Source organism: Cricetulus griseus, chromosome 2, assembly GCF_003668045.3.
Source record: "Cricetulus griseus strain 17A/GY chromosome 2, alternate assembly CriGri-PICRH-1.0, whole genome shotgun sequence".
Classification (NCBI taxonomy): domain Eukaryota; kingdom Metazoa; phylum Chordata; class Mammalia; order Rodentia; family Cricetidae; genus Cricetulus; species Cricetulus griseus.
In genome coordinates, this window is record NC_048595.1 from 249899211 (window position 1) to 250986881 (window position 1087671).

The 1087671-nt window shown below is 37.5% G+C and overlaps 2 protein-coding genes and 6 pseudogenes across 3 annotated transcripts; 5 read left to right on the forward strand and 3 right to left on the reverse strand.

The window, feature by feature from the left end:
- The first annotated feature begins 24570 nt into the window (after positions 1 to 24570).
- LOC100762524 lies at positions 24571 to 24952 on the forward strand (annotated as a pseudogene).
- A 23883-nt stretch (positions 24953 to 48835) lies between these two features.
- Nkain2 (sodium/potassium transporting ATPase interacting 2) lies at positions 48836 to 610973 on the reverse strand. Its single transcript, XM_035438754.1, has 7 exons — positions 610965 to 610973; positions 610346 to 610483; positions 529296 to 529376; positions 239584 to 239784; positions 81672 to 81732; positions 49479 to 49560; positions 48836 to 48860 (listed from the first exon to the last, which is right to left on the reverse strand). The coding sequence occupies exons 1-7, from the start codon at positions 610971 to 610973 to the stop codon at positions 48836 to 48838; spliced, it is 597 nt and encodes a 198-aa protein (XP_035294645.1).
- Positions 97641 to 97933, reverse strand: LOC100761941 (protein transport protein Sec61 subunit gamma). The gene has a single exon (XM_027398439.2). The coding sequence runs from the start codon at positions 97907 to 97909 to the stop codon at positions 97715 to 97717; it is 195 nt and encodes a 64-aa protein (XP_027254240.1). The 5' UTR covers positions 97910 to 97933; the 3' UTR covers positions 97641 to 97714.
- On the forward strand, positions 218364 to 219104 carry LOC103161526 (annotated as a pseudogene).
- Positions 314576 to 315762, forward strand: LOC103161523 (annotated as a pseudogene).
- Positions 610974 to 623261: 12288 nt separating the features above from the next.
- On the forward strand, positions 623262 to 624751 carry LOC100763104 (annotated as a pseudogene).
- Positions 624752 to 863668: 238917 nt separating this feature from the next.
- LOC100763396 lies at positions 863669 to 864509 on the reverse strand (annotated as a pseudogene). The gene has a single exon (XR_004767968.1). The product of XR_004767968.1 is annotated as a heterogeneous nuclear ribonucleoproteins C1/C2-like (transcript).
- Positions 864510 to 1027306: 162797 nt separating this feature from the next.
- Positions 1027307 to 1027960, forward strand: LOC113833733 (annotated as a pseudogene).
- The last annotated feature ends 59711 nt before the right edge of the window (positions 1027961 to 1087671 follow it).

Genomic DNA, 1087671 nt, shown 5'->3' on the forward strand with positions numbered 1-1087671 from the left:
TTAATTTAGAAATGGAATTATTTAGTGATCTCCCCCCCCCGCCCCCACTTAAACTATCAGCAAGTCAGGCAGTGGTGGTGCATGCCTTTAATCCAAGAATTTGGAAGGCACAGGCAGGTGGATCTTTGAGTTTGAGGCCAGCCTGGTCTACAGAGTGAGTTGCAGAACAGCTACACAGAGAACCCTGTCTCAAACAAAACAACAACAACAACAACAAAACAACAACAACAACAACAACAAAAACAAAAACAAACAGAACAAACAAACAAAATCAGGAAGACTTTCTGTTTGCAGATTTGTTTACCTGTTTATTTTAGAACTAATGCACCTGAATGTACTTTTATTTCCCCAATCATTGCTTTAGAGTATTTTCTATTTCACATGATTCCCCAACTATCTGCTGAGAGCTGATTTATGGGCACTCTGCAGCGTCAAGGGCTGGCTAATGCCTGCAAAGCTTTGATTAGTGTGTAGGTGGTTCAGTGACAACCACTGTTGTCTACGCCATCATAAGGGGATGATTTTAATTGGCAATGAGAGCTTCAGTGGAAGAGTGGAAGAAGTCCTCCAGGGAACGGCATCACCGAGAGATGCAGGTGGCAAAGGAATAGAAGGTTAACAGATGGTTCTAGCATAAGTGGACAATTTAGTTTCATTTATTTTTGACAATTCCACACACATATGCAGTGGATTGTGATCATAGTCACCCTATTAGCTTCCCAACACCCTCCCATTCTTGCTGACTCCCTTCTTTGAAGTGAATTATATCTGTCCTAGTTTGCGTTCTAGTGCTGTGTTAAACACCACAACCAAAGCAGGAACTGGAGGTAGAAACTGAAACAGAGAGCAGAGAGCATAGCTCAGCTTGATTTCTTTTTATAAATATTTATTTATTTATTATGTATACAGTATTCTGTCTGCATGGATCCTTGCAGGCCAGAAGAAGATCTCATTATGGATGGCTGTGAGCCACCATGTGGTTGCTGGGAATTGAACTCAGGACCTCTGGAAGAGCAGCCAGTGCTCATAACCTCTGAGCCATCTCTCCAGCCCTCAGCTTGCTTTCTTGTGTCCAGGTGTCCAGGGGTGGGTTGGTCCATGGTGGAGTGGACTCTGCTATATCAATCACTAGCCAAAAAATGCCCCATGGACATGTCCACTGGCCAATCTGCAGTTCCTTCTTCCCAGGTGACTCAGTTTGTGTCACATTGACAAAATCCAGTCAGTACATCGTCTTACTTTCATGGCCTCCCCTCAACCCCCGTGAGCGAGTGTGTTTGTGTGTGTGTTAAGGTCTTATGTGGATAGTCACAGCAGCTGTGTGTTCATGACTGCATTAACTATATCACATCTAGAACACAGCCTTTCACAACCACTTTCCCGTCATCCACTGCTTACAACCTTTCTGCCACCAAATCTGCATTGTTTCCTTGGCTTTGAAGAGGGTGATATGGATGTCTCTTAAGACTGAGCACTCAGCATTTCTTAATTCATGTAATGGTCACCTGCTGCAAAAATAAGCATACTGGATCAACTAGCCCACAAGTTTAATCATCAATATTTAGAATTCACTTTGACGACATGCCCATTTAGTAAAGTATCAGTAATACATTCTCCCTAAGGCCTATGACCTCTCTAGCCATGACTTTTGATCAGGTTTACAATATCAGCTATGTATTTCCTCCTGTGGAGCAGGCTTCAGATCCCAAACCCCCTAACATAGTTGGTTACTTCTCAAATAAATGGAGAACTTACTAAAGTAATGAGTTCTAAGCCCTAGCAAAAGGTCTGCATGTTCTAGAAAGTGGGGGGAGGGGTTTAATGTGGGGAGGGGGCCAAGCAAAGTGAAGAAAGCAGGAGCTGAGATTGGAGATAATACTATATAACTAAACATATGTATTTGTATATAAATACATATGTTTATAACATAATTGCATCATTTTCTCCTTCACTTCTGAAAACATATACATGAATAATATTACAGACTGAGCAGGTTGTATTTAGGAGATACATAACTTTTAATAGGAAGGTAAAAGAATACCTCCATCACAAATGTTAAGAATGGACTGCAGGAAGCCAAGTGAGGTAGCATATGGCTTTAATCCCTTCAAGAGGTAGAGAGAGACATATGGATCTCTGTACATTCAAGGCCAGCTTGGTCTACACTGTGACTTCCAGGCAAGCAAGGGCTACATAGTGAGACCCTGTCTCAACACAAAACAAAACAAACAAAAGCTGTAGGGGTAGAAGTTGAATCTGAGGTGAACCATGAGAATAGGAATGAAAGAGGCCTGTATTTCATGGTGAGGGGCTTTGAAGTCAGAGCCCACAGGCTGTGCTAACACACAGGCAGTGGAAGCTAAGAGAACGACAGGGTTTATTCTGTATTTACTGAGTTGATTCATATGTCGCTGCATGAATGTCGTGTGCATTGTGCTAAGATTCTTGACTTAGAGAGATGACAAACTACAGTTACGCTAATGTACTGATGATATGGGACATTTGATTTTTAAAAATGTTTTGAGTGCATCAACAAAAACCCATTTTATTTTTGGGACATATACACATGTATATTTGTATATGAATAAATTGTTGCATTGTTTCAAGAGATTATATTGACCCACATTTTACATAATAATATAAAACACAAAACTAGTGTAAAGTATGACTTTAATTATCCTGTAAAACAGTATTTTTAATAATCTATTTCAGTATCAAAATGCTGGCAAAATCCATTAAATTAGTAGTTCTAAAATATCTTGTTTTCAGGACTCTCTATTTTCTTAAAAGTTATTAAAGACTCTAAAGAGACTTTGTTTGAGTGAGTTATACCTACCAATATTTACTATATCAGAAGTAGAAGCAGATAATTAGAAAAACTTAAGTCATCTAAAAATGACAATTACAAACTATACATTAATATAACTATACTTGATGGAAATATTCCACGGAAAACTTACACTAAAGTAAAAGAGACAGTTTTATGTTTTTGGACATAGAACTCATTTTTATGTTAGTTTCATAACAGCTAGATTCCCATATTTATTTATATTTTCCCAATCTGTGCTAAGTATTGTCATATGAGATTCTATTTTGCTTGAAATACATGAAGAATAAAACATAAACATATGTTGAAAATGCATAAAATATAAGTCCCCAAATTTCTGTATCCCATAGGTTAGTTGTACAGTATCCTATGTGGTGTTTCCTTGTGACCATGTGGCTTAGTGGACCCTTCAGCTTTACAGAAGAGTGTCATACTATACGTGCTCTCTTGGGGGGAAAAATCAAAATTTGGTATTTGAAACATGACCTTCACTGAATGTATATTTTTTTTGCATTATCCTTTGTTAAGTTTGGGCTTTAAATTTAAAAGACATTAAGTTGATACATAGAAAGTGCAGATGTGCTGAGCATTAGTGGCGCATGCCTTGGGAGGCAGAGGCAGGCGGATCTCTGTGAGTTTGAGACCAGCCTGGTCTACAAGAGCTAGTTCTAGAACAGCCTCCAAAGCCACAGAGAAACCCTGTCTCGAAAAACAAAAAAAAAAAAAAAAAAAAAAAGAAAAAAGAAAGAAAAAAAAAAAGAAAGTGCAGATGTTTGTGAGGTACCCTGTAGTGTTCACTATGGGCTTACTGTGTAGAAAGTTCATGTCAAGGTGAAATCATCTCTGTATCTATCTATCCATCAATCTAGATATCTATCTATCATCTACCTATCATTTATCTATCCTCAAACTTTTATTTCTTACTATGAATACAGTCAATATTTTTCTTTAGGCTTTTAAAAATATCCAGTATATTTACCTATAGTCACTACTGTGGTTTGAAAGAGCATGGCCCACATAGGCTCATATTTTGCTTCCATAGTTCCCAGTTAATAACTGTTTGGGAAGGATTAGGAGGTGTGGTCTTGTTGGAGGCAGGATGTCATCTGGGGTGGACTTAAAAGTTTTAAAAGTCCAGGCCAGGCCCAGTCCCTCTTTCCCCTGATGCCTATGGATTATGATATAGCTCTTAGCTACTGCTCCAGCACCTGTCTGCATGCCACTATGCTCCCTGATGATAATGGACTAACCCCCTGAAACTATAAGCAAGTCCCTAATTAAATGCTTTCTTTCTAAGAGTTGCCTTGGTCATGGTGTCTTTTCATAGCAATAAAACAATAGCTAAGACAGTCACCCCCTGTGCACTATTTGGAAACCATGTGTTTTCCTTGTGTTACTATAACTTAAGCATCCATTGGTCAATGTCCCAGTCTTCTTTTCCTTCTACTTCCCCGACAGCTGGTATCCACTATTCTATTCTGTAAGTAGAACCATTGTAGGTCAGGGACAGTCTTCAAATAGAAGATTGGAGGAAAAAAAGAAAGAAAAAAGAAAAGAACAGGAAAAAACGTTTGACCTTTCATCTTAGCATTTCCACAGATTATTTATACCTTGCTATTTCAAGAAATTGTTTATTTAATTAAAATCTACTTACATCATTTATCCCTTCCCACTCCTTCTGCCCTTTCCATGGCAGACTCCACCTCTTCTCAAATGTTAGGCGGCCTCTTCTTTAACCATGACTGTTATATAATCATATAAATGGATCAATGCATAGACAACCTGCTAGTGGGTTAAAGGTTGCCAAGGGATGAGGAACTTAGCAGGTTTTGTGGATATTCTTTTGTTACCCCATCCACGTTCATTGAGTGATTTCTACAACATTGTTTGCACCAAGGAGTCTGAAAGTGTGACAATGACCTGCATGTACTTCTTCTGCCTCAGTCTCCGAAGTAGCTGGATTATACCAGCATGCACCACCCGCCTATTTTGAACTTTGAGTGTCTTTTTTACCTACAAGCAACTTGGAGGACATGCATTAGGGAAAGCTTTTCACCGTTCGATAGAGATTTCCGAATGTTTGCAAACTTAACTTTATAATGCCCCCAAGTCACATTTGTTAGTGTCACCATCTCATTAGAAAAGTCAGTAAGTTACCAGGAAACTATCAAATTGGCAGTGGGGGTTTCATTACAGGTTTTCTAATGTTCCGCTCTTCGCTGGACATCGGAACTTTATCACAGTCCACAATGTGCTCCTGCTCCTGAAATTGTCAAATTCTACAGTCAGTGTAATAAATTTCTAACAGTTCCATCTGTAAAGGATGCAATTCTGCTCACAACTTGATTACACAGTAATTGTAGTCATTATTTGTCTCTTTGCTAGGGCAAACTGCCCTGTAAACATAATTTAAGGAACAAAGGAGGGCTTATTTTGAAGGCACAGTCCTTGCTGTCTGAGAAGGCCTGGTGTGGGGTGCGAAGGCAGCTGGCAGCAGTTAGAGATGGAGGCTGAGCTCATGTAGCTTTTTCCTTTTTATTCAGTCCAGGACCCCAGCCACAGAAGAGCGACACCCACAGTTACATTAGGTCTTTTCACCCTGTCTAACCTAATCTAGAAATTTCCTCGAAGAGGTACCCAGACATTTCTTTACTAGGTGATTTTAGATTCTATTGGGTTGACATATTAATCTTCACAATAGTTCTCCATAAGAAATCTTACTTAACCTTTTAATTTTGTCACAAAGAATATTGAAGAAAGGTTCATTACCGTGAGATTTAATAGCAGAACCACTTTTACCATTTTACCAAGGACATACCTAGAAACCAGCACTTTTAAACAGTGAATAATAGTTATGAAGAATGGCTACCTGTACAGACTGATTGATTGCCTAGGATCTATAATTTTACCCAAAATGCCCTTTGTGACATCAGTGCAGGTTTCATCCTTGTGTGAAAACAAGTGCTATCTTAGCATTATTATGAGAGTAGTTTAACCTAATGATTTCCTGACAACTAACTGGGCTCTGTAGTCTACACTGTGGAACTACAACACTAAATTAGTTTGGCAACTTACTAATAGGTGACAAACTTCAGTTTCACACAGACAATACACTGAAGCAGAAAAATAACACAAAAAGGAAATTAAGGAGAAATGAAAACTTCACTGGACCAGGCTTTGATTTTTATCCCCGTGAACCAAGACCAAGGCTTCTAACAGGATGAGAAGCTATTCATTTTAAACATCCATTTTCAAAACCTACTTCCTTCCAGTTCAGTGGTTCTCACTGTGTGGGTCATGACTCCTTTGGATAAACTTTTCACAGGGGTTTCCTAAGACCATGGGAAAACACAGATGTTACATTATAATTCATAACAGTAGCAAATTTATAGTTACAAAGTAGCAATGAAAATAATTTTATGGTCAGGAGTTACCACAACATGAGGAACTGTATTAAAGGGTCACAGAATTAGGAAGGTTAAGAACCACTTCCTGTTCTACTATGTCTTCAATTTATAGGAAAATCACCCAAAATATTTCCTCAGTAAGCAATTAGCATTTTCTATAAATCAGATAATTATATTCATATCTGTGATTCCAGGTATAATAACATTCAGAGCCTGCTTAAGTCCAGCAGTGGCATAATAATATTATCCATTATTGCTGACATTTTAGACAGTTTAAAGTCTACTTTAAAAATATAGAAAGGAAAGATACCCAGCTGTTATACCTTAAAAGACTTCACCCATTCTTCCCTGTAATAGTCCTCTTTGCAATACAAGAAGTTCCTCAGCTAAGAGTTACATCTACTCACACCAGCAAATCCAATTCAGAGAGGAGAGGGGGCTGGGGTTTGTGGTCTGAGAAGATGAGCCAAGTGTGAAGTAGGAAGGCTGGGCTAAAGGGTTGTGTGTGAGTGTGAAGTTTTTCTTGGCCCAGGATGAAGTGGGTGGGAATAAGGTGGGCACAGGAGGCTTTCCTTATAGTTTTACCTTGTCCTGCAAGGGCAGAGAGCAGGCGTAATTAATAGGAACTAGAGAGACTGGGTATGTGTTTGAAGTGTACTTTGAATTGGGTGAAATGGCATGTGAGTGTGTGTATGTGTGTGTGTAACACAATATTCATATTAACATACAGAATAACTACTCCTGTAGAGGTCTCATCACCTCTTGTCACAAACTGTACCACATGAAATAGTTTTAGCGATTTTTAAAAATTTTTAAAAATATTTTTGTTTTTTGGTAAAGTTTGGTGATAAGAAACCCACTCAATTTATAACTGGCTTTGGGTTGATTTCTTGGCATTATAAACTCTGGTAAATAGGGAAAATACAACCAACAGATTATTTAATGAAGTCATATTTTGAATAAATAAATGTGTTTTTAAAGATTTTATTTATTTATTATGTATACAACATTCTGCTTCCATGTATATCTGCACACCAGAAGAAGGCACCAGATCTCATAACTGATGGTTCTGAGCTACCATGTGATTGCTGGGAATTGAACTCAGGACCTCTGAGCCAGTGCTCTTAACCTCTGAGCCATCTCTCCATCCCTAATGGAGTCATTTTTAAGTTAGCAAGATATCTTCACAATATTTATGTTAAATCAAAATACTCTTTAATTTTTATTATATGGTCTGTTTTTAGTTTGCCATCATCTTTGTGTGTGTGTGTGTGTGTGTGTGTGTGTGTGTGTGTGTGTGTGTGATGAAAAAGACATATTATGTTCAATGGGTTAAACACACAGTATCATTTGACACTGTAGGAGCTAGACTTAAATGCTACTGTTTAATACAGTAGCTACTGGACACCTGCACTTTTGTGAGATTTGCCAGCCATATGTCAGGGGCTCAGTAGTCACTCCTGTGTAGTAGCTGTCACACTGAAGAGAACAGAATACTAGTGTCTTCATAGAAATCATAGAAGTTTTGTTTGGTGGCACTGATGTAGGCCACTCAGTCTTGGAATGTCACTAGTGATGCTCTCAGGATTCTCTGGGAGTGTTATTATGCTGAGTTAGCAGAGAGTTCTCTCCTGTGGAGAAGGCAGGTGCTGTTTGAAAATAGCCTTGGAGGAAATGCTTCCAAACATGTTCAAATCACAGAGAACTGAGTGCAGAGTGAAAAGGAGAGCTGGGGTAAAATGTGAACAAAAAAGTGGGATGTAAGAAAGGATGGTAATCCATTTTTAAACTGGAAACTGAAAATGAGAACTCTCTGCCACAGGCACAGAGACAAGTTAGTGGCAGATAAAGTAGAGGAAGGAGATGCAAATCTAGCCCCTGGTAAGTGTGATCAGGAAAAGGAGATTCAGGGGGACTGAAGAGAAGGAGGAGAGGATTGTGTTAGGGACAGTCTGGCTGCAGAGGCTGAAGACAGCTTGGGAGGGAACAGAGACCATGGTGTTATCTGTTTTCACAGACTGGGTGGCCAGCCATGCCATCATCTGAAAACAGGAAGAGACGTCGGGGCTGATGGAGTTAGGGGTCACTGGGAAAATCAGTCACAATAAATGAGGCTAAAGAAAGGAAATGGAAGGCTTTCCCAGGAAGGAAGAAAATAGCCAGAATCCCTGTTTGAGGAAGGCCTTCAAGAGGATGGATGCCAAAGGAAATACAAAGGAAAGTTTGGTGAAGTGGACACAGGACAGAACAGCACAGCCCTGGAGGATAACTATACAGGAAGACCCCAGGACAAAGGAACAGTGCAGTGAATCCCAGGAAGAAAAAGAAAAAGAAAAAAACCTTTTTGAGATAAGACTAGAAAGCAAATAGACAGCAAAGGCAGAAATACCTGGCCTTTAGGCTGTAATGAACAGATAGAAAATTCTAGAATCATGGCATTTCGTTGAGAGAAGGTTATGTACAGAGGCTCATGGGATAATGACATAAGGAATATAGCTCTATAAGTTAGTCATCAAGAAACTCAAGGCACTTGTGCACTGTCAGTTAAAAACAAACAAACAAACAAAGCTCACAAAGGCACGTTTTTCCTAAGCATGATTTTTCTTTTCTAGCCTCTGTGAAGAATCCAGAAGAAAGGATATTCCTTTCACTTACATTATAGATGTTAAAATATTGCCCAAGATAAGAGATGTGTGTCTTTGGGTATCTTGGGAAGGAGAAGGTGTAAGCTAGGATACTGGTTTTATCTTTGTTGGTTCTTTAAATTCTGCTTTGAGCATTTCTTAGGCTGCATTTCTTAGAGTGAGGTCAGAGTATATTTTCTCTACAATAATAACCAGGTCTCACACATTAAGTTATTTATTTTTATGAAGCCACCAGAAATTTTTTTCTCAAGAGCCTAATTTCTCTAAGAGAATGTAAAGTAATTTCCAAGTTCAGTCATGGACAGAAACAGATGCGAAAGAATTTTCAAAGGTACATGTCCCTGGTCACAAACTTAATTCAGATTTTGTCTCAAATATGTTGAAGCTTATCATGACTGATGCCATCTTATGGCTTAACAATACTTCAAAGGTTTAAGCACGGCTTACAGGTGAAATTGTGGCAGTTACCTTTTTGAGTCTGGCTCACTTTCCTTAACATGATCTCCAGCTCCATCCATTTTCTTGCAAATGATTTGGTTTACTCTCTTTTCTCTATGCCACAACACTTCATTTTTGCTTTTCAAAAAACATTTGTTGGGGCTGGAGAGATGGCTCAGAGGTTAAGAACACTGACTGCTCTTCAGAGGTCCTGAGTTCAATTCCCAGCAACCACATGGTGGCTCACAGCCATCCATTATGAGATCTGGTGCCCTCTTCTGGTGTGCAGATATACATGGAAGCAGAATGTTGTATACATAATAAATAAATAAAAATCTTTAAAAAAATTTGTTAACATTTATTTATACTACATGGTGCATGGTCAGAGGCCAACTGGTGGAAGTTAGTTTTCTTTCAATTACGTGGGTCGCAGGGATCCAACTGGGGCCTTCAGGCTTGGTCACAGATGCCTTGCTGGCTTCACCATTGTCACCTCCCCCCATGACATGATGTATTTCCTTTAAATCTACTATTCTGTTTAATACTTTGTAGTGCATTATAAATCTTTAAGAGTTGTATGTGGTTGGTAAAGAATAGATTAAATTTTCTTTAGAAAAACGTCTCGTTACTTCTTTGAGAGTTTCCTGTAATGTATTTTGATCATATTTATGCCCATCTCTTTAGTAATTTATTTCCCTTCCTTACGTACCCACCCAACTCTATCCCCCAACTGTCTGTCTGTTTGTCTCTTCTCTCTCTTATCTTTCCAGACAAATTTGTGGTGCCTAAATATTCTTGGATGTGTTGTCTTCCACTGGAGTGTGCTCAGCTTACCAGGGTCTACACTCCTAGAGGAAACTTCCCCTTCCTTCCCCAGGAGTTAATAATACTTTCTCAATCTTTCTATTAAAATATATCCAGGAAAGTTACCATTTAATCACACATTCAGAAACATGTCATATGTCATAAAAAGTTTTGTAGAAATTTAGTTCTCTATAAAAATGTCACCTATTATACCACTGTAATTTTTTTCTCTACAGAAAATGTGTATAAACAGTTAATATTTAGTCCATGCCTATATCTTTTGTCACTATTTGTCACTATTTTGTCACTGTCGGTCAGGAAAAGACAGAGGGTAAATGCTGCTTCAGTGCACATATGAGTGAGTACTAACGTGATAGACTATCAGATGGGTTTTCAATATAACCAGGAGGGAGGACATTGATGGGGATGGGGGCACGAGCACATTTGCCCAAGGAAGCCATCACTACCAACTGCATACTGTAAGGACACTCTGGTAGAGATAAGTGGCAAGGAGCCTTTAGACATAAAATTTTCGGATCCTCACCTACTTCTCCAGAGATCTGAATAGTGTTACATGGGCACATTAAATATCCATTAGAGAAAATAAAAATAAATGCTGGAGTGAAAGAAAGAGAATTATGGAAATTGAAAGGCAAATGGCCCGTTTAGTTCTATGTATTTTTCCTGTTCTAGTGTGTGGGAAAATGGCATAATTCCCTTCTGAAACTAGGCAGCTCTGTCTGTCAGCAGATGAGTGCTCAGGATGACGAAGCAAATATCATGAGGGGATGGGAAATGAAGACAAACAGGGAGTTTTTAAGAACAAGTCACTGTGAAGCTGACACAGCCCTAAGCACTTCAGGTAGTGGAATATATTTGAGCAATAATCTAGATTTATGAGTCTAAGAAGCCGTATGAAGCAAAACTGAAACAATCAGGCTAAGAGCAAATCAGAGAAACATGATCAGATTTCTTGAAAATGTTTCCGATAAAATTTTACATGGCACTTTGCTCTTTTCTATTTTGGGTTGTGTGGGGTCTTTTTTCTTTCTTTTTTTTTTTTCTTCTCCGCTGGAAGAACTTTACAGGAAATGATTCTTGCCACTAGTTAAAATGGGGCACATTTACTTGTTCCCCAATGGTGTGACCAGGAAATCCTGTGTAGAAAAAAAACCAGGTCCCTGAAAAGGGAAGAAAAGTATACCCTGCTTATGTTTTCTTAAACTTTTACCCTACTCAACCAAGAGACACATTCTTCATAACATCCCTCTGTCCGCCTCCACCACACACGCGTGCGAGTGCGTGCGCGCGCACGCGCACACACACACACACACACACACACACACACACACACACACACACACACAAGTTTCTTTTTCTTGGGTTTCTTTTGTTACTTGGTAAAAATCTGAGAGTTTCAGGTGTAATTTTCTTGAGATCCTAGATCTTCCTAGGCTCATCAGAAATGGCTGAACTTTCACGACTGGACCAACCATTCCTGTCTTTCAGGTTTCTATCTCCCAGGCAAAGGCTGGGAGCTACAATCAAAGGCAGAAACGATAAAGGCTCTGTGATCTGTCTCCCAGATGACAATGACTGTGCCAGCCAGGAGAGGGACTGTTCTTTCACATTCCATAGTCACTTGAGCAGCTGCAGCTGCTGCCTTAGGGACAACCAGAGCATTGACCTTTCTTTCCACTGTGCTCTCAAGTCTGCAAGGAATGTACAGACTTGCTGCAGTTGCTCTTCAGGGCTCTAGTATTTCATATCTGTCACAGAGCCAGCTCCACTTTGGGCCATACTATCTCAGCAACCCAAGTACTAGGCTCCATGTACTAAATTTTACGTGTGGGTTCACACGTTCTTACCCACAAATTCTATGACCCCCATGTTATAAATAGGGGAAATTCTCAGCATGTCTGATGGAGGACGATGAGTCAGTTCTATAAATGGTAATTTGATGGCACTTCTAGTCTCTAGTAGTGAATTTTCCACTATTCATCGTCTCCCTGTAAAATTAGGTAAGATGGGGGCCATTTGTGGACAGACATTTGGATATGAAGAATTACCAACGTAAAGCAATGGCTCCAGTTTAATTTAGAAGAAAGCACATTAGCAGACTTCAGTGATGGGAGAGCAGTGTCATTTATATTATTTGTCTATTGTGGTTGCTGGGTTTTCAAATGTGACTCACTCTCAGTTTCCCCTGGGTTTTCATAGAAGGCAGAAACAATATCTTCCCAATCGGGTCTCTTAGTCTTTGTCTAGATGTATCCAGAAGTTTGTTGTTCTCACTTAGAAAGAGTGACATCACTTAGAAGAAAGTGGCAGAAATGTACCTTTGTGGGTTAGGGGCAAGGTGAGCTGCTAAGATATCACACCACGGGGAAGCAAAGATAGAGACAGACAGAGAGAATGAACAAGGCAGATAGAACTAGATAAGAATAGGAGAGAGCTGTGATGACCCCAGAGACCTTCCTGAAGGGTGAGCTAAACAACTCCTAGCAACGGTGGGAATGCGCCACACCTGGCAGTGGTGGCTGATGGCACTAAGTAGCAGAAAGGCAGAATGCTACTAATTTACAACAGTGATAACTTGCCATTTAGCACCAGGTTGAAGGGTTTAAAGGCTATATAATTCTTGTTCTTCTGGCTGAGGATCTTGACAACGAAATTCTCTGACCAGTGAATATGGGTTTTTATTATGTAAAAGCTGATGCAGAAGACACCAGTGTTCTAATGATGAGTTTCTATGTCATCTAAGGATGGCGATGCAGGCTTGTGGTTGAAATGTGAGTATTGAGAGCCTTGCTCTTCCTGTGTTTGTGGCACACAGCACAGTGTGTGGCATATAACAGGAACCTTATGCTATTTGCTAAAGGAAAGGGTGGGCAAATAGAACATTTATCTGGTGCTTTCAGGAGGATCTTTTGTTGAAGGAGGATGTTATCTTGAGAAGACAAAGACAAAACTCTAAGTGAACTCTTCTCACCATTTCTTTACTTCTAGTAATGTTTTTCACCTTAATGCACACATAATTCACACCTTACAGGCATACTATCTTAGTTTGCTGTTGATAACATGCTGACCAAAAGCAACTTGAGGGTAAAAGCTCTATGTAGCTTACACTTCTACATCATAGCTCATCATCTAGGAGGAAGGAACTGAAGCAGAGACACAGAGGAACACTGCTTACCAGCTTGTTTCTCGGGGCTTTCTCAAGTTTCCTTTCTTCCACAGTCTAGGACCACCTTCTCAGAGGTGGCAAGGTCTGAAATGGAATGGGTCCCCCCACATCAAACATCAATCAAGAAAATGCTCAAAAACTTGACCACAGGTCAGTGACTCCTAAACTGAGGTTCTCTCTCCCCATGTTACTCTAGTGTGTGCCAAGCCAACAAAACCTGGTAAGTACAGATGAAGATATGATCTTTGTCTCAATTTAACTTCTTTATAGCCAGCAATTCTAGCGGCATTTTAGTCTTCCCGGTCTCTAATATTGGAGAACTCACAACTTTCTCCACTAAATGTTCTGATGCGCCCTTCCCAGCATTCAGAGAATATGAACCCTCTGTGTATTACTGATTTTCAGTTTAGGAATCCTTCAGTTCTAATTCATTAAACATAATTAAGACTCTGTTAATATTGTTATACTGAATTTTAATTTTCTAAGAAAATTATTTTCAAAGATTAGTATTTCTGGTGAGTATAAACAACCATTTGATGATTTGATGGTATTTTATTAAATAAGAATCATTACAACATCCTGAAAGTCTTGTTTTTGAACCACTACATTTATTTTATATGGACATTATTAATAATTTTGCATCATATGCACAGTTATTTTAATTTTCAAGCTTGGGTGTAATGTGCCTTTTTCTGGATTTTGTTTCTCTTACATGGGATATGGATATACTTTCTAATTTTTAAAGAGTTAGTAGTGATCAAAAGAATCAATACAAAAATCACTTAAATTCCTGTATTATTAAGAATATTCTGTTGATAACTGCCCAATATTAGTACTATTTGTTATCAAGATATGGGGTAGGTATTCAGGAGGCTAAAATGAAAAAAAAATACATTGACTTTATTCTTGAATATTCACAGATCTAACACTTAAAGAAACAAAAGAATCAAACTTGATGACCTGAGTTCAATTCTGAAAACCCACGGAAAGATGAAAGAAAAGCAAGAAAGATGAAGAAACAGAACTTAGAAACATAAACACATGTAAAATAACATAAAAACTCACTGTATACTTAATGAAGCATACACAGAATCTGTGTGCTGAAAACCTTCAATAGCTCTTACAAAAGAAATAAAAAAGACCCAGAATGACATACCTGTTTCAGGCCAGAAGTCTGAGCAGAGTGAACATTCTAGCTGTTCTTCAAATTGGTGTGTAGATTAAGTAGAATTTCATTCAAATTCCCAATAACATTAGTTTAAATGTAGACAAATCTATTTCAGAGTTTCTTTTAGCCAGACATGGTGGCACAAGCCTTTAATTCCAGCACTCAGGAGGCAGAGGTAGGTGGATCTCTATGAGTTGGTCTGCCAGTGGGGGCTACATAGGGAATTATTAATTACATGAAGAAAAATAAATCTAAATAAATAAATTTAAAACAAAATTTTAAATGCCTACTATAATACCTAGACTATTGTTTGAGATTGTTTAAGAATTTTATTTTTGATTTGTCATCCCTCCTCCACAAGTCTCTTATTTTATATTTTGAGATACCATCTTTTCTTTTCTTTCCTTTTCTTTTTTCTTCAGATTGTCTTATTTGAATTAGGAACCAGATTGTTTTACATAACCACCCCAGTTCCCTTCTCCCTCCCCTCCTCCCCTACCACCTCCCTAATAAAACCCTACCTATCACATATCCTTTCTACTCCCCTGGATGGTGAGGCCTTCCATAGGGTGTCATAAGAGTCACAAGAGGCCTTTTGGGATAGGGCCTAGGCCCACCCCCGTGTGTCTTGGCTCAGGGAGTATTCCTCTATGTGGAATGGGCTCCCAAAGTCCACACCTATGCTAGGGATAAGTACTGACTATCTTTGAGCAGGGCCGCCGATCTGGAACCGGCAACAGCCCCCCTGCCTATCCTGGCGGGTGGATGGAGACGGAACTGCCATCGGGCCTCGGGAGAGTCCAGGTGTGCCGGATTCGCGGCAGAGTTCAGATCCGGTGAGCAGATCCCTAGGGTCAGATGTCTCTCACCATCTTGTTTTGTAGCACAGACTGGTCTGGACTTCACTACTACGTGATTTCAGTATTAAAGCTTTCTCTTAGAATTGTGGCATGTGCACAATGAACATGTTTACCAATGCATTAAAATTTATCAGATGTTTTGATCCCATTGCAAACAAAATATTTGAACGAATTTCGAATTTCGGTAAAGATTTGAGGGGGCTGTAGAGATGGATCTGTGGTTAAGCACACTTACAGGTTTCTCAAAGGACCTGGGTTTGGTTCCTAGCACCCACATCAGGTGACTTACAGTCTCCTGTGATTCCCGTTGTAGTGTATCCTGATGCCTCCTGAACTCCTCAGGAATCTACACCTATGCTTACATTGCGTGCATAAACTTATGTAAGCACACAGGCATACATATAGAAAGTAAGTTAATCTAAAAAAAAAAAAAAAGAAGAAAAGATTAGAGAAGTGAAGGGTAACTTTTGTGGCTTTTGTGGTCAAATGCATCATTTGTTAATCACCAGCTGTGGGGTTTTGAGATAGTTAAGATGGCTCTCCATGTCTTTATGATTAAAAGGATAACAATGAAGGAGTCTTTTGCAATAGGTTTGAGGGGGGAATGAACTCTGACTTATGACACGCAGTGCCTGGAAATAAAAAAAAAAAAGAAGTCCTAGGGTTCATTAGAATTTGACTTCTTGGTGATCTCATTTTGTAGCAAACTACCGGTTCTATCACTAAGGAAGCTTTCATATGGAAATCTTCCAGTTAATAGGTTCCTGCATGTGCTTGATAGTAAAACAAAAACTTCATTGATGAAGTTCATGCAATACTGGAAATGAAGAAAGCCACTATCCTGTAGCAGCTGTGTTACAGTTACTGTGTAAGGTAGTTGTTATTCACCCTATTGAATCTGCTCAAGCATCCAGAACCACAGTAGCGTTCTTATGGATTCAGGGTGGAGTAAGACAAGTTCTGTTTCAAGCTCCAAAGACAAGCAGAGGCATTTAAGTATAAATTTAAATACCTGGTTGCGAACCATCCTGAATGCACTCGATCTCGTCTCTTTAATACCTGGTTGCCTGTTTTTGCCTTCTTATTGGAGATAATAAAGGTGTAGTGTTGATTGACGAGGGGTTGATTTCTTTCTGTGCTTCAGTTCTTCTTATTGACTGAAGCACTCAAACCCTGAACGTCTATTTTTAGCATTGTAGATGTTACTGTTGGATGTAACTCACGAAATAGTTTGTACCACGTCTGGTAGAACGCTGACAAATTACCAATGTGTCAGCTATGAGGTCTGAACTGATAAAATTATAGACAGAGAAAAACCTTTCTATCTAAGCATAAATAGGAGTTTTAATAGATAAAATAGATATAATTATCAGAAAAATTACAGTCTGGGTTCTATGATAAGTGACTGTTAACCAAAAGAGTTGATCATCTGGATCACCTTGGGCATCAGCCCTAAATCAGCAATAAGGAGGAAGCAAGAAGTATTTTAACAAAAGGAAAATAACTTCATTCTCTACCATCAAGTATTAAATTTCAGCATTAAAATGTTATTATACATAAAGAAATCCTAAAAAATTGCATATCTCTTAGATATCTAAGTGATCATTTAAAACTAGACATGTAATTGAAAAAAGAGCAAACATACTATGTTAATACCATTAAAGGAATTTGTACTGCATTTATTAAAATTGATTACCCTATATTCAAATCCTTGCGTGATGGCTCAAAACTCACTTTTTACTGTGTCTCTGCCTTTAATAGCCTAAACTTCTTTTATTACTGGTTGTAGATGTACCTGTGATGATGTAAGTCATAACAATTGTTTGCATATTTTAGGTAATGATGGCTTAGAGATGCTGTGACCATTTAGTACAAGTCCTCATGTTGTGGTGACCCCCCAACCTTAAAATTATTTACATTGTTGCTTCATAACTAACTTTGCTACAGTTATAAATTGTAAATATCTGTTTTCTGATTGTCTTAGGTGCCCTACAGGTTGAGAACCTCTATACTGCTTTAATTTTGTTACTGTTATGAATCATAATGTAAATCTCTGATATGCAGGATATCTTATATATGACCCTTGTGAAAGGGATGAGACCCACACATTGAGAACAGCTGGTTTAGCAGTGGCACGGTTTAGCAAGTTAAGAATAGAATATGAATTCTTGCCTTAGAGTGCCCTCTTCTGTTTACTACTAGGTAAGAAAAATAATTTAAAAGTGGATTCCTATGATTGGGTTAGAATTTCTATTTCCATATGTGCTTTGTGTATGTGTATGTGTGCGTGTGTGCCTGCGTGTTTGTGTGTGTGTGTGTGTGTGTGTGTGTGTGTGTGTGTGTGTGTGTTGCACACATGTAGGTTCATATGCCCATACATGCCCGTCAGGATAACCAAGTCAAAATAGTGTCTTCTCCTGTCTCCTCTCCATCATATTTCCTTGGGACAGTCTCTTTCCGAACCCAGAGTGTACCAATTGGCTAGACCTGGTGGCCTGCAAACTCCAGGGATCTCTCACTCTCTGCTTCTCAGTTCTGGCATCACAGGACTGGACATCCATGTTGGCTTTTCACATGGGACCTGAGGATCTAAACTCAGGCCCTCATGTTTGCAGAAAAACACCAATTGAGCCGTCTTCCTCACACTGTCTATATTTTTATAATTAAATTTCTGAAATTTGGTGACTATAAACTACTCATTTTAATAGTGATTAAGTAATATAGTTAAAGTGCCATTCATGATTACCAGGAGATATTAATGTGTACTAGAAGTTTCTAAAATGTATGTCTAGAACCAATTTTTTTTTTCCCCTAATCTCAGAGTCTGGTGCAAGCACCTTTAGGAAAGGAGAAAGGTTTGTGAAGTGAAGTGAGAGCCATTCCATAGCCATCATCTCAGAGGCCTCAGTGATGGATGGTTTGACAGATGAAGAAATTGAGGTACCAGGAGTTTAAGCGGATTCATCAAGTTCATGTCACCGGCAGAGCCAGGCATCCAGGCTTTTTTGTCTCCAACTTCTGTCTCCACTTAGATGAAAAATAGTAGAGGGGCAAACAGGAGAGGTACAGAGCAAAGGCTTGTGGTCCACTTATTCAATTGCTTACAACAAATCTGGTTGGGCTGGTAAGTTGTACAGTATGTAGTGTTAAAACAACTTAAATATATCCTAATTTATAATTTCTGAATCTATTTTAAAAATTCACACACACACACATATATGTAGTCTTTATGTAATTTTATTTATATCATTTCTCCCTTCTCTCTTCTCTCTCCAACACCTCCTGTGTCACCCCCTGGTCTCAAATTCATGGCCTCTTTTCTTTTTCTTGTTACAGAAATGAATAAATATATAAGTACAAACTGTGAGTCCATAGGCAAATGATTTTGGTGATGATCACAAAGTATTTTATAAGCAATTGAGGGGCCCATCCCTAGGGAAGAACGATTCTTCCTCTCTCAGTAGACATTAATTGCTTATAACTCTTTATCTAGCGATGGACCTCTGGGAGGTTTCTGTCTTCCATGTTTGCATGCCAGCTGTTGTCAATGCTCAGGTCTTGTTAAGGCAATCATATTGTTCAGATATCAAAGGAGCAGCCTTCATATCATATTCAGAAAACAAAATATCCTGGCAGATGATTTGCTCTGCAGGCTCTTACACAATTTCCGGCTCCTCTCCTGTGATAATTCCTAAGCCTTAGGTGTAGGGATTGGGTTGTAGATGTATCATTTGGTGCTAGGCACCCAACAACAAGCTGTTACTGTCAATTTAGCCGGATGTGACTTTCTGTAATGATCTCTGTATGCTGGAAAACAAGATTCCTTAATAAGGTTGAGAGCTACACTTGTCTTTGAGAATAAGGGTAAGAATTACGAATTTAGTTAGAAATTGTGACAGTTTGGGGAAATGACAATGTGAGGTTCTTCTCCAGGTTCTAGGACTTCAATAGCCATGGTAGTTGGCTAAGTTGGAAGTGCCAGACATCATTTCCCTCCTTTTGAGTGGGCCTTAAGTCCAATTAGTCAGCCATTGGTTACTGTCAAGATATGAGTGTCACTACAGCTCCTTTAAGGATATCTTGTCAGACTGGTCAGAGGCTTCATGGATGGGTAGAACAAGTCCATACTCAGCTTGCATAGCTTCTTCTGATACTATGAAGGCTGATTCTCTGATACTCAGGTAGGAGGCTTCTGGGTCAGATCCAATTCAATTACTCTTAAGTTCTGTATCCAAAGTGTGTGTTATCTTCAGCAGTTTGGACATACCTTCAAATTCTGGGAGGTAACCAAGTACAACAGCATCAGCCTTTATTGTTTTGGGTGTTTCTTGGACTCTCAAGACCAATAATTGAGAAAGAAGTTTCTCATGACTAGTCCTGTAGTTTTGGTTAGATAGTCTATGGCTGTGGGGAGGATTGTGTGTGTGTGTGTGTGTGTGTGTGTGTGTGTGTGTGTGTGTGTGTGTGTGTGTGTGAGAGAGAGAGAGAGAGAGAGAGAGAGAGAGAGAGAGAGAGAGAGAGAGAGAGAGAGAGAGAGAGACAGAGAGACAGAGAGAGAGAGACAGAGAGAGAGACAGAGAGAGAGTGTTATTTATCCTCTCTCCGTTTTCTTCTGCATTTCTCTCTACTGTTACATAAAAGGTCATCTCATCATTATTTGTATGTACTGCATACATGCAGGTTCAGGATACTAGAAGAATGAGTTAAATCTTCTTTTCCATTGTGCTAATGTAATTATTAATAGTGTTATTGAAAGTATCCAGTTGGGATAAGGCATCATATGACCTTGTGTCTTCCGTATTTTATACTTGTGAAAACTAATGCCCAGAGAAGTTAAAGAAGTTGGAAGGTGTGTAAATTAGCAGGTACTCTAACTGAGAGAGAATTTTTCATATCCTTAAAGGTAATACTCTTCCCACCGTATATATGCAACACCTCTGTAATTTCTTCAGGATACTTTTTACAGTATGATTTATTGCTTATCTTGCAGATGTTAAAGGCTAAGTCATCACTACAGTTACACTTTTGCACAGAATTCAGCTTTCAAACTGGACCCAAGTCTTGCTAATGCAACTGCTCACAAATATTATCAGCTACTTAAATGGCTGGCTGCCTTTAGTTGCATCATAGATCAGTCAACTTGCCATGCTCCAGTAGGTCATCTCAAAGCCTTCTGAAGGTACTAAAAAGCTGCTTTGTCTTTATTTAATATCTGTCTGTAAGTCCCTGTCAGATCAAAGTGTTGAACTTGTAGAATACTAATTTTACTGTTACTCATAAAATGATTATTAGTGAACAGAGTATCATTTATATCAAAACTTCCAGTGGTGGGGTCACATACAGAACCTTGATTCTACCCCTAAGACATCTTTGTACAGGGAAAATATTCTATGTGGACATGTTTGGGGAAAGGTCAGGATTAAGTTAAAACCAACATGGCATATGCATAGTAAGCACACAATTTGAGGAAGAAGTTACAAAAAGGCAGCCCAGAGGGTGCACAGAAAGTGCGTGCCTCCAGGATTCTAGCCTCTTTTAAAAGGATGACCACAAGCTCTAAGTAGGGATACAAGATGCTGTGCAAGATAAGGCTCATTAACTTTAATGTGACTTATTAACTTAAAAAATCTCAGCGGCATTTGATTTTTAAAAAGTGATATGATAGAGAGTCTGCCTCTGTTGATTGTGGAGACAAAGTGTGGATGTGTCTGGAGTATGTCAGACCCAAGGTGAAGGGCATATAACCTGGCAATTCTAGTAGTTGGCTGAGTACCTCTCAGGATAGTGCCATGAATTCAGGACTACTTTCAAAATCACTGTGGGTGACTTTTTTAAAAGCAGCTTTCTGGGTTTTGTTCTTTATGTAAAAATTCGAATTATACATTCTTTTCTTCTTTCCTTTGTCCTCAAATAGCAGATATTAATATTAATGTATATACATATATATGTAATAAATTTTCTCACTTTTGTGATTTTTATGTAGCAAGAAAGGCCTTTTTCGGGGGTGGATAATGAGGAAGGAGGAGAAAGAAACATTTCAAAAGCTGGAAAGCGAAAGAGAACTGTGTGTTTGGAAGCACTTTGACAAAGTCAGCTAGCAGAGAACCGTCCAATTTTAGCAAAATCGGCCAGAAGAACTCTATACCATTTTCCTGGCATCTTTTTTCTTATCTTGGCTTATTAATGATAGCCAAAATGCAGAGCAATGCACATCACGACCCTGTCCTTTTCTTTTTCTGTTCATGTACTCTTGTGTCTATTCTTTTAATAGCCCGTAATCAGGTGAATTGTTTATGCTGTGTTAAGTGAAGATGGCTTCATGCTGGAGGCACCCTGTTGTGTTGCCATGGAAATGCCACGATCAGTGATTCGGTATTAGGATTTTTGGCCACACTATTAAAATGAGTATAGAGACAGGGCAGGTTGAAATTTCTTTAGCAGGATTGAAAAGAACCTTTGTTAGACTTATGCCTTGCTTATGAAACCTAAGTGGTTTTTAAAGAATTTAGCATGCATGCATGCTTAGCAAGTGTGTGCATGTGTGTGTGTGTATGTATGTACTCGAACACACACACACACACACACACACACACACACACACACACACACACACACACACTATACTTTCACAAAAACCCAGTCACAAATATGTAAAAGTACCCCAATAAGATATGAGAGGTGGTGTCTATAGTCTTACTGCAATTTGATATGCCATGTTTGGTTGATATCCATGGGAGGCCTGCCCTTTCCTGAAGAGAAGCAGAGGAGGAGGAGTGGGTGGGGATGAGTGGCTGGGGGCACTGAGAGGTGAGGAGGAAGGGAAAACTGAGATCAGGATGTAATATACGAGAAAAAAGCAGGCCTGGGATGCAGTTCAGTTGATTGAGTCCTTCTTTGTGTAATAAGTGCAAAGCCCTGATTGCATCTCCATCACCATCTTAAACAAGGCATGACAGTGCCTTCCTGCTTACTCTCCCAGCTCTAAGGGGGCAGAAGAAGCAGGACAAGAAGTTCAAGGTCATCTTCAGCTAAAGAGGGAATTTGAGGTCAGATTGGATTGCATGAAACCTGTCTTTAAAAACCAGTCAGCCAAAACAAACAAGAGAAGAAGGCAGATATTCCAGCACCACAATGAAAAAGACATCAGGGGCTGGAGAGATGGCTCAGTGGTTGGGAACACTAGCTGCTCTTCCAGAGGTCCTGAATTCAATTTCCAGCAACCACATGATGTCTCACAACCATCTGTAATGAGATCAGGTGCCCTCCTCTGGCATACATGCATACAGAACACTGTATACATAATAAATACATAAATCTTTTTTTTTAAAAAAAAGCAAACCAAAAAGATATCAGAGAGAATCAAAGAATGAGAAAGACCCGATTCAGTGTTGCTCCGGCAGTGAACTCCGGCAGGCTCAAGAAACTGAAAATGACCTCTTGCCATAGCTAGCAACTTGACAGTTGTCTCAGGGCAGCTGCATGGCTCTGCACTATGACAACAACCTTCATAAATGCAGAAAGAGAATCATCTCCAGATCCTCCAGGATTAACACAGACCTGTCAATAGCCTGGTGGGAGCCTGTGGGATCTGGAGAGTTTTAGGATTTCTGACTTACAGAATTCTACCTTATAACCTTTGTTCTTTTTAGCAGTTTACATTAAGCAGTTTGTTGAGACATGAGGAAGAGAGTCACATTTTCTCTTTCCTTACTTTCTTTCCTTGACCTATTGTGTCAACATTGTCCACCTCAGTAGCTGGAAGGTTTCTTGACCCACCAGGCCCACCTCAAATAAACACACAAAGACTTATATTACTTATTAAACTGTTGGTCGATGGCTAGGGCTTCTTATTGGCTAGCTCTGTCTCAATATTTAAGCCATTTCTAGAAATCTATGTATTTCCATGGGTTACTGGAGAATGGCTGGACCTGTTTCTCCTTTTGGCAGCTACAAGGCGTCTCTTCAAAGTCTCTCTGCCTACCTTTCTCAGAATTCCCCTCATCTCCTATCCCACCTATCTTCCTGCCTCTATTGATGAAACAGTGTTTTATTCATCAGCCAATCAGAGAAACATATATACAGGACTTCCCCCATCACACCTCTTTCCTAGCAGCTGTTTTAAATCCTCTTCTTTTTTGACATTAGAGAAGTTGAGAGAATGAAAAGGCTACTTTAGAGTCTTCTTCTAGTCCTGTTTTTCACAGCAGACTAATTTCCCACTGCACGGAAGTTCCAGGATGAGGCCAGAGTGCTTTTAGTGGGTCAGTAAGGGCCAATGGAGCTTTGGAGAATATGACCGGAACCACGTGTGTGTATGGAAATTGGGGCTGGCTCTTTGGCCTGAGAGAGGGTGTGTCTTTCATGCCATGGTCAGAAAGTTGGATTTTATTTCACCTGTTTTAGAATTTAGAAGAAGACAAAGCAAGGAATAGGAAAGCTACATGAAGGTCAAGGGTGGCAAGCTGGTGGTTTGTGACAGAGATGCTGAGAATGATCCAGCATGTGATACATTGAAGGCATATCCCACAGGGATGGCTCTCTCCTTCAGGAAGCTTTTGGCTATAGCTTGTGAGTACTAAAAATTTAATTACTGTGCTTGTGAGAGCTAGAACACAAAAATGTAGGGGGTGGTGGTGGTAGCTCACACCTTTAATTCCAAGCACTTGGAGGCAAAAGCAGGTGGATCTCTGTGAGTTAAAGGCCAGCCTTGTTGACAGATGGAGATCCAGAACAGCCAAAGGGCACAGAGAAACTTTGTCTTGAAAAACCAAAAAAAAAAAAAAAAAAAAGAAAAGAAAACAAGAAAGAAAAGGAAAAAATCTAACCTTTAAGTCCCCCCTATATGCCCAAGGACAGATAACTTTTTGGAATGCTGGGTGCTGTTCAGGTAAGATATTTCACATATTTTCATTGTCCCAACCATACAGGGTGGGCTTGATCAAATGTAGGTAGGAGGTAAGAAGGATGTATATCAGGATATATTTTTGCCCCTGATTGGACAAAGGTGAAAGGTACATAACCTAGTGGGATCTGTCTTTGTAAGTCCTGTCTAATGTAATTCAGTACCTTTCTCTGGGAATTTCAGGTATGGACCTGGCCAATGTTTATCATCCTGGCCAGTTCTTAATAAAGCTTGCTTCAAATTTGTCTCAAAAATTGTGGTAGTGTAGTTCCTTCGGAGACCCGAATTCAGTCGCTGCTTCTCTGTGAGGACTGCTGCCGCCACCACTGACAATGCAGATCTTCGTGAAAACCTTAACTGGTAAGACCATCACCTTAGAGGTCGAGCCCAGTGACACCATTGAGAATGTAAAGGCAAAGATCCAGGACAAGGAGGGCATCACCCCCTGACAAGCAGAGGCTGAACTTTGCTGGCAAGCAGCTGGAAGATGGCCGCACCCTGTCTGACTACAACATCCAGAAGGAGTGCACCCTGCACCTGGTCGTCCGCCTCAGGGGTGGGATGCAGATCTTCATGAAGACCCTGACCGGCAAGACCATCACCCTGGAGGTCGAGCCCAGTAACACCACCAAGAAAGTCAAACAGGAAGATGGACGCACCTTTCTCACTACAGTGTCTAGAAAGAGCATACCTTGTGCTTATTTTTGGGCTTGAGGGGAGGTGTTTTAATTTACCCCATCTTTTAAGCTGTTAACAAGTTTCATTGCACTGTGAATAAAGTTCTTGCATTCCAAAAAAAAAATTGTGGTAGTGGTCTTATTCTCACCTGGTGGGATTAACAGATTCTCATCTTTCCTGGGTAGTCCAAGCAGGCTTTTCAAGCTATTGGTGCTCATCTCTTCATGTTAACTTGGTCTATAAAATGTCACTTCTTGTCACACTCTATGGAGCCACTCAAGTGAGGACATGCTCTCTGTTCTTCTTTCTGATGCTGACCATCAGTGCTTGTCTCCATTCATGTGTGTTCCTTGATTCTCTAGTTCTAAATAGTGAATCTTATTCCCATGATGCTTCCCGGTTCTAAAGCAAAAAAGGCCCATTGAACACAGCTTTAGGGTGATGGTAACTCTACCCAGAGAGCACCAAGAATCAAGTGTTCTTCATATTGCATTAAGTTTTGCAACACATATGGTTGTTAGCTTGGTCTTCTTATGGAACTCGTTTTTCTCTCTCTCTATTAGTTTATTTGTTAATTTATTTATCAATTTATCATTGAATTTAACATCCTGATTGAAGTTTTCTTTTCCTCCTCTTTTCCCATTCCCTCCTCCAGCCTCCTCTCTGACCCCACCCCCCAGTCTCTGTTCAGAAAGGGGCAGGCCTCCGATGGGCTTGAACAAAGTACTGCACATCAAGTTGAGGCAGGACCAAGCTCCTCTGCCTGCATCAAGGCCGGGCAAGGCAACCCAGCATGGTGAATAGGTTTCCAATAGCCAGCTCAAGAACCAGGGACAGGTTCTTGTGGGACTCTCAACAGTGGGTGTGGGGGCGTCTCTGACCCTTTTGCCTGCTCGTGAGACCCTTTCCCCTCTGACTGCATTGCCTCTTCTAGCCTCAATATGAGGGTCTGTGCCTAGTCTTTTTGCATCTTGTTATGCTGGGTTTGGTGGATATCCCTGTGAAGCCTGATTTTTCTGAAGGGAAACAGAGGAGTGGATTTGGAGAGTGAGGGGAGGTGGGGGAAGGAACTGGAAGGAGAGGAGGGAGGGGAAACTATGATCAGAATATATTGTATGAGAGAATAATAATAAAATCGTTTACAAAATGGGCTTAGTATTTTTAACATTGTGGGGATCTTAGGACTTAAAAAAATGAAATAGATTTATGCGTTTCCTAGAAGAAGGAATTCATTCCTCCTGGTATATGCTCTTTCTCTTTGTTTGTCTTTATTCTCCTGCATGCTTTATCCTGAAGAGATCTGCAAAATGCTTTGAGTTATTCTGGAGTCTTGGAAGTCTTGCATTATTAAATGAATGAACAAACTAACATTTGGCCAAAAACACTGCTAAACCTTAGAGGTCTGTGATGAAGACCATGGGAAACAGAATGATGCGTCTTGTAGAGGATAGCTTCAGCAACCACGGGAAGCTTGCTCTTGCTGTATGGAAGACAGGGATGATTTCGTATTGAACTTATTTGAATATAAGACCTCAAGAGGGGTTGGGTACTTACTAGAAATGTACAAAAATGCTACTGTGTATTTATTGGAAATAATTTCTAAACAGAGGAAACTATGAAATATTGAAATGATCAGTAAGCATAGTTGTGCTCAGGATTTGGGGTATTCTTTGAAATAACTTAAACCTGCCTGATGCTCCTTATCTGAGATTATATGTGGAAAGGGTTAGAAACAGATAACTGAGATCATTTTTTTTACAAATAAAATATACAATTGATATTTGACTCTTCGATTAGTTTTAGAGAAAGTAAATATGTAATTAAATCTTTCAGTGATTGTCCTCATACTTCGTCTGAATTTTAATGTGGGCAGTAAAGGAAAAATTATGAGCAAAACTCAGTAGCAAGTGAAATCTCCTCTTTTCCTTGTTTATTATGTTTAGATTCAGCTTGAGCAGTAGTGTTGTAATTGATTATAAGTAAGAATTATCACCTCCAAATCAACTACCCAATATTGTAACTAGAATAATTTTTTTGGGTAAAGATAAATAATTCAAGAAATATTTCTAGGAGCTTTTCAAACATTGCCGCTCTAATCAGCAGGTGGAACTTAATAGCAACTGGATTAATCAGAAACTAATAAGGGAAAAATTGCTTCCTCTGTAGATGAAGAAAAAATATCTCATTTGCATCAGCTCTTTTTAGAGGGAGAAATCACAGTTGGTAATGAATTCCTAGAGGGCATATGTTGGGAGAGATAACACACATGCTTAAGGATCAAAGATGAGTTCATGGCAAAGTGCACCCTGTTGGATGATTTAAGAAGTTTACTGGTGTTCCCTGTCATTTAAGAGGCATGATTCTCACCTTTACCCACACACTCTAACTTTAGTTGTTGTCTAATATTCATTTTAAACAAGGAGCTGTTCAATCAGGTACTATTCACTTGACTTGCACCCCTGACAAACTACTGTTTAATAATGATATGGAAGGAACTTACCCGATATTTCTATGAATTCTTGGAAGGTCACACAGATTCTTTCTTATTGTGTTTGACAAAATGGCTCCTGGTCTCCATGGGCCTAACTGGTTGGTCTGGGGCAGCTGTCTCTGTAGAGACAGGTGATACAAGAGTTAGCAACTTGTTCACTTTCATAAAGACTGAACAGTGAGCATTTATTTACTTGTTCCTAGAAGCATGGATTGGATTAGCCAAGTTTCTCTCTCTCTCCATTTATATATGATATCTATCTATCTATCTATCTATCTATCTATCTATCTATCTATCTATGTTTATCATGAAAAATTAGGTTGTATCTTTGGAGGCTGAGACATCCCACACTGTCTGCCAGTTGGAGACTCAAGAGCACCAGTGGTTTAAGTCTAAAGTTTTATGAAAAAGGAGGCTCATTTCTCAGCTTCCAAAAGGAGAGACTCCATGCCCACTCACATTGGTGGAGACATCTTATTTGTTTTATCTGCCTACTAAATATTCACCTCTTCTGAGGGCATGCATACAGATATTTCCAGAAACAATATTTTTTCCACCTTCCAAAGTATCTCTTAGCTCAGTCATTGAGATACACAAAATGAATCATATCACCTTGTGTGGTGAGAATAGCTCTGTGCCATGTTGCTGCTGCCTTCCAAATACCACTGTAAGCAGATGGGAGTGTAGTTTGCTACTTACAGTTTTATAAAATTAATCTCTCTCGAAGACATATGACAACATGATGGTATTTTCTGAATCTTTTGTCATTTGCAAATAACTGTTTTTTGGAGCTTGCATTTTGCTTTGATAACATTTCTCACCCTCAAGCTTCTGGATATAAGAGGAATATGTGTTTAATGCCACATATGTACAGTTGTTTTATATTGTCATTGGAGTAATAGGAGAAGGTTGTTCAATTCTGGGTTGTTTTTTTTAGGATCCTCAGTGGAAGGAGAAAAACAACTTCTGAAAGTTGTCCTCTGATATTCATAGATGTGTGCATGGCAAACACACACACACACACACACACACACACACACACACACACGAAAACAACTATTTTGAAGACTTCAGAGAAACTCTTATTTTAATCATGGGCTATTTAAGTTTTTAAAAAAGTAAAACCAAGCAAATTTTAATAAAACTTAAAGAAATTAAACATCTACTTTATCTAATGGTGGTAATAAATCTACTGGTTAAATAACTTTAGTGCTTTCAATAGGGCTATCCAGTTAGTCATAAACTAAAGCATGATTTTAAATAGCAGAAACAGCTAAGTGTAGTTTGATTTTTAATTAAACATTTTTCTGGATCCAAGATTTGTCGAGAAAATATTATGGGTTGGACACTTCAATAAGAATGAGGCATTGATTTGGTAGCTTGAGATTCTGATTGAAGACTCTTGTGATAACAGTTACAGAATTCTTTTTTTTTTAATTTCATGAGGCATGAATTCCTAGAAACTTATATGGTGCTATGATTAACTATTTTATTACCAGTTTTTAGTATAAAATCTTAGAACTCCTGGAATGTGGAAAGAAAGAATCTAGGTTGAAAAAAAGTTAAAATTAAATTGCTATTCATTTTGTCATATATACTTTTGAACACCAGATGGCAGTAAGAGCATATGGTGATAAATTTATTATTCACCAAGCAGTAGTGATAATTTTATGAACCTCACAATGAATATTCCTTTGGTACATTTTTTACCGGTGTCAAATTATTTAACTTTCTCTTATTCATGCTACGTTCAAGTAGATAATAATCAACTGTAGAAATTCTCAACTCATAATTAGGTTTAGATGAAGGGCCACTATTGTGGCCGGCAGATATTGCCTTATTTCAGTTTTATCCATCACACAAAGTTACACTCCTCTGAATTTTTTAAGAAGAAATATACTTCCAAATGGAGTAATGCGCAGATCTTGGTCTGTTTGATAGTTAACTCTTCATGAGGCATCACTCAAACTCACCTGGGGAAAACATTTGCATTCTTAACTCATAATTCTTCCTTCAACAAAGATAGGACTAAACTAATGCTAGAAGCAGAGAATAGCAGTGACAAATTGGCCATCCTTCCAAGAAAAACTTAAAATTAGTTACTTCCTAGGATCACTTGAAATGCCCTGAAACCTTTGCAGTGGAAAGATTTTCCTAAACTTGATAATAATATGAACAGTTTGCCGTTGTTAGCAATGTCTCAGGAAGATTATAGAAACCTTCTTTCCTATCAACAGCAGGTTTTGGTCAACTTAGAGGCAATGTTGAGCTAGATTCTTTGTCATGTGGAGACATGCCCAATGTGTGTGACTACTGTGGGATGCCAGGAATGCAATGTCAACATTCAGTTTGTGGTACTTGTAAATTTTTTCTCCAGCATTCATCTGATTTAATTTGATTTAGGTTTGATTTGTTGTTATTTCTTCTCTCCTTCCAAATATGTTTTGATTTCTATTTAAGGTGGGTCTCATTATATACCTCTGGCGTGGAGCTCTCCATGTAGAGGACTAAGCTAGAGAGGCCTACGTCTGTCTCTGCAGTGGGGTATTAAAGGTATGTGTCACCATGTACAACAGATAAGTTTTCTTTAATAAGGCCTAAAAAAATATAAACTTCTACCCACACACGTCTGGATCTACCCATTTCAACTGTTAAGTCTTACTAAGTCTTGTTTCTATTTAACCTTCTGATTTTATCTACATTAAGGCAACTATTTTAAATTCCTATAAAAATAATTGCTCATTTTTATTCCCCACAGTTTTGTTACTGACCACTGTTCTTTTGGCCTGTTTTGAAGCCCCTTGGGTATTGCCTTTCTAGTTTCTACTTGTCTGTGTTTGGCACACCTTCTTCACTATTGTTCGCCTGAAGAAAAAGATCCTGTCTCCCAGAAACCGCCACATTTCCCACAGCCAGACCAAATCAGTTTCTGTCACATCTAGGAAAAAAGTTCCCATTTTTCATGACATGTATCTATATATACTTTGTATTATGCATATTATTAACACATTATTTAGACTATTGGCCTTCCTGGATGATTGATTAAAGGGTCTAAATATTATCCGTGTTTTTGTATCCTTAGTATTATAGATAAAAACTTAATTCATTATACATTATAGGCAATGCATAGTGATGTGAAAAGTAAAAACCTATGAAGACATGGGAATCAGTTGACCTGAGGCCAGAGCCTATGCTTTTCTCTGTCTGTTTTTGAAATGTTAGCATAGAGGCCTCAGGTATTCTCACATTTAAGCACAATATGTAACAATTTGAAAACAACATGATTTCATCTCAATACAAACAATTCCACAAGACCATATCTACTTCTTCCATCCTTTTTTAAAATTCTACATGAGTTGTCAACTATTTAGCCTGTGGGCCAAATCCACCCAGATGCCTACTTACATAAATAACATTTTGTTATCACAAAGATATAGTCATTTGTTTGAATAATGTCAGAAACTGTTTCAAACTACAATGGCAGAGTTGAGTAGTTGTGTTGGAAATGGTACAGAAGCACAATCTAAATCTTGACTTGGCTTTTATATTATATTAAATAAAAAGCAGTTCTGCCATCGTCCCTTGTCTTAACCCTCCCGGATGACTGGAAGGAGACTCCAAGACATTTCTTATAAAATGTAAGCAGAGGATGAAGGAAGCATCAGGCACAAGCTCTGAAGCCACCGTGGATCTGGGGTGGGGCCTGCCGGTAAGGGTTAGCTGTGAGTACCGGCTCCTCATTGTCTCGAAGGAACAATTTCACAGACAGAAGGACAGAAGACGACAGCTCAGCACGATTCTCTCTCTTCGCTTGTTTGGTTTGGAATCCGGGCTAATTTACATTATGAGAATCAAGATATAAACCCTCGAAGCATTCCATGGATTTTGTTAGGCCTTTTGCATGTTCTTTGTCAAATGCGTGTTGGGCTAGCTAAACTTTCAGTGCCCTGGGTGTCATAATAAAGCATGTGGGAACCTTGGTGGATTTCTTGAGGGCAAGGGACAAACATGCCAGGCAGACAGAGCTTAAGTGAGAAGTTTTAATAGAAAGAGAAGGAAAGAGAAAAGAGATAAAGAGAGAGAAGACAGAAGAGAAGAGGTAGACAAGAAAAGTCCTGTCTGCCCCAGGAGAACAGTGGGAAAGAGAGCGAAGAAGGCGGGGCCTTTCTTTTAAAGAGCCAGGGCACATACAACTGCCATGTGCAGGTGGGTGAGAGGTGGGGCCAGGCTTGCTTGGATTACAACACTAGCATAAAAAACCTGCTAGAAACTTATATGTATCTGTAAATGCAATGCAAAGACAGCTGATGTAAGATGAAAGGACAAATTCTGAGACTATTTCCTTTTATACATTAACATAATATAAAAAATTGTCTCTTGTAGACGAAGGTAAAAAATATAAGCAACTTTTTGCGACTTTGTTTATTGTGAGCTCCACAAACCTTAGAAAATGGGCGCAACTTCCTTGAGGTTTCGGTGGTTGCATTTTTACCTTGTTTTGGGCAGTCCTTATCTATGTCCTATTTTTCCTGTTACTCCCCTAAACACGAATCTAACACAAAGGTCAGAGGTTTTTTTTTTTTTTTTTTTTTTTTTTTTTTTTTTTTTTTTTTTTTTTTTTAAACAAAACAAAACTAAACAATCAAACAAACAAAAACCCCTCTATACTCTGCTTCCTGGAGAGCTTTCACTCTTCATGTAATTTCCTTTTGTTGCTGCTTTAGGCTAATGTTGCACCACTTCTCAGCTCTGTTGTACCTCTTACCTCAGTCAACTTCCTTACCTTTCAAGTCTGCAATTTTAATAATCTTGCTTTAGTTTTCATAATTGGCCAAAATGCAGAGAAGAGTGACTCTGGAGTCAGTCCTAACAAGGACATCTGTATTACACCTCTCTCCCAGCAGGGCTCAGAGAACAATGTGGAAAAGCCAACAGAATGATAGTAAGATCCAGAGGTTGAGGGGTGTGTGTGATGAAAATAGTGTCTTTAGTACTTGACAGGGACATTGCACTTATGGTCTCATAGCAACTGTTGCCTGTTCAAGACGAGCGTAAGATCAAGCCGGTCAATACTCCAGCATGGACGAGGAGGGGATCACAAGGCTCCACCACTACCAGAGGAACTTTAGCAGCCGATAGATGATGACAGAGGGATTTTTTTTCTCAGTGTGACTTATGTATGGTAGATGGCCCATTCCCCAGTAGAAAGACCCGTATCGGCAGTACCAATGGGATTCAGTGGGTTACCAAAAGAAGAGGAAGAAGATAGGAGGAGGAGGGAAAGGTGAAATTGGGAAGGGGATGTGGGGGATCTGGGAAGAGTTGGAGGGGAGAGAAGGAGGGGTGCTGTATAAACAGATTGTGTGCATACATAGCTGAAACTGATGAAGAAAAAAAAAAGTAACAAACGCAAAACAAAAAGTCAAGAGAAACATCAGAGATGCTTCCAGGTTCTGGCTATTACAAATAATGTGGCTATGAACACAGTCGATGTCCTTGTGGTATGAATGTGTATCCTTTGGGCATATGCCTAACAATCCACAGCCCCAGAGAAGATAGGGAACAAGAAGGATCCCAAGAGAGACATACATGGACTCCCCAAGAATGGGAAAGGGATGAGATCTCCTGAGTAAATTGGGAGCATGGGGGATGGAGGAAGGTAGGAGAAAGAGAAGGGGAGAAAGGGTGGGGAGAGGAGGACATGAGGGAGCAGGAAGGTCGAGTTGGAGGAAGAAGAGAGAAGAGCAAGGAAAGAGATACCTTAATAGAGGGAGCCCTATGGGCTTAACGAGAAACCTGGCACTAGGGAAATTTCCAGGAATCTACAAGGATGACCCCAACTAAGAATCTAAGGTAATAGTGGAGATATCAATCTCCCCCATAACGAGATTGATGACTACCTTATATGCCATCATAGAGCCTTCATCCAGTAGCTGATGGAAGCAGAAGCAGAGATTCACAGCTAAGCACTGAGCCAAACTCCTGGAATCCAGTAGTAGAGAGGGTGGAGTGATGAGCTGGGGAAACCCACAAAAACAGCTGACCTGAGCAAGTGGGAGCTCACCGACTCCAGACTGACATTGGGGGAACCTGCATAAGACCAAACCAGGTCCCCTGAACATGGGTGTCAGTTGAAGAGCTTGAGCAATCTATGGGGCAACTGTCAGTGGAACTGGTATTTATCCCCAGTGCATGAATGGGCTTTGTGAGTCCATTCCCTATGGAGGGTTACCCTTTCAGCCTAGATACACAGGGAAGGGCCTAGGTTCTGCCCCAAATGATGTGACAGACTTTGATGATCCTTTATGGGACGCCTCCCCCTCCTCGAGGAGTGGATTGGGGGTGCAATGGGGAGATGGTGGGGGAAATGGGAGGGTAGGAGGGAGAGGGAATTGGGATTGGTATCTAAAGTAAGATTGTTTTTAATTTAAATAAAAATTAATTAAAAATCAATATGATGTAGCAATTTGTTAACACCACAACAAGAAATGAACATACTAATTTATATCTAGAATTAAAATTCGAGGTCCATGTTAACTGTTGTGCTTTTTTTCAATTGCCTTATATATAACTCATCAATTAAAGCAAGAATGAACAAAAGTTGTGGCCATATGAGTAATACACAGTGTATATATGAAATTGTTGACTTTTCTGAATAAAATATAAGAAAAACTAAATCAAAACTTTTGTTTTGCTTCTTTTGGGGAGACAGGATTTACTTTTATCATTTATGAAATAGAAACTGCTGATAACTACTTGTTGAGAGTAGGGATGAGGTAATACCATTCCATTTTGTATGAATGTTGGGAAATGGTAAGGGATTTATTTAGTTTTCTTCTAGGCTTCTACTATAAATAGACCCACAGGAATAAATGACTTTTTGTGGTGTTATTCAGTCAAGCCTTTCAGGATGAATGACATTGGTAACAAATACTTAGCAAGGACTGGCTTACTGTGACCATGTTCCCTTGGGTTTTAGCTTAACATTCCTCCATGGGTTTCAATTTTAAATGTTAAACACAACCAACGTGGGGATGATGGGGAAAGGAAGGTGTGAACTTTGCATCACAGGTGACCACAGGGGCAACACAAGCTATGCTTTTATTTTTCCCTGAACAGGCAGGAAGTCATGTTGGTGAGAGATAGACCCACAATGAAGGCAGGCAAGATCTTTTTCTAGAAATTATTCTATGCCCAACACTTTCTATATGATATTGGGTGTTGGGGACACAGAGGTCCCTGTACTCACAGAGAAACACGAAGAGAACCAAGAATGATACTTATGCAGGGTTATCTCCTCCATGGATGCCTACATTCCATCCAGAAAGCAGACAGTGGATTTTGTTAACCACCTGGTGACCTTTCTGGTATCTGCAGTGGCAGACATCACCACCTTTTGCTATAGAGGCAGACCTCACCCAAATCCCCCAAAATGATTATTCCAGGCTCTTTCCTCCCTAGATCATTACTCATCTTTAGGGAAGATGTCACATATACTTTATGATTGCTGACCTCTGTGCTATTGGTCGGAGACCACATTAGATTCTAGCTCTTTTAGCTACAGAACCCATCCTCATGGTCACATGTACTTTGTAAAAGAGTCTCTATGTAGCCACACCTTAAGCTTTATTGTGCACCTGGAATTGGACCAATTGGATTGATTGTTGCCTGGAAGTCTTTCTCCAAATTGAATTGTGTTTTAAATACACCGACAATGAATGTCCTGGCATTAGACTTCCCAAAGTCTGATCCAGGTTGATAAAGTCATTCTGCACTGGATTTTCATTCTTATCACTTCAATTCTTTCATTTCCTTGCCTGGATACCTGCAGGAACCCCCTCAACTGGGATAAGGCTGAGAGTTGGGAGTGGCATGAAGAAAAAGAAGGAAGTTCCCAGAACTGTAGCTTGTGACAAATCACAAGGTTTGAAGTTGGTATCTAACACTTAGATTTGGTGATCATATAGGATATCTTGTGACACATCAAATACTCAGTAGTACTTTATTACATCAAAGAGTGTTGGAAAAGAGAAAAAGAGGAGAAGGGGAATTTGTGGACTCCAGAGTTTCCCATACAACATTATCCAGAAAATATGAAGGACCAAAATGTATAGTCCTATCAATTTTTGTCTTTGTGTATTCCAGTTAGGTAATTTTCAGTTTCGACTTGCATTTTAATGACAAATTTGTTTGTATTTTAATGTATCAGGTATGTGCCATCATCAACTTTAATGATTCCTATTGTACTGTTTTGTTGAGAAGTGATTGTTGCTACTTAAAATGATTTTATATTTATTCTTTGAAAAGTTTATACATGTATACACTGTATATTAATCATATACTTTTACTATTCATTCTTTCCAGTTCTCCTTAGAGCCCCCTACCTCATTTCCCTCCAAACTTCATGTCTTCTGTTTTTTTATTAAATTATTGATATGAACCCTTGAGTCTAGTTAATGCTGCCATAAGCACATGATTGTGGGACCATCCACTGAGATATTCCAGAAGCCAGCATCTCACAGCTCTCCTCATCGGCCAGCTCTTAACATTCTTTCCACATTGTTCCCTGAATCTTGGGTGCTTCACCTGTAGCTGAACTCTCAGTTACTTATACTTGGCACTTTGACCAGTATGAATATCACCACTGTTATCCACTGCAAAAAGTCGCCTTTCTGACCAAAGCTGAGAGCAACACAAACACATGAGTATAAACACAAATAATTATAAGGCAGATTAACAACATAACTGTTTAATATAACAACAGAAGGTCCGCCCCTCCTTCCCCCAGTGTCTATCATCTCCTCAGTCATGAGCATTTGTCCTGGTTTGCAATGTCAGGCATGAAGTGCATCTTTTGGAGCAGGCCTCATATTCAATCAGCAAGTGGTGGTCATCTCCGTAACTGTCATGCCACTATTGCACTAATGGGTATATTTTATTAGGGAGGTTGTTATTGTAGTGTGCTGCACTCAGGTCCAGCCCTGAGTCAGACCATTGTCTTTTCTTTCTCAGCAACCTGAATACATATATATATATATATATATATATATATATATATATATATGTACTTGAGAATTTCTTAGTCAGTTGAAGTTGATCTGTCCATATACTGCATTATTCAAAGTGAGTGGTATCTTCAGCAATATGGTGTCCACCACCTAGTTATGGTGGGTAACCAAGAGCAATATCTTGTGCTGTTTTGGGTGCCTTTGGGGCCTTCCTGACCAATAACTCATAGGGAGGAATCTTGTGCCTGGCACTGAGGTTTTCATTTAATGACCTATGCTTTCTAGGAGTAATGTTGTCTACCTATGCAGGGTACTCTGGTCAAATTACTTTTTGCTGTAGGTTTTATTTTAAAACAACTTACAAACTTGTGGATTTCTTTAAGACTTCTTCATATTTCATTGGCTTTGATTAAATCCTACTTATACTTCAACTCAGATTATTTCCTCCTGTTCTTTCATGTCATTAGTGTACTATGATCCCCTCTGCTTATATATTTTTTTAACCTGGGTTGCAAAATTATATTTTTCTCCATACACTTTCCTTTGAATTAAGCCTTTCCTACTTACTTGTTTCCCCAGAGCACACCCCTTCCTTGTTTGAACCCTTCTTCCTCCCCACATTCTTCCTCTTTATTTTTACATATTGCCTACACTTTACTACCTCTCTCTTTTCATGTAACTGCTGAAAATGTCCTGTTTCCATTACCTGGCTTCCAGATGCATTCCAATTAAACATAGGGAAAAATTGCCAATGCTAGGATCTATATGTGAGAGAGAACACATGGCCTTTGTCTTTCTGGGCCTAGATGAACTCATTAAGCATAGTTTATTTCATATTCCATCTATTAATCTCCACATTTTATTATTTATTTTACAGCTGAGTAATAGTCCACTATATATATGTACCACATTTTTCTTATCTACTCATCAGTTGATGGATATCTATGTTGATTCCAGTTCTAGCTTTTGTGAATAGAGCAACAGTGAACATGGATATGGAGGTAACTCTGTGGTAGGTTATAAAGACCTTTGGGGATGTGCTTGGGGTCATATGGTAGTTCTATGAGAAACTTCTAGACTGATTTCCAAAATGGTTGCATTAGCTTATACTCTCACCAACACTGTATAAAAATGTCCTCCCCCCACACTCATGCCAGCATTCATTTCATCTGTATTCTTGATGTTGGCCATCCTAACTAGGATGGGATAGAATCTTAATTTTAAACTGCATCTCCCTGATGGACAAAGATGTTGAACATTTAGAAAAGTGCTTACATTTGCATTTCTTGGTGAGAGCCCTTTCCCTTTGGTTCCACAGCCATGTTTCAATTGGGTTGTTTGTTTTTTGTCGTGTTTAGGTTTCTGTTATTGTTAGTCTTTGTATATTATAGACACAAATCCTCTATTTGCTCTGTCTGGTATGTAGCTAGTAAAGATTTTATCCAGTTCTTGTGCTCTACCTCTTCATGAGATTGACAGTTTGCTGTAAGAAGCCTTTTCATTTCATGAGATCCCATGTGTCAACTATTGATCATTTATTTATTCTATTTCATAAATACTACAGACATATAGTATTGTCAAAAGAACATATTTTATGCCCTAATGCCCTTTAGGGATGGTTCTTTCTTAATCTTTTAAAAAAGAGCCTTTTGATTTATGTATTTAATAAAACATTAGGTATCTGAGTGTTTTGCCAGTGTAAATGCTTTTGTATGTACATGTGCATGCCTGGTGCCTATGGAGGTAGGCTCCTCTAGGATTGAAGTTGCAGATGACTGTGAGATGCTGTGTAAGTTCCTTTGCAAAAACAGCACCTGTTCTCAACTGTTTAGCCAAGCCTCTAGACCAGTGGTTCTCAGCCTGTGGTTGAGACCTCCTCAGTTGCATATCAGATATTTATAGTATGATTCATAACAGCAACAAATTACAGTTATGAAATAACAACGAAATAATTATACAGTTGGGGTTCACCACAACATGAGGAACTGTATTAAAGGGTTGCAGCAATAGGAAGTTTAGGAACTACTGCTCTTGACCCGTTTCCCAATCTTTGAAAGAATCTTACATCTTTATTTTTAATTGGGCCGAATAGGGTCTGTAGCCATACCTCCTCACAAGATTTAGCAACGAGGTTCTTCTCTTCTGATACTATGTAAGTTAAGCAATGTTAGTTTTGTATGTTTATGTGGTGTACATGTGCGTGTGCGTGTGCGTGTGCGTGTGCGTGTGCGTGTGTGTGTGTGTGTGTGTGTGTGTGTGTGTGTGTGTGTGTGTCTACATATTCATAGGTATGTGGGTGCATGTGTGAGGCCAGAAGTTGATTTTGGGTGATTACTGACTCTCCACTTTATTGAGGCAAGGTCTCTCACTGAACCTATAGCTGGCCAATGCAGTCTGTCCAGCTAGCCAGATTTCCTAAAGGATCTCTTGTCGAAGTCTCACTAGCCCAGGGATGACAAATGGGCCACCAATCCTGATGACTTTTATGTAGCTGCAGGGGATCTGAACTTTGACCTTCATGCTTACACAGAGAGCACTTCAACCACTGGGCCATGTCTCTAGTCCCAAGCTAATACTTACTTTCTAGAATTTGTATATGTTTAATATATATAATATATAATATATTGTGTGCATTGTACAATGGCTAATTCAAGCCACTTATGGTTTGTATGTAGTGAGAATAATTTACCTCTTCTGTCTCAGCAATATCCAAGTACATAACACTGTATACTATTATAGTTAATATTACCATTGCATATTATTATATTAATATTTTCATCATAGCCTACAATACTTGGATGCTGCTATAGTTCTATGTGTTCATTATATCCTACAATTCTTGGATACTAGTACAGTCCCATGATGTCATTATTTCCACTATTTGTATAATTTATTTCTTAAGTTTATCCACCAACTGCAATTTTATTCATACGATATATTTTTGTAATGTATTCCCTCTCCCCAGGTCTTCCCACCTCCATTTTCCTTTGACTAACACTTCATTTTTTGTTCTATTCATATGAGTAAGATTATGTACTATCTGCCTTTCTGTGCCTTGTTCATTTGGCCTAACAATAATGGCTTCCAGATTCATCCACTTTGTTACAAATGACAAAAGTTCATCTTTTTAAAGGCTGAATATTATTCCGTTGTTATAAGTGTTGTAATTTTAAAAAAAGTGGCTCCAGAGAGAAAGACACCATACTACAGAGTTCAAGCAGAGGTTTTTTTTTTTTTTTTAATTTAGGATCGTAAAAAGGGGAAAGGGGAGGGAAGAGACTGGCCTCTAGGGACAGGAGCGGAAGGAGAAAGGAAAGAGAGGAAAAAAGAGAGAGAAAGAGAGAGAAACAGACAGAGAGAGGGAGAGGAAGAGAGAGGGAGATGGGAGGTGGGCAGGGCCCTTTTAAAAGGGACCATAGTGACCAGGCACAGGTGGTGCTCTTAGTGGCAGCAGCTCAGGGTGTATACTGTCAGAGCTCCAAAGGCAAGCAGTACAAATGCCTTAATACTAACAACATATGACCCATTTTCTTTGTGCATTTATCAATTGATGAACATAGGTTGATTCCATATTGTGAATGATGTGATAATGTAGATAATACAGAGATCTCTTCACATATTTGTTTCATTTGCATTGTGTATATACCCAGAAATTAGATTGTTCCATTTTTATTAAAATATTTCCTTAATATCTAACTAATTTAGATTTCCACTAAAAATATGTGGTTCTTTTCTGTCCATCTTTGATAACTCCTATTATCATCATCATTATTATTAATGCTAAGCATTCCAATGCATTTGTGTGTGGTAGACTCTTCACATTAAAAAAAATTATTTTGAAATAGGTTTTCATGTAGCCCAGGCTAGTTTCATTCTTACTGTATATTCAAGGATGACCATAAACTTCAAATCCACCTACTTTTGTTTCCTGAATGCTATGATTATAGTTGTTTATGCTATCTATATCCAGTTCTATATGATATTGGGAATGAAACCCAGAGCCTCATGCATTGTAACTGTCTCTATGAATGAAATTTTTTCATAACCTTTCCTCAATTGGTTCCCTTTACACTGATTAACCATTCATTAAGCCCGTGTCCATTTATTTGTTTGACTTCATTGTGTGAGCATCTTGGTCATACTGATAGAAAAATGACAAGAGCCTCAGGTGTTTTGGTGGCCTCCAGTTTGAAGCTTGGAAGATTTATGTCTGGACAGCTGTGTGCAAAACCTTTTGCACATGGAGATCAGCATATCTCCCCAAAGATATAATGAGTAAAACTAGAAGAATAATGAAGAAAAATGACAGGCGCCTGGAAGGGAATAAACAGGGTATGCCTCTGCTAAGTAACTCCCTGAAGGACTCTTAGGAAAGACTGACTGATTAATTGAATCAATCCATCATGCTTGAAGTGACAGCATCAATTTGTAATCTTTTTTGGGAGCTGTTTTATTCCATTGCTGCTACAGTTTAAATTCACACGAAGGCAGAATGAACAGCCAACAAAATACTTATTTTAATATTAAGGTGCTATATTATTAAGGAAATTTCATTATGGGAAAGATTTACATTAATTTTAATAATGATTTAGACTGAGTATGAGAATCAACATGTGGCTTCCTCTCTGAATTTATGATATAAATTATCATATAAATTTAACATATAAATATCACTTTTCATTGCCCATCCAAACCTTGAGTTCATTAATTCTAATCTTTAATGACTGGAAAATGATATTATTATAACTATATAGAATACAAAGTATGTCTGCTTTTATCTGTTTTAGGATGAACTTTCCTCCATTTTCATTGTTTTCACTTACTGTCACAACTAATGAAGTTTTAGAAGATTTCAGTGATAAATATGATGCTGGCACATATTATCCTGTTCAATTTCTCACTAAATTAAATGTCATGAAATACACAAATGGTTCATAGTCATTAAAATGTCTGTTTCAGTATACTGACTTGTCTTAGATTGGCTGTCACATAGTGATCACGGAGTTTTTCTTTTCATCCTTGGAAGCAGGTAGAAGGCATATATAATAAAGCGAGAAGAGAATCATCCACAGGCCCACAACAAAGACTTGCCTGGGATGAAAATAATGGGAACTTTTTTCCCCCCAGTGTAGGGATCTTGACATCAAAGCTTCCTGAGTATGAGTTTTGAGTTCTGAAACTTTCCAAAGACAAATAAAATGTTTGAGGAAATATTTCCTTGAGGAATTTATGCATTGCCATGAGATGGGAATGCTTAAGTAATCTTAATCTCTTTAATTTACTTATTCATAAGTGTATCTAAATGCTATCTAGAAAACCTGACCATAAAATTGAATACAATTGGTAGGGTAATACAGAAGGACATATCATATATCTATGTTTACATCTGGGTTTGGGTTATCGGTTTTTGAAAGAACTGTAATAGAATGAAATATATTTTAATATCAAAACTACTTCAAACCTAATACAATAGTTTAGAAGCATTTTATGTTTTGACACTGTTTTTGGGACTTCCTTATCATAAGCCATTTGAATTTATGCAATCCTGGGTTGGTTGATAGATCTGTGGTTTGTATATTGGCCAGAGTGCACAGCAGAATTTCCTGTGGAATGGGGCATTATTTACACTTCCAGAGTGAGTATATTATAATGTTGGATACTTTTTAAATACTTAGAAGGGTTTTTTTTTGTCTCTATAATGAATGGATCTGGGTTTCAGAGGTTAATTCTAAATGTAAATTATTTAAAAAGTTTATATTTCCAAATTAAAATGCTGCCACATTTTATTGGATACATACTTCACTGTACCTATGATTACGTTTTAAATACTCACCAAATGTAGCCCCAGTCGTGTTTGTTGTTTAAGAATCTTACAACTTATTTAAGTGAGACTTTCAGAAGGACATTTTCCTTGGGGAATATGTATGTGTCTATATATGGTTGACCTGTTCATTCCATGGCTTTTGCTGCAGTGGAGAATCTATGGGCCTTTGACTTCAGTCGGTGAAGAATTAAAGTCGTCCTCACAGGCTTCGGGGGAACACCCCCTGGGCATTCTGTTCTCATGTGGAACCAGAGCTAAAAAAAGCCACTTGATCACTTTCAAGGTTCTCATCATGTGGCCAAGAAATCAAGCACTGAACATCCGTCTCCAGCTTCTTGGTACATAGTACAATTTCTACGGCTTCCTCTTGCAGTATTGGGATTTGGGTTTGTGGTAGCTGGCATGTGTCTGTGTACAGTGGGAGGAGCATAAATCAGCAGCAGCCCGAGGCTGGATCAGGCCGAGCCAGCTACTGTCTGCCTCTGCTGCAATTAAGGGCAACCAATTACCAGGAGCTAGTCTTTTCCATTTGCCTCTGCTACCCCAAGCCATTTCCATTCAACTCCTGCTGAAGTGAACATTCATATTCTAACATCAACAATAGCTTATGTTATCAAAGGGACAATCGGTAATCTTTAAATTATTTCAATATAAAATAAAATAGTAGAGATAGCTCAGTTGGTAAAGTGTTGCCACATAAGCTTGGGAATTGGGCTGGATCCCAACTTGCTTGCAATCTCAGTGCTGATGAAGCGGAGACAGGTGGATTTCTGGGAATCATTGGCCAGCCAGCCTAGCCCAGCCTAGCCTAATTGGTGAGAGACTCTGACTCATTAAACAAAGTGGATAGTTCCTGAGAACTAATACCTTCCATTGACTTTCACCTCCACATACATGTACACACATGTACACACACCCCTCTCACACAGGCACATATGCACTCACAAGCACACATACAAATATTTTTATAAAATTGAAATTCCCCACCTGTGATTAATAAAGTGATTTAAAAACATTCTCATTTCATTTTAAGAGTATGGGGTTTTGTCTGTCTGTCTGTCTGTCTGTCTGTCTGTGCATCAGTTTTGTGTCTGGTGCCTGTGGAGGCCAGAAGAGGGGCAATGAATCCCCTGGAATTGTAGTTACAATGGTTGTGAGCTGCCATTGAGTGATGGGAGCAGCCAATGTTCTTAATTACTGAGCTATCTTTTTGGACCCAAATCAAATTGTTTTCATCTGTTGCCCTTTAAATGTAAAAGCACGAAGAAAGAAAAAAAACGTTCCTCAGGTGACAGCAAGCCTGTTGTAGGTAGTCTGAAGTGGGAGTCCAGTGTTGGAAGAATGTGAGGGGGTGGTACTCATAGCTGAGCTAGAATGGTCCTGAGACTGGCAGTTCTCTTTCATGGCTTGACCACTCATTGGACTGCAGAGAATACTAGTAGCATCATCATGCAAGTCTACTAGGGTTTCCCTGTCAGTGACATAATCAAACAGACCGTGAGAAGCAGCAGGGACTTTCAGGGATGGCTCAGAAACTTCATTGTTTTTCCATTTATTTTTAAAATGCAAATTACACTAGTAAGTCAAAAAAATCACTCTTGTTAAAAATACATTCAGAATTAACAAATGCAGGAGAGAAAAAAAAAGACAGATCAGGGTTTTTAACTTTTGCTTTCAGAATATTAGGTTTATAACAAAAGCTCAGCCTAGAAAAATAGCATTCTTCACCAGATTTTGAGGAGGATACAGCTGTACAACTTGGATGTTTCCCAGATAGAGTCAACCACACTACTGTGCTTCCTGCTCCTAAAAAGGCCTGCCCTCTGACTACTCTTTAGTAGTCAACAACTGTTTCTGAAATATTTGGTGGCGATGATATTGTGATTTGGTGGAGAGTCGGCTGCAACTTAAAATGAAACATGACGGCTTATTTTATTCCCTCCCTACACATGGATTACAAGGTGGAAACCCATCACAGTAGCAATGCAGTCAAACCTCATTTTAATAGTCACATTAGAATAGCTTCTGGCATGTATATTATTTATATTTTAGGAATAAAAGGACAGTACATTGGTGAATAGTTTTCCTCAAACATTAAACATGCATATCACTATAAAAAACACCATCTGAGGTTTCACTGACATGTTTGCAACTGTTTACTTTATGCATGTAGGTATGAACCAACATAAACAAGCCACTGGGAAAACTCAAGGGTGAGTGTTGAAATCTTTTTGTGCATGTAGTTTATGTTCCAATGGTCATTTTCAGTTCCTTTATCAGTTTTAAATGGGTATGTGGCCATGTTTTACAAACATCTATGCAAAGACATCAACTGGCCTGTCTTATGGAGATCTGAAAATGGGTTAAGATGCACAAAGGGTTATCCCAGTAAACAAAACTGTAAGTACCAAAAGAAAAAAAAAAGTTGCTCCATGCCAATGTCTAACTTCTCAGTCTGAATTTCACTGCACGTCAAGATGATGTGTTAAAGAAAACTTGATTTTAGTGTCTCAAGTGGATCCAAGAAAAACATGACTCATCTGTGTTACTGATAAGCTTGAGCTAATTATGTTTTCCACTAATGAAAATCAAACAGTGCTTGAAAATATAGAACTAAATTTCCTAGGAGTTCAGAATATCCCATAAACACATTGACCTACTATTGTTTCCAAAGGCATCTCATTGCCAACTACGTCAACAGCACAGGTTTTTTTTTTTTCTGCCACAATAATACAGGAGGATTGAAATACACTCTAACACACAACAGATCCCCCAAATACCACAAAGAGATCTCAAAGATTTCACTAAGTCAACTATTGCTCCCCCCACCCACCCCCAAAATAATCTTGTACATCGAAGTTAGAAAAGAAAGTTCACCTACATTGGGTCTTGGATTTGAATTAGATATAAAAGAGTAAACATAGCTAATACATAGTCAGTTGGCCTCTGTCATAGAAATCCACAGCTCTTTCCTGTGTTAGGAAAAGCCATTTGTAGATACTTAGAAAAGCACCTAGAGTGCAAGAAATACAACCAACCAGTCAAGCCATCTCTGCTTTCAGTAGATTAATGAGTTTAGTAGATTAATACATTTCACTTGGTTCCATCTACATTAGAAGACTGTATTTAAGAGATGTGAGGATGACAGCTGTGGTTGCTGTTGGGACTTGTCTCTTTGTGGCCACCGAAGAGGGTCAGTGGTAAAGCATCATGTTCTTACACAGACACGTTGGAGTTTCTGAGAGTTTCCGTCTTGTTCCTTGACATGAGACAGAGTCAAATTGTTCGGAATTAAGAGCAGTGTGTTGGCCTAAAGGAAGTGACTGGGGGGTGTCTGCACTGAGAGTCTCGGGCACACAACTCAGGTGGGTTAAGGCAAGTAAGTACAGTATAGCCTTTAGGGTAAAACAACCTGCCATTTCTCATTTGGTACAAGGTCATCACAGCATGTTCTGTCTGTCTGTTTTTTTTTTTTTTTGTTTTTTTTGCAATTATGTTGCCTAAGTAGCTGTGGTGCTAACAAGATGTATGGTATGGAGTGCAGAAAACGAGGTTCCAAACTTGGGTGCCTTGGTTAACTTGGCACTTCACAGAGCCAACAGGTTGGGCTGCAGAGGAGTAAGTAACAGCCTGCAGAGGGCACCAGCAACATATGTCCTTTCCCACCTTCAAAGGCCTGAGAGAAGGAAGCCTGCTTTAAGGAAATCCAGGATGGGAGTGTCCTGCATATTTATCCATTTCAGCCAGATAGAGGAGGTCCAGTGGAGATGATGATGATGATGATGATGATGATGATGATGATGATGATGATGATGTGTGTGTGTGTGTGTGTGTGTGTGTGTGTGTGTGTGTGTGTGATAGTGACGGTCTCTCTGTGTTAGTGTGTGTGTGTGTGTGTGTGTGTACATGTGTTTTCACACATGTGTTTACGTAGAAACTTCTTGTTTGGTCTGGTAACGTGTGTGTGTTTAGATTCATTTGCTTCTTGCTCTTCACAAAAGGCAGGAGGCCACTGCACAAGTCATTTGAGAAGTCCATGGACTGACAGACAGAAGTCATCTGTGTTATTTTGACCTAAGAGAGAGAAAAGATGCTTGTAATCAAGAGAGAATGCTGGATGCTTATTGCTCCCACCCTTCCTTCTCTAAACACAAGAGCAAACAAAAGAAAAGACTGGTGGAAATAAAGGAAACAGCATCTCAAAATGGGTTTTAAACAATTTTTGTTTGTCTCCCTTTTATATCTCAGTGCCAAGTCACCAATAGAGGTCATTTGTGAACAGATGAAATGAGTATGGACTGCCATAGGCTGCCAAAATGATGCAGTGTTTTTGCTTGCTGTCTAGTACATTGCAGGATATTTGTATTAGGAAGAGGATGCCATTGTGTCCATATGCACCATGGCACATTGGTCAGTTGTGGTTGAAAAACAATTACCTTGTTAGAAAGTTAATGAGATGACATGGGCGTTTCTGAGAGCTATCAATTTATTTTGTGTAAGTATGACAAAATGTAGGGAGAGAGAGAGAGAGAGAGAGAGAGAGAGAGAGAGAGAGAGAGAGAGAGAAACTTTCTTTTATACAGTTGTATAACTGAAGAATTATAAACTAAGAACACTCACACAAAAGAACTACAAATAAAGAGGACAATTTATCCATTGGCAGTGACTGTGAGTCCCTGTTGTCAGTGACTTCATGGCTTTATCCAGGAGCCATGTCACAGATTTGTTGCATGTAACAGAAATCCCTTAGCTAAAACTCTACATTGCTTTTTAGCATTTGCTTTCTTTCAAAAGAACAGCTTCTACTTCCAGTGGCTATATAATATTTCTAGGATGCTTGAACTGGCCCATGATGTTAAATTGCTCTTACTTTACAAGACATATTTATGGTGAGTTGACATGAAAATGTATACTCCAAATGACAAAGACAGAGGAGGTGCTCAGGGCTCAGCCTCTCAGCAGGGATGAGGCTTATAGGTGAATCAAGGTTGAGTTTTCACAGGATCCCACTAGGCAGTGGCTTTCAGAGGACAGTTTTTGAGGGTTGCATAGTTAGAAAGCTCCCCACTCAACACTATAGTGTTAGGTCAAAAGGAGAGAGGGGAGATGGAGAAACGGGGCAGGGCACATGCTTGGAAACATGACAGCCAAATTATCTGAGTGAACCCATGAAATAAAACCAGGGAAGGCACATGGCAGGCTGGATTCACAGTCCATTTAAGAATTTGAAGAGACATCAAACAAGGGTCAGCAAAAGTGCATGGTGCTCTCAGCTGCACCACTAACAAGTTGGGTGAGTCTTGTTTTCCTGTCTCTTGATTCCATTTCCTAATTTATAAAATAAAAACACAGAATTTTGTGATCTGATGTTTTCTAAGGGATGTTTTATGGAAGAGGTGAAGGTGGAATTTTGACTCATAATTTTTCATGTGCCCTGAGTATTCCTAGCATCCTAGACATGCGTCCTATTAAACGATTAGGAAGAAATTCATGAGCAACGGGGCTTAAAAGCTGCCCTATAATTGTGCCATTCACAGGCATTGATGGGGCAAACGGTATCTGATTATGTTTACTTGGCAGGCAAAGTTTTCTATTTAGGAAAATTAGGGAAAGTTTTGTTCTTAGGGAATTTAATTCTTAACAAAGACAATCTTTTTAAAATTCTTGTTTAAAGATTAACATTAGAATTAGAAATGCTTGATTGGAAACAATATGTTTGATTACAATATACTTGTTCAAGAAAGAATGTGGGGAGTGGAAAAACACATGCTGTATTTGGAGAGCACAAATGTTTCAGTTTTCTTGGAAAAAAGTGGCTAAGGGAAGCTACCAGAGCATTTATGCTCCCAACAAATTAAAAGCTTCAGTAGTTTCAACCCCAGTATTGTGTGCTCCTAGCACCGCACAACATTAGTTGCTGATAGCGGTGTGGGTGTGTGTGTGTGCACAAAAGTTACTAAGAGTTGAGGAGAGGATATTTAAATAAAGCATTGTGCCCATCTTGTAAGGCTGTGGTCAGGTGCTCAAGGAATTACTGAGAGTTTTTGGAAAGTAAAGGGAGGGCATTATCGAGGACTTTAAGCATATTAATTTGGCAGCCATGTGTAAGATGGGACAAGTGAAATTGGAAAACTCAGTGGTTGCTCATGGATGCTTGAAGGCAGTGGCTTTGGATGTAAAGGAAGAATGTGTGACCTACTCTTTATAGAGGTAATGCTTTGGATGGCACGTGGTATTGTTTGATTTCTGAACAGATGCAATCGTTTTTACGAGTGGTGCTATTCAAACACTTGCAGAAGACCAAAAGGGACACATAGAAAAAGGCAGGCACAATGCATACATCATTCCCTTTTAAAAGAGAAACTTATGAGGAGTGTCTAAACTCATGAGTAGTAGAAGCACCCCCAAACTCCATTCATTATCCTACATGCTGCAGGTATTAAAAGGTCAATGACTTCATGGTGGAGGACAACGACAACAAACACGTATCTTCAAAGAGAAGTTCACATTTTAAAATGAATTGGAAGCTTACTTTCTATTTTGATCTTCTCTTGCAATTCAGCATATCACTTGATGCTGAGATATAGAATTTGCTATCAGTTGTTATCCAAGGGAATTTGCCTAAACACAGATATAAAAATCAGGCTCTGATTGTCTGTGCTCTGGAGTGCTACAGTTAAGGGTTTGATCAGCTTCAGTTCTAATGTTCCAGTTTCATTTTGACTTTCACATTGCTAAAGTATGGCTCAGAGTTTGTTTTGTTTTGGAATATGTATCTATTTCTAGGGTGAGCTAGCATTGATTATCTAAATGAACACTCAAGACTAATATGGAGGGCTGATAACTACGGTATGAACACAACCAGTATCAACTGGGACTATACTGGGGAAGCAAGAGTAAGTTTCTATAGTTACATGTAATTGCCTATACTGTTAGAGTATTTTAAAAATACACACATTTCAGGTAATTCAAAGAATTGTTATATATTGGAGGCCTTTGAGCCATGCAGGTGATACTTATATAACACTAAAGAAAACTATAAAGATGGCCTTTTTGATGTCTTTTTTATTTTAAAATGAAGAAAATGTTTTAGAATAATTCTAGTTAAAGCAATATTAATAGTAGAAAATGGAAAAATACAACCAAGGGAAAACTGCATGCATTTATTTTGTGCCATGATAGATTTACTTGACTATCTTTTCATACACTAGAAAGATACCTTCCAAATCAAGTACTTACATGTACATTGGTTGTAGTTGTAAGTGAGATGTTTTCTGAGGCCCTTGATATCCATAAGAATCAAAGCCACCTATGAAGTCAACTGAAAAGAGACAATTGCGTTTGTTAGTTCACTTTTCAGAAGATACAGAAATGAATGATCAAGGTCCTCACAAATTACTAACATAAACTTTAAAATAATAAAAACACCTCAACATCACTATGCTTGCCATCCTATCATATGGATTATAATCTAAAACAATAAGAAATTAGATATGAAATGAGATCTAACCATTCACTCAAATGCACTGCATACCCAGATATCAAGTGAAAGACCCAATAAAATACAAAATCACTATGGCAGATGGTATTTTCCAAAACGCTGAAACAACATTGCCTATTCCACATGTGTTTACAAAGTAACATTGTTCCTCTTCCCATCCCATGATTTTGATCTCTATCATTGCCTCTAAAACATTGGTAGAGGCGTTGGGGAAGGTTTGAGTCTTGCAGCAAGGATGTTATGTTATTTTAGAGCTAGGACATTAAAGGTCATTTATTTTCTTTTTTCCTTTGACAGGGTTTCTTTTCATACAGCCACCATACTATGAGGAAGCCGAAGCTAGTTCACACAGAGAAAATGATAGAACCCACATATTTAGCCCATTGTCTAGCTGAGGTCCTAGCCCATAGCTGCTGTTCACTTCCAGACATGAGAGAAAACACCTCTACCTGATTACAGGCCCTAGCTGCTGAGTCAATGCAGTCTTGCAGTATTCCTAGCTCAGTTGGTCTCTGACACCAAAGAATGTGGATAATTCTGTCACTACAACATTCCTATCTAAGTTATGAGTCTTCAGGTTTTTTTTTTTTTTTTTTTTTTTGAGATAGGATTTCTGTGTGTAATCCTGGCTGTCCTAGAACTCCCTCTATAGACCAGACTGACCTGGAAATCAGAAATCTGATTGCTTCTGCCTCCCAAGTGCTGGGATTACAGCATAACAAATGCTTATTTTATAACACTAAACTTTGGTAAAACAAACAAGCAAAGAAGCAATAGTGACAACAAAACGGGAAGGTAGTAGACTTCTGTGAAAAAGCTACACTTCACCCTCTGGTTTGCAGGTACACATACTGAGGCTGTGTCATGACACAGAAGGAAAAAAGAAACTATAAAGGGCCTACAAAGAGATTACAGGAAAAAGAAAGACTGGGAAATAGAAACTAAATTAGAATTCACTCAGAGACCTTTGTTTTTCTTTTTTTTTACTTAAATATTATCACTTTTTAAAAAAATTTTTATTTAATTTTTACAAATTATACTTTCACATGTCAATCCCTTCTCCCTCTCCCCTCCCCCCAATCCCCCATCATCCCCTTCCCCCCTCCACTCCCCATAGAGGGTAGAGCCCTCCACGGGGGCTCCCCAAATTCTACATCATCATCCTGGGCCAGGCCTAGGCCCTCCCCCATGTGTCCCGGATGAGAGCATCCCTTCATGTAGGATGGGCTCTCAAAGAGACCTTTGTTTTTCTAGTAACTTATTCTATTGGCTTATGTTGTCTTCCTTTGGTTCTCTTGCTAATATCCTGGAGTAGTAGAGATATCAAATCCAGCAAAAAGTGAGATAACATTAAGTGTATGAGGTCTATGCAGTTGGAAGTCTTCCTTTCATGAAGGATGTTATTCCTTAGTGTGATATTTGTCTCACAGCAAAACTTATCAAAAGATATCGGCCTCATTAGATTCTCCTTTTTGTCATAGCCACATACAATGCCCCATAGTCCCAATGTTAATACTCCCCATCAGAACTGTACATTAGTTACAAGTGATTAACCTACATTGCTATATCACTATCACCAGAAGATAATAGTTTCTTCTAGGGTTCACTCTTGGTCTTGTTACAGTATATGGGTTTTGACCAACATATATGACATGTATCTACCATTATAGTATAAAAATAGCCCATTGTGTAAAGATGTCCCTGTACTCCATATAATATCCTTATTTCCTAGCTCCTGTGACAACTGATTTCTTTTTGTATATCAATAATTTTACTGTTATACAAAATACCATACAAGTGGAAGCATATATCATTTAGCACATTCTTTTAAATTGTGTGTGTGTGTGTGTGTGTGTGTGTGTGTGTGTGTGTGTGTGTGTGTGTGTGTGTGTGTGTGCATCTGTATGCAATTCTGCACCTCTCTAGAGGTCAGAGGACAGCTTTATGGAGTCAATTCTCTCCTTCCCTTTCTGTGGACTTCCACGATTGCGCTCCTGTCACCAGGCTTGTGTGGCAGTACTTTATTTATTGTGTTGTCCTGCCCCTCTTCATATAGTAGTTTCCTACTGACTTCTTTCATTTCAAGTTTCTTCTATTTATTTTTCAGTTGTGTGTGGAAACTGGTTCACACGTTTGTACATATATGCACATGTGTAAATGGAGTTGGAGTTTTCCTTGGTTGATGTTCCACCTTGGTTTTTCAGTCAGGGTCTCTCAGTTTTGCCTGAAACTTGCTGATTCAGCTAAGCTGCCAGTATTGAACCCATAGGGATCCATCTGACACTTCCTCTCCAGCACTGAGACAGGAGTGGATGCTACCACATTCTATTTGCTTTTTCCCTCTGACTTTTTACATCAGTGCTGGGGAGCAGACTCAGAACTTTATGTTTGCTGGTCAGATACTTCCCTGACTGGGTTATCTCCCCAGACCCTGTTTAATTGGTGTGTGTGTGTCTTCATTTTAGGATTGGGAAACCCTCTCCCTCCAGTTTGAAGCAGACTCTCTTTTCTCAGTAACAGTGGGATGATGTAATGAAACTTAGACAGCACAATGGTTGTAGGCCAGGGGCTCCGGTATTACAATGCATACTCTCCAAATGACAAATTCTAAATTTGAGACAACTTTCAAACCAAATCAAACATTTTATAGAAGAGCAATAAAAACAGAGTGAAGCACTCTGTTTTCATTTTCTAAATTGCTTATATTTCTAGATTACCTAATGCAGACAGTTCCAGGATAAGTAATAATAGACAGCCATATTTAAAGTTTGTGCTTTCCCTGAATGTGGGTGTCAGTGAGGAGGCCTCAGCAATCTATGAGTCCTCTGGTAGTAGATCAGTATTTATCCCTAGCATAGGAATGGACTTTAGGAGCCCACTCCACATAAAGGGTTACTCTCTCAGCCTAGACACATGGGGGTAGGCCTAGGCCCTGCTCCAAAGGCTATGACAGATAGATCCCCCATGGAAGGACTCACATTCCCTGGGGAACAGAAAGAGATGGGATAGGGAGTTAGTGGAAGGCAAGGGAGGCGGGGAGGGAGAGGGAACTGGGATTCACATGTAGAAAAATCTTGTTTCTAATTTAAATAAAACTTAGAAAAAATACAGTTTGTGCTTTAAGAAATTTTTGTTTGAGGAGGAGATTTAGTGTCTAAATTCTCTTTTATACACGTGGACTCTTGCTAACAAGGATATTGCTTAAAGAATTAGTTTTCTGGGATGCATTAACCAGCTTAGACATCATTGATCTGTGGCTCCTTTGAGTAGGATGGTTTCATCCCCAGTGTTAGAGAATGGAGTGTGCTGGAGTTGATCAAGACCAAGGCAGAAGTAAGAAGAAAGGCCTCCAGTGAATTTAAGATCCAGGCTTACTAAGATTGTTGCTGCTGCTTTGATATATTTCATTATTTTCAAGGCTTTAAGATGGATGACAGAGAAAAAGCTACAGGGTAAGCATGAGTCAAAGATTTTGGAATGAACTAAAGGATAGATAACCCAATGAAAACAATAAAATTTCAAGTCCAAAACATAGAATTACATTTGAAAACAGAGATTACCATTTAAGTCAGGGCAATGCAGACCTCAAGACACAGGGAAGGGTCAGAAGGGACTCAAGGTGTGACCTGAGATTGTGCTACAGAGGCAGCCTGAGTAGCCTGGAGTTTGCTCTTCATTACACATGATCAGTATGTTGTGGGGTAGGGTAGATGGAGTTGGAATTGGGAAAGCTAACTCTAAAGTGCTAAAGGAATCAATGCAGTACTTCTAATGGTTGGACTCCCAAAGGTAGACATGGGGCATGGTAGAGATTCCAACATTGGTTGATCTATGAGAGAAGAAAAGGCTTTGTACATAACTAAGATGGACTCTTATCATTTCACACATGAGGAAGCAAACTTAAACTAGAAGTGGAGGGCATGTTTTATACTATTTATTGTTTGAAATACATGTTAAAGATCAACAGTCTAGGAAGTTATGTGCCGTCAATTTCTAGCTAAATTATTCTCATTAAGTGTTTAGAGGATTCTGAGGAACATGTATCAGATGGATCTAGTGGGCCACACAATTAAGTTTACGGTTGTTGCTGTAGTAGGTAAATCTGATTATTCTTTGAAACATGTACAGGTGTCTTTGTGATTCCACGGATAAAGAGAGTGGAGATAAAAAGTTGAATTACTGTGGACTAGCTTAAGTTTGAAAAGGCCAGAGGAACAGGAAGTTTGCTGTGAGATTTTGTCTCTTAGGAATGTCAGGAGTGTTTTCTATAAAGTCTAACCAACATGGCTGCCTAAATAGAACCTGAAAAAGGACAACACCAATAGGTATGCTAACATGGAAGGGCCAAATCACAAGGCCTTATCTCCAGACAAAGTACTACGAGCAACCAAGAAATTCTGAGACTGGGAGAAAGAGTCTTTCTCAGAGGAGAGCACCCTGATGGTTATCCAATACTAAATTGTCAGCCATTTGTATTGGCTGAAAAATATGTATACTGTAACATTATACAAACTGAGCAGGCTGTATTTATGTATTTAGGAATTTGTCTATCTATCTATTTATCTATATATCTACTCATCTGTCATCTCTCTCTCTCTCTCTGTCTCTGTCTCTATAATAACCATTAAAGAAAAAGATGCCAGGAATTTGAAAAAGAATAAGGGGGTTGGGTAGATGAGAGCATTAGGAGAGAGCAAAGAAAAAATGATGTAATTATATTATAACCCCAAAATAAAAACAGTGAAAAATAAGGCTAAAATAGAAAAAATACCTTAACGACACATTTGTCTATTTTAAATTACTTTTACACGATTATTTAAGTGCCCAAGATAACACCATCTTGTCTTGATCTTAGCCTGATCCATTTGGTGCCTGCTCATGTGATTTTCAGCCCTTGAGCTCCTGAACAGTCTCACTGACATTGGCAACACATGTACAGCCCAAATGCACAACCAAAATACATACTTAAGTGTATACCCCAAAGCAATGTTACCAGACTCTCCTGACTTATTCCCGTCAATGATGGCACGATGGTTTTTTCTTTTATAAGTGCTGCTCTCCTAGCTTTAGCACTAATAGTATTTCTATAGTGTTAATCTACTCTAGGTGACTGAATCTAATTTGGCTTTATATGTGTTGTAGTCTGCAACTTTCTCACCTGGACTATAATAATTATATTGAACAAATAGCACATAGAAGTTAATGCACAATCTGAAACTTACGAAATATGTAACCCATCTTTTCCACGTAATTAGGACAGCAGGTAAATGTTTGGGCCATAATTTACTTCTGCATTTTATTATTTTTGTTTTTAGAAAAACAGTACCTTTTATCAATAAGAAGTCTCCTCAGTTCTTGAAAGAAAAAGTAAAACAAATTTGTGAGAATTTCAAACTGCTGAATAGTTGCTCAGACCTTCTCAGTTTTTATCATTTGTCTCTATAATATTACTGTCAGGGGAGCAGTAATAGTTATCTTTAAAAATATAGCCAGATTTTTGCTTGAGGCAATGACCAGCTGAGGATGGCTTTTGAAGCCAGGCATTTTATTTTCTTCCTGTATACACTGGAACCTAATGACTGTTCCTCATTCATTCCTATCTAGTAAATCCCTTAAAGGTTTCCAAATGTGGTCAAATCGACAAAATTACATTTTGTATTAAAGCTAAACTCCTCAGCCTTTTTGTTTCCCTTTTATATTATTTATTAAACAAAATTCTCTAAGTTAACTACCAGTTGTAGATGCCTCTTTTGTTATTGACTTTTCCAGTGTCTTTATTCTGTCCCTTTTAGAAAACTCACTTTCATCTTCTTCCCATTTCCAATCTAATAATCTAGGAAGACTATGGAGTGAAGAGTAACTGACCTGGAAATTATGTTGCTTGTATTTACCAGTGAATTATTAATGAAGTGTCATTGTTTTCTGTCATATATAGAAAGCAATAGGCAACAGTGTTCAAGAGTTCAAGGTTTAGGCCCTGTACTTTGTGTCTGAAAACTTTTCCAGGACACCAAATATGAATCCAAGTAGCCCTTTCTTTCAAGAGTTGTTTCTGTTATCAGTGGTGTTTGATTATAGTGAGGGTTTTCTTTTTTCCCCCATTTATATATTTTTTTATTTCATTTTACATTCCAACTACAGTTCTCCCTCCCACCTCTCCTCCCACCCTCCCTCACCTCTCCCTTAGCCCACCCCTAGTCCACTCCTCCTCATGTGTAAGGGCTCCCATAAGGAGTCAACATAGTCTGGTACAATAGGTTGGGGCAGGGCCTGGCTCCTCCCCCATTCATTAAGACTGAGCATGGCTTCCCACCATAGGGAATAGGCTTCAACAAGCTAGCTCATGTACTGGAATTATATCGTGGTCCTATTGCCTGTGAGCATGGCATCTCACCCTAAGGAATGGGCTCCAACAATTTAGCTCATGTACCAGGTTTGTATAGTGGTCCTACTGTCAGGGTACCCTATAGTGAGGGTTTTCAAAGTGATATGAGATACTTTATAGAAACTCGGTGTATTGTCTATCCTATTTTAATCCTTAATACAAGAATGTGAAAGGCAGACTGTTGCTCGATGTTTCTTTCTGCCGTTCTCATTTCCAAATAAGCACACAGAGACTTATATTAATTATTAAACTGTTGGCCGATGACTAGGTTTTCTTATTGGCTAGCTCTGTCTTAATTATTAACCTACAACTACTAATCTATGTATTTTCACATGGTCTTGGCTTACCAGGGAATGTCTGGATCTGTTATTCCTTTGGAGGCTACATGCCATCTCCTCCTGACTACCTTTCCCAGAATTCTCCTACTCTCCTAGTCCCACCTATCTTCCTGCCTCCATTGGCCAAACTGTTTTTTTTTTCATTAACCAAGAGAAGAACATATATACAGAAGGACATCCCCCATCAGCAGACAGAAAAATTACTGAGGATTGAGGCTGAGTATCTTTTGCTTTATGTCTGGTATCCACTTACAAGCGAGTACATACTACATTTGTCTTTCTGGATTTTTTTTCTAGTTCTGTCCATTTGCCTGTGAATTTTAGGATGTCAATGTTTCTTACTACTGACTCATACTCCATTGTGTAAATATACCACATTTTCTTTATCCATTCTTCAGTTGGGAGGCATCTACATTGTTTCCAAGATCTGGTTATTATGAATAATGTTGCTATGAACATAGTTGACCAAATGTCCTTGTGGTGTGAATGTGCCTCCTTTGGGTATATGCCCAACCATGGTATTGCAGGGTCTTGAGGTAGATTGATCCCTAATTTTTTTAGAAATCACCATACTGATTTCCACAGCAGCTGTACAAGTGTGCATTCCCACCAGCAGTGGAGGAGTGTTCCCCTTTCTCCACATCCTCTCCAGCATAAGCTGTCATTGGTGTTTTTGATCTTAGCCATTCTGATTGGTATAAGATGGAATCTCAGAGTTGTTTTGATTTGCATTTCCCTGATGACTAAGGATGTTGAACATTTCCTTAAGTGTCTTTCCACCGTTTGAGATTTTTCTGTTGAGAATTCTTTGAGATCTGTACCCCATTTTTTTTTAAGTTGGATTATTTGGTAGTTTGATGTTTAGTTTCTTGAGTTCACAGAGAAACTAGAACCCCCTTCCAGAAACAGATGCAGAAATTCACAATTAACCAATGGTCCAAGCTCTTGGAGTACAATTGAAGTGAGGAAGGAGTGATAATATGAACAAATGAGTCAAGAACACGATGGGGAAACCCACAGAATCAGCTGACCTGAGATGACCCAAGGGATCACTGTCTCAGGTCTGAAAAAAGAGGAACCTACATAAGACCAAACTAGACTCCCTTAATATAGGTGACAATGTCACGACTGGGACAATTGAAAGGTTTAGGCATTATGCTGGCCTGACCCTGTTACCTGATGGAACAGGCAGTACCCTGGTCAGCCCAGGGTTCCATGGGAACTAAGTCTGCATGCAGGTGCAGAGGACCACTTTAATCCCTGCCCATTTACACTCTCTCTACACTTCTCTTTCTACACTTTCTACTCTTCTCCCTGCTCTCTCTACTCCTCTCTCTTTACTCTCTCTCTACTCTTCTCTCTGCTTCTGCTCTTCTCTACTCTCTGTCTCTTTATGCTCTCTGCCTCTCTATGGCGACAGGCCATGGTAGTCAGCCATTAACCTTGTTCTTTTTCTCTCTTAGTCTCCCTACTCTGCTGGGCTTATAATAAACCAATTAATATGTCTAATATGTCTCTTAATCTTATGTCTCATCCTGTGTCTCATCTTGCACCCCTTCTTCTTCTTTATTTCTAATTTAAACAAAAATTTAACATTTGGCGCCCAAGTCGGTTTAGGCTCTCTCCATAAGTTCTCTCCCAGCTTGCTAGCGGGATAGGCTTTCTCTGTAACCTCTCCTGCCAGGGGCACGGGAAATTTCGGGGATCCTAAAATCTGAACTCATAACCCACTTAACATCTCGGCTTTTCCTGGCACTTTCTCCTGCCTACAGCAGCCTGAGATGCCAGAACTCTGTACACTTCAACTCGCTGCTTTTCCAACTAACCATCTTTGGAACCCACTCATCTGCTTGTTTGCTACAATCTGGTAAGATATCCCTTGAATTTCCCGAGGGTCAGGATTGGGATCCCTCTCCAGGAGTGGTGCTTTTTTGCTTTTTCAGTTTGGACCCTGGGTCCTTTTCAGTTTTGGGACAGCTGTGTCCCCTTCGGGGCCAGGCCCCTGGCAACTCCCACAGGCTGACGGGCATCCAGAGAGGAGCTTTTTGCCGGTTTTTCCATTTGCCTCACCCAAGGAAATGCATAGAGGAACCTTTCTGGTTGCAGCCAACAGGCAGGTAAACAGACAAAAAAGTGGTTTATGGTCGCCACCATCTTGGCCATGTGGGCTAACCTGGGGGCTGCCATCTTGGCTGCATGACCTACCTGTAGGCATGCCCACCCCTGCGGCCTATGCCAGCAAACCTAGCTGTGTATGATTTCTTCTTTCACTGGTTCTGGTGCTCATGGCTTGTTTACAGAATACTGTGTCTTTCCAGGGCCCTCTGTTTAAGTCTACTCTACCCCTTTAAATCTCCTGTCTGTTTGCTACAATGTACGGATCAGAGATTGCATTCTGGTTCCTCCTTTTACTGTTATCTTGTCCTGCTTATCTCTGAACATGCAATTTAAATTTAAATTTATACTTACCTAATTCTATATGCAACTTAAACTGTTCTAAGTCTCATATTTCTAAATTGCTATGTATCTTTAAATGATGGTAAACATTTAAATTCATAAAGGTCTAATTTAAATATATTAAAATATAAGCTAACTCTATACAACTTAAATTTAACTCATGTATCTTTAAATGATGATCAAAGTTTAAAATCATAAAGGTCTATTTCAAATTAACAAAATATTTATACCACTCAGTTCATCCTGTAAGCCGTTTATAAAGATACAACTTTTATTACAAAAGGGGATTTTTCTCTAACTAAAGGCAAACTTTTGACTGCTGAGATACTAAACAGACAGACAGCCCTCAAATGCTCAGAGATCTAGAGAATATGACATTTAAAATGTTTTGTTAAAAAGCTTTTTATAACAGAGAGATAGGCCAGCTGCTGACTTCACCCCATTTCCTCCAAGAAGACTGATGGGCACTAAAGAAGCTTAATCTCGAGTCAGTGACAACGCTAGTCACTGAGCAACCCTGCCCTTCACCTCAACTACTACAAAGTACTCCAGACCATGGACAAGAGGACAATGGAATCGACTTTCCTTGAGTTGCTTGGGTCAACAGCAGGTGAGCCTTCCTGTAGTCCATAATCCACAGGTCACATGCTATCAGCAAGAAGGCAGGTTTCCTGCATCCTGCTACTATGGATGGAGGACCTTGGGGGTGGCTGTCCATGCATCTTGTTGGCAAGTTCTGTTATTCTTTAATGATTAATTCAGGTAAAATCTTATCCTTCTCAAGAACTCTGATGCTTTTGATGACTGGTAGTCTTGCCATCTTAAAGCAAAACAGATTTCAGGAACAGGTATTTTGGGGTTTATCTATGTGAAGATAGAAAAGCATAAGATATATGAAGGTCTGGGAATGTAGTTACAAAGGTCTGAGGATTGAAAGGTCTAACACAATGGATAAATGCAAGTTATGAAGGTTTGAGAACGGAAGGTATGAAGGTCTGAAAATGGAAGGTCTAAGATGGTAATGTAAGATGTATGAATTAAAATTATGAAGGTCAGAGGATAAAAAGGCTTAAGTGATGATAAAGTGAGTTGAGACATTAAAAAGAATGAAATATGTTCCTGATTTCTCTATTTTTCATGCTTCTCTTCATAGTAAAGTTCTACAATACCACTTTAGGATCAGAACTACAAGGTCAAGATTAAGATGCTTTTCATTGTCCTAAAAAATATCTGTCAATTTTAAAATGGTAATGCTTTCAGCCAAGTTGCTTCTAACATGAATATGCTGCTAATGTGTCTAGTACTTATGTTTCCACAAACTCTAAGGATTCTTGTAAGTTCCAGGGAGCTGAATTGGATCCAAATAAACAGGTCAGATTCACTCCAGTTATTCAATCTTTCCATGGTCCCAGGATTCCCTTCCCTCATGTTGGGACACCTTGAGAACCCCTCCTTCAACTTACAATCTTCCCCTCAAGTGACGGGATCTAAGAAATTTTTTTTTCTAAATTTAACCTTGTCCTCTGCTCTGCCAACATCTTGCCAGGTCTAAGAGGTGCCAGGGAGTTCCATACAGCCTGGACTGCGATGAAACAACCACCTACCCAGGACGAGGCAGCACCCCAACCTTCTCAGGTCCCCCAAAGATGGTCAACGACCTCCACGTCAGCAGGAAACAGTATTGAGAATTCGATGCCCTTATTCCTTAATCTGCCATGTCTAACACCCAACCTTTTTAAAAATAGTAAGTAAAGGTGGTTATGCTGGCTTGCCCCTGCTACCTGATGGAACAGGCAGTACCCTGGTCAGCCCAGGGTTCCCTGGGAACTAAGTCTGCATGAAGGTGCAGAGGACCACTTTAATCACTTTAATCCCTGCCCATTTACACTCTCTCTACACTTCTCTCTCTACACTCTCTACTCTCCTCTCTGCTTCTGCTCTTCTCTTCTCTCTGTCTCTTTATGCTCTCTCTGCCTTTCTATGGTGACTGGCCATGGTGGTCAGCCATTAACCACGTTCCTCTTCTTTCTTAGTCTCCCTAAGCTGCTGGGCCTATAATAAACCAATCAATATGTCTAATATGTCTCTTAGTCTTATGTCTCATCCTACGTCTCATCTTGTATTCCTCTTTTCTTCTTTATCTTTAATTTAAACAAAAATTTAACAACAATATATGAGGCCACTGGCAATGGGTCCAAGATTTAACACTAATGCACAAACTAACTTAATGGAGTCCATTCTATATGGAGAGATACCTTGCTCAGCCTTGACACAGAGGTGTGTGTGTGTGTGTGTGTGGGGTGGAGATGTGTCTTGGTCCTGCCTCAACAAGATGATGGGACAGACTTAGTGGACTTCTAGGGGAGGCCTCACCCTCTCTATGGAGCAGATGGGTGGTGGGGAGAAAGTGGGGGTGGAGGAGAGGAGGGAGGGGGAATGGGGATTGGAATGTAAAAAATAAATTAATAAAAAATGAAATAAAAAGAAAAAATTACTCTAGTCAGAAGCAGAATTAGGAGTGTGAGGAGGGAAAGATGTCATTGGCTGCAAGAGAAATAGACAAAGAGGTAGAAATCAGGCTGTAGTTAGTGTTGGAATGGGAAGGGGTTTCTGTTGCCTAGTGCAACATTGCTGTGTTCCCACAGAACCAACACAAGTGTATCCAGGGAGTTAGTAGCTGAATTTCTTTATAAAATATCATATTTTAATTAAAAGGGATACAGCTGAATAGTAGATGCAGGAAAGGGGAAAGTACAATTTTAAAGCAAGAGCTTAGAGTGATGGATTTCCAACTTCTTATTCAGCTTTGCTTTGCTTCATTGTTTAACTATCACCACCTGACATAGTATGAATCTACTCGTTTCTTTGTGATTGTCTCTACCACTGTAATGTAAGTTGTATGAGATTGACTGTTCTGTGCTTTTTACTACTGTAGCTTGAAAACACACAGCAGTGTTTGGTTTGGGGAAGACACTCAATCCATATTTACTGAATAGATTGTATACACTTTAGGCTACAAAAGAAAATGAGGCAGTTGATCAGAACATGGAAGATGATAGCAAAATTTCAAGTCATAGTTGACTGAATGCTTTTATCTTTTCCTCCACTAGGCCTTGAACAATAATAAAGAGAACATCTTTTAGATACAATCAAAATAAACTTTTTGAATTCTGTCAGGGAGAGGTTGCCTCTTCATCTTCTTTGGCTAAGAGACAGGGAACAAGAAGGATGCCAAGCCATGCATCAGCATGGCACAGGTGAGAGGATCACTTGATACTGGACTCTACCCCAGTGTTTCACATATTGATGACTGGTAGGAAAATCATAATTCTCACTGAACATTCACAGAACCCCAAGGTGAGGCACAGAACTGGACAGATGCACCAAAATAAAAATTGAACTTATTTAACCTTTAGCATTGGGTGGATTTGTGTTTGGTTCATAGAAGACAAATTTTTCAATGGCTTGATTAGGACAAAAAGTATGCAAAAACTATACATAATTAACATACAGAATTCAATGAATATGAACATCACCACAGCCATGCATCTTTCATCATGGTGGAGATGCTAGCACATCCAACAACCTTTGGGGAATATGACTTTTATTTCAAGTTCTGTGGTGCTTTCTTGTGGCCCAAGTTTTCCTATCTGCATATGTATACTGACCTATGGTGGGAGGGACATAGAGGGAGAGGCAATTATTTTAAATTAGAAAAGTACAATATCAATTTAATAACCATGATTTAATGACATAAATAATGGCAGAATTTACAAAATTATCCAGGAAAAGAAAAAAAATGTTCCTTGAATAAATAATCTTTGCTAAAATCTGTTCCCTGTTGTGAGGCTCCATTTTCTTTAAACTAAATCATGAATACTTAGTCCAGCATTTTAAACTGCCTTTCAAAATACATGTTGGTAGTGAGGTATTGTAACAAAAAATTGTCCCTCTGTTATTAATGACAAGGCCACTAATCAACATATTCTCTTCAGGAGACAGAGCTGGAGAGAACCATGAAGGGAAATCTAAAATGGCAGTTTGCCGAAATCAAAGCCTAAATATTTAGGAGAACACATTGAAGGGCATTAAAGACTACGTGTTGGCCTGGAAAACTGTGTCTATCCATTATCTATGTAGGTATGAATTTCAAGGGCACTTACATCCAGATGCACAAAAGGAACTGAGAACACAATTAACCACCACAGGCCAACATGAAAAGAACGGGCCTCTTGGAAATCTGATGCCAGGGGTCTGCTCACTGGATCCGAACTCGGCAGATGGATCCAACACACCCAGACACTGCCAAGGCCTCGGGAACAGTGCCACCTTTATCCATGAGAAGAGGACAGACATCAGAGTATTGGAACTGTTTGCATCTACCAGAAGGGAACCTTGGTCCCCTATCCACCAGGAGAGGAAGAGACTCCTGCTACACGCACCAGAAGAAAGGATGAGAAGAAGACAATGTAAAAGCATATTCAACAACAGAAAACCCAATATGACACTACCGGAGACTAGGAACCATACACCAGCAAGACATGAATGTCACAATACAGATGAAGCAGAAGAGAATGACCTTAAAAATATCTTCATGAAAATGATAGAGGATCTCAAAAGGACATAAGAAAATACCCTAAAGAAATGGAAGAAAAAACAAACCAAAAAATACAAGACATCAACAAATCTCTCAAGGAAACAGTTCAAGACCTAAAAATTGAAATAGAGACAATAAAGAAAGCACAATCTGAGGGAATGCTGAAAATAGAAAAGCTGGGTAAACCATCAGGAACTACAGATGTAATCATAACCAACAGAATACAAGAGATGGAAGAGAGAATCTCAGGAGTTGAAGATACACTAGGAGACACAGACTCATCAACCAAAGAAAATCTTAAGTCCAACAAATCCCTATCACAAAATATCCAGGAAATATGGGATACCGTGAAAAGACCAAACCTAAGACTAATAGGTATAGAAGAAGGTGAAGAAATCCAACTCAAAGGCACAGAAAACATTCAACAAAATCACAGAAGAAAACTTTCCCAGCCTAAAGAAAGACATGCCAATGAAAATACAAGAAGCCTACAGAACACCAAATAGACTGAACCAAAAAAAAGGTCTACTCCCCACATAATAATCAAAACACAAAACATACAGGATAAAGAGAAAATATTAAGAGCAGCAAAGGAAAATGGTCAAGTAACATATAAAGGCAAACCTTTCAGAATTACACCTGACTTTTCCATGGAAACTCTGAAAGCCAGAAGGTCCTGGATAGATATTCTACCTACACTAAGAGACCATGGATGCCAGCCCAGACTACTATACCCAGCAAAGCTTTCAATCAACATAGATGGAGAAAACAAGATTATTACATGACAAAACCAGATTCAAACAATACATATCCACCAATCCAACCCTACAGAAAGTTCTGGAAGGAAAACTGCAACCCAAGGAAGTTAACTACAAACAGAAAAATATAGACAATAGATAATCCCACTTTACCAACAGCCAAAAGGAAAAAGGGATAGAATCCCACACATAATCTCGCCACCATCACAAAATCAAAAACAAACAAGAATGAACAATCAATGGTCATTAATATCCCTCAACATTAATGGTCTTAACTCGCTTATAAAAAGACACAGATTAGCAGAATGGATAAGAAGACAGAATCCATCCTTCGGCTGCATACAAGAAACACACTTCAACTTCAAAGACAGATGGTACCTAAGAATTAAAGGTTGGGAAAAGATTTTCCAATCAAATGGACCCAAGAAACAAGCAGTAGTAGCAATCCTAATATCCAACAAATTGGACTTTAAACTAAAATCAATCAAAAGAGGTGAAGGAGGTCACTTCCTACTCATCACAGGAGAAATCCATCAGGATGAAGTCTCAATTCTGAACATTTACACCCCAAATACAAAGGCATCCATGTTTGTAAAAGAAACATTACCAAACCTCAAATCACACATAAAACCACACACACTTATAGTGGGAGATTTCAACACCCCACTCTCACCACTGGACAGGAACACCAGACAGAAACTTAACAAAGAAACAAAGGAACTAATAGAAGTTATGGCCTAATTGAACTTAATAGATATCTATAGAACATTCCACCCAAATACAAAACAATTTACCTTCTTCTCAGCGCCACATGGAACCTTCTCTAAAATCGACCACACACTTGGAAACATAGCAAAACTCAACAGGTACAAAAAAATTGAAATAACCCCTGTATCTTATCAGACCACCATGCTTTAAAGTTAGAATTCAGCAACAACACGAATTACAGATAACCTACAAACTCATGGAAATTAAGTAACACCCAATTGCACAATTCCTGGGTCGAGGAAGGAATAAAAAAGAAATTAAAGATTTCCTAGAATTCAATGTGAATGTGGACACAACATACCCAAACCTATGGGACACTTTGAAAGCAGTGCTAAGAGGAAAGTTCATAGAGCTAAGTGCCCACATAAAGAAACAGGAGAATAATCACACTAAAGAATTAACAGCACAACTGAAAGCTCTAGAACACAAAGAAGCCAATACATCCCGGAGGAGCAGATGCCAGGAAATAATCAAATTGAAGGCTGAAATCAATAAAATGGAAACTAGGAGAACAATACAAAGAATCAAAATAACGGAGATTTGGTTCTTCGAGAACATCAACAAGATAGACAAACCTTTATCCAAACTTACCAAACAGCAGAGAGTGAAGATGAAAATAAAAAAAATTAGGAATGAAAAGGGGGACATAATAACAGACACAGAGGAAATCCAGAGAATCATCACGTCATACTTCAGAAACCTATATTCCTTAAAATTTGAAAATCTAAAGGCAATGGACAATTTTCTGGACAGATTTCACTTACCAAAATTAAATCAAGACCAGATAAGCAACTTAAATAGACCTATAACCCCTAATGAAATTGAAGCAGTCATCAGAAGTCTCCCAACCAAATAAAGCCCAGGGCCAGATGGCTTCAGTGCAGAATTCTACCAGAAATTCAAGGAACAGCTAACACCAATTCTCCTCAAAGTATTCCACACAATAGAAGCAGAAGGGTCAGTGCCAAACTCTTTTTATGAGGCTTTAATAACCTTGATATCCAAGCCACACAAAGACACAACTGAGAAAGAGAACTACAGACCAATATCCCTCATGAACATCGAAGCAAAAATACTCAACAAAATATTGGCAACGCATCAGAACACAGAGAAATCATCCACCATGATCAAGTTGGCTTCATCCTGGGGATGCAAGGATGGTTCAACATATGAAAATCCATTAATGTAATCCACCATATAAACATACTGAAGAAAAAAAACACATGATCATCTCACTAGATTCGGATAAAACCTTTGACAAAATCCAACACCCCTTCATGATTAAGGTCTTGGAGAAATCATAGATAACAGGAACATACCTCAACATAATAAAAGCAATTTACAGCAAGCCGATAGCCAACATCAAATTAAATGGAGACAAACTCAATGCAATTCCTCTAAAACTGGGGACAAGACAAGGTTGCCAATTTCTCCATACCTCTTCAATATTGTCCTTGAAGTTCTAGCTACAGCAATAAGCCAACAAAAGGAGATCAAGGGAATGCAAATAGGAAAGGAAGAAGTCAAACCCTCACTATTTGCAGATGATATGATAGTCTATATAAATGACCCGAATAACCATACCAGGGAACTCCTACAGCTGGTAAACACCTTCCGCAAAGTGGCTGGATACAAAATTAACTAAAAAAAAAAAAATCTGTAGCCCTACTATATACTGATGACACATTGGTGGAGAAAGAAATCAGAGAAACATTACCCTTTACAATTGCCACAAACAACATAAAATACTTTGGGTAACACTAACCAAAAAAGTGAAAGGCCTGTACCATAAGAATTTTGACTCTCTAAAGAAAGAAATTAAAGAATATACCAGAAATTGGAAAGATCTCCCATGTTCTTGGATAGGTAGGATCAACATAGTAAAAATGGCAATCTCGCCAAAAGCAATCTACAGATTCAATGCAATCCCCACCAAAATCCCAACACAATTCTTCACAGACCTTGAGTGAACAATTCTCAACTTTATATGGAGAAACAAAAGACGCAGGATAGCCAAAACAACACTGTACAATAAAGGAACTTCTGGAGGCATCACCATCCCTGACTTCAAGCTTTATTACAGAGCTATAGTCCTGAAAACAGCTTGGTATTGGCACAAAAATAGACTGGCAGACCAATGGAATAGAGTTGAAAACCCTGATGTTAACTCACACACCTACGAACACCTGATTTTTGACAAACAATCCAAATTTATACTCTGGAACAAAGAGAACATCTTCAACAAATGGTGCTGTCATAACTGGATGAGGACATGTAGAAGACTGGAGATAGATGCAAGCCTATCACCACACACAAAACTTAAGTCAAAATGGACCAAAGACCTCAACATAATCCCAGCCACATTGCACCTATTAGAAGACAAAGTGGGAAATATCCTTGAATTAATTGGTACAGGAGACCACTTCCTGAACTGGTAGCACAGACACTGAGATCAACAATTGATAAATGGGACCTCCTGAAACTGAGAAGCTTCTGTACGGCAAAATACCCAGTCAGCAAGACAAAATGGCAGCCCACAGACTGGGAAAAGATATTCTCCAACCCCACATCTGACAGAGGGCTGATCTCCAAAATATACAAAGAATTCAAGAAGCTAGTCTCCAAAACACCAAACAATCCAATTAAAAAGTGGGATACAGAACTAAATAGACAATGCTCAATAGAGGAATCTAAAATGGCTGAAAGACACATAAGAAACTGTTTAACATCCTTAGCCAGCAGGGAAATGCAGATCAAAAAACTCTGAGATACCATCTTACTCCTGTCAGAATGGCTAAAATAAAAAACACCAATGACAGTTTCTTCTGGAGAGGATGTGGAGAAAGGGGAACACTCCTCTTTTGCTGGTGGGAGTGCCAACTTGTACAACCATTTTGGAAATCAGTATGGCGACTCCTCAAGAAAATGGGAATCAGTCTTCCAAAAGATCCAGCAATTCCACTCTTAGGCATATACCCAAAATAAGCACATTCATACAACAAGGACATCTGTTCAACAATGTTCAACCATAATCATGGTCTCTTCTTTTAAAATTATTGCTACACACACACACACACACACACACACACACACACACACACACACACACTGCTGAGATTTCATGGATGAAGTTTCCCTGTTTTACACAGAAGACACCATCTTGTAGCAGACACACGGTGTCTCTGGCTCTCACAATCCTATTTCTCTTCTGGAGTGTTCCATGAACCGTAAGTGTTAGAGTTGTGTTGTAAATGTATCAATTGGAATTGGATATACTATAGTTGGTTCTCTGCATTTTCACTAGCTGTGGCTTTCTGCAGTTGCTCACATGTGCTGCAAATAGTAGTTTCCTTGATGAAGGGTAAGAGCCACACATATCTGTGGGTATAAAGATAAGTATTTAGAATTCAGTGAGGGACAAAACTTATGTAGGAAACTGACATCCCTCTAGATGTCCCACTAGGATCCATGACCTCACCATGCATGGGTAGTTGCCTACGTTTACCGTACAAAATACGAATTCCCTTCTAGTAAGTAGGCTTTAACTCTGCATAGATGGCTTTTGGTTACCCCTGAGATGTGAACATGACTATTGACACTTTGGTGATGTCTAAATAATTTTAGCTTTGAAGGATTGAGAGTATCAGATTTCTCATCTGTGTAAGACATTAAAAACACACAATGTATAGGTTTCATCTTTATGTTTTAAAGTAAAATATTTATACAATGGTGAGTGATTGGGATTATCCTTTAAATGGATATTTAGACTATTTGCTGACAATCTTAGAATGTTTAGGGCCAGATGAACAGACATCGATAAGGCTCAAAGAAGCAAACTGTAGCTGAATTTACTGGAGTTTTATATGGAATGATATAAACATGGACCTTATCACTATAACCCTGGGTGTGGGGCAGAGACAGGCCTATGGACAGTCTTCTAATAAGGAGAAAAATAGCTCGTGGTCCAGACTGAATGAAGATTTGTCAAAAGGCAACTTGAATAGGACAGTTTTTATATTTTGAATATTTTTAGAAATCATCTTGTCTGTTATCAATAAGGACTAGGGTCATCTGGTACCATCATATTTTACTAATGGTCTGTGCATATTTAGCAAGGGCATAGTAAGAGCATAGATAGTGGGAGCCAAGCATCTTGGATTGGGCAGGAGGTCAAATGGTGGAGGATGAAGTACTCTGCCAAGAAAAGCTTACCACTTCCTTTCAGATTTGGGCAGCACTTCAAGGGTATGATAGAATATTTGCCAGAGTTATTGAGGGTCTGGGGAAGAAGACCAAAGAGTCAAGTTGTGTTTGAATACTTGGCTTAGGGAGCCTGGAAAGATGAGGAGCAGGCACTGTGGAGAGAGTGACACACCAATGTCAGAAGGGTGAAGCACTGTTGAGCAGCAGCTCTCAGCCAGCCAGGAGTGCTGAGCATTTGCAGCCAGGGTTAGTGACTCTCTTCTGTGACGGGCAAGCACTCATGATGAGAAATGGAGAAACGGCACTGTTACTTACTCAGGAATGGATGCTGCAAATCCAGTGTGCTTGTAAGAACCACACTGCCTTTGCCCTCCCTGGAGGGAGAGGATGAGAAAGAAGGTGTAAAGAAAGAGGGACAAGCAGAACAGCCAAGCTCCAGAGCATGAGTGAGGTCAGAGGCAGGAGAATGAGGAGAAAGAGAAGTTATATGAGGCAGAGTGTCTCAGAATGGTGGTCTTAGGCAAACTTTCTCCCATTGTCATGAGGGTGCTCCAAGTGCAGCCTGCCAAGGGAAAAGAATGGAGCAGTCAGGGTGAAGTTGATCAGGCACCTGCATAGGAGCCGAGTAAGTGAAGAAACTAAAGTGTCAGAAAATGATAAATCCAGTTATTTTTGCTACTTTCCGTAAACGTGGAAAAGCACACAGACCATGATGACACGACTAAGCCAACTTATCTTCCATGTGCCTGGGCTTGGTTGCCATTTGGATTGACTGGATCTCGAAGTCTTTGTTTTGTTCACCCTTGTTAGAATTGCTTTCAATTATATATGACATGCCTTTTAGAAAGAAATGGAAGGGAGCAGTTATTGCAAGTTACAGACGAGCTAGTTAGACATGATTTGGCTTATCTTCTCAGCTGACATCCAGGATATATTTAGAATGCACAACTCATTTAAATGCAACAGTTCTAATTAGGATGGTGGGCACATTAATGTATGTATAGTTAGAGAAAGAAAATGTAAATATGCATGCTATAATCACCCATTAGAGAACTATTCCTCGCCTTGTGCCTTGTAATGTTTGTATAATCGTATTAGCTTGCAAGGTCTAGAAAGGAAAATCACAAAACTCCTGAGCCTAAACTGATCATCTTGTTTGGCAGCGCTAACAGTTCCAGCAAAGAGGCTAGCCAGTGGTTACCCAGCATTCTTATTGGTATGTAGTCACATTGAACGTAGTTTAGCTATTTCAGCCTAATTGAAAACATGTAAAATTATCCACATAGGTACTATGGTAGAACTTTGGTCAACGTGAACCTGAAACTTAGGTAAAGTAGTTTTATGCTAAAAAAAGAGACATGTCTATTTTTATTCAATTGTATGTGTCCCTTTGATTTATCCTTATAATTTCAGCTGGAGTATCACTTCTTTGCACTGGTACCCCAGTTGTCCTGGTCTGAATTCTCCTCATGCCTTATTATTAGCCTCTTTTCTTCTGGGAATTGTATGTTGAATGTAGACATCATGAAAGTAAAGTTGGTATCAGTTTGTTTCTTGCTTCATCCCTGGCAATGCGCACAGACTGGCTGATCAAGAAGTAGTAGTTGGAAGAAACTCTCTTGGGTACCTGAGTGAAGTGATGAGGAAATTGTACTTAGAACCACAGATGCAAGCCCTGGTCTCACTTCTGCCTCCCTTGCTTATTCCACTTCTAGAAAGACATCTCCAGTGCCCCTTTCTGCTACTGTATAGCTAGGGAATTAAAGTATGTAATTGCTAATACTGTTCATAGTTCCATGGTTCTGCATAATTCCATATTTCTAGGATTGGTTTGCACACTAATGGGAATGATGAAAACATTAAATGGGTAAATCCAAAATTTAGTTATTTCTAGCTGGATGTTATGATTATGTGTTGATATTAAGCAAATTTACAGGAAGATGATCTCACTGCATCTCTTGGTCTGTCTGTCAGTCAGTCAGTCAGTCAGTCTCTCTCTCTCTCTCTCTCTCTCTCTCTCTCTCTCTCTCTCTCTCTCTCACACACACACACACACACACACACACACACACTCCACATGCAGAGATATAAGCAAACCTGGGTTGACAGTACTAGAAAAAACATGTTTGTACTGAACATGTGAAGATATTTTTTTTTTTTGGTGTCAATAATTCCTCAAAATACAATGCCACAACTATTCATGTGGCTTTACACTGTGTTAGGTATTATAATGATGATTCAAAATGTATTAAAGTTATGTGTATGTCATTTGAAAGTACCACATCATACTATGTAAAGGACTTCAGCATCTACAAATCCATGGAGGACCCTGGAATCTCCCATGGATATAGAAGGATGATTTCTTACAGCATCTGGAACCTGAGGCCTGATGGCTCTCAGAGGGAAAACAGAGGGATGAAGAATGCAGGGCCCAGGAGAGGAGAGTGGGATTGACAGGTTTGGAGCACATTGAAGTCCTGTTCCTATTCTTTTTATCTCAGTGATGCTGGAGTATGGATGTGCACCTGTGCTATTCCTTAGCAGCCCTACTCTTGGGAATTGTTTCAATATCAACTTCATTAGTTACAAAGGCAGCAAGCCACATCCAATTTTCTTTTTGTGTCAGGGTTGTTCATGTATAGACTAGACTTCTTTGTTAGAACCATTTATAATTAATCCTATAAACAAACAAACAAATGCAAATTTCACACTGTCTGCCTCAACCAACCTTGATGGTTTGGAGACTGGGTCACCGCCTATTTTATATACATATAAAATGAATTGAAATTCCAACTACAGACCTAACCTAATTTCTAACTGATAATAGACATGGATTCCCAGAAGTGCTCTAAACCTCTTGATAGTAACATCCTAATTTCCCTTCCTGGTAAACGTCTTAAATAAGATTTTTGTGCCAAAGGAAATTAACCTTTAAATTAATTGTAATTATAAAATGCCATCACTGATTTTTGTCTTCAGCCTAATTACTTTCTATTATTTAAACAAACTGTACCTCCTATGAGGTACAGTTTGTTTTTCACTCCTTACCACACAGTACCAACCTATTGTAGCAGAGGGCACCCACAGCATTCTTGGCTACAGAGGCCTTCTTTAAATGTCACTGGGGACCCAGGGCTTACCTCCAAGCTCACTCGGTGACAAAGGACTCTTTCAGGGCCCACATGCAAGGCATTGCTACTCTGTTGTTTTCATTATACTTATTTGTTAATGGGGCCTCAGAGATCCATTATATCCCCATCCTTCTGTCAAAGAGATGGTTAGAGTTCCTGAGTTTCCCCCTGCTTCTTTCAGCTGTCTGGGTAGATTTCTCCATCATGATCTTGACCTCCTTCGCTCATATATTCCCTCCTCCCTCTCTTCCACTGGATTCTGGGAGCTTAGCCTGGTTCCATGGTGGGATGCCATACTCAGTCTTAATGCTTGGGAGGGGGGCCTGGCCCTGCCCCAACCTATTGTGCCTGACTATGTTGACTCCTCATAGGAACCCTTACCCCTGAGGAGGACTGGGGGTGGGCTGTGGGGAGGTGGGGGAAGTGGGGTGAGAGGGATAACTGTGGTTGGAATGTAAAATGAAATAAAAAATAGAAAGGAATGGGAAAAAAGATAAAAAATGACAAAAAGAGAAGAGGGCTAAGATCATCCTCCTGTTTTTCTCTACCATACCACTTCCAAAACAAAGACCAACTGGATGCAGTGCAGTGGTCTCCAGCCAACATCATTCACGAAAAGACACCTGTCAAGATCATTATCTTCTTAGTACATCTCTGGTCCAGAGAACTTTCCACCAAGCTAGCCCTTTGTCTTGCTGCCATTTGTTCTTCAGTGTTGGGACTAAAGCATCCAAGAAACTTTATTTTATGAACATGTATATAAAATTTTTCTAGTTTTATGCAATTGACTCCAGTTTTTCCTGTGCTTCATTTATGTGAGGTTACAAGCGCAGAGCACTTACCACAGGTGGACTTGGGTCTGAAGCGCTATCCTAATTAGTGTTAACAGTAAAAAACCCATAGTCAGATATTAGGGTGAGAGCTGAAAGATCAGAGAATCAGATGATTCAGGCACCAGAAACTTCTTACCTCTATGAAATCTCAGACCAAAGAGGGGGAGATCCTGTCTCTAGGAATCCTCAGACTAAATGGGTCAAGATCCTGTCTCTACCTGCCTTATATTCCTGTCTCTACCTCCTAGGGCTGGGATTAAAGGTATGCGATCCCAAGTGCCGGGGGTCAAAGGTGTGAGCCACCACTGCTTGGCTCTGTTTCCTTTTTAGACTGGTTCAAATTTATGGAGCCCAGGTTGGCCTTGACCTCTTGATCTTCCTGGTTTGTCCTCCCAAGTGTTGGGATTAAAGGTTTGTGCCGCCTCTGTCTGGCCTCTATGATTAACTAGTGATCTCCAGGCAAGCTTTATTTGTGAGAACACAAATAAAATATATAACAGGGGTCCACCATTTGGAAGGTGCAAAATGATCAAATGGAAGATTTTTTTCTTCAAATGATTTTTTTTTTTTTGCTAATGCCATAACACTTCTCTTTCCATTCATGTGCTCTGGCATTCTTTTCTGTTGAGGCTGCTAAAAACAGTTGCCCCGTTCTTCGCCCGTACTAGTTCATTCACGTTCCTGGCTCCAGAAATACTTTCTGCAGGAACTACTTCCTTTGTATGCCTAGGATAAAAATCTTCTCTGCTTACCTGAATGCTGTTGCCTCTATATTGATTCTTTAAAAGTCTAGGCCTCAACAGAAAATGAATCAATTCTTTCCCCCTCATATTTTTGACTTGGAAAGATTAGATTTACATGAAGACTAATACACTGAGTGTCTGTGTGAATGAGAAGCCATCTAGAATAACAGAGTAGATAATATGAGAAAAGGGAGAAAACAAGAAATGATTGCTGGAGAATCAGCTTCCACTTTTTATTTGAAAAATGCAAATTCAGAAACAGAACTGGTGCGTTTCTCCTAAGTGACCATAGGAGGGAGCAATGCATGAAAAAGAAATGAGACCTGAGCTAGCTAGGCTATGTAAAGAGATGATGCATTGCTGCTGGAGACCATGCTGTGGCTGAAAGGAACTCTCATGTGACTCATAGGTGGCCCGGCATATTCATCTGTCTCACGTGTTGATCACATACTCAATCTTTTATTTTTACGTCTGGCAAAGTCCTCCCTCCTCCCTTTTCCATTTGCTTTGAAAGTGGCAAAGGGCGTTTTATTACACTCAGCATTTCAACTACTTAGAATCAACTGAAGTCTAAGGAGTGAGCCACCACTGCTTGGCTCTGTTTCCTTTTTAGACTGGTTCAAATTTATGGAGCCCAGGTTGGCCTTGACCTCTTGATCTTCCTGGTTTGTCCTCCCAAGTGTTGGGATTAAAGGTTTGTGCCATTTTCCATATATCCGAAAAAATTTTTGTGGAATACCAAATGGTTAATCTCGTATTTCTCAAAAACATACCGAGTCTTCCTCCAGGTGGGGATATGCTCTGTTTTAGGACACAGGGGAATAAGACATGTCTGGTGCCTACAGCACACCAAAACTCTTTTATCCAGAGAGTCAGCTTCAATATTCTGGATTATGGAAGTTCAGTGATTTAATCTTTAGAGATATAAAATTTAGGTGTTGAAATAGAGCAATAGGTAGCATTTTTCTGTTATCATTTCAAAGCTTGAAGAAATCATCACTGGAAAGAAATCTCAGGCAGAATGAAAGGGTATTAGGGGAACTCTGAAGCATCTGTGCCTTGGGAGGCTGGGCGGGGAGGAAGACAACTTCTCTCACTGTGACTCTCACTGTGATTAGGATCTGCAGAGCACAGCTACCTGTTAATGACATTCAAAGTCTGGACGTTTATCCTTTAGTAATATGTGGTGATGCTCAGAGATAAAGAAAAATGGTGAGTTTGGGGTGATTAGAAATTGGCAAATATAGACAAGCTTATTTCACTTGGTAGGCTCATAAGATTGTAATTGTTATAAAAAGATGACCAAATGATAATACATGAACTGTGTATCTTTCATTGCATTGTTTGAGTATGACTCTCTGTAAACAAGACAGATTACCCCCATCCCCCAACTCCACCTGTCAATCAGGCAAACAATACACTGTACTTGTTTCTGAACTGCTTGTTGCCACTTCTGAGGTTATGTTTGAGAAGTGATTTAAAACAACAAGAAATCGAAGGTTACCAAACACAGTGTGTAGTGTGATCTGAAATAACCACATTTGAAACATGGCAGATGACTGGTCATAAGAAAAGAAGCGTGGGAAGGAGGAAAGTAAAGACAGAAAGCAGGACAGTTGATAAGAAGAAAGACCAGAATGAAAGCCAGGAAGTATATGATATGCCAAAATGTTAACTGAAGACCAGGACCAGTTCTGGCCATTTTGATATTCTCACCTCTTACTGTTTTCTTTATCTGTATTTTATGCTCTCTGTGGTAAACCTATATTGATTTATGAGCAAGATTAAGCATCACGTTTTTAGGACAGAATATATCTCCATGTACATCCATTCCCTGCATAGTAAGTGACTGTGCTCAAGGAGTTACCTTCGAGCCTGATGGTCCTGGATAGCTGGAGATATGCCCAACACATACGGAATGTAGTTTGATAAATAGTGTAGGCCAGCAGGCTTTAGAAGAAAAATCAAACAAAAATAATAGAAAATTATTATCCTGAAAGCAGTAAATAATTTCCTGTGGTTTTCTCTTTAAAAAGAAGATTCTATAAATCGATTGTGACTTCTGTCCCTGGGCTACTTGACTTCAGAGAATCCAGGACAGGTTTTTATTCATTTGTGTTTAGTTGGTGGGCATGTGTATATGTCTACCTTCAAATTTAAATAGCTGGAATTCATTTTCCAATATTGCTTTCAGAATGAGTCCCTGAGGTTATTATCTTTAAATGACATTCCACATCTTTTTTCCCAGGTGATTTCAATATTGAATAACATTTGGAAATACATTGCATCTCTATTAGATAAGGTGGTAGCTACAGTCATCCCTCAGTAACCGTGGGGATTCCAGGACCTTCTTGTGAATACAAAAATTCACAAATGCTCAGGTACTCTAGAAAAACTGACATAGAGTTTGTGTATAACCCACACACACAGTGCAGTGTACATGGAGTGATCTCTAGATCATTCGAATACCCAATTCTGTGGAAACGCTCTGAGCAATAAAAATTGCTGTATTAATCTATTTGGTAACTTTTGATGATGTTAGGTACCCTAGAAAAACTGACATAGAGTTTATATATAATACACACTCATCCCACGCAGTGTACACAGAGTCATCTCTAGATCATTTGTAATAGCCAATGCTGTGCAAATTCTCTGTGTGATAAAGGTTGCTGTATTATTCTATTTGGGAACTTTTGATGAGGACAAAAATCTGGACATATTTGGTAGAAATGCACTCCTCCTCCACCTCCCAGATATTTTCTGCCATTGGTTGAATCCTCAAATAAAAGAACAACTCACAGATAGAGAAAATGTGCTTAGAAAAGAAAAAGGTACTTAAAAATGGATGCATTTGCAAGAGACCAACATTTAGTTGTACTTTTGTCTAATGAAAATACTTAAAAAAAAAAAAGCAAACAGCAATGAGAATTGAGAAGTCCTATGTTGAAGGCTTCCCCCCCTCACGGATTAATGATACTTTCTGTAAAGATCTTTTAACAGCAGGTGACACATGGAGATAAATTCTTATCTCTGTCACCAAAGTGGTACAGGTCACAGTTGTGCAGCGGGGAGGGGGGGGTCTGACTAAGCAAGAAAAAAGAGCCATGTGTGAGATAAAAGTCATAAAGACCAGGAATCTCTGACACTTTCGTTTCTTTTACAGAAATTTGTAAACAAGAACAAACACAGGGGAATGGAAGAGACTTGGGACTGCAAGGAAAACTAAGCATGGCCAGAAATAGGAGTGCCCACGGTGGAGGAAGCCTGTTCTCTTAAGCCAGAGTAAACACACCCAAGTGTGTTTCAAGGCTCACTGTGCTCAAATGTACGCCTGGTTTAAGGTAGAACTGTTGAGCTGGAGTTCAAGGTTTTAGTTTTTCCTGGTATGGAACTTCTCATCTAAAAGTAGATGACATCCTATTTGGAGGTGCTGGCTGGGTTTCCTGACTGATGGTAGTGAATGTGTACCCATGCTGGACAGTGTTAGCACCTCAAAGTTCTCATCTGAGGCTAGGTCCACTTTGTCCCGATAAATATACTCATATGTCCAAGAAACATTGTGTGTTCATGTCCACGTGCATATGTGTGTGTACTATCGTGTGTGTTATAGCCTTATTTGTGTCCCCACCCTTCAATTCATGAATAGAAGGCTTAAAATTCAATGTGAAGTTTTTGAGAAGGGCCTTTCAAGAGCTAATTAAAGTTAAATATGGTCACCAGGACAAGACTGCAGTCCAACTGGATTGAAATTTTTAAATAAGAAGAAAGGCATGGAGAAAAGGCCATGTAAGGCTTTTTGAAAAGGTACCACATATAAGGCAAGGAGAGGTCTCAGCACAAAGTGCACGCTAACACCTTGATCTTGGAGGTTCAGCCTTCAGAGCTGGGAGAAAATGAGTTTCTGTTGTTTAAGCTGCCGATGCGGTGGCGAGTTATCATGGTAGCCCTACTGATTCATAGAAAGCAGAAGAGCATCCTTATCATGCTACCTGATGTCATATCCTAGTGTGTACAGCAGGTGGCAGTGGTGTGCTGTGACTTTGTGCAGTCAGCCTCTTTGACAGGTTGTTGCTCTGGTTTAGACTATGGGGTCAAGCACAGAGATATCCAGGTTTAGGGGTTTTCCACTAGAAAGAGATGTTGCATCAATGCATCTGTTGAAGGCTAGCTATGTAGCTCAGTAGGAACAGTGCTCACCTAGCACAACTCATTGCATTGTATAAACATGGCATGGTGGCACACCTACAATCCCAGCACTTGGGAGAAGGAGTCAGGAAGATCAGAGGCTTAAAGTCATCCTTGGCTACATAATAAGTTCCAGCCAACTTATTATGTAAGTTGTTAACTCTCTCTCTGTCTCTCCTGCTCCCTCCCTCCTTTTCTTCCTTCCTCTCCTCACCCCTGTGTTGTGCAGTCTAGCATCCTCTGTTTCTTACTATGTCATGAAGTCTAACTTGTGTCCTTGCTCCTAGCTAGTGGTTCCTTGGAATTTGATGCCTCTTCCTTCTGACTTTGGCTGGGTACACTCGTTGGCTGGATACACTCATGTCTGTGAGCACGGAACTGCTCAATGTCAGGTCAGCCTCCAGCCTACTTTATTCACCCAGCAGTCAGAAGCCTGTCCTCATCTCTACAGTGTATTCTCACCAAGGTACAGAACCTAGACTTGTTCTCTTAGGAATGGAGACTTCACTAATTTGGCAAGCAGATAGCTTCAAACAGACATGACACCAGCCCCAGTGTTGAGCAGCCATCAAACCTCTCTCAAATTCTTCAAGGCTTGCTTTCAGAGGACACTTTTTTGTTTTTTTCATAAAAATTAAGGCTCAAAAATAATTTCCTTTATAATTTTCCAAAGTTGGACAAAAATTTCAACTTTTCTTTACATAAGATTATTAGAAGTTGGATTTCTGGGCAGTGTCTTCAGATAAGCACATGGCAAGAGGCTAAGACAATGATAACATGAGAAATACCAGTCGACATTTTGCTCTGTAAACCCTCCTGATTGTTGCTGGAAATGACCACAGATAAACTTAACTAGAAGTTACCAACTGTCCCTGTATACAAGGAGCCCTGATGGACATCTGTTAGGCTGTCCACTGGGCATGTCAGCATTTAAGCTCAGTGCCAATGGCCTAGGGAAGACAGACAAGGATTTCCTTAAGTTCTCAGACCAACATGAGAAACTTGTTCAGGAAACAGCTTCTTATTCTCTGGAATAATAAAAGCAGGAATGGGGAAGATAACAAAATAGATAAAAGACATTACTTTCATAAGTTTTGGGGTAACGTTTTATTAGATGCTGTGACATAAGATTCACCTGCTAAATGACGTTGGAGACTTCTGATCTCCTTGTATGTACATGATATTCATAAAACTTTTACTTAGGATAGAATTCTCTAAGGCACATCCCTAGAATTTGTATTCTCTAACATGTTAAGATTTTTTATGAAAGGGTTCCGTATACCAATATTTGGGTTTCCATAAATCGAAGTTTTAACATCCATAAAACACCACTAGCTGTTCTTAAGCTTATTCTAAAATACATTTGGAGTTCAGATAGCTCTAAAGCAGGTATTTTACTAGTGACCATGAACTTGGATTTCACAGGGTACCACTTTTTGAAAATTACATTTATTTTATTTACTTGTGTGTAGAGGTTAGAAAACAACTGTGGGTTTTTTCTCTCTTTCAACCATGTGGGTCCTGGGGTCAGGTGATCAGGTTTTTTGTTGGCCTAGGTACATCATTTTTTTGAATGTGTATGATGCTACTATGTACTACATGCATGCAGTGTTGGATGAGGCCAGAAGAGGGAGTCAAATCATTTCGGACTAGAGTTACAAACAGCTGCAGTGTGGGTGCTGGGAATAGAATCCAGGTGCTACATAAGAGCAGCAAGTGCTCTTAACCACTGAGCAGTCTAGTTTGCTCATAGAGCAACTAGTCAATCCTACATCTATCTGCTTACCACGCCTCAGCAGTTACTCAACTGTGGTTCTATCATTAGATTGTGGTTACTTCTGTCTCAAGACTACCCTTTTCATCTCCCCTAGGGAACAGTGTAGGACAAGCTGTGCTCTCCCTAAGGAACCATGAGTATAGAGGACATTTTTCTGTTTCTCTCTTTGATCCATATTGTCAGTTATGCTTACCTAGTATGATGCAAACAAAACACAAATTAGGAAAAGTTGAACATACTTCTTTATTAGACCACTCTTTGAAGTGTCAGTGTATAAAAAAGCATTCCGAATCTTCAGCATCAAATTTGCTTGTCTTTAGTCTTGTAAAATGAGCATTTCAGGAGTCTCTTTTGCAAAGTGTTATTCTTGAAAGATGCTGATCATACGGCCTGTTAGGTTCATACATTTAAAAATCCATCCATCTTTTATCTGCCATGGTCTCTGAACAAGGCTTTTGTGCATATGAGGAGTGCTTACTGAATGTCTTCTCTTAACACCTCAAGTAACCTGTTCACACTCATCCAACTATTCTGTCCCTGCTCTATTTGTTTTAAAAGGCATTTATATGTATTCATTCACTCTTTTTTTTTTCTTTTCAGATTTTTAAATTTGAATTAGAAACAAGATTGTTTTACATGACAATCCCAGTTCCCTTCTCCCTCCCGTCCTCCCCTACCACCCACCCCAACTAAAACCCTACCTGTCACATATCCTTTTTTCTATTCTTCCCCTGACTCAACCTTTCTGCTCCCTCATGACTTCTGCATCCTTCCTTTTCTTCCCTTCTCATTCTTGTAGCTCCCTTCCCCCTCTTCCCGTGCTCTCAATTTGCTCAGGGGATCTTGACCCTTACCCCTTCTCCAGGGGACTATGCATGTCTCTTTTAGGGTCCTCCTTGTTTACTAGCTTTTCTGGCAGTGTGGATTGTAGGCTGGTAATGCTTTACTCTATGTCTAAAATCCACATGTGAGTGTGTACTCATTCACTCTTAACAGACATCTAGGAATCCACCAGACTCCTCCTTTCCCTTTACCACAGTATCCAACCACACCCTGCCCCACTACTCAAAAAGTTTTAGTATGGGTCATGTCATATCATATCATATCATATCATATCAATCATATCATTATCTTATATCAATCATGTCATTTCTTAACACGCTGTGCCATATCATGACATATCAGATCATGTTGTATTGTATACATCATATGTTAACATGTCATGCCAATACAATACCATATCAGATCATGTCTTGGAGTTTTATGTCATGCCATCTCAGACCAGCATACATAGCATTGTCATAGCAATTGATTTCCATTAGGAATTCAATTATTGGCAGAGCTTTAAGCACTATTACAAATTATTAATGAGATTTGTAGTCCTTGATGAAACAGATTGATTAGCAATACACAATAACCGAACTGTAGCAAAGGGATACATCCAAGATAACTGCATTTAGAATTCCCTTCTGTTTCTAATCTCCCATCTGTATTCTCTTCTAGAATTGTTCTAAGAACAGATTTTTGAAATACCTTTCAATGAAAGGGGAAAAGCATGTTTTCAAAATCAGAGCCTCTCTGTTTCTTTAATATGCTGATTCTTTTGTGAAGACTAGCTTAGCATGGTGGGTACCAAAGCCTTATTTCCTGTTCTGCTGGGGTGTGGAGGTGTATTTTCTCATAGCCGGAAAGCTGGGGAGGAAGCACTAAGGAAGCTTTGAATTTGAAAGGCACAGAGAGGAGCTTTAATACTTACAGCTGTCTTCTTCTTCAGTTATACATTTCACAACGTAACAGGCGTAGATGAAGCCCGCCAGCTGAAACAAAAGGGACAAGCTTTAGACATCACACAAAGGCCAGAGAATCTGACCTTTCTGGGGTAGCAGCATTTCAAAGACAAGCAGTTAGGTTTCCACTTGGGCTTCCAACATGGTTTGTCTCTGGATTTTGACTCTATTGTGGATGTTTGGCTCCAGCTGTATCCATCTGCCTAGTAGATAAATATATTGTTTTACTTTTCTCTGACATTTACGTATGTGATTTGCTAATTGCTAGGTAAACATGAAACAATTACTTCAGGTGAAAACACAAGAGAAGAACTATGGCCATTTGTGAACGGGCTCAACACTTACATTTATAGCAGACTTTTCTTGAAGTCAGGACCTAGGTTTCTAAAACTGAATTCTTCTCAACTATAGAAAAATGTCATGAGGAAAAAGACTTCAAGGAGTTTCCATTGTGTGAGGTCTTGGCGCCTTGCAAACAAGAGAAACTCTTATTGAAGCATGAAGCATGTAGCAGGAAGCAGGCCATCCTGACCATCATTACGATGACATGTTACAGAGATGCAAATGAGATGGACAACTGTGAGTAAGAGTGATTGCCAGAACACTCTGAGCTTGGGCTTGCATGTGCCACACTGACTTTTCTGAAAAGTCCCACAGAAAGGTCCCCAAAGTCATCAGAGTCCTTGCTCCCTGAAATGTGAACCTATAAAGAATGTCAACCAAGTTGTTTGGCACTTAAGTCTCAAGATTGAATGGCTTTGTACACTTTTTTTTTTTTTTAAAGATTTTATTTATTTATTATGTATACAGTCTTGTGCCTGCATACCAGCAGAGGGCACCAGATCTCATTCAAGGTGGTTGTGAGCCACCATGTGGTTGCTGGGAATTGAACTCAGGGCCTCTGGAACAACAGTCAGTGCTCTTAACCGCTGAGCCATCTCTCCAGCCCAGCTTTGTACACTTTCATATCAGTAATATATAGTTAAATTCTTAGCTCTGATAGGAGGACATGATATAATTTACTGATAAGTGTGTTTTAGCAGAAGCAATCAAAGTGTGTTCAATTCTATGTTATACAAAACTATTTTCATGATGAGGTTTTATTTTTTAGACACATTAATCCTTGTACCCTGTTTTTTTTTTTTATATATTCCTAATACCCTCCACCATCACTCTTCATTTCTCTTACTGTTTCCCTTTCTCTCTTCAAATAGTCTCCCTTACTTTTGCTCCCCAGACTGACAGCTGGGATACCATCAGGGGACTGATCCAGACCCCAGGAACATGGATTTCATTGAGGAAAACTCAGAAATCTACAGGACCTCATGTAGTAGTTCAGTACTTATCCCTAGCATAGGTGTGGACTTTGGAAGCCCCTTCCAACATAGAGGGATACTCCCTGAGCCAAGACACATGGGGGTGGGCCTAGGCCCTATCCCAAAGGATATGATAGACTCTGATAACACCCTATGGAAGGCTTCACCATCCAGGGGGAGCAGAAAAGATATGTGATAGATAAGGTTTTAGTTAGGGGGTGGTAGGGGAGGATGGGTGGGAGAAGGGAACTGGGGTTGTCATGTAAAACAATCTTGTTCCTAATTCAAATAAAAAAAATCTGAAAGAAAAATAAACAAATAGTCTCCCTTCTGATTTCCTGATCTATATATGTATATATAATGTATTTTCCTATAATTATATATTAATTTTAGACTCTACATAAATAAGAGAAAAATGTGAGATATTTTATCTTTTCCCCTATTTCCCTTTCCATTTCATTGTCAACCTCTTCCTTCTTCCCTCACTATGTCCTTTCTATTTTCATGTCTTACGTATGTTTATACATGTTCATGTAAATATACATTTAAATCTAGATTTTTGCATGATAGAAAATATGCAATAGTTAGCTTTCTCAGTGGCTCTTAAAAAACTTAACTTGTTTATCTCCAGGTCCACCTACTTTCCTGAAAATGGCACGACTTCATTCTTCTTTCTTTCTTTATTTATTTATAAATGTGTTTTATGTATGTATCATATTCTTTGATCCATTGGTCTATGGATGGACATCTAGGCTAACTCCTCATCTTGCCTAGTGTGGATAATTTAGCAATCAACACCCAAGCACAAGTAAAAACTATGTTCTCAGAACCATGGTCATGGTGACATTTCAGCCAGGCATCCGACTAAGTGAGTACTGACCCCTGTGAATGAAAACTTCTGAAAGGAAGCTGCATCGAGATATGAATGAAAATTCCTGAAAGGAATCTCTGTCTGCAGACTGATTGGCTGATTAGGATTTCAGGACTGTGGAGAGATTGGAATGTTGCCAGTCCAGAGGCAAATTACCTTATTCTGGGCTAAGTTCTGGCCCCGAAAAACAGTCATTCATTGCCCCTCCCACTCTGTTCTCTAACATCTTGTGCCAATAGGTAACATTTCAGAATCTATTGGCTGAGCAGGCAACTATCTTCTACCAACCCAAAACCTAAGGATGCCATTAAATGACATCTTGAGTCTATAGAAAAGTTTCCCCCATCTCAGTGGACTTGCCTCTCTGATGTACCACCAGTGGATTTTAAACTTGCCTTGAGTTATGACTCTCTCTATTCTATGAAATCATAAAGCCCCTTTGAAATAGCTTCCACACAGCAAGATGGAATTTGGGGTAACCTAAATCTGTGTTCCCCATGTCATAGTCATTCAAAATAGCTTCAGAATAAACTATCTCTTCTTCCTTTTAAGATGAGGGCTGTAGTTTTTGTTGACAGTTATGGCACCACAATATAGGACCCAGATAATTATTTCACTGGAGGAATCACCTGAATGGAAATGAGTATCTGCATAGACCCATTGAATCCAGGCCATCTGGTATTACTTCCTCAGTGAATTGTGGGTGAGCTTTTTCTGGGGCTCCAAATTCTCTTGATTTGGCCAGTGGTTTATTTTGTTTGTTCTTGGCTGGCTAGGAAGAATCCTACTTTGATAGATTCCCTTTTCATACTCTTTTAAAGGATTTTGTTTTAGGTTATGTAGTTTGTTTCTTTGCTTTGAAAGTATTTTGGTATGGGAATTTTGTTTTGTTTTGTTTGGTCTCTTGAAGATCTCTAAAGACATTTTGGTCAGTATTTTGTTTGCTTTTGAAATTTTGAAGCATTTTTTTGTCTTGGTTTTTATTGTCCTTGAAATGTTTTGATTAATTATCATTTGGCTGTTGTCTCTTGACATCACGCCTCAAATTCACCATTTTGAGTTTTCCCGCTCCTTGGCTCCTTTTATTCTTTAATTATTATTGATATATATATATATATTATATATATATTATATATATATGATACATATATATAAGCACATATATATATATGATAAATACTTATATAAATACAATCTGAAGACCCTATTTCATATTTCTTGTAAATAAATGTTTTTAGGGATGACCACTCTGTTATCCAAACCCATTATAATTTTTCCCCAGATTTTTAAAATTTGAATTAGAAACAAGATTGTTTTACATGACAATCCCAGTTCCCTTCTCCCTCCCGTCCTCCCCTACACCCCCCCCAACTAAAACTCTACCTATCAAACCCATTATTACTTTGATGTCTAAATTTCATTGTTAACTTGACTCACTTGAGAAGAAGCAACCTGAGTAGCAGGGCTGATTCCATTAGATTTCCCTGTGGGCATGTCTTGGGGGGGGTAGTTGGTGTAGGAGAGCCTGCTGTGGGTGGTACCATCTTTGGGCGGGTGGGGATTGGATGTAAATCCATCCTTGGGTAGGTAGGGCTGGGATATATAAGAAAGGTAGCTCAGCATGCACCTGGAAACAAGCCAGTAAGCAGCACTCCTCCATGATTTCTGCTGTTCTTGCTTGAGTACCTGACCAGACTTCCCTCCCTGATGGACCGCTAACCTTGAAGTGTAAGCCAAATACACTCTTTCCTTTCCAAGTTGTTTTTGGTCAGTCCACTTCTCTCAGCAACAGCAAGCACACTAGAACACAATTTTAAAACCAGCAATAGAAATTTAAAAAGTCACCCTTTGATTTGAGCATTTATATGAGAACAATATATTTACCCTTTCTATCTTTCATTTGCCAAGAGCCATGGGAAGACTCTATTCTTTGAATGGTCTATCTCATGCACACATTATCCTTGGCTTTCGGGTCTGGCCTTAGTTAGTGATCTGTATGTTTAAAAGTCCCCTGGGTTCTGCCTGCAACTCTCCACTTTCCTCTCCACATCATGTTGTTATTCTGTGTGGCCAAGCTTTACTGACTTATCCATGGTTTACCTATATTTTAGGCTTTAAGTACTTGTTGAATTATTTGTAAAGCATTTTTTTTTTCTCAACCACAAACTTTCCTTTTGATTCCTACTTATCACTTCATTACTTTGAAATGAAAATCTAGGTAACAAGTATTGACAAATCCTGAGATTCAGGGCCAGTGCGTCTTTAAACTCCTCATTAATGTGTTGCTGCTTGATTCTCCATTATTAAGTGCACTGTCTCAGAATGCAGCTAAGGACCTGCATCCTGCTTATCGGTGAGCTTATAATTGTATTCAGCTGCATTCTCTGATGCTCCTTTGATACAAAAGTAAATCCTGTTGCATTCCATTATAAAAGCCTGCTGATTAAGAGGAGTTTAGCTTTTAAATTGGCCACCTCTAAATACAGATGTGAATGTGCTTTTCCCCAATTCATTAGATTCAGAAACCACTGTCTTCTGGTTTTCCTGTACCTATATGTCTCTAATTTAATTCTAACTTTCCAATAGAAATTTATAAAATTTTCCAGTAGTAGAGAGTATGAGAGTTTCTAACAATCTCCAGTGTCTAATTCTGTGCATTTCTTAAATGCTACCTAAGCCACTACAGAGACTAACCCTGGGTTGCCAGCTGACATTTATGATTGGGTAGATTTCCACTGTGGAAGCTGTGAACATTTAAACAGTACCATTCTACAACAAAGACAGCCAACCGCTGAGATGATCAAAAATGTCTCCATACATTGCCATATATCCCTTTTAAAGGGCAAAATTGCCCTTGGTTAGAGCCACTATTTTAGATACAGTCCTAGCCTTAAGGAATTTGCCATCTTGTAGAATTTGTCCTCTGAAGTAGATTTGAGAAGTAGCAGAGAGGGAAAAACTGTATAGGTGAAAATCAGTACAGTTGCTTTTATGTATTGGTTCATTAATCCCTGCAACCACCCTTGGATCAACTTACACATATTTTTTTGCAGAAGACAAATAATAAAACTTGCTTTTCCACAGTGAGACCTGAAGCGGTAAATTTATGTGTATGTTATAGCAGCCACCCATAGTTTTACTTGTTGAAAGTTTAAGAACCTCATCCTAGAGCAGTAGACATCAAAACCATATAGGCAGATCAAGGTCCAATCAGCAGGGCTCTAGTGTGTATCCAATTGTTCTTGTTCTACATGTTTAGGGAGAAACCCTTGAGAAAGCATGCTTTTTTTGAGGGGTGGGGTGGGGTGGGGCAAGGTCCACACCTCTCCTGAAGTGATGCCCAGCATTTTAGCTTTTAGTTGCATTTCTACTTAGAACCCAGTCCTGTAGACAGCTGTTAGTAGTTTGCAAGAAAACAAAATAGTATATTCCCCTCTACTGTCCCTTAAGTAATTTCCATATTATTCCAACCAAGAGTGCCGATCCTGTACACTCTTCCCTCCTTACCCAACTCAGCCTGGCACCTAAGGCAATCCACTCATTCATTAGGAATAGATTAGATATTAATTACCCTAAGAGATGGCAGGCCATTCCCAGAGTAGATTGTAGCCTGGTATGCTTGCAAGAAATCCCAGAGACAGAGGACGGGTTTGAGAGAGAATATAGTGGGAGAAAGGACAAGCGAGGCAACATTTTCTAAGAAGCACCCAGAAAAGAACTGGGAAATAGTGATTATGTTCAGAGAGGAGGAAAGGGGCCCAGGGCAGAGACATTCTGACCATTTGAAGAGAAGCAATTGGCACGAAGAAGAGGATAGTAGCTCATGTTATTGCTACAGATCTGAGTTATTGTAATTAAAATGAAATGGTTGGGGCTGGCGAAGACAGCTCAGCAGTTAGGAGCACTGACTGCCTTGACAGAGGATACTCTTTAGATTCCCAGAACCCACATGGTGGTGGCTCACAACCATTGGATTGGACACCCTTTTCTGGCCTCCACAGGGACTAGTATGCATGCTGTACACAAATTTACCTGAAGGCAAAATACATAAAATAAGAATAAATAAATCTCAGTCCCATGAAGGCTCCCTGGTTGGCAATTCAGTCTCCATGAGCCCAAATTAGTTGATTCCGTGGGTTTTCTTTTGGTGTCCTTGACCCCACCAACTCCTACAATCCTTCTTCCTCTTCTTGTGCAGGATTTCCCAAGCTCTGCCTAAAGTTTGGCTGTGGGTCTCTGCATCTGCTTCTATCAGTTGCTGGATAAAGCTTCTCTGGTAAAATTTGGGCCGGGTAACAATCTGTGAGTATAGCAGAATATCACTAGGAATCATTTCATTTACTTTTTTTGTTTGATTCTATCCTAGGTCTCGGAGATATCCTGCCTCTGGATCTTGGCCCTCTGGATCTTGGCCCTCAGGGGTGAGCTACCTCTGAGGATGTGAGTCTCCATCTGGGCCAGTCATTGGTTGGTCACTCCCACAATTTCTGTGCCATCTTTACCCCAGCACATCTTATAGTCAGGACAAATAGTAGGTGAAAGTGTTTGGGGATGGGCTGGTGTCCCAGTCCCTCCACTGCAAGTCTTGGTTGCTTATAAGATATATAATCTTTATCCCCTATTGCTATGAGTCTTAGCTAGGGTCACCCTCATAGATTCCTAGGACTTTCCACTGCTCTGGGTTTCTAACTCATCCCAGAGACGATTCAGATTCCAATTATCTCTCCAAGTACTCTCTCCCTCCATCCTTTCCCAACCTGATTCCTGCTATTTTGCATATATTTTATAATTGTATAACTTGGTTTTCTTGTGAGACTCCTAACAGTGAGACCAGCACCTGCCTCTGACTCTGATGCTTGCTTTTGGGACCCATTGCTTCTACCAGATTGCCTCATTCAGCCTTTATAGAGGAGATGTCTAGTCTCACTACAACTTGATATAACATGGCTGGCTGATATCCATGGAAGTCCTGCCTGCTCCATATCTGAAGAGAAACAGAGGAGGAGGATAGGATGGGAGGAAAGGAGAGGTGGGAGGGAGGAATTGAGAGGAGAGGAGGGGGGAGACTTTGGTTGGGATATAAAAACAAAACAAAACAAAAAAGAATAAATAAATCTCAAAAAGTTTTTTTTACTTTGTTCCTTACTTAAATATGGATATACTACTACTACTACTACTACTACTACTACTACTACTACTACTACTAGATTATCGTGGTATTGTGCCAGAAAAAGGAATGGTTACCCAGTTAGGAGAACAAGAATTATCCAAGTTGCTTATTTTTAGCATCTGAAGTCCAGCTAAGTCTAAATCACTTTATTTTCACTCATCTTGTTATTTTCATATACGTAATATTATTTGTTCATTTCTAATTCACCTGGTAAGGTTTTACCAGGCATCTTAACAATATTACTGACAGAGAGGAAATGCTACTTTTTTCTCCAGAACAAAATCAGACTAAAATTCCTTTCCATAGACTAAACTGTGATTGTATGTCCTAGACATTCACTTAAAAGCTAAGAGGTAAAAAGAAAGGGAAACCCTTTGGCAAGTATGTAGAAACATTGAATTTTGATATGCTAACATGTGATAACTTCAGTGTTTAAAACATTACAGTTTGAGCTTCTGTTTCTAGAAAGAGGGATTTGTCAGAATGATTCCTTTTCTCAGCCCTTCTAACTAATGTCAAAACCCTGAGTATCAAATGTGAGGCCAACTTAAGAGTTTAAGAGATAGAGAAAAGTCAGTACTACAAGGGACCTTGTGTCCAAGGTGGGATAAAAGGTTAGTTCTTTCTCTCCCAGTCCCTTCTTCCCTCGTTCCTTTCTTCTCTCCCTTTTTTCCTTTCTTCTTTGTCCCCCAACCCCCTGTGTTTTCTTGGTCTCCTATATCTGAGATTCAGCGTTGAGGAGCTCAGAGTCTAGAAATGAGTTTTAAGGTTCTAGGGAATCTGTTCTCTCTCACCAAAGAACTAGGAAAGAGGAAGGGTAGCAGGAAACAGTTTAATAAATGATGACCCCTTCTTCAGCCAATGGCATGGGAAAAACAAACAGAAACAACTGTATCCTCCTTCCTCAGCCACCAAAGAGCAGGGAACAAAGGCTTCATCCATGGCCAGGTTATGGTGTCCAAGAAGTCAAACAAGGACTGTAGATCTCTATCTAGGAATAAGGAAATCTAGGAATAAGGAAGAGTTCCCTATTCCTCTGTATGAGGATTAGGGAATCTTAATAGCTAGCATCACTCTACAGTAATATAGCACCTAGACCTCCCTGTTGGCATGATGTCAGAAGAAACAGTATGAAGTTATGACTGTTTACCAATGCTTCGCAGCAACGAGAGCCATCTTTATGCTGTAGTGTCTTTGAGAATCACCCAGGAGCAGCAAAGTGTCATCTGACCTATCTCAGACGTGATGTCATCAGTGAGGGGCCAATCACTGCCTCTGAGCCATCACGACAGCCCTTCCTATGTCAATCTTCATGGAGTCTAAATGAGGATACTGGACTTCTGGCCCCACATGACAGAAGTGATCTAGCACTATCCTTCCCCCTGCTAAAACTTTATGGGGTGAATTAACCAAAGCAGAAGCCTTAATTAAAACCCAGAGTCTCATGACATGATATCCTAAATGTCCACACTTCAATTAAACTTCAATTAAAAACATCTCAATCTGAATAAAATGAGAATCAATGGAAGTGATTAGCTGATAAGTATTTTAGGTTAACAACCATTAAATGCTTCAATAATCATTTATAAACAAATGAAATAAAATCAAAAAAGAAAAAAAAAACAGGCAGTTCTCAAAAAATTAGGAGGCCGAATCAACGTGGAAAAACTGGAAATTTAGAAGTAAAAAATAATGCAATTACTAAAATAAGAAAACAGTGGAGAATGGAGGGTCCCAAGGGAAGAAAAGTCTTCAGGTTTGATGACAAGAGGCAGAAAACACGTCTTTGGGCAACAGAGAAGGAGAGGAAAACCGTGAACAGAGAACAGAGTGTCAGGGCTCATGGGATAGTAACCGAGGGGGTAAAGTTCATGCCTTTACAAAAGTAAAGAAGAAGGCAGTGAAAACTTCCTAAATTTGCTTTATAAAATTCTCACAAACCTTCAAATTCAAAAGTGGAGTAAACTCTGAAAAGCATCACTCAAAGCAATTTCACATAACATGAAGTCAAAATTTGGAATAACAAAGACAAAAAATATTTAAAAGCAGGAAGGTACACATTTATGCAGCACCAATCTGAAAACATGGTTTCTTAACAAGCACAGATGCAGTTGTGCTCCAAGTCAACAACTGTACTCTGGAGCATTTCCTTCAGAAAGGAAGAAATGTGTAGATGCCAAAACCATACTCCGCCAACTTTTCCTCACAGTAGTTCAAAGTGAGACACAATCCAGATGTCCTTCAGTACGTGGAGAAATTATATAGCGTGCACACCTGCACCATAAAATGCCACTCAACAACAGCATAGAAAGAACTATTGATTTATGCAGCAACTTGAAGGCATTTCTGTAGAATTGTGCATTTTTTGACCAAAGCTGATTCCAAAATTTGATATTATTTAGATTAAATTTTTTTTACTTTTATTTTTATTTATGTGTACATGCATGTGAGTGCAGTTGCCTTGTTTACAGGGTCCAGAAGATGTCAGATTCCCCCAAACTAGAATTACAGGAGGTTCTGAGCCATCCTAGATGGATACTGGGAATTGAACCCCGGTCCTCTGTCAGAACAGCCAGTGCTCTTAACCACTGAACCAACTCTCAAACTCCACAGACTTTATATTCTTTAGTTCCATGTTTGTGTTTGTTTGCCTGTCTTAAAAAACACATATTGTTAGTATTTGGCCTAGAACTCTAGATCCTTCTGCCTTAGCCACCTGAGTGGTACAATTTTGCCATGCAATGCCATACTTAGATGTTGTTACATGATAAAATTACACAGATCTAGAATGGACTTCTGGTTGCTAGAGGCAAAGTGGTGGGGGTTGGAGGGAACTGAATATGACCATAAAAGGCAACAAACAGGATAATCTCATTGACGGGATTCTTTTTTTTTTTTTCCAACTTTTTTATTTGAATTAGAAACAGGATTGTTTTACATGACAATCCCAGTTCCCTTCTCCCACCCGTCTTCTCCCTCCCCTCCCCCAACTAAAACCTTATCTGTCACATATCTTTTCTGCTCCCCCTGGATGGTGAGGACTTCCATAGGGTGTCATCAGAGTCTATTGTATCCTTTGGGATAGGGCCTAGGCCCACCCCGAGTGTCTTGGCTCAGGGAGTATTCCTCTATATGGAATGGGCTCCCAAAGTCCACTCCTATGCTAGGGATAAATACTGGGCTTCTACAGGAGGTCCCATAGATTTCTGAGGTTTCCTCACAGAAACCCATGTTCCTGGGGTCTGGATCAGTCCCATGCTGGTATTCCAGCTATCAGACTGAGGAGCAAGAGTTCCCGGATGTTCATGTCAGCTGTTTCTGTGTGTTTTACCAGCCTGGTCTGGACCTCTGTGCTCTTCACTGGTCCTTCTCTGCATCTGGGTTCCAGTTCAGATCGGTGATTAGTTATGGGTGTCTGCTTCTACTTCCACCAGCTGCTGGATGAAGGCTATAGGATGGCATATAAGTCAGTCATCAATCTCATAATCAGGGGAAGACATTTAAGGCAGCCTCTCCTCTGTTGCTGAGATAGTTAGCTGGTGTCATCTTTGTAGATCTCCAGAATTTCCCTAGTGCCTGATTTCTCTGTAAACCAAAAATGTCTCCCTTTATTATGATATCTCCATTCTTGTTATCATGTATTCTTCCCCTGACTCAAACTTTCTGCTCCCTCATGTCCTCGGCATCTCTCTTCTTCTCCGCTTCTCATTCTGCTAGCGCCCCCCCCACCCCCCGGCGGGATTCTTGTATCCACATTTGCCACTATCTTTGTCGGGCACTCCGGTGGTCCTGTTATCTCCAAAATTCTGGCATCTCAATTACAACCAAAGCTTTACCTTTGGTTGTAATTTATCCCTGACCTTTCTGCAGGGATTCTGACCCTTCCACAAGGTGCCATGTCACTGCCATTCTCTATGACACTCTCAACCTTCTATATTTCATGCTTTCAAAACCAGTACCACATCAAAGATTCTTAGAACATTACCAAGTTCTGCTTCCAGCTTGATTCAAGGTGCCCTTGAATCAGTTTCTGTGTGCTGACTGTGAAGAAAGAATCTCCTGCTGTTCCAGTGAAGCACAGAGCTCACCTCAGTGGTGTTGAACTCTTACCAAGAACAGCTGATTTTCCAGCCTCAGCTTGACGAACACACATGGATTCTTTGGCAATGTATCACACCATTGGCCACTGGCTTAGTTCTTACTGAAGTCCCTGTTTGCCTCTGAAACACCATGAGCTGAGACTTCCATGTCCGGGATTCAACATTCTCTCCTCCCAAGGATCCACTGTAATGGTCCATTAAACTCTGCCCAAGGCATTCAGTGGACTTTGCAGCCCAGAGCTCCAAAATCCCTACATTTCCTCTTCTAAATAATATGGTGAATTTCATAAAAGTGACAACCCCATTTCCTGTTGCAGAATATTTGTTTACACTGGGTGAAGATGTGTCACTGTGATTGGTTTAATAAAGAGCTAGGCCAATAGCAAGGCAGGAGATATAGGTGGGACTTCTGGGAAAAAGAAAGGAACTCAGGATGTTTCTAGGTGTGAGAGAGGATGCCATAGAGAAACACAAGGAGTCAGACACATAGAATGAGAGAAAGGTAAAAGTCCCATGTTAGAACACAGATTAATAAAAATATGGGCTAATTTAAGGTATAATAGCTAATGGGAAAAGTCTTCCTATCATTTATTTGAGAGCTGGAGGCACAAAGAAAAATACTGCAATGATTTTCTAAGTACCAATTTCTGTTCTAGTTATGTTTCTATTTGTTGTTGTTGTTGCTGTAGTAAAATACCTTGACAAAGATCAGCTTAGGGGAGAAAAGGATTTATCTGGTTTATAATTCTAGGTCCCTCAGTGAGAAGTTAAGACAGAAACTCGAGCAGTCATGTTATCCACGGGGGCTCCCCAAATTCTACAACAACATCCTGGGCCAGGCCTAGGCCCTCCCCCATGTGTCCAGGCTGAGAGTGCATCCCTTCACATGGGATGGGCTCTCAAAGTCCCTTCTTACACCAGGGAAAAATACTGATCCACTACCAGAGGCCCCAAGGGTGCTGAGGCCTCCTCATTGACATCCACTTTCAGGGGTCTGGATCAGTCCCGTGATGGCCTCCCAGACAGCAATCTGGGGTCCATGTGCTCCCCCTTGTTCAGGTCAGCTGTTTCTGTGGGATTCACCAACTTGGTCCTGACCCCATTGATCTTCATTTCTCCCTCTCTGCAACTGGTCTCCAGAGTTCAGTTCAGTGTATAGCTGTCACTCTCCCCCATCTTAACACTATGTGTTCTCTTTTTGGGATAGCCTACCTAGTTTTATAGCTTATACCTACTCTCACACCCCTTATTTGCTATATATAAATATTCAGAGTAAAGATCCACACACTAGGTATATCATGCAATTTTTTTCTTTCTGAGCTTGGGTAGAATTTAATATAATGCTTTCCAGATCCATTCCTTTACACATAAATTTCATTTTTCTTTATAGTTAAGTGACATACATATAGCTATAACTGGTATGTAGTTACACTGTGTCTATACCACACTTTAATTCCATCCACCCATTGATGGACATCTAGGATGATTCCATTTCCTTACCCTTGTGAATAGAGCAACAGTAAACATGGACTTGCAGCTATCTCTATGGTAGGACAGGGTGTTCTCTGAGTAGGTACTCAGGAGTGCTATTTGCAGGTATATAGTAGCTTTCTTTGTAAGCTTTTAGAGATCTCCGCGTTGATGTTCACAATGGCTATACTAGTTTACGTGGAAACATGCTACTGTTGAGGGAAAACCGTAAAGGGGATACAGGATTTCTCATGCTATTTTTAATAACTGCATGTCATCTCACAATAAAATTTTAATAGAAAACAGTATATTTTAGGGTTTAAAAATTTTGTTTAAAAACCCTATGTAGTATGTTTTCTAAAATTATAAATATATTTAAGCAAACTACTGTACTTGCTTTTTAAAATACGAAGACATATTTGATTTAAGGCCTCTAGGCTAATACGGAACTCCACAAGGGTTTCTGATACTGGTATAATATGGAGACAGTATTGAGCTTTCTTTTTTGACTGTGGGTAGTGATGGAGGTGGTGGCAAGCACTACTTTATTATATGCAGTTATCGCATATTCTAAATGAGTTAGTTACATGTTTCAGCCAAATTAGTCCCTTTCTGTTCTGAATTCATAGTTCTCCCGCTTTGAGACTATAACTTTTATAGTGGGAATTAGAAGAGAAGGATGTTATGCACTCACTGAGTATACTGTTACACTGTTGAGGATTTTTACCCATTCTTTCAAAAAGTCATATTCCACTTACATAACCCTAGATTGCTTTAGGAAAGGATTTCTAATGATTATATCAATGCTATAAATAAAGAGCCTTTAATGCGGTATTTCACTGTATGTCATCTTGGCTGTCCATCAGATGATTTTTGTTTCATATTAGTTGATTGGTTGGAGCATTATGTTGCAGATTTTCTTGCTATGAATAATCCAGGTACAGTTATTAGCCTATAGTCATTGATGAAAAATTGCCTTTTGGGGCTATTGTGAGTGTTCACAGCCTCCTGGATCTAAAGAGCTTCTCCATCTATCAAAAAAATCTTAATAATAGCCTTTTGGCATTGTGCTGCATTGTCAAATATGACTGTATTAAACACATTTAAAAAGATTAAATAAAAGTAGTCACACTTGTGAACTTGCATTATCTACTGAGGGGTGAGAAATGGACAGAACCAAATGTTCACACTGCCTTCCTTAACTGATCATGTCTATTACAACTTGTTCTCTGGAGCCTAGTCAATGTCTTCTGTCCAAACTTACTGAAAATATAACCACTTTCAGATGGTTCTTATATACTACTAGTAAAGTTAACAGCATGAATGATGGCTGATAAAATTTAAATGTCATCATGGCTAAAATTTCTCTCAGAGTTGAAATATCAGATTAATTTTTAAAAATTGCACTGAGAGCTAGGTCAGCTACCATACACACCTGCCTTTTGGGAGGTGGGGAACTAAAAGGTCAGTGTGTTGCCAAATGAGTCCTTTTCCAAAGCTATCTATTGAAAATAATTAGACAATGTAAAAATCTACTAACACCACCATACTATTATAATGATAAAGCTGAGTTTACAGTTGTACATTTGAAATCACAGTAAAGTCCCTGATTTGCTTCTGATGGATGACTTGATGTAGAAAGCACAATTTTAAAATGTCATGTGAAGTGTAAGCAGTAAGTAGTGTCATACAGAGTGGGCAAAATCAGCACACAATGAATTTTCTGAGAGGCAAATGGTACAAGTTGGCATAATTTTGTCTCAGAGATAATTGTAAACTTACAGCAAAATTTCTAGGGCAAAAGGTAAGGCATTGACAAAACTTAAATTAGCTCATGTTTGGTATTCTATCATTTATAGACAAAGCTAAACATGGCCAGTGTTTCCACAGAAGTGAGTGTGACATTCTAGTGATGACAATACTAGGGAAAATTGTTCTGGAAAGAGGAGGATAATTTATATTTGAATATTTGATGCCAAAGTAGCTGGCATTAGGTATTGACCTGTGGGGAAAGAAAGTACTAAAACTGTATTAACATTTCTACAGTATTTCAGAAGTAATGTATTAGGAGTTAAGGAGCATGTGATGCACACCTGGACTTCATAGTCCAGAAGCAAACTTCAAGAAATTGTTAGAAGCAGGGCCTGGAAGCACACACTTTTAATCCTAGCACTCAGGAGGCAGAAGCAGGCAGATCTCTGTGAGTTTGAGGCCAGCCTGGTCTACAGAACAAGTTCCAGGACAGCCAGGGCTGTTACACATAGAAATCCAGTCTTGAAAACTTGGCACCCCCCCAAATCAAAGGAAATTGTCAGTGAGATGACATGATAACAGTCACATGATAACCCTGCCTCACACTTAAAGACACAGGCTCTAAAAAGAACAAGACATAGATGAGGTGTAAACTGGAAGGCAGTTTGAACAGGTAAGTTTTAGATGTCTCACCATAAGTCCTGTTTTGACATTTTATAACTTTTGAGGAAGAATAGTGATCTAACAATAAAATGTAATTGTATGAAGAATCCTAACAGATTCCAGGGCTCTGCATTATATGAAGGGAATTTCTGTATCTAGAACAAGGGACAACCCCATTTTCTTCTGGGTTTGTTGGTAGATGCTATTTGTTTAAATAGGTTTAATGGTACTATATTAACATAAATACTTAACAGAATTGTGATGATGATGTGAAGGGGAGTGAGACAGAAATACAGAACTAAGAGCTCATGGTGTCCCCTTAGCAAACATTTGGATGGTGATAAAGGTGATGGTGATGGAATTCCCCATGCAAACTCATGTTTGATTGCTTCTTAAAAAACACATTAAAATCCAGATGATTCCTGTGATCAGTTTAGGTCTTTTAATACAAATAAATCCTCACGGTTACAGTAGTAATTTGGGAATCAGAAATGTAAGATACATTCTGTGCAAATAATTTTTTTTTATTTTGAAATTATTTTAATTTAGAATAGAAAACCTCTTAGGGAGGAGGAAAGGAAAAAGAAACCACAAAGTATACAGGCAACTTTTTACTTCATGAGCTTCTCACACCCTCATTTGTTCACTAGTTCCCATGAAGATAAAGCACTCAGCCACCCACAATAATGTTATTAATAGGGATATGGATCAGTTTCACAAACAAGCCAATGAATCCCATGATAGCAAATCCTATGGCTGTGGCCATGGCAATCTTCTGGAATTCTTTTCTATCGGGTTTGGTGCATCTTTTTACCAGCCGAATTGAGTCCTTGACAAACTGCCGACTGGGCTCAACAAACTGCATTAGCCTGGTCCATGGTTGACAGTTGCCGGATGTCAGCTTGAGAAGTTCTGCAAATAAATTGTTAAACTAGCATTTGTGAAAGGACAGTGTGAACACCTCTTGTCATAATAGGTTAATAAATATCCTGCTCTTTATCTGTATTAAGGGAACTTTAATGAAATGTAGTCAACATGAATGGTGAATAGGCTATTCATTTGATCTTAGGAGCTATCTATTATGCTTGCAGTTGTGTGTGTATGCATGAGGGTAGTAGTCTTTGTACAGACAGAAGTTGTTCCTTCCAGTTTCATTTGAGGACACTAAGTAGGTTAAAACCCCACCCTACCCCCAGCAACTGTGACAGAAATCTAGCTGGAATATATTAGTTGTTGCTTTCTACACTATAAGTTAATGTCCAGTTAGTAGCCCATTTAGAACCAGGAACTGAAATACAGGCTGGAAAATAATGAATATCACCAGACAAGCTACAATCTGACCTCACCCTCTCTGGTCCTGCATGTTTCGGCCTGATCACCAGCCGGAATGCACCTTGGCTTACCCATCACAGGCTGTCTTCACCCTGCCCAGATTCGTGATCTAGACTGGTTGGCAGGATGCAAGAAACTTCTAAAGTTACCCTACTCTAATAAATTTTCACAAAAAGCACTCCTTCTTTTGACAAGATAGTAGTATTGGAAGACACATTAAATGGCAAACTCACAATTATAAAAAAGAAAGTTAGAAGTTAAACAAAATGGAGGTAATTTGTTAATGAAATAAAAATGTCACTAAGACTAGTTCTCCTGCTGTGCTAAGCAACAGAGCTAAAGATAAAAGATGGAGCTTGACATATACCTGCTGGAGAGAAAATGTACCTCAAGATGTTAGAGTAAACATAAATGTGTTCCTAGGGTTTTAAAAATCCAGCTAGCAGAAACTCTCCAACAACTGGTCCCTTTATCGTGACATCTGTTTTTGAATTCAGCTTTGCATGCTAGCTGTAGAAAATACTTGTGCAGCACTCCACGAAGCTGTCTGTGGTAGCAGACCAAATGCTACATTCTATGGCCAAGGGTGATGAGTGGAATGAAGGCAGCAGCAGAGAAAGGCCCAAGGCAATAAGATGTGAGCTGGGGAAGACACACATTTGAATTCCATTTTTCTTTCAGGAAGTAATTTCAAAAGGCACAGAACTGAACTGAAGTGTCATTGAAAAGCCCCATCAACTTTACCCACCTGTAGAGAAAGGAATGACCTGGCTAGGCTGGGTCTCTGTGGAGTCAGACTCTGGCTATGACTAGTGTCTTCACTCATCATTTCTGAGTTCTCTTCCTCTCTTCCTATCTTACACTCTTTCGTTCTTTTCTTTCTGTCTCCCTCCTTTCTCTCTTCTTTGCTGCCAGCCCCTTTTCTCTCACAGCGCTAGAGCGAATCCAGGACCTCACACAGCCTAGGTTCGGCCATTCCAACTCCATTCCTCTATTCATTATGCGTTTTAGATTACTTTTAGAAATTCCAAGATTTATTCAAAAGGGAAAGAAATTGTGTGAAACACCTGCTCACAAAGGAATATCATTAACTAATGATGAAATAGTTACTGTCATTTAGAAATAAAAATGTTAAGAGGAACTGCAACTGTGTTTGTACAATTTCCTTTTATTATTGTTTTGGGTGGAGCTAGAGATTTAACTGAGGGCCTTGTTCGTGCTAGGCAGTCTACTGCTAAGCCATCTTGCAAGCTTTTTTTTTTATTTTGTTTTGTTTTTTAAATTTAAAAATGTCTAGCCCTCTAAACCGACAAATGACATAACATATCCTGGTGATACATGGGAAGTAGGAAAGGATGAAAACTTAAATATATTAAAAGGCTTCATAGTATTCTGACCACATGCTAACATCTTCATATCAGTTTTTCTATACTAAGCCCAACTTCTATCACTATTCATGATTTATGAATTAGAAAACGAAAGCTTAGAAAAATTATCAGAGAGGCAGAAAGGGATTTGAACTCATCTCTACAGATCCAAAACTTGACTAAGTTTTTCAACTGAATGTAACACTGTCAACTCACCCAATGTGTGGCACAGACTCCAAGGAGATAATACCAGGGATGAACTTATAAGAGAAGCAAAAGTTAAGCTCATGTCGCAGTCCCATGTAGAAATTTGAAATACAGAGAATAGAACTGAGTTACGGAGTAGCAGAGCTTTGAAAGCAGCAAGAAACAAAATGGTCCAGGCTTCAGAGAAACCACAGAGTAGCTTAATGCCGCTCAAGGGAAAGCTGGAGGATGTAGAGGGGAGAGGGTTCCTCCTACTCATTTAATTACCATCTCAGATTGCTTTCAGTGGTTCCAACTCATCATGGTTTTATAGTCCTCCTTTGACTTGTTGGTGCATACGCTAGAGTCCATAGCAGCCTTCTCATATTAGAAATGTATTGGTGAGCCACTAATTACCTTCATCTTACAACCGATGAGCAACGCAAGCCTCAGATTATGTGGGTAGTCATAGGAGTGGTTCTAAGAACACAAAATCTATCAGCTGTCTTTCTTGCTTGGAAGAATTGATAGTAAAATATTACAATATTTTTATTCCCAACACTTAAGGCTCATTTTTTCTATATTAAAATCCTGACCATTTTCCCAAGAAACATTTTCATAGTTTTTGAGACATTCATGTTTTTTTTTTCCATATAGTGTTTCTTTACTAAAGTTAGTGCCACATAGTGAGTGAGTTCATGAAGACTGTAATATTATGGGGCCCCTTCTCAGGAAAGCATCTCCTAAACACTAAAAGGCACAGAATGGTACTTTTCATCCTGTGGCTGTACAGCACTCTGTTCATCTACAATTGATTCATTTTCACTGTTATTTATTTGTACATATTCTCACTTTGGGTTATAAGCATTTTTGAGGCTCCAGAAATACTTCTTTAAAAAATTTCTTCTAAATTTGTATTTATTTATTATATAAGTGTGTATGTGTATACACGTGAGTACAAACACACTGTGATGCACATGAGGTGGTCAGATGACAACTTGTAGAGTCAGTTCTTTCCTTCATCATTTGGGTTTCAATTATCAAACTCAGGGTATCAGGTTTGGTATCAGGAACCTTTACACCCCTGAGACAGCTTGAGATCCACGGGTATTTATTCTATCTAAGATCATTCCCTATTGATTTTTCCTTGTCTCTATTCTCTGAAGCCACATACCACCCCACATGCCTACTGTAACTACTGTTCTCATACTAATAACTAGAGGCCAATTTTTCTGGGTCTTGAAATTCATAAAAACAGAACCCCACTGCTTTGTGCTTGGTATCTTTCATCTAAAAAACATTCTATGGGTGATTAACTCAACATATTGATGCCCTTATAACCGAATAGTTTATTTGACATGTGCTTTGTGAATATACATACATCAGTTAACATTTCTTACATAAGAAAATATCGCCAAATCCAGTGACTTGAATTAACAAATCCTTTTTGCTTATTGTTCTGTGTATGAATGACATGACCTGAGTTTAGAGGGCAATTCTTTCAGTGGAACTGGTTGCACCCATGTGGGCTTCTGTAGTTAAATCACTTAGGCAAACTCTTTTGAAGAGAGCTTTTCATGGTTAGGTGAGGTGACAAGGGAAAATGACATGTATTTTATTTCAGCTCAGTTATCCAATCATCAGTTAGAAGAGTCTGGTCTTGTTCACACTTGTGTTGCAGGGGCTGTGCTGTGCAAGTGTCTCTTGTTAGATTATCTGCTATTATGACAATGTCAATGCTGGAGAAGAGCTCAGTCATTGAAGGTACTTCCTACTCTTCTAATGTTAACATTAAATGGGGGCCTTTGCTTTGGAAATATCCCATGATGACTTGTTATTTGTCCATTTGATAAAGGCCATTGTTATGTCTCCAAATTAAGGTTACTATAAATACTGGTACTGTCAACATTTTTTCCAGGTATTTCTGTGAACATGTGTCTTAACTTCTTTTATACAAATATTAGGGACTAGCTCACTCGGTAGCAAATGAGACTTATTTTTAATTTTTTTAAAAATTATTTCCATAGATGAGTGCTCTATTTGCATGTATGGTCAAATAACAGAAGAAGAGGGTACCACACAGTAGGGGGCATCAGATTCCATTATACATGGTTGTGAGCCATCATATGGGAATGGAACTCAGGACTTCTGGAAGGGCAGTCAGTGCTCTTAACGCTGAGCCATCTCTCTAGCCCTAGGCATGAGACTCTCAAAAAAACCCCACCAACTAGTGAGATTTATGGGTCATAAGGCTGGAAGTGTGACAATGGTTTGGGCCTCTTGAAATAATTAGAGGGGTTACCAGCAGTGAGTTCTTCAATAACATAAGCTGCTGTTTTCCAAAGTCAATTTTAGTTTTAGAGTTTTGGTATATTCATTAAATATGCCCTCTCCACACTTCATTTCATTAAAACTTCAGGAAAGCTTTGCTGTCCACATTGTTTCATATGAGCAATACCTAGAAAATTGTCCATTGCCTTTAGATTTTCTAATTTTGAGGAATACAGGTTTTCAAAGTATGACCTGATGATTCTGTGGATTTCCTCAGTGTCTGTTGTTATGTCCTCTTTTCATTTCTGATTTTATTAATTTGCATGTTCACTCTCTGCTGTTTGGTAAGTTTGGATAACAGCTTGTCTATCTTGTTGACTTTTTCAAAGAACCAACTCTCTGTTACACTGATCCTTTGTATTGTTTTCCTAGTTTCTATTTTATTGATTTCAGCTCTCAATTTGATTATTTCCTGGCATCTACTCCTCTGGGTAGCATTGGCTTTTTGTGTTCTGGAGCTTTCAGTTGAGCTGTTAATTCTCTAGTGTGACTATTCTCCAGCTTCTTCATGTGGGCAAGAGCAATACTTAGAAATGTGGGTGTCACCTAGACACACTGGGGAGGGTCTAGGCCCTGCTCCAAATGATATAACAGACGTTAAGATCCCCATGGAAGGCCTCACCCTCCTTGGGGAGCAGAAAGGGCTTGAGATAGGGGTCCCTGCAGGGCAGGGGAGGAGGGGAGGGAGAGGGAACTGAGATTGACATGTAAAAGAAGCTTGTTTCTAATTTAAATAAAAAAGAAATGTGGGGTGTCCTTGGGCAAAGATAAGCTGTGGAAACAGAATTGAGAATTTGGCTGGAAATAGAGTTCAATTCTACTCCTTTCCAAGTCTGTTCTTCCTATAGTATGCTTCATCTCTGTATCTCTGAATTCATCCAGTTGTTCAGGTAAAAAAAAAATTCTAAGAGTCATCTTTTGTTCTTCATCTTATCCAAGGTATTAGGAAGTTTTAATTTTCAAAGTAAACCTGCCCCCAATCTCTCATGAACTCAGTGTCATTTACTAAATCCACCCTGCACTCTTACCTGGCACATCTAGTACCTTAATTTATACCCGCCAATCATTTGCAGTCTGATTTTCACAACACCATTCCATATTTCACAAAGGTAAGCCAGATTACAGATTATAGTCTCCCCACCCTGTTCTCCATCCCTCCAATAATGACTCCCGATTATAGGGACATGTTAGGGTGAAGGGTCTTTCAGGAACTGTTCTTTGGCTTTTACCTATTTCCTTTCTTACTGCTCCCCTCTCAGCCACTATGCTGCAGCCTCACTGTCATCTCCAACACGGCTGGTACCTGAATGTTACAGAGCCTTTTCCCTTCCTTCACCTGGGCTCACAGTGCTCTTCCCTCAGCCACATGGCTCATGCACTTTCTTTATGAATTCACTCTGTAGTTCTGGGAGAGACAACTGGGGTGTTCATTCTTCTCACCCCAGATGCCATCACATTCAGCCTTGAGTCAGCCATCCCCACAAGGAAGAAGGTGGGTTTTAATTTCTTTTTTGTATCTAGTGTGTATTGATCGTCTCAGATTGTTTCTGGCTTTCTTCCCTTTCCATTAAATGTGCAGAGTTTGAGAACTGTGGACTTTATTGGAAACACTGTCTAAAGGACAAGTTTTAAGTACAGGGCTTAGAATGCTTTCTCTTTCCCTCCTAATTTTAAGTCCGGTAAGAGGTATTTACATGTTCTTGCTTTATAAGTATTTGTTGTGTTTCTGAGCGCTAATAGTTTAATATTTTTGTCAAACTAAATTCCATGTGGATCATTGCTTCTTATTTTTTCTCCCTTTAATTGCTAGATCCCTGAAGTTTTCTCATTATACACTTTTCAAAGAGTATCAAGGGAGTACAATATTGATTTGATTCCATTAAAGAAACAGCACAGACAGAGTGAGAGAGGGGGGAAGGAGAGAACAGAAGGATAAGATAATTTGTAGAGATGTGAAAAACAACAGAAAGAAGTGCCCAAGAATGGTCTCCTTATATGTGAATTATTTTATAGCATTGTTATAAAATTGCAGAACAACTCTATAAGATCATATTTTAGTTATTAAACCACCAGGTTAGTGTGCTCAGCAACTTGCTATGCCACTTTCAATTCCAGGAAGGTATGTTTTACATTACATTGTATTTATTATTATGCTACATTAAAATGATACAAACAATCTTTGTATGGGAACAGCATCAGCACTCTTAGGGAGAGAAGGCTGTCTGCAGCCCTCCCCATCCTGTCTTTATAGATGCCATCATTTCAAACTGCTCTTCTGGAAGAGTGAGGCTTGATGACATCCTGTCTCCTTACTTTACCACAATGACTTGGAAACTGTTGAAATCTCATTACTAGATGTCACCTTCGTATACAAGTGTGAATGTGGGTTCTATTAAAGCAGGAGATGGTGAGTGAGAAACAGTGTTGTGCTGATTTCCATGATCTTTTCTGAGGGATGACTGAGTTCTTCTAAAATTAGCCTGCCTACTTGTGTAGATCAATTTTCCAAAATTAGAACTGCGTTTTTAGACTTCCCGTTCTATACTCAAATCTCCCAACTCATGTGACCAGGTGCACACTCCTCAACCCTTTTATCAGGTAGCCTATACCATACTCAAACCTGACAGCTCCCTCCAAAGCAGATAAACCTTCCTCTTCCACTTTGATGAATGCATTCCATCTCAGAGTGCTAGTGAATAAAAGCTGTTCGTATTTCTGTAGTGCCCATTCTGTGTGAGAGGAAGTGTTCATCTGTATAGCCCTTTATTCCTCACAACCACTTCATGAAATAGGTATAATTATGTCCTCCGTAGAGGTGAGAGATCTGGGACAGATGGAAGTTCCAAGGCTTCACAACAGTCATCTGTTAATAAGTAGTGGAGCTGGAGCTCATGCTTGAGTCTGGTTCACTCCACGGCCTAGGCTCTGGACCTCTATCCACCCTGCCAATGGTTTAGGATGTAAAGGCTCTGTGAGTGCAGACACTGTCTGGGGCTCTTCACCCACTGGGCTGACTTCTATGACATGCAGCTGGTTAGGAAAGTAGTTATGAATAAATACACAAAGCATAGCTTCTGAGATTTATTTAATTTATTGAAATTTATATTAGAATGAATAGATTCTCTTACAAATCTGACCATATAATGATATATTTATTTGATAATGTTTTACTACAGGTAAACGTTTCAGTCTTGCATCAAATGTTTAAATTTATTACTGACAATTTAATGGAACACCTAAGACTTGAGCCTAAATTTCATATCTACAGATTAGATGAAATAAATGCTATATAAAATAGTATTCCCTGACAGTAGAAACAGTTTATTGGAACTAATTTAATTGAGGAAAAAAATCCACAACTCTGTGACATAAAATCCACGAATAAAGATCAGTCTCAAGGACTTATAATTTGAGACTTGATATCTAACTTCTGTTGGAGATATAGAAAAGTAGACACCAGAGTTTTATGTTTTGAAATGTAGTATAATAGAAAAATATGCTAAAATTAAGAGGTGTAATAAGAGTGAGACTACATTACAATAGAATAGAGAGAAATAAAATGGTACAGAAGAAGTAAAATATCACATTTGGGAGGTATGAGAACACCCACTCCAGGCCACTGAAGTGAGCTGAATTCAACCACCAATTCGAGTAGAGTAGAAGGAGAGAACTTATTTCCAAGAGTTTTCCTCTGACCTCCACATTTATGATATGCAGGTGTAGACACACACACACACACACACACACACACACACACGCACACACGCACGCACGCACACACATACACACACACCACTGAATAAATATAAAAAGTAGTTTTGTGTTAAATACTTAGGTAAAATTATTAATCCCATGAGTGAAAACTGAAGTCCCTCAAAGGAGATCACAGATGCCTTCCAGCTCAAGACAACTTCACACGAGGGCTCAGAATGGCTTGACCACATCAGTCACTTGGGAAAGTGGTGGGTACAGAGAATTCACTTCTGACTCCATTTTTACCTTTCTTCCTTTCTTCCTTTTCCTTCCTTCCTTCCTTCCTTCCTTCCTTCCTTCCTTCCTTCCTTCCTTCCTTCCTTCCTTCCTTCCTTCCTTCCTTGGTTTTTCGAGACAGGGTTTCTCTGTGTAGCTTTGGAGCCTATCCTGGCACTCGCTCTGGAGACCAGGCTGGCCTCGAACTCACAGAGATCCTCCTGCCTCTGCCTCCCGAGTGCTGGGATTAAAGGCGTGCGCCACCAATGCCCGGCCATTTCTACCTTTCTTAAAGTCTCCAAATGTCTATTTTTATTTCCCTTCACAAACCACTGATGAATCCATATTCAGAAACTCCATTTAGAAGAGATGGAGGGATGGCTCCTTGTGGAAGATAATGGTTCTTAAAGTATTCCAGTCACCCACTATTGACATCGACTGTGTCCCATCCTTGTGTTACATCCTAGGGTAGAAACTGGAAAGGCCAAGGTTGCCAGTGCATAAGATGCTTCTCTTTTGTCCTCTGCAGACTTGGAAACTTTAATTTTAGAAATCTAGCAAATTCATCGACAGTGTCCTTGGTGTTTCATACGTGTGTGCCCAACTTCCCACAAGATGATGCCTCATCACAGCTTTCAGATCTAATTATGGCCTGTCCCTCTAACACCTGTCTGTACAGGCATTAGCTCTGTGGTAGCGAAGGGCTCTGTTTAAAGGGGTGGCAATAACATCATTCCACACTTTAAATCCCAGCCTGGGATGGATCATCTACTCTTCTGCTCTTTTCTTTTTTTCACACTGTAGAATCCAGTGCATGAGGAGGATGCCCTGGATTTTATTTTCAAAATACATCTAGAATCTGACCTGTTGTGATCCCCAGACTCAAGCAGTCATTTCTCTCCCCTGGGAGCTGTAATCCTATAACCTTCGAGTCTATCCCCAACAGTAGCTGCCTGGTCATTTGAAAATGTAGCGAAGGCAATGTCCCTCTTTTTATTGAAACCATCTGTGATCATCTAGTCCAGTGAGAGCCAAGGTCAACATCATTATAGTGGTTTCTAAAAGTATCAGCACGAGTGCCTCCCCCATAGCCTCTCTGACCACATCCTGAACTGTCTCCCTCATTAACACTTCTCTAACACTGGCTTCTTGACTGTCCCCTGAACACACTGGCCCACGTTAGCTTTACAGCTTGCATTTAAATTCTTTCAAGTGTTACCCTCTGAAGAAGGCTTATCTTGATCATCACATTTGAAACCTTACTTCTGTTGGGCATTTGCAGACCTTCTACCCCTTATGCACTTTTGTCCATCGTAATTTAATCTTGTGGCATGGACAAGAAACTTTATTTCACTTTGAAAGGAGTGGATGGGGATTTTCCTGAACCTCCATACTGATTTCCAAAGTGGCTGTACAAGTTTGTTCTTTTACCAGCAGCAGAGGAGTGTTCACCTTTCTCCACATCCACTCCAGCATAGACTGTCATTGGTGTTTTTAATTTTAGCCATTCTGACAGATGAAAGATGATATCTCGGAGTTCCATAAATATGGACTATCTGCAGTCGTCTACATGCCAGCATCCAGTTATGCCAGCACCATTTGTTGATGATGCTTTCTTTTTTCCATTGCATAATTTTAGCTTCTTTGTCAAAAATCAGGTGTTCATATGTGTATGAGTTAATATCAGGGTTTTCAATTCAATTCCATTGGTCTGCCTGTCTATTTTCATGCCAATATCAATTTCAGGACTACAGCTCTATAATAGAGCTTGAAGTTAGGGATGGTGATGCCTCTGGAAGTGCTTGTATTGTATAGGGTTGTTTTGGCTATCCCAGGTCTTTTGTTTTTCCATATAAAGTTGAGAATTTTTCCTTCAAGGTCTGTGAAGAATTGTGTTGGGATTTTGATGGGGATTGCATTGGATCATTAGATTGATTGCTTTTGGCAAGACTGCCATTTTTACTATGTTGATCCTACCTATCAAAGAGCATGGGAGATCTTTCCATTTTCTGATATCTTCTTTAATTTCTTTTTTTAAAATTTTTATTTTAATTAGAAAGAAGACTATTTTAAAATTTTTTATTTTAATTAGAAAGAAGACTATTTTACATGTCAATCCCTGATCCCTCTCCTTCCCCTCCTTCCCTGTCCCCTCCCAACTAACACCCTACCTATCCCATACCCTTTCTTCTCCCCAGGGAGGATGAGATCATCCATAGGGGGTCTTCAAAGTCTGTCATATTCGTTGGGATAGGGCCTAGGCCAATCCCCTGTGTCTAGGCTCAGCGTGTAACCCTCCATGTGGGATGGGCTCCCAAAGTCCATTCCTATGTTAGGGATAAGTATGCTAGGGATCCTATGCTGATCCACTAAAAGGGGCCCCATAGATTTCCAAGGTCACCTCACTGACACCCACATTCAGAGAGTCTGGATCAGTCCCATGCTGGTTTCCCAGGTATCAGTGTGGGGACCAAGAGCTCTGCCTTGTTCAGGTCAGCTGTTGCTGTGGGTTTCACCAGCCTGGTATGGACCCCTATGCTCATCAGTCCTCCTTCTCTGCAACTGGATTTCAGTTCAGTTTAAGGATTAGCTGTGGGTGTCTGCTTCTACTTCCACCAGCTGCTGGGTGAAGGCGCTACGATGGCATATGAATTAGTTATAAATCTCATTATTAGGAGATGGCATTTAAGGTAGCCTCTCCTCTGTTGCTTAGATTATTAGTTGGTATCATCTTTGTAGCTCTCCAGACATGTCCTTAGTGCCTGATTTCTCTTTAAACCTACAATTTCTTACTTTAGTGACTCAAAGTTCTTGCTATACAGGTCTTTCACTTGTTTGGTTATCATTACCCCAGGGTATTTTATGTTGTTTGTGGCTATTGTAAAGAGTGATGTTTCTCTGATTTCTTTTTCAGCCTATTGATCATCTGTATATGGTAGGGCTACAGATTTTTTTGAGTTAATCTTGTATGCTGCCACTTTGCTGAAGGTGTTTATTAGCTGTAGGAGTTCCCTGGTAGAATCTTCAGGTCACTTATATAAATATCATATCATCTGCAAATAGTGGAAGTTTGACTTCTTCTTTTCTAATTTATATCCCATTAATCTTCCTTTGTTGTCTTATGGCTCTAGGTAGAACTTCAAGTACAACATTGAAGAGGTATGGCGAGAGTGGATAGCCTTGTCTTGTTCCGGATTTTAGAGGAATCTTGTTGAGTTTCTCTCCATTTAGTTTAATGTTGGCTGTTGGTATATTGCTGTTGGTATATTGCTTTTATTATGTTTAGGTATGTTCTTGTTATTCCTGATCTCTCCAAGACCTTTGTCATGAAGGGATGTTGGATTTTGCCAAAGCTTTTACAGCATCTACTGAGATGATCATGTGGTTTTTCTTTTTCAGTTTGTTTATATGGTATATTACACTGAAAGATTTTTGATTGTGGTGGATGATTTTTCTCTTGTGTTTTCAGATTCCATTTGCTAGTATTTTATTGAGTATTTTTGCATCAAGGTTCATGAGGGATATTGGTCTGTAGTTCTCTTTCTTAGTTGTGTCATTGTGTGGCTTGGGTACCAAGGTAATTGTAGCCTCATAAAAAGAGTTTGGCCATGGCTCTTCTGTTTCTATTTTATGGAACACTTGGAGAGAATTGGTATTAGCTTTTCTTTGAATTTTTGGTAGAATTCTGCACTGAAACCATCTGGCTCTGGACTTTTTTTGGTAGGGAGATTTTGATGACTGCTACTATTTCATTAGTGCTTATAGTTCTATGTAAATTGCTTATCTGTAGTTGATTTAATTTTGGTAAGTGATATCTATCCAGAAAATTGTCCCTTTCCTTTAAATTTTCAAATTTTGTGGAGTTTATGTTTTCAAAATATTACCTGATGATTCTCTGGAAAATCTCAACTTTGTCTCTCTCCCTTATGTTTCTCCCTCATTTCGAAACTCCCTTTCTCTCCCACCCTTACCTCCCATTAATGGCCAAGCTATTTGAAGGATCTGTTATATATGTGATCTTCACATACTTTTTAATCCCATAATTCTGAGAAACTGTCTTTTTTAAAGTTTTTAAAAAAGATTTTATTTACTTATTATGTGTGCAACATTCTGCTTCCATATATATCTGCACACCAGAAGAGGGCACCAGATTTTATAACGAATGGTTGTGAGCCACCATGTGGTTGCTGGGAATTGAACTCAGGACTTCTGGAAGAGCAGTCAGTGCTCTTAACTTCTGAGCCATCTCTCCAGCTCCGAGAAACTGTCTTATACAATTTTTCTACATTATGTCAGATATCCTATGACTAGTGTGACACCTGATGAATTTCAGGATGTTCAATCCACAGAATATGGTCAGATTTTTTTTTTTTGTATTTGTCTTGCTGTAAGATTCAGTATCATTGAATATTTTCATAGGAACTAGAGTTAATGAAAGTTCTGTTCTCCTCTTACCAGATAGGAATTTCAATATGTTTTGGGCTCTTATTTTTAAGATTATTAAAATTATTTTAAGATTATTTAATCACAATACCAATTCTTACTTTACGTATTTGTGAATTCATTCTAAAACTTACATTCTTTAAAAACTCAGGGTCCTGAAGACATTTTAGTGAGAAGAGTGTTAATGGGGAGAGACAGATGAAAAGAAGTTGCTCCTAGTGGTGGAATTGAAAGCATGTGAAGAACAAGTAGAGAACCACCATTCAAGTGGGAAGAACATCCCCAAATACCTATCTGCAGCTGACATCTCCCTGCAATGCTCCAGACTCTAGTGTTGCAGCTTTGCACTGGGAAGCTACCCTTGGATGAGCTGGGGATACTTAGTGTTTGTTCTCTTTAGCACTGAGTCCTCCTTCCTTCAACACTGCTTTTCTCTCTTGCTCCCGTCACAGACAATAGCATCATTATCTATTCTGCCGCTTTATCCAGAATTGTAGACACAGACGCAGCCTGTATCTATACCTCTACCCTACTAAGTCCAGTTTCTACCTATTTAGGGTCTATAAACTCAGATCTCCTCCAACACCATGGCTACCACTGTAGAGTCCTTACCATGGCTTGCAGTTAGTTTTGAAACAGACTGTCAATTCATTTCCCACAGTGTTGCCGGGGTGATCTTGTCAAAAACACAATCCTATCATTACAGTCCTCTTTTTAGAAATGCACTAAATATTCCTGCAGCCCAAAATTTGAACCCTTTTACTTGGTATATGTGGCATTTTAAAATGTGCCTTCTGCCTGTCATACGACTTTTATTTCCAGGGCTCTGTATATTTTAGTGCATCAGAACCACTTGTAGATGTTCATAAGGGCCATTCTCTCTAACAGTTCCACTGACATCTGAAGCCCCTGCTCCTACTATTGACAGACAAAGAAACCACTGCACTTGCCTAAGGCACTCTTCCATTTCTTGTAAGCATTCTTTCCAGTCTTTGCTGGGCATTCTTACTTAAATGACAATGCTTTCTTTGAAGTTTATGTATTTCAAAATTATTCTATGCATACCGTCGAAAAAAGCAGAAAGAGAAATAGAAATCAGTCAAAATTCTTCTATCTACTTAAATCTCTACCAATATATTCTTCTGCTATTATGAGTCTATCGTCTATCTACCTATCAACCATTGATATTTTATCTATCATTTATTATCTTTCTATCATCTACCATCTTTTTGTCTATCATCTGTAATTTATATATCTACCAATATATGTATCTAACTGACTATTATCTGTCTGATAAAATGTGTTAAAATCTGCATATAGAACACCATTTTGTAGTATATTACATATCTTTTTAAAAAATTTTTCAAGGCAGGGTCTCTCTGTGTAGCTTTGGAGTCGTTCCTGGAACTCACTCCGTAGACCAGGCTGGTCTCAAACTCACAGAGATTCACCTGCCTCTGCCTCCTGAGTGCTGGGATTAAAGGTGTGTGCCACCACTGCCTGGTTGAATATTATGCATCTTATATATGCTTCTTGAATCATTTATTTTTTATAACAAAATATCATAAATATTTTTCCAATGACAAAAGAGAATCTCAATTATTTTTGTAATGGACACACATACCTGCACACACATATATGTCATATCAACTTCATGTATGTGATGTGACTATGTATATATCTGGAGATACAGGATTACAGTATTAATCAGTCTTATAATGACTGAGGTTGTTACTAAAACATATTAGGATATGTTAAAGACATACTAGAAAGTAAACATTGATTCAGTTATTAGATAATCTATTTAGAAAAGCTTACTCACAGTGAGATACTTTTAAAATATTTTTATTATATTTTTTGTTATTTAAAGCAATTTTTAAATTTAAATATATTTTAATCATATTATTCCCCTCCTTCAAGTTCTCCCACCCAACTTTAAGTTCTTTCTCAAAACAAACAAAAATCCAATACAATAACAAAATTTCCCCCCAAATTGTAAACAGATAAAAGCTCACAGACACAAAATAACCCAAAATGAACAACCAAGGCTGGTAGAGTCCATTATATGTTGGTCAGCTACTCCTGAACATGAAGCCTGCTGTGGAGTGGTTGATATACCCAATGTCACTCCATTGGAGAAAACCAATTTTCCCTCTCCCAGCAGGTATAAATGACAGCTCAGTTATTAACCTTTATCCTAGTGGCTATGATTTAATTCATTCATTCATTCACTTTTCAAAAAATATAAAAAATAAAATATAAGATAAAACAAAACCAATCAAAGTTGGACAAGACAAACCAACAGAAGGAAAGGAGCCCAAGAGAAGGCATAAGAATCAGAGATCCACTCATTCGCACATTCAGAATCTCCTAAAAACACTAAACTGGAAGTACTTTTAATAAATTTCACAACTTAAATTTCTGTAAATAACAGCTAATTGTCTTTTAAATGTAGCCTAAATTAGATAAAATACACCACACGTTTAAAAGCTACTTTGAAGGTACAGGTTACATAAAATGCCCATAATAAATGTGTATTTTTTGACGTGAAGCACCTATATGCTTAGACTTATGGAAATTAGGAGAACCTTTCTTTCTTTCCCTTTCTTTCTTTCTTTCTTTCTTTCTTTCTTTCTTTCTTTCTTTTTTTCTTTCAAGAATTTCCAAGTTACTCATGAAGTAAGGATCTGAATCAAAGTCTAGGAAAGCCTGAGAAGTTTTAAAAACAAATACTTGACCCTATCAGCAGCTATGAACTAGTGGTGAGGATAGCCTTTCCTAGAATTTTTATTTTGTTGTTTTCTAAACACTCACTCCTCCTCTTTACCTTTCTCCAGATGTGGCAAAAGGATAACCTATAGACCCGCTGGTATTATTTAGTATTATTTTGTCATAGGGGTAACTCAGGGAATGCTGAGGAAGAGAGTCCTAATGGAAAGGTCAAGCAGAGAGTGAGTGAGCATCATTGGTCTAAAGCAAAGCCCAAATCAGCCCCCTGGAGACCTTGGGAGTCTCATGTGGACTTCAAAAGGCCTATTTAGAAGTAAAATACTGAAGGAGAGAACAGTTACTAGGGGAAGTCTGGCTTTGGTCAATAAAAGAGGAAAATAGCTTTAAGAAATTAAAATGTGGAATTTATACCTCGAAATCTTGATGGATGGCATGCAAAGGCAGTTAAAATAAAAGATGCTTTCTTCTTGAGACGTGTAAGCCAAACCCCTTAACATCTTTCTTCAGGAGGTCAGACTCTTGTGAAAGGGGACAGAGATTTAGTGATTTTGACTATTTTATTCACAGATACACGATAAGGGTTTTGCTAAGCCATTAGTGAAGTTTTACCATCTCCTTTCCTGAAAGACTAAAAAGAGTTTGAGACTGTGAATGAAGAACAAAAAGACAAGCGAAAGGAAATTCCCTAGGGAAAGACTGATACCATGGAGGCTGAGTTCAGCAGAAGGGCTGGAGCTGAATTTATACACAAGCAATGCTGGTATGTATTGCAATATTAGTCATTTTTATCTTTAAAATTTGATGCCTTTGTGTTTGTCAAAGAACATATTTAGCTTCTTCATGTTTTCCTATTAGGCTGTTGAAGCAAATATGTACACTTTTTTCATTCTAATCCCCATTGCTCTGACTGCTCTCTTGGGAGAGAGAGAGCTACTGAAGAGCTGACAGAATCTATCTCTAGGGAGGGCTGCTACCTGTCTTCAACCAAATTGAAGCTATTAAGGAGGATTAACTCATGAATAGCCAGAAGAATGCCCAGCATAAAACTATAAAAATCATTCTTACCTTTCCCCAATTTGTAACTAACATGAAAATGCCCAGAGACCATGTTGCATGGAGGACTTGTGTACAGTCTTCTCCCATGAATCTTTACATTCAGTTTAGGATTAAGGGTTTGATATTAGAGGGTAAATATGCTTCAAAATTTGCAGGCAGGCCCACCAATCAATTGTAATTAATCTAGTAAATGCAAGAGATCCAGATGCAGTTCAATTTCTTCACTGATTAATATGCCTCAATGAGAACCACAGGTAAGATGAACATGGGAACTGTCTTTTGGTGCATTGTTTGCGACAAGAAGCCAATTTTCATCACAGAAAGATGAAAAATGCTGAGCCCCTTTCATAATCTTTCAACCTAGTCTGTATTTCTGCCCCAGATATAAAGAACAGGAGTGGTAATAAATAGGCATTTAAACCAGCAAACAGCCATTTATCAAAAACTATCACTCTTCCCTCTATGGATTATGTGGAGGAATCAGACAGTTGGAAGGACAAAAACATTTAGAGAGTGTGGGAGATCTTTTCTGAAGGCCTGTTTTACTCATCCAGATTGATACCCGACCGCCAATGGCAGCTGTAGCCTTTCTTGTCATTGTGTCTCACTGTGTGCCTCCTTTCCCAGAAACTATAGGAACAGGAGATGAAAACTGGTTTTTTTGTTTTTGTTTTTGGTTTTTTTTTATGTTGCAGATCTAACAAAACCACATGTTGCTCACAGCCCTCCAAATGAATGACTAGTGTTTACAATCCACCTGAATTAAATGAAGCAGTTGATTACAAATGCTAGACACTCAATCTAGAAACTATACCTTAAAGAAAGAGACAACCCATGACTATGGATTGTTCCTTTTGAATAAGAGGGAAAATGTGATGTTATAACCAGAATGAAATATTTTTGAGGGGTGACAAGATTTCAGTGTCTGTGAGTATCTAAAACAGCTTTGTGAATGCAATGCGATAAAATGTCATTTGCATCAATATTTCTATCCCTGGAAGAAACACACCCTTGTAACAGAAGCATAAATTCTGATTTAGTCTATCATGAAATAAGAACATTACTGGTAGGTAAGGAAGGTCACACAGAAAAATTCTAGGTAGGAAAAGCTTAAAGCCTGACTAATTAGACATTATTATATCTAGGAAATATTTGAGAAGGATTAGTATATTTGGTTTCTGGTATCTATTTATAGCTACATAAAATTATTTTGTATGAAGGTCATAATATTGCAGGTTTTGGCTTAAAAATCACTGTAGGAACAAGATAGTGCAATTTCTTACTTCCTTAGCAAGGAGACCCTGTAGCCTTGGCTCTCAAGCAGCAGGGAGATGTTTTGCAGAATGGGCAGCAAATACTACTCAGGAGATAGATTTCTCTTGTGTCTTGCTGCAGAGGAAAGACCATAAAGGCACTCTCAGAAAACCTCATTATATCTCCATCCTCACAGGCTGGTGGTGGAACTCCTACATCCATTCTCTCCTTTTCCATGAGATTAATTCTAGAAGCTTAATAGTCAATTTCACTCTGCTTGTTGAACTCACATTCCATGCATTATCATAGACTATATAGGATAATAGACTTTAAACATCCCCTTTCATCTAAATGATAGACTTTTTTAATCTTAAATGCTTTTGAGATTTTTATTATAGCTGTAGAATGGGAACATAAATATGCTTTTAATTTGTTTTTTATTGTTCATTTATGGGCAAGAATTTAAGTGATTATAATGTTAAGTAAATGAAAACAACTATTACACTCACAAAGTATGAATACATCATTATTTCTGCTAAGAAACCATTATATGCTAGATGTGACCTCATATTCTAAAATACAGTGGTGCTTAGTGAGACTGCCTTCTTGCAGGACTTACACCTAGTGGGAGACTCAAGCAAAATACAAGTGACTAAGAAATGAATATTGGTCCCAGTTATGTTCTGCTGCTGTGATACAACACTGACCAAAATCAACTTGGGGAGGAAAGGGTTTATTGGGCTTACAAGTCCATTACTGAGGGAAGTCAGGGCAGGAACTCAAGCAGAGTCAGATACCATGAAAGCTGCTCACCAGGGCTTGCTCAGTTTATTTTCTTATATAATCCAGGACTACCTGCACAAAGGTAGCCTGACCCACAGTGGACTGTACCCTCCCATTTCAATCACTAATCAAGAAAAGTCACACAGACATACCCACGGGACAATATGATGGGAGCAATTCCTCATTTGAGGGTCACTCTTCCCATATATGTCTATATTTGTGTCCAGTTGGCAAAAAAGTATCCAGTAAATAGCTAAAAGAAATAAACAGGTAAATCCATTATTGATCAACTGTGAGTCAAAAACTCATAGACTTAGTGGCCTCAGGGATCAAAGGAGGAGTTCAGACCCAGCAGAATGTGGGGGAGTGGGCAAAAAACTTGAGGCTACCAAAACTTCTTTGTAAATTGTTCCCAATTCAGGAGTCTTGAATGACCCTGATATGTACACATGTGTATGAGGTTCCAAAGTGTCCAGAGAAAAGACTACAGGAGGAAGTCTAAAGCAGCCAACAGAAGCATTAGACATACTGGTAAGGATATCTGTGAGTTCAAGCTCTGCTTGACAAGCTAAGGGGCTCAGCTTGTGAGCTCTTTGCACTGTCCTAGGGCTGAGTGGTTTTGTTTTTTTGGCGGGGGGAGTGTTTGAGGGGAGGGGTTAGACTATTGGAGGAAATAATCCCAAATTTTCAAAGCATGAATCAAATCCTCCACAATTGTTTTCCTCATATTAAGATTCTGCTGGAATGCGTGTCATTAAGCTGAGGAACTTTCAGTGGCTGATTCAAGGCCACATGCACTTTTGTAGTCACAACAACCTGAGCAACCTGATTTTTTTTTAAGGTGACAGGCTTTCTGATGGTATTTATTTGACCAATGCACAATATATGCTTGAATTTAAACAAAAACATGGCTATAATAAGTATATACAAATGCATCTGTCAATCAAAATATAAGATTAGGGCTGTTGAAATAGCTTAGGTGTTAAGAGCTTTTGCTGCTCAAACCTGATTAGCTAAGTTTGATGCCAGAACCCATGGTAGAAGGAAGAATCAACTCCTGAAAGTTGTCCTGCACATGCACACATGAATATACATGGTAATAACAACAACACATTAAGCCAGGTATGGTGGTGCACAACCGCAACCCCAGGACTTAGAAAGCGGAGGAAGTGGGATCCAGAGTTCAATGCCACAGTGAACTCTATCTAACAAAACATTAATAAAAAACAAAACAGGAAACAGAGCCAGCAAGATGTCTCAGCAGGCAAAGGCACTTGTTACCCCTAGGACCCACATAATGGACAGGGAGAACCACCCCACTTACAAAATAAATGAATGTAAAACAATAACAACAACAAGAACAACCCAGAGATCAGATTTTAAAGAAATATATAAATCCTCCCATGCTCCTGCTTTTGATAGGGTTTTGTAAGGCACCTCAGGCTGGCCTCCAAATTGCAACGCTCCTTCCTCACTGTGATGGGAGCTGGGAGTATAGGCATGGCCACCACACCATCCTTCTAAAAAACAATCCTTGGAGGGAAAAGAGACAGTTTCAAAGCAGGAGAGTTTACACTTCCTTTCTGGTTAGTCAGCTATTTTCCTGACTCAGTAATATCAATTAGTATTGCAAAATGCTATGTGCAAAATGACTTATCCTGTGGAAGGTCCACTCCTTAACAGAATGAAGAAAGGACATGTGTAATAGCTCAGGAAGGCTTCTGAAAAGAATGAAAAGATAGTATAAGCCATCAGAAATTTGTGCAAAATTAAAGGCATATGACATGATGACATCATTTCTCTCCAAATGAACTAAGGATCTAAATAATATCATGCAGTAATTCTCACTGTGGGTGGGGTATGTTGCCTCCAAGGGAACATTTGTCAACATTGACAGACAGTTTTGATTGTCACAATTATAATAGGCAACCTGATTTTTAATTGTGAAGCCTCTTTCAAAAAAGGAGAATTAGCACTCTGAGGATTAGAAAGATGGTCTCTGCAGAAGCAGAAGGCGATAATTCAGGCTCTCTGACAACACTGCAATGGCATTGCTAGTGGGTCTTGGAGAGGAGGCATGGAACACACAAGTGGCAGACAGATTCATTCTAGTAGAGGATGGTCTGTCAGAATGGCCTTGTACCTACCCCCACCACATCTTCTTAGGGTCACACCTAAGTTCCTCTCCTCTTATCTGGAGTCAAGTGTAAAACTCATCTCATCATTCCCAACCAGTTCTATGAGGCACTTTAAACAAGTGACTAGAGCTGGAGTTAGCAGCTGGTTCTTGTGTCAAGCTGGTGCCACAGGTAACAATAAAAATACAATGAAAAGACTTTCTTCCTGGAATTGCCAGTGGCCATACCTGGCCTCAGCTAGGTGATTTCCAGTCTCCTTCATGTCTATCACTTTGATGTCTCCAATTTCCTTCCCAACTCAGCAAGCAGACAGCTTGCATGGGCTTCCCCCACCTCCCTACATTCGTAGGGAAACTACACTAAACCTTGCAGGGGACATGGTTTTCCTCCCTTCTCCCATCCTTTTGTGTCTGGAAACACTTTCTACTCAGGATCCCCAGTAGCCACACCTGGCAAAGACTCAGGCAGGAAAATCACACTGTCCTTCCTGTCCTTTGTTATGGTGTCTCTATTCTCACTCTCAGTGAGTAACAAACTTCTTTACTGCAGGAAAAGAAAAGGCTAAATCTAAAATAAAGAAGGAAAGAAAGAAAGATCCAGGCACAAAACAACCAAGAAATCCGAAACACTGTGAACATACCAAATCTATGAATAATAGGAATAGAGGAAGGAGAAGAAACCCAGGTCAAAGGCACAGAAAATGTTTTCTTTTCTTTTTTAAGATTTTATTTATTTATTAATGTATACAACATTCTGCTTCCATGTATATCTGCACACCAGAAGGGGCCACCAGATCTATTGCAGATGGTTGTGAGCCACCATGTGGTTGCTGGGAATTGAACTCAGGACCTCTGGAAGATCAGTCAGTGCTCTTAACCTCTGAGCCATCTCTCCAGCCCCCCAGAAAATATTTTCAACAAAATTAGAGAAGAAACTTTCCCTAGCCTAAAGAGACATATAGAAGGTTGTGTAGAATAGACTAAAAAATGACACATAAGAATCAAAACATTAAATATACAGAACAAAGAAAGAATATTTAAAGGCAGACCCAATAGAAAAACACCCAACTTTTTGATAGAGACTAAAATTCACAAAAGCCTGGCCAGATGTTCTACAAACTCTAAGGATACAGATCCATCCCAGACTACTATACCCAGCAAAACTATCAATCATAATTGATGGAAAAAGAAAGGCATCTCATAATAAAGGCAAATTTAAACAGTGTCTACTAAAAATCTAGCTTTATTGAAGGAACTAGCAGGACAACTTCATCTGAAGAGGTTGTCCACAATCAAGCAAACACACAGAGCAGGCACTCCCTGGAAATTTGCTGACTACAGGTGGTGGTAGTTTACACTGTTTCTCCTCTCTTCCAACTACACCCCTCTATTCCCAGTATATCAAGCAGATCTTCTCCTACAAATTTCCTCTACCATTCTACCCCTTTGTTTTCAGACATAAACTCCTGGAGGCACTCCCTGGAAACCTGCCCACCCCACTATGACAAGCCATGGAATTAAGTAGGTGATCTTCACCCTCCCATCAGACCATGTGCTATGGCTTCTCCTTCCTCTCTGACCCCATTCCATGGGTGTATGTAGATAATGGGGACAAAACCAGTTTTCCTTTCTCCTGTGGACCTCTCTCCCCTTCTAGCGAATCCTCATTCCATAGTGTCAGCTCTTAGAAACTATTCTACCAAGAACCCCCAGTGGCCACATCTGGAAAGATCTCAGAAGCATTCCCTATTAGGCAACCACAGTCTCCCAAGAACCAGAGAGGCCAACAGAAACTAAGGAACTTACCCCCAAACCACAAGACCAGATATCAGCATCTGGAATTACAGGAGCCTAGATGCTGGCATAAAAACACAATAAAGAATAATCTCCACTAGAGTCCAGAAATAATTGGCATTGAAGACAAGACAGAAGAAATGGATACTTCAGTCAAAGAAAATGTTAAATCTAAAAATATCCAGCTACAAAACATTCAGAAAATTTGGGACACTATGAATAGACCAAATCTGTGATTAATGAGAATACAAGAAGGAGAAGAAACACAGATTAAGGGCACAGAAAATATTTTCAACAAAATCATAGAAGAAAATTTCCCTAGCCTAAAAAAGATGAAAGTACAAGGAGCATACAGAAGACCACATGGATTGGACCAGAAAAGAAATTCCACATGGCACATAATAATCAAAATACTAAATGTACAGAAGAAAGAAATAATATTAAAGCCTACAAGGGAAAAAGACCAAATAACATATAAAGGCAGACTTGTTAGAATTACGCTGGACTTCTCAATGGAGGCACTAGAATAGATGCTCGGATCTATTCTAGCACTCAGATAGATGCTCTACAAACTCTAAGAGACCACAGAAGCCAGCCCAAACTACTTTATCCAGCAAAACTTTCAATCACAATAGATGAAGAAAGAAAAATATTTCAAAATAAGACCAAATTTAACAGTATCTTTCTCAAAATTCAGCTCTATCTACAAAAGGTGCTGGAATGAAAACTTTAATCTGAAGAAGTTAACCACACCCAAGAAAATACAAAGAATAAATAATCTCAGACCCAAAAATTAAAGGAGGGGGAAAAACCCTACATCACCACAATAAAATAATGGGAATCAGCAAACACTTCTCATTGATATTTTTCAATGTCAATTGTCTCAATTCTCCCATAAAAAGTCATAGACTAGCAGACTGGATTTGAAAACAGGATTCATCCTTCTGCTTAATCTAAGAAACATACCTTAACATCAAGAATAGATACCACCTATGGGTAAATGAATGGAAAATTACAGTCCAAGAAAATGGACCCAAGAAGTAATTCAGTGTAGCCATTTTATTATTTGACAAAATAGAGTTCAAACCAAAACTAATTTGAATAGATGGGAAAAGACACTACATACTTATCAAAGGAACTATGCACCAAAAAGATATTGCAATTCTAAACATATATGCACCAAACACAAGGGCATGCCTGTTAACAAAAGAAACACTAATACAGCTAAATCACATACAACCATCAAACCACCACACAGAGATAGTGGGTGGTTTCTGTATCCCACACTCACCAACAGGAAGGTCATCCAGACAATCATTAAATAAGGAAATGCTAGTGTTTAATGACATCGAAAGCCAAAAGTACTTAACAGATATTTACAGAGTATTTCACTCGAACAAAAGATTATACCTTAGTCTCAGCAGCTCATGGGACTTTCCCCAAAACTGACCACATTCTCGGACACTAAGCAAGGCTTAACAGACACAAGAAAAAGGAAATAACACTGCATCCTATCTCACCACCACAAGGTAAGATGCATACCAACAACAACAGAAAGCTTACAAACTCATGAAGGCTGAACAACTCACCAATGAATGAAAAATTCAGGGTTAAGATAAAAATTGAAAAAAGAAATGAAAAACTTAGACTTGAATGAAAATGAAAACACGATATATCCAAACATATGAGACACAATGAAGTTGGTTCTAAGAAGCAAGTTCATAGCAGTAAGTGCTTGCATAAAGAAATTTGAAGAGACCTCCTATTTGTAACTTAACAGCACGTCTGAAAGCTCTGGATCAAAAAGAAGAAATAGTACCCAAAAGTGGTACATGGCAAGAAGTAATCAGGGCTGATATCAACAAAACAAAGAAGCAGATATAAAGAATCAATGAAGCAAATCCCTTAGCCAAATTAGCTAAAAGGTGGAGAGAGACTATCCAAATTAACAAAATTAGAGATAAAAAGCAGATATAACACTGAGAAATCCAAAGAATCATAAGGACATACTTAAAAAGCCTGTACTCCACCAAATTGCAAAATCCAAAAGAAATGGATAATTTTCTTGATATATACCACCTACCAAAGTTAAATCAAGAAGAGAAAAGCAATTCAAACTGACCTATAACCACTAGTGAGTCAGAAGCAGTAATTAAAAGTCTCCCAATCCATTCCCCCAACCCAAGGGCCAAGGGCTAGATGACTTCAATGTAGAGTTAATGCCAAATACCCCTCAAATTATCCCATAAAATAGAAACACAAAGAACATTGCCCAATTCTTTTTTAAGAGGCCATAGTTATTCTGATACCTAAACCACATAAAGACTTAACAAAGAGGTTACAGACTAAATTCTCATATCAACATAGATAAATGGGATACATAGTTAAACTGGGCCACCCTACTAAAAGCAATGTACAAATTTAAAGCAATCCCTATCAGAATCCCAGCACAATTCTTCACAGAAATTGAAAGGAAAATTTCCTGATACATATGAAAAACTAAAACAAAAAACAAAACAAAACAAAACAAAAAAACAGAAAACCCTAGGATAGCCAAAACTACTCTGAATAATAATAATAGTAACAACAACAATAACAACAACAACAAACTGTTAGAGGTATCACTATTCCTCATTATAAGTTGTACTACAAAGCTATAGCAATAAAAGAAAAATGGTATTGGCACAAAACCAGACATGTTGATGAACAGAATCATACTGAAGTCCCAAACATAAGTCCGAAAGGCTATGGACACCTAGTTTTGATAAAGAGGCCAGAATTACAGATTGGAAAAAGGCAGATTTTAAATAAATGCTATTGATGAAACTGGATGACTGCACATAGATGAATCCAAATAGACCCGTACTTATCATCCTGCACAAAACACAACTCCAAATGGATCAAAGACCTCAGCATAAAACCAGATACACTGAATCTGACAGAAATGACAGTGAAGAATAGTTTTGAATCTTAGCACAAGAAAAGACATATTGAGCATAGGAACTAAGACCAGCAATTAAAAAATGAGACCTCATGAAACCGAAAAGCTTTTGTATGGCAAAGGGCACCATCATTTCAACAATACAGCAGACTCTAGAATGGGAAAAGATTTTTTTTATCAACTATCAGCTGATAGAGGGCTAATCTCCAAAGTGTATAATGAACTAAAAAAACTGGACATCAAGAAAACAAATAATGCAATGTAAAAAATTGGAACAGATCTAAACAGAATCCTCAAAAGTGGAAAAAATGCTGAGTGATACTTGAAGAATGGTCAACATCCTTAGTAATCAGGGAATTCAAATCAAAACTACTTTGAGATTTCATTTTATCCTAGTCAGAATGGACAGGACAAATAAAACAGGAACAGCTCATGCTGGTGAGGATGTGGAGTAAGGGAAACACTCCTCCATTGCTGATTGGCATTAAAGCTCATACAGCCTCTATGGAAGTAAGTGTAGCAGTTCCTTAGGAAATCAGTAATTGGTCTACTTCAAGATACCACTCTTCGTGGATACACCTACAGGACACTTCATCCTACAACAGAGACACTTGCTAAACCATGATCATTGCTGCTTTATTCAGAATAGCCAGAAACTGGAAATAACCTAGATTTCCATCAATGAATGAAGAAATAAAGAAAATGTGGTATTTTACACAATGGAGTATTACTTAGCCATTAAAATGGAATTATTAATTTACCAGGTAAATGGATGAAGCTAGAAAAAAGTTATCCTGAGTGAGGTATCCCAGGTGTATAAAGACAAATATAGTGTCTATTTAGCTGTATATTGATGTTAACCGGTAAGTCTTCAATAAGTAAGCTACAATCTATATAACCATAAATGTTCCATATAGTGTAAGGTAATAGGGGAGAGAGATGAATTTCCCTAGGAAGGGGAAATAGAATTGATAATTATGGATGGACTACAGTGAATGCAGGGACGGTCAGAATAAATGGGGAGGTGAAGGTAACGGGGAAAGTGAGGGAATACAAGGAGGGACAGCATTTGAGGAGTTCATATGAAAATCTAATGCAAAAAAAATCTTCCTAAATATATACATGTATGAAGGAGATCCAAATGAAAATGCCATATAACAAAGTAGATGGAACTTCAAATGGATATCTCTCATCAGCAAATAAAGCTTACAGTGCTAGGAATGGGTAATATCTAATTGAGTTGTTGGTCAAAGGGACCCCAATAGGAACCCTTAAAAAGTCAAGCTATTGCCAAGGCTATTGGCTGCTCTCTACGAACTGATGGTAAGGCCCTATTCCTGAAGATGATACCTACTCAACCCATTGAACACAGAGATGTCCAGCCAGTGGCTACCCAGAACCCTCATCCCTATGAACTAGTGTCCATGGCACAGAAAGGTACTTTGCACACTACTAAATGAGAAAGGTAGAACCAACACACCTACAAAACTTTCTGTCTCCAATAGTGATCAATAAACTCAATATATGTATGAACTCATAGGGACTGTGAAAGCATGTACAGTACCCAATGGGGTCCTAGTGCTGAGATGGGAAATTAAACACTAGTTCCCATCCACAACTGAGAAGCTATTCCCAATTAAAAATTGCTTGCAAAGGAAAAAAAATAGTTTCTCCAATGGAGCCTCATTGGGTATACAAACCACACTTCAAGGTGGGCTCCATGTTTAGCAGTAGTTGGCTAACACAAAATTAACTGCAGTGGCATTTTGGAGATTTTACTTTTTGTCTCATATTACTTTGTTGGTGCATTTTTTAGCTTTACTGGTCTTTTGCTTGCATAGTCTAGTTTCGGATTTTGAGTTTTTATTGGTGTATGTATGTCTATGTTTTGTGCTCTTAATGCTTTTTTTTGTACATGTTGTTTTGTCATTGGTTGTCTTTTTTATTTGCCTGTTTTTTTTGTTTTTTTTGTTTTTCTTAAGAGATACAAAGAGATACTCGGAAGTATAGGGAGATGGAGGGAATCTTGGGGGAAATGAGGGAGAAGAAACCATCAGAATATATTTTATAAAAATAATACCATGTTAATAAAAATTAAAAAATCAATTAAAAGCTCAATTACCGTGTTTTCTCTTTAAAGTAAACATAATTTTCCTATTTATATAAAATAAAACAATTCGATAGGGAAAGAAACATCTGAGGTGAACTAGGGCATGAAACATGAAAAACAGCAAATGTATAGATAGCTTACAAAAAATGTAATGTTGTCATAAGTGGGGTAGCCAAATAGGGACAGGTTCATAATAATATAAAGTAGTGAATTTCTGCTGCCATGGGCCCTCAATAGGACCATTTAGGAACCCTTGTCAATGCTGCACTCTACTTCAGTGGGCACAGTGACAGTGGTGCCTCACATTTGCCATGTTTTGAGGAGCTATAATTTAATTTCATGAGATTAAAGAGGACTCTCCAGTTTTGAAAGTCAGCATGGTGGTGTACCATGGGAGGCATCTACAAAGAAATTCACTTATATCCTGGAAAGGCTGGGGAAAAGAGGCATTTATGCTTTTGCATGCTTCCAGTCTCCATAAGGTCTTCCACACTCTTTCAAAAACAGCTTAAGAGGAGTGTAGCTTTATCTCAGTCTGAACCTCTTTGGCAGGAGTAAAAGCTGGAGAAGATAATTTAATTGGCGGGACATAAGAGGATCCAGTATGACTCTATGAATGGCTTCCAAGTCACACAGGCATCTTTCAGGACAGAAGTACTGTGCAGAAGCTTGATAAAACCAGGCATTGAGTGGAGCCAAGAAAGAGCAAAACACATGCTTCCTTCTTGATTGTTGAGTCTGTCTGTAAATGCAGAGAAATCACTAAGGAGTGCTTTGCATTTTGATGGAAAAGCTAGGGGTTTCATTTGATAAAGGCATTGGGATTCCAGCAAGCTATTCACTTCTCTTTGAAAGGATGAGGAGTAAGTCTTTCCAATGCAACATGCGATGCTTGCATTTTCCTATGCACAGGGCATTTGAAAAGAATGTTATATGTTTCAGTGAGATCTGAACATTTATGAAAATAATAACGATCTGAGGTTGCACTTAATGTAGAAGCTTTTGAGAAGCTCAGACATTTCATTTGCCTTTACAAATATGATCTGAGGGTAGGTTAAGTGATAATACATTTAGATTTTATTCCTAGCTAACTTGAATAAAGGATGGGCCAAAAATGTTGCAAGCATTTAGGCATCCTGCTGATAAGTTCATTGAATAGACTGAATTTCACCTTAAAGCAATATAAATCAAGAGAAAAAAATTCCTTTTGCCAGTAGTATTTAGTTGGTAGAATTTTACTTAGTATGCTTTACTTTTCTCTACCTGTTTTCCTTCTGCCTGTTTGGACTCCTGGGTAACTTAAATAAAAGAATCCATTTACAGTCAACTTTCAAGTGATAAGAAGCTGTCTAGGAAGGCTCAGAGGTATTGACTCAAAGAACTATGATAAATACAGAAATAGATGGTTTAGTGGTCAATGTGAAAGCCTAAAACAGGTTTCCTATAGCAAGGAGGAGCAATAGAATGAGACAGCTGCCTAAGCCAGGATGAAATATACAGACTCCTTCTGAAGGGTACCTGTTATTTCTTACCATTTTTAAAAATCACCCACATTTCTTTGTCTCTTACACTGTATGGACTGCTTTTTAGAAAAAGGGTTCTGAGTGCCTGAAACTAAGATAAACCAACATGACAAAACTGATGTGTAGAATTACTGTAATCAAATTATTTTGAAAGCCATAAGACATTATTATTGGTGACGTTTGTAAATATAGTAAATAAGTAGCTTAAGGTTTGATAGCCTTTGCAGCTTGAATTGGTGATGCACATTACAGTTATTCAGTTTTAAAATGGTAATTGTAATATCCTATCAGCATTATTTGCCTGTTCTGTTGTCAGTGCTCTTTTAGAAGGAAATGCTGTATTTCAGTGGGAGGAAATAACAATAATTAAAACAAAAAGACAGAAAGAAGAGCAATATAAAAAATGAACACAACTGAAAGTTGGTTTTTTGACTAGATGAACACAAAATGATAGAACTTTGCATAGATTAAGAATAAAGAGGGAGAATCCACTAAGAAAATCAGGAGTGAAAGAGGTATGCAACAATTGATGACATGGATATACAAGGAATTATGAGGACACTCTGAATAACTACAACAGACAGACTCAAAACACAGAAATTCATGAATTGCTAGCAACACATGACATATGAAAACTGAACCAAGAAGAAATAGGAAATCTGAACAGGTCAATAGTGAGTAAGGAGACTGATTGCTGATGAAGAGTCTCTTGTTAAACTTTATTCAGACATATAGTACACTTTAGTATCTACCTCAAATATTTCAAAATATAAACCACAATGAATTGATCTCCATCATCAGTCTTGAGTGAATATGGTAATTTACTTCCTTCAAGTCTGCGATGACAAATAAATGAAACATGACATTTTTTCTTGAAGGCAAAGATAACTGTGATGTCAAAAGTCTTTACCAAATCATTTACATGAATAAGGGTTTTCTCTTGTATGAGTTTGTCTCTATTTCCTGACTTCAATATGATATAATTAGGCTTTAAAATATTTACAGTGCTAGAGACATGGCTGGGCATTTAAGAAATGCTCATTCCCAGGACCAATGTCCAATTTTTGACAACTTCCTGTAATTCCTGCTACAAGAAGATCCACGAGTCTAATGTTCTTAGGAACCAGCATGCACATTCACATACCCTCTGGTCCTTACATTCCTTCTGTGGCATTTGTTCATCTTCTACTGTGCTTTTACTTAGTGATTGGTATTTTTCTGCTGCAATACACAGAATGGTATCCCCATCATCTAAGTGGTCCATTGTTTATTTAAATATCAGTCAGTGTGTGGTCATATGTTGCACTTAAAGGTGTCTGTGAAAGGGTTGTGGGTGGTTGTTCCAGATTTTTGTCTTTCATATTTTCACAAATTCTCTTGAGATTTTGTTGTTTGTTATTCAGCCTGGCTTGGATGTCTGTAATGATTCAGGGATACATTTGAACTCATAATCCTCATGTGTCTGTCTCCTGAGTACAAGTCCAAGGGTAGATGATGTACTTCCAATGTGTGCTGTTTTGTCAACACAATTTAACAATGGTAATGTTAAAATGCTTAAGAGAAGAGAATATAAGAAATATTAAATACTTCATCTGTGTATTCAAAGCAGTATTTTCATTTATCTGGTAGAAATGCCATAAAGTAGGATAATCAGCAATCAAAACAAAACTAAAACAATGACAAAATATGTCCAGAGCATCGACATTTCATAGCTGAGTTCTACTGAATACTTAAAACTTAATGCCAATCCCTCTAGAAAATGAAAATGATAAATTTCTACTCTGACTTAAGGAGGCCTACATTGCCTTGATATCAAAGCCAGGAAAATACAAATAAGAAAACTATGACCTGATAGCACTAGTGGATATAGACACAAAAGTTATCAGAATAATACTAGCAAAATAAATTTAATAGTACAGCAAAAAGTCATTTACCTTCCCATCTTCATCCCTGTTAATTGATAAATAAATACTGTATACATAATAAACATTACTGGCGACACATAATGCTTTAAAATGTTTTGTGGAATGGCTAAATTAACCTAATGTAGCTTTCAACTTACCTGTGTGTGTGTGTGTGTGTGTGTGTGTGTGTGTGTGTGTGTGTGTGTGTGTGGTAACATTTGGAAATTTTCCTCTCTTTGTAATACCTCCATATACAGTACGGTTTGGCTAACTTTAGACATTGTGTTGTATAATTGGTTTCCTTAGCTGCTTCCTTCACACTAAAATTTTGTAGTCTTTGACCCCATCTCCCCAATTCTCTCCACAACTCCTACCCTGGAAACCATGGATTGACACATTGTTTAGTTTTGTAATGTTCACAGGTGAGATACCATTACTTACCCTGTGTCTCTTTTATTTCATTTAGTGAAAACCATGTAAACTTATCAGAATCTGAGAAATAAACAGTATGAATAGTGTATGGAACCAAGAGTTACTTTCTCACCTGCCTGTTACTGATAAGAAAATTTAAATTCCAGCCTTAGAATAAATTGTAGCCAGTCTTTCTAATCTTAAATCATCTGCATTTCATATTGATGGGGCATGCCTGCTGCTGACAGCCACTCTAGAAGTTAATACACTAACCAGACCAATTCTGATTTTTTCCTAATAATTCCTTTATTTCCACACCATTAAGAACAAGTGAAATTATCGAAACCTAACATTTCTCATTGACTGTATTTGTGAATGACTTATTGTTATGACTATTTTCTCTTGCATGAGTTTGGTTGTGAAGTGAATTGTATTTTTCCCCTCCTAAAATTTTCCCCTTTCTTCTCTCCTAAAGCCTCCCATATACCCTTCCTCCCTTTGCCTTCAAATCCATGGCTTCTGTTTTTATTGCTGCTGCTGCTGCTGCTCTGCTGCTGCTACTGCTACTACTACTACTACTACTACTACTACTACTACTACTACTACTACTACTACTACACACACACTGTAGACAGATTTTCTGTTCCACCTGGTCCTGTTGCCCTTCATCCCCCCAAAAACACACAGAGACTTATATTAATTATAAACTGTTTGGCCAATGGCTTAGGCTTCTTACTGGCTAGCTCTCTCTTAATTATTAACTAAGCCATTTCTATTAAACTATGTATTGTTATGAGGCTGTGGCTTATCCATAATACAATAGGTTACTCCTTTGGCAGATACATGGCACCTCCCTTGTGACCTCTCCCTGAGTCCTCTCCCTAGAATTCTCCTTGTCTCATAGTCCCACCTATACTTCCTGCCTGGCTACTGGATAATCAGTATTTTATTCATCAACCAATAAGAAAAACATATATACAGAAGGACATCCCCCATCAACACACACACACACACACACACACACACACACACACACACACACACACACACACACTTCTAAATATAACCTTTTCAATCTCTATGTTACTTGTATACATGTTTTTGGGCTGACAATTTGGTATTGAATAACCAATTGGTCTGTTCTTCCCTGGGGAAGACTATTTCTCGAACTCTCAGAATTCCATAGTTGCCTGTAATTCTTCCTATAGGGTTGAGGCCTCAAAGGCTTCCTCACCAATGTTGGCATTGTTGTTTTCCATGTCTATTGTTGTTTTCCTTGTTCATCTCATGTTAGGCAGTCATGTTGATGAGACTAATGGGGGTGTACTAGGAGACACAATCTCAAAACAAACTCTCTGATAATTTGCTTCTTACAATCTTTCTACTCCCTCTTCCACAATGGTCTCTGAGTCTTAGGTACCGGAGTGTTTTGCAGATGTATTCATTAGGACTGGGCTCCACAACATTGAATTTTGATTGGTTGTGGTTTTCTGAGTTGGTCACTATGTTTTGCATAAAGTTTCCTTGATGAGCAAAAGGACTACTCTTATCTTTGGGTAAAAGGACAAATGTTTAGATTGTTGTTTGGGATTATGCTGATTTAATAAAGTGGTAGTTGTAGGTCTCCTCCGAGACCCCTAACTTCACTAGCACTGGGTAGTTGGCTAGGTTTTCAGTATCAGGCAAAGATTCTCTGTTGTTAAGCAGGTTTTAAGTACAGTTAGAGATGTTGGTTACCACCAATGTATGTGTGCCACTACAGCACCTTAAGGGTTATCACCCCCATCCTTAAACACTCAAGCCTCAGGTCTTCAGAATTCAGTATATGGACAAATTTAGGGACAGGTCCTTTCAGGATTTTATTAAATTGAAAAGAAGCCTATATTGTTGATTGTCTCAAAATTTTCTTTGTGAATTGAAACAGTTGGTTACTTTTAAATTCAGCCTTACTCCAAATTTTGAGGCTTGGGCAGACAGTACATAAAATCTTCGTCAGAATATAACGGAAATAGTTCCAATCCCTGGGCTTGATGGGCTTCTCATTCTCATCTGAAACATCATGAGTGTAGTCATTATTTTCTTCATTTGTATCAACATTCTTGTCTTACAAGACTACATCAGAATGGTCATTAAGCCCTGTTCCATTCTAGAGTTTTCCTAATCCACATCTTCAAATTTTCAAATTTCCTCTCTCCAACTAGTTTCCAATGCTTAAAAAAGTGACAGGTTTATCACACCAAGGACCCTGCCTCTTGGTACCAGTTTTTCTATTGTAATTACCCTTTGATTTGTGTGACAAACAATCTGACAATGGTAACAAAAATTGCAATTTTCCTTTTGGCTTGTGGTTTCAGAGGTGTTTCAGGCCATCAGAGTAAGGGATGTCAAGGTGGCTCTATGGTAGTAAGAATGTATGGCAGAGTGCCTTGAATGGTGGCTGGACCAGGAAGCAAAGGAGAGTATACTTGAGCCAGAGGTAGTTATGACCTTCAGGATCTGTACCCAGTGAACCAATTCTTCCACAACCTACCAAGGTAGCCACATCAGCTAGGGTCCAGTTTTTAGAATGCATTATTTGAAGAGGAAAATTGTAAAAAAAACAGAGTGGGAGGGACCATAATTGCGTAGGGGGGAATCGGTCAATACAGAAGGAGAAGAATGGGGGAAATAGCCGTAAAGAATCATATTAATTTTAATCTAATATTACATTTAATATATGTAAACACACAAATATAATCTATAAATAGTTTAAATGAAGTTTTCCCACTTGGGCCTACGAGTCACAGACTTCCTAACAAGGATCCCCATTACAGGTATGAGGAAATCTCTTTTGAGTGGCTGGTTAGGGGAGTCCAAACTACTCCCAAAGAAATATAGATTATTACTGTTGCCTCCCAGATGTTGAAGGTAATCTCCTGTTGCTGAAAACACCGTGAACTTAGGACACAGGACCTAGTGGATATGAGCTGGCTTGGACCTGAAAGTCTCCTCCCCGAGTACTAGATTTTATGGTACTGGCAAGACTCCAAGGGAGGGAAGCCACTAACAGTCCTACCCAGCTACGATGTTTATGAACCACAGTAACAACCAGCTCAGCACGATAATCCTAAGGTGGGGGGCAGTGCATGTACATATTGGTGTAAACCATAGTTCTCTAATTTGACGCAAGGTCCACCAAATAGGAGGGCAATCTTGTTTGGTATTAGAAACCTAGGTAACTACCTATAGCTAGTGATGTCATGGATCTTATAGGAAAACCTCTTATTGTTACTTTACTAAAGCCGCATAATTACTAACTGAATTATAAATAATTTTACTTTTACTGTGGTGTACTCTGTGTGTGTGTGTGTGTGTGTGTGTGTGTGTGTGTGTGTGTGTGTGTGTGTGCGCGCGCGCGCGCGCGCGCGAGCGCATGCGATTTCGTGTGTTTATGCATATTTGTGTATGGTGCAATATTAAATAGAATGGGAAGGACAGGATCCATTGATAAAGCCTAATGTGAACAAAAGTCTGAAGGAAGTGAAACTCTGTGTTTCTGAGTAACGGGAGAACAGACCAGAAACAGGTCACTCTAAACCTTGATAGGAATTGGTGGCTTAGAAATATTTTGTCCATAGCATTTTGTCCATAGAATATGAAATTGAACAGTTTTTATGACCTGTTTAATTCAGTAGCTGTTAGCATTCAGGCATCTGTACTGGCCTGCCCTTGGGGTCCTGACAGGATCCACCCCCAGCTGCAGCCACTAAGAGCACCACCTGTGCACATTCACTACATGCCCTTTTAAAAGGGCCCTGCCCACCCCCTTCGCCCTCTGCCTTCTCCTCTTCTGCTGCTCCTGTCCCCAGAGGCCAGTCTCCACTCTCCCCTTTTCTCATTCATTTTTCCACAATAAAAACCCCTCCACCCAAGCTCTGTCACATGGCACCTTTCTCTCTTGATGCCACTTTTTAAATTACAACAGTAGCATTGTGTTAGACTTATATTGATTAGAAACACAATAAGTGAAATTTTAGGATATGATGTTACTGTTATTGTACCAGTTTAATTTACTGAACTGTATTGCCCACAGTAAGTAATTCAGAGAGGAGGCAGTCATATTCTCATTTATACTATTCTATTCCCATGTATACTATTGTCATGTATTTTATTGTCCTTTAGCAAGGCATCTCACAGAGCAACAGTATTTTGTTGTAAGTATTCAATAAATATGATACTAGCACTCATGTTGAAGTATGGGATATTCTTAAACTCATTGAGACTTCCAAATAACATTGAGATTTGAGAACAAGCTTCATAAAAGCGTTTGTATCTATTTAACTTAGGTATTTTATATTCTGAAGATAAAAAGTCACTTTTCATTAATTAGCTCATTCCTGGACAAGCCAACACAAAAATGCATGCCCCAGGATGCCCTCCTCCATAGTAACGATCACCTTCTAATGACTACAGTCTGGCATGTTTTGCTGCTTTGGAAAATGTGAATTGTGTCCTGGAGAAGCGGGCGTCTATCTACAGAAGGCATCTGTCTTTAGGGTGATCTACACTTAGCTCAAAGCTCTTACCACTGTTCTGTCTCCTTGTCACAGATGAGCTGTAATTTCATAAATGAACAGAACTGGCTTGATTTTTGATCATGTGTGGATGAATAAGATACAAAATGCCCAATCTAATTCTTTTACAGGGATCAGACATCTTGAAAATTTGGGAGACATGAAATTTGGGATCCAGTCAACCATAATTCATAGTGCATTGAGAGGAAGACAAAATGAGTTTATGAGATTTGAGAGTATCTACCAAATTTGGTAGTCTTGGGTATGAATATTTATTGTTTAATTCAATAAAATGCATGTGCCAGACATTGTGTTAGATACCATAGTGAGAAACAGACAAGAAAGGAGTCTTTATCCAGTATGTACACCAAAGAGACTAGAAAATTATTTTTTAACATGTTCCTATTTTATCTCCAGTTTACTTGGTGACCAGAAAATGGGATTCTCAATAAATTTCAATTTAATGAATTAAAGGCTCTGATGAGAAATCAAATGAGACAAGGAATTCACTCTGCCAATTAGTTCTATTTGCTGGTGGCATTCTTCAGAACTTTGTTTGCTATATTGAGTTTTATATTAACTGCAGTTATAAACATAAATACAGACTGTGGTCACTGCAAATGACTTTAGGTGCCCATGTCCTCAGCAAACACCTCGGTAACTGCATAAGCACAATTGCATACTAGGGGCATTCTAGTGGTACAGTGGTGTCACAGAAGTGATTGAACAAGAGGTTTGAAAAATTAATCCCTTGAGGAACACACCATAATAAAGTCATGGAAAATAAAGTTGAGAAAGATCAGATTACACTCAGTAATTCACCACTTGAAAAGTAGTGGGAGATTTTCTTTTATAGCCTATTTTTTAATATGTATTTTCCTGTTTGAACGAACTACACAGATAAGGCTTCTAAATCGTCCATTGAGACAAAATGATTAAATAACTCACAAATAGGAAGTGTTTACTGACATATGTCTTGATTTTTTTTATTTAACTTACTCCATTAACCTCAATTATAGCTAGAAGGAAACAATAAGTAATTTAAACTCTTCTGAGTTCAGCTTTGCACCTCATTCCTTTACTCTGTAATAGCCATGTAATTACTTTCTGCTGCTTTCTTTGAGCGGTCTGCTATCTGAGCATCTTGACTCGTGATGTAGATCCTTCCATGCTTTATGCCTGTTGTGGTTCACATATAGACCCTAATCGTGTAATAAACCACCTTTCTCCGGGCTGAACTGGTCATAGGTATATGAGAAGAAATCTCAGTGCAAATGGCACGCATGAAAAGCTAAAGTGACAGAAGTCACATCCTTGTTAGGGCTTTCGTCTCCCTAAATACAATTTTGTGCTAAAGAGATTACTGAATGAGGCTTTGTCTGCAGTACTGTTATTGAAGCACCTGATTTACAATCAGAGTGCTCGGTTTAGTAAAACTGCATCCTTCATTCAGAAAGAGATTTTCTTCAACAGACAAGGTGACACAAAACACTTGCCCTTCTAAAAGAGGATTAGGGACTTTTACATTTTCAAATCCATTTTGGTATAATCACTAACATGAAGCCAGTTTCCAATTTCATATAAGAAAGATCTCTAGGGAGATAGCCAGCTTAATTAACTAAGAAATGACAAGTAAGACAGAATTTTTCACTGATAAAATGTGACTTACTGTTCAGAATGTAACCTCGCCTGACCTCTTCAATTGAAACTCTTCTGTAAAAGTATTTTAAAGTGATGCTTGAACATGGGTGTTAAGAGACAAGAGGTAAAGAAAGGGAGAAGTAACCCAACAGCTGTACTTTTCATTTTGTTGTGTGTGGTCTATAATGGATTAGAACAGTTTTCAGCATGTCAGAAGTAATTTTGCAAGGTAATTTCATAAATGTGTTTTACAATTAGGATCCACTTATTTCATAAGCAGGACATGTTCCTAAGCTTAGGGTGAGCATGCTTAGATATATATGTTCTTTGTTTAACTTGCCTTGCATGGGGTCTGCTGACCTGGGGCTCCTGCTAAGCAATGCTAAAGAGTTATTACATAGATGCTGAAAACTGTTGGACTGTTGATGGCTATCCTTTAAAACTGATAAGACGTTATAACCTCCACACCCAAATACAGATACACACACACACACACACACACACACACACACACACACACACAAATATATCATTTAGATAACCAGAAACTTTGATCACATTTGATATTGAGCATAAATCAAAAAAGGGCATGGAAGGAAGAAAGAAGGAGCGAGAGGGGAAGAAGAAAAACAGGAAGGGAAGAGGAAGGACAGAAGGAAGGAAGGGAGGAAGGAATGAATGAAGGAAGAAAGGAAGGAAAAAAGAAGGTATCTTGGGAGCAGGAAGAAGAAAGGCTCACTTCTCAGTATCTATAATGTGTATTAGGGAATCACAGAATCAAGGATTGGCAAGCACATGAAAAGGAAGAGACATGAAATATTAAGATTTATAAATTATTCCCGGGAATGCCTAAGGCTAATTGCCATGCTCTCCTGAGAGCAATGTTTCAGCTTTCTCCTTTTCATCCTGCCCTTTGTAAGGAGGACAGGGAGGGCATTGCCTGTGTAGCAGACTGTGACTGCCTTTGCCTTTTAATTGAAAGGTGTAAATGGAGGAACAAAACTATACATTTCCTGTAAAATGATAGTCCTACATATACTTATAGGAAAGTTTAACCCATTTCCTTTACTCATAAGAGTTTTAATAATTCAGTTAATTCAATAAAATTAAGTAAATTAAATAAAAATTTTATTTGTTCATTTTGTATGTATGGTTGTTTTTGTCTGCATGGATGACTGTGTACATGCATGTTTGGTGCCCACAAAATGGAGTTAGATCTCCTCCTGATCAGGGGTTCCGGATGGTTGTGAGCTGTGGTGATACATTGTTAATGATTTATTAAAGCTTGCCTGAGGATCAAGAAAGCAAAGTCAGCCACAAGCTATAGAAGCCAGGCACACATCTTTAATTCCAGCAGCCAGAAGCTAGGAGGTGGTGGTACACACCTTTAATCTTTGGTCTCAGGATTAAGAAATAGACAGATTTCTGTGAATTCAAGGCCACCTATATATATAGACAAGAGTGTATCAGCCTTAAAGAGAATTACAGCTCACACGTTTAGTACCAACATTAGGGAAGTATATAAGATGGAAGCAAGGTCAGTATAAGATTCATTCTCCAGCTACACTGAAGAAAAGTTGTTTACAGTTTGAGGTTTGGTGAGAGCTCATGGAGACAGGACCAGCCCATTCAGCCCAAGGTAGAGGTAAGAAGCTAGTGCCCAGCTGCTTTACTTTTCTGATATTCAGCTTGAAGCTTGAACCACAATATCAGTCTCTGGGTCACTTATTTGTTCGTGTTACAGTGAGCCACTATGTGAGTGCTGGGAATTAAACATTGGTCCTGAGTGAGTAGTGCCCTTAGTTGCCTAGGTTCAACCAGCCTACCCATAAGGTTTCTCTCTCTCTCTCTCTCTCTCTCTCTCTCTCTCTCTCTCTCTCACACACACACACACACACACACACACACACACACAGAGGGCTGGAGAGAGAGAGAGAGAGAGAGAGAGAGAGAGAGAGAGAGAGAGAGAGAGAGAGAGAGCCACCCTGGGTGGGGTGATAGTTCAGTTCACTCTGTTGATAGACCTGATAGGTTGCAGGGTGCAAAGTAGAACTATTAAAGGATTAACTCCCTCATTTCTTTCGCAGAAAAATACAAAATTATATTCTGACTGACCAACAGGGCTTTGCCATACTTCTGTGCCTGACCAGCCTTTAAACACACAGGTTCCTCCTGACTCTAGGCCCCAGATCTATCTTTCCTTGGTACATTTACTTTTGAAGACTTATATATGTAAAATGTATGAAATATAAACAGATAACAATAAGTAAATAATGCATAAAATATAATTATCCACTATTTTGGGACTTAAGTCTTTAAAAAAGAAAACTTCTTGACATATTTAAACCATGAAGGTAAACCTTTCTTTAGGATCTGGATCTACCCTGTCACCTATTAAACCTCAAGGAATCCAACATCCTGCTGTTTAGCTTTACTTTGAGTGTGGAAGCCTGACTTCTGTGTTTTGTTTTCTCTTTCTTCTGATTGTAAAATTACCTCATGCCTTAAAGATACCAGAAAGATTGTTTCTCCTTTGCCCCAGGACAATTTGTAAATACAGGTTGCTTGGACACTATTAATTCTCCAAATATTTCTAACTGTGTTCAGTCAGGCTGTTGAAACTCCCCTTAGCTTTTGATGAAAGAGCTTCTGAATATGCAGAATCACCAACTTAGTTTTCTGTTTCCAATCCCAGTATCTTTCTGAAAACTGTCACTCACCCTGAATGCCGACTGTGTATAGAAGACTGCTTGATTGCTTGTTGTAAAGAAATGAAAGATCCAAACCTTTAGGTGCTTGACATGGCTACAGGGTAAGAATATAACACTGAACATCTCCATGTAGTAAGGGTTGGTTAGTGTCCTAGCAGAAGTTGTGAGACATTTATTTTTGTTCTAAAAAAGTATGTCTATGGCAATTTGGTACCATAAAAATGCAAGGCATTTGTGCACCTAACATTCTTTTTTTATGCTATGATTAGAGCTTGGGGAAGCAATTAATGATTCCAAAAAAGGAAAGAAAAAGAAATTAAGATATTCAATAAATTCAAAGAGATAAAAATAGAGAAAATCGGAAAGGGCAGGACCCCCAGTGATTTTATGAGTTTGAAACATGAGGCTAAGACCAAGCTTTCTTTTTTTGAAATTTTATAATTTCCCCCTTTTCTTGTATTTTTACTTAATTTTTAAATATCTTAATAATTTCATACAAGTGTACTCCATTTACGTAATTCCCAACCATACATCTCCAACTTTTTTCCAATGTTTCCCTACCACACCTTCTGAAATCATACCTTCTTTGATGATTGTTTTACACACACACACACACACACACACACACACACACGCACGCAAGCACACAAGTACACGTTCATTTAGTGCTGCTCACAAGTAGATAGATGTATTAAGGACTGACTGCTTGGGAATGGATAATTTACCTGGAAACAGGAAGCTCCTCCCTGGAGAAAACTGATGCTGCTCTTCTGAGGAGCCATTTATTTCCCTATCCATGTGTGCATGTCACATGGTGTTGCCATTATGCAGGGCTTGTTTTGGCAGCCGTTATTGTTCAGATATCATGGGTGCAACTTCCCTGTGATGTCTAGAAGGTATCTTGCAGCAGGTATTCTGAACTCTGTCTCTCTCTCTCTCTCTCTCTCTCTCTCTCTCTCTCTCTCTCTCTTTCTCTAAAATGTTTTATTTTCTTCTCCACTATGTGTATATGTGTATGGCAGTGTGTGGGTTTGTTCACATGCTTGCTGAGGCTCCAGGGGGCCAGAGGCATTGGATCCATGTCATTGAAGTTACAGGTAGCTATTAATGTTTACAAAATGGAGTCAGAGATAGGTTGATAAATGGTAGTTTATTGGGGAAAAGTACTCACGCAAGGGAGTCATTGGCCAGGTTTGCACCTGAGCAGGATGGACCCAGAAAATGCTTCCTAGTCAGCTCAGCCAGGCAAAAGAGAGCCTCGTGGGCACCTCCCTCCTTCTTAAACCCTTGTTACATAACTCTAACCACACCCAAGTGGGCATGGTCAGCAGTACCTCTTAATCATGGTTTCTCCCTATAGGTAGCTATAAGCCTTTTGATGTGGGCACTGAGAGCAGAGCTCAGGTTTTCTTTTCTGTTTTTTTTTTTTTTTTTTTGAATTTTTTTATTTGAATCAGAAACAAGGCTGTTTTACATGTCAATTCCAATTCCCTCTCCCTCCCCTCCTTCCCTGCCCCCTCAACTAACACCCTACCTATCACATACCCTTTCTGCTCCCCAGGGAGGATGAGGCCTTCCATAAGGGGTCTTCCGAGTCTGTGATATCTTTTGGGATAGGGCCTAGCCCCATCCTTTGTGTCTAGGCTGAGGGAGTATCCCTCTATGTGGGATGGGCTCTCAAAGTCCATTCCTATGCTAGGGATAAGTACTGATCTACTACAAGGGGCCCCATAGATTTCCGAGGTCTCTTCACTGACACCCACGTTCATGGGGTCTGGAGCAGTCCCATGCCGGTATCCCAGCTATCGGTCTGGGGACCAAGAGGCAGAGCTCAGGTCTTCGACTAGGAAAGTACAAATGCTTTCACCATCTGAGATATCCCCAGACTGTCTTGTGTTTTATCTTACTTGTTTCTGGCAAGTAATTGACATGGACAGTGAGGTAGGCAAGCATAACGAAAGCTTAGCAATGCCGTATTCTGCTTGATAGAGCTATATACATATCCATATCTAACAGTGCCTTTGGCAACCTAGGCCACCAACTCCATCCAGCTCGCTCCAAACAAGGGAATGCATTACTCATTAGGAAGCTTTAGTAATCAGTTTCCATTCAAACTATTCTGGGAAATATCTTAGTATAGGAGGCAAAAGGCCTATCTAGCTTGAGATAATCTTGGGCATATGATCAGTTAGTGTCTCCTCTGAATGAAGTTTTAGGGGAAAACATTACCATCTTTTACTTATGTGTAATTGAATGTATATATGATTAAAATCAGATGTGACATGTGTAGTAAGGACTTACATAATCCAAGCTAGTCAACCAAAACAAAACACTCATACCCCATTCTTCAGCAGCTTACTCCTCTTCCTGCTGAAGCCTCCAATAATACCTGATGCTCTTGAGTCCTCTAAGTTAAGGAACCCTCTATCTCCATGTAATGGGTAGTTTTACTTCTGAATACAATTCCTTGTTACTTTGCAAACTCTGTGTACTAGAGAAACTGCATGCTATCCTATATGTTGGCCCAAATACTGATAATGGAAGTATCTTCCAAGGGTGAGAAAGCAGCTGTGTCCTTGACTTTGAACTTGTAGGTAGGTGCTAACAGCCCAAAGGCTTATTTTTCCTTTGTTCTCTACTTATTCTCTAATTCACTAATAGACATTTACAGAACACCTCCAAGTACTGAGTGTTAGGGATCCTTAAGGATCTCCCTGTAGTGTGGAGAATACTTGTCTATGAGTTATGCATTATTAATCTTCAACAATAGGTGTCCTGAGGTTCAGAGTTAAAAATAGTAAGAAACTATGGCAGCCAGTAGAAGACAGTGACTTTGCTTGTTGAATCAAAGAATAAAAATGCTCATCTGTTTTTGTCTTTTCTTCATTTTAGTGGTAATTTACTTTCACTATATTTTATTTTATTTAAAAAAATTCTGTTGTGAAGTGGGTGATGAAGACAACTGATGTTAGTTTGACATGCAGTGGGTTAATTTACAGTAGGTAATAAGAACAAGTTGGGTGAAAATGGAAGGAAGGAAGGAAGGAAGGAAGGAAGGAAGGAAGAAAGGAAGGAAGGAAAGAAACCCTGGCTTTGCCTTGGGCTGGAGTTTTCATGTGTTGTGAAACCTTGTGTAAAATATAAGATGTTTCTGAGGAAGTAAATGCCTTGTGCCTCTAAGTCCCCCTTCTTCATTTGTCTTGTTGGCTCTGCTCTTTGGAGAAACTATCATGAGGCAGTAAAACAAAATACAATGAAAGATTTTGCACCTCTTCATCCTGCCAGTTAAATATTTCCATGCAATTCTGAGCAGTTGGAGCAGCACCCTCACTGGCCGAGCTCATTCTGGGGTAAGGGCTAATTCTCCTGGCACTTCTAAAGCTCTGCAATTTGTGTTGCATCTCCTCACGACAAGCTATTCTCTAATAAGGCACAGCTGGGGACATCCGTGCTTCTCTGGACAGTCAGGTTTTCACCTCAGTTATTTGACAGAAGGCTTAATGTATTTCTTAATTATGACTGCAAAGTTATTTCTGGAACAATCTCCAAAATTATAAAAAAGTGTTTCTGATGAACTCACTTTGAAAATGGCTCAATGAAAGGCAACACATACTTGATGGGATTCTATCAAGAGACAATGGCAGTGCAGGAGAGCATCACAGAGGGAGCAAAGGGATAAGGGAAGCCAATAAATGCCTGTGCCTCCAGCTATGTATGGGTCTATGAGAAATAACTGTCCAACATCACCTTCAGATGGTTTTGAAAGCATCCTTATAGACAGATACACAGTAACATTGGTTTATGTTAAGCTAAAATAGTCTGGTAGGCTTAATGTAAATGTGATTAGTCTTCTCACTAATACTCCGGTCTTTGTTTTCTTTGGATGTAGTCCTGTTAAAAATGTATCTGGAATCATATAATTACAGAAGTGAAGGTGACTCTTGGAGATTATCTGGTTCAAAACAAATTATGGATAAGCTAGCTGAGATGCAATGAGATTAAATAGCTCTCACCAGACTATTTATTTTATTCATAGTTGAATCAAGTCTTGCTTTTTAAATGTTTCTTGGCCTTGAAATTAATGAAAATTAAGAGTAAGTGTTTTTGAAAGAAATTTTCTCAATTTAGGGGCTTTTATTTTTTAAAAGAAGTTTAAAAATAAACTTATATCCAATTCTATAACATAGAGATAAGCATTCTTAGTAACTTCTTACTCTATTTAGATACAGATCTTTTTCCCCCCAATACAATCATGATCTTCTTCCATAGACAGTTTGATATCCATTTTATTTGTCAAAAGTTTCTCTGATGTCTTGAATATCTCTACATTTTTTAAAATAAAAACTAATAGTGTATATTTGCTTGATTCAAGAACTGAATATAATTTTGGTAATTGATAAATGTGAAGATAGATTTTTAAACTTTAATCAAGTCTATTGATTTTCTTTTGCCACCTTTTCCTGTTTAAAATAAAAAGAAACTTATTTAGTGTTTTAAGAGTACGTGTGCCTGCATGAGTATATGTGCATTGTATGCATGCAGAAGCCTTAGAGGGAAGAGGGAATCAGAAACCCTGAATTGGAGTTACAGGAAGTTGTGAGTGACCTAATGTGTGTGCTGGGAACTGAAGAGCAGCACACACTTCTATAAGAGCAGTACACACTTCTATCAGAGCAGTACACACTTCTATAAGAGCGTTATACACTCTCAACCACTGGGCATCAATGCTTTCTTTATTTTTGACCATACTATTGTTTTTTTAAATTTAAATAAAAAACAATCTTATTTTAATACTATTCTTTCTTAAGACATTTATAATTATTGTTCAAATATTAAGGAGATTGATTTTCTTTCCCCTTAACCTCATAGTGTGTTAAGATATTTTTATTTTTTGTGGTATTTCAATGTCATCAGTACAAACTTTAGCTCACAACCTGGTCTGTGTTACAGGGTGATATATCCACTATTGCACAGCTGTGAGAGATACCACTGTTGAAACACAGGCATATCATACCCAAATCAGTTGTTTTATATCACATTGCTTCTCTTTAGAGCTAATATGTTTTTAAAAGTTTGCTTTATTCTCAAATATTGACTGACAGCAGAGAATTTTGAAATTTACCTTGTTCAGTACTCTGACAAGAGGCTACTAAGAATCAATGGCGTGTCAGTTGTAGCTTTTCCTCTCCATAGCATTCTCTTTGATACCTGCAACTGTAGATATCTCTCAATGTTTAGTCTTACTATTGACATTAACTTATTAATTATTAAAATTATTTATTTAAGATAAGTGTTGTAGGATTAATGAGCAGGGTTGGGTATATCTCATTATTAGAACATTAGCTTAACATATGCAAAGTCTAGATTTATGTCCTGTTTCCACAAAATAGTAATGAAAAACTAAACAGATATATTATTATTATTATTATTATTATTATTATTATTATTATTATTAGCAGTAACAATAGCAATAGCAGTAGTGTTAAACTGGGAAATATACTAGAAAGAATACTTTTCCACAGGTTTGCGCACTAAAAATTTGTCTGATGTTTGGAATGTCAGTAGTGTGTTAGGGTTTCTATTGCTGCAATGAAATACCATAATGAAAAACAAGTTGGGGAGAAAAGGGTTTATTTGGCTTACACTTTCATACTGTTGTTCATTAATGAGGGAAGTCAGGATACTAAAACAGGGCAGGATCCTGAAGGCAGGAGCTGATGCAGAGGTCATGGAAGGGTTCTGCTTACTGGCTTGCTTCCCCTGGCTTGCTCAGCCTGCTTGCTTACAGATAGGACCACCAGCCCAGGGATGGCACCTCCCACCATTGGCTGGGCCCTCCCTCATTGGTCACTACTGGAGAAAATGTCTATGGCTGGATCTCCTGGGGGCATTTCTTCCACTGAGGCTCCTCCCTCTCTGATGACTCTAGCTTTTGTCAAGTTGCACACAAAATCAGCTGGTACACAAAGAATACACAGAAACACAATTGAGAAATGATGATAGCATGTAAAACACTCGGGCTGTGAATTTCTCTTTGTTTCAGTCTTTGTGATTCTTCTGAGGTGGATATTGATATATAGGGAGTTATTTTAAAAATAATATTCAATGAAGCAATTATAGCATAGGTTAAGCATTGAATTTTTCATTTCATCTTCTTTTTGGAAAAATAAGGTTATTTCAGAATTTATTATATATTTGTGGCTCAAAATATGGCTATTTGGAAAAATTTGTAATATCTGTAAATATCTACATATCTCAAATATTAAATTCATTTTTATATGAAATCTGTCATGTTAGGTAGTGAATCCTGAGCATGAAAATACCACCAGGTGAGATGAAAAAAATTGAATGCCTGTTTGTGTACCTACACTGATACATTCATTCTTAATGCCTTTAACTTTAAATATGTGATAATACCTACATATTCTCTCATTCACGTCCCCAATTTGATATAGTTTTAAATAAATTCCTTTCTTTGGGAAATGTCCTTATCATTTTGTAATAATTGGACATATTTACAATTGCTGCATTGTGCAAGTTTATTTTGCAAAGAAAATGAAATTGAAAACAAAATCAGAAGAGAAACTAAGATCTTCAGCAATTTGGAAATGTCTGATATTCAAGCTGGGTATTTTATGGGCCGATGGGATTGCTATTAATTGTGTGAGACATTTGCCCTTTTACAGGAAAACAGAGTTAGTATGTAGCAAGAGACAATATCTTGATGGTTTGCACTTTTCCATCAATAAGATATTTCTTGGCAAAGACTTTGGTTTAATGCTCCCAAATGGATAGCATCTATCTCTTCAATGCTTACAGAAAAGTGCTGATGGGAAGATGTGCTGGAAACTATTGCTGCTAAAATCTGTGTATTTTACAGTTGTGACCCTTTGTAATTAGTAGAAGGCATTTGCAACTTCATTTAATCAATTGCTAGGGACCTATACAACCCAAATGTACAAAAGAGTGGATGTGATACTTCTTGCTTTCTAAGTGACTGGGGAATTAGTTTTCAATGGCAATCTGTCTGGAACTATCTAATGGTCACTGTGTGGGGCGGGAAAGCAAGATCTCCCTCCAACCCTAATGTGTGAGGGAAATTCAGAAAAAAAAGAATGTTGACTCAATTATTTTTATTTTTAACCGAGTAACAGGAAATGTTTGAAGCTACAAGTTAAAAGTCATTTGGATGAAATAGCAAGGAGGTATTAGCAGAACAAATAAACTAAAAAGTCACATGTAATAGCTTCCATAAATGACTTAGATAATCTAATTATAAAACACTCCTCCAGCACTTCCCCAATAAAAACAAGGCAGAGGATATGAATTTGTCTGTACATGCATGTGAGGTGGTCAGTGTATTGCTGCAGAACCAAATGTATGTTTCTGGTTTATCCTTATGCATCACTCTAATCTGTCTTAATCTTATGAATTATGAATTTAAGTAAATCTTATGTTCAGTTTTTGGGTTCATCTCTTCCAAAGACAGAACAGAAAAATCTATCTGTAGGAGTCAGAAATTTCTATCTGTAACTTGCTTTGTAGTGTAGATTTTTCTAACACTGAATGAAACCCAGCTGATTATAGTTACTTTTACTTCTGCATAGTCTTGAATTTCTTTAAAGTAAATAATATATAGATTAACAAATTTGCATGTATTCTAAGGCAAACTCATCTGCCTTTGGTCTGTTCCAGTAAATTTCATGCATCTTTTGGTCCTGCTTTCCTCTTGCAAAATTGATGACTTGAGAACCTGGAAACTTGAATAGAAAGCATAAAGCTATGAAAGACATACAGTAGCCCCCACTTGGGGAGTTGGGGGCATGAACTTCACAATACATCTAATGCAACCCCTCTTGTTTCAATGCTGCCTCTCCTGGTCACAGAATTCACAAAAGTGGAAAAACAGATGAGTAGATTCAAAATAGGACCTCATGTGCACCAACTTTAATGGGAGGATGATGGAGGAGACTGAGGATTTAGTCTGCTATCCACATAAGATTATAAATTGCTAAATAATTCATCCTTAGTATCTAAACATATTGAGGGCTTCCTATATCCTTTTATCTGTGCAATGGCTTATTGAACCTCACAAAAATCTTCAGAGGCAAAGTCCCATTTGCTCTTCCAGACTAGCACATTGATTTATTGAGCTGTCAGGGAACATGCTGAGGTCACATGGCTCATGAAGGGCAAAGCTCCCACTGCCCCAGGTGATCTGACAACCAAGTCTGTACTTTGAACTACTAGGCTCTGACTCTATGATGTCATGTTGTCCACTTATTGATTACCTATAATGAATGCAGAATAGTATCAGATACAGTAGCAAAAATTGATGATGAGATTGTTGTCCTTTTAGGTGTTAGGACAATGTATCTGAATTTTGAAGGGATTAACTTTTTGTGTCTCATATAAATGATATAATATATATACAAACATATTTAATGTACATATGTATGTATGCATATTTGTATGTTTTTTGAGACATGATTTATCTATCTACGTTCTATGCTCTGTGCTCTCTGTGGACCCATTTCTAGCCTGTAACTCTTGAGTTTTAGGATTGCAAACTGTGTATCATCACACCAAGAAAAGTTCATTCATGTTATGAAAACTCCTCATCTTTTTAATGGACGAATATTTCTATGCTTTGAAATTCTTACTATTATCCAGGAAGCAGAACTGCACACAGGTCCAGGGCTAGGATGCTGCCCTAGGCAATGACAGGACGCAGAGAAATACTAGCCTGGCCCTTGAAGTGTAACTTGCTATTTCTGGAGGAATTGGTATGTTCATGACAGAAACCAAGTCAAGACAGTATGCTTTTATCATAAAGAGTTCTCCAGGGAAACAATTAGTATTTATTATAAGAACTGTCTCACACAATCATAGAGACCAAGAATTCCCTCCATCTATTATCTGCATGGAAAACACATGTTGAAGAATGAAGAAAACCAGTGATGTATTCATCACTGAGTGGAAAGACCTAGAGTTGGGACCAGAGCAGTTGGCCATTCTGACTTACATTCTAGAATTGGAAAGCTGGAGAATCCAGATGTCTGAGATATAAGGGCAGGAGAAGACTGATGTGGCTTTAGAAGCAAGAACTTGTTACTGGCCTTTTTGTTCTGTTTGGGTCTTTATTATCCTGACTGATGCCACTTTTCCTCAAAAGGACCCAATTTTTGTGAGTGCTAATGTGTTCAGGGTACACCCTTATATACATACACAGAAACAAAATGTGCCTACTAGCTATTTGGATATCCTCAACCTCACCAAAACTGAAACATAGCACTCACTATCAGACCACTTAAATGAAAAAAATCAGAGTGGGCAGCACACCAGATCCAGAGAAAGTATCATTGGCTGGTATGACTTGGCATGAAAAGGTAAGAACTGCTGAAGATAACAGCGCAGCATTGACACTGATCCATGTAGAATATAAATACACTCCATTCTTTTGCTGTTGGCTTGCTGGTTTGCTTGATGACATAGGAGAATGAATCTTACTGGGCTTTTGCTCTGTGTTGGTAAAGTTACATTTTCCTATTAGCTGACTCAACTTGCTTCATTACTAAGCATTTATGTTTATAATATGTATTCTAAGGATGATCAAAGTGACATGTTAAAACTCATGTAAATTAGGATAATAAAAAGACCAAAAGCACATATACAGAATAGGCTCTGATGGATTAGTAAAACCAATAGTGTCTTCACAGATTGAAGTCCAAGGACACAATACAGAATCAACATCGCAATAGGCAATGGTGGCCACCTTCAGCTGCTTCTGCCTAAGGTTGAGAGGAAACTCAACTCCTGGATCCTGCTGTCACCTGCTTTTATCAGGGATCAGCACATTCTGTCTCTGAGAAGCCACAGATGTGAAGGTGGATTAGGCAGACACCGTGTAGCACTGTGATTCATGTTCTCTGAGTCATTGTTCTCATAAAGTCCAAGAAAAAATTTCTACTGGTTTTTCTATTAATTCCAAGTGACTATTAACTGAAAAACCTGAATAATTTTTTAAATGTCATGATCGTGAGCAATATCTAAATACTGATAAGTTGTAAGCTCTAGTGTGTAATGTTTACCTCCACCAACCTACTCAGCACCCCTCCTTGGTCATATGGCAGACATCTAAGTTAAGGATGTTCAACAGAGAAGTAATGACTTTCTTCCAACTCCTCCTCACATTGTGTTCATCTTAGTAACTAAGATCAGTAGTCAACTATTCCTCATTACAAGTATCTCTTGCTTTCTCTCTTATGCGTGCTTTTGGAGCACAACCCAAGATATATCAAGAAAGTGAACTTTCAAATTCACCATTTCCCTTGTTCTATTGCTTTGACCTAACGTGTTTTGTTGTTGTTGTTATTATTATTGCTTTGTTTCTCTCAGTTAAATTATTTTAATAGCTACAAAATTGGTCACTCTGTGGAATTCCATTTCTGCCTATGACCAATTTTTATACAATGGTCTAAAATTTTTAAATGTATTCATATTATATAATTATTCAAACACAGGTCTATTTCAGAGCTTTTATCCTTCCACTGATCTTTTCACTGAATTCACCCTTCGCTGTGATCTTTCTCTAACAGTCTTCTTGCAGACACTGGCTGTATTGTAGTTTCTTAGAATGGCAAGATAATGGATGCCTTAGAACTTTCTACTTGCTTTTCCATCAGTGCCAACAAGAACTCTCACTAAGGTATTCTATGAAAAATGTTGTCTCTGCCCTTTCACATCCTCATAAACCTCCCACCATTTTCCTTCTCAGTTTCTATTTACCAATTGCCTCACAGAATCTGTTACTACCCGAATGTGTGTCTATTGTATGTATCTGTGTGTCTGATGTGTGTGTGTGTGTGTGTGTGTGTTTGTGTGTGTGTGTGTTTGTGTGTGTGTGTGTGTTGGTTTAAATGTGAAATGTCCTCTATAGCCATTTGGTCTCCACTAGGAGGCACCATTTTGGAAGGTTCTGGAAGCTTTAGGAGGCAGAGATTGCCTGGATGAATTGGGTTGATGGGAGTAGGCCTTGAGTTTTATAACCTGGTCCCACTTTCTGTCATTTTTCTGCTTTCTAACAGCAGAGCCAATGTGCACAGCCACCACGCTCTTGGGACCATGCCTTCCCCACCCTAATGGACAGCATGACCTTGAACTGGAAGCCAAGGTGAACTCTTCCTCCCTTGGTGCTTCTTGCCAGGCATTTAGTCATTGCAGTTAATGCATCACAAATCTTTCCCATCACCTTCCTGAAGATCACGAGGTGCTGAGTCTCTGTGCTGTCTGTCCTCTGCTGTGTTGTTTAGACCTCAAGCAACACTTGACACTTAGTAAGGACTAAGTATTTGTTGGAATACCTGAGAGATGATAGAAAAGAAAACCGCAGGACAGCCGACCTTTGGTTATTTTACATGAAAATGAATGCGTCATTAGAAGTCCTCACTAGGAAAAAAAAAGCAATAGACTCTAGAAGTGGAAGCACCCACCATTAACTGCCCCTTTAAGCCTTGTATCTCAGAACACAAACTTCAGGAACACAGCCAAGCCCACAAAGCATTTCAACTCCCCTTGCTTTGCTCACACCCAGCACATTCACCTATTCATTTCTGCTGGCTGCAGGGAACTGCTCAGACATCATTCTGTCTTGTCCTGAGATCCACCCATTTGGCTTACAAGGCAGAAGGAAGTCCCAGACTCCTTTAGAACCTTGAAACCTGTTGCTTTGAAAAAGTTTTAGCTCAGTGTCTATTTTTATTTAAATTAGAAACAAGATTGTTTTACATATCAATCCCAGTTCCCTCTCCCTCCCCTCCTCCCCTGTCCCCACCCCTAACCAATACCCTATCTATCCTATACCCTTTCTGCTCCCCAGGGAGGTGAGGCCTTCCATGGGGGGGTATTCAGAGTCTGTCATAGCCTTTGGGATAGGGCCTAGACCCACCCCTCCCTATATGTGTAGGCTCAGGGAGTTTTCCTCTATGTGGAATGGGCTCCCAAAGTCCATTCCTATGCTAGGAATAAGTACTGATCCACTACAAGAGGTCCCATAGATTTCCAAGTTCTCCTCACTGACACCCAGGTTCCTGAGGTCTGGATCAGTCCCATGCTGGTTTCCCAGCTATCAGTCTGGGGACCAAGAGCTCCCCCTTGTTCAGGTCAGCTGTTTCTGTGGGTTTCACCAGCCTAGTCTTCACCCCTTTGGTGTCTATTTTTTTAAGTGATTATTTTTTAATCTCCTTTGTGACTAGGTGAAAATCCTGCAAGCTCGATCCACCTTCAAGATACATGTGCCTCTGCAATTGCTTTCATTCCTTCAACCCAGACAACTATGTACATAACTTCTACCACCATCCGCAAGACACTAAAGGTGTTTTGGGATAACAATAGCCTGGGAAACCCAAGCTAATTCCAACTATACTCATAGTATGGAAGAGCTGCTGGTCTCAAGCTAATTGATTCAGACATATATGTGTATGTGTAGTCAATACTTTATCACTAAATTTAGTTTCCTAATTATGTATGAAGGGTAGAGTGTACCCAGATACATAATACACACCTTTAAATCATCTGTGTGAAATTATACCTGCACAAACCTTGAATGCCACTCTCTGAAGAACATTACTCTTGGGAAGGCACAAATCATTTTGTATAAATGTGTTCATAAGTGTTTTGAGTCATATGAAGCTCATAAAGACAAAGATATGAGACTTTACCAAATTAAATTTGAAGATGTAGTATAGCTAAAAATCATAGGTTTTTTTTTTTTGTTAAAATTCATCGGAGAATAAATTCATTGATTATTATAAAGAAATGCAGTAATTCCTAATCTGAATAATTTGCTCTATGTTATAAGTCATTTTCTCACATAATAATCTTTCAGTTATTATGTCAATGTTGTATTATAGAGACTGTGTTCAATTTTATGTCCCAAAGAAAGTTTGCAATAGATAGAGAACTTTAGGAATTCAGAAGTGATATAATCATTATATGTTGTATATATTTATGAAACTGCTGAAAGAGGAGATTTTTCCTGTGTTGGGGTAAAGTTCATTTGGTAAAGTATGATGGTCTAAGTTCAGTCTTCAGAACCTACAGAGACAAGCCCAGTGTAGTGGCATGAACTTCCCCAGAGCTAGGGAGACAGAGAAAAGAATTTCTGGAGTTGGCTGACCAGCTAGCCTAAATAGTAAAATTGGTGTGCTCCAAGCTAGTGAGAGATCCTGCCTTAGAAGCAATACTTCCAATCAGGTTTCTACTTTTGGTGAGAAAAAGATCATATTTACAAGGCAATGTTATAATTTTGTTTTGTGACATAGGAAAGAGGAACATTAAAATTATCTTTTCTTAAAAGCAATTTTTATTATTCTGTATTATGGTTTGTTATAAACACAAAAGAAGTACAGTCATATTCTCTTGGTTTTATTGGTTGCTTATATGATGAAGCCTTTAACATTGCAGACATTCTGTTGAACAGCAAGTTATTTAAACACTGGGCTCATTGTTCAATATTGTTTCATAAATTTTTATATATTTAAAATGTGATGATAATTGGCCACATACAAATGAACACACACACACACACACACACACACACACACACACACACACACACACACACATATATATATACATATATATGAATGACTGGGGGTCTTGCACAGATTTACCTCAAGTTAGACAACATGCCTCACACCCTTTATTCCTCTTAGACTGAATCTAAATCACATTGAATTTGTTGTTACCAATTCCTTTGAAGAAGTATTTATTACCTCATAAATTTCCAAGGATCGGTATGTTCCCATACATTATTACTTCTTGTGCCTTAACAATGTTGTTAGTTTTTGACCTGAGGGATGACTTATTTAACTCAAATATGGATATACATCCATCCATACACACAGGTATGTATGTATGTATGTATGTATGTATGTATGTATGTATGTATGTACGTATGCATATCTAGCAAACTATATAAAGTTCTAAGTCCCTAAAGTTTATTTTTAACCATGGCAAGATAACATACTATATATAAACACTTTCTAGCTAACCTACATTGGAAGATCCTGTCTGGCAGAGAGGCAACTCTCCTTGGCTGATGGGCATAGACTACTGTAACTGAAAATCTATCATGCTGTTAGACTCACACAATTGGTTTGCTGCTGTTATAAATGTGGGTTATAGGTGAAAATGAGACTTTTTTCTCAGGAGGGCACCTCTTAGTTGCCCTTCCTTATATATTTTCACACAGTTCTAACAATTTCAGAATCTTTGAGAAGAGATAGTTGTGAAAGTGTCCTTCCACCGCTTCCATTGATTCTTACAAGTTGAATGTCTTTGGCTCTTCTCCACCAAGAATGGAAGGTGGCAATTTTGTGGGTGCCTGGAAAATTAGATGTGTATGTTACAGAAACCTTTTCTTTGAATGTTTTGAAATACCCTTTTGTAAAAAGATTTAGTGTGTTTTCAAAGCTTCACCAATCTACTTGTTTGTAAAGTACTTTTAAGCTGAATGGAGTCCCACACGGTTTTACTGTCAATGGAAAAAAATGCTAGCTCTCCTCTGCTTGCCTCTAATCAACTTGCCGCCTCCTCACACACACCACATCACATACGTGTGCTCTTTCTTTTCTTTGGGAACCCATAAAGTCCTGTCTAGTTAATATCACATCCTTTGCTCTCACTCGTGGTCCTGGCTGATGTTTTGTTAACGTGACAGAAGCTAGAGATTTTTGGGAAAAGGATCTTGATTGAGTAAGTGCTTTTATCAGATTGCCTGTGGGCAAGTTCTGTAGGGGCATTTTCATGATTAATGACTGATGTGGGAAGAGCAGCTCACTGTGGGCTGTGCCAGCCTTGCCAAGCTGTCCTGACTTGTATTAGAGCAGGCTGAGCAAGTCATGAGAGAAAGCCAGTAAGCAGCATCCCTCCATGTCTTCTGCTTCAGTTCCTGTTTCCAGGTTCCCACTTTGAGTTTCTGCCTTGACTTCTCTCAGTGATGGGGTACGATGAGAGTTGTAAGCTGTAATCAACTCTTTTCTTCCCAAGTTGCTTTTGGTTATGTTGTTTTATTACTGCAATAAAACACCCTAAGACACCTATAAAAGGTTTCCTATATTTTCCTATGAGCATACCTTCCATGCAGTTATATTTAGTCTTACTGGATTGTTTGGATTTTATGTTTAGATTATATTTATGAAGATCATGAGTTCTTTTTCATATTCTGATGTATCTATGCTATTCCTTGGCAAAACGTGATGCTCTGTTCCTAACTACAGAGTAAACTATGGTGTTTGCCTCTTCCTGTGTCTAAGCCCAGTGACAAGATAAAAGAAAACAAACAAGAGTTTACAATGTGGATGAGAAACCTGCCAGCCTCGCATGAAAGATGGATACAGTTCCAAAAATGTTGCAACTTGGGTAAAAATAAGATGACTTTTGGGGTATGTTAGCAACTCTTTGTGGTCTTCAACAACTCAGTGTGAGTCTCCACCTCTGTTTGTTCCTCTGTAAAATCATGAGCTTGGTTTAGATCCTTTAACATGTTGTGTACAGTTCTGGTGGAATTTTAACAGAAGTCTTATAATCTGCATCTTTTCTATGCCAACAGCCATGGTGGATCCTTCCATAGATATTGTTTCAAAGTCAATGGAAGTCAGAAAAGTTTTAGAGTTGAAAAGCACATGGAATTCTTTGGGTTACCCCAGTTCTGGATGCAAAAATGTTTATGTTTTAATATATAGCCAACAGCTAAAGAATAATACTCCAGATTACAGGGCAATCAGGTTGGGGTCATTCTTGTGAGAGGATGCATATGGTTAATGGCTTCTGCACATTAGGCTGTACTTAGATTGGAAGCTGTTCTGTTTTTGCCAGATGCCACAATAGTAGTGAATTTTTTTTCTTTTACCCTTGGCAGAATGGGTGGCTTCTTGATTTGTAATTTTCAAGATTTCATTCTTAGAAGGAACCAGTACCTGGTTATAAGGTACTACTTTTGTTTTAATAATCTTAGCAATCTTTGAACAAGAAGCCCCATATTTTCACTTTGCTCTGGGCTCTGAAAATTAGGTAATGGGTCTCCCTTAAAGATCAGAGCAAAACTGAGTGGAGATGAGATAACTTAAAAGTAAGAACAAATAATCTCTGAAGGCCATCAGATTAACAGAGAGACCAGGCATTTTGTAGAGTACACATTGCACAGTTAAACATTTGCATAAATGTTAACCAAAATTTGTGGGCAGGGCTAACCTGAATTGTTGATATGCAGTTGAAGAAAACCCTGACAAGAGTCTCCAAATGTGAGCCATTAGGCAGAAAATGCTTAGAAATTAAAACAAATGACAGCATCTTGGTGTCCTAAATCCTAACAAGCTGACAATGGAGTCTAAGCATACCAAATCAAGTCACTGATATGTACAGGTGAACTTCTTCTGTATTTATGCCTAGAACCAAAAGGTACTGAAATGCTTCATGTTGTAGATCTCCTTCTGTGTCTGTCAAGTTGGCCACCCTATGATCTTCCTTTGCTATAATATGGAGTGTAATCCTCACATTTGCATGGTTGTTAAATATATAAGCATATATTCTCTGTATATTCTGTATATATCTGTATTCTCTCTATATATATTTTCTGTATAGTATATTTGTAATCATTTTCACTTTTAATATATCTCTGGAGATTCTATCCTGAATTATGCCTTCTAAAATATGTCCTTACTGTGTTTTAAGAATTTGGCCTAGCTCATTACAAAGGCTTGTGTTCATTTTATTCATGTATCTGGACCATTTTCAACTTGAAAGGGATTTCTTTTTTTTAAATCATAGTAAAATGTTTGTGTAGTTTTCCTACATGAGGGAACAAATAGAAAGTAAATCTCATGAGTTTGTTCCCTCAAAAATTGCAATACTATCCAACAGAGCAATTTTGATCTGATTTTGCCTTCTATAAATTTTATTTGCATGCATTTCAGAATGCTGCATATCAAGTGCATTGAGTTTGCAAAGATTAATATATCTATTTTTCCTAAAGAAGAAACAAACCCAAACCTCTCTCATTCCATTTGTATTTAACACACATATACACATCTGTACATAGGCATTTATTTTTTATATTTTATGTATGTTTGTACTCACATTCTGAGCTTCTCCACAGATAGTGGAGTTTTGAGAGAGTGTGCACATGTCATATTCTTGTTATTTAACACAGTAGGCACACAATAGGAAATATAAATATTTAACAAGTAAAGAACTCATCATTAGCTATGATTGTTTTTAATTTTATCTTTAAAATTTTCTACTTTGTTGCAGCTTACCAGTATTCAAGCATGTCATTTTAAACTAGTTTTGATAGCCCATATGGCCATTCAAGTTTTAATTTCAATAACACCTGTTTAATCTCCCACTAACATTTTCTTGCAAACAAACTTAATGTCAAAATCAGTAATTGTCTATGAAATACTTACCAAAAAATAAGGACATGTGTAGGAGTAGAGTAATGAAGTCCTAGATTTAAAACGTTTAGTTTCATGTGGAGGAAGGGATCACAGTGGAAAGTAATCCACCAATTGGTCCTGTGCTCTACAGTTAATTAGCTTGGGAGCCAGATAGCATCTATATTTAGGGCAAAGTTTTCTGCCACTGGTTTCATGACCTTTTATTGATAAGGAAAGGTATTGTTGAGTGAATCTGGAAAATCCAGAGGAGAATCCAAACATTGGTGTATAATTTAGAATTAAATATTTTGTTTTTGAGAGAAGGTCTCATTCTGTTGCCTGGAAACATTTACGTTTTTATTCTCCAGGCAATGAATGGGCACTGAGGAGTTTTGTTCAGGATGCACACACACAGAGTTTGCACTGGAATGAAAATTGAACATAGCAGATGGTCAGACCTTTAGGAATTTATTACAATAGTCCTGAGTATGAAGTCCATGCAATAAAAAAAGAAAACAGATTCATAGAATCTGACAAACGAATGAAGGCGATAAGCAACCACAAACACGAATATTTTGGAAATGTCACCACAGATTCTGATTTGGAAGAATCAGTCTACAAGACAATTTGAGGAAAATTTGGTTTCAGGGTAGGCCATAGGTCCTCTAAAACTATGTCTTTTAAAAGACAGTTTGAATTCTTCACATCTAGGTCCTTATTGGCATGGTCTTGCTTGGATTTAGTCTTTGTGTTTGTGAGTGAAAAGGAGGTCATTAAGGTGGATGATAATCTACTGTAACTGATAGCCTATAAAGAAGGAAATTTTGACACTGTCAATCAGAGAGAACACATTGGTAACAGGAAAAGAGATTGGAGTTGTGCAGCTACAGGAAAAGCCATACCAATTGTGATGGTTCTTCCAGATTGTCAACTTGACTATCTCTGTAACCAACTAAAACATCTGTGAGGGGTTTTTCTTGACTGAATTGTTTGAGGTGGGACTATCCACCCAAATCTTGATCTTTAAAGGTGGGAAGATCCATCTCAATTCTGGACCACACATTTTGTTGGAAGCCTATACAAAGGACAAGAACTAAGAAGGTTTGGATCTTTGCTTGTGTGCCCTCAGTCATGTTGGTAAGTTTATTCCTTCACTGGCATTAGATCCTACATCTTCAGGATTCTGATGTATACTGAAGATCAATTGAAATACCAGCCTTGTCGACTGAACAACTAACTACTGGATTCTTGGACTTTCCATTGGTAAATACGCCTTGTTGGGCTAGCTGGATCACATCTAGTAAGTCACTGTAACAATTTACACTCGACAGAGAGACACATACAGAGAGAGAGAGAGAGAGAGAGAGAGAGAGAGAGAGAGAGAGAGAGAGAGAGATGGAGATTCATATATATGTGTATATACAATGAGATATAATCTATAGTATATTATTGCATCAGTTATCTTCTCTAGAAAAACCTGACTAATACATATTGTGTTACCAAAAGTGGTTCTAGGGAAACAGAATTGTAAAGATGAATTTGTTAAATATCTGGAGTAGACTACACCCACAACAGTTACTGAAAAATTTTCCGGTAGTATAGAAAAAAACAAAAGCCCATGGTTAGAAATATTTGAAAAGCTTGCTGCATAGACTAAAGAATTTAGTGATTCTTCACATAAAAATTTTGACAATTTTTGGAAAACAAAGTAAATAATAATGCGGCCTGTTTGCTTCTAGCATTTCCGTATAAATCGACAACAGAAAATAATGAATTTAGGACTACAATGAACCAACTTCTAGTTTCTTGGAGTATAGTGACAAAGGTAAAGAATAAGCACAGTGATAAACACCAACTTCTAGCATCTCAGGATACAACTGCCAAGGAGCAAAAATGAACCCAGTGAAACAATTAACCAGCTCCTGGTGTGCATAAAGAGTCTAAAGGTTTCTAAGTGTACCCTGGACTTGAGTCTTTGCTCCAGCAGTCATAGAGCTTAAATTGCTAAAATCAAGCAGAAGCTCTCATTAAAATGTTGGCTGAATTATTGTAAAAATTCAAATCACATCCCCAGAGGGTGTCAGTGGTTAAAGCCAGGGCACCGATTGGTAAGGAATGGAATTCAGTAATGTGGGATGGAAGTGTGTAAGAGGACCCTACTGAGGCTGTTGACTTTGGTCCTTCAGATTATCAGGGGTTTATCTCATCCAAGGAAGTAGTCTCTAAATTCTTAGCAGAGGATGTTTCCCAACTCCTACCATCTGAGAAAATTAATCTCTTATTGTCTGCCAAACCAGCAGTAAATTCCCCTACAGAATGCTAAGTAAGATAATTATGAGGTCCCTCTGGATCCTCTAATAGTCACCTCTAGATCTATAAGCAGATTTAAGACTAAGCAGGCACCTAGAGGAGAGCTAGAAAGTTTAGTTCATGAGGATGCATGCTATACTATTAAAGAGCTTAATGAATTTGCTAATTCATTCAAGCAGTAATATGGAAGATATGTGTGGAAATAGATTTTAAAGATGTGGGATAATGGTGGAAAGAGTATAAAACTAGATTACACTGAGTTTATTGACATGGGCCTACTGATTGGAGATTTTAGGTTTAATAGGGAAGCTTACACAGTTAAGCACAGTGTTAACAGTTCGTTTGATTGATAGAGCCCTGTGTGGTGGTATATGCCTTTAATCCCAGAACTCAGGATGCAGAACCAGGCAGACCTCTGAGTTTGAGGCCAATTTGGTCTACAAAGCAAGTTCCAGGACAGTAAGGGCTGTTACACAGAGAAACCCTATCTGGAAAAAACAAACAACAAAGACAAAGTTTGTTTTATTGATTGGCTTCAGCCTGGAGATACTTGATATTCCTTGGCTTAGGGATGATGAAGGGATTTTATGGCTCAGGGAAATCGCAACTCTAGAGTGGATATGCTATATAAAGCCTAATCCTCTACATGGGAAGGTCCAGAAGACATGCCCTTTACTAATTCCAGAATGGTGAGAGGGGCACCAGCACTTTGAAGAACTTTGTCATTATGCTTTTTTCCTTATGCCAGACCTTACAGTTAGATATGCTGTTCCTTAGTTGGATGAATTGAATGTGATGGGTTTAACTGAGCCCTAGAGTATCATGAGCCAGGTGGCAGCAAAGGCAAGGTGATCATACTTATCATAATGAGCAGCATAGGCAAAGTGATTTATATGGTGGCATGATTCATATGGACCTTTGGTGCTGCCTAATTAGTCACAATGCATCCAGGTGTGAAACAGATAAGATGCCTACCCCATTTTTACACACACACACACACACACACACACACACACACACACACACACACAGAAAAATTCTCAAGTAAATGAAACAAATATTACACTGAATCTTGGCAAAAAGGTTTGGTTTGTGAACAATTTTCCAGACTTGAGGCAGTTTGCAGAACCAGAAGCTCTTGAGTCAAGGGGAAGTCCAATTTCCCTGAAGAAGGACCTTGAAAAATACCTAGGAGTTTTACTATTGTTCTTGTTTTAGTCCTTCCACAGAGGGATCTAAGGCCCTTGGGGGGGGCACTGTACACTGGGCTAAAGGAAACAATCACATTTTTGAAGGTCTACTAGATATTGGTTCTGAATTGATGCTGATTTTGGGAGATGCCAAACAACATAGTGGCCCTACAGTTAAAGTAGGAGTTTCTGGAGGTCAGGTGATTAATGGCATTTTGACTGCCATGAGACTCACAGTGGGTCCTGTGGGTCTCTGAACTTGTTTTGTTTCCAGAATGTGTAATAGGGATAGACAAACCTGAAAATTGGCAGAATTCCCACTTTGCCTCCCTGACCTTTGGAGTGAGGGCTATTATGGTTGTAAAAGCTAAATGGAAACCTTTGGAGTTGCCTCTGTCAGGGGAAAGAATGAATCAAAAACATATATCCCCAGAGGAATTGAAGAAATTAGTGCCGCTATCCAGGACTTGATAGACATCAGATATAACATGAATCCAAGGCATGACCATCCAGCAACCTAGTGGCAGGTTGATTACATTTTCCCATTTCCTTTGTGGAGAAGGTAACACTTTCCTCTTACTAAAATATGTACTTAATTGGTTATGAAATTTTCTTTCCAGCATGGAATGCTTACACTAAAACTACCATTTATTGGCTTATAAAATGCCATATCCATCATCCTGGTATTCCACACAGTATTACTTCTAACCAAGAAACTTGCTTCACAGTCAGAGCCCAACAGTGGGCTCATGCCACCAGGCCACATGACCATTTGCAGAAATGAGGATTATAATTGACATGAGTGACACCTCAAACTCAGAGATCTAAACTCCAAAGCACCGAGGGAATACATTTGTTTTTGTGGTTGTTGTAAGACATCCTAATTTAGGATACTTTAATTTGGTATCCCTAAAACACCAATATTAGTAATATTAAATTTAAGAGTTATTTATGTTCACATCATTAGAGACATTAGGCCATTAGATACAACAATCAGGTAAGGAGGCAAGCTGGGATGAGAAAGAGGGGGGGAGGGGAAGGGAGAGTGGAAGGGAGGGAGGGAGGGAGGGAGGGAGAAGAGGAGAGAGAGAGAGAGAGAGAGAGAGAGAGAGAGAGAGAGAGAGGAGACCGATGGTTCAAACAAGGAGGATGAGTTCCTTGACTTAGAACAAACAGACCCAGAGTCAAAGAATGGCTGATGGTGTTTGGATAAGTATTCACAAGACCTCCTAAAAACTACATCAAAACACTCCTGAATTGCAGAATTTCCTAATTTCTACTGTAAATTCTTTGCTCCTATATAATTTCAAGCTACTTATATGATGTCAATTAACATCAATAAAATTTAGAAATCATGGCTCTCAAAGGGTGGTATGTGGTCATGTTTAGAATGTCTATGTAGGGAATGACTGCATAGCATGAGACAAACATGTGACTAGAAAGACATGACACTGAATTTTCATAGGCAAACTCATAAGAAGAATAAAGTTTAGGCTTTTTGTCACTTATGTGCACTGCATCTACTATTAAAATCATCACCATGGTCCATAGAAATATGAATCTATTTGCTTTCCCTAACACATCATTGCTTTTATTTTATTAATAACAAAACCATTATTTTATTTTACATTTCAGACTGAATTTCATACATCTCAGGCTGGTCTCAAACTCACGATAGCTGAGGATGACTTTGAACTTCTAATAATCTTGCCTTCACTTCTCAAGAACTGGGGTTAGAGGTCTGTGACCTCACTCAGGGTTTATACTGTGCTGGGAATCAAATCTATGGCTTCATGAAGCAAGGTAAGCATAATGCCATTGAGCTAAACCCCAAGTCCAACAAAAGTATTATTTTAAACAAAGAAGCTTTCTGAGGTTATTATTAAGGACTAAAAAAACCTTCCAGAGTTTATTTAATTTCCTCATCAGCAAGTCAGTATAACTACACTGACTTTATATCTGAGGAGTCAGAAAATTAACATGGTATATGTATATGCACATTGGTCTTGATATTTGGCAGCCAATATGCAGAGAAAACTCTCTTAGACTCAAAATCCAGTGCCTGAAGAAGCAGGAGAGGAAACTACAAGTTGGATTGATCAATTCCAAGTGGCACTCTGGTTTCACTGAATATGTGCAGAAAGGAAACTCTTGAGTTACAGATTTTAATACTTTTCAAGGACAGGCAAAAGTTCAGTCTTTCATGTAAATTCCCTGTTTAAAAATCTTGTTCACATATCTGCACACTCTGTGGAAGCCTATGTTAGTGCATCCAGCCTGTGCATCCACCGTGTCTGGGAAGTGACCCAGACATATGCCATCTTGCTCTATCCTTGCACTTCCAAACCTAGCTCAAGTAGTGTATGTTGTACCCCAGACCAGCCTGACACAATTGCATGCTCAATTACCACTGAATTTGAATCACTTCCACCCCTCCAATAAAAAAAATCAATACTGAATATCTGAAGAACTGACCTACCAGTTCTTCAAATCTATTCTGAAATTAGCTAAGTTTGAACAACAGCATAAGGATCAAACTTCCACTCACCTAAGGTAGGCGAAAAATCTCATACCAAACACAAACAACAAAAGAAGTCTATATGCCCAGGTTACATCACTGGAACAAAAAGGGCTAAGAAAATATCTACCTCCTAAACCCACTAGTCTTAAAATTATGTTTTCTAATGAGGATTACTTAGAACAACCCAGGAGACAGAATTTAAAAAACAACCATAAAATAAACATGATTGAGGAATTCAAGTAGTTTAAAGAAGACAGGTTGATGAAGTCATGGTCTTGGAGGTGAACCTATAATTACCACTTTACTAATCCACTAAAATTCCTAACTACATTATTAATATTTGTCTTTACACTCACAGATACGTGTAGTCCTTAACCGTCATGAAACCTTTTCTTTATAACACAAAAAGACCATTTCAAAACACCACCACCACCACCAACACACACACACACACACACACACACACACACACACACACACACACACACACACACAGCAGCAGCAGCAGCAGCAGCAGCAGCAGCAGCAGCAGCAGCAGCAGCAGCAGCAGCAGCAATTCATGAAAAGGAAGCCATGAATTTGAAACAGAGCAAGATGGAATATATGGGAGAATTTAGAAATGACAATACTATAATCTCAAATAAAGAAGAAAAATGGTGGGAACAAACACCACATGAATTTAAAGAGAATAGATATAAATGCCACAATAAAGTGAAAAAGATAATTCATAACTTGAAAACTTAATTCAGCAGAGAGTGACATACAAAATAAAACTCAAGCTGAAATGAAGACAGAATTGTTGCTACATTTTAAACATGCTGAATGTTAGCATGGGTCCACAGATTAGCCAACAGTTTGGTCATGTCATTTAGCCTTTCTCTAGGAAAAAGGATGGAGGAAACTTTGCAGAGATTCTAAAAATGCCAGGAAAAGCCTTCTAAAAATTCTGAGAGAACTTCAGAGTGAAATTCATTAAATACATTTATATGTAAAGTAAATGATCATTTTAAATACAAGATACCATATTCCATAAAATAACTATTATCTGTCCTTTGCGATTTTCCAAATGTGACTCATTTAGTCTGTTTTGAAGTAGGTTGCATCCATTGTTTGCCTTCTATTAATTTTTTGACATCAACATCTCTGATTTGTTTCTAATACCTAATCTTGGAGTGTATGTTCAAGTCTATCAGAAGTAATCTTATGGAAACTTTCCTAGGGTGTTGGTCCCTTTGTGCTGGTTTATGGGATGCTTGGTTTCTGTTGAAGAGAAACCATAGGAAATACTGGTAAGGTCAATCCAGGTCTTATTATGAAAGGCCACAGTAAGGGATGTAGGCTTACTGGACAAAGTGAGATGGTCTTTAGTTGTATGCTGTGGTTTTTGTTTTTCCATAGGCATTTATTATTGGGTGAGTTAAAAAATTTTTTAAAACATCATATTTCGTTATTTTGTGTATTTGCATGCATCATTTGGAGGTTAAAGGACAACTTGCAGGGTTCAACTGTTTCCTCCCACTATATAAATGGGTCCTAGAGATGGAACACAGATCATCAGACTTTGCAACAGGCACTTTTATCTGCTGAACAATCTTGTCAGTCTAAGTGAAAGAGCATTGAATGCTTCCTTTATTTCTAGTATTATAAGATGTCCATGCTTATTTTACATATTGCTTACTGCCATCTTAGTTAGCATCGTCTATCCTTCAAGAAGTCCTAGTAAGTTTTACTGGTAAGTAATACTGGAATAAGTATCTAGCTTCGGTGTGCTCAGTGCTATCAGGACACTATAGACCTAGGATTTCTTTATAGCAGCATAAAAGTGTTATGTGCACACACTAAGCCATACATGTATGCACACACGTATGTTTATTTATGTATGTAGCTTGAAGTACGTATATTGAGTTAAACATGAAGTCATTGTATTGAAGTCTCCACATCCCTCCGATTAGCACATGAGTCATTCTAGCCCTCCTTTCTTGTTTATGTGTGACCTCCCACTGCAACAGTGAGAAACCTGGCTCTTGTCATCACCTGTCCATTTACTTAATTGGTTGATTCTAGTGTATGTGTGAGGCATAATTGTTAACCTGCACCCCTATGAGAAACATCATTATCAACTAGAGTATGGCATTTATGTGCAATTTCTCTTTTCCTTCAATATTAATGACTCAACATGTTCTCAATTTTTTTTTTTTTTTTTTTTTTTTGGTCAGAATCACTTTTGGTCCTCCCTGTCATGGGAGTTGCTTCTTACATTTTCAATTTAGTTAGATTCTCTTGTTATAAATATTATTACAAATTTGCACTGAGGTCAAAACCATTTCTGTTCATTCCTGTCAGTGGAGTTGTTTTGTACATTTTTCAATTCAGTTAGTTTCTCTCGTTATAGATATTACAAATTTTCACTCTCACATTTGGATATGATATTTTGTTCTTATCATGACAAATTTGCTAGATTTAAGACTTGTAGGTACAGGAGCTGGAGAGATGGCTCAGCGTTTAAGAGCATGGACTGCTCTTCCAGAGGTCCTGAATTCAATTCCCAGTAACGACATGATGGCTACAACCATTTATAATGAGATCTGGTGCTCTCTTCTGTCTGATGACCTCTTCTTTCATGCAAGCATACATGCAGGTAGAACACACTGTATATACAGTAAATAAATAATCTCTAAGAAATTCTGGGTCCTGGTGGTGCAATGTTTAATCCCAGCACTTGGGAGGCAAAGGCAGTTGGATCTCTATGAGTTCAAGGGCAGCCTGCTCTGTAGAGTTCCGTGACAGCTAGGGCTACACAGATTAACCCTGTCTCAACAAACAAACAAACAAACAAAAAATCCCAAAACAAAAGCCAAAAAACCAACCCCCCCAAAAAGGTACATACTGTGAAAACAAGTGATAAGAACAGGTACAATGTTAACCTTATGTTTTAAAATCTATTCTAAATAATGTGGTTTAATTTTCTAAATTCATTTACTACTATTATTAGTGATAGTAATAGGTACTATTACCTCCTAATTTGGCACAATGAGACTTTAAGTTCATGAAAAGTTAAAATAGTTTATTTTTCATTCTATCTACACATCAAGAGACTGAAGGATTTGGGAAATAAATATGTGATGTAACAGAAGCCATCCTAGATTAAACTTTACAAACACTAAACACGCACTTGCGTGTGCGTGTGTGCACACATACACATAAATGAAGAGTTGGTAATATAATGCATTTTATAGATCTATACTAATGGAAAGTCAAAACCAAACTGGTTGCTAAGGAAACTAAATTTAATTGAGTAAACATATTAGTGACTTTGGGGAAGTATCTTTGTCAATAATGCATTAAGTCTATAACGTATTGTTTTACCTCTGTTTAATGATACAAGTGTTTTGACTTCAATTTATTTTTGTTATTATAACTATATTATCAAATTTTAGGATGGAAATAATTTAAGGTTCTGTTAAATATTTTACATGTGAATGTATTTCTGTGTGAACAAAATTATTTCTGATGCAACAATTTTCACTGTCATAAAATGCAAATTTTGAAGAGAACAGGAAAATACTGTGAATCCTATTTCATTATATCTATCTCTACTAATTTTCAAGAGAAAACTACATATTGTCTTAGTTCTTTTATCTGTTATTATAATAAAAGGGGCTTATTTTGGATCACAGTTCTAGGTTATATTCACTCATGGCAGTAACAGTAACTGGAAGCACCCCATAATCAGGAAGAAGAGAGTACTGATGAGTACTCTTTTTCAACATGCACAGTCTAGGGTCTCAGACAGAGGATGCTGCCACCCATAGTGGGATGATTTTCCCATCTCAATGAACAAAATCAAGCAAAACCCCACTGACATTCCTGGAGATCATTCTCTGAGATCATTCTAGAGTCAGACAAGTGGTCAATCAACAGTAATTATCACATTAATGTAAAAAATTTCTAGATGATCTAGTAGAGATCAAAATTGAATTTTAACATATTTTCTGTCATCATTTATTGTGTTTTATTTCAGTTTACTTTAGATTGCTTCCATTTCAACTTAAAATTATTACATTGCTGATCTTTGTGGGAAGGGTCAATTTAATAATGGGTGTTCAGTAATTACAGTGAAGTAATTAACAATGTGTGGATCCATGGGGGAGGGAGAGGGAGCTAGGAGAATGAGAAGGGGAGAAGAGGAGGAGTGATGAGGACATAAAGGAGCAGGATGGTTGTGTAGGGGGAAGAATAGAGGAGAGCAAAATAAGAGATACCATCAGAGAGGAAGCCAGTATAGATTTAAAGAGAAATCAGGCACTAGGAAAATGTCCAGAGATCTACAAGAACGATACCAACTAACAATCTAAGTGACAGTGGAGAGGCTACCTTAAATGCCCTCCCCTAATAATGAGATTGATGACTAACTTATATGCCATCCTAGAGCCTTCATCCAGCAGGTGATGGAAGTAGAAGCAGACACCCACAGCTAAACACTGAACTGAACTGGAATCCAGTTGCAGAGAAGAAGGAGTAATGAACAAAGTGGACAAGACCAGGCTGGTGAAACTCACAGAAACAGCTGACCTGTTGGCCCCCAGACTGATCAGTGGGAAACCAGCATGGAACTGATCTAGACCCCATGAATGTGGGTGTCAGTGAGGCCTCAGAAATCTATGGTGCCCCTTGTAGTAGATCAGTACTTGTCCCTACCATAGGAATGGACTTGGGAGCCCATTTCACATAGGAAACTCCTTGAGTCTAGACACAAGGGGGTGAGTCTAGGCCCTATCCCAAAGGATATGACAGACTCTGAAGACCCCTCATGGAAGAACTCACTCTCCCTGGGGAGCAGAAATGGTATGGGATAGGTAGAGTGTTAGTGGGGGGCAGGGGAGGAGGGGAGGGAGAGGGAACTGGGATTGACATGTAAAACAATCTTGTTTCTAATTTAAATAAAAAGAAGTAATAAAAATGTAAAATGATTTAAAAATAAAAAAAGCAACAAAAAATCCAATGTGTGCATCAATTGTTCTTAACTACCAAATATTGCTACATTGGGAGGTGCTGGAAAATAATAAAGAATTTTAGTTTACATCTGAATTCTGAATGTCTGAATGATATGCAAGGACTGGAAAGCAGTAATTTGGCTGGGGACTAGCTGGCACAGCATCTTTCTATTCAAGCTGAGCTAAGCATGGCTTGGCATCCAATCACATGGTCTTGTCATTGTAGTCTACTTCACTATGACTTTTGTGTTATCTATAGCCTCATACCCAACCCAGACAGCATGCAGCAATAGTTACCTTGAATGAAGAAATTCCTCAGGATTTAAACACTAGACCCAGTTGATAAACTATTCATCTGAATTAGAAATTCATGTGAACTCAAAGCTGTGTTCTAACCGGAAGAGTTCTAATAACGATCTCTGAATTCGGAACTAATGATACTCTTATTCTTTCTTGAAACTTTGTCCTCAATTTTACTCCTTTCTCAGAACACAAAGGTGATAGTCAAATACCCCTCATTTTCTGGTACTTACCATGCAGGGAAACTAGAGGGATCAATATGCTGAGAAAACCTTCCATGAATGAGTAAAGGAAGAAAAATGTCATCTTGAAAGTTCTCTACACATTTCCCGATAGACCAAACTAGTCTTTTTGAACTTGATGACAGTGTCAAATAAAATAAGTAACAGTATAAAAGTAAAACCATGCAGGCATTCAGATTACTCTGTATCATATTCCATTCTGCCAACTGTGGCCCTGATGGTATATATGGGCACTGATGGACACGAGCATCTCTCTCATTTGACCTGTCACAAACGTAACTTCTCTCTTGGGCTAGTTCTACTCTGTCTGCAGCTTCAGTTGGTGGATATCTCATGTTCCTGGTATCTCCAGCACACCCCTGTCTCCACTGCAGCTTTGATTTTGCCTTTATAATTTTACACTGTGGCTTCTCTGAGAGTCTTCATAGAGAACCCAGCAAAGTCACATATTGCCTGGCCTCAGTGGCTTTCTGGAACCTTGATGCACGACTCCACACATCCTTACTCTTGCAGTTTTCGAGGATGCAAAAGCATAACCCTGTAGACAAGACTACCTACTTTGGCTGCCAGCTCCAGATGCCGTCTGCCCCCTTCTACAACAGCCGTTGTACCCTTTCCATTAATGGTTGTTTTCCAGGAGACCTCATTCAGTAGTAGTCTCAACTGAACTTTCAAGTGAATTTGCATTTTTACAAAATGGGGTCTTTCATGCTTGGGCCATTAACCTCAGGGAACCTTTCTTATTGTTCCTGTGAGGAGTAAAAAGTGTCTTTTTTGTAGCTGTCTTCTCTGCACCTTCCCTGGTTACAACTTTAAACTCACTCTTGCTCCTTTCCTCATGGACTGTACATTTATGGACTGTATATTTCCTGCTTTTCCTTTTTGTAAATATGAATAAGAACAGTGACACAGTCTGATGGGATACTGTCTTGACACTTTTTCCACCAAACAAATTTAGTGCATTATTTTTCAATTCTTTGTTGAAGTTTGCAAGACACAGGCAGAAAGCACACAGATCATTTGGTAGAATACAACAGGCAATAGCCTCCAGGTTATTTTGAGTAGAGTCCCTCTGAAACCTTTCAAACCAGGTACACACTGTCTGAATTTCTCTTGGCACTCTAGTGTTCCAAACTGTCACCAGGACAGCTCAGGAAGCTCTGCTTACAGCCGTTTAGTCTCTCTAGCCTGCAGCCCCAAATGTTCTTGAAAACCAGATCCAAAGGTCAATGAAGCACAGGCTAGCTTTATCACAGAAACAGCTGTACTCCTCCGCACTAAATCTCAGTATTAGTTACTTATTGTTTCGACAAAATGAAACGTGACTTCAAGAAGGTAGGTTTATTTTGGTTTCATGGTTGGAGGCTACAGGTGGTCACAGAAGGGACAGTGGTTTCAGCTGCGGCAGCAGCAGGAGGAAACAGCTGGTCATTTTGCATCCACAGTTGGGAACGAAGAAAATATTCATGTTGGTGATCAGCTTCCTTTCTCTTTTTTCCTTTTCATTTAGTTCAGAACCACAAACCATGGGAGGATACTACTCATATTTAGAGATATTTTTCCCTCTTCAGTTTCTCTGAACACTCCCAAAAGGTAATCTCCAGATTACTAATTTACAGATTTCCTAAATCCAGTCAAGTCAAAATTGCTAACCGGGTTGGAGTAATAAGGGCAAAGCAGCCTGATACATGAATCTCAGTAAAATAGTGGAAAAAATTCCTGTCTTTAAAAGGGCACCAGAGACAGAAAGGGACATAGAGATGTTTTAGGTGGCAAAGCAGCCACAAGCCAAAGTCCTCAAGAACAGCAGGAGACAAAAGACCAATACCAAATTTCCAGTTTTAAAACTATAACCCAGGAGGAGAGTTTGTACCTCAGTGGGTGTGAGCGATACAAGGTAGTGGACAACTACCTAACATGATATTCATTGAAAAAGGTGCTTATGTTTAAGTCAAAGCTAAAAAGAAAAGAGTCACATACGATACAATTTCATAGCAGTCTCTAGTCAAACTAGGTAGATTTAGTGAGAAAAATGAAACTAAAAAAATCATAGTAATTTTATTTAAAAGAATTCCCTTAACCCAGAGAATGAAGCAATGATTCAAAAGGAACAAACCATTCCAAGGCTGTGGGAAACAGAGCAGGCCATTCACTGGAAACGGTGCAAGATCAAGGTGTGGGGATGTTAAAGGACTGAAGTGGAGTACATGAACTGAGCAGTCCTGATGTATTCCTGCCCTCAGAGCTTGAGTCTTAGTGCAATAAAGAATGCTAAGCACTGAGGGGAATATGCCATATAAATAAAATACAGTGCACATCCTTAATTCTTTATTAATGAACTTCTTCCTTTCTCTATATCACACTGTAACAGTTGTTTAAATTAAAAATAATTCTATCCTATACTCCATTCTAGGAGAGAGCATACATATTCATTTCCCCAACAGTGAAAGCTATAGGAGTACTCTTCCATGTGAGTTGTCCTGTGGGGTACTGAGCTAGAACAAAGGCAAGAAGAAATGAAGAAAGGCAGGGACACACAGTTACCCTTAACAGGAGAAATCACTTTGTTTTACCCTTGGGGAGAAAAACTAAATGATGCATGTCAAATATATTTTATTGAGGACATAATCATATGCAATAACTAATTTTAAAAGTAGTTTTTCTGGGTCATCGTTGCTGCTCAGAGTCATCTGACACAAGCAACCTGCGTACCGGAACGAGTTTGGCGGCGGCAAGTTCCTAACACCAAACACCCAGAGGCAGCCCGGCCTCCATCTGCCCGCCCAGGTAGGCCAGGAGCTGTTTCTGGCTCCTGTTCGTCATCGATGCTCAGAGTCATCTGACACAAGTGACCTGTATGCCTGACGGAGTAAGGCAGCGGGATCCGACACACCGAGGCCCAGTGACAGCTCTGCCTCCAACTGCTGGCTCGGCAGGACCCGGCAAGCCTGAACACTGCTGACACCTGGGGAACAGTAACACCTTCATCCACCAGAAGAGGACCGACATCATAGTATTGGATCTGTTTGCATCTACAAGAAGAGAACCTTGGTCCCATACCCACCAGGAGAACAAGAAACTCTTGCTACACCCACCAGAAGAAAGGATGAGAAGAGGACAAAGTAAAAGCACATCCAACAACAGAAAACCCAATATGACACCACCAGAGACTAGGAACCATACACCAGTAAGACCTGAACATCACGATGCATCTGAAGCAGAAGAGAATGACCTTAAAAGCATCTTCATGAAAATGGTAGAGGACCTCAAAGAAGATATGAGAAAATCCCTTAAATAAATGGAAGAAAAAACTAACCAAAAATTATAAGATATCAACAAATCTCTCAAGGAAACAGTTCAAGACCTAAAAACTGAAATAGAGACAATAAAGAAAGCACAATCTGAGGGATTTCTGGAAATAGAAAATCTGGGTAAAGGATTAGGAACTACAGACTTAAGCATAACCAACAGAATACAAGAGATGCAAGAGAGAATTTCAGGGGTTGAAGACACACTAGTGGAAATAGATTCATCAACCAAAGAAAATCTTATTTATTTATTTATTTATTTATTTATTTATTTATTTATTTATTAGTTCTAGTTAGGGAACAAGCTTGTTTCACATGTAAGTCCCTTCTCCCTCTCCCTCCCCTCACCCCCATCCCTCCTCCCCCACCCCAACCTACCCCCACCCCATCCACCCACCACTCCCCAGGCAGGGTAGGGCCCTCAATGGGGGCTCTGCAAAGTCCACCAAATCTTCCTGTGCTGGTCCTGGGCCCTTCCCCATGTGTCCAGGGCCAGAGTGTAACCCTTCACGTGGGATGGGCTCTCAAAGTCCCTTCTTGCACCAGGGAAAAATACTAATCCACTTCCAGAGGCTCCCTGAAGTGCAGAGGCCTCCTTATTGACATCCATGTTCAGGAGTCTGGATCAGTCCTGTACTGGCCTCTTAGACAGCATCTGGGGTCGATGTGCTCTCCCTTGTTCAGGCCAACTATTCCTGTGGGTTTCTCCAACCTGGTACAGACCCCTTTGCTCTTCATTCCTCCCTCTAACCAAAGAAAATCTTAAGTCCAACAAATCCCTATCACAAAATATCCAGGAAATATGGGATTCTGTGAAAAGACCAAACCTAAGAATAATAGGTATAGAAGAAGGTGAAGAAATCCAACTCAAAGGCACAGAAAACATATTCAACAAAATCATAGAAGAAAACTTTCCCAACCTAAAGAAAGACATACCAATGAAAATACAAGAAGCCTACAGAACACCAAATAGACTGAACCAAAAAAAAGGTCACCTTACCACATAATAATCAAAACACCAAACATACACAACAATGAGAAAATATTAAGAGCAGCAAAGGAAAAAGGTCAAGTAACCTATAAAGGGAAACCTATCAGAATCACACATGACTTTTCCATGGAAACTCTGAAAGTCAGAAGATCCTGTATCGATATTCTACCTACACTAAGAGACCATGGATGCCAGCCCAGACTACTATACCCAGCAAAGATTTCAATCATTATAGATGGAGAAAACAAGATATTCCATGACAAAACCAGATTCAAACAATACATATCCCCCAATCCATCCCTACAGAAAGTACTGGAAGGAAAACTGCAGCCCAGGGAAGTTAACTACAACCAGAAAAACATAGACAATAGATAATCCCAACTTACTAACAGTCAAAAAGATAAAGGGACAGAATCCCACACATAATCTCACCATCATCACCAAATAAAAAACAAACAAGAATGATCAATAATCAATGGTCATTAATCTCCATCAACATTAATGGTCTCAAATCCCCTATAAAAAGACACAGATTATCAGAATGGATAAGAAGACAGAATCCTTCCTTCTGCTGCATACAAGAAACTCACCTCAACCTCAAAGACAGATGGTACCTAAGAATTAAAGGTTGGGGAAAGATCTTCCAATCACATGGACCCAAGAAACAAGCAGGGGTAGCAATCCTAATATCCAATAAATTGGACTTTAAACTAAAATCAGTCAAAAGAGATGAAGAAGGTCATTTCCTACTCATCACAAGAGAAATCCATCAGGATGAAGTCTCAATTCTGAACATTTATGCCCCAAATACAAAGGCATCCACCTTTGTAAAAGAAACTTTACTAAAACTCAAATCACACATAAAACCGCACACAATTATAGTGGGAGATTTCAACACCCCACTCTCGCCACTGGACAGGAACACCAGACAGAAACTTAACAAAGAAACAAAAGAACTAATAGAAGTTATGGCACAATTGGACTTAATTGATATCTATAGAACATTCCACCCAAATACAAAACAATTTACCTTCTTCTCAGCGCCACATGGAACCTTTTCTAAAATCTACCACATACTTGGCAACATAGCAAACCTCAACAAGTACAAAAAAATTGAAATAACCCCCTGTGTCTTATCAGACCACCATGCTTTAAAATTAGAATTCAACAACAACAGGAACTACAGAAAACCTACAAACTCATGGAAATTAAGTAACACCCAATTGCACAATTCATGGCTCCAGGAAGAAATAAAAAAAGAAATTAAAGATATCCTAGAATTCAATGAGAATGCGGACACAACATATCCAAACCTATGGGATACTCTGAAAGCAGTGCTAAGAGGAAAGTTCATAGCGCTAAATGCCCACATGAAGAAACAGGAGAATAATCACACTAGAGAATTAACAGCACAACTGAAAGCTTTAGAAAACAAAGAAGCCAATACACCCCGGAGGAGCAGACGCCAGGAAATAATCAAATTGAGGGCTGAAATCAATAAAATGGAAACTAGGAGAACAATACAAACAATCAATATAAAAAGAGTTGGTTCTTCGAGGAAATCAACAAGATAGACAAACCTTTATCCAAACTTACGAAACAACAGAGTGAACATGCAAATCAATAAAATCAGGAATGAAAAGGGGGACATAACAACAGATACAGAGGACATACAGAGAATCATCAGGTCATACTTTGAAAACCTATATTCCTCAAAATTTGAAAATCTAAAGGAAATGGACAATTTTCTGGACAGATTTCACTTACCAAAATTAAATCAAGAACAGATAAGCAACTTAAATAGACCTATAACCTCTAATGAAATTGAAGCAGTCATTAGAAGTCTCCCAACCAAAAAAAGCCCAGGGCCAGATGGCTTCAGTGCAGAATTCTACCAGAAATTCAAAGTACAGCTAATACCAATTCTCCTCAAAGTATTCCACACAATAGAAGCAGAAGGGTCATTACCAAACTCTTTTTATGAGGCTTCAATAACCTTGATACCCAAGTCACACAAAGACACAACTAAGAAAGAGAACTACAGACCAATATCCCTCATGAACATTGATACAAAAATTCTCAATAAAATATTGGCAAATCGAATCCAAGAACACATCAGAGAAATCATCCATCCCGATCAAGTAGGCTTCATCCCAGGGATGCAAGGATGGTTCAACATACGAAAATCCATCAATGTAATCCACCATATAAACAGACTGAGGAAAAAAATCATAGCAGCACTATTTGTAATATCCTGAAACTGGAAGCAGCCTTGATGCCCCTCAACTGAAGAATGGATAGAGAAAATGTGATACATTTACACAATGGAGTACTACTCAGCAGAAAAAAAAGCAATGGAATCTTGAAATTTGCAAGAAAATGGATAGAACTCGAAAAAAAACCATTCTGAGCAAGGTAACCCAATCACAAAAAGACAAACGTAATATGTACTCACTCATATGTGGACCTGCTTTATGATACATAGTAGTGACCATGCTTTATCAGAGCTGCTTTTAATGATGTTGCTCAGAATGGTTTCCTTCCAGATGATGATTGAGAAGCTAATTTCAAAAAAAAAAATGGTGCCAAGTACCACAAGAGTAACAGAACTGTGCTGTTTCCTGGGATTTTGTTTTTTCTCTCTTTTTTTGTTGTTGTTTTTTAATGGAGTGTGCCTGATGTCTCTACAATTTTGTTCAAATGAGTGCAGAACCTGGAAAAGCTGTTGCTGCTATTGATGAATAACATACTGCTATTACTGATATATATATATATATATATATACATATATATATATATATATATATATATATATGATTTTTGGAAACTTTAGCTGTGCTATCAACTTTGGAAATAGTATCCCAGTTTACCATTGTTCAGAAATTAACAGCCATATTGGTCTAGAAATGTTGAACTTAATTTTTTTCCATTTGTACAGGGGTAATGCAGTGTATTAAATATGTAAGGTCTTATCTACGTGGGTTTGATTACAAAAACTAATAAAATATTCTCTAAATAAAAAAAGGAGTTTTTCTGGACTAAATTGAGAAGCTCAGTTGTTCAGGATAAGATGGGGGTACTATCTCAGGCCATGCTCTGGCTTAGGTCATTAATTGTCTGGGGGGGGTGGTCACAAAAATTATTTATCTTAAGTTTCTGAAAGCCATGTCAGAGACTGGTGTTTAAAACTCATTGGAAGGCAGGCTCCTTGGCTGGAGCGACATGAAGTGGAACAAAAGACAGCCACTATTCCTGGCTGTATTGGTGCTTGCTGGCTCACTGGATTCCACGGTTCAGTGACTCATCTCTGAGCAGAACAAAACTTTATCACAAAGAATTTCATTTCACATTAAACTTGCAGATGAAAAGTAATTTAGTTTATATGCTACAGTGATGCAAATCAAAACCCTTAACATTTTTATTAATTGCTAAAAGAGGGGAGGGTTTCAGAAGCGCAAAAATTCTCTCACCGAGCTACAGAAATAGAACGTCTGAAGACCAGAACTTGAGAGACACCCAGTATTTTGGAAGCCATGGGTCAGCTTTACAAGATTTGGTAAATGTAATTTTGAAGCTGCATAATAAACACCAGCATTCCAGTTTTTAAAAATTATTTTTTCTCCATATTACAGCTGGAATGTGAACTGTCTCCATAGGCTCATATGCTTGAACATCTAGTCTCCAGAAATTGGTGCTGTTTTAGAATATTGTGGAGCCACTAAGAGGTGGCGCCTCACCAGGGAAATGAATCTCTGAGGACCTTGAGGTTTTGTAGTCTGGTACTACTTTCTGTTCGTTCTCTGCTTCCTGGTACCAGAGGCAGTGTGGTCAACCACCTCAATCTTCTGTCATTGAGCCTTCCTCACCTTGGTGGAATGGATCCCCTCTGATGGTAAGATACTATAAGTCCATTTTCCATTAAAGTTGCTTCTTCATCAAGTATTTTGTCAAAGCTATGAGGAAAATAACTAATAGCACCAAGTTTAAAAACTCACACCTGGACATCAGCAACTGTTAACCCATTTTTCACTCACAAGGAAGGCTGATTTGATCCCCCTTGGACTGCCCCTGGATAGGGGATATCCTTCTGTATACTGTGAATATATGTTTCTCTTATTGGTTGATGAATAAAGCTGTTTCAGCCAATGGCCAGACAGGATTTAGCCAGGCAGGAAATCCAAACAGGGATAGAGAAAGGTAGTAGGCAGAGCCAGGGAGATGCCATTTAGTTGCCAAGGAAGCATCACTGGTAAGCCAAGACCATGTGGAGATACATAGATCAATAGAAATGGATTAATAATTAAGCTAGCTAGTAAGAAGCCTGAACAAGAGATTAAACAGTTTATAAGTAATATAAGCCTCTAAATGGCTGTGGGACTGGCAGGGACAGAAACTTGTGTTTACAGCTCCTTTTGCTCTCAGTCATTTTGGAGACAATTTTTAAACTTGGTTTCTGAAGTCTTTTCTCCACAATGAGCAAATTCCTTCCTCAAAAGTTAAGGTCTAAGGCACTAGGAAATAAACAGTGCCTGATGTAACAAATAGCATGGCATACTTAAATAATCATAAAAGAACTCAAATATCAACCCTGATTATTTTTGCTTTGAAGAAAAGACACTTGGAGAAATCAAAATAATTGCCAGCACAGCAATGAATCTTATAGTCTGTATCTGGTACTCATCCACTTACTGAATGAGCATTGTTGTTCATTTGGGGCGGTGATGACACTGGAAGCATACAGGCCACAGGGGCACCTGTTACTATGTGGCTGAAACACTTAGTTATACTTGAAAAACTGCACATCATTCAACATAAGTAACACTTACACAGCCAGACTTCTTTTTTCCTTTTCCACAGCAAGATGGGTTCTTTTACTTACTGAAGAAAGTAACATTGTTATAACATACTAAAAGTTAGATTTATATTTTAGACCATGAAGATGTATATATCATCTAATGATTCTAGTAGTGGAGAGTTTTGAAAAGAAGGCCAAAGACAAGGAGTAAGTTTCTGTACACACAAATATTGTAGTTACAGTGATAAGTTGGAAACAGTGCAAATGTCCTGGGAGAGGTGATTTGGAGAAGTCAACTGTGGTTCCATGGCATACATAGATCTTTTTAAGTTCGTAAGGAGATTTCATGGCCGTGTCTAAAGAAACAAAGAGGCAAGTTCTCATATGCCAGAGAAGTGATGCATTTGGAGGCTCAGGTAGATATGTAGCTTCAGGGTGGTAAAATGAAGTTACTTTTTAATGTTTTATGTCAGGCTTCCATGTATAAAAAAATACAATGATCTGAGATGTACAAATAAGCAGATGCATAAATAAACATTGAGAGTGTGCAGGGCGAGGCTCTGATGTGTTTCTTTTTATCTTCTGGACACACTGTGTGGGGTGAGTGCACTCACTTACTGTCCTAGGAGCTGAGTGCTTTGTTCACACTCTAGTGTGGTACACCATGCCACAGGCAAAGTTCATCTGTGACAACACAGAGAAGCACAATGATGCTGTTACACCTTCACTGATGCACCTCACATCCTATGTGCTCATCTTCAGAGAGTAAACACTCAGTACTAGACTACAGGACAGTGGTTCTCAACCTTCCTAATGCTGTAATCCTTTAAAACAGTTCCTCATGTTGAAGTGACCCCAACCATAAAATTATTTTCATTGCTACTTCATAACTGTTAATTTGCTACTGTTATGAATTGTAATATAAATATTTGATATGCAGGATATCCAATATGTGACCTCTAAGAAAAGAGTCACTTGATTATCCCCCCAAAGGCTTTGTAACCCACAGGTTAAGAACCAGTGATCTACTACAAGATAAGACTGCTGTCTAAAACCTTGATTATAGGTTACTGAAATGCCTCTAGTTTTAATTGTTGTTTAATTGTGTGTCTCCTCATCTGAAATAATTTTCATATAACAGGAACATCCAGGCCACAGTGGTAACTTTCACTATGTGTCTGAAACAGTTAGTCATGCTTACAAAATTACACATAATTGAACATAATCAAAACTTACACATCTAGACTTTTGAAAATTACAGTTTCTATAGCAAACATCTGATCTGCATGTTATCTCTACTACTGGCTGTGCATTTTTTCTTCCTTTGAAGTAATTTCTCTTCTTATCCATACAGTATGGTAGGTTCCATATCTGAAGCCATCCACGAAATCGTCTGAGTTTCTAGTCTTCAGAAGTGTGAACTCAGGCCTCTGGACATTTCTAAAGTGTTTATGAAGTGATCTAGTGAAGTCATGGATCTTGAAAGAGATCCTACAACCACTGCTTTACTAAATCATCACAATTCCTAACTCCATTCTAAATATTTATCCTTGTACCCACAGGTAAGTGTAGGTCTCACTTGCATCTCCTTGCAACAAATGGAGACCAGTACAGAACCCAAACCAGCCAAAATGCAGAGAACAAGTGACCCTGCAGTGCCCAGTTCTGATGGATACATCTAGAACACAACTTCTGCCTCTATATCTCAGGGATCACACTGATTGTAAGAGCGCAAGGAGCAGAAAGTTTTCTGTAAGACTGTAATTTCTAAGACTGTCAGAGAAGTTACATCCATGAAGTTTCACCAACTTGTCTGCCTAAACAAGACCCAGACAATGACATCAATTGATATACTAACACAGAAGGGAGAAATCTCATGGTGCCTCAACCATAAACAAAAAAACTACAAGTAACTAAGGAAGGCTGACCAGGCGAAATAGTCTCCACCAGGGAAGAGCCCTTAAATAGGGAAGAACTCCCAAATTGTAACCAAGTGTTTGGCACTGAAATTATATACACATTAATAGTATTATGCAGATTGAGCAGCTTTCATATTTATATATAGGGCTATGTATAAAACATATATATGCACACACTTATATATGTACACACATATATGTATGTATGTGTGAGCATACATTAAACCAGTTAAAAATAGAGGAAGGGAGGAGATGTAATTATATTTTAATTTAAAACATACAAAATAATGAGAAATTGCCTTTGAAAGACTGTCTAAATAGCAGTTTTAAAGTAAATTGTTGCTTCATACTTACTAGGAACACACACACACACACACACACACACACACACACACACACACACACACACACACACACACACACAGTGGAGAAATGGGGGGGGGCATGGCACACTGTTGGTGAGAATGATAAGCAGCGTAGCTTACCATGTTAGCTAATAGTCCCATGTAGGTGTGTATGCACAGAAGAATTGAAATCAAGATCCTAAAGAGGGGCATTTATAATTGTATTTTTATAGACATTAAAGTCATAACAAAAACTTAGAAGCAACTCAAATGGCTGTCTACAAATGAAAAAGTAAAGAAACTATGGTATTTGCATCAGAAAAGAAGGCTTTTCTTATATGTGCTCATCGTATAAGAATAACCTTGAGGATATTGAGTTAAAGAAATAAGGCGGCCACATAAAGACAACTGCTGTGGGGTCTCATGGCACGCAGAAAGTAGAAGCAGCACTGGAGGAAGGACTGGGAGGGATGGCTGCTTAATGGATTTTTGGTTGTTTCCATTTTAAAGATGAAAAGACTTGAAAACTTGGCTGTACAACAGTGTGAGTGTATTTGACACACCGAACGATACACTTGTAACAGTTAAGGTGGTGAGCTTTATGTCATTTGTATTTTACCAAAATTAACAAAAGCTAGTGTCACTACTCTCACCGTTGTCACACACAAAGTCACTGACATTCATGCCTCTGCTTCCTCCAACACAGGGTGTAAAAAAGAAGTCATGCACGGCAGCAGTTTGAAGAAATAAGGTAAAAAACAATTATCTGGGGGAAAGAACAGTCTTGAAATACCATAAACTGAAGGTGAAGGTTAGATGGAGAGAGAAACATTGATACTGCAAGATGTTGAAATATAATAAAACATAAGTGAAGTTTGTAATTCACAAACAAAACCTGGCATCTACTCTATTCAGTGTTCTTAAACATTCACGGAGGGCTAGATGAAATCCTGAGGGACTCCAACTGCCCCCTTACTAAGATTTGCTAATGAAAATAGGAAGGTCTTGTAGTTCAAACTCTTTAGTTGTCCTTCTTGAATCCCATCAGCCCCGAAGTACAGAGTTTTTCCTAGCCCCACATTAACCTCACACTGCACACCTATTCTCAAGATGAACTATTGACATGATTCCATGAATGAAATGTTGGCTAGTGTTTCCCATGATATTGCTGGGGGTCAAGAATATAAACTTCAATACTGAGATCCAGGTTTCACTATGTCTCTTGCCACATTAAACACTCTCATTTAGAAGTTTATAGATCCTACAGTTCTCACTCACAAATGGACAACCTGGTTCTCCGAGTCCTCAGGGCTGTGCAGAGGCTGGGTCATGTGGCACTGAAGTGTATCTCTGACATTTATTTGTTTGTTTGTTTATGTGTATGTGTTTCAGTGCAGGCACATGTGAAATGGCATGTGCAGGCCAAAGCAAGTGATAGTCCTTGTCTTCTGTCTTAGTTGAGACAGGGTATCTTTTTTTTTTTTCCTTTTTTTTTTCACCATGCACATCCAGGCTAACTGGCCTGCAACCTTCCAGTGACCTTCCTGTCTCTGATTTTATATCCCTGGAGGAACACAGGGATTATACACACATTCTACAATGTCTGGCTCTACATTGATTCTGGAGTTTGAACTCAGTCACTCACTTGTGCACAGCCTGCATTTCATACACTGAGTGATCCTATCTCTTCTCCCTTTAGCACCCATTCTGTAATGTGAATGTCCAGCCTATTTTATGTAGAGAAAATCTAAGTGGGCTCTATGCTTAGAATAGCACTGGAACTTGGAGGGATAGATGGTATTATAAATAAAGCTTTTAAAATTACATGTATCTATTTAGTGTGTGGGTGCTCGTAATAGAGAGAGAGACAGAGAGAGAGAAGAAGAGGGAGAGGGATAGAGACAGATAGAGGAAGAGAAACACACACACACACACACAGAGAGAGAGAGAGAGAGAGAAAGAGAGAGAGAGAGAGAGAGAGAGAGAGAGAGAGAGAGAGAGAGAGAGAGAGCCCATTTGCTATGGTACATGTTTGTGGAGATTAGAGGATAATTTGTTGCAATCAGTTATCTCTGTCTACCATGTGGTCACAGGAATCAAACTCAAATTGTCAGGTTTAGCAGCAAGAACCTTTCCCTACTGAGCCGTATCACCAGCTCAAATGCTATTTTAAGATATCCCATATTTGTACTCAAAGTTTCAAACTGTGCTTGACACATAGCAGAGCAATATTTGAAAAGTATTAATTCAGAGATTCAGGAATCCAAATAAGCTTATTTTTCATGCATTTAAGTAATCTACACTATGCAAATATCTGTCATTTTCATTATATTTTTCTTCACTTAATTTACTGTCATTTAAAATTAATTGGTCTATGTCCCCTCTACTTACCAGAAACAAACAACTATTAAACAAGCACATACAAAAACTGTCAACTCACTTGCAGGATTGTTGGGAGGAGAGGAACTTAATGAGTCCAGTGAACCAGACGAAAGATGAAAATTTCTTGACAGCTTATGCTGATCTCTGTGAATGAAACCTGCCTCGTGCCCCTCCCACTTGTCACTACAGAAGAATTTGACATACACTCTTTGTGTTGCTTTATTACACAGCAATCTTTTCCACTCCAGTTAACATATTTTCTCCATTTGTCATTTCTAATACTTTAACTAAATTTATACCATTTTCTTCCCTTCAGTTTGACTGATACTATGAATCTTGGACACTATCTGGAAAAATGATTCCATCCACCAAAGAAGGAATGCACATCCAATCAACAAAGAATCCTACAAAAACCTGACATTCTTTGTAGGGTTTCATTGGCTGCCCATAAACTGGGCATGAGTGGGAAAACTTCTTTAGTCTCTGCCAGCTGATTAACTTGTAGATGCTAAGATCAACTGACAAATTCAATTATACATTCAAATTATACTTCCAAATTGACTTAATTTTTTTAAAGTGATGAATGATCCTTAAGGGAGAAATTCCATTATAATAGGAACAAGCAGAAATTAATCCTCAGCATTAACATGGTGCCAGTGCACCTGGACTTCCCAATTTCTGTAGAGTCACAGGTTTGGTTTAATGAAGAGAAGTATCTGGTTATAGGCCATCCATGACATTTGCTTTCTAGGAAGGGAAGAAGCTTAGGGTAGGGAGAGAAAAGAATAGCTTTGAGACACAGTGATACTCTTCTGAGACTCCATACTAGTCATGGAGACCATAAACAGAGAACACTGTCAACAAACTCTCTCTCAAGGTACAGGATTTGCTAATTCACTTGCTGGTTGGAGTAATTCAGGGAGAAGCCATCGCTGATTGCACAAGGCATTTCCCACTTAGATTCTTACACAGTTGCATAGCGATAAGTAATGTGTTGCCAAACATCTGCCCCCTCTGGAGACTTAATGTACCGTAGGCAGAAAAGAGAGAGAAATGTTTCTCATGTGTTCTCCTATTAGAGTTTGAACCACAGTCAGCAGCTGAACACGGCAAATCTCAATTTTATGGAATAACTTGGGACCTAGACTGCTACATAAAAATTGATTTTTACACAAAATGGAAATTAGCCATTTTTTTCCTACAAATGCTATTGAAAAAAAAGTCTGTTTGACTGATGATAGATTATAAAGCACACTGACCTTTTTCTTTTTTTCTTTCTATACTGATAAATTAGCAAGACATATAAGCCTCAATAAAAATTACATTTAAGCTCATTATCTAAATCTTTTTTTTTACTAGTAAATCACTTTCATTTGTCAAAACTGTCATGCAAGATTAAATTTTCTCAGTATTAACAGATTTTCTGTTTTGCAGTTTATTACCTTTTATTATTCAAATGTTGCCTCTATTGTTTAATTATTAGTATTGACTCAGGAAAGGAACTGACCCAACTAAATATCTTTAAGATAGTTCTGACACAGGTAAAGGACTTGGAAAATTGAGTTCTCCACTAAGTGGCATCTTTGAGTATTCTGTTAGATTACTGCAGATAAAGAAAGGTTAAACATGTAAAAAAATACATAGCAAGTATGGTGAGACTAGGATTGGATCCTGGACTCCAAAGCCAAAGGTTCATGAACTTCTTCAGTGAGGGAATATTTTTCATAGGAGAATTAAAAGGACAATGAACAAAAATTGACATGTGAGTGAGCACAGCTGTGGTACAGATAATAGAATACAGGTGATGCTCACTCAATTGTTGAACATCCAGTGAATGGATGAACAAAATGAGGCCCAGGCATACGACAACATGTATAGAAAGAATAAGAAATTGACCTTTTGTTCATGTAGCCTACAACATAAAGAAATCATTAAAGTATTAAGCTGAGGAAAGGAGGCTGGGACAAATTACTATGTATTTTAAGATTACACTTTCATGAACTACCCAGCATAGTGATGTCCACAGAGATAGAAGGTATCTGTGTAGTCATCAGGGGTTGAGAGAAGGGACAGATGGGATGAAACTGGTAATAGGCACTGGGCTTCTTTTCCAAGTGGTAAAAATACATCACCCTTAAATTGCTTGATGGCTGTACAACTGTGGATACACTAAAAAACGACCAGTTTGTGCCTTTGAAGAGGATGAGTTTTAAGTATGCAAATTATGCCTTAACAAGATGTTAAAAAAGACAATGTGAAGTGATTCAGTCACTAAATGTCACAGTGATCTTCTGTTTCCCTTCCATTTAAGACAGTGAATAGATGGTCCTCAAATACAAAATCATGTAATTTAGACCTTATGTTCTGGGAAAGCACACCTCTTCGAGAATTCGAATAGAAACCTTTCTCCTCAATTCATTTTCCACATATTCTCTTACTGTAGTTTGAGCCATTGTCACCCGTTGAATACACTAAATCTGAGTTTTAATTTTCCATTCTTGTGTACGTGTGTGTGTGTGTGTGTGTGTGTGTGTGTGTGTGTGTGTGTGTGTGTGTGTGTGTTAACAAATGAACCACGTGCATATGGAATGTAGATGTCAAAAGACAACTTGTGGGAGTTAGCTCTCTCCTTCCACCTTGTGGGGCCCTGGGATCAAACTCCAGTCATGGACCTTGGAGACAAGAGCTTTTTACTTGTTGAGCCATCTCATTCAGTGGCCATAGATACTTGCTTTTAAGTATAATGTGGCAGAAGTCACGCTATTCTTTTGAAGGGAGGGTTTATGGTATTCTATGCTTATCATTACCATAGCTGCTGGCATTATCATTCTGGAATTGTTTTTGAAAAGTTATGATAATCCCTCTTGAGGACTTGTAATAAGTGTTTGAATATGAATTTGAATTTTGAGCTGTGATCAAAGCAGTAATCACATTGAGCTGAGTCTCTGGGGTTCAAAGATCAGTATCTGTCTGGCTTTACCCAAAAGAGGGCTTCAAACTATTTTGAGTAGTAGCTGTGGAATTCAGTAGGTATTTTACATGTTCTCTTTCAGTATCAAAAGATGTCAAAAGGCTCCATGAGGTAATCAGGGTAGCAGTAAGCAGATATTGCAGCTAGGACCATAGGGACTTATGAGCAAAGGTGGCTATCTCAGGCCTTGCCAGGATCACAGTTGCCACAATTGTGCTCCATCCCAGTAAATGTGCCCAAAGAGATGAGGAAGGTGGCTGCAGGACTTAAACATGGGGGAGGGATGGAATTATGAACTGCAACCCTGAAAATCTCTCCACCTAATCAGCTGCCTATTTAAAAGGAGGGTACTAGATGTCATTAAGGCCTCTCCAGCTAGGAAGACCTCACCTACTTGCAGGTCACCCTTGGTCCCCTAGCAAACCTCATATGCTGGAGGTCTGTTTTTTTATGAAGCTCTCATTTCGAAGAGCCTTCCTGTCTTCCCACTCTACCTCCTGACTAAATCTTCTACCCAAATGGTGACATGTATATCAGGTTGTTTAACAGGACTCCTGACCTGTGTGTCTCACACATGTTTCTGACCATAAAGAGTCTATGGACCCTCCCTCACCCCAGTCAGTGCTCAGTGAGGTGGCAGCTGCCTGTACATGGACAGATACAAGTATGGTGTCCTTGTCTTCTGCCCATGGAGAGCCATCTGGTGCAGGTAACTCAGGCAGCTGGACTGCTGAGGTTATCTCAGCACTGTCCAGTGGCCCTGGAGCCTTTCCGACTGATTCCATACCCAACAGGGGCCAGGGATGAAACCAAGGTCCCTAGAAGCTGGAAGTCAAGAAAGGAAGCAGGAAGCACTAAGGTGGCTGAAATGGGCTAATTTCCCACTTTTCCCCCTCCCTGCCCCATTCATTCTCACTCTAAGCTACTGAAATTTTGGTTGTAGTGGGACATGTTGTAAGTGTGGAGGGGCACTAGGACCTAGACATGGTTTTCTAGATGAAGTTGGAAAAGCATAAAAACAGTTTAAAGCCAAGGGGAAAATGTGTCTTTAGAGAAAGTGACACCCATGAAGAGTAATTAACATTTCCTACTATTGCAATTTGTGAAGAAATTCTTCTTAAGTCATCTCAAAAATTCCAATGAGAACTCTGAAAGATTAAAAAAAATCCCATTAACAGAACATAACACTGGTGTATACAAATAGTGAAAAAGTAACATCCCAATTCCTAATGGTTCTTATTTGCATAGACAGTGGCCCTAGAGCTTGCTCTTTTTAAAGCTAGGAATGCTGTTTAAGACATACATTGTAACACACACGCACTAGCTGATAAACTCTTATATATGGTGATACTCCTTCGCTTCATTCATTCATTCATTCGTTCATTCATGGAAGGACCATCACATGCCAGAAGCTGTCCTTGGTATTGAGAATTTAGAGAAGAAAAGCAGGCAAAACTTCCAGCCCCCATGAAGCTGATCCTCTAGTTAGAAAAGGGCAATAAACCAATAAAATTAATAAATATTAATAAAATATTGGCAAAATATATGATATGCTTGATAGCATAGATGCCATAATGAATAATAAAGCAGGCAGTGAGACATGTAACCATATGGACCCATCAAGGGAAGAGAGGACTAGATAGAGGGCAGAGCAGGTGCTGAGCTCAGACACTGAAATGCTGTTCATACCTAAGAGGCGGTCAGAGGGACGATAGGGGCCAGATGATGTTGGAGATGGAGACATTGTACTGATTTTTTTTAACTCAGTGACATATGGCACTAGTAGGCATTTGAAGGGGAAATAGTATGCCATATGTGCTCTAAGAGGGTCATTGCATCACTGTTTATCTGATATGGAGCAAGGATATGTGCCTTGCAGGTATATCTACTACCCTGTGGTCTCAACTGGCATTCTCAAGACTCTGGCCATCTTAAGCATTCCCATGGCATATCTTGGGGCAGAAGTTCCTCACTATTCTCATTTATATAGCCTCCCCTTGATTCCCTGACTGCTTATGTAAAGTGTATATCAGAGCTAAAGGAATCTAAGGTGGAAATCATACTGTTTGTAAACCAGAGCACAACAGATATGGGCAGAACTCAGAATTCTGCTGAAGCCTCATTATAATATAACACATGATCTTAATGTGATCCAGGTATCTGGAGTTTTTAACACCTGCACAATTGCTGCATTTTAGTGTGTTTGTTGCCAGTAGATTTTCAATCTATGGCTTCAAAGCCTACTTCCATGAAAAGAAAGGACAAAAAGCAAATTTATCAACTTGATAAGACAAAGTGAAGGAATAGCCTATCCAAAGGCTCTTACCTACACAATGCTCCCATTCTGGGCTGGGGATATGAGCAGTGTGCCGATTACAGGTGCACCCACTCCTAAACTTTCTTATTTAATATTTAGTAGTAGAGTATTAGCATCAACTGGAATCTAGAGGTTATACTTTCCCTTTGGTTTGTATACACTGATGAAGAAATGAAGAGCAATGACAGCAAGATAAAGGAAAGGACACCAGGTTGCAGCTTCCTGAGGCTCAGTAGAAATGGTAAGGGGTAGGGATAGGACTGTGGTGTAGAAACTTTTAGGAATCCAGGTTGCAGTGTTTGGGTGTGTGCCTCACATAGTGATGGTGCTAGTTGCTTTCAGAATGTTGGGACGTCATGAACACCCTGATGTATAGTACCCTTGTTGGGAAACATGGTGTGGATGTTCCAGCAGATTTTTATTTTCAGCAGCTATAAATTAGGAAAGTAGTATGGGTGATTTAGCTAGAAGGGAAGATTGTCTGTCTTCTATAATATTCCATTTATGAAGTGCTTCAAGGAAGTAATGAGAAGGAGTATATCTTTTCCTGTTTCAGGGAGTGGATGTCATTTATAGTGTTAAGTGTGTGTGTGTGCACGCGCGCGCATGGACATGTGTACATACAGAAGACAGCCTTCGCTGTTGTTCCTGGTTTTAGAGGCAGCGTCTCTCATTTTCTTGGAGCTCACCATATATACCATTCTGGTTGACCCATAAGCCTCAGCAATCTAGCTGTCTCTACCTCCGCAGCAGGGGCATTATAGTGCTGGCCACTAAGTCTGCATTTCCTTTTATTTTTCTTTCCTTTTCCTTCTTTCTCTCTTTCATCCCTCCCTCCTTCCCTCATCTCTCTCCTTCCTTCCTTCCTTCCTTCCTTCCTTCCTTCCTTCCTTCCTTCCTTCCTTCCTTCCTTCTTTCTTTCTTTCTTTCTTTCTTTCTTTCTTTCTTTCTTTCTTTCTTTCTTTGAGTTAGAACTCAGATTGTCTTCCACACAGGGTAAGGACTGTACAGACTGCATTACTACCCTGTCCCTATTGGGTTATTAGACAAATGAATTCTGTTTCTTAGGTGCTCAACACTCCCAATAATTCAATCTTCGAATCCTGGGACAGATGGCAAAAGTACTGTGACACAGGAAATGTTGTCTGCCATCCCCGGGCTTTGCTTCTCCCAGTTCAAATGAGGAACCTCCCATTGCTCAGTCATGCATACCTGCTTCCTACATTGGAGCCTCTGTGTCTTGGATATAGTCTGTCAGGTCCCATCTGCTTCATGAAGTTTTCAGTCTCCAGAGAGTAGGGATCTCCACTCTGAACTCCTGTCAGATGCTAGAGACCCAGAAGGGAATAACCCTTCCAATCTGCCTGAAATTGTTTTTTGTGACATCAAGGCCTGCCTTGGGGAACTACAATATACTGCACTCAGAAGAAAATGAGATTTGTAAGTACACTGTTTTCTTATCTAGGCAGCTTGAGGGACGTTCTTCACCTTCATAGGAAGAGCTGTGAAGGCTTTAAATTTATAGCCATTAATAAGCAGAATCCTGCCAAACACAAATATTGTTTTCTTATACCAGGCAGGTGTAGAGAAAGCCCAAGAATAGACAAAAGGCTTTTCACTAGTGAAAAATGGAATTTAGCCTTCCTTGTCAACTCCAAAGAGAAGTGGATCACAGCAGCTACAATTAATTGCCATTACATTTATTGGAACCTTGAAAATAATTAGCAAGTGTCCTGGCTGATATGACAGATTCATTAATCATTTAATAAATTCCTGCAAATTGATTTATCAATCAAGTAGCTACCTCTGGTTGAATACTCATGGCTGTGCTTATGACTCTATTGCTAGCACTCATGTTTTAAAAGGAAAGCAAGAGGCTTAGCTTTATCCAGTCCCTTCCATTTTAGTGTTTAAATAGATAGGATATTAATATCTGTAAGTTAGAGAACAGAAAGGCTTCACAGGAAGACATCTAGAAGGCAGGGACAACTGTGTTCTAGTCAGATATCCATTCCACAGGGAACAAAATTATAGTGACAAAGGACCAACTAGAGCACAGTCTGAATGAACTCTCTCCTCAGCCCCTGCCAAGAGTTATAACCCTCATGTTTGAGAGCTCTGAGACCATTTTATTGCCTCAGTTCTTTGGTATATTTCTATTTTTGTGGTTTCATCACCAGAAGTTATCATGATATTCCAGATATGAAGCCATTGTTCGTCATTAATAGATTTTTGGATGCAACTTTGTCTTTACTTGGAAGTTTCTGAACATGACTAACTCACCTTGGTCTTCTCCTCAACTAAAAATCTACGAGTGCTCAATTGTACACTCCACTATAGTTCAGAACAGAAGGAAAACATTTCAGGCTTTCTTAGGAAAGAAACATGTTTGACTAGTTTATTGTGGCGATAAAAGAAGGAGTGTGGATTTGAACCTCTTCACTTCTGTTTGATATCTATAACCAGGCACAAAGAGTTTAACCTTACCTGTTCTCAGTTTGCTCGCTAGTGTGGTAAGGATCATAGTGAACTCATGCCACTGGATTACTCTGAAGATGAACAAACTATATAAACTGTTTCTCTGTAACGCTCAACATATAGAGATCATTCCAAGATATACACTACACCGTGATTATTATTTTAAATGCTCATTCTGTCATTCAACACATTGATTTATTTTACTCCCTTTATTCCTTCTATTTATTTATGTAAGGCAAAGGAGAATATACTCTAAGTTCTAAGACTCAGTGCTCATCTACATATTTTGAAATCTGATCTCCCTTCTATTATGCAATGATATTCTGCTTAATAAACAGGACTTCTTAAAATGAAACCAAGTATGGAAAAAGAAAAAATATTTTTTAATCCATTTATTTTATTTTGATTTTGGTTGGGCACTCATGATATCTCAGGTAAAGGATAGACACATAGGAAAACCATGTGCTATTCACCCAGTAGTGCCTTTCTGTTCTTTAACCATTTATATGTATTTAGACTCCCTTTTTTCTGCTTTCCAATAATCCTTATTCTTTGCTCCATCTCCAAATTTGTATTCTATTGATGCTTTACTAAAATCCTGTAATGTATCTAAAGAAGTGCCACTGTGAAAGAAAATGACGAGTATTGGCAAGGCTTTTTTTGGCTGTTCAGGTTTCTCAGACAGGAGATCCACTAAGGCAATTCCCATTGCTAGGTAATCATTCAAATCATCACTAGCCTTTCTGTGTCTGTTCTTAAACATCTTAAGTGCAAATGTGTCACAAGAAAAAAAGCTGAACTGTTATATCCATTTTTAATGAGGTTGGGATTTTTGTGAAATTAAAAATGTGATATATTTATCTCTATGGGAAATGAAAATTACATATCAAAAGAGTATCATAATGCATTTCAGAATGATCCCATGTCTAAGTCTGTTTTGTCATTTTTGTAATGTATATTGATATACAGGAAAATGTGTATATGTAGTAGTACCCAAATGTATTTGTTTCTGCCTGTTAAATATTGCCCAAATAAAACCTCTCTTCTGAAGAGGAATGTTTTAAGCATACCAGTGGGTTTAAGTTACAGCCATGTTCAAGGTCCTTGAGCATTTACATATCTCTAGTGAGTTCCAAGGTTACCACAAATGTCCAGCTTAAATTATGACGACAGGATAGAAGGAATCCTAGCTCCAAACTGTACTAAAACTATTTGACATCTGTCTTAAGATTACATGATAATTTTCATAAATATAAGAAATATTTTATGACAGAATTGGTAATGGCAAAAAAAGCACAGGTTAAAAAATAAAAAAAGCACTACACAATTTCTTTTGGCCCAGGCAGTAAAATAGCTACAGTGCAACCATTAGCACCTGAGTTCATATTCCACACATCCTGTAAAAACCCAGGTGCCACAGTATAAACTTGTAATACTAGTCTTAGGAAAACACAAATAGGATGGTTTCTAGGAACTGCTGGCTATCCAGCTTAGCTGAATGGTTGAGTACTACGCTGAATGAGATGCCCTGTCTTAATAAGCAAGGTGGATGGCAATTAAGAAAGACATTTCTACACCCCCCATCCATAATGAAAAACTAATAACACAAAGAAAAATATACATTGAAAAATGTTTTATAAGTCCATGTATTCCTCATAGTATTGTAAGTGAAATCATCAAATGATGAAGATAGAAAATAAAACATCCTGATCTTTAGCCACCAGATCCATCCTGCCACTGAATCCCCCAGAGGGAGCTGGAGGCAGTACAAAGCAGTCAGCTTCATTGGCCACCATTCCTGTCTTGCTGCTCCTCCCTCTGAGGAAGAGACAGACAGAGAGAGGGAGAGAGAGAGAGAGAGAGAGAGAGAGAGAGAGAGAGAGAGAGAGAGAGAGAGAGAGAGAGAGAGAGGAGACCCACTGGAAGAAGAGATGTGAAGACAACAGTATAAGAACACATCCAACAACAGAAAGACTTATATGACACCACCAGAGTCTAAGGATTCTACACCAGCAAGACATGAACATTGCAACACAGATGAAGCAGAAGAGAGTGACTTTAAAAACACCTTCATGAAAATAATAGAGGCCCTCAAAGAGGATATCAGAAAATCCTTTAAAGAAATGGAAGAAAAAACAAATTAAAAATGCAAGAAATCAATAAATCTCTTAAAGAAACAAGGGAAGCCAAGAAAAAACAATCGAACAGATAAAGGAAACATTTCAAACAGTTCAAGACTTGAAAACTGAAATAGAGACAATAAAGAAAAGACAAACTGATGGATTGTTGGAAATGTAAAAGCTGGGTAAACGATCAGGAACTACAGATGCAAGCACAACCAACAGAATACAAGAGATGGAAGAGAGAATCTCAGGCGCTGAGGATAAACTAGAGGAAATAGATTCATCAGCCAAAGAAAACCTTAAATCCAACAAATCCTTAACACAAAATATCCAGGCTATATGAGTCACCATGAAATAGCCAAACCTAAGAATGATAGGTATAGAAGAAGGCAAAGAAGTCCAGCTCAAAGGCCCAGAAAATATATTCAACAAAATCATAGAAGAAAACTTCCACAACCTGAAGAAGGACAAGAAGCTTACTGAACACCAAACAGACTAGACCAAAAAAAAGTTCCCTCACCATAAAATAATCAAAACACAAAACATACAGAATAAAGAAAGAATATTAAGAGAAGCAAAGGAAAAAGGCCAAGTAACATATAAAGGCAGACCTACCAGAATTACACCTGACATCTCCATGTAAAATCTGAAAGCAAGAGGGTCCTCTGCCTTTTGTTAGTTTGGATAAAGATATGTCTATCTTGTTGATTTTCTCGAAGAATATTCGAGATATTTTCCCAGAATTTTGATATTCAAAATAAAAATCCTTTGCGTAGCTTTGAGCAGCATTTTGTTTCTTTGAACAGTAATGATCTTTTTTACCACTCTGTAAAGACTTTATACAGGACTGGAAATGACCCTTGCCATATGACATTTCCCCATGTCATAAGCAGTCTTTATAGGGACAGTGGCGAGTTAAAGAACTTGCACTGAGAGAAAGGGTATTTGGGACTAAACTAGACTCAGAAGCACTTTTACATAAGATGTATTTCAACAACCAATAAACTGAAGATGAGCAGAGAAAAATCACACATTCACCAAAACCTGTAGAATAAATTGACAAATGCTTATTTTCCTTGTCTGGGAGAGATGGAATTTTGTTGAAAAATGCCAATTTTGAATATATATATATATATATATATATATATATATATATATATATGTAAATGTATGTATGTACGATGTTATTTTTATATATGTATGTATGTATGTACAATGTTATTTTTATATAGTGGATAAAGGGACCAGGAGGCAGAGAAAAGTATCCCAGGCTCTACAGGGCAATACTACATGCTAACTTTGATGGGTGACCAAGTGGTATTGCAAGTATGGGCCAAATATTATTAACTTTGATCACCCTTCCACAAATCTTGAGGTAGACACTGTATTTAGTAGATTGTAATGACGTCTCTCTTCCCACATGTTTTTCTGCACTATTATCTTGCAGTCCCCTCTCCAGGATGAGGTCAGGTTTCTGATCTCCGGGGCTACAAAACCTGGTTCTCGAAATGTTGACACCTTCTGTAGGATCACCAGGAAGACAGTTTTGGGGGTCGCTCCCCAAGTTTAACTTGGCTGCCAGCTTCTAACTCACTTTCCCACTGAGAATTACTGAGCCAATAGTATTCCCCACTTCTCATGAAAAGATGCTACCATGCATGCCTTATCCCAGTGATTCCAGCTGCAGGCTCCGTGGCTATCTGACTGAGCTCTTCAAACCAGAACCATACAGTAGAGCCTTCCTAATCCATCGAAAGGTCAGGAACACTTAATAAGTTGTTGCTTTAAGCTACTGACTTTACAAATGTGTATATAATCTCCACTAACAAGTTTGCCCTCCCATTTTACAGACAGAAGAGAGAAAAAAGTGGTTAAATAATTTGTTCAAGGTACTACAGCTAAAAATACAATTTCTAAGACTGGAAACCAGGTAATTTAACCTTCAACCTCCTTCTTACGCTGTCTCCTACATGCTCCTGCAGCACAACCAGTGTTATTCTTGGCAGATACAACACTATGGACTACATAAATGAGTATGGTGACCTTCTGTGTTAAATCCCCTGCTCCTAAAAGACTCCCCCTCCTTTTCTGTATTGACAATGACATTCCCCCCTCTACTAAATCATTGGCATTGGACAGGGAAATTAAAATGGCAAATCTGATACAGCATTGAAAAATACAGTACATAAATTACGATCACATTAAAATGATTACAGCATAGGAATGACAATCCAAGGTAATGAGAAAAGGACCTCTTTGCTAGAGAGCAAAGCAATTATCTTGCAAGACTGCAAGTTGGCTGCAAATCTAAGATGCGCTGCCAGCCTACTTCTTACGCAGGGCTGGTGTTTCTATGTCGTTGTTATGTTACTTAATGACACCAATTATTCAAAATTAAGCACCGGCTATTTCATGGCCTGGTGTTTTATATTCAAACAGAGCCGATTTCAGTTTTCCTTCAGGGTACCATAGCCTTTCACAGCTCCCTTTCAAGCCTCTCATATTTTTCCAGAAGCCGCACTTTTTTTTAAAAAAAAATGTGAGCACTTTTAGTGGAAATTTCTGACATAAAAATTTAAAAAGGTCAGTTTTATGATGAAGCACAGTAGCTTCAAAATTCTAAATGGCACCCTAGACTCAAGAAGCTAATTGCTTTTTCATCACAGGACTCCCTCAAGTGCCTACACTCTAAACTCCCCTAGATAAAAAGCAGGATGCATCTGACTTTTCTTCAAGATCCCCTGGGACTTCCTGATATGGGTGATGCTGTAATAATAATAAAAAAAAAAACAAAGAAAAAAGGAATCCCTTGGGCAGTACCATTTTGTAAGATGCAGGACTTTTAATGGTAGAACCCCGTGAAACACAAAGTTCTTCCAAAAGCAAGAGTGTTGAGTTCCTTTACTGATTTAATGAACAGCAGAGACAGTACTGACTGCCTTACAGAATACTAAACTTTTGTGACTCTGTTTACAGACATATGTTAGAAAAGTTAGACTAAGCGCCCTAAGTAACAACCAAATGCCTACTAAGCCAGGCTTGTCTGAGGTCTAACAGCCTGTGGTCAGGATGTATTGTATGAGGGAAGAGTCTATTTTCAATTAAAAAGAAAGAGAAAAAGAAACTGGTAATTTTTATCATGTTGGGATGTTTTCATATGACAAAGGCATATGTACTTCTAACTGCAAGGATGAACAAGTGATAGATGCTTCACACTATGAAGCAAATTAGGAATTAAAACCTAGAGTCTGAATATTAGATGGGAAATGATCCACTAGATTAGAAATCTATTGAGTAACTAACCAAGGATTATGCTAGAACACTGTCATCTAATTAATTGAATTGTGTTTTCCAACCCATGAGTTTTTTTGCTCCTTCTCTTTGTGATTCCCACATTTCATCCAGTTATTACTGGAGCTCAAAGAACAACAAACAAACTTCAACAGCTATACAACAAAAGAAGCAAAACTTCTATTCATCTATTTGTATATTTTTGGCTAAATAAAATGCAAACATATATACATACATACGTATATAAATATATTAAATATCCTGGCACATTTGGCTAGCTGTACAAACATAGTCTTTTCTCAGCCGACAAATATTCACGTTAATTTCCTGGATTAAAAAAATCAATTTCATGCTATCAGAAATAGGGTGGAAAATGGCTAGATTAAAGTATGGCTCCCGGCTATATATTTCCAATACTGAAAATAACCATATGGCACTAGAATGTGTACAGGTCACTTGGGAGACTTACTGTAATTATGTCATGATGTGCTTATTGCTAGGAATCCAGCATGCTTTCTTGACCCTCTACCTGTTTTGTTCAGGAGCAGCTGCCGACTTCAAGCTGTTGTCTGTTTCCAACACAGGGACTGAAGGGAGAAACGTTTTCTAGGGAAGTCATGCTGCAGTGCAGGAACAGCAACAAAAAATGGATTCAATGGGGGAACACAAAGTTCATTGGGCAAATGTCTCCTCATCAGCTGGTGCTAATTTACTGCTGTTAGTTCCAGTTGGTAAATAACACTGCCTCTGTCACTGATACAGAGCTGAAAGGGATGGGGCACATAGTTAATGGATGAAGGAACAGAGCACTGCTTTGTAGAGCTCTCGATTTCAGTGGCTTTATTTTAGTGGCCGCAGGAGTGAGCCTCAGTCACTCTTCCCACTCATCGCATGTGCCAGGACAGTACTTGGTGGGTGACATTGCACACACTGGTTGATTACACATTGCTAAAGAAAGTACTCGGCAAAGATTTCCAGACATGCATATCTAGTGGCTTTAGTAAACACCATGTATTAAGTATCAGTATCCCATATAAGACAGATATGTACGTTTAAATGAATGCCTAAAACACTTGGCTATGCAGTGGAATAGCAAGACAGAGTACATGAAAAAGAGATTTACTGGAATTGTTTAAAGTTACTGACTTTTTATGACAATGCTATTTCTAAAAAATTTTGAAACTGGTTGTAATATTTCCATTTTTCTATCACCTGCTTCCTGTGGGGTGTCTTGGGTGCTTTCCCATAGTCCTTAGGAGCAAGTGTACAATTAACAGCCAGTAAGGAAGGGGAGAAAATGTGCCCACATCAGCATTCTGGAACCCAATGCTTTCTCCTGGCAGGGTTCTCCTTTTGTCCTCACCCCAATTGTCAGACTTTTGCTTTCCAAAGCACCTGGCCTTTGTTAACCACCCCCCTCATCACTTATTATCACAGATACCTACATATCCTTCAGTTCTCACCTGGGACTACTTCTGTCTCCTTCCTCCATTGTCTCTCATCTCCCCAGGGAGAGATAAATGGTCAGTGGTTGGGCTTTCTTTCTATAACATGGTTTCTGTCCCCATCTTGAGATACTTGGCTAGCCCGTCTCTTTTCTTTAAACCTAGAATATATTCTGGAGGGATATATATATATATTACATGTATAAAAAGACCTGCACTCAGGACCCTTCCAAGTGGACATTTTGTAGCAGTGTGAATGAGCTAGAAGCTCAGTGTTAAGTGTAAGGCTAGATCAAGACTTAATCTTTGAAAATATCTTGATTTCCTGTGTATAAATGCCTGCCTGCAAGTATGTATGAACACTGTGAGCATGTAACCATGAAGTGTTCACAGAAATTAGGAGAGGGTGTTGGATCCCCTGGAAGTGGAGTTGCTGATGGTTATGAGTTGCCATGTGGGTGCTGGGAACCTAAGTTCTCTGCAAGAGAACAGTGGCTTACAACTGATGAGCTGTTTCTCAACCCCAGCAGATCAAAGTCTCTTAATAGATGCATTGCGATGTGGAGAACTGTGATGAGCTCACATTATGCTAAGTGCTAAAAATTACAGGTTTGGTATTTAATACCATAATGACATCTCCTATATTAGAAATATAGATTCATTGCTTTAAATACAGGAACCTATACTATATAACTGACTTTTTCATAATGATTAGTGCATGTTTCATCACAGTAGTCAACATTGCATTCATTAACTTCTTAGTTTCTTTAAAAGTTGTTAAAATATTTTACTTCTTGTCTAGTTCACATAATTCTATATTTATTTTTGAATTATTATATAGAGGACAGAAACAAATAGTTCCTCTCTGAGAAATCTTTTTCAAAGACTACTTTGACATCTATAAACCCTAAAATAATTTATATAGATATCTGAGAAAAAAGTAGAAAAGTAAATTTTGTTTATTAATTCAAATCTATTTATATTGCTCATGAAAGTAGTTTTAAAAAGCAAGTGATATAAAAGTCTAATGAATTAATACATTACAGCTTAATAATTATCATGGATTTAAATCAGTTATTTCCAAACAAAGGCAAAATGTATTAATATAGCAATGTTATTTTATAGACAAGGTTGTTTTATATTCCTTAAAAGAGATAGGCACATAATTATGCTCAGTTTTATCTAAATATCACATCCCTGAACATGTAAACACAAAAAGTAAGTGCATTTTGCTCTATGGATTGGTTCACACTATATCAGAAAGGAGCGGGAAGAGGTTAGAAAAAGAAATGCTGTGTTTCTTCCCAGCCCATATTTAAGAAAGAAACAATTATAAAGCACATTGCATTTATTTGCATAGGATTGGTTTAAGTCTTCATTTTTTTGCTGTGTTTGTGGGATGTTGTAGCTAGTTAAAGCTTCACTTGGCACCAATGCAGGTAAAAATCTTGGAGTGGAAAAATAAAATACATCAAACTTTTATAATGAAATATTAGATGTACAACTTTTCCAGATCCTTATTTGGTCACAGCTGATTTCCTAGAGAAGTATATATAGAGTAAACTGAGACAATTTAGAAGAAAAGAGAAGAGAGAAATTTAAAGTTTGTGGGAACCAATCGCCACACAACCTGACATTGTGGTTGCAGAGTGGAGACAGCACAGACAGCCACTGACCTCAGTTTGTCTGAACTCCAAGAAAAAAAATACACATCCCAAAATGCCAGAAAATCAATTGTAAAGAATTTGAATTTCATATATTAGTGACAGGGAGCAAAGGCAGGGTTTGAGGAGTGTCATGAGCAAACCTGGTTTTGGCAGCAGTATTTTGTGCTGATTAGAAAAGGAGATAGATGAGAGCAGGGAGGTTAAATGGAAATGGAGTTGAAGTGGTTCAGGAGTGTAGTGATTAGAGCTGAGATTGCCATCTGCTCAATAGAGATGAAAGGGTGGTTTCAAAGGCCTCTTCGGAAAAGTGATATAGGGTATTTGAACACTCTGACCACAGCACACACACACACACACACACACACACACACACACACACAGACACACACACACACACACACAGACACACACACACACACACACACACACAGACACACACACACACACAGACACACACACACACAGACACACACACACACACAGACACACACACACAGACACACACACACATACACACACACACAGACACACACACACACACACAGACACAGACACACACACACACACAGACACACACACACACAGACACACACAGACACACACACACACACACACACACACACACACACACACACACATGCAGAGGAAAAGGCAAACCTAATATCACTTGTGGAATAAATGTTTCCCATATTTCAATTTGGAAAGCATGGAGGGGATGATATTTTAACAGAAATATGAAGTTATGACTTAGTTTATTTTCTTTCCTTTCCTGTCTTCCTTCTCCACACCACCCACCTTCTACTCCTCCGTCCAGAACTTCTTTCTTTCCCAACTTCTGTCCTTCTTTCCTATCATTGTAAACAACTAAATCAGACACAGTGAAAAGTTGGGAGAGCAACTTGGAATGAATGGATGATGGTTTTTTAAATATTTGAATCGGGTATGACCAGCAGAAGGAAGTCACAGCCCAATATGAGCAGAAATATTTAGGAGGAAGATTAACTATAATATCTAGATTGACAGAAAAGAGAGGAAGTGGGCTCAGTATGATTGTGAAGAAAGCTGTCATACTAGTCAGTGTAGGGAGAATCCCCACCTACCTGCAGTGCTGACCACGCCCAACAGCGTGCTACAGGTAGGTGGGGATTCTCCCTACAATTCAGGTATGTGCTGACCTATGATAAGACAGCTGTGGGGTATTAGAGACAGGTTTCAATTTAGCTAAGGCTAGGTGGGAAGAACCCCACAGTAAGGAGCACAGGAAAAACAAACCAAAGCAAATCTTCTTAAGATTTAAAGAAGCCCAAGTCAGAAAATCTGCATGTAGATATGCAAAGCAGTTTCATGATTAAGGAACCACATTGTCTTTAAATGGATGACAATTTAGTGGTGGTTAGAATATAATCAAATGCACAAATCTGGTGAATGTCAAAGCCAAGTCTTGTATCTAGTAATGCTATATTACAAAGCTCATGCTTTCTTTTTCAGCCCATTTATCATTTGTACAGAGGAAGACTCCTAATTTTTTTTTTTAGTTAATCTTGTATCCAGCTACTTGACTAAAGTGTTTATCAGGTGTAGATGTTCCTTGATAGAGTTTTTATTTGGGGGGGGGGCACTTATGTATACAATCCCATCATCTGTGAATAATGATACTCTGACTTTTTCATTTCCAAAGAAATCAGAGAATCAACACCCTTTACAATAACCTCAAATACTATAAAATATCTTGGGGTACCTCTAATCAAGCAGGTAAAAGACCTGTATGACAAGAATGTCAATTTTTTAAAAAAGAAATAGAAGATATCAAGATGGAAAGATCTCCCATGCTCATGAATTGACAGGATTAACAGTAAAATTGGCCATCTTACCACAACAATTGACAGATTCAATACAATCCCCATTAAATTCCCAACACAATTCTTCACAGACCTTGAAAGAACAATACTCAACTTCATATGGAAAAACAACAACAACAAACTCAGGATAGCTAAAACAATCTTGTACAATAAAAGAACTGCTGGAGGCATCACCATCTCTGATTTCAAGCTCTACTATAGAGCTACAGTAATAAAAGCCACATGGTATTGGCATAAAAAAAGAGACAGGTGGATCAATGGAATAAAACTGAAGACTCAGATGTAAATCTACATACCTATGGACACATCACATGAGGGCGCAAAGTCTCATTAAACATCTCCAGTGGATTACGTAGACTTAGTTGGTAGCCCTGAAGACAGAGGTTTCTGCTCTCTCTGGCTACATTAAATGGAGCAGGAATGGATGACCCTTGTCCCGCTAAAGGCAGGTAACTACAGGACTGAATGGCCGGTTTCCACTGATGGCTCTTCTTTTGGCGAAGGTATAGGTTATGTTTCATCTGTCAAGTACTTACCTCTGTTTGTTCCAAAATGTGTTTGGGGAAGAGGATGCTCTGAGAACAGTGTCTCTTCTCTTAGAGAGGTGAAAACTCATCATGGCATATGCTGGCTGCACAGTCAAACATTTCACCGCCCTCAGGGACGCAGGCATGAAGGATGGCTCTGCAGGGGCCACTTCCTCAGCTGATGTGGGTTCACATTGAGATCAGGACTTGACCAAGGCAGAAGTAATCTATTCTAGCTGGATTCTCTGTGCCTGCAGCGGTGGGGGACTCACTAATCTCTCAGACAACTTTAAAAGAACACTATTTCATAGAGTCTTAATTCCTTTATGAGATTTGGCACTGATTTTAAATGAGAACATAACAACCCTAATACTAGAGATCATTGATTTGTACACCCTTTGAAATAAATCAATTGGAAGAACATTGAAGTCTGGCTAATTTCTGCTTACATCTTATCATAAATATGAGCATTTTCTTTCATGATTGAAGTAACTTGAAATGTTGTTTTGCTTACATAGTTCTTTCCAGACATAATACCAAGTTGACATTGAGATATGCTATGGCTGTGAACTCTTACATCTTGGTGAGTTTCTGTAAGGCATTGCTGTGATTGCCTGCATAGGCATTGCTGTGACTTCCTGTATGGGCATTGTTGTTACTTCTTGTATGGGCATTGCTGTGAGTTCCTGTATAGTCATTGCTGTGACTTCCTGTATGGGCATTGCTGTGACCTCCTATATAGTCATTATTGTGAGTTTCTGCATAGGCATTGCTGTGAGTGCCTGCATAGGTACTGCTGTGACTTCCTGTATATGCATTGCTGTGACTTCCTGTATACGAATTGCTGTGACTTCCTGAATAGGCATTGCTCTGACTTCTTGAATAAGAATTGGCTGTGACTTCCTGTATACACATTGGTTTTGAGATCTTGTGTGAGAATTGGTTGTGAGTTTTTATACAGACATTGGCTGTGATTTCCTTTATTGTTATTGGCTGTGTGCTATTACATTGATCTTGGCTATGAATTACTGTGTTGGCATTGGTTATGAGTTGCTGTATAGGTATTGGCTATGAATTCCTGTTGAGGTATTAGCTGTGAGTTCCTGTATTGACATTGGCTGTGAGTTCCCATATAGACTATGGCTGTAAATTCCTGTGTGAGAACTGTCTATGAGTTCTTGTATAGGCATTGGTTGTGAGTTCTTGAAATTGGCATTGGCCTCCATCTTTAAGCTTTATGTCATATCATCCAAATGTCAACATTTCAGTTAATGAAAGATTTTTCATGTTTATGTACCCAGTAAATATTTCAACCCTTTTTTATATATCAGAAATGGTTGAAAGTATTAGTACTGTGACCACTTTCAGGAATATAGTGGCAACATCGTATTTCCAAGAACAGTTTGATGTCTTGTGGCTTACAACCCTGTGGTTGCTCTTGCCTCACGGGATGCTGTTCACCCTATGATTACCACTCTCTGGCTTCCATTTAATGATAAGCTATTTCATGATAGTGTGACCTTGAAATCTATTCACCCTTTCCTCTGAGCGTATCACCAATCATTTTGTATTGATGGGAAAGTCTTGGATTTACACATGTATATAAATGCTTTGGGAACTGGAGATGAATCTCATCCTCTATAAAAAGTAAATGCATCATGTTCCAATCTATTGTCTTTTCTTTATACACACACACACACACACACACACACACACACACACACACACACACACCAATTTTCTCTGCTATTTTTCTCCTTCTGTTCTTTTCCACTGCAGCTCTTCCTGCAGGTTTATTTGCTTCATTTGGGGTCAAAATATCAATTCTGAATATGAATGACCTCTCACAAATTTATTTCTATTTCTGTTTTCCCACCTGTTTATAGGTAAGGATACTGAGAATGCTAGAACTACCAGAAACAAGAACACACTTTCCTGACAAAGAAAGGAAACAAGTGGGTTCTATGTGGTATCCAATTATAGATATTTTCTTATCCTATATATCTCTTTATCTACTTCTTCTTCCCATCTATTGAAACAGAGAAAAAAACCACTGTGCATAGTTTTGAGAAGTCAGCAAAGAAACCAGAATGGCACAATGTTTAAAATTTCTCTGTTTGAATACTTCATAATTCTATAGCAAGCATAAGAAAAGGATATTTAGCTAAAATTGCAATTAAAATATAACATAGTAATCAAACTATTATATTATTGAATAAATTTTAGAAATTTGAACAACATATCTATACTCTGAGCTGTACTTATAAAAACCATAACATTTACTTCAAATGAAGAAGACAGATGGTATAATTTATCTCAAAGATGACACTATTCTTAGGATACACACAAGATGTTAAAACAAATTCTGTTTTGCAGTTGGTCTTAGAAATAAATTTATAAATCAAATTGTAGATTGCATTTTTGCAACATTAATGAAACAGGACATGGAGTTACTATATAATTTGGAAAAATTATAGGATTGGATATTAAGATTGGATTATCACAGAGCCTCAACTATCAAGTAGCTGATGAGTCTGCAAAATGGAGGTTCTCAGAGTTAGCAAAAGACATATGTATATTGATGGGGAATGTCTTTCTGTATATGTTTATCTTATTGATTGTTGGATAAAGTACTGTTTGGCCAATGAGGCAGCAAGTTAGGCGGGACTAGGAGTCAAGAAGGATTCTGGGAAATGTAGTAAAAAGAAGTCTTGTGATACAGGCAGGAAGTGACATAGACTCATATATAAGCAGGGACAAACAGGAAGTTGTCCCTTTTCTCTTCCTCTTCCTCCTCCTCCTGCTTTCTGCTCTGGAGTCGCCATGTGATCCCAGGAACACAGGATACCTTCCACCGGCATCCTCCATAAGATAAGTCTTATGATTATGGTTGATAATTAAGACTGAGCTAGCAGATGAGAAATCCTAGTCTTTGGCCAAGCAGCATTTGTAATTAATATAAGTCTCTGTGTATTATTTGGGGCCCTAATGCGGCAGGTGGAACTTGGCAGATTTCAGGCAGCTTGGCAGAAAGTGCCCATGTGGCAGCTGGGCTCGGGTGGCTTGGCAGAAATACTTACCATAACAGTATACTTCATACATTTTCTCAACCAAAGCCATGAACTAGAACATGGCCACAAACCAGCAGGAAGCAAGAACACCTTGAATACTTTAAATGTACCACCAATTCTATGTTTGTTATTTCTGGCTTAGGCCCTTGGATTTTGACTTAAAAATTAACTAATGGTATCATTTTATAATTCTAATGAGCTCGGTTTTTCTACTCATTAAAAACTAGAATTGCAAAACATGTAGAAATCAGAGGAACAAAAAGGACAAGTTTTCACATGCATCAGCTATAAGCAACAATGACAGAAAGTAATAAATAATCAACTTGTAACAAAAGAAAAGACAAGAATGGAAGTAATACATGTAGGAACACTAAATTTCTTGACTATCATGGCCAGGGAACATAAAAGGAACATCTAACATATTTTCAGAAGGCTGTGAGATTACTGTCACATTTCAAAACGTTTTGCTATACATCTGATAGCATTTATCATGTTGTATGCTATATGCTTAATAGACATGGATTGCAATTTTAAAATTACCATTTTGAAATATTGCATACAATAAATAATAATGTGAAATAATACAAAAATATTTTGTAAGTTTAATTTGAAGAGATACACTAGTATTTGTTTTACAGAATTGGGGACACTTAAAGTCTTACTGTTACCTCCTGAATTTCAAAGAGACAAATGGGAAAACTTGGCTGAATATTCATTTTATATCTGGCTAAAAGTCAGTATATTTGGGGGTTTATTTATTCATCTTTGACACATGATCTCAATATTTTTTACGAAGCTGACTTCAAATTCACTGTCCTGCCTCACTTATTGAATACTGAAAAAACAGCTATGCACCATTATTCCTGGCCTTAAAAGCAATTTGTTAAAGAAGATTGTATATACCTATTTTGCACCATTCAATAAATGACAAAAAATGTATTGCAGTTTTGAAAACAATTCCCATCAAAATCATCATCATAACTCACAAGAGGTTTTTTGTAACCGAACAAACACTGCACATAAACCTGGTAAAATGTAATGAAAGTAAAAAATAAAAATCATATGTGGGATTAGAAAGAAAAGTTCAAGTGCAAGAAACAAGTTAGAGTTTTAATCTTCCACATTTTAACAATTTTTCAGTGAGGGGCTTCACACGATAAGGTATGTGTGTGTTGATCAGAGAGCACCTTGGGAGAAATGGTTCTCTCCTCCCACCATGTGACACTGGGGATTAGACTTAGATTTTCAGGTTTAACAGCAAGTGTCTACCTGCTGAGCAATGCTACCAGCCTACAAGATAGAATTTTAAAACCAAAGCAAAGGATGACTACTAAAGAAGTAGAGAGGAAATTTTCATAGTAGAGAGAAGAATTTTATCTTTGGAAAAAGTAAGATGAAATATGCTGTCTGATAGGAAGGAGTAGGGTGTTTATTGAAAGAGTTTACTGGGGGAAATGGGATTCTAAAAACTAGATTAAATAAACACACGAGAGTAGGCATGAGATAGACAGACAGATAGATTGATAGATAGATAGGTAGGTAGACAGATAGACATGTAAATGGCATCTTTACCAGAAACCATATGTAACCTATGAAATGGGAGCATTGTGTAGGTGGGTTGAACCAGTCACCATAAAAACCAAAGTTGCTTATGTTAGCTACATAAAACATTGTGACTGGATTTGAACCACATGACTGACAGCAGTTAGGGTGATGAAACCTCTAGCTGCTCTTCCAGCATACAACAATGTAGAAGCTTCATTTAAGAGAACTACTGGTGAAAAGAATCTGCAATAACTAATTGGTGCAAGGTAACCACTAGCCATGAAATAAATAGTAGCCACAACAACTTGAGGGTTTTATAGAGTAGCCATCATTTTAAAATATATGTATAATAAGACATTTAATAATTTTAAAGAGAAAAAGAAAAATTACAAGATTCTGAAGGAATATATACATACATACATACATACATACATACATACATACATACATATTGTTTCCAAGCAATAAAAAACAGATGTATAGCCAACTTCTTGTCATGTTAGAAGACCGTGGGAAAACTAATACAAATGCTCAAGAAAAATAACCATCTACCAATAATGTATATCTAGTAAATTATTGTTAAGGGGTAAGGTGATTATGAAGAGATAGAATGGGACACTAACTATAGCATTTCACAAATATTTAAAGCAATAAAAGTAAAAATGAACTGAAACAGTGTTGAAAATAGATAAAATAGATCCCAAATCATGGGATATAAAAATTTAGGGTATCTGGGGGAACATAAACTATTCTAAGTTTGTTATTCAGAGAGTGGCTAATTTTACTATATTAAGAACTTACTACATGAAGAATATAGTTTTCAGGAGGTCCTGCCCCATTCCCCTTCTCTGGGGTACCATGCTTGTCTCTCTTAGGGTCCTCCCAGTTTCCCAGACTTTCTGGTGGTGGGATTGTAGGCTGGCAATCCCCTGCTCCATGTCTAAAATCCATATATGAGTAAGTACTTATCATGTTTGTTTTCTTGTGACTGAGTTACCTCACTCAGGATAGTTTCTTTTAGTGTCATCCATTTGCCTGTAAATTTCAAGATTCCATTGCTTTTTTCCACTGAGTAGTACTCCATTGTGTAAATGTACCACATTTTCTCTATCCACTCTTCAATTGAGGGGCATCTAGGTTGCTTCCAGGTTCTGGCTATTACAAATAATGCTTCTATGAACATAGTTGAACAGATGTCCTTGTATGAATGTGTTTCTTTTGGGTATATGCCTAAGAGTGGAATTGCTGGATCTTGTGGTAGACTGATTTCCATTTTCTGGGGGAATCTCCATACTGATTTCCACAGTGGCTGTACAAGTTGGCACTCCCACCAGCAGTGGAGGAGTGTTCCCCTTTCTCCATATCCTCTCCAGCATAAACTATCATTAGTGTTTTTGATTTTAGCCATTCTGACAGGAGTGAGATGGTACCTCAGAGTTGTTTTGATTTGCATTTCCCTGATGACTAAGGATGTTGAACACTTTCTTATGTGTCTTTCAGCCATTTTATATTCCTCTATTGAGAATTCTCTATTTAGTTCTGTACCCCACTTTTTAACTGAATTATTTGGTGTTTTGGAGACTTATGGGACAGGATCTCCTGAGGATATTGGGAGCATGGGGGTAGGGGAGAGGGAGCTGGGAGAAAGAGAGGGGGAAAAAGAGGGGAGAGGAGGACATAGGGGAGCAGGAAGGTTGAGTTGGGGCAAGAATAGAGGAGATCAGGACGAGAGATACCATAACAGAGGGAGCCATTATAGGTCTGAGGAGAGATCTGGAACCAGGGAGATTTCAAGAGATCTACAAGGATGACACCAACTGGCAATCTAAGCAATAGTGGAGAGGCTACCTTAAATGCCCTTCCCTGATAATGAGATTGATGACTACCTTATATGCCATCCTAAAGCCTTCATGCAGTGGTTGATGGAAGCAGAAGAAGATACCCACAGCTAAACACTGAACTGAACTCCTGGAACACAGTTGCAGAGAAAGAGGAGAGATGAGCAATGGGGTCAAGACCGGCTGGTGAAACCCACAGAAACAGCTGACCTCAACATGGATTCCAGACTGATGGCTTCGAGGCCAGCATGGGACTGATCCAGACCCCCTGAATGTGAGTGTCAGTGAGGAGGCCTCAGCAATCTACGGGGCCTCAAATAGCAGATCAGTATTAATCCCTGGCACACGAGTGGACTTTGGGAGCCCATTTAACATGGAGGGATATTCTCTCAGCCTGGACACATGCGGGAGGGCCTAGGCCTGCCAGGGATGATATGACAGACTTTGGAGATACCCCATGGAGGGCATCAACCTCCCTGGGGAGTGGAGGGGGGATGGGGTGGGGGTTGGGGGGTTGGTGGGGGGCGAGGGAGGAGGGGAGGGAGAGGGAGCTGGGATTGACATGTGAAGCAAGCTTGTTACTAATTTAAAAATAATAATAATAAAAAATGAGAAAAAAGTAGCAAGTTATGGAAGTGGCATCGGTATCCTTCAACAGATGAATCAATAAAGAAAATGTTTATAATGAATTACTATTCAGACATAAAGAATTAAATTATGACAATTGCAGAAAATATTGATGGAAGTAGATATCATTATATTTAGCTAATGATATTAGACTGAGGTAAAACAATGTGTTTTCTTTCACATGCAGAATCTATGTTTAAAGAAGGGGGCATGATCTAAGAGACGAGAGGAAGTTATTTAAAGGAAATGGGAGGGGATCCCAAGAGAAGGTTTTGGAACGTATGTGACATAATAGCTGGAAGGAATACTATTTGCTTGAAGGAAGGGAACCAGACAAGGGTGGAAGAGGAAGTCCAATGGGAGTGAATTAGAATAAACATGGTACATATCAAAATATTATAAAAAATCCAGTATTTCTTATGTTAGCTACAGATTAATAATAAAACCAAAAGACACTACAAAGCCATAGTATATGTAGTAGTCAGGGATAAATACAAGAGTAACCAAGCAGATGTGCAGAACAGAGTTGAGAGACTGGAAATAAACACAGAGTCAATGCTATGACAGGGATGACATAGGTCAGTAAGTGTTGTCTCAAGTAGTTGGGGACAAGTAGTGAATACTTTAGAGAAAAAAATTACTTTTCAAATTATGCCATTCTGAAACATTAACAAGTAAACAACAATGTACTTAAGAACAAATATTGTGGTGTATTTCTGAGTGCCATGAAGAGTAAAGTCTTTTTTGAGCAATACTATAAATGAACATGCCTCAGTAGACAGTTTTTGATGAGTTTGATCACCACACAGTGAAATATCTATGATAAAAGGTGGAAGACAGAGCAAACACACAAAAGAAAGGCTGGAAAATGACCTGCTACAAGTAAGCTTCGTGGATATATTTAAATGTTCTAATTGAATATATTATATAGCTAATCTTGATTGTCAACCTTACCATGTAGAGAAGACTGTAGTTTATTAAATCACACAATTGGGTGTGTCTATAAAACCTTGAATCAAAGAAACATTTTCCTTCCTTAAGTTCTTTACAATAACAACAGAAAAGCCAACCCAGATCACTTTAAAACATCTGTTGAAAAATTGGCTAAATGAATAGTCAGATCAGGTGTATCTTAAATTTCTTTAGTTTTTCTATGAATCACGGAGATGCCTTTCAAACAAGGTAATGATGCAAGCTACTAGTTTGCCAAGAAAACATAAAGCTTAACTAATTGATGTGTTAAAGAGTTCCATTTGCATTTGTCTTCCCTCCATAATTGATCTTTTAGCTTTTAGAGATGTGGGCCAGTCAACAGCAGCATGAGGATATAGGGAAGGGGGAACAAGAAAGATTTCAATAGCAATGAGGTCCATATACCAAGATCTTGTTAAAGACAATGATGGTGATGGCTGGCCCATCGTTCAGGTGAGACTCCAAGAGGAGCCAATGGAACACTGGCATCTGACAGGCTGAAAACTGATCTGTGCCTTTAAATATGGCAGTAATTCTTGGTTGATCATATTCTAAGATCCCTACCTACTGAAAATTAAAGTAGGTAGTCCAGAGAGCTCCACTTGGAGTTTTCCCAAAGCTCCATTTACATCATTTCTTAAAATTTTTTTTTGCTTATTTTAACTCTGTGTGTGTGTGTGTGTGTGTGTGTGTGTGTGTGTGTGTGTGTGTGTGTGTGTGTATGTGTGTGTGTTAAACTGAGCTATTTACACTTGAATGCAGTTGCCTACAGAGGTCAGAAGAGTGTGTGCAATCCTCTGGAAGTGGAGTTATAGGTAATTATGAGCCATCTGGTATGAGTGCGGGGAACTGAATTTGGGTCCTCTTTTAACTGTTATCTCTCCAGGATCTCCATCTATTTTTTGCATAGAATCTTGCTCCTTAATTACAAATTCAGTAAAATCCCATCTAGTCCATCTCCATTCCTTTATGTCTGCCACAGATATCCAGAAATATTTTCTGCCTGGGGCTTCCTGTGGCCACACTATGCTGGGACTCAACCAGTGCCTCTCTGTTCAGCTATCATCATAGGAACTTCTTCTTGATATAGATGAGAACTAACACAGAGACACACAACTGGACAATGAGCAGAGAGTGAGAGAGATTTTGGAACATTCAGTCCTAAGTGGGATGTCTTCATCAAACCCTTCCACTCAGGGCTCAGGAGCTCAGTAGGAAGAGAAGGTAGAAAGATTGTCAGAGCCAGAAGTGATGGATGACTCCAAGGAAACAGTGTCCTCCAGACACAACAAGATTGATGAACATATGAACCACAGAGACTGTGGCAGCATGTTCAGGGCCTGCAGAGTCACATCAGATGGGGTTTCAGGGATTAAAAGGGGAAATGACAGGAGCCGCCACCTCTAAGCTAGAAGCTATGTACAATAGATGCCTGCTTGCAAATAAAAAAAAATTAAGTCTTCCAGGGAGTCTCACTGGGTATATTAACCATACTGCAGGGAAGGACCCATGCCCAGCAGTAGATGGCCAACAAAAAATGAACTCAATGGTAGTTTTGTAAATGTTTTGTTTCCTATTTCTTTATTTGGGCATTTTTCATCTTATTGGTCTTTTGCTTGTATGTTTTGGGTTTCTAATTATCACGGGTTTCATTCATTATCATGAATTTCATTTCATTTTTCTAGCATGTGTTTCTTTTTGTTAGTTTTGTGTTTGTTTCTTAAAGGTTGACAAGAAGGTGGGAGGGGGCTGGGTGTTGGGGAAAGAGGAAAAGCACGATCAGAATATATTGTATGAAGTTTCATTTTTTCAATAATAAACAAATGTCCAAAATTAGAGTAATGAAGAAATTGGTAGAATGAATAAAATAAAAAGATTAAACTAAGAAATACAACAAGTAAAATGAAGTAAAAGACATGATGTTCTAGCAACAGCAGGATGTACAATCTACTGCTTATTAGGGCCCTGCCTCGCTAGAAAAGAATATAAAAGGTTCAGATAAATTTCTGTTGCTAAGTGTAGTCTTAGCAAGCTGGACAGGGATTGAGGCTCTTGTCTTCTGCCCTTGGTAAACACTGTCATCTCCAAGGTAAGACAAACCCTCCAGTGGATTCAGAATTCCCAGTGTCAGTCCTTGGTTTGAAAATCACATGAGTGAACACTAAACATGGAATGTGTCAGATTCTTGTGCCAGAATCAGCTCTGGGTGTCATAAGTGTCCATCTATTTGCAACCCACTCAGACAGAGCACCTTTCAGAGGAGACAAGCCTTAACAAGATCAGCAAACTCCAAACCTGTTATTTGAATAATATTCGGAGTTGTGTTTATTTTGGAAAAAGGCATCAGTTTTCAGTTGCTGACATTACACAGAAAGAAAAAGCCACGTTTCAGCTATCACTGGTGCAACTAAGAGCATTTATCCTGGAGAAAAGAAGCTGTGTAGACAGGCAACAAAAGAAAAGAGAGAACAAAACCTGGTACAGCTGACATTCCATGGCTGATTTCTATTGGCCAGAACAGCTGTTTGTCATCCAGAACTTCAGCGCAAGTCTCATTCTCGGTCTTATTTTAGTAAATGAGCGTTATTTAATGCAAGAGCTTTTGAAATGTGTTTGACAGCCTGAATTTCAATCAGAATTGGTGATAATGATGCACATATCATTACTGCCTTGAAAAACTTCTGAGTGTAAGGAAAAGTAGTTGGCCACAAGCAATGGATGGGAGAATGCTTTGAAAGCATTCTTCCTGAGGGGGGAAGAACACCAATTGGTCACTCAGTATCAAATAGTCAGCTTTGAAAACATACACAGAGTGAGCATGGTGTAGTTAAGAATTCAGGAACACACACACATACACATATATATATTAACAACTATTAAAGAAAAAGAGGACATACATTTGAAAGTGAGCAAGGAGGGATGCATGGGAGAATTTTGATGGAGGAAAGAGAAGGGGAAATGATGTAATTATAATCACAATAATTAGAGTATTTAAAAATAAAACATTCTCCCCTTGCTAGAAACCACATCCTCATTTCCTGCCCCTGCAATATTCTTCTATCAAAATTCATTCTTGTTTGTTCTGAAGACTTTTGTTCATTCTGGGCTCCCGTATTGATTTGGAAATGGTTTTCCCAATGAGTGGTAATAAATTAAACCTTTTCATCGGCTAGCTTATGTTTCCAAATGTGGCCGCTGGCTTATAGTTCCCTAATACAGATATTCACTAAAGCAAATCCATTCCCGGAAGGCAGAAGTGGGTGGCAAGGACTGTGAAGGTCTTCTACCCATCATATCCTTTGGAGAAACACTTGAGGTAGAATGACTAAATGTTAAAAGGAAAACCGAAGGGGAAAATATGCAGCTTCTAAAAGCAAACCTGTTCACCTTCAACTTTTTTGACAGCGAACATGAGTTTTACAGGCCTTGGTTAGACAAACCAAGCCTTAACATCTCTTAAATAATTATTTCTTTTTTTATAAAGAGAAGAAATATTTGAACGTATCTCGGGGAAGCTTGCTTATGCTCCTGATCCTGATCCCTTGTCAACAAGACAGAAATTACGTTAAATGGTTTGTATGGTCTGTTCCAGAATTTTGACTCTTGAAAGTAATATTTTGAATGAGATAACCTAACAGAGCTTCTTCTAGAAATGCAATCAAACAAGGTATTTTAGCTTGCTTTTTTTTTTCTCTCTTTTTATTATTATTAATTCAAGTTAGGGAACAGGCTTGTTTCACATTAATTCCCCTCTCCCTCTCCCTCTCCCTCCCCTTACCCCCATTCCTTCTCCCCCACCTCCAACCTACCCCCCACCCCATCCACCCACCACTCCCCAGGCAGGGTAGGGCCCCCAACCGGGGCTCCACCAAGTCCACCAAATCTTCCTGTGCTGGGCCTGGGTCCCTCCCCATGTGTTCAGAGACAGAGTGCATCCCTTCAAGTGGGATGGGCTCTCGAAGTCCCCCACATACACCAGGGCAAAAAGCCAGTCCACCTCCGGAGGCTCCCAGGAGTGCAGGGGCCTCCCCGATGGCATCCATGATCAGGGGGCTGGATTAGTCCCGTACTGGCCTCCCAAAGAGCGTCTGGGGTCGATATGCTTTCCCTTTTTCAGGCCAACTGTTTATGTGGGTTTCTCCAACCTGGTACAGACCCCTTCGTTCTTCATTCCTCCCTCTCTTCAACTAGGTTCCAGAATTCAGCTCAGTGTATTTCTGTGGATGTCTGTCTCTGTTTCCACCAGCCACTGGATGAGGACTCTAGGATAGCATAGAGAGTAGTCATCACTCTCACTCTAGGGGAGGGGCTTCTAGGCCATCCTCTCCTCCACTGCCCGGACTGTCAGATCGTGTCATCCTTATAGGTCTCTGGAGATCTTTCTAGTTCCAGATCTCTTCTCGGACCTATAGTGGCTCCCTCTGATATGGTATCTCTCATCCTGCTCTCTCTCCTCTATTCTTCCCCCAACTCAATATATCTGCTCCTCCATTTCTTCTCCTCTCCTCTTCTTCTTGTGCTCTTATTGTGGCAGCACCCACTCCCCTACCCTCATGCTCTCAATTAGCTTGGGAGTTTATGCCACTTCCCATTCCTGGGGTCCATTTATCCCTTAGAGTCATTCATGATTTCTAGTTTCTTTGGGGAAGAGGATTATAGGCTGGTAATCCTTTGCTCTATGTCTAAAAATCATATATGAGTGAGTACATACCATGTTTGTCTTTTTGTGATTGGGTTACCTCACTCAGGATGGTTTCTTCTAGTTCCATCCATTTGCCTGCGAATTTCAAGATTCCATTGCATTTTTCTGCTGAGTAGTACTCCATTGTATAAATGTACCACATTTTCTCAATCCATTCTTCAGTTGAGGGGCATCTAGGTTGCTTCCAGGTTCTGGCTATTACAAACAATGCTGCTATGAACATGGTTGAACATATGTCCTTGTTGTATGGACATGCAGTATTTGGGTATATACCCAAGAGAGGAATGGCTGGATCTTGAGGTAGATTGATTCCCATTTTTCTGAGCAACCGCCATACTGATTTCCAAAGTGGTCTTACAAGTTCACACTCCCACCAGCAATGGAGGAGTGTTCCTTCTTCTCCGCAACCTCTCCAGCATAGGTTGTCATTGGTATTTTTGATTTTAGCCATTCTGACAGGTGTGAGGTGGTATCTCAGAGTTGTTTTGAGTTGCATTTCTCTGATGGCCAAGGATTTTGAGCACTTTCTTAAGTGTCTTTCAGCCATTTCAGATTCCTCTGTTGAAAAATCTCTGTTTAGTTCTGCACCCCACTTTTTAATTTCATTGTATGGTGTTTTGGTGGCTAGCTTCTTGAGCTCCTTGTATATTTTGGAAATCAGTCCTCTGTCAGATGTGGGGCTGGTGAAGATCTTTTCCCATTCTGTGGGTGGTCGTTTTGTCTTACTGACTGTGTCCTTTGCCTTACAGAAGCTTCTCAGTTTCAGGAGGTCCCATTTATTGATTGCAGACCTCAGTGTCTGTGCTTCTGGCGTGATGTTCAGGAATCGTTCTCCTGTGCCAATTTGTTCAAGGGTTGTTCCCACTTTCTCTTCTAGAAGATTCAGTGTGGCTGGATTTATGGAGAGATCTCTGATCCATTTGCACTTCAGTTTCGTGCATGGTGACAGGTATGGATCAATCTGCAATTTTCTGCATGTCCGAATCCAATTGTGCCAGCACCATTTGTTGAAGATGCTATCTTTTTTCCATTGTATGGATTTAGCACCTTTGTCAAAAATAAGGTGTTCGTAGGTGCGTGGGTTAATATCTGGGTCTTCAATTCGATTCCATTGGTCTATCTGTCTATTCTTGTGCCAATACCAAGCTGTTTTCAGAACTATGGCTCTATAGTAGAGCTTGAAGTCAGGGATGGTGATGCCTCCAGAAGATCTTTTATTGTAAAGAGTTGTTTTGGCTATCCTGGGTTTTTTATTTTTCCATATAAAGTTGAGTATTGTTCTTTCAATGTCTGTGAAAAACTGTGTTGGGATTTTGATAGGGATTGCGTTGAATCTGTAGATTGCTTTTGGTAGGATTGCCATTTTTACTATGTTAATTCTGCCTATCCAAGAGCATGGGAGATCTTTCCACTTTCTGGTATCTTCTTTAATTTCTTTCTTTAAAGTCTCAAAGTTCTTATTGTACAGGTCTTTCACTTTTTTGGTTAGTGTTACCCCAAGATATTTTATGTTGCTTGTGGATATTGTGAAAGGTGATGTTTCCATGATTTCTTTCTCATTGAGTTTATCATCTGTATACAGTAGGGCTACAGATTTTTTTGAGTTAATTTTGTATCCTGCTACCTTGCTGAAGGTGTTTATCAGCTGTATGAGTTTCCTGGTAGAGTTTTTCGGGTCACTTATGTAGACTATCATGTCATCTGCAAATAGTGAAAGTTTAACTTCGTCCTTTCCAATTTGTATCCCTTTGATCTCCTGTTCTTGTCTTATTGCTCTAGCTAGAACTTCAAGTACAATATTGAAGAGGTATGGAGAGAGTGGACATCCTTGTCTTGTTCCTGATTTTAGAGGAAAAGCTTCGAGTTTCTCTCCATTTAGTTTGATGTTGTTAGCTTGCTTTTTAAGAGTAAGCCCAACTTAGAGTGTATTTAAATTATGCCCCTTTGTTAGTTTGCTTTATTCCTTACTTTGTTTTATTACCAGTAGTAATTAAAGGTAGCTATCTTACTGTATTTATAAGGAAAGAGGCAGTTCTATCTCCACACAACTGAGAAATTCGTTCTAATAAAATTCTATGTATCTTCCTGTAAAAGTGTTAACTAAAAACAAGAAAAATAAATATTTGAAACCATTGGCTGCCCTGTAATTCCTTTGTCTACTTGCATGGGTGATTTTTTTTTGCATGCATGCATTTCCTGTTTGAATTAATGAACATATTTTAGCTTGTTCTTTCAGGGTGAGCCTCTTGACAGTTAAATGCCACTCAGAAGCAAAACTCAAAACTTTGCTACGAAATCTGACATTGATGCTAGTGTATTATGGTGGACCTTAAAGACAGATATAAGAAAAAATCATTCTGAAATGAACAGGTTTGAGTGCTCTTGCTAGAAGGGTCTTGAGCAATTCTGAATGGTTGCATGAATAGCAAGTTCTTTTTAAAATTAATACTAGATATAAATTTTATTTTCTGACTTATTCTGAATTTTGATAGACCAATGTTTAGTATTCTCTGGTCAAGATACCATCAGCTGGAGCAGCATTTGTTTCTTTCTCCTTCTATAAAGCCAGATGAGCAACACTTCTTAGATGGTCTCCAGGAAATTTTAAAGGAGAAACATCTTCTATAATTGGTGAACACCACTTCTCATTTATCATTTAAAGACCCAACTTAGACTGCTATCCAGTTTTGGGTTTTACTTACTTATAAATAAATTATTATGGCAGAATCTTCACTATAGCAAAAGGAACAATCACTATCATCTGATAGAAAAATAAGGTAAATCAAAGAGTAGTTAGATGTTTTTGGTGGCTCGGCAAAATGAATAAGCAATATCATGTGTTCATTGGTACCAAGGAGGCCACTGATTGTTGCTATTTATTAAAACACATTAAAACACTAAGTTTCAGCATCTATTACCTTCAATTTCTTAACCTTTTGGTAAAAATATCAAATATTCACTACTTCTCTTTCTCCACAATAATCCTATCTGCTTCTTTCACTTTTAATAGCAGCAACAAATGATGCCAATGCAACTTAAGAAATGAATACTTTCAATTTATCTTCACTATTTATTCTTACATATGAATCAAGGGAAGGGACATTATTAAGAGTGTAGAATACCAGGTCCCAGGCACTATTTACCCCATGCAGGCAGCTAATTACTCAACAATCTCTGAAACAATCTCCTTTGTTAGAAATCCAGAAAGCAGTTGAAGACTTCTGTGCTGGATCTGAAAGCAGAACTGGCTGCATCAAAACACTAGGAAAATTCACAGTTTTCATTCATCATAGTCTACACCTGAGGTTCATTGAAGTGAGTAGCACAATTGGGGAAAAGCTTCCAGCTCCTGGCTTCTCTGAGAGAAAGAAAGAGAAGACTGAAACTTGGTTGTACTTATTCAGATGTTTTGGTGGACTCCTTAAGAGAATGGCTTCTGTCTTGTCTGTATTTCACTACTGACAGTTGTAGGGGACACCGTAACCACACCTGCTTGGGGCTGGCTACAGGTATTCTACTAAGGTATATCTCATAAACTAAATAGAAACCTCCCAAAGGAAAGGGAAGTGTTTTTGCTTTTATCTTCACAGGAAAACTCATGTCCAGAAGGCAAAGAACACTGCATGGGTAGATACTTAAGAAGAGACGGTAGCTATAACCATCAAACAAAAGGAATATGCCATATGGTTAGCTTTACAGCTGTCTCTCAGAGAACTCTATTTCTCTTTATTTCCTAGTCCCTATTCAATTAAACCAATACTGGCTTTAGAGGTGGATTTGGCTTTTCTCCTCTAAAATCCAAGCACATTGTTTAACTAAACTTCAGAGTTTCTGTATTGTATCAGACAGGAAGCAGCACCAAGCTGAGGTCCACTGAAAACACAAATGATGCTTTGGAACATTCTATACATACCCAACACAGTCCTTCTTCTGCCCCAGGATAGAATTAGAGGGCAAAACACTTAGAACTCCCAGCTTTTCCATGGGGAGAGAAAGAATTTGAGTTTGTATAATAATCAGGTTGGGGAGTGGGTGATTCTCACTGGTTCCCCTGGTGCCTGCTTTGTAGTATCCATGGGAATGGACACACTCTAGGGGCTGCTGGTAATAAAGGAGAGCTGGGCAGTTTGTGACAACTTCAGAGAACCTGTAGTATTATGGACACATCTCAAGGAAACAAGAGAGTAAGGGCTATCATAGAGCAACTGCCCAGTTCCTATCATTAGCAAATATCCAAGCAGAACAACAATGAAGACACCTGCACAGAAAATGTTTAAGGAGGTTCTCTAATTTCTATGTAGCAGGCAATTTGGGGAAGATCTTTCCCTGTACAATGCCAGTTGTTGGTGTTTGGGAAAAGTTTCCATGTTTTTAAATGCATGGGATGAAAGCTACACAAAGAAACAAGATGCCATGGCACATGAACAAAATGTACCTACAGAAACTGATCCTAAGGGCACGACGGCATATGAAGTATCTGACAAATAATTCAAAATAGTCATCATAAATAAACTTAACATCCCAGAAAAGGTATATGTGAGCCAAATGAGAATATTTACAAAGAGATGAAAGTACAAAAAATGAACCAAACAAAGATGGGAACTGAAGAATGCCATAATTGAATTGACAAATTCACTAAAGGGCTTCAACAAATAAGCTGAGTTTGGCATAACAATCACAAACTCAAACAGAAAGTATTTGAAATGATAAAGACAAGGGAACAAAACAATATATTCAGGAGAGCCAGAGACAGCAAAGTGATGTCAGAGAGTTCGGAAGAGTACTAACTGCTCTGAAAGTTCTCATTTAAGACCAACTTTCCTGTCTGCTGCTTTTATCGAGCAGAGAGAGATTTTGCCTAATGGTCTTCTTCTTTTCCTTCTTCCAAAAACTCAACCCCACAGAGTTAAAAACACTGTCAAGAGTTAAATATTGTAAAGCAGAAATATGATTGATCGACATGATTCAGAATCAGAAATAATTTAGCAAAATAATGTGTAAAAGCTATTGCCTGAAGATTCTTGTTAATGCCTTTGAAAGGTGAAGGAGATAGAAGCGGGTTCCACATTAAGCATGGCTGTAGACAGCTTTGGCAGGGAATGATTTCATGCTTGATATTTGTAAGGACCATCACTATGATGATGAAAGTGGAGATAATGGAAGCAGCTTCCCTTCCTGGCTTACTGGCTTGCTATCCTCCATTAGCTAGAGACATGCATCAGTGCAGACTTGTGATTCTTTCATCTAAGTTCTCAGGGTTTTAGAGCAATATCTGTAAGTACTGAGAAAGGCTGTTAATGAGGCACAAAAAGATGGTCATTGGACTGTTCTTCTTCATAATAAGAATCTGGTCACTGGTATAGGCATTAAGAATGGCATCCTAAGGGCTGGAGAGATGGCACAGTGGTTAAGAATGGCATCCTATACACCATGCTTCATAAATATTTAGAACACTTCTCTATCTTTTTTCTGTCTTTTTTTTTTTTTTTTTTTTTTGGTTTTTCAAGACAGGGTTTCTCTGTGGCTTTGGAGGCTGACCTGGAACTAGCTCTTGTAGACCAGGCTGGTCTCAAACTCACAGAGATCCACCTGCCTCTGCCTCCTGAGTGCTGGGATTAAAGGCGTCCACTACCACTGCCTGGCAGTTCTCTATCTTTTTAAACAACAGTGTTTCTTGCTGAGATAAAAACAAAATATTGTGTAGCATTTGATGCCAAGTTTAATGTTAAAGTCAACTGTCCTCTGTGTTTAAATAATTGCAATTTATAAGTACCTGGATTTCCCACAGGTTGACATACAACACACACACACACACACACACACACACACACATCTCTTTATGTTTATATATATTCCAGCTCACCTAGAAAAGCTCAAAATGAAATGGTAACTTTGGTTCCTGGGGCTGGAATCAACAGTCATTAAGAGAACAAGGATATTTTTCTCTCTCTGAGCAACACCACAGTGGTCAAGAGCAAATGCCCAAAGAAAGGGAGCAGAGAGGGAGCCAAGGAGGAAGTGATTTGCTCATTTTCTGAGAAACATTGGTATGATATGAAAGCTCTGAGTATGTCCATTATTCAAAACATTTGAATAACACTAGTCATAAGGACTCAAGGAACCAAAATCACATCTGATGGCCTATGAGGTTATATATTTGAAGTCTGCAGAATGATGACTTTGCATTTAGGAAATTCAAACTAATTACTCACAATGTTGTTGTCAAAACCTGTCTAACTAATTTCCATGGGGTGGATCTTACCAAGACAAAATGCATCCCATTGTCAAAAAGTGGCAGATTGTGATTTAAGCTCATGTTGATGTCAAGACAACAGATGGTTATTTGCTTCACCTGTTCTGTGTTGGTTTCACTCAAAAAATGCAACATAGATATTCTACATGTGGCATCAACAGGTTCAGCCAGTTCTGGAAGAAGAAGAAGAAACTCATGACCCAAGACATGCAGACATGCAGACATGCAGACATGGACTTGAAGGAAGTGGTTAATAAATTGGTTCCAGACAGCACAGGAAAAGACATTGAACACTCTTGCCAGTCCATTTACCTTCTTTATTAGAAAAGTAAAAATGCCAGAGAACTCAAGTTTGAATTGAAAAAACTCATGGAGTTCCATGGTGAAGATGGTAGTTCTGTAAAACTACCAGTGAAAAGACAGGTGCTAAAGTTGAACAAGCTGATGAATACACGAACGATTAGCCTAATAATTTTTTTAAATCCAGATTTTGAATAGTGATAAGAAAGGCCAATTTATGATGGTTAAAAAGGGAGAGAGAGAATGAAGTCATTTTTTAAACTGAGGAAAAAAAAAGTGTGCTTAAAATATTCTGCATCCAGCCTCAAGATTCTAAGTATCAGGCAGTTTAGCTACAGCAGGATTTTAACAGAATGAGCTCCACAGATTTTCTGCCTGGGAAGGAATGGGTTAGTGAAGAAACAGATTGTCAATTAAGCATGAGTTGAAAGTTCAGCTTTCAGAAGATCCTGAACTTATGCCTCACATTTCATGAAACAGATCCTGAAGAACAGAAATAGAGAAGGCTATAGATAAGAAGAAGGACTTATATAAGCCAAGTGCATGAGTTTCTGTACCCATGTCATTGGCTCACATAAATGCCAGATATCATTTTATATCCAGCCTAGATATAGCAGACGTTGGCATTTAAGTATAGATTGCTATGAGACAAAATTGCCCTTGAATGAGAAAGGAAGTTTACTGGTGAGAAAAATGATTTCCCCCAGTTAACAGTTAAAACCCCAATAATAGAAATGTTTTCAAGTAGAGGTCATAGGGTGGGAAAAGGGAAGAGCTATAATGATACCTCAGTTCCCACCTAAAAAGCAAGAAAATCAGCTTTGGTTTAAATTGCAATGTGTGGGTTGTGTACATAGATCGTTCTCCTCCCTCTCATCTAAAATCTCGGGCTTCATGTTAAATGGGACAAATCACATCTTTCGTAGTTCTGCTCTGCTTGGTACAGCTGCTGGCTGCAGGTGGTGCCCTAAAAATATATTGTTTGTTTATTTTGTGTTGTAGCAGTCTCCATAATGGTACCGAAAAGTACAACCACTCTCTTCCCTTTGTGTTGGTGAACCGCGTGATGAAAGACCAAGACCTCTGCCAAACCCAGCATGAAAAGACCCAAATAAGAGGCTCAGGTAGTGCTTGAGGCTCAGCTTCTGATAAGTTCCATTTTCTTTGGAGTCATGAAGCAAAGCTGACAAGCAGGCTATCTGTCATCAGAACCCCTTGACTGGGTCTCAGCGAAGCAAAGCCAAGCTACAAACTGCCTTTGTTGGGAGAAGAATTGAGCTGCTCTGAAGATTAACATCTGCAAACACATGAGGCAGAAATGAAAAAAAAATCAATAATGCATCACAGAAGCAAAATAAAAGCAGACATGAATCCAGGTAATTGTTCACGTAGATTATTTAAATAGAGCTTCTAATGATTTTTTACTTTAATAACTTGAATGATCAAATGGTTTTTCCACTCCTCCAGGCAGAGCACTCAAGGGTAACTCTGCTTACCTCATAGTTGTTGAACACAACCCAACAATTTATATGTAAAACCATCTTACACACTATGTTCAAAATAATGATACATGAGGTTTACATTACCCATTAATACTATTCTAGTCACTTTTCATTAGGTGAGTCTCAAAACAATAAACCTCCCCCAATGTAAGGATTTATATGAGGTAATTGGTACAAATGCAATATTGACAACTAATTTCATGCCAAGCAACTTTTGGCAAGGCATTTCTTGTTATTGAAAAATAAAAAATAAAAGAATCAGTGGGACTCTGATAAAAACAGATTTTTAAATCTAGAGGGTTATTAAGTAAAATGTAAACTAAGAATGATTTTATAAATATACTTTAAAAATCCATTGTCTTCTAGCATCTAAGTCACTAAAGACTTTCTAAAATTTAGTGCATAGAAATACATTTATATTATACATAAGAGGGAATATGTTACCTAAAGAGTAGATTTCTAACCAGATCCCATGTCACTTTTGGAAACTCTGGCTATTGGTTGCACATGTGTTCTATATGCACATGGGATATATATGGTACATCCAACATGACCATGATTTCAAATTTCAGAAAAATAATTTAACCAGGCGGTGGTGGCACACAGGCCTTTAATCCCAACACTGAGTTGGCAGAGGCAGGCAGAGCTCTATGAGTTTGAGGCTAGTCTGTTCTACAGGTCAGGACAGCCAGGGCCACACAGAGAAAGCCATCACAAAAAAAGAAAAGAAAAGAAAAAGAACTTAAATCATAAGGGGAATAGAGTTAGGAATGCAATGTCAATTTGAGAAAGTAGCTTGCAGATGCAGACTACAGACATGTGAGAGGTGGTCAGAACTCAGGCGGAGGTCCCAGCCCTTTCTAGTATCCCATCCATCATGCCCCATAGTCACACACCTCCATGCTCTCCACAGTTGGACTTTACTACCTGAGCGACTCTTGCTGCTGCTTCCTCATCTTGCCTTACTCTCTGTGGAGCAGCAATTATATTGGCCACACTGTAGAAGATCCACACACATGTAGGATGTACTACACACACACACACACACACACACACACACACACACACACACACACACACACATATATATATATATATATATATATATGCTACCTTCCCAAGAACTGTGATTGCAGGCAAAAAGGTTGACTCATCCCTATTGCTCCAGTGATACAAAGCAATGCCCTTAGCAGTCATTGTCTAGAGACTGTGACTGTGACACTGTTTCTAGCTTTAAGCAGGTGAAGAGGAATGTACATTTCCACTCAAATCTTTAGGTTGAATTGACTTGACTTTAAAACACTGCTTGAAAATGGGAGCTTTTTTTTTAGTTTGGAGCAAGGCTCCCAGCAGTTTCGGCCACCATTTTCTAATTTCCTAACAATGAGCTTCATTTGATAACTTTTCCTTTAATATTGTGTTTGTAAGCAACACTAACATGCTTGGGACGTAAGAAACACAGATAAGTGAACCATCGCCATTGAACTTCTCTTTACTGAAGTGTACAATTCCAATTTAAGTCAGCTTTCAAGGTACCATGGGTTACATATTAGCGACGAATCAATAAAAATGGCACCTGCCTAATAGTGTAACTTGAAATTAAAGTACATGTGAATTGTGTGCTTATAGATTTAAAAGATGGAAATCTTCCTATACCCCTGTGATGAAGAAATTGATGAAGTTGTAGAAAAAGCTAGAAGAGGGAGGGTGAATGAGACAAATCGGCAGAAGGCATTGAATAGTAAGAGGAAAAAGGAAAATAAATACTTATAAATGTGCTGAAAATGAACTAACCAAGCTTAAGAGATGGCATTGTTGAGAATCACTGAAAGAGAACAGAGAGATGTATACATTTCAGGACGTAAGAGGAGATAAAGGGGCTGGAAATAACCTTGGAGTTGTGACTCTCTGCACTTCTACCAATGTAGGAAGCAACTGAAGTCCTGAATGAATGCATGTTGTTTGACAGGAGTACAGCCATGTCAAGGACTCCAGTGCCTTACACCTATGGAAAATGGCAAATCCTTCCTCTGGTCAGTGTGTGGATGTTGAAAATATGTGCAGAAAATCTCACCAAAGCTTTCCCTCCACAGTTGTTTACAGCCTGAAGACTGTTTCCCTCCAGAGAGTAACCAAACCTGCCTCTTTGTCCGCTGTGTATAACATCCCCACCTCCTTGTTCCGATGTATGCAGAAGCCCACCTTCCTGTTCAACTCTCTCTATATAATAATTAGCATGGTGAGCTTTGGGGGTGCAGCGGCAGTGGTTCTCCAGACTACCAAGTTCCCGATTTTCTATGCATCTGTCCGTATTTCTGTCCTTTCTTCATTCCCTCACCACCTCATTTAGGTCAATCCCTGAAGTCATGCACAGCTTGCAAAATCAGGACTTGGGAAACCAGATATGACACAGGCCTTAACTCAGACACCCATGTGACAGTTGCGTCCCTGGGTAGAATCCAGTTTTTGTACAGTAAGGAAGATAAGACTGCAAGTTATAAACTCTAAACTTATTAGTGCCCACAGTTGTGAGCCTGACCCAGGCTCATTGCTTGAAATGAATTTAACATGATTGGTGAGGGTAGAGACAAACGCTAGGAGGTAAAAGAGCAGAGTCAGAAAGCCTGCGGCTATAACGATGTGAGAAGAAAAACGGGGTGAAAATGACCAGGCCCAGGAATTGTGTATCTTTCTGAACAGAAGGATGTGTGGGCTGACAACAGTTTAAGTCCTATTTATAAGACTGATAAAAGTGAAAGATACAGACAGACTATCACAGATGGTTCCTTTCCACTGTGTAAACATTATTTAGCTTTAGTGTATTTGCCCATATTTTTGTTCCTCTTCTCTCAAGTATAGATGCCAAACAATAAATTATCTTTCACATTATGGCTGTCAGTACAAATCACGTTTATATCCTTCCTTTGCAAATTCATTCCTCTTATTGAAAAACAGGAACACATCTTACTATGTTTCTCTCCCACTATATTTAGACAATCTGGTGAAGAAGAAAAATGCCATAAAATACTGATGTCTAAGAGTTCTGTATTACACTATTTGATTAGCCCTAGAATGGCATCCTAAATGATATTGTACATTACAAATGAAGATGATAACCTGCAATTCCAGGCCAACAACTTGCAATGATTTACACAAAACGCCATGCTTTGGTTGATATTAATATGATTTTTATTTTGGAGATACTTATAATTCAATACAATTAGTTTAGTTCTGAACCTCTTTTGGTTATAAAGTTAAGTATAAGAAATAGGATCTGAATCTAGTTGATTGTAGGATATGTTGTATACAGTCAACACTTAAACCTCATGTTATTAAGAAAATGTGATTAGTTGTGATTTGTTTCAGTCTATAATCCTTACTACCATCTTAAACATGTGTCTATTTTTATTCTCCGTTTCCAAACATTTTGATAAGTAAGATGAAGAACTTAGAGGGCAAGTGAATTCTTCAAATATTCTACCCAGAAGCAGCTATTGTATACAGCTGGTTACAGCTGATGCAGGGCAAGGCAGGCTAGCGAAGCTGGGGACTGAGTCGTATTGGGTTTCTGAACCCGGGGAGAAGGCAAACATAGTAGGACTTCCTTGTTTTTTGCACATCACTGTGAGTCAGTCTGAAAAGTTTATAGTACCCAAAGGAACTGGACTAAGGAGAAAATAAAGGATGCTGTCTTTATTCATTCTCAAGGCAATTTCTGCGACATTTAGTCGTAATTACAATGTATTTTGTTATGCAATTGGTGGTAAGACTTAAGGATGGGTGGTCTTAGACTGTGACTATTTTACCTTCAATTCCTCAGTTTGCAAGTAGGGAAAACCAGTTAATAATAAACAACAACATCCTCCCACACTTAATTTCTCTCCCCCCCTTAGAAGGCTTTTCCAGTTCTTGCACTGTTTGTCCATGTGTTCACAGACACATTGACACATTGACTAATTTCAAAGAACACACCAGCAATAAGCAAAATGAATGAATGCACCTAATGAAAGGAACCAATTAACACTCACTCAAACCAGTAGTATTTGTTACTATTCAGGGTAACAGATTCACTTGGTGTTCTAAAATTAGTTTGCAGAACTTTTTTGTTATTTTCTGTTTGGAACACATGGCTATTCCAGGGAAAGTGTTCTTATTCCATTCCTATTTTCTTTTATAACTTTGGGGGAACTACCTGTTTATACTCATATTTGTTTCTTTCCCCCTATGTGTTTGGAATATTTGTATGAAGTATAGTGATGCTGAAAAAACAAAAACAAAACAAAAACAACAACAACAAAAAAAAACAAAACAAAAACCCAAATCACATTCATTGGCTGAGTTACCAGTCTTTCCACTGTCTCTACATCTGAGGTCCCAGGAGAACAGAGCAGGAGAAGCACACCTAAATGAGTCCAGCATCTTGCTTTGCCAGTGAACTTGTAGTAGTGGCCACACCCTTTAGGTGTGGTGTCAGGTGTAGACATGACCCCTACATGTAGAGGAGCTGCTGGTGCCGGCTCTCTTGGGTCATAGAGAGCATCTTTTGGAGCAGGAAGGCCACAACTGTTATTTACTCTTATCTGTGTAAGTTCTTCCCCAGTAAAACACCTATTTATCATTTATCTCGGGTCTAGTGAACTCATCTAAATCCCTGCCTTCATCCACCATTGCAGATATGTGTGCTGAGTATACCGACTGTGGGTACAGCTGAGCCTGGCCAAAATTGTACTTTTAACAACTGAGACCTGCTTTCCAGTATATCTAACAACTAAGTCCAGAATTCTGGGGTTACATAACAGCTGCACTCAGTATTACAAGTACTTCTAATAACTGAGCCCTACATTGAAGTGTTTCTAATAACAGAGAGAGAACTGTGGGTATATCTAACAGTCCAGCACAGCACTTACATCAAACAGTAAGGTCTAGCATGACAGCTGCTGGCTCTTGTTGGAGCAGGGAGAAAAGAAGGATGCTTCCAGTGCTGACCATTTTCCCTTGTAAGGGGTCAGGAGTTTTGTCTTAAGAAGGAAACTATTTTTGTTTTATCTTTGACACTGGACTAGAAGTGTGAAGACTCAGTTCTCATTTCCAGATCCATGCCTAATTGCTAGCTACTACTGAAATGTAGTGAATGTGGTACAGATCCAAAGATTAATTGATAACATGCTGTTTCCATCATAGGTCTGACCTGAATGAAAATATTTCTAAAGACTTGGAAAAAATGGTGGAATAATCAATGCTGTAGGACACCATTGTGTTAGACATGCAATTTCCTTGAACAGTGGCCACATAGGTATTATATAGAGAACTCACTTCCCTTATAGAGCTGTGGCGCCATCTTGGTAGAAGGGTACTGACTTTTCTGGCGGGACTTCATGTGTTTCTGGGGGAATTCAGGGCTTTAGACTCACTAGCTGCAAAGAGAAAGGGAAGACAGTGTGTCTAGGCACACTCTGAAGATGACAACCACCCAAGACTAAACTTCAAGTTTGTATAAACAAAGTTATAATAGGTCTTGGAAATGCCTATTTCAGGGCAACACTGATAACTCCTTTAGAGAATTGGTCATTTCTGCTCACACACAGCCCAAAAAGTATCAAATAAAAAATGTACCTTAAACACATGTGTTACAGATTATTACTTGATATTTTTCACCATTAAGTTGAGATAGCAACCTTGTGGTATGGGTTTGTATGCTTGTTGTTATTGCAGTACTATACAATTTTAATCACTATAATATTGTGATATATTTTAAAAACAGGAAGACAACATGTGTAGTTTTGTTTTATAAAGATTATTTTGATTATTCAGGGTAAATTATAGTTTCATATAACCTTTAGAGTTCTTTATTCTGTATTTATAAAAACTGCCGTGGGGTATATGATGTTTAATCTAAATATTTTCTTGGTAATATTGTCTAATTTATCTGGCTGCAAAAGACCTTTGTATATTGGAACAATAAATAATATATTTTTATTTTAAGTGTATCTATTTTGTTGCTATTTTAAATATGTCTGATGTAATTTAATTTTATGTATATTTAAAAATAATGTTGGGAATCAATTTCAGTCATTCAAAAATGCTAGTTCAACCACTGTGATTTGAAACTTACAGTCTTTTATTTAAAAGCACAAGTGTAGAGCTCACCCACAGTAGCCAACCCTCTCAACTTACATTCATCCCTTGAAATTCAGCTGACACTCATGGAATAGACCAAGGTGCACTGGTTCTTCCTCCGTTTCCATCCTCAACCATTCCTCATAACCCATCTCCATTCTTTTGTGACTCTCTACCTTCTGCAGACCTTCTCCTTCCGGGGATCCACAGCCACTACACGTTGTGGGGATTCAGGTAGACTATTCGTGTCTTTCTTCACCTTCTCCATCCTTGTCTTTCTAGGATATCTCTTGTCCTCCTGCCAAGTCACACCTCAACCCCTCTTTCTAGCCCATTTCCATTCCTTTGGGACCTTCTGCCATCTGTGACCAAACTTGAGGAACCCTTAGTTCTACCTCTGCCATGCTACATGTAGTTGAACACTGAATACTACTTATGAGATTTTCAGAGTCTATCCTCTTCCCCTCTTTACTTGCCTATCACCCATCTCTCCCACAGGACTGATGCAGGACTGCTTAGAGTCTGAACCTAGAGTTCTAACCAGAATTTTGCATCTAAGACCAGTCAGAGTATGAACCCTGAAACCTAGAAGGGCTCCAAGAGTGAAAATCAAGCACCACTCTGCTGGTCCACAGCCTGACAGATTGCATGACAGCAGTCACAGAACTGAACAGCCACCTAATAGATGCAAGACCACATGTCCACACCAAGAAACCACAAACCTCATAACTCCAGATGGCCAGACCCCATCCCTAAAACTTGAACATGAACAACTAGGACAATATGCTTTATCCAGAGATCAGCACCCCTACTGTTATTTTTCCTGAGAAAAGCAGTTGAGCTGAAGCACAAGACAAGGATTTCAAAACAACAACTATGAATATGTTCAGGGACCTTAAAGAGGATATGAATATATACTTCAAAAATTCCATGAAAACATAAACAATCAATGAAATAATGAAAACTATTCAAGTTATGAAAATAAAATATAACAGGAAATGGAATTGCTAAAAGAAAAGCCAAACCTGAGTGAAATGCAAAATGAAAAACCCAGAAAGTAAAAAGCAAACAAACAAACAAACAAAAAAACAAAAACTCAAAGGAAAGCTCAAAACAAGTTAAACTAAGTGGAAGAGAGAGTTTCAGGTCTTTAAGTCAAGGTAGAAGAAATGGATGGCTCAGTAAAAAAAAAAAAGTTAAATCTTAAAAAAGCTAGCCTCAAAACATCCAGAATATCTAGGACACTATGAAAAGACCAAACCTATGAATAATAGATAGAGAGGAAGGAGAAGAATCCCAAATAAAATATACATAAATTATTTTTAAGAAAATCATAGAATAAAATTTCCTAAAATCTAAAGAAAGAGAGGACTATGAAGGTGCAAGAACACCAAGTAGACAGGACCAGAAAAGAAATTCCCTGTGACATGTAATAATCAAAATAATTGTACAGAATAAATAAAGAATATTAAAAGCTGCATGGAGAAAAGGCTAAGACACATACAAGAACAGGCTTATTAGACAACCCTTGACTTCTCAGTGGAAACTTTTAAATTCAGAAAAGCCCACAAGATGCTGTACAAGCTCTGAAAAGATTGGAGATGGCAGCCTAGATTACATTACCTAGTAAAAGAATCAGTCACAATCAAAGAAAAAAGAAAAATATTTCATGATTAAAAAATACATAACCAATTTCTATCTATGAACCCTGCTCTATTAGAAGGAAAATTTAGGTAGGAAGATAAAGTTAAATACGCCAAAGAGGAGACATGAATAAACTCCCAGAACAGTTACCCAAAGGAGGTCTAAAACAATAATTAAAAACAATAAACCACAACAAAATAACAGGAATTAATAAAGACTGCCCAACGATAACATGCAATATTACCAGTTACAATTACCACAATGAAAATACATATATTATCAGACTTGATTAGAAAATAGCACTCATCTTTCTGCTGCCTCCAAGAAATACACATAACTATCCCTTGATATTGGACAGACACTATAGATAGGAAAGATACTACTCTAGTGTAAGAGGATGGAAATGGTAGTCCAAACAAATGAAATAAGAAGCAAGCAGGCATAGCTAATTCAATATCTTCAAACAAAAACTAATCAGGAGATATGGAAGACTACATAATCATTAAAGAAAAATCCCACCAGGAGGACATTACAGTTCTAAACACTTATGTATCAAATGCAAGGACAACCAACTTCATGAATGAGATTGCTACATCTAAAATAAAATATTGGCCCAAATCTAGTGATAGTGGGTGACTTCAATACTGCTAATTGATCACCAAATAGGCTATCCAGTCAAAACCTAAAAAGATGAACTCTGGAGTTAAAAATAACATAACCAAATGTAACTAACAGGCATCTGGAGATCATTCCTCTCAAACACACACACACACACACACACACACACACACACACACACACACACACACACACACACACACTTACACTTTATCCTCAGTACCCCATGGAACATTCTCCAAAAATGATAAAATATTAAGACACAGAACAAATTTTAACAAATCTAGGGAAATTGAAATAATATCCTCCATCCAATCTGTCCACCATGGATTAAAGCTGAATATAAACAGTAATAAAAACAGTAGAAAGTATGCAAGCTCTTGGAGCTAAAGAACTTACTATTGAATAATGAATGGATCAAGAAAAATTAAGAAGGAAATTACAACCTTTTAGGAGTTGAATGAAAATGAAACAACATTATAAGACACAATGAATGCACTTCTAAGAGAAAGGTTAATAGCACTACGCACCTACATGGAAATATCACCTGGAGAGAACAGTTAATAACTTAATGCTCTACTTGAGAGCTTTGGAAAGGTAGGAGAAATGATATCCCAAAATACTGGCTAAGAATAAATAATCAAACTTAAGCCTGAAACTAATGAAATAGAAACAACATCAACAAAAACCAATTCAAAGAATAAGTGAAATTAAAAGGTGGTTCTTTGAAAGAAATCTAGAAGATTGACAAATCTTTAACCAAATTAATCAAAAGGAAGAGAGAGGAGACTGAAAGAAACATAATTAGAGATAAAAAGAGAGAAAGTACAAGAGACACCAAGGAAATTCAGATAATCATAAGGATATATTTTATGATACAAAAACCCAAAGGGTGCAATCTTGTCATTACACGCAACTGAGCAGTGACCAACAGCTCTCTAATTGGACTTAAGGCCCACTCAATGTGACAGAAATCACTCCTGGTACCGGCAAGCTAGCCACCTCCCCACTATCAGTGAAGTCATGGACCTTGGAGGAGAACCTACAAGTGACATTTTAGTGAACTAGCATAATCCCTAACTACTTTATAAATACTTGCCCTTATGCTCACAGGTATGTGTAGCTCTTATCACTCATTAAGGAAACGTGTTTTTGCAATAGACAGAGACCATTAGGGAAAACCATAAAAGATCAAAATGCAGAGGGTGTGGATCTCAGTCCCAAATAATGCATCTATAACACCAGGAAGGCTCAGGAATCATTGCAGATACCCAGACACAATTCCATATACCCACAGATACCTGGTTTTTGAAACAGAAGCCAAAAATACACATTGGATGAAAGATAGCATTATCTATAAATGCTGCTGGTCAATCTGAATAGCTAGATATAGAAGAATGTAAATAAATTCATATCTATCATCTCACACAAAACTCAATCCAAATGGACCAAGGACATCAACATAAGACAAGATACCACAGTATCTTGGAAAAGACAGTAGGGGATGCCCTTGAATTCATTGGTACAGGAAAGAACTTCCTGATAGTAAAGGTTGTAAGACTGACAATTAGTGAATAGGACCTCTGATACTTAAAAGCTTCTTCCAGCAAAGGACACCACCATCCTTCTAGCAAGAGATAATCCATAGAATGAAAAAAAATCTTTACCAGTTACACATCAAACAGAGGGTTAGTATGTAGAATATAGAAAGGACTAAACAAACAAACATACAAAAAACCCAGAAGATACAAAACTGAATGTGAAGAATATGTATAACCCATTTAAAAAAGTGGTCTGGAATTCAATAGAGAGTTCTCAAAAATTGAAACGCAAATGGCTGAGAAACATTTAAAAATTTTCAACATCTTTAAACCATCTGCAAAATCAAACTCATTGGAGATTTCAGCTTACCCCAGTTAGAATGCCAAGATTAATAAAACAACAGATGCTTGTGAGAGTGTGGGGCAAGTGGATCACTTACTCATTGCTTGTGGGAGTGAAAACTTGTAAAGCCGCTATGGAAGTATATATGTGCTCCTTTAAAAAGCTGAGATAGATGGACAACAAGATCCCGATAACACCACTCTTGAGCATTTACCCCTAGGACTCTATCTCTTACCACAGAGATATGTGCTTATTCATTGCTGAACATTCATATGAATAAAAGAGAGAAATCAGAAACAGCCTAGATGTTCATCAGCTGATGAATGGGTAATGAAATTGTAGTATATTTACACAAAGGAATATTCTTCAATTGCTAAGAAATTCGTAGGTAAACGGATGAAATTTGAAAAATGATCCTGAGTGAGATAACCCAGACCCCAAAAGAAAAACATTTCATGTTTTTTTTTCTTATAGATGAAAATTAGCTTTTAAGCTTTAGTTAAGGGTGGGTCATTCACAATATCTACAGAGATTAGTTGGTTAGTAAAGGGACTAGGCAGGGGGAAGGGACCTTTCAAGGAAGGGTAAATGGGATGCTGTGTTATAAAGGGATAATGGGTATCATTTATAGTTGTTGGCCAAAGGCGATAACCTAGAATGCCAATCCAAACATTTTAAGCTACTGCCAATTCCATTGGTACCCTCTACAACCTGATGGTTAAGATCCTATTGCTGAAGGAAAGATTGTAAGAACCAGAGGTGTTGGACAGCTCCAAGGGGAGCAGTGTTTTCCAGACCAATTATGCTAATGCAGTTTCAAACCATGATTGACAGCACACACAAGTCCAGCACAAGTTTGTCAGACATAATTCCAGCACAGAAAAAGGAAAATAGGTACAAAGTCCCACCCCCTGACCAAAAAAAAAAAAAAAGATATTTTCAATTTATAGCTGCTGAGAGAGGGAAAATTCAGTTTTCATCAGTAGAATGACTCTAGCTATACCCATCATAGTCAAAGGCAGGCCTCATGCTCAGCAGCAGGTGACTAACACAGAAGGGAGCACAAAATGAGTTCCATGTTTGTTTGGTGGTGTTGGTGTTTTGTTTTGTTTTTGGTGTGTGTGTCCCTTTTTTGTTTTCAATAGAATGGATGTGGCAAATATAGAAGATCTGGAGGAGGAGAAAGAATGTGACCAGAATATATTGTGTGGAAAATGAAAAACAAAGCCCAGGCATTTTTGAAAGCTCATAGGTTCTATATCGCCTTTGGCCAACAACTTACGGTTCTACTTCACTACTTTCACAGAATTTTGTCCTAATGAAATGTATGTAATTATCTGATTTTCATTTGCCCATATCTCATACTGCTTTGCATTGAATTAACATAACTATTCATAATTTCTTTTATACACTATATTAACATGCATATATTTAAATGCGTGTTTTTCTGTTAGTTCACAAGAACTGAATTTTGAAATGTATTTGCATTTGAGTTATAGTCATAGTTACAATTTTATACAACCAATCAAAACAATGCAGTCTATAATAAACATGGATCGAAGTTATTAAGTGAGAATTAAATTTTTATTTGAAATGCATTTGCTTACTAGTGCTAGAACGAGACAGCTCAGCATGATTCATACTTTAGTATATTGTTTACTTGTAAGCACTGAAAAATCTTGTTCTTAAATATGAAAGTAATGAGTACATTTTGTATGATGATGTTACACAATTTATGTGACTTATTCTGAGCTGCATGCCACAATTTACACATTCTCTATCACAAAATCATTTCAAATAACCTGCCAACTGGCAAATCTATTAGGTTTTCCTTCTACTTTAATGAAAGCAAAGAACTGGAAATTGCTCAATTTGCAACAATTTCTGGGAAATGTATCAAAAACATGACAAAGATCTAATGAACAACTATTAATCATACCTCAGAATCTCTTAAAGGCACCAACCCTGATTAAATTAAAATGTTTGTAAAGTGTTGTAAGATTATTGGCTTTATGATGGTGTCTTTCTATATAATACAATTTTTGTTAATTTAAAATGTCATGTGCTCTGTTTTATTCTTATCAAACTATAATACTATAGACATTCTTAGGCTAGTTTATAAAACATGTATAACAAAATTTATAATATAAATGGATAAATAATTTTTCACTCTGAAACACCTCAGACAAATCAAATTTACTTTTTGTATCACTAAATCTGTTTACATAGGTATCATGGCTCACAATTGTAATCTTGGTACTTAGGAGGCTGAGGGAGGTGGATGGCCTGGAGTCTGAGGCCCTCCTGAGCTACAGAGGGAGACTCTGTTTCAAAATGAAATTTGAAAAAAGAGGAAAAAGAAAAAGAAAAAAGGGAAACATCTGTCTTATTTTTCCACTTAAATAAGTACAAAAACTGGATCTCCCCATGACAACCATATGGCTTCTGAATATGGCGATGGCTGAGATGCAGATCATCCCATCTCCCTCGCCGTCACTTTCAAGCCAAACGAGCTCATGACACACTTCATAGCAATGTCCTAGTGGCGTAAACATTAGGACCCACATCTTTGACAATCTAATCCATGCAAATAAGTGTTTCCAGATTAACGGGGACATAAGGAGCAGCACATACAATAACCTCACTCAACTGTGTGTACCACATACATCAGCAAAACACCAGTTCTCACAAAGCACTCCAGCACAAAGTCTAGTAATCTTGGATGAAATGGACCCAAAATTGTAAACTAGGCAAGTCTGAGAACCATAAATGCCAAATACAAATTATTAACCTATAATAATGGGAGTATCTGCGCTTCATTTCTCTGAAAGAGCATGTTTCCTTTATTACTTTTTATTTTACTATAATCTGTTGAATAATGTACACTTTTGACCATGTGACAATTCTTCAAGGCAGCAAAACTGGTTAAAAGCCTTTGTTCACATACATCATTGGTTAACTACAAAGCACAGAGTTTTATGGACAGGGAAGATAGGTGACTGAAGGGGTTAGGACTTCACAATCGCTGTGTTTTAAGCTAAGAGCCATATACCAGTATGAAAGCTTTTCCTAAAGTCTTTACAAATCCCTGATAATTTGTGTAAGGTTTCTAAGCCACCTCCAAAGAGTGTGGGAAGTCCTAGGCTTATTTACATTTTTACCAATATCCTTTGCTAGTCTCCTAAAAGAATATTAATCACACAGCTATGAATTTAGAAGTATGTCGGATGTAAAGGAAATAAAGGAAAACAAAGGCAAGCAATTTTGGTTGGTGAGGTTTATATTAAATTTAGGAATATTGATTCTCTGGATGTGGCTAGAGGAAAAAAAATGCGATTAACTGGCTTTGTTTTCCAACTTCTTGTGAATTCTAGCATAATTTCAATAAATACAGTTATTTAAGCCATTACAACAAATCTTTTCCCTTAAAATAAATTTGTGTATGTTATAATTTTTTTTAGCCACCGTGTTGCTAATATGTACATAATGAACAAGAGGTTCATAGACACCAACTTCTGTCTCCCCGGGAGATAGCTAATCAATCATGGGATTCCTTGCCCAGACAGACAATGGAGTTTTGGACTTCAGGTATCCATTACTCATCAGCCGGTAACAGCGTTCGTGTTGAAGGTTGTTTCTTTCCCTTGCTGCTGGAGCATGACAACTCTCTTTTAACTAACTATGTATGTGAGCAAAGGCTTTCAACCGGTTCTGCTGCCTTGAAGGATTGTCACATGGTCAAAAGTATATATTCATGTGAGCGTGCGTTGTAATCTTTGCATTATCAGTCACACACTGCTTCAGAAATTGTATGAATCTGGTTGTAATATGAAAACACTGTTTCCCAGTCGATTTTCTTCTTGCTCTCCCAACACATAGTTAATGTGTTTTGCAAATGTGGGGAAAAACATTTCATTTTTATTAAAAATGCACACACCTGTATGTCTTTTGAGTGCAACAGAGGCAGAGGAAGCTGGAAGACTGACACCTGGCTCATCATTAGGATTTTCTGCTTGGCTGGAGGCTGTATGATTAGTAGCCCCTCTTCTCAATTACAGGGGTATTAACTTGGCTTCCTTTGAACATAGATGGGAGATATCTATGTGTGTAATGCAAATTTGGGTTTTGTGAATGCTACTTCCAAAATAAGCCAGGAGATGAATGGCAGAAATCACAATGGGGTAACAAGCATTTGGGGGTTCAGGAATCTGTGAAAGAAAGGCTGAGCTATGGCAAAGTAAAAGTCAGAGAGATTTTGAATTAATTAAGAGCAATAACTGGGAGAGCAGCCGTTTATGGAAGCAGATTTGACCCAGACATCCTGCAGGCCGGCTTCAAAGATGGCTGCAAACAAGAGGGAGAGTTTAGCTGACTTTGCAAAAAATGCAGGATGAGAGTAAGAAGCAAAGATTATGCCCCAAGTTGCATACAATATGCTCATACCAGATCTCCAATGTTTTCTGCCTGCACTAGGTTTGTACCATCAAGAATCTATTTCCATTTTTTTGTGTGACATCCTCAAGTAGAGAAATCCATAGCTCTCTTTTTCTAGAAGCCAGCAGGATCATGCATCAGGAATGTTTACTACACTGAACAGAACTGAATATTTGATTATCTGAAGGATGATATGGGTGATTCAGAGGGGGAGGAACAGATATGCAAGACAGCATGTCATCCCTTTATCATTGCAGCAAGAGTGGTCATAATGACCAGAGAAAAATGTGTTCTTAAGGCAGAGAAAATTGTTCCAGACAAGCCCTTAGGTAAAGCAGACACTTTTTAGCCCAAGGCTGGCTAAACAACAGCAAGCCCAAAGGTGAGAGTATATAGAACTTAATTATGTACTTCCTAACTATTCTCACTTATGCCCCAGTCAGCACTGCAAAATAAGCACTGCTATCCTTAAAGGAGGAACAAGTGAAAAGGACAGGTAAGGATGCCACTTCTCCATTCTGGAGGCAATGCAGAGAGGCAGAATGAGAAGACAGTCACATCAGCTCTGAAAGATGCTCTGTCTTCTCTGCACTGTGTGTATTGTGTACTGCGTGTACTCTGTGTATACTGTGCACTGTGTGTACCATGTACAGTGTGTACTCTGTGTATACTGTGCACTGTGTGTACTGTGTGCACTATGCATATATGTACTGGGTACTGTGTGTACTTTGCCCTGTGTGTACTCTGTACTGTGTGTACTGTGTGCACTATGCATTGTGTGTACTTGTGTACTTTGCACTGTGTGCACTATGCATTGTGTGTACTGTGTATACTGTGCACTGTGTGTACTGTGAAGTGTATGCTATGCACTGTGTATACAGTGTACTGTGTATACTGTGTGCATTGTGTGTACTGTGTGCACTATGCACTGTGTGTACTTGTGTAATTTGCACTGTGTGTACTGTGTGTACTTCGCACTGTGTGTTCTCTATATACTGTGCACCATGTGTACTGTGCACTGTGTGTACTTTGCAGTGTGTGTACTTTGCACTGTGTGTACTTTGCACTGTGTATACTGCGTACTGTGTATACTCTGCACTGTGTGTGGCATGCACTGTGTGTACTAAGTATACTGTCCACTGTGTGTACTATGAACTGTGTATGCTGTGCATTGTGTGTGGTGTGCACTGTGTATACTGTGCACTTTGTGTGGTGTGCACTGTGTATGCTGTGCAATGTGTGTGGTGTGCACTGTGTGTACTGTGTATGCTGTGCATTGTGTGTGGTGTGCACTGTGTATGCTGTGTACTGTGCACTCTGTGTATTGTGTATACTGTGCACTGTCTGTACTGTGCACTGTGTATACTCTGTATACTGTGCACTGTGCATGCTGTGCATTGTGTGTGATGTGCACTGTGTGTACTGTGCACTGTGTATGCTGTGTACTGTGCACTGGGTGTGGTGTGCACTGTGTGAACTCTGAACTGTGTATGCTATGTACTGTGTATGCTGTGCACTGTGTATACTGTGCAATATGTATACTGTGCACTGTGTATGCCGTGCACTGTGTGTACTGTGCACTGTGTATGCCGTGCACTGTGTCATTAAAGGTTGGTTTCACTGTGTAATGTATTTTTCTTTGGATAGTATGTCACCCTTAATATATGCATCTATATCCAAATTTATTTATGTAGAAATTCCCAACATGCAAACATCTTACATGGGTTTAATAAAACTGTAGCTTAATCCTGTACACACAACACAAATTCAAATAGCTTTCTCAAAATGATCATATATCTATTCATGCACATACACTATATCTTCATATCGTCTTTGAAACAGTTGCAAGTTTGCCAAATTGTAGGTTCAGTAAAAATGAAGAGATTTTTTTGAGGGTGTATTTTGTTTAAAACCCCTCTCTAATGTGTCTGTGTTTAGATATTTTATGTCTCTTAATTCCAGAAGTATTTTACTTTCCTTATGCAAAGCTACTTTCATAGACTTTGACAAATGAAGTGACCACAAAAGTCATCATAGCCAGCTTACCTCTACTACTCAGTAAACAAAATAAACAGTTTCAAAGTTTGAAACTGTCAAAAAAGACCTTCTTCATTGAAGATGTGTCTTGGGTTGGACAAATGAAAGCGAGAACACTCTATGCTTTTGTTATTCAGAACATTACCTGCTTAACATGGATGAATTTCTACCTAAGCTGGCCTAGTTTGTCTTTAAGGACAGGATCCCTAAAAGCCAGGAGTCCTAAAGATCAATAGGCCTTCATGAATTGTCTTATACAAAACTGACTGAATATATGACAGCTACCAGAGAGACTACTGGATAACCTCTAACATTATGTAACCTAGCTGTATTGTGAGGATGCATGCCCTGGTGCCATTGACATTTCCATGATTAGAACCATAACACCTTCTAAAAAAAAAGAGAGAGAGAGAAGAAACAGCCACTGAAGTCTTGGAAAAAAATCTATGCTTACTCTCAGAAGACGTAGCTATTCCTTTCCTATATTTAGCCTGTATCCCACCTTCACTTTCTTTATTCTGCACTTGTGATCTCAACCTTTAGTGATTCAATAGCTGATTTATAAGCCCCATCTCTGCTCCCACAGTTTCTCAGGTAAAAACCTACCTTCATTGCTCAGACAGCGAAGTGCCTTTAGCATTTGGTTCTATAACTCCAAGAGAGGTAAGAGCTCATCTAATTTGGGCTAAAAAATGATAATACTTCACAGAAGAACACACTTCAGATTTTCTAGACATTGGGCTTCTCTGCAAAGATTTCTAGTTCTTTCTTTGGGACTAGAAGTCAGTGAACTGTAACAATGAGGCCTGACTTCTCATCAGGGCCATGCCAATGTGATCTGCTATGTCTATTTGGATCTCAGGCATGGCATTTCATGACCACTGGGCAGGAGGTGGTTCCATTAGCGTTGTTTATTATATGACAACTAGAGCCTCCAAAAGAAACACAAACTGACTCACAGAAAGTGTTGTTGTTTGGTTTTGTGTTTGATTTTTGAGATGTCGTCTATGGATGTAGTCCAGAGTTGCCTTGAATTAAAAAATCCTGTATCAGCCTCCCAAGTACAGCCACATTCTATAACCCTTGGCTAAGAATAAGTTTTTAAAATTTTCATTACAGAGGTTTATAAAATGTTTAATAACACAATACATTCAAACTATCTTAACTATATATATCACAATATTTTTTTGTTTGCTTTACTCTTTTTGGTTTGTTTTTGAGACAGGGTATCCTTATGTGGCACTGACTGTCCGAGAACTCACTCTGTAGACCAGGCTGGCTTTGAACTCATAGAGATCCAATTGCCTCTGTCTCCTGAGTGCTGGGAATAAATGCATGTGCCACCATGTTCAGCTACAATATCTTATATCCATGGTAAAAAAGCTTTTTTTCCTTAAATCTAGAGACATTGGTACCAGTTTACATGTAATTTATTGTTTTTCATTATTAACTTGTGAGTTAATACAACCCTCAAAGTAATTAGCTGAAGAAAACTGAAAAACAAATTTTATTTGTTGCTAACAAGTTTAAGGTTATGCACATTGATTACAGGTCTACCTGGAATCTAAGATATACATACACATACGTATATAAATATATACGTACATACCTGTGTGTGTGTGTGTGTGTGTGTGTGTGTGTGCGCGCGCGCGTGCGCGCGTATGTGTTTTAGGAGCTCACATAAACACCCGAATTCATGTATAACAAAGTTGCAAACTTTCTAAATTTCACAAAATTACATAGTTAGGTTTTCTAAGTTTCTTCAGGAAAGGCTGTTTTTATTTGTATCTTTGTTCTAATAACACAAATAATTTGTCTGTATATCTTAAGCATTTGTGACAGTATTTTGACATTTGTAATTTCATTACCTCCTGATAAAATGAGGGTTCTTTATTTTCACAACATAAAATATTGGGGTATGAAAGTCTAAGGGTAGACTTGAAAGTATGAATTGTTCTGAAAAAGGAGGGAATATAAAAAGTGTCAGACCTGTGAAACCTGTGAAGAATGAAGATGCCAGGCAAACAGAAGAAATAATTTGTGTTAACAGTTCAGCCAAAAGAAACATCAAGAGAAAAAATACATATTGAAAACTTTCTTCTTAGGTAGAAAGCATGTGAGGTGTGAAAACTGTGCAAGGATCCCTTTTCAATCTTCAGAAAATTCTACCACAATCGAATCTTTATGTCTGGGTGATATCAAAGCCTCTTTGTCAATTGCTGATGAGAAGCAGTATACACAGATTTGAGATGACTTGGTTTAATGAAGCAAATTCCTGTTATAAATGACATTAATTGGAAAAGCCAAAAGCCACACATATTCAACATAGAATCCATGTGCGTTGAGTTTGCCCAGAAATAAACAATTCCAGAAGCGCTAGAGTGGTGAGCTAGCTGTCAACACTTACTGCGAGGATGATCTGGAGGGAACTGTGAGCCACTTCTATGTATTGGTACTCCAGAAAGCACCCTGAGACAGTGATGTATCGATGGTCTTCTGGGGCCCAGTCTGGGGCAGGCGTCACAGATGTCACCATACATCCTGGTCCATTCTCCATCCACCAAGATCGGTGCATTGAAATATTAAATGTCAGGATAAGGTCTGTTTCCTGCAAGAAGGCAATTTGTAAGGATGAGAAAAACTATAAATATTGGTTTATTTGGGATGGACTTATTTGTGTTTTCAGTTTGAAAAAGTAGGTCCCTCCCCATCTCCTCGTGTATGTTATAGGCACTAAAAGAAAAAGTTATTATGTGCATGTAAATAATATTTCTGAAGGTTTGACTGACCATAATACTATCAGTTAAATTACCGCTTTTGGAAAAACACCAATCATTTACATTAACTGTAGTATTGAAGAGTCCATCTGGGGACTTGAAATTCATGAAACCAGCTATTTAAACTATATAATTGGGTGAAATTAGTGTTATCTTAATTCAGATTCACTTCTTTTTCTCCAAACATTTATTTTTCACACATTTTAGGGTTTTTTTTTTTCAAGACAGGGTTTCTCTGTGTAGCTTTGGAGCCTATCCTGGCACTCGCTCTGGAGACCAGGCTGGCCTTGAACTCACAGAGACCCGCCTGCCTCTGCCTCCCAAGTGCTGGGATTAAAGGCATGTGCACCAATGCCCCACTCACATTTTAGTTTTCTATACTGAATTTCAACTTGACTACATTTACCTTAGTGTTGAGGCTAATGGTAGGATTTTCAAAGAACTTTTCATAGTACAATACGCTATTACTTGGTTTTTCCCCTTTCTACTAAAGTTGGTCCTTTCTACATGCAATTGGTTCCAGGACTTTGCAGATATCAAAATTTGAAGAAGCTCGTGTCCTTTATGTTAAAAGACTGCTGGCTGAATAAAATGTATAGTCTTTGGATATGTAGGAGGAAACTGTTTCAGCCAATCATTATCTTCAATCTTGTTAAGTTCTTTTGTGGATTTGTTCATAACATTTCTTAGAAAACATCAGAAAATTCTTACAGGATAGAGATAGTAATCTCACAGCTCTTTACATGAACTGGCCGGTACACAATGTAGTTGGTTGATTATACACAGTGACAAGAGGGTATCGATGGTAAACAAACAGAAAGAAGGTACAGGGAATGAATCAAACACCTTCCATTTCTTAGCAAGTCATGGGGGTGACCAGTGTGGGAACTGTATTACTTCCATGTAGATGGTATGGAACTATGGCACAATAGGAGCAAACCACTCTCACTCCAGAGCCAAGTGCTCATCTCCTAGGCAGAGTCTGTATAGACAATTTTATCCCTGATTTGTGACCTTGAGCCACTGACTCACACTGAAAATCCTAAGGATTAGGTCATAGCTGAAGGACTCAGACTCCAAAAGGAGGAGCCCACTGGAGAAAAGTGTGCTATGGTGTCACTGTCTTCCATGTAGTGATCAGAGAAAGATGGAAGAGGATATCTCCTCTTCCTGAGGTTATGGAGAAAAGCTTTACGAATTCCTTGGCTTTTTGGAGTCCATTCCCTATGGAGAGATTATTATAATTTAAGAAATGTGTCATTCGAGAGAAAAATGTCATACAACAGGGTTCAAACAGAGGGGTTTTATTATTAGGGAAAGGGATCATAAAAAGGGGGAAGGCAAGGGGGAAGACCAGCCTCCAGAGACAGTAGTAGCAGGAAAGAGGAGAAAGAAAAGAGGGGTACAGAGAGGAAAGAGGGGGAGAGAGTGAAAGAGGGGGAACAGGTAGAGAGAAGGAGAGAAAGAGAGAGGGAAGGCTGGGAGGTGGGCAGGGCCCTTTTAAAAGGGAATGTGCACAGGTGGTGCTCTTAGTGGCTGCAGCTGAGTGCATATCCTGTCAGAACCCCAAGGATAGGCCAATACGGATGCCTGAATACTAACAAGGATACCTTGCTCAGCCTAGATACGTGGGGGAGGACCTTGGTCCTGTCTCAAGTGCTGTGACAGACTTTGTTGATTCCCCCTGGGAGGCCTCACCTTCTCTGAGGAGTGGAAGGTAGGGGGTAGAGTGGGAAGAAAATGGGGGAAGCAGGAGGACAGGAGGAAGAGGGAACTGGGATTGGTATGTCAAATAAGATTGTTTTCAAAATAAAAAAAATAAAAAAAAAGATTAAAAAAGAATTCCTTGGAAACTTGGAGACACAGAGCTGGCAACCAACTCAGCCAAAGTCACCTGCTAAGTGGCCCAACAAAAATAAAACAATGATGTTTTTGGGAGGCAAATATATTGCTACAGAAAATGGGAACAAAGTAAAGAACTTTGGGGAAAAATTGTGATCCATCATGAGAGAATTAGCTGTGGCTGTTTCCCATGGCTTTCCAGGAAGAACAGAAGTTCTGTTAGCAGGAGCATAACAGCTGAATCTCTACTGTCTCATATTCCCAGGTTTTGAAGAAAAAAAATAATATGAAGAGGTAGAGCAGGCAAACCAATAGTCACATTCCTCCTGCTGATGTACTTAATGCAAGGTAGTGTCTCTGAAATGCCCAACAATGTACCATGAGCAAGTCAGTTTGATAATCCTCCGAAAGTCTTATTTGTGCCTAAACACCTCCCCTGTACCCTTAACTCTTCTCCTTTGTTATTTATGCCCAGAGGAGTGGAAAAATAACTGTTAATTAGGAAATGCATGGCTGTGAAAGACAGAAGGCCATACCACACAGGCCTTTCCTATGGAGAGGGCGTTAACTTTGAGTGAAACGTGACTATCTTATTACAGTGGCTGGAAAGCCACTTCCATTTTGTTTGGAAACAACTTCTCACTGTGTAGTTCTGGCTGGCCTGGGACTGGTTGTCTACACCAGATGTGGCTTAGAATGTATGGAGATCCATCAGCCTCTTCCTCCAAGTGCTGAGATTAAAGATGTGTACTACCATCCCTGGCCAGCTACTTCCATTTGTAAAAGAGACCATTTAGGGGATGGCAGTGACTTCAGATAGGTCCTTATTTCAAAGGAACAGGAAACCTGTCATGTCTGATCTGGTTGCAACAGAACCAGAATCTGAGCAATGGGTAGGTTTTCAGGGTCAGCTCTATGAGAAAGGAGTAATGTTTTCTGCTTCTTTCTCAGTATTCCTCACTGACCATTTGATTACTTAAGAAAACTAGAGTGTTCACCAGGGATGAGGAGTATGAGGAAAATGGAAATGGCCATGAGAGCAAGCTCAAGATGTGAGGGTAACCAGGTCTCCACAGTCCAGAACTAATACAGTCTGGTCTCTAATAGCTTGGGCTCTTTAATGCAGTTAGCTCAGGATTTCAGTAGTCCACCTTCTCTCATGGAAAATCATTCCCAGAGAGGAGGCTCCATTGGAAAAGATGGTAGACAGGCCTTTACGAAACTGAATGTTGGCTACTTGCATTATTACTCCTCATCTTTTGAGCAAGACTTATTTCTCATATAAAACTAAAGTTAGTAAACAATTATGAATAAGTTTGTCTGTGGTGAGCATTATTTTCAGACAGGAACTAGGGCTCAGAACATGATGCGGAGAATCTATCTCTTTAAGCACGGGGCTGTCAGGACTTCTGCTGTGAAATCTCTTCTCCCTTGGAAACTCTCAGCATACCAGTGCAATTGTTCTCCACAGCTTCCTAAGACGTAGGCAAAGTTTATGTGTAGTAGAGCTCCTATGATCAGCAACATTAACTTATTACTCTATGTTCTAAAAACTGATGGAAAAAGGAGGAGAGGAGGGACTTGCCAGGATCATCATACACCATTAAAACGCAGCTAAAATATAAGAGGCAATGCATACAATAGATGAAGGCATCTAGAAAGCTAAAACACAAATATCTCAGTTCACTCAGTCATCGCTGCCATGTTGGCAATAAGGAAAACAGAACAGGCCCTATCCAGATGAAAGACATTATTCTAGAAATTTTATATCTATATATCTGTCTATCTGTCTATCTATCTATCTATCTATCTATCTATCTATCTATCTATCTATCTATCTATCTATCTATGTGTGTGTGTATGTATGTGTATAAACAGCATGGCTTCAGAAATTGAGAAATTTATTGTCCTGTTGTTCCAGCAGCTCTGTCTGCTATCAAGGTACAGTTAAGATGGTTTCTTCTGATCATCAAGAGACAATATTTGCCCAAGCCTTTGATGACATAATTGTAGTACTTGGCACTCTTTGGCTCCCGAAGTGTAACAGTTATCTCTGCTTTCATTTCTAGAATATCTATCTTATGAGCTGTGTTAAAATACTCCTTCTATACAAGCAATTCATTCATATTTACTTAAAACTTCATGGACTAAAATAATCTTAACTGGTTACACCTATTTACTGTATTTCCAAATAAACTCACATTTGGTGGGACAGAAAATTGAGATTGCAGTATATAAATTTGGAAGGGCACAGTTCAACCTATAATGCTAAAGTCTGATAGCTAAGGATTATCAGAACCAAGCTGCATGGATGACAGGTACTGCATTTCACTTTTTGTTTTTTATATTAAAAATTATACTTCCCATAAAATTAACAACCAAAATAGCATTATTTGTCCATAGTTTCTGCCATTTCCAACTATCTTATTAAAAAACAATCTTATTCATTTGTTTGAAATTGTCTCTTATTTTTTTAAAGATTTTATTTATTTCTTATGTATACAGTCTTCTGCCTGCATGCCAGCAGGAGGCACCAGATCACATTCAAGGTGGTTGTGAGCCACCATGTGGTTGCTGGGAATTGAACTCAGGACCTCTGAAAGAGCAGTCAGTGCTCGTTACCACTGAGCCATCTCTCCAGCCCTGAAATTGTTTCTTAAGGTATTCATTTTCATTTTGTACATATTATGCCACATTTGCATTATTACAATATCATTAAACCAATTATTCACATATTCTTCTAGAAGTTGTGAATGAGACTGCTTAGGTTATGAGCTCCTCTATTTTTGACAATTCTGCATAATTTTCTCTAAAATTTGATTAAATCAATAGTATAAAATTTATGACCATATAAATATTTTTATGGCTGAGCTGAGTTGTGAATTATGAGAGCAATTTCTTTCTTATATAACATTTCTTCCAGGAGTTAATAATTCCTTCCCATCAAAAAACACACTTTATGTTTTTGAAGTAGTTTTAGGTTCAGAGAAAAAAATGAGCCAAAAGTGTACCTTTCCCCTCTCAAATACATAATCTTCCTCCTATGAACATTCTAGGCCAGAATGTTAGATTTGTTGCAGTCTGTGAACCTGCATTGAACATTATTACCATGCAAAGTCCCTGGTTTTCATTGTGTTCACTCTTGATACATAGTCTCTGGCCTTAGAAAACAAGCAGTGACATGAACCTGCTATCCTGGTATCACAGAGAATCATTTCTTTGCCTTGGCATTTCTCTGTGCTTCACAAATCATCCCTGTCACCTTCCTAACTGATAGAAGCTGTTCTGCTTCATTTCTCGAAGATTTCTGTATCATTGCAATCACACTGTATGTGGATTTTTCAGATTGGCTTCTTTCACTTAATAGTACACAATTAAGTTTGTTCTTCTTTCATGACCTAGTAGCTGATGTCTTAATATTAAATAGCACTTTCATTGTCTATGTAAATAGTTATTTTATCTATTTATGCCACTAAACAACTTCTTGGCTGATTTAGAGTTTTGGTAATTATGAATAAAGTTGTTATAAATATTTGTTGTATATAAAAATCCATCAATGTAATTCACCATATAAACAAACTGAAAAAGAAAAATCACAAGATCATCTTACTAGATGCTGAAAAAGCCTTTGACAAAAACCAAGATCCCTTCATGATAAAAGTCCTGGAGAGATCAAGGATAACAGGAACATACCTAAACATTAAAGGCAATATACATCAAGCCAACAGCCAACATCAAACTAAATTGGAGAGAAACTCAATGCAATTCCTCAAAATCAGGAACAAGACAAGGCTGTCCACTCTCTCTATATCTCTTCAATATGGTACTTGAAGTTCAACCTAGAGCAATAAGACAACCAAAGGAGATCAAGGGGATACAAATTGGAAAGGAGGAAGTTAAACTTTCACTATTTGCAGATGATATGATAGTTTACATAAGTGATATGAAAATTCTACCAGGGAACTCTTACAGCTGATAAACACCTTCAGCAAAGTGGCAGGATACAAGATTAACTAAAAAAATGTAGCCCTACTATATACAGAAGATAAACGGACTGAGAAAGAAATTAGAGAAACATCACCCTTTACAATAGCCACAAACAACATAAAATATCTTGGGGGCAACTCTCACCAAACAAGTGAAAGACCTCTATAACAAGCACTTTGAGTCTTTAAAGAAAGAAATAAGAAGATACCAGAAAAAGGAAAGATCCCCCATGGTCTTGGATAGATAGGATCAACACGGTAAAAATGGCAATCTTGCCAAAAGCAATCTACAGATTCAATGCAATCCCCATCAAAGTGTCAGTACAATTCTTAAAAGACTTGAAGGAACAATACTCAACATTATATGAAAAAACAAAAGACCTAGGGTAGACAAAACAACCCTGTAAAATAAAGCTATTTCTGGAGGCATCACCATCCCTGACTTCAAGCTGTATTACAGAGCTATAGTCCTGAAAACAGCTTGGTATTAGCACAAAAGTAGCAGGTAGACCAATGGAATGTAATTGAAAACCCTGATATTAACCCACACACCTACAAACATCTTATTTTTGACAAAGAAGCTATAACTATACATTGGAAAAAAGAAAGCATCTTCAACAAATGGTGCTGGCATAACTGAACGCTGGCATGTAGAAGACTGCAGATAGATCTTTATCTATTACCATGCACAAAACTTAAGTCTAAATGGATCAAAGACCTCAACATAAACCCAGTTACACTGAACCTCTTAGAAGAGAAAGTGGGAAGTGCCTTTGAACAAACTGGTATAGGAAGGAGACTGCTTCCTGAACTAACACCAGTAGCACAGACATTGAGATTGACAATTAATAAATGGGACCCCTGAAACTGAGAAGCTTCTGTAAGGCAAAGGACACAGTCAACAAGACAAAATGGCAGCCCACAATGGGAACAGATATTCACCAACACTATATTTGACAGAGGGCTGACTTCCAAAATATACAAAGAACTCCAGAAGCTAGTCACCAAAACACCAAATAATCCAATTACAAAGTGGGGTACAGAACTAAAGAGAGAATTCTCAGCAGAGGAATCTAAAATGGCTGAAAGACACTTAAGAAAGTTCTCAACATCCTAGCCATTAGAGAAATGCAAATCAAATCAACTTTTAGATACCGTCTTTCTCCTGACAGAATGGCTAAAATAAAAAACAACAACAACAACAACAAAAAACCAGTGACAGTTCATGGTGGAGAGGATGTGGAGAAAGGGAAACACCCCTCTACTGCTGGTGGGATTGCAAACTCACACAGCCACTTTAAAATCAGTATGGTGGTTCCTCAGGAAATGAGAATCAGTATTTATCCCTAGTACATGAATAGAATTTGGGAGCCCACTCCATATAGAGGGATACTCTCTCAGCCTAAACACACAGGGGAGGGCCTAGGTCCTGCTCTAAATGATATAACTGGCTTTAAGATACCCTAATGGAAGGCCTCACCCTCCATGGTGAGCAGAAAAGGGATGGGATAGGGGATTGGTGGGGCCAGGGGAGGAGGGGAGGGAGAGGGAAATGGAATTTTCACCTGAAACAAGCTTTTGTCTAATTTAAATAAAAAATTGCATTTTGCTTTTAACTTCATGTCCCATTTGTTAATTGTTTATATATAGGAAATCAAGTGACTTTAATGTACTTTCTGGCAGGCATTTTTATAGCTTTATAATTTTAGGATTTTTGATCATCCTTATTTTTATAAAAAAGACAATATGTCATCTGTGAACGTGACAGTGTTATTGCTGCCTTCCCACTCTGTGTAGCTTCATTACATATTGATCACAATAACTTTACTAGAAGTTCTAATACAAATGCTCAGAAGTGTGATCTAAAGTTCCCAAGAAGTCGCTATACCCACAAACCTGATTGACTGATTATAACTACAATGATTGCAGAGGGTTGGGAGGCTACAGGTTCATAGCTCAATACAAATTATCTTGGGCTGTCTTTAGTAGCCATCTATTGACCACTCTGTATATTACCCATCATCCTTGTGACTATTAAAGTAAGTCTTTTGGAATGTGCAAGCAGGGTTTCTAGTTTTCACTAACCCAAAAGCTAAGAATTTTATCCAGTGAGTGCCCAGTGATTACAGCAAATATTTGTTTTATTCTTCTTTGCTGTAACTTGTCTACTTGATACATCTAATGTATTTGTAACTGATCTCGATCTATGACTTCTTTTTACTCTGTTACTACAGCAACTTTTAAACTGTTACAGTGTTGGAACATGAATTATGTGGGAATCTAAACCTATAGTACCAGTCAATGGTTACTCATCCCCTTTGAGATTCACATTGTTACATGAATGGGTAGATGAGTATGACTTCTGTTTGGTCATAGAAGGTGAGCTCTTATTTCTCTCTCATGGATAAAATGGTATCATCTGTGGGTATTTTTAGATACACTCTGTCTAGTAGAGTCCCATTCTGTTCCTAATTTGCTTTGTATTTTTTATGAAAATCATGAATGTGTGTTTGGTGCTAAAAAGTTTTTTTTCTGATCTGATAATGTAATTTTGCTTTTTCAGCCTTGTAAATGTGCTTTTGATATATGTTACAAAGTGACATTTAGTTAGGATGGATTGGAGGATAAACATTAATTGGTCATCTGCTGCAGAAAGAACTCTGCCTACTTTAGAAATGTTGCTCAGATTGTAAGAATCAACTTAAGTAGAAAATAGATACAGCAAAGATATAGTTTGTGCAACACATCTCTAGGACTTAGTCCTATCCACCCCCACCCCTGCTTTGTGTGGTATAAAAGGCCAAAGAACTGCACATCGATGCTATGCTAGGGAGACCTAACTTATCTTGCTTCCATGGAAACTACCTCCTAAGCGAAGTTTCCCTGAAATGAATATTGGAAAGGTGTGTTTCATTCTTCAGTCTCCATTCTGATAGCTTTCTCAATAAGCACACTGATATGATGTAGTATGTTAAATCATTTTAAATATTGAATCAGCATTTTACTACTAAGATAATTTACTCTTGATTGTAGTATATAATTCTTTTTATTTATTATTAGAATTGATTTGTTAGTATTTCATTATTGATCTTTGTAGCTATGTTGACATGGTAGAGCTTTCTTGCAATGTCTTTGAATTTAGAATTGAGGTGATGTTAGCTAGCCTTGTAAAATGAAAGAGGAAAGTGTGCTCTCTGATTTTACCTTCTGCAAGAAGTGAAAGCTAATTGGTACACAGTCTTCCTTAAATATCTGGACAAATTCACCACTGATCCCATTTGGGTTTGGTGTTTCTTGTCTTGAAAAACTGTTATTGATTTAATTTTCTTTAATAGATGTAGGACTACTGAAGTTGTTTATCATTTAATGAGTTTATCTTGGCAATTGAATATGTGGATGCAGAATTATCAATAACATTACATTATGGCCTCTCTGTTTTTTGTCTGTAGATGGTTTATAGTAATATTCCTGCTCATTCCAGTTATTAACATTTGTTCTCTCTTGCTCTCTCTCTTATTATTTTATGAACACAGACACATATAACACACACACACACACACATACACACAAACACACACATATGCACACACTATATAGAGGCTTACTGATTATTTTCAAAGAGCCAGCTTTTCATTGTTTTGTTTTTCTCTGTGGATTTCTTATTTTAACATCATTGACTTCTCTTCTAATTAAAAAAATCTTTTCTTCTTATTTTGGAAATAATTGTCTCTTCCTTTACTAATGTGCTAAATAAAGATTAGAGTGTTGATTTGATATCTTTTCTCATAGTATTTGGTGCCATAAATTTCCTTATAAGTAGTAGTTTTCCTTATAATTTTTGTTTTCATTTACTTTAAATATTAAAATTTTGGATATATGTAGTATGTATAATGTATATGTAGTATACACAGTGTTGAATTTTGAATTTTTAACATGTGCGGTTTAATCTACAAATAATTTGAAGTTTTACTGTTTTCTTTCTTTTGATATATATATATATATATATATATATATATATATAACTTAAAAAGTCTGCCTATTGTTTAATAGTTTTTTAAAGCTATTAAATAGAATTATAAAGACTAATTAAAATTATTTTTTCCATGATATCCCATGTAGAATAATTTCATTTATATTCATAAAGATGACTTTAATGACTCCCTCATCTAGATTAATATCTAGAAAGGATACCATTTTGACAGGCTCTGGCCTATCTTCCCCTAGAGGTTTAGCTTTAGAAATTTTACAATTATGATTTTATCCTCACTTCTTTCCAGGTATAAGTTTCCTACTTGCCAGTGGTTGTTTTTAGTGTTTGATAATAAAACTTTTGAAATGTGATTGTCAAGGACAATGGCCCTTCTATTTCATCCTTCATGAGAACATAGTGAGCTGCTATGTATAACTGGTAAGTGACAAACACAGATGGACGGATCTCATTGACTCATCTCCTTTTCTACTATTTTCTAGTACTTTCCCACTTGTTCACTCTATTATTTTTAATCACCTACCCTTTGTCTAAATAGTGTTGAGTTAAATCTGTCTTCCCTGTTATAAAGTGGACATTATTTAGGCATTTATTCAAGAACTGAATAGCCTTCCAGGTCTATTTAACTTAGAGTTGGTATCAGTCAACTGAAGTTTCTTTCCCCTACTGCAGTGGTTCAAATACGATCTATCTTGCCATTTTAAAAATAAGTGTCAAGAGTAATTTCTCTTTAACATTTGTCATGTCTTTTGCTTGTCGGGTTTCTTCTTTCATTATGCAGAGTACATCCTTCATTGCTTCCTTAAGAATAGGTGAATGATTTTAAGTCCAATGTGCTTTATTTGGGTCCTTTTATATTAATTAATATTTTAGCTGGATATACTTCTTGTTTGAAGGTCATTTTTCTCTTAGAATGTATGGGCGTTTCTTCAGTATCTTCCAGTTTTAATCTTCTAGTTAAAAATTCTTATACCAAAAATGAATTCAGGAATCATTTGTTTAATAGCTACAATTTCATTAGAGAACAAAATAAATCCACTAAGGTGAGGAGAATGCTTGGAAAGTTTAAATGGACTTGAGCATGTGCTAATCTGTAATGAACTAACTTGTGAACCTTCCTCTGAACTACAGTTCTTCAGAATTTGACTGATAAACAGCTCTAGAAAAAAATTAAATCACAATGGAAGTATAAGGAGTTTCTGAAAATGACAATGTGGAATGGACTGGACAGTAGCATATTCTGTAGATTGGCTCTGAAATTAAATGGCTAAAGGCTTAGTGCCCAAGTTGGTGCTATCAGAAAGTGGGAGAAATTGAAAAAGTGAATTCTAGTGGGGGTTCTTCTTGTCATTGTGGGCATTCCATGCAGAAACACTGGTCCCTACTTCCTTCTCTTTTGCATCCTGACCATGGTGTATGCAGCTCTACTCCACCACTTGCACCCCACAATGAAAGGTTACTATAGCATAGCTTCACAAGCACTGGAACCCAGTAATTATGGAGCAAAACCTCCAAAACTACAGGTTAAAATAAGCATTTCATTTTTACAAGCTGGTTTCCTAACATATGTGTTGTAATGGAAAGTTAACCCTCTCAAGGCATAAATAAACTTCCATTTATAGTTAATAAATATTTTCAGATATTTTATCAAATCACATATACCAATATAATGATTTTTCTTCCATTAAGCATATGTTTAGAGCATTTCTCCAACAAATAAAGTGCTCATATAATTTTTCCTCCTGAAATTTCTATGTGATCTATTTTCATTTTTTGCCACTTTCATCTGTTTGTCTTGTTAGAAAATATACACACCGAAGCATGATTAGAATGATGTCATGACAGCATTATATGTACTCCCCAAATCTTCCAGTCTTTAGATTGCATTTGTCCGAAGTAATTTTTAAATTAAAATTTATGCAAATTAATTATGCTTACTTTATATTTTAAATATTATATTACTTTCTCTTTTTCCTACAGATAATGAACATCTTTGAGAATCAACATACTTAAGTTTTTATAGTCTTTCTAAGTATTCATGATCCATTCATAATACATGCTATATTTTATATTTTTGAGGTATAATCACATAGAACTATACTTCTAACTTCAGCTTCTGGAGTTATGTAAGGAAGACTTATAGACTTCTTTTCATTTAGTTTTAGAGCCTCTAGTGGGCTTTCAGTTCAGAAGTTCTCCATTTTTTTCTTGGAATTTTTCTTGCATTGTATCTTCTTTTCTCCACTTTCCCCATTACATTAGTATAGGAGCTTCCAATAGTCAGGTATTTTAATTCTGGGACTGATCGCTTATTTTATTTTCTTTTATATTGCTAATAAACTTTCTCTCTCTCTCTCTCTCTCTCTCTCTCTCTCTCTCTCTCTCTCTCTTCATTAGGCATTTTTCTTAAATTCCCAACCAAGTACTAAAGTATTTTTGTAATACTTTGAGTTTCTAATATTTCATTATTTTCTATAGATGTCTTTAGTATTGCCATATTTTGGATGAGTTTAATTCTTTCACAGTTTCTTGACTGTCTTAGTTTTAAAGTTAGATCTTTTATATTGTTTTTATTTATCAAAACTTTATATTTATCAGAACTTATTAAGCAAAAAATTTATTTATCAAAATAAATCAAAATTTATTTTATCAAATAAATACATCACAATTATATAACATTAAAATATGATTAAGTGTCTATCCTATGCCAACTGCAATGTTCCTTCCTTTGTAAGTGATGAATTTGGAGGGGAAGAGATGCAAAACAAATACTTAAGTATATTGAAAACACTTATGCTCTTCCCAGTGCTTCAGTTGGTAGGGGGCAGGGTCAACTCTCCTGGCTGGCAGGTGCCCACACCACCACATCCACATAGTGGTATAACTGACCCTGTAGATGAGGATGGTGGGTGGGGATGTGATCCTGACCCAGGATATTAGTTGGGGGGACCCACCCCACCTCTTATTTGCCATGTGGTGATGAGGGTGAAGGAAAGAGGCCCTCCCCTTTTTGACTTTTGACCCTTGACCCACAAAAGGCTGGAGAACTAGCTTCTGGGGCAAGAGAGTAGAAGAGCTTGTTCACTCCTCACCAGCTGCAGCACTCAGGAGAGTGGCACCTGCACCTTGTCTGGACAAAACAGGCAAGGCCCTGCTGATATAGGTATCAGTTAAGTTGTCTCATCCCCTTGCTGCTTGTTGCATAGGGTGAGCTTGCTGGGGCAGTTTTAGAGATCTTACCCTGGTGATGAAGTGGGCAGCTAACTAACCCAGCTACATAACCCAGGCCCAAAACCAGGGTTATGAGATGGCCCACCCTAAAGTCCACCCCATCTATGATCTTCTGGCTGGAGCCCATGAAAGGGATGGTCCAGCAGATCCAAAATCTACAGGATCTCCATTACACAGAGCATCCTCAGGATGTCCAAGAGGAGTCCCAGTGAGGGTCCAGAGGCCTCAAACCAGACCAATGACTCATTGCAGTGAACACTTGCAAGTAAAGATGTATAGACTAAAAGATACACTGTGTGACTCACCGTGTCACACTGCAGCTTACATGGAGAGATTTTTTTCTTTTCTTTGAAATTTTATTTTATATTTTTTAAGGTGGGGGGAGGGGAGGTTTCAGAGGCAGAGAGAAGATTTGAAGGGATGGGGGAATAAATGGGATCCTGATGAATGGTGTGAAATTCATAAAGAATCAATAAAAAGATAAAAAATACTTTGGCATTTTGCTTGAAATAATGAAGAAAAAAATGTATTCAATAAATAGTATGATTAAAAGTTGTAAATAGAAAAGAAAGTACTACACTATTTTACATAGAATACTAAGAAATCTCTTTCTCTCTTGTTCCCTTCTTTAAAATAAACCGAGTTAGTGCTGTGCATTTGTGCATATGTGCACGAGTGTGGGGCCATTCACAAAGCATAGAAATTCTACCATTCTAAACTCAGAAATGATACTCTTTCCCAAGCAGATATGAACCACGAATAACCCCTCACTATGATATGGGTAGGAGATCCTTTACCTTATCTATACTGGTATTTGGCTGGCTTGATCCTGGCAGGTGTTGTGCAAGTAAGCACAGCTATTGCCATGTCATTAGAGACCATTCCACAGCACTTGCCCTTCCTTTATTCTGCTACTTCTTCCAAGCTACTCCTTGAGCCTAAGTGGTCGCTGGTGAGAGGTGAAATTTAAAGAGTCTCTGTGTGGAAGTTCAGTATTTTCAGTGTTTCAACCACGAATTATAAATTCTTGTCTGTGAAACAGAAAGTCTATAGATCTCTTGGGGATTCTATTTTAGTTACAGTAGCAATTCCTGAATGTAATTTGATTCATGCATAATAAGTGGTTATTTAATTCCTGTGCATTTTGTAAGCTGAGCTCAAAATTATGACTTCTGAAACACTGAACAAGTCTTGATAGCACAACAGAAGGAAGAAAACCACAAAACAAAATTTCATAATCTACATAGATTGCTAGCAAAAAACCAAGCCAAATCAACTCAGAAATTTAACATATGTAAATGTCTAAATCTAAGAAAATCTTTCATAGTTAAATGCTTAGATGAGAGCAGTGACAAAAATGTTTACATTAGTATATTTATTCACCTGTCTTAGTAAGTCTTCAAAAGTTCATATGCAAGGACCCCATTATTGGTCATGTCATTTTTCAAAACAACAAGGGCTGATGTGTTACATAAAAGCTGTTATTAACACAAAAACTTTGTTTCTGACAGGGCCTTTATGTATTCAGGTCAAAGCAAGAAGCTTAATTGCTCAACAAATAATGAGCATTTGATTAAAAAATGTTGACAAGTAAATGAGAAAATGATACCAGTGGCATTTCAGTATTTGAATAGAAAGCTAAACTTTACTTTCCCAGTAAATGGCATTTGAAGAAACATTTGAGTGTTATGATAGTAGGCACTTCAGAACTTATATTACAGGCTGAGATGTGGAGGCTAAGAGTTAAGGTGTACAGGAAAATCGGAGATATTATCTTAAATTTATTGAGTTTTCCTTAATCCTTTACTTCTGAAATAAATAAAAAAACATTATTTTCCTTTTCTGAGTACCCTAGTTAATATCAGAAAGGCAGGAAATGGCATTTTTCTCTTTACTGTAGTCTATGGTTATCATTATGGTTATTAGCACTATTGTTTCCTGAATGTGCAGGCACATGAGCATAATCCCAACACTGAGATCTGCAGCAAGAGGATCATGAGGCAAAGGTCTATCTGAATTACATAGAAAGTTCAAGACAAGACTAAAATACAGTATGATTATGTAACTCAGTAATAGACCTCTGTTCTAGTATGTGTTAGGTCCTTGGTTCAATCCACAGTACTGCAACATAATCCCTCTTATGCTATACCCAAACCACTCTAGGCTACTACAACGTACTGGTAAGACAGTATATCTGACATTACAGCATTTATTTTCTCTTTGTAGGACTATATATAAAGACAAAATACAATGTGAATTATGGATAGTATCAGGACCCATAAAGATGGTTCCACCTCATCTTTGCTCAAGGTCAGAGAGTACAAAACTGTCTTTAGTAAGTCATAAGAACTAAAGGTCTAAGGTGTGGCTACAGTAGATGTTTGTTCTTGGCTTTGGGTGTCTTATCTAAATAACAACAGACTTTGTATGTGGTGTGGCTATTGACACTCAAGGCCAGATAACGAGAAATTGAATCTAAGGTGTGGTTACCAAATCCTTGGAGAATTGAGGAAGAAAGTCTGTCTGTTCTGTATACATACCACATTCCCCTTTTTGGACAAGGTATTTAAGAATGGTGAAGAATAAACATAGTGTGTTCAGTATTCACTGAATTGCCCTCCTGACTCTATCCTGCATCTCTGTCTTTTTCTTAAGCATATTTACCTGCCCTTTCTCAATTCATACTCCCCTTCTCAGGTATGGACTGGGGGCAAGTTGGCTGGTTCCGACTGTAGCCATACAGAGACAGGTTCATAGAGGATAGTCCTTGCATAGAACTTAAAAAAGTATGATGCTTGGGGACATTTTGAGACAGAAGGAATGTCATTGCTTACATAGACCCTCAGCCTGGGGGAAAAGGCATTTTTAAGTAAAACAAGTTGAAATAGTCAAAATTTGAGAGCTATAACAACTTCATTGAAGCTTTATAATTATGACTTGGATTTTTCAAAATGGAACACTATGAAATTGATTTGGGAACGTAAGACGGACCTAGATTGAGGCAGATATAAATGCCAGGTCAAGAAATTGTGGCTTATTGACAGTTTAATCGGCGATAGACTGATTATGAAACTCTGTATTAGACTACCTGTTTGCACTCTTCATCACTGATCTAGAGACACCACATTAACAATTCTGCTCTGAGTCGACTGTGTAGAAGACATGGCAAGACTCATGTAAAGACTGCATTAATTGCTACTGTGAATTAATTGCTACAGATGCTAGATATAATCTGTGGATCATTGCCTCTGATATTTTCAGAACAGAATGGTGACTGAGTCAAATTTCCTTTCTTACCACAAAACATTACTCTGGTGTCAACATTAGGTGGATGTCAAGTAAATACATCAAACCCAAAGGCATAATAGTCCTTGAAATTAAAATGTGTGCATCAAGAATCTTTATACATTTATTTCTTAAGATTGAGATAGTTGGGGAACCCCAAGAAGAATAATGCCTTGTAGGCATTATTGTAGCCAGGATAGTGAAGAAGATTGAATTTCAAAGCAATAATTACATTACTAATGAACATTTACTTTAACATATAAGGTTTAGCATATCTGAAAACATTGCCATTGCCAACAAAGCTGAAATCTACACATGAATAGGAGTTCTAGGAAACCCTAAAACATTCTTACATCTTCCTGCTAGTAAAGTTATGGTTTTAAGTTTAAGACAGGAAGATGCAGATGACAAAATATTGTTTTGAGAGGTTAGACAAACTTTAATTGCTCTTTATTTAACTAATTAAATGAACTCCCGTTCTGTAGGAATGCAACACAAAGCATGAGGAAGTTCATACTACCAAGCATGAATCTGAAAGTATGATTCATTCTATTAGATGATGTATGTAAAAGATGTTGATGGGGCCGGGCAGTGGTGGCGCACACCTTTAATTCCAGCACTCGGGAGGCAGAGGCAGGTGAATCTCTGTGAGTTCGAGACCAGTCTGGACTATAAGAGCTAGTTCCAGGAGAGCTACCAAAGCCCTGTCTCGAAAATCCAAAAAAAAAAAAAAAAGACAAAAAAAGATGTTGATGGGACATTAAATAAACATCTGTTCTACTTTTTTTATTCTTGATTTTTAAACTATGAATAATGCTTGGATTTGCCTCATTTACTTTGACGTGATACCGTAAGCTAGGGATAATTCCAGTTCCTGGTTCCTATCTTTAGTTAGTAGTATGAGGAAAGCCCAAGGATAAAAGGATTCCAAAAACATAATGTTTTACTACAACCAAAAAACCAGGTGTTTGTCCTACTAAAGATTTAATATAAAGTATGTCTTAATATAAACTGTTTAAAGCCCAAAGCCATTAGTTTTTTATTAGTCCTTGTGTGAAAATTTTAATGTTCCAGCAAAGGCCATAATTTTACTTCTTAAAATCTTATCCTCACCACTTTTGTAGACCAGAAAACGTTTTATGTTTTCTAACAGCCAGGCTCCATATTCTATATCAACATTGTTTCCGAACTGTTGTTAATGGAATTGCTCTGTACCGCTTATGAATAACCCAAACAAACCCCTTTGTTTGAATGTATACTTCAGGCGGCCTATTCCAATGAGTTTTTCTTGTCTAGTCTTCCCTTCAAGATCATCTGGTATCACCATGTTATGCCTGGTATTTGTTTATTTAAATCAGTAACAGTGGTAGATGTTATTGGCCAGTTGCATTTTTGCTTTCTTAAAATTAAGGAATACAGACTATGTAGTCACTGGTTATGTGTAACTCTCAGCTGGAGAACACAGTTAAGAGAGCAAAATCAGAGAGACCAGGAGAAAGAAAGGGGATGACTAAGGAAAAAGGAAAGGGAAAAAGAAATAATTCTGTAAAGAAAGTTTAATACCATACTAAAGTTAATTGAACTTCCAGGTTTAATGTCTCAGTTTTTCTGACTTCAGAGTTAGGAAACTCGACTATGAATGGAGTCTGAATTTGGCAGTATGTTTCATCTGTTTCCCACAGTCGTGAACAGATGCCAGTGGCAGCATTTCTGCAGCTGGTTCCAACAATGAAAGACCCACTTCTCTGGGCATTGTGGCTTCGGTGCAGTGAAACCTCTCTAGCAGCTGTCCCTGTGGTTACCTCACTTCAGCATTTATTCCCTCCCCACAGGTATCTTTTCCCATCTTGTGACTGTTCCTTTTCTTCCATAAAAAGCTTTGTAAAGTGATCTACATTCTCTCTAGGGGCTCAGTCAGGCCGAGAACAGGTTAGCTATTTCCAGACTTGTTGCTGCCATTTAAACACTCACCTGATGGCTACCTGATCCCACCATTTTTAAAGTACATTTGTGAGGAGTTTCAATCAGCATGGAGGCACAGAGGGGTTTAAAGATATTGAAGGGTTAGTGACATGTAAGGAACACTGAGCATCTTTTTCAATAGTTCACCATCATTACTGCCAGTCATACCCTTTCTATAAGTGCAGCCAATCTCCAACTGTCGCTGTCATTTTCCCAATGCCAGAAATTCTGATTTGTAGAGAACCTGTGCTTTACTCTGAAGACTTTAACTTGTCAATATGCTTGATTGTGGAGGCTGATCTCATTTGATTCATAGTTCAAAGTACCTGCTTGCTAAATTTGTTATCAGAGCTACTAATGAGGTTTTATGTCCTTCTCAACATTTAGTTCAATGTCTGGTGAGACTTGATTTATAGGGAAATAGCTCCCAATGGCAGGAAGCTGGAGATGAATCAAAAGTTTGTGTTATTGACCATGGACTTCACAGTTATTTTTCCCAGTTATTAAGAAAAGATTCAGCTGGAGACAAAAGGAAGTGATAGTTAACAAGATTTCTCTGTAAAATATATGGAAATCTTTTTCTTTTGAAGGAGAAGAGGGTGCCTTGTAGCTTATTATAAGTTCTTTAACATGTTGCCAAATATGTAGCAATATGTCTTACTGAAAGGAAATACAACAAAATGGCTGTGTTCATTGGCTAGCACATAATACATTTGGTTGTGGAAATTGCTATTCGTATTTAACAGAAGAAGAAAATAAAACTGATAGTCTATATATACCTGTATTGTTACTTTTCTAAAGGAAGAAAAAGATTTCAAAATAATATATTTTCTGATTTTAAGCCTTCCCATTGTGCCTTGCTACATCCCAAGGAAATTCTTTGGCTTGCCTATCAATTATAACCTATCAATCAATCAATACTATATTTGGGTGCTAGCTAAAAATGACTCAGCAAAGTCACATGTTTCAGAGCTTGACAACCTGAGTTTGGTTTCCGGGACCCCCATAGTGGAAGAAGAGAGTCAATTCCCACATGTTGTCTTCTGACTGCCACATATATGCTGTGGCATGAAAACACATGCCATGTATGTCTGTGTGTGTGTGTGTGTGTGTGTGTGTGTGTGTGTGTGTGTGTGTGTATGTGTGTGTGTGTGTGTGTGTATGCATATAATAATAATATAAATATGTAAACACCATATTCAATATCTTAAGGGATTTTAAGAATATAATATATTTTTAAAATAGTGAAGATATGATAGACTCAATTAACTTCAAAAAGTTTCCAAATGCTATTTTAGAAGCATTCCCAGCACAAGGGAAGACCTTGACATGTCCTCTCAGGTGCTATGCCAAGTCTGTTCTGAAATACATTGCACCCTGCATTTGTCATGGTTATATTTGTCATGCATTTGGATGAAGACGCTTTTAGGGATATTTTAGTTGTACTTGATTCTCATGAGAGAATTATTTTTAAGTGGTAAGATTTCTATCTTGATGTGCCTTATCCTGGCTAGTGCGTAGATCAATACTGCTAAGAATTTGTGGGGACACATATAAATAAACCTCTAAGTCTAAATAAAACACCTTCAAGTATATGTATTTATTTCATTTGGATAGCTTCCAAAGAACTCTCTGCATCTTTTTTGTATCATGAGTAGGCCAAGTGGATACTAATGAAAAGATCACAATTCAAAAGGAAATGTTAAGAAGCGTTTAAAAATATTGCTCATCATTAATTTTTAAGTAACATTAAATTCTTAATCTCCTTTAGGAAAATGGGGATACATAGTCCCTTGAGAAGGTTGAGAAGAGACAGGGGTATAAATCGAGGGTAGAGACAGGGAGGTGAAATAAATAATTAAATCATTTTGCTACAGCAATAAATAGATAAAGGTAGGGAAGTAAGTGGTAGACTTGGTAGTTTCTTTGGCACCATACTGACACCACAATAGCATTGATCCCCAACCAAGCTCGTTTTTAAAGGATACACTTTCCCCATTTCCTGTCTTGTTCATTTTGCCTTAACAAAGGTGTTACCATCTTACAATCGTTGTTTTTTTAAATTCATAACATTGACTGCCTTAAGAATATCACAGGAGACTTGAGATGATTTGGAAAAAGGAAGAGTAAAGTAACTCACCACGAAAATGTTTGTTCATAGCTGTAAGCAAGGCAGACACTGAACTATACTTATCATCAAATTGAAAACTATATAAAAATATGGTGGCACCATTTGAACTGTGTATAAAGAATAACATAAGTGACAGAATACTAAGGTGACCATCTAGTTTTCTTTGGAAACATAAGGAATTGTGCGAGAGCTAATCTTCTTGTGCAGGAACTTTACAGTTCTCTGAGCAAACACAGGATTTTCATTAAAACATGGATCCTTGATTTAATGCTATCCTGACTGTGTGCCCAGCTTAGCTGTACAGTCTAAAACAGAGATTATCTGAAAAACTTTGCAACAATTTGGGTTCAATAGTTAAGAGCACTAGCAGGGAGCTTCCTAATTACCTTAAAATATTTAAGATATATCTAAAGTCAGAAGGATCATAGTAATTTTTATAGTTATCTCCAGGGAGTTGTCCAATGAATCAAGCTCCTGAATTTATCTAGATGGCTTTAGAGGTGCCCTAGCACCAGAGGTGTCATGCTGTGGAATAATTTTCTGCTGTTGCCAATGCTCTTCCCACAAAGGTCAGCTAGCCTGATAAAGCTGAAGTTGTATTTAAAAACTACAATGACTTTATGACTTGAAGAGTAAAGACGGACAAAGAAAATTGTATATTACACTGTAATATTTTCTGTGCTCAGTATTCATTACCATTTAAATAGAGAATACTATTAACCATAATATATCAGCTTATCTAATTCACAGCAACTAATCTTGGAAAATATACTAGAATTTATTTTGTCTGTAGATGACTATTTTCTATGCTTAGTAAGTTTAATCCATGGACAATTATTCCAGTTTTATCTAAAAAATGATGTGCAAGGCTTCCTGAGAATCCTTTAGCAATAGTCAATGCTAGGGATATTTTGAGAATCTTTATAGGGCTATTAAATCAGTTAATGGATCCCATTTTAATATTTTTCAGCCCAAATGATCACTAATAGCAGAATCAAGAGCATGATTTGAATTTGCAGGATGGATCCAAAAGAATATGTTAATCTGTTTCCATGATTACATCCAACTACCTGATATAATTAACACAAAATGAGAAAAGGCTGATTTAAGGTTGGCTTACAGTTTTAATTTGGGGGTTCTAGTCAAACATGGTCAAGTGGTTCAGTTTCTTTGGGCTTCTGGTTGCATTGATGATGGTAATGGTGGGATGTATGGTGGAACAAACTCCAAAGTTTGCAGTAGATCCCTTTAAGGGCATGCCACAGTAACATATGGACCACCCATAATGCCTCATTCTTCAACAGCACTCCCTCCCAAGAGCATTAACTTGGAAAACCAAAGCTTTTTAACCTATTGGATTTTGGAGATAATTCAGGATTCAAACTATAGTAGATTTCGACCCAAAGTGCTAGCAATTTAAATTTTACTCTAGTTAAAATATTTAAAAGTTTACTTACTACTTTGGGCTACAGTGACAAGATTTTGAGTAACTTTACATTTCAGAAATTTAGCCATAAAAGAAATGGAATTTATTGGGGATCCTAAGGCTAAATTCAGACCTGACACATATGACTCCTTTCACTCTAAATTGCATTAATTAATTTTCCCTGGTGCTACATTGTCACTTAGCATGGATTGAAGCTTTAATTTTTATTAAGTACATAATTTGATTTCTCCCTAGTTGAGACCATGTTAATCATTCTCTTTAAAGAGAGATGTATGAGCCTGTCTGAAATCACTAAGATTAAGAAAAAAATGAAAGAGTAAAAATATTTCATGTTTGAGAGAATTTGAAAGAGTTCTAGTAATTTATAGCAATCAATTCCCCTGACCCTAAATTATCCAAATAAGTTTGCAGTTCCTTTGCTCTATTTGTCAGTGGGGACTAGGTTAGAGACTGGTAGGAAAAGTAAAGGGCTATGAAAGAGAAGCCTGAACTTATGAATCTGGACACCGTCTTCTACATTGCTTTCTCATTTAGTAACAGAGGATAATGACTGTCTCTTTTCTGGTAATTGAGTTCCAGAGAAGTAAAATGAGAATTGTTACCTTTAATAAGGATAAATTTAGTCTTAGTGTTAAAGCTCTGAAGAATCTTCTATTAATGAGATTTTGGACAATTTATAATAATTAAGCATGCTCATCTAGAGTCCTCTTTGAATATTAGCCCATAGCTTAGAGCCATGTAGCAAAGGATAGCATTGACATACTTTTCTATGATTAGTGCCTAATTCTTGTTCCTGCCTACCTTAATTTGTCCCTTCATTCAAAGCATACTTCCTTCATTCAAAGCATACACACCATCTCAATGCTTACCTTTATATCACATAGAAGTTGTATTTATCTGTGCATGTTTCTAAGCCCCAACATTGGATTATCTATTTTAGTCCATCTATATTCCTAAGACCCCAGGTCACAAATATAATGGTCCAATATAGGTCGTGCCTACCCTTCTGTTATTTGTGTCTTCCCTGTGATGTTTTGTCATGGTTTGCCATGATATGCCGGCCTTATATTCTTTTCTAGTTAACTGCTTTCCATGGTTCAGTACCTAACAGCATAGAGTGTAGAATCTAATGTATTCAGTTACTAATTATTGGCATGAATCCCTGTTGGATATAACAAGTATCTAGTACAGATTCTCAGTGTATATAAATTGTCAATAAAATTCATGTACTTAAGTATTATGGTCATATATGATCATGATGACTTGATTTAACATTTAGTTTTCAGTAAAGTGATGTTTCTGGAAAGTATTTAGATATCCATATCCAAGAGATTTGCACCTACAAATTCATTCAATGCTTGATAAAAAATATCCAAGTAATTAAAAAAAATGAATCTGTACTGAATACATGTATTTTCTTTCTCATTATTTCCTAAACGGTGTGGTGTAAATACCAGTTACTCTGCATTTATATTGAATACTTCTAAACAATCTAGCAATATTTAAAATACATGAGTTTTTAAATCTAGTTTATATGCAAATACTGTGCCATAATTTTTGTGGATTTGAGCATCCTCAGATCTGAAGTCCATGGTGGAGGTTAGGGAGTTGAAGGGTGTCTCAGAGTCAGCTCTCCTTGAATAGCAAGAATTACTCTGTATCTTTCATTTTAAAACCAATGTTAGAAAATCCTTTGTTATTTAAATCATAAACAGAGGTGCTAAAATTAATAAAGAGTAAGTATTCAATTAGATTAATAACCACAAGAAAACACAGTTTTATTTCTCTGTATCATCACGGTATGTATTTTCTTCCTCAATGTAAATGGAAACAGTATTTTTACTGTATGTTTGGGAAAATTTTTCCTCCTTAGGGATCAAAAGATAAAAGGAGAAAATATTGTGTTGGTTCTTTTGGGGGCATAACTTTCTATGAGAAAAAGAATCTAGTTAAATTTGAGGCTAATATTTTCTAATAAAAATAACTTCAGAGCCTTCACGAGACAAAACAAAGCTGCCTATCATTGTCTAAAGAAAGTACCCAAATTTGCTTATGTGAGTTTGAAAGCAGCATTCTTCTGAAAGCAAAATGAAGACTGTTTCCTGTGGCTTTGGACCTCATCCCCTCTAAAACATAATTATATCCCTAGGACATAATTCTTAGTATCAGTAAAGGAGGTATAAAGAATAGCACTTATTTCCCATTCTTTAAGCTTCAAATTGAGAAAGACTTCCTATTTAAATCATCTCAATAGTACAGGATGAAGAAATGTTCCTCCTCTTCCCTCTGCCCACCATTATGACAAGGGGCTTACTTGATAGATAAGATTGGAGATGAAAAGCTCAGACTAGCTGTACTTTTCCTCTTACTAGGTACCAGGTGACCTTGAAATACACACATGCCAAGTGCTAAGCAGAGACACACACTTTATTTCATTTCTAGTTTTATAAAGATATTTAAGCTGTTATCTCTAAACAAATAAAGAACTTACTTGATTGTTTCAACTGTGAATGAAACTGACTGACTGAAGAAGCATGGAACAAAGTCAAAGGAAAGTATTGGGAGGGCTACGTAAAATATGTGGAGGTCAAAGAGAAGCACTGAGAGGGTAGTGTTCAATGGGACCAGCACACCCACTTATGGTTCCTGAGGCATGTAGAATCTGAGATCCCAAATCACAGCTGACTGGATCATGAGTGTCTACTATCTTCTAGACAAATCAATAAAACCAGTTAGATAATATCTTCCTCCCAGGTTAAAATAGTAAATTGATATGTACTGGCTGCCTATTATTAAAAGGTCCATCTTCAAGCTATTAAGTTACTATAAATATGTCTCTGCTTCATAGAACCTGACAAAACCCAAACAATTTCACGTGTTAATCAACATTTAATTTCTCCAACATTGCAGAGGCAACTATTGAAGGATGAATAACAAATAAGACACTGTTAGAGTTGACCTTTGAGATCCATGCTAAATTGGTTCCAGATCTTCTCCATTTGAAAACTGGAGGATGTTTGGATATCTTCTATAATACAATGCAATAATTTCACAGAAGTCAAATACATTCCTCTATGTATTTTAAGTCATCTCTAGAAAAATATCAAATGAAATGTAAAATAATGTCAACCTTTTTAGATTACATTTCTTAGTAAGGGCAAAATATTTCAATCCATGCTCAGTATAGTCAAAACCTTACTTTTTCAAACATTTTTGATCTGTATTTGACTGAATGCACAGGTATGAAACTCATGGATAAAAAGAGCTTAATGGATGGCCTTCAAAGTTTTAATGTCTGATGTATAATCAAAACAAATAATTATACAATAAGAGATGTTTCTTTAACCAGAGAAAGGCTAAGAAAACATTTGAAGTTAAATGATCATAAAAGACTTAACAGGGAGATTGACATTTTATCTAGATCTGAGGAACATTAGACCTAAACAGATTTAAGTAGGAAAATAATTGAGAAGAAAGGTACAAAAGCAAACAAAAAGTTTGGAAAGTAATCAGGAATTGCATGTATATATTAGAGTGCAAATAAATTAATGTGAATGTTAAGATGTAAGTAAATGTGTGTGCATATGTATGCAAATAGGGGTGTATCTATATTCTTCCCAGAACAGTAGCTGTGGGGTGGTGATACCTTGTAATGCATCAAATGGTGAATTTCGGGGCACCAGGACAATTAAGGTTATTAACTTCTTGGTGACCAAGTGGGCATCATTCTTAGTAAAATACCCACTATCTTTCCTCAGAAAGTCAAGTTTACAAATTTAAAAAGGCCATTTGGTTGTCGATTGTGATGTATGGATATGATGCTTTTTCTGATCTTAGTTGTGTTTCTTTAATTTATTTTCTTCCCATTTGAATATGAAAAATATTTTTTATTTTTCCATGAGACAAACACTATAAATTATCTTTATGAAGTTAATAGTCATAGAGATCATTTTCCTCCTTTCAAAGTAAATTTAAATTATAAAAAGTGAGATAAGCAATTCAAGGATTTGAAATTGATTTTTTTTGTTCTGTTTTGGATTTTTTGTTGTTGTTCTTGCTGTTTTTGTTGTTTGAAATTGATTTTTTATGAACCACAGACTTGTATATACCCCTAATATTTGAACAAATTTTTGCTTTTTCTCAAATAAATTAAAACAAAGGACTATCATTTTCCATTCCTGAATTGCAATCTCTAGCATTTCCCATCACTGGTCAATAGCATTACTGACTGAAGAAAGAGGGGTAGCTACTAAGGCGCCTGGCTCTTCTGTGGTGGCTGTGGGTGAAAGGCTATATAAGACACTGACAAGTAGTCCAGCTTCCAGATATTTGTAGTTTAAAAACTTAGATTTTTAAAAAGTAAATATGTTCCAAGGAAAGACATGAAGTATGTTCTCTCTCAGTTTGTAACTCGTTTTTCAAGTTTTTGATAGTGTATTTACTGCTTAAGTGGAATTGGAAATAGCAGCCATGTCATGAAGACAGAGGAGCCAAGTGCAATCAGTAAGGAGTAGTGTGCTCTAGGAAGGACACCTTCTTCCTTCTTGGTGTTTTTGATATGATAATGTTACATCTTAGGGACTTGGCCTGCTTTAACCAAATAGGTATTTTAAAAGCTTGATTAAACAAAGGTAGAGAAGGAAGTTGGAAATCTGAAGAATTTAAACAACACAAAGGAACCACTGTAGATCATTTAAAAGAAGCAGTGAGAGAATACAGTGATATATTTTATTTTTGCTTGTATAACTTGCAACATTTGCTCAAGTGATTTTTTAGATCAAAACATCTAATTTTAACAGGTGCATGTGCTGAGTCAAGAAAAACAGTTGCACTTCACAAATAGAAGCAAACATCTGGACAACAAGTTGCTAAAATTGAAAAGTCCTGTTTTGAAATGTAGTTCTTTTTTCTTGCTTTGAGGAAGGAAATGAAAATTAATCATATTCTGGGAGAAGTTTCAAATTCTTCTTTATATTTGCAATCAAATATGTAAAGTATGCCTATAAGAACTTTTGCAAAGTCATATTTTCCCTTCAGCCATCCTACCATCCACAGTAAGATGATGTTCAAGCATTATTATGACAGCTTCCTTTTTATCTTCACAATTGGTGTCATCTTTAGTCTCCTAAGGGTCTCAAATAACTTGAGAAACTATTATATTTGATGGTATAGAAGCAGATAGAAGAGACATACACTTCTAACCTTGTTGGCTTCATAGATGTCTTCATTCATGGAAAATGCCCTGCTCCATTGTCTCCTCCTTTCTATCTCACTAATTATGTCTATTGATCCTTTACAGGTTTACTTAGTACAAGCAGTTTTTAATATAAGATGTTTATGTCTGACATTCGTTTTCTTTGTCTTATGTATTACAATCTACCTTTAACATGATATTATGTTAACCAGTCACAGAATAAAAATCATTATAAACACAGAGATTTGTAAATGTTTCCCTTTTACAAATGCCATGTGTTAAGTTCAGTCAATCAGAATCTAAGGACTGAAATAACCCAAGAAGACAGTATCTCATTTTGAAAGTGGTGTCAATGAAGACTTATATTAATAAAATCTTAGGAAACTTCCCCAAATACCAGTAATACTGCATCCAGGTACATTTTTGAGCACTGAGAGAGACAGAAAAGACAATCAGAAGAAAAAAATAAAGAAATGGGTAAAAAACTACCAATGGATGTATCTTGTTTATATTCTTCAATTCATTAGACTTTACAATCGATGGACCAAGCTATTTTCTAAGCATTGCTTGAGTTGAGTTCCTATCTTTGAAGTTTTCAGAGTTGCAACATACTTTCATCTTTATCTGCCGCTAATGGTCCGTTCTACTATTTTTATGGTCACCAAAATCTACAACATTAAAGTCTAAGAAACCACACATTTTTCTGTGTTTTTTTCTACTTATGCTTTATTTTTCAATTTAAAAAACTTCCTCTGTGGAACTGATCTGAGTCTTCTGCTGCCACGCCATCCTGTGTGCCTAGGGAGCATGCTAGTTGCATGCTCTCAACTAGAGTTGCTATGTGTCCTCTGCAGATGTGACATCCTCTGAGCTAAACTGTACAAGATCAGTACAGTTTAGAGTACAGATCAGAGTTTAGAAAGACATCCTTGCTCTCCTTTTAGGATCCATATGTGAGAACAGTGGGGTCCAATGTGGCTGCCTTCAATTCTAACTCTCAGGGGACACATAGTCTTAGATTGGAGCCACCTTCAAAGCAGACACTGGTGTGAGTAGAAGAGATGCAAGCCATTAACTACATGTCTTTAAGATTTTCAAATTATGTTTTCTGTATCTCCAAGACTCATTTAGTTAGGAAAGCCAACAAGCTCCATTTGGGACGAGTCACTTAACCACAAGGTGAGCTGCATTTTATATGATGTAAAGCAGTATGACTCCTGAAATGTAGTATATAGTTTATAAATATTGGTTTCATCCGAAGCTAGAATTCTGTCAGTGTATTACCAAAAGAGCAGCTTTTCAGCTTCAGGTGCACGTTCTAATCACCCGTGCAGCTTTGCAAATCTTTGTCTGTCCAGTGGTTCTCCATACCAATTAAATCAGTCTCTGGGAATGAGATTTGTGTCTCAGTCTTCTTAAAGCTCCCTTGGTGATTTCCATGGGCAGACAATGCTGAGAAACTCTGTTTGAAGGCTAACTCACAAACAGGATTTGTAGGAAGGGAGAGAAAATACAACAGGCTTTTACTTTAAACAGCAGCCCTAAGTATTGTCTATTTATTGTGTCAAGGTTTCGAAGTTCACTCCCTCTGTGAAGATAGCTTCTAATCTTGTTTTTGTTCCCTCTGGCTAACTGTTGCTACTTTTCTGTGGCAACAGTTAAGAGAATCTATTCAGCCCCAGTAGGCTGTGCTCATTTATTTTTATTCCATAAGAATTCATCCAAGTTCCGTGCTCATTATTTTATTAGGGACTAATAAATTTAACTTGACCATAGACAACTGCTAAAATGCAGTGTTTCCAAGAGGCAGACTGGCAGACAGTGGCCCCTTTAAGTCCTTTATTAGCTTATGAAAGGTATTAGTATTGCATTAATAGCCAAAGTTAAATTGTGTACAAATTATGAATAGAGTTATTAGGTCAAGAGTGAGATAGCACTGCCTCTATGACCAAAAGAATAGTAATGCCTGAAATTTCTAAAATTCTGAGAGAGTTAAATTAATTTGTTGGAGTCAGAAGAAGGCACTGAGCTCAGCACAAAGCAAACCTCCCAGTAAGCAGATGTGCTCACAGCTCTCATATTCTAGGTTGTATATTCGTAAAATGTGGTAGATAATTTTTTTACCTGTAAACTTCAATTATTGCTGGGGACAAGATTTGCCAATCAAAATTAAAGATAAAAAATTTAACTTTGAAAACGTTAGATTATATTACATGCCTTGCCTGGATGATTTGAAGAAGCTCACTCAGTGAAAATTGATGTCATACTTATTTTAAAAAGAATGCTTCCCAGATCTGAGAAAAACAAACAAAAAATAGAAAACTGTTAGATCATTTAGGCCTCTTGGTGGGTGTTCTGCCTCATGTCAGTCATATCAGAGAAAAAAGACTCTGATATCTGCAAATTTGCATCATGGATCAAGCAGCTTTAAAATTATTATTCACATTATTTAAATACCTCATAGGTACCGGGAAGTGTTTTATTTACTCCCCACAACAAGGCACCAAGAAACTAAGGACCTATACTGTTAAATATAAAGCTGTCCTGCAAGTACATTATAGAAATAGAGTTTAAAATAAGGCCCAGATTCATGGCCATTCCAGGTTCTAAAAGCAAAACTAGTGATCTCAAAGGAGTGGGGATCACCTTTACCCTATAGGTTATTTTTTATCCTAGAATTGTGAAAGATAAGGAATATAGAAAACATGCTAATATGGACTCCTCATGCTAACCAAGTCATTTTGTCACTGAGCTGCTCTGTATCCTATCATCAGTGTGCAAGCACTTGTCTTTGTAATTTTGCATTTTTTCCATCCAAGTGAAGAAGAATTACAAGGTCAAAGAATGGAATAATTTAATAACATCTTTTAAATTCATTTTAACTATCTGTCAAAATGAAATGTTTTAATAATTCACAGTGTCTTGACATAGATATATGAAGTTTAGGAATGTGATACCTTCTTTTAAAGGAAATACAAGAAACTCAGTTCTCAGAATTAGCTATAAACCACTTCTCTACCTATAGTCCCTACATAATCCCACAGGCAACCAAACCATATGAAGAAAAAAAAAGGACCTATTTGTTATAACACTTCCTTTTCTACTTTGACTGGAATGGAGGTAAAATGTGAGGGTGGTAGAGGCTGTGGAACTTTACCAAGTTAAGGAAATGTGTGTGTATGCATGCCTAAGTGTGAGCATATGTGAGTGTGTGTGTGTGTGTGTGTGTGTGTGTGTGTGTGTGTGTGTGTGTGTGTGTGTGTGTGTGTGTGTGTGTGCGCGCGCGCGCGCGCGCATGTCCTGAGTTAAGGTATGTTGCTGGCTCTCAAGTAATGAATCAGCTGAAAATAAGTTTGTATTCTAGCTATATTGTGAATTCTTTTCCTCAGATGTGATGATTAACATATAAACATTCCCAGGAACTTTTAGGAGGCATTGTGAATATTGTAAAATCTTGGATATGGTGTCTGCTTCTTTTTAAAGGTATATTCTTACATTTAATTCATTGAGAGCAAGTTAATGTCTTATTTCAAACACTCCACAGTTTCCACAGAAACAACTGGTCCACAACATGATTAACATATTGACACTGTCATAACATGCTATGGGGTAGGATTGGCTTGTGAATGTGGTATGCAAAAAAAAAAAAAAAACTCTTTTATCTTTGACTCCTTCTAATTAACCGGACTCATGGCAGTCTTTCTGAGAACTGTTTTGTCTACTCAAGCCATCTAGAAACTATAAACTGTCTGATTGCTGACAAGTCTATCATGCTTAACCTACCTATCTTTGTGAAGTGTAGTGTATGTTATTCTTTTTAAGGTTGAGATGTTATTGAAATATTCCGAACTTACTGATTTACTTTGTACTTGGAGAACAACTTTATAAATTAAAAGGTATAGGCAGGAACCACCAAGTACTTAAAAATGTAAATAAGAAAGAAACTTGTAGAGGAATTAGAAATAATTGTTTTGTGTTTCAACAACTCCCTACTTGGGACCTTATCACAACAACCATTAAATAAGAGTTGTTGAGTAAATAGGTTCATAACATTGGTTTCATTGTTGATGTAATATAGCCAGTGTATTCAATATGAGAACTTTCTTCTGTTGAAGGAGCAGAACTGAACACACATAACAGACAACTGATAGAACATGAGCAAGGGTCTTACTATTCTGAAGAGATTTATAGGGAAAGAAGTGCATGAAAAGAATAGCTGTGGATTTGGCATTTAACCTAGTTTGGGAGGGCAGAAATTCATGAAGCAGAAATGAAAAAAAAGGGGGGGAATGTTTTAAATAGTAGCTTTGTTCTAGCTGAAGAGACTTGTTTGTTAGAATTCCATGTATTTCAAATGATACTGATGGGTATGCAAAATAGAAGAGCATATAGGGAATTAATTTGAAACCAGGTCACCAAAGGTCTTTAATCAATGAGTGATCATTCTTTTTCTTTTTCTTTTCTACATTAAAAAAAACCTTTAATCTAGCAATTATGTGTTAAAAAACTTTTTTGTGGGGGGTTTGAGACAGGGTTTCTCTGTGTAGCTTTGGAGCCTATCCTGGCACTAGCTCTGTAGACCAGGCTGGCCTTGAACACAGAGATATGTCTGTCTCTGCCTCAAAAGTGCTAGGATTAAAGGCATGCGCCACCAATACCCTGCTAAAAACGCCATTTTATTTATAATATATATTTTAATTCTCCCAATTCTTAGAAGAGATCTCCTGGGTGGACTGGGGGTTGGTTGGGATAGGAACTTAAGGAATTGGGTTAGGGGATGGATGGAGAAGCAGAGTACTGAAAGAGATGGCTGGAAATGGGTACATTTTGGGGCCAGGTTTCTACATGGCTTTAGTTGTGGATGTGTAGCCTGATGTGTAGGCTATCTCCAATAACTAGGCAAGACTTCAGGTGGAGTGAGTGGGATACCAACCCAGCCATATAACTTTCTACCTACACGTCTAGAAAGGAAGAACATATTATACCCTGTTGTGGCAGATTTCTTTCCCAGCCTGGTCTGCTGCCCTTCTCAGCCCCAAATGAACACACAGACACGATATTAATTATAAAACTGGTGACTGGTGGCTTGGGCTTCTTATTGGCTAGCTCTATCTTAATTATTAACCCATTTCTATTAATCTAAGTGTTTCCATGTGGTCTTATCTTACTGGAGAAGGGTCTGGACCTGTTACTCCTCTGGTGGCCTACCCGGTGACCCTTCTGCCTACGTTTCCCAGAGTTCTCCTCATCTCCTAGTCCCGCCTATTTCCCTGCCTCTGTGGCCACAGTGTTTTATTCATCAACCAATAAGAGAAACATATACATAGAAGGTCTTTTCCCATCAGCACCCAGAGCCATTTGCTTACATAATCATTAGGAAATGGCCTGAGCACATTTGCATATCAGGTCGAATAATGCTACACAATACATACCATCACACTGATGACACCAGGGGTAAGAGACCTAAACAAATGTATGCACAGAAGAAAGAGAGTTATCCAGAAAGCTGACTGCAGAATTAGACCATCCAGCAGCACAAAAGTACCCCACACAGGGGATTTATATGTTAAATGCCTTCAATTGAAACAGTGGAGTCCAACTGGAGCTTTTTTTCTAGGCTAGTAAGCTAGTGCCAAACCAATACTCCTGCAAAGAACAAAGATGTGAAGTAAAAATAGCCCGAAGGTACTGGGTAGTAAGCAAATGCAAGCAGAAAGCGGAGAGGAGCTGACAGTGGCATACTTCATGTAGCAATAAATTCTAATAACAGCCCACAATTTCTGTTGAGAAGAACAAGAACACAGGAGTTCAGAGAAAGCAAGTAAAGAATTCCAGAAATTCTGTTTATAAATCTATTTGAATCTCTGGATGTCTCTAGAACCATGTTTACACAAGGAAGATTCCAAGCATCAGAATAAGATTAATGAATCAAATGAGATCACAGCTACTGCTAAGCAAGAGAGCTTGATGTGCAGTTTGAATGTGACTGGATAATAATGCATAAGAGGGGAAGGAGCACTCTAGAGTAAGATAAGGTCTGATACCTTACAGGTCAAGTCTATAGCAATCGATCAAAACCAGCCTTGGGCTCATTAGAACTGGTGAGCAGAATTTAAAGGTTGAGATCACATCCATTTTGCATTATAGGAGCAAATACACGCTATAAAAATCGAAAAGACCAGATATCTCAGTAGAGAAACAGGAATTACAGGACAAGAGTAAAATGAAAAGAGTATGGAACTAAACATATACAACCATGAAAAATAACTAACTGGACTTTTGTAACAGCAGGACGAAGTTGCCAGAAGGATGAATCATTGTACGTGAAGGGAGAGCAATGAAATACACTCAGCCTGAAGAACAGAAAGAACTAAAACAGAAAAGGCATTAACAAAAGTTCTAGTACCTGCATAATTACCATTTCAAAAAAGTGAGATTGAATCAGATTAAAATATTTGCAGAAATAATGGCTGAAATTTCCCCCAAATCTTGGGAAGGATACAAATTACAAATTCAACTAGCATAACTATGAAGAAGCAGTCTCTAGTGGAGAAGATCTGGAAGTTCTCATATAAACCACTGGAAAGGATGGCAGCAAAAGAGGGGAGAATATTTTAAACTGAGAAGAGGAAAAGAATTTTCAAACTGAACTTGGTATTTGTTGAAAATATACTTAAGAAATAGGGAGAAAATGATGGCATGTCCTGTTTCAAATAGCAAAAGATGTGTTTGAACTTGAAAAAAAATTAAAAAGAAAAAACCAGCAGGAAGAAATCAAGATCAACAAAATAAAAAATACTTGGAAATGCATTAAATTACATATTTCCTCTTAATTTAAAAATATGACTTTAAAACTAAAATGTAAACAGCATGTTTGTGTAGTAACTCCCATTTGTCTGTTGTTCAAACATTAGGCATCCCATTGCCTTTTCACCATATCCCTGTTTTGGATATATTGAAATATTCAGAAGGGTATCCAGGCACCCTGCTGGCATGAACAAGATGTGCTCTTGTTTGGTGACTATGCATTCCTTGATTCTTGGACAGGTCAATCTGATTGACATAATTCTCCAGTTACCTTATTTCCTTTCCTTTCATTGTTGGGGTTCTAAAATGTCAGATAATTCTCCAGACTCTTCCAAGCAGATAATGACAGATAACATCAATAATCATCATCAATGTTGGAAATGGGTTCTGTAATTGCATCTTCCTTGGACTTTCTAGTTCTAACTTTTAATTCATATACCCATGAAGCTTAAAAGTGACCTTAAACATAATCTAACTCAATAGCTTCATTTTATAAGAGAAGAAAGTGATGCTCTGGGGAGTTTTAAGCCATCCAATATATAACTAGTATGTACTGGAACTAAAGCCAGGGTCCATTGCCTTTCAGTCTTCACTATTCTCTCCTGCCTTGGGGGCACAAGAATTCAAAACTAAGATCTCCACATAGATTTATTTTGTAGTTTTTAGACTGGCTACTTTTTTGAATATTTCTGCCATAGAGTAAGATATAAAAAAAAACTGTATTCCTGAAACTAAGACCTTCAATTCCAAAGACAGAATGAGTCAAGTGGAAATTGACCATAAATTATATGATTACATCCAAGTATGTTTCTAGTCTGTTTTTAAACACACAAATTAAACAATCCTTATATAAGCCTTGGGAATGATTCCCAAATCTAAGAAACAAACAGAAATTTAAAAATCTTTGGGAATATCCATTCCTTATTTCTTTGACTCCAATACTAGGAGCCAGTGATGCCTATATGGACTGTGGAATGTTAAGCTTATAAAAAGGCTATCTTCTCAATCATTCTTACATCAAAGTGCTCAAAATCCACCTTATATTTATTTCCAGTTACATTATGAGTCCAGTTTTCCAGTAAGGAGAGAATGGAACTTTGTTTCATCTGCATGTATACATAAGGAAAGAGTTGTGCTTGAGCAATATGAGCCAAGGCACATTATAGTAAGAGTCCAGCAAGACCCAAACTACTCTTAGTTTGCCCATATAGCTCTGGTTATATAAGCTGGCACACACAAATATACATATAGATGGATATAATGTCTCACTTCATCTACAATTCTTGTATTCCCTCCCTCCATTCTCCCCTTCCTTTCCTCCTTTATTGCTTCCTAAATTTCTTTCTTTCTCTTTTTCTACCTCCCCTCTCTTTTCTTTTGTAGATCCAATCCTGGGCCTCTCATATGCTATATAAGCATTCCTTCAGTTAACATTCTAGGGTAAACTTTTAGCCTTTGGATCCTGATGCTCTCATTTTATAAAGAACATGACCAAACTGAGACCAATAGAAACTAAAAACAAACAAACAAACAAACAAAACGCTTTGAAGATGTGCTACTTAGGGATTACTTGAATGAGTTATTTCCAAATTAAAAAAAAACATAAGCCTGAACAAAAGTAGGGTAAATACTGCCTAGTATAAACTTTTCTACCCTAACAGTGTTTTCCACGTTTTTCTGATTTGCTTTCTACTTAACACAATTATGAGTTATTTTTTAGATTAAAGTCAGAGGTTCAATAGCAGAAAGGAAATTTTATCCCTTACTCTTATGCTTCTAAGAATAGCTCACCCTTGCAGATATGGTTATAGTAAGAATTATTCCTAGTCAGCTTTCTCAAATGATAAATATTGTATTATTGCTCAAGTACCATTCTTCAAAAATAAATTGATAAAACCTACTGCATCAGTAAAAATGCCACTTAGATTTATATTTGTTCTTTATTGTAAATGTATGGGGAAACAGGACAAGTAAAGTCATCATCTACTTCCTTATTGAACATGAACCAGACAGGGAAAAGTTGTGTTTGAGAGATAAAGACTCAGAGATCCTATGTACTTCTGAAAATAGTGTCCAACAAAGGAATTACAGTATTGCAAAGGATGTGGTGATGCCATGTTCAGTAGTCAGGGAGTCAGAGCTAACAGAAATACAGTGAGAGAATGTTACATTAGAAAAGACGCCAGCTCACCCTTCCCTGTAACAAAAAGTGACCCAAAGCACAGGAACACAATATTCATTTCAATATGGTCTGAGGATCAACTCACATAAACATCTTAATTTCCTCACCAGATGGGTATATGTGTTAGACTCTAGGGTATCTTATAGATAACACAACAAAATATTGTCTTTCTCTCTGTTTTGAGGAGACCACAGCATACAAGAATAGACAGACAGATATTATCCTCCCGATCCTGCAATGAAGACTGTGATTTCAAAGATCAGTATTGTGTTTATTAAAAGGTAAGATAAAGAGGAAGCATCTCTGGGGTCTTGATTCCACTTTAGTGAGAAATGAAGGTGAGATGTGCAAGGGGGGTGAAGGAAGAAAGGGAAGCCACACCTTCACCATCCTCGCTCACCCTTCCTAGCTCTCTGTGCCAAATTTTCTGCATGACTTTAAATTTCCCATGTATCCTGATTTCTAGAACACTACAATTGACTGGGTTTAAGAAATATTCTATTACACATTTCTAACACTTGGGGGAAACTCTGATTTTTCTTCCTCCCAGATTCTTTCAGACGATCCTCTAAAACCATTCTAGGGTGAGTGATGAAAGGATAAAGTAAAAGTGACTTTAGCCTCAAGGTTTGTAATGATTATTTTGGCTGACATTCTTTCCTTTTCTTTTTCATTCCACTCTCTAAATATGGCAGTAAGAGAATATTTGTGTGTATGTGTGTTTTCTTAGAGCTCCGAGGGACAAAATCCTACCTATTTTTCTTCATCAAATCATTTAAATTGAGGGGGAATATTGGCTAGGTACCTGAGAACATTGTTCTCATCCCAGACAATAACCAAAATTGGAGGTGGCATTCTGGTTTCCTGCCTACTTTCTTCCTGAACAATTCCTATGTTCGTTTACATTGAGGTTTCCAAGCTCTAAAACCACAAGCAAACACTTCTACACCCAGAGGTTCACCAAACAAACCACAACAGATAAGAGAACTGATCTGTAGCCATTGTGCAAGCACTCCAGAGATTGACAAGTCTGCTCGGATACACACTGCCTCACTGAAATGTCACCAGCAATGCCACTCTGTAGTCAGGTGACCGTTGGTTGAGGGATTACAGTCTATGGGCATCTGCCTGTGGCCACCTGTACTGCCTAATTAACATCTTGACCCTCTTGGTCCTTGTGCCTTTCTCCTGAATGAGATCTGAAACTGTCAGTCCTTTAGCTGAATGTGGGCTGCAGAAATAGAATTTGTCCAGCACAGTTAAAAAAGAAAGATTTCACACTGCTTTTCATACAACTTTTCAAAACACAGAAGTTTTCATACAAAAAAAATTGAACCTGTTGTTTCCTTGGAAAGTTGGAGGGTTTGGCATGATGGGATGTTCTGAAGAAAAAAAAATGAATGTTTTAATGCTCTACAGGGAAGGCACACATTCCCTTTCTCTGCTGTCCATATTTATCATCAGTCTCCCACCTGATTTTAACAGTTAGCTGAATCATTTTCCTCTGCGTCTTTCCTCACTTCAGATAGATGCATCTAACCCCTTTCTACATTGATTGCTGTTCATTGCCTTCATTTCATTAGAAAAGTTCAATTTGACCTCTAAAGGAGTTCCTGGACAGTTGGTTGTGCTGGTGACATGTGAGTTGCTGATGAGGTCATGACTAGCCTTTCTTCTAAAGACCAATGGTAGACTAGAGAAACACTGATGAGAGATAGGAGAGAGTTGAAAAACTGAATCATTTGATATGAAAATGTAACTTCATATCTAGTGCTCGCTCTCATTGTTGTTGGGAAAGCATCAGACTACATAGGCCTGGCTGGTGGGGAATTTGCTAGGTAGACCAGGCTGGCCTTCATCTTGCAATGCTCTTCCTGCCTCTCCTTCCTAACTGTGGGACTACAGGTATGTGTCACAATGTCAAGTTATAGCTATAAGTATAATACAGCTTACCTTATGTTAGTGAGAAAAATGTCTCTATATATTTATATATATTAGTGCAGATATATATACACATTCATATTCACATATATGCATATTCATATAAAATGTGTATATAAAAGAATTTGAATTTTGTGATTTAATGGATCAGTAATAAACTGTAACTTCTTTCCTATGATTTTTGTCTTCCATAATTAACAAACATCTTTCTGTGTAATATGCATGTATGCATGTGTATGTATATATGTGAGGACATTTGTACACCACAGTGGGAGTGTGGGGGGTCTGAGAACAATCTCCAGAGTCAGTCCTTGCCTTCTACCCTAGCTGAAACAGGATCATTTGTTGTTTGCCATTATATATGCTAAACTAACTGGTCCAGTACCTTCTGGTGATTTTCCTATTTCTACCTCCCATCCTGCCTGAGGAGCACACTGGGATTACAGAGAAGTTCTCCTATCTTTCCATGCATTCTGAGTATACAAACTTGGGTCTTCATACTTTTGTAGTAAGTGTTTTACCACTGGAGTTCTTACACAGGGGTCCATAACCTTACATAGTATAGCATGCAAACCAACTGCAAATTGATAGCTTAAGAATTTAACAGCCAAGTTTAAGCCAATCACAAACACCGGGTTTTAGCCAGTCATTTGTAGCCAGCTCATCATACCATCGCATTCTCCAATAAGGCAGAAGCTTATCTGTGACCCAACAAGTCATTTCTCTGTTTTGCTTTTGTGTTGAGCCTACGAAAGACCCTGTGTACAGTGTCAGACGGCACACTCAAAACCCCTTCTAGTTCAGAGTGTTGCCCAATCCACAATGTCCTTTGCTCAAATAAGCTTTATAAAATTTAATTTGCCTAAAGGGTTTTTCAATAGCTTATGTCTAAATAATATTTCATCTGTATTTAAAATGAGAACTGTAGTCCAGGGCCTTTAGAGAAATAGGTTAAATTATTCAAAAGTGTGTAAGTTTAACTTGACAGTATATCTTTAAAGCGTTCTAAATTAATTTCTTTATGTACATCTAGTGATGGTTATAAGTTCAGCAAACCAAACCTAGTATTTTCTGATTCATGAATTCACTTCTCTCTGTTAGGAGCTCATTGTAAGGTTGATAAGTGCCTTTTTCATTGCCATTTACTTAGTGACATACAGAAGCACTGATTTCCTATTTGTGTAAGTGGACTGTTGTCCTATTTAGTTATTAGCTGACTTCATTCTGGTTCTTTTTTGAAATATATAACCAAATCATAAATGTGTATTTAAGCCATGTTTTTTGAATAGAATTGGTTGGGGGAGCATATCAGTGCTGAGAATAGCCTCATGAATTTACTAATCTGAGCGTCACCATGGCTGGTGCACAGTGAAGATCAAACCACTGCCCAGTTGCCCTGCAACTTTTCCACTTCACCTAACTCCAAATCTCTTACTAACAAAGCATTTAAAAATGCACAGTCAGAGCCAGGCGTTGGTGGTGCACGCCTTTAATCCCAGCACTCGGGAGGCAGAGGCAGGCGGATCTCTGTGAGTTCGAGGCCAGCCTGGTCTCCAGAGCGAGTGCCAGGATAGGTTCCAAAGCTACATAGAGAAACCCTGTCTCAAAAAACCAAAACAACAACAACAACAACAACAACAACAACAACAAAATGCACAGTCAGTTCCATTACTACCCCCAACTGTTATCATCAACATTTCGTGCTAGAGATGATGGAGCTATGTCTTCTCAAAGAAGAATTCTCTTCCCTTTTGATAACTCAGATGAGTGGATAGATGACGTTGTTGATACATCTGCATTTGCTTAGTACTGTGATACAAAACTCTTCTAATGTTGATTTTTAAAAAAGGGGAAATCTAGTGTTAAAGGCCCTAGCACTCACTAAATTATTACTAACTAAATGGAAAGAGTCCATGGAGGTATGGTTTTGAACACATTCAGTGTTTTCACTTCTGCTTTATCTAATTGTAAGCTTAGTTTTTCTTGAACACAAAGTAATGCTGGCATGAAATTTTTTAAAAGAAGAAAATAAAGAGGATGCAAAAGATCTGCACTCTCCTCAGGGGAGTCAACCCTAGGAGGTTTTTATGTATTTTCTCTGCTCTGAGATGAAGGTATTTCCAAAAGACAGAATATTTATGTGCACAGAGTTGTGTTATACAATGCCATTCAGGGAGAAATTTTAAATTGAGACTGAACAGGAAATTCAAAGATGTTTAAAGGTTAAACAATGAAAATGCCATTAATTTAAACTTCAGCTAATCAGTTTTAAGTTCTTTTTTAAAGCCCACACCCTTATTTTTCTAAACTCTTCATGTATCAAAACGACTCCACTAAGGAGATGATGTTCATATTAGGAAAATAAAATTACTGGAGACACGGAAAGCTTTTCGTCCTGCTGGAGTGACCCCTGCAGGACATGTCTTCTCGTATCTGTAGACCAAATGGGACCACACAAGCACTCTCAATAAACATAGGTATTTATGAAAGGAAGTAATCAGGTAGATGTGAAGATCCCTTCTAAATTTATGAAATTAGAGCTCTTCAAAGTCATCTACCAAGTTCTGATGAGAAACTTTATTTTCTTATCATTGCATATGAGAAAATTCAAGCTGATAGTCAGCTGGGAACACACCCCAGGATATGCTACATAATAGATTTTGAATTCCTGTGTATTCCATCTTCAATTCATTTTGGCATGCTTCATTTTGCTGACAGCCATTATCAATCTTTCCCCCTCTGACTTCTTTTAATTTGGTATTTTAATGGAAAATGTATTTAATTATATTCACTTTAGCGCTTTCTTGTACACAATCTTATATTGTTCTCTGAATCTTATTACATTGACATGCAATAAAAGAAATATTCATTCACTTAATAGTCTTTAGACACTTTTAAGTAGAGCATACCAATATTAAAAGCTCAATAAATGCTTGCTAACTATGAGGCTCCCATTTCTCTGGTTATACCACCTACCTTCTGCAACGAAGAGAGTCAATGTCCCAATAACCCCATACATATAACTTTCTTGGCAGCATTCTAAGTCTTTGTTTCTTTAAAACATTATGTCTCAAAGTCATAGAATTTACAGTGAGCCCAGTTGTGAAAAATGCTTTAGAAGGGTTGGGGAGATGGCTCAGCAGTTAGGAACCCTTGGTACTTTTGCAGAGGAACTGGTTTCAATTCCCAGTGCCCACATGGTGACTCACAATTATTATAGATGGTTCCAGGTGATCCAATGCTTTCTTCTACCCTCCTTAGTCACCAGGTGTGCACACAGTATGCATAAATACATGTAGGCAAACACCCATACATAGAATGAAAATAAGTAAATAAGTAACACTATTAGAAAACCACACTGAATAGGGACTGTTATTCTTATTTATGCCCTAGAGGGTCTTTTCATGTTTAACTCATTCATAAGCTAAGTGTGACAAGTTAAGAAATAGCTGGGTGTTTTCTTTTCCCGTGTTCATTCATTTGACAGATATTAATGGGTGCCTTCTCTGGACACGACATTCTGCTAGCTATTTGGTATACAGTGATGAATCAACAGAGATCTCGGCCTCTAGGCTTACAGTGCTTTGTTATGGGGAATACTGTCAAAGCCAGGTGGCAAGGCCACTGAGCCTGAAGTTGTGAAATCTGTGGCAGGCAGTCTCCTCTCAAGACTGTACACAAAGAATAAAGTTGGACTTTTATTTTCAGCTCATATAAAAAGGTTTGAAAAATCCCATTTAATTGTAACTAGAGGAATGCATTGACAATGTTCAGTTTATGAAAGACCATTTATACTTTTCTGATGGAGATAAAGAGGAAAGTAATCAAACATGGACAGTAAGAAATAGAAAACCTATCTAATCTTATGAAAGGAGGAGGAAGACAAGAACAAAATAGGAGACCGAATTAGGGTGAAAGAGAGAGAAACCAAGACACTGAGACAAATAATGTTTTAAAGTGTAGAAACATTTTCATTAGATTCTACTTCATAGATTGAGTACAGATTAGCACAGAAGTTTGACATCTGTTAAAATAGCCCATGAACCAAGGAATGGGCATTATGCCACATTACTTTAACATTTGTAATTCATTTTAGTGAGTGTCTCTCCAAACAGTATGGCTTTGGTTAAAGCTGCCTGTTCTAGGCCTTGTGCTGGAGTTTGGAGGTCAGACACTAGACATCCGCTAGGAGAAAGGTGAGAAAAACCATTCCCTTCTTTGTTCTGGTCTTGCTCTTGGAAAGAGAGTACCCCATTCCTTGATACTCTGTCCATCTTGGAGCTCTAGTTGTGGCACAGATACTGGCAATAACACAAGTGGCTTAACTCGTCTCCAGAAGGTGACTGAGCCAATGTGACATCAGTTTTGTGACTTTCCAGCTCAAGTCCATCAGCACTGTGAGGCAACCTGGATTGGTCCTTTGGGACCCAGGCAAGAGGAAATAACCACACTCTTGATTTAGGGTGACAACTCTAGTGTGACCACACAATCAAGATTTTCCAAGATATTCTGGTTACTTCTCTAGTCCCACATTTGTGTTCCTTTCATTCTCCAAGGGTGACATATTGGATGATAAAGCAAATTGCCATCCTGTTTAAAGATAGCAGAAGAGAAGAAAAACAGCAATTCTAGTCTCATCAAGGTACAGTAAAATTTGATGCAGCCTGATTGAATGTTCTATAAGTGTGTGCCTTTAACTGTCCTGAGCTGACATATAGATGCCTAATAAGAGTTAGGTTGAGGAAACAATTCTTTACTTTTATTTGCATGAGATCCTGAGAGTTGAGGCAGCTAATTACTCGTTTAATCTTCTTAATACAATTGAAATCATGAACTAAGTGTGTACAATCAAAGCAGGGATATGGGAACATAGTGAATATAAACATTAAGTTGGCTTTCAATAATATCATCTTAAGTGGCAATAGTACTTCGGATGTTAGTTCATTATCCTACAGGAAAGAGGGAAACAAGACATTGTTGAGTTATTAGGGTTTATGGAATAAAAGCTGTGGCTTCAGCATATCCGTTTAGTCACTGTGGTATCCTTTTCATTTGTTTATGGAGCTGAATATCTTAACAAGGTATTTATAGATGTGAAAAAAGTAGCATATATTATACCATGCTGTTACATTCTGGTTGCAAAGCCACTCATCTTCATGTGTATTGTGTATTATGGTTATTGTTTAGTGGATTTTGTCACTAGGTAAGTCTGTTTAATAGGGTCTACTGGTACTTGGAAATTCTTTTCAGTTGTGACTGGCTTTAGACCAAGCCATTAGCAGTAAACAGTTAATATATGATGAAGAGAGGATGCATGTGTTAATGATATTATGGATAATAAAATTCTAGAGACCACAACATGGATGGTGTGTGTAAGGAAACAATGACGGGAAACAAGTACTATAGAGAGTACATTAAAGCAAAGTTGAGCAATCTAGGAGATCAAAAGCAGAGAAAAGAACAAAGGAAGAAATTAAAAGCAGAAAAGGATATAATAATAAAAATAACCCATTATGGTCACTGTCCTTGCCCTTATCCTTGTCATTTCCTCTTTTGTGCCATGTTTTCTCCTTGTTTGTTCCTTCATCTAATTCATATTTATTTAATTTGCAGATAATGCTTCCTAAATATGCCTTTGTTCCAATCCTCCCAAAAGTATTCCAAAATCCTATGCTATATTATCCATAAAACTTATTTCTAAGGGAACCATGTTATCAGTGGGTAGATAAACATTATTATATCTACGGCAAAGAGAAAGCCCCATGGATGAATCCAAACAAAATGCTTTCAATGTAAAACTAAAACATAATATTTTATTGTAAAGAAAACTGCTGTACATGTAAACATTATCAAATAGGATGCTTTTTTTCTCAAATGCAATTAACATGAGGTATAGACCGATAGAAGCCTGACTAAAAATTATAAATAATTGAGGGCACTTCATGACACATTGGAGCCATTCTGCCTTATACATACATTTGCTTGTTCACTCATGATGCATGTCCAAATTATGAATCCTAATCATTTGTCAGGGTGAAGGGTTGAGTACTCCAAAGGGCAGCTCCAGACGGAGCCTTTACTGTAACCTATCACCACAGGCATTTACAATGATCCTAATACCTCAGATTGGGGGTTCAAGTTAGCAATCATGTGTTCATCTCTTTCAATCAGAAAGATTCAAGGCTTGGGAATGAATAGTTACTTGGACATAAGCTACTGCTGTTCTCATTATCTGGACTCTATACTTTGTTCTGTATCAATTTCCATGAGAAGATTGCTAACAATGCCCTTTCACTTCTTGTCTTTCATAGTCTTGTCCATGATAGTTTTGTCAACTAAAGTTCATTGGAATTCCTTCACTTTCCTGATGCCTGATGTCTATATTGCAGTCTACTGTCTATATTATCTGTAGCTTGGAAATGCCCAGTGGCCTTTGAAGTGGCCCACTGGCTTCCATCCTGACCTGCCAATCATGTTCTCCAGTCTAATCTCCACTCTTCAGATACACTGTCTCACCATGGTATCCTTCTTTTGGGGCTGGGCCTTCCCTTTAATTCTGTATCCCTAGAGCTGGCCTTTCTGAATCATATCCTCTAACTAAAGGAAAGAAGCTTGTATGGGGCACTTCTAACTGTATTAAGATAAAAACATTCGTCTCAGATAGACAAGCTGATTATTTTGATAAAAGAAGCTTACTCACTAATCCAGCACTTCAGTAGCAGTTTCCTGCAAGAACTAGGCAGGGAGGTTGTTGATGAACACAGGCATCTGTGTTCAAGTTCAAAAGATCAAAATCGATAGCATTAGAGGGCATTCTTTCCAAAGCATGGCATGGTACGACTCCTATTGGTTTTAATGGAAGTCATGAAGCTAACATGCCACGTAACCTTTTTAAAATGGAAGGATTAGCATTCAAGTGGAGCTGCCTCATAGTGTGTCTATTGACAGAGCATTACACATAGAGCTTGAATTGATCAGAGTAACTTAAATTTCTTGTCTTTCTTCCAGTGTAAACTGAGTAAGTTATTATCCTCCCTTCCCATCTGATAATGACTTGGTCCTCCCAAATAGAACTTGGTGGGGATTTTCAGAACATCTACAGCAGGATGCCAATGCTTTCAAATGTGATTCATATACTAATCATAGTGACATTTGGAATATTTTATGGAGATCACCATTTTTGTCTGATAGTTCTTATTGATTTATGTTTAAAAATATAAAGCGGCCCCATTAAAGTGCATGGTGCCGTTATGCATTTAAAAATTGATCAAAACAGATATTTTCTATTCTCATACCCTAAAATGAATTCTAGCATGAAATCTCTGATTTAAAGAAATATGTGAGTTATAATCTACTGGGGAACTACATGACTTTTTTCATGACAAAATAATCATGTTAATCAAAGTATTATGCAATTATAAAAATCTAGATAGCAAGTTACTTGGGAGAAATTTAACACTTTGGATTATTTTTTGCTGCTATTCATGTATTTCTCAAACATTAAAATAATTTCATAGGCAAGTATCTTATTTTAAAGGAGTAAATATAAACATCGTAAAAACTGAATTACAAACATGAATGAATTTTTGGTAATAAATGTGTTTAGTAGGATTATGGTACAGGTTGTTGCCACATAACACGTTTAATATCATATAAATTATGATTTTAACAAATACAATTTCCTTTTAAAAAACTTAGATTTAATCAGGTTGACTGCCTTTACGTTGGAACAGCACATAAATATGCCATAGCTTCGGATACTTTTATGAGTTCCCTTGAAAAATAGTTGTTTCCACTTGAAAAAGCCACGTGAAGGGATGGTATTTAGAATCTAGCTGGATGTTACCCTTTAAAGACTTCATGCACTTGTGAGTTTCCATAAGCAGTTATGCCTTCCATCTTTCTGTAAGCGGCACCCTTAGCTGTGCTACATTGTGATATCACAAATGCTTTGTTCCCTAAGCGATTATTGGCATGCTCCTCTCCTCACTGTGGCATTGTTCCTTCTCAAACAAGAACTCCTTCTCTTATAACCCTGCATCAAGATAATGATATCCAGGAAACCTTAACCATCATAAGGTTGAAAAGCCATGCTGTGGAATAACCTGATGCTCTGCACCATTTATTAGTCAAAAATCTCAGGCACAGAAAGAACATGATTTGTTTCTCCTTAAACATTGAATTATAGTTCATCATAGCCAAATGATGTCACTAATCTAGGTGATTCAGGGCTGAAATATCAGGATAAGTAGATTTATTTTGTTATTTACAACCATGATTCCTCTGGATTGCACAAGGAAGTTACTTGGTGCATTGTGGACAATTTCGGAATAATTCAATGACATTAAAAGAAGAGCAATGAGGACCTTTTACAAAAAAATGGCATTTAAAATGTTCTCTTTCTATTTTTCACTCACAGAATAAGTAGCCATCATTTTCAGATATTCTCATTTTAAGGGCACTCAGGGTACAGAGTTCAGTGCTGTGCCTGCATACACAGAAATAGAAGGCACTTTCTCCCCAGGAAGTCAGCACCCTGCAGTCTTTTTGAGCTGTAGATTTCTGGCTCAAACAAGATATTAACGAAATAATAACAACTTGCTGCAATTAAGTATTTATCATTGAGAGTGTTCATGTCTAAAGGAGGTATCTGTATCAAACTCTCTCCTCCTCAGGGATCATCATAAAAGAGGGAGTTAAAAGACATTAGAGTCAGGGGTAGTGAGTTACTGCATCGAAACAATGCTTTCCAGACACTTTAAAGGAGTTTTATACATGGATTCATGGTGGCTGTAACTACACACACAAGACCTGCAGAAGAATAAGCCAAGAAAAACCCCATGATGAAAGGGGTCATCAAATCCCACTTCTAGCTGAGGAAGACTAAGTGATTGATGACTGTGGGCATGGGGAGAGATCTTTACTGTACTTCAGGGATAGGAGTCTGAGAGGTTACCTATACTCAAACACTAGGTGCAGCACGAAGTGGAGTTAATGGTTTAACAAAAGCATACATAAAATTTGCAGAAAATTGTGGTGTGAAGATATGGAAGGAACTGGAAGGGAAGGAGTGGTGAAGGGATCCAATCAAAACACATTATATGCATCTTCAAAACCATCAAACAATAAAAAATGGAAACTCATAATCACTGGAGGAATAGTTTTTGTTTTAATAAAGAATGCCATGTTTCACACAGTAATTTGTGAATTACTTGTTTCTTTGTCATTCTTTAACATCTTCTTTTGTTAAATTTTTATTTACTTATGTTTATACTGAAATTTAAAATGTAAAATTAAACTTCTAGGTCAGAAGTGTTTTGGTGAGGGGCTAGGTCCATAATAGTCTGGTAATAAATTCTAAAGCAGAAATCACCAAGTTTTCCAAGACGTGATTCTTTTGGCAAAAGAATCTTTGCATTCTCTGATGAGATATTAGGAGCTATAAAGAACTACAATGGACTAATAGGTTGTATTAGAAGACAGTCCAACTGACACACTGCGGGATAATGCTATTGTACACTGTAAGATTTGTCACTTGTAATGGTTTAATAAAATGGTGGTTGGTCAGTAGCCAGGATGGAAGTATAGGTTGGGCAACCAGACTAGGAGAATTCTGGGAAGAGGAAAGGCAGTGAAGCAGTCTCTAGATAGATGCAGAAGAAGCAGGATGAGGATGCCTTACTGAGAAAGGTACCAAGCCAGGTGGCTACACATAGATAAGAGCTATGAATTAATTTAAGTTTGTTAGTAATAACCCTGAGCAACAGGCCAAACTGTTTATAATTAATATAAGCCTCTGTGTGTTTATTTGGGACTGAACTGCTGAAGGAAGGGGTGGGATAGAAATTTCTGTCTACACTGGTATTCTTTAGTAACCTGTGAATTTGAATATGGGCCAATTGGACATGGTTCTATAAATATTTGATTTACTTTTCCCAAACAAATAGATGAGTGGAAAGAGTTCAAGGAAAGAAATTTAGGTGCTATGGTGATCAGGATCATATGTACATATATCCATAAGAGGAAACCAACTCCAGATAGTCTATATCACACAGCAAGAAGGGTATGTTCCAATCATGATTTCTCTTAGTGATCAGCTGCTGAACTTGGTAATATGGTTTAATCTCAATTGCTTTGGAGCTTAGTTTCCTTGGTGATATTATTATTTGCTTGTCACTTCCCCATGCCCTCCCAAATCAGAAGTTCTCTGTTGATCTTATTCCTACATGGTCTCTCTTCATGCCTCCCCAAGTCAGAGTTTTAATCCTGTTGATGGCAAGTTGGTTGTGAACTTGCCCTGAATAATGAATGACACATGAGGGACGTGATGCTGAAATTCAGAAGAAACCCTATGATCTCTGCCATTACTGCTTTTTCTCTGTATCAGGAGCCCCATGTCCTAATGAGGGGGTAATAGCCACAAAGAGAAAATATGTCAATAAAAATTTCTCTTCTGATGTGTTTTAAATTTCCAGACTGTCCCAATGTTTATACATACCTGAAGGCAAGTAGCTTTCATGGCTTTATGAGTCATAATAAAAAAATCCAAACAAAACACAAAAGAGTTCCTCTTCTTGATCCTTTATGAGAGGAAGTCATTCATAGTTTAAACATTCAACTATAGTCAATGCTTCCAATAGACACTCTGTGTCAGCAAGATTAACAACTTTCTTAGAAATGTAATAATTAAAAAGGATCCAACTGCAGTTGATAAGGCAGACTTATGAACAGAAAAAATACTCTCTGTAGGTAATATTTTATGACATGAACTTCTGCTAAGAACTTCCTTAGGAAGAGGCTAGACAGCTTCAAAGTTAGATGTTTGAAGAAGGGAGAACTAATGACTGTTTGACAGGTTTAAAAGTCATGCTTGACAGCCTGGTTAGAGCTGTTTTAAGAAGACTTAGATGTTCTGCTTTATTGAATGTCACACAGCAGAACAGAATGATCAGCCAAATAACTTCCATTATTTAAAACCATCAAAATTTTCATTTAGAAGCATGGAGTAGTTTTAATCAAATTATGATCCCTAATATTCTTTACAAGTCAAAAGTCCTATAATACGTGAGCTCAAATGATTTGTTCAGGGTTAGAAGTGGCCAGAATTTCAGTTCTGTATTTTCACTCTGAGCTAGAAGTAGTCTGGTACCTGATACCTTGAAATACCAGGGGTGACTGAGAGGTATATTCAATCATATTAAAACTTTTCAAATGTTACCATAATAGATAAATGATAACATCATTGATTGCTACTCCTAACACCTTTCCTTTGCAACAAATGAAATCATACAATTTATTTTTCATATGGGGGCTGTTAAACGGTGAATTTGGCAACCTTGTCTAATTTCCTAGCTGAAATTATTATTCATTTGGGTACAGGAAAAGGAAGTATGTTTGTCAACAACAAGAGAGGATACTTATTTAAATTTGAATCTCATTTTAAAACAGAAATATCTTAGTGTCAGTATAACCAAAAGTTTTCACAGATCCCTTAACTTGTCTAATTAAATTGAGATTCAGTCATTTTCAGCTATATATTTTTAGCCTAACTATGAAGATAAATTCTCTTCATTTTTCAATTTATGGTTTGTGGATGATATGAAAATTCCATGTGTCAACCTGACTAGGCAAAGAGTATTCAAATATTAAATGTTTATAAATGTTATTTCTTGGCATGTCTGAGGACATTTCTGTATGTGATGGGCATTTGAATCAAAATACTGAGCAAGCCACATTGCCTTTCCCATGAAGACTGGACACACTCTGCTGGAACTCACTCTGTGGTAGGACTGTCATAACATCAGGCAATTGTGAGAATCAGTTACTATGCCGGGAGGTGGTGTTGCATGCCTTCAATCCCAGCACTTGGGAGGCAGAGGCAGGTAGATCTCTGTGAGTTTGAGGTCAGCCTGGTCTACAAATTGAGTTCCAGGACAGCCTCCAAAGCCACAGAGAACACTCGGTTACTGTGATAGTAGTATTTCAGTGAGGACAGTGAAGGCTGAGTCTGCGAGTATGTCCAGAGAGGAGTTTTGGAGCCCCCACTGAAATAAATGGTGCTTAAGAGTTCAGGCTTATGATTCTGGGATCAAACAAATGGAGTGGTCCAGGAAAAGCACAAAGAGAAGTATCCAGCCAAGGCATTTGAACGATAGCCCTGGCTTCTGCAGAAGGGAAATTCATACTAAGCAACAGCCAATTTAGTGAGAAGGAGATGCTACAAACTCATGATTTGTAATTTTAGTCATGACCTCAGGAACATCAAACATCTTACATAAGCACAGAGAGCTTTTTCATTCTGTTTTTATTGTAAAGTATTAATGTCTCTTCCAGGATAGACATTTTCCCCCTGCCTGCCACTTCCCTGAGTCCTTTACCATGAGTTACTTGACTCCCCCCCCCCCATTTGGTAGCAGCTCCTCAACTCTGTGTCAGTTCGTTTTCTTTCCTGGGACTGAAAAGGAAGGACCTTTATCCATCTCTAATTTCTTACTCTTTTTTTTTTTTTTTTAAACACAGCATATCCTACTTCCAGAATCCTTGCTAAAGTCAACCTTCTTTCTCTGCACCACTGGAAGTTACCTTACCCATCTTCATACATATTATATAGAGTTTCAGACTCCTGGAGGCAGTGTGAAGGGATTCCCTCCCTTTATTCTCCCTGCTGATTGTATCTTCCTGTCCTTCTCAAATTAATTAAACCAGTGGTTCCTAACATGGGGGTCAGGTCACCTAAGACCATCAGAAAACACAGATAATTACATTATGACTCATAACAGTAGCAAAATTACAGTTGTAGAGTAGCATTGAAAATAATTTTATGGTTGGGGGGTCACCACAACATGAGGAACTGTATGAAAAGGTCAAGGCATTCGGAAGGTTGAGAACCACTGAATGAAAGAGACTGAAATTTTGATCTTCAGATGGCAACAATTAGGATTTGTTAAGAATGATACTGTTAGAAGAAGTAATATCTATAAAAACTAGTTTTGAGGTAAGAAGCAGAAAGAATTGGGTACAAAGACTAAGAAAAGCTGAAAAATCTTGTCATTTCCCTGTTATCATTTTGGTCTTTTGATGGTTAAGCATGAACACAAACAAAATAAACCTTATCTTCTAAAGTAAGGCTACATACATTACGATCAAAAGTGAAGGTAAACAGATTGTTTGGGGGGAGACTAAGCATTTAGAAGTGTTCAGTTAAACTGGAACAAGGGGTTTAGGGGACACAGGGAAGAGGACGTTGAGAAGGAATGACAACAACATTTGAATTCTTTGAAAGGAACTGAATTTTGGACCTACGTGAATAAATAGCTGGCCTGAAATTACAAGTAACCATGTCATTTAGCATTTTTGGAATAGTATTGTATGTCCAGCTCTTGTCTAAGCAATTTATGTAACATACCATGTTTCCATTTCTCTTTGGGGAAAAACTAAAGTAGAGAAACTTCCCTAAATGTACACTGCCATGCGGTTGTGGCCAAAGAAGCAAAATCAACCAGTATATTTTAAGAGTGGCATATGGATGGTATTGTCTGGACCCATGTGTGGGTGAATTTTCATTGCTTCTGTAGTTCCTATCTCAGAATGAATGGAGAATGTGAATTAGGTCTCTTTGAATTCCCCAAATTAGAGGTCTCCAAATAGTATAGCTCATATTAATTCTAGCTTTTATCACAGATAGTGTATGGCCTTTCAACATCTATGTGTTAGGAATCAAAACAATTATACAAAGCTTACGCTATTATTTTAAATAAAAGCCTGTATATACCCAGGGCTGGAGGATTCCTTGAGTCTTGCTTTTTTCAAATGACAAAGTCATGTATTGATATAAACCTCCACTGAAACATTTTCTATTATTCAATGGATACAACTGAAAAATACATGATCATAAAACTAATGATGAAAAATTATGAAAAGAAGCTAGTTTCTACAGCATTTTTGTTGTTACTTTTATTTTTCTTTCCCTAAATGTTAATGAGCCCAATCACCACCAGACTCTAGGATTATCTCCTAGTTCACAGTCAAGGACATTCTCATTAAAGTACCTTGCTTCAACTTCATCAAAATTGAATAAATATACAGTCTTAATTCTCAGGTGTTTTCTGTTTTTTTAAAGGTTATTTTGGTGGAAAGTGTATGCCTTTTTTATCCATCAAAACCTAACCTTAGAGTTACTTGTCATTAGCAAAGTGGGTCATGTGCAGCTCACTAATATTCTAAGGTATAATTTCTTAAGAGATTAAGGTTTTCCCTGAGACCAAGTCTTTGCTCAGTAATTTTCTTGCATCTCTCCTACATTGTTCTCTCAGCAGACAGATTTTTCTGGAAGCTGGCCCTCCCCTGTTGCTCTCCTATGTAGTATGTTTGTCTCATATACAACTATTTGTTGTGATCTTATCTATGCCTCTTGATTAGATGATAAGCTCTCAAGACACTGGAATCACTAGTCCTTTTTTTTTTTATCACTAGAACCTGGCAGAATACCCCGTGTAGAGTATGTGGACCAGCTGCTGAACACAAACTTGTTAAAGGGAAGAGGAAGAATACAAAAAATGCCATTTTTATTTTGGTATCTTGCATGTTACCTGCTGCCTCAACAACACTTGCGTCAAAAACAGCAGCTTTCGGGAATTACTTCGGTGTAAAAGATAGACAAAAAGTTGTACAAGCAGTAATTGGCAGTGGGCACTGGTTAGTGTTGGCACAGAAAAAAAAAAAAAGAGTGAGTAAGCTAATCCCATTGAAAGAATGGGGTGGGGCGGGGAAGAAGACATGTGGCTCTGAAGCTCCAAAGAATGTTCTGGCTTGCAAGTGTGGTTCTCACAGCTTCTCACCACTTCATCTTCTTGCCATTCTTACCTCTTCGAGGAGTTTTTTCTTCCCTTCCCTCCTCACACTCTTCATATGGTTTCTATTGCTGTCTACCACATGAACACCTTTGTCTTCTCAGTTTCTTATTGATACCACACAGCCTAAGTTACAAAGAGTTTACTTACAAGCAGACCTTGGGCTATTTCCATGGCTCTCTTTGTAATGATGGTCTATTCCAGTGTAGGGCATGAAGGATCTTGGAAGCTCTTTGGGAACTTCACCACATCCTACTAGGAAAGTTGGCAAAAATGGCCATGATACATGCTCAGATTTATCAAGTCACTCAAAAATAGAAAAGCAGGCTTTCTGTCTCCCCCATGTTGTTGATATATCTGGAATCCCATTCACATAATGGAAAAAAACAAAGTACCATGTGTGATTTTTATTCTCTGTTTGTATCCCATCAATCCACTTAGGAATACAGAGTCTTTCCAGTTTCCCTTCATGTAATCTTATTGCCAGTTTACAACACTACCCGCTTTTTCTGGAGTATGAAAACTCTGACCAGCTTTGCTATCTGTCTTCCTTGGGATGATGGAAGTCCTACCTCATATCTTTAACATCTATCCTACTTTCTCCATGAAGCCACTGACAGGTTCTGTTTAGAAGAGTCTATGTCAGTACCCACCTCATGAACAAGAATTACCCAAGATTTGGATTTCCCCTCTGACTTAACTTCCCACTCTTTTTTGTGCCCTTGAAAATACAACCTAAGTCCCTTTGCAGACAGGGGGAACTGCACAAGATCCCTCAAGACTATTGGTCTCGATGGCACAGTGAAGGTGCTGTCTGTCCCTACGGCTTCCATATTTCTGCTTGTCACATACCCTGGTTTCTGAGATCCCTGCCTCACTCCCCACAGAGTCGGTGCTGAATGAAGCACAGCAGTGTCATAACTTCATGTTTTCTCGCAGCTGTGAGAAAATGTAGGAATGTGGAATTTTGGTCAGTAGTCCTTTTATAAAATGCATCTCAAAATCCCTAAAGAAGTTAACAGGCTTCCACCCAAAGTCCAAGTTCCCTACACGTCCAGTTCATCGCAACAAGGTCCTGACACAGATGGGAGGCAGAACCCGAGGCAGTTGTCCCAAAACTTCAGCACTGAAGCATGGCCTTAGGGCCTCAGGGAAGAATCTGGATGCTATTATTTAGCATATAATTATTGACTAGTTTGCCATTTCGATTTTCTGACACACAGCATGCAGCAAAGGGCAACAGCAAAATGGAAAAGAAGGTACAGAAGTTTGCACTGTAAGTAAGGGGGGTGAAAATGGAAGATGACAATCTGAAGTAAGAGAGGAGAGAAGGAAAGGAGGGAGGTGGAGGAGGGGGAGGAGAGGGCTACTGCATATTAGCAGCATTACAAAATTACTATTAACATAGTACTGACATGGGGGGATATCATTTTCTAACACCTCTCACTGTAATGTTTTTCAGTTGAGACATGTACATCTTATTAGTTACTCCACTAATTAGCAGTGACCTCTCTGACAATCAAGAAATGTTTAAGTTGTCTTCAAAGACTCTTCTGCTTGTAAATATTAGATAATATTTAGCAAATCCACAATCTTTTCTTTAAGGAAAAGAAGTAAAATTGTTTTGAGCAGTATTGACATTATTGGTCTGTTATCCAGAAAACTCATTTACTGAACACTCAAGCAGCAGCAGATGATTCTAAATAAGACTCCTGCCTCAGTGTGTGTTCTTCCTGAACGAGTGCAAAGAAAACACTCCAAAAGCAACTTGGACTCGGTTAAAGCTCAGGTGTCTTCTGCATGCTCTAGTCAACCACCTTTGTATGCACTTCTCTGGCTCATGAGCTTCTCTTTTGCTCTAAGATGATTATATATTAGGATGTTCTCTTGCTGTATAGATAGACAAATAGAACAAATCATCATAAAGAGGGTATTAATAAGTCTGATATATTGTTACCAGTGACAGAAAAATTCCCCAAAAGGCCACCAAAGTAGATTGTCCCAGTTGTGAAAAATATTTTATATTATAAGAAAAGATAGGAAATATTTTCTGGAGGTTGCACAGACAGACTAAGCCACCGAAATAACATTATTTCAGATAAATGATCAATCCCCCAATGGTCCCCGAGGCTTATTTTAACGGAGCTTTCGGTGGGGGGCACACCAGAAACTCTGTGATGCATGTAATGGAATCAAGAGCTCCATTACAAACCCAAATTGCAAGCACCTCTGCGTGTGTCTGGGCTCACTTTCTTGAGAAGGATATACAGCCCTAAAGTCTCAAATAACCTGCTGTTGCTCATGCAAGTATTAGAACACATAATTGAAGGTGAATTTCATATATTGAGCAGACCTGTCCTATGACTTCAGTTTCGGAACCTGATGTTTCATCTGAAGGGGTAGCCCAAATGTGGAAATTGTCAATCCAAAGGTACCTCTATGTGTCGTGACTAAACTTAAGGTCATTACTATAAAACTACAAATTCAGACCTCAGATTTCTAAAGGCTTTGTTTCTCCCCAAATTCTAGTTACTTGCAAACAATTTTTAAAATAGTAGATTTTCATATATTTTGAAAAAAATCTCTGTGAAATCAAATTGTGGAAAAGAGAGAGATGATGGATGAAGAAACTACAGTACAGGAAATTCATAGTTATGGCTGTTTTGTCACCTTGTCATTTTAATCAGAAGTAATTTGTGGACTATGTGTGGTGATCAGACCTCTAATATCAACATTTAGAAGGTGGAAGCAAGGTGAGGTTAAGAGGTCAAGGCCACCCTAAGCCCTACAGGAGGTCAAGGTCACGCTAAGCCCTACAGAGTTAGTTTCAATCCATCCTTGGGCACATGACAATGTGTCTTAGAAAGAAACAACCAAAGTTGTTTGAATGGATTATCTTTTCATGATGATGTATTCAGTAATATGCATCAAAAATTAAACAAACTTGACTTCCAGCTATTATAAGACCTGTAACTAAAACAAACCAGACAGACTAAGTGTCTGGTAGTCAAGACAATAGTATAGAAGTGTCTACATAGTTACTAGGAGTATGTGTAATCAGTGGAAAATGCTCCTTGAGTGACTTCATGAAGGAAGAAGAGTTTTTAGAAGATGGTGTAATTAGGAAGATTGGCTATATACCACAAAAGGTTTCTGTCTTTCCTCTTCCATCTCTTCCTGATCCCTGTGCCCATTTTTGAAAGACCTGTTAGTTGTGCTTGGCTATGTTCCAAATGGTTTACAGTTCCAAAAAACATGACTGACAATGTGAGTAGAGAACTTCTTTTTCTCCTTCTTTTTTCACAAGGAGACATTTCCCCCAATACCAATGCAGTCTCTTCCCTCCTCCTGCCTCTCTAACGGTGGTAGGGAGATCTTTTGATTGGAGGAATTGGTAGATCACACAAGTCAGGCTCAGCTCCTTTGTCCCTGCATTTTTCTGGTGTCTCATTTCCTGCAGGGAGTCTCAGTGGTGCTGCCAGCTCACCCATGGTTGGGTTGCTCAGTTTGGACACAGACTCTAATTTTAGTCTTTCCCTCATATGAACACTACATTCTTAGGTAGCTGTGTTGGCAGCAATTAAGGAGAGATTTGACATTTTCTTGTATTTTACCCCTTACTCTAAAACATATCCTTTTCCTGGAGTGGGAGAGATAGCTCAGTGGTTAAGAGAGCTTGGTGCTTTTGCACAGGACTCAGGTTTAATTTCAGTTAACAGTATTTATGTGGTGGCTCACAAGCATCTCTAACTCCAGTTCCAGAGCATCTACCCTTCTGTTCTGGTCTCTTTGGGTACCAAGTATGCATGTGGTGCCTAAACATACATGTAAGCTAAAGCTATGCACATTAAAAATAAAGAAATCAATAAAAGCTTTATTCTTTATATGCAAATCATGCTCCAGTAATCATTTTGAAAGGAATAAATCTGTGAACTGTGGCATGCAATACTCAGGTCACCAGGTAGAAGAATTCTGTCACTCCCTACAGTTTCTGTTCTCTTTCTAATCAACAGTTCTTTCTATTCTAGTTGTCGCTGTCCATAGTCTTTATTTCCCACAATCTCACAAAACCAAAAGCATATAAGTGGAATCATATCCTGTTTAAAGCCACTTCCTTCCCAGCATTATATATCAGAGAGTCATTCATTTTGGTACACCCTGCTGCTGTTTTTCATTGTTGGATAATATTTCTTCATAAGAGATGATCACAATTTAATGATTCATCAGTTAATGGGTATTTGGGTAATTTCCAGGTTTTAATGATTATTAATAGAGCTGCTGGTAATATTTATATATAGACTTCTGTGTGACTATAAACTTTTACCCAAAATAAGTAAATACCTTTAAGTATAATGGCTGGGTTATATTGATAGTTGTATATTAAACTTTACTTGAGTACTAAACTGTTTCAAATTACTATACTAATTTATATTCTGATATATGCATCCCATTAACTTTGACTACTTCCTGCTACTTTGCAATATTGCCTTTACTTTTTAATTAAAAAATTCAACCATTTTAATAAGTATGATCTAGTAACTCATGCTTTTAATTTGCATTTCCCTAATGACTAATAATTTTGGGTATTTTTCATAGGATAATTTGATTCGTGTGTATTTTCTTGCATGAGAATCTGATATACTAGTTCATTCATTCTTTTATTTTGGTGTTTTTAAATTCCTTTTGAGATTGGACAAATAATAAATTGTATTGCATTTATTTATGTGCATGTCTGTGTACATGTGTTCCGCAGAGAACAGAAGACAATTGCTAGGAATCAGTTCTCTCTTTACATTGCATGGAGCACAGAGATTGAACTCAGGTCACCAGACTTGGGGGAAAGTGTCCTTCCTCACTGGTGACATCTTTCAGGAGCTGGCTTGCAGAAATCTTGATATAGTCTGCTTGTAGGTACTGTGTCAATGATTTGAAATTATTTCTCTTACATCTCTGATATTTGCTTACTTGTTTTTGGAGAAGTATCAACAGACACTTTTCTGTTGATAAAGTTCATTCAGCCCATTGTGGTTTTTAAGATGCATTTCTTCAGTGTCTGAGTTAAGAAATTGTAGAGAGACTGAAGATGTAACTTGGTCAGCAGGGTGCTTGCTTGGCATGTATGGAGCCCTGGATGCCCTCAACACAACAATAAAAAAAATCTAACAAAATTCTGCCAAAAAGTAATAATATATTGTTTCTTATGCTTTCTTCTAGCAGTTTTTCAATTGTAGTTTTTATACTAAGACTATAATTCATTTTGACTTATTTTTGTACATGAAGAAAGGGTTTGGAATTGGGTGAGTAGGGGGTTGGGGAGGCTCTAGGAGGAGTTGAGGGATGAGAAAAACATGATCAGCATAAAATATTTTTCAATAAAAATAAATACATATTTTTGACACTGTAGAAAATTCAACAAGTGTTAGGTGCAATTAGTTACACCTAACAATGTGCAAATAGTTATAATTTTAAAAATAAGTTTTTGTAGTTTGTTGCATTAAAGTCAATATATTTTAATATATATACATATTTAATATATATACATATTTCATGAAGTCAGACATTGATCACTTGGAAATTGCAACATCACTGCTGCCTTGTGAGATTTCCATGTTTTACATGTTATCAAGAAGCATATTTGTAATATTTCCAAGAATCTAATCTCTAAAACTCCATGTTTGGAAGAGCCCAATAACAGCATGTGGCTGACAGACATTAAGCCAAGGTTCCAAATTTTGCTTGAAAGTTCAAATGTTATCCCTGGCATCCCATTTGAGTTCCTCAAAAGTGACAGCCGTTTTCATTCATTCATATGAAAACATTTGACAATGGTCCAAAACAAACATCCATGGTTTATCTATAGGGTATTTTTTTTCAAGGAAATACCATGTTCTTTGAAAACATAGCTAATTCATTTTACAAGGAAATAGCTCATATTTTTTTCCTTCATAATTCCTTGTGACATAGAAACATCTATTTTTCCTCTCTGCACTGAGACCCCATAGGGTGGCAGATCTGTGCAGGCCCTGTACAAGCTGCCTTTGTCTCTGTGAGTTCATATGTGCATCCATCCTGCCCTGCTGGGTTTAGAGGGCCTTGCCCCATGGTGTCCTCCATCCCTCTGGTTCTTACCTCCCTTTCTGCCTCCTTTTCTGTAAGCCAGTCTTAAGGGAAGACCCTATGCCCAGTAGCAGATGCCAACACAAAATGAACTCAATGGCATCTGTGGAAGTTCTTAATCTCATGGGTTTTCGGCATTTTTAAAAATCTTATAAGTCCTTTGCATATATACTGTAGCTTCTGTTTTTGTGTTTTTATGGGATTCCTGTGTGTATGAACATGTGTGTCTCTGCCTCCATTTGTGTGTCTCAGGCTTTTTCTTTGGCTCTTGTTTGTTTTGTCCTATCCTGGTTTGTTTTTCTTTTATCTTATCTTATTTTATTATTATTCAGATGCCTGTTTCTTTTCTAATTATGCTAATGAGATGCAGAAAGGGTGTGGATCAGGATGGGAGGGGAGGTGAGGAATGTCTCTGAGAAGCTGGAGGAGAAACTATAATCAGAATATATTGTATAAAAAATCTATTTTCCCACCTCCTTCCTCTCCACCCATGTCCCGTGCTCCAACTTTGTTCAGGGGTTCGTGTCTCCCTCCCCTTTTCTCTTGGGGGTCCTCCTTTATCCTATCTCCTCTGGCAGTGTGGATTGTAGACTGGTAATATTTTGCTCTATGCCTAAAAATCATATATGTTTGAGTACATACCATGTTTGTCTTTTTGTGACTGGGTTACCTCACTCAGGATGTTTTCTTCTAGTTCCATCCATTTGCCTGCCAATTTCAAGATTCCATTGTTTCTTTCTGCTGAGTAGTACTCCATTGCGTAAATGTACCACATTTTCTCTATCCATTCTTCAGTTGAGGGACATCTAGGTGGCTTCCAGGTTCTGGCTATTACAAATAATGCTTTGATGAACAGAGTTGAACATATGTCCTTATTGTATGAATGTGTATTCTTTGGATATATGTCCAAGAGAGGAATTGCTGGATTTTGAGGTAGGCTTATTTCCATTTCCTGAGAAACCACCATACTGATTTCCAAAGTGGTTGTACAAGTTTTCACTCCCACCTGCAATGGAGAAGTGTTCCTCTTTCTCCACATCCTCTCCAGCATAGACTGTCACTGGTGTTATTGATTTTAGCCATTCTGATAGGAGCAAGATGGTATCTCAGAGTGGTTTTGAGCTGCATTTCCCTGATGGCTAAGGATGTTGAGCAGTTTATCAAGTATCTTTCAGCCAGTTTTGATTCCTCTGTTGAGAATTCTCTATTTAGTTCTGTACTCTACTTTTTAATTGCATTGCTTGGTGTTTTGGTGGCTAGCTTCTTGAGTTCAATGTATATTTTGGTGATCAGCCCTCTGTCAGATGTGGGGTTGGTGAATAGCTTTTCCCATTCTCTGTGCTGGCATTTTGTCTTGCTGACTGTGTCCTTTCCCTTACAGTAGCTTCTCAGTTTCAGGAGGTCCCATTTATTAATTGTCTATCTCAACATTTGTGCTACTGGTGTTATGTTCAGAAAGTGGTCTTCTGTACCAATTTGTTCAAGGGTACCACCTACCTGCTCTTCTGGGACGTTCAGTGTGGCTGAATTAATATTGAAGTCTTTGATCCATTGGGATTTAAGTTTTGTGCATGGCAATAGATATGTATCTATCTGCAATCTTCTACATGTCCGAATCCATTTGTTGAACATGCTTCCCTTTTTCCATTGTATAAGTTTACCTTCTTTGTCAAAAATCAGGTGTTCATAAGTGTGTGGGTTAATATCAGGGTTTTCAATTCAATTCTATTGGTCCACCTGTCTATTTTTGTGCCAATACCAAGCTGTTTTCAGGACTATGGCTCTATAATAGAGCTTGAAGTCAGGGATGGTGATGCCTCTGGAAGTTCTTTTATTGTACAGGGTCTTTTGTTTTTTCCATATGAAGTTGAGTACTGTTCTTTCAAGATATGTGAAGAATTGTGTTGGGTTTTTGATGGGAATTGCATTGAATCTGTAGATTGCTTTTGGAAGGGAAGAAGGGGAAGGAGGAGGAGAACAAGAGGACTGTGACAGGGGAGGAATAGAGGAGGGCAAGAAAGGAGATGCCTTGATAGAGGGAGACATTACAGGTTTGGAGAAAGGTGGCACAGGGGAAATGTTAGGGGATCCACAGGGATGACCCCAACTAAGAATCTAAGCAGTGGTGGAGAAAATGCCATTGATGCCCTTCCCCTATAATGAGATTGGTGTCTACCTTGGTTACCATTCCTAGAGCCTTCATCCAGAAGCTGTTCGAAGCAGAAACAGGCATCCACAGCTAATCACTGAACCATACTACTGGAATTCAGTTGTGGGGAGGGAGGAGGGATGAGCAAAAGAGACACAATGGGGCTGGAGAGACCTGCAGACACAGTGGACCTGATCTAGTGAGAGCATGGAGGCCCTAGTCATAAAGCTGTGGAAACAGCACTGAACCAAACCAAGCCCTCTGAATGTGGGTGCCAGCTAGGAGGTCAGGGCAGTCTATGGGACCTCTACCAGAGGAGCCAGTCTTCAACCTTAGAGCACCAATGGACTTCTGGAGCCCATTCCCTAAGGAGGGATACTGTTGCAGCCCAGATACAGCAAGGAGGTCCTGGGCCCTCCCCCAAAGGATATGACAGACTTTGAAGGGCCCTGGTGGAGGGCCTCACTGTCCCTGGGGAGGAGTTAGGGGATGGGGTTGGGGTTTAGGTGGAGAACATAGAAGGATGGGAGGGTGAGGGAATGGGGGGGGATGGATATGTAAATATGAGTGGTAATTAAGGAATTTAAATAAAAAAGAAAGAACTCTACTTTCAATAAAAGAAAAATAGAGAAAAGAAAGTTTTCCTATGCATGTGATCTAATTTGTTACATAAAGTATTAGAAGGTTGGGTTATTAAAGATTTGATGTTTAGTAAAATCAATATATTTTGATGTCTAAAGACAGGTTTTCTTTACCCCCTGGTACTCTGGGATTCAAACTTAGGCCTTTCACTGAGTCATATTCCCATCCTGATTAAGGGAAGATACTTCTCTTTTCTGTGAATATGTGTCACTAAAGAACACAAGAACAATTTAATGTACTGTCTTGATTTGGGTTTAGGTGACAGCAGTTTAATCTACCATTGTGTTTACACCTTCAATGCCTATGACAAAACTGTGCCAACGATAAAATATTTCCTAGCATTCTGAGAGAATTTCTCAAAAGAATCATGAGGACAGCTAGTGGTTCACAGAAGACATTTTGAGAAACATTGGATTAAGATATTGAAAAGGGATGAAGAGTGAGAAACCACAATAGCTTCAAAAATAGCAACTGAAGTTGCCTTCCTGGATGTGTGTGTGTGTACACATATATACTAGAGGAAAGAAACTTCCTTAACAGGCATGTGTCACTGGCCCAAGAAACTCCCCAGCAGGTGACAGAAGTGTCTGATGGTGTAAGCTAGAGCTAGCAGAGCCATGATGTTGGACAGAACATACCCTTCTCACAGAAGCAGTGTGCCAAAAAGCCACAGCTCCCAAGTAAAATTGAGAGTGACAGAGCTTAAAAGGCAAACAGCTTGGGAGAGTCTAGACAGTGAGCTTGGCCATGTTGGTGTCTAAACTATATAGCAAGGTTGTCCTGTGGCAGGTGTCATTCTAAGACAGAGGTGATTGGGTCAATTTATTCTTTTCTCAAAGTATGATGATCTGAAATACAGGCATTGAAAAGATGTCATGTTCAGATATCTAAGAAAGTTCTAGTTTAAGGAACAGGATGAAGCATCTCTCTGTCGTAAGGAGATCTGAAGGTCACAGGGGCAGGATGAATTGGGTGTCACCATGTTGCTACAGTTTATAAGTCCAGTTTTATGGAAAGAACATTAATTTTAGAAAAATAACATTGCAGTTTAACTTCAGGCAATTTAAGGACAAATGTATTTTGATTTCTAAACCTTACCTTTATAAACCTTTGGCAGATTTGTGTTCATAGTTTCTGAGGCTTTCATATCTGATGTGACCAGAAGAAATCTTGATTCTTCTGGTCCCAAGATGCATTCATAATAAGTGTATCACCCAGTATGGCTTTTAATGATGACAGAGTGTGTAGCACTGCAAGGACTGGCAGAATGCCAAATGTTGATATGAACTGGGTGTTTGTGTCAGCTGTCCCTCCTTTGTAAGGATGGTGTGGTTCAAGATGCCTGCAGCATGCCTCAAACTACACAGTACTGAGCTCACAGCCACTTCACTGAAGTCCTTCCCAGTTCTTTTGATTGAGTGGGGGACATCCTCCTTTTCGGATAAAGGATTGTCATAGTATGGCTTATCATGTAAATAACTATCATGGTTACTTTTGAATGCGGGGTCATCTTTTAAGTAAATTAAGGTTATTTGAAGATGAATACTATGATAGATGGCTGTAAATGTGAGCTTTCTGGCCTGGGTAGGCCCTGCCCCGTCTTCAGCCCCAAGTGAATACATGGACACTATATCAGCTATGAAGCTGTTGGCTGGTGACTACCATTTCTTATTGGCTAGCTCTGTCTTAATTATTAACCCATTTTTATTAATCTAAGTTTTTACATGTAGTCATATATTACCAGGGTATACCAGACCTGCAACTGCTTTGCCTGCTACATAACTGCTCAGCATCTCCACAGAGAAGAGAGTGATTTCCTGTTTGTCCCTGCTTATATCCTGAGTCTACCCAGCTATGTTACTTCCTGTCTGGCTAATCAGCCAATCCATTTTTTATTCATTAACCAATAAGAGAAACATACATGAAGAAGAACATTCCCCATCAGACAACATAACAACTCAAGCTGCTATTAAGTTACCAGCAAATGGGTAGTGCATACTGTATACATGTATATACTGTACAATAGGATGAATTCCTTCTTGTAATACTCTGAGATTCTTCATAAAATTATATCACACAACTCAGAATAACATGCAACATGAAACTTAAGAATCATTTGGTTTCAGGAATTTTATATGTACTATTTTCACATAATAATTGAACATGAGTAACTAAGACCATGGAAATGAAACTACAGAAGAGTGCCCTATTGTAATTTGGCAAAATCAGCAACTCCAATCATTACAGAAGATAAGCACTGAATTTTATAGATGAGCAAATGCAACCTAAGGGAAGTCAAGAGTCTGAAGATGGAGTTTGCAATCAGAGCCTGCAATGAAAACCAGCTCTGTCAGACTCAAAAGGCTATAGATTTTCTATTTTCATGAGTACTTTAAAACAATACATTTGTTTGCTTGTTTTAGCAGCAGTTTATCAGTAAAATTTTAAGTGGAACACTAAAACTTCTCATATAACATCAACACTCATGAAATCTTAATCTAATGTTTAGAGACTCAGAAGCATTTTCAAAGCACTCCTCATGAAGAAAACAGCACGGTACAGCTGCTTTCCAATGCACAGACATCACCCAATGCCAAATACTTTCTGTCATTTTTTTCTTCTCCTTTCAATTGCCCATGATGCTGGAGATTACCATGCCAAGCCAGGAGCTATTCCAAGTGGTAACCAGGCTAAAGGGACTGCCTGGGGTTAGCTCTACCTTGTACAGCTTCAAATTTATACTGGTGGAAAAGGCCTTGTTACAAGATAAATAAGTCCCTTCCTCTCTGTTATCCAAACTGGAAGACACATGTGGGCTTTTCCCCTTATCTAACTCTGAATAAACATTTACACTGTCAGAAGGATTTCTGTGGAGCATTTCAACTAGAGTGAAATCTAGCCTGTAACCCTTCAATATAGCACACACTGGGCAATCCACACACATAGTTTATAATACCTTATGTTGTGTTCTATAGGCTATGCTAGGCTTTACCTTCATATCTCTAAAGGGTTTCACTAAGTTACTTTGAATTTTCATGGATTCGCAGGTGAAGAACAGATTCAGTACAGGTAGATGAATATAAGCTATTTTGTCTTTTGGAAGAAGAAATATAAGTTACTTTGACCTTTAGGAGATTTACCAACAAAAAATACATTTACAGAATTCTCTCACACCTAAGGCCCAGGGAACATTGCTAAAGAGAAGACAGACAGGCTGTAGGACCCAGAGGATCAGGAAGGTGGCTGTGTGATTTTGTCTCCTAATAATACCAGCAGTTACACCCATTACATTTTAGAAACATGGCTGACCAAACATGGGCTGACCATGGACAGGAATAATAGACATGCTAATGTAGGTGGGGAATACCTAAAAATGCCTTAACCCTACCCAAGGAACTACAAGCAACTAAGACATACTGAGAGCAGGGAAAACAACCTTCTCCAGAAAAGAGCTCACCAATTGGTTATTCAACACTAAATGGTCAACCTGAAAACACACATGTATATAATGTTATACAGACTGAGCAGGCTACATTTAGGAATAAATATGTTTATGCACATATCTATTTGTATGCAATAACAATTAATGAAAGAAGAGGCCATGAATCTAAAAGAGAGACATGTGGAGGTTTATGGGAGGTTTTGGAGCCAGGAAAGGAAAAGAAGAACTTTTGTAATATTAATCTTTAAAAAAAGGTGGAAAGACAAATTAATAATTAGATGGAGGTTCAACCAGAGGCCAGGAATATCAAGAACCACCAAAAAGAATATAAGGAGTCAGTTTAACTCATTCAAAACAGTTACAAAAAAGGAAAAGGTAGGAGAATTCAGGAGAGAAACATTCATGTTTGGATGCACAGTCTACTGGAGATATAACTGAGTCAGAAATCCTGCTGTTCTAGCTCTTGGCTTCCTCTAACCTATAGCAAGTACTGAAGGAAAAATAGGTTGCAGCCAGAATATCCCAAACCACACTCTACTAGACAGAAAGCACAATCAACTAGAATATTTCACATCTGTCTTAGGGTTTTCACTGCTATGAAGAGACACAATGACCACAGCAATTCTTACAAGGAAAGCATTTGAGGGGGATCACTTACAGTTTTAGAGTTCTGGTCCATTATCACCATGCTAGGGACCATGGCAGCAGTTAGACATATATGGTGCTAGAATGATTGCTGAGAGTCCTACATCTTGAAGGCAACAGAAGTCAACTGAGACACTGGCAGTACCTGAGCATAGGAAACCTCAAAGCCCACCACCAAAATGACACACTTCCTACAAAAAAGCCAAACCCACTCCAACCATGCCACATCTCCTAATAGTGCCACTACCTACGAGATTATGGGGACCAATTACATTCAAACTACCATAACATCTGTCCAACTGATGGGGTGAGACAGCTAAACTTTTTAGTCACAGCCTAAAAAACTTGGAACCTTTTAGAGAAATCACTATGAAGTATTAGAAAAATAAGTTTATGTAATTAATTAATATACTTGTCTATAAGTAGTATTTTATAAAGCATCTTTAGACAAGGCTTGCCTTACTTTTCTAGGATGAATGTTATACATTCAAAAATTGTGAAATTATATTGGCTGCCTGCCTTAGTTCCCTTTTGTTACTTCTAGACCCAAATACTCAAAGCTGCTTCGTATATAAAGAAAAACGGGCTTATGTGGTTCACAGTTCTGGTGACTAGAATAATCTGCATGGTGTCGCCACATGATGGAGAAGTGGAAAATGAACTTGAGGAAGGGTTGTACATGACAGACACGTCAGGGAGACAACTGAGACAATGTCGCTGGTGTCTGTGATAAAAAAGTCACTGGTGGTGTTCAGAAAGCAGATCAAATTGGAAATGAGTTTTTAGAGGAGGAGGAAGTAAGGAGTGAGATACTTTCTTTTGAGAGTGCATTGGGAAGAAGGGGAAGTCCGAGTCAGAGCATCTGGGAGCTGTGAAGCCAAGTCTCTGTTCCTCCACATTAAAGACTTCATGTCAGCAGAAAAAGAAAGGGATATGTAAGAAACATATAGCTGAGAGAAAGTTCTGGGGCCACTCTCTGGCTCTGGAAGGCATACTTTCTGAACTTGCATACTGGCTGTGGAAGGTGTACTTTCTTGTTTGCTAGAGATAAACTTTTCATGCTCATTCTAGCTTTGCCCATATTCAAATTCTTCTTTAAAAACAAAAGAACCCAGGCTTATGCTGAAGTTAGGGTTAGAAGGACTAGGCAAAGAGGCATCGCCTCCTCCATAATGGATGATCGTAACATCACTCTCTAGGTCCTAATCTAGTTTTAAAACAAATGGGGACACATAAGAGAGAAAGAAAAACAGCAACAGTAAGTTGGGTAAGAGATACATCTGAACAACAAACTCAGTAAAAAGAAACAATCTCAGTTTAAAAGAAATAGAGTACTATATAGAATCAAAAAGTGCAGAAGACTTAAAGAGTAAACCAACAATCTGTTTATGAACAACTGTTTTTCAATAATACTGAGATTTAATTTTCCTTTTTGTTCCCTTTTGAGTTTACAGGGGAATGTTTTTGAAGGCTACAAGATGCATGATAATGAAGCAGAGCTAACACAGAGGCAGGAATTAAAATAAACTAGCCTCAATTGAAGTAGATAGCAAAGCCAAGAAAGAAAGCCACTATACACACCATTTTTATCTCTGGGATGTTATTTATTTATCTAATGAAGTATGCCGTTTATTGCAACCCAACATGGGTATATTTCTGCTCTTAAATGAATTGATAAATACATATTTTACATATCTTCAGTTTTAAGTTTTATATGGTTATTAATAGGTATACCCACATCAGGCAAAGCTCCTTGAGGTCCTTGTTAGCTTTTAGCTGAGTTAAGAGGATTGCAGAACACACAGGGAGCAGAATCTCTAATCGAGTCAAACAAAACTTTCAATATGTGTCACTGTAAACTTATTTCTTCTATCTCAAGTAAACTAAACCACAGGAAAATATCAGTTTCATTTGCCTGAAGATCTAGCAGGTCTGAAACAACTGGCATATGTTTTTATTAATTTTTAAAATTTGAATTAGAAAGACTATTTTACATGTCAATCCCAGTTCCCTTTCCATCCCTTCCTCCCTTGTATCCCCCCCCCCACTAACACCCTACCTATCCCATACCCTTTCTGCTCCCCAGGGAGGGTGAGGCCTTCCATAGGGGGGGTCTTCAGAGTTGGTCATATCCTTTGGGATAGGGTCTAGGTCCACCCCCTTGTGTCTAGGCTCAGGGATTATCCCTTCATGTGGGATGGGCTCCCAAAGTACATTCCTATGCTAGGGATATGTAACAATCCACTACAAGGGTCCCCGTAAATTTCCAAGGTCTCCTCACTGACACCCACATTCAGGGAGTCTGGATCGGTCCCATGCTGGTTTCCCAGCTATCCATCTGGGGACCAAGAGCTCTCCCTTATTCAGTTCTGCTGTTTCTGTGGGTTTCACCAGCCTGGTCTGGACCCCTTTGCTCATCAGTTCTACTTCTCTGCAAATGGATTCCCGTTAAGTTCAAGGTTTAGCTGTGGGTGTCTGCTTCTACTTCTACCAGCTACTGGATGAAGGCTATAGGATGGCATATAAGTTAGTCATCAATCTCATTATCAGGGGAGGGCATTTAAGGTAGCCTGAACTTTGTTGCTTAAATTTGAGTTGGTGTTATCTTTGTAACTCTCCAGACATTTCCCTAGTGCCTGATTTTAAACCCATAATGTCTTCCTCTATTATGGTATCTCTTGTCTTGCTCTCTTCTGTTCTTCCCCCAACTCAAACTCCTTGCCCCATCATGTCCTCCTTACACTTCCTCTTCTCCCCTTCTCAGTCTTCTAGTTCCGTCTCCCCTCCCCCCATGCTCCCAAATTGCTCAGTAGATCTTGACCCTTTCCCCTTCTCCACGGGACCATGCATGTCTCTCTTAGGGTCCTCCTTGTTTACTAGCTTCTCTGGCATTGTGGATTGTAGGCTGGTAATCCTTTACTCTATGTCTAAAACCCACATACAAGTGAGGACATACCATGTTTGTCTTTTATGACTGGTTTACCTTACTCAGGATGGTTTCTTCTAGTTCCATCGATTTGCCTTCAAATTTCAAGATTCTATTGTCCCCCCTCCCCCGCTGAGTACTCCATTGTGTAAATGTACCATATTTTCTGTGTCCATTCTTCAGTTGAGGGGCATCTAGGTTGCTTCCAGGTTCTGGCTATTACAAAAAATGCTTCAATGAACATTGTTGAACAAATGTCCTTGTTGTATGAATGTGCTTCTTTTGGGTATATGCCTAAAAGTGGAGTTTCTGGATCTTGTGGTAGACTGATTCCCATTTTCCTGAGGAGTCGCCATACTGATTTCCAAAGTGGCTGTACAAGTTGGCACTCCCACCAGCAGTGGAGAAGTGTTCCCTTTTCTCCACATCCTCTCCAGCATAAACTGTCATTAGTGTTTTTGATTTTAGCCATTCTGACAGGTGTAAGATGGTATCTCAGAGTTGTTTTGATTTGCATTTCCCTGATGGCTAAGGATGTTGAGAAACATCACCCTTTACAATTGCCACAAACAACATAAAATACCTTGGGGTAATGCTAACTGAAAAAGTGAAAGACCTGTATCATAAAAATTTTGAATCTTTAAAGAAAGAAATTAAAGTAGATACCAGAAAATGGAAAGATCTTCCATGTTCTTGGATAGGTAGGATCAACATAGTAAAAATGACAATCTTGCGAAAAGCAATCTATAGATTCAATGCAGTCCCCATCAAAATCCCAGCACAATTCTTCACAGACCTTGAAAAAACAATTCTTAACTTTATATGGAAAAACAAAAGATCCAGGATAGCCAAACAACCCTGAACAATACAGGCACTTCCAGAGGCATCACCATCCCTGACTTCAAGCTCTATTATAGAGCCATAGTCCTGAAAACAGCTTGGTATTGGCACAAAAATAGACAGGTAGACCAATGGAATTGAATTGAAAACCCTGATATTAACCTACACACCTATGAACACTTGATTTTTGACAAAGAAGCTAAAAATATATATTGGAAAAAAGAAAGCATCTTCAACAAATGGTGCTGGCATAGCTGTGGCATGTAGAAGACTGCAGATAGATCTATGTCTATCGCCATGCACAAAACTTAAGTCCAAATGCATCAAAGACCTCAACATAAATCCAGCCACACTGAACTTATTAGAAGAGAAAGTAGGAAAGATCCTTGAAGGAATTGGTACAGGAGACTGCTCCCTGAACATAACACCAGTAGCACAGACAGTGAGATCAACAGAAACTGAGAAGCTTCTGTAAGACAAAGGACACAGCCAGACAAAATGACAGCCCACGGATTTGGAAAAGATATTCCCCAACCTCACATCTGACAGAGGGCTGATGTCCAAAATTTACAAATAACTCAAGAAGCTAGTCTCCAAAACACCAAATAATCCAATTAAAAGGTGGGATGCAGAACTAAATAGACAATTCTCAATAGAGGAATCTAAAATGGCTGAAAGACACTTAAGAAAGTGTACAACTAGCATATCTGTACTTCATTGTGTTAAATGAAATGGTGTCTGATGACACAAATGTAGAGGGGAAAAAATCCCTTTTATTCTTCCTACAATGGCAAATTCCTCTTTTTGGTGATAGCATATCCGGCACTCTTTCACAGTATTACGTGAGATTCCAAGAGCCTAAACTTAAAGGAATTCATGTCAATTGTCAGACTTTCCAATGGGACTGGAAAAGTCACTACACCTTTATATGACTGTGACCTGAGCTTTCAGAAAACTCTCACAGGCACCAGATCTTAGGGATTTAAGCCTTAATGCTAAATTTTTCAACAGCAACAGACACTAAAACAGCCCAGAGATAAAATGTGAGATCTACCTAGACACAAGTCAGTTCACTCAGATGTCAGGTACCCTGCACATCGCATTGGCTTATTATCTGGAGAGCTCATGGCCATGTATTTGTTGATTTCTATCCAGAGAGACTAACAGGTGCTCCATAAATGCAGAGGAGTGATCTGCAGGGATTTTTAAGGCACAGGCTATTATTTCACTAGAAAACAGTGTAAGGATTATCTCCAGTTAGGATATATTTTTTGTCATTAAAATTATGCAATGGAATTACACAGGAACCTGTGTGCCAGCTGCTGTGGCTGGCACTGTGAATCTGCCATAATTTAAAAAGGAAGAACATGAAACACCACATTCAAATTATCTTCCTCTCATTAAGTCTTAATGTATAAAGAGAAGAGAGTTAAAATGCATCTAAAACACAAACAGTATTTCAAAAATATTTTTTCCCACTGACCAGATTGCAATTTACAATCCTGCTGTTCCATCACTGCTGTGACACTTCCCTGTGCCACCTAAATGCAAAATTGGCCAGGTTTAGCATAATAGCTGGCTGCATAAAACATGAGATTGCAAATGTCACTGGAAAAAGATGATGAATGGCGGCAAGATATTTATATACATTCCATACATGTGTTGACTAAACCACTTGAAGGAAATCTGTTAAAAACCAATCTTTTCAGTAACAGATTTGGCCTCAGAATGACTTTTTGTACTGCAGGCATCTAGGACCAGAGGGTCTCGTAGGGTGGCATTGTTTACAATGTTTACTGATCCCGTACCCTGCACCACAGCCATTCTCTTTGCACCCTTGCTGCTGTGTACCCTGAAGTGAGATAGTGGCTCACATCAGGGCAGGTAAGGGCACACAGACTTCTGTTTGACCTGACCTGAAATCCTTACTTTACTGTCCTCTCTGGGTCTAGGAGTTGCTGGGTCTGGCTGGATTTCTGATGATGCCTTCATTATCCATCCATGCTGCTGCAGAGTCACAACCAGGATATGGAAGAAGTATCATATTGGCTTTAAATTAGGTACTAAATCTCTGTCTTTCTTCCCCCAAGTTCTTGTCTTAAGCAAAAATAATCATAAAAGTAGATTATTCCATTATCTTCTCTGATATAAAATGTGGTTGGTAATCAAAGTCACTATATTTACTAAAAAAGAAAGGGTGTGTGCGCATGTGTGTAGCTCATGTCTGGGTGCATGTTCCCATAGGTACTTGTATATTGAATTTACCTCTGAAGATCAGAGGTCAGCTGTGCTGTTGTTCCCATGCTTCTTGTATTCAATTAAGTGAAAGAGTTTCCCCTGGTGTGTGCATACTATGTGTATTTTGCCATTACAGACCCAAAGCAATGGGACAAAGTAACTATAAATAGAGATTCACTGAAACCAGGAACCAAAATAAATATTCCCTCCTTTTAAGTTGTTAAATCTTAGTGTTTTTTTTTTTTATAGTGATGGGAAGTTGATGACCACAGACAGAAAAGACTAGCAATATAGAGCCTCTGATATAAGTGCCACCTTGATATCTGTTTGTCACTTGTACAGAACAACTTTTTATGACCACTCAAAACTTGCTAAAAAGCTCCCACCCCTATGTATTCTCAAAACATTATCCATTTCACCTAAGTAACTATGTTTGTGATTGTTTATTGTTTAACCGGGGGCTTTTTTTTTGGTGTATGCTCTGTGATAACAAATGCTGAAATTCAATTAATCATTGGCATATTCAGCCATTCTCTACACTATATCCAAAGCCAGAAGGCAGCCTTCAAAAAGGGAAGACGAGAGTAATGAAAGTAAGCATGGCATAGAAAGAAGAGACTGGAGGAGAAATAACAAGGTTTCATTGGCTAATTTGAAATCTATAAATGTCACCATAAGTCTCAGCTTGTGTCTTTCTGTTCAATCAAAAGCCTTCCATTATGTCTCGATTATATATTTCATGCCTATTGCACTGTAAATACCTGTATTGGGTCAATGGGACTAACACATAAATCATGAGTCAGACATAAACCTGATGCAAAAAAGTAAGAACTATTTCTGGTGTTCAGGTATCTTCATTTCCTGCCCTATACCCCGTCGGCAACATCAAATTCACAGAGAAAGGCTCAAATTTAGACTGCTCTCCTGGAAGAGAAGAGCTTAATGAGTTTTGGAGCACAAAACATAACAGGCTGTCTTTTTTGTTGTTGTTGTTCGCTCTAAACATAATACATACTCTACCATGAGTTACAAGACCATTTGCAGATTTGGGGTAGTTAATAATATTTGCACTCGCATTTTTATAAGTTTAAATAGCAGCACCTTCACTTTTTGTCGGAATGAGCTATGTTGAAAATCCAACAGAATATACCCAAAGTTAACATAGGAAGGTGGGAAGCTAACACAAAGGCCTCATTTTAAACCATTCCCATAGAAACATAATGTAGGGGGCTTCTAGTTTTCTTAAAGTAAATATACCTCACAAATTCTGCTTTGAGTCTGACCACAAATGAAGCAGTCTTACCTCCCTGAAGCAAGCAAACAGTTTAAACCTAGATTACACAGAATCCTGCAAAGAGGTCCCTGGTGGGAGACTGCCAGTGACAATGCACTTCCCCTTCCTTCTCCTGTCAGGCTCTGCATCTTCTGGGGGGATGGTGTTAATTTGTTACAAACTCGGCTATTATAGCTCAAGGGTTTTGTTTTGTTTTCCTTAATCACTCTAGTTACTTGACTAAAACGGGAGCCTTGCTTTACAAACACAATTGGAAAAGTAAGATTACCTGTGGAAAACTCAGTGCCTTTCAGAAGGAGGCTATTAAGGAAAATGCAGCACAGAGCTCTGTGCCTAAACAAAGGCAAACCACACACACACACAGACACACACAGACACACACACACACACACACACACACACACACACACACACACATACACACACACAAGAGAGAGAGAGAGAGAGAGAGAGAGAGAGAGAGAGAGAGAGAGAGAGAGAGAGAGAGAAACTCAACTGGTTTGCACATGAATACAATATTTCCCATGTTAAGATTGCATTTCCACTATGTGTTACTTGATTAATGAAGGCTATAAGCCATTTCTCATAATAGGGACCCTCTCACTATTCACTGTAGAGGATCAATAAGTGAACAAGAAAAGACATCAATATTTGACCCTGTTATTGTGATGGGCAAATCTTCTGAATGCTATTATAATAATGTGCATGTGGCATCAATATTTTAAAGCAGCAGTGACAAGATCTCTATTCTGGATTTCATGAGGCTAATTCCTAATGAATGCAATGGTTTATATAAGCTTTACATCATGTAAAGTGCTTGTGCCCATGCATTCCAGGCTACTTCCCACTTTCTCTTCTATCAGATTCAGTGTACCTGGATTTACGTTGAGATCCACTAGGACTTGAGATCTATTTGCATTCCTCTACATGTTGATAACCAGTTATGCCAGCACCATTTGTTGAAGATGCCTTCTTTTTTCCATTGTACCATTTTGGCTTCTTGTCAAAAATCAGGTGTTCATAGGTGTGTGGATTAGTATCAAGGTCTTTAATTCTATTCCATTGATTCACATATATGTTTTTATGCCAATACCAAGCTGTTTTTATTACTGCAGCTCCATAGTAGAGCTTGAAGTCAGGAATGGTGATGCCTCCGGAATTTCCCTTATTGTACAGGATTGTTTTAGCTATCCTGGGTTTTTTGATTTTCCATATTGGTATGCCAGACTTTGTTGACTCCCCAAGGAAGGCTTTATCTCATCTGAGGCGTAGATGGGGGGTGGGAAGAGTGGAAGGCAGGGGTTGGGAGAAGGGGAGGGAGGGTAACTAGGGTTGGTATGTAAAATGAAAATTAAGGTCGGTGCAAAGGTTGTGGCAGATTCCGAGCCAGCAGCAGCTGAGTTGGGACAGTCTGTATGTGCAAGGGCATGAGCAGGGTTATTGAAGTAAAATCATCCAAAAGAAATCATGGCAGTTCTGTGGTGGAGATGTAAGGAGACGAAGTGTCATGAATCATTTGGGAACCGAGTAAAGAAAAACTCATTCTTCCATATGTGAAGCTGGATCCGCACAGCTATGACTTGGGCATAGAGAATCATGATGCCACCAATGACCAGGTGACCAAAGATGCTGTGCTATAAAGAAGTACAACTCTGGTGTCAAGTGTGCAACCATCACCCCCAATGAGAAGAGGGTTGAGGAGTTCAAGTTGAAAGAAATGCGGAAATCACCAAAAATGACACCATCCGGAACATTCTGGGTGGTACTGTTTTCAGGGAAGCTATTATTTGCAAAACTATCCCCCAACTGGTGACAGGCTGGGTAAAACCCATTGTCATTGGTCGTCATGCTTATGGAGATCAATACTGATTGGTCTGATCAACTGATTTTGTTGTTTTGGGGCCTGGAAAACTAGAGATAACCCACACAACAAAATATGGAACTCAAATGGTGACATACCTGGTGCATAACTTTGAAGAAGGTGGCAGTGTTGCCATGGGCATGCACAACCAGGATAAGTCAATTGAATATTTTGTACACAGTTCCTTCCAAATGGCTCTGTTCAAGGGCTAGCCTTTGTATCTAAGTACCAAAAACACTATTCTGAAGAAGTATGATTCTTCAAAGACATTTTTCAGGAGACCTGTGACAAGCAATGCAAATCCCAGTTTGAAGGTCAGATCTGATATGAGCATAGGCTCATTGATGACATGGTGGCCCAAGCTATGAAATCAGAGGGAGGCTTCATCTGGGTCTGTAAAAACTATGATGGCGATGTGCAATCAGACTCAGGAGCCCAAGGTTATGGTTCCCATTGTCCGGATGGTAAGTCGGTAGAAGCAGAAGCTGCCCATGGCACTGTCACACATTACTACTGCACGTACCAGAAGGAACAGGAGACATCCACCAACCCCAATGCTTCCATTTTTGCCTGGTCCCGAAGATTACCCCACAGAGCAAAGCTTGATAACAATACCGAGCTCAGCTTCTTTGCAAAGGCTCTGGACGAAGTCTGCATTGAGACCATTGAGGCTAGCTTTATGACTAAAGACTTGGCTATTTGCATTAAAGACTTACCCAATGTTCAATGTTCTCCAACTTGAATACGTTTGAGTTCATGGACAAACTTGGAGAAAACTTGAAGGCCAAAATAGCTCATGCCAAACTTTAAGGTCAAACTTGGGTTCAGGAGGACAAGTCTTTGTGGTAACTAAGTCCACAGGTTTAGATTTTTGTTAAAAAAAATAACATTCAAGGATAAAAACAAAAATCATTTTGTAATTTGTTAAGAAGACAAAGTTGAACTTTTCTATATGTTCACAGGCTTTTTCTTTTTCATACAGTTATTGCCACCTTAATGAACATGACAGGGACTTTTTTTAAAAAATGTATTTTATTGTGTAGTAGCACGAATTATGTTAGTACCCACTCACATTAACTGTCACTTTTTTCTTGCTCTAATATAAATGACCAAAATCAGAATTATTCAAAAAGGTGAACAATAGCTACAGTATGGTTCCCTATAAGGGTGAAAAAGAAAGCCACTCACTTCCCTGTTGTCTCTGCGTGTGAGCACTGGGGGCTTTTGTGTGCAAATGTTGCACTGTGTGTGGGAAAGCTGTACAGTGAGCACAACCAGCACAAGTCTTGTGTAAACAAGACTTGAACAATTGAATGTATGTAGCTGAAATTCATGGCAGCCATGCTTGTGAAGAGCATCTCTGTGTCCAATATACTAAGTATATTTTAAGGTCACTGGAGAATTCCACTGACTAAATGCATACTGGAGGTTTGCCCTCTTTGATTTCTTTACTCCTGTGGCCTAGCCTAACTATTACCTACCCCAGATAGCACATTTAATCCATGTGCAATAAGAGAAGCTGTACCTTTTTTTGGATTTCTGCTGGCCTGTTTCATTTCTTTTATATAAATGTGATTTTTTTCAGAAGTTGATATTGAACACTATTCCATTCCAGTCCTTTTACACTGTTAATTAAAAATAAGTACTAATGATAAAAAAGAAAAAGAATTTAAAAATAAATAAAAAGATAGAATAATTCTTTGTGGAGCTGAAGGGATGCATGATTTGAACCAAAAGCAGAATTCTAATCCTCATCATACCAATGGCCAGAAACAAGATCTGAAGAAACTGTGGGGTTGGAACATTCTAGTGTTCCCATATATAAACATACAGTGTGTAACTCAAGGAGTTGTGGTATATGAATTTATACTAATGATATACTCCTCCACTTAAAGAGTTTATATCTAGTAGGAAGCATATACATAGACTAATAGTATCAGGTCTAAGGAGAAAAATTAATGTACAAAATTAAGCACTACATTGATCCTGATATTTTATCTCACTGTAAATCAGTATAAAATAGAAGCAGGAAGAGTTAACTAGAGTACAAATAAATTAAGAGGTTGAGGTTGAAGAAGGAGAAACAGAAACTGATTTTTCAAAAATATGACTGTTCTGTTATTATTGTAACTCACATTTTCACATGGCTTATTCAATAGTACAACAGGAAATAAGAAATGAAGCAAACTAAGTGGGTTTTAGTGGCTTTTCAGCTGTAGAAGCCAAAGGTACCATTTAAACTCTTCAGTAAAGGTCAAACAGAATGTGATTCAACTTGCTTCTGACTTAAGATGTTGGAAAAATACTGAAGGCATGGTCACTTAAACCTTCACTTAACTTAATAAAAAAAGTCCCCCTCTCAGTCCTGTTTTGACAGAAGCAAGGCAGAAGGTGTGGTCTTTATTCCTTTACTGAGAGCATGTTGGTCCATATAGTTTAGAATTTTTTTAGATAGAGTTGTCTTGTTAATACAATTGTAATATCCTAATATATATTTGACTTTTAACTATATTTGCTTTCTATTCAATTGGGATAATGCATTGGCTTTTTGAAAAATGCAAAGATAACAAAGACAACATTAAGAAATACAAAGGAAATGGTTCTTGGTTTGAGGGCTGTACCATGTTTAATCTGTAATTTACAGAAAATACCTAAATCTATAAATATCATATCACTACAAATATATGGTACTCTATCTAATTCTCTCAACTCTAGGAATGTTTAAGACATGCATATCATATGCCAAGCACCAGAGGTGCTTGGTAAACTCATGGAATGGTAAATGGAAGGGGAATTAGGCTACATTCTCTGACTGGCATCCAGAAACATAGTGCTGTCCAATATGTATTAATTTTGCACCAATTGACTGTGTTAGTGCAGCATTGGCGTTGTGGTTGCTATATGATTGAACAAGGTCCTAGGGGAAAAAAAAATAAGGTTGTAGCTAGGAAATGTGCTGTGAGGTTTCACCAAATAATTCATTGTCATATATCTAAGGGACCCCATGTGAGTCAGGACTAGGTTGATCTGACATGGGGACAACAGGGAGTGATAGCCAATGTTCCTGAAGGCAAAGGCATGCTTTGGAATACCATCTGTTAGCATTTGCTAACAATAAGATGCATAGAAAAATCACATCTTGTCCTTGAAGTTTGAGAGCAGCTCACAGACCAGTGTAAAATCTCATGGTCACCTGTCTGCCAGCATGCCTCAAGAAGTTGTGCTTAATGTTTCGAAATCATTTTGGAGAAAGGAAAGAAGAAGAAGAAGAAAAAAAAGAAGTCCTTCTTCTAAGTAAAACTTTGAATTGGAAAAAGTGACAGCAAGCATGAAGTGTTTTTAACCAGAAAAAAGAGAAAGAAATGCTGTTCCTTGGGAGTTTAAAATTATTTCCTTCTTTTGAAGTTTGTGGGGCTTGCAGAGAAGGGTCACATCAGTGTTGGAGAGTAATGCACTTACTTTGCTGGTTTCCAAGTTGATTTAGAATCACTTACCAGACTGTTTGGGTGCATGTCTCCGTGTGGCTGTGAAGGTGTTTTCAGAGAGATTCAACACAGGGAGAAGTTTGTAAACACCATCTCATGGACTGACGACCAATACAGAGTAAAAGCAGCAATACAAGACAGCCAGAAGAGCTGCAGCATTACATCTGACAATGCCAGGAAGTGCTCTTCTCTGACACGTCCTTCTCACTATAATGTACTGAACCCTAGGAAACCGTGAGTCAAGGTGAGTATCTCATTCCTTAAGCTTTTTCTGTGGGGTGTTGGCCACAGTGGTGACAATACTAAAAGACTTGGGTCTTTATCTGGAAAGAAGTTCAGGTCACTTTTTGATCTCAGACAAACATTTGATTGAAACTCCACATTCACCCTTAGAGAGTACAGTAGAAATGTTTGTTGGTTAAAACACTTCAAACTTGGAGAACTGTCCTCCACACCAAGGGTAGAAAGGCTTCAGCATGGCTTCTACAGACCTGATTTAGAGCAACACAGACTCTCCATTTGCTCGACAAAAACAGGGAGTGTGAAATCTCCAGGAAGGAGAATGTGTCTACTCACTGGATAGAGCTATTTGCAACTGATTTATGAGTGGTTTTCTTTCTGAAAGTTCTATTTTCATTGTGGGTGTGTGCCTGTGTGTACCATGTATATACTTGTCAAGTTCAGAAGGTGTTGAATCATCTGAAGCTGGAAGAGTAATAGGGCCTTAGGAGCCACCCAGCATGGGTGCCGAGCACTGAACTCTGGTCATCTGAGTGGGCACCAAACACTCTTAGGTCCTGAGCCATATTCCTAGCCTCTTCTTGTGTTTTGAATACAGTTTTGCAAAGACCATAATCTTAGTCTTGAATTAACCTAAATTGAGTTGATGCTTTTGTCTCTAGCTATACACTAAGACTGAACACTCCTGGTTAATGGTATTAATTACTGGCAGAAAGGGAGGTGCCTTTTCTTACACTTTTTTGTTGTACAAGGGCTAATGTCAAACTTGTACATCATCCGTGCATTAAAAGAATAACAGAGAAATGATAGGCTTCTGATTGAGTAGAATCATACTGCATGAAGTGCCTGTCAGCATATGTTCTACTCCCCAAACCTGTCCTAGAGAAACAGTGTCTAACCAGTATTGTGTATGTGTACATGCACAGATGCATGGAGGCCAGAAGTGGACATCCAGTGTCTTTATCAATCACTCCCACCTTATTTGTTCTTCAAGAATTGGTGTCTTTTTGATCCTGGAGGTTGGCAGTGGGGCAAGACTGGATGGATAGGGTGTCAGCCTCCTGTTGCTGGGGATACAGAGTTGCTGGTACGCCCACTATTTAACATGGGTGCAGACAGTCTGAACTCATACTTTTATTGCTTGTGTGCCAAGTGTTTTACTAACCCAGCCATCTTCCCTGCCTCCTCTTTGCTTTAATGGCTCAACTTTTTCCGGTCAAATTTTTGAGTTGAACTGTCTAGAAATTGATTTAAAGTCTGTGTACAACACTGCCAGTTTGCTTCTTAGAAGTTGTTGCTAAAAAAAAAAAATGAGGCTAATGGTTCAATGATATACCTCACTGGGTTTCCATAAAGATCAAATGATCAATGTTTACAAAAACTCTTGTGTGTTTGGTACATAGATGATTAATACTAGTTCCACCTATAATACCTCCCTGGCCAAAATCATAACAACAAATATGAAAAGTTTTAAACATCTGCCAACTAAAGATTTATTGATGAAATAAAAAATATTTGGCCAAATGAACTTAGATTTTGAAATTTCCCCTTTTCTTGTCATTAAACATTTTTGAAGCACAAAAATGGAGATTTCAATAAACCAGATATTTCTTTCAAATAAAAAAATGCCAGAGGGATGTTTTTGTTTGTGTCTTCCAACCAAATCCAGAGGGAAGAAATTAAATCCTTTTATTTGCCTTCTACAATGTAGGTTTTTTCCTGTGTCTGTTGTTGGTTTAGTTTTGTGTTGTTATTTCTTAGCTTTTTAAAAATTCTTCTGTTGAGACAGGGCCTCATTATGTAGCTTAAGGTGACTCTGACTCATGATCCTTCTGCCTTAGCCCTTGGTGTGCTGACATGACATGTGTTTGCATCTATACCTGGCTCTAAGATGCAGCTTTTATTTGAGCTTTTTGAGAATAAGGAACAACAACAATTAAAAATAAAAGTATATAAACAATTATTCCAAAGCAGCATTTTAAAACTTGTATGAAGATGTCAAGACAGCTTAGTGGGTAAACTGAGTCCAATTGCTGGAACTTACATAAGAGGAGAAAATCCATACTTGCAGGCTGATACACACACACACACACACACACACACACACACACACACACACACACACACACCCACACACACACACACACACACACACACACACACACACACACACACACACACACATACACCACACCACAGAGACACAGACATAGACAGACAGACAGACAGACAGACAGACAGACAGAGAGAGAGGGGAGAAGGAGACATAGATTGTAAAATGTTTTAAATTACTAGTTATGCCTGGACAATACTTACGAATATGTTTAACCACTGAGATGCCCAAACTCTGCTTTGTGGATTAGGGAATGAATTACTAACCCGCTCCCATTTTCAACATGCTAATAGCTCATTCTCAAATCTTTCTTCTGCCTATTTTCCCAAAGAGATGCAAAAGAAAATTCTTTCCTACCTAAATATTTAACCCAGTAGACTGTGTTGGGTGTCTTAGCTTTTTAATACTGAAAAAGTAATCTTTTATAAAAAAGAAATAGGCAGATTAGGTAGTCTCCAATGTCTTTACCACTTCGGAACTTCTATGAATTGTCATAGACTTATCCGTGTATTAAAATCAGCAGTTTGAGTTAGCAAACAACTAGATTAAAAGTGACATGCACTAAAGATCTCTCCACCTCTGCTAACTTTAGGTATCAAGGAGATTCTTGCCTCAGAATCTTTCTGATTTAAGTGCTTGATGTGTATCCAAAATCTGCCAAAATCTGCCAAGTCTGCCAGGCAAGTGTTACACAATCACAGGTTTTGAAATTTTGTTTAGAGGCTGACGTAAACCTAAAAACACTCGAGAGTTGGTTTATAATTTATTTAAAGCAAAGAGGGAGGTGAGAGATCCTGATTTTTCACTAGTATATAATTGCAACTCAAGTTTCTACATATCACGGAGTGTTTCCATTAGAAAGTGTTGCCCTTTTAGAGCTAATGGCTGTGTGTTTAGGCTAGAGACAAGTCCACTGATCACAGGCTGGATCAATCTGTAACTTCCATTCAGTATGCTGTTGTGCAACAGGTCACACTCAGCTTCTAATGACCATCAACTGGAAACCAACTTCATTAACCACTGAGTAATTACTAACGCTCTCATGAATAATGGTCACTGTAATTTTAGAAACAGCCATTTAGCTGAGACATCAAAGGTTACCAAACATTTCTCACAATTTAATGACTCTGACCAGTGAAAAATGAAACCACATCTCCTCAGCAATTTGTTTTCAGATAAGTTAATGGAGTTTCCTACAGAATGGGTTTATTTTTACTTTTGGCTGCATTCATATGACCTTGATTGAGAGGAGGAATTAGTTACAGATGATCAGTTGACAGTAGTGCCATTGATTTTCAAACTTGTCATCCCAGTGTCCTTGTTGAAGCTCATTATGACCTCCACTCAAGATCATCTCTTCCCTGACCAAACTTGGATGGGACATCTTATCGACAAAGCAAGAATGTCAACTTTTCTTGCTTTTTGCTTAACGAAACTACATAGGAAAGGATTCTATTCTCACCTCAAAAAATGCTGTTAAAATATTGGGAGTTGGAAGGAAAGAAGAAAAGAGACAAAGGGGAATGTCAGAGTCCACGTCATTTAAGAGGGGGAGGTGAACTGACAAAGTTAAATGATGAAACTTAGAGAAAATATCACCTTGATGTAAAGGACAAGAATGCTGTACAAATTCCTTGCTCCCATTATAGGTTTAAAGAGAATTCTGACACTACGGAAATGTCCAGAGACCTACAGGGTGACCCCAAATAACAATCTAAGCAATAGTTGAGAGGCTACCTTAAATGCCCTTCTCCAATAAGGAGATTGATGACTACCTTATATGCCTATATGCCATCCTAGTGCCTTCATCCAGTAGGTGATGGAAGTAGAAGCAGACACCCACAGCTAAACACTGAGATGAACTCTGGAATCCAGTTGCAGAGAGGGAGGAGTAATGAGTAAAGGGGTCAAGACCAGGCTGGAGAGACCCATAGAAACAGCTGACCTGAACAAGGGGTTGCTCATGGACCACAGAGTGATAGCTAGGAAACCAGCATAGGACTATTCCAGACCCCCTGAAGGGGGGTCAGTCAGTTTGGAGGTCTGGACAATTTATGCAGCCACTGGTAGTGGAAGCACTTACACAAATAATAGTAAATAACCACCATGGCCTTCCTGCTCCTGCAGATGCAGTCTTTGCCCTTCTGGCCATGGCTCTAGGATGTGGCCATCACCACCAGTTCACTATCAAAGCAAGATGACACTGCAGAGTGCCTAGGTCAGTCCTATGCAGGCTCGCTGGTTGTTGGTGCAGTCTCTGTGCACTCTAGGAGTCCAGGTTCATTGATTCAGTGAGTTTTCTTGTGGTGTCCTTGACTTCTCTGGCTACTACAATCCTTTCTCCCTCTCTTCAGAATTCCCCAAGCTTGGCCTAATGTTTGACTGCAGCACCTCAAAATTTAATCAACTAAATAATCATTTTTTAACTAGAAACAAAATCCAATAATTTTCATATGATGAGAGACTGATAAAGCAAACCTATGTTTTTCTTTTATCCCTGTATCTAATTGTAACGATAAGTCTTTACTCCAAAGCCACCTGAGCCCTGCCACCACATGGGCACTTTCCACCAGGCTGCTCAAATTCTGCCTGCCACCACATTAAGGTCCAAGATAACACACAGAGACATATATTAGGTACAAATGCTGCTTGGCCAATCGACTAGGATTTCATATATGCTAGCTCAATCTTAAGCATCAACCATAAAGACTTATCTTACTGGACACCAGCAGCTGGCGTCTTCTCTTGCCGTGATCACATGGCAGCTCCAGAGCAGAGAGCAGGAAGAAGAGAAAAAGGAACGACTTCCTTCTTGTCCTTGCTTATACATGAGTCTGCCTGCTATGTCACTTCCTGCCTGTATCACAAGTCTTCCTTTTACTATATTTCCCAGATTCCTTCTTGACTCCTAGTCCCACTTATCTTGCTTTCCTATCGGCCAACAGTACTTTGTTCAACAACCAATAAGAAAAACATATACAGAGAATGACATTCCCAAACATCTAATTTAATGGATTTACAACATTATGCTTCAGCATCACAAATACCTTTATCTCCCAGTTCTATTTCTTCCCTAATTGTAGTATCCCAGTAAAAATTCAGTTCCATATCAATAAGATTTGTCTAACTACTCTAGCTAGAGAGACCATCCTGTTTCACAACCAGATGTCAAAAATCCCCAAGTGGCAATCCACCATGCTCAACCTCCCTCTCTTATCTCTGTCGTATTAGCTTCACATCTCCAACCCCATACCACTTAAGCTTCTATTACTTATATAGGAAATCTTAGCTTTCAATGTAAACATATATATATATATATATATTTGTGTGTGTGTGTGTGTGTGTGTGTGTGTGTGTGTGTGTGTGTGTAAACAGTTATATGTGAGCAAGTCTAAATAAAAATCTAGAAAGGAGAACACCAAATTATGATAGTTGACAAATGAAGTTAGGAATTTGTTATACTAAATTATATTACTGTTTTCTGTCATTTCATTTATAATTTTAAACATTTCCTTGCTGGTATATTGAGTTGCCTATATTTTCAAAAACTCACCAGTTTGCAGGCATCTTATACAAAATTAATATTTGTTTCATTCACCAATGATCATTTACAGATGTGACATAATCTGGATTAATCCCTTGGCACAGTCTGTGTTAGAAATGTGGCAATATATTAGCCTTTCTTGCTTCTAAAACAACAAAAAATTTGGCTTAGTAACATGGTCTGTGGTTTAATTTTGAAATTTAATTTCAAATTTGTTACAACAGTAATACTGAATCTACACTAAAACAAAGCTTGTGATTTTGTCTTGATCTCCATGACTTCAAATTTATTGTGTTCATATGGGGGTGGGTAGGGAGAATGACAGCTATTAGTTAAGCTGCTCTAGTGTCATTCAAGGAATTGTGTTAGAACTGGATGATTCCAACTGTATAATGAAGAAAGTGACAAACTCCTATAGATAAACCAAATAGCTCTTCCTGAGACCCATCACTGAGACTGACCTTTGGCCTTCACTTGAATCTTAAAATGAAGAAAAAAAAAACCCCAGCATTTCCAAAATGCTGAAACAGGAAAGATGACAAAATAGTAGAAACCTGGAATTCTATAAGCAGAGTTTAAAACTACCACGTCCCAGGATTACAAAGGTCATTTCTAGAGTTCAGCTATTTTAAGCTGCTATTTTAAGTTTTAGGCTGCTAGCTGAACAAATACAAAGGATCATTGTTTTCACCTGCTCCAGACTTGAAAGTAATTTCTGCACATATTTATAATTATGTGGTCAAGTCTTATTACATTTCTGAAATGTTATAGTAAAACATAATTTAGGGAGTCTGAATGGTTCATATCAATCAATTACTTTGTGAATATTATACAGTCCTGTCAGGAAACAATAGACTGCTTGCTTTGTAATTTACTTGAATTACTTATAACTCAAGGACTTCAGCAAAGGCAAATTTGTAGAAGCCTCATTCAAATACATCTTAGACATTTAATTTCCTCTCATACCATTGGCAAAGAATAACAATTTCTTAGTTCACTTGTCCTTAAAGAAAAAAGTCTTTCTTCCTTTCACAATTAACCAGAAAGAACCATCTATTCCGTGTCCAAAGGGAATAGAACACCAACCCTTCATGCTCATGTATGGTAGTTCTATCGCTTCATGGAGAATCTGCAGTATTCAGGTGTTCTGTGCTGTATAATGACTTGTCCATTGGGAAATAAAAGGGTATCTGAATGTTGAGAAAGGTAACTGCTCAGCATGTCAGCATTGTGTTCTTGAGAACATCCTCCAAGAGGCTTTAGGAGGACACCTCCCATTTGACCACCCAATTTAGAATAGTCTTTTACTTACTATCAATCCCTCCTGCCTTGGTCACTTTTACAACACAAAGCATTACTTGTTCTTTAAGGTCCAATTTAAATATTTGCTCTCTATAAATACGTGTGTTCCTGTGCCAGGAAGCACTTGTATTTTCCCCAAAGACTATCAGATTTGAGATTTCTTTTGATCAAATCATATTGATCTTTGATGATCTTTGTTTTTTATCATTTTTATTTGAATTAGAAACAAGATTAATTTACATGACAACCCCAGTTCCCTTCTCCCTCCCTTCCTCCCCTACCACCCCCCAACTAAAACCCTACTTATCACATATCCTTTCTTCTAATCTTCGCCTGACTTGATGGTCTTTGTAATCTTCCAACAAATATAATAAACAAAGACAAACTTCAGATTTCTAAAGGAAAATTAAAGCAGACATGCACATATACACTTACACACACACACACACACACACACACACACACACACACACACACACGTATAATATTTTTTTGCCAAGGTAAGTCCCCTTGTTTTGTGGGATAATCTTTTTGTACATTGTGAAGATGTGTCTCTGCTAAGGCACCTTCTGATTATTGTAATAAAGAGCTTATTAGGAGAAGATAGGTGGGACTTCCATGAAGAAAGAGCAACTCTGGAAAGGAATCAGGGAGGCAGGGAATTCACCAGAGAGATACAGAGGTAGTTGCAATACAGTATGGAGGAAAGGTAGTGAACCATGTGGCAACATAGCCTAATATATATGGTTAATTTAAGTTATAAGAGCTCGTTGGGAACAAGCCTAAGCTAAGGTCAAGCTTTTCATACTTAATAAGAAGTTTTAATTTCATTATTTGGGAGCTGGCAGTCCAAAGAAAGTCCGACTACATGCAGAGAGTAGGAATGGTGTATATCACTTTCTTTGAAACCTTAAGGACTTAAGTATTTTTTTTTATTGTTTTTGATTAAGGGACCTTTGTGATGGATTTCAATGACTGACACTGTGATAAAAGCAAGCAAGCAAACAAACAAACAAACAAAAAACCCCAACTCTTGCCCCGTAAGTATTTAGCAAGTTTTGTTTGATAGTATCTGTATAGAGCATGCCACTCAACTTATTTTCATGCTTGGTTATAGAGGGACCAAAGTGATGAACTAAGAAAATCACATCAGTATACTTTTATGCTCCTATTCTATCTTTCAATCTTAGTTCTGTTCAAGTCTACATTATTGGTTCAGTGAATAAAAAAAAAAAAAAAACTTGTTGTATGTGTGAGATTTATTGTGTAAGTTGTACAACCTAAAACTGATAGCTGGAAATAGACTAAAAGGAAATAAGCAAGCAAGACATTGCTATTTTTCCTCATTCTTATTCTTTTTTTCTGGGAACAGCTTGTTGAAAATAGAACATTAAAAAAAAAACTGGAAGAAGATATAGCAGTCTTTAAATGTTGCTATTTACTTCTAATGTGTCATTAGAGTATACAGTATCTGTCACTAACGTGAGATGAAATAATGAAATTTCATGGCAGAATTCCTAAAACTAATGTTTGTGTCATTTCATTTTGTAGTTGCATTGTGGGTAAGTGAAAGCCAATTTTACCAATTACAGTGCTATCATTTAGTACCCTGCACACAAACAACTGTATCAGTGTCATCAACTAAAGCAGTTATCATTTGATGGGTGCATGCACACAAAAGTAAAGAACCTGGCACAAAGATAACACAGACTGTAGAGGAGCTTTTAATATACTTATGTGTGCATATGAAGCTCTTACTGGTTTGCTATTTTTGCATTATTTATTTTGAGCTTCTGAAATGTAGAAAACATAAAACTACATAAGTAAGTTAACATTTTGTTGGTCAAATAATAAACATGTAGAAACAAATAAAGAACCACATCCAAAACCTGTACCATAAATTGCTTTAGAATTGACCATCATAAATAGCCAAGATGCTATAATGCTAAGCTGCCAGTGTTCTGTATTTTCCTGGCCTGACTGTATTACTTGTTCTAATAGGCAAACAAATGTATCCTTAGGGAGGAAATACAGAACAGTCTCTAATTCTCTGCCCAACCCCTATCATTTCTAATGAGTGGAAGTTAGTTTTTTTTTTTCATTAATATTTTGGGATTATTTTCAAATCTGTTTAAGTTTCCTTTTAAGGGCAAGTGCCTGGAATAAGAGCTATTTTCTCAACAGGCACCAAGCAATTCTACTTACACACTACTGCCTTAGAGAAAATCATTTGGTTTCAAACCACTTTGGGTAAATCAGTTGAAATCAACATTGAGCACTTTCCCTTTAAGTGAAGTGAGAACACCTTGCAGTTTCCCAGTAGAAGAGTTTTAAGCCACCACCTGGAGATGGATAATTACTGATCACTCCAAGATTTGCTTGATGTACCATTTTTTTAAATGTAAGATACCCAAGCAACTCTTTGCTACCAATTTGTATTTGTCTGTTATAGAGATACATAGGAGAACTCCTGGAATCAGAGAACGTATTAATGTTGGTTCTAGTACATCACTATGTTTAACTCTAACATACTACTGGGTATAAGTATGTTTTAAATTATTAGTAGCTCTTGATAAAATTTAAGGTGATTTCCCCTTTGTCTGTTGAAAAAGCAGGATTCAGTTAATTGAATTAGAGACCCTTTTTTTTCTTCTTTCCATTTTGGTTAAATTTTATTGAGGTGATGAAACCATTCAATGTCTCTAGATTCAAATATAGACTTTTCTGTGTCATTTCTGGTTGCTGTCAATTGCTAAAAAGCTAATTCAAAGAGGCCAAATACAAATCCAATTCCCTAAGACACTCAATTCTATATCACTTTCAAAAGCTTCAAATTTACTGAAAATTTCTGTTGTTTTGCACTTCCCACAGCTGCATCTACCATCAAAGTGACTGTGGGAGCTAGAAAAGTTGTGCAGAGGCTGGACATCCATTGTCTCATAGCGCCTTGTTCTCTATCTTGTAGAAATGCATCCCTGTTGTGTGGCCAGATATTTGGGTGGGAAGTGGGAAAACAGTAAGAAGGCTGAGAGGATGCTATTTATTCAGGATGTTGCTGGCCGACTTCCTGAGCTCTTGGTCAGTCTGTTATGTAAGCTGACTCTATTTTTAAAGGTCCTTAAACCATTTGATTAGTGCCAATAGACATCATCTCACTGTGGGACTCCAATGATCTATTTGCAGTTCTTCTCCATCAAGAACTCTTAACCTCCAGGTGCTTTATTTGACGGGTTCTTACCATGATGCTCAGTTGGTTGTGACTCTTTGGGTGGCCTGCATGTGTTTTTTTGGGGGGGGGATAATTGAATTTTGCTTCAACAAATACTGAGAAAATAGGCTGATGCCAATGCTGTGGTAACTCCTTTCTTTCTTTGGTTGGCACTGTCTGGATTATCCTTCTAGATTTCTAAGCAGGAGTCAAAACCAGCCTAGGTGCCTATTAATTGCAACTTTCATAATGCAGTTTCTTCATGTAGCCTATTTGAAGACCTTTTGTCTTTTGGGAGGGTGCATCCCTCTCTTGAGAAAGTGAGTTCTCATACCTGCCTGTAGTTTTCCTCTAAAATATCCATTCCTTTCTCCCAATTTGCAAAGTATCAGGCCTTTGCTACTTAACAGGGCTACGGTTGCTCACACTTTTTAAAGGAAGTCAACAAAGCCTTGCAGCATTTTAGAATTCAGTATCTTGTGTGTTTTGTCATATCAGTCAAAATTTCTAGTTCAACACCCTATCATGTACTCTTTTTCTATCACAAGTTAGTGGAATGATTTTCTGTTACATATTTTTATCGAACATCAAATTGGTTAAAGTTGATAAAATGCTTTTTGCTTTGGAGTCATATCTAATAAAAGTGAGTATCAGCTTTCTTATTACAATGAAAAGCTCATTAAGCTTGTAGGTAATTAGTATTTAAATAATGTATATAATGAGTTATTTACTAATCTCTGCTTTATGATGTGCTTGCAAAGGTATTAATTACTTGGCTAGGTAATGAAAGGATTAGTTGTATAACAGCATGCAGATTTAAGAAAATGGAGTGCAAATTTTGATTATGCTGACAAAACATCAGGCACATTTATAAATTTTTGAACAGTTGATGTTCATAGTGTATACCATTTAAATTCTATTAGGCTGGTAAACATGGGGAAATATCTAATAAAAAGAAATACTCCTTTGACTTCACAGTGGTGTTTTGATTATTTTTATTATTATTTAATATTCACCAAGCAGCCATGCTGAGCCAAGCTCTAATTTAACGTTTATCAAGTGCTGAGAAGTACTTAGTTAAAGGGACCAATTTAGAACAATTGTGCTGAGAATCTGAGACTACTTAGTCATCAAAATATTTGATGAACACATATTTTTTATTTGCCTCCAATTCTTATATATTAAAAGTTTGACATGATATGGATATTTTCCCTTTGAGATTGGATTTTTACTTACTACATTTTATATTCAAGATAAGAATTTAGATAACAATTGTGTTATATTAATGACCATATATGCACAATAAAAATAACACCAGAAATATGTCATACCACAATGGATTCAAGGCTTGAGGTCCCCCCATCTCCTCTTCTTCTTTCTGAACAATGTTATTTCCCTGAGGATTTCAAGACCAAGTTCCTCTACATAATTTAAACTCACAGTATATGTTTCTTTTTGTTTGTTTGTTTTTTGTTTTTCTGTTTGTTTGGTTTTTTTTTGAGTCAGGTTTCTTTGTGTAGTGCTGGGTGTCCCGGAACTCACTCTGTAGACCAGGGTGGCCTTGACCTCAGAGATCCACCTGCTTCTGCCTCCTGAGTGCTGGAATTAAAGACATGCAACACCACTGCTCAGCCAGTTCACAGTGTTATTTTTATTTTTCTGTGGAGCAGTTGTGAAAGTCTTTGAATAGTATTGTAATCTCTGGCACTTATTGATTGCACAATATACCTATCAAAGTCTGTGTTTTTTTTAGCTGGGGCAAAATACCAGCATCCAAAAATGTGAAAATCTATGTTTGAAAACTGCAATGGTTCACTAAGGGAAAACATTTTTGTTTCATATATTTGCACACCACTGCCCTTTGACACCCTTGAAATCAAAGATAGAACAAGCTATTCTAGATAGTTTAGCTTTAAAAATAGCAGTTGTAAGATCCTATAGCTAACATACATGTCTTGAAGGGATTGATAGAAAACTGACTTGGAAGCTTCTTCCATAAGAACTGCTTCTCTTGTTATTGGTACATGCTAAGTTGCCAAAAGAGAGAAGCAATCTGTAGTCCCACCCACCTATCAATCCTACAAACTACAACAATAATTAGCAGAGGAAGATATTCACAAATGGTGAAATAGTAGCATTTTTTCCTTGGAAACAACCAATAGCTATCCAATTGGACTTTAAGGCCTGCTCAGTAGGAGGGTACATGTGTAGTACTGTAAAACAAGTGAACTACTAGTGGTTGGGGAAGTTATAGTCCATAAAAGAGTGCCTATTACTGCCATTCTCCTAAACCAATAGAATCCTTATCTGTAGTCTAAATATTTTTGGTTAAACCCACAGATAAGTGTAGCTTCCACCCTTCCTCTAAGAAGCTTTGTTTTGCAACAGATGGAGACTATTCCAGAGGTCCACAACAGATTAAAATAAAGAGAATAAGTGACTATGGGCTTCACAACCACAACTTATGCCTGTGCAATGCAACTCCCATATCTAAGACTCAGGAATCATTGTCGGAGAAGAGGCAGAAAGACAGGCCCAGCATGCCTACTTCTAGGTAGAATCTTCTAAAGTTGAAAGGAAAAATGCACTCATGAAAACATGGTAATATGGTTGCCCAAAGAAGACAAGCACAATGACAACACAGTTGACAGACCAATATATAAAGGAGAAATTCCACATAGTCCCATGCCCATGTAAGAGCTGCAATGCTAAATGCTGCTGAGAGAGGAAGAATTGTGTTTTTTTGGTGGGGACGAGTTCCCACATAGGTTGTGCAATCTCATATGGTTAGCTCTGGATATGTCTACATATGTGAAAACCTAAATAGATTTGGTAGGATGCATATAAGTGCATGTAAATGTTAATGTTGTGTATGTGAACATGTGTTGTATATATATATATATATATTATATATATAATATTGTTTTGTGTATATATATTATTTAATTATGATATATACATAACAATTACATAAGAGATCATGAATTTGGGATGATTTTTTGCCAGAAGAAGTGATAGAAAAGTAGTGCTTATGCATGAAGTTCTCAAAAATAAAATAAATATCAGTTGTATTTTATTCAAAACGTGTAGTATGACTGTAGTACAGTATATATTCAAATGACAAAAAGGAAATGGACCTTTAATGATAGATAATAAATATTTTCTGGGGTCTCATTTTCATTTTATCTGAAAGTTACACTGTGACATTTATCTATTTAATTTTGAAATACATAGTTACTAATAGTTAAAACTTCATTTTTTTACAAAAATTCTTAGATCAAAAAGATAAATTGTTGAATATGTAGCGGTATCTTTTCTGCTACTTTCCTTTCAAATGCTCAGTCTTTATAGTTATATCACTAAAATATGTAAGTAATCTCACAAAATAGTTACATTTTATGATATTTAAAGGTAAAGTAAAAAGTGTCATATTGTATGTAAATGAAACGTAGTCATAGACCTGGTCACACATTAGTTAAATCCAGATGAAATTTGAAAGATGTTAACAAAACTCCCCATGGATGTCTCCACAGTGACAGTTGTCCATGTTAGGAAAATAACTTAAATAATTGCTAACTGAGGTCTCTCTAATTCATATCACAGATGAATTGGCACAAAATATTGTTAGATGCTTTACATGCAGAAATGGGTAAGACCTTAATTTCTAAAATACACAAACAACCATGCTTAAATATTGCCTAAGTTTTCTCCAAAGTGTGTGTGTGTGTGTGTGTGTGTGTGTGTGGTGTGTGTGTGTGGTGTGTGTGTGTGTGTGTGTGTGTGTGTGTGTGTCCACGTACATTCATGCTTGTGAAGGCCAGATGCCAACCTTTGACACCATTTCTCAGGTACTACCTACTATGATTTTTGAGACAGGATCTCTCATTGACCTAGAACCCACTGACAAGGCTAGGATGGAAAGCCAGCAAGTCAAAGGAACCCTGTCACCACCTTCCCACTGTTGAGATTAGTTGAGTTCCAAGGATTTAACTCAGGTCCTCATGATTACATGACAAGGTCTTTAGCAACTAAGCTATTTCCAGGTCTTTGTGTCAAACTTTGTAAGACAAGAGTATGTTAAATATGTTTCATTGACAGTATACATATTTTAAAGTTATTGATTGATCAATGAGAATATAAAAGTAGAAATAATTTTTGATCAAGAAATAATTCTTGAAATACTAACAAATACATGGTTTATAAGACACTATCTTAGGTTGCTCCACAATAGTGTTATGGAGAATAGACCTTCATACTGAGTTAGCAGTCATGTAAGCTGAGGCTTAAACAGTTTTTATAAGTGATGTTTTTGCACAACTGTAGATGGCGAGGCCTGTGTTTGATACTTTTGTTCTCAGTCATCTAGTCAGACTTTTTTGTGAAAGTAATTTCCTCTGAAATGAATGACAAATCAAGGATCATATCTTACATTTCCATATTTTGATACATAGCATACTAAGCACTTAATAAAAACTCAAAAGAAATAAATGCACATATTTGTGAGCACTGTCAATCCTTAGAAGAAGAATGCAAATGCAGATGCATAAAAATTATCAGTGGATGACAGGAAGGTAGCAAGATGGCTATATAAACAACCACTGTCATGTTTAATTCAAGGAAACTGTTGCTTTTTAAAAGTCAATTATGAAACTAGCTGATTTAGAAGCATGAGGTTTAAGTTCTTAATTTGATTTTTTTAATTGGCTATATATACTTCAGAACAACTAGAGTTGTGGTCTAGGAGGAAGTTATCTTGTTATGGGGATTATCTGAAGTCTAATTCATAATACTTTTAAGTATTTGCAGAAATTACTTATTTAATTTTTTTTACAGCCCATTATATCCTGCTCTGCTTTCTGGCTACATCTTTAATTTCCTTAGAAATCAAATGTAAAATCCACATCCTTTCTGTTATAGAGGACACTGAGCACATTAAATGCATAAATATTTTAAATCCTTGGTGTTTAAATATCATCTTTGAGACTGACTAGACTGCAGCCCCCAAACCCATAATGGATTTTTTTAATTTTCTGTCTTTCATAACTGTAACATATATTCACTAGAAAATTTGTGTAGAGTGAGCACAAGTAAAGAAGTTCTTGTTGAATTTTCCAAGATATTTATTTTGAGGCAATGAACACATTATGTAGACTTAATTTCAGTTATAAAATATGATCCCATATGGAGAAGTCTAGATTATTAATTTGACTAATTTGCACAGTTGGAAAAGGAAAGTCTTAAAAAATAGATAAGATGTACATATATACATGAAGAAAATGAATGGTTAAATGAAAAATACCAGTGTGTGTGGGGGGGGACAGAATAGAATTAAAACAGAGAGAAACACAATCTGAATATGTTCCACAGGGAAATTTTATTTAACTTAGAGACTATTTTTTCTCTATCTCTATTCTCTCATCACTATACAAGAATAGTAGTGAAACTTCTAATCTCTAAACTCAAATGGAAGGTTTAATATTTCTGACTATGCAAAAACTGAACACAAACACATTCATTCATTCAACGGTTTCCTGAGTGTCTACTACATACCAAATGTGCTACAAAACAAAAATATACAGGTGTAAAGTATAGTCCTTGCCTTACCTTCCATTTCAAAGGAAATAAATGTCATAGAAGAGTCTAACAAAGTACATATATGCCCAATTCAGAGATGTGATATCTTAGAAGCAAAGATGGTTTTCATTTTAAAATGGCAATGATAGGACATTCTTTAGAGCCACTCCCACTGTCATGGAGCTCTTTTCTTCCTTCTCCTTAATAAATCTATGTTCTCTCTGCTTAGAAAAGTAGCAAAAATATGAAATAAAACCAAGAAGAAATTAAATTAGAACAATTGTCTATGAAGATATACAAATATTCCATTCAGCATACCCACTGAATAAAAGAGAATTACTTATGGGTAAAGTTTAGTTTAACTGAGCTGCTGAGAAAAGCAATAAACATAAAGCAAAAGGAATACAACACTGGATGATGTGATCATTAGCATTGCGCTGAAGTGTACTGAAGAGCATCGTTAACTTTTTGAGAATGCATTTTTTGTTTAACTTTAGCTTTTTTTTTTTAAAAGCGTAATTCTTCCCTGAGAAGAACAGAGAAATTGCAAGGAAGCAAAAAGAATAAATAACCAAGAATCTTCCAGATGGATGTGGGATCAGATAGAGAAATGTTTTCTAAGTGTTATGGGGCTGCTGCATGTAAACACAGCACAGTGACCTTTGGTTTATTTCTTTGCCTGACTCTCTTTCTCTTCCTCCTTCTCTCTCTCTCTCTCTCTCTCTCTCTCTCTCTCTCTCTCTCTCTCTCTCTCTCTCTCTCTCTTCATTTGTTTTTTTGAGACAGGGTATCTCTGTGTAACAGTCCTGGCTGTCCTGGAACTCACTTTGTAGACCAGGCTGGCCTTGAACCCACTGAAATCCGACTGCCTCTGCCTCCTGAGTGGTAGGATTAAAGGCATGTGCCACTACCTCCCGGAGACCTTTTGGTTTAAAGCAAGCCACAAAGATATCAGTACTGATGAGAAAAACCAAAACAATAAGCAATGGATCGTGTGTGTGTGTGTGTGTGTGTGTGTGTGTGTGTGTGTGTGTGTGTGTGTGTGTGTGTGTGTGCCCGTGTGAAATCGCTACACTTAAAAAACATGAAAATGTATACGATTCAATATATAAAATATTTATAAACCTGCTAACAGAGTGCCTGGGAAAATCTAAACCTATTGGACAAAAGGAGGTGTAATGTCTACTTTGTGGTTTATGTAGAACACAAAAATTTCAAGACATGAGCTGAACTCTCCAGTAACTTGCTACATTATTTGAAGAATGCAACTTTGCTCTCCTTCAGACTCTAATTCTACAGTTAAGACTCTTCCAGTTTTACTTCTCAGGCATGATGTATAGACAAGCAGAAACAGCAGAGGGCTCACAGAAGTCTACTTGGGTAGAACAGCCGGAGCTCTCTGTCAACAAAGGTAGAAATTACAGGTCTATTTGGCTTTCTACCTTTGTAAACTGTTTACACCACTGGCTTCCTGTTGTCATGGGGTGGCAGCTTCCTTGTGTGATTGGGGCCGGGTTAGCCATATGACTGAAGGTCAAAGGCAGCTTTTTCTCCCACAGGTAAAGATTTAAGTAAACAAATCTCACTCTGGATTGTTGGCTGTGGAACATAATCATGATGCTAATCATATTAACTTTTCTTTTGCATTTATTTTGCCTTTTCTGCCATGTGCATCCTATGAAAGACAGTATTTCATAGATAAAGTAAAGGGAAAAAAATCAAGTCAAATGTCCTGTGAGAAGTAGCAAAGAAGCCAGGCAGAGAATTTGATCAGCTGTGTTTGAGGCCAAGTAGCTCTGAGCCCTTGAAGTACATGAGACAGCCTGCAGCCTTATGATAAATTTTCCTTTTGGGTTAGCTAGCTCATATATTTTTCTGTTAGCATTTGGGAGAATTCTAACTAATCCAGGCAGATTCAAAAGGAACAGGACTGACATGTTTGGAGGGAGTCAGATGTTAACCAAGGGTAAGAGCACCTATGGGGACATCAGATACGGAGCTTGAGTGTCCAGTAGGTTGCATGAGGTCACCAAGGAAACTTAATGTGAGCTCTCAGAGGGGATGCTGGGAGGACATTGATGACTTTGGTTTCTACTTTAGGAGTTTTGCCCAGGGCTGGCCTGCAGAAGGTGCAAACAAATAAATAAATCACACACAGTAAAGACACAGTGGCAAAGAGCTTCAGGGCAGAAAATATTTAGAAGACTCGGCAAAGAGAGCATCCATGTGTTCATTTTTATGTCTTTCTCATTTTGTTTGTTCCTGAGTGCTTCTCAATTCAATGGTCAAAACTGGAGCGTTGGAATTTTTTATTGAGTGTTTTCTAGGTTAGTAACCCTTTTCCATTTGTAAAGCACACATTGCTCTCTGTCACGTCTCTCCCTGCCCAAAGCCGCTCTCTGCCCTGTCCTGACCAGTAGTTCATCAGCAGGTTCTCCTCAGTGCAGCCTCAGCCCATCAGCAAAGTAAAACAATGAGTCATTGCTTCCTCATTCTAGAGCTGCTGCTCTTTGCCTGAGGGAAGAAGGGAGGGAAATGGGAGAGAGTTCACAGTCCCATCTCCCTGACCTTCTCCCTCTCTTCCTTACTAACTCACAGAAAGAAACATAGAGGCTTCTGTCAGTATGGCAGGGTAAGCCCCAGGCATCTCTTAAAAAAAGCATTGAACTTTCATCAGAAGCAAACTTACATGTCAATTATTTCAGGTCACTGGTGTTATCATTGTACTCTTCAGTGTTAAGTAGACACATGGAAGTGACAGGAAGTCTAATGGAGTATTGGTGTTGGAGCATCAAACAGCAAAACACAGCATTTCTTAAGGGCAGCTTGGTGATTTGTGTGGTGTAAGTACAACAGCTTTCTAATTAAAAAAAAAAGTCATTGACTTTATATTTTTATCCCAATAAATGATTCGGATTCTGTGTCAAATAGACACTCCATAGCATATACATCGTGTTTTAAAAGCCAGTGGTATGGTTAAAAAAGAAAACTACTGATTTGGGTACTGAACTAAAGATAAACAAGCAAATTTCAATATAAATCCAGAATTTTATCATGACTCAATTAGTGGACCAACCTAGCTGCCTTTTCTCAGAGGCTCTTGTTAACAGCAGTATGCTGTTGTCCTAGATAAGAATGGATTGGACCTGATCCTCACTCTCATCTTAAAATCAGGCTGAAACAGATAATTAATATCAGTAAAATCTCAGAGTAAATACTGCCATCCCTACGGTAATGCTTTCAAGAGCATTTAGGGCTAGCTGTCAGTATGGGTTTGGAAAGGAAGTGTTTCATGATGGAGTCAGCTCTTAGAGAAGATGTTTGATGGGGCAAATCCAAAGGAACTGTACAAACGACTCATGTTTGATCAAATATGAGCACATTGTCCAAGTCCCAAAGCTTACTTCCTTGGTCAAAGCATTATGGCATCCTGAAACCCAATCCAGGTAACTGTGATTCTCAAGCTCATCTACCAAGTTTTCAAACCACAGGCATTTAATAATTAACATTGATCCCCATAGGACCCTGGAATACTTTCAAATTAACCAGTGTATAGGGAAAAAAAAACAAAGGAAAAGAAAACATGCATGCAACACAGAAGCACTGACAGACGCTCCCTCATTTAAGGGCAATTATGACTTGTGTCATCGAGTGAAATACATGGCTCCCACCCTCACCCCCAATTCATGTCAGAAGCCTAACCCTCAATACTATAGATTTGAAAATAGAGATCTTTGGAAGACCTCTAAGAGGGGAGTTAATAACTTTATAAATGTTAGAATTTCTTTATCCCTTCCATTGAAGATGGCAACCTATATATAAATGAGAGTCTCCTGGCTTCAATTATGCCTTTGCCATAACCTTGGACTTCCCAGCTCCAGAAATGTGAAAAACAAAAACATAATGTTTAAAATACCTAGTCTGTATTTTTCCCAAGCACTCTAGACAGATTGGTACAACCATAAACACTTATGCTGAGCTAAGCACTTCTGTTACTTTCTATTTAGATGCTAGGAAATCCACTTTCTGAGATTCTGGGGTACCTACCAACTGGTGTGCCACAGACTCCTAGGGGCAGAAAGAGACATATCATCCACACCCAACCCCGAAGGATCATCAAGTAATCAACAAGCAGGAGCTTTTCATTTGACATTTTATGGGCTGACCAGACGTACAGTGGAGGAAGAGGCTTTTGACTAGCCTTCTCCCACAGACACACTGCACAGAGCAGTTCTCTCCAGTATAAAGCTAGAATTCAAAGACACCACCTCCCTGCACAATTGAGGGAACATTCACATTAAAACAGGCAAGAAAAGCAAAGGTGCTTACACACTAGCCCCATCCTGAACACATCACCATCTAGCATCGAAGGAGCCCCCAGACCTAAGTATGAAGAGGTAAGGAATTTATTGGCACTCACAGTGTCTGACTGTTGCAGTTCATAATGGCAAGTGTTGGAGGAAGGGGTAGAGAGAGGATGTCTCTTACATCACCAGCTTTGAGGAGTGGTGAGGGTTTTTTGAAGCCGGTTTCCTCAGCATAAAGGACAAAGGGTTTTTTTTTTCAATTATTTTTATTTGAATTAGAAACAAGATTGTTTTACATGTCTATCCCAGTTCCCACTCCCTCCCCTCCCCTACCATCCCCCCCCAAACTAACACCCTACCTATCACATATCGGTTCTGGTTCTGCTCCCCTGGGAGGGTGAGGCCTTCCATAGGGGTCATAAGTGTCTATTGTATCCTTTGGGATAGGGCCTAGGCCCACCCCTGTGTGTCTTGGCTCAGGGAGTATCCCTCTATGTGGATTGGGCTCCCAAGGTCCACACCTATGCTAGGGATAAGTACTGAACTACTACAGGAGGTCCCGTAGATTTCCGAGGTTTCCTCACTGAAACCCATTTTCCTGGGGTCTGGATCAGTCCCATGCTGGTATCTCAGCTATCAGTCTGGGGAGCAAGAGCTCCCAGATGTTCAGTTCAGCTGTTTCTGTGGGTTTCACCAGCCTGGTCTGGACCCCTGACAAAGGGGGTTTTTAAGTTCAGCTGCAATAGTGTAATCAGCAGCCCCACGTCACCGCCTTCCAATACTCTCCAGTATGTTTGGCCATGCGTCTTTTCCTCTTAAAGGTGTTGTTGTTGTTGTTGTAATTATTTGTTTTGTTTTTAACAAAATAAAACATAAGAAGCAAGAACCAGGATAATCAGTAAAGTTGGAAAAAACCAACCACCAGAAGAGAAAGAGTCTCAAGAGAAGGCACAAGAGTCAGAGACATACTGGTTCCCACATTCAGGAGTCCCATAAAAGTACTATAGTATGCATGCAGAGTGTTTGGCCATATGTTTTTTCATTAGCTACTTGTGGTTCTGTTCTCTAACAGTCAAGTTAGCCAACAGCTCTCTGAGCCTGAACTGAAGAGATAACTCTCTGTGCCTCCTTTCTTCCCTTCTAATGATAATACCAGCCCTATAATCTCTCTGTGTGAAGGAATTGGAGGCCTCTGGTAGCAACAAAGAGACAGCTAATTTTCTCCAGGCCTTCTGTACCATCTTGACTCCAAGATAACTGTCTGAAATCCTCATGTTTCTAGGAAAAGAATGTGACCTCATAGTTGGCCAAAGTGGAAGGTAAGTGTTTTCTCCACCTCACTCCCAGTGGGAACTCTAGACTAGAAAGCTCCTCCTATATGTGAGACTTCCTGCTTGATTGGGAGTAATTTGTATCTTCATCCCCAGTAACTGCAGCCCTGCCATCTCTCCATGAGAAGAGATTTGGGGTTTCTGTCAGTGGGTACTCCTTGTACCTCTTCCCTGGCCTGCACTAAATAGGCTTGTATTCTTTCATTGGAAGACATGGGAGTTACCCTGAACTGTCCTTTCTTGTTTGCTCCAATGATAATTCCTCATCAGATGTGTTCTCTTCCTGGAGAGTTTGAGACTTTTATTTCTTGCCCAATGGATGAGCAGATATAACTCACAAAATTTTCCTTGGTTTTCTCCAGCAATAAATCTCAATGTGCAGACTCTCTCTAGTAATAGTTTCTGTGTGTAGGGCCACACTTCTTTCAGCCCTTCACCTGTGGGACATGCTCAGAAAGTGCCCATTCTGCAGCCCTGGAAATCTGTGTCTAAGACCATTGGGATGAAAGAGCTCTTAACTTAGAAACATTTGACATCCATGACCCAGCTTCAAAATAAACAATTAGATTAAAAGTACCCACAAGACCTCCAGGCTTCCATCTTAATGTAGGGAGGAATAAGAGAGGCATAAAATATGGCTGTCTGCTTCTGCTGGGACAGAAGGAATGAGATTACAGTGTTACCACACTAACTTTCCTCTGACATGGCCAGTTCCTGGCTCCTGCCCTCCTTGTCTCACAGCACTAGCATAATGAATCACTGTCTAATTGTAATGTGTGTTGACATGGGTCTCTTTGGATTTGTCCTATTAAGTTTCTATTGATCTTCATGGATCTGAATTTCTATTTGCTTGTCCAGACTTGGGAAGTGTTCTGTTATTGCGGTTTTAAATATTTATCATTAGCTCTTTCACATTTTTTTTAAATCTTATGGCATGTAAGTGGTAAGTGGTTTGATATATAGTAAAGTCCAGGGTATTTTGGGTCAGATGGAGCTATGATTTCAGTACTAAGAATAGATTGGGTTTTTAAAAAATGCTCATTTATTTCATGAAGAGTAATTGTGTACATTTATGAGGGGTGATATGATGTTTGCAATATATATCCACTGTAGAAAGCATCAATCAAATAGATAAAATGTATGTTGCCTTATCAATAAATTTTTGAGTGGTAATAATGCTAACGTTCTTTAATAGCAATTTTGAAACATACTATTTGTCATTATAAATTATAGTCCTGATACAGTGCAATAAATGACAGACACTTCTTTTAATAGTCTAGCTGAAGCGCTCTACCTGTGGATCCTGGGCATTTTCCCCTCTATCATTCTTTTCTCGTCCTCTCCATCAGTGGTTCTCAACCTATGGGTTGGATATCCCGTATATCAGATCTTCATATTACAACTCATAACAGTAGCAAAGTTACAGTGATGAAGTAGCAACAAAATAATTTTATGGTTGGAGGTCACCACAGCATGAAGAGCTGTATTAAAGGATCACAGCATTAGGAAGGGTGAGAACCACTGCTGTAGAGGCTTCTGGTTTCCATTTTTTTGTTTTACTCTCAGTTTCTATTGTAATTACTCTTTAGAGTCCATAAAAATGAAGACATGTAGCACTTGCCTATCTGTTCCCACCTTATTTCATTTAGCATAATATCCTCTGCACCTGTATTATTGGATATGAAGTCACTGCCTTCTACTTAAGGGTCCAGAGTATTCCATGTGTATACTATGCTTTCTCCACACATCTGTGGATAGGCACTTAGAAAACCAGTACCAAAATGGCTTGAGTAACTTTTTATTTATCATTAATTACATGAGACTTAATTAACATATAGAAAAGTTATGTGCATAAAAGTATAATATTCAATTATACACAGCTCTGGGTAATTTCACCTGATCCACTGAGGGACAAAAAGAACAAAAATGGAAAATCCAGTCTTTCATTTGGTCATACAAAGTAAATTTCCACCTGTCCTCAGACTTCAGAGGCCATCCGTCACCTGTCCTCTTGGTGGTTTGGACTTTATTACTGATACTGTTAACTCTATCCTTCCCCCATTCTTAGACACCAGCCTTGAACTCGAAGTTACAAAAATCAGATCCCATTTTTTTCTGGTCTTCAAACTAGGACTGGATCATCTCACTGATACTCATGGGAAGATAACTGAAGGGACACTTTTGGCTTCTGCAATTATGTGTGCCAACTCCCTGATGTTTCTGTTCCTCTCTCTCTCTCTCTCTCTCTCTCTCTCTCTCTCTCTCTCTATCACACAGACACACACACACAGACACACACATACACACACACAAAGAAATGAGTAAAAGAGAGAGACTTCTAAGGACATTAATCCTACTCTTATGGATTATAATCTAATCACAATACTTAATGACCTAATTACCTCCAAATGCTTTATCTTTATGAGTAGATACAGAAATGCCTATCTCTGTAATTATTGTATGTAATTTTTAAATTGTATTATAGTATTTGCAATGATAATGAGAAAGCAGAAGAACTACAAAACTCATACTGTGGAGACCATCTACTCTTCTTGCTTGGTCATTGCTTGGGTAAGAGAGCCATTGTTTCTTCTGAATATCAGTGCAGGTGGTTTAGGCTGTCACTTAGCTTTGAGTATGGGTCCAGTATTGGCAAGTCTTTGTTTTCTTCCCCTCTGAACATAGTAGTTGCTTTTAGACATAGATAGCATCACTATGAAGGCTGAATTGAGTAGAGCTCTAAAGAGAAACTAAATAGAACTCTTGACACCCCAGTGAGACCAAATACAAATCTGTCTTCTACATGCTCAGAAAAAGAAACTGCTCTATACTCTCTAGCCTATTGAGAGGTGGGCAGAAGTGAAAGTGGCCTTATAGAGATGAAGAGAAGTAGTGTTGTGATGGTATTGTTTGGTCCACTGTCAGCTTCACCCTGTGAAATTTAGGATAGGAATTCTTCAGGTCTTTTTCCCCTAGCTCATCTTTCTTTGAGTCAGGTTTCCATTAAGTGTAAATAAACACCAAATTTCAAGGCAGAAGATAATACTAGACATTAACATTGGTGCTAAAAGAAGAGAAGATCTATTTATCCCAAAGAGCCATGTAATTGGTGATTAACATGGTGACCAAATACTTACATTGAATTGAATAAAAATACAGTTTTAAAGTTAAATACATGCCAAACCACATTCTTGATTGAACATAAGGGTTATTTGTTTTTTTAATTTCCTGGACCCTTAAGTTTGGAGAAGCTTTATCACCTATGAAAGGTTTCTATATGAAAACTGTAAAGCTCTGAGACTATAGCATTAGTTTATATTATATCTCTTAATTGTAATGAAATCTTCCTTGTTTCTGATGAGTTTTGCAGCTAGTTACAGCACAGTAAAGACAACTTCATCCATTTACCTCATTAGACGGTAGACATAGTTAAAAGGGTTTCAAAAACAATTCCTTCTTAAGAAATTTTTGTAGATGGAAGCTTCTATCCAGCCAGCTGTTTAGTCCCACATAAACACACAGAGGCTTATTTATATTATAAACTTTTTGGCCAATTGCTCAGGCTTCTTGTTGGCTAGCTCTCTCTTACTTACTAACCCATTTCTGTTAATCTATGTATAATCATGTGTTCTAGGCTTACTGGTGGTGCCTGGAGCCTTTTTCTTTTTGGCTTCTCTCTTGTGACTCACCCTTTGCCTTTGCGTTCTATTGTCCATTGCCTAAGACAGCTTTATTCTTCAACCAATAAAAGCAACACATATTTGCCGCATACAGAAGGACCTCCCACATCATCTTCTGCTTAAAGGTACACTTGTGTTATTAATCCTCTGAAATTATCATATTTTGTACTACTCTAGTTTTAGATGTCCCTGCACTGAGGACTTGATAACAGTTCTCTATATATGGCAATCCCAGCTATTGAGGCTACTGTAGGATTGTAGAATTTACAATGGGCCCAAATAACCCAAGGGTAATTATTTAAAGCATGCCTGTGGATAAATAAATGCAGAACACATTAGTCCAAAATTTAAAACTTCTTGTGAATGTTTACTTAAGGAAATAAAAGACTGCTCAGCAATATTCAACTTATTCTGGAATAAAAACAGACATATGCCTGCAATCTTAAACAAGAGAGCATAAATAAATAATGCTGAGATTGATGACTGTCTTATATGACATCCTATAGCCTTCATCCAATAGCTGGTGAAAGTAGAAGCAGACACCCACACCTAATCACTGAACTGAATTGGAATCCAGTCGCAGAGAATGACGAGTGAAAAGAAAAGGGGTCCGGACCAAGCTGGTAAAACCCACAGAAACAGCTGCCCTCAACATCGGGAAACTCTTGCTCTCCAGACTGATAGCTAGAATACTAGCATGGGACTGATCCAGACCCCAGGAACATAGGTTTTTGTAAGAAAACCTCAGAAATCTACTGGACCTCCTGTAGAAGTTCAATACTTATCCCTAGCATAGGTGTGGACTTTGGGAGCCCATTCCACATAGAGGAATACTCCCTGAGCCAAGACACACGGCGGTGAGCCTAGGGCCTATCCCAAAGGATACAATAGACACCGATGACGCACTATGGAAGGTCTCATCATCCAGGGGGAGCAGAAAGGCTATGCGATAGATGGTGTTTTAGTTGGGTGGTGGTGGTAGGGGAGGACGGGTGGGAGAAGGGAACTGGGATTATTATGTAAATCAATCCTGTTTCTAATTCAAATAAAAAAAGCTGAAAAAGATAAATAGTGCTGAAGAACAATGAAAAAATGTGATTTCTATTGTAGAAACAACTGGATTTCTTTTGATTTTCTTTTCTTGTCAGCTGCTGAGCATAATCTCTTCAAGCAACTCCATCTTTGTTGATGCTCTCAACATCTCTCTGGGTTTCTTTAGTAGCTTCTTCATGGTTGCTGGTCCCCCAGTCTTTATTCCCTTCAAGTGAATCTCTCATTGCCAACAATCTTTCTTACTAGAAGTTAATCATATTACCAAACACATTTTGAGTAAAGTTTAAACTTATTTGCATAAGAGACGAGGCATTTAATCTATTGGCAGGTAAACTCTCCAACTCCAACATTTGCTACCTACTTCTTATGTGTTAGATGCTTACTATATCAAGTTAACTACAGCGATATTTGACAGATTGGGAGATTTTGGGCATATTACTCTTTTCTTCCTAAGCCCTTCCAACTCCTCCACCTATGTAACCTCAACTGACCCTGACTGAGTCATCTTAGGGGTATGTATGACTTTGTGTGGCAATGACCAACCTCTCTTGCAGTTTTAATCCATTTTCTCTTAACAGAGTATCTATGGCCTAGTGATTCATAAAGTGCACATTTAATTGGCTCATGTTAATGGAGGTTGCAAAGTCCAAGAACTTGAGCCAGCCTTTCATGAGGGCTTTCTTTATTGTTACCTAGCCAAACATTATATGACATCATGAGAATGCTAGAGAAAGGTAAGAGAAGGGGGACCTCCCTATCTTATTACTAAGCCTGCAATAATGATCTATCTCATCCATTCATAAAGGAGGTGTATAATGAGAGATGATCCATAGTCTGTAAGGTTAAGGTATCTTTATTCAGATAAACACCAGCCAAATGCAAGCCAGAGCATGCCAGGGACAACAAGGCAGACAGGCCAGAGAGAAGGGCCCCCATGTGCCTTGCAGCCCCTTAAAAACCTATCACGCATCATCCTGACCTCACCTTGACCATGCCCTGACAGGCATGGTCAGGCACACCTTTAGCCAGCCCTTAGGAGGCATGGTTATGGTGTCTCCCTACAGAGGTGACCCATGACTTTATCACCTCTTTAAAGTCCCACCTTTTAATATCATCATGTTGATAATTAAATTTTAATTTGAGGTTTGTGGAGAACTCTCAAATCATAGCTTCTCATATATCCATAGTAAGTTTCAACATCTCTTAAGTGACCCAATACCTATTTGTGGACTTTAATATAGCATTTATCATGTTGTTTACTCATCTGCTTCCCTTATATTGTCACAGATTTATGTATTGTCTATAGTGCATGACTTGTTATATGTGTTCAACTTTATCTAACCTTACACATAAATGAAGTATTTTATCTTAAGTTGTTCACAAAACAGTTGAATGCAAGCTTTTTGACCTCTTTAAAAGAAAGTATGAGATTAAAGTCAGGATCACACTATATTGATGATATGCCTTCAGACATGTTACTGCTTAGAGGCATTCAGAAAAAAAAATGCACCCATGCTTAAAGGTACATAGTTGCAGAACAGTTGCTTGGAATCAGGTTGAGAATAAGATCACAATGGAAAAAGGAGAATAATACTTTTGTTCTGCTATTCTGCAGTGCTGTATGGGATTTTTGCCAACATAAGCACAAATACACAAAATAAAGTTACATTGAAAAAGAAAAGAAACTAAATACTAAGCTGCTACAGTAGCTTATCCTTAATCTACAAAGAACTTTATTGACTACACATTGCATAATTTTGTAAATACAAGGCATTATATTGATTTTCCAGTTTGTTCTAATTACATTACAGTATGGATTGTATAATGGATAGCTGTTGTGTTACATTTGTTTATGCTGTGGAATATTACCCTAACTGTGTAAAAGTGTATTATAATTGTTTTCATTGCATTTGTTAATTATGTAAATATTTGTTACATTTGTTTATGCTGCATTTGTTTAATTTTGTAAAGAAGTGTTGCATTTGTTTGACCTTGACGGCCTAAGGCACCTGATTGGTCCAATAAAGAGCTGGATGGCCAATAGCTAAGCAGAGAAAGGTTAGGCAGAATGGCAGCAAGAGAGAAAATAAGTGTGAAGAAAAATCTAGCTTCAGGAGAGAAAGAGGAGGAGAGAAGGAGGAAGAAAGACAGGGACATGCCTGGGGCCAGAAGGCAGGTAGTCAGTCACCAGCCAGTCAGACACATGAAGCAGTGAAAGTAAGATATACTGAAGGAAAGAAAACTAAAAAATCCCCAAGGCAAAACATAGATGAAAAGAGACACGTTAAGTTATAAGAGCTAGTGGGCAAGCATAAGACTAGGCTAAGCATTCATAACTTATAAGAAGTGTCATGATTTGGGAGCGGGTTGGTGGCCTAAAAGAAAGTCTGCTAGAGATAGCTTAGGGTTTTGGAAGGATTTCTTGTTTTGTAAAGGAAAGTGTAATCCAGTCTGAGTTTCCAGGTCTCTGGCATACACAGAAATTAAATAGCCCAGTAGTTAATTCAAGAATAGCATAACATGCTCAAGCTTCTTCCTGTAATCACTAAGGCTAGAAAAGAAACTACTAAGACCAAGGGCTCAGGAGAACTCAGCAGGTAAGTGAATCCTGTTCAAAGTATGAGAACATGAGAACAAATCTCCAGCACCCACAACAAAGAATACAGGCATAGTCAGGCATGCCTGTAATTCCAGCAATTGGGGGCAGACACAAGCAGATCCTGGGTGCTCATTAATCAGCCAGCCTAGCCCCAAACTATATTTCAGGCTCAGCAAGAGACTCTGTCTTGAAGATATAACTTGGGGATCAGTAGAAGAAGACATCTGATTGTCCCCTCTGCTCTGTATGTTCAGACCAGATGATTGGCTCTTGAAATATATCATTTTGGCTATTGTATTAGTAGCATTCTATTATATATATATATATATATATATATATATATTATATATATATCATACTATCACCAATTTCACTGTCTCAATATACAGGCATGGAAGTAGTACCAGTCCACATATTTGTTTGACTAATATACAGTATGCCTCCTACCAGATATAATCAATATAATCTCATTAGTTGAGATAATCATAACTTCTATTATAGTTTTCTCCTGGTTCCCCAGTTCAAGAATTATGGATTTTTTTGAACACTTTCTTATGTGTCTTTCAGTCATTTTAGCCATCAGAGAAATGCAAATCAAAACAACTCTGAGATACCATCTTACTCCTGTCAGAATGGCAAAAATCAAAAACACCAATGACAGTTCATGTTGGAGAGGATGTGGAGAAAGGGGAACACTTCTCCACTGCTGGTGGGAGTGCCAACTTGTACAGCCACTTTGGAAATCAGTATGGTGACTCCTCAAGAAAATGGGAATCAGTCTACCACAAGATCCAGCAATTCCACTCTTAGGCATATACCCAAAAGAATACATTCCTACAACAAGGACATCTGCTCAACAATGTTCATAGCACTATTTGTAATAGCCAGAATCTGGAAACAGCCTAGATGCCCCTCAACGGAAGAATGGATAGAGAAAATGTGGTACATTTACACAATGGAGTACTACTCAGCGGAAAAAAACAATGGAATCTTGAAATTTGCAGGAAAATGGATGGATCTAGAAGAAACCATTCTGAGCGAGGTAACCCAATCACGAAAAGACAAACATGATATGTACTCACTCATATGTGTATTTTAGACACAGAGTAAGGTTTACCAGCCTACAATCCACACTGCTAAAGAAGCTAATAAACAAGGAAGTCCCTAAGAGAGACATACATGGTCCCCTGGAGAAGGGGAGAGGTCCAAGATCTACTGAGCAAATTGGCATGGGAAGAGGGGGGAGGGAGCTAGGAAAATGAGAAGTGGAGAAGAAGAGGGATGCTGAGGACATGAGGGAGCAGAAAGTATGAGTCAGGGTAAGAATACTCGATAACAAGAATGGAGATATCATAATAGAGGGAGACATTTTTGGTTTACAGAGAAATCAGGCACTAGGGAAATGTCTGGAGATCTACAAAGATGACACCACCTAACTATCTCAGCAACGGAGAAGAGGCTACCTTAAATGCCTTCCCCTGATTATGAGATTGATGACTGACTTGTACACCATCTTATAGCCTTCATCCAGCAGCTGGTGGAAGTAGAAGCAGACACCCATAACTAATCACCGAACTTAACTGGAACCCAGATGCAGAGAAGGACCAGGGAAGAGCACAGAGATCCAGACCAGGCTGGTGAAAAACACAGAAACAGCTGACCTGAACATCCGGGAACTCTTGCTCTCCAGTCTGATAGCTGGAATACCAGCATGGGACTGATTCAGATCCAAGGAACATGGGTTTCTGTGAGGAAACTTCAGAAATCTATGGGACCTCCTGTAGAAGCCCAGTATTTATCCCTAGCATAGGTGTGGACTTTGGGAGCCCATTCCATATAGAGGAATACTCCCTGAGCCATGACACACGGGGGTGGGCCTAGGTCCTATCCCAAAGGATACGAAAGACTCTGATGACACCCTATGGAAGGCCTCACCTTCCAGGGGGAGCAGAAAAAATATGTGACAGATAAGTTTTTAGTTGGGGGGGGTAGGGGAGGACAGGTGGGAGAAGGGAAATAGGATTGTCATGTAAAACAATCCTGTTTCTAATTCAAATAAAAAAGTTGGAGAAAAAAAAAGAATTATGGATTTTTTTAAAATCCTCTTTTCCCTGATTTTGACCGAACAACAACAACAAAAAAACCTTTTTAGGGTCTGCTGTCTTTCTTCTGGAAATATCTCTGGGATTAATCTCTATGTTTCTTTTAGGCCTCTTAATATCCCAGTAATAACTATGTAGAAAGGTTGGAGGTCTTTACATTTCCTGTTTGACAGGAAGACATAGCCTCAGATTCTGCAGTTTTCCAGAACATTTAAAAGTCTGTGAGCTGTATTGAACCTACACACTTGTTTAGTTTAAAGTTTGTCTTTAAACTAAAGGGCTTCTTTTTGCCTCTCATATTAGCTATAACCTGCTTGTGACACTCACGTGGACTTCACTGTTAACTTACCATTGTCCCTTCCTGCTTATTTCACTTGCCTTTTGCATGTCTAACTTCTCTGAATCGCTCTTCCACCACAAGCTCTCATACTAACCTCACTCACATTATGTAATTGGGTCCTGCTCTAACACCTTTGCATACACTATTTCCCCCTTACACAGTACACATTCCAGATATATTACCTTCATGAAAATTTATATTGGGATATCCCCTTTTGGTAACCACTCTCAAGTTAAGATGTTGTAACCTTCATTGGTATTATAATAAAGTAAAAAAAGGAATTTTTTCCTCCATTTATTCCTCCTCTACGATTATACCATGGTAGAGTGTTTTAAATGAACCACTTTTTTTAATCATTAGGACAGAAAATAACATATTTATTCATATTTCTTAAATGCTATGTAAAGGAGTGTCTGTACTGTATAATATTCTTTCCATCACTGTTTTTCTCACTCACTAAATTGTTATGACTCAAATGTTGTTATGGGAAGTAAGCTAAAAGCTTTAAGAATAGTTAATTTCACGTTTTGGCTAGATTTCCAACTTGTCTTCCTTGTTATTGTGTGAAAATAATTAAAGAGCAAGAATTAACCCTGAAAATATTTCTGCCACTAACAACAGGCAACTTTATCAGAGAATACTGCATTTGGGATATATATATATATATATATATATATATATATATATATATATATATATATATATCAGACCTCCTGCTACCTACATGGCATAAAGAGTTCTATGTAATGGAAAATAAATTTTGACTCTGGAGAGAAAGACCTACATACTGTGGATGACACCCAGGTACCAACCTTTTGAATATTTCCTTCCCATTCTCTTTCTGTATCTCTCAAAGCCATTGTCTCACTTTCCTTCAGTGGTTTCCTCGGTTAGAAAAGATGCCCAGAGAGCTAAAAAGCAGCTCTCTTCTTGTCTCAGAAACCAACTGTAGTGCTTAACCTTTGTTCCCATTTTCCCAACTGATGGTTTAGGTGAGTTCACTAGGCAAAGTCTATAGCCTGGTGTTCACTGGTGCCATGGTGTCTACACACAGATGTTATCAGGCATCCATGGATCAAAGGTATTGGAGTTGCGTTAGGGAGGGATGCATTTGTGGAAGCTCCTTGGGCTACAACCTCAGACTAGGGTCTTTTCTCTACATCTTACTCTCACGGAAACCAATGATGATGTCAAAATACCTGAATATTCACTATTATAGGCAAAACTATTTTCATTTACTTAAACAAGAGAACCATTGTAAGTAGAAGGGATGTGTTAAATATTAGTGAGTTCAGTAAACAAGTTCAAATGAAACAAACTGTAACAGTTGTCTGTATGCAACCAACTAGCTATGCCACTTTAGAAATTTATCTTTTTATCCTCTAAATGCACTGTTCCAACAAGGAACTAACTACATGAATTTCTATATTCTTAAGTTTTTTTCTGAGGGTGTTAGTGAAATACTTCATTTGAAATATTGGGGAAACACATTTATAGATGCAGACATGAACAATGTACAAGTGGTGAAATTTATTCATAAATGTATTAATGTGCTATTGCTTTCATGATTTATGTTAAATATAGACTAATCTTCCTTATGTCATACAATATTCAGGTATACTAAATGAATTATGAGTAGTTATTGTGTGTAGAATGGTAAATTTCTCCAAACAAGCAAATGGATAAAATTTATAAAATGTGGAAGTAATAATTTATATTCTCAAATAAACAATAAAGATCTTTAAACATACTCTAACATATAAACAAATATGAGCACTTCTTTTGAAAGACCCCGCCCCTTGGCTCGTTCTCTCTCTCGATGACACTCCCGTACGCGCATGCACCCATATGCCTGGGGGCTGGCTCCCTCCCAAGCAGGTTCACCCAGGCGGAGCGACCCAGGCCCCCCCGCCTGGCGCCGCGCCCCGGGGCTGGGGCCGAGCAACGAGCACCAGGTGGGCTGGCATGAGGGCGAGCACCAGGTGGGCCAGCACGAGAGCGAACACCAAGTGAGCCGGCCTGGGGCCCTGCCCCTGAGCCCCGCCCGATGAGAAACACTCCGTCCCAAGGCCCTAGCCCCCAAGGTCAGCCATCTGGACTCGGAGGGGGGAATGGGGAATTGAGTCTGTTGTACCAGACACCAGACCTTGAGAATATGCTGGTCTGGAATGGCTCTGTGCCTCATTTGAACCATCCAATAGAAATGACTCTGTACTTTACCTCATTTGAATGACTCTGTATTTCACCTCATTTGAATAACTCTGTACTGCGCCTCATTTGAATAACCCTGAGTAGTGCCTCATTTACATTGACCAATGGGAATAGCTCTGTACAATGCCTCATTAGAATTATCCAATAGAATCCCTACTTCTAGCTTGCGCCTTTTTCCCTATATAAGGACCCCTTTCCCTTGGCTCGGCACGCTTAGCCACACAGAAGCTAAGTCGCCCCGGGTACCCGCGTCTCCAATAAAGCCTCTTGCTTTTGCATCCAAGTTCGTGGTCTCGCTGGTTCCTGGGTGCGGGTCTCCTTCTACGAAAGTACCTCTTCCGGGGTCTTTCACTTTTAAAACATTTTATTTATGTAGGAGTAAGAAAATTTCAAATTTGTTTTTCTGGTAACCCAGCCACTGAGTAGGTATAATACTCATTGATTTTGCTTCATCCAGATCAATACCACTTTGTCAAGCTAACTTTCCATTCTTCTGTGCATACCTGAAAATGTAGTAACTGCTGAGAGGAAATAATAAACTCCTTTAACAAAGAGGTCATGTATAGAAGTACAAACAAAGCATGCCACCTCACGCTTATGACAGCATTCTGATTGCTCCACATATCATGCATTGGTTTGTTAACAAATACGAAATTCATCTATTTCTGAAACAAGACTATTGGCTATTGTTTATAATTTTATAGGTTTATAACATTAATATGACTTAGGCAATAATAATGAATGGTCTAAGTTGATAACTTTAGGAACACTCGTATTCTCATTTCCCCTACTGTTCTTTTCTGTCTTTGTTAGCTGACCATTCTTTGTGTAGAAAGAGTTATAATAGTTTCTCTTCTATCTACATGTACTGATGGTTGACCTTTTATGTATGAAAAGACAAAGTTTATGGAAACAGTGTTCCAAGTCACTGTACGTGACATTTTATCACTGCACTGATAAAATGTTTGTTAGATATCACTGTACTCATGCTATCTATTTTATTTCTACTCTAACTTTCTAATATGGTACCCGTTTGTTTGTGATTACTGTGCCATTGGAGAAAGAATGAAAATGACATGTAACACAGAAAATTCCCTGGCAACTGACTCTCAACACGGCTCCTCTGAAAGGCAATGGGGTAGCTAAGAAAGAACATGGGTTCAGAATTAGGAGTAGTATGATATACTGATAATCACCCTCATGTCTCTGAAAATGTGGAATCGTTTATTCCACTCATTTTTCAGAGGCAAGTAAAACACAATTCCTGAAACTTGTTTTATAGTACAGAATTTGGCTATTAATAAATAAGAGGATTGTGCTAATAGACAGCAATGTATGGTTACAGATTAAGTTTTGTTAATCCACAATTATTCTCATGTAACTGACATGCTCTTTCTCTCTAAATACTTCAGCAACAGTGCTTTATCAGCATGTAAATGGAAACATCTCTTTTAAATACTTGGACAAAGTAAAACCATGAATATCAACAATAGAATTATAATAACCCAAAAAGATTATATTGAAGACAAATTCTGAGGGTAGCTTGTACCTTTCTAGGTTTCTATTTTTAATACAAAAAGGACAAACTGCAGGTTGCCAGTTACTTAGGCAAGTGACATTGTAATTTGACCAGAAAATCATAGTGCACAGCTGGAGAACAAACAACTGCAACATTCTGTTGCCTGAAATAGTTTGTATTCACACGCAGACACATCCTTTTCTCCATCCATGCTGTTAAGACATTAGCAAATACATTTTCTCTGCACCTATGAGAAACTGAGTTATGATTCACCCACATAAAAACCAAACATGGTTTTGTGCACTTTTAATCTTGGTGCTGAGATAGAGATAGGACAGAGAAAAAAATGTCTCTGGAGCTTCATGGCCAGCTGGTCTTGCTCAACATGGTGAAGTATAGGTTCAGTAAATGACCCTGTCTTAAAAACAATAAGACAGGGAGTCTGGAAACACCTCACTCTTCCTTCCCGATCCACCGACCAGTCCAATATTAAGGTGAGTGACCATCTGCTCTTGCCCAACTCCTGTACAAAGCCCAATTAACCCCAATCTCTCTGGGCCTGTGCCTGCTTGGAGTAGACCCACCCAGCAAGGGAGGAGCTCCCTGAGTCTGGAAACACCTCACTCTTCTGTCCTGCTCCCTCGACCTGACCCCTACCGAGGCCTAACCCATTTGGAGTGAGGAGAATACCAGGAGAGGCAAGACCATCCAGAGCTTCGGACATTGTAGTCCTGGCCCACACACACACACCACCAGGTCACAAGAGGAAATAGAGAAACCCCTCCTGCACCCACTGGAATAAGATATGGGAAGAAGACAGAATAAGAACTCACTCAACAACAGAAAGACCAATATGACACCACCAGAATCTAGGGACTCTACACCAGCAAGATCTGAAAAGCTGGACACAAAAGATGAAGAAGTGATGGACCTCAAAAATTATCTCAGGAAGATGATAGAAACCTTTAAAGAGGCAACAAGAAAATCCCTTAAAGAAAAGGAAGAAAAAGCAAGCAAAAAATTACATGAAATGGAGGAAAAGACAAACCAAAAAATTCAAGAAATAAACAAATCTCTTAAAGAATCTAATGAAACCCAAGAAAAAACAACCAAACAAGTGAAGGAAACACTCAAAACAGTTCAAGGCATGAAAGCTGAAATAGACACAATAAAGAAAACACAGAATGAGGCGATGCTGGAAATGGAAAGGCTGGATAAACGATCAGGAACTAAAGATGTGAATATAACCAACAGAATTCAAGAGATGGAAAAGAGAATCTCAGCTATTGAAGACTCGCTAGAGGATATACATTCATCAACCAAAGAAAATCTCAAGTCCAACAAATCCCTAACACAAAATATCCAGGAAATATGGGACACCGTAAAAAGACCAAACCTAAGAATAATAGGTGTAGAAGAAGGTGAAGAAACACTGCTCAAAGGTACAGAAAACATATTCCACAAAATCATAGAAGAAAACTTACATAACCTACAGAAGGATATGCCTATGAAAGTACAAGAAGCACAGAACTCCAAACTGACTGGACCACAAAAAGAAGTCCCCCCAACACATAATGATCAAAACACCAAATCTACAGAATAAAGAGAAAATATTAAGAGCAGCAAAGGAAAAAAGCCAAGTAACATATAAGGGCAGACCTATCAGAATTATTCCTGAATTCTCAATGGAAACTCTTAAAGCCAGAAGGTCTTGGATAGATACCCTACAAGCAATAAGGGAGCATGGATGTCAACCCAGACTACTGTACCCAGCAAAACTTTCAATCACTATAGATGGAGAAAACAAGATATTCCATCACAAAACCAGACTTAAACAATATATATCCACAAATCCAGCACCACAGAAAGTTTTAGAAGGAAAACTCCAACCCAATGAAGGTAACTACACTCACAAAAATATAAGCAATAGATAATCCAATTTTACAAAACACGAAAAGAAACAGGAGGGCAAAATCCACACACAATGACACCACCAACAATAAATCCAAAACAAATAAGAACCAACAAACAATGGACATTAATATCCCTCAATGTCAATGGTCTTAACTTACCCATAAAAGATATAGGCTAACAGAATGGATATGAAGACAGAATCCATCCTTCTGCTGTTTACAAGAAACACACCTCAACTTCAAGGACAGGCATAACCTCAGAGTAAAGGGTTGGGAAAAGACTTTCCAATCTAATGGGCCCAAGAAACAAGCTGGTGTAGCAATACTAATATCTAACAAATTAGACTTCAAACTAAAATCAATCAGAAGAGATGATGAAGAAGGGCATTTCATACTCATCACAGGAAAAGTCCATCAAGATGAAGTCTCAATCCTGAACATCTATGCCCCAAATACCAAGGCAGCCAAGATTGTAAAAGAAACAGTGCTAAAGCACAAACCACACATAAAACCACACACACTTAGTAGGAGACTTCAACATCCCCCTTTCATCACTAGAAAGGACCACTAGACAGAAACTTAACAAAGAAACAAAGGATCTGACAGAAGTTATGACCCAACTGGGTTTAACAGATATCTATAGAACATTCCACCCAAACACAAAAGAATATACCTTCTTCTCAGCACCACATGGAACCTTCTCTAAAATTGCCCACATAGTTGGCAGCAAAGCAAACCTCCACAGTTATAAAAGAATTGAAATAAGCCCCTGTATCTTATCAGATCACCATGCTTTAAAGTTAGAATTCAACAGCAATACAAATTGGAAAAAACCCACATATTCGTGGAAATTTAGTAACACCCAATTGCACCATTCCTGGGTTGAGGAAGAAATAAAAAAAGAAATTAAAGACTTCCTAGAATTTAATGAGAATGTAGACACAACATACCCAAACTTATAGGACATTCTGAAAGGAGTGCTAAGAGGAAAGTTCATAGCACTAAGTGCCCACATGAAGAAACTGGAGAAAAGTCACATTAGGGAATTGACAGAACAACTGAAAGCTTTAGAGCAAAAAGAAGCAAACTCACCAAGGAGGAGTAGATGCCAGGAAATAATCAAACTGAGCACTGAAATCAATAAAGTAGAAACTAGGAAAACATTACAAAGAACCAATGAAACAAAAAGTTGGTTCTTTGAGAAGAACAACAAGATAGACAAACCTCTATCCAATCTAACCAAAAGGCAGAGAGAGAGAGCATGCTAATTAATAAAATCAGAAATGAAAATGGGGATATAACAACGGACACTGACGAAATCCAGAGAATCTCCAGGTCATACTTTGAAAACCTATACTCCACAAAATTCGAAAATCTAAAGGAAATGGACAGTTTTCTGGATAGATAACACTTACCAAAATTAAACCAAGAACAGATAAGCAGTTTAAATTGACCCCTAATGAAATAGAAGCAGTCATCAAAAGCCTCCCAACCAAAAAAATCCCGGGGCCAGATGGTTTCACTTTAGAATTCTACCAGAAATTCAAACAAGAGCTAATACTAGTACTCCTCAAACTCTTCCGCACAACAGAAGCAGAAGGGACATTGCCAAACTCTTTTTATGAGGCTACAATCACTTTGATACCAAAGTCACACAAAGATACAACTAAGAAAGAGAATTACAGACCAATATCCCTCATGAACATCAAATCAAAAATACTCAATAAAATATTGGCGAATCGAATCCAAGAACACATCAGAAAAAACATCCAACATGATCAAGTAGGCTTCATCCCAGGCATGCAATGGTGGTTCAACATACGAAAATACATCAATGTAATCCACGATATTAACAAACTGATAATGAAAATCCACATGATCATCTTACTAGATGCTGAAAAATCCTTTGACAAAATCCAACATCCCTTCATGATAAAGATCTTGGAAACAGGAAGAACAGGAACATATCTAGACATGATAAACCCAATATACACCAAACCAATAGCCAACATCAAACTAAATGGAGAGAAACTCAAAGCATTTCCTCTAAAATCAGGAATAAGACAAGGCTGTCCACTCTCCCTATATCTCTTCAATATTGTACTTGAAGTTCTAGCTAGAGCAATAAGACAAGAAAAGGGGATCAAAGTGATACAAATTGGAAAGGAAGAAGTCAAACTTTCACTATTTGCAGATGATATGTTAGTCTACATTAGTGACCCGAAAAACTTTACCAGGGAACTCCTACAGCTGATAAACACCTTCAGCAAGGCAGCAGGATACAAAATTAACTAAAAAAAATCAGTAGCCCTACTATATCCAGATGATAAATCCAAAGAGAAAGAAATCAGGGAAACATCACCCTTCACAATATCCACAAGCAATATAAAATATTTGGGGAACACTAACCAAAAAAGTGAAAGACCTGTACAATAAGAACTTTGAGACTTTAAAGAAAGAAATTAAAGAAGATACCAGAAAATGGAAAGATCTCCCATGTTCTTGGATAGGTAGAATCAATGTAGTAAAAATGGCAATCTTGCCAAAAGAAATCTACAGATTCAACGCAATCCCCATCAAAATCCCAACACAGTTCTTCAGACACATTGAAAGAACAATACTCAACTTTATATGGAAAAATAAAAAACCCAGGATAGCCAAAACAAATCTGTATAATAAAGGATCTTCTGGAGGCATCACCATCCCTGACTTCAAGCTCTATTATACAGCCATAGTTCTGAAAACAGCTTGGTATTGGCACAAAAATAGACAGATAGACCAATGGAATCAAATTGAAAACCCTGATATTGACCCACACACCTAAGAACACCTTATTTTTGACAAAGATGCTAAATCTATACAATGGAAAAAACGATAGCATCTTCAACAAATGGTGCTGGCACAACTGGATTTGGACATGCAGAAGATTGCAGATAGATCCATACCTGTCACCATGCACAAAACTTAAGTGCAAATGGATCAAAGATCTTAACATAAATCCAGCCACACTGAATCTTCTAGACAAGAAAGTAGGAGATACCCTTGAACAAATTGGCACAGAAGACTGCTTCCTGAACATTACACCAGTATCACAGACACTGAGGTCTGCAAATAATAAATGGGATCTCCTGAAACTGAGACCGTCCATAGAATGGGAAAAGATCTTAACCGACCCCACATCTGACAGAGGGCTGATTTCCAAAATATAAAAGGATATCAAGAAGTTAGCCACCAAAACACCAAACAATGAAATTAAAACGTGGGGTGCAGAACTAAACAGAGATTTTTCAACAGAGGAATCTGAAATGGCTGAAAGACACTTAAGAAAGTGCTCAAAATCCTTGGCCATCAGAGAAATGCAACTCATAACAACTCTGAAATACCACCTCACACCTGTCAGAATGACTAATATCAAAAATACCAATGACAGTCTATGCTGGAGAGGATGTAGAGAAAAGGGGAACACTCCTCCATTGCTGGTGGGAGAGTGAACTTGTAAGACCACTCTGGAAATCAGTATGGCGGTTGCTCAGAAAAATGGGAATTAGTCTACCTCAAGATCCAGCCATTCCTCTCTTGGGTATATACCCAAATAGTGCATGTTCATACAACAAGGACATATGTTCAACCATGTTCATAGCAGCATTGTTTGTAATAGCCAGAACCTGGAAACAACCTAGATGCCCCTCAACTGAAGAATGGATAGAGAAAATGTGGTACATTTATACAATGGAGTACTACTCAGCAGAAAAAACAATGGAATCTTGAAATTCACAGGCAAATGGATGGAACTAGAAGAAACCATCCTGAGTGAGGTAACCCAGTCACAAAAAGACAAACACAGTATGTACTCACTCATATATGAATTTTAGACATAGAGCAAAGAATTATCAGCATATATTCCTCTTCACCAAAGAAACTAGGAAACATGAAGGACTCTAAGTGATAAAGGAATGGACCCCAGGAATGGGAAGAGGCAGGAACCCTTGAGTTAATTGGGAGCATGAGGGTAGGGGAGAAGGAGCTGCCAGAATGAGAGCAGGAGAAGAGGAGTGGAGGAGAGGAAATGGAGGAGCAGAAATATTGAGTTGGGGGAAGAATAGAGGAGAGAGAGAGCAGGATGAGAGATACCATATTAGAGGGAGCCATTATAGATCCCAGGAAAGATCTGTCACTAGGGAGATTACCAGAGACCTACAAGGATGACAGGAACTGACAATCCAGGCAATGGATGGAGAGGATAACCTACATGCCCTTCCCCCAAAATGAGATTGATGACTACTTTTTATGCCTTCCTAGAGCCCTCATCCAGTGGCTGATGGAAGCAGAGACATCCACAGATATACACTGAACTGAACTCTGGAACTTAGTTGAAGAGAGGGAGGAATGAAGATCCAAAGGGTCGGTACCAGGTTGGAGAAACCCACAGAAACAGTTGGCCTGAACAAGGGGGAGCACATGGACACCAGACTGATGTCTGGGAGGCCAGTACAGGACTGATCCAGACCCCTGAACATGGATGTCAATGAGGAGGCCTCTGCTTTCTAGGGGGCCTCTGGTAGTAGATTACTATTTTTCCCTGGTGTAAGAAGTGTCTTTGAGAGCCCATCCCATGTGACAGGATTCACTCTTGCCCTGAACACATGGGGAAGGGCCCAGGCCCGGCCCAGGTTGATGTGGTGGACTTTGGGGAGCCCCCATTGAGGGCCCTACCCTGCCTGGGGAGTGGAGGATGGATGGGGTGGGGGGTAGGTCAGGGGTGGGGTAGGAGGGATGGGGGTGAGGGGAGGGAGAGGGAGAAGAGATTGACACGTGAAACAAGCTTGTCCTAATTTGAACTAATAAAAAAATAATAAGACAGAATGATATAGGAAGACACTAGACTTCTGACATATATATATATATATATATATATATATATATATATATATTACACACACACACACACACATACATACGGAGACAAAGACCACACACACACACACACACACACACACACACACACACACACGCAGGGGAAAGAGGGGGGAGAGAGGGAGAGAAAGAGAGAGAAGCATTTCCTTGCAATTATATCAAATGCTGTATTGTGTTTAATGAATAACACATACTGTTGAATAGAATATTCCATGTTAGGTGAGAATGATTTTTCAAAATTTAGATAATATAATTACATCATTTCCCCTTCCATCTTTCCATCCCTCCATATAATGTTCTCTTTCAAATTAATGGCCTGTTTTTTCATTAGTTCCTGTTAGACACATAACTCTACAAATACATCAGTGAATTCTGATGTCAGACCAGAAACTGTCATTTAATGGTTCACAGTAATTCTACATAACAATCCATTATCAACAATAAAAATATCCAAAACTAAGAGTGAGAGGGAAAACAGTGTAGAAGGTCAGGAAGTTCATGTACCTGATGTTATTGGTAATGAGCTAGGTTAACTAAGTGTGTTGTTTTCATTCTTTTTCCTAATTAGAGAACCAAATTTAAGGTATCTCATTGAAAATCGTGAAATGATGTAGAAATAAGAGGATGTAGAGGTGAACACTGTCACATATCTGTATGTTCAAATAATTCATGTCTTTGTGCATAATCATTTTAGTATAGTATATATGCCATATTATTATTTAACCCACAATGCCCAAGCATATTAAAGGAACAACTGAGGCTGACCAAATACTCTGTCTATCAGTGATTTCACACTTAGAAGAATAAAAATCCTACTATCAATTTCGGAAATGAGGATTGCAGTTGTAGAGAAAAGCATTAAACATATGCTCTAAATGTAAATCATTCTAACATAGTATATTCAGCAATATAATAATAATAATGAGCAAAATTACAGAATACATACATATATTTAACTTGTAATATATTTATATTGTAATTGTAATTTAACTTGTAATATATTTATATAATATACTTGTGCTTCCCTGTGTACTATCAGAAAAGAATTAGAAGGTGAAGATTTAAGAAATTTGAAGGGAGTATGTGATCAAAATACATTATATACATGTATGAAATTATCAATAAAAATTAAGAAAACTTAAGAAAAAAACACAATTCTGGTAGAAATTTTCTGTGAATCCTGCTGACACTGGACTTGTTTGTTTGTGTAGCTAGAATACTTTTTATTACTATTTTAATCTCCCTATTTGTTATGGATTTGCTTGGTGTTGTTCAAGAGACCCATAAAACATTGCAGACTATTGCAATTGGCCTTGGTTGCCCCCCACTTCAGAGGTGGAAGCTAAGTCCCTATTGTTGAAGACCCCATGCACTGGAGATTGGGCCCAGAAATGACCTGAATGCCTCCTCCCTGAAGCCCAGCTTTCAATGGTAGCAGGAGACATCACACAAGCTTCTGAAGGAGGGAAACAACTAACACTTCTACCCAGCTATGAAGCCTAGGAAACACATCAATGACCAGCTTGGCATGATAAGCCTAAATGTGGAGTAGCTGTAAATGGAGGTCTTAATTGGCCTAATTAATAAAAACCCAGAGTCAGATATAGAGGAAAATGCTGAGAGATCAGAGAGGAGAAGGAGAAATCCACAGCCACACCTTACCTCCTTAGTGTCTCAGCAGACAAGAGAGCAAGTTCCTGTTTCAACCTGCTTGTATCCTTACATCCCAGCTTTCTCACTTCTATCTGTCTATACAGAACTCCAGACTTCTATGGTTAGCTAGTGGCAAGCTCCATTCTCTGACCTTCAGACAGGCTTTATTTGTACAAGCAAGATATCATCACAAGTAGTGACAAACATAACTTGGTGGTAACCATTATCTCTCTAATTGGATTTAAGACCAGTCTCAACAAGAAGAAAATCAGGCCTGGTACTGGAAAGGTAGTCAAATACCCAGGCCTTGTGCAGTCGGGGAATCTTGGAGGAGAACCTACAAATACCACTCTACTAAAACAGCATAATCATTAAATACATTCTAAATATTTGTACTTATACCCATAGATAACTGTAACTCTTATCCCTCATCAAGGAAACTTCTCTTTGCAACATACAGAGACCATTACAGAGAATTACAATCAAACTGCAGAGTTGTGGAGCCTAGTTCCAATTGATACATCTACAAAACACTCCTGTATCTGAGGCTTGGGGACATTGTAACAGAGGGGGTGGAAAGATTGTAAGAGACAGAGGAAAAGGAAATTTGTTGTGAGTTTGTGTCTCCTAAAAGTATCAGAAACTATACACACAAAGTCTCACCTACATGGCTGATTAATAAGAACAACAACAGACATGCCAAAGTAGACATGAAAAGGCCCAGGAATTCTCAACTCTACGCAAAGAGCTACAGGCAACAAAGGAATGCTGAAAATAAAGAAATAATCTTCTTGACTGAATGCAACAATTGGTTTTCTAATATCAAATATTCATCCCTGAAAACATACATATGATACAAACTGAACATATTACATTTATGAATATGTATGTATAGGATATAATATATGAGTGTAATGACAATTAATGAAATGAGGAGTTCATGAATTTGAAAGAGAGTAAGGAGTGTACAGAAGAGTTTTTCACAAGGAAAGAAAAGGGACATATTTATATGCATATAAATAATCTCAAAAATAGAAATAAAATTTAATCAATTAATTTCAAAAGTTATAAGTAAATTTTGAGGTGAGTTTTGGTGGAGCATTTAGAGAAAAGTTAGAACATGGAACTAAGGCTGAATATGAATACTGCACATAGATACCAAATTTTCAAACAATAAGAGTAAATAATTAGCGAGGAAAAATTTCAAACAAACAGAAATCCAAATAGGGCGCATGTTTCTCATTTGACCTATGTATTTTTCAGTCTCCCTTGTAGAAATCTGGTAGTGATTATGATTATGAGGGTTCATAGATCAAACTGTTTCCATGTGAGGAGCCAATGAAGCAAGTGAGCAAAACTATTGCCCAAGTCTAGAATAGAATTGTGCTTTATGTAGACTTTGCTCTGTTTGAAATGCTTCCATGTGTATCCCTCAGTCATAGCAAACATACCAATATACAAATCAAATAGAAATGTTTTCCTTCCTAGACTTGTTTTTCAAAAATTACTGGAAAAGTGAAGATCATTATTGATAAAAGTTGCAGTTTAAATAAAACAGTCAGTGTTATACACGTGCAAGAATTTCAATAAATAGAAATTAGTATTCTAACAGTAATTCTTAAGAGAATATTATCTTTTATTTATTGGCTTTTGAGTTCCTGACACAAGTTAATTGGAGAAAATTTATCTCAAAATAAATCCAGATGACATTAGAACCTGGCTTGAAGGGACCAGCTCCCCTTTCGGCAGCCATAACAGCCGAACACGTGCTTGCCATAAACTTGCCTTAGTCACTTAGAGGTCAGATGCCTGCCTTGTGACAAGGAACCCATTAGAAGTTAGTTAGTCACTAGAAAGTCAGATGCCTGCCTGGTGACAAGGAACCAATCAGAAGTTAGCTGGTGGCGCTATGCTTTACAACCCTGGGTGTGCTTTACGGACAAGCGCACAGCAATGACGCACAGAGCATAGCAACCACCCTGGGAGGGCCTATGGGCCATAACAATCAGTTGACCAATCAACACAGGCAAGCCCTCCAAGCCTGGAGGCACACCAATCGTGAGCCTGTGCATACCCCTAGACACTCCCCTTATGCTGCCCTACAAGATCGGTACACAGCGGGTTCGAGCTGTCTGTGTTTTTCGAGCCATCCGCCATGGTGGGTGGGTGAAAGACCTGCGCTAACATGGGGTTAGCTCCTTAAATTACAATAAAGCCTCATGCAGTTTTCAGCAAGCTCTCGAATCTGCCTGGTGATTGGGGTGACCGCAGTCATGGCCTGCGACCCCGGATACCTGAGTTTTCCGTGGGTCTAACAGGCTCTCTACAGTGTAACATTTGTATACTACTTTTGGGGGAATTCTAATACCAATGGTTAAATTATTTCCATCAATTCCTGGTCAGATCCCTGACTGCACTTGGACAGCCGTAGCCTTCCTAGTGACTCTCCAGCCACAGTCTTCCAATAATTGTGACTTTACTTGGTTCTTTGCTGTGGCTTCTTTTTCTCTTATTCCTATTTTGTATTCTGTCCATTTTCTTTATTCTGTCTTTACCATTTCTAATTGATTTGGGGTCCACAATGAATTTATTTCCTGATTCTGTCTAACTTGCTTCACAAACCACAGGATTCCTTTACTCACTGTCTGCCCTTGCTTTCCTGTGTACTCTGCCAACCTCATCTCATCAGCTAAGTCTTTGCTGGTTCTATTCTTTTGTTGCTGTTAAAAAAAAAGTCCACTCTCTTTTAGGAATTCTGAAATGCTTGTCAACTAAGTGACATTTTAGAGGTTATCATTTCAGTAAAGAACAAAAATTTCAGGGGGCAAGATACCAAAACTGGGACATAAACACTCTACGACACACTCCATCACCGAGCAACTCTCGTGCTCCATGAACAGTTATCTACAGGGAACATGTTCTAAGGTCAGTTTGCTGTTGTTAGGTGTGAAATCTAGTTCTGTCTTGCAGACTCCTGCAAGTGAATTATCACTATCAAGGTGGCTGGGGTGGGGGAGGGGCCGAGGGAGAAGGACACATATGCATGAAGGAGAAATCCAAGTGTCATTCCCACTGTGCTTTCTTTTATATTTTTCCTTCTAAAACTAGAGCCTGAACTGATTACTATGGTCACGGCCTAAATTTTTATGTGCTTTTATAGGTTGCCATTCATAAAAAATGAGGCCAGCTCAACAAAGCAAGAATAGAAAAGTTCTGCCTGCTTTTAAAGATAGTATAGTAAATGTAATAGCATAATAAAATAAACTATTTCTTAAGAAGTAATTGGATTCCATGACACAATAAAATTTTCTTTAAGACATGAAAACCTCAAAATGTTAAAGAATGCATTCATTACAAAATTAAAATAAAGCTTGTCTTGATATATTTATTCCCCCATTAAAATATTTAACCATATAAAACAAGGTCAATTTAATCCAAGGGGTTAAATTATTTCAAATCAAGTAATAATTGCATCTCCTAGAAATTTTTTGTGCAACAATTCTTTTTGAAATAAGAATTATTGGCATATTATTGTATAGTGTTGCTAGTACTTTTAAACCTAGGGATATATACGAGTTTTCTCTTTTTAATTTTATTTAGAAGAAATAGGGATATATTTACATATCCATCCCCCCCATTCTCTTGCCTTCCCATCCACCCATGTTCCCCACCAACTCCCCCAAACCACCCCCACCTTCTCCCCAGGGAGAGTGAGGCCCTCTACGAGGGACCATCAAAGTCTGGCATATCATTTGGGGGAGGACTCAGGCCCTCTTTCCTGTATCTGGGCTGCAATAGTATCCCTCCATAGGGAATGGGCTCCCAAAGTCCATTTGTGCTCTAGGGATAAACACTGGCTCCACTGTTAGAGGTCCCATAGACTGTCTTGGCCTCCTAGCTGGCATCCACATTCAGGGGGTTTGGTTCTGTCCAATGCTGTTTCCCCAGCTTTATGACTAGGGTCTCCATGCTATCACTAGGTCAGGTCAACTGTTTCTTTGGGTTTCGTCAGCACTGTCTTGGCTCCTTTGCTCATCCCTCCTCCCTCTCCACAACTGGATTCCAGGAGTATGGTTCAGTGCTTAGCTGTGAGTGCCTGTTTCTGCTACTGTATGAAGGCTCTAAGGATAGTAACCAAGTAGACATCAGTCTCATTATAGGGGAAGGGCATCAATGGCATCTTCACCACCACTGCTTGGATTCTTAGTTGGGGTCATGCCTGTGGATCCCCTAATATTTCCCCTGTGCCAGACCTCAAAAAACAAAAACAAAACAAACAAACAAAAACTATGTGGCTGGTGCTGGTGGCACATGCCTTTAATCCCAGGACTTGGGAGGCAGAGGCAGGCAGATCTCTGTGAGTTCGAGACCAGTCTGGAAGGGCCTAGATTCTTAGTTGGGGTCATTTTTTTTTTCTAGGAAAAAAGTGAATCTAGAAGCTCATGGTTCCATGGTCTTTTGGGATCAACATTGCAGAAGTTAGAGAGTAGCTGTTAAGCAAAGGACAAGAAAAGCAGAGGGGAACTCCAGCATTTCCTGTCTGTTGTGCTTCTGTGAATCTCCATCAAGGCCTGAGCATCAAAGTTGATTAGGGTACAGGTGAGAGATGGCTCAGGGGGTGAATCTGGGGCCACTGGAGAAAATCTGCCGACTTCAGTTCAGTCCCTGGGAATCACATGGGGGTAGGCATCCTTCAAGTTGTCCTCTGACCTCCACAGACACATAGCCATTCCCATGCCACCACCACAACTCTAAATAAATGGAAACACTGTACTATTGGCATCACCGATGACAGGGTGTTGTTATGTAAGTTACCATTCAGACTTTTTTTTTTAAGGAAACACACGAAGTTAGTGTAAGAACTACAGATTTGTGAGTATTTGTGGGTATGTGGGTGGGTGGGTGGGTAGGTATGTGTGTGTGTGGGGGTGGATGGGTATCTTTGTGTGTGTATATCTGCACATGAACATATGCATGCCTATGTGTGCATGTGAGTGAGAGCTCGTCAGTTACTGCATCATATAAAAGAATACTGAATAATGAAGCTGCCCTAAAGATGGTTTTATGTTATTGCTCCTTCTTCAGTTTTAGAGTGACTCCCAAAAGGATGACTTCTAATTACTGAAGATATTACAAGATTTACTTTGAATATTATATATTCACTCATGACCAATAATTTATTTGCATCACCTGCGACTTCTAGAAATTTCACTTGAACTTAAGGGCTTTAAGACATAATTACTAGGAAACACTAATGTGAAATCTAATCACAATAAGCCTCCTAGGACACATTTGAAAAGGAGGGTGGGAGCAACTCTTCAGAGCGCATGCAAGGAACTCCAAGTCAAACCCAACCCTGGATGACAGCAAGATCTAATGATATGGCCTGCTCATTACATATTTGTGGGATTGATTAATTAAGTAATTAAAAGTTAAGCCTGAAGATTTTTATATACAAAAGAACAATTATAAAACGAGGTTTGAGCCAACCAGCAAAGCCCACATGCAACCTGTGCTTCTAGTAGTCAAAAGCTGCATTAACTAAGTGGAAGATGATTTGGCCTGACTGTCTTAACGAACATGGGAATCAACACTAGGGATGCAGGGTGATTCTACTGCAGGTGTCTAATTGGTTGCAACACAGGTGTGATTAGGACACACAATAGCTTGTGGGATTAAAACATGCATGCACACCCAATCCTGGAGTGCTGACCAGGATAACTGTTTTGTTTATGTGAATGGTGGCAAAGGTTTTACTGTGACAATGCAGTAATGGCCACATTAGCTAGAATGGAAAATGAGCCAACCTGAGGATCCAGGATCTGAGCATCTGCTAAAAGCTCCCATAAAACATAACAAGTTGAAGCATTAGAATAGAGTGATCCTGGTTGATCAGTAAGTCTTTCCATCCCCCATGCCATTTTTTTCTTTGCTATTAGAAACAAGACAAAAATTAAAAGAAACAACCTTTCTTTTTTTAAATGAATTCTGTTGCCTGATTGACTCTTTTCCTTCAAGTGACTGCACCTCCTCCGATGTTGGCCCTGTTTTCCCCTCTCTATGAGGCACTCCCTAGCCACAGATACAAGATTTCCCCTTATCTGATGTCACTTTCTAGTGTTCTAGTATTCCTCACCATGTTTCTAGCAGGTGACACAGCCCTGTCTGCTTTTTATTGTTTGCCCATGTCCCAGTGTAATTAAGCTTTCTATAAAGCAAGTTTTTTTTGTATGCTTTGTTCCCTCTATGAACATAAAACAGTGCAGGGAACATGAGAGGAACTAGGTATTATTGACCATTGTGAGATGATCATTACTTAACTTTATAAATAGCTACACCTAAGAAAGAGTTGCCAAGTGAGCATCTGCAAGTGCAGTAATTGAATACTGAGGACTCTAACTAACAACACCATTTGTGATGCAGAAGATTACCTTGTGCTGAAGGTGGAGTAACAGACAATTGGTAGTGGAAAATGAAAATGAGGGAAGAAAGAAAAAGGATGAAAGATTTCCTTGAAGAAAAGGGAGAATGTTTCAATTATATGCTTTAAGTGTTCTGTGTCTTTGAATATAATGTGGCTAATGATCCCATAGTCTAGTCTATAATTCAACTGAAATAACTGTTATCCCCGTCATTGTGGAGTATGATTCTTTATCAATAGCTCTGCAGATTAAAGTCTCAAACATTATTTTAACCCAGGAACAAAGTTTGAGATATTTTTTAAAAATGTATTTTGCTTTGTTTTCTTTACTGTCAATAGTTGTTTCTTTTTCTATCTCTCATATCTAGTTAGTGGGAGCAGATCAGACAACTACTTTCTGATGCAATAACTTCAAATTTGACTGCAGACTAGAGGGAAGAACTTGTAAAAGTGTCTGACTAGACAAATGAAAATCCTGTAGGGAGGGTCCAGGCCTGGATACACACAGAGAGAAGGGGGAGAGGAGACAGACAGACAGACAGACAGACAGACAGACAGACAGACACACACACACATACACACACACAGAGAGAGAGAGAGAGAGAGAGAGAGAGAGAGAGAGAGAGAGACAGAGACAGACAGAGAGAGAAAGAGAGAGAGACAGAGAGGGGGAGGGGAGGGAAAGACAGAAAGATGGGGAGAGATGGAGACAGAGAGGGATAGAGGGAGAGACAGAGACAGAGAGAGAATTTTTACAGCACCTCAGTTAATTTCTAAATATATTCAAGTTTGCCACCTTTTGAAATTTCTGTAATTATTGGATTGCAGGGCTTAGGCTTTGTCAGTCCTGGCAATTTTCTGTTTATAGAAGAATCTGAATCTGGGGGCTAGTTCTTTCCTACTACAGGTTGTCAAGGCAGACTACAGCTGCATGAGTACCAGACTAGTGTCTCTGACTCTAGCACACCTGGACAGCACATGGAGAGTGTGGCCAAAGTGTAGCTGCTTTGCTACTTTTTTAATAGAGATTTTTGATGTCATGGATGTAAGATGGGACCTTAAAACTTGTGTTTTAACAAAATTCGGGGTGAGGTAGTTTATCTGAAAATGAATGTTTAAAGGTTAATAGAGAAAAAGAAATGTGAGCCTGAATCTCATCAATGTCTGTGGGTCTCTCTGGGAGAAACTCAATGGGGTTATTTCCTGTCCTTACTTATAAGGGGACAAGAAGTCAGCAACTATGTGCCAATTCTAACATGAATACTTTGATGGAACTGTAGGCTAGAATTGTCTCTAGTCTTCCACATGTAACCAATGGAGCTATTTCCTATATCTATTACATGTATGTATGTGACATGTTCAAATTCTGGGACAGATTTATTATTACTTACAGGAAATTTATTACTTTCTCTTTCAATAATTTCATTCTCAAATACTTCTCCAAACACTTTGAAAATTTCATATGGTTTGTGCTTTGTATTTTTGGTAGATCTTGGGTAAATTAGAACAGGTATAAATTATGCTTTCAATATGGAATGTTCCCTATTAACTAATGCTTTGTTTTGTGAAAGTTTGGAAACATTGATTGGCAAGACTTCCAAAGGAGGAGGTAAGATACCAAGGGCACGGTCTTGAGCATATGTTGCCCCTGGTTCTTTTCTATTTTCCTCTCTCTGCTTCCTGTCTGCCATAGTGTTATGATAAATCTTTCTGCCAAAAGCCGCCTGAGCCCCATCGCCACGTGTGAGCTTTACACCAGCCACCTGCCCGAGTTAGGCCCAAATGAATACACAGAAACTTGTATTAGGTACAAAGCTGCTTGGCCAATGACTAGGATTCCTCATCTGTTAGCTCAGTCTTAACTATCATAAATCTATATATTTTATAAGACTTATCTTATTGGACACATTATTGGCGTCCCTCCTTGCTGGTGGCTCACATTGTGCCGCTGGAGCAGGAGCTGAGGGGAAAAGAGAGGGCCCTTCCTGTTTCTCCTTCGCTTAAATATGAGTCTCCTTGCTATGTCACTTCCTGCCTGGGTCAGCACTTCTCTACTATATTTCCCAGAATCCTCTTTGACTCCTAGTCTGTCTAACTTGCTGTCTCATTGACCAAACGGTATTTTATTTAACAATCAATAAGATAAACATACCCAGTACATTCCCCATCACCATAGCATGTCCTATTCTGCCCTATCTTCTCTACTGTGAGAGGCAGAATGCCTTGAAACCCTGGGGAAAGCAAATCCTCCTTCCTGTTGATTGTTCTTTCATGCATCTTGATCTAAGAATAGTGCAAATTTAACTAATACCTATGATCCTTTCAACTTTAGAGACATACCAAGCAAAACACAGGACCACAAATAAATGCCCAGCATTCCTTCCTTAGGGATCACATCACTTGCATCTTGTGCAGGACATTTCCACAGAAAATTCTTGGGTTGGCTCACCAACTCTTACCTATTGGTTGGTACACCTCTAAAGAATTCCAGCACTCCTGTACAAAATGAGAAGCAGTCCACTTTTTTTTTTTTTTTTTTTTTTTTTTTTTTGCTACAAGTGTAGATGCAGACTGGAATGCCCTGGATTGAGGGTTGAAGCTTGAGGCTCTAGTGGGCACAATATGGCAGCAGGATCATTACTGGAAACTGAGACCTGCATAGTCTATGTGGTAGGTGCAAATCCTGGTGCCTATATATTTAGAACTAATTTAACCTTATTTGTGGCTGTTTCTGCCTGCCTTTCAGTACACTTATTATTCTATTCAACTACTTGCTAAAATTGAGATGATTAATTGTTGTAGCTTTTCCTTTGGGTACAAATGAGCATCTCACTGCCATCATACACTAGGGACAGCCATGAGAATATAGTCAGAGAGACAGAATAAGCAAAACAATATAGTATTACTTGGTCTATGGTAATGGCAATGGGTTGTTAACAATCCCAAATAAAATGGTGGTTGTTAGTGTGTCATGAAGCACTCATAAGTTATTTCAATCTCAGCTAACTTTTGCTTTTTAGTTGCATATGACTGTGGAGGAGGCATGCTAGAATAAGTAGGAGGTGGAAGGCTAACTGAATTCAGTATTGGATGACTCAGCTCCTCTAAGGTTGTCACAGAGAAGTAGGTGCTTTTAAAAGTCACTCATGAACCTATAAGTAAGCCCAATAAGCACATTGGTTCACTACGCTGGCCTTGGATGGAATTACTTCTTTAGTTTATCATTGGTGCCATACCTGGGGTAAAAAGGTATTTATGTCACTTCAGAAAAAGTAATGGGACATTTAAAGGATTTCATAAAATCTTGTTCTTGAATTTACTTATATTTAGTTTTAATGAACTTAAGTTATATAAGTTCTTGATTAATTATCTGTTCCTGCCAATATGATCAATACAATACAGGGATTTGGGAAATTGATGAAGAAAATTAGAAGTGTTTGCAGATGGTGTATATGAGTGCAATTTCTGTTTGGTGTGTGTGTGTGTGTGTGTGTGTGTGTGTGTGTGTGTGTGTGTAATACTTATTGTAACATGTATTTTATAGTATCTATCTTTTCCCTTATTCTTCAGAGTTTACCTCTGTAAGAGATCTGTGAAGATGTGTGTAAAAAATGCTTTTATGTAGCTCTGTCTGCAAAGTGATTACCTAGGACATATTTAAATAAGTTAAAGTATGAATCATACCTAGAAAAAAATTAAGACTAAAAGCAGTGAAGATTAGAAGAGGACATCATTTGTGAAATCTTTAGCCTTTTCCATATCTATAAATACTTTTATAAATAGGATCCTTTTGAGGGTCAGCCAGAGTACATGCATTTATGAAATGAGTCAACAATTATTTACTTCTTAATTGCTTGATTATGTGAGAACAGCTTGAAAAGAATTCAAGAATCCCTGTCTAGGTATATTTAACATTTCAATTACCATTAGATGAGTAGCCACTCATTGACAATTTAAATAATACATTTGTTTCTTATACAGTATTTATAAAATCACACAACAAAATACTTAAAATTGGTATCATCATTTTACAGAATGTAAGTTAATTTCCAAAGGTAACAAGTGATAATGGGTGGGATTGAGATTTAAATTCCAATGATGTCATTTCCCTTGGACTATGTTACTGCTGGGAAGCCAAATGAAGACAGATGTCTCAATGAATATAAAGCACTTCTGTCTGTATATGTATTCATCAGTAAAAATAGCATCTAGAAATATATTTAAAACCTTTTTATTTTGTTTCTAGACCACAAATCTTGATGTTGTCTTAGTAATTCTTAGTAATCCATAAATTTTGTGTAATTACACGATCATAAAACTGTGGTTTGAGGAATATTTGTGGTATATAGTAAAAAATGAAGTGATATAATAAAAAATCCCTATCATTGTTCTTCCTCATTTTTTTGACAAGTAAGTTGACTAAAAGGACATGAACACAAGAGTAAGATTTGGAGGGCCCTTAACAGCCTCAGTACTTCTTCTGCTGGAATAGTAATGTCTGAAACACATAAAATCTCCGAATGTTTATTCTTTTAAATGCACCACCTAGAACTCTGCATGAGTAGATAATGCTGATCCCAGAAGCCATTAAGTAAAATCCCAGTGCAAGGTTGGAAGATATTTTCTTCCAGGAGTTGTTGATCTGTAAAGATCCCCATACAGTTCCAGCTGTTGACAGTGTCTTCTACCCATGAGAACTAGATTGCTGGATGCTACTTCTGTAGATGTCTCATGCTTTGGCTGTAGGGCACAGACAAATCAAATTAAAGGCTTCTTCCCTAATGACTAGCTTTCAAGATACTGGAAGGTACTATACAGTTGGAGAGGAGAAAAGCTATCAGCTTTCTTACCTGAGTATGGACCCTGTGTGCAACCCAAAATAACTGTCAGCTAAGAGTGGCCCACTGATGTAACAGTAGCAGGATTTCTAAGGGGGTAAATAAATGTTCTACCTGACCAAAATGCTGTGGCTGAGGATGTCATAGCTCTAATAAGGAAGATACTATTGTTCTTTTTCCAAGTGGATGTGCTGGGCCAATCAAATTACCTTCTAAATTTTTTTAATCCAAAGATTAGAGCTCCTCTCATCTTGATCTGGACAACCACCTATTGTAGTGGACAGTTATAACAACAGAGACTCATAACTGCTCAAGGTAATGGGCCCAAATGGAGTACCTATCCAAGGTTCAGGGTATATTATGGAAGACTGGAAAGGTAATTTAAGAGCCTGAGGATGGGTAGGAATGCTACAGAATGATCTCTTCCAGACATGACTTGGTCGTTGCACTCAAGAACTCAATAGCTCTGTTTAATTACCCAAGATCTGTACTTGATTAGACTGGACAACATCCTGTCATGGGTAGGGGAGGATTCTTGAAGCCAACCCTTCCCTGAAGAGCTAGTTGCAGTTAATAGTTGATGGGAGATGAAGCATACATATAGTTAGTGTGGTAACCACTGGTAAATTACTCATGCTATGGTCAATTACTTTCCCCCACTCAATATTCATGTTCTTGCAAGTGACCTGATTAATGTACAAGTCTCTTTCTGTCTCTCTGTCTCTGTCTCTGTCTCTCTCTGTCTCTCTCTCTGTCTCTCTCTCTCTGTCTCTCTCTCTGTCTCTCTGTCTCTGTCTCTGTCTCTGTCTCTGTCTCTCTCTCTCTCTCTCTCTCTCTCTCTCTCTCACACACACACACACACACACACAAACACATAAAATTCAAAGGAGGACTAGTAGAGAAAAAGAAGTTGTGACGGGGAGGAACACAAGGGAAGGAAATGGGAGTGAACACTATCTAAACACACTATTTGAGTGTATGATATTGTCAAAAAGTTAATTAATAAAATAGAATTGGATTTACAGACACATAATGCAAGGATACAAGTTTCATTAAGATGGACTGAGGCCAGGCGGTGGTAGCTCATGCCTTTAATCCTAGCACTCGGGAAGCAGAGGCAGGCGGATCACTGTGAGTTCAAGACCATCCTGGTCTACAAGAGCTAGTTCCAGGACAGCCTCCAAAACCACAAAGAAACCCTGTCTCGAAAAACCAAAACAACAACAACAAAAAAGATGGATTGGGATTTGTGAGCTTGATCTCAAACCTTGAGTATATGGATTGAATTAACATACTAACTTCTTAATATGTACAAATGTGTCCATCAGAAACAAATACACAAATCAAGAACAATTACAAATCCAACCTGGAAAGGTATTGATTTAGTAAGCTTATACCAGATATTTTGAGTCATTATGCCAGATATTTTCCCAGGACAGGTTTAAGAACTGTAGAGAAAACCTAAAAACAAATGTGTCTATAGAAGAGTTAGAAATGTGTAGGAAGAGGAGTTTGAGTCAACCAAGCACACGCTGGGCAGAGGCAATAATTTCTTTATATTTTTAATTGCCTTGTCCTCTCGAGTGTGGGCAGTCCTTGGAAGATGATACAAAGTAACCTATGAGTTTTTCCTGTTTCGATAGAAATATCCTGAACTCAGGGCACAATCATCTTTCAGAATTGCTGTAGGGGAGAATGTATCAGTTTTTACCAGGTTTACAGGAAAAATGCTGTAACCTATTGTATCTTTTCTCTATATTTGATCTAAAAAAAAAACATTTATTGTTTCTGAAACTAAGACACTCCGGATTTGTAATAGATAAAGTTTGAAAATTAAAACCCATCTTTTGAAGTAGCCCAGAAATTTTTTTCTGTGTTTTTTCTTGCTAAAGCCATGGGATACACAACTGGTCTCTGTGTTTTCAAGCTATTACTGCTGGTTGTGACTCATATGAAAGTTGCACTGACAATTTGGTCCTCAGTAACACATAATAATCAAAATATATACAATCTTCCTTTAAATCCTCAAAAAGTATACTGTGTATGATAGAGATAAAGTCATTGTTTTAGCATCAAACAATCAGGTATGTGTTGAAAATATATTTGATGTAAGTTTACTGATAGATAATGCTATAAAAAATGCAGCTAGAATGCTTTGACAATATTTTGTAGGAAGATATTAACACAAATACTTTATACCTATGGATAAAAATAGAAATATTGTTTATTATGTTATTTTGAGCAACTAGACAAAAATGATTATGAGAATATCTGTTAATTAAAACATCATGCATAGTCTCCACACACCATGAAATTCACAATTAGATCAAAACAAACTAAAAAGATCCAGGATGCCAACAGCCATGCATTATAAAATGTCAAGTTAAACACCTAACTGTGAGCCAGATTGCTTAGGATACAGGTCTTTTGACTGTAAATATCAAATTCATAAAGGACGCTATGAATCTTTTAACTTTATAAAGATGACACACAGGCTCTAACATTTTGAGAAAATTAAATCACTTAGTAACATTTTTGAGGAAGCATTATTTAACTATCACACTGGACACCTCTGGATCAGCTATGTGGAAGTCAAAATGTCATGCAGAGCATTTTACAATGGTATTGAAGGTCTTGCTAAAGAAAAGATCCAAATAATTTGCTAGGGGCAGTTTTAAAAAGTATGGAAAACAAGACCCTATTCAAATGAAAATTTAAATTATCCTACTTTTATGGTAAATTTAGGAAAAGAGGTACTATCTTTTTAAATTAATTTATTTAATTTAAAAACAATCTTATTTTACATACCAATCTCAGTTCCCTCTCCCTCCTGTAGCTGGTTGTGGTGGCACACACTGGTAGGATTTGCTGAAGAAGGAGGAGGATCACAAGTTCAAGGCCAGCCAATCTTTCTTTTAGTAGTGCTCTTTGATGTGGTCTTTATCACCATTCTGTGAAAAGAAGCATCCTGCCTACATAAAAAACAATCATTTTTCTACTAACACATTACAATAAAGACTTTTACAAAATTTCAGAAAGCAGGGTGATCAGGGCCAGGGGACTGATAAAGGTATCATCCATCTACACAAGCCTAAAGCCCAAGGTTTCCATCCCCAGAACCCAGATGAAAACCATGAAAACCACATGAAAGATGTGGTGCAGCATCTTTAATCCCTAGGGAGACAGGAGCCAGAGACAGGAGAACCACTTTGAAGCCTGCTGTTCAGCCAGTCTGGAATACACTAGGCAGAAGCAAAAACAAAAGAGCCTCTGTGTAAAGTTGAGGCTATGTGGGCTTTTCCAAACCTGCACAAAGACTCAAGGGCACCAAAGGGATGCTTAGAGTGGGAGAAATCATTTTCCTCAGGGAACAGCACACTAATTGGTTATTCAATACCAAACTGCCATCCCTGAAAGCATACATACATGTTACATTATACAGAGTCAATGATTATATTTATACTAATAAGAAAAGAGGCCATGGATTATAAAGATAGCAAGGAAGAGTATATGGGAAGGTTTAAAGGGAGAAATGTAATTATAATCTTAAAAAATTCAATGCTACTAAGATCTGAGTCTTTATAGTAAAGAATGTTAAAATTATTTAAAAATATTTGTTTTATGTAATGAATCACAGAGTAATTAATTTCAAAACAGTTGTTATATACAGAATTTTGCCATTTATTAAAAAAGTAAATTTGCATACTAAGAGGAAATAGAGACCCTGCCTCAAGAATGTAGAGGGCAAAAAACAAATCTCAAGTTTTCCTCAGACCTCTACACACATATGGTACATGTGTACTACTCACACAGGCAAATATATATGCATGTAATTACACAAATTAATTAATTAATTAATAATCATGGTAGTTACTCCTGTAACATCAGTGTCCCTATTTAGGCAATAGAGAATAAAAAGTTCAAATTAGGTTACTTCTATGTGTCTTAAAGTGGTTCTTGGTTTGAATACACTTAGAATGGTAACCTTTGTGCATACTTTAGGAGTTAGGTATTATCCCTTTTGATTGACAAGAACCATTTCTAAGTCTCCATTTATTTGCATCTTCCTTGTAAATTCGGCACAGTCTTTCAGCTTACTTGGCTGCCTTATAAAAGTCCAAGCGTTCATGTCGTAGGCCTTGTAGAATTCTGCCTTTTAGGATGTATTTAAATGCTCGGTCACTTCAGCAAATAGTGCAAGTGAAGGTAGACTTAGAAGGTGCCAATCAAATCATCTGGGTCTACATCATGCCACTTCATTGTTGAGGTGAGAGAATTGTTACTTTCACCCAACACCTTGACTTCTCCCAGAAAGATGACTGGATGGGTGTGTATGGGTAAATGTAGGAATTTCCTGAGTGTCAGGCAGATGAGTCATAGGCTCAGAAAATACATTTTGGTCCCATGAGGCAGAAAAAATAGACTTCCAACTAGAAAAATGAACTATAGAATTAATAATGACAGTCTAATGAAAAAAAACTGTAGGAAGTGTCTAGGTTACTTTTGTATTAATAGGAAGAGATACCATGGCCAAGGCAGCTTATGGAAGAGTTTATAAGGGGCTTACAGTTCCAGAGAATTAAAGTCCTTGACCACCATGCCAGGGAAGCATGGCAGCAGACAGGCACACATGGTGACGGAGCAGTAGCTGAGAGCTTACATCCTATCCACATGTTCATCACAGAGAAAGGTAATTGGGAAGGACGTGAACTTTTTAAGCCTCAAAATCTAACCCCAGGTTCACACCTCCTCCAAGACCACACACGACTAATAATCCTTCCCAAACAGTTCTACCAACTGGGGACCAAATATTCAAACATATGAGACTGTGGAGGGGCATGCAGTCTCATTCAAACCACCACCAGAAACTTGTCCATTAATTAAAGAGAACAAACCTGAACATGTATTCATTAATGTCAATGGGTGTAGTGTACTACTCATTCCTATAGCCTTTTTTTTTTAACGTCTAGGATCACCAACTTTGCAAAGCCATTGATAATTCTATCTTTCCTTCACAATCTATAATGTGTCAATGATAAGCAACAGCCCTTACCTTAAAGAGAATAGCAGGTAACTATTTTGAGTGGGGAACATAGATTTAGATTGTCCAAATTTCATGCTCCAATGAGGAAGCACTTTCATAAAGTGTAATAGATTTACATAACAAAGAAAGACATAACCCAAAGCAAGTTTAAAATATATTAGGGGGTACAACAGAGAGGTGGGCACAGCAAGATGGGAAACTTTTCTCTAACTATGTGATACAATTCTTAGCTTTCGTGTGGTGGAAGCCAGTGGTCTCCTAAGTGAATAGATTATAAAGTGATTTTTCCTATTAGTCATAGATGTTAGTTCAGACATAGATGAAGGCAAAGAATGGCTGTTTTGGAGGGCTAGACCTAGACCAAGATGAGGCAACTAGCTTCTGGATCCACAACCTTCTAATCTCTCCACAGGATTGCAGTTCTAATCAGTTCCTCAGACTCACCAGACACAGTGTCTTCTCAGGAACTCTTGTTTAAATTTATTTAAAATAAAAATAAAAAAGAAATAGCACATCTGTATTTTAAATATCTATGAACATGTTTCTAATTTAGTTTCTCAATGATAAGTTTTTTCTTTATTATTAAATGAAGTACACTTTTATCAGATGGGAGAGGAAAGGACTTGAATGCCATCCAGTAATCTTTCTACTTCATTGTTCTCCCACTCATTCATTCAAATTAAAAATACTCTCTGGGTTAAGTTGTCACCTAGAAGAAACATTTCAGTACACAGTTCCAGTGCCTCAGAATTTGACATTATTTAAAACTATAGTAATTTCAGGTATGATCAGTTAAAAGGAGGTCATACTGGAAGCTGGATGTACCTTCACCAAAAATGACTGGTTTCTTTATAAGGAGAGGAGGGGATAAAAAAGGGGAGGCAAATTGAGAAAGACAATCACAGGGAGTGAGATTGTAGTTACAGCTGCAGCCAAAGGGGGAAAAAGACAAAACAACACAAAAACCCTAAAACAAAAACTAAATAAAAAAATAAAAATGAAAGGTGTCCTGTACTATTTTAGAGGGTAGACAGAGCCTGCCTCTCAAGACAAATGGCCTTTTAGCTTCTATAACTCTATCACACCTAGTTTTTGTCTGTGCTAGTGGCACTTTATTATAGCGACCACAGAAACTAATACAAGCTTCTTAAGTGTCAAAGACAATCAAATATGAAAGCTAAATGTGAGAAAATTAAAGAAGTCCTTGAGACTTTCTTAGTTATCCTATAATGTGATGACATGAATTCTATTTTTAAAAAGGTAATTTCTTATTTTTGTTCCCCATCACTAGGTTAGTTAGCATGTGGAATTTAGAATTCAGTATGGTGGTGGGGAGAGGGCTCTAACATGTCATATCACAAATGCAATAAAGAGAACTCAGCAAACTGTAGCTGAGGACAGCCTTGTTTTGAGTGTTAAGATCAATCTACACTGACAGAGAAGCTAGAAAACAAGGAGCACCCTAAGAGAGAAACACATAGTCCCCCAGAGAAGAGGAAAGGGACAAGATCTCCTAAGCTAATGGGGATCATGGGGGAGGGGGAGGGAGGTAGAAAACAGAGAAGAGGAGAAGGGAGGGGAGAGGAGGACATGAGGGAACAGGAAGATCTAGTCAGTTGAGGAATGGAGGAGAGCAAGAAAAGCTATACCATCATAGAGGGAGCCATTATAGGTTTAAAGAGAATTCTGATACTAGGGAAATGTCCAGAGACCTACAAGGTTGACCCCAACTAACAGTCTAAGCAATAATCGAGAGGCTACCTTAAATGCCCTTCTCGAATAATGAGATTAATGACTACTTTATATGTCATCCTAGAGCCGTCATCCAGTAGCTGATGAAAGCAGAAGCAGACACCCACAGCTAAACACTGAGCTGAATCCTGGAATCCAGTTGCAGAGAGGGAGGAGTGATGAGAAAGGGGTTAAGATCAGGCTGGAGAAATCCACAGAAACAGCTGACCTGAACAAGGGGAAGTTCATGGACCCCAGACTGATAGCTGGGAAACCAGCATAGGGCTGTTCCAGACCCCCTGAAGGAGGAAGTCAGTTTGGAGGTCTGGACAATCTATGGGGCCACTGATAGTGGATCAGTATCCTAGTCACAAATAAACTTTGGGATCCCTCTCCACATAGAGGGATACTCTTTCAGCCTAGACACACTGGGGAGGGTCTAGGCCCTGCTCCAAATGATACCACAGACTTTGAAGATCCTTCATGGAAGGTCTCACCCTTCCTGGGGAGCAGAAAGGAGTTGGGATAAGGGGTCGGTTGTGGGCAGGGGATGATGGGAGGGAGAGGGAACTGAGATTGACATGTAAAAGAACTTGTTTCTAATTTAAATTAAAAAAACCTTTCTTTATTACTGTTTTTGTAAGGAGTGTTGTGGAAAGTTGTTCTTCCAGTACATATATATCCTTACTATGAAATTAAATCTAAATTCTATAGAGCTTCATATCATAGTTGATAACGTGAAAGAGTGAAATATGTAGATATAGTCTAAGGAGGAAAAATTATTTACTCAAAGCATATATCGAAACCTAGTTAAAAAAGCCTCTGTAAATCCCACAGAAATAGCTGACCTGAACAAGGGGGAGCACATGGCCCCCAGTCTGCTGTCTGGAAGGCCATCACCGGACTGACCCAGACCCCTCAAAGTGGATGTCAATGAGGAGGCCTCGGCACCCAATGGGGACTTTGGTAGTGGATCAGTATTTTTGCCTGGTGTAAGAAGGGACTTTGAGAGCCCATCCCATGTGAAGGGATGCTCTCTTGGCCTGGACACATGGGGAAGGCCCTAGGCCTGGACCAGGATGATGTTGTGGAAGTTGGGGAGCCCCCAGGGAGGGCTCTACTGTCAATGGGGTGCAGAGGGGGAGGGGAGAGGGGGCTGATGAGGGACTGGGGGAGACAGGGGGAGAGGGAGAAGGGATTTACATGTGAAATTATAATTTTGTAAAAGTAAAAAAAAGCCAATACCTAGCCATATGTCTTTCTCTACCTGATACCTGCTACATGAGGATGTAGTTCTCAGTTACTTAAAAAAAAAAGTTTGTAAAAAAAAAAGCCTCTGTATTTAACATAGCACTGTAAATAACATATAATGGCTATGATGCAAGAATAAAAGACACACTCTTGGAAAAAACACTTAGTTCAATATGATTATGAAAATGAGATTCTTACCACAAATTAAAGATTGGAAATGGAGATTTATAATTTAGAGCTGATAAAACCCAATGTTGTCAAGGGTACTGTATGAATGCCCATTCAAATAGAATTAGTAAAACCTTCCACAAAACAATTGGATAATTTATACAGAGAACTTTGTAAAGACATATGCTTTCTTTATGGCTATTATATCTTTGGAAAGATTTAGTAATCATATTAATCATGAATAGAAATGAAAAGAGTGAAGCCACTCATACCCCAGTAGATTATGCACCCATGAATCACCTGGAGCTCATGTTAGTACCACCAGTTCTGACTCAGAAACTAGTCACGAGACCAAGGAGTCTGCATCTCTGACATAGGACATGTGACACACAGCCTACCAGATAGAAGTAGAAGCCACTTTTTGAATAGCAATACATTTTCCAACATTTCCAAAAATACCTTGCAAAAACACAGACTGTATCTTCAGACACAGAGTCTTAACTGCTAGCAGAAACATATCTATGTGTTAATCTTCTCCTTCTGTTTTCCTTCCTGTGTAAAACCCTAATATCAATGGTTTACAGAGCAAGCAGCTCCACTCAAGCATGTCTCTGGGGCTTCAGAACTTATATCTTTGCCTGGGAAAGTTTTCACTGGCAATTGCCCTGAAAACATTTGTAACTGTGGCTCCCATCATTTAGTTAAACTCTATCTTCTGAGAGGAGAAAGGGATAAAGACTCATTCACAGCCACTCTAGCAAACTTAATAGCACTTCAATGCACTGACCCTTTGGGCATGAGCCAGCACTAACTACCCTTGCCCCTGTAGAGAGAATGGCTGCAAGTTAATATATACTTGTTTGGCCCCTACTGCCATGAACCCCAAACAAGAAAGGTGCAGAGAACAATTTCTTGGACCGTTTCTAAATCGGAACTTGACCAAGAAGTAGTTCAGATATAGGGCAAGGATAAAAGATACAGATTCATCTGGACTATACTATCTACCATCCCAGAGAAATGGAAGGTTCAAATTGTTTTATATCTAAACCTATCTGAAAGAAACAGCTCCAGTAGCGGCTGGTTAACGCTGCCCTTAGAAGTGTTACTGTCAGAGAAAAGCAGTTACTCAAAGGAAGAGCCTGCCAGAAACTTCAGGGGAGGACAAAATAGTTTGAATAATGGCTTCCCAGATGTATCTTTCACTCCACTGACTTTAACCCGCAATGCTTGGATCTATGATCTGAAAGACCACACCAGAAAGCAACAACAACGTAAAAGCATTTTGAGTTAAATAAATGTTGCTTTGGGCATTTAAAAATGTCTGGCAGACGAATTATTTTGACAAGAATGAGGACTTAGAAAAGTACAGATCATTTACTATCCTGAAGCATATCATGAACTTTTGGCCTCATTTGCTGGCTTAGTAGGAATGTTCAAGTTACAAAGCTGCCCTGGCCAGGAGTGGTGGTAAAAAGCCTTTAATTCCAGTATTCCAGAGACAGAGGCAGGTTTATTTGCTTGAGTTCAAGGCCAGCCTGGTCTACATAAGAAGTTCCAGGTCAGCTGGCGTAGGACCCTGTTTCAAAAACAAAACAAAACAAAAAACGTTGCCTTCGAAGTATGAAATTATTTCTGTAAAATCTTCTTTCTGTGCAAAAATAAAATTTCCAGAAACAACTATTACTGGAAATTTTGTAGAAGAGGTTTTCACATTGCAGCACATTTGGATGTCCTTTTCCCACTTGGCTTTAACATATTTTCATTTAAATACATTGAATTGATTACACAAGTCCCGCAGAACCCTCTACAGTAAAGAGGGCCAAAAGCCACTTGAACTTCAAGGATACATTAGGAAAGTGAAATAACACTGCTGAGTGTTTTACATTATGCTCACTGAATATAAAATACAAATATAAGGATTTGTTTTATCTCAAGAGGAAATGCGGTTTCTTGCATTTTTTTTTTTCTGTCTCTAATGGGTATTTCAGAACCCTGCAGTCTAAGTTTCATTTTGAGTTTAGATCTAATCCTGTGTGGATTTTACTCTAATATGTAATCATGTCATTTAGGGATAGATTTATAAAAGTTTCTTGCCCATTTCACTGGTCAATGCATTATAACTCTCAGCTCTGGCAAATAGTCCTTCATGGACAGCTCATCGTAGAGTGAAATGTGTCCACACACAGAACATACAAGGACACAGCTAACGCTTTAGTGCTCTGAATTGAAAGCACCATTTACATCATGCTTCCTCAGTCAACTCATATTCCTAAATTACTCATCTTGGAGTAGCTTTGAACAAGTGCCTTTACAACTATTTTTAAAAAATAAATCATATTTTGATCATATTCATTCATCTTCCCCAATATTCTAGATACATGGTTCTCAACCTTTCTAATGCTGTGACCCTTTAATACAGTGCCTCATGGTGTGATGGCCTCCAACCATAAAATTATTTCATTGCTACTTCATAACTTTAATTTTGCTCCTGTTATGAATTGTAATGTAAACCTCTGATATTTAATATGTGACCCTCAAAGGGATCACCACTCACAGGTTGAAAACAGCTGTTCTAGATTTTCCTTCCTACCCAGACAACTTCCTGTTTTTTCTCTTAAAATAAAACAAACCTACAACCCAAACAAACAAAAGAAAAAAAAAATCCACCACCACCACCAACAACAACAACAATAAAAAAAACAAAAAAACATGGAGTTTATGTTGTGTTGTCAATTACAAACAATGCTTCGATGAACATAGTTGAACATATGACCTTATTGTAAGAATGTGTATTCTTTGGGTATATGCCCAAGAGAGGAATTGCTGGATCTTGAGGTAGGCTGATTTCCATTTTCCTGAGAAACTGCCATACTGATTTCCAATGTGGTTATACAAGTTTGCACTCCCACCAGCAATGGAGAAGTGTTCCTCTTTCTCCACATCCTCTCCAGCATAGACTGTCATTGGTGTTATTGATTTTAGCCATTCTGGTAGGAGCAAGATGGTATCTCAGAGTGGTTTTGATTTGCATTTCCCTGATGGCTAAGGATGTTGAGCACTTTCTCAAGTGTCTTTCAGCCATTTTGGATTCCTTTGTTGAGAATTCTCTATTAAGTACTGCACTCCATCTTTTAATTGTATTGTTTGATGTTTTGGTGGATACCTTCTTGAGTTCATTGTATATTTTGGTGATCAGCCCTCTGTCAGATGTGGGGTTGGTGAATATATTTTCTCATTCTGTGGGCTGGTGTTTTGTCTTGCTGACTGTGTCCTTTGCTTTACAGAAGTTTCTCAGTTTCAGGAGGTCCCATTTATTAATTGTCGATCTCAATGTTTGAGCTACTGGTGTTAGTTCAGAAAGTGGTCTCCAGTACCAATTTGTTCAAGGGTGTTACCTACCTTCTCTTCTAGGAGGTTCAGTGTGGCTGGATTTAGTTGAGGTCTTTGATCCATTTGGATTTAAGTTTAGTGCATGACAATAGATATGGATCAATTTGCAATCTTCTACCTGTCCGAATTCAGTTATGCAAGCACCAATTTTGAAGATACTTTCTTTTTCCCATTGTATAAATTTAGCTTCTTTGTCAAAAATCAGGTATTCATAGGTGTGTGGGTTAATATCAGGGTTTTCAATTCGATTCCATTGGTCAACCTGTCTATTTTTGTGCCAATACCAAGCTGTCTTTCTCAAAAATATGTTGAGTATTCCAAGAGTTCCCTGGAAACCAATAGTGAGTTGCTACAAGACACTCAAGGGGTTACCATACATTCTTTTGCCAACTGAATATACAATAATTATTTTTTAAAGAGGAATTTAACTTATTTTATAGATCAGAAGTAGCCAGGATACCGCATGTTTAATTTTCAGTGTCATCTTTTTTTTTTTTTTTTAGGACAAGAAAATGTTTAAATATTTATTAGACCGAAAGTGAGTCCAACTTCCAAATATTTTGTTTCTAATATATTTTATTTTTTCTACAGATTTTTTATTTGAATTAGAAATAAGTTTGTTTTACATGACAATCCTAGTTCCCTCTATCTCCCCTCCTCCCCTACCACTCCCCCCAACTAACACCCTACCTATCAAATAAAGATGACCTCTTTTGTATTTGCTGTTGTCTTTCAACCATGTGTTCACATCTACCTCAATCCTCTCAATTTCATTTTTTTCTACTACTACCTAACTCTGGCATCTAAGCAGGACATAGTATTTCCAAATTCACAGTTCCAGAAGAGAGAGAGAGAGAGAGAGAGAGAGAGAGAGAGAGAGAGAGAGAGAGAGAGAGAGAGAGGATTTTGAAAGTACTAACTATGAGAGAAAAGAGTAGAGAATGAAAGGTCCATGGTGGATACAGGTGGATCAAGGCATACCTGGTCTGGAACTGGCATCAGGAAGTTGGGCTTGAGTTACTCTAGGGAGGTGTGGAATGCAATTTGTATTGTAGAATGACAATATGATGAAGTGTAGAAAACTGATTGAGGGAAACTGTAAGGAGGTAGCTAGCAATAAATTACAGGCATGGTTTAGGGCAGCTTCAGGTGAAATAAACTATCCCCATACTACAGTAGATAACAGAATCAGCTTTGCTGGGACCCTATGATGGTTAGAGTTCATTGTCAACTGGGGATCTACAGTCCCCTAGGAAACAAGCCTCAAACCTGTGAAAGATGATTTAGCCTCTGGCATGCCTGTGAAGAATTATATTAATTAGGCCACACTACTTGGGAAAAGAAGTTCTTCATGTGAGTGGGGCCGTTCCCTGGGCTATAGAGAATGCAAAGGGAGAGAGAGGAGAATGCTGTTTACATTCTGCTTCCTGGTTCTGAATGCAACATGGCCAACTGCTTCCTGGTCCTGCTATTTCTCCCTCTTATAGTGATAGATTATAGCTTTAAACCGTGAGTCAGAAAAAAAAGCAAACCAACCAACCAAACAAACAAACAAACAAAAAACCCAACCCTTTCCCCCTATAGTTGCTTTTGTCAGGGTATTTTATTGTAGCAACAGGAAACGAGTTAATCTATAGCCTGGGAGGTATTTCATTTCTAATTAGACACAGCTAATTGTAGCTAACACTGCCTGCATACTAACGAGATGCCAGGCACTATTCTAACACCATATCATGCACTCTAAAATTTGAAGTGGCTCCCAAGCATAGGTAATATTCCAATCTGCCTCTGATGAATGGAAAAACTGTATTACTTTCAAAAACTTGCCTGAGTTTACACAACAGGTGATGGAGATGTAGGGGTTGGCACAAAGGCAGCTCAGGAGCTTTGCATTCTACTTAACACTGCACCAGTTCCCGGGAGGTGAGGGTATTTGCAAGGCTGACTTCCAGCCTTTCCTGTCTTCTGTAAATAAGCAGTTTCCACCTCCTGAGCACACTCTTTCTGAGTTGTCCATCACAAGCACAGCTTTCATCACTGTCCTCCTCTGACTGTCGCCCAGTGTCTCCCACTGTTCACCCAGTTTTCTTCTGCATTTAGCAACTTTTCTCTGTCAGTATCTATGCTTATTGTAGTTATAACAGTCTTTCAGACTCATATTCAACCTTTGTATGTGGCAACTGCCTGATTACCTTAAAATCCCCCTTTCCATTGCTTTTTGTTTGTTTGTTTGTTTTTTGAGACAGGGTTTCTCTGTGGCTGTGGAGGCTGTCCTGTAACTAGCTCTTATAGACCAGGCTGGTCTGGAACCCACAGAGATCCGCCTGCCTCTGCCTCCAGAGTGCTGGGATTAAAGGTGTGTGCCACCACCACCCAGCTCCCATTGCTTTTTAACCACTTGTTGAATTCGGTAACTAATAATCCATCATAGTACAAATCCTTGACTCACTTTGTGTTCATAAGTCTTATCTTTTATTATTTTTTTTTAGAAAATAGTGTTTGTCTTAATCTGTTGTAATAGCTGTAGTTCTTGGTGGAATGAGTGTGGGCTCATGAAAGAAGTCAGCATACACAACATATAACATATAACACAGCACATGTAACAGATAATGGCATAGCATTTTCTGGTACTATGAGAATTAACCATGAGAGAGCGGATCTTCCAGTTTGGTTTCAGCTTGATTGGCCTGTGTCCTGCAGGCAAAATGTGTAGTGTTTTGACAAAAGACTCAGCATCTAGTTTTGATGGGCAACCAAGAACAGTTCTGATAGACTGCATGCTTTTGATGGCTTCAAGAGCCACTTTGGCCAGTGACTATAGGGAGGTAGCCAGCCCCTGCCTGGCACTGGAAATCATAATAGCCTATGTTATATATCCATATGGAATAACCATATAGTATCAAGCTCTTCATTTAAAATTTTGTTTTTAATTACTTTACAAAATGACAGGTTTCATGATTTTTTTATCTAGCTCTTTGAGAGTTTCATATATGCTTTGATCATATTTGAATTGCACATTTCCTCTTCCTCAACTCTTCCCAGATCCACTCCCTCTTTCCCACACACTCAGTTCTGTGTCTCCTTAGTTTTAAACTCTTCAAGACCAGCTTGTAGCCACGACACATTCTTGCATGTGTAGTCTTTCACTGGAGAGTGACCCATTTACCAGGGGTTATACTCTTGGAGGAATCTCTCTCTCTCTTTCTCTTTCTCTCTCTCTCTCTCTCTCTCTCTCTCTCTCTCTCTCTCTCTCTCTCTCTCTCCTCCCTCTCCTTCCCACCTACACTTCTTTCCCCCTGTCTACCTCCATCCCTCACCCCTCTCTTGGAAGCTAACAATTGCCAACAGTTCCACATTGGTCTCTGCTATCATTGTGAAAAGGGCAGGAAAGAGGGTACAAATCAGAGGTGTTGAATGACTATAAGAAAATGCTATCTTTGTTCACAGTAGGGGAGCTGCACATAATAACTCACAGCAGTTGCGATAGCGTGTACTAGACCTTATGGCTTTTTTTTTAATCTGAAGACTATATGTAATGATAGATACATGGTAGAAGAGACAGGTAGAAATCTGCTTTATTCACTCCACAGTTCATTTTTAATTACAATGCTTTGTTGTACTTTCACAAAGAAACAAATGGCCAAAAATATCCTAAATGCTCTCTATTGTCTGTCAAAAATACAACTTTATGTCCATGAATACCACTGACCAAAAGTGAAAAATAAAATAATAATTGAGAAGTAATGGATATGTAATACAAAATATTATGCTAATAAACCAAAGATTTTAAGTCTTATCCTTGTGAAAAGTTTGGGATTTTCTGGAATGAGTGTGACTTATTACCTGTTCTATGTTTACTTCCATCATATGTAAACACTCTTCTCCCCTGGTCTCTCAATTCAAAGTGACCCTGTTCTCACATGAGGTGTAAATTTGAGGGAAGTAGCTGCATACATTTCTGGCTGTGTTTCTTTTAGATGTTTCTATTGTTCTTGGTTAACTGGTGTGATTTCATGAGAATGCAGCACAAAGCACAATGGAGTATGGGCTGATGGTGGCCTCTATCACATGTGGCAGAAAGTATCATGGGCGTGATTGCCATGATGGACAAAAAAATTTGAAATAATATGTCTGGAAATTTTAACAGCAGCAGCAGCAAAACCACCACAAACTCTATGCTATTATCCAATTATCAACTGAAATCCCAGGGAGTCACTATGAAGTGACTGCTGCATGCTAGCTACTGACAGGCCAACCTGGAGTAAAACAAATAAAGCCCACCCTAGAAATCCACAGTCTTCTATGAGCCCCCAGTCAGCACGCTGAGCACTCTCTGAGATAAATTCTTTATAGTACTTGCTTCCGCTGTCTACATGTTCATATCTGCCCCACGATTTCCTCCTAAATCCTTTGCGTAATGAATAGTCAAGGATATTTCTGGTCACTGAGGCTCTAGACCAAGAATCCAACCTAATCTCTTTGCTTTTTCCCTGGCTGTAGGTCCCTCTATGTATGCCGTCTGCCAATCTTCACAGCTTAGTGTCTCAGCCACCTACCAATGGACACAGCATACAGTCACTGCAGTCTGAGTGGATGACTAACTCTTGTAACTTTCCTGTATTTCATACTTTCTTGATTTCTTCTTTGATTTTGGCTTAAATATGTAATAGTGTGTCACTATGTTTTTAAACTGACACATGTCTGTCTTCCTACATAATTGATATGGGCATTTTTCTGGAGGTGAGGGAGAAAAGATTGTATGAATGCAAATTTCAGAAAGCCAGATATGGAACTGTAGGGAGACCTACTTTTCCTGGATAGAATGATACCATCACTATACAACAGATCCCTTCACTTTATGCTTTATTTTAGAAACAAATATAAAACTGTAGACTTGAAAAAAACCCAGAAACATATTAACTAAAATCTTCTCCATTTAATTGTTAACTTGATTTGTGTTATGTTTGGGGGCTTGATATGAATAAAAAAAACATAAGAAAAACAGGTAACACATAGTGACCACTGAAAGTTTGACTTCATAAACACTGCATGTCCCATCTAAAGAAATTTATATTTCCAACTGCTACAACATTGAGTCTCAAACAAAATTCCTTCCACCTGGTTTCACTGATTTCTAGAGGGGAAAAAAAGTGCCAGACACTAATATCTCAAGTGGAACGACCATGACTACATATTATTGAGATTTAGTATTAAAAGTGGCATTTTCATTAGAATCCCCTCCTTGGCTGTGAAAAGCTATGATGATATATTATCTCCTTCAAACAAATGTGATGCAGAAAGTGCCTAGGAGGTAATAACACAGTTTATGAAAAAATTAAATATGATGGCTAGCCAAATATAATCTGCACATTGATATTTTTCCATGACAAGTCATATATCTTACAAGGAAAGGGTGCACCTGAAGCATGGATAGAGAGAAAGTTTGTGTGCTTATGAAACTAAAAATGTATCAAAATGTTGCCTGAAATCCAGTTGTTTCAGTAAAACCACCCCTAAAACAGAAGAAACTTAAGTGTGGAGTTACCTTTTTATGGTTATTTCAAGGCAAAGTGTCACATTTTGGCTTTTGCCATCCTGTCCACAGGATATGGAGTGAGTCTGCCTCCCTCCTGAGATACTTAGCATGAAGAAGAATCTTTCAGGCCCCCTTTGATGAAGGATGCCATCCTGCTTGAGAGCAGCCCTGGGAGCTGGATCTTAGGTTTCAGCTATAACACTCAATGTCTTCCTGACACCTGACCAGTCAGCTCATCTCCCAATATATCATTTTATTTAACTATAAAAAGATACTTAGGGATTTCATCTCTTTTCTTTCAAGTATAACCCCTATCTTTTCTAAATATAGCAAAATCTGCCAGCTACTATTCTGCAGGAACACACACATACATAGCAAGTCCTGTTTCTTCATTCTGCACCAGTGCTGTTCCTCCATTTCTGTCAGAGGTTTCTTCTGTCAGGCTCTTAACTAGTACACCACTCTTCTGCTTTCTGGATGTCACTATCTATTTGCATGATTCCTCCCTCTATAATAGTGGTCGTCAACCTATGAGTCACGACCCCTATGGGGTCGATAGATACTTTCACAGTGATTGCATATCTAGCATATCTATTCATAATTGTCAAAATTACAGTTGTTAAGTAGCAATAAAAATAATTTTAGTGTTGGGGGATTCACCCCAGCATGAGGAGCTCTAATAAAGCACAATGTTAGGGAGAATGAGGACCACTGCTCTACAGTAACACAATAAGAATCAATAATAACCAAAACAAAATGAAATTCTTTCTAGTTCCTAAGCAGCTTCCTTTGTTGTCCAGTTTCCTGATGTATTGTTATAGATTCTGTCCACATGACCAGATACTGCTCAGGCCTGGAAGTCATTTCATGCTTTGATGACATTTCCCTCACACGTGATCTGTGGTGGTTTGAATGAGAATTTACCCCATAGGCTCAGAGATTTTAATACTTGGTCCCCAGTAGGTGGTTCTATTTAGGGATGTTTAGGAGATGTGGCTTTGCTGGAGGAAGCACATCACTGAGTATGTCGCCTTGAGAACATAAAGCCTCTATTTCTAATTTGTTCTCTCTACTTCCTGCTTGTGATTCAAAACATGAACTCTTAGCTTGTTGCTCCAGCCACCATGCCTGCCTAGGGATACCATGACAGATTTTAATTCCTCTGGAACCATATAAACCCTGCCTTCTATAACTTGCATCGGTTATATTGTTTTCTCATAGCAAAAGCAAAGTAACCAATACACATGATTTTATCTCTCTCCTGTGTCACAGGTTCTCTGACTGCAGTGATGCTATTAATCTTAACATCTTCTTTAGTGTCTCTGCTAGCATTCCTGTAGAAGGAATTTAATTACTGTTTATTGTGTCAATGAGTTAAAATGGTTATCTGCACTATTTTCCTTGGCAAGAAGACAGGATAAAATAGGATTGAAGGCGTGAAAATACTTGGCAGGATTAAAGTTTTACTGAAAGGGAAGAGCACATAGCTAGAATACTGTACAGAGTTCTGACCAGAGTAGAACCTCTTCAGGTTATACTCAGCTGACCACACTAAAGTGTGACTTGGCTACTAAGGAAATTCATGGGCTATAAGTGTAGCTTTATGAGAAATTGAGGTGGCAACTTCAGGGAATATGCCAAAAAGAACAGCTTTTTTAGAGCTGTCCAGACATCTTAATTTGTTTTCATGCAGAGAGACTTGTCATACTGCCACTAACTATCTTCCCTTCTTGTCATTGCAAAGTATCTATACATTGTGCCAACTCCCCTAACTTTGTAGCCAAAATTTCCAGCAAGCCTGATAAATCCACAGCAGAAAGTAAATGTGTTAAATTGTCACCATTTAAGTCATCTTCAGCTTAAGACTATCTATCCTTGGTAAAAAGCCTAAGAAGTGACAGGTGAATTCTCACAGATTGAAGCCAACAGTCAAGCATGAAGGTCTATGCCAGTTATTGGGTTAAAATGATTCTGTAGCCATTCCCTTCTGGGGTTTTTCAGGAATTCTTTTCTTTAAGAAAAAAAAAAGTGTAAGCACTAAGTCTGGGATGACAGCGGCAAAACAGCTCAGTGCTCTGAGCTGCACTCTAGATGCGGCATCTGCACTTCAATAGCTTTGGAATCACCCTGGAGCTACTTGAAAACACAGGAATCACCATGGCTCAGTAGGAATCTGGATTTCAGCATGATCCTGAGATCAATTACATTGTCATTCACATTGTTCTAAGCAAGAGTTCTACAAGGAAAGGAAATAGTCTTTGCTTCTCATTGTTATCCAATGTATGTATGTATGTATGTATGTATGTATGTATATGTATATGTATATATATATATGCGCAAAAATAATACCTTCAATTAATCTAAGATGATTTCTAAAAATTTTAGATGAATTCTGAAATAATTGAAGGTATTAAGACAGAAAGAGAAACCCCATCTCTAAGACATTTCTCATCCAATCAATGAAATAATTTGATTTTCTTCCAAAGTGTTGTTATCCAGATACAGACTCACTGAAAACCATTTAGTGTTTACTTAGCACACCCAAGTTAGTCATTACAAATACTTGTTGCCTGCTCCTTTGTAGACAATTATTGCTAATTAGGCAACAATTAGAATAAGCCAATGACTATTGAGTATGAATTCAATTGTAATTGTGGAGAAATTTTTAAGATGTTAAGTATACTACTTTTATATTGTTAGTAAGAACAGAATTCCTTCAGAAAATGTTCATGTGGTTTTACTACTTTCCTCTTCTTTAACTTTAATAGTTTTTTTTTAGCTAAAGGAATGTAAACATGGATTGCAAAATCATGTTATTCCCTCGATAAAACAACCCTAACAAAGCAAATAATCTATCAAAAGACTGAAAATGTCTTTTGGTAAGAATATAATATATTCTATACACAATTTTCAGTCTAGTCTCAAAGAAGAAAGTTTGGTTTCCGAGGAAAAGGGAACATGACAGTCAGCCATTTGTTGCAGGTTTTGGGGGTGTGGTGGCAATTGGTGAGCATAAGTGGCAGAGATCTCTCAGGAAAGGTGAACAGAAATATTAGTGGAATCTACAGAGGAAAAAGAAGACACATTCACCAATTGCTCCTGCCACCATCCCCTCACCCACAGGCCTTACCCCAGACCTATGGCTCTGACTTTACTTGACAAATGTAGTTCTCACCCCTAATCAAAGAAGGTTCCTTTTGAAGCAGTTAGGGTCCATTATAGAAAACCACAACTGGTCAAAATGCAGGGAACATTTTGATAGGGATTGCTAATCCTAATAAATACATCAACAACACAACTTTTGTACCTTAGGCATAGGGTACATCATGAAAGTTGGAGTGGAAAGTCTGTCTGAGTCACAGGACCAGGGAATCTGGTGTGAGAATGTGACTGTGACTCCTATAAATGTCAAGGTAGCTTCCCCTGTCATAGCTCAACAGTATGGTTGCTTAGACAAGATCTGAGCAATGACATCAACAAATGTGCTGTCTAGAAGTGGGAAATCCCACAGAGTGTCAAGCATATGCAAAGAACTACTGACAACAAAGGAGTGGTGAGAGAGGGCAGATGAATCTACTCTAGGAATGAACCCTGTAATTGGCTATCCAATACTAACTGGTCAGTCCTGAAATCACATGCTTATAGGAAACATTGAACAGACTCAGTAGGTGATATTTATACACTTATGTGCATATATGTAACAATAAAAGTTAAGGAAAAGAGGCCATGAATTTGAGAGGGATTGAGGGGAAAGGACATGGGAGTCAGAGGAAGGGATGGGCAGAAGGAAAACACTGTAATTAAAAAGCTAAAAAGGGTTCATAATAAATAAGGAAGACTATGTAGTGTAGGAGATAATACATTCTACAAGAACTCAGATATAAAAATTATTATTAATAATAATATTATTACACATTATTATATGTATTGCTCAGAGATTTCCCAAGAGTATGAGGAAAAGATAGTTCCAACTGACAATGAGCTCTTAACTGTTGAAATTAGTTCATATTATGTAGCAGGCTGAGCCCGGAGGACACACTTCCTGTTCATTATCAGTCAATTACATGCAAGCACATCTAATATTGTTTGGATGTTCGAGGTGAAACCTAGTTTCAATTTATATTACTTTGAATCCACGGGGTATTTCCCCACTGAGATAATGCTCAAACTGTATTTTTCATTATTGTCCTTCTTATAAAGCTGAGATAACTATCAGACATTTCTATAGGTTAAAATTGTCAAACTCACTAATATTTACTCATCTGAAACTTTGGTATGTTCTAAGCACTACATCCAGGCTAGGTATGTTTTACATACTTCTAACTCAGCTCATTATACATTAATAAAGTCTTCCTGTAATCAAATCATGTTTGTTTCATTCCATTCTTCTTGAAATTTTATCAGTAATGGTGCTAGATGATATTTAATGAGGATGCTAACTCTATCCCAAAATCATTCCTTTATATTTATTTTGTAATATACTTAGCATAGCAACCCTATTAGTGGCTCCTGTATTAATTTTATTTTGTTGATGAAGACATAGGATGACAGAGGCTAGTATTTTTCCTAGGCTCATTTGACTCATGCATGGTTGGGAAAAGACTCATACTTAGTCCAGCCAGTCTTTAGTATATGATATTCCTGACTGCTGTGGTGTTCTGTCCTCAAGGTATTATAAGAGCTGAGTGTCAAGAATGGACAAGAGACAACATCCTTAGCAGTTGCCATCATTTGCATAGATCTTGTTAAAGTGTTTGAAGGGGGATGTCCTGTGTATATGTGTATCTTATTGGTTGATGAATAAAACACTGATTTTCCAGTAGAGGTAGAAAGATGGATGGGGCTAGAAGATCAGGAGAATGCTGGGGAGAGAGGCAGAAAGGCCACAAAGAGACACCATATAGCTGCCAAAGGAGTAACAGGTCCAGGCATTCTCTGGTAAGCCAAAGCCACATGAAAACACAAAGATTAATAGTTATTGTTTAATAATTAAGACAGAGTTAGCCAATAAGAAGCCCTAACCACCAGTCAACAGTTTAATAATTAGTATGTCTCTGTGTGCTTATTTGGGGCTGAAGGGCAGTGGGACATGGTGGGACAGAAACTTTTGTTTTCAGTTTTAAATTACATTTAACATCTATTTACATGTTTAAAATAATATCTTTTAGCCAGGTGGTGGCTGTGGCTCATGTCTTTAATCCCAGCACTCAGGAGGCAGAGGCAGGCATATCTCTGTGAATTCGAGACCAGCCTGGTCTATAAGAGCTAGTTCCAGGATAGCCTCCAAAGCCACAGAGAAAAACAAAAAACAAAAAACAAATCTCTTAAACTATTGCAAGAGTTTTAAAAGAGTTACTATATATTAAACACTGCATGGATTGTGATTGTAGACAACTTAACACACATAACAACAAACTGTATATGAAAAATTTGCTTAAAATCTATGTGACAAAATAGAAAATCATGTCAAAAATCATAAACAAATAAGTCATTGATTAGGAAGTATCTCCTTGTTCCTCAAATTTCTGACTTCTGTTCAATGGTCTCAAACAAATCTATTCTCTTAGAGATACCTACTTTTGCACAATACTGAATTCAGTTAAATGACATACATGCATTGAAATTAGTTGTAATCTATAAACAAAATTCTGTTATATACACACATACATAAAACTGGCTATCTGTAAGAATAATAGCTTGTAAGTTTTCCTATGACCCCACTATCTACTACAGTAAATTTAATTCTTTGTAAATTCATCATTGTCATTGGCTTCCTTGGTCCCCAAAACTCAGGGTTCTTTGCTCCAATGGACTTCGAGTTCTGTTGTAAATTTATTCCTGTCTCAAAAGGAAATTCTCAGACAAATGTCTGCATATTCTTATGCTAAGTTCACTTTTTTCCTTAAAGTAATATTTGAAGTCATCTGCACACAATAACTTAAATGCCCAGCTCTTTCCATACATCATACCTTGCTGCTAATCTTGGAATTGAGTACATTATCTGTCACATTATATAAATTTGACTAATAAATTACAAATTTAAGAATTCTTGATGTTGTAAAATATTGTTGTCCATTTGCATTTTACAGTCTATGTATAAGTGGCTCACATTTTTTTTTTTTTTTTTTGAGACAGGGTCTCATTTACTACAGGTTTACCTGGAACTCGTAGGAACCCAGAGTGACCTTTAGCTCCAGATCCTGTGGCCTCTGCCTCAGAAGTGAAGCCTTATGATTACTGGCCTGTGACACCACACCTGGCATGTAAATCACTCCCAGGTCTATTTTATTTTTTTCAAGCTACTGAGTAGCTTTGGAGATACAAGACAAAAACTACTATCAAAAGCTTTTTTTTTTTATTTTGAAATTTATTTACATGTCAATGACAATCCCCCTTCCCCTCCTTTTCACTCCCCACCCTCTTCCAGCCACTTCTCAATTCAGAAAGGGCCAGGCCTCCCATGGGAATCAACAAAGCATGGTATATCAAGTTGAGGCATTGAATTCAGTGACAGAATTGAAAGTCAATGAGGATCCAAACCTAGATAAGGGCTTCCATACAGCACATCATCCAACAGCTCAAGTTCAGAGTCACATGAATATGCTAGAATCCCTTACCCAGGATTCACTTAGCACAAGGCCCTCTTCTTATGTATATAATGAACACAACTATACAATTTGTGAGGTATTTTAACAATTGAATGGATAATATAAATATATTTGCCACAGAATTCATGCTTGTTATACAGTGTAATATCTCATATTTTTGTAAAGGAATATTTTCTCTAAAGATTAATGTGAAGAAAGAAATGTAATGTAAATATTGCAACTAAAATCTCTAAGCATAGAAATTATGTATTGTAACTTAATATATGTCTAATGAAAATGATAGAAAACAATTGTTTGCTTTAAAATAAGTGAGGTATTTCTGGAAATTATTTTCCTGCCTTGAGGTTCAGCTAAATATTAGTTAGATAAGATCTTCAGGATTTAGACAATATTGTATCTCTTAAATAGTATAGCAGTCCAAAAAACATGGGCTCTAGCCCTTTGCCCTCATTTACAGGAAAATAAATATAAGAACAGTTATGTTTTTACTAGTGGCATTGAGCCATGCTCTCTTTTACTAAACACTGTCATTTTCTATGCTCAGGGATTATAAAGGAGACCATATTCTAAATGAGAGCTTCAAACTAATTAGCTTCCCGTTTGACACAACTAGTGACAAGAAAAATAAATAGCACATCAAGATTCATTTACATTTGCCTGAGTGAAACTAAATGTATCACTACTTGGTATTTTTACCACAGAGGGGAGTCATGTCCAAACCAATATATCTCTACTCTATCCATTGATTATTTGTGTTGAAGTTCAGTTTATTTTTCTTCATATCTTAAACTATCAGCTATTCACAAGACAACAAGGAAAGGTTGAGCAGTGAACAAGGACTGTTAAAACAGCAATACACAATGCTCTTTGCTCCTGTTATTGTAGGAAATCTGTAACCCCTTGATATATGGGAGTGCTTCCATTTAGAAATTATTCACTTGGTCTTGCTTCCTTTAATCAGTGACACTGACATCTTAATTTGCATTCTACAGAGAGTGAACTTGTTTTGTTTAGAATACTCGAAGGAACCTGACTGACTCAAACAATGATTTTTTTTTTTTTTTATGATAAGCAAGGGTGCATTTGAAGTTCTGCTAGAGAAGGTCAAAGTATTGCCTGGGCAGCGCCAAAATAAATTGGACTTAGGGTCAGTATATAGACAATATTAAAACAACAACCACCTCATAATCCTGTTCACATTCATTCAGTTACCTGCTATTGGAAATGTGAATTCAAGTTCTTATATGATTGTATTATAACTTGTAGTTTAAGAATGGAGTGTGATGACAATGATGTCATGCTAGGTCAAGCCTATATCCACTTGGCATCACTCAATGAGAAAAAGGAGAAAACAAAATGTATCTTTACCATAGCTATACCACCACATTATGAGTGTCTTCAGTGGTTTGGTCATCTAGATCATTAAACCTTTAAACTTTACAGATGGCAGTGATGAAACAGTAAAACAGCTTAAAGTCGATACAATTATGACTTTGGTATTTTCTTCAAAATGAAAGTAATTGCTGAAGAAGCAACAAATGTTATGACACCATCAACTCAACTCTCACTCATCACCTGTCCTTTTAATACCAATTAGGCAATTTAAAACATTCAGAAGTGCACAGGCATAGCTGAGAGTTTAAAAACAAAAAACACTAGTACACAATGCATCCTCTTTCATTATTTTCATTCTTCCAGTAGTTCTTTTATGGGTCATTTCTTTTATATCATGTAATATGCTAGACAATTATGATAGTTTTATGATAAACTATATTTTCTTCTTCCAAGGATTTCAGTATCTAATGGAAGCCAGGCCTGAAAACAATAGAAGTTAAAATACAGCCTGTATACTCACAGATATTTCAAAATGGAGGGGGAATGAAGAGGAGCAAATGACTCATTTCTTTTTCTCCTTCAGAAGGAAGCACCTCTTCCCAACAACTGCCATCCATCAGACCAGGGGGAACTAACACATAGCCAATGAAAACTCCACACAAAATACTCATCACAACTCCCAGTTTATGGAGATCATAACAGAATAACAAGCAGCAAACCGCTCTTTTGTGTTGCTTTCAGGATTCACAGTTTTCTATCTTAAAATCCTTACTACACCAATAAATCCAGCTAGCACTCTATTTCCCTGGATCCATCATCTTTAAATGGGACTTGCAATCAATGTAAAGCCATATATCTGTTTACTGGGTACAAACTGTTATCCTCACTGTATACTCCTTGTTAAGTTTGGAAACCAGCTAAAGATGTATTTAATGGTAATTCCTCAAACCAATGAAATTGTGATGGACATAGCAGGAAAATGGATAGGTGATAAATATTTTCTTCTGGAAAATTTGCAAATAGCATGGTTGATTATGCTATTTGTTTTTTTTTCACCCTTGTTTATATCCTAAGCAGGTATGATTACACAAAGTGTAAATACCTTATATTGCTTGCATAAGGTTATGTCTTAATTTAATTATAGTAATTTACAGCCCCATTGAACAAAGTTGTTAAAAACAAAAGTGCTGCTTGCGATGGCCACTAGGTTGACACAGCTACAGCTGTACATTTAAATTAAACTACCTCGTTAAATTTTAGGATGTCATTATTCCTTGCCTTATTATTATGGTAAATATCGTGTTGTGGCTTCTGTGAGTCATACAGGGAAGCTCATGACATACTGCCTTTGATGCACGCTGCATTAGTCACACTTTTCTCTCAATTCAAGTAGCAAGCAATGTAGCATGCATGGCAGTAAATGTACATGAGGAAACATCTAGCGAATTACCTGATATAGCCACTAACACCAAGAACATAGTCATCTCGCTGAACAATTCTAAGAAGACAAGAAAACCAAACCATTTGAGAAGACAGGAAAACCAAATCATTTGACTTGTGCTTTCTGTAATGGAACAATAGAAGTCTCAAAGCATAAAGAGAATATGCAGTTAATGTGAGGATAGGTCCTATATTGAGAGGCAAAAGCTGACTTTCCTGTTTCATTTGTTCAAGTACACTCTTTATGAGCTAGTGCTTTTGAAATACATTTTCTGTGAGTTCCCTATCATTGCAAAATCCCAAAACAGCAACATTTTATTTACCTCTAAATATTAAACACATAAATATGAAGAGAATGATTTTTGACCTAGAAGAATACTCACTCCTCTTTTATAAAATGTTGTATTTTATTACTAATAATTACTAATGTGGATGTTGGAAAATGAGCAATACATGTTCCTTGTGGATTATAAAATGCAGTGTGATTTGGGAAGATTAGGATATTCAAGCTAAGAGTAAATGAAATGACTGGAATTTAGGACTGAATGTTTTCACAGTTCAGAAATTTCTGGACTGAGCTTTTCTTGGATCACACGGCTCATCTTCCCCTCTCAGATAAATGATGTTCTAGTATGTCTGAAGACACACATTCTTGTATTTGAAGTCTATTTTCTGTGTATTTGCTAAACAAGAAAACCACCAGCTTCCCGAGTAATGACTCAGTGTGACAGAAGCTCAGGAAACAACACAAAGGCTCTCAGTGTGAAATTCAAACACCTTTAGATAAACAGACCAACATTGTACAAGATGATTTTGATAAACTGTACTTTTATAATTTATCTCATTGAATTCTATGGTACCAACCCCTTAAATTCACAGGTTCTGATAAGAGACTACATTTAAAGTTTAATTGAGGATGTCCTATAAGTTTTTGCTTAGTGTCAGTCTTGTACAGACTTCATGCTTAAACCTATCAAAACCTTACCATCTTATCAAAATAGACATAATCCAGCTGCTTTGATGGCTCAGGAGGTAAAGGTACTTTCTGTCAAGCCTGATAACATGTTTTGTCCCCTTGACCTACACAGTGCAAGTTGTCTTCTGACTCTGACATCTACATACAAGCATTGCACTCATGTGTTCAAAAATGCATGAGTGTGTATGCTGAGGGGGCCCACTGCAATGCATGTTTAGCATTTAAGAACAGTTGTTGGTCTTGAAAACCAAACCCATACCAGATTGCTTACAATTCCCATAAGTCCAGATCTATGGGATCTGACACTTTTCTGGCTTCTCTGAGCACTGGCCATGCACATGGTATATATACATAAATGTAGACATGCACACAAATACATACAACAAAAATAATAAATCTTCATAAACTACTGTATTAGCTTAAATTATGATACCATCATTATCTAAAACAAGCTTTTGGAAGGAGTCCCTATCAAGTAAAAAGAAAAGCAACAGTGTTAGACTGAAGGCAAAACAAGTGATTGATTGCCTTGAAGACCATTCAGTGAGGTCTCTCAATGTGGTCAATGGAAGGCAAGATGGAGTCAGGGACATTGTGAAAATAATACAGATAATAGAAATACGAATTCCCTTCTTTTTTCATGTTCTCCAAAAGATATTATTTCAAATCCTTTAAGTGGAAGGTAACTCATTAGAGTAAAATAAAACCCCAGAAATCATAGAATTTTAGACAATACATGTGGGAGGAGACAATTTAGTGAAGGGACGAGAGGAGGTAAAAAGGAGGTAAAGGAAAGAATATAGGGGAAAACAATTTAAATAAGTCAGGCAATGGAAAACTGCCATATGACTTCATACAAATCTAAGAAAGTTGACATAGAGATTGAGGGTAGGAGGAATAAGAGCTTCTGGTGTTATGATGGACAGTAAAGTAACTTCTTATTTATTTCAAAAGGCTGGGAGAAGGGATGGTAATATCTACACTGTAAATAATAATGATGATGATGATGATGATGATGATGATGATGATAATAATAATAAATGTTTGAAGAGTTAGATATTTTCATCCTGAAAATATCCACATATCAAAACATCATACAACAGCCACACATTTTTAAATTCTATGTCCTGGTCAACAGAATTTACTATTTAAATGTTAAATTTGATCTTTATAATCAACTTTTGTACACAAGAGGGCATCAGAAACAGTGAGTATGCTACAAAATTTCTACTCAGTTTTATGAAGGAAATACACATCTCTCTGACTTGGAGTCAATAAATTTTTTGGGAAATGTATCTTTGTGAGCCTGAGTGCAATGTCTTATATAGGACAATTTATGGAAACTGGTTCTTTTATTGCCCCATATTGGTCCTGGTGAGAAAATGAGGTCATCGTGCTTGACAGTAAGTGCCTTCATCTACTGACCTATCACACCAGAGAGATTATATCCATTTTGATAAAGTGTAAATGGTAGATTAAGCATGAAGTTGGGAGAAGACAGACACTAAGTACACATTTGTAGGACATCCTCAAGTAAATTACTTTAAGTGTAGGCTCTCAGCAAAACCTGTGAATTTAATGAGTTGACACTATAGGATTCAATGACAGATGTGAAATAAGCTATGCCATAGAGAATTTCCATGTTATGTGTTTGTGATAAATATCCATTTATTTGGATTATCTTTAATTTTAAATAAATATGATGCCCTACCTTTCTTCATCTCATGGTTAATTAACTTGACCTATAGCTAGGACTTGCTACAGTAATGGACAGTTAAAAGTGATGTGTAGAAATGGTTCTCAAAGTCTAACAAATGTAGATATTTCCTGAAGGGTTTGCTATGCATAGAATTCCAAGCCTCACACAGGGCTACTGACTCACCAGGCTGGGGGTGAAACATGACAATTGCCTTTCTATCAAAGTCCCAAGGAATGCTTCACTAGATTTGAGCCTGTTCTTTGAGAAACACGAGTGCACATAGGAAATAGTTAGAAACAGAGTGACAGCATCCCAAGGTCACAGAGATAAGTGTGAGGTGTAGCTCAAGACATAAGTTAAAGGACAAAATATGAATCTTACTCATCTGCCATATATAGTTATGTGTGCACTCACAGATTTCCACATTTGGACACACTCATTTTTATGTTTTCACAAATATATCTGTGTACATTTATTTCTAATACATGTGTGTTTGTGTATGTAATCTTTCATCTCTGAAGACTTCTTTTCAGGAGTTTTATACATATTTATGCATTAATTTATTTAGCTATGCTGCAAAAATATTACTTTTCAAACTTAACACTCTTAAAAACAAAGAAAACTAAAGTATGAAACCAGAAATTAAACTGCCAGTTCTACATAACTAGTTAAAAGTTGACAAAATGATTTTCACTCCAAATTTCTTAACAAAATCCTTTTTCTTATGCTCACCTAAGGTGTTTTGAACAGATATTAGTAGTTTATCTTCTACCTCCATAAAGGAAGCCAAAAATCCTAGCTGAGAGATGGAGATAACAACAATAAAAATCCCAATCAAACTGGTCTTATGATATAGTAGGGTGTAATTTAGGACTCAATTTGTCATCCTGGATCATTCAAAAGCAAAAGTTTTGCTTTTTTTTTTTTTTTTAACCAGTCACACACATACCATGTTTTTGGATTAACTTGTTCTTGAGTAAGTCTAGACCAATTTTTACTTCATAAACAGAAATAAGATAAAAGATTTCTTTTGGTGTTTGCTTTTAAATATAAGTTCAGGCAATCTGTGGTAGTTGAACTGAAATTGCTTTTTAGAATAGACTGAAAAACAAGAGATAAAACAAATTTAGTTAATACTAATGTAAATAATCTCCACTCAATGTCCTGAACCCTGAATTCATATGACACATGATCTCAGGGCTTCCACACTCTGGCTTCATAGACATCTAGAATGCTTGTATAGAGAAAATATTTTGTATTTTTTATGAGGAATCACTCCACTGGTGTATAATTTTTATTCAAATTTCACCATGACCTGATTATTTCATAACATGCACAAACCAATTCCTTTCTTTAAATAAAGAAAAGGAAGACTGTGGTTCAGGGAGTTGGTACATGAACTCTGACCATTGACTCTACTCTTTGTTGACATATTCTCTGTTGGCTCTGGTCTAAAATTGTGACAGTCTGTACTAAATGATAATTTCAGGGGTCAGTGCTATAGAATTGTCTGTAAATGTTTATTTACTAACAGTTGAACAATATTTTGCTATATATTTCAGGCTGGCTGGCCTTCTACTCCTAATTCTGTGGTTTTGGTTTCCAGGAAGGTGTATAATATTGTACCTACCTTACTTTTGGTTGTGAGCCTAGCCTTTAATGGCTGAGCCATCTCTCCAGCCCTACCTTCCTTACTTTTAATGACTAGTTCCACCTTTAAGTTCATGGCCACTAGTCACAAAGTATTAAGAAGGTGGTTCATTACCTAACTGTAGTTGACTTACATTAGCATATCTTCTGTTACATAAAATCGCACATGTGTTAATATTGGTATATATAAACTTTTTCCTACTATATACAACTTAAGTTTTTTGGATGTGTAAAGAATCAAGATTCTCATGTGGTTTCCAGCTGTGCTCTTGCAAAGATTTTAAAGTAGGTTTCATAAACCTCAAATTGCACATGTAGTCTGTATTCTCATTCACAGTTTATCTTTTTATTCATATTTATTTACTTATTCTCCTAGTTTTTCTACTATATGTATTGTTTTATCTAGTGACAAACACAGACTAACCTAGCCATTCCATTGTCCTGATAACTAAAAAGTAAAATTTTCATTGCATACTGATATATTAATTAAAAACATAAGGATGTGATGAGATAACTTTAGAGCTGAAATACGAGATCTGTAAACCTACCATTATTTTTTTCTGATTTGATTTCGCTTATAATCTTAATTTACTATTTTGTGAGCCGGTTTCCATATTATTTGTGTGTGATTGGTAAAATGCATTGCAGGTACACAGTATATGACACATTTTCTTTACCATTCACTCTTTTGTGTATAGGATATATAGAAATGGTGTTGCCAAAAATTAATCAAAACAATATACTTGAAAAGAAACACTTTATAGTGAGGTTATTATTTAAGATTTGTTATTATGATTGGCATTTGTGTAAGTCATTTGGTAAAGAGTATGACTGACCCACCAACATTATTAACAAATATCTATAAGTATACAGTGAACATGAAGCACTGACATATGAAACTATTTGATCACATACCACATACACATTTTAACAACATGAGATATCATATCACAGATACAGTGGTATATGGGTATGTACACAAAATGGAGTTAGTACTGGAGATGACAACTAGTACTTTCTCTTAGTTTGTGTTTAAGTATAGAATTAAAGAGAAAAGTTTTCCCAGGCAATCCTGTGTAAGAACACACACACACACACACACACACACACACACACACACACACACACAATGTGAAGGTGGTAGAGACATGACTTTTGTGGCTTCTTCTTTATGCTGATTCTGTTTTAAAAGATATTTGGGTATAATAGAAGAAGCTGAACCTTTTTGATATTGTATCTTCATTGAACTATAAAGAGATTTCATTGCACAGTTTGGGATCAAATGCTTCCAGGGACAAGAGAAAATCATTTAGAGTAAACTTTTGTAAGTACCAATCACATTCAGTTTCAATTAGACTCACAGAGGTTGTTGGAAAAACACAGTGTTTGCAGGAATGTCTATAGTTAAAAGTCTGCATTCTTATTACAAGTGTAATTTTTAAGATGTTATAACTCAGCCAGCTTAATCAATTAGCCTTGGGAAGAGACTTGGGACTCTGCTTTCTAACACAGACAAAAATTTAAGGATTTAGAAGTGTGATATTTTGAAATTGCTTTTTAATTTTTCCCCCAGAAATTTGGTTTTCTCTTCATTTTTACCCCTATGAAAGATCTAGCATTGTTTTCCTAATCACTTCCCACAATTTTAACATTACCAATTCAGTATACTTGCTTCTCTACTGAGAGTCTGTGGAGGGCATAAAGCATGGTGATAGTAATAGCTTTTCTTTCTTTCTCTCTTTGGAAATACATGACCACTATTGAAGGTCAATAAAAGGTCAAACTATCTTGGCATTCAAACATCTTAAAAGTTCCTTATTTATTAGTTTAAATGAGTGTCTAAACAATTTCCCCTAGAGAGAAAGTGAATTGTATCAACATTTAGATTTAGCTATGACTTTCTCTAATATAAAACCCTGGTGAGGAGAACTTTTAAAGTATGTCATTAAATCTGCAGTAAGAAACACCTTATAACCTAAATACTGATACTGATCAAAGTTCTAAGTCATACATTTGGAGGAGTATAATTACGGGCAACGGATGTACCCCCAGGTCGATGGTGATAAGTTTGTCGCAGATTAGAGTGAATTGTAATTTTCTGTTTGACAAATGCAGATGGAGACTTAATTACTATTAGCTACACATATAAAATGACACTTAGTAACTGGGCACTTTGAAGAGAATGAAATCATTTTAGAGCTGGAAGAGACATTTTATGAGCAACGCCTCCTGGATTCATTAAAAATAAAATATAACCTGGGAACCAGTACTAGATCTAGGATCATTTAGTGCCAGTTCAAAGATGGGAACAAAAATTTCTTTTTCCTACCACAGAGTACTTGGCAAATGCTTTTTATTAAATTTATTTTCTTGTGTGTGTGTGTGTGTGTGTGTGTGTGTGTGTGTGTGTGTGTGTGTGTTGGCACTTGATCACACGTGACCTTGGAGTTCAGAAGAGGGTGTTTTGACCCCTGGAACAGATAAGGCAGTTGGGGGGCTCCTGACATAAGCATAGGGAACTGCAGACCAGTGAGTGATCTTAATTGCTGAGCCATCTTTCCAGGTCTCATCACAATTCTTAAAATAAATCCTCATCTTTGGAGTGGCCACTAATGGGAAACAGCAGCAACTCTAACTTGCCTGGAACCAGTCACTACTATTCTCCCAAATCATGAGTTGTGCTCAGTCTATTTCGTCTCCTTTCTTTGTGCATGTGTAAGAAGGAATAGCCTTTATTGAAATTCAGGAATCCTCAGTCTACACTTGTGGACTTCTACATGTCTGGATTTACTCCTAACCAAAGTTTACAAAATCTGTAAATACCCATTTTCTGATCATAAACAGCCTTATTTAGCTTATCTCAGTTGATTATTTACAAGGGACTATAAAGTTTCATTGTTTTAGAGTTCTTGGGTTTTGAAATTCATTAATGATAATAATTCCAAATTTTGTGGTTTAATTTCAAGTTTTACTGTTTCCCATTGTGGTAGTATGAATGTAATGTAGGCTCATAGGGAGGAGTGGCACTATTAAAAAGTGTGTCTTCGATGAAATAGGAGTGGCATTGTTGGGGGAGGTTTGTTACTGTGTGGCTGGGCTTTGAGGTGTCCTATACTCAAGCTATGCCTAGTTCAGGTTCACTTCTTAATGCCTGCATATCAAGACATGTCTCTCAACTCCTTCTCCAGCACCATATCTGTCTGCATGCTGCCATGTCCTGCCATAATGATAATGGACTAAACCTTTGAACTGTAAGCCACCAAATTAAAAGTTTTCCTTTATAAGATTTGCAGTAGTCATGGTGTCTCTTCACAGCAATAAAAACCTTAACTAAGATACCCATTGAAATGATAAAATATAAGCAGAAGCCCGCTAAAGGTATTGCAGAAGAATGGAAATACACATAAAGAATGAATATGAGTGAAGACCTCAAAGTCCCACTTCTGGTGAAGCTAATGCTGAGCATAAAGATTCGGGCAGCAGTACTAGTGATGGGGATGACAATAATGAAATATCAACATTGGGGATATAAGAAGTATACATTCGAAGTTAGAAATTAACATAAATTATGGCAACCAGCAAGGAAAGCAAAGATTAAGTTTAGGCATATGAGCCTGTCTGCATCCTACTTTCCCTCCACTCACTCTGGGCCTTCTCTAATGCCCTTTAGGACTCACACACCTTGGCCTAAAGGGGCTGGCATTGATCTTTGTTTTGTTTTTCCTTTTCAGAGCTAAGTACTCTTAAATTGAGTCTGTCCGTTATCACCTCACAAAATATTTTAATCTTTGGAAATTAAATGCCTCACAATATATTGAACAAATATTTACCCCTCCCAAGGAAAAAAGCAAAAAAAACCCTGTTCTTTAACTGCTTACACTGGATCAGCATCTAGTAGGCATGAGCAATGTATTACACGGATGTAAAAAGCCCATAATCTCAGATGCTCAGAGAGGCTGCCAAACTCATCCAAATGAGAGTGCTCTTTCCCTGCAATCTGTTTGATGCAGGATGCTTTAGTGTCTTCATACTGGGTACACATGGTTTTACGTGAAGAGAGAAAGACTGGCTCTTGGCTGTTATTGTTTCTTTATTTTCTTGTTTCTGTTCATAAAACTATTCGAATTGGCTTTTAGTACCTTTACCTGAATTCCATTTACTACTGCTTTATCCCTCTTTTTTTGATGTTCTTATTCCTTGAAAACCACACACCAATATCTTTTACATGTCTCAATTAAAAACACATTAAGTGTCTACAATTGCTTTGTAAGTTTTCAAGTTGTGTTCTACTTTTGATTCTTGAACAAACAAAAATGAAGAGTAACAAATCAGTATTTCAGAAAACATGTTTCTCCTAGATTTCCTTTTTAAACTCCTGATGGAACATTGCCACAAATGACTTAATAACCAATTTGAAATTTTAGCCTGTGCATTCTTAGTATCTCCCACACCCTGATCACTACTACTGGCAGAGCTCTCCCTACCTGCCACCAAGTGAGATACACTACTTTGCAGCAATGACACCTATGCATAGGTCATTCCACCCCACAGATTGAGGGTGGAGTGTGATATGATTTTCTTAAAATAAAGTATAATTGATCTCAAGATATAAACTCCCCATGTATTCACAGCCAATTCCCCTCTTACTAATATCTTGGTAATGTATGGTGAGCTTATCAAAGTTAATGAAACAATACGAAAATGCTGTTATTGCTTAAATTTCACATTTTACTCTGGTTTCCCGAGTTTTCATGTGACAGCCCATTTCTCTTTCAGAAAACATGAATTCCACATTATATTTAGTAATCAGTCTCCAAAGTCCTTTGTAGAGTTTCATTCTCTCAGACTTCCCTTGCCTTTGTACTTTATATAGTTTCCACAGTACTGGTCAGATATTTGTAGAAGGTATCTTTGTACTTGCAAAGACAGTAATGTCATCATATCATATGAAGAACAAACGCTATCAACAGGATTCATCCCTACTGACACGATCCCTTATTTGGCTCATTTCCCCATTCTATACCCCATTTCCATACTCTGCTCCTTGAAGAAAGTGTGGACAGGCCTGACTTAGGAACAAGAGCTATATTTCATCTCAATTGACAGCAGCATGTTCTATATAATGGAATTCTACTGACTACACAATTTTCATATTCTTTTTCATGTATTTATGCATTCTGTTATGTAGACTTTGGTTTATACAGAATAGCATGGTATCTACTTTGTTACTCAAATTGTTGTAGCTGTAGAATTTGGTCTTCTACACCCTCCATTCAGTATCCCTAACATCACTTACATGGTTTAACACTTTCTGACTGTTGGGAGCTCCTAGATGTTTCAGGTTTTCCACATATATTCTGGGCTACGACAGAGTCAGTCATTTCTTGAAAAGATACCTGGTTCCTTTTAGTTACAAACGGTATTATAGAAGGAAATTTCTGTAGGGTGAGTGCTCCATTTAATTTTTATTTGAGAAACATAGCAGTGTTTTAAATTGCATTGCTATTTGACCCAACAGTGTGACTAAGATGCATCTCCTTTTAAAGTCCTTTCAATCTACCTGCTAATACAGGACACACTCAATGTAACTGCTAAAAGCCTGGCCTCAGTGAAAAAGCCCTTTCTTCTTTGAAGAAAAGGAACTGCATTCTGAGCTGAGCACAAATACAGTGTTCAGAGGAGGATCAGGGTGTTCCTTGATGAATACTTCCCATTTCCTTTCATCCTTAGCCCTACTTGGCTTTTTATGATCATTGTCCAAGGGTAGAATTCCAGAGTATCTCGCAAGTCTGATGAGGTTGTGTTCCAGATACTGAAGTTCTTTGTGAAGTATGTTTATTGTCATAGAGGCTGGTGTGCGGAGGAGGAAAGCAGGGAGGGAAGGTCAGCCTCTCTGTGTGTTTTGATCATGAGGAAAATGACATTTTCATAGAAAAGAGACCAGAAGAAGAGTAAATTCGAATGAGAGAGGATGAGAAACATTACTCTTTTGGGGCTTCAGCAGAGGGAGCACAGTTGGGGAAGCAACAATCAGGTAGATCCAGGGTGGATGATGCACTGCTCTGTAAAAGGCTCTACCAGTGAGCTAAAGGACTAAAGATTGCCCCCCAAACCAAACAAATAAATAAGCTGTATGGTCCAGTAACTGGAGCAGGTGGCCAGTTTCCCTCCTCCCTAGTATCCAGGCACAGGGTGAGCATCTAGACATAAGCTAGAAGCCTGCTGTGGGTCCATAAAAGGCAGCTCATACTGAAAATTAGTTTGACCTATGGAGTGCTAAGCATATATTTTGAACTTCTCTGAGATTTTGAACTGAACTAATGCTCATAATACTGCTTTCCTTCTCCTTACTTTGATAGAGGGTTAGATCAAACTCATCACCCCTTTGAAAAGTTATATAAGAACTGCATTTTATGTCCTTGGGGTATCTCAGAGGGGAAACTTAATGGATAGTTATGGAGCTCCTGCCTTCTGATTTGGGATTACGTACTCACAGTTGGAAGTCTAAGGTTCAGTGCTTGTAAATTATTTCCAGTTTAAAGGATGACACTGATGAAGTCAGTTGGTTGTAGTGGTTGAGGAGCAGATTCTGAAGCTGTTGAGTAATTGGGCAGGACAGAATCCAGGCTAAATTCTTCCATGTATTTCGTCGCTCCACAGAGCTGTGGGACTTTGGCTCTCTGGGACATGGTGTGATGTGTCATTATAAAGAAACTACATAGGGATACTAAGAGTATATATTTCACAACATTGATGTGACAGTTCAGTTCACATGGGCAAGATGTGTAGAATACAGTAAACAAGATGTAATGTAGTTAGGTGACAATGAACCCCATACCTGGTGCTAGTTTTGCTTTCTAAAAGGAAACTCTGGTCTGGTCAAAGTGAAATCTTGACATATTATATATTTAATTGATTCCTAACCCTGGTATTTGAGAATTTTGATTATATCTAGTTTTTTATTCTGATTACTTTAGCAGATGAAAGCATGCCTTACAAATGCCTATCAAAATCAGATTATACTTTTCTCTTGCATACATATATTACATACATACTTACATATATAAGTATGTACATACATACATATACAACCCAATTCAGGAAAGGGAACAGATTTAACTGATTTAATCCACTTCAAGAGTTAAGAAGTCTCGAAAAATGTCAGTGAAATACTTAGATTGAACAACAGGCAAAGGGTAGTCAAAACACTGCTTAGAAACAGGCTCTTAGTTTTTCTTCTAAGATATAAGGGCCAAGTTGTTTACCTATGAACATGTTTTCTATACCTTAATAATTAGAAGGGAAATGCAACCTCAGATTAAAACAATATTTTCCTGTGTAACACTCTCTCTCTCTCTCTCTCTCTCTCTCTCTCTCTCTCTCTCTCTCTCTCTCTCACACACACACACACACACACACACACACACACACTGCTTAGCAGCTATTAGCAGCCATTTTCAAGTTTAGGAATTAGAAACAGCTTCCTTCCTAAAAACATCTGAGAATCCCTTTAAATATTAGCACTTCAACTTTTTCAAATATTTATTTATTTAGAAAAACCAGCTAGTTCTGTCAATAAAATCTTGAAATGTTTTTTGGACAGAAATGTATTTTAAAGTGTGATCAGTCAGACTCTACACAAGCAAAGCAGTGAAAGAGTCTTTGAATCAGAACTGTGGCTTCCTATAATCTGGTTAAAATTATCTACAGTACCACCTGTCGTTATTAATATGCAGAAGAGGAAGAGCACCTGCTAGGAGTTCCAGTGCAATGAAGGAGGCAAAGGAGCTCCTGGGTACTCTTATCACAGTGGCAGGCACACCCGCAGTCCTTTCTGGACTGCCACCTGATCACTAAAGAGACCTTGTGCTTCAGTTTAAATGTCTTAAGAACATTTCATCTGCATGTACAGCCAATCTATTGGAAGAAAACCCACAAGTCTTTTTTCATTTCTATCTTTAGTTTTTGTTAAAATCACAAGCTTAAACATCTTGCCTGGCTTTAGAAAAAGTGTTACGAGGTTTCAGAAAGTGATAATGTGCTGTAGCATGAGTGCCAACTTGTTAACAGCTCCACTCATTTTAGCAGGGGCTGGAGCTACGTGAAGCAAATGCCTGGTACTAAGAATGCCTGGTGATGAGAAAAGGATGGGTAAGTTTAGGGTTAGGATCAATGGCAATGTATACTCTCATTTCATGCTTTCTGGCCTCCGCAGACTGACTCAATTAGGTTGCATTCCTCTTTTTACCTAAGAACTCAGAGCATGACCTTTCAAATAAGCCATTTGGGGTTAGATCAGAATGTTTGGATTGAGACTTACCTATTGATATATGTTCAGTTTTATCAAAGGAATCCTGGATCAGTTCTTGCAGGGATGTGGGAAATCTTGTAGTTAAACATAGAATACATATTTAAGTGCTCAAATAAGGTTATACTTATATATTCTAAGCAGAGTTATTGGAGAACATTAATTCAAAAAGCATTAAATTGACCAATTTTTTAAAAACACTTAACATTCATTAAATGATAGTCTGGAATCCTATGATGGCTTTAAAGTGTTTGCTGCATTTATATAAAAACCAGATATATGTAAACTGATAGAAAGGAAGGTGGGTAACAGTCCTGATCTCATTGGAATAGTAACAGACTTTCTGAACAGAACTCCATTAACATAGGCACTAAGATCAACAATAAATGGGACCTCCTGAAACTGAGGTGCTTCTATAAGGTGAAGGACACCACCCATCAGACAAAATGGCAGCCTAAAGAATGGGAAAATTTTTCACCAACTGTACATCAGATAGAAGGCTAATCTTGGGAAAATATAAAGAGTTAAAAAACTAGATGCCAATAAAACAAATAATCCAATTAAAATGGGGGTACAGAACTATCAATAGAGGAAACTCAAATAGACAAGAAGTAGATAAAGAAGTGTTCAAAATCCTTGGCCATCAGGGAAATAAATGCAGATTAAATTCCTTTGAGATTTCATCTTACACCAGTCAGAATGGCATTATCAGTAAAAACAAGTGACAACTCATGCTGGTGAGGATGTGGAGCAAGGGGGATACTCACCTGTTGCTGGTAGGAGTATACACTATACCACTACCAAGGAAATCAGTGTGCTGGTTCCTCAGGAAGATGGGAATCAATTGAGTCAAGATCCAGCTATACCACTCTTGGAAATATACCCAAAGGGTCACTTCATTCTACTACAGACACTTGCTCAAAAATGTTCATTGCCACTCTATTTGTAATAGCTAGAAACTGGAAACAACCTAGATGTCCCTCATCAGAAGAATGGATAAAGAAAATGTGGTACATGTACACAATGGAGTTTTTTACTCAGCATTTTAAGAAAGTGACATCATGTAATTTGTAGGCGTTGAACTACAGAAAAAAAAATCATCCTGATTGAGGTTTTCCAGATCCAGAAAGGCAAATATGGTATATATTTTCTTATATTGTGGATATTAGCTATTAAGTCAATGATATCTAAGCTACAATCCATAGAACTGCAAAGATTAGGTATAGAGTAAGAGACTAAAATGTACAGATATAACTAATTAGAAAAGAAAGAGTAGATAGTTATGGATGGATGGATGGGGGTAGGGGACTAAAATGGGAGGAGTAAGTGGGGAAGACAGAGGGGAGAAGTAGATAAGAGAGGGAATAGAGGAAGAGACAGCAATTTAAGGGGTATTTGAGGGGCTAGTATGGAAACCTAATATAGTAGAAGCATCCATCTAAATGAAATTGAAAAATAATGGGGACATAGAGCCCCAACTGGTTGTCTCTCATCACCAAATGAAACTTCCAGTCCCATGATTGAGCTACGGCTATTTAAGTTCTTGGCCAAGGGAGTCATATATAGGAATTCCCAACAACCCAAGTTGTCTCCAAGACTACAAGTTGCTCTCCACAAATTTACATCAAGTCCCTATTGCTGAAGAAAATACCTATACAACTTATTGAACATGGAAAAGCAGAGCTGGTGACTACATAGTTGATTTACTCCTATGTTTTAGTGTATTTGACACAGGGATGTACTCTGCATGCAACAAAAGGAGAATTGTAAACACCAAGCCAGCTACAAACCCTTTGACTGCAAGATAAGCAAATTCAATGGTGGCACAAAACTTGTGATAGAAACCAACAAATATGTAATTTAACTTAAGCTCTCTTCACATGAGGAACTCATACCCAACACTGCTTAGGTGACCAAGAACAAGAGACTAGATAGCCTAGGGATCTAGGGTAAAACCAAATACTACTGATTTGAAAAAAGAAAGTAGCAGTAAATGTACTCCTACTGACATTCTGCTATACTTGTAGATCATCATTAGAGAAGCTTCATCTTATAGCAGATGGAATTAAGCACAATGTGCAGAGTAAGAACTTGGAACACTCATCCCTCAATGAGATGTCTTCATCAAATACCTCCCTTCAGGTATCACAGATAAAAGAGTATAAGAGCCATATGGGATGGAGGACACCTAAAAAACAAGGCCCTCTAAACCAACATGATCAAACCTCATATGAACTCACAGAGCCTGAGACAACATGCACAGGGATGTATGAGTCCACACCAGGTCCTCTAACTATGGCTTCCAGTTTAGTGTTTTTATTTATTTTTTGGAGATTCCTGAGTGTGAGAACAAGTGGGTCTCTGATTCTTGTATTTTCTCTTGGTCTGTTTTCCTTCTTTTGATTTATCTTATCTAACTCTGATGTGATAGTTTTTGTTTTATCTCATAGAAAGACACAGGTGACTACAATGAATGGACTACATTCTTAAATCAAATAACTTCAAGATGTGTGTTTTCTTAAATAATGAATGAAATACCTTTCATGTTTTAATGGGGACAGTTGTAATAGCTCTACTCTAGTCTTAAAAACTTTCATCTATAAAAATTACAGAAACTATGCTATCTTCCTTTCCCTGAGCTCAGTGGTGTGTGCTGGAAAGATGGCCCAAGGAACCCACAATGAACAGTCATTAACAGAGCTAGTGTTCATTACCTTTCATCATCCCAAGAAGACAAATTGCTACTAAGAACCATGATATTTAAGTTGGGACTTTTACTAGTGGGTTCTTCCCTCTGTTTGGAAGCTATCATTCTACGTTACATGCCCCAGTGAGGCTGCTATTCCCCCAGGAAAAGCTGCAACAGGGACCAGAGACAGGGAACAAGTGCTTTTTGAGCCCATTTCCCTCAGAGAATCATGCAATTTCATTTTAGTAAGTTTTACTTATGCATCTGAATATGAAAGATTGTATCTCTTTATATGTATGTATATATAGGCCAATATACAGACATACCTGGTGTGTGTATATCCTCTACAATCAATATAGCATTTGAAAAGTATAAAACCTAAAATAAATAATAAATAAGTAATATATAAGTAATAAAATAAGTAATATATAAAAATCTATATGCCATAAAATGTTGTAAAAAGTCCTCCATAATCCGGTCTCTGCTCTCCATCCGTACCTCTGCTCTTTCTTACATTAATCACTGGGAACCTAGAGATTACTCTGTAATCTTGTACAGGTCTGTGTCACTGATCATGTTATTGAGAGAGCATTGCACTGAGGGCTACCTGAGACTATTCTATCTTGGCTTCCTGGGTTTTTCTGCACACCCTGATTAGAGGCTCCCTTTGTGCCTCTGCTCCTACACTACACACTCCAAAACCCAAGAGCCTCTATACATGCGAGGCTCTATCTTTCTTCACACTGGGTTATAATCATATAAACACTCTTTAGCATCCATATTTGCTCTGTGATGCTTGAAGAGCGGAATATATGTAATATTTTGAATACCATCCCAGTGTCTTATGCAAGTTATGTTCCCAGTAAATCATTATTTTAGGAAGACTTTCTTTTGAGAGTCTTAAGGAATTTCCAAGTGTATATTGCAAGTATTTTGATATAGTTTTAGTTAGTTCTGCATAGCATTATTTTAATTGTATAAAACATGGTAGCTCTAGGTTAGACAAAACTTCCCATCTAATTTCCTTTTCATTCATATGCTCAAGTTCATAAAAGTGATAAAAAGAAATTTGAGGATCTTTGCCATTGCTTCCTGATGACTCCCACAAATAAAATATAAATGAAAAACTATTTACTCACTAATACAAATTCATGAGGTATCAGAACAGCAGGAAAATAATACCCATACTTGTTCAGTAAATTTTCTCAAATGTAAAAGTTGCTGTATTTTAATTACTTGTCCTGTGTTGATATATCAAACAAATTTCACAGAAGTGGAAAGGTAGAATAAACCAAATCATATAAAAGCATATTTAGAAGTTTTCCTCTTCATCAAAATTTTATCTACATGATAGAAAAAGTTCTCACTGGGTTCCTCTGCTTCTTCAGGGAATTCAAAAATGTTGTAAGGAAAGCATTCTCTCAACACAGCATGCCAAAGCTTCATTATCACTCTGAGAGGAAGCCTTTTAATTTATTCTTTTAGTAAAGTAAAGCATTTAGATTCAGAACACACTGGAATGTATGAACAGCTTCCAAATATTTTAATAAAGCAGCTGATGTACTGATGTACTGACATAGAGTTGTGTAATAAAAATGGAAAGCCAGACACACACACACACACACACACACACACACACACACACACACACACACTGTGAGACTGTGTCTACATTTGGATATGCCAGAGATTTGACTGATGAAGTCTGTAACAGTATAATGAAAAAGTTGCAGAAAAGTAGAGTTAGAGTAATTTATTCCAGAACCCTTACTGACAACCAGGTTTGACTAATACATTCTCATTCACTAACCTCTTTTAGATAATAGATGTCATTTAAAAGAAAAGAAAACTATAAATTTATGATGATGCACACATGCACACACACAGAGACACATGTGCACACACACTTTGAGCACTTGGGCTTGTCCTATTATATGAATATTATCATAACAGTTTTAAATAAAAGAACATTAGCATGCAAACACATTCAATGTACTTTAGATTTGGGGCTTCCCAAATTCCTACTCCCATAATTACAGAAACAATAATCGTCTGCATGACTGTTCTCTAATCAGAAAAGATATTCTGTTTCCCTGCATGTGTTCAGCGTATTTGACCTAATTGTCTCTCCCAATTACAATGATGAGAACATCTGGAAGAAATTAATGGCACCTGCCTCATCTCAGTTCACCTTCATCCTCTTTCGTCTAGACTCCTACAAAGCCTTCACCCCGCCGGAAGTCACCCCACTGCATCCTCCATCCAGACCACCCTCCTGCTTCATTTCAAAAGACAAAGATGGTCATTTCAACAACTTGATTAAATCCTTTCTGCCTAGCTAGGCCTCTCCAAGCCTGCCTCCTTTCCACCTGGATTGCTAGCTGGGTTTTAGCCACAGTCCCTTGTTTTCCATTCTTCACACTTCCAGTTGCTGCCATTAATAGCCTGTTGCATACACTGCTCCTACTGGAAACACCCCCATCTCCAATTGTAACTTCCCATCTAGTTAGCTTGTTCTTCTCAGGACTTCAGCTGCACTTCCAATGAATTCTTCTGACTTCTCTAGTTATTTCAAGTGCTGCTTCTAGGGCTCCTGGTGGGTATTATGGAGGTACTGAATTTATCATTTTTTAAAGGATAAACTTATTTAATAACAATTTATTTTTTGAAATTAAAATGAAACACATCATTTCTCCCATTTTCTTTCCTCCAGGAAGGTGCAAAATCCCTGAAGATACAATAGCGGCATTACATCTTGGTTGTAAGCCCAGCTCTCTAATTGGACTTCAGATACCATCAATGAGAGGAAAACTGTGCCTGATACTGGAAGTCTTGCCGACTACCTGGTGTTAGTAAGGTCATGAGTGTTGGAGGAGGAACTACCACTGCCAGTTTACTGAAGCAACACAATCCCTAACTACAACCTAAATATTTATCTTTGTACCACAGATTAGTATGTATCGAAGCCCTCATTAAAAAACACAACTAAACAAACAAAAACAGCTCTTTTCCACAGACAGAGACCATTACAAACACAAAACAGACAAAACCAAATCATAACTGATCAAAATGCAGAGAACAAATGATTGTGTGGTACTCAGCTCCAACTGATATATTGGCATGTCTTTTGGGGGCTTTGCAGCAAGGGTGATGACAATCATCAGGTGTATACATAGAGATGACAGAGAACAGAACACTGTATCAGCATACAATCTGAGACCAGGGTAGAGGCCATACCTTGGGCAAGGGAGTATGTATCATCCCTTTTTCCTTTGTAAGCCTTTACTTCATTTTCTGTTGCGAATTTCTGGGCTACTTATAATGAAAAATTGTCCCTGTAAAGCAGACAAACTGAGATCTATAAGGATGTTCCTGCTGGGAGCATGTGTGAATTTTCTATTTTTAAATGAAATAGTGTATAATTTTAAGCACATTTATGATTATGTATACAGTATTTGAAAATTCTCAAAAATAAGTTTAATAGACTTGTGCTATGTGTGTTGATTATCTGGGCAACAATGGAAATGCAGTTTGAATTAGCACCACAGTGATTATTTTTTCAGTTCTTGAGTATATACATATTTGTATATTTGATATGTACATATACAAGAACTCAAATGTATATATATTCATGCATGTACATCTATCTCATATTTATATTTTGGCAGCAATTTCAAAGCTTACCATCTGGTCTTAGAATAAAGTACCTGAAACCTGACCAGAAACATGCATTAATAAGTTACTTGATTAATAATTGTTTGGAACTCTTTTAAGAAGATAAATTGTTTTCTTTACTAAAGGATCATAATATTATCTTGGCTATGGTCTATAAATGAGTGCATTTTACCAAGAGAATCTTGGCCACACTGGAAAGAGAGAGCCCTGCTGAGCAGAATTATTTTTCATTGGCTAGTTGAGTTTTATGTTGCTTTATCTTTCTGCACTAAGAGTTATTGCCAAAAGTTACAATGTTGTAGCTTTTATCACATTGCTAAAAAAGACAAGAAACAAAGTAAGTATTTATTTAAGCGGATAGTTTAAGCAACAGGGAAGCATTCAACCAACTATTCAGAGTGCCTCCACTTATATACATTATGTACAGTTTTAGATAAGTACAAAATAATATGATTCCTTGAGACTTTATCAAGCACACTTGGGGCTATTTGCCCCATCCCTCCTTCTCTTCCCATGTTGAACTCCTTCACTCTTTCTCACCATTCCTGTTTCTCCATTTCCCATTTCATGTCACCTGTTCCCATCCCCACCTTCCCATCAATTGTGCCTTTATACTATCTTGGTTTCTGTGGTTACTCCATGTTGCATATTCTCATCTAGGATTTGGAGCCTAGAACCATGGATGGAAGAGTATATACAACATTTGCCTTTCTTAGTCTGGTCGCCCCACACAATATAATCTTTGCTAGGCCTATACATATCTGCAAACTTCACTTTTTCTTTACAACTGATTAGTGTTCTACTGTGTATGTATACCATATTTTATCATCTTATACATGATACATATAAGTGCATGTAACACACGCACACACACACACACACACACACACACAGAGAGAGAGAGAGAGAGAGAGAGAGAGAGAGAGAGAGAGAGAGAGAGAGAGTTAAGTCATAAGTCACTAGGGATAACAAATCCCCCCCAAAAAAGCCAGAGTCAAATAAAAACCCAAGTACCAAGCATGAGAAATCTCCTTTTGAATGGCTGTTCAGAGTACATCACAGGATTAGATTATTATAATATTATTATTATGACACCTTTCAAAAGTTGAAGTTGGGCCCCTATTGCTGAAGACACTGTACACTTGGGACACAGGACTCAAATGATTCAAGCTGGATCTGACCTCAAAGCCTCTTTCCTGTGGTCTATCTTCAATGATTCCTGCAAATACTATGCATGCTGCCAAAGGAGGGAAGCAGTTAAACAATCCTATAGAACTACAACTTCTATGAACCATGAAAATAATCAGCATGGCAAGATATGTATAAAAGGGCAAGAAGTGGCACCCACATGTTGGTAGCAGCCAACAGCTGTCTATTTGGATTTAAGGCCCATCAACAGGAAGGAAATAATGCCTGGAATGAGAAACCTAGTCAGCTTTCTGGGACTCGTGATGCCATGGATCTTAGAAGAAAATCTACTACCACCACTTTGCTAGACTAACACAATTCCTTACTGCATTCTAAATCTTACCCTTATACTTATAGATAAGTGTAGTCACCTCCCTTCATCAAAAAGCTACTCTTTCTAGTAGGTGAACACTGTTACATAAACTGGATAGAACGTAGAGATTACGGGATTGTGGGGAACCCTGAAAAAATGGTTATATCTACGTCACAGGTCCTGCATCTGTGACTAGTGAACATCATGAAAGAGGTGCCAGAAAGATTGTAAGATTCGGAATACCAGGGAGTTTGCTGTGAAACAGTCTTCTAGAAATAGCTATAAACAAGACTGAACAATGGAAACATCAATGGGCATATTAATGTGGACAGGAAAAAGAAATATTGTGGGGTCCCACTCACAGATGAATAACTATAGTTAACTAATGACTCCTAGGCGAATTACCCTTCACCAGAGGTGAATCTCATTGGTTGTCCAGTGGAGAGTGGTGAGCCCTGATACTACATAAAGCCAGTATAAATGGAATCAGCAACATCTATCTGTCTATCTATCTACTGTCTATCTATGCATGAAAACACACACACACACACACACACACACACACACACACACACATACACACATTTGTGTATGTATGTAAAAATGATAATCAAAGAAAAAGGCTATTAATTTGATAATGAAGAGGTATAAGAGATTTTGAAGAACAGATGGGAAAGAATGAATGGAGGAAAGGGAAGAGGAAAAGTGATATAACTCTATTTCAATTAAAACCATATTTAAAATGAAAAATAAAAGGATTTACATAACTGAAAAAATAGTTATTCATAGTGCCCCAGATAACAGCAGGATGTTGCCATGGGCCCGTCCAGAGTGGGATTCACAAGATCAATTAAATTTCTATCAGTACTATTACAGTCTCTGAGAATGTGGGTCTCTAAAATTATGGAAAGTGGGTGATTATGAAGGACTGAAATGTCACTAGGCCAAATATGTGAATTAGAAGATCAAAATTTAAACTACCAAAGAAAACATTCACATCTTTCATAGAAACCGTGTTTGAACCATCTTAGTCTAAGTTGTTATGTTTTCTGGTACTGTTTGTTGCAAATGTTAGCATGCTTGTTTGCTACAGTACAATTATAATCCAGGTCAAGACACAAGGTGCATTTTTCGTATAGTCACTTGGGTCACATAACATACACTGATATGTTTCTTACTCTTTTTTTCAGTATCTAGTGGAATTAAATGTTGCAATAATACATGGAGCTAGTGTTTGCAACTCACATTTCAAAGTCAGTCCACCAAAATTCTAAATATGTGTATTCTCTGAACACACCAAAGAATGTTAATTGAGCTACAACTGTGATATAGTCTGCATTAAAACAACTTAACAAAAGCCATTCACACTTTTGCATCATCCTCAATCATCATTTTAGAGACATTTAATTATGGATTAAAACAAGAGTCTTCAGTGATAGTTATGCTATACTGTAACACACGGATCTCTCAGTATTGAAAGATGGGTATTAAATCATTTGCTGATTATAACTGACACCCACTCACCACTTGCCACTTGACATTTATTGGGCTGTCAATAGATATTTGCAAAGTGTATCAGCATAGGAATCCTTTATGTGTGTGTAAACTAATATATTTAGTCTTTTCTCTTTTAAATAACAGTTTGGCTTAAGTGTAAAAATTGTGTGAAGTAACTACACTTAACTCTTGGAATATCATTTATCAAATTAGTTGTTCATAGTTTTATATATTTTTAAACTGTTTAATACAGTGTTAACATGAACATAAACTTTGATTTTTAAAAATATCATGGTTTATTCTTGAGGGAATCTCTTAAATCAAGATATGAAAATTTTAGTGTCTTTATGTTTTCCTTATTTGATTCTAATGACTTGGGATGAGAAGTGAACACCATTATAACTGTAATTTTTGTTAAAAATTATACCATGCATTGGATTTACAAATATGGACATGTGGCCATGTTATTCCGTGAAAGTATCAAATGAATATTGAATACATATGAAATTATATTTTGAGTATCTAGGACCTTGTAGTTCCATTTAGCCAAACAATATTTCTCATTTAATTATTACAATAATTAATCAGTGGGTTCCATTAGACCACACCTAAGCATAAAGGCATTAAAGTTTAAAAAGGTTAAAGAACCTCCCTCCCTCTCTAAGGTCACTTGGCAGTAAGTAATGAAATTGTGACATAGCTTATTCTAGTTGAACTCAGCTGAACTTGGATCCATTAGATTTCTAATAGTATTATCATAGTAAAATTTTTTAAAATTAATAAAACATGATGTTTTACAGGTATAGTATTTGAATGGCTTATTTGTATAGTATATTTCACAACATCATCACTAATAAACTGTTTGCATTTGGTTGTCTTCTTATTATAAAGATCTAAATTTGACAATGGCTGGTTTCACAAATACACATGGGGCATTTTGTGAAGAGACAGCAGCACTGAATTTGGAAACATGGGAATCCTCTGGGGAGGCTCCATGGATCAAAAATGAATTGCAGTAAAAATTGTGTATAGATAGGATCAATGTAAGTTTTAACTAGGTATGGGAATACCATATGCAGTTAATATGTTAATACAATAGGCTTTCAAAGCAAGAAAATGAAATGTGGGGGACATATACCTCTAGTGGAATATTATATTTAATTTTCAGATAAAGGTCATATGTGACATTAGTATTGTAAATATTATAATCCATAATATGAAGGAGAATAGTCTTTATACTCCCAGATCATGTCAAATGTTCTTTTGTCTTAAATGCCTCAGTCATCCTTTTATTCTGAACACTGTTTTCCTGGGAGATTATGGAAGACACATATGTATGTTACTTGGTGTATGGTATGTGTTCACATAAAGGTTACAAATTGTGAAAATACAAAAGAAGGGCTACATCTTACAGTTTTATCCAATTTTCCAGTGTTGTGAAATCAGGGGATTCTCCTCACTGAAAATAGCTTTGACTCTGAGACATGGAGTGTTATATATACTACAGTATACATTCCCCTATTATTCTAATTTTGCATTTGTTATAATGAAAAGAGCCTTTTGTCATGATAACTTAAACATGCCTTCTCATTTGTCTTCTTTGATAACATGAGAGGCATATTGATATCCACGGCTTGGCTAATATTGATGCTCTTCTTCTGGGAAGAATATATCTAGGGAATAGAAGTTCCCAATGCTTCAGTTATGAGAATGTGAAGATTTATGAGACTTGACAGAGATGCAGTTTTAAATTGTTGATTTCCATGAAAGGTTTTCACAGACGTTCTTTCTTGATTTGTAGATTTCACATAACGTACGGATTCTTTTTCTTCTCTTGTTTTTTTTTTTTTTTCCTGTCTGAGTTAAAAACAAATCTCTTTTGACTCCACGTGTCACTGAAGAATTATCACAGAATGCCTGCTGTGATCAGATCTTCTGTTACATGTCTTATTACATGTTGCTGTGGGTCTCCACTGAGAAGATCTATTTTAATTCTCATTTACAGACTCTCTCCTGAGAAGGAGAGCTGCAGAATTATTTCAAGGTCACAGAATATGATGGATGAGGAGTACAACAGAGATCCCAGTATCGTTCCAAATTGAAAGAACAAGAGAAAAAAAGATTATCCTGTTTCAATTAAGCTGAAATGAGGCCAAGGGCAGATGACCTTTATAACAACTCAACACTATCATCTCAATGTAGAATCACTGCTTTTCTAAAACCCTGATTTTTTTCCAGCACCCTGCTACTGCTTGCTAAAAGTAGCTTACATCTTACATTAGACTGTTCTGTTTTCAATGCCTTTTCACTTGGAGTGCTCATTTTCTCACCAAGTATCACAAAAACATTACCATATTACTGTTAGCTATGAGTGACCCTGCCTTATGAAATGGAAGTAAAATATATTTATCATAGAATAAGGATGAGGTTGACAGTCTAGGCTTGCACTTTGAATTAGGATACTTAATCCAATTGTAAATTATTGTAGACTATAATAACTGTTTAAGACATTATATGAAAACCTCAAATCTATGGCCATATTGGCATATCAATAATTCTGTTTGTTCACTTACATATGTCACTATCTACTCTATCTCGGTAGGGTTTCTATATTATATCATGCACTTAACAGATTCAGAGGATAGACAGATCCCAGTGGGACTACAGAAACAATAAATCTAGGTCATATGTGGTATTATCACCTATATAACACTTTAGGTTGGAAATGAATAAACTTATAGTTTATGACTATTTTTGTCAAGCAAGTGAAAGGTTGGCAGCAACAAATTAACACCAGCCAAGACTTGTACTAAATGATGTGAGAATCTGATTGGTTAAGGGCACTGAAATTGTTAAACGAATGGTGCCGTTCCCATATTTCCTATGCTGACTATGCATTAAATAATAAGTCTTCTGCCACAGAGTTGTGTCTCCAGACAGCCAGACTTACTTTACAGAACACGATTAGTTGCACCATAGTTGTTTTATACATTTTTTATTGAAACTGTTGGGATCAAAATACAGTAAACTTGATTATAATGTTTAATCAGCCTGGGAAAATTATAATATTTTGAATGAGAATAGAAGAACACAGCAATCCCTAAGCAACACATTTAACAATAACTCACGTATGTATGCATGCATGTACGTATACATGTATGTATGCATTATGTATGTATGTATGTATGTATGTATGTATGTATGTATGTATGTAATTTTATAGTGAGGTGCTATGGGAGGTTAGGAAAGGAGGGTCAGTTATGGGCAGAAGACTTGATAGTCAAGCATCAGGGAAGATTCTTTTTCATCTCTTAAAGGACTGAGAAGAAGAATGCCATGACAAAGTGTTGAAGTAGGGTGACATGAAAAAAAAAAAAAAACACAAGGAGACACGAGATTTGGGGATAGAAGATATAGGGGACAAATGATGAAGGAGGAGTAGTGTCTTAGGGCTAGATGCTGGAGGTAAATCGTTTCTATCTTTGAAACATTAGGATACTCAAAGGTAATGGAGGCTTCCCTGGCAACAGGAAAGTGTGCTCATGTGTATGCACACCACTGGTAGAAGCAGCAGCATACATTGGGAAGCAATAAGCACTTTTTTATTACATGTTATTGTGCTATTTTATATTATTATATCATTATGTGTTATTTTATATTATTCAATGATGAGTTATCCTTTAAGATTAGTCCTACACTTAAGTAGATAAAACAAAAGTGCTGTGTTTTATTTTATCCTTTTCATTTATAGCTCATATTTATTACAAAACTCAAATTCTTTGAATGGCAACTGGTTTCAGATTTAATGGAGCATAGATACTTGATTCAATTTTCTTGTCTGGGAATCATCAGTCAATGGGTAGCTTTTCGCTACTGACAGCCTTCAATCATTGCTTTTCTGTCACATTCTTAGATATGAGGTTCACTGCGAAGCTGTTTTGTAGAGCTGAAGAATAAATGCTCAAGATTTCTTTCCTGTAATTCACTTTACTTATGTGAAGTACAGTCACATGTCAGAGTATTTTGTGATCCCTGAAACCCAAAATATCCATATCCTATATTTCCCCTGATGTAGTTCTCAGCACCAATATAAAAGAATGCACATGTAAAATTGGGAATTTTGTTAGTGCAATTCTCTTCTTTAGACTCTTTTAGAGAAAGAGTTTGTAAATTTGGATGTGAGGTGCAGACTGCAATAGTAAGGTTCCAGGTGACTGCTCTGTGCTTGCTCTAGGTTTGTGACTGTAACCCATTGGTAGAGCATCTACTCAGTATGTTTGGTGTCCTGGGTTCAATTCCATAGGACTGCTAAATAAATAAGTGACTTTTATAACTTTGAGGGTCAGGAGAACTGGATTATAGAAACCTGCCTTTCTCTGTGGGTCTGGGTATTGAACAATTGGCATCAGTCTTGCATTAAGTACCTCTCCCCACTGGGCCATCTTGTTGGTTTTTCATCATTTTTTTAGTGATAAAACTGTTCACTCGTTTCCTTTGAATTTTTGTTATATTTTTGTTTATTCTTAATCTCAGTTAGAAGAGAGACTAAACATAACAAAATGAAGACAGAAGCAGAAATGGTCCAAAAGCTTTAAATGAAAATATTGAGGCTAGTAAGAAATGGGAACAAAGAGAAATTGAACACAAAGCCAACCGAATGAATGTATGTTCTCAACTAAACATTCATGCTTTCTTCAGGGGTTTTTCTTTAATTACGCTAATCTGTGATTTTGCTTTTAATTTGTCTTTTACTGTTATTTCTAAGTCTATGGATGTCATATGAAAGGTTATATTTATCTTCATCTCTCTATAACTCCTGGTACAAAGCTTTAGTGAAACATGCCTACCTTCAATGGGTGTGTTAGCTACTGACCTTTTAACTGTCAAAGCAGAGTTTCCAAGCATCTCAAGGGTTTTGAAGATGAAATTATTGCTTTATTAATTTAAATCTAAGATGAGGCTGAATGTACAGATATAATTTATTAAAAATGTACAAATACTAATTTAAGTGGCTTTTGAAAAATAAAAAAAAGAATGCAGAAACAAAAGTTGGCAGGTGGTATATATAGTGTAATATATATTATATTTTATAATTTTATACATGTTATACAATATTATATATTATATTTTATTTAAGAGACAAAGAATGTACTGTAGTAAGAAGAAAACTGAAGTCAATGAAAAGATATGACAAACATAGCTATTGTGAGCAATTAAACAATTCAATTTATAGATTAATGGAAATAAATAAGCACTTTTAAAGGGACAATGAAATTTCTCAACTAGGAAAATAGATGATTTAGATATTCACAAGTCTATTATAAGGTAGGGCAGGAAACAAGGAAAAAGGATAGTACATCAGCACTGTACCTGCCTAACACCCACTGTTACAAGAGCAATGATGACAAATACAAATGTATTAAAGCTGTCACATGAATGAGAGGGATTCTTCAAAACAGCAGTAAAAGAAAATACAGCTCAACACTAAGTGTACAAGACACGCATTAGCAAAATTACCTACACCAAGGAGATGAAAACAATTGTGTCACTCAAACAAAAGTTGATGAAGCAATATTAACACCAGGTTAAATGCATGTCAAGGAACAGAATATTCAACTCCAATCTTCTCACTGTAATGAAAACATCGATCATAAAGCAAATGCATGGAGCAGCACCTGTTGTAAGTAAAATGATTCAGAATACAGATAACAAGATCATCACCAAGCTGTCAGGGTGGTTTTTTTCATACCCTTTCAGCTGTCATTTGTGATCACTACTTAACTTATAATCATGACAGCACAAGATTTTAACATGACACTTAGCCACAAATTATTCCAGGTAGTATGTGGAAGACTTCCTGTCTTATATCCTTTTGATAGTGTGTCACATTTTAATGTAAATGTCTAGGACAAGTCATTTTAAATGCATCAGTTTCCCTTGTTTAGGACACATGTAAGCTGAGGAGCCATGTATTCACTTTTTTACTTTTTATTTTTTGTGACCTTAGTTCAGACCATTGAGACTGCAGACACAGAAATACTCTAGCTAATCAGTTCCTTTAGGTCCAGGTTATAATTCAATATGTCTTTCACTCATTTCACATTTCAATATGTGGCAGCTATTCTCTTTATTTCAATTGGGGAAATAGCAATGTTCAGTTATCTTCCTAAAGTATTAAAAAAAATAACAATGGTAATTATGGTTAGCCAGTGCCAGACATGGAAAAACCTCTTTTGAGGTATTGGTCACAGGCACACAAGAGACCAAATCTTCAAAAAATGTAGCATACTGCTGTTGTCCTTGGTTGCCTCACATGAGTAGAAGGTAAGTTAATGTTGTCGAAGACATGAACACCTCCTTCTTGCAGGCTAGCTTTCATAGAACTGGAATGAAGGTAATATGCAAGCTACCATGGGAGAAAGGTAATTTTTTATATATCACATCCAGCTGTGATATATAAAAACCACAACAATGACTAGCAAGGCCAGATATCTCTCAAGGTGCAATAGTGGCACTTACATATTTGTGGTAGCTGACAACCATCTAATTAGCATTAAGGCCACCTCAATATGAGGGAAATCATTTTTGGTACTGGAAACTTAGCCAACTGGCTAAGGCTAATGAGTTCACAGAATTTAGAGGAGAACCTACTTCTGCTACTTTCTTAAACCAGTACAATTTCTAACAATATTCCAAGCACTTGTCCTTATGCCCACAGTAAATATATCTCTCATTCCTCATCAAAGAACCTTCTTTTTTGTAGCAGATACAGACAATTACAGAAAGTCACAAATGGCCAAAATGCAGAGACAAATTCAACCTGGAGTATCTACCCCCAACTAATATATCTGAAATACAAACCCTACACCTAAGAGTCAGAGCATATTGAATAGAGAGCCAGAAAGGTGGTAAGAGCCACAGGATCAGGAAGTCTCTTGAGATTGTTCCTTCTAGGTATTATAGGGAAGACACACCCATGAAATCTCAACATGGTTGCCTAAACAAGACTTGGCCAATGACAACACCAATTGACATGCCAACATGGATGGGGGGAATCTCCCACCTTTAGATAAAGAGTTACAGGCAATTACTGACTACAAAGAGAGGTAAGAATTAATCTTCCCCAGGGATGTACTCCCTAACTGGTTATGTAATAGTTTGTTATAAGGTCTAGATGAAGAGACATGCACACAACATTAAATGGACTCAATAAAATGTTTATTAATATGTGTGTGTATATATACATGTGTAAAAAATAAGTTAAAAAGAAAGAGGCCATGAATTTGAGTGTGTGTGATGTGCCAGGAAGGTTAGACAAGGGAGAGGTTGGATGGAAAGAGATGTAAGTTTATTTTAATCGAAAATAAAATAAAAATCTGAAAACATATAAAGGTAATCAAAATTCAATATATATTATTAAACTGAGACATCATTTATCTATTGGCCAGTGCTGAACTCTGAGTCAGCACCACCAGAACATATGAAAGAAAGAATCTCTTTCTTTGCCTATAATAGTTGACATTTTATGACAAGACACTTTATCTCTGTTGCCCTCTTTCCTACAATAACCTATTTTAAGCTATGTTCAGATTCCAAACATTTGCCTAAAGAGAGTTGTGAGGATCAAGGTCACAATTTGGTTCTCTTCTTCAGCTTTGAGAATGGGGCAACTGGGTCTCATGAAAATATCTAATTTAATAGAATATACTGTCACACCTAGATACATTTCTAAGATTGGTCACCTCAACACACCTGTAGTTTTCTTTAAACTTCATCCAAACACTAGATTGTATTTACTTCTTTCTGTATTTTTCTTTGTGCATAAGTTATTTTGAATGTAGCCTAAACCTAAGTCCCATGAATAATGAGACTTAATAGGTCTGTCCAGCTCTGAATCCTCACAGGAATCAGTATTCTCTCACTGGGATTTTTTTTTAATTTATGATTCACAGGCACACAGCAGAGGCAAACTGCATCCAATGTTCACATTCTATTTCCTTTATACAATACCTCCCTTTAGTTTTCATTGACAATGTTCAAATGCTCATTCTATTTCCTTTATACAAAACCTCCCTTTAATTTTCATTGACAATGTTAAAACCAGTGCTTTATGTCTTACTTCTTCCATCTCTTATATATCCTTTTGGGGTTTAAAAACTATGTCAAATCTGCTATAATATTTTTTATTTGCCCTGGTCATTTTATAGTCTTGCTTAAACTAATTACATCTCAAAACTGTTTTATAGAGTGGTTCCTTGATCATATGGCTTATTTTGTTTTAGTAATGATTCTATAACATTTGCACAAATTATACAGCTTCCTTTTGCAAAAAAACACCTACAGAAAAGCACATAATAAATCTATGTACATACTAAATACAGGGCTCTGAACACAGGATCTGTTTAAGGAAATGTGAGATGGAAAGAATTTGTGTCCCAATTTAGAAGCTATATTAAGACAAAAGACAAATACTTTTCAATTGTAAAACAAACCATTTACTAAATGGGAACAAGCTTAATGCCTTTAGCATCTTGGGATATTACAATTTATTCAATTTAATGAATATATTAATGGATAATTAATTCTTTAAAGTAGATTTTATTGTGTAACTAAACAGGTAATTTTGTTCTGAGCATTCTACATAGGTACAAATGCCTATAAAGGAAAGCACCTCACATAGCTTAAAGGATAGAAACAGTGATAAAAATGGGGTATGCATAAGCATAGGATGCATTGTAAGAAACACTTATGATTATTGACAAAGCTTCCTAACCCTGTTTAATCATGATATTCATGAAATAACGTGACCCAAACTCAGAGTTTCTGGTGTTTTTAGATCATTAGAGAAGAAAAATTACTAGGAAATATTTAATTAGGTCTTTTACAAGTTATACTCCCTAAGATACTTTAATCTTTGGTGACATTGTCTGAAAGGGAAAACAATATGATTAGGTACATCCAGAAAATAGTATATAACACATGGAGATTTATAAAATATGCAATGGTAATAGCTTTAAGAAGGCTTAGGGTACAAAGCAAACAGAATGCTCAGTCATAGTACTTGTTTAGCATTCGTTAACTCAGCACTTTTATAACAAATGCCATTTTATTTTCTCACACACACATTTTATAAGCAGTGATTCTGAGAAGACAAATTCAGAAATGACAGAGAGACTGATTCTCAGCTTTTCAGCCAGGAATACTGATGCCTAAAATTTCAAGATATATTATCAAAGCCACAAGTTAACTAACCACTGGCTGAGAGGATCTAGAAAATCATTGCACATTTTTAGTCACTATACATTCTACTATGTAGCCATCCTTCCTATATAGGCAGCTTGTTCAGCATTTGTATCATAAGTATTGGAAAATGAACAAAGTCTACCAGATAACTAGCACACATTTCAGTGAATTCACTATGAGTTTCCAGTGTCCCAAACTCTGCTCCAAATGTTTTAAACATAAAACTAAGTAAAGTTCCATTTGATTCCATATATCATGAAACAGCTGGAGAAGCCTACAGAAAGAGCAGACCCACCAAGTGAGATCACAGGGACCCCAGTTGTAAAGCTGGGGAGCCAGCATTGGGCAAAATGAATGAATGAATGTGGGGCCAGTTAGGAGGCCTGGGCAGTCTATGGCACCTCTGACAGTGTTTATCCCTAGTGCACAAATGGGCTTTGGAAGCCCATTCCCCAAGGAGGGATACTCTCTCCACTTAGATACACGGAGGAGTGCCTAGGCCTTCCCCCAAATGATATGACAGACTTTGATGATCCCCCATGGAAATCCTTACCCTCCTTGGGGATTGGATGTGGGGGTGGGATGGAGGGGCCCATGGGGGGAATGGAGAGGATGCCAGGGAGAGGGAACTGGGATTGATATGGAAAACATGATTGTTCCTAAACTAAATTTAAAAAGGAATAGCATTATGCAAATTGCAGAACAGCAAAACCATTACTGAATGTGAAGAATGAATGAAAGTGTACTGAAAAATGAAAAAAAAAAGCAGTGGAATTGTTTTACTTAGAGTTTCTATTGCTGCAATAAAACAACATGGGTTTATTTCAAGGTTATACTTGCATTTCCATCACTCAAAGAAGTCAGCGAAAACTCCAACTGGGCAGACATGTTGAGGCAGAAGCTGAGGCAGAAGCCATGGAATAGGGCTGTTTACTGGCTTACTTTTCATGGTTTGTTCAGTCTCCTTTCTGGTAGAACCCAGACCAGGAGCCAAGGAGTGGCACCACCCATACTGAGCTAGGCTCTTCCACTTCAATCACCAATCAAGGCAATGTATCACAGATTTAACCATAGGACAGTGTGTTGGGGGCAATTTCACAACTGAGGCTCCTTTTCCCAATATGACTCTAGTTTGTGTCATTTACCTGAAAGTAACCAACACAAAAACAGCCAAAAGTAACTAAATTAGAAAAAGTAAGAAAATTTTAATTGGCTTCTATCATTTAGGTGGATAGTATGTTGCTAAATAATGTATGAATCATGAAAGTATAGTAAATGTTTCATTAAAATAAAAAATAACAATTTATGATTGGGCCACAAATATATGAAATAGATGAGAATCATTCTAAAAGAAACTGTTGATGGAATCACCAAAGGTTATCTTCTAATTTAAAATTTTTCTATTCATTATTTTGTATGTTTATATATATATATGGGTATATACATGACAAAGCATATTATGGGTGGTCAGAGAACAAATTATGTCACTTCTCTCCTGCTATGTGGATCACAAGGATTGAACGATTGAACTCAGGTTATTAGACCTGATGTTAAGCAAGTGAACCATCTCACCAGACCCGTGTGTGTGTGTGTGTGTGTGTGTGTGTGTGTGTGAGAGAGAGAGAGAGAGAGAGAGAGAGAGAGAGAGAGAGAGAGAAGGTCAATTCAGTGAATACCGAACACCCCAAGTTTATTCTTCAACATTCTTATATACCCCAATCAAAGAGGGGAAAAAGGTAAGAAACTTCTTTTTCAAAATACAAGGAAAAAATAGACTTCCTTAATTTTTCAAACATTCAGTAGACTAAATCTTTCATTATCTGACCTTGTGAGCTAAGAGAAACCACATATTATATTTTTAATGTAGAAAATTATTCTACAAATAAGTAAAACAAACAACATGCAGGTAGGCTAAAAACCATAAGTAAACAAATTGCCAATAATTATATTCAAAGGGTATATGGATTTTGAAGTAAAACTGTGATGCATTTTTGGATCAACTAAATTAAAATTTTCATTTTATTTATTTGTGTGTGTGGTGAGAGAGAGGGGGGAGGGAGGGAGAGAGACAAAGAGAGAGGGAGAGAGAAAAAGACAGAGAGACAGACACACAGACACAGAGAGGACAGATTGAATTTGAGCGTGCACAAGCTAATCAGAGGGCAACTTGAGGGAAGCTTGTTCTGTCTTTGGTGTGCAGAGTCCCACTTTCAAACTCAGGTCATCGGGTTTCCAGAGGGAATGCTTTTATCTGATGAGCCATCTCACCTGCCTAAATCAAACATTTGATAAACTACAATGCTAGAAAATATATAACAATGGCAGTATTTACATATAACATAATTCATGTGGACATACTTCATGATATTCATGTCCTGTGTTGGGACTACATTTTGCACTTACAGATGACTGAAATGATAAAGAGTCGCGCGCGCGCGCGGGCACGCGCGCGAGAGTGTGTGTGTGTGTGTGTGTGTGTGTGTGTGTGTGTGTGTAGTTAGGAAATTACTTTTTTTTCTTTGCACAGTTATTTCCACTAACAACAACACAGAAAGAGAAAAGCAAAACAATAAAGAACGTTAAGAACTAGTGTGTGTGTGGAGGGGTGTGTTCGTGTTACGTGTTATGGAAACATGTTTATCTGTACTGACTAATGATATTAAGTCTATCATAATTTTGTTCAGGGAAATAAGATAGAAACAGAAGTAGATATAAGGTATTGTTTTGGGAATTTAGCTTTTTGTTTTGTTATGTTTTGAAGTAGGGTCTCTTTTTTTCAAGCAAAGGTTATTTTGTTTTTGTTTTTTGTCATTATTTTATTAGTTCAAATTAGGAACAAGCTTGTTTCACATGTCAATCCCTTCTCCCTTTTCCTCCCCTCTCTCCCACCTCTAACCCTGACCTCCCCCACACCCCATCCACCCTCCCCTCCCCAGGCAGGGTAGGGCCCTCCACGGGCTCCCCAAAGTCCATCACATCATCCTAGGTCCGGCTTAGGCCCGTGTCCAGGCCGAGAGTGCATCCCTTCATGTGCGATGGGCTCTTAAAGCCCCTTCTTACACCAGGGAAAAATACTAATCCACTACCAGGGGCCCCCTAGAGTGCAGAGGCCTCCTCATTGACATCCATGTTCAGGGGTCTGGATCAGTCCTGTACTGGCCTCCCAGATAGCAGTCTAGGGTCCCTTTGATCTTCACTCCTCCCTCTCTGCAACTAAGTTCCAGAGTTCAGTTCAGTGTATATCTGTAGGTGTCTGCCTCTGCTTCCACCAGCCACTGGATGAGGGCTCTAGGATGGCATAAAAAGTAGTCATCAGTCTCATTTTAGGGGAAGGGTGTTTAGGTTATCCTCTCCACCATTGCCTAGATTGTCAGTTCATGTCATCCTTGTAGGTCTCTGGAAATCTCCCTAGTGCCAGATCTCTCCTGGGACCTATAATGGCTCCCTCTAATATAGTATTTCTCATCCTGCTCTCCCCTATTCTTCCCCCAAATCAATATTTCTGCTCTGAAATAGGGTCTCTTTAATAGCCCAAGTTAACAGATGTCGCAGCCAGATCGTCCTGTAGGGGGAAGAATAGAGGAGAGCAGAGTAAGAGGTACCATAAGAGAGGGAGCCATTATAGGTTTAAAGAGAAATCAGGCACCAGGGAAATGTCCAGAGATCTACAAGGATGACACCAACAAACCATCTAAGCAACAGTGGAGAGGCTACCTTAAATGCCCTCCCCCTGATAATGAGATTGATGACTAACTTATATGCCATCCTAGAAGGACGAGTGATGAGCAAAGGGGTCAAGACCAGGCTGGTGAAAACCACAGAAACAGCTGACCTGAACAAGGGGATGCTCTTGGTCCCCAGACTGATCACTGGGAAACCAGCATGGGACTGATCCGGACCCCATGAATGTAGGTGTCAGTGAGGAGGTCTGGGAAATCTATGGGGCCTCTTGTAGTAGATCAGTACTTATCCCTAGCATAAGAATGGACTTTGGGAGCCCATTTCACATAGAGGGATACTCCCTGAGCCAAGCACATCGGGAAGGCCCAGGCCCTATTGCAAAGGATATGGCAGACTCTGAAGACCCCATGGAAAGCCTCACTCTCCCTGGGGAGCAGAAATGGTATGGGATAGGTAGGGTGTTAGTGGGGTCAGGGGAAGAGGGGAGGGAGAAGGAACTGGAATTGACATGTAAAACAATCTTGTTTCTAATTTAAATTAAAAAATGGAGAAAAAAAATAGCCCAAGTTGGCTTCAGACTTGAATCCTGGTGGCTCAGCCTGTGGGATTATAAATGGGTTGTTTGTACACAGTTATTTAGGGATAGTTGTGCCTGTGTGTGTCTCTGTCTGTCTGTCTGTCTGTCTGCCTGTCTGTCTGTGTGTTGTATCTGAGTAGATGTCTGTGTGCTTGGGTATATCTGAAGCAAAAATAACCCCACTACGTAAAATAATGGCAGATGCTGCTTGTTTCATGGTATTCAGTCATTTCTTATCAAGCTGTCCCCCGCTATACAAACCTCACAGTGACTGTCATGGGAGTCTCTCCTGACTGCACTGTAGGAGACAGAACTCCACTTTTACTTCCAGGTTGTTAGGGAAGCTCAAAAGATGTTTTCATGGAGCTAATGATGCTAAATGGACATCTGCTACATTACATATTTATTATATGTATATGAATATATTTATGTAGGATATGCAAATGTTCACATATACCCTCTAATGTGCTTTTAAGTTTGAGGATTTGGGTTAGCAAGAATCATTTCCTTGTCTCTTAGTTGTTCTTTGCTTTTTTTAATAGCAAACACTACTTCTGTAATGAAGAAATATGAATACTTTGTAAACACACACACACAAACAATAAAAGCACTGTCGTTTAATATCATCATAGGTACCTTCCAGATGTTTTTCCTTGGCAAACAGTTTACCATTGTCAAAGCATTGCTGAGGCATAAACAATTCATTTTCAACTTGTTTGCTTTTGCAAAGTGTTTAGTATCATTTCGAAAACCAGAACAGTTTGTTTCCTGTGCTCCTGCATCAGTTCTGCTTTGGGAATTTCATGCTATTCTCTTTATTTTTATCTCCCCTCGCTCGCTTATTTTTTCTTGAGGGAAAAATCGAATGGGCATCCTTGTCTGGCCTGAAACACACTACGCAGACCAAACTGGCAGTAAATCACAGGAATCTGCCTGCCTCTGCCTCCAGAGTGTTCAGGGTAAAGGGTGTGCCACTGTGTCTAGTTCTCTTTTCTCACCAAACTTTTTGGGAACAGAGATTAAAGTTCCAGCCCATATGGACCCAGTGATATCTTTAAAGGGATTATATTGAGACAATCAGTTCATCAATACTTATTAAAAGTCAAATAGTCACTTTTTCCCCTAATGATTTTACACAGGGATGTAAGATATACGTTTCATGACACAAACAAGTAACTTTCAAAGGTGAAACTAAAAATGTACAGATTCATTTCAGCACACTGTATTGAAAAGATGATCATTCATTCATTAACTCTCCTCACTGAGCTATCTCGCAGCCTTCTAGAGATTCTTAAGTGTAGTACTTAAGAACTAAAGAAAACACTAATTGTTTTAAATGATAAAGTCAATCCCATTAAAGAAATTAAATGATACTGAAATTCTTTGTTCACCTCACATATTCCAATTCATAGGAAGACACTCTCCTCTCCATTTCTACTCATGTGTCTCACAAATCTCATAGGAAGAAAACCTCAAAACAATAACTCAATAAAGATGCAAACATCCTTACAGAAAGTAATATCCTCACTGTAGTGAACATCACTTAAAAGACTTTACTGTCATTCATAACGTTTTCAGTTGTTAAAAGATATTCATTCTTTTTGGGTCCTTTTTAAGCCACAGTAAAGATTAGGGCTTTTTGTTTACTTACTCCAAATGATTTTAAAATGACCATTTATAAATTGAATAAGACTAACCTCATCACATTATAAAATTATGTGAGGACTTAGCAGTTGAAATATCTTATGTGTAAGATACTGCCAATTTACTTCATCCCTTATAATAACACTTATACTGATGTTAGAAAAGTTAAGTCCGAACAATGTCTCCAGAGGAAAAATCTTGTTCTAAGAATGAAAGCTGTATGAAAATAGCTTCCATGATTGTACAGTCTGTCTTGAACCAGCAGCCACCAAGTCATGGCACAGAGACTTATTATTAGTTATGAATGCTTGGTGTTAGTTTAGGCTTGTCCCACTAGCTCTTACAATTTATTTTAACCCGTTTCTCTTCATCTACATTTTGTTTAGGGGCTTTTTACCTTTCTTTCATTCTATATTTACTATTTTCCTGTTTCCTTTGTGTCTGGTTGGCCTGCCCAGCATCTCCATCTCTCTCTCTCTCTCTCTCTCTCTCTCTCTCTCTCTCTCTCTCTCTCTCTCTCTCTCTCTCTCTCCAGTTTTTTTTGAGATAGGGTTTCTCTGCATTGCTTTGGAGCCTATCCTGATATTCACTCTGCAGGCCAGGCTGGCCTCAAACTCACAGAGATCGGCCTGACTCTGCCACTTGAGTACTGGGATTAAAGGCACATCCAACAAAGCCGTCTGCATCTCCATCTCTTTCTCCCTTGTTCTCTTCTCTCTTGAGCCCAGATTTCTCCTCCTACTTTATCTCTCTGCCAGCCAACCTCACCTATCTCTTTGCTGCATAGCTATAGGCCATTCAATGTTTAATTAGACCAATCAGGTGCCTTAGGCAGGCAAGGTAAAGCAAATGTAACATATCTTTACAAAGTTAAACAAATGCAGCATAAATATACCTTTGTATAGTTAAAGTAATATTCCACGGCATAAGATCATCAGTATCCATAGTAAATACTCACTGTAGTTATATTGTACTCTCACACATAGCCACCAAAAAGCACATAAACCAGTAATTAATACAACTTAACTTGGGAACAATCCTTGCCCAGTGCTTGGATAGCATATTTACAGGATAAAAGTGATGCGGCTTTTCTCGGCTTAAAGACTTACACAACCCCCAGCTTTCTTTTGGGAAATATACTTTTATACACTTAATGCCAAGTTTTTTTGTATTACATAAGTCTGAAGGAGAAATCAACATTTTCTTTAACTATGTTGGGCCTGGATCCATTAATCAATGTGTGACTTCTAACAATTCATTTCCTGTGATCAAGGGAACTGGTAGTACTTATCCTAAGTCTTGATTCTTTGTTTTTTCTTGATTTTAAGCACTCGAGAAACACTTGTGATCACTAATATGACACAGTCTCAACATTATTTACACAGAAATCGTTTTGCTCCTAACAACTCTGCCAAGAGCTCTCAATACTACCAACCTAAAAGGATTTGTTTTCCTTTTTTAGTGGTCTCTGGGGGAAGAACGCAGACTACTCAAAAGGACACTTAAACATTTTGGTAAAGTGTTTTATCACATTTTATCCTCATCCTACAAAACTATCTTTTGGATACCACAAAAAAGTTAGAGCGCCATGGCATTAATGTATGCAAATTGTTTGTTATGTCGGATGTAGTCTTAGCCTGCTTTAGTTCCTGCACTTGGCTGTGGGATCCTGATTAATATAAAAAAACTCCTGTGTCTGTGATTGAGGGAGGGTGGTATGGCAACTCAGAGACAAGAAGGGAGGATATGCCAAGGGAACGATGAGAGAAGGTGTGCTATGTATACACATATATATTATGTATATATGTGTATTTATTTATATATGCATATGTGTATATATGCATATATACATTTATGCATACATGTATACATAATATATAATATGTATATATATATATACATATATATATATATATGTGTGTGTGTGTGTGTGTGTGTGTGTGTGTGTGTGTGTGTGTATGTGTGTGCACTTATATGAGGAAGACACACTATTATATAGTATTGTTAGATAGCAATGCTTTTTAAAAAACATAGTGACTAGACAGCATCTATTACAGAACATTGCAGGAAATGACCCCAGCCTGTGCCTTTTCTGTACCAAGATGTGAATTGATGTTCAGGCTATCTCTGTTCTTGGCATCTACTGAACAGAAACCAAGAACCAATTAAGCTTCATTGTGATAAATTAAGTGCTTTCCGTTCATTCTTGTAGAGAATGACTGACTAGCAGGTAAAAAACTCAGGCCACTGAACAGATTACTGTTAAAAACCTAGGGTTAGGTGTAGACTGATCTCAGTTATGAGAGGTTAGTGCCTCATCTATGATTACTATGTCCTAATTTACATACACAATTAGTTTTGTGACAGTGCATGAAATTATCAACATTAATATGATTAACATGGCCTTTTATTCTAGTATGCTCTGAATTTTTATTCCCAGTCTAGACTTACTGGCATGAACTTTAAAACATAAAACTCTAAAGGTTAAGTCATTTTTGAGTGGTACTCTATTTCTATCATAGATAGAAAGAAATCTGGCACAAGTATTCTGAATTGAAATTCCCCTCCTTCATGCCTTCATTTTGCAGAGCTCTGTATGATTATTTTCCTTCTCATCCTTATTAGTAAGAAGGTTTTGCCGGATGTTGGTGGTGCACACTTTTAATCCCAGCACTTGGGAGGCAGAGGCAGGCAGATCTCTGTGAGTTTGAGACCAGCCTGGCCTACAAGAGCTAGTTCCAGGACAGCCCCCAAAAGCCACAGAGAAACCCTGTCTGGTAAAACAAAACAAAAAGAGAGAGAGAGAGAGAGAGAGAAGGTTGGGAATTCGTAAATTTTAAATATCTGCTTATCACCAGTATTGTGTATATCTGCACTAGTATTTTGCTGATTATCAAATCATATGAAAAAAGGAATGTAGGGGAATTACACCCAATAGTTAGTGTCAGTGCTTTATTGAGAGTGAACTATTACCGTGAACTTTAGTGCCTGTGCTTCCTTACATACATGTGCAGGCTTATGTTACATTTCAATAAACCTAGGATTGTAAAAATAGCAATTCAGCATGTACTTCCTACTAAAAAAACTATTACTGAGCTGGAGTTAATCCATATATTGAAGTTCAGTGCTATGATGTTTATCAAGTTGTCTACATGTCATTGTAATGTCTTTCGTTGATTATTCTCTTGAGTAGAATAAAGTGTCCTCTTCTAATTAATATTAGTTTGAATCTGATTTGTCAGCTGTTTGGATAATAATACCTTCCTGCTTTCTGGTTCAATTTGCTTTGAATAAAATTTTTCTATTCTTTTACTTCAAGATGGTGTCTATACTTGAACATTGTATGAATTTCTTGTAGGCAATAAAAGATTTTTTCTTGACCCAGTCAGTTAACCTGTGTCTCTTCACTGGAAAGTTAATGGCAATAATATTTTTAAAGGTATGCATTGATTGTTGTTATTTTCTCTGTGTGTTACTAGTCCTCCGTTGCATTTTAATAATTATAGCATCATAATTTCTTTATTTCTATAGTCTTTTGGCTATGATCATTCCTTTTGCTGGTCCAAATAGCTGCTGCCAGTGTCCATTACAAGGCTGGTTTGGTTTGGTGAGTAAAGATTCTTCTGGCCTGTCCATATCATGGAATTATTTATTTTCCTTTCAAGTATGACAGATAGTTTTGGTGTGTTCCATAGTCTTAGTTGGCATCCAATGTCTTTTAGAACTTGGAGTAATTTGCCCCAGTTTCCTTTGGCTTGAAATGTTTCTTTGAAAAATAAGTTATTGAAAAATAAGTTATTATTCTAATGGGTTTTGCTTTGTATGTGACCTGTGATTTTTCTTTTGTAGCTTTCATTGCTGTCTTTGTTTGTATATTTATTGCTTAGTTATTATGTTATGAGTAGTTTCTTTTCTGGTCATATCTGTGTAGTATTCAGTTTGTTTCTTAGATTTGTATTTAAATAACTTCTTTAATTTGGGGAAGTTTTCTTTTAGGATCTGTTAAAGATCTGGACTATACCATTGACCTATGAATCTTCACCATCATGTATGCATGCCTATTACTTGAAGATTTGATATTTTCATTGCGTTCCTGTTTAAGGACTAGATCTCATGGCATTTGAGGGTGCTCAGATGTAAGCTGCCAAGGGAAAAAGCAATCAATAGTACTACAAGGCTATAAAGCCTGTGAAATTATCTATGATCAGACTAGAAAGCTATCACCAATGTTGTAACAGTGATACTTAGTATCTTGTGATTACCTTATTGAACAAGGGCTCTGTAAAATAGAAGGGAACTTGTACCTGCTACTGCAAACCTAGCTAAGTAATTGTCTGGTGAAATCATGGACTCTATATGATAACTTGCTACTGAAATATAATTTCTAACTGCATTCTAAAAACTCAACTGTTTATTCAAAGATAGGTGTAGTTCTCATTCCCTCATCAAAAATGCGTCTTTTGAAGACTATGGAGACTATTACAGAAAGTTGCAATTCATCAAAACATAGTAACAATAGATTTGTGATGTTCAACCCAAATGGGTTCATGTGTAACTCAACCCTTATACCTAAGGCTCAAAGAAGATTTTGGAAAAGCAAAAAGTATTATTGTAAGAACTGGTGGATGGGACAGTTCCTGAATGATATGTCTTCTCTCTATGACAGGGAAGCTGTACCCATGAAATGTCAACCATATGGTCACCTAAACAAGACCTTCCTAATGCCAATACCAGTTGACAGCTTAACACATATTGAAGAGAACTCTCACTAAGCCTCACACCTAGGTGAAGAACTACAGGCAATTAGTAGATGCCAAGAAAGGGAAAATCTGAGTTCTCCAGGGACAAGAACCCTGTCAGGTTATCCAATCCCAGAAGTCAGCCATAAACACATGTACAGAAGAGCAACACTACATGGACTGAGCTGTGTGTGTGTGTGTAAATTAAATCATTCAAAATATTTAAAGAGTTGGGGGAAGAATAGAGGAAAGAGAGCAAGATGAGAGATACGATATCAGATGGAGGCACTATAGGCCCGAGACGGTATCTGGAACCAGGGAGATCTCCAGAGACCTACAAGGATGACACGATCTGACAATCCAGGCAATGGTGGAGAGGATAACCTAAAAACCCTCTCCCTAAAATGAGATTGATGACTTCTCTTTATGCCATCCTAGAGCCCTCATCCAGTGGCTGATGGAAACAGAGACAGACATCCACAGATATACAATGAGCCGAAATCGGTAATTTATTTGAAGAGAGGGAGGAATGAAGAACGAAGGGGTCTGTACCAGGGTGGAGAAACCCACAGGAATAGTTGACCTGAACAAGGGAGAGCACATCGACCCCAGATGCGGTCCAGGAGGCCCGTACAAGACTGATCCAGACCCCTGAACATGGATGTCAATAAGGAGGCCTCTGCACTCCAGGGAGCCTCTGGTGGTGGATTAGTATTTTTCCCCGGTGTAAGAAGGGACTTTGAGAGCCCATCCCATATGAAGGGTTACACTCTGGCCCTGGACACATGGGGAAGGGCCCAGGCCCAGCACAGGAAGACTTGGTGGACTTTGCAGAGCCCCCGTTGAGGGCCCTACCCTGCCTGGGGAGTGGTGGGTGGATGGGGTGGGGGGTGGGCTGGGGGTGGGGGAGGAAGTTGGGGGTGAGGGGAGGGAGAGGGAGAAGGGACTTGAAATAAGCTTGTCCCCTAACTAGAACTAATAATAATAATAATAATAATAATAATAATAATAATAATAATAAGTTCAAAAAATATTTAAAGAGTTAATACAGTTAATTTACTTTATTATATCCATGACAGGTGGAAATTCATATTAATAAATCCATCATTACCAGTTACAATCTTTGTGCTGAGTAGCACTATAGAACTACCATTAGTCTACTGACAAGATTTACTTGCTGAGTACAGATTTGGGATATCTGTGAAAACCCACATCTTATGATACACATCAATGTGTTTGAAAAAAATATTAGACTCACTTTCATTTGTGTTTATTCCCTTGCCTCCAATAATGCATGATTTTTTTTATAAAACGCCTAAATGTGTTTCCATTTGTTAGTCTGTAAACACTACTGACTCCTGAATATCTGTGAAAAGGGGAAGCCAAGAAAGTCAAACAACACTCCAGATAGTATGGGAATACCCTTCTGAAGTTACAGAAATGTAGCTTTCATTAATGAATCACCAGTTTATATATCTACATGAAATATACCACACTTTTTGGGGATATAATTATTTTTCTTCATGAATTTTAAAGACAAGCAGCAAATTCATTATATGATAATGTTTCATTTCAAACATCTGTTGTGGTATGATGTTAGGAAGGAACAAAAATCAATGGGCACAAAATAAAATGGAAAAGTAAATATGAATCCTCTTGGGTCCTACAAATAATGTGGTTGGCTTTTCTTTCAATGAATATAGATAACTGTTTTCATGTGGAGGGACCTAGAATATTCATGATAAAATTACTTTATAGAGAAGTGTGCCTTGGCTAGTAGGTTCCATTATTTTAGCTGATTTTTTCCTCACTTCTCATTTCATTGACATACCAGCATAGCTCAGTCAAGTACTGTTTTTGCACCATTACTGACTTTGACTTAATCTTCATAGGTAACATATTTACAAATTATAAGCCATTTGAATCACCTATGTTTGATTTAAACTATGAGGATATAAGACAATGGTGAAATACAAACTGGTAACAAACTGTTAGTTGAGAGAAAACTTAAAAGTTATTTGGGTCAAATGAGCTTAAATGAATTCTACATTACAAATTTTCAGTTATGTATCCAATGATAAAATGTGAAGAATGTGTTGATAATTTCATGTCTATTTTAAAATATTTTCCAACCCTAGAATCAATTAATATTCTTATCAAGATATGCAGAGTATTAAATGGAAATGCCACTTTCTGCATTCCATTGTGAAGAATTTATTTTTGATGCCAAAATCTCATTGCTATTACAAACTGGGAGTTGAAATTATATCATTCATAAAATTGATTTATGTGGCAACATTTTATAGTTTACTAATGTTCAAAAAATGAATTTAATTATAAATTCTTGGCTATCAAGTGTTTACTTACATGTACACTGAAGAAATCAATTTTCAGATTAACAAAAAGGACAATTCTAATGTACTTTGATTTGGGGATTTTAATGTCCCTTTCTAAGTACCAGCCAAAGATTTCCTTTCTTTCCACATCTTTCCACCCAAACTGTCACAATCAACACCCAAATTCATCTTGAAGAAATCACATGAGCTATGACAATAAACCCATAATCACCTCCTCAGAGGGAGGCGGAATGATGGGAACAGTAGATAGATCTTCATGCAGTTTAGAGTAGAAAGACCTCAAAGAAAAGCAACCTTTTTTATTTTTAACTAAAAGCTAGAAAAGTCCTTGGGAATTCTTGGCAGGTTAATTCTTGTCAAAGGCCAAATATACCAATAGTGTGTAGGGAACCCTGATCTCTAGTTCGGTTGCTAAATGATTCTAGGGTTGCCTGTTAAGGGAGATGGGATTTCAAAGTAATGATGAAGTTCAAGAGAAAACTACTCTTGATCAGGAAGGTGAATCTCTGACTTGAGCACAAATCTAACACCCCAATGGGTCCAGGTCAATATCTTGGCCAAGGGACCACCCCTAGATAGGTGTGTTCACCTCAAATCATGTTAATAAAAAAGATGGAGTAATTAATTTTTATAATAGGGGCCTGTCTAAGGGTTATTGAGCCAAAAGGTACTGAAGAGCTATTTTCCTTTTAGTTTCTCACAGCAAATTAGGACAGAAAAAGAGAGTCAACATCTTAATTAGTTCGAAGAAAAGAATGTTTACAAAAAAGAGGGTGAGTGATTTATAAGAAATATTGAGCATGGATAACATAAACCCCGAGACAGATATCGGGGTTCAAGCTGAAGATCAGAAAAGCAATGTAGTCAGATTGCTCTTACCTCTACCCAGGCTGTGGAGATCCTGTCCTCAATGTGGTTGTAGACTAATTGTGTAAAACTGAATGCCAACTCTGAGACCCTGTTCCTGTCTCACATACTTCTCTAGTGCTAGGATTAAAGACATGCTCCACCAACACCTTGTTTCTATGGCCAACTAGTATGGCTGCTGGGATCAAAGGTGTGTACCACCACTGCCAAGCCTCTGTGGCTGTGGGTAGCTTTATATTCTAATCTCCAGATAAGCTTTATTAGATTATAAATAATATATCACCACACAATATTGAATATGAGTCTTTTCTGTCAGGAATTATAAAACATGCTTAGGTCAAGGAATTCTAATCTTTTAATCTCTCCCTCTTTTTTAGACTTCTGTACACATGTTTTAATCCCTCCACCTGGTAAAACTTTATCCTATACAAAGGCCTTCTGCTGTATTCCGGGAATGAGAGGACCTGGAGCAGTAATCCTTCCTCCTTGGAACAGTCACGCTTCTCCCCCTCCTCTTTAATTTCTAGTATGTCAATTCTTCTGAGACTAGCCAATACAATAGGATGAAAAGTTTGGACCACTGCCATTGGGGAAAAGACATAGATACCACCTGAGTTAGATAACAACAAAAAAAATACCCCAAGTGCATTCTTGCCTCTGTGTGTGTTCACTCTTCTGAGAACACCCACTTAATCAAGAATAAAGTTGTAACTTCCCTAGGCATTAAAACGATCAAACAAACAAATAACAAAGCTGGAAGTTTCATACTTTAACAATACAAAAAAGAAAATATAAACACACACAAACACACATGCACACACACTCAATCCATTCAACCAAATGTCCCATGTCATGTAGTGGAATTAAATTAAAAAAAAAAAACTGTTAGCAATTTACTAACACTTGTAGACTTCCAACTATCAGACTGTGTATTATGAATTCTATCATATTTTGAGAGATGTGATAATGAGGATAAATATTAAAAGAAGAAAATAGTAAAACTATGCAATGGATAGTTGAAAATACCTTTGTTTTCTCCCTTTCAAAGGTACAAATCTTCTCTTCAGTTACAGTAAGAAAATCCAAAATTAGCATAGCAAGCTAAAGATCAATTCAGGAGAGTAACGTTTACTGACTACATTCATTTAAAGTCAAATTTACTCAATTTTAATTACTTCAGTCTTTGGCTATACTGGCTTAAAAAATCAAACAAATCAAGTAAAACATTTTAACCAAAATGAAACAACTATAGTGTGAGTCTTGTCCTTATGGACAATTTACAGTTCAAATTTAATTAGCATGTCTTGAAATGGTCTACTTGTCAGCATTTGCTTACATAAGTATTCCAAACTATCATGACTTTGTGAGCAATTGTTGTATTATATTGAATGCCCTCAGTGGAACTCCTAAATATTTACACAATGGAATTTGATACTCAAGCTTGTGTATATGTGTACATACCTGCAAAGTTTTCTTAAAATTTAGAGGTGTACACAGTATCTATACACAGATGAAATTATCCTAGCTCCACAAGACTCAGTCTTCTTTGGCATTAATTTGTGAACATCCTCTGAGTTGAAAAATGATTGAGTTACTTTTGAATTTTTGGTTTTATCCTGTCTCTTTTTGGGGCATGTTCAGAATGGCACTCGCTTCTCAACAGGTGTTATTTATAAAATGTTGGCCAGTGATAATTGAAAGGCATTCTGGGCTCCAGCTGGTGCCCCTTGTTCACCTTTAAGGACACTTGCTGATTCTTGCTCATATAATATTATATAACTCATGCAGTTCTTTCCCAAAAGGTGACATTATAAAGCACAAAAATATTGAAGGCAGATTGGATTAATTGTATTGAAAATATACCTTAGAAAGAGATTTTGTTTGAAATACAAGTCACCAAAAATACTTTACTGTGTTTTATATTAGCACTACATCTCTTTTCTGAATGTGAGAAAATTTCAGTGGGCCTAACCTAAGTATAAAATTATTCATTAAGAATTATTTAAATGCTTCTATAGTTTCCTTTGAATATCATGGATCATGTTGTGTTGCTATTTTAACTTATTTAGGATGCTACTTAATTAATGATTCCATGGTTTTAACCAAGCACCAGTTTAGGTATAAACATTATCAAACATTACAGAAATCAACTGTTTTTTTTTTTTTGCATGCCATTGAAGTAGGTAACAACAGGGATTGTTGTTTTAAATTCTTGTCATGACTTCTGTTCATAATATATTAGAAAAATTCACAGGTATTTGCTTTAAAAGATGAACAAAGAGTTATATTCTACACCTAAGAAAACTGTTCTTGCTTTGTGTACTTAGTATTTCAAGACTATGAGTGGAAATTTTAGTACCTTTAAATACCTCAGAAATATGTAGCTTCCTACTCATTGACTTTGTTTTTTTCTGGTTCTATGCTCTTGAAGTATGAGCAAAGTTATAGGTGAGTAAAGAGCTTAAGTCAATTTGCCATAATATTTGAGGCAGTAGTGACCTATTGTTAGTCAGCTAAACTCTAAGTATAGATTGTAGAGGGTGGATATACAAGAAGGCAAAAATCACCTTCCAAATACAGGGAAGGCATTTTTGTTAGGTTATTAAAGGAGATTGATAACTTTTTCTCAGTGTTGGTCATTCTATGACTGTAAAGCAACTTTGATGGGCATTATGTTTTCCATCTCCTCAGTCAGGTTTGCTAATGAAGTATTTAAAAGTCCATGGCATGAGTAATCTTATCTGTGCATATAAGATTTGAATAGACATTTTCCTTTATTAACAATGATAATTTAATTGAAATGGTTAACCCCATAAGTAAACTTAAGGATCAATGATTCAATGACTTTTTTGTTTATTTTATTTTTTCAGACAAAGGAATTCAAGCCAACTATGGCAAATAATATGCACAATTCCATTCAATTCACAAATAACAGAGCATGGACTCAGACTGAGTGTTCTGTGAGATTTAAAGGGTACAGCACTGGAATGAAAACTGAAAGAGGATTCAAACCTCAAAGAATACTGGGGAAATCATACTTACTGTGTTATATCAATGCACACATATGACTGAATTTAATCCAGTGAAGATGACAACCTAACCGCTTGAAAAGATGATGACACTTCACAGAACAATGTGAATGTATTTTGAGGGTCATCATGTTAATTTGTGGCATAGGGTTAGGAACAGAGTGAATAAGTTTCTGTTACACCTCTACAAACTCATTGACATCTAAAAGACCATATCCTTGGAGAGCTTCCTGAGTTACTATACCCTGCTGAGATGGGAAGCAATTAGGCAGAAGTCAAACCAGGGGATGGCAGAATGTTTGAAAGCATTGAAGGCAGTTAAGGTCTATCACTTGTAGTAGAATGCTCTCTAGGCCACCGATGCTGTGTTCAGTCACCGCATCGCCCATCACCTTCTGCACAGGGAAAAGATTTGCAACTGTATTTAATGCACTAATCTTTGTTATGATTAGGCTTTTACAACTTATAATAGACCATTCTTTGCACAATTTTTAGTACATAACTACGTTTAAACATTACGAGAATAACTATTTGAGGCACTGTTAGCTTTATTTCACTAAAATTGAAACAAAATCTTTTTTTGAGTAAATAAGTGTGATTTGAGTATTACGTAAGGGACATGGGTACCAAAACACTGCATGTTATCCCAATGGTCTGTAAAATTTTGTGTATTATGAATCTAAATAACTAAATAAGCATAAATCTACTCAAATGTATTTTAACTTTCTAATACTTATATTTGTTAATTGGCATTTAATAAACATGTGCTGTCTTCCATCTACTAACATTTGGCAAGTTCACTTTTGATTTTTCAGTAAATATTTGCTTTAGATCATATTATATCACTATACCAAGTACAAGATCATTAGGGGTTAATCACTGCAGTGCTGCTGTACAACCCGGAAGCTTAATCTACCATGGTATAGTTATTCTCAATCATGAATGAACAGGAAGTCTCACCATTAGCATTGCTCAAGTATGTGTCACACCATGTAGCACATGTGGAGGCATGGTGTGATGTTGCTCCTGTCTCTTCTGTATGATTCCAACTTGCCTTTTGTCATAGACAGATGGATTTTTATCAGTGGAATACTGGATATTTGAATAAGTGATTGATAGGACCAATTTTAGCATTGCCTGTAGAATGGTGAGAGAATTCTTTCCATCCCAGTATATATCAAAAATCAGAGATAACTACAATTTTGCTCTAGAACTATATCAAACTACATTCTGAAGAAAACTGAACATCTTAACATTCAAGAAAATATAATACTGTCCACTATCTTGAAGAATTTTACCCATAGTTTATTAAAAATTGAATATTGCCACTGTAGCGAATATACCACAGCCTCAGAAAGACACATGTAGGAGGATAAAAGAATGACAAAAATGTCTCATTGTGCAGTTTGTGGCATGATTGTTACAGGGGTAACAAACCACACCCTGAATGGATGGTTATGAGGTCTGCTCCACAAAGAAAGTGAGAGATTTTGAAGGATACAGCCTAAATGAGAGAGATGTCTTTATTATACTCCTCCCCTCAAGGTTCAGAGATCTCTGCAGGAGGAGAGGTAGAAAGAATGTAGAAGCCAGAGGTGGTGGATGACTCCAAGAAACAGCATCTTCTAGACTCAACAGAACTGATACACATATGAACTCACAGAGACTCTGACAGAACCACAAGACCTGCCCACATTCAAACCAGACAAAAGGCAGCACCGAGAAGAGGAAGTAGATATGAAGTCCCACCCCTAACCAAGAAGCTATTTGCAATGGATCTGTGTTGGGAAAGGAAAAATCAGGTTTCTCATCATCTGAGAACAAACAGTGTTTGACCTGTCCTTACTATATAGGATATTGCAAAAGGTCATATTAGAGAAATGGGCCCACTTTGAGAAAAGGGTTACAATAATAGACAGGTTTATTTGGACCTACAGTATACTAACTTCACAGATGCAGTCACACAGTTGATAATACATATTTGGAAGTAATATTCCATGTATCTGATGGCATAGAGAGTAAGGGTTGTTGTAGTATGATGTGTAGATCACATCTGTTCCCGAATTAAGGCATGAAGTCTGAATGAATCTGCTTGTTACCACCTTATGAAAATGTTTGAAGGACAGTTCCTACTATTTGTTCATTACAGACTCTATACATTTCCAGGTCTTGATTCTAAGATGCAGCACTCCTACCAAGATCCAGGTATGGAATCCCAACATGTAGGTGTCATTATTTATTCAGAATCCTCAATTTAAGATATTACTGATACAATAGTAGTCTGGATCCTGAAGAGATAAATGATCCTGGCTACTATAACAAGGTCAACTGATATTACCCAATTTTTCAGGTTTTATTTATTTTTATTTTTTAATTATATGTGTCTGTGTGGGGGAATAGGAAAATGAGTACAGGTGCCTATGCAAAGCAGAATAGGGCAGCAGGTATTGTAAATAGGCAGTTACGGTATGCTCAGCAGGGGTTCTGGGAATTGGACTCCACCCCTCTGTAGGGGCAGTGAGTTCTCTTAACAGCTGATCCATTTCTCCAGCCACATACTGTTCAATTTATGATTTGCAATGTAGGAATACTATATTTCAAATCTGGGTGACCATTTGGGCATTTCCTGGTATTTACTTGCACAATTTCAATGGAAAAAAAAGAAAGAAATGCAGGAGACCTCACATTAGCAAAAGTTGGAAGCAGTGATTTAGACTTGCAGGTTGAAAGGTGAGATCTACATGATCTATTTAGATGGCAGACAGTAGATGTACTGTTAGAGTTACACTTCATTTGCAATGGACTTTTTTTTGTAATGGATCTTAAATGAATGATTCATATAATCTAAGCAGGATTTTGATAATTTTAAAAGTAGATCAGATTTAGGATCAAGGAGCTTTGAAGGAAGTTGAAGAGGCAGAATCTGACCCAACAGAGTACTGAGTATATATTTAAGAGAAAGGCCTGATATTGTAAAGTTTACTTCTGAGAAAAACCTATGGGGTTGTTCCACGAGGAAAAAAAAATGAGGAATGTGAGTTCAACAGTCATGCCTGTCCAGTAGTCCATGCAAAACCATACAAAGGTGGAACTGAAGAGAAAGACAAGATTTGTGGATTTGAGGAGTGTTTACTATGGACATTCCAAAGTACTTTGACTTAAGATGCATATGAGGAGTAAGCACTTTGTTGTTTTGTATCAACCTCAAGGCGGGTGGTGGTACAATACATTAATCCGGGAATACTGAGAGCCATGTTAGGAATCTATAGAGGGAAATGTGTATGAGAAATTAAGAACTTTAACTTTGGTGATGTTATGAGCCATTTGAGATGTCCTGAAAAAATGTCACACAGACCACGTTAGGGTTAAAAGATGTATGTGATGAAAAAAGATATAAAAGTTACTTGGAATGGTTTGGAGAATCATCTGAATAGATTGATAAGTGGTAATTCAAACACCAGATACGGATGAGATCACACAGGACAGTGTAAGAAGAAGGAAGCTCAGGAGAAAGTTGTTACTAACAAGGATTTAGCAGCTGGGTAATAAAAATACATTTATAGAGGGAGACATTGGAGAAGCATTCACAGAGGGAAACAGATGGCTGTTGAATCCAGAAACAAAGGGAAGAAAAGCATTCCAGAAGTAGGGGTGGAAATTGGCATTGAATGGAGCTGACACAGCAAGTAGGATAGGATTTAAAAAAAATAGCATTATTTATTTTATGGCAATGAGGCCAGTGGTAATATCAGCAAGGGCTGTTTTGAGGAGGAGAGGGGCTAGATTCCACAAGAGAACATGCAAAGAAATCTAAAAATGTGGAGGAATGGCCACAAGTTCATCTGTGAAAGGCCAGACAGATGATGAGCAAGGAAAGGGAGCAAGTCCTGAATCTTAGTTTCATTATAATCATTTTCATTGTATCTCTCTCCCTCTCACAAGAGGATAAGTGCACTCAGGGTCAATGGAAAACACCAAGTTTAGAGCTACAGGATGAATAAATAACAGGCCTGAGAAATAATGCAAGGCTCTAAGATGCTTGAAGTGATTTGATCTTCACACTATAGGAAATAGCAGTTGTCTGAGTACTCTATATTTTCTCCTCTAAAGCCTAGTGGGTGTGTAGCCCAGAAGATGGTGTGGTGAGTAAAGGCACTTGCTGCCAAAGTTGATGACCTGACCTAAATTCCTGGGACTTGCATGGTGAAGGAGAAAATTGATTCAGGAGTACTCTCCTCTGACTTCCACAAGCATGCCATGGCATGTAGGAACACATGTACACACACACACACACACACACACACACACACACACACACACACACACACACACACACATTAAATAAAAGAGTAACAATTTTTTAAACTCTAAGTAGTAGGTGTAGCACTTTAAGGTAAAGACCACAGAGGATATTAAAAATTAAATCCTGGATATTACTAAAACACGACCAAATACTGATAATTCTCAAATTCATGTTTTTTCCCCTTCTTTTTGGTGTTTTCCCTCCTCTTAATGTTTTTGTTTGTTTTGACATGGGGTTTTAATTTCAATTGATTAATTAACCATTTGAGAGACAAAGAACATGAAGTTGAGTGGTTAGGAAGGTGGGAATGATCCAGGGAGAGTTGGGGGAGGGAAAGAATATGATAAAAATCTAGTTTGATACTTTTTACAAAAGGAATCAGAAAGACAAATATCCAATGTTTTATTTCATATGTGGATATTGGTTTTTAATCCTTGAGATGTGTGTGTCATTTAGAATATACACAGAAGTTAGGTAGCTAGTAAAGACTGGGGACAGTGGTGGGGTTCTTCCAAGGAAGGGGAATAAAGGGGAAACTAGAAAGGGAGTATTAAATGGTAGGGGATAGGAGGGGCCAGGTTACAAGAAGGACTATGGGGAGCAAGAACTAAGACTAAAGGCCTTTTGGAACATCATGTAGCAGCCTAACCCTGTGGAAACTTCCTAAAGTATATACATACACAAAATGAGCATAAATAAATTACTTTATTATGGAAGACAGTAATTTAATTAGACATCATATAGTACCAAATAAAACCCTCAGTATCATAAATGGGTAACATCTTATTTGAGTTGTAATCAATAGGGTTCCATAGCCCTTATATAGCATTATAGGCTACTTCTAATGTTATTGGGTTAACCTTCAAAACTTGATAGTATGACCTTCTCTTGGAAGAGACCACAAACCTATGCCTTAGAGTATGGAGAAATCTAGCTGGTATTCAAGTGGAACATTCACCCTTACTGTATAGCATTCATAGTAACTTAATGTACTATATAGATGCTACCAGAGAGGAAAATAATTGATCTCAGTTACAAAACCTTCAAGCTATAATTACTACCTGACTATAAGATATGGTTAATCGCTCAATAGTTGCATGAATGTTGTAGGAGTTACCAAGCATTTTTCTTTGGATTGAAGGTGAATACCATAAGATGTAACTCATACCTGATACGTAAATGAAGCCTAGAACCCAAGGTTATATAGGTCTTAGGTCTGAGGGAAAACTTACTAATATTATTCTGCTGAATTACCACACCAAAAAATTTTACTCCTAATGACATATTGCTGTATCCATAGATAAATGCATCAGTAAAGCTTCTTCTTGCAGTAGATGGAAACGAAATTCAAGACAGAAACCCACAACTTGTCAACAAGCAGAGAATAAGAAACTTTGGAATTCTTGGCCCTAGGTGGGAAGTCTATATCTCATTGTCCCCCCTGAGGCTCAGGTGTACATATAAAGGAATGAATGGAAAGATTGTAAGTGGCTAAGATGATAGATTCCTTCAAGAACTGAAGACAAAAACAGGACAGTTGTATAGATGAATGCATAGAGACTGAGACAGCATGCATAAGGCCTGAACACATTCAAAAATCCCATTACAGAGGAAGGTAGGTGAGCTTGAGGTGAGCTAAGAACTATTTGCAATGAACAGATACTGGGAGAGGGAAAGTCAGTTTTCTTCAATATAATGACACTGGGTATATCAACCACACTCTAACAAAAGGTCCATACTCATTAGTCAGACAATAGAAATAGTACTCCATGCATATTTTTTATAAACAGAAAAAAAAATGTGAAAGTTGGGTGTTAGGGAGCTCAGGGAAGTTCTGAGAGAAGATGGAAGAGAAGAAAGAATATGATCAAACTGTACTGTAAAAAATTCTCAAAAAATAAAATTATTAATAAAAACAATGGAATAACAGCAACACAAATTCCCTATAATTCATACCTAGGTCTCCTTCATGATGATGTGCAAAGCATGTAAGCCTTTCATAGCACAATGTACAGCAACTTTTTTATTTTAAGTTTCTGGATTCAAACTGAGGGATATGATGAGAAAACTTATTATTCACATTTGTTTATCCAGAACATCCAGCTCCAGCTCTGGCTGAAATAGGAAGATGAAATAGGGAGAAAGAAAGAATATAGAATAAAGCCGAGAGGGGAGAGGATATAAAATAAGTGAGGGAGGGAGACAGAGGGGGGGAGGGAGGGAGGAAGGGAGGGAGGGAGAGAGAGAGAGGGAGGGAGAGAGAGAGAAAGAGAGAGGGGGAAAGGAGGGAGGAAGGGAGGGAGGGAGAGAGAGAGAGAGAGAGAGAGAGAGAGAGAGAGAGAGAGAGAGAGAGAGAGAGAGAGGAGAGAGAAAGAGGGAGAGAGGGAGGGAGAGAGAGAGGGGAGGGAGAGAGAGAGAGTGAGAGCACTCCAGTTTCAACAAATAATATTTTGTCTTAAATGAGTGTGTATAAACTCTAACTCCAAACTCAGTGTATTTTTGCCATCACTCTACCAAATGAAAGCATTTAAGATAAAATGCATTTTAGTGGAACAGAAAGATGAAATTACATAATTTGGGGGAAATAAATGGCTGTGTGTCTGTCACTTGATTTCTTAGCAACCTTTGCTTTAAAAGTCTCTTTCAGCAAACATTTTACATTACTGTTTTTGAAATGAAAAATTATGAAGAAACTATTTATATTTAATTAAGCATTTTCATTTTAGAGTTATGTATCTGAAAACTGGATTTCCAAACATCAAACAACACTAGACCTCCCTGGACTAAAGGATTTGTACTTTGAGACTTTTTAATATAAAGGATTAGTTAAGCCTGTGAAAGGAGCATTTGGGAAAAAAATAATTCTCTGCTATTCCATCTCAGTGGCATAACTGAGCGATTGCATTTGAGAGTACCAAGAAACTTCTTTGAGGCGGCTTCTGCTGACAGCTCTCCTGGTATGGACATTTCTAACCATGTAAGTTTAAATCTTGGCTCCACCCATTACTAGTCCAGAGACTATAAACCTGCCATGCTCCCTTGTGTTAAGCTGAGAGGAAAGAAAAAAATGATGCTTAGTATTATTTTGAGAGTCAAAATTGAACACACATAAAGCGAATCCAGCCATGTTTGGAGTATCTGCAACCCCTCATCGTTGTTGAGAATATCACCAGTATTTCATTTTGTTTCCTCTGTAAGGGAATAATTTTAAAAAGTGCACAACTCCCAAGGCTAGCAAAGAGAACCTAGAGGGCTTCTATCCAAGTTTCTTAATGTTTTAGAAAGACTTCTATTGTCCAGCCTCAGGCTGCCTTTGGATGGCTCCTAAATGCTGATGGATTCCTAAGCTATGGCTGTATAAAGTGAGAATCTCAGAGAAAAACCCCAAAATAGGAGCAGTTCCTTTTCTTTACCTCACAAGTTCATTCTCTCAAAGTCCACGTGTCTTTTATACCCTTGTGTTGGTTTACTTTTATTCTGACCTTTCTTTATTAATTGTAAAATCACTGTTTATGCTACTTGGAAGAGACAGGGTTTATCTGTGTAGCTTTGGAGCCTAATATGTCACTAGCTCTGTAAACCAGGCTGGCCTCGAACTCACAGAGATCCACCGGCTTCTGCCTCCCAAGTGCTGGGATTAAAGGTGTGCGCAACCAACGCCCAGCTATGAGAGCCTGTTTCTAAGCAGTGTTTTGACTAGCCTATGCCTGTTAATCAGTTTCTTAAGTATTTTACTGACATTTTCAAGGCTTCCTATCTCTTAAGGTGGAAATGTTATTTATTGTGTTGTGATAAAACACCCGAAGCAAAGCACCTTAGGGAAGAAAGGAGGTGTTTATTTGGCTCACAGTTGGAGGTGCACTCATCCAGGCAGGGAAGCCAAGGTAGCACCTGGATCTTGGAGTGGCTGTTCACACTGTGTTCACAGTCAGAAGGAAAAGAGCAATGTTTCTCATGGCTATTTATGGTTCTCCTTTTTCTTCATTCCAACAGCACATAAAATGGTACCACCTACATTTAGGGTTGAGCTTCCCACCTCGATTAACCTAGTGAGAAAATCCCTCTTAAGCACTCCACACACCAATGTAATCTAAAAAAAAAAAAAAAAAAAAAAAAAAAAAAAAAAAAAAAAAAATCTCTCATAGAGGCTACTATCCCAAGGGGTTCTATATCTTCTCACATTGACTTTTTAAACATTAACCACCATGGTGGAATATGCCTATCATACTATGGCTTAGGGAACCCCGAAGATATCCATTTCCTTGTGTGTTATGAAGTCATTATATTTCACAACAATTTCACAACTCGTGGTCTTAGTGTCAAATTCTCTGCTTATATGTTATATAGCTAAGTCTATGGGCCACGTAACAGATAACAACAGTGTCCCATGTAATGACATTGCCTAGGAAACGCAACCTGCAATGCTAGTAGCAAAAAACAATCCATAGTAATGAAACAACTAGTGTCCAGTTAATGGCACCACTTTTGTATGCATGATCATGTTTCTGCTCAATATTTCACTATATTGAATGCTTAAAAACTTTTTTCCTGTGTGCTGGTGTGTGTGTGTGTGTGTGTGTGTGTGTGTGTGTGTGTGTGTGTGAGCACACGTGTGCCATAGTCCCTGTCTTAGTTATTTTTCCATTGCTTTGATGAAACACAGTGACAAAGATAACTTACAGAATAGAGAACTTATTTGGAACTTTCTATTGCAGAAGGTTATATATAGTACATGACACTCATGGTGGGCAGCATATAGCAGGAAGACAGGTATGGTGCTGGAGGAATAGCAAAGAGATCACAACCTGAGACACAACCATAGGACAGAGAGGGACACTGGGAATGGCATGTGTTTTTTGTGGGTTTGGTTTGTTTGTTATAGGTTTTTCAAGACTGGGTTTCTCTGTGTAGCTTTAGAGCCCATCCTGGAACTCACTCTACAGATTAGGCTGGCCTCCAACTCACAGACATCCCCTGCCTTTGCCTCCCAAGTGCTGGGATTAAAGGCTTGCACCATCACTGATGGCCTGGCATGTGTCTTTTGAAACCTCAACACTAACTGCCAATCACCTCCAACAAGGCTACATCTCCTACTAATTCCCAAAGAGTTCCACCAAGCATTCAAACATATGAGCATATCATGGGCCATTCTCACTCAAACAACCAGGCCTGTGTCTAGGTCAGAAGACAACTTTGGGTCCTGCTCTTCCTCTTTCCCTTTCCACATTGTTTGAGACTGTGTCTCTATGTCCCATCTTCCTATAAGGCATGTTGACATTACAGGCACTCTCACTGTTACATTAAGCTTTTACATGAATTCTGTAGATCCAAACTCTGGTTCTCAGTCTTGCAGGGCAAGTGTTTTTACCTACCCAGCCATCTCTGCAGTTCTGTTTCTACAAATTCTTAAGGTAAGTTAATGTTTCAGAATTTAGTGATGTTGCCTTCCTATGTAGTGCATATAGAAAAGCAAACAAAACTGCGCAAGGAAAAAAATGTTCTCCTGATTACATGACCCACATTTCCTGTATGTTTACAAAACATACACTTGAAATCATACACGAATGATGATTCTGAATACAAAGTAAATACTATGTCTCCCATTAGATATCTTGCAAATTTTTTTTCCTGGCTCTAAAGAGCAAATGTTAAATACGTTTTCTTTTAAAAAGTGACCTAACCCACAGGAAACACACTAAAGCATCCCCTCTTGAGTTCCTTGAAAGTGAAACCCTGTGTCTCACTAGAATTTATGAAGCTATGTTTCTACTTCAAAAAAAATCAACAAGAATGATTTTCTGCTTAATCTGCTTCCTTTTCACTCTTTGTTTCCTAAAGAATACAGCTAAGGCGATAGATCAAAGTGTGTTTTCTCTGAGTGCGGGGCGTGGGGAGCAGGGGGAGGTGGGGTGGCTGGAAGGCAGCATGCTCACTGCCACTCTCAGATGGATAATGACAGGTGTAATGTATAGACATCTCTGCAGAGGAGGGACTCTTCCCTTCATCCTATGAGGAAGGAAGACATTGAATTAGTGTGCTGCACATACAGATTGCCAAGAGGAGCAGGCCACCAGCTGGAGCAGCCACAGCAAAGAATCCCAAATGCCTTTGTGGTTTACGAGTGGTCATTTTTCAAAGAGATACACATGGATGGAGCTGAGAGGCTGCGAGCCAGTGGAAGCAAAGTAATGCAAGGTTTCACAAGCATTTCTGGGAAGACACTTCCATCAAATATTCATGGTAGCTTCTTGTCTGCGTGACTCGAGTTGATGGAATAGTCGTGCTGATTCACCTGGCACCAGATCTCAGACCCCCTTCCCCTTGCCCAGCTAGTAAATCTTGGCTGTCAGTTATGGGAGCTGATGGGAAATGATAGCCTTATTGAGCTGCTTCATGAACTGTAACTCATTTGTTCTCAAGACCCAGACTGACAGCCCTTGCATTCCCCCTTCCAGCAAAAATTGAGCATAAATCACTTTATCGTTTTTTCCACATGACACTTTATCAGAATTCTGGAATTCTATATGAAGTCACAGGCGCTGGTGATAGGAAATGAGACAGCTTCTGTCCTGCAGCTGAGGAGGACTTCCCCCTTGAAAGGCATTAGTGCTACCACAAAAAAAAAAAACCATTGGAATTGAACTAAGTACGATGTCTTTCTTCTTTGAGAGACAGCATATCTGCTTTCTTTTTTGGTACAGAAATAAGGGGAAGATGGAGTTATGAATTATAATTATGTGTTTCTCAACAAGCCAAAGGTAAATGGCCTAACATTTGCCCTAATCTAGTCTAATGCAGCTATTGCCTATGTTCACTGCTGGTGTTTCCACAGTGAGGATACACGGTTTCAAAAGCTGGTTTACCTTGAAGCAAATTTATTAAAGTAATTGCCCATTACCTTCTAGTTTAACTTCCTGCTTCAGCAACAATTTCCAAGCATTCATAAGTTGTTGCAACTAGAGATTCTGCAACTAGAGTAACTGCAATGCTCTGGCTGCTAATGCCTGGATGCTTAGGGCCTCCCAATTTCACAAGATTGTGTGATGATCCGGCAAACATGACAAAGAAAATGAGCCCTACAATAAGTGCATTGTGTGGAAAATTGGCACCTTTGGGGCACTGAGAAAGAAGGAGTAGGTTGTCTGTGTGGTATAGGAAGCATTCTAGAAAATCTTCTTGGAGGTATGACTGTGTAGTCATTCAACTAATTCTGGGGAGCTAAATATATTGGTCACTGAGACCAACATTTTTGCCAATTTATTTCATCTTCTTTTTAAGCCCAGTGCAAGTCCTTCTCTTGTGGATCTCTTAAGTTACAGTTTCACCAATAGCTCTGTAAAATGCTCAGCCTTCACAATGTGGAATGTCATATACTCATAAGCTGAGGTTGTAAAATATTGCATATCTGGTCATCCTATCTATTGTCTCCTGTACAGTGTGGATCTTGAAACCTGGCTGTGGTGGCAAGGGATTAAATAAAGAACATGGACAGACATGCCTACAGAAATCCTGGTGTCAGGTAGCCTATGTGCACTCTGATAGGGCATGGACTATGTATGTATTATGTATGCCACAGTGGGAGGTTTTAGCTTCTAGTCTCTGTAGAGATCTCTGCAAGTAAGTGATCTCAGGCTGTAACAGTCAGGAAGAGGAAGCTGAAGGTTCTAGTTTTTGCACACACTGGTCAATTGTTTGTATATACTCGCACTTGCACACTGCATCAACATCTACACTCAGAGAAGAGGAAGGCTTTGCCATCACTCTAAGCCTAACCTAGGGGACAGGCTTTCCAATGGTCTATAGGCCTTGGCCTTTGACATGGCCAGCACATGTCACACAACACACATTCACAGAGGACTTTATCTTCTTTTCCCACATTCATGCAAGGCTTCCTTCCTCCTCAAACCTACTTGTAGAACACCAAGAGTAAACCACTGAAGTTTGATAATTACCCTGTGAGCCCCAAAAGGCAGGGGAGCCTAGATTCAGCTCTTCATTATTGCTCATAATGCAGTCCTAAACTTTCCGATTTTGAAAATCTCTGGTGTTCTGACCTTGACTAAGTATCCATACAAATATAGCATGGTCAGTTCTGAAACATGTTGTAACTACACAATTACCATGTTTCAGACATACTCAAAATTGTTCCTTCTTACTGTATCTCCTCTTTGGAATTTTCTTGCTATCTCATTCCCATTAAAAATGTTTGAAAAAGCCATAGAGGGTCATATTTTTATATTTGCTTAAAATTGCATGTCTATTATATATGTGTATTTGTAGATATACAAACATGCATATGTAGAGAGAGTTAAATGAAGTTAGATCACTTGAGATGATAATGATACTCCCAAGAGTCATAGACTATCTAAAAAAAGAAAAAAAAAGGTTAGTACAAGGCAGGAAAAATTTCCATTTGAGTTGCTGGTCAAGAAAGTCCAAGAGATTCCCCAAACTAGTATAAGCTTGTATTGACCATTGTTTACTCCCAGTAAATTGCTGAAAACACTGCATACTTTGGTCATAGATCTTGAAAGACTCAAATTGGAACTGACCTAGAAGCCTCTTCCCTAACAACTAGCTCTCATACTGTCTGAAGGTGCTATTGAGCCCACCATTAGACAAGAACAATCTGTAGTCTTCTCCAGCTGCAAAGCCTATGAAACACCACAGTGAACAGCATGACAAGATCTCCCTAATGTTTCAATAGTGGCATTTATATCTTGGGAGTAACAAATACCTCAGAAAATACTATGGAAGAGGAGGTAGAATGATTATAAAAGCCAGAAGACCAGGACATCGGCTATGAGAAAGTGTATTTTATGTATGACACAGAGCACATCCATGGAATCTCAACAACATGGTCACCAAAACAGGATCAACACAATAAAGACTCCAGTTGGTGTGCTAATGTGAAAGCTCACAAGGCCTTATCCCTAGATGAAGAGCTACAGGACAGTAAGTACTAGCTGATGAGAGAGGAAGGGATGAGTCCCTTCATAGCTTTTCTGAAAACAAGTGGTCAACCATAAACTGTATGCGTCTACACAACAGGTTAGATTTACATAGATACAAACACACACACACACACACACACACACACACACACACACACACACACACACACACGCGCACGCACATACGCATGAACTTATGTATTTATGTATATCTGTATATAAGAGTGTGTCAAAAATAGAGGAGAGGTTATGAGAACAACAATAGGTTCTAGTAGCATTTGCATATTTCCAACCAACAAACTGATTATACTGTCTCTTTTCAATCTTTCTGAATTTGATTTGGACCTTATCCGATAGAGTTCAGTGTGTACACTCTGGGAAACAATTTCTTGTTCTTCTTGCTTTCTTTATTTTGTGACAGTAACATCTGTCTATAAACTTTCATGGTATAGACATTTAGGTTTGTGAATATGCAATTATATGAATATGTTACAAATTATTAGAAAATGTCCCATTTTGAATGTGCATCTCTAAAATGAGAGTGTTGTCTCCAAATTGCTGATTTCATTAATTAAGCCACAAAGTTTAAATATATATCTATAAAGGAATTCATGTTCGATGGAATTGATATGACCCACAAGGAATAAAAACTATTTCTTGTGCTGGGCAGTGGTGGCACACACCTTTAATCCCAGCACTCTGGAGGCAGAGACAGGCAGATCTTTGTGAGTTCAAGGTCAGCCGTGTCTACAGTGTGAGACCCAGGACAGCCAGGGCTGTTACACAGAGAAACTCTGTCATGAAAAAAACAATCAACCCCCCCAAAACCCCAAAATTTATTTCTTGTGAGTTGAAAAAAGTCTTATTTTTAATGTTTAAAATACATGTATGTTACTTATATTGTGTGTGTACAGAATGTACACAAAATGTACAGGATGTCACTGGTATGAGATGCAGCTGCAAATCTCTGGGACAATAAATCTTCATGGGCAAATGAAGGAAATGGAAAGAAAAGAACATTGACATCAGACACCTGTAGTAATATAAATGAACAGCAATTATCTTTTAAAATATTTTTTCTTTTTATTATTTTTAAAGCAATCTTATTTTACAGACCAATCCCTGTTCCCTCTCCCTCCTACTCTCCCACACCCCACCCTCAGCTACTTCTTTGGCCTTGACAGCTTTCTTTTGATTTTGTACTGGAGCAACAGCAGGTTTGGTCATTTTTCTGAAAAGAGTGGAAAATAAAGTATACACGGAAAGTCTACACATGGGACTCTGAAAAGTGATATTACAGCCAAGTAAATAGAGGAGAGAGACTAGGGGAAGATCAGTGATGCCATCAAATGCACCCTGGATGCAACCTTTGCCTGTGGTAGAGTATCAAGAAGAGCAGTTCAATCCCATTGCAATCATATGTACTTTATGAAATCTCTCTAGGAATTAGTCTCTCTAAAAATAGGCAATGAAGAAGAAGTTATTATCTCATTCTAATTTATTGCCATTTTCACTCGATAAAGTTCCATTTAAATGTCTATGGAGGTCATGCTTATTAGCAAGCCATGAACAAATCTAAAAGCAGGTCTGAATTAGACTGAAAATTCATGACACCAAGTACTTGAAACCTTGTAAGGAATCAGGTGTGTGTGTGTGTGTGTGTGTGTGTGTGTGTGTGTGTGTGTGTGTGTGTGTGTGTATGTGTGTGTGTTGTGCATGTATTTAGTCTATGCTGTATTTAGTCAGATAGCTGGACTTGGCTAGCCTCAGCTCCTTGTTTCTTTCTGTACAAAGTGCTAGACATGCAGTGTGCATGCCTGAAAAGAACAAAGCACAGCCACCTTGAGTACAATCCTATGAAAGACTCACATGAAGACCACAACTGGTGCCCAGTCCAACTCTGTCATGAATACTAGTAAAATGTTCACCCTCGGATATCACAAATTATGAAATTTACTTATAGTGTATTTTAAAGGAACTGATGAGGGGAATGAATATAGCTCCACTATGACAGAGACCAGAGATTTTCCAGAGCAAGTTTTCTTTGCAAAATGATCTAATATTAAAGCATAAGAAGTGCCTTTAAAAAATGAACTGACCAACTCTTTATGTTTTAACTTCTATCAAAATATTATTTCAATAGTTTGATTTGCTGAAATAATTAAGCTTAGTGACTTACATTGTAAATTTTATCTCACAGCTTTTCAATTTTCTGAAATATTTATATTTATTATATAATGTCTTCTTTTAAATCTATTTTTCTCCTTGAAATTTCCTTTGGCTCATTTCATCTACCTGAATTTAGCATCTCTTTGACATTTTTATTTCAACCAAATTGTTTCTGCCTGGCCCTGGCTGCTGCCTCTTCTCAGTATTGTGCACCTCTTTTCAGTACATCCAAATTATGACATAGCCAGATTCCCTGACAATTCATGATTGGCCCAGGGACATGTGAATGCCTGGCAGCAAATGCTGCAGTGGCTGCCAAAGACTAATGCTGTGAACTCTGGCACCACTGTCACAACCAGCTCATTACAGCCCCTGAAGTACTGGACTTGTTTTCTGTCGCTTAGGTCCCAAGGTGTCTCCTTTGTTCATTTATTTATTTAGTCTTCCATTCCCACACATATAAGGAACACCAGCTAAAATATCAACTATACTGTTAGCACCAATGATGCAAAGAGAAGTAAAACCCAACTCTGGTCTTGGACAGCTCCCATCTTGAGAGAGCCAAGTATGGGGCCTTTGGATGGTTTGTGGGAGCCTGGCCACAGCAAGCACATGCATAAGAGAGATCCTATCCAAGAAGCTAGTGTATTAGCCTAGGAAGACTGAAGAAGAAATCTCATACAGTGCAAACGAGATCAGAGAGATCATATTCCCTTTCCCTGCATGAACAGCCTTGCTATTAACTGATGCCTTCATCCTGTCCTGGGTACCTTAAGAAGTTACAGATATCAAATCATTTCAAACTGAAGTGAGAAACAGTAACATACTGTTCAGTTAACAAGAAAATCATACAACTACACTTATGAAGAGCATAAATTCAAATAGAAATATAAGTTTACAGACATAGACATGAGAAAAATGTCAGGGATCATGTTGAAGAAGTGTTTAGTAGTTAGAATTAATTTATGCTGCAACATCCCACAGTGTTTCTGTGGAGCACAGGGAAGGGCATATAGAGTCTATCTACCACAGTGTTTCTGTGAGCACAGGGAAGGGCATATAGAGTCAGGAACTCCAAGAACCGGTGTGTAAGGGGTAGAAGATCAAAGCCATACATTATATGCATTATCTATTTCTCTCCTACCTATGGCATGTCTCACTCGTATCAGTACACGGACACACATACAGACAACACACAGGGGAACACTCCACTAGTTTTGCTTATGGTCAAAATTAATCTGGAGAAGTTATAAAATCAAGTATCCAACCCCAGAAAAGATATTTCTCCTTTCAATCTAATTCCTCTTGGCCTCAAAAGTTTCCTCAGATCCCTTGAGAACACCATCCTAATGATTGGTTCACCCTATGCTTTGGAGGATTTCTAATAGTTTGCCTCCTTTTCACACTGCTGGAGCTTTTACTTAGGCTGACCTCCCTGACAAATAAGAAGCATCAACTTCTAAATTATTTATAACATCCTTTCATAAATTTGCAGCAGAACTTGGGGAGCAATTCAAAGAAAAATGCAGCTGCTTCCAGGTCCACTAAATAAATAAATAAAAAAAACAAGCATGCTTAGTCTCTTGGATATGGCATTTCACTCCTTTGAAATGTTTGCTTTTAATATTGTTAATAAAGAGTTGGATATAGCAGGCACAAATCCCAGTTATTGCTAGAAAGGCAGTCCTGGTGTACAACTTGTCTGATAACATTTTCTGTATTGTAAGAATGATTCTCTGCCTGAAAATTGTTACAGACTTTCTTTATAATACTTAAGAAATGGTCAGACAAGGAATTTTAGAATGAAAGATTCTAAAAGGAATAAAATATCTGAGTACTAACTAGTGATTGAAAAACTATTGGATATATTACTTGTAAAATAGAGAAATAGTCTATTGAGCTAAAGAGTTCTTTAATGCATATTGTTGAGACAGAAAGTCAATCAGAAAATAGAAAATGTCTTTAGAAGGGTTAGGAAAATCTGTTTTTGACACACTATTCTCTGGAGATGAACCCACAAACATGCCATTCTAAATAGATTCTTAAATTGCAAGCATTTGTGTCCACCAAATACACATAGGTTTAGTCTCAGAATTAATCTCTTCCGATCATTTTATGGCATTGGAAGAAGAGAGAGATTGCAGTGAATCAGAAAAAAAATGCATAGTCCTGTATCAATAAAGAACATGTGTTCTCTTTTTACAAATGAAGCCTGGTTACTAACTGTGTCCTCTTCTCACACGTGAAGCCTAGTTACTAACTCATGACAATATTGCGCTGCAGGCACTTCAAGGAGTTTACAGATAGCAACTCACTTAATTAAAAAAATGCATCAACAGTGAATTGCATAGTTAACATGGAACCATGCAAATGAACAGGTCAGGAAACAGGGACAAGAAATTGAACCACAGATAGAGTTAGCTACTTTAGAAGGCTGTACAGTATATCGTTGCTATTTGAAATATGCAAGGAAGCTTCCACTTGTATATACGGGTTTGATATAATTACTGTGATTGAGATGAAGATGATAATAATGATGATGGTGACGATTTTGAAAATTATCTAGTCCTGTGCATCAGCTGCTCATTCTTATGTCTCAATGGTATCTGATCATGTGGATCTATAATTATTTACCTATTCACTTACTGGTGATCATTTTGGTTATTTTACATATTTGGCTATTATAAGAAAACCACTATCAACATTCATGTGTCAATGTTGCATTCATCCCTCCAGAGTAAATACTGTAGAACACTGAAATATTGCATAGGCATATATTTAGTTTTTAAAAGTATTTTCAGAAGAGTTTATAGACATTTGTAGCCTCAGCTGAATGGATAATGGTTTTGAACCCTTAACTTTCCTACTAGTAAGTAGGATGCTCATTTTGTTTCTTCCTTTTAGTCCTGTTGGTATTTGTTCTCCTTTCTGATTATAATTGCATTTTCCTAATGACAGACTCAAGAGTTTGCTTTCCGTGCATCTGTTTGTTTGTTTTCAAAGCCAGTCTGTTCAAACATTTAACACTTACTTCTTTATGTTTTCTATAATTCTTGAGGGGCTTTGTTATTGTTTGACACATCCTCCCTATGAATACCTGCCTGACTTCAGAACTCATAATCCCCTTCTTACCACAGCCCTCTAAGTACTACAATCACAGCTGAGCACCATCCTGGGTTATCTCTTGAGTTTTCAGAATCCTCTTTACTCTGGATATGAGTCATTTGCCAGGCATGTGGTTAGCAAATATCTTCTTCCATTTTGAACAGAGCATTTTCTTTATTCTAACCATTTCTGTTGATGAGTCAAAGTTTTAGTATTAGTCAAGCCACATTTATCAATCCTTTGTGTTGCTGGATTATGTTTTTAGTCTCTTAACAAAATAACATTCCATGATTTAACACATATTCTTCCATATTTTCATCCATAAATTTTATAGCTTGGGGCTTTGTATCTAGAGCTATGTCCCATGTTAAAATATTTTACTTTTGTACATTGCATGAGTTATACATCAAATGACCTTAAGTAATTATTTTCTATAAAGACATACAATTATTCCAGTACCAATGCTGAAAATGCAATTCCTGTACCACTGCCTTTGTGCACCATGGAGTCTCTGTACCATTGATCCCTTGTACCTTTGAGTTTCATATCAATGTATGTCTTTAAAAATCTACTGAAAACACAGGCTTGATTTTGTTATATTTAATATTCTACTTGCCTATTCAAATAGTAATGAAAAGAAAAAGTCTCCTGATAACTAAAGCTTCATAATTGCAGTTAATTCCTCAAAGTATAGAAATTTATAGTTCTCAAACCTGTTAAGTTTATTTTATAAACTTTACATTTCTATACACATTTTATAAGAAGTTTATCAATTTAGTCAAAAGCTTGCTAAAATTGTTACTGGGAATATATTTTAACAAATTTTGTGAGATGTATCTTAATCATTATATGTATTTGAATTATTTGTGAATTTCTCTGTGTGTGCATGTCATACAGATTGTGTGTGTGTGTGTGTGTGTGTGTGTGTGTGTGTGTAGATAATTGGAAACAAAGTAGGACTTTGATATTTTTTCCTATTTCTGTCCACCACACTGCTTGAAACAGAATTTCTCAGTGGACCTAAAACTTGGCATTTTGGATGGGCCAGTTGTCCAGCAAAACTTCAGGATCCATATGTATGCATTTTGTTCTATGTGAGCTTTGCAGATTTGGACTCAGGATGATCTCATATGTAAATCCTATCTTTGGATTTCTTATTTTCTGTGTTTAATGAGTAGGAGATCTAGGGAACTAGAAAGGAGACAGTAGGAGGGGGTGCATTAAAGGAGAGGGAAAATAGAGTATAAAATAAGTGAAATTTAAGTAGAGAGGAGAAATACTAGGGGTGGAAATGTTTAAACAGGGAGTAGGAAAATGGGAGAAAAGAAGGAGTGTGGGTGGCTAAACAAAATGAAAAAGCCATATGGAAACCTACTAACTTGCAAGCCAATTAGGCAATATATCTGGAGGAGACAACAGTACACATACATTTGATATAAAAGATGTGAGTACTATGCTTAAGAAAGAAGGGATGGAAAGGGGATATGAGGGAAAAGGAGCAGGGGCTGGGTTAATAAAGCTAAGAATGTACAAAAAAGACTTATAGAAATCCACTAGCTTATAAACTAATTACAAAATACAATTCATATAACATCAACAACAGCAAAAGTTTATGAATAAAGGTACATCTGCATGGATGTCCAGTGCTGTTCCAAGAAGGTATGGGCTATTAAATAAAAACTTCAGTGCCAGCATGGGATACCTCCCACTGAGTTATTGGTCAGGGAGGCTCAGAGGCCTCCAAAACAATACAGGCTACTGTCATCGTTCTTGATTGACCACCATAACTTGACAGTAAGATCCTATGAATGAAGACAGAATACTTTGGTCACAGGATATAAAGGAATCAATCTTGAACTGACCAACAAATTCCATCTACATTTATAAGTTTTCACAGTGCCTGGACGCACTATGCAGACCATGGTGGAGGAAAAGACATCAATGATCTGAACAGCACTGAACCCTACACGTTACAATATTGACTTTCTAGCTAAGATATGCTAACTGGTGCAATAGTGGCAGAATGTAATTGATTTATGATTGGGTCTTCCACTGGGATAAATTTGTAGTTGCTCAAAAGTCCATGTCTGGACAAGTCATAAGCTGTAGGCAGTGTTATTCCTTTTTTACTACATAAATTGATCTTGCAAATATTTATGCTTATACCCATATACCTATAAACTTTAACCAGAAAAACTTTTTTTTTAAAGTGGGCACTCATTAATGGAGAAATCTCATAACTGTTTATAGTCCTTAAAATAAGTGACCATGTTGGGGTCTTTCTTGTGAATTCCTGGGAGTTACCTGAGCACCAGGTTTCTCCATAAAATGAATACATGACTATGAATTTTCAGCACTAAATGTTACAGCTGTTTTACACTAATCCCTGTCAATGCTTAGGGATGTCATAGAAGTGGTGAAAACTGTAAGGAGATGGGGAGAAATGCTGTAAAATGCTTTCTTCTGGGTCTGGCATGGCTATTCAACTTGTGAAGTCATAACATATATTATTCCATGCAAAAGATCTACACAAGATCTAGCTATAAAAAGTCCAGCATGGATATGGGGAGGGCATCACACGGTCTCAACCCCAGCTGAGAAGTTATTGACAACTGATGGTTGTTGGAAGAGAGGGAGTTTTCTTCAGAGATGTGGACAGTAGTACTTTCCACTCTCTAGCACGTGGTCCCCAAACTATGTGCATATGATAAGACTATTGGAGCTCAGTGGGATAGTAAAAAAAAATGAACAAGACAAAGCAGGAAGAAGGTCATGTTGGAAGCATATGGACTTTGGAGGTAATTAGCAAAAGGGAAATATGAGACAGACATGTTCAAAATACTCATGTGACTTTCTCTAAGAACAAATAATAAAAGTTACTGCAGAAAGAAATATTAAATTTATAAAAGAGAAGTGTTGAATGTTGAAAAATACTTATAGGTTTCTATTTTTTCCTTCCAAGTTCTGTTAGTTTTTGCTTTAATTTGAAGTACTCATACTAATATATAAACATTCTCAATTTTGTATCCTACTTATTAAATGTCACTCTTTATTCCTCATGAAATTACTATATTATTAATTGCTTTAAAGTTCATAGTGTGAACTTTTAATTTGTCATATATTATCTTCAAATTATATTCTTTGTACCTACTATAAAACCACATAACATTTTATTGGGTTAACTTCTAGCCTTTGTGTAATAATAGCAATATTTTACTTCTGATGAAAACTGTATTTCACAATATATTGTTATGATTGGTGCTCTAAATAGTTGTTTTTGGAAAGGATTTGAAAAATAAGAAAAAGAAACTATTAAATATAGGTACTACTACTGATATTTCAGAGCAACTTTCTACAAATCCCAACTTTTTCTTTTACAACACTTGTCACCCTGTGTTTCAACCACATGAATTTTAGCTGGTCACTCTATGGACCCCTCGCTTCATTTCTTCAGTTGAGAAACACCAGAAAACACATTTGTGTTTCATCGTTCTATATCTCAACAGATTAATTTGCTGCCTGCTCCTTTCTCTTGGACAAAAGCAAATGTGCTCTATGAACATTTCCCAATCAGTGGTGGCTATAAAAGTCTGTCTGCTGTTTAGAAGTAGATATGTCAATATCTTTACTCGTATTTATGAAATAAAATAAAATGTATAAACTATAGCAGCCATCACAGAAATATTCTGAGAAGATTATGTGGATATCAAAGATAAAATCTATGAATAAAATTTATGCTTAAAGGGCAGCAAGATGAATGCATCCAGGATAAGGATGCAGAGTTAATGTCAGAAATATCAGGACAGATCAGGATCTGGCTGGCTTAGCAGTCTGTTATAGTTATTATTGGCCCAACATATCATTCTAAAATTAAAGCCACAATAATGATCTGACAGTCTTACAATTTCCATGATTCAGTAATTCAATAAAGGATTAGGAACAATTCTGGAGTAATTAAGTCTCATGAGTTTTAGTCAGGCAATAGCTGGAGATAGAACAGATGGGAGCTGAAGCAAATGGACATAAATGAATCTAGCTTTTTAATAAGCATCAGGTTCCCTTTGCATGGTTTATCAATGTGTGCTGGTCTGAGCTTTTGAAAGAACGTCAGAAGTAGGTACATCAGCTGGGCTGTGTTATGGCTGACAGGTTCAAGCTGGTGTTTCTCATAGAGCGAGGTGGAATATGTAACATCCTTGGTGAATTAGTCTCAGAAGCCAGACACTTCTAATATATTTTATTGCTCCAAATGTTTACCATGGCTGTCCACAGTCAAAAACAGAAGCACAGGGTTCATATTTCCATAGAACATGTGTGATAGATACGTGGATGTGAAAGTATTGTGTATATCTTTGGAAAATATGATCTGTCACACAGACTCATAAAGGGAACAGTTTGAAATAAATTTCAAAGGTCATCAGCTAATCATTACAAAGAGCCTGTGTTAAATGAACATAGTAAAAATGACCACTGTAGTTCACCACTAACATCCATGAACACTTGGGGCTTTAACAGTTCTGTTTTGGTAGCCATACCAGAACAAAAATAAGAGGTGGCAGCCATAATGAATAAACTGAGGAAAGTATGAAGATATTTCTGTGAATAAGTCACAATAATTAATATAGTATTTTCTCCACATTCCCACCCCTACTTCTTTCTTTCCTCTTTTTCTTTTTTTTTCTTTTTGGTTAAAGTCATTCAAAGTGGTGTTAGGTGACAGAGACTGTTTGGATTGTGAATAATGTGGAGCATCTGTCCTGAACTTGTGGTTATTGTCTTTCTTAGAGAAAAAGACGTATTTATGTCTGTTGCTAGTTTGTTCTGGATGATGAGTTCCCCATAGATTTTCTATATTAACCTTCTAACCAAATAAGTGGTTTGTAAATATTTTCTCTGTGTCCACATTTTTGTCTCATCAAAAGTAATCATTGTGAATTTCAGTCTCAGGGCAATGTTTTATTTCATTTTCTTATAAGTGTTTTTGATTCTTGTTTAGATCGTTAATACAGTTTTCTCCATAATGGTTATTGAAGATATTTCCTTTTCTCTATTGTGCATTTTTGGTAGTTTTGTTCAAAAGTAGTTGACTGAATATGAATGGATTTATTTCTGTATTTCCTACTTCGTAAATATAAGTTGGGTAAATGTGCACAATACTCAAAAACAAAGAAAAGAAAAAGTAAAATAGAACTTCTAAATAATAGATCAATGAGATTTATGTTGCTAAGTATTATTGGTACTTCCGTAATTATTTGAGCATTATTCACAATACCCAAATTATCAAAACAACCTAAGTATCTGTTGATGATGAATGTGAAAAGAGCAAAGGGGTCAAAGCATGATGGGGAAACCCACAGAAAGAGCTTACCAGAGCTAGTGGGAGCTCAATGACTGACCACTGGAGAACCTGCATAGGATTGTTTAGACCCTCTGAACAGGTGACAGTTGTGTGGCTTGGACAGTTTGTGAGGCCACTGGCAGTGGGACCAGAATTTATCCCTAGTGCATGAACTGGCTTTTTGGAGCCCATTCCCTAGGGAGGGATACCATCCATGCTCAGCCTAGATATAGGGAGAAGGGGCTTGGTCCTGCCTCAGTGTGATGTGACAGGCTTTGATGATTCCCCATTGGAGGACTCACCCTATCTGAGAAGTGAATGGAGGAGGGGTGGGGGAAAGGTGGAGAGATGGAGGAGGGTTCGGAGGAGGAACTTGAATATAATATAAAAAGCTTGTTTTAAAAAATTAAAATGGATAAAATAAACACATTTCACAATAATCCCCCCAAATATCCCAGGTTAACATTAACCAAGAAAATAGACTATTTGTTAATAAAAGCTTTATGAAAAAGAAATTAAAGAAGGTATCAGAAGATGAAAAGTAAGCTCATGCTTATGGATCAGATTTAATATAGTAAAATTGGCCATCCTACCAAGTCACAGATTCAATACAACCCAATCAAACTTCTAACACAATTCTTCATAGAACTGGAAAGGACAATTTTCAGCTTCATATGGAAACACACACAGAAAAAACAAGGATAGATAAAACAATCCTGAATGATAAAAGAAGTGCTGGATGTCTCATCATACCTGATCTCAAATTGTACTTCAGAGATAGAGTAATAAAAAGAGCATGGGATTGACATAAAAACAGACATATTGATCAATGGAATTGAATTGAAGATCCAGACATAAGTCCACATTACCAATAACAGAGGAGACAATATCCCAATTAGATATCCCTTGTCACCAAATAGTGATTCTAATACTGAAATTGGGTTAAATCTAATTGAGTTGTTGGGAAAGGGGTCTTATGGAAACCCTAATCAACCTAGGCTACTGTCAAGTTTATTGGTTGCACTCCACAAACTGAAGATAAAGCCCTATTGCTGAAGACAACACCTACACCACTCATGGAACATGAAGAAGTTGAGCTGGAACCTACCTGGAGTCTTCATCCGTAGGGACCAGTATTCAATGTTTCTGGAAGGCACTGTGTACATTACCAAAGAAGAAAGGTAAGTAAACACCAAGCTAGTTACAAATCTTTCTATCAACAGTGATTACCTTCCTTCAAGATGTGATAAGGCAATAGTGGAATAAAACTTGTGGGTATAACCAACAACTATCTGATTAGATTTAAGGCCCACTCCATGAAATGGAACTCACCTACAACAGTGTTCTAAGGACCAAGAACCTGAGATCAGACAGACAAGGGACCTAGGAGAAAACCAAAATACTACTTTTATCCTAAAGGTTTGCAGCAATAAAATGATTCCTAATGACATCCTATGGTATTCATACATCAGTACCTTGATCTGGCATCATCAGAGAAACTTCTTCCTTTTCCCTTTTTCAAGACACAGGGGTTCTCTTTGTCGCATTAACCCTGGCGGTTCTGGAACTCACTTTGCAGACTAGGCTGGGCTCTAACCTACAGAGAAGTTGGTCTGTGAGTAGTGCACAGTAGTCGATGGGATCAAATGTGGAGACTCTCAGCCAGGCGATTTTCAGAGAGGGAGAGATCTTAGAACACTTCAGTACCAAATGGGATGGCTCTGCCAAATTTCTCCCTCAGGATTCAGGGAACCCCGAGGAAGAGGAAGTGGAATGATTGTAAGATCCTGAGAGGATGGAGCACATCGAGGAATCAAGACCTTCTAGACACAGCGGGATGTATGGACATTTGAACTCACAAAAGCTGTGGCAGCATGCAAAGGTCCTGCAGGCAGGGCCTGTGCCAGATGGAGGTCTAGCACAGACAGAAGTTCTCACAAGACCTTGTCCCTAACCCAGAAGCCATCTCTAATTGCTAACCACTCCCAAATGAAAATTAAATTTTCTCTGATGGAGACTCACTGGATGATACTTTGCATTTTCTAAGAAATAAGATCAAAGTGACAGCATTTTTGGTGTCTATTGAAGAATGCCTACCCTTTCCAAGATGGCACCTGCTGTTACTATGTGTGAACTGTGTATCCTCATATGGCAGACAAGAGCAAGCTACTTCTTCAGGTCTTTATGTAAGTGCCCTGAATAACCTGGGAGTGTTCATGTTGGTGATTAAGTTCATATTTAGGCAACCATTCTGAACACAGCAGAGTTCAGACTTCTTGGCATTATAATATAACAATAAATGCTATCATTTTTGAGCCACCACGATGTTGTAAGTGCTTAACCCTATAACATTATTGAAAACATTATACAGCAGGTATAATTACACATATTTAACATTAAAGAGCCTATGTCTCACCAAGATTGTATATATCAATCAAGCTCACCTTGCTTAATGGAGCTTGTCTGTAACTAGTCTTTTTTATTTCAAAGCCCTGGATCCCCCTCATCATACTTCAGTATTAAAGATCAATGCTTGCATATTTTGTTTGTCTCTGGTTGTTCTCAACTAATAAGAACAGCAGTATTACACTGAACATGGAATGATTTTATTTACTATATATCCTATGAATAGACAGAAATCTCCGTTTTAAATACTGCTTCATCACTGCCTGCTGGGGAAAGGCACAGGTGTGCACTGGCTCTTGGCAATTGATCTAATCCCAACAGCAGAAATGTTTCACATATTTAGATTTGAAAAGACGAATTTAGATCCGATGATTTTTCTTCACTCGTTTGCAGAAATGTGTGCGCATGTGCATGTGTGTGTGTTCATTCATACCCCAGGGAGTCTTTATTATTTTAAAAATGATTTTCTTTTGTATGTCATGAAGTTGAACATTTGGGGAGTTATTCAACCATTTATAACAGGATCCAGATGAACTTTCAGCAAATATTGGATAGCCCCCAAACGATACTATCTGTAGGAAAGGCCAGGGCCTCACAGTCATTATCACTGAACCTTAAAAGACAAACAAGTTGCGTGGCTCTTTTACATCTTGGCTCTGTCCAATTTCAGCCGTGCTGAGAACAGTACACTGGAAAAGATAGCTGAAGCAGGCTGCACTGAGTGGTTCTCACTGGGTACTTTTCTTCTTTCCTCTCATTGTTTTGGTTTGGGTTTTTCCTTTGTAGGAAAAGTCAAATATAAAAATACATACTTCTTCTTCTAGTGAAACACAAACATGCTACCAAGCCACATTGGAGGGGCGTAATATTTTTTTTTTTTTTTTGTAAACTCAAAGACTAAGTGAAAATAAAAACACTTGTTTTCTGAGATAATGCGTGGTAGTAAGTTGAGCAAGGTACTAGAACTTATAAGTAAACAAGCCAGTTTTGGCTGAGTATGCTGGGAGACATGTATAAAGATGTTGACATGTTCCTAAAACCTGGATCTTTCTGAAGAAATACACACCAACTTCCAATAATGTCTCTATTTTGACCCCTAACAGTATTAAAATCATTTACTTTTTCTATCTTAGTGAAACAATTTAAGAGGGCACAAAGAAAGTAATTATTAGTTTGTTCTATTCAGTTGTCATTATTTGAAAAGTACAACTTAATGAGTCTCAGGCATAAAAGCAGAAAGTAAACTAAGTATTAAATCACATTAGTATTTGCATATTATGTTAATATTATACTATACTTGGTCTGATTTAATACAATCTATCAAATCACAGAATATTTTCTCTTGGTCTGTACAAGCTACATTAGTTGCATCTTGCTTCAATGTCTCCCATAATTCACTTTTTAAAACAGCTTATGCTTAAATGACATCAGTATATATCAATCTAAAATACTTTATTTTTAGCAGAAAGTAACAAATAAACACCAGGCCAAGAAGGTCTCTCTGACCTCTTTATCTTTCTTCCTAAAAATCAGAATATAAATTTACCATGAGAAAAATGCCTTCCATGCACCAGAAAGAAAAAAAATATATTCTGAACTTGTAAATAGGGAATTACTATAAAGACAAATCCATAAGGCAAATTTAATGCAATAACCCCTATCTTTCACTAGTTATACCCATATATTTCCTGGTTACTTTACCCACATCGACTCCTTTCAATCCAAACCCCATTTCCCTTTCTCTTCTCATCTTGAAGCAGTATATTGCCCTTTATTAAAATGGTATGATATCATAACTATAAATTCCAAAATAGAAAAATATTAAAAATGGTATGCATGCCACTAAACCTGGCCTTTTCTTTGGTGGCATGTCTTTGGTTAGCCTAACCTGTAGAACCTAATCACAGAATTCAGGAAAGGAAGGTAAAGGCCTTTTCTTCCCTTACTATTATGTGCCAGGCATTTAGTTACTTACAGTTCATAATTAAAATTATGGAATAAACAATACAGACTAACTACTTTAAAAAAATAAAATTTTGATCTAAATCTTCTATCTTTGTAATTAAAAAATGTCTTCTGGGTTGCATGTCTTAAGCAGGATATATTGACCAGTATATCTGATAACTGAGACTTTATAGATTAAGGAATGAGTTTTATATGAATGATGGAAAATGACAGTCCATATAATGTGAACTCACTCTGTCCACAATACATCTTTATCCTGTTAGGCATTACATGTAACCACAAGTGACTGACCCTACTGGTGTGTAATAATTAACAAAAAGGCAGTAGAAACTCAGGTACAAAGTTACATCCTTATTAAAGTCACTGTAGTCAACAAAACTAAGATTTAAGTTCAACACAAAGGAGAGAAGTTGATCTTTTGTACACAGCATATGACAAGTGGCAAATGAGAAATTCTTTCATATTATAATATTCAGGTACCTCAATTATAATTAAGTGAATAAACACTTATTAGTTAATACACACACAGGTGAGGGTTTATCCACTAAAAATGGTCTCTGTAGTTCTTTACACACACCATATATTTAGAAGTGAAATGATCATCTTGTGCCAGTGTTAATTTTAATGTTCTTTTGGTCATTGTAGTTTTGGTTTCCCATCATAGGAGTCAGAGTCAAGAATGTAGGAGCAGTAGTTGGAATAAATGGGCAAACCTTAGATTGCTGAAAAGAAAACCAAGACAAATGAGATACTTATGGGACATTTTCAATGCTAATGGGGCTTAGGAAGAAAGACTATGGCTTTTTGGGTTTTGATAGAAGTACTTACTATTCGGCCTCTTGCATTGCATTAAAAAGCTAATCACTGCTAAGAAACATAATGCTACCTAGGAATGTTATGAAACATTTGATAAAGACATTAATGTTGTTTTATTGCTATTTTTAATCTATTTGAAAATCTCAGCCAAGTTCATTTGTTGCTTAGTTTTATCCTTACAGTGTTTTATGAGCTCCTCTCTCCCAGTGGAAAGAAGACAAAGCTATACAAAAAGGAGACAAATCAGAAGAACATAAAAATAGTCCATCTACAAACAAGCCCTCATTGTTTGACCAGATTGCAGGTATCTTTGTTGAGACTCTACAAGCCAATTTTATTAACAGTATAGTTGGATGATCTGAAGCAATCTGGAGTAAAGTTAAAACGTGCAAGGGAAAGTATTTGCTAATTGTTTTACATACTGGTAATGAGCTCCTACACATGGTTCCTTTAACAACTAACTGCTGAGACGCCTATGAGTTTTTATTCTCTTAAAAAAGTAAATCACTCAGCGTTGTATTATTTTCTTTAATAGTGAACTCATTCTCATGAATTTGTACATGGATGGCATGAGTAATTTTATGTTCTACCTACATGTAAACAAAACATTCATTTTTTACAAGTTATATTCACTCTTTCTAACAATCTCTATTCTTTCTAACCATTTCTGTCTAAAAATAAAATGTGTTACCTTAACTGCACTTTGATGGGCAAATGCCTCTAAAAGACTGGGTTTCTAGGCAACCAAACAGAGATTAAGGCCAAGACAAAAGAAACTGTCAGAGTGAAAAGGATTTTGTCATAATGCATTAATGACCACAGACTGGCATAGTATTTGATTTAACTTTTCATACTCTATCTTAAAAATATTTCTTTTCAAATAAACATTTTTCTGGTTAGTTTGATTTTTCTTTCTCTTTTTAAACCAATATATTACTAAGTTTAATGATCTTTAATTCACCTTAGTTTATAAAGTAGTTTTTTTTTTAAATCTGTTCCAGTTGGTGTTGTCCATTCTATAAGAACAGTATGTTTAGATTACCATATAACAGAGACATCATGTAAAAAAAAGAGAAGAGATTTTGTTGATGAAGCAGTGTATAACAGTTATATAATTACACATATTATAAACCGAGAGATATCACAATCATTGTCAGTTTGCTTCTTTTATTTTACATGTTAAGGATTTCTAAATACTCACTTATTAGAACATAGAATAACAAGATAATTGACAGGCCTTGAAAGTACTTCAGGCACACATCAGGAATATTGACAAAGGTTAATAGTAAAATGTTTTATGGCATTTGTTGGTAAATGGCTGACTCCAGAGTCATAAACCTGTTGGTTCCTGAATGATCATATGGATTAATCTGGGCTACAGAAAGAATGCAAAACCTTACCACCAAAATTGTATATGTATTTAGACAACATGAAATTTTGCATCAATAACTTTTGTTCAGAACACTGAATCCATTTCTAACAGAAACAAAACAGAGTTTAATCCCTGGCAGTAAGCAGAACAAATTTATTCTAAGAATCCCATTAAACTACAATGACCAATGCTTCTTAGCAAATTCACTTCAGTTTTTACTCGAATTAAAAAAAATGAATTGAAGAAATTGACTAGAGGAGTAAAACACCCTCTGAAGTGACTTCTCAGATACTATTTCATTCCACCAGAGATTAAATCTAGATCATTAGACCAACATCCAGAATTTTACAATAATACAGATCAGTAAAAGCCAGGGTATGGAAACATAGGGGAGCAGAGAGGAGAAAGGAAATGGAGATCAGTTACATTCCTTCATGAGATGTAGTTGTTTCTATGGAGTATGGGGTGCAGAATCCCATTAATTTGAACAAGTCTGTCTGAGGGGAAAACTGAGACGGTTAGAGCTAATACTACTCACAGAATAGGAAGCGAAGAGTCAAAGAGTGAATTCTGATTTCAGACAACATTACTAGTTAAAAGGAAACACTGAAGCAGAATTTTGAAAAGCTTGTAAGGAAGATGTAAAGCACCGTCAGAACATCTTTGATATGGACTGTATATTGTGGGAATTATTCACATATGCAAAAGATGAAAGGCGGTCAAGAAAAACAAGTCAAGTAATCCATTATTTCAGCCTTGGAGAAAATTAGATAAAATGCTACGTTTGCATCAGTAGTTGGGATTGAAAAAACACATTGTCAGGGGAGGTTCTGAGGATTGGGGCACCTTATTATTGTGGACAGAAAGGCAAAGACATCTTTCAGTTTCAGAATGAAGAAAACACACAAGTTGATAATGGCAGGAACTCAAGGGTATTTCTAGTGTATTACATATGATATCAAGGCTAACCAGAATATATGTGTGTATATGTTTTAACAAAAGCTGTACTGTTTTCTATAAAGTCCCATAGCACTGAGTATAAGAATAGCTTTGGATTCCTAGGTGTCATGTCAAGTAAAGTCTGTTTATTCTGTTCAGATGAGTAATTTCTATTATTATCTTCAAGTTATCTGATCAACCTGTTTTCTCTACTTTGATTTTGGGCCCATAAATTATGTATACATAAATTGTGTATACATCTCATTTCCCAGATTTGTTCCTCTTTCTTTCTTCCATGTCTTTACTGAGACATTTGGGGTTTTCAGGTCCTTTCATTTGATCACGCATTCACATTGAAGCTTTTCCTTTTTTCTTTTTTTTTTTCGGTTTTTCAAGACAGGGTTTCTCTGTGGCTTTGGAGGCTGTCCTGGAACTAGCTCTTGTAGACCAGGCTGTTTGCGAACTCACAGAGATCCACCTGCCTTTGCCTCCCGAGTGCTGGGATTAAAGGCATGCGCCACCACCGCCGGGCCTTTGTTTTTTGTTTTTTGTTTTTTGTTTTTTGTTTTTTGTTTTTTGTTTGTTTTTTGAAGCCCTCTCTAAAAACTGTTACAGACACTGTCAACATCCCCTCAATCCCCTCATCTTAACAATGGTTATGTTTACTGTATCATTATTATTTGCATTGATCAACTTTTAAATCTAAATATGGCAAGTGACATTTGATTGAAACCTTAGCCATTGAGTAGTATAAGATCACTTCTTTTGACATCACACCATTGAATCAATCATGGCGTTGTGTCATGACTGATGAGTGGAAGAAAACTAACTCTCTTTCGTTACTTAGCATCTCTTGACTTCTAGGTATGTTGAGCAATGCACAGCTCCTTGTAACAGCTAACGGTAGGAATTTGGATCTCATCAAATCTCTACTGGTGCCATTTTGGCAGGTAGATGGTGATGTCTTATTACTGTTGTGGATGTGTCAATTGCCACAGGGACTGAGGTATGGGTATTGCCTCTTCACTGCTCAGTGGATATGAAGCTTATGCCCTCCCTCCATGAGCCTCTGGGTACCACTCTCATAATTTGCTACTAAATTACATATTTCATGTCAGTAAATTGAAAATTTGGTTTAGGAGAGGAGACTTTTTTCTTAGTATGTACAATTATCAATAGTGATAGTTGTGGCCTTTTGTAGAGAAAGGGTTTGTCAGCCATTCAGTAACTTTCAGGGTTTCTGAATGCTTGCTTACACACAGTTGCCAGAAGTTTTTAGGAGATTTCCTGTGAACAAAAGGAAAAATGTTTCTGTCTTTCCTGAAATATGAGTGGTAATGCAAGGCAGCCAAAAACTTAACAAAGCTTCAAAGACAAGTGCAGCTATGGCAGAAAAAATCTAATGTGTGTCTTTGGGGTCTCCCAAGGACAGAATGAGAAATTACCTTCAATATAAGGAACTTGCTAAAGAAGTGATTAAACCCCGAGCAAACCTTAGTATCAATGAATATTAAAATCTATTCTTTTCTTAAAGCAAGTTCTCTTGAAAGATCAATAATATTGGAATTTTTAAGTCAGGCTAATCATTATTTTTAATTAAAAATAAAAGATACAAATGAGCAATACTAAAAAAGGAGCAAGACAGATCACTACACATGCTTAAGCAAGAAAATATAAAGTGGCTATTATACAGTAAGTAACTTTTACATTGCCTGTGCAAATACACCGACACAATGCACCATTTCCTTAAAAGATGCCACAAGCCAAATCTCACTTTACAGGTATGGAAAACTGACTAGCACTGTAGGTAAGCAGGTAAGTTGCCTTTTATCTCTCCAGAAAATTTTTAATCAGAAAATCTGAAAGGTGGCTTAACTTTTTTTTTGAAATACAGTTTCATTTTTAGCCTCAGAGTGCCATGTGATTTATTATGTATTCCTAATCAGCATTCCTCCTGTCTAACTCTTTTGAGTGTTGGGAGTATGTGTGTGAGCCACTATGCCTCACTCAGAATTTAACTAATGATATGAACTGCACGCAGAAAAAGTCTCTAAATACATTACTCAATAAATGAAACCAAAATTTATTCAGCATCACCCTGTGGATGCCTACAACCAAGCCTATTGACTCTTGTTCCATCCTTAGGAAGCCCAAGGTGAAAGGAGAGAACTGAGGCCAAAAAGCCATCCATTGACATCTGCAATATTTTCCATAGCATGTACACGCACACACACAAACACACACACACACACACACACACACACACACACACACACACACACACTTAAGCTCATAAATCCTTCAAAATTGTGATCTTCATCAAAGGCATGACTAATGCACTGGGGCAGATAGATTGCCATGTGTGTTTCTATTCTGTAAGAGTAGGGTGATTTGTAACATCTCAGCTTCTACACAGTGGGTTAAAAAAACATTCTGATATTTATAAATATTTCCAGAAGCATTTTGAGATACTATTTATTATGTAGTGTAATATGGTGCTTATTTTTGGATAAAGAATCATTTTCTGGACAAGACATGGTGCCTTAGTCAAAAGTAAAAATCTGTTAAGTCTTCACTGCATTAAAATTTAAGAAATCTTGCTCATCAAAAAGCATCATTAAGAGAGTCAAGAGACAGCTTCAGAGAAGAAAATACAATTACAGCTACAGAAGCAGTGTGGAATTCAAAACCAGATTTTATAAAAATGCAATACAAGTGACAGAAACCCCAAAGAAAAATGATCAGGAGAAATGAAACCACACGGGTAAGCAATGGCCAACAATATATGAAAAGATTTCTAACAGTATTAATAAATGGGAGGATGCAAATATGGCTTACATAAAATGACAAGGTGGGAAAACTTAACAAAATAAATAGTGAACTATGACGGAGAGGAAAGGCTATTGAAGTGATTCCTAGAAAGGAATGGGAATGGGTAGTAAACAATTTAGGTGGTTCATGCTATGTGGTTCTCTGTCTCAAGCACTGAGCTGTGCTTCTTATACCCTAATCAGTCATTGTCAGGGGAAATGCACAAGTATGGCTGTATTAACAAATGCCATTTAAAACATCATTGGCTCACTGGTTTTGGCTAGTGAGCCATGCTGGGGAGACTTCTCATAGAGGATACCAGAATACTTACAGATTGCTTGTAGGAGTGCAAATTTGTACAATAAATTCAGAAATGATTTATTATCTTATGATATTATTACTTACAAGGTGGTGGCTAATCTTCAGTAACTTAATAAGACTGAGAATCACCTAGAAACACACAAACACACACACACGCACACACACACACACACACACACACATGCACACACACACACACACACACACACACACACACACACACACACACACACACACACACACACAAGGATACTGCCAGAGAGAACTAATATAGTAGGCAATATTTGAACTAAGTGTAGGCTGAAACACTAGGCTGGAGTGTCTTCATGAAATAATGCAGAGGGAAAGAGGTAGCTTACTACTTCAGCCAGTCTCTCTCCCTCTCTGTTCTTTTTTTCTCATTTTTGTCCCCACCATCCTTCCTTTCTTACTGCCATGCTATGAGCTAATATCTTATTCCCTTCCCACAGGATGGATTGAAATTTCTGTAACAAAGACCACAAATAAATTATTATCTAAGTTATTTTGCTAAGGTATTGTGTCCTAATGACACAAAACTGAGACATATTTCTTCTGAGCAATTTCACACTTAGATTATATGCTCCTCAGAAATGCTTCTGGTAGAAAGGCAACAGTGATTTGTGGGCATTAGTTTTAGTAATGAGATAATAGTATTACCTCTTATAACATTGGCAGCAAAATGGATACATTTACTATAATGTGCTAAAATGGAATACTTTAGAGCAAAAAAAAAAAGAATGGGTCAGTGGCTCAAATAATTATAATGATATGACAGTGGCTAGAAAAACCTACTTATGTAAGTTTTCAAGTACAATTTTTAGCCATACTATAGCGTTTATTAATTCTTGTTCAGTTTATAAGAAATGTAAATAAAAGAAAATAAACATTGTCATAAAAGTCAGGAAACTAATATCCTGACTGAGGAAAGTATACAGAAAATGTCTGTTATTCTATTATGTATTTCTTTATAAATAAAATCATTTATGTTACAATCCAGTTGCAGTTTTCCCTCCTCCTTCTCTCTGCGCAGTCCCTTCCCTTACCCCCCCTTTTACCACCCTCACTTCTGAGCTTAAATGAATTGACCTAATAATTTTCTCCTTTTGAGCATTTGTGCTTCAGTAAATACACTTTATGCTGAGAGAATTTTTTTAATTTACTAAAATGTTTGTATTTCTTTCTTATATAAGAGAAATAGATACTGATATCCACATAAGGAAGATGAAGATATACAAATGACGATACTCTATTATGGACAAGAATATTGAGTACTACAGCCAAGGACTAATTCTTAGCATGTTAGGAAATTTTCTTCTCTTATGACTACATCATGTCACAAGGAGAACTTTACAAATAAATATGCATTCCCAACATTTCTACCATTACAAAGTATTTTGTTCAATGTTTGGAGGAATTACTGGTTCTGGGTTCAGAATATTTTAGGCCAGTGAGTAGTGAAGTGCATACTTTTGTCTATTATAGCAGTTTCTAACCCTCATTGCATATTAAAATGTACAGAATTCTAAAAAATAAGATAAAAGTCACTGCTTGAATCTAGATTAACTAATAGAATCCATTTATCTTGAGGTATGCCTGGGACATTTTAAAAACCCCAGAGAAGGGTGTTATAGGGAGGAGGTGTGAGAATCACAGACCTGAAACCCCTCAGAAGTTTGTCTAATTAAGGTACAAATGGTTCACCTACCTCAGTGTAGTGATTTAGGGAGAAACATGAAATGGCCCTGGCAAATGGAGCTGCCCTCATATAGCTTCTGTTTTTAATAATTCTGAGGATGTTTTCCAAATCTCAGAAATTTAAAACATCTTTATCTTTCTCCTTTCTGAATATTCTGAATGGATTCATGAAAATAATGGATAGTTGAATTCATGTATCCATATATCAGCAATTTCTTTTGTAGTTACTCCTCAGCATTGTGTGTTATAAATGACCCCAACTCATAGTAAATAACCCATCTATACCTCAGTTTCTGAATCCATAAACTAGGAAGAATACTGCAATGATTAATGAATGAGAAGGTGCTTTTAGCTCAATGTCAAGTTTACACCAAATGTTCATCAACTGCCAGATACTACCTCAGAATCATAATATCATTGTTACTGTTAAGAATCGTTATTTGGTAATTCGCATATATCATAAAGTGCTTTAGAAAAAGTAAATAATTCTATCTATCTATCTATCTATCTATCATCTATATCTTAAACTACAGTGTAGTTTAACTAATTCCTATGTTAATTCACTTGAACAGCACGTCAAAGGAGTAACACAATGATATAAATGTTAAAACCATCATCACAATTATTTTTATTGTATATATTTAGCACTATATTGGAGAAAAAGTCATAATTATTTCAGGCACATAAATAAAACACTGGGGTTTGTTTTCATTTTTCTAGACCTCCTAGGATCTCGGGCAGTATTGTGACTTTAGTCTACAGATCTTAATCTAGACCAAGGCATTAAACTATTATAGCACACATTTCATTTTTTCACAACTTATAAAAACACAAAGTACTATGTTCCAGCGCCAATTTGACACTCATATTTATCCATAAAGATTAATGATGTATGACTGCTTTAAAGTTAAATATAAATTAAAAATTTTGAATTCATCTTTTTGTCTATCTAGATTTTCCACTCTTATGAAAGATGCCAGCATCATATCCCAGAGGTGAGCAACTTTCTGCGTTATTTTTGAAACTTCTTAATCCTCCCACACATAATTCTAATTCAGCAGCATGTCTGATAGTTATTCTTTCATTTCTATCTCTTCCGATTCTTAACAATCTCTGGCCTGAATCGCTGAAACATACTCTCCATTAGAACAGACTCCCAGACCTTCTTCCATCTAATTAAGGAAAAAATGACATGATTGAAGTCACAGTTAGGTTTCTTGGCTGTATTTCATTAAAACGCTTCCCTTTAGATCTCACCACCAGTCAACTACACCTTTGCTAAAATCCAGATAGCAAGCATTTCCCAAATCTCATTGCATTCCAGTGCATCTTTTTTGCTTGCTCCCCACACTCCCCTTTGTTCCAAGAATTATTCATAGTTTTGGATTATCATATTTTTCATGTTCCATTTTAATAGTCACAACTCATCATGAGATATGAAGTTTTGTGTGACTGGAAGGTTCTTCTAAATTTCTGTGTTGAATAAGATAAAGTAAACCAATAGTGCTTTTGTCTCAGAATATATGGACCTGCAAACCCAAAGTGCCAGGGAAGTTGCCCTGAATTGTAAGTTTCTAAGAAAGGGGTATCTTTCTGTTTTGTTTGTTACTGTAACTCATAAATGAGCATAATTACTCAATAAATGTGCATGGATGACACCAAATGAGTAACGACAGGATGTATTCTTGCATGATTAAATAATACTTATTATAGAGATACTTTTATTAAATTTGTTTTCTTTTTTAGAAACTTGGAATATAACATTACCTGTTTATTATGCCTGAGGTGAATTTGCAAGTCAAAGTTCTGAATACCTTATTGGAAATAAATAAATTATAGAAAGTCCAGTATGTAAAATTCAATAAATGTCACAATTTCATACTAATTTCTGTGGTGAGTTTTAATCATGCTTTGGACTGGAAGCTAGACTGTGATTGGTGGGAACAGGACTCTACTAGCATAGCCAAATGGGAACACTTCCAAATTTTAAGCACTAAACTATTCTTCGGAGTAGCATAACATGTTTTCTAGTTAGTTGTTTCATTTTTATAACATGCTGAAGAGGCCATATAAATTCTTTTAATGTTAGTTATTAAAATGTCTTATTCTAGGCTTCCAGAAATATATCAGAAAATCTTGGCTGATATTCTGAAACTTGAATGTCAAGCTACCACTTTTCTTTCTCATGCGGGCAAGGCTATGGCCAGAGAAAGCTACCTGAGCAGTCAAGCATTGTGTTTTTGGTATGCGATAATCTATTCATGTCTGTCTTCCTATCACCTATCTACCCACCTATCTGTCTGTCTATCTTCTATACATCAGTCATTTGTCTATCATGTAGCTACCTACCTTTCTGTCTTCTATTCCTTCTGTTTTTCTGGAGATTGTGACTAATTCAGGGATACCCATGATTTGGAGGTCATGCTTTACTTTCATCTTTCCTATCATAATATAATGCTAGTATAGGAAGACAAGAAGTGAATCAGTTGGTAAGTGGAGCTTATAAAACTCCCTTCATAGATTACAGAAACATAAAAGCTGAGAAGGGTTACCACTATGTTATTTTATAGATGACCTCAGAGGACATGATTTCTTCAAGTGATTTATTCATACTCATCTGTACAGAATGATGGTTATTTTTTAACAGGTGGGTAAAAAAATCTATATAATATATATCTGGTCTTGAAATTAGACAATATAAGTGTTATTCTCAGAATATAATGTCTAGTTCTCTGTGGTATTTTCATATGTTGAAAGTCCCTTGGATGACATATAACTTTATGAGCCAGAAATATCTGAAATTTTAAATACAGAAAATCTGGGCCTGAATTATTCCCTTGTTGCCTAGAATTTGTGTACCTTCCATCAATTCACTTTATCTCTTTTGGTCTTAGTGTCTTCACGTATAAGGCTTTATGGCAATGGTTATATGAAAAGATAAAATCTTCCAAGTGATAGAAAATGGGCAAATATAAGATGGTCCCTAATGTTGTGAAGCAACCACATTGGCAGAATATGAATGTGCATATGGCCAAAGCTATGCTCCAAGGTACAACTTAGAATGGTTGGGGTGGGGGCTGGAGATGCACCTTTCCCCCAGTGTGTAAAAGTATGCCTTTAACTACTTATAGTAGCAGACACTTTACAGTCCTCACTCCTTATTTCAGTAATGTTCTATTTTTACCTATGTTTTGTAAAATAATCTGTAGCTCTAGAGAGGATGTTGCTTTGTACAAGTCAAAAAATCAGCAAGTGGCCTTGTCAAGACTGCAAACCAGGCCTCCTGTTTCTAATTCTTTCCACTACCTCTTTCCTATGGCCCAGTTCTCCTAATATATAAATCACATTACATGAGACAATTCCCACACTGAAGTGAAGCATTCTATTAGGAGCACGAAGCATTATTCTCATTAGCTTACGGTTCCATCTCATGGACTGGACCAGTGTAGAACAATGATGCTAATGAATATCACTGCCATTTTTAGTTAAAAGTCAATTTCATACACCCTGATTATTTAAGTCCTTCCTACTGCTTAAATAAGGCTGACTAAACCAAGTTTTTTAAATTTAATTTTTAGTTTCCTAAACATTCCACACCCACAGGTTTTATTTGTAAATTTACAACATGACAGAATGCACGATTCAGATGAAAAGACACACGCACACCTTAAACTTTGAAGAGAGTAAGGGGATGGAAAAACTTAGGAACATGGTCTCAGATCTGAGAACTTTCATTGTATAGTGTGGCATCACTAGCATTCTACTAAAATTTTAAATTTCTGTCAGCAAGGTACCTTTTAAATTGCTCTACCCTTTAAAAAAGAAAGAAGACTTATTTTCTCTATCTTAAATATGATTTTATGTATTTGGGAAACAGAGCCATGAAGTGGCCTGCTGTGGTGAAGGTGCTTTTATGGCCTTTCCAATGTACAGTCAAAAATTCTTCTCTAACTCTGAGCCATGTCTTATGTAGGGATAGGAATATCTTGACTTTGGCATAATTGAAAATTAATTCAACATTTTAATGTTTTGAAACCACAATAGTAATTTCTGAACAATTTAGTTTTCTGTCTGTACTAAAATATAATGGAGAAATTGTAAGCATCTCCAAAGGGTATTTACTGCATTGGCAGAGACTAATAGCATATTTTATAAATACATCTTAGTTGGTGCTAGATACTACAGTGAAACAGAGGTTGCTTGAGCAGGAATTTTAGAAACTCAGTTGTCCTGACTCCAATATAATAACTAAGAAAACAGAAGCCAAAGTGTAGTTTTCCATCTTTTTTTAGAACTTTCCAATTCAGAGAAAAGATAGCAATTGGTATGTTTGAAAATAGCACATAAATACCATTCAAACATTAGATGTAGCCATGGGATGCTGAATGTTTATTCAAGAGTGTCTTGTCTTAAAATCCTGTTTCCATGATGTCAAGGCAGTTGGTTTGCACAAGTATGCTGACTCTATGGTATTTTTTATATTGATAGAATTAACTAATTCTTCATTTCTGAGGATATTTGTATTGTTTAGCATTGCATGACTATACATTGTCCTGGTTTTGTCTATCTGAAAAATAGAGGTGTTTCATAAACTATTTGTCAAAAAAGAAAATGGTTAAATTGTTTCATCTTGATATTTTAGTTTCATAGAAGTCATCAAAAGTAATATGACTAATCAAACACAAATATTCAGTTAGTATTGATGAGTTCATAAGATCATAAAAAGCTGACTGTGCTTATGCTTACAACAAAATAATTTTAAAAGACACTCAGTATTTTCCTAGGTTACTGAATATCCTCAGGAAAAAAAGAGTTGAAATGAAGAACTCAGTATCCTAGATGACATCCTTAGTAAACTATATTTGACTTTTGTGGTAGGGAGAGTCTTCCCTGATATGGAGTGCTTTCTGTGTGTTTTGACTGGAGTTTGAAGGAGGCAGAATTAGAAGTGACTTCAGTAAGGCTGCAGCTTCTATTACTGCAGAGAGACATGTTCTCAACTGTGTGAAGCCTCTCATTTACTAAACAAATATTTGTTGAGTAGCTACTCTGTGTCAGGCCTTGGTGAACAAGACAAACAGAGTCCTAGACTTTGAAAGGTCACATCATGCCAAATTGCCATTGACACATTAAGAAAACAAAAGGCCAGAAGGACAGACTGATTACCAATACTTGCTGACCCCTTCTCTCACACATACAAACAGCACTGTCACCAGGTGACAGGTAAGTGTGTGACAAGAATAATTTTTCAAACATCAGCTCTCACTGTAGGCTGCTCTAGACTTGGAGCTTCAGATAACTCTACTCAGAGAGCATTCATGTTTGCACAGTTTCATCTTAGCATTGCTTTCACTACCTGATGTGCACTGCTGCTCATATATCCCCTATGTGGCATAAGTGCTGGGGATTTATAACATAGCTATTCATCTCATGGAAAGTAAAGCCAGGAAGCAAACATTTCCTTCAAACACACTATACCACTTTGGAATAAGTTTTATTAAAAATGCCCAAGAACTCTCAGAAATGTGGTCTTTCAATATTCAGAAACATCTTGATTTTTGTTTTATGAGTTCCCTTCAGAGCTGGCTATGGCCATTGGCTAATTCCACTGGCTGTTAGGAGATCCCCATAGTAGGTCTAGGAATTCTCTTCTTAATGTTGCAGACTTAAGTTCTCAATGATCAATTCCCATGTTTTCCATGGCAGTGGTTGCTCTCCTTAGTGCACAGATGTGCAGCTGAGGTTAACAGAAGAAAATAACATTCTCTGGGGAAGACAAGATTGCCTTTAGGCCCTAATGGACTCTACTGTACATACTTCATTTGAAAATCATGCAAATCTATTTTGAGGTCAGTGTGTCTTACAGTCCATGTTTATCTAACCAAAGGACCAGGAGATATGGATGCTTTCCTGTCTGTGTGGGGAAACCTTCATCTGCAAATAGTAAGTCTCCTACTGGAGAAGTGTCTAATGCAGACATTCATGCTCAGACAACTTATTAAACATAGAGCTTCTCTAACACTGTTAACCTAGAAAAATGTTTTGATTCAGTGAGTCTGTTTCACAGCCAATCTTCACTTGTTTGTATCACTCTAATTGAAAGAATATTTAAAAATCTTTCCAAATGGTCAGTAAACAGCCACATTCCAATTCTGTAATTACTGTCCCACCTCAAGTGAAAGAATTTGCTGGAATCTTCTTTTTCAGGCCTCGGTAACAATAAATTCATGGAAGACAATTCCCCACCCACTTGCATCTGTGTTTTTGATAGCAGAGCTTTTGTGGGAAATGACTACAGAAAAATTATTTCACCCTGGTGGCAAAGATGAGACAAAACTACACATTTGGAGAGCTTTGGGATACCTAGCAGGGCTATTGTCATTGCTCTTACATATTGTCAAGTTACCCTAAGCTTTTGAATAACTAAACTGGTAAAAGATTGGAAAGTAGTCAGGCTTGGTGCCATACACCTGTAAACCCAGACACTAGGAGGCTGAGGCTGGAGGATCACAGTATAGTATCAGCATGGGCTACATATTAACTCCAGGCCAATCAAGGCAGTTTAGCAAGATGCTATATCAAAACACAAAATGATGAAGAGCTGAGGGTGTAGTTCAGTGCCAGAGGACTAGGATGCAATATCTAAAAGTCCTGGGTTCCACTCTGAGTTTCACAACAAAACTGGGGGTGTAGTGAGAAGGGAGGAGCTATATGCAGTTTATATATGGCCCACAGAATGGATCTCTAACCATCATTACCATAGTATCATGTGAAAACAGTAACCAGAATTTGAGCCTATCTATTGTTTCCCCCCCATTTTGACATATTAACAACTAGGTTTTTTATATTTTTCATTGACTGGCTCAAAACAATTTAGTTGAATATATTAACTGATTCAAACACACAGACAGGTGATTATATTTTGATTACATTAGTGATTATATTAGTGACAATATATCTGCATTTGTATTATTTTATTCAGTAATATTTAGTAAACACTCATTAAGTATCCATAGCTATGATTAACAAAGGCAAAACCAAATGAATACAAAATATCATTTCAGCCCAGGGAGCCATAAAAAATAATAGCAGTATTGTTAAGGCACTTTTATAAATTGTTTTCTTATATCATTTCATGAGACTTGCAGTGTGTGTGTGTGTGTGTGTGTGTGTGTGTGTGTGTGTGTGTGTGTGTATGTGTGTGTGTGTGTATAAATATGAGATGATGTAAGAGTTATTTTTCTTGTATGATTAAAAAAATCATTTACCTCTTACCCTTTTTCATCACAGACCCATGAAGAGGCCTGTATCCTCAGGATTTCAATAAGTTACAAAGAATAAGTAAACTATGCCATGCTAACATTGAAATGGCCCTCTGTAGAGATAATATATTTGCATTTGTGTTAATTTATTCAGTAATATTTAGTAAATACTCATTAAGTATCCATTGCTATGCTTAACAAGGGTGAAACCAAATGAATATAAAATATCAATCATGCCCAGGGGGCCATATCCAAATAACAGCAGTATTGTTAAGACAGATTTTTAAATTGTTGTTTTCTTAAAATTTCCCATGGGTCTAGCAGATACAAAGAGACATTTGAATATAATACAAAGCCAGAGAGCCTTGTGTGAATGGGGCTGTGTGGAAAGAGAGTGAAAAATAATGGGAGAAGATTTATTCACAGTCATTGTCCTTACTTGTGGAAGTCAAGCTCTACAAAGCCAAGGTAAACCTATAATTTGTAACTAATGAGGCTTTGCATCTACAGGAAACAGGAACAGGTTCCTGTGGAGCTGGTCACATGTTTACTAACATACGGTCTTTTCTTCGTGTGCAGTTCTACTAGAAGACATCTATTGATAAACATCAATTATCTATTAACATAAAACTCATCAAATTTATCAAGTTCATGCCATGCCAGAATGAAGCTTCTTTAGCTCATGTGTCCTTTGAAAAGCTTGTCACCACCTTGTTGCACTCTGGGACCCTAGTGAGCATTTTAACCCTAGTGAGCATTTGGTAGTTTTACCAACCTCAGGGAAGAACACATTCTCTGGGTGTCTCACAATTTTCATCACTATGCATATGCCCCACCCCTATGGTAGCTCCACAAGAATTAATAATGTGCATATAAAGGAATTCAGTAAATATGGAAATTGGACCACTCAGAATACACACAAACCACAAAGATATATTATACCTAGAAGGGAAAATGAAGTATTTATTACACTTTATCTGAAAATCTGGGACACACAGTCATATTGGGAATGACTAAAGTGGTGGATCATGTAGTTATACATTTATTTTTCTTAGAGGGACATGTGGACCAGGAACTTTAGAAGAGTTTTGTGAGAAATGCAAATTCTTTCCACTGCCCCCCCCCAAAAAAAACATTATGGGAAGAAACTAAAAATCTTGTTTGATTAAGACTTCTGTATTAACTGTGACACAAAGGCCTGGAACTTTTAAAGTTTGTAGCTGAATAATGAATACAAAATTAAAGTAATAGTGGCCTTATAACCACAACAGTTATAGTATTTATCCAGTAGTCATGTGAATTTTTTATTTTGTTTTATGGTAGAAAATGAGTTTATAAATATGATGATTTGGTTTAGGAATTTGGAAGCAGTCATTCATAGTAGCCAGAAATTGGCAACAGCCTAGATGACTGTCGATGAATAAATGGATAGAGAAAATGTGGTACATTTCCACAATGGAATGCTACTCAGCCAATGAAAACATGAAATCATTAAATTCACAGGCAAGTGGAAGGATCTAGTAAAAATTATCCTGAGTTAGGTAACCCAGATCCAGAAAGACAAATATGAAATGTATTCATTTAATGTGTGGATGTTAGCTGGTAAGTCATTAATAAGCAACCTACACTCCATATAACTACAGAGATTAAAGTAAGGGCCTAGTGGGTAGGGATGCATCTCCTTAAGAAGGGGAAATAGAATAGATGGTTATAGACAGACAGACTGGGGACTGGAATGGGAGGATCAAATTGGGAGGGCAAAGTGGGAGGGAGAGGTGGGCCAATGAGGGAATAGAAGTAGGAACAGCCAAAAATAAGGACCATTTGAGGGGTTGTATAGAAACCTAATACAATAGAAGCTTGGTAAAATATATATATTATATATATATATATATATATATATATATGAAAGCAATTTAAATAAAATTGCTAAATTGAGAGGTATGGACAAAGGCTCCCATACCTAACCCAGAAACTATCTACAGTTAATGACCATTTGTAAGTGAAAATGATTTTTCTTTCTTCAAGGCAATCTCACTGGAAAATCAAACCATTGTTAACGGTAGGCCCCATACCTAGAAGTAGATGGCTCTGTCTCACAATGTGTGTCAGTTTATTTACTTTTAACCTTATAGGTCATTACATATATATTATGGCTTCTGGATTTGTGCTGTTTTTATGCTATTCCTGGATGTGGTGTGTGTGTGTGTGTGTGTGTGTGTGTGTGTGTGTGTGTGTGTGTGTGTGTGTGTTTTGTGTGTGTAGAGAGAGAGAGGAGAGGTTCTGTATTTTTAGGAGCTATTATGATCACTGGAGGTAATTTAGTGGCATCCCAACCCTTTACCTATCTACCGTCATATCCTCCTGGTTTTGACAACCAAAATTGTCTGAGTCTGCGAAATGTCTTCTGAGAAGAACCATACCCAGTTGAGAACTCCTAGCACAAAACAGAGCTATATTTATTTATTAATTTGTTCAGCTTAATTCAGCTTGTGCTTATTGACCACCAGTCAAATCTCAGCCTTGGTTTGGGTAGAAATATAGAGACATACAAGATGCAGATTATGTTGACTTCCATCAGAGGTTTTATCACTTGTAAAGCAATTAATCCATTTTTAAGAGGTGGGAAATAAACTTTCTGATCTGTGTAGATTGAGACATCAACATATAGATTTAGTTGGTGGCATTCTGGATGTGATAAAAATCCAATTTTGAAGCTTACTTGTAAGCTTATTCTTCAATTCACTTCAGAGGCTGTGTTTGGCCTTTAGGGCAGGTAGAGTGTTTTGTAGGTGGAGCCTGGTGGTTGCAGGTCTTCAGGGGTAGGGCCTGGCCACTCTCAGGCCTCGAGGGGCTTACAAAAAATGCTTTGCATATTATTTTCTTTTGTGCTTTCAAGTTGTGCCAAATGCTGTGACTGGGCACAAAGCAATGTATTAATAGAATGAAAGAACAAGGCACTAAGATTATTCCTTTCCCTTTGATTCTGAGACTTTTTAAAAATCACTACAGGTTGACTGTCAAATATTCTGGAATAGAGTGATTTTCCAGTAAGTTAAGAATCTTGAAGAAGAGCTGGACCTGGTTTGAAGCACTAACATAGCATCCAAAAATTCCTTGAAACTTCAGTTCTAAAGGTTCTACCAAACTCTTTATGCCTCTGTGCACTGCTCATATTTGATAAGCTTATATTTACACAGGGAAAATACAAATACACACAAAATAAAATTACATAGAATCTTAATCAAAACCATTATGAAGTGGTAGATTAGTGGAGTGGGACAAGGAGGTTCTTGCATGTATTATATCAATTGGTTCTAGCATGGGAAAGGGCTCATGAGGCCCATTTCTACTGGAAGAGCTAGAAGAAGTTGGTGGTTACTGAGAAAGGAGAACCAATTTTCTTTGGATGTTTTGTCCATTGTAGATTTCCCATGCTCCAGTGAATGTCCCTATACTAAAGTGCATATGGGAAATACTGATTGTACTCAGTGAACCATATATAAAAAGAAATGATTTGAAGGCTGTGGGTATATGGAGGATTTTGGAGGAGGTATATATGATTGAAATACATAGTAAGCATGTGTGACATTCCCAAAGGGTAAATTAAAATTTTATAAAAAATTAAATAAAAAGTGATGAATAAAAATTATAGAAAAAATTAGTGGTTGGGAAACAAAATAATAATATTAATATTAATAACAATAAATCTTTAAATCAAAGTTTCATTTTCGTAAAGTAATAGAACCAAACACATTGCTATTGTTCTATTGTTTCACTGTTTCTCCATTGTGAACTCTAAGTATAAAAGTTATATGCAAGATACAGATTAGCAGAATGGATAAGAAGACAGAATCCTTCCTTCTGCTGCATACAAAAAACTCACCTCAACCTCAAAGACAGACGGTACCTAAGAATTAAAGGTTGGGGAAAGATCTTCCAATCACATGGACCCAAGAAACAAGTGGGGTAGCAATCCTCATATCCAACAAATTGGACTTTAAACTAAAATTAGTCAAAAGAGATGAAGAAGGTCATTTCCTACACATCACAGGAGAAATCCATCAGGATGAAGTCTCAATTCTGAACATTTAGGCCCCAAATACAAAGGCATCCACGTCTGTAAAAGAAACTTTACTAAAACTCAAATCACACACAAAACTGCACACACTTATAGTGGGAGATTTCAACATTCCATTCTCACCACTGGACAGGAACACCAGACAGAAACTTAACAAAGAAACAAAAGAACTAATAGAAGTCATGGCGCAATTGGACTTAACAGATATCTATAGAACATTCCACCCAAATACAAAACAATTTACCTTCTTCTCAGGGCCACATGGAACCTTTTCTAAAATCGACCACATACTTGGCAACACAGCAAACCTCAACACGTACAAAAAAATTGAAATGTGTCTTATCAGACCACCATGCTTTAAAATTAGAATTCAACAACAACAAGAACTACAGAAGGAAATTAAGTAACACCCAATTGCACAATTCATGGGTCCAGGAAGAAATAAAAAAGAAATTAAAGATTTCCTAGAATTCAATGAGAATGCGGACAAACATATCCAAACCTATGGGATACTCTGAGAGCAGTGCTAAGATAAGTTCATAGTGCTGTGGGCCCACATGAAGAAACAGGAGATAATCACACTAGAGAATCATATTAACAGCACAACTGAAAGCTTTAAAAAACAAAGAAGCCAATACACCCTGGAGGAGCAGATGCCCAGAAATAATCAAATTGAGGGCTGAAATCAATAAAATGGAAACTAGGAGAGCAATACAAAGAATCAATATAACAAAAATTTGGTATCTTTGAGAAAATCAACAAGATAGACAAACCTTTATCCAAACTTAACGAAACAACAGAGTGAACATGCAAATTAATAAAATCAGGAATGAAAAGGGGGACATAACAACAGATACAGAGGAAACACCTCTGTATTTCATCAGGTCATACTTTGAAAGCCTATATTCCTCAAAATTTGAAAATCTAAAGGAAATGGACAATTTTCTGGACAGATTTCACTTACCAAAATTAAATCAAGACCAGATAAGCAACTTAAATAGACCTATAACCTCTAATGAAATTGAAGCAGTCATTAGAAGTCTCCCAACCAAAAAAAAGCCCAGGGCCAGATGGCTTCAGTGCACAATTCTACAGAAATTCCAAGTAAAAGTGACAGATACAGCAGTTTTTTATGAGGCTTCAATAACCTTGATATCCAAGCCACACAAAGACACAACTAAGAAAGAGAACTACAGACCAATATCCCTCATGAACTTTGATACAGGTATGGCAAATCGAATCTGAACACATCAGAGAAATCATCCATCCCGATCACCTAAGGGATGCAAGGATGGTTCAACATATGATCCACAATGTAATCCACCATGACTTCTGATCTTCAGATGCTGAAAAAGCCTTTGACAAAATCCAACATCCCTTCTTGAAAGGTCCTGGAGAAATCAGGGATAACAGGAACATACCTCAACATAATAAAAGCAATATACAGCAAGCCAACAGCCAACATCAAATAACATGGAGAGAAACTCGATGTAATTCCTCTAAAATCAGGAACCAGACAAGGCTGTCCACTCTCTCCATACCTCTTCAATATTGTCCTTGAATTTCTGGCTAGAGCAGTAAGACAACAAAAAGAGATCAAGGGAATACAAAACGGGAAGGAAGAAGTCAAACTCTCACTATTTGCAGATGATATGATAGTCTACATAAGTGACCCGAAAAACTCAACCAGGCCTTCAGCAAATTCTGATGGTACACATTGGGTGCTTAAAAGTGTAGGAGCTAAGAATGTTACTCTCTGAATTTTATATTTTCAGACCTTGATGTACTATTATATTTATAGAACTATTGAGAGAGAGAGAAGCCAGATGGAGAAAGAGGTTGAGACATGTAGAGCAAAAAAACTGAAGAATGGATTGACTGCTCAGACACAATGCTAAGAAGATGAAGCAAATGGAAAAATTCCACTAAATGGGAACTAGCACTGTCAGACAAATATGCTGGAGAGGATGGAAAGAGGATTTGCTGGTGGATGCCAACTCATGTACTGAGGTGGACCACTAAGGCAGCCCAAGAGAGTAAGACAAGATCCAGCATTCCACACCATGTAAGGGAAGATAAGGAGGCAAGGTTTTTAAGGGGCAGAGGTAGCCTATGCAGGGAGGTTGAATCTGTTATTTTATTCATTTTTCAGTCACTTATGTAACACCTACTCACTCTGCTAAAGAAGTTTATCAAGTTCACTGTTATGGATTTACTTTCTGCTTCTGTAAAAACAGGCCATCAACAGACACATGCAACCAGTCTCAGAGGGAGGGTGATATCCTGTAGTGAGAACTCACTGGGATGTAGATATTTCTATTGCGTTTCCAGAGACTAGCCAATTCTGATGGTAAATATTTATTGGGTGCTTAAAATGTAGGAGCTAAGAATGTTACTCTCTGAATTTTATATTTTCATTAAATATATATATTATATATATATAGTGAGAGAGAGAGAGAGAGAGAGAGAGAGAGAGAAAGAGAGAGAGCAATGAGAGCAAAGTAACTGAAAGAATTACATGATAGATGCTGCTACTGAAGTGAGAGATGACAGAAAAATGGGAAGAAATGATCCAGAAGCCACTTGGGAACTAGCATGGGAACTATATGTGAGGAAGGATTTTAGTAAAGAGAAATAGTAAGGAAAGGACCTGAGGGTAGAAGGGAGAGTTTAAGAGTTGTGCCCACCAGATCCAGTAAGACACACTGTAAGGATGAAGATTTGCATGAAGCAGGGTAAAGATAAGGAGGCAGAGGTCACTGGTGAGGGCTTTGTACACCATGCCAGAGAGTTTGATTTTATTCTCTAGTTAACAGGGAGCCAACGAAGTGTTTCAAGCTGGTAAATGACCTTCTACATCTTGCCCTTTGGAAAGATCACCCCTGTCTCCACAGTTGAAAATGGATCTGAGAGTTACATACGCAGCCAAGCAAACTGTTTGCAAAGGTATGTGTGAGTCAGAGCACAGTTTGATGATTCTTGCCAGGCGGAAGTCATGAGCTGCATATAGAAAATGTTTCCAGTAAGGAGATAAAGTAGACAGAATTAATATGCCTCCATGACTGTGAAGGGAATGGAATGTTGTAAAAGAACATCATAGTGGATTCCCCACTTCCTGGCCCTAATGATTTGGGAAAATAAGATATCACTGAAGGAAAATGGAAGTGATGTGAACATTCAGACAACTGCTGACATTTGTAACACTCAGACTGTTTAAAGGTAGCAATGGAGTGCACCACTGCAACTTCTAATAAATCGGGGCGTTGAACAACAAAGCATATTTTCCCTATCAGCCCCAAGATATTGTTCTTTTGTTGATTTTCTTTGTAGGATATAGTTGATGAGAGAGATCCCATAGCTCTAAAAATGCTTTTATTTTTGGAACTGTCAGGAATCTAGTATGAACGTCTGACAGAGGCAGATGTGTGTGCTGCCTCCATTTTTTGGAGCTCATGTAAACACTAAAAGAAGCAGCCATGGATCAGGTTCAGTATAAATCGATCAAGCCATGAATGTGTACATGGAGCTCTACTGCAACAGGCCTAGGCCGATCTGATAAATCAGAGTTCCAGTTTATATTTCTTTTCATTTGGTCAGGGGCCTATATGCCAATAATTCCAGTCATGGCTCACTGAAAAGGAAAAGTTGAAAAATGAATAAAACATGATGGCCCATAAATTGTTTCCATTTCTTTCTTCTCAGAGAAGATGTATGCATCTAGAGTACAAACAGCACTTTACTCTTTTTAGCCAGTGGTGTTTTAAATAATATATTGATTGGGTATGGGATTAGAGGAAAGTGTTTGTCTTCCATTTTTATGTGAATGCAAAAGAATTAGGTGATTGTATTACCTCAGTCATAAATCTGACAAAGACTGAAAAAGAAATATCATCTCTCAAAACCTTCTACAATCCAAGACTCCTCTAAATTCAAATGCACTGTTCAGGTTGCAATGTTTACTCTTATAAATAAAGCGATATATTAATTTGATGTGACTGAAAACAGGGAGGAGTTGCTGTGTTCGTTGCTTTCCAGGCAATAAACACAAGATGTGCGCTTTCTGGATAAAGCCCTCCAAAGCTTGGAATCAAATTATGCAAATGTTAGCAAATGCAAATGCTGGCATCCAGCTTGCGAGTAACATTTACAAATGATGATTCGGCCAGAGCTTAGTAGAAATTAAATTATTTTTTGTCTCTAAAGAATACAATCGACTAGTGTTTTTAGAGGTTCTTAAAATCTTTGCTGTTCAGTTGTTATTCATTGTTCAGGCATTACCAACTTACACCACCCATGGTACACATGAAGATAGTCCAGGTTCTCACCAGGATGCTATAGTAAAGCTCCACTATGTGCTTGGTACATGCCCCCAGGTGTGGAATGTAGACATCTTAGGTCTGTGTAAGTTAATGATATTGCTAAATTCTTTGACACACAGACACTGAAATATCAGTTGTCCGAAATTTGATGATGTGATTCCTGTAGGATACCTTGAGGAGGCAGATATTTTGTTTCCCCACATTGTGTTCAACATGTTAAGAAAAAGATTGGTGACTGTAAAGAAATTATATTGACAAATGTTATATTTATTCATATTTATAGATAATTTTTATTAGAAAATTATTTTACATGTCAATCCCAGGTCCCTCTCCCTCCCCTTATCCCCTATCCCTGCCCCAACTAAGGCCCTACCTATCCCATATGATTTCTGCTCCCCAAGGGGGGTGAGGCCTTCCATAGGGGATCTTCAGAGACTGTCATGTTCTTTGGGATAGGGCCTAGGCCAACCCCCTTGTGTCTAGGCTCAGCGAGTATCTCTCCATGTGGGATGGGCTCCTAACATACATTTCTATGGTAGCTACAAGTACTGAGCCACTACAAGAGGCCCAATAGATTTCCAACGTCTCCTCACTGACACCCACATTCAGGGAGGTCTGGATCAGTCCCATACTGGTTTCCCAGTTATCAGTCTGAGGACCAAGAGCTCTCCCTTATTCAGGTCAGCTGTTTTTGTGGGCTTCACCAGCCTGGTCTGGACCCCTTTGCTCATCAGTTCTCCTTCTCTGCAAATGGATTCCAGTTAAGTTCAAGGTTTAGCTGTGGGTGTCTGCTTCTACTTCCACCAGCTGTTAGATGAAGGCTATACAATGTCATATGAATTAGTCATCAATCTCATTATCAGGAGAGGGCATTTAAGGTAGCCTCTCCTTTGTTGCTTAGATTGTTAGTTGGTGTCATCTTTGTAGCTCTCCAGACATTTCCCTAGCACCTGATTTCTCTTTGAACTTGTAATGTCTCCCTCTATTACATTATCTCTTATCTTGCTCTCTTCTGTTCTTCCCCCAACTCAACCTCCCTGTCCGATCATGTCTTCCTCAGCCCTCTTCTTCTCCCCTTCTCATTCTCCAAGTTCCATCTCCCCTCCCCTCATGCTCCCAATTTGCTCAGGAGATCTTTCTCTTTCACTTTCTCCAGGGGACCATGTTTGTCTCTCTTAGGGTCCTCCTGTTTACCAGCCTCTCCAGCAGCCTGGGCTGCAGGCTGGCAATCCTTTATGTCTAAAATTCACATATGAGTGAGTACATACCATGTCTGTCTTTGTATGACTGGGTTACCTCGCTCAGAATGGTTTCTTCTAGTTCCATCCATTTGCCTGTGAATTTCAAGATTCAATTGCTATTTTTCCCACTGAGTAGTACTCCATTGTGTAAATGTACCACATTTTCTCTATTCATTCTTCAGGTGAAGGGCATCTAGGTTGTTTCCAGGTTCTGGCTATTACAAATAATGCTGCTACTAACATTGTTGAACAGACATCCTTGTTGTAGGAATGTGCTTCTTTTGGGTATATGCCTAAGAGTGGAATTGCTGGATCTTGTGGTAGACTGATTCACCATTTTCCTGAGGAGTTGCCATACTGATTTCCAAAGTGCTGTATGAGTTGGCACTCCCACCAGCAGTGGAGGAGTGTTCCTCTTTCTCCACATCCTCTCCAGTATAAACTGTCATTGGTGTTTTTGATTTTAGCCATCTTGACAGGTGTAAGATGGTATCTCAGAGTTGTTTTGATTTGCATTTCCCTGATGACTAAGGATGTTGAACACTTTCTCATGTGTCTTTCAACCATTTTAGATTCCTCTATTGAGAATTGTCTATTTACTTCTGTACCCCACTTTTTAATTGGATTATTTGATGTTTTGGAGACTAGCTTCTTGAGTTCTTTGTAAATTTTGGAGATCAGCCCTCTGTTGGATGTGGGATTGGTGAATATCTTTTCCCAGTTTGTGGGCTGTCCTTTTGTCTTTTTGACTGTGTCCTTTGCCTTACAGAAGCTTCTCAGTTTCAGGAGTCCCATTTAGTAATTGTAGATCTCAGTGTCTGTACTACTGGTATTTTATTCAGGAAGCGGTCTCCTGTACCAATTTGTTCAAGGGTATTTCCTACTTTCTCTTCTAAGAGGTTAAGTGAGGATAGGTTTATGTTGAGTCCTTTGATCCATTTGAACTTAAGCTGTGTCCATGGCGATAGACCTGGATCTATCTGCAGTTATCTGCATGCCAGCATCCAGTTATACCAGCACCATTTGTTAAAGATGCTTTCTTCATTCCATTGTATAGCTTTGGCTTCTTTGTCAAAAATCAGGCTTTCATAGTTGTGTGGGTTAATATCAGGGTTTACATCTAGATTCCCTTGGTCTACCTGTCTATTTTTGTGCCAATATCAAGCTGTTTTCAGGACTATAGTTCCACAATAGAGTTTGAAATCAGGGATGGTGATGCCTCTGGAATTTCTTTTATTGTACAGGGTTGTTTTGGCTATCCTGGTCTTTTGTTTTTCCATGTAAAGTTGAGAATTTTTTTTTCAAGTTCTGTGAAGAATTGTTCTGGGATTTTGATGGGAATTGCATTGAATCTGTAGATTGCTTTTTGCAAGATTGCCATTTTTACTATGTTGAGCCTACCTATCCAAGAGCATGGGAGATCCTTCCATTTTCTGGTATCTTCTTTAATTTCTTTCTTTAAAGACTCAAAATTCTTGTGATACAGGTCTTACATTTTTTTGGTTAGAGTTACCCCAAGGTATTTTATGTTGTTTGTGGCTATTTTAAAGTGTGATGTTTCTCTGATTTCTTTCTCAGCACATTTATCATCCATATATAGTAGGACTATTGATTTTTTTGAGTTAATCTTGTATCCTGCCACTTTGCTGAAGGTGTTTATCAGCTATAGGATTTCCCTGGTAGAGTTTTCCGGTTAACTTACATAAAATATCATATCATCTGCAAACAGTGAAAGCTTGACTTCTTCCTTTCCAATTTGTATCCCCCCTTGATCTCCTTTTATTTTCTTATTGCTCTAGCTAGAACTTCAAGGACAACATTGAAGAGATATGGAGAGAGTAGACAACCCAACTGGCAGGTGAGGTGGCTCATTCTGGAAAAAGTGTTAGTGAAATCCCTGAAATCAACTTAAAAGTGGCAGGAGAGGACTGACTCTGAAATGCTGTCCTCTGGCATCCACACCGGTACACACACAGAGAGGCAGACACAGAGACAGACAGACAGACAGACAGACAGACAGACAGACAGACACACACACACACACACACACACCCCACACCACAGGGATACACACACACAGACACACCACAGGGATATACACACACCATGGGACACATACACACAGAGAGAGACACACACCCACACCCACACACAGTGAAACTTACAATAATAAGAAATGAAGACACCAGGAGAGTAAATAAAATTAAAACCATGAATATTGAAAATTCTTGTAATTTCTATTTTAAGGTGATAAGAGGCCTAACACATGTTAGCATCGATATTATAGATTAGGGAAAACTATTAGCTTTTTACAAAAAATACTTTTATGAGTATTTATTTCTGTGACTGTCTTTATGTCTGGTTAAGTGGAAGACAAGTTGAATTTGTATGTGCTTCATTTAACCTCTTATATACTTTGTACTGATTGTACAAATTAAGCATTATTCACAACATGCATACCTAAGATTGAAAATGCCCCCAAATCCAAAATGTTTTAAGAAACAACAAGATTCTTCAAGTATAAAGTGTCAACATGATCTTAAGTGTTGTGTGAGTCACAGTCACAATGATTTCAAATGAGATATACTGTGCAAAATTACCTTCATTTTCCATGTCCATCCTGTATTTTTACATATGTGCCTATTTTCCAGAATTAGAATTCCAGAAATATTCTAAAGTGTAAAACATTCATATTCTAATCCTTTCAGATAAGGGGTTTGCAGCACCTCCATCTATCTCTGTCAGTCTGTCTGCCCCACCCCTCTCTTGCCCCCATTCTGTATATGCTTAAAATTGCTCCTACAACAAAAAAGAATGTAACAATGAAAAGAATAATTTCAAATTCCCTATGCTTTCAGATATTTAAGAATATTTCGCTAATTTTACAAGATGCCAGTTATTATTTTCAATGATGCTTGTCATTAAGAAATACTTGATTTCACGGACCTTTAGAAAGGTTCTCATGAGCCTCCAGAAGTTTCCAGATAATACTTACTGCACCACCAAGCCATAAAATGTTCACCTGGCTTTTATCTTGAGTCCTACAGAAGTTCTCACAAACTTCTCTGTTTCTAGTCAGTAGTAGGAGAGAGTATAGACAGCACAATGGCTTCTTAAAAATTCATTTTATTGAAAGAACATTATGTTTTCTTACATTCCATTAGTGAGAACAATTTATATGGTCATATCTCACAGAAGAGAAAAGAAAGGGATAGGAATGTAGTCCCTTGGAAACATCATTTTTTCTATATTATTCTTGAATCATAAATGGACATGTGCTGAGTTGACAGAGAAATTCTTAAACAACAGGTGCCTGATTGTACCACAGCTACTTCTTAAGGCATCCCTAAGGTTAGATGAGCCAAGCACAGGCATACTCTCCTAAATGAGAAGAATCCATAGTTCAGCTGCATTGCTGAATTGCTAAGAAAAAGGCCACAGTACCTGACCCTACCTTTTACTGATTCTTGTACTAATTGTCCAATGATAGAGCAAACTTCCATTTTGCAACTTTATTTTTAAAAAGCGAATATAAAAAAGGTATATAAAAAGCTTCTAGTACATTCCAGTATTAAACATGATAGTCATCCCCTTATCAAACTCCATTTCAATTCTATCTTATTCTTCAATGACTTCATATATGTCCTTGAACTATGACTATGCTAGGGAACTTTGGTATTTTATGGGATAGTGGAACTGTAACCATATTTCAGATGGTAAGCCAAAATTCTGCAAAATAAGTTTCCTGATGTGCAAAAGGCATCATAGTTTGGATTTCATGATAATGTTTTTGAAAATCACATCAGATACTCTTTTAGAAATGTTTCTTCCATTTAGGAATGGTAACTAGATGCAATCCTTCTAGGGCAGTTAATTATGTTCCTGCGCTCTTACACCTTTTCTAAAGCTCTTTGCTACACAGAGCTGCTAGGTCATTATATTTCCCATATTTACACAGCTGGAGATAAGCCCATGTACTACCAAAGAACTTTGCACTGAGCTAACGTCTCTTCAGAATGTAAAACCCATTAAGTTAGGATAAAATCAGAAAAAAAGAGATTGCTTAAGGCTTTAGAACTTGAAGCAAGGAATTAATTATAGAAATCACGACAGAAATGAGAACCCAAATGGGGCATGCTGAAGAAACAAGACCACCAGAAACATGCTACTCTCAGTCAAGGGCTGGAGGCAAAGAGGGTGGTGGCAGGGTTAGTGGAGCCCATACACTGTAGGTCTCTGGGAGAGGCAGGCAACACGTCTGGTTCCATGCTTCCAACTTCCAACCACACTTCCAAGAGGACTTATGGAGAAGTTGAGTATGGTAGATATCATTGGAGCACAGGCAGAGAAAATGAAAAGTCTATTTTGAACTCTTCTTCTCCCAACATGTCTAAATCTTAAATATACCTAGCTTTGAATAAAAAAGACAGAAGCTCCACAATCCAAATTGTGGCTCCTTTAGCCTTCAGAGCTCCACCAGTCAGGAGTGAACCAATACAGGCAGAAATAGTTCAGGGATGTCACACAGGGATTAACAGGCCAAGATGATGGCTCACTCAGCAAGCTCAAGGACACACCTCTCTGTTGTCAGGACCCACGTTTAAAAGAATAAAAAGCTATGCACTGGTGCTTGAGTCTATAGTTCTTGTATTAAAGGGGTAGAGACAGAGGGGTGCCTGGAGCTCCTTTGCCAGGCAACCTAGCTTAATCAGTGATCTCTGGGTTCAGAAAGATTGTCTTAACTACTAAGGCACAGAACAGCTGGACTGGAAGCTTGATGCTGATCTCTGGCCTCCAAACATAGGTGCACACATGTAGTTACATGCACATGCCCTCACATACATGCACATATACCATACAATGCACACACAATACATACATACATACATACATACATACATACATACATACATACATACATGCATGCATACATACATACACACACCCATATGTACGGACATACATAGAATGGCATGATGGGCCTGGCGACTAAACTACAGTGCTGCAGGATGATTTCCTGGGAGTCCTTGCACTCTTGCACCGATCCTTTTCTTATCTCTCTGCTGTTTTGTTAGTTAGTTTTTGTTTTTGTTTTTAATAACTACTCTATAATGTGCCAGGAGTTAAGAAAGAACTAGTTGAAGAATACTGGGTTTTATTCTAGAAGATGAAGTCTAATGTTTTATCCCAGAATGTCATGTGACCTTCTGGGTACAAGATCAGAGCTGGTTACCCCCTGGGGTCTCTCCTCTGTGTGTAAATGGAGTTTGGACAGACGAGACTTAAACTGTTCTTGGCAGCTTTTCTGAGCCTTGGGATATCAGCTTGTCATGAATTAGAGACTTCTGTTGTGTGCCTTGCTTTCATATCCGAAAGCAATAAACAAACCATGTCACTAATGTGTGATTTGTCTGTCTCACTAGACTCAGACAAATACTAAAAGGGTAATCAGAGATACAGAAGGCTGAAATGACAAGGAGTGTACTTTGACTTTGTCGCACAGGTGATCTCATGGTAAATTGAACTGCAACTGGGGAAAGAAGTGTCATTGATAGGGATACGTACCAAAGTACTTAACAAGCCCCTGAGATTCAGATGAGACTCACTCAGCTAGCAAACAGGTGACATAGTGTGGCAATATCAAATGAGCTGAACTCTTTTTTATATTATAGAAGAACTTGAAAACCATAGGTAAGTAACTTGGAGACTGGAGTCTCTTGGAGTAAGAAAATAGATTTCTGGATTTCCTGCTATGTCTAGCAGGTAACACTGAGAACTGTGAGGCTCATCATTGCACCCTGCCAGTGGAGAGATCACGATCACTGTGGTTAAAGTCCTACAATGCAGGCTGTGATTTTGTAACCAACTGGTAAAAATCCTTGTGATAATTGCCCACATTACAGTGTGTGCTACCAACTCTTATAGATATTGTAAAAATACTATCCCTGCCCAATTGTGGGTTCTCTATATCAGGAAACTTGATTTGAAAACCTAAATTTCCATTAAGGAAAGGATAGACACTACAATGTTGTTTATCGAGCATCCATCAATATTGGTGATGATATTAAAATGATTTTACTGAGGATAACTGGCTGATTAAAAAGTTAATGTATAGATAAGTATAGCTGAATTCTAGTCAGTTGCTCTATTGTAAAGGAAACTTGTTTTACAAACTAGTTTACCTCTAGATAAAAGCAAGAATCACTGATGGCAAATTTTTTATGTCATTTTCACATTAAAAAAACTAAAGTCAATGTAAAATAAATGATACTTATCAATGGTGGAATAATGATTTCATTTTAAAAAGATGTTTTCAGATGTATCATGTTTTTTTTTTCTTTGTACTCAGTAAAGAAGATTTTTGGCTAGATAAATAGAAAGCAACTAATTTGGAAAAACATAAATTAAAACTGATACATGTTTTGCTGAAGCCGATGGGAGGCCTGACTCTTTCTGAATGGAGACAGAAGAAGACGAAAGAGGAAGAGGGGCCTATGGGAAGGGGGAACTGGGAGGAGAGGAGGGAGCAGAAACTGCAGTCATTATGTAAAATAAATGAAAAAGGTTATTTAAATAAAATAAACTTTAAAAAAGACTAATCCAAAAGTGTGTTTCTATCACAAGTTCTCCAAAACATTCAAATTTGAATTATGTATCAAATTAAATTTTCTTTGGGGAAATATATAATGCATACATTCAGGTTTAATTTTCCTGGTAGGAGATTTTTTGATGCCTTTAAAAAGTTATGAATTTTTATATTTTATACTATAGAGTTTTGTCTTAGCAGCATTTTTCTATTGTATTTGATGAAAGCATTTTACATTATTCAAACTAAAAAATAAACAACAGATCAAAAACAACTCATGATTTTTACTGTAAAAATTATTGATTCCAGTCATGAAAATAATCTCACCAAGTGGTCATTTCTCCAATCATATTTAAACATACTAGAATGAAATGAATACAGTTTATATGTCTGCATGTGTGCTGGGGGTGAAAAGGAAATGTCATGGGTTTGTGATTTAGTTGGGCCAGTTTCGGTCAAGAGTTGTATGTTTTATACCTTGTTTTGTTAGGGTTCACTGTATCTCCAGTCAGGGGGCTCTAAAACACCAATGAATTCAACTGTCTCCCCACACGAACACCCCAAACTCACAACTGTTCCCATTCCTACTCTACCCAGAGCCCTCTCCATGTCCTTCACTTAGGACAGTTCACTTGATCCAACAGCACATAAGAATGATCATGGTGACAGAATTCTACTCTGGACAGACATTCCATCCCCACTGGGAAATTCTCTGCCTGTTTCATTTAAGATAGCTCCAGTTTCTTTCAGTATTCACTGCTTCTCCTTGCGGGGCTAAAGTAACAGTTTTGACCTCATTTCCTCATGAACATTGATGGCTACAGGTGAAAAGGAAAATATAATTATAATGATTGAATGATATGCAGCATTTCTGGATTTATTTATTCTACTTCAATTTCTTTTGTTTTTGTTCTTTGGACAGAATTTTTAATATGTTAAGTTAGCAAAGGTTCCTTGAGACAGTCACTGGTAACTAAGTAACTCATATCTTGCTAGGTAAGCAAGTACTGATCTAAAGGCAAACTGGTATCAAATTGAGTATAAGTCATAGGTTGATTATCTTTTTTCCAACATAAGTTTTCTGACCTAAATTTTTTGCGTGTGTGTGTGTGTGTGTGTGTGTGTGTGTGTGTGTGTGTGTGTGTGTGTAGAGAGAGAGAGAGAAGGAGGAAGAGAGAGAGAGAAGAGAAGAGAAGAGATTTGAAAGCCATTTTCAAATTCATTTTCATTTCAATTTCAACTAAATTCATTTTCATTTCATGTATAGCTTCTACACATGCCTTGTAATTTGATATAGTATTTTTGAAATTTTTGTGCATGGTTCATGGGAGTAGGTGTGTGGCACTATGTCAGTGCAAAGTTCTGAATTTCAGAAAACTTTGGATTTTGTAATTTTAATTTAGGAATGTTCAGTTTGCATTTCAACTTATGATCAGTTTGTAAATATAATTTTGTAACAGATGGAGACTATTATAGAGAATCACAACCAATAAAAATGCAGAGTTATATAACCCAGTACCAATGAGAACACCAACAAAACACTCCTGCACCTAAGGCTCAGGGAACATTGCAGAAGATGGAGCAGAAAGATTTTACCAACCAGAGGATCAGAGAGTTTGTTATGAGACAACAGCTCCTAGTAATCCTAGAGCTACACTAATAAAGTCACTAACATGATTGCCTAAAAAACGAGCCTAACAAGGACAACAGGAATAGTCTTGCCAAAGTGACAGGGGAAAACTCTTCAGGCCTCAGCCATACACAAGGAGTTACAGGCAACTAAAGAATTCTGAGAGTAGCCTTTCCACCAACCGACCCAGGAACTAGGTGAGTCTCTGCCCTTACCCAACTCCTGCCCATCATCACTCACCACGACCACTCCCCAACCCCACCAACACCCCACCCCCACCTGTGCCTGCCAGCTTGGGGTAGACACACCCAGGCAGGAAGGAGCTCCCTGCTCCCTGAATCTGGTAGCACCCCACTCTTCCATGCTTTCCGCCGACCGACCCAGGAACGAGGTGAGTGAGCCTCTGCCCTTACCCAACTCCCACCCAAACCATCACTCACCCTGACCACCCCTGGCCTGCGCCTGCCTGTTTGGCGTAGACATGCACAGACAAGGAGGAGCTCCCTGAATCTGGAAACACCCCACTCACCCATCTCTTTCCGCCAACCGATCCACAAGGAGTGAGGAGATTTCCAGGAGAGGCAAGACCATCCAGAGTTGTGGACATTGAATTCCTGGCCCCCAAACACCACTGGGACACAAGAGGAGATAGAGAGACCCCCACCTACCCCTACTAAAAGAAGATATGGTAAGAAGACAGAATAAGATTTCACTCAACAACAGAAAGACCAATATGACACCACCAGAATCTAGGGACTCCTCTCCAGCAAGATCTGAAAAGCCCAACACAGAGCATGAAGATGAGATGGACCTCAAAAATTATCTCACCAAGATGATAGAGACCTTTAAAGAGGAAACAAGAAAATCACTTAAAGAAATAGAAGAAAAAGCAAACAAAAATTACACGAAATGGAGGAAAAGACAAACCAAAAAATTAAAGAAATAAACAAATCTCTTAAAGAATCTAAATAAACCCAAGAAAAAACATCCAAACAAGTGAAGGAAGTTCTTGAAACAGTTCAAAGCATGAAAGCTGAAATAGACACAATAAAGAAAACACAGAAAGAGGCGATGCTGGAAATGGAAAGACTGGATAAACGATCAGGAACTAAAGATGTGAATATAACCAATAGAATTCAAGAGCTGGAAGAGAGAATCTCAGCTATTGAAGACTCGCTAGAGGATATACATTCATCAACCAAAGAAAACCTCAAGTCCAACAAATCCCTAAGACAAAATATCCAGGAAATATAGGACACCATAAAAAGACCAAACCTAAGAATAATAGGTGTAGAAGAAGGTGAAGAAACACTGCTCAAAGGTTCAAAAAACATATTCAACAAAATCGTAGAAGAAAACTTCCCCAACCTACAGAAGGATATGCCTATGAAAGTACAAGAAGTTTACAGAACACCAAACAGACTGGACCACAAAAAGAAGTCCCCCCGACACATAATAATCGAAACACCAAATCTACAGAATAAAGAGAAAATATTAAGAGCAGCAAAGGAAAAAGTCCAAGTAACATATAAAGGCAAACCAATCATAATCACACCAGACTTCTCAATGGAAAGTCTGAAAGCCAGAAGGTCTTGGATAGATAACATACAAGCACTAATGGAGCATGATGTCAACCCAGACTACTGTATCCAGCAAAACTTTCAATCACTATAGATGGAGAAAACAAGATATTCCACGACAAAAACAGATTTAAACAATGCATATCCACAAATACAGCACTACAGTAGGTTCTGGAAGGAAAACTCCAACCCAAGGAACATAACTACATGCACAAAAACACAGGCTATAGATAATCTAATTTTACCAAACACAAAAAGAAACAGGAGGGTGAAATCCACATGCAATGACACCACCACCAATAAATCCAAAACAAAGAAGAACCAATGAACAATGGACATTAATATTCCTAAATGTCAATGGTCTTAACTTACTCATGAAAAGATATAGGCTAACAGAATGGATACGAAGTCAGAATCCATCCTTCTGCTGTTTACAAGAAACACACCTCAATTTCAAAGACAGTAGATACCTCAGAGTAAAAGGATGGGAAACGTTTTTCCAATCAAATGGGCTCAAGAAACAAGCTGGTGTAGCAATCCTAATATCTAACAAATTAGACTTTAAACTAAAATCAATCAAAAGAGATGATGAAGAAGGGTATTTCATACTCATCACAGGAAAAGTCCATCAAGATGAACTTTTGTCTCAGTCCTGAACATCTATGCCCTGAATACGAAAGCACCCACATTTGTAAAAGAAACATTACTAAAGCTCAAACCACACATAAAGCCACACACACTTATAGTAGGATACTTCAACACTCCCTTACACCACTAGACAGGACCACCAGACAGAAACTTAACAAAGAAACAAAGGATCTGACAGAAGTTATGACCCAACTGGGTTTAACGGATATCTATAGAACATTCCATCCAAACACAAAAGAATATAACTTCTTCTCAGCGCCACATGGAACCTTCTCAAAAATTGCCCACATAGTTGACAGCAAAGCAAACCTCCACAGTTACAAAAGAATTGAAATAACCCCCTGTATCTTATCAGACCACCATGCATTAAAGCTAGAATTCAACAGCAATACAAATTGCAGAAAACCTACATATTCGTGGAAAATGAATAACACCCAATTGCACCAATCCTCGGTTGAAGAAGAAATAAAAAAAAGAAATTAAAGACTTCCTAGAGTTTAATGAGAATGTAGACACAGCATACCAAAACTTATGGGACACTCTGAAAGCAGTGCTAAGAGGGAAGATCATAGCACTAAGTTCCCACATGAAGAAACTGGAGAAAAGTCACATTAGAGAATTGACAGAACAACTGAAAGCTTTAGAGCAAAAAGAAGCAAACACACCAAGGAGGAAATAATCAACGAGAGCCGAAATCAACAAAGTAGAAACTAGGAAAACAGTACAACGAATCAATGAAACAAAGAGTTGGTTCTTTGAGAAGACCAGTAAGATAGACAAACCTCTAGGCAAACTAACCAAAAGGGAGAGAGAGAGCATGCTAATTAACAAAATCAGAAATGAAAAGGGGTATATAACAACAGACACTGAGGAAATCCAGAGAATCTTCAGGTCATACTATGAAAACCTGTACTCCACAAAATTGGAAAATCTAAAAGGAAATAGACAGCTCTGGATAAATATCACTTACCAAAATTAAATCAAGATCAGATAAGCAGTTTAAATCGACCTATAACCCCTAATGAAATACAAGCAGTCATCAAAGCCTCCCAACCAAAAAAAGCCCAGGGCCAGATGGCTTCACTGCAGAATTCTAGCAGAAATTCAAACAAGAGCTAATTCCAGTACTCATTAAACTGTTCCACACAATAGAAGCAGATGGGATATTGCCAAACTCTACGAGGCTACAATCACTTTGATACCAAAGCCACACAAAGATATGACTAAGAAAGAGAACTACAGACCAAAATCCCTCATGAACATCGATGCTAAAATACTCAATAAAATATTGGCGAACCAAATCCAAGAACATATCAGAAAAATCATCCACCATGATCAAGTAGGCTTCATCCCAGGAATGCAAGGATGGTTCAACATATGAAAATCCATCAATGTAATTCACCATATAATCAAACTGAAAAAAAAAAAAACACATGATCTTCTCACTAGACGCTGAAAAAGCCTTTGACCAAATCCAACATCCCTTCATGATAAAGATCTTGGAGAGAACAGGAATAACAGGAATATATCTAAACATGATAAAGGCAATATACACCGAACCAATAGCCAACATCAAACTAAATGGAGAGAAACTCAAAGCGTTTCCTCTAAAATCAGGAAGAAGACAAGGCTGTCCACTCTCTCCATATCTCTTCAATATTGTACTTGAAGTTCTGGCTATAGCAATAAGACAAGAAAAGGGGATCAAAGGGATATAAATTGGAAAGGATGAAGTCAAACTTTCACTATTTGCAGACGACATGATAATCTACATTAGTGACCAAAAAAATCTCTACCAGTTTGCAATTAACTTCATGGATTACGAACAATATAACCAGGTGGATTTTTAATTAATATCAATTTATGTACTTTCCATCACCTCTATACCTACTATGTATCTGCAACTTAAGCTTATTATTAAGCTGATTTTCCAATTGTTGAGTCTAGGCCTTGGCACACCATGGTGATCTTTCTAAACATAAATTTTTATCATGGCATCCTTATCCTACCCAGTGTTTTCTTACATATAGAAAAACATTAGGGTAACCAAGGTAGACTTCAATCTCATTATAGGCAAAGGGCATAAATGGCCACTTCTTGGATTCTTAGTTGGGGTCATCCCTGTGGATCCCCTAACATTTCCCCTGTGCCAGACCTCCCTCCAAACCTGTACTGTCTCCCTCTTTCAAGGCATCTCCTTTCTTGCCCTCCTCTTTTCCTCCCCTGTCTCAGTCCTCTTGTTCTCCTCCCCTCCCCTTCTTCCCTTCCCACCTCCTTCTTATCCCCCCACCCCGAGTGCTCCCACTTTGCTCAGGTGTTTTTGTCCTCCTCCCCTTCTTTGAGGAACTATGCAATCTTCTCCTGGGGTTCTCCTTGTTTCCTAGCTGGCAGTATGGACTACAGAGCCTTCATCCAGTAGCTGTTCGAAGGAGAAACTGCCACCCACAGCTAAGCACTGAACTATACTCCTGGAATCCAGTTGTGGAGGGAGGAGGGATGAGCAAAGGAGCGAAGACGGGGCTGCAGAAACCGCCAGAAACAATTGACGTGACCTACTGAGAGCATGGAAACCCTAGTTATAAAGCTGGGGAAACAGTATTGCACAGAACCAAGCCCTCTGAATGTGGGTGCCAGCTAGGAGGCCAAGACAGTCTATGGGACCTCTAAAAGTGGTGCCAGTCTTTAACCCTAAAGCAAAAATGGATTTTGAGAGCCCATTCCCTATGGAGGGATACTATTGCAGCCCAGATACAGCAAGGAGGGCCTAGGCTCTCCTCCAAATGATATGACAGACTTTGAAGGTCCCCTGTGGAGGGCCTCACTATCCCTGGGAAGGAGTTGGGGGTGGGTTGGGGGTGTTTGGTGGGAGTTGGTGGGGAACATGGGAGGATGAGAGGGTAAGGGAATGGGGGAGGTGGATATGTAAATATGAGTAGTAACAAAAACAAACAAACAAAAAAGAAAAAACATTATGGTTAAAATGTGAGTCAGTGGTGTTCCTGGTTGGAATGCACAAGACTTTAGGTTCTATCCTTAGTGAACCCTTTCACAAATAAAGCAAAGTGCAAGTTATATTTTCAGGATGTTAAGAAAAATCGGGAAGTTTTGTGTTGTTATATTAAGCTATTCCAGCTGTGAAGACCTGTATCTGTTGAATATTTTTAGGAACGATCTGTCTTACAGGGTTTAAAGAAGCATATTAATAAGGTTTATTCTTAGCTTCTTATAAATCTGAATAAGAATTAGAAACATAAATGAAGCAACTTAGATGCATGTAACTTTGACACATATACTAAAGTTACCCTGTGAAAGTTATGGGAAAGGAATTCTCTGACTATAGCAGCCATTTTATATTAATTATTTATTAAATATGTCAGTATTTTATTTATTCAAGCTAAGAATTATGCTTATATTGGCCAAATGTGTATATTTTCCTAGAGAGAACTGCTTGATTTGAGGTAAACTTAGATACCTTCTTTTTAAGGCAGTTTATTAAATAGGCCAAAAAATACACTTAAATCGAGAATAGTAAGTCCATTGAATTGCAAAGACTAGCTTTCTTTTTTTCTGGGAGGGGCAGACTTTTAAGTGTGTTGATAGTTTCATAAAAAGAAACTTTGTTTCATAAACAGACCCTGGAGATTGGAGTAGAGATAGGACATATACAGAGCAATTGCACACTCTGCTCCAAATATTGTCTCTTCATGCAGTTCTGTTTTTTTTTAATATACCCTGGGAAATGTAATTTGAATTCCTACTAATAATAAGGTTTAAAAATGACTTAGAATGATATTAAACATTCTCTAATAGTGTAAAACAAACCCGACTCTCTCCACTATCAATACCTTGAGTAATCATTTGTACCATTTTGTGAATAGAGCCTTTTACCAGAGCAACACATTCATCATGCAAACCACAGTAGCTTATTTCAATTTCTGAATATGCAATTATTTTCATTTCTCTCCTTGTTCAGTCTTCATGTATCTTCAGGTTTAGTATTTTCATGGTTTTTAGAGAAAAAAAAATCCTAAATTTTGTTTTCTTTTTACTTCAGATTCACAGAATTTCTCCCTTGTGATGAAAGACCCCTGTCCCTTAGCCCTTTCTTTCTCAAGTTTGTCTCCTCTTCCTCCTGTCGGCGGCTTCCCCGATCCCCACCCCCGGTGGCCTTTCCCCGCCCGGCCCGAGAACAAGCACCGGGTGGGGCCGGCCCGAGAACAAGCACCGGGTGGGTGGGTCAGCACGAGAACAAACACCGAGTGAGCCGGCCTGGAGCCCTGCCCCTGAGCCCCCGCCCCGCCCGAAGAGAAACACTCCGTCCCAAGGTCTCCGCCCCCAAGGTCAGCCATCAGGAAAGGGGGGGGAATTGAGTCTGCTGTACCAGACACCAGACCTTGAGAATATGCTGATCTGGAATGGCTCTGTGTCTCATTTGAACCATCCAATGGAAATGATTCTGTATTTCGCCTCATTTGAAAGACTCTGTGTTTCACCTCATTTGAATAACTCTGTACTTTGCCTCATTTGAATAACCCTGTATAGCGCCTCATATACATTGACCAATGGGAATAGCTCTGTATAATGCCTCATTAGAATTATCCAATCGAATCCCTGCTCCTAGCTTGCGCCTTTTTCCCTATATAAGGACCCCTTTCCCTTGGCTCGGGGCGCTTAGCCACACAGAAGCTAAGTCGCCCCGGGTACCCGCGTCTCCAATAAAGCCTCTTGTTTTTTGCATCCAGTTCGTGGCCTCGCTGATTCCTGGGTGTGTGGGTCTCCCTCTACGAAAGTGCCTCTTCGGGGGTCTTTCAGTGAGATGCAGTCCCTTGTGACTTTGTAGCGAAAACTCAGTCTTCTGCTATAGTCACTCAGAAAAAGAAGGACTTATCATTAGAAAAGTTATTTAAAGAACTGCATCTACAATACATTGTTAGGTTTTGGTTTTAAATTATTTCAAAGAACACTGAAATTCCGCTGCACTTTAAATTCTTAGTAAACATGGGATCAGTTACAGAGTAGAGAGCTCATCCTTCCGGGTGAGCAGACGGCAGTGATCCACTCCATTCTCGTCATTTCATAAAGAATTAATAGTTTTCTTATATATCTCACATCACTATTCCTTTTGGTTAATATCCCACTTGCTTTGTTTTCAAATCAATGCTTCTTGCATTACATGCCTTGTGGGATAACTTACAGAGAAAAATCTTGCCCAGCAGCACTAATTATTTGGCTATTTGGCAATATTGAACTCAGCTATAATTTTTTCCTCTCCCTCATTGAGAAAAAGGAAACAGGAAGCCAAAAAGACAAGAAGAATTGAGTTCATTATACAACACACTATGATGCCACTGCTGATATACTGTATAAATGCATTAAAAACTAAGTAATGGGTGGAGGTTCTGGGTGTAAAAACTGCTTAGTGTATTAATTGTACTCATAAAACCAGAGTGCAGAAACTCAAGTCCATCTATTCTAGAGCCTCCTGATACACCTGGCTTAGTGGGTGCTCTCCCCGGGGCTCTCAGCTCTTGTGAGTGCCTGGATGGCCACAGATATGATCAGGAGGAATGGCAGAACACACTAAGTTGTCTGATACTGCTACTCCTCTCAGGAATAATTGAGTACATCACACTCAGTTTCAGTTGTGATTCAAATAAAAGGTTTGAAGACCTGTCACTAGAGATTTTTCCATCAACACTCCGAAGGAACAGAGTGTCCCATGGTACAACCACAGCTACTTCACTACAAAATATACTATGAGAAAGAGGGCAATTCTTGAAATAACCCCTGATAATTTGATATTTATGTATTATACCTGTAAGTGTGAAAACCCTGGAGTCCTGCAATTGCTATTATACTCATTCCTCTAGCAGGTTATATGTGTTAATGAAAGAAAAATGAAAAACTAATTAGATCCCATAAATGGCTGTTTATTGTTGATCGTGCCCCTCTTTGTACTCTTCAAAGTCCCACTTTGAATAGCAACAGGCTGCATATACATTTTTTCATTACTACAACATACACATTGAGGAAGGGGAGGGTAGTAATACTGTAAGCATTACGCTGAAACATAAAACAGGCTAAATATTTCAAAATTTCTTTGTGCAATGCTCAATCAACAAAGAGTTAAATAGGCTTATTTTCTTTGTATTGCTTTGTGTCTAATAACAGTATTCACCAAACATGGGTCCCTGGTTGCTTATATCGCATAGAGCCACTAATACAAAGTTTCAACTGCATTTTCAATGTAAATTTTAAGTACAGGGCAAACTAGAGTAAGTTTTTATTTCCATATGAAAAGAATGGAAAACAGTCACTTACTTGGTGCTTACTCATTTGCTGAATAATCTAGATGGCAGAAACAGGGAAATATTTATTGTGTTCTTTATTATTCCTTGAGGTGTGCTTTTATTTAAATTTTCCCAGTTCATCAAAGCATCAGTTAAACTACTGAATTGGTATAGAGACAATGGCAATCTGCCTTAAAAAGTTAATTAGACAACTACCAAGTCCAAATAGTTTTTCATGTGATTTAGTTTCAACGTCACGTTTGGGTAAAAGTTTACAATGAGCCAGTGGTTTTTGTAAGGTTATCACAAACTGTATCACAGACAGATAGTATACTAGGATAAGGGGTGGACCATGTTGCTGGATATAATTGTTAAGATGAATCCTGGAGTTAGTTAATGATCCCAAGGTCCATAATAGAAGATAATTATCACATAAACTTGCTATCTTTTTGTTTTCAAATTACAAAAAATGCAGTCTATTTTTTTTACTTCAAATATTCTAAAATTTAAGCATATATATATATATATATATAACTTATGTTACCTCTCCTATACACATGCATATCAATATATATCATATGCAATATATATAATATATATATATATATATATTTCACCAATTCAGGATTTCAGATACATGTAGCTATTTTGTTTATTTGTTTTCAACATAGGCTCTAAGGGCACAATAAGATATCACATCAGGTAAAGGCACTTTTCTCAAATGTCAGGTGCTGTGGAATAATCCTTCTGTACAACGTGAATATGTATTACTCTCATTGGTTAAAAATGAAGCTGACTGGTCTACAGCAGGCAGGGTAAAGTTATGTGGAACAATCAAACTAAGGATGGTAGAATAAAGAAGGGTGGAGTCAGGGAGACTCCAGTCAGCTGCCAAGGAAGCAGAGCATGTACAAAATGAGGTAACAAGCCATGAGCCATGCAGCAGAGCATACATAAGAAATATGGATCAATTTAGTGTAAGAATTAGCTAGTAACAATCCTGAGTCATTGGTCAAGCATTTTTAAGTAATATTAAGCCTCTGTGTCAGTTAATTGGAAATAGATGGTAGGGACAGGGAAACTCCAACTGCAGTCAGGCAACCTGAATTCAATTTCTAGAGACTGTACAAAATGAAACAGGAATAGATTGTATGGGTGCTTGTGGGTCAGAGCATGTGCTCTCTAACATGAGGACCTAGCACTAATGCAGTTGACTCTCATCTACCTGCAGATTGCATCCGTAGATCAAACTCAGATCTCATGTTTGCAGAGAAAGTGCTCTTAGAACCTGAACTGTCTCCCCATTCCCTGAAGCATGGAATTTTCAGTGCAAATGTATCTTTACAAATAGATTCTTATACTGTCCCATATCTCTGTAAACAGCAAACTTAGAAATACAGAGTTTTAATTTGTACCCACACTAAAACCTATCATTCTAGTACAGTCTTTATAGAGTAGGCTTTTGAGAAAAACAAGGTTAGCAAAGCCATGCTCATCTGGGGAAATTTGCTTTATATTTTGAACAAGGCTATCTTGGGCATGTAATGACTGTAATTTTACTTTTTTTTCATACTAATTTCACAAATGTTTCCTTGTGGCTGAATGACATCCTTGTTGCTTAATAGACAATTAATGTTGTTTTATCAGGGACACCAAAAGAAATAGTAAAAGCTTGAAAAAACTCTTCTCAAAGTCTACACAGGAAATCGTAGCTTTGAAGTCAAAGTTTTTGATCTAGAAGAGAAAATGAAGGCTTAATAATAACAGATTTGAGAGGAAAGTATAGATCAAGCCAGCCAAGGCCATTTCCAGAGAGATGGAGGAACTAGGCAGAGGAATATTGAGATAGGGCTGCTGTTTGTTTATTCAGCTTTGTCCTTTTGATAAAGAGGTCTCAAGAAGCATGGGCTGACCTCACTTTGCTTTGCAGCTGAAGCTGACCTTGAACTCATTATCTGTTTTCTCTGTTTTCCAAGTATTGAGATCATAGGCATGAGTTAGGATGTTCAAATCGGTCATACCTTTGAATCGACAACCCAGCAGCCTATAGCTTCCATGTTCTAAGGCACAATAGCAGTAACAGAACACAGAATCAAAGGAGTTGAGTCTACACCTGGAAGCTATTCTACCTTTCTTCTCTAGCAGTTCATGCTGTCCTTATTTCCTTCCAGAAGAGTGTTACACCAATATTGGACATGTGTGACACATCTGAGTGTTTTCTCAGAAAGACTTTTAAGGCCCCAGGACTTTGCAAAGAATAATGGGGACTTTTCTGTTTGAGAGGTCCCAGTTGCAATAGTCTAGACACTTTTATGCTCCATAATAAAGAGGATGGTATTTTTGACATGACACAAACTGGGGCATTAAGAAATCAGTATTACACATGATAATATACAGTCATATGTCAATTACAAGGATATAGTCTACATGGCATTAGGTGATATTGTCACTATACCATAGAATAATTATGAAAACTTTGATGTCTGTGACATCCGTAGGAGAAATTATCTTTGGAGGCACTATTTTATGTATAGCCCATTATTAGCCAACATGTTATGTGATACATGAGTCTAATTATCAATGCAATTAAGAGAAATATGTTAAATATAGGAAGTTGCTATTACGGAATTAAGGGATGAAACTTAAATAGTAACTGTAAGCCTGTTTCTTTTATATATTACCTTGGGTCATTGACAAGAAGACATGTTAAGAGCAGAATGTCAAGAAAAGTTAGAACTCACCAACATACACACAAAAAAGAAATCAGTATTAGCAAGAGAAAATGACATAAAAACTAAACAAAACAAATAACAGCAGAACTTAGGGTAGTCAATTTACTAGAGCCATAAAAGCTGTATATATCATGTAAATTTTGTTGGGGAGAGAGGCAACTGACTCAATTCTCACAGAAGACACCATCCCTGTTACACAGCCCACAGTGTTTCAGTAACAAGAGAGAGAGACAAACGGAACTGGAAATTTTCAGACATAGCTGCCAATCAAGTTTCCAATAGTTTCCAATCAAGCTGCACAGGGCAAGTCAGGGCTTCATTAGTCTAGGAAGTGGTAACTTTAGCTTCTGGAAATGCAGTTATGATAAAAATGAAATGATCCACATAACTTTGAGTCTTGTCTGGCTCCAATTTGGGGTCTGCTTTTTCTTCAGTATGGGGGTTTTGCTGCATAGAAAGAAAGTAAACAGTTCGTGATCCCTCTTAGAACCTGGGATTTATTTGGTACTCTACTTGATACCTTAGATAGGACCCATAGTAATGTGTCAAGTGATACATGTTTGTTTGCAAATACCCAATTCTAAATTAAGGCTTGGGCTTCCAAAAAAATCTGATTTGTGTCTTGTTTTGAAGACTCCTATAAATACAATTCTTAAAAAGTAATGTATATTCTCAATATGCAAGAATACATCAAAGTTAAAAGAACCCAAGTATTCTGGCCCCTCTCTAGAGAAAAATAAAAATATGTATATTTAAATGCTTAGGCGTTTCATAGTATTACATTACCTGTGTTTACTACAGTCACAGAGTGCTGTTTCAACCCTGAGACAGATGCTGTAGGTAGTAGAATATAAAGAATCGACCCCCCCACACACACAGAGCCAATATTTGGAGCCAATTTCTAGAACCAACATTCACTATTTGTCTCTTCCAGTGAATAGCCTTGGTATGCCTGGCTTTTGTCTTGGTCCTGGGAAGGAGTATAACATGACGATCCCAGTTCCCTTTCCCTCCCGGCTATTACATTTTCTTATTAACATATTTAATCCTGAAGAAAGGGATAAAATATAATGATTCATTTTTTTAATTAATAAAAATACATTCAGATGTTTATTTCAAGTGTGTTTTCCAAAACCTTTGTCCATTTCATGCTGTGTCATTTATATTGCTCTCTCTCTCTCTCTCTCTCTCTCTCTCTCTCTCTCTCTCTCTCTCTCTCTCTGTCAAATCTTCCAGGTCATATACATGATATTAATAAAATGTATTTCTGTCCCCCTTTCCACTCAATAACTCCTGGTATAGCTTTCAAATCTTTAACATGAACAAGAAACATTTTGCCCTTCCTGGCATTTTTCTATCGTTTATAGAGTTTTGTTTCATTATCTCATCATTCCCACTTTAGAAGAGTCACTGTGTTTTTATCTGGATTGATCATTTGTGGTTTTCATCATGTTTTATCTTTTATATCTTGATTTAAGGTCATAAGAATTTTTAAATTTTATAAAAATTTCATTGTTATTAGATTCATTTTTTAAGTTGAAAATATTTCCAGATATTAATTTCAAGCAGTTGGCCCTTTCAGTTTAGAAGTAATCTGCTCAAATTACACAGATTTTCATATTTTCTAGTCCATAACACTCATTATGCACTTAGCATTTTGTGGTTTGAATCACTTAATGATTAGGTGTTTTCTATAGCTTTGAAAGTTCTATGATGTTTGGAAGATCCTAGTAAATAAAATATTAATTTTTGCTAGCTATAATATATGGATAGTCAACATTTTTACTATTGATCTGATTGACATTTTCATAAAGGAGTATTACAAAATCTAATCAATTATGGATATAGCAGTTTATCTTTTTTATTCAATTATTTTGTTTAATTAATATTGATGCTGTATTATTTTATTCAGGATAACTATTTCACTATCTGTCTGTTTGTCTTTCTGTCTTCCAGTATGTCTATCTACACGGGTATGTATTTTTCTTTGAGTTTCTGGGAATTGGATACAGGAGCTTTCCCATAGTGGGCAAACAACAAATGCCTAAACAAATAAAAAATGCCTGAACAAAGCAACATGAGACAAAAATCCATAAAAATATCATTTAGTTCATTTTGTGTTGGCCCTCTACTCCTGGGCATGGGACCTACCTCTAAGTTGGATAACTATATTCAGGGAGAATTCATTGGAGAGAGACACTTGTTTCTTTTGTAAGCTGTTGTCATAGATTCTCGGTAGGGATGACAGGACATTGTGCTCATCCTCCACACCCCAGCACTGGTACCCTATCTGGCTTGAACTTGCACAGGTCCTGTGCAGACTGCCACAGTCTCTGTGAGTTCATTCATATGTGCATCAGTCCTGCTGTAGTTAGAAGACACTGTTTCCTTGGTGCCTTCCATTCCCTCCGGCTCTTAGAATCTTTCTGCCTCCTCTTATGCACAGCTCTCTGAGCCCTGATCATGATGTGTGTTTCACTCATGCATTTCTGATTTGTACTATGTGGATAGGTATCCTTATTATCATTATGTCATTTCTCCCTCAATTTTACTGTTTTTGCCTTAAACATTTCCTTATCTGGCAACAAAACCCAAGTTTTTGCTGCTGCTTTTGGGTGTACTTGTTTCCAAAGGTCATGTTTTCTACTTTTTAAAAAATGTTATAAGTAACCTTAAATGTTCAAGAGATAACCTCATAGCACCTTTTATCTCAAAGTTCCCTCTTTATTTCGACCTGTCACTTTCAGTTACTTGACTGAAGCACATATACTACATAACTTACAATAAGAGAATATTTTAATGAACTTGTTATAATTTGGAGAACATCACAAGTTAAAAAAAAACCTTTGATAAAGCATTCCTTTAATGACTAAACACCATCAAAAGCTGTCCAGAATTGAACCTGGACTCTAACACAGTGATGTTAGTCTATATCTGGTTATCCCTTGTTCATTCTCCAAATCATTTCAACCATAAAAATGCATTCTATAGAATTTATCCCTTACTTTCAAACTCATTTTTCAAGACTACCAACATTGCTTTACCATTTTAACGGTCTCTTCACTTACATTTTTAGCCATGTTCAGAACTCACCATTCCCCTAATGATGAAACTGTTCAAATGTTTGAGTCTATGTCCTTCAAAGTTATGCCTATTTATAAATTCCCTGAAAATGGTTTTTACAGGTTCAAGCCTGAATTCCTAGTCTCCTTACCCACCTAGAGAGTATAGTTTTAAAAGTCAGTGAACATTTTTATATTGTATCTTCCTAAAATATTCTTCACTTTTTGGTATATACTTATGTATTCACACGACAAACATATATAAATACCTATTTTATATAGCATTATGACTAATAGTATGAAATACATGCATGTATATAACAATATTTGGTATTTATAGTCTTATACACACAGACACACACACACACACACACACACACACACACACACACACACACACACACACACACACACGCACATACATGTATGGTTCTAGCTGAATCCCTTATCTCTCCCTCCCTCTCCATCTCTATATATGTAGGAATGCATGTATAGTATAGATATATAATAAAATTCAAGGATAGATAACTAAATATAAATTAATGAAAAAAATGTTTCTTGCTCCATCTCATAGTCACTATAAAAGACCTGTCAGTTACTTTTAAAAATCCTGTTTCTTTCTCAAATATATTTTGAAATGAGTTTCACATTTTACATTTTTTTCTTCTTTATGAAGTGAGTATTATATATTGGATGCTTCACACGTCGTGATGAACCTTTTGGACATTAAATGTAAGGTGACAATATAATAGGCATGTCTCCCAGCAGATGTTGGGTATGTGAGACTTGAACTTAGCAACAAGGTCAATACTGAAGAAAGAAATCTGGCTGACATGTGTTTAGAGATGATCACTTAAATTATGATAGAAAAATAACATTATTCAAGTAAAAGAATGTGGACAGAGAAATAAAAAGCTCCAATGACTCCATTTCTCACTTAAAGGGTATCACAGGGAAGCAAAAAACAAAAAACCAAAAAAAAAAAAACAACAAAATGATAATTGAACAAATAAGAAAGTAACCAGCAGCATTTAATAAATATGAAAGTATGCAAATCATAGGATGGTTCATTTCTAGTGTTACAAAAGAACTACAACATAGTTAATGCTTACCATCAGAACACAATTTTGTATTTCCTAAACCAAAATATACTTGATAAATTAATTTTTTTTCTAATTAGATTAGTGTAGCAGTGATGAGAATTGTCTGTCATAGTTCTTGGCATTTGGCCACTTGGCACCCAGTTGTGGCATTCCTTGTAAGGTTAAGGAGGTGCAGGCCTGTCAGAGGAAGTACAACAGCAGACTTTGAAACTACATGTATTGTGTCTTGCCCCTCACTCTCTCTGATTCGTGCTTCCTACTCCAGTCCCTGAGCCTTTGCTTGATGCATGCCCACCTGCCATGATGGGTTCTTATCAGGAGCCTTAAACGCAAACACCCCCTTTCTTCTTTCTACAAGTTGCCTTGCTCATGGTGCTTTACTTCAGCAATGGAAAAGTAACTAATACACCAAGGAAAGTAAAACCTAAAAAATGGATCCAGTATACTTTCCTGTTAATTTAACAAAATCAGTCTTTTTCTTTGTGATAAGTATTGAGCTCAGGTTCTTCAGTTTGCTAAATTAGCATTCTACTGTGTAGCTCCATCCTTGTCTCATTTTATCCTTCTTTTATTTAGGCAGTGTCACAAGTCTTTGCCCAAAGTCTTGAACACATAATACAGTCAAGCCTTCTACCTGACATTGTTCTGATAGTCTCTCTAGTAGCTGGGGCTATAGACATGTACAATCATGTCTTACTTAAAAATGAGTATTAGTTTTTAAAGAGACATTAATATAAATAAAATGATTATAACATGTCTCTCCATTCATGTTTACATCCAAAATATATCATTGAATATAAATGTGTGCGAACATTGGAATCTTTCTAAATGAATAATGTATTTCTTTTGGAAAAAGCAAAACTGCAATTGTTGTAAAAGCTCATTATTCTGTCTACCACTCATTTCTGTTTTTAAGGATTTGTTCCTTTCAGTCTACAGTGTATGGAAGGTTTTATCTTCTTTCTGCTTTTTACAGAAGACAACACTTTTATTCCCCAAAGCATGAATTGAATGTATTATCTGGCTCTTTCAGATTGCAACATTTAATAATAAATTATATCTAGATCCTAGACCCAACTATGATAGTCATTAAAACATGACAGCTTTCTAGAAGGACCTTCTATGCATTTATGAATCACACACACACACACACACACACACACACACACACACACACACACACACCATTAGATATAATTAAATATTGTTGCCTAGGTTTCACTAGATAATTTTCTAATGCCTAGTGAAATCTGACAGGTATGTATTTGTGCCCTTAGTCTCACAGGCTTATGTAAAAACAAATTTGTCTCTCCTGGGTATAAAGTAATCCCCTTGCCTGCTTGCTCTATCAGTTTATTTTTTATTCCTGTAGAACATGATCACCATTGACTAAGAAATCTCCCCAGAAAAAACATGAATGGGCACCTCAGAACAGCCTGTTCAGAAGGTGTGATGACTCGAAGCTCCACCTGGAGCAGCTTACAATTTTATACATCTAACAATTTCATCTTTGCAGCATTTGAGCAGACCATTAAGCTTTTTCTAATGTGTTATTAGGAAAACTTAGTTTTTCATGCCAGGTGATGAAATGAATAAATAAATCACTATAGTACACTTGCTTTTGTTCTGTTATGTACTTTGAACCTAAAAATTACTATATATTAAATGACATATTTTTCATCTTTTTGCAATAATTCAACTTAGTTGCTGGATAGGATGGGTTCTCGTTTCTACCTGAAAAATGATAAGAGAATTATAATTGACTGGTTTAATTTAATGAAATAAGAACACTACATATGAAGACTTCTCAAAATCCCTAACACAATGGTTCATCATATTTAGGCAACTTCAAACAAAGTTACTGTATACAACAAATTGAAAACTTATTTCCTCTTGGCTTCCGAACAACACATCTATTAAGATACCAATTAAAGGAACAACACATTATATGATACTTGATGATATTTAGTTTAAACACTAACATATTAGCTACTAATATGAATAATGTAGAAATTGTTAGTGCAATATGGGTGTTTTTTGTGGCTATGATATTTTATATTCCTACTATATGTCAACAGAAAATTTAAAGAGGGGTTTCTCTATTTGATAAAAATAAAACTAATTTATTTTTTCTTGAGTCTTAGCAGATACAATTTCTAACATATTCACTGAAATGAATTTGGTAACAATGCTGTATTTTCATAGCATTAACTATATGACTATTAATAAAAAGACAACCAAAGATCAAACAGCTTACTCTCACATATCATATTATTTTAATCAAATAATTACTAATTATAGACTCTGAGTTTGCTTAGAAAAATAAACTGAAAAATGCTATAGAAAAGAGTACCCAAAATCTGATCTCTACTTAATTGTAACTAAAAATTTTAACGTTAAAATTTAACTTTAAAGTAACTAAAATCTTCAAGTTTTATAATTTCTTGCTTGTATTTGTTGTAAAGCAATTACCTATTTTCATACTGTATGGAAAAAATACACTTGTCTCATTATGTACATGGCACTGAATGCCTTCTCTTATTTGATTTCCTGTGTTTATTCCTGAGATTCAAGTCATAGAACATTCAGATGGCATACACAGTCTTACTTCTTAGAGGGTTGAAAATGAAAATAGCTACTATAAGCTGTCTCAACAGAACCAGAACTAATTTTTCATTATTCTCTACATTTTTAATCACTAGTGCTTCCTCCTAGCATTGTGTTCCTCACCAAGTGTGAGCCACTTGCAACAATTAAAGAATTAAATGCCACAACTACCTTCCTCAAATCCTCTGTGAAGGAAAGAAAACCCAGAAAAGATAACTATAGAATTTAGCCCTTTATGATTTTATGTTAAAAGAAGATGATTAAATGTGTTCTGAAGCCTTGGTGTACAAGAAAATACTGTTAATTGCTTCACTGATGATGATGATAGACAATCACTAGATGCCTGTGAGAATTATTTCTCAGTCTTCCTCTTGCAGCTTGCTTGGACATTAGGGTTTTAGGATGTGCCCTCACAGAGGTTTAATGATCTTGTTTAAAATCATGGGATTCCAGCCTCCAGTCTGTGTCTACAGATACATATGGAAAGTTTGCTGCCTCCAGAGAACATCTGTGCACTCATCTTGCTTCAACTATCTTTTTCTCTGCGATTTTATGTAAAAAAAAAACAAAAAACAAAAAACAAAACAAAACAAAAACCCCTCAGATTTGCTGAATCATTTCTCTCTGTCAATACTCCTGAGACTTGACTTACAATTTTAAGGTGATTATTTTAAATAGAGAATATTGCTAAATGTCATTCTAACGTGGGATTTCTTTGAAGAAAGTGGATTAAAGAACAGTTGAGATATATAAATGGGGGGGGGAGCTAATTCAGGTCCCTGGGAAGGCATGCTGCCTTTTAAGCAGTGATTTCATCTGTGTTTCTCCTACAGCAGCCAGAACAATTTTTCTCCATTGGTCACAGCCCCTTCCCAAATGGGCTGTCTGCTTGCCACAGCATACAGAATGACTCTCTGGACAAATCACTGAGTGGTCATTCACTAGGCTGACGGTGAGGAACTAGCCCCAAATCTGATCCTTGAATATTTCCCTAGACTATTCCTCATCCCAAATGTCACACTAATTTTCTCTCCATCTTTTGTCATTGAACCAAGATATATCAAAATGATTTCTCCTTGATGTAAATCCATAGCACAGATTAAATAATAAGTGAACACTATTAAAATGCTGAGTGTTTTGTCGAACTTCTACATATATATTACCATCCCATATCTCCGTAGCCTGACCAGATATACAGATAAGGGAAAGTGTTGTTTAAAGACTTTTCTTCTGAGTATTGGGTTGAAAGATGTCAGTATCTTTAAGACATTTACTAAATGTGGTGGTGTTTGCAAAAGAATATGTTACAACTTCTGTCTTCCAACATTAGCAAGAGGAAGAAGTCAGAAATTCTCTCTAGAGTCAAGATTTAGTAAAATGGATTGCCTTATTTTCCCTATTTGCTGTAATCATACTACAATAGAACAATGGTGGCTTTAGCGCTCTGCAGACTACATTATTCAATAGTCAATGAATTCATGTTAAAATTAGAATAGTGCATCTTATACAGTAAATAAAGAAATCACATTGAAAACACCAAGAGTTTTATGCTTCTGGACTATGTTAGAAAAATGTATTTATTTTTATTCACTTCCATTATAAATTATTTCCTTCTGAAAACCGTTTGTGGATTGTCTAAATTATTGTAATATTATTTGAGTTCAATCAGGAAAACACTGTTGAATACAATGCAATGAAGTGGCTTCAAAAAGCTTTAAGATATTTGTCTCTGAAAATTATCCTATTCAGCCTTAGAATTCTCCCATGGATGTTATAAAGGCATATTACATTAGGAGTGTTACAATTTACATCCCAAATGAATTTGGTTACAAAGCACCCATCATATCTTTGTGATAATAGAAGCACAGGGGTACAAGTGAGACACCCTTCACTTCACCTTCACCCACTGCACTAGAAGACAAGAGGTGGGAGAGACTTGGTCTAAATTAGAAAGAGATTCATTAACTCAGGAGTGATGACTCAGGAAAATCAGATGGCAAATTACCTTTGAGAGATCCCCCGCCTCCAAATAGAAGCAGATAACAAACACATTCCACGTCACCCAGAGGACTAGCCAGACAGCATACTGTGAAAAGCAAAGGAACAAGAGAAGAATTAATTTGGAATTAGCTGAGGAAGAGGGCAAAGAGATCTTCAAGTTCTGAAATTCAAAAGATTAGTTGAAAATACTGGATATTGCTTCCATCTAAGGAGTGTGTGTGTGTGTGTGTGTGTGTGTGTGTGTGTGTGTGTGTGTGTGTGTGTGTGTGTGTCTTTCTCTTTTTTGATTTCTTACAAAATTTTATGGTCTCATAACTCATAAAATACTGAAGGATCAGTTTTAGGTTTTTAAGGCAGAAGAAATAACAGTCTCCCCATTTCCATATAAATGGTTTTATGTTTACAGACATGGAGAAAAGTGGATGTTCCAGTTGACATTCTAAATATGTTTTAAAAGATTTTTGTTTAGAAAGTCATCTTTATAGTCGATATGAAAACTTTCTTCAAGTTATTAAGGTTATGCCCAACACAGTGGTCCTTGTGCCCATGTCCCTTGTAGTCAGCTTCCCTCCTCCTCCTCCTCCTCCTCCTCCTCCTCCTCCTCCTCCTCCTCCTCCTCCTCCTCCTCCTCCTCCTCTGTTTCACTTCTTTGTTTATCTTCTTACATTATCCACTCACAAACACCATAACATAACAGTAACCATCTAGCAATTATTCATAATTTTATTGTTGTCTGCTTAGTGTATATTCTACAGTGGTGACAAATTTTCTTACCAAGTCATCGTTCTGACCATCCAGTCAAATAAATAATTTTAAACACCTAGAAGTCACTATCCCACAAAACACTGCAGATAACAAAGATGAAAATCAATTACCCATTAATTCATGCCAAATGAAGGAGGTAATTTTTAAAAAGATGAATATCACATTCCACATCAATGTGAACAAAGAAGGAAGATGGAAATAATTCATAGTGTATCTTGATAAACAAAACATGAAGATTTATAAAAAAGGGGTGACACTTCCTCTATAAGAAATGAAACTGACTTTCAAACTCAAGTTGAAATGTGGAGATTGATTGGGTGATAACAAGGAAATGGCAGGTGCATCTTGCTTTGTCATTGAAATCACAGGGTATTATGTTTCTTCCTACTAAATAAACCCATGGGTTCCATACCTTTAGTAATGAGTTTCATATATTTATACTACTATTCAAGAACCCCCATGGTTTTGAACCATGCTGTGTTTTAAGTCACTTATTTGAGCTCAATCTTGTATATATCCTAGATTTCTACCACATTGTTAACTTTCAGTTTCCTGGACTTAAAAGTACATTTTTCTTCTCAAGGGTCTTTTACCATAAAATTCCTTCATCATTGATTTTTTTCCTTTCTTTCCTCTACACATTACTCTTCACATCCATCAATATTTTATTTTTCTTCAAAGGTCACCTAAAATAACACTTGCTGACAGACATGCAGTTATATCTGCCTGAATTTTTCATAGTGTTTTAGATGACTTTGATGTCTTAATTTCACCCCTAATATCCTCTTTAATTCCTTATATAAATATCTAATGTACAAGCAATAATGTCTCTATGGAAATAAGTTTTTCTGTGTATGTTCATCTCCCTAAGTTCCTAACTTAATATCTTGGAAAAAATAGACATTCAGAAATTATTATTCTTAACTCAATGAGTGAATGAGAAGAAATTGAGATAAAATATTTTTGCAGAATACTGTGATCATTACATGATTTAAAGATTGATGAAATTGTGTAACAGTAAATAAAGAGTCCACAGCATCTTAAATGTTGGGTTGTTCCAACTGCTGTACAGGGGTGTTGTTCTTTGCAGCATACAGTGAAGAAGGACAAATCAAATGGTATTTGAAATGTTATATGGAGTGTGGGCTGAGAACTGATAACAGGATTCATAAGCTGAGTAACTACAGCAAGAGAGGGTCTTGATCTGTAGAATAGAGATCCTAGGAAACACTCGAGTTTGATCAATGTGTAAGACCTTAGCTTATTTTTAAACTAAAATGGGAGGTTGTTATTGAGTTCTTGGAGTATTTTTGATCATTTTTTTTGATATTTATTTTACAAATACTCCACATATTGCCTTTCACTCTAGTTGCTTCCTACTCACTGAAGAAACATTTTCATTGTGTATGAGATGTTCTAGTTTTGTTTTGATTTCCTTTAATTTGGCCATGATGTTCCTGGAAAATAATCATGCTCATTTCAATATCCTGAAGTATTTCACCTATGTTGGTTATTAAGAGTCTTAGGTCTTGCATTTATTTGATGAACAGATTTGGATTTTAGTTTCAGAAATACAGTGAAGTTCTGGGTCCAAATTGATAATGTGATGAATAAAAGAGTACATATGGTTTATAATCATTTAGTTAATTTTTTAAAAGGGAAACAAAGAGAAAAGAAATTGGGATGAACCTTGCATGTGGGAGCACTGGGATCAATTCCCAAAACTTAAAAAGTAAACAGATGAATAAAAACAAAGAATGTCAGTGCAGTGCTTTCTTTTGGAAATTTAATTTTCATTTTATTTTGTTTTTATGTTTTCTTGTATGGATCTATGCAGCTCTTGAGTGTGTGGTGCTAGAGAAAGGCCAGAAGAGGGCATCAGATTATCGGGAACTATAGTTAACAGATGGTTGTGAGCTGTCATATGGGAGCTAGAAATCTAACCTGGATCCTCCAAAAGAGTAGTCAATGCTTTTAACCACTAACCCATTTCTCCCACCTGATGCTGTAACTTTTCTATTTGAAGTTCCCTGCAAAATTTATTAAGTGGCAAGAATATTACCTATATCTCCCCAGGTATATAGCATACTGTTCTACCCAATGATACAATAAATATATTAGTAACAATTTTATCCTCTTCAAGACTAATATAGTGTTTCCAAATTTAAACCTAATTATTTACATGTAAGTTAAATGTTAATATAAATTGGTTAAAACTTGAGCTGAATTTTTTGGTGTTATAACCAAAATGTAACAATTTTATGGAACGGTGGCTAAGATCAGATGGCCAGGAAAAATGAATTACTTTGAAATTGAGAACACTCTACATGTTATCTGCATGTCAATTAGGAACTCTATAGATCTATCCCAGCTATATGGTATCACTGAGCTTCAGGTTCGGCAAGTGTTTATTAATAATTGGTAACTCCTAGGGCTTCTGTAGGACTAGGTGATGGAATGCTTCAAATGCTCATCATTTGAGTGTTCAATAGCTGTCATCATTTTATTATAATACTTACGATTGTGCACCACTTTGTCAAAATAAAACAGCAGCAATGCCAAGAGTTTATCACCTCTGACTCCATAAAACACACTCCACTAATGTGTCTAACACATCTTCCTATCTAGCTGATGGTGCAACCAAGAACTATTTTCTTAAGGTAATATGAGTATCTCTAACTAAAATGGTTTCTTTAATTTTTCTTTCACTTAAATCTCAAAACTGATATGTAGATAGCACTTTCGAAGGAAGCATTTACATTTGAAATAAAACAGTAATTTTCTACCTTTCATTTACTATATCACACACCTATGAATCATGTTCTATGTCTTATTCTATGGGTTTCTTTTATAGTATTTATGGTAAAGATTTTCATGCCCGTACTTTCCAAGGGTAACACAGAAACACATGTTCCTTTTCTATCTTTGCATTTACTTTTATTTCTTTGTATACTTTGCTATAAGTCAGATTCCCCCAGAAAACACTAGATATTACAGACTTATAGAAGAGAGTCATCACTTTTAGTGCTCTGGTCCCTTACACAAACAGGAGGGAAAATCACTTGAATGTACTCATAGTAATCTTACGATCAATTCATTCTGCAAAACCAGGGGTTTACTAACTATTCCATTTATCTTGATGCATTAATTATGTCTTTTGCATCCTTACTACTTTCTTCATCTTTTATTATTCATTTTTGAAGTCATACCTCTTTTTCAGTAGCTAATGGCAGTATTTTTTGGACCAAATATCTTCCAATTGGATGTTGATAATTGCCTGAGTATTGATGAAGATATTTGCATTTCCTTATAAGTTGTCTGGCAGTCATTTTTGCCATTAAATGCCATCTTTAAGCTTGCTCTTCCACTTCTTCATGAAATAGAAATTATAAGGGTCTGTGCTGACTTCTTTCCACTTGCTACAGTGAGTGGATTGGCAATAGTTGGCCATTGCTCAGCTTGTATGTAATTGGAAATGACATTCTGCCTGGGAGAACTACCCTAACAAGATGACAAAGAATTGCACTGGCTAGGTATCACCTAACTTAGAGTTTTCTTCAGTAAAACGAATCTTGCTTCAGTCTCATTTTTCCCAAGAAAAGGCTTATATTTTACTTTTCAGATAAAAGCTTAAAAGCTTTGATCTATTATCTGCGATGAGAGACAAATCCCACTTTTTGATGAAATTCACTTTTCAAGAACTGATGCCTGAAGCACCCAATAAACCATGTGAGAGCCTAAAGCAATCCAAGTCTTACCAAAATGCTGAAAAGTGTTAGTTATACCTGAACTAATGATTCATCTGATTTCTCTGTTGTCCTGTGGGCTTGAATAACAAAATCAAATTACCTAAATAAAGTAAAAAGTAGTTAAGGCTCTGACTCATTATAGGCCACTGTATTAGGTAACTCAGATATATTTATATTTGGTGTGTGTGTATTTGTGTGCATGCATGTGTGTGTGTGTGGGGGGGGTGTTCATTCGTACATGCACATGCATGCACACATGCATGAGCAGGGACAAATGTGCCAGGAAAAAGTGTAAAGGTCAGATGACAAGGGAAGGGGCTTTTTCTCCCCTTCCACCCCAGCATCCTGTGTCATCAGGTTTTCAGGCAACCATCTTTATCTCCTGAGCCATCCAACTGACCTGATACACAGTGGCATATTCTGTAGGAATGGAGACTAGGTTAAGCAAGGCTAAAATACTAATAGGTGTTTTATTTGAAAGAAAAAAATCAATCACATCTCAATGACACTCCACTACCTTGCCATTCCTCTTCTTCACAGTAAAAATGTCTAGAGTTAACCTCTAGATTTTTAAGGTGTCATATATATTTAGAAAGACAAGGTATGTAATTTTAAAATAGTTTGTCAGCATTACTTGTCCACATATACATGTGACTTTACAATTTTTATTAAGATAAAATGAACTTTATAAACTATTTTATGAAACTATAAAATAGAATATTGTTTCCCAAAGCAAACTTTTTGAATAATTAAAGGAAAACAAAAGTATTTAAGACTGACACACTTTCTCATATTTCTTGCTAAAAGTTTCTATAAAATTAACCTTAGGAAAATAGACTTTCTTTTTAAGATATTACAAGGAAAAGCCAAGTATTATTTGAAATAGAGATTTAGGTATATAGTTTATCTGCCATTCTAATTTCATGTTTAATTTTCTTAAATATTACCAAACTTAGAAAAAAATGTTTAGCAGAATTATTAGTAGGAGATGAAGGAGGAAAATAAAGGTAATTGCTTTCCATGTGACATCATAAGTGATTTATTAGCCAAGGAGTTGGTCATGAATCAATTCACATTCATTAACTACCAGCTGGATGCCTGAGCCTTCAGCAGATGTGTAAAGGAAGCATTACAGGACATGACCAAACTTGTCTACTGATTTAACTTCCACTCCCTATTGCAATATCATCAATTATCAATATGCAATCCATACAATCTGCAGAAATGTTTTCTTGTTTGAATATTTTCCCTAGGCTACAAAAATAGTATCAGCAACCAACATCACTGAGACCATGCTGCTAATAAAAACGTAATGATACATCAACTTTGATGAACTTCTCACAGTTCCTTGAAGCAAAACATGAGGAGGTTGATATCATTAACAAGTAATGTTTGCAGTATAAAGGAAGACATTTGAAAGGTAGATGGAAATATCTGCTCCCCAAAACGAAAACTTCTGCTTAGCATGTTTTGGACACACTGATGTTTTGCTCAATGCTCATCATGTTTTAGGTTAAGTGCTTCATCTCTAAGAGCTGCATCACTTGACCTGTTGAGGTACTGTCATCACTTTCTTGCCTGTTGTTATGATAAGGAGCAAAAGTAGCCAAAATAATCCGTTTATTTAAGTTCCTGGTTATTTTATGCCAAGAGAAGTCTGCATCACAGTGAAATTCAAGAAATCTATTCGGCAAATGAAGCCGAGAAATAAACACTTAGCAGCCTGAGGCTTTTCTGTGAATCAAGAGAAGTGAGGCCACAGATAGGAGCATCATCCACTCCTCTCCCACTGGTCTGCTATTTTAAGGCTATTGTGTCATTATAAAAGTAAGTTGTTCTATTGCTTTACAATAATTAGATGTTGACTGTGGTCATACAAATCTTTTTATTCTATTACATATGATTATCAAAGTAAGTTTTGGACATCATTAAATTATCTCTAAGTAAGATTAAAAAAAAAAAGAAAGAAATCTATCCCGGGTTGCCAGGGGGTGGGGTGGGGGATGGGAGTGAGACCAGGACTTATCTGGGTTCATTAACCTATTATTTGGATCCCATTTACTGTGGTGGGATACCTTGCTCAGCCTTGATGCAGGGGGTGAGAGGCTTGTTTCTGCCTCAACTTGGTATGCTACACTTTGTCGACTCCCCAAGGAAAGCCTTACCTCCTCTAAGGCTTGGATATGGAGTAGGAAGGGGAGGAGATGGGGTGATGGGAGGAGGAGAGGGAAGGGGAACTGGTGTTGATATGTAAAATGAAAAGAAATTTTAAATAAAAAAGAAATTGCTACATAAAATACAGTGTCATTATAAATTAGAATGCTCCCAGGGATGAAGTCTCTGGTAAGATTACCATCCAAAATCTCTTAGAAATCTAATACTATGCTGAGCATGATGCATGCGCCTTTAATTCCAGCACTTCAGAGGCAGAGGCAGGAGAATCTCTGTGAGTTCGAGGCCAGCCTGGTCTGCAAATAGAGTTCAAGGACAGCTAGGGATACACAGAAAAACCCTGTCTCAAGAAAACAAACGGAATAATTCTATAACTTTTAGGTCATTTAAACAATTCTCTCATCAGCAGACCCTTTTTTTTTTTTCTTTTCTTTAAATTATTGAGAGTTCTAAAAATTCTGAACACCAAACAGGAGAAATTGAAGAAATATATTTTGGGACTATGCATTTTACATTTTAGTGTTAACTCTTCATTCTCCTCTCAATACATATTGTGAAGTCCTGTCTTGTCTGCATTAAATGGAAATCTCACTCTTCATTCTATACTTCATGGATTTCACTTAGTGAGGAAGGATTATTGAATAGCCTATAATATACATGCAAGTTCAATCATGCACAGAGTTCTTAGGCTAATTCTCAGCTATTTAAGCTTCTATTTATATCAATTCTGAGAAAACTAAGTTATCCTTAAAAATATCTTAGTTAAGTTTGACATCAAAATCCTTTTGTCAATTATACCTGAAAATATTTAGCTTAATCAACAGTCTATAAATTTTCTGACATTCACTGTGCATTATTTTAAGAAATGTAATAATGATTATTGATTTGTATTCATCAATACAAATCAAAACAGTATTCCAGATGTACTGCTTGTCTTAAAGTAAAAAGTGAAAATTATGTCCTATGATCAAAAAATGAGAATATTCATTCAGCACAGAAACAGATGTGTGCGAATATTTTCTTGTGCTTATTTCAGTCAAAATACTTAATGACAGGAAACTTATTATTCTGTAATTCCTGAAGATGGAAATGTTCTACTAAAGGGCCTTTGTCCATCTACAATAATTTTTGTTATATGGCAATATTCTGATTACTATGTGCACATAAATTAAAAAACTAAAGAGTTAATAAAACATAACTTGGTGAAACATACCAAATTATATTAAAACTATAAAAGCTAAAATTTATGTGACACTACATTTATATAGTGATTTTATTGATTTTTTGTATAGTAGGCTCTTGAGTTGTGGATCTGCAATACAATAATGAGTGAAGGCAGAAAGAATCTTTAATTTGCTAAAATTACAATTTCCATTTCATTGTTTCATAATTATCACTATTTGTGATTTGGAGTGGATCCAACAACCTATTGTTTATTGCCAATCAGCAAATAATTTAAGTCACATCATTATTATTTTGTTTTTTATATCTTTGTTTAAAGATTCTAATTACAACTGTTTTCCTTGTGTTCAAGGCTAATGAATTGGCCAAAACCTACTAATAATAATGAATCTGCTGGATTCATGTTACTCATAATTTGAAGATCACTCAAAATGTGTTATAAATCATTTAGAAAGTTAGTTGTCATGAATTTGAAGGTGTGTGTGTGTGTGTGTGTGTGTGTGTGTGTGTGTGTGTGTGTGTGTGTGTGTGTGTGTGTGTGTGTGTGTGTGTGTGTGTATGTTCAATTCAGTGTGGGTTCAAATATGTGTAAGAAGGTGCATGCCTGTATAGAGGTTTTCTTCTTCTATTACTTTTCACTTCATTTTTTGAAATAGCATTTCTCACTGAATCTAGACCACACAACTAGAGGGCCAGGAAGTCCCTGGGGTTGGCCATTATCTTCTCACACTGCACCTACACAGCATTAGGATTACATAAGCAAACTCTTTAACATGCTAACGCTTTACCAACTAAGACATTTCATCAGGCACTGGTTTTTATACAACATATGTAGTACCATTTTTATTCTATTTTTTAATCACCCACCCATTATAAGTAACAGCTTTTCCAGGACTACACACATATATGTTCTCCAAACCTGGAGAACTGTTACCTTATATAGAAAAACTGGATAGAAAATAACTATTAGTCCGGACATGAGTAAGAAAGGGGTGGAGGTGGGCTTATGTCCTTTAGTATTGGGAATATCCAATAACATCACATGTGTCTTTGTAAGAGGCAGCAGATGGATATTTTTTTACACAGAGTAGGAAAAGGGGTGTTGGGAGGGGACCAGTAAGAGGTTGGATGGTGTTGCATTAAGTGCTGACAGGTCTTCCCCAAAACCATGGAATTTTATAACTGCCAAAACTCCTCAAAGTCAAAGATCTGTGAGATGATAGAAATTCTGGAGGTAAGGGAAATCCTGATTTTACCTATTAAACCAATATCAGACTTCAGGAACTCAGAAGAATATATTTTGTATGTGTTTCAGGAGAACGAGTTTGTAGCAATTTATTGTGGTAATGTATACAAAAACACAGGAAACCAGTACATCGAATGGTATGGTATTACAGAGTACATAATAGCTAAACACATGTGTCAATGGGTAATTTAGATAGTGAGATGTACTCCTTTCCAGCCATTATACTACTACTTCTGAATCAGTCCATTGCTAAGGTCACAGTGACACACAGACAGAAGCATAATGGTGTGGAGAGGTCTCAGATCCACAGAAAGGAGGGAAACAAACTACAGAGAATGTGTGCAGTGGTATTCAATATATAGTTGTGGATTTCTTGGTAGTTTGAAAAGTTATGAAGCAATGCAAAGGGATGATTAGAGGAGAGTAGCTATCCAGGTGGCAACAACTGTCCACTAAAGAATCTGTGATGTATTTCCAAAGTGAAAATGTTATTTATTTTTCACATCTTTGGGGAATCAAACATATCATTTAATGAATAATAAGATGAAAAGTTTACTTTTTGAAATGTAATTTGTTTCATCTGGTAGTAGTGCTTAATTTATCAACTATCAGTTTTGCTTTAAAAATTGGGAACATGATTAAATTACCAATTTTTAAACTGAAGTTAGAAATTCGCTATTTATATAGCATATTTATCATTCTCACTTTTTAATAGTTATAGATTATAATGAGTAACTGTTGTCATATGTGGTGCATGAGTGAATGAGAAGCGTCACAGTTAGGTATATACATTTCTTTGGCCATTTGGAGCACTTTGAAGACACTGTGATTCTAGCTTCTATTCGTAAGACAATCTCATGTCAACCAAGATGATGACCTATGAAATGACAAAGCCAGGCTCTGTCCGACCCTGATGGATCTTGATTTGCTCAAAATTCCTACATGCCTGTAAACTATTAGCTGGAGAAAGACATGCATAGCATGCAATTTTCTTATTAGGAACATGGGCTTGCTAAGGTATCAAACTGCATTTGTTATGTTTAATGTGCTCTGTAGGGTAACTAGTTGGCCACAAGTCTGTATCTACTACATAGTTACCTTAAGAGTTTCAGACCACCATGGTTCATGTAGTCATTTGTTTGAAGATTGTGGCTCATATGAACAATTTGGGGAGAATATGTTCAACTGAGTGGACACATGCAACATTAAAATAAAGTTCTTCATTGTATCACAACAAATTAAAGACCAGAGACTGATATTGAGGTTCAAGCTTCAATCTTCAAGCTGAAGACCAGAGAAGCAAATCAGCCAAACTACTAGCTCTTACTCTACCTCAGAATGAAAGGGCTGATTCTGTCTCCATGAACCAAGCCTCAGACTGCTGCCTCCTTGGTGTCCCTGGAGAATCAATGCCTGATCCTGATTACTGAAGACCCTGATCCTGTCTTTTATACCCCTCTATGGCTGGGATTAAAGGAGTGTAATCCCAGGTTTTGAGATCACCTTTGTGAAAGCAATTTGTTTCAGGACTGGATCAATTTTGTGTAGTCAGTGTGGCCTTGAACTAACAGAGATATGTCTACGTCTTTATCCTGAATCCTGGAATTAAAATTGTATACCACCACCTCCTAGTTTCTATAGCTAACTAGTGTGGCTGCTTCACTATTTTGCTTTCCAGTGGCTTTAATGAATCATAAACAATATATCACATAAGCACACTCCACGGCCTAGAGAATAGCTCAGTGTATAAGAGTATAGACTGTACTAGAGTACTTATGTTGGTACTATGGACCCATATCTGTGGATCACAACCATCTGTAAATATTTATGGACTCTTAGGGCACCTGGACACAGGTGCACATGTACACATAGTTAAAAAACAAAATAAAATATGCAAAAATACACATATCTGCTATAGAATATTAAATTAGGTGTTCAAGTACTTTTGTGATAAAATGTTCTTTAAAAGAGTGAAATTCTAAGTTTACTAAACTTAGGTCATAATTAAAACTTGTTGATATAAAATAAAAGTACACAGTGATTCATCTACCTCATTAGCATTTTTTTAGTTTGCTCAACAGTTTTTTTTGTGATTTGACACCATAAAACTTGGACACTGACCAACTTGAGTCAAATGTATTTTACTACCATCAATAAAAATGAAAAGGTTAAAAATTATTATGTGTTAGAAATTCTTTGGGTTACACACAATTTAATATTGAACTATGTTTCTAAACATACAATTCTTGGAAGTTCTTTCATGTCTTCATGCATAATATACCAGTAACACCAGGCAGGTACTAAGACAATGGATAGTTAATGTTCATTCCTTCTGCAGCAATTTACTACTTCAGGGAGAAATCATTTCTAGAGTTAGTCAGTAGACATCCTTACATATAATTAACTTGACTATGCCACAGGTTGGCTCCAAATCTAATCAATAACAAAAATATTGTGGTCATCTTGGTTGTTCCTAGAAAGTATATGATTCATCCTTGAACCATTCTGAGGGTTCTGATGTCCATTCAATTACAGTAACCTTCTAAGAGAATGGAGAAAGGACTATCTGCCATGGCAACACAAGCATGCCTTGGATTTTGTTTTTCTGTAGTGTATAAAAGGGAATAATCAGTATGTTTATCATGCATTTTATAATTGTGTTTTCTAGAGAAATAGCTAATTCTTTGATTTGTAATACTCTTTATATTAAGCCAAATGAACAAATTATATGCCAATAACACACACCAAATATGAGATTTTAGACCACCTGTTAAGGAAGGACATGAGAAATAGAAAAACAATCATGAAGATACAACTTCAGAAGGAACAACTTTTAAAGCAATCTATGTGTGCTGTCTACAGACATGTTAAGCATCTATGTGATGAGATAGCAGAAAACAGTGACACATGATGTTAAGACTGCCCAGGAACAATAGAGATTATCATAGGACATTTCAAGAGTCAAAAATAGAAAGAGGTAACAGTTTCAAAATGCATGTCATTATCTTTACTAAGATCTGGTAGGTGCATGGTAGTTGCAAATATTGATTGAATACCATAGTGTACTTCTCCACCACCACTTTTGGTATTAGAAGCATCACATGTCTCCTTTGGCCAGAAAGGCTTAAGTGCCTTTAATCGTCATGATACCTATTTCTCTTCAGAAATTTAAAGCCACTGTACTAGTCAACTAAATAGTCTTCTAAAATATGTAAGTTATCTTAATTAAGGGATGTGGCAAGTCAATCAATACCACCTCAGGGTGGTGGTATACTGGTATACAGCTATTATTAATAGTGGTAAAAGTTTCTGTCTGCTTCTACATCAATGTTTTAGATTCCACATACTGGTATAATTATGAGGTTTATCTTCTGTGGCTTGCTTATTCCCTTTTCCCTTATTTCATTAGTAATAACCCCCTCCTGTTTTTTTCCTGCTGTTTCAAATAAGAGGATTCCTTTGCATTTTATTCTCTCTCTCTCTCTCTCTCTCTCTCTCTCTCTCTCTTTCTCTCTCTCTCTCTCACTGTGTGTGTGTGTGTGTGTGTATGTTTATATTTTATCACTTTATTCATTCAAAGATTCACGTAGGTTACTTACACACCATGGCTAACATGAGCAGTTCTGTTGTAAATATGGAAATGGCAATAATGGTTTGATAAACTGATTTCATTCCTAAAGATAAAAAGCTGTTAGCAATTCTAGATTTTATATTGGTTCTATTTTTTAAATTTTAATGAGCTTCTATACTGTTTTCTATAATAGATGAATAGAAGAGTCTTAAAATTTTTTGTTTCATGGTTCATCTCTGCACAGTCAATCACAAAAAGGTTAGCTGAGGGAAAAAACTTGCAGAAATACGTGATGCACATGATGCAGACATTTTAAATTGTGTGCTACTTGAGTAGTGTCTGAAATTTCAACAACCTCCCTGTCATAGTTGAAATGTGAGTAACCCTTTTGTTCAGTGTAACTTTATATAATACCTGCCTGTTAGTTGTTTTGTGACTGACTTTGTTATCAGCATGATGGCCACTGCTGAAGGTTTCTGTTTAAGTAACCTTATTTGCTTTAATGAACATCATCAAAGTCCAAGGATAATAACCCTATTAATTTTTACATTCCTATAACAATAAATAGTTCAATTTACTGAAATCACTATTATCCATATTTTATTGTGCTTGATCTCTCTCTCTATATATATATATATATATGTGCATGTGTAAATACATTATTGTTTTAATATACATAATTGTATATTGTTTTAATACACCCAGCCCCCCACACACACGTAATTATTTTTAAGTCAGGGTCTTGTTATGCAGCCCAAGTTTGTCTCAAATTTGCAATCTTCCTCCTTAAGCAACTCAAGTGTTGATACTAGCATCATACCTGGCCAATGAGCATAACTATAACTTGAGCTTGAATGAAGGTATATGAATGGTTTGGTATTATCTGTGACTTCAGTAATGAATGAGGTTACACAAAATTCTTTCCCAATAGACATACATATTCAAAATTTTATTGTCCTGATCAATGCCATGGGTATTTTCCTTTATATTTTCTTTAACTGACTTATAATTTCAAGTCTTTAAACATATTTAGAGGTGCATTTATTTATTCATGTTCAAAGAAATATTGATCATAGCATATTATTATATAGATAATATGGTTGACAAGAATATATTAATAGTACATTATCTAGAAATGTCCATTATGGAGATTATTTTATTTATTTATTGGAAAGATCTCTCAAGAAGATATGAGTCCTGAGCTCAAATATTTACTGCCTAATGAGTATATATTGAAGATATGAGAAATTATTAGTATTTAGAGCTTGGCATTTTTTAAACTAATGTTTTTGGATGAATGCAAAGGAATACTGTTATTTTTCAGGTAAGTATACTTTTTCTCATATAACAAGCCTTAGCTACAGTGCCTGTGGGCTTGTCCAACAACAGTGACGGTGATAAACAGATTGGTTCACTTCTATGTCAGCCACTTAGACAGTCAATCATTTTTATTGAAAATAATGACTGCAGAGACATATGAACCAAAAGTATTAGCACTGGGGACCACTTTATGTATCATTCTAGGAAAGTTCTCTTTAAAATGATGTATTTACAATTTCTTAAGGAATGTATCTTATGAAAACCCATCAGGCCCTTAATGGAAACCAGATGACATATCAGGAAAAAAGGTACCATTTAATCAAATTTTTTTTTTTCAGAATGTAAGACCTTAAAATGTGCTAAAATAATACAAAACATGAAAACCTATTATCTATATATAGTATGAAAATTCCCTTGTTTTCTAACATTTATAAAGGATGAAAAGAAGGCCATGGGAATGATCTTCAAGCATCAGTAATGAATAAGTAGGCTTTGACATTTACACTAGTTACTTTCAATCAAACTAGTTACTTTCTTTGGGTATCTTTAAAAGTAACTGTAGGGCTAAAATTCTAACTCACATGTTAAGAACTTCAAGGATAAAATGTCTAATAACAATCATTCTCTTAAATTTTATTTTCCTAGTTAGGGTAACTTTGGATTCAGTCCAAAATGACATAAGAAATCATATTTTATAATTTGACCTAGACAAAATTATACATTCTTCAAATTACTAAATAATTTGAATGCTTTCCCCATATGTTTACAGTACTCTACAAATGGTGCTATGATCTTGACTGATTATTAATACAGGATGTTTCTGATTTCTGCTCCTTGCCTAAAGATCATAATTCTAGCCCATTGCATACAAATTCATGACCACAGACTCTTAAAGGTTAGTTAATATAAATATTGGAAAATTTTTATCCCAACAAAATTTAAAATAATGTGTCTTGATTACAGTTGCCATATCATTACTGCCATCTTCATATGGAAATATTTTTCTTTATATTAAAGCCTATTCACAAAGTATAAGAAAACAAAAATTGAATAATCCATCTCTATATACATGTAACTGTTTGGGAGATAAATAACTCCTCTACAGGCCTTTAGCACTCAGACTATAGTGGGTAATATAGTTCTGTGCCTGGATGACTTTTTAGGATACCAATAATTTTTCTTCCCATTGCCAGAAATATTTCATGTTGGCCATTCATAGCCAAGTTATTGTTATTACTCCACAATTATTCTGGGCCACAGTAAAGAATCTTGCCCCTGGTTATGAATTCCTTCAAGGCATCTCATCTCATCACTGGTTTTTGTTGATGTACATTTTCTTAGACTCTGTCACAATCCTGGAAAGATCATCCTGGCCTCAGAGCTTCATGTGAAATTCATGGAGGCTTCTGTTGCTACTGGCTTGTAGTTTGTCCTCTCCTGAATGATCTTGCTTCCCTAGTTCTTTACAGATGTTGTTCCTGGGAACACGCTAATAAATTTCCTACACACAAATCTCATTCTCAAAGTCTTTTTCCAGAGGAATAGAACTTATAACCATACAAATTAGAAGCTGTCTTTGAAAACAGACACTAACGGGAGACTTTGGATGTAGATCACCTGATGGCTGGCAATAAAGATCTTGTCACTTGAAATCAATGGTGTAATGATAGCTTGGGGAAAGGGATAGCATTGAAACTCAACATTTTTACTGGTGGTGAACTGAGATGACTCATTTAGACATAACTAATGCCAAAGCTGTCAACAAAAGAGCAATAGTGAACTCCTAATAGAGAGACTGTTGGACAAAACTAAAAGCCAGTGAATAACAGATGACATATTAGTTCCCTGTGCTAAGAAGTAGAAATGACTCATCAGGAACAAACTGAATCATTCTGACTGATTGTTGTTTAATCTATAGTAGAAAAAAACCCATTCCTTGAGGCTTATAGAATATTTGGTCTACAGCACAAGAGCCTGACAAACTCATCAGACTTTTGAAGACACATTGAGTGATTAACTTGGAGAGGGTACATGCAAATAATCTCCTTCTGATATATTGGAAATGCTTTGCATAAATAGCTATTGCATAGTATTGTATTTCTAGTAGGTGGAATATTTAGATTCACAATGGAACAGCAGAGCAGAGTAGTTCTATAATTGCATACTTAGACAACATTGCATCTATTTCTAAGCTAGGTTCTGAAGATCTAGAAGACCTGGGTTCCTGCTGAGGGTACTTCTAGATTATAATGCAAAAGTTCTTTCATGTTCACTGCATGACAGTTGCAAATCACGTGAGACTCTTTGATCCAAGACACAGAGAAGAAAAGTGGCCCTTTCCTGGCAAGAACAATAGATTTTGATCATCACTACATCTGGGGAAGAATCTAATTGAGAGCAGGATGAAGCATGGGTATTTCCTACCAAGTCAGGCTCCAGATAATTTTGGAGGATGAATTGCAAGGTTGGTAGACAAAATTTAGTGTTCTTATTTATTTGTCTTTTTAGCTGTGAAAAAGTATCTGGACATGAACAACTTAGCATAGGAAGGGTTTATTTTGGATCACAGTTCTAGAGTAGTCTACCATGAAATGGAAATTTCTGAAGAAGTGGTACAATGCAACTGGTCATCTTGTACCGGATCAGGAGGCTGAGGGAGATGAATGTTCCTGCTACATCTCACTTTCTCCATTTCACTCAGTCAAGAATTCAGTCAATGAAATATAGCTACCTACAAATAAGCTGTGTTCTAGTTCTAGACAATAAATATTAACCACTGCTGTACTGGAATACATAAAGAATGGCTAATATAAGATTGAAGTGATATGTATCAATTGTTGCTCTGGGACATTTGCAGGATGAAGCTGAAGTTTATCTTTCCAACGGGGTACATTCATAATTTCAATGAATTCAATGATTAGTGTGACATTAACAGATAGAGCAATGGTAAGTTATATAATGAATAAACAAGAAGCTTGAAGGGTTTTCATCAAGCTTCCCAAGTGGAACTAAATTTTCATTACTTTAATGTAACTTAAAGAATAATTATGACTTCTGTCTAAAGGGAACACAAGGACAATATCCTAGAGCTTCCACTACAGTCTGAGATAATGTTTTAATTGAAACCCTCATTTTTCAAATGCCTGTTTTCCATCTTGAAGTAGTAGTAAAAATTATTTATTCTGAATGTGTTGACTCTTTTTTTTTCATTCTGTCTGAAAGTATTATACCTTGATGACCTGGTAACAATTGCCGCATCCAAGGTCATAATACAGCCTATATCCAATATCAAATCCATGAGGGAATGTAAAAGCTTCACCCGTGCAATTTAATTTTTTCTTCATCTGGGTCTCCCTTTCTATTTCCATTGTATTATGCTTATCTTAATCTTTGTCCTGCCATATCCACCAGGAAAATCAAATCAAGTCCCAGACTAATTTGAATGATAATACACTAGACTTTATAAATTACTTACTACTTTACAGTTTCTAATATCTCTAGTCTTTGTTTTTAAAAAGATAAGAAGAAAATTCCAATACCATTCAATAAAGTACTATATATCTCATTTTTATTCTAAGCATATTTCCTTTATAAGTACAAAGCAGCCAAAAATAATACCTTTTTTGGTGAGTGCATCTAAATAAATATGTTTTACTATTATACAAGCTCTTTAATTTATTTCTGTCACATTATAACTCTACATTTAACTTCAGTGAGTCTATTGACATTTACAAATAATAAATATCATTTATTCCTAGCTGAAAATGTATTAAATACTACTTTAATAATTTTACATGATTGCTTCATTTAATCTTCAAACACCACTGTTAAATAAGTAATATTATTATTCACATTACAAACTGAATAAATATACATAAGACTGCAATATTTGCTATTACCTCTCTATTCAAAATTAAACTAGATATCTTAGTGAGCAAGACGAATACAAAAAATGAAGATTTTGTATGAAACTAAACTTGGTTACTCATGGATGGTATGATAATTTACATGAGAATTGGAAAATGGGTGATTTGAACTAATTTGGTGTTCAAGAATGAACAATATCTAATACAAATAAGTGTTCCCATACATATAGGAAAAATTAGAAAACATTTTGAAAGAAGTGGATTTTGAAATGTCTGTCTTACATTTTACAGGCAGGTGTGTATCTTAAATCTTCACAAAGCCACTTTAGGAATCGCAAGGTATAAAGATGGGACGTGGGGAGATGTGGCCAAACTACTGAGAAGTCTGAACAGTTAAAGTGAAAGACAGTAACTTCTGATGAGTTTCTTAAGACACACACCCACCAAGTCATGGGTGATTAATTCCTAGAAGGGGAGGACTTTATCTAGATCAGAATGCTGGGCCTCAGTCTTGGACAAACGCCAACAATAGGACAGTGGAATAAAGTATTAAAATTGAAGGAGGGGAGAGGGACAAAGAGAAGAGGGAGATGTAGCTGTGGTGATAAGTGCCTTCCTAGTAAGACTGCCCAATTCAGCAAATAAAAATTAATTCCATATAGAGCTTAAATTAATACTTTTTTAAAGATTTTATTTATTATGTATATAACATTCTGCTTCCATGTATATCTGCACCCCAGAAGAGGGCATCAGATCTCATAACAGATGGTTGTGAGACACCATGTGGTTGCTGGGAATTGAACTCAGGACCTCTGGAAGAGCAGCCAGTGTTCTTAACCTCTGAGCCATCTCTCCAGCCCCTAAATTCATACTTTTAAAAGAGAATCAACTTATATTAGACAATTTAATTTGGTAACCAATTACATTTAATCTGTTAATTATTCATCCAGTAGTGTAGAACTTTCTAGAAGTGTAGAATTTGATTCTGCGGGAACAAGGCTGCCATTCAACCAAAAGCAAGCAGAGCAAGAATGTAAAATGAATAGTAAAGAGGTTTTGAATATTTTCCCTTTGTTTTTGAGAAATCATGTATTAAAGATGACAAAGATAAAAAGTAAATCTTATGCCATCATGAAAATATAAGAAGTCATAAAACCAGCAGAAGAGTAGGCATAAAGGGGGACAGAAAAAAAGCTTTGTAAACTACCAAATCACAATGATGAAAAAGAAAGAAAGCCTTATATGCTAAATAAACAGAAAAAATGAACCAAAATTCACTTCTCACTAATAAAGCCTTGAAGTAAATACTCTATATTCTACAATTAGAAGATGCAGGCTGATTGGTTGATGTAAATGTTGGAAATAAAAGACTCAACAATATTCTGAATTTGGGGAGTCTACTTTATTAATAAAGAAAACTATTCAATACAAAGGAAACCAAAAGATAGCTATACATCTATGAAGTAACAAAGTTGGACCAGCAAGAAATAAAGGATTTGTTGTCAAGCTTCACAACTTGGGATCACTGGACCCCATAAAATAGAAGGAGAAAACTAAATTCTACAATCTATCCTCTGGCCTCCCCAAGTGTGCTACAGAATACCTTCTCACATGCACAACAAATTAATAAATATAAAAATTTCTTTACAACAAAAATTGTTAAAAGAGATAAGGTCACTAAAAAATGATAACTGACCAGTTAAGTAGGAAGATGAAATGATAGAAAGTGTATTTGAAGTAAGGGCACTCACTTTATTTTGAAGTGCTCTTAAATATGCTGAGAGAAATACGATGCAACACAGTAAGAGGAGGCAACTTATTTCCTAACCAATGCTCAGATTATTTAGATAACTTGAAGAAGTTAACATCAGAGTTAAACCACATTGTGGAAAAATGTCCCTGACAATTACAGAGCATGGCATCCAATGACAGAAGAATGTATCAGTACCTGATCACTTTCTTGAGTTCAATGTCTAATACACTCCAAAACATTTCCTAACAAAATTTAAAAATCAAAACTCTATCATGAATCTTTTTCTGACAAGAAAAGAATAAAACTAGAAATCAATAATAAATGTTAGAATTTACATAGACACAGAGATAAAAAAAAGTAATTGAAATGATAATAAGTGGCTACACTTCAAGCCAAAGATATGACATATATAAAATCAGATCATCACTAAGAAAGGATTTTACATAAATAAGCACCCCTAAAAGGAGGCATTTTAAATAAAAAGCTTAATGTCATACTTGAAGGAATAATAATCAAACATCAAGCTCAAATGTAGGAGTAGGAAAGAACAAACAACAAAGCCAAACTTAGATAAAAGCAAATACATCATGAAACATTAAATAAAGAGCTGGTAGAAACAAATACATGTGAAATATTAGATAAAGAGTGTAATTTTTGAAAATATTAAACTAAGAAATCATTTGACTATCCACAATAAAAAGGAATGATCCAAGTAAAAAAGTCTGACATGAAAGGAGACATTACACAAATACCACATTAATATAGGGGTAAGACATACTCAGCAACATAGCAAACCTCAATAGGTACAAAAAAAATTGGAATAATCCCTTTGTCTTATCAGACCACCATGCTTTAAAGTTAGAAATCAAGAACAACACAAATTGCAGAAAACCTACCAACTCGTGGAAATTGAACAATATGCAATTGCATGATTCCTGGGTCAATGAACAAGTAAAGAAAGAAAGATTTCCTACAATTCAATGAAAATGAAGACACAACATACCCAATCTTATGGGATACTTTGAATGCAGTACTAGGAGGAAAGTTCATAGCTCTAAGTGCTCACATGAAAAAACTAGGGAATAGTCACACCAGATAGGTGACATCACAACTGAAAGCTCTGGAACAAATGGAAGCAAATTCACCCCGGAGGAGTAGACACCAGGTAATAATCAAACTGAGGGCAGAAATCAATAAAGTTGAAACAAAGAAAACAATACAAAGAATCAATGTCACAAAGAGTTGGTTCTTTGAGAAAATCAACAAGATAGACAAACTTTTATCCAAACTAACCAAAAGGCAGAGAGAGAACAGGCAAATTAACAAAATCGGAAATGAAAAGGGGGAAATAACAACGGACACTGAGGAAATCCAGAGAATCATCAGGTCATACTTTGAAAACCTGTACTCCAGAAAAATGGAAAAGCTAAAGGAAATGGACAATTTCTGGACAGATATCACTTACCAAAATTGAATGAAGAACAGATAAGCAACTTAAACAGACCTATAACCCTTAAGGAAATAGAAGCAGTCATCAAAAGTCTCCCAACCAAAAATAAATAAATAAATAAATAAATAAATAAATAAATACCAATCATACCTGGCATATGTGCAAATAAAACATAAAATAATAAGCCAGGACCAATGATCAATATTAGATTCACAAATTCTCAAAAAGATACTTCTAAAACAAATCCAGCAATACATCACAAAGGTTCAATGATAATATGGAGTGGGGATTGTACCACATATGTAAGGATGGTCCAATATTCACAAATGAATAAATACAATAAATATAAACAGATTGAAGGACAAAGTCATGTAATTGGCTCAACACATAAATCAATAAGCACAACATAATCAATGATGAAATTCTAAATAAATTAGGAACAGAATAAACATTACTAAACACAGTAAGTAACAGCATAACAAACATCATACAGAGAAAGGAAAAGTCAAAAGGATTACCACTGAGAACAGGAACAAAACAAAGGTATCACTCTTATTTGACAAAGGAGAATTCTTAATGAAAGCAATTAGGAAAGATAAAGGTAAGAGGGAAGGGCCTCAAACTATCTCTGTTTGTAAATTATATTATTTTATATATGGAAAATAAGACTGCACCAAAGTCAATTATGAATTATATAGACACTAAAAGTTATAGATAAAAATTATACATACAAAATATACATTTTTTTACAATAAATTTTTTGTGAAAAATGTCCTCTTTACAATGGCTACAAAATTAAAATAATTTAACAAGTTAACAATGCAAGTAAAAACTCTACAACACATGTTGTAAAACACACATGAAAGAAATTGAAAGGATGCAGAACATTGCTTTTAAGTGTTTCTCAGACATCTGGAATTCCTCTCTTGAAAATTCTTTTTTTAATCTTTAACACATTTAATTGAGTTACTTGTTTTCTTGATATCTAGCTTCTTGAGTTCTTTATAAATTTTCCGTATTAGTCCTCTATCAGATGTGTATTGGTAAAAGTATTGTCCCATTCTGTAGGCCTCCCTGTTGTGGGATATTTGATCACACTGTGTGAAAATGTGAGATTGGGATTCAGGATAAGAAATCTACAAAGAATCAATAAAAATTAAAACAAAATAAAAATAGAGTATGATCTCACTATCCCACTTCTGGATATATTGTCAAAGGAGCAAAGTCAGCACATCCAACAGCTAGTTACTTTCCATGTTTATTACACCAAGTTTCATAACAGTTAAGATATGCCATCAAGCTAGATGTCATAAAGTCATCAACGGATAGTGTGGTATGCATATATGATGGAATGTCATTAAAGAGTGGTGTCAGAGTAAATGTTCAACATGTATGTGTCCCTGGATAAAATCCCCAGCTTATCTATCTATCTATCTATCTATCTATCTATCTATCTATCTATCTATCTATCTATCACTCTATCTATCTCTCTATCTGAACACTTAAAGGAAAAAGTGATGTAATTTGAGGACACTATGGTAGGCAAAATAAGTCAGGCCACGACAGAAACTACATGTCCTGTTTAATAATGGAAAGTAAAATTATTAGTATTGTAGATGTAGATTAGTGATTACTAAAGGCTTAGAATGATAGCAAGGTGAGAGGGATTGTAAAGGTGTTGGTAATAGCCACCATAACATATGTGGAGAGAAGATAGAGATCTGAGTGTTCTTCTCCATAGTGGAATGACCATGAATATATGCATACCTTATGTATCCAATAACTTCAAATTTTAGAACACAGAGAATAATGATATAATTACCATAATAAAATCTATATAACTTATCTGTATCTATCAAATAATTGCATAGTATCTAAAATTAATATAACTGTAGTAGTATTAATAAAATATATCTTAGAATAGTACTGAATATATTTGGAATAAAATTTATAAAGAAACACAATAGAATAAGAAGTCACTGGCTATAAGAACAAAGTCTGATAATAATAAAATGGGAATATATCCAAATGATGATTTTAGCAATTAAAAGAGTAATAGCCTCCCATACAATTTACAAAGAAGCCAGTTAAGTTTTGCCTTGATTAACATTTCAATTCAAGGGTAGGCTGATCCTGAGCCAAATAGATCTTCTGCTAATCCAACAATGAGAATATAACTTATTAGATCTGGTCACCTTTCAACATATTTTTAAATCTCATTTTTTAAATGGTGGCTTAATTTACAGCTGCTAATTTATCTACTGTGTAACCTCTAATTTATTAATCAAGTACACACACAAAAATGAATGTAAAAAACAGAACTACCAATGCAGAAAATAGGAGATAAAAAGAATTGTCATTCATTTTTTCACAACAACAAAGTGTAGAATGAAAATAAATTTTGCCTTCTATCTCAACATGCAGTTTTGAGAAATTGATGAGGAAAATGTGATGAAATTGAAGGACAGGATATTTACAATGATGGATGCATTCATTCACTCAGCATGTTTAATTACATTTTAGTGCTCACACTATAAGAGGTCATGGGAAACTACTAAAAATAGTGGGATTTCAAACAAGCAGAATAAATTTCTAAATAATGAACGTGTCTGTAGCAACATGATGGCATAATTAATTATTCTTTTGTATTTCAGGGAATATAAATGAATCACTTACACAAAACTTACCCCTTTCCTCATGACATGTTTGTAGTATCTCCATATTTTCTATAGCTAAAGGAATAGATAAGTGGCTTTCTTGACGTGATATTTAAAAAAAAAAACTCATTCTATGTTTTTAGGGACAAAGTAGGGAGTCAGTGTTTGCATTTCTTCTGAATTTGAATATTATTTATGTTGATACTCTTTGGGGGTACTATTTTTATAATTGCTAAAAGTCACACAATTTGCTTGATGACAGATTGTTTTTATTTCTGCAGTGGGTTTACTGTGGCCTCCCCCATTATAGAACTTGGCATAGAGATCACACCTTTTTTTCTGTCTCAGTAGGAAGCACAGGTATGTACATATGACCGTTAGCCTCTAACACCCTAGATAATCCACTATTGCTCAAAGTGAGGGATCAGAGTATTGATGATTACAGTTCTTAGTTAAAACCATATTTATATCAGAGCAAAACAAACTATAAAGACAGGAATGTTCCTGTGTGCATCTTGCAAAATTGGATTCCCTCCAGTTTGCTTTCTAGGCTTAAGAATTGTCTCTTTGGAATCTGAGAATAAGAGGCAAGCGATTGTGCAGCTGGAAACTTTTCTCTGTCTCTCCTTGTCCAGCCGGACCGACTTCTCTCCTGCCTTCTTGTCTCTACAGCCACTTATAAAAATAATAACTCTGTGGCTTAATATTAACTGTAATTGTCTATATGATGGTTCAGGCTTATTTCTGGCTAGTTCTTCACATTTAAATTAACCCATTTCTATTAATCTGTGTATTGCCACAAGGATGTGGCTTTACCTCATGTTCTACATATCTTGTTTCCTTGGCAACTGCTGGAGTCTTCCTGACTCCACTTTCTTTCTCCCTGTATCTCTGCTTGGATTCCCTGCCTAGCTATATTCTGTCCTGCCATTCATCAACCAATAAAAGCAACATATATTCGCAGAGTGAAGAAGGACAACCCACATCATTGGTCTTCTGGATTTCAGGATCAGCTGCTTTCTCCTGGATAAACTCCCCATCCTCTGATTTTGTACATGTTTATTTATTATTATTGTTCTGCTGTTTTGAGCCTTGCTCTCACTTCCTCATTAGGTCTCAAGATGTGTTATTTCTTATGCTGTTGTCAGATGATTGCTATGATGGGTAGTTTTAAGACAAAAATTTGTTGAAATGAGGAAAGTGGCAAAGAGGACAGAAGGAATTTAAAAACAGAAAACCAATGATTAAAGAGAGATAAAATATAAATATGATAATCTATGAATGTAAACAAAAGGCAAAAAGAGTTCATGTTTCCTTCAAGAATTAACAAGTGATATGTAGAAAAGCCTACTGCTTTTTGTAATTTGATTTGTTTCTTTGTTGAAAATATTCAACATGTCTATACCACGTGAGCCAAGGACTGTCTAACAATTATCCTAGTGCAAGGCATAGGAAATGTGTCTTTGAGCTGGTGGTCAGGAGAGTATAAGAGACTCCACAAACAATATAGGCTGCTGCCATTGTCTGAGGTTGTCACCTAAAATTGCAGATAAGACATTGCTGCTGAAGACATCACACAATTTGGATACAGGACTGTCACGTCTATCTCGACCAGCAAGGACACGACCATGACTCTTCTTCAAGCAGTTTATTCAGGAACCTTGTACATTAGTTTCTCCTTCTACCTCTACCTCTGCTTCTTCTCTCTGCTTCTTCTCTCTGCTTCTTCTCTCTGCTTCTTCTCTCTGCTTCTTCTCTCTGCTTCTTCTCTCTGCTTCTTCTGTATCTCTCCCAGCCCCCTGGCAAGCCCTTAAAAGCTCATTACCCACTTAGCTCAGGCCACCTGGCAATCCCGGATAGGTCACAGCTGGAGGCACACCAGATCCACTAAGTGCTTCCAAATAAGGCTTGTTTACAGCTAAGCTCCCTCTCCCTGGCATCCAGCCAGGCGCCATCTTGGGGCTGTGGCTCCCCACAGTTCCCCCTTTTTTATTTAAAAATAACACAACAGGCAAGGGTAGAGGTCTGATCCCTGAAATCAAGGGACTTTGTAATGACCCCACGCCTAGTTATCAGCTGAACTGGTGCCACACCTGTCCATAAACAATCAGACATGCCCTTCATGAAGCTGAGGAACGCTGACTTCAAGTGCAGTACTTCGTCTCTTAGCCTGAGTGGGATGACTGCTTAGCACTTTAGTACTGTTAGCCAAGCCTGAGGTGACTGCCCTGCCTCCAGGGATGCGAAGGCTTGTGCAATCATGGCATTACTTCTCTGCTGTGTGACCATCATCCTGCAGATACACCATAAGGCTATGAAACTAACTAGGATAAGCATTCCTCCCAGGGCAACCATTCCCACCCACTCTTTCAGATGATTCATGGCTTGAGTGATCCATGCAGACAGTCCTCCTGCAACCGAGATGTTGTCCCTGGTGGAATTCACGTGCACTATGGAGAGTCTCAGCTCCTGAAACAGCTTGTCAAAATCCCTAGACCAGTAGCCTAGAAGATACTGTAAAGGTTGTTTAGACATGTTTGCTGCTAAGGAATAATTCTGATAGGAAACAGCTGTTACACACAAACCAGGCATTCTCCATTCACATCCCAACTGTGCCAATTGCCATAAAGTATCCAATTGTTCCTGTACTAGATCAATGCGTTGATTCAAAACCATAATGCCACCTTTCAATTGAGCATTAAGGGTAGATTGGATATCCAATGCAATCTCCATATGCTAAGTGCAGCAATTTCAACTCCTTACTAGTTAAGAGAATGTCATCCATATAGTGGACACATCTCACAGCAGGGTATTTCTCTCTAATAGGAGCAATAGCATGACACACAAGAAGCTGACACATAGTGGGGCTATTGGCCATACCCTGGAGTAAAACCACCCACTCATATAATGGTATGGAAAATAGAAGGTAAAGAAAAAGCAAACCTAACACTATCCTGCACACATCACAAATCAGGTTCTTCATGATTGGGTAGGGCTGACAGCACTGACAGCAACGGTAAACCACACGGCACAGGCCCCATGACTTGCATCTGTTTAGTTCCTTCAGCTGTTCTAACATCTCCTGGCCCTCTTCTACAGCCTTGCAGCATCTTTGATCCTCTAGACAGCTGCGAACCATTTTCCAAAAGGCTGCGTCGCGTCCCTGGCTTCAGTGTTCCCTGTACCCAGGCAAAATCTAGATCTTTTCCAAGCTTGTCCCAGCAACTGGTGGTTAAATTACCGGAATCAGCAAACCAGGGGGCTACCACATCAACCTCTTGGATAAATCTCTCTTGGATAAATCTCTCTAAAGTACTTTTCTTTAATTTCAATCCCTTAGACCGTAACAGCTCTTGAAGAGCAATGAAAATTGGTTTCGATGTTGTAGTTCCCATACTTTCACTTTTGGTTACCTCTACTTTGTCCATTCCCAGAACTTTATTGCTCCACACTGGAGACCTTATCGCTCCTCACCGGAGACCTTATTGCCTCTTTACCGACGTCCTTAACTTGGTCCCATCTTACCTGGGACTTACCAGTCGACTGCCCTGACTGCAGAGGTTCCCCGTACGGGCCACCACTTGTTGCGCCTATATCGACCAGCAAGAAGGACACGACCACGACTCTTCTTCAAGCAGTTTATTCAGGAACCTTGTACATTAGTTTCTCCTTCTACCTCTACCTCAGCTTCTCTCTCTGCTTCTTCTCTCTGCTTCTTCTATATCTCTCCCAGCCCCCTGGCAAGCCCTTAAAAGCAAGCTCATTACCCACTTAGCTCACGCCACCTGGCAATCCCAGATAGGTCACAGCTGGAGGCACACCAGATCTACTAAGCGCTTCCAAATAAGGCTTGTTTACAGCTAAGCTCTGACTCCCTGGCATCCAGCCAGGCGCCATCTTGGGGCTGTGGCTCCCCACACAGGACCAAGAGGAATGGTGTTGGACCTGACCTGGAAGCCTACTCTGTGATGCTGTGCAAGATGCTGGTAGAGAAACAATAGTCCTACTCAGATGGTCATGAATCACAACAACGACCAACATGGTAAGACATACCTAAACATACATTAGGGGCAGTTACATTTTAGTGGTAACCAACAGTCATCTAGTTGGGATTAGGGCCCAATCAGTAGCAGGGAATTCATTCGTGGTACTGTAAAACTGGCTGACTGTGCATGTCTAAGGTGGTAGGTTTGGTAAGTGTGAGGAATGCTCTTAAAGTGAAAGATTCATGAGTTATTTCTGGAGAGTAGTCACTAAAAAACATGAACTCATATACCAAGTAAAAAAAATGTTTAAATTACTGAACAAAAAGCAATTTTGGAAAAATTCATCAAATTAAAAGTTTGAGACCCTCAAAAAGAATGAAGCAGCAAAACATAAACAATAATAAACATTTGTATTCATATTAGGTCCTAGATGGCACTTCAAACAACAACAACAAAAAGAAGCAAAGGAGCACTGCCCTCATTTACTATGCAATCTCTGAAACCTCCACAAATGCCAAAACCATTTCATGAGGCTTTAGCAGAGGACATGACATTGAAATTCTGAAAGGATTTGTATTTAGCATTTCTCTGGCATTAGAGAAATGATTGGAAATTTTTCTTTTAATTAAAACTGTCAGCATGGAAGGATTTAAAGACGATCAGAACAAATCCAACCAGCAAGCTTCATTAGCCAAGAAAGTAACAGGAAAAGTAAAAAGCACTATTTACGAATATCTTAAGAAATAGCTGTATATGTTAAAAATGGATGTGATGGCATTGTCATTAATATATAGAATACAACTGTAGGCAGTCTGCTGATAAAAACTCTTCACCTAAAGTATCACAGGTGGGGAACAATGTAACAGTTTAATGTACATATTCATTGAATGAATATTTTGTTTTCTAAAGATATAGATGTATGTAGGAACATGTAAATAGCTTAAGAGAGTTAAATGTGCTGTTCCTCCTCAGTTTATGTTAAAATAGTTATGATAGAAATGGTTCTCATTACAACCTCACCCACTCTCTTCACTAAAGAAGTCACAGGAAGTGACTATGGTTGTGAAGGAGACCATCCCATGTGTCTGAGGCTATAATAACATGTTTCACACATCTCAAATATGTCTGGTCCTGTCACTGAGTTCATCTAATTTTTAGATGATTTTTTAAAATTGTTTTTGATCTACCCATTGGGTCTAGGATCCACAAAACTGTATATTACAAGAACAAACCCAGATGGCCTCAATCCACAGAAAGAACTGCAGGCAAATAAGGAATATAAGGGCAGAAAGAACTGTATTCACCAGGGAAAAGCACACCAATTATTTTTTCAATACTAAATGGTCAGTCCTGGAAATAAACAAACAAGCAACAATGTATAGACTGAGCAGCTGAGCAGGTTATATTTAGGAATTTATAATATATAGTGCACATAGGTTCATATATATGAAGTCACAATTAACAAAAGAACAAATGGATTTGGAAGAGAGCAATAAAGTGCATATTGGATGGTTAAGAGAGAGAAAAATGGAAGGTAAAGATGTTGTAATTTGATGGGACAGGGAGGTTGAGTTGGGGGAAGAACAGAAGAGAGCAAGATAAGAGATAATATAATAGAGGGAGACATTATAAGTTCAAAGAGAAATCAGGCAATAGGGAAATGTCTGGAGAGCTACAAAGATGAGACCAACTAATAATCTAAGCAACAGAGGAGAGGCTACCTTAAATGCCCTCTACTGATAATGAGATTGATGACTAATTCATATGCCATCGTATAGCCTTCATCCAGCAGCTGGTGGAAGTAGAAGTAGACACCCACAGCTAAACCTTGAACTTAATTGGAATCCAGATGCAAAGAAAGAGGACTGATGAGCAAAGGGGTCCATACCAGGCTCATGAAACCCATAGAAACAGCTGACCTGAACAAGGGAAAATTCTTGGTCCTCAGAATGATAGCTGGGAAACCAGCATGGGACTGATCCAGAACCCCTGAATGTGGGTGTCAGTGAAGAGACCTTGGGAATCTATGGGGCCCCTTGTAGTGGATCAGTACATATGGCTACCATAGAAATGGACTTTAGGAGCCCATCCTACATGGAGGGATACTCACTGAGCCTAGACACAAGAGGGTTGGCCTGGGCCCTATCCCAAAGAATATGACAGAATTTTAAGATCCCATATGGAAGGCCTCTCCCTCCCTGGAGAGCAGAAAGGGTATGGGATAGATAGGTAGGGCATTAGTTGGGGGGGGCAGAGGAGGAGGGGAGGAAGAGGGACCTGGCATTGATATGTAAAATAATTTTCTTTCTAATAAAAAACATTAAAAAGATGTTGTAATTATGTTGCAATTTCAAAAATAAAAAGATAAAAAATAAAAAAAATTGAAATTAAAATATAATTCTATCATTTCCCCTTTCCCTTTCTTCACTTCCACCCTTATATGTTTTCTCATTTGCTTGCTCTCAAATTTATGGCTACTATCTCTTTAATTTTTCTGATATGTATATGTCAGAATATATACATATACATTTAGGCATATTCATACATATGTATGAATATATTTCTAAGTATGTAATTACAAACCTGCTTAGTCTGTATAAAGAAAGTTATTTGTATGTATATAATTTCATTGTTGACCAATTAGAATTGGATAAGTAATTGTGGGGCTCTTCCCTTGGTAAAACTATTTTTCCTTCTCTTAGCATTCCTTGGATGTCTATAGTTATTTGTCTAGTGTTGGGGTTCTGTGAAATTTCCCTCTTCCATGTTAACATACCTATTGCTATTTTCTTTGTTCTGACTTTCCCTGGCAACTATGTTGATGAAATTCTTCCAAGACTATCTAACAAAAACACAAACTCTAGGCTTGAGACACCTGAGCAATTCTGCTCAGGGTTGTCTTCAAAAACTCCCAGAATGTTACAGGTCATTGCTGTTTCTCTTAACCAAGAGGTTGAAGATGATGTCCTGTCTCTGAAGAGATCATGTACTTCAAAGGCAGGACCTGGAGCATCTGAGCTAGATCTGACCTTAAACCTTCTCCCTGAGAACAGGCTTTCATGGTTATCATAAGGTGCAACAGAAGCTTCCAAGGGAGGAAAACAGATAGTCCAACCCAGCTACAATACCTATGAACGACAACAACCATCATAGCACAATAGCTCTAAGATGTGATTGTGGCATACATATCTTGGCAGCAAACAACAGTTCTCTGAATTGTCTTAACATATTTGCAACAAGACAGACACTACCACATTACTGAACTAGCATGTTTCTTAATTCATTCTAAATATTTATTCCTATATCCATAGCTCAGAACAGGTCTCACCCCTCATCAAAAACCTTTGCAACGGAGTCCACTATAGAAGACAACAACCAATCAAACTGCATAGAATTCTCCAGTATTCTGTGACACAGTTATAGTTTAGGGAGGGGTACTTTTAAGTAGAAACTTGAATCTGTACCAGGTAACTAAAATAGTCCCTCTAAACTCTTGTAAATAAACAAATACACAATCACTACTTATATAGTACATTAAGCATAAATCCTTCAGCCACAATAATTATATACAATGGTATCTCTTAAGACACTTAATATCTTGGTATGAAACTTAGAGTTAAAACTCTGGGAAGTGATGCAGGATTTGAAAACACCAATGCTAAACTTTGCTACTTGCAGGAACCACACTGAACTCTATGTGAATTGCCAGAGGTCTCCTTAAACTTAGTTTGCTGAGAGTCTCTTTACTAAACAAAACTAGATACATTTTACTTTTCCTAGAAATGATAAAGCAACACATTTTTGAGTTGTTGGCTAGTGGAGTAACAGAGTGATCCTCTCTTCCAAATATTTTGGGCTACTGCCAAAGCAATTGGTTATCCTCCGTAACTTTATGGGAAGATCCTATTGCTGAAGACACCAAATACATATGTCACTAAACATGGAGAAATCCTACTTGAATTCAGTTGGGAGTGTCACCTGTGGTGGCTAGATTATAGTGCCAGAAAGGGCTATACATGATGCCAGAGGAGAAAAAAAAACACCAGTTTTGCCTACTTAAGAAAACTGCATGCTATACTAATGAACTGCCTGCATGGTATGTCCCCTGGTGTAATAGTGGCATGGATCTTATGGGAGTGACGAAGCATTTTTATTGAATTTGAGAACTATTTCATGACTCCGAACTCATATGTGACACTGCCAATACCCTGAGGCTGGAGAGGTCATGGCTCTAGGTTAATAAAATAAACCCTACTACTATTCTTCTGATAAAGGAACAGTGATGAAATACAAATGTAATATAAGCACAGATGAGTGTGCCTCTTATGATTTATCAGAGCATCTCATCATCTTCTTGGATACATAGTTTTAACAGAGAAAACTGCAACTGAACAATGTGAAGAGAGTAACAGACTTTGATGGGCTCTGTCTCTGAACACATGGGGAGGGACCTAGGCCCAGCACAGGAAGATTTGGTGGACTTGGTGGAGCCCCTGTTGGGGGCCCTACCCTGCCTGGGGAGTGGTGGGTGGATGGGGTGGGGGGTAGGTTGGAGGTGGGAGAGAAGGAATGGGGGTGAGGGGAGGGAGAGGGAGAGGGGAATTACATGTGAAACAAGCCTGTTCCCTAACTTGAATTAATAATAATAATAATAATAATAATAATAATAATAAAGTAAAAAAATTGAATATAAAAAAAGGAATTCTCACTCTTAAATGGGATGTTTTTACTATACTTCTTGCCTCGAGGCTTGGAGATCTTTGTGGAAGAGAGAGAAAAAGACTATAAAAGCCAGAGGCGATGGATGGCTTCAAAAATCCAGACACAACAAGAAAGATAGACATGTGAATTCACAGAGACTATGGCATCATGCAGAGGACCTGTGAATGCTCAAGTCAGAGAAAATCCCTACATGGAGGAGGAAAAGTGTGCATGGATTCCCACTCCTAGCCAATTTAGAATTGACAGCAGTTCTAAGAGAGAAAATCTGTTTTCTTCAGGGTTGTGACACTGAGTATAACAACTACAATCCAGAGAAGGCCCTATATCCAGAATGGCACAGTCAGCCATTATAAATTAGACTCCTAGTGTTTTGTTTTTATAGAAAAGAAAGAACACAATACTGGATGCTTAGGTAGGTGGGGGCAGGGATCTGGGAGTACATGGGGAAGGGAAAGAGTAAGATCAAAGCATATTGTACGAAATTCTCAAAGAAGAAATACAAATGGTCAAATATATCCATGAATATATATGTGTATACTTATGTATTTGCATATGCACATTATGTATAATACATGTATATTTACCCATACGTGTGTAAATACACATACACATACACCCACATATTCCCAGAATTCCCACCCACAGTCCTCTGGTGAAATTTTCAATTCTGAAATGCATCTTGAGTAAAATAAGTCATTTACTGCATTTTATTCTATCCTCTATACAAGGACATTTGCTACCAACTTTTAGAAACTCTTTGAAAATCTAATGATTAAGTGTGGCTTTACGAAACTAGGAAACATGAAGGACTCTAAGGGATAAATGGTCCCCAGGAATGGAAGTGACATGAACTCCCTAACTAATTGGGAGCATGAGGGTGGGGGGGGGAAGGAGCTGCTACAATAAGAGCAAGAGAAGAGGAGAAGAGGAGAGGAAATGGAGGGGCAGAAACATTGAGTTGGGGGAAGAATAGAGGAGAGAGAGCAGGATGAGAGATACCATATCAGAGGGAGCCACTATAGGTCCGAGAAGAGATCTGGAACCAGGAAGATCTCCAGAGACCTCCAAGGATGACATGATCTGACAATCCAGGCAATGGTGGAAAGGATAACCCAAAAGCCCTCCCCCTAAAATGAGATTGATGACTTCTCTTTATGCCATCTTAGAGCCCTCACCCAGTGGCTGAAGGAAGCAGAGACAGACATCCACACATATACACTGAGCCGAAATTGGGAATTTAGTTGAAGAGAGGGAGGAATGAAAAAAGAAGGGGTCTGTACCAGGTTGGAGAAACCCACAGGAACAGTTGACCTGAACAAGGCAGAGCACATCGATCCCAGATGGTGTCCGGGAGGCCAGTACAAGACTGATCCAGACCCCTGAACATGGATGTCAATAAGGAGGCCTCTGCACTCCAGGGAGCCTCTGGTGGTGGATTAGTATTTTTCCCTGGTGCAAGAAGGGACTTTGAGAGCCCATCCCACGTGAAGGGTTACACTCTGGCCCTGGACACATGGGGAAGGGCCCAGGACCAGCATAGGAAGACTTGGTGGACTTTGCAGAGCCCCCGTTGAGGGAGTGGTGGGTGGATGGGGTGAGGGGTAGGCTGGGGGTGGGGGAGGAGGGTTGGGAGTGAGGGGAGGGAGAGGGAGAAGGGACTTGAAATAAGCTTGTTCCCTAACTAGAACTAATAAAATAAAAAAAGTGTGGCTTTACCTAAATTTCTAAATCTCATTATAAATTTCTTTTATTATTTTTACAAAACTTATCAATGTCCTTGTTTTCCATTATCACTTATTTTTAGAAAATTCATTAATCCCATACAAGCACTTCTCTGAGATTATGAGCTTCAAGCACTCACTACTTACTTACTGTGTAAATTGTATCTGTTAGTGAGACTGATGTGAATATGACATTCTGTTTAATTTACACTGATACACTGAGTACACATATCCAGTAATTCATCACTCATTTCTTTCTATGTATTAAAATTCATTTTGATGTCATAATAACAAAGACACAATTATAAGAGTGAATAAGACATTTAATGATGATTTATATGAACATAATTCACTCTGATAAATTATCTCTGTTCATACTGAGCTTCGTAGATACAATATTCAGGGAAAAATACACCATTTTTATAATAGAGATATCTAAAATGGAACCATTACCCTCTATGCTTTTTTAAATTTAGAAACAAGCTTGTCTTACATATCAATCCGAGTCCCATCTCCCTTGCCTCCTTCCCTGTCCCTCACCAACCCTCTATCCCATTCCCTTTCTGCTCCCCTGGGAGGGTGAGGCCTTCCATGGGGGATATTCAAAGTCTGTCATATCATTTGGAACAGGGTCTAGGCCCTCCCCAGTGTGTCTAGGCTGAGAGAGTATCCCTCTATGTGGAATGGGCTCCCAAAGTCCATTTGTACACTAGGTATAAATACTGATCCACTTCCAGAGGCACCATAGACTGCCTAGTCCTCCTAAATGACATTCACATTCAGGGGGTCTGGATCGGTCCTATGCTGGTTTCCCAGCTATCTGCGGTCCATGAGCAAACCCTTGTTCAGGCCAACTGTTTCTGGGGGTTTCTCCAGCCTTCTCTATGTTTTTAACATCAATTTTTACTTAAATAAGAGGAGATATAAGAAAAATTGTGGAAATATATCCTACCCATTCTATTTATTTCTATAAAATGAATAGTATTGGACATTGCTCTAAATATGTATTTTTGAAAGGAAAGTGAGGACACACATCATTGTAGTTCCATTTCTCCATTGAATTTTGTGAACAAAGACCCAGTGCAGTATAATTTACATTTGGAGATTCACCACTTTGGAACATGAATCCTCTGCCAATTCTATTCATATGCTAAATCCTTATAATTAAAGTCATGTCTTCGATATATTGATTCTCTAGAAACCAGAAAAGATTTTAGGCTCTTAGCAACTTTAGATCCATGAATAATTTTACATGTGTCAATTGCTCCCTAAATTGTAAGTGTTTCTTCAATTTCATTAGGTCTTTTCCTTTTGTGCTATTATTCTGAGTAAAATCTGTGCTTTCACTACCTTCTCTGACATTGTAACTTTTTATGATTAGTATCTGGTCATTTGCTTTTGCAAAAGCCTATTGGAAAAATCTATAGCTTTAAATTTGAATTCATGTCACTTTGTTGCCATGTGTACGGGAAGTTGGCTTTATAGGTAGACCCAGAATCATAAGACATCAGACCTGTTAATTATGGACACAGTAAATATCTTACAATTGTAGATACAGCTACCTCACCATTTAAATTGGAAATAGATATTATTATTTACATAATATAGTAAAACTGTGAAATGATATAGTGACATCTATATAATGTAGACTATTTTATTTTAGTCAATAGTAGTCATATAATACATAAAGAACATATATAACTATCTTATTAATAGACATTAGACATTTTGTTTATACTAAGAAGAACTGTTAAAATATCATTTATGGCTGGAATTCTTATGCTAAAATATTCATTCCTCTTAGAAAATTGCAAAAAAAAAAACCCAAAACAAAACAAAACCAAAACACCAGAGTTGTTTCTATGGCACACAATCCAATGAAACTGCTACCCCTATTTATCATAGAAAACATAATAATCTTTAGGGTAAATTAGCTAAAAGTAACACCAAAATGCTATATACTAATGGTAAAATCTTAAACATGCTCTTCAAGAAGCATTCATGAGACACATGCTTATAGGTTAATATACTTTCATTCAGAAGCAAAACATTGTCTGGAATATTATTTATGTATGAATTACACAAGTAGTATTGCAGTTGTGTTTTTTTAATAGACACATTTTGGCTGGATTCCCCAGCTCAGGTCCCTAGGAATACTGCCAGCTGATGATTCATAGCTGGGACAATCAAGGGCAGTGTCCTTAATCTCAATCAATGATGTATCCCTTACCATAAGTCAGGACCCAGGTAAACAGTGGCTGATGTGGTGTGAATAGAAAGACTCTAACTATGGTAAGTTTTCAGTTGTCAAGTTTCTGAAGTGCTAAGACTGCTGAAAGTTCCTTGAAGCACAAACAGGCTTCATGGATAGTGGCTTTGCAGCTGATATCTGGCTAAACCTGCACCCTTCCTGGTAGCTTATTTCTTCCAGATCATGTCCCAGAAAGCCTGTATTTTCCTCATGCAACACTACTCAATGAAACTTCTAAAGCTCTTTGTCTGACACAATATAATAGTAACATTTAATAAGATGAGTTTTAAAGAACACCATACACTATCATAAATACAATCTTGGTTGTGTAGTTCTTTTTCTATTAAGGATTCCCTTTACTGAAAAAGTATTGCCTCTGTGATTTTAGTATCAACATATATAATGGATGTTAACAAGGACACATGGGGAGGGACCTAGGCCCAGCACAGGAAGATTTGGTGGACTTGGTGGAGCCCCGGTTGGGGGCCCTACCCTGCCTGGGGAGTGGTGGGTGGATGGGGTGGGGGGTAGGTTGGAGGTGGGGGAGAAGGAATGGGGGTGAGGGGAGGGAGAGGGAGAGGGGAATTACATGTGAAACAAGCCTGTTCCCTAACTTGAATTAATAATAATAATAATAAAAAGAGAAAAAACAAAAACAAAAAAATGCCCCTGAATATCAAAAAAGAAGGCAGGGAACAGGTTTCCCAAAGAGTAACAGCATAGGTTGACATGCTTTACCCACCATCAACTTGTGCTTGATCGGTCTACATTGGCTCCTTCCATTCTAGCAGCCACAAAAAGACAAAACTTCCAAACATTAAACCTTTGTCTAGTTAGAATACCCATTCTTCCAATTATTCTGAGCTTCAGGAGATTCACTTGCAGATGTCTAAAACAGTAACAAGGAATAGAGACCTCCAGCCAATTCAACAGAATCTTTCTTGTAGCTGATGTATTGGGGCGTTCTTGGTCTGTCAGGGTTGGGAGAAGGTGAACAATGCTAAAGAATGTTGTGTCAGAGATGAGAATTTTGAATAATCCTTTAGGTACACAACATATACAGAGGATGAATACCAGGAGGAATACTGTACCACTAACTGAGAAATCCTTATCTCTTCACCTCCTTTTTCTTCTCTAATCACTGAAACCGTACAGAAAAAAGAATCCCAGAAAATGAAGACAGAGATAAGCACAATAGAATCATGTAACAACAGGTCACACATTTTTCCCAATACTACTACAAACATCAGGGCCAGGCCTGCAGTTATCAGTGGGTCAGAACCTACACCTTAATGTCTTACCAAGATGGCTATATAAACATGTTCTGAAAAACTACAATAAACATGCTAATGTGGACAGAGGAAAGTCCATGAGACCTTAGTCCTACTCAAATAATTATAGGCAACTAAGGAATGCTGAGAGTGGGGGAAACAGTCTCCTCCATGGAAGAGCACACCAATTGGTTATTTAACACCAAATTATAAGTCATTAAAAACATATACACAAGCAACATTATATTTAGGACATTTTATTGATGTGTTTAGGAATTTATGTATGCATATAAACATATGTAACATAAACATGTAACAATGATAAATGAAAACAGAGGCCATGAATCTGAAAGAGAACAAGGTAAGTAATAAGCAAGGATTTTGAGGGAGGGGGAGAAAGGAGAAATGATGCAATTATTTTATAATCTCAAAGAATGGAAAAAATAATTAGGGTCATAATTTGATGGAAATGATAAAGACACATTGGATATGTCACTGTCGTTTTAAACTACAGTGATCACATATGATATTAATATGCTTACATTTCATGAGATCTGCCTGTGCTGATTTTAATGGATAGTGGAAGGTCAGATACCGATTATAGTCAAGTTGTCTCCAACATTTCTTTTTTTAATAAGTAAAAGACTTTTATATATTGTACCTTGTTTTATACACTTAAGTGATTATTCCTAACAAATCCAAATATTTGGAAAGTATGCATGTGATCTTAGTATTGGGCATTTCTTGTTTGAAGTGAGCTCTTCTATGGATCAACATCACCAGAATGAGGGAATTATATCTAAAAGTCACTAAACAGTTTGCTTATCAAAAAAATGTCTGCACTACAGAAACATGTTAAGAATTTGTCTCCAATATTTCTTTTTTTCCCAACTTTTTAAATTTGAATTAGAAACAGGATTGTTTTACATGGCAATCCCACTTCCCTTCTCCCACCAGTCCTCCCCTAGCCCCCACAACTAAAACCTTATCTGTCACATATCTTTTCTGCTCCCCCTGGATGGTGAGGCTTCCATAGGGTGTCATCAGAGTCTTTCGTATCCTTTGGGATAGGGCCTAGGCCCACCCCTGTGTGTCTTGGCTCAGGGAGTATTCCTCTATATGGAATGGGCTCCCAAAGTCCACACCTTTTTTTAGGGATAAATACTGGGCTTCTACAGGAGGTCCCATAGATTTCTGAAGTTTCCTCACAGAAACCCATGTTCCTTGGATCTGAATCAGTCCCATGCTGGTATTCCAGCTATCAGACTGGAGAGCAAGAGATCCCGGATGTTCAGGTCAGCTGTTTCTGTGTTTTTCACCAGCCTGGTCTGGATCTCTGTGCTCTTCCCTGGTCCTTCTCTGCATCTGGGTTCCAGTTAAGTTAGGTGATTAGTTATGGGTGTCTGCTTCTACTTCCACCAGCTGCTGGATGAAGGCTATAAGATGGTGTACAAGTCAGTCATCAATCTCATAATCAGGGGAAGGCATTTAAGGTAGCCTCTTCTCCGTTGCTGAGATAGTTAGGTGGTGTCATCTTTGTAGATCTCCAGATATTTCCCTAGTGCCTGATTTCTCTGTAAACCAAAAATGTATCCCTCTATTATGATATCTCCATTCTTGTTATCATGTATTCTTCCCCTGACTCATACTTTCTGCTCCCTCATGTCCTTGGCATCCCTCTTCTTCCCCCCTTCTCATTCTCCTAGCTCCCTCCCCCCTCTTCCTGTGCTCCCAAATTGCTCAGCAGATCTTGAACTTTTACCCTTCTCCAGGGGACCATGTATGTCTCTCTTAGGGACCTCCTTGTTTATTAGCTTCTTTGGCAGTGTGGATTGTAGGCTGGTAATCCTTACTTTATGTCTAAAATCCACATATGAGTGAGTACATACCATGTTTGTCTTTTTGTGATTGGGTTACCTTGCTCAGAATTGTCTCTTCTAGATCCATCCATTTTCCTGCAAATTTCAAGATTCCATTGTTTTTTTTCCCCACTGAGTAGTACTCCATTGTGTAAATGTACCACATTTTCTCTATCCATTCTTCGATTGAGGGGCATCTAGGCTGATTCCAGTTTCTGGCTATTACAAATAGTGCTTCTATGAACATCGTTGAACATACGTCCTGGTTGTATGAATGTGTTTCTTTTGGGTATATGCCGGAGAGTGCAATTGCTGGATCTTGTGGTAGACTGATTCCCATTTTTCTGAGGAGTCGCCATACTGATTTCCAAAGTGGCTGTACAAGTTGGCACTTCCATCAGCAGTGGAGAAGTGTTCCCCTTTCTCCACATCCTCTCCAGCATAAACTGTCATTGGTGTTTTGATTTTGGCCATTTTGACAGGAGTAAGATGGTATTTCAGAGTTCTTTTGATTTGCATTTCCCTGATGGCTAAGGATGTTGAACACTTTCTTATGTGTCTTTCAGTTGTTTTAGATTCCTCTATTGAGAATTGTCTATTTAGTTCTGTACCCCACTTTTTAATTGGGTTGTTTGGTGTTTTGGGGACTAGCTTCTTGTGTTCTTTGTATATTTTGGAGATCAGCCCTCTGTCAGATGTGGGGTTGGTGAATATTTTTTCCCAGTCTGTTGGCTGCCGTTTTGTCTTGCTGACTGTCTCCTTTGCTTTACAGAAGCTTCTCAGTTTCAGGAGGTACCATTTATCAATTGTTGATCTCAGTGTCTGTGCTATTGGTGTTGTGTTCAGGAAGCGGTCTCCTGTACCAATTAATTCAAGGGAATTTCCCACTTTGTCTTCAATAGGTTCAGTGTAGCTGGATTTATGTTGAGATCTTTGATCCATTTTGACTTAAGTTTTGTACATTTAATAAATATTAGTCAATTTGAATGGACTATATGAATCCTATATGACTATGATAAAACATCCATCAAAAGCTACTTGGAAGAAAAGGACTTATTTGACTTATGGCTTATTTAAGGGAACCGAAGATGAGAGCTTGGTGAAAACCAAGAAGCCATAGAGGAATGCTGATTTCTGGCCTGCTTACTCTAATGTAGTCTTGGTCCAGGTGACTAGAGATGGTACTACCCACCAGAGGGAGGCTTTTCTACATAAATTAGCAGTTATGATAATGTCCCATAGAGATTCCCACAAGACTGTCTCTTCGAGGCAATTGCTCAAATAAGAATCTCTCTCTCTCTCTCTCTCTCTCTCTCTCTCTCTCTCTCTCTCTCTCTCGCTTGCTCTCTCTCCCTCCTTCCTCTCTTTCTTGAAAAATAAGTAGCAATTTATTTAACTTACCTTTATTCATATTGCTTGGTTTTGTCTCATATTTCTTTTGTTTATTTTAAATGTTTTTGGGGGGTTCAGCATACAAAGCATTTGTTTCTCTATGACATTTTCATAGGCATGTGTCAACATTATACTTTGTTCTCATTCATTCGCTCCCTTATCACACTCCCCAATCTACTTAGTTCTTTCCCCTTTCCCAGATAGTCTTTCCTGTATTTTTGTTATCACATATATTTGTCTTCTCCTTTCCCACTGCCTGAAGATCTCTTCCCCCTTTTCATGATTCTCTTTTTAATGTCCTACACAATACATACACACATGTATGCCTATATATGTCTTTTTAAAATCTAGGTTCTGGATATAGACAAAGAATGTTGAATCAATCTTCTGAGTCTGGCTCATCTCAATTAACATGATTCTTCTTAGACAAATTCCACATCATAGATGTAAACATGGACATAGTATAGAATTGAATGAACAAAAATAAAGAAATTCCCAAAGAGTCTATCCAATGTATGCAAATAAAAAGTGCAAGATAATATGTTTGTGTAGGTTTTCTATGTATATATGACTTTGTTTTCCAAGCTTAAAATGAGAGGTTAATAGTGGTTAATAGGATTATTTGGAATTATGCAAATAAATTTTTCTTCATATGTGTTTGTATTTTTATAACATATATATTTAACCTTTGCAAATAAAACACATTTTAATCTTAACAAACAGGGAAAGAAAATGAGAAGAATAAATTCATCAGGCAATAAATGATCCATTTTCTGCAGCCCAATTTCTTTAGATATTAGAAGCTGTAACATGACCTTATAATCACTACAATGAACTCCAATAGCATACTGATACACATACAATAAGAATCCATGCATTTCACTTCATTAACTCCAACATGGCGATGTTATTTCTTATTTGGTTGTTGTTTTCTGCCTGTATTTGCTTCCACAAATGAACACTGTAATGAACATTTGCTAACTGGATGCCTTTTCTATGGCTCATGTTATATGTATATCATCTAGGTTCATTGAGGGTTCCTAAATCTTCTAGCAGTAATAGTTTTGCATGCAAGCCTACTAAATATTGACTAAAGTGATATAACTTTGGTGCTTTTTATGAATACTACAGGAGAAAAATCCACTATACATATTTTCATTATTGAAACAACTTGTTTCAAACATTATTTCAAATGCATTTCCAATCAAAATTTAGAAATACTATGATAGTTTTTGTTTTACCTATTATATTTTATTTTGCTGTATTTTATTGTCCCTTAGAAGCCTTTATTTTTCCAATGAGAAACAAAAAGAGAGTGGATTCATAAGGGAGGGGATGTGGAAGGAACTGGGTGGATGAGAAGGGTGGAAAGCATAATTAGGATATATTATGCGAGAAAACAATCTATCTTCAATCAGAAGAGAAAAGAAATAGTGTAAAATATATGCCAGTTGTGATTTAAAAGTCTATTAAAAAGTGATATGTGAGTAATGCACACAGTGGCAGTGGCAGTTCAATGCCCTTCCAATGTACCTGAGCAAGTAATGATCAAGTCAACTTTGCAAAAATATAAATAAGTGAAATTGCTAATTAACTATGTAAATGACATCCTCCTGTCATGTGAATGCCACTGAGACAGACATGTGCTGCTCAGTGTAGATCTGGTTTTTGTGTTGTGTTGCATGCTTTTGTCATGGTGTGATTGGGAATACCTATTTCTATCAAACTTTATTTATTCAAAAGAAGTTCAAGTTTCTATGAAGCATAGGATATCAAGTCTGGGACATATATATGAATTATTGTTACAAATTTAACCTTGTCTAATAATGCTTTTATTGTCTATTTGAAGTTTTTGAATGAAATTGACAAGAGAGACAAAAGGTAAAATTGAAGTAGAAAGAGAAGGGAAACAAAAATGACAACAGTGAAGACAGAAAGAATGAGTGGATTGTTTTGGGGGAGGTATGGAAAAAATGAGAGGGTATAAATTAGGCGTGGGCCCGATAATGATTCATTATATACATATATGAAATTCTTAAAATAAAAGAGAAAGAATGAATTGATTGAACTCTAGGGTAAAACTTTGGAAATCAGTATGGCGGTTTCTCAGGAAAATGGGAATCAGTCTACCTTAAGATCCAGCAATTCCTGTCTTTGGCATATACCCAAAGAATGCACATTCATACAACAAGGACATATGTTTAACCATGTTCATAGCAGCATTGTTTGTAATAGCCAGAACCTGGAAGCAACCTAGATGCCCCTCAACTGAAGAATGGATAGAGAAAATGTGGTACATTTACACAATGGAGTATTACTCAGCAGAAAAAAGCAATGGAATCTTGAAATTCGCAGGCAAATGGATGGAACTAGAAGAAACCATTCTGAGTGAAATATCCAAGTCAGAAAAAGACAAACATGGTATGTACTCACTCATATATGAATTTTAGACATAGAGCAAAGGATTACCAGCCTACAATCCTCATCACCAAAGGAACTAGGAAACAAGAAGGACTCTAAGAGAAAAATGCATGGACCCCAGAGAACGGGAAGGGCCAGTATCTCCTGAGCTAATTGGGAGCATGAGGGTAAGGGAGAGGGAGCTGGAAGAATGAGAGAGGGAGAAGAGCAGGGAGAGGAGGAAATGGAGGAGCAGAAAGTTTGAGTTGGGAGAATAGAGGAGAGTAGGATGAGGGATACCATAACAGAGGGAGCCATTATACGTCCATGTAGAGATCTGGCACTAGGGAGATTTCCAGAGATCTACAATGATAACACCAACTGACAATCTAGACAATGGTAGAGGGGCACCCTAAATGCCATTCCCCTATAATGAGACTGATGACTGCCTTATTTGCCATCCTAGAGCCCTCATCCAGTGGCTGATAGAAGCAGAGGCAGACACCCACAGCTAAACACTGAGCTGAAATCCTGGAACCCAGTTCAGAGATCGAGGAATGAAGAACAAAGGGGACCAGGCTGGTGAAACCCCCAGAAACAGCTGACCTGAACAAGAGGGAGCACATGGACCCCAGACTGATGTCTGGGAGGCCAGCATGGGACTGATCCAGACCCCTGAACTTGGATGTCAATGAGAAGGCCTCGGCATTCTATGGGGACCCTGTAGTGGATCAATATTTATCCCTGGTGTAAGAAGGGACTTTGAGAACCCATCCCACATGGAGGGATGCTCTCTCAGCCTGGACACATGGGGGAGGGCCTAGGTCCTGCCCAGGATGATATGATAGACTTTGGGGGAACCCCCGCAGGACCTTACCCTCATTGGAGAGCAGAGGGGGGATGAGTTGGGGGAGGCCAGTGGGGGTTTGGGAAGCGGGGAGGGAGAGGGAGAAGGTTGACATGTGAAACAAGCTTGTTTCTAATTTGAAGTAATAAAAATATTTTAATTGAAAAAAAACGCTAGGGTAAAGGTTAACAACTAAATTGGCATTTATACCTGCTAGGAGAGGGAAATAATCTTTTTCCAATAGATTGACACTGGGTAGATCAACCACTCTTAAGACAGACTTCCTCTTCAGGGGTAGTTGACCACAAAAGTTGACTCTACTTTTGTGTGTGTATAGGGGGTGTTTATTTGGCTACAACTTGCTGATTTATTTAAATTTCTCTTGGGGTATTGTTTTAATTTTTTGTTGTTATGTTTTTGTTTATTGGGAAAGACCTTAAAATCGAGTAGGTGGGGAGGGGAAGAGAATTGGAAAGAACTTAGGGTGGGGAATAATATGATCAAATATATTTAAGTTTAATTTTTTAATAATAAAGAAGAAAACTTCCAGGCAGTGGTGTTGAGCACCTTTTATCCCAGCACTCAAGAAGAAGAAGCAGGTGGATCTCTGTGAGTTCAAGGCCAGTCTGGTCTGCAAATCGAGTTTTAAGACATCCAGAGTTACACAGAGTAAAACCTGTCCCAAAAAACCAAAGCAAAGAAACAAACAATAAAACAAACCAAATCAAAACAAGACAAAAAATAAATTAAAACAAGAATGAAAGTCATAAAGAGGGGATGTCATTTAAGATAAAGTTAATGAACAAGGTTGGTGGCCTCTGTAACTGACGTGGCTGAAGAAGGCTAGCATATTGAGGATTCTTATAGGTAGTTGGGGCTCTTTTTCACCACTCAATACAAGTCAGAGTCATTTGAGAAGGAGGGATATTAGGGTGGTGGTGGCACATGCCTTTGATCCCAGTATTTGGGAGGCAGAGGCAAGTAGATCTCTTGAGTTCCAGGACAGCCTGTTCTACAGAGACAGTTCCAGGGTAGTTAAGGCTACACAGAGAAACCCTGCCTTGAAAACAAACAAAAAGAAGAGAAGAGAAAGGACATCAATTGAGAAATTCTCCCACCAGTTGTTGACTAAAGAGAAGACCGTGGGTCATTTTCTGATTAGTGGCTGATGTGTCACCTTCCTTTCCACTGTAGGTGGCTTTACCCCCGGGCAGGTGGTCCCACCACATAAAAAAAAAAGCAAGTTGAGGAAGCCATGGGGGACAAGCACTCCTCAGTATCCCCTGGGTTAGCTTTTGCATCCAGGTTCCTGCCTTGAGTTCCTGCCCTGACATTGCTGGGTGATGACCTGCAAGCTACAAGAAGAAATAAATCCCAAAGTTGCCTTTGGTAATGGTGTTTTATCATCACTGCAATAGAATCCTAAGACAGTAGGTAGATTATCACTGTCTAACTACTAAGTTCAAAACTGAGAGAATCAAGCTTTTATGTAGTACTTGCTTTTCTTATATTACAGTATGTGTGCCTTAACTAAGAATGGAGAATGGCAAAAAGAAACATTGCAAGCCACAGTAAATTATTAAAATAAATATGCTACATTCATCTGTGAGTATAACAGAGAGGAGTATTTAAAAGTTGAAAAAAAAATGGTTAGCATTTGGATATTCAATAACTGAATACATTATAAAAAATGTCCAGGCTGTATGGTCACAATTACCATCTTCCCAAACATGCTAAACATTATATCTGTTATAGACATTACATTAACTCAAATTGACAAATGGTACAAAGCAGATACTTAGTCTAGAAAATATCCTTGGTTGGATGCTTGTCAAGCAACACAGCGCTAAATGGATTACCTCCAGAAAGTTTCTTCCCAGCTTATCTCTTTCACTGTGAAAAGTTTTGAAGAAGTGGTTTACTCTCTTAACTTTCAGTAACTTATTTACATAGGTGATTTGCACTTGAGGGCTCTTACATTTGCCCATCTACTCAGCTTCTTATCGAACTTATCTCAATTCAGGTTTGTGCTGATCAGTCCTCATTTTCCTTACTGTAAGCAATGCCAAATTTCAAATCGAAAATATACCACAAAGGATGCTCCCAACTCAATATTTCTGCCCCTCCATTTCCTCTCCTCTACTCCTCTTCTCTTTCTCTTATTGTAGTAGCTCCTTTCCCCCCTACCCTCATGCTCCCAATTAGTTCAGGAGTTCATGCCACTTCCATTCCTGGGGACCATTTATCCCTTAGAGTCCTTCATGTTTCCTAGTTTCTTTGGTGAAGAGGATTATAGGCTGGTAATCCTTTGCTCTATGTCTAAAATTCATATATGAGTGAGTACATACCATGTTTGTCTTTTTGTGACTGGGTTACCTCACTCAGGATGGTTTCTTCTAGTTCCATCCATTTGCCTGCGAATTTCAAGATTCCATTGCTTTTTTCTGCTGAGTAGTACTCCATTGTATAAATGTACCACATTTTCTCAATCCATTCTTCAGTTGAGGGGCATCTAGGTTGCTTCCAGGTTCTGGCTATTACAAACAATGCTGCTATGAACATGGTTGAACATATGTCCTTGTTGTATGAACATGCACTATTTGGGTATATGCCCAAGAGAGGAATTGCTGGATATTGATGTAGACTGATTCCCATTTTCCTGAGCAACCACCATACTGATTTCCAGAGTGGTCTTACAAGTTCACACTCCCACCAGCAATGGAGGAGTGTTCCTTTTTCTCCACATCCTCTCCAGCATAGATTGTCATTGGTATTTTTGATTTTAGCCATTCTGACAGGTGTGAGGTGGTATCTCAGAGTTGTTTTGAGTTGCATTTCTCTGATGGCCAAGGATTTTGAGCACTTTCTTAAGTGTCTTTTAGCCATTTCAGATTCTCTGTTGAGAATTCTCTATTTAGTTCTGCACCCCACTTTTTAATTTCATTGTTTGGTGTTTTGGTGGCTAGCTTCTTGAGCTTCTTATATATTTTGGAAATCAGTCCTCTGTCAGATGTGGGATTGGTGAAGATCTTTTCCCATTCTGTGGGTGGTCGTTTTGTCCTACTGACTGTTTCCTTTGCCTTGCAGAAGCTTCTCAGTTTCAGGAGGTCCCATTTATTAATTGCAGACCTCAATGTCTGTGCTACTGGCGTAATGTTCAGGAAGTGGTCTCCTGTGCCAATTTGTTCAAGGGTAATTTCCACTTTGTCTTCTAGAAGATTCAGTGTGGCTGGATTTATGCTGAGATCTTTGATGCATTTGCACTTAAGTTTTGTGCATGGTGATAGGTATGGATCTATCTGCAATTTTCTGCATGTCCGAATCCAATTGTACCAGCACCATTTGTTGAAGATGCTACCTTTTTTCCATTGTATAGATTTAGCACCTTTGTCAAAAATAAGGTATTCATAGGTTTGTGGGTCAATATCAGGGTTTTCAATTCGATTCCATTGGTCTATCTGTCTATTTTTGTGCCAATGCCAAGCTGTTTTCAGAATTATGGCTCTATAGTAGAGCTTGAAGTCGGGGATGGTGATGCCCCCAGAAGAACCTTTATTGTAAAGAGTTGTTTTGGCTATCCTGGGTTTTTTATTTTTCCATATAATGTTGAGAATTGTTCTTTCAATGTCTGTGAAAAACAGTGTTGGGATTTTGATGGGGATTGCATTGAATCTGTAGATTGCTTTTGGCAGGATTGCCATTTTTACTATGTTAATTCTACCTATCCAAGAGCATGGGAGATCTTTCCATTTTCTGGTATCTTCTTTAATTTCTTTCTTTAAAGTCTCAAAGTTCTTATTGTACAGGTCTTTCACTTTTTTGGTTAGTGTTACCCCAAGATATTTTATGTTGCTTGTGGATATTGTGAAAGGTGATGATTCCCTGATTTCTTTCTCATGGGATTTATCATCTGTAGACAGTAGGGCTACTGATTTTTTTTAGTTAATTTTGTATCCTGCTACCTTGCTGAAGGTGTTTATCAGCCGTAGGAGTTCCTTAGTTTCCATAAAGCCATGTGTGTGCCAGATCAGTAGGCATGTCCTCTACATGACAAGATGTGCTGTTTAATGGGCTCAAAGATACTGTTGAGGCATGGAAAATGACACCCCATACCACAAAATAAAGCCACTCCCAACGCAGGAAGCAGTTTCCCCTTGACCTGTTCTTGGCTGCCTTTGTTTCATCCTGCATTCTCTCCTCATGGCCAGCCACAGATACGAGAATTCTTCCTGAGGGCAACAAAAAGAAACCTTTTCCCCAAGATAGTCATAAAACCTTAAATTATTTCTCTAACTCTCTCTTGCTGATAGGAAATGAAGGCCCTTGCTTCACACCTAAGAAAAAGATTTTAGAAGTGAAAGGACAAACAACACTCCACTACCTTACAACTCACTGTCCGGTGACTTTCCTAATGTGTGTGGTCATATGCCCATGCTGTTGTCTGTGCTGATAACTGAAGCTTCAGCAGTTCACACTGGTTTGCTTGGTCTTTAGATCCGAAGGCTCCTGTGCCACATCTAACCATTATCAAGTAAATCTGCTGTGTTTATTTCATGGCGTAGAGGTGTCAGTCGTGACGAAGTTTTATGATGTGCAAGAGAGAGTTCAGCCTCCTTCTGCCTCTATAATATATTTAAAACCTTTTTCTTTCTCTAGTAAACACTTAAATTTTTTGACTGTATTTAGATTTTTTGTAAACCAATATTTTACTGATATATATAAATGTATTATTCATTAGAACACATAAAATTTAACCTATAGTTCTGGGGTTTGGTGAATCTCCTACCAAATAAGAGTTATGATTAATGATTATTATGGTCAACTGGTAGTTTTCAGTTTTTATTTAGATTTGTAGGTAATTTTTTATCACGCCTTACATTTTATGTAAAAATGAGAAAACCTGGCCATTTATTGTTTGGAATCATTATCTATATTTAACTTCCACAGAACTTGTTAAATTTGTCAAATCCTTGTGCACCACTTCTGAGAAATGCATATTTTGGTAGAGATTGCTATCTGAAACACAAGACTAGCATAATTTAAGAAATAATTCGAAGATGCAGGAATGTAAAATGCTTTAAGAGGATATTTTCCTAAAGTGTATGGCAATGAAGAACAAAAAATTCAATTGTAATTGTCAACCTTTATGTATATTAAAAGCTTTCCACTTCCATCAGTGACAACCACAGGATACATGTGGCTATTGATGGAATGCTACTTGTACAGGATGGATTAATGGCTTCTCCCGTAAATATAAATATTTCAATGTGAGATCACCAAACCTTCAAAGTGTTAAACAAACATGAACAGCATCAAATCCTATTTACCCACCTTCCCCAGAGGTTCCTTAAGATACTGCCTGGCCGAATAACAATAACCCAACAAACTCTAATTTAATGCTACCCATATTAATTACCTAGCATATCCTGATACAATCATTCTGTTTAGGATATTATATTTGTACTGCTGTTATTTAACCAAAACATTTCATAACTTGGGTTTTTCTTTCTAAAGTGTGTGTGTGTGTGTTGTGTCATTCTGAACACTAGTAACTGTATATGTGTAGGGCAGAAATCAACACTGGGTGTGTCCTTTATTGTTCTCTACTGTACTTTTTAAGATAGGGCCTCTCAGTGAAACTGAATCTCATACTTTTTTAGGTAAGCAAGCTGCCCATTGAGTACTAGGGATTTGCCATCTAACCTATCTGATACATAATTAGATACCAGAGAACAGGTTTCATTTTATGTCCTCTATAATATGTAGAGTAAATTAGTTAGAAAGTAATCTGTCTTCAACTCCATGTTATTATTGCTCACAGAATAAGCAGAAGTGATTGTTCATGTGCTTTCCAATTCCAGCGGGTTTTTTTTTTTTTTTTGGATCAAAACACTAATTATACCGTGCTTTAATGTTGCTTAGCTTTTTTTATTTAGAAATATATGTTGTCTTCTCCCAACAGAACAGCTCCAGCCCTCTGAATAATAGTTGCTGAATGACCTGGCTCATGATTTGCCACAGTAATAACAAGAAAGGAAATTTGTGCTTCATACTTAAAATAGTTTTCCATCATGCCAGTTGAGAGTTGAGGAACAGGATTGCATCCATCTTAGTGTAGCATTGGTGTGGTCTGGTACCTACTTTATTTGCACATGTAAACCCTCAGCATAGAAATGTCAAGGGCAACTTGCTGTAGTGATGAATAAAAGTGCTGAGTCATAAATATTGTTTTCTTTAATCATTTGTTGATTGTATTGAAATAATACTAGTGCTCATTAAAATTATGACAACATTTAGTTTATGCATTTAGCAGTGAAGGTGTGGTTTTATTTCTTTAGATGGTAAAAGATTAATGGATTCCTTATCACTAGACCATTTATTATATATGTTCATACATATGTACGTATATAACATGTGTCTTCACATAGGTATGATAATGAAGCATTCTCTTTTGCCTATGTCTCTAAAATTGTAACAGCCATTGAAACCTTTCTTAGTGGGTGAAGAAGCTGAAATTTGGAAGTGATGCTAAAGCAAACACTTATTTTAAAAAGCTCCATTCCCCAAATTTTTTAATAATCAATTTTTTATTCATAAGGAAAAGTCTACCATAAGAGAAGACTAAAACACTGCTCAACTATATTTTTATTTCATAATATTATTTTCCCATAAATTTTTATGAAGTTTGGTTGTAAACATTTATAAATTAATCTGGTGTTCCTGATCACTGTGTAGCAACAAAGGGCAAAGATGGAATTAAATACACAAGAGATGAGATAATAAAGAAATTAGAAAAAAATAAAAAGAAATGATGGAGTGGGAAAGAAGGATAAGAGAAGGAGAAAGAGAAAGATGAAGAAAGGAAGGAAGAGGATGAGGGAAGGAGGAAAGAAGGAAGAACAAGGGGAAAAAGGAAGGGAGGAAAACAGAGAGCCAATATAAATTCTTTTATACAGAACATAGCTTTGTAACTAATGGCAGGAGCAAGAGGGCACTAAAATGGTATATATTATCACAACTGAAACTGCAGATCAGAAATAAGTGATAAATGGCAAGAAATATCTTCAATAAATAAAGATGAGTAGACTGAGTAGAAAGTGAAATATGAAGTCAACAACTTTGCTATTACTAAGCCTGACCTGGCCATCTCCTGTGACTAGGTGAGACTTCAAGTAGAAGGAGTGGGAAACCAACCCAGCCACAAAACCTTCAGGGGAAACAGTGGCACACAGATATGGGAGTGGCAAACAAATGACTGATTTAGCCAAACACCCATGCCAGGAGAGTAAATCATACTACCTGTGTCACTGCCTGGAGCACAGACTGGATGACTCAGTGACCTAAGATAGAATCAAGCAGGACTAAAGGAAAAATGGCAATGTAATAATGCCTAACAATATTTTGTTATACGCATAAGTTGTGTTGCCTAGTCTAGTTGTCATCAGAGAGGCTTCATGCAGCAACTCATGGAAACAGATAGAGACCCACAGGCGAACATACATGAAGCTTGGGGAATCATGGAGAAGAGGGGAGAATGGATTGGAGGATCCAGAGGAGTCAAGGACACCACAAGAAAACCCACACAATCAGCTAACCTAGGCTAATGGGGGCTCACAGAGACTGAACCAAAAACTAGGGGATCTGCATGAGATTGACCTAGGCACTCTGCATATATGTTACAGTTGTGTAGCTTGGTCCTCTTGTTGGACTCATAACAATGAGACAGGGGCTTTCTTCTACTCTTTTACTGGTTTTTGGGACCCTACTCTCCCAACTGGGTCACCTTGCCCAGCCTTAATACATGGCAAAGTGCTTAGTCTTTTGTTTGTTTGTTTTTGTTTTTGTTTTATCGAGACAAGGTTTCTCCTTGACTTTGTGGAAGTGCTTAGTCTTATTACAACGTGATATACCATATATTTGTTGATGATCAGGGGAGGTCTGCCTTTGTTAAACAGAAATGGATGAGGAGTGGATTGGGGGGGTGGGAACAAAGGCACAGGTTGTGGGAAAGGACTGAGAGGAGAGGAAAGAGGTGAAAGTGCAAATGGGATATAACATAAATAAATTAATTTAAAAAAGAATCCTAAATGTACTCTGGGATTATCTCCAGCACCCTGACCATCACCCTCACAATATTAAAACAATAGAACTCTTCTTTTAGAGTATCTTTTTGATAATGTAGAATTTATTTCTTTCCTTAGCAAACCTCTCTTCAAATAAAAGAGTTTTACATGATAAGAATCACTTACTTAGAAGCAGCAACAACAAACCTCGAACTCACTCATTCCAGTAACTCACCAAATCTGGACCATAAAATATTTTAGATGTCCCCTGAATGTAGCTCCCTAAATTCTCAAAATCACTGTCTCCATTAGTCCTTTGTCATCCCTGGTCAGAATGTCTTCTAAGCAGCTCTTGCATTTCCACTGAAGAAATTTCTCACAGTAGTTATGCTAAAAGCTCCCTCCAATTATGACAATTGTGAACCCATTTCTGTTAATTGCTTTATTTCTGCATTCAACTAGATTCATTTTTATCTTAAGAAGGAAAGAAATTCTTTTACATACCCTCAACACCCCTTTCAGAGAAGCCCTCTATTTTTCTATTCTCTCACAATGAACCCTTCGCACTGTCCCGTCTATATATGCTTCCTTTTATTCATTAGTTTATAGTCATGTTGCTTCTCTCAGTGTCATTTCTGGCATTTTGTTAATTAAGTTTATTCATTGTATCCTCACTGAAGACAATTCCTGGTTCAGCAGTGCCTAAGAGGTGGATTTCTCCCTGCAGCTGATCCAGCATTGTTGCTTATCCCCCGCTCCTAAGAAACAGGAATCTCAATTCTCATGCCATTAACTCTTAGAGTTCTTTTTCTGTTCTTCCACTCATACTGCCTACTACTTCCTATAGTTTTCTCCCAAGTTAGGTTTTTTCACTAGGTGATTTATTATCTTGTTTTCATCTATGGGCTGAGTTCACTATATAAAAAATGCTTAGCCATACTAATTAATATTAACAATATTTTAAATATATTTAAAATGTATTTACAAAATATACACAGAATCCTTGATTCTGACTAAATATTGATGACTCAACAAATGTACTCCCCTTCCCCAAAATATCTCCCTGTTCCCAGATTTCTGTCTGTCCCCGTTTGATTGACAGTTTCATATGTTTGCCAGTAGAAATATGCATCCTCTCCACATTGAACTTTGGTTTGCCTTTCATTGTCAACATATAAGAGGCATTTTTACACATCCAGTTACCCAAACCCAACCTGTGAAACATGCTTGATATTTTTTCTTTGTGATATGGAAGAAACCATTGATATTCAACCACACTGAGACCTCTAAAGCCCTGCCTCTTGTCTGCATCCTAATGACTGAGCCAGCTCAATCTTCCTTGGTTTCATTTGCAGTAGTGCAAGTCTTATGGTTTCCTTCCCACACTCGAGTCTTTCTCCCTTTTATATTAATACTTCTTGTCTCCCGAAGTCCAGTTGTAAGATGGGAATCTCACAAGGTCATGTTTCTGTTTAGAACTTCAGAGGATGTCCCTGAAACAATTCTTTTAAATTATTTTCTACATCCTCCCGTTTTCTAAGAGAGTGATCAGGTAGTGTATCATCTTTCCTGTGAGGTTCTAGTCACACTCCAGGAAGCACAGTTCATGGAGTCAAACCATAGAGGCATGATTTACAGAATAAAATACCCAAGTCTGTATGAAAGGTCCAACATTCTGCTACTGTCATTTATATGCCCTGTTCAGTAGCACTTGGGGTCAGGAAATGTAACAAGCTCATTTTTGTTTCTGCATATTTTAAGCTCCATTTTATATGAATTTTTTCCTGCCTTGAAAAATACCATGCATCCTTCCAGCTCCACTCTAGATGTTATTTTCAGTATAGAGTCCTTCAGCTCCCTCAGACAGAAATACTATTGCTTCACTGTCTTACAATGTCTTTTTCTAGTAATATTTGTGAATCTAATGCTTATTTGCTGTATGGATGCCTTAAAGTTGCAGGTGATTTTTTAGATACAATCTTGCATAAACAAGTCCATAGGTATGTGGTGGATGACAATGTTTTGATAGCTCTAATTTTGACCAGATGGTACAGTTTTTAAAACTTAGTATTAAAAAGGCTAATGACAGAATGTCTTAGATTGAATGAAATGAACACAAATACAATATGATCAGTGAGGGAAGTTTAATAGGTCATTGAAATGTACTGTCTATGCCATGGAAGCTATAAAGCTTATAGAAAGCAATAATGGAGAGATATAGAACCACAGGCTTTGTGGATGGTAAGGTGTAATCTTCTCTTACAGCCATCCAGTAAATAGCCTGTCCTTCATGTCTATCAAGTGAGCATCCAGGCAGTGCCTGGTCAGCCAGCTGCTCCTCTGGGAGACCCATCTGAGAAATACCACAGTCACAAAAGCAACAGCAGAATGAGTTTCACATTCTCTCTCTCTCTCTCTCTCTCTCTCTCTCTCTCTCTCTCTCATGTGAAATATCACACATACTGTGAAAAAATGTGAAACAAATTAATTTAACAAGGCATAACACTCTTAATTGCTTTTAAATTAAATGTTTCATATACATTTTAGCATACAATCTTAAGAAACTTTTCGGTGCATAATTAAATTTAAGCCAATTAACTTTAGTACTTCTTCAAAACAGGAAAAATGTGAGATGATGCAAAAGAGACAGAAGACTACAAAGAAGATGTGATTATATTGCCAGGAAAGCCAAGGAACACTGAGTGTAGGATCTACATCCACTGATGGTATGGTAATTTTATTTTTAAAATAAAAGATATTTCCCTTATATTTGCAGCCTAATTTTTGTTTGTAATTGCCAGAATAATTTATAATGTGAATCATCATTGTAAAAACTACATGTACAAATAACAGTCATTTAAAATATTATTTTCTTTTCAGAAAGGAGTGTACTTATTGTGGGCTATTTGTTTAATCAGGAAACAATGTGTTACATTTGTTTATGTGAGGAATATTACTTTAACTGTGTAAAGGTGTGTTACATTTGTTTCTGCTGCTTTTGTTTAATGATGTAAGGATGTGCACTTAATTATGACAAGATGTGTTGCATTTGTTTCATCTTGCATGCCTAGGGCACTTGACTGGTCTAATAAAAAGCTGATTGGACAATAGCTAGGCAGAGAAAGGAGAGGTGGGGCTGGGGGGCAAAGAGAATAAGTAGAAGGAGAAATCTAGGCTGAAGACAGAAGAAGAGGAAGAAAAGGGAGGAGAGAAGCAGGGAGAAAGATAGGGACATGTCTGGGACAAGAAGCCAGGCAGCCACCAGCCATACAGACACTTGTAGAAGCTGGAAAGTAATTTATACAGCAGAAAGAAAGGTAAAAAGCCGCAAGGCAAAAGATAGATAAAGAGAAACAGGTTACATTTAGTTAAAGAAAAAAGAGCTAGCCAGGAATGAGCCTAAGTAAGCTAGGCCACACATTCATAACTAATGAGTCTCCATGTCATGATTTGACCCAAAATAAAAAAGCCTGCTATACTTACTTAGAAAGAATATATATCACACATGTTATCTATGACAAAATATTATTCAGGAATCTATCTAATATTTAACAGGCTGTTTTTAAGTTTCCAAACAAATAAGTATAAAATATATTAAATAGATTCTTTGATGCATCTTTGTTCTGGTCTTGTTGAGGCAGCCATGTTGATGAGATGTCATGGGTTTAGTTAGCTTCCCTGACTTTTATAGAAGTCATAATTTTGTAGCTGATATTCTGCTCATCTAAATTTTACAATCCTTTGCCTGTCCCCCTTTCTGCAAATTTCCTTGACATTGGGTATTGGCATTGTGTTGTAAATGTATCAGTTAGGGCTGGACAATACTCGGTCACTTGTTCTCTGTATTTTGACCAGTTGTGGTTGTATGTAATTTGTTGCCAAGAAAGGCTTCTTTCTAGACATACTAACATGGAAAGGAGAACTTTCATGGGTTCTAAGTCTAGACAAAGAACTACAAACAAGTTCATATGCTGAGAGTTGGAGAAAAGACTATTCCCCAGGAAGAGCACACAAATTTGTTTTCTAATACCAAGTGGTAATCACTGAAATCATAGACATACAAGCAATGTTGTGTGGTTTTAGTGATTTATTTAGAGAAACAGATATATAAAATACAAATTATATGTAATACATATATAAATAAAACAACAGTTATACAAAGTCAATGGATTTGAGAGAGAGAGAGAGAGAGAGAGAGAGAGAGAGAGAGAGAGAGAGAAGAGAGAGAGAGAGAGAGAGAGAGAGAGAGAACAAGAAATGGAGGAAGGTACATGGAAAGGATGGGAAGGAGGAAAGGCGAAGGGGAAATGGTGTAATTATATGGACTATAATTGCATGGATTGTTTGAGGGAATTTGAAACTATAACCACATTGTTCCTTGTAGTTGTTCTCATTAGAACATGTGAAAACTACATGCCATCATGCTGAGTCAGCCCAGAGAGACTTAACAATGTCCCTCATGACAGTGGATTTACTGCATGATGATCTTTAGACAGTCAAGCATTAACAGTTCATTCACTCTCTGCTGACTTTGCAGAACAGTAGCTACTTGAGATCTTTATCATTTTGTATTTAAAATTACATACTATTTATAGGTCTGCTTCTTTCTAAATATATATGTGGGGCCTTTTACCTTTACCTGAATATAGAAGCAACCCATAAAAATTCCCCTCATAAATAGAGCTGTGACGGGTAAATTATGAAAACAGTGAACAGTATACATCTTAGCATATGTCTAGTTCAGCCATTTATAACCATGTGCAGAGGTCAGTGTCAGGGTGAATCATCTTTCATTCCTAGCCATGGTACTCAGGAACAGGAAGGAAAGTTTGAAATAGTAGCGTTCAGTTTTTTTCTGCTGAGCTGTAAAACTTATACATCATAATAGAAACATTAAAAAATGGAAAGAGATTGAGATGTAAAAGAAGATAGGTCAATTGGTGCTCAAAGTTTTGTCATAAAAATTAGTGACAGGGAGATCAAAAAGAACTTTAAAGCTTTATTTATTCAGAAGAGGCTGAAAGTCATTTTGATAACTACCCATTTCAAAACTTAACTCCTTACTGATGTGTTGTCATTATTTACCTATGCTTTTGTGAAACATAGTAAAGATCATATTGAAGCAAAAACTGAATTTTATAACATTTTGTAAATTCTCAAAGACTATGAAAAATATAAATCCAGTATTCTGTGTAACTCTTTGTTTCCACATGCACAACTACTGACAATCGAGGGGATAAACCAAGGTTTACACAGTTGATTTGGCTTGAATATGAGTTATGAGTCATTTCATTTATGATATGAGAGAAATATGTCCTTCCTACTTCATTTCAGAACCTCTGAACACTTTGACATTTTTACTGAAGAAATGAGTTTATTCTGAGAAACATGATATCCAGCTGAATGTCTTATTCTGTTTCACATGACAATGGGGGGAAATTCAGGTTTAAAAATGCATACTAATAGAACTTTATTCCATCTGTATGTGGTTAGTGTTCAGACATATGTTGGGTCTCCTCACCTTTTCAGACCTCCCAGGTGATACAATTAAATTATAGAGTAAAATGGCTATTTTGCTGAAGGTGTGGTCTATAGTCACACCCATGGTACAATCTCAATATTTTCTTTCTGCATTGATTCTTAGTAATAGCAAACATGTACACTTGCTTTTTGTTCATTTCCTTCCTTCCTTCCTCTCCCATCCCTTACTTCCCTTTCTCTGGTTCCTTTGTCTTTGGGGAAGTATGACCTAATACCCCAGTACTGGTGACCAAACGCAGGGCCTTACACTTGCTAGATCTTTGTCACTAAGGTAGATTTTCAACTACATTAATATAAAGCAAAAATACTTAAAGTCATTTCCAGTAAACAAGCAAATGCAAATAGAAAATCTAGTTTGGCCAAACAAAAGCAGAAGCTTCTTTTTGGCTAATGTGTAAAGTTATTCAATTGCCTTCCCCAGGACTGTAAAACAATAGCTAAACTTACAGCCTACAATGCTTATGTTTTAAATGCTGATGGTATCATGAGGCATTGTAGGTTGAGTGAGGAAAACTAATCTTAATGTAAGGCAAGCAATAAGTGACATGTATGCAAATTTCAGGGCCTAGGAAATTAGAAGGAAGTCCCGAGACTACCCTTGCACACACTGGAACTGATGGTGTCACTGTACCACATTCAGGCACTCAAGAGGAACTGGGAGACTAGAAATGCCTAAAACGTTAGCAGCAGGGAAATGATGCCATCCATCAGCACCTACACATGGAACAGCTGGAGGGGCTTTTCTGAATAAGTTGCTATTAAAGTCTGAACAAGTCTCCAGAAGCCTTGTGATAGCTAGTTGTATGTAAACCTGACACAAGCTTGAGTCATTCTTAAGAGGGAACATCAATTGAAAAGATATCTCCAACAGATGGACCTATGGGCAAGCCTGTGGTACATTTTCCTGACTGGTGACTAGTGTGGATAGGGCCAGCTCAGCATGGCTGGTACCACTCCTGGGCTGGTGATCCTAGATGCTGTAAGAAAAAACGCTTAGCAAGTCAAGGTGAGTAAGCCAGTAAGCAACACTCCTCCATAGCCTCTATCCATTCCTGCCCTGAGCTTCTCTCCCTGCTTGAGTTCTTCCCTGACTATCCTCAGTGATAGTCTGTTACATGCAAGAGTAAGAAGAAATGAACGCTTTCTTCCCCAAGTTGCTTTGGTCATGCTGTTTATCATAGTTATAGGAACCTAAAACAGACCCACACTGATACCAATCAGCTTCAAGGTAATCTTGGACAGTAATTATTGGAGATACTATTCTGGCCCGTACTGTGACACGAGCAGAAATGGAAAAGGCCAAGTTAGACTCTGGACAAAGTTTCTGTACTACAGCAGATGGTGTTTGATGCATCACCAAACAATCTTGGTGTATGTTACATTCAGTCGAGTGCTAACCCCAACTGTAAATAAGAATAAGTATGTCTAATGTCTTTGATGTAGATGAACAGCCCAGGATATACTCAGAACATGCAAGGCAGTGAGGAAATGGGAGGAATTGTGCTTTATGGTACAATGGATGGATGGATGTGAATCTCGTTTTTATAAAGGACCCAGTTGATGAAATCTACTTCATCAGTTTGAATCCAGATCAAGTCTGTTCATTGGCAGGTAGCATGAACATTCACCATTTGAGGATACAAAGACACAGTATTTAATGAATTTTCATAAGTATTTCTCAGTTCAATATAATCTCCACTAAATAAATGGAAATTCACAAGTGTTTTGAAACAAATTAATGATGCCATTAAAGGTATGCCTTTAAAAGGATTATGTATCAACATTACAGAAAAGAGATCACTACATCTTAGAATCAAGATAGATATCCACTGTAACACACACACACACACACACACACACACACACACACACACACACACACACACACACACCTTGACAGCATGGATCAAGTTTACATACATAGCCAGATACATTGAATAGTTTTATATGTTAACATTATCAGTAAATTATTCATATGGAATACCCCATACAAATTACTGGCCCTATGCCTAATACATGAAGCACTCACAGAAACATACATTTAACGATCAGAATGACACAGTAGATGATTTATTTTGGATATATTAATTTTATAATTTAAAACATAAAACTCTGTGACAAATAAATAAATTAAAACATCCAAAGCCAATTTAAACAATGAAGCAGATATCAGCCGTGGGACTATTAATCGATGTGACACTTCAGTTTTGTATGTCTCTTCTCTCTAAAAGAGGAAACCGGCTGTCTCAGGTGGATAATAGTGTTTTTCTCTTGAAAGAAAAAGAGAAAACAAAAATAACAAAGGCAGGGCCAACTACAATGAACTGGAATCTGTTAAACTGTGACTGAAAGACTGAAGCAGTGCAAAACCATCATCAGCCCACAGGTCTCGTGTGGCTGAAAGTGATATGAGCCACTAGACAAACACTTAAGTACCGACACTCTACACAGGCTGGATGCCTGAGAGCCCATCATCCAAGAAAGCTCAGAGAGTCATGGTTTACCTGCTATCTTAGCTTTCAAAGAGTAAAGGAATGTCTAAGTCAAGAATTGAAAGTATCTTCATAGCCCAGGTCAAAAACCTCACTTGGATGAAAATATTTCGTTGAAGTGTTTTGTTGTTGTTTGTTGGTTTTAGTTGTTTCTGATTTTTCAAAATTATGAAGACTAGAACTAGTTTTCATTGACTATTGTATTTCTAAGATTAAATATGGTGAAGAAAGAAAACATGTAAATGATATAGTGCAGTAACATAGCATCTTCCTTACTCTGTTGGAAAGCAGATAAACAGAAAGTCCCTGAATTATGAAAAAGCAGACAAAAGAATCCCTTCCGAGGACTGGAGAGATGTCTCAGCTGTTAGGATTGGCTGTTCTTCCGGAGGAACTGGATTCAATTTCAAGCACTCACTGGAAGCTTACAACTGCCTGTAACTCAAAGATCTGACACCCTCACACAGATATACATGAAGGCAAAACACCAATGCACATACACTAAAAATAAATTTAAAAAGAATCGCTTCTGAGCAGCACACCTAAAAGATTTGTTAAGAAGTTAGTACATTCTCAGATGTAAAATGTCTGTCTGTTCTCCTGAAGGGCATCTCAGGAAAACAAAGGACACAAAACCCTTGTAAGTTACCCCATTCACCTCCCCACCCCAAACCCCTCCAACATTTTGTCTACAGCAACATAAAATGAACTGTTTATGTAGTACTAGAAAGTTCTCCATACTATGTTTACTCCAGATTCATTTAAACATTTTTTTGTTATTGGCTTTTTCGAGACAGGGTTTCTCTGTGTAGCTTTGTAGACCAGGCTGGTCTTGAACTCACAGAGATCCACCTGCCTCTGCCTCCTGAGTGCTGTGATTAAAGGTGTGTGCCACCTCTGCCTGACCTTAAACATCTTTTTACATAAAGAATATTACTTGGCCTTCGTTCCAGGCCTTCTAATTCAACAGGTAGAGGCATGTTTCTAATAGGAATCAGTGGATGTACTGAGTATCAGTGCTTTAAGGAGCCTTGGGGCCTTTGTCTAAGAGATGATGCTTATGTATAGTAACTTTGGCTGTTAGGAAATCTGTATTACAAGAATTCACATCCTGCCACTCATGTGTCTGCTGGATGTCTGAGAGCTGCTGGTCTAATGAAGTCCAGACTTCCATGGTTCACACACTATCAGTCTTGAAAAGAATTAGAAAAAGTTAACTGAAAGGATTAGTTTGTGTTGTGAAAAATCCCCTATAATTTGTAATAGTTTAAGGGTCTGGAGTCAATTTGTCCCTGGGTATAAAACTACAAGAACTATGGTAAATCTGAAGAAATTCAAAGTACAACAGATTTCTGAATACAATGAGCCAATGAAAGCAAGCATGAATCAACATGAAGACATTTTATTTAACAGGAATTTTTAATGTTTCTCTTTAACGGGAGACTTTTTTACATTAGTTTCCTGAATCTCCAGATCAACATTCTTTTGTTTTTCTTAATTTAGAAAGAAATATATACACCTGTAACTTCCAAAGCCAAAGAAAAGATAAGTATTAAGTAATGCTTTACTCGGTAAAACTCTTGCGCTAACTATGGGTCCTGTGATTCTGGTCAAGTGATGATTAAGGAAGTGCACTGATGAGTGTCATTACAGAGGAAAGGGAAAGGAGGATAATAATAGGATGACCAAAACTTTATTTTTATTATGGTAAAAACTGGTAGGCAAGTACTTCAAAATGTATACTTCTGCCTTTGTGCAATTTCTTAGGTTATTAAATTGAATTCAAAGAAAAGTTCAAATTAATCATGTATCATGAACATACAAGAGCTAAGCAAGATAGTTTGATAAAAATGCAGATAGACTAATGTTGATTACTAAAAATAAAATAATAGAAGTTATGAATGTTTTCCTCTCTTAACTAATAACTAGTTCCCATTATATCATAATTAAAAATTACACTATGAAATATAAATTTTAAGATTATATTCGTATAAATTTTCAGTTTCCTGAAACTGAGGCTGCAGAATATTAACATAAATGAAATATTTTTCAAAAATTCTACTTAAGAACATTTTTAGTTGTAGAGTTATAGAGTTGTAAAAACTCTACATTAATTACACCTACTTCATGAAAAATTGCTGCCATATTGTTCATCAGACTGCAAACCCACATCAAGATAAATCATGGCAAATACATTTTATGCATACCTTCTGGAACAAACATACTACTATTAAGAAAAAAGAGGAGTATTGTGTATATACCTGTACAAGAGCTAGCTTAGCCATGTCAATATGAACAATATCTATTTATTTATTCTGTAATAATTGTATTTTGTTCAGTTATCATAGCTGTAAAATATGGAGTCAAAAGAATCTGTATCAACAGTGATTATTTCACAGTTCAACATATTCGATGGCTTCTGGCCTTATGTTCTTGCATATCTCAACAAAACATCTTGGGAGATGAACTTTAAAAATAAATCAGTCTTCTCCATATCAGGCATAAGTACAAAAATATTATAACTACCTAGTTATTAACAACAGGCTGCATGAATACTGAAAATAAACAGTGAAACTGAAGAGATTAAACACCACAAATGAAGAGGAGCATTGAAAAAAAGCAGGCTATTCACACAGTAGCAGTATAAGGAATATATGGCATATATAGAGGATAATGTAATATCCACTTATGTCTTTTATGTTTGAATGGACTTTGCAGCCCTGGAACTTTAACAATTGAGGACATTTAAAGTCTTATACAGTGCAATGACATGGCTGTTGCACAGGAAATGTACAAATGACTTTTTCTATGGTATTAAATAGAAGAAAAAGTAGTTATGAAATCAAGTGCTTACCTTTCATTTTGAGTTCTGACAAGAACAATGCACAAAATTTAAGATAGTGCTTTTGCTAGTCATTTGGAAGTACTTGTAAATGTTCACCCCAGGAAAACATCTGCAGTTGTGCCTGGATTTCATTGTGTCACAAACAATAATGCTATAAAATAGTAAGAAGGGCATGTATAAACTGTACTAGCATAAGGTTCCTAATTGCATCACTCATAAATATTTTTCTGCCTATCCTGTTGTGGTAAACAGTATCTTTTATAGACACTGAAAGGGGAACTCAACACACCAGTGTTTACCCAAATATAATGTCCAGGCCCAAGGGATTGCAGAAGGGAGTAAGCATCTGGTGCTGCTTTCATTAATGTAATAGTGGGACACAAGAAATATCTAGTCAGTAAAAGATTTTGAAGCAATGGAACAAAACTCAGCAGACAATGTTATTGTTCTACACCCCAAACAAGGGATTCTAAACTCTGCATTACCTCAGCCACTTAGAAGAGGATGCATTCTATGTTATGGATTAAGTAAGTTTGTCTACAGTGGAAGAGGGTGTCAGCAACATCACAACGGCACAGAGCTTCATTGGTGGGGGGAATGAGAGTAGTGATCACTGGACAAATACCATGAATGAAATTCTCTCAGTGATTTGTTTTTCCTAGACTTAAAAAATATTGGAAATGTAAATGCTAGTGATTCTTTACTGTTATCCTTTCAGTTTGGAAAAAGAGAAGCACTGAGTCCAAGACTCACCAGTTATGGGCAACTTTGGTCAGAATCGTGTGGTTTATGTTTTCAGATACGTGTTCTTTGCAAGAAACAGAGGTAATACCGGAAACAAACTAGTGATTTTATTATATCATGTGTAAGTGAAAGAGGGATATATAGGCTGTATGTAAGTAGCTATCATATGTTCTCCTATGCATAGAAATCAGATGTCTTAGGAAAAAGGCAATAACTTCATAGAGCTTCATAACACCAACATGATAGGTTGAAGTCACTTAATTTCATTTAATAGCAGATTTTTTTCCGTGAAATTAAAACATCTTCCATGAATTACCATACTGAAGATGATTTGCATATGGACATTTCCATAATATTTAGTACTATCATATATTAGGAATCATGAAATTATTTTCATCATTTCTGGTGGTAATCATTATTTCGTAAAGTTGTGTACTATTGTTAAGTGAGAGAAAACAATACAGTATTATTGATGTCCTGATCCCAAACAAAGTATATGGTGAAACACTTTGTTCCTTTCTGTACAAATGTATGTGATGTATAATAGTTAGTCAGATATATATATATATATATATATATATATATATATATATATATAGAGAGAGAGAGAGAGAGAGAGAGAGAGAGGGAGGGAGAGAGAGAGAGAAGATGTGTGAATATAGCATCTTGGAAATTGGTGAATGTCTCCTAAATAATTTTATTTACCTGGTATTAGTATCTCTAGTCATTATCCAAAAATAAAAATTAGGACTAGGGTGATAGTTCAACAGTTAGGAAGCATTGCTTTGCAAACCCGAGTACAAGTGAAACCAGAGCATGCAGTATAAGTGATCGTCACAAGAGGTTAGAACATTGCCCTTCTGCACTGCCCTTCTGCACTTTGGTACTGGACTAGGCTGAATAGTCTGAGCTAACCCCACTGAAGATAAAACAAGGAAGACCCATAAAAGCTCCCCTACATAAAAAGAGAGACAATTCATGGAAACTGTGGATTATGCAAGGTTAGCAGGAAAATCCTTCCTACCCACACATCTTTATCTAACTTCGAATTGTTGAATAGAATCTGATACACATGATGGAACCTTTTCATGCTATGTTGGAACTGGCTATTAGTTTTCTGTAGTCCACCTGCTATCACTTTCTGAATCCAAGCAGCAGCACTTGCTTATGATAGACCATTGGGGGAATTTGAAGACCTTGCCTACCAGCTGTAAGAAGCTTTCAATGCATTTATAAATCAAGGCTGACCTCTTAGGGTCTCATGGACTGAAAATATATCTAAAGATTTGTAGTCCTGGCAATCATACTATTTGCAACTGATTATATATGTATATATATGTATATGTATATTATATGTATATACGTATATATATAATCAATTGTCTAAATTCATATTTTATTTTAGAAAATTCTTAATTCTATTGAGCATTGGGCATAATGGTTTGTATCTGGCTTCTAAAAGCATGCGTTCTACTTTTTATGGTAAGGTATTCAGTTCCAACATCACTATATCAACAGTAGTGGAGCACAGATGACACGTTACCTACCTCACCTTCAGGACAAGAGGAGTGCACTTATTCAAGACTGACAGACACGGAGTGTGATACAGCAGCCAATGAGTGTTGCATTGAATAATATTTGTTTAACTATGCAAAGATGTGTTGTATTTATTTAACCATGTAAATTAATGCTATGTTCTTTTACGTTGCAGAATATTTGTTTAGCTATGTTAAGATGTGTTGCTTAACAAAACCTTGCCTGATTGGTATAATAAAAAGCAGGCAAGCCAATAGCAAGGGAGGAGGTATCTGCAGGATTTCCAGGCAGGGAAAGTAAGTAGGAGGAGAAATTTAGGTTGGGAGGAGCAAGGAAAGAAAAAGAGACACCAGCAAGATGCCAGGGTCCAGACAGACAGACCCAGAAGAAGTAGGATAGTAGGACATACATCATGAAAGAAAGGTAAAAAAATTCCTGAGGCAAAATATAGATGAATAGAAAAAGGTTAAATTAAGTTTATATAAAAAAAGAGCTAGTGAGACAAGCCTAAGCTAAAGCCAAGCATTCATAATTAATAGTAAGTCTCTGTGTCTTTATTTGGGAGCTGGCTGTTGGCTTCCAACAAAGAAAATGTGAACTACAAGTGAGAGAATTTCTCTCCTTGTTTATACACAGGAACATCCCTAAGAAGACAGAAAAATCAATGTGTTCAGCAGACTCACATGAGGACTGAATTTCTTACAGTTCCCTAAGTCACCATTTACCACTATCTTATAAACCTTACTTTCCCATGGCACTGAAGCAGCTCCTCCAATAAGATGAGAACAATAAAAGTTTAACAAGAGAGGACAGAGAATGAAGAAAAGCCAAAGGTTTTAGAAGATAAAGTAGCAATAATGCCAACATTAAAAGTTTAGATACCATATCCTCTGAAAATATAACTTCAGATGTGCATACAAGCTCTAAACTCCATAAATGAACACAAAATTGGCAAAACAATAGTAAGCAATCAAAATTTCTCTAAGTCCCAATTTCACAATGAGATTATTTAGAAACAGTAAATTCTCTTCCAAAGTCCATCTTGCAAACACTTGTCAATTTCTTACTGTATGGCATCTCTTAAAATATAAATTCTATACAAAATCTTCTTAAATTCAGGGAAACATTCCATTTTTAAAATTCCTTAAACGCAAGTGGTATCTTTAAAAGAACAAGTCAGAAAATTGACTTCACTGTGTTCAAGTAAATGACAGGTCTAGTCAGGATGAGGTTTAACTGGAGAGCACAGATAACATGTTCTCGGGCATGGAGTTCCCAGATGAGTTGCAGTCTCCAAAACCACTGACAAGATGTCGGCAGATGCAGCACGAGATGACCCGGAAAAATGACAACTATTTCACTGAGAAGACAGTTGCGCAATCAGAATGCATCCTGCCACTGAAACAATTCACACAGTCTCTGAAAGGTCAACCTCACAGCATCCTGTGACAGAAAGACTCGTTTCTGACTACACAGAATGTTACACAAAAGCTGTTTTGAAGCAATCACTACTCTCAAAGAATTTCTTCATTTGCTGGCAGTTCCTCTTGCTTTGTAGAATGAAACCCAATAAAAAATCTCAGAATCAAATAAATTGAAGGTGAAATCCTTCAGTAGAGTCAATCTTTCAGGTAAAATTTAAACTTACTATTTGACCCTTAAAGCATGAGACATATCCAAAGTAACAGATGTTTAAATTTTGCATTATCAATTTGGCACCTCTATTGCCAGAAAATATTCAAATATTCTGAAAGAATCTGCCTCTTGCTGTCTTTGAATTAGGAGACATAATTAGGAAGTAGATGTCTTTGATCTCATCTATTGCCCCTTTCCACTTAAAAGACAGACTACACGAAAAAGACAAAGGAGGATTTGAGGAGATTCTAAAGAGAGAAATAGAATATAACAAGGGAGTTTATGACAATAAAATTAAACACAATCTCTAGAAAATAATAATTTGTCAAAACTTTGGTTGTCAGTATAAAAAAGTAGAAAATGTGAACAAACCCTGTAGAGAAGACTGAAAAGCTGATCTATGAATCACTTGGTCCTAGATCATTTGTAGATGATTTTAGGAAGTATTTCTATTTCTAGCTGTATTTGCACTACTCTAGGCCACATTGTAAGTCACTAAATTTTACTTTTTGGAAAATAAATAATTGAAAATGCTTGGAAGGTAAAAGCAATATATCAACCTCAATTCTAGAACAGTAGATTATTGAAAGTAGATGATAACTATTTAAGAATTTAACATAATAAACTAAGTATTATTAGTGAAGGAAGGATGAGCCAGTACCAGGACACACTAGTAGAATAATAAATTCACATGAAATTCTAATGAAGCAAACAAAAATTAAATATAGTTAATAAAAATATTATTATAAATAATTGGAGGTGAACATGAAAATATGGTACATATGATCAAGACAGTTTACTAAGTACTAACATCAATAATAAAATTGAAAACAAAGTACTGAACTCTACATTTATGCCAATGGACTTAACAGAACAGATTGCTCATCAGTAATTTCTTGGAATAGATTACAAATGCAACATATATTTGAATCTAGTATTAAACATTAACTGTGAGAGTTTTTCTTTAAAAAATACCTATTAAAAACCAAGAAACACTAGGAAATTTCTTTATGTAAACCAATAAAACAGCAGAGTTATAGTATTTGTCAGAGACAAGAGAGATCATTTCAGGCCAGCCTCAGCTACATAGCCAGTGTGAAGCAAGCCTGAACTACTGGAACACTGGCTCAAATAATAAAATCATTCAAATGATAAATGGTAGTATTAATTGATGCTCATATAAGAGAAAACAAAAAATTAAAAAAAAATAAAGAGTAAAATGCATCCCACCATGATCTAAATGTTAACTATAAGAGAATTAAACAATAAATATCTTAGAAGAAAAATATAGAAGACTCTGTAGCATGTAGAGTATATCTTCTTCAGTAAATAAGAAAACCCAGAAACTAGGAGTATTTTAGTAAATCAAAATTCTTTGGCCAAATGGGTCAAGAAAACCTGAAAGAACAGCCTGGCAATGTAAAATTAAAGTTCATAAAAAATGGCAAGCAAAAAATAGATAAAATGGCATGTATGATAGTAGCCTTAGGATAAAAGAAGTAACATGCATATGTGCATGGCAAACTAAGGGCATGTATTTTCAAGTGATAATTAAATGATCTCTAATAGGGCTTTGAGAAGGTATTTTTTTCTTTATTGCTTTTCTTATTTAGACACATTCAGCTTCTGTATGTCTTTCTTGGGTTCATTACTAGAATTTGCATTTTTCTTTTTAATGTATAACAATTAAGTTGTATAGTAACGATATTTTACTCTATGCAACTATGCAAGACAAATATATAAACAAAAATAGTTTTAAATATTTCTTCCTGAGAGGTTTCACTATCCTTGTGGAGTGGGTGGGGGCCAAGTGGAGGGTATGGGAGGATGGGAGGGTTAGGGAATGGGGTATTGATATGTAAAATAAGATTGTTTCTAAAATAAATAAATAAATAAATAAATAAATAAATTTCTTCCTGAGAACTACACAATGAAATGTAATCATGTATATCTTAGCTACCCCTAAAATTCTTTTCTTATCCCCTAATATGCCACTTCTAAACTTAATATCTTCTTTTAAAGTAACCCACTAAAGCCAGCTAGTGATAGCCACATGTGCAAAGATGTGAGGCCATCCACTGAAATGTGGGAAACCCACCACTTCCCACAACTTCAAGACAGAATGATTCTTCCTACTCCAGTGACTATGTAATGTAGATACCTCCTTAGTAAGAGTTAAGACTCTCCCTTCTAAATAGCTGTGTCCATAACTTATAGTCCTAGGGTACTCTCAGCCTTGGTCAGAAAACCTTCGCACTGTAATGAGCATTATCGATGAAGAAATGCCTAACAAGTTAAAGTGCCAAGAATAAGAAAATGAGTGCTAGGGACTAACCAAGAAAAGGAGCCCAAAAGGATGTGAGATCCAGAGACTGGGGAGGAGATAGTGAAATGCTTTTGGATAACACATGTCTATTTCACTTACGAACTCACAACAGCTGTGGGTATATGCACAGAACCTTCGTGGAACCAAGCAAACTGAAACTCTAGCATACATAGAGCAAAGAAAATAGTTCTGGTAACACATATAAAATGAAATAGTAAAAATACATTCCAGATGAACCAAAGGTTCATCTAAAATAGGAAAAAACTATTTACATAAAACAATAAAATCATTAGTATTTAACATTTTATTGCATTTCATTATCCCCTGAGGAAAACAGTTGTTGTTGTTGTTGTTGTTGTTGATGATGATGATGATGAATGTCTGTTGTTCATGTGTTACCTCATTCCCATCAGAGCTTAGACTTTGGTCTTTTCAATGTTGAATCCACAGAGTCTGGAAGGCAGTCTGTCATGTTACAATATATGCACAATAAAATAATTAACTGACACATACGTCATATGTGTGTTTTCATGAGTGTATTATACTTGAGAGTCGGACGAGGCCTCAACCTTGGTAAGATGGGTGCAACCAGGGAGCATACCCTCACAAACTGGAAGGCCTATTCGTATCAGAACAAAATAAAATAGGCTTCAATGTTTGATTTGAAAAGCTTGCCAAGTCAAAAATGCAATCCTGTGTCCCTACATATCTTTGGTTTTACTTCCACTGATTTACATTACTTATCATCATAGCAATCTGAAAATATTAAATGAAAAATTCCAGAAGTAAACAAATCACATATTCTAAATTGTGTGTCATTCTCAGTAGCATGATGAATGACATATCACCTTAGCACATTTCTCCTGGATTACAAATCATTCCTTTGTTCAGATAAACAACTGTTAGTCATTTAGTAGCACTTGCATTCTCAGATTAAAGCACTAACCTCTGGTAGTGCTTGTGCTTAAATAACCCCTGTACTCTTAAATAAGGACACGGATGCTGGCAATTTCAACACAACAAAGTAAAGCTTCAAGTCCTCTCCTCTAAGGAAAAAAGTTCTCTTTACCTACTTAATAAGTAAAAACTTTCATGGCATATTTATTAGGTATTTGTTGCTATCCATGTTTTCAAGTGGCTGCTGGTGTCTTTAGATGCATCCTGCCATGGACAAGGTGAGACTAAGGTTACCACATCTTAGCAGCCAAAATGTACTTGATTTGACCCAAGAACAATCAACCCAGTATGCAAAAAAGTGCAGCCATTCTCAGCATTGAATCAAGAGGTAGAATCTTTTTAGTTATCTGCTTATATCAATGCTTCCACAAAAGTTCTCATAATTAATAATGAATGGCACAGATATGTTACTGCACAGTTATTCATTGGAAGTTGATAGTATATTGTTTACATGTATCCCAGAATGTTAAAAACCATCAGACTACTACAGTACATATATAAAAGCTTAACAAACATTTGTTACAGTGGGTCTGATAGGGAATATGGGCCCCTTATTCTTTAAGCAACTGTCCACAAATTGTATATTCTTAACAGAACTTTGTATAAGTACTGAGTATCACTAAACATATTGTTCTATTAAAAAGCACTAGGGACTTGGATTCTTGAATATTTGTTAACTGGAGATCTATGAATTCTGATAGGACATACAGTCATGTGTTGAATGATACCAGGAAATAACAGTAAAAAATGACTATGCTTGCCAAAATAAACACCACCATACACACAAAATCAAACCATCACACCTCTGCACAGGTAAGATAGTGAGCTACAAATGCCAGATTTTTTAAAAATAAAAATATTAAGTCTGCTCTCACCCACCAACAAATCATTGCCCCACAAATTCTATACCCTCAATGTTTGGTATAATTACAATTAATATAATGCATACCTTACCAAGTGACCTCCTTGCAAGACATATCTAAGAACAACACAGAATTACTCTGTACACAGAATAGCTGGGGTTTTGCTAGTAGAATATGTTAAGACTCCTAGAGACACTAACTCTACTTTTAAAGAATAAAATGATATCTTTACATCTTCACTACAAATAATATGACAAATGTATAATAAAAAAAACACTTTTAGAGGTTATCAAGATTCTTCAACAGGAAAAACCTGACTCTAAGACTCATGGTTGGAGTTTATTCCCCAGTCAAAAGGATCTCAGAGACCCATAAAACAACACAGAATTCTGCCATTGCTTTTGGTTGCACACCAAGACTCAATGGTAAGACCTTATTCATGCAGACAACACATGCTTTGTTTATAGGACATGGAGTCAAGTTGATATTGGTCTGGAAGCTTCATCTTCTCTGTCTAGCTTCCACAGTGCTATGCAGGCTGCTGGGGAAGAAAAAGTCATCGACATTCTTAGTAGCTGTGAATGCTGCAAGCTATGTGATAGCAAGCCTGGCAAGATTTGTGTTAGGTGCCACACTAGGAGTAAGTTATAATGGCAACCAATTACTTTTTGATTGGCTTTAAGGCTTTCTCTGTAAGATATAACTCATGCCTCTTATTGTTAACTGGGCCAAGAAGTTGTGGCTGGATAGGTCAAGGGCAATAGTGGAGAATTGCTAGGCTGCTAAATAGATACAATATCACTCTGTCCTCAAACTATTATCTATCTTCATGCTCATAGAATATTGCAGATGTAGTTTTCATCAAAGAAGCTTCTTTTGCAGTAGTTAGCAATTAATATGGAGACTCATGACTGGGTGGCTTGATCAGCTCTAAGTGGGACATCTATGACACATGCCCTTCTTTCAAAGCAAAAGCAGAATGAATATCTATCATGAATGCAATGAAAAATGTGATAGCAAGCCTGGTAAGATTTGTGTTAGGTGCCACACTAGGAGTAAGTTATAATGGCAACCAATTGCTTTTTGATTGGCTTTAAGGCTTTCTCTGTAAGGTATATTAAAAAATAAAATATTCTGTCATTTAAAATAAAACTAGTCAGAAACCAGGAATTAAAAAACAAAAACTAAAAACAAATTGGGACACAAAATGAGTTATATTGAAGTAGTTGTTGGCAGGCCTCTACCAGGTACTGTAATATGTTGGTGCACGCCTGAAATCCCAGTCCTTGCATTGAGACAGAATGATCATAAGCCTGAGGCTTGCATTGCTTTTAGACAGTAAGACACAATACACACGTAACTGTAGAATCAAGTAAACACACAGACTTCTAAATTTAGACTATAAAAGAGGAAAGAAGAGGGTCAGAAAACGCTCTTGTTTTAATTGAAACCCTATGTTATAAACTGTTTTAAAGATCTACAAAATTATTATTTTTTATTTTGGAAAATAGTTTTAACTCCACAAATGTATATTTTAAAACATCATTGCAAAAATATGAGGAGATTTAAAAATGAGCATTTGGATTGTCACATTGTAATTATTACAAGTAACATACTAAAAATCTTAAGTCAGAGCCCAACGCTGACATGAGACCACAAAGTAATATCTCATACAATAAGTGACTCACATTTTCTCAGAAGTGAATGTTCCTGAGAGAATAAGCTGCATTCATAATGCTGCATTATTATCTTTATTTAGGACTACAGGACAAACCCATTAAACATGCAATGCTGTATTCTTTGTCCTCCTCCTAGGCCTATGCCAAAATACTTACTCTCACAATGACTTCACATCATTAGTTATATTGTTAATTTGATTCTGCTTTAAGAGACTCCTTGCCACTAATCTAAACTGATTGTCTGGAATGCAGGAAGCACACAGTTTTAATGTTTTAAATGTAGTAAATTTTCTTCTAGATACCTTTCTTTTTCTGATTTTTTTTATAAAAGCAAAGTAGTATCTACTTGAGCATAGAATAATAGCTTCTTAAAATGATCTCAAGGAGTGCAAATATTTTGGGGGGAGGCAACATCATTATAGCTGAAAAACAAATTACTTGAAAATAGACCCAATAAGTACTCCTCAACAGTGCTTGTTTATGGTCTCCACGAATAATGAAAAATAATAGCATAGCTGATTATAGCAGTTAATACATACCAGAAATACAGAATTCCTTTTCTATGTCACACTCATTATACTATTTTGGATTCATTACATAGCTATAAATCTTCCAAACTGCTATATCCATGAGATGTGCAAGAGGGGTCTTGGATTTGCCATTTGGTCCTCTAATCAACATATCACACTCAGTTTTTGCCCAGCATGGCAGAACTCCCTTACTTTAGCATGCTCTGACTAGGAAGGCACAGTTAAGGAAGTCAAAACATATAACACATGCATTATGGCTACAAGTTCAGCTCAGTCATCAGAACACAAGGATCAGCAGCCTGCGTCCACTGTTCCCTAAACATACAGCTTTGCATGCAGTGTGCATCAGGTTGACATGAATTCTGTAGGATTTGAAAAGGAACATAACTAAGAGAACTGGCATGGATGATGCACTAACAAATATTATTATTTCAGTACACTACATCCTTTCTTGCTTTTTATGGAATTTGACTAAGGGATATAAGGGAACCCAGAATGATAGGGAGGAACAGAGAGGGAGGACGAAGGGTAGAAATATTTTGAGTGTCAGAGCAGCATTCTCATTATGAAAGCTGTTGTGGCTACAGCAAAGAGAAAGCTACACGTTCCCTGAGGTATTATAAAAGGACCGATGAGTGAAATTCATCCATATTATTGTCATTAACAAACCATGTTTGATACCCAACACTGCATTCTGCTTGCCAGTATCTTGAGCTCAAGTGAATATGCATTACACAATTTGATTTCCAACATAATGTTTTCATCAGAATCACATATTTATTTATGAATGATTTCACCAGAGTTAATCTGGACTTTTTTACTCAACTTATTGTCGAGAATTTTACAATACCAACTCTTTCTATAGTATATGAATTCCTATTTGGAATTGAAATTTTTATTTGATTTTGTTTGATCATGTTGTATTATTCTAAATACCAGAGGCTCTCAAAGAAGACTAAATATTGCTTGCTATAATTGACTGTTTTAAATTTGTAAATTATTCTCTTTTTATGCTTATGAACAGGGAAATTAGTGATGGAAACAAAATTCATTATCTATACTCTCTTTATTTTGTTACTGTGCTTGGCATTTCAGAGAATATTCACATGTTCTGAGGAACTTTTAATAAAATAAAATAAAATGTCTTATCACTAATTTGAACATCTTCCTAGATAGGAAATGTGCAATGGATGCTTGCTACTTAATAACCATTTTAGGGCATTTTGTTTCAGTAAAATTGGATACAATGAATGAGCCCTTATTTATTAATATCTTAATATTATATTAACTTTTACTTGAAAACAAGAAAACAAAGAAACAAAAACAAGAAAACAAATTACAAAGACAAAAAGAGTTTATTTTTAACAAGATGAAAATAGTAACCATTAAAATAATGCTTTATAGCAATTCAAGTGAAGATATCTACAATTAGCTTCTATGATTCTCATAAATTGTTATTATATTACTATATAACCTTATTTTGTGAAATTTTACTAGTGGGATTTTTGTTATTCTTATAACTATGTGACATATATTAATATATAATACCTTATGTATTCTATACCATAGGTTTTCATATATGTAATATATACATTTTATAATAAATATTTATATAGATATCGGTCTGTCTGCTGGGGAACCAGCATAGGTCTGAACCAGGCCCCCTGGAGGTGGGTGTCAGTTGGGAGATCAAAGAATTCTATGGAATCTCTGTCAGTGGAACTAGTATTTATCCCTTGCGCACAAGTGGACTTGGGAGTCCATTCCCTATGGAGGGATACTCTCTCAGCCTAGCTACACAGGGAGAGCCTATGTCTTGTCCAAATGATGTTACAGCCTTTGATGATTCTCCATGGGAGGCCTCACCATCCCTGGGGAATGGGATGGGGAGCTTGGTGGAGGGCATGGGAGGATGGCAGGGAAAGGGAACTGGGATCGGTATTAAAATAAGATTGTTTTATTTTAAATAAAAAAGTATATCTTAAAAAATGAATGGCCATCCAAATTTATCACCAAATTAAATAAAATGAATAATAATCAAACAAAATTGACTTCATTAAAGATAAATAGAATTTTACAGAGTAACACATTTTCCCATATTAAATATGAGGCCACTTGTTTGTCAGAGCTAGCAAGAGTGCAGTGTACATGCTGGACACAGGAGTTTTTGGTACAGTTTGGGATATGAAACTCTCATATACTTTTTTATTAGGCATTTCTCCTAAGGAATAATACAAAAATAAACACAAGAGTATTTTCATGGAGAACATTGTATAATTTATAATTGTAAAAAATGAGAATAAATGTTGTAAACCTTAAAGTTAAGAAGGTTCAAATGTATAATGGAGTATGTTTATAATTTCATATTATATCAAAAGCTTTAAATTAAATTACATGATGATACAGGCTAACAAGTTCAATTTTCAATTATGTTTCATCAATACATATGTAAATAAAACATAAAATTGGCCATAATATGTCAGAAATTAGATTATGAGTTTGCTTAATTGAACTACTGAAAAAATACAAAATGACACATATATAAAAATCACAAAGAGCTACCTCTTTAGAAAGGAAAGAAATAAATGTCATTGTTATGATCTAAGTCTTAAATCTTGACTATGGCCAATGCATCAGTGTCAGTTACAGCCTCTAATCATGCATTTTTCTTCTCTAGATGGTTCATGAAATAGAATTTCTATCATTAAGATTCTATTTTAGATTCTTTCAACTGTAATTTCTTTGTCTTCTTTGGGCAAACTGTAATTTTATTCCATTTTTATGCTATGTCCCTACTTTTCTGATCAGTCATAGAAATTATATAGAAATAGATAACTTTAAAAAATTATTACTGAAAACAGAGTGATACAATACAACTCCAAAAGCCATAGTTTTGGTTTTGAGAAAAGCCAACATAGAGTAAAGAGAAGGGACTGTTGGTAGAGATGAAAAAAAAAAAACAGCAAGAAACTTGTGTTTTAGGGCTATACAGATAACTCATGATAAATACTGAGAACAAGGATCATGGTCAGAACCTAAAAGAATTGAGAACACAGTTGGAACACCTGTGGACGTGCTGACCTGAGTAACAGGGTTGTCAAGAAAGCAGTTGTCAGAACTATTTGCAGTGTTTTAACTGAATATGACATGATATTAAGTAAGAGAGCAATAAGCTGAAGAAAAAATGATTCCTAAGCAGAACTTTCAGGTGACATTTCTGACCCAGAACTCACTGAGTTACAATACAGAAATTTAGCATCAGCAACAGGTACATGATTCTTGGTGTAAGCCAGTGTCTCCAGAAAACATCAAACTCAGGGCGTGATAGAATAGTACTCTAAGGTGTGTGACTTTTGTTTATGTTGCGTTTGTTTATCTCTGTGAAGCTGTGTTACTGTGCTTGTCAAAAACACCTGGTAGTCCTCATAAAGAGCAGGAGCAAGGCTGGGGGTGGGATGGGAGGCAGAGAGTATAAATAAAAGGAGACATGAGGAGAAGAAGCAATAAGAGAACAGGGAGAGGAGGACATCATGGGTCAGCAACCCAGATGGGATCATGGGGAAAGAAGGAAAGTCAGATATACAGAAGTAAGAAAGATTTACATAAGAGAAAGATATAAACCCAGAGGGAAAAGGTAGATGGGATAATGTAAGTTAATTGGAGGTGGCAAGAAACAAGCCAAGCTAAGGCCAAGCATTCATAACTAAAACCAAGCCTCTATGTATTTATTATGGGTACTGGGTGGTGTCCCACACCCTAAAAAGCCAAAAGAATAGAAAACATCAAACAACACCAGAGTGATACCTGTAGGAAAGCAAACAAGGGTGTAGTGTGAAAATGCATTGTGACACAGAACCTCAGCAGGGCTTCAACTTGGTCTAACTTGAAACCTGACAAAGATCTAAGAATTAAGGGAAGATTATACTTGAATCCAGAGTAGTCTCAAAGTATTTGCAATGAAAAGCACAGAAAACAGTTTAACCAGCAGTTTACATTCCTTCCTAGACTGCAACTACAATGTTTTATTTAGTATTACTTTTGAATAGTAATAAAGAAAATGTTATAGCTAATTTGCATTGAACACCTTTGAACACTCAGCGTTGTGATAAATGTATCTCATAAACTATCATACTGCTTACCCAAGACTTCCTCTCCATTTTTAAATTGTTCAGACATTTTGGTTTTCATCCCCGGTATTTATTCATAAATACAGATGTGATATTTTTATACTCAAGGCAGGGTTTCTCTGTGTAATAGTCTTGGCTGTCCTGGAACTCACTCTGTAGACCAGGGTGCCCTAGAGTTCACTGAGATCCACCTGGCTCTGCCTCCTGTGTGCTGGGATTTAGATTTAAAGGCGTGAGCCACCACCACCCAGCACACAAAGCTACTTTAATCCTATGAATAAAATCACAAAAGGGCAGAGAGTCAGATTTTTCATATATAGTTGATAGTAGATCAACTAAAACATAATGAGAAAATATAATCAATGCTTCTATTTTCAAGAAAAACTATTGAATCTAGATGAGACAAACTTGTACACAGCCACAAATAGCTTGTTAGATCCAAGATTTCAACCTTGATATTTTGACTTCAAATGGTCCACTCCTAGCCATTGTGCTTAGATCAAATTGGTTTGGTGAGGGGTTAAAGAAAGGTATGGGAGGCAGAGTTAACAAAAATTAAGAATAATGAAAACTTTCTATTGAAACTTACTATATTGAAAACTATAATTTCAAAAGCTAACTAATATTGTACCTTATTTTTTAAAGAAAACTAAAAAAAATGATAATTTGAATGAAGTTACACTACATGAGTGGATAATTCTGCTTCCATAAGCCATCAGTAATTAAGCTAAAATTCTACTGCCAAATGTGAGACACAGCTCTATGAGTTGTTGTTGGTTAGAGAGGTACCAGAGGCAACCAAAAATATACAGGATATTGCCAATATTTTTGTTTCCCATCATAATTTGACTGCAAGATCATATTTATGAAGACACTGTTTACTTTGAGCATAGCACACAGAAAAATGAACCAGGCACCCTCTTTCCTAGCTACTATTCACTGTGCTCGAAAGTGAGATGCCAGCTGCTGGAAGAGAAGTGTCATCCATACTCTTAACAGATGTAGACTTGGCATGTTGCTGTACTGGTATGACAGACAAGATATGCTTACTGGCACAATAGTGGTGTAGTTATGAGAATAACTGAATCTTTCTGATTGTATATGAGTCACACTCCTCATGAGGTAATGCATTCCATATCATGTGAACCTGTTGCAATGCCATTGACTATGGAACTCACAGGTCCTAGGAGAGATATTACTAAAGCTGTTTTGCTAAAAGCACATGTTGTTAAAATGTCTCCTAATTATTTATGTTTGTATCCATAGACTGTGCTGCTCCCAGATTTGGTCATAGAAGCTTTGGCTTGCAGTAAGTAAGCAGAAGTTAACTTAGAGACTCAAAATGGACCAAAGGGCTGAGAGTAAATGACAACACTAACCAGGATCTTTATGTCACCCAATCCTAGGACCAAAAAAACATGAGGGGGAGAAAAACGAGTGTAAGAGGAAGAGGAGGATGGGGAGACGTGTTGCACCAGGTTAGTCATTGAATAATTGAATTGTTAGTCATTGAGTTCATGAACTCATAGCAGCTGCAGGTGCCGGCACCCGATCTGTACAAGCTTGGGCCATCAACATTCCATCTTTGATGATGTAAGTTCTCACGAAGCCCCACCCCTCCTTGAGAAGTTATGAGAATTCAATGAGTCCCTGAGAATCATTCTCCTTCAGGTGTGGGTCAGTCACTGCTAAGGTACCCAAGCACCATAAATATCCCTCATTTATGGTCATGGGAGCAACCCTAATTAAACTCACTGGCATGGGCATGCATACACACACACACACACACACACACACACACACACACACACACACACACACACACACACAAAGGCAGGAAAACTAGTTGGCAGAAAGGAAGAAGTTCAGCCAGAGAGGAGACAAAGAGAGCAATGGAGGCGAATCTGATTTAAAAAAATAATTTGTATATTTGTATGAACTTCTCAAATGGGCAATACTATCATAACTTAAACACAAAATTTTTACCCTTCAACATTTACCCTTCTTTACATTGTGGATCATCACTACCCCAGTACACATACTGCATGTCCTTTCACAGAGTACGTTCCTGGATGCATGGACTATGGATTTCTTTTGCTTCTTTAGGACACTTTAGGATGCATCTTCATTACAGTCTTGCCTGGGTTTCAGTGAGCCTCATCTATGTACAGGAGTACTTTACTGGTTAGACAAGTGCACCTTGTATGAGAAGAGAGCGTCAGGTAACTTGAGAAGCCCTGGTGATGTGAGCTCAAGGAGGCCTATCTCCAGCTGTACTAACAGACACCACCAACAAACTAGTTTTAACATTTAAAATAAGTCCCTATACATTTGTCCCTGTCTAAAATAGAATAGAACATAAAAAGCTTAAACTTGCGGGGGGGGGGTGGGAAGGCAAGAACAACAACAACAACAAAAAATCCTACATTATCAAAAAGAAGGAGGAGCAATAATATGAGCAACAGGGTCAAGGCCATTTTGGGGATACCCACAGACACAGCTGAACTAATATAGTGGGAGCTCACTGACTCCTGAATGACAGCTGGGAACCTCCATAGGACCAAACTAGGCCCTCTAAATGTGGGTGACATTTGAGCAGCCTGTGGGGCCACTGGTGGTGGGACCAAGATTTATCCCTAGTGCTTGAACTGGCTTTTTGGAGCCCATTCACTTTGGAGGGATGTCTTGCTCAACCTAGATGGGCTGCTTCAAAGTGACGTGCTAGCCTTTGTTGACACCCCCTGGGAAGCCCTACCCTCTCTGAGGAGTGGAGGGAGGGTGGGATGGTGGGAAGGTAGGAGGAGGGGAGGAAGTGGGAACTGGGATTGGTATGTAAAATGAGAAATGATTGTATTAAAATAAAAAATTATAAAAATAAAAATAAAGTAAAATAAGAAAACAAAACAACAAACGAACAAAAAAACCCTACATCAACGAAGAATGATAGCAGGAATCTGAAGTTATGGTTCCCATAGCAACTGAAACACAGTTGAATTTCACTTTTATGTTAAATAAGTTTAACTTGAATAGGAATGCAAAATACTTTCTCTGAGCCAAAATGAGAATTACAGGAAACACAAAGACAATGGTCCAAAATATTCTAGCATCCAACTAGTTCAAACATTATCCCTAATGTGCACTGAAAATTTCACATCAGTAGTATATAGTTATTTGCAGTGATTTTAAGCTATGTTTATCTAATTTTTGAGCTAGGATTATTTTAAATGAGAAAACAATCTTATTAAATTATCTTAATTCAGAGGCCAAAACTTGGTAGTTTAGAAACATAGGATCATGGTTCTGCTTGTAATTATATGAAACCATTTGCCTAAAGTGCAATTAATAAAAATACAATATGATTATATCCATTATCAAACTCAATTACTATTGATGTTGTATGAAACTATGAAAATAAACACATGATTTAAGAACATACTACCATTAAAGCAGGATATATATTTGGTTTGCAGGAATTCTGTAGGTTGTATATCTTTCTCCAGTTGAGTAAAGAAGATAAATGCAGGAAGAATACTTACTCCTGTTATGTAACGAGGTCTATATTGAATAGTTCCAAACAAACCAAGGATGACGATGATAATATGTACAAAATTTGCCAGGATAGGTGCCCACTGATATCCAAGGAAATCAAATATTTGCCTTTCCAGCACACAAACCTAGAACAGCAAAAGAGGATGGAACAGGTCAGCACAAACGAGTGACATCAGAGTCAGAGATGAAAGGATTGGTATGACATTGTAATCAGCAAGTATAACTTCTACTGTATGTGATGACATTTTTAAGTCATATTGTAAAAGAACACCTGTATCCACAGAGAGCCATTTACTTTTCAGGGAGGCACCAAACACTAATTATAAGATGTCATTTGTACATGCATACACACACACACACACACACACACACACACACACACACGAGAGAGAGAGAGAGAGAGACACGGTATCATTATATTTACTATCAATCATTTGAAGTCATCAACCAAAAAGGTAAGCAAGTCCCCATGCAGGGTTTGTTTGGATCTCTTCAAATGTCATTCTGCAAGTTGGGTATTCACAATGGGAATCGATACAGAAGAATAAAAATAAAGTCGGTGGGCCACTGGGATTTTGGATGAAGATCTACAACCAAACAAGCTACATGAGTCATTTCTTCTCAGAGTGTCTGACACCCTACTGTAAAGTGAAGAACTTCAACAGATGGGAAGGGCCCCTTCAGTCCTAATAGTGTAGAGCTATAAAGCAACCAGAATTTTATTATATAGGCAATGCAAAAGAAGGGCCAAAAAGGAAATAAGAATGTGAAAAAGAAAGCAAGAAAATGACATTGTTGTTTTTAAATCAAGAGCATTTAATCTATGCTCCCCAGATTGTAATTAAGACATATAAGAAATTTAAGCAGTGAGAAGACAAATAACAACAAAATAACACCAACAAATTGTAAGTAGCACTGAAATTTCATTTTACACTAGATAGTGAAGTCAGATTGCTGGCAAATCCTTCATTAGACCTAACCAAAAAAAAAAACAACAACAACAACAACAAAACAGCCTATTGGCTTTCTTGTCTGTGCTCAGGTGGACGGATAATAAACTCATTGTTCAGAGCAAAACACTGCAAAAGGTCTCAATGTTCCAAACTAAGACTCAGGAAAACTCAGCCATGATTTCAAATGAAATGGTAATTTAAAAACCCTCCAACTTCCAAAAGCCAGCCAAAATGTTTTGGCTGGTTCTGGGGAACCTGTTCCTCATAACGAGTTGCCCTGAAGTGTCTTAATACAAGGGGAGGTGCTTAGTGCTACTGCAACTTGGTATGTTATATATTGTTGATATACACGGGGGCCTGCCCCTTTCTGAACAGAAAGGAGGAGGAGTGGATGTGGGGGTCAGAAGGGAGGTAGGGAGAGGAAATGGGGGGAGACGAGATGGGAAACTGTGGTCTAAATGTAAAATAAAGAAATAAATTTAATGACTAAAATCCCTTCCAACCTACTATTATCATTATGTGCTCAGAATAGTTCTCAACAGTAAGAAATACTGAATCTCAAACAAGGAAATCTGTTTTTCAAATAAATAAATATGGGGCCAGTGAGAAGGTTCGAAAGGTGTGCAGATTGTAACCCCGGCGGTGGTGGCACACGCCTCTAATCCCAGCACTCAGGAGGCAGAGGCAGGCAGATCTCAAGTCCAGTCTGGTGTACAAAGCTACACAGAGAAACCTTATCTCAACATAACATAACATAACATAACATAACATAACATAACATAACATAACAAAACAAAACAAAAAGGTGCTTATTGTGTAAGCCTGATGACTGGATTTAGATCCATGGAGCCAAAAGTGGAAGGAAAAAACTCTCCCAAGAACTGTTCCCTGACTTCCATATATAAGTTCAGTGGCACATATGTGAAGCCCATGTATACGTACACAGACATCCATTCTCAATAATACATGTCTTATAGTATTTTTTAAATTATAATATAATTACATCATTTCCACCTTCTCTTTTCTCCATCCTACTCCTCCCATATACAACCCTTGCTCTCTCTCACATTCATGGTCTCTTTTCCTGTGTGTTTGTGTTCATAACTACATAAATACAGCCTGCTTATTCCATATAATGTTACCTATATGCATTTTTAAGTTTAAAATTTGTGCATATGGCTTAGTTTGAAGACTTCTGGAATGGGCATCATTCCCACTTCAGTTCTTTAGCGAAGTAACAGACTTCCTCTTGGGGACTTGAAAGAGAAAAGAGATCCCCAAAACCATTTGCATATTACTGCCACTTCCTAAAGCAAAGTATGAACCATTCAATGACTATAATTGTTACAAGCCAACCTAAACAGATCGTGTCACTGCCTCTTTGCAGGGATAGAGGTCAAAAGAGGAAAATAAAGGGGAGTGAATGGAGGAAGTGATGATGATGATGATGATGATGATGATGATGATGATGATGATATAGTCTGTGGTTCCTTGCATATGCTAAAATCATCATAGCACCAGATAAAGTAATACAATATTCTGATTGGCTAATGACCACAAATGTCTGTGGAGCTTGAATATAGCAGCTTCATAAAGGAAGTACTTTCCAGGGAGCTGAAACATTCCTTCAGCTATTTCAAGTATTTAGCAAGATAAATGAGATCTATCTGTGACGCACAGCAATGCTGAATGCACCTTGAGTGCCTGCATAAAAAGTGCCAAAAATTAAGTAGTTCTTCTGACAGAACAATGCCTAGTAATGCATATGAAAGCTCATTCCCACATCAAGCTTCGTTCTCTTTGCTTATGAATAAATAGTAAACAGAAATGAAAGACAACAGCAAGAAAAATCTGAACTCTGTATTTTGAGCATCATAACTGTGGGAACACAGCAGGAGAAAAGCACAGAGCATATCAGTCAAGCAGTGGGAACTTTCTGAACAAATGGACCAATTACACAAGAAGATCATACTGCTATCATCAATTATAAAAACATGCAAACAATGATGTACTTGCTAAGTTTGCAAGGCTAAAATGAAAATTTAACAGTATTTATTAGTTTGATCTTGACAGAACTAAATAGCTTCTTCCTCATGAGATTATGAAGACAGAAAAGCCTTATAAAGGATGCTTTACACACACACACACACACACACACACACACACACACACACACACACACACACACACACACTCCATTTCTTCTTTTTCATTGTTGTATTGTACAAAATAAATAGCCTTATTACAGGTGCTGTAGTTTAAAGTTAAACTGAAGATGGAAGCCATTTAGTGAGTCTAAAATGGGTGACAATTTTCAGGCATAGTCCAGTTTTTCCTCAGATTTCCTTCCATCAGGAAGAGTAATAAATGTAAGAATAAGATACTGTCTATCACCCCCCCCCCAAAGTCCTGGATACACACACACCCCTCCTCAGTCACATACAAATCCAAGGACATAAACATGATTGTTAGGCTATCTAGATTAAGGATTATAAGATTTATCACATCTAAGTCAGGTGGTGGTGTCTCAAGCCAGCACTTGGGAGGCAGAGACAGGCAGATCTCTGTGAGTTCCAGACCAGACTGGTCTACAGGAGCAGCCTCCAAAGCCACAGAGAAACCCTGTCTGGAACCACCTCCCCCGCCCCCCAAAAAACCGTTTTATCACATCTGCTTATCCTGTGGTCACAATAGTAGTATTGTAGATACGAAATATAGTGTCTATAATCTCAGTGTTGGCAAGGTGGAGACAAGAAAATCCTGGGGCCCTGCTGGCCAACACTCTATGCAAATCAGCAATTTCCAGGTTCAATGAGAGGACTGTCTCAGAGAACAAGCTCAGAGAGTGATGGAGAAAGATAGCAAACATTGACTGACTTTCAGCCTACACACACACACACACACACACACACACACACACACAGAGAGAGAGAGAGAGAGAGACAGAGAGAGACAGAGAGAGAGAGACAGAGAGAGACAGAGAGAGAGACAGAGACAGAGTGAGAGAGAGAGGCACATGCACACACACAGGCTCTTGCACACATACAAAAAACCACACACACACACACACACACACACACACGCACACACTCCATATATCCTAGTGTTATGATATAGGCACTGTACTGGTGATAGAAAATATGCTATTTTATTACCTCTTTTATTTTAGCATAATGCAAAAAAATCTTTAACCATACTTTCAGTTTGTGGCATTATCTTTGGTGAAAGCAAAAGTCAAGATCTTCTTTTTTGGTTGTATTTCATTTATTGCCTCCTTTATTGCAATCTTAGTGGTATTCTGGTCTTGCCCATGGGGTGCTTTCATTAGGCAGTTACCTAATGCCCTTCAAATCATCTGATATATAAATGGAAGGAATTGACCTTGAAAAATACAGTACTATTGCTTATTTCACTGTCTTATTTTCACATAAAACATCAAGTGTAAAAAACTTTTATATTTAGCCCTTTTTTATACATAAATTTTGGTCCTTCCATCTACCGTCTACACAATAATCTATTATAAACATATCATTTATTACCTTTAATTCCTTGCTGCACAAATCATGCTGGCCCATTCATTACTACTGTTATAGAGTTTTTATTTTTAACAAATTAGGGGCTAATCTTTGATCAGCAGTATAAGTGATGATGTTAACAGCTTTCCTTATTATGCATTTGTAATTACATTTATCCATGGTATAAATCCCTATTTGGACTGATATATTGCTAACACATTTCCATTTTGTGTTAAAATTCAACAACAAAATAGAGGAAATATTATTTGTCATTTTTGTATCTACAATGTGCATAAAATGCAGTTCTTTCTATGACACTTTACTTGCCTCAGAATATAAATATGACATTGTTTTCCTTAAATATTTCAACACTTTGAAGGAGCCAAGGGGTCTCATTATGTTTCTTCAAAGGCCATCTGTACAGACATGGAGCACTACTTTAGACTGCATAGCTTTGGAATAAAACAAAAATATGGAGGCCAGGATGAGGGCATAGACTTGCACCATGTGGAGATCCAGTTTCCACTTATTTACATAAATGGGACTGCAATGTGGTTATGACTTTGTATATTCTTTTTCTCTTGGAAATACCATTAGGTTTTCTATATTAGCACATTGTACATTCATAAAGCTACCTTGTTTTATTTTATTATGGCATTTTATTTTAATTTAGGTACTTAATTTGCTTCTAAGTTTTGGAAGCCACTACTCTGAATATACAAAACAGACTTATATTAATATATCTACAGGCCAAATTGCCCCCAAAGGATATGTATATCCTGAGTTTGCATGTTAGTTTCTCATAGTTTTAATCTAAACCTCAATTAAGTTACAAATATCTTAGATGTTTCCAGTGTCTCTGCAAAATACCTGGGACACTGAGGTCTTTAGACTATCATAAAATGTCACAATGTCAAAAAATAAAACACAGTATAAACAGGGTGATCATTTCTCTCTTTTTGCTTGTGGTGGACAAAACAAATGCAAACACACACACTTTCAAATATCATATGAAGTAAATAGCATTTCCATCTCAGTAAGAAATGCTATTCACATAAAAAAGAAGAAGAAACCTTAAACACCATATGCAGTGAATAGGCAGTAACCTCAGATCCAGGCAACAGGGTTTTCACCCAAGAGAGTTCACTTACACTTGAATAAAATTATTGGTATTTGGCAACAATGGATCATGAGTAAGACTTTTTTAAAATTTCAGTTGAACTATCTCTTCTAAATAGTTGATTTTCACTAAGAAAAAATTAACCATTGCCAACATCATTATCACAGCCAGAACTACCACAAGCACCTCCACAACACCATAGCAAATAGAACTGGCCTACGTTACTTTGATTAGCATGGACATCAGCATAACATTGTGGTTGAAATCTCGTGTTTAAAGTTGTAAATTGATATTAGAATTCAAACTCGTGGTGTTCCTAAGGTAGTTCCCTTAGTCTCTATAAATCTTATTCTCTTTATCTGTAAAATGGAGGAGTGTAACGGATGATCTCCTGCAGTATTCATGGAGATAAATGAAGAGAGTTACATCTATACAAAGCATGCATTCAGTGCATGGTATGCATTTTAAGATGATTGCTACTATTAACACACACTTCAACCTGCATACAAATTCACATACCAGTATTTTATCTCAAATAGCATTCCTGATTTTTGCAACTGCTAGTATATTTCAATTAGGAATTATTTAATGTTTCTTACACTTTTGATCATGTATACCAATCATACATGACACATATCCCTCAAAAAAAAAATCTAAACTCTGTGGAGGGAGGCTGTTGAGGAGTGATTTTTTTTCTGTCAACAATACTTCATGTCTCAAATCTATTGAGGTGACATGGCTAACAAATGACAAACAAAACCCAGGTGCCAAACATTGCTTGTATTGCCAGTGTGATAAAAAGAACATTTATTTGTAAAGATCTGCATCCACATGGCTAACATCAATAAATAATTGAAGTAAAAGTGGCTGAAGAGGTGGCTCAGTGGTTAAGAGCACTGGCTGCTCTTCCAGAGGTCCTGAGTTCAATTCCCAGCATCCACATAGTGGCTCACAACCATCTGTAATGAGATCTGGTGCCCTCTTCTGGCCTGCAGGCATACATGACGGCAGAACACTGTATACATAATAAATTAAAAAAAAATAGGTAAGGGCTCTTTGCCATCGAACTGATGACTTGAGCTGGATGCCCAGAAATCACATAATTGAAGAAAAGGAGAGAACTGGTCTCCATGTATGCTCATGAACCCAGCATCATGCATCCTTTCCACATACATATATGTGTGCTCACGTTTATGTGTGAATGAGTATGCATGCATAAAAAAAACAAAATAGGTATACAATATTTTTAAAAAGACTAAAGTATTCCTTGAAAAACAAATTGTAAGAATATATATATATATATATATATATATATATATAGAAACAAAGGAATCAAATGGAAACAATACTATGTTTATTACAGAAGTAAATTTTCCTGTGACTTGAAATTCTGACACACTGTGTTTGTACTAAAGCAAACTCATACTTTTCTGAGGAAATTTAGAGGTGTAGTAATGAATTGTTAATTTAGTTTGCTCCTACTTTTGATAACAATTTTATTTAAATAAAATTTTAAATATGTACCTCATATTCTAGCTGTGCTAATGACAAAATCATTTATTATTTCTCACATCTGTTCAGTCTGCATAGCAATTTAAAACCATTTCATAGTCAACACTCATGCTATCAAGAGACAAGCTGATGAATAGCATATTATACTAGCTTAAAATAAAATAGAAAAACCTTGTGAAAAGCAACACAGCATGTTAATAAATGAGCACAAATAAAAATATTCTTCCCCATTAAAGTAAACTTACAAAATCATAAAGTTTCCTATTCTTTTTCTCTATGTTCACAGGCCATTGTAGAAACATGTGTATGGGAGCATAGTGCACAGTCATTAATATTAGTTGAATTTGAAAGTGAGGTTTTTAAAAATGCTATGGATTTATCTTAACATCTCCTCATCATATTTGAAAGTTCTGTACTCTCACTGGATAAATTTATCTGAATTCTGATATCATAATTAGTTAATTAAACAACACTTATTGTAGGCACCACATTAGAACTTTAATGTTTCTGAGTTAGGGTCTCCCCTAAAACTATGCAAAACTTAGCAGATATTGTACTTGTTTTGCACATGTATACTTTGTGAAGTATACTAACTTCACAAAGGCTAGCATGTTCAATATCATGATTACAGAGGAACCCCTGCATTCTGACACAAATGTCCTATGTTTCAAGCTATTGACCGCTAAACATACTAGCTCTTTATACGATGTTATTCATACTTCGTTAGAATGTACTTCTGCACTGCATGCTTATCTAACTCAATATGAAAACAAAAATAAAGGTCCTTTCTTCTTGGGACAAGATTAAAAAATCAAAAAATTAACTTGTATCTATTTTTATGCCCTAAGTCTATGATTTTCAAATTCACAGAGCCATCATGAGACCTACAAAGTAGTCATAATTATTAGTATTATTCCATCCCTACAAATAGTGTCATTCGTGATACAGACGATTTCGCAGATAGGTCAGAAATTTGTTTTGAAAAGAGTTGATGTGATGTTTTCTGCTACCAATGAAGTTAGCAAATCATTTTCTCATGAAACCATAACCAAATGTACCTGTCAGAAGTTACTTGTAAAAATCATTTCAAATCTTCATAGCTGACTCATTTAGCTAGTTTAGCATCTCAGGATAACCATTAACTGTGTGAAATGAACTAACATTCATAGGAGAGGCCCATTTAGTTGAGATATCACTGCTTTGATTCTCTGTGGAGACTATAATTTTGTTCTGTGAGAAACTAACCTCTCAAAGACCCGGAGCATATCAAAATGACAGTTTTTCTAGGGAGTTTTCAGGCATCAATCAAAGTGCATTACAGGTGTGAGTTAAAAAAAAAAAAAGCAATGTAACCACTAGACCTTGAATTTCTAGTCTCTGCACAACAATGTCAATAAGGTCAAGATCGAGTCAATAAAAAACCAGGTCAGATATGCATAATTTAGAGAAAACTATACCATGTTTAGAGGACTTCACCTGTGGAGTTTTACAACATATATTTTATAATCATTGATGAAATGTTAAAACACTAAGCCAACTAAAGCCTTGTCCTGAGTCTTAAAGACATTTGCGAATAAGAATCACCAATGAGCTGATAAGACACATTTCATGTTCTCTACAATAATCCATATTGATTATGATATATATTATATCAGAAATTGGAGGAGAGATACAAAATCTTCTAAGATGGTCCAGAAGAAACTGACCAGATAATCCTCATTATGGTTCCACATATTTATTTCTGATTCCTTTCCAAGTCTCCCAGTGTTTACCCAGCACATATAAACAAATGCCAGTCTATGGTTAACACCACTGGTACACAGCACAACAGATGAAGGTACTGATTATTTTAATAAGGAACTACAGATACTCAGTTGAGAAAGTGGCCAACCTTCACAGCATCACATATTTGTTTAGTACTGACTTACATATCCATTTAGGGTCTGGTAAAAGTAAAACAGAAATAGCTCATAATGTTCTTATTTTCATTTATCATAAGGGTTTGCTTTCTTACAGCAAATGACTTATCTCTAGAGAAAACAGTATTTATTAAAAATCTTAATAAACAGATTAAAGTTGCCATATGGAGAATTTAAAATGTGTCAACTAAGTAGATGTAGATTTTTTTTTGTTAGAAACTGATAAAGGGTCCAAAATATGCATTGTGTATCCTTATGGGACAAGTATATTATGGCAGCTTTCAGTTTTCATCTCAAAATGTACTTGTGAGCCTTTGTATACATTTGTTTTAAGAATTCAAGATAAAATACTACTGGGATACATTCCCCCTATTCCATTAGCTGTGTTCCCCTTAGCTGAGGCAATGGATGGATAATGCCACCACTATTTTTGGAATTGTGCCTGTGAAGTCTACACTGCATATTTAGCATAATTGAAGGTGATGGCCTGGATGCTCTTGTTGGTAATAGGGACAACATAGTGACTCTGTGATCCGCACGTTGAGGTCTTCTCCATTTCCCTTTCCTCTGAGCTGCTCTTCTCCAGAAACCCAGACACAAGCACAGGCCTCAGGGTGAAGTTATTTTATTTTTTATTTTTTGACTAGTGCAAAGCAGCTATATGGAAGATGTCAATCATAGTTCTCAAACTCTAGGTGACATCTCTTTCATAAAATTCAATTTCATAAGGACGGAAGATGGGATGACAGCCTCACTTACTCTGACTGCTAAAGGCCAATCAAGGGTTGAAAGGAAGGAAGCTATGCTATCAAGACTGCTAGCATGTCCAACATTTACTGCAGTGTTTTTTTTTTTTCTAAATGGGAATACATGAGAATGCCATTTGAGTTGGCTGCAGGAACATTTTAGATTTTGTAGTATAGTGTTCTCTTTCTGGCATAGGCAAATGCCACTTCTCTTAGAGTAGCTTTATTGTTGAATTCACCAGCTAGCTGGTGATGCTGTTCTGAAAAGGGATAGCCACAGGAATTGTTTTCCTATTGACAGGAGTGAATGTAGTAAGAAGTGATAGCCTCTGTCAGCATTAGTGTTCCTTCACAGCCTTTATTATTACATTATAGAAAACTGGTCCAGGTTAGAAGTGATAAAATTTGTCAAGGTACTAAATGTATTTTATGCCGTATACTTGAAAATTCAAAGCAGTCAGTGCTGCTAAATTTTACACATTGTTCTGTGTGCATGCACACATTTTACATACTACCATTAGTACATATTAAATGATTTCAGATTTCAGGCATTTCATCAGCATGAATTATTTAGTGAGGTCAGACAATGCAATGAATGAGGCAATATTTTCTCCATTTTAAAAAAGAAGGAAGCAAGGTTGTAGGAATAGTTTAGATGTACAACACATCCTCAACATGTGAAGGGTCCTAGATTTATTATATATCACTGCAAACAAAAAAATAAAAAGCAAAAGAATCTGGAGAGACTAATTTAAGCTAGGTTATAAGTCTACAACTGGGAAAGATGATTTGTCTATAGGTCATGGTTTAGGCTGTTTTGCTACATGTAAAATAGGCAAATTCATAGATAATACCTCATATGAAAAATATATGTACATTGAATAATTTTGTTACACTCATATATGTGTGTCTGCTGCATTACACTTCATTTAAAGCATGATTTGTTCAATTATTTATTGGTGTACTCATTCAAAGATGATAAAGCAATACTAGTTAATAAAACTTCTACAAGATAGTGTTTTACTTTACAATGAATGCATAGTACTACAATGTTATTTATAAAATGGCTTATCCAATGTGTTATAATATATATAGAACATTGAAGTGATTGTGTAGATTTTAATTCATAGAGGTTTACTAACATAATCAATGCTGAAAAATTGCAGCCAAAGAGTTGCATCAGTTAGTATTCAATATTTTTATTAATTATATTTGGTCTTTGAGGTTTCATACATGGATTTTCTTTGAGAATTTTCACACAATGAATACAGATCATTCTTACAGTTCCTGTCTACTCATCCTTCCTGCCTAGAAGTCACTTTCCACATTCATGTTTATTAGTTCTGTTTTGTGACTTACGGAGTCCAAGGCTATCAGTGTGATCATGGATTTAGAGCCATCTGTTGGAGTCAGAGGACTCCAGAGTGGGTACATAAATGAAGATAATGGCACCCCTTTTCCAAGATCAATCAATATCTATTAGCTAAGTATAAGGAATAGTGTCCCATAAACCATCACCCATCCATGTCAGATGGAATTTTGGAAATTGTAAAGATGCCTTGGATGTCTTAAAAGCTATCATTGTGACCCATTGACACGGTACCAGATCTTCTACATCCATTTTTTCTGCACTTGACAATTTTGTGAGGATTCACTATCAGGATGTGGGAGAGTGCTCTTTTCAGGGTCCTGGAAAACACTTCTGAGCTTTCTAATGTAGTTTACTGGCAATGCTTCCTGAAAAATAACATTTTCTATTGCCAAACTCGGAAGCTTTAAAGAAAGCTGGAATATACTTACCTTTTCAAAATTCCCATATGACTAAGTTGTTTTTTTTTAATTCTTTGAAGTATGTTAATCACAGAAGAAAGATAAAGTATGAAGAATATGATTAAGTAACTCTTTCCATTAAGTAAATCATCTCCTTTATTTTTACTTAATTTTAACTTACTTAATTTTTACTTTAGTGCATGTGTATGTGAGTGTATTTGTGTGTCACGGTGGGTGGGTGGGTGGGTGTGGGTGTGTATAAACAAACTGTTAGAATCAGCAGGGAAACTTTGTGTAGGTACCTACAAATAAGAGGTAATCCGATCCCACAGAGTCAGAGGAACAGACAATTGTGAGCCACCTGTGTGCTGTGACCAGCACCTAGGTACTCTGGGATATCAGGAGGCACTGACATATTCCTCCCCTCTGAGCCACTTCTCCCTCCCATGTCCTGGTTTCTAAAAGAAGAGAATTAAATTTATGATGTGTATGAATGTACAATTCATGTATGTTAAGAACATCCACATTTATATCTATGTCCATTTAGATCTGCTTAATGGCACCCATATGCTTTGTTTCATAGCCTCCCTTTCATGAGGCTAAAGAGTGTCCAAGTAAATTAGCTCTATACAGTAATATCTCAGCAATGATTTCACCTATGTTCCAGATTAGTCCAGGTGTTAGAGAGAAAAAAAAGAGAGTAAAATTGTAAAATGTTGGTAAAAGATAACAGTGAAATACACATTACTCTTCACTCTCTTAAAAAGCACTTTATAACAATTTACCTAAATAAAACTTAGAGTAATTAAAATATATATGTACCCATACACATATAATATATACAATCATATCTAACATGTAAGCATGAGCATGTATGAAGGCAAAGAGCCTTGAGTAGTGAATAGCAATAAGCCAACTTATCCTAACCAAATAAACTAAGCTTGACCTAACAATGGGGAACACCAACAGAAGTTAACCAAATTTATAAAGAATTATTTGTTAATAAAACTCTTTAGAATACTTCTTTGAAACAGCAGCATCCATCTGTTGAAGACTGGAGTTCCTGCTGATCACCAGGGGTCATCAGTAGCTCAGGCAGGATTTGGCGCTGCTCTGTATTCAAGGCTGGCCTTAGAAACTCCTGATCCATTGCTCAAGGCTGCCCTGCAAGGATTGGCTGCAGCGAGGGAGCGCGATTGACAGACTTCAAGACAGGCTTTGATTGGTGCAGACCTGCCTCGGGGGCGTGGCAAGCGGCTGCAAAATAGCTGCCTCCTTGGCTGCTGAGCCCTGGTAGCAACCAGGAAGAGGGGACAGTAAGGTGCAAGGCTAAGGCACTTGACTCAGGACAAGAGAATACCCCAGAAAATGGCCACTTCATGGACAAACCTGTCCACTATTCAAAAAATAGCCCTGGACCTTGGAATCCCAGCAAGTGCAGCAATTGTCCACATCCTATACGGCCAATACAGAGAAAGCAGAGAAGAATGATTGACATTTGTTGGAGAAGATGATATCGAGATAGAGATGCGAGTTCCCCAGGAGGCTGTGAAGCTGATCATTGGTCGGCAGGGAGCCAATATTAAACAACTGAGGAAACAGACAGGTACGCGGACACGGAGCATGTAGGCAATGAGCTAGTGTGGCTTATCAGTGGCTTTCCTGTTCAGGTGTGCAAGGCAAAAGCAGCAATTCATCACATCCTGAGAGAAAACACCCCAATGTTTGAGCAACTCTCAGTCCCCCAGAGATCTGTGGACAGAATCATAGGGAGAGGTGGCGAGATGATTCATTCTATCTATAGGGCTTCTGGAGCCAAAATTACATGTGATAAAGAATCAGAGGTGACTTACTACCAATCAGTGTGAGAAGAGAAAAAGTGATGGAGCCAGGTGGAGCTGGTGAAGCAGCTTTATGGAAAATACCTGTTCTAGCATGGGGCCAGCTGTACCCCTGGAGGTTCCTCTCCGCAAAGTTGATGGTGATATGGTTGTTGCAGGACCAAAAGAAAGTTCCTGGAAGAAACTTAATGATGACAGTCTTGAGAATCTGGTGCCCAGAATAGTCCAGAGATGTCCATGATTGAAGTTCGCGGTCCTGACTTCATCTTCCATAAGGATGAGTACCTAGAAGTCGACGTTTCTGCTTCTGAACACCCTAACCACTTCTGGATCCAAATCATTGGCTCCCACAGCCTCCAATTGGATCAACTTCTCATTGAGATGACCCAGCACTATGACAATAGTCGGCCTGAAGACTTGACTGTGCACGTAGGAGACATTGTAGCAGTACCTTATTCTGCAGATGGTTCCTGGTATCGAGCCCAGATTCTTGGTACCCAGGAAAATGGGAACGTGGACCTCTATTTTGTGGACTTTGGAGATAATGGACATTGACCACTGAAGGATCTCAGGGCTCTCAGGAGTGACTTCCTGAGCCTTCTCTTTCAAGCAATAGAATGCAGTCTGGCACAAATCACCCCCTCAGGTGAACAGTGGGAAGAGGAAGCTCTAGATGAGTTTGAGAGACTCACACACTTTGCTGACTCGAAGCCATTGGTGGCCAAGATCTCTAGTTATGTCCAGCTTGGAATCTAAGCGTGGCCAACAATCCATTAATATGATACCATTAATGGGAAGAAACTTGATATTGGGCTAGAATTAGTTCGCAAAGGATATGCAGTAGAACTTCCTGGTGTGGAAGATGTGGAAGAAAATGGAACTGTCCCAGATGTGTTGAAGGATATGGCCACTGAAACAGACGCTTCTCTGGCCAGCATACTCAACGAGACCAAACAGAACCCTGAAGAGACAGCACATACCCTATCCTGCCTCAGCTTATCAGAAGAAACTATATAGTGTTTTCTTACAGCCCAGGCTGTCAACCAGGTGCTGGCAGTATATTTCCTGCTTGTGCCCAGAATGCAGGTGTGTGTTAAAGGCCTGTGTTACTGTGAAGTTTTCAGAACTAACTTCTCATCAGTTATCATTTTCATTAAATAAAATGATTTTGAGTAAGAAAAAGGAAAAGAATACTTCTTTGTATGACAAGTGGTTTTGGGTACTATGTTTCACAGGTAATAACTTGCCTTCAAAATAGAATGTTAAATAAAGTTATATTACATTAAATGAACTTTGTTTCACAGCAAAGTAATTAAGTGGATAAAACAAAAACTATAATCAAATCTGAAAGAGTAATATAATTCCATACTCTTAAGGCTTTTTAATGTCAGAGGAATATTTTTTTCTTGTTGCTGTTTCATTGATCACTGATTTTCCAATTGTCTTGATGGTGTTCATTTGTTTCACTGACCAATACTTCACATTTCACTCCAAATGACAAAGCAAGCTCCAGATTCTAGTCTAGAGCTAAACTCTGCCAAATCCACTGTCACATATTTGTGAAGGTTGGAGGTCACCAAGGTGTTATAGCCTGTGAGTTTCCCATTCCTATTTGTTTCAAGGAGCTTAGTATGTACATTTCCAGTTCAGTTCTGGTTCCCTGTGCAATCACAATCCTGCAAGGCATTTAGAATTCATGTGAAAACAGTGAATTATAATATAGCCTGGTCAGTAGAGCACTACAGTCTACTAATTATTTGCCCTAATGATTTTTCTTAGAGAGTGTTTTGATAAAAGGCAAAGAAAATTGCCTGAATTCCTTCCATTATCTTAACAGAATAACTTGTGAATTTTAAGCTGTTTCAGTGTAACTCTTTGAAGAGTTCAAAGTTCAAATTACTTTGAAATTGAGTGTATTTTATAATAATGATATATGTGAGAAGTCCAGATTGAGCTCATTTCAGCAAGTTTGTTATAAAACAGCATTGGAAGTAAAGCATAAGAAAAAAGAGGTATTTATATTCTAATATGACTAAGATCATGATAATCTAAAAATACTAAAGTGCTTTCTGAAGGAAGCATGAATATGAATTTAACTCAAAGTGGTGCCAAATAATTTAACAAAGATAATAAAGCACATAAGATATATATGCTAATTTTATCATATTTGAATAAAATTGTTTTAAGAAGAACCAAATGCAATGGTTTTAAAACAATCCTAGGATGTCTTATAATATACTTAGATATAATTTTCTCTATGTCTACTTTTTATCCATGTATATGTTTGTAGTTGTACAAATTGTATGCGTTTGTGTATTAGCATATATTTTGGATGTGGACCTCTCTTAAAAAATAGTTGTATATCTTCACAGAATTCTATCAGAAAATAAAAAATGCAACCTAGAATATATAAGTTGGGATTGATTTTTGTCAGGACCAAAAGAAACTCAGGACAAATGGCTAACTGCAGTGGCTATTAGCATATCAAATGCATACTGGCCTCTAGGCTCTCTCAAGTACCTGCTATGGAGTCCATGCTGGCATCCTGGCTGCTACTAGATCTACTCAGTCTCTACACTAATCTGAATCTCACCAGCTACTGAGCTTCCCTTCCTCAGATTCCTGTTCTTATAAAACCCTGCCATTGTGGCCATGTGCTCTCTTTTCTTCTCTTGGCTGTTGACTCTAAGCCCTCTCTCTTTACTATCTATTTCTCTCTCGATCTCCACAGTTCAGTCTTCTAGCCTTGTTTAGTCTACACCTTTTTTGGTTTTTCAAGACAGGATTTCACTGTGTAGCTTTGGAGCATCTCCTGGCACTCCCTCTGTAGACCAGGCTGGCCTTGAATTCAAGAAGATTTGCCTGCCTCTGCCTCACAAGTGCTGGGATTAAAGGCATGCACCACCATTGTAGTCTACTACTTTGTCTCTCTGCTCTGGACTCTTCAGTGTAACCTTTACACTGAAACTTTGATATCTTCAGATATGATATGGGAAGTCTAACATATAGATTCTGCAACTTCAATGAACTAGATAAAAGGGGTAGGAGGGGTAGTTAGATACTATCCAGTGGATGATCTACATGATTTGATTTGCTGTCTTATCCTTGCAAAAGAAGACATAGTTTTAATATTTTATTAATTATTCTTAACATTTCAGAATATTCATCTGATAGACACTTTACAAATGCCTTTTTAAATAGCTTTCAAGCTAAAAAGTTAACCCTCAATCAGTATGAATTAGGGAAATAGCATAGATGGTTTCCAAGTATAAATTTCATGTTTGACAAAGTGATGTGACAGAAAGCTATACATATACTCCTGGAGACCCACACTTGTAAAGCTGAAAAAGATGGTATTATAGCATTATGGTCTACAACTGAATAGACATCATAAGAAAGATAGCATGACCTATGAACAAGTTCTAATGTTGGCCCATTGGGTTATTGCTATGATAAGAGACAATATATGCTGTTTTGTAGAATACATCAATACTTTGGTAAAACCAAGAGTTTAAACATTTTTTGGCTTGATTGGAGAAATACAAGATTAGGCAGATGAGAGTGAATAAGAATTGATATTTTCCTGCTCTATGCATGTCCTATGTATCAAGTAAACATGCTTCTGTAGTATGTATTCATTTATGTCAGTTCTCTGGTTCATAGTGTAATTTTTAAAATGGCAAATCTGCTTCTCATAAATTAGAAGTGAGTTAAGTGTTGAGTGGATATAAGATGTAAAATTTAGAATTTCCCATCTGAAAAGGAAGCAAAATAAAAAGAGATTTTATAGAAATAGAATTTAGTGGGTCTCAACTACATTAAAATCTCTGTAATAGCTTGTAATTAGTGATCTTCCACTTCTCCTTATTGACTTGCTGTCTGTTTTCATGAGGACTGCCAGAGTGAGGTTCTTAAGAATAAAATGAGATCATGCTTCCCTTCTTCTAAAATTCCTTAATGCCATTCATCCTAAAGTAAAAAAAAAAAAAAAAAAAGAGAGAGTCCGTGGAAACAGCCAGTGTCTTCTATTGTAGCTCTCCCAGCTCCACCTCCCTGTAGAACCCACCTGAATTTCTATTCCTACACCCTCAACTGCAGACTCTCTGAAATGAGTCTTAAGCATCGGCAGCATTCCCCCACCCACACCTCTTCACAATTTCGGTCCAGCCACCTAGAAAACTCTGCCCATACACTTGTGGTAATTTTTCCATCACTTCAGTTGTTCAATATAAAGAAGTGGCAATTCATTTTACCATGGACACTTGTCTCTCTCCGTGTGCATCTGTTTGAAGGGAAATGAACCAGGGTTCTTGGACATTGAAAGCACATTCTCTACCATTATACTATAGCCACAGTCTTATTGGGACCTGCTTGGTAGCTCTGCTCTAATATTATAAACTCTCCAATATTTTAGTTTCCGAATTTCCTACATCTTCCCTCATTTACTGTCATCACTGCATTATAATATGCTAATGTTTTGACCTTTTTATTTTTTGATTGCCTGTTTTCCTAACTAAAATGTAAATTTCATGAGGGTGAGGACTTTTCTCTTTGACTTGCTAATGTATGTCCTAGAATAATGCTTGACACATCCTTGATGCTCAATATTTGTGTGTGTGTGTGCATGGGTGTGTATTACATCCTTCTGATAACTCTAGCTTTGTGTCAAGTACAGTATAGCTAGAGCAATATCCATTATTCATAAAATAGGTTGATGTGACATAAATTATTGGGACTCTGATCAGACAGCAGAGATGGCATTACTCCCCAAGTGACTAAGTTTAAATCTGCCACAGCAAAATGTGTGTGTGTGATGACATGAATCTCACTTAAGTGTTTTTAAATAATCAAAGTATTATGAGGAAAGGAATTTGCCTGGTACTATGGTGATTTATAGCTACTACTCCAACTCTAACTGGCTGTGTAATCATTACTAATAATTTGGTCCATTATCTTTAACAAAATCATAATCAATGAGGACATTAATCATCCATCTGTTCTATCATACACTTTGTCAGGAAGCCGAAATTTCTGGGAATAGGCCTGCTTTATACATAACACAGCCCCACAATAGATGATTTCTGTTAGTGATGTTGAGCAGTGGTGAGTAAGAAAACAGACACTTGAAGAATGGGTTTGATATTTTGCACCCCATAGGACAACAGTCCTCTAGGTCTCAGGATCCAGCAGAGACTTGGGTAAGTGTCTCCTGGCTTAGGTTTGATTTTAATCAGCTAGGTCCTGTCTCTTTCTCACAGCCGGCAGCACTCCTGTTTTACTTCATGCTCTTTAGTTATTATCAGCAGCAGTGGCAGCAAGGGTAGCAGTCACCGGAGTGATCAATTGCTGAACACTGATTCATCCAGGCACTCCCTTGATAGGTAATGGATGATGTCATACATTGAAGGATATACTTAAAGTTATTTTTGTAATTTAATATTTCCCCCTTTAATATCCGGTTAGAATTCTGAGGTAACTGGTACTTCATTCCTTGACTCAAGGAGGAAGATTAAAGGGATACAATTAGAAATAAACAAGGAGTTTATGAAAATGTTGTATTTTGAAGACTAATGGCTAAGTCATTATAAAAAGGGAAATTCATGAGGACCAGGTTCCTCCTTCAGAAAAACCCACACAAAGCTCTGGGGGGCCACCAACAACAAACACTAGAAAGGAATATCATCATCCAGAATGAGGGGGCACCCAGATGAGACATATGTGTATGTCCTCATATCATGGGAGAACTCCTCACACCTTGTCATTTGCAATGGAAATAAAATAAGACCAGGAGACAAAGACCAGCTAACTAAGAAAGACTTCTGAGTCTATGAAGCCACAGTGTGAATAGATACCTTAGTGACTAACAGGACCTGGCAATCACCTCTCTATAGTGAGGGACTATAGCAACATCTATATTGATGAGTTTCGAAGCTTGATCTTACATGGGAGGCTGAGATTTGACCTGGGTTTATAAATCATTCCATGAAAGATTTAAAAAGCAAAAACTTGGCCTGAGAAGATGGTCAGGTGGTCAAGCTCTTGCCTTGCCTTGATGGCTCATGCTTGTAATCTTAGTATTGATAAGATAGAGACAGGTGGACAGGTGAGTTTCTGAAGCCACTGAACAACCATCCATCCTTGCCGATCTGAGTACGAGATGAAGGGGGAGAAGGAGAAAGAAAGAGGTGGGAGAATATATACACCCAGAAAACAAAGAAAAAGTATAAGTAATCCACTTAACTAAATGATAAGTAGTATTTGAGAAACATCTGTCTCAGTTTGGGTTTCTATTGCTTCAATGAAACACCATGACCAAAAAGTAAGTTGGGAGGAAAAGGTTTATTTGGTTTACACTTATTTGGTTTACATTGAAGTTCATCACTGAAGGAAGTCAGGACAGAAACTCAAGCAGGGCAGAAGCCTGGAGGCAGGAGCTGATGCAGATTTCATGTTGTGGTACTACTTAATGGCCTGCTCTCATAGCTTGCTCAGCCTGATTCAAGAACCTAGGAGCACCATCCCAGGGATGGCACCACCCACACTGGGTTGAGCCCTCCCCCATTGATCAGTAATTGAGAGAATGCCTCAACTGAGACCCCTTCCTCTCTGATAACTCTAGCTTGTGTCAAGAACAATACAGCCAGTACAATATCCATTGTTCATAACAGTGGGTTGATGAGACAGACAGCAGAGATGGCATTACTCCCCAAGTGACTAAGGTTAAATCTGCCACAGCCAAACAGAATAAAAGCCCAAAAGAAGATGAAATTATTTTTATATAAAGTGAGAAATGTATCCCACATCCACTTGAAGTTCATTTTGCTACATGTACAAACAATCCTAAATTTAGGGAACTGTCATTTTCCCCAATTTTACAATTGAGAAAATTAGTGCATTTGACTAGTGAGAAAAATTAATGCATTTTCCCCTATCTTACACTAGAACATAAAGTAGCTGGCCTAAAGATCTGACTAGTTGCAAAATTATGTTTTCATCTGAGAATCATGAGGCTTTAAGTCTTGCGAGTTTTATACTACTGATGCTACAGTTTCAAGTTATCATTTTGCTTATTTGGCCCTAAAACTATGAAGAGAGAAAAATAAACGCTTTTGTGAAACCCTGCCTTTAGTTGAATTATTGTGTCATTTACTATATCTTGTACCACAAAACAATGACTTCCTTTTTGTGAGTTAATTTGTAATCCTGTATTTCCTTCTACTGTGGCATGACAAAGAACCTGTAATAAGTCAAACTTGCAAATAGAGTCCTGAAAGGGGAGGCTTTAGGCACTGCCACCTAGATTCCAGTCCCAGCTTGACTGCTCAATAACTATATGATTCCAGCTAGCCTAATTCCTCTGTTTACACTTCAGGTATTCATCATTAAAAAGAATGCTACAACTGCATTAATGCCATGTTACTTCAAGAATTAAATTATTACACATCTACTGCATGAGAAAATACTGGAGTAAAATAAATACTTTGAAAACTAGATGAAAAACTATCTTTATTTTGAACTTCTCTCATTACGGAAATGACATGAGACTTCATGTCTGTGTAAATTTTATGTCCCAGTGTGTGTCAAATGGGCTTCTATAAATGGTTCAAGGAAAATAAGGATTTCATTGACATTACTAATGTCTAATGTTGTACTGAACAAGACTCCATTTTAAATTATATACCCTATATTAAAGATTTCAGAGAATAGTGGGTAAGTAAATTCCTTCTGGTTGGAGTGAGGAATGATTTTCATTCTTGAGGAATAAGCATTGTAAGCAATTGAGGAATTGGGTTTATAGATTAAATCCTAAAACATGAGCTCGCACCTGGTCTCATCAGTCAGGAGCATGTGGCAATGATTCTTTTCACAAAGAACATGCAAGAACAGCTGAGGCTTGAAGGCAAAGATTCACAGACTATGTTTGAGGCTTAGACCAGCTGACCATATCATAATCCAGATGGTAAAACTTTAGCTAAGTATTTATTGGCCATCTGCTTTCATCAATGTTGAGAATGGATGAGATCTTTTGGATGACAAATCTAATCAGGGTATGTCAGTTGTTTCTCTCGATCAGAAACTCAATGGATGACACAATCTAAGACAAAAGCATTGGAGATGGTAGAAGCAAGAAATTACATACTTCTACTTAAGGAATATGCTTGTACATTTTCTTCATCTAAAAATTTACCAAGGAAACTAAGATAATTAACATAGGCTTTATCCCAGGCAGAAGGACATTATGGAAATCCTAACATGAAGAATAAGCCAATCCTGTTCATATGTCCACACATAAACTTGATGCTATTGCTTTCAGTGAATGAGGAATGTGGATATCATCTATAATACTCTAAAAATACTATGATGACAGATGAAGAAATGGAAGGACAGATATTTCCCCTTATATGTGCCTTAAATCAGATCTTAAAAAAGAGATTTGCAACTACGACTTTCCAAATTCAAATGTTAAAGAAAAATTCATATCAATTGTGGCTCTGTCACACTGATGATTGAATGTTTTGTTCTTTCTTTTTTTCTAGCAATGCTTCATTATTAGAGAAAAAAAATTAAGGATTGCCAGGTTGAAGCCAATCTCTGGGTTAACTATGCATGCTCATAGGATGGCAACGGTGTTTGGTTACATTTAAAACCAATCAGACTGTGCCGCATTTTCCACCAATGTGTGCTTTATAAATAATCAGTTACGGTTCACAGAGCTATCTCATTTTCCACCACAATATCTGAGGCAAAAAAAGGATCACCCTTTATCAGAAACCAATGTACTTTTCCTAAAATGAATTTGTGACCTATACCTATGTGTAACAACCTATTGGATTTTTTTCAGAGCCAACATTTCCCTACCTTCACAGCATTTTGTCCAAATTATCTCTGAGCCCAAGGGTTAAACACAGTTTTCATTTCACCCACTGACTTTGCTGAAAATAGACTTCTTTTCAACACTCCAAGGGGTAATATAGCTTGTAAGAGGATGATTTAATTGGATATCTAAAATTGGCTTTCTATTGCAATTCATTAGTTCAATAGAGAGAAGTTTCTGAATAAGATGTGGCTTGCTGTTTTGGTTTTTTTTTTTCTTTTTTTTTTTTAAGATTGCATAGGTTTGAAAGAGCAGAAGCCTAATCCAGAAAATGATGCCCACAATGTTCACATTTGTATGTAACAGGTGGATACGGTTGAAACAGAACAGAGACTGTGAGACTAAATCAAATAGGGAAGAATGTGGTTTTGATACATTCATCCTATAACTGGCACTGCCTCTGATGAAGGTTGCATCTATTGTGTGGGCAAATCAATAGAGATTCATAGTTTGTTTATGCATAGATAAGCAACAAAAGAACTTTGAACATGCTGAAGGATGGTGATGGGCCCCCTCTTTCTCTCATTCAGCATACATAACTGAGTATCCCTTCTTGTATTTTCTGTTCATAATAAAGAAATGCAACACTAACCTTCCCTCTGAAGCTCTATGAATAGGTTTGTGAAAATACAGGATCCTCTATACAGTGAAAGCTCAGATGGTAACCCAACAGCTATGTATTTTACAAAATAGCAGTTCCCAATAAATGGGCACATTATCTCTGTAGAATGAGAATGTAGTCATCCTCTTGATTTCCAATTCTCAGACTGACACCATTCAGTCACGTTTGAAATAAAAAAAGCAAGGGCAGTGAGATGATGGTTTGGTAGGCAGAGACACTCTGTGGCAGCCCTGAGGACCTGAGCTCAACCTCTGGTCTCTCAAGGTGACAGAAGAGAAACTACTCCTGAGAGCTGTCCTCAGACCTCTGCTAATATGAGTGCTGAGCACACATGCAAACATATACACAAAATAAAACACATACAGTCACACTAATTAGAATAATTTTAGAAAACAAATTTATTCTTAGGAGCTTGTGGAAGTTTCATAAACGCTTATATATGAACACATAAAGAGTTCACCACTTCGCAAATATACAAAGTGTGAAATGGCTGTCATAAATACAGCTGTTCATACTGTGCCCAGATGAGGCCAACTACATTACAGCAGCATGCCTTCTTGCATTTTATCACAGCACTAAAATATTCAATTCCTTCCCTTGAAAAAGCACTGTTATGGGCATTATAAAGAAATGAGCCACAATGAGTTCTGAACAATTATCACCCTAGAGGGAAACACACTGATGCAATTGAACGGGAATAGCTGTTTAGACAATCAGACTCTAGTACTTCATGATCAGAGCCAATGGGCCTAATTCATCACCTGGCCTGGATTTTAGGAGAATTCCATTCAGTTTGAGGACTAAGGCACAGTCAGGGGACTTAAGAAGAAAGCCTATTAAGCACATAAAATTCTGTCTATAAATAGAGGTGACTACATTAGAGTAACAATTAGCTGTTCATAGGAGATGGGGCATGTTAGGTTAGACTGCTGTTGTATAATGCTCTTTCATTGTGCTGTGGCCATTAAAGCATCTCCCTATCTACTTTTAATGTTTCTAGTATTTCAATATTAGATTTCTAAATGTTTCAATGTTTAAGGTTAAGGATGAGGAAGCAGTGCTTAGAGGAAATTGCCATCACATTTTAGTGTCTTTTTAATGATTAAGCAATGTAACAAGACTTTTAAGTCCTTCATGCAGTACTTTTTCATATTTACAATCATTGAGTAGGGCTACATTTCGCCATCTCTGTCACATCTCCTCAACTTAAAAAAAATTCGCATTGCTTTTGCTTTTACAATTTAACAAAGAAATAAAATCTAACACAGGAGAAATGGAAGAGATACAAATCAATATCTGTAGACCTGCCCTGCTTTCCAATCCCTTAAAATAAGAATAAAGCAATTCACTGTTTCCTAAAAGCAATCTTCTTAGAAAACAAAGCACAATATTTGGCAGATGTTTCTCTCCTAGGAATGCCCTCCACCATCAGCTATATATAACAAAACAACTGTGAGAAATTTGCAAGATTGGGAAAATTACTTCAATTGAAGGGGAACACTTAATAAAGTAACTACTGCACACAAGTCACAGGCATCACAGGGAAGATTATACAAGAAGAAAAGATGATTTCTGAGGCATACAATGAGTTATCAACACACATTAGGAGACAAATGTTATGTTATATTCTTTCAAATATCATCCACAGTTCACCTGAGAATTTTATAATAGCTATTTATAGAGCAGATGAAGATTGATTTTAATTTTAGAAGTAAAAAACAGTAATGATTTGACCACACAGACACACAGATGAACACTGCATACAAACTCTTTACAATAAATGTATTACGGTTGGATTAGGGAGAGGTTAGAGAAGATTCCATATAATCGAAATGACCCTGTATATCTAATAATGAAGCTCTAAGGTCATCATCCATCATCTGTTCTAAGCAAATAAACCCTTGTTAATTTTATTTTATCAGTATGTTCACTTGGAGAAAATCTCATATAAAAATTATTTCTTTTGCAAAAGGCAAAAAACAAAAACAGACTTTACAGTATTATAATAGAATGTGAGGTTAGCAACTTTTCAGGATACAAAAGTATATGTTATTTATAGTTATCAACAACAAGCTTGTAAAATGTGAATTTTAATAATCACACATTTTCCATTATACTGACTTTATCATTCACCTTGAAATAAATTCAAGAAAACATATGCAGTCCTTTCACACTGAAAAACATGAATCTGATAGGAATGATTAATCTAAATTACTGTAGGGAGCAGACGATATTCATGAAATGCAAATACCAGTAAACTATATAAGAAATATAAACTGTTCCCAAATTAATTTTTAAGTCAGTGTAAAAGCAATCAAAATGCCTGGAGGCATTTTCTGTTTTTTTTTATTTTTTTATTTTTTTTGTCTTTTTGCAACCTCAGAAGCAAGGACTTAACTCCAGGAGAGAAGGCAAATACATGCCCTTTGATAAACGTATTTAACTTACCAACATTGTTCTAAGGGCTATACAAATAAGAATCTAATTGATACTCATAACAGAGAATTAGAATTACTAAATTAGTAATTTTGGTTTAGAGACTAAGACATTATAGCACAAGGAAGCCAAGTAATTTACTTAAAATCACAAATGGGAGTGAGCTAGACCCATAGAAGGCTTCCAATCATTACATTGTGGTGAAGAGAAGCAAGTAGGCCTTCTTGAGTCTGACATATCATAAATTCGGAATGTACTATTTTTCTTATTTTCTGTTGTATATAATTGTGAAATACATACCAAGCCCTACATGCCACATAAACATAAGGGATTGTGTGTGTGTGTGTGTGTGTGTGTGTGTGTGTGTAGATCAAGAAAGAGAATGTAGCCAGTGAATCAGAAACTTTCTCATACCTAACACATATTTTAATTTTATTGTCTCATCTTCTGGCTTTAGGAAGAATGAATCTGAAATCTTTGTTAATTATTTCATTTTCTATCATTCTGGTTTTAGCATTTCATTTCTGTATCAGTAGCCATATTTGAGGAAGCTGTTATTGTCATAACATGGTTGAGAGTTTAAGAGTCTGTGATTTATTAGTTCCTAAAAATGTGCTTCTGGTGTCTGTCATATGATGCATTTAACCGTAACTATTTTCCCCGACAAATATGCCATTCATTATCTGTTCTGTTGTTAATGGATTTCTGGGATGCTTCCAGTTTGGGGTGTATAATTTTATGACTGTAAATTACTTTGTGCATAATCTATTACAAATATTATGTGAAGAAACACCCCGACCACTGTTATTTATAAAATAAAGCAGTTAATTGACAATGAAGATTAGTCATCACAACTCCACTCTGTGTCATCTTCAAGCCTGAACACATAACTTTAAATCATTATATTCCACCCCTTCCCATTAAATACATACTTTTGTATCATCATGCAAAATGTGTTTAGATAATGTCCAAAAGTCCAACACTGTTCAGAATTCAAAAATATCTTTTGACTCAAAGCAAACACTTAACTGTGAGTCTTGTAAAATCAAAAGCAAGCTACACCCCTGGGATATCAAATGGACCAAGCATGCACTCTTATATCAAAATGAAGAACTAGTGCATGACAATACTTAATTACAGCAAAAATAAACCAAAACCTCTAGCTCCATGTCTGGCATTAGAGGCTTAAAATGTAACCAACTGGGGAACAAAACATTTGTGTAGCCCCCATAGGCCATTTCTGCTCCCTGCAACAAACATAGCCTCTATCTTGGGATGGCTTCACTCTATGCCCAAAGCTTTGCTTTGTCAATGCCTCATGGTCATGACATACACAAGGTTTTAAATACAACCTAGATTTTTACTTTCATAATTTTATTAGGTGGTTTCCCAAGGCCTCCTTTCAGGTAAACTGACCTAAGCCCACATTGACTGGCTCTAGAGGTATTTTAGAACCTTGGTGAAAGCCTTCCTTTTACACCATCCATGCTAAAATGTAAACTCAAGATGTGACCTGGGCTCCTTGAACCACAATTACAGCAACTTCTTCGTGCCTCTGGAGATGGCCCTGGAGTAATATGTCACTGGGTAATTGTGATGCCATTCTCAATTTAGATTCTTTCTTTTTCAAATGTAATTGTATTTTTATAAGTTACAGCCTTTGATGGGACTGTACTCTCCTTCAGTGAACAGTTCCTATTTTAATAGTACAGAACTGGAAATTTTGATTAAATGATCTAATCTTTTTTAATAATAATAATAGGACCAATGCAATGCACTCCGTCTACAACTTCAAAGTTCTTAATATTAATTTCTTCACCAGATGTTACATTTTTATACAGTCTGCTCTGTCAGCATAGATCTGAATAAGAATAATGAGCAGAAGCCATGCCATAGTCTGAAAGACATGCTATCTTGAAATTCTTTCAGGCAAACAAATTAGTCCATTAGTTTTCAATTCAGCCTCACTTAAATTCTCAACACAAAGAAATAATGGAACCAACTTGTTTGCCAAAATAAAGCATGAGTGGCCTGTACCCCAGTTCCTGATACATCCCCAGTTTCCCTTTGAAACCTGGTAAGCCAGCCTTCAGTGTCCATATTTCTTATACTATACTTGTCTTTCAAATTCTCTACACGATGACCTCTTAAGGTGCACATGTAACTGTGCTAAAGCTTTTCTACCTCAAGGTTTCAAACATTTGTGCATTTTATAGCATGCCTGTCCCAAAGAACAATGAACTGTGGTCAGGTTTATCATAGCAACAATTGCATTTTTGTACCAATTTTCTGAACCAGCAACTTTTGTCATCACTGTGACAAAACACTCAAAAACCACAAGTTAAAGCAGAAGGGATGAATTTGGCTCAGCCTTTGAGGGTATACTAAGGAATTCTTGTCAGTAAGGCTGTAAAACAGCCGGTTACCTAACATTAACAGTCAGTGAGCAGGGAAAGACCCATCAAGATGCAGAGCTAATATTGTCTTGTTTATTCAGGGCAGAGCCCCTCCAGGTCAATGGTCCTGCTCACATTTGGAGAAAGCTTTTTCTCCTCATTAAACCTTTCTGTAAACGCCCTCTTTGGACAACCACCAGGTAGGTTTCTATGACAATTCTACACTTTGTCAATTTGACAATGAATGTTAACCATCATAACTCTCACACGCACTCTGTCCTTCCCGATGTCTGCTGCTCTCAACGGCTCAACAGTATCTCCAGCTCCTCTTCTATGTCTTTAACCTGGGTCATTACATCTCATTTCTTTTTCTCTTCAACTCCTTTTACGTCTGCTTGCCTATTTCTTATAGTCTGCCATCCCTTCTTTAAATAGATGATGATATTTTATATTGTTCTTAACATCCAAAGTTTGTTTCTCTCAGTTATGCGGCCTCCTTTTCTAGGCGTTTACTATAAGCTGCTGTATTACATTGATCTGCATAAATGGATATTCACTGATAGGAGGGTGAAGTTGAATCTCTATGAAGAGATTTGTGTGTGTTTCTTCAGCTTATTGCTAGGGAATGACAAACCCAGGACCACTTTAAGTTCTCACCCCAGTTCACACCATTGACCTCCACTGGTATCACCCACGGTCCGTTTATTACAAAGAGATGTAAAGATTTATGTGTTTATGAATTGTCAGCACAGGGGTCATTGTATGGAATTCCCAAAGTCTATGCTGTGTTATCTCAGCACCAGGGTGAACTGAGCCGCATTTCCTTCCTGCCTTCCTCTGTGTGACAAGGGTTTTTTTTTTTTTTTTTTCCTCTAGTCACTTTTATCTAGGAAGGCTGTGCTTTTGAAGAGCCAGGTTTTTATTGATGTCTCATGTTAGATACCCTGCATTTGTGCAGGTCTAGGTCTTAACTTCTGTTCTCCATGCCTTAGGCAGCCTTTCAGGTAGAAACTCCAGGTCTTGAGAGCTCAGCATATACCTAAGATGAAAGCTAGCCTACATGCTCACTCAATTCCGATATCACCACTTCCATTTTTCATTTTATTTTGATGCTCTTTGAATTGCATAGAATTGGTGGGAGTAGCTGCTACATGCACTTTTGCTCAGCAGTGCATTTAAATAAAACTTTAAAAAAAATCCTTAAAACTATCATAGTATTTTATTGATAGCTAATTTATCACATTGCTGAAAATGGAAGACTGGTTTAATCTTCTTACTGAGAAAATCCAAAATGAACAAAAATGCATCTAGTGTCAATGATCAATGCAATGAGATTCATATGGCTAAATTAACTAAAACTTGCCCTAAAAGAGCACACGCTCCACCAGCTGCTTCCATTCTGACCATCAAGGCCATCCTTTGATTCTATGTAATGACCATGGTTTCTCAGAATCCATTAACTTTGAAAGAAGAAAATGATCTTTGATGCTAGGAAACCTTATACACTGGTCCTGTCATTCAGGGTCTCAGTATAGCCTAGAATGTTTGTAGACACTTAGCAGTGTCTACATAGGTCTATATAGGTCTTCAAAAGTTAGAACTCATTAGTGAGAGTCTTCAAAACACTTTAAGGATTACTGAAATCTCTTTTGTTATGGTGAAGGCTTCACTCCAGTCCCTGACATCCATATACCCAAATTTTATGGTGGAATTTCTGCCCAAACCTCCCTGTCCCCTCTCTCTCCAAACCCCGCTGAATCTCAAAAAGCACACCAAATGATGACCTCTCCTCCAGGGAAGCTCAAGACCACTGCCACAGAGTATTTAAGTTGCCTCCTTTTCCCATCTCCTCTCTGGGGGACTAGAAGGCCATCAGGGAGCTCTGTATCCATTAAACGTGGGCTTTTTCTAACTTGGTTTGATTTGGTCTGATTTTGGATTGCTGCATTGGCGGAGAGGTTTATCGGGGTGTAGAAGCTTTTCATCTTTCACCATTGTCTAGGATTGCATCTCTGAGTTAGCCTTTCATTTTGCCTTAGTGCATTTCAGCTCCTTGCCTGTTAGTCTTCCATTATTTTTAAACTTCTGCATATCAAATACAATGCTCGGTGGGGACTGTTATGTTCTGAGGTTATATAATGTCTGGCATGGACCAGTGTCTAAGAGTCTGTCCTTTTCCTGTGTTATGTAAGGACACAGATAGCAATAAATAGACTCAGTTTATCAATCTATCTCTAGATAAAGATTATGGGTATTCTGGACAAGAGACATTACTTGACATCATAGCAAGTCATTGTGACTCAAGATTTCCATGTGCTTCTTAGATGCCAAGTGACAATACACTGACATATGTTAAAGACTTGCTTCTACTTATCAATCTACTAAGAGATTATATTCACAAATATGCTATTATCAACTGTTTAAGGTACTTCATATTTTAAATGATAAAAGTGCATTCCAGTTAAGGGATTTGAGATGATATTTGAAGCAAAAAGGTGTTCTCTGAATGGAACTTTTACAAATAAATGCTTAAGGACCGTAAAGTGTAAGTTGTTGGCATATTATGACTATGTCAGCCTTGTATTTGGTAGAGAAGATGGCGAAAGAAAGGCATACAATAGGGCACGATAATTAACCCCAAGAAGACATTCTTGTACAGAAGTCTCTTTAAGTCACCTTTGCTTAAATACCAAACATCGCATTTAAATATTTTAAGTGTGATTTGAAAGCATTTAACCATTTGCTGATCACTTCTGTTTTTTTCCTTTTTCTGTCTTTTTTCTGTTCCTTCTTTTCTTCCCTTCACTCTGTCTCTCCCTTCTTCTCTTCCTTCTTTATTCTCTTTCTTTCTGTTGGAGCTAGTGATTGTTCCTGACATCTTTATGCATACTTGACAAGCATTCTGCTATGTGGTCAGCTTTCTTGATATCTGTATCTGATAGATGAAGCAATAGGCGATATTAAAGTTGAAAGTAATGTGTATATTTGAACAATAAAAATACATGAAAATATCTTACTGGAATCATTAAGTGTTCAACTAATCAAACTGTACTTTGAAGCAAATGCCCCTCCATTTTTTTTCTGCTCTTCATTCATGAGCAATTCATCATTATAAAGAAAATAAAAGACCAATATTTTAGAAAAAAGTGTGTAATAAAAGAATAATTTTCAGGGTTGTTCTGTACATTATTTCAATGCCTTATAATTCTTTAATCCACCTGAAAGTATTATTAATTAACTTAGCAAAACTATTAGTATGGTAAGGCTTTAAGTGTGTCTGCATTATAACAAATGAAAGCTGATATAACATTAAAATGACTAAATACATATAAGCTATATTTACACAAGATTTTTATTTACATGTAATTTAAACCACAAAGGAAAAGGGAATAACATCACCATCACCCAAGTGTAAACTTTACATGAAACCACTTAGCTACTCTGTTGAATACAGGATAAAACAGAAACCCCTTAAGAACACTCATGTATTGAGCCTAGCATCCTGCTACACACATGAGCATCTGTTATAACTCTAACTACATAACCTCCAAGAGACTTATCTCTTGACAAGAGCATATCCTCAAGTGTACATGGTAGCAATTTGAAAATTGCTCATTCACAGTATTTACCTTTAATGGAACTAACCTAAATGTTCAAATTTATGAGGTTGAATGGAAGTAAAAAAAGTAAAGTTCTAAAATGCAATTTTATCTTCAGTAGCACACCATGAAGGCACTTTTATACACTGTCTAAGCAGTTATACATTTACACAGAAATTTGAAGTATATCTATATCCAAAGAAATAAATAATCAGGAGAGTGGAGAGAAATATACAACCTTTTGGCAATAGACAAATATTTTACTTATTTAGTGTTGTGTCCTAAAGATGTTGCATCCAAGTCCCTGGAACATCTGAAGATGTTATCTTCCATCATAGGAGCAATTAGAAAAAAATAATTAATACAAAATACCTGGAGAAGGAGAAGTTATTTGGAATTATGTTTGGGCTCAATCTAATCACATGGTTCCTTAGTCTGATAGAGATGGAAGCAAGCCTTCAATCCTGGGTTCTGAAATGTGGGAACTGCTTACAATCATTTGCTAAAGACCTCCAGAGATGAAAAAGGCAAAGAAGTTTTATCCATAAATCTTAGAAAAGCATGCAGCCTTTCTATGAGGTCATCTGACCCTAGGAACTGCACTATATATTTTTTAACCTAAACATTATATTTGTGTTTAAACTTTATATCAGAAATAGAAAATCAGTGCAGTGTCTGATCCTCACTATTGACAAACAATTGACAATAGGAAACCCGTGGATTACTATCTCTTATCACAGAAATAACTAGGGAACCAAATCATTGACATAATGGTGGAAATTTTCACTTGCTAATAGATGATGGTGTGAGAATAAAATGAATTGGCACTAAACCAGATCTACTACCACTGGCCTGTGTAACCACTATGGGACTACTGACTATTCCCAAATCTCATGACATAATGCTACTGAAGAAGTGAGTCTACAAAACAGAGATATGTGACTAAGTGAGCTATGAGGAAGAGAATACAGTGTCTTCAGTAAACAATGAAGAATGATCCTTTTAATGAAAATCGGCAAAATCAAACATATGTAATAGAATTGACAGTCTCATGGCAGCATAGAGAAAGAATTTCAGTAGCAACAGACTAAGAAATTAACTAAAGCAGTTAGGATCTTATTTCATTAAGTGTGGCAAAGTGCAATGAAAACTGAAAATCTGGGTAAGAGGGAGAAAAAATACGTTTGGTAGAAGGAAAAAAGCAAAGAAAGAAGGAAAGAGCAGGGAAGGAAAGAAAGACATTGGAGAAGAGTGCAGAATGTAGGTTTCAGAAGATATGTTATTTCCCAGTTACAGACTTATACCTTCTCTCAGCATTTATTAGGTACTCCCATAAGTAGCTCATGCACATTTCATCTGCAGCTAACATTATACATCACATTCTTTACAAGAAATTATTTCCTCTTACTCACACTTATGAATAACAAACACAACAGATATATCTTGTTCATGTGATGTTTGTGTGTGAACATGTTCATGTATGCATGTGCATGTGTGCACATGCTTGAGGAGACCAGAGTCAATGTCAAGTATGTTCTTTGACCTCTTTCTTCCTTATATTTTGAGACCGGATGTGTTAGTTAACCTGTCACTCACGGATTTTACTTGACTGGATGAACAGAAGGTTTCAGGTGCCTTTCTGTCTCTGCCTCCCCAGCACGGGGAGCATAGCCATGCACTCAAGCAACTACTTCCATCTCCCCAGCCTTCCCCATGGATATTTTTGATATTCTCATTTCTATATTTGATGCTATGTGCATAGAAAGGACCGAGGTGACAGTTGCAAGGTCCCTAGTTACTGAGAAAATGTTTCACCAATGATTGCAGAGGAAGTTAATGTTATGTTTCAGAATATTACTCATAAAGGTATTTTGTACTTGGTTCAAAGTGGTAATTATGGATAAATCTAACTCTTGAAAGTGGAGAACAATCTGATTTGCCTTCCTGTACCTAAAATGCAAGGCATGGAGCTGAAGAGAAAATCCATGCAGATATGCTACTCCTGTGGATTCTAAATTCTGCTCTAAATCAAATCAGTTTGATAAAATTATAGAATTGCTGTAAATGGCCAAATTTTATTTCTCCCACAGTAATATTCTTTGAATACTCAATAAGCTTCTTAGTGTCTTTTGAATTAAAGAACTTTTACAACACACTGAAGTACTAAAATGTGATGTGGAAGAGCTAAAGCAATAAACTCCATGGATTAAATGTCTCTCAAAATAGCCTTGAATTTGGAAGATGGGAAGAACATACTTAGATGAAAAATTAGCACAGGAAAATGTCATGAGGATTGACCAAGTGCAAGTGGCTGGAGATATGTCCCCAAACTAAAAATTTACCCGCTCATCTGCCTTTAAATAATACAGCAAGGAAACAGAACTTTAATTAAAGTATTCTTTGATAATGAAATCAACATTCAGAAGGAGTGGATATGGAGAGGTTGTGTTGTGGATTAAAGACACTAATAAAATGCCTATTTAGGTAAAAATAAACTCACGATATCCATGACAAGCTCAGAAACCAATGAAAATTATCTTCTACCAGTAAATACATAGTGTTCTGTTTGTACTCTATCCATCAAAATTGGATAATCAGATATACTGTAAAATACCAAATAACTGACATAAAACAAAAAGGCAGGACTCCTGATCTTGCCTTGCTTAGAGTTTTGTGTTTGAAGGACATTCTGGTGAATTGTTGGCACATTACTGTCTTAAGCAGGGGTACTAGTTGATGTTATGAACATCAAAGAAATATACTAATAGCTTCTGTTGAGAAATATAATGGTAGTCTTTTGTTGGTTGTAGTCATTTGAGCTATTTTCTTTTTTTAAATTTAAATTAGAAACAACCTTGTTTTACATGTCAATACCGGCTCCCTCTCCCTCTCCTCCTCCCCTGCCCCCGACTAACTCCCTATCCCAAGCCATTTCTGCTCCCAAAGGAGGGTGAGACCTTCCATGGGGGATATTCAAAGTCTGTCACATCATTTTGAGAAGGACCTCGGTCCTCCCCCATGTTTCTAAGCTGAGAGAGTATCCCTCTATGTGGAATGGGCTCCCAAAGTCCATTCATATACCAGCAGGCAAATGGATGGAACTAGAAGAAACCATCCTCAGTGAGGTAACTCAGTCACAAAAAGACATGGTATATACTCAATCATATATGGATTTTAGACATAGAGCAAAGGATTACCAGTCTACAATCCACACAGCCAGAGAAGCTAGGAAACAAGGAGGACCCTAAGAGAGACATACATGGTCCCCCAGAGAAGGGGAAAGGGACAAGATCTCCTGAGCTATTTTCAATTACACATACAGTGATGTCTTTTATTGGAATAGATAGAAAGTAACAATTATTTAGTTGAGTTTTCTCAAAAAAAAAAAACTTGATCTGGAGACTTGCAGAGCCAATAAAATGAACAACTATGGAAATTAATACTGAAATTATTTTGAATACAAATAACAAAATTCTGACTCTCACAAAAAGACATAATATTTCAAGAAATTAATTATAGTTTGAGATAAATCTTAGCATATTATTGCAATATATCCAGTCTATGAATTAACATTGGTACTTTTGAACAATAATCTACTTAACAAATACATTCACACCAGAATTGCTGAAACCTCCAGATTATTAATCTAGAATTCTAATCTTTGTAACTGTAGGTCAGAAGCAATTCTTATATGCTGGGATTTGATTGGTGGGTTCATACAGTGATTCCGGTCACTTACTTTTTGAGAGGCAATAACAAATTTTATGAAGTCATGGGTGCTGGCAACTTTGATGAAATCAATATCCATGTGATTGACAATCCCAAAACAGTGACATAGAATTCCCTCAAGCTGTTGCAATTTGCTATAGCTTATTACATTGATTATTGGGACCTAACCATGACTTTCCAAGTATATTCTACTAAACTCTATCACAGAGACTGTCTTAACAAATCCTTTTGGGATTTCCCCCCCCTTTTTACTTTTACTTTTATTTCTCCCGTCACCTCCTCCCCCAAAATGGCTTTTCTTCATTTTTATTTTTTATTAATTAAATTTATTTATTTATTTTACATCCCACAGTTGTCTCCCCTCCCCTCCCTCCTCTCTTCACATTCCCTCCCCTCACTTCCTTTCTGTCCCCCAAATTTACTCTCCTCCAGGCCACCCATGGATATCAACTAAACATGGCATACCAAATTGCAGTAGAACTAATCACCTCCCTTCTCTCATTTCATGGTTCCTATACTTAAGAAAGCTTTCTTTCAATAAATTACTAAAAATTATTCCATTATGATATGTCTTTATCTTCTCCATATCATTTAAAGACTACTCTCATAGTAAAAGTAAGAAAATGTTTATGCATGCAAAGGAATGCTTCTTTTAGTATCTGTGGGTGACACTGCTGGGTATAATATGATTATGGAAGATTAAATTTTCTACTTTATAATCTTGATTTTAGCTTATTACTCAGGATCAGATGGGGTACAAATGAATCCATCAGAGTCCTGGAAGAGTTTCTAAAGTCCACCCCAGCTTCCCACACAGCAAAATTCACTTTTTACATCTTGTTCTCTCCAACTGTTGTGTAGTATTTCACACCGCTAATTAGACCGTTCCCTAAATTCCATGTCCTACTTTCATGAACCTCCTGGCTTATTATACCAGTTTAATGTCTGTTTCTGTGACAACCGAATTTTCTTGTTTCCCAATAGAGATGTTGTCAAAGTTCATAATTTGAATTTATTCTTTTTTGAGAATCAGGGATCATTTTTTTTTTAAATTTATTCTAGAATATTCTTGGGAACTCTCCAAAATCCTCCTCACCTTTAAACTACAGAGCTGTGTTTATAAGTGCCTTTATATATCCCTGTATAAACTGCATTTTATAAATTCAAAATATGTAAAACTGAATTTATATTCTAGGTTAGCCAAGTAACCCATTGACTATAAATCATTTATGGTAGATTGTTTTAATTTCAGTGGAATATTCCAAAAAACTCTTATTTTCTCAAAGGAATTTAATTTACGAATTTTGTTGATACTTTCTATCCAATATCCTGTCAAACTTAAGTATGGCATGGTGTTCATAATTGTGTAACATACATGAAATTATTAGATACGATTCACCTATTTGGGCAAGCTACTAAAATAAATATATTAAAATATAGTCTTTATTCTTCACATCCTTAGAGATGTGGTAAGAGGAAAATAAAAATAATTTTCATAGAAAAAATTTACATCTCTACATTTTCAGTTTGTAAATTTTAAGGCATCTTGGTGTCATAGATCAGGCCATATAAAATAATTATAGGAAGCTATTAGAAAGGAATTAATATTCTAATTTAAAATCTCCACCCAAAATATATAGTATTTCTCTATATTATGTAAAAAATAAAATGGGTATCATTTGTGTTATAACATCATTATTTTGGCTTTTATCTATAATGAGCATCACCACAAACTAAATCTTACAAAATTATAAATAGTATTGAGTTTTCAAGTGTGTATACACACATGGACTTGTATTTGTGGAGTCCAGAGGATAACCTTGATTGTTTTGCTTAAGGCACCATGTACTTTACTTATTTTGTAAACAGACTTTCTTACTAGCATGGAGCTAACCAATTATGCTAGGATGGGAGTTAGTGAGCCCTAGTTATGTGCCTGTCTCTGACAACACTACACTGGCATTAAAAGCACTCCTGTCCTTTATTTGTATGTATTCTTGGGATCAGACTCATGTATTCAAGCATGCACAGTAAGCACTTTGAAAACTGGGATATCCTCTCAGCCCTGTCGTTCTCTTTAATATACTTATTGATTTTTATGAATATGGATTATTCAAGTAACCTTCATATTTATTACCCTTTAGGGATATGTGGATACTGCTTCAGTGTGTGTGTGTGTGTGTGTGTGTGTGTGTGAGGGGTGCTAGAAAGAGATATTTTCTATAGATAAGAGGTAAAATCCTAAGACAGAATTAAGCTTTTCATAATGACTAAGCCAGTATGCTGTCTTAAAAATGAGTAGAAAGAGAAAGCACATGGTTTTGACCTTCAAGGTTTCTAAGCCTCTGAAAGCTAAAGTACTTTTTAATAGCATAGAAATGGAGAAAGCAAAGAGCATAGAACAAAACACACTCTGCCCTTTAAGCTTTGGATAGAAAGTTGAAGACAGATGGGAAATTCCATTGTGTGCTTTCTCTGCCACCTGTCACCATCTGAATGGTAGCCAGTGTTATAACTACACCTTATTAAGTTGTTTGATGGAAATATTACTATGGGGGACTACTTCTCTTGGAGTTAATGAAACCTTCAGCTTACCAAATATAAAAAAGCAAGTCTCACTTGAGACTAAAAGTTAGCAATTAACAGTATTATTTATTGTTTATAACTTTGGATATGATTTAGAGTTTTTGGACTGAATATTGAGATAATTATTAAATTTATAAAATACATGATTATCGAAAACATATGTCAACTATTTCCCAAGGCAAAGATAATATTTATTTTAAAATGTTGTAAAATTGATTAAAAAGTATGTGACTGGTTAATGCTTAATAAGAATACGTGGATCCCATATTAAATAGTGTAGTAGCTACAAGGCTGAGGTTATGCTATACAATAAACAAAAATAAGTATCAGCTGACAAAATGCTTGTATTCCAAGGACATAGAGTATGTACAATGTAACTTAACTAGATAATGTACTTGAATTCCTTGTTTCACGTAAAATTATTCAACCCCCTTAGATATGATATTAAGGGGATAATTTATTTCAATATGCAGGTATCATGGCTCAAAAATGGATGATTAATTACGGTATTGTTTCATTAATTTATTTGCTATAAAAGGAAAAAATGGGATTTGAGCAACTATAAGATTGCAGTATCATGGTTAGACTATATCATATTACAAAGACAAAAATTGTTGGACAAATGGATTCTTAAGAATAAACCTGTAGATTTCCAAGAGAGAAAAAGGAAAAGGACCAAAATCAGGTTGGCTTGATGAATATCTTGGGTTTATAGCTATGATTTAAATTCCAGAAAATAATTAATGCTGGGAATGACCTTCAAATGGTAGACAGAAAATATTGCAAAGCAATCAGTCCCAAAAAAAAACTTTTGTTGGTTAATAATGGAGGAAAGGGTTTTTTAAATCTCAAATATATGCTGACCCATCCTGAAACTTTTGGAATGTTCATACAATCTGATGAGTAAGCATAACTCGTGTGCATAATTCATAGCAGGTTCAAGGAATTCCGTCTAGGTTGTAGCACAATTTTCAAAGACTCCTATATATTCCTGAGCAATTTACAGTAGAAGTTACATTTTACAAATTATACAGCAATGTTTAACATAATGTGATTACATCCCATTTTTAATTATGTGGAAAAATCCAGAAAGCATAAACAAAGATGTCTACATGTCTACCAAAGCATGGTTAATGTATTGTAAAGTTTGAAGAGAATAAGATGTCCTTTGTGGTCCATTTCATTGTTGGCTTCTGTGTGCATACAGATTCTGATGACAAGTTGATTAGGGTGAGGAAACACACACAGTCCTAGCTCATATGTAAAGATGGACAAGGGGAGATGGTCAGCACATAAGCTTTCACACAACCTCACCCGGAATCAGCACAGCATAGTCAGTATCTGGGTTCACTGTAGGGAATAGAGCTGCTGATCATGGACTACAGGATGCATGGATATGAGAGAAATTCCTATCATCTTACAAACGTAATAGCTGCAGCCAGTCATTTCAATGGAAGACGTAATAATTGTTTGTGTAGAATACTCAAGAATAAAATTTGAGATACAGAGAGATATACTGTCTTTTGCAAAAGGACCTCTGATATATAACATTAGTTGAGCCAGATGACTTAGGTAATTAAGATTGCTGCCTTTTGGGAAATGTGTGAAAGAGAAAATGATATGTTACCACATGCACAAATATGGTGGTTGTTCACAAGTCTTCTGTGAAGCCCAGCCCTAGACTGTTTTGCATTGTAGTCCAGTAACTCAAGGACTATCATGCCACCTACTTAAAATGATTGCCAGATCTACCTCATTTACTTTCCTACTCCAGGTAAAGACTAAAGGAATGTGAGCTCCCTGATTCTGCCTAATAAAATACATTTTAATGATAGAGTTACAAGGTGAAGGCTCTATTCAGTCTCTTCACTTGTACAATAAAAAGGGGAAGAGAAGCACTGTGAACAGTGGCATACAGCTAAAGATAGGATCTGCTTCAGATCCTTTGGCCAGGATTGTTTTTGTCTAAAAAGCTATGGGAGATGGCTAAGTTGGTGTGGATAAATGGTTGAACTAAAGCAATTTCTTAAACCTTGTGTTATTTTTTATCTTCTCAGTCTATCATATTACTTTTAAACACTTTTGTCTTTGGTAACCTAATGTGGACAATAGAGGAATGTATTCTACATGACTGCTGGTGATTAGGCAGCTTTCCCTAACTTGATCTTACAATGATGGAAAGGCAGTCTCAAATGTGCACTAAATATTTATTATTTGTCTAGTAGTATAATACACAGCCTTAAATTAGTAATTGACGTCAGATTTTTTTACTTTATATTTCAGTTAAATGTATATTTATTATAAATGTTCTGCAGGAGTAAATAATTTTCAGGTTGCCATTTAATGTTAAAACCACTTTGTTGCATATTGAAAATCAATCAATTTTGTTGAACCAGAGAAAGAATTGGCAATAGTAAACACACAGGAAGCCTGTAAGGATTTGGTTTTAGGAAGCAGGAGCACATATTCCATGGAATGGGTGGATTCACAGAGCCATATAGAGTACCATGGCAGAGATCATAGCAAATGGAAGCCAGGTGATAGCCACTAACTACCAGTATTCAGTTTTCTATCTCTGCCACAATACCTGCCACTGACTATGTATGATGTAAAGAAAGATTTATTCGTGCTTGTGGTTCTAGAAGTTAAAATCCAAGACTGAGGGGATTTCATTTCTTCAAGCCTACATTTAGGAAAGTAGATCATGGCTAGGGGAGGTAAGAAAACCCTGAGTGAATATGTAACTTATTGATGAAGTCTGAGTGAATGTCTACTGTTAACATTGGGATGGCCAAGTCAAGGGCCAAGTCAGATCCATGGAAAATTGGCAGTTTTCCTCCATTCAGGCTAGTCCAAGTACCATTGTTTAAAAATGATTGACTGACAAGTGCATGCAAAAACTAATGGGTATCTCTATACCACAGGTGTGTGTGTGTGTGTGTGTGTGTGTGTGTGTGTGTGTGTGTGTGTGTGTGTGTGTCTAAGTTAGCCCAGAAGATTCTGTGATGTAAGGAGACATACACAGACTTAGGCTGGTCAATAGAGAGCTGTAATAGGAAAGATTCATGGAAAATTGTATTTCTATTTAAAAATTAAGACTTATGGAAGTTGCCACAGATTAAATTTGTGTCACTTCTGGAAATTGGACAGGTTATGTTGATGTACTAGTGTTGAAAAAGATTAAGACTAAAATTAAGGCATTAATATTAAGTTCTCTCATTTCAGTTGAGAATATTTGGATCTGAAAATATTCCAAATGTTCTAAAATAAAAAAAACATTTATAACATAAAGTACTCACAAAGCTTATAAAAACGCACACAAATTGAAATCCATGGAGAAAAGCATGAGAATACCAGCTTTGTGTCACTGCACAGAAAACCCTTCAGCTCTCCAGTACCACAAATGAAGGGAAAGTCAGACTATGATCAACATGAAAGAGATTCAAGGAGAGTGTGAGCAAGTCTCCTCAAGGAGAATAAATTCACTTAATAAAAAGGTTTGAGTTCAGGTCCCAAGACTGATAATGTGGCTACCTATTCCTTTACTTTCTGTCTCTTTTCTTTCCCTTTTTGGCCTTCAGGGGAGTAGTAATGGTGAATCTTCCAAATTCAAAGAGACATTTCTGTCAAAGAGCAAAACACCCAAGCATATAAATGTGTCAGCTCAGCTGCTTCACCTGTGAAATACAGGTTATAAATGCTCTATTCTTACTTCTCACAGGGTCACTGGAATAACTCAAAGGAATTGGTGAAGAGCTTCTTACAAAAGGGTTCCTGTTCATAAGTGCTAAATTCATCATAAGTAATAACACAATAAATAAAATTGAAACAGCTCTTCACATTCCTTCGAAAATCGAATCTAAGAGGTTAATAGTGCAACTGAAGACAATTCTTATTTGTTAAAAGCAGGTACTGCATGTACTTGTGACAAACAAACTAGAGACTGGCTCTCAGCTTTCTTAAAATCCACATAGTAATTTAACATATTATATTAAATGAAATGCCAGGACATTTTTGAGTAAGAAATTATAATGAAAGAAATAATGAGGAAAAGGAGGCAGAAAAAAATAATCAGAAATTCAAAACAATGGGTGTGGGGTTCTCTTTCCCTCAACACCAATAAACCATCAGTCTGATAGGAGGAAGAGGCAGAGTCAGTGACAGAAAGCTTTGAATAAATCCCATGAGCACAGAGACAGCCCTCTGGGAGACAGACTTCTGTGAATCAGCTCAAATTTATTCCATGGTATAAGGAATATATAGGATTGGGGAGCTTGGGGACAAACCCTAATTTGCACTTAGTGGCAATCTCCTATCACAAGGCTTAGTATGTGGCAGTAAGGTCCTATCAAAATGGTAGAGCACTTGCCGAATTACCATGTGGGTCATCAAGGGTAGATGATTTGCAAGTAACTGTGTCTCAAGGATCACCCTTTCGATAATTCTCCAGATAAGGCCAGGAAGATTTGCTGGGGAGGGATCAAGCTTCCATATTGCTGAGCTTAGAGAAAGCTGTCAGGCTATGGGGAGGCTGCAACCTCTACCAGCCAGCAATATCTTCCAACAAATGGGGTGAGGGATTAGACATAAACCAGTTGCCTTTGGCTGTGGTGGTAATGCACTGTCTATTTTTTTTTTTTTTGAGACATGGTTTCTCAATAGATATGGAGCCAGTCCTAGAATTCTGTAGACCAGGATGGATTTGAACTCACAGAGATCCCCCTACCTCTGCCTCCCTAGTGCTGGGATGAAGGAATGTGCCACCACTGCATTGTCAATTTTTAATGATTAAACTACAGACATGGCACAAGGGTTATGGATTATGAGAAGTGAGAGGAGAACTACACACATCGTAGGAAAGCCTGCTGGAAAGAAAATGTGCTCCTTGATTACATGGCAATTAAATAAATTTTATTGCAAATTCAGTTAGTATTCAAACTCATCTATGTTTTGGGGTTCTCTTGAAATTTATCAATATATGTATTCACAAATACTGTAACCCTAAAAGCCTGCCAGTGGTCAACCTCATATGAAAACAATGAAACAGATCCTATAATATTAGCCACCATGTATTAGTTTTCCTTGAAAAAAATCCAAAATTATTCAAAGTTCAAGATTTTGTCTCTAATAGAACTGAGAGTAATATTTCCTGTTGTAGCGGAGTTCAATTATATCATTGTACTCTCCAAGTCTTCTAATATTCCATAGTAAATGGAAGGAATGAAATAAAAACCAAAATAAAAATGTTTCTTTAACCAACAACCTGTGTTACAGTGAACAGGAAAAACGACATTGCAGGCCCCCTTCCCAGGTACACACCTCATGCCCCTAGAGAAATATGGCTATGTTGAATACTCTTTTTGGATTTTGTACTATAATTCTTCCTGTGTCTTATAAGAATCTGGACAAGAAATTCAGGGAAGATGGAACAAATCATCTATATGATCTTGTAAATCCTTGGATAGTTTTGATAGTTTCTTAAACAGTTTTTAAAACAATCAATTAAATCTGCTTGTTAATCAATATATAACATTATCTCATATATTATGTATGTTATATGTAACTATATATAGAATATAATGTATTATGTGTTTTATTTTTATTTTAAGTGTGTTGTTTCTAACAATAGCAAACTTTGTAACGTCATGGGATTTCCACTTTACAAATTATGAAAAGAAGTAGTTTATGTTTCAATCTTTAAGCCAAATGAAATTGACAACAGTTACCAAATACTTTTCTTGACTGGTAGAGATATCATAGATAAAAATAATCTCCTGAGAGTATTCATTTAGGAAATGGGGACAGATAATCAAATCAAATAGGAAAGATATTCTCACACTTCAGACGGTTAGGGGATTGTCCCATAACATTTCCTACTCATAACAAGTAGGAAAGAGATGTCGGGAAATCCAAATATACAACACATTTTTGGCCTCAGTTTTATATTGTACTAAAAGGACTATTTTTCATTCATGGGAAAATCTGGCCTCTGACTAACAAATGTTCTCCAAGTCTATGAGTATTGAAGAACAATATTATCACAACATAAAAGTGGAAGGTATGATTTCAGCTCTACTTTTTTTTCTGAGTAGGCAACTTAACACAAAGGACCTCTATTGAGTGTCCATTAAACACATATAGACACAAAGACATAAAAATAATGAATTATTAAATGGGAACAACTACAGGACCTGAATTTATCTTAGGGGAAATTTTGCCTTTTTATTTACTTGGTTGGCTGTAGCATTTGACTGCACCATTTCATTGAGTTTAGTAGAGAGAATAGCTTTTAATCTCAAAGCAGGCTTTATTCTTGCCCAAAGAATGACTATTTCCTATATCATTATACCCAGTGGTCACAGACACTAGAACCTTAAATACTTGAAATAGTTATAAACTTTAAACTATTTCAGGAGAGTAAGAGCTGAAAAACTTCCCAGGATCCGAGAGATCCTTGTATTTGGAAAACAATGATCATATTTTCTTAAGAGTTTCCACATGGTTTCATAAGAAAATCATATGGAAATAGTATCTCTTAAGAGCTTTGGGTGAATCTGAATTAAATAATTACTCAACATTCAAGGGAAAGATATAGAAGGAAACTTCATGTGTATGTCAAATATCATAACTATAATGATTATTTTTCAAGGCACTATGAACTTCTAGATTGGTTTTTAACACTAAGAAACAATAGAAAAATACTAAGCATGAAATTTTTTTGGATTTCATTGTGTTATTAAAATTGATATCTCAAAATATCTAAACAATATCTATTAATTTTATTTAAATTTGTTTTTATTAATTTTTATTTATTTTACATACCAACTAGTTTCCCTCCCTTCTCTCCTCCCATTCCCTCCCCGGCAACCTTCTTTCTACCTCACCATCCACTCCTCAGACAAGTTAAGACCTCCCATGAGAGTTAATAAAGCATGGCATATAAAGCTGAGGCAGGCTTAAATGTATTTTTCACATTTATTTTTACCACAAACACTGCCATAATTATTGGAATCAATCAATCTGAAGTACAGCTATGCTTTAAATGTAACTGTTCTATCTGGCATATTGGCAGCATCATTTATAGAATTAAGTGATATCAAAAAATCACAGCTAAGTATTTTAAATGAAAGGAATAATGAGAAGTCCTCTATTTCAAGTGTAGAAGTATAGTTGTATATACATTAAACCACAAGCAAATATGTATGTGTTTTATAGTATGTGTGTAAAATAATATGTAGACATATTTACATATGACTATGTAAACATGCATACATATACACCAAAGTATCAATATTCACAATCACATATTCTCTCTTTCTGTGATATTGAAATACAAGTTGGAATCAATCACACTCCAGAGTCTTCAACTCTTTTATTTATTTATTTTTTTGGGGAGTGTGGTTTCCCGACAGGATTTCGCTGTGGCTTTGGAGGCTGTCTTGGGACTAGCTCTTGTAGAACAGGCTGGTCTGGAACTCACAGAGATCCACATGCCTCTGACTCCAGAGTGCTGGAATTAGAGGTATGTGCCACCACTGCCCAGCTCAAAGAGTCTTCAACTCTTAATGAAATATTTTTATCTTCAAATTCAATTTATGAAACATTTCTTTCTTTCCATACTATTCAATTTTAATATTTCTACTTGTCAAATTTTTCTGGATCTGAACACACAAAGAAAGTACATTACTCCCATTTATGCTGTTATACAGAATACACGATTTTTACTGTCTTTGTCATTTATTTGAAGGTGATAATTATCCTAACTAGCCAGATGATTTACTAAAAGTAAATTCTTTAATTGAATCTCAGTGGGAGAAAACATCTAAGTAGAGATGTAGATATGTACAAATAAAGCAATGTTAAATTGTTAATGTCCTATTATTTCAATGATGGTTGATATCAAATGAAAGAGCAAAAAGAAACCTCATATTATACTTTGTATAGAATCCTCATATGGACATAGACAGATAGCATATTGAGGTTCTTTATGATTGATGATGAAGTATACATTATATTAAGTAACTGAGAGATACTGAAATTCTTGAACATGCGTACATAATGGTAATGATAATATATTTCACAATACAATTCAAAGAGAACCAATAGCATGGGGAAAGGGTTATTCAACTTGTACCTAGAAGTGTGCGAGAGAAAGATGCCATGGGACAGGGTTTAAGCAGAGGGGATTTTTTTCTTAGGGGAAAGGAATCATAAAAATTGGAAAAGGGGAGGGGGAGATGGCTTCTGGAGACAGGAGCAGCAGGAAAGAGTAGAAAGAAAAGAGAGAGAGAGATAGTGAGAGAGAGAGGGGGGAGGGGGAGGAAGGGAAGGAGGAGGGAAGGAGGGAGGGGGAGAGGGAGGGAGGGAGACAGCAGAACAGAGAGAGAGAAGGGTGGAAGGTTGGCAGGGCCCCTTTAAAAGGAGCATAATGGTACTCTTAGTGGCTGCAGCTGAGGATGGATACTGTCAGAACCCCAAGGACATGCCAGTACAGATGCCTGAATACTAACACCCATCATCTTCAATTGTTTTCCTCTTCATTATATTTCTTTGTTAGCACAAGAATGCTTTACATTTTTTCTGGGGTGATATAGTACTTATGATTTACTAAAGCTTGCCTAAGGATTCAGAAAAGCAAAGTCATCCACAAACCTTATAAACCAACACCTTGAATCCTAGCAGCCAGAAGCTAGGAGGTCATGGTACACATCTTTAATCCCAGGACTCAGGACTAAGCAGTAGACAAATCTCTGTGAGTCCAAGGCCATTCAGATCTACACAAGACTGAATCAGTCTAAAAGAGAATTGTACCTCACACCTTTATTCCCAAGACTCATGAGAAGTATAAAAGTCAGTGGCAGGATTCAGTATGAGGCATTCATTCTCCAGCCATTTTGAGGAGAGATTACAGACTGAAGCTTGGTGAGAATTTATGGAGACAGGATCAGCCCATTCAGCCTGATGTAGAGGTAAGAAGCTAGTAGCCAGTTGCTTTGTTTGGCTGATATTCAGCTTAAAGTTTGAACCCCAATATCAGTCTCTGGGTCATTTATTTTTTTCATTATACATTTTTCCACACAAGGAATTGCAATAGAAAAAATGACTGATTTTGGTTAGTTCTGTTTTCATCCAAGATGTTTGAGAGTCTTCCTTCTGTTTCTATTTCATGGAATAGTTGCAGTTCTGTTAATATTTTATAAAATTCTTCTGTGAGTTTATCTAGACCATGCTGATTTTAGTCAGTATTGTGTATTATTGTTATTATTATTATTATTATTAATCATTATCATTATTACTTCTTCAAATTCTAGCTTGTTATAGGTCTTTTTATATTTTTATTCTATTAGTTTAATGCCAGGAAGTAAAATATACATAAAAATTCATCATTTTCTTTAGGGTTTGCAATTGCATGGAATAAAAATTTATAAAGTATATCATTTTGATTTTCTGGGGTTTCTTTGATATCTCTTGTAATGTCTACCTGATTATCTCAATTACATTAGTTTGTGCATTTTCTCTTTGCCTTCTAGTTAATTTGAATAATTATTTGTCAATCTTGCTTTATTAATTCTATTATTTCATTGTTTCCATTTCATTAATTTCTAGCCTGTAAAGGCTATTGTTTCCTGTATATACTACTTTGAGTTTACTTTGTTCTTGTTTTCCCAAATTCTTGAGGTACATAATGAAATTTATTTAATTTAGTGCTTTCTGTTTTTTTTTAAATATAGTCTTCTCTCACATTTTATATCCCATCCATTGTTTTCCTTCCTTTCTCTCCTCACAGTCTTTCTACACAAACCTCCCCTCTCCCTGTCAAATCCACTCCTCCTCAGTCTCCCTTTAGAAAACAGCAGGCCTCCCAGGAATATCAACAAATTATGGCATATCAAGTTGCAACAAGACGGGCACATCCTGTTATACTAAGGTTGGTCGAGGCAACCCACCAGGAGGAAATGGGTCCCAAAAGCAAGCAAAAGAGTCAAAGACACTACAAGAACACCAAGCTATGCATCCGTAACATATGTGCAGAGGACCTAGGTGAGATCCATATACACTTCCTAAATGTTGGTTTAGTTTCTGGGAGCCCCCAGAGTTGATCTGCAGGCCATTTACTAGTGGTGTCCTAGACCCCTCTGGCTCTTATAATCTTTTCTCACCCTCTTCCACAGGATTCCCCAAGCTCTTCCTGTTTGGCTGTGGGTCTCTGCATCTGCTTCCATTAGTTATGCATGTATCAGAGCTATTTATAGTCCTCTTAGGATTACTTTCATTATATATCAGAGTTTGTAATACGTGTTTTTCATTTCATTTAATTATAAAAATTTTGGTTCAATATTTGCAAATAAATAAATATAATTAATAATGTAAATAAAAATGAGGACAGAATCATGTGACAATTCCAACCTATGCAGAAGGGAGAATGTAGAACTGAGGGGAATGGACTTCCATATAATAAAGGCTACATATAAAAAACTCACTGTCAAAATTATCCTAAGTGGAGAAATATCTAGGCAATTCTACTAAAATCAGGATTGAAACAGGGGTGTCCACTATCCCCACTCTTTTTCAAAACAGTGGAACAATAAGCCAAGAGAAGAAAAGTTAAAGGGCTACACATAATGGAAAAAGTCAGGTTATCCCTATATTTTAGACATCATATTATATATAAGAAATCACAATTTTCTACTTGTAAATTTCTAAAAACAATCAACAATTTCAAAATAGCCACAAAATATAAAATCAATTTACAAAAATTAGTAACCTATATTTAGAAAAACTCTTTGAGAAAGTGATTTTGGGCACACTCTCATTCATAATAGCCTCAAAAAGGTAAAACATCTAGGAATAAAGCTAACCAACCATATGAAAACTTCCAATTCCAAATTTAATTCTCTAAAGAAAGAAACTGAGGACAGTAGAAAATGAACAGAGCTTCCCTGCCCATGGACTGCTGGAACTAATATTGTGAAAATGACCATTCTACTAAAAGCAATTTACAGATAAAAAGCAATCCCAATCAAACTCTAAATATCATTCTTCACAGATATAGAAAAAAAATCTAACATTCATATGGAACCCAAAAGACCATGAATAGCCAAGGCAATCTTGAGGGAAAAAAAAAAAAAACAGTGACAGAGGGATTCCTGTTCTGCATTTCAAGATATGGTACAGAGCTGTAGCAATAAAAGCACTATGGTATTGGCACAAAAAGAATCATGTAGATAAATAGAACAAAGCAGAAGTCCCTGGCATTATCTCACAAACTGTAGGCATTGACAGATGACAAAGACATGCACTGGAGAACATCTTCAATAAACTAGAAAACTGGATGTCCACATGTACATGTACATGTAGAAGAATAAATTAAATCCATAGCTATCATCCTGCACATAATTAACTACATATGTGTCAAAGAGCTGATTAAGAGCATGACGAACTGCATGGGGAAAAGTCAATGAGTCCTCAACCCTATATAACGAACTAGAGGCAACTAAATAGAGCAGTGTGAAGCAGAGTTGGTCCTCCCCAGGGAAGGGTATACCAACTGGTTTTCTAGTGCCAAGCTGTCAGTCCCCAAAATAACACATACAACATACAAGTAACATGATATCGATTCAGAGAGAGAGAGAGAGAGAGAGAGAGAGAGAGAGAGAGAGAGAGAGAGATATGATTATTACTGTAATTAAAATACAATCTCAAATATTTTTTAAAAAGGGATAGAATATTTGTTGTCTTTAGTAAAAACCCCACTCTTTGATGATTGGGAGAAGGCCTCTGGACTAAGTATGCCTTTCATATTTTATGAACACAGAACTTCCTTACTTTATTTAAAGACATGCCTGTATTGCTTTATAATGAAGAATGTACATGCCGAATAACCAACTACATTTTTGTTTGGCTGTGATGTCATAATATATATTTGTATCAGACTTTTTTCTGAATGAATACTCTTCTAAAATTTGAAACTTTTTCTCCAAACAAATCAATTCCTTATAAAATAGTGGACATACTAAAAACAAATAACCAATGTGTGCTTTTATGTTATTGTTTAGCGATTAGTATTTGGTGAACTGAATTCTTTCTCGTTCACTATAAAACCTGTTTCCTCTATTTTCCAATAGATGTAGGTCTTATCAATGCATGGGAATGAATGCACACAACAAATTGTATGCAATTCTCAAAGAATTAATAAAAATGTTTTTTAATGAACATCAAAAAAACTCACTCACTTTTTGTGAAAAAGCATTTTGAAAGTGTCATTTATTTGAGCATGACTTCATGATATAATTCATCTGTTTTCCAATCTTATCAGTACTAAAGAATAATCTTCAACTGAATTGCAAACATAGCAAGAGTTTTAATTTACATAAATTGTTATTTTTATTTTTCATTAAAAACACACTTCAGACACAGGAACACAAGCTACATGTTCTATGCCATTTATATTTTAAGCTCTAATTATATTTAAATTACTCTTTGTTCCTAGTACATTAACGTAATTGTGTGTCAGCTAGATGTACTTACTGAGTGAGGTATTTTTAAAGTATACTGTAAGTCAATGAAGCCTTTTTCAATTTTTACATGCTTAATTCATTCTCTCCTACTATGAGGGCTCTTCTACCTTTAAAAACAATTACTCTTGCAAGTTTTTATGTAAATACAGTTACATATGTATAGTATGCTGAATATATCCATCTCCCATAACTAATCTCTAAGAAAATGGAGATTTTCTTGCTCTTTCCCTCATATTAATCTCCTTTTTCCTTATAGACAACTTTATTTCCACATATATGTGTAAGTGTACATGTGAGTACATGTAAATGTGGCATAGGTGCCCATAAGATGGCTCTACTTCATCTTGGCCCAAGCAAAGAGTTCAAAACTGTCCTCAGTAAGTCATAAGACCTAAAGGTCAAAGGCATGGCTACAGCAGAATGTTCGATCTTCGCCTTGGCTCTCTTATTCTAAATAACAGCAGATCTAGTCTGAGGAGTGGTTACTCCTGACCCTCAAGGCCAGGTAATGAGAAGTTGAAACTAAGGTGTGGTTACTGAATCCTTGGAGAAAAGAGGAAGTAAAGTCTGTTCTGTATACATGATACCATGTCCCCCTTTTTGGTTAGGGTGTATAACAGTGGTGAAAAATAAACTCATGGCATTTCAGTATTGACTGATTTGCCGTCCTCTTTTATTCTGTGTCTTCGTCTTTTCCTTTAACATCTTTAGCTAGCATTTCTTTAGTCCACACTGCCCCTCTCAAGCACGAACCACGGCTGCTTGCCTGGCTCCCACTGCAGCCCTGCAAACACAGCTTCCGCCAATGTGGCTTTATGATTTACGTGTTTTTCAAGACCTACAAATCATGACTCAGAGAAATAGTTTATATTCATATTTCTTTTTCTGATTTAATGTGAATGACATAACTTCATGGAATTGATTGCTAAAAAATTCCATTGTGTACATAACCACTTTTCCTCTTTAATTGAACACTGATTAGTCCTATATTTTGCTATTGTCAACAGTGTAAACATAATCATTGCTGTGTAGTCTGTGATATGTTGAATTGTAGTTCTTTGGATAAGTACTCAAGAGTTGGGTCAGGTGGAGGACCAATTTTTGTTTCGTGAGAAGCATTCAGACTGACTAGTTTTAGCCTCTCAAATAGTGAATAGTGTACATAGGATCCCTTTTGCTAATATCCTCACAAGCATTTGCTTATTTGTTTTCTTAATAAGTTCCATTCTATGTAAGATAGAATCCTACTAAAAAGAAGCTTCCAAAACACACACACACACACACACACACACACACACACACACACACACACACACACACACACCACATCAAAAAAGTAAGAAAGGCAGACTAAACACATGTGGGAGGGCATAGGCCCTGCTCCAAATGATATGACAGACTTTGAAGATCCCCAATGGAAGGCCTTACCCTCCCTGGGGAGCAGAAAGGGGATGGGATAGGGGGTGGGTGGGGGAGGGGAGGAGAGGAGGGAGAGGGAACTGGGATTGACATGTAAAACAAGCTTGTTTCTAATTTAAATTTAAAAAAAGAATAAAAGTAAAAAAGGAATTTCTCATCAACAGGACAACAATGTCCTTATTAAGTATCACAGAATAATAGTAACAGCAACAATAAAAATTGCTGGGGTCCAGGAACGGTTGCTTATTTTTAATTCATTGACCAGTAAAGTTTCAAAGAATCCCAAATGTTACTGTCTATTGCCAGTGTTCTTAAGTACTTTTCAGAACATGATGGTAAAGCCCCTACTGCTGAAGACAACACACAACGTCACAAAATATGGAAAATCAAGCTGGTAGTGATCTAGAAGCTTCACCCTTACTTGCTAGTTTTCACAGTGCTACAACAAAGGCTACATGATGAGAATGGAACTACCCGTTTTTACCCAGCTATAAACATCACATACTGCAATAAAGATTAGGCTGGCAAGGCATGCCCACATCATCAGAAGAACCAACTATTTTCCAGTTGTATTTAAGGCCCATTGCACAAGATAAAATCAATACCTGACACCTTTTTCAGGCCAGGAACCTATGTATAGATGGGTCTTATTTCTATGAGAGAACTATTACTATGTGAAATGAACACAACATGAGAACAATTTTAATGACTTACCAGAAAAATCATAGATTAATGCATCTCTCAATACCCATCAGAGAAACTTCAATTGGTAGTACAAAATGACTAACAAAGAGACAGTCCAGTGTTCAGAGAATTGGAGATTGCAGAATGCTCAGACTTCAGTGGAATATATACACTGCACCCCTCCTGTCAGAATTCAAGGATCACCTTGACAGAGGTATCAGTAAGACACCTCTTAGTGGCAGAGGATGAATTCAAGGAAAAGGTGTTTTCTGGACACAGCAGGATAGCTATGCATATGAACTCACTGTGGTGACAGTCTTGGCAAGACCAAACCCTGGCATGGAGAAGTTCAAGTGTCCCTCCTAACAGCTGAGCTACTGGCAATTATTAGTTGCTGGAAGAGGGAAAATCAGTTTCCTCTAAGATTGAAGAGCATGGTAACTTGACCACAATTCAGTGGAAAGCCACACACATATCTAAGAATATTTAGGTCATACAAATAAGTATTGATTATTTTTAAAGAGCACAAATTTGGGTTGGTAGAGAAGAGGGTTTACTTGGGAAAGGTTGGGTGAGGAGTACATATGATGAAAACACATGTGAAATTCTCAAGGAACAAATAAAATCTTTTTTCACCAAAAAACTTGGGTCTATATGCAGTTTTGATTTTAATTACTCAAATAATTAGTGGAGTTTAGTACTTTTCATTTATTTTAGGCATGTATATGTCATCTTTTGGGAACTATGCGTTCATTCATTAGCCCTCACATTAAAGGCTATTTTCCCAATGTTCAGTTATTTTAACTCTCTGGATTTTATAGATATTAATCTGCCCTGTTTATCACTATGTAAGATTTTCTCATAATTGGTAGGTTGAGTTTTCATATACTTTTAATGAAGTTTGGGGATGAAGGAAAGAAATAAAAGTGTTTATATGCACCTACATATCATTAAGACTACAACCATCTGTTTAATTTTGGTATAAGTGATACATTTAATCAGTTAGTTACTTGATGGGTATTTGCCAAGGACCCAATGTAAATTTATAAACTACAAATTAAGCTCTAAAACGTATTTGAAATAGAGAAAAGATGATCTTGTTCACAATTCCTATAATGCAAAATAAAAAGAATAAATGGTGTAAATAATCTATTGTCATGAGAAACAAGGTGATTTATGTGTGTATATATATCTGCATGTGGATACATATGTACACATACATGTGCACATGTGTGTATAAATGCTTTATTGTGTAAGCATAAATGTATTTATACATGTACATGTGTTCATACATATGTGCATAAATGTATTTATATACATACATTTGTTCATATATATGTGTATTTATGTATTGTGTATCTTTATATGTGAGTATAATTATCTCAGTGTGTTTTGTACACATTTTTGTGCTCACCTCACCAGGGCCAAAGGAGAACAATGGATTCCCTCTACTATCAACCTTCACTTAACCTGGAGCAACATTGTTGGAGAGCAGTCTCCTGTAATATTACTTACTTTACCTTCCCAGGTTCTGGTGTTATAAATGTGATGGCCAAACACAGCATTAAAACAAAAAAATAAAATCATGTAGCTGAGTCTGTAACTTAGCAATAATAATAATAATAATAATAATAATAATAATAATAATAATATTGTTAATCAATGAGGTTCCCAGGTTCCCAGTTCCTAGGGAGGTGTGTGAACAGCTGAAGAAATCACTAAAAGGACATGAGAAAACATGGCAATGTCTTCAATTGTATGTTTCTTTCATGTGTTAATGCAGAAGTGAGTTGTTAGCAAACTGAGGCCCTTCTTCTCTTAATGATATATGGATGTTATTTCTGATATCTTTATGACTCTAAAGAAAAGCCAAAGTGATTTTCAAGACTAGTAACTAAAGCAAATGAATATCCAGTAAGGTAATGAATCAGAAAATTAAATATATCTTTCAACAATGCAAGGGCACTTTTAATTTATGAACCAATTCCTCTCATTATATAAAAAAGAAATTTGGCAGAGGGACTAATGTTAAGATTGAAATCAATATTCACAGTAAATCTTTTTAACTTTGTTTGAATTCTGAACCTGTTCAAGTCCCTGCCTCAACTTCTCTAGTCAATGGATGACAACCTAGGATTGTAAGATGAAATTATCCCTCTCCACAAATGAACTTAAATAATGCCACTAGAAAGATTTTCTAATTTGAATTTGTGGGAATCAAACCAGTGTCTATAAAAATACAAACAGCTTACTATAGATATGGCTCTTGGAGCACTGATATTGAACATCCCAAAAATATGATGCCATTCCTGTAGCTGCAAGAGATCAACATCTAGGTAAGAGGAATACACAACCAAGTCTTTAGTGCTCCATGACTACCGCCACTGAGCAATGATTCATATGACCTCCATTACACTAAGCATTGTCTGTAACAGAGGCTGTTCATCAAAGCTTCCCTATTACTATAGTTTAAAGGTGTCATTCTGTACTTTTACTTAAAAGATTCCTATCAAAGCATTGAAATAATTTAAAGGAAAAACATACACTGCTTCTATACTATAAAATTGGGATTAAAACAAAACTTTAAATCATGATTTAGTGGCTGGAATTTCTTCTATTGTTGCTAATATGCTGCATTGAGTTTAAAATTACTTAATTTCATATGCAGTTCTTAAAGCAATGCATTTGCATGTTTATTTTTGTGTTTTATTAACAGTGAACGGTAATATCTTTTATTCTATAAATGGTAAATTTGCCAAAAGATTTAGGCTAATATATTTCAACAGAAAGAAGCCCATTGTATCAAACACACTTATGCATGATTAACATTGTGCTTCAATAATATTAACCATGCAAAAATATGAATATATTAAACTGATATTCAGAAATGGTTGGATATTTATATGCTTCATATTATTCAAGGAAACATAACAACCTAATGATATTTTAATGTTTATATTTAAATAGTCTGACACTGAATAGACAGTGATCTAAGGATCAATTACAGTGTTGAATATTCATAGTCATAATTCTATGCCCTGGTGAAAAAAATCTCAGGTTGCATAACAAAGTTCCAAATCACTCTATATGCAGGGGAACCATTCTATATCATAAAAGTCCAGGTGAGCAGGAACTAGACATTTCCAAAATTTAGAAGACCACTTGATCTACAATTAAATTAATTGAATAAAATAAACAATACTATTTATTGTGACCTCAAATGTTGTCAAATCCCCAATTATCAAATGCTAATTAAATTCAAATATTTCTATCATTTGTGAACACAATTATTTGTCGTAAATCTGCAATTTGCTGTGAGTTATTTTAATTACTTGAAATACTGAATCTAGTAGAGTTTGGTGAAAGTTTCTGAATACCAAGTATGTTTATAGCTCTGTGTAAGCATATCACCCACGAGGGAAGTAGCACCTCAGGAAAGCCTCATGTCACTGAATTGGAAGGATTCTAAGATTTTCATTAGAATGCATCTGACTTTTGGAGAAATATAATGGAATATTCAATAGTATTGATGACTCTATGAGATGTCCATTGTTGTAGACATATTTACCAAGGTACCAACTTCTATTCATATTCTATTTATTCTATTTCCCTATTAATTCAAGAGAGTGATATCTATTGGAATTTCCTTTCTGATACGATTCTTGATAAAAAGACATATAATATAAATGAGTATGTTTTAATTCAATTTTGTATAACATAATAATACAATGTCAAATCTTATAACAATCTTTCTGCACATGGCATATCTGCAGATATCACTAAGACACTAAAGAGTTTGTGTAAGTGTGTAGCTTCAAACACACAATAAACGTGTCAAAATTCATGAGAAAATACTTCAGAAGAATTCATTTTTCTAGCAACCTAATAGATAGCTGCATTTTATTCATCACATACATCTGATCACATTATTGTTCACTATAGGTTCATCTAAATTCCTGGTGAAGAATGATAACCCAGCACAGGTGGGCTAACAAAAATCAACACACTAGATGCTTAATATAAATCAGAAACTACATTAAAATGTAAATTATGACGTATATTTGAGCTGAATAGACGGAGGGATTGAGAATAAACTATGAGGTGAATATCACAGTGTCTTACTATCTGAATGGAACTTCCACGTTGTTGTGTATTCGACAGTGGAGCAGCCATAAAGGTAAAGTTGTCATAGAGCCTTTCTTCACATTTAAACCATAATTTAATTAAAGTATCCAAAAGTGAGCAGACAGGTAAATCTTATATCCCTGGGCCATGAGAGCTTCTTTGTAAAAAGAATGCTAATGCATGCAATGTAATCACTCTATTATTTATTATAATAAATATTTGTTTACACCTTTAAAATGGGCAAGTAAAGTGAAAATAGTTTTCACTGTACTATGTTGCTTACATATTTGTCTCGGCACAGCATTTACAGATTTTCCTTGCATCAAACAAAAATAGGGTTTCTTTGTTTAGTATAAACAGATATTCTTTTTAAAAAGAGTGTTTTAAGTTAAGCCAGTAGAGAAGTAATTGTTTCATTTGTCTTAAAACATTCATTAATCAGAGGTTTGTGCCAACACAGTACAAGGCAAGAAAAAGCAAGTTTAAATTAAAAGGAGGCTCTGTGCTGGAAGTACAATTGTGAAGATAAACACACAAAAGGATGAATGCTAGAGTTAAACAACAGAAATCATACATAACACAGAAAAGAACGTAACTGAGGACATCTGTTCAAATTGTTTGACAACACATCATTGATTTCCCCCAGTAGATACCAACAGTGAAGGTGCAAACAGTATTTCTGGAGGAGCTTTTAAGCTCAGAAAGATTTTAAAAGAGGAACGTGTAAGAGACTGTGTTTGAGAACCTTGTAATAATTTCCTTGTTGTTTTGAGCTAGCCCATGCGGATGAGTCAATGTGATTATTTCAGTCATAAAATGTTCCCTGGCCACATATAATTCAAATATTGAATGATCCTGAGGATTGCTATGCCTGCTGCAAGACAGCATCTTCTGTATATGACAGGAAAGGTGAGAAAGTGAAATTTCAATAATATTGTCATCTCAACAAGAACTGTAAGCTACAATACCAGCTGAACCCCAGTGTGGATAAGGGAAGTCTCACAAGGCCCCACTCCTAGATAACTATAGGAAAGTAATGGCTTTGTGAAAGGGAGAATCTGTCTGCTTCAGGAATAAGCTACCTAATAATCCAACTCTAAGTGATCATAAAGAAACACATGTACATATGGGCAACCATAAATAATAGATTCAGCAATGTGTGTATGTGTGTGTGTGTGTGTGTGTTTATTAACAGTTGTCTTTCTTTGGATTTATCAACCCCATTAATAGTATAGTGGTTTCAGGTGTGTGTGTGTGTGTGTGTGTGTGTGTGTGTGTGTGTGTGTGTGTGTGTGTGTGTGTGTAACTAGTACTGACCATCATTGTTTATTTTTATTATTCCTAATTAGTATGTTATTCAAGAGTAGCAATACTCTCTTTAAGACTATGTTCTTGATCAGAAATGTTTTGTTTCATCTTTCATCAATAATACTTTAAATTAACTCACTGAAAGTATCCTTCCCACTGAAGATCTAAAACATCTGTTATATACCTGGTTGTCAAAAAGCTTATTACAGGCCTTAATAGGAAGATATGTTTTCTTACCATTTACTTTATTTTTTCTTCATTAAATTTCATTAACTTATTAGAACATGTAAATTGTTCCTTACATTGGAGTTTGTGTTTTAATATTACATTCGCATTTGACTTGATGAAAATATAGATATATCAGCAACCAAGTTCTCTTTAATGAGAAATAACATTTTTAGAACTGTAGGTCAGGTAATGGGGCATGGGGCAGGAAGCAGGAGGTTCAGAGTACCGGAAACAGAAGTTGAATGCATGGTCTGAACAGGAGTTATCTTTGTGTTGAAACAGGCAGGGCAGCAAAGCCACACCACAGAACAGTATTGCTCTCCTGTGGAATGTGTGATTGTGTCTTTATACTTCACTGAGAAGCCAAGCTAGCATGGTACCAAGGCTATTGTTCCATCAATGAACAGGGATGTGAGCAGTTTTTGCAAATCTCCATTTGGACCCTGCTTAATGTTATTATAAGTATTTCCTGCAGATATGGACTATATTATTTACATGAATCAATATCTCACCATTCTATAATACAGGTATTCTGTTCCTATCTGTTTGTATTAAAATTTCCTTTTAACCCACAGTAAAAAAAAAATCACTCAGGACTTTTATATATCTATTGAATGATCTTATTACTGTCATAAAAGTAGAACTAATTTGCAGGCACACCTTTAGCCAGACCCTAAGCATGTGTGGCTACAGGTTCCCCTCCACTAATTTATTGGGCTCCGGCTACCTCATCTTTCTTGATGGCAAAACTCACTACAGGGTACTTAAAAGAAGTAAAACCATACTGGGTGCCTAGATTTAACCAAGACCTTATATTTTCTGTTCACTCCAGTTCTTGCCATGACCTTTTCAGATGATTGCACAACTGTTGCTAGAGACATAATGGGATTAAATAATATTGGAATTTTCTAAATGCATTATGAAAATCAAACTTTTTCTCCACCTACTCTGCCCAACTCACATACTCACATATTATTTTCATTCTTGCAAACTTACTTAGATTTACCTAGTATGGTAGGGGTATGAAAAATCTGTTTTAAAGTACTCCAGAGAAAAATAAAGAAAATTAAAATGTTCATGATTAGTTTTTTAACTATGCTTAAGAATTAGACACAAAAGAATACAACTAGGCGGGTAGAGCCTGTGATTCCTGTTTTCTTCAATAAGCTCAGGAAACATCAATAAAATATAGTGTCATCCTGGCTATCAATGTTAACAGTTCATTAAAGCAACATAGTTTTTTCTTCTTCTATTTTTCTCCTGTGAAAAATTAGACATTACTATCACCAACATTGTCCTTGGTGAGAGGACTGGGATGATATACAGACTCCAGCACCCTCTGATCTTTCAGCATACCAAATGAGTTATCAGACAGACTTAATGATAATTTAATTTATAAAGTAATATGATATTATAACTTATATACAGACATGTTGAGTCTGAGGCAAATTCTTAGTTAAAGCTGAAAAGCTACCTCCATGGTGTCTTTTAAACATTTAAATCTATATAATTATTATATGATTTAGATATAATTCCAGGCAGAACTTACACGTAATTTAACTAATATTTATATGCATATTTACAAATATACACATACAAGCACATATATAGTTGCATGTTTATAATATTACAAACTATACATTCAGTAGCAATTTTCCAGTATCATATTTGCATTTGTGAGATGTTATCACTACCAGATTATTATTGCTTCCTTCCTTTCTCTCATGACAGGAATCTATAAAATATTCATCTTGGCCAACAAAGGCATGCAGCTATCTCAGGTTTCTGAAGTATCCACTGTTTAAGAAACAGACACTGGCCGTTGAGCATCTCTTGGGAAGTCATCATGAGAAACTGCCTCATAGTCAATACCCTCATCAAGTCTGTGAGCTTCCATATTAGCTATCATTCCTGAGGACCAATGAGATTAGATTCTGTGTTAAGCTATGGACCTCCCCATGCAAGGGCAGTTTGTTCAGGGTTTTCTTATTCCTAAAACTGCTACTCAGCACTGAGTAAAAATTCACTTGAATGTTTTCTTCAGGGAGTCTAAAAATTATAATGTAACATATTAGTTTATAAAACATAACCAAAAGATAAAATATGATTTCAGAAGACAGGTGTTACTAAAAATATGTGTAAAGATTGGCGTACAGATAAAATCATATTCTGTTTGAAGTAATTAGTTTACTTTGATAGGATAATATAGTCAAAATAAATTAGCTAAAATACAGGTTTACCAATTAGTTAGTAGTTGATAATAATTTGTTTAGTTTTCTAAACTTTGACATGCAAGGAAGGCTATGAAAAAACTAATGTTGAATTTGTACATGTGCTAACAGAAGTGAAGTGCTAGCCTTTTAATATTTTCAAGACTTTAATTATAATGGTAATAATCTTGATATAATATGAAATGCATTGTTATTTTTTTCAAATATTTTTACTGGAAGAGAAGAGCATACAATATACATGTGCATATACACATGTTTGCTAACAATCCATCTCCAAATGCTGCTTAATTTTAAAATTATACTTTAGAACAATAGGTAACTAATTTCCCTTAATGACACCCCCTGCTTAGTATCTCCACTAATTAAAAACATTGGAGCTGAGTTGAATTTTAATGATTATTTTTGCTAAAATATGCTTTCAAATGACGAAGTTGTATTTTAATCATACCAAAATTTTAACTCATGGGTTAGTATATTTAAAAGATAACATCAGTGTAAATTTATGTTAGTTATATTGCCATTTAATGTCATACTTCAACCCCCCACATGTTATTCCAGTTCTCCCTTTGGAGTGGGATTTAAGCCACGAGGTCAGTGGTTCTCAAAACGTGGGTCATGACTACTTTGGAGGTTGCATATCAGATACCCTGCATATCAGATATTTACTTTACAATTCATGACCATAATAAAATTACAGTTATGAATTAGCAATGAAAATAATTTTATGGTTGGGTATCACTACAACATGAAGAACTATATTAAAGGCTCACAGCATTAGAAAGGTTGAAAACCACTGTTCTACCTAAATAATATTGCCACACAAAACTACCTAAAAAATATGTACCTGTATATGAAAAATGTATTTCCTTTTTTTTACTTTACTTAAGGTTTAATATGTGGTGTGTATAAAATTGGGTATGAAAGTATCTGGCTTTTTTTAATTTAAAATTCCGAGCAGATTTTTTTTTCAAATACAAACCCAACTATACATCATTACAGTCAACTTTGACCCCATCCTTGCGATCTTGGCTACATAATTTGTTCCCTGCAGAAATGAAGATGATTCTCCCCTATGATAAGACTGTGTCCGACACTGGTTAATTAGCACACAGATGGCAGGGAAGCTGCCCAGTTTACTCCCTTAGTATACAAACCTCACATCAATATACATCACATATTGCAGAGCAGAATATTTGCACAAGTCATATGACAATAACCAGCTTTTCTTCTCATTTTTTTAATTTAGAGGCAAGATTGTTTTACATGTCAACCCCAGTTCCCTCTTCCTCCCCTCTTCCCTTGCCCCCACTAACACCCTACCTATCCCAAACCATTTTTGCTACTCAGGGAGGATGAGGCCTTCCATGGGGTGGGTCTTCAGAGTCTATCATAGCCTTTGGGATAGGGCCTAGGCCCTCCCCCATGTGTTTAAATAACCAGGTTTTCACTTCTGAAAGTTACAATAAGAAGCCAGGTAATGATTATGAACTTCAAAGTACAGTGTGCTCACATAATTGGACAAGCGTCATTGAGAAAAGATGAGGCAGAATGTATTACGCTATATTTGCAAATTAGCTCTTAATTCTTAGAAATACAAGTGTGTGAAATTTATCTAAGATACTTACATATTAATATGATTAGCAAGAAAATATGAGAAACATCATGTCTCTTTAGCTTAAGGATACACTGTTGAGAGTTTTGTGAGAATACAGTTGTTGATGCTAATGAACTTATGAAATCCCCCTGGCTTCCCTGGACAACTGACGTTGAACATAACTGAACCGAAATCCTTGCCTGAAACAGGATCTTTCCTTCATCCATCCTGAACATGGTGTAGACAGTGTAATCTCTCAAGAATGAACACCTATGAACGTTTAAATATTTATGTTTATATAACAGATTCCTGGTGTCAAGGAAATGACTATATCTATGCTTTCTAAGCTTTTATAAGCTTTGTGCTGCTGGAGGCAAGGGAAAGCAGAAAAGAAATCAGCAAATGGCCATTCAGAAACTGCTTCATAATGCAATTTATGCCAGTGCCATCTAACCATGATAATCAAAACTTGACCAAGTTGGTATAAAACCTTCATGTCCCAGTGGCTAGGGAACACCAGCTTGCCTTTCTGAAGGCCTGTGAACTGGTATTCCACAAACCTCCTACCCTTACATTTTAACATTAGTTACAAGGGAATTTCAGAAAACAAAGTAAAAGTAGTGGTGTTGAGCTATTATTATTTCATCTTAGAAACAGTTGTGTTGTTATTTTAAGTTCAGGTCAATGTCTATAGTATAACACAATATATTTTTTATTTTAATTAGAAAGAAGATTATTTTACATGTCAATCCCAGGTCCCTCTCCCACCCCTCCTTCCCTGCCCCCCATAACGAACAACCTACCTATCCCATACCCTTTCTGCTCCCCAGGGAGGGTGAGACCTTCCATAGGGGGTCTTCAAAGGTCTTCATACATTTGGGATAGGGCCTAGGCCCACCCCCATGTGTCTAGGCTCAGGGAATATCCCTCCATGTAGGATAGGCTCCCAAAGTCCATTCCTATGCTAGGGATAAGTATTGATAAGGGGCCCCACAGATTTCCGAGGTCTCCTCACTGACACCCACATTCAGGGGTTCTGGATCAGTCCTGTGCTGGTTTCCCAGCTAACAGTCTGGGGACCAAGAGCTCTCCCTTGTTCAGGTCAGCTGTTTATGAGAGTTTCACCACCCTGGTATGGACCCCTTTGCTCATCAGTCCTTCTCTACAACTGGATTTCAGTTCAGTTCAAGGTTTAGCTGTGGGTATCTGCTTCTACTTCTACCAGCTCTTGGATGAAGGCTATAGGATGGCATACGAAGTAGTCATCAACTCATTATCACGGGAGGGCATTTAAGGTACCCTCTCCCCTGTTGCTTAGATTGTTAGTTGGTGTCATCTTTGTAGCTCTCCAGACATTTCCCTAGTGCCTGATTTCTCTTTAAACCTATAATATCTATCTCAATTATAGTATCTCTATCTTTCTCTCTTCTGTTATTCCCTCAACTCAATATAATTTGAGGAATAGCTCAGCCGTTAAAGGCTAGGCTCACAACCAAAAATTTGATACAGTGTTTTAACATAGGATCTCAACTATTTGGTCCAAGTGACTCCAGTTTCTTGATAATATTAAAATCCCCAGATTCATTTTCAGGATTATTCTTCTCTAGCAATATCACTTAATATCCTGCTGCCAAAGTGTGGAACTTTAGAAAACCATATTCTTAGTGCATATGTACATATTCATATTCCTCCCCACACTTACTCCTTTGTGCACAAATAATCTGCTCTTTGTGTATATTTCCCAAGCTAGCCTTTTGAGACTGCATGGAGCTTCATGCTTCCCTGGCACTTTTCACTTTGTAGATGTCAAATGAGGAAAGGAAGCATCACATAATTTAAGAGTGAGAATGAATGTGAGCCCTGAGCACCAGTCACACTTGAAGCAGAAAACTTAATGTGCATTCCAGACAAGAAATCTATTCGTGGGACAAGAGCATAGGTTAGCAGCCAGGCCTTACATTCAGCGTAAAATACTGTTTAAAAGAATACACCATGCCAACACATTTGCAATGAAGTTTATCACAAATGGAATTAGTTTTATTTTCTTTCATTGATGATTTGTATGTATTTTTAAATTTATAAATGATTATATTCATATACAATTCATATATATGTATATATGAAGAATCTGGATAAAAAGCACACACTGACATCTAAAAATCTGCACCCAAATTATATACAATTTAGAGAGACTAGCTTCAACCTGAAGGACATATAAAGCACACAGAATGCCTTGATGGTAAATGAACAGGAGACTCTTTAACTAAGCCCCTTGGGTGGAGCAGACAATTCTGGAATGGGCACCTATAGGAGAATGAAACAGAGTGCTGTGGAGTGCATTAGATTTCGGAGCATATTAACTCTTGCTGCATTGTGAGGAGAATTTTAATGAGATTGGAAAGGCAATCAAGTGTATTTCACATTGCAGTAATGATAAGACAACTTTTTATTCCAGAGAACCCTATGTTTATCTTTAGTTGTCACTGAAATGAGAATTGGAGAACATCTAAAATTCTTCATCTAAAAATGACTAAACTCCAAAACGTGGACATGGTATGGCATCGATAGTTTGTTAGAAGGCATTAGCTTTTGCAGATCTTGTAATTATTTTTAATTACAAGTGTGAAGACTGAACTAATTGTGACACCACTTTAAGGAAAATTATGCACAGGATAAATAGAGTTCATATTCGTGCTTCCTAAGCAGGCTAAAAGTTGCAAAAGTCACTGTGTGTTTGAGTCAGATTTGCAGAGTTGTCAGAAATGATTTCTAGAGTAATGGGAAGGTGCATACCTTTTAAAAATGAGACAATGGGGCTAAGGAGGGGATTCAGTCAGTAAAGTGTTTATTCCCAAACACAACCTAGGTTCCATCCCCGTACCTACATATAAAAATTGGGACTAGTAGTGCATACTTTAATTTAAGTAATGGGGAGGTGAATCTCTGGGTTTTCTGCCAGCCATACTAGCCTACTGATGATCTCTTGTCCAAGAGAGACCCTGCTTTAAAAATACAAGATATATGGTTCCTGAAGTGTAATATTCAAAGTTAATATCTTATCTCTGCATAGGCACACATGCACACATACCTGCTCACATATAATATTACAAGAAATATAATCAATGCAAAGGTATGAATTATTTAAAAATTGCAAATCCACTTAATATACTTATTTGAGAGTAGGATATGAAAAAATTTAAATTGCATCTTTTAACCCTCTACTCACAAATGTTCAAATAAAAAGTTCAATAAAATCATAAAAAGCATGTCACCTTCACCTCCAATTGCTACAGCCTTAAATCAGCTTTATAGGCATCTCAAATTAAATATGTCAGAAATAGACTTGAGTATGTTTTATCTTATCCACCAGTGAGGTCAATTCCATTATGTAGCATGAAGGCATACCAAAACATGAATGAACTTCTTATTCCCTTTCCTCTGAGTCATCACACATGATAAAATGGAAACCTTATTGTTCCTATTTTGTAAGTTGTTCTACTAATGTTATAAGGAAGTAAACCGATGTATTGGAAATACTACACTATGGAAATATCAGTGAATGCCTAAACCAAGGAAGATCTAAACAGAGAACATAAAAGGAAGCATAAAAACACATTGATTAACTAATATAGAAGGCAAGAGGCAAGAGAAATGAAATGAGAGGAAATATGATTATAAAATAGTGGTATTGTAAATATAAATCCAGACACAACATATAAAGAAAAAATATATCAGCACTCAAATGTAATGATGGATATACAAGTATAGATAAAGCAGGAATTACAGCATTGCTTTAGAGACCATTATGGCTCATGTTTCACTGGTAAGTCTAAAAAGATATACATAATCTTTAACAGTCCTCAGTTCTTACAGTTGTATGTATCTAGGTTTTATTGAGCCTTTTGAGGAAAATCAAGTTAAAAACATAAAGACAGCAAGAATCTAAGTTCTGTTACTGGCCTTGGGCAGAGAACCAAACCATTATTTGCAGTGATGAAGAACTCATTTACACACATACACACTTATGTACACACACTGAGATTTCAAAATAATCCACATATTTCATTGTAAAGTTAAATTTCTGCTTCATACTTTTAAAATTATTTCAGATTTATAAGTTTCTACTCAGTAAAATTATACATTATTTAAGTATTTTTATTTTCATTGGATTGGGTATACATTTATTTGGGGATATTTTATTCACTAAAGGACACAAAATTGAGATATCACAAGAAATCTATTAAATTAGTTAAAATCTAAAACACTGAAAGTGATTTTAAAAACCAGTCCTCATTCATTGCTACTAGGAATGTAAAACAGTGAAACTCTCTTATATTGTAGTTTAGCAAGTTTCTTATAAAATGAAATATATATTTAGTACATAATCCAGAAACCACACCTATTAATGTTTACCCAAGGAAGCTATAAACTCATATCCATACAACATACTTGCATATTTGATGCTTTAATTATAACTATAAAGAGGAAAAAGCAACCAATATGTTTTCAACAAATGAATGGTTATATGATGGTACATCTATACCATGAAACACTACTGGGTTAAAAAGAATTTATGAAACATGGGGGAGATAGGAGGAAGTGGAGGGTAGAAGGGGAGGGGGGAGAACATGAGGGATCAGGAAGGTTGAGTTTGGGGATAAATAAGGAAGAAGAGCAAGGAAGGGATGCCTTAATAGAGGGAGCTGTTATGGTCTTAACGAGAAACGTGGCACTAGGGAAATTTCCAGGAATCCACAAGGATAACTCCAACTAAGAATCTAAGCAACAGTGGAAGGCTACTCAAATGCCCTTCCCCTATAATGAGATTGATGACTACTTTCAATGCCATCATAGAGCCTTCATCCAGTAGCTGATGGAAGCAGAAGCAGAGATTAACAGCTAAGCATGGAGCCAAACCCTTGAAATCCAATTGTAGAGAGGGAGGAGTGATGAGCAAAGGGATTAATATCATTTGGGGAAACCCACAGAAATAGCTGACCTCAGCAAGTGGGAGCTCACCAAGCCTGCTCTTACAACTGGCAAACCAGCATAAGACTCAACCAGGCCCCCTGAAAGTGGGTGTCAGTTGGGGGGCTTGGTAAGTTTATGGGGCCTGTGGCAGTGGGGCCAGTATTTAACCCTAGTTCATGAATGGGCTTTGGGAGACTATTCCCTATGGAGGGATACTCTCTCAACCTACAGGGGGGAAGGAAGGCATAGGTTCTGCCCCAAATGATGTGACAGACTTTGATGATTCTCCCATGGAAGGTCTCACCCTCCCTGAGGAGTGGATGGGGGTGGCATGGGGGGATGGTCAGGGAATGAGAGGACAAGAGGGAGAGGGAACCGGGATTAGTGTGTAAAATAAGATTGTTTTTAATTTAAATAACAATTTTTTAAAAAGGGTAAAAAGAATTTATGAAAATATCTTAAAAATACATATTGCTAAGTGAAAGAAGCCAATATGGATTGAATGCATGATTCTAATTATAGTGTTATATCATTCTGGGAAAACAGACCTATGGGGGAATAAGATCAGTCATTACTTGGGGCTTGGAGTGATGAAGGTAGAGTACAGGGGACTTTTTAGGGCAGTGAAACTTTTCTGAATGACACCATGATGGTATACACCTGCCATCATACATTTGTCAGAACTTAACACCAGGGAAAAACTAGGAGAGAACTGTAATGGAAGCTGTAAACTCCCTGTCCACCCACTGCTAGAGATACAGCACTCTCATTACTCTCTCTATAATTTTGACATGAATCTAAAATTGCTCTAAAAGTAAAAACTATTTACTTTAAATTTCTGTTTCATTTTATTTGTAATTTCATGTATAGGTATGTGTTTGTGTAGGGGTTTATGCAAGTGAGAGCAATGTTTGCAGAAGCCAGAAGAGGGGAGTCAAATGCCCTGAGGCAAGATTTACAGGCACTGTGAGCTACCACACCAGGTTACTGGGAACTCAAGTTGGGTCTTTCAGAAAAGCAATGGGTCCTCTTAACCACTGAGCCAGTTCACCAGCCTAAAAACTTAAAAAAAAGGATTGGAGAGTTACACCACATATTACCTAACCATGGTGAGGAGGAACCAAAAATGAGCTTTCTGATTCTGCCATTAGATTTTCTTGTGTGACACCCAGTCATCATGGAAGATGGATCATTTGTATTTGAGTTTTACACTGAATCACTTACCATTTTATATCGTTATCACCAGCCTGGGTATATGTTGATTAACAATTTACAGTTCCAGTAAGATTTTGGCATACCAAACTAATTTACATATGACAACATTTTATTTTTTAATAAATTTTATTTAAATTAAAAACAATCCTATTTTACATTCCAATCCCAGTTTCCTCTCCCTGCCATTTTCTCATGCCCCCCCCCACCAACCCCTAGTTCCACCCTCCTTTCACTCCTCAGGGAGGGTGAGACCTCCCATGGGAGGATCATCAAAGTTTGACACATCATTTGGGACAGGACCTAGGCCCTCCCCTGTGTATCTAGGCTGAGACAGTAGGGGGAATGGTTTCCCAAAGCCAATTTGTACACTAGGGATAAATACTGGTTCCTCTGCCAGAGGCTCCATAGAGGCTACTCTAAATTTCTCTATAATGAGATTGATGAATGCCTTAAATGCTTTCCTAGAACCTTTATCCAGTAGCTGATGGAAGCAGAAGCAGAGATTCACAGCCAAGCAATGAGTCAAACTCCTGGAATCCAGTTTTGGAGTGGGAGGACTAATGAACAAAGGGGTCAATACATGCTGGGGAGACGCACAGAAACATCTGACCTGAGCAAGTGGGAATTCATGGATCCCATTCTGACAGCTGAGGAACCAGCATAGGACTGAACCAGGCCCTCTGAATGTGGGTTTCAGCTGGAGGGCTTGGGAAGTTTATGGGGCCTCTGGCAGTGGAAGACAACATTTTAACCATTCATCCATGAGCCACTATGGAAAGAACTTATTCAGAATAGGTCTTCATGAAGTAATCTGTCGATCAGTTGCTGTTTGATAAATATTCCAGTATATTTAAAATAGCTACATAATGCTATGTCTCCCAAAGAGTCAAAAATGATTCATTTACTCACATGGCCTGTCTACATGACCACACATCTGCTTTGGTGTCTCAAAGTGTTATTTTTCATTTGAATGCTTCAAATCTTTCAACACACTGGCTAACGTTTGCATAGAATTATTAATTTAGAAAGTATTCTAAATATTGCATTTCATTTAATCTTCAAAACAATTCATATTATCCAATGATTAAGATTGCTCACAACAAAATGGGAACTTTGCAATAATAACTATGTCTGGAAATATGACCAAATTATGAATGGCCAAATTATGAATGGCCATGGTCCCAGCAAGTCACTAGACTCCTCAGGGAGTCTAATGCCACTAGGGACACACTCTCATGTGTTTGTATGCTTGTTCTGGGAATTTAGAACAAGGAAACAGTGGTTACACGCCACATAATTGCTACATTTTAGAAAGCCTGCCCTCTGATCCTCATTGTTTTTCCTAACAGGAATTATCTCTAAAAGATAATATAGACATGGAAGTACCTGTCTCTATAATGTGGAAGCTTATTGTGTTCCTGACATCCTGCCTCACTGTGTAGGCAATGGGAGAACAAAGATGAAAAGCTTTCCTTTTCCTGTGCAACTTTCAAAAGGGCAGTAATTACCATGAAAAAGAAAGGGCTTCCTTGTTTCTGGCATTTTGCCACTATTAATTTGTCCCAGGACAGTTTCCCGTCAAGTGCCTGGCATTCTGTTTTTAACATGAAAAACTGCACTACACAGTTAGTAATTGCTGTTGCTCTGTTAAGCAGCTGGCAGAACATTGGCCTGTACACTGCCCATTTTCATGAGCTCCCAGTTATTTAGGTAGTCAAGGGACACAGGTGGTTCAGAGAGGAAAGTCTTCAAAGATAATCCTATCTTTCTCAGGATAATGATGCTAAAGATATTAGTATTTTACCGTGTTCTTCTAAACTATTGTGGGATATGTTGGTTTTCCTTTTTTTCCTTCAAGCAAACATCTTCATGACTCAACCCCTCAAAAATAATTCTAGTAGGGACATTCTTTCCATTGGAAACAAAAAACAATGATATCAATATAACTGACAGACCGATCAATGATGTCCTAGGAAATCTTAGATTTAGTTAAGAAATTTTTATAAATTATTATTTACTTATATATACATATGTACACATATATAATTAATTTGCTCACAGCTGTTTGTAAGTAGATATTTTTTTCTACTAATCAATCTGCTATGAGTGGAATCAAGACAAAGTTCAGAGATTTTCTATAACTGATAAATATTTAATTATATTGAACATGGTTTTTAACTATGGATTTTGATGACTTTAAGAGAGCCATTAGAAGACTATAACTGTGGCTATAAATTCTATCATGATATTGACCAGTAGACACAATAACACATAAGAGGTTCACAGCAGTCTCTAGGTAAATAGTTTCCCGTAAAAGGATGAACTTTACTGGACATCTCAAATAACTATGACCTGAGACTTATATGCTATTGAAAAAGGAATTTACTACCAGCACCATTACAGAAAGCACTGTCAAGTGTCTTACTTTCTCTTGGTGTGAAGAGACACCACAACCATGGAAACACTTTTAAATGGCAATCATTTAATTGGGGTGGCTTACATTAGTTCATTATCATCATGGTGCAACATGGTGGCATGCAGCACACATGGTATTGAAGAAGTGTCCTACATCATTTATAGGCAACAGGAAGTGGTCAGAGTCACTGGGCACTCTAGTCTCTTGAGCATAGGAGACTTCAAAGCCAATCCCCCCACAGTGACACACTTCCTTCAACAAGGCCACATCTCCTAATAGTGCCACTCCCTGTGAGATTATGGGGGCCAATTACATTCAGACTACCACATTAAGTAAATAAAACTTTGTGTGCAGTTTGGGTGGGTCTCAGTGCTCATCTCTTTTCCACGCATAGGTTAATCAAGATGATCTCAAGCAGACACTTTGCAGATGTGATCATGTGCTAGGTCTTATTGCTCAAGGTTACTGCAGGCAATGTGTCTGGGTTATACAGCTTAAAGGCAATGATGAGGACTGCTTTACAAAAATGACTTCCTTGTGTAGAGCTGCTTGAGACAATTACTGGAATTTCCAGACTGCCCTTTCCATGGCCTGTCTCACACCTTCTTACACATCTAAGAGGTCACCAGAATAAGAAGCGAATGTCCCTTACAATTAAGTGCCTAATATTCTTCTACTAATTTTCCTTCTGTTTTAAGACTGACATAAGCCCATTCAGGCAAAGTGTTCAATTAACAAGTTGCAACAATTTCTTAATGCTAAGCTCTAGCACTATGGGGCATTTTAATATCCAAAGTGGATGTATACTGAAATTGAATTATTAATAGAGACTCAGGAATACCACGAGTAGGGGGAATGGTGGTTACACCTGTACTTACAGAACTCAGGAGGCATAATCAGGAAGATAGAACATTGAGACTGGACTGATCTAATAGTGACTTAACATTTTAACCAGAGATACATGTGGCAACACTGTCACAACATCAAACAGCAAACAAACAAAAACAAACTAAAAAATCCAAGCAAACAAAAAATCAAGGACAAACAGAAAGACATTGGCATGAATATGGAATTTATAGTAGATGAAATTACACCATTCATATCAAATGATATTGAGTTTCATAGGAAATCACTTAAGATTATAGGAAAGGTGATATGTAAATATTACTTTGTAGATAACTCAACCCTGTTTAATGTAAATTCCCAGGTAGGTTGAAGATGGGCTAGGCAGAGAAAAAAATCTATCTGGTAAGTGTTGTGTAGGGTACAAGTGGCCACTGGTGGTTGTTCTGTGAGTGACAAGCTGTAGCTATAAATGTTGAGACATCAAACAATGAGTTGGAGACAAACTGAACTAAATGCTTTGGGATCAAAATTACGTTGTTTGAGAAGTTATTTTTATACTTCATTTGTGAAAGTTACTTAAAAACTTCAGGGTTTTGTGTGCTTCTTTCTAAAATTCTGATTCTCCTGGAGCAAGGACCAGAAATTCTGAGCTTTAATCAAATATCCATGATGACTCTCGTACAAGCAGAAGAATGAATGTATTTGAAGAATGATATCATGACATCCTCTACTTTTATTCGTGAGTGACAAAGAGAAGCTTGGGTGTTTCTTTTTATTTCTATTTCTTTTTATTTTAGTGACATTTTAAACCATATTTGTTACCTGTGATCATTAGTTCCACATACCATTACTGTCCTAAACATAGTTTTATTCTCAAAATAAACATCCATCTACTCATTTGCATTATGCTAGCTGCAAGAGCAGAACTGAAGAGCAAAGAGTACCTTTAACAAAGTGATGCAGTAGCTTTACCTTTCCACAAACAGCACAACAATTGAAGTTCAAAAGAGCATATACACAGGTTGTTTTGCGATTTCCAAGCTATCGTTCAATAACCACTGGGTATAGAACCCAACAACTTGCTGAGGTAGATAATGAGCTCATCTCTACTCCATCCATGTTGGTAAGCAAGCATTTAGGTAGCATTTGGTAAAGCGCAAGCTGCATTAAGAAAATACTTAAGACAACGCACACTTACCAAATTTAAGACAAATAAAGAAAATCCCTAAAACTGTTATAGTCATCAATACTCTAGCAAAGCTTACAAGGGCAGGTAAGTAATAGTTAAATCCTATCAAGTTCACTTGGCATTACACCACCTGCAAATCTGGAGTTCACTTTATGTAACAACACAAAACATTTATCTAAAAAAAGAGTAATTCATCATGCTTTTCAGGTTATCCAAGCCCCCTTTTTCCTTTTTGCCCCTTAAAATTACACAAGTCTGTCTCAAAACTACTTAAGAAAATAATATTCAACAGGCTTGTTGTCTTAATAATGTTCATATATTATATGTTATTTTCACAAAAAGTTAAATGGTTCTTATTTTTCCTCTCACTTTTTGACCTACCTGTTTAAAACAGATACGGTACATTTAAATGATTTGTATGAGGCCTATTAAATTAAAAACAAATAATTTTTAGCATAGCAAACTTAATAAAGTGATATTTACTAGCATGTAAAAGATACAATTTTTTTCCAAACAAACTCTTACAGGTTCAAATGCTAAACTTATTTTGCAAGGAGAGTCATACACCTCAATACTTGTATGACTTTCCCCTAGGTCGATATTTTCCTTTTTATTTAAATTAGAAACAAGCTTGTTTTACATGACAATTCCAGTTCCTGCTCCTGCCCCTCCTCTCCTGCCCCCCACCGATCCCTTATCCATTCTAGCTATATATTTTCATGAACACAAGCCCAGGGTCATGTGCATGAGATAGGGCCCAGGGTCATGTGCATGTGTGCATATCTGTGGCCTTCTCTTTTTCTTTTCATTTCTAGATAGGCCCTCACTTTCTGTTGAGTCTGACACTGCCCCAGTGAGATCTTGAACTCATTATGTTCCTACCTCAGCCTTCTTAGAAACTAGTATTCTAGTCCTGTATTACCAGAAAAAAAGGTGGTATTGCTACATTTCTGTATGTTCATTGGCATATCATCCAAATCAGAAATGTCAGAGTTTTCAAAATGGTGATTAGTGTTAGAAAGCTTAAAACACCCACTATACACTTTTTGTGTGTTTGTTCTTTGTATTGGCATTGACATTTATGTTTCTATGGGAGACAATTTTTCTGATAGTCTCTCTACAATTTTCAACTGACACATAGTAGTCCTATGATTTCTACAATCTGAGGATTTCCTGGTGGTTTATAGCTCATCACTGTAAATTATATTCTAAGGAAATTAAAAATGTTTTGCTTCAGGTATTATGCTAATAAAATGTAATTAGGACCATGCCTGACACTCCAGCCAGAGCTTCAGATACTGACTTCAGTCAAGTTGAGGATTTCAATCAAGAACTTCAATCAAGTGAATCCCATCTAACATGGACTGGATACAATCCATTCAAGACTTTCACTATACTAACATTTTCTTCTTACAGGACCACACGAGGCTATCACTGTCCCATTTCAGCAGGAAGTAACTTGGAGGATGCTACACCCCCTTTCCCCCATTGTTGTCACTTAGGATAGTGTATATACCTAGTTAGGGATAGCTTCCTATTGTTTATGGTTGGGATTGGAAGGAGGTGTTCAGGCTTGGACACCTCTTTCAGATGACTTTAGAGTTTAGTTAAAATAGATAACTAGGATGTGACATAAGCAGATTGTTGTATCCTCTTATATTTCACCTTTGTGATTGTTAATTTTGGATACTTTACACTGTTAAGTTTTAACCCTCTTTTAGACTAAAAGGGGAATTGTAGGGGATGCTGTAGCCATGCCTGCTTAGGGTCTGTCTACAGGTGTGCCTGACCATGCCTGCAAGGGCATGGTCAGGGGATGTAGGGAAGGTTTAAGAGTGAGGGATGCTCATATGGCAGCCCTGCTTTTTCTTTCATTTTCGGCTTGCTGTACTTACTGCTGCCCTGCTGGCTGGCTAGGTCGCTCTGTAAGTAAGGATTTTTCCTTAATAAATTCCCTTGTATTTTTACCTGGCTCCATATTGGTAATTTCCCACATTATGTGTGTGTGTTCAATAATTTAAAAATGTTAATTCAAGTTCAAGATACTAAACATAGTAGTATTCCAATGAATTTCATTGTCTTAATTCAAAAGGTGCTGGAATAAGCCCAAACTTATATGTTTTACATTTAAGAATTTATGTTGGAAATTGATGAGCACAACATAGAGTAAGAGATATATTTCAAGCTAGAAGATTTAAAATGTTGTATATAAGAAATAGTTTCATTTGTTCTTACAAAGAATGATAAGAATAAAATTATATTCTATAATGATTAATTCAATTCTATTTCAAAGCCTACTATTCAACCATAATAACTCATTAATAGTTGTTGAAAACTAAGATAATTAGTCTATACTGATCACTGCTTTACTTCAGATTTGGCCACTCCCTTTACTTCTATGATTATACAGATTTCCTTTCATTTTTGAACTCAGGCCATTTCCAAAAGCAAAGGATCATCTCTTTTAGCTCAATTGTTAAAGCATAGACCAATATTTGCTAATAAAACAAAACAGAATTACATCCATCACTTATGAAGATGAGTGCTTTTATAGTGACTACATTAACAAGCTGCCATTAGCTCTTCAAGACTTTGGTGTCAACTGAAGTTCACAAGAGAGCAAGAGATACTCACTCCTGCAGTCTAGGAACTATCTGGAGAAGACACTGGTGTAGAAATCATGAAAATACTTAAGAAATTCAATGTACTGATGAATAAAGGAAATGAAGAGAAATGGGTTCCAAATGGAATGGGAAATAGTACGTTAGTATTCAGGCATTGGTATTGGCCTGTCCCTGCAGTTCTGACAAGATATGCCCTCAGGTGAAACCAGTAAGTACCACCTGTGCATATTTACTATGTTCCCTTTTAAAAGAGCCCTGTCTACCTTTTCTCTCTTTATTCTTGCCCCTGCCCCTCTTTCCCCTCTCCTAATGCTTCTATCCCCAGAGGCCAGTCTCACCACTTCCCTTTCCCCCTTTCATGATCTCTTTCCCTAATAAAAAAAAATGAAACAATCAAACTAACAAACAAAAACCCTTATTCTTGAACCTTGATGCATGACATTTTTATCTCCTGGGCTACTTTTCTTAAATTACAACAGTATGGCCTTTTTAACAGTCTGGATATAGACAATGTCTATTGCATTGAAGGTCAAGTATTTAGATAAAAAATTGGGAAGGGTGAACAGGAAATTTAAAAGAACCAAATATTTTGATCAGAATATTTGACAAATTCCATAAGTAGCAGTGAACTTCAAAAAGTTGCACTGCTTTTAAGAAATCACAATAAAACAGTATCTTTTGCATAATTTGAACATTAAAAAGATAAAGGAATGACTTTTCATTATTCTGTAAGCATTTGGCCATTTCCAACAGTCTGATGATTTCTTTCTTTTTCTTTTTTTGATGATCTGTCAGAATATGCATTAGGTCAGAGTACAAATAAAGTCATTATCAATCTGTATGTGAGGCGGCAGATGTTTCAAGTCATCACTATTTCTGTAGTTTTAAATGACAATCAAACATGCATTTTGAAAAAAATTGGTGCTGAAAGTGACAATGTAAAATTTCAATCTCAAAAATATAACAGGATTCTCTAATGAGATACATGAGTCTGAGAATGAACTACTCTACTGCATTTTGCTCTTAGAGTCATGTAGAAGTGCTTGTAGGACACACAATTTCTTTGATGAAACCCTGCATCTCCATTTACCAAAAAATATAAAAAATAAGCCCTTGAAAATGCGTCAAATACATTTCATCAATCATAGTTATTGAAGAAAAGAGAGGTTATGCTTAATTCCTTCTCTTAAAGGAATGTTAGGGGCTCAGGAGATGGCTCACTATGAGAAATTCTTGTCAAGTCTGATAGCCTGAGTTCCATCTAACATCCCACATGATAGAAGAAGAGAACTGGCTCCAGCAGTTGTCTTCTGACCTCCACAAGCATACCAAAAACGCATGTGCTCACACAAATGAATATATAAATGGAACAAAACACAGTACTCTTTTTGAAAAGTATACGAATACTAGCTTAAAAGTCTAGTCAGCATTTTTGTGACTGTTAATGATAACTTGCCAATCACCAAATACACATTCATAACTTCAGAAACAATGAGATTATTTTGATAGGACACAACAAAAAATAATCTTTTTATAAAAGGCATGTATAGGTCTAGGCTGCCCACACCAGAAGCACTCCTTCCCTAGAAACCAGCTGGTTGGTCATGGTCACAGAGTCATGTACATGAGTTCCACTATCCTGTCCTTCACTTCCAATACCACTGTCTCATTCCAGCTGTGTAGCAAACCATCTGCAGTGGCCTGTTTTCCCTCTTTTCCTCCATTTCTTGAGTACTGCACAGACTCCTGGGACAGCTAGAGCCAGCTTTCCTCCCTCCTGTAAATCCTCTCTGCCTCCTTCCCACCCCTGCCCTTCCAATCCACTGCCATTCCTTCTTGTTAACTTCCCACACCTAGAAGCATTTCCTAGCCAGGAAACCCATGGCCACACCTAGTAGTGACTCAGAAGCACTCCCTAACACTTGATGCATGGTCACCATGCTCTCCTAAAATCCAAAGAGGAAAACTAAAGTCCCAACAAAGACCTGATATAAGCATCTAGACTTATAATCATTCCAAATTCCAAACAGCAGGAAACAAGCAAAAACAACATCAGCCAGAACACAATGCCTCCATTAGAGCCTTGCAGTACAACTGAAGGACAAAACAGGGACTAATATCAGCACTGGGGAAGCAGAGGCAGGTGGATCTCTGTGAGTTTGAGGCTAGCCTGGTCTATAGGGCTAGATCCAGGACAGCTAGGGCTGTTACACAAAGAAAACCTTTGTCAAAAAACCAAGAAGCTAATAAACAAGGAGATCCCTAAGAGAGACATACATGGTCCCCTGGAGAAAGTGACAGGTTCAAGATCTATTGAGCAAACTGGGAGCACAGGAAGAGGGGGGAGGGAGCTAGGAGAATGAGAAGGGGAGAAGAAGAGGGATGCCAAGGATATGAGGGAGCAGAAAGTATGAGTCAGGGGAAGAATACACGATAACAAGAATGGAGATATTATAATGGAGGGAGACATTTTTGGTTTACAGGGGAATCAGGCACTAAGGAAATGTCTGGAGATCTACAAAGAAGACACCATCTAACTATCTCAGCAACGGAGGAGAGGCTACCTTAAATGTCCTCCCCTGATTATGAGATTGATGACTGACTTATATGTGTTCATCCGGCAGCTAATAGAAGTAGAAGCAGACACCCATAACTAATCACCGATCTAAACTGGAACCCAGATGCAGAGAAGGACCAGTGAAGAGCACAGAGGTCCAGACCAGGCTGGTGAAACACACAGAAACAGCTGACCTAAACATGCGGGAACTCTTGCTCCCCAGTCTGATAGCTGGAATACCTGCATGGGACTGATCCAGACCCCAGGAACATGGGTTTATGTGAGGAAACCTCAGAAATCTATGGGACCTCCTGTAGAAGCCCAGTATTTATCCCTAGCATAGGTGTGGACTTTGGGAGCCAATTCCATATAGAGGAATAATCCCTAAGCCAAGACACACGGGGGTGGGCCTAAGCCCTATCCTAAAGGATATGAAAGACTCTGATGACAGATAAGGTTTTTGTTGGGGGGTGGTAGGGGAGGACGGGTGGGAGAAGGAAACTGGGATTGTCATGTAAAACAATCCTGTTTCTAATTCAAATTAAAAAAGTTGGGGAAAAAAAAGTAACATGAGGAGAAATAGAAGCTAAGTGTGGGAAGGTCTGACCACAAAGTAGCACCAGGGACATTTTGTGGTAAAGAATTGTTCCACGTGTTGATCAGGATGGTGTTTACATAAATGTAGTGATTTGCCAGAACTCACAGTGCACATATAGCAAGAGGACGGAACCATGCTTCATAGATATTATGCCTTCATCAGTTGGCTTTTTAAAAGGGGGATAGGGGTACAAGAAATTCCCTGGGAGGCATTGTACCCTTCCACCATCCAGAATAAAGTTTGAGAAAAACCAAAAAAAAAAAAAAAAAACTGCTTTAAACTAAAAAGCAAGTATTAATCTCAAAAAAGCAAAACAAAACAAAAAGCCATTGTGAGTATGCTTAAAGTCCTTAAAGATGTTATGAATCAATCCATTGATGAAATCTATAAAAACACAGTGTTTGTTCTCAAAAGTGGAATGAAATACAGAAAAAAATATTTCAAGACATGGAAATGGAATCATTAAAGATAATTCCACCTGAGGTAAAACAGGAAGTCAAAACTTAAGGAGTTGGAACAGAATCTTCAGAGCAAACATCACCAATAAAATATAAGAGACAGAAGAGAGATGTGGTGATCTATCAAAATGCAAAGCAAGCCACTCTAGTTAACTATAGAAGTTGGGCAGTGGTGGCACAGAGCTTTCATCCCAGGATTCAGGAGATAAAGGCAGATGGATCTCTTGTGAGTTCAAGACACTCAGGTCTACATTAGAGTGAATCGGTCTAAAAAAGAATTAGAGATCAAGCCTTTAATCCCAGCACTAGAGAGGTAGTTTAAAAGACAGGAGTCCAGTGTCCCAGGTAGCATTCTGAGATTTAGTCTCCAGCCACATTGAGGAGGGGCAGCAGTCTGAAGCTTCCATGAGAGCTCCTGGAGACAGGATTCCACCTTTCAGACTGAGGCAGAGGTAGATCTATTGGCTTGTCTGCTTTTCTGATCTTCTGTGGCTTTATTAGATCATAAACAATGTAGAACTATACAGACAGAATGTCAGGCTTGAAGACAAGATGGAAGAAAAGGCTACTTTAGTCAAAGAAAATGATAAATCCTAGAAAACAAAAATCCAAGCAAAATACATACAGGGTAGCTGAGACACTATGAAAAGATCAAATCTATGAATAATAGGAATAGAGGAAGAAGAAACTAGGGTCAAAGGCACAGAAAGTATTTTCAACTAAATATATAGAAGAAAATTTTCCCAATCTAAAACAGGAGGTACCTATAAAAGTACAAGAAGAATACAGGACACCAAATAGACTGGATGAAAAAAATCTCACAATGCATAATAATCAAAGCACTAAACATATAGAACAAAGAAAGTATTAAAAACTACAAGGGGAAAAGACGAGATCACATATAATGGCAGACCCATTAGAATAACAGTTGAATTTTAAAGGGAGACTCTAAAAACCAGAAAAGCCTGGACAGACTTTATATAAACTATAAGAGACCACAGATGCCAACTTAGACTACTATTCCTAGCAAAACTTCCAATCACAATAGATGGAGAAACAAAAACATTCCACAACAAAAAGTAATTTTAACAGTATCTATCTAGAAATTGAGCTCCAAGGAAGGCACAAGAATGAAAACTGCAACTTGAAGAGATTAGCCACACCCAAAAAAACACAGGGAATAAATGATATCAGATCAACAACTCAAATGCGAGGGGAACACATACCACCATCACAACAAAAAAGGAATCAACAAGAACTGCTCATTGATAACACTCAACACTGCTTCAATTTCCCAATAAAAAGAGACAGACTAGCAGATTGAATAATAAAGCAAGACCCACCCCAATTCTGTACCGACAAAATACATGTGAACATTATGGACAGACACCACTTCAGGTTAAAAGTAAGTTAACAGTGTTATGGAGACTAATCATCACCACTCTACTTTTAAATTCATGCTTTTTAAATAACTACAAAGCCTGATATCATTTCCCCTCCCATTAACTAAACTCTCATTCACAGTATTTATACATATAAGAAATATTCCTGAGGCTAAGTATCTGTCATTGCATCACCAATGTAGAACCTTCTCATAAAGCAAACACTAATAAATTTTAAACTATTATAGAAAGGGGGAAAAAGGTGCGCTTGGGGTTTGGACTCGGCACTCCCAAGATGATAAAGACAGATCCAGATAAAGAAAAACCTCTAAAGGTTTACACTACATTTAAAAATATATGTAGGCTTATGAGAGAAAAATAACAGGAAGAAATAGAGCAGCCAGTTGTGGTGGCACACACCAATAGGATTTGCTAAAAGAAGCAGAGACAGGCAGATTTCCACAGAGAAAACCTGTCTCAGAAAAAAAAAGAAAGTAAAAATAAAGTAATAAAAAAGCCACATAAAGATGGAAAATACACAGAAAATATGAATACGATATGCGATGTTGTTGACTTTAAATTGTTTGATTGCCAAGGAAAGACTTACTACTGCTAAAATACATTTGATTATAAATGCTGCTAAATTAATCCAACTTATACATTTTAAAAATGCTTTGACTTCAGAATTTAAGCCTAAAGACAGGCTACTTGGAAAAAAAGTTTTTACTTATGTTTCCACAGAAAATCAAAAGCTATGGATTCCTTCCAGACTAATACGGTTTGATCAAGCAAGACCCACTGAAACTGAGATGATACAGCCTTACAGACTACAGAAACAAAGACTTGGTCAGATTTCTGTGTTTTATCATGATTCCAATGGTATGAACATCACCCTCAATCTGCAGGAAGCAGTTTAGAAAGAACTACGCCCATATTCCCAAATATTGTTTATAAATGTTTGTTTTCATTTAAATGGGGTTGGTTATAAATGATACTGAGCATAGTGAATTTTTTTTTTTAAAAAAAAAAGGGGGAATAGGATATAGGAATGAATACTTCGTATTAGTATAGATTTTCATTTATTGATACAACTTTAAGGTCAATTTTGTGGTATGTATATGTCTCCTCTTGTTTAGGTATTGTGTTTATACAGATCTTTTTAAATGATATACATAATTAAATATAGGTTATATAGTCACCTATGATAGTCAGAACTTTTAATTAGGTTAGTTAGGTTTTCTAGATATACGGAGATGTTTTTGAGATGGTTAGGCATTCTTCAAACCTTTCAAAGACTTACAGAAATATGGTATTTAAATGGTTTAGGGGTTTTCTTGGCAGTGAGACACAACTGTTCCTGGCACACCAATTACGTCAGAAAGGAGGATGGGCATCGAAGAAACTCATTATGGAGTTTGCTTTCAACATGGCAAGATGAGCCATTTGGGCAAGAAACTGCTCTTGCCTGGACTGTTTGTCACAGTATAAGCTGGACATACAGGACCCATAAGAAAGTGACTGCTGAACTTACAAAACAAGACAGTACTGAAGGGTTCCTGTTAAAATGGAGAAGTGTGCTAGACACACTTTGGCCTATAGGCTGAAGATGGATGCCCCAACGTTACACAGGAACTTTGGGTGACTGTCCATGTAGCGAGATGTCTCTGTCAATTCTAGAGTTTATATATTATCCTTCTGTGGTCTTTGATAGAGTTGAAGACAGATAGTTATGGTTATAATTTTCTTCAGTTATTATAAAAGATAAGTTATCCTTTTAATTTAGAGAGGAAAGAGGAGATGATGGGGAATGCACTTCTTTGTATGTTTATCTTATTGATTATTGAATAAAATACTGTTTGGCCAATGAGGCAGCAAGTTAGACAGGACTAGGAGTCAAAGAGGATTCTTGGAAATGTAGTAGAGAAGTGGTGATCCAGGCAGGAAGTGACATAGCAAGGAGACTCAGATAAGCAAGGAGAAAAAGGAAGTGTCCCCCTTTTCCCCTTCCTCCTCCAGCAGCGCCATGTGAGCCACCTGCAAGAGAGGGTGTCAGCGAAAGGCATCCTCTATAAAATAAGTCTTATATATAGATTTATGGTAATTAAGACTGAGCTAACAGATGAGAATCCTAATCATTGGCCAAGCAGCTTTGTACCTAATATGTCTCTGTATTATTTTGTCCATCCACGTGGCAGGCAGAACTCAGGAGGCTGGTGGAGAGCCCACGTGGCGGCAGGGCTCTGGTGTCTCTGGTGGAAAGATTTATCATAACAGCTGTACGAGTTGGCATTATCACTATCAGGGGAGGAGTGTTCTTCCCCTTTCTCCATATCCTCTCCAGCATAAACTGCCATTGGTGTTTTTGATTTTAGCCATTCTGACAGGAGTAAGATGGTATCTCAGACTTGTTTGATTTGCATTTCCCTGATGGCTAAGGATGTTGAGCACTTTCTTATGTGTCTTTCAGCCATTTTAGATTCCTCTATTGAGAATTGTCTATTTAGTTTTGTACCCCACTTTTTAATTGGATTAGTTGGTGTTTTGGAGACTAGTTTTTTAAGTTTTTTATATATTTTCTAGATCAGCCCTCTGTCAGATGTGGGGTTGGTGGGTATCTTTTCCCATTCTTTTGGCTGCCATTTTGTCTTGTTGACTGTGTCCTTTGCCTCACAAAAGTTTCTCAGTTTCAGGAGGTCCCATTTATTAATTGTAGATCTCAGTGCCTGTGCTACTGGTGTTAAGTTCAGAAATTCGCAGACAAATGTATGGAACTAGAAGAAATCATCCTGAGTGAGGTAATCAGTCACAAAGGGACATGGTATGTACTCACTCATATATGGATTTTAGATCTAGAGCAAAGAAGTAGCAGCCTACAATCCACACTGCCAGAGAAGCTAGGAAACAAGGAGGACCCTAAGGGAGACATACATGGTCCCCTGGAAAAGGGTAAAGGGACAAGATCTGAGAAAATTGGGAGAATGGGGGGAGGGCAGAGGGAGTTAGAAGAAAGAAAAGGGGAGAAGAGGAGGGGAGACAAGGAAGCAGAAAGATCTAGTCAGGGGAAGAATAGAGGAAAACAAGAAAAGAGATACCATAATAGAGGGAGCCATTATAGGTTTAAAGAGAATTCTGGCAGTAGGGAAATGTCCAGAGATCTACAAGGTTGACCTTAACTAACAATCTAAGCAATAGTAGAGAGGCTACCTTAAAAGCCCTTCTCTGATCTTCAGATGGATGACTACCTTATATGCCATCTTAGGGCCTTCATCCAGTACCTAATGTAAGCAGAAGCAACACCCACAGCTAAACACTGACTGAACTCTGCGATACAGTTGCAGAGAGGGAGGAGTGATGAGCAAAGGGGTCAAGACCAGGCTGGAGAAACCTACAGAAATAGCTGACCTGAACAAGAGGTTGCTCATGTACCCCAGACTGATAGCTAAGAAAGCAGAATAGGACTATTCTAGACTCCCTGAATGAGGAGGTCATTTTGGAGTTCTGGACAATCTATGGGTTCACTGGTAGTGGGTCTGTATATACCCCTAGAACACAAATGGACTTTGGGAGCCCTCTCCACATAGAGGGATACTCTCTCAGCCTAGACACACTGGGGAGGGTCTAGGCCCTGGTCCAAATGATATGACAGACTTTGAAGATCCTGGGGACCAAAAAGGGTTGGGATATGAGGTCAGTGGGGGACAGGGGAGGATGGGAGGGAGAGGGAACTGAGACTGATATGTAAAAGAAGCTTGATTCTAATTTAAATTTTAAAAAAGAGGAAGAAAAATCTTTCACTTCTCAAATCAAGTAGCAGGTTAGGCTCAGAGAAAATAAAGCTTCAGTGTTTGTCAAAATTAGATAGTGTTAATTATTAAGAATGCACTCTGGAGGCAGAGAGAGGCAGATCTCTGAGTTTGAGACCATCCTGGTCTATAAGAGCTAGTTCCAGGACAGCCTCCAAACCTCAGAAAAACCCTATCTTGAAAAAACAAAACAAAACAACAAACAAACATACAAACAAACAAAAACAATGATTGTCATCAATATCATCATTAGTCATATATTATTTAAGAAGGAGCCAAACTGAGGAATGCTTAGAAAACTTCTGGTGCTTGCCTACTGCTTCACAGGAAAAGGAACCAAAATAATACATGGATGGGGGAAAGACCAAGGATTTTAAGTCCTTATTTTTAACTTTTGAGGTATGCTTAGGAAGTTGGACTAAATTATCTCTGGTGACTTAGGCAGATATTTTATGGATTTCATCTCAATTATGTTAGTATTGACATTAGCTATTTGCTATTCCTGGTGTCAAGAAAATTATGGTATCATTTTATTTTTACAAATGTCACAGCCCTTTATAGATGCGAAGTCTGGTAAGTTGTGTGTAACTGAGTATTTACTTCTCACCTAGAATGAACTACCAGTGTATACAAGATGGGCACATCACCATCATCTATAAGATAAGAATCAAAAGATACCTGCTTCTTAATAGAATTCAATGTGTAAGAAAATCAATCGTGGTAATAACATTCAGCATGCTCACTTTAATAGCTTGAGCAACAATGACACTTAAAATCCCACTTCTATTTAATGTTATAACTGAAAATGGTCTTGTTTTAATAAGCTAGCTAAAAGTATACATAAAGTAAGAATTATTTCACTAATTCGAATTCTTATTAAAATCATCAGATAATTGCAAATTCACACTTACACAGCTTTTACTTAAGCATTGATATGTAAGTGAATAACGGAGGGAAAAATGTAATCTGTAACCTGTAACATTTGTAGGAAAGAATGACTACCCTGCCACTAGTCACACTATTCCTTATGGCATCAAACTTTTGACATTCCTTAGTTGCATTTGTTAGTTTCAATGGTCAGGTATACATTCTGGGCAATCACATATGGCCAGAGAGGCAATTACTTCATTGTGTGATGACAGAGGGAGTGGCACCTTTCTCTCTGTGCTCTTTACCCATCTTCTTGATGGAAACGTGATTTCTGAAAATCAGATAACTGTGGTACTGAGTAGGAGAAGGATGTTGGGTCCAGGAGGACTTTACAAAACAGAGTCCTACACACTTGCCAGTGTAAGAAGAAGCATGTTGTATTGTTTTATTTCTAAACTAAATTAAAATTTCATATACATGTTAAGATGCCTTGAGGAGGAGCCTCCTGTAAAATGGAGACAATGTATCTATTATCTTTGCTTTTCCTAAATACAGAAGCTGTTACTAAAGAAGCACTTACAAGGTTTCCTGTAGGTTGATGATTTATTTGTCTTGATTTGTCTTAATGATTCATGACTTGAGTTGAAATCTACTTTTAGGGTCCTGTTTGGATAGGCATCTTAATTTCCCCCCCAAACTGAGCTTAGATGACATTCCACAAATTTAGGATATTATCAATATTTGTGGGTATCTTCTTTCATGTGTCACATATTTCAAAATTGTATAAACATGCAACTGACTTCCTTTTTAACTACAGAATATTAACTGCTATGAAAATAAAATATAAAACTAGGAAATGAGTAATTCAACACACTATCCCTTCTTGTCATAAAATGGACAGATACATAATATATGACAGAAATAATTAGCAATAGAATCATATCTTTCACCATGAAAGAGTGAATCACTCATTTACAAACTAATAGCTATCAAAATGGAAGCCAATAATCAATTAAAAGATACAAGGTAACAGAATCATTCACTGACTGTAATGCTAAGATCACTTTCTTTATTGTACTGACCTTACAAAAGCTAAAGAACAAGAAAAATAGTAATTTTAAAATAAGTGATGTTTGAATGAGAAATAGTCCCCATAGGCACACCTATTTGAACAATTGGCCCACAATTGGTAGCAATATATGGCAGAGTTATGTGATATTAAGGAGCTGGAGCCTTGCTGAAGGAAATTTGCTACTGGGCATGAGTTTTGACAGCTCACTCTACTTCTTGTTCTCTCTCTTTCTATGTCCTGTGTGTGAATGCAAATGTGATCAGCAGGATTACTGCTCTGATGTCATGTAAAATATATGTATATAGAAATGCTTTCTTCTTTAAGTTGCTTTGTTCAGGATATTTTACCACAGTAACAGAAAGATAATTAATACAGTAAGGAAGGGGGCTATTAAAATTATTATTTTCTTTTAATTTCCAAGGGAACAGATAAAACAGTACTTGATATGACTATCATAAAGACACTATTAAACTCAGTTTTAAGTCATATGTAAGAATTTATTGGATTTGTGGGAGTGGTAACATGATATATATATATATATATATATATATATATATATATATATATTATATATATATATATATATCCTTTTTACTCCTTTCCATTTTCTGACGTGAAATGTCTCCAAAGTGATTATGAAAAATCTTGGCATTTAGTATGGGTGAGGTTTTTTCAGGTATATTAGTTTGTTCAAGATTCAATCTTTCATGAAATTCACCTGTGATAAGGGAGTCTTTTTTGTGGGGGGGTTAAAAATTTATTTTTAGCTTCAGGCCCAGAGCAGCATCAATGAGAGGCCTAAATCCCAGCCTGGAAGCAGCTTCAGAGGGAGGTTCAAGCTTCAGGCTCCGAGCAGCATCAAGGGAGTCTTCTTGAAGCAGAGATAGAATATTTTTACTTTATTACTACCAATTTAATATCTTTAAGTTCCTAGAGATATAAGAGGTGAAATTTTGAACATAACTCCCAGCAGTGTTTTAAAAACATAATATGTTGAGTTTGTAGAACAGGTATTTTTTTTAAGTAATGTTAGGAATCAACCAAATCTTTCAGAATTTATATGAAAATGTTAGTTGCACTAATTTTTAGAACAAGAAGGATTCCTAGTTTTTTATTATTCTTGACATTATATATGCATATATATATATACATTTATTAATTATGCATTTTAGACACCTTGACATATTTTATTTTAAAGACTACACTGGCATTGACTTAAATTGAAAGTGTGTTAGAGAAGACATGAGGTGAGAGAAAAACCGTATTCCACTTGAGTGAACACTGGATTGTTGGTTTGAGGAAATGGAATTGTCTCCAGTTAGCTTAACTACAAGGTGTGCAAAAGAAGAAATCCTTCTTACATGATATAACCCAAACCAAAGCTCCAGACGAAGTGCCCTGTGAACATGAAACTTGAAAATGACTCCCAATCTTAAGTCAAGGATATTTTTTATAATTGTCTTAAACTCTAGCAATTGGATGACAGAATCAAATGTGATAGACATGTGTATTTCAAATAAGAAAGTAAAAGTATGGACCACATTTCAGCTAAATGTACTAAATTAAGAAGTGACTAAATCAATGTAGCTTCTCCAAGCTTGGACATGTTGAATTTCTCCCACAAAAACTACATATGGTACACATAAATAAGTTGGGCATCTGGTTCACCCTGCCTTTCCCACAATTCTAACTTATTCTACTCCATTTTATTCAATAAAATGTGGTTACTCAAAAACAATATTCATTTCAAAACACAAAATGCATTGTGCAAAACATTTTTAAGGATTTCATTCTTTTTATTTCTTTTTTTATTTTTCCTCTTACAATATATCCTGATTACAGATTCCCCTCCTTCTATTCCTCCTCGTTCCTCTCAACCTCTTCTCTCATTCATATGTGCTCCCTTTCTTTCTCCCATTAAGAAAGAACAGGGTTCTAAGAGATAACAACAAAACATAACAAAATAAAATGTAATATATCATAAAAACAAAAATCAGACATTGAAGTTGGATAAGGCAGATCAACAGAAGGAAAAGTACCCCAAGAATAGGCACAAGAACCAGAGATCCACTCTTTCCCACATTCAGAAGTCTGATTAAAACACTGAAATCAAAGCCATAATTTTCACAGATGACCCGACACAGATCCATGATGGATCTGTGCTTGCTTCTTCTGCATCTGTGAGTTTACATGAGCTTTACTCAGCTTATTTAGAAGGCCTTGTTCTCCTGGTGTCCTCCATTCTCCTCTGGCTCTTATATTATTCCTATCTCCTTTTCCTTGGTGTTCCTTGAGCTCCAAGGATTGGATTTGATGGAGACATCCCATTTAGAGATGAATGTTCTAAGATCTCTGTGTAATAGCTGGCTTTATTGGTTTGTTCCCATCTGTTAGAGGAAGACACTTCTCTGATGAATGCTGAATAAGGAACTGATATATTCGTACAACTGGATATCACTGGGAGTTATTTTCTCACTTACTTTTTGTTTGATTTTACTTTTAAGAAAAGTAGAATTTGTTTTTACCCTAGGTGTTTAGTCTGGTTCTCTGTCATTCAATCAGTATTGGGTGTGGGTTCCATCCCCATCAGTGTGCCTTAAGTCAATTCAGACATCTGTTGGTTACTCCCACAAGCTTTGTGCCACCTTTGCCCTAGCTTATTTTGCAGGCAGGCCAGATTGTAGATCAAAGGTTTTGTGATAAAATTTGTGTATATGTTTCTCTTTTGGCAGCCTACAAGATACCTTCTCATACCAAAGACATTCCAAATAGGGGTGAAAGTTCTTTGTTGACACTAACTCAGTTTTTCCACATTCAATGAGTTGTGAGTGTATTGTCTTCAGCAATGGGAGTTGTTGTAAAACATTTTAAAACCCAATGAAACTTGTTCAAGCAAAAATAAATTGAGTGGCTGTCTTTATTTTATTGTCATCATTTTGTCTCACAGTTCGACCCAACTTGTTTAAGAATTCTAGAATCATAAATGTGTTTTGCCAAGAGAATGAAAAAGATTCTGACAAAAATTCAACAAATTCCCTTTGTTTTGATGCAGATTGTCATACTGACAATCTGTTTTTAGTTTTTAAAACTGTCATCAGTTTTTAACTGGTTTGAAAAACCATGCAGGATTCATGGATTATTTTTAAGTATATCAGAAAACTCTACAGAAAAAGATAGATTTGAATGAGCTATGTCAGATTAGGTTGGTACAGATATTAGAGGTGCTATCAAGTTAAGTTCTTACTAGGGAAAATCCACATAAATCAAACATAGTTTCCTTATCATTAATCTTTGAAATGCAAACTTCTTTAATATATATATATATATATGTCTGTGTGTGCATGTATATATATATATATGTATACATATATATATATATATAATTATAACTTGTTCAATACCAAGTGCACTGATTATAGAAAAATATAAAATGAATTAGTAGACTCCAAGAAGCAGCAGATTTTCTGATTTAAAAAAAAATAACACAGCTCACTGTGAGGAAGGAGGATAGAGGAAAGTATTCTATAATGAGTTGCTGCAAATTTTCAGTGTCCAACTTCAGCTATTAAATTTAATGATTTTCCTGGTTGAGAAATATTTTATCCAAGATTCTCTTCTCTCCCATTTTGCACAGAGCCAACTTAAATTTAGGATAGACTAAGTAGAAAAACCTTTCTCTGTGTGGCAATTACATAATATCCCTTTCATTTACTCACTCAGCAGACATATTTGAACTCCTGCTTGAACTGTTCATAGAAGTGTATTACATAAGAAAAAGTTTCTATATTCATGGAGGTAATGGGGAGCCAGTCCAGAGAAAACAGATAGAAGAATATTTAAATAATGTAACAGCTATTGCCTTGAAAGGGCAATAAAGCAGAAAAAAGAAGGAAAGAATACAAGAAGAGAATGGAAAATGGACAGTAATAATTAAACAGATTTGAATTACAGAGAAAGTAAACCTAGTAAGGATTTGCATGGAGAAAGAGTGCAAAACTAGGGATGGGAGTGATAGATACTTAGATTTAGAAAGTATCTGGATTATACCTTGCATCATTATCAGGCCAAGAATATATGGCTAGACAGGTCATATAGTCAAGGCAAGAAGCTACTACTATTCCCCTAAATACACGAACTTCTAATGACTTGGCTTTATACCTATAGATCACTGATATGACCACATCCTTATAAAGAAAGCTTCCATGTACAGTAGATGGTGACTAACACAGAGACACACAATAGGGCAATGCTTGGAGAATAGCAGAATTCTGCAATCACAGTGCTTATGACAGCATGCACAAGATCTTTACATGCTTAATCCAGTCAACCCCCAAGATAACTATTGGCAATTGACAGGTGACGGGAGAAGGAGGGACAGTAGTCTGTGAAAGTTTTGCCTTGATAAGTCAACTATACTCCACTCAAAGTCCAACTCCCCTCCCCAAATATTTCAGCATCACAAATAGGCCTTGATGAAAAATTGAAGAAGAGAACAAGAAGCTTAGTGGGTAAGGAAGGGGTGTAAGGGGGAAGAGTTAGAGGTGTAAACATCATCAAAAATGTACAGAATTCTTAAAGAACTAATAAAGGTATATGCATATAAAAGTAATTGAATTTCTTCTTCTTCTTCTTCTTGGATTTCTTTTCATGTTTTTAAATCCCCAAATGAGATGACTATTGAGGAGGACACTTTTTGTAAAGTGCCATGTTTCTGAAACAAATCAATTTATGAACGTGCTCAGGGCCTCAGGTTAATCAGATTGATTTAAGGGTTGGCATTTAAACCAAGATGGACCTCATAGGCATTTGCATTGTGAGAATCTTGAGTCAGAGTCAGTTTCTCCTCAGTGTTGAACACTCAGGCCACAAACTCAGAAACACCCAAAGATAATGGTTTCTGCACATCAGTTAGAGAGATCAAACTGGCCAAGGAAGAGAAAGAATCAAGAAAGCCACTAAGATTTGCTCAGCAGAGTTTTTCAGGTCATTTTTTTATTTCTGGAAGTTCACTTAAATATGTTAATAGGCTTATATTTTTCCTAAATTAACACATTTTTCATAATTTCCTACAGTTATGAAGAACATATGTTTTTATTACATATATTCCAACATCTAATAATATTTTTAAATTTTTGTTCTTTTTATTGAAAATAGATTCTTTTTTCATACAATATGTCCTGATTACAGTTTTTCTTCCCTCTACTCCTCCAAGTTCTTCCAAAACTCTCCAACACTCTGGATCCACCCTCTTTCTGTCTCTCATTAGAAAAGAACAGAGTTCTAAGAGACAGCAACCAAATATGACAAAATATTATATAATATGATAAAACAAAACTATTATGTCAAAGTCGGACACACCAACCCAACAGGACAAAGAGTCCAAAGAATAGGCAATAGAATCAGAGACCCACTCATTCTCATAGAGTTCCATAAAAATGTTCAGCTAATAACAATAATATATGTGTAGAAGACCAGACATAGACTTACATAGACCCTGTGTTTGTTACTTTAGTCTCTGTGTGCCCAGATGTGCCTTGCTTAATTGATTCAGAAGGCCTTGTTCTCCTGGTATCCTCGATTGCTTCTGACTTTTAAAATCTTTCTGCCTCCTCTTCCTCAGGATTCCTTGAGCTCTGAGAACTCCAATATAAACTCGCTCTCAGCATAATATCTCTCTGTGGGTAACTGCCTCTGTTCCATCTGCTGTTGGGGGAAGTCTTACTAATGAGACTGACCTTAGCAGAATATTATTAAGAATTATTTTATTATTTGGGCATTGATGGTGCCCACCTTTAATCCCAGAACTCAGGAGGCAGAGGCAGGCAGATTTCTTTTAGTTCAAGGCCAGCCTGTTCTACAGAGCAAGTTCCAGGACAGACTCCAAAACAATACAGAAAAACCCTGTCTCAAAAAACAAAAAAGAATTATTTTACTGATTATTTTTTGTCAGTAGTGTTTGGTTTTACCCTAGGTCTTTGTGCTATCTAGTCTCTGCATCTTGGTTACTGAAGCAGTGTTAGGTATGGATTTCTTCTCATGGAATGCACCTTAGTCATATCAGACATTGTTGGCTACTCCTACAAGCTCTGTGCCTCCATTGCCCTAGCACATTTTCAGGCAGGAAAGACTATAAATAAAGGTTTTGTAGCTGTGTTAGTTTACACATTTCTCTGCAGAGTGCCTTCCTGCATGAGAGAATAGAATGGAGAGATAAAAAAAATTGTTGGCTAAGCCTATGAGCTGAGTTCAGTCTCCATAAAGTCCATGGCAGAAAAAGAGAACTGATTCTCACAAGTTGTCACAAGTGTGTTGTGTTGTATGGACAATCCCACAAACACAAATAAATAAATAAATAAATAAATAAATAAATAAATAAATATTAAAAGATATAATCTAAAATAAAATTAATCTCTTGCAGTTTCAATACAAAGAAATGAAGAACCATTGTTAGAAATCTGTATGATGACCATGAAGGCATCTTCACTGGTCAGGTGCATGTGACCATTTGCAGATGATTTCCATTGCTCTATCATATCTTACAGATTTATGGACAGTAATATATAATCCTGATTTGAATGACAATGGGGTTATGTGATACAGTGTTTTATTATCAAAATTTCTGAATGTTCAATTTGGGAAAAGATGATAAGCTAGACACATACTAATTAGATTTTTGCTTCAAACTCCAGCTCAGATTCAAATGTAATGACAAGTAATTTGACACTGAGGCAGAATAAATGCTTGGTTTCTCTGTGAGCCATATGAACTTAGGCTTCTCAAATGAGAAGGAAATGAGTAGCTGTCCATGTCTATGGTCACATGTATTTTGAGAAACAATACAATGTGGTGTTTTGTTAGCTCAACAAAGAAATGCACTAATTCAATAAAAAATTAATGGGTCTGGGCCAGGGACTAGGTCTGTTTGTAAAGTGGTTGCCACACAAACCTGAAGAACTGAGTTCTTTTTGCAACACCAATAGAAAAGGAAATCAGCAGCAATAACAGCTGTGGTATTATTACCAGTAATGCTACCACTGAGGCAGGAAGTAGAGAGAGGCATATCCTTGAGACAAACTGGCTACCCAGGATAGCTTACTTGGTCCAGAGACACACGTTCTCTCACAAAATAAGGTGGGTATGTGTGGAGAATAACACTTCAGATAGATATTTGGTCTCCACATGCATACATGTACACATTAACTTACATACTTGAACATGCATACATGTGAACACACATACAAAGACATCTTCAACCCTATGTTCTGTCATATATTGGGTTCAACCTTTGCACTCATCCACTTAGGAAAATTATGAAGAATATGAGATGCACAGTTTACCTTAATAAAAGAAAAAAGAAAAGGTAAAACCAACAGAGAGCCTCCACTGTCTGGTTTCACAGTGACCTTGGTGTTACATAACTATTCACAGCAGGCTACACAGAAAATTTGAAAAAGCATATCCCTAAAATTCAAGTTAAATAGATACACAAGCTCAAACACTTTGACAAGAATTTAATACCAGTCATATGAGGCAGACATTTGAATAAAGAGAAAAACGTTTTCTTTCTAAGTAACTATAATTACATATGCATGTGCCTTTAGAGGAATATGCTTAAATATTATTACTCTTGATCTGTTACACTGCCTTTCATAATATACTTGCTCTCATTCATAGGAAACATGAAAAACAAGCTTTTGACAGATTTGATAACACAAGCAAGTATAGTGCACCGATGTTTTCCTTGCAGGGAAATATCTGTGTGGTATGATATTCTTCTTTCCTTGGAGAATGGCCTAGCCCATGATTTCCTTTAAGTACTTTATCATGCCCAGGGGATACCCAATATACTCCTTAGAAACAAATAAGCAAAGGCTCCTTTACTCTAGGTTTTTATTTTCCAAAGACAAACGTGTAAGTGCAGCAAGAGATGGCCTAAAAAGCTAAATCACAACACTGAAATGAGCACATGGAGTTATCTGATAAACTCACATACCCAAAATTCTATGCAGTTTGTAACCATATGAAAATGCTATTTTGCCAAACTCCTTTATATTTTACAAGTATGTTTTCATATCAGTTATTTTTTACATATTAACAGGAATTACAAAAGGCTATAATATACTCCTCAGTGGCAATTATACTGTCTAAGTATATTTAAGAATCTGTTCACTCTAAATAACCTCAAGGTTTATGGGTGACAGTTGCCTTATTTTATTTCCTGTTAATTTCATATTAACCTAGTGTTTTTATCAGTGGAGTGAAATGTGATTATTTGAATAAGAATGGTCCTCTTAGGCTCATGTATTTGAATGCTTGATGCCAAGTTGGTGGATTGATGGGAAGGATTAGGAGATGTGTCTTTGTTGCAGGAGGTGTGCTGCTGGAGGTGAACTTTGAAATTTAAAAAGGCAGACCTATCTGACTCACACCTGACTTCTCAATGGAAACTTTGAAAGCCAGAAGGTCCTAGATAGATGCCCTACAATCACTAAGGGAACATGGACACCAACCCAGACTACTGTACCCAGCAAAGCTTTCAGAAAACAAGATATTCCATGACAAAACCAGATTTAAACAATACATATCTACAAATCCAGCACTACAGAAAGTCCTAGAGGGAAAACTCCAACCCAACGAAGATAACTACACTCACAAAAACATAGGTAATAGATAATCCAACTTTACCAAACAGGAGGGTGAAATTCACACGCAATGACAAAAACCAACAATAAATCCAAAACAAACAAAACAAGCTGGTGTAGCAATCCTAATATCTAACAAATTAGACTTTAAACTAAAATCAATCAAAAGAGATGAAGAAGGGCATTTCATACTCACCACAGGAAAAGTCCATAAAGATGAAGTCTCAATCCTAAACATCTATGCTCCAAATACTAAGTCACCCACATTTGTAAAAGTAACATTACTAAAGTTCAAACCACACATAAAACTACACACACTTATAGTAAGAGATTCCAACACCCCTCTTTCACCACTAGACAGGACCATCAGACAGAAACTTAACAAAGAAACAAAGGATCTAACAGAACTTATGACCCAATTGGGATTAACAGACATTTATAGCACATTCCATCCAAACACAAAAGAATATACCTTCTCAGCACCACATAGAACCTTCTCTAAAACTGACCACATACTTGGCAACATAGCAAACCTCCACAGATACAAAAAAAAATTGAAATAACCCCCTGTATCTTATCAGAACAACACGCTTTAAGATTAGAATTCAACCTCAATACAAATTGCAGAAAATCTACAAACTCATGGAAATTGAATAACACCCAATTGTACCATTCCTGTGTCAAGGAAGAAATAAAAAGTGAAATTAAAGACTTCCTAGAATTTTATGAGAATGTAGACACAACATACCCAAACTTATGAGACACTCTGAAAGCAGTGCTAAGAAGAAAGTTCATAGCACTAAGTGCCCACATGAAGAAACTGGAGAATGGTCACCCTAGAGAATTGACAGAACATTTGAAAGCTTTAGAACAAAAAGAAGCAAACTCAGCATGGAGGAGTAGATGCCAGGAAATAATCAAACTGAGGGCTGAAATTAATAAAGTAGACTAGGAAAACATAAAAAATCAATGAAACAAAGAGTTGGTTTTTGAGAAGATCAACAAAATAGACAAACCTCTAACCAAAAGGCAGAGATAGAGCATGCTAATTAACAAAATCAGAAATGAAATGTGGGATAACAACAGATAATGAGGAAATCCAGAGAATCATCAGGTCATACTTTGAAAACTATACTCGACAAAATTTGAAAATCTAAAGGAAATGGACAATATTCTGGATGGATATCACTTACCAAAATTAAACCAAGAACAGATAAGCAGTTTAATTCGACCTATAACCCCTAATGAAATAGAAGCAGTCATCAAAAGTCTTCCAACCAAAAAATGCCCAGGGTCAGATGGCTTCACTGCAGAATTCTACCAGAAATTCAAACAAGAGCTAATATCAGCACTCCTCAAATTGTTCCACACAATAGAAGCAGGAGGGACATTGCCAAACTGTTTTTATGAGGATAAAGTTACTTTGATACCCAAGATACACAAATATACAACTAAAAAAGAAAACTGCAGACCAATATCCCTCATGAACATCCATGCAAAAATACTCAACAAAATACTGGCGAATCAAATCCAAGAACACATCAGAAAAAATCATCCACCATGAACAAGTAGGCTTCTCCCCGGGGATGTAAGGATGGTTCAACATACAAAATCCATCAATGTAATCCACCATATAAACAAACTGAACAAGTGAAAACACATGATCATCTCACTAGATGCTGAAAAAGCCTTTGACAAAATCCAGCATCCCTTCATGATAGAGATCTTGGAGAGAACAGAAAGAACAGGAACATATCTAAATATGATAAAAGCAATATATAGCAAACCAACAGCCAACATCAAACTAAGTGTAGAGAAACTCAAAGCGAATCCTCTAAAATCAGGAACAAGACAGGGCTGTTCACTCTCTTCATATCTCTTCAATATTGTACTTGAAGTCCTAGCTAGAGCAATAAGACAACAAAAGTAGATAAAGGGGATAAAAGTTGGAAAGCAAGAAGACAAACTTCCACTATTTGCAGATGATATGATAGTCTACATAAATGTGTCATGAAAAACTCTAGCAGGGACTCCTACAGCTGATAAACACCTTCAGCAAAGTAGCAGGATACAAATTAACTCAAAAAATCAGTAGCCCTACTTTATACAGATGATAACCGGAATGAGAAAGAAACCAGAGAAACATCACCCTTCACAATATCCACAAACAACATAAAAGTATCTTGGGGTAATGTGAACAAAAAAAGTGAAAGACATGTACAGCAAGAACTTTCAGTCTTTAAAGAAAGAAATTAAAGAAGATACCAGAAAATGGAAAGATCTTCCATGCTCTTGGATAGGTAGAATCAAAATAGTAAAAATAGCAATCTTGCCAAAAGCAATCTATAGATTCAATGCAATCCCCATCAAAATACCAACACAGTTCTTCACAGAACTTGAAAGAACAATACTCAAATCTATATGGAAAAAAAACCCCAGGATAGCCAAAACAACTCTGTACAATAAAGGAACCTCTGGAGTCATCACCATCCCTGACTTCAAGCTCTATTATTGAGCTTAATAGAGCTCAATGGTCTACTATGGTCCTGGAAACTGCTTGAATTGGCACAAAAATAGACAGATAGACCAATGGAATCAATTTAAAACTCCTGATATTAACCCACACACCTATGAACACCTGATTTTCCACAAAGTTGCTAAATCTATACAATGGAAAAAAGATAGCATCTTCAACAAATGGTGCTGGCACAACTGGATTCGGACATGCAGAGGACTGCAGATAGATCCATATCTGTCACCATGCATACAACTTAAGTCCAAATGCATCAAAGATCTCAACATAAATCCAACCACACTGAACCTTCTAGAAGAGAAAGTGAGAGATACCCTTGAATGTATTGCTACAGGAGACCACTTCTTGAACATTACAGCAGTAGCACAGACATTGAGATCTACAATTAATAAATGGGACCTCCTGAAACTGAGAAGCTTCTGTAAGGCAAAGGACCCAGTCAATAAAACAAAACAACAGCCCATAGAATGGGAAAAGATCTTTACCAACTCCATATCTGACAGAGGGATGATTTCCAAAATATACAATGAATTCAAGAAGCTAGACAACAAAACACAAATCAATAAAATTAAAAAGTGGGCCACAGCACTAAATAGAGAATTCCCAACAGAAGAATCTAAAATGGCTAAAAGACATTTAAGAAAGTGCTCAAAATCCTTAGCCATCAGAGAAATGCAACTCAAAACAACTCTGAGATACCATCTGGCAAGTATAGGCCAGAATGGCGAAAATCAAAAACACCAATGACAGTCTTTGCTGGAGAGGATGCGGAGAAAAAGGAACACTCCTCTATTGCTGGTGGGAGTGCGAACTTTTAGACCACTCTGGAAATCAGTATGGGGGTTGCTCGGGGGAATGGGAATCAATCTACCTCAAGATCCAGCCATTCCTCTCTTGGGCATATACCCAAATAATGCACGTTCATACAATAAGGACATATGTTCAACCATGTTCATAGCAGCATTGTTTGTAATAGCCAGAACCTGGAAGCAACCTAGATGCCCCTCAACTGAAGAATGGATAGAGAAAATGTGGTACATTTACACAATGGAGTACTACTCAGCAGAAAAAAAAAACAATGGAATCTTGAAATTCACAGGCAAATGGATGGAACTAGAAGAAACCATCCTGAGTGAGGTAAGCCAGTCACAAAAAGACAAACATGGTATGTACTCACTCATATATGAATTTTAGACATAGAACAAAGGATTACCAGCCAACAATCCTCTTCACCATAGGAACTAGGAAACAAGAAGGATTCTAAGTGAAAAATGCATGATTCCTGGAGAATGGGAAGAGACAGGATCTCCTAAGCTAATTCAGAGCATGAGGGCAGGGGAGAAGGAGCTGACAGAATGTGAGGAGAAAAGGAGGAAATGGAGGAGCAGAAAGGTTGAGCCGGGGGAAGAATAGAAGAGAGCAGGATGAGAGATATCACAACAGAGGAAGTCAGTATAGCTCTGAGGAGAGATCTGGCACTAGGGAGATTTCCAAAGATATACAAAGATGATACCAACTGACAATCTATGCAATGGTGGAAAGGCTACCCTAAATGCCCTTCCCCTATAATGAGACTGATGACTACTTTATATGCCATCCTAGAGCCCTCATCCAGTAGCTGATGGAAGCAGAGGCAGACACCCACAGCTATACACTGAACTGAACTCTGGAACCCAGTTGCTGAGAGGGAGAAATGAAGATTCAGGGCATTGGGACCAGGCTGGTGAATCCCACAGAAATAGCTGACCTAAACAAGGGGGAGAGCATGGACCCCAGACTGTTGTCTGGAAGGACATCACAGGACTTATCCAGAACCCTGAAAGTGGGTGTCAACGAGGAGGCCTCTGCACCCTATGGAGCCTCTGGTAGTGGATCAGTATTATTCCCTGGTGTAAGAAGGGACTTTGAGAGCCCATCCCATGTGAAGGGATGCTCTCTCGGCCTGGACACATGGGGGAGGGCCTAGGCCTGGACTAGGATAATGTTGTGGAATTTGGAGAGGCCCGAAGGAGGGCCCTACCCTCTATGGAGAGCGGAAGAGGGGAGGTGTCTGATGGAGGGTGGGATGGAGAGGAAGAAGTGATTGACATGTGAAATTATAATTCTGTAAAAATTTTAAAAAAGCCTATACCTGGCCCTATGTCTCTGTCTACCTGATACCTATCCATGAAGATGTAGCTCTCAGTTAATTTTCCTGCCTGCCTGCCTATTGTCATGCTCTCCACCATGATAATAATTGACTACTATTCTGAAATTTTAGCAAAGAATTTGGCTGCTTTTTGCCCTCATATTACATATTTGATGGAGGCTACACTGAAGTGTTTTGGATTAAGGACATTAGAAGGGAATATTTCAAGACAGCCTAGGTTTGACCATGTCACATGACTATTAGCAATAGTTCTTAAGCAGATCTATAATGAAAAGGGGCAAGTGGAACAAAGAAAAACACAAAATGTACACTGCATTAAAAAAAAAATAGTACCAGGAAAGTTGATGGAGCCAAATCCTGTGCTCAAAGACATAAGTTTAAAGAAAGACCCGTTGCCACATGGAATTAAAGCAATGGTGACATTAGGGCAAGACCCTACCTAGGTAAGCCTCCAACTTATGAAAAGGAATTAAAGGAAAGCTTAAGTGGACACCATCCACAAGCTTATGCAAATGTAATACAAGGAGGAGCATTGGATCGAGCTGTAAAGATGAAGTCTGGATTGCACTGGAGGCTTCAAGATGATGGAAATGCCCAGAGTCATGGTATACCTGTCAAAGAGAGCTACTAACGGTGTGGAACCAGTCCATGAGAGAGAAGAGTGGTGCAATCAACAAAGCTGGATAGAGTTGGAGATCAGAAGAGCATTCTGGCATAAGACACAGAGATACAGAATTTGGAGCTCTTGCTGCTAGGTTTCAGTCTTTCTTTGGTCCAGTATATCACCATGATCCCTTTCCTCCTTTTTCAAATATAATGTATGTTTACTTTGTGCTACTGTATGTTGGAAGTGTGTGCTTTGAGTTTTGACTTTTTAGAGTTTACAGTTAAGACAGTGCCTTGTGTCTTAGAACAGACTTTGAACTTTAAACTTTTAAACAATGTTGAGTATTTGATACACAATGGGAATTTCAGAAGTTGGACTGAATGCATTTTGCATTATGGTATGGCTACAAGCCTATGGGGGGACAAAATTAGAACAGATCAAAGACTAAGACTGCTGACTCGAAAAATTAATTGAAAACACTGAACTAGGTACACAAGATATCTGTTAAAAGTAAGTACGCAAAACTCTACAAGTTTTGTAACCATAAGAAAATGTTATTTCAGCAGGGTGTTGGTGGCTGCACTCCCAGCACTCGGGAGGCAGAGGCAGACGGATTTCTGTGAGTTCGAGGCCTGCCTGGTCTCCAGAGCAAGTGCCAAGATAGGCTCCAAAGATATACAGAGAAACCCTGTCTTGAAAAACCAAAAAAAAAAAAAAAGAAAGAAAGAAAGATATTTCAGCAAACCTCTTTATGTTCTACAACTATGTTTTCACATCAGTTACTTTGTACATATTACTAGAAATTGCAAAAGTTCATCATATTCTCATCAATGGAATTAGAGCTGTCAAAAATTATATCTATTCACTCTGAGGTTATGACTGCAGGGTTTGTGAAACTTACATTACCCTATCAGTTGTATGAATGGAGACTAGCAGTCTTTCTCTTCAGTACCAAAAGCTTCCTGTAACTAAGGACATTTTTCATTCTTTATAATCTAAATGACCTGGTTTCCTTTTCATCTTTGTTCACAGGTGCTACCTTTGATTCTTTAATTATCTTGCTTCTGGTCTTAAGATATCCTCCTGTGTCACTAAATTTCAGGATAACAGATCCTCAAAGGAATACATTATATAAAACAGCATTATTGGTAAAAAAAAAATCTCTTTTTGTGATTAAATAAGAACCACATGAGGAAAATCTTGTAGAAAAATAGTTTTGAAGCAAAGTTATAAAACCTCTTGCCTTTTTTTTTATACCCACAATGAAAGTATGGTATAGTAAAGAAATAATCAGTGTGCTATTCTTCACAGCCTTTGATAAAACTTGATATTCTAAGTAGCTTTTCATATGAAAAAATTTTAAACTTCTATTAAATTCTATGATAAATACTTTGAAAGTATAATGTCACTCAAGTGAACATATTTTAAGTTCAAAACCAAACATCAAGTGGCATTTGTTAGGTCCAAAGCAGCCCCCCAAAATGGTAATGTTGGTGACATTGTTCTGAATGACTTTGGGTGGGTAAACAGAAGGATTGTTGTTGCATAAAATGGGGCTTAATGGCGGGATTCTGTTTACCAGAGGCCTCTCTTAATCTGTCCCAAAGGGCAATCAGTTCAGGCAAAGACATCCAACTCCCTGTCAATATGAACGGCCTATATTAGCTCTTTTTTGAATGTCATGAAAGCCCTTGCTTTTCTGCCATTTTACCCTTCTCTCTGACCCCCTCCTCCCCGAGAGAAAGTCTTGGCACTTTAATCTCCAATTCTACCCATAGAGTAGTCTCATTCTTTGGTGGTCTTACTGTGCCCTTGGTCACAGCACTGTTAACTTGTACTCCAATCACAGATAATTAATGCATATGTCCTTACAGAAAAAAGATGAATCATCTGCTTGCTTTCTTTTTAATTTTTAATTACTCATATTTACATATCCATCCCCCCATTCCCGCACCCTCCCCTCCTCCCATTTGTCCACCCACCCCACCCCACCCCCAACTCCTCTCCAGGGAGTCTGCCATATTGTTTGGGGGAGGGTCTAGACCCTCCTTGCTGTATCTGGGCTTCTGCTTGCTTTCATACATGCATTTTGTGTCAAATCTCTAACTTATTCTACATTATACATATTAGTAAGTTTGTATCAATAACCATGTAACACTGAAGCAATAGCACAACAATATTAATAACACAAATATGAAAGACAATAATGTGTTTAACATATAAATGTGATTCATTGAAATTTCAGGAAATAGCTAAATAATAAAGAATCAAGGAACAATGACATTCTAAGCTCAGTTAATAAATGTATTCACAGTAGATTAGGAGTAATACTAACTAAAAGTAAATCCACATACATTAACACTTTGCCTAAGATGACTTCACACTTGATGAACTATTAACATGTCTGTTGAAACAATAGTAATTTGTTACAAATACATCATATTGGCAAAATCTCTAGGCACAATGCACATAGAATTAATTGGCTTGCTAAAAATTGTTTAAATACTACATTTAATAACACATTCCCCTGGTAATATAAAATACCATCTAATATCACTTTAGATATAGCTTATGTTTATTTCCCAAAACCATACCAAGGTAGTTTGAATTTCTGTTAAAATGTAATTCTGACTGTATCTGTATAATATGTCCTGTGGTCTTCTGTGTGCTTATTTCTCAACACTTCAGTTAACCTGAATCTTAGGTTTCCACTTAAAGGAGGAACCATGATGTCACTGCAACCCAATGATTTTAATATTGTCTACAACAAACAGTAAAATCTAAAAGGACAAAACCACCTGTCTCTCATACTCATATGATAAAATTAGGATACATAATAATATTATAGGCACAACTTGCAAAAGTCCTTTAAAGGTCAGTCATTTTTTTAAGTTAAAACTTTAAATACAAACTAATAAGCAATTTGTTGAAACTCTAAATTGAAGATGGCATTACACAGTAAATTTTATGAAGAGTAATTTGGTTGCAGAATCTAAAACAATGGAAATTTTATTTGCTGTCATGAAATGCCTATGGAGAATGGAGTTGAAAATAGAAATAAAGACAAATTTTCATTGTAAGCTTAAGATTTGGGGTAGTTCAGAGTAACTTCTAACACTAACACATGCATGAGTACTCTTCTGCAAACCATCTTCCTAAATCTAAAATTTCAATATATGACAGTTCAAGATTAAGGTGAAAAAAATCCCTATCCTCTCATCAGATCATTGGCTGTCTCACCATATTAAATCAAGTAGCCAAATGTGGTGGCTCTTTGTCTGTAATCTCAGGACTATGGGGTTGAAACATGAGGATTACAGCATGCACTGTGCACTATGATCCAGGACTGCCTGGACATGAGACACCTGTCATACAGTCAAAAATCAAGAGCCACCACAACTTCCACAAGATGACAGCATAAAATGACTTCCCAGAAGTGACCCTCTGACCTCCGCACATGTGCCATGGTGTGCTTAAACACACACACACAGAAAGAGAGAGAGAGAGAGAGAGAGAGAGAGAGAGAGAGAGAGAAGAAGGAAGTCATCCCTTTCTCTCTTCCTCCTGCTCTCTGCTCTGCAGTTGCCATGTGACCTGGGAAGAGGTTGCCAGCGGAAGGTGTCCTCTATAAGATAAGTCTTATGATTATGGATGATACTTAAAAATGGGCTAGCAGATGAGAAATCCTAGTCATTGGCCAGCAGCACTATACCTAATATAAGTCTCTGTGTGTTACTTTGGACCTTAACATGGCAGGGGGCAGAACTTGGGCAGCCTGGTGGAAAGCACCAGGGCTCGGCCAGCTTTGGCGAAAAGACTTAAATATCAAGTCAATTTTATCTAAAAACATTTTTGTGGCCAATCAAATTTGACTGTTGCAGCAAACTAGGATTTATGCAAAGTATTTGTTTATGAATAGACATTTAAATCAGACACAAATTTTAAATTGTGGAGTTTTCCAAGCTCTAGTTTAACATATATTATGCATATATAATGATTCATACATCTAATGATGTAGTACAATGATTCATATATTTAATGTAGGAAATAAAGTATTCCCTAAATCAGATTTTTGAAAAGAATCATGAATGTTATTTAACTTGTAGGATTCCGGTTATAGCCTCTTGATAGCTTAAATGGAGCAAGAACACTTGGGAGATATTGGGGTTGGCTTGAATATGAGTGGCCTCAAGGCTCTATTTTTGCTGTTAGCTTTGGTGTGAAGAAGAAGAGACTGCAGTACACATGAAGCAAGGATTCTTTTCCTACCCTACAAATCTGTACGATTCTCAGTAAAAATCAACCCCGTTAAATGAATGCATTTCCCAATCGGAATTTTTTCTTGAAGGAAGACTCTCTGATCATGCTTCAATAGTATATGCACAATAGGATTGCAAAGATTTATTGCTTTCTGTCCTTACCCCTTTCCAAAAATAAGTCTTATTGCCTGGCTAAGAATAAGTACCCTTGCCATATCCCAAGTCCCAAGATGGGTTACAAAAGGAGTAGTAAGTGAGAAATAAGGAAGGCAAATTCCAGGGGGCCAAAGAACACTGAACACTTTTTTCCCCATGATTTATAGTATGGTTATAGTATTTACATTTTTTCTTTAACAAATATAAATGTGTATAGCTATAAAAGTAGCCTCTTGTGTTTGGGTTTCTAGGGTCATGCAAATCCCGTTTTTTATTTCTTCCATTTTGAGTATTCTGTCATTTTGGTACCAACATGTATGTCCACTATTTGAGTGGCACACGTCATAATTTCCTCTCTCCTTTTCCTCTTTCCATGTAATGAGAGTCCCTATGGGCAGTCTCTTTTCAAAGAAACTGCAAACTGCCACCATAAATAAGCTGCTACTAGTTTGTGTTTGATGGTTACTGGGTAATTTTACATTATGATGAAGACAATTTTACTTCATTCAAGACAATAAATTTTTAATATTGAAGGATATGTTAACCATTGTTTGCATATGCAGAAATTAAAGGATGCATACAAAATTAAAAAATTTGGAAGGCATTGATATAGTGACCCCCCCACCCCTTCTGAAAAACAAGTTGTGACTTTCCCATTAGTAAGGATTCTGGAAAACAAATAATAAAAAAATATGTCTGGGAAGGTGGAGTAGAAGTAAATGATGATTTGAATGGCAGCTGATAGGAGACTGTAATGATAACTCTTTCTGCCAGCTGCCTGAGTTCTGTCACCATTTTAGGGCCCTCAAATAACACACGGAGATTAATATTAGGTACAATGCTGCTGGCCAATGACTAGGATTTCTTATATGCTAGCTCAGTCTTAATTATCAACCATCACTATTAATCTATCTATTTTATAAAGACTTATTGAGGACACAGTGGAATGTGTCCTCTTTTGCTGGGATCACATGGTGACTCCTGTCTTTACTACATTTCTCAGAATCCTTCTCAACTCCTAGTCCCACTTATCTTGCTTCCCTATTGGCCAACAGTGCTTTATTTATCAACCAGCAAGGCAAACATATACACAGAAGGACCTCCCCCATTTTGTTTTATAAACAAATTGTTCTAAAATTTATGCAATACACATGTATCAAATAAGTTCTAACTAAATTTTGCAAGAGTTTCACAGATAGATAAACTAGGATCAAGTATAGTACCAGTGGGCCATAAATTTGGGTGACCCTGACCTCTAAAGTCATGCCTTCTGGTTTCCTAGAAAAGCATTTTAAGTACATTTTATTTTCTGAATCTATATTGACACTTGTTTCTACTGAACTTGAAGCGACTGTAAACTCTGAACCAGAGACTACACCTATATACTTTGCACTGCATTTCATGCATGGTTACTTCTCATCACTCCAGTTGACCTAAACTGTAGTGTTCAACTTACATGAGGAAAAATAGTTTCACTGGCATTCCAATGATATGAGTATGGTCACTAAGACATCTGCCAAATTTAAGAGATAAAACTTCTTTTTTTTAACATTGAAGTTCTGCTGATGTGATAACATTGGCACATCAGAAAACAGAGTGACATAAAGGTGTTCCTATACATATCAGGTCTTGCCAAGGTGGTGGTTGTCTCCAAGACAAGGAAGAAGACCACAGTGGCACGTAATTCTTAATCTTACTGTAGCTTTGATTTTGGAATTCTGGTACCAGAATTTTAAGAAAGTATGTTCCTTTTCATTAAAGCAGCCAATCAATCTAGTGTAGTATTATGCCCTTAGTTTTTTATTCTTTCTGTATTTCTAAATTCTCTAAGGTTCTGCAATTACTGGAGTTAGTCACGTAGCTTTAATTAACAGTTGCTCTTCACTCTCTGACTATCCAGTCATGAACAGCACTTGGGATTCAACTCTAAGACTCTTTATAGGAGGCTTTAAGTCCCCTTGACTAATGAAGAGCATGTAGGGGGTGGTAAAAGACATCTTGGAAAACAACACTAATATGGGGGGAGGCATAATAAATTTGTTAATATAGGGATTCTGATACTCAGGCATCTGATAAACTACAAATACATGCAGACTATGTAAATGTGGACACATGTGGCTCATCTGCATCCCTGATTATATCTATTTTCAGTGATTAGTCCACATTAAAATGGTAAGCATGTTGTATACTTTAATATAAAACAGTAAAAGTTTAATCATAAATGAAAAAGCTGAAAGTGGTACCTCACAACTGTAATCCTAGGACTCAGAATGCAGAGGCAGGAGGATCACCCATCAATCTGAGGTCAGCCTGAGTGATATAGTAAGACTCTGTCTCAATACAAACAACAACAACAAAATAAAAATGAAATAAGACCACTATTTGTTTAACTTTCATTTATAATAATAATATTTCTATAAACAAATGAAGAGGACAGAAATACTCTCAGATAGATGCTTATGTGTTCAATTTTAATTTTATTTATTACCAGAGCTGTTCAAAAGTTATGTGTGCAATAATACATACAACACATGAACAAGTTTAGGTTTTTTTTTAAATGCACAAATTTATTCATAAATTAATCCAGTGGTTTGTCCGTGATCCTTGGCCCTTCTGAGATGTTAGTTATGAAAACATGGTTTATAAATTTGAAAATGGGTCTGCAGGTTAATGTAAAAATATACTCATCAAACTTTCTAGACAATATCTGCTTTAAGATTACTTCTATATATTAAGCCTTCAATAGGCATGCTGAAATCAATGTAAATATATAAATTAAGTATAGATTAAGGGATGAGTGGGGAGAATGCAGACTAAAGGTGGGGATATAAGGAGGGACAACTAACATTAAGGGCTGTTTGAGGAGACATATGAAAACCTATTACTGTAGAAACTTGCTGAAATATATAAATATATAAAAGAAATATAACTGGAATCTTCAAACTACAAAAAAATTTGGGTAATGTATAATTGTCCAAAGGAACCCTGGGGAAACCCCCAAACATGTCAAGCTATTGTCAAGGGTATTAGTTGCTCTTCACAAACTGATGCTAAGGCCCTATTGTTGAAGACAAGACTTATATATCTTATTGGAAACACAGAAACAGAGCTGGATCCTTTTTAGAGGATTTGCTCCTACTGACTGTTATTCATGGTATTGGAAGATACTCTATATGATACCAAAGAAGAAAGGTAACCATCAACCTAGCTATACAAACTGTAATATATAATGATGATCAGTCTGGATGATAAGGTGGTGCAATATTGTCACAAAAGTTGTGGGAGCAACCATATACTCTCTGATTGGATTTAAGACCCCATAGGATACATGGCCAACATAAAACAAACTCAATAGAAGTTTGGCAGATTTTTTGTCTCATATTTCTTTGTGCATTTTTGTCTTACTGGTATTTTGCTAGTATATTATATATCCCAGTTTTGTGTTTTTATGGTTTTATATGTGACTATGTGTGTGTTTCTTCTATTTGCTTTCTTTACTTTTATTGATTTTTGTTTTGTGTGCCAATTTTGTTTGTTTTCTAAAGAGAGAGACAGAGAGAGAGAGAGGAAGGAAGGAAGGAAGGAAGGAAGGAAGGAAGGAAGGAAGGAAGGAAGGAAGGAAGGAAGGAAGGGTGTGGAATTTGATGTGGGTTGGAGAGAATCTGGGAAGAATTGTGGTAGTGGAAATGCTGATCAAAATGTATTTTATAAAATTTTTCAATAAAAATATTTTTAAAAGAAAAGAAAGCTCTACCAACCATGGCATTTGGAAGATGAGGCTTAGTTTTTGTTGGAAACTATAATACACTTCTCCTAAACAGCTGTTCCATAAAAGATAAAATTAAGAAAAAATACAAAAGAATTTCATTTATAAATTGTATTAGTCAAGCATAATATATTATTCATAAAACGGAAGACAAAAACCAGAAAGTGGTTATTTGGCTAACTTTCTTAAGTGATCTGAAATCCCTTGATTTATATCTAAATTATCAAGATGCAGTAGATACACATATGTTTATTTATACCTATAGAAAATAATCTGCTGTTTGCCTAGGAGACAATCCAGTTTCTGGTGGTTGATTCTCCATTTCATACTCCAAAAATATTGGAGTTGAAGGTTATTGCTTTAGTGCGGTCACCCATTTTTCTTATATGTAATGCAATTGCCAAAGTTCTTTCCACCCACTTCCCCCTCCCCTATGCCACTTTTTACTAAGTAGCTGGATGATCTTTAAATCTTCATTTTAATAGTCACTTAATTTATTTTTGTGTGAATGTATGTATATCTGAATGCTGTATGTAAAGCATATGGGTGCATTAGTCTGCAGAAGTCAGAGGAAGGAAGGCATCGGAATTTCTGGAACTGGAGAAAAAGATGGTTGTTATTTGACACACAGGTGTTAGTAACTGAACCCAGGTCTTCGGCAAAAGCAGCAAGTGCTCTTAACTACAGAGCCACCTCTCCAGACCCAATTTTTTCACCAGTCTTCTGCTGAGAACATTCAGAAAAAATTTCTCTAATTGGAAGCATAATTTTTGCAGCTATTTCAAGCCGTCTATGATGTCCTATATGTTCTGTTTGTGCCTTGGTTGTCTCTGCAAACTCCTGCACTATGATTTTACCACTAAATTTCAAATATTGTGAACTCCTTTCTGTTCCTGAAAAATATCTAGACCTTTTGAGCTTTCCAATTCCGAAGTCTGTTTCCCTCAGATCACCTCATGCACAGGAATGATTCACTTGAGCATCCTAGATGCTTGTGTTTCTATGGCATTACTCTTAGATTTGTTTAGAGCATTACTCATTTTCAAAAATTGCCTGACTCCCTTTTCCTAGTCCTCATTGCTGAGATTCTGATAACTATTTGAGCGACCATTATAGAGGGATTTAATAAATATGTATGCAAGCATGAAAGCAGAGTACCAAATGGAAAACTTGCTCTCTTTACTCAAATAGAACACATCATGAATGAAAAAGAAACATGAAGTGCATTCCCTTTATTTCTCTCTGTTATAGCTTAATTATCAACAAGTATCTCATGATTTATTTCTCATTCCCTACAACTAGTCCCTTTAAGTTTCTACAATCAAATATGCCATGCATGCATTCTTGTCCAAACATGCTTTACTTCTATTTGAAAAAAATGCTACATCTTTAACCCCAGCTTCCCATCACATATGAAATTCAGGGAAAATGTGGTTTGCTAATCCTTTTTCTTTGTATCTGTATCTCCCTAATACATCTATTTCTAGACTTCTTATTGCCTCTGTGACTCTGTTCAAATGATCTTAAGGTACAATTTAAAACTGAATGCACATAGGGAACTGTGAAATGAGGTCACATCATTTTCTCTCTATTTGTGACTACCTCATTTTACTCTTTAAAACATCAGCTTTGTTATTTCTCATTCACAATTCATCAATTATCCATTTCCCTATTATCACCTTGTGTGAGTTCCTTTACCCTGAGTTCACCAGTATAATATGCTCCTCATTTTCCTCCAAACTGTTTTTGTCATTAGTCTCAATATCACAGAATTGTTAAATCATATCACCACTGCCTTTTGACATAAGCAGTAGAGTAAAAATGACAGCATATATTAAGTATATATGTTTTCATTATCTACTTTAAGTAAGACTCTCATCATTGTCACCTTCTGGCATCTCCTCAATTCCAAAAGCTGTCTTCATTGGCTTGCCTGTAAAATTGCTCAGTTAAGATCCCTTGGGCAATTATTCAGAAACCATGCTATATATTGTGACAGCTGAAATAATAAAAATCACATTAAGGAAAAACATAACTAGTGGCTTATATATAAGTGACTTCTATTGTGAAACATCTGGCAATTCTGAAAGGCAAGTCACAATTTATCATGTAGTTTTGACACTCTCCTTTCTGAAAATTCCTTTTCTCTCAGGAGACAAAGATTTACAAATTTACATCTCTGATTAAGACCTAAATTTCTAAAAATTTCTTGCAATTAAAGATTTTTTCCAAACACTACAACATTACAAATGCTTCAAAATATTCACTTCCTGTGTACTTATCGCAGGGCTAGAGTTCAGATACCCACCATCCGCAATAAAGACCAAGCATGGTGGCACATCTCTAAGTCAAGTCGCAGGAGCCTAGGTAGAGTCAAAGTCTTTCTGCAACTTGCTGGCTCCTCATAGTAATTAATATGGCAAGATCCAGGTAAACATGAAATCCTGCCTCAAAATTCAGATAGGGAGTAACAAAGGAAGACAAGTGATGTCTATCTCTGGACTCCACACACAGGTATATACATGCTTATGCTCCTTCACCAAACCTCCAATAACAATAACAGCAGCAGCAAAGCAACCTATAAAGAATATGCAATAGAAGCTACAGTATGAATCTGAGTATGGAGAAAATAATACTTTGAGGTTATTGACCCCTGGTCTAGAGGGGAAAATGGATTTCTATACACATGCACATAGCCATGAAGTTTATAGAAAAAAAGCAGAGCTGAGTTACACATTCTATTACTTCAAAAACCTTCCTACTGAAAGCTTTATGAGTGAGCATAATGGGTAATTAAAGCAAAGAATTAAGAGGAATAGCTTATGGAGGCAAAATGAACAAGTTTCACCAGTGAACACATCAGCTGAAGATGTTTCACGAACAAGAGAGTTAATAAGAAAAAGTCACTTTGGTAGCATCTTCCTTTGAAGAGTATGGCTTCTTTTTCTAACATCACCTAATTAAATCTCAAAGTATGTACAGTTGTGCAATCAACTCTCAGCATTATTCTGAGACTCATCTCAGAAAAGACCTTTTCTGAGTGTTTATTTTAGATTACTTACTTTCTCTGTGTGGGGCAGAAATTAGACATCATTATTTTGTGTGGCTGTTTCTCACTTCCATATTTGCAGCCTGTCTGTGTGTTGGTGTGGATGATTCTCTGCAACTGAACTTTAACAACCTTAGGTAAAGTGTAAAATGGCAGCCCATCACATGTGTGATAACAGCCATTGTTCACTCTTCTCAGGTTGGTGAGTTCATCTGAACATTCATAATGAATGGATCGAAATGTCACACATTCCAGTGTTTCCTGAATGAAGGCACGGTGTCCTGGCAAAGGTTACAGAGATGTTTTTCAAGAGTTCCCAGTGTGGTCCCTCCTGTTATAATATGTATCTATCATGTAATCAAGGGGGTGACAGAAAGCAGTAAGAATACACTAAATTCTATAAACATAAGTATTACCCAGGAAGACACATAATTTGCTGATAATGGTAATTTTGTGAAATATGTCCATCAGAAAAGGAACAGATTTATTATATGCTCAGAGTTTAAAAGATAATGATTAACCTAGTAGTCCTACAATAATCACATAGCCTAGCAAGTGGAGCAGTAACAATAACTTTGGACACTTCTACTTCTCCAGAATGTTACTGCATTTTATAATGAATCATTCCTGCAGCTTTCTCCGTATTTTTTTTTTTTATTTCTGGTAATGTAGATATGCCTAAAATCGTATGCATACGGTTTTGTCAGTGTTGGCATCACTGCAAGAATAGTTCTATTATTCTGGTTTGTATATTCATTCAATATTATTAGGCTTGTGTTATTTACTCATTTTGACTTAAGACTTTTCTATGTGAATATAATACAGATTTTATTAAATCTAATGTGACCTGCTTGTGTTGCTTTTCTGACCAAAGTTCAATACACATATTTATATACACATTCTTATATGCATAAACAGAAGTATTTGTAACCCCTGGAAGTTCAATTAGTCTGTCATACACTATTCACAATATTATTTTCGAAAGTGATTGTAGCAACTTGCATTGCAGTACATGAAGTACTATTATCTAAATCCCTTTTAATCCTATAGATTGATAAATTGTTTCAATGTGTACCATTATGTAAGTACAAAATGGAATGTAATTTAAATTAGAAGGTATTTATTTTAATATATTTATTATTTGAATGACTAATAGCATTTGTGATCTTCTTTTCTATTTACCTTGTCTCAAAGGTAGGTATATACATTCTTTTTCTGTACTATTGCATTAGTTCTTGATTTGTTAGATTCTTTAGATAGTGTATAGGTAGACTGGATACTAACATTTCTTTTTTTGAATGCATTATTGCAGTTACGTACTGTCTGTGTTCTCATAATGTTGAGTCTTTTCTCATGAGGGTGGCTCTTAGGTTGTTTATTAGTTTGGGGGTCAGTTTTATGAGGGATTATCCAAATATCTTCCAGATAATACATAATAATTGGATTCTTACAAACAATTGTGAACTTTCATTACAGCTTTGTATTGTCATTAGCTTTAATTTCACATTGAGTAGCATCATAGTAATATATTAATCTGCAGTCTCCCCATAGTTAACATTGTTCAACACTTCATTTTGTCATCTGAATACTCTCTTCACTGAAATGTGTGACTGATTTCCTTGATGGAGTTGCAGCACACTAAGTCTGTTAGGTGCTATTCTACATTCTTAAACCAACACTGCAAGACCAATGCTTCTTGGCAAAGAGGAGAAATTTCATCTTTCAGAAATGACTTTGAAGCAGCTCTTTCCTGGTATCCAGCTGGCCAGCAGCTAGGCTCACCTCTTCACAACAAGACATGTTGGGTCTCAGTGACCGTACACTGGATGTCCTTTGTTGATAGCAGATGGGCTTTTTGGGCAGTGATGTTGGAAAGCCCTTCTTTTGGAAGGTCTGACAGCCAGCATCAAAGATTTCCTGTCTGGTGAGCAGTCAGCACAGAAGATCGATCTTGGCTATAACCACTGGACTTCAAGCTGTTCTGCATTTCACCAGTTAGGACCCAACCACAGCTCTTTTCAGTTGAATTTAAGGGAGGTTGAGTTCTCAACTACCTTTGCCTTCTGCAGGCACATAGCTTTTTCCAAAACAGACATTTTCCCCTTTGGGATTTTCATCTGTGTAGAGAGGTTGTTTTCTTGATGATTGTTCAGGGTAGGAAGAATGATGTTTTCTGATACTGACTTACACAAACTCACCAAGCTAGACACCCAGATCAAGAGTGGCCTCTGACCCCTATATCTACTTTAATGCTGAGATCCTGGAGTAACCTGCAAATAACTCATTAAGGAAAGGCAGATGGATTTGCATAAGTAGCAGCATTGACAGAAGGAGAAAAATAAGCTCTTCTAGGAGTTTACCCAGTATGCCAATGCCATCCACCAGTAGGCTTAGCAGACCAGAACGTGCTTTCTCAATGACTATGTTTGTCATTGGGGACTTCATGTTTATCAGCATGAAACTGGCAGTGATCTGTCTGGAAGGTTCTGCATGATGGAAGAAGCAGAAACTTGAATTTCAACTTGAAGCTACCAAACATAATCACTGTAAGAACTACAAGAAGTCAGGTGAAGTTTAAAGACCTGCTGGTGGCCATAGAAGTCCTTTTACTGGATAAGGGCATGGATCATGGCTCTGTGGGCCTGGCCTAGAAATGGGACCAGATGGAGCAGATGGGCATGTACATACAATTTGAAACAGTAGATCAAGACCAGGAACACAACGAAAACAATCAATGAAGCACTCAAGGAATTAGGCATGGTATTTATTCAGTTTGACAAGAATGAAATTAGTCTGGCCAGATAAACCACCAGGATTACCCCTTTCACTCCCATGGCTATGACCTCCCCACAGTACAGAAAGGAGAACCCAACCTGAGTTCAGGATGACCCTGAGAACTTTGGATTTCAATAGGGTTGTGCATATGTCCCTGCAAACATGCATGGGTTTCATTCTCAGCTAGAGAATAGAGAACCTCAAGTACAGAGAGGAGCCTGGAAACATTTTCCTGGAGTTCTTCAACCAGGGCAAGCCTGTTACCAAGAAGGAATGCTGATAGAAACTGATTAGGGAACAAGCCTACTACTGTCTCCCACATAAAGATCTACGTAGATGGCATGGGCTGAGAACACTCCAATGCCTTCATCTATGTCAAGTTCACCTGCTCCATCTTTGTGAATATATCTTTGACAGTTACTCCTCTCCCTTTGTGGATTTACCATTAGATCATGCATTAGACTCACTCATGTTGCTTGCCCTATTGTTACCTTGCTTCATGTCAACTCCTCTGTGCTCTAGGGAGACTATTCTAGGGAGACAGTGTTATTTGCCAGTGCAACTGTAAATGTGCATAGCTTGCAGTAAGACTTAGTAGAGAATGGTGTTTCAGCAAGATGCTTTGGCCTCAATACATCACCATGCTGTGGTGGGAACTAGATCCATGTTTTTCCATGTTTTGCTTTTATGTCTATGAGAGTAATTCCTGCATGTGTGTATGTTCACAGTGTCAGTGTGTGTCCAGTGTCTGAGAACCAAACTGCAGTCTTTTGTAGGAGCAGCAAAGGCTCTTAACCTATGAGACACTGCTCTAGTATTACCCATCTCTACTGTCCATCTGTGTTGCCCATCTGTAACTACAAGCTGCTACTGTGCTGGGTACTATTCAGTTGGAAATTATTTATATATCCTAGATACTAGTCCTTTGTCAAGCATACAATCTGCACATTTTCTCCTTGCTCTAACTCATTCTATTATTCTTTTCCTATGATTTTTGCAGGAAAAAATGTTCATATTAATTCAGTTTATTTATTTTTCTTTTATGAAGAAAGCTTCTGCTGTCAGGTTTGAGACTCCGCCTAGACATTGCAACCCAAATATTCTCTTATTTATATTTTTACTTTTAATTTCATCATTTATCATGAGCTCATTTCTATGATCAGTGGTAGAAAAGGACAACACACACACACACACACACACACACACACACACACCCTGGATTTTCTAGAACGTTGGTTTCTCTACACTGAATATTTTTTGTATTGTAATTGTAAAAAGAAACAAATAGTATATATATTGTTCATGTCTTGGATGGATTTTGTTCCATTCCTCTGTTAATACTAACATTAGTGTATTTGAAGGACTAGACTTCAGTTTTAATATAAGCCAGTTAAACCATTGATCTTCTCAAAGTTTTTGTTATTGTTGTCTTCCTATAAAAGAAGCTAATATTCCAATACCATAAAGTGTTTTTACTTTCTATATTTTGGCCTTGTGTTTTTAAGTATTTAATGCATCTGCTTTCATGTATCATGTTAACACTGTTAACCTGCATAGGGGTGGAGCACTAGGTGCATCTTGTTTGTTTCTGTCTTGTGACATTATAACATTTAATAAGGCTAATTCTCCCCGAGTCATCTGCTGTGCAAGGGCTTATAATAATTTGTCCATGTCAGGTCATCACATAAATTAAGCATATCACCAAATCTCTTATAAAAATTTTGAGCAGAGTTTGGTAAATTATTTGCAGGTAAATTTGTGTATAGTAGACAAAGTGATTATTATATTTTTCAAGTAAATGGTACATGTATGAAATCCCTTCAGATAATGTCAGTAAAGACTCATAAACTTTAGCCTAACTATCCTTCTAATTATGTTAAATACAGTCATAAGATTATATTTTGTGGTGATTTTTCTTTAGTACTATATTATCTAAATTTAGTAGTAAATTTTCAATTTATTTGCTACTTTCAAATCTACATTAAATGTTGGATTAATTTGCCTTGTACTTCATAAAATCTATACAATATGTTGAGTCAATATATGGTGGGCATCATCTTATTTCTTATTTTTAACAAATTACATTTAGCTTTGATATTTAAAGGAAGATTTTTAGGTATACATATTATTGGCTTACAAAAATTTTGTTCTATTCCTAGTTTGCTTAGAGTTTTTTTTTTATTATCTTTCATTGGTTAAGCTTTAATGAAAGCAAAAACTGTGTTTCAGAGTCAAACATATATTTGTAGGTCTACATGCTTAAGATAAATGGAGGTTTTAAAGTAAAAAGTGTCCTTGTTCTTATTATGTTTTAAATTTTTGTAATGAGATAAAATTAAGAAAGTTTGCTCATTTTCTAGGGTTAAGCAGGTAGGATTTGGAATCCAGAAACTGAATTTGGATCCACACTTTCTCGTGTAGCTATTATTTCTCTAACTCAACTGCTCACCTTTTCTTTTATGTTTTTTCATTAAGGAATGTAAATTGATAATATTTTTCTACTGTTTATTGTTACTGGGATAATGCATAGAGAATGCAAAATAATTCAGAGAAAATTAATGCCATAAATGGTGAGATGTCCTATAATTAGAATATAGAAATCCTCAAATTTATGACCTAATTACTTTTCTTACTTTCTTAGGCATAATATAATAGATTTGGTTTCTGTTCTAGACAATAAGAACAATAAAGCTCAATTTTTATGAAAATAAATGAAATTAAGCCACAAAGATACTATTTCACAAACATTTATTGAATATGTAAATTCAACTCTAGCAGCATAATATTTTGATATCCAACTGTGAGAACTTTCTCTTTAATTTTCCTTGCTCTCCTCAACTTTCAATAAATAGTTGACACTCAGGAAGAGATGGTAAAGTGAAAACAATAATCACACACTCTTTGTTTCTTCTGTTTTCAAATTATTTGGGGAAGCATCTAGTAGAAGTATTCTTGAGTTCCTTGAGTTTCAATAACAACAAAAAGAACTTGAGTGAAAAAAATTTATTTTTACTTTTGAACTCATAAGGATTAATATAAATGCCACAAAACAAAAGTTGTAATGTGAAGAGAAATTCGTGATTATTTTTAGCTGTTTTATCATGAAAAATAGATAAGAGATTTTCTAATGGAGAAGAAAAGAAAAATAAGGTTACAGGAAACATGTGACATCTAGTTGTGAATCCAAGGACCCTAGCCACCACAGAATGCCAATAGAGAGGTATGTTCAAATTATGGAAACATTATCCTATTTACCAGAAGAGGCATATACATACTCAAGATCCAGCCCATGATATTTTAAGCTCTTGGAGAATACCTAACTGCCATGCAACCTTGGTTTTGGCAAATTAAATCTCCTCTGATGAAAGTGCTAAGAAGGGTCTGACCACAGTTTCAAAATGCCACAGGCAAACTAATGTACTATAGAGAAAAACCATGAGAAAACTGAAATTATCAGAAGATCTGTCATTTTTTTTGGAAGCCAGAAATCACCTACTGAAATATGTATTCAGGATGAAATATGAGGATGTATTCAGGAAGCCCTGGCACACGTGATCAGAGAGCTGGAGGATTTGGTAAGACACATCAAAAATAGAAGCAAACATTCTTGATGTGAAGCCAAAAGTCACACTCGGCAGAAGCCAGCAAGGAGCAAAAATGTCAGAGATTCCAGTATAAGCTTAGGGGCTGTGCCTATATCATTTAGGGAAACTGTCTTACACCCAGAATGCTCCAGATAATTAAAAATGGGAAAGAAAGCAGGATATTAACCTCCTGCACTAACCATAAACTGATGAGTTTAAAGTAGAAGCAACTAAATTGTCATGAATACTGAAATTAAGCTTTTTTTTTTCCATGGAACAAAAACTCAAATGTACCCATAAGCTATACTGAGACACTAGGTGCTAGTATTTTATATTTTGTTTGTATTTCAATTTTTAGAAGTGTGTAACAATCAAATTTACTATAGAAATGTGATAAGCACTTATGAAGATAATTTTGTGCTGTTGAGACTACATGAAAGTCTGTTTTGGAACTATATATGCATATATATTCTTTTTTATCATGGATCAATTCATGGGTATTGCTTCAGCTCTAATATCACCATAACCAGCCTCAGCATCTTGGGCCTTGCCTTCTGCACACATGGGTGCCAGGCCCCAACAGTCCTCGAGCAGGACTCAGGGTTTGGGCATTTCCCTTATATTCCTGAAGTCTGGAACTTTTGAGTTTAAGATGCTTTTCCTTGGGCAATCCAGGCATCACACATCTATATTATTAAAATAAAATCATCTCAATCTCTAGTGGTTCTTGCATGTATGTTTTCAGGATTGTCCACTTTGCACTTGATGAAGTATCTTAAGTTTGTAGTCTGCCTTTAAAACAGAAAGTTCACTATCTTTTGAATCTCCTGAAATAGGCATAGACAATCTTCAATATTCCCAGGAAACTGAGGTCAAACATCTTATTCTTTTCTCCACTTCAGCAAAAAGCCAACTCTTCTCCATATTTTTGATGAGAAATGGTTGAGAGTTGACCATTTCCTGAATGGCTAAACTTCCAGTGACACTTTGCAACAGCAACTCAGTGAAACTCTCTTGCCCCAGGTTGATGTCCTGCAGGTTGGGACAGTGGATTAGTGTTTGTCCCTGGTGTATGAATGGAATTTGGGAGCCTATTCCACATAGAGGGACACTCTCTCAGCCTAGAAACATGGAGGAGGGCCTAGGCTCTGCTCCAAATGATATGACAGACTTTGAAGATTGCCCGTGGAAGGCCTCACCCTCCCTGAGGAGCAGAAAGGGAATGTGATAGGGAGTTGGTAGGGGCATGGGAGGAGGGGAGGAAAAGGGAGCTGGGATTGACATGTAAAAGAAGCTTGTTTCTGATTTAAATAAAAAAAGAACATTAAAAAAGGGAAGAAAAGAAAAGAAAAGATACCTAGGACTTTAAGAGTAAGATATTTGATTTCTTTTATTTGACTTTAAGGTCAAATGCATCATTTGTATAGGTCAGTAATTAAGGTCTAGAGAGTGGCTTGGCCTGGAGTCACCTTACTGATCAGTGCAGGGGGCGGGTGGGGGGGTGATACACAACTAATCTTACCATTAGCCCATTCCGGAGAAAAAGTGGTGGACTGAAAAAAAAATGATCCACTGAAACTGTTGAAACAAAACCTCTGCAACTGAGCTCATATAGTCTACTGCATGCTCTGGTCCTTTCTATCAGTTCATTTCTATCTTTTTTTTTTTTATCAACTAATGGGCAGCAAATAGTCTCACACCAAGAGGACTTCAATAACTTTCCAAATGATGAATAAATGCGATATATATTGAGAATTCATGCTTTCCAGTCACTTAGAGAACTGTCATTAACTTTGAAGCCTACATATAATACATTTTGCATAATTCTTGATGGCAAAATAAAAATATTCTATTTGAAACCATAGCAACGTTTTGTATTATGCAAAAAGGGAATCTCAAGGGTAAAGATTGCTGCCTAAAGCTAACTCAAGATGCTTTGCTGTTTAATCATTCCAATAGTGGAAGAGAACTACAGCAAGTTCAAACAGTCTTGGTAGTGCCAGTTTCCATCTCAAGTTTGCATAGTTAATGCAATGACTTTTACTTGTGTTGGCTGAAGTCCACAGCCAGTGTTCTCTCAGACTCTAGCAAATAAAGTGAAATTGAGGGTGTGGGCATAACTTCTGAAACTATCTAAGGTGGTGAATCAAGGGTTTTAATATTTAGCCTCCTTTAGTTGTAAAATTTTTATCTTAATAAAATTTGTATGGAGCCTTGAAGTTTATTTTACAGGAGAGGGAAGTACACAGAAATATTCAGTTTCTCTTTGGTGTGCATGTCCTTAGACCATCTATTATATTTAGTATGATCAAGGAAGAATAAAATTAAAACATTTTAAGGTAATATTAAGGAAAAAATAGAAACCTTAAATAGTTGAGCAAAATCATAAAGAAGTTTTTAATGAAATTTCAAAACTTTGGCTTTGTATTAATTTTTATACTTTTTACTAACTAGAATGGAAACATTTTATTATCCAAATTAAATACCAGTTTACTAAAGACACTATTTTATGAACCACAATCAATGTCTGAGAGTAATAAATCATTTGAATCTGTAAACAAAGGAGAAGGAGTAATGTAAATTAGCTTTCAGTAAATTTTATTTGTCTCACACAACTACCTTTAACAACTGGTAGAAAATCATATTTTAACAGCTTTGTTAAATGCAAACAGTAAAGGCAATGCAAACATTTTGAAAATCATGCAAAACAATAGCATACTTGCCCTTGCCAGTAATAGTCATTTTATGAAAAACTACATAGGACACTGACAGACTGTAGTCATAGTGGAGTGCCCCTATCATTGAAGGGTGTATGGATCTTGTTCCTTGAACCTTGAACCAGCAGCTTGATTTAGCAACTTGGCTTCATGGGAATATTACTGACTGTACATCTCAGATGGGTTCACATTTATCAGTTTTGTCTCCGCCATTATCTATATCATATAAATATTAAATATGTGTACCTAGATGGTCCTTTCATAGATTTCATTCAAAATCAGTCACACACAGACACACACACAGACACACAGACACACAGACACACAGACACACACACACACACACACACACACACACACACACACACACACACGTACTCTCAAGAGCAGCATAATAGAGCTGACCCTGTTCGTGGTGATGCAGGTACGCCATGCCTGTGGCTGTGAGAGCAGGAGAATGGCTCTGCTCCTAGCTGCCGGCTTCAGTGTGTGAGGTAGCCTAGGCAGTGCTAGAGAGCTTCCCTGTGTGGTGACAATGAGGGAAAGGTGGCAGAGTAAGCAACCCAGGTACTAACTAGGCCCACATCAGGACTACAAGGTAGCCCTCTCCAGCACTGACCTCATCCATGAACTGCTGTTGTATGGGAAGGGGCTTGATCTGCATATCCAAAGCTACAGCATCTCTATGACACAAGGCAACGTTAGAAAATCTAAGAGGAGCCCTAGTCAGGGCCTAGTACTGGGGCAGAAGCCAGAGGCCTCAAACAAGATCAATGACTCACTGAAACGAATACTTACAAGTAAAAATGTGAGGAATAAAGGGTATACTGCAGGTCACACTATAGTTTCCATGTCAAGATTGTTTTTGTTCTTGTTTGTTTGGTTTGTTTTTGGGGGGGGTTACTTTTAAATTTTGTTTTTGGTGGGGTAGGTTGCTAGGGCAGAGGGTAGAATTTAGGGGACAGGAAGATGAGTGGGATTGGGATACATGACATGAAATCCATAAAGAATCAATAAAAATTTAAAAAGGAAACAAAGAAATAAAAATACAAAGAAAAAAGAATAAATGAAAGAAAGAAAAGAAAACAAAGATACACACATATAATATACAAAATTATATACTACCCTGTTTTCAATCCCAATTGTTCCATTTTATTCCTATGTTAATTTTCCTCATTTTTATTATGAGGGAATGTTCATTTTTATTCCTTGTGATTCTTATGAAGATTCATTGAGTACACATGACTTTTATAGTTGCTAGTTCAGGCAAGATATACAACACACATTCAATATTATTAGCTAGTAGTTAGCTTTCAATTGTCTATTAAATTCAGTAAGTAACACGTATGTATGACTAGGTTTAAAATGAAACAGCCCTTTTCTCTATTGCAGTAGCCATATTTACTTGCTCAAATTCCATCTGTGTTACAAGATTTTCAGGGGAATGTGACTGGATCTCTGTGCTCTAGACTGTGAGATTAATATGTTAGAAATAGGGTCTGAGGATTTAGACGAAGACTTGGTCTGTTACTCCTCACCTTAAAAGACCTAGTACCTTCAGATGGTACCATTGTCTTTCCTTAATGCTCTTGAACATAGGTTGATTGAGTTAGACTGGGAACCCCCTGCCAGACTAGGAATATCCCTAATACTTCTTATTTAATGATTGCGAACAACTTTCAATGTTCCCAGGTTTCTCTCCATTGCTTACCACTGTCAATATCACAGCTAACAATGTGTATAATTTTTACCCGGAGTTAAATATGTCACATATAGATAAAACCAAAGGAAGATTGAAGCTAAGGGTACTCTGGTATCCAACACCAGCTCAAAGTGGCATCATTTCAGCATGGAATTAACAAATATCATCAAGAAACTTCTCTTCCTTTCCTGAGATCCCATCTAAAGTTCTTATTCTACTTAAAATTTTTGCTTGTGTGGTTGGTTGCTTGGTTGGTTAGTTTTGCTTTGTTTATTTATCTGACCATGTACACCAATACCTCTACACACTTCTTCCTTCGGGGTTCTCCTGTGTATAATTGCTATTTAATTTCTCTTCTTATATTCAAGCCCCTCAACCCATAAACATCTGCTTAACGTGAATTCTCAATGTCTCTTATATCGCTAATTTCAAAGTATAAGTCTTTTAAGACATATTTCAGAACTTATTTATATAATTGATTCTCATATATGTTAAATACATATGATAAATGTCTACAAAACAGGCATTATTGTAACTCAAAGGCACACTAATTCTTCTTGACCCTTTAGAGCAATCAAGCTGATCTATGATTGTAGAAATAAACAGTGATCAAGTCTGCTATATTGTGTCTGATTACTCTACTAAATGGCATGGCATATTTGATTGCTAGAACAGTGTGCCCTAGTACAGTGGAAGAATTCTAGTACATGCTGGTGACATTTGTTAAGAGTCTGTACATCTCACCAAAAATATGCAGAGTTTAATTGAAGCTATATATTTAAATGTAGTGAATAGGGCTTCTGAAAGCTTTGACAGGTTCAAGTTTCTCAGTGAGGCAAGAACCAACCTCTCAAGGAGGACTGAAGACTAGAAGATCAAAGTCCGAGTAACAAGAAAAACATATTAAGTTAATGAATAATCAAGGGACACAATGGATTACTGCACTATTGCATATTCACCAGAAGGTAAGAACAAGAGGAAATTTAAAAGTAGGGTCTTAGTTAAGACCCCTGGTGTTTCCAAGGTACATTGGAGACAGGATTAGAATAAAATAAAAGGATGTAACTGGGGAAGAGGCTTGGCATTCCAAGACTGACAAGATGGAAAACTTGTATGTCCTGATGATGAAGTAGGGGCCTGAAGTAGGATGGGGGGACAAGACCACTGTAGGAGAGTAAGTTACTGAAGCTCACCTCTGAAGCTCAGGATTGAGATGGATAATCTACCAGAATGCACAACTCACCCACAATAAGGTCCAGAGGTACACTACAGAGAGGGACGCATGCTAGAGAATGGCTCAAGAGCTGAACCTCTCAAGAACCATGTGGAAGTCCGACCTCTCATGCAGACAAATGATAAAATACACATCCATGGTATGTGCCTGGACACACTGGATAAGGGAGAGAATACAAGTTGTGATTTACTTGTATAAAGTTGTTATAATGAAGTACATTTTATATATTTGTCTATTATGAAAGACATTTTTCTATATCTTATACAGCCATTATTATTTGTAAATATTTGGAATTTACAATGGAGTAAGTAAAGCATGGCTAGTTAAAAGACAGAATGCTTCTCTTTAGATGATGTTCACATAAATATTGTTTCCTTTGCTCAAATATAGATCTAAATTTAAAAATATTTTAGCCACATAATGACAGGGATTCAAAGGTGCCTATTACATGTTATTTGAATAAATGCAGAAATGGACACTCCATAAAGCTAGCTGAAATAATGACAGGAGTGTAGAGAGAAAGGCGACGGTGCTAACAGTGAACAGAATAGCAAAGTATAGATAATGATAAAAAGCCTGTGCTCATCAACCTCCACCTTCAGAAAATTTCCAAAGCAAACACCACCTGCTGGTCTTGACTCTGGAAAGCAATGATGTATAAGGGAACAAAAGAAGAAAAGCTACAATGTGAAGAGCAACAAGAAACTAATCATTTATATCAGCCCCGATTTCTTTTGGCTCACAAGGTAAGAGATGAGCTGATACAAAGAGGAATGGAAGGCAATTTTGAAAGCCCACATTCTTGGCATTCTAGCACTGTACCCTCTCCTACTGTGTAAGGGTTAGGGTTGACTGACTAACATTTTGTTTTAAAATATGACTACATTGACCATCAGGATAATTATCCATAATGAATAATAGATTTGTCAATGCAAACCATTAACACTTTCCCATCAATGTACTATAACTGGAAATTAAATAATTGATACACTCCTCACAAATGACACTATATAGGCAATCTATTGAGGTGGATACTGGAAATCAAGTAAGAACAATGAAACTATGTATTGACAGATAATGGAGAAATGACAAGCTATCTCTGCCTATAAACTAATGACAAATCACCTTCCCTCCTATAACATGCCAATGAAACAACATTTTTGTATTATTAGCAATAATCAGAGAATGAATTTAGTGGCTGTATTTATATTTTAAGGTGAACATTTGCTGACAGAGCAAGTAAAACAAAACCAAGTCTTCTTCCTCAATGGAAAAGTGAGAAAAACAGTACCACACAGGGAGGACATTGGCAAGTCATACTGAATGGCCAGCGGTATTGATGAATCCGTATCCTGCATTGTGAGGACAAGTGGGCAATGCAATTTAGCAAAGTCACAATTGAGATTTCTCTCTTCAATGTCTCTTAATATTGATTAGATAATGAACTGGGTTTAAAATGCCATGGCATCTCCTTGCAGCTAACAATGGTCTGAGTCAACCAAGCATCCACACATAGGAATGGTTAGCATAAGATTGACAATTTCTTGTTATGTTAACTTCTTTTTATCACAAAAACCAAATCCCATTATCACAGACTAAGGCCCTTAGAGATTACTATTTCAGTCCTCAGGCAAGTGCTTTTTCTCAGTTTATGTCATTGCCAACCCCAAGTTCCTACAACATGCATATACTAAGAAAATGACCATATTGTTATGCAATTGTTTTTGCATTCTCTAGAGAGATACCATGAAAAATGTCCCGAACCTCTTCACAGGTCTCCCTATGAGAGTTGCATATCTAGAATCACAATGATGTGTATCTCCTCTTTGACAAATCGTTAGCATTGATTACTTGACCACTTTCAATCTTACAATGATTCATTTCCTCTCACAGTTAGAAACTAGAAAACTTAAATGTGAGCCATACTGCTCACTTATTTTGCTGAGCATTTTTATTAAATCTTTAAATTTATATTTGACCCAATTTCAGTTTGCTAGTACTATTTCTTTTGTTCCTGATTTGAACATTTTATATTATATTAAATATTACTGTGGCATGTGCATCTTTGAGTCATACCTCATTGTTTTTTTAGTTAAGATGATACAAATAAAGGTGTATCAAGTATATAGAAAAAGACCCAAAATAAGAGATGCTTGAACTTCTGCCCCTGTCATAGGAAGCTTTTGCTATGATTCCATTTCATCCTGTCCTCAGGGTTCAGTTTAAACCACTAGAAAATAATAACGAAAGAAATACTCTGGCCCCACAAAGGCTTCAACTCAAAAAAAATCAGCAGCTTTCATCAATAAGGTTGTATCTTGCCAGGAGATGCACATTTGTTTAGTGTTGGAATTCTCCCTGTGGTATTTTGATCTCAATCTAAGAGTTTTGGATCAAAGGAGATGAGGGTAGTGTACATTTCAGCCTGGTAGCATGTAGTAAGCAACACAGACTGGAAGTGTTGACGCAGAAGTAGGATCTCACTGTGCTATTGAAATCAGGCTAAAGAAGAACACGGAAAGACTCCCAGGGCAACTTTCTACCTTACTTGTAGGACCATTCTAACAATTCTGCACTGGTGTTTGCTTCCAGGATAATCCAGAGAATTGAGAAAGATGCGTTCAAATATCTCAGATATATCATCCTGGAGCAACTGCTTTGTCATGTATTTGGGTTGAGTTAGTGTACTGTAGAACTTCAGCTGGCAATTCTAAGCATGGTGGGCAAACACAATGTTATCTATGTCACACTGTACTTACTTGTAGAATTTTTTCTATGAGATAAATTTTTCTGTCTAAGTAAACCACTTTTTATTTATTATCTGAAAAGAAACCCTATTCTCAGTATGGAAGGCTCTCTTAATTATTTATGGAAGTCTATATCTGAGCATCACTTAATGATTTTGCATTTGTTTTGCTCAGTATGTAAGCAGTAACAATTAAAAAGTTGACAAAAGTACCTATACCTATACCATTTCCTCTTAGTCATGTCTTTACTCTAGTTATGTAACTGCACAGCTACAAACCTCAGTGACTGAAATAGGACAAACTTCTCAATCCTGAAGTGCTAGGACACAGCCACTTTGACCTCTATATTTGATTAGGTTCAAGTATTCCTTTGTATCAAAGATTCACATGAAAAACAACATGCATCACTCAGAAATTTTTACAACTTATTTTAATACTCTTCAAAATATTACTTGCATTAAAGCAGAAAAATCTTGGATTCAAGCTCTTGTAAAATTATAAAGCATTTTCATCTCATAAGTTACCACATGATGTCACATCACTGAACACTATATAAATGCCTTATAGGTCTCCTGTCCCTGAGATATTCTGATATGAGCTCAAGGAACACCTCATCATAATAAAGACAGAAGACACTAACAAACCCATCCCATAAATCATAAGGAAGATGAAGTGCAAGGATATTTTACAGCACAGGTAGAGGGACTTTTTAGAGAAATTGTCAAAGGCACCCCAGATGGAATATGAAGGCTATGCTGTCTCATTTTCTTTAGTCACATTTTCTTTATACACTTTCCCTTTGCTAGAAATATCCCAAAGAAACATCAAAAGTACCACAAATGAAGTTGTAATCTGTCCAAGAAGAATCTTTTGACTGTTCTTAAAGAGCTAAGCATGCTTTGGAAACTTATTTAGTGAAATTAAATAGCAATCCTTGTAAATGTAACTAAATACAATCTTTGCACTGGCACTGACAATATATTTAGTAAAAGTCTACTTCTAAAAATATATTTCATGTATATTTAGAAGTATATATATATATATATATATATATATATATATATATATATATATATATCTGAGACAAACTTTATTAGGAACAAGTTGTTGAATTATGGATTGTAATCACTGTGTCTTCGATAGAAACTAAAAGCTTTGCTGAACTGAGTACAAGTCTCAACAATGAAGGCACCATATGCCTTCTAGTGAGTAGCTCACCATTTAAAACTAAGTACGTTATTTGGTGATGTCATAGGAACCATAAAATTTGATAAACCTCTCCATTTAGGTACGGTTTCAAATTTACACAGTTAAAACTTTTTAAGAATAGTTTTGCTGATGGTGTATTTTGCCACCCATTATTAAAATGCACTTTCAGAAAGGCAGCAGATTATAAATCAATGTGTAAAAAGTCAGTAGTCTTTTCATTCATTCATTCATTCATTCATTCATATGATCATGCACAATAGACTGAGAGAATAAACACAGTGAAGGAAGTGAAAGACCTCTACAATGAAAACTAAAGCTACTGAAGTGAAGTTGAAGATGACACTAGAAGATGAAAAGGTCTTCCATGTTCAAAGGTTGGCAGATTTAATATTTTGAAGATGGTTACATTACCCAAAGCAATCTACAGATCCAGTGCAATCCTCATTTCAAAACCAATTACACTCTTCACAGAATTAGAAAGAAAACAGTCATATGATTCATATTAGAAGCACCAACAGCTCTAAATAGCCAAAACAATCCTAATGGTGGAAAGAGCAATGTTGGCACTATTATGATATTTGATTTCATACAGCATTTAAAATTTGTAGAGAAAAAGCCACAGTACTGCGTCAAAAACAGACATTTAGACCTATGGAATAACCAGAAGAAACCCCACAAAGTTACAGCATTTTTCACAGAAGTATAAAAAGAACCTATACCATGAAAGACAGGTTATATAGTAAAGGGTTCTGGAAAAACTGGATGTACTCCTGTACAAATGTAAAACTACATTATTCTTTTTAATCCTGTACAAAGGTGGATTCAAATGGATCAAAGACCATAATTTAAAACTTACTATAGGAAAAGACAGGCAAAACACTTCAAGATATAGTAGCACAGACTTCTGAAGAAACTCTCCAATAGCACAAGAAATAACCTCAGAAATTGACAAAATGAGATTTGGTGAAATTAAGCTTCCTCACAGCAGAGAAAAAGCAGATTGAAGAGACAGCTTAGGGAAGGGGAGGGCACAGTCACCAATGATTCATTTGCCAGAGGATTTGTATCCTGAATCTAAAAGAAAATAACCTCCAAAATGTAAACAAATCAAATCAATAAAACAATAGTGAAGTGGATAGACTGAGCTCAAGGGAAGACATAAAAGTGGTCAATAAGAATTCAGAAAAGGTTGAGCTGAAGGGATGGTTGGCTCTGTGGTTAAAAGCATTTTCCTATTCTTGTGGAGGAGCCACTCTCAGTTCCTGACACCCACCTGGGGCTAACAGTCCTCTGGAGCTGCACTTCCAGATGATCCAATGCCTTCTTCTGGCTTCTGCAGGCACCAAGAACCAATATGATGTACTTACTTACATGTGAGAAAAATCATTCATGATCATAAAATAAAAATTAATCAATTCTAAAACTTTTTGAAAAAGTATTCAATATTGTTAGCCGTCAGAGAAACAAAAATTAAATGTACACTGAGATTCTATCATAACCCAATTAAACTGTTCATCACCAAGGAAACAAACAAACAACAACAAAATAATACCAGTGAGGATGCGAGTGATATAGCAAACATTATACGCTGCAGGAAGGAATGCAAACTGGTGCCCACTACAGAAATCTGCATAAAAGTTCATAATATAACTGGGAATAATTATCTTGTGGCCCAGCTAAACTACTATTTTGTACGTCAGGATACAACCTACATAGTTGCATGTCCATGTGCACTGTTGTATTTAATCACAATACCTAAGATATGGAACCGGCCTAGAGTACACCAGAATATCAGCGAATAAGGACAGTATGGTCCACATACAATGGAATTCTATTCAGCTGTGAGGAATTCATGATTATGGTTCATGCAGGAAAATGGATAGATTGGTGTAGGAGTAATGCTGTGTTTTTGTTGTTGTTGTTGTTGTTGTTATTAATATACAAGGGGAATTATTTCTTTAGTTAAATTTCTTTTTATTTCTTAAGAGAAATACATAACCTTGCCCTATTGGCCATGCATTGGCAATATACAGTGGCTTGAATTTCTTCCATGACCTTGGCATCTCTCTCTTCCCTATACTTTCTTTATAGAATATGTGAGGATTCATGGTGAAGATGTGTCTTAAGTATCCTATAGCAGAGGAGGAGTCGTCTTTACTTTGGATGCTTATTAATTTAATGCATATAAAAATTAATGATACTTTAGATAATTTTGAAAAACTTTATTTAAAGAATAGAAAATCCAATTAGCAAATTATCACTAAGTTTGCAATCAATGAAATTCCCATTGTATCAAACCATTACTCTTATGACTCATTTTACTGACTTATCTCAGAACTTCCATTTTCTTGTTAAAGTACATGGTGATAGACTTAGGCTACTATTCTACTTTATCATATTGCAAATGCATGTGTGTGAGTGTGTGTATGCATGTGTAAGCAAATATGTGGAATTTTAAAACTTTTTCTGGAATCCACACTTTTTCCCCAACACACAGAACTTTCTCTCTGTATTCCCATTTTTCTAACTGACAGTCAAAAAAAGAGTAACATAGTAACATCCCTAAGCAAAAGTCTTTGAGTATGACTGAGACAGGAACCTAAAGAATGCAAAGATAAAAACATCCATCGAGACAATTCCCATATTACAGAAGTCTCAGAATAAGAAGAGTGGCAAACAACAAAAAGTATTTTCAAATAAACACATTAAATCAAACTACCAAAAGCAGAACAAAAGAAATATAAAAGCAGAAAGTGAATACTACACACACAAGTCCCACTAGAAAACTTTCAGTAAGTTTCTCCACAGAAACTTTGTAGGCTGGAAGAGAAAAATGATATAGTATTTAAATGCTTTTTTAAAAAGTGCCCAAGTGCCTATTAAGAACATATGTCTGATCTAATCAATGTTTTTCTTTAAAATATACTAAAGACTTTTGAAAGTCCATATGGATGTTTACTTCCATAGAGTGTTTCTAAAATCTACATATATAAAATGAAGCTAAGCAGAATTACTTCATAATGAGGGGCAATGCCTCTTCCAGATACTATAGGCTATACAAAAAATCCCCATGCCAGGTATGGGTTATTTCCTAGTGGGTTGTTGGTCAGCAGGGTCTCATAGACCTCTTCAAACATTACAGGTTATTGCTATCTTTCTTAATCACCATCAAAAACTTGATGGTAGGACCCCATTGATGAGGACATCACATAAACAATGGAATCACAGGATGTGGGAACATCCAGTTGCTCCATCCTAGAATCATCATGCCTACTGGCTAACTTTCATAGTGCAAATGTACTTGCACATTATGAAGGGAGAAAAGTCATAAACAGTGTTACCCAGCTGTGAACCCCGAGAGCTACAATAAAGATTTACTTGGTAAAAGATATCTACTGATGCAATATTCATATGAATACAATGGTGTAGCTAAATACTTCATTATTGGATTTAAGTCTCCCACCAAACACACAAGACAGAATTCATATCTGGTATGATTAAGTGGCTCAAGAACTCATGGTTGCGTGGTCCTAAGCCTACCTAAGTTCTAAGGCAGAACCTAATACTATTATTCTGCTAAATGAATATAGAAATAAACTGCAACCTGAAGTCTTATCTTTGTACCATAGATTAGTGCATCTCTCAACTCTCACGTGAGAAACATCTTTTTGCTATTAGATGCTATTAACACAGAGACTTCCAATTCATCAATACACAGAGAATAAGTAACTGGGTGTTTATCGCTAAATGGAATATCTACATCTCACCAAACTCAGCACCAATAAGACTGTAAGTGGAAAAGGTAGTGAACAAGCCTGAGGTGCTTTTCCAAGTTGAAGATCAACCTAGAAGGACCTAGAAGGAATAAGCTTTGGGGAGTAGGCCAATAGGCTGTATTCCTCCATATCTGATCTTGCTTCCAGGTTCCTTCCATGTTTAAGTTCCTGCTCTAACTTCATTTGTAGACTTCAATGTAGAATCTTAAAAGGAAATGAAGACTTTCCTCCCTAAGTTGCTTTTGATCATTGTGTTTTATCATAGTAGAAAATCTAACCAAGACACTACCTGATTTCAATTACATGAAGACCTAAAATTGAGTCAAATATTTATGAGAATAGTAATTACACTATTTTGGCTATATAAGACAATGAAGAATCACCCATTGTTCACTTGAAAATCTGTTAAGAGGGTGGATCAGTGCTGAACTCTCCATAATAAAATAGTTATTGTAAATATAATGAAGGAAATATAATGTTATCATTCATAATAATGTTTGCTTCCATTTAATATGCTCATATATATATATATATATATATATATATATATATATATATAATATGTTTCTACACTGTGCACAACGATTCTTGATGGTCTTACCACTGGTGACCCTGAAGCGGGATCATCACAAGTTTAACCTCAATCTGGAATAAACAGTAAGAGTGTCTCAAGGAAAACAAGAAACAAAAGAAAACAAAGCCATCAAAATGACACAAACAGGAAAACAAATGACAATTTTAGTGTCTATATCCATGAATACTATTCCATAATAAGAAAGGTAAGCCCAAAAATCACAACAGCACAGATATACCTCAAAAGGCATGATATTGAGAGAATGGAATCAGACACAGTAGGCATTTCATGATCACTTTTTTAGACACATGTTAGAGTACGTGATCTATGAGGACAGAAATCATGACATTTCTTTATGATGCTGCTCCAATGGACAGAGGAAAGTGAATGTGGTCACTCTGAAGGTTTGTAAATAATGGTACTGTGTAATTTGGGTAGCTGCTGGCATGAGTGCATATACTTGCTGATTTTTAACAATTTATAAAATTGAGATTAGTGAATTTCACTGTATATAGATGTTACCCGAAAATCTGGAACCTTAGCAGGACAGGTCCCAACCTCCATCAGTTCTTGTGTGAGTCCATGTACTATCACTCCATGCCTTCAAAATGTTTCATTCTAATAGTCTGTTTTTTTTTATTACTAACTTCAAATCAAATGAAATAAAGTGATACACTGCTCTGAACACTCCACATTCTCTCACACAGAGAAGCAAAGCCCACATTTGTTAGTAATTTGCAAAGTCTGCAATATCCAGGCCTACACAAGCCTTTGATCTCATGTCTGTATGCTTTATTTCTTACTGAGTCCAGGCTATTTGTTGCTTCAAGCCTTGTTCCTGCTGCTATTCCCAAGTATAGTTGAATAATATTCTCCATTACTTGGGAGTCTCTATAATATGTACTCAATTTAAATACTCTTTAAAACTGTGGCCCTTAGCATTCTCTTCCCTATTTCCTTCCCTTTATTTTTTGTAGTTCTGGTCATATATATAGTCTGTCATTTATTGGTTTCTTTTGAGTATGAGTGTGTCTCTTCTCATATTTTAGTATAAAATTCTTTGTGGGCAATGGTGTGTGTGTGTGTGTGTGTGTGTGTGTGTGTGTGTGTGTGTATCTGCATATGTGTGTGAATGTGACTTCATTTATACTGTATTTTAGGATTTAAAATATTGCTTAGCACATAGAAGAATATATGTTTATATTTACTTCAATATATGTATATACGTTATATATCAATGTAAATGAATAACAATATGAATCTCTTTATAAGCATACTTTCCTCAGATTATATTTATTAAAATGTTGAGGTGGACAGAAGCAAGAAAGTCATAAAGAGCATCATGACAGGGGTGACTTCAGCTTTTCCTGACTGAATAATCAGGACTAATTTGCGAACACTGAAAATTTTAAATAATTCTGTGTTCCTTTCAGTGTATCAAAATAGGATAAACATCATAATAAAAAGTTACAGCATTTAACAATTTCTGTATGACTAAAATTAAATTAATTTACCTTAATATACTAAAAATATAGGCATGTAAGTCATTTGCTCTTTTCTTTAAAAAAATGCTTTATCTGGGTGGTGGTGCGATATGCCTTTAACCACAGCACTCAGGAAGCTGAAGCAGGCAGATATTTGCGATTTCGAGGCATGCCTGGTCTACAGCGCGAGTTCCAGGACAGTCATAGCTACAAAGAGATACCCTGCTCAGAAAGCAAGCAAGAAAAATACTATAGATAATACCTGAAATATCTCCGCCTGAAACAAAATAAAAATCACAGGCTTTTAAGCAACATCTCATGCTTTTGTGCACTGCTCTACTCACTCCAAGTTCTCATGGGAAATCTACAGGTGGAAGCTGCCAGCAACGCCAACATGTTGACCAGCATTATTGAAGCTCACCATCAGCAGTATATATCAAGGAAAGTCAGAGTCTTGACATAAGCAAAGCACTGAAGAACTTTTCCCAGTCTACACATACACACACATACACACACACACACACACACACACACACACACACACACACACACACACACCATTGCCCACAAAGAATTTTATACTAAAATATGAAAAGAGACACACTCATACTCAAAAGAAACCAATAAATGACAGACTATATATATGACCAGAACTACAACGTGCTCTACAATAAAACTAGAAGCTGCATGTTCCTTTATGGTGTATGGCTCACAATAATGACTTCTGTTTCTGTTCCTGAATGACTGAAGTCTATATTTCTAAGATCATACACTGCTGTCAATCAATCCTTGATAAAAAAATACCTCTTTTGGGGAAACAGCATAGCACATTTGGTAATCAGGGTTACACATGAGCTCACATCCAGAAGCTGAGTTTATTTTTTGTTGTTGTCAAATATTGACATCTGTCTGGTTTACTGTTACCCAGCAGTATCATTGCAATGACCGTGCCTGATTTCTTTCTTTATGATGAATCTTTTCCCAGTCTACATACTCACCATTTTTACAGTGCCTCACTAGTCTATGGGACATATATGTGCTCATACAAACCATGAGTCTAGACAGAGTCATGTCCCCTCCCCCATCAGACAGGCTTCAAAGCACCACGTAGACCAACATTTCCAATGCATACTTTTAACCCTATAAATTGTTGCACATGTTATAACTTAGGAATATTGGAACATTCTGTGTCATAGAAACAAATGCCAGAGATCTTCCTTGGCTTTTGACCATCTGTGCTGTGTAATAATCATGAAAGTGATTATATATTATGAAACCCCATTTAGGATAATATTAATTTCTTTATTGACACATTTACTTCCATTTATATTTAACTGCTTTGATTGTTTTAAAGTATCTTAAATTATGAATGTATATGTATAGACACATGCATGTGAGTGCAGGGGCCCACAGAGGCCAGAAGAGGGTATCATGTAACCTGCATGACATCAGTGATGGCTGCTGTGGGTGCTATATCCAAACTCAGTTTCTCTGAAAGATTAGCAAGTGTTCTTAACTACTGAACCATCTTCTCAGTCCCAGGTGCTATGGTTTAAAAAAATCATTTTACTTAACATTAATGCAGGACACAGCATACATACATTTAATTTACAAATATTTAAGTATTGTAGAAATCTAGATAACACATTTAAATGTAAAATATGAAAGCTCATTTTCCACATAAAATAAACAGAAAAGATCACATTTTGGATGGGATAACAAATTACAGAAATGTAAAAACAGTCACCTTTATAGAAAAAAACAGATGTGTGCTTTGTTTTAACTTTCACACACTACTACCATTGTTACCAAGAAGCAGAGCAAGTGAAAAAAAAAATACTTCAAAAAGAGCTCAGACAAGGCAAACCATCAAATGAGATTTAATCTCAAACTTCCAATGAAGATATTCAGTCTAAATTTAGATTAGAGAAAACAAGAGAAAGAAATGAACAGAAGACATTTTTACTGTCTCATGTTGCTGTTTCTGAATGAAAGAGGTCAGTGAAGAGTGAACACGTTAGGGATAGAATTTTGAATGTTTTTATAAAAAACCATCATACTTCATTTGGTTAAAAAAAACAAAGTGTCTGAGGTGCTTTCCACTTTACTTTTCTACTATTCATTATTTGTTAAAAAACAAGGAAAAACATTCTATTCAATGCACACTTGTTTTAAAGGGTAATATAATGATTTCTCCAATTCTCAGATTATTCCATTTAATAACTGCTATTCAAATAAATATGAAGACATTATTAGAAAACCAATTCCATGAATTACAGGGTCAGATGTTCTTTTGCTCTATAATACTCTTTGTTCCAGTTAGATCGCAAAGCTAAATATACTGGCAGTAAAATGTTTTGCAGAATAAAATTTATAGATACTAGAAGATGTAGATATACGTTTCAAACTGCCCAAGACAGGGGCCTGATTAACTACTTCACTGGGTTTGTAGATAAGAGAATATAAAATTTTATAAATTCTATAAGCTAAATCTCCACATGTTTATGTCAACAACAGTCATTTTGTTCACAAATATTCCCATGGAATCAAATTATAATATGTATTCTAGACCATCACTCAAAATGAGACAAGAAGCAAAATCATGTCTCATTTATTTCAATCCATTTAGATACCTCAACATTTTCTCTACCATGTGTGAGTAAGCTTTTAATTTTTGAGAATTTCATACATGAGTACTCTATTTTTATTATTTCCATTCTTCCATTACCCTGTACAACTCCTTTCATGTTCCACAAGCCATATGTGTGTATTAAATTATAATATATATATATATATATATATATATATATATATATATCACTTAGTGTTATTTGTGTATACATGTGTTTAGGGCTGACAACTTGGGAATGAACCCCAAATCTTACATAGGGTATTTGATTTACAGATAAGTAACATAATTATCATCATTATAGTCACATAAAAATGTATAGTTTCTCTATACATGAATTTCCACTGTACTCTGAGTTGGACAACACCAGAGAAGTGTTTTAGGCAATGAGCAGAGTTCTCACCTGTACAGATAACATGTATGAATGACATGATTAAATGCACTGGGATATATTTCCCTTATGAAACAACAGAAGCCAGTGAGTTCCTCCCTTATTATGCTTTTAGAAAGAATGAGTCAAGTATGTGATGCCATTAGAAACTAATAAGTAATGTTTATTTCAAATGTTCAATCGTGGTTTTAAGGGTATGATATGGGGTGATTCATGGGAGGAATTAGTGGGATCTGGAAGAATTATGCTCTTTGAACCAGTTGATGCATTCACAGAAGAGGATCTGTCCCAGGGAATTGTCCCCCACACAGCTCATGTGGTCCATTTAGCCTTGCTACAGAACAATAAGAGGACTCAAACAGAAATGTGAGCCCAACAACAAACATCCAAAACTGCATTCTCTTATCATCACAACCTCCTCCTACTGGCAAAGGGAGAGCCACCCAACCTCCAACTCTGACTCCTTTCTACTGTCCAGTCCCTTGACTAGTTTCTGTGTGGGAACTCATTTCTCTTGACATCCGTGTCTTCCTGACTAATCCAATTCAGGAACATGTTTTGGTTCATCAGCACATAACTGCCCCAGTTAATAAGTCATTGTCACCAAGTACTAAACTGCCCTGAGTTGACTTCACTTCCCAATGCTCTCTGTCATGACCCTCATATAGATCGTAATTAAAAAAAGGTAGGCAAGTTCTCAGATCTGATAGGAAAAAGTAAATAGAAAAAAAAGAAAAAAGAAAAAAGCAAACATATATGCCCACACCCAAAGACTGCACTGTCTCAAGAGGCATACCAAGGCAGGCACAATAATGATGGACCTTGACACTCTCTATCTAGCGTGATCTAGCTAGTCAGATGTCATGAGTTCTTAGAGGATTTACTCTGGAAGCCACTATGCCTAAACAATAGTTTTTACTCCAGCCAGCCTACTTTTTAAAATGGGGCAGTGATTTATACATTTCCGTATGCTCTATGCTTTAGGCTGGATGCTCCAAAACCTTTGCCCGTGAGTCAGGTCTTGAGGAACAATCATTCATTTTTTCAAGTCTGATAATAATTCGTGTATCCAGGATATTATAATGTCTTGGTATTCATCTTAGGCCACCTAAAAATTGCAAAGTTCAGAAGACTACTTCTCTTACAACTTTATGTTGTCTAATTAATCTTAGAAATATAGAAATACATCTTTAGTATGGATTTTTAGGCCTTAAAATTAATTACATCTCATTCATTATAGGTCTTGAATCAATGGGGAAAACTTTAAAATCTAATCAAAGAAATTGACCAATTCTTTCACATCAACAAATAAATCACTTACAGCAAGATGAATCACTCTAATATGAAATTGTCAACATGTTTGCCTCCAGCCTGAACTTCAAGAAAAATTCAAACAGTCCCCTGTGTTCTTTGGCCACAGGGATTGTGTGTGCATCTGTGTCAAGACAAGAAGTTTCACATAATCAATATGCTAGAGTATAATGTTTGGGTGAACTGTGTGTAGGTTGATAATATGAATGACTGCAATTAGAAAGAGACAGTTCTAGAAGACAAGAATGGTAGCTAGACATATAGAGACTCATAACTATCAGAAATCTGTGCCTCAGTCTATTTCCTTATCAAGAGGCACAACAAATTTAAATTGTTATGTTGTAGATTTAGTACCCATGTACCAGTGTGGGGTTTTCATTTCTTCTTTTCAACTTGAGTATATAGGGTTAGTACCTGACAGAAATCCTTGTCTTTCATGTTAACATTGAAACAATTTACTCCTAGAAGGAAATATGTGTCTCTTTACAGGTTTATCTTAATATCAAATACTCATTACACACTACATTTTAGTGCTGGGTATCTAAAGATATTGAGAAATGTGTGTCTGTTAGCTTCTGGTAAATATTTGCACACTAAATAAATGTTCAATACATTACAATGACAGGAAGTGCACATATTTGGAAGGCAAAAGTATATTCCATATATCTGTATCTACTTTACAGACATGATGAAACTTAATTTTTCTAAAGAATAGTATCATCTCAGGCATTTCCCTTCTAAATAAACTTCATTAATAGAGTTCTTTTTAGATTCAAAGTACTTTCTAACTTCATTACTTGTCCCACATATATTTTTAAAATCCTGCTAATTCAAAGAAGGCACTCAAGCATCCTTTTGTGTCTTGAGGATAAGAAAAATCTCAGAAGAAGTTGTGAATGGCTTTGTCAAGTTGTAAGAAATGAAACATGTTCCATTTAAAAAATGTGAGTCAATACTTCTTTAACTTGTATACATGCTTTGAAGTCCAGTCACAGGAATAAAGTATTTAAAAATGAAGATGTCTTCTCTAGAAGACAATCTATGGTAGAAAACCAGAGGCTAGGAGCAACTGATCTTTGAGTGAAATGAAAAGACAAAGTAACACCAGGGAAACAAACCTGTGACTTCTGCTGAAAGTTTCACATAGACATTAGCCAGTGTTTTGGCCTTTACATTTGAGTAAGACACTGCTTTGTGGTTAAGGGCAGCCTGAGCATTGCAGCATATCTGGCAGCATCACTGGGTTCTTCCCAAAATATACTGGTCCAGACGCATCTCTGTTCTCACCCCACCAGCTGTACACCTGTGACTGACCATACTATTTCCTAATTAGCCAAATATCTTCTGGCAGCCACACTTTGTGATGACCATAGTTTGAGTCTCATTTCCTTACAGTACCATAAGGCCAATTCCTCCCTATGTGTATGTAGCCTTTTTTTCTTTCACTGGCCCCTATACTCCACTTAGAGATTTGGAGATAGGTTCTCAAATGTATCTTGAAGCTATTACACATCCTGCCACATCCCACAGCTGCTTATAAAATAATCACTCAGAGGCTTATTATTAATTACAATTGTTTGGGCAATGTCTCAGACTTATTTCTTGCTATTTCTTACATTTAAATTAACCCATTTCTATCAATCTGTGTATCGACTCAAGGCCCGTGACTTACTCGTGATGCTCGGACATCTTTCTCCCTTGGAGGATGGATGGCATACCCTCAACTCTGCCTTCTTCCTCCTTGAGTCTCTGCTTGGATTTCCCCCCTATCTATATTCTTCCTTGCCATAGGCCAAAGCAGCTTTATTCATCAACCAATAATAGCAACACATGGTTTAGCTTGACCTTGCTTTTCTTTTAAGATCTAGCTGTTCACAAAATTCTGATCCTCTTGCTTCTGCCTCTTTCCCTAGTTTGTTGGCAATAAAGCTATGTGCATACCTGGTCCAGTCCATTAATCCAACTTTTGACCAAAAAATACTTTAACTTCTAACATTTATTAAAAGAGAAAAGTGCAAGGCCTGCTCAGTATATTGAAATTATTATATATAACTAAGGAGTGTTTCAAATCCAGTGCATTGTGAGAAATATGAAAGTTTCTTTGATTAGGATCAATTACTGTATGATGATTTTAAAATCTTTACTTTAAGGTCAGGCAACCTGAATTCAATTGTTATTTTTCATATGTATAAACTGTGTGATCATTATTAAAGTTACTTAAATTCTAATACCTCTGATTTCCATGTTAAAAAGATACTATTTTAAAATTCACACTGAAGTTTATAGAAACAGCACTTCCTAATGCTATGTCATATATATTATATAATAAATCCATTATATTATAACAATCAAAGTATAAAATCTCATTGGTCATATGCATTTTAGGTCAAAATAGACATTTTGTATCTTTCAAAAATGGAAATAGAAGTACATCATTTGGGGTACTCTACAAAGTCAAGTTCAAACTAATTTCAATTTAGTTTATGAAAGAATAGATTAATACAAATACAAATTAATTAATAGTTTCAACTTGGAAGGACCTGGGTTCATTCAGGAGATAACCCTCTGGACACACCTGTGAGGAATTAGAGGTTAGCCTCTTCAAATACATCGGAGAGATTTTAGTTAAGGCTATGGGTGACGCTATTACTATGGGATAGGGTCCTGAGGGCAAAAGACAAAGTGAACAAATGGGGAACAAACTGAGAACAAATGGGAATAATTCCCTGCTTCTTGATTATGGATATATCATGATCACTGTCTTCGGCTCCTGTTGCCATGACTTTCCTACCATGGTGGACTTGAGCTGTGAGCCAGAAGAAACCCTTTCTTCCTTAAGTTGCTTTTGTCTAGCATTTTATCACAGGGAAAGGAAACATAATTGTATGTGAATATACATTTTTCATTTATTGTATCTTTCACTTGTAAAAACATGGCAGTGTTTTCTCAAATATGATGACCAAGGGTGAAAAATGACAAATACATTTTCATATATTTTTATGATAGCCCAACTTCTTTAACCTTACTAAAGAATCCATTTAAACCATTATTTCCAAAGGAATAATTTTTTAAATTATACTTATTTCTGGGCAGTGGCACAGAAAAGAACTCCTATGTGGACTTGGGAGGACACCTGTAGGAATCTGGGCAGTTTCATCTAGCAGATGGAACTCAGGTCACTGGTCTTGGCAGCAACTATTTTTACCTACTGAGCTATATCAATAGTCCCTGAACAATCATTTTTTCCAAATCATCTCCAAAATCATTTCTCCTAAGCAACTGTATAGCAATGAAAGATGGATTATTGGAGACAAAGCAGACTGTACACAATTTTATTACTCAGTACACACTCATTGTGCATATACTAAAAAGGGATATGCTGTGAAATCCATCACACAGAAATTCAAATAATGCAAGATGTATGTCCCTAAGTACCTTCCACTTGTGTAGTAACTAATCTAGAATTTTTTGCTCTGTTATTCTTAAATTGCATAATGGCAATGAAAATCTAGCAAAATGGCCATAAAGTCCTGCTGTCAGGATGCAGGTATCCTGTATTTTACTACGACATAATGTCCTCCCTTTGACCTACTAACATCTTCCAGAATCACGTTGGTCTATTCCTTTCAGTGACTCCTGGAGCAATTCAATTGGCTATCACTTCCAGATGACTAACTCTAAGAAACTGAGAGTGTAGTCCATCTGTTAGCCAGAGAGGATACTTGTAAATAATATCTAAGATACCAGGTTTCCACTGAAATGGTAACTTATCAGAGGTCTTCCCAAACTCTAACAGCTAGACAGACTTTCTACAGCAAGCTAATTTTCACTCCATAATCTTAACACACTTTCTTTCCACAAAGGAAATGCAAGATATTAAGACATTATAATGGTAAACGTGGGAAGACCACACAAGTAAAACCTGCTTCCTCTAGCAGCAAGTTGTCAGCCAGCCAGTCAGGGCTACCAAGGAAGATCCTGTTTCAAGTAACAATAATAATGAATGAGAGTATCTTGATGTTTAGTAAAGCCAGCTACAGGCAATACGTGGTCAGCATACCAGGTGTAGTGTTTTAAGCTCCTCATTTATTCTGGTTTAGTCAGGATGTGGCCTCATTCAACAGTTCTAAACTCTAGAGAAAAGTGTGCCAATTACCAGAGGTTAACTGGAGAGTCAGGTCACTTATGCAAAAACCTAAATTATAGCAAATAGCATAACTCGTGGACTGATAAGTATGTAACAGGCCTGTCTAACTTAGAAATGTCTTCTTTGTGATATGTAAAAATTAAATTGCATTTATTTCAGCTTGATTTTAAACTTATTTATTATTTCTATGAGAAAGATCCACACATTTTAAACTGAAATTTCATATAATTTTCTTCATCCTAAAGGCTTCTGTGTTCTCAAACGTAAATATCATTGACAAACAACAATGGTGTGATCTTTCTTAGTTATCTTATAAATGGCTTCAAACTAGTTCCCTAAGTCATTTTAATTTCAAAAATATTTTTGTGGAGGATAAATATGGGTGAGAAATTGATCTGCAGTCTTGGCCTAAAGACATTGTTAAGAAAATAAATACCAGGTAATTCCATGACATAACTTCAGTATATAGTTCAGTGAGCACACCTACAGAAGATGAATATAGAGGAAACCTTAAAGGATGGATAAGGATTTTGCAGCAGAAAAACATAAGAAATAACATGATCAAATCTAAAGAGCTGCAAAGTGTTGAACAGTAACTAAAAGCAATTTAGAATTTGAACCTAAGGATAAGGAGCAGGGGTCTCGGAGTTGACAGGTCTGGAGAACTGCCATAAAACTGATCATTAGAAAAATCAAAGTGTCATGATTTCCAGAAGTGTAATATGGAATGCAGTAACTTTTCTAATTAAGGCCACAGAATAGTCAGGCAGATGTCAACAAGCCAGAGAACTAAATGGCAATCCATTATTTTTTATGATGTTAAAAATGTCTTTGGTCCGTTACTTTTCTCATTACTGTGATCAAATACCAGACCAGAAGTGACAAAGGAGGAAGCTTGCTTTGGCTTACCATTAAAGTGATGCAGTCTGTTATGTCCAGGAACTAATGGTAGCTGGGGTGTCATGCAACTGGTCTCTTTGCATCCACAGTATGTAGAAGAGTGGATAGGAAGCAGGACTAGGGAGTAAAATCTCAGGCCCTCCCACAATGACCAACTAATTTAAGTAAGGTCCCACTTTCTGAAGTTTCTACGAGCAGTCAAAAAAGCATCACCACTTAGGGATCAAATATTCAAATGAAGGAGACTACAGGGGATGTTTCACATTCAAACTAAAAAGCCCTGTGTTATACAGTATCAAATTATAGAAATAACAATGAAAATCCTGGAGATGTAATATTTCACCTCAGTGTTACCAATCAAGCAGAGTCAAACATGGATGCTGCAATTACTCACTCATGTGAAAACTATTATTTTCTTCAGCAAGTAAAGGCTGCTGGTGTTCCAAGACTTCCCTACCAGTTTGCTTTCTAGCTTCTGCATTTGTTCACAGAGGAATAACTTCCCAGTCTCCCCAGGTTAATGAGATATTCTCCCAAATTACAACAGTGAAATCTCTAGGCCCAGGAATTCATACCTCTGTGGGATCAAATGCATTCATGGACACAAAGAAACCATAACTTCAGATTTGACTTTCAACCAATAGTCCGGCTGTTATAACAGTGTATTTAATGGTACCCAGGAGAAAGAGTAAGTGTGATGTTTAATGCAAACTAGCTTGTGGAAAAATATGATCACTTCCTATTATATTACAAAGCAATAAAATATTAAAAAGGACTCCTTGGGGAGATAGTTAATGTATGTTGATAAAGTTGATAGCCTGGGGAGTTGTATCCTAACATAAGTAGAATGCAATATCAGAAAAATTTTAGGCCAGTTATTTTCATCAAAATTATGTGGAATGTGAAATACATATTTGAGCATAACTAGAATACACACTGACACTAGGTAACTCTAAGTTGTATAATCTCTCTCTATTCTGCCTCATTTATTCCAAATACGTAGGTTTTATTTTTCCTTTTTGTGTTTACTTATTTCATTTTGTGTATATGAGTGTTCTGCCTGAATGTATATACATACATTCAGTGTACCATGTGCCTGACCTAAGTGGCTGTGAGCCAGGACATGAGTGCTGGGTACTGAAATCTGATCCTCTGAAAGAGCAGGAAGCACTCTTGAGGATTGAGCAATCTCTCCAAGCACTTCCATGTAGACTCTTAAAGTGATATATATATATAATATATATATATATATATATATATATATATATACTTGTTTACAAGTTGGTAAACGTGAATAGTTAATACAAATAAGTGATGTACAAAAATGTTATGTGCTGGGCAATAAGCCTGATATGGGTTCTAAATGCATCACCGGATTTTATGAGGGCTTCAGTCTTAACTCTAACCTGTATGGATCTTGTTTACAAGCATGAAACAAATATCTAATATCTTTTTCATAAAGATTAAATTATGCTGTTAAAAAAAAAGTGTGGTGGTTTAAATGACAATGCCCCCGGCAGGGCCATATGCTTGAATGTTTGGTCTCTGGTTAGTGGAACTTTTTGGGAAGGATTAGGAGGTATGGCGTTGTTGAAGTATGGCCTTGTAAGTAAAGGTATGCCACAGGGTGAGAGAGTTGAGGTCTCAAAAGCTTGTGGTAGATCCAGTGTGTCTCTCTCTGCCTGCAGCCTTCAGATTAGGATGCCCAGCTCTTAGCTACTTCTCCAGGATCATGCCTGCCTGGCTGCCTCCACCCACTCCCACCATGATGATAATTAATTAACCCTCTGAAACTGTAAGCAAGTCCCTAAGCTTTCTCTTGTAAGTTGCCTTGGTAATGTTATCTCCCCTCAGCAGTAGAGCAGTGACTAAAATAGTGTGAGGATTATATGAGAAGCTGGAACATCCAAAGGTATACATCATATAAATACGTCTTCACTGTTTTGTGACTCATATTCCCACAGACCTGCTAAGATTAACTGATATTTATATAGTTTAGCAACATCGCACCAGGATGATGACAAGAAGATCCCTAAGGAATGCTCTGGAAAATGTTTATGACCACTTAACAATATATCTTTCAACTAGTTTTTTTTAATTGCTTAATTTTATAGATAAATGAATTGAAACTTATGTAAATAACTTGTTATAATTGCACTGCTAATGATGAATGAACAGAACTTTAAGTACACATATTTAGATAATTAAAATACTCAATTATTAAGTAACAAGTCTCATGTAATAGATGAAACAGGACTTCTAGATATGAGAAGTTGAAAGAATTTCTTTGTTGTTGAATCTCAGACAGCATCACACTCTGTGACCTATGTTGGCATAGAACTCACTATCTAGCAGAGGCTGACATGGCATTTGTGGTGATCACCTGTCTTCTCCAGGCCAGTACTAAGGATTTTTTAGGGGAACCAACAGCATATTTGGCTTAAGAATTCGAGTAGGTCTGTTTGATTCCAAACTTTAAGCTCTTAATTATTGCAATATGTAAATAGCATCTGAATACACAGCCATGGTAGAGAGCAGCATCCTTTTTAACAGTGTGGCAGGAGAAAAAAGTCTACAAAATATAACATGGGAGACAGCACATTCGACTGATTATGGGCTTGTGTGTCAGCATCAGTGGTCCTGTCCATTGAAGCTGTAACTCTAACAAAGCAAAAACCCTTAACTTCCATCTACCTTACCCTCAATTTCCCATCCTTATTCTTCATAGTGAGCAAAAGAGATATTTTTAACACATATTATATATTTTTATTATTTAACTGGTTTATGAACTAATGTGCAATTAGAATTTCTGAGAAATATGTATCAACTGAATATATCAATTACCTCAATGTTTTATAACACATGTTAAAATGTATATTTCTGAATTATGTAAAGCACATGCAAGTGCTTTAAAGGGACTAAAACATAAAACTCTAAAACTCAAGTAAATTTAATCTGTAAGTGGAAATGGGTCATACTGAAATAGCTGGAGAATGCAATCTTAAGTTCTCTAATATAGTATTAGTGTGTTAGTAGATTTAAAAGTAATGTAAATATTTGCAAAGATATTCAGTCCTTAAGTACACATGAGTTTTGGGCACTGAATGGCAGATTTGCATCACTGTGTTCCTGTGTCCAATGGCAGACTAAAATTGTCTCCATGTCTCCATGTCTTACCAGAGAATGTTAATGGGCAAAAACAGGTTGCATATGTCAATGGATTGCTTGTCTACTAAAAGTGAGTACTTCAAAGCTCATAAATGTTCACATATATAAATTTTCTCACCACTAGATCTGATAATATACAAAAGCAATAGATGATGTTAACAATAGTTTTTTTTTTTTTTAATTCATTTACTTTTTTGGAAGCATTGACTCCTCAGCTCAGGTCCTCTAGAAACTATGTTGTGGAATCTTAAACATTTTGGCCAACTATTTACTTAGATGACACTGAAAATGTCTTTGATCATGTTAACAAAAACAATAATAGTATAATACAAACTAACATTTCTTTGAGATTAACTATACTCCAGGATAATGTATACCTACAGCATTATTCAATAGTCATAATTATATTATGAAATAGAAGTTTAGTACATTTCTCAAAGTACATAGCTAGAAATATGAATCCTGGATATGAACTTATACTGAGAGGATTTAGAGTTAATTCTTGTGATTATTACACTATTATATTTATTTTTAATTATCTCAACTACCTCAACAGCATGACTATAACATAAAGGTTGATCATGTATAACTACAGAAAACAGAAATCCTTCTCACGTGGGATTCCATGTTCCTATACCATGCAGACAAATAAGTAAAAGATAGACAAGCAGGCAGGCAGGCAGACAGACGGTTGGATAGACAGGAAGAATATTAAGTCAAACATGAATTAGTGAATTTAGTCAGGAGAGGGGAACTAACGGTATCAAGTGAGCTCTAAAATGTGCCCAGAGGGAATCCTACAGCTAGGATCTGTACAACATTCATAACATTTAAACAGATGAGAATTAGGGACTATAAGACTTTAGAATTCATATTGGCAGGAAGCCTCAAGCAGTGATAAAAAAAAATGATGCCAATTTAAGTGGGTTAAATGGAGAGAAAATCTGTTTGGAGGTATGGGGGGACTTTAATCAAGCCAAACCGGTGAGAATAGAGGTTGATGATGTGTAAATGGTTAACAATTTTATACCTACTTCGATCAGCTCTATTCTGGGATTTTTTTCTCTGTTTTTGAGTTCTTGGTAGCTTATTCTGCTAAATGAAGAATATGTAGGTTTGTAGGAATCATATGATCTCCACATGAAGAAGTAAGTTGATTTTAACCACTTAAAATTTAAAAGCTAAAAGGAAATTTAAATGTCATCATCAAACCACACCAAAAGAAAATAGGAGAAGAACAAAAGGAGGCTAATTAAGCTTACGTTTGTCACTCTAAGTGTTATTGACATGAACTTGAATAAGAAAATTATTTAGTGGCAGAATATGCAGTGAAACACAAAAGCCTAATTTGGAATGTCCCATGGAGGAAAGGACTTCAGAAAGAAAAGTTGTGTCTCTAGGTTTTACTTTTAAAGAAGCAAACACAAAAGAGATCATTAAACATGATGAACTATTTTCTTCACTAAAACAGTTTAGTCTAAACCTCTGATCACCTCTGTGTGTTCTCATTAGATTTGGAGATAAGGGCAAACAGACACATAATCTTGTTAATTTAGCACCCTGTGAGAAAGACACAAAATATGCTTAATTAGAATTTCAAGTTTTTAAAAATTGTTTTGACATCTAACAAGAACACTAGTTTCACTTTGTTGGAAGGTGCATGGGCTGTAGCAGCTTATATGTTCTGTGGGAATACAAAGTCGAAGGAATTTCTTTTGGTATTTAGGAAACATTTTAAAAGTCACATAGTATGCAAATCCGGTGAAGACTGAACTGTGTTAAAGAAAATAATATAGAGTGAAATTTAGACTGCTAATGAGTGCCGGGAAAATGCAAAAATATGGAGTGAGTGTTAAATGAACATGAATGAGAGATACTGGGAGAGTTTGAACATAAGACGACTGAATGATGGAAAAAGTTTAGGAGGAGAAGGGATGGACATGCATGTGGGAATGATGAAGTTAAGTGAAGCAATTTCAAAAGGCTTGAGTTTGGCAGATCAACTTGAGAGAAAAAAGGGGGCTCAAAATCCGTGGCAAAGGGAACTATGGAAGGTCAGCCGCCTAAGTAACATGGTGTCTATGACAGGTATTGATAGTGAACAGGTTACTAAACTGCATCTGACGTAGGAGCTTTAGGCAGATGAAAACCACACATGGGCCTTGTGCTCCTGCATAACAGAGGGTGTTCTGGATTGCACTGAGGGATTTAGGAGTTTGCAAAGAACCATTCCAAACAATCAACTAATGTGCAAGAAAAATAATTTTTATAATCTTTGCTGTGTGATGAAAGCCAGTGTTTAGAGACTAAATGTGTACTTACCCCTTTATTTAAATACCCATGCTTTTGTTATAAGGATATAAATTTATGTATGGCCTGGATTCTATCTCAAGGAATATTTTTGTCATTGTACCTGACATTTTCCAGTCAGCACATCAAGCATATGATTAGAGTTGACTTTACTAACATTCCTGACGTTTAGCCTTGCGTTAGTCCTTAGATATAGCGAACTATATTACAATCTCAGTACATGGTGTAGTATGTAAGTTCCTCACACCCTTCAATGCTTTGCATAGGTTTCACATAAACCAACTCATTTAATAGTCATCCAGCTTGAGACCATTTTTATATTGTTTGGATTAAATGAGCTATGTCACAACCCAGAAATGTGTTATGCTAATTTCCTATTAAAATTTTATTTATAGTATTATAGAGTAGGCCTAGGACATAGCTTCGTTATTAGAGTGGTTTTTATATAAAAGAAAGCACCTGGTTTTGATCCCCAGAACTCATGCTTAGAAAAAGTCAGACATGCTGGCATGCAGTTGTACTCTCAGCACTGGGTAGGCAGAGACAAGACGATTCTTGGAGCTCCCTGGTCAGACACTCTTCAAGTGGGTAAGTTCTAGGCAAATCAGAGACCCTGTCTCAAAGGAGAAAACACACAAGATATCATCTGGCCTCAAAACCATGTATACTGGGATAACTTGATCTTAGGGAGGTCTTGTGCATGCAGTCATAACTACCAAAAATTCAAGTGTGTAACTGTCCTGATACATTCAATAAATACTTTGTCACTGGAAAAAAATCTCATTGTTTGAAGCCTGTTCTTCAGCACTGTGGCAGTCATCAACTAATCTGAACACTGATGAATGATTGACAACTTTCTCATCATTTGGAGGTGGTAAATATACATTAGTGATTTGGAGAGTATGCATTATAGATTCCTAAAACTATTACCTTAATATTTACAAATTATTGAATTCAGAAAGTTTGTACTCTACCTAATGTTTATATTTGGAATTTAATATTCTGATGCAGGGATTTTTCTTGATTATAAATCTTCTCATGTCCTTCCTTAATGTCTCACTGAAACTATGATCCATACTTACCACCCTGCACAAAATTCAAATTCAAGTGGATCAAAGGCTACCACATAAAACCAGATACACTGAACCTGATAGGGGAGAAAGTGGAGAATAGCCTTGAACAAATTGGCACAGAAGACTGCTTTCTGAACAGGGCACCATTAATGCAGGCACTAAGATTCAACAATTAATAAGTGGGATCTTATGAAACTGAAAATCTTCTGTAAACCAAAGAACACTGTCATTTGGACAAATAGGAAGCCTACAGAATGGAATACTATTATTAGCAACTCCATATTTGATAGCAGACTAATTCCAATATATATGTAAACAACTCAAAAAACAAGATATTAAAGTAATAATAATAATAATAATAATAATAATAATAATAATAATCCAATTAAAATGGTGGTATATATGCTCCATCTTACCACAAGGACACTTGCTCAACCAAGTTCATTGTGGCTTTATTCATAATAGCCAGGGACTGCAAACAACCTAGATGTCCCTCATCTGAAGAATGATAAAGAAAATGTGTTACATTTACATAATGGAATATTATACAACTATTTAAACTACATCACCCTAAGAGCTTCCCCTGCCACCCACCAGCTACAACACTCAGGAGAACAGGCCCTCACCTCACCTGGGCAGCACAATAGAGTCAATCCAGTTGACAGAGGTGGGGGTGAGCCAGCCCCAACGTTGTGAGCACAGGAAAGAGCCATTACTCATCTATCATGTGGCAGCATGGGTAGTGGAGTGATGCTCACCCGCATCCCCCACTCCTGACCGTTATCTCTGAGGTTGGTGGGAGAGCTGAGGGCATAAGAGTTAGATTCAGAGAGCTGTCCTTGCCTTTCATCAACTGCAGCATTCGGTAGATTGGGCAACACAGTTGAGATGGCCCTGAATGTGTAGGTGCGGAAGAATGAACCCTGGGATATAGGGGAGAGCAGGAGAATTGACCCTGCCCCTTGCTCATTACTGCAATGAGTGAACAAGCTACGACAATGCGGAAGAGCTCACCCTAGTGGTGAGGACAACGGAGAGAGAGAGAGAGTAGGCTGACCAACCCTGCAACTACCTAGGCCCAGAACTGTTTTGAGTTGGTCCACCCAAACAGCCACCTTATCTGTGAACTGCTGAAGCACATGAAGGGTTCCAGTCCCGCAGAAACTAAGCTGTAGAATCTCTGTGACACAGAGCAACAACAGGATAACCAAGAGGAGTTCCAGTGAGGGCCCAGCATTGATAGTGTAGCAGAAACCCTAGCCTTGAAACAGACTCTTGGCAATGAACACTTGTAAGTAAAGAGGCATGGATAAAAATGTTTACTGTGAGCCGGGCATTGGTGGCGCCCACCTTTAATCCCAGCACTCGGAAGGCAGAGGCAGGTGAATAGAAGTGTGTGGTGCTATTCTGTTTATACATGATCGTCTAACAGTCCCACATGTTATCTAACTTGCTTTTTGATTGGCCTGAAGATTTGGATCCTCCTGACTCAGTTTTCTAAGCGCTGGGATTAAATGCAAGCAACTACATTCTCAGATTTTATCCAAGTTATAATGACAGATTTGCAATTCTACAGCGAGCACATGAATTAATGCCTCCTTCAAGCCACCATAGAATGGTCCTGGGAAGTTTGTTTTCAATCAGTACTTTCGAGGATTTGAGAGGGAGTGGAGCAGACAGCATTGGAAGAGTTGGAAGGGCCAATAGGATAGTTGGAAGTGGGAAAGGGAATGGGGAAATGATGTAACTACAGTGTTCATGCGTGAAGCTCCCCCAAAATCATAAAATTAAAATTTAAAGTGTTATATTCCTTATTCAATCCAGTTGTTTTCTCACCAGTAATTTACTGTGTCTAATAACACTGATCTCTCCAGAAAATCAGGGCACCATTCCAGAAAAACAGATCCAGAAGCTGCCATCTCACCTGATGCTAAAATTTACATCCTTGATATTGTGAAATGACTCTATCACAAACTATTTAATTATATTTCCAAGTAAAGTCCAGTTTATTGTCTCATCAACAGCTTTTACATAAACCAGTGCCAGAGATCAATGCAATATTTAGTACAATGGTGGAAATGTTTAGAATAACTAGTAGTAATGTCAAATCTAGGCCTTCTGGAGAGATTTTTTCTTTTTTTCTTTTTCTTTTCTTTTTCTTTTTTTTTTTTTTTTTTGGTTTCTCGAGATGGGGTTTCTCTGTGTAGTTTTGGAGCCTATCCTGGCACTTGCTCGATTGACCAGGCTGGCCTCAAACTCACAGAGATCTCCCTGCGTCTGCCTCAGGAGTGCTGGGGTTAAAGGCGTGTGCCACCAATATGGGGCCACAATTGTTTTTTATTAAATCTAGAGTAGTCCATAAAATCCTAATAGCCTATAAGAATGGAAATCCCCATAGGTAAAAGTGATGAGATCTGACTTATTCTAAAGTTCAGAAACAATGGCACTGAGTCTGTTGAGTGAGTGAAGATGACCAAGGAGGGAGATGGCAGTAACTTTAAGTTTGTGTATTAATCTAGGATGAATTAAGTTAGTGAAAAGACTCATGAAAAAATGAGATTTTAAAATAACTGTTTCCTTCCTTATGAGTACCAGCAGATTTTCTAAGCTATGTTAAATCCTATTCACAATTGATATTTATTAAAATCAAAACAGAAACTTTACTGAGGTCTTAACATTGAAAATTTCAAGGAAGGAAAAGCATTCTTGCTTATTCATTTAATTTCCACAATTATTCAAAAAGTTTCCAGGCCCCAAATTGTCCCTCAATTTATGTCTTTTGCATGAATAAACATTTTATTATACTTGGAGAACCAAATAAAGAAATATCATCTTTAGTTTGCGCATGAAGAAATGGAAGCCAATAAAAGTGTTCCACATGCCAAGAAAACGAAGCCAGACATCCCCTGATCTGGGAATGGAGTTTGGGTCTGTGTCTGCCAATGAAGAAGGTCACCCCTTGGTTATTTTTCAAACTTGCCTTTTCTCTCAGTCAGATCTGCAATAGAGACAGTCAGTCACTCTGCCTATGGCATGTGATATTGGTTCTTCTCGTTCAATGTATTTTTGTTAAATACCAAATTCAGGGTCATTTCATTTCACTTTAACAGAAATTACAGGTCTCATAATCTTTCAAAAATAAATCAGTGAAAAATTTGTGGATTTTCAGTTTAGTACTTACACTGAAAAAAAAATCCTCGTTGCCACAAAGATGTGAATTCCAACTGATGAGCATAAAATAATTTCCTGAAATGTAATCATAATCTATTTTAACAAGACAAAATCTTTCCTGAGTTTTCTTTCACATTACTTACTATGACACCATGTCAGTTTCTCCCTACAAAATACACTATTTACAGCATTTGTAACTTTCTAACAAAATACATGCAGAAAATTGACAAGTAAGAGCCTGGTGTGAGCCACCCTGTAACAAATTTTCAAATCCTTGAGTGAATATCATCATAGCATTTTTTTCCCTGTGGTGCTCTACTTCTTGTTGGAGACGCTTAGCAAGATTAGCGAAATTTTAAGCCTAGCAATTTTTTAAGTTGTTTTGTTCCATGTGGATGAAAGACAGTGTTTATAAATTCTGCTACATACTCCTCATGCAAGCTGTCTTTAACAACCAAAAATCATCTGTGTGATTACAGCACAATTACCTTGACTTCAATTCTAAATATGCCAATTCTTATTTGACATCTGTCCCTTGATTTCTGTAAGTGGCTAGAGTGCTTACTCCTTGCCTTACAGAATCCACTGGGTGAGCTAAGACAGCATATAGAAACACACTTCTGAAGCTCTCAGGTATTATAAAAATATAAGAATAAGACTACCCACACAATTTTGACAGGAGAATAAGCTGTTTGTGTCTAAGCTATGAGAAATAAACGTCTAAAATTGAGGAAGTTAATTTCCATAATCCATTCTTACCATTTTTCCTCTTTTGCAAAGTAATACCCCATACTTACTCAGACTTGACTACGAAATAACCTAGAAATCACTAACTCCATTTCACCCCAAATATGGGAAAGTTAACCTACTAGCCAGCTTCTACATTCCTCTATGTTCACTGTTAATGTTGCTTCTAAGACCAAAATCAAATTTAGTTCTTTGGTGTTATGTTTACTTTTTCTGTGGCCCCTCTTTACCTCTTAGGAACTACTTTACTTTCTAGGATTTACACATTAGAATTTATACTTTCATGAACCATAAACATTTATTAGTCTTTTTATTCTCATGATTATTATTGTTGTTGTTGTTGTTTTGGTGGCTGATGACTGAACCCAGGTCTTGGGCTTGCTAGGCAAGCATTCTACCATGGAGCTAAATCCCCAACCCTAACACATGTACACACAGCACTGGCTCATGCTATTTGTGGGTCCTTATGTGCTGTCATGGTGTTTCTTAGAATGCGGGTCTATTGTGTCTTCTTCACAGGCACTTTAATTGAAGAGAGCAAGCCAAAGAGCTGTAGATAGTTGTTAACCAGATTTAATGTAATTTGGGGATTCAATGGGAAGAACAGAACTCTAATAAACAGGACAAGTTTAAACTGGATCAACTAATAGAAATTCTGGCTCCATTTCACATTCTAATTTAGCCTTTAAAAAGTCAGAATTTTGACTCTCATTAATTTCAATAACCATCATTGTATATTTCATTTTTACTCTAGGTTATACTCACTAGATGAGGCAATAGAAGCTTACTAAATTATAGCATTGTACTCAAAGTAAAACATCTTACAAAAAGTAAAATATGATAATGTCTTTCTGTGGCCCTTAAGAGTTTCTTTTGTAAAACATATCTGGGAAATATAAACAGAGTCTATGGATTATTAATAAGTTCTATATGTAAAAAATTTATTTATGTATTCTAAAGATATCACCACTCAATTCAGGAAAAGAGTGGACATAGAATGTCACATATTTTATGTAAAATCAAAGTAAATCAAATCTGAACATTTTGGTTACCTAGTAATATAAACTTCTTTGAAAATTGCTTATTTGGTTTTATCAATCACATATAAAAACCAATTCCATTATCATGCAGAAGTATAATACATTATTTCTTCTAGTTATTATGGTAACTACAATAATCTGGCCAACATAGATTTCTAGGAAAGAAAAAGTTTTAGTAGAAGTGGGGCAAAGACTATACACAGTGCATGCAATATGGATTGCAGACACTGCAATATCAGATCAAATTGTTTATTAAGATTCACAAATTTATTTTGTTAACTATAGCATTATAAGTCTGTGATAAATAAACCTTTGAAAACAGCTGTGGTAAAATTCTGTTTTATTACTATAATAATAGTTATACCCATGTAGGTACATTTTGATTTATTGCTAACAATTTATTCCATCATAGCTCTTTATTTTAAATTTCTAGTAAGTTAACAATGTATTAGGTAAAGTAAGAATTCAGATACTTGAGTGTGTTTGTTTAAATGGGGATAGGGTATAACATTGTGGTAAACTGCAGAATTAGTACGTGTCAGGCTTGATATCAAGACAGGGAAGAGAGGGAAGGAGGGATGGAGAGAAGGAAGGACAGAGATATGGGGAGACTGGGAGAATTATGAGAAAGAATAGAAAGGAGAAGGAGAAGAACAAGACATGACTTGTCTCTACTATGACAAAACACACAAGATAAAAATAACTTGGAAGAGAAAGGATGTCTTTTGCCTCACAGTTCCAAGGTGCAATCAGTCAGAGCAAGGAAATTGTGACAGCATGAATCTGAGGCAACAGATCACATGGCACGCATAGTCTGAAGCACAGAGTACGAACAGTGGTGCTCAACTCGAGTTCTCTTCTTAATTAAGTCCAGGACCCTAGTCCATGAAACTGTTGCTAAAAGTGAGGGTATGTTTTCCCACCTCAATTTCCCTAGTAGAAAACTCTTCAAACACAAGCTCAGAGGCTTGTCTCCATGGTGGCTCTAGATCCTATGAAGTTGCCAATTAAGAACTATCATACAAGGAGAGGGAGAGAAGGAAGGAAAGAAAAGAAGGAAGGTGATTTTTTTCATAAAGTGTAGCAAATGTTTTTCTTAGTAGTTAAGTTTGTATCCACAGCTACATTCAATCAACAAAGGACATTCAATTAAAGCACTAATTATTCTGTTAATTTTTCTCACTTTGCTTTCATTTTCATCAATGAATTAGTGATTATAAGGTTTTTTTGTCTAACATAAACTTAATGATAATAAATTAATAGTTATTTGAAGATTATCATGAAAGATATTGCAACGGTCCACCTTCACACAATATAAAACTGAGAAATTAATAAGCTAACCATCAGAAATTTAAAATAAAGAGTTATGATGGAATAAACTTATGAAAACTTGGAAGTATAAGACAGGTGTTTTGAACTGAAAGAGCTAGAGGGAATTCCAAAAGATAAATGCCCCTCCCTAGGGACAATGCTGGCTTTAGTATGATATCAGGAAAAACTCAGCAAATACCACTGCGTCTCAGATATCTTCAGTTTACAGGAGAGCCCCAAGGAGAGATGAGACTAAACATAAGTCTAGGCTGACTGAGTAATACCTCAGAGTGGGAACCTTCCTAGAACGCAGATGCTCAGCCTGGCCCTACATTTCTTTCACAGGCTGCCATTAGCCATCAATTGCTATTTCACTCTTCGGAAGTCCTTGGGTTGAGTCATGCTTCCTTCCGAAAGCCTGTTATCTAGTCCCTTCCACTGTTTGTTTATGAGGATAAGGTTTGACTCATGCAAACATTAATTCTCTCCCCCCACCCGCCCCCCACCGCCACTGGACAGTGCTTTAATTTAGCCTTGACAATGTTCTCTCTCACACAGTGACACAAGAAAGGCAGCTCTCCTGTGTCTCAGGAGATAGTTGCTGTAGGGCAAATTAGTTTTTTGGCAAAGCTTCCTAGTGCTATAGGCTTAGCAAAATAAATGGCATGCCCAGATCAGAAAGTTGTAAACGGGCCCAGACTGCTATCTGTTGACACGCCAACTTAGTGGAATTGCTAAGCAGAAAACTCAAAAGGGAGGATAGCTGAGGTCCTTAACCAGAAAATTGCCTCAGCCAGTGAAAACCTAGAGTGCAGCCCATTTCTTCCAGTTATTGCATTATTGTCTGGGGTTATTCATACTTTCTGAACTAGAACCCATCCTCTTTCTCACTCATATACAAACATACAGATACACACTCTGGGTGAAAAAAATTGTGTTTCATATGGAGGGCAGGGGAGACTGCAATTTAAAAAGCCAACATTTGTTTTGCTGATATTTTCAATTATTTCAACAGCATACTGAAGGATTTTTCTCAATCCTTTCTCTACTATGCTTACTCAAAACTGAGTAATTTAAAACTTGGTCTTTTCGGTGCTCTGAGTGACACACTGGTTTAAGACATGTATCAGTAATGGGAAAAAAACATCGGTACACAGGTGGAGAAAAATAACAAGGATAAGTGTCATTTAAACTGCTGATAAAAATGATTTTAGTATATCATTAAGAAATGGTGTAAGAATTATGATAGTAATATATTTAAATCTATAATTTATTTCAAATACCTAAATACTCATTTTACTTGTAAACTGGATGCATGAATACAAAAATGGCATGGTATTCATTTTTGTTCAGTTATTTTTAAGTAAAATAATATCTGATTTCAAAACTGGTGAAAATATTCAATATCATGACAATTAAAAAGATAATCAAAGATATTCTCAATATTGAGATCACAATGTTTGGAAACTTCAATTTGCTATTCCATAAAGGCATTTCAACAGTTTCTTTAGGAACATAAACTGTGGTCTTCTCTTACCACAATTCAAATTCACTTTTGCCATTTATTAATTTTGTGACTTTGATCAAATTGTTTAACTTTACCTTGCTTCAATTTCCTGATCTATAACATGAACTAAGTAACAGCCTATCTTTCAAAGAGTTATTGTTGTTGTAAGATCCAGTGAGTTAATTTTATAAAGTACTAAAAGCACATACAGTACATAGTTGTCTTATTATTGCTGCTATTGTCATTATTATTATTTTGTATGTAATTCTGAGACATAGTCTATGTAGTCCATGTTACCCTCAAACCCACACTCCTCCTGGCATGCCTCTATAGTGTTGAGATTATGGGTGTATACCACCATCTAAGACTTCACAGTAAATACTTGTTAATATAAACGTATGACCTGGGAAGAGTGGTGCATGCCTACAAGCCCATGATTAAGGAAAGACAACATCACATTTGAAAGCAGTGGGTTCACATGGACTATATACTAAGTCCTTGTCTCAGAACAAAACAAAAATGACTTAATTACCACTACTGCAGAAAAGATCTCCAGAATATTTCCATGTAGTCCACATCTTACTAGGTCACTATGTCTAAAAGCATAAGATTGTAGAAAGAAGTCTATTCATGCATAAAAATATAGTATAGTTACATTTCTATGGGAATATTTGGTTAATTCAAACCTCTGATATCTGTTTCACATCCCAATTTAAACTTCTGATACTCCAAAAACCTGGCAAATTAACCAATCTTATTTCATCAGCAGTGTCCTAAGTGAAAATAAAATGATGAAGACTGAGACAAAATGGAATTCATGGTCATATGAAAAAATACAACATGCAGGAAGAGTCAACTTCAGCGTTATCTATAATGCATTAAGTTTTCATCTTTCAGAAGCAATGTGTTACTTAAGAATTGAAGAGTTTGGGGCTGGAGAGATGCCTCCGCCATTAAAAGTTAGGCTGACAAGCAAAAATACAAAAATTTAAAACTTTGATATACTCACTACATTGCATTGCAGCTAAAAAATCTATTACATTCTGCTCTTTCTCATAACGATGAGTCTTTCTGAAACTTCTGGATCACTAGCTTGATGAGGTTTCAGAGATGATCAAGTAGGCATACCATACCATATGCCCTGCATAGCATCCACCCTCTTCCAGGGAAATGAAATAGCCCGTTCAACTTTTTATTAGGTCTCTTTTTGTCCTTAGTTAATGACAGTTTACTTACACCCCAATAGTGGAATAATAAAAATATGCCAAGTAAAATACATGTTTGGAACAGAGGAAACAACACATTGCTTAAGGATTCAATGCATCTAGGTATGTACAGGCAAATGTCTCTTGGCATGCTTATCTACAGAATACTCTAATGTATCCCAGCTATGAAGAATAATCCTAACAGGGCTTCAGCCAACACCAGTGACTGATACTCAAAGTAAAGGTCTTAAAGTATCAGGAAAATTTAAGAAGTTTCAAGTATATTTCACTTGATAAGTCAATGTGAGAATTGCTGGAATTTAGCACTTGCTAAGGATGCTATATGGAAAGCATTTTATATTCATTCCTATAATAAAAAACTTGTAACACACTTCCTCTGCACTTATTTCCTCCATTCCTTGCATGCACTATCTGAAAGTATCTAATCCACTATTTATGAGGAGAAAACCCTGGGTGCAGTAAAGGCAACTGAGGGGAGATCACAAAACCAGCAGTCCATAGAACTTTAGCGTGACTCTAAATCCGCAAAGTATCAATTTGTGTGCTTAATAATTTCTGAAGGCTCAGTTTTGTTGGCCACTACTGAAAGAAATACTTTAAATATAAGGACAACCCCATATCACTGGAAGGTCTTCATGAATTTGAGAAAATTTTATGAAGGAAAAAAATCCCTCTGTAACCTATATCACCATCATCAACTCGACACACTGACCCACTATGCACTTCAGACCCTCCCTGTGCAGCACATAGCAGGGCCAGTAGATCAGTTTCCTCCACATTCTCTTGCCTTGTGGGGACTAATCGCTTCATAAACACCCTAGCAAGACAGAGACCACCCATTCAATAATTATTGATGCCACCAGAGAAAGCCATTGAAGCAAACACAAACGAAGAGTGTCCTTGAAGAATATCAATCACCTAAGCTGCCTCTCTGACTCCTCTTGTGTCAGGCAGCTCATTACCCACTAATTGTCAGACTATTCCCAGCTCAAACACTTGATAACCTGCCTGTCCTTTTTGTTCCTTTTTCTCCTGGATATCTTTCTTGACAATTTTTTATTGAATCCTCCTCCTACCATCTTCTCGGGTATTACACCTCAGAATGTGCCCTTCTCAAAAAAAAAAAAGCATAATCATGAGACTTGATAAGTATGTACACTTTTTAATATCTGTTGACAGCACATGGAAGGAGTTACAGACACCAATTTTTAGAATGGTATTAGTGTGAGTCTATGGCAAGCATGGCTGTAGGTACATGATCAATATGATACCTATCTTTTCTCTTCCATCTCTGCATAAATGAATGAACATAGAACCCCACACACATGTGTACATTTCCCTCACGTCAAGAGTGACAGTTTCACAGCTCCCTAATATCTCCCAGAACATGCATGCATGAATCCAGATGATGAACAGTGGAATGGCTAAAGCTACAGCAGAAACTGAGCCATGCATTGCTTTTAAATGAAAAGATAGCAGGTAATGAAATGAATTTTCCCACTAGAACAACCTAATCAACAAGTCTGTCTTGTCAACAGGTTTGAGTGATTTCTCAGGTTAACTAATATGAATTTAGCTCCAACTAATGTCAATTAGGATACCATGCTAATATGCACAAGCATGAATCATGATGTTAATTACTATTTCAAAGAAAGAGAGAAAGCAAGTGGTTCTTTTTCTACAGCACAGAGAGATATGGGGATCTCTCTCTAGTCTTCCAATGGGTAATGCAAATACTATGAGTCTGATTTATTTGTTTTAAAGGCTACTAATTGATCTAAAATCACTTTCTAGAGATTTTTTAACAGGTTTAAATTATTAAGGATGTTAATGCACATTTTAAAGATAATAAATTTCCAATACTGATAATATACCTCAAATTTAAGTAAAAATAGTTAAAATCACCACTAGTGGGGAAATAATTGATTAGTTATATTAATCCTATTTAATTGTAATTATTTCCTTTATCCTTCAGTATTCAAGATCATTAATGAAATTTCATATTCCAAGTAAAAAGATAAAGATAGGAATAAATATGTGAAGAATAAATGAGTTTTGTTCTCAAGGAATAAAATGTCATGGGGCATAGATAGGAGTGAAACTGTTTGTTTTTTCTGCCCAAGTCTCCTAAATCCTGGGATTAAAGGTGGGTGATGTGCCTGTTGCTGGCTTTACATTCTGATTTCCAGGCAAGCTTTATTAGATCATACACAAAACATCACCACAATGAATATCAGAGAAGTATATTCTTACTACTGTTAGATGATCACAGATATCCACAACTAGTCAACATTCAAAGAATAGATTACAGACCTCTCAGCCCTAAATGGAGCATCTATATCCCATTCCCTCTTCTTTTTTTTTCTGCCTGTTTCTTGAGTTTTTTCTCTATTTTTTATTTAAATTAGAAGCAAGATTGTTTTACATGTCAATCCCAGTTCCCTCTCCCTTCCCTCCTCTCCTGCCCTCCACTAACACCCTACCTATCCCATACCCTTTCTGATCCCCAGGGAGGGTGAGGCCTTCCATAGAGGATCTTCAGAGTCTGTCATATCCTTTGGGGTAGGGCCTAGGCCCTCCCCCTTGCAACACCCTATCTAAAGTCCTTTGAAGGAATATTGTTCACTTTGTGTTCAGAGTTGAAGAACTAAGTCATTGAATCTAGGTCCAGGGATATTCCAAGAAGATCACTTTTAAGCTGGTGGCTGAAAAGGGAATATTTGGCAAGGAAAGGACTTAAGAATGACGCTGGATAAGAGAACAGTTCATACACAAAGTCAGGAAGTTCATGGTTCTGTTATGTCTCAATGCAGCCAGAACCAGAAAGCACTGATCATTGAAGCTAAAAAGCTTCAGCTCTGGACATTTCTTGTATCAGCTCCTTCCAAGCTCTGAAAAGAGCCCTGGCTTTGTCTCCAGATGTTTATCTGTGTGAAATTAAAAATTTAGCAATCATTTATCTATATCAAAATTGCGTAGCAGACCTAAGAGTTAGTATCTTTGTGGAAAAATGGATTAAAATACTGAACCTGGTGTGGACCTGGTCTCACTCCACCATCCTCAAATGCTAAATTAGACTAACTATGCTACATAAATACATACATACATACATACATACATACATACATACATACATACATACATACAGAGAGATTTTTGGGTGAATATTTAATTTCCTCTTAAGCGTTGTGAACTTTGGTATAAATTCGACAGAGCCTTCCTTAATGATCAATTTTAATTGAACAAACAAAAAGCCAGAACTCTAAATATCTTTTTGTGTACATGTGTGTATGTGGGGGGGGTGTTGGGGAGTGCATGCAGAGGTCATAGGAAGACATTTGGTGTCATTTCCTATCAGCTTTCCACTTTAATCATTTGAGAAAGTGATCTAGGACTTGCTGTTTTAGTTAGACTGGCTAGCCCAAAAGCACAAGAAATCCTACTCTCTTTTCCTCATGCACCGACCATAGACGGTGGTGTGGGGAACTCAGGCCTGCGGGCTTCCACAGGCTCTTAACTCCCCTGCCCAACACCAAGTATATTAACGAGGTTTTCTAGTTGGGACTATTTCGAAATGCTATAGTTTGTGGCTTGAAGAACTGAAGAGAACACATTCTATAAGATACCCCCAGACTAAGCTCCCAGGAGCTGCTGCCTAGTTCCTGCTGGGCTTTTCTTTTGATGATGGTTCCTGGTATCATTTCATCTTGGAAAAATTCACAGCTGAGATACATGTACAACTAAATCCTGACTCATGACTTTCTAACATGTCACCAAATCTAGGGACCTTGAAGACACCCATCCTTGTATAATTCACAGAATGTTCAAAAGTATTCTTCATTTGTTGAAGTAGGACCCCTAATTTTCTGTCCCCTTACCACCACAAAATCTACATCCTTTATCTGGGTAGGAAAAAGGAAATGGCAGGAAGTACACTGAATGCTGGCTTCCATAATGTGTGTACCAAGGCATTCAGTGGGAGAGACACTTGAAATATAAGTAATATAGATAATGTTAATGATGCCAACTTACAAAATATAGGCACTATAATACCTATTGTTGAAAGGTTAAAGCTTGGGCTTTCAGGAAGGATGTTTAGTGTGGCCCCCAGCTGCTAATGGAAACATGTAGGTCTATGGGAAACTCTCACTGAAAGCCACTGTGAGGAGTAAAGTCATGGCTCAAAAATTGTTCCTTGTATAAATTAGGTGTATTAACAATTATCCAATATTTTAGAAATTCAGGATACTTTATTAGACATTATAAGGTATACATGACTCACTTTATTAATAAATGAAGCATGGAAATGTTTATTTGGCTTTCATTATGAATCAGTGTCTGCTCTCATTTAATTAAAGCTGTAGTGTGCTCTGTCCTCCCTTTCCTGTGGTGAAATATTGTTTATGATCTAATAAAGCTTGCTTGAAGGTCAGAATGCAAAGCTAGCTATGGTCATAGAGGTGGGCAGTGATGGCCACACCTTTAATCCCAGGGCTCAGGAGACGGAGACAGATAGATCTCTGTGAGTTCAAGTTTAGAGTGAAACAGTCTAAAAAAGAAACAGAGCTCATACCTTTAATACCAGAACTAGGGAGGTGTAATCAGTAGCAACGGCTGGGCAGATAGAGTATAAGGCAGGTGGAGACAGGAGTGAATTACAGTCTCAGTGAGTCTAAGCAGCAGTGCAAACTGGAGCAGTCTGAGGTTCAGTGGATCACCCCTTTGGTCTGAGCATTGGTGGAGGTGAGAACACTCTAGTGGCTGGTGGCTTTGCTTATCTGATCTTCAGCTTGAACCCCAATATCTGTCTCTGGGTTTTTATTATTTGTATTACACTTTCCCCCTTTTCAGGGAAAACCTACCCATTTTTTAGCTGTAGGAGTATTGGCTGCTGACATCTAAGAGCTGCATCCTTGTGAGGCATTACCTGGGCCAGAGGGATCCACTTTCCCTAAGATTAATCCTCCACTGGATGCCTGCTGCATCAATGGTCCAGACTGGGGGAGAATACTGCCAGTTGGAGAATACAAGGTGTCCTGAAAGCTTCAGAACTTTCTGTGAGAGCAGCTAAACCTTGAATGCAAGTTCCTAACTGCTTACTTCCTCTTCCATATTCTGCTTTCCACTCTCTCACAACTGATGTGCCCAAGTAATGACTAGAAAATAAGAAATTTTTGCAAGAAAACCTCTAAATCAGAACCTATTTCTCAGGGAAAACAATCTAATTGAGCTAATGCAAGAATAACAAAAATGACACCGAGATTGTTCTACTTCTTGTGGATTCTTTAACTCGACTGGGGATTGACGTAGAGCAAGAGCATATGTCCTGTGAAAGCAGAGTTCAAAGAAAAAATAATTGAAGAACAAGGAAAAGGGTATTTTGTGGTTGTAGTAACAAGATGTGCACAGTGGGAAGAAATAAATTGGTTGGCTGAATAAAAAAAAAAAAAAAGATGTTCCAAAAAAGAAAGTGAATTTTGAAATATTCTTCAAACTCAAGAAACTGCTGACATTTTTGTTGCCAGTCAGGGTTGAGGGACAGTGGAATGGGAAGAAAGTAAACGGCCTAGAGGTCGTTATGCAGAGGTCTCCTGGGGGGGGGGCAGACAGAAGGAAGCAAAGGTCTGACATGGCCAAGAAGGCAAGTAGTAGCCAAATGCTGAAGCCTATGGACATCAGGGGAAAATGGGTAACTGAGGGCACTTATTGTGTCTGAACACTGTTAGGGTATTAGATTTGGATTAGAATGGAGAATGGAAATGGCGTGGATGCAAATCCTGGCAGGCCAGTTCCTTAGCTTGATCCAGTTTGAATATAGTCAGGGACCACATCTCAGGGTCACATGCCAAGGGTTCTTAGTACTTCCAATGCCAGTCTAGACTAAGGTGTGAGGAAAGACCCAATCCAGAATAGCTGGTAATATTTATATCACTTTACAGAAAGATCCAGGCTGAAGAAATAAAAAGCAAGATTAAATGACAAGTATAAGGGACTCGGTAGGCTGGAAATCAATCATGGTGTAAAGGACAGTACATGGTCTGTGGCTTTGTCAGAAGCTAAACAGGTTCAGAATAGAAAAAAATGACTGAGAGAGACTGAAAGAGATGAAGGCCAGAACGTTGTGCTCGGGACAAACAGGTTCATTAATGATCTGAAAGGTTTATGAGGTCAACAGTGGAGAATGTCACAAGTGGCCTAACTGAAGAAAAGCAGAGTACTGTGGCTGTGATGGGCAAATATATATATTTATATGATATGAACTTTCATCCACAAAGGAAAAACATGCTGACAGTGCGTTTGAAAGTAAAGTGTAAGTTCAGGCACCCTGGTATATTAAACAGTAGTAAGTCAATGTCAGCTTCTCTGGTTCCTAAACCAAGTCTAAATGCCATTTTGTATCAAGAAATCGACAGCCTCCAAGCTGTACAAAATGTCATAAATGACAGGCACAGTCATGACTAGTCACAGCTTACTCCAGCATGCAAACTGAGGTCAGTGCTTAGAAGACCATCTGGAATTCGCTATGAGCTCCAGAAGGGGATGGTGCCTCCGGGGTTGGCTGCTGAGCTATGGCAGCCATCATTGATGCCCTGGGTAGAGGCAGGTGGCACCTGCTAGCAGGATTCTATAAGTAAAAATAGCAACTTTGCCTCTGTGTATGTCCCTCATTAAGTCACCTATACTTGAGCCATGCTTCCACAGGAAAATTGGGGCAGAGCATGCCATGAACCCAATCTGAAAAGCACTGCAGGTCACCAGTCTAATCAGATACCAGGATCTGCCTCTGCACTCCAGCCAGCCTTCCTCCTGTGCTCCTCTGGACTGCACAATTGAAAATTCACAACCAATTATAAAAACTGAATGAGGCAGCTTTAACAAATGACTTGAAAAATGCTGGCCCTATTTTATATGCTCTTGACTGGAGTAACTGCAATAGCTGGGATAACTGTCCAGTTGATCCAAATAGATGGCCCTCAGAACTGGAGCAACCACCATGCCAAATTCCTGTTCAGGGTTCTGTAGCACCCTGGGGATTTGAGCTGGCAACTGTTATGAAGAATTTAGCTGATTGTGAACAATATGTGAGAGAAAACGTTAAAAGGGGGTACTAAGTTTAACAGGATCTCAGGGATGACAATGAGATGCCATAAGCAATGAAATTCAGACACAAGATGTAGAGGTCAATGGTGCTTGTTGAACATTACGTGGGATCCGAGAACTGACAGCAACAGACAAGTGAGGGTATTTTATAAATGGGGTACTACCAGATGAAGATAAAAGGAAATAAGGAGAAAAGTCATGATGACAGTTCCTAAAATAGTAACGAGTCACTGACTACTAGAAATTCTACTTTTCTAATGCCAATGGGAAAAGATGGATTCAGAAGTCTACTATTTGCTTCTTGTCCCTTAGAAGGTGCCTTCTCCTCGGGGACATCACATACTGCATTTTGTCCCCAGAATGCCAGGCATACTGTTCCTCAAAAAGCAATGGGTCAGTTATAGTCATTCTTTGCCCAAGCATTTATACTTAAACCAAAATATCCTTCAAAATAATGTCAGTAAGAAAGAAAATATTTTCTGTACCTGAAAAACTTTTTTCTATACTATCCATATCCGCCAAGTAATTGCACTGCTCACAGGCATGGCTTGCCTTAGGCTCCACCCAAAGAGACCTCAGGAGCATGCCCATGCTTAGAGCAATTAGGGAAACCTGAAATACATCACTAAAGAGATGAAAAGTCAAACTCATCCTAGGAAATGTTTAGATCACTGATAGGGATAGAGTTACCTAAAGTTTAGCTTATTTCATTAACAATAAATGTTTCATGCAATATCCAACTAAGAGCCTGACATTTATTTTTAAACCCATTCTGTTTCTCGTGAATGACACCATATTCCTTAACTCAAATGCTGCCACAACATATTTCATTTTTCTTCTTTCACAAAATTATTGCACCAAAATTAAAGTATTTGTAGAATGGATGAAGATAGCTTAGGTTTTCATTCTAAATTGTCCACTTACTATGTAACTTCCTAAAACTTCATATGTCTATTTCCCTACATAGAAATTTAGAAAAGGCTTGTTTCACTAAAATTCTATTATCAACCTCATGAGAGAGTACACATGAAGCTTTTAGGACATTGTGAACACACAGTACTATAATCCTCATGTCCTCTTCTCTATTTATATAGTTTCTGTTCATCCTTTTATGTCTAGAACTCATATGCCAGCCACAAATAGTTGTCCTGTAAATATGTGCTAGGTGGATTATGTCATTTAATATACACACTAGTCCTATAAAGCAGGGACAATTATCCTTGTTTAGAACTGAGCAAGATGCATCTTCAGGGAGAACTTCAGGCAGTCAGATGTAGAACAAAAATGTGAAATCAAGAGAGGGCGATGCACATAAGCAAATGCTTTCCCACTATCCCACACAGAAACAGAGTGCAATGAAGGAATTTGCTATTCAAAAGACAACCACATGAAAGCTTCAATGGGGGAAATCTCAACAAAGACAGCAGAGCACCAAGTGTTTTTATGTTCTGTTTCGTTTTGGAGATTCTTATTGTAATTCAGTAATTAGGTATCTCATCCTCAGACTTCTATTTCTAGTATTTGTTCTGTTGCCATAATGAGAACATCTCAGTGAAATGCAATGAGCATCTCAGTCTCTCATAATGGAATGTGGTCAAATTTAAAAAAAAAAAAAGACTGTGGAGTGAAAAGGAAGGCCAGGAACAAAGGGGGAATTAAATATAGACAGACTTAGTATCAGGCTACTCACACCAACTATTTTTCTTAGAAAGGGCTGAGTGAGAGAAATGTGATTCGAAAATAATGCTATCCGTGCTGGGTCTGTCCTAGGAAGAATGCCCAGCTGTCACACTAATGTCCCACCTGCTCAGTAGGCCTGCTTCAGACTCCAGAGAAAAAATTTGGAAGAGGCTGAAAGGAGCTGAATAGCTGACAAGAAAGCAGATTAGAACATTGAGGAACAACCTGCCATATGATGTTCACAGAAAATGCCCATTACAAGATGCTGCTTTCACATTTCACACATTAGCCAAAGAGAAAATATTCTCCCCCTTGTCTGAGAAGGCTGGCTTAGGTTGACAAACAAAAGTGCAGAGCATTTAAGACAGTCTCAACCTGGGAGTTTGAGAACTTGGTGCTTTAAATGCACATGAAAAAAAAATGCAGTGCTTTCAAAATATATTTTGAGCTGTATCAGTGTGTTTGAGATAGCACACTTACAATATCCTGGATTCAAATGGACCCAAAGCTTTCATGGTGATTAAAGAGGTTACAGGAGTACAGAAAGTGTCTTCTAGATAACAAGATTTTACACATAAACACATATGGCTAAATCATATGTTGTCATTTATTTTTACAGTCAAACCCTGTTGTTTCTAATTAGACAATTTATAATGGTCTCAGGACCTGTTGATTGCTGAGAGGTCATTACCATGCTATTTATAAAAACTCGACTCTAAGTGTAATGTGTGTCAAGATGCATAACTCTTTCCTAAGAACTCTATAGCACCTTCTGGAAGTGTACTCTAGGTATGTAAATGTCACTGATCTGCCAAAGCAATTAATTAGCTAAAGCTGGGCATAGTCTTGCCAGTGCAATCAGGAGCCCCAGCCAGACACAGAGGGGAGACACAACAATGGCAGAGGACAAAACCGGTATCATATTTGAGAATATGGCTCTCAAAATGGAAAGGTAAACATGATTTTCTATAAACTCAAACTATAGGTGATGTTTGGTGAAATGTTATGATAAACATTATACTAATGTGTTAGGGTTAAACTAAAAGGGCTTACTTCCTGCAATGGACACAGCACTGCAGATTCCCACGCACTAGAGTCTGAAGATGGACCTCTAACCTTGAGTGTGTTATAGAGGTACCTACCATACAAACCTGAGCTTTCTGGGGCTTGAGTTACTCCTATTTGCAACCTGTATAGCTATGCACACTTGAGAAATATAGGCACATATATACAAATATGGTTATATACCTCCTATCTCTGCAAACACATATACTCATATTTACAGTATTACATCCACACAAAACTATGGAAGTTGTTTCAATTATACACTTTTAATTCAAAACTTTAAAAGTATGAGAATCTCAAAGGGATAAACATGTAGCTATGTGTACCACAACTGATGAATATATGCATATGTAGTAGAGGAGACAAGTTATTTTGATCAATTTGCAATACAGTAAACAAAGTAAGTATTATTAATTCATAAACAATAGAAACTTTCTATAGTTTTTGAAGCCTGGAATGTAAGATAAAAGCATACAACTTGATCTGTCCGGGAGAAGGCTTTCATTCTGCAAGCCCACATGATGGGCGAATACTGTCCTGACATAGGAGACAACAGAAGCGAGGGGGAAATAACACTTTCACACACCTCATTTACATGAGTGTAAATTACATTCATGAGAATCCACTGGGGTGAAGCAACTCCAGAATGCCCTAACGCTTCATACTATCACATTAAATTTGGGAATGCATATAGAAACAATGTAGACTAACAAATTAGTAGGCTGAGAAAAGTGAACCTGGCATGCATGCTTATAGTATTTGAGACAGCACGTAATGTGTTCATAGTCCCATGGAACTCAGAAGAGCTTCTTAGTTTCTCGAATGTCATACATACATGTTCGAAAATTTGAGTGTATTTCTGTGATTGACAGGAATAGAGATAAGAGGTCAGTAATAACAGGTCTGGATGATAGAGTAGAGACGGAAGGCCATAGTGTAAAGATTTTTACCTCTTTGGACATAAGGTTCTTCATATAAAACTGTGATTATAGGTACTCATGGACTGGCAGAAAATAAGAACTAATGAAAAGAATTCCAGGTGGTTTTCATTGTTCACTTTTTTGTGGGGCTAAGCACTGAGCCAAAGTCCTGGAATCCAGTTGTAGAGAGGGAGGAGTGATGAGCAAAGGGGTCAAAACCATACTGGAGAAACCCACAGAAACAGCTGACCTGACCATGTGGGAGCACACGCACCCCAGTCGTAATGTCATTCTACAAAACAAAAATGGAGACAAGAAGTAAGTTACAACAACCTAAGAAGTAGACAAAAGATGTATTCTTCTTCAGAGGTAATTAATACCAGATTTTATTGAAATAATAGTTAAAGCAATATTACTAATATTAAATATGTGATGGCTACTATGTGAGTATTGCTCTTCTAAGCACACAGATACACCATCCAATTGAATTTTCTTTTCCTAACAACCTTGTAAAATGAAAATCATTATGATTACCATCCTATAGATGAATCATGGGATGGTTATGAGATATGTGTGTTAAAATGCATTTTTGTTCTTGAGGATAAGAAATGTTTTGAGCTTATAATGTTGTTCCATTTCAGGTAATGTATTCAGCTATATCTTGGTTTATCGTACATCAGGGAGAGAAGACACACAAACTAAATAGACTGAACTAGGTTTTACACCCTTTACAATTAGCAAGAGACTTATATAGTGAATAATATTGTTTAATATATGTACTAGTTACAGTTACTACTGCTGTGATGAAACAGCAGAGAAACATAGAAGAAAATGGTTTATTTGGATTGCACTTCCATATCACTGTTCATCAGTGAAGAAAGTCTAGGAAGGAATTTAAACAGGGCAGGAAACTGGAGGCAGAGGCTATGGAAGAATAATGGTAACTGACTTGCTCTCCATGGTGTGATTGGACGCTTTCTTATAAAATACAGGACCACCAGCTTAGGATGGCAACACCCACAATCAGACGGGCCCTCCCACATCAATCACTGATTAAGAAAATGCCCTATAGGCATGCCTACAGCTTGGTGTACTGTAGGCATTCCCTTAAACAAATTTAGCTTGTGTCAAGTTGACATACAGCCAGCACAATATATTGTTTTGAATTGCTCTCACAAGTATCTCCATAACTTGCTAAAATAGCAATATTAAAAGCCATCATGTATTGAATATTAACAAGTTTGACACTGGGCTAATTTCTACATGTATCAATTCTATTCAAACAAGTACTCCATGAGATAAGTGACTTGTAAAAAAAAAAGACATCTAATCAGTGGTAAGAAATAATATCAAAACAATAAAGAACTTTTATCTGGGCATTCATGTTATAAGAGTAAAGTTTACCTTATCCAGAATTAAGGAAAAGATAGAAACAAGTGTTCTCATTACACCTGGACAAGTTATTTGTTGTTGCTAGTGTTGAATTTCTTCGAAGTCAATTCTTCAATTTCTTTTTCTACAATATGGGCAATAATACTAGTCACCTTATTGTGAAAATTAAATGTGCTATCTTACATAAAACGTCATTCACATGACTGTCTGGCAGACAATAAGAAAAAGTGTTTACTGTCGAACTAATTGAATGAGTACAAATTTGGAATACAAAATGGAATCATGCATGAAAGGCCAGATGATTGCTAGGATTCATTCTCCACTTGTGGATCTATACCACAAGTAAGTATGTCACAGTTTGGAGAATTACACAAATACAGTCACAAAGCTACTCATTCTTTCAAATTTTTGTGACAATAAATGACCCTATCCCATGGGAAATTATATACAATTAATGGTATTTTTCTTGATAGAAATGTATGTACATACCATTGTTTTGTAAGAGAAAAAGCTACTTAATCAACAACAGGGGAGCAGTATTTGTTTAGTTAGTAGAGTCTGTCTGTTTCTGCAACCAAATATGTCCCAGGCTTTTCACTATCAGTATTGAGATTTATATAGAGATAACACCTTTGTGTGATTTTCTCTACCTTCTTGTGTTTATTAGTTTCATTTCACTCTTGTTAAGGCTAATTTTCATTATCTAATTGATTCAGTTAAAATGAAATAGGCAGACCTTTACAGACAGTTCAGTGGTGATTGCTGCCTAGTCTGACAACCTGAGTTTAATCCCTAAAACTCCCATGGTGAACGAAGAGAAGCAACTCTAACAAGTTGTCCTAGGACCATCACACATGTGCTATGACACGCCCTTCCACTACCATCCATCAACCTGCCCCCAGAATAAACAAATTAAAAAAAAAACTAAAATAAAAAAGAAATACCACTGGGCAAGTGGTGGTGCACAACTTTAATCCCAGCACTCAGGAGGCAGAGGCAAGTGGATCTCTTCCAGCCTGGTCTACAGAGTGAGTTCCAGGACAGCCAGACATACACAGAGAAACCCTGTCTCAAACAACTGAAAAATAAAAAAGAAAAGAAATTCCATAGGAGCTGATGTTTTCAATCAATGAGGATTAGACCAGTTCATTAACTGAAGAGGGAAGACCCAGTGTAATATGGGAGCAGCATTCCACCTCTTGAGATCATAGTCTGAATAAAAGGGGGAATGCTGAGAGCCAGATGGGCATGGGCATTGTGCTTCCTCTGTGTCTTGGTCAGCACTGTAGTCTAGTATACTTATATTGCCATGATGTCTCTGAAATAATAGACTATGTTCCTCTGAACTGTGATATAAAATATGCCCTTTCCCACTGATGTTTCTTTTTTCATGTCTGGTCACAGCAATGAGAAAAGCAACCGATATAGAACAAACACGGAACACATGCAATAATCCCATTGGTACCAGAAACTGGATTCTTGTTTTCAGAACTGTGATCAGGTCTTAAGGACTGATTGGCAGAGGAAATGTTGAAGAATTTGGTGTTGTAGGTGAGAGATATTCCTTAGAGTGCTATGGAGCGTTTAAGGGGCCATTCCTGTGAGAATTGAGAAGACCAAGTATAAATGTTGATAGTAAAGATGCCTATTTAGGTGTCAGAGAGGACGAAGGGCAGTACTGGGAATCAGCCTAGGGAACATTCCTGGGGTCTCACTGTATGGGGCTATGTTAGTAGTGTTTGGAAAAGAAATTCCAATATAACATGACATCTGTGCTGTGGCATGGTTATTGCTCACTAGGGTTTATGATGACAATTTTAAGAAGGAAAAACTTAAAACTATACAGTTTTCAAGGAAAAGAAAATTAACAGGTTAAAGTTGCAGATGAGGATGGAAAAGGAACCAGCTGTGTTTACACTAAAGATTGGACACATTAAAGAGAAACCAAGTGTTTTTCACTGGACTAATTGGGAATGTGGTTTTATGGGAAGACCTCAAGGCTCTAGCTTCTGAAAATGCAAATTTACTTAAAAGGAGAGAGCCTGGAGTGAAAATATGGTCACACGTTCCATGCTGGAAAAAGGCTGCCACATGGTTGTGGTCTCAGGGGAAAAGGCTACCTCTCAAACTGGCAGCTAAGAATAGAATTGTCACCTAGTGGTGCCTTTATAAGCATGCAAGATACAAGAGGGGGGACATGAACGCCTACACCAAGGTTGCAGAAAGCTTCTAAAGCAATGTGTGGCAGGCTCCACCTCTCTGTGAGCAGATGCTGAGAGCCCACCGTGGAAAGCTATCGAGGTAAAGTCTAAGTTGCACTGGAGACCCTTGAATATTGAAGGGTCAGAAATACAGGGCACTTGTGTAAGAAAGCTGTGGGTTCCAAGTGTACGTGGTCCAACAAAAGAACCCAGAGGTACCAAGAGGAACAAGGCTGTTAACACAGGCTACTCAACTCAGGGTTTCTGGAACCGAGATTTTACCAGCAAAAGCTGCAGATACCTGACACAAAGATTGAAGATTTAGATTTTTCTATGCTAAGTTTCAGTCTTGCATTGATCTGATCTGTCCTTGCCATATACCCATTCCTCCCTTTTGAAATGAGAGTGTTTTGTCTAAACCATTATATATTGTGTGATGGTTAATATAGAATCATCTAGAAGACAATTGTCTGGGTATGCCTGTAAGGGGGTGGCTAGATTAGACTAACCAAGGTAGAAAAACACATCTTAAGTGTGGCTCATCCCAAGATGGGTTTGTGGGTTGAACAGATATGAGCTGAGAACTATCTTTGATCACTCTACTTCTTGACTAGGGGTATAATGTGAGTGGCTGCCACCAGCTGTTGCATGATTTCTCCACCATACTTAACTATATACCCTTGAACTGTAAGCCAAAATAAACCTTTACTTTATTAAGCTGGAAAAAAGGAAAATAACTAACACAAATTAGAAGTAAGCATCTCTATTTTTTCTGTTTTTATTTTAAGGAGGTTCACAGGAACGAAATTGTTTGAGTCTCAGTAGAAACTCTACTTTTAGATGTCTTATCAATGTTGAATATGACTTTTGGAAACTTTAGAAGGTGGACTCAATATTCCTGGCATTATGAAATGAACATAAGTTTTTAGGGGGTATGATAGAATGTCATATTTAAAATAAATTTTTCAGTGTCAAGATGAGACTGGTAATGTTTAATCTTCATTATCAAATTGACTACATATAGAGTCATCTAGGAGACAAACCCATGGGGGTAGTACCATGCCAGGGGCTGGGGACCTAAACTGGGGAATAGATGAGTTCATTGCCCTTCTCTATTTCATGGTCAATGACCTGGACAAATCTGCTTCTGGAGCCATGCCTCCCATGCTATGGTGAATTTCATCCCTCTGAACTATGAGCCAAAAATAGACCCTTGCTCCATGAACATATTTTTTCTCAAGTATTTGATCATAGCTATAAAAAGAGTAAATAGTCTACTCACCTTAACAATAATCATTCATGAAAGAATACTATCCACAAAGGGCTATGGATAACAAAATAAAACAGTTCAAAGCTTTTGTTTGCTTAGTTCTTTCTTTGCCTTTTTCTTTCCTTGCTTTTTCTTTTCTCTCTTTCTTCTCTATTTGGGGGGTGGGGTGGGCGAGGGCAGGGCAGGGTCTCTCTAAATAGCACTGACTGTCCTGGAACTTGGTTAATAGACCAGGCTGCCCTTGAACTTAGAGATCTGCCTGCCTCTGCTTCCTTAGTGCTGGGTTTAAAGGTGTGCACTACCTTGCCCAAACAACATAAATTTTCTTAACTGAAGAAGTATTATGTGTAATCCTTTGGAAATTTCTCTTCTAATGTGTACTGATTGGCTTGCTTCTAATATTTTCCTAACTTGTCATATAGTATTAAGTACTGTAATTACTGTGAGTAAAATAAATAACTAATAATGTTTGGACATAGCCTGGCTCAAACTGTGGAAACAGCCATTAAAATAGAACACATTGAGACATGGAAAGAGAAAAAGGGAGGAAGGATTATTTGAACAATTATTTGCTTGTTTTCTTTGAATGAACATCTTCCTGCCTTTGGTAGAAGACACAAACAGTACACGGAGGTTTCTATTGTTTACAGTGCATCTCAAATAAAGATATCTCCTTGACAATATCACATGCAACATCTAATCTCTAACAGGAATAGGGAGAAGATAGCAGACTTTCTGAGAAAGTGTTGAAGACACACCACTCTCCTGAAATAGCTAAGAAGGCTAATGAAAAAGACTATGAAATAACACTTAAAAGGTATAGAAGCCAATAATTCTAAACACCTACCAGAATAATGTGACTACTAAGATTATTTTCCCTTTCTCTAGCTCAGATGTGTTCTTGGCTTCCTACTAGTCTTCAAGACAAATATGTTATTCAGGTTTGCTTTTTTCCAAACTCAAAATGAGTGCAAATTTGTGAGCAATCTTAGCCAGTCAGAAAAATAAGCATTAATGCAATTTTCTTAACACTATTATTTACTATCTCTCAAAGATCAGAGCTTTGAGCAAATCATAAGAATATCCTGTTTTCAACATGTTATATGTAATGAATGTCTTTCCTGAAAATAGTGTACTTACCATAAAAACAATGTTTTTCCTCACGGATTTTTTTCAGTTTTATATTATTTTTCTATTGCTGGGTAGCATTTCATTTCTAATGCATGAGTATTATTATTTCAAACATTTAGCAACAATCACCCTGAAGACAAACTGATGTATATATTTTCTACTTCTAATATTAAGTTTTGATATTTTAAAACAATGTCTTGAAGAGTTTCGTGATTAAACATTAAAATAGAATTGATTTTCTTGCATGAATATCTACTGAACTGAAGTTTACTGGATGAGTATTTAAGTAAAAATAAATGACGCTAAATGACACTGGGTGTATAGCAAATGATATGTCAAGTCAGGCAAATATATTTCCTGTCATATGAGTCACATTGTCACATTCTGGTGAATGATGTCTCAGGTGGTCTTTCTTTCTTTCTTTCTTTCTTTCTTTCTTTCTTTCTTTCTTTCTTTCTTTCTTTCTTTCTTTTCTTTTTAAAGAAGCTCTGAAACTGAACTTTTAAATACACATAAAACAGAACACACGCCACCTCTCCCTCCTCTCTTAGTGCTGGAGAACATTTTTTTTTGTTCTAAACTTCATTTCTCTGCTCTGCCCATCTTTTCATTTTTATATGGTGACAATCCAGTTGGGGTAGGGAAAGGAAGGACAAAGGAAGCAGCTGAGGCAGTGCCCCCTCTGGGCAGTGTTCAGGACATAGAGTGTTTGTGGACAGAATCTTGAGTTATAACACCTGCTCTAACCAAAGATGAGAGCAGCCATGCCAAGCCCAAAGGACAGTGAACTTTAACACCAGGTATAAGAGTTTTTCAAAGGTGTTAGGTAGCAGTTTTCTCTGAGGTCAAAAACCTCCTATCTTGGAAAGAAACTTCTGAAGACATAGGATGTAAAGAAAAAGTGAAGCAGCAAGAAATTACAGACCAGGGGTTTACAAGGAGCTGAAACAACAGGATGCTCTAGGGGAGGTAAAACATTCTCCATCCTGCAATGAAGCTCTATTCCACCCTGCAATGAAGCTCTATTCCATCCTGCAATGAAGCTCTATTAAGGCATGAAATAATACCTCAAAATAGCTTCAAGAAGTCCCTGAAACTGAACATAAACCCTCCCTCCACAGAATTTATAAGCAGTAAAGCTTGCTGAGAGCCTCTCTTGGGTGAGCCAAACTGCAAAGAAAACTCTCAGATGGACCCACACTCTTGGAAGAAGTAGACACCAACTGAAGGGGAAAATGCCAGCCAACTGCCTGAAACAGGCTCATATCAACTGAAGAGGACACTTTCCAGCCTGTAGAGCTGCCTGCAGGCTGTGCTATGAGCTCTAGATTTCCAGCTTTCGTGAGCTGTCACCATGCTGGGTGTGCCTCTGGCAATGCAATGTAAGTAACAGTAATAAATCTCATTGGTTTGCCAAATTGGACTTTGGTCTTTTTAATCATGTGATTGAAGCACAATTGACGAATAAGAAAGCTGTCTTAGGTGCCCAAAGGTGCGAAGAAGCAAATCACGGAAGACCCATATGGGATCAGTTGGTATTTTGTACTGATCAGAAAGGAGAGAAGTGTCACACATCAATAAATTACACTAGTTACAACCATTGCATAGCTGCTTTCTCATTTGATAATATTTTTCCCACAAATCACAACTTACCATATATTATTTGTGCAATATAAGGATAGCCTAACTTCCCAGACCATATAAGATGTTCTCAGCTTATTCTTATTGTCCTGTATTACTAATACAACCATGACTGGCTCTCAAATATGCCCCAGATTATAAAGGAAATCTTACCCCAGGGATTCCTGGGTAGACAGACTAAACATTACTGTAGCATGGCAGTGGCTACTAACAAAATGGGAATGGTTAAACATAGGCTTGCTCCAATATAACTTACTAATGAATTATAAAATTATATTTAACATATGTTGATTATCATAGCCATTTTCCATTTCATTCTAATATAAAGAGTATATTTGGCTTACAGGCTATAAAAAGCCTCTGCTGTCCTTTTGATGACATTCAGGTAATAAGAGGTAATTGTCTTTCAAGCAATGCTACTTAAAGCCCATACTGTACATACTAGTCCTGGATGTATTTGCAGTGAAGAAACATAAATATATCTATGGAACTCATGTAAAGTCAAGCTAGTAAACGGCAGAAAATAGGTCCTAGGACCCATGTTCTTACTCTCTTTGCTAAAACATCTCCCCACACATGTTCATTCTCACTCTGTTGTTTCTTTATTGACAATATGTTTTATTTTCTAATCCTTACATAGTTTGGATCCCCCTTGCCTCATATCTTCCTCTTGGTTTTGTTTTAAAATGATCCTTCCCCACACTTGATGGGAGAAGTGCTTCTATATGTATGTTTCTCTTATTGGTTGATGAATAAAACACTGTTGGTCAGGGAGATAGGTGTTACTAGGACAAGGAGAATTCTGGGAAAGAGATGGTCACCAGGTAGGCTGCCACAGGAGTAACTTGTCTGGACCCTCCTCCGGTAAGATAAGACCATGTGGAAATACTTAGCTTAATAGAAATAGGTTAATAATTAAGACAGAGCTAGCCAATAAAAGCCCTAGTCACTGGCCAACAGTTTTATTATTAATACAACTTCTGTGTGTTCATTTGGGGCTGAAGGGCAGCAGGACAAAGAACTTCTCATTACATGCACTCTGCAAAAATTGTATGCTTAGAACCAGATAAAAAAAAATTTCAAATGGCAAGAATAATGAGCCAGTGTTTTCAACTTTTATAATCATCAAAAAAGTCTAGCTATCTCCTATAGAAGTCTTAGTGGTAACTATCCCCTCCACGCTCCTTGAATGAAACTTGTTAAGGTTTTACTTATACGCTTTCTGTTTAGAAATACATGTGTTGCCAACTTCACCGTGCTCTTTTCTCAATTGGTATTATAACAGTTCTGTCCTTTACAATTGTGACTCTTGGCAAATTCACAATTCCCTCACATTCTTTCTTTGTATAAGAAATGGTATAAATTTATGAAAGAGGTAAGTTGCTCTACATTCTTAAAGCTTGGATACTCTGTAACGCTAGTGTGTTAAAAAGGAAATTTTCTCACGGTGGATGGATTTTAGGTTCTATATTTCAAGTAACACTCTTTACAAATGAAGTCTTGGAACACAGACTTTTCTTTTAATTGTGAGCTTTCAGCATATTCTATCACAATCCTTCATGGTTACAAAGCACTTGACAAGTGTTTGTTTAACAGTGCCTATCTATTTTGATAGTACAGATGGATAAGAAAGGGGGAAAATAGGGTATTCAATTCCAGGACCACCTCCACTATTGATGTTTTTGCCAGCAATAAGGCCTCAGGGAAGCACAAACAACTTATAAATGTCAGAAAAATCCTATGAGCAAGTCCCTGCCCACATTGCTTTATTAAGTGTCTTTTATTTACAAAAATAGATACTTTTAATGGAGGACAGAAAAGGGTGTCATTTTATTGTTGGTACACACTGCCATTTTTCACTTAGGTATTAGTTATTTTTTTTAAAGCAAGCTGCTGACTTAAGTTGCTCATTCCCATCCGAATTTCTAAAAGTGTTAGAATCATATTAAAATCAAAGATGAATTTGGGGCAAAGCACAGTTCAGAGGGATGAAAGAGAACAACCTGTTTGGATTCCATTAAGCTTACAGATTTATCAACATTGGGCACACGAGGGAACGACAGAGCAAGAGTTTATGAGCGCTATGAAAGGATTGATTTTTACAAGTATCTGATTTAGCTCGAAGCAGTGCCTATATATTTAGTTAGCAAAGGGGTTAATGGATTCAACCTTTTGAAAAATGCACTTCTTTACATGCAGCCAGCATGATGGATAGTTAACCGAATGCACGTGGGTAAACATAGGTGAAAACAAATTAATTGAAAGGTACAGAGCTTATTGTTTATTTTTTTCTTGATAGATGACTCTCATTATTTTCCTTGGGCAGACAAAGCCATAACAGTTTCCAGAGAAAAGGGGAGAGACAGCTCCAGGAAACTGCTTACAGATGGACAGCCAGCAGGCTAAAAATATTACTTGTGTCCACCTCATCAATAAGCAGGCTCCACAAGGAATTGCAATTATTCTTTTCTGCTTGTGCTGCCATTGGAGAGCTATGAGGATGGTTATTGATAACTGGGTCCGTAGAACAAAACATACAAAGAAACACAAACTCATTGCCTTTTGTGTCATTATTTAAAGTGGTAACGTGCACCTGTCAGTGTCTTGGAGAACTGTGTTGATGCCATGTTTTGTAACAATTCTATCAATCCTCCTAGTTATTAGTGATGCATTTATTTTTCACCTGCATTTACCCAGTCTGTATTATGCACTGCAAAGGGAGAAGTCACTGAGTTGGTAGCATGGGTTTTCAATTTTGGATGAATATAAATATACTAGGAATTAGCCTTCCTCTTCTTTCACTTTGCAGTTGTTGTTGTTTTTCAAGACAGTATTTCTCTGTGTAACAGCTCTGGCTGTTCTGGAACTCTTCTTGTGGACAGACTAAGCTGGTCTCAAACCCACAGAGCTCCACCTGTCACTGCCCACCAAGTGCTGGGATTAAAGGCATGTGCCACTAATGCCCTTCTTCTTTCACTTTAGCTGTCCTAAAGTTCTTTGGTGTTATATTTTTATAACAATAATACTAAGAAGATAAAACTTTATATAAACAAAACCTGTCAATGTTTGACAAGAATCATGAAAAAAAAATACATAGTGAAAGGTTAAAGTGTTATGCTGGCCTGCACTGGTTACCTGGCCGAATGCTCACAGTCAGTACTCTGGTCAGCCCAGGGTTCCATGGGTACTAAGTCTGCATGCAGGTGGAAAGGACCCCTTTAAAAGGCAGACCCCACCCACTTAACTCTCTTACTCTCTGACTCTCTTACCTTCCTCTTTCTCTTTGGTCTCTGCTCTTCCTCTTACCCTCTTTGTCTCTTCTCGTCCCTCCCCATACCTGGAATAAATTCTATGGTTAATGTATCTCTCATGTTCCATCTCATGCCTTCTAATTTTAAACTTAAACAAAAGAACAACATTGATGCCGTGAAAACCTGGGAAGTTCTTTCTGTGACCTCTCTCGATGCCTGCGGGTGGGAGCATGTTCGGGAACCTGTGGAGATCCTTTTCTCGGATCAACAACCCAGTAAGACACCCCTTCTGGTCGGGACCTTACTATACTTTGTACTTTAGAGGTTTAACTCTAACCTACTAACTTAGAACCAGTTAGTCAGGCTGGAGGGCTCTGAGTAATTCATCCCTCCACAGTCTCTCAGCTTGAATCCAGCTTCCCAGACAGATCCTACAGTAATCTGTAGTCATACAGATTTTTGTCTGCTTAGATATACCAAACAGACAGACAGCCCTCAAATTCTCAGCGATCTAGAGGATATGGCATTTAAAATATTTTATTAAAAAGCTTTTTATAGCAGAGAGACAGGCCAGCTGCTGGACCCACCCCATTTCCTCCAAGAAGACTGGTGGGCACTGAAAAACTCCACCCACAAAAATGGCAACGCTAGTCACTGAGCAACCCTGCCTTTCACCTCAACTGCTGCTGCAAAGGACCCTTCAGACTGTGGACAAGAGGACAGTGGAATCGACTTTCCCCATGTTGCTTAGGCTAACTGTAGGCAGGTCTTCCTAATTTTCCCTAATCCATGGGTCCCATGCTATCAGCAGGAGGCAGCTGTTATTAAAGCTGCTGCCCTCAACAACTATGGATGACGTGTCCCTGAAGCCAGCTGGCATGTCTCTGTTATTCGTTAATCATTATCTCAGGTAAAATTTTATCCTTCTCAAGACCTCTGATGCTTTTAAAGGCTGGTAGCTTTGCCAGCTTAAAGCAACAGCCAAAGCTCTAACTGTCACAAAACAGATTTCAGGAACAGGTATTTTAGGGTTTATCTATATAAAGATGGTAATATAAGGTATATGAAGGTCTAAATATAAATACAAGTTATGAAGGTCTGGGGATAAAAAGACAGAAGTGACGACAAATAAAGTGAGTTGAGACATTAAAAAGAATGAAATATGTTTCAGGTTTCTCTTTCACTATGCTACTGACTAATAAAGTTCTGATAAGCTACTAATCCAACTCTGACAGTACAAAACAACAAACTACACCACTATAAAATCATAACTGCAAGATCAAAATTAAGGTACTTTTTATTATGCTAAAAATACCTGTCAGTCTTAAAAATATTAATGCTTTCAACCAAGTCACTTCTAACATAAATATACTGCTAATGTGTCTTAAAATTTATGTTTTCACCAACTCAAGGGATTCTTATATAGTTCCAGGGAGCTGAATTGGACCCATCCAAACAGGTCAGATTCACTCCAGACATTCAATCTTTCCCTGGTCCGGGGATACACTTCCTCCATCTTGGGACCCCCTCAGGAACCCCTCCCTCATGTTACAATCCTCCCCTCAAGTATCAGGACCTAAGAAAAAAATTTTCTAAACTTAACCTTGTCCTCTACTCTGCTAACATCTTGCCAGGTCTAAGAGGCACCAGAGAGTTCCATACAGCCTGGATTGCAATGAAACAACCAGCTACCCCAGGACATGGCAGCACCCCAGCTTTCTCAGGTCCCCCAAAGATGGTCAAGCCCCCAGATCAGCAGGAAGTAGTCTTGAGAACTTGATGTCCTTATTCCCTAACCTGCCATGCCTAACTCCCCACCTTTTTGGTAATAAGTAAAGGTGGAAATGAAATGTTCAGGCATTATGCTGGCCTGCCCCGTCACCTGGCAGAATGCACTCAGGCAGTATTCTGGTCAGCTCAGGGTTCCATGGGTACTAAGTCTGCATGAAGGTGTAGAGGACCCCTTTAAAAGACAGACCCCTGCCCACTTAAGTTCTCTTCCTCTTCCTCTCTGCCTCTCTTACCTTCCTCTTCCTCTTTGCTCTCTGCACTTCCTCGTATCCTCTTTGTCTCTTCTCATCTCTCTCCCTCTTGCTCTCCCCCTCCCTGCACCTGGAATAAACTCTATGGTTAATGTATTTCTTGTGTTCCATCTAGTGCCTTCTAATTTTAAACTTAAACCAAAGAACAACACATAGGTCTTTATTTAAAAATTTGTGGGGAAACTGTAGTAACAATTACTGTGCAGAATTTTTAAAAAGCCCTTTGAATTAAAGGCACTACATAATAAATGACAGCTTCCAGTATCAGCACAAAGCTAAAGGGAATTCAATGGCTTCATTACTTTTATTCTTTGCTTTGCTCAGCCAGCTACACTGCAAGGCTATGTTTTGGCACAGGCTTGGTCCTGGGACTTATAGAAACATGGGCCGTGAATCTGCTCACATGAAATGAGGACAGCAGAGCAAATGCTGTGTTTCAGCTGTTATTCTGTCTGGTGGCCATAAATGGTGAGGGTTGGCCAGCAAGAGGGTGCTATGTAAAGTGAATGATGACTTCAGTCAGAACAGTCACACCTTCACAGAACAGGCAGTTAAGAAGGCTGAGGCTAGTTCCAACATTATGCCTTTGGTATATCCTATCCTCTGGGTTTTATGTTGTAAAACTGGTGAAAACACACATTTTTGTTAATTTCGCCAAATGACAGACAGACAATGTGATGTTTTGAACTTCTGACTAAATGCAATAATGTGCTCCACATTCTGCTAAAATGTTCTCCTGGGCCTAGGAGTCACAGTGATTAACTGTGTTGCTGATTTCAGAGCGGGACAATTAGCCAATAACCAGGGATTACACCCAGAGCTGCAATGACTCCACTAAGGAGCCCCTGGCTCCCCATTTTCCTAAATGTCTAATCTCTGAAGACAAACGAGAAGAGTTCATTCAAAGGTGAACAGAGCTGCTGGAGGATTGCTGTTGTTGTGTTTTATTTTAAGGTAATGGATAATTTTTAAAAATTAAGGAACTAACCTCCATGTAATTCTCAGATCACTTGATCATTTAAAAAATAATCTTGGTGAACTTCTGCATTTCTCAGGCTGTGATAAAGGTATCATTCACGTTACTTAAAAGATTCCAAAGGCACTACGATCTAAAATAAAAGGCTGCTCTTTTAACAGCACCATTGTTATTATAAATTATGCATTCTTATTTCATTTCCTTTGTAATGTCATGTGAAAGCAACTACCTGCAGCAGTGTTTATTGTCAGAGGAAAGCACCACCAAAACCCTCCTACAAATCAGAATATGAATTATATTTCTAAGTTCTCCATGATAAAGAGAAAAATGATAATTCAGTCTAGAAGAAAAATTTTTATTATATGAGTGACATATAAGGCAATCCAGATGAAATATATTTGAAATTCATTTCACTTGGAGGCAAGTCAGAATCTTAAATTATTAATTTCAGTGAGAAACACAAAACCTATAGCAAATTAATAAGTTTTTAAAAACTCTCCTTCCTATAGATAATATTGAAATATTCCACTCAAACATTCTTTTGTCATTATGTTAGTCAGTTCACTTGTGTACAGAAATAAAAGGGAATGTAATTTCTCTATGAAAAACATTGATGCTGAGTCCAAGATATGGTGTTCATCCTTTAAAGACAGAGTCCTTTCCATGCTAGACTAACCCTCTGCCAGTGACCTACATTCTCAACTCCCATTCACGCTTCTGAAGGAAATGATCAAGCCAGAAAGGGGCACTATCATAGTGTGAGTCACCTTATCTTCTCTAACACTGAAACCCTACGGTTGGATGAGGTATTTGATTTCAATGTGACCTGAGTGCCTACCTGCTCACCAAGCCCCGAGAAGGAATGGGCACTTTATTCTCAAAGGGCACCTCTAGAAGCACACTGGAGGCTTTGTTTTCAGGCTGCTGTAGTCAGGATGGGAGTAGAGAAGATGTGATCTTCCACTCATTCCTGGGTTAGGTCCCTCACTTTTATGAATGGCTTGTTATTTATTTTAATTTTGGGGGATTGTAATATAATTATAGAATTTTTATTCTTCCCTTTTCTCTCCCAAAGCTTTCCATGTACCCTTACTCCTTGCTTTCTTTCAAATCAAATTAATTAACAAATTAAGTTTTGTTTTGTGTATGAATGTACTTGTGTTTGTGCAAGTATGTGTGTGTATGTGTATCTGTATATGCCTAAACATAACAATACAACCTGTTCAGTCTGTATAATGAGATATATATTTCTGGAGTGACTGTGCGGTATTCAATAGTCAACTGGAGTGCTCTTCCCTGGGAATATCTTTTTTTTCTCCTGCTCTCAGCATTGCTTGCTTGACAGTAGTTCTTTGTTGTCAAGGCTTCATGAAGAGTTTGTTTAATGAAATCAACATCTATAGCTTGGTTAGAAGTGTGTGTGTGTGTGTGTGTGTGTGTGTGTGTGTGTGTGTGTGTGTGTGTGTGGTTTAGTGGGAAAAATCAACACCTATGTTTTTTTTTTTTTTTTTTTTTTTTTTTTGTTTTTGTTTTTTCAGAGTAATCAAACCCTAGCTTGGTAAAAACCCCTAGCATAGCAAAGTGAACCCAATATACCCCACTGTCAGTCACATGACTAGAGGATACCTGGAGCATTTTAACATTACAGCAATCAATCCGTAGACTCTTCTCATTTGAGTAAAACTTGTGGAAATAAATTTAGCTTCCTTGAACTTGCCTCTTCCACTCAAACCCCACAGACCCTAATTCTCATGCTGTCCTTATAATATAACTGCTGGTGTAATGATAGCTAACACAGCCTTCAGCACATATTCCAGCATTTCCATCTGGCAATTTTCATGGAGCCCTGTCTCATTCAGCACTCCTGGCTTCCTATATTGTTGTTGCCAGTTCAATGGCATGTTCAAAAGTTATTACTCCTCCCTCCATTCTTTCATAACAAACAACTTTGGCAAAATTCAAAGAAAAACTAAGATTTTGCACCAGCAGATACAGTCTGGAGATTCTCTCTCACCAGTGAATTCTGATGTTTTAATGTAAATAGTTCATCACCTGACTTCAGTTTGGAGTTCTACTGTCAAGACAACATATACAAAACCTACAATGTTCTGTAGAGCATGAACAGTGTTTATTTCTCTTCATGCCATCAATTTATTATCCATAGAACGTTACAAGGAATCTCAGAGACTTTGGCTACTGGGTTGGTAACAGAGCGCTAGGAATTTGCCATTGCTGAAATGTCACAATTGGCAGACTAATCCAGATGTAAAATTTCAAAATTAAGGAATATTATTTTTTGTCTTTAGCCCTTCGTATATACTCTGTCTCCTCTTTGAATGAATTTCAGACTCTGATACACAGAAACACCATTCCTGAGGGAGGGGTAATAATTCAGTGGACCAAATCTACTTTGGTCTTCATTACATACCAGAACCCAGCAAGACTTACTCAGTGAGCATTGTTTAATTTAGAACAATACTAATTCTCCTTGCCAGGACAATAAATTCTCATTGTCAAGCATTTCAGGAGCTTAATCATGAAATGATTTCCCCTGCACCTACCAAAGTGTAGCCAACAGCCAAGGTATAGATCAGGTGTCTTATATACCTGACAAATAAAAACCTTAGATTTAGAGCAGATTAAGGCATATGACTAAGACTGCATTGTTCTTTGATTGCAACTGTTTTTTAAAATAAATTTTTACTTAAATTAAAAACAATTTTATTTTACATACCTGTCTCAGTTCCCGCTTCCTTCCGTCCTCCCATGTCCCCTACCAAGCCCCCATCCCACCCTCCATCCACGCCTCAGGAAGGGTGAGAACTCCCATGGGGGATCATCAAAGTTTGTCACATCATTTGGGACAGGACCTGGGCTCTCCCCTCCCCCCAACCCCAGTGTATCTAGGCTGAAAGAATATCTTTCCATATGGAATGGGCTCCCAAAGCCCATTTGTGCACTAGGTGTAATAAATACTGGTTCCATTTCCAGAGAGCCAATAGATTGCCCAGGCCTCCCAACTGACACCCACATTCAGGAGGTCTGGTTCAGCACTATGATGGTTCCCCAGCTGTCAGACTGGGGTCCTTGAACTTCCACTTGCTCACGTCAGCTGTTTCTGTGGGTTTCCCCAGCATCAGGAAGACTGAGTTGGGGGAAGAATAGAAGAGAGCAAGAAAAGAGGTATCTTAATAGGGCCAGCCATTATAGGTTTAAAGAGAATTGTGGCACTAGGGAAATATCCAGGCATCCACAAGGATGACCCCAACTAAGAATCTAAGCAATAGTGGAGAGGCTACCTTACATGCCCTTTCCCTATAATGATATTTGACTATCTTAAAAGCCATCACAGAGCTTTCACCCAGTAGCTGATAGAAGCAGAAGCAGAGATTCACAGCCAAGCACTGAGCTGAACTCCTGGAATTCAGTTGTAGAGAAGGAGACATGATGAGCAAAGGGGTCAAGACCATGCTGGGGAAACCCACAGAAACAGCAATCATTTTTTTCACCTTGCTTGTTGAGCTATAAGCTTCTCTTTTAGTGTGATTATTGTATGCCATATCTTCATCGGTCTGTATTTTAGATGTCAATCTATAGCTTTACTTCTTCCCCCACCTCATCCACTTAACTTCTCTCTCGCCTTCTCTTATGCCCCTCATCACTCTTTTCATCATTTCTCCCTTTTCGCTGTGCACTCCCACTTTGACTTCCCATCCCTTTCCTCATTTTAATCTATGTCTTTTGCCTGTCCTTTCCTATGGCTTAAGTTCAAACCACAGGGGGCACAGAAAGCTGAGAAATTAAACCTATTCCAAACCTTCTATTAATAGATCTGTTTTCCTGAATTTCCTCATCCTTGTGTTAAATGAAAACTATCTTTGCCATTCTTTGAATATCACACATGCTTTTCTGTTGCTGTTGCTATGATAACTTAGGGCTCTTAACTAGATCCAGCCATCTGTTAAAGTTTCTTCTGCAAATATCTTATTCTTCCATACCGTTTATTTCAGAAAACTAACTTGGGAGCAAAATGTTCAATTAATTATTGTGTTTTATTAATGTTAAATATTATTAATTTTGCAAACTTTGACTTGGTCTCCCCTTTATCAAATATTGTAATTTCTTATGAATACTGCAGCAATGCACATTGTTGCACAAATATATCTGTGGTAGGAAATAAAGTCCTTTGAATATATGCCAAAGAGTTGAATAAATGTGTCATATTAAAAATCCATTCCTAGAATTTTTATGGAGTCTCCACACTGATTTCCATAGTAGCAGGACCAGTCAGCACTCCCAGAAACAGTAAATAAGTAACCTCTATCTCTGCATCCTATCCAGTATTTGTTGTCATATGATTTCTTATTAGTAGCCATCGTGACTGTGGTGAGATGAATTCATAATTTCAGTTTGCATTTCGTTAATGACTACTGATGCTGAACACTTTTCAAAGTGTCTGGTGGTCATTCATAATTCTTCTTTTGAGAAGTCAGGGTTTATATCTATAGTACTTTTTTGTTGAGCTGCTTTCTTGTTCCATTGCAGCTCTATTAACAGTCACTAGAAAATGGGATCAACCTAGATGCTCAATCAGTTGACAGATAATGAAAATGGAGTACTTATACACCATGGAATTTAATTCAGCTCTAAAGAAAAGTGAAATTATGAAATCTTCAAAAACAGAAAAAAGTTTATTGAGTGAGGTAAAATAGGCACAGAAAAACAAACACTGTTTTCCATCATATGTGCATCCCAGTTTTGAGTTTCTTATTTTGTGTGTTCAACTTAGAATCCTTTTAAAGACAGAAATCTGGAACAATCCATTGGGTGTGGCTTGCTTGGGAAGTGAGGGGTAGTAGGAAATAGCTGGGAAGAGTAGTAAGATTGGAAAGATTAAAGCAAGGAGGCAGTCAGCATGGTAAAGGAAATCAGGGCAGGGACAAGTGTCAAGCAAAATAAAAGGGGTATGAAAAAACACACAGAAACCTATTATCTTATAATTAAATTTAAAAATTATTTTTAAAAGATTTTGAAGGAGCCGGGTGGGTATTGGTGGCATACACCTTTAATCCCAGCCCTCAGGAGGCAGAGGCAGGCAGATCTCTGTAGTGTGTGTGTGTGTGTGTGTGTGTGTGTGTGTGTGTGTGTGTGTGTGTCCACTTGTCCATGTGTGAGAGAGAGAGACAGAGACAGAGAGACAGGCAGAGGGAGCAATGGATATCAAAGAGGTCATGAATTTGAAAGAGAACAAAGGGGAATATGTAGGAGGGTTTAGAATGTGGAAAAAAGAAATGGAAAATGGTATATACCAATATATCAATCAATGACTAAATACAATTTTTAAAAATTAGGGTTAAGACAAAATAAATTCTTTCACTTCCCCTTAACTATTACAATCAACTCATTTTTTGTTCCTTTCATGTCATACTATTCTTAATCTTGATACTACAAATTCTGTTTCTTCCCAAGATACCTAATAAAATAAAGAAGCTGATTACCTTGTTAAAGAATAAGTAACATTTATAACATATAATTCTATTTCTCAATGGCATTTGTGAATGATGATTAATAAAAAAATAATGTTCCATTAAGCTCTCATGTGGCTGTCTTTGAAGCTGGCAGTAATCATTGTGACACAATGTTTCATCCCTTGTCTCCAAAAAGTGCTAAGCACCTGGGAAAAATTTTCTAATTATTTCTAATGTGTGAGGAGAGGCTCTGAGGGGGTGTTTAGGAAGATAAAAAATATCTGGAAAGTTCACCATGGCTGTCATTAAAATATAATCTCTTCAAATTCATGCACAAAATAGAAGCCTTTAGCCATAGGAATTCACTTAACATATTGTAAATAGCTTGTAAAAGAAAATGGATTCCTATTCACAATTATTGTATGCTATGAATTGAGTCTATTGAGACATTACTAAACAGGCAGTCCCTTGATATTTAAGTTATTTTGGTTTATATGTGCTTTTCTTTCTCATTAAAATCACAAAAATGATCATTTAAATACTTTTGTTGTAAAATAAATAAATTAGTAAATTTACTTCTTAAACTTACATTTTTATTATTTATGAAGACATGTAGACATGTACATGCATGTGTGGAAATCAATGTTCACAAACTGGATCTTTCTGTCTACCATATGAATTTAAAGGAATCAACTTGGGTTGTTAATATTGGTTTTAAGTACCTTTACTTACTGGGCAATCTCCCTGACCTATTACTTAACTGTGCAAAGGACCATATTTGCAGCTTAATCACATAGACTAAGGAAGATCAGGATATAGAACACAAATTGAAATTCATCTGCCAATCTCTTCATACCATACAGACCCAGGAACCCCATAAGGAAGGCTGAAGGGCCTGCTGATCACTTTTTTGTAATGCAAGATATATTGTCTGTGGAGAGTAATGCATATCCATATCCTGACCCTGTATTATATATGATGAAAGGTGTGATCCTCAGTCACCTTTAATATAGCCACACCTCACTCTTGTACCTGATCAGTCAGAGTGGATGTAATCTCCCTGGTGTAGGCACTAATGGAACAACACTATCATTCATTTCTTCTTTGGATACATTCACAAACCTTGCAATATCACCTCCACATATGAGTTCCTGCACAAACTATACTTTCACATGATCAAAGATGAGCCTTTACTAATTAGTTCCCAAGTGAACCATTTTTTTTATTTTTTTTATTTTATTTTACATTCCAACCACAGTTCTCCTGTACAGACCTCCTCCTGCCTCCCCTTGCCTACTCCCACATCCTGCCCCAGTCCCAGTAGGTAATAGCTTCCATGAGGAGTCAGTCAACATAGTCTGGCACAATAGGTTGTGGCAGAGCCAGGGCCCTCTCCGCTGCATTAAGACTGAGTATGGCATCCCACCATAGGGAATGGGCTCCAACAAGCTAGCTCAGGTACCAAGTTTGTATCATGGTCTTACTGCCAGGGGCCCCTTAAATAGTTCAAGCTTCACGAGTGTCTCCCACATAACAAGAGCCTAGTTCAGTCCTCTGGAGTCCCCAAAGTTGTAAGTCTAGAGTTCATGAGTTTCCACAGGCATGGTTCAGCTGTCTCTGTACATTTCTTCATCACGATTTTAATCTGCCTTGCTCATATGTTCCCTTCTCCCTCTTTTGACTAGATTCCCAGAGCTTGGCCTGGGACTTGGTTGTGGATCTGTGTCTGGTTCCATCAATTACTAGATGAGGGCTATATGATGATAGTTGGGGTACTCATCAATCTGATTACAGGCTTCTGAAACCTGCAGAGAAAGAGGACACTCCCATCGAGCAAGTGACTGTTTCGCTGATCGAGTGGGCAGGCAGTTTGTCAACTGTCCCAGTGGGACCTGAGTCTATTCCCGAATGGGGCATAGGCTTGTACCACCCATTTATCCTGACACCAAATAATGAGCTAATTACCAATATGGAGTCAGGTAAAGGATTTAATAACTGGAAGGCAATTTGCGTGTCATTCAGATGCTAAATAAGGAGGAGCATATTAAAAGTTTAAAAGCACATGTGGATGAAGAAATAGGGAAACTTAATGATTCTATGACATGCTTAGAATCTCACATGATTCATGACATTGAAACTATTTGTGAAACCATGGTAGCTAGGCTAAAAGTTCAGTGGGATGACTGGGAAGTGGAATCACTCCAATCCGATGCACCTACTCTACACAAACATCAGGAAAACTCTCCTAAGGTTGTTATGTGTACACCACTGGTGTTCCCAGCAACCATGATAGAAAAACCACCCTCTAAAAAGCATCCTCAGGGGCAGATGGCATACCAGTGGCAGCCCATACAGTTGAAAGATCTCAAGAGTATTAAGGAATCAGTTGTCTCATATGGTTTCCGTAGCCCGTACGTAAAACAACTATTACATTCGTGGGCAACTTTTAACAGGGTGACGCCCAAAGACTGGGAATGCCTAGTAGCAGCTGTGCTTGAAAATTCACCAAAGATTCAATGGAGAGCTCAATGGAGGGAAGGAGTTAAAGCCCTTGAGCTTCAAGGCGTAAAGAAAGGTTATGAAGCTCCCCAAGATAAGATTCTTGGTGAGGGTATTTATGCCAACCCACAGGTTCAGGCTGAATATGCTGACCATATATTGTCCTTATGCAGGACAGTAGCCTTGAATGCCTGGGACAAGATTCGTGAGTCGGGGGAAGAGAGGAGAGTTATACCAGGATAGAACAGGAACCAACAGAAGAGTTTCATGACTTTTTACAAAGACTAACTAGGGCAGTATTTTTATAGGTAACAGATCTATACACAAGAAAATCAATCATATACACTATAGCTTATGAAAATACAAACCCAATATGCAAAAGAATACCTTTGCCTTTAAAGCTCAGATCATTGCCGCTAGAAGAATGGGTTTTTGCATACAGGTAACCTAGACTATAATGTACAAGATACAGGAGCATGGGTAGCAGAGGCAATTTCAAAAGGTTTAAAAAGGCAACAGGAGGTTAAATGTTCTAAAGGTAATGACACAGAGGCTTGGGAAGGAGAAGCACCTTACAGAGATCAACATAGGCACCCAGAGAACAGATGCTGTCACTATTATGAACCAGGAACTTGGGTAGCAAGAGCCTTCCCTAGGGGCCAAGAAAACACCAGGAACCTAGATGTTTCACCTGTGGCATAATGGGACATATTAAGAGAAATTGCAGGCAAGGGAATTCTAACAATACCTCATATGGAAAGCCTTCTAGATTATGTAGAAGATGTGGTAAGGGCAGACACTGGACCAATGAATGTAGATTGACCAGAGACATACAAGGAAACCCATTACAGTTAGGAAATTTCATGGGGGGACTCAAGAGGGCCCCCACATTGAGAAAGGTCATTCCCAGTCGCTGTGAAGAACAATTTCTCACAGGATGAACAGATAGTATATTGCCTATTGTAAAAAATGGTACTGCTGTAGATGGTAGTTTGGCTAGTAATGAGGAACCAAACATGACTGGAGGAGATGAGAAACACAATTTTGGCAGACTTCTATTAATGATAAGAGATGCCATTTAAAAGAAATAATAATAATGTTATTACCAGGATCTTGGACACTGGCACTGACATGCCTATTATTATCCAAAAGCCATGACATCAGAGATGGCCTCTTAGGGAGGTGAATGTACAGTTTTTAGGAACTGGCACTTTATCTAGTGTTTGGCAGAGTGTTAATTGTGTGGTCTGCATCGGAACAGAAGGACGGACAGGAAGGCTGAAACCATATGTCGAAAACATAGCTATACATCTCTGAGGTCATGATCTTTTACAGCAATGGACTACCCAGATTAACATTCCTCCAGTATCAGATGCAAATTATGTACAATCTTTAGATGGTAGACAAAATTTAGTAAGGCATTATGGAAAACATTTACCAATCATCCAGCTTGTACAGAAACTAAGTACAAATGATAAACTTTCAGAAGATCCTAAGGCCCTACACTTAAAGTGGCTTACTGATGAACCTGTCTGGGTAGGACAATGGCCTATGACATCTGAGAAGCTAGAGGCTTTAGAAAGCTTAGTTCAGGAACAGCTAGATGCTGGGCATATAGAAGAATCTACCAGCCCTTGGAATTCTCCTGTATTTGTTATTAAAAAAAAAGTCAGGAAAATGGAGAATGCTCACAGACTTCAGCACCATCAATAAAGTGATTTAGCCAATGGGCTCTCTTCATCCTGGTATGCCTTTGCCTTCCTTGATACCTAAAGGATGGCTATCATAGTTACTGATCTGAAAGATTGTTTCTTCAGTATACCGTTACAAAAAAATGATAGGGAAAATTTGCATTTACCGTACCAACTCATAATAATTCACAGCCAGTTAGGCGATTCCAGTGGAAGGTTTTTGCCACAAGGAATGCTAAAGAGTCATACCTTGGGCCAGCACTTTGTGCAACAACCTTTGGAAATAATCCGTAAGAAATTTCCACAATCTCTTCTTTACCATTACATGGACGACATTTTATTAGCTGATTCTAATAAAGGAACATTAGAAAAAATGTTTGAAACTGAAAGAAGTTCTGCTTCACTGGGGGTTACAGATTGCCCCAGAAAAGATACAAAGAGGAGATTCTATTCATTATTTAGGTTACAAGATAGACTTACAAAGAATTAGGCCTCAAAAGGTACAAATTAGAAGAGACCGTTATCAAACCCTTAATAGTCTTCAGAAACTACTAGGGGAAATTTCTCAACTACAGACAATAATTGGTGTGGAAGGACATGATTTATAGCATTTAAAACTGGCCCTTAAAGAGGACAAGTACTTGAACAGTCCACTGAAGCAGAAAAAGAATTACAATGGGTGGAATGCAGAATACTGGATGCACATGTAGATCATGTAGACCCTAATTTAGACTGTATTCTGGTCATCTTTACATCCAGATGTAAGTCATTTTCTGGGATTCTGATGCAGAGAGAAGATATTATATTGGAATGGATGTTTCTACCACATAAGCAGAATAAAAAGATAAAGACATATATAGAAAAAATTCTGATTTGACGTCAGGGTGATGTGAAGGAAGTTTAAGAGTGAGGAGCATACACATGGGACCCCCTTCTTCTTCCCTTTCATCATCTGCTTGCTCTACTTACTCCATTCCCTGCCGCCGGCTGGCTAGGTTGCTCTGTAAGTAAGGCATCTCCCCAATATCTTTATCTGACTCTGTATTGGTAATTGGCTCATTAATTGGGTCTAAGGTTTCCAATGCATTGTAGAGTTTATATTCGAAAACATTCCCATAGATGGAAGGGCTCATTCATATATAGTTCTCCAAAATATCTTTGTTTTGTTGCGTATTATTTAGTTTTAGAGACCATTCCAAGTCACACACAGACAAGTGCAGGACTCAGCAGAGCAGTGCAGAAAATCCTTTATGCAACTGAAAATATGCTGGGGTTATAATGCACATAGAAATGCCTGGGTTCTTCCTTAGGTCCTGGGATTCTGAACTCATATCCCTTTACCCAAATCATCCCTTTACCCACTGAAACATCTCCCTAGCTCATACTCCAAAATGTCCTTATAACTTACAACTCTTCTCCTAGGTGTTAAGTTTAATACTGGCTATAATAAATAATGTAATTCTTGTTTCATTTATAAATAATGGAAGTAGAAAAGAAGCACAACAAAAAGCCATGTTTTGATACATGTCTCTGACTCTGACATCATCTGTTCAAGATTTTCATTAAGGGACTGGAGATAAGTCACTAGTTGTTCTTCCTGAGGTCAATTCCCAGCACCCACATGGTGGCTCACCACTATCTTTAATGAGCTCTGGCTCCCTTTGCTGGTCTATAGGCATATACATGCAGGTAAAGCACTATATACAAAATGCATCAATCTGACAGAGGGCTGATCTCCAAAATATACAAAGAACTCAAGAAGCTAGTCTCCAAAACACCAAACAATCCAATTAAAAAGTGGGGTACAGAATTAAATACACAATTCTCAATTGAGGAATCTAAAATGGCTGAAAGACACATAAGAAAGTGTTCAACATCCTTAGCCATCAGGGAAATGCAAATCAAAACAACTCTGAGATACCATCTTACTCCTGTCAGAATGGCCAAAATCAAAAACACGAATGACAGTTCATGTTGGAGAGGATATGGAGAAAGGGGAACACTCCTCCACTGCTGGTGGGAGTGCCAACTTGTACAGCCACTTTGGAAATCAGTATGGTGACTCCTCAAGAAAATCGAATCAGTCTACCACAAGATCCAGCAATTCGACTCTTAGGCATATACACAAAAGAAGCACATTCATACAACAAGGACATCTGCTCAACTATAGTCATAGCAGCACTATTTGTAATAGCCAGAATCTGGAAGCAACCTAGAAGCCCCTCAACTGAAGAATGGATAGAGAAATTGTGGTACATTTACACAATGGAGTACTACTCAGCAGAAAAAAACAATGGAATCTTGAAATCTGCAGGAAAATGGATGGAACTAGAAGAAACCATTCTGAGCGAGGTAACCCAGTCACAAAACGACAAACATGATATGTACTCACTCATATGTGGATTTTAGACATAGTAAGAATGATTACCAGCCTACAATTCCCACTACCAGAGAAGCTAGTAAACAAGGAGGACACTTAGAGAGACATACTTGGTCCCCTGGAGAAGGGGAAAGGCTCAAGATCCCCTGAGCAAATTGAGAGCACAGGAAGAGGGGGGAGGGAGCTATGAGAATGAGAAGGGAAGAAGAGGAAGGATGCAGAGGTCATGAGAGAGCAGAAAGGTTGAGTCAGGGGAAGAATGGAAGAAAAGATATGTGATAGGTAGGGTTTTAGTTGGAGGGGTGGTAGGGGAGGACGGGAGGGAGAAGGGAACTGGGATTGTCATTTAAAACAATCTATTTTCTAATTCAAATTAAAAATCTGGAAAAAAAGATTTTTATTAAGATTTTATTAAGTCTTATTTTTTATTTTATTTTCTGTATTATTTTATTATTTATTATTTTAATAAGATTAATTTTATTAAGACATTTAATAAATTAATAGCACAAGATATGTCAAATTTATTAAGTATTCTCAACGTTAATGGTCAATCCAGTCCAGACTACAGATTTGCACTTAGCAAAATTACTGTGCCAATGTTAAGCTGGTCTGTTGTGACTCTGAACTATGATGCTTTTTCTCTTGTTTACTTTCCTGTTGACAACTGAAATTTAGAATAATTCTTTGATCTAGGATGAAATGTGCTTTCAAGCAGTAGATAAGCATCAATAAGATTTGAAAATATTCTGGAAAATAGATTTAGAGGCCAAAAAGTATTTCCGTCTCTTGTGATGGTGAATGTTCTTCCTTATATATGTTTGTCTTATTGTTTGATGAATAAGGCACTTGGCCAATAGGGAATCAAGATAGGTGGGACTGAGAAAGGAGGAGGATTCTGGGAAATGTAGGCAACATGTAGGACTTGAGAAGAGGGTCTGGACCCTTTCTCTGGCAAAAGAAGACCACGTGGAAATAGTTAGATTATTAGAAATGGGTTAATAATTTAGACAGAGCTAGCCAATAAGAAACCATAGCCAGAAGCCAACATTTTCATATTTAATATAGCACCCATGTGCTTCTTTGGAGCTGAGAAGGGCAGCAGGACCTGCCTGGCCAGAAAACTCTTGCACCCTTGCACATTGGCAAATGACTGACAGCCTTGTATAGAGGCTATAAACCCAAAAGAAGGGAATATTCATTAGTCAGCAGAGAATGTCACTCATTCTGTCTAAACAACTATCTGGGGAGGAAATTCTTCTTGAAGGAGATAAGCCTTTCTCACGTTCTTCATATGCTGTAATAAAACCTGCTTACCTGTGTACATACCAAATGGTTGAGCTCCAACACTGCCCTGCTTCTCTTCTCATTTAGTGTATCAACAGACCCACTTCTGAGCTCCATCCATATAACTATCATTTTCAATGCTATTAACTCCAATTCTGATCTCTTTCCATTCTCTGTGCAATTCAATTAGAATAGCCTTCCCTAACATAAGTCTATCATGTTTTTGGACATTTGCACAGTTTCAGTGTTCTTCAGTGAATCCCGTATGCAGCCGGAATCCAGATCATGTCACAGAGAACTGTACATTTTGCTTTCAGACTTCATCTCTGATACAACCACCATACCCGCTTCATATTCTCAACCTCTAGGCATCTGAATGGCTTTGTTGCTATGACTCACAGGCTGTTTTACCTCTCTGCCACTCTCCTACCTTTTCCTGTGAGCACTTCTCCCACCCCACTCAGCCTACTTCATACTTCAATGAGGGTCTCCTTCCTGTGCTTACACCATGAGAGTATCAGGGACTTAAAGAGTCATTTTCTCTTCTGAATTTACTTAGCATGACACTAGACTTTCCCTCTAACTGAAGCATTTTTATCCAACGCAATCCTGATCTGGGTCCTTTCCCTTCCCTTCCCATTCAATCTTCTCTCACCCGCTTCTGCGAAGGCACATCTTCAAATGGACTATTTTCTCCCTTCCCTCCCATGCCCCTTTCATATTCTTTGCACACTCCTCAATGAATTTTAAAGTACCATGAACATAAATGTCTTAAAGATGGTGTACTCAGAATGGACTGACTAGAATTCAAAATATGTGTAGAGTCATATCACCATTCCTTATTCCAAACCCAGCTGAGGCAAACTGCAGGTCATTTTCCCTTTGTAAAATACTATGACTGAGGATTCTCATCTGCTTCCTGGATTTAGAAAGCTCACACTGGCATAAGTAGATCAGAACAGTCATATTTCTTGGTGATTTCTGTTCTTGATCATCAGAGGGGCAAAGAAGTCTGGGCTTCTGAACACATCTCACCTGTTTTCTGATCCTTCTTTGGTTGGCTGTCCTGTTAGCCTTTGTTGCATTACTACTGCCTAAATTGTGTAATCTCCTTCACAACTTAAGAAAGATTTATTTCTAATCTTGAGGACTTAAGTGTATATTTACCTGTTCTTCTTAGTTTCTCCACAGTAACTGAATAATCCGTTTTTGATAGTTCTAGAGTGTTCATTTTTCTTGTGTGTATCATTCAGTGCAAAAGAGAGCTCTGTATATACCTCATCTATACAATTCATTTCCACAACTCTCAAAATCTTAGCTATTTTCTGTCAAATCACTTTATTTTCTTGGGCTTTAAATGTAAAAATCCTGTTTATTGTATTAGAAAAACACTTGTAGCATTATTTCTTGTTAAACATTTGTTTTTTCTTTAAATATGAAGAATCCAAGCAATCAACAGTCCAGCAGAAATTTTAAAAGTTCACATAAATATAAATGTGAATTGCTAATTCCTCTAAGTCACTTAATCTACATAAAGTTCATAATATTTAGTTCTGAAATGCATTGTTTAAATGTGCTATTTAATATAATTCACGTAGTTATATAAATTGGTAGTTTATTAAGAGGTAAACCTTGATGGTGGGTAGAAGGCTAACAGAGTTTGTGCTAGGAACATATATGCAATGGCTCTACATTTTATTTCTATCACTGGCAGAAAAAAAAGATGAGGAGGGATTCGAGAGGGAGAAATCATAAACGCCAAAGTCTGTAATAATAATCCAGAATTGATTTGATGTGTCTACAGGTTTCCAAGATTACACAGTAGCTTATACACCTTATGAAGGGCAGCAGTTAACACTTATATGCATACACATGGTGGAATGATGGAGGAATTAAAAGTCCACTTATTCACCAAGTGTGTGTGTGTGTGTGTGTGTGTGTGTGTGTGTGTGTGTGTGTGTGTGTGTGTTTGGTGCTGGCCATTGAATCTATGTCTTCATACATGCTAATAACTTTTTTATTACTGAACTATATTCTAGGCTTACAGCATAATCTGAATATAAGTGAAAGTGCACAGTAACTAATAACTAATAATAAACAAATAAAAACAATCTGTATATCACTGTCTCTCACCCTGTCCAACTGGTAACACCAGACTTCTAAGTATTACAGATCTGTAAATATGTGTATATCCAAATAAATATACTTATAAATATGTGTACCTCTAAACATGTTACATGCCTTAGGGATGCTATTGCTATGATTTTAAAGTACCATGAGCACAAATAACCTGGAGAGTAATGGGCTTATTTTGTCTTATGCCTCTTGGTAATAATCCATCACTGTGGGGAGTTAGTGCAGGAACCTTGAAGCAGGAACTGAAACAGAAGTCATGGAAGGGGGCTGCTCACTGGCCAAAGGGGTGGCCCCACTCACAATGCTCTGGACCCTTCCACATCAACAATCAATCAAGAAAATGCACCACAGGTTTGCACACAGGCCAATATGATGAGGACATTTTCTCAATTGAAGTTTCCTCTTCCCTAGGAACACCAGCTTGAGTCAAGTTGACATGCAGTTTGCTAGCTCTCTATCCATGGGGATGGAAGAGAGACAGACAAGCAAGCACAAGAGTTACTATGGGGCTATTGGCACTTGGTAGCTGACAGGAGAAAGGGAATTTGTTTACTTTAAGCATCTGGCTTGTGGTGAATTACTATACTCCAGTGGGATGTCACACATCTAAGACTACATAGGTAACAACAACTATATTTGATGTATTTAAAAAGAAAAAAAAATGAGGACCTGAGTGGTAGATGAATCTGGGAGGAGTGGCAGGGAGGAATGATTATCAACAAATTACACTGCATAAAATTTTCAAAAAGAAAAAAGTACAATAAAAAAATGAGAACAAGATGTTCTACTGGCGCCGGGCGTTGGTGGCACACACCTTTAATCCCAGCACTCAGGAGGCAGAGGCAGGCAGATCTCTGTGAGTTCCAGGCCAGTCTGGTCTCCAGAGTGAGTGCCAGGAGAGGCTCCAAAGCTACACAGAGAAACCCTGTCTCGAAAAAAACAAACAAACAAAAATGTTCCACTGGCTTGGAAAAAGACTCTCCGGCATTCTATGCAATGGGATGTTACCAAACCTTTAAGATGGCACCCAGAGAAAGGTTCTTAGCTCACTAGAGGTATCCATCTTAAGTTAATCACGAATTTAAAAATCTCCACATTTCTTTTTCTTTCTTTTAGTTTTCTAAGCATGGCATGAGGAATTTTACCCTAACAAAACCTACCAACACAATGTGCTCACAGCAGGCCCCAAACAATGAAACATCATTATGGACTACAACCTTTGAAACCATAGCCAAACTTGCTTTCATAATTCAGTTAAATTATTTTTAGTGACATAAAGTTGACTAATTGTAAACTTCTGGGTAATAGAAATATAGTCAGTGAGAGAAAATTTGCTAAAGTTCAAACATAAACTGCTGTAAGAATTAGTTTTATTATAACAAAGTTTTTTAAAGAAAGGAAGGAAGGAAGGAAGGAAGGAAGGAAGGAAGGAAGGAAGGAAGGAAGGAAGGAAGGAATTTTTATAGTTCACAAAAATTGTTTGGTCTCTACCACTCTGGTATAGTTTAATATTATGGTGTATCTTCAGAGATCGTCCAATTTAGAAACAAGAATATCCCAAAAAGGAAGTTGTAGAAAAATTCTGATAAAGGTAGGCAGGTCCAAAGAGGCACCGGAATCTATGGAGAAACAGATGAGGAAGTCTGGTGTTCACCTTTAAATATCCTGCTTGCAGGAGCACCAGTACTCACTTCATCACGTGCCACTAAATGTGAATTGTTCCACTACCACCCTGAATCCTGTATTTTCTCTATGCAGCATGCATAACCTTTAAAACCTCTGCCATTGTTCGGTCTCTTTCTCCCAATCTCTCTGTCTCTCTTGCTTGCTTTATTATTCTCTCTCTCTTTTGTTCTCTTACTATCTGTCTCTTGGAGACAGTCTTTCATTACCCTGAGCCAATAAATCTCTTTCATGAGATCTCCTGCAAGGTGTGATTTTTGCAGCATACCTCAGTCCCAACCCATCAATGTATAAATCCTAACAATTAGAAACCAAATATGTATAAGATTGACACACATTACTGATAACTGATATTGGTCACCACAAAACTGTTTAAGTGCTCCAACACATCTGAAAGCCCAAAGTCCAATTGAGTCTAATTATTTTTTTATATTTATCAAGTTTTTTTAAATTTTATTTTTAATTTTTTTATTAGTTCAAGTTGGGAACAAGCTTGTTTCACATGTAAATCCCTTCTCCCTCTCCCTCTCCCTCCCCTCACCCCCATCCCCCAGACCGACCCCCATCCACCCTCCACTCCCCATGCAGGGTAGGGCCCTCAACAGGGGCTCTACAAAGTCCACCAAATCTTGCTGGGCTGGGCCTGGGCCCTTCCCCATGTATCCAGGGCCAGAGTGTATCCCTTCACGTGGGATGGGCTCTCAAAGTCCTTTCTTAAACCAGGAAAAATACTAATCCACTACCAGGGGCTCCATGGAATGCAGAGGCCTCCTCATTGACATCCATGTTCTGGGGTCTGGCCTCCCAGACAGCATCTGGGGTCGATGTGCTCTCCCTTGTTCAGAGCCTAATTATTATTTGATTCTTATGCCTACAAAACTGGGAACTCAGGAAAATTTATTCAGGGTTACCCAAATGAGGAGAAAAAATTACATACCATTTAGACAAGCTATTCTTAATTTTTTATACAGAAAAATGATGACTAATGCTGAATGGAAAGAGGAAGTCTATTTAACGGGTCTACACATTTGATCACTGTTGAAGGCTTTGCTTAGAATTGGACTGTTGTGACACAAGACAATCTTGCTCCTTGGTTAAAGATCCAAAACATCTTGGGTGCCAGGACTGATACTGATTATTGCATCATTTAAGGTGGATGACAAATGGGTTCCTTGCATTTGCAGTCTCTGGAAAGGCACAATAGAACCCAGCAGGGAGAGACATGTCCAATCTTCGGTGCTTGCTGTGTTGTGCTACTGTGGCCCAGGACATTATTCTCACCATGTTAAGGTGACAAAGATTGTTCCTACCTCATATTTACTGAGTAAAGTATGTTCTTTTCTTTAACATACTAGATTTTATGCAATGGGTATTTATAAGTGTGTAAATGTCAAGCACACAATCATGATTTCCAGTTGATGACACATACTTGATGGGCATAAATACAGCCTGTATTCTCAGAAATAATGAAGAGCTGAAGGATTACAGATTGAACAGCATACTTTCAATTCAGGAAAGGTGGTTTCTCCAAGAAGGAACTCCAGTTTCACATAATGGAGATTCTGGAGGGTTTTCCAGTACAGGAAATTAATCAGTCCATAAATTCCTACAAAGAAAGCAATGTCCTGGGGAAACAGAAGCAGCTCAGGGCTAGCTAGACTGGTTCCAAGGCTGAAATTGGACTTCTGAGCTCTGGCCCATCATGTAGAACAGGCCTTTTATAAATCAGTACTGCATTTTTAAACACCTGATGTGCCCACTGTCATAGTGATAGACACCATAAAATCCCTACTCTAGTCCTTGGAAGCTTCTGACAAGCCCTTCAGAGATACATTTGAGAGCTTGGCATCACATGAAGAGAAATCCATGGACTCACCGCCTGCACTCCTTTGCTCAGGGAGGATCTTTCTCTCCAAGCATTTTAACTAGATTAGATTAGTCCTTCCCCACGTTTCCTGTTTGGGAGAAGAATCCAGTGTGCAGAAAGTCACTTGGCTGCTTTACCATAACTCCTGGAAAGGATGATTCAGTAAGTCTGGAACTCCTGCATTTAAACCAAGATCTTTCCCAGCACTCGGGAGACAGAAGCCAGTGGATCTCTGTGAGTTCAAGACCAGCCTGGTCTACAAGAGCTAGTTCCAGGACAGCCTCCAAAGCCACAGGGAAACCCTGTCTTGAAAAACCAAAAAAAAAAAAAAAAAAAAATCTTTCTCAACCCAAAGATCAACTTGAGAGTTATTGCTGCAAAAGTTGAAAATATATCACTTTATCTTTTACTTTGTTTCACCTTTCTCTCTCTCTGTCTTTCTGTCTGTCTCCCTCTCCCTCTCCCTCTCTCCTCCTTCTCCCTCTGTCTGTCTGTCTGTCTGTCTGTCTGTCTGTCTGTCTGTCTGTCTGTCTCTCCCTTTTTTTCCCATGAGAATGTTACTTTCAGGATGTAGTCATGATCGAGTTAGTGGAATTTCAGACTTTATAATTGAGTTCCCCTTTCTTACATTTGAAAACCATTTTCTTTACCAATATGGTGGAGTGGGTAGATAAACAATACTCCACATACATTTGCAATTATTTAACAAATAGTATCATTTTTACGTGGGGGGGCAAGATAAATAACTGATTTAAATGGGTAGGACAAATTTTCTTTTAAAATCTAAAACATGAAAGGCATTCTTTATATCGGTGGCTCACAATCTTCCAAATGCTGTGACCCTTTAATAGAGTTCCTCATGCTGTGCTGAATACCAATCTTAAGATTATTTTCGCTGCCACTTCATAACTATAATTTTGCTCATGAGCAGTGTCTCAGTTCCAAAGACCATCAGAAATACATGTTTTCCAATTATTGCCACCCGCAGGTAGAGAATCACTTATTTATATAGTAGGACAGGATTTATGGGGGGGGGTCGCATGTGTTCCTATGTGTGTATTGTAAAAGACTGAATAGTTTATGATAATATAACTACAGTTAAAGTTGGATTTCATTAAATCCATTATCAATCAAAATTCCTGAAGACCTACAAGGAAGAGGGAAAAAAAGAAATACATTGTTCATTTCCTTCTTTTGAACTGAGTAGTTAATATTAGAATGCTTGCTAATTAGTTAATTTATTCTGTTCTTGAGCTAAGCCAGAGGCTCACAAAAGCCTTACAAGTTTCAATTTCTAGACAGGCCTAATTCTTAAATCACAAATTTATGAATTTTATAATTATTTCAATTTAAACTCACGCATGTCCCTCTAGTAATATATCAAAAGATTATTATGCTATTAAGCTGAACATTGGGTATTTACAGAAAAGGTTAGAGATTGATAAGGATTACCACTAGCAACCTTTTAAAACCATATGTATGATTTTCAAATTACAGAACTTGGTTTAAGTGTCATTCATACATTAGAATAAGCTGCAACACATAATCACCAGCTGCATAGATCCCCATTTAGCCTCATTGTCCATTATCCAATAGAGAGGCCACCAAGCTACAGACCTTGTTTTTAATGTGATAAGCATTAAGTGCTTAATCTCAAGGGTTTCCCTAATCTTTTATACAAGTACAGGCACAACTGTTTTTCAAACAATAAAGCTGTATATTTATAGCCACATCTATAACAATTCCCTGTTCTCATGAATATGTTTAATATTAATTAGAACTTTAAAACAGAACAGTTCCTAACCCTTTGAATAACACTACATAAATTAAAAAAAAACAAACAAGCAAGTCAAATTTCAGTGGCAAAGGATCATTCATCTTTCATTTAGTCAGTAAATGGTCAGGCTCAATAATATTTTTTTCTTTTCTTTTCTTTTCTTTTCTTTTCTTTTCTTTTCTTTTCTTTTCTTTTCTTTTTCAAGACAGGATTCTTCTGTGTAGCAGCCCTGGCTCCTGGAACGCCAATTATAGACCAGGCTGGCCTCAAACTCACAGAGATCTGCCTGCATATGAGTCCTGAGTGTCGGAATTAAATGTGTGTGCCACCACACCTGGCCTAGATCTAATAACATTAAAGAGCAAATCACAGTAAAGAAAAAAATAACCAGAAACACTCATTTTAATGTATATTTAATATTAGATTATAATATTTATAAATACTCATATATTCTAAAAAGATGGTTTTAGGACATAAAGAAATAACTTTATAGAGGTGAATGGTACTACTAGATAGTCATTTTTAAAGGATGAGGAATTAATTTTGATGAGCTCATGCAAGTACCTCAGTTGGGTAATTCTAAGGGACAGAGTGAGAGTCAACGTAGGGTGAAGTATGCAAGATTTCTTTTTCTTCCATTGAACTCATAGTCAGTTTTCTTCTGATTTTATATCTCAATTGAGAGTAAGAAAATTCCACCCTATACATATTTTGATGACCATTTGAAGATGTTATAGGAAACACAGAAAACTGACTAGTGCTCACAAGAAATGTGAGTGTTCTGCCAAGGCAAATGACCTGTCAAGTAGGTAAAAATTCTCTCTTAAACTGTGACCAGGTGAATACCCTTGTTTGATGAACAGGGACTTTTTAAAAATCCTTACAAGGTTCTACAGGGCTCTATCTACATCATGTACTCTATCACCATAGACTGTCAAAGACTTTGATTCATAGAATGCCTTCAGTTGAATTTGTAGAATATTCACAAGTAAGTTTCCAGCTCAAGACTGGTTACTTACTGATTGCTACTCAATGAGATGTAGTAAACATTGCTCGTGTGTGTGTGTGTGTGTGTGTGTGTGTGTGTGTGTGTGTGTGTGTATTTATGAATGTGTTTGGGGACCATTTTATAGGACGATGCTTCATGCCACATAAAGTAGGCATTTTCCAACCAATGGAAAAGATCAAAGAGCATAGAGATATGTTTAGTATCTATGGTCACAAATTGTCACCCAGGGCATTATCCTACTTTGCTTTTCTGTTGCTGTGATAAACAATATGACTTAAAATATCTATTTCTTTCATTTTACACATCAACTTCAGAGTCCATCATCCAGAGAAGCCTTGGCAGAAACCTGGAGGGAGGAATGGAGGCAGCAATTACAAAGGAACACTGCTTACTGGCTTTATCAACTTTATTTCTTATACAATTCAGGACCACTTGACCAAGGGTGGCACCACCCACAGTTCAATGGCACCTCCCATATCAATTGGCAAGCAAGTCTAATCCAATGGATATAATTTCTCCGTAGAAGTTCTGTCTGGTCAGGTAACACTAGTTTGGACAAAGTTGACAAAAGATAAGGAGTGCACTTGACCCCTTCAATTTGCCACACAAAAACATCACTATTAAACTTTATCCTTTCTTTTTCTGTTTATCCCAAGATCTCAATTTAATATTAATGTCACAATGTAAAACAGGTGTTTTAAATTTTTACATTTTAAAGTCTCATATTCTTTAAATTCCCACCATTTAAAAGTTTAATACCTCTTAAAAATAACCAAAGCCTGTTAACTATGGACTCTTTTTTTGTAAAAGTATAAATCCAAATTATGCTTTTGTATTTCATGAGGGAAGAACAAGAGCCCACTGTTATAATTAGGATAAAGCAAACCAAATGTATAAATATGTCAATATCTAACATCTGGACTCATTCATTATCTTCTGGGCATAAAGAAGCTTTAGTAGTCTCCCATTTCTGGCTCTGTCATCTGCAACACAAGAAGTTTGAATCATAGAAAGCTCCACTCTATACCTGTCACTGTTCTTAATGGTTATCCAATAGTCTTAAAATCTCAGTACTCTGAGGTTTCAAATGTACTTGAGTCTGGACCTTCACTAATGGCCTCTTGTGGCCTTTCATGGTACCAAGAGTCACAGCTGCTCTCTACAACCCTTTCAACTTGGGGGGCTGCACAGAATCTGAGCCTGTATCTACATAAATGCCCTCTCCTGCCCTCTCATTGTGCCAAGCCAACACCATTCTCCATAAATCCTTCATGTCTTCAAAGCCAGTCCCACCCATATAGGAGGTCCTTACACATCAGTTTCCAAATACTGCTGAAATCTTGTTGCCTACTGGACCACAGCGTCTATGTACTAACTCTAAAGAAATGCTTTGAAGATTTCTGTGGACTAATTTTTACTAATTCTGCCTACCTGGTAACATTCCATTCTTGACCTAAATTTGTATCACTAGATTGTGTAATAAGTACTTGCAGATAGTTTGTTCTTTTTAATTTCAGTGCAGATAAATATCAAAGCTAAATTGTATTTCTCATTATGTCTTCAGAATGAAGAAATTTGAGATAACTAGCTTTGCATTTTCTATGTAATACAATAAGGTTTAGCAGCTACTATATGCTACAGGCTGAGCCATCAATTAGTATGTTTTTTAGTCATGTACTCCACAGCCTGAGGAACCACACATGAAGTTAGTAGATGTGGCAATGCAATAAATGACAACAACACTGAACTCTGTGCAAGCTTTATGTTCTGACTTCAACATCCTTGGCAACCAAAATCAAAACAAAACAACAAGGCTTGGATGTGGTGGTGCATGCCTTTAGTCCCAGGACTCAGAAAACAGAGGCAGGCAGATCTCTGTGCATTCAAGTCCAACCTGGTCTACAAAGTGAGTTCCAGGACAGCCAAGTCTAGACTGAGAAACCCTATCTCCAAAAACCAAAAGAACAAACTAATAATAATAATAATAATAATAATAATAATAATAATAATAATAATAATAAATCCTTGGCAATAACCCAGTGAGTCAATCAAGACTCGTCTGCTACAAAGCATGTGTGGTGGTTTGAATAAGAATGGCCCTCATTTGTTTGTGTATCTACATGCTTAATCACATAGGAGTGGATATCTTTGAAAGGATTAGAAAGTACAGGAGGGGTGGCCTATGAAAGGAAATGGAGACGAAAGAAGGAAAATGGAAGAAAAAAAGAACCAGCAAAAGCAAAAACAAACATCAAATGTCTGCAAAAGAGAAACATTTTTATGATGATTTTGGCAAAGAGACCATTAAGAAAACACTGTAACCCAGGAAAGGGAAATGTTCACGTCAGTCAAAATGCACTTAGCAAATCCTCTACTACACTTGAGAATTTTAAAAACTTAGAAACTGAACACCAGTAAAACAAAAATACAGTCCAGGTAAAAGATGAAAGTAAGGAATTAGAAACATATCTCATTCATGAATATTAATACAATGCACAAAGAAACCATTAGCAAGTACTCATAACTTACTATAGGAGAAAAGTTGAACCATATGATGCTTCTTGTAAAAAGTTCAGGATGAACTTTCATTGGATTATCAGTTACTAAACGAAATGTAAGAACAGGTTAGCTCCTACAGGTTGTTAGGCCAAAAATGAACAACTGTGCTATATATGTTTACATTGCAAGGGAATGTAAGCACATGGAAACACACATGCACACAACAGTAAGGCCTTGTTAATAATGAACTTTCTGAATACATAAGTCATATTACAGAGGTATTGTGAAAATTTTGCATCACTGTTAGTTAATTAAAATAAATATTAAATAAAAAGATTGGGATTATATTTTTTCATTTTTATAGAAAGTAGGAATGTATTTTTAACAAGTATAAAGCCTTAGAGAAATAGGAAAGATTCCCTATAAAATAGCATAATTTCATCTAAGTTCATATTTTACACTGAATATGTAAAATCAGTGTCCTAAGGCAAGAATGGCTTCTTTATTACAATTTAATATTCAATTAAAAAGTACTCAATTGGTAATAACTCAATATATAAGAAAATGAGTGAAAATGAATGAAATCAGTTAACAATAGAAAAACATAAGATAATACATTCACTATTAACTTAAGAAAAATACATTTATATTTTACATGAAATAAAAGAATAATTCATTAATGAGTGGACAAACTCAGCACCAACATGTAAGGGTAGAGGAAGAGCTGGATGTAAGTTGATCAGTTGGCACTAAGATATAGCTAAATATGAAGGAGATGTTTGCTTTTTCCCTATCTACAGATAACTATAGATAGCTACCATGCATTCAGACATCAAAAAGATCAGAAAAGGGCTTTTGAAAGTTTTTGCCATAAAAATATGATACATTGTTATATGTCTGAGGAGAAATGGTAGTCATGATTTAAACATAAACCATTCTATACATGTTTATAGACATTACATAAGATAATGTAAATACACGCCCATTTTGTTTTGCTATATTAGCTGAAGTTAATACACAGTCTTATACATACTCATATGCAAATATTTCTACAACCGAATACTAGTAATGAAACAGAAATTGTTTCTTTGACATTTTGGTTGTAAGCGTAGCCTTTTCACTGCTGAACAATCTCTCAGTCAAAGAAACATTTGATAATTTTAATTTTTTATACCACATTGGTATTTTAAAATAGGTCATTGAGGTTGCCTTACCCTATAGTAACTTACATTTTAAAACCACAAGAACTAAACCAGTTCCATCCACTGATGCATATATATTTTATTTACTTATATTTCAGATTATTAGCTTTATTGGTAATAAATAGCAGACTATTCTAAAGATAAGCATATAGCAATAAGTAAAGCATCCACCTTGTGAAAGGATGTCCTTTTTATAAGAAATACAGGATATACAAAATAATCAGGAGCCCCAAGCCTGTTGTTTATGACTATGAAAACATGTCTGAAAATAAACTTCCATGTGAAACTGTCAGCTTTCCAGAATCTTCAGAAAACAGTGATGTTAAATCCTTTTGACTCCTAGTCATAAGGAAAAGTGGCAAAGAGTGAACTGTCATGCTAATTTTCTTTTCAGGAAAGTATAACAAATCAGGTGTAGAGTCCAACAAAGGCAGCAAGAAACTACACACGTGCCTATTAAAATAAGTCTTGGTCACACTTGATTAAAGTTGCATACATGGAATTTCCTTTGACTTTGTCCTTGATTGAGTCAGTTAGGGAATAGAAACCATCAGCCAAAGTTGTTTGAGGTGAACATGTGCACCTATGCTGGCAAGGGAAGAGAAGGGGGAGGAGAAAGAGAGAGTCCTCATGAACACTTTGTGTTAGAAACTTGGAATGTTGAGCCCTTTGGTGTGTGTGTGTGTGGGGGGTTGTGTTGTTATCTAACCTCTTACATAAAGTATAAAGATACATCAACAGGTGCAATTCTTCTTGGTTCTCATATTTCTATTTGACAGTATGTTGTTCAGGTATCCAGGTCAGACCCAGGTACACACTTGAGCCTAAATTACTCAGCTAATAAGTGAAAAATGAAACTGTGACCTCAACGGAGTCATGGGCTGTCTCCCTATATTGCCCATCATTTTTTCACGTCATCTAAATTACCTGAAATTTACTATCAGTTTCATTTGTTTCAAGATCATAACAAGGGATGTCATAAAACTCTTTATACTATCTTCTATTCAAACTATCACTTGGCCCCATCAAGGCTCAGGACTCTTAAAAGAGAGAACCTGAAAGTCATGACCTAGCTCTTCTGGAGGAGTTGTGCTTTAGAGTTGCTCCATCAGCCCTCTAGGTCCTTTTAGTGACATTCAATCCAAATGTTAATTAATGAGTGTGGTCCATACTCCACTGTGGGCTTCTGTTTTTTGTCCTATCATTATGGTTTAACTTGTTAAAGTTGACTACTGCCCCGGCACTCTAAAAAATTCATCAGTTTCGCCAGAAAATCACAGAATTCTAAATCTGAGTTTTGTGTTCTAGCTTCTGCATAAATTTTAGTAGAATATTATCACATCCAAGGATCAATCAAACTTCTAACGATGGTTATGCTGTTTCCAAACACACTTCAAGACACTATTTGATGAATGTGAAATATAATACTGGTTTACTCTGCACTAATTCCATATTAAATTGCTATGATACATTTTTTCAAAATAGAAGATCTTATAAGGGATTTATGAACTGCTCGTGTTTGCAAGAACCAATAAGAGAGACAGAGAGATATTTAGGGAATAATAGGAAGATAAATTTTAGTAGGTGCTATTATATTGAAGAAGGAAAAGATAATAATGCAAAACCACCATAGGAATTATTATTATACAAATTCTGACAGGAAAAAAGCAACCAAAATATAAAGCCTCTAATGTTTAAGTAATAATGCAACATGTCAAAAAAATTAAACCCCTGAATTTTCCAAATTGTCTGAATTTTGTAAAGCTTCTCTGTCTCTTTCACTGAGTTGGTCTCCTTTGCATTTTGGAAGCTCACAATGCCCACTCCACCCCACCCCCCAGTGGCCACACTGCAGGTGGCCCCCTCCCTGGAAGCTAGCAGGAGAAAAGAGCTCCATATGAAACCGAGGTAGGCAGCCAGCAGGACAGAATGGAGCATGTTCTGGTTTGAAAGTGCCTGGCACTAACTTGTCAATTCTAACCTGACTAGTGTTCTCTCAGGAATGCTCGGCAGCAAGATAAGCATGGAGCTTTGATAATCCAAATACACTTTGATAGAACATCAACTGAATTTTGTAGCGGAGAGCAACGTTTTTAAGGTTCTGCATTTTAGCTGGAGGCAGAGGGAATACCAGAAGGAAAAGAAATGAAAGCTGATCACCACTTCAAAAGCTAATCTTTGTAATGCTGTCATTAGCTGTTGGAAAAAAATTCGCATGCACATTGCTGAAGCAGACAAGAAATGATTTTGATGACTGATTGCTCTAGGGTGTAGTTTAACTTCCCCAGTCTTTCAACAACAGGTGAGGTCAGGATTTCTTTTGCTCCTGTTACATTTGTGAAATATTTTGTTTGCAAAGGAGGAAAAAACATATACATGAGACAGATTAGTTGATGAACTCTTCATTTAGTTTCTCAATAAAAGACAAGTATCTGGTATATTCAGAGTGACAAGGGGAATGAAAGGTTCCTTTTCCTAAAGAAACTATCCCCTTTGGCTAGACGTAAAGGCATACTTTTCACTTTTAAACAAATGCAGTATAAAAATATTTGGACTAGACTACAGAAACGTTGTAATAGGAGTGGCAATTGGGAAAGTGTAGAGTCTGTATTTAGCAAGGGAGGAAGAGATAAAAACACAAAAAATTCCACCCTCTGAGACCAACAAGGGAAGCATTAGTGTTTCAGATGAAAATATGTACCAAATAACCACACAAATCTGGAAAGCATATACAATGGAAAAGAGAACTACAAAGCTCCAATGTCTATAGCTTTTCTCCATCAAACTCTGGCCTTGCAAAAAGTCCTGCCTGCCAAACACAATGTGGGTTTTGTGGTTACAAAATCAATGACATTATGGCTGTGAAATGTGGGCTGAGGGATAATAGAGAATTCCTAATTATTCAATAGGCTCATGATATCAATCTTAAGAAACAGACAATATCCATTATGTGTTCTTTTAGTACCCAGTGATTCTAAATGGGTTTTGAGCTATCATGCTGTCATGACTTTCCCAAGAGATTTCAAACATCATCTTTATTATTTTTCCTTTCCTATCTGTCATCCAATACCCATGGCCCACACTTTCTTCTCTCATAGGAGACTATGTATTGTTCTCAACACCTAAGCAGTGCTCAAACACAGTGACAGTGTCCTGGATTTCTCTGTCTCTGTCTCTGTCTCTGTCTCTGTCTCTGTCTCTGTCTCTCTCTCTCTCTCTCTCTCTCTCTCTCTCTCTCTCACACACACACACACACACACACACACACACAGAAAGAGAGAGAAATAATATTAAGAAGAAATCCTCTAGCACTAAAACATGTGGAAAATTTTGAGCAGGCTCAGTCTTCTTACTATGGAAGGAGTAGCAAGAATCAAATGTTGCTAGGAAGGGTGATTTCAGTAAAGAAAAGCTATTACTTGTTATGCAAGTATGTGTGGTAGATAATAGTAGTTAGAACAAATGACAGAGACAGTAAGAGACAAAAATGACATAACTTGCATAGAAGCACACAGCAAATGGAGTAGCTGGGGAAGCCAGAGTGTATCAGAAGAAATAAAGCTATTAGGAACCAGAGAAGACTCACAGAATGAATGCTAGGAAACTAATATACACAGGATGTCAGCATCAGAGGGTAATGCTCCCATTCTGCAAGCATAAAGTAGAAATTACAGGTTTTCTCAGAGCTAGAGACAAGGTATCCTTTAGGATAAATTGGCCATAAGACATTCTATAGTTTAATGTCAAGTCTATCTTAACATGTGCAACTTGTTTAGTGACATAATTTAAAGATTTAACTATTGAGAGTCAACATGCCAACATACTTGTTTTTTTTTCCAGTTTGGGAAGGTTAATCTAATTTTTTGAACAAGCATTTTGTAACCCTATTCCTCTTTAGAGTTTCTCAGCATCCCTCTCCAGCAAGGTCTTTTCTTTCATTTTTCATAGATTTTAAAAAACTATTATTATAAGCACGTGTGCCCATGACTTTATTAGTTCTTGTCTACTTCTGTTTTGAGTTACTACTGAGGGTGCAATCAGGCTACAAGAAAGTTAGTTTTCCTTGGGAAAAACATACATCAGGAATTGTCTCTCAGGCATTTTTCTCAACAGCAGTGCTTAGTCATGAGAATTTGGAGGTGACTGACTCTAACATAAGCCCTTGAGAGCCACTAGAAAAGTTAATCACCACATAATAATGGGTCAGCAATACCATTGTAAAATATGAAGAAATAACACATGCCATTAGTTATCAAAACTCAAATTTAAAACTCCAGTCGTGGGAAGGCATTTTCCTTTTGGATTGTAAGCTTAACATAGAATACATTTAGAAAATACATTTATTACTGCTATGCCAACTGAGAGGTATATGTAATTAAGCTAGAAAATATGTTCCACTCCATTAATGTTACCATTAGAAATTCCAGATCAGCCATTAGAAAATCAAAAGTAGCCGTTAGACAGACTCATTTTGTAAGAGGGCTATGCATTCAGTCGCATCATCTCTGTTTCCCTGACAACCTGCCAGCATCCATGACCCAACCAAATTCCCAACAGTATTGCTGAACAGGCTTTTAATAACACTGACAGATTTTTTGTTCTGGTGGTGTGGTGTTCTCTTGGTCAGTATGGAGTCAGCTTTCTATGTCCCAAATATGGTTTAACATTTGTCAACTAATTCACAGAATGTATTGCTTTACATGCTACATAAAACAGCACATTTATAATGGGGGAGGGCTTCAAGTGAAGTCCCTGGGCTCTCACTAAGCAGCCACTTAAAATAGTTAGACTTGATTCTTCTACTTAAAAATCATTCATTTAGTTGTGTATTATTTTTTAAATGTCTCTAGGTATTGTAACTGATAAGAAGTGAGAAATGTATACCTCAGAGACACTGATAATAAGTATTAATTTAATAATCACTCAAGTCATTTTAAGGCTTTACGGAAATACATTTAGCTCTACATAAAAAAAACTGAATTCTCCTTCTTCATTCCTGGAATGAGAAACTGGGTGTTTCCTGTATTCTTTGTCTATTTCTGACAATGACTATTGATACATTTTATTTTTTTCTATTGTGTATCATTTGCCTTCCTATTCTCTACACCTTAGCTAACACACAGATAGGAGCTTGATTTCCCCTGACTCAGCATTTTATAAGAATGCCTGTCATGGCAGCAATAAGTAAAGTACATCCCTTCCCTAAAAACATGTGGGCCTGGTGTGGCTAACCAAAGCCCATCATTAATTTCTCTTCCTGGACAGCAACCCCCCAATCAAATTACCATTTGTGAAAAGCCAGCAATAGCCCAACACACACCCTGAAAGGAAGCAAAGCTGTGCGATTGCTTTGTAACCTCAGTTTTTCACAATGGCAGAACAGGGAAAGAACAGTCAGATATAGATTTCAGAAGAAAAACCTGCTTTTAAATATTCTGTTTGAAGTTCTCCTTTGTAAGGAGGAAAACAATGAGATTAAAAATGCATTCTTCTACTATACCAAGATAGCAACTGTGATCATTTTTACTTTGCTTTATAATCCTTGCTCTTGAGTTTAGGAGTGTCTTTCACCGTAGGAATTTAATGACTATTATAGTGTAAATCACTAACCTACCTACTCTCTTTTGTCAAATAATGGTAAAATGGCAATTAACGTCAAACCGCAATGTACATAGAAAGGGATTGCTTTTGTCACCTTAAGTTCTAAAATTCCAGGGGTAGATATTTGTCATTACTTCGAAAGAACCTTGAAAAAGTTTGACTCAGCAGTTTTGGAGACAGATTAGAGACTGATGACTTACCATCTATCTCAGGTTTTCAAAAATTAGAAACTATTTATTTTGTCATGGAAATACTATTCACATGCAGAACACTGTCTTGACTGAGAAATCAGCCATGTTTCCTTTCGCCAAACAAGTTGAAGTTGTATTCCCATTGTTCATTTTATAATCTGAAGTGTGTTTTAGCTATTCCACAATACTTAAGGTTGGTCTCACTCACTCTATTGCATCTCAAATGTCAAGCAAAAATACTTCCTTATAAATCCTTTGCTTTCCTTAGACCATCTGGCATTCTACTTGTAGACGTGTCTAAACTCTAGAGGCAACATCACTCAGTTTCTTGGTAATGTCTATCTCCAATTCCCTTGACTGTTTAGCTTGACAACTTCAAGCTTTTCAACTAAAAAAAAAAAAAAAAGTAACATGAGGATATACATATCGTTTTGAGCGATATAGTGCTAGGCGAAATAACATCTTTGTATTTTAGCACAGACAAGGAGAAAATCAATTCACACTGTTCAGCAATCAAAGAAAAGTCTATAAAATGCCATCAATTACTTTAAATACACTATTACTAACACTGACATTCTTAACTAATACTATAAAGATGTCAATTAAAATCAATGAATTCATGTTTCAGAGGCATATCTATTGACATAAAACCAATAAATAAATAAATAAATAAATAAATAAATATATAAGATATGCTTGTAGAAATTAGACACAGGTCTTTGGGAGAGAGCTCAGAATGAATGAAGACCTGAGCCTGGTTCTCTAGATCCCATGTAAGCTGCATGAAATATGTTGAGTCTGCATTCCAGAGCCCCAAGCTCCTTTTGCTAGAGAACATGAGAATACCCAGAATCTGACAAGCACAGGACTGAACGCCAAGTGACTCTGTATTTAACCAACTGGATAGTGAGGATTGATATACATCAGTGTCTTCTGCATTTGAACAAAGGCATACATGTCTGCAGGAGTGCATGCTCACACACACACACACACACACACACACACACACACACACACACACACACACACACACCACACACTTTAAAAGATTTGTAAGGGAAAGACCTACTCAGCACCTCTAGCACTGAGGGGCAGAGACTCACTCAAGCCACCAGGGGCAGTTTGCCCTAAGGTCCTACCTGGTACCACAAGATGCCAGGCTGTCATGCACTATTATGGTGAGTAAATGTGTGGAGGGTTATGGGAGGGAGAGAGAGGCTGGGAGGTTCATGTCCTGTGGAACAGGCAATTCTGTGGAGGCAAAGGTGGTGAGGAATGTGCTAATGTTAGAGGCCTGTTTGCCATCTGGAGCCATAGTGACATCCAGTCCTGGTCTGCTGCCAAGGGCCATGCTGTCAAGTAGCTCTACTGCAGCCAAGGTCTGTGGCTCCTGTTAGCAACAAAGGCTGTGCAGATGTTCAGGGAATGGGCAGACACTGGAGGCCATATTGGTGCCCAAGGGTCATAATACTACCAGGATCATACAGATTAGGGTGGACTGTGTAGCCACCTGGGGTATGGTGGCACCAGGCCAGGCTGCAGCTAGGGGCCATGTTTGGCCCAAGTGCAGCCAGGGTCTGTGTAAATATCCATTGCTCCTTGTACCACTGAAGGCCATGCAGAAGCACGAGGCCACCAGAGGCCAGGGTGACATCTGACAGAGAGGCTGCTGAGTACCATGTCTGGGTCTGTGGTCCTACCAAAGCTAGGATCTATGTTGATGCCCATGACCTCCATTCCCACTATAGGTCACAAGGATGCCCAGCTTGTGGGTTGCTACCTGTAACTATGTCGGGACCCAAATAATGTGCTGCTGCTGGAGCTAGTAGTCAAGCAGTCATCCTGCTCAGGGCCATGTCTGGGTCCATGGCTCCACCACATCCAGGAGCTGTGTAGATGTCAGTGGCTCTTGTTACTACTGAAGGAAGTGCAGATGTCTGAAGACTGGGCAAATACTAGAAGCCATATCGGCACTCAAGGGTCCTACTGCTGTCTGGACCATGGAGACTGGGGAAGACTGCACTGCTACCCTGGGCCATGTTGATGTCCTGGCACGAGCTGTGTATATGTGGGGGGCATGTCTGGGTCGTGGCCCTACCTCAGACAAGTTCTGTATTGAGGTCTGTGACTCCTGCTGCCATCTGGGGCTATGTGACTGCTTCAGGTCTCTAACACCTCCTGGGACCATGTTGGAGTCTGGGACAACATTGCTGCTGGTGCTGCTGGGCCCATGCCAATCTGACAGACATATACTGCCACCTGAGTCAATGGTGACATCAAGATCCAAGTTGCTGCTGACAGCTATGTCTGGGTTCACAGCTTAAGTCTGTGGTCTGTGTTGATGTCCACTGCCTGTGTTACCATGTGTTCAAACCTGAGTTAAAATACAAGAGCCTGACTGAGCTGTGCCCCACTCCAAAGACCTAGACTCCATCCCTCTCTGGCCCTAGGATAATGGGCCCCAATGAATACAGCATGGGAAGGCTGGCCCCACCCCTAATAGGACATTTGGCACCCATAGTTTGGAAAGATATCCCCACCTCTCATCACTGGAGTGAGAGAGCTGTCTCTGCCCTTGTCTGAGGGGAGTGGTCACAGCAGCCAAAACTGACATTCTCAGCAACCACCTAAGTACATATCCAGGGTTTTAAGCTGGCAGACCTGAACATTTACCCCATCCATGACCTGCTGGAGTGTGTGAAGGGACTGGTCCTGCAAAGCCATGGCCGAATGGTCTACATGCCTTGAATCTCACCAACAAACATTACACAATGAACATTTGCAAGTAAAGCTGTCTGGGCAAAAGGGCATACTGCACGATACACAGCAACTCCCAATGCCACTAAGACCAATGAAGAGGCAGGTGGTGGAGAGAAAAAGAATGAAGTGTTTCTTGTTGTTGTTGTTGTTGTTGTTGTTGTTTGGCTTTGTTTTGTTTGTTTGCTTGTTCATTTTTTTTGTTGTTGTTGGTTTGCTTTTATTTTGAAGTTGATATTTGTATTTTTTATTTATATCTTATTTTTATCATTTCTTTTATAGTTTTTCTTTGGGCAGAATGTTGTAGGTATTGGAGCAGATTTGGAGAGACTAGGAGATGGGTGGGAATAAAAAATGTTTAAAAATTCAAATATGAGATTTTTGCAGTACTGTAAGTATAGGATTATGATTAATATTTCAGTATGTTAATGATTTATAGGTCTGGTGACAGAAATCATGAATGGAAATTATTCAATTCTAAATAAAAAATTAAGGAACAGAGTAGAGAACATTTTAAGCATTTGAAAAACAGAAGTGGTGTCAGAGAGATGTCTCGGTGGTTAAGAGCACAAGCTGCTTTAGCTTCCATCCCATAGGTCATGAGTTCAATTCCCAGCAACCAGATGGTGGCTCACAACCATCTATATTGGAATCCGATGCCCTCTTCTGGCATGCATGAAGACAGAGCACTTACATAATTAAATACACCTTAACAAAAAGAACAAAAGAAAAAGAAAAACACAAGGGAAGGAAATTAGTAAATTAAAATGTAGGAACAAAAAGCTGGAAAAGAGAAAGGAGAATTGGCATTATGACATACTTAGAAGATTTATTTTAAAGGTGACCCAGAGGCATGAAGATAAAAAAAAAATCAGGTATTACTTGGATTTTGTGATAATATGTATGTAATATGTGATACATGTAGACATATACATACATAACAAACACACACAGAGAGATAGGAGAGAGAGAGAGAGAGAGAGAGAGAGAGAGAGAGAGAGAGAGAGAGAAAGAGAGAGAGAGAGCTTCCTGAAACTAAGGAGGTGTTGCAGTTCACAAGTGCTTAGAAGGGACAGAGTCCAGGACAGCTTGCAGCAGGGGTCACAAATTGGACATAGCTTCTCTTCCCTGCAAATTGCCTGCTGCACAGATCCCCTCCTTTTGCACCCAGGAACTCATGCAAGGCACTCACACTTTGAGGCCTGTGGGAGGGCAAGGGAAAGAAAGGATGGGAAAATTAGCCATAATTGGATCTTATTAACTTAGTCATTTAAATTGCTAATCTGTTTCCAAGTAAGCTTGTTTGTAGATAGCTCATTTGCAGCTGACTGCACCTTTTCTAACCCTCCTCACAATTAGAAGACACAGGTTATTGTTTATTTTTCTGTTGTTGTTTGTTAAAAACAAATAAGTGGTCAGAATGCAAGGACACACTAGAACTGGAACACAGTTTCACATCTACCTAGTTAAAGAGGGTGATCAACAAACATGAATGAACAGATTTTACAGCAGTTCAATTTATTTTCAAAGGAATCTCAAAAACATATCATTAAAGACAATAAAATGGGAGGGAGGATGTCAAGAATAAATTGCCCAAAGGCATGTAGTGTACACAGTGTGAGAGTAAAAGGTATCCATAGACAATCATCTTCCTTTATGGTAAAAATCTTAAAGTAAGTTTTTGCATAATTAAAGCATCTATAAATCTATATCATGAAAGAAAACAAAACATGCATTCTTCCTGTGTGCACATGCACAAACTATTATGCTATACAGGTATTGTGCACTGGTGTGTGTGTGTGTGTGTGTGTGTGTGTGTGTGTGTGTGTGTGAGAGAGAGAGAGAGAGAGAGAGAGAGAGAGAGAGAGAGAGAGAGAGAGAGAGAGAGAGAGAATACATGGTGGTTCAAAGGCCAAAGTTAAACATCAGATATTCCCCTCTACTGTTCTCCATCTGTTTTTTGTAGTTGTTGTTGTTGTTGTTGTTTTTTGAACCAGTGTCTGTCACTGAACGTGGAGTTCACTATTTGGACTAGGTGGTCAGCCAGCAAGCCTCCAGGACCCGTCTGTGTCAACCAACCACTGCCCTGACATTACAGGTCCATGTTGTAAAACACAGTTTTGGATGTGAAAGGTGCCGCTCCAAACTCAGTTCCTCATGCTTGCCTAACAAGCACTTTCCTCACTGATCCATCTCTCTGGTCTCTGAATAAATAATTTTGATTTATGATTTTTTATGTCAATGTAGGAAAAACTGAACTTGATTTTATCCTCCTTCCAAGCATTAAAGAATTTCTACCAAAGGAAATTTCAAAAACACACAATACTGATTTTATAAAAGTACATATGAGTTATAAATATGAAAATAATATATTTTGTTTAGAGGTCCTGGAGAATATGAATATTCTTCGTAGAATATTCTTCGTAGAAATACACTTCGTAGCCTGCATTAGAGAGGCTTGGCTGTTTATTCACATTTCTATCTAGTGGACAGTGTAACGCCTGTATTTGTAAGAATGAATAAAGTGTGATGATAATATATTCTATGACTCTACTCCCTTTATGTAGTATGTACAACCAACAGTGATGATCATCTACTTCAAGCTTTCCATTATAATTAATGAATTTAGATGCCAAATGATGTTGCTCAGTTGTAGAGAGGTTCCTAGCATATGCCTGAGCATAAGGTCCTCAGTACAACACAAACATGATATAAGAATAATAAATAGAAGCATTTATTCGAAAGACAAAGTGTCTAAAAATAAGTTATCAAATCTATGTTCCAATATTCATTGGAAATGAACGCTCATTGGTGGTATGAATAATGTTATCCATTAATTTTCTCAGTAGTTTTTAATGTAAAATACTTTCACTAATGAAACTGCTGAGGAAAACTTTAAATTTACAAATTCAGGTTCCTTCCCTTTGAAATCTGAACATCCTAAGAAGGGTGTAACAGAAAGCCAGCTCTAGAGCAAAAATAGATTTTTGGTAAAAATTCTGCAGTTTTACATTTCTCTATTTTACATATCTCATCTCCAAGCACAACTTGCTTTATGTGATTTACTTTATATTAAATCTATATCTTATTTTTAAGTGGATTTCCTTTTTATTGGTTACTCTAACAAGCTCTACCCTGAGATCTGATTTTATTTCTAATGTAACCTAAATATAACCTGAAAGCAAAAGCATGGAGTTAAAACAGCAAGCTCTGTCACTGCTGCTCTCCACTTTGGAGAAACTTCGAAAGACAAAGTGTCTAAAAATAAGTTATCAAATCTATGCTCCAATATTCATTGGAAATGAACGCTCATTGGTGGTATGAATAATGTTATCCATTAATTTTCTCAGGAGAAAAAATGTTTCTCTTTTCCCAGTAGATAATGATTCATTCTTCATCCAGGATTCCGGAACAAGGAGTTCCAGTAGTGTACAGATGTACACTTTAGAGGAACTCAGAGAAAGATTCTCTATTTCAGCTTGCCTCCTCTGTTCATATAGTCTCAGGAGAGGAAGGCAGATGGCTCAGAATGATGACATTCTTTCAAGTTGAAGTGAACAATAGTGTTGAAGAGAGTTAGACAAGAAGCCCCAGGAAGCCTCTTCTCCACTGTACCTAGTCAGACCAAATCCCTTATTAACAAAAACTACAGTGCAGCAGCTGGACTTTAGACATACACAGATTGTTCCAAAAGAATGAGTTACTAGGTATATGGCAATCCTGAGATTCATGGGAGAAAAACCAGTTACACCATTTGGGGCCAAATTTGAAGCAAGTTTTATTAAAATACTAAACTCTGATCAAGATGGACTTTGGTCAGTGCAACGCCTTGGAAATATCCCGGCTGAGTGGTTGCAAGACACTGGTTGTTGAAGATTATATGGACAGAGCTCATAGGCCACTGTACTTTCCTTGAGGCTTTGTTGTTTTCAAGAACTACAACTCCCAGCATCCCAGAAAGTTACATGGTCCTTGGGCAGGCAGGGCTTACAGGTTAACTTCGGTTATTACATATAATCCATTCCATGTCGGATAAAATATCTCTTAAATTATCATAGAAAGTGGGTATTCCCATAGAGGTGAATGGGGAAGATAGACTTCAAAATCAAATACTTGCTAGATTCTCACAATATTAATGGATTAACTTACCACAATGTAAACTGAACAGCACCTAAACTTCCTATAACTGAAATGTAGCTCTTTATGTTGTCACTAATCTATATTTATCCTTTATAAGTAATCCATGATACTGTTTTTTTTTTTTTAATTTTGGTGCCCTTTTATTCCAAGAAAAAAATGACACCAGAGATAAATTACTAAGAGACATTGCCAATTTGGAAAGCAGATCCATTAAAACTTTTTTTAAAAGTAGGTTTTTGATATTATTTTATTTACATTTAACATAATATCAAAGGCCTTTAAATTAAGAAAGATCAATGTTTATGATTTACATTCTCTTTTTAAAAATTTATATCACTATTAGTTATTTCTTCATAATGAAGGAGTCAGAAAACTGTGTTTTGAAAATAAAATAAGGCAATCACATTTAAAATTAGTGTATTCTAAGAATAACATATAAAAGTATGGCTATTAGCTGGGTGGTGGTGGCCCACACCTTTAATCTAGAACTCAACAGGCAGAGGCAAGCAGATCTCTGAATTCAAGGGCAGCCTGGTCTACAGAGCAAGTTCTAGGAGAGCCAGGCCACACTCAGAGAAACCCTGTATTAAAAAACCGGAACCAAACCAACCAAACAAACAAATAAATAAAAACAAAACAAAACAAATAAAAGCATGACTAATAGGAAAATCTAGTTACCATTCCTCTACATTTTAAGTTAAAAACTGCATCACAATAGGTAAAAGGATGTCAGAGCCAATGAGGCTCCCCCAAATGGCAGTGACAATAACAATGTCCTCAGCAGGAGGGCATTGGCCTTATAAACAGAAGGATTATTATTGGGTAAACAGAAGCCTGAATTCATCATCCCTCAGGAACCTCATAAGGTGGGTTTCTCTTTACCAGGAGCTTCCCTTAGGCTGCCCACAAATGTCAAGTACCCTGGCCAGGGTTTCTAGCTCCTCCCAAACCACAAAGCCTTTGAGGACTTCCACCTGCTGTCTGTTATATAACATCAACTTGCTTTTCTGGCATTTTGCTTCTCTCTGCTCCCTGGCACCACAGCCTCTCCATTTTTATCCCAAATAAAATTTTCTTTCGTTTTGGTGGTTTCATGGTGCCCTCACTTACATTTGGTTCAGAGACCCAGAAGGGGAACACTGTGTTTCCTTTCCAAAGAGCCCTGCCTCTCCTAACCAAACTAAAGTGCCAATTTGACATCCCCCTCTCCTGCCTAGGTAGAAATCATTTGCTTATGCTGGCTCCTACTACCAACCATATTCAACGCCACAATTTTAGAGTTCACCTCTCCAGCTGTCTGTCTCCACCTGCCCTGCCCACTCTCCCCTCTTCTATTCTGGGTAATGTCCTCTGTGAGCTGACTACTCTGTCTAGCTCTATCTCTAGCTGGATCACTGAAATCTGCCCATCAAGTCATGACAGTTCATCAGCAGCCTCCCTATGTCTTCCTGAGTCCCCATCAAGTTGAAAGAGATGCTGCTTCACTGTGATTCGGGGTATCTCTCTGAGGAGTCCCTTCCCGTTTGGGGACACGACAGGATTGAGACTCTGACCCACATCATTTACCCCTTATCCTGTCACCTTCTCTGTGTCGGTGCTATTGGAACCTTCCCTTGGGCAAGATTCCTATTTCTGACCCCTTTTGTAAAGTCTCTCCCTCTTCCTCCATGCTTTGTCACTTTCACTGGAACCTGAACTATTTAACTCTGGGCTCTTATTAGACTCATCAATGCCTCTCTCTTGCCTTTTCTAATCTCTTTCTGTCCTTGGATTCAGAGATTCCATTAAGCCACAGCGTCTTACTGCAAATGACTTGGCCTCAGTACAAACTAGATAATCAGTCTCAATGGCCAGAAAATGGCACACTTGCTTTCCAAAATCTCCCAGATTGTGACAACTTCTGTCACCACATAAGCACAAGGTCCAAAAATCCCTTCATCTCTAAGTCTCTGCTTTGGACCAGCATTCCAGACCTCCGTCTTTTCAAGCCCCCAGTTAACAGGAAGTAGCCAGAGGATTAGAGTGGCCTCTTATCAACAAAAGGCTAGAATGTTATATCCAAAGTGAGACCTTCCCCAAAATTCAGTGTTGGTGATAATGTCCTAAGCCTACCGGGAAGGCCTTTGGCCTGGTGAACAGAAAGATTGTTACTGGTAAGCAGAAACCTAAATTCCAGCATTGTTTAAGAATGTGGGTTAAGATGGTGGGTTTCTGTTTACCCCTGGCATTCAAAGTCTCTGAGGAAACTAAAACTGCAGGATGGTCTGATAGCCACAAGGAAAATGCCCTCAGGGTGACCCTTATGGAGAAATATATACAAGAGATAGCTCTGAGCTCTTAGGACCTGAATGCTTGAGATAAGACCAGACACATTCAATATTTTCCTTATGAAATTTAGATGCTACAAAACTTGGGCACAAATAACAAAAACATTGAACACGATCAAAATACTTTTCATATTGACTATTTATAAAATTGCAACTCATTCTATACATTGGTCCCGGGATTAAATCTCAATTGAGAATACTGTCCTTTAAAATTGGAAGGAAAGAAAAAAATCTTAGAGATTTGTAAAGAGGCATACGTGGAATCTACAAATTTTCCCACATTAAGGGGACCTTCAGCCGTCTATCTTGCACACTATAGGGAATGGATAAAGAAACAAATCAAAAGAATTATGGCAGGAGGAAAACTCAGTGGTCACAGTATTTTGTTATGTTGGTCACTAAAGATCATGGAACACCTCGGGTTTCTTAGGGAAGGAACTGCATACATCAGGTACCTTCTCAAGAGAAGAATAGATGCTAGCACAGCAGGTAACAGGTACATTGATCTTGCATGAGGTGCACAGAGTAAAAGTCACTGAACTTCTGTGGACAGATGTATAGAAGTTTCAAAGGGGATGTTATCATTACTAATAGCCTGGTCACAGTTAAGAATTTTATAGCTAACCAGAGGCCTGGGCTCTTCTATTAGATGTACAGAACAGCTCTGCAGTACCTCTTGGTGTTTTTATTTGCAGCTGAACTGTTTAAAATGTGGTTCTTTTAATGAACTATGAAATGATCCAATAAAATACACTCAAGCATGAGGCGTGCTGTGTGACTTCACAGTGATGGGATTTAAGTAGACAGGGCTCAATTAGAAAACTTAGAGGAATGACAAATTGAAAGTCAAATGCTCTAGAGAATCTCTAAGAAATACTGATAAGTATAATATTATATAATTTGACAGAGGGAAAGTTTTAAAAGCTAAAAAATGCCCCCTACCACCTCTTCATTTCAGAAGGCCTTAGCTGGAACTGCTTTATGGCCTGATCCACAAGTCATTTGCTGAAAAAAGAATGTACTTGATAATATCTGGCTTACATAAATCAGAATTTATTCCAAAGAAAAGACAAATACATTTCCCTTGAAATGTGGAACCAGAATATTGGATGCTTTTAGTAGGCAAAGAAAGATGAAGAAATCATATTTGGACATCCTTTGCAAGCCATGAGCTGAATTAAAATTTGTTGGACAGTAGTTTGTTCATATGGGTCCATGGTTTCAATTTGTAGATAAATTTGGGAGAGGAAATTGACTTCTAGACATTTTAGCAGCCAGGCACACAGTATCATCCTAGTGTTCATAAGAATGAGTTTGGGGGGCAGGGCTGGGTCAAGAGTTCAAAGCCTGCCTGATTTACACAGTAAGTTCAGAGTCAGCCTAAATATACAGCAAAACCTGTCTCAAAATAAAACAAAACAGAAAGCAAAATATAAAAAACAAAATATTTCAAACTAGAAATTAACAGCAAAAGAGTATTGTATATGAAACCCTGGTTTCAGGAATTTTATAAGGTTAAAAATGGGAAATTGCTTTTGAAAGGATACATGTTAAACGTAATTATCTACACAGCTTAATAACATGATGACTTTCATGCTATAACTTGTAACAATATGGATGACAGCTCATCAAAATACATATGAAACTTTTTCTGAGTAAATACCTGGGCAAAAATAAAACTTAGATACAACTTGAAACATGGGGCTGGAGAGATGTTCAGTAATTAAGACATTGTCCACTTTTCCAGAGAATTCTGGTTTGATTCTCAGCACCCACATGACAGTTCAGAACTGTCTGTAACTCCAGTTCTAGGATATCGAACAACATATTTTTAACCTCAGAAGGCAACAGACACACATCTAGTGCACTGGTATGCATGCAGGCAAAACACCCACATAAATAAAACAATTAATAAAAATAAATTAAAATATTTGAAAGGCCCCAGGTAGCGGTGGCATACGCCTTTAATCCCAGCACTCAGCAGGCTGAGGCAGGCAGATCTCTGTGAGTTTTAGGCCAGCCTTGTTTACAAAGCTACAAAGAGAAAACCTGTCTCAAGAAACTACAAACAAAAAAATTTGAAAGGAAACAATGAAGAGTGTAGGCTGTTTCTTTTGTCTACTAACCTTTTTTCATATATATGAATGCATATATGTCTGTATTATTGAAAGAAGGGGATAAAGGTTTTAAGATATTATGGATAGTACACTTATAATTACTCTAGAAGCAGAATGAGATAGAGTTGTAAGTATATACTAATATTCTAATAAAAAGGGTACAAATGCTACTAAATGCGTAAGGACAATGGTCAGTGTTCTTAGTCATCAGGAAAGTGAAATCTAAAATCTACTTTACCCCAAGAAAATAAATAATTGTCAAGAACACGGAAAAAGGAAATCCCCATCCATTTGTGATAGAAATGTCAACTGCTATATCCACATGGAAGTATGAATGTTTTTTTTTTTTTTTTTTAAGTAGGAACTCTGCACGATTCAGCCATTCCAGTGCTTGTTCCATATACAAAGGAATCTGTCAGCATACACAAAAGATATTTGAATACTCACATTTAATTCTGCATTATTCACAGCAGCAAAGTCATGAAACCAATGTCTATGCCTATCAACAAATAATGCATAAAAGAGTTGTGGAATATATGCTCAATGAAATTTTATTCAACCACAGGAAAGGTGAAAATTATGTTATTTACAGAAAAATGGATAAAACTAGAAGTCATCAGAAAATATTTCATGGTTTCTTTCATATGACTGAAACCTAGATTATATATGTACATATATATGTATATATATGAGTATATATGTATATATGCATATATACAAATACACATGTACACATAAAAGTGTATACTTATACATATATATGAAAGAGATGATGGGTATAACAATGGATAACAAATATAAATGTCAGACAGATGATAATGTGGATGATAGGTAGACAAATAAATTAGACAGATAGATAGACGGGCAGACAAAGAGATAGAAATTGATAGATGAATAGTAAAGTGAACTATATGGTAAGAGGAAGGACTCTGAAAGGAAGGAGGGTGAAGATCATGAGTAGATTATTGATACTACAAAGAAACATAAATTTGTCATGTTCTCTTTCATGCACTTACCTTAGGTTTAGGTAGATTGATGACGGGTGGATGGATAGATAGATAGACAGATATATAGGTAGATAGACAGACAGAGACACAGACAGACACATCAAAGCATAAGTAAGAATATTTTGGAGGATAACAGGTATCAGTAGGAGCGGGTAGAAGACAAGGGTAGTTGATGGAATAAAAGTAATATAGCAAAGTACCTTTCTATACATCGATGAAAGCTTAATGAAGTAACCCATCATTTGCTATTCTTACTAAAATAATTTTATAAACCTCAACGATGTCCATATATATCATCTTACAGGTCTACAGTGAAGAAATTTATTGAGATTCCTTCAACTAAAATAGGCTTTAAGGCAAACCTTCCTGGAGACTGCAGGGACTGACATGTCTGTTTTTATTCTTCCCCTAAGAACAACTGGCTGCCATTGGCTATGTCCTTTAAAATAGGCAAGCTCATAGTCTCATATTCCTGTAACCTTATCTGTGATTGAATCACTTTCTTTCCACACCTGTGATAAGTTCACTCCTCTTAAAAATTGTGACCCTATTGCTGAAGATTGTGACACTATCACATTCTTCAGACACAGGACTTAGAAGATTTGAACTGGATTTTACCTGAATGTGTTCTTGTGGTTTAACTTTCATACAACTGCAAGGTGCTATGCAGCCTCCCCAAGTGGAGACATAATCATTAGCCTTACCCAGCTGTAACATCTAAGAACCACAGCAAAAAAACACTTATAATGGTGCAGTAGTGGCACTTGTCGATTAACAGTAACCAACAGTTGTTTTATTAGGCTTAAGGCCCAATCAACAAAAGGTTAATCATGCCTGCCACTAAAACCTTGGCAACTACCTTGGGCTAGTAAGTCCATGGATCTTAGAGAAGAATCTAAAAGCACTACTCTACTTGACCAGTATAATTCATACATACATTCTAAAGATGTATTTTTATACCACAAATAAGTGTAGCTCTGACCTCTCATCAAAGGGGCTTCTCTTTACAGCAGACAGAGACCAATAAAGAAAACCTCAACTGGTCAAAGTGCAGAAGACAAAGGATTATAGGGTGCCAAGTCCGAACACACACATCTACAACAGAACTCTGGGGTTCCAAGTCCCAATGCAGACATCTACAACATAATTCTGGTGGATCCATGTCCCAACGCATACATCTACAACAAAACTCTGGGGTGACAAGTTCCAGTGCATACATCTACAACAAAACTATGGGGTGCCAAGTCCCAATGCAGACATCTACAACATAAGGTTCAATCAAGGTTCAGGGAATATTTCAGAAGGAAGCAGAAAGATTTTAAGAGCCAAAGGATCGGAAGTCCATTGTGAGGTTGTGTTTCCTAGAAATGACATGGAAGTTTCAATCAAGACACAGCAACAATATGGGTACCTAAACTCAACCCAACAATGGAAACATGGATAGAAGACATGCTAACATAGAAGTGGAAAATATCAAGGGTCCTATCCCTAGACAAGCAACTATAGTTTTCTCCAGGAATAAAGTCCATAATTGGTCATCCAATTTCAAGTGCTCATTTCTGAAATCATATACTTACAAATAACACTAAATGGGTGTTCATTTACTTGTGCACATATATAAGACAATATTAACCAAGGAAAAGGGGGCATAAATTTGAGATGGTGTACGGAGGGGATAGAAAGAGCTGTAGTAAGGAAAGGGGAGGGAAGAAATATGTAATAATATTTCAGTTGAAAATAAAAGAAATATTTTAAGTAAATTTAGGAAGAAATAGTGGTTTATATTTTTGATGTGTTAATTTTGATGAATGCAATTGATATTACAATGTATTCCAACAATCAGATGGAAATGCAAGTTTAGATTTTAAAAAGGAAAATTAAAATTAGAAATAAATAAATAAAACAGTCAAAGTTATGCACATGGTGAAGTAAAATTCTGTAGCAGTTTAATCTAAAGAGAAGTGTTGCACACACATCTAGAGAGTTCCTCAGGAAGGGAGCAGGAGATGAGAGGAGGAAACAATGCAGTCAACACTAGGAAGAAGGGCTCAGGGCATGCAAATCCAAAGGATGAATGACAAATAGTTATGACCCCAAGTCAAAGTTGTTTGGATAGTTGCAGGTATTTAAGATAGTAAAAACTTTAGTGGAGACAGCTAACATGGCACTCATAAACAGGATCTAGTCAAAAGGTAATAATTCACAAATTATAATGAATACAAAATAGAGAGGTATAAAGTATGAACTATTTAAAAAATACTCAACAATGGAAATGGTAACAAGTATAAGAATATAGAGAAAAACCTAATGTATGTCATATATGTATGTATATATATATATATATATATATATACAAACATGTTAAATGTCATATATATGTTATGTATATATATATGTTTTGTATATAGTATATATATGTGTGTGAGTATATATATGTATATATATATATATATATATATATATATATATATATATATTCTGAAAGTTAATAACTCATTAAACAGAAAAAATCCTTCATTCCTTTGATTTAAGAACACAAAACACAATATCTAAATATGGTTACTATCATTAGACAATAGGTGTTACTACTGATTCAATGACTGTAGGTCAATTTAATTAAGTATGTTTTGTTTGTACAGGTAACTAAATTAAACATGAATATATAGAACTTAATCTTCAAAAATCCCACACTGTTCACACACTATTATTATCCCAGTATTAGTGGCATAAGAACTGAAGGAGTGGATTATAGAGCATTTACTCACGGCTAGCAAGAAATGGAGCTAATATCTACACACAGTCTATAGTTTAACTGTGGCTCAATTGAACAGAAACAACCATAGAGGAATCCAGTAATAGACACTAAGTTTTCATGGTGGGAAACTATTAAATTTGCAACAAAAGCATAAAAATATAATTACAGTGCTCTCATATCATAAATTTTAAACCTTGCATAGGAAAAAAGAAGTTAAAATTCACAAAGGCCAGGAGGGTGAACGACTGAAGCAATGATTTGTTTCCCTCATATGAACTGGCCACCAGGATCAAGAGGAGTATAGACCTCTGTCAGTTAAACAATGTTCAGGGCCCACTTTTATCTGTAATCTGGAAAAGGTAAGGTCAGCTTATAAGGCTTCTTTGATTCCTACAATTCTCAGACCGCAGTATCTGAATTGGAAATTGGAATGTCCACTTCAACTCAGAAGAAAATGTCTCTCACCAAACCTCCTGCAATCCCTTTAGAATTTCAAGCAGTATGGACTTCTCAGATGCCACTTCAGAACCTGTAGTAGTCATTTCAAGGCAAGACTGTCCTGTCTTTTCAATATCTGCCTTCCTTTGGATGAACCTAAATTTGGAACTGAAGGAGAAACAGTAGAAGAGGCTGCAGCCTTTTGTGGAGTATTATTTTTAACTATGTAAAAACGTGTTACATTTGTTTATTCTGGGGAATATTACTTTAACTTTGTGACCATGTATTACATTACTTTCTGCTGTCTTTGCTAATGAAGCAAAGGTGTGTCACATTTGTTTTTGCTGCATTTGTTTAATTATATAAAGGTCTGTTGCATTTGTTTCACTTTGTCTGCCTAAGGCACCTGATTGGTTTAATAAAAAGCTGACCAGCCAATAGCTAGGCAGGAGAGGGATAAGCAGGGCAAGTGGGCAGAGAGAACTAATAGGAGGAGAAATCTAGGCTCAAGAGAAGAGAGAAGAGAGAAAATAGAATGAGGAGGGAAAAGAAGAACATGCTGGGATACAGAAGCCAGGTAGCCACCAGCCAGACACAAGAAGTAGTAAAAGCAGAACATACAGAAATAAAGAAATAATGAAAGGAAGGAAGGAAGGAAGGAAGGAAGGAAGGAAGGAAGGAAGGAAGGAAAGGCTAAAATGCCCCAAGGCAAAAATGTAGATGAAGAGAAACAGAATAAGTTATAAGAACTAGCAAGAAATAGTAGTGAAGAAAAGTCTGAGCATCCATAACTAATAAAAAGTCTTCATGTCTTGATTTGGGAGCTGGTTAGTGGCCCAAAAGAAAGCCTGGTAGAGGAGTCCTAGTGTGGATGGTGGGGACAAGGGGAGCCCTAGTGTGGATGGTGGGGACAGGGGGAACCCTAGTGTGGATGGTGGGGACAGGAGGAGCACTAGTGTGGATGCTGGGGACAGGACTGTTCAGAAGAGGGCTTTGTGTAATCACACAAGGTAATGATGTGACCTTTGAAAGTCACCTAATTTTCAACAGCTTGTGAAATCAACACACCTTCCCTGATCACGTGTCCTCTCACTGCTATTTTACAATTCCTTATGAGAGTGTACCATAAAATAATTAACCATGTCAGATGTACTTTCTGTGATGTTCGTAAAAATATGTAGGCTCAAATCATCTTTAGGCTTAGGAAATGACTGGAGGAACCAAAAGGTATTTATTTACCCTTTTTATCAGCCCTTATCACATCATAGATCAGAAAACAATCAATCTATTATGTAGGTTTATTTTAAATTAACAAAGGTTAACTTCAATTATGAAAGACTTTTCTAAATTTTTACATTAAAAATATGGCTGTTTTATACTGTCTATGTTTTTACATGACAGGCCTAAAGGAAAAACATGTTATTCTAGTGTTTGCATCTCCATTTTGTGCCTCAAGTTTGTGTTGTCTTTGAAGACCTCCAAAGCAAAGATTAACATTTTGTGGATACAATGAATCACAGATTGGACATATCATTTTAAAAGGCAATGTGTTAACTATGCATTTTCTTATTATTGTTCTTTAAATAATAAGAGTGTAACAATTATTTGTGAACCATCTTTACGATATATTAGGTATGTAAACAATTTAGAGAGAATTTGAAGGACAGAAGAGGCCTTGTGTAGGTAATAAAGAAATTCTATGAAGTTCTCTATAAGGTATCTGAACCTCTATGTATTCTTACACACACTGGAACTAACCTCATGCTCTTATGAAAATCAAGAGTCATGCATTTGGAAAAATGGAGTAGTTAATAGATTTTGTTAGAAACTACACTGAGTTGGAAAATGGTAGCTTTTTTTAAAAGTTGTGAACTGAAGATAAGTGAATTGAAAATTAAGAATTTTTAGATTTATTTTTTAACATTAACACCAACATTGAATGGATATTTCATCTTTAAGTAACTGTTGCATTACCTGCACTGGTAATTTAAAAGTAATAGCTCGATGACTGATATAGCTATTCTAAAACCTGAATCATTTCATTAGACAAAATTAAAAAGTCACAATTTTTAATGTGAACATCTGATTTACCAGGAAACATCTTCAATTCCTAGAAAGTTATAAGGCATGTGTGGGTTTTCTCAAAACAGAAAAGTTGAAAGTTATCCTTCATTTATGACACAAATATCATTAGCCATCCTCCCTACAGTGATAAACTCACTGCTCACTTAAAGAAAAATGTCTATAAGCAGCTGAGCCTAGGAGGATAGTTGTAAATGCCATTACATGGAAAATTGTGTAGTTCAATTCAATTCCCTAATGCTTTTTTCAACCCAACCTTTAGCAGACAGTAGGAATGCAAGAATTGCTTCCTATTCTGTCACAAAATCAGCAGAGACATTGACTTACCAACTGCAACTCAACAAAACTTGAAGTACATGAATATATTTTAGTTGCTTGGTTTTTTGTTTGTTTGTTTGCTTTGTTTTTTGTTTCTTTTTGCAGTGCTTGTTAGCCAATCGAAGGTATTACAAACACTAGACAAAATCATTACTAGGTTCTCCTGTACACTAAGGGCAAAGGCCAATGAGGTACTAAAAGGTAAGTGATTAATTAGGATTATGAGGAACATTGTTTTGACCTTCCAGACTCCCTAAAGGCTAAAAGTAGCATGTTGAGAAAGGATATTCCACAGTGGCGTGTGTGCCAACATGACTCTCATAAGCCTGAATGCTGAAAAGATAGATAACATATGGATCCACTCTTTTTCATAAATTACATATGCATGTTTGTTCCATCACATTAACTCTTCAGAACTCTTCTGAACAAAAGCACTCACTGGCTACCTGGTGTGTGTTGTGTTTCTCTCTGTGTGTCTATGTGTGTCTGTCTGCCAGGATGTGTCTCTCTCTGTGTGTGTGTGTGTGTGTGTGTGTGTGTGTGTGTGTGTGTGTGTGTGTGTGTGTGTGTGTATCTGTGTGTGTGAAATATACACATTATAGAAAACCCTGGGGAAGACCGCTAAAGACCGCTTAGCATTGTGCATTACCCAGGTTTACTCACAATGCCCTTATTAGTTGTTTTATAAAGAACAACAAAATAATTACTTTATTTACTTCAGAATTACAAAATGAGGTGACTCTAAGTTCTAAGAAGGTAATTTCTGTCTTCAGCATGTGAAGACAAGTGGGTAAACACACATACTGAGAGCCAGAAGTAACCATGGTCTATATATATGAAGAATCTGAAGGCCCTGAGGCTGAGCAAGGGTGGGGCATGGGAGGATGTGCATCTGGAGGAGCAGATGGCCCTCTTAAGATGCCATTCAGCATTATTTCCCTGCATCTGAGAGGTAGATGCCAAGTGCTGGTAGGACAAGCAGTGAAGCAGACAACTCTAGAGAATAACTTCCTTAGAAGTTCATAGTTGACTCTGGTGAGTACTTACCCTTTCTGTTTACAAAAGAGGTTCCAAGATCGCTTGGAAATTGCAGACAGCTGTCAGCCAAACAACTCCATTGGCAGCGTGTTCTCACAAGTAAAAGAAAACATACACATACACACATGGAGGGGTGTGGAGGGACACCCGGAAGAAAAAGAGGGAACAGTGAAAAGACACCAGAGAGAGGAGTGGTAAGGACGGGGAGAAGTCTTAACAAAAGTCCCAGTTTGAGGAGAGAGTATCTTAGTTAAACCAAGAAAAGGAGAAAAGCTTTGTATTTCATAGGTGAGTTCCCCATACTTACAAAAGTCATTATTAATACTGTTTTGTGTGGAACTCCATGTTGTACTTCCTTTTTATTGTAATATAAAATCTGTTATCTTTTATTTTAAGCATATGCTCAAATCTAATGTTAGATTTGTTTTTGTTTGTTTGTTTTTGCAGCACCAATGACTGAAGCCAAGCCTTCACTTATAGGAGGCCAGCACTGCACACTGCTCTGAGTTCACCTCTACTGATCTTTTCTCTTTTTATTTGGAGACAAGGTTCCACTGAGTTGTGCAGGCTGGTCTTGACCTCACTCTGTAGCACACACTGGCCTTAAAGTTGCAGTCCTCCCTTCTCACCTTCTGCAGTATTCATGAGAGGTATGTCACCTTCCCCTGGGACAGCCAGGGCTACAGATAATGCACAGTCATAGCCATTTATCAGCTGTTACATAAATTGGCTTTTGCCCTCCCAGGACTCATTTGACAAAGATCTATGCTACTGTCCAATCGGGCAGCATCAAGTTTACCAGATATGGCTGGTCAACTGTCAGTTTAATGTACTGTCTATTGCCAAGACAGCACTTATCAGGGTCACTTCTCAGGATGACAAACATGAGATTTAAAGCTTGACCCATTTTCTACTTACCAAATGCCTCCTTTAGCAGCAAGGAAATCAGCATGAGTTTCCATAAACATGCAGGTAAGCAAATGCATTGTCACAGTCCCTGCTAGTTCTAAATTACCAACTTAAGGCTGGTCTTCTTGGAGCCCTCATAATGGGATTTGTTCTGATTCTCTGGAACTGTTTCACACACACACATATCATTTCCCCTCCAGCCTAAGGCCCCTGTGTGACACTGAGCTCTTTGGGGAACAGGAGATGCCTTTCACATTCAACATTTACTGAACCACTGATCTCAAGGATTCTGCATAGAGTTGTATAAAATATAGAACCTAGTATCATCTGGCTCCCTCTGAGCATAAGTATTTACATTTTGTTTGATTTGTAAAACAGTTCTAGCTGTTAGGGGAGAAGGGACAGGATGGTACTGGTAAACATACTCTAGCAGGCAGGTATGGAAAATGTAGAGTGAATGAAAGACAAGAACACAGGAGATGAAAGATCACATTCCCTCTTTGATGCACAAGAAAGCAGATCACAAAGCCAAGCTTTTAGAGAATTCAAGCTTGAACAAAGAACAGGACCCATATTCTTCATTCTCACTTACACTCTGCCCTGGACTGACCTATAGGTCATCACTGGATCTGTCTGCCCAGCAAGCAATGGTAGAAAACAGACATGACCCTGCCAATGCCTGTTTGTAGAATCATTAGCTATGCGACTTACTTTTGATTAGTAGACTATTCATTTCTTTTTAACTTATAATCCTAAACTCAAAACCCTGAATATCTGGGAGGACATTGAAGAGGCAGGTCAGAGAGAGCTCACTGGTAGGGACCTCAGTCATGAACAGGAATAAACCCTGGTGCAGTGAACTGAGGATTCAACATGATATTGTCCACATATTCACCAAACATTATAGGAGACACAGAAATATTTAATTGCTCTAAATATAGTGTTCTAGTTATTGGTCAGGATCGAATGGAACTTTTACGCATAATAGTTATTAATCCAGCTTGGGGTCCAAAATCGCATTGTTTCTATACCCCTGCACTTCTGTGATGGCTAGGGCTCAGAGGTAACTGTAGATGTGTGACAGCAGCTTGTGGGCACAAAGTGTAGTTCCCGCTGAGCAATGAGGTAAGCCTAGGTAGGAATGACATGCTGAACTAATAATAAACGTGTGCCCTTTACTAGAATTTAATGTGGGTGTTGATGCTGACAGAACAGCCTCAAGGTTGTGAGGTGGCAAATCATATATGCATGCAGGCTACACAAATTCACCAGAAAAAATGTAACTAAAGCCCTACATTTGCTAATGTCAGTTAACAACACCTGTTCATCCACAGCAGTTGGTCAAGAAACCCAATGATTTGAGTTTACTTCAACAGATTATGTGACCTTTTTATTACAGATATTTTTCCATTTGGAATGCCATAGAGGGAAGAAAGTTCAAGTAATAAGTAGAAAGGGGAAGTCCTAATGGACATGTTTTGATTGAGCACAAACCAATTCTTGTGCCTTGAACACGTTAACCTCACAAGCCAATCAAGGTAGATCAGTGTTTCCATCCGCAGAATCTAAAATCACTAACTAATGTATCCCTCCCTCATCCTGCCTTCTGATGCTTACAGAACAAAATTGCAATTTAGTGACACAGCTCTTTCCCTTCACAGTATCAACTGGGGTCTCTCAACAACCCTATCTCAGTTTGTCAATAACTGTTTGCAAAAGTCTTGAGTGTTGAATGCTTGCTTATCACACTGTGGTTCCCTCGAACCCTGGAACATGCTCTTGTATAAATTCTACTGGTCCTAAAGAAACACAATCTTTGAATACAAGCACACCTTCTATAGCATCCCTGCCTAACAGTTTCAGTTTCCTCATGAGCCTCAAAGCTCTTGTGGTACACATAAGGAAACTCCACAAAACATGGCAACAGCATCTTGAAGGACTTGGCCTAGTTGTTGTGTAAGGACAGATGTGAAGACAATGAAAATTAGCTATTGAAATATGTCATGAGGAGTGAGAGTAGGGATGAAAAGAAATTCAAATATGAAAGGCAAGAGAGATTGTGACTTAGACCAAGTTCAAGTTGTGGATGGGTAATGAAATGCTGGATACCAAAAACTATATCTCCTGAGTCTTGTTCTAACTTCCACATGGTATACCCATATTAGAGTGTACCCGAATTTATAATCTTTTAGACTTGTTCATATGCACTAAATATTGAGTTTATTATTCTTTAAATATTACAATTTTAGGTTATCATATAGAATAATAGTTCTCATTTGCCATTTTCATGCATATGTGGTGTATGGTGTTGTAATTTCATATTTTCTCCTCCCACACTGTTCTCTGTCTTGCTCTTTGCCCACTTCTAGCAGGTTTCCTTTTATCCATGAGATACTCTACCTTTCTAATTCTTTTAACTGTATATATACACAATGGAGACTTACTCATCTATGAAGACATGTGAAATTACGACATTTAAAGAAATATGGCTAGAACTAAAAGGTATCCCAAACTCAGAAAGTCAAAAAAATTGCACATTCTCTTTCATTTCTGACACCTTGCTTAAGCATACATGTTTTTAAAAATAACCCTATAAATATGTGTATGTGTGACTACCTGCATGTGTCTATGTGTACCACATATGTGCCTGGTGCACAAGGAAGCCAGCAGAGGGCATCTTGTCCCTGAGCTGGAGTTACAGGAAGCTGTGAGCTGACAAGTAGGTGCTGGGAACTGAACCAAGGACTTCCTCAATAGCAGCAAGTGACTTTAACCACAGAGCTCTCTCCAGCCTCTCCCAGTACATTATTACTGACAAAACATTTTACTCAGGGAAGCACTGTTCTTTCTCCTAAACATGTATCTGCAGAATTTGATTCTATATTTTTTAGTTTTTTATTTAAGATCACCCCAGTAAACAGATATTTTGGAAAAAAAAAGTTCTAATCCAAATTGGCTCCCATCCACTGAAATCTTATCTTCATGATTTCAATCAACAAAGAAGGTAGAGATCAGTACAGTATTTAAGTAGATTTTCCTGGATATTGAAAACAATTCATTTCCATTGCTTGGAAAAAATGATTTACTTGATAAATTTAGTGATGAAGAATTTAGTGGGCAGATGGTATTAACTTAGTATTATAGTCATAAACATAAACATGCAGACAAAAGTCTAACTGTGTATCTTAAGCTATCTAAATAGGAAACATGTTCAGTTGTTGTTTCTAGTATTCTCTGAAATGTGCCTTTGAAGTCTGGAGTTGTGTCTTGTCACCCTGAGGGTCTCCCTCCTTGCTGTTACCTACTTATGTTCTCAGTGCTCCCCAAGGTTGAGCTCCATTTACCTGCTGTGATCCCCACTATCCTACCTACAGGCTTAACAGATATGTTTCTGCCTATTCTTTGTTGTTTCAGTCTCACTGCTCAGCAGTGATGTCAACAGTCATTCACCCATCATGTTCCTGAAGCACTTAAACAGCTTGCTCCTGCGATGGGTATTGTACCCCATGATTGCTTCACCAAACTTACCATGTATTTATGTGTACAACATTCTATGTTTCATTAATGCTAAAAAATACTATGTTCAGGTACTAAGAAGTACCAGATATCTGTTAATGATGGAATTTAAGATAATTAAAAAGCACATCTGAGGCACAATTGAATTCGATCATAAAGTTTTAAGCTAATTGGACTTAATACAGAACATGAGAGAATCAAGTTAACAGGGATAATACTACAGTATCAAGATGAAACCTGGGTTCTGTAACATGAACTACATAGTAATAGGGCCTATATGCAGATAGCAAGAATAAGATATCTGATTCCTATATTGCCATAAATGCTCTTTAGAAATTCACTATACAGATTTAGTGTCCAAACTCATGAGAGCAATTTCAATAGCTGTGAAAATCTGATTCAATATTTTACCTACATCATGCTGTTATCACTTTTTGACAGATGCCTAACATATAAATGAATCCTTGTTGCTTCACTTCAGGCTTTAAAATAATAAAATATAATTTCCCTGGCAAAGAATAGCTGTATTTGTCTGTTTGGGGTCAGGAAGTACTATCTAATGGGCTCCCTGATGATTGACAGGGATGGGCGTTTCTGAACATGAATTCATTTTACCTGCATGGCAAACAATGCTCCAAATAGAGGCTCTCTGCCTTGTTTTTTTTATGACTCACATTAGAGCTTAAGTTGGATCATCAAGCCAACAGAATTTGCTCAAAGCTCAGAACAGCGTGGGCAGTTCAAAGCCTAGCACAGTCTATTTATAAAGCATACAAAGCACATTCCCATGTTCAGTGAGTGTGAATTCAAGTACAGTAAAATATTGCAGAGCTTGTCAACTGTTTCTCACTAAACTATTTCTTTTTTTTTTTATGAGAGGACTCTTCGCAATAAGCAGAGAAGAGATTTATCACTTCCTTCTGGACGGAGCAATGGTAGAGGAGAGCAAGCACCTAGCAGCATGATGTTTGGATTTCTAAGAAATCCCAAAGGGAAGTAGGTGCAGCTTTATATTCTATGATCAAAGCAGCATCTGAACAGCTAATTTCATAACGTGCAAGGTCAGTTATTGATCAAAATGATGTCCAAGGGTACTTCTAAAGACTAATTTGGAAATAAAATAAAATACATTATTAAATATATAAAATAAAACAAAAATATCTGATATTTCAGATCAGCCAACTGTAAAGCAGCAAGAAAAATAAGACGGGACATATAGAGGAATAACTTAAACACAAAAAGAAATAATGAAAGACTTGGCTCTTTGTGATTTAATTAGTGGTCCAGAATAAAGAGAGCATAGCTTCCTCATACAGTAGGTGTTCCTTTGATTCCTGACATCTCACTACTCCTGCTTCTCTCTGGTGCTGTTCCTCTATCATAAACTATGCACAACAGTCTTAGGCTACTGAATATATGCAAACATTGGGAATAATGCCTTTAGTGTACCACGCAGAGGGTGTTCAAAAATATGGGATTTTTTAAAAGGGAGATGTAACAGGAAAACTGTCAATAGAAGTTGTACTTATAATACAATAGTGTTTTATTGAACATTAAATATGAAACCATGATCTGTTTTAACTAGACTCTCTTCCATAATATAATGTCTCTGGTTTTATGTAGCATTTGATACACTTCTGACATTTCCTAACTCTTTTGCTGAATACATATCCTGCCTATAACTGTACTGGAATTAATAATCATTATGACTGGATGGGACAAAAACAGCATGAGATGGGCATGGAGGCTTATAAATGTAACCTTAGGACTTGGGAGGCTTCACCAGAGAAATATTGTGAGTTCAAGGCCAGCCCAGACTATAGAGTAAGACTTTGCCTTCAAATACACAAACAGTAACAAAAACCCAACAGTCTCAAGCTTATACATCTTTCTAATGTATAATATTCTTTTATTTGCTCACCTTACTTTGAAGGTGAAATTAGTTTGCACCTATGATCAGGACTAAAGAAATGCCTCTGTGAAGAGTATGAATAGTGGACAGTATTCATTCACTAAGGCAATAGTTCTCAACTATGGGAAGCATAACAGATATTTACATGTAATTCATAACAGTAGCAAAAATTTATGAAGTGACAATGAAATAATTTTATGCTGGGCGGTGCATGCCTTTAATCCCAACACTCAGGAGGCAGAAGCAGGCAGATCTCTGGTCTGAGACCAGCCTGGTCTACAAGAGCTAGTTCAAGGACAGCCTCTAAAGCCACAGAGAAACCCTGTCTAGAAAAACCAAAACAACAACAACAACAACAAAAGAATTTTATGATTGGATGGTAACCACAACATGAGGTTGAAAGCCACTGACATAATGGCTACTTTTACATATTTCTCAACAAAAAATATCCTTTTAAAATAAAATAATTCAAATCATCCAATTAGTTCTTCCTCAGCTTAGTCTTTCTTACCTACATGCCTATATATTTGTTTGGAAAATTCATGGAGCACTTTAGAAAAAGTATTGATTCATTATAATTGTTAATGTAGAGTGTCTATATAAATGGAAAATCAAAGTGAGTCCCATCAATATGTACAAGTATAAGTACTAATTTAAAGATACAATTTACCTTTAGGTGAGGAACACAATATTTATAAAATGTTGTTCACAAGATGAGAGAGAAAACAAATTTTCACTGCATTTCCTCAGCATTATTGGACAGCCCTCCATATTTGGGTAATTTAAGACCATTTGGAAAGATCTTAACTTTTCATGTATCAGTTCCATTGAAATCCCGTTTTGAACTTTAATATATTGACCATATTCTCTATGCAAAACTGTGTGCCAAGTGCTGGAGATCTAACATTCACATTAATATCAATCAAACAGCTGCCTCCACTGCTTTTATAGACTGGAGAGACAGAATCATGAGCAATAACGCACACTTTATGCCAATGGTAAATAACATGAGTCATTCTGCCTTCTTCTTTTTCCTTTGGTGCGATTGTTAACACCTTTTCTAATGAACAACACATCCAATAACAGGATGTAGTTTACCAGTTTGAAAGATGTGTCTGTTAATTCAGGAAATTTTTGGTGTGATTTTAGAAAAAATTACTTCTCACCCAGCGAGGGAAAAAAAAAAAGCACACACATGATCTATCTTCCTATTTTAAGACTACAAATCTCAAAGAGTAGATTTTAGGATATGTAACGAACTCAGATTCTTAGACCTGACAAAATAACTGTTCTTGGAGGCAAAAAGAAGGGAAGAGAGATAATAAGGCTGCTGTCCTCCTGTGTCTGCCTTCACGATAGGATCTTGTTTCACACACCCAAAGCCTAAGGAGGGATACGGAGAAGAGTTGGTGATTCATATTCTTGGAATTTTCTTTATTTCTATATTATTTCAAAGGCAGTCTTTTCTGTCTTATCTTCACTCCTGAAGTTACTTTTGCAGCTGAGCAAAAGCTAATGAATTGCAAGGTAAACACAAGCCAAGCTTTCCGTCTTGGACCCTTGCCTGACTACTCCCACTTTGGTCTCATCTACATTTATTAAAATTCAAGTTCTGGGCGCTTCATTTTGCCTGTAGATTTTCAGCTTTAATTAACAAAATATATGGGCATATGTGCCAAGAACTGAGATTGTGAATAACTGGTGGATATTGAAATTAGCCCTTGATATACTATCACAGAACCTTAGGCTGTCATTTCCATAGTTAAGAAACTGATGTATTAGAAAATGATGAGCTGGAGAGGTCTGGTGTTTCCCTGTTTTGTCTATTAAGTGTGACATAAAATAAGAATATCAGTATTCTTTCTTTGTCTTTCAATACATTGGGAATTAAAGAAATGGTGCACTAATAAGGCTGTGAATATATGGAACACTGCCGAAGTGTTCTTACTGTCATTAGTATCGTATTAATAGTCACTGACAAAAATTAAGCAAGGTGGGTAGAGCTACAGAGGCGGACAGCTCAGGCACCCTACTATTGTGTCTAATATTCTGCCACTCCTCTTTCTAATTTGCTATTGAGAGAAATACAGTCTCTGATCTATGATTCCCTGCAGGGACATGTCTATCCATCTGAAATGACCCTCTGGAATTGCGTTCAAGACTTTCTTCTTGATTAGCATTCTTGATACAATAAAACTGTACTGTATTTTAATAAGTCCAAAGTACTTCTCTGTTTTTTACATTGTAACATCATTGCAATGGGGATGATATTCTAGTTTACCAAAAGCCTTAGTTTAATTGGAAGTGGATCCCCTTTCTTAGGTGTACAATGCACCTTTCAACTGAAGACACCTTAGAGACGAAGCATGATTGCTCTCGACTTGGAAGTATTGCAGTTCAAGTAGCAATAAACATGAGAAATATAGTAGGCAATGAAAAAGCCCAGTGAATTTCCTCACAATAAAGATGCAGCATAATCATTTTTCTTCTCAAATGGCAGGCTGACCCAGACACACACTGACCTTTCCAGTTCACCTGCACAGATGGGTGGCTCTATACTTCAGGATGTAAGTGCTAAGGTCCAGCTTTCATGAATAATGCAAGGCCTAGAGTGACTCTACTCTGACTGCTTATTCTCCATTCTCCCAAGCTTCTAGATGAGACTCAAATGATGTGACCTTATGATTTGCATTAATTCATGTACTTGAAATGCATCCTTTGTAAGTTTCCTAGGAGACAGTTTAATTTCATTTGTATGCTTGTAAATAGCATCGATACTGACATAAAAATTAATGAACTATTTACATCAGTAGCATATTCCTCGTTCCTCAGAGCAAACAAATGTTTATATAAATAAGGTAATCAATATAAAACTTAAAGTTATAAAGTCTTAAACAATGAAACAATATCTAACATGTTCAAAGCCAAAGACAATATTTAATGTTGAAGGTGTAAATTAGGGGCTACGGAGATGGGTTCACTGAATAAAGTGTTTGTCATGCAAGCATGAGGACCAGAGTTCAGATGCCAAGAAAGCATGTACAGGTAGGACAGGTGTGGTGGCTGCCTCTAGTCTCAGCACTTGGGAGGCACAGTTGAAATCCCTGGAGCAACTGTAGATAGAGTAGCAGTATTAGGAAGATATGGGTTCAACAAAAGACTCTGTCTCGATAAATAAAGTAGAGAGCTATTGAGGAGGACACCCAGCATCCACGTCACACACACAAACACACACACACACACACACACACACACACACACACACACACACACACACACACACACACACGATCATGACAAAAGAGTAAATTAGAAAACATGAAGTGAGAAGAAATAATTACAATGCACTGTTTTTTCTCCATGATAGTACCTCCCCAACATGAGCCCCGCAAAGATGTCTGGTACTGGTGTGGATTCCAGGAAGCAATCTACTTAACCAACAAGAATATTACTAGCTCAAAGGTATATTAATGATATGACATCTCCATACATAAACTCAGATTGCAAACTGCCTTCTAGTACAAATATTTTATATCTTTTCATATGTTAACTCTAAGTTCATCAAATAGTGCTTCCTGACTTTCCAAAATACTCAAAACTTCTAATACGTACCGAGATTCAATATGAACTGGCCCTGGACACAACAGGCTCATGCCTGGTAGTTATTCCCACAATGCTCTCACATTGTAGTTTTAATTAAAGCATATTATTATTTTGTTGAGTGCTAGTAATATAAAATATATACCATGATTTCAGGGCCCAGGTTTGTCCAGTTTTGAAGTTAATGAAGTTGCTGTCATTCAGAATTTTTTTTTTTTTTTTTTTGGTTTTCTGAGACAGGGTTTCTCTAGGCCGTCCTGAAACTACCTCTTTTAGACCAGGCTGGTCTCGAACTCACAGAGATCCACCTGCCTCTGCCTCCCGAGTGCTGGGACTAAAGGTATGCACCACCAACACCCAGCCATTCAGAATTTTTAAAAGTATTTCTCTCTATATATAATAGGCATGAACTAAGCCTTTCCAACCCAGCAGAGACTGTACTTTTTGTTGTTCAAGATTTCCTGTGTATTTGTATTAGTCATGAATATAGTGCATACCAGTTCTCAGTATAATTTCAAATTAATTATGTACAATTACATGCCAATTATTTTCCTTTATGGTTTCCTTTAATTAAAAGAGTAATATAAAATTGGAAAAGTCAGTATTAATAATCACCATTTACAGCAGTGAGTTGTCTGAACTACTTTATCAGAAGCTGCTTTGGGGCCAAAGGGGTGGCTCAGTGGTTAAGGGCACTGACTGGTCTGGAAGAGAACCAGCGTTCAGTTCCCAACATCTACACAGTGGCCCATAACCTTCTCTAATTGCAGTGCCAGGGAATCTGGTGCTTCTTCTGGCCTCCTAAATGCACATCCAGACACATGGGCAAAGCAGTCATATATGAAATAAAAATAAGTCATTTCTTACAAGTTGCTTTTATTTCCATTTTCGTTATGTTAAATTCCAAAGCCAAACCAACATGAGTTATGTAAGATGCCCACAACATTAATGATCATAAAATCTGATTTCAAGAAAGAAAAGAAGGAGGAAAGAAAGGTGAAAGTATCCTTGGCTGTTAATATGCAAATATTTTCAACAATAACAAAGTAACAGAGTCCAGCTAATAACACATCCAAGTTCACAGAGAGAAAAATCGAAAAATAACCAGGAGTATCTATTCACCATCCCTGCCAGTGACTCTGTACTGATGCCAATAGGGCTGTTGTGGAGCAGCCATGGGCTAGGACATTTGGCAGAATCTATCACCTGGAGTCTGCTCAAGCACTGCAAGACCATCAGACCTGATGCTTCTGCCTTCCTCCCACATGGTGCAGTCATAAACTGGCAGCAATAATTAGATAAAATGGGTTTTATAGGTGAGGTCCATTTGGCAATGTTTATAGACACAGCCACAGTAATATTACAAGAGAATTATAATAGATTATTTTATTTTAGTACATGCTATCCATAAAATTTGTTGTTATAAACATGTCAGCTTAAAATATTTGGATGTCAATTTAATGTCTTTATACCTTTATTTTCTGATTACAGTTTATAGTAGATCTTTTCAGCTGAGTTCAGAAAAGATTACTTTGTAGAAAAAATTGCTATGGATCAAATATCAAATCAATTATAGAAAATTTCAAATACTCTTTGAATACTAAAACCATTAACTCACTCATGTGACAGCATCATAATATATTCAGAAATGCAATGATGATTCTATTTTGAAGTGTTAAGTCGTATTTTAGTGAAGTAAAGTATTTGTCAAACCAAGTGACCACATATCACAACAATAAATTGTCTCCTAGAGAAATTTTGATTTTTGTTTTTTAAGAATACACAGAGGACTGTCAGGTAAGATACCGGTATCTGAAAAAGTGTTCAATGTCCTCAGCCATCAGGGTTTAATGCAAATTAAAATTGTTTAAGGTCTCATCTCACCACACCTAGAATGGCTATTGTCAAGAAAATGAAGGACAACAAAGGCTGGTGAGGATGTAGGGACAGGGGAAGCTTCACATAGGGTCGCTAGGAATTTAACCCAACGCAGCCTCTATAGATGCCGGTATATAAAAATAGAACAACTGAGCCAGCTACATCAGTCCTGTGCACATACTGCAGGACAGTAAATCAACATACCACAGAGATGCCTACACATCCATGTCTGTTATGGCATCATTCACATTAGCTAAGGGATGAATGGACTCACGGTCGATGCTCACTGACAGATAAGTGAATAAAGAAAATGAGGTACAGATGCACAAAGGAATTGTTTTATTCATAAAAAATGTAATCATGGAATTTTGGGGAAAACATATGTACTACAGATGATTAGGGCAAAGAAAATAAGCAAACTGCAGGAAAACAAATACCATGTGTTACCTCATATATGGAATTTAGAATGTGTGTGTGTGTGTGTGTGTGTGTGTGTGTGTGTGTGTGTGTGTGTGTGTGTGTGTGTGTGTGTGTGTGTGTGTGTGTGTGTGTGTGTGTGTGTGTGTGTGTGTTGTGTGTGTGTGTGTGTGTGTGGTGTGTATGTGTGTGTTGTGTGTGTGTGTGGTGTGTATGTTTTGTGTGTGTGTGTGTGTGTGTGTGTGTGTGTGTGTGTGTGTGTGTGTTAGGATGAAAGTAGAAATGGGCCATGAGAGGGGAAGAAGGTCTCTTAAAGGAGGCATAAGGAAGAAAGAGAGAATGAAGGGAAGTCACATGATAAGAGAGCAGAAGAGAGGACTGACTATTTTGGGGAGGAAGGGGATCAGCAAGAAAGGAACAGAAAGAATGATGGAGAGCAGTGGGAAAGGGAAATGGGAAAGAAAAAGTAAAATGGCATATGTATGAAAATGTCAGAATGAAATCTATCACTTCATATGCTTGCCCAAATATTCTTTAAAAGAACAAAGGTATCGAATATTTGGAAGGATATTATGCTATGAAACATTTCTAGCATGACAATTCCAATTAATTATCCAAGGATTGAGACTGAAGCAAGTACAACTTATAACCTATGGTACGAACAGAACAAAGCATCTACCGGTAGCCCAAATATAAACATGTCTAAGGCATTTAGCAATGGAAGGTGGTAATCTCTTCAAGAATTTGAAATTCTAATAAAAAAGAAAACTTTGATCATTAAATGTAGAGCATAATTTTTTAACCTATATACTTTTGCAGTTTTAATACGGACAAGGAATATTTCAGTCTTGCTAAGGAACTTATAATTTCCAACCCTCAAAGAAATCATTTATTGATAGGAAAGCAATTTGCTTATTTAAAATACCACAACATTTAAAATTTAACTGAGGGGGCATTGGATTATACAGTCAACAATAATGAACAAATTCTGTTGGATTTAATATATTAAAAAAAAACGTTTTGGGGGTTGAAGAAATGGCTCAGCAATTAAGAGCACTGGATACTCTTCCAGAACATCTGGGTTCGATTCCCAGTACCCATGTCGAGGCTCAGAACCATTTGTAAGCCTAGTTTTAGGGTATACAAGGCCTTTTCCTGACCTCTGAGAACACCAAACATCAAGTTGTATACAGACAAAAATGCAGGCAAAGCATCCATACACAATTCACATAAAAAAACAAATAAAATGCCCTCTTTGTTCATTAATTACCATTATTAAAAGACCCGAGGTTTCTCTTTCAGTAGAAATCAATGCAAGACACCAGGCCAACAGAGAAATAGAAGAAAGAGAAGGTAAATGGAGAAGTCACAAAAACAACCAAATGCTTAATAAATCGCACCTGTCAGTGTCACTATTTTCCTCTTGAGATAGGCTTCCTTTGCTTCAGATTTTCTCAGTGCAGAAGCATTTAGCGCCTACACTCAGATTTTCCTCTGATGTATGAAGTTTATAATGAAATGTGAAACCCTCACATTTATCAAGATTGCCAACTAATTTGTTGGAATATCCAAACAAATTCAAGTGAGTAAGTTTGGTAGTTTATTCCAACAATAAAATTTATTAAAGCTCTGTTAAAAATAACAGTAATAAGGAATGACAGGGAACGTGTGCACCCAGCCTATTGTATTGGAGGATTTTGTTTTCTCTTTTATAATGAATCTGTGGAATGTCTGGCAACTACTAAAGCCTCAAGTCAAAAAAGAACCTCTCAGAAGAGATTTATAAATATGATTGTTTTTTTTGCAATTTGAGCAGTGAATAAATAGTATGTTTCATTCTATGCCTTTATGGCAACAAGAGCTGTTGGAGACTTCGATAGAACTGAAATCTACAAAGGGCTATTGCATCTAGATCTGTCTGCACTTTCATCACATTTAAATTGCATTTTCTTTAAAACAGTTTCCATCATGGAGCTAGTCTAAGGAATGAAAGGGATTTGTTTCTTTAGCAAATTCATGCCACCAGGCTTGGGTCCTTACCTACATTATTTTATTGACCTCCAGAATCCCGTAGGTAGGCAAGAATTATTGCCTGTTTTCATTTCTCATAAAAGCTTAGCTTACATAGTTCAGTCAAGGAGAATGATTTCCACTGGTCTCCAATGCCAGGTTGTCAGCTATTAGCTTTTCAAGTCCAGGCATTTTTCTGGAAAAGCTCTTGTCACTTTGTCTTATGACTGACCACTACTTATCCTTGACATTAACAGTATTCATCAAACCTCTCAACTTCATTTCCCCCAGAGCATGCAGAGGCCTTTAGAACAGGGTTCTAGTCTGTCTTTTCTTTGGATCTCTGTGTAGGAAGAAACCCTGATTATAGGTATCTTGGGCATGGTCACAGTTATGTAGCAAGGGTTTAAGCAGGAGGGAGGAGAGCATGCAGCTCTCTTGCTTGACTGAGCTGACTGGGAAGCATTTCTGGGTCCATCATGCTCAGGTGCAAACCTAGTCACTGGTTCCCTTGCTTGAGTATTTTCCCCCAATAAACTACCGGTTACCAACCTATTTCTGACTCCACATTGTCATCATCAATATCCCTGGTACATAGATAATGCCCACCAAATATCAATAGTCTAACCTAATGGCCTTTCTCCAACCTGTGCCTTTCTTCCAGATAACTATAAACCCAAATCAAAACTTGGAGCTTCCTTTGTCAAGCTGGCCCTTCATCATGTTGGTTTTTAACATGAAAGCTATGATTGACATCTGGCTCACATGCAAATATGCCATCAGATAGGCTGAAGGATGAATGGTAAATTATTTGGAAGCTTGCTATGATGTTAAAGAGGACTAGAACAGTTCATGGGAACAAATTTATTCCTACAATAACACCGACCAGAGACACAGGTCTGGATCTGTAATATACATGGAAGGAGGCAGCATTTCACAGTGAAGAGATTTAATGCTTCCTGCAGAAAGAACATTGTTGCCACCGCTGGTTTTAATTTCACACGAGGACTGGGCGAAGCTTATTTGGATGACACCTGTGGCAGGTAGATAGAACCTGTGAGGGGGCAGCAGTGGTAAGCCTGCCTTTCTTCCTGCTGTGGCTGTAGAGACTGCTGAGGCCTGGACAGAAAAAAAAAAAAAAAAAAAAAAAAAAAAAAAAAAAAAAGCCCAGGCCTCACAACTTCCTTATAGAGCAGCTGCACAAGACCCGAAGTAAAGTGGCAATTTATGTCTAGATCCCTCTTGAGCTGGCAAGCGAACAGAAATGTTTCTTCCCAGAGGCAGAACTGAGAGAGAAAAAACAAAATCTTTCCTTCCACACAAGGTAGTAAATATTTGAGGATGTTTAGAAGCAAATTGATTTTTTTAAAACAAACAAAAACACACAGCCTTTCTATGCACTGTTCAGGGTCCCCTGAGGTACATAAGGAAGCTGGTAGATGTTATATCAAAATCTGAAAAGAAAAAAAAAGTCTTCCTTTCTCTGTCTCTCTGGAAACCGAGATTCATTACAGGAAGCCCTTCAGGTAAAAGAGCCAAATTCAGCACCAGTATCACCCAAGGACAAGCTACTCTATTCTCAGTAGGGGACTTCCCAGAGTTCTGTGGCCTATGGGGAAGGAGCAGGGATAACCCCAGGCAATCTGACACCCTTTCTGAAATTTCTACATGGACAAGAAACACTCCTTTGATTATCCACTGCAGTGTTGTGAGAGGGTGCCTGATTTATGTTCTTGACTACAATTAGCTTACTGCCCAACCATAATACGTTTCCACTGCAGCACTGTCATACTGGAAAGGAATTAAATTCTTTCATATGTCTGAAATAGCATAAAAACCACTTGCAATCTCATTCTTCACCCAAAATGGACAGTTATCAGTATAATGAAAGGACAGAACATGGCATAAAGGATGTCCTCTGAAAAATACTAGAATATAAAACTTTATGAGTCATAAATAAAATTTATAAGCCCTGTAACACTGTAGAGAACATATCCTGGTTGTAGATCATTCTAAAAACACTGATTTTTCAAGATAACTAACTGCTGGTCTCTTATTTCATCTGTGCTGTTGCTGTTGTCCACAGCAAAAGCAAACTGTTGGAAGCTCTGCTTCAAGGATAGGGAGTGAGTAAATGGGACGACAAGAAAACGACTGCGTATGTTCCTTCAGAGCAGAAACAGATGAGCCCTAAACAGGTGAGGACAGCATACACCTACCACCCCACATATTCAGGGAGCTGAGGCAGGAGGATGTTTAAGACCATGAATTTGAGATAGTTTCCTGGGCATCATAGGAAGATCCTGTTTCTCACCCACAAGAACCTCCTTTTCAACACAAAATCCTTTCACTTAAATTCCCTTATATGCTTCAAATCAGTTTTCCACAGCATCATCTATCATTAAAGCACCATTTGTTAATTATTATGAAATAATAAGATTAGTCAGCACAATGTAACTCTGGTAGGAAAATTGATATACATAGGAAGAAATAAAACCTTTGTGCTTTCAGAATTCTACTAAGAAAATTAACATTAGAAAAATGGTACAGTGAGCAGGCAGCATTTTGTATGCTATGCTTCTTATATAGTTAATGCAACTGCATTCCTGCTATGCCTATGAGATTGGTATACTACTATGATTGCTTTATCAGATAGAGAAAGGGATGTCTAGAAAGTTCATACTATATGTTGTGGCTCTAAAAGTTGGATACACGGTAGACTTGGGCATTATCCCTCATTAGTATCATTAAATTATGGGCTCTTAATTGTTTTGCTACATAATTTATTGTAGAAATAGGAAAAAAATGAACCATTTGTTAGCTCCCATAGGAACAATATAGCAACCACGGACACTTACTGTCTGATGGAGTGTTAGTCCTTTTCTTTAACCACTTGGATTATTCTAACTGATCAGCCTGGCCTTGGTTTACTAGTCCAGTTTTGCCAGCTACTAACAGTTGTAGCCAACATGCTTTAACATTCCCATTTACTAAAGCAGTCAGCTTTAAATGCTTATATATGGACTCTAAAATGCCATCACATTCACCAGGTGTGGTAGCACATACCTTTAATCCCAGCACCGCAGAGGCAGAGTAGCAGAGGGGCAAAGGGGCAAAGGGGCAAAGGGGCAAAAGGACAGAAGGACAGAGAGGCAGAGAGGCAGAGGCAGGTAGATCTCTGTCAGTTCCAGGCCAGCCTGGTCTAAGTAGCCAGTGAGTTCCAGGCCAGGCAAGGCTTCATAGAGCTACATCTTTTCTCAAAAAAGAAAGTTATTACATTCAATAATGGCTGAAACTTAATATCTATTTGTCCTAATTTTCATGGTTGCTAACATTTAATGGTTGGTGTTCATCTATTTGTCTTCTGATCCAGGCATCATTCCATAAATCTCCTGCAGTTCATTCTCCACTTTCCAATTCTGCATATATTTTAATCATTACCTTAACTTTTAACATTTTTTTCTCTTCTTAATTAGAGAGTAGAGTCAACTTCCAGCTACACAAAACTGCCCACACCTTTATTGTTCCTTTCTCCTTCTCCCAACTATAATATGTAAAAAAATGCCTACATAATGTGTGAATTTTCCCTCCTCTGTGATATTCATCATTATGTCTTAGCAGGGAAAGAACCAGAAAGATGTGAAGGTGAGAACACAGGAAAGCTCAGCTTCCTCCTTGGTCCCCTGGGTTCTGCTGCTTCCTCACTAGTAATATGACATGAAAAGTACAGAATTGACAATAAAATAAGATAGCAGACACTGTGTTGTGTGTGCTTGTGTTTGTGCACTTGTATGTGTGGGTGTGCATTAATATGTATGCTGACAGATGCATGCTTGCAGGTGCATTTTTTACATGTGGGGGTCATTGCTCAATCTAGAATATTGTTCCTCAAATGCCATTCCCTTGGTTTTGCTGAGACAGGTTCTGTTACTGGGACCGGAGGGTCACAAATTAGTTTAAGATGGCTTGTCATTGACCCCCAGGAACCCACTTGTCTGCTAGGTTATAAGTACAACCCTTCATGCCTGGCTGTTGTTTTGTTTATTTGTTTGTGGGTTCTAAGGATGGATCTTAGGTCCTTATATTTACACTTAAGTATTTTATTAACTGAGTTATTTCCAAGACCCATTACCTCAAACTTAAGAGGGAAAAAAAAAAAAAAAAACGCAAGCTACATAAAGCTTTTTTTTTTTTTTTTTTTTTTGTCTTCTTTGAATTTTCCTTATGACCCTGGAGATATTTTGAGACAGAAAGTTTCCAGGAGGCATTTGAGTCACAGTTTTATTTCACCATCAAATGTAACCTGGAAGAATCTCTTCCTGTCGGAGAATCCTTTCATACTCCATGTTTTCATTTCTAACCATCATCCAAGCTTTGCACCCATACCTCAGCCTTTGTTTAGTATTTGGCAACTTTCATCTTAGTCTCTTAAAACAAAACTATGTGTCTTAATCACTGTTCCCTGATCAGTGTCTTAGTCACTGATACCACGAAAAAGAGATCTTATAAGATGAATCAATTAATTGGGGGCTTCCTTACAGTTTCAAAGGCTTAGTCTTAGTCCCTTATCATCATGGTGGGGATCATGGCGGCATGCAGCAGCTGAGAGCTACATCCTGATGCACAAGAAGCAAAGAAAGAGAGAGAGGGTGCCACAGGGTCTTGCCTTGGCTTTTTAAAATCTCAAGGAGGCAGTAGTACACTTCAAAAAGGCTCCAGGCTTTTGAAAGCTCAACGCCCACTCCTAGTGACAAACCTCCTTAAACAAAGCTACATCTACACCAATAGGCCATATCTCTTAATCCTTCCCAATCCTTCCCTCACAGCTGATGAACTGAGGACTAGCATATAAATATATAATATATAGGGGTGGCATTCTCCACTTAAGCCACCACATACTACTCCCTTACCCCCATAGACTTGTAGCCATATCATCAGGCAAAATGTATTCAGTAAAACTTCAATAGTCCCCATAGTCTTTCTGTTTTAAGACTGTTTCAGTATCTAAAGTCTATTCGGAGACTCAAGGCAATTTATTAAATGTGACCTCCTGTAAAATTAAATTTAATTGAAGATCACATACTTCCAACATACAATAGCACAGAGTATACATTAGTATTCCAAAAGGGAGGGAAAAGAATATAGTGCAGAAATACTGGACTAAAGCAAGAACAAAAATCAGCAGGAAAAACTCCAAATTCTGCATCTCTATGTCTGATGTCAAAGGGCTCTTCAGATCTCCAGCTCCTTTTAGTTTTGACAGCAATATACCTCTCACTCTTTGGCTGGTTCCATACCAGCTGTGAAGATCTTCATGGCAGATATCTTAAGGCTCTGGTATCTCTAATATTTTGGGATCTCCAACACAATCCAAACTTCATCTTCAAAGCTTCAGTCCTGACACCCCTGACACACGATTAGCCTCATGAGTTGTTCTTAGCCAAAAAAGCAAAGTCCACAACTCCTTTCTTCTATCCTTGACTCTAAAGCCATAATAATGTGGCTGAAGCTTCCAAGCTTTTCCACTTGCTGGGGCTGCTATCAGTTTCCATAAGCTATCAGTTATTGATAGTTTTCTTTGCTACTTAATCTTTCCTTTAATTCCCTTTCTCAGCTTGGCTAGGTAGGGTCTTGCCTTGAGGTCACCAATCTCTTTATTCCATTTAGCATCAAGCTTTTCTTTAAATTCTTTATCTCCTTGAGCTCTGGAACTTCTGTTTTCTTCATTACACTTCTTGGTGCTATCCTTTCCCTCTAATTGCACATTTTGGATTTTCCGTTGCTCTGCTTACTTCTTTTTATTACAGATCTCCATAAAAGTGATCATTAATAACCACATGACACCGTAAGTACGAGGGTGTCTTGAAATTTCCTCAGTCAAAGCCATTAATCCAACAGTGTTCAATTTAGCCACTGGCAAATTTTTAGGACAAGGGGGAAAAGCTGTGATTTTCTTTGCCAAAATATCACAAGAATGGTCTCTAAGAAAGTTGCTAATAAAAGGCCTCTCTGAAACCACTTAAGATGGGCCCATATTGCTCTCAGCATTACTATCTTTTAAGTTGTTACTACAGTGGCCCACTAAGTCCTGCTTAAAGTGTTCAACAGCTAGTCCAGAGTCCAAAGTCTTCCATATTCTTTCAAACAACAGCATGGTACCAACTTAGTCACTGTTCTATTGCTATGAGGAGACACCACGACCAAGGCAATTCTGTTTTTTTTTTCTTTTTTTAAAGAAATTCCATACATCTTTTTATTGTTAAGTCAAAGAGGTATCAACATTAAAAGCAAAACTTACAGGGTCAGACTTAACAAAACTACTAAGGAGCATCAAAGGAAGTGAAAATGGAACTAGGCACAGGACAATTATGAATCAATGAACACAGAAAGGATGAGGAGAGGGTGAACAGTGAGAACGTGATGAAGACACTAGGGGAGAGGATCTGGTGTTACTTTGATCTCTCACAAGCACCTAGGTAAATGAATAACCGGGTAAGTTTCTAAACTCTGCTTAAAAGTTATCCTCCCCAACGGCATTGTTTCTGTCATCTTCTCCTTACTCAGCCTCTTTTTCATCATCCTTGATCAATTCCAGCTGGTCATCCCTCCCCCACATCTTCACATTGGTCTCATCTTTTTTCACAGAGACCCTGCTCTGTTCTTCAGACTTTTCATTCTTCATCTCTACTGGGGGTGAGAAGGACATGTCTGCTTGTTTGCTTTGTTCCTTTTCAATTTTTTTCCAGGCTTTCCAGCAGAGAATCCACTTTTTATTTTATCTGAGTCAGGTCCTTCTTAATGGCTGAAGACCATCTCCTTTCAACTTTCCAGACTTGGATGAAGATCCCCGTTGTCCACCCTTTGAATTAAATCCACTTTTGCCCCTTAGGGAGGTGTTTCCGGAAACACGCTGGCGTTTAGAAGGCACCACAGCTCGAGCAATAGGAGGAGGAGGAGGAGGAACACGTGGTAGGTAACTGTGATCCTGTCATAATAATCCCTCTGAAAGTCATAGTCCAGTTCAAATGAGGAACCGTACATCTCTGCTGCAGATCGTTTTCACAACTGCTTTTCCTTGGTTCACTTTTGGCTCTGCACTCCAGATTAATATCTAAAACCTGGACAGCAATCATTCTGTCGTCTTCTCCAGCTACAGCAGCCCAGGCATTTCTTTCATTAGCACATTGGACGAAGGCAAAGCCCTTATGCACAGAGCAACCCACAAATTTGCCGTACTTTGAAAAGATTGCCTCCACATTAGACTTCTTGACCAAAAGAGTGTAGAGATTCCCAATGAATGCACGGGAATTCATTGATCAAGGATCTGCCTGGTTGGTAACATTGCTAGCCATTTCCTTCGATGACAAGGAAGGAAACAAAGTTGAAAATGTAACTGAAGATCAAAAAGAATCTCACAAGAGGAAGGAGAGAGAGGAGAGACTGCCTCTCCTACTGCGGTTCCGTGCCAAGACTCCGAAGCGACAGCAGGCAGGCAGTACATGCCCATTTGCTCTCCGGTGCTCCACAAAATGGTCCCTGAGCTCCTCTGCCGCCCAGGCGAAGACCAAGGCAATTCTTTAAAGTGAAAATATTTAACTGTGGGCTGGCCTACAATTGCAGAGGCTGAGGCTGTTATTATCATGGTGGGGAGCACGGCCGCACGCTCAGCAACCCACAAATTTGAGCAACAGCAGTTGAGAACTGTATCCTGATCTATAGGCGGCAAAGAAGGATAAAGCCGATGGGCCTGGCCTGGGATCTTGAAACCTCAAAGCACACTCCTTGTGATATACCTCCTAATATTTCTCCTAATAGTCCTCCATGGAGGACTAAGCATGCAAATGTATGGGCCTATGCTGGGCATTCTCATTCACACAACTATGCCTACCACATCTCATGTTTGCTCATGACTTTCAATCCTATCATTGATATCAACTGGCCAATCTAGGACTAAAATTTGGAACCCATAGGAAAACTCATGAATCAAACATTATAGAGTACTCAATAAATAGCTATTACCTAAAAACAATGTGACTTGTAGAGTTTAAAACTATACTGAGAAAAACAAATAAAAGAAAAATTGATGCAAGGGAATGGAGAGAAGGTGCAGGTTAAGAGGACCTGCCACTTTTGGAGAAGATCCATGTTTCGTTTACGAAACTCACATAGCATATCACAACCACCCAAAGCTCAAGTCCCAGGGGATCCAATGCCCTCTTCTAACTTCCATATGCTCTGGGCACACATGTGGCAAAAATACACACATGAAGGCAAATACTAATACAACATAAAACAAAAATAAATACTCAAATATGGACTAAAATTAATGTCCCTAAAATCTCTTCAAAGAATACAATTATATATTACACACACACACACACACACACACACACACACACACACACATGTATATCACAATGGATACATTGTATTTTTTATTTGTACTATTAACAATTAAAGTAATGCCCTCAAACAGGGAAACATTCCACATCTATTTTCTTCACCTAAACTTTATGATTTTGGAGCCACAATATAGTTATACTTCACAAAACATGATTTTCTGATGTAAAAAGTCTAACTTATTGTTTCATGTAAAGTGAGTTTGATGTTCTGATATTGATGAAGTGCTTGCCAAATTGTAGCCAATAATGAGTAAAAGTTGTGGAAACCACTCACATTAGAAGATATTTGATAAAAGATCACTATGGACCAAACTCAGTATATATTTCATAACATTCAAGTCTAGATATGACAATGTGACTGAAAATTGGCTTATGTGCCCTTTCACTGACTAGCCATATCCCTCCTTCTCCCCCAGTCCTCTAAGCCTTCTTCTCCTCTTTCACATAAACAGAACTGAAATAAGGACAGCTAATGACCCTCTTTTGGCCTCTTTATTGTCCAACTGAGAGCAAAAATTGCACACCCACAATTTTAATGTTAATTCAAAATCCAGAAATGATTCACTTCTGTAAGTATGGAAAGTCTAGAACCAAAGCAGTTCAGTAAAGAGGCATTTTTGAGCCAGTTTGCCCAGTGGTAAATGAAAAGAAAGCCTCATTGAAGGGAAATAAACTGATGACTCCACAGATTACACAGATGAAAAGAAAGCACAACATCTTTGCTGGTGATAAGAAGGAAGTTTTAGTCATCTAGGCAGAATAGCAATCATGTTCTCCTAATCCAAAACCTAAACCAAAGTGATGGCAATGCTCTCCTCTCCGGTCTACGGAGACAGAGAAATAAGAAAGCTTTAGAAGTCTGAAGCTAACCAATAAGCGGCGGTTTATAAACCTACACAAACAACAAAAACACTTCAACAGCAAAGGAACATGCAGAGTAGTCACTCGTGTTGTGAGCTTCAGCGCTTATTCAGAAGATCCCAGCAATGACAACTGGTAAAATGCCACATTAAAAAAAAAAAATAGGTGTTCAGTATAGATGATCAGACCTGTCTGACCTTATACAAAAGATGCCTTCTGAGGCTTTCTTAGCTAGAGAGGAGGAATCAAACTATATGGCTTCAGAACTTTGAAAACATGGACTGCCTTACTTGCTAAAGGTGAATATAGCTGGTCACTATCAAGCAAATGGCAACAGCATTCTGAAAAATGTTAGGGTCCTTCATAATTCTGCTACATCAATTTTTCCTGTGCTCCATCTATGGCAAAGCAAAGCTGAATGTCAGCAATCTGTTTATAGTGTAGTTTACTGAACACTGTATGCCCACTGTTGAGATCTCTTGCTCAGAAGAAAAATTCTGTTCAAACAACTATGTGTCTTAGTCACTAGTCTATTGCTCTGAAGACACACCATGACCAAGGCAACACTTATAAAAGAAAGCATTTAATTGGGGCTTGCTTATAGTTTCAGAGGTTTAGCCCATTATCATCATGGCAGGAAGGTTGGTGGCAGACAGGAAGAAGGGCAGACATGGGGCTGGAGAAGTCACTAAGAGTTCTACCTCTGAATCCACAGCAGCAGGAAGAGAAGACTGTGCATAGAATAGGTTTTTGAAACATCAAAACTCACCCCCAGTGGCAAACTTCCTCTAACAAAGCAACACCTTCTAATCCAGGAATAGTGTCACTTCCTGATGACGAAGGATTCAAATATATGAGCCTTTGGGGCTATTCCTTTACAAACCTGCACACTATGGTTCAGTGACAATGGACTTTTTTTCAATCTAAGAATTCCAGTGAAGATGATATAAAGAGATGGATGCTATTTTCATGCCCACAAAAACTGTGCATTTTACAGTCCATGAAATAAGGAATAATTTCATGTTTTAGGTTTATTATTTAAAGAACACACATAAGGCTGTAGCTGCAATACATAGTGATTTCCCTCAACCATCTGGACAACAAGGATTGAAAACCTGGAGAGGATACACCATTCTGGATACCTTTAAGAACAATTAATATTCATGGAAGGCAGTGTATATGCTAACATTAAAAGGGGTTTGGAAATTCTTGCTTTTGATTAATGGTTCACCCAGTGGGATTCAAGAATCCAGTGAAGGACTTAACTGCACACTAAGTAAAAATATCAGAGAACTAGCATGAAAGACAGAGCTTGAGAATGCAAGTGAACAGCATTATTAAAAATGAAACTGTCACAGACATCAGAATGTTGCTTAGAAATGAAAGAATATTTCTAGAGCTGGAGTCCAATCCTGGCAAAGAAGCTGGGGCTGCTGAAGCAATGACTGTAGGTGAAAAGTATGACACACACAGCTGATAATGCCATTGTCTAACTAGACAAGACTGGCTTTAGTATAAAAGCAATTCTGAAAGGAAAGGGCTCTCAAATAGCACTAAATTATCTGTACCATTTTTTTTTTTTGTTAAAAGCCCAGTCAATAAATTCTTCAAACTTCCTTGCAACCTTATGTTTAGACATTTCTACAGCCACTTATCCTTCTTCAGTCGCCACTAAAGGAAATATGCTCACTAGAAAAAAAGATTAGTTCTTACAAGGGCTCAAATGAGCATAAGTGTTTTTTAGTTTTTTTAGTTTTTAGTTTTTCTAACATTAGGAAATGTACCTGGTTTAGCCATATTGTTACTGCACAGTTAATATGAACTACAGAATGTAGGAACACAGCTTTTATATGCACAGGAAAGCAAAAGCAGAAGAAAGAAACCATGTGACATGCTTTAGTGGAGTTCCTTATCCTTCCCTGTTATGGCTGGGAATCAATCCTATGATATTTCTGAGGAATGCATGGACTTAGACGTGGCTGTAATTCAGCTTTTGAATCAGTAACTCCAGGCACACAAAAGGTTTGGAATGTTTGGGATAGGCACTAAATCTCATGGAAGTGTGGAGAAAGAAGAGCTATTGTAATGACAAAACCAGGGCCTTAGTTCCCACATCAAAATCCCACAGCTACACCGAGAAAGCCAAAATTCCATACCATACTCTATCCATAAGAGCTCATCTTCAAAACTCAGTTTGTCAATTTTAATTTTAATTTTTTAAAAATAACTCAATTTTAATTTTTAACAAATATAATTCTGAAACAGTTTAAGGATGGCATTTAATATTTTCATGATGAGATTAAATTACAAAGGCTGTATATTATAGATATAAAAAGCCTTAATATTTTAGAATAATCTACTATATAATTTTAATAAACATAAAATAACCTGAAAGTTATAGGTAATTATGTGAATATTAAACAGTAAACAGCTTTATATCATTTTTTTTTGTTTTTTCGAGACAGGGTTTCTCTGTGCATCTTTGGAGCCTATCCTGGCAATCGCTCTGGAGACCAGGCTGGCCTCGAACTCACAGAGATCCTCCTGCCTCTGCCTCCCGAGAGCTGGGATTAAAGGTGTGTGCCACCAACGCCTGGCTTATATCATTCTTACTAGCTTAAGTCCCTTTCATATTTCCATCTCCAGTGAATTGTATCAAAGTCTACAAATTTAATATATACTTTCATTAATTATATAACTACAGTAAAAATGAATCAATGTGATGTTTTTAACTTCTCTGTAACCACAGAACTCTAGGAGTTAAAAATACTTCTTCTGAGCTGAATTACAATTAGAATTAGAAGGAGAGAACTTAATTAAGTCAACATTTAAAATTATAATCTTTGTTTATTGTAATTATTATTATTATTATTATTATTATTTTCTGAGATAAGGTTTCTCTATATAACAGTTCTGGCTGTCCTGGAACTCCCTGTGTAGACCAGGCTGGCCTCAACTCACAGAGATCCACCTGTCTCTGCCTCCCAAGTGCTGGGATTAAAGGCATGCACCACCACTGTCCTGCTTAATATTGTTATTGATTGTGGGAAATTAATCTTTTAATTATATTAGTGGAATTGTTTATCCCACATCTGTTTCACATGTTCTGTGTATGACAAATATTACTTATTAAGATAAAGAGGCAGGCCCCAGCATCAATCCTGTTTGGTTTTCATTGCTATGACTTTGGACATTCATTGTTCACACAAATAAATAGGAATGGAACTAAGATCTTTCATTACAGTAGTGTCACCCAAGTATTGACCTCCTTTTCAGTTATATGCCAAGAGTCACTGATCCTTCATCAAAAATTATTTTAATCATAGTTTGGCTGACATCTCCATTAAGTTGCTCTGCAATTTTCCTTGACGTAGAGAATTGTAAACCACCTGAATTGCAGATGGATTTCTTACCAGTTATCACAGTCATCTATTTGTCAATACTACAACCAAAATATCTCAATCTCCCTCTCTCCCTGTCACACTCCCTCTTCTTTTCTTCCTCTATTTCCCTTTCCCCCTCTCTTTCTTCTTCTTTCTTCTCCATCAAAGCTATCAAATGTCACAGTGAAAAAAATCCTCATGCGTGTTCAGGAATTTGCACACAGTTTAAAGTCAACCACAGAAGTGCATAATTGTAATTTTAGTTTATATCTATAGCCATTAATTTCTCCTAAACATGTTCTAATAGTGTAAGAAAGAACAGAATAAATCTGAATTAAACCCAATTATCTGAACGTTCTTCCAAAGATCTTTCTAATAGAAGCAAATAAACACACAGTGACACACTTCACAAGTCTTTAGTCATTTAGTCTGGTTCTAATAGGGAATAACATGATTTATTTCCTCAGCAAGATTTTACTATCCAGATAAATGACACCATTAGACTAGTCCCTTATAGCAGCAGTTCTCAACCTGTGGGTCCCATGACCCCTTCATGGGGTCATATACCTGGTATCCTGTGTGTCATTTATTTACATTATGATTCATAACAGTAGTAACGTTACAGTTATGAAGTAGCAACAAAAGAATTTCATGGTTGGAGGTCATCATAGCATACAGAACTGTATGAAAAGGTCCAAGCAGTAGGTAGGAGGAGAACTACTGCCTTAGAATATTCGGAAAACAAGTAGATTGATTCGTTATTTGGATTCTGGATCAAAGAAATATAGAATTGGCTCCAACACAATCTGCATTGTGACTATCATAAAGTCCCAGATAGCTACAGGAAATTACTAAGAGGGTGGTCAGTCACTAGTGTTTGAAGCATTCTTGCTTTGGAACCCTGCAAGACGAAGATTTTCCTGTGCAGTAAATACACAGAACTGACAAAATAAATAGTCTCACTAAGGACAAAAAAAAATCCTAAGAAAGCAAAAGGTTTCTTCCGAATATCAAATCCAACACGGGAGCCTCCTCCTCAACCAGCATTCTACTTTTATTTGTGCAATGTAGCCCCTTTATTGGGGTTAATTTTAGGTTTTATACTTTTATCATATAATTGGCATGAGATTAAATAACTGTTTGAGAAATAGACTATTAACTAAAATTACATGAAAATAATTTGCTTTTAATTTGTGAGTTGATGTCTTTATATGCTTTGTTGCTTTGTTAGTATTTTTCCTGTAAAAAGTAAATCACAGCTGATACTTCATGTTTATCTACCATAACAAATGAAAAATGATTAGTACATACACAGAGGAGTAGTCAAAATCTCTTTACTTGTTCCTTTAAAATCACCTTTACAGTCACATTCCCAACCCTGCAGGGGTCTGCCTTCTCTCTTAGCCTCCATGCCCTGGGGACACCATGGAACCTCTCAAGACCCAGTTTTCCTCCCAGACTCCAGCTCTCTGTGTCAGCCATCAATAGGCAGAGAAGCGCTCCATAACTGGGAAGTCTCTGGCCATGATGACTTAGGAATCAGGTAGGCAATCTTCACTCTCCCTCTTGTTGTTCATTACAAAATCTCCAGTCTCATTCCTAGCCCTGTTGCAGGCAAAGTGCAAGGTTCCCTCGAAATCCACAAATTCTCCCGGCAGATTCAGTTTTCCTCTTTCCTGGATGCTCTCAGCAGAGGCCCTCCCTTCTAGACCCTGTCCATTCCTTCTGTCCAGCACCTAGTACATGGAAACACATACTATCCTGAACCCCACATGGCCCCAGCTGCCAGAGAGCACTCGCTACCAGGTGATGACACACAGTCAACAACACACTCTCCTAAAATCCAGAGAGGGCAACAGAAACCTAGGAACAGAGCAAAGACAAGATGAGTTATCAACAACTAGAGTCACAATCACTCCAAACACAGACACCTAGATACTAGCTTAAAAACACAAACAGTAACAGTTAGGACAATGTGTCTCCACCAGAGCCCAGTCAAAGTCACAGTCACTGCCTCACTATGCTTTGTCTGGGCTTTTTGTTTGTTTGTTTTTCCCTTATAGACGTTTCGTTTATGTATTAGGATTTTCAATTTTGTATTTATGTTTTTTTTGTGTGTGTGTGTGAATGTGTGTGCCTCAGCATTAGCATGTATTTCCTGTGATTTTTCTTTGTATATTTGTTTGTTTGTGTGTTATTTTTCCAATCCTAATTTGCTTTTATTTTTATCTTATTTTACTTTATTATTCTTTTAGATGCTTGTTTGTATTCTAATGAGGGAGAAGGGGCAAGTGGAAGGATATGGGAGGAGTTGGGGGAGGGAGAACTGTAATTAGAATATAGTGTATGAAAAGTCTATTTCTAATAAAATAAATATATAAATTGAACTAAAAGACTAATAATTCTAGAAAATGGATATCAAAGAATGACCAATAAATACTCTAAAAAGAATAAAAACTTAACCTATTACATGGTACTTTAACCATAAGTCTATTTGAGAGGGAGCAAAATTCCAATACGTCCTCTGTGACCCAAACCTTTGGCAAACATCTTCAGCATTGATGGTAGAGATGCCTATGGATACACTGGGACAGCAGAGCTCTGAGGAGAAAAAGTGTTCCAGGGAGCTGTAAGGAAGTGTAATTATCTTTAGTGGACCTTGTGAGGTCAGGAGAAGGAGAAGAAGGAGACTGACTTATGGTGAAGTTCATTCTCTGTTCTGTCACTGCCTATGAAGACCCAGGAGACCACACAAGAAATGCAGGTTATTTCTAAAAACAGCGTCAGCCCCAGGAGCCAGAACTGAAATAAGAACCTCAGCCCTACAATTGTACAGAACCTATCACAGTCTCGGGAACTTAGAAGAGGCCACTGGACTCCAGATGCCAGACAGTACAGTGCAGCAGATGTCATGGAATATCAGAAATATCATCCACTGTGAAGATTTCTTACTGACATTACTGTGAAATATCTAACAGATTCTCTAAGACACTCAATTTTCCAAAAGGATACATAGCAACAGAAATTGTAGAAGCTGTCCATGAACCTATATGCAAGTTCCCATCTCTTCAAAAAGCCTAAAATGTATTATAATTCTACCCAGTTGTATTAGTCATGGCTATGTTAAGGAACATAAGCAAAAGAATGTTTATAGTACTAGGAAAGAGGATTTTGGGGGTGTCTTACGTAGACAGGCTGAATTATCACATAATAGGAGTTAGCAATCTGCAAAGTCAGAAAGCCTGTAGCTGCTCCATCAAAAGTCTGGAACCCTCAGATGAAGAGAGACCAGTGAATGGTACAGCTACAGTCTGAGGCCAAAGGCCTGGGAGTTCTCCAGGGAGTCAAGAGATGTTAGTTTCTGCAAAGGCTTAAGAAGTGGAGTTTCACCATCAATGGCAACAAAAAACAGTGCTACATGACAAGATTTGATCTTCTACATGTGAGCATGCTTCTCCCCTCTGTTTTTTGATACAGTTAAAGCCCTTGTCTACCAGGTAATATGCCTTGATTTAGGATGAGTTTTCCCTTCTCTATTCCACGACACACGTGACTATCATCTATGAAAATATCCCTCTGGCATAAACAGAAGCACATTTTACCAACTCCTTAAGCATCTTTTAATCCAATCACACTACAACCAAGATAACCACTGCACTGATGAAGAAAATATATACATTGTCTATCTGCTTCTTTGCACTTTGTATAATGAGAAAGGGCTCTAGAAAAGAATAACCAACTAATTGTGCAGAAATTAAAAACTCAACTTTTAGTACAGTTGACAAGAGACATAGTTTTGCACATTCTTATATTACTTATTAAGCCATTAAGTCATGAGTGAACCATGTACTATGTATACACTTCTCTTTTATTACAAATAATAATGTGTGTTGAAAAGGATAATACCAATGAACCTGACAAACTGGATGGAGAAAACCTCTTGAGGTCTCAACTCTATACAAGGAATACAGACAACTGAGGAAAGCTGGGAGAAGGAGAGGTAGCCTACCCAGAGAAGAGCACAATTGGCTGTTTAGTGCTAAATGATCAGCCCTGAAACATATTCATACAGGTGGCATTATATAGACTGAACAGGTTATATTCAGGAATATCCATGTATATACATATACACTCATGTATCAATATATGAATGCAATAATAATTAGTAAAAATAAAAGAGGTGTGAATTTGAAGGAGAGCAGGAAAGGGTATACAGGAAGGTTTGGAGGGAAGAAAGTAAGGGAAAATGCAATTAAATTATAATTAAAATACACATACACTCAAAACTTGTATTATCTACCAAATCATGGTGTGGTACTTATAATCCTCCCACAAATAAGAAGCATGAATGTCTTAATAACTTAAGATTATTGTTGATATATTTAATAACTTAAATTTATATCCCTCCTATAACCATACTCTAAAATCTATCTTCACTTAACACATAGTACTCTTCAAATGGCTGTACTCCTGACAAACTTCTCTATCCAGCAACTCAGTGACTGAGACCCTTAGGCTTCATTCTTAACTAAGTTCTTTGGATGTATCCATTTGAGTGGCTTTGCTCTTTTCTTCCTCCCTCCCTCCCTCCATTCCTCCCTTCCTCCCTCCCTTTCTACTTGATCTGATATGCATTGTAGTTTTCACACAGAAGGAGCTAACACGCTAAACCTTATTAGAGCAGTTATGTTTGCCACCTCAGCTATGCATAAGATCACCTAGGAATAGTCCAACCTTAAATGCCTAGATCCTAATCTCAGAAATACTTCTCTCATTGGCCTGAAGGGGGATCTAAGCACTATTTGGTTTTGCTTTTAAAATCTCTCAATGTGATTTTTAACTTGAATCCAAGATTCACAGCCATTGATCCAAAGTTGCCTCATATTATTAGAAAGAATTATAGATTTTCTACAGACAGGAGGCTACAGGAAAAGGACACTTCAGCAGGTCTGGGGGTCTGGCTTTGTGCAGTGGACACCAGAGACCAAAGCTGAAGAACAGAAAGGGAAGAGCTACAAAGTAGGTTGAATGTTTGCTAGCTTCCTAGCTCCACCTCCTAGGAACATGCCTGTAGACTCTTCCACAAGAGGGGTCTAGCTTAAACAAAAAGCCTCACTCCATTCCTTCATTTAACATTTCTTAAATGGCTTGCCCAAAATAAGTCAATTCCTTTGATAAAACCATTCTATCCTTCTTACAATTTAGTATATGATGTCATTCTTTTGTTACAGACTGCAATATAATCTAAAAATGTTGTTTTCAAATTTGTAACCCTATTCAAAACGATTCCTTATTTTGTAGCATATATATTTTTTATATAGCTTGTTAACAATTTACTCACTTGTGGAAATACATATTCACAAAGCACCCTACCTTATATTCTATACTCGAGTCTACTCATAGCTATTTTTCCCACTTTTGAAGAGATTCCATCTCTATCTAGCCTAAATTTTTCCTTAAATCCTATTTTAGCTTACAACTATCTCTTTTAAGCTGATTAATTCTTCCTTTGCTCTTGAATTTCCATAATTATTTTTTCAGAAAAGTCTTCCTTGACATCAAGAGTGGAGTATTCCTACCCAAATACAAGCCTGGCAAACTCAATTTGGATCAAGCATACCCTAGTCCATCACAGTATATTTTTTTCTAGCTGCTTAATGATCAGTTTGTTGCTTCTTTGAGAGCTTATTGCAAACCCAGGCTTCACCAAACACTTAGTCAATGAAGTTATGTCAGTAGTGTTGTGTGTTTATAAAACGTTTTCAGTGTCTCAATGCATTTAAGGACATGTGGGATTGTACCACAAGGGTTTTATTCATCTACACTCAAGAGAATATCAGGTCACTTGACAATTAGAAGTGTAGACCTGCTTCACTTTTTAGCTTTATAGAATTCCATGAGGACAAATTTGTAGTATACTGTTTTAAGCAATCATTTTAATCCCATTGTTCACCAGAAGGATGTGAGGAAGTGAAAAATCCCTGCACATACATATTTGCATATGTACTGAGCTTGTTTGCTTAGAACTTTTCAGCTATGCTCAGGTGTGGTCCTTGATATAAAGCTATGTAATTTTTTTTTAATTTTGACACATTTCATCAATTTTATCTCCAGATTTGTTTTTCAGTTAACACCATGACCAGTGATACTTTATTTTTAAAGTTTTACCTTTTTAAATCATACTTACTAAGTGTTAATTCTTATATTTTGTATTTACAATTATAGGAAGCCACTTATACTCACCCCAGGCAATACATGTTTCAATTGTATGTACCATTTGCAAAAGATTGAAATGTGGGCGTTCAATGATTTCAAATGGTTCCCTAGATAAAATTTTAAACAGTTAAGCAGTTTGGTGAGTAAAGTAGCCTTTTAGATTTGCTAATATGTTTTACTAATAGATATTTGATGTTATAGATAGTAAAGCATTTCACAATTTCCAGTATCCATATAATTCTATGTGAGTATCTGAGCATAATTACTACTAGAAAAAGCAGGAACTGTAGAATCAATAGTTGTAACTACAATATCAATAACAATCAAATACCACACGAGACTTTACACTAAAGAATGGAGAGTCTCACAAAACAATGGTTCACCCTTACTGTTTGCTAGCAGAAAATTCATTTTAAAAAATTAAGAAAAACTGCATAATTGTTCCAGAACTCAAGGTAGAAAATATCCTGATTCAATATGCTGACTAGAAAACACAACTTCATGGTTTTTTGTCATCATTTGAATCAGAATAGTGATTACCAAATGATACTTAGGTTTTTCTCAATGCTATAAACATGCAAGACTGGACAGGTTGTAGACGGTCAATGAGGAAACCATAGTGTTAGAATACATTTTGTGATCTAGACGTCATTCAGTTTAGAATTTACAAGACTAGCCAGGTGGTGGTGACACAAGCCTAGAGGTAGGGCCAAGCAGAACTGTGAGTTCCAGGCCAGCCTGGTCTACAGAGCAAATGACAGGTCTGCCACGACTACACAGAAACCCTATCCTGAAAAACCAAACAACAAAGTAGAAGATAAAAGACTGGTGATATGGGGAAAACATTGTCAGATACAAAATGTTTAAATACTAGCATCAGACAGGGTTGATGCAAGGGAAACATTATATGCCCCTACATACACAGCCCCTTTCTCTGCCTCCTTCCCTGACAATCTGATCCCTGGCCTCCCTCCTTTTCCTCCTCTCTCAGGCAGACATCCACAGACAGAACCAGAAGATCCTTGCATCAGGTTTGACTCACGATCACTAACAACATCTCATCGGAGTGCCATCTACAGCTGCTGAAGGCAGGCCATCTGAACAGCCATGTTCTTACTATTTAGCTTGCAGTCTCTTTTTTAAAAAGATTCAGTGGTATCAGAGGGTTTTTTAGTTCTTTTTCTTCTTCTTCTGTTTTTTGTTTTGTTTTGTTTTGTTGTTGGTGGTGTTCTTTTTTTTTTTTTTTGGACATCTCAACAAGAAAGACCCAATTCAATGTTATTCTATTGCTGCAGCAAAAGCTTCCTTTTCCCAAAATGTTTCCAGCCATAGTTAATAGGCTAGGGATTCAGGCAAGCTGGCTTTTCGGGCATTATAGTTTATCCACCCCCTTCCCCACTCCCACCGCTTGGCACACAATAATCACCAAATAGCAATATGTAAGAGGAAATTGAGGAGAAAGGAAAATACAGAGGAATGACAAAAGGAGAAGAAATGGATTAGAAAGAGCAAGGGGAAAAACAGAAAGACAGTATGATCATATTGAAGCCCAAATTCACTGTTCATTTCCCACTTTCATCTAGTTAACTTTTTATTAGTTGAATTCTATTTTATTTAAATTAGAGAAACAGCCTTCTAATGTTTCCCACTATGGACCACAATTCTCTTGTCTCTCAACCCTGCCTGTCATAGTGTTAACTTTGTTTCTCTTGTACTTTTTATGTTTTGTTGCAGTCATGGTTACATTTGCTTTTGAGTTATTTAATGCATTCTACACCTTATAAATATTATAGAAACATTTTAGCTTAGCATCAGTCCTGTTTCTATGCTTTAATTCTCTAGCATATAAAACTGAGACCTTGCCCATCTCCCACTCACTAAAGCCACACAGAGGCATGAAGTAGATGGTTATCTTTGCCTCTGTTCCTTAAGTTTCAACCACGACTGAAGTATCATAACTAGATTATTTTCATCTCAACTTTATGCAGATAAACCTCTTAATATGAACCCAAATTCCTATTCTTCAGCAATTCGTTCACACTTTTAGAATTAGTAAATCCAATAACATTTGAAAGTCTAGGAAATTTTTTTCCATCATTTATTTAGCTCATAAATAAAGTCATGCACAATTACGATACATAAAACAGTATGTTCACAATGGCATGGCTAAATTAAACCACTTAACATGTTATATCACACATATTCATCATTTTTGTTTTAAGAACACGTAAAGTATACTATCTCACAACTTTTAAAATATAGCATATTGTTATCAACCATATTTATCATGCTCTCAGTAGATATCAAGACTCCACAGAGTCCATGCCTCTTGTCCAACCGTAGTTTTATACCCTTAAACTAATTGTTTCCCCATTGTTAAAAACCCACATTGAAGCCTAATAGACACAATTCTGCTCTCTGTTCCCATAAGTTCATCATTTCTAAATTACACATAAAATTGAAATTGTGTGACATTTGTCTTCCAGTGTGTCACTTATTTTTTTTTTTGGCAAGCATATAACTTTACTACTTACTAAAGATGAAATCAAATCTGCATACACAGGTGAGCACTCACTGAAACACCTTGGATTCATCATATATTTGAGTTTCAATTAGCTTATATATACATATATACATATATATATATATTTATATTTATATAAAAAGACCAATAATGGCAATATGTTATGCATCAATAGCAGCAACAGCTTTTCCAGGTTCTGCAGTCATTTGAACAAAATTGAAGAGACATCCAGCACACTCCATTTAAAACAAAAACAAAAACAAAAACAAAACAAACAAACAAACAAACAAAAAAGTAAAAAACAAAATCCCAGAAAACAGCACAGTTCTGTTACTCTTGTGGTACTTGGCACCATTTTTTTTTAAAAATTAGTTTCTCGGTCATCATCTGGGAGGAAACCATTCTGAGCAACATCATTAAAAACAGCTCTGATAAAGCATGGTCACTACTATGCATCATAAAGCAGGTCCACATGTGAGTGACTACATATCATGTTTGTCTTTTTGTGATTGGGTTACCTTGCTCAGAATGGTTTCTTCCAGTTCCTTCCATTTTCCTGCAAATTTCAATATTCCATTGTTTTTTTCTGCTGAGTAGTACTCCATTGTGTAAATGTACCACAATTTCTCTATCCATTCTTCAGTTGAGGGGCATCTAGGCTGCTTCCAGTTTCTGGCTATTACAAATAATGCTGCTATGAACATGGCTGAACAGATGTCCTGGTTATATGAATGTGCTTCTTTTGGTTATATGCCTAGGAGTGGAATTGCTGGATCTTGTGGTAGACTGATTCCCATTTTCTTGAGGAGTCGCCATACTGATTTCCACAGTGGCTGTACAAGTTGGTGCTCCCACTAGCAATGGAGGAGTGTTCCTCTTTCTCCGCATCCTCTCCAGAATAAACTGTCATTGGTATTTTTGATTTTAGCCATTCTGACAGGAGTAAGATGGTATCTCAGAGTTGTTTTGATTTGCATTTCCCTGATGACTAAAGATGTTGACCACATTCTCATGTATCTTTTTAGCCATTTTAGATTCCTCTATTGAGAATTGTCTATTTATTTCTGTACCCCATTTTTTAATTGGATTGTTTGGTGTTTTCAAGAATAACTTCTTGAGTTCTTTGTTTATTTTGGAGATCAGCCCTCTGTCAGATGTGGAGTTGGTGAATATCTTTTCCCATTCTGTGGGCTGTCTATTTGTCTTATTGACTGTGTCCTTTGCCTTACAGAAGCTTCTCATTTTCAGAAGGTCCCATTTATTAATTGTTGATTTCAGTGTCTGTGCTACTGGTGTTATGTTCAGGAAACGTCTCCTGTACCGATTAATTCAAGGGTATTTCCCACTTTATCTTCTAATAGGTTCAGTGTGGCTGGGTTTATGTTGAGATCTTTGATCCATTTTGACTTAAGTTTTGTGCAGGGCAAAAGGCTTGGGTCTATCTGTAGTCTTCTACATGTTTGCATCCAGTTATGCCAGCACCATTGGTTGAAGATGTTCTCTTTGTTCCGGTGTATATATTTGGATTGTTTGTCAAAAATCAGGTGTTCGTAGGTGTGTGGGTTTTCAATTCTATTCCATTGGTCTACCTGTCTATTTTTGTGCCAATACCAAGCTGTTTTTAGGACTATATCTCTGTAATAGAGCTTAAAGTTAGGGGTGGTGATGCCTCCAGAAGTTCCTCTATTGTACAAGGTTGTTTTGGCTATCCTGGGTCTTTTGTTTCTCCATATAAAGGTGAGAATTGTTTTTTCAAGGTCAGTGAAGAATTGTGTTGGGATTTTGATGGGGATTGCATTGAATCTGTAGATTGTTTTTGGTAAGATTGCCATTTTTACTATGTTGATCCTGCCTATCCACAAGCATGGGAGATCTTTCCATCTTCTGGTATCTTCTTTAATTTCTTTCTTTAGAGACTCAAAATTCTTTCGGTACAGGTCTTTCACTTTTTTGGTTAGTGTTACTCCAAGGTATTTTATTTTGTTTGTGGCAATTGTAAAGGGTGATGCTTCTCTGATTTCTTTCTCCACCAATGTGTCATCTGTATACAGTAGGCCTACTGATTTTTTTGAGTTAATCTTGTATGGTCTAGGAATTTTTGTTAAGGTACTATAGAATTGATTTTAATGTAAAAATGATAAATCTTATATCATAATTTGGTGATTAGAAATCCCTTAGGCATCATCAGCTTCCCCAAAGACTAAGGGATTCATCCCCTCTGGAATCTTAGCATCCCCACCACCAGATCAAAACACAACAATTCTATGAGTGTCTATGCACTAGGTAAACAGTAACCTGGTCATATTTTTCTTAAATAAGTTTCAAAAACTAAAAGCATTATATGGTAAGATGTAATGCAAATAAAACACTACCAACTTATCAGATGGCCATAGCACTTTACATGAACCTGAATATAACATTTTAGGAACCCTCACATTTGAATAGTCTCTCCAACATCTCTCTGAAACTCATCAATTTCAATTAATATGAATATACCTAATATTATATTGATCTAGATCCCATAACAATACCAACTCCCCTTTCTGTTCCCTCTACTTGTCCCTCTCATGTGTCAAGAAAATCATATTTTATCCCTCTTAATTGAGTTAAGTACTCTCTAAACCCAGTACCACTGATTAATAAATCAAATTTGAACAATAATATTTCACTTATCTCTTACTTAACTCATTTTGTCATGGCAAAATGCATGAGCCAAATCCTGTGAGAGAAGTCTGTAATGACCTGAAACTGCAGGATGTAATGCAGATCTCCACCCCCTCTCTGTCTCTCTCTGTCTCTCTCTGTCTCTCTGTCTCTCTCTGTCTCTCTCTGTCTCTCTGTCTCTCTCTGTCTCTCTTTCTCTCTCTCTCTCTCCTATTCCTCATCTCTTCTCCCACTCCTTCTTCTCTTCTCCATTCTTCACCTCTCTCATTCCTTTCCCCTCCCCATCTTTCTTCCTCCTTACCCTGCCCAAGACCTGAACTTGCTCTACAAGATGATAGAGCCAGTACATATAAATAGGAGATTATTTTAAAATTTATTTTTATTTAAATTAGAAGCAAGCCTGCTTCACATGTCAATCCCAGCTCCCTCTCCCTCCCTTCTTACCCCACCCCCAACCACGCCCCAACACCCACCCAGGGAGGGTGAGGCCCTCCATGGGGGATCACCAAAGTCTGTCATATCATCCCAGGCAGGGCCTAACCCCCTTTCCCCCAATGTGTTCAGGCTGAGAGAACATCCCTCCACATGGACTGGGCTCCCAACGTCCATTGATACACCAGGGATACATACTGGTCTCCTACCAGAGGTGCCATATATTTCAAGGCCTCCTCACTGACACCCCGGTTCAGTGGGGTCTGGATCAGTCCCATGCTGGCCTCCCAGCTATTAGTCTGGGGTCCATGGGTTCCCCCTTGTTCAGGTCAGCTGTTTCTGTGGGTTTCACCAACCTGGTCTTGACCCCGTTGCTCTTCACTCCTCCCTCTTTGTGACTGGATTCCAGGAGTTCAGTTCAGTGTTTAGCTGTGGGTGTCTGCCTCTGCTTACATCAGCCACTGGCTGAAGGCTCTAGGATGGCATATAAGGTAGTCATCAATCTCATTATCAGGGAGTGGCATTTAAGGAAGCCTCTCACTATTGTTTAGTACAATCCACACTGCCAGAGAGGCTGTGAAAGAGGGAGTAGCCTAAGAGAGACATACCTGGTACCCCAGAGAAGAGGAAGGGGATAGGATCTCCAGAGCCTATTGGGGACATGGGAGGTGGGGAGAGGGACCTGGCTGGGAGAAAGAGAGAGGAAGAGGAGGAAATGGGGGAGCAAGAATGTTAAGTTGGGGAAAGAATAGAGGAGAGCAGGTTGAGATATATAATAATAGAGGAAGTCATTATTGATTTGAGGAGAGATCTGGCACTAGGGAGAATTCCAGAGATCTACAAGGATGACACCAACTGGCAATTTAAATAGGAGATTTTTAAGAAGGTATGTACTCAGCAAGAGCCTGCACTAGGACAGAATTCAGCTTTAGTGGTCAGTAAGATGAACAGCATATGCTTTGTTTTTCTTCTTAGAAAGTTTCTTAAAATATTCAGAACTCTAATTGTCTTAGTATGATAGCATTACTCTATGGCACCATTCCTTTGGCACTAAGATATTTGTGTGCCTGTTATCAGACTCACAAGATACAGGGTTCCTCGCCTTTAAAGACTACACCTTCTGCACATAGCATTCACTAATGTGTAAAATGACATAGAACATCAAGGAAAAGCAGAACACCCCATGGGGGGAGGTGGGCATGAACCTCCTGTTTAATTCCATTAAGTCTTTCTCTTTTTTTCACTGTTTGTGCTGACATCCAAATTGAGCAACATGAACATAATTAGTTAATGAGTCAGGATGAATAGAGAGTAAGAAAAGTATGAGGTATTGTGAAAAGAAAATAAGTAGAACTCACTTCACCACCCAAAAGCAAGACATTAGTTTTATTATTGAAATAATGTATAGAAGATCACTTTGACTCCCCAAATGGCAGAATGTCTCCCTTTTGTAATTCCAAAATGGCTTTACTCTTGGGCATCTGGACACTATAAACTGATGGCATTTCCTGAGTTCTTAGCTATGATGCCAGTAACTCAAGATGATGTTTCAGGTAGTTTTTAAAGCACTACCTCTCTACCCGTGTGTCCAAGCCATTAGTAATGTGTAATTGAAATCTTAATTCTCACCGACTTTGGCAGAGTTAAGCCACTTCAGGAAATAGTAATGCTATCTGACGTGCATGACCTTTCTGATTAAAATAACTTGTCACTTTGACAAAATGCCCCTTCCCTATCTCATTAGCAGAATCAGAGACTCGAGTCTTCAAAAAAGGACATTGATTTCAGGAGATACCTGAGAAATTTGCTTTGTTCTTGGAAGTGTCATTAGAATAATAAACTACTCATCTAAATGTCATTATTAGCAAGAAGAACTCCAGTATTTATAATGAAACACTATGAAAACTTAACAGCAATTATAAATGCAAAACACAGGTTATCCAAAGTCTATATGAAGACTAAATCCAAATACATTCCCAATTTATTGAGTGCTACAGTTATGCAAATGTTCACAAACTAATTAGACAAATCACCATCTAATATTGGTGTCATAATGTTGACTAACTTACAATTGTGTAGACATTTGTAGGAGATAATTGGATGACATTTAAGTCCACAGAGAGAAAGAGAAAGAGAGAAAACAATGACACTCAAAAGCAAAAGCCATTTTTTTTTCTTCATGAGTCCTCATTTGCTATTCAAACCAGACTTGAGCTCAGGACAGTTTGAAGGAGGCACAGAGATCCAAAGCCACTGTATGTAAGGCATATTTTGGAGTTAACTGAACTTTCTACAGAAGCATGGGCCAATGGGAGTACAGTAAGTGGAGCATATGAAAAAAATGCAGAGCGACACAATGGTGTGTGCTATGATTTGACTTTGTAAATTTCATCATAGTTAGCTACCATCTTTCTTAAATGGACATTTGTGATTTCGAGGGAAAAATCCAAAAGAAGAAAGAAAAAATTTGGAAATGAGTAACATGGCTATTTAAATGAATTGAATAAGTCTTCTCTGAAGGGGCAAAGAATATAGATATTATTTGAAATACATTATTTCAAAGTGTGTGCATGTGTGTTTGTGCTTATAATCAGTAGAACTTTAGTATTCTAAATGAATACACACATTTTTGAGTTTATGTAACATGCTCATCTAAAAGAGTGCATCTCTCCTCCAGGTGACAATAAGAGCTTTACCCTAAAAGTTCACATAGCATCATAGTAATCTGTACAATTTAATAGTGTATTGAAATAAATTCAAACATGGATTCCTGTTTTCTTGCATAAGAGATATGGTCAAGAAAGAACAAATGAATCTAGTGTTCTACAAAAAAAAATACCAGTGATGCTATTTATTTATTTATTTATTTATTTACTTATTTATGCTGCACAAGGATGTACTTTCTGAATTGCAAAGACATTTGTATACCCAACTTTCTTCCTGTACTATTTCCCCAAATATGTCTGAAATACAGACCTTACCAGGACTACAGAAATATTTCCCCTAAATGGGATCTATCTAACAGCTCTACCACTGGGTTAGTCTTCTATTCAGCACAGAGTGTCATTAGTTAAAATGTCATCCTTCTATATAAAGTCCCCTTAAATATGGAATGGCCTTATTTCTTTTTAATTTTTAAATCACTAATAGAGATCTGACTTAAAATCAATATTAAGGCTTTTCAAGTACATTTGTGAGTGGAATGGTAATATTGCTGTGCCTCTTTTCCTTTTGGATAGTTCTAGGTAGAGAAAGCCAGACTAAGATGAGAAGTGAATAGAGATAGTGAATACATCCCACTGTTGTCCTCATCACCCTTCTATGTGTTCCACTAAATCCTCAGAGAAGAAAATATGCCATTCATGACACTGAGATGGTGCAAGAGAGAAGTCACACTTTTATAGTCTTTGTATGCTGTATTTAACTCATGTTAAAAAGCCTTGCTTATAATGCAGTTGCAAATCAAAGGCCCCTGCCCTAGTTCTTACCTGGTTTCAAACATACAGTAAGTTATGGCTAACTCTGCATGCCATCTTGGATGATGTTTTTGAATGAGATTAACATCAGAATGGGGAAATAGAGTAGGCCTAGTTCAATTATTTGGAAGACTAAAGACAACAGAAAAGAGGAGCCTCTCAGATTTAAAGGGAGCACTTTGACAGACTGTCTTCCAACCAGAGCCACTGAGGCTCTCCTATGTATCCTTACTTTGGGTTTTAAGTTTACAAGCACCTATAATCCTACAAACAGGTTCCTTACAATAGATAGGTATCTCTCTATGTACACATCTTTCTGTTCTTGATATGGTCTTAATGTTTGTGTCCTTCCACAATTCACATCTTGGAACCAAATCCTCCATATACGAGGAGGAGGACTTCTGAGAGAGAATCAGGGTGTTAGAGTAGCACCATGATAGATGAGGTTAGTGTCATCACCAAAGATGGGCTAGAGACTAGCATTCTCCTGAACTAGATGAAAGCATAGGTGGAGGCAGCACCTCTCAGAAGGCAGAGCCTCAGAGGACACCTAGTCTACTGGAACCATGAGTTTTGACTTCCCCAGGCTTCAAAACTATGAGGAACAAGAAATTCTTGTTTATTACTTTATGACAGTCCCATAACACACACACACACACACACACACACACACACACACACACACACACACACACACACACACACACACAGAGAGAGAGCTATTTCTGTTACCTTGGAGAAACTTATCCAATACCCATTCATACACCAGCGACTTCTCTAATAGTTCTTTTGATAAAATGAATTCATTCATCCTATAAATTACAGAGCTTCAGAATGCCTTCCTTGTACAAGAAAATGTAGCTTAGCTTGGGTAAAATTCATTTATGTAGTTTCATAGCAACCTGGAATCGTCTTTTTTCCCCCCTCACATTCAAGAAAAATAAAGGAGAAATGTAAGTTGAGTAAGGGGTTCCCGACCATCTGTCCTCCCTCAGAAGTGTGCATAATAGTTTATTCATCACTCAGCACCTCTTTGTATGAGTTGTTTTATTTTATTTCAGCTGCTATAACCTAAAAGAAGGCATAGCTAGGGAGATGTTCCATGTCTCCTCTATTATTGGGAATGAGTTGGTAGCAAGATAGGTTAATAACTTTATTCTCTGCTTCCTTTAAAAAGTTTTTCCATCCCTTCCTCTTAATAACCAAACATACAATAAAATGTGGAAATGAATGGATCCAGATGCAGAAAATTAATTCTTTAACGATGAGTAGCCACAAAGGTCCAGCCAGCTAACTTTTCATTATCAGAAGTATTACGAGCCCTTTATCTTCTCTTACCTTCTGCAGGGCTCACTCTCTGTGGAGCAATGAGAAATGCTAATGAGAGACACACAGCCTTTCCAAGTTCTGTAACTTTCTATTAGAATACAACAAACAGAAGACAAGACTTCCTACAGCATCATGATGAACCCCACGGACATGCATCATCTCAGTTGCACAATCTTACCACTGTGCTGCCATTCTGGAAAGTACAATTCAGTGGCCAGTCTTCTGCCTGCATAAACAAGCATCTCTCAAACTAATGTATCACCTCAGTGGACTGACCTGTGAAGAGTGTCTCCTCTCCTAGTCACAGAATCACACACACACACACACACACACACACACACACACACACACACACACACACACACAGAGAGAGAGAGAGAGAGAGAGAGAGAGAGAGAGAGAGAGAGAGAGAGAGAGAGAGAGAGATTATAGCCTCTCTGGAAACTTCTTTATGGTCTCTTAACAAAATCTCTCAGAAGAAAAACTATGCATTTTTTTATTTTAACTGATCCAGTCTATTTTTTTGATCATAAAAAGTTTTAATCTAAAGAAAATCCACAGCAGGAACCAATAAAATTAGCTACTGTGCTCACTTCAAAGCTTTATTTTTAAAAGACCATATTTCTTGATTTTTTTCATCTTTCAGGAAAAATATCCTTTCTAGAAACGCGATAGTGATGCTGATTTCAGAAGGCAGCTGGGGGTGCACATGTAATACTTCATAACATGCCTGATCGATTTCCTTCCTTAGGAGGGCCTCACGCTGAACGAACAACACTCTGTAGCTAAGAAGTAGATAGTACAGATTCATCTTCATGATTTTTATGAAAACATTTCTACTCTTACCTTTGTTCCTAAAATCTGAAAGTTTCATGTCTTTACTATATCAAAACCTCTAAGAAACTGCCTCTTTTCTAACTTTACAACTAGAATAGCCTCCCTCAAAAAGAAACTTAGAGTGAGTTTTTGTTTGTTTGGGTTTATGATAAGTTTGTCATTCTAAGTAATTTTCTTGCATTTTATAGAGCATGGGCTACGGATACATGCCAAATTTCCATAAAGAAATACTACCTTTAAGCAGTTCTACACTTTTTTTTTCTGGCCACATTCTAATAAATTTACTTTATTTACAAGCACAGTAAGTAATCCAGGGAGTTTTCCATAAATGGAATCCTTAGACATGGATCTGTAATACATGTCATACAAAGAAACTCAAAAAAGCAAACAAGGAGTCATCCTATGGTTGAGATTGCTACCCTAAGATGGGAAGTCTCTTAATCTTCAACTGAAATTGTACATTTTCTCATCTATGTAGGCAGGCAAGACCTGGCAACAACCAAATAAGGTGCAAGCAAAACAAGCTCTATGCTTTCTAGGCATTTTTAATTCCTTGCACTGTTTGGTATCTTTCTTCCTTTTCTTCCTCCAAAATTTATTTCATGTAATATTCAAAAAAAATTTTCTTTAACTTGAAATTTTGATCTAGTAGCAAATTATAACCTTGGGGGAATAAGATGGTTTGTTTAATTTATGCATGCCGAGACAGAAAATAATACAAGTTCTGAGACTGTATTCAGACTTCTATAGTTTTCAACAGGAATGGGGAGGATGACACTGAACAGAGAAACTGCGTGAGAAACCAGGCCACTTGTAAATATTTTTTTATATCAGGTTTTCAAAAATACATGGTTTGGTATATGAGTAACATAAAACATAATCTGACAGTACATATATAAAAGTTATAGAATATACTGGTCTTTTATTTCAAGGTATTATATATGTTTATGTAATACATTAATTTAAAATACAGTTTACTGAGCATGTATCAGGCATTGTTGTAAGAACCAATGCATATTTGACCATCTAGGTAAATCTCACAGCACCTGTGTACTGACCTTTGAAAGGCCAAACTCTGGAATACTTTGATCTCAAGCACAAGGATGGGAACATAGTCCTAGATGACAGAGAGCAAACAATGTAAGTTAAACAATGGGAATGTGCTATTAACCAAGAGAAAAATGCTATTAATAACTAAGGTACTTATGGGTTTTAAAATTGATTAATAATTTCTGGGAAAACACAATGTCCTATCCTCACCAAATTCCTCCATAATGGCCACAGAGGCCTACCTCTCTCTTTTCCTTTAATAACTCATTCTGTATATCTACTCTATGTACTTAGATAAGTGGCAGTATTCTCAGTTACTCAAGATGGTAATCTTGAGTTCCCTTCCCCAGGTTTCACTGTAGATTAAGACTTTCCATTGACTAATTGGCCTTTTGCTATGGTTTGTGTCACAACAATTTCTGAGTCGTCTGATGATCTATAATCAAATATGCATTAAATATTAATGCTAGTAAAAGAATTTAATAATGAATCTTAGTTACCTGGGTCCATTCAAAATAACTTTAACTTATTTTACAACCTTTTGAAAATATTTTAAAGCCTTTTAAATAATTTACCTTGTTTCAAAATAACAAATTTTATTTTAAATGAACTAAATTTTCATAGAGAGAAGTGGATGTAACCTGTCTCAGTACACATGTAATTTCATTTATTTAGAGGGTGAAAGACAGCTAAGAAAAAAATCACAAAGCACTTGTTACAGCAGCCAAGACTCTGTAGCAGTGGACAACACAGAGGCTTAGATGGGAACATATTTTCTTAGAGGAGGTGATCTTTGCAAATAATGTTGCTATGAACATAGGTGAGTAAGTGTCCTTGTGCTGTGATTGTGCATCCTTTGGGTATATACCCAAGGTACATTGATTTACAATTTTCTGAGAAACTGCCATACTGATTTCCAAAGTGGCTGTACAAGTTTGCACTTGTAGGAGTGTTCCCCTAACTTCACATCCTCTCCAGAATAAGCTGTCATCAGTGTTTTTGATCTTCGCCATTCTGATAGGTGTAAGATGGTATCTCAGAGTCATTTTGATTGGCATTTCCCCGGTGGCTAAGGAAGTTGAGCAATTCCTTAAATATGTTTCAGCCATTTGAATTTCTTCTGTTTAGATCTATACTCATTTTTTAAATTGAGTTATTTGGTATTTTTTGACTAGCTTTTTGAAATCTCTATGTATTTTGAACATCAGCCCTCTGTCAGATGTGGGGGTGGCAAAGATCTTTTCCCATTCTGTAGGCTGATGTTTTGTCTTATTGATCATATCCTTTGCATTACAGAAACCTCTCAGTTTCAGGAGGTCCCATTTATTGATTGTTGCTCTCAGTGCCTTTACTACTGGTGTTATATTTAGGAGGTGATTTTTATCACAGTTTTCCCTAGAATATCTGACTACAACTTTAGATGTGTAGGAATTAAACCATACCCATTCAAACTAACACAAAGAGATTGATTACGAAGCAGAGAAATGTGTCTATCTGGATTAGACAGAAGAGTTTTAAAGCAGTGTGCATTCCCTAGAGAGAAAAAAATAAATGAATAAAGCCAAGGTAAACCCATCTCAACTACAAAAATGATACAATGACAGTACTAAAATGAATTGCACTATAATAAATATAGATTATTTTTCCAAAAAAATAATATTTATGAAAAAAATTTAGCTTTGCTGTATCCTCTTAATATGAGTTGTCAGATAAACCTTCTTTATCTAATAACATTAGCACTTCTAACAGCTGCTCCTAAGCATCTCCAACCCAGCTATATTGCTGACTATATGAGACTATTACCACCTTCCCACTACCTGTCTCCTTAACTAGAACCTACCTTCAATTCTGTTTATACCCAACCCTAAGGCTTTGGAATACAACAGATTCTCAATAAAGGGTAATCAACTGAATGAATGAATTTGATCTATTATAGAACATGGAATCATATCTTATGATTCATAAGAAAACATATCTTATTACAGAAATTAAACTTCCAATGTGCATATACAAGCAACACTAAGCAGACTCATATATATGTATGTGCTCTATAATAATAATGGTAAATAATAATAATAATTAGATAAAGAAGATGCCCTGAGTTAGGGGATAGGCACAGGAGGAGTTTGGGTAGAGAAAGAAGAGTGGGAGGTACATACAGGACACATCTACAAAGTTCTCAAAAATAAAACTCAACATTAAATGTTAAAATCCAATGCTGATAAACAGAAAAATGGATCAGACATAAAATCAGACATACTTACTTCACAAGTAATAACTGAGGATCAAAATATTATTTTGTGAAATACAAGTTTTGCTTCCATAAATTAGAATAAAGTTTATTCTACACCAAAACAGGAGTAACCGTGGCCCAGTTTGAAAGTTTCAGGCTGTTCCTAAAGACATTTTCCAGGCATTTACAAATACATTGGTGGACCACAGTTAGGCAGGTGAATGACAATAAAGAGGCATCTATTCATCTATTATGAATTTATGAAGCTAGCTGATAATATTCTTAGTGTTGGGGTGGGTAGAAGCTAGTTATCTGCTAAGAACACACTTTAAATGTTAAGTTTTACCTATTTATCAAATAATTATTTGGCTAGAGGCAGAGACCACAGGGATTAAAAATAGCTCCAGAGAATCTGGCTCTGGCTCTAGAACATTCTAACTGTCTACAACCACTTACTTCTAAATAGTCATTAAGACTTGTAAAATCTCTACAGAGTGGGGCTTCTCATCCCCTGGTAAATTTAGAATGGATAAGTTCAGAACCTCCTCATGTGGGATTCACATACATCTCTTCTGTGCTTTCAGTTCATGTTCCTTTGAATGCATTTTCAATGGTATAATAAGTTTAATTCTCATCTCCTTTCTTTTGTTTGTCTTAACAATGCAGGAATAACTAAAGCAAGAATTCTAAGACCAGGGGACATCTTTGTTGTCTAATGAACTGCTGAAATGAAGGTGGAGTTCCTTTTGTTCCTTCCCCAGTTCCTCCAACCAGTTTAATCTGTAGGCAAGTGAGTTTGATCAGTATCATCAGTTTATATTCTTTTTCTCCAGTAGCCATTCACAAGTCAGTATTTTCTTTTTTGACAATAATAGCATATTTGACTTCATCGCCTTATAGTTTATGATATTATGATACACAACTATATTTTATACATTTATACTAGTACATATTCCATCCTGTGAATAAATTCTTCATTTTTCTTACATATCCCTCCATATGGATTTTTTTAACTTACTTATTTCCATCAATTTATTTCAGCTACCTGCCATGCTTGCTAGACAACCCAAACGCCATTTATTTCTCTATTACAGAGTAGCACAGTAATCTTTCCTCTCTTGGCCTCTATCTCCTGTAAAGGTTGCTTTATGTCATTAATTTAGCCATAGAGACACTGGCAGCTACATGCTGGGCCCTGGCACTTTCCTGATGAATAGACCAACAGCCTGGGTATAACCTCTCCCTGCCGGTTTCAAATAGGCAATGATGTTTGGAGCTTGCGAAGAAACGTTGACTGCAAAGTCGTGAGAGAATGATCCAAAGTTCTATGCAGATACTGGCTTTTACATGATTAACCTTGTGCATCAGTGCTATCTTTTATATGTGGATGAATGATTATTTTTCTTCCTTCTTCCTGTGGTAGAGAAAAGCCATTTTCTATTGGTTAGGTTTCTCTTCATTTGCAGCTGGATATTTGTTAACCCACACCCATTGTTTGGAAATCCTATTTGTTTCTATTTCCTTTTCCTTCATTTCAACAAAATGTCTAACCCCCCTTCTTTCTTAGGAAAATGTATGTTTTACTTTGCATCAGCTCACACCATAATGTGCAAACTTCTCACTATTCATAAATATTCAAGGTAAGGCAAAAGTGGAGGATGCTGTTATTTTAAATACAGTAGTAATTGTTTGTCCTAGTTTCCTTTCCTACTGCTGTGATAAAACATGAACCAAATGAACTTGGGTAAGGGATGGGTTTAAATCAACCCTTACATTCTCATGTCACAGTCCATCACTGCAAGGAGTCAGGCACACATTGAAGCAGAAACCACAGAGAAACATTGCTTACTGGCTTTTTCATCTACCTTCAGTTTTACAACCTAGGGGCGGCACTACCCACATTGGGATGGACCCTCCTACACGAATTCTTAGTTAAGAATAATCCCAATAGACATGCCCATAAGCCAATGTAGTGGAGGCAATTCCTCAACTGAGATACCCTCTTCCCAGGTTTTCCTAGCTTTGTATCAAGTTGACAAAAACTGATGTCATCACAATTCTGAGAAGTGACAAAAAAAAAACAACCTAAAGATAATGAACTTTTTAAAAAAATTGTCTTGGGCTGGAGAGATTGCTCAGTGGTTAAGAGCACTGACTGCTCCTCCAGAGGACCCGAGTTCAATTCCCAGCACCCACGTGGCACGTCACAACTGTAACTCCAAGACCTGACACCCTCACACAGACATACATACAGGCAAAATACCCATGCCCATAAAATAAAGGTAAATATTAAAAGAAAAAATTGAAGCTGGTATCTTACATTTTGCAGAACATGTATATAGAGAGTAGTAAAATCATTTTCACTGGTGAGATTTACATGTCTAGGTGAGGAAACCTAATCTTTATTTAGACCATAGTCATTACGTGGGTGGCAGTGATCTGGGAGTACAGCACGGAGACATACAGAAAAGAAATGGGACTCTTCCTAGGAGATCGAGGGCCCAGGAGAGCAGTGAAACAGCTTCATTGAACAAAGTGCCAAACACATTTACAGATGGAAGTGATGTCTTCTGACTTTGGGGATGCTGAACAAATAGCCTGCCTGGGTTAATCACTGATTATTACACTCCAGATTTAACCTTGAGCCTGACCTTCACTGATGGGCTGAATCTTCAAGTTGGAAGAGGTCTTGATAGACAGTGGAAGAGCAGGCAGGATGAGGTGAAAACCCAGGTCACACCAGCAGTAGCAAGAGTTTTAAGTAGATAAATCCTTTGTGTGAGCCAGAAGGGGTCACTAACACTTAAGCATCATCAACAGAACCATGAAAGTGTTTCTGAAAATACATCCAAATGGTGCAGAAATAGCAAACGCATATACTTACTTCTGTTCCTAGCCAGAGCATCATATGGGTTTTATTAATACTAAAAGTATACTCTGGCTCTTATGGTGTCTAACATTCAGTTTTAAAACCATTCTGGCCAGTCCTACATGCATCATAAGGACCACTCTGAATAATGGTGACCTTGACTCCTAGTTTCAGACATGTGCTTGTTTGGAGGACTAGAGACATAGAAACTGTCCCCATCCAGCCTCCCCAGTTTACTTGCTGTGGCTGTGCAAGTGATCCATTTCTTCTTTAAAATCCTCAGCTTCCATCCTTTCCCCTCTCCCTGCATGGTGGTTATAGTGAGAACGCCTTTGATAACAAAAGGCTGGGTGAGAATTCCAACAGGTGTAATTAGTGTCAAGTGCTACAGCAAGTGGCTTTGCTTTCCTGCTGTCTTATCCACCTGCTGCCTTCTGTGACTACCTTCTTCAGGCCGAGTCCATCTGCTGGAAATGAGCATTCAAAATTCATCATTTTCTACCCTGAGAGGCTCCTGAACCCTCTTCTCCTCTTAAGAGAGCCCTTGGAGCATCTCTTTATAGGCACAATTAGTTAAGTGTTGCTATGCCATCGGAAGCAAGTACACAGCTTCATTTGCTTTCGGTATCTCAAGGTGGATTGTTTCTGTCCTGGAAGGAGGTATAATGCCAGAGGAAAAAAATCCCACCCCTATGCTTTATGTGCAAGCAGAAGCTTTAAGAACCGATACTGCATTCATACATGTTAAATACGTGTAAGCACTTCTATGCATATATATGAAAACACACACACACACACACACACAACTTGTAGCTTGAACTTCCATGCTCTATGTGAACCCTTAGTTAGAGGTGCGAAGTCACAGAAGGAATTTTCTTGAAACCATTTTCTGCCCCAATGAAATTTTGATATTAATGAGGAAATGAATGGCCAAAATTACTGGTAGGACAAGGTAACAAAAGATAGAGAACAGCAGTGCATAAAAGAAGGTTCATTTAAAATTTTTATGGTGTTTAGCTATGCACATTACTAGCTGGCTGCCAGTGATCGCAGCTAGATGCCGTGAAGAAAGACACGGTAGAAACTAATTAAATTCATAAATGATAATTGAATGTGTCTATCCCCTAAAGACTGTAAACAATTTTAGAGAAAAGTCCAAGTTGCCATGACTTGAAACACATGCATGGACACACACACACACACACACACACACACACACACACACAGAGAGAGAGAGAGAGACAGAGACAGAGACAGAGACAGAGACAGAGACACAGAGAGACACACACAGAGAGAGTCATGAAAATTTATTCATGATTGTGGAGTATGAGTTAGTAAGATAGATATGTAAGGCAGGTAACAGAGAGAAGCTAGGAGGATGGTTCCCAATATTTCACAAGCATGATGAGCTCGTTGCCTATTCTAATCTTGAGCTTAGTTTTCTTTGACATTTAATAAAGAGAACTATTGTGATAGGTATTCTTTTCTTAATTTGTTCATGAAAACTCAGAAGGCCTTTGTTTTTATTCTATGTGAAATGGAGTGATTTTATGAAGTTTACATAAGCTATAACTTTACTATTTCATAACTAGGTCAGACTATAACAGTCCTGCTAAGGATAACATGACTATGGTTCTCACTAGAATATTTCAAATGTCTATCTAGTGCACATTGAGTAAAACACAACTTTAAAGATGGCTGTTAGAATCTGGAATTTAAAGCTGATGATCTCCTGTATTAAACTCTGTGATTTGCTGGAAACTATTTGGGGATTTTGCTACAGTCGTAGTGAACTATGGCATCATGGTCTTTAGCATTACACTTTACCTACAGTTCTTAAAATATCCAGTGTAGCCTTTCCAGTTCAGGGGATCACTTCAATCACAGCTTCAATCCAGTGTTTAAAAATGGGGGAAAACAATCGAACATGAAGTGACACATTACAACATCCACCAGTGGATACCAAAGACAAGTACCAACGGTGATGAAGCCTACCACTGTTAACCATCTGGGAAGTCAAGCAAATGAGGAAGGTACATGATTAACAATAGATCTCTCCATGCTGCCTAAGCTCCTGCAAACCCGAGTTACAAAAACATTATTAGAATCAAAGTTCTCCTTTGTGGGTCACTGAGTCAATGTAGAGTGAAGGAGAGGCTTAAAAGCCACTGGGTTCCAGAAACAGCAAAGAGGAGGAACCCCAACATCCCAAGTCTCTTCCCAGCTAGTATTTCCCTGACCAATTGCAACTGGGGTATTTACCAAAGAACAGTTCAGAAGATCGCTACCATTCTCCACTTACCAGTCAACCATAGGATTGAAAATTACTGCCACTGATAATAACTAAACTTTTAGGTCCTTGACTAGCACAAGTCACCACTTACAGCCAAGACATGACTAAGTTGATTTTATCAGCTCTTTCCTGGGAATGGAAGACCAGCTAGCAACACTCTACACTTATTTCCTTAGCCTCACAAAACTGCATCTTAGCATTTGAAGCATTAAAGAATATTTTGAACCCCTTTAATTGGTTCAAATGAATTATACTTTATTCCAATAGATTCAAGAGTAGACTCACTAAGAGATGCCAAACAAGTGATTGTGTGAATTTGGTCAAGGGAAAGTTCACATCTCCTGGAGTGGAAGAGGAAATCAATCATAGACCAAGTGGCTCTTGAAATCTCCCTTAAGAACTAGATAGCATTCTGATAGAGAAGATGGGAAAACTTCCACAACAGGCAAAAGGATTGACAAAAGTACCAAGGTAGCTCTTGTGGATAATTTTAGCTGTAATGCAGGAGGAGTCTTGTTCAGTAGAGACCAGGAGATGAGGGGGATAATGAAATAGATGGGGGTTGGAAGGAATGGACACACACCACACCTAGTCTTGCATATTCTGATTAGGACCATGAATGTGTTTTTGGCAGCTCTTTGGAAAATTGATGTTTTTCTCTACCTCAGTGTGAGGGAAATTAACCTGATCAGATGCATGATAATAGCAAAGCTGATGTTCAACTTGTGATCCCGTAAGCTACCACTTTAGATTACTTAGGAATCAGTCCAATCTTGCATGTCACCTGAGACTAAAAGCTGTCTTTTACTGCTCTCTAAATCTCTCTAAGAGTAGCCAAATCACCCAAGTCTAGCTTTGTTTTTTGTCACATCTGGCTATCTGAACATTGCCCTGGATTCTACAGCTGCACAACTGACTCTGGTGGGGACGAGACACAGCTTTCAGCAAATGGCAAATGCTGAGAGTGATATAAAAGATAAGGCAAACTATATGTGCTATGGAAGACATTCTAAACAGAGCAGAATAAACATTCTACATTTAAAAAAAAAAAAGACTGACAGCTTAAAAAGATGTCCAATAGAGTAAAGGGTAAAATTGTTTGGGGTGATGAATTGAAGCCAGGATTTGATTTTAAACAAAAATAGAAAGTGACTTATAAGGACAGGGTGAGAAAATGAGCAGAAGGGCTCAAACAAGGGCCTCATCAATGGGACCAGGAAACATATTTTCTCAGGTCTCTTAGGTAAGAATTGGATTCATGACTTACTGTTGTGAATGTGGACTGGCCTAGTTCCAGAAAGGGAAGTGAAGCTGAGTTTCCAGATGAGACAAGGAGAGCAGGATGGATACCATGTGAATGTGGACACTGAGTAGTGACTGGGCAGCCCTCCAAACCCATTTGACATTTTCTCTTAAGAATTACTTTTTAAAATTCTTAATCAATTGTGGAGCTCTTACATATGCCCTTTCTCCATCCCTTGTCCTTTATGTAATGAAATGAGGAAATTGAGATGTGATATAGAGATGAGAGGGAACTTAGGTCTGGGTAGCAGAGATCACTTTTAAACAAAGATTGTATTCTTCAGAGCAGGAAGACTAGGAGCCACATAAAAGCCATCAGATGCCATCCACAAGCCCTGTGAAGGATCAGAACACTGCTGACACTGTCGATTGCTACTAATTAAATCTAATGAACCTCAAGTTGGTACGGGAAAAATTTAAAAGAAATCTGTGGATGAATGGACAGGGCTACTAAAACAAAGCAACAATGACTTTTTAAAAGTACCTTCTAAATTACTAGAACAAAGAAGATGAAATTCAGAGGCAGAGTTCTTAAAAATAAATGAAACAAAATTGATGTAGATAATTTCTGCTGCATACCACAATGCATTCCTTATAATTACATCATAAAACCACTTTCATTTCCCCCTAGGAGTAATTTTTTAATTGGATGTTATGTTTCTGAACAAGGATTCATTTTGAAATAAATCACAGGTAGGATCCACAAAATTCTATAAAGGCAAAGACAGCATACAGATCAACCTCTACAATAATTTAGAATATCACCATCATTATGTTGATCCTATAAAATCCACAGAAATGAATTGCACGTGGTACAATTACACAGAGGGGACCATGATGCTCGGTGTGCTATATACATCACTCAACATGCTAACTTAGTTGACACACAAATTTGGCTGGCATAAAACAAATCTCATTATAATGAACATTATTTAAATTCCCCATCATAAGTACTTGACTGTTTTTCCTAAAATTCACATAATTGTTCTGGAAAGATAACATTTGAATTTGAAAATCTGATGATCCATAAGTTTTCTTGAATATTTGCTATTCACATTTTATACACTAAAGCATTTGCTGTGATACATCTCTCCTGTATCTGAAATCTGAGGATTATTTAATAATTGTGGGTTTCAATATGAACAATCCCTAGAAGGCTGATTTTTAAAAAGCTTGGTTCCCAGTGCAATGCTCAGAGGAGAAGATTTTGAGATATGCCCTAAGCAGTGGTTTAATTCACTGACTGACTGAGTTGGAAATGACTGGACCAATGGGAAGAGCTGAGAACTATGGAAGGGGAAGCTTATTGGAGGATGAGGGTTTTTCAGGCTATACCCTTACATACCAGATCGTTCCCCTGGCATCTTTCTTTGCTTCCCAGCTGCCACAAGGTCATCGGATTTGCTCTGCCATGCTTTCTACCATGATGTTTCTGCATTGGTACCATAGAAGCCCCTTGCCATCACTGTCATGTGACCAAGAACTGATATCACGGAAACCACAAATGATTCCATCTTCCTTGGTGCTGTTATCTCATGTATTTGTCACTCAGATGAAAAGCTAGCTATGACAACACTCATAACAATGCTAAAAACACAAGTGGAACTATTTCTTTTATTTTATAACTGAGCGAACAGAAGGACATTGCTACCGTCCCTAAACAATTAATGAGTAAAACCAGGACTCAAATGCAGCCTCTAAATCGTTGTGCTGTACTTCCTCTCTGGACACTTACTTTTTCTCTCTAAAGTTGCCTCTGACAAGAGAGACTGTTCATTCCAATGACTTCCTAGCTGGCTCAAAGTTGAGAATATTCATCCCAAAAAGTCACTCAACTTTTCTTGGAAGGCTTTGGGCAGGACTTTTACCTTTGCTTCTAAACTTAACCTTTTCTGTCTTCTACTTCGTCCCTGTGAAACAATCAGAGTTACCTGGAAGATAACAGTGAAGTCACAGGAAGGCAGTCTAAAAAATGTTTAGCAGCTTAAGCTGAGTGGGCCACACAAGTCCTCAGCCCTGATGGGCATGGTTCTTCTTGTGATTAGCTCATAGGCCTCACTCCTCCACATCAGGTGCACAATCAACTCCTCTCCACATACTGTCTTCATAAAGGTGAATGCCACCCACCACTGCAAGCTGCAGCCACTGAGAATGAAAGAACAAAGCTGGTGAACATGAACAAAGTGAAACATCACTGTCAGCCAGAAGTGGAAGGCAGCAAAGAAATGAGCAACAATAAAAGCAGAAACTCCTCAGTGTTACACACCAAGTCTTCCAGAGGGCATATAACTCTAGCAGACAATAGAAACTGAAAATATAAATAGGGTTATAAAGTACTGAAGGGAAAGAACTATTGATGGTTAAGCAGCTCTGTAAGCAGAGATAAGAAAATGGAAAGAGATCTTGACTTTGAAATGATGATGGTTAGATGTGTCCTTGGCAAAGGCAATAATAGTTCCATACAAGATGGTGCTTCAGGCATAGTTTCCAGTCTGGTGTGATAACTCTTGGGACTTCATAAGAAATATACCACCACATTAATATGTATTCTAAAATGCCCATATAAAAGCCATTCTCTCTTCCTTTCATAAAAACCAGGATTTGAAAATACACTAAAGATTGGATGAGTTTGAGACTGTAACAAGTTTTCATTTGGAAAACCTAAATAAGATATTTACATGTTGATTTTCTCAAACTTAATTTTAAGACAGCTTTAATGAATACAAATGCTATACTTTCACTAACATCAAATGTAAAAGACTAAAGAAGCAATATAAATCCTTACGATGCAACAAAGAGCTCTTTAAACCATATCTGTATATTTAATATGCAAATTATATGAATACAAAATTTATTATGGATGATATAGTTTTGATCTGATCCTATTTGATTAAAGTGGTAAAAATAATATTTAATTTTGTGTTTTTTTCTTCATTCCTTTCTGTAGGAGACTTTAATATATGTCAAAGTCTGGTTAAAAAAATAATATTTACTTCTTGGTCACCTCTAACAGTGAAGGCTTGTAATCCCTGCTACTGAGATGCTGAGGCAGAATGACCTCAAGATCAATGCCTACATTGGGGTTTGAGGCTAGGCTGGGCCAATTTGAGTGACCTCAAAACAAAATGTAGAAAAAGAGATTAGGGTTGTAGATTGATGGTGCTCTGTACTTGCCTACGATGTGGAAGGCCCTAGATTTACGTTACTACCATATTAATGTCAACAATAATAAAATTGAATGTTAACAAATATCTGAAAAGTATGTTACTAAAATAACTTATTCTGCATCATTTCATACACATACACATGAAGCATAGATTGGCAGTATAAACATAATAAGCATCATAGCTTTGTGGACACATACCAAAGTCCCTCATTTGAAAACAAAGGTAATATTTTTCAATACATACTTTCACTAAACAAAGACAAAAGGGTTATTGTTCCTGGAATAGCAATAAAGAATTTTTTGTTTATTGTTTACTGTGTCATAAACCAGATTCTAAACCTCCTTTCTCTAAAATGTAATAGAACTATGAAGAATATGAGTCTTTTAATGTGTTACTCCATTTTCTCTACATAACTGTCATAAATCTAAGTACACTCTCCAGATCACTTCCATTATTTTCATATTGACAACTTATTTAAAATCACATCACATCCTTCTTTTATATTCTTTTCCTTTTATAATTGCTACCAAATATATGTGCTCATTTCCATCTAAGAGACAGACAGCCTTTATAGTAAGTTAAACTATTATCTGTTATCCCAACAGGTGTTGAAGAGTTTTAAGGTGTAATGAAATGAAATCCTTAATTTCCCTGAAGAGATAAAAAATTAATTATGAACAAAGGAAAACTTAGAAATTTAATTTCAGGACTACGTGACTATTTCAATAGCATCTCTCTCTCTCTCTCTCTCTCTCTCTCTCTGTGTGTGTGTGTGTGTGTGTGTGTGTGTGTGTGTGTGTGTGTGTGTGTGATTACAGAAGCAAGATGGAGTGCAATGGGATGGGACATAACAAGAAAAATGAGACAGCCCATAAGTGGCAAGTACCTGCCTACAAATCTTATTTTGATATTACAGTTGATGTGAAGCTCCTACTTGTGGGGTATTCTATTATTGAAGTTTTCAGCACCAACATCAACTGAATTAACCCAGTAGGAAATTACAGAAAGCAGAAAAGTGTTTAATCCTATGTATTGAAAATGTTCCCTCCTGTAATGACAAAAAGAGAGGCAGGTGATCTAGGTCCACACACGCTAAGCAGCAGCAGTGGCCACTCCTGGTTCAAGTCATCAGTTCTCCAAATACAACCTTGACCCTCACAATAAATGTTTTCCATGAGGCACCTAATGTGAATATTTCACAGGCTAATACAGCTCAAGTGCTTACATAATCAGAACTCTATTAGGGGTTTGTATTTGCATATGCCTACAGACATGAAGTGTTCAGAAAGGGGTGCCGAGCAGAGCAGGGACTGCATTATGCTGAAAAATACCAATAATAACATGCTGGCAATTGCCCTTGGATTGTTCACATTTCTTCTGAAGCACTTTTCTAGCCCTTGAGCGTATGAGCTTTAACAAGTTTGATTATATCCACAAATGTATTTAATGAATCCGGAATAATAGGACTATGTAGCACCAATACCACATACAGTTTCAAGACTTATTTTTGCTGTTGTCATAGTAAATGGTACATGGGAGAGAACTCCGTGCATTTATAGGTTTCTGGTTTCTTTTTTTTTCCTTGTTACTAGAATATAGCTCTCAGATTTACAGTTGCCAACATGCAATGTGCAATTCCAATCACGGAGAGTAACAGTGACAATTGCAGACTACAGAACTGTACAAGAAGAATGGCATGCATACATCTCCTGCTGCACCTCCGGTGCAGCATATGCTTTACACCAGGGAGTATGCAAAAAATAGTCATGTTAGGTGGTACCACTTGCAGTAATTTTGCTTCTAAACATGACTTCCGGTTGAAGACAAGTTTTGATGTGTGTTGGCTCTAAAAGCCCCCACTATTACTGCCTAGGCTGGCAACCCTCAAAAGCATATCCAGTCTGAATGAATGTGTCACTTCTGTTCACCTGCCTTAGCCTCCTGCCTACCCACCAGTCTTAGCCTCCTGCCTACCCACCTGCCTTAGCCTCCTGAGTAGCCGCAATTATTATCATTCATTATCATGTCTGGCTTCATGGAAGTCTTTGCTTCATTTTTATTCCCTCTTGCTGACTCAAAGGAAGAGAGTATCTTGATTCCTTGAGAAGAGCATCAATACATGTAACAGCTCTAATGTGCGCATATTATCTTTCTCCTGATTTCACTTGCTAATGGATAGAATCCTTACTCCTAAGAAATTATAGGAATCTGCTGAGTCGTAACTGGAATGAAGAGATAGAAGGGAGATTGTTTCATGTTTAAACTCACTCAAGCTTCCCATCAAATGCTGGACTTGGAGACTGAAATACAGCATTTATACTCCACAATCCTGGTGCCAGAGCCTGGAGGACAAGTCGGTGAAGCCCTTCCCCTGGGCTGGCAGATGGTACTTTCTTATTGTGGTCCCTCCAGGCTTCCTGTGGCCCATTCTCTAAGCAGGCCATACTTAACAGAGTTAAGTATCCCCTATGGCCTCTGTTTTATTCATTTTCATTTTGTTTTATTTTGTTCTTTATTTCTCCAATCAAGTTCCCCTCATGTTGCTCAGGCTGGTCTTTAAATTCCTGGACTCAGAGAACACACATGATATCCCTTCCAAGTAGCTGGACCTACTGTGCATACTGTGCACGTCCCACACAAATCAGTTCCTTTCCCTGCAAGGATTCCAGTCCTGTCAGGTAAGCAACTCACCCTTATAGCCAAATTGAATATTAATTCCTCCTACAAAGTTCTACCTCCCAATAGAGTCACCTGAGAAGTTGGATTCAATGTGTGATGAACAACTCAAATCCCCAGGAACAGATATTATTACCCACCAAATAATTCATCTCAATAATTTAAAATCTAATAATAAGTGGTAACAGAATGGAACAGATATTCAGTAGCTTTCTTCTCAAGCTCTCTTTAGCATGTTTGGTTTTATGCATAATGTTAAACATGCACATTTAGCTTGAGGTAGGTATGGTCCCAGCTGTATCAAGAGAATGTGTAAGTATCACATCCATCTTGCTATGTACTATTGCCTCTAACATGCCTGCTAAATCCATCCTCTGACCGTGAAGAGGAAATCAAGAATCTCTCATAGTGAATTAGTGAATCTGGATTGTTCACCTATTGCCCTCTTCACACTAGTTGAGCTACAGACCCTTAAACAATTGTGGTTAGGTGAAGGGCACGCCTTCCCTGACTTATATTCTGTTCCTTAGTGTAGAAGCTACAGTTGAAGGAATGAGACAAACAACAGCTGATAAGGAAAGTTCCTCCTTGGTGGATACGGCCACACTCCGAGTCTCCAGAGAGCAGGGCTTGAAAGCTTGGATGCTCAAATGCTCACTTCCCATTGGGGCAGGTGTCATTTCTCTGATGTCTGTTCAGGGGTTGATGCTCTCTCTCCTACTAGCCACAGAATGAGAGAGTGCCTGTCTGGGATGGATGGAGTGTGAGCTGTCTGCCTTCATTTACCACTTTATCCCAGAAGAAAAAAGGAAAGGAAATGGGAACCAACAGACAAATCCAACAACTTAGGTTATAGAATTAAAGGGTTGTACTCTATCAGTTTTTTTCCAAGCAAAGGTTTGCATTACCAGTGTGTGTGATGTATAGCTAGCAGAAGTTCAGCAGGCCTGCCTCTAATTCCAGCTCATTTTCCTTTGTAAAGTGTCATCAATGATACACTCACCAGATATAATCTGACAGTTCATTTTTTCTTTAATAAGGCATCTGGAAATGGCAGAATAGACAAGTTCCTTGATCGAGACGTGAAATTTCAAGGGATAATTTCATGAACACAGTGAAGATTTTGAAGTTCTTTATAAAATTGTGATCTAAAATTAAAATTTTTACTTAAAACACATTTACATTATCATGCATATTGGATCACAGATCTTCTAAGAAATATAGTTTAATGATACTGTTTACAGTTGACATGTAAGGGATAATATTGACAGCAAACACAATTTCAGAAAATAATATGTGCCACATCAATGAAAGGTTCTCATTATAAGCATTAATTAAATATAAAGTTATTTTTAATTCCAAGAGAAACATTTGTTTACCAACCAAATTTCTCATTAACCTAGGAGAATAAAAGAGAATCAGTGTCGGTAGATAGCCCTCCCTTTTATTATACCAATAAAACTATACAGGTTTCTACTGATTCTGAAATAACTGTTACTAATTATACTTTATCCTCCTATCCATAATAAAATCAGATGAACTTGATATTGGCATAAGGAAAACATGCATCTTCAAGACATAATACAGTATCCGAATACAGAATACAGATGTTACCATGCATTACAGGCTAGTAAGTTAAGAGTGAAATTGTGCTAAAGGCTTGCTCGTCTATGGTGGATTTTCATGAATTAGCCCAACAGGAATTGAAATTAAATACTCTAAAAATGGTTTCATATCACTTTAATTATGCTTGGTCTTGAGTTTCAATTAGGTACAAATGATGCATTATCCTAGAAATTCAATGGCTGGTTAGGAGCAGTCACTTGCACAGATAACTCAGGCAAGGCTAGTCATGAGCCGTTATTTATAGCACAAGAGAGACAGGAGGAAAAGAGTCAGACATGCACATTATAGCAGGCTATGTTGAGTCATGGTTGCCACAATCAGATGTTAATGTGACTTGAGTTACAGCCACATCTGAGAAGCAGAAACATTGCAGGAACACAAGTACACATGTTCACCTTTAGAAGACCACTGTGGATTAAATTTCGATGCCAAACCTGAGACCAAAGGTCTTTTATTCAATATTAGCCTGAATTCTCTCACTGTTTGAAGATCCACAGATTAAGATCTTGAAATTAGCTTGCTTTGAGTTCTGTTTTTTTCTTTGTTTATTCTTAATGAGTTTTTTTTTAAGATACAGCCACTTCTAAAGTGATAAATATTTCTAACTATTTCAGTTTGGATTAATGAAGGCTCAGTAACAGATGAGTAACAGTCCTCACTGGGGTTATATAGGCATGGCTACATTGCCCAGCAGATTTGACTGTCTCTACAATCATGCTTAATACTGTTCTTATCCCTAGATTTTATTTTTAAAACATGTGATAACATGAAATGATATCCAAAGGAAAGCTATGACCTTAATTTAAGGAATTCAGTGAAAATTCTCTAATGATAATAAGGCCTGGTGAACAAGCCTAAGAGGTCACTCATTGCTGAGCCTTATCTATATAAACAATAAGCCTAAATGATCACCTCATAGATTTTGTTTCAAAGCTACTGCTATGCTCTCCTATCAAGCAAGATACTAGTTTCTTCTTGGTGGCATATAAGTTGTGCCTGAGTAAGGTAAGCATGTATTTATTCATTTTTAGGCAACAGTAGTGATAGGGAACCAAAAAAAACCATGAAGTGGACTCAAGGGCAAAGTTGATGTGAGCTTTATCCTTTAAGGTGAAAGACAAGTTCTGAAGTCTGATTAAGGATTAAAGGAGTGATTCATACACTAGCACAGTGTAAGCCACGGCATCCATGATCTAAAGGGGTGGTTTAGTTTTCAGTCCTTCTAAGGCAGATGACAAGAAAGATAGTGATGTCTTCCTTACATCAAAATCTAGAACATGCACCCCCCAAATGGGAGGGAATGTCCAGAAATAAGGTAAAAAAAAGAAAAAATACAGATTATGTGTCTTTTTAAAACATCTAACAAATGTTTCAAGAAACTAGGGTTATAAGACTGCAGAAACAGCAGAAAATAAACCTCCTGGAATCAATTATGACCTGCAAATATTTGCCTAAGAAGCCATTCAATGATATTTGATAATTAAATACTTAAGTTCAATGAGGACCCATAACATATAGTCCAGGCCCTGTGGTCAGAATGTTGGTTTGTGTTTGTTTCTGGCTTTCTAAATCTGTTACAGCATCACCCAGTATTTGATAAATAAGGGACAATGGTTTGGTCACGTGGAAATGTTTTGATACCTATAAAGCATTTCCATAGTATGTTTTTAACCTGGAAGTTCATCTGAATAACTACAACTATGGAATATCCAAGGAGACTGAGTGTTCATTATAGCACAATACTAACTCAAGTGGAGATAACCTACTGTTTTTTCATGGGCAAAGATTGCCTCAATAAACCTACAGTGAGCTTGATACTTCATTCATTAGATCCTAAAATTTCTTCAACAATGCAATGTTGTGGGTATTATAAAATTTCCTCAACAATACGATGTTGTGGGCATTCTTTCATTTTGAAACTTTTGGAAAATACACAAAGGGTGAGTTAAGGAATAGAGGCAAGAACAGAGCTAAAGGCATCCAGTTCATATTCCCTTTCCACAGGGAAATAAAGTAACAGTCACCTCTAGGGGAAAACATAAGTTTCTGAAGACAGTTGTGTTACACCTTTCTTTGAGATTTTCCCAGAAGGACTGAAATACTGATCCACATCAAAAGAAATGAAAAACTTTTTGAGCATTGATTTACTATAGGATGGAAGCAAACACATTTGAGGAATAAATAATAGCCATATTTAAAAGGTGATTAGCATCTTGAAAGGACCTAGATGCACAGCTCAGGCTTACCAATTATAGGTTCAGAAATAACCATAAGCCCTTTTATAAATCCAGTGGCTGTTAATGTATTATTGTAGTTTGTCAACTGTATTTCTTTCCAACCCTTTGATGGAAACATGTAATTATTAAACCTATCAAATTAAAAGCATTTGAATTAAAGCAAACCACACTGTAAATTTGATGGTCAGACATTTTGTAATACATATGGGATTGAACAATGCTATAAATTGGCTGCCTTAGGAGGGAAACAAAATAGCTGAGAGCATAGCAGTTTGAACCTAACAATGGTTTAATAAGAGCACTCGACACAATTATTATATAAATAAGCACTCCTACCAGAACGAACTGAGATGTGGTTACAATAGAATCTTCAATAATAAGTAAAACCTTCAGAACAGATGTCAGTCATTCTGAAGCTATGAAAGTTTGTTAATTTAAATCATGGCTCATAGGATTACATTTAAGAAGTCAGTGTTCCTCCGCAATGACAAATCATGCAGCAAAATTGCCTTCATAGTCATACAACCCTAAAGCCATGCAAGACCCTGAGCTGTCCTTCAGCTGCAGCCAATGGAATATCAGCAATAAGTACTTCTCATATGCTACCTGCAGCATAGACTAAATGAAGGTAAATAGGGCATTCATGCAAGAAATTAACACATGGCAAAAATAACACTGAGCTTGGGGGTAAAATTCAGTCTGTGTCAAAGGACAAAGAACTCAATAAAAAATAACTTAGCAAGAAGTTTCCAACAGTATCTCATGCCTGTGATCCAGGGTTTTACTGTAAGCATATATCTTTTTCAAAACATTTATATCTTGATCTTGCTTTTGGTCTTAAATATATTCTTTGCTGTCTATATGGTTTTTCAAAACTTTTTCACAGGTTGTTATTTTGCTGTTAAGTCTAATTGACATTATGTCTCCTCCTGTTAATATTAGTTATTATTTTGGTCATTTCTGGTCCTCTGACTCAGAACATAAATGAGCATTCTGTTTCAACATGCCAACTTTCCATTCCATTTCAGTAGTGGAAAATAATTTCTCCCATTTTCATCAGTAACAAATTTCTGATTATGAGACTGTTGAGACAACAGTTTTTTTTTTACTCAGTGACAATAGGTAAAAGTCAAAGGAACATAATTTTATGCACATGCATAAAATGGTAATGTTAACAAAAGTCAACTAGCCCTCCTATAGCACCACACCCTGTTCTGCTCTGGGGTTGGTACTGAGAGCACTGAATAAAGTGAAGACAAATTAAAGCTGAAGCCCAAGGGTAGAATCCATAGATAAGAGCATGAGGAGAACAGCAGATGCACGGAACAACTTTTCATGGGAGCATGCCTGAAATGTGACAAGGGAGGAATTCATTAGCACCACAGATATGGAACACAATGGCAAGGGAGTCTTCTACTGTGCTTTTTAAAATCCAGACATAATTCTAATCTCTGAGCCAGAGCAAGAAATGCTCAAAGATAGTTCAGGAGACTCTGATTAGGAGTGAGCCCTGAGCTTCAAGCTATAAGTACATCAGAAAGCATCAGATATATCAAATGTGCCATAGGAGCTTGCTGATTGATGCTGCAGTGATATTCAGATACTATTTCTCCATCCTCTTCATATGCATGTCTGTATAGCACACAGCTCTTGTGAATGTCACCCATGCTTCAGTAGTTTTGTACGATTTCACTCAGTAATGGTTAGCCCAGCATCTTAAACAGGATCTTCTGACACATGAGCACCTGACTGGGAACATTCAAGGCCAGCCATCTACAGATTTATCCTGAGTGTTTTCCTAATATGTTTTGTTCTGCCAGTTATTATGTGTTCTAATTTGAAGGCTAGACTTATAACAACTAACAGATAAAGACAGTCTGGTACCCAGAAAACAATGTACTGCACTGCTGAAGGAATCTTCTGATTTCCACATGAGCATGACAGCATACACACACACACACACACACACACACACACACACACACACACACACACACACACACACTCTGAGTTATCAAAATGAATGGATGAATAAATAAATTTAATGGAAAATTTAAAGACAGTTCCAGGATTTTTGCAGGAAATGGTTGAATACTAGGTAAGTTTCCTTAAAAAGCTCAGGACAGGAGAGATCTGAGACATTAGGATTAATATAACATGGAAATCAGCAGAATCCAGGAAGCTGGGGTGGACTTGTATAACTGGCAACCTAAAAAAGTTTGGCTGCAGAAGCACAGGACTGTGTCCAACGTTTCAGGCTTGTAAGACGAGACCAATTAGCCTGTGATCAAACCACTTTCCTGACTCAAGACATTTGTTTCATGAAATAATAGAATGAAAACAAAATATTACAGCACATCACTTGTAGTAAACTTATTGACCATACAATGCTTTGCTTCATTATAGTTATGTCTTGGTGTATTGTATAATGCCTATCCATGAGACATATTTTAAATGGATTAAAGCAACTGGCCTCGTGCTGAGTTAGCATTTGTAGTGTGAGAATGGATTCCCTAGAGTGGAAGGGTAAGAACATGAAATTGGCCCACTGGTATAAAAAAAAAAGTCTCACCTTGAGATCTACTCAGGGTGATTTCCATAGCCTCTGTACATTAACACCTCATATGCCACTAAGATCTTTGTTTTTAGTTCCTGATTCAGTGACCTGAGTGACTTCATTAGGCTTAGATGCTTATACAGAACCCATCGTCTCTCAGTCGGAGAGACGTCCTTAGCACTTTGCCTACACCTTCCAGACTTTTGCTTACACTATCAAGATAAACTGACTGATAGTTCCAGACTCTGCCTGGGGACCTGTTCCCCTTTGACATTCTGGCACCACTGCCTAACTTTGGCTTACCCTGGAAATTAAGATTTTTATTTCTTTGTAGACAGAGGTTGTCTGCACTTTTTAAATATTCATTGCAAGATTAACACATGAACCTCTATGGCCCAACCCTCCACGTTGATGGGTGTAACACAGCAGTGCCTGCCATGCTTCATGAATTTAATGTTCCACAAGTTCTAAATGGCCAGAAAAATATGGATGAAGAAAGACACCTGAGCTCATTCCATGATTCTTTAGCTGGCTTATGATATCAATAATTCTGGCCATTCTCTGTGTCTTTAAGAATGGTTCTTGGAAATGAGTTCTCTTTGCATGACAACTGAAAATTGTTCTATCTCTGGCTACTTGGCTGAGGACTTATAAAGGCACTCAGTCACGAGGAATACAGACAGAGTGTTAAAGTGAACTTATAAGACAATGAAATAGCTGTTGGAGTTTGTTTTCTTGGCTTTTGCATTTTTTCTTCTGTTCTAAAAAGTTAAAACTAACACATGAAAAATGGAAATATGTACTGGGCACCATGCTGTTCTTTGGTTTCTTGTTTTGCCTGCTGTTAGAGTTAGATTATTTCATTCTAAGCCATCTAAGGTTCTAACCATTAGAACACTTGGCTTAAAATTAAGCAGGACTTTATCTGAACCAAGTTTGGATAGAAGTAAACACATATGTATATGTAACAACAGTTAATGAAAACAGGCCATTAACTTGAAAATGAGCAAGAGGAGGTATATGGCAGGGTTTGGGAGGAGAAAACAAGGAGGAAATTATGTCATCATATTATAATTTCAAAAATATAATTATGTTGTAACATATAATATATGCATAGGATGCCATTTCTGGATCAGACATCTAAGCATGTCAGGCTGAGATTTCTAGAATTCTCTCTCTTTGTGCTCAGCATCCCCATGAAGAATTGTGCATCACAATTCTACTTGGTTGATGAGCAAGGAGTACATGGTTGCTGGGAAGACACTCTGTTCTGTGTCGGACTCTATCCACCAAGGATTTGAACACTTAAGAAATCTTGTAGAAATCAGGCTGGGTCACATGCCCAACCCTAGCTGCAAATAAAGATGCTAATGAAAAGACCTCAAAGGTTGCTGAGAAAAATAACAATTCATTATTTGTGCTGGACATGTTGAACTCCCAGGAGGGAAAAATGGCTCTATTAAGAATGAAGACGAAAGAGTATCAAGACAGGAAGAGGGTCTAAAACATGGTGCCACTTGCAGTTAAAAAGCCAATGGGTTGATGAAAATATCACTATTTCCTGTCTCTTATTCATAATATTGGAGATTTTAATATAAAATCTAAGATACCAACAACCAACTCCCACAATTCTCACATTTTAAAAGAAAGTATCCAAGTTACATTGAAGAAAGAAATGGAATATTATTGTAGATGGCACTGCAATTCCTTGATTCCTTTCCAAGCTGGCGTCAAAGAAAAAGATCTAGAAAAGTCCAAACCTTTTCTAGAGATCCTGCCAATCCCAATGAGAGCTAAATGGGATGTGGAAAATTTGATCTAGTGCTAAGTATGGTTTCAACTCTCCAAAGCAAATTGAGAAGTGTTCCTTTATGAGTCAGATACTAACATATCTACAGCCGTGCACACCCCTGAAAACCTAGTATCAGAATAGCAGAGTGCATGGGTGATATTGTGACCTGATGCATTTGATTTGGTCACATTTTTAGCAGTCACCATAGGACATTACAGTGACAGCTTCCTTGTCCCTCATTTTATCATATTCATTGCCTTTCCTCCTTCTGTCCCACAATGTCCCTTTCCTCATGTCCCCACCCACCCCTCCTTCATTCCTTCATTTCTTCTTGTTCTATTTGCTGGAAAGACACAGTCTTGCTACCTGGCTGACCTGCCACTTATTATACAGGTCAAGTTGACCTCCCAAGTCATTGCAATCCTTCTGCTTCAGTCTCCCAAAGTCTTGGCTTGTGAACATGAACTTCCACACTTGGCTTAATTGCATTTTCTTTATTACTGAACTAGGAAGAATTAGATTTTAGTTCTTACCTTGGCCTATATTTGAACAACAGAATATTGTTCATTTTTAATGAGGAGATACATGTTTCAGAAAAGCTGAGAACTGTTCTGATCACTTATTTCTAACAGAACGCAAAAGTGAACATCATATCCTGTAACATTTAGACAGATTGATCTTCTTCCTATTGCTGTCCATTTCCTCTCATGGCTCCCTAAGTTTCAATTGTGATTTCTGAAGATAAATCATAAGATTAGCTGACACACAAATATCCATACATAAGTATAATAAAGCCTAGAACCAGAGTCTTATTTAATTCCTGTCAAGGAAGTGGTGTGTTGCACCGAAATTTCATCTGGATCTCAATGCTTACCACATTCTCTTCATTTTATTTCCTCCCTTTCTTTTGGATCTTCCTTAAGTGATGACATGTTTCATCCCTGTCAGCATTATTATTTTGGGATTCCTTTCTTCTAGGGCATAGTTTCATCACCACCACAGATATTTCAATGTGAGAATGTTACTTTCCTTTAGCTTTCTGTTCTTAAAATATTTTATGCATTAATTTTCCTCCTCATCTCAATATAAGAAAGCAATAATAGGAATAATTAATGTTTTGCTATTTCACTTCTAGTGTATGCAGAATCGTCATTTGATTATCAAATCCATCCAGGATCTGCAATTAGGCCCCACTCTGTTTGCAGCTGCTCTCTTCTCTCCTCTAATAATGTGAGCTCCTTTTTTTGGAGCTGTTGTTTTCCAGGGAGTGTGATATGTACAATGCTCAGAACACATCTTCAAAACAAATGTGGTTTCTCTTTCTATCCTTCAGGACAAAATGAAAAGACAAAGCATTGAGTGATTTGCCATGAAAGGAAAGCTCTTAGTACCCACACTATTTTGTGACAGTGAATGCAGCAAGCAGCTTTGTCAATATAGTTGTCACCATCACACTAGGCTTTCCAGATGTTTGAATAAAGAAATGGTATGAAATGTTGGGCCAAGGACACTTTTTTTTAACTCATTCTTCATCCCCAAACACACACACACACACACACACACACACACACACACACACACACACACACACACACAATTTTCCTCCTTAGATTTAGTATGATTTGAGGATGGATAGGAGGCTCAGAGGTTAAGAGTGCATTCTGCTTTTGCAAAAGATGTAAGATCAGAACCACATCAGGCTGCCCACCGCCATTAGTCCACCTTCAGGGGACTCCATAGCCTCTGGCTTCCAAAGGCACCTCCACTCACACATACATAGATACCATCCACCACACAGACACAAGAAAGGGAGGGATGCGGGGAATTGAAATAAATTTCTTTTAAGAAAAAGAAAAGAAAGCATGTTTTAACAACGTAGCCTTGGTAAGCATGGCTACCCCTCTCCCTTTTGTGACCAAAGAAAGAAAGGGAAAAAAAAAGAATCGTGAGAATGCCTTTAGTGGTTGTGAATGTTTCACAATTACATTTCAATATTTGAATTACAAAAGGATTAGAATTCTGACATGATGTGCATGTACACATAAATGAACACATACCATTAGTGTGGTTATATTACTGATAAGTAAGGAAGATACACCTCTCTTATGCTTGGCATACTATGGGAATGTATCTTTTTTAATAAAAGGAATTGGAGTAACATATTGCAAGATTTTAATTAAAACTAAGCTTCAATATAATATCTTCCAACACTTACTCTTATACATTCAGAAAGCAACATTTAAATCTGAAAGGGTAACTCAGAAATTATCAAATACACTGACTCTTTACAAAATATAACATTATTTAATTCATCAAAGAATATACTAGGGTGTGTGTGTGTGTGTGTGTGTGTGTTTGTGTGTGTGTGTGTGTATGTTGAGGAAGAACACAGTATGCATACGCAGTGGGAAAGAGCACTGTGTGTATTGTGTGTGTTGTTGAAGAGAACATGAGCATTGTGTCCGCATATTGGGAAGGAGCACTGTGTGTGTGTCTATTGAGGAGGACACAGTTACTATTCAATGTTACTTTATAAAATAATGGCTTGACAGTAATTATGGAAATTACAAAGCAAGAAGCATGATGCAGCCTCCTAATTTCAACACTCACAGTCAAGGTTCCTCTATAGTGCTACTTATTGATACCAAAAAACCAAGTACAATAAAATCAGATAAAATGACTTCATTTATATCTGCTTTTCGTTACTTTGAATCATACTTGCACATAGGGTCCTGAGAGTTTCTTTTTAATTCATTCAAAGGAACTTCTAAAATTTGTCCATTCAAATGAAACTCTAAAATTTGTCCTCTTTAAGAAGAACTACTCAAGTATTTTGCCATTCCCAGTGGGGAAAAGAAACACTGTAGAAAATCAGCTTTAAAATTCCCATAGAGACATAGTTAATCCATCACATTTGAGATGAGATTCAAGCATTTTATTTAAATTTTAGAAATTCACATAAAAATCACCATCATAGTGAATAACAAAAATAAAGTCAGGATGGTGATCCCTTTCTGAAATAAGCTTCGGTCCAACGAAAAGAAGAAAGAGGAAGTAGCTTTATTATGAGTGTATTACCTTAAATTTTTAAACCATTGATCATTATTTTCAAACCCCAATAACATAACAGCAGGCCAGGTATTCAGGAAACACTAAAAGTAGTGAGGTAGAAAGAACATGGTTACACATGAACAACTAATGATGCACTACAGAATACTACACATAAAACAAATGGCCTAGAGAGTAAGGTCTATGAAAAAATAAATGGCTGAAAGGACGTAGACACTGATGTTTTAGAAAAAACAAAGTAGAGCTAGAAAAAGAAAGTAGCATCGAGAAAAGGAACATCAACATTGGGAGACTATGTTGAAAATAATGCAGACTACAATAATACACAAATATAACTAGAGAAATCAGTCATATTTAGTCACAGACAACACTTCAAAGTTGGGAATAGTATGTAAAATTAAGCACACAAATAATTAACAAATTAACTTTAATGATCTCTCGTCATTGTGTGCAGGACCACAGACATTGCCATAAGTTTACAAAACTATTTGAGAGATGATGGTTGTGGCAGTGCCTGATGTCATGTGCATGTCTAGATGAGAATCTGATTCAAAGCCTGGGTGGGAAAGTGCACTTATATGATGTACCTAAGGGTAGACAGTGAGCTTCATGAGCAGTGGGCTGTGCAGTCCCATAGGACTCCATGCTTAGCAGAATAATTGATTGCTAACATCATTCCATTCCTGGTAACTATACCTACAAGTTATATCTGCTTCCATTCTTCATCAATCCATTAGTCATGGCCCATGAACAGGAAATTGTAGTGGACACAAAAGCTATGTGAGTTCAACGTGGCTGAAGGTGAGCTAAAGGAGAAGGTTAACAGCCCTCTTATGATACTCACACTGGGGATGTGGAGAGTCATTCAGAGACCAGGCATTCTCTTAAAAATTTGATGGCAGAAAAAAAGGAATGTCATTCTAAGTGACAGAAATGAACAGGCTTATCTTATATCCTTTTTTTTTTTTTTTTTGCTCATATAACTTCCCTGTAAATGCAGACAGAAAAGAATAGAGAAAGGAAGCTGTGATTTGTTTGGCATCCAGTCTTACTTATTTGATGGGAATTGACAAAGAGGTCAATAAAATACAAACCTATCAAAGTATCAATGCAAGTGAGATGTGCGACATCCCACAATTCTGATCATAAAGAAACACATCCATGTATTAGACACAGAATATTTATTGTTCAATGTCAGTAGTTATGTCCAAATTAATTTGCTTACTATTTGCATATAGAATGGTCAATGTAAAACCCATGAAAATAACTGAAAATTTAAACTATTCAAAACAAAATAATAGACAAAAATGTTGAGTGAAAGATCAAGACAAGTTTCAGTAGTGTAATCTAGCTCTTTTAAAGACACCTTTTTCTGCTGTGGCAAGAGGGGCGCTGTTTTTACTTTGCACTACCCCCTTCAAATTACATATATGGCCCTACTAGACCAACATGGATACCTGGGAAGATCATGTCTTCTGATGCTGGTGGGTGCCATGGAAAGCAAGTTTTGTTTCTCAGAGCCTTGGCTGAAGTGAGAAAATTGTGGCGAGACCTATAAGACATGTTCACTACAGACTGGTAAAATAGAGATATCCAGTAAGTTAGTGCAAACACAAGAGCAAGGAAAATAAATAAGTCAGGAAAATAAATGTAAAGGCAGAGCTCGCAACTCAAAATGGAAACGAAAAGAGAGGTATTGAGAAAAGACCTGAAATGTGGAAATCTGAATAAAAGGCCACAATCCTAACAAAGTATGAAGGCAAATGTCTCCACCCTCCACATGTTTGTTTATTACAGAAGAGAGGGAACAGCCATGCTTTCCCGACCTGCTGGAAAGTGTTACAGAATTGAGGGGATGTCTGACTACTGTCATGGATTTAGAGGGTCTCTGTAGAAATAAGTAAAGTCTTAAGAGAAATATAGTAGTTGTTAAAGAAAAAGCAAATCCCCAAAGTGTAAGTCTTAGCCTTTTACTGAGTCAGAGGAGGCAAGTATAAAATGAGAAACCAGTATTTGTAGCCCAAGGCACAGGAGAGCTGAAACAGAGCACACAGAAACAAAAGTCTGAAAATAATGTATTTGGGAGATATTTGAATAGAACATCATGGTTTGTTACAGAAAAACTCACATGAGAAATTATAGATTTCAATTCTGGATTTTCAAATATTCCTTCAATAAGTGACCACAGAATAAGCAATTTCAGGACAGTGGCTTGTCAGAAAATGGTAAGTTGAAGACAACTTAAAGACCAACTAAGCAGAAATAAAAAAGCAGTTACAAGTGTGCAGCATATTTTTTATGATGTATGGTGGTAAGACTGAAGTTAAATGGAAAAGATGTGAGTGGGGTTTACAGAACAAATGATAAGTCTTAAGAGAAATGTCCAAAACATGAATCCATATTTTAAAATTATTAGTTTATGCTGTATTATAGAGTATCCACCCTTTGAATACTTAAACAGCACATAGATGGATAAACAAAAGAATTATGGTGCATAAAATAAAATACATCATCTGCCTCAACCTAAAGTATTTGTCATGAGGGAAACCAAGAATGAGCAAGCACATATCCTGATGCCCTCAGCAAGCAAGGAAAATCCCACTGACAAATGAATGTCAGTAGGACCCAGGGAGTAAACAATCAAACAAGCAAATAATTTTCGCTTTTTTTTTTTTACTTTGCATGTTCTAATTTTTACTTTTCATATTCCCTGATGCTTTCTATATATTTCAGTCAAGGATAAGAAACAAAAGAAAGTGGAAAAATTGCTCAGGAACAGTGCTACATGCTAAACAGGATTAAAAAGTAATTAGAGTCAGAAGGTGGTGGTGCACTCCTTTAATCCCAGCACTCAGGAAGCAGAGGCAGCCAGATATCCGTGAGTTCAAGGACAACCTAGTCTATAGTACAAGTTCCAGAACAGGCTCCAAACCTACACAGAGAAACCCTGTATCCAAAAACCAAACAACAACAAAAACAAAAGGAGTAATTAAAATAGAGATACCCTTTCCTCAACTACAGGATTCTGCCAACAGGACAAGGCAACATTGAACTGTTTCTTATGAGGGAACTCAGGGCAGAAAGGGTTACATTTTCAGAGAGTTAAGAAGCAAGGACTCCAAAGCAGAAGAAACATAGGGACATGTGTGAGAGGCACAAAAGATGACATCAAAGGGACTAGTCAAAAGTTACATATACTGGAAATGTCTGGGACACTCATCTCATGATACACTTGATTTACCTAGTTGCATTTGGGAACATGAATTTCTCTTTAAATCACCTGAGACAACCAGTTTCCACAATACCTTATCTCCTTCCTGTTTACATCTTTCTTCGTCCCTTGTCCTGCTGTTTTAGTTCTGAGCCTGGAGAGTGCCTGATTATAAGCACATCCCATACCCAATGTGTGCCCTTCCAAGTGTCAGCAGAGGGGTCTTTCAAACATTTCCTGATTCACCAAAGCAATAGGAAGATGTACTACAAACACATAAAGAAAGAGAAGATTCGCTTTTCCTCTATTACTTTAGGGCATCCATTAAATTAAATTGAGTACTGAATATATGATTTGCTCAAAACAAGTATGACACCAATGATGTTTGCAGAATTCAAAATTTATCCTTCAGAGCTGAACTGATTTTTAACTCTGCCAGACTTCAGGAATTACAAAAGTACTTTAGGGCTAGGAAAGCAGCTGGGCTGATGGAGCCTCGCCCGTCAAAGCACAGTACAAAATCTCCAGTACTCTACAACACAAGGTACAGCTGTGCTTGCTGGCTACCCCAGAAGTTGACAGTCAGCAGTTGGAGGATCAAAAGTTCAAGGTCACTTGTGGATACATTGTAAGTTCCAGGCCAACCTGCTACAAGAGATACTGCCTCAAAAAAACCTTACATTAGTATATAATTTAGTTTACAAGAGTACTCTGGTTCAATTATTTAGAAAAATTTAAAAGGGAGGACTACAATATTCTATCCCAAATTTTATATTTAGTCCTAGAGAACATAAAACTAAAATAATAAAAATAGATTTAAGAACTTTATGATATAGACTGACTCTATACTTAAGAATAGTATTAATGAAACAACTATACAGATAATTCTGACAAAAAGATCATCTTGGGAAATATCTAATAATTGGACATCTATTTATAATTATCGGCAAGATTACAAGGGTGCACGTTACTGAAGACTTTTCTAATGCATTGGAGCAATTTATCATGTGACCACTGCCATTCCATACGTTCACAAGATGGTTACCACTCTCCTCTGAATTTTGGAGAGATATACATTGGTTTTGGTTTTAATTGTTGGGTAGACTAGAAACAACAAGGACATGATTCTTATGGACAACTTTTCATTCTGAACTCTCCCATTGTCACTGAACATTGACTGATAAGGATACACACCACCCACACTCTACATGCCACAAGAAGGGAACAGGTTACCTGTTCCTATGCTAATTGCAAATGCATTGCATCTGATAACCAATCAGAACAATACCCGGGGCAATGCTTTATAATGCTCTTGTCATTTTGCGTCCTGCCATGAAACTACAGTTTTGCCACCTGCACTTTATTTAAGACTATGTAAAAAGTTGGATAATTTTATTTTAATTTGCACTAAAGCAGTGTGTGAAGCAAGCTCACAAAAGACATGCCATCAAGTGCTTACATCTCTTCTCTGTTTTTGCAAAAAAAAAAAAAAAAAAAAAAAAAACCTGCAGAGCTAGCGAAACTGTAAGCAAGCAGATAAATTACCTTTTTTTCTGCTCACAAGTCTAGGAAGCAGCTGAGCCTCAAAGATAGTGAAGATTTGTCCCAGGACACCCACCCAAAAAGCCATTCCAGATAATTACAGCCAATTGTTCTAGACAACTCTTCCCTATAGTGTATCAATCATTTTTTGTGTATTTTTAAACTTTTTTTTGCTGAATTATAACATACACCTTTCTATGATCTATTACCACAATGTGGCATACAATCAATTCACAGCAGATCATGAGGCAGAATGTAGGCCCCCCGAGTGGAAGGGTCATGGTTACAGCTTACTCCTCATGACTTGCTCAGCCTGCTTTCTTATAGAACCCAGGACCACCAGCCAGGAGTGTCTCCATAGTGCAATGGGATAGGCCCTCACCCATCAACACTAATTAAGAAAATGCTCTGCAGGCTTGTTATCAGCTGTATTTTATGTAGGTCTTTACTCATTTGAGACTCCCTCCTCTCTAATGACTTTAGTGTGCATCAGGATGACATAAAAGTACATAGCACAACAAAACCCTTGTCAGCTTGACTGAAAAATACATCACTTTTCAATTAGTCACTTTCCTTTCCCGTTTGTCCCCAAGATGGCAATATCACAATACAAAACATAAATAACTTTAAATGCCCCAGTCTTTACCAATTAAAAATAGTTAAAAGTTCAATCTCTTTAAAGCTCCAAAATCTTTTAAATCTCTTAACTGTGGGCTCTTGTAAAAATCAAAATTAAGTTGCATACTTTTTTACTTCAAGAGGGAAGAGCCACTCTTAATCAAATCAAAGCAAAACCAAACTTCAACCGTGTAGATAATGCAATGTTGGACAGCTACTCACAATCTTCTGGTCTCCTCCAAAGGGCTGGGTTCACATGTCTGGCTCCACCCTCTACAGCATACACCACTTGTCTTCTTGGCTCTGGCTTAGTTCCACTCCACTGAAGATGCTGTTCTTGCTGGTAAATTCATGGTACTGGCACCTCCAAAATGCTGCAATTTCTTACTACAACTGGTCTGCACTTTCAGCAAAATCTCCCCTTGGCTCTCTTCATGGTCTGAAGCCTCAACTTCTCTTCCTAACTCTCTAAATTATGAGTGTCTAGCTGCCACTGAGGTTGTACCTTTACCGGATTGCCTCTCCTGGCTTCTCACAGTGCCAAGGTTCATCTACTCCTCACAAACCCTCCATGCCTTCAAAACCAGTACCACTTGGGTAAATCTTACACATTACCAAGAATAGCAGACAGGGCAAGGTACAACCTTGGCCACCTCTGGAATACAGATTCTGAGTTATGACTCTTAGGAAAGAGTTCCCAGAAGATTTCACCTCAACAATGTTAGTCTCTTCTTAATTACTGCTAATCTCTCAGCTCCAGCTAACCAGCATCAATTGTCATAGTTAAAGCAAGTGTTTCACTTCGATGATGCTGTGTTGTTGTTGTTGTTGTTGTTGTTGTTGTTGTTGTTAATCACAGCTGACACTTTAACCCAGCTGGTTAGACCACAGACTCTTAACTCAAAATAACAAATATGCAAATATGCAATGTTCCAGACAATCTTCAGGTGACTCTCAATCTTCCCTCTAGTATTTGACAAGCCACACCTCCATTGTCTGCATTCTCTCAACATACTTTTCTTCCAACCTCCCATAGAACAGTTCAACAAGCTTAGAATACTCAATAGCTTATCTAGCTCAAATTTCCAAAGTACTACCGAAATCCTCCAGAAACTAACATGGTCAGGTTTGTTGCAACAATATCCCACTCCAGGTATGAATTTCTGTCCTATTGCTGTGATGAAACACCATGAACAAAGCAACTTGGGAAGAAAACTGTTCATTGGGCTTATTCTTCTACATCATAGTATATCATCAAAGAAAATCAGGACAGGAACTCAAACAGGTGAAGAACCTGGATACAGGGACTGATGATGAGGCCATAGAGGGGTGCTGTTTACTGGCTACTCCTCATGGCTTGCTCATCGTGTTTTCTTACAGGACTCAGGACTACCAGCCCAAGGATGGCTCTACCCACAATGGGCTGTGCCTTTCTCCATCAATCACTAATTAAGAAAATGCTGTAGAGACTGTGTATAGACTGTGAAGGAGTTTTCTTACTTGAGGTTACTCTTCTCATGACTCTAGCTTCTGTTAAATTGACATAAAACTGGCCAGCACAGTTTGCTTCAGTAAACACTGCCAAACTATTTTATGACACAATTAATCCATTCATTGGCCCACTGTCATTCTTGAAGAGCACAGTGACAGCACCATAAAGATTCACTGAATACCTATTGTATTCCAAAAAACATATTAATTCTTAAGACTGCAAACTGAGAAACAGAATCTTCTCGTAAGAATGAAATCTTAGTGAAGCAGAAGTAACAGCCATATAAATGAAGAGATGCAAAGAAAGAATAACCAAATCCAGTTATTTGGATTGATATTATACAGTGCTAAGATTCTTTGACATGGTAAAGTGAAAGAGTGTTCCAATGGTATTGGACAAAACTTGGGTTTCATTCCAAGTCTGCAAAGACAAAGTAATAAACAGACCATTGAAAAACTTCAGATACTCCCATTGTTTCTACTTCCATGGCGTACAAAATCACAAATCTGCTCATTCTAGTTCAGAATGATTATTTGTAAGGAACATTGTGAGCAGTTCAGAATTGAGTACTGAAACCTAGGGACATCAAGTCAACTACCATTAAAACAATTCTGAGACTATCGTTGAAGATGAATTTTCTACTTGTCATATCAAAAAGGAAAGGGCTCTTCAGGGAGAAAATCTTCATGAGCAATATCACAAACATTTCAATATCCAGCATACTACAAGTAAAAAAAATTTAAATAATTAAAAATGGAAAAAAAAACTAAGACAGGACATTTTTCCAAATTAAACAGTTTTGCAGGTGTGAAGTTTGTGGGTGACAGGCACAGGTCCTAAGCCAAGACAGTCGGCCTTGGGAGTCAGACTGGAAGAGGAACTGACAAGCTTTGGGAAAAGCCTGACTCTACAACAGCAAAAGGTAATTTCAAGGGTGCATCAAGAAGAACAAGGAGATAACCAATGATTCCAATTACTTAAGATCCAAGGAAGATGGAGGAGGAGGGAGATAATCTGAAAAAGACCCCACAGAAACTGTCAAACCCTCACAGAATTTGGTCAAGTCCATCTCTGATAGCATGAAGAGAAGGCTGAGTGCCAGAGACATGAGGAAAACCAGCGGGGGGGGGGGGGGTGCAAAACAACACGTGGAGCAAAGGAGCAGGCTCCAGAAGTCAACAGTGAAGGAGACTCCAGCCCCGGCAAACCTTTGATGGAGGGTCACAAAGTCTCCATTATGAGTTTAACCACTTCCAGAGACTTTGCCATGTTCCCCAGCACCAGAGACTTCACCATCATTAAATGGAGTATATAAGGTACATAGAAGTGACATGAGATTTCTTGAGTGAACAAAGGATCCCATGTGACCCACCACACCCTTCCCTTCACCCATGTTCTGTAGATGACTGACTCCTCTGATTGCAAATATCACAATTTGGACAAAGGAACAGCAAAGTTGCCAGGTGGAGAGATGCTGGTGTCTGTTCACTGAGACTATTACCTTTCCAGTTTTAAGTATCATTAGCATATCACATCAGTTGTCTACACTACAATTTTTTTGTGATGATCCAGAATATATTGGGGAACTCCTATTTATACACACTGAACCGGATGCTGTGACTGTACTGAATGACATGGGCCATGAGTGTTATGAAATGGCAGAGGATGTGTTTGTCTTCTAATGTCACCCAAATGACTGCATCTATCTCTTTGGTAAAGAGCACAAAGTATGTGACAGAAATGATGGTTCCATGGCTCTGGGGGACATCTTCCAGTATTCATCATTTGCCTGCCCTGCAGTGTAAAGCTTATGGATATCCCAGAAGTCGGCATATAACATCCCTTCTGGGTCTTGTTGGTGGCAGTAATATTCAACTGAGACCCCATAACCATAGGATTCCCACGCTTCCTGCTTTCTGCTTTGCCAGTATGGTAAGCGCTACTGACAAGAATGACCCTCCATGTGACACTCCCTGTAGATTTTATCAACAGCTCAAATTCTCTTTTGGTGAAAACTTCCTCATTCCCAGGAAGGTGTGGCAGACATTGACAGTTCAGAGAGGCTTGGAACTATTTACATTCCCTTATTGCAGTGTCCACAATTTCACAATTGCTACCTCTGGCCACTTTCATTCATTTATTTTATCTAAGTTCTTCAAAACTTCGAACCCATGCTCTGTGTATGAAATACTACTCACAAACAAGCAAAACCACAACACCAGAAAGAAAACTAGAATAGCAGAGTTGAGAAGGAAATTACTAATGAGAAAAATGAAATATTCCAGAATAAACAGTGCAACCATGATGGTCTCAGTTCAAGCTTTTGGACTTTATTTCACAGATAAGGGAGGCCAACAGTTGAGAAAAACAATGATAGTGACAGATTATATCACACTTTGAAGTGTGGAGAAAAGAAAGAGAAGTATGATGATGATGAATAAAGAAATGTTTGGGGTATTCATTTCTTGATAGAGTAGATGTAGATAGTACTTTCACTGAGCCAGTATATCACAGGAGAAGAGAATGTTGAAGAAAAATTATACTCATCTAAAAGAGATCTCCATTGCATCAAGCCACAAGACATGTCAGTTTTCATTAGTTTCTCCACACCCATTACTCAACATTTCCTTGTCACATTATTAATTAAGCTCAATATCTTTACAACATCCCTTGTAAGTAGGCATGGCTGGATTCCTATACAATGAAATTCTCACAGAAGTCATGCCTGCAACTTACAGATCACTCCATCCAGAGTGCTTTCCTCCCATCTCATTAATACAGACAGGAATATAACACTGATTACTATGTGAAGAAAGGCAGCACAATTGTGGGTGGCAGAATCAAGAGACTAAAGAAACTACCTTATACAACAGGGTCACTAAGATTTCTATGTGTGTGATTCTGTACACACATGCATACAAGACAGATAAGCATGTACATACATAGGGGTATGTGCCTGTAAAGGACAGAAGACAGTCTTAGGTGTCATTCCTCAGATGCTTTCTACCCTGAGTGTAGAGATAATGGCTCTCACTGGCCTGGGACAAGCAGGCTAGACTAACTGTCTAGCAAGTCCCAGAAACCCACCTGTCTCCACCTCCAAGTTCTGGTTCTTTAAAAAAAGAGTTTTCTGTGGATAGAATTCACCTGTGTATAGCAATCACTTCGCTGAGCCATCTACTGGCCCCAGTATTGTATTTTTGACTGTTACTATATAATAACCAGTTATCTTTCTTATGCCCTCCCCTTCTCTTTTTGTTACATTAAAACATGTTAAATTATGTTCTTATGTAGGAATACAGAAATGGAAAAGCCTGGCATATCCAGTGAGCCAGGGAACAGTCTAAAAAGTCCGGGGTACCAAAAGAGATTATTTCATATCAGAATTTGTAGGTCTTCAAATAGTTATTTGATATTTTTGGAAACAAAGCAGAAAATCTGTGAAAATTTTACATGTTACTGAAGACTGCACTGGGAAGGCATGGGTTAGTGTTGGAGAACTTGTTAGCGTTTTTGAGCAACTAGATTTGATGTTGTGTGTTATCAGATAATTAAAGAAATTAAAAGCCGGGCATTGGTGGTGCACGCCTTTAATCCTAGCACTTGGGAGGCAGAGGCAGGCAGATCTCTGTGGTTCAAGGCCAGCCTGGTCTCCAGAGTGAGTGCCAGGATAGGCTCCAAAGCTACATAGAAACCCTGTCTTGAAAAAAAAAAAAAAAAAAAAAAAAAGAAAGAAAGAAAGAAAGGAAGGAAGAAATTAGGATATGATAGTAAAGAACACAGTAGCTTAAAAGAAGAAGAGTTTATTTTCTCTTTCATTTCTCTTAAATCTAAAGTAAAGAGTTGAGCCTCGGTGGCTGCTGCTTACTGCTGTTAAATACTGATGACTTTAGACCATATGCTTTCATCGTCTCCCTTGCCAAAAATGGCCCGTGGATTCCAGTAAGTCAGAATATATAGGGAAGAGGACTCTACTCAATGTGTTAAAGTCTAAATCCTGAGACATTGCATAGCACTGTTGCCCATATGCTACAAAGAAGTTAAGCACATTGCTTTATCTTAACAGTAAAGTGAGCTAACCATGTTGACATATAGCCAGATGAAAAAGTAGAGCCAAATTTTGTAGAACCATACCATCAATTTTCATTTTCAGATAAATGAGAAGTCCACAAAACAGAAAAAAAAGTCACATCAAAAACTGGCTTCAGCCCGATTATGAAGGGTCTTAATAACAAGAACCAAAACAAGCTTTTAAAATCAATGAGGGTTAAAACTGACGAGACTTCATGTGCAAAGGTTGGCCAGAGCTGAACTGTGGGTAAGAAAAGCTTTTAGTGTACCACTCATTTACATATGAAGACATTCACTCAGTCTCTGGCAAAACAATGACCATGCAAATAAAGTTAGAAAGGCACAATCTTGGTATGATCTTTAAACAAAATATGATCAGTGCTGGAAGGACCCTGAAGAAAAAAAGAAATGGTAAAAAAGAATATTGGGTTTTTTGTTTAACAAACTTAAACAATACTATAGTCAATTAAGCAAAGAGGAAAGTTATATTTAAAACATTACTTGGAGGCAAATGTGGATCCTTATTATAAAAATGTTCCAACGGCAATGGATTATAAACATTTGTTGGGTATTTAAGAGTATATGAAGTTAGTGACTTGTAAGAAGAACAGAACAAGAAGCAAGGAGAATGCTATAATCTGAATTAAGTGTGGACCCTCCATTTGTATGTTGAATCATTATCCCCAGTTCAATGGTATTGAGACACAGACTCTGTGTGAAAGAATTAGTTCACTTGGGGCAAAGCTCAATGAAGAGTGGATTAGTGGCTTATAAAAGAGACCACAGAGGGGTGACCCCACCATGTGGGGACAAGTGAGAGGATGACATCTATAAACCAGAAATTCAAAATGATCTCACCAAGCACAAGATCTCTAGAGCCTGAAGTTGGGGTTGTTAGCCAACCCCAGAACATTGGAAAGACCCCTCATGTTTTTCTCATTTCTATTGTTATTTAAGCTGCCAGTGTTATGGTATTTCCCTATAGGAACCTGGAGTGACCTAGTCAGATTAATAGTATGTGAAATGTTGTTGCTTGTAGGAGAGATGAAGAGAAGAATCAATGGAAAAGTAAACAAAGAATATACAAACCAAGAGATCAGTTGGAAACACTTGAAGAGAATATATAAAGGCTATAAACAGAAACAGACACACACACACACACACACACACACACACACACACACACACACACACACACACACACACGGCAGGGGGGAGAGGTGACAGAGAGAAAAAGATAAAGTGCAATGCAAACAGACAGCAGACACACAGAGAGACAGAGAGGAGGGGGGAGGGAGAGAGGGAGGGAGAGAGGGGTAAGGAGGGAGAGAGAAAAAGATAAAGTGTAATACAGCCAGAGAAATTTCTTTGCATGTAAACCAAAGGCAACCAATTCTACATTATCTTTAAATTTGATAACTATTTTAATTTGTGGAGTACAGCTTGTACAAAATAATATGTGAGAAAACAGAAGCAGTGTGGCTTATACTAGAATGTTTCAGGCAAGTGGGGAACAAAAAAAACCCACCCCCCCACACCCTCTACAAATCAGTCAGACTCTATTCATAAGCAGGTTTGAACAGATGCCCAAGAGGAAAGTGCAAATTGGAAACAGCTCTAGTCAGATCCACTTTGTTTTATAGCTCTTGGCCACTTCTGAAATATTGCCAGTGCTTCTGGATCCAGTGTGCTATATTAGGTCTTTGATCCTGGGGTCTTTTTCTTGAATACTAATTAATCTAACACAATGTTTTATAGGCAGTTTTACATTGGTAATAATAAACATGAGTTAACTGACTTCCTTTGCAAGGCAATTCACTCATTCATTCTTTTATCAAATGTTCATTACAATTATGAATAAAATTAGCACTTTAAATAAGATAATTCACCACAGCATTTACAGTAGTAAAGTTGATTTTAACCACTAAATCAAAAACCAAATTTCCCTTCCAAATGAATATGTATTGTCGTCTATATTTAACAAACTTTTGCTTTTGCTATGGTTTTACATTATAAACTAATTAGTAATTAGAGTAACTTACATTTGCACTCTCTCTCTCTCTCTCTCTCTATATATATATATATATATATATATATATATATATATGTGCATATTTACATGTAATACACAGAATGTTCTTCAGAAACAATTGAATGCCTCTTCTTTTCAAATGTGTAGGAAGAGCAGGAATACCTGTAGCATTTTCTGGCTTATAGCAGAAACAATTCCTAAATAAAATTAATATGGAATTGTAGTGCAGTTAAAATTATAGCTAGACAGAATCTTTTTCACTCCACTGTGTCTTTTCCTTCATTTTAAAATAAAAGAATAGAGCCACAGAAACAACTGAATGACCGTGAGCTTCCTAATTCCAGTTCTACTCATTTCTTACTGCAATACTTAACCCTGGATTCTATAAAAATAAGCCCCGAGGCCAAGGGTTAAATTCTGTAGAATATTATGATCTCCACACAACTGCTTCCCTCCATAAACCCATAAACCACTTCTGGCATATGAAACTCTGATGTAGACTCCATGAGGTGTGGCCATGGAATTTTTTCTATGGAAGTCATCAAAGCACAGAATAAAAAATAAAGTGTCTTTCTCCTGTGATATAATCATGTCCCCAAAGTTAAACATGGAGTCTTTCTCATATTACACACACACACACACACACACACACACACACACACACACACACACGTATGAATATGAGAGTAAATAAAAAATGACTTTTAGGTTACTATGTTATGGAAGTGAAGTCAGGACACAAAGCAAACAGTAACTTACATTTAGTTCCCCAGACAGAAATTTTAAACATTTTTTGGATATTACGTAGTGGCTTACTTTCAGATTGTCCTTACAAGTGATTGCATCTCCCTAACTACTTGAATGATTTTCAGATTTTGCATTTATACTTTAATTGTAAATTAAAGGAAAAGTTTATTTAAAAAGTAACTGTAAAAACAAAAATTAATTGTAGATATCTACTTAAACCATTAAACATATTATATATTTAAATAATCTTAATATTAAAAAATCAACATGCAACCACATTGTTCTTTACAGTTATACTTCAGATTGCATGGCTAAATGAGCCTGGCATGAATGCATTTACAATTAGATATATATACCAAATGCAATAAAATAAACATAAAATATCTTGGGGTAACTCTAACCAAACAAGTGAAAGATCTGTATTACAAGAACTGTAAGTCTTAAAAAAAAGAAATTAAAGAAGATATCAGAAAACAAAAAGATCTCCCATGCTCTTGGATAGGTAGGACCAACATAGTAAAAATAGCAATCTTGCCAAAAGCAATCTACAGATTCAGTGCAATCCCCATCAAAATTCCAGCACAATTCTTCACAGACCTTGAAAGAACAATATTCAACTTTATATGGAAAAACAAAAAAGAAACAGAATAGCCAAAAAAAAAAATTCTGTGGAATAAAGGAACTTCTAAAGCCATCACCATCCCTGACATCAAACTCTGCTATAGAGCTATAGTAATGAAAACAGCTTAGTATTGGCACAAAAACAGAGAGGTAGACCAATCGAATTGAATCAAAGACCCTGATATTGATCCACACATCTACGAACACGTGATTTTTGACAAAGAAGCTAAAACTATACAATGGAAAAAAGAAAGAATCTTCAACAAATGGTGCTGGCATAACTGCATGCTGACATATAGATTGCAGATAAATCAATATCTATTGTCATGTACAAAACTTAAATCCAAATGGATCAAAGACTTCAACGTAAAATTCAGCCACACTGAACCTCTTAGAAGAGAAAGTCGAAAGTAGCCTTGAACACACTGGGACAGGATACCACTTCTTGGATGTAACAGTAGTAGCATGGACTGAGATCCACAATTAATAAATGGGACCTCCCGAAACTGAGAAGCTTCTGTCAGACGAAGGTCACAGTCAATACAACAAAACAGCAGCCCACAGAATGGGAAAATATCTTCACCAACCCCACATCTGACAGAGGGATTATCTCCAAAATATGCAAAGAACTCAAGAAGCTAGTCACCAAAACACCAAATAATCCAATAAAACATGGGGTACAGATCTAAATAGAGAACTCTCAACATATGAATCTCAAATGGCTGAAAGGCACTTAAGCAATACCTCAACATCCTTAGCCATCAGGGAAATGAAAATGAAAACAACTCTCAGATACCATCTTACTCGTGTCTGAATGGCCAAAATCAAAATAATAATAATAATAATAATAATAATAATAATAATAATAATAATGATAATAATAATAATAATAATAATAATAATAATAATAATAATAATAATAAAACACCAATCACAGCTTATGCTGGAAAGGATGTGGAGCAAGGGGAACACTCCTCCACTGCTGGTGGAAATGCAAACTTGTACAGCTACTTTGGAAATCAGTATAGCTGTTTCTCAGGAAAATGGGTATCAATCTACCTCAAGACCCAACAATTCCACACTTAGGCATACACCCAAGGGATTCACACTCATACCACAAGGACATCTGATGGGGGAAGTCTTTCTGTGTATATGTTTATCTTATTGGTTGATCAATAAAGCACTGTTGGCCAATAGGAAAGCAAGATAGGTGGGGCTAGGAGTCCAGGAGGATTCTGGGAAATGTAGTAAAGAAAGGAGTTGCCATGTGATTGTCAGGAAGAGAGGATACATAAGGCCAGCGGCCTTGGTAAGATAAGTCCTTATAAAATATGTAAATTTTTACATATTTTATTAAAATATGTAAAAAATTATGGTTGATACTTAAGACAGAGCTAGAAAATGAGAAATCCTAGTCATTGACAAGCAGCATTATAACTAACATAAGACAATGTGTATTGTTTGGGGGCCCTAGCGTGGCAGCAGAACTCAGGAGGCTGGCGGAAAGAGTTATTGTTATAGACATCTATTCAACTATGTTCATAGCAACATTATTTATAATAGTCAGAACCTGGAAGCACTGGTATGTACTCTCTCATAAGTATTATTCCCTAGTATCCCTGGTTCCCAGTATATTGATTCTAGGCTCAACATTTATAACAGCAAAATGTATGAAGTGCTTTGTTTGAATAAACTACTCATATTTTTTGCAAAAATTCTAAATCATCTCTAATTCATTTGTAAAACCTACTGCAATGTGAATTATGTAGGATTTTTATACATGGTATTTTTTAGGAAATGGTAACGTGAAAAAGCATTCCATGTATGTGAGCACAGTCACAACTTAGTGTTTCTCATCTGCAGGTGTAGAATCCACAAATCACTCTGTGAAATCCACAAATAAGACGGGATGATTGCACTAAAATTCATCAACATTAGGTGAACATTTTTTGAAGCACAGCAAAACAGAAAATAGCAAAAATAAAATAGAGTGGTAATAGCTGTTGTAATTCTACTATGTGGTACATGTGTGTAACCTCCTTAAACTAATGACAAACCACAGAGGATCATATCAAAAATTATCCTCTTTTATAAAATACATTCAGTGATCATCTTCTGCTTTCCTTTTTCTACAAGCAGGAGAGGGACACACTAGAATAGAAAAAACTATGGAATTTATGCCATCCCCTGAGTAGATGGTAAAACCAATGTATTTATGTGTATACAACTGCAAATATTTGAAGGACTTTCATAGGGAAAAAAAACTGGATTCAGCACACAAATGGCATGATGGGGGGTGTCCTTCTGCATGCTGTGAATATATGTTTCTTTTATTGGTTTTTGAATAAAGCTGTTTTGGCTGATAGCCATGCAGGATGTAGCCAGGCAGGAACTCTAGGCGGGGCTACCAGACTAGGAGAATTTTGGGAAGAGGAATGGAAAGAGTGATTCACCAGAGATGCCAAGTAGCTGCCTAAGAAGACAGTGGCTTGGGCATCACCAGTAAACAAATACTTAGATTAATAAAAATGGGTTAATAATTAAGAGAAAGGTAGCCAATAAGAAGTCTTAGTGATTGGCTAATCAGTCTACAGTTAATATAAGCCTCTGTGTGTTTATTTGGGACTAACTGGCTGCGGGACTGCGTGGGACAGAAACTTCTGTCTACACTGGCATGCTACTTAACACACTAACGCTATTTCTAAACATTTTCTCTTTGAAGCAAGGAGAACACTCAATACACAATTACTTCCCAGAATTACTAAATCATTTGCTGATGATTTCCAAAGCCAGACAGTTATTCTAAACCAAGGAATTATGTATGAAGTCGTTAGAAGGCAGATTTTGTGATAACATTTATTTATAAATGTGGATATATCCTCATGGGTAAAGTAGACCTTGAAGCCACACCTACTGGAAGCCAAACCATCCACTACCTTTGTGTGTCTGTAAAGGCATATAGTCTGTCCTTATGATGAACTTTCAGGCTGGTTGACCTTAATCTTCCATGTAATACTGCACCACAATTTCTATATTGCTCTCTTATTTCTACAAGGAAAATATTCTGTTTTCTCTAAATTCCATTCTTTTCACCCTCAAGTGTGAGCAAATACCATCACTAAAGATGGTAGATCAAGAAATTCACATTTCTTTTTTTCATTTTTTGCCTCATTCATGTGACATACCATGCCACCACACTGTCTTATTCCAAATTCTAGTGAACAAGTGGGAAAGAACAAGTGTTTTTCAATACCAACTGCTGGTGAGTGTGTATATAAATTTATGTCTATGTGCAGATATTCTTTCTTGATCTGTATTTATTGCATTATTCCATTGTTTCACCATTTCTAAAGATATTTAATGACACTGATTTGACTAAATTACTGCTTTTGTTCATTACAATTATGTCTATATAGACAGAAAGACCTCTGTCTATCAATATAATAAGTTATTTTATTATTTTTGTAAGAAGTACAAAATATTAATATAGCCAGAATGTGAATTTAAGTATTACGGGGAAACTTACTTAATATAAAGCATTATCTTAATTCTTGTTTGGATGAAAGGATTAAGAAGACTAAGAACTTAAAAACAGAGAGGCCTTAGTTTCTACCATAATATTTCATCACTTTATGCAGATTTTTCACTTATGAAATACTAATCAGAGGCTTTTAGTCAATCCTGTATCTGAGGCTGTTGGTCATCTGAACATGCAGTACTAATGGAAATGCATACATATGAACATTCATATACATTTATGACATGCAGATAACATTCAGAAGCATGGAATCTGACATTAATTTAGAATCCACACATATTTAAAGGAGTAAGCACTGAAAAGAATCTCACTTTACAGCTCATCTGTACTATAAAGTAACAATTAAAAACCAGAACTCTATTACTACCACTGCAGAAATAAATGCTTTTCTTCTAGCACTGTTTTTTCCACTGACTTCTCATAAATGCCTTTAAACTGCTTTGCAAGGACAAGCCTACATTCTGTGGGAAAGCATAATGCCTGCCTCACAGTGAAGAACAGCCCATATGTAAATTTTAACTCATATTGATTTTGCTTTTCCATCATATTCACCTCAAAGTCAAGACAAGCAAAGGAAATCAATAACTGAACATCAAGGCAGTACTGTTCATACAAAGGGCTCACAGCTGTTTTGCATATCTCCTCATTTTATTTTATTTTCCATGTTCCGAAATTCTGCAAGTAAAGAAATAAAAATGTTACAACTGAATAGACTGAAGCTAATATTCTCCTGCCTTCGGAGGGAACAAAAATATATTAAGTCCAGGGAAGGGCCTTCCTTTTTCTTTTTTCTGATGCCCACCAGGTTCTTAATCTATATCAGTGACTTAATACAGTATATTCCATGGCAGCCATTGAAATAATGGTGCTACAGAATTCTGTTCTGAAAGGCCATTTGATGATTTGACAGGTGAGAGATCATTACATCTTGAATTTGAAATGTTAGAGAGTTATGAAGCCACATACTTCAAACAACTGTGGAATCCACTCAAACTATCACTTCCTTTAGGAGATATAATACCACATAGGTTTCAGTGTTCAAGTGGTTCCTTCAGCTTTGAAAACCGAACACCTGCAGGTATTCACACATCTACTTTGCCTTTGCAGTAGAAATATTCCAACAGCATTATCTGTGAAAATACTACATTTACTAAGCCATAGTCAATTTTGGAGTTTTGCATTAAAAATAGAGTGCCATTGATGCTTTCTGTTTTCCTATTTCAAATGTAAATTCTGGTGTCTGAATTCATGATAGTAATAATAAGACCATTTTTTCTCTGTGTTGAATACATTTGATAACAATATGGTAATACGTAAAAAGTGGGCAGCTCTAAACATTTAACAAACTCACACAGAATGAAAATGTTTAAAATTTTATATACGTGTTTTATCTCATTCTTTTCTGAAAAATGTTTATGTGAAGACCTACATAAAATTATGATAAATGCTACTAACTCAAAGGATGTGTGAATTCATTTCAAAAACATTACAATTCTACAAGATCATATATATATATATATATATATATATATATATATATATATATTCAGCCAATCGATTTGCTCATGTTGATTTTTAACCAACACATAATTTGCTGGAGTTCTATTAGCATTCTTCAGTGGAAAAAGAACAAACCTGATGTGAATTCAGTCACAAGATGGGTAACTAGCATGCTGGTGTTCTTCAGGGGAAGGTCTGTCTTTTTATAGTAAGGGCTTCAACCAATTAAGTAAGGAACCCTCACAAAAGAGTAGGTAATAAAGTAATCCGTTTTACTTAATTCACTAACTACATGGTAATCCCATGTAAGAAAAAACATATTCACTCAAATACCTAGAATGTAGAGTCAAATACCGTGGCACTGTGGCCTATCCTACTTCACCCATACTTTAACTGTCACATTAAGGATCAATAGTGACAACTAATGAACAACTTGTTTCTAGCATCATAGTGGATTTGCTTTTCTCACAATTTGAGGAACACTGAGAAAGTGAACTAAAGACTGTACTAGTTTGGTTTATGCTGTTGTGTAAATACCATGTGCCACAACAAAGAGCTACTTGGGAAACAGAGGGTTTATTTCAGCTTCCAGGTTAGTTTATCTTCTAGGGAGAGGAAAGTGGGAGTCTGAGCAGGAGCCTGCAGGCAGGAACGGAACTAGAGGCCATGAAGCGACACTGCTCGCTGGCTTGCTTTCAGGCTCACATTCAGACACCTTTCTTATAGAAGGCAGGGCCACTTGACCAAGGATGGCACTACACAACCCTAACTCAATCAGTAATCAAGGAAATGCCTCCACATACAAGCCCATAGGCTAGCCTCTGGAAGCCAGTCCTCAGGTAAGGTTCCCTTTTCTCACGTGATTCAAGTTTGTGTCAAGTAGACAACAATTAACTCCCACAAAGATAATGTGTCAGAACAGGATGAGTGATGTTTTTGTAAATTAAATAATATTTTCGAATAATGGCATATATCTACTCAAATTTTGTGTTACTATATATTTTATAGCTTATAGATAAGATACACTCTTTCACTTAACATAATTTCAACTCACATTTAAGGGCATAGTATCTCAGTCCACTTAAGGATCACCTCTGACTTGTGTGCTTCCTGTTTTCAGCCTTCCAGGTGCTGGTGTGACAGGTATGCATTGCACCCATGACTGATGTTTCTGTCATTACTAAACTTGTCTTCAGGAATTTCTTAAGTGTAGATGCCAGTAAAACAATCAAGCAAACTCTAACCTGTTGTGCCTGCTATTTCTCACAGCATAAATATAGTTTGCAGTGCACCTTCCAAAGGAAACTGTAAGATGTAGTTTGAGAGGACTTAGAAGAAGATGGACCATGAGATAATCCACTAATAAGTCTGTTGAAAATAATTGCAAATGCAGATACAGCATAAAGATCTATTAAGATAATTAGGACATGATTATTTCTTAGTTTAATTTTGGTTCCAAATGGCTATTGTTTATATAATGTCATACTCAGTGATAGCTGTGGTTAATCACTAGTTTATGATGGTTCACAGCTCTAATGAGATGGTTGAGCTGAACCCAGAAACTTACTTCTGACCTGCTCTTTCCAGAACATTACTAGTGGATTACTACAAAAATAAATTTACAAATTCACTTTGATTTAAGCCTTAACATCAATAGAATACAGTGGACTCCAACTTCAGGGTGTTTGGTCTTATCAGTATCAATACTTAGGAACTCACCTATCAGTTCCTTCCATATGAAGAGATTTTGATGAACAAAGTGGCATCCTTGGAGAGCTTGAAAACCGATGTGAGGAAGAATGCAACTGGCTAGGCAAAGTTCCAAAAGAAGACTCCAAGTTAAAGCAATGTGCAAAATTGAAATTCAATTTAATATGTCATAATGACTACTTTTGGGAGCAAAGATGTGAAAAACAAAACAAAACAAACAAACAAACAAAAAAACCTAACAATTTTGTTTAAGTTGGCTCAGGGTTAAAGTCTACAATCAGGTGGCTCCCTTGCATGTGAAGGGAGTAGCAGAGAGGTCAAAACATATGGCAGAGGGAATTCTTCAAATCAGGAAGGCAGGAAATATATAAATAGAATATAAAGGTCAAGGCAAGTTTTATCCTTGAGGAATATGTGCCCAGTGAACATGTGCCCATGTACCCTCCATGAAGACCTCACTTCCTTCCATGTACCACCTCCCAAATTTTCCTAACATTACATTTTCATGAGGGTATTGCCTTAGTTAGGTTTTCTACTGCTGTGAAGAGACACCATAATCATGGCAACTTTTATCAAGGAAAGCATTTCAACAGATCTGGCTTACAGTTGAGAGGTTTAGGTTGCTGTCATTGTGTTGGGAAGCATGTCAGCATGCAGGCATACAAGGTGCTGGAGAAGTAGCTCAGAGTTCTACATCTGTATGTGACAGCATTAGGAAGACACTGTGAGACACTAGGTTTGAACATCTGAAACTCAAAGGCTGCCCCCAGTGACATTCATCCTCAAAAAGTTACACGTACTCCAGCAAGGCCACTCCTCCTAATAGTGCTACTCCCTACGAGCCTATGAAGGGAATTTTCTTCTAATCCACAATATTCAACTCCCTGCCCCCCCAAGTCTTGTAGTCATATCATAATGCAGAAATGCATTATGTCATACTTTAAAAGTCTCCATATAGTCAATCACAGTCTCAATTCTATAGAAGTCCAAAGTCTGAAGTCTCTTCTGAGACTCATTCAATCTCTTAACTGTAATCCCCTGTAAAATCAAAATGAAAAGGGCAGATTACATACTTCCATTATATAATGGCATAGGGTATGCATTACCACTCCAAAAGTGTGGAAAGGAAGCATAATGAGGAAATACCAAAGCAAGACAGAAAACCAGGTGGGCAAACTCCAAACTCTGCATCTTCATGTCTAATGTTGAAATACTCTTCAGATCTCCAACTCATTTCAGCTTTGTTGACTTCAAAGCACCTTAATCTTGGGCTGGTTCCACTCTCTGTTAGTAGCATTTCTTAGAAGGTATCCCAGGGCTCTAGAATCTCCAACATTTGGGGGTCTGTAGGCATTCCAGGCTTCACATTTACAGCTTCACACAATGGCCCTTCTACGCCTCCATCAGGGACACCCCTAACACAGGTCTACCAGCTTTCCCTAGCTGTGGAGGAGGGAGATTCCCTAACTCCTTTCTTTTATCCTTGACTTTAAATCCAGAATCATTTGGCTGAAGCTACCAAGTTCTGCTTGTTGAGGATGGAACATGGCCTCCTAGTTCAGTTACATTTTTACCACCTTTCTGTTTTTGATGGTTTCCTTCATTTCCTAAGCTTAGCTGTCCTAGAACTTGATCTGTAGACCAGGCTGGCCTTGGCCTCAGGGATACACTAGCATCTGCCTTCTGAGTACTAGGATTAAAGATGTGGACCACCACACCTGGACATAATCTTGCCTTTAATTCATTTTCATTTTTCTTTAATTCCTTTTCAGAAGTTGGAACATTAGCTGTGTGGGATCTTGCTCAGAGTTCATCACTACCTTTATTCCACTTAGTGTTGGGCTTTACATGTTAATGCCCACTTTGTCCTTGCTCAGATTGCTCATTTTCATTATAGATCTCCATAAGATTGAACACTAACAACTGTAAGAGTTGATACTAAGGTATATTGAGATTTTTCTCTGCCAGTTCAATTAATCCAAACGCTTCAATTTAGCCTCTGGAAGACTTTTTGAACAAGAGCAAAATGCAGCAACATTCTTGGACAAAATATCACAAGAATGGTCTCCATGTCACATAACCCAGCCTTCACAGTTCAAATAACCCTCAGAAACACTGTCTTCCATGCCTCCACTAGTATGGCCCATTTAAGCCTCACTTAAAGCATTCCACTGCTTTCCTAACCCAAACTCCAAAAGTCCACATACCACTAAACAAAAACATGGTCAGGCCTATCACAGCAATACCCCAGTACCAACAATACCTAGTACCAACTTCTGTCTGAGATAGAATTTATATTGCTATGAAGAGACACCATAACTATGGCAACTTTTATAAATGAAAACATTTCATTAGAGCTGGCTTACATTTCAGAGGTTTAGCTCATTGTCATCTTGGGGTGAAGCATGGCAGCACACAGGCATACATGGTGCTGCAGAAATAGCTGAGAGTTCTATATCTAGATCAGAAGGCAGCAGGAAGAGATTGGGAGACACTGGGTCTAGCTTAAGCATGTGAAACCTCAAAACCCACACAGAGTGACGCACTTTCTCTAATAAAACTACACCTAAGACAGCAAGGCCACACCTCCTAATAGTGTCATCCCTTATGAGCCTATGGGGAACATTTTCTTTCAAAATACCACAGGGATGAATCCACTCCTCATGGGAGCTTTTATAAATTATCTCTAGAAAGGCCATCACACAAATACCCAGAGTTGTGCATCACTACAATTTTTAGGTATTTCTTAATATACTTGAGTTGATAATAATATTAAGTCTTAATGAATGGTCCCATATCTGTGTCTATGCATTGCCATGTCCTCTCTGCAAATACAGGAAAATCTCAGATTCTTAGCTTTCCTATGAGTAATGTAAAGTTCAGTTAACTGGAGGTGTTCTGTAAAGTACTCATTCTGTGGATGCTTGATATTTAAAACTAAAATTCAAGACATTCTTAGGATTTGATTTTGTTTAAGTATCTTTACCTTCAGAGGAAGCAAGTTAAGGCACATGTGAATGTTTCTATTATTTATGTATATAAAAAATGAAAAAGAGATAAAATCCAAGCTTTCTGCATTTGCCTTCATTCAATCTATTAAAGAGTTTGTCCTTTCAAAATTTTGGCAGGCAGGTGCAAAGCCTGTCTTCATAGAAAGAACTTCTAAGAACACTAATAAAAAATGACAGGCTTGAAAGGAACAGTAGAAATAAAAGCTCCACATGTTCTAATTTATAGCAGGGCTCTGTCTTCACACACAGCAGGACATGAGGCCTGCTCCTGTTCAGCAACTTCAAATTGAAAGACTTTTAGAGAAGACCAGCTTATGTTGTCAATCTCAGATGCCAACATCAATGTCCTGAGATGAGGGGAACAGATGGGGTAATGTAAAGAAAACTTGACAGAAAAATACACATAAAATGATGAGCAGAGACAGTCTCTCTCTCTCTCTCTCTCTCTCTCTCTCTCTCTCTCTCTCTCTCTCAGGTCAGGGGTCACTACAAAAGAAGGAATCAAAGAGTCTAAGAGCCTAAGGCAGTAGGTGACTACAATGAAACAATGTCTTCTGGATATAGGATGGCAGCTCCACAAATGAACTGATGGTGATTGGGACAGCATATACAAAACCTATGCAATCCCAAACCAGACCAAATCCCAGCATGGGGAGGGCAATTGAACATGCAATCCCACCTCTGGCTATGGAACTGCTGGCAATTGTCAGCTACTGTGAGCTGACGATGCTCCTGTGAAAGACCACACCTGCAAAAATATTTGAGAAGCACAAACTTGTCTGACTTGAAGGATTTAAAAAATAAAAATAAAAGAGGGCACATAGTTGGATGGATAAGGAAGAGGTGAGCGTGAGAAGAGTGGGTGGGATTAATACAATGAAAACATGAAATCCTCACAGAGCTAATCATTTAACAGTAACTATGCTGGCCAGGGGTGGCCCATGCCTTTGATCCCAGCATGCAGGAGGCAGAGCCAAGTGGATCTCTGTGAGTTTGAGGCCAATCTGGTCAACAGAGTGAGATCTAGGACAGCCAGGGCTACACAACAAAGTGAAACCCTGTCTCAAAAAAAAAAAAAAAAAAAAAAAGAAAAGAAAAAGAAAAAAAAGAAAAGAAAAGAAAAAGAAAAAGAAGGAATGTAATTTTTGAGTCAGGGATGGTGGTACATTCCTTTAATCCGAGCACTCTGGACAGAAGCAGCTGGCTCTCTTTGAGTCCAAGGTCAGCCTAGTCTACAAAGTGAATTTCATGACAGCCAGGGCTATACAGAGCAACCCTGTCTCAAAAAAAAAAAATCCATAAGTAACTATGGGAAATTAAACAACAACTAATGACCCAATGCACACTAGTGTAGTCGAGTATACTTGGTGTAGAAACATGCAAGGAACAACTAGGCCAAACATGTGGGTGATGTGATTAACTTCATTGAAGGAAGGAGTAGGTCACACTAAAGTCCTTTTCTTTCCAGAACTTCTGCTACAATAAATGTGCACTGGTCATCTTTCATTAAGAGAACAATCTGAAGACTTTCCAGTTAAGAATGATTGAAGGGCCTGGAGAAACGGATCCACAGCTGAGATCACTTGCATGTGATTCCCAGTCATGAGGGGCAGTTTACAACCACTGGTGACTTCTGCTCCAGGCAGATCTGATGCTCACCTGTCCTTACATTCACTAACCCACACACAGACACACACATAGACACACGCATACACATAATTAAAAGGAAATAAATCTTTTTTAAAAATCTTTTAAATCTTTAAATCTTTTTTAAAAACTTTGTTTGGAGTATATCTTGGTTAAGTTCTTTGTGCCATGTGAGTTCTTGGGTAACTTACAAAACAATTCTGACCTCATTCCATCTATCAAAGCCCCAGGAAATCAAGCCCCATGAATGACTTCATCCTTTCTATGTCACAAGAACGAGCAAAGACATAAAGAAGAAGTCAAGATAGTCTGTTCTCTAGGAAGTAGATGGCTATCTTGCTTTCAGAAACAGATATGACAGGGCCTAATGTGTAAAGAGACTGGAGTTTGTAATGAGATGGGGCAGACATTTGGAGGGAGTGGCCAGACAAAAGACATATGAAAAAGGCACAAGAAAATGAAGCCAAATCCAAAGGACTGAAAAATACACACAGCCAGGAAAAGTATGTGGTACTAAGAATTACCCATTTGGCTGTAAAAATCAATTATCTAAAAGTAGAATGCATTTCTCTTGAAGAATTTTTTTAAGTTTATTTATTTTATTTCACTTTCACATTTCTTTGGAGCCTCCTCCCCTTGTATGTTTTTTCATGTATTTCTTTATTATTATTATTATTATTATTTATTATTATTATTATTATTATTATTTAATTACTACTATTTTAATGTAATTTTTATTTTACTATGAAAGGATCTTTCTACATGGCTCTGGTTCTTCTGGAACTCACTCTGTAGACCAGGCTGGCCTCAAAATCACAGAGTTCCTCCAACCTCTGCCTCTCAAGTGCTGGGATTAAAGATGTATGCCATCACACCTGGCTGAAAATGATTTTTACATTGAGTAACAGATTGACCATGACCCAGTATCTCACTCAGACATGACTCATCTTCAAGAACATGCTTCCTAGCCCTAACTGGATGGTTTTGGTTTTTGTTTATTAAAGAAACAGTGACTACCACACCAAATACATATCATTCATTCAGAGGATACTGTTTTTAAAATGCAGTTTGAAACTATTGCTTTCCTAGGGACTTTCATTCAGTAAGTAACAAGAAAGATTGGAAGGCTTTTACAGGTGCTAACACCTTCAAGAAGGACTGACTGGAAATTAGTCAACAGCATCAGAACTAAAAAAGTGTGTGTGCGTGTGTGTGTGTGTGTGTGTGTGTGTGTGTGTGTGTGTGTGTGTGTGTGTGTGTGTGTGTGTGGTGGGGGGAATCAATTACATCTTCGAGTAAGGTAATTACAAAGGCTTTGTAACTGGAATTTTAAAGATGTTTTTATTTATTCTTTGAGAATTAAATACAATATATTTTTGCTTCTTGCCTAGGTCTGGGATTTTGTGCTCCCTTCCCCTCCTCCTGGCTGGGATTTTGTCTGGCTTGAGTTGGTGCAGAACTCATACAGGCTGTGAAAAGCAACTACTAATGGTTATGGGGGATGTCCTTCTGTATGTTATGGATATATATTTCTCTTATTGGTTGATGAATAAATACTGATTGGCCAGTAGCCAGGCAGCAAGTTTAAGTGGGGCTACAAGACTAGATGAATGCTGGGAAGAGGAGGGAGACAGGACCCCATGGAAGCCATGTAGCTGCCAAGGGAGCAAGAGGGCCAGCCAAGACAAAGTGGAGATGCCTAGATTAATAGAAATGGGTTAATAGTTAAGATAGAGCTAGCCAAATAAAAAGCCTGAGTCATCGGCCAAACAGTTTATAATTAATATAAGCTCCTGTGTGTTTATTTGGACTAAGGAGCTGTGGGACCAGGCAGAACAGAAACCTCAGTCACCATAATGATGTATTCAATATCCCTCCCAGATCAGTGCATCACTCAGCCTTCACCAGAGTAACTACTTTCTGCAGTTAATGGTAAAATACAGAGACCCATACTGCACAAAGTGCAGAGTCAGAGGCTAAGGTCTACTCTACCACAAATGGGATGTCTGTAACACACCCCTCCCTTCAAGACTCAGGGATCTCTGCTAAAGAGGGGACAGGAAGATTGTTAGGGTCAGACATGGTGGATGACTTCAAGGAAATAGAAGTTCCAAGACACAAGCAGGGTACATACAAACTCACAGAGATGGTAACTGGGCTTGTAAGTGTGAAACACGAATCTCAGATGAGACCCCTTTTCCCCTCAGATCAATATCACAATTTCCCTCACTCTTTCATCCTTGCCCTGTGACCTCACATTAGCATAGAGAACAGAGCTACATTTAAGGATGGGGGCTTGAGAGATTCTTTCTGTGTTCTAGTTCTGACTTGAACACTCAGTACTGTGTAACTCTGGCAAATTTACCAGACCTGCCATTGTTTCTTCTAATCTGGCTATGACCACAATAGAACTTAGCTTGGAGGGAGTTTTGAGACGAATCTGTATGTGTTCAAGAATTTCCCACATAGAAACCGAATCCAGTACGGATGTGTTAAAGTACTGGAAAGAAACTATAAAAGGTTAAATGAGTTCAAAGTGTAGGCTGTGAGCCCTCAATGTTCTTACCCTCTCAGGAAAAGGCACCTTCAAAGTCACCCTTGCTCAGTCAGTGGCCCACGAATATACCAGGAGGGGCTGAACACAGGCAAGATAAAAGGAGGTCCTGGACAGCGCTCCAATGAGCTGACACCCTAACCTTGCATTTCCAGCTTCCCAAAATTTGTGATAACAGATGTCAGTTGCTTGAGACACCTAGTACATGGCCTTTTATTATGAGCCTGACCCATATTCAGAATGTCATTATAAAGATAAGGTAAGATGAAAACATCATTTTGACAGTCCACGAACCAGAATAAATATTAAGTAGTGACTAATGCTGTTGGTCTTTCAGAATCTTCAGTATAAAATTGGGAAAACTTATTACATTAATTGTATTTGCCGAACACCAATCAATAGTCACATAAAATTTCAATTATAGGAGAGAAATAAAATTTTCTCTTTTCTTTTGCTAATTCTAACAAGCTAGAAAATAGCAGTGCCTTCCTTCAATTATTCTCAACATGGCCAATAAAAAGATAGACTCTAGTTTGGTAAAACCTTCAGGCAAATGTTAGGCTACAGATAATGCTTGTATATTAACAAAGAAATAAACCTTTAAAACTGTGCTGGCTAGATTCACGTCATTTTTGAAGAGCGAACCTCAATTGAGATAATGATTTCACCATATTAGCAGAGGGGCATTTTCTTGATTAATGATTGATGTGTGTGGGCACAGTCCTTGGGAGATAGCACCATCCCTGGGAGGGTTATCTGGGATACTGTAAGAAAGCCAACTGGGAAAGCCAGAAGGAGGAGGTCAGCAAGCAGCACTTCTTTATGGCCTCTGCATCAGTTCCTGCCTCCAGGGTCCTGCTTGAGTTCCTGTCCTAAATTCCCTGGATAATAGATAACAAGCTGTAAGATGAAACCCATTCCTCCCCAGTTTGTTTTTGGTCATTGTGTTTTGTCACAACAATAGAAACCCTACCTAAGATAGAAACCTTATTTGATGTTAGTGAAATAATTTAATATATTCATATCTACAAACTGAATGGGGGGAGGGTACAGTTGCTTACTCAAACCTTGTAAGTACTGAACAGATTATGTTTCTTTGTTTGTTTGCAGTGTGTAATGGCTATTCTTGATTGTCAACTTCATTACATCTGGAAGGAACTAAAACCTAAGCAGCCGAGTATGTTGGATCCAAAAGTGAAGTCCAACTCTGGGAGACACACCCCACAGAGTCACTCACAGGACACAGTTCAATGCAAAAGCAAAAGGATTTTATTCCAACACATTGGGGTCATTCCCTGGAAAGAGAATGGCCCCGAGTTTCCAAAGCAGGCAGTTTTTATGTCTTTTTGGTCACTAGGCGGGAGTGCGACAACATGTTGATTGGCTGTAACATACATGAGTCATTTACTGATTGGTTGGGAACTGAACTTACAATTTTACCCACGAGGGGTTTGGAATGTTATTTTGGTTTTTACATCTGCAAGGCCATGGGACAGCTAGTGGTTTTTCTGGGAACAGAGTGACTTATACTAATTTTCAAAACTTGGGTGCTCTGGAGCAGGGTAACCCATAACAATTTTTAGAAACCAGACAGTTGTTGAAGATAATAGAAACTAGTAGTAATAACAATTTCCAGAGACTGGTCATCATGACCGACCATTTCATCTGTTCTTTGTCCCAGAGCTGTGTGTGGCCAGAGTGATTTTTAAATACATGCTGGTGGATATCAGGCTAGGCTTGAGTTGGGGTCTTTCAAGTACACCTGTGAGGGATTCTTCTTAATTGAATCATTTGAAGTGGGAAGACCCATGCTAAATCCATATCTTTTGAGGTGGAAAGATCCATCTTAAATCTGGGCCATCCCTGGAGGCAGCTATATAAAGGACATGAAAGAAGGAAGCCCTTGCTTTTGTCTGCTTCTCTTCACTCTAGCTGACAAGTCAATTCCTTCCCTGTTCTTAGAGACTAGTTCTCCATGATTGTGACATAAACTGAAGACCAGCTGACACACCCAGCCTAGTTGTCCAAACAACAACTGAATTCTTGTACTTTCCATCAGGACACATCCATTTTTGGAGCAGTAGGGCCATAACCTCTATGCCACTCTACTAAATCCTGTTTCGATACAGAGAGGTCCACTGTATCAGTTTTGTTTCTCTGCAGTACCTGACTAACACAGAAGGACATGATGATATTGAGAGCACCTGGCACAAAATAATCAGTGTTAATATCACAGCAAACATGGAGTGTGGCACAGGTGAAGCCTGTTGTAGTTAGTGGAGAATCTGATATGTAGAATAACATTTAAATTTTATAGTTTATTCTGAAAACATCATAAAAATTACATTAATAACTCTGTTGAATGGGCTAGGCATACTTAATAGTTAAGCCTCATAAACACTGCTTTATAGTTCACTCTCCCCTATGCACACCTGAAGCTTGTGACAAGCCAGAAAAATATTTATAGCAGGTAGAACAAGGAACAGATTTGGAAAGATAATTAACTGCTCAGCTTTGCACAACTAGGAAATGACAGTGCCCAACCAAATACATAATGCAACTGATTTGCAAATGATAAGACATATTTTTAAATTAAGAACATTCCCAAACCAAGAATTGATTGATTGATTGATTGATTGATTGATTGATTGAGTTAGTTAGTTAGTTAGTTAGTTAGTTAGTTAGTTAGTTAGTTAGTTTTTTCAAGATAGGGTTTCTCCGTGGCTTTGGAGGCTCTTGTAGACCAGGCTGGTCTGGAACTCACAGAGATCTGCCTGCTTCTGCCTCCTGAGTGCTGGGATTAAAGGCGGGCTCCACCACTGCCGGGAGGTAAACCACGTACTCTTAAACCTTTTAAAGTCTATTGAAAATGATTTCTATTGTGGTCATGTTATTTTTCATGGCATCCTTTCTTGTAAAAGTCAACCTTAATGTGGTCCTGGTTTTAACCTACCCACTTCATTATCCTAGTTATTAAGTTTTAAAGAAATAAACATTGCACACTGAACTGCCAGTTGCTGGAGATACTGTAGAGAATAGAGAGAACAAAAACCAGATTTTGTGAAGATTGCTGTGGTGTAATCACAGCAATGGGAAGGGATATGGGTCTTAGGTCATGGCTTCGGTGAGCGGACCTGATCCCTTATAAGGAAGAGGAGGCGTCTTTCTAGCTTGCTCTCTTGTGTGGTAGTCTGAGACCTGATCACAGCATCATGCAGCTCCAGGGCAAAAGAGAGTGGCTCTTTACCTTCATTTTGTGAGTGTTCCCCAAAATAAATATTTGATATTCTTTTTTTCCAGGCGTTCATGGACATCCTTAATCTGCCCACAGGCCCAATTAAGACAAAACAACAAATTTTGACTTGCATTTTTAAGACAAGAACAGTAAAGAAGGAGATGAAGTTTCCACTAGAACAAGTATGGCAGGCCTGAGAAGAGGATACTTAGATGTAAAAGGAAGGTCATGCTCAACCGAAGGCCTTCTCCTTTGAAACGGAGCTATAGTCATTTCAGTCGGGTGGGGATGGAAAGGGATGACTCAAGTTTCAAGATGGTAAAAGAAAGAGGTGGCAAAGGTAAGTTCAGCAGAAACAGCAGGCTATAAGCAGAGCCCTGTGGAAGAAGGGTTGACATCCACAAACACTGCCATCACAGAGACTGAAACCACATCCGAAGTGTGTGTATGACACAATCAGGAAGAGTTGGCGGTAGCTGCAGATAAGGGTGCATAGATAGAGGCAGTGTAGTGATATTCACTTAGTAAGGAAAGAAAAACTCTGGAGTGAATTCATTGGAAACCAGAAATCTGTATTCACAAGAGCTAACTGATGATTCAGGTTAATTACTGGATTACAGGTTGGATTTCTGACATGGCTTCAGTAAGCATAATTGGACAGCACAACAAATGGCAGACGGTGCCATACCAAAATGAATCGCTAACATACACAATTAAAATAAATGTCTATAAGATGTAACTGTCAAAATAGTAATTATGACTTAGTGAGCTTGAAGCCATTTTCAAACTTATTTGAAATTAAACTCATGCTCTCTGTATACACTCAGCACATTCCAAAATAGGAATTTAAGGGGAAAAAAGCTTTATATTACTGAATATTTTGTGTCATTTAGATAACAGTAAAAAATTGTAAAATATTTTGAGTAAGTAGATAATTTAAAAATCACATTCATTTAAATGTATTTCAATTTTGAAGAATAATTAAAAAGCCTTTTCCAGACTAAAACATTCATGGTCATTTATGGCATTCATTACATTTAAATAAGCTTTGTGAGGTAGAAACAAAGCACCAAGCACCATGTTACAACTTTGGATATGTTTACTAAGGAGGACTGACAAACTGTTAGATTTATCAAGGTTAAAAAAAATAAAAAACAAAACAAACAAAACAAAAAATGGGATGTACACACAATGGAGACTCCCAAGTGAATTTCACACTTTAGATGTGATAGTCAAAGATGTGCTAGCAAAAATATATTCAAAGTATTCCATAAGTACACTATTCAAAAAGAAATGTTCTGTGTGAGATAATTAGTAAAAGTGAAAGGTGTATCATATTTCACCAATATGAGAGTCAGATTATTACTATTTTAGATACCAATATCTCAGAAATCAACATGCCTTTTCCAGTGTCTCCTGATTTGTGAAGACAAAAACAGTTGATACATTGCTTTCCAAGATATCATCTTCCTGACAAAGTCCTGAGCATTGGTGGCACAAAATATGGGTGTAATTGCATTTTACAATATCTTCTCATTGGTAATAGCGAAAGCAGTTTAGTGACAAGAGAGAAGACACATACTTTCTCTCACCAAAATACTCTTCATTGGCCAAATAAGCAGATTCCTACCAACCTTCATGTATAGAAGCATCTGTGTGAAGCAGAAAAGACATTCACAATTATGTGAACCTGACCTTCATGCTGTTCCTGATAAACACATGAAAGGGTTACATGCCATTCTATTCAGTGCAGATGGCAGAAAAAGGCCCCAGATCCTTTATAACAGATAAAAAAAATGCTCTAAACCAACAAGTGATGGATTTGAGTCTTGGCTGATGTTACCATGAGTGAAACTTTAAAATTTTTGAAACGCTTATTATCTTAGTGATATGTAAAATAATGATACATCTTAAAAATTAATGTCATATTAGATGCAAAGCAAACAGTTATGAAAGAGCAATAATGAACTGATAGGTAGAAAATCAGGGTTCTGGTCCCTGATCTTAAAATAATATGGAAATAACAAGAGTCAGTCATCGATTGGATGCCAGTTTGCCAGTTCCAAATTTGTTATTGCAAAATACATTGTTGTGTTGGATTATCATGAAGGTGTCCTCTAGGTTGATGACACTCACAGGTGAATGCTAGTTATCAATTTTTGGATATTCTCAAGTATATTATATAGTATTAATTTTGAATACTTAATTGTAACTTAAAGTATGTGTGTGTGTGTGTGTGTGTGTGTGTGTGTGTGTGTGTGTGTGTACATATACAATAAAGCTTGGTAGCTGAGTGTCCTGAAATTCCTATTAATTTGAAAGACCATTTATTATAAAATTCTAATTTTCCCACATATTTTGCACTGAAGATATTTAAAGTGAAACACAATGACTTTAGTAAAAGAAGTAAGTAGGAGGTGAAATACTTGGTAAAGGAAGACAGGGTCAAACATTTCATGCTGTGAAACATTTAGAAATTACCACTGTTCATAAAAGACTACATGTAATGGATTACAACTGGCTTCACTGGCATCAATGAACAATGAGCTCTGATTGAAGCTTCAGTTTAAAGACTCCTTGTCTTGGAGTGCTTTGAAAACTTGGTAAAATTGCATTGTTTCCCATGCACATCGTAGTTTTCAGTTTGCTAGAATGTTACTTAATAGGAACACTACTCCACTCAATAATTTTGAATGAATGAAAATGATTGGAAAGCAGCTTAATGCAAAATGTTATCATTAGTTTAAAAAAGAATCTCATGGAACACACCAAAAGGCATAAATCAAATTTGACTATAAAATCATAGTTAATACAAATAGATACAGAATACAATAAAAGTCTAATGAATTAAATTGCCTAGGTACTATAACCTCCCACACCATGGACTTTGGAATGGTATACAGTACCATATACAGTTTCCATCCTGTAGAGTGGCCCTCAACTTTATTAAGAGAAAGGATGGTTAACCCAATAACAGCTATGGCACATCCTGGCATAGGGCCAAACAACCTTGTAAATAAATGTTTTATACCAGCAGTTCTCAACAGGTAGCAACCCCTTTGGGGGGGGGGGGTCAAGTAACCCTTTCACAGGGATTACCTAATACCATCAAAAACACAGATATTTACATTTTGATATTAATAACAAAAGCAAAATTACAGTTATGAAGTAGCAATGAAGGTAAGTTTATGGTTGGGAGTCACCACAACATGAGGAACTGTATTAAAGGGTTGCAGCATTAGGATGCTTTATACCCATAGACAATTACCACTTATAGCCCTAATGAGAAAGACCTCTCATTGCAGTCAATTATGATAAAGACAGAAGATATAGCTGCTGAGAATAAGTGACTGAGTGTTAATGCTTAAACAACACAGATATAGCATCCCTCCAAGGCTCAGGAACACTGGGTAGAAGGTCATAAAACTGCAAGAGCTGGAAGGCCTTTGAAATGCTGACCTGTGGGAAATACACAGTCAATATAAACATAAAGTCTCAACCACTATGGACAACTGAACTGGGTCTGCACAAGGATGGCCCTATCAACATCAGGGCAAGATAAAGGGAGGACTTTAATGGCCCTTCCTGCTAAACTACTTCCTATAGATGGATTCAGGACAAGAGGGAGTCACTGTCCTCTTTTTATCCACTGCCCAGTTGGGTAATCACCAATTACCCACTAGACACCACTCGTTTCAATCCAATGGTTACTCAGTTGGCAGTGAATAAATTAACTGTTTCACACAATATAACCAAGTCCTGAATTTGGGAAAAGGACAGGGGGCATGAAGACATATTGATGCGGGAGAGAAGGAAATGGTAGAAGTGTCAGAGAGAGGAACATGAATGCCTCACACATATGTATGAAACTGTCAGAGAGCTGAACATAAGAAGTCTATAAAGAGTTTAGAGAGCTATAGTGGGATAGTGATTACAAGGGAAAGTGTGTGTTCTAACTACTTAGAAAGTGATAATGAATTTAGATTAATTATTCAGATTTAACTTACCAATTCATTAAAAGAGGTTGAAAATGACAAATAATCTTTAAAGAAATTTCAAAACAAGGGACTAATGGAAAATTTAGGCAGACCTATTGATTGTCATATGATTATATAATATTTTAGACTGATCTTTTCCCTTTCTCCTAATGGATTAATTATAGGACTTGCAGTAGTGATATAGATTACTAAGGGAAAACACAAGTATCTGTAACAGGTGTTTATTTTTTCAAAAGTGTATGAAAAGGCAAAACACAATACCAAATTAATCCTAATTTAGTATACACACATACACACACACACACACACACACACACACACACACACACACACACTCCTACATGTGAACTAGTACAATGTACATGTTGAACTAGTTATGCTAGTGGAAATATTTCACATATTATTAAATATTAATACCCCATTAAATTTAATATTTCACATCATATATGACTACAACTTGAGGTTAAAGACATACCCATCTTACACTATTTTAAAATTATATTGGTAAACTGAATGTCTTCCATTTCATTTACTAATGTGCCCCCTTTTCAAAACCTAAATCAGAAATCTGTGGTTTTTGAAAGCTTATTAAGAGACTGCACAGGGGCTCTTGCAGAGGTTCAGTCTCTAACATTCACATGGCAGCTCAAAATCACTGCTAAGTCCCAGGGCATCTGACCGTTTTCTGGACTCCACAACTGCCTGCATCCATATGGTTCAAATACACACAACTGGACATGAGCGCGTGCACGTGCACAGACACACACACACACACACACACACACACACACACACACACACACACACACACACACACACACACCTTAATAAACAAACAAGTGAAAATTTTTAACAAAATTTATCACCTATGTCTGATGCCCCCTTTCACCTGTCAGAGTCCATGGTGCACAGGAGGATCTTTACAGGTCTTTGTACACACAGCCAGAGTTACTAACTGCCTCTTCGAGGTTTAAGCAGATGAGAAGGCTGTCTACTCTAAAACATTCAGATTGCCTAAACTCGGGTTTTTCCAAGTGTGCCATAAGCTATCTGTATTCTGCCATGTAGACCACAAATAACTTAATCTTGAAATCTGCTCATGATTCTTGCTGTGCTGTGATGGGCAAAGCCTTTGTCTCTCATCTAGAATAACTATAACTTCTACCTATGCCATACACACCATAGAATTCTCAACTATTAGTGGGAACGAAAGCAAATCTTGGGCTCTTCATGTTATCAATGAAATTCATACATTTCTCACTCAATGAATAAATGAATTTCCCTAGCATATGTTCATTTTCTAAGGATTTTTAAGATTATAAGAGTAATTAGTATTTATTGTACATCATTGCTCACTACTATTAACATAAAATTATTAATTGTATAGTTACTAAGTACAAAAATTACAATTTGCCAGTCATTTGAGATCAGAGGAATTAAAATTTACATAAGCATCCAGAAGGACATTGTCAAATGTCCTTGACCTACACCAGTCCAGCTTTTCCTTTTCATCTCCAGTTAAACTAGTTAAGCTTATACAGATCTAGGGAAATTATTTATCACCTAAAATTTCTGGTGGAGTCTTGTTAATCAACAAACAACCAAGAGAAGGCACTTAGCATGTCATTTCTGAGTTGTCAAAACAAATACATATCATGTTTGTGGACATGTTCTCTGAGTGAAGAACCCATCTGCTTAATTACAGACTTCCCACAAATGCCCATATATAAATCTAGATAAAAATAACCAATGCCACATTAAAGATGTAGTTAGTGTTGTATGAAATGATTAAGAATGAACACAGCAAGAGTGTGTTTAGGTTATCTCTGGAATTGCCAGGTATTAAGGAAGTCTATTGTACTGTGATATGGTAATATTACAGTTCTGTGCTCAAAACAGACATTTGATAAGGTTAATTGTGACACAAATACAATGATAACATGCTTTTGGAACTTAGTAATACATTTATAAAGTTCTAATAAGAAGCAAATGTAGGAAAACAAGTTGTCAACATTGTGCTCCTGTATCAGACATACTTAATTGCTTCTTATTTCTTCCATGAAAATTCCATGTAATACATTGAAATTCCTATGTAGAGTTTTGGGGTAAAAACCATTAGTTGTTAAGTTTCATTGCATTTATTTTCACCATAGTGATACATGCAACTCAACTATGGCTTATTAAGAAAATTTCACTAGTAAGTTAAAAAGCATTACTAAAATTGGTTTCCAATACACCAGGATACATTATGAATCTTCTCTTGCAATCTAACTGTGTTTCTGATAGTTTGTGTTAATCAGATGAATTTCAAGAGCAGTTCTTCTGAAAAGAGACTGGAGTGGGGACTTTTTGAAAATCACTGTATGATATTTGTGAGAGTTATATGGCCTTGTTGTTTATCCTGCAAAAGAGCCATTATTATCTACTTCTTTACAGAACAAGCTTGTAAATCTTTGAAGTTGAATATTACCAGGAAACTCAATACTCATCACCAAACAGAATGTCCTGTATTCGTAGGTGACTAAAGAAAATGCATTCACTCTTATTTGGGCAGGGATTTGAGTAAAAGCAACTTCCTCCATCAGCAACACTGTTCAGATTCATACTTCCTTCATCTATATTCTATTTCTGCTGCAAGGAATAAAAGCGATAATTAGGAAACAGTTTCCATGGCAGGAGTTTTGTGATAAACATCAGTATCATGGCTTCACATTAGCTGTTCCAACAACCATCAGAAGATAATGACTTTCAGTCACTATCAATCAATAAATTATTCAGTTACAATTTCCCATAATTCATTGCTATTACTACCAGTAATCAGGTTGTCTCCTTTGTTTCTTGAAATTAAACTTGCACAAAGCAGTATGACTAATTACCGCTTGGTCTTCAGCAGTTCCCACCAATAATTTGCCACTTTGGACATTAGGCTGTATTAGTAATGAATGGAGGCTCTGTATATGTTGAAGTAATGCTGAATTGTCAAGTAATTGCACTCATATTATTCATCCTGCTATCAGTCAAGAGCATTATGATGCCTAGATGGTGCTAGATTAAAATCAATTAAAAAGATGACTTGGTTTTGTTTATCATGTACTTGTAGAATTTTTCTTACAGCTGTTTCTCAAGTACTTCAGATGAGGGATGCATATGAAACAGAAAGAAGCCCTCTGAAAAACGCAATGCTTCTCAAATCTCTTTTTGGAATGCATTATCTACAAATGGAGTTGTTAAATTAATTCTGCAATCATAACTCTCAAGATGGTCCTAAAAACTTTCCAAACTTCCAGATTTGTGCTTATGTTTAAGTAGGATAAAACACATTACTGGAAGTAATGTTTTAGCATCAATGCAGCAGGGTAAAGCCATACTTCCATGGCGATGCTGAGTGCAAAAATATTCACAAAAACTCTTGTCATCAGCACTTGTACATGGAAATCGCTGGACAACCTTTCTCAGCTTAGTTTTACACGATCTTGGGCTAAAATACAATAAAGCATTTGTAGTAGTCCTTTTTTACTTTGGCTGTTCCTTTGTTCTTGAGTAAAATACAATTCTGATGTACAGGGGCCTTAAAAGCAAAAAACCTTCCATTGCTATAGGTTACTTACTTCCGCCACGAAATCCACCTAGTCTCTGTAAGATTGCTGATGAATCTACTCCCAGATGTGTGTTGGTTTCATGAGCTAAGTTCCTTTCTTTATACTCAACATTTGATAAAGCCATTTCTATCCCCTATTTGCAATTGATAGTTGTGAATCCTTTCACCCTTTAAAACATTTCTATATTGCAACATAAAAATGAGGCCACCCATCAATAGGCAGGGAGATTATTCCTCTCTTAATTTTGGAGGGGGGTATGATATTATTATTTATGTTAAAAAAGTGAGGGTCACCTGTTTGTATATTTTAAACTTTCTTTCTGTCTTTCACATCGTGCACCCCAGTCCCACTCATCTCCTGTCCCCTCACATTCGCCCTCTGTCCCTGTAACCTCTCCCAAAATAAAACAAAATTCAAGATAAAAAGGGAAGAAAGGGAAAATCTCATCATATAAGATGCAGTGTGACCCACTAATCATACAGTAAATGCCTTTATCCATACATCTTTATCTGCAGGTGTTCATCGAAAAGAATCATTGGTCTGCTTCTAGTCACTCCTACACTATCTACACTGGACCTTAACCTCACCGAGACACTTCCTGGACCCTGGACATCCCGGTGTTGCCCTGTACTTGGGAGATTGTATAGCCCTGGGTCCACAGGACCTCATCCCTACCTGTGCTCCAGCAGCACACATGGGGTGTATGTTGGGGTGTGCCAACACTTAACCCTGGCACAGGGCTCATCAACCTGCCAGGCCTCCCCCATCCTCACCAGCAAGGTGAACTCTCCAGCACTGCCCTGACTAATCACCCCTTGCAGTAATGTGCAAGGGACATGGCCAGATCTGTTTTCACATCCTCAGGGTTGGTTCTCCCACGCATACACTTTCAAGGCTAAGAGAGGTGTAGGGGCTACTCTCCTGAGTGCGGCAGACAATGAGGGACAGGGCCAGCTCTCCCCCCTGCCTCAGGCATGATGGGCAGCGAGTATGGGGTGTCTCTCCCCCATCCATGCCGCCAGATGACAGATGAGTAATGGAGACACTTGTCCTTGCTCACAACTTTGGGCCTGGCTCACCCTCCACCAAAAGGGTTAGCTCTAACGTTCTGCCCAGGCGAGGTGCATGGCCTGTTCTCCCCAAGTGTTGCAGCTGGTAGGGGACAGGGGCAGCTTTCCTGCTTTTAAGACCTCAGGGCCAGCTCTCCCATCTGCTTCAAATGTCAATGGGGGGATCACTATCACACTCATGCCACCACACGATAGAGGAGTGATAAAGTTTTCCCATCCTCACAATGGGGCTAGATCACCCACACCTCTGCCAACAGGGTCGACACTACTGTGCTACTCAGGCTAGGAACAGGGTCCACTTTCCTGAGTTCTGTAGCTGGTAAGGAGGAGAGTCAGCTCCCTAGTCTGTGGTAGGCAGTGATGGGTGAGGGGGGCATCTCTCTCCTGTCCACATTGCTGCAGGAGGGATGAGTACTGGGGACAGTTTTCCCACACTGGCAACTTTGGGGCTGGGACACCCAGACTTCTGCCAACAGAGATGGCTCTGTTGTGTGATCCAGGAGAGGTGCAGGGCCTGTTCTGCCAAGTGTTGCCGTTGCAGCTGGTGGGGGACAGGAGCAGCACTCCCACACTTAGCCTCAGGTGGCGATGCAGGGGACATCTCTCCCAGTCCATGCAGTGGCAGATGAAGGACTGGGCCAAGTCTCCCACACTCATGTTCTTGGATCAATTCATCTGTGCCCCTGTTAATGTTGTCAACTCCACTGTGCTGCCTAGATGATTGCAAGGCCTGCTTTCCCAAGCGTTGCAGCTGGTAAAGGTAACAGCTCCCTCACCTGCTAGAGGTGGGAAGGGAAAGGGGGAGGGCGTCTTTCCCACCACACTGCAGATCAGGGAGGTATGTCCAGGTTTGCCTCACACACTCATTTGGTTCGTATCCCTGTCTACAAGGTCAACTCTACTGCACTGCCCAGGCAAGACACAGGTGAGTTCTTCAGAGAGCTACAACTGGTGAGGTATTGGACCATGTCCCCCACCTACTGCAGCTCTCAAGGGTAAAGGGAGGAGGGCATCTTTCCCTCACCCACGACACCACATGGCAGAGGAGAGGGGTGGGTGATAACTTCTCTCCCATTTTCACACCCCAGGGCCAGCTCGCCTACCACCCTGTGAACAGGATTAGTTAGCTCTATTGTGCTGCTCAGGTGAGGCATAGGGTCCCCTCTCCTGAGTGCCTCAGCCGGTTGAGGAGCAGGAGCAATTCTCCCTAATTTGGTAGCCAGTGAGGGATAGGATCAACTCTCTACAGCCCTATCCTCTCTGCCTTTTGTGGTGTCAAAGACATCAGATATCAACACAGACTGTGGCCCAGGCCCTAACATTGCCATGTCACTAAGTGTCAATCAAGTCACCCACCTCAGCCTGCCCCTCACTGCTTCTACTTATTCAGATACGTGTCTGTTGTCCACAGGACACAAATCATGCCCCCCCTCTCTCATTCTCTCCCTCTCTCCCATACATTTGCTCCCCTTAACAGTGCCCCATCTGCCCAGTGCCTCAAAACTTCAGGCAGGCCCGTGTTTCTCCTCAAAGCTGGGGCAGGGCCTCATGTGGTTCTCTTTGCCCTGCTCAGTATGTCATGGATCTGAGCATGGAAATGATTTTTCCTCAGAGCCCAGGGAACTCCGCCCCATATCTGCATGTGGGTCTCTTGGCCATCTCTCATTTTTCTTAAACATATCTGTCATAACTAAGTCCATACTAAGAAAACTTGGCACTCCTAACTTAGTCTTTACATTTCAGTATTTTTAAAGATATGCACATAATTATGTCAACTTATTATTTTTCTCTTAATAGTACTTTGCAAATTCTTTTTAGATTTATTGCAATACAAAATAACAGCACGTTTTTCATGATTTGAAAATGAACAAATGTCTCCATTCAAAGCCACTGAAACACGCCTATAACACACAGAAAGAATTTTGTGATGTTTCAAATTGGCCCATTCATTACATTTTTGTAGATAAATGAAGCAGAGAAGGAGCAGGAAGATAAATATCTATTATAAACTTAACTTTGTCCCATAAGGAAACTGCACCCTATTTTGTGGTACTACAAGAAAATTTATATTCCCTATTAAAATTGGGACACTAGAAGAAATCATGTGTTCCCTTCTGAAATCCAATGGAGAGATGAAAATTAAAGAAATGTTTAGTGCAATTGATTTCAGCTGGTTCTGAATTTATGAAACTTTACAAAACTACTACTCAAGACTCATGGGAGAATTCAACCCATTTACCCAGACTTCTAGACTTCTTCGCAGTATTATGTAAAAATGAGACCAGTATCAAGCTTGTAAGAGTATCTCAAAACATGTTAATTTCTATGCACAACAGAAGGAGGGTACATTTGTTTTTGTTAGCTACTTGTTTGCTTGAGATGTATTCTCTAAGCAGTCCTGGATAACCTTAAAATTTATATGTGGCTCAGGCTGACCTCAAATTTATGGTGATTCTCCTCAAATTTGTGATCAATCTCCTGCCTTTGCCTCTGGAATACTGAGGTTGTAGGCAGGAGGCAGCACGCCATGCTATTATTTTGAATAGTAACTCTCCTCCACAGAGAAAGCCAACAGCAGGTCTTTTGGAGAGAAAAGAAAGACCTGAGGAATCTGACAACAAGCATTGTGGGTGGTATAACCTGGAAGAGGGATTACCAAAGCAGAAGAAACATGTAACACTGGATAAGAATGTAAAAGCAGGCAAGGAACTGGAGAATGGAAGTATCCAAAAGTCTCCAATGAATCCAATAAGCACCAGAAAGCTACACAAATGATACAACTACTCTGCTCCCTGCCAAATCATCTCAAGCCCTGAAAATCTCTCATAAGGGTTACCCTGGAGGGTTTCTATGAAACCAGGAAGAGGTATTTGACTTTGTTTCTGGGTTATGGAAACATCTTTGAAGAAACAGAGGCTAGAAAGCCTCAGGAGCGCATCCTTTTGTGACTCAAGAGGAAGTCTGGATAGACCTGGATTGTTCAATCTGTGGAAATGATTCTTAATCAATTTAAAAATCACTATGATTTGGAGGACTGGAACCTAGCTAATACATAAAACTGGAGTCTACTTATATAAAGTGATTTCAATTCATGAAAAATGACAGTCCTGCTGATTTTTAAAAATAAAGTCAAGGTTTTGACAGACAAACAGTGTAACATTGTCATCCATAAGGCAACTTATTCCCAACTCAGATATATCTAGTGAAACATTCTGAACAATGTGGCAACATTTTCAAAAGTGTATGAGAAGTATATCTCCAACAATGCAGAGAATAGCAGATTCATGACCTTTCAAGTTGCCAATGACTGGCCTAAGCTAGACAACAGGACAGACAGCATGAAGAGAGGAAAGGCAGATAGGAAATGCAAAGACAGTAGTAGGAAGTGCTCAGGCCATATTTATTGATTCAGGTAGGATCACACATAGAATTTTTTGGTACAATACAACCATGTACTGAAATAAGTAATACATGTGCCAGTATGTGACGCAAACTTGAGGACTCTTGAAATCAACAAGCTATATAATTCACCTTTTAATGTTCTGTGATATATGAAGGAGAGGGAGAGAGAATGATATCTCAGATTTATTATATCTGAAATGTCCTGAAGAAGTACATTAAAGAGAAATAAAAAAAGGGATGAGATCAAAATTACCCAAAGAAGCTCAAGTTTAAGAAGCAGTGAATTGAGAAATAAATGTCAATCATTACTTGGCCTTGTGGCTAAGATCAAGCTAGAAAGAAATGCCTGCAAGAGGAACTAAAGTTGAGGCTTTCTAAGTATGTAGCCTAGGGCGAGTCACTTTGGCTCCATGAACTCCAATTTTCTCAAAGTATAACTTGAGGGTAATCATGTATAGTTCACAGGAGACTAAATCAAATTATGCACAGTCACGTGACTATTTCAGGTCTGAGTAACTGAATGTGAGTGACAAAACTCTTTAATCTAGACATGAAATTTTCTTATTAAAAACCGGGCAAGGAACAGGAGAAGAAGATATCAATTTTAAATATAAAAATTAAAGAAATGTGTAATGTAAGGAACAGAATTCTGTAGGAAAATAGATTTGGATTTCTTGGTTAAAAGGGGACAATTGACTTAACCTATCAAATCCCTGAGGATTAAGCATAGCAGCCATTCAGCTTTCCACTCTTAAGAGCAACTGCAAAATAGCTCATCTCTTTCTGAATCTGCCAAAGCAGCAGGGATCCAGGCAGACTTACCTTTCTTTCCATCACCTACCTTTCCTTCTCCAATGTACTGTACCAGACATAATACAACACTTACTTAATGACTTGGGTTATCTTTATGAGCATCAGTTAATGTTACATGTCGGGATGCAAATGTGGCTGCATGTGTAACAGAATATCAGGTGAAATGAACCACTCATGTAACACACAGTTGGGCTGCCCAATTTTATCACATGCATGATACTGAATTTGAGATGATTTACCAGGTGTGGAAAAAAATGGAAACAGCTGTCTTTCTAAAGATGTGACAGTATACATGCAAAATCACAAATGTCACATTGATCTATCCACCTCTCAAATCCCCACGTTTGTGTGTTCTCCTAGGGTGAACATAACGTCCTTCTGTGTCTGATCTTGATTCTTATAAGTGAAGCCTAGAATCTGTTTCACACAACATTGCACTTTATAGCATAGTTCTTTTCTGCATTTTTTTCCACCATCTTGCAATAGTCCAAAGATTCAGCCTCACTGGAGTTTTCAAGTTTCTCTTCTGGCAAAGGCTTTACCCCAACCAGTTTCTTTTGCTTATAAAATTCGTATTTGACAATACTAGGACCCACCTGGTCTTGCTGCTAGGTAAGTGTCCAAGAACCAGCAACAGATGGAAAGACAGCCAGCTCATAGCTTTTGACTTCATCTGTGGACAGATCTGAAGGGATCTTAAGCTAACTCAGCTGGATTCTGATTATAGAACATATAAAGAAAAACAGTGGCACACAGTGCCAATCAGTATTGGAGTGCTGGCAAAATGACACTATAGGAAATATGGAGTTTGGGAGGGACTAGAAATGTCAGGTTCAGAGAAGAAAATGAGGAGAGCTGCGGGCACACTTGATGTAGAGGTATGGAAAGAGCGGGGTTGTTAGGCTCTGTGTGGGGTTGGGAGAGATAGGGAGGAAAGGATCTAAAGAGAAGAAAGGGAAAGCAAGACAACGGCAGAAGCTGGAAGGAGAACAGACAGTAGTATAAGGAGGACCAGCGAAGGAGAGAACAGATGGAGCATAAAACACCAATTGAAAAGATGCTGATCCCAGGTCTTCACAAATGTACTTCCTCTATTACAGTAAAATCTAGTGCCTTTGTTTTGTGTGGAAGTACCAAAGAGAATCTTTTCTTTCAATCCATTAAGCCTGCTGATACATTGTAGTAGCATCAAACTCCATCTATCTACACTGCCTCATTAGTTATGTGTTATGTGATCTGGGATGGTTACCATGGTCCCAGAAGACCACAGATGAAGCTAAGGTGAATCACTTCTCTGTGCTCTACCTCTTCTTTCCATCCATGTGCATTCTTCCAAAGACATCTTCCCTTTAAGGCAGTAGTTCTCAACCTTCTTAATGCTTTAATACGCTTCCTCATGTTGTGGTCACCCCAAACCATGAAATTATTTTCGTTGCTACTTCATAACTGTAATTTTACTATCATATTGCAAATATCTGTGTTTCGCAAAGGGGCTGAGACCCACAGGTTAAGGACCGATGCTCAGGGACTCATGGAAGCTATTTCACAGCCCTCTAGGACTCTGACATTTCCCTCCACAGCAAGCCTTCTTTACTCTCACCAATCTTTATTCTCCACAGCTACTCTGCTGCCCTCCATCCCTTTCTTCTCTGCTTCTCTTTCTCTCTTGGCCTCTGCTCCATCCCTTCTTTGAATAGCTTTCAGTCTTTGCAAACAGTCATACCCTACATTATGTGATGTCCAGGGAGGTTTCTCAAATCTGCACAGCCTGTGTTGCTCTGCTATTTTTGTTGCTTCTGATTTTCTGAAAAGTGTTGCTTTCTAGGATCTGTTCACTTATTATGGAAACTTAGGTGACTCTGAAAGCCTGTAGTGATTCACAAGTCCAGGCTGTGGGAAGCTGAAAGTTCATGCAGGGAGAACTCAGTGCACTCCTCTACCTGTGGTGAGCAGCCTTAGGCACCAAAGGAACATCCAGTACAGAAGAGATTGCTTATAGCATTAAAGAGACCTAAGTACTATCCATTCCGAAAAAAAAAGTTGCAACATGGAAAATAAAAAAGAAATAAAGAATTTTGGAGATAATAAGCCATAAGGCAATGCATATATACACCCATAAAAATGCAAAATCTGCAAGAAACATGACCCTGCATTTTCAAGTTGTATGACATTATTCTTCTCTCATTTCTATCAGCCAATCTCTGGAACTAAAGAGCCTCACAGCCAAGAAAGGTCAGGTGACTGAATTTAAACTTCAAGCCCTTTTGTTAATGGAGATGATTACCAAATAAGCCTCCTTCCTTTCTCTGTGACACTACATGAAAGACATTTGCAGAGAAGATAATGACAGAAGAGCTAAGAGTTGGATATAGGCTTATATCACCAGAACTCTAAATTTCCAAGGTCTCAGTACCTAAATTTATTTGAGTATATGAACCCATTATATCTAAGGAAATGAATGATTCCCAAAATTGATTTGTCCTACCATTAATTAATCATATAGAATTGAGTGAGTCAGTGTTTGTCATTGCAACAAAACACCTGTGCAAAACAGTTTAGGAAAGGTAAGTTTTGTTTTCACCCTTATTTTCAGACATTCCAGTTTGGTTTATGTAACTCCTCCTCATCCAAATTACAAGTTCATATATTACATGAATACCTAGAAATTCTTCCTTACAAGTCGATGAGTTTGGAAAAGGAGCCTAAAAAAGCAACCACTTTGGATTGGGGAACATTAAGTCACACACTGCTAGTGTTAAAGGTTAAACAGTGCAATGCAAACTGTCCCTGTCACGCATACCTAGCTTCTTGTAATTTCTCTTCATGTTTTAGGAATACACAGAGAAGAGCTTATCTCTTTCACATATGTATATATGTATGTTACATAAATAAATGAAATAGCAGTCTTACTTTCTCTGAGCCCTCTGAGACTACATAGTAAGTTCAACCTTGGCAGTATGGAGAAGATGGATTTGCCTGTAGACCTGCCTTAAGGAAGCATAAAGAACAACTGGGTTTTTGGAAGAAGTCTCCCCTTTTATGCAGTTTATCACAGTACTGTTTCAAGTGATGCATATTTGATATTCAAAAATAAGACTGCTGCTTTCACCTTTATTGTATTTTTGCAAACCATCTTTTTTCAATCATAAAATATAAAACAAGAGATACAGTCAGGGGCTGGAAAGATGGCTCAGAAGTTTAGAGCACTGACTGCTCTTGCAGAGGATGTGGGTTTGTTTGCCAGCATCCATGTATTGCCTCACATCCTCTGAAACTCTAGATCTAGGGGACCTAACAGTGTTTCTGATCTTTGTGGGTTCCTACCTACACAGACATGCACTCACACACACACACATTGGAGCACACATGCACACACAATTAAGTAAATAAATATTTTTTAAATAAATAGACAATGTTTTCTTCTATATGTTAATTTCTATCTATTTGTAATAATACAGACTGAGAAATTGGAGACAAAAAGAAAGCACAGAGACACATGGAAATATATGTTGTGTTTGGCCTTCCATTTACTGCTGAAACTTATGACTGTCAGTCTATTTGGTTCAAAAGTGCATTCCAGCTTTTTTTATTTTTTTAAACATCAAAGGTCTAAAGACAACAAGTTTTCTGTGGGTAGGAAGCACAATGTTATGTGGTTTGGTCTTCAGAAGGGAGCAGAAAGTACTGATGGAAAAATTAGACCAATGCGCCAACATTGGTTCTTTGCTTCTGTTACAGGATGAGATGAAAGAGTGGCAATAGCAGTTCCCTGGATTTTGTAGCTTATTCACAAATTATTGAAGTCACTGACACATAGTTTCATTCCATCTTTGCACTGCTTCTTTGTCTATAGGATTACAAGGATTTGAATGTTTATGTCAGTTACAATTTTTACATTGAAAATCCTTAATGCCACAGTATTAAAGGCAGGGTCTTTAACAGATGACTAGCCTATGAGTGCTTTACCTATACAAAAAAAACTCAAGGGGTCACTTAGATCCTTTGGGAGCTCCTTTCCCTTATGCCCATGTTATGATGATGGCTAAAAAATGGGGGACCTATAAGAAATAAGTTTTCTTCAATTTCTAAACATTTTGATGCTTCGATCTTGAGCTTTCTAGGAACCAGATATGAAATAAGTTTACTTTTGTTCATAAAATGACATTGAAATTCATGGGCTCAAAATATAGAATTCTATGGTTTATAAATACAAAATCCAGGGACATTAACAATGTTGGCAATGTGCTGTAACTATTACTACTAATTCTAGTGCTTTTATCAACTAGAACAGAAAGTCAATACCCATTCAAAAGCGAAAACAAAAATACAAAAAGAAATTTCTCAGTATTGCTCAATTCAAGGTAGTTCCTCAGAAAGATAGAAGTCAATCTACCTCAGTATCCAGCTATACCAGTCTTAGGCAAAGACTCTTTATCCTATTAAAGGCACTTGCTCAACCATGTTCATGGCTGATTGTTCACAGTAGTCAGAAACTGGAAACAACATAGATGCCCATCAGTCACAGAATGGATAAAGAAGATGCCTTATATTTACAATGGGATATTATTCAGTTGTCCAAAGAAATGAAATTCATGGGTAAAAAGGTAAAACTAGATAAAAGTATCCCTGAGACTCAGAAAGAGAAATATTGTATGTACTCACTTATATGTGGATATTAGCTATAAAGTCATTGAGAAGTGAGCTACAATCCATTCTTCAGAGGTTAGATAGAAAGTAAGAGACTAGGAGTGAGGGGCAGCTAAAATTAAGTTCATTTAAGAGGTCTTATGGAAACCTAATACAGAAGAAGCTTCCTAAAATATATACATATATGATGACAATATTAAAAAAATCATCAAATAATGGGCAAGACAGAGCACCACCTAGACAAGTCTCATCACCAAATGAAGTTTCCAGGACCAGGAATGGTTACATCTAATCATATTCTTGCCAGGGTATCTCATGGGACCTCCCAAACAACCCAGGCTGGATGACAGTAAATGTGGAGACCTGTAAATGGCCAATGTGCTGTGAATACATACATGACGTTGATGTGGTCAGCCCTAAATGGGACCAATATTAACCCTTAAAGGTTCAGTGAACATCAAGGAAGGCAGTACAGAAAAAAACAACAGCAGAAAGGGAGAAATGTTGTGAAATGTTATTATCAGGATATGACATGGTTGCTATACCCATGAATTCACAGTAAAATTGGCCAGTTGCACTGGACCTAAATAAGACTGTGCCCATCAACATTCCATCATGAATAGGGTGAGGGTTCACTAGGCACCACCCTTCCCAGAGGAGCTATACACAGCTAAAGATTAGGGGAAGGGAGAGTTGTATTCCTCTGCACTATAGCCACTGGTAAATAACTCAAGCAAAGAACTCCCACCGCACCTAGGCAGCAAATGTAATTGAATGCAGTTAGTCACCCACAGGAAAAAAAAAAAAAAAAGACAGGAAAGTAGGAAGGCAACTTGAGAAGAAGGAAGGGATTTCATGAAAGGGAGATAAGAGAAGATGGTGGGTGGGAGACTTTGATCAATGGGTATTATAAGATGAATGAAATTATAAAATAAATTTTTAAGGATAGACATATGAAAATTATATATATATATATATATATATATATTTATATATGAAAATATATATATATATATATATATATATATATATATGCGCAACCCTCTGCTTTCAATTTTTATATATTTGCCTAGGACTGGAACTGCTGGATATTATAGAAATCTTTGTTTTACAGGATTTCAGGTGTTTGGGTGAGAAATGGCCAAATGTATTCCCTTAGCAGCCTTAGCATTTCATATTTCATCAGTGATGCCTGAGGATCCTGCTTTCCCCAAATCCACATTTGCTGCTTTCTGTTGTTGTTTTCTTCTTCTTCTTTTTTTTTTTTTTTTTACATTTTCCTCTTTATTTGTTTTGTTTCATTTCACATATGTTAGTACTGAGGGTGGACCCTCAGACAGGCCAAGCAAGTGCTCTACCACTAAGGGACCTACCCAGCCCTTCCTATTTTTGTTTTCTTTCAAGAGAAAGATGTTATTAAGTAATTCACACTGCTCATTAACACACCAAGTGGACACTTAACTTGCCTTCTTTCTGCCTTAATGACTGAGGACTGGGCTAAGAATGTTGGCTCATTGGCAGAGCACTTACCTAGGTTCTGGGTTTGATACCCAGCAGCACCAAAAAAAAAAAAAAAAAAAAAAAAGTAATAGTCACTGGATAGTAGGCTGTGAAACCAGATCTCCAGATCTGTTTCCATTTATTATTATTATTATTATTATTATTATTATTATTATTATTATTATTAGCAGTCATCCAAATGAGGATGGTTTCACATAGTACTTCTGACTCCAATAGAAACTTGTGATTGTTTGCTAATTTGGTTGAATAGGTGTTGCCTAAAGGCTCCTATGTTAACTAATGAATACTATAGTGGCTGCACTAGGAGGTGGTGCTTACTTAACATACAGGGAATTGAAATGAATGAATGTTAGTGGCAAGTCTTCCTGTAAGTGGGGCATGTTGCGGCCTTGAGGTGAATGCCTTTGCCTGTAGAGTCGCCATGATTTGCCATGCCTCACCAAAGTAATGGAGCCAACCAATCACGCTCCAAAGCTATCAAACTATGAGCCAAAGTATGTGTTTCGTTTTACAACGGTTCAGGTGTCCATTTCAGTGACTGGAAGCTGATGACACAGCTACCCAGAAGGCATCTCTTCCTTAATCCTTCCTGAAAAACTACATTTTGCTTAGGCATTTTCATTTCTTCTGAATTTTTAGCCACATGCCCAGGCCTAGATGGTGATACTCCCAAGTAAGCCAAGAAGTTCATAGTATTGTCCAGTACTAATTTGGGTCCAGAATGGAGCCAAACCATCTTGAAAGATGCTCTGTTCTCTTCAAACACTATCTCATCTTCATCATAAAGAATATGGAAGCCCCTAACTGCTCTTCTGCAATCACAACAGGAGACTTCACATATGAAATTTAAAACTGAGCTGAATCACAGAATATGGATTACTTTTACGGCAGCATGCACAGATGAGCGGCAGCTCTTCTACATAAGATATGGCACTTCCGTGGCTTCAAATGAGTAAAAACTAAAAAACGGAAATTATCCATAAATTCAGAAGAAATTAAAATACCAAAACATTTCGGTAAGTCCAGATTTCATTTAAAATTTCAAGGATGGAACAAATCACATTTAAAACATGAAAAAGAAACAAGTGAGGATAAAACATACACTACCTCAAGTTAATTTAATCTTTTATGTAGTCATGTTTTTCTCTGAACCAAATATTTCAATGACCGAGTCTCTCCTTTACACGGTTAGCTACATGAGGCAAACCAGACCAGACGTTCATTTACAGTTTAGGATGCTACTACTTCCCCACCAATTGTTGTCTCCCTTTTGCCTGGCATTCAGTTGTGCTTTATTCACCAAGACAGTCTGCTCTCATCACCCTTGGCAGATGCATTATACAGTGCACTCTTCTTATCTCTCCTCCAGCACTTGGAATAAATGCCAAGAAACCTAAATTTTGGCAAAGGGAGAGTTTCACTTGCTGCAGAAAAGAACTGACTTGCCTTCCATTTCAGGTCATTCTGGGGTGGAAAAGGCCAAAATTTAATGGCCTCTCTGAAATCACGCTTAGTGACTGAAGCGGGACCGCTCATTTAGAATATGCCATTCAGCTCAACTCTCCACATATGTCAACCACAGTGCCCCCTGGGAGGCACTTAGTCTAAGTAATAATATGAGGAAATGCTCTATCAGGGGATGCGATAGAAGCATGAAAGGCTGGGATATAAATGACTCCTCTAAAAGGCTCTGGTTTGGATTTATGATATACAGGTCAAGCATCACTTTCAAGGCACTCAGAGAACATTAAAATAGAGAACATAATATCTCTTTGGGGCCTTAATCCTTTCAGTGACATTCAGCAAATTGTTCTTTAAGGCCAGGTCTACACTTGAAAGTGTGTGATCTAGCTCACCCTCCCGGAGCTGCTGTTAGACTCTTCTCTTGGTTTAAAAGCAGCCAGAGCTGAATATAGATGAGGACTGTGACAACCACATGACAATACAATTGTCGTTTCAAATATGCACACACAAAAAAAATATGTTGAGCCAGAAGCTATTTCCCTCAAGCCTGGACAGTTCCTAGGTGAGATGGTTTTAAAAAAAATCCCCTAAAATACATTGAAAACAGAAGGCATTAAAAGAAAGAAAAGATACAGGTTTTTCATGACCTTCAGTTACATAAGAATATCGTCTTTAAACTAAATGAAACAAAATCAATCATTAATCTGAAGGAGGCATTTGTAGGTAACACATCCTATAGGAACTTCATTAGTGCTTTGAACATGTTTGTGGGATATGTCAATAATTCTGTTTAGGGAATATTGTAGGGAAAGACAAAACTAAAACTATTACATTTCCAAATGCTGAACTGTTGAGAACACAGTGTAATCATTTTTAAGCTTTAGACACTGCTCAGTATCCCCCATGACATGTTCACTCTATACATTTTCCAAGACTTAAAAAATGTTATCTCTGTTGCTTAAAAGTACATTATAAGCACTATTGATTCAAAAAGGGCTCAAATTAAAAGTAAGCAAGCAACAGAAAATAAGATATATTGTCAAATGTACTGGCTAAAGATATGAATGGCATCACATACGGCCCTAATAAAACTTTAGCACTCATGTGGTAACATGGCTGTGTTTTCTTTATATTCAATTAAAGGTATGAAATCAAACATTGGTTATAATATAAAATGTCATAAAAATTCAGCAGTAGCATGCCCTTTCACTGAGATTATCTTTTTCCTTTGGTATGCATCTGAAGAAATTTTCTGTAACATTTGATTCACTCTAGGCATACTATCTTATTTATCCAACTAAATACTTTGTTTTAATTAGCCCAAAATGCCACTGGTTTCAGTATGGCACTTTCAAAATAAAAGTTTGACTTTTTTTTAATTCTCCTGCTCCTACTTTTCTCCCACATTCCCTGTACCCTTTAACTTCCAATTGTCTCTTTGCACTATCACGTTACATGTGTTCTATTGTTCTCCTTCCCTCAGCAATGTTTTCCATCTCTTGGCTCATATCTAGTTTCACAGACTATACTACTTCACTCTCTCTCTCTCTCTCTCTCTCTCTCTCTCTCTCTCTCTCACACACACACACACACACACACACACACACACACACACACACACACACACGGCATACACACTGTAATTTAAGTAAAACAGAAAGTGTTTAGTAAAAGTCTTTCTGAATCATTGTTACTTCACAATACAATAATTTCCAGATCCACCCATTTTCCTTCATATACCAAGCACTGTTTTATAACATGTAAATTATTGACTCCTCATAACCATCCCAGGTAAGTCACAGCATCATCTTGTAAATAATGGAACTGCTGAACAGTGAGGTGAAACCATTGGTCCAAGGTCATAGAGTTCACAAGAAGTGGGTCTACAACTTGAACCCAGAAAGTCTTGCCCCTGGGCCTTAGTTTTTAGTCTCTAAATTATTGAGTGGCTTCATTCAAAGCTGCCAGAGCAGAAGGAAATGATAGCTAACAGGGCAGCAGAAAGAAAGTATAATTCCAATTTTGTCACCAAGTACATCTGACCTTGGACAGTTTCCCTAAATGCCCTGAACTTCTGATTTCTCATTAGGAGAACTGAGGCCTTCATTAAGGTTGTGACTCCTCTAAACTTCTGTAATTCTGAGCTATTGGGCTTTGATGTATTTACATGATCAAGAACATGCACAACAAATTGCCAAAAGTCTGCCATGCAGAGATAACTACTGAAATCTGAAAGTACATAAAGGAAACAGCAGGCCCTGTTTTGAAAATATTGATTTCACTGTTACAGCTTTTTTTTTTTTTTTTTTTTTACAAACTACTCTCGATTTTTCCACTTCCTTGAAAGCTAAGAGTGGCTCATCATAAAGGTAATTATCCTAAATCAGTGTTAATGAGAAAAACAATACCAATAGGTCACACAATAAAGTGAAAACAGACAATCGTTTCCATGTTCCCTACCATGGGGAACTATAGTATGTCACATCCAAGTACAGAACTTAAGACAAACTGTTTCCATCAGCTACCACAAATATACACGCCTCACTACAAGCAGCTTGGAGACAAACTACACAACTGTCCCTTCCTCCTCTAAGTGCCCCACAGGGAGAGAACATAGTTAATGCAATTAATGAATTTGTCTGTAATTCCAGAAAGAAATACAAAGATGATAGAGCAATTACTAGATAGTTTAACCAACTTAGCTGCTCATTAAGACCATGCCAAACAATCTTGCATTCTGACTTTATAGTGTAAGGATTTTTTTTTTAATATATGGGCTCATGAAGAACACCACCAATAGCTATTTGCAGTAAATAGATATTTGCACTAAATCAATGCATTCTGCATCACAATATGTTGTCTCAATGAAGTAGCAGGATTCATTTTAATTATCTTCCACTGTTCCCTGTTATTGTTTCACTGGACAAGTATCTTTCAGCAACATTTTACTTTCCTCAAAATCACGTCTCCTCAATGCAAAAGCAGTCCGTCAATACAGACGACTGAGAAATCACCATAGTTGAGGAAACTAACAAAATAGCTTATTGTTATGACCATTTTATCCAGGTGATTGATTTTATTTTGACTAAACTAATTTGTGGCCCACAACATGAAAAAAATAATTTTATATACATCCTCTCCTTTCAATTCAACATGTTCTAAAAGTGAAACACTACTTGCTTGAGTATAATTTTAATTTTCATTTTTTGTTTGAGTGGTTTTCATTATTTACTACAATTAAAGTGTGTTATAAGCAATCGATACTGGTCAAGGCACAGGTCATAGGCCAGGTACCTGAAGTACTCCTTCAGCAATATCCTACAACTTTCATGTCCGTAGGCTAAAGACTAAAAGGCATGGATTTAGGGAGACTTTACCGTGTAATGTTCTGTAGTTAACATATTTCAAATCTTTAAAACTTTTTCCAAATATTATATTAATGATAGTAAAATGTTATCACATGGGAGTATTACAGCATTATTAATAAATATCCATTAAAATAGTCATCGTATGTGTGTTAGATGTTTCCTTGAAGTGTCTTAAAAATATCTATCTGTACTCAAAAGACAGGAGCATTTTTTAACTTTATTATTTTTTAAACTTTCATTTTGCATTGCAACCACAGTTCTCCCTCCCACCCTTCCTCCTGCTCCCCTTCACCTCCCCCCTCAACCCACCCCCATCCACTCCTCCCAAGGCAAGGACTCCCATGGGGGGGCCGTCGGCAAATCCTGGCCCATTAAGTTGAGGTAAGACCAAGCCTCTCCCCTGCATTAAGGCTGAAAGACAGGAGGATTTTAAGTGTCTGCTAATTTTGCCAACCTCTCAAGTCCAGAGTTTGGCACTCACTAGCAGATCAACACACCTCCTATCATCTCGGAAGAATATGCTTTTGTCTTGACTCCTCTGGCGGGTGGGTTATTGTAGGGGAAGCTGTAGCCACGCCTTCTTAGGGGCTGGCTACAGGAGTACCTGAGGGCTTGTGAGGGCGTGGTCAGAGTGAGTAGGGGGACTGCGTTTTCGGTTTCGGTTTCTCTTTGCTTCTCGCTGTACAGACTACCACCGGCTGGCTGGTTCACTCTGTAAGTAAGGCTTTTCCCTATTAAATACCCTTATATTTCTACCTGACTCCGTATTGGTAATTTCCTACTATAGGTTATAAAGTATTTAATCTGCCTGGTTTATGATGAGTAAATGTATACATCTCCTGGCTCACTCTCTCCCTCTTACCTCTATCACTCCACTTCTCCTTTCTTTCTGTCATCCCTGCTTGACCTTCACTGGCTCTTTCATTTTTCTTGACTGTAAGTCAAAGGCACCACAAGATCAAAGGCAAAGAATGTATTCAACCTTTCCTAACATTCCATTTTTTAAAGATTGTCTTTCTTATCTCTGTGGACAAGATGTAACATTTACATTAACTAAGAAACAATGGTGAGATTAAAATAACCTCTGAGTGGTAAGTTACCCAAGCCTATGAAGCTAATAAGAGTACAATATGGTAGCACCCAATGATGGAAAACTCTGTGTTGTGCTTCATTAGAACTGTGGCTGCTCCTACCCCAAAATATAAACTGAGAGATTCGCCGATAACTGCTTTTTAAACTTGCCATCCAAGATCATGTTATTATCAAATTAATGGCTTCCACCTGGCTATTTCCAGGCTAAATTTAAATATTTCTAGTGGAATTTTTTTCTGAGAAAATAAAACACAAAATATAATCACTGAAAAAATGTTCTAATCATCTTTTATTGTCTTGTCATTATCAATTCCCAATAACATACAGAAACCATATCTGAAAAAGGACCATCAGAGTCGCTGGTAATAGATACAGATGAAAGCTATAGGAGGCTAAAATTCTGTAGCTGCTAATCAGAAGCAAATTTTATACAAAGCCAACCTGTAATCCTGTGAGAGGTCAACTGTCCTCACAGTCAGCCTGATTAGTAAGTGAAATCCTTTTGACATTATTCAGAGAGAAAGGCATCCAGAATGCAATGGTGGGAAATGCACAGGAAAAATGCTAACAGACTGACTCACAAGAAAATCCATTACAAGGCACAAAATCCACCACGGTTGCTTTAAAAATCTCATGTATGAGTGTATTATCACTTTCTTCCATTGCTTAAAACTGAATCAACCTTTGTGAATTTATTTATAATTGTTTCCTATTTGCACAGAAGATAATGAGAAATCCAATATATGGAACACCAATCAGTAGAATAAACTGTATTTACCATCAATTATCTATGAAAATAGACTCTACTAAATGAAAAAATAAAGATAAAGCTCAGCTGAAATGTAATCTAAGGCACAATATGCCACCATTTATATTTGTGGCTGCCTTGGGCCCCAGTGTTACCTTGTCTCACATAATAGGATGACAGTGGACAGGGACTGTTTGCAACAGATTACTTTAGTGTCTAATAATTGCTATCTGAAGAACTATCTGAACTGCCATAATATAAATGGTACATTTTTTGGATGTATCTATTGATTGCTTTAAGTTAAACTAAATTTTGTGTTTGAGTTTTCCCCCGTATGAGAGGTTGACCAAGTTCTCACTCAGGCTCAGGAAGTGTTCTTTCATTAAACATGTAGCTGCCCGAATTTTAAAATTCCTGAGGTAGGGTAAAAAGATGCGGGTGTGTAGAGCCTCTCTGCGTGAACATTTTGTTTTGTGTTTCTTCATTGAACAGCTGGTTTCCTTTCACTCCTACAAGAGTACGGAATGCACATTAAATATCATTGTACAAATAATTTCTTTTTAGCTGTGGAAATATTTTATTTAAATTAGAAATAATCTTATTTTACATACCAATCCCAGTTCCCTCTCCCTCCCATCCTCCCATACCCCCACGGATTCTCCTCCCCCCATCGCCCATCCCATTCCCCATCCACTCCTGAGGGAGGGTGAGGCCTTCCATGGGTGAATCATCAAAATCTGTCAAGTCATTTGGGGCAGGGCCTAGGCCTTCCCCTGTGTATCTAGACTAAGAGAGTATCCCTTCATGGGAAATGGGCTCCAGAAGCCCCTTCATGCATTAGGGATATCCTAGGTTCCACAGCCAAGGGCCCTATAGACTGCCAGAGAATCATCAGGTCATACTTTGAAAATCTGTACCCCACAAAATTGGAAAATTCAATGGATATGGACAATTTTCTTGATAGATATCACTCACCAAAATTAGATCAAGAACAATCGAGCAATTTAAATAGGCCTATAACCCCTAATGAAATAGAAGCAGTCATCATGTCTCCCAACCAAAAAAAAAAGGCCCAGGGCCAGATGGTTTCAGTGCAGAATTCTACCAAAAATTCAAAGAACAGCTAACACCAATAGTCCTCAAAGTGTTCCACACAATAGAAGCAGAAGGTTCATTGTCAAACTCTTTTAATAGGCTACAATTACCTTGGTACCCAAACCATAAAAAGACACAACTAAGAGAACTACAGACCAATCTCCCTCATTAACATTGATGCAAAAATACTCAATAAAATACTGGCAAAACAATTCCAAGAACATATCAGTAAAAGCATCCACCATGATCAAGTAGGCTTCATCCCAGGGATGCAGGGATGGTTCAACATATGAAAATCTATCAATGTAATCTACCATATAAATCATCTGAAAAAGAAAAACCACACGATCTTCTCACTAGATGCTGAAAAAGCCTTTGACAAAATTCAACACCACTTCATAATAAAGGTCTTGGAGAGATCAGGAATAACAAGAACATACCTAAACATAATAAAGGCATTATATAGCAAACTGACAGCCAACATCAAATAAATGGAGAGAAACTCAATGCAATTCCTCTAAAATCAGGAACATTGTATAAATAATTATGATGATCAAACTGTCCATTGTAGCTTTACAATTCCAGTTCTGAAGACTTTATTTACTGACATAAATCACATTGTGACAACTTTTTAGTGGAAGAAAAAAGTTTGTAGTTTTGTTCAGAAAGCAAAATTCCTCAAATATACATATATATGCAAACCAGATTTGAATATTGAGTAAAATAAAAATTTTATTTGTATAATACATTACATTATTAAATCTCCATTCAGAATACCTCACACAGTATTGATTTTAAACTCACTAACAAGAAAATTGCCTATAAATTGCCACACCTATTCATTTTATATAAAGATCCACACAATTCTTTAAAAACATAATCAAATTCATTTTCTCTGTTTAAAAATAAGAAACTGAAGTTAAATTTTATAGTTGAAGTTGTATAAGATGGAAGGGAATTTCAGATAATTAGTTTACATATATATAATATATATATATATATATATATATATATATATATCAGTGATTTCTTCCATAATGGTCAAAATATCACCATACCTTGTAGCTGAATTTATGTCCAATGAAATTGTATGTAATCATATTTTTAAAACATGCAGTGGTTATTTTTTGCTATGCAAAAATAGATAAACATAACTCATAGGAATCCCTGATAATAAAAAATAGTTTCATGAACTTCTTTATCATTGTAATTATAAAAATCATAGAATTTCTTTATATGAATACAAAAATATAGACACTTAAGTACAAGGTAATCTACATTCTGTGATACATTAGCCTTGAATTCATCTTTATGTCACATAGAATTTGTAAAATAATGTTATAATAGTAACATTGAATTTTAAACATGCCATCTCATTACAAACATATACAGAGTATCTAAAATTTTGCTTATTTCACATCCATCATTTATTTCAGAAAGTCTTATATTTTAAAGATTCGCAAAAAGAAAAAAAAAAAACATCACAATGGTGGCTTATAGTACAAAACCCTGTTTTGACTTTCCCAACATGATTTAAGGCTTTGAACTCCAATTATTTCTATTATCACCATGGAGCACTGTATATGATATGAACAAATAAGAGACATTTTAAAAGGATACATTGAAAACCAGATGAGAGATTACCCTTATGAATGAAAGTTAGTGTACTTCCTACGCAGTGGGTTAGTTAATGTGTCATCATAGAGGTAAAACCAAGCTAGTGCCCTTGAGAGCGATCCAAATTACAACACTAGTCTCACTACAGCAGGTCTCGATGTAAGCTGCCTCGTTTCATTTCACATGTAATATTGCTTCTCTTTCTGCTCTGTTTGAGCTCTCATCTGGTGATCAGATATGATGAAACCATGCTTGAAATCTACAAATTTGTTTCTGTTTTCTGGGTCTTCTTTTAGGGGGATATATGGCATGTTTGTACTGTGTGTGTGTGTGTGTGTGTGTGTGTGTGTGTGTGTGTGTGTGTGTGCTCGAGCTCATGCACTGTGTACACAGAGGTGAAAGGAGCACTCCACCTTATTTCGTTGAGACACTAGGTCTCTGATTGAACCAGGAGCTCAGCTGGCAGCCAAGAAGTACCAAATTCCTTCCTGTCTTCATGTCTTACAGCACTGCAGTTAGAGGGGCAAGAGGCCATACTTGCCATTTCCATGAGTGCTGGGGATTTTATCTCAGCTCTGCATATTAGTGCAGACAGCTCTCTTGCTCACTGAGTTTTCTCTCTGGTCCCCAAGTCATTCTTTAGGATGAAATACTTAAAACTTATCTTATTCAGTACATTGTTAGCATCAATGGGGATCACTTCCTGCATGCTGCCTTCTATACTTTAATTCATCTTTGACTGAAATCTATTGAATTATATCCCACTATTCTTTCTACTTACATGAAAACTTACCAAAGAGATCCTTTTATGGAAATATTTACCATTCTGACAAAGATAAATTTTCATGTTAGAATAGGCATTGAAGATAAAAATGAGCTACAGATTTTTAAAGTAAATTTCTTTATTTTCCAAGATTATAGCTTCTGAAAACTGGCACTTCATCTTTTGATTATAACAAGTTTATCAACAAAAGTGCATTAAGATACATTATACAGTCACTTCTTTTTTATTCCTGCAAGCCTCAGTTAATTGATAGTTGTAAAATAAAAGCATTTGTACATGTTCTGTACTGGTACCTGTTTATAATTTTTTTAAATACATGAAGCCTATATGATCCCATAACAATGTAGGTCTCTGAAGTCGCTAACACATCATCAAATCACTGAATTACTCCCTCTCATACAGCACCAGTGTCAACACACATACTCAGCTACAATTTAAAGTGTGCCATCCAGATGATCCAATTTTATGCATGTCTACTAGGATTAATATATGAAAAAAGGGACTGGAAATAAGTTTTTTATAGACATGCAAGATCCCATTCCCCAATCCACCCCTTCTCTGCTACCAGGTGATGGTATAAAGACAAAAAAAGAAGAACCTGAGCTTATAAATGATGGCCAACACAGAGCTGGGCCAGAAACTTAGGCCACTCCAAAAATATGGTATCACCAACAGGCATTTATATGCTGCTTAAAATATTAAAATTACATTTTATTATCTATTACTGATTTGTGTGTGTGTGTGTGTGTGTGTGTGTGTGTGTGTGTGTGTGTGTGTGTGTGTGTGAATACATATGTGTGGGTCATTCCACTCCTTGTACCATGTAGGTCCCAGACATCAAACTCAGGTCATCAAGTTGGCAGCAGGAATCTTGTCCACTGAGTCATCTTGCCAGCACAAGCCACCATATATTGGCAACTTAGTCTTCACTGTCCTACAAGATGTGGTGAAACAGCACATGCAGAATGAAACAGAAGTCTGAAGTATGGATTAAAGTTCTATTTTTACATACTTTAAGAAATAAACCTTTGCCGAAGTAGACAACTCAAGTGTTTCATCAAATGTCATGGGATTCGAACTGGATTATTGATACCAAGTTCCATTTGATCTTGAACTGATGCTAAAATATGGTGGCTTCCTAGGACCAAAGTTCTCAGGAGCAAGTCAATGCACGTGAGAAATCTACCAATGTGCATATATTAGTGTTTTTCTAAGGTTCACAAGTTAAAAGACTGGGAAAACAATGTGACACCAAGGCTAAAGAAATGGCTCAGCACTTAAGATCACTGACTGCTCTTCCAAAGGAAGTAAGTTCAATACCGAGCACCCACACAGTGGCTCACTAACTGTCTGAAAATCTAGTTCCAGGAATGCCAACGCCCTCTTCTGGTATTCATGACTACCAAGCAAGTGCATGGTGTTCAGACACACATGCAGGCAAAATATCCATAAAGAAAAGTAAAACAAAAACTTAAAAAAAATAAACAAGATACCATTTTTTAAAAAGTCATTACTTGAATGGGAAAACATGGGGAAGCTGTTTTGGTGTGGGTCATAATCATCACCACCATCACATATATTTCTATGGTTGGGGTGTGTGTGTGTGTGTGTGTGTGTGTGTGTGTGTGTGTGTGTGTGTGTGTGTGTGTGTGTGTGTGTGTGTGTGTTGTGTGTCAGCACAAGGGAGTTAGAGTTGAACATAGGCCATGGAACCACTGGCAGCATAGTTCAAACAACCACAAGTACAAAGGGCATACCTGAAAAAAAATCAACAAAAATTAATTCAAGTTTGAATAAATAGATGATCATATTTAGACCTTGGGAATTCCATATAGAGTTCAGTCTGGAAGGAAACAGTTTTAAATGTTCTAGAGGTCCAGACAGCCTGTCTGCTGACAAATTAAAACAAAAATGGAACAGAATCAATGGCAATAAAAATAGAGATTGGAAAAGAATAGAAAGCTGTGATTTTTCAATGACAAGAATTGGCAAGCAACTTAATAAAGGTTCTAATGTTCTTAAAAATAATAACCAAGCCTAAATAAGCTTCACTAAATACATCTAAAAGTTTTAAATATCATGCTACATAATTTGGTTCAATATACAAAAATGGATCTAACTGGTTTAATGAGGTATACCACCATCTCTCCTCAACAAAATTTGTTGAAAATTCATTAAAAAGGAAGGCAGAAATGAGAGGACAGAGACAGATGAATATACAAATACAGATTCCACTCTATTCTGTTACCATGATCATCACTCTCCATAACACTCCATAGCGCACATGGAATCAAAGTGACATCCTATAATATTTCCCAACATACCTTTATTGATGTAAAAATGGATTATGATGGGTGCGAAATCTATCTCCCATATATTTTATACACATACCCAATTCTGATTCTAGTGGATGCTGTGTTATAATGTATAGGTAATCCAGGTTCAATGATACCAAAAAGGGGGAGGGGAACAGATACAATGCCAAAGTGAAATATATAATAGCGGTAAAAGAAATTTTAATGTAGAAATCTACATATTCACAGTCAAAATGACACCAGCAAAAGAAACTGAACAGAAATGGAAACGGTATTTAATATGCTTTAATATTTATTCTTGATTTAAAATATACTACTTAAGTAAAGAGAAACAGAAGAATAATTTAAATTGAAATAATGTGGAAAGATAAAAGAAACATCGCATTTCAAATAAAAAAAATCAGAACTAAAACAAGTTTATTATTTCATCCATTTCTAGAAAGTTTAGTCAATGATATCAGACCTAAAGTAGAAACAAGTACTAGATATGAGGAGATAGAGATTGAGAAGTGTCAGATAATGTATGTATGTATATATATATACATATATATATATATGATATTTGCCCTCACAAGTAAATGATAAAATAAATTACAATGATGACGATGATGAGGAGGAATGTCTAGTCCATTGTGATTGGTAATTTTATGTGTGTATTATAATGGGCTATATATTAAGTATTATTTCTAAGTTTGTCAATAAATCTATTTCCAGCAGACACTGACATTGACATTGTGAGGTGACAGATTAAGAGAAGTTGAGTGCCCTGCCTACACGGGAAGCCATCACACACTTCCTAGAGGCCTGCATAAAACTTCAAAGGAAGAGATAATTGTATTTACTTTGTCTCTTCAAACTTGAAAGTCAGTCTTTTGCTCTCATCCATGTTCCTTGTCCTCAAGCAATCAGACCTGGACTTCTGTCCCTAACATCAGTTCACCTGCATTCAAGTGTTCAAACTATACCATAAGCTTTGGTTGGCACACTTGCCAACAGTGAAGTATAGATCTCACAGCCTCAATCATCATATGAAATCCTTTGTACAAACCTCATGCTTTCCTGAGTTCATATATAATTTAAGTGTACCAGTTGTTATGTTTCTCTAACAATCTCTAAAATACTTGCCATGTACAAACACAAACACACCCATACACCAATATGCATTTAGGATACTACTTGAGAATATATTTAAAAAATAATGATTATACGTCCATCATTTCAAGTAAGTTAACTTCATGTTAGGAATTGATTGAAACTAAATAGCTAGACATGTTATTACTATAAAACTACTCATTTAGCATCATCTATTAAAGCAGTCTCAGTTCCTGAAAATAACAGAACAACCAAAAAGCAGCTAACTAGGAGAATAGAAACACACTATGGTATATAATATATGCCAAAATTTAATTAAATTCATCCTTTTATACCTATAATTACATGGAAAATTGATACAAAAAGAAGTTTGTTAATAAAAGTGTTAAGTTCTTTATATAATCCCAAATATCTCTTACCTTTATAGATTTATTTATACAAAAGAATACATATGTGTGTGTGGATAAAAAACAAATTTCCAATAATAGCAATAATAATTGTCTTTCTTTAGTTGGATGATGAGCTGTTTATATTTTCATCTTTACAACTTTATTCATTTTTCCAATTTTCTACAATTGACATGCTTTTATTATGAGAGAAATGATAAAAAACACTTTATAAGCCTATTCAATTTTATGAAACCCTTTCAACATAATATTCTATCTCACTGGAAAAAGAATCAATAATTCTTTAAAGGGAACATTTCTAGAGCTGTGAGTTATATTTTAAAATTGCATTAATAGTTTTGTTTCTAAGGAATTATTTCACTTAGTGACAAAACAAGCCCCTTCCGGCTCTGTATTCAGAACCTCACTAATTCACAGGGCTACAGGGGTACCCCCAGCAACAGTGGGAGTTTTCCTCTTAGCCCTTTTTCCTAGTTAATGGTGTAAACAGGTGGACAATGATTCTGAGATCACAGTGTAGCACTCAAAGACAAGAAATTGCTTAGACCAACTAGACTGTCAGTAGTGTTGCTTGCTTGTTTTTTTTTTTTTAAGTCGGAAATAGTGTATAAATCTGAGTTGCAGACAGAATTGAATGCAACAGCAACATACATGAGAATTTAGGAATCCCACCTCCACTTACAGAAGGGAAAAGAGAATAGTCTCTTTCCCCAAACCCAATAGTTGTATTCCTCAATGTCACCCACGGTGGAAAAATACATATCCAATTAAGCTAGTCTGATGGCCAATGGCAGATCTGCTTTACAACCTCAATTGTAACCATCTCTGTGACACCAAAATTGGTATCTATGAGACAAGATACTCCCTTGGAGAATTTTCATGAAAGAAATTAAATAGCAGCAGATGGCATGATATGAGCAAATTTTTTCTTGGTTCTCTGTCAAAAAAATATTGTAAGCAAGCACAATTTAAAAGTGTGTGGGGGGAGACAAATGTTATCAACCATTAAACTGAAAGAGAAACTGAGTGAATAGCACACAGTTACCTATATTACATTATAGACAGGATGACACGTATGTAACTCCCCTGACACGTGGTTCATGATAAATACAGATATAAGGAAAGCTGGGCACAGTTCACCAAGTCTAACTACCAATGCCTCAGAGTAGATAACTGAGTTCACCTTGTGCTTCATCCCTAACCCATTTGCCATCATTATTATCTGTGAATGTCAACCCAATTATTTCCTCAATCTACCTAACTGCCAACAAACCCAACACCTTCCAAGGGTATGCCAAAGAAATAGCATGCCTGTGCTGTCTGCATGCCCTTTCATGCCCATATTTTCCACAAGAGTTAAAAGAATCTTCCAAAATATAAAGCAGATCATGTCAATGACCTTTATAGAAATGTTCAAGTGGCTCCCTAGGGCTCTTAAAGTGAAAATAACATAAAATAACCCCATAACCACTCCCTATCTCCTGGACTCCCCTCAGTATTTGGCCCTGCAGAACTCTGAGCTCATCTTTTGTTCTTGCCTTGAAACTTCAAACAAGCCCACTTTTGAAGGAAACAGTGCCCAGAACCTCACATTCCCCCTCTGCTGGAAGTTCTTCCTTCCTGGAGCAAAGATTCCTCTATGTAGCTCTTTTTTTGCATTCATGCCTTAGCTTCAACATTAATTATCAGGGAGGTCTTCTTTAGCATCCGAGGAAAAGTAGCTCTGTAGAACTTCACTTCACCCTTTTTAATCCATAGTGCCCGGTATCTTGTATTTCCATGCTCATAATACAGTTGCATTAATATTAGAGAGCCTGGCTTTCTTGCTCAAAATTTTGACTGTATGCCAATAACTGTACAAATTTAATCTACAACAAATGTTTTTCTTGAAAATAATTATTCCCATACAACCTACTATGATTAAGGTTCCTCTCCATGATCGTTCTAGTTTCTCCCTACCTCCTCTGCCATCTCAATCCACACCCTTTCCATCTCTTCCTAGAAAATAAACAGACAGCTAAACAATAATAATAAGATTTTTAAAAACACAAATTAGAATAGAAAAGAAAGAAGAAAAGTGCCAAAAATGTACACGAGACACACACAAATGTGGTCACATGCCACACATTTGCACACTCAAGAATTCCATACTACTACAAAACAGAAAGCCATAATATATATGCTAAGTACCTGTAAAGTAATAAAAATAAAAAAACCCTGACTTAACATGATGAGATAAAGAAAAATCAAAGATGCCAGAGATGCCATTGGATTTGTTTTGTGTTAGTCATCTACTGCTGGGCATGGGGCCTAGCCAAAGTTTGTTTCCCTTGAAGAAAACAAATTTTTATTTGCAAGGAGCTACCAGTTGGAGATAGCTTCTGGGTTAGGGATGGGGCTACCTTTTCAATTCTCCATTCAGCTCTAGGAACCCTTCTAAGGCAGACTTTGTACATTCTGCCAGTCTCTGTGTGTTCCTCTATTCACCAGTCATGTTGTGTATAGAAGGCTTTGTTTCCCCGGTGCCTATCCCATCTAGGTCTTACATTCTTTCTCCCTGATCTTCCAGACTTCTCAATTTGAGAGCTACTAATAGCCTTGGGAAGAGCCTGGGTTGTTTGGGCATCCCCATGGGACCTCGTGACCAAGAATTTGACTTATATGCAGCCCATTCCTGGAACTGAAAGTTTTATTCAGAGGCAAAAGTTGACCAATTGGAGCTCTGTCTTGCCCGTTATTTGGTGATTTCATTCAGATTGCCTTCATATACGTGTGTATTTTAGGATGCTCCTCTTGATTGGAATTCCATAAAACCCCCTAATTAGTCCTTTGCTTTAGCTGTCTCTCACTGTATTTCCTCCCTCACCTCCCTATCCCCCTACTCCCTATTTGAAATTTCCATTCCAGCCACTACCTCTTGCCCATTCATAACTATGTGTTCTATTTTCCCAACTAAGACGATCCCTCCTTCCCTATTAGTCCCTTACCTACGCGGTTATACAATTGTAGCTTACTTATCAATAACTTAACAGCTAGCATTCACATTTAAGTGAGTAGAACCCGAGTCTGTGTTACTTCACTCAGGATGATTTTTTTTTTAGTTCCATTCATTCCCCTGTGAATTTAATTATTTCATTTTTGATGGGTGAGTAATATTCCGTTACTTAAATATAACACATATTCTTTATCTAAAATGAACAATTTTGGCTATTGATGGATATCTAGCTTATTTCTAATTCCTGCCCTTCATAAATAGAGCTGCAACGCATATGGGTGATCCAGTGTCTCTGCGGCAGGATGAAATGTCCTTTGAGTATATGCTTAAGAGTGGTAAACTGGATCCTGAGTTAAATCAATTCCCGGCTTCCTGAGGGATCACCACACTGAATTCCACAGCGGCTGTGCAATAATCCATTGTACTCCAACCAGCAGTTTCCCTTGTTCCACATTCTTGCCAGATTGGGCTGTCAATCGTTTTACCTATCTTTGCCATTATGACTAGCGTAAGATGAACATTCAAAGTTGTCTTGGTTTGCATTTCCCTGATGACTAAGGATGTTGAACAGTTCTTTAAGTGTTTCTTGGCTGTTTGAATTTCCAAATTTGAGATTTTCTGTTTAGATCTGTGCTCCATTTTTAAATTGGGTTATTTGTTTTCTTAATGTCTAGTTGTTTTTGTTCTTTTTAGTTCTTTACATATTTTAGATATTAGCCATCTATCAAATATGTAGCTTGCCACTTGGTCTGAATCATGGTGTCTTTGCCATGCAGAAGCTTTTCAATTTCACGAGGTACCGTTTAGTTATTTACCACACATCCTTTTTGAAAGAATTACAAAGACATTTTTAAAAAAGATGTCTAATTATGCAAACAATAACTTTAGATGTTATAATACTGAGCCTAAAGAGCCAAGGAAGTTAGGATCTGGTAATTCATTATTATACTCATCTTTGTAGACAATAGTGAATATATATATACATATATATATATGTATATATATATGAGAGAGAGAGAGAGAGAGAGAGAGAGAGAGAGAGAGAGCATTAAACTTTCTGTTTCTCTTGTGGCTCCATAAATTGGACAATTGGAGTCAAACAATTTAAGGGTTTTGAGTGCCCAGCTAAGACCAAAGTGTATGTGTCTGTGTGGCTTTGTATGTGCATGTCCTATGATGCCAAATGAGAGCTATTTGTTAGCTCATTTGGCATCATAGGACATACATGTGATTGTTTTAATAAAATTCTTCCGCAGATGTTCCCATCATCCTTCCATACTTTCTAGCCCTCGTTGGCCATTCCTGAAGTATGCTGTCCCAACATCAGCTCCTAAGGCTTCCTATTAGAGACTTAGTTCAAATTGCTTCATTAACTGCATTTTATTCACTGATAACCTGCACTATAATGCTCTCCTGAGATGACCTTTGTGCAGGATGGAAAACCACAAGGCAAATCTGGACCCCAAGACAGAAGAACTCCCAGTCTCTTGTCTCTTGTCTCTAAAGCTTTCCTACTGGGACAAAACTTGGAATTATACCCTTGCTTAGCTACCTTTTATTTCTAGACCAGCCTTCTCTGTTTCATTCTGTTTTTCCTAAAAACACACTTTAATAAATTACAATTGTGTAAACGGTCATCTCCAGGATTAGGAAATGACCCATGAAAACAGCATTAAAATGCTTATGGTTATTGGTTATGGTTTCAAAACAGCACATAACTGTTGGGATTTTGCAAATGGAAACAGAACTTCACAGAACAAAGACTAACAAGAATGGACATGCCAACAATACAAGATTGAGGGGAAGATGGAAAAACCCTGCCATGAAGGAAAGATAATTTATGAATGTTTCATTCAAAAGGATGACAAGAAAGTCAATGAGAAATTCCTATTCAAAAAAGACCTTGGTCTTATGACAAATATTGCCAAGATACCAACAGCTAAATACTGCACTGAACTGGAATCCAGTTGCAGAGAAGGAGAACTGATGAGCAAAGTGGACAAGATCAGGTTGGTGAACACAGAAACAGCTGATCTAAACAAGTGGGAGCTCTTGGCCCCCAGACTGATCACTTGGAAACCAGCATGGAACTGATCCAGACTCCATGAATGTGGGTGTCAGTGAGGAGGCCTCTGAAATCTATTGGACCTCTTGTAGTAGATCAGTACTTATCCCTAGCATAGGAAAGGACTTTGGGGGCCCATTTCACATAAAGGGATACTCCCTCAGCCTAGACACGTGGGGGAGGGCCTAGGCCCTATCCCAAAGGATATGACAGACTCTGAAGACCCCCCCATAGAAGACCTTACTCTCCCTGGGGAGCAGAAAGTGTATGGGATAGGTAGGGTGTTAGTGGTGGGCAGGGGAGGAAGGGAGGGAGAAGGAACTGGGATTGACATGTAAAACAATCTTGTTTCCAATTTAAATAAAAAAAGGAGGAAGAAATAAAATGAAATGAAATTTTAAAGGAAAATAAAATGCCACCTAGCATTTGAACATCAACTTTAAACTTTAAAAAAAAATCACTTTGAAAACCTCAGTAATGAATACTTCCCCACTGCAATATCCGATTCAGGCAACTAGCAATGTGATAGGGGCATGCAGGCATGAAAAGTATCCAGACACATTTTATATTTATCTTGACTAGTGGGGTTCTGGGCATGTACCCCATTAAAAAAAGAGAATACATGCAGCAAAAGCATGAAAAATCTGGCCATCAAAAGCAGAACCCAAGTGGCTGAAGAACTAAAAGCATTCACCTGTGTTACTATGGATGTTGGCTCTAAACCAGACCTGCAAAGCAGCCAGCTCAGCTACAACTAATTACAAAGATGCAATCCAGGATCTATAAGAAGTAACTAGGAAGAAACTGCAATCCAGGCAATTTTTCTTTGTGTATTTTCTCTTCACTGTTCTCTGTTCTTCTCTTCCTTCCTTCACTTCTCTTTCTCATCTTCCTCCTACTCTTTGCCTTCTCCTTCTCATCCTTTCATGTACCACTCACTCTTCCTCTCAGTTCCTTCTAGATCTTACTTTCAACAGCGGGTATTGAACCGTGTATCTTGTACATTCTAGGACAGCACTCTATCGCTAAACTATATATGTGAATATTAATATTTCTTAAAGAGAATTTGAAAGTAAATTAATGGATGAATAATTTCATAGTAACAAAAGAGGTATAAATAGCCAAAGGAAACAAAGCATAAAGCAAAACTGTATATGGTACAACTTCAAATGATGCTTCAAACCTAACAATTCTAAATTTAACCAAACATAATTGTGTTGGTAAAACAGAGGCTGGACCATCTTTGGCGGACCTGAGAAAGCAAGGTCAGCAGGAAGCAGTCTTGAGAACTTGGTCCCCTCATTTCCCTAACCTGACATGGCTAAATCGTCACATTTTTAATACATAAAGAAGCAAGGAATGTTATCATCGAGGCAAACCTGGCCCCGCCCCTTGGGGACCTAGCAGAGTGGTCACTCCTGCACACAAGGCAGGCCAAACCCTGGCTCTGTACTCAGGTGCAAAGTCCCTTTAAGACACAAGCTCTGCCCACTGCTGCTCTCTCATTCCACTGTTTCTCTGAGGAGGCAGACAGATCTCTGTCTATCTCCCAGACTGTTTTCTTCTGTCTGTCTGTCTCTCACTCCTTCTCCCTTTTCTGTCCCCTCCCTCCCCTAACAGCGCTTCCTTCCCATGTTAAAAAAATTAGATGCTAAATTGTGTATGAATTTCCACCCCAATTTTCTTTTGGCTTTTGGTAAAGTGGGATTATCTATTGACTATATTTTTCTGGTTGTAGTTAACTTCCTTGGGTTGGAGTTTTCCTTCCAGAACTTTTCGTAGGGCTGGATTGGTGGATATGTATTGTTTAAATCTGGTTTTATCATGGAATATCTTGTTTTCTCCATCTATAGTGATTGAAAGCTTTGCCAGGTATAGTAGTCTGGGCTCACATCCATGTAATCATTCATATATGGATTTTAGACATATAGCAAAGGATGACCAGCCTACAATCTCTCTCTAAGAGAGACATATATGCTCCCCCAGAGAAGGGGAAAGGGACAAGATCTCCTGAGCAAACTGGAAGCATAGGGAGAGGGAGAGGGAGCTAGCAGAATAAGAAGAGGAGAAGAGGAGGGGGTGAGGAGGACATGAGGGAGCAGAAAGGTTGAGATGGGGGAAGAATAGAGGAGAGCAAAATAAGAAATACCATAATAGGGAGAGCCATTATAGGTTTACAGAGAAATCAGTCACTAAGGGAATGTCTGGAGATCTACAAAGATGTCACCAACTAACAATCTAAGCAACAGAGGAGAGGCTACCTTAAATGCCCTCCCCTGATAATGAGATTGATGACTAACTTATATGCCATCTTACAGCCTTCATCAAGCAGCTGGTGGAAGTAGAAGCAGACAGCCACAGCTAAACCTTGAACTGAACTGAAATGCAGTTGTGGAGAAGGAGGACTGATGAGTAAAGGAGCCCATACCAGGTGGTGAAACCCACAGAAACAGCTGACCTGAACAAAGGGGAGCTCTTGGTTCCCAGACTGAAACCTGGCAAACCAGCATAGGACTGATATGTGGGTATCAGTGAGTAGGCCTAAGAAATCTACAGGACCTCTTGTAGTAGACCAGTATTTATCCCTAGCATAAGAATGGAGTTTGGGAGCCCATTCCACATAGAGAAATACTCCCTGGGCATAGACACACAGGGGAGGGCCTAGGCCCTATCCCAACGGATATGACAGACACTGAAAACCACTATGGAAGGCCTCACCCTCTCTGGGGAGCAAAAAGGGTATGGGGTAGGTCGGGTGTTATTTGGGAGGACAGGGGAGGAGGGGAAGGAGAGGGAACTTGGATTGACATGTTTCTTATTCAAATAAAATTGGAGGAAAAAATAGAAGCTAGAAAGTATACTACTGGTAGCTCTAGTGAGCTAATCTGTCAAATCTTATGGTGGAAAATTAATAGAAAATATTAGCAATTGAAAAATTTAAGCAATAGCAATGTAAGCCTGGTACTTAAATATATAAAGCAAAGATGAATAGAAATAGCCAAAAGAGTTGAATGCAGTTTCTTAAGGATGGGAAATAGGACCCATATTTGTTTATGGACATAACTTTAGTCATGTTTTGCTAAAAGAGTCAAAGGGAAAGCTTTGGGCCATTTCTATCTTATCAAATGTTCAGGCACTTAACATGTATTTACATCACAGGAAGATGTAAATATTTTCCATTACAGGTGACCAATATTTTGCTTTCTTTGATGGGAATACCTACTTTGCACAAACACAAATTTACAGTGGTGGTCTTTATGTTCTTACAATTCCGTCTGCATACAAATTGTAATGAAAATGGAACTACAATTTATGAGACAATGATTGGTGTGTTAAAGGTTGAAGATGAGAATGAACATGTTCTCTTATTTAATGCAATTAAAAATAAAGTTGCAAAAATAATATATATCTAAGTACGGACAATACACTTCTGAGTCTATAGTACTTCCCAGGTTTTAGAGCTGCAAGGAGATAATACACAAAGCAGTAACTCCAGCAGAAGTGGATCACTTTCCATCTTGAACATACTGAACACATGCTGTTAAGAGGTCAATTAAGGTGGAGGACATAGCAGGTATGACCTACTTAATGTATACAATGTCACTGACAAAACAGTGAAAGAACATTTCATTTTCCAAAGTGTTCTTCCTGCTTGTTTTAGAACCATATACCCTTGCTTCCAATTTTCCGTAAAGCATCTTTATTAAACTTTTAATAATCTTATCATTCAGGATCTCATGTTCATTTGATGTTCGGGGACTTAAAGATGACTCACGGGATATCCTAGTTTATTTGCAGACTGAATATACTTTTAGCCCAATCATTATATTTGATTAAGTTGCACATTTCTTAAAACCTAATTTTTCCTTTCTTTTATGCACATTTGCCATCAAAAAAGTAGAAAAAAATAGTGAAATTTTTTATGTAATCATCATTTTAGTATCACTCCAAACTTTGAGGACATATAATAGTGTTCACATGTGAAGCATTTCCGCAGAAAACTTGGATGATCTTAAGGAAGGAAACCATGGGGTGATTTGGAGATTATCTTTTCTCCTTTCAACTACAGGAAGACTAACTCAAAGTAAATACAAAGACCTGCTAATATATAATTTGAAAATTTAATTATTCTTTCGCATGTCCTACCTGCCTATTCACAGTAATCAAACCAATGATCTTACTACCAAACTATAGATGTGACATTGAAAACTAATTCTACTAGGAAATGTACCTTAATCATAATTAGAGAAAAAGATTAATTTTCATTTGGGCATTCAAAAATATATCACTTTTGATAATAAATGTAAGTAAGTACTAGAACTTTAATGGCAAATGCGTCTGAAAATACACTCCTTCCAAATCCTTTACAAATACAACATACAATTTAGTGTTGCTCATATATACATGAGTTTAGGAATGACCACTGGGAGAGGATAATCTCCCAGAGGGCTCCTTCCTGGACAAGAATGAACATCCTGCTCTCTGGAACCTGTAGCTCTTTGTCTAGGGATGGAACCTTGTGAGACTTCCTCCATCCCCACTGGGATATCATCTGGTGTTGTCATTGTGCTGGTCTCATTTAGGCAGTCATATTGTTCAGGGTTCATTGTGCAGCTCCCAATCATTCATATATATATTTCACAGTAGATATCAAAGTTTTCTGTTCTTACAAGCATTGCAACCACTCTTCTGAGTTGTTGTATGAACCTGGAAAGTCGTCGTTGTGTTGTTGCTGAATACCTCACAGTCCGTGTTCAAACTTCAACTAAACTGTAGGGCAGAAGAAAGGGACTAGGGTAGAGTGAGCCTAGAGAAAGCTCCTGAGAAAGGAAATGTTTAAGCTAACACTTCAGTGATGAATGAAGGTAAGAAAATGCACTCCAGCTTTATGCAAAGTGGTACATTTTTGAAATATGGTACAATCCATTAAGCACTTATAATTAGAAATGGGAAATAATTTTGAGCACCTACTTATATACCAACCATACTACAATATGCATCTAATATAATTATAATTGAAAGTAACAACTTTGACATTTTTATGAAGAAAGGTTTCGAAGAATAATACAACCTTTATAAAACAAATAGAATTTCAAAATGATCTCAGATGAGCTGATTTCTCAAACATGGCTCTTAATTGATAATTAATATAGTGATTTTTCATAAGTCTAGTAAATGAGAAAGTGGCACATGCCTGTAGTATCATCGGCTACTCATGAGCCACCTGTACCCACAGGCTAAAGACATACTCAAGCACCATAGTGAGACTGGGTTTCAAAACTTTAAAAATACAATAAAAATTCAAATTACAAAGTAAAGCTTTAAAAGAAAAGATATCAAATTCATGGTGTCATATATTTCAGAGGAACATGACTTAGTCATAAAAACATAACCACGACAAGGTTTTAACACAAGGTACAGACATGATACTGTAACGTACAACAGAAAGTAGGTAACACCAAGAAAACCAGTGGAGGTGAAGCATCTCATCATGTGAAGAGATTTTCTAGAGTTATAGTCAAAAGATGCACCTGCTTAGGTAAGAACAGCTAAAGCGACAACTGAAATGTCTACTTGGCTTTCAGAACAAGGGACTTTGGAGCTTGTAGGAAATCTGAGTTAGGAATGAGACATTCCTGTGGCAACTACGGAAATCTTCATAATTGGCAAAGGGAATGGCAAAAAGTGAAATGCAAAATTCCTGAAATGAATTTTTAAAAGGAAAAATAAAGGAAGTCACAGAGGGTACAGTGACAAAAGCACATCAGGCTATGGCCCCTCGAGGAAGATAATAATTTTTGTTTTGGTTCAAAGCCCCTTATTGACTAAAGTTTCTCATTTGTTTTGTTTTAAAATATTTTCTTAGCCCAGGTGGGTTTCACTATGCTATATTGATTACTCAGATTCATCCTTCATGACACTCCCCTCCTGCTGAGCCTGTTCTCCTCCCAGGTAATCCTCCTTCCACTTGTCTGTTTCACGTCTCTCTCCCCTTTTTGGAAAACATAAAACAGCTGCATTTGTTTTTCAAGGCATGACTACAAAATACATGAGGTTTTTGTGATACATGGTTTCTTACAGGAGAGTAAGTGAGGGGTCAGAGGAAAGCAGAAAGAAGTTTATAGAGGGGAATATGGGAATAAGGTGAAGGGGAATGGCTGGATAAAATTGATCAGATGCGGGAAATGAGAAAATGAGTGTTCTCCTTAGGGAGACAGGGTAAAAACAGGAGGAGAAGGGAAGTAACATATGGGTGGCTGAATAAGCCACAGGAGTCATTCTATTAACTATTAACACCCCCAATATAAAACCCTATAATATACATACTCTATCATATTAAATATACATATGTTATGTACATCTTTATAAAAAAAACTATTAATAGAAGACTCTGAGGCAACAGTGCTCCCTCCAAAGACCAACTAACAAAAAATCTAATACCAGAAATGAGAAATCCTTTACCATGGTGTTGGCCATGGCTTTCCATGACACTCCCAAAACATACAGCCTATTGCTTTTGCCCTTCTTTTTTTTTAAAACTCCAGAAGCAGAATATAAGTCTCTATGACTGAAGATACCACACATTTCAAAAACAGGGCCTAGAGATCTCTGGGCTGGAACTGACCTGAATATGGCTTCCCTAAGTAGTAGTTATCAAAGTACCATAAAAGCTTCCAAAGGAGAGAAGCAATCAAAAGTCCTACCGAGCTGTGATGCCTATGAACCACACCAAGAATCAACAAGACAGGACAACCCTACTAGTTCAGTAGTGGCACACACAACCTTGGCAACAATCAACTTCTCTCTTACTGGACTTAAGTCACACTCAACAAGAAGGATATCATATATGCAACTGTAAACCTAGGTAACTATTCAGTGCTGGTGAAGTCATAGTTACTGAAGGAGAATCTGCAGCCACAAATTTAATGAACCAGAATAAGCCTTAACAACAGTTTGTAAATATTTGTCCACATACTCGTTAAGTGTGATCTCCCCTCCCCCTCATCAAGAAAACTTGACTTTACAACAGCTGGAGACCACTACAGAAAACCATGACCAATCAAACCACAGAGTTGTGGAGCCCAGACTCAATAGATACATTTACAGTACCACATCTAACGCTCAGGGAACACTGTTTTTGAAATGTGTGGTATCTTCAGTCGGTGGAAAGATTGTAGGAGTCAGAGTTTCAGGGATGTTGCTAGGTGATGTTGCTGGTAACAAGAGAAGTTATGCTAGAAAGCCTGAACATAAACTGAAAAGGAGAACACCAACAGATACGCAAAACTCAATGCAGAAAAGCCCAGGAGGCTTCAATCCTAGACAAAGAACTTCAAGCAGCTGAGTAAAGCTGGAATATGTGGTCCTGCCCAGGGTATTGCACACCAATTGGTTGTCCAGTGCCGAAGAGTCAGCCATGAAAACACATTAAATTAAATTGTAATAACAATTGATGGAAAAGAAGCCACAAATTTGAATGCACGTAGCGAGAGGTATAAGAAGGGCTTGGAGGGAGGAGAGGAAAGAGATTAAATTACAGTCTGTGATTAAATTACAGTCTGAAAAACAAACAAAAAAATCAAAATTCTCTCTATCCAGGTTGTCTGTAGGGGAAAGTGATTCAATAAAGTAATTCCATACCATAAATTTACTCTACAGACTCCAAAACCATGCACAGACTTTTGTGGTGATTGTTGTCTATTTGATAGTGGAAGAGTCTACTTTTTGAACACCAGAGTAAATAAAATATATCTTACAACTTAAAATTTAGACATAGTCATATGAAATATCTTTCAAATGATTTACAAGCATGAAATCTTGCTCATCCCTAACTCATCGTGCTTGTTCACTTTTGTTTCCTAAATATTCAAAAATATCATTCCTTTCCTTGGTTGTCCTAGTCACTGTTTTTGATTCTGTACCACAAAGTCAATGATGTGACATGATTTCTAGAAGGTGATCTACTATAGCACATAAAGCCATTTGAAATTCTGAAGTTTGTTCCCAAGGATATTGGCATAGTTAAACTGAAATTAAGCTGAGAAATTATAATGTTCAGATTGTTAAATATTTAATTTTATGTAGAATATATAAGAATGCACCACTTCTCAAAACTCAGAATTTGAATTAGTCATAACAATAAAAGAGTATTTGGTTTCGAAAAATGGTTGAGTATGTAAAGGCCCTTGCTGCTATCCCCTGAGTTCCATTTCCTGGATCCACATGTTGGAAGGAAAGAACTGATTTCTGAAAACGATCTTCTGACCTCCATACATGTGTAGTATGTGTACACACAAACACATGCACACACATATGCAAATACAAAACAAATAATAAAAACATATGCTCTACATAAAGAAGAATTAGAATAACAGCTGAGAAATGTAGAAATTACCATGATGCTTAAGAGACAGTGTAGGAAACTGCTCAGTAAAATACTATTCTAGAGTTGAAATTTTCATCGACTTCCCCAGAAAGAACTGAAATTAAAAACATTTTATACAGTTGTAACTTTTTATTAACTTTTAAGGCTTTCTGCAAACTCTACTTATTGCTATGAAAAAAATTAAAGAATCAGGATGACATCACCAAAATTTCCAAGTGACTAATTTCATAAATGATAAAATGGTCAAGTTCTACATTCATTTCTCAAATGCACACACTGTTCACATCAAGACAAATTTAAGAGATTTTAAAGAGTATTTTTCTTTTTGTTGTTTTTATTAATGTCTCAATATTTGCTTTGTTCTATAGAACAATTCATTTAACAGATTGTTAAAATCAGATAAAATTGAGTAAGTATTTTTGGAGACCAGATGACAATAAAAATGCAGTAAAGCCTCAACAAAAGCAGAGACAGTTAGTCAGGATACTACTGTGTAAAAATTTAATGATGAAAGGTTGGGTTAATGGTTTAACTAATTGTTCCCTATCATCAATTAACTTCCAGGGGCCTAACTGAGATTCAGTGAGTCCACTTTTTACTTCCAGATATCTGTTTTAAATTCTTAGTCTAATTTTTATTTGTGTTACATTTTTGAAAGTTTCCCTTATTCAAGCATGTTGTTGCTCCAAGGTCTTTGCATTTTCTATTCTCTTTCTCCCGAATTTCTTTCTCCTGTGTATCCTTACAATTCCCTTCCTCCCTTAACTCAGGATGTGTTTCAATGTCACTTTACAAGAATCACAAACTTTGACTACTCAGAATGCAATTGAACCTCCCTGCCTTCAAGTGCCTTAACATGTTATAAATTAGTTTATGGTGTCTTTCTGGGAAAAAATATTGTTTCAATAAAAGCAGTGACTTTGTTTTGGTCACCAGCCACAATTCCCATAACTGGAGTTTAACAGTGAAAAGAAAGAAAATCTATTGAATGAGTTGACATTATATTTTAAAATCTAGAGATGGAAACATGGTTTGTTTACTTCAGAAACAACAGAGTTGGGACAACTGAATTTTACTTTGTGAATTATTCTCATTGTCTTGACTGCTTATTTACAATGTACTATTCCAAAACTGTGTCCAGTTAGTTTCTTCAACTCTTATAAGATTTAAACTGCAGTAGAAACCAGATACAGCCCCTAATCAGTAGCTAAACTTTCATTTATTGTTCTTCAACCAACAGGACTGATAAATATCATAATATTCATAAGGATGGCTTGGACTAAGAAAAGGTTCTGTCCTTAAAAGATTGTATGTTCTCTGGCATTTTGCTATTTAGAGCCAACAGGGAGAGAGAAAAGAAAACAGAGGCACATAAAATGAAGAGGAGAACTACCATTTCTTCACTACATATATATTTATGACATTATGATTAGACATTTAATTTTCGTTGTTAGGGAAAAGGGAAACAGAAATCAGGTCCTAGGGAATGAATCCTGTTATCTCAACGTGGTCAATAGAGAGGGAAAGGAGGTGAAATCCTGAAGATGGTCAGAGCATGTCTCCATCAACACACTGTGGCGTTGTCCCCAGAGCAGTCTGTGGGCACAGACCCAAGCATTCTGAGTCCAGGATAACATCTGCTCTTGTCCCATGACATTGTTAAGTCTCCAGCCATCTAATTTTCTAGGACAAGTGCAAAAGTTCTTAGACATTTTCATAAAAATAAAGTGGTACAAACTGATAGTTTGTTTGAAAGTAACAAAGAAAGGGGATGAAGTGCTAAATAGTTAAAAATGAGTCCAAAATAAGTTATTGTTACAGTTTTATCTGGGTCACTGCTGACAGACTTCCTTTTGACCAAAATAAGTTCAGTTCTAAAGTTCTTCATTTAATGCTTGGTTGTTCGAAACAAGGTCTCACTGTGTAGCTCAGGCTGACCTGGCAATTATGCAGTCCAGGCTGGCCTTCAGCTCACAGAGCTCCTGTCTCTTCATTTCTAGTACTGCAATTTGTGGGTCACCTCACTTACTTCATGTTATCCAGTGTTAGGATACACCCCCACACCAGAAGCATTTCAAACAGAGCCTTCTTTCCCTGACCCTCACAATCCTGATTGTCTGTGGATCTCTGGCATTTCCTCTAGAGATGAGTAAACTATATAGAAGAAAATATTGTGACACAAGAAGGAAGCATGCGAAGTGAATAGACTACCAGAGCAGGCATTAAACATAGAAAGAACCACAGGAAAGAAAGCAGAAAAAGGATGAAAATGCTTTAAAAGGAATAAAGTAAGTGCTATATAGTAAATCACAGAATATGAATGGCAGAATCCTAGGGAATAGACTGGGAACTCATCCTGCAGTGACACATGGGCGTGAAAGATATAAAACTTGACTCAACAGGCAAAAAAAAATAGCATAAGAAAAATTACAAACTGCATGTAATCATTTAGGATGTTGGGAATAAAGAAAAAGGGAGTCCAGGTAAACATTAGCATGGGTCTGGAATAAGGTATTGATGAGCAAAATGTGTAATACCAATGCATTTGGGGGTAGAACCGTCTGTGGGAGCTCAGGAAAGGTATTCTGTATCTCTAAGACACTGAGATTCAGTTACATAAGGGTGCTGGTGGAGGGTGTGAGTTGGCAACCTGGAAAACACATTTTGTGTTTTATATCAGTCTTTCCTCATGCCACAAATGATTAAACAACACTCCCATTTTACATGAGGAAATTGGGGTTAAGAGAAAACAGGCAACTTGAACTGCAGTGGTGGCGAAAATCCGTATAGGTTCTACACTGAAGGTCTCAGATTGAAGTATAGCCTTTAGAAAGATGGGGGTGGGTGGTAAAGACAATGGTAGTTGTCATAAGAGTTAATAGAGATTTCTTTATTTAAAAGTTCTAACAAGATAAACAGACTTATGACTGACATCAATTTATCATATGTGTGCATTTTTAATCTTTCTTCCTTTCATGTTTTCTCCTTTTTTAAAAAACAATCTGTTAATTGACAAGGTTATGGTCAATGTGCACCACTTATCAAAGAAAATTAAAAGGCAATTAGATCAGAGGTAAATTTAATATGAGATATGAAATGTGCATATCATTCATTTCCTGATTTATAAAGTCCAGAACAATTCAGAGGAAGGAAAGAGGGAACAATTCTAGACAGGTTCCCATGCATAAGGAAAATGAGATAAAATATTTGCATATTTCCTAGAAGGTTAGCCAACAGAATTAGAGGGACAGCCACTGTGTATAAGTTATATAGGGACAGAATAAGTTATATAGGGAATCAGCATCATTCCCCGATGACGGAATGATGAGCCTGCCTTTAAAACTTCCTAACCTCTTCCACCAGCATACCGCCAGAGTTGTAAACTAATGAAACATCATATCATGGTGCTTCATAAATTCTTTCCTGAACACATGAATAAAACATTTTACATTATTGACCTTTATAGGTGGAATTAATTTTGGACACACATACAATATAATATCAGACCCTGAACAGATATTTATAAAGCTGTGCTCCTGACCTCTAAGAAATGCTATTGAAATGAAATAGACTCTCTCTTATTTGTTTCTGGCTTCAGTTTACATTTGCTTTGCTTCTTTGGGTTATGATTTATTCAAAGTATTTATTAAAAGTAGACAGAAGACTTACAGGCCCTGGTGGTAATTGTGGACTGAGTGTAGGGATATGAAAATCATCATCTGTCTGAACTAATTTAATAGGCACAAGAGGAAGAAGGCTGCTGGAAGAAAATAGATCTGGGAACTCGCAGCGTAGAGCCACAATTACTCCTCTAAACATTGCTTTCCCTGCGCCACACACCTCTGGAACTACCTAGCTGACCATGCCAGGGAAAGCGTTGGCATACTTCAGGCACCCTGAAAGTGGTAGCAACTATTTGGACAAAGTCACCTGACAGTGATAATCACAGTTGACCTGAATTAGTAATATTTAGTGGAAATAAAATTGTGAGAGGGAAGTGAGTCGGGGGAGGGTAGGAGAGAGATAGCTTTTCATGTGCAGAAACTTTGGGAAACTTACCAGAAATTAATTTAGAACACAAATTATACTCAAAAGGTTTTAAAAACAGAGAGAAAAATAATGTTGCGTGGGTGAGTAGAGAGATCTGAGAGGAACTGACAGTGGCAGTAAATATGAACAGAATATGTTTTATGAAATTCTCTTTATTTTTTTTTTTTTTGGTTTTTCGAGACAGGGTTTCTCTGTGTAGCTTTGGAGCCTATCCTGTCACTCGCTCTGCAGACCAGGCTGGCCTCGAACTCACAGAGATCTGCCTGCCTCTGCCTCCCAAGTGCTGGGATTAAAGGCGTGTGCCACCAACGCCCGCATTTTGAAATTCTCAATGATGTAATATTTTTTTCTAAAAAGTAAGCAAAACATTTTTAATGTGATGATGCAATTGGTTTTCAATCAAATCCAGAACCTGAGACTTACTTTTATTCTTTCTAGAGGTTGTCTATTTGGGGGTCTTTCATGAAAAATCTGCAGGACAAAGACATGTCATAGACATGTTTTTATTGGGATGAGAGTATCTCCAGCTCAACTCATGAATATAGACATACTCTGTCGATTGAGACAAAGTACCATCTTTCAATCATCTTGCACTCATATGCTTATAGAGAGATGGAGACGAAAATAGTATTATATATGTTAAACCCCCTTAAACAATGAACCCACCTAACTTACCATCTCAGATCCGCAAAGCCACTCCCATCACTACACCTGTTGTCCATCCCAGACCCTAATGCCCACTGCTTTCCAAAATTTGCTGTATTGATCTCAAGTGCATCCACAAGCCTGAGTCTTCACGGATATGAAGTAATTTATTGTTCATTGTTTTCATACAATGGCCCAACCTGATTCTAGTTTTGAGCCACATGGTCAGACTTAAAGTCCTTTTGTGTTGACTCTTGCCCAAGCTCTGCCACCAGAATCAGAACTCTTTGGAGAGGTTCATGTGCATTTTAATTCAAGGAAAACTAGCCTGAATTCCTCTGTAACTCTGTGTTTCATAAATATAAAAAAAATAATTCTCCCTTATATAGTCTTGTCTGTAATTACTTGTTCTGTAAAAACAGGTTTGAAATTAAAAGATATTGTCAGAAAAGATAGTTGAGCACACTGTGTGGAAATGAATTTCAATTCCTTTCTTCTCAGGAAAGGACAGTTGGCTTCTTTGGTTTCATGTCTCCTGAGACATGCTCCAAACTACATGTGAAACAACACGTTCCCACTACCTGTCCAAGTAATCATACATAGCTGCCATGTCCCTGTTTACCAGGTTAGCTTTGTCAGGGCAGTAATCTGTGTCATGCTCACTCTTCAAATACCAGAGTTCTGACATGGAAACAAGTGACTATATTTGAGGGAGAAGGGTTAAATAAAAGAATGAAAACAGAATTGTTTATCTTGTGGTCTGCTGAGGTAACTGAAGAATACATCCAATAGCTCTGTGCTTCAGTACTCGAGGTTTCTTTCCCTAAAACATTTGTTATTTAAATGGATCTCTATGATGAACCTCCAGACAAAGCTATATTGATAAAGACTTACACATTTTTCCTAGTTACAATAACATCTGAACATTTAAAATATCTTCTCATGTAAAAAATGTATTATAAGTATTCATGACATAAGACGATGTGTGCTGGCTTAATATGAAAGTTTCTATCTGTTTAGTCTTCTGACAATTTGAGATGGTTTGAAATGTGCATTACTAAGTAAATGTAATCTCTAACAACAATGTATATTTTTTAATTTGTGCTAAGACAAAGCACTGGAAGGATTTTGTGGTTTTTGTATTTTGTAATTGCAACTGTACATGCTTATAGTTCCTCCTGAGTCAATAAGGACTGACAAATGATACATACCTCAAAAAGTCCCTGGATTCACTGTCCAAAAATTACCACCTATACAAAATAGTAAATCTCTCACTCACAAACTCATTTTATGTGGTCAGATCATAATGTCATAGATTCCCTCTTTTTAGGGCTCTACTGAATTCCAGGGATGCCCCATATTCCATACAGCATATGCAAATATATGCTGGGCATTTTTCTGGTCTGAGATTACATAGCTTTCCTAAGTAATTAATATAATACATTATACTCCTCCAATAAATGAATGAATGAACTTCTCATTATATTATCAGTTAACGAGAACATTTTTAACCTATCTGTGTTACGATTATAGGATCACACAGTTTAGGGGGAAACATCTTTAATTTATAAACACTCATTAGTCCCCTACATCTGGGAGTAAATGGAAGCGGGTTTGACTGAAAGAATGAAGAAACAAACCATATGCATTTCACAACTCATTATAGGAGGTTAAAAAAATCAAGGACATAGGCATCACTTTAACCATCATTCCTAATCCAGTAAGTCTAACTAACAGGTCATAAGAGATTGAAAAATCTTGAGATGTATTGTCGGAGCTTACAATGTCCTTCATTGAAAAACTTCAAAATGATGTAACCCTGATAATTGCTAAAAAAAAAAAAATGAATTTATACCCCGCAGGGTAGAAGTAATAAAGCCAAACTATAATTCCTCAAAACACAGCCATCATGTTAATAGCTCCACCATAAGTCTAAATGATGCAATTAATTCTCTGGCATTTATGGAAGTTTTCTACGGTGAATCCATGTGAACTCAGGCATCATCAGGCAATATTTATGTGCTGGGTACACAAATAGCCTTGTCACTCAAAAACTGCATCCTTAATGCAAAAACACCAGCATATCTGTCTCATTTACATTAGCCTCAGACGTGGCACGTGCAACACATAAGGGTGGCTGACAGGAGATTTCAGTAACAGTGGCTACCCTGAAACAGCCTGGCATAAAGGATCTGTGGCAAATCTGGTTTTCTAACAAGTATGGAGACATCCAACCACAAGGAATCAGTTCTAGATAAATCTGTTTTCACACATCGCTTCTGGGTCAATCTGCAACCGTCAAAGCCCTCTAAAATTGGTATCCATATAAAAACACAAGTTTAAGTGTTCCCTATTTAAATTAGTATCCAAATCTTCGGGAAATGTGATGTCACCTTGGCAGCATTTTGTATGTGCCACCCTATCTTTAAATGTCAGACTTAAAACATCCAAGAATATTTCACAATGTTTCCCTCAGCCATATGTATTGTGATAGAATAATATTTGTTCACAGCATTTTAATTTGTAAGGATTAGACATGCAACCCCTTTAGGAAAATTCATAAATGCAAGAAATTGAAAAATCATGCTATGACTTGATAAGTAAGGATCTTGGACTTAAAACTAAATTGCCACAATGTGCTACATTTTATTATAGAAATGAATGCACAGATGCTAGCTGCTTGTATAATATTTTATGATTTCACAAACGCAACAACCTAGCTGACTTTGATAACAGACTATATAGTAATGCTCTCATAGCCGTTTTAGGCTAGCAATGGTTCTAAAGCAGGGGGAGGAGTGATGAACAGTATGTCATTTTGTTAGAGGAAAATACCACATTCACACTGTGTTCATTAGCAACCATTGTTAGATTTCTATTATTAATCTCTTACTATCCCTAATACATATATTAAACTTTACCCTAGGCTTCTGTATACAGAGAGAAAGATTGAGCATACAGTGTTCAGGGATACCTGCAATTTCAAATGTCAATCAATTGAGGAACTATAAGAGCAAGGTAAACTGGAGAGTATGGAGTTAACTCCATTCTCAGAAAAAGCCACCTTGAGAAATTCTCTGCATGGCACAAGGCTGATTCAGCTCCAGTCAAGGAACCATAAACAATTACAAGGAACACCCAAAATGTGCCCACTCTGGACAAAGTGACCCCATTTGATTGTCAGGCAATAACTAATTTTGGTAAGTAATATCTTGTTACAACTGTCCTTGTGGACAACTGTTAGTAACAATTTTGAAACTCCCCTACCCCTCACATCAATGAATCCAAAGGTCACCTACTATTACCCAATCCCGAACAGCCAAGGCACATACCACCCTGCTTGCGTTTTTTTTTTTTTTTCCTTTAAAAACCCCTTGCAATTGAGGGTAGGCACCCTTTTCCTGCAGCTGCTGTGCCAGTTTGCTGGACAGGGTCCCTGCTGAGGCTTGTAACTTAACATTAAATCTTACGCGTTTGCATCAGTGAGTTGGCTCATTGGTGGTCTTTTTGGGGGGTATCACGAACTTGGCATAACAGGAACATACACTCCAAAGGTATGAGGAGACTACTCAGGTTCTGTTGACTCCCCATGGGAGGACTTACCCTTTCTGAGGAATGGATGATAGTGGGTTGGGACAAGGGGTGGGAGGAACCGGAGGAGGAAAGGGAAGGAGAACAGCAGTTGGTATGTAAAATGAATTATAAATTTTAAAACAAAAAAGAGGAACATTCTGAATGAAGTGGAGGTCTAAATGTTGCCGTGAAGATAGTACAGAGAATGTCTCCATATGGGCAATAGGTCTAGACCAATGTTAAAGTAATAGTTACTACAGTTCTTCAGTAGCACAGGAAAGACCCATAAGAATCAAATTAATGACGTAACTACTATTACCCAGATAAATCTGAAGAAATTCACACATGCTGTAGCATTTTGTCTGGTCACTCAGTCTGTCAACAGTGTTCAGTTCAGCTTATGAAGCCAAGCTTCGTCATGTAAGGTGTGGCCTTTTATGACTTTCCAAGGCTGCCTTAATTGCCTAGCAACACACAGTGCTTAGGCATATTAATATTTATTAACTACTAATACAATTGTTAATATTTTTATTTTCATAAAAATATTTCCATAGGAAAAAAATCCATTTCTAATGAAAAGCTAAGCATTGCTGTGGTGACATTTTCCTCCACAGAGAAGATAAAGCCAGACAATTTGGCATGCAACATATGTTCTAAAACTGTACAAGCTACCAAAGGCAATAGACAAGCAGATGAGAGTGCTTTAAAAATTAAAATGCCTTTTGATTGCTCTGCGTTATGTCCTGTGTTGTAGAGAGGTGCTGTCAGCCCTGGTATCTTTATAAATGATGGATTCTGTACAGCATAAAATGGCATGGCAAAGTATATTTCAAATTTTATTTTGAAAGCATTGATTCCCATACATCTTTGAAATTAAATTTCCCTCATGACTCAACTCTAAACCTCTTATCTTTCTCCAAGAATAAAACTGGAGAAGGAAAATTTTTCCTTTACAGTCTAGCCAAATATAAAACTGCAGGTAGAGAGTAAAAATCTCATGGATTAATTATTTTATGAGTCTGATTTTTCTCTATTGAACATATTCTTTCTCCTTTTTTCAAGTGCCCAGGTGTTTCTTGCATTCCTTCTTTTTCTCTTATGTTTGTGAACCCCAATGAAAAGGCTAGTGTTTCTAGCAGGGTGCTTTCTTTCTGCTTATCTTATAATGCACTAGTCAAGATTTCATTACAGCATAATAAATGTTTGTAGAATGAATGAGTGCAATGTCAGCTCATAATTCTCGGCTCCCCTTTTTATTAATATTGTTTCCCATTGGTTTTTTCATCTGTGTGACCACCTTACTTGAGAAATGTTGAACAATTCTTAACTCAGATTATTTTGCTATGCACATCACTCACAGGCAGAAAATATCATAGAGTCTTTCCATCATAGACCCGTGAATTATGTATAAAATCAGCAATGAATTGTACTGAACTTTGATGCTTATACATTTACATTTAGAAAGCTAAAACAAACAAACAAAAAAGATGTTTCTTCACAGTTCTAATTACTAAACTCCCACTGTCATAGAAGCCTTTTTCCCCCAAAGAAAAGCCACCCAGTTAAAGAAAACTGATCAAAAGAAAATGTTTGTTTGCCCTTCATACTAAAGCACTTATATTATTTTAATGAGGTGCACAGTGTAAAGACTATAGGTTATGAATTAATCATGGTGCTTATTTAGGATACATCAGTAAAGACAGCCAAAAAAATGATAACAGTATCAGATTTTAGAATGCCTAAAGATATGATTGTAAATCTAAGAGATAATATGACTTGTTTAAAAGTTTAATTACTGCTACTTAACAGGAAATATTTGGTTTATTTCTCACTTGATTCCAACTACATGGGGTTGCTCTCTACACCACATCCCTTCAAGAATTTTCAGTGAGCCTGTATAGAGACAATAGAGTCTTGAAAGAGACTACAAGAGGGGAAATCAACAATTAACAAAACCAAATAATGTCTGTATTTCTGAGCCCGGTTTGTTTCATGTCACATATGTATCTGCTAGTTTATGCTGTTGGAAAGCTAAACAGTATCTTAATGTGTATATATTAAAGACATTGCTAGCTCATGTGTGTATGAACATGTAGCTTGATTCCGTAACTTGGCAGTGGAGTAATTGTGCTTCAATGATCCTGAAAGTACAGAGATTTCTTTGACTTACTGGTTTTATTTCCTTTGGACATATTCCCAGTAGTGGGATTGCTGGTTCATATGGTGTCTCTATTTAAAGTGTTTGAAGAGTTTTTCATAATGGCTCTATGCATTTGCATTTTGAGTAGCTATGCAATAAATTTAATTTTCCCTATGTCCTCTCTAACACTCATTATCTTTTCCTTCTTGATAACAATCATTCCAATGGGGATGTGCTTACCTCTCATTGTCGTGTAGGTTTACATGCCTGTGACAGAACATTGAGCATGTTCTAGGCACTTGTTGGCTGTTTGCATGCTTTACTTGAAAAAAATCTATTCAAGTCCCTTATTCATTTTTAAATCAAGGGTCTTCGTGTGTGTGTGTGTGTGTGTGTGTGTGTGTGTGTGTGTGTGTGTGTGTTGCTGACCTGTTAAGAGCTCCTTCTGTGTTTTAGATATTAATGTACTATACACTAAATACTGGGGAAATATCCCCCTCCCAACTATATTTGTTTCTTAATTCTACTTATTTTTTCAATTCATATATACAAGATTTGAGGGTTTTGTTTTTGTTTTTGTTTTACTCTGATGTAATCTAATTGCCCTATATTCACTCTTGTCATCTGTGCTCTGGGTAATATCCAAAAGTCATCACTGATTCCAGAACCATGGAGCTTTTCCTTTATGCTTTTCTTCTAATAATTTTACAATTTCAATTTGTACATTTATATTTTAACCATGTTTTTTCTTGCATGGTATGATAAAAGAGTTAAACTTTAGCTTCTAAATGTGTGCATTATGTTGTCCTAACAGCAGTGATGAAAGAGACAGCACAATGTTATGGAAGGTTCCACATACATATGGAATATCTAAATTGAGCAAATTAACATACACATTGTGTAGAATAATTTCTTTATATTGGCAAGCTTAAAGCCAACTTTTTCATCAATCACAAATACTTCATGTTCTATTATATCATCTTAGAAGTGAATCCATGCAAGATTCCTTCTACTCTACTTCTATGAGTTGGGGTTGCTGGTCATAGTTTTAAAGTTTTCAGTTTGATAGGAGGAATGAACTCAACATATCTGTTCTATAGTAATTCATTATAGTTGATAGGAATGCACTGTAGCTCTTCAAAACTGCTCAGAGACCATACATACTCACAAAAAAAGAATATATATGAAATAATGACTATATTAACCAGATCCAATTAGCTACTTCCTATGTACATATGTTTCAAATAGTATGTTACAAAATGACAGTTATACTTGTGTACTTCTTGTGTCGATTTTAAATAAAGTTAAATGAAATAAAATAAATTTAAAATAATATATATATATATATATATATATATCATGGTGTAATCTATAACATACACTTTTTAAATTTGTCAGTTTAACAAAAAAATTAAAAATCATTTTACAGTATAAACATGTTAGAACTGAGATCTTGGTTTCCAATTTGGTTCCTATGGTCTACCTGTCTACTTCTGTGCCAATACCAAGCTTCTTTCAGGACTATGGCTCTATAACAGAGCTTGACGTCGGGGATAGTGATGCTTCCAGAAGTTGCTTTATTGTACAGGGTTGTTTTGGCTATCTTGGGTTTTTTGTTTTTCATATAAAGTTGAGTATTATTCTTTCAAGGTCTGTAAAGAATTATGTTGGGATTTTGATGGGGATCCCAATGAATCTCTAGATTGCATTTGGCAAGATTGCCATTTTTACTATGTTGATGCTACCTATCCAAGAGCGTGGGAGATCTTTCCATTTTCTGGTATCTTTTTTTTATTTCTTTCTTTAAAGACTCAAAGTTCTTACTATACAGGTCTTTGACTTTTTGTTTAGCATTACCCTAAGATATTTTATGTTGTTTGTGGCTATTGTAAAGGGTGATGTTTCTCTGATTTCTTTCTCAGCCCATTTATCATCTGTATATAGTAGGGATATTAATTTTTATTGAGTTAATTTTGTAGCCTGCCAATTTGCTGAAGGTGTTTATCAGCTGTAGGAGTTCCCTGGTAGAGTTTTTTGGGTCACTTATGTAGACTATCATATCATCTGCAAATAGTGAAAGTTTGACTTCTTCCTTTCCAATTTGTGTCCCTTTGATCTCCATTTGTTTGTTGTCTTCCTGCTCTAGCTAGAACTTCAAGTAAAATATTGAAGAGATATGGAAAGAGTGGGCAGCCTTGTCTTGTTCCTGATTTTAGAGGAATCGCTTTGAGTTTCTTTCCATTTAATTTGATGTTGGCTGTTGGCTTGCTGTATATTCCTTTTATAATGTTTAGATATGTTTATGTTATTCTTGATCTCTCCAAGACCTTTATCATGAAGGGGTGTTGGATTTTGTCAAAGGCTTTTTCAGCATCTAGTGAGATGATCATGTGGTTTTTATTTTGCAGTTTGTTTATATGGTGGATTATGGATTACATTGATAGATTTTCATATGTTGAACCATCCCTGCATCCCTGGGATGAAGTCTATTTGATCATGATGGATGATTTTTCTGATGTGTTCTTGGATTCAATTTGCCAGTATTTTGTTGAGTACTTTTACATTAATTTTCATGAGGGATATTGATCTATAGTTCTCTTTCTTAGTAGTGTATTTGTGTGGCTTGGGTACCAAGGTAATTATAGCCTTGTAAAAAGAGTTTGGCAATGATCCTTCCGCTTCAATTGTCTAGAACACTTTGAGGAGTATGGGTATTAGCTGTTCTTTGAATTTTTTTGTAGAATTCTGCACTGAAGCTATCTGGCCCTAGGCTTTTTTTGGTTGGGAGACTTTTGATGAATGTTCTATTTCATTAGGGGTTTTAGCTCTATTTAAATTGCTTCTCTGTTCTTGATTTAATTTTGGTAGGTGATATCTATCCAGAAAATTGTCCATTGCAATTTTGTGGAGTACAGGTTTTCAAAGTATTACCTGAAGATTCTCTGGATTTCCTCTGTGTCCATTGTTATATCCCCCTTTTCATTTCTGATTTTGTTAATTTACATTTTTATTCTCTGCTGCTTGGTAAGTTTTGATAAAGGTTTGTCTATCTTGTTGATTTTTTGAAGAACCAACTCTTTGTTTCATTGATTCTTTGTATTGTTTTCCAAGTTTCTACTTTATTGATTTCAGCCCTCAATTTGATTATTTCCTAGCATTTACTCCTCCAGGGTGAGTTTGCTTCTTTTTGTTCTAGAGCTTTTAGTTGTGCTGTTAAAGTCTCTAGTGTGACTATTCTCCAGTTTCTTCATGTGGGCACTTAGTTTTATGAACTTTCCTCTTAGCACTGCTTTCAAAGTATCTCATAAGTTTGGGTATGTTGTGTCTACATTATTGCAAGAAAGTAGATGCCTTGATAGAGGGAGCCAGTATAGGTTTGGAGAGAGGTCTGGCACAGGGAAATATTTAGAGGATCCACAGAGAGACCCCAACTAAGAATCTAGGCATTGGTGGAGAGGCAGCCTTTGATACCTTTCCCTTAAAATGAGATTGATAACTACCTCGTTTGCCATCCCTAGAGCCTTCATCCAGTAGCTGTTTGAAGCAGAAACAGGCACCCACAGTTAAACACTGAGCCATAATCCTGGAATCCATTTGCAGAGAGAGAGGAGGGATGAGCCAAGACTGTGATGGAGAAACCTGTAGAAACAGTTGACCTGACCTAGTGAGAGGACAGAGACCCTAGTCATAAAGCTGGGGAACCAGCATTGGACCAAACCAAGCCCTCTGAATGTGGGTGCCAGCTAGGAGGCCAGGGCAGTCTATGGGACCTCTAACAGTGGAGCCAGTCCTTAGAGCACAAATGGACTTTGGGAGCCCATTCCCTATGGAGGGGTACTATTGCAGCCCAGACACAAGAAAGAGGGCCTAGGTCCTCCCCCAAATGATGTGATGGACTTTGATGGTCCCCCATGGAGGGCCTCACTAGCCTTGGGGAGTGAGTGGAGGCTGGGCAGGGGGTTCGGTGGGGAGCATGTGAGGATGGGAGGTGAGGGGCTGGGGGAGATTGATATGTAAATAAGAGTGCCTCTAAAAATAAAAAACTAAAAACTAAAAAAAAAAAAAGAAGTGAAATCTTGGAAAAGGAACTCTGCTGAAATACAAAGAGAATTCTCCCAATAAGGAAGAGATAGAGAAACCAAGCACTAAAAAGTTGTTCCTACCACACACACCAAATGTAGCGTCCTTGGTTATTCACTGTATTGGTTTAAAATACTCCTCTCTCTTGGGACCATTAATTTTTAGGTCATAACACTGTTCCTAATCCTAGAAAATTAAGTGTATCATGTTGGGAACCTTCAAGAGTTCTTACCAGCAATTATTTTGTGGTCCTCTTCAATGTGAGTAATGAGATTTAGTCCTTTCTGTGCTATCAGACCCCATGTAACACTTTCCATTCCCCAGCCGCTGCTGTCTGAGCCCCTGACGATATAGGGGAGGGGGCTACAGTCCAGACAGCATCACCAGGGCACATGCTCTGCAGCTCAATGTTCAGCCTCATCACACACATGGAATATATTTTAACAAAAATAAAATGTAGAATGTAAAAGTAAAAATAAAAATAAAATACTGACTTGCCTATCTAATCACTGCATAAATATTTATGAAGGCACTATTTTTACGATATTGGGCAAGGTGTTATAAAATTTAGGGCTAGAAAATAAAACAACATACTTGCTTCCAAGAAGCCTCCAACACAAGAAGTAATTCAACAAAGAAGCTAAAAGAATATTGCCTTCCTGCCCATCTCCCCTTGGCTCCCTCTTCCAGCTTCCTGCAAGTCACACCCAGGTCCACTCACACCTGTATTCAGCTCCAGCAGTTCCTCATCTGAGGTTGCCCACAGACTGACAGGACAACTTGGCATATGGCCCCAGGGAACTTATATCACTTTCCCACCCAGCCTCAAAGGTTATGAGAGTAGGAATATATATGTCCATTTTTCTAGTCTCCTAGCTGCTTTCCTTGGACAATTCCAGGTTTGGATCTGACTATTTTCACAAGTACAGTGCAAAGCTGTCCTATTAGACCCACCTCTTGCTTGACTAGCTTATTCCCAATGAGATCATAACACATCCCTCTCACATGAGTTCTTTTGCAGTGTCAGCTGCTAGAGGCAGTAAGCTATAATTAGTATCTCTTCTATAGAAATTAAACTAGAAAAACGCAATAGAATAAATGAGATGCTGATCCTGAAAATTATACAAAAGTAAAAGAGATGAGAAACTGGAGTTTTGGGAGGCAGCGTAAGAGTCGATGAACAACTACAGCCAAAGTTAAGGGACATAGTTGGATTTTCAAAACCTTGACAGGATCTGGATGACAAAAAAATTAAAATGGAGTGACAGCATGCTTTATAGAAGACAGGAAAATATGGAAAAGTTCCAAGTACAGATACGCGACCTTAAAAACTTATTTATGGTTGACTCAGTGGGTAAAGGTACTTCCTGCTACTAAGTACTAAGCATTGTCAGAGTTCAATCCTTAGGACACATGATAAAAGGAGAGAACCGACACCCAGAAGTCATCCTCTGACCTCTGCACTTGCACAATGTACACACAAACACAGGGAGCATCATAGTATAAATACTTTTTATAAATAAATAAATAAATTTTTAAATAAATACATTTTATATATTTATATTTATATATAATATATATAAATATAATATTATATATTATATTTATATTAAATATAAATAAATAAATACATTTTTTAAAATGAAAGATTAACTAAGTAATTCAGAATAAATACCACCACAATGTTCCTGAACATCCCCTTTCCTTATAAACACATAGAAGAGATATCATTAAGCCAGAAAGACACACTATGCAATTTAGGCCTCTATTCCCAAGTATGAAAGGTATCAAATAAAGCCAACATCTGTCAATATGTATGTGAGTTGTAAAATGCATGTACACTTTAACAGGGAGCTCACATCTCAGGGGTCCATCCCATTATTTTTGACCTTCAGTGGTTCTCAAACTTCCTAAGCTTCTGACCCTTTAATACCTCATGTTGTGGTGTCTTCCACACTATAAAGTTATTTTTGTTGTTATATCATAACTGTGGCTTTACTACTATTATGTATAGCAATGTAAATATTTCTAGAGATAAACATTTACTAAATGGCTCATGACAGACAGTTTGAGAGCCACTGCTTTAAATGGACACAGGCTGTATAAAAATATTCATTTTAGCAGTATACATCCTTTTATCCTCACCATCCCATTTGTAGGTGTGGTTCATTATCAACCTGAGATATGTATACCCAGGACAGATTTATAATCTTATCTCATTTGGAACCACAAAATGAAAGCAATAGTTTTTGAGCACTGATGCATAAAGTTTCATGGCCACATGCCACGTCTCTAGAACAGTATTTTCTCCTCCCTATAGTGATGCTTAATACAATGATGGCTTTCTCATAAAGAATATTTACTATTTCTTGGCTCCAGATGGTGTTGATTGATCTAGAAAAATGAAATACTGCTGGTTGACCACTTAAAGGCCCTTAGTTTTGAAGGACTTGACACTCAACCTGGCAGTTCTCCATAGTGCTCCCAGGTGGAACATAGTGACTTGCAAGGGGAGCTTAAACAAAATTAGACTCCAGTCAATGCTCTATTCCCATCCCAATTACCAAGGCAATAGTATTTTAAAACCCTTTAGATAATTATTGAATGTAGAAAACCAAGAATTCAGACTGATACATTAAAATTGAGAGTTTTAGTTTATTGCTGTCTGTGTAGTTGCAACAGAAACGATAAGATTGTATAATTTTTGGTAGTTGAAGAAATATTCTTGCAAATTTGATCATTAAATATTAAAGTTGGCATGTATTTGAGTAACTTCAGACAAAAAGAAATAGATTCTTCAAAATCTATGATATATTCAAACCTATTGGGTTTGAAGTGCCCCTGAAAGGTCATGTCTTGAAAGCCAATCCTCAATTCAGTAGTGTTCATGAGTGGAGATTTGAGAAAGGAACTGGATTGTGCAGGCTGTGACCTTATTTATCAATTAATTAAGTATTGATGAGTTTATAATTTACTATTAGGATATTGTGATATCTTAGAATATAGGATTTTGTTTAAGGCAGTGGGACACCCAAGGTAATATCTAATCTCTAGCACACACTCTTCTCGGGCTTGTTCTCTGTCTCTCACTATTCATAGAGTAAGCTGCATTGCTACACCCTGTACTTGCGTCCAAAACCAAGGTCTGTTACACCAAGCCCAGTGAAACGATGGAGCCAGGTGACTATGCACTAAAATTGCTTAAGCCACAATAAAAAGTGAAGCTTAATTCCCATAAGTTTATTTTCTTCCATATTTTATTTAATTATTTTTAAGTAATATTCCTATTAATAATTTGAGTCTGTCATACAATGAATTTTGATCATATTCATTTCACTCTATCAAATCCTCTCAAATGTGTGTGTATCTGTATGCACCCAAATTTTCTCTTCCCCACTCCTTTTAAAAAACCTATTGAGTCCAACTTCCTAACAATAATGGGACAGACAAGGTCACACAGTAAAAAAGAATAGAACCAGGGCCCTGATGCAATTTCAGGCTTAACCATCTATCAGTAGAAATGCTACTTTGGTTAATATCTTAAAGTTTCTGTTAACTTTATTGAATAATACAACTATTGTGCCCATTATTTTTCCCTGTCTTTCTGTAAGGCTTTAATATAGGGTAATTAAATGGAGGTCATTATTGCTGTAAGAGCCAATGGCTTTTCACCAGTTTTAGGCTAATCACTAATCTAATTATTGAGAATTTCCTCAAATAAGCTTATGATATAATCTCTCCAAAGGATATAGACCGTGTTTCGCTGGTAGAATCATTAGCATGGTATATGCTTGTTCACACTGATTGATACACATGCATCACTATTTTAAAAGATTAATATAGAAACAAATGCAAACACATAATTTTAAACCAAGTTTGAAAATAAGCTTTTAAAATAAAGCATAAAAGTCTTAATTTTAAAAATTGTGCCTTATCAACAATTTATCTTTGTTCTTAAATGTAACCATCCTGCAGAATAATGAGTGCTATGTACCACAAGCCATTGTCATCCTTATGCCCTTCTCTCTATTTCAGTGCTTAGAACAGAGTAGTCACTGTCTGGATACTAGCAAATGAAAGAATAAGAAACCAAGGGGGGGGGGTGGTGGTGGTGGTGGTGGTGGTGGTGTGTGTGTGTGTGTGTGTGTGTGTGTGTGTGTGTGTGTGTGTGTGCATGCACATGCACACACATGCATGCATGTCTCTCTATACATGTTTGTGATTGTGTGTTGTAAAATGGATATGGGAGTTATATCTAGAAGAAGTATTATGTATCAGTAACCTCATTAGAAAGTTATAAGAAGACTGCTGAAATGACAGAGTCCATCTGTAAATGTGCCTTGCTACATTTTTCTTTAAAAACGTTTTATGCTTTTACAATCTACACCAACCTAATTACCTAATTTTCCTTGATGCAATGTTGATATAAAATCATTTTTATTCCTATTAACATGCCACTTAGTTCACAACACTTGAGATAATATCACCTCTAGCATGCAAAACATAAATCATAAAGGATCAAAGTCTATGCAATAAATGTCTACAAAATTGAAAAGGCAGTTTTAACCAAAGTTCATGCATTAGAGATTTTAAATAAAAATATGCTACAATGATTAATGATTGATGTTTATATAGATGAGATTGACAACAGCAAAGAAGAAAAAGGACAAGAAGATAGATAGATAGATAGATAGATAGATAGATAGATAGATAATATACATATAGATGTTAGTTATTAGGCTTCACATTGTGTATAGAATTAAAGCAAGCACTATGCTCACCTTTGAAGCAAAGAGGCAAAATCACTATGCTTCAAGGAAACATGAGAGGGAAGAAAACCTTAACCAATAACCAATGAACTAACACAAGTATCCTGTCCTTCACTCCACACTGAGCTTTCTATCTAGAAATGACAGTTTTAAAAGTTTGATTCCAACTCAACATTTAGACAATGAGTGTTGCTCTATGTATAATGAGATATGGGTCTTGTATGATTAGGGAAAACAGACACATAAAACACAATGTGAAAATGTAAGCTTTCTAAGCAGTTGTAAAATTAGAGCAGGCAGAATTCAAATACAACAGTGAGCATGAAACAGACCTGATAAAGTTTCCACAGAAGAGAAATGCAGTGTGTTTGGAGAAGGAAAATGGAAAGCAGAAATACATAGAAAATCAGCTTTCCATGAACACAGATTGAAACAGAACTGAATTATTAGTATAAGGGCTCCTACATGACCCTGGTTTCAAGAATAGTCCCCTAGTATGGGCAGAACTAATCTGGAGAGAATTAATAATTCTCTTAATATTAATTCCCATTAATAACTTGAGTCTGTCATACAATGAATTTTGATCTTAATAAGACAACTACAGGGAGTACCAGATGTCATCATCAGCAAGGAATCCCAAAGATTGAAGCCTCCAAGGTTTCAAAAGAATATATTAATCTTATTATTTGTGTCTCATGTTTACTAAGCATAAACCCAGATGTAAATATATTTTCAAGTGTTAACACACAATAGGATTATATTTAGAGATAGGAACGATGAGGAATGTTGATGAGGGTTGCATTAAGTAATAAAGATCTGATGAGACGGGGTATTATAATTATAATACTGGTATTTTAAGCAGAGGACAGGATTCCAGGGATCAGTCTGTGTGTCTACCATGTAAACACACGATAATGTAGCCATCTTTTAGATAAAAACAAGTGCCCTCATCAAAAACTGCATCAGCTGGTTCCCTGGTTTCTCATCCTCCACAGCTATAACAAGTAAATACCTATCCTGTGCTCAACTCAGTCTGTCACAATTATATTACACTAGCCCATGCACACTAACGTATGAAACAAATTCATCTGTGTAATCTCTTTTAAAAAGTGAATAAAAGCTATTCGTGTCTTAGCATATTATAACCTCTTGCTGCTAAGGAAAATGAATCACACTGAATAGCTGCAGTTATTTGTAGACCATCTACAAAACAATTAGTGAACTAATTAAGATACCTACTTCATCCACTGAGGAATTTTCCTATTACTTATTAACAGCACCTGACAATTTAGAAGCCCCAGACTAGGGCTCCTAGTGCTACATTACAAACTCATCCTGAATCTGTCATTCCTCAACTAGGGTTGTAGCTACTTTCAAAAATGCCTGACAGACAAGGTTACACAGATAACTGCTCCAGGAAAACTCAAGCCAAGGTCTTAACAATGATAAAGGGTCTTCAGTTGCTGCTACTGTTAGCTTCCCTTCTTCCTCTTGCCTAGGAAAAATGCCTGAAATGTTCAAACAGGACTCAGCAGCCTGGCTGCTTGGACTATCTCATCATCTTTTGAGATGAAGTGGTCCCTATATTATTGCTGTATTCAGAAGATGAGGAACACTTTCTAGAGTGTCATAACTGCAAAAGCTCCTCAGACTGTACATAGTCCTCCTATGGATAGGTGGGTGGGTGGGTGGGTGGGTGGATGGATGGATGGATGGATGGATGGATGGATGGATGGATGGCATAAGAGCAAGTCACAGAGTTGGGCGTTACCAGTACACTGAATTTTTCCCTGCAGTTCTAAAGGCAAGAGATCTGCCAAGTTTTAAATAATTCTAAACAAGGTATAAACAATACAGTTCTAAATACAGTTCTAAACAAGGTCTCCCTTTAGCTGTATCTGACCATATTTATTTATGCCTTAAATAAACATACACTGTATGGGGACCTGACAGCTCACTGAACAAACACTGATTATAAAGTAGAGTTTGTTAGTGGTCCACTTTATATCGGACCACATCCAGGAAAAGTTCAGTAAGATTTGTTTTGGAATTACCTTACTCATCAATTGGTTTCAATGAGTGTGCTGTGGCAGAGTTCCCCATGCACCAAAAGAAATAGGTACCTGCTACCTCCATATCCCTCTCCTCTTCTACACTCACAACTCTCATGGTAGTCAACTTTCTTGGTGCAGGAGATATAGGGCACTTGTACAGGGTTTCTAGAATGTCTGGGTTTGCATATTTTTATCTGACTTACCACAGCACTCAAAACATACAGAGAAACACCATCCCCTTGGTTTGCAATACAAAGCAGCTGTAAAATAGAAGGAAGATTAATAATCCAGTGATTTCAAAGAAATAATCTATGTCCCTTTTGCATGAAACATCAAGATTTCATTTGACTTATAGTTTACACATTCTTCTACTAGCCTTGAGGGGATGCTAAGGAGAAGTTAAATTAGTGGTAGGTACAGAGCATCTAACACAATTAGTGAAGGACACACAAAAAATGTCAGAATGATTAAAAGTCTCACTGCACAAATTTTTCTTTTTTGGTTGTCAAAAATATAACAAATTTTGGATATTCAATTAAAAACTTTAACACAACTACATTTTTGAGTGCTATCAAGTATGACAATGTGTATTTAAAAACAGAAGGGCTGGAGAGATGGTTCAGCTGTTAAAAGCTGGGCTCACAATCAAAAATACAAAAACAGAAAAACAACCAGACTTACATGCTTGATGTACATGATCACTTTGTTCTTTAACAACAACACCTAGCTGAGCCATTAGTGAAAATCACACAAACCAAAGCAACTTAAAATCGTAAATTTCCCTTCAATCTTGCATCCCTTTTGATTGAAATATGTGATTTTCTAGCTTATGGGTTTCTTGTTTTTGTTTTTGGTTGGTTGGTTGGTTTTTGAAGACATGGTTTCTCTATGTAGATTGGAGCCTGTCCTGGAACTAGCTCTTGTAGACTTGGCTGGCCTGGAACTCAGAGATCTGCCTGCCTCTGCCTCCAGAGTGCTGGCATTAAAGCCATGCGCCACCACTGCCTCAGTTTTTAGCTTATGGTTTTCTTAAGATTAAAATCTGTGACTGAAATAAAAACCTGTGTTTCATTTTTCTCCTATGCATTGTATAATTGGGGGGCACAAGAGATATAATTTATACTTAAATTTCTGCATAAGACTTCACCATTTAAAAAGTAAATATTTTTAGAACATAATATAAACATATACAAAGAGTCCACTGTTTGCCTAAATACTTTTTTCGTAACATTAGTAATTAAACACACACAGACATGCAAGCTTAGATATGTGTTTACAAAGCATCTGGTCCTGTCACATTGACTGAATTATATGTACAGATTTCAAAGAAACCATGAAGAAAAGCCCTTAGATGTGAATTCCATTTCATCCAAAATACTTTACAAAAACAATGACAAACATGCAATTGAAACAGATTACAAAGCAGCTTATCTTAAATCAAGTCCAGATCTAGTCGAAGCTTTTGACAAATACACTTATTTCTGTTTGGGAGTTTTTAACATCTTACATGTTTTGTTTTTTTTTCTGTTATAGTGGCTTACATATTTTAAGAGGGTTCTGGTTTTATCATTGACCTCTTGAACAGACTAATATCTTCACTTGTAGTATTCTTCAGGTTCCTGCTGTTAATAAATTCTTTGTGAATCAAGTAAAGAGGCTGGAAGTATCTTTAATCATTTAGTTATTAAACGTTAAATTAAGAACTAGTAGTGTATTTTGTAAATCAGGAAGTAGTATATTTACAATTCATTTAATCTCAGTTTAGCTGAATTTTTTAAGTATACAGCAAAAGGCAGTTAACAATCTTAAGAAAATACACCTTTAACATGATGAGAAGGTTTCATTTGACAGTAAAATAAGAAGTCACTAATAACATGTGTGGAGGACTGGGGGTGTGCACACACATGTGGATGCATGCTCCTATACATGTCTTTAGTAGCCACTAAAGGGTCAAATCAAGTGTTTTCCTTTATCACTCTCCATGTTATCAATTGAGACTGGGTTTCTCTGGATGTGTAGCTCATGTATTGACTAGGCTAGCTAATCAGCTGTCATTCAACCCTCCTGTATATGCTTCTCCACAGCTAGGACTATACATATGTGCTGCCATGCATGGCTTTCTGCAATGCTGTGTGTTAGGAATCTGAACTCTTGACACTGGCACTGCAAGCTCTCTGCACACTGAGTCACCAGCCTATCCCAACAAAAACATTCTTAAAACATAATAACAAACCGATATGCCCTTTTATATGGCTTGGTGTAATTCACATAAGATATTCCAGAATCAAGTTAAGGAAACTTTCATACATAAGAAGTATTTTATGAATTTAAACTAATCTAGTATCATTTTTCTTCTCTTTTTAATTTAAATTAGAAACAAGCTTGTTTTACATGTCAATCCCAGTTCCCTCTCCCTCCCCTCATCCCCTGCCCCCCACTTTGACCCCCCTATCTGATCCCTTATCTGCTCCTCAGGGAGGGTGAGGCCTTCCATAAGGGATCTTCAAAGTCTGTCATATCATTTGGAACAGGGCCTAGACCCTCCCCATGTGTCTAGGATGAGAGAGTATCCCTCTGCGTGGAGTGGGCTCCCCAAGTCCATTCATATACTCAGGATAAATACTGATCCACTACAAGAGGCCCCATAGATTAACCAGACCTCCAAACTGACATCCAATCAGTCTGGTGTCCGTGAGCTCTCCCTTATTCAGGTCAGCTGTCTCTGGGGGTATCATTTTTAAATATATTAATTTAAACCTTTATACATTTAAAACACTCTTTTGGAATGGTGTCTTGTTTTTTTTCTCTCTTTTTGATACTCAGATATTAAAATATCATAGTGACTATCAAGAAACATCACCCTTCACAAACTGAAGGAACAAGCACAGTGTCAGTCCTCCTGTCCACCTAAGAAGATGGAGTGGGCTGAGCGGCTGCTGTCCCTGGTTCCAAGGCACTCTGCTTCCCCGACTTGAAGCAAGACAAAAGCAGTGACAGTATTGATGGAGTAAAGAAACAAGGTATGACTCAGAAATCTCACCAGTAAAATTTTTGAGTGTAACTCCGTGGAACCCTAGAAAGAACACTGTCAGCAATATCACTACATAGGCCAAAGAAGGAAAAAGGCATTCTCTACCTAATACTGGGAAATAACTTGTCTTTTTCAAGGTTTTCAATATGAAACTTTGCACTCATGTCAAAATACACTCCATTTCAAATGTATATTCTAAAGGAAATTACTCCTTTACAAAAGATTCCCAGATTTTTGAACCCTTGAGTAGAACTATAATGAAAAACCACTGCTTTAAAGTAATGGTCCCTCTATGCAGCATGTTTGCTTTCTGGATGTCATTTGATAGACTCTTTTGCCTGAGGCACACTTATTTGACTCTGTATGGGAAATGAAATAAATATATTAGCTATTTCTCATCAAATGGCATTTTACCGCATCATTTTTCCCAATATAAAATGAAAAACTTCCAAAAAGTAGACATTTTACATACTCAAATAATAACTACATCTTTCATTATGTGAGAAACAGAGTGAATAAGTTTATAACTTTTATAGCAAAGATTGGCTTATTTTACTCTTTATCAACAAAAAAGAACAATAAATCCTTACATTTCATGAGTCATATCTCAGAATTTATGAGATAATAAAGGATGAAAATACAGATCTGTAAGTTCATTTTCAACACCATTTTAGTTAATAAATCCCGTAACTATGAAGTCACTTTGTGAAGTCAGAACTTTGAATGGTTATTGAAACACCATATTTACCTTATTAGAATTTTGTCTCCATGATAAAGAGAAAATTTTAAATTTTTATTGCATTCCTGGAATAAAAACTACTGTCATTTCACTCTTAAAAATTTTACCTTGTTTTCCTGGAAACCTGATTAGGGTTGATTTTCCTATTATGAGTCATAACATCCAACAAACTCTTTGCGTTTTTTGTCAAAGTCCTAGTTTTGGAATAATTACAAAACTCCCTTATATTTTTTCTTCTGAACTGAATCCAAGTGTATCTATCAACCCTCCAGTCATCAATATCATATGCACAAAAACATTGTGGAAAAAAAAAAACAAAACTATCTCATATTCTGTCTAAGCAGTTCAAAACTACACTCAAGAATGAAATGGAGCAGTATAATAACCCCCTCACATTATATGTAAATTACAAGCTGTTAACATGACTGTTTATCATTATCACAGGTGAAGGTGTCTTACTGTTTTCCACTTTTCCTGCTTTGAAATAAGTCAACATGAAACCCAGTGACAGAAAATGAGATTCATTTTCCACATCAAGGACTAAGTCTGCCTATCTGTCTTCCATGGTCCATCTATCTACCCATTTACATTTATCTAATTATTTGACATTTTAAAATTATTTTATTAAATATGTATGCATCCTCTATCACCTCTACCATTCTCCCTCCCAAATTCTCCCGTTCTTTTGCACTTTCTTGTTAAACGTCCAGCAAGTTTATTTAGTTCTGCCTTTATTGGCATGATAATGAGATACCTTCCAGAGCATTCAGGAAAAGACTAACTCTTTACAATCTTCTTCAAAAAAGGAAAACAGAGCTGGACGTTGGTGGCGCATGCCTTTAATCCCAGCACACGGGAGGCAGAGGCAGGCGGATCTCTGTGAGTTCGAGACCAGCCTGGTCTATAAGAGCTAGTTCCAGGACAGCCTCGAAAGCCACAGAGAAACCCTGTCTCGAAAAAAACCAACAAAAACAAAGGAAAACAGAGGAATATGCACTGTGTTTCTTCTATAAATCCAGCACCACTCTAATATCAAAAGCACAAAAAATACTTTATAAGAGATCAAAATGGAAGGGTAATAACTCTAGTGAATAAAAATCACATATTAATTCAGAGACTGTGGCAGCATGCACAGACAGGGCCTATGTGAGTCTGCCTAAGACAAGGTCCCAGTGCTGAGAGGAATTGAGGACAAAAGCCCCCATCCCTAACCCAGAATTGATAATCACTCACAAATGAAAAATAGTTGTCTTCAACAGCCACACTGGAGTTACAAACCACCCTTAAGTGCAGCCCCTTGTGCAGCAGTAGATGGATAACACAAAAAGAACTCAATGGCATCTTTGGAAATCCTTTGTCTATAAGATTTTGACAGGGCTGTGTTTTTCTTTGATTTTTACTTTGTCATTTGTATCTACATTACGACTTCTGGGTTTCTGTTTCAAGATCGCTTTTCTAGGAACATATGTGTCTCTGCACCAACATACATATTTCATGTTTTTTCTTTGGCTCTTTTTCTTCTGTTTGTTTGTTTTGTCCTATTATGGGTTTTTTGCTTTTGTTTTATTTTATTAATTTTCTTTAGATGCCTGTGTGTTTTCTCAGGAGAGACAGAAAAGGTGTGAATCCAACTGGGAAGGGAGGTGGAAAGAATCTCAGAGGAATTAGGGGAGTAGAAACCATGACCAGAATATATTGTATTTAAAAATACCTATTTTCAAGGAAAAAAAGCTAAAAAATATTAGCAAGTTGCAACAAATAAAAATAGTAATACACCATGATGAAGTAGGATTTATCAGATATAAAAGACTGATTCAGCATTCTAGTATCCATGTTTGTAATTCATCATTTCAACAGACTAGTAACTAAACTGTATGATGGTATGAATAGACAAAGAATATTGGATGAAATCAAACATCTACCCATGAAATAAAATACAGTAAATTAAGAATAGTGGCTAAATTTCTCAACTTGGATAATGAGTTCACACACACACACACACACACACACACACACACACAGTAAAACAAAATTTTAAAAAACCAGCATACAAAAAAAACTAATATTATACTTAGTGGAGAGGAGAGGAAGGATAAAGGTTTCCAACTAAGATCAAGAATGGGATTAACTACTCTTTGACAACACCAAATAAAGTAATGTTTTGTTAGTCTGTTTTGTGCTCCTAAGACTGAAAGTGCATAGGTTACAGAAATTTATTTTTCCACATCTCTGAGAGCTAGAGAGTCCAAAATTAAAGTTCTGACATATAGGAAGGGATTTCGAACCATGCCTTCATTAGGAGGGCAAGGAAGCCTGAATGTGTCCATATTTAGTGGCATCAATTCCACTATGGAGATTAATCACACCATTAATTCCTCTAGAAGTTCTAGTGCTTAATACTGACATGACAACTAACACATTGCTATATGAGTTTTAGAAGAAATAGTCAACAGAGAGATGATATAAAACTATCATTTGAGTATTCTGCAATGAAAAATAAGAGTGTTTGTTTGGATGGCACAATATTCTATGAATACATTCTGAAAGAATCAACAAAGAGCATTATCCTACAACAAAGAAGAGATAATATCATGGTTGCTGTGTATAAGGTAATGTACAAAAGTCAAGCACTGGTGTTGTTATTTAGTGACAAAGGATTGCACAGTATCCATGATGCCTGGACCCAACACCAGCGTGAGTGGGAACAATCACTTTCTTCACAAACACTGGACAAGCAGGATTTGACATAAAGACTCTAATGATACTAAGCACTTCAAAACTTTGAAAATCAGGGGTTCAGTGAAGCTGAGTTATATAATTTTCCTCAAACATATCTAGTATGAGTTATCTTTATACATAAAAAACTATACAATTCTGATGCATGAAATACATTGAGAGAGATTCAAGGCTTATGGATAGGCAAACTCAATATTTTCAATATGTCATTTCTTACTATCTTGATCTTACTATATTCAATGATATCTTAATCATAACTCCTGCAAGTTATTCTGAAGATACCACTGAACAGCTTTTAAAGGTTTTTATGGAAAGAAAAAATATCTAGAATAGTCAGCACAATAGTAAAAGAGCAAAACAAAGTAAAATATAAATTTCAATATATAAACTCCTAGAAGAGAACATAGAAGGACATCTGGATAACTTCAGGCATCTTATATTTTTTAGACAATATAAAATATCTCATGAAATATATAGCTGTACTTAAATTAACTGTAGAAATAATCTCTGTCCTATTAAAGAAAATGTCAGGATTATGGGAAAATACACAACAGACTGGGAGAAAATATTTTCAAGGTCTGTTTGTATTGTTTGCTGCAGCTGTGGGCGATGAAACAGGAACCACAGAACTCACCAAACCCATATGGAGTTTACTGGGAAAGGGAGCAACCAAGAACAGAGATGGAAGTGGGAAGGGAAGAGAATAGAGATAAAGAGACACAGAGAGAGGACAGGAGAGAAGAGGGAGGAAGACAGGAAAGAGAAAAGAGTGGGAAAAAATAGTGGAAAGAGAGGAGCGGGAATGAAAAGAGAGAAGAAAGAGATGAGCAGGCAAACAGACCATTTCTTTTAAACGGGGCCTTTGCACCTGCGTGCAGACTTCAGGGGAACCCTGGGCTGAGCAGGGTATACTGCCTGAGTGCATTCTGCCAGGTGACAGGGGCAGGCCAGCATAATGTCTGAATATTTAGAGTATGTATCTCAATTAAAACTGTATATATAGACAAACACTTGTAACTGAACAGGAAGAAAACAAACAACCATGGTGATAAGACTTTGAAGGTATAGCTTCTCAAACATTTTAGGAAAGGAAATCTTGTAGCAATCTTCTAGTTCTACTGACTCTATCTTTCCACTCCCATTTCCACCATGCTTCCTAAGCCTTAGCTGACAGAACTGTGTAGTATTTAGATTCCTTGCTCAGCCATTATTAGAGAAGCTTCCTCCTGGAGCAAATGGGAACAATTACAGAGGCCCATAGCCAAATACAGAATGGAACACTTAGCCCTAAACCAAATGTCTGCATCAATTCCCTCCCCACAAGGCTCATAGGGCCCAGTGGAAGAGGAGACAAAAAGAGTGTAAGATCCAGAGGGGATGGAGGATATCAAGCAAACAAGTTCCTTTAAATCAACATGATCAAAGATCATATGAACTTACAGAGACTGAAGCAGCATGCACAGGGCCTACACTGTCTGTACCAAGTCCTTTCAGTATGTATTATGGCTTCCAGTTTAGTGCTTTTATTGGATTCCTGAGTATAGAAACAAGTAGGTCTCTGTTTCTTGGACCTTTTCTTAGGCTCTTTTCCTTTTCATTGTTTTGTCCAATTTCAATGTGTTAGTTTTGTTTTATCTTATTATATTTTATTTTATTATACCCGCTTGGAAGTCTTTTCATTTTCTAATGAGACAGAAAGAGAGTAGATCCAGTTGGTTGGGGAGGAGACAAGAAACTGAGAGGAGTAGAGGGAGAAGAAAGCACAGTCAGGATATATTTTGTGAGTAAAAAAAATCTATTTTCAATAAAAGGAAAAATATTCAAAAAAGGAAAACAACTTATTTTTATTAATAAACCAAAGACATTGGTATGAATGTCAGCCATGATTACATCCAAATGGAAATTAAGTACATGAAATTATGTTCTATATACTAAATGTCATTAGGAAATGAAAATGAAAACAACAGTTAAGATACTGCTCCCCACTTGCTAGAATTATACCAATACAAAGGATAGTTAAAAGTTAAATGCCAGAGAAACAGGGTACAACAGGAACTCATTCCTTGATGGTGGAATACTAACAAGGCCAAGTGCAAAAGAGTTGGACAGTTCCACAAAGCACACTGATACCATACAACCCAGCAGTCACACTCTTGCTATTCTTTTAAGGAAATTAAAAGTTTTTAAGGGCATACATACTTACAAATGTTTAAGGAAGCCTTACTCATATTTACAAAAATTACAGGGCTGGAGAGATGGCCTAGTGATTAAGACCACATGCTACTCTTGCAGAAGACCCAAATTCAATTCCCAGCATCCAAGAGGAAAGGTTACAACCACCTGTACCTCCATGTCCAGGTGATCTGAAGCCCACTTCTGGCCTCTGTGAACACACGCCACTCAAGTGCATATAATACATGCATGCACACACACACACACACACACACACACACACACACACACACATGTGCACACATACAACTTTTTATAACAAATCTTTCAAAGTAAATAATCACTAAAATATAAGAGCAACCTAAATACCCTTCTGCATGATGGACAAATCCTGTTAACCCAACAAGGTAACATTACTGAGTTCTAAAAAGAAAGGAGCTAGCAAGCATATCATGTTCACTATATTATTTTGCTATAACATTTTACACATATTAGTAAGTGAAAAGAGCTAACCTACCAAAGCTTCTTACTGTATGATTCCAACAATATGACTCCACAAAACATATAATAACTCGTGGAGATTGTAAATGATAAGTGGTTTCAGAGGCTGAACAAGGGAGTGAGAGAAAGAGAACAGTGGAGAGTATGGAGTGAAAATACTCTGCACCATGTTAGTGGTAGATACATGTAATACTTTATCATCTATCCAAACTCTATGATGGGCCTTGAGAAGGAACCATAATACAAACTAACTTCAGAGTCAGTATGATGGATCAGGTTCATCAAGGATATAAATGAACCATTCTGCTGAGGAAAGGGTGGTTGGGAGAAGCTATCCATGTGTTTGACCAGAGAGTAAAAGAAACACGTAGTTTCCTTTACGTGTTGGTATAAACCTGAAGCTGCTCTGAAAAGTACATTTTCATTAAAAAATTAAGTTGACCCTTATAAAAAAAAAAGAGTTGGAAGTATGTGTTCAGATACTTAGAAAACCTTTTCCCTGGGAATTAGAAATAAACATGTTGTTGCTAAAATGAACTTTGGGAATCATAGCTACATGAAAAGAAAATATTACACAATATGAATATATAATACTATTTTCAGCAGACATCATACATATGCACATATATATTCAAAAATGAAATTACAAGTATATTATTTCAAAATAGATTTCTAAAAAGGGAGTATTTCAGCAAGATACTATCTGAATAATACCCTACAATAATGGTAACATGTGTTGCTAAGAAACCCAGTAAGGAGAAGAAGAAAAAAAAAAACAAAAAAAGAATGTTCCAGCCATGTAAAGATTCGATATGAATCTCCAAGCAGAACAAATTCATTTCTTGTCTTTCTGCTCTGACCTTTGCAAGACTTGCACTGTTCCATAAAGCAACCTTAAATATGCAACTCAGAAAACCCTGTAGCTACAAATATATATCATGGATGGTTTCCTTTTAAAATGAGTATCTCCACATGCTTGCAGAGATATAAGCTATTTAATCCCAGGCTGGTGAAATATTTTGTTCATTTGTCATTCTGATTCATCCACTTAAAAAATGCATATTAGCATTGATCATTTGGCAGGCACTGTGATATAGCCACCAAGAGACAAAAACTAAGGAAAACATAGTCATTGCCTGTTGAGAAAATAAAATCTAGTAGGAGACACAAATGTTTAGTCAATACTCACAGAGAAAACAGGGAAACTTAATTATCAATGGTTCTACAGGGGAGAAATGCAAGAGGTTTTAATTTTTTAATGGGTGCAGCTGACCTGATTAGAGACATTCAGAAAAGCTTTGTTGAGAAAGTGATGCTTAGTCCCTTTGACAGCAGGTGAGTTCAAATGCAACCTAGGTGAAAAGGGTGCAATGGATTTTAAAAATGAGGTCCTACTACACAGGATAGCACAGAAAACAGTAGAAGACATTGAGACTGACATGGGCAGAAAATTGTGGGAATAGGGTGAGTGGGAGTCAGGCTATGCATGCACTTATAAATGAGGTGGTGTCGCATTTATGCCAGGAACAATGGGACAGCTCTGAAATGTTAGTTGGGGCACAATGTGAATCGATCTGCATTTTAATGCTCACTTCCGGCCTACTGAAAAAAGACTAGAAGGGATCCAGAGAAAATAGAGAAGAGAAGTTAAGCTGGTGTCCAATAAGTGAAAGTGGCTGTGTTCCTAGGACAGGAGAGAGATAAACCCAAGTCATTAATATGTATTTAGGAAGGAAATCAACAGGACAAAGTCATGACTGACCTAGCATAAGGAAAGAGTCAGAAGTGATACCTGGGTTTTTGACATTCACTCACCTAAACTTTAAAGTTCTTCATTTTCCATGATTTTATTCACTAAAGCATCAGATAAGTTATAGCCTTTTGGATAAAGGTCTCAGGAGTAGAGGGAGTAGAGTGTCATGAGCAATATCAATGCCTTAGTTAATGCAGAAATGAGGCACTGAAATCAGGAATGCTGAAAGAGATCCCAGGATCTGCTTAGCTGGTTTATAACCAAGGTTATTTAGCGCAACTATATTAGGTAGCTAGTTATTGTCCAGCTTGAAAGTTACTGGGGATAGGCCATCCCATATAGCCAGCAGCTTGTAAAATCAGAAACTAAAAGTCAGAATTTTAACTAGTGGAAAAAAAGGAAGGAAGGGAGGGAGGGAGGGAGGGAGGGAGGGAGGGAGGAGGGAGGGAGGAGGGAGGGGAGAATGGGATTTGACTTAGATCTCTGGTCCTGGGTAGAAACATGAATTTGTAAACTTCCTAAAAGATCATGAAGTTACCATCTATATGGAGGCCTCCTGGAAAATATTAATGAAGTTCTCTTGTCCCTTCCCTTAAGACAGCAGTTCTCAACTTGTGGTTCACAACCCCTTTGGGGGTCAAACACGCTTTTACAGGAGTCACCTAAGACCATCATAAAGAATAGATATTTACATATTCATAACAGTAGAAAAGTTACAGTTATGAAGTAGCAACGAAAATGATTTTATGGTGGGGGTCACCACAACATGAGGAGCTGTATTAAAGGGCCACAGCTTCAGGAAGCTTGAGAACCACTGTCTTAAGTTTTAATCTAAATGGGTCTGCCAATCAACTACATAGAGAAGTGACCCTCATGAAGCTGTCTATCCCAGTTCATTTAATACTGTAAAATCTACCTTAAATTAGGGTGTTACATGAGGAAAATACCAAGTTTTATCATGTTAGACCACTGTAATTGGGGAGTAGTTTTTGGTCAAACAGCCAGAAATGTCCTAACAACAACAATGGAGTTTGATATGTCCATAGGACATTATGAGAAGCTTTCAGCTAGATGGTGGAAATTTTCACCTAGAACTCTGGAAGAATAGAACAACAATTTTGAGAGTCATTTGGATAACGATGATAGCAAAAGCTGTAATGTACGAGATGTCTCAGGGAGAAAATACAGAGAGGGGGAAACTTAATAGTAAACACTTCACTAATGCAAGTTGGGTGGGTTGCATTTCTCATTGCTGAGCCAAATAACTGCCAAAACCAACTTCCTGGGTGAGGAGTTCTTAAGGATTTGTGGGTACAGGTCAGAATGCCTAGGAAAGCATGACAGTAAGAACATGAAGCATCTTGTCACATGCATAATGCTGTCTCTACTGAGTCGGAAGGACAGAGACATCAATGCTGGTGCTTCACGCCCTTTCTCATTTTCTTTATTAAATACAGAATTCAAACTCACAAAATGATGCTACCCACATTTGTGTACTTTTCCTATGTCAGCTAAACATCTCTGGAAATGTACTCACGGACATGACCAGAGGTATGTCTCCAAGGTGACTCTGCATCCCATCCAGTTAACAATCGATATGACTCATCTTGGGGCAAGATGGCTCACCTGGTAAAGGTATCTGCAGCCAGGCTTGATGCTCTAAATTCAATACCCACTTGGTGAAGGAGGGAAACTGATTCCTTCGAGTTGTCCTACAATTTCCATCCATAAGCATGCCAATGGGGTGTGCACGCACACACACACACACACACACACACACACACACACACACACACACACACACACGCACATTCAGGCACAGAAACTTTAAATAGCATCTTTTACACAGTAGCAAGCTAACTTACTGTATTGCCAAGAAGGCACCATCACATCCCCCCAGCCCATGGAACACTGATATGTTTCTGTTCCTTCTAACGGTATTAAGAAAATACTTCAATAACATCATCTTTCCCAGTAAATTTCTAATTCAGTATGTCACTACTGGTTTTTGTTTTTTGGTGGGGCTTCAGAAAAATATACCTGTGTATGAATGCAAATATATGTAGTTGAATTCAAACTAAAAATTATTATATAAGAGCTCAAATAAAATTGTTCACTCTTTTACATGGAGGGTGTTCTCAATGAAAGAGAAGTGGGCTGTTCAGTAACAATAAAGCCTTAGATGGAGAGAACATGATTTGGCGTCTTTCCTTGGGAGTTAACTGGGATAGCAGGGATGAGCCGTGAAGAAAATGGAAATACAGTATATTACATCAAGATATCTCATTACAAAGATGACAAAAAAATTCTTAAAAGATTTGTGTAAGTATTCCAAGTGTACACCTGCTAAATACAGAAAAGAACATGGTGGCTTTGATATTTAGTAGTAAAGACTTGTTGGGAGAAAAGTGTTAAGTAGTTGGCCTAGCTTCCACAGTAGACTTCAGATGGTTGATTTTTCCCAAAAAAACAATGGACGTTTTGTTTCCCACATTCGTTTCTGGAGTGCAACTGTTTTCAGGGCCATAAGGGGTTTCTAACTCTTTCTCTGAACTTCAAAGGCAGTGAAAGCAGGATATTTATGGGCCATTAGCTACACTAGTGGTTTGATCCCATTCAGTCTTACCAGTGCCAGAGAAATCTTCCATTGGATACTTCTGAGAGTAGGGGCAGCTCAGGGGTTTACCCAAGCAGCAGGTTTTTCTTCCAAAATACCACAGCAGCCTGGGGAAGCACACACACAGATTGGTTGTCCAGTGCCAAACAGTCAGCCCTGAAAACATACCTACAATTGATGTTACATGGACTCAACAGGTTATATTTGGGAATATATATATATATATTATATATATATTATATATATATATAACAACTAATATTATAAAGAGGACATGGGGTGGCGTGAACATGGGGAAGCAAAAGAAAACAAGGAAATATGCGACGATGAGGCAAATGCTTAGTCTCAGAGATGAGAGACTTAAAGAAAAGGACAGATTAAAGCCTAAAAAGAAAGAAAAGAAAGATCCCAGTGCGCTGAAGGAAAGAGAAGTCCCCCAACACCCTTCCTGCTTGTTCTTCCAGTACAATACACAACTGGGTCCACCTTACCACCTCCTTGTTGATACCAACTTCATCAACTTTTCCATTAAAGCCAAACTGGACTTAGTGCAGTCAATGATGGACTGTCTGTATGCCAAATGTATCCCTTGTATAACTGATTGTGTGATGGCTGAAACTGAGAAATTGGGACAGAAGTATCGAGTATCACTAAGAATTGCCTATGATTTGACCGACTGCAGTGCACACACAAAGGAACCTATGCTGATGACTGCTTGGTACAGAGAGTCACTCAGCACAAGTGTTACACTGTAGCCACAGTTGACCGGGACCTCAAAAGAAGAATCCATCCAGAAGATCCCTGGAGTTCCTATCATGTACATTTCTAACCATAGATACAACATTGAACGGATGCCAGTGATTATGGAGCGCCTCGATTCTAATCCTTACTCGATAAAATTCACCTGCCTTTCTTTACCAGCTTTCTCTGTTGTCAGTTAATTAAACACAATTTTTGATTAAAAAAAAAAAAGAGGACATGGACTTGAAAGAGAGCAGGGGAAAGTATTTGGAAAGGTTTTAAGGGAGGATAAAGATGGGAGAATTGTGCAATTAAAATACAGTATAAAAAGGGAAGAAGTAGGGGATAAACAATTGCATTGAAGTTTTCTTAAACTGCTTGGGCCTTTACTTAATTTTTCCCTAGGGCACTACATCACTAGGCAGAAGATGGCAGCCAGCAAGCTCATGGCAGCATGACCTGGTGAGCTCAGTTCTACTCAGATACCATCTGCTTTAGAAATGGTTGCCTAAGAATTCCTTGTGCTGCGCAATGCATCTCACCTAAAAGCAAGTTCTCCAAGAGTCATATTTGACAAGGAAGCTGAAATTCTGTATTTCTTGGCCAATTAGCTGATACCTAATGCATGGACTGCTCAATACACGGACATCCGGTGGTTGAATTATAGCAGTATTGATGTCCAGCCTCTTAAGATAACAGAGAATTCAGTCCTTAAATTCAACATCAAGGCCACATTGAATTTTTCTTAAAGGTGATTTTCATGATCCCATCATTACACTCTAACATGCTATTTGAGTTAGCTTCTCCTTGACAATCTAGCGTTTGAGTGGAAAGTTGTTTCTCTTTCCCCTTCTCTCCATCTCTTGCCTCTCCTCTCACTCAACCACCTTTCTAATTCAAATGCCACATTCTAAATTTCAAAGGCAGGGAATTTTGTAGGCAACAAATATATCCTGGCTCTAATTGTCATTTTCTAACACTTATATTAGAGAACATTCAAGACCTAAAATAAAAGAATCAGACCTGGATTGTCTAAATAAAAAAAAAAGCAGTAAAATGGAATGCTTCAAAGGTGCTGTTTGATATGATTATATATAAATCTTGATGGCATATACCTCAAGTACTACCCCATCCTCCAGTGCCTCACCTAGCCAGTCACTTCTGGCTCAATATATTTGGTAAAAGGTGTTGAAAAGGCTCTGATTTTATGGAACAAAAAGCATAGCTAATTGTTTTCACTAACTGTTTAACCTTCTATAAGCAATTTAGAAACCAGGGGAGGACAGGCTGGCAATATGGCTCAGAAGGATTTCTACACTCGCCTGACAACCTGAGTTCAATCCCAGACTCCACCTGAAGAAGGAAGGAAAGAACTGACTGGACAGAGGTGTTTGGACTTAAACATACACACTGGAGAGCATATGCATGAGCATTTGAACATACAAAGACACACGTGGAGATAATAATATAAATATTTTATAGGAAGAATTTGAGAACTCTTGTGCAAACACTTACTCCCCAAGGAAACCACTTTAGTCTGACAGCTTCCTAGTCAATTATACATATAGTTTTCATACATTTTCACAAAACATAACATGAATTACCTTTCTATAACCAAGAGAGCACACACCCCACATGGTGTCTATTTTCTACTATAATTTTATTACTTAACAGATCTGGATGCAATTATTTTTATCTAAAAGCATTTCAAGAGAGAATATTAGTACAAATTTCTGTAAAGTAGTTAGAACTTTATAGTTCTGAAAATTGTAACCTATTAAAGCCAACACCTATTAGTATAATGACACTTTAAAGGATTTTTGTAAAAATGTTCAAAAAGCAAACTCCCCAGAGTAAGGAATTCAGTGAGGTTTGTAGGTTTAAATATAGATTGCATATTAATTGCATCTGTGGTCCAACCTTTGCTTTACAAATAGGATACCTGACCAGCTAACATGAAATGAAAGGAATGCACCTCTTCCTGTCTGTTTCCCTCCTAGGGAGCAACCCAAACTATTCTGTTACTTACCTTTTAACTATGTGGCAAGTTGCTCTATAAACTACTACAGTAAAATACTTTTCAATTGATTTATTTAATTATATTTTAAATATTTTATAACATTAAACTATAATTTTGTTTGATTAGGTATTCATGATGTATATTTGGCTTATTTTATTCTAGCAATTTCAATATGTCAGATCTTACATTAAAATTCTTCACCTATCTTCAGTTGATTTTTGTATAGAGTTAGAGAGTGGGATCTTCTTTGATTGTTCTGTATGTAGATATCTTGTTTTCCCAGAATCATTTTTCTGTGTAGCAATTTCCTTGAAGGGACTCTCATTAACACCCAGAATGTTCTAAAGGCGAGAGAGGAATTTCACACTTCAAGAAATCTCATGAGTACTCAGGAATTTCTAAAGGGAAGTGTCTTAAGATTCAGAAAGTACAACTCAGAAGCTTCAGGAAGTTCCTGAAAACAATCTGACACACTAGGTCCCTCCTTACCAATACTGGAAACCTTTGGTGAGTGATGCTTTCTGACCAGGTAGCTGCCTAGAGGTGGCTCAGATCAACTGAGCTGCCCAAAAAAGACACTCCACAAACGGTGCAGCTCCGTGAACATGGTGCAGTGCTCTCCAGGTTCCCAGCTTTTGTAAACTGTCACCCATGATAAATCAGGCTTTTGATGAAAAACGGCTTGTCTCTGAGTCCTTCCTGCTTCTGTAAGCACCCCTCACACATACTCTAGTAAGTAACCTAGATGAAACACATTGATTCACCCAATTGGTCTTTGGGTAGTAGCCTTACTCTGGTGTGTTGTTGACTCCCAACCTGGAATGAGCAGACATTTGTTCGCATCTCCCCAGAATACTGGCACACAACACTTGTTCAGGAGGCAGTCTTTCTCCAGTGCATGTTTTTTTGGCACTTTTGTTAAAAAGCAGGTGCCTATTGCTGTGTAGATTTACTGTTGCGTATTCCATTCTTATAATGATAACGAGCTGTATGTCTGTCTCTGTGCCAGTTATCATCCTGTGTTTGTCACCACGGCTCTGTAGTAGAATTTGAAGTTAGGTATTGTGATCCCTCCAGCAGTGCTGTTTTGGCTCAGGATAACTGTGTCTGTTTCTGTATAATATCCAAGTTTCCCCTTTTTTGTTGCTGTGAAGAATATCATTGGAATTTTATTAGAATTACATTGAATCTGCAGAGGCAAAAGTTGGAAAGGTTGGTTGCTACTGGTGTGGGTAGAAGAAAGAATAAGATTTACTGGATATTAGGTTTTTCTTTGGATGAACAAAAACATGCATTAAAAGGAATGATGATGGTTGGACATCACAGTTAGTGTACTTGCCACTACTAAACACTGTGCTTAAAATTTGTTAAAATTGTAAATCTTATTGTGTATATTTAACAAGAAAAATTCAAGAAATAATGAATCATTAGATCTTGTCCTATTAGAGTAAAATTTAAATGATATTTGAGGGGTGCTGCAACATTTTTTGTTCTGTTTTTGTTTTATCACATTCCTCCTGGAAATTTTAGAGGCAAGAAACCTCTCCTTAGCCCTGTGTCAGTTAATGGTTCTGACCTAGTGGCCTTGCTGGGACATCTATCAACAGCATTCGAATACTTTTCAGGCCAAAGAATACTGCATAATGGAATCAGCCCACTAAATCCCTGCCTTTCTGTGGATGCTAAATGTGCCACTAAAGCACTAAAAGCAGTCATGTATTTTTAAATGCAGAAATTAATGTAATTCAAAATAGTATCTATTGGCAAACCACAGAAGTTCTTAATCATGTTTAATCTACGTCTTCCAGAAAAGTGCCTTGACTGATTTGAGTTACCCATTTTAATGATACTTATCCCATCTCTCCAAATGAGATGGGCAACTGTTTGACAACACATGTACCATCCATCCCCAGTACTGCCTAAGGCTTTTAGCATTGTTGCTAGAGCACAGGAACTCTTTGAACACGGGGTGGGGGGGTGGGGGGGTCTCACTGTTTGGCAGAAGGAGCTGCTCTGCTGGGGCTGATTTTTGTTTTTTTAGATGTGTGCAATTTAACTTTATCCAGAAAAACAAAACCAGGTGAGAGAGAATGTAAAACTGGAAATTTATAAAAGGATTTAAATCACATTAATATAGAGCCTTGTACACTCAAAATATGCAATGTGGGATGCCAGAGACATATATGTTAACAGAAATTTGACAATATCTGTCAAAATTATAAATAAATATCCTTTTAACACAGTAATTTGCCTCAGAACAATGCATCCTTAATTATCTAACCCAGGACACCATTGTTTCCAAAATCAACTCTCTACTAATGCATTTGTTAGACAATGTCAAAGAACTATGATATAGATGTGACTACAATGTATCTTTAAAAAAAAAAAAAACAGGATTCAAGTTATAAATAAATCCTGGGTTATTTTGTTTGGGGTTTTTTATTATTATTATTCACACAGCTGAATCACTTCTGTGACTCAGGGTGAAGCTCTGGTTGAAACCCTGTGCTGAGACAGATGAGTCTTCATATTTTACCCCATGCTGTGTACTCTAAGAATCCTTTTCAGTGACTTTCAGAAAACGTTAACTATCCCCCTTTGAACATTAAGAGAGTGTACAGTAGTTGGCACACGTAGACCGTGGTGAACAAGCACTGTTTCCTCACAATCAGGGTATTTCACTGTGTTCTATTTTGTTTTCGTTGTTCAAAATAAATGGTAATGATAGTCTGTCTGAAAAACAGACCATTAAATAAGCCTTCTAATTTAACTTTATCAATATCTCTTCTAGGCTAGAAATATCTCCTGAACACAATCGCTATCTCTAGGATGGAAAATTGTTCCTTTTGGATTAATTGTGTTTAATATTAATGATTGTCCTGTAGTCTGAAAGCCTCCTCCTACTCTGGAAGAATACTTAAATGCTAAAAATGTAACTTCAAAATATAAAATATAATTAGAAGACAGGGCCTCTGGGTCAGGTGAGCAGAATTCTCGTGAATGTTTCAGTTCATTTTATGATTCACGAGAGGTTATTCCCTCTATTACAAATATACCTAGGTGAAGCCATCTAAGGACCCCAAAGCAGGTTCTTTCTCACCAGCACCCAATCTCTTTTATATTTGACTTCTTCCCCACCCTAAGAAACACATTTCAGGGATTTGTGAGTGTCTTGGTTGCTGACTTTGTTGCTGCAACAAAATGCTTGACAAAAGCAACTAAAGGAAGAAAGACATTCTTTGCATTCAAGTTTGATATGCAGTTGACTATGGTAGGGAAGTCATAGCAGCAAGAATTTGGAGTGGCTGGTTCTATCACACAGGCAGTCGGGGGGCAGAGAGAAATGCAGTGGATGCCAGGCTGGCTTTCTCCCTTCTATGCAGTTTATGGAACCTCATCCCAAATAAAGGTGACATGAGCACTCAGGGTGTTTTTGCCCACCTTAGTCTCCCACAGACATGCACAGTGGTTTGTGTCCATGGTTATTCCAAATTCCATGAAGTCGAAAATCAAGATCAAACATCACAATTTACCCCCACTTTCAAACTGACAACCAATCACATGTGATAAAACAGTGGCGACAACCTCGCTTGCTTAGAACATTCAGAATGGGTTTAGCGCAACCTTCAAAACAAAAAGGATACAATGTATGTCTTACTTTCTGAAACAGAGAATAAGGAAATCCATCTTTCCTTGAGACATAAAAACAAACATGTACCTGGTAGCCTAGCTGGTATCCTGATTATCAAACACTTTCCCTTGATGAATGGGTTAGAAAACAATTAATTTTAAATCATAAACTAGGGCCAGGGAATTGACAGTAGGGACATTTGCAGCCATGCCTAATAACCTGAGTTTGGTCCTTGGGACCCAAACAGTGGAAAGAGAGTATCAGAAGAGTATTAATTTTACATTTTGTCAGGGCCCATAGAGATGACTCAACTTTGTTTTGAGTCAGAGAGTTCAAACCCACTATTGCTTGCTCAAGATTAGACAACAGGATATTTGGCCTAAGAAGTAACTAATGGATGTCTTTGACAACAGGAAATTTAGCCTAAGGCTTAGCTATTGTCTATCTTGCCTTGACAACAGGATACTTGCTTTAGGGTGTGGTTACTTGATGTTTTGTGTTTTGAGAAGGTAATTATACTTGCTTGTTCTTTGTATCTTGGTAAGGAAGTCTCCTTGCCTTCCCTTGCTTTTGATTTGGATATATAAAGACTGTGTGCAATAAACTTGGGGCTTTTTTCCCCATATTCACTGGAGTGCCCTCCCAACTCTATTCTGGCTTTTCTTTATTATATATAATTTTTCTACCTGCCATTCCTCAGTCCACACTCCCCCTCTCAGGTGTGGTCCCGACAAGCTAACTGAACCTGACAAAAGTCCCCCAAAAAGTGAGCTACGAAACAACATTTGCTCCCACTCTCTTTATTTCTATCTGTTTCTACCTCTATTTATGTCTATTTCCTCCATCCCTCCCTCCCTTTCTCCTCTCTCTCTCTCTCTCTCTCTCTCTCTCTCTCACACACACACACACACACACACACACACACACTAACTAATAGTAAATTCATTGAATTTTAAGTTCCCAAAATAAATAATATCCTTAAGAGAAAGGCAGTAGCATGGGAGCTAATGACAACACCCACTCCTGCTCAAACACCTCCAAAGCACTGTACTTCCTAACTTCTTATTCCTGTTTGACATCTTCTTTCCTTTAATTTCTATTGGTTATTTTAATTTCCTTCCATCAGTATAGCTGCCAAAAAGATCTTGCTTCACCTTGTCTCTTCAAATGGTCTGAATTCAGCCTGTCATGAGGGTGCATGCTTTAATCCTAGCACAGGCAAGCAGATCTCTGAATTCAAGTCCAGCCTGGCCCACATAGAGAGTTCCTGGGCAGACAAGGTTAACATAGTTAAGTTCTCTTCCAAAAACAAACAAACAAAAGCCAAATAACAAACAGACTATGTTACTTTACAACAGATACAGGCTCATAGATATTGGTTTCAACATATGTAAAGGTTTTAGTGATAGACTCTGATTCAGTCTTACTCATGAGATGCATAAGCGTATTTGTATGTGTTTGAACTTTGTAAGATCCATCTGCTTAGATGCCCAAGGGGTTCTTCCTATTGTTTCCAGGATCCTGAACATATGTAGTATTTCTATATACATTAAAATTGTCCGAAGGTCAAAAGTGGCTCCCAAATGAAAAATGAATACCTATGTGCAGACAAATTCTGCTAGTTACAGACACTTTGTCAAAGGTCACACAATAAAAAGCAAATCTAAAACTAAACCCCCAAAGAGTCTGCCTCTTCCCTCATGTTTTCTTTACTTCTTAAAAATGGTCCATTTATCATGCCTCCTTCAATAAGTACTTATTTCTTCCAAAGTCACACATTACATTGATTTTTTTTCCATTCTGACAAAATAGCTTTAGGTTCACCAATGCTCCCTGGGCTTCGAATTCAAAGCTTCCTCGCCTCCTTCATTGATAGGCATTTCTGTGCCCCACCCCTCTGATCCACCCTTTCCCCTACTCTTGTCTACCTTGATTATTTACTCTGTTCCATGTCCAGACACTGCACATAGATTTTTGTTTTCTTCAACAATTCCTCCTCCATCCAAAATTTTATGGGAGGTATTTTTGAAAACGTGCCCTTTTCAAGGCCTCTCTTTCCCACTAGTGCCATCAGAACTAAGTCATCAGAATGAAGTTTGACCTCTATACAAATTCTACAACTGCCCAGGGACATGTCCATCACCATTAAGACTGCTGCTTTTCATTGCCTTTACATTGCCACTTCAAGTGCAAAGGAATTGAAAACCAGCTCCTATTCACTCTCACTTAACCAGGTGATCTCTGCCACCCCTACCATGAGTGCTGGAAGCAATGATGTCATTCCTCCTTTGGCCCTCCAGACTCTCAACTTTTCTATCCAACACTGTTTTTATGTGTCAGCAAGTATTCCTCAGCTTTCACCCTTAGAACTGGTGGAAGCTAAGACCAAGTGATCCCTTTCCTCACTCTTGAATTGGGGTATCCATGGAGACACTTTATATACACTGTGATTTTTTTTTGGGGGGTGGGTTTTTTTGAGACAAGGTTTCTCTGTGTAACTTTGGAGCCTATCTTGGCACTCACTCTGTAGACCAGGCTGGCCTTGAACTCACAGAGACCCATCTACCTCTGCCTCCCGAGTGCTGGGATTAAAGACATGTGCCACCAACGCCAGGCTATAAACTGTGATTTATAAAAAAGTATATTTTCTTTGTCTTAATCATCATCTTATTGTAACTATTATTATAGCTTCCTGGGTGGTCTCCTTGACTTCATTCCCCTCCATCTGAATTGTCCCTACATTTTCTGAATACTTATCCTTAAATGTTGCCTTGAACTTGTCACTACATAAGAAAGAAATTATTCTGACTATGTGTTTCTTACTGTAAAATTTTAATCCTTTGCAGAAATCCAAAACTCTTGACAGGGCAAGAATAGCAAGTCAGATGTACTGCCTATTTATTTTCTCCAACATCTCTATCAGGTTTTAAATACTGTTATCACCCTAGTTTAACCGAGGCACAGAAAACTCAAGTAACTTAAGCCAAGCGACATACATTGTCAAGTTAGAATTTGAAAATCTGACTCCAATAACAAGGCTTTTAAAAACAGTATAATATTCTAAAAACCCATAGCTCCACATGTCTATCCATTCATAATCTCCACTATACCTCTATAGATCCATCAGTCCAATCACAGAAATCATACAGTAGATTAACACAGGTTCTTTTTACATGCTTTATGCAAGGAGAAACAGAGCCTAGAATGAAACAGTCTTTCTGAGAACTCCCTCTCATCTTCCTAAGGTCTGACCTCTTGCTCCAGCCATCCATCCACTGTCTGCCACATCCATACACCCTCAGTAGATATAAAGGATAGACCGCTCTTACAGGACAAGGAAAAGTAACTAGCTTTTTATCTAATGGGAGCTGCCATTCAAAGATAGTTGATGGTGTTGGCTTTCTTTGGTAACATTGCAAGTCAGTCCACAGAGTCTGCTGTCCACAATTGCAAGGCTTTATGACTTCTAACTCTGAGTATAACACAAAGCTGAATGCCAGATGAAAAATAAATAAACTGTAGATCCAGTATGATCTAATCCAGAGACAATGATTCCCTCTACACTATGTATTTGAACAGCACCTTACATAAATATTAGTCCTGTCCACACCTGGCCTGACACACCTGCTTTCATCCATCGAACTGAAAATAAGTGCCTGATGTAAAATAGTGAAGGCTGGTATGCAGGAGCCATGATTCTTCAAGGAGTTATTTCTCACTGACAAGGGAAAAATGGATGAAACACATAAGCAACGTCCATGAGGTATGCAAGCGTTTCATACCTAACACCTTCTCCTGTAGGTTAGTAATCTTTATATTCCCTTCACCATCCATTTACATAATGACCTGGGTGGCTGACATACAATATTATTCATTAAGCATAGTATCAATACCTCAAATGAATCCTGATCAGTGTTGTTGAGGCAAAAATATCACCGGCTTTGTTTTTAAATTCAAATTATTAGGCAACAGTTTTCTCTCCTATGGTTTGAATTACATTTATTACAATGGGCTTGTGAGTAAAGCTCGGTCTGCACTTTCATTGTTTTTAAGTTTGGCACTGTTCTTGGCAGATAAGATTATAAAGATGCAGATGCCAACTAAACTCCAGGCTATTTACAACTTAAACATAACATCTTAGACCCAGGACCTTGTCTGGAGGAGAATACTCAGAATTTTCTGACTCTCTTTTCCCGAAGGCAATCTCAATTCTCTGGGCCTCATTTCAAGTCCCCTTAAGTTCTTCCTTCTCCTTCTATTTTGACAAAGTCCTGTTTGTGGTGAAAACCAAAGAATGCCCTCTGAGACAAGGAATGAACTATTTGTTTTAAACAGGCACCACTGGTCATGTGATCGAGCACTCCTTTCTAGTCCAAGAAGTACTTCGGGAACTGGCACAGACTTCTATCTTCAAAGCTCACTCATTGGTATCCCTGTGATGTCTCTTCCGTAGAAATACATCCTAAATAATTACCTGGCTGGTATGGGGTACCTCAGAAGACTTGTCTAGGTCCCAGCTTTCCATTTGGTTGCTTTAATTGGGTTCTGTTTTTTCTTTTTTCCACTTTCTTTAAATTACCAAGTAAGACTGGGAGCCCCCTAGACTCTGTTTAGACTCTATTTTCTAATTAGATGATGGGAAAACTTTAATTAATAAGATGACCCCAGCATAAAAATCAGGTCATGTTGTTAAGCACTTCTAACTTACAAATTTAGCAAGCACTGACTTTTGCAAGTCAGCCAACTTTGTTAGTTCTCAACGATTCTTTAATTAGGCTACTCAGAGAGGAGCATGCTCTAATGTGTGTGCTGGCTCCATTCCAAAGGGGGATAATTGCAATCTGGCCTACCTAAACTTCCACTTGTTTCAAGTGAATACAGTAGGCTTCTCCATTGCCTGTCTCAGTTTCACTCTGCACTGATGTTTCAGGGAAGGTGGCAGATGGAAGACTCTTGGTTTCCAACCTGAAGATTCCAGCTTATCAGTTGACAAGGCCCACTGAAAGCTCAACACACTTAGAATACTGTATTGAGAAATGAAGGGAGTGCTGTAAGTAAAACCAGGCCCTTCTATTCACATGCATTCTTAACAGTTGACTAAGTCGTCTAGTGATACAGAAACAAAGGAAGAGAGAAAATGGAAGTGATGTTTCTATATCACTATCATTCCCCAACATACACACACACACACACACACACACACACACACACACACACACACACCTTTATTCTGTTCTGTTCAACTGGACATCCAGAGGGCTGTACTGAACTGCTGAAAAGACAGGCTCAACTATTTCTAAGCCTAACCTCCAGGAGTTAATTTGCTCTCTTTCCTTCATTTCTTGTTCCCCTCTATGGTTTCTGTATTATACTGCTCTGGTTTGTCTTAGAGGAAAGTGCACCAGATGATACATTAATTCTCTTTAATCATCATGAACCAGAGACGAACCTCTAGCCTGGTCCTTGTAGTGAAGAGTAATTTTAAAATGCAAGATTTAATCATAAAACCATCAAGCTAAAAGGACCTTCAAGAAGTCCAGTAATTCACTCCCCTTCCTCCAGCCAAGCAAATTAAAGTTCACAAAAAGACTGTTGCCCAAGGAAGTCAAGTTGGATCATGAGAAATCATGCAGCAGACAGGACCATTTAAAAGATAAATTTCTACTGTTTACCACACTTCTCTGACAATACCTAGATTTCCCAGTAAGTCAGGATATATCAAATATTAAAATACTCTTTGAATATCCCTGGGTTCAGGGATCATGCAACCAACAGCAATTACTTAAAAAAAAATTTAGTGTAAGTTACTAAGGGGCAGTGATGTGTGTATGTAATTGTATGTGTGTGAGTGAATGTGTGTGTATGTAATTGTATGTGAGCACAGTGATGTGTATTATGTGAAAGTATCTGAGTATATGAGAGTGAAAGTGAGTGTGTGATCATATGTGTGATTGGGTATGTGTGAACATGTGCGTGCGCGTGCGCGTGCGCGTGCGCGTGTGTGTGTGTGTGTGTGTGTGTGTGTGTGTGTGTGTGTGTTCATAAGTACAAGTAAAAGTTTCTAAATTCACTGAGCTGAACTCTGGAATCCAGTTGCAGAGAGGGAGGAGTGATGAGCAAAGGGATCAGAACCAGACTGGAAAAACTCACAGGGACAGCTGACCTGAACAATGGGGGAGCTCATGGACCCCAGACTGATAGCTGGGAAACTAGCATAAGACTGTTCCAGATCCCCTGATTGAGAATGTCAATTTGGAGGTCCGGGCAATCTATGGGGCCTCTGGAAGTGGATCAGTATTTACCCCTAGTATATGAATGGATTTTGGAAGCCCTCTCCACATAGTGGGATACTCTCTCAGCCTAGACACACTGGGGAGGGTCTAGGCCCTGCTCCAAAGGATTTGACAGATTTTGAAGATCCCCCATGGCAGGCTGCACCCTCCCTGGGGAGCAGAAAAGGTTTGGGAAGGGGAGTGAGAGGGATGGGAGGAAGGGAGGGAGAGGGAACTAGCATTGACGTGTAAAAGAAGCTTGTTGCTAATAAAAAAAATCAAAAAATGTTTCTAAATTCTTAAGTTTAGAAAAATGAATCTTTCTCATTGAAAATCATACTGTTCCTAATTCATATCAAAGTCTTTTATAAAATTAGAAATTCAAAATTTGCCCTAAGACCTCACATTCAGGAAATAAATATTTCCCTTAGTGAAAACTATTACATATGTGTAATTAATGTGTATTCTTTCTTTAACATCTTTTTCAATTAAGAACTATCATAAAGAAACAAACATTTTATTAACATTTTTGCCTGCAATCAGGCATGGAAGAAAATAAGCCAGAACTCTCCATTATCTATCAGTATTCTTTACTGGCATTAAAATAAAGGTGACATTGACTGGGCCTTAGATAAAATCCATCTGGCTCAAACTAAAACGAACAAAACAGCCAAGAATGCTAAAGGCTTGGTTGAGAACATAATTAGCCATAAAAAGTAGCTTTCAAATAAACCAAGACTTAACTTTGGCTCATAATCAATATTTCCACAAATCCTTAGTCAGCACCCTTCCCTAATGTACACCTCAGCCTATTTTCCAGTCTCTTTTTACCCACCCAGCCTTCCCCACTGCTCATTCACCTGCTTGTTCTCTTCATCTGCTGATGATCTAGAAACACATCCACATTGGAGTTATTCGGTTTTCTAAATGCCTTCATGGATGTCTAGGCTGTTTCCTTGGATATTCCATTTCCACAGAATTCTATTCTAATTCCACTTGCTGGCAGCAAGTTCTGGTAGTAACAGACAGGGTGGCTGTGGTTGACTTTGCTGTTTTCAAAAGTGCAAAAACCCAGCTTCAAAACACAGACTTTTTTCCTTTGGATAGGCTCTAAAGTTTCCCACTCTAGCAATGGCCACAAGCATTGGTCACTCTTTATTCCCACGCCAAAAGACAACAGAGCTATCTGGGCAGGAGGATGCCAGCTTAGTTCCAGTGTGTATTATGAAATGAACCTTGCAACACCTATGGATTTTAGAGAAACTTTACAATATCTTGTGTAATTCTGCTCCTTTTTAAACCAGAACAAGTCAAATTGTGAAGTGTACTGCCTTCTTCAGAATGGTGACAATAGAATCATACATTCTGTTGAAACAGAAAAAAAAAAAAAAACAGAAACAATTATGGTACCATGTCAAAGGTTGCCAGTGACCTGATTCCCAGCATGGTGCACTCATGACTCATAGATCACATAGATCTACCACATTCATGCTCGAACCCAGACAATCCCTTCTGTAGAGTTCTTACAACTCAAAATCTGTTGTGAAGAAAAGTCCCTTGATTTTCTATGTGTTCCTTGCTAAATCTCAGTTCATCTTGGGGGGGGTGGGGAATTCTAGATATTTTTGTTGTTGTGAGTATATACCATTTCCACCAGCTATACACAGGGGAGGTGATGGGGGAGGTCCTTCTGTGTATATGTTTGTCTTATTGGTTGATAAATAAAGCACTGTTGGCCAATAGGGGAGCAAGTTAGGCGGGACTAGGAGAAAAGGAGGATTCTGGGAAATGTAGAAAAGGGACACAGTCACCATGTGATTGCCAGGAAGACAGGACGCATTCTGCCAGCATCCTCAATAAGGTAAGTTTATAAAAATATATAGATTAATAGTTATGGGTAATACTTAATACAGATCTAGCAAATAAGAAATCTTAGTCATTGGCCAGCAGTATTATACCTAATATAAGTCTCTGTGTATTATTGGGGGCCATAATGCAGCAGGCGGAACTCGGGCAGCTGGCGGAAAGATTTATTGTTACAGCGAGGTATACGGTAAAATATTGCAATGTACCAGACTATCTACCCCTTACTACTGCTACAGTCAAAATGAAGGGAAAACTCTCTGCCTGAAGCCAGCCTTTATCCTTCCCTATTTAGTCCATCCACACAGAAGAATTTCCATTCTTCCCAAAGCATGCCCTCCCAATTCAAATCTGTCTGGACATGGTATCCTTACCATCTTTATCTAGATCTACTCACCTGCTTAAAAGTAACTTTCGCCAAATTCTCAACATTGTGTAGAACCCAGGAAAAAACCTTGCTGTCTTCACTGCTCTTCTCTATTCTCTTTCTTATTTTCAGTCATCCTTTGGAAGTCACAGTGCACAGTGATGCTCCTTATCTGGGCTTCTGTGCCTACAGACACTACACACCAGGATGAACCACAGGATGTGATGTAACCATACAGGAAGTACTCCTTTCCATGATTTGGACTTCCTACTTCACTCAGCTCCTGCCTCTGCCTGTTTGCTTGCTCTCAGCTGTTTTCATTACCATTCAAGTTACCTGACTGTTCTTTCCCATTCTGAATAAGTAATTATTTATGCCTATAGGTATCACTGAACACTCATTCTCAGATGATCATTTTCTTCAATCCACAAAGACACTTTGTTTACTACTTTTCCATGCCAATTCTTAGAAAGTGAAATACTGATAGAAAAGAAACAGGTTTGTCTACAAATGCATACCATCTAATCTCACAACGGCATCTAACTAAACCCTGTGCTCTTGACACTGTTATTTTTTTCCAACTTTTTTATTTAAATTAGAAACAGGATTGTTTTACATGACAATCCCATTTCCCTTCTCCCACCCATCCTCCCCTACCCCCCCAACTAAAACCTTATCGGTCACATATCTTTTCTGCTCCCCCTGGATGGTGAGGCCTTCCATAGGGTGTCATCAGAGTCTTTCGTATCCTTTGGGGTAGGGCCTAGGCCCACCGCTGTGTGTCTTGGCTCAGCGAGTATTCCTCTATATGGAATGGGCTCCCAAAGTCCACACCTATGCTATGGATAAATACTGGGCTTCAACAGGAGGTCACATAGATTTCTGAGGTTTCCTCACAGAAACCCATGTTCCTGGGGTCTGGATCAGTCCCATACTGGTATTTCAGCTATCAGACTGGGGAGCAAGAGTTTCCGGATGTTCAGGTCAGCTGTTTCTGTGTGTTTCACCAGCCTAGTCTGGACCTCTGTGCTCTTCACTGGTCCTTCTCTGCATCTGGGTTCCAGTTAAGTTCGGTGATTAGTTATGGGTGTCTGCTTCTACTTCCACCAGCTGCTGGATGAAGGCATATAAGTCAGTCATCAATCTCATAATCAGGGGAGGGCATTTAAGGTAGCCTCTCCTCTGTTGCTGAGATAGTTAGCTGGTGTCATCTTTGTAGATCTCCAGACATTTCCCTAGTGCCTGATTTCTCTGTAAACCAAAAATGTCTCCCTCTATTATGATATCTCCATTCTTGTTATCGTGTATTCTTCCCCTGACTCATTTCTTCTGCCCCCTCATGTCCTCTGCATCCCTTTTCCTCTCCCCTTCTCATTATTTTGCCCTCATGTTCTCCATAGGCCTGAACCTCAGGAATTCTAATTTCCTACTGTTGAGCATTCTGTCATGAACCCTAATAGCCAAACTCTAAGGAGACATGTATCATATCCTACAATGCTCGTATTTCTTCCAAAGAAGTTCAAGTCCATCTATGAACCAGACTCTTATCTTTCAACTCTCTGCTTCTCCCATTCCTACCTACTTGCAATCAGTCTGCTCTATCTGCTGACACTGTCTCAGGCTCAGTCTTAAACTATTCCTCTCCCCTTCACTTGGTTTGTTGCTTTCTCCAATCTCACTACAGCAATCATGTCTGCCATGTACCAGTCTTTTCCATAATTGATTATTAACTTACAAGGTTATAACTAATCCTTCCCATAAATGTTAGGATTGTATTCTTAGAGATTCCAGCATTCTGTTCTATATTGCATATACTTGCAGATGTGGAGTCTCTTTATTAGAAGTCTAGTTTGTTTCTTCCACAGATAAATGCAGGAGCTTCTGATAGCGTGCTTTATATCCATACAACACACACACACACACACACACACACACACACACACACACACACACACACTTTACACAAATTTGTGCATGTGTTTTTAAATTATGTAATAATATATGTTAACTATGCATTAAATTTATCAATTATAATTTTAAAAACATGATAAAACATGTTTAAAAACATGTTTAAAAACATCCCATAACACAGAAAACCTCAAAAAGTCATTTTACAATTTATGACTTTCACAAAAAGACACCATATGCTTGTAGGGCTCACAATCAGTGTGAATACTACTCTGGTTATTAATAAGTAGCTTTTGCAGATTTGTTGAAAAGTCCATGATAGTCTCAGTGAAAACTATTCCTATAGAAATGAAACATAAAGACAGAATCTGCTTTATTAGTTCTGTCCTGATCTAATACAGCCTCTCAAGTGATGATCTAATAAGCCAACTAAATAGTGTTGTATCCATTTAATTCTATCACACCAGATAAGGTGACATTGAACTATTATTAATTAACTATTTAAAATATAACCAGAAAACAAAAGATCAACAGGATAGCTCAGTTTTATGAACAGCAGCATCTCAGCAATACTGATCTTATTTAGAGTGAGTTGAAATTATGACTTTGTACCACAGGATGAACAGAGGTCAGTAACCCCATTTTAGTTACTAACAGAGTAAGTAAGTGGGATGGCTTGGCAAACAAATAAGGATGGATCAGCTTGCAATTTAAACTAATTTTATGTTATTACAATCATTAGATATTAGATTTATGACAGAAATGTAGCTTAGCATTGCTTTCAGTTAGCTCTTACCCCAGTTATCAAAAGGGAAGACAGTTTATTCAGCATTTTCATTACAGCATTCAGATGTAGACTTTTCGTGAATCCTACTTGATGCAGATGATCTGAAAATGACCCAATTTCTTCCTGTCATTCATTTATTCAAACTCTTTCAACTGATCATCAATTTAATACAGCAAGTCCAAGGTGGAAAGTCGCAAGCAACTTGCCCCCCAACTGCCGCAGGTACTGTAACTAAAGAGGTGCTCAGGGCAGTCCTTCTACAGAAGCCAAGAACACAGACAGCAGAACATCACCTACAAACAAATTTCTCTTCCCTTGGCAGCCAGTGGAAATTCTTTGAACATGTGTCTCCCAGTGTATCTAAAATTAATACTCAATGAGACCAACCTTGCCTATCTCTTCTTGCTGGAAAGCTCTGAGACTGGGATCATATAAAGTTCACACCATTGAACACTTCAGAGTTAACGTTGACCCCCTACATCATTTGACTCACAGCTAAAGGCTTCACCATGTCTCTTTGTTCTATTGTGTAGGTAGCATAATATAGATGTACACAAAGATTTCTGTGAACAGAAAAGGGGTACTGAATTGATACTTGCTCTCCAAACAAAGACCCATTTGTTCTCAAAGAATAAAGCATTGTCTGGGATTGTAAATGTGGTAGTGTTTTGTCATGCATACATGCATTGATTAGAAAACAATGGTCAATATGAGGAATCTTCATCACCTGCCCTGCAGAGGGAAACATGGAGGAAGTGATGATTGAGGAGTGGCTCAGTTGTCCATTTCAGATAGAGATGCAGGTCCTCATCAACCTCTTTGAAAGGAAGTGCTTCTACAGACAGCCTCTCCACTGGCTTTAAACTTCAAGACATCCTTCTACTACTGTAGCATGCCATAGTGTTAGCAACATCAGCTACCAAACTTGACTAAAGTTCAAGCTAAACCGCTAAGTTAAGTAGTTGAAGAATAATTTCCAGGAAAGCAAGTAAACTTAATAAGCAATAGCCAAATATCTGAAATAAAGTAATGTTCTAGTTCTTTAAGCATAAGATATTTGGCAATATGTGATAATACAGTACTTGTTTATGTATTATTATTTGTTAGAAATATACACAGTTATTCCCATACTAAATTTTAAACCTTAAATAGTATTTAGTTATGAATTTAATATTAACTATTAGACACATTATTAGCCTAGAATAATATTTTGCTGAAAACTATTGCTGAGAATACTAGTTCTGTAGAACATAAGCAGCAAATATAATAAAATCAGTTTCTTACTTCATAGCAAGCACTTTGTGAATATTGGGTGCATTAAGCAGAGTTTCTTTAAAGCAGGATTTATGGAACTCTTACGATGCTAAGATATACTGTGGTTCTTGGGGAGCAAGACAGAAAAGCAGAAGAGCTTTGTGTCAGTAGGATATTTTTCAATGTTCATAACAGAGTTTTAGAAACACTGAACTGAAATGCTGAGTGTGTTGTGAAATTCAAGTTTAATTCTCAATGAATACCGAACAGTATGCAGATCCATTAACAGTTGACAGCTTCTGGGGGAGGAAGAGTCAGTTTTCTTCATGGATGTGGCCCCTGGTAGCTTTTCACCAGAATATACAGAGTGAATGGCCCCACCCCTAACTAAGTCTATTGGCAGCACAAACTGATCTTGGTTATTAAAACAAAAAGAGGGACTCAAGGTCAGGAGATGTTGGGGAGCTAGATGGATGTGGGAGAGTTATGGACAGCAGTGGAGGTGAACATGATCAAGATGGTATTATGAAATTTTCCAATAATTAATAAAATATTAATATATATTGATCATATATGTTACATATTTGTAATCTATTTCAAACTGCTAGCAGCTGATGGTACAATTCCTTATATAGCTGCCCAAATTTATGGGTGGATGAATTAAAAGCTCATTCAAAACAATATGAGTTTTTGCTACTAGGGACTTAGTTCTTTTTATATAAATCGCAATGGTATATAAACACACATAAAGTACTCCCGGGATCCCTAACTGTAAAGTTGTGGAAGATTGAACCATTAATAATTACAATGATATTTTAAGTGTATTTCTTCCCCTGGATTCTCCTAGGCATCCTTCAAGATATATGGGTCAGGAATTAGTTGCCCCATTTTTCAAATGAGGAAACAGAACCAAAACTATAAATGGCATGAACAACACTAGACAGGGCAGAGAACAATCTGGCTTCTAACTTAATCTCGTGCGGTCTCAGCACATTCTCTCCTTTCTCTTTCAAGGCTGTGCTTAGCACAAGAAGGAGTTATTTCAACAGGGGGCTTTACCAGTAAATAATCCATTCCATTCCAGCATTGACAAGCCGAAGGCTGCTTTCAGATTCATCTACATCCCTATTGATTGCAAAGACATGAGACAACTGTGAAAAGACCTTCCGTGTCTCTCATTGAATCCTCTGAATGAGACTGGGCTAAAAGTGAAAAGAAGGCATATTCCGTCCAGAAGAAAAGCTTTCTTTCACATCCATTGCAAGTCAGGGCAAGAAACGACCTCATTCTCTAATTGGGTTGGATATGTACAGACACAAGAACACCTCTAAGTGGCCAGCAGTACTTAGGGTCAGCTAAAGACCATAGATATGAACACGTGGAAAGTCAATTGAAATTTAGATTATCTGCCTGCTCCTCTTCAGGCCTAAGAAGTTAGAAACAGTGGGGGAGGTCAGGAGATCCATGTTACAATGTCCTACAGGGATGTGAATGAAAATTTCAGTTCAAGTCGTGTTCTCTACCACACCAATGCATATTATAAATCACCTACTTTCTCTGCCCTTTCCAACACAACAGCCAATATCTATTGCCATTCAGTGGTGGTCTAGAAGAATTCAAGATCTGCATTAGCCTCCATCCGCAGTCAGTTAACAATGCCTTGCATTGCCTCTCTGTCAAGGATTAACAATGTCCTGCATTATCTCTCCTTCAAGGATAGATTTAAAAACCAAAACAACAACAACAGCAAAAAAAATTAACAAATTTAAGAACAAAGGAGTGCATCTCTTCTTCCCATGGAATCAGTTGTGAGTGTGTATAACAATGTTCCAAAACTATGTTGAGTGGTTAAGTTAGCCAGAAATGAAAGTAGCTATAACTCCTTTGCCAACTGAAATGACAAGAAACACAGGCAGGAATTACTGCTCCAGGATATCACAAGTATGCTTCATGGGGTTTGTGTGAACTTGGGCTCCACCTGGAACAGTGCAGAGTACTTACTAACACTGACAAAGTTTTCTTCAGCCATCTCTATGGCATCTACAGCAACAGGTCATATCTGCTAAACTCAGATTTCTTGGATAGGCAGGTTTAGATAGGGCCCTGAAATCAGGGGCCTTTGTAAGCCTAAGGAGTATGGTGTACACTATTACAGCAGAAATAATGTAGTTGGTAGAAACACTGTTTTCTTACATGAAGGGAAGGCAGTGAGGAACAAAGGCACAAGTTCAAATCCTATGTATCTGGGTTTGAATCCAAGATCTTCCTCCACACTATGGGGTGACTTTAAAAACCTTCTTTATTTCTGGAAAATGATGGCCTTAATATTTGTTAGGTCCTTCATAGGATTACCGCAGGACATGTTAGTGTAATGAAAGAATAGTATTGAGTTTCAAGCAAGCTCCTACTAAGCAGCATGTAAGTTTTCATTTCTATTTAAATATTTATCAAAGCTAGATTTGTAAAGAATGCTGCTGTATTGCAAAAACACACAATTTAAGAACTAATTTGTCTGAAAACAGGCATAAAATGAACTTCTTTCTAACTTTCAAATAAGTGTTTTATAGACACCAAAGTTAGCATATGGTCCATAAGTAGATTAAAAACTAAAAATAACTGGAATTAGAGGCTCTCCTTTCCCACTTCAGGTTCAAAAGCCACACAAAAAGTGCAAAGCTTACAGAATATTGAGAATTAGCTGTTCCTATACTCTAGAACTGCTGCTGTATGTTTTTTAGAACTCACAAAAAAACTAAGGCAGATGCAGCTTTCAGGAAGATGAAGTAAGGAGTATCGAAAACACTAACCGATTCTATAACTGAACACATCTGGAACACTAAGAGGGAAACCTGTCTGGCACTTCAACTCTCCACCCCAGTGCGATACTAGAAAATAACGTCGTTTCATGTTGTTCTTTCAGAAATTTTAAATATCTTCCAGTTTCTTGGTGATGGCAAGAAGACACACTACGATTTTACTCTCCTATTTATTAGAGATTTAGGTATAAATACTATTTGAGTCTATCACTATTATGAAAGACGTGTTAACAAAGGAACGCTTCATGCAATACATCTGCCCGGAAGTTGTCTGTGAAATGTTTCAGTTAGCTGAAGACATACATAAGACCATGGCAATATTATACCACCTGCTGTGTAGCAGGTGACCCATGTACGTCTGTGTAAATAAGTTCTATAAGGTTCACACAATGAAATGACTTAATGATGCCTTTCTTGGAAGCTGTTCCCACTGTTAAGTGGCAAATTATTGTTATGTTTCTGTGCTACAAACAACTATCAGGTTTCAATAAGAAGGTGGTCAAAACAGAAGGATATTGGCAAGAGGACATGTTTCCAATATGTTGGATGATTCTGAACCTTGCATGTTATAAGGTTTAGTGATGTTTAAAAATTACCTATAGACAGATGACACTGTCCAATTTGAAAATCTACCAGTGGAAGTAGTACACATACCCTAAAAATCTTAGGCACTGGAAATATACATAAACATTTAATGTGATTGATGCTAAAATTATAATATTTTTATTTCTGTTATGAACACAAAGGTGGGAAAATTTGTTTCCATCTCTGAAATTGTAATTTTTCAAGTCATATACATATCCAACAGTGAAACAGTGCCCTCCAAAAGCAAGCTTCCTATTTCAAGGCATCCCTGACTTCTATTTTGAGATTCTTGATTAGGTAAGTAGAAATTTTGAACCAAAAGTAAAGAAGCACCATTGGGGAAAAGAGGGGGCCATGGCCATTTACCTTTCTGAGATACCACCTTCATCCAGGCTCCACCTGGAGGACATGTTGACCTTTTGCACAGCAGGTGCTGCCTAGCCAAGTCTTTGTATGAAGAAAGATGGAAGAGCTCTACAAGTTACCTTACTGAAAAGGGGTATGTAATATCATAACTATTTGCCACGTGTTTTTTTAAAGGTACAGGGCTAGATACCACGAGAACTTTCTATCATTTTCTTGGTAACCGTTAAGGAATAATTACATGCCTAATTACAATAAAGGAGTATTTTAAGATAAAATATATACCAAAGAATGGTTTTGAATGTGTGGAGAGAACATTACAAACAAGAAAAGATATTTTTACAATTTGAAAACCCCTTAGAATGTTTCAATTTCACAACTTTCTAAAGTGCCATATGGGAATTTTCGCTCTTCTTCATGAGTTCAATCTGTGAATATCATGTCAAATGCAGTACCCAAGAGCATCATAACAACTCTGCCTACAGTTCCCAAGTCACTTCCTGTCCACGCTTTCATTTTTTTCCAAAGTAACCAAATATTCACCAAATAATGTGGAACAGTACATTTAAAAAAATCACAATAGATATAGTACTCCATGATTAAAAGAAAATTGTTGTTTTCTTCATGTCTACATTTGTGGCCTTTTTGAAACAAATGTCCACCTCTTAAAATGCATAGTTAACTGTGCAGTAGAAAGTAACTACTATTCTTAATTTTCAAATGTGTTGCTTCACACAGCTGCACACTGCTGTTAACCTGATTGGTAGTAGCACCTGCTCCAAGTCAGTAATATTTCATAGATCACATGGCAAGAACATCATTTGCAAGTGGCAAACTGCTGAAAGCAAATCTAGACTTTGCTTCAGTAGTTTATTAGATACACATGTCATGCCACACAGGTCTCTGATGTACGAAAACGTGAGATCTGGAGTTCCCTTACTTGCAAACAAAGTTGTGTTTTCAATCTAAAATAAGTTATGCTCTTCCATGTTACAATTAAGGGGGGGGGTTGTCAATGGGAAATATTAGAATATTTTTCTCAACATTTCTATGAAGTAGTCTTTGACTTAAAGAAAAACTGAATGGGGGGAAAGGAAGACTCTTTCTCAAGCTGAAGGTTGTAAATAGGAAGTTAAATTGTTCTTGGCCTGTACTACTAAACCCATCACTGGAAATACAGTGGTGATTTCTGTTACTATCTGAAATCTTCAGTTTCTGAGCAGTGAAGGCAACAATGATAACAAGGAAATTACATTCTAGCGATTATGAGCTTAAATTCTGGATTCTGCCCATGGAGTAAATCTCTTTCCAGAAATCACACTCCTTCTTGCAAGAGTCACCCTGATATCCAAAGCCAGTTTAACTACACAGCTCAAAGAGTTCAATCTCTGATATAAGCAGACAGTTTCTCATAGAATGGAAGGTTTATATTGAATTATCATAGTACAGAATTGTAATTTATCTTACAATCTGACTCCCAGATATTCCAATAATATATATTTACTTGTGCTTGCACTCTTTCCAACATTAAGATAAAAAACATTTTACATAATTCACAACAAGGATATAGACTCCTGGCCAGAAAATACCTAGGGTGCTTTTCACTCTGTTCTTCACATGTAAAATGTTCAAAATACCAAATTTCCTTTGAAAATAACCAAACAAGGGAGGTCTCTATTTCTACAGTACGTAAAGATACCACATCATTTCTTAAGATTAGCTTTAAATTGATGTAATCTTTCAACTAAAATGAAGTATTCTACTTACAAGGTTAAAGGTCAATGTTTGCAGACAATTAATAAAGTTAATTAATGCAAAAAGAAAGATTTTAAACCTAGATACCCTGGGCTTTCAGCAGTTTTAACACATCTAAGGTGCAGTTATGAAGGTAAAAAGTGTCCTAGTGATGTAACACAAGCCGGACACTTAAGAAGTCAATGAAACTTAGTGAACTTTCATGTCGGTCACTGACACACAAGTCAAAATTTATCATGGGCATCTGGTTTTCATATGAAACAAATTTTCCCCAAAGTAGCTCAAAGATTCATGAACATTTTATATCTATAAACACAGAGGAACACGTTAACTTCTTCTCATAGGTGTTCTACAACTATTTGCAAAGACATATTTTATGTAAAAGCACATAAATATCTCTACAATACAACAATTAGCAAGAAGACTCTTAGGTCCTGAAGGGTGTGATCATTTCACCCTGTCTACACAACTAATTTTCTTTGTCCTTTGTTTCTTGTTCTGCCTCCGCATTAACATGGCTGCTAATTAGAGTAGACTGGTGACACCGGAAGTGGGAATGAAAAAGGACCATGATTCTCATAAAGCATAAAATACTTCTCCACACTCATCCTTGCACTCGCTTAGGCTCAGCATTCCCGTCTTGCAGACAACTCCATTTAGTTGGAGAACTTAGCCACAATTAAGGATTCTTTTCCATAAGTATTATAGCTCTTCTACAATACACAGTTGCATGGATGCATATGCACTTACACACATGCACACAGGCACACACACAAAGAAAACTACAGCCGTATCATGTTTGTAAACTTACCTTCCTCTCTGGCATAGTTATGTTATCCAATTGCTTTCAGAATCTATATCTGTCACACAAAATGTCATTTGATCTAGTACATACAACCGCCCTACTACATTAATAAATTAATAGCTTACATTAAACAGTAAGAATTAACTTACATTTTTTAAACTGAAAAGAACTTAAGCATGCTTTGCCCACCAACCTATTCTCAGTTTTGTTTTTCCACTGTGAATATGCAAATATAAAATATTCTAAAACATATACAAAAATAAAAATGTTTGGAAAATGTAATACAACTTGGAACACTTAGGCTGTATAGGTAGTTTTACAGTGTAAACTCTTGTTAACCCTGTCATTAATGGCAACAGTGCTGTGCTGCAAAACTTATATGAATTTATGGTAGAGAAATAGAAGCTGGCTTATATAGCATTGAGAAAACATAAAACTCCTAAAATTGTATCTATTGTTCTATGTTCTTTTTCTGTACAACCAAATCCATAGTACACCATTCACAGATCCAGGAATAAATCATCAGGTAACTTTCCTCAGACGGGAAAACAAATCCAGAACTGAAATGCCTCAAAAACTCTACTTCAGCTACATAAATAAAAAATGTAAAAAAAAAAAAAAAAAAAAACTTGCTGCTGGTCTTCGCAGCTGATCAACAGTGAACAAAACTTAAGGCATTCTTCTGTCAGTTTCAATAGCAAATTCTTACTCATTTAAACACTTTGCAATGACTAGGCTTTCAATAATCACCTTCCATCCTACAATCCCCTAGCTTCTTAATTCTTAAAACAAGCTAGGGTAACTATTTAGATTAATTTATATTTCTACGGACAGCTACTCAGTACTGATGAGGCAAGTGCCTTCTACTTCAAACTAACCACTTGCCAGTGTCGTAATTTTTCACCTCTACATTGCCCCTCAGCCCCTCCTTCCATTGCCCTCAGGAATTGAAATTCAGGGACAATGTTGACTTCTTGCCTTTTTAGCAACTACAGGACATTCCTCAAAGAGTACATACAATTCTGTATCCTGTGAGATCAGACAAGAGTATCTATTTCAGTGGCAATACCATTCACAATGGAAGACAATATATTATTTTTTCTCGGAATTGTGGCAGCAATTATGACTTAAAGGTTACTGGTTCACTCTGTGGCAATGGTATTTTAGAGTTTACCTAAGTATTTCTCCTCAATCTACACACTTTCAGAACTCAGTATGGCTTTCTAGCCCAGAATGCTGTAAGAATGCCATCTGACCTAAACAAGGAGTTTTTAAGAGAAGTATAATATTCCTAGAAAATATCAAACGACAATGAATAAAGACACTACCAAACAAATATATAAAAGGAAAGTCTGAGAATCTGTATTTCCACTTAACACATATATAGTAAAAAATATATATATGACAATCACCCTGTTACACTAACAGGAACGCCAAGCATAATAGAAGAGCTACATCTCGATTCCCTTAAAGAAATTAAAGCTAACAAGTTTAACCAGCACCTGCAAAACTGTGCTTAGAGGGACAGAAATGGGGGAGGGCACCAAGGCTTACTTCTGCTACACCCCCCCCAATCATTTTAAATACAGGTAATATGTGTCACCTTTTCTCTTTTCTTGTCCCCTCCGTCCTGCTCAATGGCAGAGCTCTTACTCCACTCCCTGCCCACTCTCTCAAAGGCACATTACAGAAGAAGAGGACCCAAGCGTCACTTACCAGTTGCATGCCACAGATAAAGATAAGCGTGCACCTGCCGCTGCAATAACCCATGGTTTCCGAGACCCCTGCCACAGTCCGACTGTCCCACGTCGGCCACCGTCGAGCCCCCACTTTATCCAATCAGATCGCCGGGAAGGACAGGCAAACCTGCCCTGGGCTCGGGGGCTCCGGGCTGCCGCTGCCAGTGTCCTGGGAAGTGACAGGCATTAGGACCTGCCTGCGCGCCGGCGCCAGCTCCAGCCGCGCCCGCCACACATACCTTCACTCGCTCGGTGCACACGCCGCGCCGCGGGCAGCGCCGCCCAAGGAGACGCGCCCCGGGCCCGCAGGGGCGGCAGCGGCAGGCAGGCAGCAGCGCCGCCGCGCCTGGGGCATCTGGCCCGCCAAGTTGCGGCCGCCGCCCGACGCGCGTTCGCCCCGCACTCGGCGCGCGGCGGGCTCCGGGGGCGGCAGAAACGCGCGCCGGGCGCTGCCTCGCCTCCCCTGCGCGCTTGGCGGCGGCTGCTCTGCGCTCCGCGTGGCGGGCCCGGGGGGGTGAAGGGGGAGGAGGGGAGGCGGGGCGCGAGCGGGGCGGCGGGGCTGTGCGCTCCCCCGGGCTGCCGCGCGCGCGGGGCGGGTGCGGGGTCGGCGCACGGAGAGTCCCCGCGGCGCCCCTCCCCTCGCCTAGATGTGTGGGTCCGTCCTCCTCTGGAGCCCGCCGTCCCCTCCCAGGCGACAACTTCTCCGAGGTCGGAGCAAGGGGCTGCAGCCCTGGGCGCTGCGGGCGTGGTGTCGCGGGCGCGCAGAGGCTGCGGCGGCGGCGGCGGCGGTGGTGGTGACGGGGGTACCCGGAGGCATCATCCGGCCGGAGGGGTCCTGGAGGCACGGCCGAGGCTTGCTGGGTTGGTGTCGGGTAGGCCAGCCAGAAGCACTACGCGCGAGCAAGCTGCATGTGCGGGTGTGTGTCTGTGTGTGTGTGTGTGTGTGTATGTGTGTGTGTGTGTGTGCGTGCGCGCTTAGGGGAGTGGGGTTATGAAAAGGGGTGGTGGGATAAAACTGGAGTGCAGCTAAGGCATTCTATCACTCTGAAAAACCTGAGTGGAGGAGAGAACCCAGGGAGCTAGGACAACCCATTGCCGCGTGCTCAGTACCCAGGTGCCAAGGACAGGAAGAGTTTCGAAGCTGACCCTGCTGCAGGGAAAGGACTGAGTTACTGCTTGAAGTTGGGAAATTTGGGGAACCAGAGGAAATTCATGACTTTGCTGTGGCTGCTTCAGACTGTATTCTTCTCAACAATGGAAGGGTCAGACGAAATTTGAGCACTTATCTACCTGACCTCAGGGACCATTGGGCTGGTTATGTGCCATTCCTGGTTGGTCAGAGTCCAGAACTAATGGCAGCATTTACCTGCAGACTCGCGCTCTGGAGCCCGCTGCTGCCACCTGCGGGTGAAAAGCTGATGAAGAATCATGTTAGAGCCAGTGATGGTCACTGGGGTTCAGAAAACAAAAGTTGCTTTTGCAGCTCTCGCAGATACTGAAAGCAACCCTAATTTTGCTACAGAGTGAAGACATTCCATTAAGATCCACTGCAGAATAAAGCCATTGGAGTAAATTACTGCGAGTGATAACAACTGTTCACGAAGGTTAAAAAAAAAAACTCACTTCCTGTCTTTAGAGATTTAAAATTGAAAAAAAAAAAAAAGAAAAAGAAAAGCTAAGCAACAAGCTTTCTATGGCAAGTGGGACTTAATTAGAAAATGACATTTGTGTAGGGTCACTATAACCACACTGAGGATCTCCAATGGTGGATTTTGAACAAACATTACATTTCAGAGTAACTTAGTAGAGATTGAATGTGGCATAGGGGCTCTATTCTCGAGAATAGACAGGATAATCAGAAGTGATATGCCATCTTTGAAAGCCAAAAGGATTTGATCTCATAAAATTATTAATGTTCATACACTATATTGTAATGGGTGTCTCTTTGCCCCATTTGTAAATGAGTTCTCTTAATGTCTTTGGAAGTGTGTCCAATGACTAATGAAATGCCAGGGTGTGCTGTTACTCACCTTCTGAGGCCTTCACAACCTTGGGTAAAACTGAAGCTGGGGATATCTAGTAGCATTTTGTTGTTTTTCGTTGCTGCCACTCTTGCTTTTACCCACCCAAGCTGCCAGGTGGCTGCTGTGTTGCAAATATTTTGTATCCACAGACTAAATAAAGGTAAAACTAAGCTAATGCTGTTGGTTAAAGAAGCTGCTTCTGTGTGGCCAAGTGCTCTATGAGCTCTTTAAAACTAAATTTACCTGAGTAAGAGCCATTTCTATGGATTCATCCATAACCTTGTAATAGTCGTCCTACAATCAGAATTAGCTTGAGAAATCCTTAGCCTATACAGGAAAGCATAATGCTGTCTATCCTATGACCCTTCATGGCATTCATCTTTTTATAAGTAGAATGGACTGTTTCCTAAGCATAGGAGGTGCTTGGCTAAGAAAAGAAATTACTTCTTGAGATCCGTCTTTCCCAAGCAATAGAGGAGAGGGAATGATGGCCTCAGCTTTCTGGGCATACATTCAGGTTATCCCTAAAACAGACTAGTCCATATCACTACCATGACCTCTAGCATTGAGTCTGGATTCCCTACAGTGGTAACCATCTCTAACTCATCTTCTGCTTCACTTCTGAGGATTCCCTGGGAGAACTTTCAAATAAAGCACTGCACTAAAATCTTTGTATGGGATACCTGCCTCTAAAGGAACCCAACTAAAAAAATAAAATCTTCAAGGGCTTTTATTCTTTTATCGGTACAGTATTTGCAGAAGAATGAACAACAGATGTAATTGATGGTGAGTCTGTATTGTGTGCAACTCATATCTACCTGCTGAATCTACATTGTCTCATTAATCACAGGAAACCTAGGAACTGGTACATTGCCAGTTTCCAAGTGAAAGACACTAGAATATCAGGCAGGTTAAGTATCTCTGTGAAAGGTTCACATGCTCCCAGTTCCAGAGTTGTCAAGTTTGAATTCTCATCTTTTAATAAATAAAAATCACTGTTTGAAACCATTGTGTCACACACCCTCATTGATATTTTAAGGTATTTCTCAGTCATTTTCTTCCAGTTCCATCCAGACATGATGACAGCGATATTGAAAGTATGTTTATGTATTTAGTTCCTTGTGAAGTAAATTCCCATCATGTCCTTTAGATACAGCCGAGCTAGTGTCTGACTTCCCGTAAGCTGCCCTAGTTAGGGATGCAATTCCATTCCTTAAGGTGGCTGTGCCCTTCTTGTTCCATTTCTTCTTGTCCCTGGAACTAAATGCCTTAGTGGAAGAACATTAATCACAGCTGGGAGAATCATGACTGTTCCACAGAGGTGCAAAGAGGGGAGAGATGTCTCGAATTGGAATGTCGATTGCATTTTCATTTAGGAAGAAGGTCATAATCTATTTAGCTAGGAGGTTCTAAGGGCTTCCCTTGACTAGCCTGGTGACATAACTATTGTTAATTACCTTGTTTCTGTGGGGAAATGTGCTACACATCGCATCCCTCCATCTGGGCTCACCTTGGCACCCTGCTTTAAAGCACCTCTCAAGGTTGATTCACACCCACTTCATTTATCTTTCTGGACAACTCATGGTCTGCCGTGAGCACACAGCCTCTAAACCAGTCCGAGCTGGCTCCACGGATGGCTGCAACAAAAACTCATGCCTGGTTGTGCTTCTCCACTGAGCAGTTGCACTCCAAGTTTACACAGTCTCTATTGTATTTTAAAAACAGATCAGCAACAATTATCCTGACGGTGACTAAAAATAGCATTTAATTCACTGGGTATCTTAAACAAACTTGGATGTTTTACTTGTCTGGGTAATAATAGCTATTAAAGAAAATAGCGTATTGAAATGTTGAGAGTAAATAAAGTGAAAGTACTCACTCAGCCTTTCTACCCATAGATAATTTTTATACAAATTGTTCTTTTGCAAAAATAGGATTATGCCAACAGAATATATTTTAACTGGATTTTGTTGTTGTTGTTTTTGAACATGGTCATTATTAAGTGCATTAACTCTGAAAGCAGTCCATTTGAATTTCTAGACCAAATTCTATCATTTACCCACCAATTTTGGGCCAGTGTGCTTTAGCTTCCTTAACTCTACAATGTAAAGAATAATAATGCATGCATGTTATGCAGCTGTTATGTCAACATACATGAAACTTTCCATACAGTATTATCATGTAGTTGCTGTAAGTTTTCTAGTTATCGTGACTCTGTCCATCACATATCTTTAACATGGTTCACGATATGAAATCTCACAGTGTCTTAATTCACATTGTTTTGTCTCCCTAGAGATTTGTGGGAGACAAAATAATTGTTCCCTGAAGGTGTCCATGTTGTAATTATTGGAACCTGTGAATTTCCAGTAAATATGTCACTTCACCAATAATACAACAGATTTTGCTGAACTAGTTAAATTTAAGATGAGTGACTATGTAAGTCTGATACCAATTGAAATCCTTAAAATCAGGAAGCTTTTCTAGGCTGATAGGGGGAGAGGCTTATAGACTGTCAAGTAAAGAGTCAATGACCCAAGCACATCTGGCATCCTCTAGAAGTGAGAAAGGTGAAGATGCAGTCTCCAAAACCCCAGAAAGAATGTATTAATGCTGGTAGCTTGACGTAGAACTGTGACAGAATGACAGATTTTTGACATATAGACATATGAGTGTATAATTATTTTAAACTACCAAATCTATAATTTGTTATAAAATCAATTGAAAACCTTTTGTTTCTGATGTTTAAATTTTACCAAAAAAAGTAAATTTGTAGGTATAATTTTTCCTGTACTATGTTTATTTCCTTATGGTGTGCCTAGAAATTTCCTTATGTATCAAAGAAAAGTGTTATCAAACTCCCTCTAAGTTCTATCAACTTAGGTGTTTGCTGTCTTACCTCTCACCCCACCAGCAATGAATATTATCCTTTGAAAGAACTGTTTCCTTCTAATTCACATCTGTTCCTCATGAACTGTGTCCTGAACATGAATCACACTGAGTATCACTTTTAGTAATAATTTCTTTGCAAAGTTCAACTTGTTTCCTTAATAAAGTTACCTAGTAGCAGATTCAATCATATAGAACCACAGACATAAAAGTCCGTTTATCTATTGGACCAAACTGCTGGCCTTCAGGGGAAACTTTGAAAAGATGTTAAGCCAAGATGAAAAGAGACAGCTTTAGTTAAGATTAATGCTTGACCATATTTTTGTATTGAATTCCTTTTGAGTCCTATGGCCTGTTAAATCAGATGACTTTAACTTGTAACTTATATAAACATCTACTTATTGTCATGAATAAGAATTAGGTTTGCCCTAATTGGGCAAACCTCGTCTTAAATCTCCAACTTTTGAATGCTTGTAAAATGCCACGCAAGTAAAACGCTATACATGACACCACAGTCATGTACAAAACTATTTTAAAATAACATATAAAGTTACCTTGCATATGTTTTAAGGTGCATATAAAAACAAATGATTTTACATTTATTACTGAGCTCCACCCATGATGGGTGACAAATAAGAGAACTTGAAGAAGGTGTTCTAAACCTCAATTCTAGGGGCTGAGAAAATAGTTTAGAACGCTTGTTGGTTGTCCAGATGACCTAGGTTTGATTTCCAACACCCACGTGGTAGCTTGCAACCACGTACCAGAGGATCTGATGCCCTCTGCTGGCTTTTGCAGGCACTAAGTATGCACATGATTGCACATGACACGCATACGTGCATGCAGGCATGTATAAAAATAAGATATATCCAAAAACTAAAAATAAAACCTTGGTTTTAGACATTATACCATACAGGGAATTACTGTCTTGCAAATCAAAGTAGGTAAAAAGTAAAATTTAGGTGTCAGTGCTAAAAATAAATATGTTAGATTTACTCTAAGATTTCAGTCAGTTAAGTAAAAATAAAGGAAATTGTTAACTGTCAACCTCCAAGAAAGAATATTAACAATACAATTGATAATTTGACTTTTGAATTTTACATAACTATAGACAATGCAAGTAAAATGAACAGTCTAGTTGTTCAGATAACTTACCAAACTTCAGAAAAAAAGCTCAAAAATTAAGATTCATTTCCCATAGTGTAAGATGAGGAATAGGGCATTTAAAGTATTCAATAGAATGAGACTAAACTAATGACTAGCTTTTAGCGAAGCAATAGGAGTATATAGTCAATGGCTTTTTCTGTGTAATTAAGATTTATTACACAGCTTGGGAGTATCTTTCCAGATCATACAGTTACTGTGAAATTTCTTTATGTGCTGGGCTTTGCAATGTCTATTCTTCTGGAACCCTAATAAACACCAATTTAATAGAGTATTAGAAAATAACAATGAGCAATGTTTGGAAGGTAGATATGTTATATTCACTTCTAACAGGATTAATAGCAAATCCTTACATAGGGTATGTTTTGAGCCTCTGGAGGATAGAAAAAATAAATCACAAGCACAGCAGTCTCGTTTATATTTAACGTGTTTATCAATATAAATATAATATCCTAATCATCTGTATCTTTTCTGAGGAACAAAAAATACATTTTTTTCATGTGTGTGTTTGTACAGGGTGATGCATGTATATACAGATGTGTATTCATGTTGGCAGAGGTTGACCTTGGGTATGTGCCTCAATCACGTGCTATTTCCTGGAGCAATATCTCTCAATGAACCCTAACTGTTAGGAATATGGCTTGAGGTGGACCACAGCAAATAAACATGCCATCAGGCAGCACATACAAGAAAGTTTTGTTGGAAAGGGAGTGGGGAGAAGAGATTGGGGGAAAGAGAGAGGGGGGTGGGGGGAGACAAAACAGACAGGGATCTGACTGCCTCAGAGAGAAGAGAGGGGAGGGGAGGGGTAGGGGAGGGGGGGAATTTTCTTCTTAAAGGCTCGGAGTGTGTACACCTGCCATGCACTGAGGGATGAGAGGTGGGACCAAGTTTGCCTGGATTACAACACTAACTTTACCAACTCAGCTAGTCTAGTTAGCCAGCCTGTGTGTCCCAGGGATCCCTGTCGTCATCTACCAAGTTTTGGGAATAGCGGAGAGCTATCATGCCACTCGAGTTTTGAGTAGGTGCTGAGGATCTGAGCTCTGGTCAGCAGGCTGTACAAGTGCCTTATTCACTGAAGCATTTCCCTAGCTCAGTGTTGGGGACCAAGAAGGGTCCATTAAGGAATGTCATATGGTCCAACCTTAAGTAATCAGGAGCTTCCAGGAGCTCAGGCCTACAATTGTATTGCAGATGCGAGCAAGTCTCATAGCATAGCCTCAGCACAGAAGGCCTCCTAGTTTGCATCTCTACAGGACTAGGCATTTGAATAGTCCTGCACCTGGGCTGAGAGCGAGGTGTGTAAGTAACAAGTGAGGACATAGATAGAGTTAGGAGCGATCTAGCAGAGAGGAGTCAACTGAAAGAGACAAAAATGGCCTCATGGCCTCAGAAGCATGGTTAGAAAACAGCCAGGAAGATGCTGGATAAAGAAGAGACTCCAGTTTTGCAACATGGAACTGAGAGCTCTCTAAAGATGACAAGATGCCTGTGTTTGGTCTTTATCGACTTCGGGTGCTAGGAGTTTCCAAGTCCATGCTCTCCCACTCAGTCCACACCTCATGGCTTCCGTGGCTTGGGGCTGAGACATGTCAGGCCATGACAGCTCAGCTAGAGCTGCATTCTTTAGGAGATAATAAGTTTAACGTACCCATTTAAAAAACAGGAGTGGGAAATGCGGGCATTTTTGGTTAACCTTGTCTTACCATGACTTACTTTAGTCAGTTTAGGCTCCATTGACTATCCTGCTACACATAGGGACAGTACATAGTTATTAAGTACACAGTGATTTTCAAATGACTCTATTTGTGCTGCTTAGCCATTTCATGTATAATATGTGTGATTTTTTAAAATATATTTTTATGATACCGAATAAGAAGTCATATCCAATGATATCTTTAAGTTTCAAGAAACTTCTTATTGGTCATGCCTCAAGGCATTATAGCATTATGTCTGGGACTCTCCGGGTAACATTGTTGGCCTCGATGAGGATTCCTTCATGCAGCCACAGGGATTTCTAAATACTGTCCCTATGTGTTTTATGAGTCCAGGGAACACTGGAGAATTTGGTCCCAGCCTTCACTCCCTCCAACCACACATCACCTTGCCAGTATTATTCTAATATCACCACATGGCAGGCCTGTAAGGTGGGGGAAGTGTGGTAGCATTCACTCATCTTAAAACTTTTCCCTCAGTGTACACCTAATGCTCAGAAACTTCATACTCAACCATACCTAGAAATGAGAAATCATGAGATACCTCAAAGTGGCATTTCCTTCTCTCCTTTCTGTCTCAACTGGAGTTGTGGAAAAAGATGCTTCCAAGAAAAGGCAGTAATGGGGGCGGGTGGGTACGAATTCGAAATCAGCAGGGGAAAGCAAAGTATCCAAACTGATAACAACTACAAACTGAAGCCCACTTTGAGGGCTTACCATCCCCAAGATAAAAGAGAATCTCAAAGTCACCACTACACAAACAAAAATATTAAAGGCCATAAATGAGTAGATGTGAGGGCTGAGGCTATAGCCGTTTTAAAGACGATAGTGATTGTCATTGGAAACACTGGAAAGAATGACATTCAGAGCAATGAATATTTTAGAGCTTCCTCTGAAAGATTTTAAAAAAGAAATAAAAGCTACAGATCTGCAGCTCAGCAGAAGGTGAGATTAGCTGCACACAGAAGCTTGAAAGAGCATTCTGTGGAGTGGCAAGATGAGTGTCAGACTGGACACACAGTGCCAAGCCAATAAGAAGATCTTCACAGTTCTTGAATAGTTACTAGACCTATTGTTAATCTCAAAGATGGGCGGTGCAAGAACACCAACCCAAATTACCATGGTCAAATTAATTAAAGTAAGAAATTAATTAATTAAAGCAAGTTTTTCTATTTGTGTACATGGCTACTTCCCACTAAGGTGGGGTTCCAGAGATCAGCATTGGACATGAGGAAGACAAGGTTTTTATAGCCCAGAGTTAGGGGGGTAACCAAATGGTGGGTTTGGTGAGTTACAGGAGCAGAAGCAATGTGGACATAACAAGGTAGTCATCACAGTAGTAGTCATTACAAGGTAAAGGTACTCATAGGTGATCAAAATAATTTTTTGAAACAAAGGTAGGATTGGAAGATGGTTATAGACAACTTTTTGAAAGAAAGACGTGGTTGTCATTTCCTTGAACAGGTTGTACAGAACCATTTGCAGTTAAGGTTACAGGTCTGGGACACAGACCAATCCTTGAGAAACAGAGGTTTAATCATGAACAGGAATGAGTCTAGTTTATCACAAGATGGCTTTTAAGCCTAAAATGAAAGTAGGCTGGCTCATCACTAAGTCCCAGAAAGATTCATCTAGAGTTGTGAGTAAAATACAATGGACAGCTACAGCAGGGCCTGGAATTACAATGAGCCATCCAAAACTAGAGGAAAGAAATCACTGATCTGCATTTGTATAAAAAGACAGTAGCAAAGATAGTTGACCAGAGCAACTATCCTAGAAGTCAGACAGTCAGCAATCTTCCTCTGTTATGACAATACCATGAATTTAAACTATTCCAGAAATGCAAAGACCCAGGATGCTATGTGGAATTGTGGGGTTTTCCTTTATCCACCACCACTGCCTCCTTTTATCAGGGCACCAGTTCTGATCTTGATCAAGGAGGGCATTGTCAGCTGAAGCTGAAATGAAATTTGGCTAATTAAAACCTAACAAAGTGAAGGTGGTCTTTTGGTATTTCAAATTCTGCAACAAGGCCAAAAACAACTACAAGTGTTATTGACTCTATTAATCCATTTTTATGACCTTTTGTTCATATAAGCAGGTACAATGTATTTGATGATAAAGGGATCCTTTAGTAAATATTTGAATATAGGGGAATCACTATTTGCATTTAAAAGGTTAAAAAAATAGGACATTAAATTGGGGGGGTGGACATGATGGGGGTCAGGTAGGAGGTGGGGGAGAGGATCAAAACACATTGTATACAATATAAAATATTAATTTAGGAAACTTGACAAGAATATTTTTATCTGTATTTTTAATCAACTGTTTAAGTGGCATGTAGCACCAAATCCAGATCCACATGTAGCTTCATTTATAAAATCCTCATAGTAGATACTTTGTCTTTCAGTAAGGCTTGTCTTGCTTTGAATGCATTAAACAATGTGAATGTAATTATACATATTGTTTATATGATTATCATCCCTATTAGACAGATACATTTTAATGGAAATATAGAGATTAAAATGTGTCTGTCCGAGTGGCAATACATAATCAGAGAAAGACTTTTTTAAATTATTTATAACAAATGGGAAAAGAGCCCAAAATGCATAATTAAATTAAAGCAATAAAACCATTGCAAATCTGTAGTTCTTGGAGTACTTTCCATTTCTCTTGCAAATGCTACAGCAACACCAGGTCATGCTGGGCATCTTGTGTACCTGTGTGGATGCCAAGTGCTTTGCCTCACTTCCTTCCAGAGGGATTCATGATTTGATGACGCAAATAACATTTATACTGTCAGTTACCTTTCTTGAATGCTGTATGTCAACTACAGTTTTCAGGCTTTGCTGCACATGAATTAAAAAAAAAAAAAAAAAAAAAAAAAGACATGGTTTATCCTAGGTATGGTAGAGGAGAAAGTTTAATAGAGATAAAAGGGAGATCATAACCCAAGTCAGAGACATTTGGGAGAGTCCACAGTGGACATGACTAGACTAGGCTGGAGACTATGTGCGGAGAGGGGAAGGGAAAGGGGACACAGAGGAACGAGTGCACCAGTCAGGAGGGCAAAGGTACAAAAAGGGTGGGTAAACAAAATGGGTGGATCAGAAGAGCCTCTGGGGAAAGAGCAGGCAGGCCCTGGGCTGGAGAGTTTAGGGTAGAGGGAGGGGTATGCCAGCCAGGAGGACCCTGTAGCTGATAAGAGCTGAGGGATGCTGGGAGAGACTGGCAGCCAGGTCTGCTTTGATATGTTAAATCAATCGGCACCTTGGCCATTTGTCCCAGGGTTGAAGATTTAACAGCAGGGTGGTAAAATTGTCAGATTGCCTTATGTTTGAGGTCATTTTATTAAAGAGTGATTTCTCCAAAGAAATCTTAAAAAATGGATTTTTTCAATCAAAAGCTTTACCTTACCAAAAACCTTTTTCTTATTTTTCTTTTATTATTGTTAAGGGGAGAAATACCATAATATATACAATGTCTTGAGTTCTCAATGTTGAGGGATATTTGAAGGCACTGTGAAACCCGAGACCATTTTAATAAAATCAACCTTGGATCAGGGAGCAGAGCTAGTTGACAGGCATTAGCCCTAGAGAGTCCAGAGGAGCCAGAAATATAGATAGACTTGCCGATAGAGTAGGGCGGGACTTTGAGATTCTCAGTCTTTTTTGGTTTGGGCCAGCTGGAGAGATTCTTCTCTTGCTGGGTCTCTGGCCGAAAAGGAAAGTCAGCTGGTTGTTTTTTGCCCCTGTGAGCTAGCAGGTTTTCACCCCTAATGCCTGACTCCTTAATCTTTATTGGTAAATAGAACGATAGCGAATTAGTTGAAAACTGCATTTGGTGGCTGTTAGTGGAGTTTTTCTTCAGGACAGCTGGCTTCTCAGAAACTACACAGAGACTTGTTATTAGTCATAAGTGATCAGTGAATAGCTCAGGCTTGTTACTAGCTAGTTCTTACAACTTAAATTATCTCCACTCTACCACACGGTGGTACCCTTTTTTCAGCACGACATGCTCATCTCCTGCTTCCTCTGCCTCTGGCTGGCAGTTCCATCCTCCTTCCCAGCATTCTCTCAGTCCGGCTTCCTGTCTAACCTCTTTCTGCCTAGTTATTGACCACTTGGCTCTTTATTAAACCAATGAACACAAAACATCTTCACAGCCTACAAAAGGATTATTCCAGATTAGGCCACGGTGGCAAAGCGGGTTCAGATGGCACTGGAAGTCCTGTCACGCCACAGACTGAGCAGAGGAGCACTAATTGTGGGATCGGGGACCACAGACAGTTAACATATCAGTAGATTCAGGTGCAGCTGCCGTGCTGTAGATAAAGGCCTCAGTTAAAACGAAAAATCCCCCTATCATGGTTTACAGAAAAATGTAATAAAGTAGAATCATATTTAGGATAGGTAAAGTTGGAAAACAAGGCTGGTTAACAATTACAGCATTCTTAGCAGATGGCAAAGTAAATTTTAGGATTACTTATAAAAAATGTTGACTTTAAGATATTTCATATATACCCTAAACTCAAAATTTAAATACTACTAAACATATGCTTCAAGCTTTTTCTTGATTTAAAGGTATTTTAGACTTATTAGCATCAAAGTCTTTCATTCCCTGAACAAACAAAACATATCCTGTCCTTTCACCATGCCTCCCACTGTCCCTATAAAAGGACAGATTATTGTGGCCAAATAATATAATTCTACTTTAAGGAAAATGTAATAACAAAAATAATTATAACAATTGGCTTTTAGTATTCTAGTTATTGCATTCTATTATTATAGAATGATACATTTTGCTTAAAATGTATAAATCACTTTATCTATCGACTTCATCTCACTTCTCTTCCATTCTCAAGTCCATTACAAGCTGTTATTGTTAGCAGCTGAAACTGAGTTCCATTCACTTGATTTTGGATTCAGTCTTATGTCTAATATGTTGGAAGCCGTGGAAATTTTATGTCTATCTATGAAACTTTAATTTGATACTCACTCCTTATTTGTAAGCATCCTAACTCTGCCATTCCAAAGCATTTGTCACTGAGTAGCAACTATAGACACACATATTATACATAGATTGTTCCAATGAAACTCAGCGCCTATGGAGGTCAGGTTCAAACCAGCCCCCATCACCCACTGTGGACTGAAGAGACAGAGGTAATACTCTCTTGGCCCTACATGAGCATCCAGCCAGAAGGGGCTTGATCTTCTACCCATGGATCTATACCTCACTAACATCCCTGCATTATTTATGCTTCCACTGTTTCAGCCCTCAAACCAGGTTCAGAAAAACACACAGCTTGTATTAAACAGACCACTTTGTGTATCACTGGTGGTTTTTATTCCAACTCCCAGTCCTTGCCACCCTGAGAAAATTGACAGTTAACACTTTTCCTCATTAAGAGCAACATTAATCCTCTTTAAACTTGATTTTTATCCTGATAGCTGCACACACTGAGAAATAGATTCTCTGTATTCTTTATCAAGAATTTCTTTAAACAACTGATGACAATCTCCTAATTCAATAACTGAATGGCCAGTGCCTCTGTGGCTCTCAGCCCAACTTGTAGAGTCTTTAATCGAGTATTTAATTGGCTATGTTTGGCAGACAGACCTGTTGTGTCACAGTCTTTTCTAAGGAGACATCAGATTAGGATAAACATTAGTGTCACGGATGCTCAGAGCATGACAATTCATCATCCTAAAATAATCGGGGCCTTCATTATAGGCAAGCTCAAAAATGATTATTCAAAATCTGCTTGCCTGCAGTATACCTAATGGGGACTGTAAAAGTTATTGTTGAAATTTTACTCTTAGATTTGAAGACAGGGAACATAAAAGAAAGATAGGGTGGTCTGAGAAGATTTACTTCATAAAATGCATCTCACTGAGAAATGAAGTCAGGGATATTGATGATGAGCTACAGATTGTGGGACAGAGGCAACATGAGGAGCCAGCTTGATGTTGCCAAGCTTTCTTTAGAAATAAACTTAAAGAAATGGGCTATAGGCATTTCTCAGTAACCCTTCATTTGCTTCTTAGAACTTACATTGTACTGTTTCCTTCTAATAATTCACTTCAACGTTTTACATAAGGGATGCTCTCAATTATAGATGGGGGAAAAATAAAAGACATTATAGAACTACTTTGTTTTAACTTAAAAAAATTATCATAAGTTCACCCTGACCCCATAATACTTCTACATGTTCAATATCTTCTGCTACGTTTATAAAAGATAAAATTGAGGTTAAGACCTATTAGTAATGATCCTTTTAATGTTTATTTATCAAACTCAGTAAATTAAAGGAGCTCCCAGTGTAGTCTTAAGAAGAAACTGTTTTTAATAAAATGGGCAATTTTTCCACTTCAATTTCCATCTAAGTGCCCATAGAATTAAAATGTTGACTTCAAATAGATTTCAAATGTTACTGCTATTATTATAATTTCCAGTGACCATATCATAGGCAGTTATTTTTAAAGATCACTAAATTGTGTGTGTGTGTGTGTGTGTGTGTACACTTGTATTCGGTGTGGAACAATACTCATATATATGCTAGTGCATACACTTCCATAAATACATGTAGAGTGTTTTTCTCTATCACTCTCCATCGTATTTATTTTAGACAAAATCTCTCATTAAGATAGAAAACGAATGATCTATTTTGGCTAGGCTGATCATCTCCAGGGCTCCCAGAATTTACCTGTCTAATCTCCCAATGTTGAGATTATACCACCATGCTTGCGTTTATATGAGTGTTGTGGATTTAAAAACAGGCCCTCTTTGATGGCAAGGTGCTGTTACCCCATGAGCCAAATCCCCAGCCCAAGATATTATGATTATAAAATTATGTCCCTTTCATCTTGATAATTATTTAATAGTAAAACTAGAGTCTACTTCCTTTGTTTTCATGATTACTGAAAAGTTAAAAATTAGAAAAGGTAATATATGAGGATTGATCTTTAAAACATCTGTGTTCTTAAAAAATTAAAGTGTTAGTCATAGGCTAGGTCACACTGCTTCACCATTCCAGATGTTTCCTCATTATAATTAACGAGCTAGTACTGTGAAGACGTACAGACTTTGGTTTTCGATAACTTTGGTATGGGATATTTATTTTATTTGTAAGGTGTTTTCAGTAATAAAATTTTAAAAATTACCTCACAACATTGTCACCATTCTCTGCTCACCAATTCACTTCTCTATGAGGAATAGAAACAGGTTTAACATGACAACATGCTTGGAAGAGGAACTTGCTGAGGAGATGTTATTTGGCTGAGTCATGCTTCCTTTCTGAGAAAGTAGCTGGCTGTGCTTCTGTGACACATTCTTTGCAGGATCATTGGGATGGGGATATGCAAAGATTTCTGACATCTGGTCGTAAATTTTGAGCTAATATGTAGACTTCTATAGCAGTTCCTTAACAAACCAAAACTAAGTTTACTGCATGGTTAAAGCTATCCCATGAGTATGAGTATGTAGCAAATGAAACCATGTAGGCATATGAAGAACACACTCACCCCCTCCCCCAACAGCTAAGACATGGAATCAACCTAGATTATCAGGAATGGATGAAAAATAAAGAACATGTAGCATATATTCCCTATTATTTGGCCATAGAAAGCATGATATTCTGGCGTTTTCAGCAAAATAGACAGAACTAGAGGACATAAATGAAATCAAGTATGCCCAGAAAGACAAACACTCCATATGTTCTCTTTTATTGGTGCTTATTAAAAGAAATCCATAAGAATTGTAATAATGTGTGGGGAGCCACAGCCCCAAGATGGCGCCTGGCTGGATGCCAGGGAGACCGAGCTTAGCTGTAAACAAGCCTTATTTGGAAGCGCTTAGTGGATCTGGTGTGCCTCCTCCAGCTGTGACCTATCCGGGATTGCCAGGTGGCGTGAGTTAATTGGGTAATGAGCTTGCTTTTAAGGGCTTGCGGGGGGGGGGGGGGGGAGGGGGGGGGGGGCTAGTAGAGGTAGAAGCTGAGGAAGAAGCTAACAGAAGCGGATGTAGAAGCTGATGTACAAGGTTCCTGAATAAACTGCTTGAAGAAGCGTCGTGGTCGTGTTTCTCTTGGTGGTCGAGATAGACGCGACGAGAATGGTCACCTAAGGATGTGGAAGAGGATAGGAATGCAGGGAAGGTAACAGAAGATTGAGTAATGGGAGCCATAACTTAACTTGATAAGTGTCTAATACAGTTTTAGCATAGCATTTTCTATAATGCATTTCCCAGTACTGACTTTATCCATGATTAGGGTGTGTTGTGCCCAAATTCTGAACCCCCAAATCACCAAGAGGCCCATTTCAGTGCAAAAGCAGAGAGTCTTTTATTGCAGTTGTTTAACAAGCTAACCCCATTAGCTCGTTCCTTTCATCCATCCACTGAGGTTGGAGAAAAGACCCAGGGAAACCACAAGACTGGGATCTTGTAGGACAGCGTAAGGGGAGTGTCTAGGGGTACACACAGCTTCAGGATTGGGGTGCTTCCAGTCCTGTGTTGATTGGTCAACTGGTTGTTATGGCCCATAGGCCCTCTGCATATCACTGTTGTGCAGTTGTCCATAAAACATACCCAGAGCCGTAAAGCATAGCCTTGCCAGCTAACTTCTGATTGGTTCCTTGCCACCAGGAAGCCATCTGGCTTCCTAGTGACCAGGACAGGCTCTGCAAGGTCAGGCAAGCACATGTTAGCTTGTCATGGCTGCCAAAATGGGGAGGGGAGTGCTGGTCCTTTCAGGTGCTACATTTGCTTGAAGCTTCTTTGCTTACTTATAGCATTTTTCTTTGGCAATATTCATTAAGCTGTGTCAATACTAATTCATGTTGATGCAGTATTCCTTTGGAGTTAAACCTTGTTCTATAAAGTGGAAGATAAGAGCTTGTGTTTTATTTTCCAGATTATTTTCAAAGGCTTGGTAAATGCTTATGCATGAAAATGACAAAGCTTGGGAAACAAAATGGAAAGCCCACAATTATGGACTCAGTAACTGTTTTGAGTATCTGCAATAAATGGAGAACATTCTGACTGTTAAGGATATAGTAAGACAAAAGACAAAAAAAAAAAAAAAGCAAAACAAGACTAAAAAAACCTGCCTTTATGGTATCAGTTTTCTTTTGGGGAGAAATAAATAACAAACTAAGCATATAATTGTATAGAACATAGATACCTAGGGTAAGTACCTGGTTATGACCAGAAAACACATAATTAAAAATCTTTAAATGTTTTACAAAGGATTTGATGATCTTTCATTTTGTTTAGAAGAGAAATACTTCCCCACAAATGATAGCTGTATATAATGTACTTTGATCACATTCACCTACCTGTAGCCATGTCTTCTCCCTTCCTCTGCATGGTCCCCTTCTCTTCCTAAATAGGCATCCTTCCACTTTCATGTGCAGTTTTTTAAATTAATTTTTAAATTTCTCTGTCTCAGTCTTGATTATTTCAGTCAAAAATATTTTCCATTCCTGGGGTGGGCTGGGGGAATTGGGAATGGAAGGAGGGGAGGGAGGGAAGAACTGGGATTGAAATGTAAAACAAAATTTAATTAAAGTTATCATCTGACCTACATGTATCAGCCCTGGCATGCTCTCTCTCTCTCTCTCTCTCTCTCTCTCTCTCCCTCTCTCTCTCTCTCTCTCTCTCTCTCTCGTATGCATGTGTGTGCACACAGATGTCAATAAATTAATAATTTTAAAAAGAAAAAAGATTTCCCATTCCATCAATTTTCTTCAAAATATTATATTTCCATTATTTTTCATTACTGTGTTTATCTTCCACATTAAAGAAAACTATGTTAACCTAATACCTAAAATATTAAGATATTTATCAACGGCAAAATTTTTAAATATTCAAAATTAAACAAGTATCCATGAATGCATTGGAGTGTTTAAGCTGGACATGAATGGGACATAACTTGAGTTTCCAAAATGTCATTTCTGCTAGTTTTATTGAAATAGTATCAGAAGAAGGACTTTGGGCATTAAAACTGTAGAACTGTACTCAAGGATAAGTAGAATTGGTCATATTTGAAAAAGTCAGGGAGCTAGGATCCCCAGTACTTTTTTACAAAAGGGCATAAAGGGCATGAGTGTGTAAGTAGTTGTACTGGGTAGTGGGATTTTGTTTTGTTTCAGCTTGACACGAGCTATAATCATTTGGAAAGAAGAACACTCAGTTGACAATGTTCTCATCAAACTGCCTGTAGGCTAGTCTGTAGGGCATCCTCTTAATTTCTGGTTGATGTGGGAAGTCCCAGGTCACTGAAGGCAGTGTCACCTCCAGGCAGGTGATCCTGGAAGCTATAAGAAAGCAGGCTAAGTGAGTCATGGGAAGCATTCCTGTAAGCAACATCCCTTCATGACTTCTGTTTCAGTGTCTGCCCCGATTTTCCTTAGTGATGGGCTGTTCCTGGAAGTTTAAGATGAAATAACCTCCTTCTTTCCAAAGGTGTATTTGGTTGTAGTGTTCAATCACAATAGAAACCCTGTAAGACAGAAATTAGTGCCAAGAGTGGGCTATAGCTGTAAGAGAACTGATCATGTTGGTGAGGATGGTAGAGGTATTTGAAACGTTGGGCTGAGAAAGTGATTTATTACTCAGAGTTTAATGGGATGTTACATGAGAACCTGGAAGATAAGAATGCTCAGAGCTCTCCTCTATTCTTCCCCCAACTCAACACTTCTGGTCCTCCAATTTCTCCTCTCCCCTCCTCTTCTCCTCTCATTCTGGCAGCTCCCTGTCCCCTACCCTCATGCTCCCAATGAGCTAATGAGATCCTGCCCCTTCCCATTCTCTGGGGTCCATGCATTTTTCTCTTAGAGTCCTTCTTGTTTCTTAGTTTCTTAGTGTAAGACCCCCGGAAGCTCAGGCCTCCAGAATCTTTTCCCAGGACTGCAGCCACCCCAATCACCATGAGGAGGCAGAAACTTGATGCAAAGAGCAAGAGGCTTTAATGAAAGGTGGACGTTTGTACAAACGGGCTCTCTCAGCATGCAGGCTAGAGAGCAGCCCCGTCTCCCAGGCACAGGCATTTTTAAAGGCAAAAACCATAAGCTTAGGGAGGGGCCTAGAATCTCTGTCCATTGAATACGTGACCAGAGTCATGGGTTCCTAGGAAGCCCTTTGTCATAAGGGGAGGCCTGGGAATCAGATGTCCTCCTAACCCCACCATTGTAAAACCTGCAGACTCAGGATGTGCTAACTAATGGTAGCTATCTCTTTGTTTTATAGGGACCCTTAATTGTTAATTATTGACACATTGGCTGGTGGGGCAATCTGTTTCCTTCATGAGCCCCTCGGGGAGGGTGGCCATCTGGGAATTCTTGGTACCCAGTTATCTTATGGCCTTGTAAGGGAGTAATTGCTGGTGGCTGGTAAATTCCAGTCACTAAGTCATAGTAGTAGCCTTGGTCAGTTTCTGGGCTATTTTTCTTTGCTAATTTTTAAGTCTTTCATTAGGTGAAGTGGATTGCAGGCTGGTAATCCTTTGCTCTATGTCTAAAATTAATATATGAGTGAATACATACCATGTTTGTCTTTTTGTGACTGGGTTTCCCTCACTCAGGATGGTTTCTTCTAGTTCCATCCATTTGCCTGTGAATTTCAAGGTTCCATTATAGGTCTAAGGAGAGATCTGGCACTAGGGAGATTTCCAGAGACCTACATGGATGACACGAACTGACAATCTAGGCAATGGTGGAGAGGAAAACCTAAATTCCCTTCTCCTATAGTGAGACTGATGGTTACTTTTTATGCCATCCTAGAGCCCTCATCCAGCGGCTGATAGAAGCAGAAGCAAACATCCCACAGGTATACACTGAATTGAACTCTGGAACCTAGTTGCAGAGTGGGAGGAATGAAGATTAAAGGGGTCGGTACCAGGTTGGTGAAACCCACAGAATCAGCTGGCCTGAACAAGGGGGAGCACATGGACACCAGACTGCTCTCTGGGAGGCCAGCACGGGACTGAATCAGACCCCTGAACAGGGATATCAACGAGGAGGCCTCTGCACTCTAGGGGACCCCTGGTGGTGGATTAGTATTTTTCCCTGCTGTAAGAAGGGACTTTGAGAGCCCATTGCATGTGAAGGGATGCACTCTTGGCCTGTACACATGGGGGAGAGCCTAGGCCAGACCCAGGATGATGTGCTGGACTTTGAGGAGCCCCATCGAGGGCCTTATCCTGTCTGGGGAGTGGAGGGTGGATGGGGTGGGAGGCACGTGGGGGGTTGGATGAGAGGGTTGGAGGGAGGGGAGGGAGAAGGGATTGACATGTGAAGCAAAGCTTGTTCCTAATTTGAACTAATAAAAATTAATTACAAAAAAAGAAGCCTGAGCCATTGGCCAAACAGTTTATAATTGAAAAGAAAAAAAAAAAAAGAGCATGGCAAATGATTGTGGCCTGGCTCATGGAGTTTTAGAGGGAAGTAAAGACTCTTTCAGGGCCATTCATGTGGTATTTTGAAGCAAGAATCTATGATTCCGTTCAATTGGATCTGAGGAATCAGGTATGATCAACATAAGATCAGATCCAATAAAATGAAACCTCTGTTTTGCCAAGATAGTAGTGCTGTAATGCTAGGGATGAAGAGTAACCCCTTGGGTTTTTATCCTAAGCACCTTGTAGACAGGATTGTAATTTTGAGAAATTAGGAAGCCTTTTGGAGCACCAATTACACCTTGTCTTGTACAAATGGTTCTGTTTGCTTCTGTGATTTTAGTGTCTTTTAGACAACCAACTTGGTTTATGAATTAAGCAGCTTGCTATGTATATGTATCTCTGAAGGAAATAGCAAAGCTAGAGATTTTTTTTTCTTTTCTGCCATGAGTTAAAGAATGTCTGGAAACTGGTGGTATGAAACAATGATAGTACATGGGCATATATTATTTGAGCAACCTTAAGCACTATATATCATTTGTCTAATTTAATCCCACAATACCATCATAATGTACAAGAAGAGAAAGTAATGGTTAAGGGTAATATTAATATATCCAAAATTACAAAGAAAACAAGTAATTTACTACACCCTGGATCCATATGTGTCTCACTCCAAACTATATACTCAAGCATATAAGAGGTATACTTTGAATATACAGTCTTTTCACCTAGGTTTTATTACCTTAATTAGCTTTATTTCTTCTACAAACTAATCAATGAAAACCCTTGGGATTTTAAAAACCTGCATATTTGACTTTAAAGCCATTGGGAAAAATAAGTTTAGAATTCTAATTTGGGAAGAGAAATGCTTTCAAATATGGTATTGATAATAATTTAGGACTCATAGCCTAGGGTACAGAGTATTCATAAGATTATCTCAGGGAGTGTGTTCAAGGCAAGCCTAATTTATTATGATTTTAAGGTTAGTTTGATAAAATTGTAACCTGTTGTGATTCAGAATACAATGCAGCGTTTTGTTAACTCTGATGTTTTGAGGAAATGAAAACACATTTGTAGCATGAATAATAAAAACCCAGAGACAGATATTGGGGTTCAAGCTGAAGATCAGAGAAGCAAAGCAGAGAGAGCTCTCACCTCTATCAATGCTCAGACCAATCAGGGCAATCCTCAGATTGCTCCTGACTTCACTGCTCCTCAGATTCATTCAGACTGCTCTGAGTTCCAGTCTCTTACTGCCTCTCTCTGCCCAGCAATATCATTCTGTCTCAATCTCCCTAGTTCTGGGGTTAAAGGCATGAGCTCTGTTATTCTTTTAGATTGATTAACTCTTGTGTAGTCTTGGGTTGCCTTGGATTCACAGAGATCCATTTGCCTTTGTCTCCTGAGTCCTCAGATTAAAAGTGTTTGCCACCACTGCCCAGCTTCTGTGGCTGTGGCTGGCTTTACATTGTGATCCTTCAGGCAAGCTTTATTAAATCATAAATAATATATCACCATACACATTAACTATAAACTAATAGAGAATAAACTGACATGGTGTAATGTTTGTTGTAAGTTAGATTCTGAGTCATTCACAAAGACTAATACTATTATATATTTTTTCCTATGCATTACTCTTTTTTATTTTATTTTTTTACTTTTATTTCTTTTAAAGATTTACTTATTATGTATACAGTGTTCTGCCTGCATGCATACCTGCAGACCAGAAGCAGGCATCAGATCTCATTATAGATGGTTGTGAACTACCATATGGTTGCTGGCAATGAAACTCAGGACCTCTGGAAGAACAGCCAGTGCTCTTAACCTCTGAGCCATCTCTCCAGCCCCTATGCATTACTCTTAGAGTAGTCGTTATTAACAATGTCCTTTGTGAACAACTAAGCAAGGTTAAATAAAGAACAAAAGAAAGGAAGTTGAACTTTCTGTATGTAAAACATAGTCTTAGTGAATGCGTAGAAGTTGAGACTAAAGAATTATATTATCTCTCTAGTTGTCTGACAGGATCACTCTATTTTGTTTGATTATCAAAGATTTGAAACCACCAAATACACTAAATGATACGTTGATCCATATAAGAGCAAAGACAGCACAACTGCCTTGCTTTTGATTATGGCCTAGTGTGATGAATGCATTAGCCATTTTACTCTATGTTCTTATCTGTTATAGGACCACTTACAATTTTCCATAGCATGCATGTAAATGGTTGTTTCTTACTTTGTTGAGCAACAATGCCTGGCCAGCTGGAGCCTATCTTCACATCTCTTTTTCTACCTGACATTCAGGTTGAAGTTTCCATTCCTATTTGGGGAAACTATTATTGTTCTCCTGATATGTCAATTTAAATAAATTACACATTGCTAAGTTATTGTTTTCATTCCTCCCTTCCTTTCTCTCTCTTTCTCCATCCTTGCCTTCTTTCAACAGAGGTATGACAAAATGATGATCAATGGCAAACTTACATAAGTCAAAGTTTTTCTAGGAGGCAACAACATTATTGATAAAGCCACATGGACAAACTCCTGTCAATGAGCACAGAAGTATTACCTCATATAGGAACAGCAGCATACAGCTAGGAATAATAATAGTATATACCAGAAAGAGCATATGATGCATCTCTCAGCAATCAGAGCTCATGAATAAAAATAGAAATCAGGCCACTGTGCTCTAGAAATCATATGGAGATAAAATAGCACCATAGGAACAGCATTTGCTTATTTTTTTTTTACTTGCAATTAACAGACGTGCAAATGTGTTAAAACACACTAGCAAATCAAGACATCCCCACCCCTACACAGTGTTGTTAATAATCAACACTCTGTATATTCAAAGTTTTGCTGTTACCCAATGTCTAACTGGCTGCTAACTAGTTTAGCAGTAATTTATTAGATTAATGAAGCAAAGATCTATGAAGGAAACCTTATCTGTGGTGTCAGGTTCTATGTTTTCTCTCTCTCTAATTTATGACACTAGTTTGAAAGATGAAAATTGTTCCTCTCTGTAAGAAAGTACATTTATTACCAAAACAAGGAGACACTAACCTGCTCTCCAAACAGAATAAAGAAAGATTTATTATGTGCTATTGTTCACTGTACTCAAGAACATTCTTCTATTATAAAGAATGATAAATGGTGGTGAATGATAGAATGTTTATAATTTTTAATTTTAAGGCCTGCTAATAAACCTTTCAAATATTTATATAAAGAGTCAAATGATATGATATACAATTTCAACATATTTTCTATCAGATAAATGTTTTGCTTAAAACTTTGAAACAGATTTGCCTTTATCTATATAGAGGAATGGAAACTCAAGGATAAAATAAGGAACCCAAAATTCCATTGCACATAATAAAGCAAAGTGGGGAAAGTCGTGATTGGAATCAGCCAGCCTGAATGAGCTCATTAATTTAACAACTTCAACAAACTCTACAGTATATTTTTCTCATTAGTCATCTCTGGTCCCACAAAAGAGACAATCATGAAGATATAATCCTAGCTTAATGAGGGCTTTCTAAATATAACTCTTCAAAATTAATTAGTCTACTGATCATAAAAATAGAAAGAAATAGGTGGATAGAGTCTCTAATATTACAACATCTGAAGAAAGACTAAGTCCATTGCATTCAGTGTAAAATGCCCATGAGTATTATTCCACATGGTACTACTACTAAAGTGATAGATGACACTCTTATAAAAACAATTTTTCTTAAAAGTATAATTTATCATTTATCAGGATGCCAGTTTTCATAGCTCCATTAGATCAAGGTTTATCCTGAAGAATCTATCCAAAATCAAGTATTCAATATAAATATGTATGATAAGAATACAAGAGTTTTAGAAGACCACCACATTATTAATGCAGCTATTGAACAAAAACTACTATTACTGAAAATAGCTGAGAGAACAGACAAGAAAAGAATTGGGAAAGTGTGCTAGAAAATTTGGCCTGGGATGAAAAATAGTGACCAAGAGTAGAAAGGAAGTCAATATCCATTTCCTATGTATCTTAATATTTTATGAGATAAGGTAGCATATTTTATGTGATTTACCAAACATCTTCAAAAATGTTGACATAGAGACCAACAAGGAGCTCTTTCTGCATATGCTAGAGTTTTATTTTGTATGTATCCTCTTATATTATTAAACAATTTATAAACTAATATACTCCTGAAAGAAGTAAGTCATATAACGAACTGATGTAGGCCTGACAGATAAATGTGTTCCACACAAACTCATTCAAGAAATGACCATGAGGCTCCTGCTGTTGCCTGGGAATATATTTGATGGTGAGTTGGACTGGCAACATAATGTCTACATTGAAGCTTAGATTTAAGAGAAAGAATTTATATAAATATTAAAATTAAGTATGAAATCATAAAGTTGGTAATTTTTAATTTTATTTTTAATTAAAATGTAATCACATTATTCCCCCCTTTCATTTACCTCTCTCTAACCCCTCTCATATCTTTCCCTCATTCCCTCATAAATCCTCATAAATCTCTCTTATCCATTGTCATCCATATATATGTGTGTGTGTGCATAATTATATAAATGTAAGTTGTTAAGTGTAGTGTTACTCATATGTACATGAGTACATAATATATATTATATATAACATATATTAATTATATATACAATTATAATTATTAATTATTTATATAATTTCAGAGCTGACCACTTACTATTAGATAACCAGTTAGGGAGCTCATTTCTGAAAAAAAAAAAGACCAATTCTCTGTCTCTCAGCAGCCTTTAGCTGTCTATAGTTCAGAGGTGGAGCCTATGAAATTTTCCCCCTCCTGGTACTGTCTTTGCTCAGATCTTCTTTCAGCAGCCGTATTGTTGAGCTTTCACAGGTAAAGCTTCCTTGTCATTTCTAGGTGACACAATCTAAAATCAGACTTCTAGGTCCTCTGGCTTTTACACACTTTCGGCCACCTCTTCCATGATGTGCCCTGAGCCTAAGGTTCAGGAGTTGCATTGCTAATATATCCACTGGGCATGGGTACCCCATGATCAGTTGTTTCCTTCATTTTGACCATTCTGTGGTTTTTTGTAATGGTCTGGATTTCTTACAAGGAGAAACTTGTTTTATGAGGGGTGAGAACTTCATTTGTTTCTTCTGGAGATAAGAATAAATATTAAGAATTTTGGTGTTTTAGTAAAGTACTGGTAGTAAGTTCTCTTCTAAAATTCATGACCTACTAAGCCTAGTTGGTTGACTGGGTTTCCAATACCAGGCATCATTTCTCTCCTGCTGAACAGGCCTTAAGTCAAACTAGACAAGTGCTGGTTACAACCAAGCTATGAGAGTCACTGTTTCACCCCCAGGAGTGTGGTTCACAGACATCCCAGCTGAGTAGGACTATTGATTGCTTCCCTCCCTTAAAAGCTTGCATAGCACTGACAATTGGTATTTTTAACTGGAAATAAATGAATACACTTGGGGAAATAGAAAGATAAGGAGGGGTATTGATAGAGGATTCAACACACCAATATTCAAGGACTGTTCATCAAAGTAAAGGGAAGGTACTGAAGTATGAGATAATTAGAAGAGTGTAGTATTCTAAAAGAAGTATAAGCAAAAAGAAATGTAAAGGTTGCCATAAATTTTAATTTTTAATTCATAATCAAGACTAAATAGTAGGAAAACTTTGCTGTGTCTTAGTGTTGTGGAAGGAGTGGGTCACCTTGACAAAACTAATTCTGATGCGATGGTTGAAGCACTAGACAAGGGTACTCACTCACAGTATTATGCTGTCTTCTATGTTATATGCTACACCCAAGGTGTTTCATTGTTTTGAAAACCTTTAATTTCTCTGGGTGTTGGTGGCACACACCTTTAATCTCAACACTTGGAAGGCAGAGGCAGGCAGATATCTGTGAGTTCAAGGTCGGCCTGATCTACAGAACAAGTTCCAGGACAGGCACCAAAAAAATACAGAGAAACCCTATCTCAAAAAAAAAAAAAAAAAGAAAGAAAGAAAGAAAGCCTTCTATCAATGACTGTTGCTTAATACACAACTGAATACCTTTATTCAAAGTGGATCTATGAATGAGATAATGCATGCCAGCAACTGTTATTTTTACACAAATTTTGGGTGGCCCTACAGATTTATAGTAGCATATATAAATGTTAAATGAATCCTCAGTTGGTTAAAGGTATTCCATAATAATTACCTGGATATCATTCTAAGAAACATATAATGTTCCTCAAAACCACCTGCAAGAATAAGAGCTTCATTTTCAAATAATTTCAGAATTAACCTAAGGATGGAGTCTACTTTTCAATGCATCATTTTAAAACTGTTTTTACCCTTTATTAAACTATCCTCAACTCTGAAATACTGCCTTTACTAGCAAGAATTATTGTTTTAGTCATATGATAAATCCTAAAAATATAAAGAAATATCTCTAAATCTACCGAATTCCCAAGTTATGTGCTGTACAATACTTTGTTTCTTTAAACATATATAGTTTATTCGGGTCACAAATCCCAAGACCTTTTAACAGGGAGAATTTAGTGTTATACAGTAGCTATAATTCATGCATGTACAACAGTGACCTCATGTGGCTAATACTTTATGCCTGAAACTATTGAGTGAGAATAACAAAATCTTGGTATCATACATGAAGACTTATGTCATAGTAGGTGATAAGAGCCACTCAAATCACAAAATAATTCTCTTTCTAAGGCCCCTTATCACAAAGCCAAGGAATCCTTTACAAGCTTCAGTATGAATTCTTTGCGTGTATGTGCACAAGGTTAGGTTGTATACAGATGAATAGTATGGAATACAGTGTGTTGAGTGCCAGAGCTCAGATATTACTTCTTTATGTTACTAAAACACTCAGGACTTATTTTTTTAAATGTTACACAATTGATGTAAATACTAACAATTCTATTTCATGTTTCTTATCTTGGCTATTTCATTTTCTTATTTGACAGGAATGGCTATAATTTTCTTTCTCAATCTAAGTAGTTCCTCAACCACCTTAAACTACAGTATCCATGATACTTATTCAAGATTTTGCTAAAAAATATCTCTTTCTACTATATTTTCTAGGATTACACTAGTTTCCGATTACTACGTAGTATTTAAATGGAATTACTTATAGCCATCTTTCTTTTATAATCATGGGCTGCCCTGGCCCGAGGGGCTCCAGTAATTCGTGGGTCCAAGGTGGTCTAAGCCTGAAAATAATGGGTGAGAAAGAGAAGCCAGACCAAGCAGTGTCCTTGTCAAGGTCTAATTTTGTTAAATGCAAACAAGGAGTTTTTAAAGAGAAAGGAGGAAGTAGAGAAAGAGGAAGTGGGGGAGGAATGGGTACTAATTGCTCTCAGGCCAGGGCAGGTGTCCAGAACCTCCTGTGGTTATCTCGATCACTAACCTAAGGGGTGGGGTGCTTGACTAATTGGCAGTTAGCTGAGCATGGAGGTCGCCAGGCCTCTTGTAAAGGAGACTTTTTTATATCTAACCAGAGCTGGCTCCTGACAATGGGCAATATAGGTAACTAACAAGTGACTTAGCTAAGATCTTAGCTGGATAACTCCTGATTTGGAACATATGTGCTACCATGATTTCAGAACCAACTTAACATTCAGTAGATGACAGGATGTTATTTCCATCACTCTACTCAGAATTTTGCAATGAATCTCCTAGAAGAGGACTAGAGACCACAGTTCTGGAGCTTTCTGACAGGTGTCCCTGATTACAGCATGATTGAGGGGTTGATTTAGTTGAAATCTTCCCTCAGACTTAAGTATTCAACATTGTCATTAAAAGGCTCAGGCATTATGCTGGCCTGCCCTTGTTACCTGGCTGAACAGGCAGTACCCTGGTCAGCCCAGGGTTCCATGGGAACTAAGTCTGCATGCAGGTGCAGAGGACCTCTTTAAAAGACAGACCCCTGCCCATTTACTCTCTCTCTCTCTCTCTCTGGTGACCGGCCATGGTGGTCAGCCATTAACCATGTTTCTCTTCTCCTTTAGTCTCCCTATTCTGCTGGGCCTATAATAAACTGGTTAATATGTCTCTTAGTCTCATGTTTCATCTTGCTCCTCCTCTTCTTTATTTTTAATTTAAGCAAAAATCTAACAGTCAGGGGGAGCATGCAATAGTATTTCTCATAGAGAGATATAGAGGATTAAATAAATAAAAAATGTATGGGTATCCCGAGACAGGAGAAACTTTCTAACTACAAGGTAAGAATGGGTCTCAAAATTCAATCAGCAATTAATCAATCCAATCAATTTACACCATTTCACGGTGCTTTGGTAATGTAACTGTTTAATGTTTCACACTATTTCTGATTAAATATATCCATTATTTGTATTTCTCATCTGCTTTCTTAATGAGAATTAAGACATAGTATACTTATTTTTGTAATGTTCTTCTTTTATACTATTTTAATCCAACTTTTAAGTTGGTGTGTGTTATTTTTATCCTCTTCTTACTCCACGTATTCACTAGTTTTTCGATGTAGATAATTTTTGCTAATATACTATGCATTCTTAGTTGTGCTCAAGAATTTAAAGGATTTTGAAAATACATATCCCTGTGTAATTCCTTGTTCCAAAAGCTTCTTAACCTACGAAGGCTCCTCATCATAATTATATACAAATTTCATATCACGTTTACTATATACTTATACATTTTTAGCACTGAGTATTTTTAAAACCTACCTACAAATTATAATACTTAGTGCTTTCATTTAGTTATCTTGTTGCTTATTATAATCAATTGAATTGTTTGAAATAAAAATGTATATCTTAACAAATAAAAACAGACATACCTAGACTTCCAAACCCAAGAAGTTTAGGTTTAATTCACCATATCAATAATTGTAAAATCAATCTTATTCATTAGGTCAACAAAGGTGTGTTAAGGAGTAACGGTGTGCCATGTGTCAGGTGATGCCAGTGGAGTAGTGAATGAATACTAGGAGCTGGCTAGTGGACTGGAAATAAAGAATTTGTTGGTTTCTAGATGACCATAGTAAGAACAGTGGATGAAGGGCCTCCTGCAGGCCCACTTATGGAAAACATGGCTCTGGCAGGCCTTGTGCTTTTCTTATTCCTTCTTCCTTGCTAAAATCCATTATATTGTATTCTTAAAGCTAGCCACTGGGGTCTATTCTCTTACTTGAGCACTTCCTTCTCCTGAGGCTACCAATGAACAGGTATCAAAGTATTGAAGTCCAGCAATCAAGAGTGCCCTTTTGGCTACCCTAATTAACCCGTCCAATCAAAATTAAGCCCTCATTCTAACAGGGGGTTTCCTTTTTTGCTTTTCAAGTTGCCATTTGCCTATGGGCAACGTCTGTTTCCTCTCTTTCCAGAGGCAGTGCTTTACCTCTGTGTCAAGCATCCCTTTGCCCTCTCCCTTGTTCCTTTTCCCTCATTCTCTATTTCCCATCTTTGTCTCTTATTCCATGCCCTTTGTTCCCCTGGGGCAAATAAATCTCCTTTGTGTTGAGAATTGGGTCTTGGGGTGTCTTGTGCCAACTTTGAGGTAAATATATATATATATATATATATATATATTATATATATATAGTGTGTGTGTGTGTGTGTGTGTGTGTGTGTGTGTGTGTGTGTGTGAATTCTTGGAGGGAATTTGTAGAGAGAGAACACATGGTCTTTGAAGATGGGATCTGTGATGAATTCCACAACATCCACACACAAGTTTAGAAGTCATGTGACCTGGGAGATTCTGAGTATCAACTAAAGAACAAACTAAGGCATCTTGAAATTCCCACTGATAAAAGGAAATACAGGGCTTAGTTTTCTTCTGCCAATGTGAAAGTTACCATTTTCTACACCCAGGAATTCATCTCTAGTGGCATTCACCAAGTGGCCTGAAGTCTACCAACTTTTATTGTTACATACCAGGTAAGTCCTCTGCAGGGGATTCAAACCCAAGTGTGAGCTCTCCTGCCAGCCTAGTTTTAGAAAATATTTGAACTTCTCAGGTTTAATTCTCCATACTACTATTGCAGACTAAAGACATCTTTTTTTTTTTCTTGCAGAAGAAATGAGATTTGCATATATGATCACAGGACTAAGGGCCCCATAATGCCTTAGCTGGATAGAGTACCAAAGAAGTCTCTGACATTGTAACTGAGGTGCCTGATTAGCAATTACACACTGAAGAAATGAGGCATCATTGCCATAGTATGGGGTACATTCTAAAACAGCCATCATTGTTGTATGAATCAAAGTCTTTCCTTGGTGGAATACCTGATGTGGGTCAGAGAGTGCTAGGGTTGAGGTAGGGTGGTCCTGCTTACTACTCATTGCAGAGGAGTGTGTGGTGAATGTCTGCTTTCTCCCCGACAACACTGCAGGCTTTGATGCCCTGGCTTCACAGGAGAAAACAGCACATGTCCATTAAACAATCAGCCATGATTATCACATGGCCATGCTGGTCTTCTTGCACAAACTTACAGTCAGAAAGCAAGGAATAGTCACCTTTCTTCAAGGTGTAAGTAATCTGTCACTGAGACAACAGTTGGATTCCTTTTGGGCAGGCAAGAACATGCTCCACATTCAAAAGATCAGGAAGCATTTTGCTTATACCGTTTCTGTGTTTGGAATACAAAATATGCAAGTGCAATGGCCACAACCCTATAAGAACATAGCTTGGGGCAGCTATGATGGCTCCAGATGATCTGAGTTAACCCTCTACATCAACCATCAAAGCCAGAAGAGACATGGCCTGAAGGAAACAGAGTAGTTAGAATGAAGAAACTTTGCTTTTCAGATCAGCTGTAGGAATAAGGATAATAATTTATTCAATGATTTGTCCTCTTGCATATCTTGTTAGGAAAAGAGACCAAACAGAGCCTGAAAGAATTGCTCCTGTGTGGGTTGGATTCATAGAAGCAGACAGACATGATTAGGTCTGTTAGGATGATATGGCCATAGACTGCTAGAAGGGGAGAGGATAGTTTTCTTTAATGGTATAATACCTGGTATACCAATCATGTAGATGCCCAGCATAAATTGAACTTACGGATTTAAAAAAAAAAGAGAGATAGAGAGGAGAGAAAGGAAGAAAGAGAAGGTGAGAGGGAAAATAATGGTGGAGAGAGGGGAAAGGAGGTGGAGGGAAGGAGGAAGAGAACAAATGAAATAAGGTGGGTAAGGAGGTGGAGGAAGAGGAGGGCCTCTGATCGCAACTGTATGGTTTCCCTAAACTCCCTAGCTCCTTTACAGGTGTTTTTGTCACATGGTCTCTGTTAAACCTCCTATACAGTGATGTCATCTGAGGAATGTTTCTTGAAGGGGCACACTGCCAGGTATACACAGTGATATGATATTTCAACAGGAAGCAACTTGCTACATTTTTAAAGAAGCAGATTTCAGATGCAGAACAGAGACACAACTGACTAAATTCATTCCTAAAGCCATGTAATCAGACACCCACAGCAAAAGGAGGATTTTACTATATTAATCTTCCTTTAGTTTCTGTTCTGAAATCAAGCCACTGAAAAGCTCTGATTCCCTTGGGCCAATTTCCTTTCTTCACAAGTAGAGTTCCTTATGAGATTTAGCTCATCTGTCTCTTTTTTCTAATTTAGTCTCACCACCCCCAAATGCTGGCTCTATCAGAAGGTATTAACACCAGAGTAGCAAGAGAAACAAACAAAACAAACTTGGCTTCTTTTTTTCTAAATACCCTATAGGAAGTTGTAAAAGGATTCATGCATAACAATAAAATGTAAATTTAGGTACTGTTTTGGGTTTTCTCCAATTGCTGCCTGAGCCTGGAAAACAACAGGCTTTATTTTTTTCTTTCCTGAAATTCATTGTAGCTCAAACATAAAATTCTTGTTATACCATTGTTAATTGACATTGCAGGAGCATACCTAATGACTTTTTCAATAAAGAAATAAACACCTCTTGTGCAAAGGGAGGGTAAAATAATATCAGTAGGAGAGAATATTTTAACAAATGAGTCAAGGTTGGGATTTGGATGTTCTAAGTTATTTTATTTAGATTTCCACTGACATTATTGATCTGTAGAATTTGCAAACGAAAATGTGGCAGCACTATGACAAAGACATACCAGAGTAATTGGGGGTGGGGGGTCCAAAAACCCTGAGGTCCTCATGTTTAATTAGTATCTAAGCATTAGCCTTGCAAATTTACACAGTTTACTATCTTCTTTGTCTTTTCCTTCTTCCTTTGTTCAATACAGGGACAAGGGAAATTAATAACTAGCATGAAGTATATTTATGGAACAAGTTCACATCGACTTCTTCCTTAGCCCACATGGCTCAATATACTGTTTGAAGGTATTTATTGAAAATCTGCTAATTTCTAAAGAAAGATTTTAGGTGGTCTGGAAATAAAAAGCCAAAAAATGTAAGAGTAGATAAGAGTAAATACAATTGATTAAAGAACAAAGATAAAAAGAATTAAGAAAATAAGCTGGGGCCCTCTAACAGTGGGTGGCAAAACTGGAAGAGTGGCATGATAGGTAGATATTTCTCTATCACATTAAAATGAGTGCTACTCATGACTGAGCCTTGAAAAATGTTTCTCCTGAGTCCTCACAGAGATCCCATGATCAGGTTAAAAAGCAAAAGCCTTCGAATACATTTTAAAATCTTTTTATCACACTTATTTATTATTTGGAGGTGGACATACCCGTGTCTCTGTGGCTGTGTGTATATGTGTGTCATATCACAGAACTCAAGTAAAGATAGAGGAAAACATGCTAATGTTTTTGTTTTTGTTTTTGGTCAATATTTTCTTTCTGTTGGGCTGGAATCCCCAGTTCATCCCTGCTTGGTCCCGCCATTCCTCCCTCCCCAAACCCCGCCCTCTCAGGAAAACCAACAAGCAGCAGCTCCTCCCCTGAGGCTGCCAGCTCCCCAGTCCCTGACCAAGGCTTTGTGACTGGGACAGACCCAGCTTGTGGAGGACTTATTGCTCTGTGCTTACAGGGTATTTAAGTCCCCTCCTTTGGAACAGCCCTGTGGTTTCTAACCTGCCCCCTTCCCACACACCAATCTCTGGAGTCTAGAGAATTTACCCGTGAGTTGCGTTGCTCTAATATACCTGGTCTTTTACTTTTTAATTCTGCTTGATCTGGTTTAATGTTAATGTGTCAGTGGAGAAACCTATTACTGGCGTAAGAAAAACCTATTGCCTTTTTTTTCCTTTCTTGGCAATACTGGGAGTAGAATGTGAAAGTAAGTATTCTCCCATTGACCTACAAGCCAGTACTTCAGACCAGTCTTTTGAAGTAACTCTCCGTGTGTCTCTATCCTCATCCATTCCCTTGCACAGAGAAGTCATAAGATTTCCTAACATGTTTCTTGGAAGTAAATGTGCCTATATATAAATATGACATAAGCTTTATGTGGTAGGATCACCAGGAATGGCCGGCAGCACAACCTTTACCTCGTTAGATTTGTCATCCCAATTCTGCTGTTCTAATATCCATTTTTTTGAGGAACTAATGATGTATTATTGTTTTTCTGATGAAGATTTATTAGGAAAATAAAAAGTCAAAACATTTAGCTC

Excerpts from the sequence above, each read along its gene's own strand:
- LOC100761941 (XM_027398439.2), bottom strand. The coding sequence starts at position 97,909 with ATGCAGTTTGTTGAGCCCAGTCGGCAGTTTGTCAAGGACTCAATTCGG.
- Nkain2 (XM_035438754.1), bottom strand. Across the intron at positions 529,377-610,345 it reads GACCTCGTTACATAACAGGA|TATGCTGTCTGGCTAGTCCT; the intron begins GTAAGTATTCTT and ends TGCTTTTCACAG. Across the intron at positions 49,561-81,671 it reads AACTGAAGAAGAAGACAGCT|TTGACTTCATAGGTGGCTTT; the intron begins GTAAGTATTAAA and ends GTCTCTTTTCAG.